At 45.2% G+C, this 1,153,433-nt stretch overlaps 1 protein-coding gene across 1 annotated transcript; it reads left to right on the forward strand.

The window, feature by feature from the left end:
- The first annotated feature begins 108,818 nt into the window (after positions 1 to 108,818).
- Positions 108,819 to 768,325, forward strand: MLLT3 (MLLT3 super elongation complex subunit). The gene is made up of 11 exons (XM_078675949.1): positions 108,819 to 109,212; positions 110,601 to 110,781; positions 412,697 to 412,779; positions 464,856 to 464,999; positions 476,152 to 476,751; positions 677,820 to 677,892; positions 729,087 to 729,213; positions 729,502 to 729,598; positions 745,010 to 745,081; positions 746,826 to 746,897; positions 765,626 to 768,325. The coding sequence occupies exons 1-11, from the start codon at positions 109,210 to 109,212 to the stop codon at positions 765,755 to 765,757; spliced, it is 1,584 nt and encodes a 527-aa protein (XP_078532075.1). The 5' UTR covers positions 108,819 to 109,209; the 3' UTR covers positions 765,758 to 768,325.
- Positions 768,326 to 1,153,433: the final 385,108 nt, after the last annotated feature.

A 1,153,433-nucleotide genomic window follows, 5' to 3' on the forward strand; every position in this document is an offset into this window, starting at 1 on the left:
TGGAAATTGTTACTCAAGGGCCATCAGGTGTCTGACACAGGAGTGGGATCCCTTTTAACATGTGACATTAAATTAATTATACCATGTAATTACTAATAACACACTACCACATAAAACAATACAAAAACTACTTTTACATTTTATACACCAACCAGCAAAATAGCAAAGAAATAAATATGTTACAAGAATAAAACGTACCTTTACCTTCCGTCAATGCTCCTTCGTGCCCCGTCTCTTCACTTCTCTACTCGATAAGCTCGAACAAAACAAAAACATTCTCGTTAGCACTATCAACAAATTACGTGCACGTTAAAAAAACAAATAGCATTACATTTAAAACATTTAAAATAGACAGTCTTAACAAATATATCACACATTAAATTAATTATACCATTTATTTACTAATAACACACTACCACATAAAACAATACAAAAACAACATTTACATTTTATATACCAACCAGCAAAAAAAGTAAGTACGTTATAAGAATAAAACTTACCTTTACTTTCCGTCAATGCCCCTTCGTGCCCCGTCTCCTCACTTCTCCGGTCCACTCGATAGGCTTGAGCAAAACAAAAAAATTCTCATTAGCACTTTCAACAAATTACACGCACGTTAAAACAACAAATAGCATAACATTTAAAATAGACAGTATTAACAAAGATATAACACTTTAAATTAAATATACCATTTAATTACTAATAAAACACTACCACATAAAACAATACAAAAACTACATTTACATTTTATTTACCAACCAGCAAAATAGCAAAAAAATAAATATGTTATCAGAATGAAACTTACCTTTATCTTCTGTCAATGTTCCTTCGTGCCCAGTCTCTTCACTTCTCCGGTCCACTGGATAAGCTCGAACAAAACAAAAACATTCTCATTAACACTTTCAACAAATTACATGCATGTTAAAAAAACAAATAAAATTACATTTAAAACATTTAAAATAGACAGTATTAACAAATATATCACACATTAAACTAATTATACCATTTATTTACTAATAACACACTACCACATAAAACAATACAAAAAGTACATTCACATTTTATATACCAACCAGCCAAAAAGGAAAAATGTAAATACGTTATAAGAATAAAACTTACCTTTACATTCCGTCAATGCTCCTTTGTGCCCCGTCTCTTCACTTCTCCGGTCCCTCGATAAGCTCGAACAAAACAAAAACATTCTCATTAGCACTTTCAACAAATTACATGCACGTTAAAAAACACAAATAGAATTACATTTAAAACATTTAAAATAGACAGTGTTAACAAATATATCACACATTAATTAATTATACCATTTATTTACTAATGACTCACTACCACATAAAACAATACAAAAACAACATTTACATTTTATATACCAACCAGGATAAAAGTATGTACCTTATAAGAATAAAACTACCCTTTACCTTCTGTCAATGCTCCTTTGTGCCCCGTCTCCTCTTTTCTCCAGTCAACTCGATAGGCTTGAGCAAAACAAAACAATTCTCATTAGCACTTTCAACAAATTACACACACGTTCAAACAACAAATAGCCTAACATTTAAAACATTTAAAATAGACAGTATTAACAAAGATATAACACATTAAATTAATTATACCATTTAATTACTAATAACACACAACCACATAAAACAATACAAAAACTACATTTACATTTCATATACCAACCAGCAAAATAGCAAAAACAAAAATATGTTATAAGAATAAAACTTACCTTTACCTTCCGACGATGCTCCTTCTTGCCCAGTCTCTTCAATTCTCCAGTCCACTTGATAAGCTCGAACAAAACAAAAACATTATCATTAGAACTTTCAACAAATTACACGCACGTTAAAAAAACAAATAGCATTACATTTAAAACATTCAAAATATAAAGAATTAACAAATATATCACACATTAAACTAATTATACCATTTATTTACTAATAACACACTACTACATAAAACAATACAAAAAGTACATTTACATTATATATACCAACCAGCCAAAAAGCAAAAAAGTAAATACGTTATAAGAATAAAACTTACCTTTACATTCCTTCAATGCTCCTTTATGCCCAGTCTCCTCACTTCTCCGGTCCACTCGATAGGCTCGAACAAAACAAAAAAAATTCTCATTAGCACTTTCAACAAATTACACACATGTTAAAACAACAAATAGCATAACATTTAAAACATTTCAAATAGACAGTATTAAGAAATATATAACACATTAAATTAAATATACGATTTAATTACTAATAACACACTACCACATAAAACAATACAAAAACTACATTTACATTTTATATACCAATGAGCAAAATAGCACAAAAAAAAATACGTTATGAAAATAAAACTTACCTTTACCTTCCATCAACGCTCCTTCGTGCCCAGTCTCCTCACTTCTCCGGTCCACTTGATAAGCTAGAAGAAAACAAAAAAAATTCTCATTAGCACTTTCAACAAATTACACGCACGTTAAAAAAATACAAATAGCATTACATTTAAAACATTTCAAATAGACAGTATTAACAAATATATAACACATTAAATTAGATATACGATTTAATTACTAATAACACACTACCACATAAAACAATACAAAAACTACATTTACATTTTATATACCAATGAGCAAAATAGCAAAAAAAAAATACGTTATGAAAATAAAACTTACCTTTACCTTCCATCAACGCTCCTTCGTGCACGTCTCCTCACTTCTCCGGTCCACTCGATAAGATTGAAGAAAATAAAAACAATTCTCATTAGCACTTTCAACATATTACACGCACGTTAAAAAATACAAATAGCATTACATTTAAAACATTTAAAATAGACAGTATAACAAACATATAACACTTTTAATTAAATATACTATTTAAATACTAATAACACACTACCACATAAAACAATACAAAAACTACATTTACATTTTATATACCAAAGAGCAAAATAGCACAAAAAAAATGTTATAAGAATAAAACCTACCTTTACCTTCCATCAATGCTCCTTCGTGCCCCGTCTCCTCACTTCTCCGGTTCACTCGATGAGTTAGAAGAAAACAAAAGCAATTCTTATTAGCACTTTCAACAAATTACACGCAAGTTAAAGAATACAAATAGCATTACATTTAAAACATTAAAAATAGACAGTATTAACAAATATAGAACACATTAAATTAAATATACCATTTAATTACTAATAACACACTACTACATAAAATAATACAAAAACTACATTTACATTTTATATACCAACCAGCAAAATAGCAACAAAAAAAATGTTATAAGAAAAATACTTACCTTTACCTTCCGTGAGGAGACGGGGCCTTCGTGCCCTGTGTCCTCCTTTGTCCGGTCCACTCGATGAGCTAGAAGAAAACAAAAACAATTCTTATTAGTACTTTCAACAAATTACATGCACGTTAAAAAATTCAAATAGCATTACATTTAAAACATTTAAAATAGACAGTAGTAACAAATATATAACACATTAAATTAGATATACCATTTAATTACTAATAACACAGTACCACATAAAACAATACAAAAACTACATTTACATTTTATATACCAACGAGCAAAATAGCAAAAAAATAAATACGTTATGAGAATAAAACTTACCTTTACCTTCCATCAATGCTCCTTCGTGCACCGTCTCCTCACTTCTCCGGTCCACTCGATAAGCTTCAAGAAAACAAAAACAATTCTCATTAGCACTTTCAACATATTACACGCACGTTAAAAAATTACAAATAGCATTACATTTAAAACATTTAAAATAGACAGTAGTAACAAATATATAACACATTAAATTAGATATATCATTTAATTACTAATAACACAGTACCACATAAAACAATACAAAAACTACATTTACATTTTATATACCAACAAGCAAAATAGCACAAAAAAATATGTTATAAGAATAAAACCTACCTTTACCTTCCATCAATGCTCCTTCGTGCCCAGTCTCCTCACTTCTCTGGTCCACTCGATGAGCTAGAAGAAAACAAAAGCAATTCTTATTAGCACTTTCAACAAATTACACGCAAGTTAAAAAATACAAATAGCATTACATTTAAAACATTTAAAATAGACAGTAGTAACAAATATATAACACATTAAATTAGATATACCATTTAATTACTAATAACACAGTACCACATAAAACAATACAAAAACTACATTTACATTTTATATACAACCAGCAAAATAGCAAACAAATAAATATGTTATAAGAATAACACTTACCTTTATCTTCCGTCAATGTTCCTTCGTGCCCCATATTTTCACTTCTCTGGTCAACTCGATAAGGTCGAACAAAACAAAAACATTCTCATTAGCACTTTCAACAAATTACATGCACATTAAAAAAACAAATAAAATTACATTTAAAACATTTAAAATAGACAGTATTAACAAATATATCACACATTAAATTAATTATACCATTTATTTACTAATAAAACACTACCATATAAAACAATACGAAAACTACATTTACATTTTATTTACCAACCAGCAAAATAGCAAAAAAATAAATATGTTATCAGAATGAAACTTACCTTTATCTTCTGTCAATGTTCCTTCGTGCCCAGTCTCTTCACTTCTCCGGTCCACTGGATAAGCTCGAACAAAACAAAAACATTCTCATTAACACTTTCAACAAATTACATGCATGTTAAAAAACAAATAAAATTACATTTAAAACATTTAAAATAGACAGTATTAACAAATATATCACACATTAAACTAATTATACCATTTATTTACTAATAACATACTACCACATAAAACAATACAAAAAGTACATTCACATTTTATATACCAACCAGCCAAAAAGGAAAAATGTAAATACGTTATAAGAATAAAACTTACCTTTACATTCCGTCAATGCTCCTTTGTGCCCCGTCTCTTCACTTCTCCGGTCCCTCGATAAGCTCGAACAAAACAAAAACATTCTCATTAGCACTTTCAACAAATTACATGCACGTTAAAAAAAACAAATAGAATTACATTTAAAACATTTAAAATAGGCAGTGTTAACAAATATATCACACATTAATTAATTATACCATTTATTTACTAATGACTCACTACCACATAAAACAATACAAAAACAACATTTACATTTTATATACCAACCAGGATAAAAGTATGTACCTTATAAGAATAAAACTACCCTTTACCTTCTGTCAATGCTCCTTTGTGCCCCGTCTCCTCACTTCTCCAGTCCACTCGATAGGCTTGAGCAAAACAAAACAATTCTCATTAGCACTTTCAACAAATTACACACACCTTCAAACAACAAATAGCCTAACATTTAAAACATTTAAAATAGACAGTATTAACAAAGATATAACTAATTAAATTAATTATACCATTTAATTACTAATAACACACAACCACATAAAACAATACAAAAACTACATTTACATTTCATATACCAACCAGCAAAATAGCAAAAACAAAAATATGTTATAAGAATAAAACTTACCTTTACCTTCCGACGATGCTCCTTCTTGCCCAGTCTCTTCAATTCTCCAGTCCACTTGATAAGCTCGAACAAAACAAAAACATTATCATTAGAACTTTCAACAAATTACACGCACGTTAAAAAAACAAATAGCATTACATTTAAAACATTCAAAATATAAAGAATTAACAAATATATCACACATTAAACTAATTATACCATTTATTTACTAATAACACACTACTACATAAAACAATACAAAAAGTACATTTACATTATATATACCAACCAGCCAAAAAGCAAAAAAGTAAATACGTTATAAGAATAAAACTTACCTTTACATTCCTTCAATGCTCCTTTATGCCCAGTCTCCTCACTTCTCCGGTCCACTCGATAGGCTCGAACAAAACAAAAAAATTCTCATTAGCACTTTCAACAAATTACACACACGTATAAACAAGAAATGGCATAACATTTAAAACATTTCAAATAGACAGTATTAAGAAATATATAACACATTAAATTAAATATACGATTTAATTACTAATAACACACTACCACATAAAACAATACAAAAACTACATTTACATTTTATATACCATTGAGCAAAATAGCAACAAAAAAAAATACGTTATGAAAATAAAACTTACCTTTACCTTCCATCAACGCTCCTTCGTGCCCAGTCTCCTCACTTCTCCGGTCCACTCGATAAGCTAGAAGAAAACAAAAAAAATTCTCATTAGCACTTTCAACAAATTACACGCACGTTAAAAAATACAAATAGCATTACATTTAAAACATTTCAAATAGACAGTATTAACAAATATATAACACATTAAATTAAATATACGATTTAATTACTAATAACACACTACCACATAAAACAATACAAAACCTACATTTACATTTTATATACCAATGAGCAAAATAGCAAAAAAAAAAAAATACGTTATGAAAATAAAACTTACCTTTACCTTCCATCAACGCTCCTTCGTGCACGTCTTCTCACTTCTCCGGTCCACTCGATAAGATTGAAGAAAACAAAAACAATTCTCATTAGCACTTTCAACATATTACACGCACGTTAAAAAATACAAATAGCATTACATTTAAAACATTTAAAATAGACAGTATAACAAACATATAACACTTTTAATTAAATATACTATTTAAATACTAATAACACACTACCACATAAAACAATACAACAACTACATTTACATTTTATATACCAAAGAGCAAAATAGCACAAAAAAAATGTTATAAGAATAAAACCTACCTTTACCTTCCATCAATGCTCCTTCGTGCCCCGTCTCCTCACTTCTCCGGTTCACTCGATGAGTTAGAAGAAAACAAAAGCAATTCTTATTAGCACTTTCAACAAATTACACGCAAGTTAAAAAATACAAATAGCATTACATTTAAAACATTAAAAATAGACAGTATTAACAAATATAGAACACATTAAATTAAATATACCATTTAATTACTAATAACACACTACTACATAAAATAATACAAAAACTACATTTACATTTTATATACCAACCAGCAAAATAGCAACAAAAAAAATGTTATAAGAAAAAAACTTACCTTTACCTTCCGTGAGGAGACGGGGCCTTCGTGCCCTGTCTCCTCCTTTGTCCGGTCCACTCGATGAGCTAGAAGAAAACAAAAACAATTCTTATTAGTACTTTCAACAAATTACATGCACGTTAAAAAATTCAAATAGCATTACATTTAAAACATTTAAAATAGACAGTAGTAACAAATATATAACACATTAAATTAGATATACCATGTAATTACTAATAACACAGTACCACATAAAACAATACAAAAACTACATTTACATTTTATATACCAACGAGCAAAATAGCAAAAAAATAAATACGTTATGAGAATAAAACTTACCTTTACCTTCCATCAATGCTCCTTCGTGCACCGTCTCCTCACTTCTCCGGTCCACTCGATAAGCTTCAAGAAAACAAAAACAATTCTCATTAGCACTTTCAACATATTACACGCACGTTAAAAAATTACAAATAGCATTACATTTAAAATAGACAGTAGTAACAAATATATAACACATTAAATTAGATATACCATTTAATTACTAATAACACAGTACCACATAAAACAATACAAAAACTACATTTACATTTTATATACCAACAAGCAAAATAGCACAAAAAAATATGTTATAAGAATAAAACCTACCTTTACCTTCCATCAATGCTCCTTCGTGTCCCGTCTCCTCACTTCTCTGGTCCACTCGATGAGCTAGAAGAAAACAAAAGCAATTCTTATTAGCACTTTCAACAAATTACACGCATGTTAAAAAATACAAATAGCATTACATTTAAAACATTTAAAATAGACAGTAGTAACAAATATATAACACATTAAATTAGATATACCATTTAATTACTAATAACACAGTACCACATAAAACAATACAAAAACTACATTTACATTTTATATACAACCAGCAAAATAGCAAACAAATAAATATGTTATAAGAATAACACTTACCTTTATCTTCCGTCAATGTTCCTTCGTGCCCCATATTTTCACTTCTCTGGTCAACTCGATAAGGTCGAACAAAACAAAAACATTCTCATTAGCACTTTCAACAAATTACATGCACATTAAAAAAACAAATAAAATTACATTTAAAACATTTAAAATAGACAGTATTAACAAATATATCACACATTAAATTAATTATACCATTTATTTACTAATAAAACACTACCACATAAAACAATACGAAAACTACATTTACATTTTATTTACCAACCAGCAAAATAGCAAAAAAATAAATATGTTATCAGAATGAAACTTACCTTTATCTTCTGTCAATGTTCCTTCGTGCCCAGTCTCTTCACTTCTCCGGTCCACTGGATAAGCTCGAACAAAACAAAAACATTCTCATTAACACTTTCAACAAATTACATGCATGTTAAAAAAACAAATAAAATTACATTTAAAACATTTAAAATAGACAGTATTAACAAATATATCACACATTAAACTAATTATACCATTTATTTACTAATAACACACTACCACATAAAACAATACAAAAAGTACATTCACATTTTATATACCAACCAGCCAAAAAGGAAAAATGTAAATACGTTATAAGAATAAAACTTACCTTTACATTCCGTCAATGCTCCTTTGTGCCCCGTCTCTTCACTTCTCCGGTCCCTCGATAAGCTCGAACGAAACAAAAACATTCTCATTAGCACTTTCAACAAATTACATGCACGTTAAAAAACACAAATAGAATTACATTTAAAACATTTAAAATAGACAGTGTTAACAAATATATCACACATTAATTAATTATACCATTTATTTACTAATGACTCACTACCACATAAAACAATACAAAAACAACATTTACATTTTATATACCAACCAGGATAAAAGTATGTACCTTATAAGAATAAAACTACCCTTTACCTTCTGTCAATGCTCCCTTGTGCCCCGTCTCCTCACTTCTCCAGTCCACTCGATAGGCTTGAGCAAAACAAAACAATTCTCATTAGCACTTTCAACAAATTACACGCACGTTCAAACAACAAATAGCCTAACATTTAAAACATTTAAAATAGACAGTATTAACAAAGATATAACACATTAAATTAATTATACCATTTAATTACTAATAACACACAACCACATAAAACAATACAAAAACTACATTTACATTTCATATACCAACCAGCAAAATAGCAAAAACTAAAATATGTTATAAGAATAAAACTTACCTTTACCTTCCGACGATGCTCCTTCTTGCCCAGTCTCTTCAATTCTCCAGTCCACTTGATAAGCTCGAACAAAACAAAAACATTATCATTAGAACTTTCAACAAATTACACACACGTTAAAACAACAAATAGCATAACATTTAAAACATTTCAAATAGACAGTATTAACAAATATATAACACATTAAATTAAATATACGATTTAATTACTAATAACACACTACCACATAAAACAATACAAAAACTACATTTACATTTTATATACCAATGAGCAAAATAGCAACCAAAAAAAATATGTTATGAAAATAAAACTTACCTTTACCTTCCATCAACGCTCCTTCGTGCCCAGTCTCCTCACTTCTCCGGTCCACTCGATAAGCTAGAAGAAAACAAAAACAATTCTCATTAGCACTTTCAACATATTACACGCACGTTAAAAAATACAAATAGCATTACATTTAAAACATTTAAAATAGACAGTATAACAAACATATAACACTTTTAATTAAATATACTATTTAAATACTAATAACACACTACCACATAAAACAATACAAAAACTACATTTACATTTTATATACCAAAGAGCAAAATAGCACAAAAAAAATGTTATAAGAATAAAACCTACCTTTACCTTCCATCAATGTTTCTTCGTGCCCCGTCTCCTCACTTCTCCGGTTCACTCGATGAGTTAGAAGAAAACAAAAGCAATTCTTATTAGCACTTTCAACAAATTACACGCAAGTTAAAAAATACAAATAGCATTACATTTAAAACATTAAAAATAGACAGTATTAACAAATATAGAACATATTAAATTAAATATACCATTTAATTACTAATAACACACTACTACATAAAATAATACAAAAACTACATTTACATTTTATATACAACCAGCAAAATAGCAAACAAATAAATATGTTATAAGAATAACACTTACCTTTATCTTCCGTCAATGTTCCTTCGTGCCCCATATTTTCACTTCTCCGGTCAACTCGATAAGGTCGAACAAAACAAAAACATTCTCATTAGCACTTTCAACAAATTACATGCACATTAAAAAAACAAATAAAATTACATTTAAAACATTTAAAATAGACAGTATTAACAAATATATCACACATTAAATTAATTATACCATTTATTTACTAATAACACACTACCACATAAAACAATACAAAAACAACTTTACATTTTATATACCACCCAGCAAAAAAGTAAGTACGTTATCAGAATAAAACATACCTTTAGCTTCCGCCAATGCTCCTTCGTGCCCAGTCTCCTCACTTCTCAGGTCCACTCGATAAGCTTGAGGAAAACAAAAACAATTCTCATTAGCACTTTCAACAAATTACACGCACGTTAAAAAATACAAATAGCATCACATTTAAAACATTTAAAATAGACAGTAGTAAAAAAATATATAACATTAAATTAAATATACCATTTAATTACTAATAACACAGTACCACATAAAACAATACAAAGACTACATTTAAATTGTATATACCAACCAGCAAAATAGCAAAAAAATAAATATGTTATAACAATAAAGCTTACCTTTACCTTCCGTCAATGCTCCTTCGTGCCCCGTCTCCTCACTTCTCCGGTCTGCTCGATAAGCAAGAAGAAAACAAAAGAAATTCTCATTAGCACTTTCAACAAATTACACACGTTAAAAAATACAAATAGCATTACATTAAAAACATTTAAAATAGACAGTATTAACAAATATATAACACATTAAATTAAATATACCATTTAATTACTAATAACACACTACCACATAAAACAATACAAAAACTACATTTACATTGTATATACCAACCAGCAAAATAGTAATAAAATAAATATGTTATAAAAATAAAACTTACCTTTATGCTCCTTCGTGCCCAGTCTCCTCACTTCTCCGGTCCACTCAATAAGCTAGAAGAAAACAAAAACAATTCTCATTAGCACTTTCAACAAATTACACGCACGTTAAAAAACTACAAATAGCATTACATTTAAAACATTTAAAATAGACAGTAGTAACAGATATATAACACATTAAATTGAATATACCATTTAATTACTAATAACACAGTACCACATAAAACAATACAAAAACTATATTTGCATTTTATATACCAACCAGCAAAATAGCAACAAAAATAAATATGTTATAACAATAAAACGTACCTTTACCTTCCATCAATGCTCCTTCGTGCCCCGTCTCCTCACTTCTCCGGTCCACTCGATAAGCTTGAAGAAAACAAAAACAATTCTCATTAGCACTTTCAACAAATTACACGCACGTTAAAAAACTACAAATAGCATTACATTTAAAACATTTAAAATAGACAGTATTAACAAATATATAACACATTTAATTAAATATACTATTTAATTACTAATAACACACTACCACATAAAATACAAAAACTACATTTACATTTTATATACCAACCACCAAAATGGCAAAAAAAGAAATATGTTATAAGAATAAAACCTACCTTCCGTCAATGCTCCTTCGTGCCCCGTCTCCTCACTTCTCCGGTCCACTCGATAAGCTAGAAAAAAAACCTAAAAATTCTGATTAGCACTTTCAACAAATTACACGCACGTTAAAAAATACAAATAGCATTACGTTTAAAACATTTGAAATAGACAGTAGTAACAAATATATAACACATTAAATTAAATATACCATTTAGTTACTAATAACACACTACTACATAAAACAATACAAAAACTACATTTACATTTTATATACCAACCAGCAAAATAGCAAAAAAAAAATATGTTATAAGAATAAAACTTACCTTTACCTTCCGTCAATGCTCCTTCGTGCCCCGTCTCCTCACTTCTCCGGTCCACTCGATAAGCTAGAAAAAAACCCTAAAAATTCTGATTAGCACTTTCAACAAATTACACGCACGTTAAAAAATACAAACAGCATTACGTTTAAAACATTTGAAATAGACAGCAGTAACAAATATATAACACATTAAATTAAATATACCATTTAAGTACTACTAACACAGTACCATATAAAACAATACAAAAACTACATTTACATTTTATATACCAACCAGCAAAATAGCAACAAAAAAAAATAGGTTATAACAATAAAACTTACCTTTACCTTCTGTCAATGCTCCTTCGTGCCCCGTCTCCTCACTTCTCCGGTCCACTCGATAAGCTAGAAGAAAACAAAAAAATTCTCATTAGCACTTTCAACAAATTACACGCACATTAAAAAACTACAAATAGCATTACATTTAAAACATTTAAAATAGACAGTATTATTAAAAAAATATAAAACACATTAAATTAAATATGCCATTTAATTACTAATAACACAGTACCACATAATAGTATACAAAAACTATATTTACATTTTATATACCAACCAGCAAAATTGCAAAAAAATAAATATGTTATAAGAATAAAACTCACCTTTACCTTCCGTCATTGCTCCTTCGTGCCACGTCTCCTCACTTCTCCGGTCCACTCAATAGGCTCGAACAAAACAAAAAAATTCTCATTAGCACTTTCAACTAATTACACGCAAGTTAAAACAACAAATAGCATAACATTTAAAATAGACCGTATTAACAAAAAAATATAACAAAATAAATTAATTATACAATTTATTTACTAATAACAGACTACTACATAAAACAATACAAAAACTACATGTATATTTTATATACAAACCAGTAAAATAGCAAATAAATAAATATATATCAAGAATAAAACTTATCTTTACCTTCCGTCAATGCTCCTTTGTGCCCCGTCTCCTCACTTCTCCGGTCCACTCTATAAGTTAGAAGAAAACAAAAACAATTCTCATTCGCACTTTCAACAAATTACAAGCACGTTAAAACAACAAATAGCAGAAGGGGGGCAAGATGGCCGCTGCATCGTTGTGCTGAGAGGTCGCATATTTCCTCTCCCCCACAATGAGCTAAATATATTGAGAGAAATGCTGTGCTACCCGTGAAGGAGGCTTCTTTTAATGGAGATCGGACTCAGTTTGTTTAAAGGAGTATCCCCTAAGAAGCAGGCTTTGCGGTTTGGGCAGGCTTGGGTCCGAATAAGGGGAGCAGTATTGAAACTTGTATCCAAACATTTTCTTATGGCTCCTAAACCACCCACCCGCATGGTTAACCTGGAGAAAGGTAGCGAGAGGGGTAAGAAACTACCTGACACCCCTGCGATACTAAAGACAGGAGCAGCTGGGAACTCAAAGGTGGATACCCTTACAGGAAAGAATACTGGCGCAATAAGAAAGACAATCCCCCCCCCCGGTGGAGAAAGCGAGGAAGGGAGAAGCACGGAAGCCGAATGTGATCCCCAAACCTAGCAATGCAGGTGAAAACCGATCTGCGAACAAAAGCAGCTCAGCAAAAGGAGACGAGCAAAGGTCTCGGGAAACGGGGCTGCGCCAGCCTACCATGACGGAGATCCTGTCAGTGAAACTCCCCGAAGCAGCAGCAGCGGTGATGCTGGATTCCCCCCGCGAAACAGACGCTGTCACTCTGGTTGCTGGGAACGTCCTCGAGGACGCTGACGGAGAAGACGCGGTGAGGGCGGTTGCCGGGCAACGGGCTGAGCCAGCGCGGAGAGCAAGTCAGTGTACTGCAGTAGCGCAGACTGACGGAGCACACGCTGGAGCAGAGCAGCTGGCCAGAGATGGAGGTAAAGGGGAGAGCGAGTGGGGGGACGGCATCTGTGAGGGGAGCACACGCACAGCTGGAGACACTACAGCGGATATGCTTGGTGCTCTAATGCAAGTAGAAAAGGAGATAAACGATTCAAAAAAAAAGACTGGCTCATGGGGCAGCCGAGAAAGTTTAGTAAGGCAAAACCTCCTGTGTGAAACAGAAAGCACCAAACATCCCCAGGGGGGGGAGACTACACTTCCATAGAGGGGGAAGGCGAGTTTTATTCAGTGAATGAAGATACAGACTCAGTATCATCGCCAGAATCCAACACAGAGGAGGATGAAGGCACTGAATCAGGTGCAAGTACGTCTGACAAAGAGTCCACAATGAGGAAGAAGCATGCCAAAGTAGAGAAGCGACTCTTATGGGACTACTCAGCGACTTCTCAAGTATACCCGGAGGAGGACGCACAGGCAAGCATGGCAGAGGGAGCAACGGCGGGCAATACCCCCTCCCAGCGAGACCCTTTCCATACTCTATTTGTGACTCTCAAACAGATGCAAAGCGAAGCAAGAGTAGAGAGCCGCAGAGCGAGGCAGGCGTCAAGGAAAATCCAGAACAGCCTAAGGAAGGTCAATAAATTATATGATGGGCTGGTAGATCGGGTAACAGAGGTTGAGGAGCGCACTGGCAAGCTGGAAGATGATGTTGGGAGATGGCAGTCATTTAAGTCGGAGCAGGAGAAAATGACGGAGGACATGCGTTGGAAGTTGGAGGACTTCGAAAATAGACAGAGGAGAAACAATGTCCGTTTGTTGGGTGTGGCGGAAGGGTCAGAAGGGCAGGATGTCAGGCAGTTTGTGATAAATTTGCTGAGGGGGGCATTTCCAGATTCCCAGTGGCAGTGGGAAACGGAAATTCAGAGGGCCCATAGGTTTCCGTTCACAGTAAGGAAAATGGGGGGTACAGGAGGAGTAGGAAGAGACGGGCAGAAAAATCACCCGAGGGCAATACTAGTGTACATTGGAAATTTCTTGCTCAGAGAGGAGATTTTGAGCAAAGCAAGGCCAGGGAGCAGGAGGTCCTATGAGGGCCTCACCTTTTTTGCCAGGCCCGACTTCTGTCACTTCACTGTAGAGAGGAGGTGGAAGCTGAGGCAAATGATTGCAAACTTTCAGACTCTCGGTATGGAGGCGTATCTACTCTATCCTGCCAGACTTAAAGTAATTGTGAGAGGGAAAACCTGGATGTTCACCTCTGAGATCAAAGCAGAGCTCTTTCTAGAAGAGATGAGGAAACAGAAAGGGGGGTAAGAAGTACAGGCATGTATAACGAATCCGGTTAGGAGATAGAGGGATTTATGGGTAGCACGGTAAGGAAACTGATTGGGGGGGGGGAAGCGACTTGCACAACACAAGGCGGGCACACATAGGTCTGCTGACCTATTTGCCTGTAAAGGGGGGGGTAGAGCAGGGGAGGAGAGGGAGGTAGGAGGGGAGGGTAGGGGGGGTTGGAATGGCAATAGTTTCTTTATGATTATGATTGTGCACATTGTTATGTTTTTGAGTGACACTGAAAGTACACATTTTGGTTTGTTGACGATAAATAATGTTCATCATGTATGGAACTCAGCAGTACTAATACAATGGCATGTAGGATAGCATCAATTAATGTATGTGGGTTAAATGATCCAAATAAGAGGATGAGAGTGGCTGCGTATTTAAAAACTCTACGGCTGGATTTGATATGTTTGCAAGAAACCCATATAGAGCTAAGTAGGATAAATCTTCTGGAGCAACTGGGGTTCAGGCTAATGGCTAGCTCCAAACAAGAAACTAGGACTAGAGGCGTAGCAATTTTGGGTAGAGAGAGGGATGTGGTAGTGGGGAAAAAGAAGGGAGATAAGTGGGGAAGGTGGGCTATCACAGAAATATGCTTCAGGGGTCAGAAATTCACATTAGTTACAATTTATGGATCTACCGAAGATGACCCAGAGGTATTTCAGTTTCTTGATGCGGAGCTGCCCCAGTGGCCTGAACCTATAGTTTGTTGTGGAGATTTTAATATTCACGACCTCGAAAGCTCATTCACACGAACAGATGCAGTTTATAGAGGGAGGAAAAGGAAAGTGTTTAGGGCTCTGGCAGATATGGTTCAGCATAATGCCCTGATTGACCCATGGGTAAAGCAACATCCTCACCTTGATGGGAGTACCTTCTTCTCTGCCCCACATAAAATACTGGTTAGGCTTGACTACTTCCTGATAACTAGTTCCTTTTTATCTGTGACACAAGTCGAGAAGCTTCCTAGGATGATCTCAGATCATAGTCCAGTGATTCTTACCATTAAAATTAATCAAACACCAAGAACACCCACACAGTGGACTTTTGAGAGAGGCCTTCTAAAGGATCCTATATATAAGGCACACATGACGGGGTGGATTAAATGGTTTTTGGATATTAATAGGGGGACAGCAGCCTCAGGAATAGTATGGGACACACTTAAGGCGGGAATAAGGGGAGAAACAACTAGTTTTGTCCTGGGAAGACAGAAAAGAGAAAAGGAAAGGAGAGAGATGGTAGAGCATAGACTATTAAGAGAGGAAGGGAATTTAAGTAGGGCTATAAGACATAATCTACCTTTAGAGGAGTGTCTGCTCAGAATTATAGCTCTAAAAGCTGAAGCAGTTGAAGGACTGGCTAGGCAGGCGGCAGATAATTTTATGACCAAAAAGGAAAAAACATATGAGCTTAGCGAGCAGGTGGGGCGCGTATTGGCAATTAGAACTAGGCAGAGAGCAGCTGTAGCAGGGGTGAAAGAAATACGGGACGCACATGGAGATTTGGTTACAGAATCTAACTTAATAAGAGATGTCTTTAGGAAATTTTATGTAGACTTATACACTCCAGAAGACCCACCGAACCTAGTAGAGATTGATAAATATTTGAGCGATATATACCCACCGATGTTATCAGAAGAGGATAGGGAAATATTGGATAGACCGATACAGCTAGATGAATTGGAGGAAGCTCTGGGTAGCTTGCCGGTAGGTAAAGCGGCAGGGCCAGACCAAATTCCTCTCGAATTTTATCAAATATTTAAAAATGTGCTCCTGGGAGATATGTTTCTTTTAATGCAACAAGTACAGATAGGGGAACCCAGTCCAGAGACATGGGGAGGGGCTGATATAATAGTAATTTTGAAAAAGGGAAAGCCACCAGAAACACCGGGGTCGTATAGACCAATCACATTAATGAACTCGGATGTCAAAATTTATTCTAAAATTTTAGCAAAAAGACTGGCTGGGATTATAGAGCAGATAGTAACCCCTACCCAGCATGGATTCATTCCCGGAAAAGGGACTACGCAGCATGTAAGGACAGTGATTACGATGCTTGATTCTGCAGATGTCTTAGGGGACCCTGTCGCTGCACTCTTCCTTGATGCCGAGAAGGCATTTGACAGGGTCGCCTGGGAGTATCTTTGGCATGTCATGAGGTGGTCCGGGATGGGAGAACCTTTCATAAAAGCTATACAGGTACTTTATAACAACCCATCAGCAAGAATAAGAGTGAATGGAGGGCTCTCGGACAAAGTAAAAATTGCTAGGGGTACTAGACAGGGGTGTCCCTCCTCTCCCCTGCTGTTTGCGTTATATTTGGAACCATTATTGCGAAGACTGGAAGTTAATGAACAGATACCACCGATGAGGATAAATGGCTGCGTGGTGAAGTCCTTAGCCTACGCAGACGATATAGCAATTTTAACTCCTAGCCCTACTTCAGCTATATTAGAGGTAGAGTCAGAGGCTCAGAGGTTCGGTAAGATATCAGGGTACAGTTTAAATAGAGCAAAATCTCAGATTATTAGGAACAGATATACTGTATGCGCTGATGACAGGGTGGTTGACTCAGCCATATATCTAGGGGTGTTATTAACGGCGAGCCTGGATAGGATAGTAGAGATGAATTTGGCCCCTCTAATAGACAAAGTCAAAAAAGATTTAGAGAGGATGAACAACTTGCACCTCTCTCTCATGGGATGCACGAATGTTATCAAGATGCTAATCTTGCCTAAATTTTTGTATTTTTTTCACACTATCCCATTAGTATTTGAGGCTAAATGGTTTAACGTGTTAGAAAGGGTGCTCAATAGATTTATATGGGCACATGGAAAAACTAGAAGAGCTTACAGATACATGACTCTACCAAGAGAGAGAGGGGGGTGGGGGGCCCCCGACTTCAGGCTGTATCAGATGGCCACAGCATTACAGTATATGCAGGGGTTAATTGGGGGTGGAGGAAGCGACATAGGGGTTACGACTATGTCTACAGAACTCTATGCAATCGTACTGGGGGCAGAGGCAGAAAAAAACTTTTTAAATAGGGTTGAGTTTGGATACCACAAAAGGACTAGATTCAAGACTGTAGTGGCAGCATGCAGGATATGGAATGTATTCCTTAAAAAAATGGGGCTGGGAAGATATAATAGGTATACTAGACTCTATAAGAACAAATCTTTCCCGGCAGAAGTCTTTGCAGATTCAATAATGCTAGGCTGGACACGGAAGGGGATAGAACAGATTGGGGATGTGATGGATGGGGATGGGATAGCCCAGTTTGCAGACCTTACTGTTAAGTATGGGATCGAGAGGAAGGACTTCTTTAAATACCTTCAAGTAAGGAGTTTCCTTTGTCATAAGCAAGGTGGTAGTTTGGGGTTTAGTAGTAATGAAATAATGGAAAAGATTAAATTAGGAGGGGACTGTACAATTAGATCTTTCTATGCGAGTTTAGCAAAAGGGAAGATGGATGACTTGGAGAAAGTTAGTAATAAATGGGCTGGAAAATTGGGTGGGGAACCCGGAAGCTTTCAAGAATCCTTGGATTTGGGATGTAATATTTTGTGTTCGGGTCCCCTGCAATCGCAGCACTATAAGACGTTATTTTCGTTGTATCATACCCCCGCCAGAATAGCTAAATGGGGAGGCACCACTGGCACTACATGTCCACGCTGTAATGCAGGAGATGCTGATATTATTCATATGTTTGCTACCTGCCCTCAGCTTTACACCTTGATTAAAAGTATAGAAGATTTCCTTAGTAATACTCTTGACATAGGAATTCAACTGACACCTAGGATGATATTGTTTGGGATAGATAATCAAGATGGATTTGAACAGAAAGTATTTATGTTTATAGCTTCTGCAGTTTTGAGACTGACAATAGCAAGAGTATGGTTAGACAAGATACTACCTGGAATGCAAGTTTGGTTGGCAAACTTATTAGCCAGCTATAACCTTGAGAAAGCTATATATGCACGGAGGGGGAAAAAGGGAAGAAGGCTTGGGTTGAAAATTTGGGAACCAATAACCAAATGGAAAGAAAGGATGGCATTATAAGACAATGTGGGGAAAAAATAATGAATCTTAAATGGTGCTGTATGATACCTTTATAGTGTTTAAATTGTTTTGAAAACTTCAAACCAGAGATATGTAAAAAAAATATTTGTTGATGATGTAATTTTGCAAAATGCATAAAAGTATGATGTGTAATACAATGTGCATGTTAAGAATAATTTAAAAAAACGTAAAAAAAAAAAAAACAACAAATAGCATAACATTTAAAACATTTAAAATAGACAGTATTAACAAAAATATAACAAATTAAATTAATTATACCATTTAATTTACTAATAACACACTACCACATAAAACAATACAAAAACTACATTTACATTTTATATACCAACCAGCAAAATAGCAACAAAAAAAATATGTTATAAGAATAAAACTTACCTTTACCTTCCGTCAATGCTCCTTCGTGCCCAGTCCCCTCACTTCTCCGGTCCACTCTATAAGCTAGAAGAAAACAAAAACAATTCTCATTAGCACTTTCAACAAATGACACACACGTTAAAAAAACAAATAGCATTTTATTTAAAACATTTAAAATAGACAGTAATACCAAATATATAACACATTTAATTAATTATACCATTAATTTACTATTAACAGACTACCACACATAAAAGAAACTATTTTCTTTTTTTACAACTTACCTATGCTGTCCCTCTCTGCTCCATTTTCTTTACTCTGTTAACAAAAAGAAGAAACATCAAACCAAACTTAGCATAAAACAATCATAAAATAACACTGACATTTTATATAGCTAAACAAACAAAATAGCACAAAGTTAAAAATGTTATAATGGCAAAACCTACCTTTACCTTCCGTCAATGCTCCTTCATGTTGCATCACTTCTAAGGTACAGTCAGGAAGCTACGACAGAAAATATAAAATTGTTGTTTGCAGTTTCAAAAAAGTACATGCACATATTAAAAACAAATAGCATCACATTCGCAATACATGAAATATACAGAATTGAAAAAAATTAGCTACATTTATTTAGTTATAGGTTCCATTTAATACTAGCATACTACCATACATAAAGTAAAGTGAACTTTTTTTACAAACTTACCATTTTTTATTTGCTCGCTACTCCATATTATTTAATGTATACGGTCATTGCAAGGACAAGCATAAAACACAAGATAATACAAAACAATGCAGAGTACATCTCTCCTGCAAAATATAAATGTAAAAATACAAACATAGGAGGATGCATTTGCTAATTTGTGTTAAAAAATAAAACGTAATTCCTAAAAAAAAATAGGTTACCCAATAGGAAATCCATTTCTGTGCTCCGTCTCATATCTGGTCTCCACTTTTATTATAATTGTATCCTTTATAGACATAAAGGGGTCGATTCCGATCCCGTAAAAACCGATCCAATTCGTCGTACGGAGCATTTTTTTCAGTACGATTCGTACCCGTAACCGTTCCCGTACGAACGACGTAGTACGATCCACACCCAATGCAGCTATCCGTACGAATCGTACCAGGGACCGTACGAATAGAATTCCCGTACGAATCGCCTCGGAACCCGCAGTACACGACGTTTGTACGGTTCGCGGCTGCTTTTTACGACCCGGCAAGTACGATCCGTGTTGGGTATGCTCCGTACAACCCTGTTTCTACGGGAGCTGGAAACTGCCGTAAAAGCAGAGTTCGGCGCGTACCCCCTCGATCATGGGGGGGTACGTGCCGTAAACCCAGCATACATGTGGGTGTACGGCACGTACCCCCCAGGATCGCAGGGGTACGGCGCGTACCCCTGCAATCATGGGGTGTACGCGTCGTATGGTGTGTATGTGATTGTGCGCTTTTCCGTACGAATCGCCCTTACCTGACGTGGACCGTACGACTCGCGTCCTGGTACCCCGGTCGGGATCGTAATCGTCGGGTCGTACGGCGTCTGTACGAGTCGTACGGAAACGGCTCTGGATGCGAGTCGTACGGACGGTGATTTTTAACGGATCAGAATCGACCCCAAACTGTAAACTGTTTCAAATGAGTTCACCTACATGCAAATTTTTCCCAAGTACCCTTGCATCTACCTTTTCACAGCATATCTACATACTAGCATCTAATAAATCTAAAACATTTCTAACCAATCAATTTACAGGAGCAAATACACCACATTCCTAATTCTATAATCATTTTGTATCAATAATTGAAGGTGTTAACACCTAACACACATTACATATGCAAAAATATTTTGCCAAATTACCCACTTTTAGCTGTTTTTTTATTATTACAATATGAAACAATAATTTATTACATTTATTATACATTCCTTACACTAGTAAGATCTGAATCTTAGTTGTTCATGACATATTTTAAATAAAACACATTACATTTATATTTTTTTTAACAATTTTAGTACACTGCTTGTTTTGATATATAAAAGTGAACAGTTGGAACACTCAAACATGTACCTACTTAAAGAGTTTGAAAATAGTTATATTGTTTATTAGTAATCTTTTCTGCACGGTTGTCGCTGTTCTTAATTCTGATCATGTAATTGTGTAGGACTCAGGATTTCACATTTTTCAAATTACTGTACAACACTAAAGTGTATGTCTACTTTACTCTGTGTAACACATACGTCTGTCCCCATAGTCATTGTGCCTTCTGTATTATCAATTGGTCACTTATTGTGCAGTATGTCATATTTTATCGCATGTATACATTCAAAAACTTTCCCAATGGCTACAAGGTTAGCATGTGATGTAACTAATGCCTACATTAATGCCAACTGGTTCATGTTCAGAGTTTGTCAGTAAGGTGGTTGTATTAAAAGCAAAGTATATACACCTAGCTCCAGCATTGTACAATGTGAAATGAAAAGCTTTGAAATAATCATAGGTTCTCAACTTAACCAAGTGCTGTAATTCTAGGCAAATGTTCTATTTCACTTTTCTTCCGTTTTCTTAAATTATCACATACGAGGACCTTCAAATACATACCTTCAATATGTATCCTATATAAAATCTTCTCCTATGTTTAATTTAATAAACTATACATTTTTAAACTTATACTTTGCAGTTCCCATAATTGCTTACATTTCACAGAATAAATTGTAAAATTTCTTGCTTAAACACTGTACTTTATTCCAGTCATTAGTAGTAATAATTCACTTTGACCTCAAATTTTCTTCTTTACTCTGTACCAAAACTAGTACACTAAAACACTGCACCCCCAGTTTCTATTCCTTTTTCGCAAGCCAATAAAACTAGTCCTCATAACTTCCACCCCATTCCCTATAAACCAACAATAATAATTAACATTACAAGATGTGTATGTGATATGTTTACACAGTGTTTATTACAGTCTAAACACTTTGGGGCCCATTAGAATGTCGGCGGATCGCCACCGCCATGCGGGCGGTGGCGATCCGCCCGACATCCTTGCCCGCCCGCCACCCATTTCCTCCTGCCATATTACTATGGCGGGGGGACCGCGGCGGACGGAAACACCGTCTGCCGCTTTTCCACCCCGGTCACCTTTTGGCCGGGGCAGAAAAGGGTTTATATGGTGGCAGTGTCTATCAGACACCGCCAGCCAGATTACGATGGGCTTTGGGAGATGCCTTTCCGTGGCGGCCTTTACTTTGGGGGCCCCCTGCGGGCCCCCATGGTGAAGGCATGGTGGGGGGTGCACATGGGGGGTACCTATGGTACCCCCCTGCATTTCAATGTACAACATGACAGGCGCGGTGCATTGAAAAGCACAACGTGGTTTTTTAACATTGTGGCGGGCTGTGCAGAGAGCACCGCCTGCCACAATGTTAAAAATGCAGGATGCGACCGCCACTGTGGCGGGCGCATCCTAATTCCCCCCACGGGACCACCGACCTTATGGCGGGCGGTCCCGTTGTCCGATAGGGTGGCAGGCGGACAAAGTCCGCCCGTCATCCTAATGTACCCCTTTGTTTTTTACAACTGCATAAAGTAAAGTATTATTAAACCATTACTGTACAATTTCACTTTACAAAGCTTTCACCTGCAGAAGTACAAACTGTACATTAATTCTGTCTGTCTCCTTAAAAAATGTACACAAATAAAACACCTCCCCAGCCTTTACGACCACGCAAAGATTCACAAGCTAGCAAAGTATTACATCAACAGCTAGGAACCAAAACTTACATCTGTCCTCACACTTTTTAAGTACCTTAAAGCTTTCGAATTTACATTGTAAATAACTGTAAATCACTTTATAAGTTTGAACGTACCACTACCTACATTGCAGTGAGCATAGTCCAAAAAGTAATAATAAGCCAAGTAGGTTTACTTTTTCCAGAAAACAAGTCACTAAAATGCTTATTCGTTTCTATAATTACTATGTTTACATACAGTAGTTACAGTTTAACATTAATTAATTTAACTAACAAATTAACAGTTTATATATATATATCCCTTTTTTGTCTCCTTTCATACAGATTACTCTACTAATCAAGGCAACAAAAGGTAAGACATTTTTGTACAAATTACTTAACACTAGATATCACCTGTATATACAGTACAAGACGCTATTAGACAGCAATAGCCATTTAAAAAAGTTTATAATATAATACTTAACACATAGAAGCAATTACATATTATATGGATAGAATACTACAAGCTAGGCATCACCAAGGGCATTCACAATTTAATAGTATATCTCGAGGAAAACAATGCTTACCAAATAGTACTTTTGCTATTATACATAATATTTGTAAGCCAGTGAATACATGGAATTCCAATGATTTGAATTTTATTATGGAGGTAGGAGATGCTTTATATGCTGAAATGCATTCTATTAATAATTAAATATTTATGCATCCTGATGACTTACCTGAATACATAGAGCATAATAATTACATATACTCTCTATCACTAAAAGAACCTTATTATGGTGATGTACTACATTGTATGACTCCTGCCAACCCAGATATCCAAAATGCACTAAATATATGTTTACATCGTTATACTGGCAATTTACTCTGTATGAATGCAAAGGTCATTGCAATTTTTAAGAATCAAGAAGCATACTTTGTCTTTGATTCGCATAGCCAAGATAACAAAGGAATGCCTCACCCTAATGGGACATGCATTACTATTGAAAAAAATACTTTTAAAGCCCAAGAAGAGTATATTATAGAACTTGCAAACAATTTAAAAGCACCACATGAAAATCATGTAGCATTTGAATTAACTCCAATACACATAAAAACAATAGCTAAAAAAAGTCTCCAAAATGCAGTTAGAGAAAACAAAAAAGTAGGACAATTAAAAGAAACTAAAGCACTGTATGTCCATAAAACAGAAAAGACTATAGACATAATACCCGATATTACCATACCTTTTACTAATAGTTGGCAAATAAGTACTGCAAACTCTAACGCTAACAGCATTCACCGCTTAAGCAAACCATCAAGTACAATGCCTGCACAAACAACAAATATTATTGCTACTACAATTAATAGTGTAGACAGTAATAGATGCTTAAACCAACAAAACAAACCATGCAAAACTACTGTAAATGAAAGAATACCATTAGCCAAAAAGCAATGTGTTCAACACAAAATACAGAATCAAGTAAACAATAATATAGATATAGAAACAAATATACTTATCATGGAAGTCATAAGTGCTTTCCATAAAGAAGTTTTGTATTGGCCCAGAGTACATTTGTACTATTTGCAACCAATTATGGCATAAGCAATCACAAAAAAATACTAACAGTATTGCTGAAAATCCAAGATTTATGCAATGTAACATTACTGTGAATAAAACATTACCTCATGGCTCTCAAAAGTCATTATCAGGGGCTGTTGTTAATGTACCTGCAGATGTTATGACAACAGTAACAATTTTACCAAGGCAGATCAATGATGAGATGACAGTTCCAATCAAACTAAAAAGAAAGTTAGCTTTCAAATAATTTACCCATTATGAAAATGTGAGACCAAACATAGTCAAAAAAGCAGCACTATGGCTAGCAACAAACAGTGACATGTTTAAAGAATAATGGAGTCACTTTTAATCCAGTTTGGAAATATATACCACAAGAAATAAATTATTGCAGCGGAACACCTGAAGATCATAATTCAACAAGCTCCTCAGACAACATACAAGCAGGAAATGTAGATACTTTATTAATAAATGAAACAATTACAACCAATAGTCCCAATGTATTATGTTTAGCACCTGCTGAACACAACACACCTAGAGGTTTATATGAAGACAAACATTCAGAATTTTTAGCTTTTCCACCATATTTGTTGGCACTCGAAAACCTAATAATAATGATAGGCATGTACCTGTACATTATAGTACAATATGCTAATGGGAATTAAGGAGCTATGATAGAAGAGTAGCTAAATCTATTACCAATATTTTCTTTAAACTAAGAAAATTGCACATCAAGCAAATACAAGGGAAAGTAAATATTTCTTTAAGGAAAATTTTCAACAATGGTGAATGTATTACTGCCAAAGACGTAAAACATAACTTAGAAAGCATCTTTAAATATAATGAAGGGTACAAAATATTAAAAACTATTCGCAGTTCACCACCATATTGGGAGCACTGCAAAAAAGATGATGGCAACTTGGAATACCAACATTTTTCCTCACTTTATCTGCCGCAGAAACTAAATGGCATCACTTAATTAATATATTATTACGAGAGCAAAATCTACATGAATGCACTGAAGAAGAGTTTAAAGAAATGTCTTGGGGATGCGTGGCTAAGATGGCGGCGGAGTAGGATGTGCTTTACGGTCCCTCCGGTGCCTGACTATCTTTAGCCTTATTATATCTCCCCTAAAAGTGCCCATCCGAGCAAGTGGGGGCAAGCAAGGGTGCTCTCTGCCGTTTTCTGTGCAGCTGAGTGGCTTTTGGGCGAGCGCGGTGGATTGAGAGCGCTGCGGCCCGGTGCGGCCTTCCAGACGCGGAGCCGGGAGAGACACGAGGCAGGCCGGAGAGCTGTGGGCCCTCCTCTGATGGCGGAGAGCGGAGGCGGACGGCGGATCCGGAGGTGGCCGGCTTAAGGAGCGGTTCTGCCCCCGAGAGCCCTCTGCCCAGTGACGAATCCTGCAACTGGTGCGGTAGAGGCGGGTGGAGCTGCGGAGCCTGGGCCAGGAGCGGTGAGAGCGGCACCCCATAGACCCGTTGCGGCCGCGGTGGTAGAGATCCCCGCATTGCGGGTGAGTGCTCACACGCGGTGCCGCAGAGCGGGAAGAGGCAGCGGCAGCAGAGTACTGAGGTGAGGAGAGCGGAAGCGGCCCCAAGGGCGACCCGGTGGCTCGGTCCGTGTTCCGGCAGACGGTGCGGTTCGGCCTAGCAGCGGGAGCAGGAGTCTCTGGGGCCTGAGGCCGGGCCTGGGAAACTGCAGCTGATTCTCTCAGCTTGGGACCGGGGTGCGCTTCCCTGCTTCCCCCACCCCATTGAACTTTCCAATACTGAACTGCTCCTTTCGGCCTGCATTTCGGCAGGGGGACGGACAGAGGTAGGGGTCCGGGCGGTTGCCTGGCAGCGCTGGCAGGCTGTGGAGCGGCCCCCTCTGAAGTAGTGATCTCCGGGCCCCGCGTCGGGGAAGGCCCTGCCCCTGGTGCGCACTGCTGAGTTGCTCCTTTCGGCCCGCATTTCGGCAGAGGGAACTGGGATCGGGTCACGGGCGGTTGCCCGGCAGCGCTGGCGGGCTCTGGAGCGGCCCCTTCGTCAGCAGTGATCTCCAGGCCCCGCAATAGAGAAGGCCCTGCCCTTGGTCGTCGGGCCCGGCCCGCTGGCTTTTATCGGGAGGCTAATTCTAGTGCTGTTGCCCCCAGTAGTTGCTGCCCTGAATAGACTACCTGGTCTAGCTTGCGAGGCCCACAACCCTCTGGTCCCCTCGTGCACATGACTCGCCACTGCCCCTAAGAGTATAAGCCTCCTTCTGTGTAGTTCGCTAGGGCCAAGCATTGTGGTGCAATTGTGGGAAGGTGAGCAGTGTAACATAACTGGAGCGAGATTTGTGTCCGCATAGACCTGACTGTATTAACGCCGACTTCAGCTGGGGCAAGAAGGCGATAGGCAGGAATAGGAAGGATAAACCCCCGAAAGACGCGCCTGCGCCACTGGTAGGTCAATCCGCCCAGTGATCTGCTGAGAAGTCGCCGCGGCCTGGGGACTACGACGCGCCAGCCACCAAGGCCTTCATGGTGGAGTTGTTTTCGGCCATCAAGGAAGACATCTCGGAGCTGCGCTCTCAGTTGGCCTCAGACCTGCGGAAAGTGCGGCGTGATGTCGATGCGATAGGGGAGAGAGTGGTGACGCTTGAGGAGCATGACTTGGAGATGGCGGGCGACATACATCGACTCCAGCAGGATGTGATTCGGCTGACTGAGCAGAATTTAGACCTCCAGGCGCAAGCTGAAGACTTGGAGAACAGATCGCGCCAAAATAATATACGGATTCGGGCGGTGCCTTAGAAAGGTGAGGGGTCTAACCTTCGTGAATATGTGGGAGCCCTTTTCCAACACATTCTGGATGAGGAGGGCCTGCAGGACATTCAATTGGACAGAGTTCACCGGTTGGGCCTGCCGAGGGGGCCCAAAGCTGACATCTTGGTGTGCGTTCACGATTTTCAGCTCAAGGAGCGGATTCTGCGGAAGGCTAGAGACCTCAGCCCCCTCCAATTCCGTGAGCACCGCCCGCTGCTCTTCCAGGACTTTGCGGCATCCACGTTGATCAAAAGAAGGGAGTTCAAGCCTGTCACTACTTATCTGAGGGAGCAAGACATCCCCTATTCGTGGGGGCACCCGTTCTGGCTAATCTTCAAGCTTAACGGAAAGCTGATCCAGGTTCGCTCCCTGACGTCGGCCCTCGACCTTCTGGGCCTGGAGCGGTCCACCCTCTCACCAAGTGACGCGGGCTCTCCCATCAGTAGGCACAGGCGATCGACGGAATGGCAACGGGTTGGCAAACCGGCACCTACTGCAAAACCTGATTTGTCCGCGAGCCAGCTCGAGAGAGGTGCGGCGGTCGCGGTGATGGCACTGGTGACAGATGCGGCTGGGGGCTCCTGAGGAGAGTAACCTATGACTGGCACTGAATGGGCCAGTGGATGGCGCCGGAGGAGGCCGTCTACTGGAAGCTGGCTGTTGATCTTCTTATGTCCTCGAAGGGAGTAGAGTCCTGCATCAGGAACTGGTTATGTGGACTGTTGGTGCCATGTTCCCCAGCTCTTGGGGCCTGTCTGACGAACTGTTGTTTGCTTCTTTTTATTTTCATTGTTGAAGGTGGTCTGGATGAGGTTTGTGCGTGTGGGGGGTGGGGGACTGGAGTTGGGGAGGTTGGGGGTGCTGGGGGGTCTCCGCCTCAGCTGGGGGGGAGGCATTAGAAGGGGTCCGGGGGGGTTAGGGCAGGGAGGCCCTTTAGGAGGCACAGCGCCGGAAGGTGTACAGCGGGTCTACTCTACTTATCCATATGCAGCGTAGGGAACTGAAAATAGTAAGTCGGCATGTCCGTGGCCTCAACAGCCCGATAAAGCGGCGGCCATTTGATCCTTGTTAGAGAGTTATGAAGGGGCTATATGCCTGCTACAGGAGACCCATCTCCTTTCCAAAGATACACGGCGCATGACAGATAAGCGCTTCCCCAAGTTTGTGGCAGCATAACATCAATCTGTGGATGACTGTGTTCATCCTTGGCCTGCCCTGCTTTCTCATTTTAGTGACGCTTATATTGTCCACTCTGACTGCACCCTTTTGAATGTTTAGTGAGAATGTTGCATTTTGGGTTAAGGGACTTTTACAGATATAGATATTGAATTTATATCTCTGTCTTTTCTTAAATATGTTATGTGTATCTTCTGTTTATTTTGAATATTTTGAATTTTAAAAGAATACACCTGTGTGTATATATATACAGAATGCTAAAAAATAATTTTTTTCTAAAATGAAATACAAATAAAATAAATTCTATGAAATATATGTGCGCTTGGCTCTGATATTGTCAACCATCACCCGATTTTTGTATTAAAGGATCCTCTAGAAGGACCACATTAATATAAGATGGGCAGGGTTCTTTGATTTTCTTCACTCAGATAAGCGCTTCCCGCTACAGCTTTGGTCTTCGGAGGCCTACTAAGAAGAATGGGGTGGCGATTCTCTTTAGCGCGCGTGTGCAGTGCAAAATTATCTCCCAGGTTGTAGATATTAAAGGACGACTCCTGGCTGTGAGAGTGCAATGGGGGGGGCACACAGTTAACTGTAGGGTCCATTCATGCGCCGAATACTAACCAAGAGTCCTTCTTGCACTCGGCGCTCTCACAGGTTTTAGCTACCCCAGATGCCCAGATACTGGTAGGAGGTGATTTAAACATTGTGATGGAGGCAGAGACTGACAGGACAGGACAACGGGTGTACCAGACGGGGGTTTTATCGCAGGCAGGGAAACAATGGTTGGTGGAGGGAGGGTTGCATGACGTGTGGCGCGTTCACCATCCCCAGCAGCGCAATTATACTTACTATTCGGCAGCCCACAAGACCTATGCGCGCTTAGAGCACTTTCTGGCCACGACCTCCATCTTGCCTCACTTGTCAGAGTCAGACATTATGCCGCGTTCCTTGTCGGATCATGCACTTATCTCAGTAACCTTCACTTCTAACGGGGTCAGGCCGCCGTCGGCGGGATGGCGCCTTAGAGGCTCCTTGCTCCACTCCGAGTCGGAAGTTACGAAGATCAGAGAGACAATAGTCTATTACCTGGACGAGAACGAGGTGGAGGGCACACCCCTGGTGGCAGTCTGGGAGGCCCTAAAATTAGTGACGCGAGGCGAATTTATAGCCCTGGCTGCAACATACTCCCGATTGCGCAGAGAGAAAAGAGCGGAGTTAGAAGGGGACATTAGTGGTCTAGAAGTGATCCATAAGCGGACTGGGGCGCCAAGGATTTGGCGGGAACTGGAGTTGAAGAGGCGTATGCTGAAACACTTAGATACGGATAGAGCTATGCATGCCCTCCTGCGTCTGCGTCACAAGTTCTATCTCTGCGGAGACAAGGCAGGACGGATGTTGGCTCACAGACTGCGGGCTCGTGCCCAACTGAACACTATCCACGCCGTTCGGGATCGGGGCGCGACTGAACATACCACAGATTCCTCCTTTGTTGACACCTTTAGGCAGTTCTATCAGGCCCTGTACCACAAAGAGGGCGCGTCTCCCATCGGGATAACAGAATATCTGGAGTCCTGTAATATTACACCCCTCCTACAGAGCTCCTCGGAGGCCCTTGACATGCCAATTGTTTAACAATTTCCTTAAGCCCACATGTGAACTTCAAATACATATTCTATCATTCAGTTCATTACTAATACGGTTATGTTTAACCTAAAAACAACAACAACATTAGTAACTTTCTTATATATTGCATCATCCTATTCTCTTTTTAAACATCAAGTTTCAATTTAGGCAACCTAGCGGGTAGATTGAATACTCTAACACCTGCGCATTGCTGTATCCTGTATGTGCACATTTACCTGACTACACATTATTACATCTATCTGACCATTCTTTCCCACTCTTCCAGGTTGACAAAAGGACCATTATTAGTATTGTTTTATCTTTTTTGTACAATTTACTGTATATTTTGTGTATGTGAATATTGTTGTATGCCAGAGTATAGATGCATTATGTTAGAAGACAGAAAGTGTAGAAGAATATAGTATGCTCTGAGTTGGTCATACTCAATACTGTGTCGTTTCTCATTTTATTGGATGTATTGAAAAACTTTTAAATAATATTGATGAAAAAAGAAAAAAGTGCCTTTTAATAAAACAAACAAACTAAACCTATTTTTGCATTTGAACAATCTTTAAGTGTGTCATGGTAATCATTAGATGGTCGATTCACATTATGGAATTTAATTGAGTAACACAGAAAGGAAATCTTTTTGTTCATTGCTTAACCTGTCTATGCCAGAGGCGGACGTCCTGGATCTGAAGCAGGACGTTTGAATTCCACTGGGCGCAATCCAATATTCAGTATTTGGGTATTCGTCTAGCATCTTCAATTTCTAAAACTGTGTCCCTGAACTATAAGATATTGGCGGAGCAGGTCACTAAGGCTCTCTCCGAATGGTCCCGACTCAAACTGGCCTGGTTTGGGAGATTGGCAGCCCTGAAGATGACTGTTCTCCCCCGCATACTGTATTTGTTTCAACTGCTGCCACTGACCCCGCCGCCGGGCACTCTCCGGAAACTGTAGGGGCTCCTTAACAGATTCCTGTGGGACAATAAACGGCTGCGACAGGCACTGTCAGTGGCGGTTACTCCGAGGGCGGCTGGGGGATTGGGTTTTCCCCTGATGTCTGCCTACTTCCAAGCGTCCACCCTGCGATACAAAGTGGAACAGACCCATGTCCAGTAAACACTGGAACTTCATGGACCAGACGGTGGCGGGTTGCAACATTTGGCGGGAGCTTTGGTTACCTCGCAAGCATAGAGCATGGGGCCTCTATTCGTCTACGGTGACAGCGCCGACACTTAAAGCATGGGACCAGCTGGCGTACCGAAAGGGATGGACTACGTTCCCCTCCCCGATGACACCTATTGTCGACAATCCGGACTTCCCTCCGGGCCGCGCGTCCCCGGTCTTCCATCACTGGTGAGAGGAAGGCTGTAAGAGGTTGGGTTCCCTCTTCGACCTAGACGGATTTATTCCGTTTCCCCGGCTGAGAACGGAGTTCTTCCGGTTGTCGCCGGCAGATGCCTTTTCTGATACGCAGGTGGCACACTGGGTTACCCAACCCACTAACGTAGCTGATATATCTCGACCACTGACAAAGTTTTAAAAGTGGCTGGTCTGTAAGAAAGACGACTGGCGGCTCATCTCGGAGTTGTATGCTATGATTCTGAGTCACTCCAAGAGACAACGCACCCCTGCGCAGGTCCGATGGGAGACGGAGCTGGGACGCCCACTCTCGAAAAAAGAGTGGGAACATGTGTTTTGCCGCGCGCAGCACACGGCCTCCAATACTAGAGGGGCCGAATCAGCGTATAAGGTGGCGGCCTACTGGCATTACACCCCGGCGCGTCCGAGCTTGGGACGTCACTAAATCAGGTCTCTGCTGGAGGGGGTGTGGGCTAACGGGGACATTGGCACACTTGTTATGGCACTGCCCAAAGCTGGGGAGGTACTGGCCCACGATTTTGGACGAGCCGGATGAGGCGTTTCAGATTACATTCCCCCGACTGCCGGATCATACTTTGCTGAGGCTTCCCCATTCCAAGTTCTTCCCTCTGCGCTTGCTGAAGGGTAGACAGATCGTGCTGGCGCTGTTGGCTGCGAGACAGGTGTTGCTGGCAAACTGGGGCTCCCAGACGGTACCTGATCCCCGAGACTGGTTTCAGAGGCTATGGCATATTTTAGCAATGGAAAGGCTCTCGATGGAGATAGATGGGAAAGGCTCGGAGTATGCTAAATTGTGGGGCCCGTTCCTGCATCTTCTGTCCAAAGACCTGCGAGAAGTAACTTGCCCAAAATACCTGCAGCTCCTACAACTCATCCCCTTAGAATCGGATTGAGCTAACCCAGGGGTTTGAACCTTCCCTTAGAGCTTTGATAGACTTTTGTAGTAATTCTACAGTTTAGACTGACGCGGAGAGGGGTGGGTTGGGGAGGGGGACCGGTGTGTGTGGGTGTGTGTGTGTGTGTGTGGGTAGGTGGGGCGGGCAGTGGGGGGGGAGGGTGTTTGTTGTTTCATTTGTTCAGTTTTTGAAAAGGCGGCGGCCACAGCACAGGTGGGGCGATTACTTCAGGTGCATAGCATTTTGCGGGCCGACCTCCGAGTTGTAGGCCCAGACGCTGTGTTGATGCACTGTGTTTACGCCCTGCCGGCAAGTTGATGTAGGCAGCTGGGCTGTGTACCGTATTCCTACCCGTATAATAAAAATGATTGACTCTAAAGAAATGTCTTGGGAAACAAAATGTAAATTAATTCAAGAAGATCCAATTACCTGTGCAAGGCATTTTGATTTTCAAGTAAGGAAATTATTTCATTGCGTGATAATGGACAAAACAAACCCTATTGGAAAATTACAAGACTTCTTTTACAGGGTTGAGGTCCAACAAGGAGATTCGCCACATATACATGCATTATTATGGATTGAAAATGCACCATTATATGGAAAAGCAAACTTACCACAAGTGATTACTTTTATAGACAGATACATAACTTGCAGTAAATCGCAAGAACCAGATTTAGAGAAATTACTGCCTCTACAAAAGCATGCACACACAAAAAATTGCAGAAGAAAAAACCAACGCACATGCAAATATCAATATCCAAGATATCCAATGTCACAAACTATGATACTTGAATCTTTACCAAATGATCCTGCAGACAAACAGATGCAAAAAAAATTGAAACTATTCATGAAGCAACTAATAGTCCACAGTTTCATACGCTAGATTTTACTCAGTTCTTAGAACTAATCCAAAAGGATATTAAGCAATATATTACATGTCTAAGATTTTTCATAGATAAAACAACTATTTTTTTTTAAAGATTACCAGCCGAATGCTTTATTAATAGCTATAATACAATACTTCTTAAAGCATGGAGAGCAAACATAGAAGTGCAATACATATTAGATGCATATGCTTGTGCTGTCTACATCATTTCCTATATCTGTAAATCACAAAGAGGAATGAGGAAAATAATAGCACAAGCTGCAAAAAAAGTAACCCATAATACCAATGTCAAAGAACAACTGAGGCACATAGGCAATAAATTCCTAAACGGTTCAGAAATAAGTGCTCAAGAAGCAGCGTATCTGATACTTCAAATTCCATTACGGAAACGTTCTCGTCATTTGTATTTATTAATACTAGCCCCCCTGAAAAAAGAACTTATTTACTCAAAGATGTAGATACTATAAATTCATTACCAGATACATCAACTAATATCCAATGCGAAAATATCATAGCAAAATATAGCAAGCGACCAAAGTCATTACAACAGTGTACATTGGCTGACTTTGTTGCTACTTATAATTACAAACCCCAATAACATGTACAGCACAGTAAAAATGCCAATGATGATTTTCTCAGTGAAACACATTTTTATAGTTCAGATGAGGAGGAAGTTGAAATAAAAACCATATAGCAAAACACAAAAAGTATCTACATAGATACAAACTGTACTTTCGCTAAACGCTCATCTAGAAAAATTATACGATACTGTAGATTTAACAAAAACAATGATTCTGAAAACTATTACTGCAAATTATTAATGCTTCACTACCCATGGAGAGAAGAGAGCAAAATAATCTTAAATAGTCCTACATATTATGAAAGATATATGCAAGTGAAAGAAATTGTAGATAACCATTATAATAATTATAATACTAACAACAAAATTATTACTGAACTTAGTGATAATACCGAACATGAAATACTAAATAGCAATCTAAACTCAACAATATCTCCTGAATCAGCAAGCACTGAAATTGAAAATAATGAAGATCAACTACAATTTGGCTTATCTCTGGATATAGGTATTAGAAGCACAGCTGAAAATTAAACATTATCTCAATGTATCCTAACAGATGACAAATATTATGAGATCATGCATAATTTAACAGAAGAACAACTACATTTTGTTTATCATCATTTGCACTGGATAAAAACAAATGAAACACCATGCTATACATTTTGCACTGGTGGTGCAGGTGTAGGAAAAAGATTTCTAATTACTGCACTTTATCAAACATTGCTATGGTATTGCAATACCACCGCTGGTGAAAATCCTAACAATAGTTATGTATTACTTACAGTTGCAACAGGAAAAGCAGCACACAATATTAATGGCAAAACACTACATAGCACTTTCAAAATACCTGTGTCACAGAATTTGGCTTATGAAACACTAACACATAAACACAGAAGTAATCTGCAAACTCAATTAATGCATTTGAAAGTACTAATAAGAGATGAAATATCAATGGTTGGAAGAAATATTTTCAATTTTATACATAACAGACTGCAAGAAATAAAATCATCTACTCAGCCTTTTGGAGGAATTACAATCTTAGCTATAGGAGACTTTTATCAATTAAAACCAGTGTTTGACAGCTGTATCTTTGAAAATACTAAACACTTAGGGGGTCATTAGGATGGCGGGCGGACTTAGTCCGACCGCCATCCTATTGGTTATTGGGACCGCCCCCCATAAGGGCGGGGGTCCCGTGGGGGTTATTAGGATGCGCCCGCCACTGTGTCGGGCACATTCTGCATTTTTAGCATTGTGGCAGGCGGTGCTCTCAGCACCGCCCGCCACAATGCTAAAAATGCACGTATGCATTTGTATAAACAAAGCGGCAGGCACCGCGTGGTGCCTGCCGCTTTGTTTATGCAAATGCAGGGGAGTACCACAGGTAACTCCCCCGTGTGCACCCCCCACCTCTCCTTCACTCCGGGGGCCCGCAGGGGCCCCCCCAAGTGAAGACCGCATGAAGGCATCTGTTTTGGCCCATGGTAATATGGCTGGCGGTGTTTAATAGACACCGCCACCATATTAAACCTTTTCCGCCCCGGCCGCAAGGCGACCGGGACGGAAAAGCGGCAGACGGTCTTTTCGTCCGCCGTGGTCCCCCCCGCCATAGTAATATGGCGGGGGAAACGGGTGGCGGGCGGGTATGGATATCTGGCGGATCGCCACTGCCCGCATGGCGGTGGCGATCCGCCAGACATCCTAATGGGCTCCTAACTCTACAAGCTCAGACCAGATAGGCTGGCTCCCTATCTCAAAGGTATGTTTGTTGAGGCCCGGGAGAGAGAAATCTTGCCCAGTGATCAGAGAGTTGCGTCAGTGGTGGTGATTCATAAGGTGGCTAAGCCCAAAACTGCTTTTGCCACTTATAGGCCTATTTCTTTATTGAATGCGGAGCCCAAAATTCTGGCCAAGCTTCGCTCCAATAGGCTGGTGAAAGTGGTCAGCGGACTGATCCACCCAGATCAGTCGGGCTTTATTCCCCATAGAAACACTGCTCTGAATTTACGTAGGTTGCATGGTGTGATAGCCAGGGCCCACACCGTGCAGGAACCGTCCGTTATCGCTTCACCTGATGCAACCATGGCTTTTGATACAGTCGAATGGTCCTATTTGTGGGCGGTTCTGACTAAATTTGGATTCGGCGCTGAATTTATAAGCTGGGTGCGCCTGTTATACACTGAGCCACTCGCCCAAATAGTCGTTAATAATCGGGTCTCGGCGTCCTTTCGCCTTGGTCGTGGGACTCGGCAGGGCTGCCCTCTCTCTCCCCTTCTTTTCTCGCTAGCCTTGGAATCTTTGGCGGCTTGGCTGTGCTGGGAGCCATTGTAGTGTAGTTCCTATATTCCCAATAAGCTCTGCGCATTGGAAAAATATATACTGCAGCTTAGACGTAGGAATAAGGTCAACTAGGTCTCTGCCGAATATATTAGACTTAATTATGTGTGTGTCAGCTAGCTCAGAGGTTACTAGAAACTTTCTCGAAAGTACAAGAAGGGATTAGTTTCTGACAACCATATAACATGACAACTTTGTTTCCCAAGAATAAGAAATCACTCTTCAGAGTCATGGAAACAATAGATAACTATTTTACTCAGTCAATCATGTATACTTAGTTTCACCAGAGTTGCTGAGAAATTAGAGAGACAGGCATTTTCAATAAAAGGTATTTATTAAACAGTCTTCTATCTCAAGCATGAGAAATGTACTGCTACAATAGTAATGCTGGTTATAAAGTACAAGGCATATAATACAAACAGTATTATAAAGTAGTACTGTAAAAGCATGATATGGTTTCTAAGTCATAAGTTGCTTTAAATAGATAAAAATGCATAAAATACATACAATGATAAAAGAGATGGCTAAAAGTACTCAACTGGTGCTTCTAAAATATGCCTACCCTGATGTACCTTACCTAAGCCTAGCACAAGGGAAGAAATAAGTTTAGGAGTAGTTTTAAGTTTAGTATTCTTTGCCTAGAATCTGCCAAGAGTCTAATCAAGAATTCCCTAACTGCTAGATTCATCAAAGACCCGTTTTGCAAGTCTTTAATAGCGATTCATAAGGAATCGCTATTAAGGACTTGCAAAACGGGATTCATGTAGGAATTGCAATAAATATTGCGATTCCTACATCTTCCTTATTTGCGATTAGCAATTTGCTAATCGCAAATAAGGATGCGATTTCAAGGGTGCCAGGGGTGTCCAAAGGACACCCTGTAGCACCCCTGAAATGCAACATTACACAGGTGTTGCACACACACATGTCCAAAGGACATGTGTGTGTGTGTGTAGCATGCAACAGAGAATAATGCACTAAAGTGCTTTTTTCTATTATTTTCGCTATTTACCACGAAGTCTGACTTCGTGGTAAATAGCGGCCAAATATTGCGAATTCGCAATTTAAAATTGGTTAATGAATTGCATTTAAGGAATCTCAAATAGAGATTCCTTAAATGCAATTCCTCGCTAAAATGCGAAATCTGTAATAGCGATTTTTGCATTTGGGATGATGAATTCCAAATGCAAAAATTGCGCTCGCAAAGGGCCAGATTCTGAGAATCTGGCCCTTTGCGAGCCGATTTTCGTTTCATGAATCTGGCCGTAAGGGTCTAAACAGCTCCGTACCTTGGTTTAGAGTGAAGGAGGTCTTCTATCTCTCTCTCAGGACTCGATCTCCCAGATACCCACAAGGGTAAGCTGGAAACACTGGAGCAGGATTTCTCGGCAAGAGAAGAAACAGCGTCTCTCAGTGCGTCTGCTGGAGGGTCGGCTTCCTTCGGCACTTGCTGCTGCAGGGCGTCGGGCAAGTAGTTAGTCGATCTGCTCCAAGAACCACCATGTGTTAGTTCGGGCAAATGTAGGTATACCATCAAGGTGCCGAGTTTGACGCACGATTGGACTTAATAACGTCACTCAAAGGTTCAATTCCCAGAAAACTCCAGGATTTCTTGGATAACTTAATATTCAAGCAGGGGGAAGATCCTAGCTGCTGAAGGCGGGTTTTTCCAAGAGATCGTTGTGAATTATCGGAACTTAGTGGAAGTAGTCTTGCCGTATTTGGACTGTAAGGTTCAGGCCAAATATGGTAATGATTTCTATGCCTATATAAGGATAGGGTAAAGTATACCTATATAAGGGCATGAATCGGGAAAAGTTACACTAGGGTCCTAGATTCGTTTACAATAATCTGATGAACCTTGTAAGTATTCATGTTCTGTGAATTTTGCTGACATTTCTAAATCAGAGATCATGTTATTATCAGCTTCAAAGTCCCAATCATCACTGAACGTGCTCGGTCATGCAAAGTCACTTAAAGAAACCTTGAATTGGTGTAGAATCTTCAGCAGTTCCGCCGGGCCATAAATGTCATAGTCGGTAGTGTCCCATGCTATACCACCAGGTATAGGTACGGCTGTGATTTTCACTGATGACAGGTCTCTTTTTTCACAATGAGATGATTTATGAGGTGTCAGGACCAAGTTGATTTTCTGACTTGCTGTGTCCATAGAACTATATTTTCCATCTATCATCCTTCCCAAGCTTAACACAAGTATGAGCCAGAGCAGGAGAAAAAAATGCACCTAACCCAATCTAAAATTCAACCCATGGTGAAACCAGATATGTTTTTCCAAGTTGATGAAAGAGTTCTGGTAACTTTTCTTTGTATGTTTTAATTTTTCCTGGCGTTTCTTCAATTTCACTGGGATCTTCTGAAAAGGTATCAAAGTTTATGAAATAGCCAGAAGCAGTTCTGTCAATTGTAGGGATAGCTTCAGGATTATTCGAAGTCACTGGAGCCTTTTCTCTTTTTTCCATATCTATGTAGTCAGATTGTGGTTCCGTGAATTCTGAACCCGTTTTATAAATAACATGGTTTCGTTACGAATTTGATAGTAGCAAACCGTAACTAGTGAGTTCGGCAAGTACGAGTGATCTCGTCATGCTAGACCTACAGATTCACTATGTATTTGGAGATTTCGTTCCGGACCATGGGTTCCATTTTGTGCATGGCAGCCATTTTTTGGTTGCCCTCACATAGGCCGTTGACTGCGGCCGAACGAGTCCTTGGTACACGTACACGTCGGCTCGAGTTCGTGCTGACTTTTGGATGAACCAAGTGAACTGACCTCGTTGCCTAAAGCTGACCTTGCTGAACCAATTCCTTGCCCTATAGCTGATCAAGATTAAGGATCAGAGCACAGGACATTGTAAAGTTTGATATACACACACATCCCTTATCTTGCTCTGTATCTGTTTCTGTTTCTTCCTTTATGGCCTCTTTTATGACATGGGTTGTGGTCTTTTTATTATGGGTACTGTCCGACTTATGTAAGAAGAAATGTTGGGCTTTTCTGTATAATTGATGGTGGGCTGGACAACCAAAAAGTGGGTTTGTCGTTATGCGATACCTTCTGTAATAATGCCTATGATTGGACAAATTGTAAATAATGGGTGTTTGGCATAAAAGGGATGACTCGTTTTTGCAAATTTGAGCAGTCTCCTACGAATATACGCGGTGTTGTACTTCGTGGACCTCTGTTTCTGGTTGCAGCCAATAAATTCAATCTTTTCCGCCACTGAGTACCTCGTTTCTCTGTATTCTAAGACAGGTGAACCCGAAGACTTTGGGCGTGCCCCATGCGCCGCTGGGTACTAAAAAGCCCGGTTCTTCAGTTGGCGCCCAACGCGGGGCGACTTCAGTGGTACCGGTCCAAGCCCGAAGATTGCAAGGAGCTTTGTGAGGAAATTCCGGAAGAGGGCCCCCACTTCATCGACCCCGGTATGTCGAACGTGGACTGAAGGTTTTTGCTGCAAGGCTTCCGTCGCCCTGTCTTGGACACCCCCCTTGTGATGATTTGTACGGCGAGACGATAGACGGGTCTTCTGTGGCGTGACTGATACCTTAGCTAAGTATAAGTGGGTCGCTGCCAGTCCTTTGTTTTGGGTTTCTTTGGGTCTTTGATTTGGTTCTTGCAATTACCAAAGCCAAGGGACTCGTACATTTACGAGACTATCGTTTGTGATAAATCCCTTGAAGTTTGAAGCTAGATTAGTGAGCGAAGATGCCTGTTCTTAGCAAAATTAGGAAGATATTTTGTTGTGGTCATAACAGGGATTCCCGGTTGGAGGACGTATGTCCGATACCTCCGGTTGGAACTCCGACTTATGAGCTCTATTCTAAACATGGCGTGGGTCCCATTCTGTTTAATGAAGTATGGGTCCGCTACACTAGGAAAGATGGTGTCTTACGATGGCCTCAACATGGTAGTTTCAATACCGAGATTTTAAATAATTTGGAAGCTGTATTATTTAGGGAGAAAGCCCGGCCGGCAATGTTTGACTCTTTCCGCCTTTGGCGAAAGGAAGCCAAACAACAAGAGATTAAGCAAGCTAAAAGAGATAAGAGAGAAAAGGGTGTATCGATAATGCAAGCTGCTAAGCAGTTTAAAGAAAATGAAGAAGATCAAGCGATTGAGGAGTTGCATAGGCAACATAATATGGCCATTGATAAATGTTATCCAGCTTTGCCATCTCTTCTACAAAGTGCAACTAAGGACCCTGAAAAGGATCCTTTGATGTCACATTTGTTGAGATTACCACCCCCTTATGTGCAGAGTGCTACAGCACCTCCGCAACCTCCGGCTGTTGCTCAGCCGCCTGCTCCTCCTCAGCTGGTTTCTCCCCCTACGGCACAGCCTCCTCTGGGGCCGCCGACTTTGTTATCAGTTCTGCCTCAGACTTCTTTGTCTCACTCTCCTGTACCTTCGACTTCTCTTACTACTACTGCTACGTTTCTATCACCTCAAAATACTTTGTCTCCTGTCCTTATGACAGCTTCTCCTTCTTCCCGACAAAGAATGACTGATACTGTTACTGGTCTTTTGTCTCCTTTCTTTGGGTCATTGAGTATGACCCCTGTTTCTACACGTAAACAATTACGTAGCCAGCTTCCTGGTCCCGAAGAACGGGCAGTGTTAGATCTTTTGGCTCGTAGATGGATTTCGAATATCTTAAGATATGATCTAGAGTCAGCTATGGATGTCTTCCAGCAGTGGGAGGCACCGAAGCAAAGGTTCATTTTTGATGTTATGTGTTCTTTCCTCCGTGAGGAATGGGAAGATAAAGAATCGGGTCAGGTCCCGTTGGAGTTACTTAATGTACAGTCTGAGTTTGCGAAAGTGACGATAGTGGGTCCCGGCGTTGAGAAAGCAGTTGCGACGATACTCGTGTTTAGGAGCGAGCTTCCTTCTCAGCCACTGTTTGAGTCTGATCCTTCTGTTAGGAGGAAAGTGAGACAGTATCCGATGAGAGAAGTTCCTCCAGTATGGCGCGATGCGGTAGCTGCTGGTGCGAATAATGTTTCCCCAGCTATACCAGCACATTTTCAAAGAGTATGGGTACATGTTCCGTGGAAGAGAGTTGAGGTTTTGGCTCTTAAACAGTCTTTACCTGATCCCCGTAAGAATCCGGCTGGATATTACAAGGAGTTGTCCCAGACAGTTGACGCATGCATCATGAATTTGGCTGACATTGACATGTTGTTGGGTAATGTGGTTCCTCAACCTTTGTGGGCAAAGATTCGTCATGAGGATCATGCGCCAGAGTTAGGTGATACATGGGTGAATATCGCTGCTGCGGATGGTAGACAGGTTGGTGGAGCTAAGCCTGAGCCTTTAGTTGCCGATTTACCTGGCAGGATTATCGACCTTATGAAGACAATGATGCCAGCTTTACGAGTGAATTGGGATAAATTAGCTGCATGTAAGCAAAAGAAAGATGAAAGTGTGTCTGATTTCTTCACTAGGTTTGAGGAGACATTCATAGATCATAGTGGTCAGGATATGAGTACAGAAGGTGGTCAGAGGTTGTTTGTGGACAAGTTTGTCTTTAATTTGTTACCCGAGCTTTGTAATAAGTTGAAAGATTCTGAGAGTTCATGGGCTGTTTCTTCATCGGCCCAGATATTGGCGACTGCAGAGTACTACGAGAATAGGGACAAGGATGAGAAAGATAGAGTAGAGAAAAAGACTAAATATTTAAAGACAAAGGTTCTGTTGCAGCAGGCGTACCCGCCTCGCCCGACTCAACAAGAGTCACAGCAATGTTCGCAGTTTCAGCAACAGCCACAGTTTCACAGGATATCACAGAAGCCTGGGTATTTTTCTCCAAGGCCGCCGTTAGGTCCGAATCAGTGTGCATATTGTAGGGAGGACGGGCATTTCAAGAGTGATTGTCCTGTTTTACGACAACATGCGTGTGGTATGTCGGGTCCAAGAGGTCGTGGTGGTTTCCAGCAAGTATTGAGGGGTAAAGGGCGTGGTGCGTGTCCTCAGAACGAGCGTTCCTTTCCCCCACAGAATTCTATGAATTATTTTGATCAGCAGAATGTTCCGACTAGCAGATCTGCTCAATATTATGCTGATGATTATTATGTTGAGAGCGAGAGTACTGGTTATGATGATTGCTAGGATAGCCGAGGACAAAGGGAGGGAGTAGTGTCAGTTCCAGTAGACCAGAGTGGACCTTATGTTGCAGTAGTCACATCGGGTGTAGTAGAGCCTTTTCTTTTGGATACTGGTGCAGCGAAGAGTTCTATCATGCACTCTAAACTCCCTGGCGCACCTTTGTCTGGCTTAACAAATGTTTCGGTAGGATTCTCTGGCGCCCCAGTTCGTAATCCAGTTTCTAGTCCTTTGTCTCTTTCTATCGGGCCTTGTGAATTGGAAGCACCCCTTATTTTAACGACAGGTTGTGGTGAGAATTTGTTGGGTTTGGATTTGTTGAAAAGGTTGAATGCGACATTGCATTGTTCTCCTTCGGGAGTGCAGCTTACATTGGGTAAGAAAGTGATCTCTCCGATGTATTTGTCTAAAGATCGGCTTCCACTGGAATTACGTTCTCTCCCTGATACTCTTTGGGCTACTGGTCCTAATGACGTTGGTCTTTTGGAGATTCCACCTTATGTTGAAACGCTTAAAGCAAATTATAAATTGCCACGTATTTCTCAATATAGGATTTCTAGTGATGGTGAAAGAGCGCTTTTAGCGATCATCTATGATTTGATTGAGAAAGATGTGATTGAAGAAACGAGAGGTAATGTGTTTAATAGCCCTGTGTTGCCTGTTCTGAAGCGTACTGACTCTTCTCAGCCGCCTGTTTACAGGTTTGTGATCGACCTTCGAGAGGTCAATAAGATTGTTGTGCCATAGTTTCCTGTTGTTCCGGACATTACTGCTTTGCTGACTATGATTCCTGCTTCAGCTGCCTGGTTTTCGGTTATAGATCTGAAGAATGCTTTCTTCAGTATTACAATTGCCGAGGAGAGTAGAGATATTTTTGGCTTCTCTTTAGGAGGCCGAAGCTTCCGGTTTAAGCTCCCTCCCCAAGGTTATTGTGAAAGTCCCTCCATCTATAGTCAGGCTTTGAAAACACAGCTTGATGCGATTGTCTTGCCTACTGGTGTTGCCCTTATTCAATATGTGGACGGTCTGTTAGTTGCTGCTGATGATGAGGAAACTTGTGAATAAGCTACTCTTTCTTTGTTGCGACATTTGTCTGACCTTCACCATAAAGTGTCACCTTCATAGTTGCAGTATTGTCGACAAGAAGTGACCTACTTAGGTCATCTCTTGTCGAAGGAGGGAAGAAGGTTGACCCCAGAACGAATTCAAGCGATTGCGCAAATGACTGTGCCATCCACACAGAGCGAAGTGCGTGCCTTCTTGGGTATTACCTCGTACTGTAGGCAGTGGATCCCGAATTTTTCATTACTTGCGAAACCTCTGTTGGCACTTACTCTTAAGGATACTCCGAATCCTCTTCCTTGGTCTGACGAATGTCAGAAAAGTTTTTCTGGATTACGTGATGCATTGTGTTCTGCTCCAGTGTTGGGTACTCCCGACTACAGTAAGCCTTTTACACTCTATGTTCACGAGAGAGAGGGTTGTGCATTGTCAGTTTTGACGCAACAGTTTGGTGACAAGCAGCGTCCATGTGCGTATTTCTCATCAACTTTGGATCCGGTAGCTAAAGCATTGCCGAGTTGCTTGAGAGCTACAGTGGCAGCGGCTGTTTCTATTCGACAGTCTGCTGGTTTGGTGATGGACAATATGTTGGTTGTGATGATTCCACATGCGGTGGATACTTTATTGAACAGAACAAAGACTCAGCATTTGACTAGTGCGCGGTTGTCAGGTTATGAGCTGACACTTTTGGCGAGTCATGTGCACATAAAGCGATGCAACACGTTGAATCCAGCCACGCTGTTGCCGATTTCTGTAGAGACAGATGTTCAAGAGCAACATGATTGCTTTCTCAGGACAGAGGAAGAGACGAAGGGTAGAATTGACCTGAAAGATACTCCTCTTTTGAATCCTGATGGTACCTTATGGGTAGATGGTTCATGCTTTAAGCTTCCGAATGGCGATACGACTGCAGCATATGCGGTTACGACTTTGCATACGATCGTTGAAGCTGCACGTATTCCACAGAATTCGGCTCAAGCAGCAGAATTGATTGCACTGACAAGAGCGTGTGTGTTGTCAAAAGGAAGAAGAGTGACTGTGTATACCGATAGTCAATATGCGTTTGGTGTCGCCCATAGCTTTGGACGATTGTGGAAGGAACGTGGATTTCTCACTTACCATGGTACGAAGATTCAGCATGGACAGTTGGTGAATGCACTTCTTGAGTCCCTTACGTTGCCGACGCAAGTTGCGATTGTGAAATGCAGTGCACATAAGAAAGTTACAGATGACGTTAGTCGTGGTAATGCGTTTGCGGATGAAGTAGCGAGAGAAACGGCGAAAGATGTGACGAGTCGAATGTATGTTGCAGGTCCAGCGAGATGGGTTCCGGATAGAGGAATGTGTGAAGACACAATAGAAAGTGTGAAACTGATTCAGGCTGAAGCTACTGAGAAAGAATTGAGTGTGTGGAGAGAGAGTACGGGAATGTTGGATGCGACTGGTTGTTGGATTGAATTGTCGGAACACCAGCAATGGTTGTTGCCTTATGCGTATGTGCTTGCAGTGGTTACGATGGCACATGGACTGGCTCACATTAGTGCGAAAGGGATTTGTAAGTTGTTGGCTCCAGTGTGGCAGAATGGTGAAATTCCTAAGTGTGTGGAGAATCTGGTCAAGAACTGCATGGTTTGTCTGATGCATAATCCTGGCACGGGAACCCCAACTCCAGCTGGTCACTTCGCGCCTCCGGCGTATCCGTTCGAGGTGTTGCAATTGGATTTTATCCACATGGAGAGATGTAACAATCTGAAATACGTCCTGGTGGTTGTCTGTGCCTTTTCAAGATGAGTAGAGGCTTATCCCCTAAAGGATAACACTGCTGTATCCACAGCTAAAGTTCTGCTCAAGGAATTCTTCCCTAGGTTTGGTTTGCCAAGAATGGTATGGAGTGATAATGGAAGTGAGTTTGTGGGCCAGATCATGAAGAGAGTGTGTGAGGGCATAAGGCAAAAATTTCATGCTGCGAATCACCCCCAATCAGCTGGTTTAGTCGAGTGCTATAATGGTACTCTGAAGCTTAAGTTAGCCAAGATCCAGGCAAGTTCTGGTCTTCAATGGCCCGATGAGTTGCCGTTGGCACTTTTGTCAACCAGAACTACAGTGCATTCCCGAATAGGACTTAGTCCATACGAAATAGTGTTTGGTCGCCCGGCAAATGTGTGGGGAGGGCCGAGACCAACGAAGTTCAGCGACATCGAATATCCTGTGTTGGTTGATTACTTGTATGATTTGACGGCTAAATTACGCGTTTTACATCAACAGGTTCATGATAACCTCCCACAAGCATCTGAAGATCCAGGTCACACCATCAATCCTGGAGATTGGATATTAGTGCGCAATTTCCAGCGGACCAAGAACATTCAGCCCCGTTGGACCGGCCCATACCAAGTACTTTTATCGACACGAACAGCAGTAAGAGTCCACGGCAAGAAAAATTGGATCCACGGCGTACACTGTAAGAAGGTACCTTTACCTCTACCGTACGACCAGTGGATCCGTGAGGGTATTGGTGATTCAGAAACAGAAAGAGTGCCGAAATGTATGCCATTTAGCGACGCACATTTGGTAGGGACCAGGTCTGAGCGAGAGGACGACGATATCTTGCAAGCAGCTGTGCCTCCGCCTTTGAGATTGGACACCACTGAACCTGAGTTGTTGTTCCGAGATCAGACGGTGCCTGGTAAAGGCCGTTATAATTTGCGACCAAGAAACAATGGACTAATAAAAAAGAATCTCTTTCTGCCCTTCCTGCACTCTCTCATCCAAGAAGCTGTTTCGTTTTGTTCTGTCTTGTTTTTTCTTTTTTTTTTCCTCCTTTTTCGAACCACCATCCGGGTTCAGCTGTAGGGTCACGGTATCAAAACTTGGAGTGGCAAACCGTGTAGACGCAAGGTCGACGGTTCTGGTTTGTTCTAGGGCGTTCCCTAGACTTCAAGACGCACACCTGAGCGAAGAAAACCAACTGCCACGAACAGCACGGTTAGAGGATGGAGTTTTTTGAGATTGAGAGAGCTTTTGCAAAAATGAACTTTAAGATAGAATTGTGTAAATTGATTCGTAGCAAATGTTTTTTAATAACGTGTCTTATAGTGTTTTTTAGCATGATGTTGTCTCTGATGGGTGGGATTGTTTATGCTACCCAATTGACATTTGCACCTACCTCCCAACCTATGTCTTTCCCTACTACTATTTCTTTGCATTCCTTCCACACTTTACCTGAACATGAACTGATTAGAAGGTCAGAATTTATTAATAATTCCTTTGTACAACTTCTCCATCAACACCAGTTGGTAGTGAACACCACTAATTGCTGAGTGTGTGGTCTTATGCCACATACTACGGATAGAGGTATTCCCTATTTGGTTCTGCCATTCAGTTACAATGGGTCTATATGGGCATATCAGACGATGTTTATCTATGCCAACGAAGTCTATCCCCTGCGTTCCATGAAAGATAATTCGAGTAATAGTGCCTTGGTGAAGGGAATAACAGATATGATCAGAGATATCGATACATATGAGACTATTCCTAAGGATGAGGCATTAGCTTATATCGGATGGAACGTGACTGGATATAGTGTTAGTCTGAATGAAAAGCAGAGACGAGAAAGGTCACCTCCGATTTAGATCGTACCCCATCGTGGTCATTTTTGTCTGCAAGGAAAAGGCAAGAATACAAGAGCTCAGTTAGGGAAGAGTGTTTGTACTCAGACGTATGTCTTTGCGTCCCAAACTTCCCCACCGTTTCTAGCAGGTAAGGGCACGTATTTTGTTTGCTATGATAGAGCATACACATGGTTGCCTCCTGATTTTTCGGGCACATGTTATGTTGCATATTTGTTACCTACTACGTATACTGCAGCTGTAGATTACCACAGAACGAGAGTTGTTAGGGGTGTCTTCAATCAGGAAGATACCACGGGACAAGAAGTGGGAGACTTTCTCAAGGGTTTCCTACTGTTTTGGGGACCTATGGCAAATAGTAGAAACCTACGGCAATTGATGAGAGTGGTTGAGTCCACCATAAATGAAACTGCCGGTGCCCTTAGTAATTTGACCGCTGAGCTTCAAGCGGATCGCCTTATGACATTACAGAATCGAATGGTTTTAGACGTCATACTTGCAGACCGAGGTGGGGTATGTAAATTGATCCAATCGAGTTGCTGCGTTTTCATACCAGATAATGCTCCGGCAGTATACCAGGCCATTTCTAGGTTACATAAGATCTCCGAGTCTATAAATGTGGATAAAGGAGATTGGTCGTTGACTGGATGGTTCTGGGGGCTGTTATCAACTTGGGGATGGAAGATTCTGTTGATCATCGGGATGGTTTTAGCAATTCTTTTCTCAGGTTGTCTCTGTGTACAGTGTGGTCCTGCCATATGTGGCCTTTGTGCTACTATGTGTGTGAGAGGACCTGTCTCGAGAGAAGTACTGAGTAACAGGATGATGCTCCAGCAGCATCTTGATGATCTGATGAATATTGATATCGATTCAGACGCAGACTGAGTGATTGCCTATGTAAGGGCAAAAGGAGGGTCTGTGGTTCCGTGAATTCTGAACCCGTTTTATAAATAACATGGTTTTGTTACGAATTTGATAGTAGCAAACCTTAACTAGTGAGTTCGGCAAGTACGAGTGATCTCGTCATGCTAGACCTACAGATTCACTATGTATGTGGAGATTTCGTTCCGGACCATGGGTTCCATTTTGTGCATGGAAGCCATTTTTTGGTTGCCCTCACATAGGCTGTCGACTGCGGCCGAACGAGTCCTTGGTACACGTACACGTCGGCTCGAGTTTGTGCTGACTTTTGGATGAACCAAGTGAACTGACCTCGTTGCCTGAAGCTGACCTTGCTGAACCAGTTCCTTGCCCTATAGCTGATCAAGATTAAGGATCAGAGCACAGGACATTGTAAAGTTTGATATACACACACATCCCTTATCTTGCTCTGTATCTGTTTCTGTTTCTTTCTTTATGGCCTCTTTTATGACATGGGTTGTGGTCCTTTTATTATGGGTACTGTCCGACTTATGTAAGAAGGAATGTTGGGCTTTTCTGTATAATTGATGGTGGGCTGGACAACCGAAAAGTGGGTTTGTCGTTATGCGATACCTTCTGTAATAATGCCTATGATTGGACAAATTGTAAATAATGGGTCTTTGTCCAGAATGTGGGTTTTTGGCATAAAAGGGATGACTCGTTTTTGCAAATTTGAGCAGTCTCCAACAAATATACGCGGTGTTGTACTTCGTGGACCTCTGTTTCTGGTTGCAGCCAATAAATACGATCTTTGACGCCACCAAGGAGTACCTCGTGTCTCTGTATTCTAAGACAGGTGAACCCGAAGACTTTGGGCGTGCCCCTGGCGCCGCTGGGTACTAAAAAGCCCGGTTCTTCAAGATGTTACATCATTGTAGATAGGTGTGCCTTGACGAATTGTTATTTGGGTATCCAGAGGCATAAGTTCCATCGCTTTGTTGCATAGTCCTTCTTTTCTTACTGCAGGTTTATCAAATGTGATAAGTCTTTCAGTTTGAACCTCTTGGATTGTAGCAAGATTTGGACGCCTGCTACTTCTCGGGAGTCCACTGGGCCTACTACTTATTATTGGCCATATGATTGTGGTTTGACCAGGTCGATTGACACAACTCTGTTCTCCCTTTTACCAGCAAGAGGCGGTAGTACTACTGATCTTGTTCCGTGTATTGCCAAGACAGGTACGGCTTTTCTATAAGAAGGCCCAAATTCCTTCTTTACCGCGATCTTTTCCCTGACTAGATCCCCAATCTTTGGAATCCAGACAGGTGTTGCTGGGACAGGTGGTTTCTCTTCAGCGGTGGTTTGTTTCTGTATTGTATTACTCAGACTTCTTCTTGTTTCATTTAAGTCCTGTAAAACAGCCAAATGATCTTTGATATCAAAGGGTTTTTGTTCTACCACTGAAGTCTGACTATCGAGGTCCCCGATAATCATTCCAGTACCAAACATTAGTTCATACGGAGTGACTCCACCCAGAGAATTTCTTGGCAGATTATTAAGACTACGTTGGACACTTATTAGATGTTTGACCCACCCGTCACCCGAACCTAATACCTTGGCTCTTATGGATTGCTTTATGTCACGTTTTTTTCTTTCCACTACCGCATTACGCTCGGGATGGAAGGGACTCGAATAGCGCAATGCAACACCCAAGCTGACCATGGCCTCCTTGTAAGCCCTAGAGCTAAATGCAGGACCCTGATCAGAATGTAGCGTGCCAATTGCGTATGTGCCGATAAAGACTCGCAAATCCTTTATAACAGTTCTGGCGTCAGCCGAGCGCTGGAGCCACATCCAAATGAATCTTGTCCTAGTAGTTGTGGGATCGCATTCGTCTATTGTGACTTTTGCGTGTAGATAGTCTAATGCTGTCTAACAGCTGTATCTGAACTGGACTGGCTACTCTGTAGTCTGGTGACTGGTGGTCATAAAGGCTATGATAACTGTAACAAGTATCACAGTTTATTCCAAATTCGTAAGCTTTGACTCTCATTCCTGGCCACCAGTACATCTCTTCTAATTCTTTTAAAGATTCCAAGATCCCATGGTGTCTCAGACCCTCTCCCATATGTGCTCCTTGAACCAAGTAAGCTCTCCGTTTCCTGTTTGGAATCACTCTTTCTCCCACTCCAGGGATTCGAGCAAAAGAAACGGAGTTTACATCAATTATGTATGTATATGTGAGTGGATAGTTCATAGGTAACGCTGCATGATTGCCTTTCATTGAGGCTTTTACTGCTAATAGCGATTCACCATCTATTGCTCTTGTCGAGCGTTATATTGTAGCTACGGAAGCCGTTTGTGCAGCTGCCTTCGCGGCTTCATCAGCCAATGAATTCCCTGCAACGTGAACGCATCACGTTGATGACTCAGTGTATGAATCACGTGAGTCTTTTGTAGTTCTTTCTGTAAAAGAACTACTTGTTCCCAAAGCATTTTACGCTTTATTGTGCCACCTTTTGTGTCTTTGAAATCGTTCTGAACCCAGTTCTGCAGATACTCATTGTAAGATTGTACGCAGTAATACGAATCGCACACTATTAGTTCAGTTGCACTGTAAGACTCGCGGTGGTATGACTAAAGATATTGCCGACTAGCATTGCTTGCACATTTTTATTTGCACTGAACCTGCAGAGATTTTAAACCGAAGGATTTTAAGAATTGTGTGTAACTGTGATATTTTTAAACTTCTTTTAATACACGTGTTACCTCATAGCCGCCTCACTGACGCCCGTTGCTCTGCTCGCCGGCTCCCCGTTCCATCACGGGTTCGTCCCGTTTGATGTGGAGGGAGTGAAGGCGGGGCAGGGACGGGTCAGAGGTCGGAGGGCGGGAACTACCCTGGGGAAGCACTACTTTAGACGGTCATGTGCTCGTCGCGCAGCGGGCGCGCCGGCTGCGTACCAAAGGCGGGCCCGTCTGCGCCCAGACGGGACCAGGGGCCACCCCCGCTGCCCAAAATCTCACAGCTCCCAGATACTCGAGGGACACCCTGCTAGCCCTTAAGGCAAGACGAGATGATAACTGTATGATATTGCACCCGGACACCCCCAAGAGCTGTTGTCAGAATTGCAAATTCTCCTTCTCGCACGCACCATTGGGAATCACTGGTGATTCTGGAGGTATCAAACTTTCTCACCTAAACCTGCCCAACAAGCAAGATACCCTATTCTCCTTCCTGAGCACCAATTGTAGATCACTTCCTAAACACAAAAATGATATTTTTAATCTTTTAAATGACCAGAAGCCAGATGCGCTATTTCTCACGGAGACTTGGCTAACAGACAGTTCCGGTCCAGACATAGCCCTAGCCCTCCCTCCCAACTACTCTATCGTTAGAAAAGATCGGGCGAACCAAGGAGGAGGGGGCATCTGTGTCATTTTTGAAAATATTTTTCAATGCAAATGGACAGATGTGAAACTAGGTAACTGCGAAGTAGGACTTTTTAAACTCACACTAACTTCTCAAATAACACTCACAGGACTCCTGATATATCGCCCCCCGGGGGCAGCAGAGGAATGGGTGGCTGCCCTACCTGATCTCTTAGCACCTCTCTTATTGGAGGCCTCCATGTTTACCATCCTAGGCGATCTAAACCTGCATTTAGAAGACCCTAACTGCCCGATGATTGCCAACTTTCTCTCAGATCTGGAGGCATTAAACATCCACCTGTGGAACTCTGGTCCTTCACATCAAGCCGGCCATCTACTGGACCCTATATTTGCTAATTTTGATCGCATTAAAGGGGAGTCGACACTACCCATTGTATGGTCGGACCATTTTCTTAGCAAATTTATCATCTGGGCTCCTGCTCATAAAAATTTTACAAAATCAGAGATGTGGCTCAGAAAATGGAAAAAACTTCAGATAAAAGATCTGGAGGAACAACTAACCAGATCCAACCCAGGTTTTGATATAGATAAAATTACAACTGAGGATCATTATAGAATCAATAGCTGGCTATCAGACGCTGCTATGACGGTCATCCCCCAACCTTAAGTAAACAAAAATCATGCAATCCTCCAGCTCCCTGGTTCTCGGATAAGCTAAAAGAGGAAAAAAGCTTATGCAAGAAACTAGAAAGACAATGGAGAAGAGACTATAATCCTGTCAATAGAGAAAAGTATAAGCTAGCACTGAATACATACCACCTATCATGTAAAATCGCCAGGGGAAACTTTTGCAAAAACACGATCTTAGGAGCGCAGAATCACTCAGGGACTCTCTTTAAGGTCCTTAAGAAACTAGCCGGAGCAGCAGCCCTGCCTGAACCTCCTATCTTATCACCTACCCAATGCAACTGTATTGCAAATTTCTTCCACGAAAAAATAGCTACGATATACGCCAATTTCACATCTAATGATGATGGCATTGATATCAACCCCTCTACACCTCTTATAGATGATCAACAAGAGTCCCCTATGACACAGGAAATCAGAACATGGCAACCAATAGACATTCTTGCCTTTAGGACTGCTTTGAGTAGCCTAAAATCAGGTTCACCTTTAGATCCGCTACCTGTGCACGTCCTCAAACAACTGAACATTCCTACTTTGGAGGTACTTAGAGCATTATTAAATGCCTCCCTAAAGGAAGCTGTACTACCCAATGACTGGAAACACGCCATGGTAGTCCCCCTGCTAAAAAAGGCCAACAGTGACCCCGAAGTGTTTTCCAACTTTCGTCCGGTATCTTTATTACCAATCCTGTCTAAAATCCTAGTAAAACATGTTAACAAGCAGCTATCAGACTTTGTCAATGACAATAATCTCCTGCACTATTCACAATCAGGATTCAGAAAAGGTCATTCTACGGAGTCCACCCTACTTGGAGTCACTGAGGTTATACGCCAAGAACTTGATAGAGGAGGCACGGCGGCACTCATCCTTCTAGATTGGAGTGCCGCATTTGACATCATATGCCATACAACCCTTATCAAGTGCCTGGAAGATATTGGAATCAGAGGGAAAGCATTGAAATGGTTGGGGCAATTTCTCCTACACCGAACATATCAGGTCTTCTCCAAAAATAATCGATCAGAAGTATACAAGTCCCCCTATGGAGTGCCCCAGGGCTCTATATTGAGCCCCCTCCTTTTTAATGTGTACGTCACTCACCAAGCTAAAATTGCTGAAGAGATGGGCCTCACCATTTATTCGTATGCGGACGACACACAACTTGTGTTCTCCCTTACATCTACAGAAAAACATGACATCTCTCCCCTTCGATCTGGACTACTTAGAATGGCCAACTGGCTCCATTCTAAAAAATTAAAGCTGAACGAGGACAAAACAGAGCTACTAATTTTTGGCAACCAAAAGAATCTCTGGGGCCCAACTCACTGGCCCGCTGAAATGGGCGCTACCCCGACCGCGGTTCATTCCGCCCGCAACTTAGGGATAATAATTGACGATAAGCTGTCCATGCGGACACACACAGCCAAAACTGCCTCTACATGCTTTCTCATCCTTAAATGGTTGAGAAAAATACTGTGGCAATTACCAGATGGAGCTCAAAGAACTGTCCTTCAAGCCTTAATTACGTCTAGATTAGACTATGGTAATGTCCTACTTCTAGGAGTTACGAACAGCACTTTGAACCGATTTCAAGTAGTCCAGAACTCCGCGGCCAGAATGCTCCTTAACCTCCCAGGACGCACGATTATGACAGAACTTCTTAAAAAACTACACTGGCTGAGATTGAACAGCAGAGTAAAGTTTAAAGCGCTGTGCTATATGTATAGGATCAGCTCAGGAGCAGCCCCGGAGTACCTATGCAAAATGGTACAGAAATACCTACCCACGCGTAACTTACGCTCAATGAATCAAGCGAAATTCATTGTTCCCAGGGTAAAAAGGGCTCGACTAGGAGGTCGCTCTTTTTCCTTTATAGCAGCGACACTGTGGAACTCACTCCTCCTTCAACTACGGCTAGAACCCAGTTATCTACGCTTTCGCAAGGGAGTGAAATCATGGCTGTTTGATCAATAATTGTCCCCTGCTTCCTTACCAGTAATACAGATCCAGGGCGCCGGGAAACCCTCAGGGTAGCTGTCGCGCCATACAAATGCAATAAATAATAAATAAATAATAATAAATAATTAGTGTGGGGAATTCGTGATCGGTATTTTCCAGCGCCATCTTGAAAGCCTGTAGTTCAGCTTGCTGAGCTGTACAGTCCCCGAGTGATTGAGTTTTAGCGACCTTTAACAATCACGCACGCAGCACTATAGGCTTGTTGACTCCCAATAGCGGGCTGTGCTGATCCGTCTGTATATATTATACATCCGTAATGTTCCAGAGGCAGAATTTCAGTCGGCAGAGGACATTCATATTCGTATTGGAGAAATTCTTGTGTCTTTAAATTAGTGTCAAAATGGTATTCAACGTCTGTTGCAGCAAGAGAGTTAACCCATTGAATCCATCTCGGATGTAAAGCTTTTGCATTGGGAATGCTAGCTCTTGTCACTGCTTCTAAGGCAGGTACAGGTGTAACGATCATTATACATGACCCTGTGCGAAAGCTCTCTTTCCCTACTGCAGTTTGAACCGCTGTCAGAATTTTTTCTGTTGATGAAAATTTCATTTCACCTTGTGTGTACAAGTGTGATTTGTAAGCGATTGGTACCTTTTCACCTTCATTAAAGGTCAGGTATGTGAATCCGCATTTTTCTGGGATGACACGGATCACTAATTGCGAACGTTTTCGCGTGTCTGTAACAGTTTTTTAGCTAACATGTCTGTTTGGACTGAACGCAGAATTTCTGTGTGTGCTTGAGTCCAATTAGTTGGTTTGAAATCTGGTTTGATTAGTTCATAGAGAGGTTTAACCCTCTCTGCGTAATTCAAAACGTAAGTTCTACTGAAATTCAGGAAACCTAGAATTGACTGTAGGTTTTTCAGTGTTTTTGGAGGTTGAAGCAGTGCACACTTCTCAAGAAAGTTTGCTGCCAGGCTTTTGCCTTCACTTGATAACTCGTACCCTAAAAATAGGACATTGAGGTGGGCAATTCGTGATTTCTTAAAATTGAATTTATACCCTTCAGAAGCAAACCTAAGTATTATGGTGTTCACTCTTTTCAAGTTTACATCCAAATCGTCATCTGTAAGATAGATGTCATCGACATAAGATAATGCCTCATCGTCGTACATTTGTAGTAACTCTGTTACATTGGCTGAAAATAACACTGGACTATTCTTGAATCCCTGGGGGAGACGGCAATATTGCCGCTGTGACCCCAATATTGAGAAAGCGGTCAAATACCTGCTTTCTGGTGCAATGTTTTGACAGAAAAACCCATTTGAAATGTCCAATGTGGTATTATATTTTTTGCGTACAATGTTATTCATCAGTGCAGCACTATGTCCATTTTGTATTGCGAATGTTTTACAACAGGAGTTTAGGTGTCTGTAATCCAAAACTAGACTATATGAATTGTCTGGTTTGGAGACAGGAAACAAAGGATTGTTCATAGATGAGGTGCATGTTTCAATCACCCCTTGATATTCAAGTTGATTTAAAATCTCCCTGACTTGTTTTTTAGCTTCCTGTTTAACAGGGTACTGTCTCTGAGCAGTAGGTTGGTTTTTTAACTGTATTTTGTGGTGAGGAGAGTCCTCATCCCATCCTACGTGATTTTTATATAATGCTGGCGCTTGAGCTACAGCCCATTTCCTTGCATATGTATATTTTTTATGAATTGGAATGTGATTTGAGAAGGCTGGCATAATCATTTCTTCGCCGTGCGGGCACTCCCTAACAACAACAGGTGGCCAGTCTTTTTCAGCTAGAAGTATGTCATAACCCTTGGAAAGCTTGTACCAAAAGAGAGCTTTTATTTTTCTAGTTATGTCCCCCTCCATCCGGAGTGTTATTTCATATAACTTGTGGGGTGTACTACCCCTGGTGTCGGCAGTTTCAACTTGAATGTATTCATTCAAGTCCACTGTCTCCAGATGATCCATCAGGATCTTGCGAGCTATGGTCACTTCTGCTGCGCTGTCTAGCTTTGTCTGAGCCCATTCCCCGTTCTTGAGTTGTGTCCTCAGAATCCTCGGCATGTTTAATTTTTATGCTTGCTACCTTCTTCTTTGAAAATTGAGCTTTTTTACTTTGGTGAACTGGTTCTTTGTCTTTGGACTGTGGTTCTGTGAATTCTGAACCCGTTTTATAAATAGCATGGTCTCGCTACGAATTTGATGGTAGCAAACCGTAACTAGCGAGTACGACAAGTACAAGTGATCCCGTTATATTAGACCGACAGATTCACTACATATTTGGAGATTTCGTTCCAAACCATGGGTTCCATTTTGTGCATGGCAACCATTTCTTTGATTGCCCTCACATAGGCTGTCGACTGCGGCCGAACGAGTCCCTGATACACGTACACGTTAGCACGAGTTTGCGTTGACTTTTGGATGAACAAGTGAACTGACCTCGTTGCCTGAAGCTGACCTTGCTGAACCCGATCCCTGCCCGATAGCTGATCAAGATTAAGGATCAGAGCACAGGACATTGTAAAGTTTCATATGCACACACATCCCTTATCCTGCTCTGTATCTGTTTCTGTTTCTTCCTTTATGGCCTTTTTATAACATGGGCTGTGTTCCTTTCTATTGTGGGTTTGTCCGACTTATATAAGAAGGAATGTTGTGTTTTTTTCTCCTTTTCGTATAATTTATGGTGGGCCGGACAACCGAAAAGTGGGTTTGCCGTTATGCGATACCTTTTTGTAATAATGCCTATGATTGGACAAATTGTAAATAATGGGTGTTTGTCCGGAATGTAATTTTTGGCATAAAAGGGGAAGACCCGCTTCACAAATTTGGGCAGTCTCCTACGAATATACGCAGTGTTGTACTTCGTGGACCTCTGTTTCTGGTTGCAGCCAATAAACCCGATCTTTGACGCCACCAAGAAGTATCTTGTGTCTCTGTATTCTAAGACAGGTGAACCCGAAGACTTTGGGCATGCCCCTGGCGCCGCTGGGTACTAAAAACCCGGTTCTTCAGGACTTGACACGTTCTTCTTTGTGTTCTGACCGTCCTCTTCTTTCTGATTTCTGGGAAAAAGTCTGAAAAGATCGAGAGGGACGTGTGTCATTATCTTGATATTTATCAGGTTTTCTTAAAGTATCCCTATTTCTAAGGTTATATCTTTTTTCAGAGGGCTCCCGTTGGGGAGATCTTCCTCCCTGTTCAGGAGATCTAACTCTCCGTTGGGGAGACCTTCCTCTGGACTGAGAACGCTTCTCTCTAGGAAGTGTCTGTTTATTATTTTCCCACTTCTTTCTAGGAGTAGTGAGATTGTTTTTAATAAAAACTTTTTCAGGATTTTCCGTTAATTGTGGTTTTAGTGGTTTCCCACCCAAACTATCTCTACCTAATTCTTCATAGGATTTTCAATGATTCTAGCAAGCTCATATGGTTGCTCAGTAATGTCTGTTTCTTTTAATTTCTGGCGGATTGCCACTGATGCTGCTTCTCCTCTAATGTTGCCTAGTAGTATAGCCGATACCTGTTTGAAATCTTTCAGTAATTTCATACCTAGATTTAAAGCTGGTTCTGGACCGTATTCATTTTGAATCTGCCTTAAAACATCTGGTATTACCGCCATGGACGAAACACCATGTGTTTTTGTGTAGATTGACGCAAAGACTGTGCCCAAAGTGTCACAATCCTCTACGTGTGGTGCAATCCCCATAGGTAAACAGATTGTCAGAATCCTGTGTTTCTCATGAGGTGTACTATCAGGAAATATTGCCTCTATTTGAGTAATTTTTTGTGCTAACCAAAACGGAATTTGTTCCCTTTTGGCAGGCAACTTTCCAATGACCGATTGTATAGTCTGTGGTGTTATTTTATTTGTGTTCCCCTGGTGAGGGGTGTGCTGTGGAATTTTTACAGCTGGTTGGACTGTTAATGTCCGCATGACATATTGAACCAATTGTCTATGTATTTTAATTAATTGTTTTAGGTGAGCTAATAATTCTGCATCTGACATCCTTTCAATGTCTGGATGTGGTGTATAGCTGGCTAGTACCGGCCATGTAGCTCCAGGTCTACCTAGTGGACCGAGCCTGGTAATGTGATTTTCATGTTTTAGGGCGCCTTTATACCAGAGCTGATGCTCTTGGTTAGTTAATGGAATTTCAATGTCCTCGAAAGGAACGTATTCCTCTGAAGGTTCCGCTACTTTGTAGTAGTGAAACTCTCGTGTTCCTGCATTTGCTGCTGGAAACTGAATCCCTGAATAGAATACCTCTGTCTGCCGATATTCATGTGCCTCTATAACAAAGATTGCTCTGCCTCCTCTTGCTGATACTCCATTATTTATCAGTTTGTAAGTTATACTTTTCCTTACATTTAACGGGAGCAGTATAGCATCTGAATCATTTTCTAAGATTTCAGCATCATCTAAGATCGCTTGAGCTGCTGCTGCAGCTAATTCTTCGTCATTAACCATTATTTTACTTATTGAAGAGTTTGCAGAACAAGTTTCAAGGAAGCAAAGATCAGGTGAACAATATTTTGGAACACTGTATCCTTCAACGTTGAACAAACCAAAAAACGAATACATAGGATTTTTCGGCCTACTCAGTTTTGGCGAATATTATCCTTTCACCCACTCCAGACGTGTTTTGGATTTTTAACGGGAGAAAAGGGGTCGGTGTGAAAAGCACGACTGAGTTACTCTAGTATCTAGCGTTAAATTATCGCCTTACCAAACGTTGGGCGCCATGTAGTGTAGTTCCTATATTCCCAATAGGCTCTGCGCATTGGAATAATATATACTGCAGCTTAGACGTAGGACTAAGGTCAACTAGGTCTCTGCCGAATATATTAGACTTAATTATGTGTGTGCCAGCTAGCTCAGAGGTCACTAGAAACTTTCTCGAAAGTACAAGAAGGGATTAGTTTCTGACAACCATATAACATGACAACTTTGTTTCCCAAAAATAAGAAATCAATCTTCAGAGTCGTGGAAACAATAAATAACTATTTTACTCAGTCAATCGTGTATACTTAGTTTCACCAGCGTTGCTGAGAAATTAGAGAGACGGGCGTTTTCAATAAAAGGTATTTATTGAACAGTCTTCTATCACAAGCATGAGAAATGCACTGCTACAATAGTAATGCTGGTTATAAAGTACAAAGCGATACAAAAGGGGATGATGGACGGAGCGTTTGAGCAAATCGAACACTCACCCCCAGTCAACTGATCTGGGTTTAATCCATCACCATTCTTTAGCCCACTCAGCCACCCCATTTCAGACATGGCTATATGCAAATCAGTCTGACCCTGTGCCTCATGGGAACAGTCCAGCCCGAACTGCCAAGCCATGTCTTCCATGGACCGGAAACAAGCATCCTGGGACCGGTTTCGGATTCATAATCCTCATCAGCCAGGCTATCTTGAATCCAGTGGCCAAGTGAGCAAGGGACTCACGTCTGAGCATACCCTGCCCCACTTAGGGCGAACAAAGCGATACAAAAGGGGATGATGGACGGAGCGTTTGAGCAAATCAAACACTCACCCCCAGTCAACTGAACTGGGTTTAATCCATCACCATTCTTTAGCCCACTCAGCCACCCCATTTCAGACATGGCTATATGCAAATCAGTCTGACCCTGTGCCTCATGGGAACAGTCCAGCCCGAACTGCCAAGCCATGTCTTCCATGGACCGGAAACAAGCATCCTGGGACCGGTTTCGGATTCATAATCCTCATCAGCCAGGCGATCTTGAATCCAGTGGCCAAGTGAGCAAGGGACTCACGTCTGAGCATACCCTGCCCCACTTAGGGCGAACAAAGCGATACAAAAGGGTTATAAAGTACAAGGCACATAATACAAACAGTATTATAAAGTAGTACTGTAAAAGCATGATATGGTTTCTAAGCCATAAGTTGCTTTAATTAGATAAAAATGCATAAAATACATACAATGATAAAAGAGATGGCTAAAAGTACTCAACTGGTGCTTCTAAAATATGCCTAACCCGATGTACCTGACCTAAGCCTAGCACAAGGGAAGAAATACGTTTAGGAGTAGTTTTAAGTTTAGTATTCTTTGCCTAGAATCTGCCAAGAGTCTAATCAAGAATTCTCTAGGGGTCTAATCAGCTCCGTACCTTGGTTTAGAATGAAAGAGGTCTTGTATCTCTCTCTCAGGACTCGATCTCCCAGATACCCGCAAGGGTAAGCTGGAAACACTGGAGCTGGATTTCTCTGCAAGAGAAGAAACAGCGTCTCTCAGTGCGTCTGCTGGAGGGTCGGCTTCCTTCGGCACTTGCTGCTGCAGGGCGTCGGGCAAGTAGTTAATCGATCTTCTCCAAGAACCACTGTGTGTTAGTTCGGGCAAATGTAGGCATATTTATACCATGAAGGTGCCGAGTTTGACGCATGATTGGACTTAATAACGTCACTCAAAGGTTCAATTCCCAGAAAACTCCAGGATTTCTTGGATAACTTAATATTCAAGTAGGGGGAAGATCCTAGCTGCTGAGGCGGGTTTTTCCAAGAAATCGTTGTGAATTCTCAGAACTTAGTGGAAGTAGCCTTGCCGAATTTGGGCTGTAAGGTTCAGGCCAAATATGGTAATGATTTCTATGCCTATATAAGGATAGGGTAAAGTATACCTATATAAGGGCATGAATCGGGAAAAGTTACACTAGGGTCCTAGATTTGTTTACAACACCATCTGTTCGGGGCATTTGGTGGTCCCCGGATTGGGAATTTCCTTGTACGCGGATGATATTCTGCTTTATTTAACCTCTCCCCGTAAGTCTCTAATCGTTGAGTGTGACGTCCTGGTCTTGTTTGGTAAGAACTCCGGGCTCTCCATCAATTGGGGGAAATCTCTGCTGTTTGTCCTCAAGGGAGAGCCCCCGACCCCCCTGCGAAATTGTCCCATTCAGATTAGTACGGACGGGTTCAAGTATTTGGGGATTTTCATCTCTCTTGACCCAACTGTCAGGTACGCCAAGAATCTCCTTCCACCTTTGCAGAGGCTTAGGAGTGACATCGCTAATTGGAAGAAACGTCCGCTCTCGTTGTTGGGGCGAGCAGCTCTTTTCAAAATGATGGCTCTGCCTCGTTCCCTTTATGCCCTTCAGAATTCCCTGGACGTAGTACCGGCTAGCTATTTCCGTGAGGTGGAGAGGTTTCAACGTAGCCTTTTATGGGAGGGCAGACCCCGTATCGCTTTAGCAAAGCTAACGCTCCCTTGGTATGATGGAGGCATTGCCCTCCCAGACATAAAACTGTATTATTGGGCTGCCCAGCTGGCCGCGATCAATCATGGGACATATCGCCCCGTTGCCGATCCCGGCTATGCCATGGATAGATGGCTCCTTCCTGGAGGCAGATATAGCCGGGCATTGTGCTCTAAGTCAATGAAGTTCGATTTGACAGGACCAACTGGGCATGCGGTTTGGATCTGGCACGATGCCACGAGTTCTTTGGGATGGAGGGACAAATTGACACTAGCTACCGCACTTTTTGATTCGGAGCGGCTGTGCATGCTTTGGAAGATGAGAGGGTTTGATAAGTGGGACCTGATAGGAATCTCTACCATTAAAGACATCTGGAGCAAGGGGAGGATTAAGTCATTTGAGGACATGCAGAAGGAATTCGAGCTGACGAGATCTGAATACTTTCGTTATGCGCAAATTCGACATTCACTACAGGCGGCCCTGCCTATGGACGCTGACCTTCCGGAGGCCTCTCCCCTCAAGGATAGAATTTTGGATGGTTACCTCCCCGAAAAAACGATCTCCCTGATCTATAAGAAACTAATTAATCACCGGGCGGACCTATTTATAGAGTTGAGGGATAAGTGGGTGCAGGATGGAATAGAACTCGATGACGAGGACTGGCAATCGGCTGTGTTCTCTCCTAACGTGGTGGCCATTCCTGCACGGCTTCGGCTCGTTCAATTAAAAATTTCGCATAGGATCTATGTTACGGGGCCCGCCTTGTATGAATGGGTCTGTCTGATATCGGACTGTGTAGACGGAAGTGTGGTCTTGTGGGGACGTTCCTCCATGTTATCTGGGAGTGTCGATATTTAGCTGAGTACTGGCGTAAGATTCACAACACTATTCAGGGGTTTTGGGGGTCTCCTTGCTACCAGAGGCGAGGAGGTGCCTCCTTAACATATGGGAACCTACCTACCTTAACTCCGCACAGACACAGTGGGTCGCATTGAGTTTCATGATAGCAAAAAGGAATATTGCCCAGATGTGGGGATCAGAGCAGCCTCTCACCCTTGAGACCTGGAAGAGTAACTTAGATTGGAGCATGTTCCGGGAAAAACTGTTTTTATGGGAAGGGGCCACCCTCGAAAATGGGCTTCAATATGGGGACCCTGGAATAAATATAGAGAGATCTGTGTGCCACTTAGGAATGCCGTTTTTGATGTACCCCCATCCCTGTAAGGTTCCTGATGTGTATGTACTCTAGTTTCCTCTGCCCCCGTGGGTGATGTGTTGAATGTGACATTAATCTTCTGTACTGTGTTATTTTTACTGATGCTTTGTTTCAATAAAAAGAATTGTTAAAAAAAAGAAGATACTAAACACTTATATGGACCTTTAGGAACTAACTTATAGGTAACACATTTCAAAAATTTTGAACTAATTTTGAACTAACTAAAATAATGCACCAACAAAATGACCTAGTATTTGCAGAATTATTAAACAGACGGAGAGAAGGGAAACATACAAGTGATGACATATCACTCATAAAACAGCCAGATGATAGCATTGCAGAATATATACCATATATAATGTCAACTAACAAATGGGTAAATGCAGTAAATCAAAAAGTTTTAATGCAACATAGCCAGCAATATCAAGTTTATACTACAATAGCAAAAGCTACTGTTAGGTCAGATTTAGCACAAAAAGTTAAAGAAACAATATTACAACAATTACCAAAAGATGCAACAAAAAACTATGGGGCTTGTCCACACATTACACATAGCTTTAAAGCTACGCTATGATTTAACTTGTAATATTGATGTTAATGATTTTAAAATTGTATTTCTTTTGTGTGTTTGATTTTAAAACTATCACGGAGCTCACCTGCATTGAAACACTGAGTGACTAGCGTTCTCACAGCCCTCCTAGCCCTCCCCTGACACAGCGACCCCAGCGCTGTTGCTGGGAAACGCCCACACCGCCAGCGCGGTCAGAACGCGGAAGCCACGCCCACTGCGAGGCCACGCCCCCTTGACTATAAAACGCTGAAATCAAGCGCGTCGCATTATTGTTTGTTTTGATATCCTCTGAGGCGGAAGCCGGAGGACTGTGCCCACAAGTGATTTTAAAACTGTATTTCTTTCGTGTGTTTGATTTTAAAACTATCACGGAGCTCACCTGCATTGAAACGCTGAGTGACTAGCGTTCTCACTGCCCTCCTAGCCCTCCCCTGACACAGCGACCCCAGCGCTGTTGCTGGGAAATGCCCACACCGCCAGCGCGGTCGGAACGCGGAAGCCACGCCCACTGCGAGGCCACGCCCCCTTGACTATAAAACGCTGAAATCAAGCGCGTCGCATTATTGTTTGTTTTGATATCCTCTGAGGCGGAAGCCGGAGGACTGTGCCCACAAGTGATTTTAAAATTGTATTTCTTTTGTGTGTTTGATTTTAAAACTATCACGGAGCTCACCTGCATTGAAACGCTGAGTGACTAGCGTTCTCACAGCCCTCCTAGCCCTCCCCTGACACAGCGACCCCAGCGCTGTTGCTGGGAAACGCCCACACCGCCAGCGCGGTCAGAACGCGGAAGCCACGCCGATTGCGAGGCCACGTCCCCTTGACTATAAAACGCTGAAATCAAGCGCGTCGCATTATTGTTTGTTTTGATATCCTCTGAGGCGGAAGCCGGAGGACTGTGCCCACAAGTGATTTTAAAACTGTATTTCTTTCGTGTGTTTGATTTTAAAACTATCACGGAGCTCACTTGCATTGAAACGCTGAGTGACTAGCGTTCTCACAGCCCTCCTAGCCCTCCCCTGACACAGCGACCCCAGCGCTGTTGCTGGGAAACGCCCACATCGCCAGCGCGGTCAGAACGCGGAAGCCACGCCCACTGCGAGGCCACGCCCCCTTGACTATAAAACTCTGAAATCAAGCGCGTCGCATTATTGTTTGTTTTGATATCCTCTGAGGCGGAAGCCGGAGGACTGTGCCCACAAGTGATTTTAAAATTGTATTTCTTTTGTGTGTTTGATTTTAAAACTATCACGGAGCTCACCTGCATTGAAACGCTGAGTGACTAGCGTTCTCACAGCCCTCCTAGCCCTCCCCTGACACAGCGACCCCAGCGCTGTTGCTGGGAAACGCCCACACCGCCAGCGCGGTCAGAACGCGGAAGCCACGCCCACTGCGAGGCCACGCCCCTATCACCACTACAAATGTGCCGGTCATACCAGCGCAGCGGACGAGCGCAGCGGGAGCGCCGTTTGCGCGCCGAAGGCGCGCCTAAGGCAAGCCCGTCTGCGCCCGTCCGCGCACGACCGGGCCTAGGGCCACAATCCCTGGCGGATACAGCTGCCCCTAAGGTAAGCTACTCACGTCGGGAGCTACTAAGCCTCAGACCCCCCACCTCCCCTTGTGAATACATTCATGACCTAAATGGACCTTTCATCCGCTGTTCCCTCTGCAAGCCAGTCCAGCTCAAACTACCTACAAAACCTCACAAGCCCGCTGCCCTGAAACTGGCATCGTTAAACTGCCGATCGCTCCCTAAACACGCGACGCAGATTAACCACCTCATAGAAGACCAGGAGATTGACATCCTCTTCCTCACGGAAACATGGCTCGCCCCACATTCGGAGTCAGACATGGTGATAGCTACCCCACCGGGCTTCCTTATTCAGTCCCTACCCCGCCCCTTAGGCCGAGGTGGTGGTGTTGCCATCATTCATCGGGACTACCTTCATTGCAAATCCGGCGATGCGCAGATCCCTGACTCTGAAAGCCTGCAATTTACAATCAAGCTAGAACCGACCAACTCACTGACAGGAGTCCTTGTTTACCGCCCTCCCGGTCATCCAGGCCCTTTCGCTAACTCTCTCCTGGACACTGTAGCGACCCAGGCACACTCCTTATCAAATTTCCTGATCGTAGGGGATCTAAACATCCATCTGGATGACCCTACCGACCCGGCAGCAGCTGACCTGATCTCCGATCTGGCAGCACTTGACATCCACCTCCTTAATTCTGGAGCCACTCATACTAAGGGTCACCTGCTGGATCCAGTGTTCACTAGCACCCCTGCGATGCAAGTGAAGGAGGCCTCTCCCTTACCCTGGACAGACCATTTCTTAGTCTCCTTCCTACTACCAGGATCTTTCAGGACACCTCAAAAACCGCCTACCTACATCAGGGACAGGACCTGGTCCAGACTTCCCACCGAAGAATGGGCCAGGAATCTTAAAAACACCATCCCTGTACACGCAGAAGACCCGGTTGTCGCCGACAGTAATTTCAGAGAGTGGATCACCACCTCCCTGGACTCCGTACTCCCACTAAGAACCAGGGAGGATAAAAACGGTAAACCCGGGTCCGCCCCGTGGTATACTTCGGACCTCCGACTACTCCGCAAAAACTGTAAAAGAGCCGAACGGCTTTGGAGGAAAGACTGGCAGCACACCAGCAAGGAAGCATACCATAATACAGTCAGACTCTACAAAGATGCCATTAGGCACGCCAAAGCTTCCCATTATGACACGCGGATAACAGAATCCTCCAATTCGGCCAGGGAATCCTTCCTAATTGTTAAGGAGCTGCTTAAAGTACCTAACTCTCCTTCCTCCAGTTCCCCCCCGGGGGACCGAAGTAATGATCTAGCCACCTATTTCGACGACAAAATCGCCCGTATTCTAGCTTCCCTCCCCTCTCCTGGTCCCGCCAGCCATTTGGACAATCCTCCACCTCCCAGCCAGACCGAAAATAATCTCCGCCCTCAACTTGCGACATTCAGGCCAGTAACATACGTAGAGGTAGACAATCCTCCACCTCCCAGCCAGACCGAAAATAATCCCCGCCCTCAACTTGCGACATTCAGGCCAGTAACATACGTAGAGGTAGAACGAATCATGACCAAAATGAGAAGCGGATCACCTCTGGATCCGGCTCCCATTAGATTTCTCAAAACCGTGGCCCCTGTCATCGTCCCCACGGTCATGAAGCTTATTAATAGCTCACTTGCCCAGGGATCTGTTCCTGCCAGCTGGAAGAGCGCCGTGGTAAAAGCACTCCTTAAAAAACCCCAGCTCGATCCAGCAGATATGGCAAACTACCGACCAATATCACTCCTTCCGGCAATCAGCAAGGTAGCTGAGAAACTGGTCAACGGACAATTGTCCCAGTTCTTTGAAACAAACAACGTCCTACGGGAATCCGAAACCGGATTTCGCCCGGGTCATGGCACAGATACTGCCCTCCTCGCCGTCATCGAGGAGGCAAGGCGCATACTGGATTCAGGAGGGTCAGTGGCAGTGATCCTCCTGGATCTCAGTGCAGCCTTCGACACAGTTAACCATTGTGTCCTTCTCCACCGACTCGCGGCAGCAGGGATCACCGGGACGGCACTCAGCTGGATAGAATCCTTCCTCACCGGACGCACGTTCCAGGTATGGGACGGCAATTACCACTCATCCACCCTCCCCCTCACAAGCGGGGTCCCTCAGGGATCTTCCCTGAGCCCGACGCTTTTTAATGCATATATGGCCCCTCTTGAAGACGTGGTGACACCATTTGACATAAAAATGGTAAGCTACGCTGATGACACTCAACTGGTCGTCTCCTTATCCCAACTAGTCGACCACCCAGAGAACCTGGCCAACTGTCTCACACAAATCCACAGCTGGATGAGTGATTCATCATTAAAATTAAATGGGTCTAAGACGGAAGTGATGCTCCTGGGAAAACAATGGGCGACCATCCCCCCCAACAGTCTGGCCTGACATGTACGGAGAAATCCCTTCTCCGAAGCGTGAAATCAAAACCCTTGGAGTGTGGCTAGAACCTGAGCTCACCATGAAGACGCAAGCGGCCAAAACTGCGGGTACCTGTTTTGGGCTCATGCGTACTACCCGTAAGATTCTCCCCTTATTACCACCTGCTTCCAGGAAACTCCTTATCCAGGGACTAGTATTGTCCCGTCTGGATTATAGCAATATGGTCTACCTGGGAGCCCCAGAGGCCACATTGACGAGACTGCAGCGGACACAGAACACTGCGGCACGTCTGCTCATGAACCTTCCCTCGAGAGTGTCAGCAAAACCAGCCCTCAAGGCCCTGCACTGGCTCCCTGTGCGCCAAAGGGTGGAATTCAAAGCCATGTGCACGACACACAAACTAATCAACGGATCTGGCCCTGCGATCCTCAGCAGCTTGGTCACCCCCTACAAAGCATCCAGATCCCTCCGTTCGGAGAATGAGCACTTAGCCAACATCCCCAAATTCAAAAGGACACGCACAGGAGGACGACGATTCTCGGTTCAAGCGCCCATGGGATGGAACTCCCTCCCACGCACCCTCAGACTGGAATCCAGTTACCTGGTTTTTCGCAAAAAACTGAAAACGCACCTATTCCCGAAATAAATGTCCCTCCTCCCTTCCCTTCCCTCAATGGATATCAACCTTTTTACAGCGCGGGGATGCCCTTGGGTCACCAGGCGCTATACAAATCGCTAAATAAATAAATAATAAATAAATGACGGCCTAACTAATGGAGCTACAGGTTTAGTAGAATTAGTAGAAACTATTAATGGTTTACCATATATAGTTTGCGTTGCATTTGATAATAAAACAGATGGCAAAAACACACGTCAGCAGAACAAATATCAGTCACATATTTCACAAGAATGGACACCCATTCAAGAAATCACAAGGCAATTCCAATTTACAAAAAAATGTATTACAATTATACCTAAGCAATTTCCATTACGGCAAGCATCAGCAAGAACTACACATAGAACACAAGATGAAACAATAGAACCCCTTTATATTCACTTTAACAACAGCAAAATACATCACTTGCATTATGTTGCTTTAAGCAGAGATAAGTCTATATCAAACATATACATTCAAAACTTTAACAAACACAAAATTGTAGTACATCCAAAAGTTACAGAAGAAATGCATAGATTAAGAACACACATGCCATTAGAAATACCTGTACCTCAATTAAGAATATATAACACACATTTTAATATCATTGTACAAAATATACGTTTACTACAGAAACATTTAAAATCTTTAACATCAGATACAAACATTATGAACGCTGACATTATTTGTTTAACAGAAATAAACACTACAACAAAAGCAGCACAGAATGCTTTTCTTATTGAACAATATCATTATATTATTTTCGATCAATACCATTATCAACAAACAACTCATGGCATTATATTTTACTACAAAAAAGCATTTTCATTCTACAAATTTATGAAACACAACAAAATATGGATATTCTACACTTCACACTACACATTAATGATAAAAACTACTTAGTGATAATATAGACAAGTATTATTACAGACATTATTAGAAGCAATAGGAAGCATAACCCAGTTCTACCCAGTATATCTATATATTATTATGGGAGACTTCAATATAGACTTAAACAATAAATGCCCAAAAGCACAAAACTACTTCATTTTATGAATACACAATTGCAATGCAAGCAACGCATAAACACGTACAAAACAAACTACCAATCATTATTAGACCACATTGTCACCGGGTCAAGACCTGCCCCGTAACGGACTCTCGCTCTCGCTTGCAGGACTGGTCGGGGCCCTTTAAGGACGGCCTGGACTTTCCTGACTGGAACTCCGCCCCTGTGACGACGGGCTCCACAAGCCTATCAGGAGCGCGCACTGGAAAGCAAAAGGCAGACCCGGAAGACGCGGAGCCGTGGACGGCGCAGCGCGAGTTGCAGGAGGAGAAACCGAGTCGTAGTGAAGTCGACCACCTCGGAGGGCCGGACGGAGAGTACACCGGAGAGGGGAGAACCGCCATTGGTACAACGACCCACGAAGAGGCTGAAGTCGGGGACACCGCTGATCGAGGGAAAGTTCCGGAGGCATCACCCCAGGAGGAGCCAGGAGGCCAACGTCCCCACGCTTCGCCCAGCCATGCGCAGGAAGACGCGTGGCTCCCACAGGTACGGGAACGCTTGCGTGCCTTACTCACTTTTAACCGGGTAGGAACGGGGTAGCAGAGGGAGGAGGGAGGGAATGGACCGGGCACTTGTCTTTTGAGTCCAATCACCCTGCACTGTTCGGGAAGAGCTCTCCACCATCAGGTGAGGGTTGCTTACCTCCTCACGAGTGTTACCCTCACGCCCCATTCCCATTTCATTTGTAGCATTGAGCTGTGCCCTAACAGCCGCGTTTCTTTTCCTTTCATTTTGGGTTCGAGCGATACTGGCAGAAGAGGAGGAATACCCCGCCTATAACGCAGGTCAACCCCTATGAAGAGGATCTCTGCCCCGTGGACCCGGATTGTGCACAAGCAGCCTGTTGACTCTGTAAAACCCTTTAATAAACCTAAGAAACTACACTTCAGTGTTGGCTCCTTCCCTCCTTGTTAACCCCGAAGGTTACAAGTGGCGAGCCAGATAGGAGTATCCGTCTGCCAAGATGGAGGCCTTACTAAATCAGATGAGCGAAGGGCAGTCCAAACTGGAATGGGCTATCGGACAGTCTACTGAACAGGCTGACAATGACCGCGCCGCCTTTACTGCTGCCATTCAGCAACAGGCGAACCATCTAACTAAACTGGCTGAAGGACAAACCCAACTGTTAGCCACCCTAGATCAACATCGTGCTGCAGCTCCCCCCGGAGCCATGGTCCCCTTACAAAAATATGTGGCCGGAGACGACCCCATCTCCTTCTTTTTGAATTTCGAGAGGGCTGCTCGAGCCAGTGCCTGGCCAGGAGAGAGATGGCCTTTCTATTTGGCCCCCCTTTTAACGGGAGAAGCGCAAGCAGCATATCAATTGGCTAACAAAGACGGGACAGCTGCCTATGGTCATGTAAAACAAATTGTCCTAGATAGACTCGGGGTCGACAATGATAGTCATAGAATTCGATTCCGGCAAGAAAGAGGACAACCCAATGATGTCCCAAAGACTCTGTTCTATAAACTAAAGGATGCAGCCGACCGTTGGCTGAAGCCACAAGAAGGTAACCTGGAAGAGGTGATGAACAAAATATACTTAGAACAGTTCCTTGAAGCCCTTCCCTTTGGAACTCAAAGATGGCTTAGACAGCATGCAGGGCTAACCCTGGACCATGCCATTGAGATGGCTAATTCCTATGCTCGGGCTCAAGCCCGACCTGCTTTTCGGGAAACCGAAAAAAACCAACTATAGCAAAATACCCGGAAAAATCGACAAGAAACCCATAAAGGGTCTACCTGAACCCCTCCTGAAACCACGGCTATTAAAACCTGAACCTCCAATATTGACTGGTCCACAGTGCTACGAGTGCGGCGAGTGGGGACATATCGCCAGGTTCTGTCGAAAAAAGAAAGAGAAGGAGGAAGAACCGATGGAAGTCGGCTATATGCCCCGCGCCATCATGTACACGCAAGAAACAGGCCCAGCCTTTTATGTAAGTGTCCTACTGGATGGCCAGAAAACCCGGGCTTTGTTAGATTCAGGGTGTCGCCATTCCGTGGTTAGGGGAAACTCCCTGTCTGACTCTTCGACATCGCTGACACGCACCGTTAGGATAAAATGTGTGCATGGGGACATACGTACGTATCCTCTAGCTAGCGTGAACGTAGTGACAGAAAGGGGTACCCTCGTGAGATGTGAGGTAGGGGTGCTCCCAAGGTTACCTGAAGCCCTTATAATAGGAACTGACATTAAACTATTCTCCACTCTCATGTCTGAAGCCCTACAAAAAAGCAGAAAACAAGACAATAGTAAACCTGATCTCTTGGTAGAAGAGCCATGGGCCTCCGATTCCAACTTTCGTGCGGCCCAATTGAATGATGCTTCTTTATCACAAGCCTGGAAAAACGCCCATGAGAACAAGGACCGAGATGGTTTACTTTTCCCTTGTTTTATAGAAAAAAAAAGGACTCCTGTATAGATTAGGGGATAAGAACGACGCCCCCCAGTTGATTGTGCCCACTGTATTTCGTGACCAAGTGATGTTCTTCGCACATGCACACCTACTGGCGGGTCACTCAGGGGCTGAAAAAAACACGCATTCCATTACCCAACACTTCTTTTGGCCTGGTGTATACGCACAAGTAAAGAAGTTTTGCCAGGAATGCCAGATTTGCCAAAAGCGTAATCCTTACCTTCCACCAAATGTCCCTCTTGTTCCCCTCCCTATAATAGGCAAACCTTTTGAAAGGATCGGGGTGGATATAATAGGCCCTCTCCCTAAGTCTCATCGGGGTTATCAATACGTAATGGTTGTCGTGGACTACGCTACACGTTATCCTGAGACGTTCCCTCTACGAGCAGCCACGACCAACGCCATTTCCCAGAAACTGATTGAGCTATTCGCTAGAATGGGCTTCCCCAAGGACCTTATTACCGACCAGGGAACCCCCTTTGTTTCTCGTCTTATGAAACAAGTCTGTGTCCTCTTAAACATAAAACACCTGCGTACCTCGGTGTACCATCCACAAACCGATAAGTTGGTCGAACGCAATAATGGCCTGATAAAGACCACGTTAAAAAAATTGTTGACAGGAGACGGGAAACAATGGGACCAATTGCTTCCCCTAGCCCTTTTTGTCTTAAGAAACCAATAGCAGAGTAGTGTGGGGGCCTCACCCTTCGAACTCCTTTTTGGAAGAAAGCCCCGCACACTATTGGAGATCACTAGAGACAGCTGGGAAAGGGAAGGGGCCCTGGAGGCCCAGGAATTATTGGATTGTTCCCAACAACTGAAAAGCCGATTGTATAAACTAAGAACTCTATCCTTTGACACCCTGAAGAAAGCGCAGGTAAAACAGAAAACCTTCTACGATAAGGGGAAAAAGTGGAGAGAATTGTCCATAGGCGATTGGGCCCTTGTTCTTCTCCCCACCTCTACCCACAAACTTCGCAAGGAGTGGCAGGGGCCTTTCCCAGTGATAAGAAAAATAGGAAGAACCACCTATACTCTTCAACTGTCTCCCACCAGAACCCAAATATACCACATCAATATACTGAAGAAGTGGTTGGGTCCACCACCCAAAACACCCGCGTCTGTGTCCCTCGCCACGATAACCACGCATACTATAGAGCAAACAGTGGTGAACACTGATCTTCCTGAAACAAGGAAGAAGGAACTGTTGAACGTATTGTTCAGACATCCATCTATTTTCTCTGACCAACCTGGCAGGACGGCTTTAGCCCAACACTGTATACCCACCCCAGAAGGTGTCACTGTAAATCAGAAACCCTACAGGGTTCCTGAGGCCCGCAGGTTGTTAATGAGAACTGAAGTGAGGAAAATGTTAGAAGCCGGTATCATTGTACCATCCAAAAGTAACTGGTTGTCCCCGGTGGTTCTAGTACCAAAACCCGATGGGAGTACTAGGTTTTGCATCGATTTTCTGGCCGTCAACAAGGTGTCCAAACAGGACGGGTACCCGTTACCAAGGGCGGATGAGCTGATTGAGCGCCTTGGTGAGGCTCAATACATAACAACCATTGATCTCACCAAGGGCTATTGGCAGGTGCCCCTTTCCCCCCAAGATCAGGAAAAAACGGCCTTCACAACACCAGACGGTCTGTTTCACTTCACAGTGTTGCCGTTCGGCTTGCATGGAGCACCTGTGACGTTTCAACGTCTTATGGACTCTCTCCTTGCCCCCTATACCCGGATTGCGGCTGCTTATCTGGACGACAGGATGTCGTCCATAGCCCCGACTGGGAGACACACTTGCGTCACCTAGAACTGATATTGAAGGCCCTGGAAGACTCAGGATTGCACATTAATTCCAAAAAGTCCCGCATAGCTTTTACACGGGTTAAATATCTAGGGTATGTCCTGGGTAACGGTCAGCTATACCCTCAACAAGAAAAAGTGAAAGCCATTCAGTCACAAACCTTTCCAACCACCAGAAGGGATCTCCGGGCCTTTCTCGGCCTTGTCGGTTACTACCGACGGTTCATACCCCACTTTGCGTCTGTCTCTGCCCCGTTGACGGACTTGCTAAAGAAAACTGCTAGTTCCAGACATTTCAGAGAACCCTCCCATCAGGCCTGTGCAGCCTTCCAAACTCTTAAGGATGTCCTGTCCTCGGCTCCTGTATTGGTGTCACCTGACTTTGACAAGCCTTTCTATTTACAAACCGATGCATCAGGTGTCGGATTAGGAGCTGTGTTATCGCAGTTAGATAAGGAAGGTAGGGAAAAACCCATCTTGTACCTGAGCAGGAAACTGTTCCCTCGAGAGGTGGCATACCTCACTGGTGATGAAGTGGAGCATTGAAAAACTCCGGTATTACCTAGAGGGCCACCATTTCATCCTGTTTTATGGACCATGCCCCCTTAACCTGGCTTCACCAGAACAAAGGTCGGAATGACCGCGTATTGCGTTGGTTCCTTTCGCTGCAACCCTACGACTTCGAGGTACATCATAGAAAGGGAACCCACCAGACGAATGCTGACTTTCTATCACGCTATCCACTTTCCCCCGAACGGGAAAAGTCGGGGGGGGGTGAGTCACGGGGTCAAGACCTGCCCTGTAACGGACTCTCGCTCTCGCTTGCAGGACTGGTCGGGCCCTTTAAGGACGGCCTGGACTTTCCTGACTGGAACTCCGCCCCTGTGACGACGGGCTCCACAAGCCTATCAGGAGCACGCATTGGAAAGCAAAAGGCGGACCCGGAAGACGCGGAGCCGTGGACGGCGCGGCGCGAGTTGCAGGAGGAGAAACGAGTCGTAGTGAAGTCGACCACCTCGGAGGGCCGGACGGAGAGTACACCGGAGAGGGAGAACCGCCATTGGTACAACGACCCACAAAGAGGCTGAAGTCGGGGACGCCGCTGATCGAGGGAAAGTTCCGGAGGCATCACCCCAGGAGGAGCCAGGAGGCCAACGTCCCCACGCTTTGCCCAGCCACTCGCAGGAAGACGCTTGGCTCCCACAGGTACGGGAATGCTTGCGTGCCTTACTCACTTTTAACCGGGCAGGAACGGGGTAGCAGAGGGAGGAGGGAGGAAATGGACCGGGCACTTGTCTTTTGAGCACAAACACCCTGCACTGTTCGGGTAGAGCTCTCCAGCATCAGGTGAAGGTCGCTTACCTCCTCACGAGTGTTACCCTTACGCCCCATTCCCATTTCATTTGGAGCATTGAGCTGTGCCCTAACAGCCGCGTTTCTTTTCCTTTCATTTTGGGTTTGAGCGATACTGGCAGAAGAGGAGGAATACCCCGCCTATAACGCAGGCCAACCCCTATCAGGAGGATCTCTGCCCCGTGGACCCGGATTGTGCACAAGCAGCCTGTTGACTCTGTAAAACCCTTTAATAAACCTAAGAAACTACACTTCAGTGTTGGCTCCTTCCCTCCTTGTTAACCCCGAAGGTTACACACATATACACAAATGCACAGCTAGAAGCCTTTGGAACTATAGAATCCTATTATAGTGATCACAAAGCATTATGGATTTCAATTTAAAATGTTACTATTTTTTTCATATTGCAGATCCTTATTATTGAAGACATCATACATAAACCAACAAAAGACAGCAAGCCATACCAAAAACCGCTAAAAGTCAACGTTGTCAAATGCTCCCAAAAACATATTACAGAAATGCTAAGGAAGATGACATGGTGTTGTATCATTTAGCATTGGCGGATCCAACAGGGACTATTAAAGCAACATGCTATAATGAAGAGTTTTACGACCAAACAAAAGACAAGAATGGATGGCTAATTAGGAATTTTGTTCTTATTCGGTGATAATTACGAAACAGACGAAAATTACAAAAATTACTCCAATGACATTAACAGATTTTATCATCAAAGAAGCAGAGAAGATTTTACAACCACCACCACCTCCAGCATCACCCTTAAAAGAAATAAAAGGAGCACAATTAAAGTCCATGATGACTGTTTGCGGAACAATAGCAGAGGTACGTATATACACATACATATATGATGCTTACAACACTTTGCACCTTACATGCATCTTACATCACCCATCACTCCTTACAAACATAACACACATCACTTTTATACATATCACCAAATACACACAAACAAAACCTACCTTTTACACAAACAAAAGCTCCTATAGCAAACACAGTTCCCATATCTTTGCACATAACAATAACTATCATTAACTGTCTTTCAAACTAAGTTAATAATTATAAAATGCCTTCTACAAATAAGAAAAGTCTTAAAGTTAACAGTTTTCGAAGTTTACAAATAGTAACGTTAAAAGTCTTACCTTTAAAACTCATAAATGCCTTCTGTGAATACCAAAAGTTCTAAACTTATAATTTTTCTCACTTTAACATAAGTAAACTTAATACTCCTAACTTTACTACTCCTAAACTGATAAAATCCTAACTTTAACACTTTCAATATTCACAGAAAGCTTTTAAAAGTACAAAAATTCAAACTCTTAACTTTAGTACTCCTAAACTAACAACAATCCTAACTTTAAAACTATCAATATTCGCTGAAAGCATTTATTACTCTTAACTTAAAACATCTACCTTACTACTCTTAATCTAAAAATAATCCTTCCTTACATAACTACCATGTCCACAACTTGCATTTATCAGTCGTAAAGTTACAACTTCAAACGACTACTCTATATTCTAGCCCTACCAATACACCTCAACCCACAATTGTGCCCTACTTTTATCAAACATTCTATTATCATTTTCTCACCTACTCTCAATTATATTCCTTATTACACAAAGGATTCATACTTTCCTTTCTAGTGTTTAAACATTGTGCAGTACCCTTTTCTAAAACACTATTCATCTTTAGTTACACTTCCATAAATTACTCTACAAACATAACTTCTAAACTTTTTTTTACTTGCAATATGTAAAACAAATACACTCGATGTTGTTCAGATAAGTACTGCAACAACAATTACTCTAAAACATATTCCTCTGTATAATGCATACTTCAATGTTTTATTTTAATACACATCTTCTCATTTCTATCTTCAGTTCAACAGTGCAATCTTCTGTTACTATCTTGCAGTACTTTAACCAACACTGTATATCAAAACTCTTTATTCATCATTCTAAAAAACGTCTAATTAACTCCTGCCTTTAAAATTCAGTTCTAGGTTCTTAATAGCCAATGTTGCATTCCCCACACTATGCCACCTCAATACATAACTTTTTGAATGTACAAAAACATACCAAACATACCTTTTTACTTTACTAACTACTCCTATCTCACTAAATACTTATCTGCCACTCTCATTTCGTATATACTACATAACTTTAGCAATAACTAATGCAACAAATAATTTTGTATTTTTATTATGTTTACTTTTTGCAGGAAGAAGAAACCAAGTCAATATTTATAAACAGAAAGGATACTCTTCTAAAGACCATAACACTAAAGGACTCAACAGACGACGTTAAAATAACATTGTGGAGGGAAGCAACAGAATTCAAAATACATATTGGACAATATGTGAAAATAACTCATGTGACTGTACATGAGTTCAACGGAGAACAAGCATTTGCAATGTAATAGGTCTCGCATTAGGAAAGTTTGAGCTATTTGTTTTGTACATGACAAATTTGTTATTTATGTGTTATTTTTTAAAATTGTGAAAGTAATTGCTTTGTCATTTACAATACTAATACTTTTATTTTTTGACAATGTGACACCTATTGCATTTTTAATGCAACATATTTTGTAATTACGTGACTTAGATGTATAGATTTTACAAATAATGTTTTCTTTTTTTAAATAATCAATAATTAAATAAAAGTTATTGTAATTTATAATGGCAATAGCTTAAACTTTTGTAAATTAACTTGTGAAGATTATGTTCAGTGTATTTTATTGTGACTAAAATATAACAACGGAAGGGAAATATCAACATTTTTTGTGACATTTGTAATAAAGCTTGAAACATTGAGAGAACATATTTGAACCAGTTGTTGTTGAATGTTTGCACAGAGTGATGCTGTGGTGGCGGGCGATAGAGTGAGGGCGATAGATGTGTGTGGTTGTGTGTGTGTTGTATGTGTGTGTGCGTGGTTGTATGTGTGTGTGCGGTTACAGAAGGATGTATGTGGAAGAGAGCAGCAGATCAGCATATTATAAGAGAACAGGGATTTAAAGAAGAATGCAAAGCTTGAGGCACCTAACCTTATTGGCTAATTAGTCTCGAAAGAAAAAATCTCCTAGAGATAAGAGGGCCCCAATGTCAGAAGTGGCGTATTACATGCATGCTCTGCAACCATTACAGCAGATTTTGTTTTCATAAAACTTAGCAGTAGGAAAGGATAAATAGGTTGGTCAGGTATTGAAAATATATATATATAAAATCACATTTGATAACTATGTCAGTTTGTTAGGCAAGACTTCCATTGTGTACCCTATAGTCAGGAACAGCAGAGCCCGGGAAGGAAGCGCCCGGTTGCATGCGACCCCGGTGAGGAGGTGAAGGCAGGACAGGCCTCTAATTACAAGGTGACCTTTAATTGGCTACTTCATCCGAGCAGGTTTCTTTAATTGCCAGCCGAAGCCACCCAGTTTGTTGTGACTAAGATTTCTGGGGAGTAAAAGTGCTTTCTGACTCGCTGAGGCGCTGTTCGACCCCTAAAAGTGCTTTCCCATAGACGGGCTGGGTGCAGCTGGACGGTCCAGCTTTTCCCCCCATCTGAAGCATCTTAAAATGTGATCCGAGGGCACATAGAAAGTGTGTCCCTGCCGTAAAGAGTGGTAACCCGACACCTGCAGAGTAAAAACAAAGGAAGATCAAGGCGCACCAGGGATTCGATGCCCGGAGACATCTTGTTTTTGCATACATAGCGCTTGCTGCCAACGGCATGCCGATTTGGAGAAGTGTTAATCAAAAGTAATTACCTTTTTTATTGGCTCTAGTTTCTAGCAACTAAGAGGTCCGTAATTGAGCTGCTACTGATTTTATGTGTTGTTATTCCCCAAGTCAGTGAAACTTGTTTTATTGACCTTAAAAGAAGAAAATGCTGAGCCATTCTTTGTACTCCTATTAAAAACAGGTTGTGGCAAGGTTAGTGAAAGCAAGGTAATTTATTATACCGCTGGACAGCACTACTCTCTTTACTTCCTATAGAAGAAGGGCCTCAGAAGGATAAAAGGCAGAGTCAGTCCATATCAGGACCTGTGAAAGGCAGATTTCCATTTTTTCTAACAGTGATGTAAGTCGCCAAATTCTCTTATCCAAAACAGACCCTACTAACATTCGGAATGGGGATTTCCTATATAATTAATTGTTAGAGCTCTGTAGACCGCCACAGCGCTGCAAACATAACATGTAGAGTATGTATGTGTCTCCCCACAATGCGTCTAAGGCAAGCACTACTGAAAGGTAAAGACGTACATTGACGCACTGGTATTTACAAGTTACAGATACTGTACAATGGAGGCCTGTACTGGAAGCAGTTGGGTGACGTCATCGGCACTGAGACCAGGACTTTGCCCTTTCTCCGTATTATGTGATGAAATATAGGACACTGCCTCCTTTCACAGTCATAACACGATCTGCCAAACTGGTTTTACAGTAACCCTGGAGTGCAGCAGGACTGCTAGCAAATGTGTTTCAAATGAGCATAGAAAAAGTGGGCTATTTCGTTTCAAACGTACAATTTAAAATATTTACAGACTGTGGTTCTCTGATATATATCTCAACTTAATAACAGTGTCTTACTAAATCACAGTCGTTTAAGAAAAAAGATCGGCAATAAAATTGGAAGCAAGTGAAAATATATTCATGTGGTGGCTTGAAGAATTTATGTAGCACCTTTTACCCCAGGTAAGGTGCAAAGCACTCTCTAGACTAATAACTTATTTTATAAAAACCACATGCTTTCATTAGCGTGCAGTTCTTTCTGTATGTGGGGGTTATATATCTGAATAGGTGCACCTCTACTTTGGTCAATAGTTTGGGGGCGCGGCTTGCGCCATTTCATAACATTGCATTTTAAAAATCCATTTGGGTAACGCTAAAATAAACAGAAGTAACTCAACATATAATGAAATGTGCCTTCTATAAAGATATTAACTTATAACTGGAAACGCTTCTGGTATATCGTCTTGAAAATGATTTGCTATGTCCACTACTTAAACAAGAGTGAGAAAAGGAGACAGGCATTGTAGGGCAGTGAAGGGAAGGTTTGAGATTGAATCAAGCCTACGTATCCTTGTTGCTTAGCACTCTACATTTAACGGAGCCGATAGCGCTCCACAGGAAAGAAAGCAGAACACCAGGTGTCGAATGATTTTAACACACTGATGGAGACCAAAAGGCGGCTGGGCTGTACAATACTGTCACGTTTTGAACGGCATGAGTTTGGCCTGGGCTGGAAGCAAGGAGCATGGCGAGTAGGGAGGGGCTGGAGAGGTGAGGGCACAGAGAAAAAGACAATATGATAAGAACTGCCTGGCACAAAAGCCCGCAGAAGGAACAGGCTCGAACAAAAAGACAATATGATAAGAACTGCCTGGCACAAAAGCCCGCAGAGGGAACAGGCTCGAACAACAAGCACTTGGCATTGCTGTGGGGAGGAGAAATGCAACACGGCCTGGGGCTGGCGGCCGTGAAAAGTGCGAAATGAAAGCCTTTGATGCAGTAGGGGGCAGAGCGGATCCCTTTCAAGTGAAGCTGCTGGCGGCACCACGCTGGGGAAACAACAGATGGCTGGCTTTCATGTGCACGCGCTTTTTAGGTCAATGCGCTTGCGCATTGAGCTTTCTTTTCACGGGCACAGCATCAAATCGCCCGATTGTTAAGCTCTCATTAAGCCCCAATATTCTCGCAAGCGCATTGACAGGCTCGACCTAAAAAGAGTTGAACACAACGAGACACAGTCAATGCGAAGTAAGTAATATTTAACCTATTTATTTTCTTACAGTACTCTTGCTTAGATATCATAACTTTACATCTACTGCATAGCAAAGTATGTCCTTAGCCAACAATGAAGCCACACGAGAAATGCAAAATTTACAACCATGGGGGGCATGGCTTACCGCCAACGGGAATGGCCACTCCTTAGCTTCACTCCGGAGAGCCACTCCCTTACAATCCTGAACTGAATCGTTCCAACCGGCCCGTTTCCTGCCCTGGAACCGGAGAGGTGTTCCTGCGGTGTCTGGCGGTCGTGGGCCCAACTTTGGTGGCAAATGGACGCACAGCTCTGTGGAAGCTCCGGAGCCCGAGTGCCTGCAACTGCCCCGGCCGGCTCAGGAGTGCGGCCGTGCTGCTCTTGCACTATGTGAGGCCGCGGCTGCGGCCTAAACGGATGCGGCCTCTCGCCGGAACATAAACTGCGGCTGGCAGCGCGAAATCGGAGCTCCGGCGGAGACTGTGTGGGCCGCTCCTGATTGACTGGTGAGTTGCGAGGGCCTTGTTGGACGGTGCGTCAGCCCTCGCGATGCATGGCAGGGTGCGGCAGGGCCGCCGCGTACGTGGAAGCCCCGGGGGGCCTGAGATAACATTACAGCTGTGAATGGACTGCGGGAGCGGCGGCCACGGTAGGGGGTTGCGTGTTGGGGCTCCCTGAGCCACCTCCGTGACCAGTGGTGAGGCCCCTTCCTGATTGCTACTCACGGGCATTGACGCTGGGATATCTGGGCCTCCCTGCCGACTGATGGGGTGCATGGAGTGGCCCCTATGCCATAACTACAATGATTAATACTGGTCTGGGGGTCAAGGACAGACGGGGACCCGTGATCTCCATTGTGGAAAGTTTCTCCGCAGCCCTGCTGATGGGGGCCTGATAACATAAAGGTTGCTTGGACTTACAACGATGATACATCCTGGCCCTGAACTTTACCAATCCCATGGTCCTCACGCGTGAACTCGTGCTCAGTGGTAGACGCCTCGTGGGGTGGTGAGAAGCGATCATATTGCAACCGGAACCTTGGGACCTAATGGTAGTGATTGCGAGGCCCCAAAATACTTAAACCAGGCCTGGTGGATGCGGGACACGCCGACCCAGCCATCATAGACCCGGACATTGCTGAGACGCAGGGGCCCCAGTGAGCCAGGGAAACCTAATAGAGCCACTCCTCATTCGGGGGGCCCCGGACCAGTGGGACCTGCATGCTTACCTGCACAAGTCCGGAGAACCATTCTGCTAAGAGGTTCCCGCAGCCGTGGGTGTTGCGCCCCAGATCTTCGGCGGATTTCTTGCAGCCCGGACTTGGACACGTGTGGGCCCACCTGCGGCGGCCCTCGCGAGGCGATCCTGACAAATCCCCTTCTGTGTGGGGCGCCTCCAGCGAAAGCAGACAGGCCGGGCGAAGTATTTCGCTGCAGGCGGCGGGGAGTAGCGGCGGCCCCTGGTGTCCCCGCAGAAAAACACAATGGCATCCGGCCGCTCGAACTGGGGGACGACGCAGACCAAGCTAGAGAAGTTCGCCTGGCAGAAGCAGCAAATGGAAGACTGCACAGAGGCAGTGACACCAGAAGAGACTGCAGAACCATCAAATAAGGATCTACTGGAAGCAATGACGGCGATAAGGACCTGTCTTGAGGTACGGATTGACACAGTGGCCACGGATGTGGCACTGATTCGAGAAAACATGAAGAAAATAACGGAGATGGTCGGAACTGTAGAGAACACCACCACAGAATTGGTTGCGGATACCGCTCTGCTCAAGAAAGAAATCAAGGACCTGCGCTCCTCCCACGGGACAATGGCCCTGCGACTACGAATGTCGCATGCGGAGGAACAATGTTCGCATTATTGGCGTGCCAGAGCACGCAGAGGGGCAGGCGGCAGACTTCTTTGTGGAGGAACTGGTCATTAAGCATCTCCAACCCAGAGGTCTTTCTAAATGCTTTACAATCGAACGAGCTCTCCGAGTGCCCGGGGGACCCCCGAAACCCGGAGCACCTCCAGGACCACTAAAGCGGCCCCACCACTCATCCTGGAAAACAGCAAAATCATGTTTTTCCCAGACTTTACGCTGAGAGTTCAGAAACAACGACGGAGTTTCCCAGAGGTGAAATGCGCCCTACACGACCAGGAAATTAAGTACGCAATGATGTTTCCCGCCAAGCTCCGTGTGGAGGCAAATGGCAAATCCTGGTTTTTCACCCGCCCAGAGGAAGCTTGGCATTCTCTGCAGCGGATGATAACAGTGACTGGCGCCAACAGAGAAGATCATCCTCCTCACTCGGACTCAGACTCACAGGGACACACGGGAGGGCGCTGACTCTGTGATTTGTAAGATTGTGTGGGATTGCTGGGGCTTCTCCTGCGGACTCAGGGTCCTGGCGCCATGACTTCCCAAATGTGACTCTGTGCAAATACCATTCAGAGGGGGGAGAGGGGGGTTTGCGAGGGTGGATGCTTAATACCTGAGCCGTTGGGATTGCTGGGTCTCGGGGGAACACCCTAGTGCATGCAGATAAGGCCTATTCTGTTGTTATATATGCTCGTTTGGAATCTTGGGCAGTTCACGATCAGGGGGAAAACTGTTATTACATTGTGGTTGGTGTAGTGGATGCTGCGGGGCACTTTGCGAGGGTCCATATGGGCCTCTGTGTGTGAAATCCAATGTTTTATGGGTGGGATAGGGCTGGGGGTGACGAAATGTCATATAACGCTATGCAAATTGGGAGTGGGGTTATCCGCGTTCCCTGAAATTGTTTATGGGTGGGCGACAGGCACTCTGCATGTTGGGGGTGGCGGGTGGTTCTAGTCCCGCTGAGCAGGGAGGCAGGGAGGGGGGTGAGTTTGTTGCTCTTAGGGGGTTATTGAGTTCATGTAGTTTGGGAGCAGCTATTGGAAGACACATGGCAGCAGGAAGAAAAAATTACTCACACATTTTCAGCTCTGGTCAACACTACAATTTGTATCTGTGCATTCTGGTTTAGACTCAGGCTCTGCTTGTTGATTTCACACTCCATGACAGCACAGGGCGCTTTACCACAATTGTAGCAGTGGGGGCATCGTCGCTATGGGTATCACTGACCAGGTACACTCTGGGCATTCCATTCAACTACCATCAGAATCGTATGGCGAGAGGTCAAGGACGTAGACTCATGACATGGAATGTCAACGGTCTAGGAGACAAAATTAAGCGCGGAATAGCGCTACAATATATTCACCGTCAGGGGCTAGATATGGTTTTGTTCCAGGAAACCCATCTAATAGGTAACTCCTGCAAGGCCCTGGATAGGAAAGGTTATCACATGGTCACACACGCGGGTTTTACATCAGGGTCCAGGGGGCTGGGGATCCTCCTTCGTAAGGGTTGCCCCTACATGATACAAGACATGTGGACGGATCCACTGGGCAGATCTGCAGCCTGTACTGGCATTTGGGAGGGCAAAATTCTCAATGTTATCTCAGTATATGTCCCACCGGGCCTCCAACGCACGACAATTACAGATGTGGGTGCAATGCTATTGAATTTACCCATGGGCATTTTGGTGATGGGCGGTGATTTTAACCTAGAAATGAATGGCTAAATAGACCGGTCACCGCCCAGACGAGACTCAGCAGGTGATTCACAACTACATGACTTTACTAATGCCCTGGGGATGGTGGATATCTGGAGATGGTCTCACCCACTGGACACATTCTACATGCTTCAATCAGGAGTATATGGCAGCCAATCACGGCTTGATTACTTGTTCACCCAAGCACAACACATACAGGAATTCACCAATTTAACCTGCCTGGCAAGAGGTGTTTCTGATCACTCCCCGGTCACTGCAGTTTTCAGAGAGCACCGTGCTGTGCAACCAGGCCACATCAGAATTCCGCCCTGGGCGCTAAAGATCCCACATGTCAGAGATACCTTGCGGAAAGACACTGATTTCTATTTTGAAGTGAATACAGGATCGGTCCAGTCGGCAATAATGCTCTGGGGTGCATTTGGGGCAGTTATAAAGGGGAGGGCACTGTCCTTGATGGTGGGTCACAGGGCGGAGCACAACCGGCATGTGGCTGAGCTGGAAAAAGAGATCTTGACTCTTGAACACACCACCTCAAAAAAAATCCCGATCAGGATATTCTACACAACCTTAGTGTCAAGAGACAAGATTACAAACAACTGCTGTTAGAGGACGCCAATAGGCGTACACTCGCCTCCCGTCATAGAATATATGAACAGGATGACCAAACTGGAAAACTACTGGCATGGCTGGAACGCAAAGAACATGTGGCTAGATGGGTGCGCGCGATTAGGGGGCCAGATGGCGTTTTGATCTCTGACCCTCAGGGCATCGCAGAGACCTTTGCCAAATATTATGAACAAATTTACAAAATACCACAAGACTCGCAGGCACCGTGGGCGGCAGAGCTCCTTGCTACTATCAAGGTATCAACTGTCTCTCAAGAAGATAAGGAGGCCCTAGAAGTCGATCTCTCAGTTGAAGACATTCGGAAAGAAATCCAGGATGTCCGATTCGGCAAGGTGATGGGCCCCAATGGGCTTCCGATCGAGCTCATGAAGCCCATGGCAACAAAGCTCGCTCCTCACCTATTGAATTTATACAATGAGTGCTATGAAACTGGTCTCCTACCGGCCGAAATCCGCGAGGCTACTATTGTGGTTATCCCCAAACCCGGTAAACCGGAGGACGAGTGCACATCTTACTGGCCTATCTCATTGATAACGACAGAGGCCAAAATATTTGCCAAACTTTTGGCCAACCGACTGCTTCCATACCTCGCTGGCTTAATTCACTTGGACCAGTCGGCCGTAATACGGCGCAAAACCTATGGCGCATCCTCGGGGCGCTGTGTCACGTGGAGACTATAGAGGAGGAGGCGATCCTACTCGCGCTTGACGCAAAAATGGCATTCGACACTGTGGCATGGGATTATCTATTCGCGGTCTTGGCTCGCATTGGTCTAGGGCCCAAGCTGATGGGAATTGTTGTATAACCTTCCCCTCGCCCACGTCTCAGTGAACAACCGTTGTTCGGGCTCCTTTCCCTTGTGACGGGGTACAAGGCAGGGCTGCCCTCTGTCGCCACTCCTCTTTACCCTGACCCTTGAGCCTTTAGCGGTCTGGATCAGGGGGGACCCCGGTATCCGTGGGTTTAAATGGATGGACGACCATGAAGACCGCATATCACTATACGCGGATGACATCTTACTTTATCTTGCTTCACCGGCGCGCTCCCTTCGTCGCGTCCTTCACATTTTCCACATAAACGGGGCCCACTCCGGCTACCAGATCAACTGGTCCAAATCCCAGATGTACTTCCTTTGGGGTACTCTGCCACAGAGCCTCGGGGATATACCATCCCCGTTGCGGCCCAGGGTTTTCGCTACCTTGGAATCTTTATAACGACTTAAGAGACAGCGTTTTATGAACAGAATCTGTTTGGTCCCTTACAAAGGTTTAAGTCTGATGTCACTCACTGGAAGACGCTACCCCTCACCCTTTTGGGACGGGCGTCTCTATACAAAATGCTCACCCTGCCACGCTTCCTTTATGCTCTGAAGAACACTCCCTTCCAGGTCCCCGACTCCTACTCAAAAGTCAGAAATCTATTATGGGATAATGGGCCACCTCGGATAGCCATACATAAGCTCGCTATGGGCTGGTAAGATGGAGGCATCGGGTTGCCGGACATAGGCCTGTACTACCAGGCATCTCAATTAGTTGCCATTAACTGATGGGCATTTGGATCCCATTCTAGCCCAAGCTTCCGCACTGATTTGTGGCTAATGGGGAGGGGTGGCTACAATAGAGCACTATATTCAAACCCCAAGAAACAAGGTTTGACCAGCCCAATGGCACATACTGTCGAAGTTTGGCACAGAGTCAAACGGCGTATGAGATGGCAGGGGCGCTTGACGAAAGCGACCCCCCTATGGGAGCCCGACATCCTGGGACTCCTCAGTGCTTGTGCAGGATTCGATAAGTGGGATACAATAGGAATTTCCAGGGTGGGGGATATGTGGATTAAAGGCAAGAAGGCCTCATTTGCAGAACTCCAACTTAAATATCAGCTGGCATCATCAGAGCACTTCCGAAATCTTCAGATTAGCCATGCCATTGACTGCGCCCTTCCCACAGATGCCCCCCTCCCTGAATCCTCTCCTTTGGAGGACAGGTTGTTGCATGAACCAATGGACACCAAAGCTGTCTCCCTAACATACAAAAAGCTCATCAACAACCAGCCCGATCCAATGCTGAAATGACATGCCAATTGGGAGTCAGATCTGGGTGCTATCACTGATGAGGACTGGCTTGAAGCGCTGGCTTCCCCCCGCAAAGTGGCCATACCAATGCGACTCCGGCTGGTCCAGCTTAAGATCTTACACTGTGTATATTTCAATGCCAAACTACTATTTAGGTTGGGCAGGAGACCAGACAAAAACTGTCTTCGACACTGCAATCAATTAGGCACATTCAAACACATCTTGTGGGAGTGCCCCCATATACAGCGATATTGGGTAGACGTTACCCGACAATTGGCTAGATCTTGTGATAAGCCCATACATCCTACTCCTCGGCTATGCCTCCTTAACATCTGGGAGGCAACGGACCTCACCCAAACCGAACAATCATGGGCCACCATGGGGTGGAGAATAGCAAAAAGAAATATTGCCCAGAAGTGGGGGGTGAATACTTTACCACGGTTACAGGATTGGGCTAAGGACATGTGGACCACGCTATAGTGGCGGAGAAAATGGTATATAAAGGCAGAGGCTGCCCTCGAAAATGAGATCAAAGGTGGGGGCGTTGGAATAAATATAGGGGGGAATTACTGCATCTCTCCCACGGTGGAACTGAGACGAGAGAGAAACGGAATTCTGGATGGAGCGGATACAGACGTGACGACATAATCCCCTGTGCCGAAAAAACATCTACAGTAGCGGTGACTCTCGGACTTGTGGACACATATATAGCCCTCTATACTGACCATTATATTGTTTGATGTTATTGCTGATGTTCTTGTAAGATAATTCACACTTTACTCGCATGTGATTGTATGTATCAACAGCTGAACTGTTTATGTGCTGTATTTGCTGCTGCTGTTTCTTTTCCCTAATAAAAATGGTTTATAAAAAAAAAATTACAACCTACCCTGTACATCCCTATAACAAGTACCTCTAGTAATAGGTACAAAAACATGCCTTTAACCAAAACTCTTAAAAAGCTTTTGTTTTCAAGTAACTCTTAACAACTTAAGAACATATGTACAAACACAGCATTAAAAATATCACCAGTATAACGCCAAAAAAGTGCCACTACAACAGTAATAATGGACTTCATAATATGCTCTTCAAAATTCCATACAATTCAAATAGAACCCCAGGTTCCCGTGTAAAACTGAACTTCTATTTAAATTGTGTACAATTCTCAAGAGACTATTATCAAGCCCGTTATTATCACTTTACCAGCAGTTACCTGCCGCCAAAGCAGCAATAATTTTAACGCTATTCTTGTAAATATGCCCTTATGTACTAGATGTTGCAGTAACTGAAATACTTCAGACTCTTAAGTACTTTCTCTTTGTTTTGCACGCCATTATTGATTTCATTTATGTATTTTCTCCTGATCAACACATTGTTAAACTATATTGCTGTATTTGATAATCTTTCAAAGAAAAGTATACCTTTAAGCTAACATTAGCCGACTCTCAAACAATTTTCATCTACCTAAAACCAATAAAAACCGATAAACTAGAAAAATCGAGAATGTATATTCTAACATGCTATTTTGCTAGTCAAATGACAATATCAGCAAAAAAGTTCCGCTGTTGGTACATTACAATGTCACCTTCCTTTATAATACTTCTTACAAAGTAAAAACGTATAGAAACTTTATTACCACACTGTTGTTACATGCAAATAATCTTGCCTTTACAATCTATTCACAGGTAAAAGAACCTCCTTTGGAAACTATTCAATTTGAAATATATGGCATTGAGAGGACCGACCAAGAAACTTGCACATTAACTACCCAAGTATTACATAGTGATAATTATCAGTCAATGAAGATAAACAATGACACTTTGATGGACTACTTTGGGATAAGTGCTGATGCAGAAGCATTATCAGATGAACTATTACCATTTCTTCCAAGAACTTTAGAAGTCATTTTCTGCAATGATGTAATTACAGAAAGTACTAAAGACATCACATTCGACTAACGTTTTTATTGTGAAAAGTATAACCATGTGACATTTACTACTCCATTGAATGTAACATTACGTTTTCCAATGACAAATATAACCATGTTACATTTACAGCTTCTTTGAACGTTACAGTAATGTTATGTGAATAAAAATGTAAACTTTTGATTAGCAATGAAAATGTAATCTGTCATCGCGCAATGACAGAAACTACAAAATGAATCACACCATTATAACGTTTTTATGGTGAAGACTATAACCATATCATAGTTACTACTTTATTCAATGTAACAGTAATATCATGCTAATAAAAAAATAAGTTTTGCTTACAAATACAAATTTAGGGGTTGATTAGGATGGCGGACGGACCTGCGTCCGTCCGCCACCCCAGAGTAGGAGGGACCGTCCGCAGGGGCAGCGGCAGTCCCTCCTGTGCAATTAGGATGCGACCGCCAGGGTGGCGGTCACATCCTGTATTTTTAACATTGCGGCGGGTGCTGCTTCAAGCAAGGTTAAAAATGAAAGCAGTGCATTTGCATGCACAAAGTGGCAGGCACCTCGAGGTGCCTGCCGCTTCGTGCACGCAAATGCAGGGGGGTACCATAGGTACCCCCCATGTGCACCCCCCACCCCCCCTTCACCCCTGGGGGCCCGCAACAGGCCCCCAAACAAAAGTCCGTATGCCTTTTCACGGCAGAAATGCCGCCGTGGAAAGGCATGGAAATGCTGACATCCTAATATGCCTGGCGGTGTCTGATAGACACCGCCAGACATGTTAGAGCTTTTCCGCCGCGGTCGGAAAGCGACCGCGGCGGAAAAGCTGAGGACGGTCTTCCTGACCCCCCAGCCATCCTAATCTGGCGGGGGGTCTGTGAAGGCTCCGCAGCGGTTTTTCCGCATCCTCCGGGCTGGCGGACTCTTCCGCCGTCTCGGATGATGCGGAAAAAACGCTATCCTAATGAGGGCCTTAATCTGCAATAATGTAATTGCAAACATTACAAGATAAATCACTGTACACTAACAGTTTTTACGGTGAAACCTATAACCATGTCATATTCACTATTTTATGGAATGTAACAGCGATATCATGCTAATAAAAATTAAAGTTTTGTTTAGCAATAAAAATGTCATCACTTTATACATTGTTTAGACCCTTTCGTCCTTTTAACAACTTTATATATCATATATTCCATGTCATCTGCATGAATGGATATCTATTTTTACAATAACACTCAGTTTCAAACCCAACAACTATAACTTTAATAATGCGAGACCTATTGCATTGTAAATGCTTGTTTTTCTGTTGTTTGCGCATACAGAACCTGTGTCTCCCTACTATTATATTTGGCTCCTCACCAAATTGTTTTTCCATACGCTTTACCGCTTCCTGATATTTATTCAATGGAATAAATTGTTCTGGTGCAATTTCATATTCGGGTAAACTGCCAAATATCTCTTGACCCGCACTTGCTAGCAAACCCTGGTTCAAAAATGCAGTAGGTATACAAATTGCGTTACTTTGTGCTATTTTGATGTACATTTTTTTGTATTTCCTTTTGTGTTTAATTTAAAATATTTCTTTAACTATAATAACTTTTCGTTGAAACCTTTTTTTTCTATTTTCGGATGCTTTTTTTATTCTCACCGTAATGCTACATATTGAAGAAAATACTTCCGTAGCCATCTGTATGCCTTAAAGTATCTCCATTGATAAATGCTTATCACTTGAGATCTCACTTGCTCGCTCTAAAAATGGTGGCACGTTACGCTGTTTCTTTTACATGGCTTCTGAAAACCCATACTGCCTCGTGTACTTAGAAACTTGCACTTGCTTGGTCTCAAAATGGTGGCACATTACTGTTGTAATACAAAGTCAGAAGACTCCTCAAGACCTGGCTCTTCGATCAGTAGCAGCCCCCCCCCCAGCGCCTTGAGACCCTCACGGGTATGTAGCGCGCTTTAGAAATGCAGTGATTGATTGAAAGTCCATTAGCCCGAGGTGTATATTCTACTGTGAGAAAGATTTATAGAGTGCACGAATGCTGGTGGGCGTCTAGGCGCTCATAGCGGAGGAAAGTGCCTAAGTTCCAACTGTGGGTGATTTAAGTTAAGTTAATTTGAAAAAAAACATGTCTTTATAAGCTTTCTGAATCCGAGCAGCATTGGACAGCTTTTGATGTTTATTGGGAGCGAGTTCCATAGTTTCGCTGTGCCCAAGAAAAAGCTTCTTCCACCCCAATTGACATTTCTAAATGTTGGGGTCTGGAGGAGTTTGCTCTGTGATGAGCGAAGGTGTCTTGGTGGATGGTACCAGGTGAGATGCTGTTTCAGAAATGCTGGTCCATTTCCGTGTAATGCTTTGTATGCTAGACAAAAGGCCTTAAAGTCTATTCTTTTTTTCATGGGGAGCCAGTCGAGTTTTTTCAGGCCATCTGATCTGGACTGGAATTTGGGTATGTTCAATTTTATTCTGGCAGCGGCATTTTGCGCCCGCTGAGGCTTAGCCATGTGCTGTTTTTGGAGGCCTAAGTATAGGTCATTTCCGTAGTCCAGTCTGGCTAAGGCCAGAACTGCAACTACTGTTTTTTACTGCTTCAGGGGGGATGAAAGTGCGTAGTTAGCAGATAGATTTTAAAATCAGAAATATCATCGATACGACTTTGTTGATTTGATGTTGAAAGGACATTTTGTCATCAAAGATGATGCCCAAGTTCCTCACTTTTTGGACTAGGGTGGGGTACGCACCCATACTAGAGGGCCATCAGTTCTGAAGGCCATTTCAGAGGTCAATTTTTAACTTAACTGTGCGCTTTCTAGTTTTCAGCAAAGCGCCCACAGCGATGATAAGTCCTTAACACGGATCACCACACTCGGAGTACCCCGGTGACACGCACATCGCTAGCGTGGCTATTTAACTGGTTACTGTTAACCACACATCTTCATTTGTACAGTCTTTGTTACATGCCTGTAATTATTCTATTCAAATTTGTCTTCAGAACGAAATTCTTCGGTCATGCTTCTATTGTCTCACCGCATGAAATAGCGGTCAAGGTGAAGTCACACGCACATCAAAGGTATTTATGACCTCTTCTTTAAAAATATTTTTCATGGTGATGTGCACACTTATAAGATAAACTTACTATTCAGTTCTTATTTCTTATTATCATCTTTTAACCTTTTATTGTTTGATCTGCTGTTACACCTAGTCATGTCAAGCCAGCATATTGCTGTTGCTTTGTAGCTTAATTTTTAAGCGAACCTGGCACCCCTTCGATACCATGGGAAGATTGGATTCTAATTTTTGATAATTACCTGGATGCCTTAGATGGTCAAGATTTTTCTGCAAAACGAAAAAAGCTTTGCTACTAAGTTCATTGGGAAAAGAAGGCCAATGTGTGTTTAGGTTTTTATCACAAGCCTTACAAGTGAATGGTCAACCAATGCCAGATGACTACAAGGAGGCAATATGTAGACTAGAAGTAAGATATACAAAAAAAGAACATTTGGTGATGAATCGCTATAAATTTTATACTCACTGACAACGTACTGAAGAGTCTATAGACAAATTTGTTGCAAGACTGAGGGAACTTTATGTTAAATGCAATTTTGGGGCTATGACAGACAAATTGATTAGGGACCAGCTAATAGTAAATTGTACCAACAGGAACATTCAAGAAAGGTTGTGGGCAGCCAAGAATGCCACATTGGAAAGTAGCCAAAAGTAATAGAGCAAGCTGAGTGTTGCATGAAAGAGTTACAGAAACATAGTTTTAATCAAAAAATACAATGCGAAGAGGATTCTTTAGCATTCCTAAGCAATAAAAATAGGTTGTTTAACAAAAAATTATGTCAAACAACAAAAGAGTGTCGTCAGAAGAGGATATAGTTAAGCGAACATTTCCTCCAACAGAACCATACACCTAATGACCTTCGCTGGACAGTAATCGAACAGATTACCACGGAAAGAAATACTGCCAGTATTCTTTTCGAGAAAGAACAACGCTGGGTTTATAGATTGAGAACTCAAAACAACGGCCTGAACGATCAAATACCTTGGTCTTCAGTGCTCAAACGTTAATAAAGTTCTGCAATCAATCCTTTCTCCAGACGCCGAGGTTGAACATTCTCTCACCGCAGATTTGTCCTTCGGTGCTCAATTGAGACCGAATTCTGCTTAAAATTCCCCCCTCTACTGAGAACTGAATCCTCCTCTATGGTGAATTTGTTTTCCTTCCAACCTGCCATTATTTGAGTAATTTCCTCTAGTCGGTGTGGATATCCACTGGGTAACAACCACTTAATAACTCGGATTTACATTCCATCTCCGTAATGCGTACTATTCACTCCTAACATCTGTGTGCCACAATGAGTACCTCTAACCGATATTAACGGTCTCCCGTTTCATCTATATTCGATATTAGGCTCCCCATTCTCACTTGGTCTATGTTGTTCGTATGTGACAACACGGCCCGGCCCACATTAACACTCAGTGGTTACTCGGACAACCATGCGAGAGCTTGTACTCCAAGCCACGCTTTGATTCATTGTGCTGTTTGGATGCCTATATGCTAGCGTCATTTTACGCTTGCCTCGCCTCGCCCTCACAGAACTTAGCCTCGTTTCTAATCAGTCTGATGGTTGGAGGCCCACACGCTAGCGTCATCACTTGCTGGCCTCGCCTCGCTCTCACGGGCCCAAGCCACGCCCTTAGCCCCGCGAACACGCCTCATTCCCACCTCTCCCCTTCCGGATTCCCATTCACGGGGTCCGGTAGTAGGAATCGCTAGGTGCCGAGCGGGTGTTTGGCGTTGCGGGCGTAAGTCCATCTATCAGATCAGCACCCAGCTAAGTAATCTGTAACTTGTGTTCCTTTTTAGGTTTTGCCTGCAAATGCTCACGTAGTGAGCATTCGCTAAAAAACCTATTGAGTTCTATATATGATCGATGACCCGCCTCTGCCTCTCATTGGCTAGCTCCATAAATGGAGGCTAGCCATTGGGAGGCAGAGGCTGTCAATCGCGCTTTCTCCCGAAAACGCGATTCGGGGGCGTTTCTGGTGCTTTTTTTAAGCCCCGCCCCTTTGTCCCGGGCCGCGCTGCGATTGGCTGCCGGCCCGGGACACCCCCGTGACGTCATTCCCGGGCCGCGCTGTGATTGGCTGCCGGCCCGGGACACCCCCGTGACGTCAGCCAATCACAGCGCGGCCCGGGCCGGGACCTGACTTGTTCTATAACTGAAAGTAAATTTGATGAATCGCATGCTTCCTTTTTGTTGTTTTAATTAAAAACGCAATTTTTATGCATGTTACATCACTATTTGTGTAAAAGTTGATTAACATATACATACATATATATTTGCACTTAATTAAACTCTATCATTATACTTATAACGTTTAGAGTCTAATGATATCTATTCGGTGACAGTAAAAGCCGTTCAATAAAATAATTGCTTTATATGTAAATAAATATATATATAAATACTTTTTGAACGACCCGTCCTTTCCACTAAATTTAAATGCCTTTATTTCTCCGTTTCAAAATGGCCGCTTCATTCGCATGTATAAGCAGGGCTTAGGGGCGGGCCGTGGATGATTTTGATGCAGTCTTTTGCCCTTTCAAGTCCTTTTTCTGTGTCTACCCCTCCTTCTGCTGAGCTAGAGGAGGCCCGGTCTGAGAGTTCCTGGGGAATTGTACTGCGCCCTAAGTACCCCTTGGACCCCCAGTTTATTGAACGTGTCGGAGACGTGTGTGTGTGGGCTGTTCCTTGTCTTTTAAGCGAAAAGGTGCCAGAAGCTGAGAGGCTCCGTTACTAGACCCGGTTGTAAGCAGGTGTGTGTAAACGGATGCACAGCTCTTCACCCTAGGTACCCGAAAGCCACATCTGTGCCCTGCAAGCTCTTGCGCCATAGGGAGTTTCCGCTGACAATGTAGGGATTTCCGGTCAAAGCCTAGTGCAAGCTCAATTGTCGCAATCGCGTGGTTATTTCTATATGTGACTTATTGTAAAAGTAGATTTCTTTTCTCTCTCTGTGTTATAACCCGAAGCGTTCTGAACGTCATGGCGGATCCAGCGCAGGACGCTCCCCCTCCGCAGCAGCAGGCGCCTGCTCCCGTGACCGGGGCTGTAACTTAAAGCGTATTTGGAACATAATGTGTTTCTGATAATAACATATAGATGCAATCAAATTGAGAAGAACATATTTAATTTATGTATTCAGGACTGACCATGGGTAGCATATTTATTTTAGGAGATATTTTATTGTTCCGTTGTATCTGTGTGTGTATTTGTATTTACACCTTGGCCCATCTGAACTTCGGCTGAAACGTCTTCAGGGCAATCTTTGATGAAGGCCCAGGGTTTGAACCTGTCACCCCAGTGCATAGACTTAATGTGATACCCGAATTGTTAAGGTCGGGTGTGTAAAAATCAGTTTAGAGGGGAAGACCTTTTTAATATGCAATTTTAGGTTATATCCCTGTTTGACAAATATGCACGTACTTCAGCTGCTCACAGGCCGTTTGTTGTCGTCTTGCTGGGATACTTGCTTAGATGTCAAGTGACATGCATTTTTATATTAAAGAAAAAGTAAACGTTTCCACCTGTATTCTCGAAGACAGTAATAAAGGTCACTTAACTGTATTTCAGTCAAAAGTTCAAGTTGGGCCAGCTTTTCAATATGATTTGAACTTTGATGAACGGAGAACCTCCAATTTTGGATTTAATATAATGGCTGGTGGGGTAATTTTCCCTTAAAATGTTAGGATTCGTTTCTATTTGCTTTTCCTCTAAAGTGGAGTGGCCCAGATATTTACATCCATTCTCCTCATGTTCTCAAATGTTGATACTTTTGGCCGAAGAGGGCGTGTATATCACGTTTATTGGCTACCTGCTAATGTATGTGTATGTCTTATTGGCCATCTGTACATGCAAACAAAACAGCAGGGCCTGTTCTGAATACTATGGAGCAGATTTACAATAACTGGCGCATCCCCAGGGATACGCCAGTTATTGTGCGCCGCAGCTCCGCCACCCATGGTGCGCCGCATTTATAATGCGGCGCACCATGGGGCAAAAACGTCACGGATACGTCACGCATCTGTGTCGTAAAGGCGGCGCATTGCTGGAGTTGCGTCGCAAGCACAGCGCAGCTCCAGCAATGCTCTCGGGGGCTCTATCTGTCCAATACTGTCAAGCCTTACGCCTGCTTCAAGCAGGCGCAGGGTTTTGACGCAGCATTGGCCTAAAAGTGACTGAGTGAAATCTTGTAGATTTCACTCAGCCACTTCTAGGAGGTGTTCCTGTGCAGGAACGCCACCCCTCCTCCCCCCTGCGCCGGAACGCCTCCTTCTGCCGCATGGCTTTACAACGTGACGCATCTCCCAGATGCGTCACGTTGTAAATACCCCGCACCATGGTGCATCCTTCGCGCCGCTGCTGCGTCACAAAAGTGACGCAGCGGCGGCGTAAAAGAGGCGCAAGGGGCTTGTAAATCTGCCCCTATAATTTTACAAGAAATCTCAAAGCTTGTGAAAGTCACTGTTTCAGTGTTCGAACCGGAACATCGCCCAGGATGTTCACATACTACAAGTTACTAAGGACCTGACTCTTTCAACAATGATTGCTTTAACATAATCATTGCTTTGATCTAATTTTCCCTCATCCATCTCTAGAGCTGATTTTCTTATCCGTCTCAACTACTCCTACACATCCCCGTGCATGTTTTCCACTTAAATTAGCATCTATGTTCCTAATCTATTAAGTCAATTAATTGCCTAATGAAGGAAAATTTGGCATACTGAGCCCATAACTGTACCACTAGTTCTGTATGAAAATCAAATATATATTGAGCTCGCCTGTGTTTTTTTGTTCTACAAAGCACCTGTATGTAATGTTTATATTATGTTTCTAGTCGTTGTCTAGTTTAAATGGCACCCTCTACTTCCCTTCTCACAGGCCTGGTACGGTGTTTCAAACTCTAAAGTATGTATTTTCATTGTTTAAGGCCAGACTATCATTTATTTGATAAACCTAATACAGCCATATGTAGCGCATCATATATGTTTTTAGTTCAAAGAGGGAGCGCATTGATTGTATTAAGAAACGTCAAGATGAAGAGGTTGGTTCTTATGTGAATTTTCATAATGAGCTGGATCTCTAGTTTGGCCTCATGGTGGCAGGTTTCCATGCACGCCTAGGCTTTTCTTCCTTCTCTCTTTTTTTTTTTTTTTTTTTAGGTTTTGACTGGCGATGCGTACGCAGTGCGCATGCGCCAAAAAACCTTATGAGTTGTGTGTGCAGTCGGGTATACTCCCCCTCCTCCCATTGGCTAGCTCCATAAATGGAGGCTAGCCATTGGGAGAGGGCTCTGTCCGTCAATCTCGGACCAGATTCGGGGGCGTTCCCGAGAATTTTTGGCTTTTGGCAACGTCACGCTACGTCAGCCAAAAGCCGAGAACGCCCCCGAATCTGGTCCGCCATTGACGGCACTCGGCGCCCCCTCCACGAGTCCTGGGACCAGGTCCGCCTCACCTCGCAGCGCCCGATGGCAGCTTTAGGCAGAAGGGGCTGTCCGCTGCACGCCTTCTCTCGTTTGCTTTGTTGCCTGGTGTAGCACTGTGACGTCGGCACCCGTAGAAAGGTCTCGCGCAGCCAGAAAAGCGCTGCATTCCAGGAAGAGGCAACACACTGCAACAGAGTCAAGATGGTGAGATACAGGCGGGATCTGTAGAGCTAGGGAGGGGACCCAGAGCGCACAGGAAGGCCAGCGAGCTTAAAGGCTGTACAAACACGGCACCCCAGAGAGAAATATCTTTATGGCGTGTACGATTAAGGTTAGTGTAGGGTGTGGCTCTTCAAGACAGAGGGCAGTACACCGGAGCTCCGCCGACTGACATAGTTGCCCGTTCCCACCCCCTCTCCCGCTCTCCGTGTCTCCGGACCCAGTTCCCGCCCCCCTACCGCTGCCTCGGCTCCCAGTTCCCACCCCCCTACCGCTGCCTCGCTCCCCGTGTCTCCCCGGCCCCGTTCCCGCACCCCTACCGCTGCCTCGGCTCCCAGTTCCCGCCCCCCTACCGCTGCCTCGCTCTCAAACATGACACTTTGCCATCATTGCTACTGCACGTAATGTGTGTTAATACGCGGCGTCATGTAGAACAGCACTGCATCATTGCAAGAGCAAGTATGCTTCGGCTTCGCCATACTCTCCGACCATGTTCTTGTGGTGATATTCACCCTGCTTGTATTTGAGAGTAGCACAGTAACCGCTATTAATTTAGTCCTTTTGAAGTATTTATAGAGCCCTTTATACGTAGTTGTGGGGCGCTGAGGAGTATTTTCGGACAGTACCCGGTTGAGGAGGTAGTTGTTAGCAGAGTGTTGCATTTGTTGTGAAAGTGTGCGGCTAGTGTTGCATTTATAGTGATAGTATGTGGGAAGCTGTCTGTGTGTGTGTGGGGCTCTGTGTGTGTGAGTGGGGGGGGCTCTGTGTGTTTGTGTGTGTCATTTGCGAGAGATAAAGCTAGTGGCATTGTAAATGACAATGCCATTTATTTATGTTAAAAAAAACATAAATAAAAATAATGTCAAGAGCAATGCCAATAGCTCTAACTTTAACAAAGGCAAAACCATTGCATTGTAAATGCTTGTTTAAATGTGCATCTAACCTCCATATCCTTTCCCAGGGTGTGCCATTGTCGCCACCACCCCCCTCCCGAGACCCATGGGGTGTGGATCTTTTAAATAACAAGTGAGAACTTCTCTACTTACTTTAAACATTTGAGTAGTGCTAACCTTTATTATCACCACCACTAGCCCCGCATTCGGGCACATTGATCGCTGAACCACGAGTGATGTTAATTCAACTATCCTGACAGTCGGCGATCGTTTTCTTTTGCCTCAATGCATGCCCCGAGACTGCCTGTACCTCAGGACAGCGTTTCAGGCACTAATGTAGTATTATATGGCACCACGGGCACGCATATTGACTAGCCCAAGCACAGTGTACTGAGATCAGTTATTGCAAAATACGTTCCAGTCCTACAATGTTAATGTTATGTTGTTGTCTTCAATGTGTGTTTGTCATTTTTCTTTCAGACCACAGGTTCCTCAAATTCTGAAGGAACACCCACTTTTTCTGATTTGTTCTTTTTGCACCCATTTTACACAGAATTTTAACTTTCACGTCCTCTGGTAAGGGTGGGCCTTAGCGCACCTACACCCCCGAGGTACACTGCTACACGGTCCTGATGAAAGCCCTGTAAAATCTACACATAAATGGGCAGAAACATGTTGACCCCACTCTAAGTGGAAATACCCAACACATTAGTTGGCCAGTTTCCCGACACATATATTTTAACCAATGCCTGACTGACCACAGAATAAAGTTTTTGTTTGGTACAGCTCTTTGGCATTTTTTAATTCACTTATTTTTTCACACTATTGTCACGAAAAACCAGCTCCGCAGTAACCTGGCGTTGTAGCACACCAGGGAAGCATTCGGCTTCTCCTGGTGGGCCCGATGATAAAGCATGTCACCACCCAGGGTGGTGAGGGAGGGCTTCTAGAAAAATCCCTAAATGACCTCCATTGTGAACTTTTAGGTTGATTTCATTTTTCTCAAAAACTGTGCTTAACTATATCCTCTTCTGACGACACTCTTTTGTTGTTTGACATAATTATCCGGGGGACTGAGAGTGTCCTGTCTCTTCCCTCCCTCTCTAGTTGTTCTATTTTTGTTTAACAAAAAAGCAATTTATACAAGGGGATTGAACAAATTTCGTTCAAGATGTGGTATCAATGGTCACACATCTGGTTCAAAATGTTGTTTCGCTTCCAACAAAGAATATTTAAAGTGTGGTCGCCTTGGTCATTTTTCTAAAATGTGTAAAATGAAAACTTGATCTAAAGTAGCAGTAGTACAAGAAGGTTCAACGGAAAACAAAAAAGAGAAGGATAGACTTCTTGTTATTGTTGATAGTGATGTTAGTTCTGTTAATCAAAAGCGAGAAAATAGACCAAAAGCGTTATTTCTAATAGATGGGCAGCAAGTATCTCTTATGGTGGATACGGGGTCTAGATACACTACAATTCCAAAAACAATGTTTGATAAAGAGTGGGGTGAGAAACCTTTACAGCATAGTGATATTTCACCTGCGGGTTACCAAGGAGAGGCTATAGATTTATTAAGTTTCTTCTAAGCGAAAATTGTGTTCTCGAATAGGTCCAGAAGAGGGAAAGTTTACGTTGCAGTGGATGGACCTCCTATCTTAGGATGGATCCATCAATACGATCTTCATATTATTGTAAATCCTAGGGCTCCTTCGCAAGTCATAATAGTTGATGAGGTAACCATTGGTGACATACTTCAAGAGGCTAGTACTGTTTTTAGGAATGAGTTAGGTAAACATAAAGGCTATGTTCACAAGATCTTGTTAAAAAAAATGTAATAGTTAGAGATGAGGTTAAGTCTCTTATAAATGAAATGTTACAAGGTGGTGTGATTGAACCTGTTGAGGCGTCTAGTTGGGTGTCTCCGGTAGAAATGACTAAAAAAGCTGATGGCAAGATTATGAGCTAGATGTACAACCACCAAATTTTGCGACTCGCAAATTGCGAAAAATTGCAACGTGCAATTAGTGAGTTGCAAAACGCTACCTACCAACACATCCGCCATGCAAATTGCGACTCACTATTAACTCACAACGGTATTTGCGAAAATGGCAAATAGTGACTCACAGTCATATCGCAAATAGCAAGACCCATATTTATTATTTATTTATTTATTTAAAGATTTGTAAAGCGCCTGGTGACCCAGAGGCGTCCCCGCGCTGTGAGAGCTTGAAATTGGCCAAGAGGGGAGAAAAAAATTTATTTAGGGAAAAGCAGAGTTTTGAGCTGCTTGCGAAAACGCAAGTAGCAGGGTTCCAACCGCACCCTGCGGGGAAGCGAATTCCAGCATGTGGCTGCCTTTACGGAGAAGCGACGGCCTCCAGTACGTACCCTCCTAAACTTGGGGACATTTGCCAGTCGCTCATTGTCCGAGCGCAGAGATCTCGAGGCTTTGTACGGGGTAACCATATCTCCTAGGATCGAAGGGCCTTGTCCGTTGAGGAGCTTGTGAGCGATGCACATTGCCTTAAATTCGATCCTCTCTCGCACTGGCAACCAGTGGAGAGCCTTAAGCGCTGGTCTGGCAGAGGTTTTGGAAGGAAGACCCATCAGCATCCGGGCAGCCGCATTTTGGGTTCGTTGTAGCTTGCCCAGAGTAGCTTCAGGGGCTCCTAAATAGACAGCATTGCTGTAGTCCAATCGTACAAGTACCAGTCCTTGAACCAGGAGCTTCCTAGATTGAAGGGGAAGCAGAGGAAGGATCTTGCGGACTGACCGCATAAGTCCAAAGCAGGTTCCAGCTGTTTTAGTTGCCTGGGTTTTCATTGATAGGTCCGGTTCGAGCCAGACCCCAAGACTCTTAATTTCTTTCTTGGGGGCGGGCACCTCACCCATAGTATCGGGCCAAACAGATGATGGAATTGCTGACCACTTCTTGCCCATCAGCATAATTTCTGTTTTGGACCCATTAAGTTTGAGTGAGGACTCGCACATCCAGAGATGGATTTTCTGGAGGCAGTGCAAGAGGTTGTCTGGGCATTGATCAAGATGTGAGAGAGAGACCTTATAAACCTTGTTTTTGCGTGCGCAATTTGAGAATGAGGGTGAAATTCTCAATAAAGCCCTCGCAAATAGCTACATTTCAACCAAAAATAAAAAACACTTCCTGTCTGGGTTGAAGGACCCACCCAAACAAGGAAGTGACGCCCAGATCAACTCCGGATCAAAAACAAGCCCATTCGCTGGTGCCGCAACATAGTCAGACACTGCTTAGAGAGCAAAAATGAGCAGCAAGGACACCAACAAGGGAACCAAGCAGAGGCTGCGCAAGCTAAGTTTGCAGAAAAAGAAATTGATATATTGATAGAAGAAGGCTGCAATGAGCATGAGGAATTGTTTGGCAGAACATCCCACCGTCTGGCTGAACAAGAGAAAAAGAGGATCTGGCGCAGCATACAGAGAAGGGAGTAGCACACCGCACCATCGATGATATAAAGAAACTTTGGTATGACCTACGCTCCAGGGCAATATGGTATGACCTACGCTCTAGGGCAAAAGAGAGGGTGGCAGAGCGCCTTGGGTACTTCCTGGGTATGTGGCTACAATATCGGTTATGATATTCTTTGCTTTACACACCATTTGAATACTGTGGGAATGTGTACTTTTTCTATTACAAAAAAATATATTCTATCCGGAATGGTGGACATATGGGCACATGTGTTTCATCTATGCACCCTATTACCTGTGGGAATCTTGCTAACCTGTAGAAATCCAATTTAGTCTGGTCTAATTCCTGATTGTCATGGGGCATGTATATGTATTGTTGTAGGATTGCATCTAGGAAGTGGTGGAAGAAATGCGATAGCCCACTTTGAGATACACCACCAGCCACTGCTATGACATCCTGGTAACTACCAGTGGCCAAGAGGTGGAGGGAGCACAAAACCTGCACATGTGTGGGAATAGCATTGTTGCGCATGGTACTACTCTCAAGTTGTGGCTTCAAGATGTCAATGAGCTTTAGTATGATCCTGCTACTTAGCCTGTACTGATCATATATCTCCTCTTCAGTCTTATCCAACAATGTCAGCCTGACTCTGAATATCCTCTCCTGTCTTCTTCTCCTCTGCCTTGCCACCATTATCCGCCTCCTCCTTGCTAGCCAATACAGGGCAGCCATTGTGGAAAGGTCTGGGATGCATTCTGGGTGTCTTTTTATAGGTTGTACCTGATTACCCCCTGTTGCTGGTTAGTGGTAAATTGCATGTGCAATTTTGAATTTTTGCATGTTTTCGCAATTTGCGATTGTTATGTACATGCTAGTTAGCGACTCACAAGTTGCGTGCACAATTTGGTCATCGCAAATTTTTTGAGTGGCGGCATTTAGTCGCAGATTTATTTGGGCAATTGCGAGTGGCTTTTGTACATGGCAAACGGCCATTTTAGTATGTGCAAATCATTTTGCTCATGCTAAATGGTTGTACATCTGGCCATAGGTTCTGTGTGGACTTAAGGTCCTTGAATAAATGTGTTGTTGCACACACTTTCCCCTTACCAAATATTGGCGAGTTAGTTTCTACAATAAAAGATGCGGGGAAAAAATCTAAACTTGATCTTAAAAGTGCATACCACCAGATAAGATTACACAAAAATTCTAAACACCTTACAGCTTTTATCACGACTGAAGGAACATATCAATTTACACGGTTGCCTTTGGCCTGTCATCGGCAGCTAGTGTATTCCAACGTACGGTCACTGAAATCTTTAAAGGTATAGACAAGGAAATATTTTTTCAAGACGATATCCTTGTTTTGGGAGATTCCATTAGTGATCACAAAAAAGTTTGTAAGTCAGTTCTTCAAAGTATTGCTGATGTGGGCCTCACCCTTCGTAAAGAACAATGTTGTTTTCTGGTTTAACCTATAGAGTATCTCAGATATGAAATCTCTTCTTCTGGAATAAAACCAAAGAAAAACTTAAAAGCACCCATTTGGTTAGGCCCATGTCCTTCTGATAAGTACCAATTAAGGTCTTTCATGGGACTTATAGAATACTATTCTAAATTTGTGCAAAATGTTTCAGACAAAACCTTGTATTTAAGACAGTTACTTAAGAAAGGTGTGAAGTTTGTTTGTGGTGAACAACAAATCACTTGTTTTAATTCCATAAAAAAAGAAATTTGTGAGATAAATGTTTTGGCACCTTTTGACATCAAACGTACATCCATTCTCATGGTTGATTCTAGTGCTACTGGTTTAGGTGTGGTTCTATTGCAAAAACATCCAAGGTGTGAAAAAACAATTGCTTTTGCTTCTAGAACACTCACATCATCGGAACAGAATTACTCAGTCATTGAAAGGGAAGCACTTGCAGCAGCATGGGGTATTCAATATTTCCGAACTTACCTTTGGGGTTCTAGAGTCATACTTAAAACTGATCACAAACCCCTAGTGAAAATCTTGTTGCCCGGTGGTGCTGGTAAAGGTTCAGCGAGGTTGGCCAGACTAGCTGCAAAATTACAAGACTACCAATATGAGATTTCCCATATTCAGGGTTAGAAGACTCTCCAAGCAGATTGTCAGTCCAGACTTTCTATTAAATGGGAAAATTTGGATAGTTTGTCTTTTGTAGCAGGTGATGATAGGGGAGATGTTGCTTCCGTTCAGGATGTGGTTGTTGTTGGTGGAGGAACCTTTTCTGTTGATGAATGGTGCAGAGCTACGGACGCTGATCATGTTCTTAAGGCTGTTATGGATCTGATTAAGTTAGGTTCTAGACGCGAGAGTTGTGTGCTAGTTTCAGTACGTCCTTTTCTTAACATTTTGGATGAATTGGCTATTTGTGGCTCAAGTGTTCCCATCGGGGGTGATAGATTTGTTCCTCCTTTTGGTTTAAGGTCCAAGCTTTTTAATTTGGCTCATGAGGGCCACTTGGGCCAAACGTTGTCTCAACTGAGATTAAAAGCTGATTTTTGGTGGCCAGGCATGGTTGAGCAAGTTTCCTCTTGGGTTGAGAAATGTTCTGTGTGCAAGGAAGGGGAGAAAAGACTTAAGGTTGGTAATAAATCATCTATGGGTCATATTACATACCCAGGTAGTGCTTGGCATAGCATTTGTCTGGGTTTCATAGGACCCATGGAAGAACTACCCTATAACCAGTGTTTTGTGCCATTGTAGTTATTGATATTTTTTCAAAGTGGTTGAGTGTGAGTTTTGTTAGAGACATTACCACTGAGAGCACCATTTTTGTTTCGAAGAATTTGTTTCATGAGGAAGGTTTTCTTTCTGTGTTAATTACCGACAGTGGCACTCAACTGGTTTCTCATAACGTGTACTTTTCTTGCAGAGTGTGGTGTGGTACATCATTCAAGATCAAGATTTCTAAAGGCGATTTCGTAAAGGTTAAAACCAGGAAGAGTCACTAAGGGCCTTACCAAATTAAGAGGGCCTTTTACAGTCATGTATGTTTTTCCACATTATGTGGTTTTGACTAATGGTGAAAAATTGAATTTTCACTGTGTCGCTTTATATCAAAAAAACAGATTCTCAATCAATCAATTATATCATTTGTAAAGCGCATTTCTCACCCGTGAGGGTCTCAAGGCACTGGGGTGGGGAATGCTGCTACTGCTCGAAATCCTATGAACACGTACAACTTACTTGAGTCCAGGAGTGTAATCTGTCGCAGACTACCTGCTTATTTAAGTGATTACTGTTGTTGAGTATTATTGCTTATCTTTGTTTTCCTTTCTAGGTTGATACTCATATTTGTATTTTTGTTTATATAAAGGAGGACGATGTGTTGTACATGATTAGTTTCCTCATCAATTTATTCGCTGCATGTTAATCCTTTCTTTGTGTTTCATTTTCTCTTCTCTTCTAGAATACCTGTGTATATTCTAGCAGGTTTGTTTGATGATTCCATATTTGGCAGTTACTTGTCTGGTCAGCTGGCGAGGTGTTTGTTTGGCTGATGTCTTAACCCTTTTACCACGGCATGGAATCCGCCACAGTGCGGATGTTTCCTTGCGCGGGCGGGGCTGTGTCGGCCAACGGACGTGCGCAGCATTAAGAAGGTAGTGCTCGCAACGGCTGTTGGCCGACGCACGCACGTAACGGGTTAAATAAAACCCACTTTATCTTACCTCGAAAGTCTTCAAGCTACCTGTTATTTCTACAACATAAACATGCATAAAAATCAGGGAAAAGAATTAGCAGAATATTCCTGAAGCCAACGATAACTCCTAAAGCAATCAACACTTCCTGAATCAATTAAATACATTAAGATCACAAAAAAGAATTAGCAGAATATTCCTGAAGCTAACTATAACTAAGCAACCAACACTTCCTGAATCAATTAAATACATTAAGATCTACCCCATTCCCCCTTCCTTAGGGAAGGTAAGTATACATGCATACCAAGACCAAAGGGGACGAGACGTAACACTCAACACATCCTGTACCTCAGACCCAACAAGAATCTCAGGCAAACATACTTCATGCAGTAATCAAATATGCACACCTGCAACACAACGCACAAGTAGACCCACTCAGCACTGAGGTACACACAACCTCACAGTTCTGTACTAGGGTACTCACAAACCCACAACTCTGTACTAGGGTACTCACCACCCTACAACACTGTACTAGGGTACTCACCACCTTACAACTCTGTACTAGGGTACTGACAACCCTACAACTGTATACTAGGGTCCTCATAACCCTAATCCTCTGTGCTAGGGTACTCACAACCCTACAACTCTGCACTAGGGTACTCACCACCATGCACCTCTGTACCAGGGTACTCACCGCCCTACAACTCTGTACTAGGGTACTTACCACCCCACTACTCTGTAGTAGGGTACTAACAACCCTACAACTCTGCACTATGCAATCTCGTACATCACCATATAGAGTAAGAAATGAACATGCACACCAAATAGTAAGACTAGCACACAGCAAGATGAACAGAAAACTACTTATGGCATGAAATAAACATTGCAGAATAATGACCACAGAAATTAAAATAAACATACTAAAATATCAGCAACAAACTAGGAATGGTAAGTATAAGTAGTCAACCAAAAGAAATGCATATATATATATATATATATATATATATATTTCAAGTTCCTCTGGTGGGCGATCTTTTGCCCGACATTCCTTTACAATCCCCGGCAAAAGAAGAGGCAACATGGCACGACCATAACTTTCCACTGTAGAGCATACCAGTCTCAACTTCCACGTGGCTTGAATTATATGAATAGAAACTAAACAAAACTGGTCTGGTCTTACCAGCATCCCGAAGTAGCAAGGTATGTGTGCTGGACAACTTCATAGAGTTCAGCTGAATAACTTGCTATACAGTTTCACTTTACTGTTCAATGAAGGGGAAACAGTCATGTCAAACAGTCCAAGATTTCAATGTAGCAAACCACTGATTCCCGGACCTCAATTCAAGATGGCGCCTTCCGTTCAACACAATCAGGTGCAAAGAAAAACCCACAAGTCGGCACTACAGCTTTCTCAAAATGCCTCTGCCTCGCAACAAAGTGCACGTGTCAGTTCACACAGGATGCAGGAAATGTTGCATCATGGACACGCGCTGCAACCAAAGGGGACATGCGCCACTGCAAGTAATTGTGTATCAATCCGGTAAGTGGACACGTGCCCCTCAGCATTCCGTAGCGGCCAAAGGAACATTTGTACCACAGCAGATGGTCTCACGGCCCATTCAAGATCCGCACAACAGTAATGGCACCACCACACAGCCCCTACAAATGCCACCCAACGGTATAGGCAATGGTCTACTTAGCACCACCTGAGTAAAGCAGCTGCATAATATGGCTTACAAACTAAACACCGCTGATCTCCAAATAAATTTCCAAAGTCCCCAGTACCTGGCAGTTTCACTTGAACAATCCATATAATCTTTATCTCTTGATGCTGCCATTCAAGCACTGACAGTATCCTTGAAAACACAGTCTTGCTGGGAATCCTAAAAACACTATAGATGGCCTGCCTCCACATGAATAATAGATGATGTAACAAACAGGTGCATGCAGTCAAGAAAGCTTGTTGGTATCAGTATATAAACTTCATTGATCTCAAGAAGGTCAAATACGACAGGCTGTAGGCTGTCCTGGTGATGAGGGACACTGACGGGGCTGACCAGGGCGTTCATTTACCTTCAAGCTTGAAGTTTCTTAGTTCCAGTTTCTTCAGTAGGTTCCTTACATTACATAATCCACAACACGTAGGTTCTTGTTCAAATCGTCGCCAGAATGTTGTAATACAAAGTCCATTAGCCGAGGTGTATATTCTATAGATGGATTTATTTAAGCTTAGTTACAAGGTAAGTTTCAGTTAAGTAAGTAGATGATAGTAGATAGTCCCACCAGGATCAGCCTCCCTACAACTCAGCCTGCACACTCCAACTGACACTCAGCACTTCACCAGGCACCCATGTATTCCATGACATCACCAAGCATTCAGCATTCCATTTATCACCAAGCACTCATTCTGGCTGAGTAGAAGCGAAGATGTAGGTAAGGAAAAGGAATGACAACAGTTAAGTCACAACGTTATGTTATTCAATTAGCGCTGCTTACACTCACGCGTACTGCCAGCTTCCTCTCAACTAGGATCCACAAGCGTCAATCAAGCAACTGCGCGTGAACCTCAGACGTCACAATGTCATCGAGCTACACAAGAACTTCCGACGTCACTCTTCCCAACTTTAATTTACCTTTTTCGGACTTAACATCTAGCACTCTTTAAAAAAATGCCATCACAGTTTCACGATTTGAAAAGTAGAATAAAACAAACCTTTCCGCTTGAATATTTCTCAATATCCTTCCGTACTTTTTCAAATAACGCGCACACAGCTGGTAGAAAATTTTCTCTCGATGTACAACCTGCTGAAGACCTTTACTCCTCAAAAATCTTCGCCAAATTGTTGTGACACAAAGGCGCCACACTCAGAAAAATGTTAATATACATTTATTTACGTAAAAGCCCGCACGCAGGCAAACGAAATGAAGCAAGGAAATCCAAAGACTCATCTCAGCCAAACATTCTATGACATCACACAAATACACAACAAGAATTCTAAAGGTGACATAACTGTGCAATCATGCACATAGTAAACGAGAATGAATACAAGCATTAACATAAAATATAGAAAGAATAATATATATGCAATTGTAAAGTCTTATACAACAGATATGGAGCTAGAATATATCCAATGTACTACCAGCAACAAAAACAAAACATGGAAGATTGGAAGAATCTGAGAGGCAATGGAAAATAGTTCTAACGCTGGGTATGATCAGAAGCACACTGACCCTCTGCAGGCAGCGCAACCCTGGCCGGTCTCCCTGCCCCTCCTCTTACTGTTGGTCAGCCAGTGGAGGCGGTGGCTGCTGTCATTGGCTGTGACCAGTGTGTGCCCTGCTCGTTCATTGGCTCGCTCGTTTCACCTTGCTGCGCTCTCTCTCCTCGCCCCGTGTCAGGCTGGCGTGGAGTGCGCATGCGCCCGTCGTGGTTGGGACTGAGGCTGGAGTTGAATGAGAGGTGCGGGGAGCACCGGCACTGGAGGCAGCGGCGCCGCATCCGCACCGTGGCCTCGGACCGGCAGGAGCCCCGCAGCTGCAGTGGTGCCCCTCGCGAGCGGCAGGAGCCGTCACACGCGCTGGACACAAGGAGCAACAAAGCACCGGCGCCAGGAGGGACCCGGCACGAGCGCCAGGCGCCTGCAACGGACTCCAGGAGCCGGAGCCACGCAGCTCAGGCGGGATGATGCCAGCCAGCATGCCGAAGCTCCGCTCTGAGGGGCGGCAGTGAGGCGCCGGCAGCGCGAGCCCCTTCCCACTGCACAGAGCGGAGCCGCGGCCACAGCATGGTGAGTGTCGCCCGGGCACTGCGAGCCACGAGCCCCCTCTCCGGGGAGGGGCGGGCGAGAAAGGTGGGCCACACGGTCTTCACCCGTGAGGGGGGAGGAATGACAGGCTGCAATTCTATGGTGCATTTCTGCGCTGCACTGAAGGTAGGTGCATGCGCGGGGCGGCCCGGGCTCATCCCCGGGGGTGGCTCGGGGCTCCATATGCTACGTCGCTTCTGAGCATATTATGCGCTGCTCCATGCAAAGCTGCCTCACTGATGTGCGCTGGCACCGGGGCTTGGCTCTGTCCCCTGGCTGCTGAGCTGCGGTCCCAGCTCCCTTCCCTTGCTCGCCGCTGTCAGCGCCTGCACACCGCACCAGGGCTCTGCGGGGGAACTTCCCCGTCTTAATATGAGTGTTTTCACAAGCTGAGGGGTTCTCCGTCTTCATGCAGCGTTAGTAGTTTCCTGAGGCTGGCCTTGCTGTAGCCAGCTAAGAACAGCATCCTGGTCGTTTTGCTTTAACCACCTTTGAGGATTCATTTTCTTCGATGCCTTGGGTATTTTTTCTAAAAGATTTCCTAGTGCTGCTAACTGTATCTTGTTGAATGTCATGTTTTTTCTTTGGGTCATGGTTCTGCTGTCATTAAAATGAACTTTTCCTGTGGTTTGGGTTTTGTTGGAAGTAGTGATTCAGCTGACTTTTAACAATGTTTTGCATTAAAAAACAGGGGTTTCATGGTTATACCCCTTTTGCAATGTCTATTATCTGGCTTTGTTAATGGGTTAGTGATCAGTTAGTTGCTTGCATTTGGAGTGGGGGCAAACTGATTTAGGATTTCTGCCTATCGTGTTGGGTTTTCTTTGAAGTAGTTGTTCAGCTGTTGGCGGCTTTGGATATCATTTCGTGGCAGTGCTAGTTGTTTGTCTTCCTTTCCTCGCCTTTTCTTTGGAGTGTTAGTAGCAGTGGTGTAGTTGCCTGACGATTGGAATTTTTGGTTGTTGCTATTTACATGATACGTTTATTTTTGCGGTTAGGTATAGGAAAACAAATGGGTTTTCTGAGGAGTTGCGACCGGTTCATTTGCCCTTTTGCGTTTTTTTTTTGCTGAATGGAGATTCTGACATGTGAGTTTGTGAAATGTTTTTGAGGAAATTCCATTTGTATTTTTGATATGCTAATTTATGATAGGTGGCTATTAGTCTCAGTTGGTATTTCTATTTACCAAAATTTCCTCCTGCCACCTATACCTGCTCTGGTGACTAGTAGGCCACCACTTGCTAAAGTAGAAGCCAGGGAGAGTGACACTAGTTGTTTGGGGAGTCTTGTGGTGGGGTGTTGTCGTTTCTTTATGGGTGAATAAACGTACTGTGCTGATTAGGCTTCACCTTGTCCATCCCTGCCCACAGTGTGCCGTTCAGGTGAAGCTGGAACTGGGGCACCGCGCCCAAGTGCGCAAGAAGCCCACCCTGGAAGGATTTACTCACGATTGGATGGTGTTTGTCAGGGGTCCGGAGCACAGCAACATACAACACTTTGTGGAGAAAGTCGTTTTTCACCTGCACGAGAGCTTTCCCAGGCCCAAGAGGGGTAAGAGCTTGTTGAAAGTTGATTTTTAGCAGTTCACTGCACATGCATGTCATCATCTTCCACGTATAGGCAGATGTGGCATACGGTCATACATTTGTTGTTGTGGAACGTTTCATCACTTCTGCACGAGTGTTAGCCATGTGACGAAGGGGCTGTTTATTTAACTGTGGAAACAATTCCAAGCAAAGGGCACCTTTTCTGATGTTTTTTGCTTATTGCGAATTTACAATGTTAGTTGTATAAAAGAGAACTGTGCATTAGATTTACCAACCAGCAGCAGTACATGAATGCTTATGGTATTCCCCTCCTGTGCTGAGAATTGTATATTCCCTTTATTCATGACGAGCTGGGCTCGTCATGAGCGTGCGAGGAGGCTACCTCATGACGAGCCCAGCTCGTCATGAGCGTCGAAGGGGTTAAGTCTTGAAGACTTTGACGCGCGTGTTTAATATCTGTCATGTTTGATGTAGTGTGTTACAATCATGTTTGATGTAGTGTTAACACCTGTTTTCGGACCTAACAACTCATCCTACTGCTTCGTGAGACACACCATATCGAATATATAATAAGAGTCCCAAGCATGGTCAGCATAAACCCATCTTGAAAACACTGTTGCTGCGTGTGCATCGTTCTGTGCCAACATTAAGCTCTAGTAAAGTGGTGACAGAACTACTTCATATACTATATGTAATGCAAATCCTCCTACAACTTATTGCCCAGATTGCACGATCTAATAGAGGTCTTTATATGGGCGTGTAAGAAACCAAGGATGGCAACAATTTGGCCTATTGTACTCCTGAAACAAGCGGTCTTGGCATTCCGAATCTAACTAATTACTACCTGGTGACTCAAACCTGCGATGTTGTGAAAGTGAGTAGGGCTAAATCTGAGAAATACTGGTGTTTCACGGATCGATTAATCGGGCGTATTCATGTTTGGAAAGTGGCATGGCTTTCAAAGAAAACACAGGCTGTTTGGCCTCACTTTGACCCTGGTCATATGGGACATAGTTGCCTGTGACAGGTGGCAGTGGCAAAAGGCCTAACGACTATCACAATTTACATCTAATGCTGACTTAACACCAGAGCCAACAGGAGAATGTAGTTGGGAATGTCAAAAAATAGGCCGCAGAGAGTCTGGGATTTTTTTTTAATCTTAAACAGCTGTGACCAAATTATAAAGGATTATAGAATGGCAGAGGAAGAACGTTTATCTCCAGATGAATTCATCCTACTTGGGAAGATACCCGTCACAGATAAGATGGGTAGAAGCAGTAGATCTACCCATGGCAAGTAAGGAGTGGAGCGATGTATACAGGAGAACTCGAATAATGAGTGCTAGCATAGCAGATGGACTCCTTGGTAACAAATCACCTCTTTATGGTACCCTTACACTGGCATGGATCCATGCATGGAAAACCTCTAGCACACTGCTAGAGGAAGTGTGGGGGACAGGCACACTGCTACATCTACTGTGGTAATAAATTGAAAATCTATTCAAAGACATTCCTCCGCCTAAGGTGGAGTGTCTGTAGAAGGTTACAAGCACATAAATGTGGCAGCTCAGCCCTTTTCTCAAAGTTTCTAGGAATTCTTGAGCCTGTAGTTAGCTAATTTGGAATAATCATCTTAATGCTCTACTATGGTATCAGTTGTGTGGCGGGGAGGGGGTTGTGATTTAAATGTTGAATCCCCTTCACCCATGCCAGAGAACGGTTATATGCAGGAATATGTGTATTTTGAAATTAACAGTATTGTACCATATAGTTTGAACGTGGTGGAGTGTAAAAAGCTGTGAGCCAGCCCAATTTCCTGTAGGGGCGTTTTCATTTCACAAGAAAGTTTGAAAAAACATGGCTAAAAGGTGTATTTTACAGTCCAGTATTAGCCATAGCTGCTAAAAGAATAGTATTGAAGTTCTACATCAATTGTATGGGGTGCTATACTGTGCTAGGCAAGCTGTACCCTCTCCAGTGTGTGAGAACTATTTTACCCAAGAACGCTTTGAAAAAGTGTTCGCAAAATTGTGGCAGTTTTACATGATTTACTCAGATATTTAGTAAAAAGCTGTAGGTATTACAAGCGGATAAAACATGATTATGCAATTTAATATGGCCCATCACCTTTTATGTCTCGCGCCTGCGACGCATCGCGAAGCGATGTCGCGAGACCTATAGTCGGCGAGTCTGCTTTCAAGGAGACAGGAGATGGGCACGCGCAGCATGCCAGAATCGGATCAGGTCGCGTTCACCATCTCCTGTCTCCCTTGAAAGCCACACAGCCACACCCCCCTGCTTTCGCTTTGCGTTACACGCGCGCACGCACACACGAGCGCACACACAGAGAGACGCACACACACACACGAGCGCACACACAGAGAGACGCACGCACGCACACACACACGAGCGCACACACAGACACACGCACACACATGCGCGCACATACTCACATGCACGCACACACACACGAGCGCACACATACAGAGACACACACCACACCCCCCGTCGCATCCGCCGCTCCCAGTACAACTAAGCCCCACTCACCGCATCAGCGCCACTCCGGACTTCTGCAGCCTCCGCTGGGCTCCCCCTCGGGCATGGGAGCCCCGCGTCACCACTGCTACTCTGGGCCAGCCACTCTGTGGGCGCGGGCTTCTCGCAAAAGACGGAAGTCCCGCCCCACGACAGGTTTCGGTTCCGGCAGTGCACGCTCACGTCTTGTTTTTTTTTAATTTATCGGTTTGTGCATGTTTAACATCATGGTTTCGCGTTCGCTGGTTGTAGCAGATGCGTTAAAGCCCGAGCTCCATTCACACTCCATGCGTAATCTTCGCTGTTCAAAAAAGTGCACAAAAAGATCCGTGCCTGTGTGTCGCTCCGCGCCGACGGGGCCCTCAGGACACATCTTATGACGTGATCAAGTGATGAAAAAAGGAAGAGTTTCGGTCCTATCTCCGGTTGCAGTTCTAGACAGCATGCTACAATAAAACAACAGGCCTGGCATGCCGACATGTCCCAAACCGAAAACAGACAGACATCAAACACCTCAGACGGCAGAACACGATTCGTATTAAAAAGATTCATATTATCATACTGTTTTTTGCATACTAATTTTCTCGAGGCTCGACCTACCTCTAACCCACCGTCTGTGGGCTTACACTGCAAACCCAATGCCTCTCTGGCAGTTTGTGGACTGTCTTTGGGGGGTTAACACTGATCTTATAGCTGCTTAAGAGGGGTGTGTGGCTGTTCTGAAACCTCTCGGAGGTGATAGTTGCACAGCAGCACGTTTCAGCCCTGTGCTGTTCTGAAGGGACCCCTTGGTTGGCCCCCCCTCTGCTGTGGGGGTTCCATCCTGGCCTCCAGCAAACTCTGCGTGTAGTTCTGTGTTTGGGAATACTGTTGGATCCGATTATCTGCTGCTTTATTGGGCGAGTATGTGGTGTGTCTACGATAACAGGGCCCCGCAAATGATAGTCTGGTTATAAAGGGCGACTCTGTGAAGCTAACATTTAAAGCAAAGTCCTCAGTAGTGTGGGAGGGTGCAACGAATGGACGGACGCCCTTGTCCCCATCTCCTTGTTTGGTACTCAAATCCGCTCTAACTGGGGTACAGGAGGCTACTAGGACCCCGGTGCCCCTGCACCTGCTTCACCTTCGATAGCCACACCCCTGGTTTAAAGCAGAAACAGTTCATCCGCAGTAGAAGAGCAAGTACGAAGGCGGTTATTGCTTTTCGAATAAGTGTTAGAGCAGTTCTACGGATGCAACTGTCGAGGAGAACACAGCTTGTGTCCTGGAGGCGCTGTGAAGTCCTCATAAGTCTGCTCCAAGTTGTAAAGCGGGGGGGGGGGGTGGGTCTATGACTGTCCCTGCTCATTGGGTGCTCTGGATAGAGAGGAGGTTATGAGGTCTGCCTCAGGGATGGGGTGCTCTGTAGAGCTAAATTTCGGGGGGAGGGGCGTGGGGGGGCTGAAAAATATTTCAGGGGCGGGGCTAATTCTTCCAACCATAGACTGCGTGACTGAAAGAAGGGGTGAAAACACAACAAACGCCTAATTTACAAGTAAATTGTATTTTAAAGATCTTTTAAGTACTCGGGTGCAGCTGCAATTAGACGTCGCCAGCCTGCAAAGCTGTGTCAGCCCGGGCTGACACAAACGACGGGGGGGGGGGGGGCTGAAGCCCCGTGAGCCCATGGGTGTTGCGCGTCTGTCTGTAGGAATCTCTAATAGAAATCTCTTTTCTAAAGGGTAGGTACTCCTAGGACGTCTGTTAGCTCGGAGCCTCTGATACCTCTTAGGTTTGCTTTGGGCTGTAGGGGTGGGATCCATAAATCACTTGCAAGGCTCTGTGAGTGTCTGGGTAAAGCCGCGCAGGTCAGCAGGACATTGTCCTCCTATCAGATCTGATTCAACGAGCTGGACAGAGTGTTTCTGGTGCTACTTCGCGAGGGAAGTCACGAGTACGAGCATGGCAGCCCCATGCCTGGTTACCAAACCTGCCCCCCAGACCTTTAACACCGGGCTTTGTGGGTGTGGGGGGAGAGGGTACTTCACTTCACCCTTCAATCTACTGCTCAGACCCCTGCAGCGGTCTCTGAATCCCTGTAATACGATTAATGCGCTCTTGTTTCTCAGCCAACCCAGGCAAAGTGTTATCACCACTAATAGACTCGAGAATCCGGTGAGCGCGTGTACACATTTTCACACATTGGCTGGACCGCCTTTGTTTTCTTGAACTCGTTTCTGATGGGTGCCCCTCCCTGCTCCATTGTGCCCTGGACTCCACTCCCTGCTCAGTTGGGGATGCGCATTGCGTCCATTGCCATGCAGGCAGCTTATTTGCTAAGGCGGGGCCGGTGCAGGTGCACACCATTGTGTAGATGATGTTTGCATCTCAGAGGTACAGGCTTCACGATCGGCTTTGTTTTTAGCCAGCCCTGAAGGTCGAGAGAGACTGAGATGGAGGTTGAGAGTGAGACAGAACCGAGACAGGGCGACGGAGCCCTATGTGCAGTGCACTGGCGGGCAGCGGCACTGGGGTGCCCGTACATGTTAAACTGCTCGCTTCCTGCCCTGTGTGCAGTGCACTGGTAGGCACATGCCCTGGGGTGTCTGTAGGTGTTGACCTGTAGCCAGTAAACTACTCGCTTCCTGCCCCGTGTGCAGTGCACTGGCAGGTTACTGCACCGGGTTGCCTGAAGGTGTTGTGCAGTAACCTTTAAACTACTCCCTACCTGCCCTGCATGCAGTGCACGGGCAGGTACCTATTCTGGGATGTGCGTATGTGTTGAAATGTAGCCAGTAAATGACCACCTACCTGTCTCCCCACTTTGCCCTGTGTGCAGTGCACAGGTAGGTACCTGCACCGGGGTGTCTGTAGATGTTCACCTGTACTCAGTATACTACTCCCTAACTACCCTGTATCAACCGTCCGTGCACGCTTTCACCAGGCATACACACACCACCAGCCAACAGTGCACGCTTTCACCAGGCATACACACACCACCAGCCAACAGTGCACGCTTTCACCAGGCACGCACACACCACCAGCCGGCAGTGCACACTTCCACCAGGCACACATACCACCAGCCATCAGTGCACAATTTCTACAGGTACACACACCACCAGCCATCAGTGCACACATCAATTGTTAACTGTTAATTATTAACTATTGTAGCAATTAAAGTATGGCGCACTTTACTTTTAAACATATTCATCTAAAGCGCAGCATGCCACCATTGCTACAAAAATAAATACACATTTTTTTTGCTTACAATTTATAGGCTTTTGTTGCAATTGGTGTTGCAATATTTAGCAATGCCAATAGCTCAAACTTAATTAATGCGAGACCTATTGCATTGCAAATGCTTGTTTCAAAATGTATAGAACATCTTTCTCAACATTATTTATCCACATCTCCTCATCTAGGTAGATTCTCAGTCATGTGCTATGACTGAGAAAACGCTTTCAAAGGGAGAAGGCTGTACATTTAAAAGTTATGCAAATATCACATCCTCACTGTAGAAAGCAGAGCTTGGCACGTTCTAAAGGCTCATAAAAGTAATGTTACTCCTTAGTTATATAGAACTTACAGGATCAGATAGCAGACAGGTTAAACCAGTCTTGCTGCATAGTCCCCTGACTGAGTAGTGATATTGAAAGGTTTATGATTATATACACGATTAAATGCTAGACACGTCATGAAATAAAAGGCAAAGTTGTAAGTACCCACTGGTGTCAAGGAGCCAACAAACACTCACAAAGCTATAGGCCAGTAGGTCTGGCCTTGGCATGCCTGCTGTTGTGTGTGTTGTTTTTTTTTGAAGACTTCTGCAATGTAAAATTAATCAAACGAAAAATACTTCAGTCTTAAATGTAGCCCACATGTTTGCCACCCCCCCCCAAAAAATGCAGAAAAAACCATTGCAAGATTATATTTTAAAGCATGAAATGAAAACAGAAATTGATTTACCGCCCCTTGCACTATGTGGGCAACCTTTTAGGAGGATGTGCACACGTACTAGAGCAAAATCATTGTACAGTCAAGAGAGCCAGCGGCTGAAGTGGTCTGCTCCATTGCCATTTGTTGTCTTGTGCAGAAGCAAAATGTGTTTTGCACTTGAACAAATCTGTTGGGTGAAGAGGGCTATCCAAAAGCCCTCCCATATATGTCTCTGCATCTTTGTGTGTATTTTTTATATATCTCACGATATTTTAGAAAACATGAGTTTGGCGAGGCAGCTAAAGTATCTAGGCCAAGCCTAAAAGTCAAGAGTATTCACCCGGACTTAACAGAAATGTATCCCTCCAATACCAGTGTTCATTGTATTTTTGAAATGCTGCAATGTTATTCAAAATGTTACCATCCCAGTTTCTGAAAACGTAGACGTTTCACAAGGAGGATAAACGAGCTTAATTTTCCTAAACCGCATCCTGGAGAATGCCAGCTTTTCTTTTATAACTTTATCTAGGCTAACAAGCATTAGTTTGTCACTGTCACTAAAGTTTGCATGTACTACTTTAAAAAATGCAAAGGTTATGCCTTTTCTCTCCATTTGTCATTAATGTGAAATACTAGGGCTTTCTGCCACATGGGAGTTTTTTTTTATTTTTTAATAAATATTTTTATTGATAAACTAAGCAGTAGGCTTTACTTATCATTTAGCAGCAATATAGTCAGATCATTACACATAATTCTTTGCTTTGTTGCCCTGGGCCCCATTATGGTGCGCAACCCAAATGCACTGTTCAGGTACTTTTACAGTCATTCTCATTTGACCCACTTGGCGTGCCACCCCCCTTCTTTCATATTCCAGATGGGAGGGTTTTTTCCGCCATTATGTCGGGACAGCCAGAATTACATCATGGAGGGACGCCATTTTGCAAGAACTGCTGTCATGCAATTGATAGGCACACATGTGTCAATACCGCTCACATGTCGAGGATGGCAATCACTATGGCCACGATAGCCAGAATGCTGCCAAGAATGTCCATAGTATGGATTATTATTAAGACTTCCGGTTTTATGGTATTTATTTTTTTGACATTTCCGGCTGTATTTATCCATATTTATTTTTGTGCTACTTCATTGGTATTTATCCATAATTATTTTATGTTTTGCGAGTAAATGGGGGTCATAAAATTGTATATTTCCACATTTATATAATTGATAAACACGCACTCATACTTTTATGCCTGTTGCTTTTGAGTAAATTAAGCAGCTAAATGTAACAAAACACTACACTGGGAAGAAAATATTAGCATTATATACAAATATATGTTAACATGCCTGTATTTAAGAGAATCTCATCCGGTTTTTAAATCCCCATGGTGACTATCTGCCTAGCAGTTGGTCTGGAATTCTTGAAGGACAACAAAGAGAGTCAGCCATAAGAAGAACCATTTTTCTCAATTTTTCCTCTTTTAAAAATGAATACAGACGGGAAATAGATTGGTTTTGGTATGTATTTATCTGTACCAATCAGTAAAAATGGAAAACTGGAAGCCATAGTTATTATGCTACAATTGGCTACGGTATTCTTTGTAATCTGTCCTTCTCTCATTCGTTCTTAACTCCTTCCTTCCTTCATTCGATGACCATTTCAAGGCTCTGCAAAGGACGTAGGAGACCGGCATCTGTTGGCTGTGCTGTATAGTCCGTCTAAGGTTTACAAAAAGTGAAGGACTCAACCACTGGTGATTTACTCTGGGCCATATCCAAATCCATTGTTGTTTTGAACACCATGCCATCTCAGTTTGGACACCGCTATATGCAAATCAGTCTCAACCCTGCTCCAGTGGGGACAGTCCAGCCTGAACTGCCAAGCCCGGTCCTCCCTGAACCGCAACACAAGCAACCCAGGACTGGTTTTGCCCTAGTTATGGGCTCATCAGCCGAGTATAGCTTGGTTCCAGTGACAGTGTGCACGGGACCCACGTTTGGGCATACCCGTCCCTCATGGTGACATATTAAAGTATACAATTAGTGATCGATGGAATACTTGAATTAATCTTAGTCAATGGTAATTACTTGAGCCGCATCCCAATCCATCATTATTTTGCACACTATGCCACTTCAGTTTGGACCCAGCTGTATGCAAATCTGTCTTGACCTTGCTCCAATGGGAACAGTCCAGTTCGAACTGCCAGGCCAGGTCCTCCCTAAACCAGAACACAATTAAACCTGACTGCTGTAGTCTGAGCAAAACACTCTCTTATCCTGATATCAAGAAAGCCTAACACTTTAGCACGGTCTTATTGCCCTCACTACTGCCTCACAGATGCGCACTTGACACGAGATTGTAGCGCAGTTAAAGGCACTCACCCACACGTGGCCATTTTGTGTCTGTATGCTACTCTGCTGCACTTTTACTGCCTCTTTGATGGTATGGGAGGGGTTTGATGAAAATATAATTGTGAATGAGCTTCTACTTATTGGATGGTATGATAGTATTTCATGAATAAGTGGCTTAAGGCGTATGATAGGGTAGAAGCAAGAGTAAAAAAAAAAGGGAGGACGGCAGCAGCGACTGCTGCCAATCCGACTTGGGGGTGAATGGAGGGGGGGATTAATAAAGTTTAAACACTTTCCTTTCGCTGCTGCCCCACTTTCTTCTGCTCCCTCGTCGTCCCAGGCTCTTCTGCTCCCTCACCGCCACGTTGTGCCGCACCTCGCTGCTCCTGGAACCACAATCCCTTGGAGCACAGGATTCCTGACAGCAGCCACATATTACGAAAATGGGAACCAAGAGGACCATCAGTATTTTCTAACCCCATTCTTTTAATATGCCCCAAAACCAGTTTCCAAGTGTCCAAGTCTCTGATTCTTGATGGATCTCTGATGCCAGCCTGTGAAGATGTTCTATTGCCTTGTAGACTGAAGGTAAGTTATCAGGGACGAATGTGCAGCAACTGGCACCGATGATGTGGCATGCTCCTCCACGGTCCGCTAGTACCACGTCTAGAACAAGACGGTTCTGCAAAGCCACCAAGCGGACCGCCTGAAGCTCGGCAGTGTTGTTGGTGAGGATGCCAGCTGTGACGTTCAAAGCTGTCTCTACTGCTTGAGACAGGTGTCGAATGGCCCGGCTGTTTGCCATCGGACCCCAGAGCGGGACAAGACCTTTTGCCGCATCGAGAAACTGGGATGCAGCAGAGTCCGCTTGATCCGTGTCTTTGGACCGCCTTTCTCGGTGGTGCCCTGCAGGTGCTGTGTAGGTAGGAGGCAGAACAAAGGCGATGTAGCATGTGCCCTCCCAGCCTTTTGGGAGCAGGTGTAGGCTTTTGTACCACAGATGAAGTACATGTTGGGTGATGCAACAAATAAAGGGGAGTCGGCAGTGTTCAGAGTTCTTGTGATTTGACACTTGCATTTCTACTCGTTCTGTGGCGGGAATGTTTATTGGGAAGGTTGCATTTGAAGTGAGGGTGCAAAAGGGAGCAGTCGGTCTTCCTGTTTTGTTCAGCCAGAACTCATTATAGAATTGTTTTATTGTCCCATCGGATGTGGCATTGTCTTTGTAGCTCTCTTGCTGGAGCATTAACCAGGCGAGGCAGGACCCATGTACAGAGAAGGGTGAAGGGATGAAAGGAATGGAATGTTCAGTGGCATGTGGTAGCAGCCCACAGACCCAACAGTTCGAGGCATTTGCGGCAAGATTGTGCTGGTGCAATAGTTGGATGAAAGAGTTGTTCCAGAATTCTTTGCGTCGTTCTCGGAGGCGTGGTGACAGTGACACCAGGTAGTGTTCTCTCTTAGTGGTGGGCTGCATGGTGGGTGACATTGTTCGGTAAGCAGGAGCACTCTCTTCAATGATCCAGACTGTGATCATTAGCAAGAGACTGGCGAGAGATGCTGCTACAAGTGCAATTATCTTTGTGCTGTGAACTTTGGCAATCTTGGAGTCTTTGCGGCGGTTCTTCGGTCGTCCGGGTTCTTCCATCACTTTCAAGGGGCTAGATGATTTACAGGACCACATACTTTCGTCTACCGTGAAGGCGTACTGGCTGTCAGTGTATATGTTCGCTGTTGTGCCTGCTGCTAAAATACATGCTTGTGTGAGGGCAATGAGCTCTGCTGCTTATGCGGACCGTTGATTCAAAAAGGGGGGTGGTGATGGACAGAGTATCTGAATTAAGCAGAACACTCCTACCCAGTCAAAAGATCAGGGCTTGAACCATCACCGTTTTTCAGCTCACTGCACCATCCCAGTTCAGAACCTGGCTATATGCAAATTAGTCTGTCCCTGGCCCAGTGCATCATGGGAACAGGGCAGACCAAACTACCAAGCCAATTCTTTACTGGAAAGGAAACAAGCTTCCGGGGACCGGTTTCTGGCATTACAGCCGTCTTCGGCCCGGCTTGCTTGAATCCTGATGGTGCAGTGAGCAAGGGACTCACATCTGAGCATACCCTTCCACACTTGTGGTGGCCAAAATGATTCAAAAAGGGGGGTGGTGATGGACAGAGTATCTGAATTAAGCAGAACACTCCTACCCAGTCAAAAGATCAGGGCTTGAACCATCACCGTTTTTCAGCTCACTGCACCATCCCAGTTCAGAACCTGGCTATATGCAAATTAGTCTGTCCCTGGCCCAGTGCATCATGGGAACAGGGCAGACCAAACTACCAAGCCAATTCTTTACTGGAAAGGAAACAAGCTTCCGGGGACCGGTTTCTGGCATTACAGCCGTCTTCGGCCCGGCTTGCTTGAATCCTGATGGTGCAGTGAGCAAGGGACTCACATCTGAGCATACCCTTCCACACTTGTGGTGGCCAAAATGATTCAAAAAGGGGGGTGGTGATGGACAGAGTATCTGAATTAAGCAGAACACTCCTACCCAGTCAAAAGATCAGGGCTTGAACCATCACCGTTTTTCAGCTCACTGCACCATCCCAGTTCAGAACCTGGCTATATGCAAATTAGTCTGTCCCTGGCCCAGTGCATCATGGGAACAGGGCAGACCAAACTACCAAGCCAATTCTTTACTGGAAAGGAAACAAGCTTCCGGGGACCGGTTTCTGGCATTACAGCCGTCTTCGGCCCGGCTTGCTTGAATCCTGATGGTGCAGTGAGCAAGGGACTCACATCTGAGCATACCCTTCCACACTTGTGGTGGCCAAAATGATTCAAAAAGGGGGGTGGTGATGGACAGAGTATCTGAATTAAGCAGAACACTCCTACCCAGTCAAAAGATCAGGGCTTGAACCATCACCGTTTTTCAGCTCACTGCACCATCCCAGTTCAGAACCTGGCTATATGCAAATTAGTCTGTCCCTGGCCCAGTGCATCATGGGAACAGGGCAGACCAAACTACCAAGCCAATTCTTTACTGGAAAGGAAACAAGCTTCCGGGGACCGGTTTCTGGCATTACAGCCGTCTTCGGCCCGGCTTGCTTGAATCCTGATGGTGCAGTGAGCAAGGGACTCACATCTGAGCATACCCTTCCACACTTGTGGTGGCCAAAATGATTCAAAAAGGGGGGGTGGTGATGGACAGAGTATCTGAATTAAGCAGAACACTGCGGACCGTTGGGCAATGCGGGCTGTCTCTAGTACTGTTCGGGCTGTGGTGATGGCGTATGCGGCTGAGGTGGTGCCGTCGGGGAGTTTGATGCACAAACCATCTACCCATAGTTCCCCATCTGGTTCTGAAAAGGCAGTCTCTCGGAGATCTACCCTACTCTTTGTCTGTTCGTCAGTCAGTGTCACGCAGTCATGCAATGGGGCCACACTAGGGTCGTTTTCTGGTAGGGGTAGCAATGTGGCTGGATTGAGGTGGTGCATTGTTTCAGTGCAATGTGTGGTGCTAGCAGGGTCAGCTTGTATCCTGTCAGTCGGGCGCTTGTCAAGTGTAGCGTCTTGGTTTGGTTCAGTAGTGTGTCGACTGCATGAGGTACTAACACTGTGATTGGGTTGGAGAGCACTATTCGTTCGCTCTGTCGTATGGATACTACTGCAGCTGCTACAGCGCGCAAGCACGCTGGCAGTGCTCTTGCTACTGGGTCGAGGGTGGCAGAGAAATACGCACAGGGGCGTTGCTTGTGGCCGATCGTGTGTGAAGAGGGAGAATGGTTTGGAGTAGTCTGGTGTTCCTAGAACGGGTGCTGCACAAAGGGCATATCGTAATTCTTTGAACGCTGACTGGCATTCGGGTGTCCAAGGGAGTGGCAAGGGGATGTCTTTGGCCAGGAGGGAGAGAAGGGGTTTGACAATGAGGCTAAAGTTCGGCAACCATTGTCGACAAAATGATGTGAGACCTATCGATGAGCGGACTTGCTTCTGGTTCTTGGGATCGGGAGTATCTAGAATGGTCTGGTGTGAGTGTTCTCCTTTCCTTCGATAAAAGTATGTCACTTGTGGTTTGCAGAACTGCAGTTTTTTTCGGGAGACTTTGTGACCATTCTCAGCAAGGAAATGTAGTAGCTGGATAGTGGCAGCAACGGCAATCGGAGTGGTGTCTGCTGCTAGCAGGATATCGTCTACATACTGTATCAGTGCTACCCCGTCTGGTAATTGTATGGCATCCAACTGTCTTTTGAGTGCTTGGCTATAAATGCTCGGGCTTTCTGTGTACCCCTGGGGTGCTCTACAAAATCTATATGAGCGGGATCTTAGGGTAAATCCGAAAAGATAGCGGCTGTCCTTGTGAATAGGTATGGAGAAGAATGGGTTTTTGAGATCGATGACAGTGAAAGTGGTAGCAGTGGACTGGATGAGGGTCAGAATGGTGGTTATGTCGGAAACGACCGGGTACTGAGGCACTACGATCTTGTTTATTATTATTATTATTATTATTAAAGGGGTTTATAGAGCGCATGGTGACGCCAACAGGCGTGTCCCCGCGCTGTGGAGAAGAATCAGGGGGCTGCGGAAGAGACCTACAGGGTGAAAAGATGAGTTTTTAGAAGTTTTCTAAAGGTGAGTACTAGAAAGCCTGATGTTGGCGGGGAGAGAGTTCCATTTGTTGGCTGCCAACGATCGGAACGAACGGCCACCCATTCGAGCTTTTTTTATCCGAGGAATCTTGAGCAAACCCGTACCCATGGAGCGAAGGGATCTGTTAGGCTCATAGGGAACGGCGAGGTCAGCCAGGTAGGACGGTGCTTTATCAGAGATAATTCTATAGCACCAGAGAAGAGCTTTAAATAGGATTATTTTCTTAATAGGCAGCCAGTGCAGGGTTGCTAAGGTAGGTTTGGAGGGCACCCTTCTAGGCAGTCTCAGCACTAGTCGTGCTGCTGAGTTTTGTAACACCTGTAGCCTCCTGATGTTATTTTCCGAGGTACCTAGAAGGAGCACATTACCATAATCCATACGGGAGGTTACAAGAGCCTGAATCATGGTGCGCCTGGATTCCAGGGGAAGGAGATCCAGGGTACGTTTGAGGGTTTTCATAACTCCAAAACATTTCCCTACCAATTTATGTACATGGCTGTCAAACGAAAGTTTCGTATCTACCCACACACCCAAATTCTTTGCTTCCCTACTGGGAGTGGGAAGGGGGCCCAGACAGGGTGGCCACCAGTCTTTGGTCCAGCTTGAGTCCTTACCTCCTATTACCAAAACCTCCGTTTTGGAGCCGTTGAGTTTGAGGCAATGTTTGGACATCCAATCTGCGAGATCACTCATGCAGGGTTTGAAATTGTCCGCAGCTCCCGAGGGAGCCTGGGATAGGGAGATCAGCAGTTGAGTATCGTCGGCGTAAGATACCAGATCTACGCCATACGATTGGACCACATCTGCCAGTGGGGCCATATACAAGTTGAACAAGGTGGGACTCAGGGCAGAGCCCTGAGGTACCCCCTGTTCTAAGGCAATGCTATCCGAGAGAAAATTGCCTCTCTGAACCTGAAAGCATCTGTTGGTTAAGAAGGCTTTCAGCCACCCCAGTGCCTCCTTGATGACTCCCGCTTTGTTAAGACACTGTAGCAAGATGGAATGTGCTACAGTGTCAAAAGCGGCACTGAGGTCTAGCATAATGAGTGCCATGGTCTTGCCCTCATCGGCTCCTTCTCGTAAGGATTCGGTCGCTCTCAGGAGAGCAGTCTCCGTGGAGTAGCCCGACCTAAAACCAGACTGAGAGCTGTGAAGGGCTTTGTGCGATTCGAGGTGTGTTATAAGTTGGGAGTTGGCAATTTTTTCCGCAACTTTAGCTAAGTAAGGTAGAAGGGAGATTGGTCGTAGATTCTCGAGGATGTCCTGGCTCACATTGGATTTTTTCTTGATGGGAAGGACAATGGCGGATTTCCAGTCCATAGGCAGACAGGCTGTGGCAAAGGAGACTTCAAGCACATGTCTAAAGTAGGGCTCCAGAACCGTTATACTAGCTCCTAGTATTCTAGGGGGGGCAGGGTCTCGGGGAGAGCCAGATTTAATACTTTGGTAGGTTTTCATAAATGTTTCTGGTAGCGGAATGGTAAATTTACAAAGGCAGGATTCTGTGCTGCCCGCAACTGCCATCTCCGCAAAGTCAAGGCCTGATTGGACGGTGCCAGAAAAATTGGCATAGATGTTAGTGATTTTGCCGGCGAAATACTCAGCAATTTTATTGCATGTGTCAACAGAGTCAGTCTGGGAAGTATTGTTAGTGGTTATAACAGAGATTTCCCTAAAGATTTTGAAAAGCTCCTTAGAGGAATTCTCCGCCTCCACAATGCGTGTGTTAAAATGAGAAGCTTTGGTTACTCGAATCTTTTTGTTATATTCTTTTTGGGCTGTTTTATATAGGATTTTGATTTCTGGGCAAAAATTTATACGCCATTCCCGCTCAAGTTTTTTGCAGGCAGATTTGGCTGACTGTAGTTCCTGAGTGAACCATGGGGTCGTCTTCTTAGCCCTTTGAGTATTGGTGAGTATCCGGATAGGGGCAGTACTATCTAGAGCCGTAGTGATACATTTCTGTAATTTATGATAGGCTGTCTCGCAATCAGATCCTCCTGGAGGTTCCGCACTCTCCAGGGATTTTATGAAGGTATCTAAGGAGAAATTTTTCCACTTCCTGCATTGGTAACGATAAGCCCTATCAGTGTTAAGTTCACTATCATCTATCTGGATTTGCATTGGGACAATAAAATGATCTGACCAAGGTACCGGTTGTGGAGACAGGGTAGACACTCCATTCCAGTTTCCAAATATAGGGTCCAACAGATGTCCTTGTTGGTGTGTCGGGCCCTGGTTCTTAAGCTCTAGTTGTAGGGAGAGTAGTTCGGACTTAATGTCCGCTGCTTCTTTATCACAGGGATTATCAAAATGGACATTTAAGTCTCCCAGCACTAGCAGTCGAGTTTTTCTTCGTGCTAGATGAGTAGTAGCCTCTATAAGGCTGGTAGTAAAATCATATAGCTTTCCTGGGGGGCGATATACTAGAACACCCGAGAGCGAATGTTTCGGTCCTACTATGATGGTAAAAGCGCCCGCTTCGCTATGATCAATAGTCATAGGAGATAAGGAGCATTCTAGGGGAGCTTTAGTTGCAATAGCGATCCCCCCACCTCTACCATCCTTCCTATCGATCCTGGAGAGGGAGTATCCGGGTGGCAAGGCCTGTATTATATCAGGGTCAGAGTACTCATCTAACCAGGTCTCGGTGAGGAATAAGATGTTAATATCCTCGTCTACAAGCAGATGATAGATTTGAGTGCCGTGCTTCCTGAGGGATCTGCAATTAAGCAGTGCCGCTTTTAACCTCCCTTTGGTACTAGGCGTAGTAAGAGTGTACTCCGGGTTAAAAGGACATGAAGGACAACTATGTAGCGATAGAGCCTCCATAGAGTGTTTACAAGGAAGGGATGTAGTGGAACATAGATCAAGCAGTTCTTGTCGGCCATACCGTATGTTGTGGGGTTTAGACCTGCCAGGGTGTATGGCCCCGCGCCCCGCCCGGCCGCGGACGGGCGCAGACTGGCTGGACTTTGGCTCGACTTCGGCGCGCTTCCGGCGCGCCCGCTGCACGCGTCCGCTGCGCGGTCGCTGACCCACACACATTTATAAGGGAAGTAGGGGTCGCTAGAGCGCTGACCTGTGAGCCCTGAGCCCGGAAGTGCTGGGCTCCTCCTCACCCTCCGCTTCAAACGCCCATGATTGGACGCGGCGGAACGGGGCGGGAGTGGGCGGACTACGTGGTTCCCCAAGCTATTCACTCAGCCTGGAGGAGAGGTACAGTTTTCAATTTTAAAAATATAGAACACACAAGAAAACGTTTTAAAAATGAGCCTCAGTCGCTACATTAAAAAACAGTACGCTAGGAGTGCAGCGCAAACAGTGTGACCAATAGCATACAAAGCGCCAAGTAGATAGAGCCTGCCACTGCCACCGGCAAGACTCTTCTCCACAGCGCGAGTGCGCTTTTCCTGACCTTAAGTCTCCCGCAGGTCGATAATAAAGCGGTATGCTTTTCCGTCTCCCTCTCCCTGTCTCTTTATGATCGGCAAAATAGGACTGTTACATACATTGCTCACTACCTCTTCTACCACCCCTGCTTCTACAAGTGAGTGTATTATTTCTGTCAGTGCTTTCTCACCCTCTGGTGATATTTTGTACTGTGGTACTTTCGGTAGAGTGGCGTGTTGTCGTATTGTCACTTGTACTGGGTCAATCATCATTCGTCTTACATCTGAGTCAGCCCTAGCCCATAAGTGTGATGGTAAAGTGTCTAGTAGGGACGTGTCTGCTTCGGAAATGGGATACATATGCTGGGAAGGATTATCTCTCTGGTGTTGGTAGTTGTCATATAAGATGACTCGTACTCCGTCTGGTGAACATCTGATAGTTGCACGGAAATGCTTCAATAGATCGAGACCCATAATGGCGTCTGGGGTATTGGAGGCGAGAAGGAATGTTGTGTCGATAATGTTGTTCTCAAGATTAAAAGGGATCGGTTTGGACAAAGGGTTGGTGGAGGGCGTACCATCAAATCCTATTGAGGTCACATGCGAGCCAGACAAGGGTGCCCTTGGAATCAGTCGTTTGGATAGTGCACTACGTGTTGCTCCCGTGTCTACCAGAAATGGTGACTTTGTGCCCAGGACCTTTGAGGTAACATAAGGGCCTTGCTGATCAACATAGAGCTCGACTGGATCCCTCCCTTGCCCTTGGCCGTCCTATGCGAAATCGTACGTGTTGTCGTAATCTGACTGTTGGTACTGATTCTGTCTAGGGTGATCAAATGCATTCGCTCTTCCTGGCCTTTCTTCGCTAGCGTCATTCATGTACCCTCTTCCACGTCCTCTTCCTCTCTGTCCATTTGCTATCTCTCGCGCCCCTTTTTCCCTACCAATTCCTAACAGGATCGGGCATTGAGACTTCCAGTGTCCGTACCCCTTACAAAATGCGCACTGATCCTGTCCTAAGTCTTGGAGTCCTGTATATGACGTCGATTAATTATTTCTGGGTGGCTGCGCTCTAGGGGCATTCTGCTGATATCCTCCCTTGTATTGCTCCCTTCCTGTATTCACCCCTTGAAGCTGTGCTATCCTTACCCTTTCCTTCAAGTCCTTCTATTTCTTTTCGATAGCCCTGTCATTTTCATTTTTCTGATGTTCCTAGTATTGGGCCATCTGGAGGATGGCAGCTGGTTTAGAGGCCGTCCAACTACTTTCGTTGGTCTGCAGCTTCTGTGATACCTCCGGCAACATCCCTTTAACATAATTTTGTACGAATAAGGGATGTCCGGTCGCGGTGGACATGTCCACTGTAATCGGAGAACACTGTTTCGAACCGGGAGAAGTATTCCGAAACATCTTCTTGTAGTTTCTGTCTACACGCGGTTACTATAGACCAGTCTATCTTTTTCTCCGGGATCATAGTCTTCACCTTTAGTACTATTTTATCGGGGAGGTCCAATATGGCTTTTACCGGTTTCTGCCCAGGGGTTCGCTGTTTGTCCAGCACACCGAGTTGTTCCCAGGTGTGACCGATCAGATCTGAGTGGTCTACCTTCCTGATTTGTTTCCACACATCTGGTGGCAGACATAGCCCAAAGAATAAGTCGATGTCGGCAAGTGTCATGATGGTTGATCCTAGAGCGGTACCTAATTCTGTGTAAAACGCGGTGGGATTATTTTGTAAATCCGGTAAGGATTCACGGAACGTTAGAATGTCCTGTCTATCCCAGGGTTGATATACCCAATTGTAGACCACCCTCCCTTTTGCGTCCTGGTGGTTTATGTCATCGTTATTCCCTTGTCCTCTTGGGGGGACCCAATAGGGGGCAGCTTCTTTTATTGGCATCATATTATCTAGCTTTTCTATAGGGGGCCCTGCCATTACAGATGTTGTGTCCTTGACTACCCGTCCTTGTTCTATGAGGTGGCGGAAGACTTCTAGTGTGTAGGAGAAGAGTTCCGCTACATCATAGTCATTTTCATCTCCCATATCCACTTTCCTATAAAGAGCCATGAGTCGGTCGCGCCCTTCATTCTTGTATTTTTCTTCATAAGCTGTGAGAGTGTGGTAACAAAGACGTACGACAAAGTGTCGTTTGTGATTGTAAACATAGGAGTTGCATATGTCGGTTATGTACTCTTCCGCTTCCTTTCTATCTATTAGGGGTTTAACTATTTTCTCGATGCCTGCTCGTTCGTTCTTAGTCGTGGGACTCTCGGCAGCCCTTTTTCCTTTGCTTCGATTCCTACTAGCATGTCTTTTGACGAGGCATTAGGCACGAGAGGCTCGGTCGGCGCAGACGCCGTGTAGACCAAGGCACTGGTGTTAACTCCGGCTATGTTCTGTGATTCCTGATGTTGTACTACAGGATGAGTAGGGGCATAAGGAGGTGGCATGTAGATGATTGGTGGGCCTAATAGTAAATAATCATCTACTCTTTGCTTCGATGGTAGTTCGGGGTAAAGAGTCGAGGGCGTTCTAACAGGGTATTGACCCGAAATCTCTGACTCTCGCTCCTTTCTAGCCTTTTCACTTTCTTTTATATCTTCTTCTAATCTTTTGTTAGCTAGGTGAGCTGACTTTCGCAGTTCCTTATCTACTCTCGCTTCGTCTCTTGGTCCAGGCTGAACCAATTACCAAACAGTGGGGAGAAGATGGGCATGTCGTATTTAGCGGTCAATAAAATATCTCAAACTATCGTGGACAAAGGTCCGCACTACCTATCCTTCGCTGTCTGCAAAGAGAGAAAATATTCCTATTCTTCGTTATTTGCAAGCAGGGAATGTCTCAAAGAACCAAATAACCAAAGAACCAATGAGCGGAATACTAGTATTCAATCCAAACAATTCTACTTCAATCAATCAAACAATCAAATAACAGTCATTTTTCACGATCTTACCCGGACCCTATGGACAGTTCTTCGTCTTCCCCTTCCAGCGCCCGACCGTCCTCTTACTCCGATCTTACCGCGGCACTCCTGTGGGATCCCAGTCAGGACATCAGGTCACTCGAGAGAGGTCTGTTCGGAACTGGTGAAGTTCAGGTTGATCGGCAGCCAGACGAGGGTCCTCTCAAGGCAGGTTAACTCTAACCGTTTACATGTTCACTCCGTCGTTAGGACCTCTCTACCGAACCCACGTGTCGCTGATGGGCCCCACGTTGGGACGCCAATTGTGAAAAAGCAGCTTCTTTCTCTAACGAATAATAAAGCTGCTCGGCGCAAGACGCCTCTAATTCACTTCAATGTTAGTTCCCAAAATAAAGAGGCAGGCGCTGGCAACTGGAAGGCAAGAACAGGTTTATTGCTCCAGAGGAGAACACGTCAATTCGGGCACACGGAATGTCTTCGGGAGGTGTTTTAACCACATCTCCGCTGCTCGGTCTTTTATACACATTTTGCATCGGTTTATTGGTGGTCAAACATCCTCGGAATTCCCGCCCCAAGCAGGTTCCCACACAGCCCCAACAGTTATCGTCCCCCACCCGGATCTAACAAATGATCGCTATCTAGCAGCTGGACATTCGAACAGGATCTGAGAATGTGTGTGATTGGTCAGATCTAAGAGTTTGTGTTATTGATTAGGTCAGGCGTTTCTGTTAATACAAGTCCTGCCGTGTGGGGGCAATAAACTATGTCCACAAGGGTTGGTTTAGTGCTTGGGACCGGATTGAGCAGCCAGGTGCGGTCAGGGGGATATCCGAAGGGCTTGCTCGTGTGCGGAAGATGAAAGGACAAAACTGGTTTAGGGCTGGAAGTGGCTCCAGGGCTTTGTCACGAGGACAAGGTTTTACGACCCCAGTACGCTTGGTCATGCTTAGTCGGGGTGCTGGGGATGATTGCGAGGTCAGGTGAAACATAGGTGACTAGCAGGGCACGAAATGGCTTGCGATGTCTAAAATGGGTGCCGCTTACGTGCATGCAGAGGCTCTCGCTAAGCAAGATGGCGCCAGCGATGTTCATGTCTGTCGATTTTTATTTTTCCACAGTTTTGCCTTTTTCTCGTCAAGATTTCTGAAACCATGTTAATGAGACAAAATCACTGATCCTGTTTAATAGTTAGACAAGCATGGCTTGTAAAGATCTCTCATGCTCAATATACCTCTTGCTCCCATTCTTCTAAAACAGCTGTCAGCGCCTTTCAGCATTAAAATGGGCTAGTTGATTGATCAGACTATGTGTGAGTCTATAAAGACACGAGCTCTAAACACAAGTTCATATAAACCCAGCAAATTCACATATGGAAATCCAAACTAGAAAGTGCAGTCGAGACCAGGTTCAAAGTACAAACCATGAGGGTTTATTTAAAATGTAATAATCATTACAGAATGGCAAAGATAAGGGTTAATCAAGTAAAAATACGCAAAATGCAACTAAATGTGAATCGGGAAGCTGAGCCCTGATCTAGTTCTAGTTAATTACTAGAACCGAATAGGGTCTAGCACATGGCAAATAATGAGTCTGAGCATTCATCATAAGGACTGCTCCGCTTAGTAGGAGAGAAGGAGCATGACAAATATTTTAAGTACGGATCAGCAGTAAATAGACTTTCATATAGTCTGCTCTCTAATGGGACAAGGAAGGAGCCTTAAGAAAATAATCTGTATGCTAAAGGCTTGAGGTGACATCTGCCATTAAGGATCATATCCCAATTGGATAGTTTTTATAGTTATTTTTAGACTGAGAAATCGTACTGTAACAGTCGTATGGAGCAAGAGACAGTATTTTGTTCAATGGTAAAACAGAAAACACGTCACATGGTACAATGATTTTCGCTGCAGTACTAATAAACAATCCTGTATTATGGCACACAAGAGAAAACTAAGGCACCTTTAAATTATACATACAACCTCCGCTAGCCAGAGAAAGTGGCCTTCAATTGAATACCATTAAACTTTCCTCTCCTTCAGGAACATTATGCTCACATGAAGTCAGTGCAAGAAAGACCATAAAGCTAACTAAATGTCGTACAATTAATGAAATCCCAATGGACCCATTTGAGACTCTCGGTGCACATTCAGAGTAAGAGAGAACAGTTGGTGTTTGACACTGCACATCACACACATTTGGAAGTACAATTGAAACTCGACTAGGCCCACTTATGACAACTTATAAAACTTTGTTCTTTTTAACGCAGTAAAAGAAATTGTGTTCACAGCTCTCCATTATTAATTAAAAATAGAGAATTATTAATTGTAAAAGCTGCTTTCACTCGGCCAAATACTGCTTGGGGCGAAACCTGTCTACAGTTACACTTGTGCATAAGCCGCCACTTATCTGGTCTCAGAGCTTCTGCTCACATGTCCTTTGTGGTGTAGCATTTGCCTTGTGTATCATGTTTTGAACAATGAGGAGCCGGATTTATGACCGCAGAGCCGTACAGTAGCAAAATGGCTGAGGGGCAGGGTTCTGGTTTTCAAGGAATGCAGCATGTGGCAGGGCAGGTAATTGTACTGACGTTTTGAGTTTAGATGAAAAGGAGTGTGTCAGTGTTGTGGTGAGTGATTGGCAGAAGGATGGAGGAAGCTGAGAGACCGTTGCTTCCTTTTGAGAAGGTAGCAGTGGTAATTTGGTATAACAGGCGCAGGTATCACGCGGCACATGTACGTCCTTGGTAGGAATACATGGATGGAAGAGTATGTTATGGCAAAATGCATTTTCATACTGTTTATCACATATGGCATAGCAAATATGGTATGGTAGAGTACACTTGCAAACAAACCTATGCATGAAAGCAGCATGTTAGCCACACCCAAACGCTACTGATAATTGTATTTGTCAGTCATAATCACTTTATTCGGTTAATTAAAACCATAAAAGCATAATTGTATTTGATCCAACCAAACACTAGATTGTCACATTTTTAGGGCATTGCCTGCTGTCATGAGGCTACTGCAGTTTAGCACAGGACTGCAACATTGCAGGCCTGCAGTATCATATCCTTTCTTATTGTTTTAGATTGTGTTTCATTTGGTCATTACATTTGAGTATGTATCTAGATTACAATATCAGAACAAGCACGGGCAAAGCCATTAGGTCTCTCGTTTGAAATGCCTTAGTGTACCGATAGGCTGTTCCAGTGCTTGCTGCTGATGATTAATAGCACTGTCAAAAAACGCATAAATATCTGGTCCTGGCATGTTGACATATTTGTGTGCATGTCTTGCTACTGGAACCATAATGGCTTTTTTTAATTTATTTAAAATGTACTCTTCCAAGATGGCAGATGCTCTTCTTGGAGTCGTAAGTTAAATGAATAAAAGTTGTGTGAAATTGCATTGTAGTTAAAGATGCTACTTGATAACAAATTACAGCTGCCGGGCCCTTGGAAAGCGCAAAAAATAAGTTTAAAAAAATGGTGAGGTAGGGGAGCAAACATAATGACTATTGATTGAGGAACTAGGGGGAGGTGGTTGAGAGAGAATAAAAAGTAGAGCCGGAGTTGTTGGGGAAACAGTGGACAAAGCCAACAGAGAGAGAAGAGAGAGCTGGGGGTGAGGATGTAAGAGGGGAAGCAACACATGAAAGCTAGAAAACGCAATAACTCCTATGGAGTGCTGAAAGGAAAAGGAGACAAGCATTGCCTTTGCATTTGTCTCTCCTTTGTGACCTATTGGCTTTTTGCAATGGTTGTTACACAAGCTAAAGTAAAACAAAAAAAACTTTTAAAGTGGGCCGGTTGTAACATGAGGGAGCGTAGGGGACATGGAAGCAACACAGCGGAGGGTGCGGGAGTGGATGCTACTCGGAGAAGCACACGGGTGCGCACAACAGGAAGGGGGCAAGGAGAAGCACATCGGGACAGGCAGCAGTACGAGGGTGTAGAGAAGTACTCGAGGAACACTGCTCAAAAACACATGCACTCACTGAGTACTTGCACAAAAAGAAAGAAGTTCCCTGATATTGAGCACAGACACCGGGCACAAACCCACATGATAAAGAGGCTGTGCTGCATGGCAGGGACAGACAGACACATGATTGACAAGCTGAGACATAAATTTGATAATGGAAATTGGGAGTGACAAGGAAAGATAAGCAATGGGTGTTCTCTAAGCCCCTCTACTTTCATGGTAAGGCTCTAAATGCCTTGCAACATACAGCACGTGTGCTGTCTAGGAGGCTCAACCTAACAACTAGTGCCCTGAAGCTCAACCATGAAAGGATCCAAGTATTCCAATTAAAAGTAGGCTCCGAATAAAAAGCATGTAAATGAGATGGACAAGAAGGAGAACCAATAATAAGCATGCGCTGACCCAAAGCCCATGCTTTGTATTAGTGTTGTACATAATTGGTATTCGACAACCGACTGCTTTTGTTAAAGACTAAAAATCACTCAAGATGCTAACACATCTGTATGAAGCATTAGAGTTCCTAAATGAACATCTGTGTAAGTATAAGTAAATAAGAATCATTGAGGTTGTCATAAAGAGATATAAAATCTAATTTTACATTTTCAGTAGCCTCTATATTAATAGAGATGACTTATAAACCTTTCTTAGTGTTCCACATGCCTTTGCTATAGTGTGCATGCTGGGGTGCTACATTTTGCATTGCTCAAGCACAGCGGTTTCAAAAAGGATCTGGAGCAGCTGCCTAGGTCGCGCCTTTCAGACTGTGCAAGCTGTCTGGTTGCAAACGCCCTATTGTGGGCTTAGTGCCTCTCCTTATCCTAGCTTGTCCGAAATGTGTTGGTCCTCCCTCCCATTGAGCATAACCTCTAAATCATTTACCTGATTGGCTGGCTGTTATATTTCCACTGCTCACTTAGCAAACATTTTTCCATTTTGACTAAGCACTCAACAAGAGCGCATTTGTTTATCAGCTCTCTCCCCTCCCATGTGTACTACCCTCCCCCCCCCATGCCCACCTTCACACTTGCTGTTTCTCGCTTGTTTACTTTCCCCTGCTCCCCTTGTGCTCAGTGTTCTCGCCCTCGTGTGCTTCTCTCCCGCTCTTCATCTTGCTGTCACTTCTGCGTGCTGCTTGGTCTCCTGTGTGCTTCGCCCCTGCTCAGCGCTCTGTCAGTTGTTCTGTTTCCTGGCCCCATGCTTTGTTTCCTCTATCCATGCCTTCTTATCCACCTGTCCTCCATGTTGCTCTCTCCCTCATGCGTTTTCCCCTCCTTGTTCCCACTCCATTCACTCCTCCGTATCCCCCCACACTCCACTGGTCTATAACACTAATAACACTTTTTTTATTTACTGATCTATGAGGTGTCCACCATAATGTGTGATGATGCATGTGTGCAGCTGTCATCATACATGCACATGCCAGTGGAATACACATATCCAAACGTGTTTGTTTCATTGCCCCATTTATTTTTTTAGTTCCCTTTTTAATTTTTAAAGAACCTGGACAGCGTCGGAGAAAAAAACAATGTTGTAAAGCATCACCAAAAGACATTGGCAAAGCCAGTAGGTCCCAAAGGCATGACTTATTGGCTTTACTATTGCTTCTCTTCATTGGAAGGCTGCTGTATTGAGGAGACGGGTAGATCATAAACCAGTGTCTAATCTTTTGTGTACAGTTGTTTCTACTAACAACAACTAAGCAGATCTTGGGTGTCAAACAGCCCTCTTCTAACAATGTACATAGTGGGCTTTGGATTTTTTGACAAGACTCTCTCCTCCAAAGGCTTCAGACTTTTTCCACTCCCGTCTTGACTGTCCCCAGTGGAGTACTACTCTCCCCTAAGAGAGAGTAGTGTATCCTTCAATCTCTACAGAGTGCTTGGCTTGAACTGCAAGATAGTTTACTCCCACATGCCTCTCTACTGTGCTAATGCAGTGTGTGTGAGCGCATTAAACCAAGTCCTGTTGACTTGGCCTTTGCTTTTTGTAAGTACTAGCCGAAGCCTTGGCTTTGCTTAGAGTATTTTACGTTATTCTCATAACTATATCTTGTCTGTAATTATTGTCCATATTCTTAAGCCGCCGTCATTTTTTTCCGCGGCACTATAGTTTTCTCCATGTTATTGGCGATTTAGGTTTAGAGTACCTCCTGCGTGCGATTGGGTATGTAATCGGAAGGAAAACGCAGGTTCGCGTAATTTATGCTACAGCTTTTTGTTCACGTGTCACCATATTTCAAAGGAAACACTCTTTGATGTTTAATTAGGATTGAAAAAGAAGCGGCGAAAGGTCTTTCCAGACCTGGAACTGCGCTCCCTTAATTGTTAACCTTTTCCTCTCAAATGCCCTTGTTTTGGGGGCTTAGTGGTGATAACAAGGCGCACACAATTGGAGCGATTGTTTGGCAGGGGCCTTCTTCGTACAGTCGAACACTGGTTGAAGCTATCGTTCCTTTGATCTGCTATCTTTATTGCCATCGAACTATTGCTGTTACTTAGCAATACATACGTTTAGGTACCGGTTTTAGCTGCAATTGGGTGACCATATTAACCCAGCCGACTCTTTTCTATGAACTGCTGTTAGTTAACAGTGCGGCCTGTTTGCTGTTGGTTCGTAGGTACAACGATCCCAGAATACATAGCGCCAGTATCATTACCCATTGTGCATCAGTTCTCGGCTTTTCGTGCTTGCACAGTTGTTTGTTACTCAAAAGGAATATGTGCATAACCTCTTGCTTTTTTATTAATCATTTTTTTTCCTGGTGGTGTTATGTACTTAGTCCAGTCTCCTATATTTCTGTCTGACTTAGACTGCTGTTCTCGTGTGCTCTGGTTTTGACCCACAATTCGTTCAGACCAAGGTGTCTGTTTCAGTTTTTGTTGTACTTGATAGACGATTGTTTTTGCTTCGTTTTTTTGTATTCTATCGTATTTATATGGTTATTTATTTTGTGTATTCTCTGTAATGGTATACCAACCAAGTATGTGGAAACAGTCAAGCAAGACAGATCATCATCCGAACTAATTGAATAGTAGACCGTTGATTGCTTTCCCTGTTAATCTAGGCTAATGTTTTGGGAGAAAATTCCATAAACCAGGAGTGAGCACTGCAGGCTTGTGGTAGCCTCTGATATGTGGAGCCACTCGCACAGATAAATCTGTCTTCGCATAGGATTTTGAACAGATCCCTTGATCGCCTAACACATTCATGGGCGTCTCACAATGGTTATTACAAAACTTTCAAGGATCCCTGAAGAGAACCCCACGGTAGAGTTTTTAAAACAATGTTAATCTTTTTTTTGAGTTTTAGATCTAAATCTTCATCAATAATGCCACAGTATAGTCTTGACCCACTCATTCACTGTCACATACTTTTGATTAACTAAACAAGACCTTCATCTGACATTTACACAGACAATGCCAGCATAATCAAGAGACTAAGTTTCCTTTGTCAGCCTTCCCATAACTACAGCCCAGGCTGTAATATCTCTTTCTCAATCTCATGTTGGGACCTAACTCCAGAGTGTTGGCTGCTCTTTGAACCCTCTCTAAATAAATTTCAGTCGTTTCTTTATCATCTCTTTCTTCATAGCTCTTTGAGAAGTCCAGCAATAAGACAAAAACAGTTCCTATGATTAATATGAAAAGGAGGGGGTTACTCTGAATTTTTAGGCTTGAAGGGCCCTAGTCCTCAGCAGCAGAAGAGATTGATGACTTGGGCAACAAAAGATGCCATAACATCAGGCTGCTCTTCTGCTGCCAGTGCGAGTAGGAAGTCTTAAGTGAAGAAGGTAAGTCTAATGGAAATTTGCAAATATCCTGCTTTCTTCAAGGAAAACTAGCTGGAAATGGAATTTACTCATCTGTTTCAGATTAGCGGCCTGTGCCTTCCTCCCAGTAAGCAATGCTGATTTTCACTTGTCTTCCAAAAACATAAAAAAATTAGTTCAAAGCTTCAGCGAATTCTTGATATTGTGTAGCCTCTGGCATGCTCCAAGCTGGGGATAGAACGTTTTGAATAATACAAAAAATCTCTCGATTTATTCTCTGCCATGATAATCTTCTCGGGTAAGAAGCTATTTGCTTAAAATGTTGAATTCTTGTATCTAATTTGAACACTCCCAGTTTATGAATTTGCAGGGCTGCTAGGAGAAGAAGTGAAGATGGCTGCATCTCTCTTCTAGTACCACCAAATCCTGAATAAACCAGGGAGCGCTCTGGTCTGGTGGTACTTATCTTACTCCATGATCCATGTCTTTGTACTCCTGATCCCGGTACAATTGTTCTGCATGGATCACAAAACATTTGCACCCTTTATTCTAGTGTATATTTTTTACACCTGTTGTAGGCTTCATTGGTGGTCACCTTGGGACGTATGCCCTGTCACTGCTGGTTGTGGAGTATCACCACAGGGATCGCAATTCTAGGTGTTGTTTTTGAGGCCCCTACCCACCCTATGCAAATGTGATTGAGACGTGTATGTGCTGTTGCCTTTGTTCTTGCGGTGAGATGTGCCTCAGCAAATGTATCAGCTGGCATCATTGTGCCATTGTCCAGGAAAGGATGTTTGCTCCGAGGACCATTTTTCAAAAGAACTCAAATGTTTTTTATTAAGATGGCAATTTACATGGTTACTAAGTCTTTTTAGGGTGAGTTCTTAAGTTGTTTACTGGGATGCTTGTGTTAAACTATCTTACTAAGTGGCTTGACCAGGAAACCAAAAAGGTCTTAGCTAATTATAGATCTGTATTTCTTAACAGTAACTGGTCAGTGCCATTTTTTATGGATAAGGGGTAGGTAAGTAAGCAAATATATTGGGCAAAGAATGCTGGTGAATGCAACAGTGTCTGTGTTGGTGGTTCAAGCCTATCAAATATAGATTTTTGTTGTTGTAAAACAATCTTATTAAAGATAGGACTTGCAACAGTGATCCAAACTGATGTAGCTATATAACCCATAATTCGCTGATTCAACTGATGTAAATTACAAAACTGTTTGTACCTACCACGGAGCCTGAGCAACCTTGGCGGATGCCCGGTGGAGCTGTCCTATGCAGCTATAGAGGAGTCTGGCCCCTTGGCCATCACCTACCCAGCCGGTCATCTGACATTGTTTTTCCTCGTCTCCCCGGTATGTGTCTCCTTCTCTCCCCCTTTGATGGAACCATGACGACGCACCCTGGGCGGATACCAAATCTGTTTGTACCTACCGCGGAGATCGAACAACCTTGGCCGATGCCCGGTGAAGTTGTCATATGCAGCTATAGAGGAGTCTAGCCCCTTGGCCGTCACCTACCCAGTCGGTCATCTGACATTGTTTTCCTCTTCTCCCCGTTCATGTCTCCTTCACTCCCCCCTCCCTCTGTGATTCTTTAATTCAAACAGTTGTAACTATGTAACCTGTAAGTCACTGATTCAACTGTATAACTATGTATCCTGTAACTTGCTGATTCTCATGTAAAGCGCTCTGATACCTCCGGGTCTAGCCAGCGCTATATAAAACTTTGCAAATAAAAATAAATAAAAAATAAAATTTGCGGCATGACGTATCCATAAGATATTAGTTTCCATCATATAACATTGAAACATATGTATATAGCGCAGGGGCGGCTGGTCCATAGGGGCGTCGGGGCAGCGCCCCACTAGGCAGATTCAACAAGCAATACTGCTCACGGACAGCAGGAAATGTAAAAAGACGGCAGACGCAATTCATCTGTTTACATTTCCTACCTGTGCTGGCAGCTGCTTCACAGATTCAACTGCGCATGAGCACAGTCAGTCGTCATTCACCAATAAACGTGCACCAGGCGAGAGCAGCAGGAGTCCAGCAGACTCCGACTGCGCATCTTCAAGGGGCGCTTTTAATTTCAGCTCCCCGCTCCATTGACATTACATTAGGCATGCTGCGCATGCCTAATGTAGTACAGGAGCCCGAAGATAGGATCCTGCACGGGCGGTGACGTATGGTCGCCCCATGCCCTGTCAACAGGCAGGATACAGTTGAGTAGCTGCCCCCGAGTCACATCCAGTCTCATGATTTGCCACTTGCCATGAGACGTGATGCGCGGCGGGACCGGCAGAGGAGATTCCTCATCCTGGTAAGTTTATTTGTTTGTATTTAATGTAATTAAATCCCCCCCCCTATAATGCTTTCAAAAATAACTACTGCAGAAGTAATGTGTTTAGACTTCGTGAAGTTCTTGTATTGGAATCGCCGGAGGGTCTTTCTTCGTGACAGAATCTCAGTGTGATGGATACAGCGCCCTAGAGTGTGTTCAGTTGAACAAACGTCTAGATGTTTTTACAATGTTTACAGGAATGTTATTTACGTGCCTGAAAACTAAATAAAGTCCTCCTAAGTCAGTTGTTTTTTTCTCTCCTTCTTCGAGAAACCTCAGGATGCCAAATGGGCTGGGAGTGGGTTTACCTTCAATTTTTTCAGAGCCTATAGATTTTTGTCTCATTGGCTAAAATAAAGTTAATCTACCTAGTAAGCATTCTTATGGCGAAATTCTACTTACACATATGCAATTTGCTTGAACTTCAAAGTTTGCAGTGGCATGGTATTAAATTGTTTAAGTTTTGAAAGGTTGGCACCCAGGGCAGCTACATTACTTGGCGTTGGTGGTGGGAATAATCATGGGAAATAACATAGCAGCAACTAACAAAATGTACTTTAACCACTGTGGGTGTATATACAATTTTTCCTCATGTATAATATGAATATCTTGTGTATTCGTGAATGTGTAAATATTCATAAATATTGTGTCCTAAATATCGTTTGCACATTAACGATATGTTTGATAAAACATGACTTCGGAATGATGTTATAAAATCGGTGATGGGTGCAGCACCCTGTTTTATATTCTCACTGATTTCTTTGATCTCGTTCTCTGTTTCTCTTCCATTCTCGCCTCCTCTACCCCTCTCACTCTGTCTCTCTCGCTCCTCATCTCCTCTTGTTCGCGCTCTGGCTCCCTCCCCATTTCTCGGCCTCTTGCGCTCTCTCACATTTTCTCTGGCTCCCCGTTCCACTCTCATATCTTCCCTTTCTACCTCCCTTTCACACCGTTATCTGGTTCTCTCTTTCTCATTATGTGCTCCTCTCCCCCTTTCTCTTTCTCCATCTTTGCCTTTGTCACTCTTTCTCGTCTATCTCCACCTCTTGCCCTCTCCTATCTCTCTCTCGCTCCTGTTTGTCTCTCTTTTTCGTCATAAGCTTCTCCCTTTTTCTTCATAAGCTTCTCCCTTCTCCCTCTCTCTTCCATCTGGCCCACTCTATATTTCTCCATCTTTATCTCCGCCTCCATCCCCTCTCCATTTTCCATCCATCTCTCTCTCTTCCCTTTCCCATCTTTCCTCATTTCTCCCTTTCTCTGTTCTCGTTTTCTCCCTCCCTCGCTTCCTCTCTCTCTCTCACTTTTGTTTGTCTCTCTCTGCATCACTTTTACTCTCTCCCCCTTTCTTTCTGTCTCTCCATCACTTTCACTCTCTCTCTCTCTCTCCCTTTCTTTCTGTCTCTCTCCATCACTTTCACTCTCTCTACCTCGCTTTCTGGGTCTTTCGCCCTCTTCTGTTTCCCTTTCTTTCTAAATCAATTGCTTTCCTTCTCGTTCTCAAGAGACACTTCAGTGGGGTTTTTAGAAAATCAGATTACTCTGGCGCACTGCCTAGGATATACGTTACAGGGTATTGATTAACAATCAGACATGTAGTGCGTGCAGAGCAGGCGGAAAAACACCCTTAACCGTCTAAAAAGTCAAGGGACTAAACAAAGTATATACAAGAGTGCTCTCGCTACTACAACAAAGTATCACAAACAGTGCAATGACTGAAAATATATAAGGAAACAGAAGCAGAATCTTTGGTGTGTTCTTGATACAGCAAGAAGATGGTTTATTCTCTCCAGACTCAAGAGATGTAATGAAAAGCCGACACGTGTTTCGTCGTGTACAGTTGAGTCAACACGACTCTTCAGGGCTTGAGGAATAATACGTTCGTGGCGTTTGGTGATAGGTCTGGGCTAAATATCCGAGTATTGGACGTTACTTGCCGGAGAGAGACACGAGTCTAGATGTGACTGGAAAGAAACGGTCTGTCCCTTTATACTAGTCACGTGGAAGGTACCATTTATTTGATATTTAGTATTCATGAAAGGCCAAAATCTTCGTGTTTATCCACTCTGACTCCTGGTGTGTCAGGAGATAAGCCGGGAGGGGATCCGTCTATAACTGAACTGGCTCGAGACGAGTGTGTCTCTCAACAGGGCGATGCGCTCTGTTATGGAATCCCTCCTCCTGTAGTTCCCGGTTGCCGTCTCTCTGTACGGACCAGAGAGACGGCATAAACACGAAGATTTTGGCCTTTCATGAATACTAAATATCAAATAAATGGTACCTTCCACGTGACTAGTATAAAGGGACAGACCGTTTCTTTCCAGTCACATCTAGACTCGTGTCTCTCTCCGGCAAGTAACGTCCAATACTCGGATATTTAGCCCAGACCTATCACCAAACGCCACGAACGTATTATTCCTCAAGCCCTGAAGAGTCGTGTTGACTCAACTGTACACGACGAAACACGTGTCGGCTTTTCATTACATCTCTTGAGTCTGGAGAGAATAAACCATCTTCTTGCTGTATCAAGAACACACCAAAGATTCTGCTTCTGTTTCCTTATATATTTTCAGTCATTGCACTGTTTGTGATACTTTGTTGTAGTAGCGAGAGCACTCTTGTATATTCCTTCTCGTTCTCTCTCCCTCTTTTTATGTCTCTCTGTCCATCAGTTTTGCTCTCTTCCCTCTTTCTGTCTCTATTACTGCAATTAACGAATGGGGTAAAACACGCTGTAATGTATTGAAATAAAGCTTTCTTTTGCCCGCTAAATGTTGTTTATAATCATTAGCCGCTGTTCAAGCTTCATTGTTGTTTAGAGCAGGTTAGCTACAGAAGGGGCCCATAAAGGGGAAATGCGCCCATCAGTGTTGCACGTCTCACTCTGAGAGATGTCTTCCTTTGCCTGGCAAACTCACTTTTACAGAAACCCTTCATTTAGGTTGTCACATTATTCTGATCTATTGTTTAAATTGTGGAAAGCTAGAAGTGGGGGTACCTGGGGGGGATTCGGATGTACACTAGGGAGCAGCGGAGTGGTGCTGTTACATACATGCCCTGTTGGTGTTCCAGTTCTGCATGGGTCTGGGGCGCAGCTGCGGAAATATTTCCTTCTTATGCATGCATGTCATGACCCTCTCCAATCCTGCCAGTGGTTTGCTTGTAGTTTTCTGCCCCAGTGCGCATGTTTGGTGTTGTTTGGGAGGGTATGTGCGTATTGCACCTGGATTTTTTGCTGGCACCCAACGCGATTCCACACTTCGCTCAGGACGACAGCACAAGGTCTCACGGCGTGCGAAGTCTGGGGAGTCAAGAGTTCTCACATTCCTGATCCCAAACAGCCAACAGAACAACATGAAAGACTAACACTCCTATGAATAGAGGCAAAATACCCTGGGTATTTTAAAGAATTGGTAACAATAGGTCTTTCAGACAGCTGCACTGTCAAGCCAGTCCTGAAAACCAACGTGATAGCCAATACATATGCTCTAGCACAGACACATAATCTATTCACATGAGACATAGTTCCCATAAATTCACATATATAGAGAAAGCAACACCAATGCCACCAATCATGAACATACGGGGCAATAGGCCTAAAGGCATTTACATATTGTGGAAGGGTTCAATAAGGATGTGCTCTATTAAGCTCTGCTGTTTTGCATTGCATTACGTACAGGGCTGTACTTTAATGTGCTGTGTATTGTTGTGTTATGTTATTTTCTGCTTTGATGTTCACTGCTCTAATCGAGTGCCAAGAGGTTTCCCTTATTGAATCGGATGTCAGGATTTGTGCTTTCGTCGTGTGCTATGTTGCACTGTATTGCACTGTTGTATGCTAAAGTTTTCTGTACTGTATTGTGCGGTAACATTGTGCACTGTGCTTTCTATACCAGTCTTATGTTTGCTCATAGTTCTGAGGCTTGCTGGACTGTGCTGTGCTTTGCTACACTATACTTTATGGTGTTTTACTTGCTGCGCTGCGCTATACTGAGCACTATTGATGTATACAGTCTGTGCTTTGCTGTACAGTGTTACACCAATCAGCTTTAGCTCTGCCACGGTTGAGCTCACAGCACTCTTGACTCACAGACTGGGGTGATGGGATGTTAATTAGGGAGGAAAATGTCTAAATGTATGGAAGGGCATTTCAGAACCTTTGGACCTTTTGAAGCTTGAATTTCGACTCTAAGCTTCACAAGGAGGTCATTAGCTGGGGTTATATGTGACACTTCAGAAGTATTCCAATCGGAAGATATAGTTAACCCGGTATGAACGTTTCTTAACAGGGTGGTGTCAGTGGGAAGTATGAGGTTGATTTTATTTAATTTTGGTTGTGATTAGTTTAAAGAGCTCATTTATGAAAGAGAGCTGTTTCTACAACGCCGTTATATAGCAACAGGCCTCAGACTCCTTGTAGTAGTAAGGGGGAGGTCAACATTTTTGTTTTCACAGTGCGCTTTGGGAATAAAAGGTTCAAACTATGAAAAATAAATAAAAAACGAAATAAAGCAAGTCAGAGTGTTTGCAAAGTGGCTAGATTGATTTTATTCACAGAAATAATAAACATGTCATGATAACACTGATGGTTAATGTTTTTCCTAGAGCGAGATCAGAGTTTTGTCTAGTGGAAGTTTTGACTCATGGAAAGGTAGCGCAGAAGGTTAATGTGCCTGCTGCAAAGAACATGTACCTGTTGCAGATCACAAAATGCACATGATGTTTAGATGTTTAGTTGTTTGTTTAATAAAAAACATCTGTGAGGTACTCAGAAATGCATTGTATCTCGAAGTCTGTTATGAAGATCTGTGGTTATACTGAATAAGCAGTTCCCTATACTGAATAAGCTACCTATGTTATATGACATCTCTTTATTAAGGTAATAACTGCACTTTCACAATTGCTTTATTAACCTTCCTGCTTTCTCAAATTTGCTTGAAAATGCACCATTTGTCCACTCTTTTTTCAAAATTTTCTCCTTAAGTTGTTCGGGCTCGCTCACTACGCTCGCTCGCTGTGGTGAAGTAAGACGGTAATTTTACGGCCCACCACTTTCAAATGTCACCAGCCGCCACTGATATAGCGCATCAACACACAAAAAAAGTTCATCAATGAACAAACCAGTTTCATTATTGATCATCATCTTCCAACACTGGATTTATAATCAGTGGGGTACAAATGCCTCCCCTAAATGTATTCCATTTACCCCACATTCTTTCCCTTTTTTTGGGCATCCTCTGTGAGCATACGTGGCTTTTTCCGCCGCCATGGCTTTACACCAGTCTCCAAGGATTGGAGCATTACTCGACCCTCAATATCAGGTGATATTCCGTTTGGCCATTGCTATACCAACAGTTGCCCAAGCTTGGGCTGTGTGATTCATGTCTGTTGGTTCCCAGATGTTTAGGAGGCATCGTTTCAGCTCAGGCAGTACAGGACAGGCACTGACTTGTGTGATGGTGCTCGTTACTGTCGTACAGTACGGCTGAATTGCAGGGCATTCCCAAAGTGTGTGGTAAAAGGTGCCTATGTCATGTCATTGTCGCAGGCAGAGGTGGTCACTGGTCTTCCCTATTTTGTGAAATATGTTCTCTGGAGCACTTTGAGTTGTATTAGCCGCAGCTTAGAGGTCACAGCCACTACCCTCGGGGACTCTAGCGCTTCCTGCCAGTCAGTGTCGTCCAATTCGCCCACTTTAGTCTGCCATTTTTCTCTTAGCAATTGCATAGGATCTAACTGATTATTGATGAGTTTCCGGTATGTGAGTGAGATCGCCTTATTGTCTCTTGTTCCGTGAGGAGTCTGTCTTCTAATGGGAAGGCCTCTGGAAGGGTCGTATCTGGTGGGATAGCTGCTTCTAGAGCGTGTTTAACCTGTAAGTATCGAAACAGCTCAGTGGGTGCCATTTCATATTGGTCTTGTAAGTGGGCGAAGGTGATGACCCTCCCTGCCTTCCAGAGTCACACACTCCCCAGATCCCTATTGCCTCCCACTGTCTAAACCCCCTACTCTTGCCCAGCTTGCCTGTGTCCCATAGCGGGGTGTGGTGTGTTCATTTGTCATTCCAGCCTAAGGGTTGTGTTACCGCATGCCACATATGGACGGTATGTGCGGTCGGTCCCAGCAGGTCTGATTTTCGCTTTTTATTATAGAGTACTCAATTGATCCCTCCCACTTCCAGGACGTGTCTGTCTAATCGATACGCAGGGTCAGTTTGGGGCGAGTGCAGCCATTGATTAATCACGGCTAGCTGAGAGGCCCAGTAGTATGTCTTGACATTTGGAAGTGCAATACCGATGAGTACAAGCTCTTAACCAGCTTAGCCGCAGCTATCCTAGCTGGTTTCCCGTTCCATAGGAGATTATTCACCTCTGAGTCTACTGCTTTAAAATATGACAGAAAGGGGTGCTGTGAAGGACATAAAGAAATCTAGGGAGTGCCATCATTTTAAAAAGTGCTTCTCTACCCAATAGGGTAAGGGCCAGTGATTGTCAGTGTTTGGCGTCCTGTCGTAGTCTCTGCAGCAGTTCCTGGAGGTTTCTCGCCATGAAGTCGTCTGGGTCGGACGTGACATGGATCCCCAAATATTTGAAACTGTCTGTGACTATTCTTACCACACAACCCCTCAGCAATGCTGGAGGAGACCCGTGTAAAATATACAATACCGATTTTCCCCAGTTGATGGTGTAGCCTGAGACCGTCCCGTACACGTCACGTATGTTTAAGAGTCTATGTAGGGAGCGTTTTGGGGATGCCATGTATGTAAGGATGTTGTCCGCATAAAGGGATATGCTGTCTTCCCATCCCTCTGTCCATCGGAGGCCACGGATAACTGGGTCTTTTCTTATCCAGGCTGTCAATCGTTCTAGTACTAAGGCAAAAAGGAGTGGGGACAGGGAGCAGCCCTGCCCTGTTCAACTTCCTAGGGGAAATTCACCAGAGATCTGTCCGTTGGCAACTACATGTGCTAGTGGGTTAGTGTATAATAATTGAACCCATGAGCAGAATTTTGGCCCAAACCCTAGATGTTGGAGGACCGTAAAGAGGAATGGCCATTCGACCGAGTCGAAGGCCATTCTTGCGTCAAGAGATAATATGGCAGCCTCTACTTGGATGGTGTGTTTTCGGCTCAGGACACTATGTAGGCGTCTGAGATTTAGTGCTGTATTTCTTCCTGGCATGAATCCGGATTGGTCCGGATGGACCAGTATTAATAGGTGGGGAGTTAATCTATTCGCCAGTGTTTTGGCCAGTATCTTGGCCTCTGCCTTAATCAAGGAAATAGGACTGTAGGAGGTACTTTCTGATGGCGGTTTACCCGGCTTATGGATGGCTACTATGGTAACTATACGTTGGTCTCTGGGGAGCTCTTCCTTTTCTAGGCTGGCTTTATACATTATTAGCAGGTGGGGGCGAGTGTAGTAGCCGCCGGCTTGTAAATTTCGATGGGTATGCCATTGGGACTTAGGACCTTTCCTGACTGTATCTTTTTCATGGCAAGTGTTAATTCATCTGTGAGGTCTGTTTCCAATAATTTGGGTCTTTTCCTTTGAAAGTGTTGGTAGGTGTATATCTCGAAAGAACGCTATTGCATCCTGTAATTCAATTTTTGTTGTGGGAGTGTAAACACGCACGTAATGTATCGATAATGCGTCCACTACCTCTTGTTGGTCTGACGTGATTGTTCCACTGTCTAGTCGGAGCTCTGTCACCCATCTATCCGTTTGTGCATGTTTGTCCAGCCAGGCCAGAAGCTTGCCTGCCTTGTCCCCAGCCTCTTAGACCCTGTGACACGCACTGTGAGTTTGGGTTTAGCATCCTCCCACAAATTCTCTTTGTATTCTTGCTGCTTTGTACGCAGCCTTTGTGTGTTGGCATCAGATAAGTCCCGGGCGGGCAGAGTCTCGAGTTGATTCACTTCCTGCTCTAGGGTCTCTATTACTTTTCCTTTTTCCTTTTTATGACCTGTGATTAGGGATATGGCTTGTCCTCGCAGAACAGGTTTGTACGCTTCCCAGAGGATCAGAGGGGAGGGCACCAATGACACATTTTCTGTAAAGTAGTGTTTAGCGGTAGTAAGCAATGCCTTGCATATCTTGAGGTTATGTAAATAACCAGGTATATCGGGTAGTTGCGACGTCGTGTTGGGACATGCAAGGCATACTCAGCAAAGAGAGGAGAATGGTCAGAGATGCCTCTGGGTGAGTGCGATATCTCCCGGAATCTACACACACTATCTGCTGCAGTGAGTATATAGTCGATTCTAGAGAGGCTGTTGTGAGCACCAGAATGATAAGTGAATTGGCTTATCTGTGAAAACTTTTAAGCGCCACATGTCTATTAAGCCGAAGGCGTCTAGAAAATCGGCAAAGCTGGAAAGTGTACGGTGTTCTAGTCTGGGGGGCGTTCGATCTAAAGTATCATCAAGAGTGTTGTTGAAGTCTCCTCCAATTTTCAGTTCTCCTTCTCGAAGCGCAAGTAGGAATTTGCCAAGCGCCGGAAAAGCCAGCGAATGGAGTGCAGGAGGAAAATATACTGTGACCAAATTAACTATGCGCCCTTCCCATTGGCAAGAGACCGCTGCAAAGTGGCCTTGGTCATCTGTGTAAGCGTGTTGTATGATCTGAGGGAATTGCTTTCTAATCAAGATTCCCACCCCACGTGAGTCTGATGTGAAATCTGAGTGTACCGCTAACTTGAAGCCCCACCGGTCTAGGGCGTTACATGTCGATCCCACCAGATGGGTTTCTTGTATCATAGCTATGGCTGGTGCCTTGCGCTTGAGATATTGCAGCAGAAGCTGTAGTGTGTTTATATAGGGACCTCTTTCGATACTCCCAATTTCGGACCCTTGTCCGGTTATAAATCACTAATATCCTTACAACGGCACAGAAACCAGTTTCATAAATTAGTCATAGCGCATGCTGTCACATTAAGCAAGCACTATTCCTCCAGCCCCCTAGAAAGCACACCGAGTTCTCTAAACAAACCAAGCCTCCAGCAAACCTGGGAAATCACTGCTGCTATTGTTTTGATTTCGTTCGAGAACTCCTGTAAAGAATGTAAGAACGACTAGTTCTTAATTGACGTTTTATGTCCATCCTTACGTCAAACCCGGCACCTCTCAGGTATAAATATACCGACACTGCCCTAAGTAAAGACACAGTGGTGATGAGCTTGGAGCAGCGACTACTTGCCGGAGAGCCCAGCTGATGCGAGAGCCCACGGACGCTGCCCCTCCCCTTTTGACGCGCTGAGGAAAGACGCTGCCTTTTCTCTTGCAGAGAAATCCAGCCTCCAGCGTTTCCAGCCCACCTTCGCGGGTGACTGGGATACCGAGTCCTGAGAAAGAGATACCAGACCTCCTGCCTTCTAAATCCCAGGTACTGAACTGACTAACCCCTGACAGAGAATTCTTGAGTCAGATTCTTGGCAAACCAAACTTAACATAAACTGCTACTTACTCCTTCCCATGTATTAGGCTTAGGTCAGGTACACCGGGGTAGGCGTAGTTAGAAGCACCAGTTGAGTACGATTAGTCGATGTATATATGTATGTATATCTTTTATCCATTTTAAAGTAACATATGGCTAAGAAACCATATCAATGCTTTTACAGTATTATTTTATAATCCTGCTTTTACTGTATGCACTTTACTTAACTATAAGTATTACAATTGTAGCAATTCATTTCTCTTGTATGAGAAAAGAGACTGATCAATAAATAACACCTTTTATTGAAAACGCCCGTCTCTCCTTTTCTCTGCAATCTGGTGAAACTAAGTATGCACGTATTGACTGAGTAAAATAGCTGTCTTTTGTTTTCACACAACTCTAGAGATATACTCTTGATCAGGGAGAGCAAAGTTGTCATGTTCTATGGTTGTCAGAAACGAAATCCCTTCTTGTCTATCCAGGGAGGTTAAAATCCTCCTCGCTTATTCGAGAAAGTTTCTAGTGAACTCTGAGCTAGCTGGCACATAAAACTTAAGTCTAATATCATCAGTAAAAGACCTAGTTAACCTCAGTCCTACGTCTACACTACTGAAGATATTATTCCAATGCGCAGAGCCTATTGGGAATATAGGAACTACACTACAAAGCCCTCGTTTTAGCTCGTCTCGCATGCCGTTATCATTCCTAGAGACAAGCTATCAAATACTGAATTGCCAACAACCAAAGAGTACATGTCATTCAGTTGTAAAGTTGCAGTTCAGGATATTAGAGTATATCTCTGCGCTGAATTACGTTGGACCCAAGAAGTAGTAGTGCACCAGGGATCTAATCACCAGTGACGTGTTCGCTATGCTTTCTCATATTGTATCCTGAGGCTGATTGTTCGCTCCATTGTCACAAGATTTCATGTTGTGTGTCCTCACAGAGACCAACTGGTGGGTGGCCCTAGATCCTTTATGTGACACTGTAAATGTTTCTTAGTTTAGGTGTTCCTGGTGTGGCATGTTGAGTTAATGATCAGATTTGTGGGTGAACCTTTGCTCATGATATGGATTGCGCTATCAACCTAATAATAGCTTATTTAAACAAAATATTAACAAGATGGAGAAGCAGGAATTGTGTTTACCAAATAAGTGTATTTAGTTGAATAAATAAAGTAATTTGTGCTACCGTACAGTTATAGGATATACATACTTATAGTTGGGAGAATGTAACATTTGGCAGAGTACATGCTGGTAAGCCATCCTTAAGACCGTTATTTGTTGATAACCACTGCTAAATAAATATTTAAAGTGCATGAAACCCCATAACTCTGCGGGAGCAAGAGTAGTACAACAGTAACTGTCGGTTGTTCCAGCGAGAAATCCGTTATAAGAATATGTTGGAAAATGGAGAATTAATTAACATTCAAATGGTGATCAAATTCCTTTGTAAACTTTTCAGTTTAAAGTGTCCGAGGAGAAGCAGAATTGTTCTGCAGCAGTGTCGTGAAATGTGCTGCCATTGTTTTGATCAGCACAATATTTATTTGTTGACAAGAAATCCATTCAGCTCTGCGTTGCATATTTTTATATTTGCACCTGTAAAAATGCGGCAATCATTCACCACTTGTGAATAACATAGCATATTTAGATAACCCATTTGAAAATAAATGTATGTCAACTGATGGATACACAATGGTATGGTCCTAAAACTATAGAAATGGGCATCCCAAGGCGCAATACTGGTCTGTTGTTGCTGGCTGTTATTCATTGCAGAATGTGTGGTATCAAATATATTGGTTCATATTTGCTCAGGACCTCCCCTTATTTGTGTCCACATATCTGTCCTCATAAATGTTATTTGGGGCTTTCTTCAGTACAAAGTAGGCCACAGTGTTTACATTTTAGCTGTATACTGACGTGTTTCCACTTTTGGGAGGCATGGCTCGTACATATTTGTAGAGGTGCATCTTTGGCTTAGCTGCAATGTGCTTCTTGTTGACAGCTTTGACTGTCCCTTTTGTAATGTGGTTCTAATTTGTATAGCATATCTTATACAGTTTAGTACCTGTCTTTTCTTGCCCTTTGGACCGAGGTCTTGTCCATTTACCCCAGTCCATTTCTATTGAGAGGCGCAGCCCTGAGAGGTGGTCGAAAGTTGTCAAATTTGGAAATGTGATGGTTTCCTTCAAACCTTTTTCCGCCATAAAAATACTTGTGCATGAAGAGCGGCAGAACGACAGCTTGCCAGCTACTTTCTAAAGGTCCTCAAACCAAGACCTGTCAACCAACTAGTCCATACCAGTGGAATACGATCGAGTCGTTCCCTCTCCTTATGCCTGGCATGCAACAGAAACAATGTATCTCGACTAGCAGAGAAGAGAGACTCAATATTGGAAACCTGATTGACTCTTTCCCTAGACCTAGTGTTCACATGGAAATCCTCTTTTTAGATTCTAGGTGCTCAGCCGCGCCTTTTAATGGGGAGGAAAAAAACTGAATTTGCGCGGCATGCTTCCCCCGCCCCCCGTTATTTGTGGTAGTTTTGGAAATGCTGGGAACTACTGTGCTTGGCCTTGCAGCCCAGACTTGTGAAAACTGTTGGTGCTTCCTGCGGAGCCAGCCTGCAGTAAATTCTCAGGCTTCGCGGGGAAGCGTGTATGAACAAAGTCCACATTGTGTGGGAGCTCTTTCATGTGCTGTCATTCGGCACCTTTGTGTGCACTTTTCAGCGGCATTTCACGTACGTTTCTTGGACACGCATTTCTGCGCCATATTTTCCCCATCGCAGGTTTCCTCGTGCGCGTCTGTAAGAGAAGGTGCGCGAGTTGGGTCCGCCTCCGCGTCACCGGCTGTCCTGCACGAAAACAATGGAGCATATTGCAAGCAGTGCTGTAAGGCAGGGGAGGGGCACGTGACCCTTCCAGAAGCAGCATTGGTCTATCCTGCCTCTTAACCCAGGTCGTGTGCAGTAACTGAAACAACCCCCTTCTTGGAACTATGCAGTTTATGCTCGTTGGCCTTCCAAGGGCAGTTCTGATAGAAATCGGTGCGTCACCGTGAACAGCCCGCTGAGGAGAACGACTGGTAAAGTGTGGACACCCCCACCCCACAAAGAAGATATTGTGCAGAAATTAGACCCCGTCGGAGTGAAACAAAAATTACTACGCGCTGCATTATAATTAAACCTGTGTTCTGTGGCAGTGCTCATTGTTCGTTCCGCGCACATCATTCGTTTCCTCTCGCCTCGGGAAATTGAGTTCAGCCAGAGATCTCTACCAGGCGTGGAGGAGGCTGCTGAGGGAGGTTTGTGTTTTGTTAGTGAACTTGTATGTGCATAATGACTGGCTTGAAATGTTGACTGTTGGATACCGTTTTTTATTTTTTAACAAAGTGGGAGGTTTGGGCTAGCGTGTGTGTTTGTGATTTTTATTTGATTACATATTTAGTTGGTAGGCTGCTGTATCGTGACAAGGCCTTGGGGTAAACACATGTTTCCATCTATCAGGCCAAGAGAGGCCTCCTCTTGTGCACACCATTCCTATTGCAAAGGCTCGTTCTCCCCTTTATTTTAACAGTTGAAATTTCTAGGTATGTGCTGCTGGCCGTTCACACAGGTTCCTTCCTAGCTCTTTTTGGAAATTATCTTTGTGCTCTGTGTGGCAAGGGGTCAATACGCCTTATATTATATCTTTGTAAAGACAGTTGAATCATGCCCAACCACAGTTACACTTGTGCTTCATACACTATCTATAATTTAGGTCATATTTGAAAAAAAATGGTGCCAATTGAATGCTTTACCAAAGCACCATGGTAGTTGTTTCAAAATAGTGCACACAGCACATCGAATATTTTCCAGCAGTTATTGCTAATGGAAACATATATAAATAATATCCCTTAAGAATACCAAGGCTGGTCCTTCCCTTTACTGCCCTGCGTTGAGGCAGGTTCCTACCGATTAAACTGATTCATAGTCATGGCAGCGCTGCAGGGGCACCTAATACGTGCATTTTGTACTTACATTTGTCATTGGAAAGGGCTTAACAATTATTTAAATTAGGACCCGAAGTGCCATAAGCTTTTGCGTATATTTTAGCAGTTGTGCTGGTTTGTGTAACATTTGAAAATTACACTTGGGCTTTGGAACATGAGGACCAGAGGTTGCACTCATGACTTCAGTTATTAGATTTTGGGAAAACCATTTATTTGCCCCATGCTTAAACATATAATTATGTAAAATGCAAGTGCAAAGATGTGACTCTTAATTGTGTAACTTCAAGATTTCAATCCCAAATAGTTTACAGTGCTCTGATGCTCCCAGCAAGGTTTGCACATTATAAATACCAATACATACTTGATTACATTCTTTGAAGGTAACACTTGGCTGTCAAGAGAATGGTCTGAACAGATTATGGCGGTGCAGCAATGTTATCGATCTGACTATTGAGGTTTGCCATTGGACGGACGCGCATTACCAAGCTGTGTGTTCTCCACTAGATCATATAATATCTTGTCAGTAATTGTAAGAGCAGAGAAGTAAAATCCCCTCCCGTTTTTCTGGTTGGGTTTTTCGCTTTAGCCTCATTGTGTCAGGCTTTCTGAACTTGTAGCCCTGTGTTAGAAAGTTGGTCAAGAGGTGCTGGGTTTAGATTTTTCTGCCCTAAAAGAGTTCTCTTTAAGACTCTTTAAAAGATGTAGGGGGAGCAGGGTGGCGATGAGGGAGGTGTGTGTGGATCCAAAATCAGCACTGTATGCTATCTGTAACACCAGCTTGATGTACTCTGCCAGTAGATGTGAATGAGCAGTGACAATTTCCGCTTGTGATCCATTTATGTTCAGTAGCAAACTAAGCCTGGCTAAAAGTTTGCCCGTCAATATGAGCCTTCAAAGCAAGCATTTGAGCCATTGATGTCTATCAGTGCCATCCTTATTCAGTGAGCATGTGGTGCATTGTAAGCTGTGAACTTGTGACTAAGTGAGCATGCGACAAATCCAAGGAAACAAATTGAAGTGTTCCTTATTATGGCACTCGATAGAACTAAGTGCTGTAGAAATGCTTAAGCAAAATCTTCAATTTTTAGTGTGAAAGAAAAAACCTTTTCAGTAAATGAGGTGGAACGTAAACCGTTGATTAAGCAAAGAAGCCACAAGAAAGCCATACCTTGTTGAGGCATGGTTTACTGTTAAATTGTATTAACGTGAAACAATTTGAATGATAAAAGGTGATGATTGAAGTGGTCAGTTAGACATAAGGTGAAGACGAGAGTGCTGATTTATTAGTTTAAACAGTACCTGTTCAAACAAAGCACACCAAGCAGGCCACAGAGGGCCACTTGTTCGGTGTTACGGATTAGGAAAAAGGCAATACTTTTGCCCTATGGTTTGAAGGTACATATCTGCCCTCTTTAACCTGTTTCCTTTGGCAAGGTTTGATGTGGCTCTGGAAAGAGATAAAGTAGTTTATCGGTTATATTGGCCCTTTGAAGGAAAGTACGTGTGGTACACGTGATTATGACAATTATTGGGATCAAAAGAATTCACTGCCATTCAGGAGCACACCAAGTAACAACAAACAAGTTGAACAGTCTCCCGACAGTTGTTAGACAAATGAGTGTCCATTTCCTTTGTAGGCTGAGCTGTTAAGACGGCTCAATACATCCACGGCAGAGTTCTGGTGGGCTTATTCAGCAATTGTTGCTTCCTTTGTGTTTGATGTAGAGATAGATTATTAGTTCCTTTTGATGAGTCAGTTCATGAAGAGTGCTTTCTGCTTCTGCTTATTTCTTTTAATACATTTGTATCTTACTAGAGTTTCCTCTTTTGAATGGCTTTCCCCAGTGTCTTGAACTCACAAAGTTGAGTGAGCTATACTGTACTGGTAGCTCACTCGATGTGTGAAGCCTCGTCATGCAGCGCTATAAAGATTCCACGTAAACAACTAGAACATTTTCACTGTGGAATTAAACGTGTAAACTTGGAAGTTACTAAAGTGTTTTACAGCTGTTTTTCTTTATTCATTCTTTGTGCTTTTTTCTTCTTCTTCTTTTTTACACTTGTTACAGTTCTGGTTTCCTTAATGAAAAATAACCAGATTAGCTAGCACTTGGCATTTGTGGATGGCACATTTTGTACAGTTGGCACGTTTTGCTCACGGAGAGTTTACAATTCCCTGATGCGATAAAGTGCTAATTGAGTGGGATAATAGCGGAGGAGGCTTTTTAGTTTTCCATTTGTTCCGGGGTCAGGAGAGTTGCTCGTTTTTGAAGTTAGGGTTTTTCCAACTTGCAGTTATGGATCACCTTTATCTGAGTAGTGCAATAGTCCCTCTCTAAAAGCGGAACCTGTACTTTTTCCATTGAACTTGTTGGGTCTCGCTGGCAATGCATCCTGCAAGGATGCATGTGTCCAGCTGGAGACGTATAGCGATCAGTCTGGGGGGAAGGAGGACAAGAGGGTGTACGAGCTTTTTCTCCTGGATTCGTGTGCGCGAACGCGCACGTCGCGTACACATGCGCGCGCGCAGGCAGACACTCGCTCACACACACACCCCCTCCCCCACAGTCACACACACGCACTCCAAGACACATACACACACACGCACACACACATACACAGCCCGCCCCCCCCCCGCACGCGTGCGCACACACATGCTCCCCCTGCAGCTCAGCAACCCACTCACCGGCTTCCTTCGTCCGGCGGCTCTCCTCAGCTGCAGGACCCGGCAGCAGGACTCTTCTTCCCTCCTTCGGCACCGGGGCGCAGGGTAGGCTCCTGCCTGCTCCGGTGCTCCAAACAATCGCGGCTCTTCCGTGGGAGGCGGGGTAGGCTCCCGCCCTCCTACTTCCTGTTTCCGGTTGTCGCGCCGGCCTGCCTGACTTCCTGGTCGCAGGCCGGCAGAGTGACGAGGATGTTTGATTTGCGGTATTTATTTATTTATTTATTTATGCATTTTTATATAGCGCGGACTTTACCCGAAGGCGGTATTTATTTATTTATGTATTTTTGCATTTTTATATAGCGCGGACTTTACCCGAAGGCGGTATTTATTTATTTATGTATTTATGCATTTTTATATAGCGCGGACTTTACCCGAAGGCGTCAGAGCGCTTCACATTAGGAACAGAAATGATACATAATGAGAAACATTACAAAAGAACAGGTTGCAAAAACATACGTTACTTACATAAGGTAATAGTGACAATTGTGAGCAAACAAAATACATGAGGTAGTAAAAACTATGAGCAACCAAAAATACATGAGGTAGTAAAGGTAATAGTGACAATCGTGAGCAAACAAAATACTTGAGTAAAAATTGTGAGCAACCAGAATACATGGGTAGTAAAGGTAATAGTGACAATCGTGAGCAAACAAAATACTTGAGTAAAAATTGTGAGCAACCAAAATACATGAGGTAGTCAAAAGTGCACAAGAGGAAATGAAAGTGACAAGTGTGCAGTTATAAGAGAAAACAGAGTATAATTAGAGGTATAGTCCTGCAATAAGTGCTAGACACTCAGGCTCAGGAACAAGCGTTACATGGGCAAGGTGGCACTTGTGCAAGTATCAAAGGCAAAGACATGTGAGAGGTAGCAGCCGTGTGTTGCAAGGGCAGAGTGGTGTGTGCATGTTACAAAAGGGCACCGAACACCAGTACATGGAAAATACTGCAAAAAGGCAGACCCTCCAATCACAGGCATACACTGGGAAGGCACATCCATGGTCATGGAAAGTAGAAATTATCAGTAGTGGGAAGTCTTCCTCACAAATAGCAAGAGGACGTGAATTACTTTTGGAGGTGTCTCTGGAGGAGGAGAACTTTGAGGTCCCTTTTGAAGGCCTGGGAGGAGGCGGTGGTCCGGAGCTTTTTTTTGTCCTCTCGCGGTTTGTAAATACAAAACATATTGCATTACAAATGCTATAGGTATCACATTTGCGAAAGTTATAACTATTGGCATTGTAAATGACGAAGCTATTAATTTAGCTATTTAAAAAAAAGAAACATAAATAAAAACTTTGCCATTTACAATACCAATAGCTCAAACTTTCCTAATGCGAGACCTATTGCATTGCAAATGCTTGTTTTAACTAAGTATGAAGTACACATTAACCATTACGAACAAGGATGCATTTTAATTTTTTATGAGCGGTTTGTCCCTTATGCGATCACCTTGTTGTTGATTTTTGGGTCATTTCTTGTACGTATCCTCCTAAAGTATGGTTCTTTTTAGATATTTAAGACTGTCAAATTAGGGAGTATTCCAGGAGCCGTGGAAGAAAATCTGCTTCTAAAGAAATATATATTTGCTTGTTTACCTGCTGTTTAATTCAGTACTGGTGTAGCTTAATTGTGATGCTGTTTCTTACAATAAATTGATATCTTACTTGCTGCTTGTGAAACGTTTGGGATTTAGAGTATTGGGCATGGAAGGGTAATCAAGTAAAGTTGGTTTGTACGAGTGAATAAGGCTAGAGTTTTCTTCTGCAACCTAAGGTTTTTTCTAATAAAATTTAATTTTCTTTGTCAACTTCCTAACTATATAATAATAATTAAAACACAAACAGCAAAGGGAACAATTTGGGGGGGAAAAATGTTTTAGGTGGAGATTTCTCTTGAATTTTTTGTTTTGTTTTGTAGAAAACCTCTCCACTGAGAATATACTTTCTCTTGGTTGTTTGTGTTTGTAAGGAGCTGCACAGGAGCTAGTGACATTTTGTCAAGTCGCACAGCACAGCCTATGATGTCATCTTCAACGGCTGTGTGATTTTAGCTACTTGTGACTGAAAATTACAGTTGGGTAGAAGAACCTAAGAAACTAGTAGGGTGTGCAGCGCTCTCCTGCCCTGACCGAGATACCTTTGAGGCCTCTGTAAGAGAGAATATCCCATTGTAGTGCTTGCTTAAAGCCTTAACCTGTTTACCGCCAGCTCCGTTAGAACGATGAGCTATGGCCTCCCATTTTTATGGAGCCAAATTGTTGAGCTGCCCCATTCAGTATAGGAAATATATGATCAGAAACTCTGATACGGAACCACAGATGAACTTCTAGGATTCTTTTTGACAGAGATTAAGGAATTACTCTATCAAATCAGTAGGGCGCTGTGGCTGTGAGAGCAGGTGGAGGTATGTCACCCCACCATGTTGAGTTCTGCCCCAGGTTCCACAGTTTAGATCTTACTGGCTGACAATATACATTCTTAGATTTTGAAGTACAAAGAGTGCATTGAGGGGTCTTCAAGCTCACTAAGGCCCACCCACCCAGTTTTAGCTGAGAAAGCAACATGATGCATTTAAGAGGAAATCCAGTCTGTGGTTTATTTACGAAATAGGTAAGACTAAAATTACTTTTTTGTGTTTTGATAATGTGTTTAGGTATGTTGAGAGGGTTGGATGTATTTATAATAATATTTGTAAAGCATGTTTAGTTGTCCATATTTGAGACACTGAAGCAATTGATTAGTGTTGAATATAAAATCCGTAGTCTTCCACTGATATTGCTAATCCTGAAACAGAGCTTCTTATAGCATGCAGGTACATGTAGACTTTGTGGCAGTAGAGGAGGTCCTGCCCACCACTCAACAGGCCATGTCAGTCAATCTCTGCCATCACCCGGAGTCTGCGGGACTAGGAGAAAAAGGCACACAGATTGCATTTTATTCTCCCTCTGCCCCTGTTGCTCGTCCATTTCATCCGAGATGAGAAAGGTCAGGGCTGCTTATAGATGATCACCTCTTCCTGTCTGTAGCATGCAACTGGTGGCTGAGCATCTTTCATGTCTGATCTGTCCACACCGGCACCTGGTACCCCCAAGAGCATCTCTAGCATTTAGTCTATGATTTGTTTTTCAGTTTACTAATTAATAATTAGAGGTTTTCAGGAATATCCATCTGGACTATAGCAGAATAGGTGAATCAACACTACTACTTTATGCTGTTTTTATTTTGAGTGTAATAGAGCGCTAGCTAGACCTGACGGTATCAGAGTGCTTTTCATGTTATGATAATACTGTTAACATTGAATTACATGGGGGAATCGTGAGGGTAGAAACAGTCATAAAATGTGTGGGAAACTTCTTGTTAGAGTATTGAAACATAAAAATGCAGATGTCAATAACAATACAGCAATAAGGTAATGGTAATAAGAATAAATGAAACATTGAATTTGTCCAAAGTCCGTCTTGAGGTCTAGTCGATGCAGGTTGGGTCTTTAAGAATAGTCGATCGGTTCATGTACGTGTTAGGGGGTAGTTGTTAAGCAGTAGAGGCTTGAGGTCCTGCTTAAAAGCAATGAGGAAGGGGTTGCAGCTCAGATGTTTCGGGAGAGAGTTCCAAATCCTCGGGGCATTTCCTGAGAGAGTGCGTCTGAAGGGATTTCGTCTTCAGCTTTGAAAGTATAGGAGAGTTTGGTTTCTAGGTATTCAGGTTTTTTGTATGGAGGGCTTTATGTGGGATAGAGCGTGTCTTGAGGATGCATCTTCTTTCATTGGGACGCCAGTTAAGACTTGAGTGCAGGTGAGATTTGATTGAAACCGTTTAATTCCTGTGAGGTTCCTGGCAGCCGCATTAAGGACTGCTCTTAGAAGGGCAGGGTGAGTTTTAGGAGCTCCTGTGATATGGTGTTACCATAGTCAAGTTTAGATAGGACTAGTGATTGCATTTCCGTTTTAAGATCGTCCAGGGGAATGAACGGTTTGATTTTCTTGAGGTGCTATAGTTTGAAAAGCGCTCCTTTAACTGAGTTATTGATGTGCTCCTTCTTTGACATGTGTTTGTCCAGGATGACACCCAAGAACTTTATGAAGTTAGCTAGATGACAGTATAGAGCATCCAAATTCTTGAGTTATTCTTGTATTTATTATGGTTTGCTTTTGGAGAGAAGAGTAGCAGTTCAGTTTTATCGGGTTGAGCTTTAGATGGTTGTTGTTTAGCCATGCTTGTATTTTGATAAGTGTCCTTCAGGTACCCAATGCTATTAGGTGTTCTAATTTTGTAGTAGGGTTGCTTGTCGTCAGTGTAAAGGTGTTACTTGACCCCTGCTTGGTTCAGAATAATTGTGAAGGGTTCCATGAAGAAATTAAAGAGGGCAGGGGAGATCATTGGTCCTTGGGGTACCCCTTGTGGAACTGGTGGAGGCTTCGAGAGACGGTTATTTATTTTTATTTGTTGCATGCGGTGCTGTAGATAGGATGTGCAATTTAGGAGTGTGCCGTTGATGCCAGTGCAATTCTCGAGTAAAGCAGGGTTGTTTACTGTATAAAAGCCACAGATGGATTGAGTAGGATCAGGAGGCAGGAGTTGCCTCTATCTAAGGATCTATGAATATCGTCTTTTATACTGAGCATAGCAGTTGCTGTGCTGCAACCTTTTTTGAAAGTGGATTGGAACGTGTAATGGAGGTTCAATTCATCTATGTGTCGGTTGAGTTGTAGCAGGACATACTTGTCCATAGCTTTGGCTAGGAAAGGAAGGTTGGTAATAGTTCTGAGGTTGTTGAGGTCTGCCTTGGCTTTTTGAGAATGGGTGCGACTTGTCCTAGTTGGAGGGTGTCTGGTGCAGAGCCAGATGAAAGAGAAGCATTGAAGATGTTGGTCCAAAACAGGAAGATGATATGGTTTTATCTTCTGTGTGTACTAGGCTGTACTAAGGTAGAGGGTGGTGGTGGTGGGGGGTCGGGGGTCAGCAGTGTGGGATGTGAGCTTCATATGTGTGATTATACTGAAGACTTCTCTTTCTGCCATAGGTCTAAATTCTGTCCGGTTACCATTGTTTTTCAGTGGAAGGTGGTCATAGTTGACTCCCCCCCCCCCCCCCCCCCCCCCCCGGGAATTCCATACTTTACCTTGGTCTTGGGGGAAGTTTCAGTTTTGGCCTGCGTGGCATTAGGGCAGATGGGCTGGGTTTGCCGACTTGTGTCTTGGAAAAGAGATTGTTAAATTTTTGCAACTTTCAGTGAAAACGTTGGTTATTTCTTCACAGCGTTTATTGGTGGCTGTTATTTTGTGTTTAGGTGCAAGGATAGTTTGTTTGATTATATTGAAGAGCTCCCTAGGTCTGTTTTTTGAGCAGTTAAGTAGGTTAAGAAACAAAGTGGCTTTTCCCCTAAATATGTGTTTTTTTGTTTTTTTGTAGGAGAGCTGTTCGGATCTTAGGAGTGCTGGAAAGTGTGTCTGTCTCCAGTCTTTCGATCTGTCTGAATTGTTTCCTCGCTTGATTAAGATCACTGTTGTACCAGAATATAATTGTTTTTTTCTGGGTCACTTTAGTTTAAGCGGTGCCATTTTGGCAAGAATATCTGTCATCGCGCAGCTGTAGTAAGCGTGAGGGAGAGATTGCATATGTAATTGGGCGCTGATCTTGTATTTCAGCTCAGTTCGTGGGTTTTGTTTAATGTTCCTTGACCAGTGCTTAGGCTTGTTGGATGGGGCTGGTTCGGATATATGAAGGACCGTGAGGCTTAACAGTATTAAATGGTGGTCTGACCAGTCGATTAGCATGATGGATCGAAGGGAAACAATTTCACTTCTGGTAATAATCACATCTAGAGTAGAGCCTTTGTTTGGGTCTGTTTGTTGCAGAGTTGCATGAGGTTGTTTAATTCCAGAAGATTTATACTGTGGCGTTTTCAGTGTCATTCAGTGCAGGTTGGAACCTCATTGGTGTGGGTTAGGGAGAACCATATTACTAGGTCGGTTGGTTCTTCTGTGAAGAGTATTCATTGCTAGGTTAGTGACAGATGGTGTGGAGTTTTGTAGGTTTGGTGCCTCTTTTTGTGAGTTTAACTCCGTGTTCACGATTGAGTAGGTCATGGTCTCAGGGGTGTTGAGCTGAATATCTTCTCTGTGAATGATAGCTAGCCCGCCATTAATTTGACCTGGTCTGTCATGTCTGATGATGGAGTGGCCTGGTGGACAGATCAATTCTAGTATAGTGTCTGAGTGATCATTAAGCCAGATTTCCGTAAGGAATTCAGTGTTGATTATTCAGCAGACAATAAATGGATTAATTTAATCCAAATTGACACAGTTGTTTTACATAATGCACAGACTCAGTCATGTAAGTTCTTAAAATGAAATTTCGTTAGTCATAATCTTCCTTTAAAAAAAAAATCATCCTTTATTTGAGCCTAGCCAATGCTTTTCGTCCTAGAAGAACGTCTTCAGGGATACAAGACACATAAAATACAATTTTAAAAACAATACGAAAGATACTTATACATAATACATAAAAGGGGCAAAAGAAATATATATTGTATTTTGCATATCCAATAAGACCTCATATTATAACAACGCGATAAAGTGGTTTTTGTCAAGTATCAGGGGTTTAGCCGATCCCGTTCTGGCTCTGCTATTGAGGCCACTTGAATTTGTATGTGGAGGTTGAGTGCCAAGCCAAATAAACACAGCATGCATAACGATTTTCCTTCTGAAGCACAAGATGCAGAATCCTATTGGGTTGGCATGTATGGATCCTAGATGTCCTCATTCTTTTTATTTAATTTTATTTGTTTATTAGAGTTGGGCATTTCACAGTTCAATGTTAACAAACGTGACTCCAGATATGATACCTCAAAGACATGCCTTGGGAGTGAGCATCAACCATACAATTAGCAGAGAAGCATTGTCGGATTAAGTCATGATAGTCATCATCAATTAACATAAAAGTATGTTTCTCAACTGAAAAGGAAACAATATCGGGGAAAGGGAAACAAATAAGGTCAAATCAAACAGCTATAGCTCTGGTGCCAACAGTGTGGGTAAGTGTAAAGGATTGTGTGCAGAGTGGGGGTGAACGCATCAGGTGGGACAGTCAGTTGTAGAGTGTTGCAAACAATTACCCCCAGGCAGTTGAAGGGCTTAATGTCCTAATTGACCACAAGATATCTAATTGCCCCGATTTCTGCAGTAACCACCTCTTCATCTTTAAACATGCACTGGTCTTCATGAGTTTGGCCAAGACAGTATTGGTCTTTAATGGATTTGTGCATCCATGCCTATACTTTACAATTTCTTTTACCAAGAGCTCCTGAAAACGCTTTGCATCTGATACAGCATATCCAGAATTCTCCAGCCAAAAGTGGTGGTGAGCTTGAAGATGGCTTGTTGCATCTTAGGGAGGCTTAGACAACAATATGTGTTTGGTTCCTAGTAAGGAAGAGGGAATCATTTAGAATTACCTCTTTGCACGTGATTTTCTTGAACCCTCTCTTGCTATTAAATATCACAAGTATAGACCTAGGGCTAACTTACATTCTGCTTCACTTTTCTAACAAGTTTCCTGCCACAGACAGCTGGGGGAACCATCTTTTCCTTTCAAATGAGCATATAACTAACTCTCTCCTATTGAACTAAGGAATCTCACTGCCCTCATTTTCTTTTGTAAAGAGCTGAAAACACTATTGTTTAGTGCTCTGGTGGTGGTTTGGTTAAGGTTTTATGTATAAATCGTATCTTTTACAGCACCAAGAGACCCTCTTATCAGGGTGTGTACCTGGTGCTGAATTGCAAACTGGAATGGAATAAGGACCAAAACAAGGGCTGTAAACAGGTATGTTTAAACAGTGCACTAACACATTAGAATTTAGCAGCATTTTTTTTTTTGGTTAGCGGTGTACATTTATTACATATATTCACTCAAATTGTCTTTTCAATGGTTCGTGTAAGTGTTGCACAGTATATTCAGATAAAGCACAGAAGATTCATTGCACTTTAATTTTCACTGCAGAAAAAATAGCTTGTCTGTTGCTATCTCCCAGCCCACATCTCCCTTCTGCCTCCTCACACCAACTTCACGCTGGACCACAGACACGCAACAGTTGCCTTATTCTAGAGCGAGCTCTTATTGGGTGTTATTTTAGTGAGAAACTTTAATCTGAAATAAGTGCTCCAAGAAAATCGAGAATACTGGTAATGCTGACCCAGTTGATGGCATAGATGTTTTTTTTCTAAAACCTTTAACAGGGTCTGGCAGCAAACATTTAGCTAACCTGCAAACACGGAAAAACACGACTGCCTTTTAACTGTAATGCAAAACAATCCTGTTCTTTTTAATATTTAAGACTTCTTTACAAGTGATGCTTGTGGCTACTGTTCTAGTTTAGGATTTTATTTCGATAAATGCTGGGATAGAACATTGTTCACATTATTTTACCTTTTCACAATATCTGATCGTTTAATGGATGTTCTTTCATTTATTTTCAGTCTTTAATAATGTAGAAAATGAGTACGTTTTCATACTATATCAAATAGATGTGCACAATAATTTGTGCATGTAGTTATTACTTTTTATCTTAATAGATTCTTAGTTTATTTGAGGAAGTCTTTAAAAATAAGGAATAAAATACCTCCACATATTTAGAATCGGGATATTCCAAGTCATGTCAGAGTTCCATTACCTTAAAATATAATTGTCCTGTGGCTTCGTGCCTCTGTATCAAGATTGAATTCTTTTCAGAGTTGCAATATCCTTATTGCATACAGTGTGGGGTACTTTATCCCATATAATTTGGAGTATTCATTACAACTCCATCGGCATCCAGCCTACGATCTGACTGATTTGCTTAGTACATACAATATGTAGATGTTTCTTCGAACTGAACAGCCCTATCACTTTAAACGTGACTTCATCATAGAGCAGGCTTGTTGAAATATGCAAGTGCAAAATAGAACTTTTTGTAACGGATATTTAAAGTAGACTGTATCAGCTTTGGGCTATTTAAGGTGCCAGTCCCGTCTTCTGAGCTCTGATCCTTGGCCTTTAGTCAAAACTAGAAGAGGTTTTCTTTTGTTGCAGATTGATAATTCTGTTCGCACAAACAGCAAAGGCTCCCTACAAAGGGCGTTCAAATGTGAGAGATTAGCGCACTCTTTAAGCCTCACCTTGGTATCCACAGCACTGCACTGTACAGGCAATTTGAGCTAGGTTGAATTTAAGCTGCTTCTCCTATTACAGATGGCCATTGTAAAAACTCCTAATGAATTTGTTTCCAACTGCTAGGAGGCTTTTTTTGGCTTCAAGTATGATTTTGTGCAGGCAAATCTCTTCACAAGGCACCGCTCTGTGGGATTACTGTGGTGGCATAATGGGGTGGTGTCCCCGACTGCCTCGCCCAGTAGAGACAAGGAAATGTTAGCTGATACAAAAGTAATCTCCCAGATCACAAATTACCCAGGGCAGGATAGGCATCTGAACATGGCCTGTGTCGGATTTCGCAGGCCTCTCGCCTGTGGTTCGGTTTGGTTTCCTTTCTCAGTGCAGCTGAAGCTTTTTGATCCTGAAATTTAGTTCATGTTGTTACTTAAGCCTCGGTTAATCCTTCGTTGCTTGCTGTGGCTGGCTGCTTGTTAGCATCCATGAAAAGAGGGAGATGGCCCGCTGTTTAACACGCTTCAACTTGTGCACCTAGAAAGTCACCGGTTCAGATTTCGACAGTTTTCACCTTTAATCATTCTAAAGTCGACACAATTGACGAAATTTTGTAGGGTAGTAGTAAATATGTAACAATATTTGTCAAGCGCATAAATACTCAGCAGTGAGTATTATGCTTATTTCTAAATATTGCGTAGATTTTCATACATGCTGTAATAACTAAGTGATGGAAGAAAAGCGCTTCCTGTGCACCACACTCGTTGATAAAAGCTTTTCTGAAACACCTCCCGCTGTCCTCCATTGCCTTACTTTGCCATTATGTCCGTGTTTCAAGATTGTTTGTACTTAGGCGCTGCGTTGCCGATTGGCAGTGTTGATTGTGTGTGTCAGATTGTGTCCGTTAACAACAGCTCCCAGAGCTCTTCCTGGCCGTAGGTGTGCTCTTCCCAGACTATGTGCTGCAGCCTGCCCTGTTGATTTATCTGCTTATCGTTTTATATTGATTTTGCAATTTATTAAAACTTAATAATGGCATCTCAAAATGGACACACATGAATATGGTGAGTACCCGTCTTTTTTACCACAGGAATCCATTGAGTATTAATACCATGCCACATCTTGCTCATTTGGTTCTGCCCTCCCTTCCTGCTTCCATAAGATGCTGCTGCTACCTGACCACCAGTTGTTGTCATATAAGCTAGACTCATAACAATCACTTTCCAACACGTTTTTCTTTTTGTTTTTAAGTAATTTCCTGATGAACCTCAGCAGTACTACATTTTGTCCTAATAAACTTGTTGGTTCGTTCAATTAGAAGTGTGTGACCACCTCGTTGAGTGTAGTTCCTCAGTTAATAGTTCTGCATTAACCAATCTCTTATTTCACTCTGCGGTCCACAAGCCAACCGTGCTATGCTGCATCACTGAACACTTAACTACAGAGATACCTAGATTTCACCACAATCCAAATCCAAATTTTTTTTTCTGGGGGAAAATTTGTAGCATTTTTCAAACTTTTCCTCAGTTTTTTGCCATTCGGAATTTATCTTTAGATTTGCTGTTTCTGCCGGAATTTTTCAAGCATACATGGTTTGTAGAAGCCTCAAAAAAGAACATTGGGACTATTGCCCGAGTTTTAAAAATGTGATGGGTTCCAGGCTGGATGAACAGTGGGCATCTGCCCAGTAAGCCTTTTTAGGTCGAGCCTGGGCAACGCCTGCGCTGCTCTACGGCGCATGGTGTATTAGAGTATTGACTTGAAGCTCTGCCCACTCTCCGCCCATATTTTTCATTGGCTTGTGCCATTGTGCTTTGTAAATGCTGGCTTCTGATTAGTTAATAGGCTTGTTAGTCCCTCCTTAGTACCCGCTTGTCTTCATTTGTAACCTCCCTTGAGGCCAGTGCCCTTTTACTTCTTTTATTACATGGTATGCCTTATTTAGTATGTAAGCACTTTTCTATTTATTGAGTTTCTCCTACTGCAGGTACGACATGCTTTTATGCAACATTCAGCGCGCCATGTGCACTGTCACTTTCCAAGCAGCCTGGGGCAATGGCGACTGCTTGTTTGAAATGAAATGGGTCTCGCATTTACAAGAGTTTGAGCTTTTGGCATTGTAAATGACAATGCCTTTTATTTATGTGTTAATTTTCAAAACAGATAAATAAAAAGCGTTGTCCTTTACAATGCCAATAGCTTAAACTCTCGCAAATGTGAGACCTATTGCATTTCAAATGCTTGTTATGTAAGCACCTGAGCTCGGCAGCCCTGTCTCTGAATGACACACTCCCATCTCCTACAAACTAATGCAAAGGGGGGGGTGAGGAAAGGTGTGTGTTAAAAACATGGCTTCAGGGCACAGGCTGCTGTGAGTTTCGTGTACAAGACCTTGACAGTATGGACTCTCAAATTATAACTTAAGGGAGCTATGAGTGATGGGGACAGAGGCCCTTATATTTCAGTTAGCTTGCACTCGAATAGTAAAATACATACGAGTGCAATTTGATGTACGTTGTTCGGCATTGTTCTGAAAAACATGATTTTCACTATTATTTTTGCAGATTTTACCTTCTTTTCCTGCAAAAATGTAAATGCTTATGTAGCATTCCATGTTTTTACCTAAATTTGTACTGCCCTACTTACGGTCAATTACACTGAGATCCACATACAGACGAGTCTTTCCGAAAGTGCAACATCGGAGTGTAAAAGTACATGTGCAACTGCCAAGCGACGAGCTTCACGAGGCGCGCCCTTAGGACACGTCCCCTCCGGCCCCCCGCCCCCAGTGGTAGCAGGGGGGCGGCGGGGCGGCCAATGGCGGACGGCCGCCTCCCCCCCTCTGCATTAGTCGATCACCTCCGGGTCGCGGGTGACGCACATCCGGTGTTGGCGTGGGGCGGAGACCTCGGGCCTATGTAAGGTCAAGATCCCCTGACCGAGGTCTCTGTTCCTGTCGCCACTACTGGACTGTGTGGGCCCTGCTGCTGACCCTCGGACTTCAGGCCAAAGCTTCCTTTAAACTCTTCCCGCGTCTCCCGTTGGATTGTCGAGGGAGAGCGGCGCCGGAGAGGGGGTTTTGTTGGAGGACTTCGGTTATCGAGGGAGTGCAGCGGCCAGCTGGTTTCGGTGTCGGGCGCGGAGCGCAGAGAGAAGGGTGCCGTGCACGTGGCCAGGTAAGGAGTCGGGTGCCTCGGGGGACCTTGCGGGCAGCCGTGGTTCACGGGAAGGGGGGTGTGCTCGCTAATCTGCTCCTCTCGCGGGGTTGCGGCTGCACGTGGGGTTCCACTCGGGGTGCGGGCTCCTGCCGGGCGGTGTGGGCGGTAGCTCAGGGGAGACTGGGTACAGGGTGCGCGGGCGTTGAGGCTCCAGGCGCGTAGGTCGCCCATCGGCGTGGCTGGTAGGGTCGAGGATAGTCAAGGAACGACAGCAGCGCAGACTTAGAGCGCAGATTAGATAGGTGAGATGGCCCCCAAGAAAGGAGGGCATAAGAGGAAGGACGCTGACCCAGAGCTGGCGCAAATAATGAAATTATTGTTGCGCAAACTGAGCAAGGACACCCCGGACAGCGAGACGGGGAGCGAAGACGAGCAGCCTGAGCCAGTAGCAGAGAGGCCACGCAGGGAAGGGGTAGCGCCTAGAGCGGCATTCCCCCCGCTAACGAAGAAAGGAAGAATCGTACCTAAGAATAAAAGGGCAGAGAAGGGCAAAAAGCGTAGTCGGACGCATATATTGGAGGGGCAGGACGTGGGATCAGTAGGTCCCGTCCACAGCCCCCCCCCCTATGGTTCCCGAGGTAGAGGTGGCCCCCGCCCCAATAACAGGGGCACCACAGTCCATTGTTCCTCCCGACCCGGTAGGGGCACTGTTGTCTGAAATCAGGGAGACATTACATACGCTAGCCCCGGGTGGGGGCACTCCGGTCCCGCCCCCGCCGCAGCCGGTGGCCACAGGGGCAGGAGTGCAGGACCCCGTAGAAAATCTGCTGGCATCAGTGGCTACCCTGGTAGGGCAATTGTCTTCCTCAAATAAGGGGGGAGAACGAGTGAGTGCAGGGGCGACAGCGCCATGGGCCCCGCAGCAGGCAGTAGATCAGGGGGCGCTGCAGACCATTCAGAAGCAGCTCGCGCAGGTGGCAGAATTGCGCAAGGCGACCCCAAGTGGAGCAAGTGGATCCTTATCCCAGGCAGCCACGCAGGCAGCTGGACCCTTAGGAGGTAAGCTAGGTACCGAGGTTGGGGGGGCCTGCGAAGTTGGGGGATCTCTGGGAGGAATCCAGGGGAATGTGCTGTCGCAATCAGGAATGCTGGCCACTCATGTGTCCCCTGAAATGCGGGAAAAAATTTGGAAAGGCGCTTACATTGACATCTTTTCCCTGATCAGGCCCAATAGGAGGGATATAGACCTTAGGGAGAGAGAAAGCAAAGAGGGTTCCTTTAAAGAGAGAAGGCCCCGGGTGGAGGAGACATTGACCAACTGGCTTTTTGGTTTCCATGTTTTTGTTTCAGTACTGTTGGAGAAGAGACAGGATTTAGCCATCCCACTGGTGTTTTATATGAATAAAATTGTGAAGGCACATGCGACACAAGGGGGCTTAGTATGGTTGAATTACGACAGGGATTTCCGCTGGGCCAAGGAGCAAAACCCAGGTATTGGATGGGATCAGGTGGAGGTGAATGCTTGGCTGGAGAGTACCAGCTGCAGGGAGCAGCCAGCCAGGCAGCCCTTTCGGACATCCCAGGGGGGCCCGGGGGAGAAGAGAGGAGTTTGTTGGACCTTTAATAGTAAAGCGTGCACCTACCCCCCCGGACAGTGCAAGTTTAAACATGCATGTTCCTTCTGCGGACATCCCTCCCATCCCGAGTTCAAGTGCAACAAAAAGGCGAGAGAGCGGGGAGGCGGGGCAGCTGCAAGAGATGTTAAACCCCCGCAGGCCTAACCTGCCTACCCCGGTAGACATTGGACGTCTGACTTATTGGCTCGACCGGTACCCTGATAGGGGGGTGGCCTTGGTTTTGTTTGAGGGTTTTTCATTTGGGTTCCGGATACCTGCGGTACATGTCCCTCCCGTTAGCCGGTGCAACAATCTGTTGTCAGCTAGGATTCTCCCGTCAGTGGTAGTTACTAAGGTAGAAAAAGAGTGTTCCCTGGGCCGGGTAGCTGGACCTTTCCCCTCCCCCCCTTTGAAAACTATGTGTGCTCACCACTGGGGGATAGTGCCAAAAAAGGAGCCTGGGCAGTTCAGGATGATCCACAACCTTTCCGCTCCCAGGGGCTCTTCCGGGAATGACTCCATTGACCCGGCACTGTGTACAGTGACATACTCTTCCTTCGATTCTGCTATTCAGAAGGTCAGGGATGTGGGGCGAGGGGCCTTGTTGGCAAAAACGGACATAGAATCGGCCTTTCGCCTGTTGCCGGTGCACCCGGACGATTACCATTTGCTAGGCTTTCAGGTGCAGCACCAGTTCTATTATGACAAATGTATGCCTATGGGATGCGCTGTATCTTGTAAATACTTTGAGACCTTCAGTTCCATGCTGCAGTGGGTTTTTTCATACAGGTCAGGGTGCACTGATGTTATTCACTACTTGGATGATTTCATGGTGATGGGCCCTGCTGGGTCGGGTAAGTGCGCGCAGGCGCTTAGCGACCTAGTGAACATGTTTCAGGAGTTTGGAGTCCCCCTGGCACCCAGCAAGACGGTGGGCCCAGAGACTTGTATGTCCTTCTTGGGGATTGAAATTGATACTGTGGCTGGGGAGTGCAGATTACCTATGGACAAAGTGGTGGCATTCTCCCGGGCGATTGAGGCGGCCTTAGCAGGCCCAAAGGTGTCCCTACACCAGCTCCAAGTCCTGGTGGGGCAGCTGAATTTTGCACTACGTATCATCCCAATGGGTCGCCCTTTCTCCAGGTCTATCGCCCGCGCCATGGTGGGTCTTACCCAAAAACACCACAGGGTGCGGTTAAGGGCTAGTGTGAAGGAGGACCTGAGGGTTTGGCGTGGTTTCCTGGCGGACTTCAATGGGCGGGTGGTGTGGCCCGCCCCTCCGGTGACCAGTGCAGAGCTTGGCCTTTTTACAGACTCGGCAGGTAGCATTGGCTTTGGCGCCATCTTGGGCGCCGCTTGGTGCGGGGCAGTCTGGCCTCCTGCCTGGCACGAAAGGGGCCTGACAAAAAATATAGCCTTCCTGGAGCTCTTCCCCATTTGGGTGGCGGTGACCATCTGGGCTGATCACTTCAGGGATAGGGCGGTGACCTTCTGGTCAGACAACATGGCGGTGGTGGAAGTCATCAATAGGCAGGGAGCTACCTGCCCTCACGTGCTGCGCTTGTTAAAATTGTTGGTCCTGGCATGCTTAAAACTGAACTTAACCTTCAAGGCGGCGCATATACCGGGTATTGATAACCATGCAGCTGATGCTTTGTCTCGTTCCAAGTTGCAGGATTTCCGGAGGTTCCATCCACAGGCAGAGGAGCGAATGACTATATTCCCTACGTCACTGTGGACAATTGGAGCCCCGCTTTAGCGGGGCTGGTAGGTGCCTCCCTGAGTGAACGCACAAAGCAGTCATATCAACAGCATTTTAATGTGTACTTGTGTTTCGCCAAGCAGACAGGCTTTCCAAAAGTTTTTTCCCCAGAGGCGGTACATTGTTTCCTTCAAGGGTTAAGGGACCAGGGGAGGGCTGTGGCCTACGCAAGGGCAAATTTGTCGGCCATCGCCTTCTTTGCCAAAGTAGCAGGGGTGCGAGACCCTGGGGCTTCCTTCCTCATCAGAAAGGCGCTGACAGGGTGGGCCAGATTGGAGGGACCAAGGCGGGACTGTCGTAGGCCACTGGATCTCCCAACCTTGTCTGAAATCTTAAGGGTCTTACCGTCTGTGTGCGATTCTCCGTTCGAGGAGGTCTTGCTGGGAGCAGCTTTCTGCTTAGCCTTCTACGGGGCCTTCCGCCTGAGCGAATTAGTAGGGTCCTCTAGATTTGACCATGGGGGGGGCTTGCAGTTCCGGGATCTGGCTCTTTCCCCGGGGGGCCTAGTGGTACTGCTCAGGCGTTCCAAAACAGATCAGGGGGGGAAGGGTGCCCCCGTGCATCTCCGGCCCGCCCCTGGGGTGGCGGCATGCCCGGTAGCCCGGATGCTAGCCTACCTGCCCCTTCGTCCCGCAGGTGGGGGCACGGCCCTGTTCATTCACGAGAATGGCCACTGTTTGGCACAGTATCAATTTAAAGCGGTTTTCAGGCTTGCCCTTGGGGTACTGGGCCTGGATACTGCCGGGTTTTCCTCACATTCCTTCAGGATAGGCGCCGCTACCTTAGCGGCAGGGGCGGGCCTCTCTCCCGACGCTGTCAAGGGTGTTGGGCGCTGGGCATCGGGCTGCTACAAAAGATACGTGAGGCCGGATTTGTTATGACCAGACTTGGCCAGCTCTTTTTGGTTTATGTGTAACGGTGTCCTCTTTCTCCTTCTGATTAGTATGCCCGAGTCGGTGGTCTGGGTCGTGGGGCACTCGTTCGTGCGCCGGGTGGCAGTACGTGTGCAGCAACGACAGGTGGTGAAGCCAACAAACTTGGGCGAGGTCGAATTCGTGTGGCATGGCATCGGGGGGATGCGGATCCGGCACTTGAGGCGGACGGTGGAGGAACTCAGAGCACAGAGGCGGCACAAGTCTCCAACCTGGATTGTGATACATGTAGGGGACAACGACATGGTGAACAGGGGACGCTTGGCCGTCAAGGAGGCCCTCCTGGCGGAATTCGCCTGGCTGGGGCACACGTTCCCGGCAGCCACAATTGTTTGGTCGGGCATGCTCTCACGCAGGACATGGGGACCGGGAGTCCGGGTTAGATCTTTGAACGTTTCAGTGAGGAGACTGAATGGTGAACTGGCTAGGTTGTGCTCAGCAAAGGGCCGCTTGCGCTACATTCAGCACCGGTTGATCTCTGGAGAAGCAATGTACCACCATGATGGGGTACACCTGTCGGACTTAGGAACAGACACATTCATAAGCGAACTTTGGGCATTTATTGTGAACGCAGGTGGGGAGGGTGTCAGACCTGAGGGCCTTGGCCTCCCTTGTGGCAGAGTACAGACCTGCGAGCAATAAACAGTGATTGAGGGGAGGCCGCCTGGCGGACTCCATAGGCCAGCTCTGAGGGGGGATATGGTGAGCTCTCCGCGGGGAGGAAGTCACCACCGGCTGGGGAGGCTAGGGCGACAGATTTCGAGCCTCCCGGGCGTCCCAGGGCAGCCGGGTGGTAGAGGGGTGGGCCCAGGTAAGGACGGACAAGGAACGGCGGGCCTACCACTCCAAGGGGCAGGTGCACGGCACCTGGCGTAGGATACCCCGGCGCGAGATGCGAACCAGATGGTGCTCCTCCCTTAGGGCTGGGGGAACAGGAAAAGTACATGTGTTGTTTTAAAAATGGTTTTATGAATATCAATATGCATTGTGTATGCTTGTCATGTTTATTCAAATGTGGAGAATTAAACATGGCCTTTTTTACCCCACCAAAATCTCCTGGTTATTGAAGATATAAATGTGGGGTATTGCATGTTGGTATCGTATGAAGGGTGGCGGGGGCAGATCTGGAGGGTACGGGTCCTAACAACCCAGTCCCATAAGAGTCCCAGGATTACTGAATCTCTGTAGCACAGATCAGCGTCTCACATTGATAATTTGTTCCCAAAGCGCTTTTAACTCCAGACAACTCACCTAATTTCTAAATACCTAATCTAAAAAAATAAGGAAACATGGTATAATTCACAATGAGCATCTTAAGAAATGGGAACTATCTCTAGACAGCAATCAACCTGGTAGGTGGGTACGCAGCAGCAGTGGACGTTCCTCAAACACATCCAATCTGAGTTGTCTCAAATGAAAGATTCAGACTGTATGCTTCCAACAATGTTTGCACTCCTATGTCCCTCTGTATGCCAGTTTGAGAACTAACATGCGCTGTAGCATAGGAAAATAATGGGATCTTCCGGGCATCTTTGCAAATGAAATCCCTCAAATACTTGTTTCGGCGGTGGAACAGGGCATGTGGCTACATCCCATGCCGAATCCAAAGAGGGTAGTGTTGGAGAAATGTCTCCCTTTTGGGTCACCAGGATTCCATGTTATTGCTTATGGGAAGGGTACCTGTTTGTGTTTTGGTTCTCTTTTAAAGAGAATCAATCGCCAGATTGGTACCTTTGAGTGTAATTAATGATTGCATGGCTCCATTAAAAAGATAATCAATTGCTTCCAGTATGCTAATTCTGTAGAACGGTTTCATGTTAGCCAAGTTGGTTCATGGCATGTAACATTTCTGTTCCATATCCATGATCGAGTCAGTGCAGTTATAAACACCTGCTTATCCTGAGCCTCGGTGTCATGTCCTCTCTAAGTTGTTTCAAGTGTGAACGAGTACTTTATGCTCATGGGACTCAGTCACTGTCCATTCCCAAATGCTGAATTCCACCGACATTTTTTGTTTTTCCTGGGAGACGGCCAGATGAGTGATGGTTTGCTCAAGAGCAGTGAGGGCTGAAGGTGCATATTTTTGTTAAGGCAAGTGAGAAATTATAAATGTGCTGCTACATTTTTCAGTTGCATCAAAGGCCTAGTTGATGAAAGGAGTTGGAAATCGCCGGCGCGTGTGTTCATTTCTCTCTGGCAGACGTCTGAGGCGCCATGTTCTCTGTCTTGTTTCAGTGACGTGCTCATCTGGAGAGGTCGGATCGGAGGCCCCCTCAAAATTGGTTATCGGTGGGATGCCAGCTTCGTGTTGCCATGGTACTTATGTCTATAAAAACCTGCTAAATCAATGTTAAGAGTGTTCAGGTTGTCAGTATCGTTCTATGATTAATTGCCTCCCTCTTGGATTCCTCCGAAGGTGTTAATTTTGTAATGGTAATGGGCTTGGAGTGCCAATCAGATGTGATTGATTGCATCCCTCAGTGCGGGCTGCTCTGTGCCTTTTTATTTTCACCTAATGGTAGACTGAGCTCACCTTAAGACTAACATTGGAGTGATTTCGAAGAGTGTTTTGTTATTTTATTCGTTTTACCTGGACTTAAACCCTTGCTGTGAAAATTTCCTTCCCGCAGGCAGCAACTGTGTGATATAAATTAACTTGAATATTACACCGCCCTGTTTTAGTTGATGTTCTATGTATTTTTATAGGGAAATTCCACCATTTATATGGTCTAGTAGTGCTTTCTGAATCTGGGCACACTTTACTGCTCTCTCTGTGACTGGAGTCGAAGTGCGCTGTGGTCGTGCCACTTGATTGTGTGATGTAAACTGTGAAGGTGAATCATGTTGGATAATGGCTGGTAAAGTTAGGATGATGAATTGTTTAGAAATAGATTATATTGAAAAATGTCCGGTTAAATCGTGATGTTGCCCTGTAGCACTTTTATAGAGTTTTCTTACCACAGAGGGGCCCAAAGTGTTTCTTGGTGGTAGAGTAAGACACTACTACTTTTGGTGTGTGTGTGTGTGGCTGGTAGCGTGTTTTTTTTTTTTTTTTAGTGCTTTCTATTTGAAGTCATGTGTGATGCTCCAAACTTGTTACGGCACGCTTGTATTTGCAATCTGCACTTGATGCATGGTGTGAAGTGGAACATTTTGTGAGGGATAGTCACATTTGCATATACCTACCTACCATAATTACTTACCAAACATAGTCTTCTGGTGACAAGGTAAGTTAATTTGAGAAACAGACTAGAAACATCCAGAATCATAAAAGGTGCAATGCAGGTAGTCTAGTAGTCACCACTTATGTCTGGAACTAAGGGCGCATAGGTATCACGAAGAAAGAGAAACAAGGGAGTGAGCCTCCTCGAACTCCCCTCACCAGTACATGATTCATAACTCACATAAAAGGGAAGGACTTAACATTTTTGACAGAGACCCTCCTGTGCGGAGTTCTGTGTCTCTGCCAGAAAAAACATATAGAGGGGAAAATCAACAGATTTTTAACTACTGCCCTCACCCACATTTAAATGGCATGCTTAATCATAGGGCCGCTTACGACGCCCAGGTGCAGACCAACACACTGGCCACAGCGCTACATTTTTTAAAGAAAAGATAAATCTAGAAGGAGGGTGAAATAAGGTTAGGGAAAGTTTTCCCACGAGGGATCACTAGTGCAGAAAAAAGTGCATGCTAAAACTACCTCAGAAAGTACCACTTGCAATCTTTTACTTTTGGGTCTCCCTTGGCAGGATTAAAAAATCAGAGATTGGGTGTGTGGGAGAAGTCACCACTCCTTACCCCCCTACTGCATTTACCAACATGTTTCGGCCAATTTTTACTTGCCCTTCTGGGTCAATGGCTTTCTTCAGGGTCATGATTCCACGTAACCTTAGTTATAAATTACCCAATGAGCAATTTAATGAAAATCAACCTTACTTATCCATCAGGAACACATTCTTGATTGTTGTCAGAGTTTCATGGACAAATCGTCAAACTCAGGACTGTCGTGGGGACACCGCCCTGTAGTCACACATTTATCAAGTGTCGGTGTGTCCAGAACACACCACTCAGTGTCCTCCACCGACTAAGGGTGCATACCCAGAAGCACCAAAGGAGCAATAAAAAAATTATCATCAACACTGTAGTTCTCAGTCTTTGACGTTCATCCAGTTGCGGCAAGGTGTAAGCCACTGCAGTGGTTCTGCTTCTAGGCAACCAACAAGGGGAGGTGAATAAAGATAGCCTTGTGGATGGAAGATGTAGTTTGATTTAAGGGGATGAGAGGCGATTCAAAGGGTATTTAAGGATGCAAGGATAAGGGTTAATAGTGCAGCAGTTCTGGACCTATGGGTCCTGCTTAACCTACAATAGGAAGATGCCATAGGATTGTGCACATAGGCTGTCAGCTCTCCTCTCTAGCAGGATCACTCAAGAAGGCTGAACTTCAGTGATGGCTTGGGCATGTCTAGTTCCTAAAACTGAGAGAAGGGAATCTGCTTGACTCAGAACGGATACATCAGCTAGGGCACACTGTCACAGTGAAGAGCTTAACAATGGCTTAGGCCAAACTTTCAGAAGAGAAAAGTTGGGAAAATTTAAACATAGGAATAGAAGCATAATGCAAATGGTAAATCTATCATTCAAACAGGTGGCCATGCTACAAACCAACCATGGTAAGCTAGCTTTAAACTAGCATTAAACATGGCTAGCTAACCACCGTGGGCAACAGCCATGACAACGCGGGGATTACCCCGCACTGCCATTGCAACGCAGGGATTACAACGAAAGTCGTTACAACGACTTTCGCTGGAGGGCGCTGTTGGATAGGGAATAGTTTAATTTTCTATCCAACACCTTTCCTACTGTCAACGTGGGCTGGAGTTAGAATAGAAAATGAAACTATTCCACTATTCCACTATTTCAGCGCCCTCCAGCGAAAGTCGGTGTAACGACTTTCATTGTAATCCCCGCTTTGTAATGGCATGCGGGGTAAAAGCCCGCGTTGTAATGCCATACAACCACCTCCGTATACCAGAAAAAGGTTTGTGCTGCTCAGGCAAAGGGCACAATGGGCATCACAGTAGCGGTCAGTAATAAGTAGTTCTGCATGGCCCCCATGACGTTTTCCATACCCAGAGTTGCTTGACTGTCTTGCAGAACAAAGTAGTAGATGAGTTTCATTGGTAAGAAAGTGTATCATGGAAATTTGAAATCAACAGCTTAGCAATTGTGATCTCTCCTGAACTAATCAATGATTTGAAATGTTTAGTCCTGCTGGCCTAGACTACATCGGATCTCTGTGTGAGAGTGTGTGTGTGTTTGTGCGTGTGTGTGCGCACCTTTGTTTCAGCCTGTTGATGTGCGTCTGTCTATTGCTCAGTTTTATTTGCCTTTTCATTTTGGAGGCATTGTTGATAGGTTTGTGGCTTTCAATGCAATGTTGTGCTCACATGGCTGTGATATGTTCATAACTTCTAAATGGTAGGTGTTTGGATGGGAGTGTCCCCTGAGTGGAATACAGTTATGCTCCCCTACATGGAGTACAATTTGGTTTCCTTGCTCTAAGTGCCCAATTGCTTGTATTCTGGTATCCTGGATTTCAGGTCCTGCCTGAGACTGCCAATGTGATGTTGCTTTCCAAACATTTTGTTTACTTACAGAGGTGGTTAGAGCCCACCCATTTCTTACCATAGGTTGACTTCATCGTCACTCTTATTTCCTTTCTTCTTTTTGGTCAGAGTGTGCCTGCTTCACTTTCCATTTGTGTTTTTTTTTATCTCCCCTAGGGCATGACCCAAGTACTGCTTCCTTGTCCAGTGCTTTCCTACTGCTAGTGCTTTTGGAGCAACTTTTTTTTCTTTTAGTTCCAACAACTGTTTAAGAGTGAATGGGTTTGCAAGCTGTCTCCCCTCTGTCTTCTTGCTTTGCATTGTTGCTTGCCTCCTCCCACCATGCACCCAGTTGTTGCTTGCCTCCCTCCCACTCTGTCCTGCTTTGTTGCTTGCTCCCTCACTTAGTCTTGCGTTGTTGCTTACCCTTAGCAAGCAACCCTCCCTCTCTTGCTATTGCTTGTGTGTTGTTGCTTGCCCACTCCGTATGATTGCTTGCCTGCATTGTTGGTTCATGCTCCCTGCGTTGCTTTGCCTGATCCTGGTTGCCCCTCCCACATAGTTGCTTGCCCCCTCCCACCCGGTTACTCCCCTCCCTTCCACCGCCCCTGCATTGTTTTCACCTTCCCCGCGTTGTTTTACTTGCCCCCTCCTGCCATTACACTCTCCACTTTACTAAACCCCATTGTGTATGCTTGATAATGGAAACTAAATGGTGCTTCATATTTTTATCCCCATACTGTTAAACAATGACATGAGGCTCTCATCTTAAATTCAAATATTCTTAAATTCCTTTGTCTTATTCATTTTTGCATGCCAACATTGTTGCAACACAAGTTTTACGTACACCTTTTGGAAAAAATGGTACAGTGCATTACCTCTGAAGGTAAACCATGATGCACATGCTTGATCGCTTTTTGTCTCTTTTTAAAGATTGCTCATATTATCACATCATTTGCAATGTGTGTGTGTGTGTATGTATGTATGTATATATGTGTAAATATATATATATGCGTGTGTGTGAACGGATGGGGGTTCAGGGGTGTAAAAAAAGAAGAAAAACGTACCGCTCCTCACCATGTCTCTCCTCCGCGTCGCACCCAGGCTTCTCTAAGCCAATCACAACGCCGCAATGCAGCGTTGTGACTGGTCTGAGCGACGTGGGTCGGCAGTCAGACAGGCAATGGGAGCCTGGGCATGTACTCCACCCAGGCATGGGTGTACAACAGGCAAAGCGTGCATGACTGGCCGGACAACAGTCATGCACACTGCCACCACTCCACCCCCTGCTCTTCTGTCATCAGAGCAGCCCCGCCCACAAAGCTGCAGAAGCAGGAACAAGTAAAATTATTATAACTTTTGTTATGATCATTTTATTTTTCCTTTATTTCACTAGTTTAAAGCAGTAGGGCGACACTCCTATGCCTTGGGAGGAGCCGCCACTGATGGAGATATATGGATTTATGTATATATTTATGTGTATTTGTATCTATTCTGCGATTTTTGAATGAATATACTTGTTGACTATTGTAGATATTTGAAGAATGATAAAAACGTAATGTTGGTTAAAATTATTATCAAATATCAAACGCATAGAACTCAAAGCTCTCAAAACACAGGGAACCATAACATTCATCATGTTTTGTTGTACACACCAGCAGCCTTAGAACTACAGACTATTTATTTAATCTTGAACACTAGCGTGTGTGCGTGTATATATGTATGTGTGTATATATATATATATATATGTAACAAATAGTATGGCTTACTTGTCCTCAATAGTAAACCGTATAACTCTTGTGGCATGTGTTAACATTCTAGTCATTTTGTGCCTCCTTTTACAGTTGGCCCACACAAGATCTCATCAATGGTATCATCCTCTCTTGTAGTATGCATGTGTGTTATATGGATTCTGTCATGTTTAAATGTGTACATTGACTGTTGTAGTCTGATAGCTCTGTATTCTCTTATCTACTTCGCTTATTTGCGTAATAATGTAGATACCACCATATTTGAAAGTGTAGAACACATAAATTGTGATCATATATACCTATAAAATAAATTGACAGTACCTCAAAACCCTAATTATTTTTCAATATTCTCCCTTGTTGAAATGTGCACAATTCATAATCTCTCCCCCTGGGCACCAGTACTATTTACAACATTATGCAACTTGTTTGGAATTGTATACATAAATTCATAAATAACAGGTCAAGGTTGTCCTCGTCCCAGAAGAGGCCAATTTGAATCTGTTTCTTGAAGTAGACCACGTGTATATCCTATGCCTGACCACACAGAGGATAGACAGTAACCACAAAACATACTGAAGATCAGGGTCACTGTTGTGTCCGTTTTAAGTTGTACTAAAGCAACAAATCCAACTTTATTTATGTTGTCTTAAAACTATCTATCTCCACCCTGGCATCATTGTCTCTGTTTAATACAATAGAAATTAAGCTGATTAGTTTCCCTCTGATGTTCATCATAGTGTAGTGCCATTTAGGATTCCAGTTCTTTTCAGCTGTTTAAGTTTTATGTATTTATTTTCTGAGCTTTATATAGTGCTGACACGACCCGAGGGTATCGGAGTGCTTTGCAGCAACTGAATTACAGAATCCTAAACATTCACCGTACATTAATAAACAGAGTTTTTACTTTTCAATTCAATAACATGTAGTAAAAGTTCCCTTCAGGCAGAGTGGTGGAGTTCCGTTGAGGATCGGATCCGCAAGAAGCTTTGCGGCAGTGGGAACCGTCATTATGGGGGGATTTCGAGGTGACAGAGCGGCTATTGTCCAGCGGGATAGAGATGATGGTTGTGGAGAAATTCTTTTGTCTCTTGAAGCTTGTGAAGGAGTGGTTGTTTCTTATATGTATTGGGAGGGAGTTCCAGATTTTAGGCGCGTTGCCTGAGAGAGGGCATGAGAAGGTTTTTTGTTTGTGTCTTTTGGGGAGGATGAGAAGGAGCATATTGGAGCTTCTTAGGTTTCTTGATTGTCGTGGATTGGTGAGTTTGGCTGCGAGGTCATCTGATTTGCCAGTGTGTAGGACTTTATAGGTTAGACAGGCCGTTTTGAAACAACTCTGCACTTTGATTGGAAGTCAGTTAAGTTGTGCAGTGCAGGGGTGATGTGGTCATGTTTCTTTAGCTCCTGTGACCTTTCTTGCTATTGCGTTTAGAGTGGATTCCATGGGGGCTACGTGTGCTTTGGGTGCTCCAGTGAGTGTGGCATCATCATAGTCTAGTCTGGACAGAACTAGAGTTGTGTTGTGGTTTTTAGGTCATTAGGTGGTAGGAAAAGTTTGATTTTGTTGAGGAGTTTTAGGCTGTAGAAGGCTTATTTGAGAGCTTATGTTTAGTTTAGAGTCCAGAGAGATCCCCAGAGATTTAGTTGAGTCCGCTAGAGAAAGCTTGCAGTTTAGGGAGTCCTGGTTATTTATCCATTCTTGGATCTGTAGGAGGTGATCATGGTTGGAGAAGACAAGAATGTTGGTTTTGGTTTTTAGACCCATACTTGAAGTTGTCTGCTTATGCTGTCCACATTTTAATTTGCATTCACAGTCTAAAACATGTTCCACAAAACTTGTGTTTCAGTTAATGACTTGGTGAATTTTATGTGGCCCCTCCAAATTGTAATTAAAATTGTTTTTCCTCTTAACAAATTAAAATCAATTTCAGTCATTGCATCTGTGAAAGCCAGATGGTTTGCTGGACAACCAATTTCCTCTCTTCGGTTTAGGGTGATGATACAAACCATGTTTCAGATTGTGTTGCCTTTGAGGTAGATGATTTTAGGTTTGACAGATAACTAGTTTATCAATCCTGGCACTTCAGCAGAAAAAAGTGGTCAGTGTGTCTTGCAGAAAAAAGTGGTCAGTGTGTCTTGCAGACGTTTATAAATGCCATTACTTAAGATGTGTTTGTAGTCAAAACAAAGGGACATTTAGTATTGATGTTGGTTTGAACTTTCAGGGTGTCCTCTTTTTTAAGTCTGTTTTACTCTGTGTTCAGCTTTGTTTAAAAAGTCTTCACTGTATCCCCTAACTGAACATTGGTGTTTAACCCCTTCTGTGCTCATGACGAGCTGAGCTCGTCATGACCACACCCATTTCTATTATGGTCCAGCACAGCAGGCAAATATCTCAAGCAACCAAGGTGTTAAGGTATGCTGCAGCACCAACAAATAGCTTTTTTGCTCTGCAGTTACGTCCAATAAGCACTATCCTTCCATATACAACACTTTAATTGCTGGTACCATTGGCCATTGTGTAAAAAAAATTATTGGATACAATTATATTCCCTATTTCCGTAAATGGCTTGCCTTTCTTGATGCCAAAAATCATTATAAGTCCGTCAGACCAAATTCCTTACGAATGCAAGTACATAGATTTGTTACATCCTAAGTTAAATATGACATAATTTGTTTTTCCTATTTGCTATTCTCTAGTTTGTTAAAGATACCATAACTATCACATGTGTAAGATGGCAGATTGCATGCATAAATCTGTAAGAATTTGTCCACATATTAAGTTCCACATATTCCAAAATGTGTTCTGTGGGAGAGTTTATACCAGATATAGTTGGCCTCCATGTTAGAAAATTGCCTTTTATGGACTTTTGGCTAAATGTATGTACTTGTTATCTATGATTACTTTCAAGCAAGTATCTATGTTCATTATCTGAAATGAGTGCCCTTTCCTTCCAATCCATCAATTCCATGTTTATATAATTTGTAGTTTCCCTTGGAAAGTAAGACCTGTGAAATCTCAGTTGTTGTATTAGGCATGTCATTGTGTATATATGTATAATAACAGTTTGTTAGCAAAATTAAAAATAAGTAACTAACCCTTTGTTATCTTCCACAATAACCGTATGCTAAACTCCACTATATAAGACCTGTAGTAATATCAGGCCAATAACATTGGTTGCTGTAATGGTCATATTGTTGGGATTATTGGGTTAACGTCAATGGCCAAATGCATTCAATGCATTTGCGTTTTAAAATTAACAGTTCATGCTTATGGTAAACCAAAAGTGGTCTAAATTTTTAAAATTTTATTTTTATTAAATTGGTATACATTTACTTTGGGCTTTAAAGTGCAGATGTTATATGTGTTGAAGTTCCTGGAAGGGGAACAAAACTCGTTGGCTTTAAAAAAAAAATATTTGATATAATGGAAAGAAGAAAGAAGTGCTTGATAACAACCAGAACTCTTTGTGGTCATCTGTGTATTAAGTTTGAACAGTTGTTACCAAACCGTTTATGCTAAATGTGTGATCCGGACATTTGGGAGTGCATTCTTGTTCTTCCTGCAACACTAAATTGTATTGTGACTAGATTTGTGTGCAGTATTTAATTCAAATGCTACTTTCTTGAAGTCGAGCACTCGTACATTTATTTATGCACTGCTGTCACTGTTGCGCTCTGAACTAGAACACCTCACCACTATCTCATTGAGAAGCCTTGGACTGCTTGCCATTGCTTTCAGAGTCAAATGCTGGTGATGTTGTACCTGGCCCATTTTAAAGGACCTTAGTAGGAAGGAGCCCCGATTGTGAGAAGCAAGTGAGCAATAACCCCACAGTTGTTCCCAGTTATCCCTTCTTGCCTCGGTACTCCTGTGAAAAGCAGCGAATCTCCTAAGACCCCCAATGCTGCCCGGCGCAGGGTCACCTTTAATTCACTGGATTTTCTATCAAAATAATGAGGCAGGCGCTGGGAACTGGAAGACAAGAAACAAATGTATTTCTCATGAGGAGAACCGGTCAACAGACACCGTGGTAATCTGCTGAGGTGTTCTAACAACAGCTCTCCTGCAGGTCACTTTTATACAGTATCAGGACAAAGTTATCTTTATGATCAGTGTCATGTAAGCTTGGTATCCCCGCCCCGGACAGGTTATCACACAAGCCAAACATTGTTTCATCAACATGGTTGCCCAAGCCCAACAATTATTCTGCTCCCACCCAGGCCAAACAGACAATTTTATCTTGCAGCTGGACCTTGCTTCAGGGTCTAAAAAATGTGAGACCGGCCAGATCTAAGAGTCCATTCTGTTGATAAAAACAGGTCCCATTGTGGGCAAAACCAAGTCGTGCTGTGTGCAGTGCAATAAACCATGTTTGCAAGAGTCTGTTTGGTAATTGGAACCTGTTTGTGTAAGGGTGTCAATGGGTTTGCCTGTAAACAGAGATGAGAGAAAAAACGAGTTTGTGGCAGCAAGTTGATGTTTGTCGTGGCAATAGTTTGTAGCCCCCAGCTCACATACCAGGTTGGTCAGAGGGATGCTAGTATGGGCAGGGTGAAACAAAAGGTGACCAACGGAATACAAAATGGCTGCGGTTGGTTAGAATGACTGCAGTTTATGTGCACGTAGGAACTTCCATTAGACAAGATGGCGCAGGTAATGTTTATGATTGTCGTTTTGCTTTTAACACTGTGCCCCACTGGCGCATTGCCTATACTCTGTACACAGAGGGGGGCAGTAGTCAGAACAACAGAGATAACAGGTTGCCCATTTCCTTGAGCCGATCTAGAGTATGGCTACACATATTTTGTTGCTGCATTTTCTCTACTATATTCTTCCATCTCCAAGACGGTCCCCTTTGCTTGTGGGTCCCCATCTTCATTGGGATAGCATACTTTATTCAGTTTGGCATTGAGGTCGCCCACATCCCATGTTTCTGAGAGGTTAGATTTATAGAAAGCATATAGTAGTTTAAACCAAGCTTGGCATGAGCCATTGTGAGAAAATGGCAGTGGTGGCAACGGGATTCCTCTTATGTTCTGGTGAGGAGGAATCTTGCCACAAACCCAACAGTTACACAAAGTACAAAGTAAAGAGTGCTGAGCTGGGCACCCTGAATACTTATCTATGGAAGGAGCTGGAAAGAGATAAGGACAGCCCTGCAATGGCCTATCTCCAGGCAGCAATAAACACCCTTGCGCTAAAAGACCTTTGGGAAGCAAGCTGCATGCAAAAATGTTTCAATCGGCTCGTCACCAAAACTGTTAAGATCTTATCCCTGGAAGAAGACAAAGCAGTACTAACCGGGAGGACGCATGGATGGTTTAGTGATCCAGAGTTACACCAGGCTGCAACCACAGGCCTACCTAGGCACTGGCTTCTCACGGGCGGCGAAAGAAACCTTCTTGCAGTTGAGGATGGGGGTAATACCATCAAAAGAACACCTACCCCCATGGAAACGCTCGGATTCCAACATAAAGTGCAGACTCTGCAAGGAAACTAAGGAGGACGTATTGCATTTGCTATGCAGCTGTAAAGCCCTAGATACCTAACGAAGGAGACATCTAACACAGCTGTGGAACCAAAAACGCCTGCAAACCCGTCGACAGGCATTGCTGGCCTTCTTTAACGGGGAGGACATTTAATTAGCTTGCAGACTGGTTCACTTCATGAAGTCAGTAAACATTGCACTAAACCCAGCCGTTACTCCATGAACTGGGAAAACATGACCAGCGAAAACTCCGACAAGTAAAGAACTTTTCACTAGTGAGTGCTTGTCTGGGTTTTTGACTTCCTTGCTACTGCAACTACAAAAGCTACTCACGGACAGTACCTCACAGGTTTCATTGGGTTTTTAACTTTTTTTCACTTAAGGTCAGCACCAGATGCACTTTTGCACACACTGTTTCTATTTCATATTTATTAATATTGCAAATTAAGAAATGTTTTTATACTAATGTGATTGTATGAAATGTCTAATTTTTATATCTAGCTTTTATGTACTTTGAATGGTGCTTACCAAGTATTTTTATGAACAATTGCAAAGATTGTTATTAATCAAGCAATAAAGAATTTACTTACCAACAGTTAGTAGTATTGCTTAGTTGGTGTGTCTGATGCAACATTTGAAGGAATGAATTGTTTCTCAGATTTTGCCGGCACACCTGTTCATGTTGCGGCAAATCAAAATGATGGTGTTCTTTTGTGATGCAGCAGTAATGTTAGGGAAGGAAGACCCAGGAGCTGCTTCCTCCACTACCCACATTACAGTAGCAATAATGGCAACAGTCAGGGTCATACCAAGGATGCAAAGTGTACAGCCATTACATATTGTGGCAGTAATCTTTTTCTTTTTCGTAGGCTGGCTCATCTTCTCAACAAATGACAAAAAAAGGTAGTGTCCTAAGAGTCCTGAGTGGACGTTGGTTTCTTCACTCACGTTGAGAGGAGTATGCACTAATAGGCCCCCCCTTTATAGTCCGACTTAACCACCCAGGACAATGGCTTCACCTGTCCTGTTTTGCACTGGAAAGCCTTTCTTCCTGGGTCGGAGTAGGTACCTGGATGTACCGGGGATAGTGTGATCCATAATAACTTCCTCAGTTTTTTCAGGTTATGCAGCTCGTCCTGTCTCTGTGACCAAAATGTCTCGATGATCCTTTAGTGTTGCCGGGTCCACTAAGGTGTGTGGAACCTTCTTGCAGTGGCTAGCATGTATCCAGTTTTTTCTTGTTGGTCACTTGGACTGCAGTTTGAGTGGCGAGGAGGACCTGTTCCGGGCCCCTCCAGCGAGGTTCTAAACAATTCGTTTGCTGAAATAGGTTGACCATCACATGGTCACCTGGGCGCAAGTCATGTCCGTCACTTTGTGACTTGTCCGGGAAAGCTTCTTGAACCTGCTGAATGGAAAGTAAACTGTCAATTAACTGAGACAGATAATCACTCATTAATGTGTGAGGCACATCGTGTATAGTGCGAGGCTTAGGAATCACCCAAATATTCATGGACCTGCCAAACACAACCTCATATGGGGTAAGCCCAGAGCGTGTATGAGGTATTGATCTTTGAAATGGCCTGATGCATTGCCCTTAGCGCTGCTTTCCATCGGAAGTGGAAGCCTGTATTTTTGCTAATTTCAGTTTCAGTGTGGAGTTATAACGTTCCTCCAAACCTGCTGACTGTGGGTGAAAAGCAGCATGGAACTTCTGCTTGACCCCTATCCCTTTCATAACATACTCTACAACCTGTCCAATGAAATGGGGTACGTTATCACTCCATAAAATTCGGCAAGCACCGAATCGAGGGAAGAATTCCTTCAGGAGTATTTTTGCAGTCGTGAGGGCTGAATTGTCTTTTGTAGCATATGCCTCCACCTATTTGCTGAAGGATAAGACATATTTAAGGTTATTGCAGTGCTCAAACTGGATGTAGTCCATCTGAAGGACCTCAAAGGGTGTAGTTGGTATCGCAAACCCTCCTGTTGGAGTTTGCGTTCCCTTTCCAGGATTATACTGAAGACAGACCAGGCAAGACTTTTTGGCAGTTACAGCAATATCAGGTTGGTCCCAGACTTGCATAAGCTGTTTTGTTATTGAAGATGCATCAACATGGGCTGGACCATGTGCCATATGAATCAGACGGTATAGATATGCGGTGGGCAACTTCCATTTAGTCATATCTTTGCTCCTCCAACAGCCCTCATCGTCCAATGCTCCCTCCTTAGACCATTGGTCTAATTCATCGAAGGAGGCAGATTGTTGCATATCCAACACTTCCTGTCTAGCATCATGCCAACGTTCAGCTTGCGGCTTAACCACATAATTAGACGTGGTGCTTCGCTGCGTTGCAGTCTCACGGGCTGTACAATCTGCAAAGGCATTACCTGCTCCTATTTTGTCTGTCACCTTCTTGTGTGCGCTACACTTGACAATATCTATTTTCTTTGGATAGGTTAAGGTAGTAAGAAGATTGTGCACTAGTTCTCCATGCACTATCTGTGTTCTATGTGAAGTGAGAACTGCATTCTTTCCACAGGCGGCCAAAATTGTGCGCTACCACGAACGCATACTGACTATCAATGTACACATTGACAATCAGGTCTGTACTAAGCTCACATGCTCTGGTTAGAGCGATCAATTCAGCTGCTTGAGCTGATTTCTGTGGGATACGAGCTGTCTCAACTGTTGTCTGGAGTGTTGTAATAGCATAGGTAGCAGATGTGATGCCATCGGGCATTTTCAAACATAACCCATAACTCCCTATCTGTAATGGAGAAGGGAGTGCCTTGCAGGTCAACTCGACCTTTTGTTTGTTCTTCAGTGAGAAATATACAATCATGTGACTCTTGTGACTAAGGCTGAGTGGATGGAAATGGTAACAATGTAGCTGGATTTAATGTCTAGCATCTTTTTAGCGTGATATCGGGGGCCAAAAGTGTCAATTCATATCCTGTCAAGCGAGCACTAGTCAGATGTTGCCTTTTTGGTTGATTTAGCAGAGCATCAACTGAATGGGTACTAACACAAGCAGTTTGTGTGACAGAACTATTCCTTCACTCTGGCGTATGGATACAGCTGTTTCAGCCACTTCTCAGAAACATCCAGGCAGCGCGCAAGCGACTGGGTTCTAGGACAGCTGAAAAATAAGCACACAGGCGTTGTTTATCACCGTGCATGTGTGCTAAGACCGAGAGGGCACACTCTTCCCTTTCATGCACATAGACTGTGAAAGATTTAGTGCAATCTGGGGCACCTTATACTGGTGCAGAGCAAAGAGCTTGACGTAACTGTTGGAAGTCGCTCTGGCACTCAGCAGTCAATGGGAGGGGTATCAGGTGTCTTTGGTCAAAAGGGCTAACAGTGGTTTGATAATATGTCAAAAACAGGGGATCCACTGCCTATAAAAGGAAGTAAGGTCAATCAATGCACAGACATCTTTTTGAGTATGGGGTACAGGAGTGTCTAGAATGGTCCGAATGCGATCTGGTGTGAGCGCACATCCCTCCTTAGACAGGAGGTGACCTAAATAGGTAACCTGCTGTCTACAGTATTGCAATTTCTTTCTAGTGACTTTGTGATTATGTGATGCAAGAAATGATGACAACAACACTGTACCTTCTTCACATTGCTCAGGAGCATCTGCAGCTAGCAGAATATCATCCACATACTGAATTAGAACCACCCCTTTTGGTACAGGAAAAGAATCATTTTCTTTCTTTAATGCTTGACTGTAAATACTGGGACTTTCTGTATAGCCCTGTGGAGCTCTACAGAACCTGTATGATCTGTTTTTCAGTGTGACCGGGTGAATGGGTATTGAGAAGAACGCTTTCTTCAAATCAATCGCAGAGAATGTGGTGTCAGTGGAAGGGACCATAGTGAGGACGGTTGTTATATCAGAAACTACCGGATATTGGTGCACCACTATTTTATTAACCTCACGCAAATCAATAATGAACCTGTAAATCTTAGTATCGGTGCCCTTTTTAGGGCTTGCCTGGCGTTGGAGCGCGCATGCGCTCCTCGCCTGCGAGAGCTGCAGTAAACACTACAAAAGAAGGGGACTTAAACCCACGCCCCTGTGTCCGAATCGTTTCCGATTCGCTCGTGTCCTGATTTATGTGTAAATATGGCTTTTGATTGGCTCGGTGTCATTTTTGTTACCGCCCTTGCATTTTTTAGTGCCCACCCATCGTGACAAGCCCACGTCATCTTTTTCGTCACGCTGCCTGCACACCACATTCGCATGCGGCAGTCGTCTGTGATTGGTTGGCGACTAGCAGATAACCACTGTGATGGGTGGACCTTGTCAACCAATCACAGAGATGACTGCCGCATGTGTGAGGCTTCTCGGCACGTGCCACTGCTGCACTTTTATTGGGCCGTCTACTCCGCATCAGCTCCCCCCCCCCATGCACCCCTTCCGGGCTCTCCTTTCCAGCGTCTACTGGGAGGAGGGGAGAGGAGGAGGAGGGCTGTAGATCAAAGGAAGCCGCAGCCTATCACGATCCCCTTTGACTCCTCTCTTGTTTCTTGGTCTATTCAGTGCAGTCTCGCGTACTTCCTGGCTGGAACCTCAACTGGACCTGGCTCACCCCCTTCACTAGTGTCGTGCATCTCGAAGACGTCTCATTCACTCCCTGTCACCACCCTCACTCATACAGTGGAGACTCGCTCCTCGTGAGGGCCCTCGTGGACCTCAGCGGTCTCTCACTCATTCCCTTCATTGCCTCATACGTTTCACTAGGTGCATTCTGCATCACTGCCCTGTACTTTTTAAGCAGACTCCGTCACAATATCTTAGACTTCATTTCCTTTCAGCCTGTCCCTTCTGCTGCTGCCGCAGCGCGGGGTTTCTCTCTATCCTGTGTTTTTCATACCCCCACCACGGGGCATCCTCTGGCCTTTTATCCTTGCAGCTTGCCCTTTTCCCGAAGTCTCGTGGCCTCCGCTTCTTCTCTCCCCTCAACACCGCGAACCCCCTCCCTGCCTCCTTCTCCCCTTAGCATGCCCTCCCTTTCTCCAGCCGTGAGGCACCCTCTGTTCCTCTTTCCCCACAGCCTGTCTGTTTCATTGAAGACAGTTGCTCTCCTCTCAGCTTGTTCTCTTCCCAAGAAGACCATTGGGCACCTCTTCCCCCCCACTCTTGCCTCAGACTGTCCCCTCTCCCTGAAGACTGGTGTTCCCACTCTCCCCTCTGCATGTCCTCTCCCCTGCACCCCGTGGGCCTCCTCTCTGCCCTCTGTTCTCTGGCACATATCCGAGGGCTCTTATCTGGCTGATAGTGGAGTTGTAATGTGCTTGTAGTTATGCCAGCCGGGTGTTGTTTTGTAGGTTTCCGCCAAGGAAAAAGCCTGTCATACCCCAGAATAGCATCCAAAGGCAATCTTGTGGACTCTCATACCCCTAACCCCCCAGTTCTCCCTTGTTTCCCAGTCTAGCAGTGCAACTGGTTTGGATCTGTGGAAACGTAGCAGACACTCTTTTGACCCTCATTGTCTGCACCCAAAACAGAGACAAAATACCTGGGCCTAAACGTTCCTGTCGGTTTCCATATTTCAACACGCACAAGCAAACCTTTTATGTGGAAGGACATTGCCCAGTGCTGTCTTTCTTTTTTCTCTCAGTAAGCATTAACTGAAATGAGTTGGTACATTCTTGGCTCACCTTCTTGACTCGCTGTTTGATCTGAGTAGAGGACCATGTGTCCTCAGCAGAAATTTGGGTGCTTTAGATGAAATGTCAGATTACATAGCGCCAGAGAAGCATACATTTTAGTACTGAGTGCAGCCTCCTAGTTCCAAGCATGGTGCAATGTAACTGATATTTTGCTTAACTGCAATGGAAAAAAGTGAATGGTAGTATAATGGGCTCTGGGTGATGGGTGAGAACTTACTTTTCGGATCACAAAGGTAACACTCGCAAAAAAACAATTAAAAACCTCAGCAGTGGGTATGCCTTCTTTAACACACTGTGTAGAGATATGGTGAGATATTTATGTGGGGGCATTTGTTCCTTCCAGAATTGTTTTGCAAGAACTTTGTGCCCAATAGGTGTGTTACCTATCGACCATTTGTCATATCTTGTATCCATGCTACAAAGATGCAAGTGTGTATCCCATATGCCAAGTTAGCTCTTTGTGAACTTGCTTTAACACTTTTCACCAGCAGAAAGCTATAGCTGTGGTAGCGGTAGATGACCACAAACACAAACGAACCCTCAGTCCTGCAGGCCTGACTAATCTGATTTCTATTGAATCACAAGTTTAAGGCACTTAAGAAGAGTGGTAGCTCAGTGGTTTAATGCACCCACAGCAGAGATCTGCGAGCAGCCTGCAGTTAGAACTGAAGCAGAACCAACTCTCCCTTTCCAGTGTTGCTAAAATGAGGAGCATTGTCCTATATTAGTTCACAGTGGAGAAAGTGTAATATGAGCTACACATTATAATTTGTGTTATTTCGAGCACCAGCTGTACAGCGCTCCTCATTCTTTTGGCTAGGCTAACAAGATTCGAATTTTGTTTACTAGAAATGCAGCACCTTCCTAGCAGTGTGCTCCTGTTTTTAGGTCGAGCCTGGGCAGCGCATGCACTGCTCTGCGGGGCATGCTGTATTCGAATATGGGCTTGAAGCCTGCACACTCTCCGCCCATATTAGTCATTGGCTTGTGTCATTTTCCTTTGTAAATGCTGACTTCTGATTCCTTCATTGGCTTTTTAGTCTCCCCTTAGTACCGCCTAGTCTTCATTGGTAACCTCCCATGAGGACTGGCCCTTTTAATTCTGTTGTTACACGCTAGGTCTTATTCAGTCTGTAAGGACTATTTTCTTTATTGAGTTTCTCCAACTGCAGGCATGACATGCGTGTTTTCACTTTCCAAGCAGGCCGGGACAAAGGCAGCCGATTCTGTGACTAGGTCTCGCATTTACAAGAGTTTAAGCTATTGGTACGGTAAATGGCAAAGCCTTTTATTTATGTGTTAATTATCAAAACATAAATAAAAGGCATTGTCATTTGCAATGCCAATAGCTTAAACTCTCACAAATGCGAGACCTATTGCATTGCAAATGCTTGTTTAAAAAAAGTAAGGATAGGGCTATTGCAGGTATTAGGGGGATCCTCTTCCACTACACCTACTTTAATCAAATCCTGAACAATACCTGCTAGTGCTTCCCTCGCCCTCTCGAGATATCTTATATTGGGTCAAATGAGGCATTTGTACAGGTGGAATGACCATTTGACCCACATCAGTGTCTGATCTAGTCCATAGATTGCAAGGTAGGGACGCCAGAGCGACGTCTTCATTGATAAGGCAAGACTTATCAACTATTGTATAGTTGTCATTAAGGATAACCCGTACACCTTCTGGGGACCAGCGTATCGTAGCACGAAAATATTTTAGCATATAGATGCCTACAATGTTATCTGGAGTGTTAGGGGGGAGCAAGAATGGACATGTTGCAGTGAAAATACCTAGTCCGAATTCAAGTGGCTGTGATAGTGGGCTAGGTGTAGGTGTTCCGTCGAACCATATTGATGTTATCAATGTGCCAGACAGGTGAGCCCTAGGAACCAGTCTTTTAGACAGGGCACTATGGGTAGGCCCTGTATCAACCAGAAATCAATAGTAGATCCCAAGACATTTGCGTCATATAGGGACCCATTTGATCTACTGGCACCTCAACCGCTCCCATCACCCTGTCCTAGGCCTCCCTAATAATCAGAATCTGTGGGTGTGTCAGCAGAATAGTCAGTCATTTGGTAGTGATGTTGTTTGTCAAAAGTGTTAGGATAATTCGGTCCTTGTTCAACTGCCCAAATCGGGGGCTCTCCCTACATTCCCGCGGCGCCCTCTCATACTTCCCCTTCCCCGTTGATCTTGTTGGCCCTGTAAAAAGGGGCAATCTGAACGCCAGTTCCCAGTCTCCTTACAATAGGCGCACTGGTCAGGAGACAAATTTGCCCGGAGGAGGGGGGAGTGCTCCGGGTGTATGCATTACACGTCCGCCTCTTCCACCTCCTCTAAATGGTGGACTATACGCTTGAGCCATCATACCCTTTGTTTTGAAATCCTTAACCGTTTTTTCCTCCTTTCCCTCTGCTACCTATTCCTGTCGCTTATATTATTGTGCCATTGTCAGAAGGGAAACTGGGGAGGACGTGGTCCAAGACCTTTCACTGGCCTTGAGGCGACTAGATATTTCAGGCAACATATTAGCAACAAATTTGTCAACAAACAGGTGTTTTCCTGTCTCGTCAGCCAACGACTGGCCACTAAAGTCATGAAATGTCTCCTCAAATCTTGAAAAAAAAAGTCAGAAACTGACTCATCCTTTTCCTGTTTACAGGATGCTAAAGTAGTCCAATCTATTTTCTTAGGGGGTATTAGAGTCTTCAATTTAGTCACAATAGCTTTAGGAAGATTTAATATCTCCTGTTGAGGCTTCTGGGCAGGTTCCTTGTCCGCATCTATTTCTTCAAATTTTTCCCAAGTGTCACCAAATGCCACAGCGTCATTAATTTTACGTATTGTCCTCCACATATCAGGGGGCAAAATAAGAACATATCTATATCCACTAAGGTCATAGTGCAAGAGCTGATAGCTCTCTCCACCTCCTCATAGAAGGCGGCGGGGTTTCCCTGGGGGTCGGGCAAGGCAGTCTTAAGGGCCATAACATCTGCTCTACTCCAAGGAGTGTCGACCCAATTATATATGAAATATCCCTTAGCATCATTGGAAGTCTTATCATTAGTCACAACACGTCCAAAATGCTGCAGCTAGAGCGCTTGTAAGTCTCCCACGCTTCTGCTCCGCTGCTGACACTATCCGGAAGCTGCATTGGCTTCCCATGGAGAGTAGGATTCAATTTAAAGCACTCTGCCTTTCGTTTAAAATTGTGAAATCCGCCCACCCCAGCCTGTTGAGCAATTTGCTCACTTTGTATGTTCCTACACACAGGTTACGGTCGGCGGACCGGCAGTTGGTCGCTGTCCCTCGGGTAAAGCGCAGCCGGGCGGGAGGGCGTTCTTCCTCTATCTGGCAGCTAGGCTGTGGAACTCCCTGCCGGAGCAGATCCAAGGCATGGACTGTTTACTCACCTTTAGAAAAGCTATCAAGACTTTCCTCTTCCCGTTAGCCTAACTTATGGTTTTTCTGGCGTCCCCTTTGTTCGTGGCCTCTATGCGTTCCTTACCTTGTAGCTGCAAGCGCCGGGACGCCCCTTCGTTGGGGCAGCTGAGCGCTATATAAGCTCTATTAACATAACAAAACATAGTTCCCGCACCCTTCGGGGGAACATACAGCGCTGCAGCTTCGCGCATTCATCTCATAGCAGGCTCATTACTACTAGGATTATCCGCGTCCACCGGAACATCTTTTTTCTCTGTCTGAGACTTTTCTGTTTCTACGACTTTACTCTTCCTAGCTAATTTTTTTCCTTTTGCAGTTTTAATGTGTCATCCTGTAGTTTAACCGCTCGTCTAATTGTATCAGGTATGTTTTTGAAAGGGTAAGACCCATCTCCTAACTGCTTATAATCTGCATTCAAGTCTTTTGGGCCTGCTTCATCAGAGATATGTTGCCAATTATATGATACATCCCAAAAGAACTTTTCTAAAAAATATAACTGTTTTGCGTCTTCCCAAGCTTGAACACTAGTTGTGAGGATCGTCGCTGTAGTAGCCCCAAGAGATTCTTCTCTAGCACTGCCCTTCAATTTATCTTTATCTTCGCTAGACAAAGTAGAGCGAGTTTGTCGCATGGATCGCTTATCTTTTCCATATCTTTTGAGAGGAAAATCTCTTCATCAGAAGCACCACCCTCAGGGGCATTCGGAACGGGGGATTTATACGGGGGCCGGGGTCGTTCTAGTATGATCCAATCATCATGGGGCATATTAAGTGTTGGATAGACTGAGCATCTAATAGGGTACTGGCCATTTACCTGCAATCGACGTTCCCTATCTTCCTTTTCTATTCCTTCCTGCATTTCATTCAACACATTGCTGATATATCGTCTTCGCTGTTCTTTCTTCGCTATAGCTTCCGCTCTCTTTGCTCTCTCGCACTTCCTTATCCCACATACGCAATCAAACATATCCTGTCTACTCTTTCTTATGAACAGACACTGTTCCACATACTGAACCCTCTGAACATGAAAAAATATATATTTTTATGTACTATTTCTCTCAGTTTTTTTCACAATAGTTCCAACATTTTAAAGGTTTTTTTTGCAACTGTTTTTTTTAATACTTGTATTGTTAATGTCTTAAAGAATTATAGAATATGATTTCATAATTTTAATTTTGTATACATTTATGGCACTTTTTATGAGTTTGAGTTTCTGTATAAGTTTGTGAATGAGTGTGACAGTGTCTGGGTATGAGAGTGGGTGTTAGGGTCTTTATGGATATATGAGTGTGTGTGAGTGTGTATAGATGCAAGTATGGGTGTGAGTCTCTGTATAGGTTTGTAAATGGGTGTGAGTGTCTGTATGGGTGTAAGAGCAGGCGTGAGAGGGTCTTTATGGGTATGTGAGTGGGTGTTAGTGTCTAAAGCTGTAAGTGTGGATGTGAGAATCACTGTATGGGTTTGTGAATTGGTGTAACAGTGTCTAGGGTAGGTGAATGGATGTGACTGACTGTATGGGTATGTGAGTGGTCGTGATAGTGTCTGTATGGGTGTGGGTGTGAGTATGGATTTGTGTGTAGGTGTAGCAGTGTCTGTAGGGTATGTGAATAGATGTAGCAGTGTCTGTATAAGTATGTGGGTGGTGTGTGTCTATATAGGTGTATGTGTGGGTGTAAGTCTATAGGTTTGTGAATGGGTGTGACTGTCTATATGGGTGTTTAAGTTGGTGTAAGAGTGTCTGTGTGTGTGTGTGTGTGAGATTTGGTGTAAGAGCGTCTGTATAGGTGTGAGTGGGTTCATCTGTATGGTTATGTGAGTTGGTGTGCCTGTATGGGTTAAGAGTGGGTGTGAGTGTCGATATAGATATGTGAATGGGTGAGACAGTGTTTGGATGGTGGTAAGTGTGGGTGTGACAGTGTCTCTATAGGTGTAAGAGGGAGTATAGGAGTATATAATTATTTTTTAGTCAAGCAAGATTTGCGGAGCTAATAGGGGGGTCTGCGCTTAGCCCTGCAGATCTCATGTGTAGCACAAAAGTGTTTTGGGGCATTTCCGATCCCAGTACACATGCTTTACCCTCTTTAACACTCACAAGGGGTCAGGAAAGCTCTCGCCTGACCCCTTTAATTATATTCAAGCAAGATTTCAGTTCGGAGGACTGTGTCTCCAAGATATAAAATGTTGGGTGCAACTTTTCTCTCAGTTGCGGCCAGCCAATCAGAGCCCTGCTGTGGCGAGTGGAGCCGCGGATTTCGGTTATTATCTCTGAAACTACTGAACGGATTTTCACAAAATCACAGTATGCTTTCTGGACCAAGGGCTGGCTCTATGCCAAATTTGGTGTAATTCCGTGTAGCATTTCGGGCTGTAGTAGTGTTCAAAACCCCTATGCGAATTAACATGGGGCAAATGCATATTGGGCCCCCCTCTTTTTTTTCTCGACCCCCACGTCCTGAATCGCCTCACAACTTTCCAGGCAGCAGCTGAAGAGTGTTAACTTTTTAGGAAAAAATAATGTGAAGATTCGTCAGCTGGTGCCAAAGATATAGCCAAGTCACAAAACACTTTTCCTATGGAAACATCTTCCTAACTATTACTACCTACTGCGTGTGTGTGTGTGTTATACTTGCTAGCAAAATACTTACATTTTTGTTTTAAAGGCATGCGTGGTAAAGGTATATTCGCGGTAAAATGTTGCATGGTAAAGACATATGCATTGTTAACAATGCTTAGTAATGGCATGCGTGGTTAGTCACAGATCCAGCTGGAAGTAGTTCTATCAAAAATCTGGGTATCGTTTGCTGGAAATAGTTCACATACCCAATTTTTCGCCTGAACAATTGATATGTGTATTTAAACTTTGTTTAATTGAGAAAGTTTGTGCCCAGTTTAGCAAATGTGTTACAATTGTTAAAATGTCATGAACGCAAAGAGTTTAGTAACCAATCATCAGACATAACGGGTAACAAAGATTTAGTATTCAAATGTTGAGTGTATTCATCTGCACATTCTTCTTTTGAATTCGATCAGTTGAAGTTAACAGTTGTAGAGCTGTGCCGATTAAACTTGGATTTTACCTGCTGTGACGGCTGCCTTTTTATAGTGCTCTTGGAAAATGTGGTGTGTGAAATTGTGCTGCTTTCAAAATTGCGATACATTTAAATGTCATAATTTTGTGCAACAAATATAAAATTCTGCAAAATTCTGTCACCCTAAAAACTGTTTTCTTCAAAAATATGCAGCAGGTGGGCAAAATGCCCTTTTTAAAGCTTTTTTTATTGACACTTCATCCATAGGTACATTACACAGTGCAAGTCATTCTGTATAAGTATCATCATTGGCAATTAATAATACCAATTTAATATGATGCTTGACATTTAAGGTATCCTAGAATTCACATCAGCGTTACCTGTTGCAGTTTTTGTGGATACCCAACTGGTTTTAGTTTTGATCAGTATATATTTGTAGTATAGATGAGGTGCTGTTTCTCAAATAAAATGTATGAAATTAGTTAAACCAACAAAGTAGCAGTTGAACAGTTCCCAGAAAGCTTGTTTGTGTGTATGGGGGGGTACAGGGTGCGTTCTGCAAGCAACGTAGGAATTGTGTGTGAACTGTGCTGTTTATTGTGTTTAGTTGTGTGGTTTAATTGATAGATCACTGTGATGATACATTAGAGGAGAGGCCCAAGAGATGAGTCTCATTAAGTGGCGTAGCACTCTCAGCCTGCTACTTTGTTGAGATTTCTGTCGTCTGTTGCCAGAAATGTGTGATAATGGAGTCTTCTTTCTCCCCTGGCAGCGGGGAAGGCTGTCACTCCGTGTGGTTGCAGATTGATGACTGTGTATAGGAACACCTAGGCACTGTGTGCTTGATAGTATTGTATCTGCTGAAGTCGAGCGGACAGCTTACCCTGTTGTGTTGGTGATTGACACTGCACAGAAAGCGCCACTAATGTGTGTTTTCCTTTGTGTATGGACCACCGTATTAATTTCATCAGACTTGCAAAAGTTAATCCGTCCACAGTGTTGACTTCATGACCATTTTTTAAATTTTTGTTTGGAAGCTGGTGTGGATTTTTTTTTTTTTGGCAGACCACCAAAGGTGCAGGGTCACCCTATAGTCCACGGGTCTGGAATACAAACTGAGACCAACGCTGGAGCCAGAGAGAAAGGATATTTATTACAATCTCATGAGATGGAGAGGTGCATCAACAACGGACACCCATAGCTATCTGAGGAGGCTGGAGCACCAGACTGTTAGTGATACAGAGAGAAGGTCAGTCAAGAAGGGTATAGCCCAAAATGGTGGAGTGAATCACAAAATGGTGGAGTGAATGGCAAGAATAATAGACCCACTTTTCCACAGGCCCTCCTTTTGCCATCAGCGAAACCATTTTTAGTCAATTACAATGTTCATCAATAGCTGTGTCTCACGTTCAGTCATTATTTTGTCGTTTTTGACATGGGCATTCATGGATACTGGTTTGATAGCATTTGCACATAGGCCGCAGAGTGGGGGGCCACATTGAAGGCAAAGACAGCAAAAGAAGATCGATGCAAGAGGTATTAGGATAATCAATAGGACCTTCCATCCCCATGTCAGTAGGCGTTGCCATATCCAAGAACCAAGGGACCATGAGCCTGTATCTTGATGGAGGTCGGAGGCTATTCGATGGAGTGTGGAAATAGCCTAATAGACGGATGATGAATGATCCGGAACATAACGCAACAACTGGTGCCGATGATGCTACATGCTCCTCCGCGGGTCAGCTAGGATGACATCAAGGACCATGCGACTTTGAAGAGTGACGAGGCGTACCGCTTGGAGCTCCGCAGTATTGTTGGCCAGAATACCAGCTGTGATGTTGACAGTGGCTTCCATGACTCTGGTGAGGTGGCGAATGGCACCACTGTTTGCCATTGGTCCCCAGAAGGGAAGGATGCCCTTCATGGCATCCAGGAATTGTTGAGAGGCTGTTGTCTGTTTGTTCGGCCACATTGTTGCTACGGCGGGCACGATGATGAAGAGGAGAAGCAATGTAGACAGGGGGAAGGAGGATAGCTATGTAACATGTGCCTCCCCAGTTCTCGTGAAGCCAAGTGTACACCTTTGTTCCGCACACGAAGTAGGTGTTTGGGGAGGCAACAAGGGGCGGTGGAGATGTCGTATTCAGAGTTATTGTCATGGCACAAGAGCTCTCCCCAACTTACTCAATACCTAAGCCTCTGATACACATTAGTCCAGAAATGCGAACAAGGTGGGGTCCGCTTGGCGGGTGTCCTTGCTTTGAAGCTGGAGAAGCGTATTCTACTGGTAGAGTCGAATACCAGCATTTCCTCCTTCTCGTCCTTAGACATGCTTATAGAACTGTTCTTTGGGCAAACAGCATTGCCCGTTTTGTTCTGCCAGAACTCATCTTGCAATTGTTGGAGAGCGTTGTTGGCAAGGCTGCTGGACCGATGGGCGCCCATGATGAGCGACATCCAGGCAGCACAAGATGCATGTGTAGAGTAAGAGTAAGGTAGGAAGGGTATGTTATTCTCCGTGGAGTGAGGCAGGAGACCACAGACCCAACAGTTTGTTTTACTCAATACCTCATTATTAGGCTTTCCTGTTTTCAGTTTCTATTTTTGGTAAATTCTGGTGGGGTTTTTTCAGTGTTTTCAATATCTTAAAAACAGTTGTTATCAGTTGTTACACATTTTTGCGCCACTAAAAACAACAGAAAAGGTGTTTTCCGGTGTTTATGGAACGTTTTGCTTTTATTATTGCTTGCTTTCTGCACTGAAAGGACATGGTATATAGACAGTGTACTTATAGTGTATATGAGGTCCAAATAGATTTTTGCAAATTAAACTTATTGTAGTACACCATACAATACTTCTTCAGTGAGTCTTTGGGTCATGTGCGCTCGCTCTTTCCTTCCCATGTAAACTTCTGTGAAAAGGCCCTTTCAGCATTCTTAGCCCATTGGGCTGAGAACCATCAGCTAAGGGACACAGTTGGGATGACTCTTTCTTTGATGCCACATAAAGCACGAAATCATAAATATTTGCGTTTTAGTTCCTGTGCATTAGAAACCAGTGAACCAGAATGGACTAAAAAGTCAACAGCATCCCTCATTAACTCTTAAGATTGTAAAGATGCTTTCAGCATACCATTTAACAAGTGGCAAGGATCTACTACAGGGAATCACTTCAGCTCGGATATCAATTTTGACAGGTCATCACACAACTTTTTTATATACGTAGCTGAATCACTGCAAATACAAACAATATCACTCCAATCTTTGTTGAACTTGGAAAGAACCTTTTTTGCAGAGCATTACAAGTGACACTGCGTTCCATGTTTTCCAAAAGTCTGGTGTCATGTTTTCACCACTATCCCAGATGCTTGGTGATATATGTACTTGTCACTATACCTTGCATTGAATGTTTAAAGCCTGAGGTGTTGGCAATTCACCTACTCTCAATACTGACCCACTAGAAACTATGGTCTAATGTATTAAGGGTTTTTACCCATTCTCTGTGGGTAAATGTGATGACACATATTAGGAAAGATTTGTATGAACCCAGCCATTTTACTTATCGGTGAAAGAATCAAATGCAGCCAAAATATCAAATATGAGTTTGATATTTCCTGATTCTCTATAGTTTATAAAATAATTAAACTAGACATAAAACATGAAACTAAACCCTGCATCTTTAGACCAAAGACCACAAGACTGAAAAAGTAAAAGGAAGAAGAAGCAATATTTTAATGGCATCCCTAAAGAACAAACTCAAGCAGAATAATGTCAGCCAGTCTTTCTTACTGCTACTTGTATAACAAAGTTACATTGTATTGACCCCTTCAGGAAGAAAGAATGACTTTCACTCTTTTTCCTTTTTGTGAATGGCATTTAGTTTGTGGTTGTCCAGGTGTTTTTTTCAGTGTTTATATGTTTTCACCGGTGAGGGCTATTTTTCTTTCAGTGGGGTTTTATCAGTTATTATAGGTTTAAACCTAAAAACCCCACAGCCTACTCATTATGTTGATTCAACATTTGTTTGAAGGTGTTGTTCCAAAACTCTTGTTGCCTATTTTTGAGATAATGGGACAAGGAGACATCGGAGTGTTCAGGAGGCGTGGCATCAGTGGGCAATATGGTATTCTTGACTGGTGCCCCTTCCTCTATGATCCAGAAGAGGATGGCGAAGATAATAGTGAGGAGAACTGTCGTCAAAGCTATTGACCTGTTATTATGCAGTTTGTTACATAGTGCTATCTTCTTGTTGGTAATTTCATTGTCGGTCATAATCAGTCTTCTTTTGGGCTCTACAGCTGTTGGAGAGTGAAGGTGAGTGCTACGCGTCGCCGGTAGCTGGTGGTTGCTTCTTCTGGCTAGGCATCTCAGTACCTCGCTACCCTGGAGTACCAATCCAGCCTTCCAGATAATACTATTGCCCTGCGACTTTTAGCTCACCTCCCCTGTCCGGTCGCTGGAGCCCCAGAGGCCGTGCGTGGACGGAGATTGTATCTTTCTTTAGTTGGCACGGTGTTATCTTTGAACAATTCCAGTTCTGGTTCTGGGAGACCACACATTGGAGGGTCGCACGTTAAAACTTCCTTGTAGGTGGACAAGATGGGATCGGTTTGAGTGACGCTGGGGACCCTCCGGCAAGGTACGGAATGGTTTCAGGATTTTTTGCCTTCCACTCGCAGGGCCGTTCTGGTGGTCAGCAAGACTAGCAGGGGTCCTTTCCACCGGGGTTCCAGCGTCTTTTTGCGGGCAAAGTTCTTTACCAGCACGTAGTCCCCGGGTAGTATGGCATGTCACGGCCCGGTGGATCGATCAGGCAATGCTTCCTGGACCTGCTGATGAATGGAAGACAAAGTGCGTGTAAGTACGGACAAATAATCACTCAATAATTCACACGGGGAATCAGACAATGTGGTAGCGGGGGTGCGCCCCAGATGTTCATTGGGCGTCCAAGGTGCGCCCAGATGTTCATTGGGCGTCCAAAGACCACCTCATATGGAGTCCATGAGGTACGGGAATGCGGGACAGATCTTATTGCTAGGAGGGCCAGTGGTAGTGCATCTCGCCATTTTAGCCCTGTGGATTCTACTATTTTGGCCAGTTTGGATTTGATCGTGGCATTTTATCTTTCCACAAGGCCTGCTGATTGGGGGCGGGAGACGGCATGACATTTTTGTTGAACACTTAATCCTGATAGTATATGCGTGACTATTTCTCCAATGAAGTGACTCCCATTGTCATTTCATAGGACCCGGCAAAGGCTGTAGCGGGGAAAGAATTCCTTCAGCAATATCTTGGCGGTAGTTAGGGAGTGTTGTCTCTGACCGAGTAAGCCTCCACCCATTTGCAAAACGTGCAAACAACCACCGAAACATTTTTAAAGATTGTTGCTTCGTTCCATTTGGATATAATCCATCTGCAGGACTTAGAAAGGTGATGTACGGATGGCATATCCTTCTCGTGGTACCCGAGTCCCTTTACCTACATTGTAGCGGAGACAAACTAAACACTGTTGGACCAGCCTGGAGGCAGAAGACCGGAGTTGGTTATTATCCCACACTTCCTGTAATATTTTAGTCATGGTGGCAGCATTGGTGTGTGCTGGCAAATGAGTCATGTTCAACAATGGAAGGAGATAAGCATTTGGTAATTTCCAAAGTTTTGCATCTTTGCATTGCCAACAATTTTCTTCATCAAGCATGCCCTCCTTCTCCCAATTTTGAAATTCTTCAGAGGTGGCAGTGGACTGGATGTCCCGGATCTGTTGTCTAACAACATGCCATTTCTCTGATTGGGATTTTACTATGTACATAGGGGTATGTTTTCTTTCCTGTGCAGTAGCCCGGGCTGTTTCATCAGCAAAAGCATTTCCTACCCCTATTTCGTCTGTGACCTTCTTGTGTGCGTTGCATTTAACAATAGCTAATGTTCTGGGTAGTGTCAAGGCTTGGAGCAATGCTGTGACTAAGTCACCATGCTGAATGGGCGTACCATGTGATGTTAAGAACCCTCTCTCCTTCCCAAGGATACCAAAACTGTGGGCTACGCCAAAGGCATAGTGGCTGTCGGTATAGATGGTGACAGCGAGATCCTGGCTAAGGATACAAGCGCGGGTGAGAACTATAAGTTCTGCGGCCTGGGCCGATTTCTGAGGTATGCGTGCAGTCTCAACAATGGTTTTGGTAGTGGTTACGGCATAGGCAGCAGATGTAGTACCTTTTGATAGTTTAATACAAACCTCGTCCACCCTCAATTGCCCATCCTGTTCCATGAGAGTGGGGTCTTTTAAGTCTACCCGTCCCTTAGTCTGTTCTGTTCGAAAGAGGCAGTCATGTGGAATGTCTGGGATGTCAGAATCTGGTGTGGGCAGGAGTGTGGCAGGGTTCAGGGTCACACATCTCCTTAGCGTGATATGGGGTGCTAACAGCGTAAGTTTGTATCATGTTAGTCGTGCACTAGTGAGGTGTTGTGTCTTTGTCTGATTCAGTAATATGTCGACTGTGTGTGGAACTAATACGTCAATCTAGATCCCAACACAATCCCTTCACTTTGTCGGATAGAGACGGCCGCTGCTGCAACTGCTCTAAGGCAAGAGGGCAGACCTCCTGGCCACAGGGTCTAGGGTGGCTGAAAAGTAAGCGCATGGGCGTTGTTTGGTGGTGTGAATTTGGGTCAGGACTGAGAGAGCACATCCTGAGCGCTCATGGGTGTAGAGGCAGAAGGGTTTAGAGTAGGCAGGTGTGCTCAATACTGGTGCAGAGCAAAGAGCGTGGCGTAAGTCTTGAAAGGCTTGGTCGTGTTCATGTGTCCAAGGAAGAGGTGTGGATGTATCTTTTGTGAGAAAAGCAAGGAGTGGCTTAACTATGAGGGAAAAATTTGGTATCCATTTGCGACAAAAGGAAGGGAGACCAATTAGTACACAAACATCTCTTTGTGTGATGGGAGAGGAAAGGTGTAGTATTGTTTGGATGCGGTCAGGTGTGAGAGTGCATCCCTCCTTAGACAGTAGATGGCCGAGGTTGGTCACCTGCTGTCTTAAATACTGTAGCTTATTCTTTGATACCTTATTGCCCTGTGATGCCAAAAAGCGTAGTGTAGTAAGAGAGGCAGTGAGAGCCATGGCCGGAGTGTCTGCAGCCAACAGAATGTCATCGACATATTGATTGAGAACAGCGCTGGGTCGTAACTGTATCTGGACGAGCTGTTGTTTAAGGGCCTGGCTGTAGATACTAGGGCTTTCAGTATACCCTTGAGGAGCCCAACAGAATCTGTACGATCTGTTTTTTATGGTGAAACCAAAAATATAGCGTGAATCAGGATGTATTGGTATGGAGAAGAAGGCATTCTTGAGGTCTATTACTGTGAAGGTAGTAGCAGTTGAGAGGATCATTGTCAATATAGTTGTTATGTCAGAGACCACAGGATATTGTGGGACCACTATTTTGTTAATTGCACGGAGGTCAATGACAAAACAGTATATTTTCTCAGAAGTGGACGTACGTTTCAAAACTGGAAGAATGGGGCTATTGCAAATGTTAGACTGAACTTCCTCAACTACCCCAGCTGCAATCATATCCTGTACTATAGTCATGAGAGCCTTTTCGCCGTCTGCAGAAATTTTATACTGAGGGAGGCGGGGAAGAGGTGCATTTTGTTTTACTGTTCTGTGGACAGGCTCCATCACAATCTCCCCCACGTCGGTGTCCGTGATGGCCCACAGGGTGTCAGGTAGCTGGGACAAATCCTGCTGTTCGGAATCAGTGAGACAATAAAGGCGGGATTCATAACCAAGGGGGCAATCATTATCAAACAGTATGACTCGGACATTCTGAGGAGAACAACGAATGGTGGCTCTGAAATGCTTTAAGAGATCAATGCCCATCAAATTGTCTGGGCAGTTTGGGGAGAGCAGAAAAGAGGCCATTACTGCGTTCCCCTGTATGTCCAGGGGCACCTCAGTAGAAAGGGGGTTGGTGGAGGGTGTGCCGTCAAATCCTACAGATGTGACCGATAAGCCAGACAGGGGCGCCCTAGGAATCAGCTTATGTGAGAGGGCACTTCTAGAGGCCTCTGTGTCGACCAAGAATTTTCCCTGAGTTCCAACCACTGAAGCTGTGACAAAGGGGCCTGATTGATCAACTGGAAGTCCCACTGGTTCCTTTCCCTGTCCCTGGCTGTCTCATGCAAATTCATTATCGGGGAAGTGGTCACCAGAAAAATCGTGTGCAAAGCCTGTCTATTGTTACCGAAGACATTGGAGAGTTGTCCGTTGGAGGGTGGGACTCTCCCTCTACCTCTACTCAATCCCCTTCCCCAACCCATTGTATTTCGCTGTAAAAGAGGACAATCTGCATGCCAGTGGCCTGTTTCCTTACTATACGCACATTGGTCCTGGGACAGTTGACGTGGGGACGGGTGTGTTCCAGTAGTTGGGGGCATATAATTATACTGTGGACCTCTACCGTTTCCTCCCCCTCTAATGCTTATTTGGGAGAGCATTACTTTTTTTTAATAGTTATTTTCTTATCCTTTTCCTCCTCTATCTTATTCTGCAGATGTTCATAACATTGGGCCATAGTCAAGATATGTGTGGGTGTTGCAGCAGGCCACGTGCTTTCGCTACTCTGTAACTTTGTGGCGATGGGTGGCAACAATCCTTTAACAAAAGTCTGAACTAGTAAGTGTCGACCTGTCTCAGTCGTAGCGTCCTGTCCACTATAGTCAATAAATACCTGGCTGAGGCGGGAGAAGTAGTCAGATGTAGTTTCCTCAGAATTTTGTGTACATGCGGTCATGGCGGTCCAATCTACCTTCCTAGCTGGAATTGTGGCCTTCAATTTTTTTTTACTATATTACCTGGCAGCTCTAAAATAGCTTCTGCAGGCCTTTCACCTGTTTTTTTATCCCTATCCATTGTCGTCAAATCCTCCCACTTATGCTTGAACAAGCCCTCATCGTCAACTTTCCTTATGTGTCTCCATATATCTGGGGGCAGAATTAACCCAAAGAACTGATCTATGTCAGTCAGTGTCATTGTATAAGTAGTAATAACCGGGTCCAACCCTTCGTAGAATCCCGTAGGATTCTTCCGGGGGTCAGGCAAGTCCTTTTTGAAAGCTAAGATGTCAGCTCGAAGCCACGGAGTGTACACCCAATTATATAACGTCCTACTTTTGGCGTCTGGACTATCTAGTCCCTCAGCAGTACCTGCCCCCCCCCCCCGAGCGGAGACAGAAACTGGAGCTGCTTCCCTTATTGGTGCCAGATGACCTCCAGTTGCACCCTCCTTTACTAGTGGTTTTTCCTCTTCCTCCTGGTCTCTCCTTAGACCCTCCATCATTTGTAGTGTGAGCGCTAACAAACTGTTGCTTTCCTCAGCACTTTCTCTCCCCTCTGTCAACTTACGATACAATCCTCGAACATGGTCTGCTGGTGTCACTTCGTGGCGTTTCTCATAAAGAGAGAATATTTCATAAGCAAATTGTTGTAGGAAGTAGCCCTTTTGAGGTGGTGCTTAGGCCTCATAAATAGCACGGATCTGGCTAGAGGTAAAAAGATCCTCCAGGCAGGTGCGAACTAGACCATCCAAGGCCTTTTTCTGTGCAGATGTGATGCGGGGTGTGTGGGATCGAGCAGAAGATGTGGTCTCGGGGTCAGGTTGAGCGGGAGGGGCAGTGGGATCGGGAGGTAGGGGTTGAGCATTTTCGGAGGGTATGTTTCAATCGGCCGGCCGTGGGATAGGATGTAGAGGGACATGGTACGGTGGTGGTAATGGATGGAGGAGAAGCTCCTCTTCATGGGGGTCTGCTCGCGCTAGTGGTGTATGACGCACAGGATACTGACCAGACACATTCAACCTGTGTTCTCTATCTGTACAAGCAAGGTTAGATGCAACTTTTTCCTGTAGTAATTCTACTAATTTCTGTTTATCGCTTTTTCTAGCCTCTTTCTGTAACCTTGCCCGAGCCCTTCTCTCTCTTTCAGCTCCCTCCTTTTTCCATTGGCCTAGGGCGTCAAATGTAGCTTGTTGCGACCTTCGTTTAAAGAGCTATATTTCTACAGCTTCAATTTTGTGAGATTCAATAGAACCATATATGGGCCACTGAGTCTCTTTATCCTTGGACGTGTATTTATGCCATAATGAATTATACATTATGGGAGAAATACCGTATTTTATGTACATAACCTTACTTGAGGTACCTTTTGGGGGAGCCGGCTGACTATCTTCTAGCACCCTCGATCGAGATATACAACAACCAAACCATCATGCAAATTTACTAAACGCGGACATGTTTTTCTAGTTTCTTAAAAACGTCTCTACAAATTTCAGAAAACTGGACAAATAGTCCACTTTACCTGCTTAACTTTCATTATTTGCAAATATCGAAATACCAAGTCTGGATAACTAGAATACCAAAAAAAGGTGTCATCAACAACCTTATCAAGCGGATGTACCAAGTACCGGCATGCTTTTCTATGTTATCTTAAATAATATTTCTACAAATTTCAAAGGTCGGACAAAATGTCCACACTACCTGTTTATCTTCAATCTTTGCAAAGAGTGAAATTAAACAAACCAGACAACCAAAACCAAGTACAAACAAAAAGGTGTCGCAAATGAGCGACCCTACCAGAATCTTTTGTCTCGTTCTCCAGGTGGTCTCTTTACTGCAAAGATCGTCCAAGTCTATCAAAGGCCCGAGTCGGGACCGGAGCCACTTGCGGGACTCTTTTCGGATGTAGTGAAGGTCTTGTGGTGGCTACGCGGATGAGGGTCTTTTTCGCGTAGGCATGCCCCACCATTGTCCGTTCAACTTCTTCGTCGGGACCCCACGACCGGGCAACCGCGTCTCTGATCGGCACCACGTTTGGGCGAAAATTGTGGATTTGGGGGTCTTTTGGCAGACCACCAAAGGTGCAGGGACACCCTATAGTCCATGGGTCCGGATACAAACTGAGACCAACGCTGGAGCCAGAGAGAAAGGATATTTCAGGAAGAAGCTCAAGACCTGGCTGTTCGGGCAGTAGCAGCACCCCCCCCCCCCCCCTAGCGCCTTGAGACCCTCCGGATAAGTAGAGCGCTCTATAAATGTCTATGATTGATTGATATTTATTACAATCTCATGAGATGGAGAGGTGCATCAACAACAGACACCCATAGCTGTTTGAGGAGACAGTCTGATCATTGCTTTGGTTCTGCTCCTTATATACCTTCTATCCTGCCCCAGGCATGTATGGCGGTTGTACCAATAATACTTTATTACATTCCTAAACAATAGCCAATCTGGAGAATCAGCAGGTGAGTAGCCTTTGGGGTTTTTTGCGGGACATGGGTAAAACATTATAATTACATAGTACACAAAGGTCAATCTGATTAGTTGGTACTGCATGGCATAGCATGATTACATGTCAAACAAAGGTTAATCTGATAAGCACAGGTAACGGTGAGGCCCCTGCAGGGTGTAGGCGAAAAGCATGTTTATACAAATAAGTCCACAAATATTAGTTGTTTGGAACCCTGCAGGGCACAGGCGAGAGATATGATTAAGTCAATAAATCAAAAATGGACTAGCTGAATAATCAAAAGAAAATAAATTATTTTAATTTATCAAGGACTCAAGTATGCTTTGTCAATGGTTTGTGGCACCTGGTAGGTGTGCTCATAAAGCCCTCACCCACCAACCTAGTTGGTGGCATGCTTCATCATCGGGCCCACCCAGTGACACCTAGCGTGTCCCGGGTGTGCTTCGACGCCTGAAGACAGCGGAGCAGGTATGTCGCTGTGTGTGCGGTGAAGACTGTTATGGATTGTGAATTTAAAACAGCTTGGCGGGGATCCCAGTGCCCAGGGGCAAATACACTTTATTAGCTGGGTCACCGTCAGCGGTTAAAAAACAAGGCTTATGGGATGTTAGAGGCGAGTTACGACCTCCCACATCCTGGGGTGTGTCAACATGTTTCAGCCAGTGCCTTATTACTATGCTGGCTTTCTTCAGGACGGATAAAAAAGGTGTGTGCAATTAAAATTAGTGCGTGTATATCCAGACTATGTGTATACACGCCCTAAAGTGTTTTTCTACGTGTGAGTGGGGAATTCCCATCTCAAGAAAACACGCTGGTTTGTCAAAAGTGCTACTTCATGGTTAGAGAAGTGGCATGGGTTGACCTGAGTTCTTGGTCAGAGCCTGCCGTGGACCTGTACTGCCTCCTTCGCTGCACCGGTGCAGCGAAGGAGGCAGTACAGGTCCACGGCAGGCTCTGACCAAGAACTCAGGTCAACCCATGCCACTTCTCTAACCATGAAGTAGCACTTTTGACAAACCAGCGTGTTTTCTTGAGATGGGAATTCCCCACTCACACGTAGAAAAACACTTTAGGGCGTGTATACACATAGTCTGGATATACACGCACTAATTTTAATTGCACACACCTTTTTTATCCGTCCTGAAGAAAGCCAGCATAGTAATAAGGCACTGGCTGAAACATGTTGACACACCCCAGGATGTGGGAGGTCGTAACTCGCCTCTAACATCCCATAAGCCTTGTTTTTTAACCGCTGACGGTGACCCAGCTAATAAAGTGTATTTGCCCCTGGGCACTGGGATCCCCGCCAAGCTGTTTTAAATTCACAATCCATAACAGTCTTCACCGCACACACAGCGACATACCTGCTCCGCTGTCTTCAGGCGTCGAAGCACACCCGGGACACGCTAGGTGTCACTGGGTGGGCCCGATGATGAAGCATGCCACCAACTAGGTTGGTGGGTGAGGGCTTTATGAGCACACCTACCAGGTGCCACAAACCATTGACAAAGCATACTTGAGTCCTTGATAAATTAAAATAATTTATTTTCTTTTGATTATTCAGCTAGTCCATTTTTGATTTATTGACATATAATTCGGGGGATAAGGACTAGCTTTCTGGTCCTCTCTCTCCCTCTTGATACACGCACGAGAGATATGATTACACAGCAAGCAGGGATAGGCCTGTTGATGGACGTCTGCAGGGCGTAGTGTGCAGGGTGAGGACGATAAACATCTGAGACATTCCCTGTCCGACTACTTGAGCACAGGCTGGTCAGTTTGTAGCAGGCCAAAGCACGAACAGGGTGTGAGTGTCCGTGCAGGAATGTGGCAGGTCAAAAGTGGAGCTCCAGAGTGTTCGTGATACAGAGAGAAGGTCAGTCATGAAGGGTATAGCACAAAATGGTAGAGTGAATCACAAAATGGTGGAGTGAATGGCAAGACAAATAGACCCACTTTTCCACACTGGTGTAATTGTGTTAGTGTTTTATTCAAAAGAAGTCAAATGTATCTTCTTTCTAAATGTATTTTCTAAGTACAGCAAAAGCGGACCCAACAAGCCTCAAGGAATCTTCCTCACAATGCCCACAGCATTCTTATATAAATACTCAATAAACATTCCATTTATTACATATGGCGGTTACTGATAAGACAGTGACCATGTGACATGTGTTTATGCGAGTGTATGAGTGACAGTAAGTATGTAACACTTATTACTATATGAAGATTGTGTGGATGAATAATTGAATGAATGTAAATTGTTGGTTAGCACAATGTATGTGAAGTATATGCAACATCTCCCTTTCCATGAATAAACAAATACGTTACTTACACTAATACATTATGAAATCATACTATTTATAGGTACAGTAATCCTCCTACCAGAGTTTAACACATTTTCAATATTAGCAGGTGTAGCACCTCCGCTAAGGCGGAGGAGTTTTGCCCCACTGCTTTAAAGCAATGCAAAGTAAAAATAAAATGATAATAACAGAACGTCCGTTATTATCAATTTATTTTTACTATTGCAGTGCAGGCCCGTTGATGGGGCGTGGCCAGCCTCCCCTAACTTCGAGGCCGGAGGAGTAATGGTGACTGCACCTAAAGCACAAATGAGGCTTTGGCCAGCTGTCTCAGGCTGGCCAAACAGCCATGCGCACTATGCATGTTCTCCACAGGCTGCATTATATAGCCTTAGTGGAGAACATGCCCAGGCTCCAAGCCCCTGTCTGAGTGCCGAACCACGACGCTCAGACCAATCACAGCACTGCTTAAGGCAGCATTGTAATTGGTCAGGGGATTCTGGGAGGTTGGGTGCTTCCTGCTGGAGGAGAAGCGGCGGCTGCGACAGCGACCTCCAGGTAAGTTTGTTTTTCTTATTTTCTTTTTCTCCTACACCCACCTTCCCCCGCCCTCCACCACTGTTCCCTACCATCTGCCACTGAATATTAGCAGATCTGTGAGTTACATTGGTATGCGACTAGTCGTCCTGTGAAACTGGTGAACCAAAATCTTGCAAAACGCTATAGCCAGCACCCTCTTGGGATGCATCATCTGTTAAAACATTTCCACTTTCTACAACATTATTGCCTGTGTCATTACACAACTTACCCCTTCCCTTTTGAAAATGTTTTGTAAGGAAAATCAAAGTACAAACAGTCAGTGTCACCCTTTTATCTTTCCAGAATTTCTCCTGGCTTGGTTTTAACAAAACATCACTCTCACTCCACCATCCTTCATTTGTAAATAATACTGCACTATTTGAAACCTTCATTACTTGTTCAGATGAAGAGTACACAGACTCACCCTTTTCTACCCTGCCTAGTTGTTTACCAATCACCTTCTTGGAAACTTTTACGTTTGACTTTATAGACAGAATCATGATAAATCTTTGTTTTCCTATGTTTTTCCAAACTTCTTTGTTTCACGTGTAAATTGTTATAATTTATTTCTGCAAATTCATTTGTAGTATTGTAATATTGTATTTATTTCTAAATTTGAGTGTAAGAATACGGTTTACCTTTCTTTCACGCAATAAATAAAAAACTTGAAAATCCAGTTATCATGTTGCATGTATTATTGTAACTATTAACCCTCTCACGAATAAAATTACATATGTACAAATGAGAAGTAATAGCCATTTGTATTCTTTACTTAAGAAATATATTGACCCTTTAAACTTGCCCATGTGAAGTGTTGTTTTTTTGTTATACCATTTAAATCCCAAAATTTACATTTTTATTGACACCAATTGTGTACCATTGTCTGACACTGAAATATTGGGTAACCCTTCAATGGCAACATTTAAAAAATAAATCAAGAACTACATCCAATGTTAAATTAGAAATGAAATCATAGTGAATCTAATTATAATAGTAGTCAGTGGGAACTACTAAATAACGTTTGTCTGCCTCCGAAATATTAAATCGACCTCAAAAATCTACAGCCACTTTTGGCCAAGGTCCGCTTGGTATATCTACCAAATGCATTTCATTTGTGTTACTCTTCCAGTGTTTGTTATATTTTACACACTGTGCACTATTGTCAGTGGAAATATCCACATCAGAATCTATTCCCGGCCACCAATAATAGCTGCAAGCCAACTTCTTTGTGGCAGCTACCCCAAGGTGACCCTTATAAGCTAAAACTAAAAGTTTATTATGCAGTTGTTTTGGTGGTACAAACAAATCATATCTCAATAATAAATCACCTTCAATTGTTAATTAATTAGCTACTTGAAAATAACTCTTAAATGCTGTCTCTACATTTTTGATCGGTGGCCAACACTCAATTACAAGCCGCATTACCTGTTGAATGGTCACATCATGTTTTTTTGCACGTAATATTGATAAAGTCCTGTTCAGAACTTCATTGTGCTCCTGAATTCTCTCTGCATTTATTAAGATAGCGTCCTGGAGCTTCTGAACTCCATGTAAGTTATTGAACAAAACATCCATCAATTTTTGCAAAAAGCTTGCAGCTGAAGCCAACCCAAAGGGTAGTCCTACATATCTGTAACCACCAAAAGGTGTTACGAAAGTAGTGTAGTCTTTAGACTCACTAGTTAATCATTCCTGATGATATGTTGACTTCAGAACTATTATCGAAAAATATTTGGAACCACTAGTAGCTGCTAATATTTCCTGTATTTCTGGTAGTGGATGATAATCCACAGTAATATTTTTATTAAGTGATCTCAAATCAGCACAAAGCCTAATTTCACCAGACTTTTTCTTCGTAATAACAGCAGCCCATACTCATTTTGAGGAGTATGTGGGTTCTAAAATACCGTCTTTGCTTAATTTCTCCATTAGACTTTTCAATTCATCCATAACCGATAGTGGTGCAGATCTTACTTTATGTACATCAAGGTATAGCTTTTTCCTTTAACTTTATAGCACGTTCAAACTCTTTCACACAACCTATGTGGTCTGCAAAAACTTCCTTATTGTCTTTAAGTTTACAATGTATTGGGAAGTCTTCAAGCACTATAGACTCCGGTGTGCCGGGGTTTTGGAATTATACCCAGCCTTCCCAAATCTCTCCACCCAACTAGGTTTCTGCCTTTTTCTGAAACATAGTTCTTTGTTTCTGTTTTTCTATCCTTAAAATTCTAAGGTGTCTTCAATGTATCCTAACATATTTGTCATATTCACCAAAAGCTTTCGGATTAAAATCAGTTTTTTAGCTCAACATTTTTTCTTAAATTATAAAAATGTTTGATCTGCTAAAATACTAATGGTTGTCCCAGAGTCGGCCATAATATCCAATTTTACGTAACCAATATGTAATGTTCCTCTTGGTCCCTTGAATTTACCAGAAACATCTTCCACAGTGAGAACAATGTTTGAACACATTTCCTCAACGAAATCATCCACAGTTTACTTTGACATTTGAAAAAATATTACATTTTATATTTTTACATACAGCACTAAAGTGTCATACTTTCTACACTTTAAGCATTTCATACCAACCGCAGGGCATCCTGGATAGCCTGCCAAATAGTTTTTAGCACCACATCTATAACACAAGGTATTTTTTAGTACTATATTTGCTACATATTTCCTCAAAAGATTTCATTGTCCTTCTTACTATCATACTTTTTATCACTAAATCGCATGTACAGTAGATGTATGTGTACGATCATTAGCTAATGCCTTAGATTATATCATTGATCGTTTGATACCCATGCCAGTGTCTGAGTGCTTGCAGGGTTTGATTTCTGTAAGCCAACAACCTTTCTTGTGTTTTTGAAAAGCAAATCAATCCCTTATGTGGAGATCTTTTGGTCCTTTGAAATCACATGAGGACGCAAGAACCCTTATGACAGCTATATACTCTTCTATATTTTCCTTTTTCGATTGTTTGCACATGCAAAAAACTGTCTTGTCACCATAACGTTAGGTTCTTCTGTAAATTGTTTTTCCATATGTTTTACTGCTTCCTCGTACTAGGTAAAAGGATTAAATTGGCCAAAAATGTCTTGCCTGGCATTACCTAGTAAACCAAACCTCAAGGCTTTCTTCCTCTCAACATCATATTTTTGTTGCCATCAATAGCTACAAAATAGTTTTCAAATGCTCTGTGACAGTTTTTCCATTTCAAAATGGGCTTCTCTGGATTGTTCAGAAATAGAGCTGGTTGGTCGATAGCATTCACTTGCCCCATTGTGAACTAACAGGATGTTTTACTGTTTGACTCTGTCCATTTAATAAAAATAAAAATACGTCTGGAAAAAACACACAAAATGCAATGTGCGGTTATAAACACTGTTAAATCAGCACACATTGAGTGTGCTAATCACTGTACAGGATCAGGCAAGGCTCCAGATCAGCCACAACTTCAATAGTGTGCTGATCATTGAAAAGTTTCGGAATGTATCCAAAAGGTGGCAGTGTTGAACAATATTCTCCTTTCATCAAGAAGACTTTGGTCCTATGTTTATTTTGGAGATTTACTTGCACACCCCTTCTTCACTTCGAATTATTCCACAGAATCAAAGTACTTTTAATTAGCCAGTTCAATGCAGAAAGGTTTGCCAAAATTGCGAGAATTCCACACTAGTGCTCCCTTGCATGGAGCTAGTGAAGCTGAAACGTATAAACCTTCAACAAGCGATGATACAATTTTCAGCAAGGCTTGACAAATGAAGTAGTATTAGGCCTCAACACCGTCAAATTCTCCATATTTGCCCAATCCAAGATGGGGCACGTAACATGACGCTCGTCATGTTGATTTCCAATGCTCTCCGGTAATCCTCTTCCCTATTATGATGCACCAGTCGTGTTTTCTGGCCTCATCAGTGCATCATGGGAATCATGTGCAACAGCTATGGACGTTCAAAATTTGCGTTGTTAACGCCCGTATGATCAACATTAAGCGGTAACTCAATTTTTATCCAAAATATCTACTTTAGTCGTGTGGGCAGACTTCAACTGGCAGCACATGCACTCCTTCACCATGTACAATTTCAAAGCGTTCCTGACAGCCGTACTCCACCTTCCCATAATTGTAGTAGACCCATCAAACCTTCTGTTCTTCCGTATGTTTATTGCCAAATTGTTGTATTCAAAAGAAGTCCAATTAATCTTCTTTATTTTGCAAGTACAACATAAGCGAGCCCATTTGGGTACAATCGTCGGTGAGCAAGACCAGCCTCAAGGAGTCTTCCTTGCAATGCCCACAACATTCTTATACGTTATTTAAATACTCAAACCTTTTATTTATGACGTGTGGCATCAGGTGGTTACTAATATGACAATGACCTTGTGGCATGTGTTTGTGAGTGACAGTGAGTGTAACGTATTACTTATATGAAGATCGTGTGAAAGACTGTATGAATGTAATGTGTTGGTTACCGCCATGTGTGTTAGCTGTATACAGCATTTAGCATGAAGAATGGGTTAAATGACATGTTCTTTAAGTGCCTTCTTAGAGAAAGTGTATCAAAAGCTGAACCTGTGGCTGGCTATGCGAAGGACGCACACGATGCCTATTGTTTGGTCCCCTCTGCATTGGCAAAAGCCTGTGCTGTATTAAAAAAATATTTGTCTTTGCTCCTGCTTATTAATCCTGCGCTTTAGTAGCGAGCGCTTTTATTTATGGTTTTCTAAGATGAAGTTTGTAGTACTGAAGATAAGCTGGTGAGGTGGAAAGCGAACATGCAGATTTTTCTCCTATTTCTTGGCGACAATTGCAGGAATAATATGCCGGACACCAAGAGCAAGCCCTGCTAAAACTGTAAATTATGAAACGCTGTGCTAGGATGTTAAACGTTAGAATAGAGCAGGGGTCTCCAACCTTTTGTGTAGTGAGAGCTACTTCTGGTCAGTGAAAATGGCCGTGAGCTACCAAACCCGAAGCAACTCGCGCATTTTTCCGAGTGACCGCCCACGCCCATTTTCATTGACGTTAAAGGTCAAAAAAACTATTTTCTTCATAGCCCACCATACTGTGGTTTGAACACAATACTTAAAGTTCCCTAGAAACACTGAAAGGATTGATTTTGGATTTGTGTTGTGTTGTCAAACCACTTTCTGACCTTTCACAATAATAGATTAAAAATCAAGAAGACCTTGGTGAGGGAAGTGCAGAATGGGGAAATGACTATGGCACAAGGACTCTGCATTGTTGGAGTCTACGAGTCCCAGCTCGACATCTGTGGCAAAGGAGTGGGGCCAGCAACTCTCCTGTGCTATTAAGCAGGGATATTTAATGTTACAACTCTGGATGCAACGACGGAAGCAGGTAAATACCAGTCGGTTGCCACACTATGCTAAGCACAGGTGTTGAGCTTTTATTAGCTTGCCCTTCTTAATTGCGGCACCTGAGAGACCCCCCAGGTTTTTCATCCCACTTAAAGCCCTGCTCAAAAGGCCTGTACAACACATAACATTCTTAGTATCTCTTGTGGCTGGCGTAGTAGGGCGTAGTAGGGCCTCGAAGTGCTGACTGTGGTTCTATGAGGGACAGAGCAGGCCTCAGAGTTCAGTGCAGAAATACATTTCATTTGCATACCGGAAATATGCATAAACAGCACAAAATACAACAAAACTGCCTCCCAAGTCTGTACAGTACACATAAAAAGTTTGCATTTATCTCAGGGCAACACTACCCTGAGCAAAACAGCGTTTGGATTCAGGAAAAACAGTAACAAAATATGTGCAGCAAAAACCAACTACAATTTAGGAAAGAAAATGGTTACTCGGTGGTCGACAATAGGAAAACCAACGGCTAGGCAACCAAATGATGGACTGGGCCTGACCTATCACCCAGCAGAAGCGACCTTTGCAGAACATTTTCAGGGCAACCAGGTTCTTTTTACTTTTCCCCCTACCCATCTACCTAGGCACGGACAGACGCGCAGCTGTCCAAGTGCAGCTATTGATGTGCTCTAATAATTATTTGCAGACACTGTAATCAGGAGCCGCGAAAGCATTTTTCCGGCTACATTCAAAAATTTTATTTATTGCCCCTTTTCTGCACTCTTGGCCACAGCGCCCTGCACTACTTAAAGTGCAAGTCAGCAGCCCTCACTGCCTGCATGCACCCTCCGACCACTGGGGTGTGGAAGCTGCGGCCCGCCATAGCACATACATACACATATATACACTCTAATTATGTTTTGAAAGGTTTGGGTCGGGAGATGTCGGCTGTGCATTTAGAGACGACCGATACCTTCCCTTATCCACCAGCCATAGGCCAGGCATAGGCCTTGGGAATCTGCTCCGTGTTTTATGGTGATAAAAAGGACAGCCAAGACGGGCACTGCTGGCCGCCGAGAGGCCTCACGGTTTGCCTGCCTTACCTGCTGCTGAACTGCTCGGTTGATAGAAGGCAGCAGGCTGATGGCGCAGTTCAATTCTCCAGCTTGCGGGACCTGCTGCTTTGCCCTGCCACGCCCGCTTCAGCTCCGCTCTCGTGACTGAGCTGCGCGGTGCCTGTTAGGGAGAGGCAGGGGGCGCTTACACAGGGTCACGAGACCCTGATCACGGAGGAGACAAACGTCATCCTCTCCACCCCGCCCCAGCTAAGCGACTTGGCCAATGAAAGCTGCTGATTTGGGTGAGGGCGGGTGCTGTTGTCTGCAGAGACCGTTCAAGGGGGTGGGGGGGTTTTGCATCACTCAGACTCGGCGTAATAGATTCAGAAGAGCGCCGTAATATATAATTATATATTAAGTACAGACGCGGGAATGCCGGCTTCATATCCGCACATAAACATGAATAGTACTACAATACATTTCTGTCGGCATTTACAATGGCAATGGCGTTGGCTGGCATATAAAGCACATTCAGCACAGGGCAGCGCGAGCTACTGGCAGGGTCTCGGCGAGCTACCAGTAGCTCGCGATCGACGCGTTGGAGACATGAAAATCGAATTCTTTGCCTTTTGATTTTGGCCTTGATATTGCCTTTTTTCCCTCTGTATTTTCCTTAGTCTCTGCGCATGTCAGAGGGGAGTTGAGCCCCCTTCTCTTTCTAACACCAAAGGTCTCCCTTTTAAACTTTAACGCGGATTGGTAAAGCACTCCTGCTCCAGGAGATGCAGCCTGCTGATAATCACATTCATTTTGTGTGACGTCAATTGTGATAAGGGTACAGGGCAATCTTTGTCATCTGTGGGATAACCTGTTTTGAGGAAATAAATAATTGAATGCGACCATTTTAACTGGCAAGCTTCCATTTCCTCAGCTGGTGGTGAAGTTTTCACTTTACCCCTAGGCTGTGTCAACAACCACATACTCAACATAAAACTTAATAGATACTGTGTTTTCTCTGACCGTTTACAATAGTTATTAAAACGCATTAATTAGCAAACTTGAGAACAAGTGCCTTTAATTAATAAACTTCAGAACAAGCATTTTTATTTAATAGCTTGAATCTCATTCATCCGCTTCACTTAATATTTTCCAGTTTCATTATTTCAAGTAATGTCTTCGTCTGTGCCAACTCAACTGTGCATACATTTAATCCTGATGTAAGTCAGTCTAGATTGTGTTCACTAATATTTTATATATGTGCATGTTTGTGTGTGTGTATATATGTGTATGTTTGTGTGTCTATGTGTATGTATGTGTAAATATATATTACATAGTGGTATAGTTGATTTGTGAATCTGGTGCTTGACTCTTTCCGTCTTGTTGCTTTTCATTTGCCCTTGGCTTTGCCGAACTTCGAGTCCTGTGTAATAATTACCGCTAAATTTCAATATGTTGCTGTGCCTGCGCGGTGATCCGCTCCCTCCTTGACGAGGAACGAATGCTACGTAAACCCTTCCAGCCGGGAAACAATGAATACATTATGCAGCCATCTGAGTGAAATTAGAAGGGTCTGGCTGCCGGAGCCCGGTGCAGCCATTATATCACATCCTCCTGCGTTTGATATTCCTGCGAGCGGCACCCCACAACAGCTGCTCTAGATTTTGCCTCTGCCCTTGCATGAAAACAAATATTGAAGATATTAGTTTTGGATACTATGCTGTGCTTTGATTAGATATTTGCTGGTTCCGATTATGGGTTTTCTTACTAAAATACTGGGCTGTGTCGAACCTGCTGCAAAGGAAAAAGCAGGTTTCTGAATTTGTGGCGTTAGTTTTCATGTTTAACACTTTCCTCGTGGGTCTCGAGACCATCAAAGTGCCTTCATAACAGTAAATAGCACCTGTTAGTTTTAGTTGTTTTTTGTAATTTTCCTCGTTCATTAACTATTACACAAGAGCTTCAACGAAAAGGGAATAAGAATTCCTGTACATTTTTTAATTCTGAGATTAGATGTTTAATTTTGTTAGTGTGCATTAATGCGGTTGTTACCAGTTTTCAGCCTGTTTCTAAACGCACACAACTCTGGTAGCTAGACAGATGGGTGCACATGAGATGATTTGCCCAGGTTCCCCTAGATGGTTAGCTGGGGAATCAATGCCAGGTCTCCTGTATCTGCGCCCTTACCACACCTCAACATCAAACCCTGATTGGAACCACCAGCCAGTGGCTATTATATACATTGATGCATTTCTTTTGAGTATGAGGGTGTATGTTACGGTGCTCTTTTTAGGTCTCGTGGCATTTACAGCGCGAAGCGCTGTCTCGCCAGAGACCTATTGTTAGCGACTCAGCTTTCCAGGAGACAGGACCTGGCCGCGCGCATCTCCTCTCCAAGAAAGCGATTGGAACGGGCCACGTGCACGAGAACGCGCGCTCCATTGAGCAGGCCACAATTCCCTTGCAATGCGCACACATACAGACACCCCCCCGCGCCGCCGCACACATACACACACACGCGCGCACACACACACGAGCGCACCGAGCCCCCCCGCCGTCGCACACATACACTTGCACACACATACAAGCGCGCCGAGACCCTCCCTACAAGTAAGGCCCACTTACCGCCTCTCCGGACTTCTTCAGCCTCCGCGGGGCTCTCCCTCGGGCATGGGAGCCCCGCGTCACCACCGCTCCTCTGGCCAGGCACTCCTTGGGCGCGGGCTTCAGAAGACTGAAGTCCCGCCCCCACGATAGGTTTTTTTTTCTCTGACGAAGTTCAGACTCCTCCTGAGACATCGGTTTGCACCAGACACGAATGTGGTGGCCCGGCGCTGATCCTAGCGGCTTTCCTGTCTTCGGATTCACTCCATCCCTCGAATTGACTTCACCACAGTAAGCACACTCTGAAACCCTTGTTTTTAATCTTAGTCTTAATGTTGTTTCCCTCGTTCTCCTTTCCCGATTCTTGCAAGTAACTAGCAGACCTCCCGTCTTTCCTTCCCCAGGAATCTCCTACCTGACCGACTTCGCACGCAGTGGATGGGGGCTCCGACCCTGTTACCAGCCCAATCAAGCATTACACTGAATGGCCATTTGGTGATTTTCCTTTTTTACCAGCGCATTCGCTCGGCGTTCTCTTGAATGCGCCTACCAAATGATGCAAATGTGTTTTTTTAATTTACTGATCCAAGTTGGATCTGTAAAGAAAAAGAAACAGAGTAGTACAAATGCAATTTAATACAGGGGTGGACATGGGGAGAGCAACAGGAAACGGGGAAGGCTGGCGTGGAAGGCAGAAGAAATTAAGAGGGTCGGCGGGGGGGGAGAAGTGACATGGAGAGCCCAAGTGGAGGTAGTACGACCAGGGCAGAAGAGAAGCATATTGGCATCATGGGGGCAGGGAGACTCAGGCTCAGGCGGCTGTCTCATGGAGGGTGGCGGGGGAGAAGCACCCAATATATGAGCTCCTCCGTTGTGGAACTTGGTGCTTAACTTTTTAATGAACTACTCTTTATGAAGTTGTGATGTAATAAATTATCCCAGCAGTATGCGCTATTGCTTAGAATATTATCAAGCCAGGAAAATTTTAGAGCAGATGTTTCTAAACTGCTTTGAAAAAACCTCTAAAGTTGTTTACTTTACGTACATTTTTGGAGACTCGATTGGCTGGAAGAAGGGTTGTGCAGTTTGTGAGTAACACAGATATAATGTTCAGTAACCATTGCACACTAGGCACCCACCCTTTTCCTCTCCAGTGAGGCATTTTTATTGCTCTCCTTCAACTTGTGTATCTGATGCTTACAGTGGTTTATTCATTTTGCTTTGTTTATCAAACCTCAGCATCCTATCAGTGTCCTGAAGTAAACATTACTTTTCTCTGAAGTGTGGTAGCGTGGCAGAGCGGTCTAATTCGCTGGATTTAGGCTCCAGGCTCCAGTCTCTCTGGAGGCGTAGGTTCAAATCCCACAGCTGCCATTTCCTTTTGCTTTATTATTGAATAAATACTCCTGACAGCACCCCGGCCGATTCTTCGCTCCTCCAGACATATTGAGTGACTCTGACAACATATCTATGTTTAAAGAGTTACACTCTATAATTTTACGAACATTCTCACCATAAATTGCTATATTCTTTTCAATGTGGAGCACCGGGCATTGTCAGTTTCTCCTGTTTCTGGTACCTACTGTTAAGGCGAGGTTTTGTTTTCGGTTTGCTTAGAATACTGTCACTTGCACGTACGCTTTAATAAACATTCATATTTCAGCATCTTGACTGTAATGGGTCTGGGCCCCAGCCCCCCATACACATGGAATAATGACACAGACACATTTCAATAGTGATGACAGGTCAAATCCATCTTAATTTTGCTGCCCTCAAAAACATACAAACCCCATACAAATCTGTTTACCAATCACACATTCATATACTATGTACACTCTGCACTCACCCTCACTCTGCACTCTTGCCCTCAAAAACATACAAACCCCATACAAATCTTTTTACCAATCACACATTCATATACTGTGTACACTCTGCATCCACCCTCACTCTGCACTCACTCTACAGTCACTCACTCTGCAGTCACTCACTCTGCACTCACACTCACTCTGCACTCACTCTGCAGCAGAGAGCGATGTCTCTAAGCTGGTCATCCCATCAGCCAGTCTGAGCTCTTCAAGCTTGTTCAGCCGTTCAAGGTGATTGTGCTGGCCGATAAGAGAGTAAAGTTACTCGTGTGAGAACATGAGTTTGATGATGCAAGATTATTGTGTAAACGTCTTCAAAGGTTCTACTGTGCACTCTAAGGGGTATCATAAACCAGAACTAATATGCAGGTTGTGTTTGCCCCTGCCAGCCTATAGAAATTGTCCGACCCACAGGCGCATAAATAAATGCCACAGAAAGGCAAGTAGACCAGTTAGCCCGGCCGGGGTAGCTATGACAATGCTTGTTTAGGACTTGTGCCCTGGTGTGACCCCTGTATTGTCCACTCTACCTATGACTTCAGCGATGTAACATCCATCCCAGTACCCCATTGTTAAAATTGTTCCAGCACCACTGAATAGAACTACTTGTGTATGAACATCTAAATAGCCACATTGTGTTGCTGTATCTCTCAAACCCACAGTTTAGTGACCCTCGGTGTCTTCGCATCTTGCAGCTGTTTGCAGAAGCCTCCGGAGTAACAATCTACCCAGCCAAATCAATTCTAGTGCCGCTCGCACCCTCAATGGATTGCGTAGATTGGCAAACAACTATTCCAATACATTGTCTTATTTTTCAGTATCTGGGTATCCAGGTGGCTCTTGACTCAGCTTTGACCGAGAGTGTGCCTTTAACATCTGTGATATTAATGTCTGTAGCAACAAATCTTAGTGAATTATTAAACGTTTGTCCTGAATGTCATCCAGAAATATTTAATCCACCTGACCACCGCAGAAGGTTCAGGCTGTTTTCCACTTTGTTTGTCCTCTGTACCTCATCTTGCTGACAGAGGAATACAAGCCAGTTTTTTTTTATGATGGTAATGGTGGAATACTAGCATCTATCTTAGGAATGCAAGATTGTTCATTGTTTTAAAAGCAACTTGGCAGATGTATCATTCGTATATTTAATGCTTTGGAATGCCCAAGTCGTAAGTACTTTTTTCAGTATTATTTGTAGAGTTAAAAAGTATGGTATTTAGCGAATGGCCCGCTCTGCTCCACAGTTGTTTAGGTGGTAAAATTAATAGTGATTTCTTTTGACTTTTTAGTCATATGATATGGTAAGAATAAAGACTGGCAGCCTCATATGTTTAATTGTAAAAACTAAATCTTGAACAATTCATCCTTTGCTGTGATCCTGCTACAGAACAAATTTGGAAACCACCATGTAGAGATGGTCCTAAAGGCTTACAGCTATACAATCCTCCCTCTAAATACGTGGAAGGTAAAGGAATATCTACAAGTATCAAAATTTTAAAAGCTGAAAATATTTTATTTCTTTAAAACACCTTTGTTGAGATTTCACCCAAGGAGAATGAAAGACCACTAATAGGCAGTTAAATGACTATTGATAAAACGTATATGTAGACAAATTACAATCTAGTATTTGTACAATTAATTTTATTGCAAGGTGGAGGGCAGTGTCCTCTGACTACAGAGGATTGATGACCAGCATTACAGCAAATGGTACTCAGTGACATGTGGCATATGAATATATTCTACGTCATGTATGGTGTGATGATGTGTTGCAGTCAATGGTTTTGAACCCTTGAGAGGGAGAGAGAAATTTTCAGAGGAGAGATCTCCCAAGTAAGTAATCATAGTGGAATGAAATGATTAACTAGGAAGGAGTAGAAGATAATTGGCGGGGGACATCATGTGCTATAGATGAAGGGTCCATTATCTTCCCTCACAACCCCCAACATACAGCCTCACTGGGGAGCTGTGTTGCATATTCACGGTGGCTACTGTGTAGCATTTTCACTATGGTTGAACCTGGTTAGCCAGGTCCCATGGTAGTCTGCCACTGGTTAGGAGATCTTCTTACCTTGCGCTATTACCCATACCCACAAATTATGTCTGAATAGTTTGTTCGCTTGTTTCCAGTGAGATGTTGTTTAAGTGCAATTGCTACAAAAGTAAACTGATCACTGATAGGAGGTATGCCCGTGTGGGTAGCATTGGAGCTCGGGCAAAAAATTGCTAGGTTAGTTACAAGCAGTATTGGCAGATTAGTTGTTCAATTTCATCCCATTAAATGTAAAAATGTTGCCTTCATAAAGTGTGTGTAGCAAATATTAACTTTTCTATGAATGCCATCACAATGGGGTTGGAGGGACCCTTAAATAGCGCATTTTCTGTGGAGCCAAAGTGACTTCTAACTGGGCTAAATTAGGACTGAAGTTGTCACAGGCCTTAAAGGGAGACATCTGTCTATCTTTTTAAGGGGGACATGTGGAATTTATACAGGGCTTTGTTCCATTTAATAATGTTCATATTCGTTGTATTAGGTCTAGTGTTGATTAATAAATGGTGTTTATGTTCCACGCCACCTTACCTTGCATATTCAACTTCAGTAGGATAGAGCCAGTGTCAGGATTCAAAGCTCTTTTTCTGCTTAACAGCATGAAAAATCACGTTTGAGCTGGCTAATGAGTATTAATTTTAACACCTTCCTTATACTACCCTGGGTTAAGCTTGGCTTTGGTTCTGATAAAGCATTTATCCTCCTTAGAGATAACTCATGCCAAGTAACCAGGTGAATTATTGAATGGAATCATCAAATGTAGGTGTCCTCTGGGTTGGCCCCATTAGATCATTAATCACAAATTACACATCTTAAAATGGATGACTTATGCAGTCACCTCAATAAATCTGCCAGACCAACTTACTGGACCCTATGGAAGTCTGGGCAACGGAGAATCCTTTGTACAAGGTGGCTATGGTACCTAAGGAACCAGATAATATTGCAAGTGAAATGAATGCTAATCACTTACTTTTTTATAGATTGACACCCACATGGAGTACTAAAAGCGAGAAGTGAAATCTTATCTTCTGGGTGGTGGTGTGTGGTAGAATCCTCAGGTACAGCTGACACTAAAATGGTGCATAAAAACAATACTTCCCATGCTGCACACATCATCCTTGCTGCACATACATCTCATGCTCTGGGGAAGGGAGGAGTACTTTGATACATCATTAGGCATTCTTGCCAACTTGCAGTATTCCTGCATCCCACGACTATGTTAACAGCTTGTGCCAACCATACATTTTGTTATGGGCTCTATCGTTTTGGATGAACTCCATTTCTAGGAGAATCTAATATTCTGCTGCCGAGCACCTCTCTAGAAAAAAATCATGTAGAGCACCTTACAAAGAACTCAAGGCATGAGTTTCATGTGCAGGAAACACAAATTGGGAGTAGTGCTACACTATGTAACTGCTCCGGAAAATTGTGGTCATGCTGCATTGCTAAATTATTGACTGTTAAAGAGCGAAGCTGGTCTTATCTTAGAAACTTAGTTGAAAATGCAGAAAGTGTTAGTATGCTAATGGGATAATAAATCTTGAGTATTACAAAAATCTTAATGGTTTCATGAAAATTCGAACTCTGCCTAAAGCCTGCCAGAGTTTGATATAATACAAAAAATTGACACTTGATCTTTTAATTGCCTAACTTGCCGAAAAGTTCTCTTATACATATTTGTCTAATTGATTCAGATAAAATGAGGCATGTCGGGATAGTATTGTATTATTGCCTAGTGTCTAAGAATACCTCTGTTTTGATACTTGTATAGCACACTTCTACCATTTGTATGGCACACTAGTACTTTCAGAATCTGGGCGGCCTTTCCCTACAGTTCTGTGATTACGCTTACTTAGGAGTGATGGATTTATTCAATATTTTTAATGATAGTTTATACCTGGTTAGTGTGCGCATATTAAAGTGCACCCAGTCCAGGATCTCTTGTGTGCTATATAAATGTATGTATGTGTGCCAGATAATTTTCCTGAAATGTTTGTTCATCTGGACTAAAAGGCTGTCCGTTACCTCCCGTTACCTAGCCTTAGCAGATGGTCCTCTTGACTAGCATTGCTAACGAACTTCCTAGCTTGAATGACGTTGGGGTGGCTTTGTTATCTTTTTGTCTCTATTGTTCTGAAAGATATGTTATGAGAACGATGTGCCTTTGAGGCCGAAACTCTTTGAGACCTCCATGGTTTTAGTTCCATGTTGTAAGCACAAGGATATCAGGAGGTCTGTCTAAAGTGCAGTGTTTGTGTGGGCCAATCAAATGCACTGTGACAGAAAAGGTATCATATCTATAACGGTTCTCTGTGTACGTCAGTACAAGTCTGACAAGTAGTTTTCTTTTCAGTCTCCTTTACTGTATGCTGCAGGTATGGTTCTCGTCTCACTTGTTTTCAATAGCAAAGGCACATCTAACTTAAATGGAATTTAAAAGGAACTGTAGAGTAAAGGACTTCAAAATGTTATATAAAATGAAATATTAAAAAGTCCAAACATTGGTGAGCCCATAGCTTAATTGTAGTGAAATTTGAAAGGATGCACTATTTTTATCAATTTTTAATAAAATTGCATTGTAGATTATGTTGATGGTATTTATCCAAAAACGTTTAGATCATTAACACTGCTGCAGGCCACTGAATTTGATGTTTTCATTTGATTATACAATTTTTGTTTTATTTGGAAAGTAAATACTATTTAAGCTACATTATAATTTGTCTTAAACGTAAGTGCTAATTAAAATTACAAAGGTAAAGTCCCAGTTAGGGAATGATGGGTAGTGGCAAATAGACAAAACAGCGGGTAAGTGAAATAGTGCAGGAATTTGCATTTTCTTTCTTCAGATGTTCTTTTTCTGTTTTGATTGTGGTTTTATTACCATTGTATTTATCCATACTGATATTCTCTCAAATCTCTAAGATCAAACATTGTTGATACTATGGTCTTGACCATGTATCTTTTAAACATTTGATGAAATAATAAAAAAAAAATGATAGAGGATTGTACCATAATGAACTGTAGTGGTATTGTGAAGAGTTAACGTTAAGACATCTACTGTACAGTATATAATCCCAATGTACTTCCATTTACGACTGATGCTCTCCAGTTTGTGCCTGGACCATGAAGCTGGTACCTCTGGGAGCCTAGACCTTGACATTGTCGCAGTGCTTTTGCCAGTCTGATCCGCCGAGGCTGGCTAAGATTCCTTGCCTGGGGGCTGGGCTATGAGATGGTGCAGATTTCTGCCATGGCACTGAAATGATCGGACAGATGTGGGTAGAAATGATGGTAACGTGGTAGTTAGTAGTAAACACTAGCGACATTTCGGTGTGATGAAGGCAATGTGAGGCCCGGGGGAGATCCGTCTAGGAGTTATGGCTAAAAAGGAGACTGCAGAATTAGGTGACTTTTTGCACACTGTGGCCCAGACCTTGAATGAGGAGGGCAAGTGCTGCAGCAGAATCTCTTCTTCTCCCGCCTGGGTGTGACATTTATGTTGAGCACTTCAGATACCTTCCGTTGTCGGTGCAGTTGCGTTGTGTGGCGCATATTTAGCTGATTCAGTTTATGCCTGAAAGCCCAGTTCATAACGCAGTCTTGCTTTTTAATTCTGGTACACAAATGACCTAGACTTAACTTGTTTTCTGTCACCGTGCAGCGATCTAAATATACAGTAGTGAAAGTCCTTGTTTTGAAACATTTGATTCAGTATTTCATTTTTCTTTTTTCTCTAATAATAATTACAGTTGCCTCTTGCTTTTCGTGTTCTTCCAGACTATTGTGCACCCTTTCTCAAAGTTCTCCTGCGCCTCTCTCTCTCGGTGCCTGCTGTTCCCAGAGCTGACAGGCTCGTCGGCCCCGTGGTAAGCTTCCCTCCCTCAGGCTGCAGACAACAGTTTTCGGAAGTCAGCACTTGAGGGAAGAAAGGTTTTCTTGTCCAGTGGTTTTCAAAGAGAGTGGCCAGACCGAGACGCTGTATTGTGCCCTCGCGGGGCACGCGGGTACAAAGAGCTACAAGGAAAGCGGAATAGCACCGCTGTAAAGTAAAATCCGACCCTCCCCCTCCGAAGCAGCCCAGCTTTCTGTTTCCATTGTCTGGCTTCGGTGTCTGATGTAATGTAAAGTAAGCGACGTCCACGGTTACTTTGTGGGCGAGCTACCCTAGAATCCAGCGGCCAATAGCTGGTCCAAGCTGAATTGTGCATGTGTTCATACCCCGTCTTTTGTGTGCTATTGCCGATACTGGTAATGTAAAACCACCGTTCCCATATGCAACCACGAACTGCTACTGCACATTTAAAAAAACGTAATACAGAAACCATGTTTACTGTGTGTTGACATGCCACGGACCACAATTAAAGAATCACTTATTCATGTTGCTATGTGCTCAACATATTGAGATGCCTCTCTGGGGATTTTCGGAACAAGCAGTGTAAAAAAAACAAAAAAACGGGGGGGAGGGGGGGGGGGGTGCTGGGGGGTTGGCGCATAAATTGACCAACGTAAGTTGTACCACCTTTGACTATAGAGCACACAAGTGAACTCATTTTACAAGTCACTTGTGATAATGGTTTGTACTGGTATGATGAGACCTGAAGGTGTCTTATAACCAGCAAAAAAGCCTGTACACAGATTGTGTTCTGAGTTTTGTGTTTAGAATGGTTTTGGAGTAAATTGCATTGTAGAATGATACAGCGTTTGATTCATCGCTTGGGAATTTAAGAGTGCAGAGATTTCAAGTTTCTCGGTCCATGGTGGAACGTTCAGTTTTTTGGGGGGATTCTGGAGTTTAAAATATGGGTTTTATAATGAGATTAACTGTAATAGGACTACATGTCCCAGAATGGAGATTAACAAAAAAATCACGGACAGTGTGCGCTAAACACGGAGAGGCCTGGGAAACGTGATAGCTCTAAGCCTTAGAGCTATCACGTTTCCCAGGCCTCTCCCTTAGAGTCTAAGGGAAGGTGTGAGTACACAGATAGGCTCGAGGCGCAGTAGTATACGAGGGTTCAACACAGCGTGAGTGAGGTGTCTTAGTGTTTGAACTGTCTGCTGTCGGTATACATGCCGTTTTAACAAGTTAGAGACATGAGGAAGTAGTTTTCTAAGTTCCATCTCCTTCCACAGACCTGTTTGTACAGTACTCCTCAGCATTGAAAGGCATTTGATCCTGCTACGTTAAGTAAGGTTCCGTATATGGTGCAGAAATGACACGGGTTCCTTGTTGATGAATAAAAGAAAAGCTGTCCGAGTTATTTATGCCAAACATTCAAAAACGTTGTCCTTTTCCCAGTCTAATTTCTGTCATGTGATATTTGGTTGCACTTGAACCATCTGTCCATCCAATCAATAATTTGTGCGTAGCTGGTAATATTTCTGGTTTATATCCATCTCTTTTTGCGACACTTAGGTTTTCGTTTTGTATTCGAAGTCCTAAAGATAGCCATTAACCCGTAATTATTTCCAAAACCCATAGTTTGTTACCTTTCTTTTTCGCCCAAATTCTAAGGAGCGACTCGTGTGAGCTTGGAAATTGGCGGAGGAGGTGACTGATAATGGTGGTTGAACGGTGTATGGAATACATAGACTGTGACACGTACAACACGTATGCAGTCACTTCCCTTTGTTCTGACATCGCTTCCTGTCTTCTCTGGTCCTCTCTTCCTTCCTCCCTTACTATTTTCCCCTGTATGGTTTCTTGCCAAAAGAGTCGCAGTTAGGGAAAAGCAGCATTTGTCCATCCCTGAGCACTCTGGACAGACTTCTGAATGTACGAATACTTTGTTTACATTTGTCTCAGGACCCAAATATCGTCCATGAACCTGCGCCCATTTTATAACAATAGTAGTCATCGGTGTTTTCAAGGCAGCACGTGGCTGCGTAGTGACTTTTTTTTTATTATATACACTGTCTGGTGCACACATGCCTTTCCTGTTTATATTCTGCAGTACAGAGTTGGCTGCATACCAAAAAGCAGCATCTTGCATTATTATTTGACCATAATAGTCGTCCGTATTAGCACTTGGAGGTCAAGGTTTCAGCCATCCTTTAATTAAAAAATGTTTAAAAAAAAAGAAGCTTCTGGTGCTTGTACTCTTGAAACGGGATTAAAGTGCATAGATTGCATTGGTGGGCAAATGAAAGCTAGGGGGTGCAGGAGGTATCATTTGACCTGGAGGCACATGCTTAGTGTGATCTTTAAAAAAATAAAAAAAAAAATGTGTTAATTATTTTTTTTAGGAGGGGCGGGTGAGGGGTCAGGGGAAGGTACCTTAATTTGGTACGGGGGCTGTGGCTAGTAGTGGTGGAACAAACTGATTATGGTTGCACTTCCAGAAATGTAGCCAGCGCGATTGCTCAATAATTTTAATATTCACTTAGATCTGAGAGTTACGGTTCCGATCGCCTCAAATCAGTCCAGCCTACGATGCTTATGGGTACATTGAGCGTCATTACAGCGACTTAGAGTAGCACCATGTATTTAATATGCAGAAAAGGCAGAAAAGTACTGCAAAGTGTTCTATTAAAGGCACTAGAGTTACTGTTTGAATTCCTCCTAGATCCCACTTCACCCACAACGTATTGGTCATTCAGTGCTTAATTTGTAAATAATAAAGTGCCAGGGTCCAAGCTATTGCTCACGAGCCACTGTGACCCGGTTCCTTTCCATTGTCCCACATGTGTGTTTGTGTGCCTGAATGTTATCTGTGTTTAGGCCGAATGCTGTACTGTGGGAACCTTTGAAGCCTCCTGGGCAGGTTGGGGATATCAAAGGGCCCTAGGAATGTGGCTGTAATTATTTTATAGCTCGCCAGAAATCAGACCCCCTTGTATTGGTAGCTCCCAAACTGGCTGGGATCCGGCAACTTGTTGCTGTTTATGCCTTGCTGTAAAAAGGGAGAATAAAGGCTGAACTTAAAAGGCGTGTTTTGGAAACAGGAACTGAGCTATAAATGCAAATTGCTCTTGTAGTTACTCAAAGGGGGGGGTAAGAATGCATGGAGTGTCGAGGAAGCGTTTTAGTATAGCCCCCATAACAAGGATCGGCCTGCTTTCACAAGCACTTTAATGTGTTGCTCACACTGATAGAGGCATTTTTTAAATGTATTATTTAAATGTATTATTTAAGATAATTTTCCTCGAGCGCTGCTCGCCTAAGAAAAAGAAAAAATGACTACATTTCCGTCCTCTATTTACCCTTTCCTCGTGATAAAATAAACACCGTTTAAGCAAATGCTTCTGTTCTAAATATTTCAAAAGAATATGAAGGACATATTGGCTATCAGCTGTGAGTGCTTGACCGGTCATTATATCAAAAGGACGAGGGCATTTAACACCGGTATTGGGCCCCAGGCTTCTTAGACTGTACCAGTCTTTGACAGCAGAAACCTGTTGCTTATCACAAACGAAGAGGGCGTATGTTTACAGATATTTTATGGCGACCAAGCCCATAATATCCATAAGATCTAAGAAGTGCTTTGGGGATCACAGACTCGAAGACACAACCCTACCATTCACCCACACACATACAGGCAAACATGCGTTCAACTCGAATGGCAACCACTCGCAAATTCATGCACATACACACGCCACTCTTAACCCAGATTCATGGGACACAATATCCCCCCCCCCCTCCCCACACCCACATCCTTCACACTCCCACCGGCGCACCACATGGCCCACTTTTCACACGCACAAAGCTGCCACTCAGACTGAAACTCACACCTCATCCGTCACAATTTCACAGCACACTCACATGGCACTCTTGTCACTCACACACACACCAACGCACGGTACTCGAATGGCTAAGCACTTGCACGCTGCATTACACCCACAGCGCACACTAGGGCCACGTCGCACGCACACAAACAAATGCAGTATATTACAGTCCCCATTACTGGTAACACAACACGTGCACCAGTGAACTCTGGCGCCCTTTGCTGTCCTTTTGGCTGTGCAACATGTGGCAGTCGAACTTGGCTATCAAAGGCTTTGTTTATGAGTGAAAGCATAAAACTTTACCCTAAATAAGTCAGATTGTACACTTCTGTGTTCTCTTTCCCAGCTAATGCATAGCCCTATTTTGTTCAGATGTTGGCGATGTTCAAGTAACAAAATCTTAACAAAGCAGGTTTTTTTGTTCAAGTTTTTTAGTCTTGCCAGGAGGGGTGGTGCAGTAGAAACCTGTATCCGACGTTTCTATTTAGGGAGGCCGGCCATCTTTTTATTTTAAAAGTTTTGTATAGCGCCAGCTAGACCCGTGGGTATCAGATCGCTTCACTTACACATTGTGGAAAACAGAAGGGCCTTACATTACCTAGGAGGCTGGAAGTAAGTAAGCAAACCACGGATAAAGAATACAGCATGGACAATAAATAACTGTGCAACGGAGGGGGAGAGAAAAAAAAGAAAAACAAGGTGATTAGCATAGTCCGTTCATCAACAATCCTTGAATGGGAGTCAACTCGGAGTATTGAGGTCTAGGTTAGTTGACGGTTTATAAAGGTTGGGTAGCAACACCCTGGCTTTGGAATTGTGGTATTCCTTACCTCTGACCTCGAGGGTTTCAACCGGGTCACCTAAAACTCCTGATTTGCCCATACTTAGATGGCTGGTCATTCTGGAGATGAAATCGAGGCCCAAAAACCAGAGTGTGATGGGTCCTCAACCTTCGGATGCCCGGCCAGCTTAGCTTGAAACATTGGAGAGGAGTGCACCTTTTGAGGAGCGTGAAACACAAAGCTGGTAGGCAACTTCATGATAAATGTCTTCAGCTGACTGTTCGTTTGATATTTCACATCTCTCTAATTGGGTCCAAGGGCCCTAACTTTGCAGTGGATGACATGAGGCACTGTAATCAAAACCAGGTCACACAGCATGCAAAGTCTTATTTCTATATTGCAATATGTTTTGGTAAATATTTGTGAACCACAGGGATTGCTTATAAGCTTCTGAAGCACTTAATTATGGGTTGGAAAATGGAGTGCAATATTTGGGAAAAGAGACAGATGTTCACATACATTTAGGTGATATTTGTAATTGCATAGTTACATTTAGTAGTTTGATTTGTATTTACAAGGTTTATAGTTACTGGTATAAACTGTATAAAAGCTCCACTAGAAGTGAAGTCTCAAAGCTACTACACACTAAAGACGAACTTCCTAGTTCCTCAATTTGAAGACCAAGAAATAGAATGAGTGTTGGGAAAGTCTTACACAATGACTGTCTAAAGTTCTTTACTAAGGTCTCAGAGTGCTCCGCTGGCAACAAGCTCTCCGTCATTTTATATGGTAGATGGTGAGGCGTAGGCATTAGCATTATGTAACATGCACCAGATTTGAAGTACATTCCATGTTGAGCTGGCAGCTGATGCACTGAGTCAGTGGCTGGTAAAAGAGGATCATGTTTCCACAGAATCAGTCGCCTCTTTGCAAAACCATCTTGTGTTGTCCAAAGGCTCTTAGTATTTGTACTGAAAATACTAGTTAAGACAGTTTTTCAGAAACCCAGATGAAATCGCCATTCACCACTGAAATTTGGTGCGAGAATGACGGGTAGCATAGAAGACGTGCAATCCCACAAAGCTGGGGGATAAATCTGACAAACTTCTGTCACTCTAGGAACAAAATTAAATTCTGCATTCATAAAAACGTGGAAATGGAGTGTTTGGGAACCGGGGTAGGGCACCTCCCATGTAGAAGCACCTTTCTAAACAGGTAGTCTAAATAAGCCCTGCTCTTCCACAGTATCACAGACCCAAGAACATCCACGTCCCATGTTATCGAAAACCATGGCTGTGCTTGCTTTTGTGTTAGTTTGATATTCACCTTTACTGCAAGGAAGAGAGGAAAGTAAATCAACCTGTAAATGCCTGGGCCCTAAATGACCTGTATGGTTTGTTCAGACAGGGCAACAATGTTTCAGCTCAATCTGGACGATTCTGGTTTAAAAAAAAAAACACAACAAAAACAATTGACCCAAAGTGTCCCTTAAACATGTAGCTCTTCGTTTTTTTTACGTTCCAATAAGACAAACCGCCAACAGCAAAACTGCCAGTCTTCCTTAAACTTGTTGTAAGGAAAACCTCCTTTTGTTCGCTAAGGGAAAAATTATTTTGGAAAATGTAATTTAGTTGCGTTTTAGGAGCGTCCAGCAGGTATTTGGCAATAGACAGGTAAGCTGTGAGCACAAAGTGCTTGTTTTAAGCACTATGTTTTAATTCATAACACTTGTGGACTATTGGAATATCGTTCCAGTCCCATTGCTTAAGGAAAAGGATAGCGATAAATACTCCAGGGCTCTGTAAGACTGAAGTTTGTCTTGCTGAGTGAGGTGAGGTCAGTCTTTGCAGTGTCAGCAGTTCTGGTCCGAGATCCTTCTAGACCTAAATAGAGGGGTTGCAGCAAGGAGATTACTTTTGCCTCTGCTGCACTTAAAAGTACAATACCAAGGTGATAGCATGGACTAGTGAGTGGTGCTTCTTTATACTGTACTCCTAATTCCTGACAGTTTTTCTTTTATTTAGCAGAGTTACTTAAAACCATTGCTACAAACAAGCCATTGCAAGTTCAAAAGTTAAGATCGATTAAAAGACATTTATAATATTGCAGTTCGTTAAAAAAATGATTATTCCAGCAATGTCAGTCTCTTTCCTTGTCAGTTGCAGTGCCATCTGATTTAACATTTTCTTCTCCACTTTTCCTAAAAATTTCACAAACCTGCAGTTAAGCTGCGTGTCCCCACGTGAAAAGCACGCTAACACGGCCTGTCTTCGTGTACGGATGCCTCTCTGATTGAAAAGTGGTTTTAAAAGCCGTCTCCTTTCCTCTGTAAGGTCTTTGCACGTACAGATGAGATGCAACATATCTTCCTCCGCTATCCCACACAGACGGCAGTTAAAATCAGATTGGTTTTTCACCAATGTGGAAAGTGCCTTGTGCACAGCAACAAGCCTAATCTGTATTTTAAAAATTTAATTTTTATATATTTGGCGAAGCCGGAAGCTAAGTATTTTTGTGCAGCCTGAGAAGAGTAAGTGTCCAGGGTCAACCAGCCATGCGACCTCTTTGCTAGGGCTGCCTTGTCTTCAATCCAAGATTCAATTTTTACAATTTTCTTTGTAGCTTTTTTAAAAAGACAGTGGCTTATCGGGGTTGCCCAAAGGTCGGTTAGGCCCAAGGTTGACACACTAGTAGCTAAATATTTCGCTGCTGGAGATGACTGTTTCTGTTGTAACTCAGTCCATAAGTGCCAGTTTAAGGTGCCTGGTTTAGATTTCCTTACTCTGTCCCAGAAAATAACTGTTGCACCTTTCCTTGCAACAGTCTGTTTTTGCACGCCAAACTCGAGCCTGATTTGTGCTGGAGAGACTCGTGTAGGGAGACCCAAGACAATTCTACATACTTTAGCAACCACGGTGTCCAAGAGCTTGGAATCCCTTCCTCTCTGTGCCTCGCTCCCGTAGGTTATTGTCGGAAGAAGTTGTGCTCGTATAACTTCAAACAAAGGGGCGAGTGAGGGGCCAGTTAATCTGGAGTTTGGGTTTCTCATTGAGATGGCTAAGGCTATGCCTTTCCTTTTAATTACATCTCTTTGGGTTACAAAATGCCCGCCTTTATCAATGGTCACACCCAGGTATTTATACTCTGAGACTGAATCTATTTGGATCTTATCCCAAAACCAGACCGGTATTTTCTTCAGGTTCTTTTTGATTGTCATGGTTTTGGTTTTCTCCAGGTTGATGGTTAAGTCATTAGCCTCAGAGTATTGGAACGTAATGTCTAAAAGACGCTGCAGACCCACCTTCGTTTGACTAATCAATACTAGGTCATCAGCGTACAGGAGACATGGTAGTATTAGATTCCCAATCTTTGCGGAGTGTGTGTGCAGGCATTTATTAATGGAATAAGATCTGCAAGAAACAGGTTGAATAGCGTTGGGGCCAGTACACAGCCTTGCCTAAGGCCTTTTGTTGTTGGAATTTTCCTAGATAGCGTTGACCCATCGCCGAGCTTTACTTGCACTCAAGTTTCAGTGTGCAAGTTGATTAACAGGTTCAATAAAACCCGGGGAATGCTCCAGCCTGCCAGTTTCAACCAGAGTTTCTGTCGGTTCACATGGTCAAAGTCTGCCCGGTAATCGATAAAGCATAAATGTAGTGGTGTTCTTGTGGCCTCAGCCCTATCAATTAACAGAGCCATTGCTGTTATGTTTGTCGAGGTCCCCACGGATTTAGAGAAACCTGTTTGATTTAGGGGAATGATTGAGTTATCTTCCGCCCAAAGTTGCAGTTCATCCAGCAGTGTCCCAGCAAAGTATTTTGCATCATTGTCCAAGAGGGCGACTAACTGATAACTTTTGGGGAGGGACTTGTCACCTGATTTATAGATTCATGAAATTATCGAGATCCTCCAAGATGGAGGGAGTCGGCCTATTGTTCTTATTTCCCAGAACAAGGGGCTAAGAGCCTTTGCCCAGTATTCTATATTTTGTTTATAGAGCACGGGTGGGATTCCGTTAGGCCCCGGAGCCCATGCTTGCTTTCCCTTCTTGATGTACTTATCAATTGATTTTGTATAATCACTTAAAGGAATAAGTCCCGATGATTCTCCTTCCAGCAGTTCCTCAGAAATTGCATTTCCCTCATTGACTTGATGCTTTGAGGTCATATGCCGCTTTGTAGAGTCTATGCTGGTTTTAGCGTGCGAAGCAAACCCTCCTTGCTTAACCCCTTCCATGCTCATGACAAGGTCAGCTCGTCATGCAGTGCACTGCTCCTGTGCTGATGACGAGCTGACCTTGTCATGAACAATGGAAATCTGGAGAGTTCAGCACCCAGCGGGAATTGCCTTAGCACCAATGTGGTTAAAGTGATTTCCAACGAAAATGGCCCAGTCCTCTTCAGATATATTTGAAGTTAGGCCCTCATGCGTTGGGTGAGTAAATTCCCTGACAGGTAGTTTGTCCGTGACCACCAGTCCAGTAGACGAGCTGATCTCTGGTCACAGTCATGTCAGATCATGTCACCCTGTGTCCTGTCACAGTTAACATCATCGACGTTCAGTTTTGGACTAACAAAGTTTAGCCATGCTGCCAAAAAGTACATATAAAAGGTCTACAACTGGGATTGAGGGTTGGAGGAGCTTGTTTGGGCAGGGTTTTTGGGAGGGGAGTGAGGGCAAGCAGGATCACGAGTAGGTGTATTCAAGAACTGATTTGTACAAGATGAATATACTGCCAACATTTTTATATTTATTCATAAATATCCCTTACCATCCAGGTGCCTTCTTTTTTAATACGCTTAAAGCGCAACCGGTACGTCTTATATGGGGGGGTGGGGGGGGAAGCAAGCACGTTTGAAGTTGGCCACACTCATGCTGCCATACCATTTTTGTGGGTTTAACGTCCCTAATTTTGAACAATATTAATATAGCGCGGAGGCACACTTCGCGGTGTATTGGTTCCATCCACCCCCGTTTATGCCCCACCTCGCGATGGAGGATGGGTATATGGCCCACTGTCCGGTAATGTGTTTACACCATCCAAGGAAAGGGAAGGAGACCCATTCACGGTTGACTGCAGTTAAGGCGTGAAACTGGCTTGCGCGCGCTGAGGGGATGCACCTGATGTACTCCCCTAGGGTGTCCTTACGACACTGCCCTTTGCTGCTGGTTACGAGCAAAAAGATATGCCAAAACTTGCTAGAAAAACTGCAGTACAGGACTTGGGGAGATTTGTATTTTGGGGGAGAATTCCGTACGAAAGACCAGTTTTTTGGGGAATACGAGCACTCATTCATAGATGTGTTCCTTTACACCAGACTCAGACAGTGTGTTAGGGCCAAGACCCCGGAATTTCCAAAAGAGTCGGAGACCTTCACATTGCTTCACTTAATGTTACACACAGATGCTCCCACACGTTATTTCTCTGTTATATAAACGGGTACGTAGTGCACCTCCTCATCACCCAGTAAGGGCCAGACGTGAATGGGATGAGGATCTTGATAGCCACTCACCCATGACCAGTGGGAGGTGGCCTGCCTCCAAACAGACGCAACAGTAGGCTGCAATTAGTGCACTATAAGTTTTTACACCGACTTTACCATACCCCAGCGAAGTTACATAAGTTCCACCTTAGGGATGATGATAAATGTCTGCGATGCGGTCAAGGCGGGGCGGACTTTATGCATTTGGCATGGGGTTCCCCCCGAGTGGCCACTTATTGGGAGGAGGTATTTACGGGACTGCCTCGTATGCTGGGTACTCAGATTGAACCAACCCCCCTTAAAGCGCTGCTGGGACTGACTGGCGACATAAAGACACCGCACCGAAAATTCCTAGCAATGGGCGTGCTTCTGGCACGACGACAGGTGGCCTACAGGTGGGGCAGGGGCAGGGCGCCTAAATTTAAGGCTTGGATACATGACATGTCCACTTGGCAGGAATACCTTCATGTAAACGCAGAACAATTGCCGCTGAAATCTCGCCCCAGGGATATTTGGGGGCCCCTGACGACTTATTTACTGAGTCAGCATACGGATGATGAAAGTGCGGAGGTAGCTGTGGGGGATTTGCAGGGGGTGTGAATTGGGTATGAGATGGCGCAGGGAACGTTGCTGTTTAACCAGTTGATGTGGGTTGAGGCTGCATGTGGGCTGTGGGTGGGTTGGTAAGCTTAGTGACCCAAATTGAATATCTGCTAATGCTCCAGAGACATTGACTCGCTTGGCGAGAGGACTTTCGAACTTTGAATTTATATATGGGTGTCTTGGTAGATCTTGCCTTCTTTTGGTTGAAGTTTGGGGGGTTCTAGGGAGCCGGTAGTTGGGGGGGTGGGGAGGACTAGGTTGGGGTAGGAGGGGAAAGTACAACATTGATATTACATGTATGGCTCCAGTTTGAATTGACGGTTGACAATCTGCACTGTCTTGTACATCATGCTATATTGTACAATAAAGAACTTTGAAACTTAAAAAAACAAAACTGATTTGTACGTGGGTGAGTGGAGGATACACAGAGAGACCTATGAAGGGTATCGTGTAGGGGTTGGAGCCAGAAGCAAGACCGACAACTGGAAGAGAGGCTGTAACCCAAAAAACAAGGCTATATGCACATGAGTGGAGCCAGAGACGAAAAGGGACACCATGTGACACAAAAGTTTGGTGAAAGAGCAGCAGATACTACTATTAAGAGTACTCAAATAGCTGTGTGAAATTTAGTATGTGCCGGTATAACTCTGGGTTCCCCAACCGTTCCTTAATAAAAGCTACTAATGTTCAATACAATTCCTCCCCAGCTACTAGTGTTATTGGAGATGTCCGTAGCAATCATATAAAGCCAGGTTACATCAGTGGCCACTATATGCAAGATGACCAGCAGTGATCATCTCAGTGCATCAGATGCAAGGTTGCCAGCAGTGATGTAAGGGTAACACCTAACATCCATTGCTGCAATGCCACTAGCACCAAGTTAATAATAATAGTAATAAGTGCTCCACAACACTGTTTGGTTTTTATCACGCAAATATTCGCTCTGACTTCATATTGGAAATTCAACCATTTATTTATTTTATTTAAATATTTATAAAGCGCACAGCTACCCAACAGGGTTTCCCAGCGCTAAGCAGGGCTTGTGAGGTAGGGAATAATTAAAACAGGAATTATATTTGGTTATAAAGAAAGGTGTTTCGCTTTTTACGGAAAGCTAAAAGTGACTGACAGATCCTAAGTTCCAAAGGAAGCACCCCGCCCCCAACATCAACTTATGAGTTCTGACAATACACACATTTTCAGCTTGAATACATGCTTTATAGTTTTACTGTACACAGATTAATTCAAGCTTCTAATTTAGTTCACTGGGCTGAACACACGGGAGCTACCCACAGGTGGATGGAGAGCTACCAGTAACTCACAGATTTCTTGTTGGAGAAGCGTGGTATACCTCGATTTTGTGAAACAGCAAGAGCAGGAGAGAATAGTGTTGATTTTAGCAAAGAATTTGGCAGGGATGGGAACAGGTATATTTGAAATGGTATATAGGGCGATTGGGGATAACATCATCTTTATGGTGTCGAGACGGCCCCACCAGGAGAGGTAGAGGGGGTGCCATCTGGAAGTAAGGTCTGATAGTTTTTGGGTACATTGAGTAAGGCAGAGTGAGATAGTATCTGAGATGGAAGAGGTTATATGCAAACCAAGATATTTTATATGGGCCGGACTCCACTTGAAGTCGGATGCCACAAAATCAGATTTAAAGGTGAATTTAGTAAGGGGGAGAATTTCGCATTTATCGTTATTCAATTTATATCCAGAGAGTTGAGAATAAACGTTGACTTCGGTAAGGAAAGCGGGAATGGAACCAGAGGGGTTGGAAATGAAGAGTAAAATGTCATCTGCATAAGCAGCTAGTTTAACCTGCGAATGGGAAAGTTGAAAACCATGAATGTTTGGATTTTGACGTAGTTTAGATAGGAAAGGTTCTAGGGCCAGGTTAAAGAGGAAGGGGGAAAGAGGGCATCCCTGACGAACACCTCTGCCAAGGCTAAAAAAGGAAGAGATCAAGCCATTAGCGCAAACCGCCGCTCTAGGGTTCGTGTAAAGGAAGGAGATGAGGGAAATAAAATTAGGGCCAAACCCAAACCATTTTAGTGCAGAGAAAAGAAAAGACCATTCCACTCTATCGAACGCTTTCTCAGCATCTAAGGCGATTGCAGCTAGGGAGTCACTAAAACGTGAAGACTTAGAAAGGACATTGAAGAGGAGTCTGGTGTTATCGGTAATGAAGCGACCTTTGACAAATCCAGATTGTTCGGGGCCAAGGAGCTCTGGAAGAAAAGGATCTAATCTGATGGCTAACGATTTGGCATATAATTTGTAATCGATGTTAACAAGTGATATTGGTCTGTAATTTTTACAATGCTGAGTGTCCTTCCCCTCCTTGGGTATAATGCAAATGTAAGCGTCTGGAAAAAGTACCTGAGGATGCACCTCTTGCTTTAAAGGAATCAAGGAGACAATGTAATTTGGGTAACAAAAGGGTTGCAAAGTGTTGGTAGAATTCGACTGTAAACCCATCTGGGCCTGGAGCTTTGTCTTTTTTAAGGGAGTGGAGTGCGGTATGTAATTCGCGAATAGTAATGGGGGTTTCAAGGGTAGATAGGTCAATAGGAAAATTGGGAGGAGGCTGAATGCTTGCAAAGAAGGTGGAAAGAGAATGAGCAGAAGGTTGAGTTCCAGAAGAATAGAGTGCAGAGTAGAAACGAGAAAATTCTTCCAAGATATCAACATCTTTATGTTGCAGGACTGAATTAACATCAAAAACAGATTCAATATTAAATTTGTTTTGCTTAACTTTCAAATAATTAGCAAGAACTTTCCCCGCCCTATTTTTCCCACCATAAAATTTCAGTAAGTAGAGTGAGGCATCTTCAGTGGATTGCTTATTGTATTTCATTTTGGCATCAACAAGAGCTGTCAAGCTTTCCTGGGTGTGGGAGGTATAGAAAGCATGTTCTAGGGACTTGATCTGAGATAAAAGGTCACTAGTGCGTTTACGAGCAGCTTTACGTTTTGCGGCGACATGTCTGATGATGAAATCTCTGGCCGCAGCTTTGTAAGCATCCCAAATGGTGTGTTCGGCTAAAGAGGGAGTGTCGTTGAGAGCAAAAAATTCTGTAGTAAAATAGGTAAAGGAGGCAGTAAATTTGGGATCGAGGAGAAGAGTGTTGTTGAAGCGCCACCTCTTAGGTCCAATGGATTTGGGCAAAATATCAATATTAAGTAAAACTGGGGCATGATCAGAAAACATTATGGGGCCAATGTCAGCCTGAGTGAGGGATTGGGACTTGTGGTGGGACAGGAAGATATAGTCGATACGTGATTGGGAGTGATGCACCGGGGAGTAAAAAGTAAATTCCTTACAGGTCGGATTGCATAATCGCCAGGCATCAACAAGGTTATGTTGAGTAATGGCGTGCGTGAAAAGCTTGTGGGATTTGTTAGGGACAAAAAAAGATTTGGAGTGCCTATCCAGAAAGGGATCCAAAGGCATATTACAGTCGCCTGCCAAAATGAAATTATCATCAATACATTCAGTGATACGGGAGGCAAACGCATTCCAAAAGATAGGATTCCCACCAGTGGGGGCATAGACATTAAGCAGGGGAAAAAGGGATACCTTTTGAGGAAAGCTTAACAAATAACCACCTGCCTTCAGGGTCAAATTCGGACTGTAAAACTGAATGAGAAAAAGACTTGCGAATTAACAAAGCAACACCATTTCTTTTACCATCACCCGGAGCAGAGAAAACAGTCCCCACCCAACCTCTGTTAAGCTTAGCAGCTTCAATGTCAGATAAATGGGTTTCTTGCAGAAAGGCAACATCTACATTCAATTTAGCTAGATGGGAGAGGATCTTCTGCCTCTTAATGGGGGAATGCAAACCTTTAACGTTCCAGGAAACAATACGTATTGACATCAAGGAAAATTAATGAGGGAGAGCATAATAAAAATAGTGAACGAAAGTAAAGCCTCATAATCAATAAAAATGGAAGAAAAAGAAGAAAGGAAGCAGAGACAAGGAGAGGAGGAAGTGATCAGAAGAAGCAAGGGTGCAAAAGAGAATAGGACTATAGGAACGTAGGGAATGATCGAAGAAAAGGTAAGGAACGATAGAGAAGAGTGACAGAAGAAATAAGAAGAAACATAGGAGAGCAGGAGAAAAAAGACACCAAGGAGAACAATGTCGAGAATTCTGATGAGGAAAAAAAACGATGAGGGAAAATGATTGAGCTGTGATAGAAAAAGAAGTGTAAACCAGGATGGAGGAGAGTCACCGGAAAGGAGAGGCATGAGGACGCGTATAAAAAATGTAACGGAGAAATAACAAGATGAGAAATACGTAGTAGAAGAAGAGGAGAAGCAAAATAGAGTGCGAAGAAAATACAAGAAAAAGAAAGGACTCACTATATGAAACCAAAGAACGGTGAGAAGAGAAGAGAAATAAGTGAGAAGAGAATAAAAAACAATCTAGACGAAATTGACACCAGAATAATTGAACAAGTCAGGAAGGATACAAAAAGGAGAACAAATGCGATAAATGATAACATGTCAGAATAAGAGGGGAGGGGAGGTACTTACAAAGGATGTCGGAGAGGGTAGACGATCAAAAGTCGGGACAAAAGGGGAACAATACGGAAGTGACGAGAGGGAGGTAAGACCAACCAACGAAGGGCGGGTACACAGGGCAGCGAGATGTCCAACCGGAGAGGACATGATGGAACGCTAGATAAGATCTGTGGAAAAAGGGGAATAACAGGGTTAGAGGACGATAAACAGCGAGAGCACAAACAAATATCATGTCGACAAAGGAAAAAGGAATGAATAGAACGATAACCGATAACAAGCAAGAAAAAGATACTCGTCTGAGAGTCTAAAAGCTGGGAACTAAGTAAACATGAGCGAACAATGAACAAAATGGCATGTAATAATCAGTGATAACAACAACAAAAATCATGGTGGAAACGAAGAAGAAGAACTGGAAAATTCCATGCCAGCAGAACCACAAGAATTCAGGAAACTTCAGAGTCGTACAGGGTCTTCAAAAGTTGTAGTCTTATTGTTATAGGTGACTTTAAATAGGCAAGGGTGGAAAAGACCATATCTGGCAACGAAGGTCCGCTCTCATGTCAAGAAAGGCTTTGCGACGAGCAGCCGTGGACTTGGCGTAATCTTGAGCAAAGAATAAGGTAGATCCTGACCAAGTAATACGTGGTGAGGCCTTGGCTGCCAAAAGGACCTTCAGCAAGTCCGTATATTCAAGGAAATACATTATCACCCCTCTAGGCTTAGTTGAGGGAGAGGTAGAGGAGGGGAGTCGTCCAAGCCTGTGAGCACGCTGAATGTTGAGTGAGGTGTCTTCAGGTAAGTGCAATAGCTTGGGAAGAAAGGACTTGAAGAAAGCAATAGGATCAGTCCCCTCGCTACCCTCCTTCAGGCCGTAAAGCCGCAGGTTATTGCGCCTATTTCTATTTTCAAGGTCCTCAATCTGCTTTTGAAGAGAGGAAATCTGAAGATCCATGTGAACGACCTTGGTTGCCGTTTACCGAAGAGATGAGATATCCTTTTCCTCGGTGGAGACCCTGGCGTCCATGTTAGACCAGTTGTCAGTGAGCGTTTGCAACTTGGCATTTGTGTCTTCCATGTAAGGGCGCAGGGCTCGTATTTCTTGAAGGAGTAGTTCGATTGAAATAGTCGAGGAGGATTTCGAGGGGGAGGGTGGGTCCTTCTTCAACCTTTTAGGGTTGGTTTTGGGTGCAGCCTGAAGAGAAGTCTCCATGTCAGCTGTCGTAGTAGCAATAGGAAGGTCTGTGGAGGCTTCTAGGTGAGCCAGCGCCGAAAACAATTTCGAGTTTTTGACGATATTGCGCTTAGGGGGCTTGTCGAGACGCTGCGCCATGAAAATGCAGGTGAGTGAAGCGTCAAGATTAGCGCGAAAAACAGGTGAGAGAAAAAGGCAAGGGCTCAAAATTGGGAATAAAGCCAATTGAGGGTAAAGCGGGAGGAGACCCAAAAAAGCCAAGAGGAGCAACAAAAATGTGCAGTGAATTGCAAGGAGATGTCAGCGTCCACAGCATGCCAAGACAAAACTGCCTTCAGAGAAACAAAATGGCCACCAAGCCTGAGGAGAGCGATAAAGTTGAAGAAAACACAATAAGTCAATGCCAGAATTGGAAAAAAAAAGTCACCTGTGATGATTGAAGGAGGTCGCCGTCAAGAGAGGGAGGAGAACAGCATCAAAAATGGTCCGTGGGAGCCGGTGGCATTACGTGCGGCAAAACGCACCTGTGAGAGAGGCGCCGGGAAAAAAAATAATAAATGGCGGTCGCGGCCGGGAGAAGCCGCGACCAGAGTTAAATCAAGTGCTTATGAGCAATGTCGGCTCAATTGAGGAACGAAATCCGGCTCTGGTGATGCCTTAACAGTTCCGCCGACGGGGTCGAGTCTCCATGATTCGCTAGAGTGATGCGAACTGCCGGTAATCTCCGCAGGGGCGGAGCTCCTACCACTGTGCTGCCATCCGCGTCGGGCGCTTAGCCGCGCCCCCTTGTGCAAATAACTTAAGCGTTCGGTACCTTGCTTTCCTTGGAAAGTGTGTTTGTATGTGTGTACGCACGCATGCATGTATGTGGGTGTAGGCTTCTCCTCCAACAGGAAGCATGATTCCTACAGTTTGCATAGAGTACATACAAAGATGGCATCGTTTAGATATTGCTCATATTGGCTTCAGGCTGCACATAGTGCGAGATTGATATGATGGATGTTCTTCATGACTTAAAAATGGAGGGTGTGTGTAAGGTGGTGAAGCACTCATACTCCTCTTTTTGGACTTAGCTGCTTTGAGACCGTAGACCACCCCTCTCTTCTTGCTAGTCTTGGGTACTGTTGGTCTCGAGATCAGCTTTTCAATGGATTGGTTTCGGTTCTCTCTGAAGGATAGGGGCCAGGTGGCGGGTGGCGTATCTTCCATTCTACTATCATCCACCCATGCTGAACCTGGCGCAGTATTTTCACACTTTTTGCAATATTTTCTTAACTCCTTTGATAAACTTATCAGTTTAGAATGTTTGTATTGAATTACCAAGATAACATATAGCTAGTAATTTAGATGTTACCTACAACCGTTGATGGTAAACAACATTTTGGTAGTTGACTGGTGTATGGGGAACATCCCTAAAACTGAACACTAACCAAACTGAAATTTTGCTCTTGGGTAATTGGCTGCATATCTTGACTGGACTAGGCAAATGACTTTTGCCAGATTATCTGGATATACCGTTTTAAATTCTTCGAGTGCAAAATACACCGGCACATTCCATGATGGGACTGAAATGGGGCAAGAGCATGCAACCCCAGCTTTTTTTTAAGTGCATTGACTGCTAGTGTCAAAGTAAAATTTCTTTTTTTGCCTTGTACATAGGTGAGCAAATTGCTCAGCTCACTGGTCCTACAACAAAGTTAGTGAAGGTCACCTGATCCTTAATCGTTAAAAACTGATCTCTTTCCTAGGTAACAACTTTTACTCTTTTGTGGCTGTGTGTTTGAGGATCGATCTCCTGAGCAAAGAGACCCACACAAAGCATGTGTTGCCCGTTAAGTTACCTTAAAGTAACAACTAAAATAACTCATAGATGAGAAATGTCTCGAAATACAGCACTTTTTAAATGTTTCTTAATAGCACCTCTTTGTATACATATTTTTAAATAATTTTGTATATCGCTGATAGTTGCTCCAGAGTTCTGGGGAGGTAACAAAAATAGGTAGATAAACAGTCTTTTGTGGATTACTGCCCAGCCATATGTAGGAGGATTTAATTTGAGGAATGAAATCGAGGTCTGAATTGTAATTAAACCCCAGGATGCCCTCCTCTTGGGTGGGGTCAAGGATCGGGCTATAGCTGGTGGGCCAGTAGAATGGGGGAGAGTCAAGGTCAGTCCTTCCGACAATTAAGTCTTTAGTCTTTGCGCTATTTAGCTGGCTAAATAACTCTCCACCCAGTTGTTTATTTGATTCAGGCTCTCGGCAACGTGCCTGCTCCCCTCTGTGATTTTTCTCCAGATAAATTGAAATCTGGGTTTCATTGGTGTACATTTGGAATTCCACTTTCTGTAGGTCAAGTAATTCAGTCATGTGGAAGTATCGGACAAGGGAGGAACCCTGTGGTACTAATTCTTCTCTTTCTGGGACCATGAGACAGAAAATCATATTCTTATCGTCTGACTTTAGCTGAGGAGCAACAATTCAATCCAGTCCAAGGCCAAATCTGATACCCTTACTGGCTCATTAAGCCTTTGTAACAGGATGTTGTGGTCCACCCTATCACATACTGCCCAGAGATTCTGGAGAACTAAAGCCTTTTCTTTGGCTTTGTCAAGGGCGATGAGAAACTCTTCTCTGATCTTTACCAGGATTGATTCTATGTCTGATTGACAGTTATTCAGTATGAGGTTCTTTTGAATGGCCTTGTGTAATATTCTGGTTACTTTGTTTTCCAAGATTTTGAGCTGTATGGGAGGTTATAAATTGGTCAGTAGTTTAATAGAACTTGCGGGATGGTGTTTGCTTCTTCTGGAGTGTGGTGATGTTTGAGTGTTTCAGCATATCATGATCCATGCTGCTAAGAACGGAAGCATCAATTACATTCATGGCATCTGCTATGGGAAATGGGAAAGCGTTTTTTTTCTCGACTGTGTGTGGGTTTAGTAGATAGATTTTCATTTTCACTACAATAGCAACTTTCTTCTGTTATTGAATTGAAGGAGGGGTGAGAGGTTTATTACGGAGATGGAGTAAGAGATTGATCAGAACTCAGTACTATATTATACTGTACTGTTCTTAATGGTTTCCCAGATGTTCGAGTTTTATTTGAAGAACTTAATTAGGTCTTCTCAGTGTTTGAGTGAGCATAGAGTTTTGTGTCACTTCAAAGTACATTATTTCTTGGATATTCTGATGATTTCCTTTGTTTGATTAGGAACTTCAATTTAATTAAAGTAAACTGTTTTTCTGCAGTTTTAAAAATTTATTTTTTAGCCAGCTTTTTTGTATCTCCTCTGATTCCTACATTTGGCCTTGCAAGTGTTTGACATGATGGTGTAAATTTTACGTTCATGTACAGCACTCTTTTAATTTTAGTAATCTCATAATTGTACTGCTTGAAAGCAGAAGCATTAGGGATTCATTTCTAAAACCTGAGGAGCCATCTTGTCCATCAAGTTCTGGCCTTTTACTTCGACCACACATTTGTTTTATTGTACTCATGTGCTTTCTTTGTTGCTCTTTGCTGTAGTTGCTGAAGTTACTGACACATCAGACTGTGGGGGCAGGACTGCAAGCCCCAGCCTGCAGCAGCACAGTTGAGGCCAGAAGGTAGGGCCTTGACATTTGTGCCAGTCTGGCGCATAAACTGTGGATCTTTCACCTGCGGGGCGGTACGTGCCCGGGCAAACACCAGGCCAAAAGTGGGCCGGTCTGCGCCTGGAAGAGGCTGGGCTCAGCCCCCCCCCTCGCCCCCCCCCCCGGTTTTGTAGCTAGGGGGTATTGTTATTTCTGACTACAAGCCTTTACTAAGCATGACCTGCAACTTTAATCAACAGTAATTGTCTATCAAAAGCACTCTAGCTTATCTTGTTTTGTGTCCACTAACATTGTAGGATGGCTAAGCGAAATCTAGGTTCCAACATGGAGGCGGCCACTGAAAAAAAAAATATCAGTACACTAGACGGGTATATTGTAAAGGCTGTGGGCGCTATTATCAAAGAAATCCTCATCACTGAAAGGTGGATGTCTAATGTCTTTTTTGCCAATTAATTGTGGAGGCTCACACCTTTGGCAGTCTGTTACAACAATCCAGATGGTTGACAATCCTGACTTGGGGAAAGGAACCCTGCGGCATCAAATGTCAATCCAGGTCTGTGCGGGTGGGACCATGTCCGCCGATTGTGTTTCTCACCCCAATGAGCAGGGTGGTAAACCAGCTACATCTCCAAGCACCAAATGCAAACGCGGGGTTAACTGCAAAAATAGCTAATTTAAGTAAATCCTGCCCCTCAGGGCATCCACTGTCTGAAAGCCTTTGTTCAAATGAAGAGGTAATTGGGCATATATATGCTCAGTTTAGTAAGGAAGTTGCGACCCTTTTGGACTCTTAAGATGCAGGGACTGCACGACCACCTAGGGTGCATTGAGAAGCTGGCTCATGGTCTTGCAGGGGCAGAAGCTTTGGCAACTAAAGGGATTTCATGAAGCTCCAGCCATGAGCCGCAGCCTCTGGTGGGGGAGAGGAGACAGCCGTTTGCTTGTATACCAGATGAAGCTTGCAAGGGTAGTCCAGTTTCTCCTAGCCCCTTTATAGACTCCAGGGCATGTGGAAACCCCCAAGCATCCTCTAAGAAGGCGGGATTGGATTTAGGTATTGTTTCTAGGTATAATCTCCCAGCAGCAGCTTGTCCTATGTGTTGTTATGGCCAATATCCCCTCCCTGCATACGGTGACTACTGAGACCATTGTGAAACTAATTAGGAAAACATTCACTGGATTCATGGGAACATCAGGTTTCTGTGTTAAATATACAATGAAGTTCTCATGGGAAGGAGAGACAGCTGGGTGGGAAACATGCATAACGAATTCGCAGGAAACTGTGTTACCTTTAGAAACTGTAGGATCGCTAGCAGGCCCCCTACCAAGGCTACTCCAAGCTGAGCAATATAAAGATATTTCCCCTTGGATATTTTATGAAGACCTGGTCAAACACCCTCAAATTCAGGAGGGCCATATTGCCATAAGCTAACCCAGTCACTTTTCTGTATATCCCTGTTTAGAATTACTTTGCAGCCCTGGGCAATCGGTCCGATAATTATTGACGTTGTGTCTGTCAGGTGACCCTGATTCAGGAGTTTGTCATTTTTACGGGGTCGTTCGGTTTTGCTACTAAACAGACCACAACTTTCACTATGATTTGTGGGCCTAGGCATCATAAGATGTGAGGGGTGTCGCTACATGGCCGCCACACAGGAATTTTCTTATTTGGGCATTGTTTGATGCAAGGGGGTATTGGGGTCCCAGTATACCTAAAGTGTGACAGATTTGTGAATGTGGCAGAGTGTATCTATAATTTAGCCTCCTGCATTGAGAAAAAACTGTGCCCCCCCCCTCCTGCTGGAGGGTATACAAGAGTAAATGTCTCCCTATTCTTACATATGACTCGGGTATATGGGCTACTCCAACATTAATTCCCTCTAGGGTGAACAGATCAGGGTGCTGAGGTGGTTTCTGAGTGCCCCTCCCGCTTGCTGAACCTTTATTGTGCACCTAAATATTGGAGTTGAATATGTGGCCGATTCTATTAAAATGCCTCTTCTTCCCCAACCTTGTGGTGCTCACTCAGTCTGTGAGAATCTGCATGCTTCATTTAGGAGGTTAATTCGATTGCCTTTCCTGTGACAGAGGACTGAACATTTCCTGGCTTAAATATATCAAGATGGAACTGATGAATCTGGGGAGGCCGGCCCTCTTGTCTAATCCAACCACCATGACTAAATCGGATATGGACTGGGTTCAAAAATCTTTTAAAGCATTGTGGCACTGCCAAAGGGAGGAACCCGGAATCTCAAAACTCCTATTAGGGAGTATGTTTTGTTACAAACCTCACCAGCCTTGGAGCAGTATCTTGAGTGGTTGGATAATACTTGAGCAGATTGGCTCTTAACTCGGTTTAGACTAGGCTTCGTGAGATGGCACTTCCGTTTCCCCCCTTGGCCAGTTTGATCCATCTAGATTTTTAATATGGCCATGTGACTAATCTTCCCCTCAGTGTTGCATTTATTTTTTGTCAATTTTAGTCCTTTTTAGGCCTCGCCTACGCATTGCGCATGCGCTGCATAAGATGAGACCTTTAGAAATAGATTCTGTTTTTCAGGCAAAAACATGCACGCATTGCTTCGAATGGCAACACGTGCACGTGTGGCGATTCTCTTGCGGGAGTGAGCTTTGAAACCATCTGTTTGTAAATAACAGATGGTTCCTTCTCACTTCCGCAAGGCAAACAGGCGCAGGCCCCCCTCCTCTCTCCCCTCCCCCCTCCCCCTGCTGCCTCCTCCTCTCCTCGTCAAACTTATTTTTTTTCTTTCAGCGCGGGACGCGTACGCCTGTTCTGTTTCCTTTCACTGCAGGACAATTACACAATGAGCTTGTAGCAGTCGCCATGTTGCAACAGCGCTCTGATGATTTCCCATGTCACGCTCCTTCCAAGAGTAGATGAACACGGGGCATGCACTCACGGGGTGAGTGGACCACGTTCACAATGAAGGAGAGGTGATGGGAAACTCCGTTTTAGCTTGGGGACTTTGTGGGAAATTCTCAGACTCTGATAAGTAAAGTCCTCCTGCTCTGAAAATGGACGCTTATGGTACTGATAACACAAGAAGACACTTTGCCTTATCCCATGCTCATTCCGTGTTATTGAGGCTCAGGTTTTGCGTTGCGATATAACATTGCACAGTTAATTGTTTTCCCTTCAATCTGAGCTTCTAGTGAGGCATTTCTCACCAAAGGTACCGGCAGGGCTGTTTCAATCAAACTGTATTATTGTTCAAAAGCTGACCCCGTTGCTCATTTTCCTTTTTGGTGGATGTTGCACAGATAAGGCAGCCTATGTTAATTTCCCGTAATAAACTGTGCAGCAGGAAACTAGCAGAATTCACATTCAAGCCTGTAAACGTCATCATTTCACTGACACATACCTGAATATCACTGCTAAGAGGTTTTTAACTACAAAAATACAATATATGAACTCAGCATGGGCAAGGTTTGAAAGACTCATACCCTGAAGATTCATAACACCATCTAACCGTGCGTAAACACGACACGACACAACACAACATGCTCACCCTTGCGTTATTGTATTGACATAATTCGCACGTGGGCACCACTTTTAGATCCCTTTCAAGCTGCACAGCCAAAAACGAATCCAACTAATCAAATTCATGAACCTCTTAACAAATTCCACAATTTTCTCCATAATGTTTCCACATTTTTACTGCCTTAGTTATCTTCAATTCATTTTACTCATTTTCGTTCCCATTCTATTTTGTTCAAAGAAGGCCCAGAAATGCCGATTGTTTCCACATGTCATTTTTTATTAACGGCCACCCAATGCATTTCGGGAAGATTCCCTTCCTCAGGGGTGTATCTATAATACAAAAAGATTCATCGCTTATTTTTCTGATTGTCTTGTCTGTAATACATTAAACATACTCCGCACGCTCTTCTAATACGATGTGATTTACTTTTTATATACTCATATATTGCATTCCTGCTCATGTCAATTAATGCTTTCATAAATAAACCTCACCCTCTATTAGATACCTGCATTTACTCGTTTGCCTCACACTATCTTAGTGATTCCAAACATCAAATTCTGTACTTAGAAATGCGCTGCTCATCTTTAACTATATTTGCGTACTATTCATTATTACGTATTATCTCAGTATTTCACGTGCTTACCATGACAAGTATAAATCTATCTCTGGTTTAGCCCTTCGTCAATAGCTCCATTTACGTTTCACCATATTGTCCTCCCTTCCGCGGTGCTCGCCGCTGAAATACTCCTGCCTGCTCCACCAAGAGAGACGGTTAAACTATCCCTGACTTCTCCTCCCCTTTATTAACTGAACTCCCCGCAGGTGGACTGTCATGTGCTACTCGGTGCGCGCTATCCTGGAGCCAATCAAATTTAAAAAACTAGTGAGAACATACTGCTGCTGTTAATTTGTGAAACTACAATACCCATAATACCTCAATGTAGAGCTCATCAAAACACGTGCTACCACTGCACAGCTAAGATTTCCTACAGCTATCTTAGAGACTGAGAGTAAACAAATGCGCATTGCGGAAATTACATATATGCATTGCGTTCAGTGACAAATCTTAGTGAAAAAGTCCGTGATAAAAACTAATTCTGTTGCTTTATTGTATAAATGCGTGACAGGTAACAGTATTCCAGACCAGTTCTTTCGATGGTGATGTCCTTGCATTTTAAACCTGTTCATTTATTCGCTTCTGTTATTGGGGTGCAATCTCACAATTGGACAGAGAAAGTCATTCAGTAACAAGTAGGGGGTAGTGAGATGCACACCTTCTCTTTGGTAACCGGACAGAGCGCGGAGCAAGCTAGCACGCTTGCAAAGTTGAACTGACATAGTACGTTGATGACGAGAAATTAAAATGAAGTTACCAAAGAGAAGGTGTGCATCTCACTACCCCCTACTTGTTATTGTATTGACATAAACCAAATATGTTTTCTCCCTCACATGCATTGCTTTCCAAATGTGTTCAATCATTTTCAAACTCGATCTACTTCACCTATTCCCACTTACCGTATTTTCCGGCGTATAAGACGACTTTTTAACCCCATAAAATATTCTCGAAAGTCGGGGGTCGTCTTATACGCCGGGAACCACTTTGAATTTGCAGCAAAGTACAACCAAGTCAGCACCCACGAGCCTTCCTATACTACAATCCCGTCTTGGTCAGGAAGATAATCCTGTTGGGAACCGAGAAAGGCATCCTCGAGGTCCTGTACTTGGAAGGCAAGTGGATGGGCTAGTCCCTACAGTCAGGTGAACCTGGGGCCGAGGCTTGATCGCGCCGCCGGTTGAGCACTATCGATAGTGCAAATACTGGAATGGGACTGCTGGAAAGGATGTGCGTCAGTGCTGTAAGGAAATGTATGTGTTCACAAAATAAAAAGAAAATGCTGTGTCATGACAATCCCTTCTAGCTGTACCGTACTTTATTTACCGTAAGCGATGTTACATTGCGCGGATTTTACCCGAAGGAGCGCTTCACAATAGGACCAGCAATGATACACGAGGAGAAAATTACGGTACAACAGATCAAATTACAAAAGCTACCGGTAAGTTACGGTACATGAATAAAAAATAAAAGTGTACAGTCTCTTACAGTTTCGTAGTGCCGATGGGAGCAGGCTCTCACGGGACATTTCGGTATTTTCGAACTGCGGGCTCAGTTTTGAGACACAGCGGGCAGGCACATGCGCTGATCTGGCGTCTCTTGTCTGCGCTGATCCGGCGTCTCTCTAATCTCTCTAATCTCCTGTAGTGCCGATGGGAGCGGGATCTCACAGGGCATTTCGGGCATTTCGGTATCTTCTAACTGCGAGACACAGCGGGCACACGCGCTGATCTGGCGTCTCTCTCTCCTTCCGATGTGGCCATAAATCTCACGTTCATCGGAAGGAGAGGAGCGTCAGTACCCTACGTCATCTCCTCAGTTCATGGGCATTGAAAGGAGACTGTAGAAAGTTCCCGCCGGCAATACAGTACCGGTACATAATGTTTTGTTGCATTTATGATATTTTTATAGGGTGTTTATTGTACCATACATTCCTGCTGAATGACAAACACACTGCATTTGTTTTTAAGAGCCCTACACACCTTCTTTTGATACACATACCTGAAATGCACTGTTTAATGAAAGGAGATGCTTGGATAGGGCCTGTAGTGTGTGCATTGTGCACAGGAAATACCGGTACCAGTACCAGTACATCGCTTGCCGTGATTGGCTGGTTGTTGTAGACAGGAAAGGCAGTCAATCTGGTGAGCAGATACATGTGGTGGTGAAGACAGTACAGCACAGCACCAGTATCTGTACTGGTTCATACAGTACAACACCAGTACATACAGTAGAGTATGCAAATGGCTGACAGTCAAGAACCCATCATGGCTCCAGCAGCAGCAAACAGAAGGAAGAAATATGAAGCCAGTTACTGTAAAAACTAGGTCATGGACAATCAATATTTGCCCGGCGGTATCGCCTCTTTAACCCACAAAATATTAATCAATGAAGAGGCAGGCGCTGGAGACTGGAAGGCAGGAAACAAGGTTTATTCTCTCCGGAGGAGAACACATCAGTTCAGACAGCCAGTATCGTCACGAGGTGCTCTAGCCGCATCTCTGAGGCCTGGCCTCTTATACACATGTTCATGATCTTTATTGCAGGTAACACATTCTTGTAATGCTTTGAAGTATGAAAGGACATCCTCTGAATCTCCCCTTCAGGCCCGTTCCCACACACATTTACAGTTGAAGTCCCCACCCCGGTCACAACAGGTGATGATTATCGCGCAGCTGGACATCCCGCCGATTCACGGGATGTGGGGGGTTGATCGGATCTCATAGGGTGGGGGCTTTGATCAACTCGAGGGTCCTTTGATGAGGGAAGCTTCCTACTGTACGGGGGGGCAATAAACAGTATCCGCAGAGCTAGGTGGCGGCCTGGGAACGAGGAAGACAAACGGGCACACAGGAAAGGGGGTTTGTATAAAAAAAAAGGGCCTGGGACCATGAAAGGAATGAAGGGAGGTGTCGCGCTGGGAACAGGATGGGGTTCTGAGGCAGAGTTGCGCTGAAGAGGGGTTTATGACCCAAGGCATGCGAGAGCGGGGGGTTGTCAGCGTGCGGGCTTTGCGAGGGCGAAGGGCTATGCTGGGGGTCAGTGGCGTGCAGAGGGTGGTTCTGATCGAGGCACCTAAAATGGCGGGTGCACACGACAAAAGTGTGGCATCAGGGAAAAAGGCAAGATGGCGCAGATAATGTTTACCAAACCGTACTAATTTTCCACATTACAAACTTAAAGTTGTAAATTTTGCCATGGAACATAATAACTGTGCTACTGCAAGACAATATGGAGTAACAGAAAAGATGGTTCGGGACTGGAAAGCAAATGAAAAAGCATTAAGGAGTATGCCAAGGGGTAAGTGTGCATTAAGAAAAGGCTCCCCACATTGGCCAGAACTCGAAAAACATGTAGCTGAAATGGTGAATGAGCATCGCCAAAGCGGTTATGTAGTGACACGAAATAAAATACGTTTGTTTGCACTTCTTTGGGCCAAATCTAACCCAGATCTCAGCAACAGATTTAAGGCCACTGTATCCTGGTGTACTAGATTCTTGGGAAGGCATAATCTGGTATTGAGGCAAAAGACGAAAATTGCACAAAAATTACCTGCAGATCTTGATGCCAAAATACATAGTTTCCATCGCTACGTTATTAAGCTGCGCAATGAACATGGCTATGCGCTGAGTAGTATCGGAAATATGGATGAAACTCCAATGAATTTTGATATGGTTGCAAACAAAACTGTCCATCCGAAAGGTGAAAAAACTATTTTAATAAAAACAGGACATGAGAAGTCCAGTTTTACAGTGGTACTAGCATGCACAGCTGATGGCGCCAAACTGAGACCAATGGTTATTTTTAAAAGAAAACCAATGCCGAAACTCAAGTTTCCTGTTGGTTGTTTTGTACATGTGAATCAAAAAGGCTGGATGGATGAAGAAGGGGTAAAGCTATGGCTTGATAATGTATGGAGCAGGCGACCAGGTGGACTTCTTCAAAAACGTAGTCTACTGGTGTGATATATGTTCAGGGCTCATTTAACTCCCAGCACCAAGCAAAGGCTGGCAAGAATAAAAACAGATGCTGCAGTTATTCCTGGAGGATTGACATCGTTGGTACAGCCACTGGATGTGTGCCTAAACAAGCCATTCAAAGATCGCATTCGAGAACAGTGGAATGAGTGGATGGTTAGCGGCGAAAAATCATTCACAAAAGGAGGAAACATGCGTGCTCCACAGTTGGATGTTTTGTGCAAGTTTGTCATAAAAGCCTGGAATGATATCGATGCAGAAACAGTCATAAAGTCTTTCAAGAAGTGTGGCATATCAAATTCATTAGATGGTATGGAGGACGACTACTTGTGGCAAGATGAAGAGGAAGCCGAAGCCGAGACCACACCATCTGATACGGAATTACCAGATCCATACGATGACTGCTTTACAGATGTACCACAAGATCTCATTGATTTACTTATGATGTCAGATGACGAAAAGGAGGATTTTGAAGGCTTTTAAAGGGAACGTCGGCAAATCCTGTAAAAATCGCTTGGAGTTATGAAAAGTTTAATCCACTTGCACTGTTTTATGTTTACCATACATGTTTGATGACAAACAAGTGACTGTTTTTCATATGGTTCTAAATAAAAATATCATGACTAAAGCAATATTGTTTATACAACCAATTTGTTTGAGTTCAGTCTTTGAGTGTGTACAATAAACGCTTAACACTGTCCTCTGATAAAGCCTTACGGCTCACCCACAAGGAGGACGACTAGAATCACTAATACGCCCGAAATAAATTCTCAAAATGGTTATGCAGGACTGCGTTGGACTGCGCTGGAAGTGGGGGTAGTCTTATACGGCGAGTATAGCACAAAACCTACATTTTCTCAAGAAAAGTTGGGGGTCGTCTTATACGCCGGGTCGTCTTATACGCCGGAAAATACGGTACACCTAACTCTCTGTACCTAAAATGTCCGGGCATTACACCCCCAACTCTTCCTCATCCCAGTCCTTCATGAATGAGGTGTAATCTGAGAGCTTGTGATTACTTTTAGATAATCACTATATTATGCCCTTCACCATGAAATAACAAGCATTGGCATAGCCAATAGGTCTCGCCTTTGGCACCTCATAAGTGTTTAGCCATGCAACAGTTGATGTTGTTGCACCAAGTATATTGTGCTGCATAACTAAATACTTATAAGGTCCCAAAAGCGAGACCTATTGACTATGCCAATGCTTGTTACTTAAATGGAATTACATTTAAAAATTATCAGGGAATGGGGAATTCGGAGATGTGGAGTTTTCCTGGTCTATTCGCAACAACTAAACCCCCCTTCCATCTTTGTTAACATTTGTTCTTTTGTTTAAAAGTGCCGTTATTAAAGGAAAACTTATGTTATTCTAATTATTAACAATTTTGAGACTTGTTGGGGATGCTCTTTTCTTTGTGAAATGTTTTTATGTGGGCATCATGAATTTTTATGCTGTTGCAATTTGTTTATTTATTATAATCGTTTTATGTGGCTTGGGTTAACTATCGCTTTTCTCCATATATAGTTTATCTGCCCTCATTCTGTCTGGGCTTGGTTTGGTCTTACTTATGCAGGTGGATTCTTGAGATCTTTTACAATTCCTCTCCCTCGAGCTTGTTTGGTCTCGCCTGACTGTGTTTTTATATACTGTATTGTGCACAATTAAACAAAATGTATATATATCATTGATGGGATTTTCGACACACTTTTATGGTTACTTTTGTAGCCGAAAGAACGATTTTTGACTGACTGAATGGTTAAACGAGACCATTTGTTAATGTTAACAAAATCTGTTTGCTTTTGAGAAGTGGGAGACAGGTAAACAGGAAACATATTATATAAGCAAACATGAACATCCTAGCTTTTTCTGGGGCAAAATAAGACCCCAAAGATTTTTATAACTCTTTGGCACTTCGTACAATTCCTTTCAATAAGTTTGGCCGGGCCATTGTTAGTAGAGTTGATTACTTTTGGGTGCACTTAGGTTCTCTACACTAATCAGGCCGTATCTACTGCAAGGGTTCTTCCTTGCTGTTGAAAAAGTTTTCTGGTATGGGTGCAGGAAGCAGTGACAATAAGCAGGTCTTGAATGGGTATTTTTCTGGTTCTTTTAACCCCTGTAGGTAAATCTGTGCTTAATTTACTGTCGAAAAAAAGCAAGCCTAAAGCAAGGGATTCATTCCAAAATTACACACCAAGCAAAACTGGAACAGAATTCTACTCCGTTATTGTATTGTTGGGTAACGCAGGGTACACTCCGTTTTTAGTCTAGTTAACAGGTCACTGGTATTTAATGAGCCGCTGTCTCGCTGTGAGTCCACCTGGGCTTCCTACCTGGGTCCTCCAATGTCTTTGAGTTGTTTTTTTTGGCAAAGGTATTTTATTTATTTTCATCAACAATTGCACTACGTTACAATATTATCGTGGAAAGACCACAAAGCAATAGAATCAAATGCAAATATAATTTTTGGGGCACAAACAGTAGTGTTTATCCAGTATATTTTACATACATATTAAGATTGTAACGGGGATGCTGTTCAGGTTTGTGAAACACAAGAGGTTCTGACCCAACTAATATCTCCTTTCTCTTCGAGAGTTTATCAGACATCTCGCACTACTCCTATAAGCCATTGTGTACTTTATCATCTGCCTGCACCATTCTCACCTGGATCTCAGCTAGTAGTCACTCAGACGTCCTGGTACCACAACCACAAGCAGGCGCTCTGTGGTTGTATATGCAGTGGATTAATATAATCCTGCTTTGGCAAGTAATAATGATAAAAGCGTTAAAATGTTTTTCCCTTTCGTAGGCTTTGATTCAGTATGTAAAGCACACTTTGGTATGTGGCTCCTATGTATGGAGTTGTGGTTAATGGATGGAATGTGAAATGTAGCACGAGGTGGAATGTAAGTTGAAGGAGGAAGAGCAGTTGAAGGGAGGACCAGAGGGAGATGAAAGCTACTCATCTCTTAGCTGCTTTGTTGATTGACATTGTAACCAAGTAAAGGTTACCTTATGGATTGTACTGTTGACCGTTCCTTACCACACACCGCTACTATAAAACCAGCTTCCACGTATGTCTCACACATAAGAAAGGCATTGGAAATCAGTTAAGTAAACTGGTTAGACCTTTAACTGGGACAGATAGACCTTTCACTGGGGGGGGAGGGGGGGCACAAAAAGTTTTTCCCCAATAGGGGTAAGGGTAAAAAGGACTTTAGACTTGGACTAGTAGACCCTGTCAATAGAGACTGTCACCATATAACCTCCCTGAATGCCATGTAGACACTCTGGCTCAGAACAGGATACTTTTTGCTTCATCCCTCTGTAATTAGAACCAGACTGTTATGTCACACTGTAAATTTATAAGGAAGACTCTGGTCTAGTCTAGAGAAAAAAGCTGAGCAGGGTGGCACAGATTTTTCAAGTCGTCTGTAGGACTTTCACCCCAACATAAGGGGAGAGGAACCAGCAGTATTGTGGATACATCTGTCTGAATAAAGAAGACATTTTGATTGATATCCTCCGATATAAAAATTAGGCTGACTCAGCCTTCCATTCTTCCGAGTTTGCTAAGTTTAGTACGATTAAATTGTGTAAATAATGGTAATAGCTGTTATCTATAGGTCTTGGGATAGCAGAAGTGCTCTATGAAGCATTATATAGAACAAGCATTGACCTTTTGGCTTTGGCAATGTCTGTAACTTTACTTTTAGCCATGCTGCACAGCCATGCTGTTGTATAACAGTAGCTAGTCTCCTTGTTACGTTGTATAGAGGGAGTTTTCGAACTGATGCCCTAGTACTTCCCTGCTATGCCTAAACGCTTTGGCCGCCTTACTACCTTTAGTGAAATATGCGACTGTTTCCATTAGCTGTTGTTACTTTTGTCAATGTAATGTACTGAAATATTGTGGCCTTGCTGTGTTCAAGGCGCCATGGCTTTCCTTGTTGTCTCTGTACAGTAAAATTATCAATAAAGAGATGTTTAACAAAAAAAGTGAAGTTAAAAAAAAGCACTACACCATAGCTAGCTCTGACACCATGTCCTAGCGCTTTTCATGGAGGGGAAGTGGGGACATACAAGCAAAAACGGGGGAGGGAGTCAGGGCTCCGGTCACTCAACGACAATGGAGAGGGGCTCGGGTATAGGGCCGGCAACAACAAGAAGATGTCGGTGGAAGAATTAACACAGAGAAAGGGGTGGGAGAGAGGGGGAAGAAGCACCATGGACAAAGGCGAGTGCAAAGGGAAGAAGAAATAGTACCTCGATCATGCAAGCAACGGATGGACACTAATCAAGAGAAAACGATCTGTGTTTATTTCATGCTCCACAGAAAGAAAAGGAAGTGACACCCTGCGCACACTGGCCAATTAGGAGACAACAAAGAAGAGGGACAATAAAGCCAACGAATGGCAAGCAATGGGCGGACTCTAAGCCTTTTATTGTAAACAATTTCCCTTGCTCTGACAGTGCATACCGAGACCTAAAAAGATTTGTTTTGATAAGTTTAAAGACTGCCTTATAGATACCAACTTCCTTCTCTCTCCTTCACAAAAGGGCATTTGAACAAGTCTAAAACTAGCACCATCACAGGGGTGTAGCTTCCATTAATGCAGCGACACCAGGACCCAGAGACCTGCAGGATCCACTAAACCCTGATTTTGCTGTAGTTCAAACAGTGGCCAGGGGGTGTATTTCTTTCTTTGCACTAGGGCCCGTGATACACTGGCTATGCTATGCCTCTGTACCATCAATAACAGTTTACTCAATTTTTACTTTGTATATTCGTTTTTAGGTCGAGCTAGAATGCGCATGCGTAGCATGCGTCTAGCTCGACACCTATTGTTGTCAGTCTCCTGGGAATCTGAGACAGGGTTCGGACACGCGCGCCGATTGCACCTCGTGGGCGCCCACGCTGGCGCCGTGCACATCCCCTGCCTCAGATTGCCAGGAAGCCGAGAACACACACACACACGCGCACACACACACACACCACACACATGCACGCACATCCCCCCGCTCATGCGCACACACACAGCCACGCACCCCCCCACCACTCACAGGACAGGCTCACGCGCACACACAGGCACGCGCGCATACCCCCCACCACCACTCACAGGCTCATCACGCGCACACACACAGCCCCCCTCTCCCCCACTCACCGGGTGTCACAGGCTGCTCTCGTCCCGCGGTGGTGGCGCCATTACACACGGACACATTCATTTTTGGTAGGCACCGGGTGATTAAACGACTTGCCCAGAATTACAGGATGTAGAGCTGACGCACTACGCCGCATTCAACGTCTCTCTAGCACAACAAGGATTTCCTGGAAGTCCGCCTTGCGTCACAGAACGTACTCGCTCTCCCATTGGGCGTCCTTTCTGTCACGTGACATTGTTCAAGATCTATCCTTAGCCCCTTAGCCCTGTTCTCGTAGGACGGTAGTTGGACGGCGAAGCCCGGGCGGCGCTGTGACCACTGCCCGGCATGGAGACTTCTCTTCCCCCACCTCACTGAGAGCGGCCCCTTTCCCTCACTCCCCCCGTCCCCGACACCGAGTACTGGCTGGGAGAGAGGAGGCATTATCCCACCCAGGCCAAGAGTGTAGTGGGATCACTGGCTCCTTTGGAACCTTGGGAGGGGAAGTTAGAGGTACTGGGGTGCTGTAGTACATGTGCGTGCGTAGTCTCTTTTTCCTGCTGTAATGCACCGTTTGCTCCTCTTGTATTTTGTTTGCTCATGATTGTCACTTTTGCCTCATGTAATGTAACGTTTGCTTTTGAAATGTGTTCGCTTGTAATGTTCTCTTGTTCATTTATGTATTTGAATGTAGTGCAGACCTCATCCAAACGTGTTAGTGTGCTTTACAATAAAAATGCACCATTACATAATGTACAAATAAACGGAGTCCTTATGTAATGTATCTGGTAGGATTGTAAAGCGCTTTGACAACTTCAGGTAAAGTCTGCGCTTTATAAAAACGCATTAATAAATATTGTTGCAAATGCGCAAAAAACGTTACACTCTGCTTGTTATCTAACGGAGGCTGTAGAGATGGTTCGTGTTTTTGGAGTCTGGGCCAGGTATGGCAGGCTCGAAGCACCTGGAAGGTGTAATTCAGAGGCAGGGTAAACATTTCACGTCTGAACACGACAGACCCACAGGGTTGAGCACGCTGCATTTCTCCGCTGGAAAATCAGAAATCTGCAGGAAACCAAAATTGATCAATTAGGAGGTGACCCTACGCTCATAAACATGTATTTAAAAAAAAATGTGAGATACAGGTTTCCTCCCAATGCAGGGTGAACGTACAGAGGGGGCTTGATTTGGTCACGAAACGTCCAAGACAGTCCATGCACACAAACAACGAATCGCAGGGCTAACTAACATGCTAGTAAACCCGACATTTAAACTTTGAACCTCTTCCATTGGGGTTGCGGTCAATTCAACCACAGCAAACCAAACACAAGTTCTAACGGAGCTTTATTTAAAGCTGCCAACATTTACAAACCGCTCTGTTTGAAATGCTTCATAAAAACGGCATGTCCCTTTGCAGCGCATAGAGCTAGCTAACCCTCATCTAGACGCCCCAATGATTGGCACATTTGGATAAAAAAAACATAAATCATTTGCTCAGGATCACACGGAGTTCTCAAGTGAGGGAGTAAGAGTTGAATCCATGCGTTTCTGTAATTTAGAAACGAAAACACACTCGACACAGAAATATATGCACAATATTGGAGCCTGTTTGCTCTGATATATTAAATTGCATTTATACAGCGCTTCCTATTTGACAGCATTTTTAAACTCTTGTTCAAGCTGATTCAAATTACATTACGCCTTAAAACACTCCTAGCTGACAAGGTGCCATGCTACAATAGGTACGCTCAGTCAGACCTACGTTTCCTGTTACGCAGTTTATATCTCTGATACATTTCAAAAAGGATGCTCGTTTCCTTGGAAACTTTGCTAGTTGGTACTAATAGAACCATGCATTCAGAACTGTGTAGGCAGCTCAGGAGAATAGTGTACCTGCTGCAGAATTCCGTTTGAAGACCCAAGCCTTCATGCTTCTGAGGTCGTGACGAATACCCCTTGGTGCATGAGTGTGAGTTAAAGGTGTGCACAGTGTATGCCATAGTAAGACTCTGCGTTGTGCGGGGTTCTCTTCTGAGACCATCGTCAGCTTATCGTGATAAATTCCAGGCTTTGACATTATTGTCATCTATTCGAGGCTTTCCGCCCTGGCTGACACATGTTGTGTTTTTATAAACTAGTATACTATTATGAAAGGATCGCTTTGGACTTGCTCGCTTCAATTTAAGGAGAGTAGGAGACTCTTAGTTATGTAGCGGAAAGCACATATTTTGAAAGAAAATCCTCACAAACCTATATGAACCCAGCCCCAAACTGAATAAAAGCTTCAAAAGGAGGAACCCCCAGCCACCAACCTTCCCACCCAAATTAGGGGTCACACATTAAAAACACAGTGGGAACAAAGGACTTGTCACCATTTCTTTGTTTGTTTCTTTTTCTTAAATAATTTATGTTTGTGGCAGCATCAAGTGCAAGTACATACGAGTTCTGCTCATGTTGTCAATGACTTATGATGTCAGAAAATGGCCACGGTCAGTGCCTCGTTCCCCCACCACCATCAGGGCAATCCAAGCCTGTGCACAAAATAGAGTTATGTATATATGTTTAGGTCTCGACTACTGCCAATGCCACACTCCAACTCCTTCCTCCAACTACAAATCCACCCTCCAAAAACACCATCCAACTCCACTCTCCAACTCCAACATCCAAATACACCCTACAAATTCACCCTCCAACTCCAGCCCCCAAATCCACACTCCAAAGCCACCCTCCAAATCCACCCGCAAACTCCAACTCCGGACTCCAACTCCACCCTCCAACTCCACCCTGCACCCTCCAACTCCACCCTGCACCCTCCAACTCCACCCTGCACCCTCCAACTCCACCCTGCACCCTCCAACTCCACCCTGCACCCTCCAACTCCACCCTGCACCCTCCAACTCCACCCTGCACCCTCCAACTCCACCCTGCACCCTCCAACTCCACCCCTCCAACTCCACCCCTCCAACTCCACCCCTCCAACTCTACCATCCAAATCAAAATCCACCCTCCAACTCCACCCTCCAACTCCACCCTCCACCCTCCAAATCATCCCTCCAACACAACCCCTCAGCGCCACAGCATTACTCAGCGCTACAGCATTACTCAGCGCCACAGCATTACTCAGCGCCACAGCATTACTCAGCGCCACAGCATTACTCAGCGCCACAGCATTACTCAGCGCCGCCGCACCACTCGGCACCGCCGCACCACTCGGCGCCGCCGTACCACTCGGCGCCGCCGTACCACCCGGCGCCGCCGCACCACTCAGCGCCGCCGCACCACTCGGCGCCGCCGCACCACTCGGCGCCGCCGCACCACTCGGCACCGCCGCACCACTCGGCGCCGCCGTACCACCCGGCGCCGCCGCACCACTCGGCGCCGCCGCACCACTCGGCGCCGCCGCACCACCCGGCGCCGCCGCACCACCCGGCGCCGCCGCGCCACCCGGCGCCGCCGCGCCACTCAGCGCCGCCGCACCACCCGGCGCCGCCGCGCCACCCGGCGCCGCCGCGCCACTCGGCGCCGCCGCGCCACTCAGCGCCGCCGCGCCACTCAGCGCCGCCGCGCCACTCAGCGCCGCCGCGCCACTCAGCGCCACTCCGCGCCGCCGCGCCACTCGGCGCCGCCGCGCCACTCGGCGCCGCCGCGCCACTCAGCGCCGCCACGCCACTCAGCGCCGCCGCGCCACTCAGCGCCGCCGCGCCACTCAGCGCCGCCGCGCCACTCAGCGCCGCCGCGCCACTCAGCGCCGCCGCGCCACTCCGCGCCGCCGCGCCACTCAGCGCCGCCGCGCCACTCAGCGCCACTCCGCGCCACCGCACCACTCCGCGCCACCGCACCACTCCGCGCCACCGCACCACTCCGCGCCACCGCACCACTCCGCGCCACCGCACCACTCCGCGCCACCGCACCACTCCGCGCCACCGCACCACTCCGCGCCACAGCACCACTCCGCGCCACAGCACCACTCCGCGCCACAGCACCACTCCGCGCCACAGCACCACTCCGCGCCACAGCACCACTCCGCGCCACAGCACCACTCAACGCCACAGCACCATTCAGCGCCACAGCATCACTCAGCACACCTCAGCGCCGCCGCACACCTCAGCGCCGCCGCACCACTCCGCCGCACCACTCCGCGCCACAGCACCACTCCGCGCCACAGCACCACTCCGCGCCACAGCACCACTCCGCGCCACAGCACCACTCAACGCCACAGCACCATTCAGCGCCACAGCATCACTCAGCACACCTCAGCGCCGCCGCACCACTCGGCGCCGCCGCACCACTCGGCGCCGCCGCACCACTCGGCGCCGCCGCACCACTCGGCGCCGCCGCACCACTCGGCGCCGCCGCACCACTCGGCGCCGCCGCACCACTCGGCGCCGCCGCACCACCCGGCGCCGCCGCACCACTCGGCGCCGCCGCACCACCCGGCGCCGCCGCACCACCCGGCGCCGCCGCGCCACTCAGCGCCGCCGCGCCACTCAGCGCCGCCGCGCCACTCAGCGCCGCCGCGCCACTCAGCGCCACCGCGCCACTCAGCGCCACCGCGCCACTCAGCGCCACTCCGCGCCGCCGCGCCTCTCAGCGCCGCCGCGCCTCTCAGCGCCGCCGCGCCACTCAGCGCCGCCGCGCCACTCAGCGCCGCCGCGCCACTCAGCGCCACCGCGCCACTCAGCGCCACTCAGCGCCACCGCGCCACTCAGCGCCACCGCGCCACTCAGCGCCACCGCGCCACTCAGCGCCACTCCGCGCCGCCGCGCCACTCAGCGCCGCCGCGCCACTCAGCGCCACCGCACCACTCCGCGCCACCGCACCACTCCGCGCCACCGCACCACTCCGCGCCACCGCACCACTCCGCGCCACCGCACCACTCCGCGCCACAGCACCACTCCGTGCCACAGCACCACTCCGCGCCACCGCACCACTCCGCGCCACAGCACCACTCCGCGCCACAGCACCACTCCGCGCCACAGCACCACTCCGCGCCACAGCACCACTCCGCGCCACAGCACCACTCCGCGCCACAGCACCACTCCGCGCCACAGCACCACTCCGCGCCACAGCACCACTCCGCGCCACAGCACCACTCCGCGCCGCCGCACCACTCAACGCCGCCGCACCACTCAGCGCCGCCGCACCACTCCGCGCCGCAGCACCACTCCGCGCCGCAGCACCACTCCGCGCCGCAGCACCACTCCGCGCCGCAGCACCACTCCGCGCCGCAGCACCACTCCGCGCCACAGCACCACTCCGCGCCACAGCACCACTCCGCGCCACAGCACCACTCCGCGCCACAGCACCACTCCGCGCCACAGCACCACTCAACGCCACAGCACCATTCAGCGCCACAGCATCACTCAGCACACCTCAGCGCCGCCGCACACCTCAGCGCCGCCGCACCACTCAGCGCCGCCGCACCACTCAGCGCCGCCGCACCACTCAGCGCCGCCGCACCACTCAGCGCCGCCGCACCACTCAGCGCCGCCGCACCACTCAGCGCCGCCGCACCACTCAGCGCCGCCGCACCACTCAGCGCCGCCGCACCACTCAACGCCGCCGCACCACTCAACGCCGCCGCACCACTCAGCACACCTCAGCGCCGCCGCACACCTCAGCGCCGCCGCACCACTCAGCGCCGCCGCACCACTCAGCGCCGCCGCACCACTCAGCGCCGCCGCACCACTCAGCGCCGCCGCACCACTCAGCGCCGCCGCACCACTCAGCGCCGCCGCACCACTCAGCGCCGCCGCACCACTCAGCGCCGCCGCACCACTCAACGCCGCCGCACCACTCAACGCCGCCGCACCACTCCGCGCCGCAGCACCACTCCGCGCCGCAGCACCACTCCGCGCCGCAGCACCACTCGGCGCACAGCATCCCTCAATGCCACAGCACCACTGAATGCCACAGCATCCACAGCATCGCTCAGCACCACTGAAGGCCACACCATCGCTCAGCACCACTGAAGGCCACACCATCGCTCAGCACCACTGAAGGCCACAGCATCGCTCAGCACCACTGAAGGCCACAGCATCACTCAGCACCACTGAAGGCCACAGCATCACTCAGCACCACTGAAGGCCACAGCATCACTCAGCACCACTGAAGGCCACAGCATCACTCAGCACCACTGAAGGCCACAGCATCACTCAGCACCACTGAACGCCAGCCACAGCATCATTCTGTGCAACCATTCAACAACAACTGGTTCTAATATGTTCTCTCAATGTTTCAAGCTTTATTACAAATGTCACAAAAAGATGTTAATATTTCACTTCTGTTATTGGATTTTCATCACAATAAAATACACTGAACATAATCTTCCCAAAAGTTATTTACAAAAGTTTAAGCTATTGCCATTATAAATTACAATAACTTTTATTTAAGTATTAATAATTAAAAAACATAAAAGCCATTGTTATTTGTAATATTAATACATCCAAGTCATGGAAATACAACACATATTGCATTACAAATGCTATAGGTGCCACGTTTGCGAAAGTTAAAACTATTGGCATTGTAAATGACAAAGCTATTAATTTCGCTATTTTCAAAACCAGCACATAAATAAAAAAATTGTCATTTACAATACCAATACTTCAAACTTTCCTTACGCGAGACCTATTGCATTGCAAATGCTTGTTATATTAGCTCTAAGCAAAAGAATACAACACATACATGCAATTAATACCATGTTTACAACGGATTGCTAAATCCTACAGTTTCATAAACCCAAAAGGCTTAGCAGTGACAAAGCCTTCATCCATAATCTATCTTTAAATCTTCTAAGGGGCTCAATGCCCTTCCTTTTTTTCAATTTTTTTTTTTATAAGCGTGGGGCTGCCAAGGTTTTCGCTTTGCCTTGAATGGCAGAACCGTCTATTGAAGCACTATATACACACATGTAACAAGGTACTCAAATGGTTTGTATATTTGTTTTAAAATATTGAGCATAGTGAGCTCCTATTTGTAGACGATTTACCCGCGATAATCCCTATTTATTACTTTTCTTTAAGTGTCGGTCGGTTGGTCAGTCAGTTAGTGACAGGCTGATCTTGTGAGAGAGCCGGTGCCCTGCTGGCACCCAGGAGGTGTCTGGTTGTCAAGTTCACCCGTGCACTGACGCAGCATTCTGCCATATGCTATGCTTTCAAACGGTTGCATCATTGAACCGCTCTTGTTTTTCTACCTCGTGGAAATTCGATTTCATGTTTTTGATTTCAGAGAGGAAAATGTCAGTGGAGAAACCGATGAAGTCATTCATACAGTAGTATGGAAGGTTGATCACCATGAAATTTCCTGACTCCTGACAGTGGAGATAACTTTTTGAATGCCACCTTTACTTCTCTAGTTATTGGAAAGACACGATTTTACCCGATGGATATTTTTTGGTAATGCTGCTCTTTTACGTCGAGTTGAATTTATTTGTTACCGGTCATGCTAATATTTGGTAATGCTGCTCCTTTTACGTCGAGTTGAATTTATTTGTTACCTGTCATGCTAAAATATTCTCGTCAGGCTTGACTTCCAGTCGCCGATGGCATGTTTGGCTTAACGCAGAATTTCACCTGCTGCTTTAAAACACTGTCATAATCACTGTATGTAGCCGTCCCTTTCTCTTTTCGTGGAGATCTACTTCAGGCCCTCAACTTTCAAGGCTATAATTCTCAAACTTTTTGAAGCTGGAGAAGTTTTGGTCTAAAATCGTTGAAGGGCTTCATCAAATCAAGATTTCACCATCCCTTAAAATTATTTTTGATGTGCGATGAAGTTAAAATATGCATTTTTAAAAAAATGTGTTTGTATTTTACCGCTTTTATCAGCAGACCGTTCCCCACAATGTACAACATAAAAAAGGGTGAATTTCACCTGTTGCCTTGGTGTTTTGTGTCAGCCTTGCATCAAGCTGAGGAGGTGTATCTAGAAGGTAAAAGATTTAAAATGGATATTTCTGTGCAACAGTAGTGTGAATTACGTGATCGCCAGGTGCTCAGTTTTGGGTATGCTGAGCAGGAAGTCATCCTCTGTGAGATGGCGGGGCATCATGAGATCTGGGTTTTCAGCAACTTATGGACAAGTAGGTAGTGATTGCTTGACGTCAACGGCAGTGAGACCACATTTGACCTCTAACTTCATGGAAGCCAAGAGACCACCCTAGACGAGTGCTATTTGTCCAGTTTGTATGGAAACACCAAGCATACTAACTCCTCTCTGGCACGCTATTGTGTCACATGCTCTATGTGGAGTGCACACTGAAACTAACAGCAGATGGGAATGAATGTTATGATGGTACCTCAAGCTCTCCAGCAAACCAAATTGTTGGGCTCCATGAGGTGCAGTTTGACTTGAAGAAATAGAGGGTAGCTGGTGTGAGCCCCCAGAAAGTATTTCCCAACTTCTCGGTCCTCTGAATCAGTGGTGCCTACTCTTTGGGGGTATCACTTGCCCACTGGCTGTCATCTCGTAGGGGATTGGCTTACCTTGAAAGCATAAGCGCAGTAGTCAACTGGATTACTATATAATCCGTCCTGATTTACTGCTTCCCTTTTTTTTACCCCTTCGCTGCTAGGCCTTTTCCCCTCCTGTGCTAAGCCTTTTCTTGGCTATTTGGGGTAGTGCGTGCTTAGGGCCCTGTAACTTTTTGATCACATAAGATATCCACGTCATTTTTGCGTCCTTTTCTTCCAACATCATGGGGATTCTAAAGGTACCCAGGGTTTGTGGATTCCCTTGGAGGGGTCCCAGAAATTAAGCAAAATACAGTGAAATGTTTGTTTTTTTCAGAAAGATGGGCTCTGGGTTTTTCCCTGCAAATGTTATCAAAAAAGGGTTTTTGGGGCTGAAATCACCATTTTCCCAGCTTTTAGGGAATGACAGTCTTTTGTCAGAGAACCAACCTTTTTCACACAGTTTTGGCATTTTACCTGGGACATAGCCTATTTTTGCTATTTTTAGTGCTTCCAACCTCCTTCCAGTTAATGGTAAAAATAAGTATGAAAGCAATAATGGATCCTGGAAAGCTATACATTTTATTAAAGTAGACAAAATTCTGAATTCAGAAAGGGGTCATTTGTCTAAATCCATGAAGGTTTCTTTATAGAAACTAACAGTTAAATATGGGAAAAAATGAAAATTAGTTGAAAAAACCAGTCTTTTGTGTCAACGTTTTCACCTGTAACTTCTTATAATTATGACAGCTCTTTGCAAGCAATATACCGTTACATTTGCTGGACCTTCCTGGTTGTGCGGATATATAGGACTTGTAGGTTCACCAAGAACCCGACGAACCCAGAGCCAAAAACTGCGCAGCAACTTGCAATGGAATTTTATTATGTACCGGGTTTAGAGCAATTATTCTTCGAAAATGTATACATGGAAAAATCGGTATGAAAGACACCTATGTATTTCTGAAATGGGTACAGATAGAGTTTTTATATTATATAATGTACATATTTGCACATTTTCAAAATTGGCAATACTCATACTAGCATGAGAATTATTGGTCATTTTTCAAAATGACTTCTTTTTTACACAATGCTTTTATTTGGAAGGTAGAAATGCATCAAAACTCAACAGGTAATAACAGTTGCTTTACAAATCTGAATTACCCTAAGTCTCCCGATAGAAATGGTACCTCACTTGTGTGGGTCGGCCTTGTGCCTGTGACAGGAAACGGCGCAAAACACAACGTGATCACATCTCAATTGTCACAGTGAAAAATGACCCTTTTTTGGCAGAGTGCCTAGCTGTAGTTTTTGTACCCTAGCTCGGCCGGCACCTAGGGAAACCTAGCAAACCTATACATTTTTGAAAAGTAGACACTCTGGGGAATCCAGGATGTGGTGACTTGACTGCTTCCCACCAGGTTCTGTTACCCAGAATCCCTTGTAAACCTAAAAAATTGACCAAACAAATGTCTTTTCCTCACATTTCTGTGGTGGAAAGTTCTGGAATCTGCGTGGATCAACAAATTTCCACCAACCCAGCGTTCCCCAAAGTCTTCTGAGAAAAATGGTACCTCACTTGCGTGGGTCAGCCTTGTGCCTGCGACAGGAAACGGCGCAAAACGCAACGTGGTCGCACCTCAATTTTGCAGTGAAAAATGACCCTTTTTTGGCAGAGTGCCTAGCTGTAGTTTTTGAACTCTAGCTCCGCCGGCACCTAGGGAAACCTAGCAAACCTATACATTTTTGAAAACTAGACACCCTGGGGAATCCAGGATGGGGTGACTTGACTGCTTTCCACCAGGTTCTGTTACCCAGAATCCCTTGTAAATCTAAACCAGCATTTACAATGCAACGGTTTCGCCTTGGCAAAAGTTAGAGCTATTTGCATTGTAAATGACAAACGTTTTATTTATGTGTTGTTTTTGAAAACAGATAAATAAATGGCATTGTCATTTACAATGCCAATAGCTTAATCTCTCCCAAATGCGTGACCTATTGCATCTGCACCCACACACACACACACACACAGAACCACACAGAGCCACACACACCCACACACACCCATACAGAGCCACACGCACCCACCCACCACACAGACCCCCTGCTTTTAAATGATATCCACCCCCACTAACATGCTGGACTTGCACCTCAGTCACTGCTGTGACCCGAGGGTTTGCCCATACAGTGCATTGTCCAAGTAAACAGAACTTAAGCTCTCCTTTTGTTAGCGCCACAAGGGCTCTGGCCTGCTTAGCAGAGAGTATGTTTGCTGCAGACAAATAACACACCTGCTTCCTCTCCAATCAGTGACAAAGAGTCAAGACTTGTGCTGCTGTTCATTGAAACCTTGAAGGGTCGCATTACCGGCCATGCTCCTGCTAACAGTGAAGAGAGGCGCTTTGTGTGAATGTGATCAGGGTTTGATTAAAGCTCGGTTCACTTGCAAACGGCGGCATACGTGAACTGTGGCTGATTTAAACCTTTGTTTACTCATTTTAATTTGGTTCGTGCCTTGAAAATAACATGTCTATAATGAAGCCACTTGCAGCTCTGTCTGAAACCTGTGAATGCCAGCCTGGTAGAAGTGAACTATTGTATACGGATTATAAGATGGTGAAACCTACAGCTGATCCCATGCCAGGTACTGGTGCGTGTGTGTGCAGTCGCGGCTCCTGGAGGGAGTGCTGCGGGGCAGTGGGGCGGGCCGAGGGAGGGGCAGGGTGGGGGGTAGTGAACTCCGGACCGACCGGGGTCATGACTGAAACATGACACCTACGGGTAATGTTCGCGCTATATAAAATCGCATGAAATAAATAAATAAATTGCAGGAGGGGAGGCAAATGAGAGGGGGAGGCCAATTCAAGCCCAGTCGGAACAAACGCTTCACAGTTCCCTTTGTGATCATAAAGGCCCCCAAATTCAAAGAGCTTTGCGGATAGGAAATGAATTCCAGAGCGCCCTCCCCTCTCCCCATGTCGCTTGCCAAGCATGGTGGCTGCTTGGACTTCAGCAAATGCCTGGAAGGGCTCCGAGATTGCTGCTGGGAACTCTTCGCAGCAGAAATGTGTGTTTCACGGGAAGGGGGACTGGTACGCCCTCCACAGACATGGGTCACATGGCTTATTAAACGTTAGTTTGATCTTTGACATCCTGGAAACAAATGGCCCTGATGATCGCAAAGAGGTGGTTCATTCATGCCCGCCCCACCCCTCCTTGGAAATCTCACGGGGGGCTCTGTCAGCCTGTGCTTTGGGAGACCGCGGTAATGGGGAATGTATGCAGTCACACCGCGGCTAGAGGGCATTGCTACTGAGATTGCAGTACCACAAGACCTACAGGCACTTAAGGGTGAGCTCCTCGCTGCGCTGACTGTCACACGAGGCACACAGTTGAACTTACATACACAGGGGTCAACGGGCGATTCTGATTCGCAGCTCACAGTAATGCCACAAGACAGACACACAAACAAAGGGTTGTAGGGGGAGCCTCTTGCAGATCTTACAGCAACGGAAACAACAAACACAGGGAGATTCCGCCGGAGATTTATAATACGGCACACAGACGAGATCTTCCTGCAGAGTTTACAGCAACTTATGCACACAGAAACAGGGGGACAGGAGGGACGACGGGAACGGGCACACGGACAGCGGGAGGGGGGGTGGGAACGGGCACACGGACAGCGGGAGGGGGGGTGGGAACGGACAGCGGGAGGGGAGCGGGAACGGGCACACGGACAGCGGGAGGGGGGGCGGGAACGGACAGCGGGAGGGGGTGGGATAGACCTACAAAGTGCAAATGCCGCTTACCTGCTAGCAAAGGGGCGGGACTTAAAAAAAGACACAAACGCCCACGAATCGCGTCGTGACGGGGGAAAGAGTGATTGACAACCATCTCTTCCAATGGCTAGCCTCCATTTATGGAGCTAGCCAATGGAAGAGAGAGGCGGGACAAAGCCCCTTACTGTCTAACATAAGATTTCGCCTGCGCGAACACTGCTGCGCAGTGGACGCCAGGCGAAACCTAAAAATTGACAAAAAAACACATTTTCCTCACATTTCTGTGGTGGAAAGTTCTGGAATCTGTGTGGATCAACAAATTTCCACCCACCCCGCGTTCCCAAAGTCTTCTGAGAAAAATGGTACCCCACTTGCATGGGCTGGCCTAGTGCCTGCGACAGGAAACGGTGCAAAACGCAACGTGGTCGCACCTCAATTTCGCAGTGAAAAATGACCCTTTTTTGGCAAAGTGCCTACCTGTAATTTTTTAACCCTAGCTCTGCCGGCACCTATGGAAACCTAGCAAACCTATACATTTTTGAAAACTAGACACCCAGAGGAATTTAGGATGGGGTGACTCGACTGCCTCCCACTAGGTTCTGTTACCCAGAATCCCTTGCAAACCTAAAAATTTACAAAAAAAACGCATTTTCCTCACATTTCTGTGATGGAAAGTTCTGGAATCTGCGTAGATCCACTAATTTCCTCCCACCCCGCGTTTTCCCCAGGTCTCCCGATAAAAATGGTACCTCACTTTCGTGGTGGCTCAAGGACCCGCAACAGGCAAGGGCCCAAAACCTAAGGAGGCGACATCAAAATTACCTATCACAAACTAACCTGGTTTTGCAAGAGGGTTCCCATGAGTTTTTGGCCCGAGGTTCGGCGGCCGTCTAGGGAATCCTACCTAACCCACACATTTCTGCAAACTAGACACCCGGGGGAGTCCAGCGAGGTATGGCTTGCGGGAGTCCCTCATCATTCTCTTACCCAGAATGCACTGCAAACCTCAAATTTCGCTAATCAATTCACTTTTTTCTTAAGTTTCTGTGTGGTAAAGATGTGGAATCTGTGTGGATCCTCAAATTTCCTCCCACCCAGCCTTCCCCCAGGTCTCCCGATAAAAATGGTACCTCACTTGCGTGGGTAGGCATAGTGGCTGCAACAGGAAAAGGCCCAAATTGTACGGTGGAGACTTTAAAATTACCTATAACAAAACTACCTGTTTTTTTTTGGGGGGGGGGGAGAGGACCTGAGTTTTTTGCCCCGGGCTCGGTGGCCATCTTGAGAAACTACGAAACCCAAACATTTCTGAAAACTAGAAATCCGGGGCAGTCCAGCGAGGTATGGCATGCGTGGGTCCCCCAACATTTTTCTACCCAGAAAAAAATCCCTGGTGTCTAGTGGTCTAGTGGGCATTCCTGCTGCACGATCGTGCAGCAGGAATGCTCAAAAGAGGCATCGAGGTAAAGGAAAACCCTTTCCTTTCGATCGAAAGGAAAACACTTTCCTTTCCCCTGATGCCTCTTTAGTTACAATCCCCCCTCCCCAGCCCCCAAACTTACCTTGTTTCCAGGGCCGGACTGGGAACTGAAAGCAGCCCTGGCAAATTTTGCCAGACCAGCCCCCGTCCGGCGCGTAGCTAGCGAGCCCACTAGGGTTTTTTGGTGGGGATCTCCCCCCAAGAAAATTTTGAAAAACGACAGATCAAAATGGTGAATTTTACAGCACATTTTTAATTACATATTCAATTGTATCAACTTTCAAAGCACAGTAAATAGTAGATTATGACCTAAAATACACTGTGAAATAATGCAAATTTACGTGTTAATTATGGATTTGCTCATTTCACAAATGACCCATCAAGTGCAGATTTTAACAACAACAAAAAAATTACGTTCCCACGGAACTAAAGTTACTAAAAATGCAGAAACGCATTGCAGCACAGTGGAGGGTCCTTCCTAAAGTTTGACTGGTCCCCTTTATGTTCCTTATTTCTGTATTTGGAGTATTAAACTGGTAATGATGAGGTACAACATTTGAAAAAAAATGTTAACATGTGTTATAAAGCAAAATTAATAAGCTTATGCTGAAACAACATGTGCAGCATTATTTGCTTTTTGCTGCTACATAATTTAGTCAACCTACTGCATAAGTTGGTCCTCCCCTACGGATAAGTTCATTGGCCCTGGCTATAATATAACAGTTGTAGAGATTGGGTACAAGTAAGGGGACACCACAAGTTCCAGTTTCTTATAAAAAGAATGACATTTCAAACTCAAGTTGAGGGGGGCAGTGTCCGCTCTCTAAAATTAGTGGGGGGACTCACTCTGTCCACACAGGTCCTCTCCGCACTTGTACTTTGATTCAGGCAATGCCAGCATGTAAGTCAATGAAGACTAACTAAGTGTTGCATGATTCCAAGATTTGTAAAAATAATAACAGCGAACGGGGTAAAAGCAATAACTGCTACTGAAAACACTAAGAAAGAGAAAAGTGTGGTAGGAAGCACTATATAAAACAAACATTGGCATAGCCTTTGGGACCTTCTAAGTGTTTAGCCACGCAACAGTTAATGTTGTTCCACAAAGGACATTGTGCTGCATAACTAAATACTTATAAGGTCCCAAAAGAGGGACCTATTGGCTATGCCAATGCTTACTGTTAAGTTGTATTTTAGGGGAAGTGAGGGGGTTGGATGGGCTGCTCTCTGGCACCCATGTTAGCCAAATACAGGAGTCAACCAGCCGCAAAACCAGCCAGGTCCCTACCTCTTGTTGTCAACAAGCCATGAAGCCACGCCGCCTCCCTGTTTGTATGTGTCTGTTTACGCGCCAGGGAGAGTGTTGTTTGGCACATGCCTGCCAAGTGCCAACTCGCTAGCCAAGCGGAACTGATTAGGGCCATTTCTATTTCCTCACAGCAAAAGAGCAGGCCCTAGCAGAAGGCCGCCACCACCCCCCTGCACGGAACACACAACAGGGCCGGCTTTAGGCATGTGCAAGCTGTGCACCTGCACAGGGCCACCAAACCCCAGGGGCCACCACACAAATATATATCCTTAATATATGAATCCTCTGAGGATGGATACATATTTGCGTGGTGGCCCCTGGCAGGGATTTGGCGGCCTCCGGCTCTGTTTCACTTCTAAACACCCTGACCCCCTCCCCTCTTTACTGGCCTGCGCGCTCAGCCCCGCCCGGACCCCCTCTTCCGGGGCCCCCTACCTACGCTCCTTGCCCAGGGCCACCATGAGCCTAGAGCCGGCCCTGCACACAAGTGAGCATTTTAACAGCGCAAACTCCTTTCTTAGAAAGGAGCTTCCTTGTGAAATAAATCCGGACTGAAATCCGGACAATTAAAAAATATATAGGTCACAACACGAATTGAACCAGAGTCAACTTGTCTGCTTAAAATATATTTTTCAGCAAAAGCCCCAAGTTGGGGGCTTGTGCTGAAAAATATATTTTAAGCAGACTTGCTGACCCCAACCTTCGCCCCAGTTACTTACAACAGCATCACACTCACAACCTCACCCCTGGTTTATGAACACCGAAGTGTGGTCTATCACTACTGATAAAATGTGCACATTGCACTCTTGTATAACTCCACTGTTAATTTATAATTTGCACATTTCTATTTGGTGATATAACTGAGGGGTTTCCCTACTTTCACTTACAAGGTTGTCGCTAATGGGTGATGGTGAAGGTTGTAATGCAGAAAGAATGGTTTATGCCTACAAATATCTTGTGATTGCTCCTTCACAACCTGGCAAAAGCTCTGTGATAAATGCCAGCGCGAAACACGTATTGCCTGCAGTTTTCCTCCAAGGATGAGTTGCAAAATCAATTTTGTCAATACTTCAATTACCAACTTTTTAGGCAGTACTGAGTGTAGGGCTACAAGTCTTCATACCTAAAATGACACACATTCTGAGTTTGAGGGGCACGATCAAAGACATCACATGAGGTGCTCGAGCACCGAGCACATCGATTTAGGATTTCAGTCAACAGTCAGCTTAAACTTAAAAATATACATTAATATACAATGCACGTATAGATGCATGGATGGTTGGATGGGCAAATAGATAGATGGATTGGGGTATGGCGGGAAACAGAATAGGTGCAGAGAAGTTGGCTTAATTTTTAGACCCCATGCAGAGGAAGTAGCATTTTAGGTAGATAATGGAATGGTGTGTCTAGTCCCACTGTCTTTTCCACGTCTTGAAAAAATAGCTTCTATTGAGTGCTAAAAGACATAGCCGCACCAGCACACACAGCTTAGCAAGCATACCTAGATAAATGGGCGCACAGGCATTTGTGCATGCAGATCAGCAAACAGACAGAACCTGTGCACACACCTACAGACAAGGACGTACTTTATTACTGACAGAAAAACACACATTGCAACATACAATGTGCATCTAATCACAAACACAACATTTAAGCATACATGGATTGACAGTTGAACAAACAGAGAGGGGGTTGATGATAATAACACATCTACAGGTACCTTATGCACACATGCAGATGAACATGCCTAGAGATACCTCTGCACACAGACCAACAAACACAGTCAGACAGGCAACTGGACACACAAGCATACATGTACATACGTATACCATTGAAAAAAGACCAAGCAACAGAAAAGTACCTATGTGCAGAGGCAATCATACAGGAGCTCAACCACAAACAAAAGCCAACAGATAATCAAGAAGACCTCCATGCAGGAAACTCAACTCAACTACTCAAGCCAGGCAGGATGCAGGCAGCCACCACCACCTCGCTCCGGCAGCCGGCTCAGCCTCCGCCTGGCCCCTGCTCAAAGTCACCAACAGGCTCAGCCGACCTGGCTGCCCTGCTCACAATAAATCCACACTCAGGGGCCAGGCGCTAGTGTGGTGCACCTGGCCTGCACAGAACCGGGCCGGGGAGTAAACAAAAAGGTATAGGCCGTTAAAGTGCACAGTGCTAAGCTACAACAGATTTAAAAAATGAGATAAGCATATGACCTTTCTCTCTGGAGATAAAATTTAAAAGTACATAGCATCTAACTAGTAAGCGTTCATGTTAAAAATCTGATGGGCGCCCATGTCTTAATTTCATACAAGGCAAGGTGCATGTTCCCTGTTCTCAAGAATGTTAAAGCACAGAGTGCTAAGTTGATTATTAACGTATTGGGTAGGTGTAATCATTAGTTTGTTTATTCAGAAAGCCCAGAAATCTTAAGGCTGCAATAGATATTAAAGTACACCGTGCTTGGCTGGAAAATGAGTTCGTAAATGACATGTGAACAGCTTTCTCTCCTATTTCTCTGTTGAATGAATGTCACTCACACGGCTGTAAATAAGCTTGAAAAGGGGGTGCTGGACGTGATACTTGTACCCGAGGTGTTAAAGTGGTGTTAAAGTGCACAGTGCTCAATTGGTAAGATGCCTGAAAAGGGGATCGTATAGTTAGTCTAAAGCCGGGGCCGGGGGAGGGAGGCTATACCTTTTTGTTTAATCCCGTCCCAGAATCTTGCAATTGGCAAAAATGCAAACGACTGGACGCCGGAGTCCGGCCGGGCGGGCGGCAGTCATCAGCAGGCCTGCAGTGAGACTGGGACAGGCAGGAAGCAGGGGCTAGAAAAAAATCAATTATGGGGTGCCTCAGGGGGCTAGAAATAATTGAAATGAAGGGGTGCCTCTCTCACCAGGAGTAGTCATCTCAGTATATGCTCTGGCGTACTTCTGGAATGCTCCTCAACCTGGCCTCAGTCACCGGTCACGGGCACTTTTTATTGCGCAAGCCTGAATGCGCATGATCACCACCAGCCGCCTGCAGAGACCGCGCAGACGCAATGACGGAGACATCTGCGCGCCGTAAAAAGTACCCTATTAAATGATACACAGTGCTCCCATGCCATTATTTATGCAGATTGCAGAGAGAATCCATTCCAGACTCAGAAAGAGTTGTGCTTTTTTTTCCCGCAACACAGAGCGAAGAGAGATGCATGCAATGAGTGAGTGTCAGAGTGTGAACTCGTGAACTTATTGCTCGGATTTTTCTTTCTGACTAACGCTGCCGGCGCCGGACTGAAAATCGGACCCAGAAACAAAACCGGCCCCTGCCAAAAAAAACGGCCCCCTGCCCAAAAAAACGGCCCCCAACCCGTCCAGCCGACCGGGGGATTGCCCGGTGCCCGGCATTGCCAGTCCGGGCCTGCTTGTTTCTCCTCCGACGCGCAGGCAGCAAATGGCTTCCCTGCGCGTCGGAGGAGAAAGGGAACCTCCAATGACGTCAGCGCTGACGTCATTGATGACGCTGGCGGGTGGGCTGGGGGGAGGCAGGGGAAGGTCTTCCCCTCCCTTCCCCGTGAAAATTTTGTAAATCGGGCACCCACGGGGAGAGCGCCAGCGCTCCCCCCGTGGGTGGGGCTCATGACGAGTTGAGCTCGTCATGAGCACCCGAGAGGTATATGCCATGACGAGCTGAGCTCGTCATGAGCATACAAGGGGTTAAGTGATGACTCCACTACGTCTAGACTAGGCCTCAGGCTTATGGCATTGTCATCACGATTGCACTAAGTGACTCCTTGAAACGTCATGTGTGTCACAAATACTTGCATCATTTTTTTTCAATATGCGCTATGTGAAGCTTGACTGTGTTGTCTATACGCGAGTCCTCCAAATACATGCATGACTGCTCAGCCATGAAGTGTTAATTATTACAATGTCGGAGACTGAAGGTGGTCCCCAGGAAGGTGCAGGCATCTATGCCCTTTGTCATTTCTCAGACTTCCAAATGAAGGAGTCAGTTTTATTTCCCCTGTTTTATGTTTGCATGTGCAATGCTGTTTTAATCATCCTGCAAACGTATAGTATTTTACTGTGTACTTGCAAAATGCTAATGTAAATGTTGCCTAACATAATTGTAAGCGCTTCAAGGCTTCTGTCCGGTGTTCACTTTTTCTACTCATTAGTGCATTCTTTACTTTTGTGTTACTCTTTCCCGATTCCTCGCCGCTGACTCTTTATAAAAGTATTACATTTTGAATTGTGCAAAATGAGCTCTAAATGGAGCGTTGGTGGATGGAATCAGAGTGCACTGATCTTGTTTCATCGCAGCAGTTTTTCATGAAAAGGTTGAACACGATAGCGGATGCGAGCCTTGTGATGAATGGCAGAGTGCTAGAAAATGGACTGCTGTCTGCGGAGAATGCTGCGACAAGTTAAGCACCGAAGTGGTCAGTCCCAGGAAGGGTGCTCTTCAGTGTATTTAATAATAAGCAGTAGGAAAGCCAATAGGTCTGGGTTAAAAGTTGGTAGTGTTCGGACCTTAGAACGACACACGTGAGGAAGCCAGCAGGAGTGGACATAAGGCTATAGTCGTACAGTAAGTAGTCTCTCCTGCAGATTAAGCACTCAAGTAGAGGTGGAAGAATACACTCAAGCAACTGGTAGCATTGGGTGAGAGAGAGATACTTCACTGAACCAAGATGTGATTTACAAAATGTACTGAGTCAAGACATGATTGACATATTTGCAAGCCAAAGGCTGTTGGAGACTGGTTGAAAAGTTACCCAAATCCCACTCTGTGTAGGTATGTTGCCAGTAGACCTGATCGACAGCCTGACTGTCAAAATCCACACCTAAAAATGAAGTTTTAAATTAGCTTGTGTGTGATTTATGCCTTCATGTACGTGATTTACCATACCGCTGCAAAAACACTGGAAGATTGACGCACATGTCATGCTCAGTCAATTGGCCGTAGAATGGTGAAATGAGGACCTTCTGTCCTAATGGAGTGTTTTTCCAGGGGTATAGGAATACCCCACAATTTCCACATTCAAAATAGACAAAACTGTAACTTGGCAGAATGTGTTGTTGTAATACTGTATTCGAAAAATGTTTCATAAAAGTACAAACATACAAAATACATAAGACAATATTACAAGTATTACAATTCCATTACATTGATGGTGTCATTGCTAAAAACAATTTAAGAACTAAAAGCGGGAACGTTAATAAAAGAATCTTTCCTAGTGGTGCTGAGCAGCATTGGGTAGCAGTTTTGACCTGGTGAGCCAGGCGCTTGCCAAATATTTGGCGACCCCGCAAACAATATACACAGAAGAAGTGTTGGTTAGAATAATATGCAGAGCTGATCTGTGGTCCCTAACTCCTAACTCCCTACAAACCGGTTTCAACCATTTTGCCCTAGCCTGTTTATAAGCGATACATACAAACAAAAAGTGGCCGAGAGATTCTTCCGGGCATGAACAGCCTGGGTAAGTCAGGCTCCCTCCTGGCCTTCCACCCTTCCTTGAATTTATTGAGGGGGAGGGTGCCGTATCTTAATTTAAGAAACAAAGTTCTATCACGGGGAGTCTGAATGAAGTCCAAAAATGACTCTAACTTCCTGAAAGGCTTATGTTCAAGGAAGTTATTCGTCAGAGGACCCCAGTTTGGGTTCTTTAGTTCCTTTGCCTCTACCCAATCCCAATATAGTTTTTTAACGGATTGTTTCAGTGGGGGGGTTTGTGAGACCCAAGATTCACCCAGACCTATGGATTCCGCCAACTTCTTTAAATTGTTAAGCCATTTTATTTTATTGGCCACATTCAAACTAATTAGCTCATCCAACACTAAAGCATAATTAGCTAATTCAGGGGTCCTTCTAAGGCGCACCCAAAATAACAATGGGCGAATTTGGACTAAGTCAGAGATCGATCTTCGGCCCATGTCAAAAAATAATGGTTTCAAAGGGGTTGAGGAGGGCAGCGATACTATGTCTCTTATAAACTTATTTTCAGCCACTACCAATGCTTTAATATTCTCCGCACCCCAGAGTTCAGAGCCATAGACTGCCGAAGCTAGAGCTTTCCCCTCGTAGAAGGGCGGGAACTATAGGTCTGCTAATAAAGAGGCGCTGATTCTTTAGTATCGCTCCAGAGACCCTTTTGAGATTTAAAACCATTTTAGATACATGTGAGTCCCATCTCATATTATTGCAAAGCCTCACTCCGAGATAATCGAATTCATCCACTACCTCAAGAGGGATACCATTCAGAGAGAGATAAGCCTTCCTATGCTTTTTATTAGCGGATAATACCATCAGCTTAGTTTTTGTGGTATTAACCGTTAACCCACGATCTTTACAGAAGACACTAAAGCGATTGAGCAGTTTTTGCAAACCCACAGGGGTTTTGGACATCAGGAGGGTATCGTCTGCAAAGAGGAGTGTAGGTGTTTTCTCACCGGCAAGGACGGGGGCATCCGCAGGGTCCTCCCTCAAATGGGTCCACCACCCCATTTATAAAGAGGGAGAACAGAGTCGGGGCCATCACACATCCCTGCCTCACTCCTCTATTGACCGGTACCCTCCCTGTCAATTGGCCCTGACTTCCCCAGCGAATCCTTGCATAATTTCCTTCGTGAAGTTTGATAATAAGCTGCAGCAGATAACCAGGGAAACCCATATCAAATAGGACCGTCCAGAGTTTGGCACGTGGAATAACATCGAATGCTGTTTTCAAGTCTATGAAAGCCAGGTACAGACTACCCCTGGCGACTGTCACTGACTTCCAATAGACTGCACAGAACCGAAAAACCTGGTCCATTGCACCGACATTACGCCTAAACCCCACCTGGAAGTGGGACAGAATGTCCTTATCTATAAGCCATGATTCTGTTCGATTTATGATGACCCTGCCAACTACCTTTTGGATGGTATCTATTAAACTTATTGGTCTGTAGTTGGCAGGGTCCTCTCTATCACCTTTCTTGTATATGGTGATGACCTCTGCACCCTTCCAGGATTCCGGGACAGGGTGACCATGCTGGATTACGTTCATTAAACATGCTATAAAGTCTGCCCATAGTTTAGGATCATGCAGTAGTAGATCCCCCGGGAGGCCATCTGGGCCCAGCCGCCTTCCCTGGTAATATGTTTAAAATGGCATCCTGTACTTCTCGCTGGGAAAATGGATCTTCCTTGGAACCTATCTTCATGCAGAGCTTACTTTGAAGTTCAATGACTGGGGATGTTGTTAGGCCTTTAAGACTGTCCTCACAATATAAATGTAAAAAATGGGAATACTATTGCTGTTCAGTTATATGATTTAAAATTGGCTCTACCCCCCTTCTACCAAGAGCATTAATCAATTTCCCAAAACTACTACAGTTTTTCCCGCAGGCTGCGGCCTTAAGCTGCTGCCAGTGCTCCTCCTCCCAATCTTTCTTAGCTAGTATTATACTTCTGCGGTACTCCTTTCTAGCTATTCGGACTGCTAAGGAATCCTTACTTTTTATCGCTAGAGTAATAGATTTTCTTTTTTCCCTACAATTTGCCGTGTACCAGGGGTTGCTCTTAAAGGATTCATGCTTTAACGTTGAATTCTCCTGGGGCCTCTTGCAGAAAAAGTCTCCTAATTTGGCTATTAGATTTTTATAGGAGGTTAGCAGGTTAGGTCCGGGAGGGTTAGGTGTTACTAGAGCCACGGCTGTAAGGCTACAGGTTTCTGCTGAGACTAACTCTTTGATAGTATTAAGTTTCTCCTCTTCACACTTGACCACATTCAATTTTAATTTCCGATTACAATTAGTGGGAAAAACCTCTTTCGTAATCATCTCTGGATTTTCACTTGTAACAATGCCGTTTGCCCAGTGAAGTTCCATACATAATGGATTATGATCACTATCTGAAGATTGCCTAACCTCCATATCAACTAGGGCCGGCCATGATTGTACATCCAGAAGGATATAGTCAATTCGAGATGGGCAACCTAACCTATTATAGGTCATTGCCCCATCACGATCTGAAGCGGTCCGTCCATTAAGAGCCCGTAAGTTGTGTTCTAATGCCAGAGCATTCAGCTGGATTGCTCTGGCTGTCCATTTCTTAATGGGTGCAAGGACTAAGGGAGGTATAGTCTGTCTCCAATACTCTGAGTTGAAACCCAATACCTCTTCATCGCCTAGGGGTTCGAACGTACAATTAAAATCCCCCCTACTAATATTTTGGATCTCGGTGGAAGATCTGATAGCCTCCCATCTAGCACCTCTATTGTTGGCGAGACAAGACCACCCTGAAGGCTTCTAGCATAAATACAAAAAAGTTCAAAATTGAAACCCCCAGACTGACTCTTTAGAGTGATGTGCAAAATATCATTCGAATCAATTTTATGGGTGGTTACAGCACAGTTCAAATTCACCTTAACCCAAATAAGCAGGCCACCAGACGGGCGACCTTTCCCCACCGTGACTGCTGGAATAAAAAAAGTTGAATAGCCATTTTTATATTGCGGGGACAGGCACCATGTTTCTTGGAACATACATATGTGGAAAGTGTTAATAAAATCATTCCAATCAGGGTTAACAAGGTTTTTCTTTAATCATGCTATGTTCCATGACAAAATGTTGATGGAGGTGGGAGCTACGGATGGTTCCTTGGTTATAACTAAAGTACTGAGTTCCATTTCTCCTGAACCATGGCTAATAGTTCCCAGACTGACTATACCATCCATAGCAAGTTTAGATCCTTCCCCAGGGGGGGCTAACACCTCCCTCGTTCCAGTTCGTCCAGAAGACTGGAGTGGAAGTCAATCAACTCCCTCCAGTCCACTGAAACGGTTGTAACAGGGGATTGGGTAATTAAGCTGTGGACCAACCCACTCCCCATTAAACTGGTTACCACCGATGGTGAGCCTCCCTGCACCATTTCGTACTATATTCCAACCTCCGTTGTCACCCCCGTCCCAATTACAAGAGTACTGCTCCCCCAGTGGCTCGGGCCTCATCCTACCTCTTTCATGTTTGGGAACCCTCAACCAACTCCACCTGTTGTCATGATGTTCCGGGGACATATAGAAATATGACAAAGGTTTGACCATGATCGTGGAATCGTTTTTACATCGGTGCCCAGAGCAAATATGCTCCACTAATCGCGGGTCTTTGAATGTTACCACAACACAGTCTCCCTGTAAACTTTTCTTGTTCTCTCCTACCCATGGAGCTCTCTCCACCATAAGCATTTTATTGTTAATATTAGGAGGAGGAGGGAAATTTCTATCTAACCAATGGCAAACTTTGTTTTTAAGTGCCCAAAAGGGTTCAGAAGTGGCAGGTGCAAGCTCCGGGACGCCTGTTAAAACTACCACATAGGGACAGGCGTCAGGTGGTAAACTGATGTTCCGACGAGGCTTGGGTTTCACAAAGTGAGATAAAGGGGGTTTAGGGGCAGAAGTGATGGAGCCAGCTGCTTTCTGGGGTTTAATAGGAGCGTTGGAAGCTGGCTGGTTGGAACAAACTTTATTGCCCTTATGGGTGGGGGTTTTAGGGAGCCGTTTCTTGGAGGTAGAATTATCCCCTACAGATTGGGTCTTAGCCAAGGACCGATTCTACCAGTGGGAGCTGGTGTATCGGGAACCCTTTGGGTGTTATTTTTCCCCTTAGATTTTAGTTCCTGGAGGAGGGCCTGAAGTTGATGTTCTATAGCCTGGAGTCTAATCTCCAGGGGCGAAAGTAAAGACCTGATGAGGTCGGATAAAGAGCTTAAGAGTAGAGCATTCTGGTCCTCCGAATCTTCTAAAGATTCATCAAGGCTACTATTGTCGAGGATGCTGGCCAGGCTATTATTCGAAACTGTGTCATCTGGAATGCCCAATGGAAGGGGGTGGGATATTTGCTGTGCCTTTTCTCTCCCTGTGATGGATCCCAAATAAGCCCTCGGCTCCTCAGTGCTGCCACTGGCACAAGCCACATTTCCTAAAGAACCCAACATGTCTTGGTTAGCTATATTTTCACCATTCTCCTGAGGGGTTGTTTGTTTAGAATTGGGAATTACACCTTCCAATGTACCCCTTTTGGTGTGGGTGTTCTCGCTATGAACAATAGCTGATGTAAATACTAAGTTGTTAACAAGAGAGGTCGGTGTTAAAGATGCTAATAAGGGCATGGGAGATGGGTCTAAGAGGGTTGAGAGGGGCCCAATAGTATTATGAATCACAGGATCAGCCTGCGTGGGAAGTGGAACAGAATTGCTCATAACTTTAGTTGGGGTGCGTGCAGAGGCTATGGTACCGAATGACGACCTTTTAGCATGTGCAAGATCTTGTGAAACCCTCCTTTCCATGAGGACAATACCCTGGTCAATTAAGGAGTTTGTACGAAGGATAAAATTGTCTAGTGTGCCAGTCAATTTTTTTGTTTTATTTTTAGCTCCTGCCGCAGCCCGACTGCGGGTTTCACGGGAAGACATAATCTTTTTAAAAACAGTAGAGGCTGGCAAAGAAAACCCAATCAAGTAACTAACCATGTAACAAAAAAATCACGGTGTTACTAGGAGCCCGATGAATACCAACTAACACAGCAAAATATAAGATAACCTTAAATAGACCATTACAAAATAATGACAATATACTTGCTGAATAGCGGGCTTTAAGTAATAAGTCCTTCAAGGGACCTGGCCCAGTCCAGTCTCTATAGTCCTCCGAGGGCCTCAGAGGGCCCGCCCTTTGCCCGGGCTTAGCCCCGGGCTGAGACCCGCGCGCGTCCCGCGGGGATTGGTAAGCTTAAATAAGGGCGTTGGGGGCGGGAAGAGACCCAGGTGCGCTGTGGTGGTGAAGCGCTAAGCACCCTGGGTCTCGCAGTCCCGGCCCCGACAGCAACAGCGGTGAAAGCCCCGAGGTGTAGGCGTCCTTGAAAATCAGGCTCCAGTTACAGGGCAGTCTGGGGGAAAAGTTAAAATAATAGTCCAGTGACGAATTTCCCAACTCCAAAGGCTGCAAGCGGCTCCCGCGAAGCGGGGGCCGCGAGCCGTTTGTACCTGCGAGGGAGCTGGGGGCGGGAAGAGACCCAGGTGCGCTGTGGTGGTGAAGCGCTAAGCACCCTGGGTCTCGCAGTCCCGGCCCCGACAGCAACACGGGTGAAAGCCCCGAGGTGTAGGCGTCCTTGAAAATCAGGCTCCAGTTACAGGGCAGTCCGGGGGAAAAGTTAAAATAATAGTCCAGTGACGAATTTCCCAACTCCAAAGGCTGCGATGTGTCTATATTAGTTATTTTTTTTTTAAATCTATGAGGGACCAGCATGACACATACTTCATGTATGCTGTGTATATTTTATATTGTTGTATTGTTATCATGACGGATGCAAGACACAACTACTAAAATGTCCAGATAACATCCTCGAAGCATACATCTAGCTGGGCCTTTGCAGACTTTTAAAAAACCGAACAATAGCCACACATTCTCTTAACTGCTCCGTTCAAACTCTGTGGCACAGCCCAATCTCATAAACAGCTGAAGGGGTCAGGAAAGGTGAATCTGGATCAACAAACTCCTTTTCGCCAGCGCTGAAATATCCACGCAGTAGGACAGTGCGCACACATTACCCGGTGCCAAAGATTATTTCTCCCCTTCGCCATGCCCCTGTACCTGCACAAGTGGGCAGGGACACAACCCACCTTCCTAAAAGTAGATGCCTGATTGGGGTGCCTTTGAGAAAAAGCCCAGCCCTATCACGCAACTCCTAGAAAAATAACGTTCAGATGAACGTTTTAATTGCCGTGGCCATTTGCTGTTGCCCCCCTGACGTCAGGGCAACAGTTCATGTTTGGGTGGGCCTGGCCCAACCGCTAGAACCAGGCCTGGCCAGTTACAAGAATGGGGCAACAGGGTGCTATGTCGTTTACAGCGAGTGGGGCATGTCTGTTCCTAATTTTTTAATTCAGATAAACTGTATTTATGTGGATAGCTCAGTGGGTTACTTGCAGTACAGAAGTTACAATCCTAAAATAGGACAGTGACCTATGAACTGACATCAAAGAGCTGCATACAAACCTGAATGGTATAATTAGAACTTATTTTTTTTGGGTGTTGCAATATAGTTAGAATTTACCCTGCCTTTCATTACTCTAATGTTGCTATAAAGAGTTTGTTTTGGCAGATATACATTTTAATCAGTAAAGCCAACTCCGCAACCACTGGGGTATGCTTTAAGTCCTGTGTTTGTGCTTCTCCAGACCAAACCCTCTTGAAACATGCTGCCCACCAGTATGGATGACATGTGATACCTACACCTTGTAATCCTCACTGGTTTATGTGACATTCCCTATAGACTGATTTACATACTTGTATGATTCATTTTCTCTGCATGATGTAAGTACTGTGACACCCTACACTATGACTAGTGCTATACAACAAATAAAATCGAATATGAGCGAGGGGCTAGAGAGAGATGAAGGACACTGTAGGAGGGTGACAATTCGGGAATACGAGGAGGAGGTCATGGGGGCTACGGAAAGATGAAGTGCGCTGTTGGAGGGTGGTAGTGAGGAAGTCTGAGGAGGAGGTGATGAGGGGGAGAGGCTATGGAGCTATGAGGGGCACTGGTGGAGGGTGGCAATTAGGGAATCCGAGGAGGAGGTCATGGGGGAGAGACTATGGAGCGATGAGGGGCACTAGTGGAGGGTAGCAGTGAGAGAATCCAAGGAGTATGTTTTCGGGGGCTACGGAGAGATGAAGTGAACAGTTGGAGGGTGGTAGTGAGGGAGTCTGAGGAGGAGGTGATGAGGGGAAGAGGCTATTGAGCTAAGTCGGGCAATGGTGGAGGGTGGCAGTGAGGGAGTCTGAGGAGGAGGTGATGAGGGGAAGAGGCTATGGAGCTAAGGCGGGCAATGGTGGAGGGTGGCAGTGAGGGAGTCTGAGGAGGAGGAGGAGGTGATGAGGGGGAGAGGCTATGGAGCGATGAGGGGCACTGGTGGAGGGTGGCAATTAGTGAATCCAAGGAGGAGGTCATTAGGGAGGGTGGGAGATACGGACAGATGAGGGGCACTGGTGGAGGGTAGTAATGAGGGAGACTGAGGAGGAGGTCATGAGGTGGAGGGGCTATGGAGAGATTGTGAGGGGCACTGTTGGAGGGTGGCAGTGAAGGCATGCGAGGAGTAGGTCATGAGGGGAAGGGGCTTTGTGCTGATGAGGGTCACTGTTGGAGGGTGGAAGTGAGGGAATCCACGGGGGAGGTCAATAGGGGGAGAGGCTATGGGGCGATGAGGGGCACTGGTGGAGGGTGGCAATGAGAGAATCCAAGGAGGAGGTCATAAGGAAGAGGACCTTTGGAGAGATGAGGGTGCAGTTGGGGGTTGGTACTGAGGGGATTCAAGGACGAAGTCATGAGGGGGAGTGGATTTGGAGAGATGAAGGGCACTGTTGGAGGGCAGCAGTGAGCGAATCCGAGGAGGTGGTCATTGGGGGAGGGTGGGAGATACAGAGAGGTGAGGGGCACTTGTGGAGGGTGGTAGTGAGGGAGTCTGAGGAGGCGGTCATGAGGGGGAGGGGCTACAGAGAGATGGAGTGCACTGTTGGAGGATGGTAGTAAAGGTATCTACAGAGAAAGAGGTTAGTGGTGGGGCACCAATAAATAACTCTCCACATGCTCTGTATATACACAGAAGCAATCCTTGTATCTTGGTGACTGTTTGCAAGTAGATATGATGTAATCTATGGCTTGTAGACTGCCTCCAGAAGCTACAAATTAGGCCGGTAGTGGCCCCCCCTGAAAGCACCTTTGGCCCACCCAAATAAAAATTCCTGGAGCCGGGCCTGTAACTGGCTGCTGTAATTTCTCTTCAACCTAATGGATATTATATTCACACTATAAAAGATCATGAATAAGACTGACGAAAACCTCAGGTCTTGCCAGGCTATAATCTTGCACGTTGAAAGCAAACGAAAGGTATGCTCAGTTGTTGATTGTTGTCTTTGTGAGCGCTCCAGAATGAGTGCGGACAAAGACCTGGGTTGAAAGTCCCGGGTGGTGAAAGTTCTGCAACATAATGGTCAAAGACTCCTTTCATAGTGTGGACAACACATACTATTTTCCTTGCAGTCAGAAACATCGGATACTTCTTGGAAGTTAGTAATTCATATGAAAAGCACTTTACCTGTTTACACAGGTTAAAAAAGTGGTGCATGTAGTGCTAATGAAAATGAACTTTTTTTTACTTTTGAGGTTTGGCTTTAAGCCCTATTTTTAACCTGACATTTATTCAGTCGGTTCAAGTGTCTTTATATGCTGGGTAAGCCGGATAAAGAGCATAGACTGACACATCGGTTGTGCAAATTATGTTAATCAAATGTAATATACCGGAAATGTGTGCGTCTCTACACGTTTTTACTGCAAAAAGATTAAAGGAACATTATCATTGGGTGAAAATGTCAGTTAAAACATAACCCTTTAAAAACAAACCGCCTGAAATTTAACTGTACTAGTTGTCTAACATAACTATAACTCGTGCCCCACCGTTACTATAACTCAAGACCCCGCCATGCAGAGTGCTGTTATCAGTGATGTCATTTCAGATGTCATTAGTGATGTTATCAATGTGGTCACTGAACGTGTCATTGATGTAATATGTGATGTAATATGTGAGGGCACAAACAGTGCATGGCAAGGGCGTGTGTTATAGTTGCTTTAGGTCAAATAGGGCAAAAGTTACTTAAGATTACAAAACCACTGAAATTCAACAGTTATAGTTATTTTAAAATGTTTTATCTGTCATTTTCATCTAACCATAACATCCCTTCAACCGTTGCCTTTTTCAGTGAATTTCTAGATTTTTTTTTAAGCATAAAGTAAGATGTCCATCGCCGTGCGCAGTATGGGGTTGGGCGCAGGGCCTGTTCGCTGTGTCCACCACTTGTGAATGCTCGAACCCCTGCATTGCGTGGCCTTTGGCCAGGTTCTTTGCCCCCCCCTTTTTTTTTTGTGCAATTCCACGGATCCACTGAGATTCTCCAGGGGGCTACACTGGGCATTGCAGTGAATCCATGGATACACAGAATTGTGGAATAACATATTTTTTATTTTTGTCTTGGGATATAGGCCTCACCTCGCAAGTCAGAGACCCCTACCTGTTTTATTTTATTTTGTTGCACTTGGGTACGGAGTTTCATCCAAAGTGGATGAAACTTTATGTTGGAAAGTTTTGTGAAGATTATTCAAACTGCACCAAAAGGTATTGGCAAACCTAAAAAATCTATTTCCTGTGGAAACCTGGTCCTAACTAGAACTACTCAGTGACAAATTACCATTGGGTAATATTTGTTAGTTGGGAAAAAATGTTTAAAGGGATGTCCAAGATAGGTGAAAATGTCAGTTAAAAAATTTTAAACAAACTTTTATACTTCTAAAACCACTTAAATTCACCAGTGATAGTTTTCTCATGTAACTAGAATGCTTGCCCTATCTCACACCCTCTCCATACACAGTGTTATCAAGGATGTTTCATATGTTGCAGTGATATTATCAAATATGTCATAGAACGTGTCATGAGAGATATATTATGTGAGGCAATTACCAGTGCATGGCGGGGTGCGAGTTATAGTTACTTTAGAGCACAAGTTCTAGTTACTTGCAATATTTGTAAATGGTAACTTTCGGTGGTTCTGTTAGTTTAAAATGGTATCTTTTAACTCACATTTTCAAATTATTAAAATGTCCCTTTAACCTTTGGTCTTTTTCAGTACATTTCTAGTTTTTTTTTTAATGTAAGTCACTGTATATAAAAGGCAGGTCTATTGGTTTTCTCCTGGGATCATTGCAATATCTGTCAATAAACAATTAAATAAAGCATTTATGATAAAAAAACAACATTAAGCGATTTTATTTTTATTCTCTTCAAGCCACATAATAGTCACATCACCAACCACAAGGGTTCCCTCCATTGCCAAGATGAAGAGCAAAAGCTCCATCTCTGGGAATGCTTAAAAAGCTAATCCGATTTTCCTGGTGTCATGTTCTCTTACCCAAGGAAATATAGGGTTATTGAGAAAAAAAATGTTTTAGTGGGTTGCTACTCTCCCTGCAGCCCACCACAATACTTGAAAGAATGTGCAGTAGGTGCCCCTGCCCAGATTGGCGAATGGCCATGTATCAAAATATATTTAAACTAGCCCACGAAGGGCGTTATGGAGCACTTCTTCCCAGAGAATATTAAATAAACATCTTCGGCTACTCAGTATTTTTTCTCCTTTTTTCTGCCTTTTTAGTATTACATATGTGGGTGACACGAGACACAAACAGCTTTTTTTTTGTGCTAGCTGGAGACAGCCACTTTCGGTTCTGGTGCGTGCTCCGTAGGACACCCACATCTCTTAAATTTGCTGGGGGGTTACGGGGGAGCCCCAAGGCTGTCGTGGTCCTTGCCATCTCCCAAGCCATCACCGATTGTGGGTGCTGGTGGGAGGCCGACACATTCTTTTCTGGTGGTTTGCCAGGTGGCCACCATGGGCACCAACTTATCTTAAATATCTTGGCTGCTGCAGGGAGAGTCCCATGGCCCCCATGGCCCCTGCCAGCCTCCTGGGTGATGCCGGCAGCTGGCAACATGTATGCTCCTGCCCTGCGGGATCAGATTTTCACTCTGCTCCAGCTGCTAGAGCAAACATTCTTTCCTGTCTGTGCTCAGAAAAAGCAAATGTTTGCTCCAGTCCTGGCAGAAGAATCACTGCTCTCACCAGAGGTAGGAGTCATACTTAAATCCCATGGGGATGGGCTCCCTGAGGTCCTAGTGCGGCTCTCGGAGCCACCCCCCACAAATAAGTAGGCCCCGGAGGATGAGCTCCCCAGAACCTCACTAAGGCTCAGGCTGGTGGCACTGACGTCCTCCCATAAATTTACAAATAGGCCCTAGGGGTCGGGGTGTGCTGGGCCTCCCTGCTGCTCTGAGAGAGGGGTCACACACCATCTCCCCTAAAAAGAAACTGATGATGACATCAGGGGTATTATCAATGCGGTTATTGAACATGTTATTTTTGATATAATGTGTGAGGGTATAAGCAGTGTGTGGCAAGGGTGTGATTTTACCTATTAGCAGTAATGTTTTTCAGTTGCAAAGCAAAACTATGGATCCTTTGGAGTTTTGTGTATGTTGCGGGCTGGCCCACATTACATGCTGTAGCTTTAGATGGGATATCACTGTGTAGACTAAACCTGGCCTTTTCTGCGAGAGATGCAGAAACATCTGAAGTTGAACCTTCAGGAAGAGTCACTTCTGCAGCATTGACCACTGGTGTGAAAGTTAGATTGGTATCTAAGTTGACTTTCAGTTTTCAGTATGGGTAGGAAAGGAATGCCTTGGGAGATTGGGTTGCTGGCATCCCAGGCCACGGTACTATAATTTAATGGATTTCTGTATCATCTGCAAATATCTGCCAGCTGAATTTGTAGCTGCTAAGCTGGACTGCATGGAATAGTTTTAGAGACTGTATGGTGAAGGTGTCACGGCATGGCCTTTATTGACCTCCAGTTGATAAGGGTTACATGAATGGCGCGAGTTTCACATGTTGGATCCGAGAGGACCGGCTTCATTAGAACTGCTGGAGAGTCATTGCTTCAATGCTTGCCGGGCCTTCAAGTGGTGGAGGAGGGTGCTGTGGTCCTAGCACTGCTAATAAGTCGAGTCGAACTAAAGCACAAGTATGACCCAGTTTTCTCGAGGTGAGCACCACTTTGCAGATGTTTTTAATGACTCTTCTGCTGTCCTTTGAAGCAGTCTTTTCATCTACAAGAAAAAGGGGGTGGGTCTCAGCTAAGAGAAGAGTTTGGATTTAAGAGCATTGGTGATGTAAGAAATGGGTCTCTAGTTTGTTTTGCCTCAGAGTCCCCACAATGGTAATTGTAGATCGTCTTGGTGTTTATGTCTTTAAGCTTCTGCGAAATCACCCCTTCTTGGAAAGAAACTGGAAGTGGTTGTGGCGTTAAGGTTAGGATGCCTCAGTCTGTGGGAGTGTTAAGATGTTCACACAGTGTTTAAAGCATACCGGGACCTGACCTCAATTAGGCCTTATTTGAAGGCTTCCAGTAGGGAGTAAAAATGTCTTGACGACAAGAATAATTAGAAATATACCTTGTTGTACAAGTGTACTTTAATGATGAAAGGAGGATGTTTACTGAAGGGGGGCTGAAATAAAGTGTGTCTGATTAAAGTCTTGTAAACAGTGGAGGAGAGACATCAGTTTCAAATAATATCTCTTATGTGGGGCCTGGAATCCAGTTGAAAGGGTTTGTTTATTTTTAAATACCTGGTGTTACTATTTACCCCCTCGGAGTTACTCAGTGTATCTGCCTTCAAAGGGTGATATGTTAAGTCGACCCTGTTGGACATCAAATCAGTGATTTGCCCGGTGTACACAGATTTCAGCAGTGGGCTCCTACTTTGCTGGGATATATGACCAGCAAGTACGAGTGTGGTTTTCACTACTTAATGCTTCTTGAATCCAATGCTGGCAATGAATCAAAGTGAAAATCCCTCACTGTTGTGTCGTGAGTAAATCAACTGTCAGCAGTATAACAAACATTACCCAGTTTCTGACTTTAAGTGCAGAAAATCATTTGAAGTCACACTAAGCTAATCCAGTCCAGGCCTTTGCCCAAGTGCGCCTCACATGCTATCGTTGAAGGTGAAATAGTTGCACCGGACTTTACTAGTTAGTTTAATCATTAATCGATTAGAGCACACCAGATATATTGATAAATCTCTCAGGAAACCAACAGCGTTTTTTATTGTCCATCAAATTTCTTCTATCTCAGTTGACCTCAGATCAGGGTTGTACCCCTGTTGACAGCCAGGAGGAAAAGTTAAACAGCAGAAATCTAGAATTGTCTTACATGAAGATCAAGTATTTATTTGAAAATAGCTGTGCTCAAATACACATATAAATTTCCAGATATAAATTGAAATATAAAGATATAAATTGTGCAGTCCCAAAATAATCTGGTTTATATTTTAATCTCCCTTTTATTACTGATGGCCCTATCTAAGTTCACCAGTGTCCTGCTCTAAACCAGAACACTGGATATTGAGTGTGCGCTTCAACCACAAACGGATGTCCTGCAGCAATTGTTTGTGTATACCTATCAAGTACTAGCTTTGTGGGTTGTTACCGTCTAAACAGTAGTCAACAGTAGTTAATGTGTGCCACTCATTTTTAAGAGCCAGGACTTATGTTTAATCATTACACCTTGACCCTGAGAAAAGCAGAAAAGGTAGCGTGGAGGAGGAAGAGTGAGTTAAGAGAACAGTGACACACAGAGAAAACAGGGATGGAAAAAAAAACAGTGCAAGGAGCTAGAGTTAGGAAGTGGAAGGTGATGGCTTAGTACGAGACACTACCCTAATTCACCTAAATGTAAATCTCCTTTATAGGTGCAAACTGCATTTGTAAAGTTCCACAAACCCTACTCTGTGACTCAGACTTGGGCACCTACAAACTGAATTGCTTTTTTGGTACCTTTAGTTGACCTGCAAAACGTTAGTGAATCTAACCCCGGCGTCCCAAGCAAAAGCTCTGATTGTCTTAAACGTAAAGGAGGTGTCTTTAAGTCAAACACTGAGAACCCTTCCAGCGATGCGCAACATTCACAGATGCATTCAGTCTTGTTTTGATTGCATCTGTGTAATGCGGACAGAGAAATAATGCAGAAGGGAGGCAGCTACCATGAACTAGAAGTGGGTGAGCCACTGAAATCCCGAGCCAGGCTCTAGTTCAGCTCGAGATCAGGCCCGTTCTAGAGGGTGGGTCAGGCCCACCCAAGGAAGCCCTGGCCCACCCAAGGCCAAATCAGAACTGAAAAACAAGCGTTTTTCACCTTAATGTTTACGTGGGATTTCCCTTATCGTTTATTTTAATGATTAACACCTTTGATAAAGGATACTTTCAGGCCTAGGGAGAGGTGTAAAGTCTGCAGAGTTTATTAGCTGCTGTGGTGCACAAATTACATGAATATCCTGAAAACTGAATTATGATTCTGGGCTTATTGCATCCTATTTTTAAACTTCAATGCTTTGCAAAGTAAAAAGCTTCCAATCTTTTTTTAAACATGAAAAGCTGCAAAGTAGCTCTGTATGGCAGCAGAAACAGGAGAATTCTGTATTCTTAATCTTCTGCATTTTAAAGATATGACAAGCAGCGTTCCTCCCCTTCCCCAATGCCGGAAGCACGTCAAAGAAAGCAGCTCTCTTGGTGCTGATTGTGTTAACAATGTTAAATGTGGACAGATGCCAATCCCTAAAATATCAGATTGATTAAATACTTTGTTGGTTTTTGCCGGTACCTACTCATCTTAATGACCCACTTATGATTCTTTACGGCCCACCCAAAGTAAAAGTTCGAGAGCCGGGCCTGCTCGAGATCCTGTTGGACCCCCCAATCCAAAGCGAGCTTTCATGTTGCTTTTGTCTGCCGCCTATGCTCCACACCCATGCGCCAAGAATTATAGGCAAATCGATAACCTTTCATGTAAAACGGGCAAGAAAAAATATATTTGTTTAGTGGTTGAACTGTACAATGTGGAACTCGAAAATCTGGGATTAATCTCGGCTACGCTGCTTCATAAAATTGTGTGATCCTTGACATGTTTTTTATTTTACCAAGTACCTCTCACTGCACTGATACAACCAGATGTACGAAGATGAAACTCGTTGAACACACACTTTTATTTTGAAGAAACTTTTTCATATTTGAACATGATGGTTGTATTATTTACATGGCAAAACATTTTCGGAGCTCGCTCGGTTCATGCCTGGGCTCATAGACCCTGGTGGCTCGTTGTTGACTCGCCCACATCTACCATGAAATTTTTAGTGTTTTTTTTTAAATATTACATGCACTTCCTGATTGCAGAAACACCGAAAAGGTATTATCATCAAATGTTATGCTGTGTAGTCATTTTATGTTTCGTTGCTGTTTGGGGGTTGGCCTCATAGCAGAACTGAAGTGTCACTGCCTGGCCTAAGGCCAAGTTAGGTGCGGAAGACTGAATGGCCATTGTCAGACCTCGAACCCAAATATGACTTTGAATTAAACGTGTATTTTTCCCGCTGCCACCCTCGATGATTCTGGAAAGTGTTAGCAAAGGCCCCGCTGCCCCGAGCTACTTCACTTCTATCTCCAGCACCGAGGCCCCGGGCTTCGCTAACAAGAGGACTCTTTTAGTCAGAGTCCCTCCGCCCCCACCCTGTCCCTCCTTGTTACTTCACCTGGCCACAAGTGCACAAACACGCCAAGTAATCCACCAAAAAAGCGAGAGAGAGGCATGTGTTCATGGCGACCTTGGCACCGAAGAGCCTTTCTTTAGGGATTTGACAGAAATGGCTTGCAGGCCATAAAAACAAGAAGCATGTGTAGCCGGGGTCCGGTTACATCGGAGAGCTGGAATGAAAACAAGAGCTTTACGTTTCACGTTAAGGAACGTGAGTCTCGGCAACAAAAAGGGCGTTTGCCTGTTCATGGTCAGGTCCGGTGGTTTTCTCCCGCTCATGTTGTTCGTCTCGCCCCCCTCGCGACGGTCACCAGCGAGCGGACCCCTGAGTCTAGACCAGCCCTGCCAAGTATCACGCATCAGGCGTGATACTAACGCATTTTTGTGCAGTGATCCGCATCACCGCACGAAAATGAAAAGTCACGCATTTGTCTTGCCTCCGTGACACCACCGCTGGGGTAAAGGAAGTCGATGCCCTGGCCAACCAGTGCACTCCCGATGAGCACGCAGCTCGGACCGCATGCTGCTCTGGCAGTGTGTGTCTTTGTAGTAGACACAGTACTGCGCCAAGTCTACTCATTAATGGCAGGTCAGGAGCGTTGCGCCCGCGCCGATCTGGTAGTTCATTGCTGCTCTGGCTGTAGCAATGAGTGTTCATAATTATCCCAGCTGCTACGGCCGGCTGGGGGTACTCACGGCAATCACGTGACATGGTGAGGTCATGTGATTGCAACCAACACTGTATTCGTAACTCTCGGAGACCGCGGCAAGGCGAGCTGCGCAGCAGTTTATTTCTTTTGTTAGCAGCTGCCTGCCAAGCCGCATTAATTATTTTGATGCCCCCTGAATAGTGTGCACTGTCGTTCACTCGACGGGTCAGCCATGACAAGAGGCAGCAGATTATTATTATAAAAGGTCCGAGGCAGCTGTGTTGATGAGCATGCCACCGCTCGCACCACCACCACCACGGGCCTGCCTCGGCCTCTCTGAAGCTCACCCGACCCCTCCAGTGTTGGCTGCTACTGACCCGCCATTGTGAGCCTGCTGCCGCCCTGAAGCACTGCAGAGAATACTTCTCGCCAGTGCACTTTCGGCCCGCTGCTCTGTGCAGAATGCGTAGTGTGGTATATTCATGATCCCGCCGTATTAGGGGTCAGTGACTCGGACTGGGCTGCTGCCTGCAGCTGTGAGATCATGTACTGCCTCAAATCCAAATAAGTGCAACTTTAAACATTTATAACATGTGAACTCGTAAAACTATCAGTGCTTTTAAGAAAATGTAACGTTTGTGAGAGTAGAATAAATTGCAGAGGAACACTTGCTCAAAATTTCGGTAGTGGAGTCTGCACCTCAGATACATTCAGCACCCCAGCTACCGATGATGTGTACTTTCAAGTGATGAGACCCAATCTGGAAAACAGTCCTCATCGCCTTCATTTCTGTTTATCTTTATCCCCATCTGTAGCAGTAATTTTGTTATTCTGTACTTGAGGTGAGCAAGTGGCAGGCACATTACGCTGGTTTCGCAATAGATAATCTGACCCTACTACAATAACTCCCTTTGCTCAAATTTACAGAAACCTTTTGTTTGCAGGGGCGCAGCACGCACTGTCAATGAGTGGTGCAGATCTGGGTCCAACAGTACGGTCACCTTAGAAGGCCACTAGTGCTTTAGTTTCTGGTTATTTCCAACAGTTTTAACATCTTCTGCAAGAGTCTCGTTGCTACAAATGGGTGCAATTGCTGATATTTACATGTTTGCCCCGTCTTCAATGCTTGATTTTGCTTGCGAGAAAGTGTCACTCACAGTCATTGAAATGTCACTCATAATTTCACAGGAATTATGAAAATGTCACACATAGCAATCTGAAACCTTGGCAGCTATGCTAGACAGCAGGCGCGCAACTCCCAATGGGCTAAAAGAGCTTTAAGACCCCTATCCCCTGGGCAGTTGTCGATGGCTGACCTCAGTTGTTCTCTGCTGACCTCTTAAACATGTTTACAGCGGTATAGCTTTTTTTTTTGTTTTCCTCACTGAAGGTGTCCCTGCTGTCCGGCCCGCCTTGCCCTAATCGTTTCTCTTTCAAGGTAAATGTGTCTATGGCACAGGTGTGAACACAGCAGCACGGATGAAAGCGTCTATTTGGGGATGTCACCCAACCCCAAATAGACGGCAGGGTTCCTCTGTACTACTCCCAGAGCAACAAGAGGGAGGCAATAATCCCCATCACAGGGCTCATAAAATGCAGAGGTACTTACATGGTTTAATAAAAGGATTGATATTCGAACAGTGCATGACATTAAAACACTGATATTAGAAGCACATTATTTTATTTTATTCAGTTTCGAGTTAATCACTCCTAACTAAGTGCACTAAGTGGGGATACAGCATCCTGACATAACGAGTTTGAAGCACTATATAAATGCAATCCAAAGCATGCACAAATATGCATCTTTGTATAGCTAGGAATATCTGCCTTATACAGTGAACTAAAGTTCCATCTCCAATTCCAGCAGTGGCATCTCTTCTTTTCATGCTTCAAGGATTGATACTATGGCAAAGACTAAGGACCATTTACGGTCCTGCAAAACTGTAAAATATCCTGTAGCAATTAATATGCAGAACACAAATAATATATTCATAAAATAGAAAAACAGGTTAAAAAAATTAAGGCTGCATACAATACCTATTTAAAAAAAAAAGTCCCAAAAGTACTAAAAGGAATCAGTTACATTACTTTTCAAAATCAAAGTCCTCTCCAATTATCTTAACTCTTCCTGCATAATGATTAGAATGATGTCATGGTTTGTAGTAATGGTGGACTTTCGGAACTAGATAAAGTATTCTGTGTTTTTATTCAAAAGTACCTTCATTGATGCACTTCAAAATTGTTACAATATATACTCATCATATGCTGTAGTCTACACTTTTGTACATTTAACTGTGGTTTAAAGCTTTAGAATAAGTGACTTTCAATGATTTAAGGCCCATATTACAATTGCACCAGTTAATTCCGATATGCGTTAACTCCTGTTATGGCATAAATTGAAATTATACATTTTGCGGCAAACATCAGAATCTTTCTATTTTTCATATTTAAATGTGAATCCTCTTGAAATTATTCTGGGGTGCGGGGGGGGGTCTAATTTGGTGGAGATCACTTAAATCTGCATGATATGCCACATTGTTTTGCGCAAAACTCATAATTGGTGCTATTTATTGCGTATAATAAATTCAAATTGCTGAGGTCCCACATTTTGTCATGTGAGAGGTGTCCTTTTCATCCAGGGTATTTGTAATCGAAACGTAGGTTGAGTCTGAATATCCATGTTTGTTTAGGAGAGGAAAAGAGCCTTCAATATTGCATTTCCTGAATGGCCATGGTTTTTGATGGTGTGTTTACTTCATACTTGTTTAGTTGCCTGATGTAAATGTGATGCAAAGCCAGTATTGTAAGAATGCACATTTCTCCTGTGAGTAGAAATTCACTGATAGAAATGTATATTCTCAGGGGTGTGGAGTTTATTAAAATATCTACTTGTCCATGGGTCAGGTTGCTTCATAAAACTACTTGTCCTGTAACAAAATCCACTTGTCCCTGTGGTGCCATGTAGAGCGGTGACAAATTATGGCAGCAATCCCATTATATAAGAGCTGTTCTATAGCCTCTCTGATTAAGCCAGGGTTCATACCATAGTAGTATTTGAATACTAGCAATCCCTTTATGTTGCCACGTTTCAGCAGATCTACATACTGGGACTGAAGGTAGTGGTAAGCAATAGTTCCAGGGTTGGAATGCCCTTTTGAGTCTGTGCAAATCTACTAACTTGCATGTTTAAGGGTTTTCAACAAATCTTCTCTAATCTTTTCCCATACTGAGAAATGTTGGAAATTTACACTAGATAATGGGAGACGTAAGCCTTCTTCCAGAGGGGGAAAAAAGAAGTTGAAGGAAAAATGAACTTGCAAACACAAGTTTTTCCACGAGCAAATTTGCTCATGCTAAAATGCAGTTCACAAATATTTTCTAGGAGTACAATTTCTTGCCCTACTTCTGTAAATTCACAAAAAGCCATAAAGCTGCACTTAATGCAAGGATATATATATATATGTGTCAAACAAAGGTCCAGAAAGATGAGGACGCACTCCCAGTTGATGAAATCATAACAATTTATTAACAGGACACCAGCAGCTTCAGTCCGGTATTTTGGATCCATTTCTTTTTTGCTTCTTTTGGATCCATTTCTTTGCTCTCTTCCTGACGCGTTTCGAGGCTTCAGCCTCTTAATCATAGGGGACTTGGGAACTGCATGGAAGGACTCTTGATACTTTAATTGTTTGCATGCTTTTGAACCCTCAGTGGGCAGTGTCATTATTTCCTGTGTTGCATGTCGGGACTTGGAGTCCATTCCAGCCAATTTTCGTCTTTTAGTAAGTTTTTGTTCCCAAGAATTGCAGCATGTACTTTACCCTTCATGGGCCACCAGACTGAGTTCCTGGTAATTATGAAGTCCCATCCCATGAAGACTGCTTCCGAAACGCGTAGGCTTTTGGTGTTCATTGATTGCAGGAGAATCCAGGTCCGCTGCTGCTGCCCTGCAATAAAAGGTGAAAGCGACTGCTGCGTGGGGGTCTTCTTTTGCGGGGCAAATTCATATGGAATATGAATATATATCTCCTCCTCCTTCTCCTCCTTCTTCTCCTCCTTCTCCTTGAGTCACCACATTCTGCTCTTTCAGAAGGAGCATATCGGCACACAAAGTAGTTTTGTTCAGTGCCAATAACTAATGTGGTAGTGTGTGCTTTATTGAGACAAAAAACAATTTTTGCTTTTGCCAATGTTTGTTATAATGGTGAGGGTACGGCAGCTCTCACATCAATAAGGTTTTCCAAAGACCACGCCAAAACAAGTCACGCATTGCCAAAACTAAAAAGCTGACCACCAATTTTAAACCACCTGGCTTTGCCAAAGCTTGTTTATTTTTATGTTTCCCATAATCTTATTGAAACTGGTTGTACTGATTTTCAAATATGAATATTTTCGAGAAATACTAGCTTGCATCAACACATTTTACTAAATGATGCTGCAAAGAAATGGTATCTAAAACTTTACGTTGGTTTAGCAAAATGTTTTTTTCCCTACTTTCATTTTTTTAGGAACATTTTATGTTGAAAGCAAAGATTCATTAATCTTGCTTTCAGCTTCTGCAAATATTTGCATATAATCAGGGAGCATTCTGGGACCATTATGTATAGCCTCATATTGTTAAACATTGAAACCGTGTATACACATTTTTATACTGGAACCCCTGTCAGTAGTGCAGTCAGAATTTACATTTACTTAGAGCGCTCACCCTAATAATAAAGGCTTTAAATGAATGAACCATGAATACAAGTTAGAACAGCATTAACATATGCACACAAATATTAACTGCAGGCAGTGCTCTGACCCTTAATGTGGCACTGCAAACTGGCAGCCAAAGGGTTTGTGCTGCAGGGGGTTGGGCCTACTTGTCCAAAGGACAAAATACACATTAAAACTTGTTTCCCTTGACCCCAAACAATATGTCTTGGGCGTCTGGCTATAGGAATTCCACATCCCTGATTCTTTTGTGCAATTGTACATTTGATAGGCTCCAATATACTTGGGTTGTTCAAATGTTGATTGTTTAGAACAAATCAATCAATCAATCAGTGACACTTATAGAGCGCGCTACATACCCGTAGGGTCTCAAGGCGCTGGGGGGGGGGGGTGCCGCTACTGCTCGAACAGCCAGGTCTTCAGCTTCTTCCTGAAGGAGAGGTGGTCTTGGGTCAGGCGCAGGTCGGACGGGAGGGAGTTCCAGGTCTTGGCGGCCAGGTAGGAGAAGGACCTTCCTCCTGTAGTCGCTCTTCGGATGCGGGGGACGGCGGCGAGGGCGTGGTTGGCTGATCGGAGGTGGCGTTTGGGAGCGTAGAAGTTGACTCGGCTGTTGAGGTAGCTCGGGCCTTGGTCGTGTAGGGCTTTGTGTGCGTGGGTGAGGAGGCGGAAGGTGATTCTCTTGTTGACGGGGAGCCAGTGAAGGTCTCTCAGGTGTCCGGAGATGTGGCTGGATCGTGGGATGTCGAGGATGAGTCTGGCTGAGGCGTTTTGGATCCGCTGGAGTCTCTTCTGGAGCTTGACGGTGGTCCCGGCGTAGAGGGCGTTGCCGTAGTCCAGTCGGCTGGTGACGAGGGCCTGGGTGACGGTCTTCCTGGTCTCTGTGGGGATCCACCAGAAGATCTTCCGTAGCATGCGTAGGATGTTGAAGCACGCCGAGGAGACGCTGTTGACTTGCCTGGTCATGGCGAGGGAGGAGTCCAGGATGAAGCCCAGGTTGCGTGCGTGGTCCGTCGGTTTGGGTGCGGTGCCCAGGGTGGGAGGCCACCAGGAGTCGTCCCAGGCGGAGGGTGAGGAGCCCAGGATGAGGACCTCCGTCTTGTCCGAGTTCAGTTTCAGGCGGCTGGTCGTCATCCACTCGGCTACCTCTTTCATCCCTTCGTGCAGGTTGGCTCTGGCGGCGGCGGGGTCGTTGGTCAGGGAGAGGATCAGCTGGGTGTCGTCGGCGTAGGAGATTATGCTGAGGTGGTGTTTGCGTACGATGGCCGCGAGGGGGCTCATGTAGACGTTGAAGAGGGTGGGGCTCAGGGATGATCCTTGGGGGACGCCGCAGATGACTTCGGAGGCCTCTGATTTGTATGGTGGTAGGCGGACTCTCTGTGTTCTTCCGTCGAGGAAGGAGATGATCCATTCCAGCGCCTTGTCCTGGATTCCGATGTTGCTGAGGCGCCGTACTAGAGTGCGGTGGCAGACCGTGTCGAATGCCGCGGAGAGGTCTAGGAGGATGAGGGCCGCTGTTTCTCCATTGTCCTCCATTGTCCAAATCTATATTCTTGTTTCTCAATGTATATTCATTGGAGCAAATTAACGTTTGATTAGTCTGAGGTTGAACTGTAACCATTTACATTGTGTTGTGGTTGCTTTATTTTATAGTGTTCTCCCTTTGATAGGGCTCTGGTGAGCTTCTTAGTGGATGGGGAGCAATCAAACCAAAGGTTGTGCTTTGCTGGAAAGTGAGCGTTTATAGGGTGACCTGAATGTAAAAAGTATTGCTGTCCGCCTGTGTATTCACGGGCTGATGGTGTCATGATGCAGCATATATGTAGCTGTGCTTAAGTTTGGAGTGAATAAAATATGAGTGAGAAATGTAAACTAACACTATGCATGTTGATGGGTTAATAGTGTGACCTTGGGGGAGACGTTTTGATGTGAGGGCATGGTAATCAGTTGGGTGCTTTTACTATTTTGCAGGAATATTGCAGATGCACTTAAGCTTGCTGTAAAACCAAGATGGGTGAGCTATGCCAATACCTACTCTCAGTTTCAAGGTGATTGATTTTCCTCTTTTAAACTGTTAGGGTGTAGGACTGCTCTGTAGTATGGATGTCACCTGTTAAATGACGGTTGCCTCAAAGCGTTGTCTGGCAGATGAGATAATCTTGTGTTCTGAGATTGGAGGTTGGGGGGGACTTAAATTCAGAGATAGTATTCCAGGCATTTGGTTATCATGGCAACATGGTCTGCAAGGGCCTCACACAGGGTGGTAGAGTATTCTCTGCAGGGGTTTAAGGACCTGTGAGAGGAGCCTGTTGTCAAGCTTTGGGCAAAGTACTGTGGTGCTGACAAAAATCCCACTACCTCTCTGTCTATAGGTAGAGTGTGTGTGCGCGCACACACACACACACACACACACACACACACACACACACACTCTCTCTCTCTCTCTCTCTCTCTCTCTCTCTCTCTCTCTCTCTCTCTCTCTCTCTCTCTCTCTCTCTCTCTCTCTCTCTCTCTCTCTCTCTCTCTCTCTCTCTCTCTCTCTCTCTCTCTCTCTCTTCTCTCTCTCTCTCTCTCTCTCTCGTTAAACAAAGAGGTTGAAAAGCTAGGTAGTGAATGTGATTCTTAGTCACAAAGAAATGTGTGTATATCTCTCTCTCTATATATATATATATATATATATATATATATATATATATATATATATATATCTGATGTGCAGCTATGACAGATGAATAACCCAACTTAAGTAGTGAATGTTGACTCTTTCTTACTTAACTCCATGGCGGATGCACTGTAATGTGCTCCATAGTGACCATGATACATGTGTGGAACCCTGTGGTGCCAGGATAGTCAAAGACTGTTAAAGGTAAGGATGCACAGAAAAAGTGCAATAGGAATCACTCTGCTAACATGAGGTGACAGAAAAAGATCTGAAGGAAATGGCAATCTTTTGCGTGGTGTACCCCCAAACTTTAGCGCAGTATGGTTTTGCTGACTGTAGAACTATTTGCCCTTAATCCTGCTAAATAGTGGTAGAGTGCCTGTGCTTTGCTTTTAAGCATGATAACATTGGTATTCTCCTATCTGACACTTTAAAGTTGCCTACATGTCCCTAGTACATGGTACACAGTGTACCCAGGGCTTGTAAGTTAAACGTCATAAGTGGACTGCTGCACCTATTGTGCCGTCCATTACTGTGACAATATAAAACATGGCTTCTGCCATACCAATTTTGTGTGACTAAAGCAGCTTTCATGCTGTAATTTGACTTGTCAAAATAAATCCTTTCGATAGGCCTACACTTAAAAAAATTATTAATAATTCACTCCTAAGTTTGCCTTATTGCCTATAAGGCAAGATACATGGTAATTACAAGTAGGGCATGTAGAAATGTGATGTTAAACATACCCATTTTTCTGTCCACACCTCTGTTGAGGGGATATAGGCTCTACACAATGGAAGAAGGGTTTCACCATCATTGAATTAGACAAAGAGGAGCATTGTATGATTGTTTGTTGTGGGGCACAGAGGAAATGCTGCAAATGTGGGTAGGGTTACCCTCAGACCATTAATCCTATTGTTTAAGGAGAGGCTAGGAGTCACCGCTACCCACAGGCTAGTGTCAGACATAAATATGGCACGCACAGTACTGTCCTGGGAATCTGGAAAATCAAAAAAGGATTGGACTTGTTGTCCGAGAGCTGAGAAACCCCTTCAAAGTCTGGACCTGCTTTCCTTTATGTATCCAGGACAAAGAAGTAAAGTCCTACGGTTATACGACTGATCTCCTGTTCAAGCTACAGAGACCCAACAAATTAAAAGATGCAAGAGGTGTTTCCTGCAACTGCTCAGCTGACCAGTTTCAACTTGACCTGCCCTGGACCCTGCTGGTTGTTCCAGCTAGAGTGAGTTTGGACCCCAAAGTGTCGTTCCTGAAATCATGGAACTTGTCAAAGTGTATTCCTCCTATCATCCTAAGAAACTTGGGACTTGAAAACCTTTGGACTCCAAAGAGCTCGGGAGGACCGGGGCAAACCAGCTGATCCAATTCAGGTGTGTTGCCACTGGGCTGAAGATGCAGGTTTCCCAGCTCAGAACTTTTTCATAGCAGCAAATATGACTCCGAGAGACCTCACGAGAAGTTATCTGGCTCCATGAAGCCCTCTTCAGCCGCAGCCTATTGCCCTGCTCTGCTGGTGGAGTCTGAGCTTCAAAAAATAGATTAAATATGAAATGTTCATTGGGCCAAGATGCCAAAGCTATCTGTCTGGTGAGGAATCTTCTTTGGGTGTGAAATTTGAATTCCTCCCACTCTGAGCTTCTCTGACTAAAGTCAACAGCTTCACCAAGACCTCGTCCAACAACTAGGCAACCTCTTGGCTCCTTCCTCAACTACAGCCTGCTGCTTCACCTGTTGAAGATATAGGATTTCCATTTCAGAGACCGAAGGTAAAATTCTGACAGTGTCATACCTGGATTCTGTAGCCAACCCACCCTTGTCGCAGTTGGCCTCAAATCTCACCTAGGTCCTGGCCCACCCTTACCATTTGACCAAAGTTTGCACTTAGCACTTCTTGCCTCTCTTTTTATTTAAGGCTTTAAAAATTCATGTCCCTTGTTCCCCTTATTGGATTTCTGTTGTCTTATCAAACGCAACTGAGATATCAAGGAAGCAGGAAGGTGATGGATGGTTGAGTGTGATTAAACTTAGTGTTTGAATGTCTGTGGAGGGTATTTTTGGTCTCTAATATTGTGAAACTGGTACTGGTGTGTACAGGTTAACATTAAAAGAGCTGAAGTGGTGGTCTCTTCAGATGACAGGAGGACTTACTGTCCATTCACCACGTAGAGTCCAGGTGGGGAAATCATAACATCCAGAGTGTGGCCAGCTGAGTGCATTTTTGAAGAGACAATTATGAAGAAGTTGGGATTTTAGGGTTTTTGAGGGTGGTTCATGATTGAGTGAGTTTTGATTGTTTAAACAAGTGCTTGAATTTCCCAGGTTGCAGAGGTTCTTGTGGGATTGAGGAGGGCCAAGGAAAGGAGAAAGGAACCTTGTAGACACTCCGTGTTCCCCAATACATTCTTATTATCCTTTTGCAACAACAACAAGGTTATGGATGGAATGCTTGAATTAATCTCAGCCATCCCAATCCATAATTGTTCGCTCACCATACCACCTGAGTTTGTACCCAGCCACATGGAAATCACCCTTGACCATGCTCCTCATGGGAACAGTGTAGCCTAAACTGCCAGGCCAGGTTCTCCCTGAACGGAAAACCAAGCAACTTAGGAATGCTTTTGCCCTTATTATGGACTCATCAGCTATGTATAATTTGATTCCGGTGTCAGTGTGCACAGGACCCAGGTCTGGGCGTACCCATCATACCCAACTACAACAACAACAAGGTGTTGGATGGAATGCTTGAATTAATCTCAGCCAGTGGCAATCACTCGGGCTGCATCCCAATCGTCATTTTTTGCCCACCACGCCCTCTCAGTTTAGACTCAGTCATATACATATCAACCTTGACCCTGCTCCTCATGGGAATAGTCCAGCCCAACCTGTCAGGCCAGGTCCTCCCTGAACAGGAACACAAGCAACCTAGGGCCAGTTTCACCCTTCCCCCAATACTTTGTTGTTGTCCTAGGCACATCATGTAGCTGCCCATAGGCATCTTGCCAAAAGGTAGAGGGCAATGGAAAAATCACGAATGAAGACGGCAGTACAGATTGGGAAAAGGAAAAAGGTAGATTTTATGATGAAGGGGACAGTGAGACAATTGGGGATTGCAGAGAGAGAAAGAGTTGTAGAAATAAGGGCCGAAATACTCAAGCAGGCCAAAGGGAGCCCATGGGAAGTCCGACTGGATCATAGAATCTAAAGGCAGACCTCTCTTAATAGTTCTGGTTGGCTTAAGAGGTATCAGGAGGAATAGTGGGAGCGAGAGACTGGCTTCCTTGAGTACAGAGGCCAATAGGGTTAGAAATGTATCTATTGTTTTAAGAGGGTGAGGGACGGAAGGCTGGGCTTGCAGGAGAGGATATGCTTGAAATAGACATTACTAAGTGTAGGTATATTTCCTGTCTTGGAGTAATTTCTTCCTTTTCCGATAAGCCATTATTGCACCTCCGAAAAGAAAATGATCATGGGATTAGATTTCTATGCACTATTGCTTAATATTTTCAAGAAAGGTATTGATACCTAACAATTTGATCCTACCAATATTTAAGGGTGTGTTCCAAGTTTTGGTGTCCGTTCTATACCTCATTGTGCCTTTATTCACTAAAATAGCAGAAGTAGTTGAAGTGACTTCACCAACATTCATTGCCATTGGCAGCACAGTGTAGCTGGTTGACACACGTTTTGCTCTTCAACATCTAGGCAGTTGCTGCCCAGTTTCTAGGTGGAGGGAAAAGTATATAAACTAAATAACATAAAGAAACCGAGCATTTACGAGTGCAGTTTACTTTTTTATTCTGCCACTGTCATCATGACTCCTGAGACAATTTTTAGGAACAGCAGTACCATGGGTGGTAAGCTAGGACAGCAATTGCTATACCTGGTAAACCCTAATGGAATTTCATGTATGATGTGGTGGTTGCATGGCTAATCCTTCAGGCATACTTTAACTGGCAAACCTTTCCAAACGTCGGTTGTAGCTCAGTCTATATTTATACTAAACATTTCAAACCAAGAAAATTTGATGAGTTATATCCGTACCAATGAATACATTTTCAAAATGCTATGTGTAACAGAGCTTGGTCCTGAGGCATTCCCCACCAGACCACAAGAGAGGGATTTATTATACTAACATCCTATTCTGCCAATAACCATTCCATTTCCAAGCTTTATTTTGGTCATTATAGACCATAAAAGCAGAAAATAAAATACATACATCACTAGATTTGGGCAATAAACACATCAGTAAACATTACAAAATATAACCAGAATGCAAATGAGTTAATCAAGTTTCATAACAGTTAAAAAGATGTTAACATATAAAAAGAGGTAAAAACAATGATTTTATGAATTGATAGTGTTAAAAAGTAGAAAACACAAAAAGGACATTTAACATATGTGAGGGGAATAAAAAAACTTACAGCGCCTATGCCACATAGAATTGAGGAAACAGGACACAGCAAAAACAATTGGAGGATGGGTGTCAGTTTTCAAAACTCTAAAGGCCTCCAGACACTGCCTATAACCCAAATTCCTGCATCGTGGTAAGAGCCAATACCTCTTGGCTGCATTATAGCCAGGACAAAAGAAGAAAACTTGAATGGCTGACTCTTCTTGGCTGTTACAAGCACGACATCCAATGGGAGAAGCTTTTGACCATTTTCTTGTAAATACATGAACCGGCAGCACTTGTAACATTGTAAGGACTTTGAACACTGCCAACCCTCCAGCATTTGTTGCATCACCCAATATGTACTTTGTCTGTGGAACCAAAGCCTACACCTGGCTCCCAAGAAACTGGGGGGGGGCACGTGCTACATCGCCTTTGTTTTGCCACCAACCTACACAACCCCTGCAGAGCATCATCGAGAAAAGCATTCTAAAGACACTGATCAAGCAGACTCCCCTGCATCGCAGTTCCTCGACGCAGCAAAAGGACTTGTCCCGCTATGGGGTTGGATGGCAAACAGCCGAGCCATCAGACATCTGACTCAAGCGGTAGAAACTGCCCTGAACGTCACAGCTGGCATCCTCACCAACAACACTGCCGAGCTTCAAGCGGTCCGTCTGGTGGCCTTACAAAACCGCATGGTCCTGGACGTGGTATTAACGGACCGTGGAGGAGCATGTCGCATCATCGGTGCCAGTTGCTGCATCTAGGTCCATGATAGTTCACCTTCTGTCTATGAAGCAGTTCACCTTCTGTCTATGAAGCAATCCAACATCTCCACAGACTGTCTTCAGAAATTCATCGTGGGTCAGAGACTTGGACAATTGGAAGTTTGCTTTCGGGCATCTTGAAGGAGTGGAGTTGGAAAATAAAAAGGGTTCTCTTGGTCCCAGTATTGGCAATATGTGGTTGTTGTTTGGGTGTACTGTATACCACCTTTGTGTTCTCTTTGTTTAAGTGCCTTGCGCCCTAAGACTATGGACACTCAGCTAACAAAAATTAGAGTAATATATGAGCAAGAAATACAGGACATTATGGAGATCGAAATAGACTGACAAGCTGGCTAGTTAGGTTCAAAGGGGTGACTGTTAAAAGCAAAACGACAATCGTGAACACTACCTGTGCCATCTTGTCTGCTGGAAGTTCCTCCGCACATATAAACTGCAGTCATTCTGACCGACCGCAGCCATTTTGTATTCTGTAGGTCACCTTTGTTTCACCCTGCCTCACTAGCATCCATCTGACCCTCTGCCCAAACCTGGTATGTGTGCTGGGGACATAACTAACAGGCATGCCTGCCTTTGATGGTATCTTCAAAAAGACATTCTATTGCCACAACAAACCTTAGCGCCCTTTGGCTAAACCACCACCTCTTCCTGTCCTCGATAACTAATGAACTTATGAACTTTTGCATTCTTCTCCCCTCCCCACACTTGTGTACTAAACCAAAGATTTCAGATACCGAAAGGAGCCATGCAAACATGGTTTATCGCACCCCAAAGAATCCGCCTTTCAACGGACAATGGAACTTGTTTCCTATCAACAGTAAAAGACACTGAAGCCTGACCAGTCTCACATGTTCTCGACCCTGAGGCAAGGACCAGCTGGCAGTTAATCATCACTTGTCTGATTGTTTGTGGATGGGAGGGTATGAACCAACTTGTCCGACTTGTATGGCATCCTGTCCGGGGCGGGGATACCAAGCTTACATGACACTGATTATAAAGATTACTTTGTCCTGATACTGTGTACAAGTGGCCTGCAGAAGAGCTGTTGTTAGAACACCTCCCTCAGGCGTCCCCGGTGTCTGAGTTGACATGGTCTCCTCTAGAGAATAATAAACCTTTTTCTGGTCTTCCAAATCCAGCGCTTGCCTCATTATTTTATTAACGAACCCAAAGTGAATTAGAGGTGGGACCCTGCCACCGGGCAGCATTTGGGGGTCTTAGGAGACTCGCTGCCTTTCAGAAGTTCAAAGTGGCATCATATGCTTTATGGCCAGAGGGGTTGGGGGATTGTGTAATCTCTGGCTCAGACCCGGGAACTGGTACACCCTCTTCCGCTAGGGAGCTATTCCTAACCATACTTGAAGTTATAAAATCAGGGGTAAGAGGGGCTAGATTGTTCGACACAGCTATACTAACACCATCATAACCTTGAGGTCCCTGATGAAGTTCAGGTTGAGACTCCCCTGGTGCTTCTTCAGACACACCAACAATACTCTGAGGCTGTATCCCAAGGTTTTTCGGTTTAAACTCTCTATTAGCCCCCCAAGACCCACGGCTAGAAGTAAGATCAGGTGGTAACCTAAGTCAATCCACCTCTTCAAGGGCCCCAAATCTATTTGCTACTGCAACATTGTACTGGATTCTAGAGGTTTGGCCTAGTGTTGGATGGGGTTGAAACCAGTGTGTTGTAACTCTAGTACAAGGGGTCCAGGGTGATGGATAATTACAAGAATAGAAAAAGTCCAGGGTGTGTGGTTGAATCCCTACAAGTATTGCATAAGAACAGGAGAACTGGTCAGCCAGGATTTGGACTGTCTGGGGATTGCTAAAATTAATAACCATACAGTCTCCTTTGATTGATTTTAGGGGTTCTTGCCAACCCAACCCACTCTTCGAACTTGTAATATCTCACCTGCCTTGTTATGGGGAAACTGTCCATACCTAGTGAGCCAAAAAAGGCACTTATTACTAAATTCCAACTGAGTTTCTCTCTTGCCTGGTTTGATTTCAGGTACACCGGTTAATACTATAACATAGGGGAGTGAGGTTGGGGGTAGATCTATTGTTGGAGTGGCCGATAAAACTGGACCGGAGTTCTCACTCTCTGCAGCCACTCTTCCCCATGTCCACAGCAAAAGAAAAAAAGAACCAATACCAGATTACCCCAGGGGTAAATCCTGAGAAATCAGGCAGCCCCAAGACACACGATCATTAAAAACAGTACAAGAAGATACAGAAAAGAAATGCAATCCCAAGGGTCAAATTAACAAATAACCAGTCTATTGGCGGACAGCTGGGTGACGGAGTTAATCAATCGCTGCAGATTGTTTTAGGTGTATCGCCTGTTTGCATTATCCCTAGTTCCACCAGCTGCTCCTAGTGAACTTAAACGGTACCCAGAAAGTCCTACCAGTTTTGTTGGCCCCAAACTCAAGGTAGGTGGCCCTGCCCTGCCTCTTCCTGGCAATAACGGGCCCGTCCCACGCCGCGGTATGTCAGTGGTGCCTTTGAGCGCGATTGACAGCTCCTCCCCCTCCTGGGGTACTGAAGGATTTGTGAGCGATGTAGTCCCCACCAGCAACAGAGGGACCCGCGCCACGGGATGTCAGTGGCGCTTTTGAGCGCGATTTGCTGCTCCTCCACCTCCTGGGGTACTGAATAATTGCGGGCGATGTGGTCCCCACTAGCAGCAGCAAACAGAGGAACTATATACACAAGTAAGTACATTAAGGTCCTCAACACAAGTGGGCCAGTAAACTTGATTTGGCTGGTGAGAAGTGTTACTTAAAAGTATTGTGTGCAGGGAAATACAGCATTAACAGGACAGCAATTCAAATGTGCTTAACCCCTTCGCTGCTAGGCCTTTCCCCCTCCTGTGCTAAGCCTTTTTTTGGCGATTTGGGGTAGTGCGCGCTTAGGCCCCTGTAACTTTTTGACCACATAAGGTATCCACGCCAAATTTGCGTCCTTTTCTTCCATCATCCTGTGGATTCTAAAGGTGCCCAGGGTTTGTAGATTCCCTTGGAGGGGTCCCAGAAATTAAGCAAAATACAGTGCAATTTTAGTTTTTTTCAGAAAAATTGGAAAAACGGGCTGCAAATGAAAGCCTCTGGGTTTTTCCCTGCAAATGGTATAAAAAAAGGGTTTGTGGGGCTGAAATCTCCATTTTCTCAGCTTTTAGGGAAGGACAGTATTTTGTCAGAGAACCAACATTTTTCACACAGTTTTGGCATTTTTCTGGGACATAGTCTATTTTTGCTATTTTTAGAGCTTTCAACCTCCTTCCAGTTAATGGTAGAAATTAGTTTGAAAGCAATAATGAATCCTGGAAAGCTATACATTTTCGAAAAGTAGACAAAATTCTGAATTCAGAAAGGGGTCATTTGTCTAAATCCATGAAGGTTTCTTTATAGAAACTAACAGTTAAATTTTGGAATAATTGACAATTTGTTGAAAAAAACAGCCTTTTGTCTCAACGTTTTCACCTATAACTTCTTGTAATTTTGACAGCTCTTGGAAAGCAATATACCGTTACATCCGTTAGACCTTCCTGATTGTGGGGATATATAGGACTTGTAGTTTCACCAAGAACCCGACGAACTAAGATTCAAAAACTGAGCAGCAACTTGCAATGGTATTTTATTATTTACTGGGTATAGAGCACTTATTTTTGGAAAATGTATACATGGAAAAATCTGAATGAAAGACACCTATGTATTTCTGAATTGGGTACAAATTATAGAGTTTAGAAACAGTATATATTTGCACATTTTCAAAATTGGGAATACTCATACTAACATGAGAATTATTGGTCATTTTTCAAAAAGATTTTTTTTTTTACACAATGTCTTTCATTGGGAAGGGAGAAATGCATGAAAACTCAATAGGTAATAACAGTTACCCTAAGTCTCCCAATAAAAACGGTACCTCACTTGTGTGGGTCGGCCTTGTGCCTGCGACAGGAAACGGCGCAAAATGCAACGTGGTCACACCTCAATTTTGCAGTTAAAAATTGACCCTTTTATGGCAAAGTGCCTAGCTGTAGTTTTTGCACCCTAGCTCTTCCGGCACCTAGGGAAACCTAGCAAACCTATACATTTTTGAAAAGTAGACACCCTGGGGAATTCAGGATGGGGTGACTCGACTGCCTACCACCAGGTTCTGTTACCCAGAATCCCTTGCAAAGCTTTGAAATTGACCTCACACAAGTGAGGTATCATTTTACTCGGGAGATCAAGGGGAACGCTGGGTGGTAGGACATTTGTGCCGGCACGGAGATCCCACGCAAAAATGTATGGAAAAGTGTTTTTTTTAACCTAAATTTAAGGTTTGCAGGGATTTCTGGGTAGGAAAACATTGGGGGACCCACGCATGCCATACCTCCCTGGACTCCCCCGGGTGTCTAGTTTTCAGAACTGTTTGGGTTTGGTAGTTTCCAAAGATGCCTGCCGAGCCCCGGGCCCAAAACTCATGGGAACCCCCTTGCAAAACCAAATTGTTTTGAATGAATTAAGTTTTCAATTTGAGAGCGTGCGATTCTTGGGACAATATTGCATGGAAATTGTGACAGACATTTTCAAGTTTGCAGGAGATTGTGGATACAAAAGAACAATAGAATTCACCAGAAAGACATGACCATATACTCCCATGGTTTAACAATAATATCTAAATTTAGTAAGTTAATTATAGCTATAATGTACACCTTAACAAAGTTACTCAAAAGTCAAACATTCAAGCACGGCGATCTATTCCTCAAAGACACACACATACAAGTTGGATTTGGCACGAGGGCGAGTGATGGTTCAGCACATAAAATTTTATTAACAAGATATTTCAACAAAATGAAATGCTCTGTCAATAAATAAATGCATAAAAACCGAACCAGTGACTCGCAACTCGTGAGCTGTTAAGCCACGACAAGGCACCAACCGTTTTACAGGCCATTCACGCACCTTTCATACCTGATACACACCAGACCATTGACACCATCCGGAAGGAAAAGCAACACATTACAACATTCACAAAAAGGGACAAGGTACACCCTACTTCAGAAAGAGAAAAAAGACAAATATTACTGCACAGCCATCTAATCCGCAAGCACACACACATACTGGTTGGATTTGGCACGAGGGTGAGTGATGATTCAGTACATACAATTGTATTCGCAAGTAATTTCACAAAAATGAAATACACTGCGTATAATTGAAAGTATGATAAACTGAACCACTGACTCACAGCTCGTGAGCTGTAAAGCCACGTTAAGGCACCAACCGCTTTACAGGCCATTCATACACCTTTCGTACGTGTGACACATACAAAACATTCACACCGCCAGCCGCGGACCCATCACATTCCAACACTCACACCAGCAGACAGCGCCATTCAAGGGCCCATCACTTTTACACGCCCACATTTCTGACACTGCAACTACACAAAATGATGGATTGCGTGGAGTGTCACTCAACAAGCAGTGTGTGTAGTTACCAACAGAAAGTAACTACTCACACACCACCAACCTCGCGCCAGTCCACCCACACCACCATCCAAGCACCAGACCATGCACACCGCCAGCCAAACACCACTCAGCGCACACCGACAACCAAGTACCACTCCACACACACCACCAGCCAAGCACCACTCCACGCACACCGCAAACCAAGCGCCACTCCACACACACTGCCAGCCAAGCACCACTCCGTGCACAGACAGCCAAGTACCGCTCTGTGCACACCACCAGCCAAGTGCCACTCCACACACACCACCAGCCAAGCGCCACTCCACACACACCACCAGCCAAGCGCCACTCCATGCACACCACCAGCCAAGCACCACTCCACGCACACCACCAGCCAAGCACCACTCCACGCACACCGTCAGCCAAGCACCACTCCACGCACACCGCCAGCCAAGCACCACTCCACGCACACCACCAGCCAAGCACCACTCCGTGCACAGACAGCCAAGTACCACTTCACGCACACCATCCAGCCAAGCGCCACTCCACACACACCGTCAGCCAAACCCCACTCCGTGCACAGACAGCCAAGTACCACTTCACGCACACCATCCAGCCAAGCGCCACTCCACACACACCGCCAGCCAAGCACCACTCCATGCACAGACAGCCAAGTATCACTCCACGCACACCACCAGCCAAGCTCCACTCCACACACACCACCAGCCAAGCGCCACTCCACGCACACCACCAGCCAAGCACCAATCCAAACACAGCACCAGGCAAGCGCAAGAGCACGCACACCGCCAACCAAACACCAGACCACGCACACCGCCAGGCAAGCACCAGTCCACACACACCGCCAGGACAGCACCACTCCACACACATAGCCAGCCAAGCACCAGTCCAGGCACACCACCAGCCAAGCACCAATCCAAACACACCAACAGGCAAGCGCAAGACCATGCACTCCGCCAACCAAACACCAGACCACGCACACCGCCAGGCAAGCACCAGTCCACACACACCGCCAGGACAGCACCACTCCACACACATAGCCAGCCAAGCACCAGTCCAGGCACACCACCAGCCAAACACCAGTCCACACACACCACCAGGCAAGCGCCACTCCACACACACCGCCAGCCAAGCACCAGTCCAGACACACCGCCAGCCAAGTGCCAGTCCATGCACGCCGCCAGCCAAACATCAGTCCATGCACGCCACCAGCCAAACACCAGTCCACGCACACTGCCAAATACATTTGTTTTAAAAACAAAGAAAAAAATTACAAACCATTTGGAACTAGATACAAAACTACAACTACAAACAGCGGTAACTCAAAAACAAAATACTAAAGCCACAGGTGAAACTGAATAACCAATAAAAAACATTACAGACCAGGCAGTAGACCATTAGACTCACGGTAGCTCCCAAAATTTCTTTTGAGTGTGATACATTCTGAAACATCTGGGCACACACAGCCCCAGGATGGGAAGGACAATCTGCACAGTGCATACGAGTATCCTTCTGCACAGCTCTTCGATAGTAGACTTTAATCTCTTACAGGGATTGTTTTTTTTGGGCGTGGGAGGAATGTAATCAGGAAAGTGGCGATCTCGCAATCTAGCCACTTCCTCCACCACTCCGACTCTAGGCACATGTGCCTGTTCCACAACAACAAGGCTGCCTATCACAGACTCCTGAAACTGAACAAAAGTCAACTTTGACGCAGGAGAACACTCCTTGAACACAACAAAAGCATTAAAAGTTGCTAAATTAAAAAGATGGATGGCCAACTTCTTATACCAAATGTAAGACTTACGAATAGCTGTGTAAGGCTCCAACCTCTGATCTACTCTGTCAACACCACCCATGTGCTTATTGTAGTCTACAATGCACACAGGTTTACGCACTTCAGCAACCTGACCCCAAACAGCCACAGGTTTAGTACTTTCATCATGGATGGTAGTCAGCATGTACACATCCCTCCTGTCGACAAATTTCACAGCTAGCAGTTCATCACTACGCAAGGCACTGCACTGTCCCCTCTGAAGCTTTTTGCAAACAAGCTCTTTTGCAAAACCTTTACGGTTAGAGCGGATTGTGCCACAGGCAAAAGTGTCCACTTTCAACAACTCCTTAAACAATGGCACACCAGTGTAGAAGTTATCAAGGTACAAATGGTGGCCTCTGTTAAGCAGTCCTCTAGCAAGTTCCCACACAATTTTCTCTGACACTCCAAAAGTGGACGGACAACCAGGGAGGTCAATAGTGGAATCCTTACCAGTGTACACTCGTAAATTACAAACATATCCTGTCCTACTCTCAGACAACAGATACAGCTTAATTCCATAATGTGCCCTCTTGCTAGGAATGTACTGCCTAAAAAGCAAACGGCCCTTGAACAGGACCAAAGACTCATCAATAGATATTTCTTTGCCTGGAGTATAGATCTCTGAAAATCGATCTACAAAATGATCAATAACAGGCCGAATCTTAAAAAGGCGGTCACAGTCTGGGTGATCGTGTGGCAACGCCAAAGAATTATCAACGAAATGCAGCATCCGAAGCAAAAGTAAATACCGATCACGACTCATAACTGCAGGAAATATAGACGTTGCCATCAAGGGACTGGAAGACCAATATGAAGCCAGGGAAGGCTTCCTTAACAAGCCCATCAAAAAAGTCAAACCCAAAAACCTCTTCATCTCGTCCAGATTTGTGGGAGTCCACCGGGTAGCTCTAGAGTGGGGCCCAAATCTGGCGCTGTTGTTCCTCAAAAACTGTTCAGCATACAAATTAGTCTGCTCAACAATATCAGCCAAAAATACATCATCCATGAACAACTGAAAAAACTGTATTGGCAAGAAGTTTTCACAATCCACTCTACACCCTGCATAACCAGTAAAGTCAGACAACACCGGCAGCACCATGTTTGAATCAACCCAGAGTCCAGCACTTCCAATGGGAAGGCTTGCAGCCCCAGGCTGCAATCCAGATGTCTCTTGTACCATCGGCACATCAATCTCCTCCTCTAAAACAGGCACTTCGTCCGCACTGAGAGTGGATTCATCATCCGATGATTCCATGTTGAGAGCAAACTCACTGCCTGAATCTTCTCCTCCTTCCTCTCCCTCAGACGAACTGTCACTCTCATAATCCTGCTCAGAGGAAGATTCAAGAAGCAAACCAATCACCTGCTGAGCAGTCATTCTACGGCTAGCCATAATGCTAATTAAAAAAGGTAACTTGTCAAACACGTGAAAAACAAAATCTTTGAAAAAAAACAAATAAACACAATGTTGCTTTATCTCAAATACCTATATACTCCAACACTATACCACTCACTTGTCAGAAGCAGCTAGACTCAGCACCACCCACTCTGCACAGACACAGTAAGGATCAACAATATCCCTCTAAAAAAGAAAAAGAAAAAATTCTTACATATAAGACAACGCAAAAACATCGCAAAGAATTTCATGCTCAGAACACAAACAGAAATACAGCCAATATTACAGCACTTACAAAAAAACATTTATGCATGACAATAATACTCATTTGGAGTAAACACAACAAAAATTTATTTCTTACCAAATAAATGCAAATACGCAAAACTGCAGAACAACCACTTCCGAAACCGCAAACAGGAATCACAAGCTTTACACTACAATAAAAAGAAGAAAAAACATTACAATCACATATTCAAATAATGCACCAGTCAACATACAATACACCAGCTAAGCTAAGGGGTAGGTGGGCCTAAGAGTATAAATAAAATATTCACCCCTGTAAAAAGGGAAGCAACCCTTGCCCTCAAGGCCACCCCCCACACATGGCTTCATTGGTGGTCCAGTGGGCCAATACATTACCAAACATTCAGGGGGGGGCAGACAACGCCAATATAAATTGCATCCCTTGGGGAGTGAGCCTTGCCCAAGGGGCCGCTCCCCACACACATCCCTGGTGGTCTAGTGGGCCAAATATGGTGCGAAAGGGTCACCAACGGAAAGGGAAAATTGCCCAAGGGGCCACTCCACACATATGGCTACATTGGTGGGCCAGTAAATAATATTTAACCTGCCCCCCTCCCGAGGGAAAGGATAACATAAAATAAATTTTGCACCCCTTGGGGAGCGACCCTTGCCCAAGGGATCGCTCCCCACACACATCCCTGGTGTTCTATTGGGCCAAATATGGTGCGTCATAGCCCCAATGCAGAGTGACCCTTGCCCAAGGGGTCACTCTGCAAACAAATATCCCTGGTGGCCTAGTGGGCCGTACAAAAAACGAAAAACGGCTGGATCTGCCCCCCAAGGGGGCTGACAGCCAAAAACATGCCCCCGAAGGGCAGTGACCCTTGCCCAAGGGGTCACTGCCCACATTATGCATAATTGGTGGCTACATAATAAAAAATAATGAACCAGCCCCCTCCCCGGGGGGGCAGACATTGTAAAATTAATTGGGCCCCTTGGGGAGCGACCCTTGCCCAAGGGGCCACTCCCCACACACATCCCTGGTGGTCTAGTGGGCCAAATATGGTGCATCTTAGCCCCAATGCAGAGTGACCCTTGCCCAAGGGGTCACTCTGCAAACAAATATCCCTGGTGGCCTAGTGGGCCCTACTAAAAACGCAAAACGGCTTGATCTGTCCCCCCCCCCCCCCCCCCCCCCCCTCATGGGGGCAGACAGCCAAAAACATGCCCCCGAAGGGCAGTGACCCCAGTTAATTAATAACAGCAGGCCTGCCATTGCAGACTGTAGGAGCAGCTCAAACTGCTTCAACTGGTCTTTTCCCCTCACCATGTGCGGCAAAGTCAATGCACTATTTTTGATATAAGCCAGTCACCCCTAAGGAAAGCCTCCTGAGCCCAGGAGGCAGGATTCATTTTACTGAAGGTGAGGGTGTATCTGAGCAAGCTCATGTGTCCATATAATGGCTTTACCTTTAAGAGCTACTATAAGTAGTAAGCAGTCCATAGGATAACATGGGCTGCCACCTGGGCAAACTTGAGGTCGTCAACTCCATATAGAACTGCCAAAATATGTAATTCTTTGTATCAAACAGTGTGCTTCATCACCCCTGACCTGAATCTCGGGTTGAGAAGGATGTGGCATGCACCCAGGTGGCTATCTTAGAGGTTGCCCCAGCATTTCATGTGTTATGGTTGCCAGCCCGCATCTGCTGCTGCCAAGAAAGGAATCTGACCCCCTGCCAGGAGGTGTTAACTCTCTCAGGAGTCGGAAACAATTGCCTGGACAGGAAGGAAGTGTCACCTTCCTCCCTGACAGGTTGACTAGTAAAGTGGCACATCAAGGTGGTGAGCTTCAAAGCCTTCACTGCCTATGATATGCAACTAGGCTGCCTCCCAAAGGAGGAAACAGCCTTTCCCCAGGCACATTTGCACCCGGGCAAGTGGGCAAACTAGGTATTCAGGAGGTGTACACCCCCAGACGGCTAGCCACACCTCTAAGGTGGGCTAGCTGGTCTGTACAGCTAAGAAAGTTGTCTGCCATTTTTTAAAAGTGGCAGGATAGAGGGTTCTGTGTAGAAAAGGTGACGCATTCCTCGGATGTGGTGACCTCCAAGGCAGATTAGCTGCTGGGGCTAGTAGCCCATTGACCACTTGCACCCACAGCCCAGTGCCCCAAAATCTAGGATTTAAGAGCTACCCCTGACACCAGAGCCTCATTTATGATCTGACTTGCAACAATGGACACAAGACCAGAGTCTGCCACAATCGGAGCTGCATTAACCAAAGGTGTGATACTTCGCAACTGTGGCAACCTTTCTGGAACTTCACAGCTACGGCTTGTCCTAGACCAACGACTAAATACCCAGAGAGAGGGATCCCTTTGAGAGCCAATGGCAACTCCAGACTCCACCTGACAAGTGGCACTAGTCCCCTGCACACTGAAGGTAAAAACAAGGCACCAGAAACAAAGAATTGGTGGCCATCAGACCCTCCGAGGGTTTGCCCAAAAGTCGACTGTCCAGTGCATTGTGGGAAACCTAGTCCTTACCTCCGCACGTTTCAGTTGGCTACCGTTTCCCCCCAGACACCAAAATAACTTTATGCTCACCTTACCGCCGCCAAGGCTTGTTGGTTGCTAGTCTGGCAACCACCACCTTTATAAGACCATGCAAGCGTCCTCTAATCTTAGGGGACGACCCTCTAGGTGCAGCGCTATGAATCGCATAAGCGATCTATGTCTGTTCAAAACTGTATCTTCAATGAATTTACGACAATTCTTTCATTGAAAATCATTCTCTAATTCAATTCATGAATCTGTCCATTTGTATGATACATTATTTCAATTTCCTCTTCTTGAAAATTCAATCTCATTTGAAAAATATTCCCAATGCATTTCGGGCTCGCATGTGCACTTCAGGGGAAGTCTAAATGAAAACGAAACAAAATTGACTAAACGAGGGTCCACTCCCTGAAAGTTCTTATAATTCTTTCATTTGATGAGCATATTTAAAAAAATGATAGGTGTATCGGTTTACGAGAGATATTGTGCATGAGGTTGCATGCATTCAATACGAAACTCTTGTCTTGCCTTATCGTTAAAACAATTGTCCAACTGAATGTGAGGACAGGGTGCTGCGCTAAGCATAACACATATTATACAGCTCTCAGTGACACAAATACGATGGTGTTTGCATGGGAAGCATGGTCAATTGAAGGTTAACAACATAAGGTTTGTCCTATTTATGGCCGAACGGTGCGTTAAACAGTGATGATGACATTAAAGAGTGAGGGTGCAATCCATAGCAGGTGCTAATCCGCGTTGTGCCGGTGACTCGAAAAAAACGTAGCATTAAAGGTCGTGACTCCTAAAGTCGGGGTCTTACCTTCTATTGAATGTAACCGCGTTTAGGCAGTGTGTTTCAAATCTCATGTACGAAATCGTGTAAAACGCTGTTCATATTGAGCGTCTACTATAGATACAAAAAGTGGACTTGCAGTCAAATGACCTAGTTCCGTGCAACCGAATGGGTGCAATCTTGTAGTGTGTTGTTGAATTAAATGGCCGGGTCGTGAGTTGTTTATAGTAAAAGCTGAGTATGTTATTCACTGGAATAGGTGTGCCACGGATTTTCCACCCGAATTATAAAAGGTGTGTGAGTGATGTGGATGCGATTGTGGTAAATCGAAAAAATGAAAGTCAAACATTGATGGATGCCATATGAGTATGGATTTGTTGTGTTATGACAGCGGATGACTATTGTGTTATTGGTGATTCTAAAGGAGATATTGTCAATGTCGTGAGGTCTATAAGTGGGGTGAACCAAAGTATGTGCAAAGCAAAATAGAAGAATAAACATGATAATGTGAACTTCAGTAAACAAAAACATTACATCAGTGTTTCAATGGCAATTTCAAAGTTTCAGTGATAAGTCACAGGTAACAAGAGAATTCCAAGCGATCGTTGAGTCCCTTTGGTTTCATGGAATCCAACCTGTATATCCAGTTGTTTTCCCTCTGTAGGAGGACTTTATTATTATCTTTACCTTCAACTTTCTCCACGATTTCCAGAATGGTAAACTTCAGTTGTGCAATGTTGAGTAGTCTCTCATTGAAGTGAGTGGCTACAGTAGATTTGATAGTCTTCGTCCTGATGATACTCTTATGTCCTAATATGCGAGTTTTTATTTTTCTGTTGGTTTTATCGACGTAAACTAGGCCACAGGGGCATTTTAAGAGATAAATTACATTTGAGATGTCACAGGTAGCTGTAACGTGCAATTCTATTACACAAGAAGTAAAAACATTCAGGAACTTCTTAAACCAACTGCCAAATCAGATGTAGTACAACACAAAGGGATGATTCCCTGCCACAAATGCAGCATCTGCCATAATATAATCAAAGGCAACAAACACCATCATGCACCCAATGAGAGGGACTCCACAAAAATTGCACGTTACAGCTACCTGTGACACCTCAAATGTACGCTTTTCTGGCTAACAATGAGGACTATTGAGGTGTGACAGTTCTGCCACCCCTTTCTATATCCCCAGCCTCTCCCAAAGGAGCCAAACCATAGTTTATATTATAGCTGTGTAACAATCCAATGTACAACAGTTTTTTCTCCCATGTCCATGCTTCTTGGTGTTGAACAGCAGTGTTATCAAGTGAACGTTGGGGATTTTTTGGGTGACTGTTCCTTCAGAATCATAGTTTATACTAGTTTTCATTTTTTCCTTTCTCATTTGACCCACGGAGAAACAAAAGCTGCCTTAAGTGAGCAATCCTATTGTTAGAAAAACAAAGTGCTTGGCAGAACTTCAAACAATGTCTCACTAAGTAGCTTTCTGAACGGGAGTGTCTTCTGGCAGAGCAGTCTGCTGCGTTAATACTGTACTCTGGGGAAGAGAACCAAGTCGAAGACAAACACTGCTGTCTGTCAAAAAAAAAATCATATTAGCAGTTAAAAATTGTTTTGTTATGAACGTCTCAACGTGCTGTTTCTAAAGAGTATATTTTTTCTTAGCGGAACTTGATTAGCTTTACGCACTTGCATTCATAATGCAGTCAATTTTCAGGGCAGTCCAGTCAAATGTTACTTTTATTTTCCCAATTTACTAAATATGGCCGAACCTCTGAAGACTGCCACACTTCATTCCATGTATGTAAGCATGACGTGAGCCTAAAATTAAACACAAGGGATTTTTTTTTGTCTGGTGTTGGTGTGCCAATTATAAATATGTAACCCAGGATACTATTTTTATCTATCTATTATTTTTAATGTTTAATTTGATGCGTTGTAAAGCACTGACCACCCTAGGTGCAGTGGCATTAGAATATATGTCTTATGAAACACGGTTTCTTACACTTATAGATGCTTTCATGATTACTGAAGGTGGAAACTGTATTGGACATTATTTTGCTATTATTTTTTCGGGAAGAAAATTAGACAGGGCAGGCTTGTACTCCGGTTATTCATTGGCGAAAGCAGTGATCTGTTTAAGGTAGAAAACATATTCCAAACCTTTCTGGAAAGGGATGCACAAGATCATCATGCTTGTGGAATGCTCTTCCAGATTCTTGGTGCCTCCTCAGAAAAAGATTGACTAAGAGCTTTTTGTTTATTTAATTTTAGAATTTCAACCATAGCATTTCTTTGTTACTTGAATTTCGGCGTTTTGTTGCAGGACGAAAGAAAAACACAACACAAATTTTGTGGCAATATAGTATAAAGTTTAATATAAAGCGCGCTGAAAGTCAGTCAGCTCCGTGAAACTAGAATCTGAGCTTCAGCTTACAATGTGGCAGGCAGTTTCTTTTATACACTTGTGACTAGAAATGCGTCATACATTTGCATATTTTAAAAAGCATTTACTTGGTCTGCGGAGCTTGCCGGCAACCGCGATGGCCGCTTAAGCCCACAGCTCCGCCACGCCATATCACTAATCCTGCATTATCCTGCACCTGAGCGAGTTTGAAGTCGCTCCCAGACCTCCCCCGAGCCCAGCACCCGACTGAAGATTAGCGGAGCCCGTTTTCCCGAGGCAAGGCACGGAAGACGGGAGAGACGCTGAGGCCGGCTGCGTTGTGGTAGGCCCAGAGTTAGGGCGCGGCGCCCCGACCGGAGATGCAGCCGGACCCCCCCGAGGCGAGAGGCGCAGCTGATGCGACAGGAGAGAGGGGACTCACAAGCGGAGACACTGGAGACCGTGAGAGCATTCCCCCACCCTAAAACTACCGCTGGAGAGCAGCGCGGGAGCAGCCGAGGCGGAGACGCTGTGTGGCGGAGGCTCGGAGCAGGCCCCGTCACCTAGCACTCACCCGAGCATGGGAGGCGGGAAGGAATATAGGAGTGGAAGCGCCTTGAGTGCCACGGGAGTAATAAAATTGCGGTGCTGCGCGTCCCGGTGGGGGGATGCTGGCACCCCACAGAGGCCCTGACACAGACGAGGAGTGAGCGCTGGGATCGTGCTCCCGTTGTGCGCAGGACGTTCTGAAGACGTTGCATAAGTGGCACAGGACTGCGCTACAGCGCAACAGGGGTGCTTGCATGGATCTGACACGCAAGCAGAGAGGGTGCAGAAGACCAGGGGCCTAGGAACCTACATGAACGCTTAAGTCTCGCAGCAGGCGGACCCCCTGAAGCTGGATAGCTGCCGGCCTGCCAAAGGGAGAAAGAGCGGCACCAATTGCCTGGGCGCGCCCATAGTAGGGGGTAAAAGGCGAGGGGGAAGCTACGATGCTCTAGTCTACAGGCTGTTAAGGTGGGGACCCCCAAACGGAGCAGAGACAACTACACGCAACACATCCCGCTGCAGATAACAGTGAAGCGGCGGATTACACTGAAGAGACCTAGGGCCTGGAGGTAGGCCTCCCCCACCGGTTGCACAATAACATACAACAGAGGAACGGAGGGGCGCTGTGACTTTGTGCCAGCCGACCTGAAGCGCCGGCAAGAACTACTCCACGGAGGTCCCCAAGCCCGGTTCCAAGAACCTGCTGGTAAGATGGGAAAGGGCGACAAAACGCAGAGCAAATTGCCCTTCTCGCAGAGACGCTCGCTGCTACAGGGAACTCCAGCAGTGGACAGTGCGGCAGCACAACCGGAAGAAGAACAATCGACTGGATCAGACATCAAGACAATCCTTCTGTCTATGGAGAAAGGCCTACAGACGAGTATATCTTCGCTGGGCACTAAGATAGACGCAGTAACTTATAGGATGGACCGAATGGCGGAACGCTTGGACAAACATGCTGAAAGACTTGACATGTCAGAGCGGAGAGTCACTGAAGTTGAGGAAGCACAGACGGAGCTAGACATGGGACACAAAAAACTAGAGAAGATTATGCAAACCCTACAGGACAAGACGGAGGACTTAGAAGCCCGCTCACGGCGCTGTAACCTCCGAATCACGGGTTTGCCGGAAACCACCTCGACAGGCCCCATGGAAACGTTTGTGGAAAGACTCCTCACCACCCTCCTGGGAGAGGGGGTGTCCTCAACAATGTTCGTAGTGGAACGGGCGCACCGCACCGCACGCTAGGCCCGTGCCTGGGCGCTCCCCCCCCGCCCTATAATCACGAAATTACTAATTATCGCGACAGAGATACTGCTCTCCGGCTGGCAAGGGCGAAAACGTCACTACAATATGAGGGATCGGTGATATCATTATACCCAGACTTTACTGCCAAGGTACAGGAGGCTCGTAAACATTTCATACCATACAAGAAGCAGCTCAGAGATCTTGGCCTAGACTATGCAATGCTGTACCCAGCAAAATTGAGGGTGAATCGGCAGGGCCACTCGCACATCTTTACGGACACAAGGGCATTACAGCAGGCGCTTAAGGGCTGGGCAAGGGACCAGTCTAACGGCGCTAAGAGGTCCATAGAAGAGGAAGAAGACAGCAGCCGGCTTGACGAACAGGAATGATTCTGATAGACAATAAGTACGGCAGGACTCGCCTATGGCGATAGTTCTCCTGCATTGATTTTGGTTCCTCCCTCCCCCCCCTTTTTTTTATTCCTTATTCCTCCTCCTTCAGTTTTTAACAGGCGAGGCACCTCCCTAGACTAGGTGTATGGACCATGCCTCAGAACTGGGTGCTGATGGAAGCCATTAGACAGATGCATTTGATGTGGGGGTGGAGGGGGGGTGGGAGTGACTGGAATCGGCTCGGCCCTGGGTCGCTGCTGTGACCTGGTCGCCACCGAGAAGTACTGTATACGGCTGCTCGTACTCTGGACTGTGGACGGGGGGTGGGGCTGGGTTTAGATTCATGATTGGCAAACATTTGTATAGATTTAATGCTCAACTGGTGCTAGATGCAAGGCGTGGCGGCAGCGGGGCGCGGTTTCAGAAAAGCAATGCGCAATGTTAGAGTGCTCAGGCTGCTTGGTGACCTCGGCCCCAGCGCGCAATGCACCACGGGGTTTTTCTTGTTACAGTTGGGAGTTGGGAAGAAGAGGGAGAGGGGCGGGAAGGGGATCGGCAAGGCCAGGTTGAGGGAGGTCTGCTGTGGGAGGGGGAGGGGAAGGCCACTAGCTTCCTGTTGAGCACAGTTGGAGGGGGGAGGGATTTGGGATTCCTACTGCACACACTGCCCGCACTTGAACCACAATATGATAAGCCACACATACTACACTCATTTGGGAGAACTGTCAAATACAAGTGACGTGATTTTTAATGATGCGACTGCTGCGATCCGAGCTCTCCCGTGGAATGTGAGGGGACTCAATGATCACCGCAAACTAAGAAAGGTGTTGAGCTACCTGCAGCCACAGAGGGTGGATTTAGCGCTCCTTCAGGAGACCCATTTGCCGCTAACCAGCAAGATGTTCATTAGCAAGGGGCTAGCGGGTAACACCACAGCTGCCGGTTTCACGACACACTCTAGGGGGGTCCTGACCTGGGTTAACCCGAGGGCTAAGCTGACCCAGTCGCTTCTGCAGGCAGACCCGGAGGAGCGATACGTGATATCCAGATGCAAGGGGATGGGATTAGATTTCATAGTAGTGAATGTTTATGGCCCTAATTGTGACTCCCCGGAGTTCTACAGTACACTGGCACACACAGCTCACACTTATACATCTGCGCAGATGCTCTGGGGGGGCGACTTCAACTTAGTATTGGACCCAGCACAAGATAGATCAGCGGGACCCCCGCGTAGACCGTCAGCTGCCGCACAAACGCTGCGCATAGAACTTGTAACGCTAGACCTTGAGGATGTATGGCGAGACAGACACGCTGAGAAGGGAGGCTTCACACACTACTCCGCATTTCATGATATTCACACCAGAATTGACTATTGGATGGCATCTCCCGCCATTCTGAGGAGTATCCAGTCTTGCGCAGTACTACCACGCACCCTCTCAGACCACTCCCCTATATTGCTGGTGCTGGACTCGCCTGCCAAAAGGTTACCCCCATTCACATGACGGTTTCCTCCATAGTCTTTGTTAGATGAACAGTTTCGGGGGGAGCAAGCGGGCGAGATTGATATCTTCTTTGAGACTAATGTAGGATCGGTAGACAGCTACCAAACATTATGGGAGGCCTTCAAAGCCCACATAAGGGGCATAGCCATGTCCAAACACTCTAGTGTCCTCAAATCTATTCGGCAACGTCTATCGCTACTAGAGAAGCAGTTGGCGACTCTGGGAAAAAAGGCAGAGGGATAGTCCTAACGCCGACGTCGCAGAGGAGTTTAAACTATTGATCACCGAATATAATGAAGAAGCGGACAGGGAGGTTCAACATATGGGGAAATATGCGACAGCTAGGTCATACGGGGAGGGGGAGCGTCCTAGCTCTCTCCTAGCCAGGCTACTGAAAGGCACGAGAGGGAAGACACAGACAGCTGACGGAAGTGTGGTTACGGATGAGGTAGAGATAGCTAACGAGTTCAGGGATTATTATTCAGACTTGTACTCATCAAAATGTGAGGAACTCACTGGCGACATTTCGGAATACCTGGAGCACATAGATTTGCCCATGCCCACGGATGCACAGCGAGAATTTCTCATGCAGCCTATAAGCAAAGATGAGATCGTGGAAGCTCTGGCGAGCATGCGCTCCGGAACCCCCCCAGGCGCTGATGGGCTTACGGCGAGCGTCTATAAAGCATTTCAGGAAAAGTTGATCCCGCATCTGTTCCCACTGTTTGACGACATTTGCGTGGAGGGCAGCATGCCGCAGTCAATGAGGGAAGCACTGATAGTCACTGTACTAAAGCCTAGTAAGCCCGATAACGATTGCAGCTCGTATAGACCTTTGTCCCTCCTTAATGTGGGCGCCAAGTTGTACGCCAAAGTATTGGCGACTCGTCTTGCGCTGCTGGCACCTGCGTTAGTCGCACCAGAACAGGCGGGATTCATCCCCAGTCGGAACCTCACGTATAATATCAGAACGATTCTGGGCACGATGCAGCATGTGAAGCAGGACGCGAAAGCCATAGCAGTGTTCCTGGATATGGAAAAAGCTTTCTCGGTAGAGTGGCCATTCATGGTTCGGGTGCTGCAGCGCATGGGTCTGGGCGAGCCGTTTCTTCAAATGATTGGTGCTTTATACCACAGTCCAACAGCGAGGCTTCGCCTAGGCGACCTGGTCACGGACTCCTTTCCAATCGGCAGAGGGACTAGACAGGGCTGCCCACTGTCGCCGCTGCTTAACGCCCTGGTGGCGGAGCCTCTTGCTTGAGCGCTACGTGAGATTCATAGGAATGAAGGCGTCAGTTTCCCAAAGTACAAGATTGTAGTGTCAACATACGCAGATGATACATTGCTCTATATTCGCGACCCGGAGAATAACTTGTCGTCTGTACTAAGAGAGGTAGTACGCTTTGGCGTGCTCTCTGGTCTGAAGGTAAACTGGGCGAAGTCCGTGGCCTTTCCACTAACCCCAGCCACCAGTCAATTTGATATGGAATATCCGCTGCAATGGTCTCTTGAATCGGTCCGTTATTTGGGGGTTCAACTACACAATGACGCAAACATTTTATTAAGAGAGAACTATGGCGTGCATACAGCAAGCTAGAAGATGATGTTGAGACGTGGTGCAAGCTGCCGCTGTCTCTGATGGGGCGCATAGCCATTATGAAAATGGTGATACTGCCCAGGTTTTTATTTTTGTTTAGTGCAATACCGATGGTTCTATCGAAGAACTTTTTTAAGGCCATCACGCAGCTCATGATTGAACTGGCGTGGGGAGGCAAACAACCCAGAGCGAAGTGGTCCACTCTCACGCTGCCGTACGAGATGGGCGGTTTGAGCACTCTGGACCTGGAGCTATACTACAGGGTTGTGCAAGCTGCTCTTCTCCATACGTGGATACACGGCGAGGCAAATATCCCCCATGTGCGCATGGAGCGCCTATTCGCAGACCCTCTTCCTCTACCGGCCACGGTTTTCAAGCCGATGGACCGCAAAACGGGCATATTGGACTCTATAATGGCTACGAATCACGCCTGGCACTCCCTACTACAAGGCCAGAACTGTGAAATATTATTCTCCCCAGACATGCCTCTGGAGTGGGCGTTCTGGCTAGCGCCGGTGGCCGAAAACGGGGTGATACAAGCGCTGCGCAGGCTGGGAATCACTAGAGCAGGAGACTTGTTCGCGAAGGGGCGGGTTAAGACGTGGGATCAGGTATCGACTGGGAGCAGAGACACCCCATTACTGCTCTGTTTCCAATATCACAGGGTGCGCAGCGCCCTATTAGACCTTTTGGGCCCAGACCTTGCGGAGCCACCAGAGATCCCGGAACTCACGCAGGTCATTAAAACGGAGGTGCCCCGTAAGTTGATAACTACCTTGTAGAGGACGGCTATATCTCACAGGGAGCAGCAACTCATAAAAGCCAGGGTAGCATGGCAGCGACACCTACAAATCACGATAGATGATGCTATATGGCGGTACTGCTGCGGGAATACAAAAAAGTTATCACTAAACGGGATGCACAGACTGGTGCACTTTAAGTTTCTCCAAAGAATGTATTACACCCCGGAGAGACTGCACCGTTATGGCCTCAGACAAACAGCGGAATGTGAGCGATGCCATGAGCCGATAGCGGATTTCATGCACCTTGCATGGTGGTGTCCAGCAATTCAGTCATATTGGGATAGCATATTCAAGGAAATTAGTACGATTTTAGATACAGAACTGATCTCAGATCCGTCGCTGGCGCTGCTGGGCTATTCCAAGGGCCTGCCAGTAGCGGTTAGACGACTTGCAGATATGGGAATGTTAAATCCCGGCGAGTAGTGGCGTACTGCTGGATGAGGGGGGGGGCCCGACAGCTAAGAGATGGGCACATGACATGATTACTGCTGCACACAATCAGAACACTACAACGAGTTGCTACCCCCCACCAGCTGCCCGAAGAACTTTTGGGGTTTGTATCTAACGCACTTGAGATTGGGGAGCGCAGAGGAAATTGCAGAGACGGAGGGGGCTGGCGAAACGGTGTTATCGGACTCTGAGATACTCATGGGAGAAGGCCAGTAACACTTTACCGCTCCCGGCATAGACGTGGGGTCCAGAGATAGAAAGACCGAAACTGGTATCAGGAGAGCTAGCGTGGATTGGGGGGGGAGCAAACACATTGTGCTACGAGACGGAGCCTCAGGACGCCAGTGATTGCAGGCTAGATGCGGCAGTTTTAGCCAACATAAACAAACACAGTGGCGACAGAGACGAAGGAAAACCACAACCTAGACATGGATGGGCAGAGAGGGCTATTGTTGTGCGGGAGGAGGGGTGGGTGGGTATTGTTTCTTGACCTTTTTTTTCTGTTTACTCGAATGGATCTGAGATATTGTTGAATATGAACACTGAATACAGCAACCCCGAGGATAGGCATGTCAGAGGGGAGGAGGAGGGCTATTTTCTCCAGCTAGGTGGGGAGATAACACTCTCCCATCCATTTAAGATGTCTACGGATAATTGCTTACACAGTATTATTACATCGCAGCCTGACCCCAGGGTTGTCAGCATCAGGGCTGTGTCACTCTTGATTACGTTCGCCACTGACCTAAGATCCTTCTGCGGCCGGCCTACGGGTTGTAGGCCTAGAGCTGTGTATGACTGATGTAATGACAATAAAGGTTTTTTTTTTTTTTTTTTTTGGAACGTAAGAGTTTTATTAGCATTTGTCATCATTACACAATTATTCGCCTCCATCCCACTGGCCGGCTTCGCAACATTTACATGTCTGGTAATCGCGTTTTACACAGCTATTCAGCCGACAACCAGCGGTCCGGCGGCGTAGTACTCGAAAATTAGCATACATCAGGTCATTTTTATTACGGAGTAATATTAATCTCTTACTTTTTATATTTTATAAACAAAACTTCAACCCTTTGAATCACTGGTTCGGAGAACCTATTTCCCGACTTCCCTGCTTGTTTACAGTATCCCTCAGGCGGACCTTCCCTGTTCCCATCGGTCAAGTCTATGCGCTGATCTGCCCCCCCGTAAGACGCCCTCTGTTGTAGTGTTTGCCGGCGAGCCCCCATGTCCGCATTCATCACCACTCACTCGTCCGACTCCTCATCATCCGAACTGTCATTATCATTTTCAGCCAGCGGTTCACATATGTCTCCCCGGTATTTATTCCAGGGTGTCCACACTGCATTCCATTTGCGTGGGTTAGCCCTCTTTTCATACACCGCCCTCTCAGTCACCATAATCGTATCCATATTCCTGCACCACTGGCCTAACGTCGGAGTCTCCACTGCCCCCCACTTCTGGGCTATGTCCCGTTTAGCTACCATGTAGCCCACCTTCGCCCATACCTGACCCTGACGTGTCATGTCCGTCGGTCCCCAAATATGTAGTAACGCCATACGGGGGTCTGGAACCAGTGGTATTTCAAGTGTCTGTGAGATGGTGCGAATTACACGTCTCCAATAGTCTGAGATCCTAGGGCACTCCCAAAGTGTATGCAGGTAGGTACCCTCCCCACCACAACCTCTCAGGCAATTCGGGTGTTCCGCCCTTTGTAATTTATGTAGGGTTGTCCTTGTGAAGTATATTCGGTGAAGGACCTTCAGTTGTACCAGGCGAAACCTTGCTGAGATGCCCGCCTCCCTCGGGGACGCCAGCCCCGAATTCCAGTCTGTGTCATCCATGTCGCCCAGTTCCTCCCCCCATTTCTCTCTCAACTTGATTAACGGGTCAGGCATATTGTGTAGTAGCTTACGGTAAGTGAGGGAAGAGGCGCCCGTTTGCATGTATTCTGTCAGCAGTCTGTCTTCCAAGGGAGACGACTCTGGGACTGTAGTCCCTGCTGGTATGGCGGTCATTAGGGCATGTCGAATTTGGATATATCTGTACGTTTCGTTGGCGCCTAGTTGATATGTCTGCTGGAGGTGGGATAACGGGACTACACCATCCGCAGTCCACATGTCTCCCACTGTAGATATTCCTATGTTGTCCCAAGCGGTGAAACCTTTCGTGTGTCTTAGGTTCCCCAGTGCCCTGGTGTCCCACAAGGGTGTCAGCTTCGTTATAAGTCCCCTCCATTTAAGCTTTGTTTGCGCGCTGTGCCAGATCGCCACTGTATGTTTGGTCGGCCCCAGTAGCTTTCCCACCATCCCCTTATTATACAGCGGTGCAAGTAAGCTTTGTGTGCCTAGCTGAGATCTATCTTCCAGGTAGGCCGGGTCGTCCTGTGGGGCATGTAACCAATAATTAATGACCTTAAGCTGCGCCGCCCAGTAATACAGCTGTATATTGGGCAGGGCTATCCCGCCGTCATACCAACTTCTGATGAGTTTATTAGAGGCGGTCGCTCGCCCCATAATAGGCTGTTCACCACTGCAGTCACCTGCCGTAGATAGTCCGGGGACACCACGCTCGGGGCGTTCTCCAATACATATAGGAAACGTGGTAGTGCCATCATTTTATACAACGCAGCCTTCCCGAGCAACGTCAGTGGAAGGGTCTTCCAGTGACTAACGTCTCCCTTCAGTCTATTCAATGGGGGCAGTAGATTCCTTTCATAAAAGGCCGCAGCGTCCTGTGTAACGTGTATACCCAAGTATTTGAATGAAACGTCCGCCGTCTGCAGTGTGCATTCAGGTGGCAGTTCAGGGGGAGGTCCCCTCAACACGTACATGACAGATTTAGTCCAGTTTATCTTATAGCCAGACGCCCGACCATGCGCCTCGCACATTGCCAGGAGTACTGGAATTCCCCTCTCAGGGTCTGTGAGGTAGACCAGCATATCGTCGGCGTACAAGGAAATTCTATCTTCCCAGTTGTCTCCCCACACGATCCCTCTGAGCAGTGGAGTGGTTCTAAGGACCGCAGCTAGCGGTTCCAGGACCAGTGCGAATAGTAACGACGAGAGCGGGCATCCCTGCCTCGTCCCTCTGTTCAGTGTTATCTCCCGGGAGACATGCCCATTCGCCGTAACTCGTACCACCGGATCGGTATACAGGAGCTGGATCCAGGAAATGTACTTAGGGCCAAAGCCCATATGAGCTAGAACTGCAAAAAGGTAGCGCCACTCCACCATATCGAATGCCATCCTAGCGTCAAGCGACAGGATGGCCGTCGCTTCAGTCAACAGCGAGGCCCTAGCTATCACACCGTGAACTCTCCAAAGGTTCAACGCTGTACTCCTGTGTGGCATAAAGCCCGATTGATCCGGGTGGATCAGCTGGGCAAGATGCGGCATCAGTCTGGTGGCCAGTAGCTTTGCTAGTATTTTGGCCTCTACATTGAGAAGTGATATCGGGCGGTAGGACCCGCATTCCTCCGGTGGTTTGCCCGGCTTCGGGATTGCCACAATGATGGCCTGTCGCGGGGCAACGCCCCCCTAGCCAAGCTGTCTCCGTACATAGCCAACAAGTGTGGGCTCAGCGTTTCCGACATCGCCTTACACCATTCGATCGGAATGCCGCTGGGGCCTGCAGCTTTTCCCGAGCGTATCTTAGTAATGGCCTCTTGCACTTCTTCTATCGTAAAGTCAGACTCAAGTTCAGCCACTGCGTCCTGCGACAACGTCGGCGTTGGCACGTCTTGAAGCGCTGCTACCGCTAATCCTTCAGTGACACCAGTTGCCGGGGTATATACCTCCTGGAAGTAGTCCGCCAGTAGTCCTACAATCGCCGCAGGACGTGTGTGTGTGTGTATCCTTCTGCGTCCCTCAACTGCAATATGTGCCTGGCTCCTCCCCCCTTTTTTTTTTCCAACCATGCCAAGAGCTTACTGGCCTTGTCCCCAACATCATATATTGTCTGTGCCGTCGTCGCAATGTGTTCTATGGCCCTCCTCTTTAAGTGGTCTGTGTGGAGTCGTTGACTTAGTGTCAGTGAGTGCAGGGTGGCTGCCGATGGGTCTAACATGTGTGCCTCGTGCGCCTCCGCTAGGCTCAATTCAAGTTGCGTGGCCTCTCTCGCCTGTGTGCGCTTGTATCCCTGTATGGTCGATATGGCCTGTCCCCTCAGGACTGTTTTATATGCTTCCCATATGATCGTGGGGGATTCCACCGATGCGATATTTTCAGCAAAATATTGCCGAGTCGCCTTTTTCAGCTCCTTCCTTATCGCAGGGATCGCTAGATATCCCGGGCGCAGCTGGTACATTCTCTTATACGCCCTCTCAGGACATGACAGTGTAAGGATCACGGGTGAGTGGTCAGATATCCCCCTAGGCCTAATTTGTATGTCATCTATGGTAAGGCGACCCTCCCCCAGTGTGAAGAAGTAGTCAATGCGGGAAAGGCTATTGTGTGTCGCCGAGTAATAGGTATATTGCTGCTCATTGGGGTGCATGCTCCGCCATATATCCATCAAACCCTGTGCTTCTACGAATTCGCTGAATCGGGAGGGAGCCGGGGCTCGCGCCCTTACTGGGAACCTGTCCTGTGTATTATGTATGACTGCGTTGAAATCCCCCCCTATGATCACGTCCCCTTCCGGAAGGTCCAATAGGAACCTCCTCAATTCAGGGAATGCTATGTTGTGCAGTGCTGGGGGGATGTAGACCGAAACTATAGTCAGCGGTTTCCCTTCCCATTGACCACACGCCGCCGCAAATCGGCCTTGGTCGTCCGTTTTCGTGGCGTGAAGCAAGAACGGGGCCGATTTCCGCATTAGGATTCCCGTTCCTCTCGATCCCGAGGTGAAGTCTGAATGTACTATCATATGATAGCCCTTCCTGTTCAATGCCTGGCTCGTAGTTCCCACTAAATGAGTCTCTTGGAGGAGGACCAAGGCAGGATTCACTCTCCTAATACCCTGTACCACTAGACCCCGCTTAATTTTTTTTCCCAGCCCCCGTACGTTCCGGGACATGAGCTGCAGTGGCGCCACTGGTGCCATTCGGGGGTCTAACCCTGGGGTGTCTGTCTGCGCATCACTTGCCATGGAATAGTGTGAGGTTGTGCATTCTTGTCCGCTACTAGGGGATCCCCAGAGGAGCACAGGAATAGGACAGTGTGTTCGCGTGCTCCAAACTTGCACCTTGTACTTCTGCTGTGATTCAAATCGTCAAGTAACAAAAACCCAAATGTTGAGTTATAAACTTCCAAACCCACCCCCCCTGAACTCCCCCCCCACCCTGCCCTCCAGCCACACGGACTCGAAACTGCCCGCCCCCCCAACTCAGCAGAGTGCTTAGCCCCTAACCCAAACAGTATACTTGCTCGTTGAGGTGAGGAATGCCCCGTAATCGGCGGCCTCTCATACTCTCCCCGGGGGCCTTCCGCTCGATGTCCAATGGCAGTCTCTCAGGCAGTCATCTCGCGCTGCAAATGACTTTCATTGTCGGGTGGATCATTGTCCCGTTCCTGGGTCTGCCTCCGCCCTCTCCGTCACTGGTGAGTGGTCCCTTTCGGCGTGGTCAGGAGTGCGCGAGCCCGCGCGACCCCTGGTATCACGGTCGCCTTGTGTCTTGCCCGCCTTCCGGTGCTGGGAGGCCGGCCTCCACCCTTCAAGCCACTCCCGTGCCATCTCAGGGGTGTCAAAAAACCAAGTTTTGTTTTCTGCTACTATCCGCAATCTAGCCGGAAAGATCATAGAGTACGGAATGTCTCGTGCCCTCAGGTCTTTTTTAACGTCAAGGAACGTTCTCCTGCGACGGGCAACCTCTGCCGTGTAGTCCGGGAAGAAGGCAAGTGTCGCATTCTGTATTTTGATCGGGGGGGACCTCCGGGCTGCCTGTAAGATGGCGTCTCGATCACAAAAGTTAAATATGCGCGCCAGAATGGGTCTCGGAGGCGCTCCCTGTTTTTGTCTGCCCCCTGGAACTCTATGCGCCCTTTTCACCGAAAAGAACGTGGACAATCCCTTGGGTTTCAAGTCTTTTTTGATCAGATCTTCAACGAATAAGTCCGTCGCTTCAGTGCCCTCCGATTCCGGAACTCCCAGGATCCTTATGTTGTTCCTCCTCAAGCGCCCTTCCTGATCGTCCAGCTTTTCTTTCAGTGCTCTATTTTCTGCCGTGACCCGTTCCATCGCCGTCTGTAGTTTCGACACGTCCTCCACTAGCGATTTCGTGACTACCTCCAGTGAGCCCACTTTCTCCGATATTTTATGGAGATCAGCTCTGAGTAGTGTAATCTCCGTGGAGATAGAGCCAACTGTGGTTTGCACCTGTGTCAAAGTGCGCATAACGTCATCCAGCGTCGCCTTCGGTCCCTCGCCGTCCCCATCCGCTGATTTTCGGCCGGATTGCCTTCCCTCCGGAGGCGAGGACGCTCCCTTACCGCATGCGTATTTCTCGAGGCGTGCTTGTGCCGTGCCCCCTCTGGTCCCTTTCCCCGCCATTTTGTCGTGCAGTGCGGTGTTCGGCTTTCTTGAGTTTCTCAGCAGACGCAGTCTTGTTGGGCTCGCACCCCGAGTGCTGCTCCCCGATGTTTGTCCCACCGAACACGGGATGATGGTCTTGGCGTTGGAGTCCGATCTGTCCGTACAGTATTATAGCCACATGCAGAGGTATCGTTCTAGGGATGCCTCTATACTCTCCTTTCAGGCTTATATCAAGGCTCAATGTCCAATGCCTGTCTATCCGGGTTGTGTGTCTGATGTTGCGCCGTGCGGAGAGCTAGGCGTCTGTGTGCGGAGCGATGGGACTTTGCTGTGCCTGTGAGTCGGCCTTCCTTGCGCTTCGATACCACACCGCTGCTCAGTTACCGGCGAGAGCGTGCGGCGACACCGGCAGATTGGGCGCACCCTCCGTGTACTTTTGGCAGGCTCATTCGCCCTTCCCCCTGCGCTAGGGGACCTTCGGCCGACGCCCGCTTCAGGCTATGCGCTGTCTGTGCGGCGGGACTCACCTGTTCGCACTTGTCCCCCTCCCTCTGAGCCGAGGGCTTCCCGCGTGGTGACCACACGCCCTCGCCTCTGATGTCGATCCTCAAGTGCGGTGAGCGCGACGCTCTGGTAGCGACACTCTCGAAGTCCTGGGCTCTTCGTCTTGCAGCAATCTCCGCCGCCCTCACCGCCCTGGGCAGCTCCCTCTCGTGTCGGAGTCCCGGCGCTAGTCCGGCTGTGTCCTCCGGTCGGTTCTCTGTTCGGCGCTGCTCCATTTCCCGGCGATTCGGCACTTCCGGTCTGGCCAGCCCACGCACCTTCAACTTCCTGCCGGGATACTCAGGCACTCCAGCCCCTGGATTCAGCGCGCCACGTAGGCCGTGCCGTTTTTCCGAGATTACACCACTGCTCGGATCACAATCTCCACCGGAGTCTCTGCCTTCGGTTCCGCCCGGTCTCGGGCTTCCGGTACACCCCGAAGAAGGCCTTTAGTCACACGGATGACTGGTCGGATTTAGGGAGAGGCCGCTCTATTCACGGAGCTCGTCCTCTAAGCTGCCGCCATGCTCGACCGCAAGCCACGCCCCCGACAATAAAGGTTTTTGAAAAAAAAAAACATTTACTTACGGACAACATTATATCAAAAGTAATACTTTCTGCAAAACCAGCTAATTACCTGTTTATTGAATGTGACTCATGTGCCCGTGTTATTCGTTACACTTCTACACCGCTTGTACTACCTGTTGTCCTTTTGCTTGTCTCTTTGAAGCCTAGCATTGCTCTACTTCCTACATGTCTACTGGTCTACGAGGTCTAATCTCCCTCAAATTCTGTCCCCCTGTGCTACCTTATTTACATATTTTCGCAGAGACATGTTCTCACTATGCGGGGCTGTAACTTCCTATTTCTGGTGTGTCCAATTCTATTTGACTATTCTACTGAAGCTCATGTCTACTTCCTTACCTCAGGTCATAGCTCTATTTACGTTTTCTATTCTACTAGCTTAGGCCTGTATTTCTCCTTTGATATGTACATCTGTACACAACTTTCTGCTAATACGTCCATTGACATGAGTGGGCCTTCTTCATTTTCTACATTTATTATAACATTCGCCCCTTTGGTTGATTTTTCAACTATTTCTTCACTTTCCCTTTTGCTTGTAGTTATTCAGGTGTATACATTGTCCTCAACGGCCTGCATTTCATTGACCAACTTATTAGTGAACATCAACTTAACTTCTGACTAACCCTTTTGCATCTCTATCACTATTATGTCACTATCTGGATGACACAGAACATCAAGAGCAATATCACAAGAACAGGCAACAATACCTTAAATAGTCCTGACATCCAGGGTGGTACCCAAGTGAACCACCCTGCAAACCATTAGTTGGGGCACCTCTTTCGTCCACCATTTTCTTTTGCAAAGAATGCAGAACTTATCTGGGAGTGTTCCGTTGCTGGCGTCATTGGCTGGTATACATGTGCAACAGACTGTTTGAATATTGGCACATACTCCTCCTTCGAAACCCGTCCTTAAGTCCTACACATATCTATGCTGCATAATCTTTACTCTCATCGCTCTCAACTCTTCCTTGGTCGCGTTGAAGCAGTCTACAGTGGCATTAATGGACTTCATTAACAACCCAACGGGTTATGTGAAGCCAAAGTGCAATTGCTTGTGCTACCATATTACTCTGCAGCTCTCTTCCTCCGATGATGGTGCAGCAAGGTCTTTGGATGGTTTATGGGATGATCACGCAGTTCAGAGATATTGACTCTTTGAATCACCAGGGCGGGAGTGTGCACAGTGACCAAAGAGCAGATTCCTTTCCATCCTTTAGAAAGTCGCGTATACAGCATCTCACCACAGTTCCAGTAAAAATGTATTAGGCTGGAAGTGCCCCATTGCATGTTGGCATATCTTGTGACATTGCAATTGATGTTCTTTCTCACCTGGACTGTTCCATTTCCCCTGAATCACAAAAGAAAAAGTGGGTTTTCTACCTGCTCAAAGAATTGTAGGCGTTTCTACCCAAGTTAGTCTAGATATATTCTCATCCCACAATGCCTGACACCTTTGTCTTGTGCTATTATCAGTCTGATTCCCTTCCCATAAAGAAAGGGTCCTGTGCCCAAATGTTGTGCGTTGGTGCCAATGACAACGTATGCTGATCCATTTACCCAGAAATATGGCCTGTCCTGACAGTCGTGGGGCCTGGGTGTAGCGGGGTAATTCTTGCAGAAAAGCGTAGGTCGGGATACCCCTAAAAATCCCTGCTCTAATATTTTAACTCCAAGTTGTATTCTTGTACCTGATAATCCCTATTTTAGCCATTGCATCTAAATTACCTACTAGCTCGTTGGGGTCTGTTAGGTAATTCATTACATCTGTAAACTATTTCTCATATTGCGTGGTTTTTACTAGGAATGTTCCCTGTTTGACCTGCAGTGGTTGCACCTGCGCCCGTATTCTAAAAAGGAAAAGATTTAACAGACACATGGTAATATTTGGGGGTACCTCCATGGACGAGTGTAACCTATCGGTGGTGTGTAGAATGAAAGAGCAAACAAGGCAAGAGGAATTAGAAGTTTGCGTACTTATCTCTATGATATGCTGATACCACATATTATTTAATAAGCCAGCATGAATACTATGGGATATATTTTTCTGTTCAGGTCCTGCTCTCTGCAAGCACATAATACTATTACTTAATCCCATACATGAAGTAAAATACCATTTCAATGAAGCCATCAGTATAAGAAGACATAAATGCAGTGGAGGTACTCATCGTCACTGAGAAGGGGCGGCTGTACTTGGATCCTTCCATTGTTGGACACAATTCTGCACATAGACTTGTTGGCCAACGGGTATTTGACTGGTCTGCTGGGCTGAGGTGGTCTTTTCCATTTGCATTATCTGTTTAGAGTAGAAATTGACAGATTTCTCTAACTCAGGCAAATAATTTTATCCTCTAAAACTTCAGCTGTCTTATGGGGGTTCTGTCTTTTGCCTCACTATAGTTAAAGGGGTGGGCATGGAAGGTCCTGTAACTATTTGATGTGTTAATGGTGATCACTTTCTGGCTGATTTCTGAGGGACTACAAAGCCAGTGGTAGGCAGTACAGCCATTTCTTTTGCAGAGTAGCACATAATTTGCTTATTTTATTCTTGAGGAGGCCGTTCAGGGGCTTCACCATTCCATTACTGTGGGGGGTGATAAAAAGGTGTCAGTTTAGGTTATCTTTCTTAGGTCGGTACAAATAGTGTTGAATTTTGAATTGACAAAATGGGGTCCGTTATCAGAGCGGATCGCTTCTGCCATGCCCATCTCGGTATCATTTCTGTTCTCAAAAAATTGCCTGCTGCTTTAGAATCGTTATGTACACAGGGTCCTGCCTCAATCCATTGTGAGACTAGACAAACAACTACTATAAGATACCTGTAATAGTGGCATCTCTCTATCGTGTCGACAAAATTGTAGATTTTTAAATGGACCTGTTGGGTGTGGTATCATTGTGGTTATTACCTTCAAGGTTGGCTTGGGACTATACTGTTGTCATATGGTACATTCTGCAATATACATAGAGATTTTTAAATAGTTGTAAAATAAGCCAATCTTCCTGTAATGTAGCAAGAAGATACTCTTTTGCGGTATGTGCTGGGAGGTGTCGTTGCTGTAGAATCATATACAACAGAGCTTATGGCATTACTGGCTTGCCGGTAAACGAAATCTGTTGGTGACTGAATGCAACGTGTCTGTTCCCACAACTCCCTTTCATGTGGTAATGCTTGTTCTTGCAATCACGCAAATGTAATTTTGCTGTCTCTGTTTATGGGGATGGTAATTCCGCAGCATCCTGTTGCCTGCTTGTCTTCATATCAAAAGTGTGTTCATCACATTGATTGTATTTGAGGCTGCTTAAACTGCTTGTTCTGCTGCCTAATCTGCTAGAGAATTACCCCTAGAGATAAGGTTCTGCTGAGTGGTGTGCCCTGCGCACTTTATCACTGCTGTGTCAAAGGTTTTTAGTAACTGTGCCAGTAAATCTTTATGCATCACAGGGGATTCATGAGATTTAAGAAATCCCCTCCTGTCCAATCTGTGAATGTTCAGTGCTGGTCAAAAAAGAGCGCTTGCTCTTCAGGACTCTTCCGAGAAGATTGACCAGTACCTCAGGGGAATATAACCAAGATCCTTCAATCTTCTTCAAGTCTCCTATTGTCTTGTTCATTGATCCAGTAAAGGGAACCCTTCTGACAGTCGCAGAAAACCCTTGTGTGTCCATTGACTTGTGAGAAAGTGATAGTGTTCCTTCCTTTATTCAAGATTAAGTGGCCGCAGTATCGATTAAAAACATCTAGGGGAAACCTTCTATGGCTACCGTTACAGTGGGTTCCTCATCTGATCTGTGAGTTACCGAGAGCATTGGAGACATAATGGTTGTCTGTCGGCTTTCTCATTGTGTCTAACTATTGGTTGGTGTCCTTCTGCACATCTGTGTTGTGTGGAAAAGGAGATACCTCCTTGTACAGTCACTCCTCTCATCTGGATCTGCGTTTGTCCTCCTGTAGTATTTCCGGTACCCTGTGGCATATTCTGTGCCATTTGCCCCTGTTGTGCAGTCCACTGGACCTGAGGAACCTGCGCTTGTTGTTGAGTAGCCCATTCCATCTGTTGTGGCATAATCTGCCTTAGCGAAGTTAACCATCCCTGCGCTTGCTCATCGTTCCTTTTCGCTCCACCTTCCGTTGCAAATTACCTATATTGCCACAATAATAACACTGTTGTTCAGCCCTTTATACTCCTTTTCTTTTTCCCTGCACTGGCCCTTGGACTCTTGAAAAACCACCTTGTCTCTTCCCTATGTTACTTACTATCTGTCCTTCTGGTGCCTGCACATGCGCTGGTGTTGACAGCCATTTGTGGTGCTGCTACAAGCTCCCCTTCTGTGCTTGGTTTTTAAGTTTCTTTTGCATCAACTTAACTGTAGCTCTCTCTACCTGCTCTGTTCTTTCCTTGTCTCTTTATTTTTTCTGCTTTAAATAACGTATTATATGGTCTTGTATTTCTAGTCATGGTTTAGCCTCTATTCCTACTACTCAGTCTAGACTTGCTTGCATATCTGAGTACAGGCCCCATTTCAATACGTTATAAAATGTTACATTTCCTCCAGTGTTTTCCCATTTGCATACTACTTCCTGTATCCATAGTTCTTTCATTCTGATGATGAGTTCTGTAATTTCTTCAGTCCGTTTTATACTCTCTGCTATTAGGGCTCCAGTGTCTTGCCTGTCTATGTATGTCTTCCGAAGAGCATCACAGACATGTTGATGGATATTTTTGAAGGATGACCCGTCAGACTGTGTGTTTATCAATGTTATTTGAGGGAATCTTGCTCTGGTAAAAATGGTATTTACTTTGTCTCCCACCAGAGAACTTAACTCTCCTGTTTCACGTCCAGCCAAAATAGTATTTCTTGAAGTGAGAACTGAATTGTTTGCCCTTAGTCATAGGTGTGGGACATAAGAATACCATAGCATTACCTTTACAGGGTCACCTGCTCAGCCCGAAGGGAGCCGTTAAGGGTGAAAGTAGAATTGTCTTGTGTATGAGCGTACTCTCATGGCCTCCCCTGTAGTATGCCCACAAAATATATATTCAGGCTCTATTCTATGTTCTGATGCTGTTGTTTGACTGGAAAAAAAGGGGTATTCACTGCAAGAAATGCACTGTAATTATTAACCTTCCAGTGCCAAATTAGAATGCTTTCATATCACGATTTCAGTTGCTCCCATAGACAATGCTCTTTCTAGGTTTTCCAGCCGCAAACAAAAAAAACTAAACTTTTATCAAAGAAATCTACTGGTAATTTTACATGTTAGTCAGCTCATTGGCTTCTTTTTTCCTCTGTGGTGTATGGTTTTTTCCTTGGTATTTAATTATTTTTTCATAAGTTTATTTATAAGTTGTGAAATAACAAAACTAACAGCAAGTGGCAGCTATCCCATTTACATAATTGAAAGAGACAGAGTCCCAATAAGCACCTACTGATTCCTCACCACCACCTCATAGCCATCCCCAAAAGTGATGACTCCAAATCTAGAATAAAAGCATTTTCTGCTGCACCTACATAAGATTTCAGGAATGCCACAGAAAACTCCTCAATCAGCACTTTTCTTCATTTCCCTCCCCTGGATATTCAATGAAGACACTACTGATAGCGCTAAAGTTTCTAAAACACTTTACATGACACTTTTACCGATTTAAACACACAAACCTGAATGTGCACATTGCACAAAATGAGTGAAGGGATACAGCAATAGATACGAGTGAAATAAAAGTGAGTTTGAAAGTGGTAGAAAAGAAGAACATTGCTAAACAGTTGGAACGCTTATTGATAGATTTTCATAACCAGATTACTCATGAAAATATATTTTACTATTCATGTACGGATGAAAAACAATGAATCTAATGAAGAGGCCTAACCGTTCTATTACCTTTTATTGCAAATGCATTATAAATAGATTGTAGTGCAATTATGTGACAAAAGTACTTAGTAAATTGAAACTTACAGCTGTGATAGTAGCGACCCTAATAATTATAAAAATTTGGAAAATACTTAAGCACAATGGTTTTTAAGAAACATTTACATGTATGAAGGTTGAAAAATGGTGGCAGCGGGCCATAGCTAATGATAGTCAATTTCATGTAATAATACATTGGTGAAACATTTATTATCTTCTTACTATGAAATTGTGATTCGATCCATTATATTTGCTTTCAATAGAGTTTAAAGCTTATGTATGCATTTCAAGATTTACACATGTTCTTTCTTGAGCTACAAATGTTCCCTTAGCAAGCATAATACATCATTGGATTTCTGCAAATGTTGCATTATTTGTTCTGTGCATGTTTCATCTTACATACAAAGGACATTCTTTCGAAGTTCACTGTGAGATGGCTTGTTGGGAAAATCAACTCTAACCCAATGCCAAAGTCTGTTACATTGTATATTTCTTACCATTGACAAACCTTTGAGGCCCGGAATGCCATGTCGTTCACATGAGCTGCTTGGGAAAAAATGCAGGAGCAACTAAAATGTATTTGGTGACAACATACGTAAACAAATCAAACGTTGGACTGACTAGTGGAGTGATACCACGCCATTAAGGTTTCATAATGACTATAAAAGAAGAAGCCCCAAAGAAGGGGCAACGCAGCACTATCATTTTTCTTTCGATGGAGAATGGAACTCTTTTCCTGTAATTTTATAATTGTCCTTTAAATCTCTCTTGTACTGGCTTTTTGATGAGTCAGCTGCTTTTATTCAGTTGACCTGGAATCCTTCTTTGCTGAACTAACTGATTATTGCTTTATTTCCCCTTTTTGCCAATGCTCATGCTCTCGCCATGAGAGGACTTTAAAATTGATTCCTTTTACTCCTTTGCTTTCAATCTTAAGATGCTGTTAAAGAGAATAAAGCTATCCTTCTGCCTTTAATGGTGGTAGGAATCTGTAACCTCGCATCAGATGTTTATTTAAACCATCCTCTTTGGATTTGAACCTCTAAGTGTGTAGTCTTGTACTACATACTTTAATATTCTTGACTGAGATGCTTAAGAAATTGCTTATCTGTATTGATTTTGGAACATTAATACAATAACTGAACTATCTAAATTGTCTGAGTCTATTATTGGGTCCTGATGTTCGGTATTTGAAACTGAGCTAAATTGCTCTTTTGATCTAAATGTGTTGTAAGGAGAATCAGCAAATCTTTTCAGAATATCAGAATATCAGGTTGTTTCTTTTATTCTGAGTTGAAGTGGCAGAGTTTCTAATGTGTATCGTTCTAGTTAGACTAATTTTTTTAGGAGGTTGAGTCGCCCTATTGCAATGCTTCATTTTTACAATATGGTACTGAGAGTAGTGTATTTAAACCTCATTTCAAAACATGTGAGTTAGCCACTAAATAATGGTCCTGATTGGGTGGCTACCCTAGTGTCTTTGGACATCTTAATTCCCACCCCTCCTATCGGTGGAAAAAGATCCATCAGAGGACAATTTGCCTCTATTGCAAGGGCAATGCTGTGAACCGTCTAGCTGTAGGGGACCCAGTACAGTTAGAGGGACAAATGAGTAAGTAGTGATTTGAAGGTTAAACCTAAAATTATTTATACAGCTTACTCTGGATCACTACAATAATCTCCGGGGTGGTAGTCATACTGTGTTTGATATTCCCCGAAACAAGTATTTCAATAGTGACTTCCGCTTTCCCTCAATTTTAGATGGTTCCCACTGATGTTCCTACCAGATGTTCTGTCGCCGAATGTTTTAGAGCCTAATATGCAATTTCCACCCATTTCTCATTGCAGCTTTTTAAATAACAGAATGTATTGGTCTGTATTACGATTTTGAAATATTTCTGTTTTAGGATCTCCCATGAGTGGCACTGTTAAATCCATTAAACTGATTACTTATGGTTTGGTATATTATCTTTCTCACTTGCATGTGAGTAGATAGTTCTCTGCCCTGGTATGGAATGTAATAGTAATGTATTTTAAAAATATTGTACAGTTTTGAAAAATTCCCAAAAAAGGACAAGACGTTTTGTTGGCTTTTCTGATGGAAGGATATATTGAAGGAAAATTAATGTTTGTGGTTTTAACAAATATTTATACATCATTCCTATTTAAATGTTGTTAGTTGCTCTCCTATAGCCTATAGATTGGTTTTCTATTGGATAAATGCTGTTTGTATGGCTAATAGGAAGTTTCATTATCTTTAACACACCGCTTACCATTTAGACAATTTATACTTTTGATAAAGATTTGCTTCAGCTAACTGTTATGGGCTGGTTCCCAATCATTACAGCCAGCACAATCGGTCATATGGTCAATGACCCATTATAGATTGTGAAAAAATTGAAAGTATAGTATTAGTATCGATTATTTCACACTACATCAATTGTTTGCAATTGTCCCACTGTCTATCTTTTGTGATAGTCCTTAAACGCAGTATTACTTTAAAAAGAATTGTGTAATATCTAGAAACTTGAGAAGTAAACTTAAAACCCCATTTGGCAAAAAGGCTAGATATTTGAAAGACGCATGCTTGGGGTGTGTAGGAATAACAATTTTGGGAGATAAGTCTTCTCATTTACAAAGACCATGTTAATCATTAACCGATATGGTAGGTGACTTTTCAAAGAAATTCATGAAGTATACAGTAAAAGAATCTGTTTTGCTCATCTTACTGCATTTGGGTCTGATGTGGTGTGAGTTATATGAACAGGGTATTTTTTCAAGCAAAAGGATGATAGGAGCGATACGTTTTTCAAGCATAAGAATGACAGTCTGATCTAATGCGAAGTACAAGAAGCATTGGCATAGCCAATAGGTCTCGCCTTTGGGACCCTATAAGTGTTTAGCCAATAAAAAACATCAAAGTTTGGGGTAAATCAATGCGTGCATTGAGGATCTCCATATAGGATGTTACAAGCAATCAAAGGCAGTGCTATAATGGGCAGTTCCTCTCTGATTTCGAGTCCCTGCACTTCTTTTATTTGGAGCACTTCTCAGCACTGCTGCGAGCTGTGGCATTTCTCAGGAGCAAATGGGTGCTTTGTAAAGTGCGTCCCTGCACTTCCATATTTGACTAAAAACCCTGATCACAGGAAAAAAAAGGCTCACATTCAGAATAAGGGATCAATGTTATTATTACAACAGGGGGGCAGGTCCTTGCATAAAGCGGTTCCCTGACGTAACCGTAAAAGATGTGACAATATTTTATGTGCAACAGAATATGGAAAAATTCAGGCTTGCGGAAAAGGTTAGTATCAGCCCAAATTAGATAAGACCCGAGTGTTTGTAGGTTACGATGATGTTGAGAAGCAGGCACCCCAGAGCAGAAATACAAATTCCAAACCTGCCTTAAGGCTCCTTTGGGCCTAAAATGAGTTTAACTTGGTGTAGTCGCTCCTTGCTCAAGATTTTTTTGAGTTGGCACTTTCAGGGGCCCCTAAAGTCTGGGTCTCTCCAGCCAATAAACAGAAATGACAGAGGGGAACAACAGAAGAACATGGCAAGAGAACTAGAGAGCAAGGCAGACACACAAACACACAGACACTGCAACAACCACAGACAGATTTAGATAGAGGGAACAGGGATATACCAAGAACAACAACAGAGGAGAGGCCAGAAAAAGGAACCAGCATTGGGATAGCCAATAGGTCTCGCATTTGGGGCCTTATAAGTGTTTAACCATGCAACAGTTGTTGCACCAAAGATATTGTGCGGCATAAATAAATACTTCTAAGGTCCCAAAAGCGAGACCTATTGGCTATGAGTACTAATAACAGAAACCGCAAAATACAAGATGGGCGACACACTATGCTAAGCACAGATTTTTAGCAAATGTGTTTTTAAGCCACGTGCTTAATTACATTGGCCACGCCCCTTTGAGACCCCCCCCAGTTTTTTCAATCCACTTAAAGCCCTGCAATGCACGTATAGAGTGAAGCAAAAAACACAGCAACAATCGCTACCATCCACTGCAGACAGAGTGAAAAGGCTTTGTTATATTGTATTAGAGCTCGTCCTGATAGGCTGGATTATGCACATCTTTGATGTACCTAAGGTTCCATGTTAGTGATGTCATTGCTGCTTGGTGACAGTTGGGCCAGCTGCGTCTGGCAGGGATCGTTTGGGGTTCTCCTAGAATAAACTTCCATCTGAAGGTTAAATACTATTTATTGGCTTTATTTCCGTACAACATTTTTGCCGACGCTGTCCAGACATGGCAAAGCTAAAGGAGATAATGTGACCCTGAACGCAGAGACGAATCAACGTGTGTGGGCTGCTCTCGGAAAGGAGAGTCAAGGCGTGCTGTCACGGAGGCTACATGACGCAGTGAGAGGAGTGTGGCGATCTCGTTAAATGAGTAAGAGCTGTGCTGTGTAATTATTCCCTGAGAAGATCAAAGGTCAATGCGAATCATTGTGAAACTGCACAAGTAAGCGAACTTCATTTAAGTATTGCGGCAGTGGTGTGGATAAATATCGCAATCTGCCTGATTTCGGATAAATTGGAAATGGTTTCAGCGAGTTAAAAGAAATGAGGGTCACTGTTACATTGCGCGAGGCACAGTTAGCTTCAGGAACAAGTTTGCCGACAGTACTGCGTTTGAGTCCTTTAAAAAACGTTAGTGCGTAGTTAAGGCATCACACAGAGCGCACTTGAACTGAATTCATTTTTCAATGATGAAGATCGCTATATTAATGTAATAAACCTATCAACCTAAGAATCAAAATAAAGCGCTGCGAGCCGTTGGAATGAGAAGTTGAGCGGGGCGCGAGCCAGCGTGTTGAGAAGTTACAGTGCAGCGCGTAATAACGCGTTACGAAGACAGAGTGCAGCGCGTGTGAACGAATTGAGAAATCACAGCGCAGTGTGAGCTAAGTTGTTAAGAAGCCACAGTGCCACGCGTGTGAATCTGTTGTGAAGTAATATCACAGCACGAGTCAACGAGTGTCAAGAGGAAGACTCCTGTGTATGCTGGCTAGCACGGAAAATAGAGGGGAATACTGCTGCCTTGTCAGCAAATGTTTGTTGGTGGGCAGATAAACAGCATATTTAGCAGCTTGTATTGTGACACTAATGTGGAGTAAATAATTGTACATGGAGCAACTTACTGTGGGTGCAGCACATCAATATGGAGTGTGAGCTTGGCCTTTGGTGAAACTAAGAAGTTACTTTCATGCTCAATGGTTGAGGGGATCTGAGCAGCTACAGACATTCTAATTGGTTGAGCTACTCCAGTGCAAAGGCATTCGAGTTTACAAGTGTGGAGTAATCTCTGGGAGTCTGCTGCCATCTGCTGATGGTGAAGCGAAATGGATGTCAGCAATGCAATTGCTGTTCCGCCAGCGTTTCCAATGTCACCTGGAGAACCACCCATTGAATGGGAGGAGTGGATAGAGAGCTTTGAAAACTATTTAATAGCTTTGGATGGCACAATATTCCACCAGTTACAAAGAAGGCTTTACTTTTAGGGTCATTGGGAAAGGAGGGGCAGCATGTTTTTAAATATTTGCCACCAGAGGGTAATGCACAAGGAGGAGTAATGGAGGATGTGTATAACGAAGCTGTGTTAAGATTACAAAAGAAGTTTGCTAAGCAAGTTAATGTGGCGATGAGGCAACATAAGTTCTATACACAACCACAACGTGCTAATGAAAGCATAGCTGATTTTGTGGTAAGATTAAGAGATATTTCGGCGAAGTGTGAATTTGGCCAGATGCAAGAAGAAATGAGGAGACCAACTGATTGTGCAGTGCTCTTGCAAAAAGACTCAGGAGAGACTTTGGGCGGCTAACAATCCTACGCTCAAGGATGCCATAGCTATTGCAAAAGTTGTGGAGGAGTCCGAAAAATGTATGAGGGAAATGAAGATCTCATCTAACAAAGGGAAGGGTGATGATGTAGCAGCTCTGGAAGAGGATACTGATACTATAAATGCGGTAAAGGGAAAATCACAGAGTAGCTCTGTTGCCAGTGGAAAGAGTAAATTTCAGAGGCAATGGAGTAAAGTGTCTGGAAAAAACATTGTCATTGTCAAACAGTGTACCAGATGTGGTAGTAGCTATCATTTAGCTGATTCAAGACAATGTTTTGCGGTTGGAAAAGACTGTCTAAAGTGTGGGAAGCGAGGTCATCTGGTGAGAATGTGCAAACAGCAAGGAAACAAAGTGAATGCTGTGGAGGAAGCACAAACCTCATATAGGTTGGTAGTTGTTGATGGTGGAAAAGAAGTTGCAGAGGTCGCAGGAGAAGAGTGGAGGAAACTGCGTCCAAAGGCAGATTTTGGAATAAATGGCAGAAATGTTTCATTGATTTAACACTGGATCACTCTATACCATCATTCCACTTGAATTGTTTCAGGAGACTTGGCCAGAAGCATCTCTATCTTAGTCGGATGTCATTATGAAGTCTTACCAAGGCAATGAGATAAGTGTCGTGGGATTCTTGGACGCAGAGATCAAGTTCAAGGGAGAGCTACTCAAAGGAGAGTGTATGTGGCGGAGGAGGGACCACCCATTTTTGGTTGGCCACACCAATTTGACCTAGGTATAAAGGTGGATCCAAGGTCAGATGTCCCTGTTCTGGCTGTTGAAAGTCTGTGCTTGAATGGTATTTTAGAACAATACAAGGCTGTTTTTGAAGCTAGATTGGGTCAATTTAGACATTATGAACATGATATAAAATTGAGAAAAGATTCTGTTCCAGTGAAACATGTTGCCAGAAGAGTCCCCATGGCTGCTAGAGGACAGGTAAAAAAGATCATCCAACAGTTGTTGGACGACAAGGTGATAGAACCTGTTGAAGCGACGGATTGGTTGTCTCCAGTAGTCATTACTAAGAATCAGGATGGCTCACTTAGATTTTGTGTGGACCTAAGAAGTCTAAACGAGAATGTAATCATGGACAGATTTCCACTCCCGAACATTAATGAATTGGTGTTGAGGCTGAATGGTGCCATGTTCTTTTCAAAACTGGATATGCGGAGTGCTTATCATCAAGTTAAATTAGCTTCGCATTCTAGACATTTAACTTCGTTTATTACTGGAGAAGGCTCATTTCAGTTTTGTAGGCTTCCATTCGGATTATGTTCGGCTGCAAGTGTGTTTCAACGATTAATGTCTTCTGTTCTTGCAGGTGTGGAGAAAGCAGTAGTATTCCAAGATGATGTTTTGGTGTTAGGAGCGAGTGAAATGGAACATAACCAGTCTTTAGCAAAAGTATTAGGATGCATAGCCAAAGCGGGGTTGACTTTGCGAAGGGAGAAGTGTACATTTTTCGCGAAGGAAGTGGAGTATTTAGGTCATTTGATTACGAGTGAGGGTATTAGACCAAAGGAAAATCTTGTTATCGCAATTGTCAATGCACAAACTCCACCCGATAGAGATACCTTAAGATCCTTTATGGGTCTTGTCAAATATTATGCCAAATTTGTCTTTGATTTTGCACCGAAGACTGAGCCACTGAGAGAGTTGTTGAGACGTGGAAGAAAGTTTGTTTGGGAGGAACAACAGCAGAAAGCCTTTGACGTAGTTAGGCATGATATTACACATGCTGGGGTGTTAACTCCATTTAAGACTGGCATTGAGAGTGTTGTCACTGTGGATGCGAGTGCTGTTGGAATTGGCGCAGTTTTTGCACAAAAGCATGGAAGAGAGGAGAAAATGGTTGCTTTTGCAGCCAGATCATTGACAGAGGTTGAGCGTAACTATGCAGTGATAGAAAGGGAGGTGTTGGCAGCTGCTTGGGCAACCAACTATTTTAGAGTATTTTTGTGGGGTAGTCCGTTTACACTGCGAACAGACCATAAACCTTTGTTAAAAGTTGTGGGTCCAGGAGGGACTAAGAATTGCTCAGGCAGATTAGCCAGGTTCGCTGTGAGGTTACAGGAATTTGATTGTAAGCTTGAATATGTGCCAGGGTGACGTAACAGAGTGGCGGATTGTTTGTCGCGTTTGCCAGACAAACAAGGGGTGGTGGTGGATTTACCTACTGAAGAAGTGGTGGCGAATGTTGATGATGCTTTTGAAACATATGAAAATGCTATTCAAAAGACCACTTGGTATAAACATATGGAGGAGGATGGTGTTTTAGGTGGTGTGGTGCGAATGATCAAAGGTTGCAATCGGAGAGAAAGCAATTTACCGGTGGGTGTTAGACCGTTTTTCAAGGTTGTAGATGAGCTGTCTGTTACTGAGGATGGAATTATCATGCGGAATGACAAATTTGTTCCACCCTATGGTTTGCGTTCTAGATTAATCGGTTTGGCTCATGAGGGGCATCTAGGACAAACATTGACTTTAAGGAGGTTGAAGGGGAACTATTGGTGGCCAAACATGGATACTGAAGTGAAGGATTGGGTGCAACAGTGTGTGGCTTATAAGGAGTCTGAGAAGAGGTTGAGGGTAGGATTGGGTGTCTCTAAAGAGCCGCAGCATATTTCTTCAGTGGAGAGGGTGTGGGAGAAAGTGTGTTTGGATTTTATTGGTCCTTTTACATTCTTACCTGAGTGTCCGAAATATGCGTTGGTTTTGGTTGATGTTAAGTCTAAGTGGATTGAGGTAGCCTTTATGAGTTCGATCACCACTACCGCCACTATTGGTGTTTTGACTGAGGTGTTCAAAAGGGAAGGTTTTCTTACAGTCCTTTTGTCAGATAATGGGACGCAATTGACCTCTTGCGAGATGAGTGTTTTTGGAATCTGTTGGTGTTAAACACTCTTGTTGTTCGTTATACAATCCTCAGGGAAATGGATTGGTGGAACGGTTATATAGAATGGTGAAGGGTACTATGTAGTTGGGGCATAGTTCTGGACTGTCTGTGGTTGGTTCTGTTAGTGAAATGTTGTGGGATTATAGGACAACATCAAATAGTGGTTTGGGCCCTAGTCCTTTTGAAATGATGCGTGGAAGGCCAGCTGGGATGAAGTTACTTCCATCATGGATGCATGATAGTTCTGTTTCTCAGCGGGTGGAAAATGCTGTGTCTAAGGGGAAAGGTGAAAAGGTGTTCATTAATGTCAGAGATTGGGTCAAAGTTAAGCCTGGTCTTCACACATTTTTTTTTAATAAGTTCAGAGGCCCGTTTAGAGTGAAAGCTGTTGGTGGAAATTGTGTCTGGTTGATGAATGGGCAGACATGGAATTTGAGGCGTGTTGCGCTGTATCAAAGGAAAAATGACAAATCCAATGTGAGTTCGCAGGTGGAGACTGATTTTCGAAATATTCGCCTTGGATGCTGATGTCTGATGATGAGTTTAGGAATGGAAGTTTTGGTGGTGATTTGAACAGGTGTCTGGTTGATGGGTCTGCTGGGGAAGGGGGTGATGGAAGAGAAGGAGATGGGTTGTTGTGATCATCTCGTGCTTTGAGGGAGGTGGGTGAAAGAAGAGTACCAGCGTACCTGAGGGATTATGTTGCTACTGTCTGAGATTTTGTGAGATCTCTGTTTTTGATGTTTGTAATGAAATCTAGTGAACTGTTGTAATATTACTATTTATTTAGTTCTTCATCTATTCAAGCTATTTTATCTTTCTTTCTTCCTTTCTTTTCTGTTTCAGTTCTTCTTAGACTGTTTTACTTTTATTGAAATGCAAGATGGGAGATATGTTATATTGTATTAGAGCTCGTCCTGATAGGCTGGATGATGCACATCTTTGATGTACCTAAGATTCCATGTTAGTGATCTCATTGCTGCTGGGTGACAGTTGGGCCAGCTGCGTCTGGCAGGGATCGTTTGGGGTTCTCCTAGAATAAACTTCCATCTGAAGGTTAAATACCATTTATTGGCTTTATTTCCATACAACAGGCTTACAGGAGGGGCAGGTCAAGGAACAGAAATGGATACACATCTAATCACCAGCATGTAATGTGCATAGAGTTGAGAAACTCAGGAAGAAAAAGCAAACAAAAGGCAGCAGAGCGGGATTAACGCAGTTGGCAGCTCAGTGTATGCAGTACACTGCAGCAGCGAGTGGTAAATAAGCAGCAGCACACACGGTCTGTGAAGGGATACACTTCAACTGGGGGTGAACAATAAACAGCACACAAAGGAGGGTGAGTGTTAGTTAGTGGGCCGTTTAAAAATAAGTCCCGGCCTCAGCTCAAAACCCTGTGATTCCGGACAAGTCACGTAGTGTACCTAAGCTAGTTCACGATACATAAAAATTGCAAAAAAAGTTCCTCGAAGTATAAAAGTGGTGTGCCCTCTGTGCTGTGCTTTCCAGCTGGTTACTCTTAATACTCCAAGCAAGTGGCTTGAGTACTTCATGTTGGGAGGGAGGTAAGGGTTGACCGGGTGGCAGACTGCAGGAGTACATGGTGCCTGCAGCATATTAAAGGGAGAAAAAGAGAGAACATCAGTTATTGAAGAAGAACTGGAGCCCAGTCCGATAAAGAAAGCGGGCATTTAGTTGAAAGGCAGCAGCCTCCAAATTCAAATAATGAAAACAGCGATGGTAAAAATGAAAATGGCTTGTAGTTAAGAGGCACAGCAGACAACAAAGTTTGTTTACACATGCATAACACGCTATCTGGGAATACTAACATTCAGTGTGACGTCCCGTATCTACTGTCCACCTCCTGTCCCTAATGTCGGCACAGACTGGTGGGGGGGAGCTAGATAAAAGGGTGGGAGAGCAGCAGGAGCGTGTGCTGTGTGAGAGGAGAGCCTTCCTAAAGAAACAGAAAACAAGCGATCTTCACGGTCTTCACTTTTCAAGCGCTCGCACTCATGCTTGTCGGGCATCTACCATGTGGGAGCGAGCAGCGGCCATATGTTACTAATTAACGTGGCTGCGCCGCTGTTCGCTCCGCAAGGTGGATGCCACCACAAGCACGAGTGCAATGCTTGAAAAGTGAAGACCGATGGCTACAGGCCCTCCTAGAGCAGTGCATGCGCGCTGCCTAGACGAGACCTAAAAATTTTACAGTACGGCATAAAAACGTAGCAGAGGCACTCTGACTGTGAGTATAACAGGGACCTTCAATATTTTGAAAATTATTGTTCTGGCAAATCGCTGAAATATTTGCATATGGATCAAGTGAAATTAAATTTGGCAGACTTATGGGAAGAGCAAGAGGGTGTGCCCAGTGATCAAGAGGAGGCGAGCTTTGGTAACGAGTATAGTTTAACAAAATAGGTAATAAAAGTTGAGTGAAAGATATGTTGCTATTTCCCTGTTGTGCCGTAATTACTACAAAAAAGATGTAATTGAAAAGTGTGATAAATAGCCTAAGACCGAGCAGTATAAAGTTCTGTGCTAAAATTTTTCCAAATGAATGTATAATATCTAGAAAATTAGACCCAGCATATGATAATGTGTAACTGGTACTCGACACCAAACAAGCTAATGCGTTTGTATAGACCAGACTTCTCCAACCAGTAGCTCTCCCGCTACCTGTAAGTAGCTCACCTGTGTGCAACCCACTTTTTGCTTGGCTGAATTAATATATGTATCCCAGAATTGAAAAGCATGTATTGGAGATGAAAATATGTATATTTACAGCACTCATAAGCTTATGTTTGTAGAAAAATGGTTGGATTTTCAAAATATATTTTAAGCTGATATTTGAGTTTTAAATCATGATACTTTGGGGAGACATATTGTACCTATTATTACCTTGTGCCTGATACATTGATGTGTTCACTTCCAGTAATCTTGCAAGTGATTGTCACTAATGTAATCCTGTCTGACGAGGTCACTATTACCACACTAATAATAGTAGCTCACTATAATTTCCATTAAGTATACATAGCTCTGTGTGTGACCGACACAGTCAAAACGTGAGATGGTTAGACCAGGTAGGGGATACCAAAGGATGCATTCACCTGATCGTGATCTTTGTACATTGACAACACGGAGAGTGATTACTTTGTATGACATGTAAAAGGCAATAAAATGTGTGTTAAAAATAAAGTATATATAGCTCTGATTACAGAAAAGGTGGGAGACCCCTCGTATTGACACCGATGATAAATGTTTGAGGAAATGTGTACAGAATGGAGGTATGTTAAACACTTCGTGGTCATGCACTTGCTTAAAGGTATATAGGAAGTAAGTATTGAGTCATATAAAGGGTATGTTCCACATACCGAACGATCCTCTGGTAGTGCTATTGGAAATACATTCTAACTTTATGAAAGGGCTAATGAAAACTGACAGGACATTAATAGTGTAAATGTTATTGGTGGCAAATAAGAAATGGCAGCAAACTGGAAGAAACCAATACCACCAATGATTGATAACTGAACGCGAAGGAACTGGACGGTAACTGCTATGCACATGCTTGCAGGGGATTTCAGGAACGAAAGACTACTGTTCAGTATATTTTGGGAAAGGCTGATAGCCTATTTAAGTATAGGGACAACTAGCATGAAATGGTCCAAAAGGATGCAGGTGCAGACTTCCAACTGCGTATATGGAGGTTAAGTGTTAGTTTTGTAATATTGTAGCTAGACTCACTTACGAATGCTGGATTATTGTTGCTAGAATCATTTAAGAATGCTGGGTGAACAGGTAGAGTCTCTCTAGTGTTTGAAAGAGGTTGGATGGGTTGTATACTTTGAATTTCTCTTATGTTGTCAAGCCTTCATATTCAAGTATACATTAAACTGGGAGCGGAAAGGGCAGGAAGGTCAGGTTGGGGGACTCGGGTGTATGTATGGATATGAACGTGTCAGTGGCCCGCGGGAGTACAGTTATATTCCACTCGTTGGTTGTTAACCTATTTAAAACGAATACAAATATCTTAAAAACAGTCTGAGTGATTAACGTGAAACACTTTGCAATACGTGTGTTTTAGCGGAGAGTACAGGCCTGGGTTGAAGAAGGACCACTGTTCATTCTGGCCTGAAAGCCACCACCCACCTACCCTCATCGATTGATCACTCAGCCTATGAAGTTTCATTGTAAATTTTGTTTGATTATTGTGTAGGTATATTTTGGCTTTCTAGTAAAAGCTTTGATGGACTGTTTTGGAGGTGATGAGTAGGGATATTTTAGACAGTTTTTATTTATGCAATTGTTACTCCCACAAGTGGGTGTGTAGGTTAGTAATTTTTGTCTCTGAAAGCATTGCGCTGATTTTCACAAGATAGCAAATTGGCGGAGTGATGCAACCTACTGTATTTAGATCTGGGTTTTGACAGCACTGCTGTCAGATAAATCTGCTGTAGACCACTTTAAGCAGTCTTGTTTCTTTGTCCAGCCTTATTCAGCCATTGGCTTGAGACATTGGGAATCACATCTTGGAATCTCCCAGTCGTGTTTTTGTCCTTCACCTAATGCTATTGGCTGTTTGTGTGCATCTCTCCTTTGTCTACTCAACTGTTTCCATCAGACTGAATGAGACACTACTTTGGAACTATAGCCCTCTCTGTTTGATCTTTGTCTTCGTACATTAAGTACATTACTCCCATTATGTGGTTCATGGTTATACTAGTCTAAAACCTTGATAATGTAGTGTTGTAAAATATATTTTATTGAGCGTTCCGCAGAAAAAAACCATGCTGAATAAACATGAATAAATCCTGGGTTAGTTTGATACTTGAAAAAATATTTTGTATAGGCATGTCTTTTGTGGTTATGGATAGGAATTATCCAAGGAATTTCTAGTTCACATAAAACTTCAATGCCCCTTTTGAAAATTTAGGACCCTATTATGATGCGGTTGGAAACGGCTCTCACCATCTTAATATGCTGGTCAGATTCCTTGCTGCCCGCCTCATTACGACAGAGGCAGTCGGAAAGGAATCCGAACGGTCATTCCAACTGACTTCCAGTGGGCACAGAGAGCCCGTCCGCCAGGTGTAATGCAGCCAGTAATTCCAAGGGCGTCTCTTTCCACCCCTGGGATTATGAGGTCTGGTTTCGGCAGCCTTTCCGTGCCGACTTTTCTGTCAAAAAAAGGCTGTCAGAACTTGACTTTGGGGGCCCCCAGCAGGCCCCTTGGGTGCACAGCCTCCAGTTGGAGGCCGCATTTGTGCTCCCATTGTAAAGTATAAGAATGTGACTAAACATTGTTCGGTCGCATCCTAATTAGTCCGTTGGGACCGCCAATCGGGTGTCGGTCGGACCTATGACTGAAACGTAATAGGCCCTTAGTGTGGTATAGATAGGTAGTAATTGAAATCTTATTGCTTAATCTCATAGATTGAGAATCAGTTGGCAGTAGCAATGTCTCAAGCTAATATGCTTATGTTGGATGCATTAGCATAATAAACCTTGACCTTTTGACTTATCTAGTGCTTGTAGGTGCTATATATGTATTGCGTGTCTTCTTACCTTTCTATCTCTACTGCTGAAGAGCTCTCATATGCATATAACCTCCCCCCACAAAAGTGTCTGTCCTACAGTCTAAAGTCTTTTTGCTCCGATTTGCGTGCCAGAATATGACCATACAGATTTTACACCGCTTGATCAGTGGGTTCTAGTGGTATGTCATGACCTTCTCTACCAGCAGATTTAGACTGAAGGCTGATCGAATAAGCCTATTCACTATCCATTGCAGCTGTCAGAAACCCTGTTTTCCCCAAACCCTCCCTCCCCCGCCCTCAACATTCAATTAATTTGCGATGGTTACGTTCCACAAATAAGTGCGAACGCCCTGGTTAGAACAATTTATGCAAACTGCAGTGTTGTTAAATTGGCCCCGGAAGGCTCTTGTGGGTGGTTCTGTAGCATGTTAAGGCATGACCTTGAGAGTCGTAGGTGCAAATTCTGACCAAGGCATCGCTACCGTGGTCTTTTGTAGCATGATGAGATGTACAGCAACTTCTGTACGGGCATAAATAAAAATTCACAACAATATATACTTTAGCTTTGCAGAGTAGAAGAGCATCATTGCAGTCACCAAACTTCCTTTGCGGTTAACTTGTGCGTTGAATCCACCCCCCCCCCTTCCAGGTGACAATCTAACAGATCTTATGAAATTAGAGAATGCATGAAGACATTGGGTTGACCTGTCCTGTAGCAGGGTCTTGGCTTTGTCTGAGGCATCAGTAATTAGAGCTAAATAATGTATTGTAGAAACAGCCTTGATAAACCAGTGGTCCTGCTGTTGGCCTATGAAATCTTGGCAGTTGGACATAGCGCACCTGGTTTGTAATGGTAGATGTGACTTTTTTTTAAAAAGAATTACCATTGTGTCTTATTGGAAATTCCTACTTTTGATAAGACCAAAGGTACTTTTCTGTCGGAGAAGTTTCTATGTATTGGTTTTGTTTTGCATGGTTGCAAATTGTTTGTTGCAGTGTTGCTTATAGAAAGCATGTATTGGTGTAGTGCATCAGGATCAGAAGTGTTCTTCATTAATGTTGTAATAGTCATTTTACATGCATTATTTCAAGAGGCATGTAGTGTGTGAGCTTTAGAAATGTGATAGTTCGAGAAATAATATCGCAACTTGCATAAAACAGTAGATGCGGTGGTACGCGCTGAATTGCTAGAGGTGGGCGAGCCAAAAAATTAACAGGGAGAGCAGAGCATGGACATGGGTCTGGCTCAGATCTTACAGCCCATGCACGAGCCGAGCCCAGAAAATATTTGCTATGTAAATCACACAGCAAACATCCATATAAAATATCGTAAAGTCTCTTAAAAATTCAAAAATGGCTATATGTCTACATCTTTAACAAGTGGAAGCTCTAACATTAAAAAGGCATATTATAGCACTGCACTGAGAAGTACTTATTAAACTTGATAGTTCTATACAACTTGTAGACTGAACTCACATAACGGAAAATGCTTTCACATGCAATAATTAAGTAAAAAAGAATTTTGAAATAGAGAAATTGCTGAAGATCACACAATTTAAGCAGGGAAGCTGCAATATATACAGGTTTTCTGGTTTTACGTTGTACAAATCAGCCAGGCAATCAGTCTCTATTTGTTTTTCTTTACTTTAGAGCTTTGTTTGTACCTCTTAGTATATTTTCTGCAGTTTTTAGTTACAGCACAAATTCAACCCGAAGGCTGAGCTCTTTACATGAGCACCAATTGCATTACACAAGGTCGCATCCTTTTTTTAAAGGCACGGATAAATAGCAGAAGATCGAAAGATGATGCATCGCGAACACTTTACTACATTGGCCAGTCCTTAGGGGCGACACTGCCGGTGTGTGAGTAGTGTGCGACCCCACCCCCATTTGTAAAAGTAAATGATGTGTTTAGAGTTACAGGATGTTGCCCCAACGCCAAGACACTAAACAGGTTCCCCAGTTACAGAGCTGGCAGCACGGACAGTAATAATACCACATTCTAGGTAGAGGCCCGAGAAACAGTAAGGTAGAGGCCACATGAAAGTACTGCTCGATATAGGCTCGAGTTTACAACAGAATCTTGACCTGAGCCAGGCTTCAGGCTCATGACTGGCTTGAGCTTTCAGTGGCTCGCCCACCTCTATCAATTGGTCTTATGGTCCAGGATACTACCAGGTCTTTGTTACCATTTAATTTCTAGGCAAATGCTGATTATCCTTATTTTTTTATTTTTATGTTTTAATGATGTTGGTCAAAACCAAAGTCACAGTTACTGAATGAACAGTATTCACTAATTGTAGTGAGCTAACCCGTGGTTTAGAATATTGAGATAAAATAATCACATTAAACGGATTTCTCCATAGCACACAGGAATATTTTCCTTACAATTTGCTGTTTTTGTTATCTTTTAAAGTATTCCCAAAATTAGCTATGATTAAACAGTAGTTTTCAGTTGTGTGGCTAGTACGATCGCATTGTAGTATAAATTGCATAAATCCCATTAAGTGGTTCACGCTTATAAGTAGCCGAACACTTTGACAATGTAGTGTAATAAAATATATTTCATTGAATGTTCCACAGAATAAACATGCAGAAAAAAGCATGCATGATTCCCTGCTAAGTTTGAAACTTGAAAAAATACTTTGCATAAGCATGTCATTTGTGGTTATGGATAGGAATCACCCAAGAAATTTCTAGTTCACGTGAAAATTAAGTGCCCCTTTTGAAAATTTTGTGCGATTTAGATACGTAGCACTTTGAAATGTTCATATCTGCTGCATTTGATGAAAGTATTGCTTAATCCTTAGATTGAGAATCAGTGGGCAGTAGCGGTGTTTGAGGGCAATTTTCTTCAAGTTTGTCAACTTACGTTTGTATTAAAATCAGTAAATTGCCAAAGTTACTGATCTGGCCTCATCATGATCAGCACATAGGTACTAAACCGGGCTTTTTTTTCATCGCTAGGGCAATCACCTTGAAGAAATTCTGTTCACCTCATGGGGCTAGGTCCCAAAGTGTACCTCACAAGGAAACAGCAGCGAGTTTCACTCACATCTTCCCCAGAATCGAAGATTAAAGAAGTCTGTGGGTGGGTGCTTCTGAAATATAGTTTAAAGGAAACTAAACTTTAATTTCCATTGTTTGGAAGTGTGTCATTTGGCCCTTCTGAATCTGGCGCAAGTTCTCCCAGTAACATGCTATAGTTTTAATCATCTGTTGCACATAGGGACTTTCAGCTTGTAGGGTAAGTGGCTCGGATACTTTTAGGACTAATTTCTCATAACTAAGACTATGACATGCAAAACCTTACAATGCAAATGCAAGTAAATGGGCGATCCTTGTGCTTTCAGCGAGGGAAGATAGAAAGCTATTTGATATGCCGATCTTTGAGCGGTTGTAGTTTAAGTGCCTCTTGTGATTATAATTATTAGCAGCCATGACTCTTGTGCTTTGTTTTACTGTGTACCCTAGTAAAAAAGAAATGGAATTTATTGGAAGTTCTCCCAATAATGGATTTGTCTAAAGTTCTTGAAAAGACTTTGAAGAATGTTCCAGCAGTTTAGAATTGTTTACCCTGCTATCCCTGCACAGCCTGTTCCCATCTTGAACGTTGACATGATCATCCTTCGGTGCTCTGCCTTTTTTGCTGAACTTTTTACCCCAGTGCCTGTTCCTATCCTTCCAAAACTCCTTACTCACCCTGCTTGACCCACCTGGCTGGTCTTCTTATGACAATGACAGTACGCGTCTGTTCCAAGCGGGTGAAAACTTGGAAACGAGCAAACTGCAGCATTTGAATATCCACCTGCCCAATTGGGGCAAATGCACCTGGATTGTTTTGCAGCTTTAAGAGGTACACCAATCCTCCCTGTAGAACAAATGTAGCCTGGGGAGCTGCTCTGATGGCAGATGCTTGGTAAGTTAAGATCGTAACCTTTGACTCTCTTGGAATGGTCTCTCCTGGCACTCAGTATATTTTGGAAAATGTGCTTGCCATAGTATGCTGGGAGTATGCCTCTGAAATGGCCAGAATCTGTCAGGTTCCCTCGATTACTAGTGTTTTACATGCTCTTGAATCTACATAGAGCCCTAACACATAGGAGGTAGGTCAGATGTGGCAGTCGCACACTGTTTTCTTTTCAGTCTTTGTGCAGAGACACAGATTAGGTTTAGGTTTTGTCCATCCCTAGTACTTTAGCTCAACCATGGACCACCTTAAACAAACCTGAATAATAAATACAAAACATCAACTTTCGGGCACATATCTGACGGGCCACAACAGTCTCCGCCTATAAAACTGTCTAAGAACACCTCTTCCCAAGAGAGGGAGCATAATGCGCACCCACATATTGTACTTGGTCTTGATTGAACCTATTCTGCAGATTTGGCACTAGATCAATGAACAACCTACATTGTTGCTAATAACCTGTATTTGCTTGTTCGTTGTTTTTCTATTTCATATTGTAAAGTGCTCTGGTTCTTAATCTTGTCAAAGTGCAAAAAAATATAAGCATGCGCTTTTAAACTCTGAATCCTGTATGAATAGTCTAAAAATAATATGTAAATCTTTGATTGGCTTGTAAGATTTAAATTCATGAAAGCTTTCCTGAACGTGGTTACATTTCAGTAACCTTTGTGCAACAATAACTGTGGTTTGTGTAGAGATAGCTGTTGAAAATTAATCAATAATGAGAAGACTAGAACTTTGAGAGCTCCATTGAGGACAGTTCAATGGCTCAGGGCCAGTATTGGCTGTTGGAATCCTTACGCACCAACCTTCCAATGTTTGTTTTGCTATTTCTACTTTTTAATGTAGAACATTGTACACTCCCTGAATGGAATGTCTTAATTGGTTTGATACAGAGCGAAACCAATACCTGATCAGGGATCAATACTCAATATCACAGAACAATGACCCATACACATTCACCCAAATCCCTGATGCGCTGGGGTAAATTTATATATGTTCAATTCTTTTCCTTCTATTATCCATGTGTGACATCACCAAATACTTATCGAAGTTATACATCAACTTTCCTTCTACTTGGTCAATGAACCAAATAGTTGAATAGTTGATGGTAATGATAATACTATCTAACTAACTATTCAGTCAGCTAAATAATAACAGACTCTCTGTAAAGTGAATACAGTTTTATCTCAATTTAAGTGATTAATTGCTCAATGCATACGGTCACAGCTGCAAACAATGACATTCACAAAAAGGGCAGAGAAACCATCAACAATTTCAAATAGATACAAACTCATCATACAAATATGACATTGCACATGAAGGAGTGAATAGATTAAGAGACATCAGTTTCAGCAAAATTAAATGCAAAACAGAATACATCTAACGGAGGGAATAGATGAAGAGACAATAGTTTCATCTAAATAATACGTATCAATGTGCCTATGATGGAGTGGATAGGTGAAGAGACAAAAGTTTCAGAGACCAAATACATTTGCAAGTAATTTTGCCAGAACAAGTTAGAATAATACAAACCTAAAGCTGAGGAAAACCACCCCCCTGGCCAAGGTGATGGTGGGGGTCCCCTGAAATAGAATCAGGAACAAAGATTTCAGGACCCAGGAGCAGGACAGGGACAGGAACAGCTAGGCCTCTCTGCAAACCAACGAACAGCGACACATTCACCCTTCTTCTCTTTCCCACCGTAAGTCTTCTAAACCGCACCCGTAAAGGCACCCCAGTTATACCCTAAAACCTACATGTCCGTTCCATGTCAGTAGAAAGATTTTACGAAACTCGACAGTTGATTGGTGGACTTAGGTGGCCCTGTCACACCACTGGGACTTCACTCATATTTTAGTCATGTTATTGTGCTACATCCTTTCCTGAAGAACCGGAATAACCCACTTACTGGGTCTTGGCGGCGGGGGAACCGCCCAAGCTTTCCATACCCTTCATATGTAGTAAAAGGAGACACAGGAGCCTTCGTCGGCAGGAGGAACCCAGATTTATTCAAATAGCCCAGGCTATGGAGCAGAGTCCCAAGCTCGTCAGAAACAAGACAGAGGAGGCTGCTGCTTTACTCCGCAGCTTACAAGCCTTTTATACTTTTTCATTCCAGTCTTTTGGCTGTTAGTTCATTGTTCAATCAGGGCAGTGTTTGCAGTTGATAACCATATCCAGACGACGTTTGTAGATGGTGACTTGGTCAAGGCTTGGTACACAAATCATTGTTCACTTGGCTTGATCAAGGCTCAGTCTTTCAGGTCATTGTTCAATCACCTTGATCAAAGCCCGGTCTTTCAAGTCATTGTTTAATCCCCCTGATCAAGGCCCAGCCGTCAGACCATTGTCCAGATAACCTGATCACGGTCTCAAGGATGTTTACCAGGCTGCGAGCAGGGGATGGAAAAGAAATCATTTACTCAGGGTGTGAGTGTCGCGTGGCTTTCAGTTGAACTGCAAAGAACAGGGGGGTTGGGTGTGCGACAGTTCCTGGGCAGAAATGCAGGCTGCAAGATGGCTGTAGTCGTGTTAGTTAGTTTTTCCTCAGGCATCAGCAGAAACGACCAGGTGGGTCGTGTGGAAGTGTTTGACACGAGATGGCAATGAAAAAGCAATGGAGTCCCGGTACAAATGATGCCGATCAGAAAAACACTTTTCCTCAGACCCTCCTTTTGCCATTGAGTGGCAAATACATTAAGAAATGTCAATGTTCATAAGGCCATTTGTTTCTTGTTGGAGCATCATCATCATATTGGTGTTGTGAATGTTAACGGGTGGAGGCTTGATGGTCTGGACACACATTGTACACAGCACTTGCAGACACTGAAAGCACAAACAGAAGGAGACCAGGACAGTTACTACCAAGGCAAGGAAGATGAGGATCTTCCACCCCACTGGGAAAGGAGGCCCCAGATCCAGCCTATGAGGGACCAGTTGCCTTCATCCAGATGAATTTTGGAAGATAGTTGATGCAGACGTTGGATGGCATAGTACACTGTAGGTGCGTTGTCTGGGATGTACACGCAGCAGCTGGAGCGGATTAATTTACACACACCACCACGATCGGCAAGGATGATATCTAAGACCATTCTGTTCTGAAGTGTTATGAGGCGGTCTGCCTGCAGCTCTGCAGTGATGTTGGAGAGGGCACCAGCTGTTACTGTGATGGTGGCTTCAGGGACCCTGGTCAGTCCCCGTACAGCCAGCCTGTTGGCCATGGGGCCCCAGAAAGGAAGGAAACCTTTAAAGAAGTCCCCGGTTTCCTGGCCTGCTGTATCCTTTGCTGATATGACGCCCCTACGTGAGCGGCGCAGAGCGCCCTTCATTGACAGGTGGTAACCTCCATGGGTGGAATACGTTGGTGGAAGGAGGAAGGCCAGATAGCAGGTACCAGACCAGTTACGGGGGAGCCAAGTGTAGGCGGCAGTGCCACAGATAAAATAGGTGTTGGGGGATGCCACCAGCTTCGGAGGAGATGTAGAGTTTAAAGTTTTTGTGAGATCACATGTACTGGTACCAACTTTCCTAGTCCCTAGGCCATGAATGCAGACACGGCCTTGCACATTTATGACATTCACAGTGTCTCGTTCATCAGACAGTATCCTTCTTGTGCGGAATCTGGAAAATGTTCGTCGATTAGTTGAGTTGAATACTACCATCTCACCGAGTTCATTTGGTGACAGTAGCGTTGTGGATGAGCTGGTCGGGCAAAAAGGAGCATTGGCATGGCCGGATCTGTTCCGCCAGAAGTCATCCCGAAATGTTCCAAGTGCAGAATTGGCAGTACCATTGACAGTGTAGGCCTCCTGCATCAACATCCACCATGCAAGACAAGACCCAGAGATGGAAAAGGGGTAGGGAAAGAATGAGACAGGGTGTATCATGGAATGCAGCATCAGTCCACACAGCCAGCAGTTGGAAGTGTTCATGATCAGCTGGTGATGATGCAACATTTGGATGAAGGTGTTGTTGAAGAATTCTGCACGGCGGGGTAATTCGTGGGCTGGTAGCGTGTAATACTGGTGTTCTGCAGGAGTCGGGGTAGGAGTTGGTGAGGTAACAGGATGGTAGATTAGTAACAGCCAACCAAGGATAGACAGGATGAGGGAGACAAACGGCGTCACCACGGTGACCATGAAGCATTTACTATGTCGGAGGCTGACATCTTGTTTCTGGATTCGGGTGTTTTGGACGGCGGCCATTGTGCTAAGCCAGGGACCTCTAGTGGCTGTCTGTGATTGGTGGTTGCTTCACTGGGCGCAGGTGCCAAGGGCCCTTATGGCTTACCTTAGTCTGACACACCAGCACTACTCTCAGCCTGGGAAGATCACAGCCTTACAGCCTATAGGTACTTGGCGAAGTAAAGGGCAAGCCTTCCCTCGGGGGAGCAAGTTGTATAGGTCGGAAGTAGGGACCGTATGGTCGGGAAACAATTGTTCTTGGTGTTAAGCAGAGTTAAGGGAGGGTTCCACCCTTCCTTTCAGTATGCTGTCACTTTCTGCTTCCGTAGATGTAGAATGCAGTCTGGCATCGCTGAATGGGACAAACGTTGGGACTGTTTCGGAGTCTCCTAGTCCTTCCCTCACCCACTGATCATAGGGGCGGGTCAGAGGCACACGCCTGCAGTGCGATGAATGCACCCAATTCTTCCGATCTTCTATTTTCACGGCGGTGCGGGTGGCTAGTAACACCTGACGGAGTTGTGTCCAGCGGGACTCGAGGCTCTTAGTCCGTTGAAAATTCCGGACCAGGACCCAGTCACCAGGTTGGATAACGTGTCCTGGGCCCCCGCTTTGGTCAGGTATGCCCTCATGCACCTGGTGTTAAAGAGTACGAAAGGTATTAGTCTGACTGTACAGATAATCAGTTAATACAGGGCATTCGACATCAGACAGTTTCTGAGGCCGCGGGACACCCCATACATTGGCAGGTCTCCTGAACACAATTTCATGGGGAGATAGCCCTATCCTGGTGTGGGCCGTTGTTCTTGTGGACAGTAGGGCTAAGGGCAGAGCATCAACCCAAATGACACCTGTCTCGGCTACTATTTTGGTCATTTTCGTTTTTATGATGCCATTGTACACCTCCACCAGACCTGCTGACTGGGGGTGGTTAACTGCATGAAATTTTCGTTTTATACCCAATGCTGTACAGAAATATTCCATAATTTGGGCTGTAAAGTGTGTCCCATTGTCACTCCAGACCAAACGGGGCAAACCGAATCGTGGGAGGTACTCTTTTAACCTCTACCGCGCTTGCGGGTTTTCCCGCTGTGCGCTGAAATTTGAAAATCGCGCGTAACGTGACAAAGCCAGCTCGTCATGCGCGTAGCGCAGGTAACGCCCATGACGAGCAGGCTTTGTCATCAGCGCTGAAGGGGTTAATAGTACTTTGGCGTTAGTGATAGCGGTGCAGTCGTTGACGGGGTAGGCCTCTACCCATCGGCTGAATGTACAGACCACCACTAGGACATATTTCAAATGGTTACATCGGTCCATCTGATGTAATCCATTTGGAGGACTTCAAAAGGAAAGGTAGGAGGAGAGAATCCTCCCTTAGGAGTAACTGTGCCTTTTCCTGGGTTATACATTAGGTAAACCATGCATGTTTTAACCAGTTTGTCAGCATATGCTGGTAGCTTAGAGTTGTACCATGTAGGTTCCAACAGTTTACATATCCCTTTTGCACTGATGTGAGCAGGACCATGGGCCATCGAAACTACTGGTAGCACGTCACTGTCCGGTAACATCCATTGTCTTTCCATAGTCATACGGACCCAACAACCATCAATTCCCTCCTTTGATAATAGCTCCTTCCACACCCTTAGTTCCTAAGGAGTAGTATGGGACTGAATATCAATCACACTCTGTACTGTGTTTTCAACCATGCCCTCGTCCGCCACCCACCTAGCGGTACCTCCTACATACATTCCTTCCCTTTTTCTAAGAACTGTTTGTCTGGCCGTCTGGTCAGCCAGGGCATTGCATTTCCCTACATCATCTGTCACTTTCTTGTGGGCCTTACATTTTATAATGGCCACCTTTCTGGGGAGTGTCAGGGAGTCTAAAAGTCTGTGAATTAGGGGGCCATGTTGAATTTTGGTCCCATGGGAAGTAAGGAAATTCCTTTCTTTCCACAACCTCCCGAAGTTGTGGGCCACCCCGAAGGAATATTGGCTGTCAGTGTAAATATTTACCGTCATCCCTTTGCTTAACTCACAAGCTCTAGCGAAGACCACTAATTCTGCTGCTTGAGCAGAACACTGCGGAATCTGAGCTGTTTCTACCACTCGCCTAATGTCGTGAGGGCGTAGGCGGCTGAGGTGTTACCATCTGACCCTCTGAGACATGATCCGTCCACATACAGTGTACCTTCTGGTTCTGCTATCTGGGTATCCTGTAAGTCACCCCGTCCCTTCGTCTCTTCCTCTGTCCTTAATATGCAGTAATGTGGGTCTAAGCGTGCATCCTGAGTATCCAGTGGGAGTAATGTGGCGGGGTTTAGTACAGTGCATATTTTGATGTTAATGTGGCTGGCAAAGAGTGCCAGTTCATATCCTGTGAGTCGTGCGCTAGTGAGGTACTGTGTTTTGGTGTTATTAAGGAGGGTATCTACAGAATGGGGGACCATCAGAGTCGGGGGGGGGGGAGTTCATGACGATCCCCGCACTCTGACGGACCATGAGGGTGTCCGCAGCGGTCGCCCGTAGGCATCCTGGGAGAGCCCTTGCAACCGGATCTAAGGTGGCTGAAAAATAGGCACATGGCCGATGGTGACAACCGAACATCTGAGTCAACACAGCGCATGCACAGCCCTCTGTCTCATGTACAAAAAGAAAAAATAGTTTGTTATAATCAGGAGTACCGAGGACTGGAGCAGTACACAGAGCCTTTTTTAAATCTTGGAAGGCCTGCGCATCCTCTCTATTCCAAGGAAATGAACTGTCTGATATGTCTTTAGTGATGAGGGCAAGAAGAGGTTTGACCATGGCCGAAAATCCACTGTCTACAGTATGAGGTTAGGCCTATGAAGGCTCGCACCTGCTTTTGTGTTCGTGGGGCCGTCATAGCATTGATAATGGCAACACGATCAGCGGTGAGCTGCCTTCCCTCCTTCGAGAGGAGATGACCTCAATAGGTCACCTTCTCTTGACAAAACTGAAGCTTTTTCTAACAGGCTTTGTGATTATGGAGGGCAAGGTGGCGTAACAAACAGAGAGTAGCTTCTTTACATGCTGGGGCAGAATTTGCAGCAATGAGGAGGTCATCTACATATTGTAATAGTGTGGACTTATCAGGGAGTTCCAAGGAATCTAGTTTACTTTTTAGGGCTTGACTATAGATACTGGGGCTCTCGGTGAAACCTTGAGGGGCGCGGCAGAATCTAAAGCTCCGCCCACCAAGGGAGAAACCAAAAAAATGTCTGCTGTCAGGATGTATAGGAATGCTGAAAAAAGCATTCTTCAGGTCTATGACGGAGAAGTGCGTGGCGTCAGAAGGGACCTTTGTTAAGAGGGCTGTAATGTCGTGGACAACAGGATATTGGGAGATTGTTATTTTGTTAAGGGCTCTCAGGTCAATCACAAATCTGTATATTTTAGGGGAGAGAGCATCTCCATTGGTCTTTTTAAGAACAGGAATAATGGGACTGTTACAGATATTGCCACGTGTCTCCTCCACTACGCCCTTGTCCATTAATTCAGCTATTATTGTTAAAAGGGCCATTTCTCCTTCCGCTGGCAGTCTCGATACTGCCGGAGGCGGGGGAGAAGTGCACCGGGCTGGATGCGTACCACATGAGGGGATATGTTGAGACACCCTACATCAGTGTCTGTTGATGCCCAGAGAGAGGAAGGTAAAGACTACAATTCTGGTGGGAGGGGACCGGACGGGTACATATAGGAAGCTGTGGTGGGAGAAATTGTTAGGGATACACCTTGGGGGGACTACATGATATGGTCGCATACAGAGCTTTCAGTAAATCCATGCCTAACAAGTTTTCACTGATCGTTCCCCACAACTCACATTTGAACATACGGGCTTCTTTGATCCACTGGAATTTGCACTCTGGTAATACCCCTTTCCTTGCTGTCCTATGCTTGGTAGGACCCTGTCTCATCAACTTCATCATAATCATCATTGTAATAAGTGCGTGTTGCTTTGTACCCATCAAACCTATTGGCTGGGCACTGCGTTATCCCTGGGCCTACGTTCTTTATCCTGTGGATGGGGCGGGCCATGGTCCCTAGTCGGTCTCCCCTCCCTGGGAGCGCGAGGCCGAGGCTTCCCTGTTCAGATGTTTTCAGCTAACACAGGACACTCATCTATCCAATGGCCGTACCCCTTACAATAAGCACACTGATCTGTTTTGAGGGCTCCCATACGTTGAGGGCTAGAGGGGTTAGACTGGCGAACCCTCGGAGGGAGTTGGGGTTGAGGTCTGACATTCCCGCGGGCATCGGGACCTCGGGGAGGGTAAGCCTGCTGCAGAAGTGCCTTAGTCTTAAGATGCCTAACCTTCTAACTTTCCTTGTCTCTATCCTCATTCTCCCTATTCTCATGATATTGTGCCTTAGCCAAGATACCAGTCATAGTTTGGGCAGACATGTACTTTCAACTTTATTAACCCTGGCGGAGATCTCCGGAAGCAAGTTGCTGACAAACTTATCGACAAACACTGGGCCAGAACCTGGGGTCCGGGGATCCAAACCACTATGTCCCTTGTATTCTGTCTCAAAACTGGTGAAGAAGTCCGCCACATTCTCATCTTTTCGCTGCCTACAGGCGTTTATTTTATCCCAGTTAATGACAGTTTCCCGCAAACGTGTTTTCATAAACGTTATTAGAACAGTGGAATGTTGGGAGCTCCATTGAAAACAATGGAGTGCTCCGGGCTTATAATGGCTGGTATAAGCCTGGAGCTCCAACATTCCAATGCTTCTTTGTTCACAGCTCTGGCTGTGAACAAAGGCTTCAAGGACTCTGAGGGGATTCCAATCCCCTCAAGGTACCAAAAGGCTTTGGTTTTTTTTGTTAGAACATTCTGCCCTCTAGTGACAGAATGTTCTAATAGCTTTATAGCCCTTCGTAGATAGGCTATACCGCTATTAAAGTCCCTCTCCCTTGTTAACCCCTTCGACGCTCATGACGAGCTGGGCTCGTCATGCAATAGCCTCCTGCTACGCTGATGACGAGCCCAGCTCGTCATGTAAAGTGGCATCTGTAGAATCCCAGCACAGGGGAAAAATCCCCATAGCATTCAAGGTGTTAAAGGCCCTCGCCTTCGGCTCGGGGCCTTTAACGCTGGAGAGGGCCTTTAACATGTAAATTCCATTGAAATGAATGGGTACTTCATGACGAGTTACCCTTGTCATTAGCATCCAAGTGGTTAACCACTTGGATGCTAATGACAAGGGTAACTCGTCATGAAGTACCCATTCATTTCAATGGAATTTACATGGACTCCAGGGACATGCCATAGCATCCAAGTGGTAGCCCTCTACGGCGGGCTATAAGGCTATATTAGAACATTGGAATGTTGGGAGCTCCATTCCAGACAATGGAGTGCTCCCTGCTTCTACGGGCCGGTAAAGGCCCGCAGAGCAACATTCCAATGTTCTACAAAGGCTTCTCGAAGTTCGAGGGGATTTATATCCCCTCGAGCTTCGAGAACCCCTTTGTTTAATTTGTTAGAACATTCTGCCCTCTAGTGGCAGAATGTTCTAATAGCTTTATAGCCCTTCGTAGCAGGGCTATACGGCTATTAAAGTCCCGCTGTTTCGTTAAAGTCCCTCGCCTTCGGCTCGGGCCTTTAGCGATTCAGCAGGCCTTTAATAGCCGGTATAGCCCGTTACGGTGGGCTATAAGGCTATATTATTTTACTGGGCAAAGTCAGGATGGCAGCTTCTGGTTTAGTCCCTCCTACCCTTGCTTCTTCCATAGCCTGTAGGTCAGCCCATTTACCTCCCAACGCCGCTTCATGGTCAGTATGTCGAATTTTGTTCCAAATTTCAGTGGGGACAACTGTACCAAAAAGTAAATCTATATCCTCTATATCCTCAAGAACGAAAGTACCGGCAGAGATAATCTGACCTAATTCTCTGTAAAAGGCAGCCGCATTCTTCTGGGGATCTGGTAATTGTCCTTTTAACTGCATTACTTCTGACCTTTTCCAAGGAACATGAACCCAAAGCCTGCGCCAGTGTGCCTCAACAGCCCTTCGGCCATTATTTTGGGCATCGGTAAGTGCGTTAACAAAAACAGGGGCCGCCTCTCTCATTGGCATAGCTGTTTCTAGAGGGGTGTTGGTAAAGGCGGTCATATCATGGTAAGCCATTAAAGCAGACATAGCGCCAAACATCCCCTCTCCCTGAACAGCGCCTCTTTTTATTTCGACCTAAGGTCCATTAATCCGGTGGGTATCTGCATAAGCGCATTCTCAAATCTTAGCATGACCAGGGTACACATGTATTCAGCCCAGGTGGTCTGTTCCATAATCGTCCACTGGGAAAAGGTGGACCATATTTCTTTAAAGGCATAAATATTCCCGTTATTTATCCAACATTCACACTGTTGCCTCTGTAGGTCATTTTCTCGAAGGGACGAAAAGTTGACTGCAAAGCGCAAGGAGGCCAGTCGGGGGGAATTCAACAATTTATATAAATCTTGCTTAATTATAGACCACGGGGAAGTAGGAAAAGGGCGTGTAGGGGTAAAGCAGCAGGTGTTGGGCCGATGTAGACTTGTTGTCATTCCCGCAGCAACGACAGGGTTAGCAGGGCTGCATATGTATTATGGCACGAACGTGCGAGGATCATTCTGAATAACAGACACAGTATTCAAGATAACCATGATGTTCCATGCTCTCACTATACACACAAAACTAGCGAGGCAGTTTACAAATCTAGCATACCAAATAATTCTCATATAAAGCAAAATACTCAGCCTTCTCTAAACAATATCACAAGTATGTGTCGTGTGCAAAGCAGAACAGGAAAGCAAAAATAGCGTGTAAGCTTCTGATAAACCCATGCTAACTTAAAAGGGTGTGAGTGCAAGGCTCAGCCCCACGGCACCCTTTCTTGATCAGAGCACGTGATATAAACGTGGGCGAATTAGGAAAGCAGAGTCCAAGCCTAAAAAGCAGAGCCAAGTTCACATTTCCAAAAAAAGTTATTCGCTCTTTGATAGAAAGCAGTAGCTAAATAATAAAGAATGAAAATCAGCTCCTTGCAGTTTCGCTTTGCGCAGCCACATCAGCACGCCAGCATCGAAGGAGACGGACCAACCAGGTACAGCAAGATGGTAAGTTTATTTTTCACAGAAAAAACAGCTACGCATTTCGGGCCGACTTGCCCTTGTTCACACTGTAATTGTACTGAAAAACAATTGCATTTTTTATATGCTTTAGAGAGTGAACACACCTCTAGTGATAGCGTCATAAGTCACATGATCATAGACATAGACAAAAGGAAAGAATATTTATGTGTTTACTCTTTCCATCCGTTTATAAACCGTTCTATACAATAAAAGGATAAATCCCGGATAACTTCAAAAATCAATTAAATTAATATTTAAGAACCGGAAATATTTCTGTATAAATACATACATACTATATATTGCAAAAATTGGATATCAACGAGATTGTTCCATCACTATGTCCATAAAGTGACTGGTGCAACATTTAAGAAAGCAGCAATTGAGATAAAGTGCATGTAGGAATGTGCAAAAGATTGTGCAAAGAAAGCAAAAAGTGCATACTGCATAGTCAAGAAGTCATTCAATATCTGCAACTCTGTATTCCCAGGTCCCTGAGATAGTTGCATTAAAATTGACTAAAACATCCTTAAAAAGCAGTAAAAACATGTGCATGTGTATGTAAACCATGAATCTCAACAAAATATGCATCGAATCATGTGTTGACATAAATAACAGAAAAGAGAGGAATCATCATACATTTATAAATAAATATACATATATCTAAAAATGCATAAATAGTGTAAGTAGAAAAGTAGTAGAAATTTTCAATTTGAATGAAGATATCATTATCTGAAAATAGAGAAGAAAAATACAAATTGATTGATGTAGAAGTTAAAAAGCTAGATCAGTATGTATAAATAAATAAATCGATAAATATTTCCATATCAAAAGTATTTATAATCTTTCTCTATATATACATCATTGTTTTTATCACATATATCACATTTGATCAAAAAGTAAAAGGAACAACCAATATAGAATCTAAAGGATACAGAGAAAGGACAAATGTATAGCAACTAGTAATAGTATTACACTCAATAATAGGGATCCTAACTATTGAGTGTGGAGTAGCTAATACACATTAAGGATGACATGGAAGAGAGCAAAAAGTTTGGAGTATACAGTAAATTTATATGTAATGATGCATCTCTTCCGTGGTGTTTAATCCATTGGGCCATCTACTATCGAATTCTAGGATCATTTTAGTTTCCAACTGTCTAAGCATAAGATCTCGATCACCTCCTCTTCTTAATAAAGGAATAGCACCCACCACAAAGTACTTGAGACATGACACATCCTTGTTGTGTACATTCTTAAAGTGGCGGGCAACCGGGTAAGCCGGATCACTATAGATAATGGCTCTCAAATGCTGCAATATCCTGACGTGCACCTGCATCCTGGTACTACCAACGTAGTTTAAGCCGCAGGTACAAGTCAGGACATATACAACATGGTCAGTTTTGCAATTGTAATTGCCATTGATGGGCCTGCCTTCGGGACAGAAAGGTGTCGAGTAGCGAGAGGTATTTATTCCAAATTTACAGGCTCGACAGCTAGAGCATTTACGAAAGCCTCCAGCTGGCTGAAGCCATATTTTCTTCTGCTTTAGCTCAGGTGCTGCCTTATCCAAGGATGATCCCATATTTTGAGCTCTTCTGAAAGTGATTACGGGGGACTGGGTAAGCGTAGGCCCTAAAATGTTGTCACTTAATATTATGGGCCCATTCTTTTTCATAATCGCTTTAAGTTGTCTATCCTCTTTGCTAAAGGTAGTTATCAAGCGTGGACAGTTGGAATTAAAATTATGTTTGACAGAGATAGCTTGAATATCACTTTATTGTTCATTTTGTTTGAATAAACTTTCTCTAGTTCTAAGTTTGGATTTGTCAATGGCCAATTTAAGCATGTCATCAGTATATCCTCGTGCTTTAAAACGGACAATCATTTCACTTAGGCAGGATTCAAAAACAATATTGGTGCTGCATATCCTTTTTAGTCTTAAGATTTCCCCATAAGGGATACTGGAAATAGTGTGTCTTGGATGCATGCTACTCGCGTGTAAGGTAGTGTTACCAGCGGTAGATTTTCTGTGTAGTGTAGTATGAATAGATGAATTAGATACATACATCTCTACATCCAAGAATTGCATTTTTGTGGCATGAATATGAGCTGTAAAGTTCAAATTTAAAGAGTTAGCATTTATCTCTTTAATAAAATCATTTGCTTGCTCACTACTTCCTTCCCATAAAATGAAAATGTCGTCAATATACCTTAAGTAACATCTGATATGCTCATGCATCCATTTATTGTATTTTGTTGCAAGGACCTGTTCCTCCCACCAGCCAACGTGTAAACACGCGTAGCTGGGAGAGAAACAGGCCCCCATAGCAACACCTCGTAATTGTTTGAAAACATCTTTGCCAAAAAGAAAAAAATTGTTATATAGACACCATTCAATGAGTTTTAAAATGACTTTGTTATGTTCATAATACATAATGGGGCGCTTGGCTATAAAATGACCAACAGCTGATAATCCTTGGGTATGATCAATGCTGGTGTAGAGTGACTCTACATCCAGAGTGATAAGCAGCATATTGGGACTACATTTTAAATTAGCAATTTTAGTTAAAAAGTCACCCGTGTCTCTAACAAAGCTAGGCAGTTGTTTAACTATGTCCTGCAGGAAAAAATCAACATATTCTCCAACTTTTTCGCCCATACTCTTAATCGCTGATATAATAGGGCGACCAGGAATTGGGCTTACTTTTTTGTGCACTTTCGGGATTAAATATAGAGATGGAAGGACCGGATATTCCACATTCATACATTTATGTTCCTCAAAAGAGATTAGCCCCTCTCTGCGCCATTGTCCAAGTAGTTTGTTTAAAGTTGTTTTTGCATTAGTATATTCTTTATAGGTTGATTTGGCATAACACATGGTATCATTTAACTGTCTATTAGCCTCTGCTATATAATCTTTCTTAGGCCAGATAACTAAGTTCCCCCCTTTTATTGGAGTTCTTTATAACAATTTCATGATTGTCACTTAATTTTGTCATCAAATTAGCATATTCCCGTTTGATATTAGAAAATGTCTTACTTTTTTTTGCTTCTAGTCCTTTGGTATAACTTCTTGATTTCGTTAGTTACACAATCGTGGAAAACGTCGATACTGTCTCTGGGCATCAAAGGCATATATGAAGATTTGCTTTTAAATGGACTCAGTCCTGCGCCTATTTGATGAATATCAATTTTGCTAAGCCTGAATAATAAAGAATACGTAGAAAAATCAAAGAGTCTTAATCCAACAGCGTGTAAGCACAGTATGTAGCAACAACCTCCAACAGGAAGTCATTGTTCTCATCTGAAAACATTTCAGCCATCCAATTCAATAGTGGGAATGAACATACATGTTCCTCAACGACCGGAGACTCTATCACCATCGCAGGAAAACTCTGGTCATCTTCAATGTAACTGCGTGCCAAGAACTGGAGCGCCGCTGCAAAAACATTCCAACGCCCCATTATTCCATGTGTCGCTGCTAAGGCCATAATCCTGCTGCCGGAACAGAGCACGTCATGAACCACTAAGGGGCTCATCAGCTGGTCATAATCCGCGTTGGGAGACACCGTACTGCAGAGACACAAATCCAGGGCCCAGTCGAAATCACAGCTCAGGCAATGGAACACAGGTTGAACGCATGTGAAAATGGAAAATCGAAACGATAATCGATAAGCTGCACTCAATGTAGCCAAAGGCAGCGCTCCGTAATAACTAATCATTCGGTTGCGAACCATCAACAGCCGGGACATATTGTCGTCTGCTGCAGGATGTGCATCCATATTTATGTAAACAAATTAATAAAAGCACACAGGCAACTAATGCGAGTATTAAGCGCAATCCACCAAAGATGCTGGAAAAAATCGAATGAAAAAATCCCCAAAAGACACCAAATATACTTTCTACAGAAGTCACAAGGCCACTGCTTCTAACTTTAAAAAAGTAAGGTAACCCCGTAGTCAAGGACACATTAAAGATACTCTAAATTAACTCCCCAAAATTCAAGAGCACGTCTGCATTTAATAAATCATGCAGTTCTGTGCGTGTGTTTGCTACTTGAAGGACAAATGTTTCTGTACCAGATATAAGAGTGACCTTTTTGAGACAATAGCGCTCTAATACGACTCATTTGGTTGACTCTGCTTTCAAGGTCGAAATCGACAGCCAGATGGAAACATCCAGCTTCCCATGCAGAGGAGTTAACACAACTTTTTTTTAATCAAACCACACGCTCAGTTACCGTAATCATGTAAGCGATGCCTGCTAACATTGCACAACAATCTCCATTATTTCAAAGTAAATAACTCCCGTTTCCAGTAAACTGAACGTTGTTATGATAGCAGGTGTCGGACTACCTTTCAAAACGCAGTCCAAATTAGGGGCATCTTGTATACAAGAGCCATGCAATTGCATGTGTCTACAAATTAAGGAGTGATCTGGTACAATTGTGCAATCCTCGCCATTCACATAGACTTCTTTTCCCTCCCTCAAACACCTATATGTAAATGGTAATAACCAAGCTTCATGCAGATAAGCACTCCCTAAACATCCATATCTACCTATAGCATAGTATTACATGCAAACCTCAAACTTAACCAGGTTAAAATGTAACGTTATGATACTGTGGATAAGCCACACACCTGAATTGGATCTCCAATGAGTTGACTTCTAACCATTCTCATACCGCGCCCTGTGCTCTGATTTGACAGTGAGAGAGTGATCGCACCATAGTTTTTACTGCTAATCATTCTCAGCATACGCTACGAATACCCTTTGACGTTACATGTCGCATCAAAGCTTCCGTGTGACGTCATGTACGGCGCCCCGTACAAAAAAGACGCGAATGTTTTTAATTGCTTAAAAACATATATTCATGTATTTAATGAACATACTAACAGAAGACTTTTTTATAAGTTTTAAAAATCCTATATTACTTCTATATTGTATGAGTGCAGCTGCGTGCCCCTCCGCCTGGTACCCTAGACTCCACCACGCCCAGACCCGGTTCGTAAGCAAGCGTGATCGTCACCACAAAACCATTAGCACGCATAGCGCTTTTCCACACATGCTTTTACAACTAGTATGCATTTACCTTACATGATAAACGCATAATCTTAAAAATGTTTTTTTGTTGACCAACACGTGTTGTAATGGCTGTGCCTTACGTCCTTCAAAGTAGTTTCTAGGTATACGTGTGACCAAGTCTGATAAGATCGGAGGCCAAGGACAAACACCGTGGTATCTGTGGCACGAAATCTCATTGATCACAGAGAAAATATGCACAGGGTAAAATGAAAGTAACAGGTATAATAAAAATAACGGAGGAAAACTACTAAAATGGCGGTTGGACGGAGTATGTAATCAACGTTTGGCGCCTCGACACTACATTTCAAATAAATATACATACAATATGTTTATTAATATATTACAAAAGTATACCGCCGGATGAAACACATGACCCGGGAAAAGAAAGCGGCAAATTTAATACCTAAAATCAGGAGAGGTTTGCTTGGCGAACTTGAAGAAAAAGAAAAAAAGTGCACTTGCAAACAAGGCTGCGCATGCGTTGAGAGTACAACTGATGCAGGAAAAAACAACGGAAAGTTTTACATACTGTCATGGAAGTATAGCACTAAAAATTGCCCCCGGGATTTGCCCCCCGAGACCTAATGAATAAAACGGACTTCTAGTTTCTTTTCCCGTTTCCACCGCATACGAGTACCATACGCGTACGCCGCCATTTTTTATTTAAAAAAAATAAAAATTGACCCTAAAAATCCATGTACGACCCCCTGCGCAAGCCTAGAGAGTCAGGATATTTCTACCCTGCCCCTTTCCTTATTTCTCAACTTTGATTTACACTTTTCTTGTGACTAGCTTCTAGCGACGAACAAAATGGCTGCCAACACTTCCTGGTTTGCAGTGTTCACAGACAGTTGACGTCAAATCAGCATGCAGCTCGTGCTCGTAATATACAAAATGTTTATTAATATATTACAAAAGTATAGCACCGGATGACACACACCACCTGGGAAAAGAAAGCGGCAAATGTAATACCTAAAATCAGGAGAGGTTTGCTTGGCGAACTTAAAGAAAAAGAAAAAAAAGTGCACTTGCAAACAAGGCTGCGCATGCGTTGAGAGTACAACTGATGCAGGAAAAAACAACGGAAAGTTTTACATACTGTCATGGAAGTATAGCACTAAAAATTGCCCCCGGGATTTGCCCCCCGAGACCTAATGAATAAAACGGACTTCTAGTTTCTTTTCCCGTTTCCACCGCATACGAGTACCATACGCGTACGCCGCCATTTTTTATTTAAAAAAAATAAAAATTGACCCTAAAAATCCATGTACGACCCCCTGCGCAAGCCTAGAGAGTCAGGATATTTCTACCCTGCCCCTTTCCTTATTTCTCAACTTTGATTTACACTTTTCTTGTGACTAGCTTCTAGCGACGAACAAAATGGCTGCCAACACTTCCTGGTTTGCAGTGTTCACAGACAGTTGACGTCAAATCAGCATGCAGCTCGTGCTCGTAATATACAAAATGTTTATTAATATATTACAAAAGTATAGCACCGGATGACACACACCACCTGGGAAAAGAAAGCGGCAAATGTAATACCTAAAATCAGGAGAGGTTTGCTTGGCGAACTTAAAGAAAAAGAAAAAAAAGTGCACTTGCAAACAAGGCTGCGCATGCGTAGAGAGTACAACTGATGCAGGAAAAAAAAACGGAAAGTTTTACATACTGTCATAAAAATATAGCTCTAAAAATTGCCCCCGTAATTTGCCCCCCCCCGGGACCTAATAAATAAAACGGACTTCTTGTTATTTTCACCTTTTCCACCGCGTACAAGTACTGCACGAGTACCCCGCCATTTATTTATGTTTTTTTAAATAAAAATTGAGCCTAAAGTTCCATGTACCATCCCCCTGACCAAGACTATAGGGTCAGAATGTTTCTACCCTGCCCCCTTGCCTTATTTCTCAACTTTGTTTTACTGTTTTCTTGTGACTCGGCTCTCGCGACAAACAAGATGGCTGCCAACATTTCCTGTTTTGGAGTATTGACAACCAATCGGCATGCAACTCCTGCTCGTAATTGTACGTATTTCCATACGCGTACGCCAAGATTTTTTTTTTTTTTTTTAAAAAGAGCCTAAACATTCATGTATGACCCCCTGAGCAAGCGTAAAGGGTCAGAATGTTTCTAGCCTGCCCCCTTCCCTTATTTCTCAACTTTGTTTTACTGTTTTCTTGTGACTCTGTTCTACCGAGGCACAACATGGCCGCCAACACTTCCTGGTTTCGAGTGTTGACAGACAGTTCACAGCCAATCAGCATGCAGCTCGTGCTCGTAATTGAACGGATCTCCGTCCGCGTGTATAACTCTGTCTCTAGATATCGCTATGATTTTACTTGTAATTTTCTCAGAAACTACTTAACGGATTTACACCATTTAACGGAAAGCGCAATCTGCGAACCAAACTCTACCTCTCTGCCAAATTTGGTTGAATTCCGTTCAGCCGTTCGGGCTGTAGCCCTGGCTAAAGGTCCCTATGCAAAATTGCATGGGGAAAACACGTTTTGGTACCCCCCTTTTTTCTCGACCCCCACTTGACGAATCAACCCCAAACTTTCAGGGAAGGAGCGGAAGCGAGCAGGCCATTTTCTTGGAGAAAGTCACGAAGATTTGTCCACCGACGCCAAAGTTATTCCAAATAGAATGTTGTGGATTTCCTATGGAAAGTAGGTCCTAACTAGAACTACCTACTGGGAGGGAGGGAGGGAGGGAGGGAGGGAGGGAGGGAGGGAGAGAAAAAAAACCTTGAAAAGTCACTGAAAAAACCATAGGTTCTACACCATATATAGTTAGGAATTAGCATTTAAAAAAACCTTATTTTACTCACACAAAGCCATTGAAATTCCATATATAGTTAGTTGCACTAACTATATATCGCGCACCCGCAATCCACTGCTGATCATGTCACATATTACATCATTCATGACATGGTCAGTGACATCACTGATGAGATCACTGATGAGATCACTGATGACATCATCCAGTGACTGTGTGTTTCTGTAAAGTTTAAATATGTTTTACATATTGAAGAATGAGTAGATGTATAAGTGTCTGGACGAAGGATTTAGTAGGTGCATGACTGAATGTATGAGTGAGTGATTAAATGTGTCTCACTGAGTGCATGGGTTAGTGACTAAACTGTCTTAATTTGTGCATCATTATGTCTGTTGTTCTGTAAACTGCTGCATGTGTTGATCAGTAGCTATATGATTAACTATATGGGTTATTGATTGATTGTCCAAGTATTTGTATAGGAGACTGAGTGTGTGTGTGGCTGGCTGGGAGGTGTGTGACTCTGTGCAGATCAATGTGTACTTGTATCAATGATTGTATAAGAAAGTAAGTATGTGTTAGTATATGTTTGAAAATGTAAGGTGCTCTATGTTTAACTGTATAGACAAGAAAATGGAAGTGTGACTGATTCTTTACAGGACTGACTAGGTGTGTGAGTAACTCCATGGATGAGTGGCAGAGTGTAAGTGTCTGTATAGGTGTATGAGTGCATATGATAGTGTTGTAAAGATGAGTGATTGTATGTATGAATGGTTGTATGGGTGAATGAGTGAATGTGTGTGTAGACGTAGGAATCAGTGAGTACGTATGTAGTAACTAGTATTGGTGTGTCAATGGTTTCAAAAATTATACTCTGTATTTAACACTGGGTGAAACAGAGGTTATATTAAAACGTGAGGAGATGCATTGTATTGTCACATGAATGATATCATCAGTGATGTGGTCATTGATGTCAAATGAGATGTCATCAGTGATCTCATCAGTGATGTCATTTGAGATGTCATCAGTGATGTCATCAGTGATGTCACTGACCATGTCATGAATGATGTAATATGTGACATGATCAGCAGTGGATTGCGGGTGCGCGATATATAGTTAGTGCAACTAACTATATATGGAATTTCAATGGTTTTGTGTGAGTAAAATAAGGTTTTTTAAATGCTAATTCCTAACTATATATGGTGTATAACCTATGGTTTTTTCAGTGAATTTTCAAGGTTTTGTAAATGCTAATTCCTAACTATATATGGTCTATAACCTATGGTTTTTTCAGTGAATTTCAATGGTTTTTTAATAGCAAATATCATAAGCTGTCGAATGTCAAGTACGTGGTAAGTAAAAACATTTTCGTGTTTATGCACACTGATCTGCTTTGAATGCTGCCCCCCACCCCTCATTTCTATTAGGAGTACTCTCTCTTTGCAGATAGTGAAGGGTAGTTAACGCAGCCCTTTGCCCCCTTTGTAATCCGTCGTGCCTGCTTCTCTCTCCATTTGATTGATTGTTCTCTTTGGTTCATTCTCTATTTACAAACAAGCACAGAGTCGCAATACTCTGTTTAGTCTTTGCAGATAGCGAAAAATCGTGTAAAAAAACAAAAGGAATCGAGCAAAATCAGTAGGCCACTAATGGGATCTCTTTTTGACCTCGCTAAAATAGAAACATTAGGAACAACCTGTTGAAAATAGCAATGCGTATGTATATAAGCGGCGTTCATTTGTGTTCACAGTACCCCTTGTTGATTGTTTCAATCGAGCATTGAATTGTTCGAAGTTAATTCTCTTAAGGATCTTCTCTACCTGCAAACGAGGAAGAATAGGAATATTCTCTCTCCCTTTGCAGATAGTGAAGGGTAGGTAACGCAAGCCTTTAACACGTCGTACCTATTTCATTCCTCATTGATTAATTGATTGTCCGAACATTGACTGTTTGGGAATTAGTTCTTTTTGGAGGTATTCCCTGTTTGCAAATAAACGTAGGAAAATCTTTGCAAGTAGTGAAAGGGTACGTAATGCGGACCGTTCTCCCCCGTTGTAATCTGTCATGCCTATCTACTCCCCACTGATTGATGCACCTTTTTCACCCGGACCATTTACTAGAGATACGTCATCTGGCCCGACCAGAGAGCACCCCTAGTGAAAAGGACATATGCAATAATAACGAAGTGATCACTGTATCCTGTTAACAGAAACTTTACCATGAAACAACCTAGAAAGAAAAAAATAGGAAAACGAAAATCAGTAGGCCACTGATGAACATGAACTTTTATTAAACAACGAACAAAGAAACGATAACATAACGTAATGATAAAACCTATTAATGTCCTAGAAACAAGAAAACGTTAAAATATGCCAGTGGTGAGAGACCAGAAAAACAGTAAGAGAAACCAAATCACCCCTCGCTGTCCCACCGCCTGCCACGCCAAAAAAATCGATAGACTAGGGAAAATGCAAGTCAGTAGAACATCCACCCCCACTCTGGAAACTTCCAAGGTGGGGCAGGGTTCCGGCTACGCCCAGCCGGGAGCAGCCCATATAAGGCAGGTCCTGCTGCCACGCCTCGGCCAGGAGATCCTAACGTAGGGTGTAGCCGGAGGAGAGGCCGAGGCCAGCGGGACCCGGCCAGGGGATTGCCTTTACAACGCTGAACAGTTGCAGGGGGGGGGAATATCTCCTCGACCCTCCCCTCTCTCTCCCAGTCCGGCCGCGGTGGCCCTTGAGAGTTGCAGGTAGTCCCGCCACATGCTCTTCCGGTCCGACCACCAACGGTCGGGAGGCCGAGGCCGACGGGATCCGGCTGCAGCCGATAAACCAAGAAACCCGTTCATGGGGCCAGAGCCAGGGGCGTCCGGCCGACATCCACCGGAAGCCCGGCCCGAAGACGGACGGGACACTTCTTTCTTTTATAATGGCTGCGACAACACTGGGGGGGGATGTCTTGCACATGCCTCCGACCCCCCCCCCCCCTCGTCCTCATCGCCTGGTCCGGCCATAACAAATCTCAAGCGAGATGCCGTGGGGTGCACTGGGAGGGAGAGACGGTGCGAACAGGCCTCTCCCGCCTCCCCAGGTGGAGGCTTCCCAGCTGCACCCTCAGCGCTCCAGGCGCCCGGAAAAGGGTTCTTCCACTGTGGCCATGCTGCAACGTCTCGCCCGGCAGGGTGGAGCCCGTCCGCTCATGTGACCCCGCGATCGCCGGTAGCTGCCGAACTCTCAAAATGGAGGTCGACCTGGCAAGAGCGGGCCCAGCATAAAGAAATGGCCCGGTCACTGGTTGACTCCACCACCGTAGTCCTCCACGACCTTGAAGATTCTAGAGGAGCCGCGGGAGTCTCCGACCCCCGATGGGGAATGACTGCCATGATCGCCCGTGGAGTGACGAAACTGTATCCGCGGGACGTCGGCGCTCCCATGCTGGCGCCAGCCTCACTTTGAATTACTAGAATCCTGCAGACCTCACTTCCGGTGAAAGCACAGTGTGACCCGGTAGGAAAAATTATTGCACCCCCTCCCCTTTTTGACTGATAGTTCAAACCACCGATCCTTTCCTTTGCCCTTTTAACGGAACTTTGGACTGCCTCCCCCTCTTTTACATTTTCTAGAGAAAACAAAACATTAACCACTACATTAGCATAGCAGTTGACACCAGAACTGTTTTCAAATTGAAAACCAACAACATCTTCAACAGAATCCTTTTTGTTTCTGCTGTGACCCTGCTACAGCACAGGCATTGTCCCCAGCAGTAATTCTGCAATGCCGGTAAGAATAGCTGTGGTGCCTACTGGACTCACTCACCCCCGCGGCGCCCCACGCCGTTTTTTGCTGGGCGGCAACTTACTAGACATCACTTTCGTGCCATCTAGATTTCAGCGCGTTCTGCTGCCTTGGAACTATTCGCACAACAGACCGCTACTGACAAGAATATTTCATTATTGGTGCTGTCAATTTCAATAAATCTATTGGATAATTCAAAAGAAATTGCCACGGTCTCTTTGTTGTTTAAATGTTTTTACTGTTTTTGTTTTCTTGTATATATTTATATGTTATTAAAGTTTTATATTCCTACTACTTTGTTGGAGTGCTATATATTTTTAATATGACACATAATTGTAAAAACTTTGATGTACAAAGAGTCATTCCTGGAATCTTCCGCTTCAGGCTCGGTCCCCTCCCCAATCACAATACAGGATGGTTTTCAGATAGTAGGAACACTTGTGGTGTGACGGATCTCATCGGGTGTGGGCCTTGATCTACTATAACTCCTTTGAAGAGGGGTGATTCTTTACAGCTGGGGCCATAAACTACATCTGCAGGGCTAGCTGATAGCCTGGACAATCGGACACAGAGAAAGAGGAGTGTCAGAGGGTGCGGTAGTGAATAGGGCGAAAGGGAGGTGTCGGGCGGGCACAGAGTGTGATTCTCAGGGAAGAGCAGCGCAGATGGGGGGAGGTTTATTGCCCATGCATAAGACAGAGAGCGGTGGTGACCAGTGCCTAGGGAAGATGCTTGCGTGGGTGAGGAGCCATGCTACGAATCGACAGCGTGCAGAGAGTGGGTCTGGTCAAGACATCTAAAATGGCTGCCGTGCACGACAAAAGTGTGGCATTTCAAAAAAAGGCAAGATGGCGCAGACAATGTTTTTCAACACTTCCTCATTTCCTTCGAATCGAACGTTAACAGACGTTGGGGCATAATCAGGCTCAAATGGCATGTACAAATGAGGATACTGAAAACCATTACTATGTACTGGTTGCACATTCACATATACAGGTGACTGCAAACTGTGCATCTATGAATAGTCATCCCTGAGGTGAACCGCCAACTCCTCATCGTGGTTTAACCCCCCAGGGGCCTTGGTTTGGAAATTGATGATGTGCTTGGATTCCATTTGCCGCATCTTGAGCACTCTATTGCCACCCCTCGGATTCCTGACAATCTGTTCTAAAATGAAAAATCTCATGAGGGCTGGTGTCATAGGCCATAATCTCTCAGGAAAGCAGAAACTGATCCTTTTGGGACCGCCTAAAAAGGCCTAGGGGGTGAGGAGTACTCTACTTTGCCCCCTTTTCACGTTCCGAACTATTTTATTTTACTCTCTTCTGTAATTACACCAAATAGCAGCGATAAGATGCATCGGAGACACACAGTGAGAGAAAGGAGGCCGGAGATGAAGAAGAGATGTCAAATACACATTGGAGATAATATAGTGGCAGAAGGGAAGTAAATATGAGTAAACTTACCATGTAACATAAAAATGTTGCACTCTATACTATAAGTCTCATTTTATACTACAATCACTTCGCTACAACCTCATAAATTAAAAATAAAAATGAATAATGTCTCAAACAATTTTTGATTTCTAAATATAAATTTATTCTTCAGAATTTTCTAAATTTTGAAAGAACTAGTAACATGTCCTCATCAGCAATGTCCTCATTAAAAGTCTCCAATGATGATTCTTGTAACTCTATGGTCTCCGAACACTCGATAAATTCGCCATCAAGAGATTGATCAAAAAAATCATTCAAGTCATCTCCTCCTTGTGACAATATTTCATTATTGGTGCTGTCAATTTCAATCAATGTAGTGGAATCATTCAAGTCATCTCCTCGTGACAATATTTCATTATTGGTGCTCTCAATTTCAATCAATGTAGTGGAATCATTCAAGTCATCTCCTCCTTGTGACAATATTTCATTATTGGTGCTGTCCATTTCAATCAATCTAATGGAATCATACAAGTCATCTCCTCCTTGTGACAATATTTCATTATTGGTGCTCTCAATTTCAATCAATGTAGTGGAATCATTCAAGTCATCTCCTTGTGACAATATTTCATTCTTGGTGCTGTCCATTTCAATCAATCTAATGGAATCATACAAGTCATGTCCTCCTTGTGACAATATTTCATTATTGGTGCTCTCAATTTCAATCAATGTAGTGGACAATTCAAAAGAAATTGCCACGGTCTCTTCATTGTGAGCCATTTTATTTTGAAATTGCTTGCTGTAAATTGCAGAAAAAAATAATCACTTTCATTTATCGTTTTTAGTAATACATAATATAAAACTAACTTTATCAAGTATTTAGTATAACAGAAGGACTGCAAATAAATAACAGAAAACATTTTTCAAATTATCTTCAAGTGTACAACATAGTTCCCCTTACAAATTAACAACTCACCTTTTTAAAAGTAGCAGAAGTGTTAGTACTGTGTAAATCAAACACCAGAAATTCACCACCAAAAATTCCTCACAAATGTACCTCAGACAGTAGTATCACAAAATGGCTGTGGTTTCCTCTCATTTGACATATATACATAACCAATTAACTTTCATCACACACAAATACAAAACCAAAGTAACATTTTAATTGGTTCTAAATTTCCACACTTTCAAATGTGTTTTCCCCATGCAATTTTCCATAGGACATTTACATACGTCTACAACCTGAATGGCTGAACGGAATTACACCAAACTTGGCAAAATGGTACATCAAACCTAAGAGGTCAGGAAGGATCTACTATGCCCCCTTATGGTCATTTCCCCCTTCGCTTTGGCCTCCTCTTGTCTCTCAATCCTACCGAGAGACAAGATGGCGGCCGCTACGGACTGTTTGGAATGTTGACAGATGCCGGAGAACCAATCAGCTTCGCAAAGCTCCGTAACGCGAAAAGTACGCGAAGCGGAGCGCTGTTACAGATATATATCTTTTTTTGAACGTTAATTTCTCAAAATCCACTGGAGCACATATATTGAGACCTAGCAAAGGCACATCGGGCTACCAGTCCCTAATATTTTGCCAAGTTTCGTGCAAATCCATTCAGCCGTTCGATTATTATTATTTTGTTTTTTTTTTGCCCCGCGGGGCCCTTTTAAAACCTCCACATCAAACCTAGGGGGTCAGCGAGGATCTACTATGCCCCCTTATAGTTATTTCCCCCTTTGTTTTGACCTCCTCTTGTCTCTCGATCCTACCGAGAGACAAGATGGCGGCCGCTACGGACTTTTTGGAATGTTGACAGACGCCGGAGAACCAATCAGCTTCAATCAATCAATCAATGACACTTGTAAAGCGCGCTACATACCCGTAGGGTCTCAAGGCACTGGGGGGGGGGGGGGGGGGTGCCGCTACTGCTCGAACAGCCAGGTCTTCAGCTTCTTCCTGAAGGAGAGGTGGTCTTGGGTCAGGCGCAGGTCGGTCGGCAGGGAGTTCCAGGTCTTGGCAGCCAGGTAGGAGAAGGACCTTCCTCCTGTAGTCGCTCTTCGGATGCGGGGGACGGCGGCGAGGGCGTGGTTGGCTGATCGGAGGTGGCGTTTGGGAGCGTAGAAGTTGACTCGGCTGTTGAGGTAGCTCGGGCCTTGGTCGTGTAGGGCTTTGTGTGCGTGGGTGAGGAGGCGGAAGGTGATTCTTTTGTTGACGGGGAGCCAGTGAAGGTCTCTCAGATGTCCGGAGATGTGATTGGTTCGTGGGATGTCGAGGATGAGTCTGGCTGAGGCGTTCTGGATCCGCTGGAGTCTCTTCTGGAGCTTGGCGGTGGTACCGGCGTAGAGGGCGTTGCCGTAGTCCAGTCGGCTGGTGACGAGGGCCTGGGTGACGATCTTCCTGGTCTCGGTGGGGATCCACCAGAAGATCTTCCGTAGCATGCGTAGGATGTTGAAGCACGCCGAGGAGACGTTGTTGACTTGCCTGGTCATGGAGAGGGAGGAGTCCAGGATGAAGCCCAGGTTGCGTGCATGGTCTGTCGGTTTGGGTGCGGTGCCCAGGGCGGGAGGCCACCAGGAGTCGTCCCAGGCGGAGGGTGAGGGGCCCAAGATGAGGACCTCCGTCTTGTCCGAGTTCAGTTTCAGGCAGCTGGTCGTCATCCACTCGGCTACCTCTTTCATCCCTTCGTGCAGGTTGGCTCTGGCGGCGGTGGGGTCGTTGGTCAGGGAGAGGATCAGCTGGGTGTCGTCGGCGTAGGAGATTATGCTGAGGTTGTGTTTGCGTACGATGGCCGCGAGGGGGCTCATGTAGACGTTGAAGAGGGTGGGGCTCAGAGATGATCCTTGAGGGACGCCACAGATTACTTCGGAGGCCTCTGACTTGTACGGTGGTAGGCGGACTCTCTGTGTTCTTCCGTCGAGGAAGGAGATGATCCATTCCAGCGCCTTGTCCTGGATTCCGATGTTGCTGAGGCGCCGTACTAGGGTGCGGTGGCAGACCGTGTCGAATGCCGCGGAGAGGTCTAGGAGGATGAGGGCCGCTGTTTCTCCATTGTCCATCAGGGCTCGGATGTCATCGGTGGCGGCGATGAGGGCGGTCTCGGTGCTGTGATTGGCTCGGAAGCCGGACTGTGAGGGGTCGAGGGATCCGTTCGTCTCGAGGAAGGCGGCCATCTGCTTGTTGACGGTCTTCTCGATGACTTTGGCTGGAAACGGGAGGAGTGAGATGGGGCGGTAGTTCTTGAGGTCGGTGGGGTCCGCTGTTGGTTTCTTGAGTAGAGCGCTGAGTTCGGCGTGTTTCCAGCTCTCAGGGAAGATGGTGGTGTCGAAGGATGTGTTGATGATGTCTCGCAGGTGGGGTGCGATGACAGCGTCGGCCTTGTTGAAGACGTGGTGCGGGCAGGGGTCGGTCGGTGATCCGGAGTGGATGAAGTTCATCGTGCGGATGGTGTCTTCGGTGCTGATCGGGGTCCAGGCGTGGAGGGTGGTGGTGGGGGGTGGTTGTTCGGTCATGGTGTGCGTTGGTTGGTTGTTGAAGCTGTTGTGTATGTCCGCGATCTTGTTGTGGAAGTATGAAGCCAGGGAGTTGCAGAGGTCTTGCGATGGGGTGATGTCGTTGTTTCCTGCGCTGGGGTTGGAAAGCTCTTTCACGATGTTGAAGAGTTCCTTGCAGTTGTGTGCGTTGTTGTCCAACCTGTCCTTGAATGCTGTTTTCTTGGCGGCGCGGATCAGCTGGTGGTGTTTCTGGGTGGCCAGCTTGAAGGAGGTCCTGTTGTCCGGTGTCGGTTCCCTTCTCCAGACTTTCTCGAGGGCTCGGCAGTTCTTCTTGGAGCTCTTGAGTTCGTCGGTGAACCATGGAGCCTTCTTGCTGCCGGGTCTGCTAGGCGGGGTCCTCAGTGGGGCGAGTTCGTCCGCGCAGTTGCTGATCCACTTTGTGAGGTTGTCAGCGGCCTGGCTGGGGTCCGCTGAGCTGGCAGGAGGGTGCTGGCTCAGGGAGGTGGCGAGTTGGTCTGCTGTGATCTTGCTCCAGCTTCTGCGGGCGGCCTGTTGCTGGTGGTGGTGGGTCGTCGTTCTCTTGAAGGTGAAGTGGACGCAGCTGTGGTCCGTCCATTGAAGCTCTGTGGCGTGGCTGAAGTCGATGTCTGTGCTGGAAGCGAAGACTGCGTCGAGTGTGTGTCCGGCGAGGTGGGTGGGGGTGGACACCAGTTGCTTCAGTCCCAGGTTGGCGAGGTTGTCGAGCAGGGTGCTGGTGTTGTGGTCGTTGTTGTTCTCCAGATGGAAGTTGAGGTCTCCCAGGAGGATGTAGTCGGCGGAGGGGAGGGCATGCGGGCTGACGAAGTCGGCGATGTCCTCGCTGAATTGGGTGCGTGGTCCGGGGGGTCGGTAGATCAGGGTGCCTCTGAGGGTGGTGTTCGGGTTGGTGTGGATCTGGAAATGCAGGTGTTCGGCGCTGGTCAGGGTGTTGTCGGTGCTGGTCGTGAGACGGATGGTGTTCCTGTGGATGATGGCGATGCCTCCTCCCATCTGGTTGGCGTTTCGGTCCCTCCGGACGATCTTGTAGCCCTCTGGGATAGCGATGGCGATGTCGGGAGCTGAAGAGGCGTTCATCCAGGTCTCCGTGAGGAAGGCAACGTCAGGGGCTGTGGCGTCTAGAAGGTTCCAGAGTTCGATGGCGTGTCTGTGGACGGAGCGGGTGTTGAGCAGGATGCACTTGAGGTGGGTGCTGCTGGAGTTCGACTTGGCGGGTGCTGGTGCGAGGCAGGTCCGGATGCAGGAAAATTGCAGGCGTGGCAGCTGAAGGGTCCCTGGGTGCGTCGTGGTGTGGCTTGGTGGCACTCTGGGCGTCGGCCGGTGTTGAGTGCGCTGAGGGTGGCGGCTGAGTACGTCCTGCGGGTCGGTCGGGATCTTCGAGGTCCAGGGGTCCTGGCGCTGGGCGCGATCCGGTCGCGGACGGGCGCAGACGGGCTTACCTTTGGCGCGCCTTCGGCGCACAATCGGCGCGCCCGCTGCGCGTTCGCACGGTCGCCATTTAAGGCGAAGTGCGCGGGTGGGCGGAGCAGCTGGGAGGCGGGAGCGGGGAGGGAACAGAAGAGAAAGGGGCGGGGCTAATGGCGGTGGCGGGAAGCGGGAGCGGGGAGGGAGAGCGGAGGGCGGCGAGGTAGGCGGGCAATCAGGAAGGAGACAGGCACAATGCACAATGGGGGTCAAAACACTAAGAGGCAACGGCACAGAAAAATACAGGCAACAATTCTGGTCAAAACGGGTGAAAACAGTTAAGCTGACGATCTTACGGCACACAAAGAAACAAGCACAAATGTCGGGCAAAAGAGGGTGAAAACAGTTAAGCTGACGATCTTACGGCACACAAAGAAACAAGCACAAATGTCGGGCAAAAACGGGAGAAAACAGTTAAGCTGACGATCTTACGGCACACAAAGAAACAAGCACAAATGTCGGGCAAAAACGGGAGAAAACCAACGGGGATCGCTCAAGGCGGCAGCGAGGCCGGCGCTGAGGCAGAGGCAGGCACTGGGGGCACACGCAGCAGCTGGTGGCCGTGCGGCGCGGGGGTGTCCCACAAGTGGGTCACACTCACCTGCGTCGCACGGTCGCCATTTAAGGCCAAGTGCGCGGGTGGGCGAAGCAGCTGGGAGGCGGGAGCGGGGAGGGAACAGAAGAGAAAGGGGCGGGGCTAATGGCAGTGGCGGGAAGCGGGAGCGGGGAGGGAGAGCGGAGGGCGGCGAGGTAGGCGGGCAATCAGGAAGGAGACAGGCACAATGCACAATGGGGGTCAAAACACTAAGAGGCACCGGCACAGAAAAATACAGGCAACAATTCTGGTCAAAACGGGTGAAAACAGTTAAGCTGACGATCTTACGGCACACAAAGAAACAAGCACAAATGTCGGGCAAAAAAGGGTGAAAACAGTTAAGCTGACGATCTTACGGCACACAAAGAAACAAGCACAAATGTCGGGCAAAAACGGGAGAAAACAGTTAAGCTGACGATCTTACGGCACACAAAGAAACAAGCACAAATGTCGGGCAAAAACGGGAGAAAACCAACGGGGATCGCTCAAGGCGGCAGCGAGGCCGGCGCTGAGGCAGAGGCAGGCACTGGGGGCACACGCAGCAGCTGGTGGCCGTGCGGCGCGGGGGTGTCCCACAAGTTCCGTTGCGCGGAAAGTACGCGTCCTGGGACGCTGCCAGGTCCGCTGTTACAGATATATATCTTTTTTTAAACGTTAATTTCTCAAAATCCACTGGAGCACATATATTGAGACCTACAAAAGGCACATCGGGCTACCAGTCCCTACAATTTTGCCAAGTTTCGTGCAAATCCATTCAGCCGTTCGGGCTAAAAGTGAGGCCAACCGCCCTATGGAAAACTCAATGTTAAAAACACGTTTTGGGACCCCCCTTTTTTCTCGGCCCCCCCTTGACGAACCCCCCCCAAATTATCCATATATATATATCCAAACGCTGCTCATCAGGTCGCCTGGCCCCGAGGGAGGTGGCGTGTACACCGACCGAGCGTGTCGGTAAATTCACAAATCCAGTAGTTCAAAAATAATTCACACGCTCTCAGAAATCCAAAACACCACGCAAAGTCCAAGGGTGTTTATTAAACACCTACAACATGTTTCGGCTTCCACGAAGCCTTGATCACGTAAGTGATAAGAAGTGCAAACAAGTTTTAAATAAAGTTACGTGCAGTTTAGTGGACATAGAAAGCGGACTCAGATGTGAAACAATGGCGGCCATCTTGTAATGGTTAAAAAACAAAATTCATGAAAATGTCAAATTGCTCGCCAAATGAAAAGATAAATAGTAACGACCACTCTCAAATTGCTGGAAAACAATATATGCATGTAAAATGGCTTCAAGAGGTGATAATCTCGAGAAGAAACTGTGCGCACAGTAGATCATAAATTGCCATCGCGGGCATGTTGCTTCACATGCTCACGAGTTGCCCATACATCTCATGTTGTTGTGACCCCAAACAGGTGGAACTGAGGAGGGGGGGGGTTTGTCCCGGGTTTCAGTAAATGATTATAACGTTAAAGGGATGACCATCTGGGTGAATAGTTTGGACGGCAAATTGCCAGCTGTGACTGAGTGAAGGTTGCCAGGTAAAATACCAATGATGGAACCAAGTGAAATATCAGAATACAGTGCCGAGTGCATGCGTTCCAGTCACGTAAGGGGAGTGGCGAAAAAATAGTCCTTGGGGTTCAAATGAACCCAGTGCCCACTAAAATATCTTGATGCTAGAAGTGCTGCCCATACCGGGCTTGCTCAGGAGGTGTTAACCGGAACAAGTGATAACAAGGGACCTAGTGCACAGTGCCGTGAGGGGCCCCAGTCCCTGATGAACTCCTGTAAAATTAAAGAAAACAAAATTTAAAAACAGACATGATAACATAAAGCTGCCGGCAACAGTATTCTTCATGCCCTCAGCGGTCACCCAGAACCACTCAAATGGAGCATTCCCTTTGGTGAACTGCTGAGGGCAAGGAGAAACTGCAATACTGAGGCCAGTTACCAGCAGGCAGCGATCGAAATGCTTGATCGCTTTAAACTCAGGGATTACCCGGCATGGGTATTGAAGAAAGCCAAGGCTGATGCTGTCACACGCAGCGACACTTTGGTTGACAATACTCCAGACGATGTTGCATCAGAGGATCATGGCAGTACCAGACTGATTTTAACCTACAATAAGGAATCTAGGCAGATCCAAAAGATTGTTGCTAGAAACTGGAATATACTCAAAAGTGACACCACCATAGGGGATCTCATTCCAGAAAAACCAAGCATAACTTACAGAAAGGGCAGAAATATCAGTGACCTTTGTGTCCGCAGTGACATCACGGATCACTCTGAAAACCGGGACCTCGGTTTAAAAGGGTTTTTTCCGTGCGGCCACTGCAAAGCCTGCAAACACAGTACTTTGGTCAAAAAAGCTGAATATAAGGGCAGAACCAAAGAGATCACCCAATTCCTGAGTTGTAGTACCATGTTTGTGATCTATGTGATAGTCTGCCCCTGTGGTTTATGGTACATTGGCAGCACCACTGCACAGGCCAAGAAACGCATCCTTGAACACTATCGTGCCATCGTCCGCAAAGATCCCAAATATCCTGTGGCCAGACATTTCAGTGACAATCATTTCTCTGACCCAGCCCTCATGAGATTTTTCATTTTAGAACAGATTGTCAGGAATCCGAGGGGTGGCAATAGAGTGCTCAAGATGCGGCAAATGGAATCCAAGCACATCATCAATTTCCAAACCAAGGCCCCTGGGGGGTTAAACCACGATGAGGAGTTGGCGGTTCACCTCAGGGATGACTATTCATAGATACACAGTTTGCAGTCACCTGTCTATGTGAATGTGCAACCAGTACATAGTAATGGTTTTCAGTATCCTCATTTGTACATGCCATTTGAGCCTGTTTATTATTTGCATTCAAGTCATGTTATCATGTCTGTTTTTAAATTTTGTTTTCTTTAATTTTACAGGAGTTCATCAGGGACTGGGGCCCCTCACGGCACTGTGCACTAGGCCCCTTGTTATCACTTGTTCCGGTTAACACCTCCTGAGCAAGCCCGGTATGGGCAGCACTTCTAGCATCAAGATATTTTAGTGGGCACTGGGTTCATTTGAACCCCAAGGACTATTTTTTTGCCACTCCCCTTACGTGACTGGAACGCATGCACTCGCCACTGTATTCTGATATTTCACTTGGTTCCATCATTGGTATTTTACCTGGCAACCTTCACTCAGTCACAGCTGGCAATTTGCCGTCCAAACTATTCACCCAGATGGTCATCCCTTTAACGTTATAATCATTTACTGAAACCCGGGACAAACCCCCCCCTCCTCAGTTCCACCTGTTTGGGGTCACAACAACATGAGATGTATGGGCAACTCGTGAGCATGTGAAGCAACATGCCCGCGATGGCAATTTATGATCTACTGTGCGCACAGTTTCTTCTCGAGATTATCACCTCTTGAAGCCATTTTACATGCATATATTGTTTTCCAGCAATTTGAGAGTGGTTGTTACTATTTATCTTTTCATTTGGCGAGCAATTTGACATTTTCATGATTTTTGTTTTTTAACCATTACAAGATGGCCGCCATTGTTTCACATCTGAGTCCGCTTTCTATGTCCACTAAACTGCACGTAACTTTATTTAAAACTTGTTTGCACTTCTTATCACTTACGTGATCAAGGCTTCGTGGAAGCCGAAACATGTTGTAGGTGTTTAATAAACACCCTTGGACTTTGCTGGCTTGGCGTGGTGTTTTGGATTTCTGAGAGCGTGTGAATTATTTTTGAACTACTGGATATATATATATATATATATATATATATATATATATAACGCTCCAAGGGGTGACCAAATTCGAGTAGCACTCCGACACAGCACGCTTTTCTCCCCAAAAAAGCTTTTAATGGTTTGCACAGATAAATTCACAGTCTCTGGATGCATGCGACCGCAGCCTGACGCGTTTCGTGATTCCACTTCCTCAGAGGCTACAGCGGTCGAGGAAACAGAACGGGCCACACCCCGTATTTAAGCCAAATCACATGTTGATATTCAACTGCTCTGGATGAGTCAATGCGTAGGCATCTGGGTAATGTAGTCCGTATCTGCACTCCTTCAGAAGTGCCGTGTCCCATTATCGAAGCCCTTGCTGTATTTAGACTTCATGGCCCCCACGCCACGGGGTGGTGCTGCTCAGCGGCTGGACGGCCGCTCAAATATAACGCTCCAAGGGGTGACCAAATTCGAGTAGCACTCCGACACAGCACGCTTTTCTCCCCAAAAAAGCTTTTAATGGTTTGCACAGATAAATTCACAGTCTCTGGATGCATGCGACCGCAGCCTGACGCGTTTCGTGATTCCACTTCCTCAGAGGCTACAGCGGTCGAGGAAACAGAACGGGCCACACCCCGTATTTAAGCCAAATCACATGTTGATATTCAACTGCTCTGGATGAGTCAATGCGTAGGCATCTGGGTAATGTAGTCCGTATCTGCACTCCTTCAGAAGTGCCGTGTCCCATTATCGAAGCCCTTGCTGTATTTAGACTTCATGGCCCCCACGCCACGGGGTGGTGCTGCTCAGCGGCTGGACGGCCGCTCAAATATAACGCTCCAAGGGGTGACCAAATTCGAGTAGCACTCCGACACAGCACGCTTTTCTCCCCAAAAAAGCTTTTAATGGTTTGCACAGATAAATTCACAGTCTCTGGATGCATGCGACCGCAGCCTGACGCGTTTCGTGATTCCACTTCCTCAGAGGCTACAGCGGTCGAGGAAACAGAACGGGCCACACCCCGTATTTAAGCCAAATCACATGTTGATATTCAACTGCTCTGGATGAGTCAATGCGTAGGCATCTGGGTAATGTAGTCCGTATCTGCACTCCTTCAGAAGTGCCGTGTCCCATTATCGAAGCCCTTGCTGTATTTAGACTTCATGGCCCCCACGCCACGGGGTGGTGCTGCTCAGCGGCTGGACGGCCGCTCAAATATAACGCTCCAAGGGGTGACCAAATTCGAGTAGCACTCCGACACAGCACGCTTTTCTCCCCAAAAAAGCTTTTAATGGTTTGCACAGATAAATTCACAGTCTCTGGATGCATGCGACCGCAGCCTGACGCGTTTCGTGATTCCACTTCCTCAGAGGCTACAGCGGTCGAGGAAACAGAACGGGCCACACCCCGTATTTAAGCCAAATCACATGTTGATATTCAACTGCTCTGGATGAGTCAATGCGTAGGCATCTGGGTAATGTAGTCTGTATCTGCACTCCTTCAGAAGTGCCGTGTCCCATTATCGAAGCCCTTGCTGTATTTAGACTTCATGGCCCCCACGCCACGGGGTGGTGCTGCTCAGCGGCTGGACGGCCGCTCAAATATAACGCTCCAAGGGGTGACCAAATTCGAGTAGCACTCCGACACAGCACGCTTTTCTCCCCAAAAAAGCTTTTAATGGTTTGCACAGATAAATTCACAGTCTCTGGATGCATGCGACCGCAGCCTGACGCGTTTCGTGATTCCACTTCCTCAGAGGCTACAGCGGTCGAGGAAACAGAACGGGCCACACCCCGTATTTAAGCCAAATCACATGTTGATATTCAACTGCTCTGGATGAGTCAATGCGTAGGCATCTGGGTAATGTAGTCCGTATCTGCACTCCTTCAGAAGTGCCGTGTCCCATTATCGAAGCCCTTGCTGTATTTAGACTTCATGGCCCCCACGCCACGGGGTGGTGCTGCTCAGCGGCTGGACGGCCGCTCAAATATAACGCTCCAAGGGGTGACCAAATTCGAGTAGCACTCCGACACAGCACGCTTTTCTCCCCAAAAAAGCTTTTAATGGTTTGCACAGATAAATTCACAGTCTCTGGATGCATGCGACCGCAGCCTGACGCGTTTCGTGATTCCACTTCCTCAGAGGCTACAGCGGTCGAGGAAACAGAACGGGCCACACCCCGTATTTAAGCCAAATCACATGTTGATATTCAACTGCTCTGGATGAGTCAATGCGTCGGAGTGCTACTCGAATTTGGTCACCCCTTGGAGCGTTATATTTGAGCGGCTGTCCAGCCGCAGAGCAGCACCACCCCGTGGCGTGGGGGCCATGAAGTCTAAATACAGCAAGGGCTTCGATAATGGGACACGGCACTTCTGAAGGAGTGCAGATACGGACTACATTACCCAGATGCCTACGCATTGACTCATCCAGAGCAGTTGAATATCAACATGTGATTTGGCTTAAATACGGGGTGTGGCCCGTTCTGTTTCCTCGACCGCTGTAGCCTCTGAGGAAGTGGAATCACGAAACGCGTCAGGCTGCGGTCGCATGCATCCAGAGACTGTGAATTTATCTGTGCAAACCATTAAAAGCTTTTTTGGGGAGAAAAGCGTGCTGTGTCGGAGTGCTACTCGAATTTGGTCACCCCTTGGAGCGTTATATATATATATATATATATATATATATATATATATATATATATATCATTACAGCTCCAGTCTTTTTCACACATGCCCAGCCGGGCCAGGAATAAAGATACGGCACTCACGGGCTCAAGTTCATACAACGGAGGTATTTATTTAAGCAAACGCGTTTCGGGACAGCGTCCCTTCGTCAGTGGTTCAACAACGAGTAATGCAGTTTCGTGTTTTTAAACCGGCGCCACAAATAAGCATTGACATGAAAAGCGGACTAATCCGTCCATACTGACATAGCGCCATCTTTGAGTGGAGTCAATGTATATTTCAACAAAATATATTACAATTTATAAATGTTTTGACACTTTATGCTGTGTATCGGCAAATGTGACTCATTTTACTGTCACAACACTTATTCAAATGTTTGTGTTTGTACTTGACGGAGTCTGTTCTTTCGGTGGGACATTGTACTGTGTGTTTAAATTATAGTCTTAATGACAAAAAATGGTCTAACAACCATTAGATACATTACACTGAAGTTTACTTCAGATTACATATTGCCGTGGATCGGCAATGGCAACCTTTGATGGCTGCATAAAGTCACATGTACTTTGTCCCTCTTTAAGAACATCTCCCACACCAGTTATAATAAACCAAACTACTGCATAATAGAAAGACTTTCAGTCTTATAAACCACCATCCACTATATCAATTCAATATTCTCTATTTTTTCATAATTGTTACATTCCAAAGAGTTCAAATTCATCATGTTTCAAACAATTAGTTCATTCCAAAATTCATCATAACTTTCCTGAGCTTGGACATTTTCATATCTGTATTGTCTATCATCCAAGGTGAGTTGCCATCTCCTCCCCCAAATTGAGACCCCCCGGTGCCTTTGTTTCTAAATCAATTATGTAACGAGACTCAAGTCTCCTGAGAGTCTGAAGTCAATTCCCTCACCTTGTATTTTCCGTGACACAATCCAAACAGAAAAACCTTAATAGCTCTCTGTTGCTATTATGCTTGATCGCAAAGTGTCGAGCAACAGGGTAGGTAAAGTCCTTATTCATAATTGCTCTCATGTGTTCTAAAACTCTTAGTTTTACAGAATTGATAGTACTACCAATATATTTCAATTGGCTGGGGCACTGTAAGCAGTAAACTGCGTAATCTGTCTGACAGGTCATGAATTTCCCAATCTTCCTTTCACCTTGACAACCTCTCACTTGGTAGGTAAGTGTTCGTTTGCTGAAGGCGCAGGCCTTACATTTCCCGCATGGAAAGAAGCCTTTTGCCTCCTTCAATGTACCTTTCGTGTTGCGTATTGGATCTAGATGACTGTGAACCATATGATCCCTTAAATATCTTGCCTTTCTAAAGGTAAATTGTGGGGTTTGTGGTATATCTGACTCCACAATATGGTCCGTTTTTAGGATGTGCCAATGTTTGGCCATGATTGTCCTGAGTTTGAAGGAATTCGCTGAGTAAGTCGTTACCATGCGAAATTTCCCTTCTACAGTGGGTCTTACATTTTTCTCGAACAATGTATTGCGTGGCAATCTCTTTACACGATTTAAGGTGTCAAGTAAGAGTTTTGGTTTATATCCCCTTTCTTCAAATCTGTCCATACTTTCTTTGACCGCTACATTGAAATCTTCCTCATGGGTACAGTTTCGTTTCAACCTAAGAAACTCCCCATAGGGAATACTATTAATGAGTTTACGCGGGTGACCGCTGGTGGCAAACAGGACACTGTTCCCAGCTGTTGGCTTACGATAAAGGGATGTTGAAATTAGTCCCCCCTTTATTGATACCTGTAAATCTAAGTAATTAACCTGAGATTTACTGCTTTCCCCCGTAAACCTTAAATTGCAGTCATTGTGATTCAAACATTCAATGTATTCTTGTTCTTCATTTATGGACCCATCCCAGACTAGGAACAGGTCGTCTATATACCTGTACCAGATCACCACTTTGTTGTTCCATGTGGCGTTCCTCGGGCACCATGCTTCCTGCTCCTCCCACCAGCCCACGAATAAGTTCGCGTAGCTGGGGGCGAAGCAGGAACCCATCGCTGTGCCCGACTTTTGTCTGTACAGGGTCTCCTGAAAAAGGAAGATGTTATTATATAAACAAAATTGTACTAATTCAAGTATCATCTTGTTGTGCATTGCAAATTTCAATGGTCTTTTCTTTAGGAAATAGTCAATTGCATTCATTCCTTGTCCATGGTCTATACAAGTATATAAGCTCGTTATGTCTAATGTTATCATCACATAAGAAGGTTGCCATACCAGACTTTCGATGTTCTCAATAAAGTCTGTTGTGTCTCGAATGTAAGACTTGAGTTCTAACACAAATTCGAAGAGATAGTGGTTGAGGAATTTAGAAAGATTTTCAGTCAGACCTCCTATAGAGGAGATTATGGGTCTTCCTGGGGGTTTGTCCATGTTCTTGTGAACCTTGGGCAGGTGGTAAAAAGTGGGTATGGTAGGGTTGGTGGTTTTCAGGAATAAATATTCTTCCAGTTCTAACATGTGTTTACCATGCCACTTTTTCATGGAGGGTTGTAATGCTTGTAAGGTATTCCTTTTTGTCGATCTGTGTGTAACAGTTAAGATCTTGCAGCTGGCGTGTCGCTTCTTCAACATAACTTTCACGTGACATGATTACAATGTTGCCCCCTTTATCGGAGGGTTTGCAGATGATTGATTTGTTGTCCGTCAGGGTTTTTATTGCCATTCTCTGATCCTTCGTGATATTAAAATTATTAGATCTTGTATTCACTGTTCTCATGGCCATCAGATCCCTGATCACCGCGTCAGAGAATGTATCGATAGCATCCGTTGTGGTTTGAGGAACAAATTTGGATGGCAGTTTAAAACCACTAGTTGGAGCCTCCTGGTCGACGTCAATATTTATTAGTCTCTGCGTGAGAGTGTTGCTGGAAGCACTTACATCGCCTTCAATGTTTTGTCTAAGATTTTCCAAAAGTTCACATGTGGTTAAATCATTTACACTTAAGAGATCAGTTCCCTTCTTATTGCCTCGCAGAATTTTCATCTCCTTAGCCGTGGGTTTTACTTTGAAATATTTGTGCAGCTTGATCTTTCTCACAAACTTGTACAAATCAATCCTCGTTTGAGTATATTCCATCTGCGTATTTGGGCAAAAAGTGAGTCCCAATTTTAAAACGGACTCTTCTCTCTGGGACAAGACTCTTTTTGACAGATTGACAATTGTTAGGGGATCATTTTTTCTCACCATCTTTGTACTCTTTTGCTTCTTGTTGCTCGTGAGGCTATATTTGTCTTTCCTTTGCCCCTTCCTTTTCCAGCCACCTCGTCTTGTTTGTCTGCCTCCTCCGGTGGCTTGTTTTTCCCACGGTGGCTTGTTTTTCCCCCCCCTCAGCCAACTGTGTCTGATGACATTGAATTCCTGGTGAAAAGGAGTCTTCCTTTGCGGAATTGAAGTACTCGACATTTCGTCTCCAGAAGTTCCACTTGCATTCAAGTCTGATTCAGATGTCTCAATTCTTGACTCAGGGGGCGCCCCGGGTTTCTGATCTTTCTTTGCCAGATCTTTTCGGGGCTGGTCGTACTTTTTAGCAAAGGTAAGTAGTACTCTGCCCATCGCATAATCGCGCTCATCCCGTTCAAATTTTTCCTGCTTTCTCATTTTGATTTTCAGTTCGTACTTCTGTAATCTCTTTTTCATGGCTGTACGAAGTTGTTCCTGTTCCTCTTTATCGGAGTTCTTTAATAGTTCATCCTCCATTGCCTCAATTTCCTTGACCGTCTTGTCCCGGTCACTCCAGGCAAATTGTAACAAGATCTCAAGCATGCCTTTGCATGATAAGGCAATGTGGGCAGCCCATGCTTCAAGCAGGAGAGGGTCAGGATTCTCATAGGCAGGCACGGTGAATATTCGTAACCCTCTAGGTACCCGCTGTACTTCAATGTACCCTTGTAGCGATGTGCCCTCCCACCACTTTCGAAGTTCCCTCTCATAAAGTTTTTCTAACTTTTGGAATTGTATAGCCAGAGTACTTGTTTCTTCTGTGATTGCCTTGGGCGGTGGTTTATTAATGTCCGGGTTTTTGTTTTTGAACATATCCCCGGCAGCGTCTCTGCGTTCACTCATGTTGAACATTTTTAAATTTGTTGCGGTTCAGGCGGTCCGATCCCGGACCCTCGCCTGCCTCCTCCTTTTGCTGTTACTAAAAGAAGAGCGGAAAATTCAAGGGGAGGGAATAGACTTCAGACTCTCAGGAGACTCGAGTCTCGTTACATAATTGATTTAGAAACAAAGGCACCGGGGGGTCTCAATTTTGGGGAGGAGATGGCAACTCACCTTGGATGATAGACAATACAGATATGAAAATGTCCAAGCTCAGGAAAGTTATGATGAATTTTGGAATGAACTAATTGTTTGAAACATGATGAATTTTAACTCTTTGGAATGTAACAATTATGAAAAAATAGAGAATATTGAATTGATATAGTGGATGGTGGTTTATAAGACTGAAAGTCTTTCTATTATGCAGTAGTTTGGTTTATTATAACTGGTGTGGGAGATGTTCTTAAAGAGGGACAAAGTACATGTGACTTTATGCAGCCATCGAAGGCTGCCATTGCCGATCCACGGCAATATGTAATATGAAGTAAACTTCAGTGTAATGTATCTAATGGTTGTTAGACCATTTTTTGTCATTAAGACTATAATTTAAACACACAGTACAATGTCCCACCGAAAGAACAGACTCCGTCAAGTACAAACGCAAACATTTGAATAAGTGTTGTTGTGACAGTAAAATGAGTCACATTTGCCGATACACGGCATAAAGTGTCAAAACATTTATAAATTGTAATATATTTTGTTGAAATATACATTGACTCCACTCAAAGATGGCGCTATGTCAGTATGGACGGATTAGTCCGCTTTTCATGTCAATGCTTATTTGTGGCGCCGGTTTAAAAACACGAAACTGCATTACTCGTTGTTGAACCACTGACGAAGGGACGCTGTCCCGAAACGCGTTTGCTTGAATAAATACCTCCGCTGTATGAACTTGAGCCCGTGAGTGCCGTATCTTTATTCCTGGCCCGGCTGGGCATGTGTGAAAAAGACTGTAGCTGTAATATTTGAACGCGACACACCGGCGCGTTTTTTTGGCACCCGACACTAAGAGTGACCCCCGAGACCGGCGTAAACTGGAGCTTTAATATATATATATATATATATATATATATATATATATATATATATATATATATATATATTATGTGTGTCTGTGTATTTTTGTGTGTGTGTGTGTATATATATATATATATATATATATATATATATATATACATATATATATATTCCCCCGTCACTTGAGATTGCCCATGGAAGATAAACACCCAGGTTCTTGTGCCAATCAAAGATTCTTTATTGTTGTTTGACCAGCCAGTCCGCCATGACGCATTTCAACCCCTTTCGGGTCTTGATCACATGACGCATTAATATTTGCATACGTAGGAAAACGCTAATCTTCAGTTAGTAAGTGATCGGTGAACTGGAGTACCATTTGAGCACATGAGAACATTTAGTACTAGCTTTAAAATTGGTGGAGTACTCCACAATTGAATCACATTGTTATGTTATTGTGTTGTATCTTATCATATTGTGTTATTTATATAGTGCTGCATAACCGTCATTGCCTCAGTGTGCTTTTGGGTCACTTGCTTTATATCTCACTGAATGTACTGGTCTCTGGTTCAGTATTGGGAATGCAGTTCCTTTATTGTGACATGCCAGTTATCTCTAAAGCAGGGATATCCAACAGTGTGTGTCCCTTGCTCGAATCATGACAGATTTTTCATGTTAGTCCATGACCGTGTAAATGATTCGCTTTTATACTCATCTAACACACTTTTATCCAGAGTGGCTAGCTTGAAAATCTGGCACAGCTCATGAATCTGAAAACAAAATAGGAACTCCCCGTTGTACAGATTTTTTATTTTTTTATTTGCTATTTTTATATAATATCGTATTTTAAAAATAAAATTTAACTGTATCTTAGAGCAAGTGCCATCTGCTTAAGAGCTATCTTAAGAACTTTTATAGAATTGTGAGTTTGGCGGATGTAGAACATTATTAAAATTTCATATTTTTGGGATTCTTAAATTGATTTATGGCGCATGACCTTGAAGTTGATTTACTTGGTGGGAGAGGATGAAAAACACACTCCTGCTGACATGACTTTGCAAATCAGTCTAGCATTTGAAACTTGGTCGGAGCTAAATTAGTTAATGTTTACATTGATCCGAAGGGAGACGTGTGCAGCGCCATTTATTGCACAGAGATTTTAATTGTTTCGACCAGGTTATTTCTGGGCATAAATATACCGGATTGCATCCCCACCTGGGTAAACAGTTTGTTAATTGGCCTTCCACATTTCCAATAGCTTTTGCCGTCGGCTGATAATTTCCACACCTGCACTGTCAAAGGTCATTGGAGTAGTATAAACAAGACCTTTCAACCTGACTGACCTTTCTGTTGCGGCAAATATCAGTTGGCGGAGCAGCCGGAAATACTAATGCTCAGTGTAACAAGCCTTAGCAAGAGTTTGGTACCACTGTGAACCTCCACATGTTAAGGTTAAGATTTATTTATTTTAAATCATAGTCCTGGGCGAACTTTGAAGGCTGTAACGCAGTTCTCGAATTCGATTTCATTTAAAAAGCAAGCTTAATAAGTTACTTCCTAAGTTCAGTAAAATAAATGTTTCCTTCTAAATGTAGAAATACATCGAAAATATACTGGCAGGGAGGAACATTAAAACTGGTTTAGACCTGTGTTTAAAAGCAAATATAACTTCTGAAATCGAGCTACCCTTGCTAAGCCTCAAAGCCAAGTGAGCCACATTTTAACTTCATACCAGTGGAGAACTATGCTGTTTTAATTGAAAATTGTCTACTGACCAGAGAGCAAAGGCATGCTCAAACATTGCACGAATCAGAGGCCTGGATAGGAAAGAAGTCGCTGGGACCCAATTGAAGGACAATCCAATAGGCCATTGGCACTCTCCCTTCCATTATGCAACTCAAGAGAATAGAAGTCAAGCAACATACTGCATAATGGAGAACTTCTGTAACACAGTATGATCTTAAATAAAATTGGAACTTTATTTTTATCCTTACTCAGAACTCTAAGTTTTTATTAAATGCTGAAGAATGAGAAACTACGGCTTGCAGTTATAACAGACCTTTCCATGGCTATGTGTAACCTGATATTTATTACCATTATTTGGGGGAAGTGGCCATGATAATCGATGATGTTCCTCCCCTTTCTCAAAATTGTTAATAAAAAGCATATTATACTATACCCATCTGCATATATGCTTTAAGACATGTCATTTGTTTTCATATATCTTTGTTTTAACAAAGGGTATTTAACCAACACCAGGATGCAAGAGGTTAACTTTGTGCAGGATGGTGACATCTCATTGAAGAGATCTTGTGACTATTAGGCAAGAAGTTGTTACATAATTGTTGCATGCAACATCTGAGGCTAAATTAATAGTTTTCCTCATGTAAATGTTGCTGTACTGTGGTAATAAACCCGAATGTGACCTTTGCACTATAGTAATAAATGTGCATATGCATGTTTTATTAGTACAGTTACTCTAAACAATGTATTCTATTAGGCCGCATTTATTTCCACTGCTCACATACACACGCACTCAATTACCACATTTTGTTTTCTTAATCTTCTCTTACTGGCACAGTTCTGACATTTGAAATTGATTTTGCTTGCTTTCACTTACTATAAGTAAATTCTGTACACACTATTTGGCTGCCATAGTGATAGTTATAGTGTGTGGTGCCTGTCCACACTTATAAAGCTGGAAGGTATCCACATGCTCTATCATTTCGGCACACCTGGAAAGCTTGTATATTTCATAAAAAGCGACCCACTGGCGAAGAACTTGAGAAGACCCATTGTTCTCCCTTTAAGGCGGTGAAGGAAATTTGATGCCCGTTCTGTGCACAGTTGACACGTTTTCTGGAGATCAGTTATAGATGGAGAAGACCCAGCTGTTTGTCTTTTAATCTCATTGAATGTCAAGTGTGGTCAGAAGACATTGTTCTCTACAGGACAGAGATGGACCCCATAAACCTGAAGAACGAAAAGAAGTCTGTAGGAGTTTCTACATTTTGACTGCTTACTTGAGACTCTGCTAATGTTAATTTAAACCCTTGAGAGGATTAAGAAAATTACCTACACTGAATACATATCTAGTTATATTCTTTCAAATTGAAACTATGGCTGGAATGTCTATTAATCTTATTGAGCAATTCGCAAAGGCCTGAAGAAGTTGGAGGCTAGTTAAGACACATTGGAAGAGAGTATAAACAGAAAGAGCTCGAGCACAAAGAAAGCAAGCAGAAGCGAAAGGGATGGGAAAATGTTCCTGGTTTGAATATATTGTTTTCTTGCTGCTTTTGGTTGCTAGCCCGGCCCTAAAGAATCATTATTTGTATGAGTCTAAAAAGATTTGGAATGGTGGGTTCGGATGACCACGGTTATTAAGTCAACATCTGGGTACCTAATCTGCAAAAGTATGTGAGAAACGCAGGTGTATTTGCAATGTTGCAAGATATGTTCTTAAGCTAGATGAAGCTGATGGTCACCGCAGAGTCCTGGAGTGAACATTTTCTCCAGTCTGGCAAGAACATTATGTCAGAAATTCTTTTTAATTTAGACCAGAGTTCTTTACATATTTATACCTTAGCAAATAATTCCGACTTGTAGCTTGTTGATACTTTGTGACTATTACCTGCCAAGCTACCACAAAAGAGGTAGACCTGGAGTTGATTATTGTTTTAAATTCTCATTTTTAAGAAAAGGGCTATTTAGTGACGGATTTGGTTTGAATTTAATTATTACGGTGTTTATGTAAAATACCTACGTAGTATTAGTAGTAGCAGGGATTTTCACTTTGTCAAATTGCAGGTTAAACGCACCACTGCCAGTTTAGAATTACTCGGTTATAGATGTTGTAAGTTGACAATTCCCATGTACCACAACAGATTTTCTTGAGTATATATCAAACAGCATTAATGTTGTGGAGAGTAAGGAACTTGGAAAGCAATGCTGTATTGTAATGTCCAGCAAACAATTACTTTTCCCCAGTATTAGCAACGCACGAAAGCATGCGTTCAGTCACAATCTTAGGGTAAAACCGTCGAAAAGCACTATGCACCGCCAAGAACTTTCTGTTCTAAATAATTGGTTCCAAGAGTAACAAAATTGTAGTTTAAAATATAGATTGGAATCCCTCATCAGTGTTGGTAAGAGAAATAAACGGTGGTCCACAAATTTAAATTTGACCAAAAGGATTAATCAAAAGGGGAAATAAGAAAATATTATCTGGCTCATTGTGGACTAAAATGAATTCAGAGCATTCTGTTTTTGACCATCCTCTACACCAGTGGTCCTGTTATTTGGTGTAGTAAATCTCAGATTGGTTCATGGGAACAGTGCAAGCACATCGAACAGAATTTAGTATGGACAGAGGGTGGCCTCAATGGATTATAGAAAAGCTCCAAAATTCCCATTAAAATGTAGATTTTTTTAAATATTTGTGAATTAAGTAAAATATTCGAAAGTTTATATGTTTGTTAAATCAATGCTTGTTTATGTATCTTTTTCTGTATTGTTTTGTGGTTCAAATTGTCGAAAATGTAATTACTCAGTGGGGGTTTCCCAGACTCTGATGAATTATTGGGGTTCCCTGGGTTCCAGTAATGATTATGTTCGGGGGCCACAGAAGTCAAAAGGTTAAATACACTGATCTACACAGAACCCCTGCAGCCAGCGCCAAGCTTTTTCCAGACAGAATACATGCACAGACTGAAACAGCTATGCAAATGCATACTAAGATCACAAATTGGAATATATGATGTTACCCCGCAAACAAACACTCCGCATGCCATTACAACACATTTTTCACCACGCAAATTCAATGACCCCGCAAGTTATTACGACGAATGAAATACAACGAAATTTCTATGTAAAAGTATTAAAAGCACATTTACCCTGCAAATTAAAATAACGCATGCTATTACAACGAAAAATAAATGGGAAGGGATGTCATGAAAACAGCAGTTTTGTGTGGGTAAATACTTTTCAAATAATGTAATTTTAATTAAAACTCGAGTATTAATTGAAAACTGTACATTTCTTAATAATTTTAACAATGTGTTACTTCTCCACTACCCTCAAACCCTACCCTGCACGACCACCCGACACTACCCTGAACCCTAAAACACTACCCTACACTACACAAACACCACAACACTACCCTAAACCCTAATACACTACACCCTGTACGACTCTACCCCCACCCAAGGCCCAATCCCCCTTACCTCGAGCTCCTTGTGGTTCCTCTCTCCTGGTTCCTTCTTTGTCTGAGGGGCGGTGCACAGTGCACGTTGTTGTGAGGCAATGGAAGAGCCTCTGTTTCCTCTCAACGAGGTGGATCGTTTATTACATCGTATGCATTGTAAAAGCGCATGCGATGTAATGGTCTATTCGTGGTAATGGTATGCGGGGTAATAGACAGCGTTTGTAATACAACATGCGTTGTAATTGAATGCGGGGTAATAGTATTAGTTATTAAAAATTCGTTGTGAAGGATTTTTACCCACAAATTGTAATCATTTTGTAAATTCTAAGCAAAGGTTCAACTAACTTAGTATACAGCCTGGCAGCCGTTAGTTTAGATGGGATTTGCATTAGCTAAAATTTGACACCGGTATTTCACCCTGATTATTGCTCTTCAATCCAGACGTATTAATATACTTTGATGATAGTGTATGTGTAAAGTTAAATAATAGTAGACCATATCAAAGGTACAATGGAGAGAGTTAAAAAATTAAGTACACATTTCAGTGTGCCTTAGCAAAGAAACATGCCAGATGCCTGTCTCATCTGATCCCTCAGCTTAAAAAAAAATAATAGGATCTTGACATGTTCACCCAGACACACTTGTTTGTCTCCGATATCGTCTTGCGTTGAATAATAATAAGTGTCTTTTTCATAAATCCGAAGGCGCGCAAACTGTAAAAGGACCATAGATATATGTACCAAATGTATAACAATGCCGTAGTTTTTCATTGCTGGTTATTATCTTACATTGCCTTGTTTGTTTCTTCACAGTGTGCAAGGATCCTCCATACAAAGTGGAAGAATCTGGTTATGCTGGCTTCATTCTGCCAATTGAAGTATACTTCAGGAATAAGGTAGGCAGTGTATTTTGTTCTCTTTACAACTCTTAGTATGAATTCCTCTTAATTTTCTAAAGTAAGCTTTTTGTTGTTTAGCTTATTACTCTTCTTTAAGTTCTTTTTTTTGTGCAAAAGTGTATTGTAATTAAATGAATGTAATTCAAACTGTGCTGTACAGCATCAAACAGTATGCATGCTTTCCTGATATTATAATCCAATTCTCAATAGGTAATAGATGTATCACAGATTTGTGGCTATTGTAGCAGTATGGCACATGGCAGCCAGAAAAAGTAAAACAAACAATATACAGATAGTCCTTCAATAATACAGACAAGTTGAAATATTCTGAAAACTCAAGTAGATTTGAAACTGATTAGAATAATATGATATGACAAAATTAGATTAGACTAACAAACATAAAACGAGAAGTACAACATGCTGGACTACTTTTAGCAAGAGTGTAAATAATATGAGGAAAGGGATGTAAAGCTTTTGGGGGCGTGGCTTGGACGGCAATGGGGATAGTTGCCTGAATCCGACGCTCTGTTAAACCCTGGGAGCAAGCGAGAAATTATCGAACCCATGGTGTGTTAAGAGAAAAAGAAAGCACCTCCAACTACGTCGGAAAGGCTAGGGGAGCTGTGGGGCTGTGTGCGGGGGTCGTACAGCATGGAAAACCAAACTTAACCTGAAAAGAAAACTCCGAGATCCGCGAGAGAGCAGAGACCCCAAGATGGCAACTGGGAATTGAAGGGATCCTGCAGTGGCAAACAAGAACGCTGGAACACCCACCAGACACCCTCATAAAAAGCCACCACAAGATCAGTGGAGCAAGCGGCCACCGCGACCCCCACTGGCATCCCCACCCCCCGCCGCCCTCTCCCCCGTGAACAGGTGTAGAGGTGAAGAAGCAGCCCCAACCCCCACGTGGGTGCTAACTAAAACGAAAGCCAGCAGCAGGGGGTCGCCATCTTAGGAGAACAAAGGAGACAAAACAAGGACATCAGAGCACGTGGTCTCCTGGTAAAACGATCCAGCGAGGACAGCGTAGCCGAGGGGGCGAGTGTGGAGAGCGTACAACGAGGGAAGCCCAACCAAACCTGTGGAATCACCCGAGAGACCCACCAGGAAGTGCAGACGGCAACCGGAAACTGAGGAGATCTGCTGGGGACATGCATGAACGTCGGCGCACCGGGCCACCTGACAGAGGCTGCTAAGAGGCCAGAGTAGCAGAAACCATCACTACCCCCACCGGCAGCCCCCCTCCCCCTCCCCCAGTGAGCAGTAAGAAGAGAGAAGCAGCCCCCAACTCCACGACAGTGCATACGAAACTGAAAGCGCCTATCAGGGGGCCACCATCTTAAGAGAACAACGTAAGACACCGCAAACGCGGAGAACAAAGCCAGAGAGGGTGGCACAGCGCGGTGCAGGCGCGACCCGAGACCCAATGGCAATAAGAAGCTCAGAGAGATCCAGCTGAGGAGGTGAAAAGAAAAGGGGGCATGGTAGGCTCAATGAGGAAAGTAGCCAAGCAACCCCTAACATCAAACCAGAGCCGAAGAGGATAAGCCAACAAAGGGCATCCGCCATTTTGAAAAGAAAAAAAACACGAGTAAAAGGTACAACGCGAAGAGCGCGTTCCCTGCAAGATCAGCGCTGGGAGGGGCTAGTTGCGAATATAACGAAACACAGAGGCTTCACAATAGAAAAGAACCAAAAGGCAGCTAACAGAGAGGGCAAGCAGCAAGTAGCACTTGAGGGACACTTCAACGAGTGGCAGGGGAGCCAACTGCAGAAAGGCAAGCGGCTGCAGGGGGGTCAGCACAAGGCCCGGGACAGCAAATCACCATAATCTGAGCACAAAACAGCACAAATCAAACACAGACCCGTAAAACTGATACGTGGAAGAAGCACAGGCAATGGAGCACACGGAAAGCCAGCAAGAGCCCAGAAGATTACCAACACTCTTATTCACTCACCCCTCAGGAACCAAGTCTGCAGTAAAGCGCTAGTTTCGGAAAGAGCACAGAAGACGCAGCTCAGCTGTAATCAGGACACTGGGCAAGCAAAAGTACAGCTTTCAAACCCCGTAGGAGTAGGGCGGAAAAACAGCAGGCGCCGCCACTATAAAACACAAATGATCAGAGGCCATTCCAAATGCCTACTGCGTATCACATAGTAGGACAAGAGTAACAAGTGCGAACCAAGGCGGCAGTCGGCCAAACCAGAGGCCACAGGCGCCTCAACACAGGCCAAAATACACCAACAGGACGGCGGTCAGGGCCATTTACAGAAGGGGTGGCGTCAACAAGAGCATCTCGAAGACAACAGGAACAAGAGAAGGCCATCAGCACACCAGCACCGACCCAAGAGCTCGGGCCGAGAGGGGGGGGGCCAGCAAAGCAGCAAGACAAAGCCACACAACAAGCGCCACTGAAACCCAAAAAAGCTCAAAACTACCTTTCCCGAGTGAGGACCCACCAACCCATAGAGCGGACAGGAGACAGATTTGAACTCCATCAAGCGAAGCGAGGCCTACTAACCATGGCGGGGAACGATGGCAAAATTACGCAACAGTCAAAGAAGAACAGAGGTGACACTCTTACAGACTCACCCATCAAACACAAGGCAGATATCAATAGCACAGTGAACATGATCCTGAAAAAACTGGCCGAGATGCATGGTCTAGAAAAATCAGCAAAACAAACTACAGATTCAATACAACTAGAACTAGCTGCCGTTAGAGCGGACATCCACGAGGCAAACAACAGACTGCCGGTGGTGGAGCAGGGGGTTAGCGACAGAGAAGACAGAGATCAACAGAAAAATAAAACTCTCATGGCACTAACCAAGACAACGGCGTTACTCCAAAGGCAGATGGCTGAACTTGATTACCGTAACAGAAAGGGGAACATAAGAATTCTAGGTGTTCCGGAAGGGGAGGAGGACAAAACGGGTTCTTGTATGGCCCTTATAGAAGAACTGATCCCCCAAGTCACGAACATCAAATTTGACAACCCTTTCGAGCTAGACAAAGTGTACAGAGTGCCGGTCTTCAAAACTACAAACAGGGCGGGCCCACGACCAATCATTTGCAAGCCACTCCGATCACACCATGCCGAAGCCATATTTGGAGTAGCAAGAAAAAGCCAAAACATGCAATGGAACTGTCACAGGATACTCCTCACACAGGGTTAGTCAAAGCCCACAGTAGACATAAGAAAATGATTCCTGGCTCTGAGAGAAAACCCAAGGAAGGAGAACATCATGTTCTCATACGTGGGCCCCACAAGATTCAGAATTAACGATAGAGGAAGAACGCACGTCTTCGAAGACCCGTCAGAGCTGTCCAGATACCTACAAGGGCCGTTACATCAGGAAATGGAAACCTCGTAAAGCAGGCTCGTCCAAGAGAAGAGCATCACCGAACCAAGAGGAGAGTGAGAGGAAAACAAAGAACTAAAATACACAATGCACAATCACAGACAACTGTATCTACCTCAGTGCACAAGTGACTACCTCAGGACAAATATCTACCTCAATCTATCTCACTGCCAACCATTTTTGGGTAACGTACCAAACCCTATCTACCTCAGGGGATTGTGAGTAAAACACGAAAAGGCGAGCATTACGTATGGCGCCGCTACCCTCCTTGCCCTTAACCCCAGTCGCACACGTCAATGCTGCGAAGCTGCCCCAGGACACACCCATGGACCATTCGCCTGCCACTCCTGCAAGTTCACCTGCATCAGGACCCACACCAAATCCACTTCCTCCAAACACAACGCCGACTCTAACGACCTGAAGTGCATCCTGCTGAACACCCGCTCGATGCACAGACACGCCACTGAACTTTGGGACTTACTCAACACTACTTCACCGGACGTCGCCTTCCTTACAGAAACCTGGATGAACGCCTCATCCGCGCCCGACATCGCCATAGCCATCCCGGACGCTTACAAAATCATCCGAAAAGACCGCACCAACCAAACAGGAGGAGGCATCGCCATCGTCCATAAGAACACCATCCGAATCACGACCAGCTCTGACGATAACCTTGCGACCGCCGAACATCTTCACTTCCAGATCCACACCGACCCCAGGACCACACTTAGTCAGAGGGTCAGATAGATGCTAGTAAGGGCAGGGTGAAACAAAGGTGACCAACAGAATACAAAATGGCTGCGGTCGGTCAGAATGACTGCAGCTTATGTGCACGTAGGAACTTCCGCCAGACAAGATGGCGCAGATAATGTTCATGATTGTCGTTTTGCTTTTAACAACAGTGACCCAAAAATTTAAATGGAGGTGCTGGTGATTACACTTTTTATAGTTTATTTATTACGCTTTTAGGATCTTTTTTCGATTTTCGTGGCAGGTCTCCGTAAAACCACTTCGAAGTACCATTGTGATGCAGTTTGATTTTTATTTTTTTTATTCACTTACTTATTGAATTAAAAACCCTACTTAACTCGGAAGGATCTGCCCTTTCTCCCATACTTAATATTTTCCTGGAACCGCTAGCGAACGCTCTAAAATCCATGAACATTCTTTTTCATATGTATGCGGATGACACACTGAAAATCAATTCCTCTGAAGACCTCATTTCACTCAATTCCTCCTTGACGATTACCCAAAACAGGCTAACTGAGAATCACCTCCGGTTCAACACTGCCAAAACAGAATTCCTTCTCATATCCCCTCCTAAGCACACCCCCAAGATTGACCTCTGGATGAAGCACCTCACTCCCTTCAACTGCTCCCCTCTTATCGACTCAGCTAAATCTCTTGGAATCACTCTAGACTTGCACTTGAACTTGAAGAAAAATATGCTAACCACCAAATGAGGATTCTAAGAAACCTAAAACCATTCCTCCCTCAAGAGGACTTCAAGCAGGCTGTTCAAGCGCTTGTCCTGCCGAGGTTCGACTATGGTAGCGTGATGCTCTATGGCCTCCCCAAATATACCTTGGCCCCGCTCAGGGATTCTTTGAATGCCGCTGCCAGACTGATCACTGATACAAAGAGGAAATGAACACATACCCCAGCCCTAAGATCTCTAAAGTGGTTACCCTACGAAGCAATAATACAACTAAAGATTGCTTGTTTGACGTACAAAGCCCTCCACTTCAAAACCCCTGGTTAACTGGCTCAAAAACTAGAACTATCAGGAGGGGGCAAACCATCAAGAAGTGCAAATGCTCTACTACTGAAACCTCAGACCTTTTGCAAAAAGAGAACGAGGCTCAGAGCCTTCTCTGGCTTGGCACTGAAGATCTGGAACTCTCTCCCACCGAAAATCTGCAGAATCCCCTACACAGCTGATTTTAAACATGAAGTAAAAATAATCCTAATGAACAAGTTCCTGCCTTAAATGGCCATGATTTGTCAGTTTTCTAAATGTCCTTTGATTTTACTTTTTTTTTGGGCCTAACAGCTGTAATGCCCAGGATTGTCTGCCTTACCCTACTAAGTAATGTTTGTTCGCATCCTTGTACATTCTTATTAGTTCATTATTGTATCCACTCTTACCCCCTCTGCAATGTTCCCCTTAACTTTGTTCTTCCCTTCCATTATTGTGAAGCGCTCTGATGCGCTTCGGGGTCTTGATCGCGCTATACAAAACTTTTAAAAGAAAAATAAATTGTTACCTTTTGCCATTAACACATTTCTTTCTAGTGTCAATGTCAACATTTTCAACTTGCATAGAAATGTGTTTAGAGAACAGAAGTAGTCATATCTCACTATCCCCATAGTATATTTTCAGCTCAATTTTACTAGTTTATATTAAGATGTGTCCTATCAAAATTAAACTGTTAGGATTTTGTCATTAGATACAAAGTAGTTAAGAATTCCCAAAAAATAAAACACCAGCCAGCGTCTGTTTTAATTTATCTCACTTTGGCACCAAACGAGTCACTTTCTGTGGTACCATAGAGTGTGACTTCTCACTCTACAACATAGTTGGGGTTAGTACACAGCAGTAGAACGATTCCAACTATACTGAAAAGAAGCCAAGGAATGTCGCCACAACCAGAAAACCAAATGGAAAAGAAGGTAGTTTGTTAAAGCAAGATTCAAGAAAACAGGAGAAATAATAAGAGAACCGGCCTGCAAAACGAAGTTGTAAATAACCAACTTGATTTAACGTTGCATTTGTTCTGAGAAAACGTCAGGCGCTCCTCCGTTACTTCAGAAAGGTGCGAGGGCCCTTAAAATGTGCCATGAAAGACCACTGAGTAGGATGGAGCTAGAACTTTGCCACTCGTGACAGTGTGGCAGATTAATTCTAAAATCCCTACACAAGAATGTCAAATGCTGCTTTGTGAAAAGTTAATACAGGAGGTGTTGGTTCTTGTTGCCGTGCCGTTGACGCAGCAGTATTTTTCAACATTCGGGTATTGAGAGCCACCTTTCCTGGATTCTTGTTGTGTACCCTTTGTGTTTAACCATCTTTGTCAAAATAGCTGGTTCTCTCTCACTGCCGTTTCCAGCTGCAGGACCTTAAACAACGATCTCTCTGCATATTACACCCACGTCAAACATTGCATTATTACTGACCTGTTTCCATCTTACCAATACCTTGGAGGACTTATCAGTATTAAATCAGCCTTTAACTCTGACCACTTTGAAAAATCCAGTTTTACAAAAGCATTATCTGCGTAGCTGGTTATAGTTTTACATATCCTCTGTATGGAGTTACTCAGTTTACATATAGTGTACATTTTAGTACTTTTTATGGTTGTTGCTGGGTCAATTCATACGAAATCCTGTTTATAATGATAGTACCATGTTAGATGTGGACATTTTAAAAAGTTTGAGCTAAATATAATCAAAAGTGATGTATATGAAACCTTGTATTGAATCATTGTTGTAATTCGGAAGATATAGAAGCTGCATCGTTCAGAAAACTGCACATTCTCTCTCTAAAATGGAGTTCTCTCTGTCCAGCAGTATGAAGACTTGTGTTCAAATAACCTTTAATGCATAGCCATTGGATTTTAGGAGTGCTTAACACACAAAGGTAATATTTTGTGAGACAGAAAACCTGGGAATAAATCACCTTGTCACAAATTTGTATTACCTTTACAAACCAAGAAGGAACTCTTAGTCAGCAGGCAATTGTTTTATAGAATGTTTTTCATTATACAAAACTGCATCAGCTCTGTCTAAACAAGCATTTACAATGCAATAGGTCTCCCAGCTTTAAAGTTTGAGCTATTGGCATTGTATATTACAATGTGTTACATTAACTTGTTATCAAACTCAGAATTGTTGTATAAAGATGATTTGCAAACTGTCAAATGTTGCTGAATAGTAAGCAACGTTGTGAATAATATTGTTTGCTAGTCATCCTTGGGTACCAGAGTACTTCACTTGAGGCAGCTCACTACTCTGCACTCACTACTCTGCACTCACTACTCTGCACTCACTACTCTGCACTCACTACTCTGCACTCACTACTCTGCACTCACTGCTCACTACTCTGCACTCACTACTCACTACTCTGCACTCACTGCTCACTACTCTGCACTCACTGCTCACTACTCTGCACTCACTACTCTGCACTCACTACTCTGCACTCACTACTCACTACTCTGCACTCACTACTCACTACTCTGCACTCACTACTCTGCACTCACTGCTCACTACTCTGCACTCACTACTCACTACTCTGCACTCACTACTCTGCACTCACTACTCACTACTCTGCACTCACTGCTCACTACTCTGCACTCACTACTCACTACTCTGCACTCACTACTCACTACTCTGCACTCACTACTTTGCACTCACTACTCACTACTCACTACTCTGCACTCACTACTCACTACTCTGCACTCACTACTCACTACTCTGCACTCACTACTCGGCACTCACTACTCACTACTCTCCATTCACTACTCTGCATTCACTACTCTGCGCTCTCTGTAAGCTCACTGAAAAGTTTAGTTGTGCTATTGAATGGTCAAAGATCCTCTGTTCAATGGTACTCATTTTATCGACCTTAGAAGGATGAAAAGCCATGTAAACTCATGTGGAATCAAACAAGTGAACATGTGAGTATAGGAGAGCAAACACAGATCCTTGGAGTAGGCACATTAGCTCCTTTGGCCACCAGTGTAATACATAACTGTTACTATACCACATGACCCAGTAAGATAACGGTGTTCGGACAGTGTAGTGACACACACAGTAGTGTGTTTTACTGCTACTGCCTGTCTTCAGAGCAGCCTGTGACCGAAAAGGGGGCTCTCTGTAAGCTCACTGAAAAGTTTAGTTGTGCTATTGAATGGTCAAAGATCCTCTGTTCAATGGTAAACATTTTATCGACCTTAGAAGGATGAAAAGCCATGTAAACTCATGTGGAATCAAACAAGTGAACATGTGAGTATAGGAGAGCAAACACAGATCCTTGGAGTAGGCACATTAGCTCCTTTGGCCACCAGTGTAATACATAACTGTTACCATACCACATGACCCAGTAAGATAACGGTGTTCGGACAGTGTACTGACACACACAGTAGTGTGTTTTACTGCTACTGCCTGTCTTCAGAGCAGCCTGTGACCGAAAAGGGGGCTCTCTGTAAGCTCACTGAAAGTTTAGTTGTGCTATTGAATGGTCAAAGATCCTCTGTTCAATGGTACTCATTTTATCGACCTTAGAAGGATGAAAAGCCATGTAAACTCATGTGGAATCAAACAAGTGAACATGTGAGTATAGGAGAGCAAACACAGATCCTTGGAGTAGGCACATTAGCTCCGTTGGCCACCAGTGTAATACATAACTGTTACCATACCACATGTCCCAGTAAGATAACGGTGTTCGGACAGTGTAGTGACACACACAGTAGTGTGTTTTACTGCTACTGCCTGTCTTCAGAGCAGCCTGTGACCGAAAAGGGGGCTCTCTGTAAGCTCACTGAAAGTTTAGTTGTGCTATTGAATGGTCAAAGATCCTCTGTTCAATGGTACTCATTTTATCGACCTTAGAAGGATGAAAAGCCATGTAAACTCATGTGGAATCAAACAAGTGAACATGTGAGTATAGGAGAGCAAACACAGATCCTTGGAGTAGGCACATTAGCTCCTTTGGCCACCAGTGTAATACATAACTGTTACCATACCACATGACCCAGTAAGATAACGGTGTTCGGACAGTGTACTGACACACACAGTAGTGTGTTTTACTGCTACTGCCTGTCTTCAGAGCAGCCTGTGACCGAAAAGGGGGCTCTCTGTAAGCTCACTGAAAGTTTAGTTGTGCTATTGAATGGTCAAAGATCCTCTGTTCAATGGTACTCATTTTATCGACCTTAGAAGGATGAAAAGCCATGTAAACTCATGTGGAATCAAACAAGTGAACATGTGAGTATAGGAGAGCAAACACAGATCCTTGGAGTAGGCACATTAGCTCCTTTGGCCACCAGTGTAATACATAACTGTTACCATACCACATGTCCCAGTAAGATAACGGTGTTCAAACAGTGTAGTGACACACACAGTGGTGTGTTTTACTGCTACTGCCTGTCTTCAGAGCAGCCTGTGACTGAAAAGGGGGCTCTCTGTAAGCTCACTGAAAAGTTTAGTTGTGCTATTGAATGGTCAAAGATCCTTTGTTCAATGGTACTCATTTTATCGACCTTAGAAGGATGAAAAGCCATGTAAACTCATGTGAAATCAAACAAGTGAACATGTGAGTATAGGAGAGCAAACACAGATCCTTGGAGTAGGCACATTAGCTCCTTTGGCCACCAGTGTAATACATAACTGTTACCATACCACATGTCCCAGTAAGATAACGGTGTTCGGACAGTGTAGTGACACACACAGTAGTGTGTTTTACTGCTACTGCCTGTCTTCAGAGCAGCCTGTGACCGAAAAGGGGGCTCTCTGTAAGCTCACTGACTCCTAGCAGTCACTGCAAACCATCCTGAGTGCTCGGTGGCAGCTATATAAGGTATATAAATATTCCATTGCCACCAGTTGACCCCGTGATACTCCGGTCCTAATGGAAGCAGCCCCTTTGAAAGTCAGCAGTATAGTATTATATTGATATAGCTCTCCCTGCCAGTGTACCTCCCTGAACCCGCGGCGCGCGCCGGTATATAGGAGTGCAGCTGACCTGCTGTGGCTGCTATTAAAAAATACAATTGATGCTTCATCGTTCAGAGCTGCCTGTGCCCTCTGCCTTTAGTGAGCTGTGCAGCCGCTGCCTGGCTGCTTCTGCTCTGTTTTCAGCCTTGGCTGGCAGCGATGGGGTTAACGCTGCTCAAGCAGGAGTAGTGTTCGCCGCTGGATCTGGAAAGCGCATGCGTGCAATCACACGCATGCGCGCTAAACGGCCAGAAGTGGGATCACAGACCGGCAGAGACGGGCAGCGGGCAACGAGAGGAGAAACCGGCGGAATCCAAGGACTGCACGGAAGAGAACAGGACCGGACAACTTAGTTGTAGGAGGTAGGAGGGGGTATCGGTGCACGTGTGTGTGTGTATGCTAGTGTGTGTATGTATGTGTGCGACGGCGGGGGGGCCTCGGCGCACTCGTGTGTGTGTGTATGCATGGGAGAGTGTGTGTCTCTGTATGTATGTATGTATGTATGTATGTGCGTGCGTGCGTGCATGGGTGCTCGTGTGTGTGTCTGTGTCTGTGTGAATGCGCATGCGTGTAGGAGCTTCCCAGGAGACAGCAGCTGGCCACAGCGCTCGTTCGCGGGCGCGTGGCCAGCTCTAATCGCCTCCTCGGAGAGAAAATGCGCGCGCCAGGTGCTGTCTCCTGGGAAGCAGAGTCAGCGACAAAAGATCTCCTGGCGGACACAGCGCTGACGCGCTGTTAAACGCCAGGAGACCTAAAAATGTATCGACTTGACATGCAATTTTTTAATACACCTGATTTAACCAAATAGTACTTCTCTAATTGGTTGGCCGAAGAGAGAATTTGCCATGTTTTCGGTAAGCACATTTTCATTTTCCAAACATCTGTCATCCTTAGCCATAGAGTATTACTCGTTGTACCTCATCCTCAAGTGGCATTTTTATTGGACCAAATATCATTAAATTAAACTTTTTATTTTTTTAAAACTGCAATAGGTTTGGTTAACTGCCATGTGTTTTGACAGGGTATAGGCAATATATGTGTAAAGAATGAACACTAAGCATGAGTGACTATGAACTGTCTAATTCTAAGAAACTTGCTGATAATTTTCAAGAATTACTGATGACTGCCTTTGGATTCTTATTGGTTTTATGCTTCCTCCTTTAGTAGTTACCGCTTTCTTTGGCTTCCTTTACTGGTTGTCTGGTGTTGTCAAGCGTCACCACAGAAACTGGACAGATCATACAAGTTTGCTATCATAAAAGCTAAGAAAAGGTACTATTAGGACAGAATTCAAAACACTAAATGTGCAAATAAAGAATTCTGTAAAATTCTCACTGAATTTCGTAAACCAAATTTCCTAGAAAAAGCTCATCCGTTACTCAAGATATCACATACAAACTGGCAAATCATTACACTGCCAAGCAGACGCATTGGACTCATATTTATTACAAAGAAAAAGCACCAGCATTGACCCTTTTCCAAAAAAACAATCCAAGAATACTCTAACCCAGCCTCTCCGTTCCTTCCAACAAATTTCACACCATGAATTTATGGACCTGGTCAAAGCAAGCATGCCTGCCGGCAGCCCTTCTGATCCATGTCCACCACTAACCTTCAAGAGAATTCTTCCAACAACCTCTGCTGCAACACTAGTAGGAAGAATCATCAACAATTCCTTAACTACAGGAATATTTCCAGAAGAACTAAAGTCATACATACACCCATTACTAAAGAATACAAACCTGGACCTGCTGAACCCCGACATCTACAGACCGATTACAGACAGACTTTTCCTAGGCAAACTGATAGATGGAGCAGCATTTGCCCAGATGTCACAATTTATGAAGATAATGCCATACTTTCAACCTTCCAAACAGAATTCCGTCCAGGAAGAGGCATAGAATCTGTCTCCTTTGCCGCCTGGGATGACCTTAAAAACACAGTTGACCGCAACAGGTTTGTGCACTACGTCTCTTGGACCTCTCACCTGCCTTTGACATGGTTGACCATGACTTTCTGATACAAAGACTCTACGAAGCTGGCATAGAGGCGACTGCTCTAGACTGGATCACATCCACAACAGAACTAATGTAATCCATACCCACCCATTCTCTTCCAAACCGTACTTCACAAAAGCAGGGGTCCCTCAAGACTCTATCATCTCATCCATGCTATCCAACATCTACATGAAGTTACTTACTACTGGCACTGATCAATCAATTTCACCTCACGCACTATAACTTTGGAGATGACACACAAATACTCCTTCAACTGGAATGCCCCAAAGACATTGGAAACTCACCAATTTTCAATTGTCTCCGAACCGTGGATCAATGGATGACGTGGAGCCATCTCAAATTGAATGCTTCCAAAATGGAAATACTCACGTGTGGCGCCTGAAAAAATTATGACCCCCTCGCCGCATGGCCTGATGATCTGGGAACACCGCCTAAAGTATCAAAGGTAGTAAGAAACCTTGTAATACCCATGGACTTCAAGGTATCAATGAATTTACAAGTGGACAAACTAGCAAGATCAAGCTTTGCTACTATAGAAACTCTGTGATGCATCTTCCCCACCTGGGATTTCCACAAAAGGTCCAGGCTGCCATCTCTCTTGTTCTATCAAAAATCTATTACGCCAATAGCCTCTTCCACGGATCACCTTTAACAACTAAGAACAGACTAAAATGGATTCAGAACTCGGCTGCAAGACTACTCTTGCATTTAAAACCGCAAGTCCACATCTCCCCTGCCTTGAAAGCCCTACATTGGCTACCAGTTGCCAAAAGATCCTCTTTCAAGCTGCTTTGTATCACCCACAAAGCGATACATGGAACAGGATCCATCTTCATCAGGAATAAAATCACAAAATACATTCAACAAAGGAATCCACTCTCTAGAGTGACAGCTCGCCTCAAAATCCCATTGTACAAGAAAAAAACGATGGGTAGCACATCCTTCTCTGTTCAAGCAACCAAACAGTAGAACTCTTATCCTTCAAACATAAGATCCATGGGTAAACACCTTATCTTCAGAAGACTACTCAAGAATTACATAACCACCATACTCAAACATAAATATACAGCAAATCTCTCTGTATATTAGCATTTATTATGGCTATCGATGATGTACCTACATATGTGTATTGTTTATACAAAGCATGTAAAATTGTTTCTGAAGATATTGATATTAGTGCTGCTTAACAAATGTACATATTACTTATAGTTACAATATTCTATGTTTAACATGTATATAAGTACATATTTTATTATAACTATAATTGCTTCACTATTCAATTACAAAAAACAAATTAATTTATACTATAATTCTTGAAAGTCTGAGTTTATTAAATGCAACTTTAATCTTAATATATTACCTTCCTTATGCAATATATAATATATTTTCCAAAGCGTGGCCCCTTGTTCCGGTCACCGGGCGGTCACAGGCGGTGCGTGAAGGATACGGCAGAGCCTCGCCGTTAATTATTCTCCAACAATCCTTATAACAGGACACATTCCCCCGCACATGCAGTTTCAATAAACGCCTACTCCAAAGTCACTTAAACCATTGGTTTAATCTCAGTATGCCAGCTGCCCCTACGCGTTTTGAGGCTGCAAACCTCTTGATCCCCGTGATCAAGAGGCTTGCAAAGAGGCTGCCAAAATACAGCCCGTCAGACAAGAGCAAACTGCCTGCTCTTAATCGGGCCGTATATGTGGAGAGATATGGTTGCATCGATTAGGGCCAGGGAGTCAAATGAGAGCAACAAAAAATATCCTTATAATGTCTTAACACCAAATTCCCCCTACAGCACTTATTTTGTCATGATAGGATGGCATCAAATTGCAAGCTGTTCCATCTCCCTACTGGTGCTTGAGGTTGTTTTTAAATCTTCTCTGAGTGAGCTCGTCTACCACATCTGGCATCATGTGTCAATGTATGTTGTGTAAAATGAGGGAGCACTTTATAAAATTGAAATAGTGCATAGTAGATGGAGTGACTGTCTCAAACCATGTGAAAAAATCACTGGTAATAATAGTAGTAAAGAAAGAATGTCCATGCCACTGCTTGTCCACAATAGCACAACCGGTGACAATATAGTGACATAATAGAGATACTCAAGATATAATTACAGTACTTTCTAGATTGGGAACACATTGGTGAAAATAATACTTAATTCAATGATGTTGCACAGAATTAGGTTGATTCTATGGGGTTTCATTGTTTAATCCCAGAGTATTGGTGTTAAGTCTGTAAATCCACCTCTGTTCTTGATCTAGGATGATGTTCTTTGAGTTATGGTCTCGAGCTAGAATCCAGAATTGGTCTGTAACTACCTCAATATAACTCATTCTTCAGTGTGACCTGCATCAAGAAAGTGGAAAGTGAGGCATGAGATTGTTTCCTTACACCACACATTGCTTTTATATTCACTTACCATTATTTTTACCTTCCTTGTTGTAATTCCAACATGCTTCAACCATATGGGTATGTTATCAATTGGCTAACATGTCCAGATGTGCGTGTAGTGTGTTTGAGGGACCATGGAAAGGGTAGCCCAGCGTTGATGCTTTTAGTTGGTTTTGTGGGATGACAGCAGACACTACAGTTTCCACAGGGAACATGTTCCTGTACTGGTGGGAGATTCCAGGGAGTGGAGCTGGTTCTAGCGTTCTGGAGAGTTAGTCTGATAAGTACAAGTAGGTCTTGCAGCTTAGTGCTTCTTCTGTAAGTAATTTTGGGAGATAATGTACTATATATTAGAACACAGATCAGTCGATCTTCTGTTCGTCTAGTTTTTTTTTTCTAGAAGTGAGTCTCAATTCTGTTTACTTAAAATTCGCTTGACTAGGAACTAACTCCATTTGGAAATTCAAAACATGACCCATGTTTTTACTTACTGTCTCCACACACAGCAAAAAGTGCACTGACATTTATTGAACTTAATATGTATTGTGATTCTGCCATAAGATGTTTTTGTTAGCCCTGGAGGAGGCTGTACGCTCAAAAGCTATATTTCAAAGTTGTTCCTGTTTAAAGCCTATTCATTTTATAAGCCTGACATTGTTTTATGTATCGGTACAAAAGGGGGTGGTGACGGATGGAGCATCTGAATCAATCAAACACTCACACCCAGTCAAAAGATCTGGGTTTAATCCATCACTGTTCTTTAGCCCACTCTGCCACCCCAGTTCAGACATGGCTATATGCAAATCAGTCTGACCCTGTGCCTCATAGGAACAGTCCAGCCCGAACTGCCAAGCCATGTCTTCCCTGAACCGGAAACAAGCTTCCGAGGACCGGTTTCTGGCATTCCAGCCGTCTTCAGCCCGGCTTGCTTGAATCCAGTGGCAAAGTGAGCAAGGGACTCACGTCTGAGCATACCCTGCCACACTTATGGCGGCCAAAAGCGGTACAAAAGGGGTGGTGACGGACGGAGCATCTGAATCAATCAAACACTCACACCCAGTCAAAAGATCTGGGTTTAATCCATCACCGTTCTTTAGCCCACTCTGCCACCCCAGTTCAGACATGGCTATGTGCAAATCAGTCTGACCCTGTGCCTCATGGGAACAGTTCAGATGCTCCGTCCATCACAACCCCCTTTTGTACAGCTTTTGGCCGCCATAAGTGTGACAGGGTATGCTCAGACGTGAGTCCCTTGCTCACTTTGCCACTGGATTCAAGCAAGCCGGGCTGAAGACGGCTGGAATGCCAGAAACCGGTCCTCGGAAGCTTGTTTCCGGTTCAGGGAAGACATGGCTTGGCAGTTCGGGCTGGACTGTTCCCATGAGGCACAGGGTGAGACTGATTTTCATATGGCCATGTCTGAACTGGGATGGCAGAGTGGGCTAAAGAACAGTGATGGATTAAACCCAGATCTTTTGACTGGGTGTGAGTGTTTCATTGATTCAGATGCTCCGTCCATCACCACCCCCTTTTGTACCGCTTTTGGCCGCCATAAGTGTGGCAGGGTATGCTCAGACGTGAGTCCCTTGCTCACTTTGCCACTGGATTCAAGCAAGCCGGGCTGAAGACGGCTGGAATGCCAGACACCGGTCCTCGGAAGCTTGTTTCCGGTCCAGGGAAGACATGGCTTGGCAGTTCGGGCTGGACTGTTCCCATGAGGCACAGGGTCAGACTGAATTGCATATAGCCATGTCTGAACTGGGGTGGCAGAGTGGGCTAAAGAACGGTGATGGATTAAACCCAGATCTTTTGACTGGGTGTGAGTGTTTGATTGATTCAGATGCTCCGTCCATCACCACCCCCTTTTGTACCGCATTGTTTTATGTATAACACAATTGGTACTGTCACATCAACTGACATTAAGGCAACTGAGGACTAATTATTAATTTGTGGGTGTGTTATGAGGCCTTTTATTCTGTATTATGATTTGCTGAGCCTGATATTCTTTTGATTTCCTCAAAACCGCATGATCTTACTGTGTATTTTGCTGTAAAAGTGTTAATTTTGAAGAGGAGCCTTGTAAGGTGGTCCCAATTCTCAAAGAGCACATCCATTCCAGTCTTTCACATGCTTAAAATTTTGAATAATTTTGATATTTCCTTTGAGGCGTGCTCTTGTGTCAGATCTCTTTCTGCATTTGAGTGAGCTTTATACTAATTCCCAGTATATGAGATTATTTTGATTTTGACTGATGAACCACATTTTTTGCCTTTTGTATTACCTAGATCTTTAATAAACCTTCAAGGTTTCTAATTTATGTTCTATTTGTAGAAGACTTATTTGATTGATTAAACTATTTAATTCATTGACAATTCATATCTTTTCAGGGACATGTTTCCTCATTATTTATTGCAGGCAACCCCATCCTCAATACTGCATAAGATCTTTTTCTTAAATTATCTGATAAGATAGCATCTTAATCTGTCTCCTTGCCAGATCATAAAGGTGTCAACAATCGAGTGATGCCATGGTCTAATGAGGTGCTTGTGGGGAGTACATAAAATCCACTTAAAATGTATGGACATTCAGACAGGCTAAACATGGATCAAAAGTGTTCACTGTTGAGGTGCCATGAGTTTATAGGTATAGTTTTCCCTCAAATTTAAAAGGTTTCCAGTAAATGTGATTCTTGGTAGACTTATGACAAATAGTTGGAGTTCGTAAGTACAGTCAGTAATGTAGAAGACTTCTTCAATGGCTGAAAGTGTGTTATAAGGGAAGGATACGTGTATAAAGTGACTATAACACTTTTTGAATATTCTTCAATTTGAATTGGATTTTATTTACTTTGATAATAACCCACTACCAGGACTACATCAGAACATGGTGTGGCAAAATTGACGGTATAGTCGTGATGTGGCAAGGTAATAGAGAAAAAGCAGAGGGATTCTTACACTGGATTAACAGTAACACCCAAGGGGGCGTGGCCAACAGCATTGCCGGCTAGGACGTGCTCCGTGATAACTCCCTGAAAGCTGTTCACAGATCCGACGTAAATAACAGTCCCGAGACCCCCAAAAGAAGTAGGTGGGTACGTGAAGGTCCCGGAGCCCGCAGAGACCCGAAAATTGATGCAACACTCAACTTAAAAGGAGGAATCCAGCTGAAAGAAAGCCGCGCGAGGCGACTGTACCAAAATGGCGGCCGACAGCAATGCAACGGGCCGCACAAGATAACGCACAGGGCCCAAGATCCCTTAAAAGTGAGTGCCGGAGGGTGGACACCCGGGGAGAGTAGAGCGCCGCCGGGAACAGCACGAACCCCGCTGCTGAAGCCACGCAGAGAGTACTGTTCGGCCGGAGTGGGCGGGACCCAGAGAGCGCCCGAGCCTGAGGCGTAAAGTGTAACGGAAGTGCCCTAGGCCTGGGGAAGCGAACGAGGAGGCCAACGCACACACAGCGGGCAGAACGCCCATGCGGATGAGCACTGGAGGCATGCAGTAGCTGGCAAGCCTGTGCGCGTCAAGGCAGGGACCGCTCTGCAGGCGAAAATGCTACCTGGGAGCTGAGGCGCAAGGGACCTGGCACATCAACGCGATGGGGGACGGGCACTAAACCGGCAGACCGGCTTGGGCTGCGTGAGGCAAAAGAGTACATAGAGGCCGGCGCCACATAATATAAAGACAGCACAGCCAGACCCGGAGCCGCGCCGTCCCAGCACCAGAGAGAGGGGATAGAATCCGAGGTTTCGACTTGGAAGGCCCGGTGAGCAGGTCCAGGCCCTCGCAGCGCAGCCTTAGGCCTCGACCCCTGAGGCGCTATCCGGAGGGGGCTGGGGCAGGATAACATGCAGGACTGAATGCACCGACATCGCCAGGGAAGGCAGCTGCGGAAAGGGGCACAGGGGTTGCAGAGAACCCAGCCTAGAGAGTGAAGCGTGGGAGGAGCAAAGGGGGACATCCCGCTGCGCTCCGGGCCTCACGCACCATCGTTATTCACGAGATCTTGGAAGCGCAGGAGAAACCATTGTGAGGAGAGGGCGAGACCACGAAGAAGAAGCGCAGAAGACGGGCAGGGGGTACTGTCCATCGACCTCATAGCAGGCTCACGCAATGCACTAGAGCCATATCAGGGGCCCACAAGTGACTTCATTACAAGGCCCCCCCCCCTCCTTCCACCTCCATCCTCCTCACGGATGGCTAACGGGTGCAAAGGAGTGAGAGAGAGGCCCATCTGCAGGAGGGAGAGCGCAGAAGAAAGAGAGATGGGGAAGAAAGACCCGATCGAAAAATCCTCACGCCAGGAGACTCTGGATAATTATGCCACGGCCAGTCTACAGAAAGAGGTACCTCAGACGGCCACAGGCACACGCTCGGACACTGATTTGCTTATGAGTGCTATACAGGCGTCACGGACGGACATTCAGGACTCTAGAGCAGCCTTGAGGTCAAGATCGGAGAGGTAGGCTCAGAGGTACTGCTTCTACGACAAGACTTCCGGAATCTGACTGAGAGGGTGACGACAACGGAGACGCGGATCAGCGAGACGGAGGACTCTCTAACCACTCTCCGGAAAGACATGGCGGAACTCCAGGCATCGCACCGGCAGCTGCTCTGGAAGGTAGATGACGCGGAAAACAGGGCACGACGCAATAACCTGCGTTTCGTAGGTTTTAGAGAAGGAATCGAAGGGTGAACATGGCGGCATACCTGCTCTCCTGGCTGAAGCAAACGTTCCCACAGGCACAATTCTCGAACTGCTTTATAATTGAACGAGCGCATAGGGCGCTCCTGGCGAAACCACCAGAGGGAGCAAGGCAGAGGCCAGTCATTGCGCGTTTCCTTAACTTTCTGACCAACACTAAATACTCCGAGAGGCCAGAAAGTTGGGAGAGATACGCCTAGAAAATACGAACATTATGATTTTTCCAGACTACAGCCAGGAGGTACAGAAACAAAGACGCTCGTATGACACGGTAAAGGCGAAGTTGCGGGATCTCCACATTACATATATGTTGCTCTTCCCAGCGAAACTGAAAGTGATACATGACGGTAAAACACACTTCTTTAACCACCTGGAAGAGGCCTGGCAATGGCTTGAGGAGCGACCTGTGCTCCGAGGGGCAGCCGCTGAAGGGAACAGGATCCGGGATGAATTGGCAAATGCCATACTTCGACACAGTCCCCCAAAGACACAAAGACTCAAGAAACCATGAACAAGAAGGCGCACGTATCCGGGTCCTAACACAGCGGGACGACAACGATGAAATTCGGCGTCTTCAACAGGGAGTGCGGTGGCGGGGTCCAGGTTCAGCTGCCTGGCCAATCGTGGTCGCTCAGAAATGTAAATGTAAATGTCATGGTACTTAGAGTGCACTGTCACCAGACGGTCACCTTGCGGTGTCGCCTATTCGGCTTCCTGGCGCTGATACTCATACCGCTGTGGAACCCCTTCTGGCTTTCCTTGTGAAGTGTCCACTCCTGGGCACTCCCAGGGTGAAGACAGGCATCCTTAGCGCTGTTGGGGCCGGTGTGGAGGCTAAGCAAGCTATTGCCCAGAGTTGCAGCGTGGGGCCCGTGATTAGAATGGGCACCGAGGCGAGAATTAATAGGTCCGAGGAAATTAAGCCCGAGACCCCGCCGAGTCGGGAATCGAACCCTGGTCCCTGGCCAGAGCTCTGCATCAGGGTCTGCCGCTCTAACCATTGAGCCACACTCCTCCACACAGAAGGGGAAGAAGACTCAGGAGGCCGGACATCGGAAGGGGAAGAAGAAGAGAAGGACCGCTCCTTACACCCCTTGGTGACTGCCATTCGAGAACTGGAACAGGAGACGCCTGACGTGGTGGCAGAACTGGGCAACGGGACACAAGACTCACATTCCTGAGAGGGGATCGGACTGGCACCTCAGAAGCAGCTTATCGATGGAGGGGTACGCAAGTTATACACACCCCTTTTACCTACTGTTTGCTGTTTATTTTTCTTATGTTCACGGACATGACAGATTAACCGGGCGGGGAAGGAACACGTACCTGCAATGCATACTGCAATTGTAGGTTAAGAAGGGGGGTCCTGAGGGAGGGCGACAGACCCTCTCCGCCAGCAGTCTTGGTTCTACGGAAGATGAGACTGAAGGGGGGGTGGTGGGGAGGGGGGCATGGGGGGAAGTTACGGTTGTTTCCAGTTGGAGGGAGTTCAGGGAATGGAAGGGGGCAGGGGGTGGGGGGAGTGGTCCAGGTTCACGGGGGGTGAGGAGAGTTGGGGGGAAGATGGATGTTTGTTCACTATCATGTCTTTTCGAGCACACACGAGCACTGCACACCGACTCACACCAAGGGACACAAGGTGCCATCAGACCTCAATCCAAAGACACGGCCATGGGTAACCCAGAAAGAGACGTCACGCCCAGGGAGGGCTTTAAAGTACTAACCTGGAACGTAAACGGCCTGGGATGTAAAATTAAACGGGGACTGGTCAACAACTATGTGAAAAGATCTGGGGCAGATGTAGTATTCCTCCAGGAAACGCACTTACAAGGCACTAAATGTGCCTTCTTGGCAAGGGGGCAATATAGAGTCATGTCTCATGCAGGGTTTACCTCGGGCTCCAGAGGAGTGGCAATCTTAATTAAGACGCATCCACCTATGAGAGTAGCGCAAGTGTGGACAGACAAACAGGGCACGTATGTAGGAGTACGCGGCCATTGGGGTAGGAGGGAATACACGTTTGTCTCAGCCTACGCCCCACCTAAACTTCAGGCAGGTACACTAAATTGAGTCTCTGATATTATCCTCAACACCTCAGACACGATTCAAGTCCTAGGGGGAGACTTTAATGACGTGATGAACCCACTGGCGGATAGAACAGGTGACCGCGACAGACCACAGACTGTTACACCGCTAGCCAAATCTATGAACGTGCTTGGCCTGCTTGATGTGTGGAGATGGCTCCATCCGGATGTCAAGGCATATTCCTTCTTCTCCAGAGCACACAAAGTATACTCTCGCCTGGATTACATTTCCATGGCGCGGCAGACATTGCAGGTATCTGATACAGCAGAATACTGTGCCCGTGGTGTGTCCGACCACTCCCCATTAATAATATAGGTGGGTGGGAAAAGGAGGGAGGGGCCCAAGACACTCAGACTGTCGGCGTGGGACTTGCAAAACACAACTATCCTGAAGGGACTAAGAGCAGACGTGAAGGTATACCTGGCAGAAAATATAGGTTCGGTGGACTCACGGGTAGTCCTGTGGGAGGCTCTTAAAGTGGTACTCCGAGATAGGGCACAGTGTAGACTGGCGGAAGATAGGAGAAAAGTCCAGGCTGAGATCCAGGACCTGGAAGCACAGATACTGGTGCTGGAACGTGAACACCTGCTCCACAGGGACCCCGGGAAACTAAGATGCCTCTCTGATCTGCAAGTCCAGTATAAGCAATTAGTGACGGGGGAGGCAAAGTCGCAGGCGCTGGCGACTCTGCACCGTATCTATGAGGTAGGAGACAAATCCGGGAGACTCTTGGCATGGCTAAGCAAGAAGGAGAGAGATGATCGATGGGTGGAGAAGGTAAAAGATGGACGCGGTGGGTGGGCCCGCACGGATGCCAGGATAGCAGAGGCATGCGCTGAGTGCTAAGAGACATTCTATGCAGCACGAGACCACGGGTCAAAAGAGAAGGCACTGCAATATATGGCAAATATCACTCTCCCGAAACTTGAAGAGGCTGATCAAAAAGACCTGGAGACTGATATAACTGAGGAGGAAGTTAGGGTGGCACTGACCAAGCTCCGCGCGGGTAAGGCCGCGGGTCCCAACGGCTTCCCCGCGGAATTTTTCAAAAGACGGCGGATCTCCTGACTCGCCACTTATTAGGCCTCTTCCTGGACGCTGAGGGCGAGGGACAGTTCCCGCTGGACCTCAGACAAGCCACAATTGTCCCAATCTATAAGCAGGGAAAGCCAGCAGATGACTGCTTGTCCTACTGACCCATTTCCCTCTTAAATGTAGAGGTGAAGCTGTATGCAACAATTCTGGCTCTTCGCATGAGACGGGTCATCCCAGGGTTGGTCCATCTTAATCAAAAGGGCAACTAGATATAATCTAAGACGGACTCATAATTGGCTCCAGGAGGTAGGAGGTAGGACGGAACCTCACTGGTTCCTATCCCTAGACGCAGGAAAGGCGTTTGATGCTGTTCACTGGCCCTTTCTGGAGGGAGTATTGGAACGCTTAGGATTTGGACCCAAATACAGGCATAAAATTAACCTTCTATACACGAGCCCTAGTGCTAGGGTTAGGGTTAATGGGGCACTGTCGAGGGCCTTCCCCATACAACAGGGAACCAGGCAGGGATGTCCACTGTCCCCCCTATTGTTTACCCTCTCTATTGAAGTGATGGCTTGCGCGGTTAGACAAAAAGTAGGGATTACTGGATTCCGGAAAAGGGAGAGCGGAGGACCACGAGGAAAAATTGTCCCTATACGCGGACGATGTCCTGCTTTATATCACGCAACCGGACACCACCATACCGGCACTGTTTACCGAATTGGACCACTACGGAGCCAAGTCTGGGTATCAGATCAATTGGCACAAGTCGACACTCTATGACCCCCGGGGAAGGGACGAATGGCCCACGCTGCCAGAAAGATTTCAGACAACTGGAGAGGGATTTATGTATCTGGGGATCTTTATCACGACAGACGGTAACATTTCCTGGGAACGAAACATTAACCGCGTCCTACGCAACTTCACAGATGACGCCAACAGATGGCAATCGCTCCCTCTGACGATTCTCGGAAGGGCAGCTATGTTTAAAATGATCTCGCTCCTTGGATTCCTATATGCATTCCAAAATGGATATTTCTCCATGAAATGCAAGGTCTTCCGAGACGTCCATGCGGAACTGCTGTCCTATTTGTGGCTGGGTAAGCAACCGAGAGTGGCACTATCGACCCTACAGAGACACCAATATGACGGGGGGTTTCATTGCCGGATCTAGAGGCGACCACTGTGCCTGCTCCTGTGGCCTGGTCGCCCCCACGCTCCTCCTGCTGCTGCTCCTGAGCCCCGCTACTGAAGAAACCAACAGCGGACCCCACCGACCTCAAGAACTTCCGCCCTATCTCGCTCCTCCCTTTTCCTGCCAAAGTCCTCGAGAAGACCGTCAACAGACAGCTTGCAGCCTTCCTCGAGAAGAACGGATCCCTCGCAGTCCGGTTTCCTAGCTAACCACAGCACCGAGACCGCCCTCATCGCAGCCACCAACGACATCCGAGCCCTGCTCGACAACGGGGAAACAGCGGCCCTCATCCTCCTGGACCTCTCTGCAGCGTTCGACACTGTCTGCCACCGGACCCTAGTTCAACGCCTCAGCAACATCGGTATCCAAGAAAAGGCACTGGAGTGGATCATCTCGTTCCTCGCCGGAAGAACACAAGGAGTCCTCCTCCCCCCGTTCCGATCCGAGGCCACCGAAGTCATCTGCGGCGTACCGCAAGGATCATCGCTCAGCCCAACCCTCTTCAACGTCTACATGAGCCCTCTCGCAGCCATCGCTCGCCAACACAACCTCAACATCATCTCCCACGCCGACGACACCCAGTTGATCCTCTCCCTCACCAATGACCCCGCCACCGCCAGAACGAGCCTACACGAAGGGATGAAAGACGTCGCCGAATGGATGAAGAACAGCCGCCTGAGACTGAACTCAGACAAGACGGAAGTCCTCATCCTGGGACCATCGCCCTCCGCCTGGGACGACTCCTGGTGGCCTCCCGCCCTGGGCACCGCTCCCAAGCCAACAGACCACGCACGCAACCTGGGCTTCATCCTGGACTCTTCCCTCTCGATGACCAGACAAGTCAACGCCGTCTCCTCGTCGTGCTTCAACACCCTCCGCATGCTCCAAAAGATCTTCCGCTGGATCCCGACCGAAACCAAGAAGACGGTAACCCAGGCACTCGTCACCAGCCGACTGGACTATGGGAACACGCTCTACGCGGGAACCACAGCCAAACTACATAAAAGACTCCAGCGCATACAAAACGCCTCCGTCCGACTCATCTTGGACATCCCCCGACGCAGCCACATCTCCGGCCACCTGAGGGACCTGCACTAGCTCCCCGTCAGCAAAAGGATCACGTTCAGGCTCCTTACCCACGCACACAAGTCTCTCCACGACCTGGGCCCCAAGTACCTCAGCGACCGCCTGACCTTCTACACACCGACCTGCCAGCTACGCTCTACAAGCCTCGCCCTCGCCGTCGTAGCACGCATCCGAAGAGCCACCGCCGGAGGAAGATCCTTCTCCTACCTGGCAGCCAAGACATGGAACTCCCTCCCCATCCACCTCCGGCTGACACAGGACCATCTCGCCTTCAGGAAACAACTCAAGACCTGGCTGTTCGAGCAGTAGCGGACCCCCTCCCCCAAGCGCCTTGAGACCCTTCCGGGTGAGTAGCGCGCTATACAAATGCTATGATTGATTGATTGATTGATTGATACTACTGGGCGGAACACCTGGCCCCCATTAATGAATGGATACACGCACCTGCCACACATCCCACGTATGCACTGGAAAGGCACACTATGGGCACCCGCACGTGTATACACTACATATACGAAGGAAAAGGGCAGGCAGGACTTCTCCGGGCGACTAGAATAACGCTGGGGGCCTGGAAGAGGGCGATGAAGGCAATTAACTGGGCACACAAACCAACGGAGCAAACACCGCTGTGAGACTGCTCATGGCTAAAGGAACTAAGTAAGCTGAGAGGGTTTCAGGGATGGGACGCCATAGCTATCTCTACTCTAGGAGACGTAATTAAAAGTGGAGCGCTGAAGTCCTTTTCAACACTGCAAACAGAATTTGGGCTCCACCGCTCCCAATTTTTTAAGTATATGCAACTGCGACATGCATGGAGGGCGGAGGGGACGTTGACAGACCCACTTCCTGAATACGCCCCACTGGAAGGCCGCCTTTTACAGGAACGGATCCCAGGGAAGGCAGTATCACTAACATATAAAACCATCATGAATAACAGACCAAACAAACTAGAAGGCCTTAGATCAAAGTGGGAACAGGAAGTGGGAGACATGGATGACGTGGACTGGGGAGTAGTACTGATGCACCCTAGGGAGGTGGCGATTAAATTGCGTCTCCGTCTGATCCAGTTTAAGATTTTACATAGGTCCTATTTGACAGAGTGAGGCTATATAAGATGGGGAGGACACCTGACTCCAGCTGTCTACGCTGCGGCCACGATAGCTGAGATTTTTTACACACAATCTGGACCTGCCCTCGTATTCAAACTTACTGGGGAGAAGTACTAACCGAACAAGGAGAGGTATTAGGGGCGGACATCCCATCAGATCCGAAGTTGATACTACTAGGGATGACCAATGATGTAGACTTGGTCCGCCCATTGCTGATTTTTCTGGTACTAACCCTGGTAGTGGCCAAAAGGGACGTAGCCAGGAAATGGGGAGCACCAGACACACCGCAGATAGAGGAGTGGAGAAGGGGTATGGTCCTCTACATGGCAGTCGAAAGGGTCACGTACAAATCCAGAGGGTGCCCAACGAAATTCCGAAAAGTGTGGGGAAAATGGCGACAGTACCATGGGCTGGATGGAGGGCTCTAAGGGGTCGCAAACATTTGCACGTATGATTGCCTTAGAGGATATGGGCTTCTGGGAACAGGAGACATTCCTGAAGTGGATCTGGAGGACTGTAATGGCTGGACACTTGGGAGATGATATCTGGGTTCTGAATCAGGAGGGGGTGGGGAGGGTGGGGAGGGAGGAATGTGGGAGTGTGGCTCGACGTTGACATGCTTGTTGTATGTTCTTTCTGGCTGTAAAACAATAAAAATGGTTAAAAAAAAAAAAAAACAGTAACACCCGAAACCAATGCCTCAAATTGACACAAGTGGCACAGACACTCTGCCCAAAGAGAGAAATGATAATTTTAGGGATTAAAAGGGGCCTGATGATGAAGCATGCCGCAAACAGCGAGTGATGGTTGCTTTATCTTCCCAGAGGGAACTTGAAACAAATATTATAAAGAAATAAAACTGATTGCTTTAGCCTATGTACACCATTTATGTAAACAAAATAATATACAAAACCATAATTTTAAAAATAAAAAAATACCGGTTAGTCTACTGGCTCTGTTGTATGACAGGAATAAACTGCGCAAATTGGTGGGGCCCACTAAACTGACAGCGACGCTGTGGCATACGGCAACGGCTGCGCTGGGATGGAAGGGGAGGCTGACCAAAATGACTCCACTGTGGGACTCTCGAGCCCTGGGTAACATGAGGAACAGCAGGGGTTTCTCACACTGGGATACTATAGGGATATCCACAGTGGGGGACCTCTGGGAAAGGGGAGTTGTGATACCTTTTGATAGGTTGAGGGAGTTATATGATATGGGAGAGAGAGAACTGTACAGGTACATACAGATACAACATGCATTACTCGCAGTCATACCCCCCGACACCGAATTGCCGGAATCCTCCCTGCTCGAAGACCGCCTTCTCACGGAATTTATGGCCGACCGTGCGACTTCACTTATATACCGTACACTACTTAATAACCTACCGGACCCATTGGCCCTACTGAAAGAGAAATGGGAGGGTGACACCTGTGAAATGGACGAACAGGAATGGAACGAGGCGATGGGGTCGCCCAAGGAAGTAGGCATCTCCGCAAGACTGAGGCTAGTGCAATTGAAAGTTTTACATAGGACATACTACACTAGGACAATGTTACACCGCATTACTAGAGCACAACACCCTTACTGCCTGCGTGGGTGCGGGGAGGAGGGTACATTTTACCACACTATATGGGACTGCCCTCTCATCCAAGAGTTCTGGAGGCAAATAATGCGCACAATGTCGCAAGCGCTGGAGATCTTATTGTTGCCTGAACCACGAAGGTACCTACTAAACGTATGGGAACCTACTGACTTATCCAGGCATGGTCGTCTTTGGGTCACGGTGAGCTTGATTGTAGCAAAACGAGACATAGCACAGAAGTGGGGGGCGGCAGACGTACCAACAAAGTCACAATGGTGCCTTAACATGGACAGAGTCATGGTGACAGAAAGAGCAGTGTACTCTGGCAGAGCGTGCCCGGGGAAGTGGAACAAAATCTGGACTAGGTGGAACGAGTATAGGGGGAAAATTTGTGATCCCTTGCCAGTAGATGAACAAGACTTATCGGATGAAGAGGGGGAAGAGGTGTAGAACACATCCTGAAACAAAGGGGCGGGAGGCCACGGGCACTAGACACACCAAAACACTATAAGGTGGGTTCGAGGGTTGGTAAGTAGGGGACCTGGAGAACCGCGTCCGAGGAAGCCCGACTAATCCCACGAACAAGTTTTAATGGGGGGATGATGGGACCAGGTGTGGGGACTCTGGGGAGGGGCCTTTATACAATTAGTTGATGCGACTTTCTAAACAAACTGCTTGACCATAATGTGATTCCTCGAATTGTTTGTGTTGTTGTTGTTTAAAAATAGAAAACCAAGAACATGTACTACCGAACGGAACATTAACAGTACTGTACCTTTTAATTGTTGCAATTGCGTGACGATATATTAACCGACTTGCTGATCCCAGTCTGATTTCACCGCATTTTGCTAGCAAGAATGTGATGGCGGCCGGCCCGGTGGGTTGTAGGCCAACTGCTGTGTGAACTTGAAGGTGCAATAAAAGTTTTTGGATTTTAAAAAAAAAACATTTTTTTTTCCTCTAAAATGACTAAGGCAGACATCTGTGGGAAAGGATTTTTTCAGAGCTTAAAATAACTAATTTAGGGCCAGTACTCCTGAACATGCAGGTGATTGGTGTTAAGTAATGCACGCATAGGCCTACTCTGCAATTGAGAGAGATCAAGAGGGAGAGATCGCGAGAACTAAAGCCTCCAAATTGTATACTCAAATTCACATCTAGATGGCTAAACATTGTCTCTGCCCAAATACAGCTGAAAACAGAATATCTATTGGTAGAAGCAGACTGATGTATGAGAAAGAACCATGCCAAATGTAAGAATTCCCTGGTTGCGGACCCAAATGAACGTTAGCGAGTTTTTCAAAACATTAAGATTATTATTTGATGCTATTAACTCTACAAACAGTGAGTAATCTCCTCACCCCACTTTTATACTAAGCTGCTTAAGAAAACAAGCATTGGCAAAGCTAATAGCACTTGCCTTTGCAACAGCTGTTGGCTTTGCTGATGTGTTTTAGCCATGTTGGAAACCAATGTGGCTGCTGTTGAGCATGAATAAAAGTTAGTGGGGTAGAGGAGCGTGTAGTGCCACGAACTGGAGTACAGAGTCATAGACTGGAATGGAGTGGAGTGGAGTGTGGTTGAGTAGAGGGACATAGAGTTGTGTAGATGGGCGTAGAATGACATAGTGGAGTGTTGTAGCGTGGAGTTGCATAGAATAGATTAGTGTCAAAGGGGAGTATGATGTAGTAACAGGGAGTGGTGTAGAGTAGAGAGTCGTAGATTAGAGGAGCATAGAATTGCTTAGTTTGGAGTGTGCGTGGTGTGGTATCACGCTGCCTTTACAGACAACACATTTTTAATTGAAATGATCATTACATTTGCACAGGATTACAGTTTTACTGATAAAAATGTACAGTACACAAAAGATAATGTGGGGAAATCGGCATCACCTAGTATATTGATTTGTTTTGATCGCATTCAAATATTTGTTTCCACCACACACAAATATTACAAAAATGTGCATCCTTTGTGCTTTGCTAATTCTGATATATTTGTACAGTTAATTTATTGGCATTTAAATGTTATGTGCTATACAAAATAGCATCCAACAGCCTGTTCTTTCACATCTCCAATACCCAGCGAGATTATCACATACATTCTCTCACTTTACAGTCAGAGGAAGAAATGTAATCACCAACCTCCCTCGGTAGACAAAGCTTAACATTTGACTTCTGACTTTGAATGTGCAGCAAATATGACATGATAAAAACAAATGTAAAGGCCTATTTAAACTTCATTCCCTTCTGAACTCTAGCAGGGTTATTTTAGAAGTGCTTCAGCACTCCTCAATTCCTTAGTTGAAGCGCCTATGTATGGCATGGACGTGAAATTGAGAACAGGCTTGTGTAAATTATGCTATTCCTAAAAACACTGACCAAAATAAACAAGCTCGTAGACAGAAACTTGTTCCTTGCAGGCATTTGAGATTGATGAACTGGTAGTTGCAGAAATAAGTAGAAAAACCAGCAGAAATAAAGGAGGTAGGGAACCTTTTCAAAGAAATACAGAACATTTACTGCTGTGAACTACTAGCATGCAAGGGAAACAATTGAAAACACATACTCTTATGGAGTGCCTGGTGAAAAAAAGAAAAAAGTTCCCAGAAAGGGAGCACTCTTGGAAGAATACTAGGAGCCAGTCAGAGAGGTGGTAAATAGACTATGCTCCACTGGAGGGAAAAAGACATGATGAATAGCCTAAAACAAACAAAGCCAGCCAATATATAAGAGCAAGCAAATGTGGATTTAAAAACACTAAGTCAATGGTAACCAATGGGCGGAATGCATTCATAGAGAAACTTTCATCATGTCACCAATATGTCTTTGCAACGGTAGTGAAGAACTGGGATAACCCACTTACTGGGTCTAGGCGGCGGGGGAACCGCCCAAATCTTCCATACTGTCAGGTCCCAGACTCTTCGCAGAGGCAGAATTGATGCTGGCTCCCAATGCCCTGTCCCCAGTGACGCCGCTTCACGAGCAACGGCACTAGAGACGGGGAAAGGGGAAGTGGACAGAAAAGAGAGACACTCCAACGACAACTGGCACCCCCTTGACCTTCTATATTCTATTGGTGGTCAGGACTGCTCGTGGGTTCCTAATGCACAGAGGAAAGAGAGAAAGACAATGCAGAAACTCCAACTACACTTCCAGGACATATAGTACTCAAATCCAGTTTATCCTACCAGTGGTCTTTAGAGCCTTGCCCCTCTCTGTATGAGGTTGCGAGTGGCTACCATGAAGGAGTGAACAATACTTCTTCTATGGTAACGTTGCTGTCAAATGGGAGTCTGTTCTCACGTATGTGAAGTTGGTCATGCAGTTCACGAAGACAGTCTTGAACTCTAGGAAGATGCGCGCAAAAAGGAACCAGGAAGGTGAAAGGGGGGAAGGGAAGAGATAGGGGCAGCGCAATAGGGGAGCTCTGGGGAAAACTAGAAGATCTTCCAGACAATTGGAAAAGTCTTACTTGATCCTTCAGGGGATGCCGACTTGCCGTCCTTCGCCGTTCGTAGACTTGTCCTCGCTGCGGGGGTGGAACTGCAAGTTGAGGATAATTTTCCTCAGGAAGAATTCAGAAGGTTTTCTCTCAAAAACTCCTCAGACTCTTGCCAGAATAACTGTCAAAGTGCAACCTGCTCTCGACGGACTTCTCTTCTCTCATGCGTCGAAAGACGAGAACCGTTCACAGTCTTGGTTCTCTTAGCTAACCCAACCTTGACTCTGGACTAAGATATTTAGGAACAGGACTATGAATTATTCACACAGAAACACTAACTCGAAACTCCTGTGAGCGCCTTGGATTCCGGCCACTCACAGTAAAGTCTATTTTGAAGTGCGCAGTTCTCAGCGCTCTCGCTCTTCAAGATAGCGGGAGACTAGAACGTCGCCGAAATGTCACCACGGCAATAGCGGCGACCATCTTGAATTCCCTAACTAATTCACATCTACCCAGAAGTTCACCATCCTAGGTTTCACCACAACCCTGAATAACTTCTTGGGGCGGAAATGTCCTGTGTTGTATATAGAGCTGACTGAGTGATTCCTGACTCATACCTTCCATACTTAGTAAAAGGAGACACAGGAGCCTTCGTCTGCAGGAGGAACCCAGATTTATTTCAATAGCCCAGGCTATGGAACAGAGTCCCAAGCTAGTCAGAGACAAAACCCAGGAGGCTGCTACTTCACTCTGTAACTTACAAGCCTTTTATACATTTTTCATCCCAGTCTTTCGGCTGTCAGACCATTGTTTAATCAGGGCAGTGTTTACAATTGATCACCAGATCCAGACGATGTTTGTAGTTAGTGACCTGGTCAAGGCTTGGTGCACAGATCATTGTTCACTCGGCTTTGATCAAGGCTCAGTTTTTCAGGTCTTTGTTCAATTGCCTTGATCAAAGCCCGGTCCTTCAAGTCATTGTTTAATAACCCTGATCAGGGTCCAACAGTCAGACCATTGTCTAGATAACCTGATCACGGTGTCAAGGATGTTTACCAGGCTGGGAGCAGGAGATAGAAAACAAGCTTGTTTACACAGGGCGTGGGTGTCTCATGGCTTTCTGTTGAACTGCAAAGAACAGGGGTTTGGGTGTGCGACAGTTCCTGGGCAGAAATGCAGGCTGCAAGATTGTTTTTGTCGTGTCATTTTAGATTTTCCTCCGGCATCAGCAGAAATGACCAGGTGGGTCGTGTGGAAGTGTTTGACACGAGATGGCAATGAAAAAACAATGAAGTCCCGGTACAGATAATGCTAATTAGAAAAACACTTTTCCTCAAACCCTCCTTTTGCCATTGAGTGGCAAATACTTTAAAAAAAATGTCAATGCTCATAAGACCATCTGTTTCTTGTTGGAGCATCATCATCATCATATTGGTGTATTGAATGTTAGAGGGTGGAGGCTTGATGGTCTGGACACACATTGTACAGAGCACTGGCAGGCACTGAAAGCACAAACCGCAGGAGACCAGGACAGCTACTCCCAAGGCAAGGAAGATGAGGACCCTCCAACCCCACTGGGAAAGGAGGCCCCAGATACAGCCGGTGAGGGACCAGCTGCCTTCATCCAAATTAATTTCAGAAGAAAGGCGATGCAGACGTCTGATGGCATCGTACACTGTAGGTGCATTGCCTGGGATGTACACGCTGCAGCTGGAGCCGATCAATTTACATACACCACCACGATCAGCAAGGATGATGTTGAGGACCATGCGGTTTTGGAGCGTTATAAGGCGGTCCGCCTGTAGCTCTGCAGTGATATTGGAGAGGGTACCAGCTGTTACTGTGATGGTGGTCTCAAGGTCCCTGGTCAGTCCTCGTATAGCCTGACTGTTTGCCATGGGGCCCCAGAATGGAAGGAAACCTTTAAAGAAGTCCCCGGCTTCCTGGTCTGCTGTATCCTCGGCTGATAGGACGCCCCTACGTGAGCGGCGCAGGGCGCCCTTCATTGACTGGTGGTAACCTCCATGGGTAGAGTATGTTGGTGGAAGGAGGAAGGCCAGATAGCAGGTACCAGACCAGTTACGGGGGAGCCAAGTGTAGGCGGCAGTGCCACAGATGAAATAGGTGTTGGGGGATGCCACCAGCTTCGGAGGAGATGTAGAGGTCAAAGCTTTTGTGATATCACACGTACTGGTACCAACTTTCTTAGTCCCTAGGCCATGGATGCAGATATGGCCTTGCACATTTATGACATTCACAGTGTCTCGTTCATCAGGCAGTATCCTTCTTGTGCGGAATGTGGAAAATGTTCGTCTAGTGGTTAAGTTGAATACTACCATTTCACGGAGTTCATCTGGTGGTAGTAGCAATGTGGACGAGCTGGTCGGGCAAAAAGGAGGATTGGCATTGCCAGATCTGTTCCGCCAGAAGTCATCCCGAAATGTCCCAAGGATAGAATTGGCAGTGCCATTGACAGTGTAGGCCTCCTGCATCAGCATCCACCATGCAAGACAAGACCCAGTGATGGAGAAGGGGTAAGGAAAGAATGGAACAGGGTGTATCATGGAATGCGGCATCAGTCCACAAACCCAGCAGTTGGAAGTGTTCATGATCAGCTGATGATGATGCAACATTTGGAGGAAGGTGTTGTTGAAGAATTGTGCCCGGCGGGGTAATTCGTGGGCTGGTAGCGTGTTATACTAGTGTTCTGCAGGAGTCGGGGTAGGAGTTGGTGAGGTAACAGGATGGTAGATTAGTAACAGCCAACCAAGGATAGACAGGATGAGGGAGACAAACAGCGTCACCACGGTGGCTATGAATCATTTACTATGTCGGAGACTGACATCTTGTTTCTGGATTTGGGCGTGTTGGACGGCTGCCATTGTGCTAAGCCAGGGACCTCTAGCAGCTGTCTGTGATTGGTGGTTGCTTCACTGGGCGCAGGTGCCAAGGAGCCCTATGGCATACCTTAGTCTGACACACCAGCACTACTCTCATCTGGGAAGATCACAGCTCTACAGCCTATCGGCACTTGGCGAAGTCAAGGGCAAGCCTTCCCTCATGGGCGCAAGTTATATCGGTCGGAAGTAGGAACAGTATGGTCGGGAAACAATTGTTCTTGGTGTTGAGCAGAGTTAGGGGAAGGTTCCACGCTTCCTTTCAGTATGTTGTCACTCTCTGCTTCCGTAGATGTAGAATGCAGTCTGGCATCGCTGAATGGGAAAAACGTCGGAACTGTTTCTGTTTCTGAGTCTCCTTGTCCTTCCCTCACCCACTGATCAGAGGGGAGGGGCTGAGGCACACGTCGACAGTGAGACGAATGAACCCAATTCTTCCGACCTTCTACTTTCACAGCGGTGCGGGTGACCAGTAACACCTGCCGAGGCTATGTCCAGCGGGGCTCGAGGCTCTTAGTCCGTTGAAAGTTCTGGATCAGGACATATTCTCCAGGTTGGATAACGTGTCCTGGGCCCTCGCTTTTGTCAGGTTTGGCCTCGTGCACCTGGTGATAAAGAGTACGAAAGGTATTAGTCAGACTGGGGGAACATCGTTTACAACGCGGTGAAAACACCACGATGCCTTTACAACGATGCCATTACAACGCAAGTCGTTACTACGACTTGCGCTGGATGGCGCTGTTGTATAAGGAATATTGCAATTTTATATTCCAACACCTTCCCTACTGTTACGTGGACTGGTGTTGGAATATAAAATTATAATATTCCACAATCCACGCCCTAAAACGCAAGTCGTTGTAACGACTTGCGTTGTAATGACAGCGTTGTCATATACCGCGATCTAAAAGATCGCGTTGTACTGACATACATACGTCAGACTGTACAGATAATCAGTTAATACAGTGTATTCAACATCAGACAGTTTCTTAGGCCGTGGGACACCCCAGACATTGGCAGGCCTCCCGAACACAATTTCGTGGGGAGATAACCCTATCCTGGTGTGGGCCGTTGTTCTTGTGGACAGTAGGGCCAAGGGCTAAGCATCAACCCAAGTGACACCTGTCTCGGCTATTATTTTGGCCATTTTAGTTTTTAGGATGCCATTGTACACCTCTACTAGACCTGCTGACTGGGGGTGGTTAGCTGCCTGAAATTTTTGTTTTATACCCAATGCTGTACAGACATATTACATAATTTGGGCTGTAAAGTGGGTCCCGTTGTCACTCCAGACCAAGCGGGGCAAACCGAATCGTGGGAGGTACTCTTTTTATTTTTTTATTTTTATTTTTTTATTTTGCAGAAACCAAAACGAAACACATGAAAGGGCACCGAGGAGCTAAACAGTTCCCCACGCAGGGGGAGCAAAGCAAAGCAAAATGATGGTGGCGGCACATCACAGCGACCAAGCTAGGTCGACAGCATTGAATGCAAACAGAAGGCAGCAAAGAAGTAGAACAGGCAACCAGCCACCGGTGCTATATAGTGGAACAAAGCAAGTCAAAAGCAATCATGTCCACGATCCTGCGAGGCCAGGTCAGATTTATATACTGACAGCGTCGTGCCCTCCATAGTCCAGAAGGAAAGTAAAAAAGAGGAAATCACAACTCCCAATCCCCCCCTCCCCTCCCCTCCCCCCCCCCCCCCCCCATGGTGGTGACTCACACTTACCACATTCATTCAGATGTGCACACTAAACCTGGAAGAGATGCAGGGAACGCAAAGATGCTGGGCACACGGCTGATGGTAAGCCCTTAGATAGAAAGGAAACCAAGGGACCCCATTGGAGCGTGAAGGTCTTATAATCACCGAGGAAGATGTCCGCCATTCTTTCCAAGCTCAAGAGTTTCCACAGTCGAGCATGCCATAGAGAGATTGCAGGTGCCTCTTTCCGTTTCCAAGCCGCCGCCAAAGTGAGTTTGGCCGCTCCTAAGCAAAGCCACAGAATCTTTTTATCAGATCGCGTTTGATGTTCAAGGCCAGGATCTCGCAGACCTAATAATACAGAGGCTATAGAATCCTCTATAGGGTATTGGAGGATATCCTTGATACGCGAGAGGATTTCCTCCCAATATGGCCGGATTACTGGGCAGTCCCACCAAATATGGCGGAAGTCCCCTAAGAGCCCACATCCTTTCCAGCACTTATCAGAGGTCGCTGGGTATATGCGGTGGAGCCCAGCTGGGCAGAGGTACCATTGCGTGAGAGTCTTTAGATGTGCCTCCCTCAGATGGAGCGAGTGATTAAATTGGGTCATATCCCGCCAAAGCGCCGACCATTCCGCGTCGGCGATATCTCGTCCCACCACCTCCTCCCACTGTCCCATATAGCGCGGCCTAGGCGACGTTTCAGATTTGAGCAGCAATTGATAGAGGAAAGAGAACGCCCTTCATGGCAGACGTCCGCAGCAAAAAAGCCTCGAACGGCGTGGGGGCCTCGTAGCTGCCTCCAGCATCCCCGGAGATGTGGCCCAGTGTAACAACTGTACGTGCCGATACCGATCGGAATGCGGCACCCGATAGTCCCGTACACAGTTATGAAAAGGAAAAGTAAGGGGGTTTGGCCCATGGAACAAGTGGGTCAGCGCCCTACATCCACCCTCCCTCCAGGCGTCAAAGGCTCCCTCCCTAAGAGCTGGCGGAAAGGCCGGATTGAAGTGCAAAGGTGTAAACGGAGAGGGGAAGGTCGTCCACCGCTCATCCGCAGCCAGGGTGTCACAGACCTTCAACGTGGTACCCGTGGGGGTGCTTATATAGGCGTTCATGGGGCGATCCTTCTTCGGCTCCCATGCCAGGTCCCATATCGACCGGCCGGCCACACTCCGGTCCATGTGCAGCCAATGTTTTTCTGATAGCTGCTGCGACCATTCCACCAGGACCCTCAATTGAGCCGCCTTGTAGTAAAGCTGCAGATCCGGGAGCCCCACTCCGCCCTCCAATCTAGGCCGGCGTAGAACTGCAAAGGATAGGCGAGCTCGGCCTCCCTGCCAAACGAATCGCAATATCTGCGTCTTGAGCTGTCGAAAGTAATTGCTGTCGAGTGGAATGGGTAAAGCCTGGAATAAATATAAATATTTAGGAAGAAGAACCATCTTAATTGCATGTATCCTGCCTAACCATGACAGGAATTTGGGTTTCCATTTCTCCAATTCAGCTCGGGTTTTTGCCAGAAGAGGCGGGAAATTGGCCGAGAACAATCCGCCCACCGTCGGGGTCAAATGGACTCCCAGGTAAACAATTGAACCCGAGGCCCAGGCTAAAGGAGACAGAGGTCGTACGCGGGCCACCTCCGTCTGCGAGAGGGTCAAGTTCAGAATGTAAGATTTGCTATAATTCACCTTGAAGCCCGCCATTTCCTCATATTCTAGCAGGAGGTCCCTAATGCAGGGCAATGAATGTTCCGGGTCCGCCACAGAAAGCAAGACATCATCCGCGAAGAGCGTGATCTTATGCTGTTCTCCTGCGAATGGTAAGCCTCGTACCCCCTCATGTTCTCTCACCGCCATCGCTAGAGGTTCGATGCTAAGTGCGAACAGCAAAGGGGAGAGGGGGCAGCCCTGTCTAGTGCCTCTCGAGTGCGGGAAAAACGCCGACAGTTGGCCATTCACCGCCACTCTCGATCTGGGACTGCAAAAATTCGCTCTCAACATGGTGATAAAATTCCCCGAGAATCCAAAGGCCGAAAGTGTATTAAATAGGAAGCCCCAGTCCACCCGGTCAAAGGCCTTTTCCGCGTCCAGACCCGCAAGCACAGCCGGAATGCGGAACCTATCCGCCTTTTCAATTAAGTGAACCACTCTGCGGGTGTTATCGTGAGTCTGGCGCCCCTTGATAAAACCGGATTGGTCAGGGTGTATGATCGCCGGCATCAAATCCTGAAGTCGGCGCGCCAGGTTCGCTGAGTACAATTTGGCGTCAATGTTGAGTAAGGCTATGGGGCGGAAGGACGCGCAATACGTGAGGTCCTTCCCCGGTTTCGGCAGGACCGTGATCACTGCCTCTGCGAGAGACCCCGTAGACGACCCGGACCTTGCCATATCGTTAAACAGAGACACTAGGAAGTCACATATCTCAGTAGCGTACGATTTATAAAAAACAGCGGTGTAGCCATCTGGCCCCGGCGCCTTGTGCAGCTTCAAATTCTTTATGACTTCAAGGACCTCCTCCCTAGAGATTGGTGCCTCCAGCAGTTCATTCCACTCGTTAGTTATCTGTGGTAGGGGCAGCCGCTGCAAATACTCCTTTTGGGCCTCCGCATCAAGATTATCTCCCGAGTAGAGATCAGCATAGTAGCGGCCAAAAATGTCCGCTTTCGTTTCATCCCGATGTTGCAGTACACCCGCTGTATCTCTAATGCCTCCTATATATTCTCGTTCCCTCCGGTCGCGCAATTGGCGTGCCAGATGCCTGCCCACCTTGTTCCCGCAGGAATAGGATTGTCGTCCCAGTCTCAAAAGTGTGAGCTCGGCTCTATTAGCGTAGTGGGCCCTCAACTTCCCCCTTACCGCAGTCAATGGGCGAAGGGTCACTCTCGAGGGATTAAGCTTGTGGGCCTGTTCGAGACCGACCACCTCAGCCTCCAGTGCCTCGCGATCCTTCCGCCGCAATCTGTTAAGTTGCGAATTGAGACCCAAACACGTGCCCCTGATCAAAGCCTTGAATGCGTCCCACGTATTCGAGAACGATGTGTCCGACGAGGGATTAAGCTCAAAGAATTCCCTAATGGCAAGCCGCAACGCCTTATTGGAGGTGTCGTCCCTGACTACCGACGCCGGGAAATACCACTTCCGCTGTCCCGCACCGGGCGACGACCAACGGAGGTTAAGCACCAGCAAGCTGTGGTCCGAAACGGATATAGGAAGAATGGCGGCATCCACAACATCCCCGCGCAGAGATTGGCCGAGGAAGATGTGATCTAAGCGGGAGTAGGAGTGGTGTACATGGGAGAAAAACGTATAATCCCTTGAGGTAGGGTGAAAAAAGCGCCATCCATCAACCAACCCCAGTTCCCCCACCCCCGCTGCGTTGAGGCAGAGAACACTCCCGTGCCCGCCCGTTGGCCCCCCGAGCTGTCCATCTCCTTATCCCACACCAAATTAAAGTCCCCTAGTAGAAACAGGTTCCCCTCGGCAAAATCCCCAATCCCTTGCAACAGGCCCTGTAAATATTGATTCTGACCAGAGTTGGGAAGATATAGCACCACAAAGGTGCACAAGCGCCCCTGAACGAGCCCCTTCACCATCAACCATCGGCCCTCCTTATCATTGCGAACCTCCACCGGTTGGAAATGGAGCGCAGCGCGGAAAATGAGGGCCACCCCTCTATGTTTCGTGGCAGCAGAGGACCTATATATGATGGGATATGCCCTATGCCGCAGGCGTAACTCATCCTTCCTTGCCAAATGAGTTTCTTGGAGCCCCACAATGTCCAACTGGTGATCAACCACATACTTCCATACCTTCTGCCTCTTTTGCGGCAAGTTCAAACCCTTGACATTCCATGTCCCTATGTTAATCAGCATGACACAGTAGAACCCCGGAACTCTCTGCAGCCATCTTATGAATACCCTCCCCCGTACTTGGGAGCTCTCCGATCAAAAAAGGGGTTAATGGGTCAACTATGTCTCCCCCAATGTAACCCCCAGCCCTCCACCAGCCTGTAACGAACTGGGCAGCAAGTCCTCCCAGGCCTCTCCCTCTCAGCGCATTCACACACAACAGCAACCTATCATTCCCCCGACCCGCCTCGTCACCACCATGGACCCCCCATACCCCACACCCCAAACCCCCCAACACCCAACCCCCCCCCGCCAAGGGAAAGATAACAGTGAAAAACTACTCAAAACAATAACGTAGAGGATAATACTCATCAGTTCCAGCAGTCCAAGGTTCGTGAAGGACCTTCCAGTCTGGAGGCGGGGTAGGGGGGCCAACCCGGTGACCCCCATGGCCATGGTCCGGGGAGTCTCCTCCAAAAGTACATCCATACCCCCAGACCAAAGGGCCGATGCCCCTCCAGCGCCTATCTGCCATTAGAGCACGCTCATGCCGCTCCTGAGCCTGTTTGAGACTCCGCCAATGTCGCCGAAGCTACCGAGGCCACTGCGTCGCCCCTTTCCTGCAGGCTGGTGTTGCGATCCGGTCGCCGCCGGTCCGGGGACGCTCCTACCCGGTGCCATGATGAGGAGCGACGACGTCTCCGAGACGGGGATGTGTTCGTTCTCTGAGAAGGTGCATCGTCGTTCAAACCCAAGAGGTCTTTCGCCGCCTGAAGAGAGCGTATCTGTGCTAACCGATTCTGCCATCGGAAGATGATCCTGAAAGGGTGACCCCAGGAATAGGCGATGTTGCGTTCCCGCAGGAAGGAAGTCACTGGACGAAACTCCCTCCGTTTCTGTAGCGTAGAAGCTGCCAAGTCCTGGTAAAGCTGAGGGTGGTGGTCCCTGAACTGCAGTGATGCGATGGCCCTGGCCTTGCGGAGGATGCGCTCCTTCACTTGGAAATCATGTACACAGACGAGGATGTCAGGGGGGGGGCCCCCACCTCGCCTGGGCAATCCAACTCGATGTACTCTGTCCATTCTAATTTCCCGCACATCCTCTTCGTCCAAAATCTGCAGAAACAACTCCTGTACGTAGCCACGCAGGTCGCCCGCCTCGCCATCCCATGGCACTGCTCGAATGCGGATGTTATTCCGTCGGGACCGGTTTTCCAGGTCCTCCGCGTGAGCCTGCAAGTCCAAGTTCTGTTCTGTGAGACGGATTACATCTTGTTGCAGCAAGTGCACATCATTGGCCATACTCAAATTATGGTCCTCTAGGGTCGCCACCCTCTCGCCAATCCCATCCACATCTCTCCGTACTTCCCGGAGGTCGGACGCCAATTGCGCACGAAGTTCGGATATATCTTCCTTGATGGAGGCAAAAAGATCGGTCATAAAAGCCTTGGTTACAGGGGCTTCATCGTCCGACTGCCTCGACGAGCCACTTGCCCCCGGGGATGCCGGCTGCTGTGAAGACTTAGGCGCCCCATCCTTCCCTGCGCGCCCCTTGCGTAGTGAATTAGACATGGTGCCGGGTAGCCCTCGGCCCGGGCGATCCTCTCTCCCGAAACACTCAATGGCAGGCTCTATGGGAGTACTGGGCCCGCAGGTGTAGCAACTGTCCCCTCCGAGCAGCCCAAATGGTCCCCTCCTTGCAATCCAGGCAGCCTCCAGAGTTCCCCCGGTCGCCAAAACACCAGCCTACAGACCTGCCAGGAGTATTCCACAGCCAGGAGTCATGGAGCACCGCGCCCCCGATATCAATGTCCAGGGAGGAGGGTGCTGAAAGGCAATGCAGCCACCATCAGTCCAGGCGCAGGTGACAGCCAACCAGTCCCATAGGTGGAGCCAGATAAAATGGCCCCGCGGAGTTCTCTGCCGAGGAATGCACCCAGGACACGTGGTGCCGACCTCCTGTGGTAGTAGCCAATTCACCACCGGGCCAAAGGCGGGATCCGCAGCTCCAGCGACCTTCTGTCGCCCCCTCCAAGCCGCAAACTGTGCTGCGATGCGTGTCCGATCCGCTCAAGTGGCCCACGCAGCAGTACCGGCGTCCAGCCTCCACTTGTCTGCACCCCCCCCAGGCCTGCGCAGGTGGCACCACGTTGATCTGCCGGCCCAGGCCAGAGGCAATACCCCGTAGCTATCACCAGGCTGTCTCCACGCCGTGGTCACTCAGCGCACCGATCAGGTCTCCCGCCGGGCCCTGTCCGCCGGCCCAGCTCCACACGCCTCATCTCCTGTCCAGGGTGGGGGCCCACTCATCAGATCCAGGCCCCCCAGCGACCCCTGGTGTGCGCAGCCACCGCTGTCCTCCAGGCGCGTCCTCCGTCCCCCCGGGCGTGCACTGTGGCGCCTCCGCGCTCCCCCGTTACTAGGCCCCCACCACTCCGTGGGTCGATACAGCCAAGCACCCCCGGAGCTCACCGGCGGTCAGATCCGCCTCTCCACCGGTAAGGCGCGTTCTTCCTCTGTCAGCCGGTGCAGGGGGAACCGTGGGCGGGATGCGGGCGGGGCTCTCCTCGTCAGCGGCGAGCACCGCGATCTACCAAACCGGCCCCCTAGCTACGCAAGGCCGGGGATTCTCAGGCCCCAAAGCGCCGCCGCTCCCGCAGCCGCCACGAACGCCGCCTCGCCCCGCTGACGGCTCCGGGCCACTCCGCTGTGTTACGGAGACCTCCGCTACCTTTTTGGAGCCAGTCCGCTCACCCAGCACCGTGCTATAAGACGCTATGCTGGATCGGCGCCTGAGAGGCTCGGAGAAGCGTCCTACTCCGACGCCATCTTCGGGAGGTACTCATTTAATAGCACTTTGGCGGTAGTGATAGCGGTGCAGTCTTTGACGGGGTAGGCTTCCACCCATCGGCTGAAGGTACAGACCACCACCAGGACATTTTTTAAATTGTTACACCTGTCCATCTGGATGTAATCCATTTGGAGAACTTCAAAAGGGAAAGTAGGAGGAGAGAATCCTCCTTTAGGAGTAACTGTGCCTTTTCCTGGGTTATACATTAGGCAAATCATGCATGTTTTAACCAGCTTTTCAGCATATGCTGGTATCTTAAAGTTGTACCATGTAGGTTCCAACAGTTTACAAATCCCTTTTGCATTAATGTGGGCAGGACCATGGGCCATCGTAACTACTGCTAGCACATGACTGTCAGGTAACATCCATTGTCTTTACATAGTCATACGGACCCAGCAACCATCAATTCCCTTTTTTGCTAATTGCTCCTTCCACACCCTTAGTACCTCAGGAGTAGTATGGGAATGAATATCAGTCACACTCTGTACTGTGTTTTCAACCATGCCCTCGTCTGCCACTCATCTAGCGGGACCTCCTACATACATTCCTTCCCTTTTCCTAAGAGCTGTTTGTCTGGCCGTTTGGTCAGCCAGAGCATTGCCTTTCCTAACATCTGTCACTTTCTTATGGGCCTACATTTAATAATGGTCACCTTTCTGGGGACTGTCCGGGAATCTAACAGTCGGTGAATTAGGGGGCCATGTTGAATCTTGGTCCAATGGGAAGTAAGGAAATTCCTTTCTTTCCACAACCTCCCGAAGTTGTGGGCCACCCCGAAGGCATACTGACAGACATTGTAGATATTTACTGTTATTCCCTTGCTTAACTCACAGGCTCTAGTGAGGGCCACTAATTCTGCTGCCTGAGCAGACAACTGCGGAATCTGAGCTGTTTCTACTACTTGCCCCAATGTCGTGAGGGCGTAGGCGGCTGAGGTGTTACCATCTGGCCCTCTGAGACATGATCTGTCCACATACAGTGTACCTTCTGGTTCTGCTATCGGGGTATCCTGTAAGTCAACCCGTCCCTTCGTCTCTCTTCCTCTGTCCTCAATATACAGTCATGTGGGTCTAAGTGGGCATCCTGAGTATCCAGTGGAAGTAATGTGGTGGGGTTTAGTGCAGTGCATCTTTTGATGTTAATGTGGCTGGCAAAGAGTGTCAGTTCATATCCTGTAAGTCGTGCGCTAGTGAGGTACTGTGTCTTGGTGTTATTAAGGAGGGTATCTACAGCATGGGGTACCATCAAAGTCAGGGGGGAGTTCATGACGATTCCCGCACTCTGACGGACCATGAGGGCGGCCGCAGCGGTCGCCCGTAGGCATCCTGGGAGAGCCCTTTCAACAGGATCTAAGGTGGCTGAAAAATAGGCACATGGCTGTTGGTAACCTCCGAATATCTGGGACAAGACAGCACATGCACAGCCGTCTTTCTCATGTTCAAAAAGAAAAAATTGTTTGCTATAGCCAGGAGTACCGAGGACTGGAGCAGTACACAGGGCCCTCTTCAAATCTTGGAAGGCCTGCGCATGCTCTGTAGTCCATGGAAAGGAACTGTCTGATATGTCCTTAGTGGTGAGGGGAAGAAGAGGTTTGACCATGGCCGAAAAATTGGAAATCCACTGTCTGCAGTATGAGGTTAGGCCTATGAAGGCTCGCACCTGCTTTTGGGTTCGTGGGGCTGTCATAGCATTGATAATGGCTACACGGTCAGCGGTGAGCTGCCTTCCCTCCTTCAAGAGGAGATGACCTAAGTAGGTCACCTTCTCTTGACAAAACTGAAGCTTTTCCAAAGAGACTTTGTGGTTATGGAGGGCAAGGTGGCGTAACAGACCGAGAGAGTAGCTTCTTTACATGTTGGGGCAGAATTTGCAGCAATGAGTAGGTCATCTACATGTTGTAATAGTGTGAAATTATCAGGGAGTTCCAAGGAATCTCGTTGACTTTTTAGGGCTTGACTATAGATACTGGGGCTCTTGGTGAAACCTTGAGGGGCGCGGCAGAATCTAAAGTTCCGCCCACCAACGGAGAAACCAAAAAAATGTCTGCTGTCAGGATTTATAGGAATGCTGAAAACGCATTCTTCAGGTCTATGACGGAGAAGTGCGTGGCGTCAGAAGGGACCATTGTTAAGAGGGCTGTAATGTCGTGGACAACAGGATATTGGGAGATTGTTATTTTGTTAAGGGCTCTCAGGTCGATCACAAATCGGTATATTTTAGGAAAGAGAGCATTTCCATTGGTCTTTTTAAGAACAGGAATAATGGGACTGTTACAGTTATTGTCACGTGTCTTCTCCACTATGCCCTTGTCCATTAATTCAGATATTATTGTCAAGAGGGCCATTTCTTCTTCCGCCGGTAGTCGATACTGCCGTAGGCGGGGGAGTAGTGCACCTGGCTCGATGTGTACCACATGAGGGGGTATGTTGAGACACCCTACATCAGTGTCTGATGATGCCCAGAGGGAGGAAGGTAAAGATTGAAACTCTGGTGGGAGGGGACCGGACAGATACATGTAGGAATCTGCGGTGGGAGAAATTGTTAGGGATACACCTTGGGGACTACATGATATGGTTGCATACAGAGCTTTCAGTAAATCCATGCCTAACAAGATTTCACTGCAACCTGTAGTAAGGACCAAGGGAGCGTCAACATGTGCAGGGCCAATATCGAGAGGGAGGGGTTCAGAGACAGGGCTGGTCACGGGTGTTCCTGCAAAACCCACGGAGACATTCATATTGCCAGAAAGGGGTGCCTCCCGGACTGACAGACGTGCAATAGAAGACCTGGTTGCCCCAGTATCCAAAAGAAAATTCTGATCATTCCCCACAACTGACATTTGAACATATGGGCCCCTTTGATCCACTGGAATTTGCACTCTAGTTATACCCCTTTCCTGGCTGTCCTATGCTTGGTAGGACCCTGTCTCATCAACTTCGTCATAATCATCATTGTAATAAGTGAGTGTTGCTTCGTACCCATCAAACCTATTGGCCGGGCGTTGCCGGACGGGAGCGTCCTCCCTGGGCCTACGTTCTTTATCCTGCTGATGGGGCGGGCCATTGTCCCTAGTCGGCCTTGCTTCCCTAGGAGCGCAGGCCCGAATCTTCCCTGTTATGTTTTCAGCTAACACTGGACAGTCATCTATCCAATGGCCGTACCCCTTACAATAAGCACACTGATCTGTTTGGAGGGCTCCCGTACGTTGAGGGCTGGAGGGGGTAGACTGGCGAGCCCTCGGAAGGGGTTGGAGTTGAGGTCTAAAATTCCCGCGGGCATTGGGACCTCAGGGAGGGTAAGCCTGCTGCAGAAGTGCCCTAGTCTTAAGATCCCTAACCTTCTTACTTTCCCTGTCTCTATCTTCATTCTCCCTATTCTCGTGATATTGTGCCATAGCCAAGATACCAGTCATAGTTTGGGCAGACCACGTACTTTCAACTTTCTTAATCCCGGCGGAGATCTCAGGAAGCAGTTTGCCGACAAACTTATCGACAAACACTGGGCCAGAACCTGGGGTCCGGGGATCCAAACCACTATCAGCCTGATTCATGTACATGCCGTTTTGCGTGTCCCTAATAGCGAATCATAGCGATTCGCTATTGAGGACACGCAAAACGGCATTCATGTAGGAATTGCTACTTAAATAGCGATTCCCACATGTTCTTTATTTGCGAGTAGCAATTTGCTACTCGCAAATACTCCCCATTCATTCCTATGGGCCAAACGGCCCATAGGAATGAATGGGGATTTGCGAGTAGCAATTTGCTACTCGCAACTAAGATAGCGATTTTAAGGGTGCCAGGGGTGTCCAAAGGACGCCCTGTAGCACCCCTAAAATGCACTTTTGGACAGGTGTTGCGCACACACATGTCCAAAGGACATGTGTGTGTGCTACATGCAACTTTGAAAAATGCTTTTAAAAGCATTTTTCTGAGTTTTTGCTATTTACCGACAGGTCTGACCTGTCGGTAAATAGCGGCCCCAAAAGTCCAAAATCGCTATTTTGTTTTGTGTCATGAATAGCATTTGAGGAATCTCTATTAGAGATTCCTTAAATGCCATTCCACGCAAATATGCGAATTCTTACATAGCGATTTTTGCATTTGGTATCATGAATACCAAATGCAAAAATCGCACTCGCAAAGGGCCAGATTCTCAGAATCTGGCCCTTTGCGAGTGCAATTTACCTACATGAATCAGGCTGTATGTCCTTTGTATGCTGTCTCAAAACGGGTAAAGAAGTCAGCCACATTCTCATCTTTTTGCTGCTTACAGGTGTTTATTTTATCCCAGTTAATGACAGTTTTGGGAAAAAGTGTTTTCATAAACGTCATTATTTTACCGGGCAAAGTCAGGATGACAGCTTCTGGTTTAGTCCCTCCTACCCTTGCTTCTTCCATAGCCTCTAGGTCATCCCATTTACCTCCCAACGCTACTTCATGGTCAGTATTTCCCAAATTTCAGTGGGGACAACGGTACCAAAAAGTAAATCTATATCCTCCAGAACGAGAGTACCTGCAGATATAATCTGACCTAATTCTCTGTAAAAGGCAGCCGGATTCTTCCGGGGATCTGGTAATTGTCCTTTTAACTGCATTACTTCTGACCTTTTCCAAGGAACATGAACGCAAAGCCTGCGCCAGTGTGCTTCAACAGCCCCTCGGCCATTATTTTTGGCATCGGTAAGTGCGTTAACAAAGACAGGGGCCGCCTCTCTCATTGGCATAGCTGTTTCCAGAGGGGTGTTGAGAAAAGCTGTCATATCACGGTAAGCCATTAAAGCAGACATAGCGCCAAACATTCCCTTTCCCTGAACATCGCCTCTTTTTATTTGTAACCTAAGGTACATTAATCCGGCAGCTATCTGCATAAGCGCATTCTCAAATTTTTGCATGACCAAAGTACACATATATTCTGCACAGGTGGTCTGTTCCATAATTGTCCACTGAGAAAAGGTGGACCATATTTCTTTAAAGGTATAAATATTCCCGGTATTTATCCAACATTCACACTGTTGCCTCTGTAGGTCATTTTCTCGAAGGGACGAAAAGCTGACTGCAGAGCGCAGTCGGCCAGTCGGGGGGAATTCAACAATTTATATAAATCCTGCTTAACTGTAGACCATGGGGGAGTAGGAAAAGGGCGGGTAGGGGTAAGACCGCAGGGGTTGGGCAGATGAAGACTTGTTGTCATTCCCGCAGCGAGGACAGGGTTAACGGGCGTGGTTGGTGTCATAGGAAAAGTCGGGAGGGTTGGTGTGACAGGGAGAACAGTAGGAGGGGCAGTGGGGGCAAGAGTGGGCGGTGGCGGGGGGACAAGTGGGTGTGAGGCGTCCGGGTAGGGTACATTGGGGCATATGCAGGAGGGCTTTCTAGCATGGTATCAAGCAAGGAATCACATTCTTCCCCCCCTTCCATAAGGCCCTTTCCTTTCTCCTCACGGGCTGGATAACATTTTTATACCCGGGCCCCATGCTCCCTATCGGCTATTTCTACTGATTTTGTCATTTGATTTTGTACATTTTCTCTGGCGCAGTCGGCCACTGACATACGTTCCTGTTTTCTTTCTTGAGCCTTCTGTTTTCTAGCTCTCTGCTATCTCTTTCCTCCAAAATCGGACAGATTCAAACATAGACGGGCGCGTTTTTCTTTTCATTAATTGTTCCTCTAAGTTGGTGAGAACTTGGGAATTCATGGAGCCATAAAGTGGCCACTGTAATTCCGTGTTACTTTTTTTTGGTATATTTTACCCAGAATGAGGAAAACATGGCAGAAGGGCCATAAAGTGGCCACTGTAATTCCGTGTTACTTTTTTTTGGTATATTTTACCCAGAATGAGGAAAACATGGCAGAAGGGCCATGTTTAACATACATCGTATGGCCAGTGTTCCCTTCTGGAGGAAGCAGACAGGCCGCCTCCAGCTGGGAGTCCTGCGTACACATACAACAACCTAATCTCTTGAACTTGCTTCTGACTGGCATGCTTAAAAACAGATAACAGACACCAGCGGGTTTTTAAAACTCACCTTGCTTGCTTGGCTTTTGCAAAAGTCAATTACAGCAGAATCATACAGAACAGACACCAGCGGATTTTTAAAACTTCACCTCGCTTTCTTGGCTTTGGCAAAAGCCAATAACAACTTGGCTTTTGCGAAAGTCAATATCAGAACCATACAGACTTGGTGGATGATCAGTCCACCCTTACCTTACAGGGGTAGTTCTCTTCTGCAGACGTAGGGCTGTGTCCTGCTCCAGAAATTATTTGCTAGGGGACTCCAGCGAGAACGTGGTCATGTGCCCCAGACCAGGTGTGGAGGGACAGTGGGCGAGTCGTTCGGTCTACCGGAATACAAGAATCCCTCGGGTAGGGCGCCTCCGTCGGAGTCTCTCCCTGCACCTCCTCACATCCACCGGGCCTGACCTTCGTGCTCGTGGAATCCCTGTTCAGGCGCCATTTGAAGAACCGGGATAACCCACTTACTGGGTCTCGGCGGCGGGGGAACTGCCCAAATCTTCCATACCTTCCATACTTAGTATAAGGAGACAGTGTGAAAAGTAAGACGATAAATATGAACATTGCCGGCGCCATCTTGTGTACGAAGGCCCATACAAGTGCGTTAGTGGCAAACATTTTAGTCTCTGCAGCCATTTTCCACGTTACTGGTCACCTGTGCATAACCCCGGCCGCCCTCATCCCCCCGCGCCCTGACTGAACCCGAGCACACATACCGAGGTCGTAAAACCATGTCAGCATGACAATACCCAAGAGCCACTTCCCACACCAAACCCACTTGTCCTTTCATCCTCTGCGCGCAATCAGGCCCCTTAGATAAGCTCCTTCCCTGCATCTGGCCACTCAATCTGGACCCAGGCACTAACCAACCCCTGTGGACATAGTTTATTACCCACATACGACAGAACTTGCCTCACCAACAAAGGGGCCGGAATTTAATCAGTGACCCGACCCCTTTGATCTGACGGATCCCACGTGTTTTAGGTCCTGTCGGAATGTCCAGCTGCGAGATATCGATCATCTGTAAAATCCGGGTGGGGGAACATTTGCTACTGGACTTGTGTGGGAACTAGCTTAAGGCGGGGATTCCAAGGATGTTTCACTATGTAATAAAGTAATGCCAGGAATGTTTGACCATGCAATAAAGTGACGACAAAAACATATAAAAGGCCAGGGCTCAGAGATACAGTTAGGGCACCTCCTGACGATAGCCCCGGTGTCGGATGCGATGTACTCTCCTCTAGAGCAATAAACTTTTTCTTCGCCTTCCAACCTCCAGCGCCTGCCTCGTTATTTTGATCGCTATTCTTAAGGTGAATTAGAGGTGGTTTGCACCAAGCAGCATCGAAAGTCTTGGGAGTCTCCCTGCTTTTCATCAACAGGAGCCTTCGTCTGCAGGAGGAGCCCAGATTTATTTCAATAGCCCGGGCTATGGAACAGAGTCCCAAGCTTGTCAGAGACAAAACCCTGGAGGCTGCTACTTCACTCTGTAGCTTACAAGCCTTTTATAAATTTTTCATCCCAGACTTTTGGCTGTCAGACCATTGTTTAATCAGGGCAGTGTTTACAGTTGATAACCAGATCCAGACGATGTTTGTAGTTAGTGACCTGGTCAAGGCTTGGTACACAGTTCATTGTTCACTCGGCTTTGATCAAGGCTCAGTTTTTCAGGTCTTTGTTCAATTGCCTTGATCAAAGCCCGGTCCTTCAAGTCATTGTTTAATAACCCTGATCAGGGCCCAACAGTCAGACCATTGTCTAGATAACCTGATCACGGTGTCAAGGATGTTTACCAGGCTGGGAGCAGGAGATGGATAACAAGCTTGTTTACACAGGGCGTAGGGGTCTCATGGCTTTCTGTTGAACTGCAAAGAACAGGGGGTTGGGTGTGCGACAGTTCCTGGGCAGAAATGCAGGCTGCAAGATGGTATTTGTCATGTCAGTTTAGATTTTCCTCAGGCATCAGCAGAAATGACCAGGTGGGTCGTGTGGAAGTGTTTGACACGAGATGGCAATGAAAAAACAATGGAGTCCCGGTACAGATGATGCTAATCAGAAAAACACTTTTCCTCAGTAGGCTTTAACCTAAACAGACATATATTTTTTAATATATTTTATTGATTTGTTTATCTCCCTTTAAACAGAAGAAAGAAATAACATTGTGAGATCGCAGCAATCGGACATACTTCAAGTGGTGTGACTGTCACCTAATTGAACGATTCCGTAGTAGTAAAAACAAAGAAGCAGAGAGTGAAACTGTGCACATTGTATATTCTAATGTTCCCACCTACCTATTCAAACTACCAATAGTACTGTAAGAAGTGCTGTGAAGTAGTCAGGCATCTTTCCTGGGAAGGGGAGGTCCAGAATTGTCACTTCTCTTTGAAATTCCTGTCCTTCATACACTGATTTTTCTACAGTCATAGACCAGTAAAGCTCCCTTCTACCACATGTCCAATATGGTTGTTTTTGATCGTATCTATTCATGGGCAATGTCTCTCTGAGCCAACATAAGACCTAAAGAGTAGAGGCTCAGTTTGTATTTGGGCATGAACAACTCTTTATCCCCAAAAGTGTAATGTACGGAAACAGCAAACTGTAAGTTCTCCGTAGAAGACACCTGTTCCTTGTGCACTCCCTCTCTGAACATGTTAAATCATGCTACATTCTCAAATCACTTGCTACCTGTGAAAGCATACTCTGTGTGGAATCTTACGTTGAATGAGTCTGAAATTGGAATTTATGGTTGTATCTTTAGCATATAAGAGTGTGTTGAACCAATCATCAGTAAAAGGGCCAAATGCACCTGCCAACTGGTTTTTAACCCCAGCAAGGTTTCTGGCATAATATTTAGGATAGTCTTAAGACTGCCGTACTGCACAGTTCCTCCATTAGTAACCTGCCTCAAACGGAATGCGGGCTTGTGTGTTATCCCAATCAAACCTGAAGTGCTGGAGATCATGGTGGACCTGTAGACAGCACAAATGTTTGTTTGTTTTGACCGGCCCAATTTGTCTGCATTTTGGGAAAATATTTGTGCGTTAGTCCTCTTTATGCCACCTTGGCTATTCTGATCATGTCCCAGGTTCTTTAAAAACTCATATTCAAGATCTGCCCTGATGAATTCTTTCTCATATACGGGTTTCTTTAGTTATTTAGTTTTTCCACCCTACTAATTTTGTCAAAGGACCTGGGACTTTAACTGTAGATGTTGTCTGAGGCTGGTCATTTATTGGCTTCTATGTGCAGGGGTAGTTAAGGTTAATTCACAAATTGGCCTGTCCACAAGTATCGTCCTGCCAAGCAAGTATCGCACTGTGTAGACATGCCAAGGGGTGTGGCAGCCACAGAGATTCCAGTCCATCCATTATTCTCGGCAGATGCCCTAAAATGTGTAAAACCCACCTCCCCTTTAACTGTGCCGGTCCTACCTGCTGTGCCCAGCTGGCGGGCACAATACACAAGGTGGTACAAGCCCTTGCAAAGATCATAATATGGCCTATATATTTTGAATGGCTTGGCTAAGTCCCTCCAGGTCATTACGGACGTTGTTTCCAGTTATGGATAGTTGAAGATGTCCTGGGAGTTGTAGTCTTTGTTTGCTGCTATTGAACTAATTAGACTAACACAACTGAAATCAGTGATTAGTAGATGAAGAATTCAGCACTGGATACAGTCTGTAATGTATTGGAGTGAAATGGCCAACCTGTATATATTTTGTCTGCTTTACATATATAAAGATATATATAAAGAGTGGTTGCCTTTTTTGTTGAGGGAGTTTTTGCCAGTGGTAAGTGTATGGGGCGGGAGAACTTAGAAATTTGGATAACCAGTCTGCATTTTGCTCAACAAAGTACAGAATTACAATTTTCATTTAAAGAGTGCCCCAGGGTTATGATAGTATTTTCTCCGCATCTCTCAGTTATTCTGCTTGACAGGACTTGACCGATAAGCCGTTCTGCGTCTTTTCACACATTAACGCGAGTTAATATTTGAATTCCCATGTACTCTGGCTGTTTTCACTCCCCAGGAAGAACCCAAGAAGGTCCGCTTTGACTATGACCTCTTCCTGCACCTGGAGGGCCACCCACCTGTGAACCACCTTCGCTGCGAGAAGCTCACCTTCAACAACCCCACGGAGGAGTTCAGGCGGAAGCTGCTGAAAGCAGGCGGGGTGAGTGGCCGCCATGTTGGAATCTCTGACGATTGACAAGTTTAATTATTATTACCGCCGCCTTTCTTATTGTCATAAAGGCTTTAAGCGCGAAATTTCGTCGAGGTCTTGAGCGATATGCAAAGTGTTCATTGTTTGAAATGCAGCAGGTGAGCAAACAGGTCACTTATCAACCTGCCTAATCCCAAAGCACATTTCAAGCCAGCAGGCTTTGCGTCGGCCTCTAAGGTCGGGCAGCTAAACCGTTCTTTCTTTAAAGGCAGTAGGTTCCTTTCTCTGTGTCCGTGAAAATGTAATGCAGATTGCCTCTGTAATTTCAGTATGAGTTTGAAATGCACTTTGTGGGAAAATATTAAGCATATAATGTGCTCTGGTGTGTTTGACAACAAATACATAAATGCACTATGTTTTTTGTTGTTACAGGAAAACTGCCTGTTTTGTCGAGGCATCAGTTATACTTAGAAATGCAGACACTACAGTGAGTTAGTTGTTAGCACTAGAAATAATGAATGAAGGTACACGTGTTCTTAAAATGTCCCACAGATAGATGGAGGGATTTCACTAGTGTTAAAATTGCCCATTGGGGCAGTATGCAAAAACAATAGCTTGCTACAAGCCTTACCCTTGAACTTATTTCATTCTAAATAAGAAAATATAACGGAGCTGGTGTTAGTCAGATTTTGCCAGCAGTGTTTACCTTCAATGGCCTTGTGTTATTTGAAAATTGCTGTTTAACCGAGCATGTGTTATTCATTTATTTATCACATAAAAAACAGAAAATTCACCCTTTTCTGAATGCAATCCAGAATTGTCTCTAGATAATTGAAAAGACTTGCACAGACTCCCACGAATCAAGACTGATGTTTCTCGCTACCATATAAAAGGTCTGTGCTTTCATTGCTGTTGCACTCATTCCTCTGTTCATCGAGATCCTATATTTCATTAATGAGAGGTGGCAAAGTATCCATGTTGCCGCTTGGTCAAGATTCATATCTGTTCATTTGGAAGCTGTCCTCGGGAAGCTTATCGGGAAGGGAGGAAAGGAAGTAGGAGCCCAGTGGGTGTTTGTTGCTTTAGAAAAGTTCATAAGTGGAAATGGTCTTTCTTGAAGAAGCTTGCTGAATTTTATGAGTCTCACTAATTATTCCTTGATGCAAGGAATCAATCATGGTCATGAGCCTTGGAAGGGTAGTGGGCTCTTAGAAGAATGTAGTATGTAGAAGTACTGATTAGGATGCATGCACAGCATTTCTGCATCAGGAATGAATGTTTTGTATAATATGGTCCTACAAACTGGATTGTCTCAAGATGATTCCAGACTGGAGAATATGCATGTGGGCTAAAAAAAAGTTCCATGATTCTTGAAAGTGAAAGATATTATTGTATTTGATCTAAAGGAAATAAATATTGCATTTGATAGTTAGGCCCTTAAACTTAGAGGTGTACGTCTTCTTTAGCGCTGCAGCTCATTTGGAGGAATGGGGGCATGTTTTGTTTAGAAAAGGAGGAGGGTGGGAGCACACTGCCTCACATCCCAGCACTCAGTTTTCCCTGATGCATCATGGTAAATGTAGTGCATGATAACACATCAGTAGTAGTCTCATTTTTCACCCTTGTTGGTGAGTCTAGACACGTGTTTCTGGATTAATTTATTTATCAGTAAAGAGCAACAAGTCGTTTTGGGGGCGCTGGAAATGCTGTCCAAAGTCTCCTCGGGTCTCTGTACCAGACACTGGGTGCACGGGCATCAACATCAGCTTCTCAGCTCAGTAGCTCAAGGGAGCCTTTTCAAACAAAGTGGGTGGGTGATATCACTCTCCGCCTGCTTTGTTTAGAAGATTGCAGGCAGTGCCCTTTTTTTGGATGCATTTGTGCATAACACAATAGTTGGCCAAATATGACGAGGGCGTTGACTAGCAGCCAATTCAGTCTTTATAAATTAGGATCTCCCTCCGTCAAGCACATACTCCCAGAAATCCATGAGTGACAGCCCTTGCTAGTAATTGTGATGATTTTTTATTAATCATAAAACTGATTGAGCCACTGTGTTGCAGTCAGTATAATTTATTTCCAGGTTAGGGAGATGAAATCACATGGTTTCTTTCTCACTCTGTTTGGCTGGGATTTTGTTGACCATCTAGAGGTGGGATACATGGTTTTTCAGTAGTTCAGTGCTGGGCGTTGCTTACTCAGGAAGGGAATTAGTCATTCCCACTACAGTTGGACGAAACTCTGCAGAGGAGGCAGGATATGTATGTTCATGTATAAACATGCAAAAAGAAGAATTGATGGACAGAATGCTGAGCAATGTCAAACATTCATCCCAGTGCAGAGATCTAGGCCTAAAGCCATCGTTTTTTTTGCTCCTCATGACAATCCAGTTTGGACCCAGCCATATGCAAATCAGTCCTGACCCTGCTCCCCATGGGAACAGTCCAGCCTGAACAGCCAGGCCAGGCCCTCCCTGGACCGAAAACTAGCTTCCAGGGACCGGTTTTGAGGTCTCACACCTCATCAGCCAGGCTAGCTTGACTCCAGTGGCATGGAGAGCACGGAACCCACATCTGGAGGTGGGTCAAGACTGATTTACAAATGGCTGGGTTTGAACTGGGGTGCCATAATGAGCAAAAGAACAATGGATTCAACCCAGGTCTTTTGACTGAGGTGAGTGGTTGAAAAGTTTCAAAACTCAGTCCATCATCTTGTGTTTATCATGTATGAACATGTGCATATAACTATAGACAGGTTATGTAGTCATATGATTTTGTTCATACTAGGCAAGCAACTTTGTTTGAGTCGGTCCTATCGGATACAGGACATTCAAAATTGGATCAATTGCAACTTTCTCCAACGTGAACAGTGAAAATATCTGATTATTTATGGCATTTAGGGACGGCCACCCCTCCTTCTTGTGGTCTTGGTGAAACCCTGAGTATCTTTGGGCTAAAATGTACCACCGCAGATGAACTTAAAAGCGTAGGATTTCTATTTGATACAGAAACCTCCCTTAAATCACATATTCAGATAGTTATCAAAAACATTCTTTTGCAGTATCAATAGACTGAAACTGAGTTTGGCACTCTTATCTATGAAGGATTGAACATTGGTGGTCGGAGATGCTATAAAACCCAGACCAGACTACTGTATTGCACTCTATTCAGGTCCTCCTAAAAAAAACCTTACTGATAGACTGCAGAGGATACAAAATGCAACCCTCACTGCCATATTTGGGTTAACAAGATGTAATCCTATATCTAGAGTCCGTTGTTATTCACAATGTAGTATTGCAACACTTTTAAAACCTTGTGTACAGTATAGAAGTGCCTTTATCAACAGGCTCCTAGCTACCTGGCTACTAAAACGGCTCAGCAATTCCCTACAGGCTAATTATCTAGCGTAGCGGTCACCAAGAAAGGATAGTGATCCCTAACCAAACTTTCACAATTGGAAGGTTCTTTCTCTGTTCCCGCCCCTTTGGTATTGAATTTTGATTTGGGTTGCTCTAGGTACCCTTGGCATTGCCATCCCTGGTATCGGGTTTCATGGATGCAGCAACATGTACTGAAAACGCCCTGTTTACACTCTCTCTGGATCTCTCCTCGAGATTTTCATCTGTCTCCCTAATAAATAAGAAGCTGTTGAGGGCTAATGCTGCAATGTCATTCATCAGTTGTCAGAATGCATGATGCCACTTCTGCTACCACTGGCATTTCAGTGACTCATCGTTGTTGGATATTGACTCAGTGGAAGATAGCTTTGTATTAAAATGACTACTGTTGTCTGGGAAATGTTTGGGGGTAACGCAACGTTTTTAAGAATCCTGCTGTTTCAAAATTAATGAACATACATATTGCACTTGATATGTTGAATTGATTCAGTGATTATTATGAAAATTCCTACTTGATTCCCACAAGTTGATAATGTGTCAGTAGAGAGCTTCATAGTATGCCTGCTGCTGGTTGATTCAGGACTATTCATTATAGTGTCTTCTCCTTGCTGGTGTGCGGCTTGTTTCAAGAGAGATCATGAAACTACTCTATTCAACTAAAGAGCAATTTACTAATCCCAGGGTGGATTCAATTATGCCAAATTGCTTTCTCGTGTAAGCAGGTCTCGCCTGCGAAGCAGCTGTCACCGGAATTGCAACACAGCTGTGACACTGTGCAACTTCCACCAGTCCTCACTGCGAATTGTTTGAAAACAGCTCCCCAGCCTTTCTTGAGTTTTTGCTAATTCTTTTCCTGAGGGTTCACGTAGAAGGAGGAAGGAAGAAAAGAGGATGAAAGCTCAAACATAAATGTTTGCATGCCAGACGAATGTTTATCAGTAGAGTTTTCAGGTAGGTCACTGTTTGAGGAGCTTCATTTTCATTAGTTTTGTGGGACTGAAACTGTATAGCCCTATAAAATCTCATGAATCTCTTCTGACCGTTCTTCGTGTGACATTTCAATCTACCTATGTTATACAATATTTCGTTTGACTTTATTTATTGTTTTAACCTTTATGTATGATCCTCTTCTCCAACATCGTTTGACGGACCCATGCGTATTTTTATTTTCCCTAGATCATTAATTTAGAAAAAGCAATGGCATAGTTAATTTGTGAAGTTACATTTAAAAAATGGTTTAGTGAAATCATACTGGTTTCCTGGTAGAAATTTCGATTCCCCCCCCCCCCCCCCCCCCCCCCTGCCCGCAAGCGTGACCCATTGCTACTTTGCTTTCTATTAATAAAACCGCAGCGACAATGGCTAGCGATGTCAACATCCAGTGGTTCTGACTGAGAATTGCAATTTCTGAAGGTTCAGCCCTTTGCCTTTCCCCAAATCCCCTTCTCTGACCTTGGCCCACTGCCCACGAACCCCTTTCCAAGACTGCAGCAAGGATAGCAAAACGGAAGGCTAAAAGAAACAGGATAGCCTTCAAACTTGAGTTATGGATCTGATGTTATTATGTCGAGCCTGAGAAGCGCAAGCGCTGATGTGAGGCATGAAGTTTTGGAGTATGGCTTTGAAGCCCTGCCCACTCCATATTTTTAATTGGATTGTGTCATTGTCCTTTGTAAACGCTGGCTTCCGAGTCGGTATTAGGCTTGTTAGTCCCTCCTTGGTACCGTCTTTTCTGCATTTTTTACTTCCCATAACGACTGGACCTTTAACTTGTCTTGTTACACGGTCTGCTTTATCTTGGCTGGGAGCACTATTTTGTTTAATGATTTACCCCTATACCACCCACTACGTCCCAGCACGTCGCCCGCTTTTATTTTTTTTACTAATGGTGGTCCGTAGTAACTATAGCTGCCACGATTCTTTATTTATTTAGCAGAGCGGTCCGCTTTAAGTATAGCGGCTGCGCTTATTTATTTGTTTGTTTATTAGTGCTTATTAAAGTGAAAGCGCGGCATGAATGCTTTTACTAAAAAAAAAAATCTGTTTGTCAACTTGACAAACAGAAGCTTTTTTTTAGATCTCGCGTCTAGCGAAAGACCTATTGTTGCCGACTTGCCGGGAATGTTGGACAGGGGATGGGCACGCTCTTTCCCTCGGCGATTTCACCTGTGGGCGCGCACGTCCAGCCCTGCGCCGTGCACATCTCCTGTTCCACATTCCCAGCAAGTCAGCCTCTCTCAATCGTGCGCGCACACACCCACACTCACGCATGCACGCACGCACCCACACACATGCATGCACACACACACACACCACATGCACACACACACACCCCTCCCCCCCTTACCTCACCGGGCTCCTGTCGCTGCACTCGATCTGCTGTCCTTTCGTCTCCTCGGTGTTGGCTGTCTTCGCCCTTTAGCTTAGGCCTGCACTATCGAGGAGGGCAGGAGGCGCGCATCCCCGAATGACTAATGTCCCCTCACTCCCCTCCCCAGCCCCTCGTGGCTTACCCTGCCTGGAAAGATAGATGAGATAGAAAGAGGACAGGCGGCTGGCAAGAACAACACTGAGGCAAAGGAGCAGCGGCTTAGAGGGGTTTCCTTCGCCTCAGACCTAGCTAATGTTGAAGGACCCCGCCGCGTCAGGCATTTCCGTGCCAAAATATCTCCCACACTTACTCTGGGATAGAATGTGGCACATTTACCCAGCTAGTGGGGCGGGGGATTTGTGTGCTTGAAGTTGCTTAGCAGAGCCACGGATACTTAACAAATGAGCAGAGTACACCATGGAGATGTGGATATGTGCCATTGAAAATGCCGAAGGCGCCAGCCCACACGTTCCCAAATACAATGTGCGTTTTGTACATGAAGTTAGTTGCTTCTTGTACTGTGTTCTCCAGGTTCTGAGCTGGGATGGGGCAGTGAGCTAAATAACGGTGATGGATCAAGCCCTGATCTTTGGACTGGGTAAGAGTGGTCTGCTTAATTCAGACACTCTGTTCATCACCACCCCCTTTTCTGAATCGTGTGCGTGGACGCTGCAGTAAAAACAGGATGTGGCATAACGGCCGGAGCTGCCGACCTTTGAGGTGGGTTACCGGTTTCGAGCCTCGTCTTCGACTCAACAACCTGTGGTTCTGAGCAAGTCACTTAATCTCCCGGTGCTTAGCAACACCTTCAGGTCGAGTTCGTGCTATATAAAACTGCAAAAAGCAAAACAAAGTGTGAGTTTAACTTCATAGGGCTTTACCCCGGCATGCCAAAGCTGCTTTCCTGTGACTTTAATCATAGGTACCTCTTAGCACCGCTGATTGGATGCATAGTGATTCTCAAAAGAGGCCATGCCGAATTCTAGGCCTGCGTGCTGTATTTCGTGCCAGTGTGGTGCTGGGCCACAGCTGATGACAGGCATCCACTCATGTGACACATTGTTTGCTCTCGGGTTACTTGGCACCATGGCCTGTGGCATCACTGATTAATTTCTGGCACACACAACACACACAGGATGCATGGTAATACGATTTATGATTACAAAATGACGTTATTGCAGAATTCTGCTCCCTCTGTATGAACTCAGGGCCCCTGAAAAGTTCTATTACTTCACCGAAAAACAGGTTACAGACATGGTTTAATCGTTTATGATACGGGCCTTTTTGTAAAACGCTTTCTATGGCTGATGGGCCGCTGAAGTGCTTTGTGAATGGGTAGGTTGCTCGCTCCTCCCTAGAGGCCCAGTGCTAGATTTAATCTAGTTAAGTTTACAACTAGTCGTCCGCTGGATTAGTTTATTGCGAGTGTAGCAACATTGCAGACAGATTTTAAACTATTGTACAAGTTGCACGTGAGTGTTACCCTGTTAGTCGGTATGTTTTTACTCTTTGGTTATGAGTATTTTAATTATGTGGTTTGTTTCATAGGCCTTAGGGTGGGGGTCCTTTGCATCAGACATGCTAGGATCAGGCAAGGTCCTGGCTGTACAGGTTTTTCTGCAGTAGTATGGTCCGGATTGTTAAAGATAATCTTTTATGACATGCAGTCTGTTTTGTTGGTGGGTAGCGGGATGGTCGTGTAGACAGACCTCCAGATGGCGCCAGACACCATGTTTTCTCTTTCCCTTAAGTACTTTTTTTAATACTTAGAAACAGGTGCTGCAATGCACATACAGGAGAGAGTTAAGCATGCACTCTGACGCTCAGGGGCTGGAACATTGTGGGCTGCCTGAAACTGAATTCCTTCAGCTGCTGGTGATGTATATCAGCTGGTTAATGCCCATACTGCAGAGCTCAGCTTGCAACCTTAAAGGAATCTACTGGCTCAGCCTTTCATCCTTCCTTATCCTTCCTTAGTGCCACTAAGCTGGACAAATCCCTGTGCCTAATAATCATCGAGGCAGTACAGCTTCTCCTCTGCACTAGTAACTTAAGAAAACTTATCGCCCTCACTCTATCTATCTATCGCCCTCACTCTATCTATCTATCGCCCTCACTCTATCTATCTATCGCCCTCACTCTATCTATCTATCACCCTCACTCTATCTATCGCCCTCACTCTATCTATCGCCCTGACTCTATCTATCGCCCTGACTCTATCTATCGCCCTCACTCTATCTATCGCCCTCACTCTATCTATCGCCCTCACTCTATCTATCGCCCTCACTCTATCTATCGCCCTCACTCTATCTATCGCCCTCACTCTATCTATCGCCCTCACTCTATCTATCGCCCTCACTCTATCTATCTATCGCCCTCACTCTATCTATCTATCGCCCTCACTCTATCTATCTATCGCCCTCACTCTATCGCCCTCACTCTATCTATCTATCGCCCTCACTCTATCTATCTATCGCCCTCACTCTATCTATCTATCTCCCTCACTCTATCTATCTATCTCCCTCACTCTATCTATCTATCGCCCTCACTCTATCTATCGCCCTCACTCTATCTATCTATCGCCCTCACTCTATCTATCTATCTCCCTCACTCTATCTATCTATCTCCCTCACTCTATCTATCTATCGCCCTCACTCTATCTATCGCCCTCACTCTATCTATCTATCGCCCTCACTCTATCTATCGCCCTCACTCTATCTATCTATCGCCCTCACTCTATCTATCTATCGCCCTCACTCTATCTATCTATCGCCCTCACTCTATCTATCTATCGCCCTCACTCTATCTATCTATCGCCCTCACTCTTATCTATCTATCGCCCTCTATCTATCTATCGCCCTCACTCTATCTATCTATCGCCCTGACTCTATCTATCTATCGCCCTGACTCTATCTATCTATCGCCCTGACTCTATCTATCTATCGCCCTGACTCTATCTATCTATCGCCCTGACTCTATCTATCTATCGCCCTGACTCTATCTATCTATCGCCCTGACTCTATCTATCTATCGCCCTGACTCTATCTATCTATCGCCCTGACTCTATCTATCTATCGCCCTGACTCTATCTATCGCCCTGACTCTATCTATCGCCCTGACTCTATCTATCGCCCTGACTCTATCTATCGCCCTGACTCTTATCTATCGCCCTGACTCTTATCTATCGCCCTGACTCTTATCTATCGCCCTGACTCTTATCTATCGCCCTGACTCTTATCTATCGCCCTGACTCTTATCTATCGCCCTGACTCTTATCTATCGCCCTGACTCTTATCTATCGCCCTGACTCTTATCTATCGCCCTGACTCTTATCTATCGCCCTGACTCTTATCTATCGCCCTGACTCTTATCTATCGCCCTGACTCTTATCTATCGCCCTGACTCTTATCTATCGCCCTGACTCTTATCTATCGCCCTGACTCTTATCTATCGCCCTGACTCTTATCTATCGCCCTGACTCCTATCTATCGCCTTCACTCTATCTATCTATCTATTGCACTCACTCTATCGCATCACCACAGCATCACTCAGCACCACAACAGCATCACTCAGGGGCAACACAACATTACTATGCGCTACCACAGCATCACTGAACGCCACAGCATCACTCGTCGCCACCACAACATCACTCAGCGCCACCACAGCATCAATCTGTGCAACCATTCAACAACTGGTTCAAATATGTTCTCTCAATGTTTCAAGCTTTATTACATATGTCACAAAAAAGATGTTAATATTTCTCTTTTGTTCTTGGATTTTCATCACACTAAAATACACTGAACATAATCTTCACAAAAGTTATTTACAAAAGTTTAAGCGAATGCCAATATAAATTAGAATAACTTTTATTTAAGTATTAATTAAAAAAAAATTAAAAGCAATTGTTATTTGTAATATCAACACATCTAAGTCACGTAAATACAACACATATTGCATTACAAATGCTATAGGTGTCACATTTGCGAAAGTTAAAACTATTGGCATTGTAAATGACAAAGCTATTAATTTCGCTATTTTCAAAACTAACACAAATAAAAAATGTCATTTACAATACCAATAGCTCAAAGTTCCTAATGCGAGACCTATTGCATTGCAAATGCTTGTTTGTCAAAGCTCCCCATGCTGCGGTTTCACTTTAATGTTGGCCATACCCCTTTCTTTAGACGCGGCTTGTCTAAAGAAAGGGGCGGCCTCCATGAATTTGAAAGCGCTGCATGGGCGCTAGTAATTTGCAATGCAATAGTTCTCGCGTTTGCGAGAGTGTAAGCTGTTGCATTGCCAAAAGCACAAACTCTCGTAAATGCGAGACCTATTGCATTGCAAAGGCTTGTTTTTATTATTGCGTTCACCGCCATCCATGCAGCATATGAACTCCCTCAAGGAACCCATTCACACAATCAAAATGGGTAACGTACACCATTAACTGAATACATTCTCAACAGTAGTAGTCAGTGGTTCTTCTATCGTGGGTGGAGATAAAAAGGCCTGTACGCCAAACAATGTGGAGCAACTATCGTGGTCTTCAGGGATGTCTTGGCCAGTGGGTGAGGGAGGAGAGGGACAAGCAAAGATTGCTTGAAAAAATCGGGAGTAGGCAGTGTTGCAAATCCTTTCCACAAAGTCCAAGTAAGTCTTTTGTTTATTGCACTGCTTTTCGTTTTTGTTGGCTCTGACTTGGTTGGTAGCTTCTTCTAGAGTTGTATACATATGTTTTCCCTCCCCTTCCTGTCTTTTTCCTTAAATTTCATTATTTCCTCTGCTAAGTATGTTAAATCTTCCTCCCTCCTTTTTAAAATTTGTTTATTTTGCTTGTTAGTTTCTTCTTGGGTTAAATATGTTGGAGTGCTTTACATGTTTCCCCGCGCCTTCCTGCCTCTTCTTTAAATTTTATTACGTCCTCTCTTACATATGTTAAATCATTTTCCCACTTTTTCTGTTTTCTTTTCAAAAAAGATTTTATTGGGTTTTATACATACGTATGCAACAGAACAAACCCAACCCGACTGTAAGAAGCATGCTGTTGGGGACATACAGAATGGTAACAAAACCTCGTCCCTGGTGCCTAAGCCATTTCTGTTCTCTTCCATGCTTGTTCTCGTGCTGTCTTGTTCCCTCTTTGTTAAAATCTTGGACTCTTAAGAAATGACACACAAAAGCAGCAATTTTAAAAGTCGTATTTGAATGCTTAATTCGCCATTTTGGGGCTTGAGCTGTAAAGTAGAAATGAAAAATGTAAAACACTTTCAGAAAATATATGTCTAACCTTAGATTCTGCCAGTTGGTACTTTTAACAGTTGTAGTAGAGCAGCTACATTAATGTATATGTAGATGTGGTTGGTAATTATTTAATGTATGTTTGTAATTGTTTTCAGGACCCAAACCGAAATTTCTCCAGCGCCAGTAACAACAACAATAACCATCACCATAATTCATCAAAGCCTCACAAGCTGACAAAGGAGCATAAAGACAGACCGAAAGATACAAAAGAACATAAAAGTGCCTTCAAAGAACTTTCCAGGGAACACAACAAATCTTCCAAAGAATTCTCCAAGAAACCCAAAGAAAATAAACCACTCAGAGATGACAAAATCATTCCTAAAATGGCATTTAAGGAACCCAAACCAATGTCAAAACAACCACGATCCGAAAATAACAATATTCTAACTGTAACAACTGTACAGCTACAAGATAAGAAGGCCACAAGCAAGAGGCCCAACATGGACTCTGATGAACTTGCTGCCAAGAAAAAGAAAAAAATCTCAGAGATTTCCTCCAGTTTTTCGAATGCTCCAGTTTTGATACTTTCTTCTTCAGACAAGAAGCATCAGAAAGATAAATCGATCATTAAGGTTGGGAAATTGAAAACTGAAAATGAGCTGTTGGAAAAGCAAAAACCTTGTTTGCCGCCATTTGAGGATATTGTGGACCCCAATGACTCTGATATGGAAGATAACATGTCGTCCAAATCGGAGGTAAGCTTATGGAGAGTCTCACCTTTTTAAAAGGGTTTTGTTGGATTAAAATTTGATTAAGCTCTTGCGTATCTTGATAACGAGTGATGACTGGTTTGCGATGAAGGAACCTGTAGTGTATTGTAGATGAAAGGTAAACTAGACCCTTCACATTATGCAATGGAGGTCTAGCCTTCATCTGCTGAGAAGATTACACTGTGCTTGTAGTATGCACTGATTGTGTGTAATGAGTTATCAAGTGGTAAGGAATGAATTTGTGATCTCTTTATAGACCTGTAGTTGAATTTGGAATTGTATGCTTCATATTCTGCGAAAAACTGTTGGGTTATGATATAAAGTGCTTAAACGTTTCAGTAGGCTTTGTTGACTCAAGTATCCCTGTAACATTTAGAGCACTGTTTTTATCAAAAAGACACTCTTGTTACTGGATCAGAACCTGTAAGCTCTTTAATGTACATTTTCCCAAACAAATGTTTTGCTAAATGGTAATTGTGTGTGATACTGTGGCCTTTGAGATGGACCTTCCAGTGTCGAACCCATTTATGATAGGAATCTACGTGCAGATTTTCGGCTGTTAAAGTCTTCCTTAATGTATTTTGTTTAGCACCTTCGTACAGAGGTTATGACTGGTACAATGCTTTGGTAACCTTTTCTGTTACGCTTTCCTTGGAAGTCAGAATTAAAAAAAAGGAAATGTTTGTGAGGAACAGTTCTTTGCGTTCTGTTATAGCTTATATAGTTGACTGTCTTTTTGTTGTCCTTTTTAAAGTGTGCCACACTTGCATGTAAGCCGCAGGACACAGATATTTTGAAATCCGTTCAAAGGACTGATTGGAAATAAAGCGAGGCAGCAGAACTTGTTTATTTGTAAAACATTTTGTGGGTCTGTGCTCTAAGCATGGCAGTAAAGCAGAGCTTGTAGTACCTTTCAAAGTTTGCATATGTTAGATGTAGTGATTCAGAGTGCGTGTATTCTGGCTTTCTCTGACAACTTCTGAGCATTAAATACACATAGAAATAGTCACACCCTGTATTGACAAGATCACAGCAAGGCCAGTCTAATAAACAATGATTTAGTAGAACGTTGGGAGTCGACCAGTTGTTTAGAATGTCCCCTTTGCTGGCTATTTATTTAATGTTACTGGAAAGTGCACTTTCTGTGGTTAGCCAACTACCAGCGTCTCTCTCCTATGGGCATATATTGAGGGCTGCAGGAGCACAAGCAACCTCTCACCTGTGAGTGGGTGTAAAGAAAACTGTCCATCTCAAGCAGTACTCCTTCGGCCTCTATCGGTAACAGATTGGGCTCCTCCCCTTTGTTTTTGCTGAAGGCTAGCCCAACCAGCTAAAGAAAAATAGGTAAAAAAAGTGTTTCTACCTTTCGAATGGTATCGGATGAGAATATGTGGAGACCTTGTCCTAGGTCTGTACTCGGTTGCTGTAGTTTGATACTCTTTATGCTGTCACAGGCTACCCAGAGGGAAAACGTTACTACCTCCTTAAGTGATGGAGAGGTGGGCCTGCAGATAGCTCAAGTGCCTGCAGGTGGCTAATTGATTTGTTTTGTTCTTATAGGGTAGTGGCTGCATGTGAATTCATAAAAGGAGTTTAGGAGCTTATTTTTAATGTTGTATTATAGTAGCTACATATTTCAATATTCTCACAGACTGTCTCTTTATTATAGCAAGAGCCCTGTGGTGTCTCCTATAGGCCAGCTAAATCCCACATGACTCCAGTAGAACCACAGAGAATGACGCACCTAAACAGCCTAAGCATTTATGGTTCTATCGGTTCATACAGCTATAACACTACACAAATGGTTTTTAGACAGTTTTAAATTATACGTTCTATGCTGAGAGACCTTTAAATTAAAATTCAATCGTTTTACACGAGATTTGTGGGTAATGTGTTTATCTAAATCATTTTGCTTTCTCAATGCTTTTCCATGTACATCCCTAAATACCAGACTCCATCCACACACTATTTGGTTGTGCTCTATTCCTGCCGCTATGGGCATAATTTAATTCTCGGACGCCTTCTTTAATGGTTTCTGTTTGCTTATGGAACAGACCCATTACAATGGGAAATAGATTTGAGCCATATGAGCCACAATGGGATATAGATTTGAGCCATAATGAGAGACCTAAAAAGGAATGCTTGCACCCTGAATCACTTGGAAAACCAAATGGACTGTGCGAATGCTTAGTGGTAAATGGGACTGTTGATGAATACAAAACTGCATTACTGTGCTTGTTATGTTTGCATTTCCTAAAATAAAACATTTATTTGCCTAATATTTTAAAAATGTTTTCTTAATTTCGTCATCTTACTAGATACATTGTGCTCACTCACTGCACTTGCCAACTATAAGTGGTTAAGAAGGGGAGGGCGGTTGTTCTTTGCAAGCGCATATATACAGCTTTACTTATGTATGAGTGTAGTTATCTTTATCTTGATTTAGCCTCTCTTGAACTTTTTTTATAGTTTTATCAAGCAAGAACCTTTATCGCCATGGTGTATTTGTCTCTATTTGCTATTCACTCTTTGGCGCAGCTCATTATCTGATTGTAGTTGTGAAGTTATGTTTCTCGATCTCATTTTTTTTTTTAATTGGTGACATTTTCTTGAGCCAGGAGGTGTCAAACTTTCATTGTGCAGTTTTTTGACTAAACAAAATGATGCCATCTATGAATGCTGTTTTAGAAATGGTACTGTAGGTGAAGGTGTCGAAAAATAAAAAACGTTAGTTGCTTGGTTATTCGGTACATGGCTGACCTGATGCTCTGTTTCGTGGGTTTCATTCAGTTTGTGTCGGTTATTTGCAGGCACTTTAAGTATGGCCCTACGGACCGCTTGTAACATTTTAGGCCTGTATGGCCTGACTGACCGTTATGCAGTGGCGGCTCCTCCGCCTTAAGGTCAAGGCGGAGGATCGTCACCCTACTACTTTGAAGCAGTGTAACAAAAGAAAAAGAAAATTATAATAGCTGAATGTTATCATTTTATTTGTTCTTTGGCTGGGGTGGACAGGGCAGGGGAGGAGTGGTTTGCCCACTCCTAAGAGCACATGACTGTTTGAACGCCCCTCTCTATTGGGTAATATGACAAACTTGCATTGTGCCCTCCCAAATTGCAATTTTTTTGCTCCTAGCCAAACTGTTTGCAATGTTCCTTATAGGTGCAGTTTATTTTCGGCACAAGTTTGAATGCTTGTCGGGACAAGGGGGCAGTGCAGTACTAAGGCAGCCAAGGCGTTCCTACTTCATCTGGCCTGGTCTTTTGATCGTGAGAAGCCCAGGTCTTTCTCTGTGGTGATGTATCTGTCCTGATTCGCAGCATGCTTTATTCATGCAGCAGTAATGCTCTCCCAGAGCTCTTGTCTGAGCGCTTCTGCCCTGATTTGCAGTGTTCCATGACATGCTAGTACTGAGGCATCTACTGTCCAAGCCTACATCATGCAAAAGGATATCTGCATTGGATCAATCAGAGGTGTGATTGATATTCTATATAATCTGGTTGGGATATGGGTGGACGTGGGTGAAACATTGCGAAAATTGCAAACTGAGTGGTACATCTACTGAGCTTTATTGGGTAGGCAGAGGTCATAGTCAATTGTGTATGCAGATAGGTAGCTGTGTTAAGTTTAAAAGTCCTACAAATTGGGTAAGAGGAGGCCATGTATGAATGACTGTAGAGGGGAATTCTGGATTTTGATGGAGACATGGGTTAGAAAGTGAGGGGAGACAAAGGAAAATGTGGATAGTAGAGATGTGTAGGACTGGGAATTCTGAAAGTTGGAGGGTTGAGAGCAAATGTTCTGGGAAGTTGATCGGCTGAGCTTAGCCTGCAGTGGAAGCTCCAGGTAGTTAGGGAACAGGCTTATCTTGCCTGCAGACTTGTATCATTTGTATTGCAGATAAAGGGTAAATGCTTCCACCAAGTCCTTAATGCACAGTTACATAACATATGTACCCCTTGCGCCTCCTTGCTACTTTGTCACCTCAACCCTACTTTTCCTCCGTATACTTCTTTACTCTGTACTACGTGTAGAAAGTTGCATCCCCCCATTGCGTTTCCTACATAATGCTGTGAGAATGCAAGCATGTGTGCTTGTTTAAATGTGTACCAGTGTGGACATGTGTTTGGGTGACAGTGTACCTATAATGGTTCATCTTTGTGTTTTTGTGAAGGCGATTGACTATATGTAATTGTTTTGGGACACAGTGCAAATCGTGGCCTGTAAATGTTTGAGGTTATTAGCTACAGTATCACTTGATGGGATATTATGGCTTTAATTTTCTGCAGTACAGAATTTGGAATGGTAGTATGTGCTTAATAACTCTAGCAATGTGGGATTTGATATGGCATATTGTTTGTGCCAATGTAGAAATTCATGACCTGATTGTAGGGTTTTTGTAGCAGTAGTCTGGAGTGCAATGGGTTCATGCTAACCAGGTCCCCAGTGCCAGTGTTCTTTTCCCAAAACGAGACAACTGGTCACTTGACCCCAAGTGACTAGGCATTTAGCATGTCTCTAAGTCCCTAGTTAGTGGGACCTCTTGTTCCTAGGGCATCGGTACTAAAGAGGGTCCCTAAGACCTGCAGCATATCTATTGCCACTGTAAGGGACCTAGCACCAAACTCATACAGACTGTCACTGAAGGCTGCGTGACAAGGTGCTCCAAAAAGTAAAACACAATATGGTATACACTTATGTGCCTTGTCCCCTAACACTGCTTGTAATATTTGTAAGTCACCTCTACAACAAGCCTTAACGCCCTAAGGCAGTGTGCACTATATTACATGTGAGGACATAGCTGCAGTACAAGTGAACAGGGAATCCATCTTAAGGTATGTACTGGGCACTGGTCAAAATGAGTTTTATAGCTACAAAATGGCTTCACTGAAACCTATAGTGTTTGGTATCAAACATCTTTTTTTAATAAACCCACACTGAATCCAGTGTTTAATGTATTAATACATGCACCCAGAGGGTACCTTAGAGGTGCCCCCTGAAACCTACAAATCTGCTATTGTTTTGGCTAACTGGTCCTGTCCAGCCTGCCACCACAGATGAGTTTCTGATCCCCAGGGGTGGGATCCCTCGCTCTCAGGAGGACTCAAACAATGCCTGCTCTGGAGAGAGGTGTCATCACCTCCTCCCCCAAGAAGGTTGGTAAATCAGCTTATCAAGGCAGGAAGCTTCAAAGGCCTCTGTAGTCTTTGATATGTGACCCGAGGCTTCCCTAAATAGGGGAAATGCCACCCCCTGCCCAGGGCCCATCTTGCAACAGGACAGGCAGGAAAACTAGCTATGCAGGAGGCGTGTTACACTGCCAGGCTGGACACGCCTCTAGGGTGACCAGTTTGAAGAGAGCACGAAATTAGGAGCACCATATTGTGTGTGGTGGAATTAGGAATTCTGGGACAAGGTGATGCCCAATCCCCAAAGAAAGTGGTCATTTATGTGTCACTACAACCTGGGGTAAGTAGCCCATTGGCGACTGCATGTCACTCCTCTTAACGCCCCTAAATTGAGTATTTAAGGGACCACCTGATACCAAGACTTCAGATTTCGACAGACCAAAAGTAGTGGACAAAGAAGAGTGCTGTCACGAGGACCAACAACTGACTTGGCTCCAACCCTGCCAGCCTGACTGCTGCCCCTACCAATTGTGGATGAAGTACACTCGTCCTGGTGTTGTGCAGACTCCAGGAAACCAAGAGGGCTACCAGTGCTTTGTAAATTCCCAAAGAAACTCCTTTGGAGTAGAGGAATTACTCCCCTGTGACCGCAGGCACCAAAGACACGAAACTCTGTTTACTGACCTGCCACTTACCAGAACTACCGACGCAGCAGCTGGCCAGGAAGAGGTAGCAGTACTCCCACAGGTCAGATTCATCCTCCCCCCCCCCCCCCCCCCCAAGTGTGGGGACGCCAGGACCGACCGGAGCCACGCAATACCAATACCTGAGGTACTGGTCCCTTGCCGCAACCAAGGCTTGTTGTGTCCAGGCTGGACACCAACGCTAAGGAGAATTGACCTGCATATCGAGGGACTTCAGGGACAGTGAGAGACTCATTATGAGTGGCAGAGCTGTACTGTCGTTCCCTCTGCAGTAGAAGCCAAGACAAAGAGTGTGTCCTTAACCTTTTGCCACCCGACGCCTAAAAGTACCTATGTACCTGCGCTCCACAGCGGAGTCCAAGGGAGGTGATGGTGCCAACGGAGTGCCCAGACCCACAGGAGCTAAACCCACCCTTGGGGTTGCAAAGACTGGACTTCCAGTCACCCCCTACAGTCTCTTTTTGTAAGCTCCCTCCAACCGTGAGTGACTCCAGCACCGAATGAAATGCATAAGACACTACTGCACCCGAGCCCCATAGCCCGAGGAGAAGTAGACCAACAGTGTCCCTATGTCCCCCGGACTGGTCCCCCAGTCCTACCCAGCCTCTTTCTGACTGGGCTGTTTGTTCCCTATTGAAGTGAATGGGGCACCCGGCGTTGTGACACACCTCTGCACCTGGACGGGCCAGAGCCTCCCAATGTGACCTGTTGGTGTGACCTAATTCCATACTCACCTTAAGTCCAGAAGAACAGTCCCATTAGTCACTGTTAAGTGCCTGAATGCAGCAGCCCCCCCCCCCCCATAGGATAACATTACCGCTCCCAAAAATTACACGGTCAACTTTTGAAAAATACATAACTCAAAGTACCTTATTCCCATAATCTTGGTATCTAAATTCATATAAAAGTATGGTATTGTTAAAAATTGTTGTTGGATTTCTTTATTGAGCGTGTCTCATTAACTTTGTGTGTGCAGCTTAGGACGACCCTCTGCTATGCCTAACTACTCACTCACACTAGCACAAAATACAGCATTTTGGGGTGTCATTTGAGCCTCTGTAATTCCTTTGGGGTTTGCCTCTACTTTTTGCACAGTGCACCTCTTTTTGGTTCACTATATAAAGAGCCAGCTTCCTACAATGGTGGTATGGCAAATTTTGCTGATTCCAGTTTACGTTGAAGTTGAATCTATGTTGCAATCTCCGATTTTTATCAGCCTTGAAGGGCATTGTAATCCTGAGCAGTCAACCCCCGAAACAGTCAACAGTTTAAACTATATGAAAACCACCAGAAACATTTTTGGAAGCCTAAGCATAATTGAGCCACACTAGTTGCCTAATTCAGCATACCTTTAATGCATAGAATACAAGAAGAATGCTACACACTTGAATGTGTAATGGAAAGGATTTACTAAAGGGAGCGAAAAATACAAATTGAGAAATGGGCAATGAAATAAAAAGGTGAAAAAAATACAAAAAGTTTACGGAATGTTAATTGGAAGGGCTGGGGATATATCTTATCCTGTGGATGCGGATTCCCCCCTCCCAATCGGTATGGCGGATGGTCATAAGAAGCTGCTGCTTCCTCTGTTTGACCTGGAACAGTATGGAGAGACTTCTGTCCAGGTCCATTTGGTCCCTGTTTGAAAGTTTAGATTCAGCTCCAGTTCCTTGTTTGAATAGAAGTTCATGGGTACAAGAGTTTAATTACTGACTTTAATTATGATCATTTACTTCTTTTGACTTTATTTCACATCATTGTTAAGAATAGATTCAAATTTCTCACACCATAGATAATCCAATCTTTTGATAATAGAAGCTTTTGATAGGCTATTCTTTTGAGGAATTTCAAATCTGGCAGTACTGCTATTCCAGGACCCACATAGCAGTGATGGAACTTTTTTAACTGTGTCTCCCCTCTCCTTCCATTTCTTTGCTTTTGTTATGACATTATTTGATTTGAGTTTAATTTGATCACTGAGGGCCTGATGTAGATTTCGGCGGATGGGTTACTCTATCACAACAATGACGGATATCCTGTCTGACAAATATTTGTCACCTTTTGACGGAATAAACCTGTCTGCCGGAATCTAAATTGAGCTCTAAGACTCTGCAACTGATCCTTACGTTTGACTAATGAGACCTTACTGATTCTGATATTTAAACCATTTCTTGCCACTTCACCAGCCCCAGTAACTTTTGAGTGCCTTGCTTGCTAAAGAGTGGCTGTTTAGGATTGAGTTAGGGTGTTCTGCAGGCTTGCTTTCTGTTTGAGGAAAATTATTGCTTTGGCCTCCTACAGTTCAGCGGATCTGTCAGCAATGCAGCATATGAATGTTCTCTTTTCCGCTTAGTTTCTCCGAGCTCGGCCACATTTTTCCTGGATGATCACACCAAGATGGTGGACACACTTTGAATACAATATCCATTTCCCCACCAGGATAAGGTTCCACTAGGACTTCATATCGGTTTGCCACTGTGATAAATCTGCTAAGCAATCTCTCACTGCACACTTTGCATTCTCTTCTGCAACCTGCGTACCTCATTTCTGTCTCTTCCCACCCCCACATAGGCACTGCTCACTAAGATTGATTGATAGGTGGCTTAACTTGCAGCTATGAAAACGGTGGCACTAGAGCGGTTTATACCTTTTTGAGTATGCTAGTGCAGAGATATTTTAATGTTGTTATTCCACCTGTGTGAAGCATGAACCATTTTTTTTAATTATTTGTCCTTGCTTGTCATTATCTTTATAAAGGAACTAGAGTCTAACGGCTTGTTAAATACACTAACCTTCTGGTTACACAAGACAATTAATGGACCACAAATAAAACAAGCATTTGCAATGCAATAGGTCTCGCAGTTACGAGAGTTTGAGCTATTGGCAATGCAATAGCTTAAACTCTAAAAAATTTAAGACCTATTGCATAAAAATTTACTAGCACCCATGCGGCGCTTTCAAATTCATGAAGGCCGCACCACTTTCTTTGGACACGCCGCGTCTGAAGAAAGGGGCATTTCCTACATTGAAGTGAAACTGCGGCATGGGTGCTTTGACAAAAGAAAAGAATCTGTTTGTCAAGTTGACAAACTGATGGTTTGGTTTTGGTAAAAGCACCCATGCCACCCTTTTACTTTAATGTCGGCTGTGCACCTTTCTTTAGACGTGGTTTGTGTAAAGAAAGGGGCAAGGCCTCTTTGAATGTGAAAGCGTGGCATGGGCGCTAGTAAACAAACAAATAAATAAGTAAGCGCAGCTGCTAAATAAAAAACGCGGACTGTGCTGTTAAAATAAATAAATACTAAAACGCGGCCACTATCGTTAAAGGGGAGCACCATTAGTAAATAAAATAAAAGCAGGGGGGGCGTCCCGCAAGGCAGTGGGTGAAATAGGGGCAAATCGTTAAATAAAATAGTGTTGAGAGCCAAGATAAAGAAAAACGTGTAACAAGACAAGTAAAAGGGCCAGTCCTTATGGGAGGTAACAAAAGCAGACAAGGCAGTACCAAGAAGGGACTAACTAGCCTAATAATGAATCGGAGGCCAGTGTTTTCGAAGGACAATAACACAAGCCAATTACAAATATGGGCAGAGAGTGGGCGGGGCTTCAAGTCCATACTCCACTACTGTATTTCTCGCACAGCGCATGCACTGCCCAGGCTCTTCCTAAAACAAGGTGGGGAACCTTTAGGGCTTATTTACAAGCCCCTTGCGCCGCCGGTGTGCCACTTTTAAAATGGGAAAAAGTGGTGTACTTGTGGCGCAAGGTGCTTTTAAGGGGCTTATTTAAAAGCCCCTTGCACCACAAGTATGCCACTTTTTCCCATTTTAAAAGTGGCGCACTGATGGCGAAAGGGGTTTGTAAATAAGCCCATTTGTGGTTAACCTTACAGGTTTTTTTTAATAACATTTCCCATTTGAACCACGACTTCTGTGAAGGTCAGGAGTAAGTGTTTTTCCTGGGGGAAGGGAATGTTCTAGCTTTGGAAACTGTTATCCTACCATATAGAGTTGATTATTTGCAGAGAAAAAATAAATAAAACCGGGTTTAAAAAAGTGTAAAACTTTGAACCTCTTTCCAAATGTCATTAGACTTATGAAACTAGGCTATAGGGCTATGTCTGGACATTTTCCAATGTCGTGTATCTGTAAATAAGAGAGTCAACTGAAAACAACACTGACTTAAACGGCTTATTTAGATAATCTCATTTTGAAAGTGAACTGCATACAGTGTAAGATGCTTGCATTGGGTATGTGAATTTCTTATGGAGATTAATGCTCACATCGTCTTAACTTTTTAACTCAGACCTTCATCAACAATGAACAATAAATGGGAAAGAGCAACCTCACAACCTCCTGCCCCTGTTTAAGTTAAGGACATCGGTAAAAGATTACATGAAGAATAATAGGAAAATGTGCAAGTGCGAAACAGAAATTTCAGAAGTCTATTTACAAATGGTTGTACTGTATCATAATATCGTTTTTTGCCTCAGAACTATACAGGACAAAGGTTTACACAAGGTCAGTCCTATCGAATTGGAACCGTTCTCTACTGGTGAAGTGGAATTTTCATGGGCGGTCCTTAACATGCCACATTGAGCTTGCGAGGCTGTAACGCAGCACTTATCAAAACGAATTAAAGCAGCGCCTTTGTAACTAAGCTTCTACTATCATAACAACCTGGCAATATCCTAAAATCGCACTTTTAGGTTGCTCTCCTGTTAACCAACGTCTGAAGCGCAACGACACCACTGGTGCGATATGCAGCGCTATACACACAAAAACAACACAGGTTATGTTGCTGTAAGCAACCAAAATCCAAGTCAGTGATTGTCTGGGTAAGGGGCCTGCAGTGAATTCCGATCAACGTCCTCCGGTTCCAAGACACCCATTTGTGCTCCCGGTACATTAACAAGTATTCGTCAATTGTGAGCAGAGGGGTTAATAATGCGCCCTGCTGCAGCGTGGGCTCACACAGACCTCCGTCGTGAAGGCAAACTGCCTTTATCAGCCGAAGAACAGTGTCTGCACCAAACGTGGTTTGACATGGGTGGCTGCCATCAATGTACAAGCCACTAATTCTGGTACAGAAACTTCCGTAAACCAGACTACCATGTGCGGCTGCTGGTATAAGAAGAAACAAAACACTCGGCAGAGGGAGCGGGGACCTTCAGTACAGCAGCAGACTGTAAGCAAGTGAATGAGCCAGGAAAGTTTGGAGGGAGGGACCCAGCGCAACGAGAGGAGCCTAGCACAGCAGTCGACCTGGGGGAGAAATACAAATAAACACAATAAACTAGGGGGAGGGGGCGGGAGGCGGAGAGTTGAGGCAGGCAGGCATGGGAGGAGAGGAGGAGGGGGGAGGAGAGTAGGGGAGGCACGGCCTAGCGGCCGTGCAATCAAGTAGTGAGGGGGCGGAGTTGTGGGAAGGCTGAGAGAGAGAGTAGGCGGCTGGGTGCATGTGCACGCGCTTTTAAGCTCAATGCACATGCGCATTGAGCTTAAAAGTCACGGGCACTGCAAGGAATCGCCACGATTCCTTGCAAGTTAGATAAAGTCTGGATGAGCCCCTATAGTCTCGCTTGCTCGATGCGCATGCGCATCGACAGGCGAGACCTAAACATAGGCAGCGAGAAAGAAGCGGAGTAGTTCCTTGGTTCTTGCGAAAAATGTGTCCGCTTAAAAAAGCATCTCAGAATAAAAGCAACATTTTGGAATCAAAGCAACCTACTAAAAAATAATATGAATACGTGGATTTTATACCGCCAAAAAAGTACTTCACTTTTGAGTCTTTGAACTAGCTCAATCATGAAATAGCATACAAGTGACATAGAAAACCCACCCTGGTTTTGTCAAGCAAACTGTGACTGTTTTTCAGCTTTTTTTTATTAACCACGTTTAATATACTACAGCACTTTTGAATAATTGCTATACATGTAGTCGAACAAGCTAGGATAATTTATAAAATGCCATGGAGAAGACTACAGATGTATTTTTCATCTGGTTACGATTAATATTACTAGAATTTCTAGTTTTCTCCAGGACACGTCTAGTTAAAACTAATACAGCACTTTAGCCTATAATCATTTTTTTCCATTTGGTTTAGAGACCTATTGTAATTTGAATGTCCACGTTGAAGATAGTGAAGAGCGCGCTTTCCTTCCCCTTAATTTATCCAATCAAGTGTCCAACTTTCTCCAGGAAAAAAGTGTTCTGTAAACCTGAATATTGGTGGTACACCTTATCCTTAATGACTTTTTTTTCTCCTCTGTGATGGACACCTGTCCACGCTCACTATGTTTGCTTCACAAAGGCTACCAAGTGTATTTCTTATGCATTGTTGTCCCTCTCTTAAGTACCATCCTAAAGATAACACTGAAGTGCTGTCTGGGGAGTCGAAGTGTTAGGGACACACGCGGAGCATAAAAGCATTCCTTTGGTTTGTTATCCGGCCGCTTCCTCCCCGCCCCAGGTTTATTTAGAAGCAGTCTGGAGCCGGGTCATAAATACCCGGCTGTTAAGGAAGTCGCCACGGGTCGCTCGTGGTGAGCTGTGGGGAAGAGGAGGCCTCTTGGTGGTTTTAAAGTCTCTTGCCCACTGCGCTACGAGGCTGTTAAAAGCCTGAGTATGGCAGGCATGCAGCGGAAGTGTCCGCCTTAATTGTCCATTTCCCAAGCCTGATGATAGGTTGGCTGCTTGATTGACATTCTACATGCATAAAGAAGCCACACTTTTCAAACAAAGCTTCTAAATACTGAGGCCAGGGGAGAAATACTGTAAATCTTGAACCCTTGCTGAAGTGCAGTATGCTAATTGACACAGCAAATTAATTTGTATTGTGAATGTAGCGCGTTATTAAGTATATTCTATCACCTGTATCAAAGTCTTTTTTCAACTGAGGATGGTCAACTAATTAATACATTACCGTAAGCACATTAGGCTCCACAAGGTAAAACAGTGAATGATTGAGTTTGCAAGCCGGAAAGTTTTATTAAAGGTTGAAAGTTTTACAGAAGACAAAGTCATCTTGCTAGTGTCAATCCAGTGCTTAATTTGAGTCTGTGGTTTCCGGCACTTGTCGCCCAAGCCATTCTTATAGCTTTGGGGCCTGGATTTGTCTAAATAGTTTTATTAGTGCTGTCTTTGGCAGTGCTGGTTGGGACAATGGGTGGTGTAAGCTCCAATGGCTTCCTGACTAGGGTAAAGGTGCTTATATTTTTATTCAATCCGTAATTAATATATGAGTGTAGCAGTTAATGTGAAGTTCATATCAAAGTCATAAAAAAAAGAAGAAAACTAGCATGGAGTCGCCACAAAGGGAATTATTAAAAAAAAGTTGGTTCTTCCATAGGGTACTCTAAATCTCTTATTCTGCTCTAAACTGCATAGCAAAACGGACTGACTCATAATTTATTATGCACTAAACTTAAATCACACAATTCTAACATTTGCTACAACTATGCAAACAGTCCAATCAGATTAAAGCAAGGTGATACAACTGTATACGCGTTAGCTGCTCAGGACCTTACCAATAAAGCTTCTCTGACCATCCTTCAAAATTGCATTAATTATAAAAATATGAGATACAGGGACCAGCCTGTTCTCCGAAGGTGCACCTTTGAGTATTCTAATCCTTAAAACATCCCGTGATTATCTTGGTGAAAAGAAAACTTTTCACAGGGGAAAGAAATTAAAGAACATTGCATTCAATAATTAGGACCCCAGCTTGTTCTGGAAATAAAAAGCACACACTTCACAAAGCAAGAGTGTACAAAGCTTACACAACATTGGCCCCGGGCACCTCAACAACTGCATAAACTTCCACAAACCTACCAGACACCTACTAGCTTATCACACTTCCACCCCCACCTCATATGCACACTAGACTTTCGCAGCTTGTCTGGACTTCTCCAGACCTTTTAACTCCCAAACTTTGTCTTGAATGTCCTTGAATTCAAGTTTTTTTTCGCTTGCCTTTTTTCTTCTTCTCGATTTGAGCTGCTGCTTATCTCTCTTGTAATTTGACCCACCCCTTGATGGAATAATTATTACCCCCCTTATAAAAAGAAATATGCATACCACACAAATCATCATAATAATTAGTATCAGGGCCAGTATTGCCCTCCGTTTTCCTCTGCCAATTCCACTAAACCACTCACCAATCTTGGAAAATACTTTCCCTATTGCTTCTCAGACTCTTGTCTCCTCCAAGTACTTCATCTCATGAGAAATGTCAGTCATATTAGTTATGAACTTATCATTCATGTTACTTGTATCAGTTACATAAGTGCAACATTGCTGAGCACAAAGCATGCTGCAGACTCTGTCTTCTTTCGCCAGTAAGACATCTAAAGCTAGCTTGTCCCTCAAAACCATTCCCCTCAGTGTTTGTGGTTAAGGCGGTGAACACTTAAGCTGTGTTATCAGAAAAATGATCTACGAAGTTGAACAGCTTTCTGATCTATAAATTATTTAAATCTACCCCAACACAAGGTATCATATCACCAAATATATCGCCTACTACTTGTGAAGCACTGCACTTAGCCATTTCATGAGCTACTATTCTCTTATTGCCTGCATCGTTTCCATGATGCTTTTTAGGAAGCATTAAAGCTAAATGGCCATATACCCAGTTCGTTGGAAGCTGAAAATAAACATTTTCTCAAACAGTTAATAAACGTCTCTTATAACTGGTTCTCTCTCTGAAAGAACTTGATAACCCATAACTTACAAGTTTGTACACAATCATTCTAACCCACCATTTTGGTCTTTGCATCTGATCTTTCTGTCTTACCAAACACCATTTTTCATTTTTCTGTAAATCCAAACTCAATTTTAATTTATTTTTCACTCTTTCATTGTTTCTTCCTCTTTCTCCCAAGCAACCCATACTCCCTTCTTTACCCTCTTCTCAGTCTCCGACCTTTCATTCAGTTCTTCTATAAAATCCTTCTCCGGCTGTCTCAATTTACCTGAAGCTTAGAGTTAGTAATGTTGATTAGTGTGATAAGCTGTCTAAAATGACCTATCTTCTCCATGGACTTTGCGCCAGCTTTGGGATTTAAAGTTCTAAATATAGGCACATAATTTAAAAGCCAGTGTAAATTTGAAAACTATCTTGATGATGCGATACATTCATAATTAGACTGTAGGTTAAGTATTAGGTGAGGGGTAGGTAGTGGTACTTAACACCAACCTCTGTGGACACAAGTACATACATTCCTACATTTATAGCAATCCTTTGCATTGATAACTTTAGAATACTCATGTAACAATCTAAAATAACTATTGTATGAAAAATTCCCCTCAAAATCATCTTTGTGTAATATATTTATATTAAATCTACATTGCTTATCTGAATAAGCCTGGTTAGATTGAGTTTTGCATGAAACCAGCTCGACAGAAGAGTTAAGACTCACAAGTATGCCAATCATTAATATGAGTATGGCAAATACAAGCTACTATTAAAATTCCACAACTTTTCTGTGTCTTTGACGCCATGGTTTCTTTGAAGTCAGATCAAAGGCAAAAGAAAAATCCAAAATCTACTTTGTTAACTCTACTGTGCTAATCTTTGTTATTTTCAGTGTAAATCTGTTAGTTTGAGTTGACTTTAGGATTAGGAACCTACAGTCTTCAACTGAATACCTAAAGGGAAATTCTAATCCTCTACTGTATGCCTATGGGAACCTTATATCATCATATGGGTACCTAAGGTGTAAAACATAAAATATCAACATCCAAACGTCTTGTCACTTCAATTTATCAATTACAAATATATTTCAATCTTTAATCGTGGTAGCAGCATTCCTGTTTTTTTTTTAAAAAAAACTTTCGATGATTCTCATTTTCTTGAGCTCGCAGATCAGGCTAGCTTTTAACAAAGTAGGTCCACTCAGGAGGGGAATACCTTCGATTTAGCTTTTTTTATACTTTTGTTCATCTGACTTCTGGTTGTTCGCCCTCACTCACGCTCTGCTGAATCAGTTCTATTTCTTCTCTAATCATTTCTGGGATGTGCTCTTTTGACAATCATGGTCAACTTAATCATTTTCAGTCGCCCTCTGAAAAGGGTAAAAGAGTAGAGGAATTTAAAACATTAGATCTCCTAATCGAGACATTTTCTGCTTCTAAATTCACTTGTTTAAGTAAGTGCTGTTTGTCATGTGCTGAATTTGAGTGTGGGCCAGTACCATCTCAACTGAAGGTGGAACAATCACGTAAGCGACTACCCCAAAACTTTGCATTCCCACTCCTCGACACTGACACCCACTGCAGCTAGTGCTTTAAGACATCCATAAAGTGCCACAGCCACTAGATTGAATGTGGCAGAAAAATAAGCCATGGGTCGTTTTCCTTCCCCGTAGGTCTGTCAACACAGGCAAGGCACACCCTTCACTCTCATGGCAGTACAATGTAAAATCCTCCTAATAGGGCATTCCTAGTGCTGGTGCATGGCAGGGGTTCTCACTGTGCTGTAGGAAGGCACTCATGCCTTCGTAGGCCCAAGGTGGCAGATCAGAAACATTGAGGTTAAGTCTCTGTAGAGGCTTGATCACTAGGGAAAAGGATTGTACAGATACGTTCTTGAGACCGCTTCCTAGCTCCTTTCTCAAGATGGTGTTCCAAATAGAGAAGCAAGCTTCCTCTGACAACAGTACTGCAGTTTTGTAGGGGGCACCCTGTGTCTGTTATCTACCAACTCATTCAGAAATGCGGCTGTCTTGCTTGCAAGTTTCTTGCGTTATTGATGCCACCAGTAGGTTGTCAATGTACTGGACCAGAACGGAGTTGCAAGGCAATGTAGGGTTCCCAGATTTTTTTCAGTATTAGATTAAAGATTTGAAGGCTTTCTCTATACCCTTGTCGGACTCTGCATCATCCAATTGTTTTCCTTAAAAACTGGAACATGAAAAGAAACGGACTATCCCCATGTAAGGGAATTGGAAAAGAATGCATGACACGGATCAGTGACCAAGACTCACTCAGCATCACATGGAATCTGAAAGAGTATCACATCAGAATTAAATACCATGGGGCATCACTGGTGAGTTGCAAGGACTTCCTAGCACTTTTTTCAAAATGCCCTGTTCGAACATGGATTAAATGACTGGTATGTCTACCACCGCTTCAGCTGTGAGATGTATTAGGGCATTGCTACTCGCAAACATCTTCACAGGGGCAACAAAGTGTGGTCTGTGGTGTGTCCCAGTGCCGCATTGATGACAACAGGATGGGAGAGGGTCTTTGCCTGGTCGAGGGTAAGGGGGGCATAGGGGGAAGCGAAGCATGTATATTATGAGGTCACTGAATCATGGAGTTATTTTTAGGTTTTCATTCCGTACTGCTGTTAAATTAAGCCCCCAGGCTACAGAAGAGTCATTCATTTGACAATAGTTATGCTGTATCTGAGCCTCTATCCCTCTACCGCATCTTAGGATAAGCCTTCTCTGCCTGCTAATTTGGGAGAGTCAAGTATGTAAAGGAAGCAACTTGGTTATTGAATTGGAATTGACATAGAATTGCACAATGTGAAACCAGAAAACATGGGAGCAATCTCGACTTCCTCACAGGACCAAATTGTGTGATCCTAGGCAATTGTTTTATTTCACTTTGCCTCCTTTATTTTATCTTCAACATCACATCTAAGAGCACCTTGAAATGCATACGTTCTGGCTGGGCGCTGTACAAAACCTTCCATTTTATTTGATTTAATAAACTATAATGTTGTCCATGTATAACGAGCACCCAACTTACCCAGAGGGGCCCACACGACAATTCCCTTGCCTCTTAGTTCACAGTTGGCATTGTTGTAAGGGTGGGCAGAGGCATGAATGTTTCTATGTCCAGTTTTGAAAATCATCACTTTTAAAAAATGCTTCTTAATGCAGTGATATAATGTTGTGTACAAGCGTCCCCCAGGTGGTACTTTGAGTATCACTGTTTGGGGCGTTCAGGGATAGCCTGGATTAGACTGCATTGTGATTCTCCCCGGTTTTACATTCTCAATAAGTCCAATGTCTTGGTCTAAAGTCCCAAAATATCTCCTTCACTGTACATCTTGAGTCAGGAGGAAATAATTATTTTGTTAGAATTGGTAACAATCCAACTGCTGTTTCTGATATTGTGTTTCTGATGTTCCCCACCTTCTGGCGCACAATAAATCACACTGTTTAATTTACAGAGGAAATCTCTTCCCAACAGATTGACAGGACTTGTGTTACATACTACAAATTGATAGTCCTCTTCGAGGGAACCTATTTTTACAGGAACTTTAACTGAAACTGGATTTATACTCTGTATATTTAAGATACCTATAACTTGGACTTTTTTCCTGGGAGGGGTATATTTGGAACCTCCATTGTACTGGAGCGGGTAGTTCAGTTCTCCAGTATTGGGGTGTCTTTCATAGAATCACATGCTTGAATCATTCCCCGTCGTCGGAGTGGGAGTCCCAGAATGTTTCAGGCATGTGAATCTATGAAAGACACCAATACTGGAGAACTACAGATTACAGGTAAGTAACTATGGTTCTTGTCCAGTATTGGGGTGTCTTTCATAGATTCACATGCCTGAATCATTCTGGGACTCCCACTCCGATGACGGGGAATGATTCAGGCATGTGAATCTATGAAAGACACCAATACTGGGAACCACAGATTACAGGTAGGTAACTATTGTTCGTATCAATCAAAAATGATACGGGTGACCATTCACCTCTTAATCCACATACAGCCCACTCTGGTACACCTCTAGAACTGCGCCAAGTATGCAACTCTCCTACCCTGTAAGGCACCGTAATTGTGATTGAGTTGGGTTCAGCCCAGTGGGACTGTCAAAAACTGGGAACGAACTGTTGAACATTGACATTTATGTAAGGGTTTTACTGGAACTTAGAGTTTAGATTCAAGTTTTATCTTCGATTAATCATGTTTTGTTGAATCTTTGGGGCTTGGGGCATATTGACATCGTATGGCCTTTGAGCATCCATATTCTGCATTGGTATAACATTCATATTTGGCATTTGAACATCGTTTTGCATTTGATTTGGATTCAGACTACATTCTCATTTCCAGTGCCCCACCTTATTACAAATATGACAAGTAGTGGTCTTCTTCAACATGTTTATGTCCATCCCTGTCAAAAACACACGAGGGTCCCTGGGTATGAATGCTAGGGGAAGGGAGCAGGGAAAATACTGTAGTCAGAAACACGAATACCTCCCCTAGAACAATAATTCGATAAAGGCACACACTCTAATCTTTGATATAAAACATCATCATTGTCCCACACAAGAATTAATTATTTGAAAAACATAAGTCTGTTTATTATTATTTTACTGAGATTTATCATTTGTAGATCCAAAAGCAAAAAACATAAATGTATATACAATTCTTATTTACATTTCAAAAGCGCATGTGAAGCATACCCCCACACAACTTCAATACAATCACCAATCACACTCATCCAAACCATCATCAATCATACCACTCAATACTATATACACAAATCGCAATCAATTGACCAAAAATAGCCGATCATATATATACAAACGTTTAAAAAAAACAATATACAAAAAAGAAGCAAAATCACATAACAAGCGCCTTTATCTAATTATTGTTCTAGGGGAGGTTTTCGTGTTTCTGACTACAGTATGTCCATCCCTGTACTAGATTTGGCAGGCATGCTTTGACCTCTTCCTTAAGGACCAAAAATCCCTACTTGTGCCGTCTGACCACCACCTTGAAAACCAATACCCTGCATTCCTGCACTGACCCCGTAAAAAGAATTTAACGTAGAATCTTCAACATACGGACAGTTCTGACAACCCTTTGCACCATCTTAGTTTGTTACTACATATATTTATCCTTAATCTTCTTCTATTCTGCTTTGCTTCTTAACTGCCACAACAATACATTTTTTAAAGGAGAATCTAATTGACATAACATTGCCAATCAATCACATTCAGCTGCTTTTGAGAACTAATTTCTGGATGCAAACCTAGCACAAACAGACAATAACCCACTAAGATTCTCACTTTCAAGATTTTCGACATCATAGTGTGCTCTATAAACATGCATCAACCTCTCATAATAATCATGCACTGCCACAAAATAATCAGAACTATCTGAAATTTTGGATAGTTGTGATCATTTTATGGCAGTCAATCTCTTTCTGTGGGACTTTTGTTTTGAAATGAGGAATCACATGATTATATTTGTCCGTAACAATAGTGGAAGGCACTTTTGTTCTAGCACCTCTCTGTAGCTAAGCATTTAGACATTTTACAACCACCCTACATTCTGCCAAAAATCCTTGGGAACTATAATGTCAAGCAAAGTATTCAAGTCTTTCCAGAGCACTTTTGAAAGTTTCAATATCTTGTACACGTCGGTATGCCATTCATCAAGATTTTTCTGCAGCTTTGGAAAATGATTTGTGAATGAAAAAAGACTCCAGGGCACAAGAGCATTTCCACCTCCATGCACCTTTCTCAAGTTGTACTCTCTAACCTCTACATTGTTCACTCTAGCTCCCTGTTCTGCCTCCTTTATATGCTTTCTTTTTTCTTTTTCTTATCCCGCTTTGACCATCAACACTTGCACTTCTGTCCTCCCACTAATCTTTAATGCATTCCCCCAATTCTCTAAAATGTTTCCAAGCTTGCTGATCTCCTTTTCTTCAATGCATCCTCAGTCATCAACATCCTAATATTCTTCTTTGGTTTCTGATTTTTATTCACATCATCCCAAACTCTTCAGCCAGCTCTTTCAATCTTTTGTGTGCTGTATGAGCATAAATTGCAGCCTCCCTGCTTAGGAGCCTGAACTCGGTTTCGAACATGTATGTGAAATCTGTTATAGGGGACCACCTTACAAGCTCCTTAAATTCTCTTTTCGAATCGTACTACATCTATCTTTTTGGTGGGGGCCAGGGGGGGTCCCTTCAGTCTGTGATTGTGATCCTGACACTGCATCAGTGGTGGCAACAGATGTATTTTGGGAGGCAGGGGGACTCTTCTGTTTTGGGTCGTGCCCACAAATATAGAGTAGTAACAACAGCAGGTATACTAGGGATTTTTGTGGCAATACACACTAGGGACAGTAATGACAACAGATGATCCCTAATGATGGATCTGGAGTTGCCAAGTGTAATCCTCCCTCTGTGGAACTCTGTTCAGCAAGTACACTCTCATCCACTCCCTGTTCTGCTCCTTTTCCTGTCACTACCTAGATTAGAGGATGCACTACAGGCGGAGGGACAACATTAGATGTAGGTGGTTGGGAATTTAGCAAATCGTCCAAAAACTCATCACTCCAAATGTATTTATTTATTTATTTTGAAAGTTTTATATAGCGCGAACAAGATCTTTGCAGATAACAGAGCGCTTTACATAGGCATAAATGAGTGGTAGGGTGGGTACACGAGGGAGCATAGTAAGGAAGGTAAGGTAAGGTAGGTCAGTGCAGTAGTACAAAAAAGAGGGAGCATGAAAAATCGGTTAGGTCAATAATACAAGTAAAACACATGTGCAAAGGGATCAAACAAATAATATAGCTCGACGGGGGTAAGGTAAGGTAGGGTAGGTCAATGCAGTAGTACAAATAAGAGGAAGCATGAACAATCGGTTAGGTCAATAATACAAGTAAAACACATGTGCAAAGGGATCAAACAAATAATATAGCTCGACGCAGAGTCTTAAAAGATCAAGAGTAGTAGTTCAAGTGTATTTAGCCATGAGGATAGCTTTAACTTCTTTCTTAAAAAGAAGAGTGGATGAGATGAGCCTCGTTTCAGGAGGGAGTGAGTTCCAGATCCTAGGCGCCATTCCTGAGAAGGAGCGTTTGTACGTTTTTTCCTTCCGGAATCTTCGAGGCTTCAGCAGAAGATTGTTTGTACTTCTAGTGGTTCTAGACCCGCCGGAAATTGTCAACTTCTGAGTGAGGTAGCAGGGTGATTTCGAGTGTATAGCCTTGTGCGTCATGCAGGCAATTTTCAGATGTATTTTGGCTTCAAACGGCAGCCAGTTCAGGGATTTAAAGTCAGGGGAGATATGTGAGTGTTTTTTAGATCCAGTGATGAGTCTCGCTGCCGCGTTTAGCGAAGCTCTTAGGGGTGCAGTTGTAGTTAGGGGGAGACCGCAGAGGGCGATGCTGCCGTAGTCTATGCGAGGGATGACTAGTGCTTGTACTGCAGTTTGGAAGTCCTTGGCTGGGAGGAAGGGTTTAAGTTTCCTCAAGGTATTTATTTGGAAGTTCACTCCCTTAGTTGCCTTGCTGATATGCTGCTGAATGTTGAGATTGGCGTCAAGTGTTATGCCTAAAGATTTTGCTGAATCCACGATGGTCGGTTGGACATTGAGTGCAGTTAGGTGCTTAAGCCAGGTTTGAGTGGTAGAGATTTTCGCGGGCGGTGAGATCAGAAGGAACTCAGTTTTCATAGCATTGAGTTTGATGTGGTTAACGGCCAGCCAGGATTGGGTGTTTCTGATCGTTGAGTTCAGACGCATAATGTCTTTGGGGGATTGTAGTTTGAGATATAGCTGAGTGTCATCGGCGTACATGTGAAAATGTACATTGGATGCTTGTAGCAAGGTGGTGAGAGGTTCCATAACTAGGTTGAACAAGGTAGGGGATAGGCAGGATCCTTGGGGGACACCTAGCGATACAGGTATTGGAGCGGACATCAAGTTGATGCTCTTGAATTTTTGAGATCGGTTGTGTAGAAAGGAGGTGAACCACTGAAGAACAGTTCCAGAGAGACCCATTCTAGTGTTTAGGAGTTCGAGTAAGTTCTCATGTTTCACAGTGTCGAATGCTGAAGAGAGATCAAGAAGGATGTGGAGGCAGGTATCATTTTGATCTAAAATTTGGAGGGCGTCGTCAATTATGTGAGTCATAGCTGTTTCGGTACTGTGCCCTGCTCGGAAGCCAGATTGATGAGGGTTGAGGAGATCAAACTGTTCTATGTGCTTTGTCAGTTGTAGTTGAACGCATTTTTCCAACAGTTTGGCGAGAGTGGGAATGTTGGTAATCGGACGGTAGTTGTTTAGATCAGTGGGGTCGGCTGTTGGTTTCTTTAGTAAAGGTGTAACTTGTCCAACTTTGAGGGAGTCAGGGATGGTTCCTTGTTGAAGTGAACTATTGATAATTTTAGTCCAGAGTGGGAGGAGCAAAGGGGTGAAGTCTTTTACAGCGTTAGCAGGTAGAGGATCAGTGAGGTGATTGGATGGTTTCAGGGTGCTGAGTAGTCTGTCAATTTCTTCTTCAGAGTAAGTGTCAAAGGATGACCATGTCGCATTGTTTTTTGGTTCATTGGGTGTTATGCGGTGGGGTTTGGAGTAAAGGCTTGCGTCAATGAGGAGATCGCTCCTTATGTTGTCAGTTTTTTGGTTAAAGAAAGTAGCGAAATCTTCACAGGAAGGTGTATTGCCCATAGTGTCGACTGCTTGGGGTTGTTCCTTGGATTGTGATCGGATTAGCTCGAACTGTTTTCTTGGACGGTTTTTTGCTTGGTCGAGCTGGAGTTTGAAGAACTCTGATTTTGAGCGTTTTATTTTCCTGAAGTATGCGTTTCTCTTTTTCTTCAGAATTTTTAGGTGTAGTGCCGAGGGAACAGATCTCCAGGTGCGCTCTGCCATTCGCATAGCCCGTCTGTCTTCATTGAGACTCCCGTCGTACCAAGGGTTGGATATCTTGGTGGATACTCTTTTCAGTTGCATTGGTGCAGCCTCATTGATTATTGAGGTCATAGTGTTGAGATAGTGGTCAGTTAAATACTGGACGTCGGTAACGTCGGTAGGGGGGAGTAGGAGATTGCAGCTGTTAGGGGGTAAAGAGTTTGGATTGAGTTTCTTTAGGTCTCTTTTCCAAACTTTGGGCTTGGAGGATTGGACCGGGATACGTTTAACTTTTTCCTTGATGAGGAATGTGACAATATGGTGATCTGACCAGTCACAGGGTTGGATTGAATCAAGTTGAATATTGCCTTCTTTGGAGATAAGGTCGAGGATAGAGCCTTTGTCATGGGTCGGGCTGTTGCAAATTTGGGTGAGGTCAGAAGCGTTAAGGACATTTTTGAGGCTATTAACCACTGCGTCACTGCAATCGTTCCAGTGAAGATTGTAATCGCCAAGGTAAATTTGTGTGTTTTGCCGTCCTGAGTTGATTGAGATTGTGTCCATGAGTTGTTGGGAGAAGGTGAGGTTGTCCCCAGGTGGGTGGTAGATGATGTGTAGTGAACATATAGGTTTGTTTTCATTGATGACATCAAGGCAGAGGTATTCACAGGAGGTAAGAGAAGGGGTGCAGACTTTATTAATTGCGAGGTTGCTCTTGTAGATGCAAATCTGTAGATGCAAATCACTGCCAATCTGTCTCTTCCATCCTCCACACCTTTCTCTCATGATTTCATTGCTTCTATCCCTTCCTTTGCTTATCGCAGGATACTTACCTATGCCCTCAGACACATTTTGTCTCCACCTTCACATTCCAGCTTGACTCCACCCAACTATGAACTTAAATGTCTTGGTTGAGTTTTATATTTCTTCTTCACCTTCTCACACATGACCTGTTTCTATGCATTCAATACTTCAAATTGTACAGTCCTTGATTGTCAATTGTCTTAAATTCAGAATGTTTCTCATATGAAATGTGCCATGTGCCACTACACACACCCATCTTCCGTTGGTATCTTATTCCTTTGAATTGAGAAATTCTGAGCCTATTCTAGGAGGCTAACGTTTATTGGTCTGCAGTCAGGGACATGGATCTGTCGGGCAGTTTGTATTCAGTCAGACTCCTTCCTTTAAAGCAGTTGCCACCAAGCTGCTTTTCCTTGCCGTTAGTGGTGCACAGGATGGATGGTAAGAAGTAGGATCCTGCACTTTCTCCCAGGGTGGTGATCAGTCATGTCCAACAGATGGATCCTTCAAATGATGCAGCATGGCTGTGCCCTACACTTTCTTTCTGCTCTAATGAATTTCTCCCAACATCAGAGGGAATCTCAGAGTAACACTGGTTCATGCTGGTGGGTCGAGGTGCGCAGTTTACTTTCCAAAGGAACCATTGAGAGGGTTCTGGATTCGGAAATTGCAGAAGGGTACTACTCACACTATTTCTCTGTGCTAGCAAGAAGCATGGAGGCAGGGGGCTTTGACCCCATCTTAGATTTTCATCCTATGAATGCTTTCCTGTGGCAGGACAAATTCTGAATGCTCACGCTGGCCCATATTCACTTTGCCAGGACCTGCGCGACTGGATAGTGTCCTTTGATGAGAAAGACTGGTATTTTCAAACGCACCTCCTGAAGTCCCACAGATATTCCCTGCCGTTCAATGTAGACCAGAAGCATTTTCAGCTTGCCATTCTCTCCTTCAACTTTACCAGTGCTCCTTGGGTGTTCACAAAACTGATTGTTGTTGTCGCGGCCCATCTTCGGCGGTCATGGATACCACTTTATCCCTCCCTCAACATTTGACTGTTGAAAGGTGGGCTTGCCACATTCAGTCGCAAAATGCTTCCAGAAAGTGAACCTCCTAACATATTTGAGGTCAACAGTCAACGAGCTGTACCCCCACCGGGCTTCTTCAGAGGCTAACTTTCATTGGGCTGTGGTTGGAAAATGACGTGTGTGACCTCCATAGGGTCTTCCGCAGTACCATGGATGTAACTGTAGAGGCAACTTTGGTTGTGATAGTAATAGAGAAGTTTTCTCTTAAAAATAGGATCTTACTCTGGTGCTCTCCTGAAAACCTGAGATCTATAGTGCCCTTTCAGCTGCATACGTGAGGTGGAATGTTTGGTTAGAAAATACACGGTCTCTGAAAGTTGCTAATCAACATCTTGGCAACAAGTTCAGACACCCACTGATAAGGATTTTGTAACTTCTTCCCTCTTTCAGCCATTTATAGTTCTGACTTTCCTGGGAAAAGAGAAGGGCCATGCTCCATTGTTACTTAGGGGTCTGGTTTAGATCTTGGCGGGCGGGTTACTGTGTTACAACATTGACAGATATCCGGTCAGCCGAAATATAAATCCTAATATATCCTATGGGGTTTCTATTTCAGCAGACGGGACATCTGTCACCGTTGTGACGGAGTAACCCATCCGCCAAGTTCTAAATCAGGCTATTCATCTTTTGTATGTGGAAACAATCACTGCTTTGTAATAGAAGTAGATATTTTTACAACGTGAATGAAGAGACGCAAGGCTGTACATTAGGAAAGTATTTTAGTGTAGAAGACTACTAACAAGTCTTTACATCAAGACCAGCCTGTTACGACCAGGCTGGACTTGGACAGTCTATACTCCAATCTAGAATAAAGGACTAGACCACTAACCAATGTCACCAGATGGTACAATCTTACTGTAAACCTTTTTTGCAAGGATTTCTATTGATTTGTGTGCAACCATGGTCACTAATGCACCCATGAAGCACTTATCTGCCCTCAGAAGCACATAGCAGCATGCATACGAGGATGAGCGTGGTATTGAAGGACATAACCTCCAGTTACAGAACGTAAAAGTAGAACATGGCGACTGCATGTTGTGGAGTCTTTGTAAAGAGCCTCTGCAGGGCCATCAGTGCATAGAGGTGGGGGAAGAGAGAAGGTCTTTAATGATGCATATGTGTTAGATTGAGGTGTAGATTACAAGTGTGCGTCTAAACTGCATGCCTGATGATCACAAATGTGCTCCATCCGTGACCATTCACAGAAAGACAGAAAATCCAAGATTGAAATGGGGTGGTGGAAATGGAAGAGGCCAAAAGTATGTATGCAAGTCTAACTTCGTAATTGCAGAAATAATAATTTTTAGGAATATTTTTTCTAACTCACTGACAATGCCTCGAGACTATGTGTAGAGGAGGACAACTGAAGAAATCTTCAGCTAACATAAGAGTTTCACTTGTGTATAGAGATGCTGTCTGTATAGCTTAAATTACTTGGAAGGCCAGATGGATGCCTGATTGCTACAATTTATAAAGATGTGGAAGTCTAAACTTTTCATGGTTTGACATCTCCCACATTTGAAAGTATGCCGACCCTCGAGCTTGGCTCTCACGCCATATGTGTGGTAAAATGCATTCCAGCCCCCTCTAAAATTCAGGAACGCCAAGTAACCTAAACCTGTTCCCCACAATGAACGCTTTGTGAATGTTCTAGTTTATGGTAATTCTTCGGAGGAGGACTGGGTTAGAGAAAGAGTATGTGTGTATCTCTGTGGTGGATTTCCCATGTCAGAGTTTGGGTGGTGCCTCCCCAAGAATGTTTTTGTAACTCAGAGTCTTTTTAGCTCTAAAGCACCGAATAGCAGCTCTAGACTGATAGGAAATAAACTTCGAAATGTGTGAGAGGAAGAGTGGTACATTTCACAAACAGTCTGCATGTTTTTTTTTAGCAGTGTGGGGATTGAATGCTTAAGCCTCAGTTCTCCATCAGAGTGCTGTACACTGAGCCCAAATTTACAACTTTTCACAGTGTGTGTGACACTGATCAACTTGCCAAAGGTACCATTATCTGTCTACCTCATGCTAATTTGCAATATTTCAAGCCCTGCTCTCTCAATCACACTGAGTGCGATCAAATGGTCTGCCATGTAGAAACGAAGCAAAGGAGCCCATCCATGGTAATAGCTGGTTAGTAGGCATTAGTCTATAAAAATCTAACAAAAATCCCACCTCTTCCTGTGTGTGTGTGTGTGTTAGTGTGCGCTTTTTGTCCTTCGGGGGTGGCAGTGTCACTCCCTAGTTACCTCTCCTGATGTGGCCCTAAGTAGCTCAGAAGACTCCCAACATCTATTGTCCCCTGACCTGGCATATGGGTGGCAGTTATGGGATGGTGAACCCTACCCCTACAGTAATGGCCCCCATATTTGGTGTATTGTAAGCCTTCTTTACATGATGGTGCTTATTTCTGACATAAGGCTGACCTTGACATAATGATGAGAATTCTTTGTATAGTGTTTGAATCGTCAAAAATGTGAGTGACAAAAACGCTTACTTGCCTCCATCATTTCACTTGTGGTCAGGTTTAGGGAGTTCCGGGACTGTTCCCACTGCAACAGGGTCAAGACTGATTTGGATATGACTAGGTCAAACTAAAGTGGCATGATGTGCAAAGTAACGATTGGGATGCTTTCCTGTGTAGTTACCAGTGACTGCAATTAATTTAAGCATTCCAACCATCACCTTTTTGTATACTTAATTGAGATTCCCCAGGTGGGACGGGTATGCCCGGCCGTGGGCCCCTTGCACACTACCACTTGAACCAAGTTGAGCCCTATTAAGGGTAAAACCTACATTGGGTTGCTTGCTTGTGTTCCGGTTCAGGGTGGGCCTGGCATTTCAGGCTATATGGTCCCAATTGGAGCAGGGTAAAGACTGATATGCATACGGCTGTGTCCAAACTGAGGTGCCTTGGTGTGCAAAATAATGATGGACTAGGATGAGACTCCGAGTAATTGGTAGTGACTGAGATTAATTCAAGCAGTCGATTCATCACTTTTATGTAATCACTTTCATTTCTAAGTACTTTTGGGAAAGTTAAACCCACAACACTGCCAAGAGAAGTCTGTTTTGCATGGCACACCAGAAAAACATTAGAAGTTTCTTTGATAGCATTCTTGGAGCCTTTAGTTTGTTAGCAAATATGTGTAAAAATGTTGCTTTCAAATGCATTGTTTAGCCTCATTTGTTCGATCGAGCACCCCCCACTCCAGAACCCTTTCCAAGATGGAATATGAACTACTTTGCTGAGTGCAAATCTTTCAAAGTTTACCACACATCCCTCATGCGAGTGCAGCCGTCCCACCATGGTTCATACTGAGCGGTGTTTGTACAAGTAAGGCCTGCCCACAAAACATACTATAAAGATATCACTGTCCACTGATGCGCTTCAATCCTGATGTGTCAATTTTAACATGACCGGATCCTCTGCTTTGGAGCTGTGAAGGAGTAGTGGGTTCCAAACGTCTTAAGTGCTGGCTCTTTGAAGTTGGTACTTTAAAAGCCCAGGACAGCCACTGCAACATCCTTTGATTGTTCCCAGCTTTGTGTTTTCTCTTCCCAGTAGAACCAGCTACTATAACTTTGAGCAAATGTCTTCATCTGCTTCAGTTGATCACCCTCTGACCTGCCTGCGAAAGGGGAACAATTGTCCAAAATTAAGCGTTGTGTGCAGCTCATCCCAGTTACCTTTCAGCTCTATCTTCTTACTAGTCAGGCCAACAGCGACAGATTGGTGTGAATGACTACAGTAAACCTACATTTCACAGTTTACAGATACATGTGAGTACCGTTACTGGTCAGACATACCAGGATCTCACCTCCACCAGCAGTAACCTAAGGCCTAAGTATAGCTGTTACTTGGAGAGTGCACCCCTGATTACCTTTCCAGAAGTTTCCTAAAGCTATCTGAGTATTTGTGTGGTGACTTTGGCAGATGGGAGCACCCCTAGGATGACTACCTGGGCAAGAACCTATTTGCCTGCTGCACTCGTCATCCTGCTCAGTCTTTGCGCTTTGCAATTGCCAGAAACCCTATGTTGATGTGTGAATTTCACAGCCCCTTGCTTATGCCCTGACCACACTGAAGGTCTTGACACATTTTTCCACATTTCCCTGACCACCAAGACAGACCTTTGGCATCAAGATGTTTAATCTTATACCTGCATTATGTAAGACTAGAGTTCAGAAGATCCACTTTCTTAGCAGCGTTCAGATTGCGTGGCAAGGCCCTGCTTGCAAGGGAGCAATACTGTCCCGGGGCATTGACAAACAAAACTGAGTTGATGTCTAGCAGCACCAAGAACCTACAACTGTTTTCCGAACCACAGTCGCTCTGGACCTGAAGAATCCAGATCAATATTTGACCACAGGATTTCCCTTCAGTGAGAGGTGAAGCACTATATTACTGTAATGTCTATCAGCCGACTGTGTTTCCTCAAATATAAACACCTGGGGTGCTCCAAAGCTCTCATTGTAAGGGAAGAGACCCACATAAACCCACTGTCGCTGTTCTCCTAATTACGAAAGACCCCATTAAAATAGGGGAATCGAGGACAGAGAATGAAATATTCAGGTAGCTGGACAGCCACAGAGAAACATTAAGCAGTGTAATTTACAGTGACTGCTGTATACTGTATTGATTTGGAAGAACATGGAACATTTGGACCAGAATTATGCATAGTACCTATTGATGTCATTGGGTCTGTTTCCCTTGGGCCGTTGTGCTCCTGTTTTCTTTTTCTGTCTTTGTTCTACCTTTGAAACAATTGCCATAAGATCGCTTTTGTTGCAAGTGCACCCCTTCGTCTGTATTATAGTTGTTATGGATTAAAAGGTATTAAATGTGTAAAGTTGATTACTGTAGCTGGACAATGTGTATCTATATTTTAGTAATAACTGTTCTTTGCGATGCCAAAAATCTTCTAGTTCGAGCAGAGACTTTAGGCTTTGGTTGCTCAACTACTGCTACCTTGTCAGACAAGAAAGCTAAGGAGACTTTTAGAAGCTGGTCTCCTGGTGCTTGTCGACCAGGAAAGGGCACATGCAGAACCACCCTTGGAATTGCAAGGTATTCCCTTCCAGGAGCTGGTGGCTGCCTTTTTAGCATTTACCACAATAATAACATCAGTGTGCTCTAAGATGTTAAAGCAATCCGATGCTTATTAACTTGTATGAGGAACATTGATGTAAAGTTAGGTTTGGTTAAATTGTTCCACCGCCAATCTTATGTATGACTGAGCCCTGATTGAGAGCTGCTTGGGACCGTTTTAGATAAAGATAGGTGTACCTGAGGGTCAACAGTCATTTAGGTGATGTACCGTCTAGTATTTCTAGTGGTGAGACATCTCTCAAAGGTGTAGAGTAGACACTTCACAGATATTCTTACCAATGTTTGAAGATGGTGTAATATGGTTCCTTTAGGGGCATGAAGCTTGAGAGGGTGGTGGAACCAAGCGGATTAGCTAAAAGTCCTTGAAAATGTTACCTAAGAGATAGCAATCCATTGTCCCTGGTCGCTGCTGGTCACACTCTGCAAGCTGATTGGCGATAGCAACACAATAATGTGTCTTACTCCCTTCTCCTTTTCGATCAGAATTGGGTATCTGTAGAATTCAGAATGACCTTGAAAATCAGATGCTTGGTTGTTCACCTCCATCAACCTCCATCTCCTACAAACGTTCCTGTGGTACACGATCCACCAGAAATAATTTAACTTTATTCTTGAAAGTCCTGCTGCTTTCCAATCCATAATAGCAAATCAAGCGTTCTCCTGTCTTGTCCCAAAGGTATAGGTCTCTCTTATGTGAATACATGAGACTCCAAGCTTCTGCTTTCGTAAGGTGCGGAAAGGTCACATGGTGACAAGCTTTAGCTCCTTTTCTCTGCTCCCTCTCCTTTCCACTTTATACAAGTAGTCCTTTGTCATTCTGCTTAACCCTTTATCGCGCTATTTAAGTTTAGGATCAAGGCAGAAGTTCTAGATAAGCACATTTCTCTAAACAAAAAAATGTTTTTTTTTTTATAGTTTAACTGACATTGAACTCTGTATCATCATGCTTGCCTTTGACGCAGCTAGTTCTTTGTCAAACATCTCGGAATGGAGTGAACCTGGACCCGTTTTTTTGTTTTATGAATTACCTGTTCATACCTTTTAAACGCAGCAATGTCATCTTTTAATGAAAGCATCTATTGTCCGTGTTTCCTTCACTGTTGATACTTGATAAAGGTTTTCTTGTGAAATGCTCTTGGTTTCTTTATTTGAAAGTTTAAACTATGAGTAAGGAGTCGGCTGGCCACGACTGACCTAGGAGACCCTCAAACATCTTGCCACACAAGTCTATTTGTCTTATTGGACACATTGGAACGTAAAATGTGTTTAATACGGGTCCCTTCTTAGCAAGCATGTGTAATATGTTGTTTTGAAAAGGAGCGTTTAAAAAAAAAAGTTTTGACTAACCCACTTTTAATTTCTGTATTCATTTTAAAAATTTTGTTTTATTGAGTATCTCATTTATATTTTAATGATTTAAACTAATTAAACCATATCAGTTTTACATGAGTTAGGAGTAGGCAGCAGGCTTGAAACCAGTATCCAAGGTAGTAAACTTACTGCTAAGCATTTCAGGGTAAATATTGATGCGTATGTCATTTGACATGGAGGAAAAAGACAAATGGAAAATCAATAAGGCCAGACGTACGTCTTGTCCCGCTGTGCAGGATATTCCTGCCCCATCAAAGCCTCCTGACCACATGCAGGACACTTGCTTTGTCTAACTTCAGTGGTGTATTTGTTACTGGCCCCAAAGGACTCTAGGCTACCAAACTATTTGTTCTTACGGAAACCACTTTTTTGTTCTTAGAGGGGTATGTCTGATGATGCATCATAAGGGAAGTGGCATGGACAAAACATAAACAGGACTATAAGAGTCCTATTAATTGTCTGCAGCTTCTGCTCGTTGCCCTCCTTTAGTCCCTCAGCAGCAGCTAAACTGTAATGATCTTAAGATGTCAACCCAAGATGAAGGTTCAAGGGCTTCATGAGGTCACCTCCGCTGCCTTTAGTAGTTTGGTGATGTCCATGGTGAACTCCTCTGGGGAGAAAAACAAGAGCAAATTCCTCACTCGCTGTGCAGCCTCTAGCATATATTTTTGTACATTTCTAAAGAGCTACATACCTCTTATTTTGACTGGACCTTTCCTTGCAGTGGCCATGTCTGCTTTGCAAGGTGTCCTCCAGCATACTGGCTCCTATGAGGCTAGAGGTCCAACATCCATTTGTAACGTTGATAGAATAAGGAAGCCCAGCAGGGTAGCACTATTCCACAGAGTGAATTGTCATCCAGCTGCCCCCATTCCAGGCTACTTCTGCTTACCCATCACATCATGTCCAAGATGCCTTAGGAATTCATCCTAATATCACAATAAAAGACATTCTAGACATGATGCATCACTTCAAGAGAAGCGGCTGGATATGCCTAGGTTAAAGGGTCTCTTCAAATACAGCTACAAAACATAGAGCGGATCAGGTTGATGCTGGTGTTCTTTTGTTTCTAACCATGCCACCCGTGGTTGTAGAAAATTAGTTCAGTACCAATTAATTGAGAGTTCTAATTTCTTTCTTCATAATGCTTGGCAGAAGAGTTGACTATTTTTCTACGTGCCTGTTTCTGCTGTTTATCTTCCGCTTAGGAAATTTAGGGCACTTTTTTATTGTCAAAAACTCAAATTTCTTTAATTCTTTTATATCATCAAATTGTATCTGTTCAAAACTTCCTTTTTTTATTTTCATTAGTAGCAACATATCGCCTAGTTGGCCAGGAAGGAACATTCTCATCACACTGTAAGTGCTTAGTCCCTAACACAGTATACATGGTTGAATGCACATTGTAATATACACATCCATCCAGTCATGTAGCCAATGGCAAGGGAAAAACAACAAAGCAAGAACATCAACATTGAAGTAATCAATAAAATCAATATCATGTCGCGCACAGGTAATTGGCATAAAGAGGAGTTGGGTTGGGAGGGAGAGTCCCCCGCAACATGTGGGCTAGCATCCGATGGACGCTGGCATCCCACACCTACAATGTGCAATACAGTATTCACTTCCCCATAATTACAAGGAATTCCTTGGACACTTTCAAGGCTGTCTGTCATGTTTGGCCTCGAGATTCAAGATCTATTTCTCCCAATTCCCTCTGTTCACAGGGCCCCTCCATCGCACCCTCGTATGTCCATTGTGGCAGACTCTGCTCTCGCCCACTTTATCAGCGTGACCAGCCAGATCTTAATGCCGGGAACCGTAGGTGCTTTCCAGGTCATTGCTGTATTACGTTTAAATAACACAAAAGCCAGATCTATAAGCTTGTGTAGATGTTGGTTCTCCCTTGGTCGGAGGGTGTAAACCAAGCAGACACGACCCTTGGGAGACCAACAGTGTGAGATCTGTGATCCCCTTTATCACCCTCGTGACTTACTTTCATGCTCTGTCAATCGCTGTGCATTTCCATACCATGTGGTAGAACCTAATGTCTGGTGTATTGCACCTAGGACAGATATGCGGTATGCCAGGAAACAAAAGGTGAAATCGGTGTGGCATCAAGTATGTTTGGTGGAGGTGGGGGTTTGCAGATATCTCTTTGACCTGTTGCAGGCTTTGTCCGTTAATAGGTCAGTGATTGTGGGAGGGCTCTAGCCAATTTGACCCTATCCCCCACGTGTGATCCTGTCGGAGTTGAGTTCAGAGTGGTTTAAAGCACAGTGATAGCTCTGTGTGCCCTTTTATGCGTCAGGAGTGTGTGTAAGGCAGGGTATTGAGGCGGTTTGGTCGGGTCTGGTCCCCAAACGGTACATTTTACATTGTGTAATGTGTGACATAGCAGGAATTATTTTGTTGTTAGCCCACAAGTGTCCATGGTGTCTTGCAAGGGCATAAGGGTACAGTCGTCGTAAGTCTCCCATGCAGTTTATACGCTCCTCTCTCCCAGATCAAATCTACGGAGCACCTGTTGGAATGCTGGGTGCAGCCACACTGTTATCATTGGAGAGTACGGTGTATGGGGTCCCCTTGTACATAAACACCTGCCAACTAAGGTGCACCACCTTCGTCTGGTGCGTCTCGGTTTGAGGGTGGGGCTGAAGGTCTGACAGCCAAGTGTATAGCGGGGTGGTCCCCAGATGCTTGTGCACTGTTGTCTTTTCAGGGCAGGCAGTATCACTTGGCCACTGTAGCTGCCCTGCTGCGTATTATAGTTCATAGTTGGGGGCTCCCAGGCCCCCTTCGGTCAGCGGTCGCTGTAGTTTGGGAGAGTGCTCCAATCCTCCTGTGTGGGCCCCATATAAATTTAGAAAGGAGACCACGCAGTTCCTGTAAAAAGCTCTTGGGTAGGTTTATTGGAGTACTATAAAGAAATGGAGGTGACTGGGCAGCATTAACATCTTGGCAATGGCTATCCGTCCTAATGGGGACAGGAGTAGAGCCCCCACCCCCCAAAAAAAGGGAGGTATTTACAAATCGAGGTCCGTTCTTTGTATATTGCCTTCTCTAAGATTGGTGTAGTTGTGGTTGATCTTTAAATCGAAGTACTTAAGTAACTCCAAGCACTACTCAAGGCGGGTTCTCTGCATGTCCCCTCTGTCAGTGTCTGGGATCGGGGAGAGGGGCTGTCAGTGTCTGGGATCGGGGAGAGGGGAAACAGGCATGGTTTGGTCCAGATCATCCGGATAGCTCTGCGAACTCTTCCAGCAACGTCATCAGGGCAGGAAGTGAAGTGGCTACATCACACAAATAAATCAGGTTGTCCGCGTAGAGCGATCCAACATGCCGTACACCAAATGTGAAGATACCCCATTGGTGTGCTCCTAATCCCAGGCTGCAAACCAGTGGCTCCAAGGCGATTATCAGAGGTGACAAAGGACATCCCTGTCGTGTAACCCTTTGTACAGTGAAGCTTCCAGAAATTAATTGTCCTGTTCTGACCCAAGTAGTAGGGTTTTTGTAGAGGGTACGAATCCACCCAAGGTATCCTGGTCCAAATCCCATTTTGTCAAGCGTGGTCATCAGCTATTCCCACCCCAAGGTATTGAAATCTTTTTTAATATCCAACTGTACTGCCACTGTAGTCTTTGCCCGTGCTGATGGGGTCCCGATGAGGAGCAACAATATACGGATGTTCAAGAATGCACTACATCCTGGTATAAATCCGGAATGATCATTGTGAACAAGGGAGCCAATCACAGGGACGAGCCTATTGGCCAGCACTTTCCCTAAAATCTTGTAATCTAAGTTGAGGCGCGACAACGGAAATAGGATTGGACATCCAGTTTGTCATGACCCAGTTTGGGAAGGACACTATCATCTCCTCTCGGAGTGAGTCTGGGAGCTGGCTCAAAGTACGAGCCTCGTTATACACGTCCAAAAGATGTAGGATGAGCTGAGCACTAAAGGTAGTATAGTATTCAATGGGGAGGCCGTCAGTGCCCAGTGTTTTGCTTCTGGCAATCTGTTCAATGGCTGTCCTAATTTCCTCTAAATGAAGGGGTGCTTCTAGGTTGGCCCGTTGCAATGGGCTCAATGTGCGGAGTGCTAAGTTTGAAAGGAGCCGTTCCAGTTGTTCTGGGCGAGGCTGCTCAGCAGCTGCATATAGTGTTTGGTAATAGGGTTGAAATGTATTGTTAATGTCCACCTGGCCATTAACCACCGTGCCATCCTCCAGTTTGATGGCTCCTATTTGGGGCCCTCTGTTGGTCCTCTTTCACCAGCCAGGCCAGTAACCTGCCCGACTGATTGCTGTCCGCATGGAGAGCCGCGATCCGCCTCCTATAGTCCTGTCTATTCAGCCTTGTCTCAGCTTCCCAAAGCTTGGAACACAATTATTGAAGCTGCTCGGCATCGGTGGTCCGCCTGGCTACCTCTGACTCCAGGAGATGTAGGTCACGCTCAGTCATTAGTAGGTCATTGGTCAGGACCAGGCGGACAGCCATGTGGTGGTGATACATTGGCCATGTATGACCACATTGTGGTCATCGCACTCCTGGGCCCTAGTGGGGGTAGTGCCCTTATTGCTTTCAAAGTAGTGGGTGATAGAAGTCGTTAATGTTTCCCCGAAAAGGAGGGTCACCTAGGGCTCCCATTTGGAGCTTCCAAGTGGGTATGATGGGGCATTGCTTACCCCAGAGAAGTTTCAGTAGTAAGGGCCTATGGTCTGATAATTTGCAGGCCAAGTACTCAGTTAAAAATCTGGGGACTAGAGGGGTGCTACAATGAAAAAGGCCCAGTCTAGTCTGTATCCCATGGACCAGGAATTAGTATGAGAACTCTGTGTCCTGGGGTGACTAAGACGCCCTGAGTCCTGTTCAAGCATACATACCATCCAGTCCTGAAAAAGGTGAGATGTGCGGATGCATGGGGTGCCAGCGAGAGCTGTCTTGTGTAATCTCTGGAACATAATTGAAGTTGCCTCTCAAAATAATCGGGACATGTGGGTCTGCAAATAGTGCCAGCCTGAGTGTGTCAAAAAAATCCACTTGGTTGGCGTTGGGTGCATGAACACCCACCAGTGTTAACAGAGTCCCGTCTAGGTGGCCCTCCACAATCACATATCGTCCTCCTCCATCTATTCGACTTTTATTCCCCACATAGGGAACCCCTGGGGCCACCCATATCAGTACTCCCCGTGCATAGACAGAGGCTGTGATACCGTATACCTGACCCCTCCATTTAGATAGAAGTTTACGCAGTTCTGTGAGTGTCAGATGTGTTTACTGGAGGATTGCATAGTGACATGCTGGTGCCTGAGATAGGCATGCACTCAATATCATTTTGTGGGGGTTGTTATTCCGCGGACATTCCATGTGAGGATATTGTAACTTGGGGTCAAAGTACTTGTTTGTGTAGTCATGGTATTGGACCACAGATCAATATATTCATCTCCCTCCCCTTCCGTGGGCGTTGCTTCGACTACCTTCCAGGTGTGTCTGAGTGGGTGGTGTCCAAAGAGCCTATGGTTTGAGAATAGATGTATGAGACGCCTTAAATCGTGCAAAAACTCAACTATGCTAAAAACCAAACATCCAACAAAAGTAAATACAAATATCCATTATAAACTAAACCATATCCTGTTCGGTGTCCCAATGGGCGTGGTACACCAATGAGCAGGTATTCTTCAAGGATATGTGAGGGCCTCCCACATCGAATTGCCAGGCATCCGGTTCCAACGTGTTGGTCTGCATCGTGTGGGTAAAGCCAACCATCTGCTACGTGGTCCGGGCAATGTCCATGTCCTTTATAAATCATCTGCTGATCTCCGAGTCAGTTTCGGGCCCTGAGCGGGTTCCCAGTAGAGGATTCCGACAGGCTAGTGTTTGATCCAGTCTTCGAAGTTCGTCGAGTTGTAGTGCCTCATATGGGTTGTGACAATGGTGCAGTGCCTCTGCCACTACCTGTTCCAGAGCCCCTTGTTCTCAGGTTGGGCAACCTTCTGTTTTTCTGCATCTCGGGCGAGGAGTCAACCAAGTGTTGTAGCTGTGTTGTCAGTGGGGGTAGAAATTAAGCACTTAGTGTGATGCTGTGTCCACCCATCCTCAGCGGAAGAAAAGAAGCAGGTGGCTTCTCTATCCGTCACCCTGAGTTTTGCGGGCTATAACATTGCATATTTCAAGTTCAGCTATCTGAGTTTTTGCTTGACCGCTGTGTAGGCACTACAGAATTGTAGGACTTCCGCGATAAAGTCTGGATACGCTGTGATAGTGTGATTCTCAAAGCACCAAGGTACTTTTTTCCTGAACAGCTGTAGTACTAGATCCCTGTCCCTGCAGCAAAGAAAGCAGGCAATAACTGGTCTTGCTCGGTCCAGCCCCTGGTGAGGGGGCTGTCCCGGGATGTGATGTACACGTTCTCTCGAGAACAATTTCAGTACTCTAACATTTAGCACTATGTCTAACAGCCAGTTCTGAAGAAAGAGGCCTATGCTCTGCCTTTCACAGCATTCGGAGCAACCCATGAAGCAAATGTTGTTGCGACAGGAGAGGCCTTCCGCATCCTCTGCTCTTCTTTGTAGGGAGGCCATTTCAGTCTGCATTTCCTCTGGTCTCCACCAGCTTGCGGTGGTCAGTCCGAAGTAGATTGACGTCTAGCAACTCTGTATTTATCTTACTTTCCAGTGATGGTGTCTCTTTTGGCAGGATTTTCTAGAACTGTGCTGAGTGAGTGAGCAACCCAGTCTCCAATTGGGCCAGGGGGCCAAGAGCTTTCTCTGAGGGAGCAGTCGTTACCTCACCATTGGTCGTAACAGAGGGAAGGCCTTTACTGTGCTTCGGTTTCACTATCTTCAGCTCCAGAGGCAAGAGGACGTGCGTGGTGTAGTAAAAATTCTCCCGCCTTGTTTGTTGTTCTTCTAGTCCCTAGGGCCAGCAGATTATTTGTATATTGCCAGTGTAGCCACTCTCAAAGAGCACCTGGTCACAGTGTCATGCAGTCCAAGTAATATACCTGGGAGTGTGGATTCGGTGACTGGAGGGTGTCGAGGCCTGCACAATAGTATTCCCACTGCCAGCTCCCAACGGACAGCTCACTCAATATGTGATGATTCAGGGCTCCACAATTCAGAAGAGAACAGGATGTCTTAGTCGCCCCTTAGCTCCCTTCATTAGGGTGTCTTGGCAGCCTTCAGGTGGATGTATAGTGGGCTCCAATCATAGAGGGAAGGGCATCATCAATGGGCAAACAGCAGATTATACAAACAGGGGAGTGTCCGAGGGAGCTGTCCCCTCTCCCGGTCTCTCTCATCTTTTCACAGAGTGGAATCTTCATGGTGGGCGGTAAACACTGCAGGCAACAGCTGGGTTCCTGGGCGACACTCGTATAATGAGGCCTGTGCACTGCCAACACGGTGTTGGTGAGGGGGAGTATGAATGCACGCTCCTGGCGCACCGGTCCTCAGCTGTAGGTCATGCCTTGAATGTCGAGCCACGGTGCAGAGGCACGCTGCAGATTTCTTCCTCCTGGCCTCACAGCAAACACACTCACCCCCGTGGCCTGGGAATTTCCGTGTCCCGTAAGAAGGGGGACCCTCAGTGGATTGCCGCCACCTTTGATTTTCGGCACACAATTAGTGGAGCCATGCGCGCTGTCTGCCTTGCACAGGCTTAACAGCCTTGCATGGTCACAGCCGTGTAGAGTCTGCTAGCTGGGCCACCTGCATTTCAGATGTTGGCCACCCAGGAGTCACGATCAAGTACCCGGTCACTGCCTCACTCCGTGCACAACCTCGAAGGCAGGGGCCAGTTGTCGATGATCCCTCAGGGGTACCCCTATGACCCGTGGCAATTAGTCGCGGGTTCAGATGCCGCAGTAAATGGTAGTATTTTAAGAAGGCCCTGGCTGAACTAAAATGCGTCTAGCTTCCTCGCCAACTTGGCTACGCTCCCTGTTCAAAACATCCTTAATATTTTTGGACACTGTGTTTTTTATGGGACTTAACCCGTAAACCACCCAACCACTCACGAAATTTAGGAATTGTTAACTTAGGGATTTTTTCTACATCTCAATACCTGTAATTTCCCATTTGGGGTTTTCGGATTGTAAAGGGTTTCTGTCTCTCCTCATTGTGCATTAATGGTTAAATGCAGTACTTGACAAGGATAGCTTTTGTAATAGATTGAAAGTAAGGAATACAAAATGCCATACTTTGAGGGCTAAAACCAATCACTAGACGTCCTTTCATCTGGGATCATATTAAGGGACATGTTGCCATTCAACTAAAACCATGTGTTTCTTTAAATTGGCTACTAATGTCCTTTTTAGCTTAAGTTTAAGCTGAATAGTTGTACGGAGATTGTGACAGTTAGCATCATTGATTATTAAATAAACGTAGTGGCTTAGTTGATAGGTAGGGTGCTGTTGAATTCGGCTACAATTGACCGCATTCTTCAAATTGTTCACAGTGCTTGGAATGTGGTTTTATTCAGTTGGTTGGATGTGCAGCGTCCTGCCAATCTGTATTGCTAGTCACTGTCTTCCATCTGTATGGAGGTACATGGAAATATTATTCCCTAGAAACCGGCCTACAAAATAACTGATAGATGGCTTCCAAATGTATATGGTGCCCTCTATCGTAGGTATGGCGATTCTCAGAATCCGTTTGAGAGAGCCCAAATAACTTTTTAAGGTTGAATTCTTCTGAGGCAGAAATGTTGTTGGTGTCTTTAGTCTGCAGTTGGGCTGATTAACATGTTGGTAACCCTTGAGCATAATCATTCATGGCTAGAATCTCGCCAGCTATTAGAAATTTGGGGTTACCAACTTGGTAATCAACCCAACGGCAGTGTAAAGGCACCAACAGCTGGTCTTTGCTTAGTAAATACAAATGAGTCTATACAATTTCAACCACGATTTCTAAGCACAGACTAGTTTCCCCTTAGGTTTGGATACTCAAAAGGTGGATTGTACTTGAGGAAATTTTATTTACATCTCTCCCCATATAAATGCTTTTTTTTCTTTACAAGACGTACTGATTGATGTAGTTGATCGCTAACAACTATACAGAAACCACAAAAGAGCATCAATGTTGTTCAAATGCCCGCTTGCGATCTGAATGGTTATTTGGATGTAGGATTAAGAAATATTATCTTGAAGCCTTTGAGGGACCCACGTTTTATAACAGCCCCTTTTGAATTACACACCACAATCCCTTTGTGTTTAGAAGTTTTTGTAAGCCTAGAGACTGGGCATCCATTGTAGATCCATAAGGATTTGCAGCGTGAAGCGTGCATAAAATATTTCATTTTGAATGCTTACTCTCCTTACTCCTCTAACCGTACTGGGCCCCTTTCGATTAGGCAGTCTGAAGCGTTTCCATTACCACAGAGGCACTGGTATTCTGATTTATTTCAACCAATAGGAGGGGTGGAAATTAGGTTTACCATGTTGGCCGTGCAATGAGGAGCGTTGATCGATAGCCAACTTACAAATTTGAAATTAGATTTAGATACAACACACAAGACCATACTGTAGAAATAAAGAATAGCAACTAGAAGACTCAGCCTCCTAAAGAAGGTAAATCAAGGGAGGGTTATGCAAACCAAAACCTCTGCAATAGCAGCACAGAATGAAAGAAGTAAAACCTGATGTTCTGATGGCGCCTGTTGATTCTCCCTACAACACATTTAAAACAGAAGCACAGTTTAAATGGAAGAACCAACAGGACTCAATAATAGACTCCGCTATTTAGATTAATTTGGTTATTGTATTAAAGAATCAAAATTCATTAACCTAAGAAATTTCTTAAGGACTTCGGTCAAGAATATCACAATTTACATTAAAGCACCAAACATTTACTCAAATCTTTATCAAATGGTTATAAAGTTCAGTTTGCAGAGTTACAGAGACCTACTACTATCAAGGCAGAAGGATGGTTCAAATTTCTAATAGTAATCCAATGAGAGAACCACAGCACTCCGAAGTAATGTAAACGTAATCAATGAATTAATGAAATTAATCCAGGTATGGGGATAACGAGATGTTCACCTACTGACTCTGAGGCGCTCCAACATGCAATCAATCCAAGGAATCTTACACAGTGTAAGATGAATCTCGAATCCTCCCAAAACGCAAAAAAGTGTGTTAAATAATGTGAAAGCAAGAGGTGACTTCCAAATTTTCCAAGCAGTAAATGGTTTAATTTGAACCGTTCTTCAAAAAGCTACAAGAGCTTAAATAAATGTTGGATAAATTAAAAAATAAAGTCACGCTGTTTCCGCGTTCGGGACACACTAATGATTCACCCGCTTCCGGCCGAGAGCACGTTAACTTCATGATTGGGATACTCCCCCTGATGAAGAGCACCACTCGAAATGCATAGGGGATGCATTCATGAATGATGTATATACATTGAATTGCTTAAGAAATTGCTACAATGCAGTGACTTTATTTTTGAATTTATCCAACGTTTATTTAAGCTCCTGTAGCTTTTTGAAGAACGGTTCAAATTAAACCAAATTAAACGGTTCAAATTAAATTAGGGGAGAGGAGTTGGCCTAACGGCTAGGACGCTCGACCTCGGACCTGGGGATCTGGGTTCGAGTCTCGGTAACGACGCCAAAACCTCCTGTGATTCTTGGCAAATCACTTAATCTCCCCGTGCCTAAAATGAAAGTGTGTCCTCATGTAACGTAACTGGAAAATATGTAAAGCGCTCTGATACCTGATTCGGTTCGGGTCTAGTTCGCGCCATATAAAACTCTGCAAAAAAAATAATAAAAATAAACCCTTTACTGCTTGGAAAATTTGGAAGTCACCTCTTGCTTTCACATTATTTAACACGATTTTTTGCGTTTTGGAAGGAATTCAAGATTCATCTTACACTGTGTAAGATTCCTTGGATTGATTTCAAATTTCTAATAGCTCAGGTCTACAGGAAAACAGTTCAGATTTCAAGTCCATTGAGGACAAGTTCCATAGCTTAGAGCTTAAGATATAATGGAAAATTGAAAAATAGAAATGGTTCGGGAAAGAAGGTCTCAGTCCATCAACTACCAATTGTAGCATCGACAAACAGTCCACAGTAAAAGATCAATCAGCATAGCATCTGGGTCTCCAAGAAGCAAAAAGGTCAATGGCGTTTGTTGCCCCTACTTTGGGGTTTCTTCTTTTATAGAGTTTTTAGCAATGCCCAGTGGCTTGGCATCACACCACCATAGAAAGACTATCACATGGCCATAGTGGCATAGCACCATCTAAAGCATTTGTAACATCGAGATGGTTTCCCATGCTCATCTTGAGAAACAAAGGTTTGAGAGTCCTCACACGCCTAACATTGGTAGAAAAGAAATGCAAAGTTGCGACTTATAGCCATAGCTGAAATTCTATTCCCACAGATATATTTCAATGTGAACATTGAAGAAACATTGAAGAATATCAGGGTGTAGTCATGTACAGGACAAATAAGTAATATTTCACTCGCATCGAGCGATCCATTGTATTAAATCAGGGGAAGGTCCGCAGCAGAAAGAAAGCATTTTGAAAAAGATCTTTAAGTTAGCATTGCTTTTATAGCATTTGCTTCGAATTTTATAAACTAAAACATCTCTAGTATCATATTGCAAAATATTAAGCTTGTACTTCATTGATACACATTTTTGCACCAACTTTTCTAACTGGTGCATTCTCAGCAATAAGCATGAAATGCATTAGGCTACTTCACATAGCATCACATTTTTCATTAATATATGTTAATAATCAACACATGCATAAAAAATTCATTATCGCAACTTGTTTATATGTATTGGTGTTTTCTTTTAAATGCGTTTTCTTCATCTCCCGTTTTAAAGCACGCTTTCACGATGCTTCTACTACATTTGTCTCGGTTTCATGTCACTGTGTCTTATGTGTACTTTCAACCTTTCGTATCTTCTATGTATAAATGTCTTGTGTATTATGATTTTTAAAATCATGCTGGATCAGGACAGGATGGATTTTCAGGACTACCTCTGACAGCGCAGATCAGATCCCTTCACATTTATTGCGCATAAATGTTATCTTATGTGGATATTTTGAATCTCTGGCATACACCAGACCCTCCTAGACCAATGGTTGACACCCCTGTTATGAAGCATGAATTTTGAAGAACCCTGCTTGTTCAAACAAGCCTTTTTAGTGATATTTCAATCAAATTAAAGTGGTGGAGCTTTAAGCCATTTCCACTCTTGGCCCAACTGTTTTTCATGTCTTCAAGTTGTGTAGGTTTTCCAATTCTGGCAGTTGGTGTGCTGCTGGCCTCTGGGAGACACCATAGGGATCTGGCTCAATTAACTGTCTCGCCTTCCAGCCCAGTTGTGTTGTGTTTTGATCTCGTTATTGGCATTATTTGAGGTAGGCACTGCTCTGAGCCAAGGCCCTGATAGTGGTATCGATGAACTCAAGACAAGAGTGACGCCAAAACAGAAACCTTAAAAAACAAATCATTCCCTGGGGAAATGTAGAAACAGCTGTCTGAAGAGAGAAAAGGTTTTGTGAAACAAAATATAATGCCTTGCTGCGCCGAAGATTATGAATGTGCTTTTTAGATTCCAGGACTTTTACTTTTCTTTTATACATGTTTCAGGATGAGGTAAAAAACCTCAAACACCATCCTCAAATTTGATCTCCGTGGAGAGCAAAGTTAACTCTGCAAAGGCAGAGCAGGCTAGAAAGTTGTAATGATAAAAGGTGTATTCTGTGTTTGTTTCAGTGTTTCGGATTTCATTCAGTCATTTGTATGTTGGTTTAATTCAGTTTGAAACCAGCGGTACACAAAGATTATTTTTTCGTTCACCTTGAATGAAACAAATAAATTGCAAGTTGATATTCAGTGTGGGTACACAGGACACTAGACCTTCTCTTTGGCTCCGATCGCATTCTCTCTTTATTTATATTTTGTTTTTATTCTTTTATTTGATTCCAGAATTCACTATACTTTTTACGTTTTTTGCAAATATGTTTTGGTTTTTAAATTGAATAAGGCAGGATTGGTGCACTTCTGCCAGTTAAGCCTTGCAGTTAATTCCAGAGAAAATGGCTTGCTGCGATTGTTGGATCTAATTTATTTCTGGCGCATGGAGTCTGTTTTTGTGCACCAACAATATGCATTCCGTGGAAATGTTGTTAATCTGCAGGGCAGACCTCTGTCTGACCGCACAAGCATTGATAGTATGTTACGATTTCGCCAATTATCATTTTGTTTCTGCGTTTGGATTTTACCAGTGTATTTATTGTAGGTCTGTTTCATAAACCTGTTATTGGTGTGCCACAAATTCTGTTTTGCTAGGACAAGCACTTCCGATTGTTCCTTTTGTAGACCACTGAGGCTTCTACATTTTTGCAGATTGGTTAGAAAATTCCGAGATGCAAATTTTTCTTTTTGCTATATAACCGCAATATGTATATGGAGGATACCATGGGTGAAAGGGATATAGAACGAAAACTTCATTTTAGGTTATATATTTAAAACTGAAATGACTGCACCAAACGGGTAAAGCAATCACAAGTGCAGAAAGGTGCAAAAAAATATATATACTTTTTCTTCTACAGTCTTAAAACCCTGCCGGCTAACCTCTGTCAGAAAGGTTTTGAGTAGTATTATTAAAGTTGAAATGTATATGTTCTGTTTAGTAGGATAATTATTGTTCTCTGTGGCCGAAGAGCCCTTCCCCATATCCTGGTTCTTAATTGTAGGGAACCTGCATAACATAATGGCAATTGAAAGTACGTGATAAAATCCAATTCTTGGAGAAGGTGTCCTTTCGCTGTCTTAACCATGGAAAACGCCATGTCTCGAATTAAATTTCCTTGGCCCAGCTGGAAGCAGAACTTGAGCCATCACACAAGCCATGATACCAACAATGTGGTACAAAAGGGGGTGTGATGGACGGAGCATCTGAACCAATCAAACACTCACACCCAGTCAACAGATCTGGGTTTAATCCATCACCGTTCTTTAGCCCACTCTGCCACCCCAGTTCAGACATGGCCATATGCAAATCAGTCTGACCCTGTGCCTCATGGGAACTGTCCAGCCCGAACTGCCAAGCCATGCCTTCCCTGGACCGGAAACAAGCTTCCGAGGACCGGTTTCTGGCATTTCAGCCGTCTTCAGCCCAGCTTGCTTGAATCCAGTGGCAAAGTGAGCAAGTGACTCACGTCTGAGCATACCCTGCCAACTTATGGCGAACAAAGTGGTACAAAAGGGGGTGGTGATGGACGGAGCATCTGAACCAATCAAACACTCACACCCAGTCAACAGATCTGGGTTTAATCCATCACCGTTCTGTAGCCCACTCTGCCACCCCAGTTCAGACATGGCCATATGCAAATCAGTCTGACCCTGTGCCTCATGGGAACAGTCCTCAATACAATAAGGGGTTTTCCCTCTGTAACCCAAAAAGCATCTGGGAACGATATACTTCAATAACAAAAACGATGCTATGGAACTAATTTATACAAATCCTTATTCAAAATAGGTTTATCAATTACCTATCTGGCCTGACAGAATTCTTCAAAGGTGAATCAACTCAGTTTTCTATATATATCATTTAAATCCTGAAGCCTTAGTAAAGCAAAAACATTCTTTATACAGTGTATTTTATTCACTCATATCTTTTTTTGTATATTTATTCTTTTACTTTACACACTTCTTTTTTTATATATTATAGATACTCTTCTTTTATGTTATACAAATCTAAAATTACAATATTTACACATCCACCACACAGTTTACATAACCTCTAAAGTAAAACATTTTTAAAGACAATGAAAAAAAGTGAAAAAGTGACTACAATATTCACATATTGTTTTGAAATAGCTCCTATTCTTTAAATGGATGCTCTATAGCTTATTATCTAAAGAGCATTCCTCAGTCTTACTGGTACACCTTACTCCTGCAGTATCAGGGAGATTGATTATTTTATCCCTTATATTCTGAACTGCTAAATTCTTAGTTGTCACCAAATTATAATTCATTAGGTGTCCGTTTCCAAGGTTGTCGACTCGTTTCAGCCCCTTTAAATTCTGGGCCTCATCAGGACTAGGGCTTTGGCATACACACAAAAATATGCTGCACCGATATGTTGGAAAACATTTCCAATTGGAACTGGGGAGTCGCGACTAAATAGATGTATTTTTTAAGGGTATTGGCCTTTCCACTGTCCTTCTATAAGATGAAATGGCAACCGTTGTTCACTTTTATGTTCTCAGCATGATCCTCGCCATCTGTGCCGCCTCGGTCACAGGGACATTTTTGTAGAGAACCGGTCCTAATCCGAGATCTAGAATTCAATCTTTGGCGCCATCGTACCCTTGTCTTCTCCTCGTCTGAGCATACCCTGCCAACTTATGGCTAACAGAGTGGTACAAAAGGGGGTGATGATGGACGGAGCATCTGAACCAATCAAACACTCACACCCAGTCAACAGATCTGGGTTTAATCCATCACTGTTCTTTAGCCCACTCTGCCACCCCAGTTCAGACATGGCCATATGCAAATCAGTCTGACCCTGTGCCTCATGGGAACAGTCCAGCCCGAACTGCCAAGCCATGCCTTCCCTGGACCGGAAACAAGCTTCTAAATGTAATTGTATTTTAGCTGTACAAGTATGTAAAAAGATGCAGGCGTAGGTAAACAGTGTCCAAAAACACGATTTGAAAACCGAATGAATGATGAAAACAACACAAGAACTGGAAACAGAGGAGGTGGCCTGAAGAAAGATGTATATAAAAAGTACATCAGTCAAAGAAATAGTACTTTAATCACAGCATGAGCAGTGGGCAGACACTAATTAAGCTGAATCAATCGGTGCTTGGTTCATACTCCACACAGAAAAGGACGTGATGCTCGGCACTTTCTGGGCAATTAGAAGGCAGCAAAGAGTGACAGTAATGCCAAATAATGATAAGCAATGGATGAGCTCCAAGCCCTTCACAGTAACAGTACCCCTCTCAATGGACAATGCATATGCTTTCCACAGGCAAGACCTAAAAAGCTCTGCAAAAGGTTTAAATTTGCCATTTTACAAATAATATCTCAGCTAAAGATCAAATTACAGAAAGAAATTCCGTATCCGGTTTGCAGTTTGTGTGTGTTTGATGATCATGAACAATTTTTCACAGTGCAAAGAAAAACTTTGTAATGACAGTAGTAACCAGAAGAACTTTGCAAACTTCTTGGAAGGGAGCAGATCTGGCCTTCACAAAAATTGCAAGCAAAAAGACTGTGCGTAGGCAACGCTGTATTATTTGTTACATAGTTTAAAGTGTTTTGCTGGTTATTAAGTGTGTGTTTTTGTCTGGGCAGTTGAGATTTGGCCCCAAGGGCCCCATAGTTTCACTTTTTATTATTTGATAGTGTCTATTACCTAGCATTTTAGATTACGGTGTGTATGTTGTTGGTGGTATAGCGGAGTACTGTAAACTGTGATATGAGTTATAATAATATGGTGACAGTAAGAGTATTTCAGAAGTATTTTGTTGTTTTGTGGTTTCATGATTGTTTTTCAGGGTGTCCGAGGCGTCTACATAGTTTTGTGTAGTGCTGCAGGCGTGGATAACAATGCCATCTGTTTAGATTAGACATTAGGTTGGTTGCTTGGATTTCTTAGTGTTTGTGTCTTCGTAGAGTTGTGTAATTTTGGTGGGCTCAGTGGATCTGTTGAACTAACGGCAATGGTTGCTGGACACTACCTAATTCCTTTGATGAAGATCTAAAGAGATTGTGTTTGTATTCGGTGGTGTTAGTGAACCATAGATCTTTTTTCTATACAGCATTTGTTCTTGTGGTGATTACATGAGAAGGTAGTTGAAGGGAATAGGAGATGGTAAGGGAATGCTAGGTTGATTGTAGGAGCCGAGAGAGACTTGTACAGCAACACCAATACCCATTTCACATATTTGTATGCTGTTGAGGCTGTACTGGCATGCCAGTGAGGTCACAAAATTAAGGTGCCACATCTGAGGCAGGACCTGCTTTAAGAAAGAATAAAGCTGTATTAGGATGTCCTTCTCTCACTCTTCCTGGTGCCATCGCACAGCAGATAGCTTGATGTAAAGTAATCCTGAATGCTAGAGGGAAGGTGGCTGAGTAAAAGCGCATAGCAACCCATGAGGGCCTGTTGACCAAGGACTTCTGTCACCTTCAACACAATGGCAAAGTGGGACGCTTTGGAAATGGGAGCACTATGGCATGGGCTTTGTGAACAGTAGCCACCTTCACTAGGACACAGGTCAGCATATGTGGATGTTGTGAAAACGGGCTATCAGACTGCCAACACTCCTGAGAGCCAACTAGTATAGAGAAGTAGGGCTAATCTGGTGAGTCACGAGGGCACATAACCCAAAACAAGCAAGGAGAGGCAGTACATTTAGGAAGCGATCATGGCCCCAGGTTTGTGCAAATAGTACTTTACTGCAGATTTAGGAAGGGATCAAGTGCACACATTTCCGGCACGGGCGCAGTACATTGCAATAACACGCTGTGACAGAGACTTCATACTTTTAAGTAATCTATACGAGTTCTGATGTTTCATTCGCATTAGAGCTAGAGCTGCACGCCGTTAACCAGAGTCACTAACATTGCATGAGCTCATATGCACAACTGTTAGTGTATTTACGTCAACAGGCTACATTTTACTGACCACAGCTTTTGCACTATATCAGCGGGCACACCATTTTAAACGTAAGGCACGTGCTGATGTTTTTCGATTAGCGCATGAGTATCTATTCACACTCAGCCTGTTTACAAGTTTTGGCAGCATCCGCATTTTCTTTTTCAAACTGGATTGACTTCACATATCACGTCTTTACTTCTGTTTGGGTTAACATGTATTGGACAAGGTAACTGTTTTACAACGCCGCATTTTAGCTATTTTGCGCTTATAAGCACTTTAGAGTTTCACTCGCAGTAGTGAGCGCTTTATTTTAAAACTGCCCGTTTTTGTCTAATTTTATTTTGAAAATTAGTTATTAACCCCTGATTTTAAAACGGTTCTTTAGCACTCACTTGCACTATAATTGGCTTCCTCACCGCCACTTGAGCGGGTCCTTAGGTGCTTTTCACGCCGAATTTGCAGCCATTTTGGGGGTAGGGTGGGACTTTGGATGGGCGCCATTTTGGGCAGCGCTCTAGTGTTCCAGGCACACTCACGGACCTCTATTTAAGACGGTCATTTGAGGTGAGTCGGCCTTGGACAAGGTAACTGTTTTACAACGCCGCATTTTAGCTATTTTGCGCTTATAAGCGCTTTAGAGTTTCAATCGCGGTAGCGAGCGCTTTATTTTAAAACTGCCCGTTTTTGTCTAATTTTATTTTGAAAATTAGTTATTAACCCCTGATTTTAAAACGGTTCTTTAGCACTCACTTGCACTCACTTGCACTATAATTGGCTTCCTCACTGCCGCTTGAGCAGGTCCTTAGGTGCTTTTCACGCCGAATTTGCAGCCATTTTGGGGGTAGGCTGGGACATTGGATGGGCGCCATTTTGGGCAGTGCTCTAGTGTTCCAGGCACACTCACGGACCTCTATTTAAACCTGCCAATGGAAACGCGCAGCGGTTACGCGCAGCGGTCGCGCCGTAATCGCGCCGGAGTCGAGCCAGAGTCAGGCCCGTCTGCACCCGTCAGCGCTAAGGAAACGCAAGGCGCCACGGACTCTGCCCCTCCAATGATAGGAGGTTCGTATTCTAAGGAGGAGCTGTTGAATGTTAGACAGCTCTCTCCATGCTGTTCCCGCGGCCCTTCCGACCCGCTATGTGGCACATTTATCTGTGGTTGTGGCAACTTTTCTCTTAGGTCCCCAACTCCCATCGCAGCGTTCTCTGAGCCCATCAATGTGGATTTACCACAGTCAGGGTCCGGGACTCACCAAGAACTCAGGGTCTTACACTTGAATGTGAGATCAATGGTTAAAAATCACGTTGCAATTCATGATCTTATTCTGGAGGAGGCCCCAGATGTTCTCCTCATGACGGAAACCTGGCTATCGGAGGAGGCCACAGCTGTAGTAAATCTGGCACTTCCGCAGGGGTATTCCATCTACACCCATAATCGTATTTCGAAGGGAGGGGGCATCGCTATGGTAGTTAAGTCTTGTTATCCCTGTGTCTGGAAGGCGCTGAATTTGGTTGGCTGTGAGAGTGCACATTTTAAGGTCACGATCAGCCATCACTTCTCGTTCTCCGGACTCTTAGTCTACCGTCCGTCTAACAACGATACTGCCTTCAGGAAAGCTTTTCCTGAAAGGGTCAGTCCTCTTGCTATGGGCTCCGCTAACTTTAGCATTTTCGGAGATCTTAACCTCCATTTGGATTGTCACCTCACCTCATCGATTAACAGTTTCACTGCAGATATGGAGGCACTACAGTTAAGCCAGCTGGTTACAGCCTACACATGTTGGTGGACACATTTTGGACCCTATATTTTCGAACTTGGTGGGGGCCAAGGTGCTGCAGCCCAAGCCGGTCGCCTGGTCTGATCACTTTTTAGTGAAATTTTATTTTATGATCTTCCCTTCAAACCTTCAGATAGTCATTTTCAAACGTCCTTGGAAAAAACTGAAGCTTGATGATTTTCATCGTCTTCTTGCGGAAAATCCGCTTGGTTCCTTTAATGAGGTAGAACTTGTCTATGATGCCTTCTGTCCCTGGATTAGCCGGACCTTAGATATCTTGATTCCTGCCGCCTGGAGCAAATGCCGTTCCTCTGAACCAAGTCCATGGTACGACAGTGCCTTGACACTGCTGAAGAAAGAATGTAAACAAGCTGAGAGGGTTTGGCGTAAAACCTATGAAGTTGGAAGAAAGACCATATATCTCGCCAAACTTAAAATCTATCGTAGAGCCATATGTAGGGCCCGTGCGGCCTACTACGCTGATGAGTTTAAAAATAGCGCTAATGCGTCGAAATTGATCTTAAAGTCTTGAAGGACTTGACTGTGAAAAGAGCTCCTAGAGCAGAAATTTGCTCTGAATCTCACTGTGAAGATTTAGCGGCCTTCTTCCTGGAAAAGGTTCAGACTATCTATCGTTCTTTCCCTCGCTCTACTCCTTTGAGCGAGGTATCGAGAGCTATCTTGCCCACGAATGCAGTCCTATCGACTTTGCCCTGCTTATCGGAGGAGGTGTTTAACAGGCTGGCTACTAAAGTAAAATCAGGCTCTCCTGTGGACCCTCTTAGACCAGCGCTGTTCAGGGAACATTCTATTCTTGGTCTCTCCCCTCTACGCCAACTCATCAATCTGTCCTTCTCCTCGGGCACTGTGCCAATTAAATGGAAACAGGCTTTTGTTACCCCGATCTTAAAGAAACCTACGTCAGACCCCCTTAAATTGGAGAATTATCGTCCTATTTCATTGCTGCCATGGGTCGCTAAGGTGGCAGAGGCCCATGTTAACGGCTTGCTGTCGGAACATCTTTACAGGGCCAAAATCTTAGATCCTACCCAAAATGGTTTTCGTGCCGGTCACAGCACCGAGACAGCTCTGCTCTCGATGACGGAACATCTGAGGTCAGTGCTTGATTCTGGTCAGACAGCGGCACTGGTGTTACTTGACCTTAGTGCCGCGTTTGACACGGTTTCACACTCTATTTTGCTGCGACGTCTGGAGCGGGCTGGTATCTCTGGTGCGGCATTGGACTGGTTCTGGTCATTTCTAGCTGATCGGTCATTTAGGGTAGCGATTCCGCCCTTCCAGTCCAAATCCTATGCTCTCGAACAGGGAGTGCCTCAGGGGTCGGCATTGAGCCCCACTCTGTTTAATCTGTATGTGCAACCGCTGGCTGCGGTTGCTAAGCGTTGGGACATGACTATTGTCTCTTACGCCGACGATACGCAGCTGGCGGTGACACTGAGTGGGAGGGCTGACCTTGAGGCCCCTAGGTTTCGGGCTGGACTCCTGGCAGTAGCGGGCTGGATGACAGATAACTGTCTTCAGCTTAATGCTAAGAAGACAGAGGTTCTGATCGTGGGTAAACAGAGCAGCCTTTGGGGCGATGAATGGTGGCCTTCAGAGCTAGGTGCTACTCCGACCGTGGTGTCGGAGGTAAAAAATCTGGGCGTCTGGCTGGACTCTGCCCTTAGTTTTTGTAGTCATACAAAAAAGTGGCAGCTACTTGCTTCGGTATTCTGCGGGGGCTAAGGCCCATTTTGAAATTTTTCGACGCCCCTACCAGGCAGTTGATCCTGCAGGCCACTATTCTATCGCGGCTTGACTATGCCAGTTCGCTCCTGTTGGGGGCCAATCAGGCAGAAATCACTCGGCTACAGCGTGTTCAAAACACTGCCGCTAGAGCCTTGGTGGGTCTACCGAGGTTTTGTTCCGTGAAGGAAACTATACGGTCATTACATTGGTTGCCCATGGCACAACGGATCGACTTTAAAATCCTATGCCTGTCTTTTACGATCCTTAAATTGTCTTCCCCCCAGATTCTGGAGAACCTTCTTATTACTTATGTTCCATCTCGGCCATTAAGGTCTCTGGGTCAAAATCTGGTGGTGGTTCCGCGATTTAAGCTCTGCCGTGCTGGGGGACGCTCCTTTCGAGTTCTGGCTGCAAAGTTATGGAACTCACTTCCACCTCAAACTCGTGCATTGGATAATTTGCTGGAGTTCAGGAGAGCCATAAAAACCCATTTGTTCCCTTCTGCATTTTAGGATTCTGTTTTTTGTCCACTTGACTCTCTGATGTCTGTTGTGTTGTGCTTGTTGCCTGTCCAAAGCGCCGGGACTCCCCTTTGCTGGGGGACCTGTGCGCTATACAAGTGCGTATAACATAACATAACATCTCCCTGTAAACATGGCGTACTGTGTAAGGTGTCCTTGAGGAACGTTGAATGGCCCCAGTGGTTTTCACTGACACCTCAAGCTTATACAGTTAACATCTAAATGCAGGCTCTGCTGTAAAGTGTATGATTGTTACATGTTCCATATAATGTAGTCCCAAAAGAGGTCTTACATCTCTGATGTCTCACACACACATGGAAAGTATTGTTCCCTTACTTGTTACAAGTAACTTTTGGTTTGTGGGTGATGCATGCAATTTTCTGACTCAGGCTAACATATTATCTAGGAACTGAGTCTCACAATGTAAATAATAGGAATTTCACCTTTAGCACATGATTGTATGCAAAAAGGAGGATTTAGACAAAACGCTTGCCCATGTCTAAGATAGGTATTGTAGATTAAGGGTACTTTTTTGAGAGAGCTGCACTGCCAGAAGCCATATTAGACATGTTGCAGGTCCCTGCCGTTGCTGTCTGTGGAGTGGCAAGCTTCCACAGCTTAATATTTTATGCCAGCTTATGTTTATTTCTGACTAAGGCAGACCCAGCTCTGTATAGAGTCCATAATTGATTTGCTAGATTAGGAGACCATTTGTTCCCTTATTGCATTGACTCCTCCCATCAGGTGCTGAAACAGAAGCTAGAATGAAGGATGCACCACTTTGGAGCTATGCATCATTGTGAGTGACAGTGCATACATTTCCACCATCAGTTGTCTTGAGTTGAGCTGGTAATGTAGATTTAGCCAGTAACTCAGTTTGCAAAGATAACTAGGTTAGACTGTACAGGTCCAAAGTCTCCAACAAGGTAATATGACCAATCTGCTGGTACCCAAGTATGGCTGCCACTGTGCCTACCTACATTAAACGTGCAACTCGTTTGGAATCTTGGTGCCTGCCATAAATAGCCTGACTGCCCGGAGAGCAGTGTAAAAAAAAGCCTGCCCTGATCAGGTGCGGACTGCCTGTGTAGTATTCCTCAAAAGGTTAGCCGTTGGCTACCTCGTGCACCGGTTAGAGACTCAGTATCCCCCCTCCTTGTCTGAAAGCTAGAGTGAGGTGCACCTCTAGGAGCCTTTGGAAACTCGGCCACTGCGGATAGTAGTAGTTACCAGTGAGCCTGCCCTGGAGCACATTGTGTCAGACTTGCGTCGTGCTGTTGCATGTCCCCAGTGGACAAGCATTGCTGACCCTTGAAGAGGGGCCTGGCCGTACCATTTGCTAGGATGCACCCCTGCTGGACTCCGATCAGGTGCTGCTACTAGGAGCGATCATTGATCACATATGGCGGGGAACAACAACAAAAAATCTGCGCCTTTGACAGACCTGCATTGTACCACAAAACTAATGCCGGCACTATTATTTAAGATGTAGGCTGCAGATCCCGTGTTTGAAATCTGGTTGGGGTTCATTTCTAGGTTTTCTGTTTTTCCTATTTTGTAATATGTAACTTAAAGGAATGTTGTTACTTTATGAAATGCAATGAAATTAAATGAAAAAGGGTTTTATTAAGAGCGGCTGCTGCCCTGAGACGTCCAGGCGCTAGCAAACTAGGTTAGTACCCTCCAATGAGATCGGACCAGGGATTAACCTGATTTATTGAAAAGAAAAGTTTTAAGCTGTTTGCGGAAGGTCATCAAGTTAGGATTAGCTCTTAAATGAAGAGGAAGTGAGCGCCATAACTTGGCGGCGTTGTACGAGAATGACCGACCTCCAGCTCTGGATCTCCGGATCCGAGGAACTACCGCCAAAAAGGCGTGTAGAGAACAAAGCTGTTTGTTGGGTCGATGAGGGGTGATCAGAGAGTGATTGATTGCTGGGCCGGATTTCCAATACGCTTGATGGGAGATGCACATAGATTTGAACTCAATCCTCTCCCTGACCGGGAGCCAATGCAAGGCTTTCAGCCCTGGCTTCGCCGAGGTTCTACGTGGCAGGCCAAGCGATGTACGTGCTGCACAATTCTGAATTCGCTGGAGTTTTTGCAGGCAATATTCAGGCGCCCCTAAATACAGGGCGTTACTGAAGTCAAGGCGTGACTGGACAAGACCCTGCATAACTACCTGCTTGGCCTCAAAAGGTAGAAGCGGGAGGCTTTTTTTCATCATCCTGATGAGACCAAAGCAAGTCGCAGACAGCTTAGTTGCTTGGATTTTAAAGGTCAGTGTCCTATCTAGCCACACCCCAAGACTTTTTATATTGTCTCTGGGTGTAGGGGGCGCGCCCAAGCTAACGGGCCATAGCAACTCCAAGGTGGAAGGAACTGATGGACCCAGAAGCATCAGCTCGGTTTTATCACCGTTAAGCTTGAGACACGACTTCGTCATCCAGCTCTTGATCTGTTCCAGGCAAGTTGTCAGGCTGGTTTGTGGTTGGTGGCAGTTCTTTTGCGCGAGAGAGACCACTAGCTGAGTATCGTCCGCGTAAAAGATGATCTTAATACCATAGGGACGGACGATCTCAGCCAGCGGTCTCATGTATACATTAAATAACGTAGGGCTCAAAGATGAGCCCTGCGGGACCCCACAACACAGCGGCCTGCTTGCAGAGACAAATGCTCCTTCAAAGACCTGGAAAGTCCCGTCGCTTAGAAAGGACTTGAGCCAGGACAAGGCTTCACCTGATAATCCCACATTATAGAGACGGCTTAAAAGGATTTTGTGGTTCACCGTATCAAACGCTGCGCTCAGATCAAGGAGGGCCACTGCCACTGACCCCCCCTGATCCAAGATCCGCCTGGCTTCCTCTGTAACCGCCATCAGAGCAGTCTCCGTCCCATGTTTGGGGCGGAAACCCGTCTGAGTAGTGTCGAGCAGATGATTACTCTCGAGAAACCTAGTTAGATGGATATTAATATGTTTCTCGAGGGTTTTGCTTACCCAGGGGAGCAAGGAGATCGGACGGTAACTATTGAGGTTGCCAGGGTCGAGGGTGGGTTTCTTCAGGAGTGCTCGTACCATGGCATGTTTCCAGGTAGATGGTACTATACCAGTCACTATGGATGAATTCAATAGCTCCAAGAGCGTAGGCAGAATGGCCTGGCCAACTGAGGCCAACGTATTTGGAGGAGCGGGATCGCATGGGGAGCCAGACTTTATTTGATGCATCAAAGGCTCAAGTGTTTCTGAGTCCAACTGGGGAAAATGATCTAAGATATTTTGATGGGAGTCCTCGGCATCTAGAGCGAGCTGTGGACCTTGAAATGGGGAATCTGGGTCCATGTCTGGGAAAGATGAGTAGATTTTATTCACCTTATGAAACAAGAAATCTGCCAGATCATTGCATCGGGAGAGTGAGTTGTGGTTAGCAGCTAAAGGTGGTGAGAGCGTAGTCAGGCTTTTTACTATTTGATACATCTCTTTGGGCTTGGATCTGGCCAGCATAATTTTCTCATTGTAAAAGGCTGATTGTGCTAATTTTATTTCAGATTTATAGGCTCTGATAGCCTCCCTATAAGTGGCTTTGTCCGTGGTGTCATAGCCCAGACGCCATTTCCTTTCCAACCTCTTACATAGGCGCTTATTGCCTCTAAGTTCTTCCGAATACCAGGGCGCTGTTTTCCGGTGCCTTTTTTGGCTGGTGGTACGAAGGGGAAGTATAGTGTCAAGTGATTTCTTAATCTAGTTATCATATTCCTTATTGTCTAAGGGGGGATCCCAGGTAAGTAAGGGTCTAGAGGTTGTAAGAATGCTAGTCCACTGGTCCAGGCTTAGTCTGTGCCAGTTTCTCATTCTTCGCGAGGTAGGGGTAGTAGAAAGGAAGTTGTGTGCGGTCCAGGTGATGGGAATCAAAAAGTGATCAGTCCAAGGAAGACGAGTGATGGTACCCACTTTAAGATATGCGCAGTTGCTGAAAACAGGGTCTAGAAGGTGGCCTTTGACGTGAGTGGGGGAGGGGACAAGTTGTTCCAGCTGAACTGCGGCTAAGCTCGCCGTCATTTCTACGGCGAGGTTGTCTGTGATATTGTCAAAGTGTATGTTAAAGTCGCCAAGTAGCGTGAAGTTTGAAGGAGAGGTAACCAGTTCGGCCACAACTGAGGATAGCGCGGTGTGAAATTGTTTAACTGGGCCAGGGGGGCGATAAATAAGAGTGCCCGTAAAACTGTCATTGGGGGAGAATTCAATGACAAAAGGCATACTTTCGCAGTCAGCGATGGTCTCCAAGGAGCAACGACATGTATATATGTCCTTATAGATAATTGCGAGCCCCCGCCTTTTCCATGAACGCGGTCTGCACGGGCTATCTGGTACCCTGGTGTAAGGGCTTGTGCCAAGTCCGGCTCAGTCAGAAAGACTGCGTCAGGCATATGTTCATCCAGTAGAAGGGACATTTCCAAGCTGTGTTTGGGCAGAGACCTACAATTTAGAAGGAACATTTTATAATCTTGCAAATCTTCCTTGATCGGCGAGGCAAAAAGCTCTATATTACAATAAGGGCAGAGGTGTGGGATCTCTGAGGGGTGGGAGGAGTGGCAGCAGCTTGTTGTTACAGGGGTTCGCAGTTTATAAAGAGACCCCATGCTGTAATGCTTCCTCAATCCCAGTAAAGGGGCAGGGGTTGTGGCCCCTGGCCCCGGTCTGCCGCGGACGATCTCAGACGGGCTCGCCTTTGGCACGCCTTCGGCGCGCCGCTGGCGCGCCCGCTGCGTGGACGGGAATCAGAGTTCATTGTATAGGGGCCGAGGAGGGTGGGAGGCAGCCAACCGCTGGTGCGCTCGCCTGATTTCAGCCCCAAGATGGCGCCCAACCCTGTCTCCGCCCGCTTCAGAGCCTAGTGGTCTGATCGGGGGGCGGGGCTCGAATTGCGGCGAGGAGCAGCGGTTATTTCCAACAAAAGTAGACAATAAAATATTCTAATCACAGGTAAGATCGTAAATTTTTAAAATATCCTAGCAGTCTAGCCCCCAGCTTCCGCCTCAGGGGAAAGTACTATTCTACTATTCTTATTTTAATTAAATACTGCAGACTGGACCATGCTTAATAATTGGCTATTTATTGCACAGCATTGGTTGATGCTACATCGTGCTTCGCCTGAAAACATTCTGTTTAGCGTCAGCCTAAATGTTTGCCCAAACTGTACAAAGTAAACTAATGAGTCTTGGTAGACCCGCATTGGGTCGCCAGTTTAAAAGGCAACTTTAATACCCGTCCCCCTTCGCCTCCCTGGAAGTAATTAGCTTTCCCTTCCCACTGTAGAGCAATGCCAGACAACTTGCACTTTGATCTGCTGCACGTGGAATGACATGCGCCAACCTCTAGTGTGGGGAGGAGTTATAACTCACAAGAGGCATGATGCCCCTCCTTCTTCAACAATTGTAACAGTACATTGCACATCAGCATATATGCAATGTTGTTTTTAATGTATATTTGTCTTAAAACAATGGAACTAACCAAAACTCGTATGCAAGGGGGTTACATGTGTACAATAAGGTACAATCACATTGAAGAAACCTTGTTTGTAAAGGCATTGTAAGGTCCAACAGTGTTTTTCCCCATGTCGGTTTCACTATACGGTGCTAATAATATGAAATTTCCCCTTTTTACTGTAGTAATAAATGTGCTCAGAATTATTGGGCTACGTTTTCGCCATGGCATCAGTACGTTTTTGTGCATATATATGTGAGGGAAGGGTCATGATTTACAAGTAGAGAAGCCTCTACGTTGAACACATTTCACGCTAAAATAGAGCATTTAATGGCGGGGGGGGTTCCAAAATTACGCGTCATTTTCCATGCTTACACGAAAACAAACTGCTCGAATTTCGCGCCCCCTATGTAGCACGTGGGACTGGGTAAACCTCAGATCAGTGCAATATTATAAAGGAGAACATTCTATTTCTCCCTGAAGAAAGCTAGAAGACAATTTAATTTAACGCTGTGTGCAGAATCGAAGATGCATTTTACCTAGAAAATGAAACCTCCTTAATGGGGACAGATTTGCGGCTGCTTTTCCTAGCCAGGCCTTCCATGCAATCTGATCGTTGTGTTCTTATAAAATATTTGAGTGCAGCAATAAATGTCACCACATGTTTTGGAGTCGGGCTGCTGAACCCACAATAAAGACCGTTCTGGGAGTTAGTCTTCATTATACTCGGCAGTGGTGTTGGTATGTCACACGTGACACAGGGATCTTTGCTGAAGAATAATAGTGCCTTTGCATGAGTAGAAAAAAAATCGAGGGGGTGTTCGGGGGTTTGTATTTTCAGAAGGCTTGCACCGCACAGTGCCACCGGAGCTGTCACAAAGAAAACAAGCATTTGCAATGCAATAGGTGTCGCATTAATTAAGTTTGAGATATTGGCATTGCTAAATACTGCAACACCAATTGCAACAAAAGTCTATAAATTGTAGGCCAAAAAAAGGTGTATTTATTTTTTTTAGCAATGGTGGGATGCTGCGCTTTAGATGAATATGTTTAGTAAAGTGCGCCATACTGCGATTGCTACAATAGTTAATTGTGGATGCGTTAACAATTGACGTGTGCACTGATGGCTGGTGGTGTGTGTGCCTGTAGAAATTGTGCACTGATGGCTAGTGGTGTGTGTGCCTGGTGGAAGCGTGCACTGATGGCTGGTGGTGTGTGTGCCTGGTGAAAGCGTGCACAGACGGCTAGTGGTGTGTGTGTCCCTGGTGAAAGCGTGCACAGACGGCTGGTGGTGTGGGTATGCCTGGTGAAAGCGTGCACGGACGTCTGGTGGTGTGTGCCTGGTGGAAGCGTGCACTGACGGCTGGTGGTGTTTGTGCCCAGTGAAAGCATTTTAGCGTTGTTTCTGCGTACTGCAGCTTTTTAACTTTTTAGAATTGAATTACTCATTCTACTGGCCACTGAAAATCGAGTTTCTTCTTTGTGTATTTGTTCCACAATGAGCCATACATTATAGGACAAATACCGTACTTTATATCTAGCAAACTATTCGAGCTTAAACAACCATTTTTCAACAACTTTAGAAAAGACAGGCATGATGGATATTGGTTAAAATAAATCTCTCAATTAATCCTAACTTCAGACAATAAGTCTGCATTACCTGCTCTTTACTATTTGCAATATGTAACCTCTGTTCAAAACAATCAATCAATCAATATTCACGAGGCTAGTTCATTTTTAACGTACATGTCTTTGGGTGTCTTCCGGCGGTGCCAGATGACTGATCTCTAACAAAACGGTCCGGCCAAAAACATTCAAACAATCTTGAGAAGACAGGCATGACGTACGTAACAAAGGTCAACATGAATATCTCAAATCAAAATTAGGCAAAAAGCCCGCATTACGTGTCCTTCGCTGTCTGCAAAGAAAGAGAGGATTCCTAATCTCTGTTTGTTTGCACTCTCTCACTTGACCCACGTGTCGCTGATGGGCCCAACGTTGGTGCGCCAATTGTGAAAAGCAGCGAGTCTCCTAAGACCCCCAAAGCTGCCCGGCGTAGGGTCACCTTTAATTCACTTTGGTTTCTCTTAACAAAATAATGAGGCAGGCGCTGGTAACTGGAAGACAAGAAACAAGTTTATTTCTCATGAGGAGAACCTGTCAACAGACACCGTGGTAATCTGCTGAGGTGTTCCTGCAGGTCGCTTTTATACAGTATCAGGACAAAGTAATCTTTATGATCAGTGTCATGTAAGCTTGGTATCCCCGCCCCGGACAGGTTGTCACACAAGCCAAACATTGTTTCATCAACATGGTTACACAAGCCCCACAGTTATTCTCCTCCCACCCAGGCCAAACAGACAATTTTATTTTGCAGCTGGAACTTGCTTCAGGGTCTAAAACATGTGAGACCGGCCAGATCTAAAAGTCTGTTCTGTTGATAAAAACAGGTCCCATTGTTGGCAAAAATAAGTCTTGCTGTTTGCAGTGCAATAAACCATGTCTGCAAGAGTCTGTTTGGTATTTGAAACCTGTTTATGTAAGGGTGTCCATGGGTTTGCCTGTAAACAGAGATGAGAGGAAAAACGAGTTTGTGGCAGCAAGTTGATGTTGCTGCGGTCGGTCAGAATGACTGCAGTTTATATGTGCGGAGGAACTTCCAGCAGACAAGATGGTGCAGGCAATGTTCACAGTCTTCATTTTGCTCTCAACAGTGGCTGTGGCGAACATAAATGAACGCCGCTTATGACACCTAAAGTTTATCGATTCTAACAGTGTGTGTGGTTGAGTGTGTGTGGTTGAGAGCGTGTGGTTGAGAGCGTGTGGTTGAGAGCGTGTGGTTGAGAGCGTGTGGTTGAGAGCGTGTGGTTGAGAGCGTGTGGTTGAGAGCGTGTGGTTGAGAGCGTGTGGTTGAGAGCGTGTGGTTGAGAGCGTGTGGTTAAGAGCGTGTGGTTGGGTGGGTGGGTGGTGGGTGGGGTGTGTGTGTGTGTGGTGGGGGTGTGGGGGTGGGTGGTTGGGTGTGGTTGTGTGGTGGTTGGGTGTGGTTGTGTGTGTGTGGTGGGGATGTGCGTGTGTGTGTGGTGGGGGTTGTGTGTGTGTGTGTGTGTGGTGGGGGTTGTGTGTGTGTGTGTGGTGGGGGTTGTGTGTGTGGTGGTTGTGTGGGTGTTGTGTGTGTGGGGGGTTGTGTGTGTGGGGGGTTGTGTGTGGTGGTTGTGTGTGTGTGGGGGTTGGGTGTGGTTGTGTGGTGGTTGGGTGTGGTTGTGTATGTGTGTGGTGGGGGTGTGAGGGTGTGGTGGGGGTGTGTGTGTGTGTGTGTGGTGGGGGTGTGTGTGTGTGTGGTGGGGGTTGTGTGTGTGTGGTGGTTGTGTGTGTGGTGGTTGGGTGTGGTTGTGTGGTTGGGTGTGTGGGTGTTGGGTGTGTGGGTGTTGTGTGTGTGGGGGGGGGGTTGTGTGTGTGTGGGGGGGTTGTGTGTGTGTGAGGTTGTGTGTGTGTGGGGAGTGAGACAGAAAGAACTAGTGGTTGGCAGTCTGGAGAGAGTTACGCAGATAGAGACCATTAAATGTAGATATTCAAAGAAAAAAAATGTGTTAAAGGCGGACAGAGAAGCAAAAGCAGGGTTGAAACAGGGAGAAAGGCAGGTGAAAAGGTTATGAGCGATTAAATAAAAGAGGAGATTAGAGAAAGAAAATAAAGTGGGCACATTTTAGAGGTAGCGAAACAGGTGCAGCAAAGAGCGTGAGCGAGAAAAGAAAATAGAGAGGTGAAGCAGGTGACTTGTCTATACATAGATGGAAGATGGAAGACAGGAGAGAATAAAGTGAAAGGAAGAAACGAGAGTTGAGAGCAGAAAAAGACAGAAGTGAAGATAGTGGAGGAGAAAAGGAGGTAACGAGAGAGATGAGAAATGCAGAATAGACTGTAAAAAAGGTTGAATAGGGAGAGAGGAGCGAAATATTAGAAGAGGGAGTGACGGAGAGCACGTCTACAGTTAGTTTCAAATAGTACAACTGTAAACTGTGACTGCTCAGCTACCTATATTTTGCTTGAAAGTACATCGGAATAGACAAATGTTCTGGTGGTTCAAGATATAAAACACAAAAAGTTATGTTTTTATAAGAACCAAGTCCACTCTTCCAGGGCAGAGGCATGTCATTTGCGGATTCACCATGAATGGTGGGGGGCCTGGACGGACATTTGTTGGAGAGCTGTCCTGCGTTCCCATGACCTGCCCTAAGCAAGCACATGCGCGCACCCGTTCATCAAGAAAGCAAAAGAAAGATGCAATTAAGTGGAAAACGAACCTGAAATATAGGACCAAACACCGGAAGTGTAACACGATTTGTCACAGCGTGCAGGGTACATGCGTAGTCCTCTGTGTGTTCATTGCCACCTTTATAATGGATTTTGAGGTAGCTTTCAGTGAGGCAGCAACACAGATCCGATTGCCCGAGCACATGTTTTGTACTTTGCTTGAATTCATTTAGCGCTTGGTTGCTTACGAAACTCATAGTGAGACGTAAAGCGCTTGGTCGACGACAACCCCGCTTGTCAGTGCAAAGCTGGTACCAGAGAAGCGCAAGAGCGCCATCACTCCTCGCAAGCCTGGCAGGCTGCCTCTGAAACTTGGGAGGGTGAAAGTGAGGAAGTGGAGGCGGGGTGTGTAGCCATCCCAAGGGGTAAAGTGGTTGCGCCCAGTTTGTACTGGAAAAAGATGCGGTTTCTGTAGGACGGACATTTGTTGGAGAGCTGTCCTGCGGTCCGTGACCTGCCCTAAGCAAGCACATGCGCGCACCCATTCATCAAGAAAGCAAAAGAAAGATGCAATTAAGTGGAAAAGAAACCTGAAATATAGGACCAAACACCCGAAGTGTAACAAGATTTCACAGCGTGCAGGTTACATGCACAGCCCTCTCAGTGTGTTTATTGTCACCTTTATAATGGATTGTGAGGTAGCTTTCAGTGAGGCAGCAACACAGATCCAATTGCCGAGCACGTGTTTTGTACTTTTCTTGAATTCATATAGTGCTTGGTTGCTTACCAAACACATTGTGAGACGTAAAGCGCTCGGCCGATGACAACCCCGCTTGTCAGTGCAGAGCTGCAGAGCGCCATTACTCGTCGCAAGCCTCTCAGGCTGCCTCTGAAGCTTGGGAGGGTGGAAGTGAGGAAGTGGAGGCGGGGGTGTTTAGCCACCCCATGGGGTAAAGTGGTTGCACCCAGTTTGTACTGGAAAAAGATGCGGTTTCTGTAATTTGTTTCTTGTATGTGATAAATACCAGGGGGAGGAGCACTGGCGGGTCACAAATGCATCACGATGATAGTGTGTTAAAACAAGTAGGGAGATAATATTCTGAAATGTAAATTCTGTTTATTCAGCGGAAAAGTTGCACGTTGTCACCCCGTGTGATGTTAGGTTGATTTCTGCCGAATCCTGCAGGAGTGAGACGAAAGTGGCCTGCGGCAGTATTTTTATCCGGGAATGGAGGAAGGCAATGTGCACCACCTCGTGAAATGGATCCCAAAAAAAAAACAAGCTCTCGGCATTGCTGTGGCGGGGCGGGGGAGCGCATTCCTTTGAAGTCTGATGCCGAGGCTCAGACAAATGGTGTGGGATGTGGCTGGCAATGGTGTGGGTGTGCGATGTGCACGCGCCTGGCTCACATGAACTGTACCCGATCCGTAGCAGTTTGGGTAGACTTTTGAAAGCCCTACTATAATCTCGACCAAACAAGCATTGCTAAAGCAATGCTGTAGGTCAAGACCTAAACAGTTGGGGTCTTCGGTCCCAGGCCCCTCTTTATGCAGGCCTGTCTGTCTCTGCTAAATCTAGTGGCACAGGGCTTTAAGTGGGCTGGGTCTGAGCACCAGCAGTTTTTCTTACGGAGACCTCGAAACGGGTCTGTCTCTATCGGGCTCTGTTTTGTGCCGTGGCACATGAGGTCCGTTTTTTTCAAGCATTATAGGGGAAGGGAAATCCTTTAAAGAGTCAGTTTCTCTCTGGATTTCTCTTCTCTTTTCGGAACTAAGGAGCAGCAACATTGTTGGGTGTCACCAGGGCTTTATGTGGAAGCTTTTTCAATATTATATACAAGCTGCAGTTGCTGCTTATTTATCTTATGCGAAGTATGATGTTACTTGTTGTATCCTATATCTGGATTGAATGACAGAAACAATAAAATAGCAGTTGGGCGGCACACTATGCTAAGCACAAACCTTTAGCGTATGTGTTTTAAGCCACGCCCTTAATTACATTGGCCACGCCCCCTTGAGAGTCCCCCCCCTCCCCCTGTTTTTTCATCCCACTTAAAGCCCTGTATTGGAATATCCCAAAATCTTACTAAGACTGCTTTTGCGATATGTCTTTGCAGGGCAGGTAACACCATCCACCACTAGATGAAACCATATACCGACACAGGCTCTAAATAAGTTCAAGAACTTAGTCTCCTCTGACTGCATCTCTCATGTACCAGTGAGGGGCCCCGCAGAACGGTAGGAACCCGAGCCTTACAAAAGTTTCTGACAGGCCGAGTGCCACTTAACAACTTTTCAGTGCATCTTGTATGAGTGTGTTAATATAGAAAATTCCAAAATGAACACTCCACTATCAGCTGCTCAAGTAGTGGATAAATATTTACAACTCTGTCCAAATCCTCTGTTATTCGTGTATGGCATATAGGTTTAATTGTCATGATAGTGAGCAAATTGGATAAGGAACAGTACAAACGTTAGTGTTGCCTTGCCCTACAGTGCATTTTGGCTCTGTTAATGGTCAATAACCCATCAAGCCATGTTCACTTCTTCGTTCTTGGTAGTTATAGAACATTTTGTTCCTCCACAGTTGAGTCTAAGTAACAGGTCTTTCTGTAAACCAGCTTAAATCTCCCCTGTACTTCCACAGCCATACTTATTGGATCTCCAGCAAAGATCTGAGGCCGCCGGCTGAACCTGTCTATGCCTGCTGCCTTGCACTCGAAGCATCCGCAACCTGAAGCTACCCCTTATCTACATATGCCCATAGTCCCATCCACCTCATCTCTGCAGACCTGGTGCTGTATTACACAAAGTGCCCCAGGAGCGCAACGACCGTTTGTGCCCGCTTTGCATGCCCCGGGGCACTTTGGTATTACAGATGGGGCCGCCGATGCGTGTGCTGCCCCTTTTGTAATACCGATAGCGCTGGCGCACATAAAGCGCCAGCGCTATCTTCAGAGGGCCTTTCCTCATTTCCATGGGGATGTGCCCCATGCAAATGAGGGATCCCCTTTGCCTCTGCCCCTGCGCCGTATTAGACGTGGGCGCAGATGCAAAGAAGCTTTCAGGAGTCGCACTGACAGTGCATGACCTAAAAGGTGTCACACTGTCAGTGCGCCCCCTGATATCAGCCCTCTTGAGTGGGAAAAGGGGGTCCCATGGACCCCCCAGACATTCCCTGGCAGGAAGGTGCAGTCACGATCTGCACCTGCCTGCAAGAAGATCTCTAACCCCCCTTCAAAGTGCAGGTGGGTTGCCGTCTGCCCTGGGAAAACTCGGAGTGGCTTCAAAGCAGCCGCTCCGTTTATCACAAGAATGCGCTGCCGCCAGGGAAGCGCGAGTTCGCGGCTGCTTTCAGATTAGCGAATTCTTTGTAATATGGTGCACTTTCCCTGTTTGCGCCCAGTGCACCTGTTTTAAGGTGTGCCAGGCTGCAAACCGGAAAGTACTCCCGATATATAATAGAGCCCCTGGTGTTTAATGCGCGTTAGTGGGCAGAGTGGGGCTAGGGAATACTGGAATTCTGCGGCAATGAATACCAAATTATGCAGCAGAGTTGACTATATTATGTGGAAAGAAAAAGCAATGACATACAGCTTATTCTGTAGCTGTATCATTTAGCTATTTTGACACTTTAGCCCAGCCTAATTTCTAGTTTAACAACTGAATAAACCAATCAGCAACTGAACAGTGACTAACGTTTCCAAAGGGTTAGTCACTTATGGTACCACACGTCATGCTTTCATAAGTAACTTTTGACTTGTTTGAGGCAGAAATAACACTTTTTTTTGTAACAGTATGCAAAATATGAAGCAGATGGTTTATTATGTGGCGAATATGGTGAATCCACAATTGGAAATAGAGTAGTTGCAGAATCGCATAATTCCATTGACCCTTATGTTTGCAGCCAAATCCTCAGCCAGCTTCTTTCACACTTAACAGACCAGGTATGAGGCTTATGGGAAGGTTGGGTGTAAAGGTACCCTGCATGGGCTGTATGCCTGACTTGAACATTTCAGAGAACTAAGATGACAGGTGGTTAAATGCTCCTTGCTGATGTTTTCTGTGATGTGTAGACCACAAATCCCCAGCAAGGCCAGCGGAGACTTCTTCCTTCAACAGTCAGTAAATTGAGTACCATTGAATTTGATTATAATATCTGTTCTGTTGTATTCAGTGATAGGAGGTAGCTAAACTGAGGTATGAATCGCTATAGAAAAAAGTAAATTTTACTTATCCGTAATGGAGCAGAACTCAAATAGGTTAGATTTCACATTGTTTAATTTATATATGAAGTTGCTCGTTTTTCTCTGCAGAACTTTGTGCTAGCTGTTTAGCCTTCTTTGCACGTCTACCTTATGCAGACAGCGGAACTGAGAGGCAGTCTTCACCACAAAGTTCATCAGACAAATCCCACTTTTTGCAAGACCTGGTCCAACTGATAAAAAAAACTTTCCATCTCATGAGCCGAAATTCAGCTTGGTCATTGGGTGATAGGCTGGCTTGCAATCTGTAATGTCCATAAGATTACATACTGCCGCTACACAGAGCATCCGAATAGCCGAGTAGATAGTGGATCAATGCAGACCCACGTTACAGTCCTGGAATTGCAAAGGGATGTTTCATATTGAAAAACTCTGTTTAGTGTGCACAGGTGGCAGTACACAAAGACTTTTGTTCCCTATTATCGTCCATTGTAAAGATATGGACTCCTACTGAAAAGTCGATGGATGGTTGGTGATTTTGAACATTAAATGCTCAGTTTGCCTGATAAATGTTGAAAATATTTGCACGTCGCCAAAGTGGTTCAGTGAAGCGAAAGCTAATCTCTGGTTTGAACAAATAGTAAATATTTGACGTTATTATGAAGGTTTGTTGTCTGTGACGCTGTTCGTCACCTGTGATACCTTCGTTGCCTTCGCTAATATTTACTTATTCGTAGGGGCCGCACCTAGGATATTGTGAGCTATAGTCTGAGAGGTAAAGAGGAGTGTGGGTGTTGTCACTGGTTTGTTGTACTGGCCGTTTTATCTGTGTTTCAGCAGGACTCCATGATTGATTGTTTAATGTCAGTCTGTAGAATGCTGTCCTATCCTACCTACTCCACAGACATTGTCTGGGGAGCGAATGTGAGACATGCTCTTTGTAACTGACTCTAGCACTAACGGAGTAGTTTCATTGTTGGCTAGTTTCCTTGTAGCCTTTCGTTTGTTATAATGTGGGATTTGTGGAGCACACATGGTGCAGGTCTGATGGCCCTGCGTTGTTCCAGTTGTGTGCTGTAGTCTGTGGTTCACTTGAACCCTGCACAAGACGTTTTCTCCCTTCAGAATCTTTAAAGTTGTACAAAAAACTCTTCTAATTTGATTGAAGCGACTCTTTAATTTTGGATCATAATATTGTTCTGTTTGTGTTCTCTTCTATTTTGATGTTATTTTTAAACCTGTGCTATTAAAATGAGCTGAACCAGGGCAGTTCAGTAGTGGCTGTTTAGTGGGTGATGCAGCAAGTCTTTGCACCCTCAAATCTTGCTAGATGCAACTGTTGGTGAACTTACTTTACTGGGAGCTTTCCGATGTGTGCAACACCCGGAGGTTCGTTTATAAAGTGATTACTTACTTGTACACGATGGTCAAGAAAGGCTTTCCAGTTTCACTGGGAAGTGGTTGTTAAATCGCAGTTTACAAATGTGAACGTCACCGGCGCCATCTTGCCTAACAAGAGCCGTTGTCCGCACGTAAACGGCATCCATTTTAGGTGCCGCGGCCATCTCGCACTTTGCAAGTCACCCACGATTCACCCTGACCTCGCAACCATCCCCGGTGCTCTGATTCAGCATGACCAAATGCACTAAGGTCATAAAACCTTGTCCTCGCGACAAGATCCTGGAGCCACTTCCCGCCCTAAACACGTTTGTCCTTTCATCCTCCACACTCGAGCAGGCCCTTCTGATAACTCCCAACTGCACCTGGCCACTCGATCCAGTCCCAGGCTGTAAACCAAGCCCTGCGGACATAGTTTATTGCCCCCACACAGCAGGACTTGTTGCACGAACAGAAATGCTTGATCTTATCACTTGCATAACCCTTAGATGTGACTGATCACACACATTTACAGATCCTGTCGGAATGTCCAGCTGCGAGATATCAATCACTAACTAAGACCCGGGTGGGGGACGACAAACTGTTGGGACTCTGTGAGAACCTGCTGGGGGCGGGAATTCCTAGGATGTTTGACCACCAATAAAGTTACTGTAAATTGTATAAAAAGGAGAGCAGCGGAGAAGTTGTTAGAACACCTCCTGAAGACATCCCTTGTGTCAGACCTGACGTGTTCTCCTCTGGAGCAATAAACCTGTTCTTGCCTTCCAGTTCTCCAGTGCCTGCCTCTTTATTTTGGTAACTATTATTGAAGTGAATTAGAGGCATCTTGCGCCGGGCAGCTTTGGTATTTACAAGAGAAACGCTGCTTTTCTACATGGTGGATGGGTGTGGAATGGAAGATAAAGATGTGCACACATGGTGGTTCTGTCCCAATCTGTGCCATTTATGAAAGAAGTGCTGAGACATATCATCAGAAAGTTTGGGCACTGAAGTCTGAGGTTCCATGATTCTCGGGACCGGACTCCATTTTGTTTGAGTTGTCCGTGACGCCATTTTGTGTTGCCCTCACGTAGGCCGTGGAGGTAACCGAACGAACAAAGTTGCATGGGCTTCGTTGTTCATGTACGCATTAACTAGGCCTTTTCTGACTTGTGAGTGAACTGCAGGACGCTGACCCTGTCACCTGAAACTGAACTTTTTGCGAAGCCAATTTCTCTAGCTGATCGTTGCCTGAGATTGCCAATCAATGTTTAGGAGATCGCTAACTTTTGTCTCCTTGCACATATGTTATCCGATTCAGCATCTGAATTTTTTCTTTTCTTACGACTTTTCATTACATGGGTAGTGCTTTCAATTATGGGTTTGTCCGGCTTGTGGAAATTGAATTTGGGACATTCCTAATGATTAACTTGTGGGTTGGTACAATGTAAATCGAGCTTTTTGCAATGTGATAATGTGTGGGAAAATGTATTTCATTTGTCAGTATTTGTCGCAGTGGGTGTGCATTTATAATGGGTAAAATATGTATAAAAAGTGATGTTTTGCTCAACGAATTTGAGCAGTTTCCTGAGTTGTACACCGTGTTGTATTGCTGGGATTACTGTTACTAGCTTCAGCTAATAAATTTGATCTCTGACGCCACCTAGAAGTATTCCGTGTCTCTGTATACCAAGACAGGTGAATCCGAAGACTTTGGACGTGCCACTGGCGCCACTGGGTTCTGAAAACCTGGGTCTTCAGTTGGCGCCCAACGTGGGGCGACTTCAGCGGTACCGGTCCAAGCCCGAGGATCGTGAGGAGCCATGTGAGGAAATTCTGGAGGAAGTCCGCCACTTCATTGACCCCTGCATGTCGACGTGGACGAAGGTCTTTTCCTCGAGGCTTCCCGCTTTCCAACGGCTACGAAGGACTACTGCCCTGACTGTCGCCCTGTCTTGGACCCTTGATTGATCCTTTGTAAAGCGAGACGATAGACGGTCTTCTGGTGGCGTGACAGATATTTTGGTTAAGTATAAGTGGGTCGCTCCCACAACTTTGTTTTGTTTTTTGGTTTTGATTCGGTCGTTGCAACAATCGAAGCCGAGGGGCTCGTATGTTTACAAGTGTATCGATAGTTGATAACCCCTTGAAGTTTGAAGCTAGATTAGTGAGCTATAAGATGCCTGGTCTTAGCAAAATTAGGAAATGGTTTAGTTGTGGTTGCAACAGGGATTCCCGATTGGAGGATTCGTGTCCGATACCTCCGGTTGGAACTCCGACTTATGAGCTCTGTTCAAAACACTGAGTGGGTCCTATCACTTATAACGAAGTGTGGGTCCGCTATACAAGGAAAGATGGTGTTTTATGATGGCCCCAATATGGTAGTTTCGAATTAAATATTTTAGATAATTTGGAAATTGTGCTATTTAAGAAGAAAGCCCGGCTGGCGATGTTTGACTCTTTCCGCCTTTGGCGTAAGGAAGCCAAACAGCGAGAAATTAAGCAAGCAAAGAGAGATAGGAAAGATAAGAATATGTCAGTACTACAAGGTGCTAGGCAGTTTAAGGAAGATGGAGAAGAGTGTGCGAGTGATGTCTCAGATAGACAACGTTGCATGGCCATTGATAAATGTTATCTGGCCTTGCCACCTTCTCCTCCAAAAGTGATTGACGATCCTGAAAAAGATCCTTTGATGTCTCATTTACTGAGATTGCCACCCCCTTATGTGCAGAGTGCTACTGCACCTCGATTACCCCCGGTTGTTGCACCCTTTGGTGTTAAGCCTCCTGCTGTTGTTCAGCCACCCGTTGCTATACAGATGGTTCTCCCTCCTACTGCGCAACCTCCTCTAGGGTCGCCAGCTTTGTCACCAGCTTTGCCTCAAACTCCTTTGCCTTCCATTTCTGTATCTCCGACTCCTGCTACTTTTGTCCCTACACCTCTCTTGCCTCAAAATACTCATTCTCCTGTCCTTATGTCTGCTTCTTCTCCTTCTGCTCGAAAACGAATGACTGAGACTGTTGCTAATCTTTTGTCTCCACTGTTTGGGTCACTGAATATGACCCCTGTTTCGGAACGTAAGCAGAGTCGTAGTCAGCTTCCTAGTTCGGAAGAGCGGACAGTGTTGGATCTACTGGCTCGTAGATGGGTTTTAAATGCTTCTAGGTATGATTTGCAAGCGGTTATGGATGTTTTCTTTCAGTGGGATCCGCCTGAGCAAAGGTATGTTTTGATGTAATGTGTACTTTTCTTCATCAGGAATGGGAAGATAACGAGTTGGGTCCGATTCCGCAGGAAGTGCTTGATGTCCAGTCAGAATTTGCTAAAGGGACGATAGTGGAGTCTGATGTTGCAGGCGCCGTAGAGATGATACTTGCTCTCAGATCTAGGCTTCCGCCTCAGACACTGTATGAACCTGATTCCTCTGTTAGGAGGAAAGTGAAGCAGTATCCTATGAGAGAGGTTCCTCCTGTATGGAGAGAGGAAGTTGTTGCTAATGTTAATCAGGGTATTCAGGCCGTACCGGCACATTTTCGGCGAGTGTGGGTACATGTCCCTTGGAAAAGAGCAGAGGTCTTGGCTCTTAAGCAGACCTTACCTGATCCCCCTAAAAATCTTGCTGGTTATTACAAGGAGTTGTCTCAGACAGTTGATGCGTGTATTATGAATTTAACTGATATAGATATGTTGATGAGTAATGTAGTTCCTCAACCTTTGTGGGCGAAGATCCGCCATGAGGATCATGCGCCAGAGTTAGGAGATACGTTGGTTAATATTGCTGCTGCGGATGGTCGGCAGGTAGGAGGTGCCAAACCTGAACCCTTAGTTGCAGAATTACCTGGTAGGATTATTAATTTAATGAAAACTATGATGCCTCCTTTACGAGTGAATTGGGATAAGTTAGCAGCATGCAAACAAAAGAAAGACGAGCGTGTGTCTGATTTCTTTACTAGGTTTAAGGAAACGTTTATCGATCATAGTGGTCAGGATATGAGCACTGAAGGTGGTCAAAGGTTGTTCGTGGACAAATTTGTCTTTAATTTGCTTCCCGAACTTTCTAATAAGTTAAAAGACTCTGAGAGTTCATGGGCTGTTTCCTCGTCAGCCCAGATATTGGCTACTGCACAATATTACGAGAATAGGGATAAAGATGAGAAGGATAAAGTAGAGAAGAAAACTAGAGACCTAGAGACGAAAGTTCTTTTACAGCAAGCTTATCCGCCTCGTCTGAATTCGCCTCAGTTTCAGCAACCCCCACAGTTTCAGAGATTGTTACAAAAGCCCGAGTTTTTCGCTCCGCGACTCCCGCTAGGCCCTAATCAGTGTGCTTACTGCAGAGAGGAAGGTCATTTCAAGAACAGTTGTCCGATTTTGTTACAGCGTGCGAATGATGTATCTGGTCAAAGAGGTCGTGGTGGTTTCCAACAAGCTCCTAGGGGTAGGGGACGTTGTGTGTTTCCCCAGAATGAGCGTTCCTTTCCCCCTCAGAATTCTGCGAATTATTTTGACAGACAGAATGTTCCGACTGTTCAGTCTGCCCAGTACTACGCTGAGGACTATTGTGTTGAGAGTGAGAGTACTGGTTATAATGATAGTTAGGACAGCCATGGACAAAGCAAGGGAGTAGTGTCAGTTCCAGTAGACCTGAGTGGACCGTATGTTGAAGTGATTACATCAGGTGTGGCAGAACCTTTTCTTTTGGATACTGGCGCGACGAAGAGTTCTATTATGCACTCTAAACTTCCTGGCGCACCTTTGTCTGGCTTGACCAATGTTTCAGTAGGATTTTCTGGCGCCCCAGTTCGTAATCCGGTTTCTAGTCCATTGCCCCTTTCTATTGGTCCTTGTGAATTGGAAGCTCCCCTTATTCCCATCAGGATTCAAGCAAGCCGGGCCGAAGAGGCTGAAATGCCAGAAACCGGTCCCCGGTAGCTTGTCTCCTTTCTGGTGAAGAATTGGCTTGGTAGTTTGGTCTGCCCTGTTCCCATGATGCACTGGGCCAGGGACAGACTGATTTGCATATAGCCAGGTTCTGAGCTGGGATGGGGCAGTGAGATAAATAACGGTGATGGATCAAGCCCTGATCTTTGGACTGGGTAAGAGTGGTCTGCTTAATTCAGACACTCTGTTCATCACCACCCCCTTTTCTGTATCGTTTTTGGCCACTATAGGTGTGGCAGGGTATACTCAGACATGAGTCCCTTTCTCACTGCTCCATCAGGATTCAAGCAAGCCGGGCCGAAGAGGCTGAAATGCCAGAAACCGGTCCCCGGTAGCTTGTCTCCTTTCTGGTGAAGAATTGGCTTGGTAGTTTGGTCTGCCCTGTTCCCATGATGCACTGGGCCAGGGACAGACTGATTTGCATATAGCCAGGTTCTGAGCTGGGATGGGGCAGTGAGATAAATAACGGTGATGGATCAAGCCCTGATCGTTGGACTGGGTAAGAGTGGTCTGCTTAATTCAGACACTCTGTTCATCACCACCCCCTTTTCTGTATCGTTTTTGGCCACTATAGGTGTGGCAGGGTATACTCAGACATGAGTCCCTTTCTCACTGCTCCATCAGGATTCAAGCAAGCCGGGCCGAAGAGGCTGAAATGCCAGAAACCGGTCCCCGGTAGCTTGTCTCCTTTCTGGTGAAGAATTGGCTTGGTAGTTTGGTCTGCCCTGTTCCCATAATGCACTGGGCCAGGGACAGACTGATTTGCATATAGCCAGGTTCTGAGCTGGGATGGGGCAGTGAGATAAATAACGGTGATGGATCAAGCCCTGATCTTTGGACTGGGTAAGAGTGGTCTGCTTAATTCAGACACTCTGTTCATCACCACCCCCTTTTCTGTATCGTTTTTGGCCACTATAGGTGTGGCAGGGTATACTCAGACATGAGTCCCTTTCTCACTGCTCCATCAGGATTCAAGCAAGCCGGGCCGAAGAGGCTGAAATGCCAGAAACCGGTCCCCGGTAGCTTGTCTCCTTTCTGGTGAAGAATTGGCTTGGTAGTTTGGTCTGCCCTGTTCCCATGATGCACTGGGCCAGGGACAGACTGATTTGCATATAGCCAGGTTCTGAGCTGGGATGGGGCAGTGAGATAAATAACGGTGATGGATCAAGCCCTGATCTTTGGACTGGGTAAGAGTGGTCTGCTTAATTCAGACACTCTGTTCATCACCACCCCCTTTTCTGTATCGTTTTTGGCCACTATAGGTGTGGCAGGGTATACTCAGACATGAGTCCCTTTCTCACTGCTCCATCAGGATTCAAGCAAGCCGGGCCGAAGAGGCTGAAATGCCAGAAACCGGTCCCCGGTAGCTTGTCTCCTTTCTGGTGAAGAATTGGCTTGGTAGTTTGGTCTGCCCTGTTCCCATGATGCACTGGGCCAGGGACAGACTGATTTGCATATAGCCAGGTTCTGAGCTGGGATGGGGCAGTGAGATAAATAACGGTGATGGATCAAGCCCTGATCTTTGGACTGGGTAAGAGTGGTCTGCTTAATTCAGACACTCTGTTCATCACCACCCCCTTTTCTGTATCGTTTTTGGCCACTATAGGTGTGGCAGGGTATACTCAGACATGAGTCCCTTTCTCACTGCTCCATCAGGATTCAAGCAAGCCGGGCCGAAGAGGCTGAAATGCCAGAAACCGGTCCCCGGTAGCTTGTCTCCTTTCTGGTGAAGAATTGGCTTGGTAGTTTGGTCTGCCCTGTTCCCATGATGCACTGGGCCAGGGACAGACTGATTTGCATATAGCCAGGTTCTGAGCTGGGATGGGGCAGTGAGATAAATAACGATGATGGATCAAGCCCTGATCTTTGGACTGGGTAAGAGTGGTCTGCTTAATTCAGACACTCTGTTCATCACCACCCCCTTTTCTGTATCGTTTTTGGCCACTATAGGTGTGGCAGGGTATACTCAGACATGAGTCCCTTTCTCACTGCTCCATCAGGATTCAAGCAAGCCGGGCCGAAGAGGCTGAAATGCCAGAAACCGGTCCCCGGTAGCTTGTCTCCTTTCTGGTGAAGAATTGGCTTGGTAGTTTGGTCTGCCCTGTTCCCATGATGCACTGGGCCAGGGACAGACTGATTTGCATATAGCCAGGTTCTGAGCTGGTATGGGGCAGTGAGATAAATAACGGTGATGGATCAAGCCCTGATCTTTGGACTGGGTAAGAGTGGTCTGCTTAATTCAGACACTCTGTTCATCACCACCCCCTTTTCTGTATCGCCCCTTATTCTAACGACTGGTTGTGGTGAGAATCTGTTGGGTTTGGACTTGCTGAAAAGATTGTATGCAACATTGCATTGTTCTCCTTCGGGAGTACATCTTACAGTGGGTAAGAAAGTGATTTCTCCGATGTATTTGTCTAAAGATTGCCTTCCACTGGAATTGCGATCCCTTCCGGATACATTTTGGGCTACAGGTCCCAATGATGTTGGTCTTTTGCAGATTCCACCCTATGTTGTTACCCTTAAGTCGAATGCTAGGCTACCTCGTATCCCGCGATATAAAATATCTAGTGATGGCGAGAGAGCTCTTCTAGCGATTATCTATGATTTGGTTGGGAAGGGTGTAGTTGAAGAAACGAGAGGTAATGTGTGTAACAGTCCTGTTCTGCCTGTCCTTAAGCGTACTGATGCTTCTCAGCCACCTGTGTATCGGTTTGTGATCGACCTTCGAGAGGTTAATAAGATTGTCGTGCCACAGTTTCCTGTTCTCCCTGACATCACTGCTTTGTTGACTCTGATCCCTGTTTCGGCGGTTTGGTTTTCAGTTATCGACTTGAAGAATGCTTTCTTCAGTATTCCGATTGCTGAGGAAAGTAGGGATATTTTTGGCTTCTCTTTAGGAGGTCGAAGCTTCCGGTTTAAGCGTGCTCCTCAAGGTTACTGTGAAAGTCCCTCCATCTATAGTCAGGCGTTGAAAACTCAGCTTGATGATTTTGTATTGCCTTCTGGTGCTACTCTTATCCAGTATGTTGATGATCTGCTGGTTGCTGCTGATGACGAAGAGATTTGTAAAGAGGCTACTCTTTCTTTGTTACGACATTTGTCTGACCTTCATCATAAAGTGTCACCTTCAAAGTTACAGTATTGCCACCAAGAAGTAACCTACTTAGGTCATCTCTTGTCGAAGGAGGGAAGGCGATTGACCCCAGAACGAATTCAAGTGATTGCCCAAATGAGTGTGCTATCCACACAGAGAGAAGTGCGTGCTTTTCTAGGTTTCACTTCGTATTGTAGACCGTGGATTCCGAATTTTTCCTTATTAGCAAAGCCTCTGTTGGCTTTGACTCTTGAAGATACTCCGCATTCTCTCCCTTGGTTTGACGAATGTCAGAAAAGTTTTTCTGAATTACGTGATGCATTGTGTTCTGCTCCGGTGTTCGGTACCCCGGACTACAGTAAGCCTTTTACATTGTATGTACACGAGAGAGAAGGTTGTGCATTGTCAGTGTTGAAGCAACAATTTGGAGATAAGCAGCGTCCATGTGCGTATTTTTCAGCTACGTTCGACCCAGTTGCTAAGGCGTTACCGAGTTGTTTGAGTGCTACAGCGGCAGCGGCTGTTTCTATCCGACAGTCTGCTGGTTTGGTATTGGATAATACGCTGATTGTGATGGTCCCACATGCATTGGATACTTTATTGAACAGGACCAAGACACAGCACCTTACTAGTGCGCGTTTGTCAGGTTATGAGTTGACACTTTTGGCTAGCCATGTGCACATCAAAAGGTGCAATGTGTTGAATCCAGCTATGTTGTTGCCGATTTCTGTAGAGACAGATGTTCAAGAATAGCATGATTGTCTTCTCCGGACAGAGTAGGAAACAAAGGCTAGAGTTGATTTAAAAGCTACTCCACTTCCGAATGTTGATGGTACTCTATGGGTAGATGGTTCGTGTTTCAAGCTTCCGAATGGAGAGACGACTGCAGCATATGCTGTCACAACTTTACATACCGTTGTTGAAACAGCACGTATAGCACACAATTCAGCACAAGTGGCAGAGTTGATTGCATTAACTAGAGCGTGTGTGTTGTCAGAAGGAAAGCGAGTGAATGTTTATACTGATAGCCAGTATGCGTTTGGTGTGGCCTATAGTTTTGGGCGTTTGTGGAGAGAGAGAGGATGTCTTACTTCCCATGGTACGAAAATTCAGCATGGGCAAATAGTGAATGAGCTTCTTGAATCACTTACTCTCCCAAAGCAGATTGCAATTGTGAAGTGTAGTGCCCATAAGAAGGTTGTGGATGATGTGGGCCGAGGAAATGCGTTTGCGGATGAAGTTGCGAAGGAAACGGCGAAGGATATGATGAGTCGAATGTATGTTGCTGGTCCTGCTAACTGGGTTATGGCAGGTGGAATGTGTGAAGACACAATAGAAAGTGTGAAGTCGATTCAGGCTGAAGCTACGGAAAAGGAAGTGAGTACGCGGAGAGAAAGTACGGGTATGTTGGATTCGACAGGTTGTGGGTTGAGTTGTCAGAGCACCAGCGATGGTTGTTGCCTGATGCGTATCTGCTCCCAGTGGTTACTATGGCTCATGGAGTGGCTCACATTAGTTCGAAAGGGATATGCAAGTTGTTGGCTCCGGTATAGCAGAATGCTGGAATTCCGAAATGTGCTGAGAATGTGGTGAAGCATTGTATGATTTGTCTGATGTATAATCCTTGAAAGGGAACACCAACTCCAGCTGGTCATTTTGCTTCTCCAACGTATCCGTTTGAAGTGATACAGCTAGATTACATTCACATGGAGAGATGCAACAATCTGAAGTATGTCCTTGTGGTTGTTTGTGCCTTTTCCAGATGGATAGAGGCCTACCCCCTAAAGGATAATACTGCCTTGTCTACAGCCAAGGTTTTGCTCAAGGAGTACTTCCCTAGATAGGGTTTGCCGAGAATTGTATGGAGTGACAATGGAAGTGAATACGTGGGTCAGATCATGAAGAAAGTGTGTGCGGGTTTGGGTATCAATCAGAAAGATATGGTAGAGGTGTCATTGATGCGAGAGACACTGTTGCACAAGAAGTTGGAGACTTCTTTAAGGGTTTCATGCCCTTTTGGGGTCCTATGGCTAATATTAGGAATATTCGTCAGCTTACGAGAGTGGTTGAGGCCACTATAAATGAAACTGCAGGTGCCCTTAGCAATATTACAGCTGAGCTTCAAGCGGATCATCTTATGACATTACAAAATCGTATAGTTTTAAACATTATACTTGCAGATAGAGGTGGAGTATGTAAATTGATCGGGTCTAGTTGCTGTGTTTTCATACCAGATAATACCCCGACAGTGTACCAAGCCATCTTGAAGTTACATAAGTTTGCTGAGTCTATACATGTAGACGAAGGGAACTGGTCATTGATGGAATGGTTTTGGGGACTGTTGTTCAGATGGGGATGGAAGATTCTGATGTTCCTTGGTATGGCTTTAGCTATCCTTTTCTCGTGTTGTTTATGCATCCAGTGTGGTCCCGCCATTTGTAGTCTTTGTGCTACGATCTGTGTGAGAAGACCTATCCCGAGAGAAGTAAAGGATAATAAGATGATGCTACAGCAACACCTTGATGACCTGATGAGAATAAATATAGACCTGGATTCAGATTGACATGAGTTTAGGTTATTGTCTACGTAATGGCAAAAGGAGGCTCTGAAGTTCCGTGATTCTCGGGACCGGACTCCATTTTGTTTGAGTTGTTCGTGACGCCATTTTGTGTTGCCCTCACGTAGGCCGTGGAGGTAACCGAACGAACAAAGTTGCATGGGCTTCGTTGTTCATGTACGCATTAACTAGGCCTTTTCTGACTTGTGAGTGAACTGCAGGACGCTGACCCCGTCACCTGAAACTGACCTTTTTGCGAAGCCAATTTCTCTAGCTGATCGTTGCCTGAGATTGCCAATCAATGTTTAGGTGATCGCTAACTTTAGTCTCCTTGCACATATCTTATCCTATTCAGCATCTGAATTTTTTCTTTTCTTACGACTTCATTACATGGGTAGTGCTTTCAATTATGGGTTTGTCCGGCTTGTGGAAATTGAATTTGGGACATTCCTAATAATTAACTTGTGGGTTGGTACAATGTAAATCGAGCTTTTTGCAATGTGATAATGTGTGGGAAAATGTATTTCATTCGTCAGTATTTGTCGCTGTGGGTGTGCATTTATAATGGGTAAAATATGTATAAAAAGTGATGTTTTGCTCAACGAATTTGAGCAGTTTCCTGAGTTGTACACCGTGTTGTATTGCTGGGATTACTGTTACTAGCTTCAGCTAATAAATTTGATCTCTGACGCCACCTAGAAGTATCCCGTGTCTCTGTATACCAAGACAGGTGAATCCGAAGACTTTGGGCGTGCCCCTGGCGCCGCTGGGTACTGAAAACCCGGTTCTTCAAGACTCCCGTCTCTGATTATCAAGGCTTAAGAAGTGCCCTAGAAAATGTGTCCATATGTGGTTGAATTATGATGATCCATCGCCTGATGGCAACCAAAATGAAAATGTATTTCTGCTGGAAGAGAGTGTATCCACCACCTGTTAAGTCATGCTTTCAACATAGTTGGAAAATGTTGTCTACCTAAATACTCCTGATCTTTATCAGCGATGAGATTAAGGTGTTTGGAAAGACTTTCCACACACTTTTGAACTGTCTTCAGAGACACGTACCAGAGTTGTGATACCTGAGGTATTGGTGCTCTATTGGGTTGAGTAAGACATTTGATTAGGGGTTCACATGGGCAGGGCAAAAGGGGCTAGATCCAGTGGCATTGGTCCCTTTTCGTGTCTTAGAGGCTCTACCCGTGTCTGGATATGTTATTTTTGTTTGGGGAAGCACATTCAAGGGGGATTTGATTTGTGATTATGTAAAAACATCTTGTTTTGCTCTCGGTTAGGCATCATTTCTTGAATGGTTTCTAATCACTTTTACTAAAGATTTATATGCTTTTTATGTTTGATAATCTTAGTTTAAAAATATAAATGCTGATCTGGTCTAAGTGATTTGATTAAAAAAAACTCGGCATGCTGACTGTTTTCTCTGGAAGAATAGTGTCTGGCTCGTCATTTTCGAGATAGCTTTCATAAAGTCGAATAAATTGATCGAACATCCAAAAAATACTTCTCTTCTTTTCATACCTATCTAATGATTTGAAGGTGGTGGTCCAACTCATCTTCACATTAATGGTTGATCAATCAATCAAACTAGGTCTTGCATGTGGCCGCCTTCCTGCTTGTGCAGCTACGTTTAGAAACTTGTATAGATGCCTTTAAATTCTACATCTTTTATGAGTTTATTATGCAGAATAGTTAAAGGAGTTCCAATTTGCATAAAAGTGTTAAGTAAGTCCCTTTAGATGTGTCTCCTGCAATGGTGCAACCTTATGCTTCCGTTTCTAAGAGACACTTTGCTGGTTGCGTGGTACCTCGCCCATTATTCGTTTTTTGGTGTGGATTCACCTTTTTAGCGGTCTGCATGACCCATTGGTACCAACTGTTTTTAAATGTACAGAGTGAGCTTTTTCTCCCCTCACTGAAGTACTGGCTGCTTAGTGTATCATTATGCCTCCTATGGTGCACTTGCATTGCAGTGCATAAGTTTTTTTTTACATCTCCAGAAGTACACAGAATCGCCTACCATTACATTCTTTATTTTATAGAAAGTGTTTAGTCAGTACTTGAGAGTGTCCTGTGGGCAATTAGTTCTTGTTAAAAGGGATATTGCTGCCTGAACACATTAAAAAAAAAATTGCTGTCTGATTTTGAGGATTCTACACTGCAGTTAAGATACAACAGAACACACTTGTGCACTGGCTGAACACAGTTTTAGCTCTCCCGTAGTATAGAGAGGGTGGGTACAAGTGAAGATGTTTGATATGTACTTTCTTAATGCCGTTTTTAGGTCTCGCGTCAGCGAAAGACCTATTGCTGCCCAGTTAGCTCGGAAGGGACCACAGACCGGGGCACGAGCGCCGATTGCACCTCGTGGACGTGCATGCCCAGCCCCGCCTCCCGAGCCGTGCACATCTCAGTCAGAGTCAGCCATGCCTCTCAGTCGCGCGCGCGCACACACACACACATGCACACACACACACATGCGCACACACACACACGCGCACACACACACACACACGCACACACACACGCGCACACACACACGTGCCAAGCCCCCAAGCCCCACTTACCGCATCAGTGGCCTCAGCCGCCACTCCTTCTGCTGCCACCGGTCCTCTGCCATCCACTCCGTGGGCGCGGGCTTCTCCGAAAGACAAAAGTCCCGCCCCACGACAGCCGTGAGCGTGCACATCCCGAAACCGGAAGTTCGGGAGTGTTCCTGGAACCGGAAGTTTGGGAGCGTTGCACGCTCACGGCTTGTTATTGTAGCAGCAACATCTCAACGTAGAACAACAACATGTTGTTAATTGCTCTAAAAAGATGGCAGTCGTGCAGGCACCAATCCCCCCACTGACCTCATTTATGTGGATTGTAAGTAGAAATCTAAAAAATCGATTAACAACACGGACCGGACCATACGAGACAACTTGAAACAAAGCACGCAGTGTTCGAGAAGTAACTTTCGCTTTAAAACATGTAAAACGTACATAATGCTTAAACATAGTCCATTCACCAGCCTTAAAACACATCTTTCCAAAATCTCGTGGCAAGTCAAACTTGTTGAAAACAAGATAAATGAACACAGAAGAAAGAAAACATGTGAAAGGGCCAGTCACCATGGCCGGAAACAAAAACAACAAAGGCAGGACAATCTGGACAGTTTGATGACCACTCAAAAAAGACACGGACAGATTTACAAGCCCCTTGCGCCACTTTTTCGTCATTTTTATACATGGGGAAAATGACGCAATAGTGGCGCAAGGGGCCTGTAAATCTGCCCCACAGAGTTTGAGAAACAAAGCACCAATAAAAGCGAGATGCGTGATGAAATCTTCCAGAGCAGATGCACCGTGTCTGGGTTCGAGAAAGCGCACGCACCATCTAAAGTCGAGACCTAAAAAGGTGTTAACAATGGCACGATTTTTTTTTTTTCCGGAAATTATCCTGTGAAATTCGTAATTTTTTTTCCTGTCAGAAGACCCAATTATAACATCCAAGCCCCAAATAATTCTGACAGTCGTAGACCTCGTTGAGTGGGGATGAGCTAATGCTATATTGTAAACACCAATGTATAAAATGAAATAGAGAATTTAATAACACACACGTTTCTGTATTTAAATACTGGGACATGTACATTTCCCAGAATACAAAGAAAACACTTGGACTGGGCTAACATTTGACAGGGGTGATGCGTTGCAATAAATATCACCACATATAACGTTAATGAACAGCCAAGAAATTACAGTGGCGGCTCGCAGTGGGAGTGCTGCGGAGCGGTAGGACGGGGCAGGGGGGGGGGGGCGAGGGAAGGGCAGGGTCAGGGGTTTAGTGGAGTCGGACATAGGATGGCCACGAGTAAAGCAAGTAAATAAATAAATACAACTATTTACCTTCCGCTTGCTGCAGCGATTTTATTTATTTATTTCATTTCATTTCAAAATCTTTATTTCGGTTATATAAAGCATAAAAGATAAATAAAACAATTACTTCCAAATACAAGTTGTGCAATGAAGTCGAACATAACAGTGTACAGAAGGAGTATAATAAAAGATAGTTAATGAATTTATATTGCCCTTTTGTTAAAAACATAAATACAAATTTAAATATGTTAAAAAGGCATCTAAAATTAAAAAGAGGGTTTTTCAGATTTAGAAACATATTTCATAACCCATATGCCTGTGTTCAAAACAGTTAGCAATGTTTACAGGATAGTATTTATATAAAATTCCCTAATTAATTCATCATGCGTAGCCTCCTTCTTTTGAATGTATCTGGGATAATTGAACATTTATTTATTTACTTTGCTCGTGGCCGTCGTATGTCCGACTCCACTCCCCTCCCCCACCCCCTCACCTTGACCCTCCCTACTTAAAAATATATTCTCACGATAATAAATGGAAGTGTCTTGTGATGTTCTAAACATATCAATCCCGTCGAGTAGTCCCGAGAAGGGGACGTTTATCACCCATTTTTGCTAATTCCGGCCTGTACAACGCAACCAAACTGTCGGGAATGGAGGTCACTTAAAACCAGTTGAAACATACCTTGTAGCGGGCGGCAGAGAGAACAGATGTTTTTCAAACAGAAAGAGTCGAACAGGGGGGGGGGTGCTTTGGGAAGTGGGCCCTGGGCAGGTGCCCACTTTGCCCATTACCGTGCCCTGCTGCGTCCCCGTCACCCCCTCTCCTGCTCGCCTCCTCAGCCGCCCTCTTCTCCTCACCTGCCCATTTTTCTTTCAACCCTTGGACCCCCCCCCCCTTCTTCAATCTCCTCGCCAAGAGGTGTTTTTCTCTTTACACCCCCCCTCCTTCCTGTTCCCTCTTGCCCCCCTCCCCACCACCTTCTTGTTCTCCGTCACTTCCCTTCTCTCTGTCCTCCGTCCTTCCACAGACTCTTAATATATTCTCACTTCCCAGTCCTTCTCTATTTTTTTTTTTTTTTGCACAACCTCTTCCCCATGTTCCTTCATCACACCGTCTCACTTTCTGATTCCTTTTTCCCTGTACGGTTTCGTCTTCTCCCTTCACTTCTTTTCATCAGCCCCCCTCCCCCCGGCCTCACACCTCCATTCCCCCCTTTGATGCCTCTCTTTCCCCCCCTCGCCTGGTCTCTGTTGCTGCTCCAGGTGTGACCTGCACTCTTCTCCCCCTTCATTTCTTTTCGTCAGCCCCCCCCCTCACCATCAGTCCTCACACCTCCACCCCTCCCCCCTTTCACACCTCTGTTCCTCTCCTCACCTCGTCTCTCGCCTGTGATCTGTTCCCCGAGCTGTGGGGCCCCGGTGGGCCCTTGTGATTCCTGCCCCCGCCTGTCCCTCGGAGCTCGGCTGTCCCTCGCAGTGCAAACACGAGTGAGGGGCTGGCCTGTGGGGTGAGACTGGATCCGGGGGCTTCCAGGCAGAAGCTGCGGGGAAAGATACATGTGTTGCAAATGCACCCGTCTGGAACCGTTGGATTCATATTAAAAACAAGCATTTGCAATGCAATAGGTCTCGCATTTATGCGAGTTTAAGCTATTGGCATTGTAAATGACCATACCTTTTATTTATTAAAAAAAAAAAACTAAATAAGTCATTGCCATTTACAATGCCAATAACTGAAACTGTCGTAAATGCGAGACCTATTGCATTGCAAATGCTTGTTTAAACCATTTGTTTTGTATAAAATGTGTTAAATTCAATATAACTATTAGAAAATAATATTTTTTTTTACTGTAGATACAAATACCAGTATATAGCTCATTAACCTTTTCACCTTCCTTGTCTTCAGAAGGGGAGAGTTGGAGGTTTAATACGGAAAAGACAGAGAAATAAGTATATTTTAGTTAGGGGCCTCGGCTGCGTTTTTATGTGGGATGGTGATTGCATCATACATTAAGGATATGTCTATGTCTATGTCTAAGCATGATTGACCTCTCTGAAACTGATAAAGGCAGGCTTTGTAAAAGGCAGTCTTAGGTCAATTGCAGAAGCAAGTATTGCTGGGAAACTAATAAACTATGTGAGCGGGCGGTGAAATTCTTATGCATATTGAAGGAGCTGCTTAAAATAGAAGCTCGGGAAGTTTGTGACTGGTCAGTGTGCTGCCGGGATGCAACGGCTCCTTTAAGTGTGTGTTTGCACTGAAGAGGGATAGTCTTGATTAACGTGTTCTTATTTTTGTAGTTTAGACCGGAACTGATAGACGTGTTTATAATTCTTTTTCCCATTGTGTTTTGTATTTTTTGACTGTTCTTAAGGGTTCAAAGAACTTTGTCAATAAAGGTTACTTACAGCGAGGGCTGTTTTTAGTAATTGTAGATTCAGTGCATTAAAGTATACATGTAAGCAATTGGGATATTTGTAGGGATTTCCAATAGTCAAACCTAAGGGAAATTAGACGAGTAAGGCTTATATGTATGTTTTCGGTATTTATATAGCTCAAAATTTGCCAAAAAGGCAGCAAAGTGCTGTATAGTATCAAAGGCAAGCATACACTAGAGTGGTCAAAGGGGGAGCTAGTTATTGAATTTTTAGTAAGTGGTGAGTAACAATAGGTACTAAATACTGCATTGTCTTTAACTTGGATAGCCTGTTTTGGGCAAGATCATGCAACATAGTCAAGTGGTGAAGCTTTGATTAGAACTTGGGACTTCCCAAAAAACGCGGCTTAGCCTCAGCCTAGAACCAAGGCAATGCGTGCAATATTCTTGTTTATACTCCCTTTTTGCAGACGTAAAGCTACTCAAATCTTTGGTTTTCTGTTTCACACCTTTCAGTATCTGGACAGAGGAAGGGGGTTTATTGGGGCCTCCAGACGTTCTGCAGGAGGCCTCAAATGGCTGACTCTACCACTGATGGCCTAGTGTGCCCTGCCAGCATGACACATATGGGCGTCCTCACGGGGGGGGAGGGGGCAAGGAGGGGCGCTTGCCTCCCCCTGGAGCGCCTCTCCTTGCCCCCCCCCCCCCCCGCGCGCGCTCATGTGCACAATGGGGCTCATCCTCAGGCAGGACTTCATCCAACCGTCCGCCTTAATTTTAGGCATTGCTGGAAAAAGAGATGTTCCCTGCAAAAGGCCTCAGCTCCCTGATGGGGCCTGATGGGGCCGCCTAGCACTCCTCTGAGCACGAGAGCAGCCCCACCCTGCCCACTATCATTCTGTGTGGGGCTGATTGCCACATACAGAATGACAATGGGTCAGTCTGGGCTGGAACAGCATGTGGTGGCCTCCTCCAGCCAGGTCCAGGGCAGGGCATTCTGTCACATGGAAGTGCAAAAACGCCCATGCTGCTGCTAGGTGAGAAACCAGTTAGCCAAAGGAAGGCGGTGAAAGAAGTTGAAAGGATTATAGTTATAGTATAGCTGCCATGGTTGCTGCTTTTTTATTTTATGCTCCTAACAAACATAGACAAAGCCAATAGTTCTGGTTTGTTGTAGGTGTAACGTTACTTGTTCCAAGTGTAGCGTTACTTGTTGTATTATATATCTGGATGCAATGACAAAAGCAACAAAAATACCAGACGGCGGCACATTATATTAAGCACAGATTTTTAGCTTATGTGTTTTAAGCCACGCATTTTATTACATCAAACACCCTTTTGGAGAGACCCCCCTAGTTTTATCATCCCACTTAATGCTCTGGAAACAACACCATGTCAGTCGCCCCACGTCAAGGCACTGTGCATCATGCCTGACTCATGCCTTCCACTTTTTCAGATTGCCTATGTGCAGGGGCATAGTGAACCCTGCTCCACCCCACCCCTTGCTTTAGGAACTACAGCAAGGGTGGAGTTCTTGATTGGTCTCATAATTAATGTGAAAAGGTGAGTGAGTAAGTAAGTGAAGGGATGGGATGGGTGAATGGATGGATGGTTGGATAGATGAGTGAAATGATGGATGGATGCATGGATGGATGGATGGGTGAAAGGGTGGATGAAGGGCGAGTAAATGGGTGGATGGGTGAGTGAAATGATTGATGGGTTGATGAGTTGATAAGTGAAAGGGTGGATTGATGAATTGCTAAGTGAAATGGTAAATGGATGGACGGATGAGTGAAAGGGTGGATGTAAGGCTGGATGAGTGAGTGAAAGGGCGGGTAGATGGACAAAAGGATGGATTGAGTGAAGGAGTGAAAGGGTGGATGGATGAGTGAAAGGATGGATGAATGATAGGTTCAATGGATGGACTCATGAGTGATGAGTAGATGGATGGGTGGGTGGATGCAAGGATGGATGGCTAAGTGAAAGGGGAATTGAAAGAGGAAGGGGGATGGGTAAATGGATGACTGAACGGGTGAATGGATGGATGAGTTGATGGATGGATGGGTGGAAGAGTGGATGGATGAGTGTATGGGTTGATAGGGTGAAAGGGTAGATGGATGATGGATGAGTAAAAGGGTGCATTGAGGGATAGATAAGTGAAATGATGGAAGGAAATGTGATGGATAGGTTCGTAAATGGATGAATATGGACATTGTTGGGCACACAGATGGAAGGACAGAATGAATGGTGAAAGACCGAATGATGAATTAAAGTGTTATTACACATTGTAAGCCCCATTATCTTAAGCAACATTTCCTATACATTGACTTTCCCATGTATATGAGTGATTGTCTCTTTATAATATGTGTGTTGTAACGCACTCCAAAACTCTGCCCACATACTTGGGATGGGTAGCACTATAGGAGCAATTAAATACGCATGAGTGAGGGTCTATGTGAAGATGAGGGGCGCCATTGGAGGGTGGTATCAAGGCCAGACTGGCCGAACCGGGCAACATGTGTTTTCTCTGGGAGCTGGAAAGGTGGGGGCGGTTTTGTTACCACAAAAAGACCTGCACATTTGCTTAAAGCTGCGCGTATACTGACAAACCATGAAGTGCACAATTGTCTCAACCTAATATAAACTTATTTCACTTGTACTTTAGTGGTTGTCTATTTAATTACTTTCATCAGAGAAGGTTGCGCAATAGTATATGTCTGTAAACCTTACCTTTGGTCCTGAATTTTGACCAGCTGTCCTGAATTTTTGTACCGAATTTTGACCCTTTGTCATGAATTTTTACTCACTGTCCTGAATTTGCACCCATGCCAGTTGGCTTGTAAATCTGCCCCGTAGCGTTCAGCTTTTGAGATGCCAGTGGGGTAATTTTAGGGTTCAGGGTGGGTATGGGTTTTGGGGTGGCAGTGATAATTTTAGGGTTTACGGTGAGTATGAGTTTTGGGGTGCCTGGGGTAATTTTAGGGTTCAGGGTAGATCTGGGTTTTGGGGTGCCAGGGGTAATTTTAGGGTAAAGGGTGGGTATGGGTTTTGGGTTGCAGGGGGGGACATTTTAGGGTGCAGGGCGGGTATGGGTTTTGGAGTGACAGGGGGGGCAATTTTAGGGGTCAGGGAGGGTATGGGTTATGGGTTTTGGGGAGCCAGGGGGCTAATTTTAAGGATCAGGGAATGTATGAGTTTTAAGTGGCCAGGGGGGTAATATTAGGGTTCATAAGTGTGCCCTAATTGTTGTCCAGTTTCAAATGCAGAATTCACCACTTTTTTTTTCTCAGCTTGGCCTGAGCATTACCCGATCCTGATAGCCTGCCATTTTGCCCCGCCCCTATTGATAACATTAGCCGCGCCCCTTCGTTTGCCAGGTTAGCCCACCCCCGAAAAATTTCTGCGGATGCCCATGATGACACACCTGACATTTTGGAGTGGGCAGTGTGGGCTGGTGCGGTCTTTACTGTTTCAGGCCCAATGCTACTTGCTGCCGAGACATCATGCCTGCCTCCCTTTACCACGGTTCTTTGGCGAAGTAGTGGTAGCTGTTGTGTCTCGACCAGGTGAAGTATGATTTGTTATATTTTATTTATTTTTTGTGTTTTCTAAAGCGCTTACATGACCATCAAGGTAGCGCTGTACATAGAGAGCTCTGAAGAGGGCTACATTACAGACAATATCCTAGTCATTTAAGATAAGCTGGATATACATAGGGTTTCAAGAGTAAGGTCTCAAACAAATGTGTATTGTAGTGTAATTGCATTTACATAGTGCTTACTACCCCTGAAGAGGCGTCGAAGCACTTTTTCGGCAGGTAGCATGCTACTCCGTAACCTATAAGGATTAGTAGTTAATTAGTATAGTGAAATATGAAATTAATTTGAGTGGTGGATATGTGTCTGCTATATGGATTGAGAAGGATAGTGGAGGGATAGAAGAGGGAAACAAGTTTGCATTTATGTAGTGCTTGCTACCCCCGATGGGGTGTGTTGAATCACTTTTTCTGTGATTAGCACGCTACTCCAGAACCCATAAAGGATTAGTGGTGAATTAGTATAGTGAACAAAGAAATAACAGTGCTCGACTATGATCGCCAACTAAAGCTTCCTAGCTCGATGTAAGGAGGCTGAATCTATAATAATTACAGTGACAAGTGAAAGATTACCCGATTCAAGAGACAAGCCAACAGTGGCCAAGAACCAAAGCCCATCAAACTCCTCAATAGCCAACGAAACAAATACATGAATCTCCCCTATGTCACACCATGACTATACCCATAGCCAATATCATGTTCACACAGTGAACAACATAGTGTGGACAGAGTTTCATTGACATCAAAGCACAGCAAGAAACTACCTTATGCAACATTAATTCAGTTACAAGCAAATGTTGCACAGCAAGAATCCATTTATATCCCATCACCCAGTTGCCCAACACAGCGCAAGGAGTTGCGAGCTATTGCTCACAATGCCTATCAAAGCACAATAACTTTTTTTGATAACTGCTAATTATTTAAAAGCCAAACAGTGACGTCTTGCATCAGTATCAGTTCAAAATCAGCATTTGGTAGAAGATTTTATGTAGTGCTAGAGGGCATGCTTTTTGTCTTTCTCTTCTTAAGGTCACACAATCAGTCGCCAAGAAGAAAATGCTGTAATACTGAACCTATATTACCAAGACAGCCCAGTATTACAGCAGATTTTAAGGGCCATTATAAATTGAACATATAGAAAGGGTGACTAACAATTGTATATCAGGGTTACCATTCTGATTTCTGAATGATATTCATAAATTCTAGCCCTCTTTTGGGGGTATGTGGAAGGGGTGCTGTTCACCGTAGTTTGACCTGGTGGTTTTCTCTTCGGTATCCACCGTGCGTTTGCTGCATGCAGTAATGCCAACACTTGTAGTTTCCTTTTGTGCAGAAACTCCTGTTTACAACCCAATCAGACTTAAGAGACTAATTATGATTTCATAAGCTATTCATCGTCCAACGGTTCCTCAAACTGGTGGCCAAAAAGTGTTTGCTAAACAAACTGTCTATATAAATGAGAGTATTTCTCATTCGCGTTTGTTATTAAAAGTTGGTCACCGGACTACTAGCCCTGTCTGAAATACTGAATCTTCACTGTGGTTTGTAGCCTGATTTTAGGGTAATACAAGGCCTTTGACAATGACACTCTAATGGTCTCCGAAGGCAGTTAGCCAATTTTAGGCACTCCCAGGAGACACATGGCCTTTAACATAGCAAATACAAATGTTGTTGGTCTGGATGTTTGCAGTGAATTACCTTTGATTAGAATGACTGACAGGTGCTTGTGGTATGTTTTTTAAGAATTAGGTGTTGAGGATTAAGCTGGGGATTCACCACCTACAGCATCTTTCTTTTATACAGTTCTCATTGGTCCCCTCTATAACATAAATTCACACCATCACACCCATTGTGAGCATGGCCAATATCATGACTGTCGGCCATTTGTTCACTGGCAGCAGGTAAAGAGCTTAAAGGTGGCGGTACTGATATGACATTTGAGGCTAAAATTAAGATAGTATCTTCAGATTGGTTTGTGGGAGCAGTGCCAAGTGCACCAACAGAATAGTATAGATGTGTGGCCTCAACTGCATTTAGCACAGCTCCAACTTTTCAATTAATATTGGTTTTAATTGGTTTGTGGATGAAATACAATGGCATAATCTGTATTTTTTTTATTAATGTGTTTCTGTAGTTTGTATATTGCTTTGCAGTTCAAATCATTGAAAATGCTTATGGCGGACCCCCGGCTTCCAATAATATCGGGGATCCCCAGATTCCAGTAATGGTTCCATCTGGGTCCGTGTTCCAGTGTACAATATGTAACAGGGAGAATGATAGTTCTAAGCAAGTTATCATGTATAAAGTCCAAAGAGTAAAAAAATGGTATACAATAAGAATCGGGTGAATGTCCCTTTCAGAGTAGTTCCATTAATTCACATGTTTTTTTCTATAAATAATGCTTTAACTTCCTTCTTCAGCCCTCTGAATTGAGTAATTATTCTTGTTGAGGATGGATGGGAGTTCCATACTTTAGGAGCATATCGGGTAAAAGTGCGGCATTGAGTTTTCCTTTTTTGGAATCTGGCTGGTTCTATTATGAGGGATTTAGCGCTTCTAGATTCTCTTTCGCATCCTGAAAGCTTGATTCTGTTTGGCAAGTATTTTGGACCAGAATTGTGTAGAACTTTGGGTCTTATGCATGTAATTTTCGGTTGAATCCTAGCTTTGATTAGGTGTCAGTTGAGAGCTCGGAGTGATGGAGAAATGCAATCATAAGGCTGTTTGCAGGTTAACAGTCTTGCTGCTGCACCTATTGTCACTTTTATTGGTGCAAAGCTGACTTTCGTAAGACCTATGAGTGTAGCATTCCAATAGTCTAGAGAGGACTAGAGACTATAACGCTATTTTTAGGTCCTCAAGCAGTGTGGAAAGTTTAAGGTTTCTTAGAATGTGCAGATGTAGGTTGGCACTCCCAAATGCAGCTTTTATAAGAGCTTACATATTTAGCTTTGAATATAGTGTGATGGCTAGTGATTTTACAGATTCACTAATGGTTGGGGTGCAATTTAGCGAGATAAGGTTTTGAGACTATAGTTGAGGTAGTTGGTTTTGGAATGTGGGGAGAAGTGAATGAATTCTTATTTTTTTGCAGATTAAGTTTTAGATGGTTGCCGGCCAGCGACTAGTGTTTTCCTCAGGGTGTTGTCTAGTCTCTGGGTATCCTCTTGAGAGGATAGTTTAATATATAGTCGAGTATCATCTGCATACATGTGGGACGATAGTTTGGATTGTATCAGGATTTCAGTGAGTGGTTCCATGTAAAAATTGAAGAGCGTTAGAGAGATTATAGATCCTTGTGGAACACCCCTGTCAATGTATCTTACATCCAATAGGATGTTGTTGATTTTGACTCTTTGTCTGTTCTGAAAGAAGGAGGTGAACCAGTGAAGGACAGCTCGCGATAAGCCCCTTCTGATTTCAAGACTTTCTCTGAGGAGGTCTTGACTGACCGTGTCGAACGTCGAAGATAAATCCGAAAGGATTTATTCTAGTCTAGTGAAGCCCGTATGTCATCTAGAATGTTCATCATGGTGACCTAGATAAGTCAACTGGATACACCCTTTGGACTGCCGAACTGTCTAACCTGGCATGGGCTCCGACATAGAAAGACGCATGCACACAAGTTGTATTGTAGGGTGAGGGGTATAAGCTTACCTGCTCTGATGGGACACCCTATGCACTCTCCCAGCATGCTGCAATAGGCTGCTTTACTCGAGCACTACTGTTTAGTGCCTGGGGTTAAACTCTTCTTTTGGAGGGGGGAAGGAGGGGTGAGGTACTGTCATTCTAGTCTTCTTGTATGAAAACGTGATTCGATTCCTCACGAGTGGCCATAAGCACTATATAATGCAATTTCAATAAAAACGTTTAACGTGGTAATGTGCCGCTGCCTGCTAAAGTAAATTATTTACTGTTTATTTGTTCAAATTCCCCCCAAACCTCCGGTCGGAATGCGGTTTAAATAGTCCCATTGACAGTCCATTTTATTCTTTCTCCCTTGAGGGTGGCCCCTATTTGTTCCTTGAAGGCTGCTTCGTCACATTTGTATTTATTTATTTTATGCGGTTTTATATAGCGCGGACTTTACCGAAGGTGTCAGAGCGCTTCACAATAGGAACAGTAATATGAGGAGAAAATTACAAGTGAGCATGTTGATGTGCCTCCACCAAAGCAATGCAAGGAGCTGCGCTTGCTTTCATACTTAGTTGGGAATGTGAAAGTGCCACAGCTGGACTGGTGTTCAGATCAGCGTAATAGGCTTGTCAGCTAACGGGAACTTGACTCACTTGCAGAATCATATCGATTAGCGTTGTTGTATTTTCCGTTAACGTTACACTTTGCAAAGCAGTTTGTCGCACCTGTGTTTGGTTCCTCTTCGAATAGTGTGTACAGACGGGGAAAACCGCCCAGAGGCCCTCCATTTTCCTCCATGGCACCTTAGCCCGCCTGCAAGCATTGGCAATGAGTTAAACAGTACCAGGATCTGTTACCACCACTGACCGTTGCGCCATTTGCTGAAGGACACCCTGTGAGCTAATTTTAGACCCATAAAAATCTATTTGCTGATTAGCAAAGCAGCTCTGGATAAGGGCGGAAAGCCCCGGAGGATACAGGCCATAAATACCAGAGTCCTTGGGGGTAACAGCCTGTAAAGATGTCAGAAATTGGTGCTTAATGAACAAAGGAGAGCTCCTTCTTACAAGATGTGCGGCACACCGGGCAGTAAACCTAGTTCACGCACAGCTAGTTCTCGTTTTCCTGCCTAAGGCCTTTTTTGCTGGCTCTTGCTTTGGTGGCATCCCCCCCCCCCTCCACACACACTTTTCACTTTGAATTATTTGTCCTCTTTTCCAAATGAAAGATAATGTAAGCATCAAGTCCACGGTTGTGCTAGTGCTGAGGGAGTCGAGGGTTTTCTCTTTTTTGCAATCCTTGCTTATTTGTTGCAAAATCCATGTGCACGTAAATAGCATGTTGGCTGTTGGACCTACAAGAACAGGACATTTGTGATGCTTTTTTATTTTAATTATTCGCCCCCCCCCCCCCACCCTCTTCCCCCCCAAAAAATGCGAGAGAGCTGTGCATGGTGTTAATATAATCGGGGGATAGGGTGTGGTCTCACGGCTATAGACTGCCGACTTTGGAGCTGGGAAACCAAGATTCGAGCCTCGGGGTCGACTCCACATTCTGTGATTCTGGGCAAATCATTTAATCTCCCCGCGCCTACCAACATAAACACATGTGTCCTGGTGTATCTTAACTGGTGCTATGTAAAGCATTCCAGTACCTTCGGGTCGAGTTCGCGCTATGTAAATCTGCAAAAAAAAAAAACTACTAACGCTCGAAAGGTACATCCATTCACTCCCAGTGCCCAAATAGTCACATGGGGTTACTTTCGGGGTTGTTTGCTCCTGGCCCCACACATTCAAAGGTCAGTGCCAGCATTATTTAAACACCAAGCAAACCAAAAACAGCGCATAGCAATCTCTCCACCAGGCTTGTAAAGCAAGACTCTGACAGCCCCTGCAGTGCAGAGGGCCCCATCTCTTTTTAAAAGGACCCCCATTCAACTTAAAAGCTGTTCATGCCTCTGGCATACATATTCTGACTGATAGGTTCTTGCACTGATGCTACCTCTTACATAGGCGAAGAAAGACTACACTGTGGTTTTTATTAGGTCGAGCCTAGACGAAAGCAAAAGCGAAACTTTTGCTGTCTAGGGCTCGACAACTTATGTTATCACTCTGGGGGGAATGTGGACAGCAGACTGACACGCGCTTCTCCTGCCGGAGATTTGACCTCGTGGGCGCGCTTTGGCGCCTTGGCTGCTTGTTGCGCTTTCATTCATGTGTAACGTGCGCGTGTCAGTTTTGCTTTCATTTATGTGTCATCAAAGGGGCTGGCGTCAACAACGCGGAAAAGGCTTGAAGAAAACGTGCTCGCACTCTACAGCCCCCGAAGCCAGACCGCATGTGAGGATTCGGGTGCACAAGGCATTCTGTGAAGAATCTGGACCGGTGCATGACACACATCAGGTATCTCAGAAAATGTAGCGACACAACCCACCGGCTCTTGTTTTTTAATCTCGCGCCTCTCCCGGCCGTGTGAAAGTTGTGCGTTTGAGGCGCGCGACCCGTGGCATTTGCCTTCAAAGGCTTCAAGTTAATTTGCTTTCTCGCCCCCGGTGTTTCTGACTTTTGTCTGCTCTGTCGCCCCTCCCCGGTGTTTCTGGCTATCGTCTGCTGTTCCCTTAGGCTCTTTACACCCCCTTCCTCTGTTTCAGTGCGCTTACTGCGTATTTTAAATGCCTATGGCCCAGCTGGACGTAAAAAAAAAAGCTGCTTTACTGCCTGCAGGTTGCTGCTTAGAGCAAAAAGCCGACCATGTATAGGCACTGCTGAATGTATGTAGTTCCTACGTGCCAGGCTTGGCGCAGCCCATACATAGCTGCTAGAACCCTTCATTTCCGGCACTGACTGATGAGCGGACGCCTGACCGAAATTAAACGTCTCTGTGATGGTGAGGGGCTGTCGCAACCTGCAGCTTGTAAATTTCATTCACGGCAAAGTGAGCAGCATATTTGCAGGTAGCGTGTGTTCATTCGGAGAGAGTGCCTTTCTTGATCGGGTCAGGAGTCGTGCCCCCTGCCACTGGGTGTGGAAAGATACAGAGGTGAATGTGTGACCTACAACTCAACTGAGAAGGCAGGGTGTGTTAATTTACACTAGGTTATTGGGTAAAATTGTCTTGTACATTTTAATGCAGTGTGTTGCAGCGCCTGCCTTTTCAGCTCTGGTTACGGAGCATCTGTATAAATAAATAGGGTATCTGGTTTGAGAGCAGAGCCAGTGGCTTACTTTTAATCCCCCCATATCGCTGGTAGTACTGTCCGTGAACAGTCCACGCCCTGGTGTCTGTCGGCTTTTCTCGGGCTCCGTGTTGACTGGCCCGATGGGTGGGACTGTGCAGCCCCCAGGTTAGTCTGTAGCTTTATTGAAGAACACAATCAGCTTCAAGCATGAGGTAAAGCGCCTCGGTGCTGTGCTCTACAGGGAAGGCACCTACCAGCAGATGGAGAGCAGCTTTTCACCTCAGTGGCAAACCTAGTTGTCAGAAAAGAAGCGTGACCACGACAAGATCACACATGCATATTCGATGCATACACCCATCAACTTGATGCTGAAACCTCGCCTTTTTACGAAGAAATCTCTTCAAGGTCAAACTGGTTCTTTCAACCACTCTTAATTGCAGTCTCCAGGGCATTTACACCCGTGAAAGAAGAGTTGAGAATTACTTTTGTTGTAGATATCTGTATGATAAAAAACAGAATAACATGGCTTGCATCACAGATGCTCTCCTCAAACTGCAGTTATTTGAGCTTTACAGTCACACTAGAGGAGTCATAAGTATCAGAAACTTACGTAACGAATATGAACTTTAATATCCTTTCCCTTTCACAAAATTAAGTTCCCTGGTTGTTTGCGCTCTAGCAGAGACTTCACAGAGCGAACATACACTAAGTTATAGTACAGCATTATTAAAGACGAAAGGGGGCAACTCGGGCACCATTAGCATTCAGGCATTTAAATTTGCAGCCTTCTATACCCTAATATATTGCTGAGGGTGAGCACTTACAAGCCACATCCCTAAACAAACTCATTAGAATTCTAATTGGCAGGAGATGCATGTGTCTTTTAGCAGATGTATGAACGGGGCCTCGCGCAGCCAGCTGGGATTTCGCCATGTTTTCACCCGTGGCCTCTAATCCCCCTCCTTTTCATCATGTCACACACTCCAAATACCACTCAGTGCCACATAATTACACATCACATAATTACACAGCACTCAATGTAATATACACTCCAAATACCACTCAGTGCCACATAATTACACGCCACATAATTACACTGCACTCAATGCAACACACACTCCAAATTCCACTCAGTGCCACATAATTACACGCCACATAATTACACTGCACTCAATGCAACACACACTCCAAATACCACTCAGTGCCACATAATTACACGCCACATAATTACATTGCACTCAATGCAACATACACTCCAAATACCACATAATTACACGCAACATAATTACACTGCACTCAATGCAACATACACTACAAATCCCACTCAGTGCCACATAATTACACGCCACATAATTACACTGCACTCAATGCAACACACACTCCAAATACCACTCAGTGCCACATAATTACACAGCACTCAATGCAACATACACTCCAAATACCACATAATTACACGCCACATAATTACACGCCACATAATTACACTGCACTCAATGCAACTTACACTCAAAATACCACTCAGTGCCACATAATTACATGCCACATAATTACACTGAAACATACACTCCAAACAATAACACTTTATTTAAGTATTTTTTTTTATTAAGACATTGTTATTTGTAATATCAATACATCTAAGTCACGTAAATACAACACATATTGCATTACAAATGCTATAGGTGTCACATTTGCGAAAGTTAAAACTATTGGCATTGTAAATGACAAAGCTATTAATTACACTATTTTCAAAACCAACACGTAAATAAAAAATCTGTCATTTACAATAGCAATAGCTCAAACTTTCCTAATGCGAGACCTATTGCATTGCAAATGCTTGTTCTGTTATTCTGACTCCCACAACTACTCACGGGCTGGAGGTTCACGTATCCATTTACTCTTAGAATTGTCTTAAGTGGTTCCAGTGCACTACATAACCTTTATATTCTATAAACGAATTGGTGCGTTTCATTTTTTGCTTTTTATTTAATATTTATTTTTACTTATTTATAAAGCGCACACATCATCCCCAAGGGAAAATCCTGGTGCTAGAACCAAACTGATAAATACTGCACATAAACAACCACGTTTTTAAATATTTGCAAAACACAAAACTATCCTCCACAAGACTTATACCTAAAGGAAGAGAATTCTAATGAAGTGCGGCTAAATGGCCGAAATAACGGCCACCCAACCTAGCTTTCCTAATTCGTGTACAGCGAATCAGGGATTGCTGGGAAAAATGCAGCACTCTACTATGCCACGTAAAATAGTAGGTACTGCCTCGTGAAGGGCCTTATTCACATAGCAAAGTATTTTAAACCTGGCTCTCTTCGGTCATCGGTGCCAGTGTCACTAATTGAGGCAAGCGGTGCTGAACTCCTTCCTGGGCTGTTTGAGATTTGTCTAGCAGCTACATTCAGAATAAGATGCAAATAACTGAAAATATAGTCAGCCATTCCTAAATATAATATTTACAACAAGGGGTGGTGAGGGACAGAGTCTCTGAATTAAGCAGAATACTCTCACCCAGTCAAGAGATCAGGGCTAGATCCAACACCGTTTTTTAGCTCAATGCACCATCCCAGTTTCAGAACCTGGCTGTATGCAAATTAGTCTGTTCCTGTCCCAGTGCATGATGGGAACAGGGCAAACCAAACTACAAAAGCCAATTCTTACACTGGGAAGGAAACAAGCTTCCGGGGACCGGTTTCTGGCATTACAGCCGTCTTCGGCCCGGCTTGCTTGAATCCTGATGGTGCAATGAGCAAGGGACTCATGTCTGAGTATACCCTTCCACGCTTAGGGTGGACAAAAATATTTACAACAAGGGGTGGTGAGGGACAGAGTCTCTGAATTAAGCAGAATACTCTCACCCAGTCAAGAGATCAGGGCTAGATCCAACACCGTTTTTTAGCTCAATGCACCATCCCAGTTTCAGAACCTGGCTGTATGCAAATTAGTCTGTTCCTGTCCCAGTGCATGATGGGAACAGGGCAAACCAAACTACAAAAGCCAATTCTTACACTGGGAAGGAAACAAGCTTCCGGGGACCGGTTTCTGGCATTACAGCCGTCTTCGGCCCGGCTTGCTTGAATCCTGATGGTGCAATGAGCAAGGGACTCATGTCTGAGTATACCCTTCCACGCTTAGGGTGGACAAAAATATTTACAACAAGGGGTGGTGAGGGACAGAGTCTCTGAATTAAGCAGAATACTCTCACCCAGTCAAGAGATCAGGGCTACCGTATTTTCCGGCGTATAAGACGACCCGGCGTATAAGACGACCCCCTACTTTGCCTGAAAAAATTTAGGTTTTGTGCTATACTCGCCGTATAAGACTACCCCCACTTCCAGCGCAGGCAAGTGCTCTACTGCCTTCGGTAACATTCGGGAACATTCTACAGTCCCCTTTCTATGCCCACGCCCATGTCAAGGAGAGAGGGGCGCGTGCCAAAACGTGTCAACACACCGGGCGCTGCCATCTTCGGCGCTGGCTGCCCGTTACCATATACCGTATTTCGGACGTCCTGCTGCCTCGTCCTGCTGCCTCGTCTGCCTGGGGATGTGCAAGCGGTTGGAGGCGCGTGTACAGCAGCAGCGGCAGTCGAGGTAAGACTCATGGCGCCATTTGCTCGCTTGTGAAGCGGTTTGACACCTTCGAGTGAAGTCCTTGCTATGAAAAAAACGCTCGCTTTCGATACTTCATGGCGCGGGGGCTGGGTGTGGACGTTGCCAGGGCCAGTGGCTGTATTTTTTAACATAAGGTGTGTTGTTTCTTGTTATTTCCTATTGTGAAGCGGTCTGACACCTTAGAGTGAAGTCATCCGCTATGAAAAAAAAACGCTCGCTTTCGATACTTGCACAATTCATGGCGCGGGGGCTGGGTGTGGACGTTGCCAGGGCCGGTGGCTGTATTTTTTAACATAAGGTGTGTTGTTTCTTGTTATTTCCTATTGTGAAGCGGTCTGACACCTTCGAGTGAAGTCCTCGCTATGAAAAAGCGCATGAAAACATACCATAAAATTTTGTACCCGGCGTATAAGACGACCCCCGACTTTCCAGAAAATTTTAAGGGGTTAAAAAGTCGTCTTATACGCCGGAAAATACGGTAGATCCAACACCGTTTTTTAGCTCAATGCACCATCCCAGTTTCAGAACCTGGCTGTATGCAAATTAGTCTGTTCCTGTCCCAGTGCATGATGGGAACAGGGCAAACCAAACTACAAAAGCCAATTCTTACACTGGGAAGGAAACAAGCTTCCGGGGACCGGTTTCTGGCATTACAGCCGTCTTCGGCCCGGCTTGCTTGAATCCTGATGGTGCAATGAGCAAGGGACTCATGTCTGAGTATACCCTTCCACGCTTAGGGTGGACAAAAATATTTACAACAAGGGGTGGTGAGGGACAGAGTCTCTGAATTAAGCAGAATACTCTCACCCAGTCAAGAGATCAGGGCTAGATCCAACACCGTTTTTTAGCTCAATGCACCATCCCAGTTTTCAGAACCTGGCTGTATGCAAATTAGTCTGTTCCTGTCCCAGTGCATGATGGGAACAGGGCAAACCAAACTACAAAAGCCAATTCTTACACTGGGAAGGAAACAAGCTTCCGGGGACCGGTTTCTGGCATTACAGAGTCCCTTGCTCATTGCACCATCAGGATTCAAGCAAGCCGGGCCGAAGACGCCTGAAATGGCAGAAACCGGTCCCCGGAAGCTTGTTTCCTTCCCAGTGTAAGAATTGGCTTTTGTAGTCTGGTCTGCCCTGTTCCCATGATGCACTGGGACAGACTAATTTGCATACAGCCAGGTTCTGAAACTGGGATGGTGCAATGAGCTAAAAAACGGTGTTGGATCTAGCCCTGATCTCTTGACTGGGTGAGAGTACTCTGCTTAATTCAGAGACTCTGTCCATCACCACCCCTTGTTGTAAATAATTTTGTCCACCCTAAGCGTGGAAGGGTATACTCAGATGTGAGTCCCTTGCTCATTGCACCATCAGGATTCAAGCAAGCCGGGCCGAAGACGCCTGAAATGGCAGAAACCGGTCCCCGGAAGCTTGTTTCCTTCCCAGTGTAAGAATTGGCTTTTGTAGTCTGGTCTGCCCTGTTCCCATGATGCACTGGGCCAGGGACAGACTAATTTGCATACAGCCAGGTTCTGAAACTGGGATGGTGCAATGAGCTAAAAAACGGTGTTGGATCTAGCCCTGATCTCTTGACTGGGTGAGAGTACTCTGCTTAATTCAGAGACTCTGTCCATCACCACCCCTTGTTGTAAATAATTTTGTCCACCCTAAGCGTGGAAGGGTATACTCAGATGTGAGTCCCTTGCTCATTGCACCATCAGGATTCAAGCAAGCCGGGCCGAAGACGCCTGAAATGGCAGAAACCGGTCCCCGGAAGCTTGTTTCCTTCCCAGTGTAAGAATTGGCTTTTGTAGTCTGGTCTGCCCTGTTCCCATGATGCACTGGGCCAGGGACAGACTAATTTGCATACAGCCAGGTTCTGAAACTGGGATGGTGCAATGAGCTAAAAAACGGTGTTGGATCTAGCCCTGATCTCTTGACTGGGTGAGAGTACTCTGCTTAATTCAGAGACTCTGTCCATCACCACCCCTTGTTGTAAATAATTTTGTCCACCCTAAGCGTGGAAGGGTATACTCAGATGTGAGTCCCTTGCTCATTGCACCATCAGGATTCAAGCAAGCCGGGCCGAAGACGCCTGAAATGGCAGAAACCGGTCCCCGGAAGCTTGTTTCCTTCCCAGTGTAAGAATTGGCTTTTGTAGTCTGGTCTGCCCTGTTCCCATGATGCACTGGGCCAGGGACAGACTAATTTGCATACAGCCAGGTTCTGAAACTGGGATGGTGCAATGAGCTAAAAAACGGTGTTGGATCTAGCCCTGATCTCTTGACTGGGTGAGAGTACTCTGCTTAATTCAGAGACTCTGTCCATCACCACCCCTTGTTGTAAATAATTTTGTCCACCCTAAGCGTGGAAGGGTATACTCAGATGTGAGTCCCTTGCTCATTGCACCATCAGGATTCAAGCAAGCCGGGCCGAAGACGCCTGAAATGGCAGAAACCGGTCCCCGGAAGCTTGTTTCCTTCCCAGTGTAAGAATTGGCTTTTGTAGTCTGGTCTGCCCTGTTCCCATGATGCACTGGGCCAGGGACAGACTAATTTGCATACAGCCAGGTTCTGAAACTGGGATGGTGCAATGAGCTAAAAAACGGTGTTGGATCTAGCCCTGATCTCTTGACTGGGTGAGAGTACTCTGTTTAATTCAGAGACTCTGTCCATCACCACCCCTTGTTGTAAATAATTTTGTCCACCCTAAGCGTGGAAGGGTATACTCAGATGTGAGTCCCTTGCTCATTGCACCATCAGGATTCAAGCAAGCCGGGCCGAAGACGCCTGAAATGGCAGAAACCGGTCCCCGGAAGCTTGTTTCCTTCCCAGTGTAAGAATTGGCTTTTGTAGTCTGGTCTGCCCTGTTCCCATGATGCACTGGGCCAGGGACAGACTAATTTGCATACAGCCAGGTTCTGAAACTGGGATGGTGCAATGAGCTAAAAAACGGTGTTGGATCTAGCCCTGATCTCTTGACTGGGTGAGAGTACTCTGCTTAATTCAGAGACTCTGTCCATCACCACCCCTTGTTGTAAATAATTTTGTCCACCCTAAGCGTGGAAGGGTATACTCAGATGTGAGTCCCTTGCTCATTGCACCATCAGGATTCAAGCAAGCCGGGCCGAAGACGCCTGAAATGGCAGAAACCGGTCCCCGGAAGCTTGTTTCCTTCCCAGTGTAAGAATTGGCTTTTGTAGTCTGGTCTGCCCTGTTCCCATGATGCACTGGGCCAGGGACAGACTAATTTGCATACAGCCAGGTTCTGAAACTGGGATGGTGCAATGAGCTAAAAAACGGTGTTGGATCTAGCCCTGATCTCTTGACTGGGTGAGAGTACTCTGCTTAATTCAGAGACTCTGTCCATCACCACCCCTTGTTGTAAATAATTTTGTCCACCCTAAGCGTGGAGGGGTATACTCAGATGTGAGTCCCTTGCTCATTGCACCATCAGGATTCAAGCAAGCCGGGCCGAAGACGCCTGAAATGGCAGAAACCGGTCCCCGGAAGCTTGTTTCCTTCCCAGTGTAAGAATTGGCTTTTGTAGTCTGGTCTGCCCTGTTCCCATGATGCACTGGGCCAGGGACAGACTAATTTGCATACAGCCAGGTTCTGAAACTGGGATGGTGCAATGAGCCAAAAAACGGTGTTGGATCTAGCCCTGATCTCTTGACTGGGTGAGAGTACTCTGCTTAATTCAGAGACTCTGTCCATCACCACCCCTTGTTGTAAATAATTCCTAAATATAAGGCATTGCCGTAATCCAGTCTGCTCCGAATGACTACCTGCATGACTGTCCTGCACCAAACTAGAGGAATCCATCTGAATAGCCTCCTCAGAATGCGTAAGAAACCAAAGCACCTTCCACACACTGGTTTTACCTGGTCCTTCCTAGAAAAAGAGTAATTTAATAGGACTCCAAAAATTATTAGCGACTGTTGTAGGCCAAGGGAGATAGGCCTCCAGGTGTCATTCCAGACTTCATCCGCCTCTTCCAACAACAGGACTTCATTTTTTTTTCTGCATTCAGCTTCAAGCAATGAGAATGCATCCAGAAAGACACATCCGAGAGACAGCCCAGAAGATTTTCATAAACTTGAGGCTTATTCTTATCCATGGTAATAACAAGCTGGGTGTCACCCGCATAAGAAAATGTCTCATAGTCCCAAGATGTAACCATGTTCGCCAAGGGGGTGACCTAGACATTGTACATAAACAGGCTTAAAGATGACCCTTGTGTAACACCACACTTAATCTGCAATGGGGTAGATTTACACAGAGCCAAATGAATAGAATAAGATCTGCTCTGAACCATTGAAGAGTGGTGGAGTGCAAGCCTTTTTATAGAGCCCACAAACTAGATGGAAGTGAGAGACGGTATTGAAAGCAGCATACAGGTCCAAAAAGATCAAGGCAACAGCTTTGCCTTGATATGCCTCTGATCTAATTCTGTCAACCACCGCTGGCAGGATGGATTCTGTGCAATTATTTGCTCTAAGGCCGTTTGGAAAGTGTCCAGAATGTTGTTGGTTCCAGAAATTGTGTTCGGTGGGTATTAACTTTCCTTACCAACACGTTTGCCAAATAAGGCACTAGGGAGACAGGACGATAGTTGGAAAATACACTGGCCTCTGGCCTAGTCTAAACAACCAGGTAATACAAGGACTTGGGACGAGGACAAGTCTAGAAAAGATAAAATGGGGACAGGGATCCAAAGGAGATCCCGACTTCACCTCCATTATGGTCTTTTCCACAAATTCCTGGTTAATCTCCTGGAATTCACCCCGGTGAATAGACGTTCATGAGTGAGGCTGACTTCTTCCTGGAAGAAAGCTGTCATGGGGGTTTGAGTCTCAAAAGCAGAGTAGAGCTTATCAATCTTCTCATGGAAGAATTCCGCCAGATCTTCACAGCGCTGAACCGAAATAAGAATATTTTAATTCAGAGCCATGGGCTGAGATAGTTTTTTTTGACTATGTTAAAGAGTTCCTTGGAGAAGCTACTATTCTCCTCTAGTCTCCTTACCAAATTAGCTTTTTAAGCAATCTTAAGCATTTTGTGATAGGATTTAAAAAAAAAACATATTTTATTGGATTATCAAGGTACATATCGAGCTGCATCTCACGGTAATCTGTTGACGCATCTGATATAACCAAAGTACCTGCATTAGCGATCACATAACATCTGCAAAACCTGCAGGCAATCCAAGAAAAAACATGACCCAGAGCATTTAAAACTCCACAAGACTAGATTAATTAGCCCATATTCGAACATCAACTCATTTGTAAGTGTCCTGAGTTGTGGAGGATTTGGCATCGCATAGGGGAACCATTCTATACTGGGTCTATGTCTGGCAGAGGCAGTAGCTATATTACTCAATAGTTCGCCCATGTAGACCATATTTTTCTGTGTTTTTGGGGGCAACCTCTTGCCTGAGATACCAAGATCTCTGCCCCATACATGAATCTAAAGCTTTCATCCAGCCACCAAGTGCCGGGGCGAGTTGATGCTTCCACTGCTGTGCGATGTCTCTCTTGTCCAGGGTGAGGGCCAGGAAAATCAAATGCTGTGTATATGTGTTTCCATCTATTCCATCTGTGCTGTGCAATAACAAGTGTTACAGCAAACAAATGGATGGAATGCTGACAATGCAAACATTCTCCCCCAGTCAAAAGATCTGGGTTATATCTATTGTTGTTTTGCCCACTAAGCCACCCCAGTTTGGACTCAGCCATATGCAAATCAGTCTTGACCCTGTGCCTAATGGGAACAGTCCAGACCGAACTGCTAGGCCAGGTCCTCCCTGGCCCGGAAACAAGCATCCTGAGACCGGTTTCAGGGTATGTCCCCCCTTCTTCAGCCGTAAGTATGCCCAGACTTGGGCACCAAACTGGGGTGGTGTAGTGGGCAAAATAACAAGGGATGTAAACCAGAACTTTTGACTGGGGGAGAATGTTTGCATTGGAAGTATTCCATCCATCATTTGTTTGCTGTATCACTTTTCGCCCTAAGTGGAATGGGTATGCCCAGACGTGGGTCCCTTGCTCACTGTGCCACTGAAGAACGATGGATTTAACTGAGATCCTTTGACTGGGGAGAATGTTTGCATTGTCAGCATTCCGTCCATCATTCTTTGGTCTGCCGGCTATGAACCTCCCCACCTCTGACCTGTCAATCAGTGACTTTGGGCCTAGGTCTTAGGCCTAACTATGTATTTCTGAGTCTGGGTTGACGTGGAGTTCACAACGAGCGGATTCCTCATTAAAGATGCAATCTCGTTTTTATACATGAATGCATAGTTATTCTTATTGACATGGGCTTTTTAAATTTTTACAGATTCCACTCTAGTAAAATCTTTTCAACTACAATATCTAACCGATACTTTTTGACAGTCACTTTATTCAGAGACTGTTGTTCTTCGGTTCTGAAAATTATTACTTTTAGTTATGCATTCTACCCAGTTTGAGGTCTGCGTTTTTACTGTAGGAAATCCCCAGTTGCACGGAACCACACACAAACAGGAACACGATTAAAACTGGCAGCAACGATGTGCACAATAAGGAAAGATAACCGGGAGAGCCAGTAGAAACAATTAGAGAACTACTCCTGCTCAGGGTCACCTCCCTCCTCACGCATGTTTCTTTGTAAACGGTGCTGTGCTTGGTTGGCAAGCGTCAATGTCCCATGATTATACAGGTCATTCTCTGGAATAAATGTACAGCACACACCCCTCCCTCCATTGCGGTCATTAAGTCTAGCACATAGTGATGCTTCATCACTATGAGGCAGATTGCTCTCAGTTCTTCCTTGATCAAATTAAGGCCGAGCTCAGTGCTGCTCATCATTTTAAGCATTTCCCATCTGGTTATTTGGAGCCAGCGGGCACTGGCTTTTTTCTGCATGGTGAATAAGGGTATGGATCCTCCCACTGATACTTGTGTGTCTGAGAACAGTCTGAATTATTTTGGAATGTCCTTGTACTTAGCCCCGCTAAAATAATCTGCAGTTCTTTTTTCATGAGCCTGATGCAGTAAGTGTGAAAGGCAGCGAGTCTCCTAAGACCCCCAATGCTGCCCAGTGCAGGGTTCCACCTCTAATTCACTTTGGGTTCGCTATCAAAATAACGAGGCAAGCGCTGGAAACTGGAAGACAAGAAAAAGGTTTATTTCTCATGAGGAGACCACGTCAACTGCAGACACCGGGATGTCTGAGGGAGGTGTTCTGCCGATAACTCCTTTGGCTCTTCCTTTTATACAGGTTTGACACAATGCATTTGTTTCATCAACATGGTTACACAAGCTTAGAGTCCCCGCCCCGGGCAGGTTGTCACACAAGCCCAACATTGTTTCATCAACATGGTTACACAAGCTTGGAGTCCCCGCCCCGGGCAGATTGTCACACAAGCCCAACAGTAATTCTCCTCCCACCCAGGTCAAACAGACAATCTTATCTTGCAGCTGGACCTTGCTTCAGGGTCTAAAACATGTGAGACCGGCCAGATCTAAGAGTCCGTTCTGTTGATAAAAACAGGTCCCATTGTTGGTAAAACAAGTCTTGCTGTTTGCAGTGCAATAAATCATTTTTGCAAGAGTCTTTTTGGTATTTGGAACCTGTTTGTGTAACTAGGTGCAGTGAGAGGCAGATTGTCCGAGGGTTTGCCTGTAAACAGAGATGAGAGGAAAAACGAGTTTGTGGCAGCAAATGGCGCTGAGGTTTGTGGCAATAGAATTTATAGCCCCCAGCATACATACCAAGTCGGTCAGAGGGTCGGAGGGATGCTAGTAAGGGCAGGGTGAAACAAAGGTGACCAACAGAGTACAAAATGGCTGCGATAGATACAAATAACTGCAGCTTATGTGCACATAGAAATTTCCACCAGACAAGATGGCGCAGGTAATGTTCACGATTGTCATTTTGCTTTTAACAGTAAGATTGTCTTTTTTCCTTAGCGGGTGCTGGTATAAATCCAACTTTTTCTCTAGGAAGGACGTTTTAGTTAGAGCCTAGTGTTGCAGCGCATGCGCTGCTCGCTTTGCGAGGCATATTGTAGTAGGGACAGATGTGGAAGTGCATATTTTTCATCGGCTGGCGTCATCGTCCATGGTAATGAGGTTCCGTGAATTCTGAACCCGTTCCATGAAGGTCATGGTTTCGTTACGAATTTGAGATTAGCGAACCGTAACTAGTTAGTGCGGCAAGTATGAGTGTTTTCGTCATGTTAGACTGATGGATTCACTACGTATTTAGGGATTTCGCTCTGAACCCTTGGGTTCCATTTTGTGTATGGCAGCCATTTTGTGGTTGCCCTCACATAGGCCGATGACTATGGCTGAACAAGTCCTTTAAATACATTTACTTAAAGTTCGTGCTGACTCCTGTTTGACCTGAGTGAACTGACTCTCTTGCCTGAAGCCAAACTTGTTAGGCCAGTTCCTTTCCAAGTAGCTGATCAAGATTGAGGATCAAAGCACAGGACATCGTAAAACTTTATTGCACACCAATATGTCTTATCCTACTCTCACCTGTTTCTGCTCCTTTCTTTATGGTCTATTTACGATGGGGATGTGCCCTATTTTACTATGGGTTCGTTCGACCTGTCTGAAGAAGAATGTTGGGTTTGACCAATCATTGATCATGGGCTGGGCAACTGAAAAGTGGGTTTTACCGTCATGCGATACCTCTGGTGTGGATACATGTGATTGGACAGTTTGTAAATGTAAGGTATTTGTCTGTAATGTGATTTTTGGCATAAAAAGGGATGACTTGCTTTGTAAAATTGAGCAGTCTCCTGAGAACTCATACCGTGTTGACTTCTAGGACTTCTGTTACTGGCTACAGCCAATAAATTTGATCTTTGACGCCACCAAGAAGAGTCCCGTGTCTCTGTATTCTAAGACAGGTGATACCCGAAGACTTTGGGCGTGCCCCTGGCGCCGCCGGGTCTTAAATAACCCGGTTCTTCAGCAAATGCTGGCTTCCGATTGATAACGAGTCTTTTTAGTCCCGCCTTGTTACCGCCCTGTCTCCTTTTGTGACTACCTATCAGAACTGGATCTTTTACTTGCGGCATTACACTGTCTCCTTCATTAGTCGGTAAGCACTATATTTTCTTCACAATGGCGACAGCTCGTCCTCAGACCCCCAGGCGGCGCCCCGTCCTCCTGACGCCATCTCCCTCGGGCATCGCAGGGGCCATCCAACGTGTCGCCATTACTTCATGTCGAAATGACTGGCGGGGTTGATCCAGCGAGGAGAGGTCGCATTGACAAAGCCGGGGGGAGAGGCCGTCGGTGGAAAAACAGAAACCTCCTCGGGAAGCCCAGCGGGCCGAGCGTTTCCTTTATTTTTTAAACCTGCATGCAAAATTAATATTTTATGATCCAGAGTTGCTGGTGCTCCGCGGGAGTCCCCAGCTTATGTCGGGTTGAGGCAATGTGTTACCAGCTGCAAAGGAGGAATGAGAAAGGGCGTACATGTCAGATGTGCTGTGTTTATGCGAAACACACAAACACACATACCAGACAAGGGGGGAGGGGAGCGAGCAGGCTGCTGACATGGCCAGTGCTAGTCCACCCTCCAGAGACCTGCATGACAGAAGGGCACCGGCCTAAACAGCGCCGCTCCGCCACAGGCGAGGCCTCCGCACCCCATTGTTTACTTGGTCCCCACCCCCACCTGAAATTCCTACGCCCCTGGTATTGGGGATCACAAATCTAAAACACCAGGGTACCCAGCATCTCCCACCTTTCTTCACGGACTGGTATCCAGTAATAACGTACACAAGTGTATAGAATGCCAGCTTAAGTGGATCCGTTTCAGGATTTTTTGATTCCCAGTTCAGCCCTTTGTACAGTTTTCACCCACATGAAGTGGAGGGGTGGGCCGAAGCCACCTCAAGGATCGGCTCGTTTGTGGCTAGTGTTTCCAAGCAGTCGCTGAGCCAGGGCCCAGGTATCGGACTGGAGCCTTCATAGGGTCGCCGGCATTAGCAGCACCCCAAAATGTTTCATTGCAGAAATAGAGGAAGCTTTTGCGCGTTATCTGTGGCTTGCGGGGCCTTCACTATTCCAGTAATGTGGTTCAGAGCTCTGGGCCCTTCTCACTCAGTGTTTATAGCTCCAATGCAGAGGTGTAAGTACCCCTTATGAGGCAATCATAGCTACAACTCGCCGCACCCCCCCATCCCCCCACAATACAACAGGGCACATCACAAGCACTCATTTAAGTGCCCTCAGTCATTTAGAGGGGCCCCATTCACCTTCAAGGTCAAATGTCTGTGCAGTGTGGGAGACTCATTCTGCTGGGAGTCCAATCATTGTACGTTATCCTGCTGGTTGCTCCCCTCTGCTTCTCAGCTTTGGCATGCAAGACATGCACTCATTCCTTAAGGTGCCATTCCAGGCCGGTAGGCCCCCTTCACCCCAATACAAGCATTTGCAATACAACAGGTCTCACATTTGCGAGAGTTTGAGCTGTTGGCATTGTGAATGACAATGCTTTTTATTTGTGTTTTGAAAACCTGCAAGAGGTGCGTAAACACGCACTTTGTACTTATAGTCCTTGCTTACGAGAAGCAAGGCTGTGGAAATGTACCCCCGTGAAGGAACACTGGTGTAGGGTCACCCTCTTGTCCATGGGTCCGAAGACTAACAAAAGAGAAATCGGCACTGGAGTGAAGTGAAACAAACCAAGTTTATTAAACACTCATGAGCGGGACCGTGTCCAATCAACACCCTAAAGTGTTGTGGAAGGAAGTACCTTGAATACAAAAACCATAATTCTTGTATACTGTTGGTGCAGTGTAATCGTATGGGAAGGAAAACTGGAAGAAACCAAATTGAGCACGAAAATAGCTTTGGCAAACCAGGGCAGATGGGTGACTAGGTGGTCAGCAGAGGAGGAGGGGGAGTAAGAATGTTCATGGCAGCAATAAGCAATCATTTGATAACATCTGAGAACAGGTGCACCGGCAGCTGTAGCCCTCCAGCACGTACAGCAGATTGACCACGTCAGAGAGGTCAGCTTAAAGTTGAGGACACAGGCTGGGTGAAAAGGCGAGCAGCAGAGAATAAAATGAATACGACGGAAACAAAATAGACGCGACAGTAGAAATGGCTGCTGTTTATGCTAAAATAGAATTTACACTTTTTTTAACAGATGAGCCTTTTAGCATATGCTAAGACTGTTTTTGTCCCTTCTAAGGGGCATAGCATATATCCTCAATATCTATTGCTATGAGTCCATATATTTCGCGTTCCACTGCCAAACAGGTATTTACTTTTTTGATATTCTCTCTAGACGAGACGCAGGCAGTACATCCAGAAGTACAGAGAGAACAGAGCATTGGACCACAAGTGAATACGCAAACAACAAGAGAAGATAATAGCTAATAATGTGAACAGGACTGATAATACTTTCCAACCTCAAACTGAAAGTAAGTCCCAAAACCACCCAGTCCAAGTCCATGTTCCTGGGTGTTGATGTATTTCGGTGGCTATCTTGTGTAGTTTGGAGATGGCCGCATTAACAGATGGTGAATTGTCCGGTATGAAAACACAGCAGCTGGATCCGATGACATGGCACGCTCCACCTCAGTCAGCTCGAACAACATCTAAAACAAGTCTATTCTGTATAGCAACCATGCGGATTGATGCTTGTTCTTCTGTCAAGTTTCCTAAGGCCGCAGTTGTCTGATTAATCACTGTCCGTTGTACGGGTGAGGCGGCGGACCAGCTTGCTGTTTTGTACTGGGCCAACGAAGAAGAAAAATCCTTTATTAAAGTCTGTATATTGCTTCCATTTGGTCTCTGTCTGATTGACTACAAAGACATCGTTGGAACGTTTTCCCCTACTACCAACGTGGTGATTGAACAATTGCAAATCTTGGTGGTATGTTGGGGTAGCTAGTAACACAGGTGATAGAAGAAAAGCTATGTAACAGGTACCAGACCAGCCTGAAGGTAGAAAGTAGTATGCCTTAGCTCCACACACAAAATAAGTATGACGTGATGTGAGGAAACGACTTTGGCCTCTCGTGGACATTTGCAACACTGTAGTACAGTTACTGTGACCCATTAGCACATTGCCTGTACTCTGTGCACAGAGGGGGCCAGTGTGAGAAGTTAGCCTGGCATATGATGTCCACTATTCTAGTGGGCACCTTGCACCAGTCTAAAGGACCCTTATTGATGGTGGTTGTAAAGTCAACCTTATAGACAAGCTATCCTAGTGGTAGCATGGACCCGCAGTCTTAGGCTAAAACTTCAGAGAGCATGTGAAGCCAGCTGTTTTACCAATTATAATCCCTTGAATACCAAATGCAAGGACACCACACAAGGTATATATCAAATATATATGTATTTATTTCTAACACAACCCCTCTGCACTCTTTATGAGGTCAGAGATCGAGATACATCACAAGTTACTCAATTAGCATACGATAAGTTGCACAAATACAGTTATGCCCTAGGGGCCTCACAAGCCATATACTAAGTAAGTGGTATAAGAATCACTTCAGAAATAGTAAATAGGCCTAGGGCCTAGGGAATCGCTGGGGCTACACTAAACAATCAAAGGTTAGGAAGTAGGAGACCCACGGGAGACGTGTGCAGTGTCTAAATACAGTCGCGAGTTACCATTGACTTATAATGGAGAACGAAAAAGTTACAAAGTTACTGTTTAAGGGCACTTCCGGATGGACTACGACAAAACCCCTTTAGACTAGGACACCTGGAGAGTCAATACCCACGGGAGCACCGGAGTACTCGAGTTACCTCACCCAGGGAAGCCGGGTGCATAGGTGTTTTTTCGTGTCGGGTTTCGTCGATGCTTTCAATTGAGATCTGCAATAGAAGTGCTGCAGGTGGCCAGTGGAAGAGTGTCCGGGTGGATCCAAGGGTCGATCGAAGAAGTGAAGAACCTGAAAGCAGAAGGGACAGAGTCTGGGTCACTAGCCAGTGACCAGGAAGGAACCAAGCGATGTCGCAGTGATCTCAGGTGAAGAGGTGAAGCTTGTCTCTGCAGCCACGAGCACCAGGAGGTGTCGACAATGACCAGGAGCTGGATTCGAGCTGTCCCACGAAGGATCTAGTTGACTGCGGTGTCGGTATCCGGACTGGACCCAACAAGCCTTGGCAAATGCAATCCACACAGGAAGTGAAGATTGGCTTCGGAGCAGACCAGCAAGGTCTGAGGAGCTTCACCTTTGCAGGGAAGCTGCAGCAAGCCTGGAGCAACCAGGAAAGCAGTTTGGTTTCAAAGGTTTGTCTTCAGGGGGCTCACTAGCCAGCGGGCTAGCAACCGGGAAGACGCGTTGAGCTGAACTGCAAGAGTGGGCCCCACGCGACACTTGTGGAGTGTGGAGGGCTGAGCTTTGGTGCAAATGGTGCTCGGGTCTGGGGCTTCTCATACCCCAATGCACAACTGCGAGTTACCTCAGGAGTCGATGAGGTTAGCAAAATGCAGGATGTCCAGGGTGTCCGGTCCCACGTCTCTTGTGTCCGCCACGGGTCTCAGCTTTGCTGTGGATGTGGGTCGGAGTCAGAGAAGTCTGAGAGTCCAGTTCCTGTGTCGCTGAGTCTTTGGGTTCCGGCGGGAGTGTTGACAAAGTTACTGGTGGTGCCTGTTTGCACAGGGTGGTCACTCCTTGACCACAAGGGAGATGTCTTCAGTCTTCTAGTCAGAATAGAACGTCGAAGGTCCAAGAGTTTCGTATCAGAGTTTTGTTCCAGGATAATCTAAAGTCCTGGGGACACAGCACCTATCTTTATACTAAGAAAATGGGCTGGATTACCTGCTAGGTCCCTCCTATGGGTGGACCTGGGAAGGGGGTGGTTACACCCCTTTCCCTTTGTCCAGTTTTGCACCAAAGCGAAGCTGGAGTGCCCCAGCAACTGGTTTGAACCGGGCTATGCATGGAACACCTTGTGTGCCCCAGGCAGTGTCTGGAAAAGCATCTTTCCGTTCAACCCACCCTGCCCCAATACACTACAGGCTGTCTGGGGGTTGACAGGAAACCTATTGTCCAGGCCTCCCTTACTGGAGTTTCCCCCAGCAGCAGGAGGTCAGACTTGTGTCTGTGGCAGCAGCATCCATTTTGTGATGTTGAGGCTCTGTTTAACTTTACCCGGGTAAAGCAGTAACATACATGTCTTTTCCCTCTAGAAGGGTGGAATGCTACCCCCGCCGCCAGAATTGGCGGGGGGTAGTATTCCAAAGGGTTTGACACCTTACACGACATGTTTTGATAAAGCCAAACCAAAGTTAGCATTGACCGCAATGGTTATTATAAACTACAGAGTATATGGTATGGCTATATCACAGCTATAAGGAGATGGTACAGAAAGCTGCAGAGGGGCTCAGCTCATGCTAGGGCACCCTCTCACATAAAACCAAGCACTCTGCCTCCAGGATTGTCGAGGCCTACCATAGGAGTGACTTATAGGTGCATAAGTGTCTATATATAAGGTAGATATAGATATACTATATCTAAGTAAGGGGTGAATACATCACCTTACCCAAGCTGAGTGATCAGCCTGTGGTGTCAGTTTCGATGGCCAGCCAGGGGTGGCATAATACATGCTGCAGCCCCTGGTAGGCCTTGGGTGCACCTATGCACCTATGGTACACTATACAGGGGCTCACAAAGGTGACCCAATACCCAATCAGGTATGTACCTAAAGTACATGGCATCAATTTAGAGAGAGAACAGCTGGGCTGTGGGTCTGATTAGCAGGCCCACAGCCACACTAAAGTAAAAAAAACTGAAAATCACATCAAAAAGTGGGGGTGACCATAGGAAGCAGACCCTACTCTCCTACAGCCAGTAGTCAGAACAACAGAGATAACCGGTGGCCCATTTACTTTAGCCGATCTAGAGTTTGGATACACATATTTTGTTGCTGCATTTCCTCTACTATATTCTTCCTTCTCCAAGAAGGTCCCCTTTGCTTGTGGGTCCCCATATTCGTTGGGATAGCATACTTTATTCAGTTTGGCGTTGTCACCCACATTCCATGCTTCTGAGACATTACATTTATAGGATGCACATAGTAACCAAGCTTGGCATGACCCATTGTGAGAAAATGGCAGTGGTGGCAACGGGATTCCTCTTATGTTCTGGTGAGGTGGAATCTTGCCACAAACCCAACCATTAGTAGCAGTGCTTAGCTGGTGTGTGATGCAACATTTGAAGAAATTGTTTCGCAGATTTTGCTGGTACCTCTGTTCATTTTGTGGCAAATCGAAATGATGGTGTTCCTTTGTAGTAGGCGATGTAGCAGTAATGTTGAGCAAGGAAGCCCCAGGCATTATTTCCTCCACTACCCACATTACAGTAGCGATAAGAGCAGCAATTAAAGTCAAACCAAGGATGCAAAGTGTACAGCTATTACACATTGTCACACCAATCCCTTTCTTCTACCTAGGGGGAATAATCCTTCGGCAAACAACAAGAAAGGTAGCGCCCTAAGAGTTCTGAGTGAATGTTGGTTTCTTCACTGACGTTGAGACGAGTAGCCACTAATAGGCAGACCTCCCTTTGTAATCAGACTTAACCACTCAGGCCAATGACTTCACTTGTCTTGTTTTGCACTGGAGAACCTTTCTTCCTGGGTCGGAGCAGGTACCTGGATGTACCAGGGATAGTGTGAGCAGGAAAAACATTCTCAGTTCTTTCAGGTGAGGCAGCTCGTCCCGTCTCAGTGACCAAGATGTCGCTGTGATCTTTCAAAGCAGTAGGATCCACTAAGGCGAGTGGAACCTTCTTGCAGTGGGTGGCATGCGTCCAATTTTTCCTGTTGGTCACTCGGACTGCAGTTCAGGGTGGCGAGGAGGACCTGCTTGGGGCCCTTCCAGCCAGGTTCCCGACAATTTGTTCGTTGGAAGACTTTTATCATTACGAAGTCTCCCGGACGCAAGTCCTGCCCATCACCTTGCGACCTGTCCGGGAGAGCTTCTCGAACCTGCTGATGATTGGAAAGTAAACTGTCAGTCAACTGATACAGATGATCACTCATTAATGTGTGAGGCACATCGTGTATGGGGCGAGGCTTAGGAACTCCCCAAATATTAATTGGGCCTGCCAAACACAACCACATATGGAGTAAGCCCAGAGCGTGTATGAGGTATTGTTCTGATGGAAAGCAGTGCTAAGGGCAATGCATCAGGCCACTTTAACACCTTCCCTGCTGGGCCCATTTCCCCACTGTGCCGGGGGGAGGGGCGCGCGCACAGCGTCCCCATGCTCATGACGAGCTCAGCTAGTCATGCAGCACAGTGCTCGTGTGCTGACCACACCCGTTTTCATAGAACGCTCGCACAGCAGGTGAAGTAGCCCAGCATGCGAGCGTTCTAACGGTCATGACGAGCTCAGCTCGTCATGAGCACACGAGCACCGTGGCTCATGACGAGCTGAGTTCATCATGAGCATCGAAGGAGTTAAAGAAGTGGAAGCCTGTATTTCTGCCAATTTCAGTTTCAATGTAGAGTTATAATGTTCCACCAAGCCTGCTGACTGTGGGTGGAAAGCAGCATGGAACTTCTGCTTGACCCCTAGCCCTTTTATAACATACTCTACAACCTGTCCAATGAAATGAGGCCCACTATTACTCCATAGAACCCGACAAGCACCGAATTGAGGGAAGAATTCATTCAGGCAGGCAAAACTGGACTATCTTTTTAGCGGTAACAGCAATGTCAGGATGGTCCCAGACTTGCATAAGCTGCTTTGCTACTTAAGACGCACCAACATGGGCTGGACCATGTGCCATATGAATCAGAGGATATAGGTATGCAGTGAGCAACTTCCATTTAGTTATATCTTTGTTCCTCCAACAACCCTCATCATTCAATGTTCCTTCCTTAGACCATTGGTCTAATTCATCAAAGGAGGCAGATTGTTGCATGTCCAACACTTCCTGTCTAGCATCATGCCAACGATCAGCTTGCGACTTAACCTCATACAGAGACGTGGTGCTTCGCTGCGTAGCAGTCTCACGGGCTGTACAATCTGCAAAGGCATTACCTGCTCCTATTTTGTCTGTCACCTTGTGTGCGCTACACTTGACAAAAGCTATTTTCTTAGGATAAGTTAAGGCAGTAAGAAGAGTGTGCCCTAGTTCTCCATGCTCTATCTGTGTTCCATGTGAAGTGAGAAAACCGCGATCTTTCCACAGGCGGACACAATTGTGCGCTACCCTGAACGCATACTAACTATCAGTGTAGATATTGACTATCAGGTCTGTACTAAGCTCACATGCTCTGGTTAGAGCGATCAGTTCAGCTGCTTGAGCTGATTTCTTTGGGATACAAGCTGTCTGGAGTGTCATAATAGCATAATCAGCAGATGTAGTGCCATCTGGCAATTTCAAACATGACCCATCAACCCATAACTCCCCGTCTGTAATGGAGAAGAGAGTGTCTTGCAGGTCACCTCGACCTTTTGTTTGTTCTTCAGTGAGAAATATGCAATCGTGACTGAGGCTGAGTGGATGGAAATGGTAGTAATGTGGCGGGATTTAGTGTCAAACATCTTTTTAGCGTGATATGGGGGGCCAAAAGTGTCAATTCATATCCTGTCAAGCGAGCACTAGTCAAATGCTACGTCTTTGTTTGGATTAGCAACGCATCAACTGAATGGGGCACTAACACATGCAATTTGTGTGATAGAACTATTCCTTCACTCAGGCGTATGGATACGGCCGTTGCTGCCACTGGTCGGAAACATCCAGGTAGCGCGCGTGCGATTGGGTCGAGGACAGCTGAAAAATATGCACACGGGCGTTGTTTATCTCCCTGCATCTGTGCTAAGACCGAGAGGGCACAACCTTCCCTTTCATGTACATAGAGTGTGAAAGATTTAGAGTAATCTGGGGTACCTCATACTGGTGCAGATTAAAGGGCTTGACATAACTGTTGGAAGGCGCTCTGGCACTCAGCAGTCCATTTGAGGGGCATCGGGGTGTCTTTGGTCAAAAGGGCTAACAAAGGTTTCATAATATGCGAAAAACAGGGGATCCACTGCCTACAAAAGGAAGTAAGGCCAATTCATGCACGGACATCTCTTTGAGTACTGGGTACAGGTGTGCCCAGAATGGTCCGAATACGATCTGGTGTGAGTGCACCTCCCTCCTTAGACAGGAGGTGACCTAAATAGGTAACCTGCTGTCTACAGTATTGCAATTTCTTTCTAGGGACTTTGTGAGTATGTGATGCAAGAAATGATAATGGTAACAATATAGCTTCTTCACCTAGTTCCGGAGTATCTGCAGCAAGCAAAATGTCATCCACATATTGAATTAGAACCACCCCCTTTGGTACAGGAAATGAATCAAGTTGTCTCTTTAATGCTAGACTATAAATACCAGGACTTTCTGTATAACCCTGTGGAGCTCTACAGAACCTGAATGATCTGTTTTTCAGTGTGAATCCAAATAGATAATGGCTGTCCGGGTTAATAGGCATTGAGAAGAACTAATTTTTCAAATCAATCACGGAGAATGTGGTGGCAGTTGGAGGGACCATAGTGAGGAGGGTTATGTCATGTCAGAAACTACCTGATATTGGGGCACCACTATTTTATTGACCTCACGCAAATCAATAATTAACCTGGAATTCTTAGTATCAGTGTCCCTTTACAAAATAGGAAGGATAGGGCTATTGTAGGTATTATAGGAAACTTTCCACTACACCTACTTTAATCAAATCTTGAACAATACCTTCTAATGCTTCCTCGCCCTCTCGAGATATCTTATATTGGGGCAAACGGGGCAACGAGGCACCCTTCCTCACTTGAATTTGTACAGGCGGAATAACCATTTGACCCACATCAGTGTCTGATTTAGCCCACAAAGTGCAAGGTAGGGACGCCAGAACGACGTCCTCATTGATAAGGCAAGATCTATCAACTATTGGATAGTTTTCATTGAGGATAACACGTGCACCTTATGTGGAACAGCTTATCGTAGCACGAAAAGATTTTGGCATATCAATACCTACAATGTTATCTGGAGTGTTAGGGGAGAGCAAGAATGGACATGTTGCAGTGAATCTATCTAGTCTGAATGCAAGTGGCTGTGATAATGGGCTAAGTGTAGATGTTCCATCAAATCCTATTGATGTTATCAATGTGCCAGACAGGGTAGCCCTAGTAACCAGTCTTTTAGATAGGGCACTATGGGTAGCCCCTGTATCAACCAGAAATCGATCAGTAGATCCAAAGACATTTGCGTCAACAAAGGGACCCATTTGATCTACTGGTACCTCAACTGGTCCCACACCCCGTCCTGGGGATCAGTCATTTGGTACTGGTGTCGTTTGTCAAAGGTATTAGGGTAGTTCGGTCCCTGTTCGACTGCCTCAAATCGGGGGCGAGCACTTGCACTTCCCCTGCTTCCTACATTCCCTGGACGCCCTCTCATACTTCCCCTTCCTCGCTGGTATTGTTGGCCTTGCAAAAGGGGGCACTCAGAGTGCCAGGCCCAGTCTCTTTACAATAGGCATACTGATCAGGAGACCAATTCGCCCGAAGGAGAGGGAGTGCTCCGGGTGTATTCATTGCACGTCCACCTCCCCCACCTCTCCTAAATGGTGGACCATACGCCTGAGCCATCATAACCTTTGTTTTTAAATCCTTAACCTTTTTATCTTCCCTTCCCTTTGCTTCCTGTTCCTGTCGCTCATAATATTGTGTCATTGTCAGAAGGGAAACTGGGGAGGACGTGGTCCAAGAACTTTCACCGGCCTTGAGGCAACTAGATATTTCAGGTAACATATTAGCAACAAATTTGTCAACAAACAGGTGTTTGCCTGTCTCGTCAGCCAACGACTGGCCACTAAAGTCATGAAATGTCTCCTCAAACCTTGAAAAGAAGTCAGAAACGGACTCATCCTTTTTCTGTTTAGAGGACGCTAACGTAGTCCAGTCTATTTTCTTAGGGGGTATGAGAGTCTTCAATTTAGTCCCAATAGCTTTAGGAAGATCGAATATCTCCTGTTGGGGCTACTGGGTAGGTTCCCTGTTCGCATCTACTTCTTCAAATTTTTCCCAGGTGTCACCAAATGCCACAGCGTCATTCATTTTACTTATTGTTCTCCACATATCAGGGAGCAAAATAAGCCCAAAGAACACATATATATATCCGCTAAGGTCATAGTGCAAGAGCTGATAGTTCCCTCCACCTCCTCATAGAAGGCGGTGGGTTTTTTCCGGGGGTCGGGCAAGGAAGTCTTAAGGGCCATAGCATCTGCTCTACTCCAAGGAGCGTAGACTCCATTATATATAAAATATCCCTTTGCATCATCAGAAGTCTTATCATTAGTTTCTGCACCCTTCGGTGGAACATACAGGGGTGCGGCTTCACGCATTGGTCTCATATCAATTTTACTACTACTACGATTGTCCTCGTCCACCGGAACATCTGTTTTCTCTGTCTGAGACTGTTCTGTCTCTACGACTTTACTCGTCCTAGCTAATTCTTTTTCCTTTTGCAGTTTTAATGTGTCATACCGTAGTTTAACCTCTTGTCTAATTGTATCAGCTATGTTTTTGAAAGGGTAAGTCCCATCTCCTAACTGCTTATAATCTGCATTCAAGTCTTTTGGGCCTGGTTCGTAAGAGATATTTTGCCAATTATGTAATACATTCGAACAGAAATTTTCTAAATATGACTGTTTTGCGTCTTCCCAAGCCTGAACTGTAGTTGTGAGGATCGTCTCTATCGTAGCCCGATGAGATTCCGCTCTAGCACTGCCCTTCAATTTATCTTCATCTTCACTAGACAGAGTCGAGCGAGTCTGTCGCATGGATCGCAGATTTTTGTCCATTTCTTTTGAGGGGGGAGAGCTGCTCATCAGAAGCACTAACCTCAGGAGCATTCGGAACAGGGGAGGGTGGGGGTCACTCCAGCATGATGCAATCATCATGAAGCGTGTCAAGTATTGGATAGACCAGATGTCTAATAGGGTACTGGCCATTTACCTGCAATCTGCCTTCTCTATCTTACCTATTCCTTCCTGCATTTCCTTATCTCTTAATTCAACACATTGCTGATATATCATCTTCCGCTGTTCTTTCCTCGCTATTGCTTCCGTTTTCTTCACTCTCTCTCGCACCTCCTTATCCCACATACGCAAACAATCAAACATATCCTGCCTACACTTTTCCACGTACTGAACCATCTTAAAATCAAATGACACGTTCCCTGGCCACTGTAGGTCTGTTTCTTTCTTTGTGTATTTGTTCCACAATGAGCCATACATTATGGGACAAATATCATATTTTATATACATATCTCTATTCGGCGTCCCTTCTGGAGGAGCCGGCTGACTTTGTTCCAAAACATTTCCTGCACTGCAACAGCAGCACCACTTACGAAGTTTACCAAGAGGAGGCATGTTTTACCAAATATATGTAAAATATTACTATCCAAACAAGCTTCAGAAGGAGAAAAATCCCCCCAATACCTGCCTTCAGTCTTTGCAAAGAATGAATACCAAAACCAAGCAATCAAGAGTGCTGCATCAGTGACTTTACCAAACCAAAGTCTTCAACGCCCACCTACCGATCTCTGGTGGACCTAACGGTCACTGCAAATTCACCAAAGAAGCCCCAGTCGAGACAAGGCCACCACCCGGAGGGTCAAGTCAGGAAAACCGGAAAGTTCACGTTGGCTGCAAAGACAAAGGTCTTCTCATGCACTGCACGCCCTCAGTGATAATTTTGATCTTCCGTCAAGACCACTCCTTCAGACTGCTGCGTCTCCGATGGGGCCCGACACTGGGCGCCAATTGTGGAAATGTACCCTTGTGAGGGAACACTGGTGCAGGGTCACCCTCTCGTCCACGGGTCCGAAGACTAACAAAAGAGAGATCAGCACTGGAGTGAAGTAAAACAAACCAAGTTTATTAAAGACTTATGTGCGGGACTGCGTTCGAACAACACCCTAAAGTGTTGTGAGAGGAAGTACCTTGAATACAAAAACCATAATCCTTATATACTGTTGTTGCAGTGTAATCGCATGGGAAGGAAAATTGGAAGAAACAAGTTTAAGCACGGAAATAGCTATAGGCAAACAAGGGCAGATGGGTGACAGGTAGTCAGCAGATGAGGAGGGGGAGTTAGAATGTTTATGGCGGCAATAAGCAAGCAATCATTTGGTAACACCTGAGACCAGGTGCACCGGCAGATGCAGCCCTCCAGCACATACACCAAATTAACCATGTCAGAGAGGGCGGCTTAAAGTTGAGGACACAAGCTGGGTGAAAAGGCAAGCAACGGAGAATAAAATTAATACGACCGAAACGAAATGGACTGGCAGTAGAAATGGCTGCCGCTATACTAACCTAGAATTTACACTTTTCCACAAGGCTGTCAGTAAAATAGGCGCAGTTACTGCCAGCCTTGCTTCTTGTGAGGAAGGACTTTAGGTACAAAGTGCTTGTTAACGCACCACTTGCAGGTTTTCAAAACACATAAATAAAAAGCATTGTCATTTACAATGCCAATAACTCAAACTCTCGTAAATGCGAGACCTATTGCATTGCAAATGCTTGTTGTTTGGGGGGTGGTTACGTGTGACCAAAGTCTGCGTCATCCACGATCAGCTGGGTGTAAGCAAACTCACCACACTGCCAGTACATATCCATCAGCGTGGAGGTGCCCCATTGCATATCTGGAATGTGCAGCATTATGTCAGTTTTCATTCGTGCTCAGTGGAAGCATTACTTTACCTCTGAAACATAAGGTTTCCATACAATTAGGGGTTGCCTCTTCCCTTCTAGCCAAGTCTATCCACCCACCTCCGTATCCCAGATTTCATGTCATGGGGTGTCTATGCCTTCGTATCATCGAGCTGGATGGCCTGACATAGGAATTCCATGTCGGTGGTCCATTTGTTGTTAAAGAAACCACCCGTGGACCAAAAATGGATGTGTTTGTGCTTTGAGTTGGGTGTTTTGCTACCTCCTTGAATCTTTTTCCTGGGATTTCTCAAGGCCAAACAGTATCCTCCCCTATGGTGCTAGGCTCAGTGAAAAGGTATTGAGCAGTCAGGTTGACCTTGTAATGCTTTAGTTTTACTAATACTCTGTGGGGTTCTACCTTGTTGGGCTAGATTGTGGCCCTGATTCTGCACAGATAAGTGGAGAAGGCATTTTGCTTTTTCATGGGCTACCTCTTGGGAAAAGTAAAGTCGCTCTGTCCCTACTGCATGCGGTATCAGCGAACAGACGTAACATGACCTGGCTGATGTCTTGGAGCCCGCGGCGGGCATGTGCTGATACCACATGTCATTTAAAAGGGTGCTGTGTAGTGCATGTGGAATGCTATTGTTGGAGTTGGTGTAATTATAGGTGACATGGGGGATATCCCTACGCAAGAGCTGTGATAGTTTATGTACAGGCTCCATTTGGCAAAGCAGCTTCATTAGCAGTGAATAACTTGGGCGGCACCCAGACTAGACACAAGATGCAAAGAAGTGCAATTATACTTAACTTGTTAGTGAACATTGCAGGTCTTGGTATGGATCCAGTGGAGATGTCTATGGTTCTGGGGATTGGGGTTTTTCCTTCAACAGTTTAATAAAAAAAGTTCACGGTGCAGTTCATGATTTTGATTCATACACTTTAGATCCGTGTTGAGATGATGACATGGCAGCTAAAATGTGGTGCACTTGGAGGTTCGATTGCTGACCTGTTGGATAAGAAAATTTGTTAATTCACAAAAACATTGCATTCGAGCCGTTGTTAATGATCTTTTTCTTCATAGTTCCTGTATTTCCTTCAGTGGTGTGTTCTCTGCACTCCATTTACACAATGTTTAGTGAGGCACCTGAAGGTGACCCAGATTGTGGTATTTTTTTGATGGCTTATTGGTGATTAGACTAACTGTTCTATTTTATGAGCTTCGTACCTAACTGGGTGCTTGGGTTAGTGCGAAATGTATATGGAGTGGTCTTGTGTTCATAGGGAGGACCATATCAATTTGTATTTAGTGTTTTATGGGCACTGCCAGTTTTCTGTGACCCTGTCTCTCCTGGTATGTGCATGAGCAGGGCTCGAAAAATCCAAAAAATGGTACTAGTCCTGCAGGACTATAGTACCTTGAAAAATCTCCTCGACCAAAATGCAAACTACTTGACCTCCGTCTCTGAAAGCGGAGCAAATGTGACAAGATAACAAGATTTAAAGGCATCTTTATTGCTCAGCTCATTAACTTTGTGTGCAATAAAAATACTTTTAAATCTTATCTTGTCATTTTTGCTCCGTTTTCACAGACCGAGGACAAAAGTTAGTTTGTCTTCCTACACACCAGAAAGGGTGAGTAGGACCTAAAAACTGCTCGACCTTGTTAAATTTAGCTCCAATATGCGAGCAGTCGAGTGGATTTTTTTAGCCCTGATGAGGGCACCATCGATGGGGGCTGCTTTCAACCTAAACGTGCGCAGGACTGTGCAAGGAGAGGGCGTGTCGCTGGTAAGTGTTTTTAATGGTTGCAACTTGCCTGAGGTCATGTGTCTCTCTGCATGTGGAGTGCAACATGCGCCCTGCCTCTGTGGCGCAAGATGTCTTGACTCCACGCTTTCTCTAGAGGCTTCTTTTTGTGCTAGATTTGGGATCCTTTTGTTGTTTTTCGGTGCTTCCCTAGATCTTGCAAGATCTACTATCTCACCAGTGGCGGCTCCTCTGCTAAGGCGGTGGAGCGTTGCCCCACTGCCTTGATGCAGTAAAATAAAGGACAAAGATCAAATGATAATAACTAATGTTATTATCATTTTGTTTTGTCCTCCTGCTGCTGCAGTTTGCGTGAGGGGTGGGGCTGAAGAGGTGGGTACAACCCTCCTAAGTGTGCAATGACTGTTTGGCTGACCCTTACGGGCTGCCCAAAACAGTTATGTACACTTTCCCTGTTCTCCATGCAGTCCGCATTATAGCCTGCATGGAGAACATGCCTACCCCTCCAGCCCGTGGCTGAGCTCCGTGACACGGCGCTCAGACCAATCACAACAATGGCTGCAGGGAGCGTGGGAGCCCTGGCTCTTCCTGTTTCACCCAAGAAGGAAGAGGACACTGGAGAGGCGGGAGTGGCCGGCCGGCCAGCCAGGAGGTAAAGTAAAGTCCACATTTGTAAAGCGCACAATCACCCGTAAGGGTCTCTAGGCGCTGGGGGCCGTCGGGAAGATTAAGCGAGCTATTGCCCAGAGTCACATGGTGCTGGGCTAACCTGCCGCCGGAGCCGGGGATCGAACCGTGATCCCCAGATTCCGGAGTCAGTCGCCCTGGCCGCGGCGCCACACCTCTCCCCTGAGGTAAGTAATTCATTTTCTTTTTTTGCTTGATGCCCCCCTTGCCCCTTCTCCACCACCCGCCCCACTGCGGGTGGGAGGTAGCAGCCACGACTGTATCTCACTCATGAGGCAGCATGTGTTATAAAGTTTTTCTATGCTCCTTTGTTTTCCTGATTGTGCCGTCTTGTGGTGTCCAAGGTCAGGGCTTACTGCTTTCTCCGAATGGTGTATGTGAGACCTGGTGCATTGGTCAATTGTTAGCACTCGTACGAGGTAAGCGTATTCTACTCTCGCCTGAAACTGTGATGGACTTTGCAGACTCCGCTTTCCCAGGCACCATGTCTTTTCAGTGCATTTGGATCTGTGGTTCCTGGTGTGTGGCTAGGGACTTCTAACTAGTGGCATGCTGCTGTCTCTATTTTGGAGGTGTATGGCATGGTGACTAGACGTTGGAGATTTGAAAAACCCAAAGGAAAGGAAAGAAAACACCGCCGGGATCATAAGAATGTGGTGAGCCCGGGCTCAAAGCCAAGAACCCTCGCTGAATTTTGCATACGGATGATGACTGAGCCGGAACTGCCTCACACTAATTGGACGTCTGGCTAACCTCTCTACTGACTTACCCCATGCAGGCCCCTGACAACGTATTGGTTCTTGTGCGTGTGCTGTGAAGGTTATGGGATCTTCACTATCCCAGGAGTACGGAAATCCAGGCTACCGTCACTTGAGCACAGCTTCATTTTAGAACTAAAAGGGGGCCTCCATTTGGTCAAAGGCTTGTAGTTTTGGGGTGGGGGGCACTGTTGGGACTTCACGCCATGAAGGAAACATGGGTCCCCTGGTTGAATGTCCTAGAATGGGGACTTTTAGAATTGGCAATTGGAACCCGTCTCATTGATTTTGGATGCGGGGACCTGTGTGCCTGCTTTTTAACGACTTGGTGTGTGAGTCACCCTGCCCCCTTGTCAGACTGCCCTCCCCTGGGATGTAGTCTGCCAACCCCACCTTTGGGGATCAGGAGCAGAATGGGGCCTTGACTCCCTGACTAATGGCGAACATTAGTGAGGATGCTCGATCAACAAAACATACACAACAGCCCTGAATCACCCAGATGCAAGTAAAAGTTTGCATTCCCAGTGTTGTCTCATTGGTCCTTCTTTTGGTTTTGGTACAGTTAATTCTTGGGGTGCGGGTGAATGGGTGGTATTTTATTCTGCGGTTCTAACATGCTGCACATTTGGATTCTGCGTTTGTGTGAAGGCATTGCCTCCCCAGACAGTTACCTCTCCCTCTGAGGCTGTGATGCCCGTCCCTGTTGGGCTGAGTTTCCTGTCTGGTTGCTGTTGCCATGTGTTTGTCCAACTACCTAACCCTTGTTGCGTCGGTGTGGCAACAGTCTGATTTTTCTGCGGCAGAATGTTAGGTGTGTTCAGGTTTCCCTGGGCTTGGTTTTGTGGATGAGGATTGTGTGGTGGCTAGCCCTGGCCCATTGATCTCTGTTTGTGGTATGTTTTTTTACCGGCATCTGTCTACCAGGTGGTCCATCCTGAGGAGATAGCATTCCCTAGGGTCTAGTTGCTGCCAACCTCCTCAGCTACTGCCGCTATAGCTAGATTGAAACCCACTGGGTTTTTGCGGTGGAGTTCCCTTTAATACTGGTGCCACTTGCACGCTTGTGGCCAATGTGGCCCCTTGAGGGCGGTCTTTTTCAATTTGTGTTGTACCAATTTATCAGTGTCTCTCTGGGCTTCCTCCTGTTTGGGGATTGTTCTCGTGATTTGCCAAGTGGAGTGTGTGTATCTGCCCGCCCGTCTCATGCTGAGTCTTCCTTTCCCTGCGATCAGTGGGGACATTTCCTCATGGTGGGTTTCTACCTCTCCTGCATGCACCATTTTTACGATAGCTACACATTCAGGTATTGTATTTGAGGGCGGTAAGGGGTCCTTAGGCAGGGCAAATGCACCACATCACACCAGCAGCCTCTTCTTTGCTGCTCCCAGGTGCATGGAGGTGACGTGCTGGTGGCATAGTCTGATCTCTGCATTTCAAAAGGTAGATGGGACCATTGCCCTCACATGCTTTGCCCCCGTTTCTTGCTTTCTCCCAGGGAACCCAGTGGAAGCGTGTTTAGCGTAATCATGACTCTCTTCCTCTTTTTTTTTTTAAAAAAAAATTTTTTTTTTATTGAACATAGCAATGGTTAATCAGTGGTACAATGCATCTTTACAGTTTTAAATAAATAAATAAAGAAGAAAGACATCTATATACAGATATATATCAGACATGAGAATTAGGAAAAGGGGAAGAGATTCATCGAGGACAGCAAAAAGGGAATACAGATAACGATTTAATCTAGAAGGGACTGTGCAAAATCCGCAATTTATAAAGTGACGTTGTAAAAAAGTGCAAAAGCCTACAATAAAGTGCTACTGCATGTGCAAAAAACTATGATACAGCGATATCCAAAAAAAGTGCGAGTGCTTTTAATTGTACTAACCCTTTCTTTATCTTTATTCTTCCTTTGCTGCTCATCCCTCCTTCAGTTGAACCAAATCCCCAAAATATTTCCAATTCCTTTCAAATCTCTTAATAGAACCTACTCTGCCCGCATATGCTTTTTCAAAAAGACAGGTTCTCCTCATCTTATTGAACCATTTTATAAGTGATGGAATTTCCCTTGATTTCCAGTTTTGTAATATTAAAGAGCGGGCAATCGCACATGATATAAATATAAATACCTCCTCCGATTTGTTGATATTGCTTCTATCCTTGCTTATTCCAAACAAGACTACTTCTACCGTTGGCGGAAATGGTTTTCCAATGGCCAATTCAATTTGCGCGAATATCTCTTTCCAGAATGGCTCCAACATCGAGCAGGCAAAAAAAATATGATACCATCCCCCCTGGCCATGTGCTAAACATCTAAAACACTTATTTTCTGTTCCAGGAAACATTTTTTCCAAAGCCTCTGGCGTATAATAGGCTAGCCAACGAGACAGAAAGGCCATCCTCTTATAGTTGGCAGCACGCAAGGATTTGTTTCCCAGTAAACAGAGAGCCTCCCAATCTTTGAAGGAAAAAAAGCACTGGGTCGAGAGACTTACTTTGTTCAGATGTTTAACAATGAGTGGGGATTGGCCAGAGCCATGGAGCAATTTATACCACTGCCCTATCCCGCTGCTCTTCCTACCATAAAGGTTGTTTAGTAAATTATCAGGGGTATTCAACAAGCCACTTCCTTCCTTTTTAATAAAATGAGTGATCTGAAGATATTCAAAAAAGGACAGTCGCCTTAAAATGTTGGATCTAGTTATCGCCTCTTGCCAACTAATAACCCTATTTTGGACTAGCAAGTCTCTCAATTCCCGAAACCCACACAATTCCCATTTTTTAATCTTCGAGAAACTTAACGGAAGTCCTATTTTACTACATTCAAACAAACTTAGATATTGGGAACCATCCGAACCATGTTTTTTAAAAAGCAGCAATAAGCGCGTAGTATATTCTTTCAGCGTCTTATACCTCGATTTTTTGGGGAGTTTTGCGGTCTTTAAAAAAATAGGGATTTGAGACCCTGCTTCTCCACGAGTACCATGACTACTAGTTCTTCCTCTGGTCGGCTTGTGATTAACAGTACGAGACAGGTGTCATTGTGCATCTCTTCTGCCTCGAGCATCGCCTCCCTTCTTGGCTCCCCTGGTTGACTGGGCAAGACCTGTAGACTCACCCTTGTCATTGGATCTGTGGGACTGGGACACCCTTTCTCACTCCTGTTAGCTCTATTTCTATCTAGAACCGCTACAAACCTCCCTGCCTGTGTTCACCTAGACCAATGGGGGTCATGGTTACAGTGCTGCTGGGTTCTATGTGTTGCAATAAACCAAAAGAGGGTTCGGGCTCTAAAGCAGTAAGGTCAAGCCTCACTAGAATTCTCAACAAAACAAAAACTACCAGTACTGCAGTGTTAATCCTTGAATGATCCCACCAATATAGTGACTCAAAACACTATATAGACAAGACTGCTTTTTCTGTCTGAAATGAATCTTTTTATATCAACAATTTATAATACCAAAACACATTTTACATTTTTTTTTAAGCAATTGAACACAAAAGACACAGATTACAATATTGATTCTGTACATTACAAATACAAATTGACTCACTATACAGCTCTCACTTTTCCCACTCATACCATTCAAAAATCCCACTCACACTCCTATTTACACAATATACATAGAACCGTCATTAAAGTGTCAATGAATCAAAGTTCAGCATAAAGTACTCACAGACAAAACTGGCGTTCTTAGATGTAGAGGTGTATTCTGCAGAGAATAAATTAGTAACTACCCTTTACAAAAAACCGACCGATCGAAATAAAGCCCTACATTTCGACAGCCACCACCCAAGAAATCTAAAAGAAAATCTCCCCTTTGGACAGTATTTGCGGATCAAGAGAAACTGTCATTTCAGAGATGAATATGAACTTCATGCGAATCATCTTACAAAAAATCTTATGGACAGAGGATACCCGAAAAAACTACTAAGGCGGTCCATGAAGAGGGCGTGGTGGACACCGAGAGAGGATCTACTAATTAAAAAAGAAAAAAAGCCAATGGAAAGGATGGTGTGTGTATCAACCTTCTGCCCCAATTCAAATAACCTCAAAAAAGTGATAAACCAAAATTGGCATTTAATTCAAAACCTAGATGAATCATTGAAAGACAAACCTTTGTTTGCATTTAAAAAAGATCAGAATATTGCCAATCATTTGGTGCGTGCCACTTTACCAACAAAGAAACAACCATGCTTAAGAGCCATGTTAAGTCTACCCCCAGTGCAAGGCCACCATAAATGCGGCACCTGCGCCTGTTGTTCAACAACCGAAGAAGGATCGTTGTTCAAACACAGGCAGACTTTTTGGAAACATGACACATTTACAAATTGTAAATCGCGTTATGTCATTTATGGAATACGCTGTCCTTGTGACATGCTTTACATCGGGAAGACCAGTCAAGAGATCAGGTGTAGAATTACACAACATAAGTCCAGAATTAAAAAAAACGTGGAGACAGCACCACTAGTCAATCATTGGAAATCACATAATCATTGTGAGTCTGATATAAAATGGACTGTACTATCAAAAATTGAGATGGACCCCAGAGGTGGTGACATAGAGGAGAAACTGTCAAGGAGAGAAGCTATGCTTATTATAAAATTCAACACAGCAATTGACGGTTTGAACGAAATTTCGGAAATTTATACGTTGTAAATACCCCATGAACCAGTCCTTCGACTGTGCGTCGTTCCACATTATGAGTTATGTACTCAATCTATGAAGAACATATCATAATCATCAGCCAAGCACTCACAACTGCAACACATAAAATTGCTGTCGCCGTAAACACCCAATAAATCTAACTTTGGGCCATTACAGGACAACGCCAACAACTACTGCACATGAGCGCCTCACAATACCCATTTGGCACGTATTGGTCTGTAAAAAACACTACAACCACCAGAAGCCCGCGGGGCACCACGTGCGCTTTTAACGCACACCAGACGGGAACTGGTGTAAGTCACGTGACTATCCATTACAGACTGACACAGGACAACCACGGATTGAATCGGCGAAGAGAGAGTGCATCATTCACGGTAAGAGCTCGCGCATCCAATGTATGTCCACACAGAGGCTGAGAAGCCAGGTGATATTATCTAAACAAACCTCCCGCTTCTCTCCCCACAGTGCACGGAAAAAAACAGACGGCTGGACGCCATTGAGATAGAGTCCGCCGTTCAAGTAAGTCCCCAGCAGTTAGAATCGAGTAGCTTATAACGTGCACCCTGCCCGAGAGACACACAGATCAAAACTAATGTGCGTTCCCCTGAATTCCCTCCACAGATTCAAAAAACAGGAAAATAAATTTGCCAAGACAACAATACATACAAGTTGCAGATGTGAGTATGATTGTGAAACATAGCCGAGTGGTCGACTCATAACTACGGTGCAATTAACCAGGTCTCCTAGTATATACTGAACTACCACTTTTGATTATTTTCAGGTTCCACAACCCCTTTTCTCTCACCCCATGCCACTAATTGGCAAAGGTAAGACCCAAGTTGAGGCTACCCATGCGCTTGCAAGGTGGTGCCTATATGAGTGATTCTAAAACACACCTCCTCTCGTTTTTGCAGATATGTGGTCCTGATGAGAACACCCTCGATTATGGGTGTTTGAAACGCGTAGACCCTTCTACGCGACCTTAGGTTTCTCTGAAGAGATTAAAAACAGAGAGTCAAGTGAAACTCGCACCAAGGTCGCTTTCCTTTGAAATTTTGCTACGAACTTTGATTCATTGACACTTTAATGACGGTTCTATGTATATTGTGTAAATAGGAGTGTGAGTGGGATTTTTGAATGGTATGAGTGGGAAAAGTGAGAGCTGTATAGTGAGTCAATTTGTATTTGTAATGTACAGAATCAATATTGTAATCTGTGTCTTTTGTGTTCAATTGCTTAAAAAAAAATGTAAAATGTGTTTTGGTATTATAAATTGTTGATATAAAAAGATTCATTTCAGACAGAAAAAGCAGTCTTGTCTATATAGTGTTTTGAGTCACTATATTGGTGGGATCATTCAAGGATTAACACTGCAGTACTGGTAGTTTTTGTTTTGTTGAGAATTGTAGTGAGGCTTGACCTTACTGCTTTAGAGCCCGAACCCTCTTTTGGTTTATTGCTTACTAGCAGATACCTATCTGCGAGGTTGTCTAGCGTCCGGTTCACTGAGACTAATTGAGCAGTTTTAGTTGAATTTTTGTATGAATGAGAAGTGGTGAGACCACGCTGTGTGGCTGAAGACACAGATCAAACACAATCTAACAGATACATATAATGTCAGAGGATCAAACATTCGCGTATAGTGAGGAGCATATCAAAAAACTATTGGAGGCACCCCCTGTTTTCGCATCAGCTTCCTTGAGTATTACTGCAAAAAATCAAAATGAAACAGATAAACTTCTGAGATTAAGGAAAAAACAAATTAGAACGGACCTTCATGGGCACTTTCTTTTACAACACTTACGAGCCGGTACAATCCCGGGAGGATTACAAGTAAAAAACGTCCCAGTGATTTTCACGGAGGATCCACTCTATAAGAAAGGATATAGTTACATCGAGACCAAGTGTAGCAGAGACCTAATGGTCTTAACAATCGAGACGGCACAGAGACTTTCAGCTGATCAACTGAAGGAAATTGAGACCCTTGAATCTGAAATCAAAGCAAATCAATTTATTACGGACGCTAAAACACTCCTGGAAAAAGTGGAAAAGGAAATACTTGAATTTAAAGATCTAACAATAAATCAAAAAAGCAACCAATTTGAGAAGGACAAATGGAACTTCTCATTGGAAAAAGTATATCCGTTCCTCCAACAGGACTATTATTCAAGACCAGAGTCTAGACGCAATTTAGGAGAATTCCAAGGTAGATCATCAAGAAATTTCATTACTTTTTCAGACACTTCATCATCAAGTAGTGGGGACAGCAATAGCAACGACAAACGCAGAAATACAAACCAAAGAGGCAATTTTCAACAGCAACCACAACAACAACCTTTTTTAGGGAGAGGCGAACCACAAACCAGAGGACGACCCAGGTACAACCAACAACCATGGGAAATGTCGACACGTCGACAGAATTACAAGAACTGGTAATGACACCATTCCAGAATCCCTCAATTGAAGGTGAAATATCACCCATTCATAACCTTTCGAATAAGGTCCTAACAAATAGTGAAATAAGCATTCTGGAAAAAGGTTTGACTTTCGTTCCAACCAAACACACCAACTTTGTCAAACTAAAGACAGAAGCTATTGAATTTTGCCGCAAGATAAAATTAAAAACTTTCTTTGCAAACACACCAATGGACCAAAACCAGGAAACAACGGGTCTTAGAAAGAAATCATCATTTTGCCCCCCATACAATAAAGTCCCGAAAGAAGTAATGACTTTTGAAAAGACTATACTTTCCGCAATCAACAACATGGAAAAGAAAAAACAATGGATTAAATATAACATCACGAAATTGGAAAAAATTGCCCTAGAGTGTCTCAAGAATGATACGTCTGTGGTAATTAAGCAGGCAGATAAGGGAGGCTCAATAGTCATTTGGGAAAAAGAGAAATATATCTCTGAAGTCATGCGACAGCTAAACGATCAAACTTGCTACAAAAAAGTCTCAAAAGACCCCACGATGGAACTAAACAATCAACTCCGAGTAATCCTGGAAAAAGGACACACTGATGGCCTCCTAGGAAAAAAGGAGTTTGAATTCTTACAATGCAAATTTCCAAGGATCCCCCAATTTTATATTCTACCCAAAATCCACAAGGACCAAACAGCGCCCCCAGGAAGACCGATAGTCTCGGCATGTGACTCCTTATTGGAACCCATCTCAAAATTCGTGGACCATTTTTTAAAACCGTTTGTGCCTCAAGTCAAATCATACCTGCGTGACACTTCGGATTTTATCAACAAACTAGATTCCATTGATTTCAATGAAGGTTCGGACTATTTGGTGACATTAGACGTAACATCGCTATACACACAGATACCTCAAATGGAAGGTTTGGAAGTCATAGGTTCTTTTTTAGAGACCAGAGACAAACCAGTGAGAATACCCACTGAATTTATCCTAGAATTGGCATCATTCGCCTTAAAGAAAAATTGTTTCAACTTCAACGGTGATTTCTTTTTTCAAACAGGGGGAGTGGCGATGGGTTGTCCCTTCGCTCCTGAACTGGCTATTCTCTTCATGTCCAAATTCGAAGACAAATTCATCTACGAAGACAACCCTTTTCTTGAGCATATTTCACACTGGAGTCGTTTCATAGACGACGTATTTGCTGTCTGGACAGGCAGTGAAGAGGAACTTATCAAGTTCCATGAGTGGTTGAATAATAGGACCCAGGAAATCAAATTCAGCATAAAGTACTCACAGACAAAACTGGCGTTCTTAGATGTAGAGGTGTATTCTGCAGAGAATAAATTAGTAACTACCCTTTACAAAAAACCGACCGATCGAAATAAAGCCCTACATTTCGACAGCCACCACCCAAGAAATCTAAAAGAAAATCTCCCCTTTGGACAGTATTTGCGGATCAAGAGAAACTGTCATTTCAGAGATGAATATGAACTTCATGCGAATCATCTTACAAAAAATCTTATGGACAGAGGATACCCGAAAAAACTACTAAGGCGGTCCATGAAGAGGGCGTGGTGGACACCGAGAGAGGATCTACTAATTAAAAAAGAAAAAAAGCCAATGGAAAGGATGGTGTGTGTATCAACCTTCTGCCCCAATTCAAATAACCTCAAAAAAGTGATAAACCAAAATTGGCATTTAATTCAAAACCTAGATGAATCATTGAAAGACAAACCTTTGTTTGCATTTAAAAAAGATCAGAATATTGCCAATCATTTGGTGCGTGCCACTTTACCAACAAAGAAACAACCATGCTTAAGAGCCATGTTAAGTCTACCCCCAGTGCAAGGCCACCATAAATGCGGCACCTGCGCCTGTTGTTCAACAACCGAAGAAGGATCGTTGTTCAAACACAGGCAGACTTTTTGGAAACATGACACATTTACAAATTGTAAATCGCGTTATGTCATTTATGGAATACGCTGTCCTTGTGACATGCTTTACATCGGGAAGACCAGTCAAGAGATCAGGTGTAGAATTACACAACATAAGTCCAGAATTAAAAAAAACGTGGAGACAGCACCACTAGTCAATCATTGGAAATCACATAATCATTGTGAGTCTGATATAAAATGGACTGTACTATCAAAAATTGAGATGGACCCCAGAGGTGGTGACATAGAGGAGAAACTGTCAAGGAGAGAAGCTATGCTTATTATAAAATTCAACACAGCAATTGACGGTTTGAACGAAATTTCGGAAATTTATACGTTGTAAATACCCCATGAACCAGTCCTTCGACTGTGCGTCGTTCCACATTATGAGTTATGTACTCAATCTATGAAGAACATATCATAATCATCAGCCAAGCACTCACAACTGCAACACATAAAATTGCTGTCGCCGTAAACACCCAATAAATCTAACTTTGGGCCATTACAGGACAACGCCAACAACTACTGCACATGAGCGCCTCACAATACCCATTTGGCACGTATTGGTCTGTAAAAAACACTACAACCACCAGAAGCCCGCGGGGCACCACGTGCGCTTTTAACACACACCAGACGGGAACTGGTGTAAGTCACGTGACTATCCATTACAGACTGACACAGGACAACCACGGATTGAATCGGCAAAGAGAGAGTGCATCATTCACGGTAAGAGCTCGCGCATCCAATGTATGTCCACACAGAGGCTGAGAAGCCAGGTGATATTATCTAAACAAACCTCCCGCTTCTCTCCCCACAGTGCACGGAAAAAAACAGACGGCTGGACGCCATTGAGATAGAGTCCGCCGTTCAAGTAAGTCCCCAGCAGTTAGAATCGAGTAGCTTATAACGTGCACCCTGCCCGAGAGACACACAGATCAAAACTAATGTGCGTTCCCCTGAATTCCCTCCACAGATTCAAAAAACAGGAAAATAAATTTGCCAAGACAACAATACATACAAGTTGCAGATGTGAGTATGATTGTGAAACATAGCCGAGTGGTCGACTCATAACTACGGTGCAATTAACCAGGTCTCCTAGTATATACTGAACTACCACTTTTGATTATTTTCAGGTTCCACAACCCCTTTTCTCTCACCCCATGCCACTAATTGGCAAAGGTAAGACCCAAGTTGAGGCTACCCATGCGCTTTCAAGGTGGTGCCTATATGAGTGATTCTAAAACACACCTCCTCTCGTTTTTGCAGATATGTGGTCCTGATGAGAACACCCTCGATTATGGGTGTTTGAAACGCGTAGACCCTTCTACGCGACCTTAGGTTTCTCTGAAGAGATTAAAAACAGAGAGTCAAGTGAAACTCGCACCAAGGTCGCTTTCCTTTGAAATTTTGCTACGAACTTTGATTCATTGACACTTTAATGACGGTTCTATGTATATTGTGTAAATAGGAGTGTGAGTGGGATTTTTGAATGGTATGAGTGGGAAAAGTGAGAGCTGTATAGTGAGTCAATTTGTATTTGTAATGTACAGAATCAATATTGTAATCTGTGTCTTTTGTGTTCAATTGCTTAAAAAAAAAATGTAAAATGTGTTTTGGTATTATAAATTGTTGATATAAAAAGATTCATTTCAGACAGAAAAAGCAGTCTTGTCTATATAGTGTTTTGAGTCACTATATTGGTGGGATCATTCAAGGATTAACACTGCAGTACTGGTAGTTTTTGTTTTGTTGAGGGTTCTATGTGTTGGGCGTGATGGGCAGGGGTGGTCGAACGTCTGAGAGTCCTCGCACCGGACTGTGGTTGTGCTGGGACTGCCTGGGCCTGCTGGCCTGTTAATCTCCCATACCAGGGCCTGACAGTTTGTTGATTGTTAGGGGGGCCATTGGCTTCTTCAACTGGCAGATTGGGGTATCCTGGTTGGGGGATTGCAGGAGAGCGCGCCTCCAGACCTGCATATAGTGGGGGAGGTGCTGATGCCTTGCTTTGCTATCTGTAGTGCAGGACTGTTGATCTGGGCCTCCTCGAAGATGGCCCAAATTTCTAATAAGGCCTCTCTCATCTTTCTTTTGCCCAGTGTATTTGGTTTGTATGTGTGTTCCTTTGTGTTCAATTTCATTAGTTTCAAAGTCCCCTTCTTTGGTCACGGAAATGTACGTGCCTTCGTGTGTGCGTGCCATTCTTGGCAAACCTTATTACGTTTTCAGCCTGTGTGGGAACGTGGTTTGCATGTGTTTTAATGCTGTCTCCATAATATGTTTGATAGTTTTAGAGGACAAGATACACCTTAGCTTCTTTGTTTTAGGGAATCTTTGGTTTCGGTCTACTCGTGGGAAAATATACATGGGGTTACTGCTTCTACTTGCCTAATTACGAGATCAGCGCTATCTACAGATGCCTTGAGACCCTCGCGGGTGAGTAGTGTGCTTAAAATTTCCTGATTGATTGATTGATAAACAATTCCACATGGTTATTTCATAAACACAAGATAGCAATGCATGTGAAGGGTTTCAACTGAGAAAACGTATAATTGTCAAAGAAAAAACAGTATCTGAATGATATTGTCTCTTGGTGTCAAATACAGTTTGTCGAAGATTGGGGCATCGACAAAAACACAATACTAATGACAAAACACAGTTTGCAGTAATTAATAGCACCACAACATCACACCCATACCTTACATCAGTCTCAACAATGAAAAACTGACCGGGAAAAAATAATGACTTTGTCAAAAATCCCTTAGCTTCTTCTAGCGCATGCTTTTCTGTAACCAAGGGAACCTCTGCGTGATACGCAGGACTAAGTGGGCCTGATAGTCTGTCAATATCTGCTCCGGGACAAAGATAATAGCAATAGTTTGCAATAAAACAAATAACTCTATCACCACAGGCCCCTCTTGTCCAAGCACAAGTTACACATAATCTCCCAGGTACAAATCTTTTTCCCTAAATGTCCAAATTGCTCCCTGCATCACACCCAGGGACCAAGCGTACCATCTGTATCACGCCCAATGGTCCAAATGACAAACTCCTTTCAGATACCAATGGTGTTAAGAAACCGGTGGCACTGAGAAAACCCTTTTATACTAAAAAATAAGATTGAGGTGCCAACTACGCCCAATCAGGATAGCCTAACACAAAAATAGCACCCTGGGACCCATAAAGGTCTATATAAATATTTACCTTTCCTAGCATGATGACTATCGAAAAAAGGTGACTTCTGCGGGATCGCCTCAGAGGCTGCCTGCGATTATTTAGCTAGGCAATACAAAACGGGGAATATGGCAGATTTCTGTCAGTGGCAGGGTGCTCGGCTTATATGCCATACACCACAGGCTTTACTAAGGGTTGGATGTAGTCTCTTAACCTCTGTGATGGGTGCTTCAGGATGGACCTCCATCCCGCGGATTCAGCAGAACTTCCAATCAATTGTGGTGTCTGCTCACCTTCCTTGTTGCAAAAATGTGAATCCGTCTGGGCAGGGCGCCCTTCCTTTGGCTGCAGTCCTGTTCGAGGTACCAATCAGCTCCGATGGTGGCTTGCCAAAATGTTGCTTGAACATGAAATACCTTGAGAGACCAAGAGACATTTGGCAAAACAGGAACGGTTCATTTAATTAACAATTAAACAATGCGGCTGGGAGCACATTCACACGCATAGTCTGAGGACTGTCTCAATTTACAATCTGTCTAACAAGAGTTTTTATACAGTTCATTCAATGCAATAAAATAGTTCCAGGGATCCTTGTTTGGTAAGGAATGTGAACCTCTCTGTCTTTAGAATAATAAATTAATGTATTGGATACGGAATCCAGGTGGGCCTTGACCTTGTGTGGACACAATGCGTCCAGTATGTAACATGTCCAGATGTCCAGCATGGGGAGAATGTGATCACAGCCTGCACTGTTTGATGTGTCCTAATTGGCTATGTGTTCCTAACTTCATGTGGCATCTGACTTTATGGTGTTTTGGGACATATGTCATCCTTTAGGAAAGGTGTGCTTTATTGGGGCCAATCTCCATGGACAATTGTGGTGTTGCTGCGCAAATCTGTAGGATTGATCTGGGATTTCCTGTTCACATGTTTGCCTGCAGGCTGCGTGCCAACCCACCTGTGATCTGTCAATCAGTGACCTCGGACCTGGGTCTCAGGGCCTGCCTAACTACGTATATATGAATCTGTTGTGACGTGATGTTCACAACGGGCGAATTACATCAAAGATGAAATCGTGTTTTAACCCTTTCAATGCATCACAGTGGGCCTGTGCAGAGGATGACCGGGGGCCGTCCGAACCCTGCCCACTCATTATTTCGCCCGCTCCGCTGCGGAATGTGCGCCGCTGTAAACGGATTAAATTCAAATGTATTGTTATTCCTATTGACATCAACTTTTTCAATATTAACATTGCATATACATTTGTGAAGCCTATTCCTAGTCTTATTGTTTGAACAGGTAAACTACTTCTAATGGATAACAGATTCAGTATTTTGCCTCTATTTCAATTTCCGCAAGAATACACAATTCCATTTGATAACGTTTATTAAAAAAACTACTCTAAATGTTAAGGGCATGCTCAAAAAGGTGATTACCTGTCAGACTATATACAACCTTTAAGCCCAGGGCTTGGGCAGAAGCATTCTCCAATACATGCTGTTGTGTAGTTTAGTTGGCAAATTAAGCCATAAAACTACCCCTAAATAAATATTAAGTACTCACTGTTTCTTCAAGGTCATTCACGAATGTCCGGTTAGTGACATATTCTTCTTTTATATTATTTTCTTAAAGATCAATTTCATGGTCTGTTCTGTGTGCGCCCACAATCCTAGCTTCTGAGAGTAGGCCAGGTCATTTCACATGTTTTAAAAATGTGGAAATGTGATAGCGTGAGCTTTGTTCAGGCAGCCTGATTTCATCACCAGGCTCTGATGCTATCTTAAGCCAGGCCACTTTGAGCTATTTTACAAATCCTGTTATTTGTTCTTGGGCCTCATACGAAGAATGTGGAGAATTCTTTTTTTTTTTAAGGACGTGCTCCTTAACTTTTTTTTTCTTTTGAGAGACTCTAAGCCCAAGTTTTCGTTGGCAAGTCTTTTCATTCTTGCCGGCTTTTCATATAACTATCACTGAAGCAATTCAAATTTACTGATTTTTACTTTCCAACTCGGACTGGAAGAATTGAAATGCCTTATCTAAAGAGAGCAGATGTGCAAAGCATTTTGAAAATCCCTGGAAAAGCAGCATGCTTTTTATTTTGCTCAGAATAATGGCATTTTTCTCATTGTTAGACAGCAGTGGTTAAAGGCTGTAAATCTGCCCTCCTTGTTCGAAAGGCACAATACATTGATTTATGGCACGAAGCCGCTTTCAGTTTTATGGATGGTATGTAGATGTAAGCAAATGTTAGCAGAGAGTTTAAAAAAGTTAATTTTGGTGGGAATGAGACATGGTATTATGCCTTGTGGTTAAAGTAAGTTTTGAAAATATTTATACTGGCTTCAGGTTTTAGACATTTTAGCACCAATTATTTATTTAAAATTATAAGTGTAGTTCAAGCAATAGGGTTTCATTTTTTTTAATTACATTTTTTATTTGAGGGTTGTGTTGCGTTTGGCTAAAACGTGTTATCAGTAGGAATTCTACGATATTGTGTAGCAACAGGCTGATCAGTGAACGTCCATTTCTGTTAGTGCCTGAAATGCAAGGGAATGTTTAACTTGGCCCTTGACCTTTGTCTTGGTTATGCCGCCATTCTTAGGCTTTCTTGTCATTGTTGAGGTTATTTTCCGACGTTGGTGTGTCTCTCTTTGCTTGTGGTCTTGGCCCAGCCCATGCGGCCATTCTGTTTTCAGTCAACACAGCGAAAATATGCTTTAATCTTCTCTCTGACAGCCTGATTCTTTTTCTAAAGTTTCTTTTAGAAGCTAGATGGCATTATAGGAAAAAAAATGAAAAACAAAAGTAAACCTCCGCTGCAAGTCGACATGCTCAATAAAACTCAGCACCAGTCTCTCTTTAATGTTTGACGTTTTACTTTCCACAGTTCACGCGTTGCGGTAGGGAGGGGCCAAGAATGGCCAATTAACCCTACCGTTGAGAATTCAGTAGACTAGACCCTCTCTTACTTTGTTATTGCCCTTTATGTATATAGTGCTTCATACTTGGTGTAGGCATCTGATCGCTTTAGGTAGGCACAGTAGGTATTAACCTGTACAATTAGTTCTCAATTGCTGTAGCTGTTATCAATGAAATTTGCATTCAAGTAATAAACAGAGGACTTCATGGACTACTAGGAAAACGTTTACCGGATAATATCCTTTGTGAATATCCGTCTACTGGTCTCTACTATCACATTTCTTTATTAATTTTTTCACAAACAAATCATGATGTATTAAAGTATATTACGAAAATCATTTACAACCAGTGGCATCTGGCTGTGTGTTTTATACGGTATCTAAACCGATACATCGACATTAATACCTCTCACAGACGCCTCCAAGCATCGTTCGGGCAAGCCAGGCTCACTAGGCAGACCATAACTTAATTAAATATTTCTTTAGCACCCCTTCAGAATTTACTTGATAATATTGGTTTTTATGCAGTTTCTGAGGTTATTGTCCTGCTAAATGATACATTTGCCAGATTTTGTTAATGGGAGAATTGGCAGCTTCTGTTTCGGTTGCATCAGTCAATATAATGCAGATCAGTTAAAATTTGTAAAAATGAAAAAATTGAAACTCTTCAGCCATTCTGGAAGCCAAATGTATTTATTTATGGAGAACATGCATTTTTTAGGCCTGGTGACGCACAGTCATGCATTTATATCCAGTTCATGATAAAAGTACATACATGTACACATGCCAACATATAGGAGCCTTCATTCCGCCTTTTTCATTCATTGATTTGTTATACTGTCATTCACATTTTATTTCCACCAACTACAGCACATAGTGGCTCAACCTACGTAATAACCTATGTAATCTATTGGGTGTCTTGCAGAGAGTTGTAGACTTGTTAACGTGCACATCCTCCTAAAAACGAGTGCACGTCTGTGCCCTCGATGGTGTTCCTGGGCTGCTGGGTCACTCATTTATTTCAATAGTTTTTATACATGTTGTTTTCTTCACATTGCTGAAGTTTGGAAAAAAAAGTGAATTGCACCCCTTCTATGGCCGAACGTATTGGCACTGACCTAAAAAAGGTACGTTCATGGGGGGGCAGACTGTTATTTAGTTGAAACCCAACATCTTTCACCACACAACAGAAATGTTTGGGTTAGCTCACTAATTTTAGGTCTAAATGATGCACAGAAGAACTGGAAAATTCAGACAAAGAACAAATACATAATTTTCCTCTATTCCTTCAACTCCCGAGGATGACAGTGATTAGCAAACTATAAACACTTTAGAATGTATGTAGCAACAATTAATTCGAAAAAGTTATGATCAGCTGTAACCATGTAGATTAGAATCTGCAAGCGTCATTGACCACAGCTCAAAAATGGCTTTCTTTATACGTATCCCATACCTATCCCAAATTCATGATCACTTACACATATTGTAGCTCTGTCATTTATCATTTACCCTTCAATACGAACAGTACTGATCAAACTACACATACAGTTGTAAATTAATTCTGATGATAAGTTTTAAAAGAATGTGATTGTGTTGTGTTAGGTGTCCTTCTTGACCACACATCATAGATTTCCCTTGAACTTAAAGCAAAAACTTAAGTGGATACAACTGACAAATGGTTTGTGTTTGTAACATAGCTGTGAAAGTAATAAAATAGCTGCCAGAGACAGGTTTTTAGGTGGGTTCCCTTATCCAACTATAGAGCTCACCATAGTAGTATGAATCAGTATTTTATATGGTTGATTTGGAGTCTGTCTAACGTATAGCATATATAAAACTATAATAGCAGACATTAAAATAGCAAATGGCAACCCTGACGCTGCTTTCATGCTGGGAATACTATACTCAGCATGATAACAGCACCTGGTTTGCCGCTCAGACAGTGCCTGGGAGCCTGTAGCTTTTCTCCAACCGGCTGTACAACACAGCCAGGTGGAGAAATGGTAAGTGCACATGGCGGTTTGGCAAAACCATCATGCGTACTTAGTAGTGCCCATCAGCCATCCTCCCCTCTGTTGCACATAGAGTGCATGGCCCGCCCTCGCTGGCAGTCTGCAGGTAAGCCGAAAAATAAAATGATTATAAAATGTGTTTATTATTTTATTTTTCAACTATTTAAATCTGCTGCCGCCTAGGTGGGTGACGCTCCTCAGCCATAACGGAGGAGCCGCCCTTGTTAGAAAAACAAGTTCCCAAAGAGTAAGTTCCATTCTTCCCGACAGGACTGAAAACACTGCTTTTATATTAATTTTCAAAACCGTTGTGAAAAAAATGATTGCCATTTGAGTTGCAACAAGAGAGAAAAAACAATAATTATTTCCCTATTTTACAAAGACTCTGTGCTGATATAAAAAAAATCTATCCAGTGTATGACTGAAGGAAGTATAATCCCTCTATCAAAACTCATGCTGTACATAAAATGTGCCTCATACAATGATGAACATAATATAGTGAAACAAGCAACAGCTTTAAATCATTACAACAGGGGGCGTGGCCAAGACGGCGAGCTAGGAGGACGCTTTCCTCGTGAGCTCCCGAAGCCCCGGAGCCTACGCACCGCCGATAGCCGCTGATCCCCCCCGGATCGAGCGGGAGGCAGTGCCCAGTGCCTGTGGACAAGCGGCGCAGCGACCTGGGGATCCCTGGTGCCCTCCAGGGCACAGCGGAGCCGAGACGAGGCGATCCCCGGACAGGAGGCCTATCGCCGAGCCGGAAGGCGCCTGGGAGCCGTCCTGCGGAGCTCGCCGGTGGAGCGCCCGGGAGCCCTAGCGAAGCCACGGGGGCTGCCGGTGGGGAAGCGCCCCCCAGATTAGGCCGCTCGCGAGGCGGCGGAAGGGCGAGCTATCGAATCCCCGGCCGAGACCCACCGTGACGGACCCGGCGAGCTCCAACTACGCGACCCCGGGGATCCGGAAGGCCGCGAGGCCTACCCCGGGGCCTACCCCGGGGCCTGGACTTGTAGAACCCTCCACTGTGCCCCGGACTGTCTGGAGGCTCGGCGCAGCGGCCGGAGAGAGCTCAGTGACTCCCTGAGTGGCCCGGGCGAGCTGCGGGGATCCCACCCCCATATCACTCTCCAGTGGACCCTGGTGGGCCTACGGTGCGGCGGCGACGCTCAGTCCCGGGGCCTCGCCTGCGAAGGGGCCCTCCCTCCTTCGCCACGCCTCGCATTAGAGCCGGAAGGTGGCGCTGAGACCCCCGGCGAGGACCTTCAAGGTGACGGGCTGTATACCTGGAGAGAGCATTGGGTGGCACAGGAACTGCGGTGGGGAGCACCGGCCTCAAGGGGAATAGACCTGCGCCACTCCTGTGGCGACTCGGAGGGAGGCCATCCAGGCCCTTCCAAGCGGACTCCTCTGCCACATCTACTACAGGGGTGGTGCGACATTGTGGCCTGACTACCTTTGTCCCTGGACGCTCTCTTCCCCGCGGTTGGAGGCGGACGGCAGCGCCCGCCTTGGGTGGCGGCGCGGAGGGAGGGCCCCACAGCTGAGACCAGCCCACGAAGGGCCACAACGAGGAGCGCTGACACGTGCATCTCAGCCCCACGCTGCCCGGGGCCTTGTCGGTGCCCTGTGTCGCGGACCCCTCCCGCTGCTACGATGTCTAACAACCGAGGAGGTAAGAAGGGTGAACGCACCTTGCCTGATATGTTGAGCAGGGCGACCCACAGACAGGATAGGAACCAGCCCGCCCCGAGCCCTCCGTCCAGCTCTCGAGGGGCTGAGGCAGGGGAACCTCCAGTGACCCAATCGTTTCTGGAGTCGTTATTCAGCACCCTCAGGGAGGACTTCCAAACGCTGAAGCAGGAGGTGGCGGGGGAGGTCCGTGAAGTGCGAAGAGAGGTCGATTCCCTTGGTGAGCGAGTGGCTGTTGTGGAGGAGGCTGGCCACACCCGAGACGAGGAGATAACGCACCTGCAGCAGGAAGTTCTGCGGCTCAGAGACCAGCAAATTGACCTCCAAGCCCACGCGGAAGATCTTGAGAACAGGTCCAGACGCAACAACATTAGAGTCCGGGGCGTTCCTTCTGGAGAAGAAGGGGAGGACGTGGCTGCTTACCTGGGAGATATGTTTCGTGACATCTTAGGGGAACCTGGAGACTTCCCGTTGAGGATAGACAGAGCACACAGAGTGGGCCCGCAGCGACGGGCATCTGCACCGGCCCCAGACATCTTGGCCTTCTTGCCGGATTTCCCCTTGAAGGAACGGATCCTACGCGAGGCTCGACGTCGGCAGCCGCTAAGTTTTCGGAATCATCAGGTGGCGCTGTTTCAGGACTTATCTACGGTCACCCTTCAAAAGCGCAAGTCCTTCAAAATTGCCACAGACTTCTTGAGGGAACAAGGCATACAGTACTGCTGGGGCCATCCTTTCCGGCTCATCTTCCGCTGGAACGGTACCCTACATCAGCTCAGGTCCCTTCAGGACACTTGTGAGGTGCTGGGGATCACGGCAACTGACACCGACGCTCCCACACCCTCCCGCCGACGCGTCACCAGAGATGGGTGGCAGTCTGCCCGACGGCGCCGGCCTCCTGCCTTACCTACGCGACCGGACTCACCCACGGTCAGAGCTGAAATGGACGACGCAATAATGGTGGTGACCAGAGACACATCGTCTGGTGATGTGGCCCTGACGGCCTGAGCACACTCCGGGGGGAGATCTTGATGGCCTCATCTTCACAGCAGGTGCGGGGGTTCCGGGAGGGAGGGGGCAGCGGGGGGGTGCAGGAGGTGGCTGGACGTCCACTCGAATAACTTACCACAGACTTGTCCGATAAGGACCGGACTGGGACAATGTTCCTCGTTCAAGGGAAGTTGGGGAGGTGGGGACGTTGGGGTGACGGGTGGGTGGAGGGAGGTAGAGGGTTGGGATCGGGGGGGGAGGTTCGGGGGGACGGCGGGTCCCGCAGTTATGGGGTGGGGTGGCTGGGAGTTGGACTAGTTGGGGGTTGTTTGGGGGGGACTTTGGGACTTGTGCTGGGCTGTCATGTTTTACTGCTATTATTCCTATGGCCTCGCATCGCACGTCTTGGGTTGCGGACCTGGTGCGGTTGGGTTATTGCACTTGCTCGGCTTCACGCCGTTGACCCTCACGAAGATCACTGCCGACGTAGCATCGCTGATCGCTGTTCTTGGGATGATTATCCATGGCCCTTAAGATAGTCACCCTCAATGTGAAGGGTCTGAACAACCCGGTGAAGCGTAGAGCGATATTATCCCTCCTTGAGAACACCCAGGCAGACATCTGTCTTTTACAGGAGACTCACCTCTTAGCCCGAGACTGCCTTAGGATGAGATCACCGAAATTCCCAGTACAGCTTTTTTCCTCAGGGCCCACTAAGACAGCAGGGGTCGCTATCTTGGTCTCTAGAAAGTTTAGGGGAGAGGTCCTGCATAAAGTGGCGGAGCAGAAGGGGAGGCTCCTAGCTTACAGGGTCAAGCTGGGGGGTTTCTTGTTCACTGTGGGTTCTATCTATAGCCCGAATGACCACCAGGACCAGTTCCTACACTCAGCCCTCGAACACATAGCGACTACACCGGACAGGCACATACTCCTTGGGGGGGACTTGAATATGGTCTTTGATTCGCTCCTAGACAGATCTGCGCAGCGACGCCCACACACCGGGGAGTTCTCGCAATTGAGTCACTCACGCCTAGGTGATCTCGATATGCATGATTTATGGAGGCGCCTGCACCCCACTACTCGGGCCTATTCCTATTACTCCCACGCGCATAGGACATACGCGAGATTAGATCACATCCTAGTTACGGGGCCGATGGCTGCGCTCGCGACGGCTTCCGACATAGGGGTTCTCACGTTGTCGGATCACGCCCCGGTGTCTGGTTCCTTTCAACTACCGTCGGTATCACCCTCCCGGGGAGTTTGGCGCCTCAGAGACACCCTGTTGCATAAGCAAGCGGTGGTGAAGCAGATACGTGACGCGATTACTGAATACCGGTCCCATAATGATAATGGGGACACCACCCGGGCGACGCAGTGGGCCGCCTTGAAGGCAGTGCTCCGTGGGGAATTCATCGCGACCTCGTCTGCGGAGAATAGAGAACGACAGCAAAAACGGGATGAGCTTACGATACAGGTGAGGGAGCTGGAACAGATGCATCAGAGGACGGGAGCCCCCAGAATTTGGAGGCAGCTTAAGGCGACCCGGAAATTACTCTCCGCGCTGGACATGGACAGAGCGGAATATGCGGCGCTCCGCCTGAAGCATGCACATTACACTGGCGGCGATAGGTGCGGCCGCCTCCTCGCGAACAAACTCCGTATGAAACATCAGCGTCTGCGCGTCGCGGAGCTGTCGATTCCCAGCGAGGCGGCGGCTACGGAGGACCCTCAGATCGCGGAGGGATTCCGCCGATACTACGCCGACTTCTACGCAGGAGAGCCTCCCTCGGCATTGGCTGAGGCTGCTTACCTCGAATCAGTCGAGCTCCCCGTTCTCGCCCCAGAGCAGGCGAATACCTGGAGCGGGACATTCGACCGGAGGAGGTGATTGCGGCCATCTCCCGGCTTAAACATGGGAAGGCCCCGGGACCCGACGGTTACACCCCACTTTTCTACAAGACGTTCTGCCAGTTCCCCTCTGTTGACGCGACTCTATAACTCCTTCGCGGAACCGGGAGCCATCCCTCCGGATTTGCTCTGGGCGACGGTATCGGTTATTCCTAAGCCGGGGAAAGACAAGACCGAGTGCGGCTCCTACCGGCCCATCTCTTTGTTGAACGTGGACCTCAAGCTCTACACGGGGATCCTGGCGACTCGTCTGGCGCAATATCTGCCGGGACTTGTGAACCCGGATCAGGCGGGGTTTGTCCCCGGCCGGCAAACGGTGGATAACACTAAGAGAGTGGTGCACATCCTGGAGAAAGCCTCCCGCATCCCTGGGGAACGCATGCTCTTGTCGGTCGACGCGGAGAAGGCGTTCGACCGTGTGCGTTGGTCTTACCTTGAAAGAGTGCTTTGCAAAATGGGTTTAGGGGAGAAATTCCGCACCCTCGTATTTAACTGTTAAAAACACCTGGCCGCGGTGGTGCGGGTGAATGGGTGTTGCTCCGACCACTTTGCAATTGAACGGGGAACCAGGCAGGGATGCCCATTGTCCCCGCTTCTTTTTGCCCTTTACATGGAGCCGTTTGCCCAGAATCCGACAGGACCCTAAGGTGACGGGCGTCCGGATGGGGGGCTACATTCACACCATCAGCCTGTATGCGGATGACGTGATCCTCATGCTTGAAGACCCGGGGGAGGCACTCCCGGCCTGCATCGCCGAGATGGACGCCTTCGCCACGGTAGCGGGCTTCAAAATGAATATGAGGAAATCGTCTGCCCTGGACCTTTCGCTGTCCGCTGCAACGAGACTTGAATTACAGAGGCGCTTCCCCATGAGTTGGTCTAAAGATCTGATCCCATACTTGGGTGTCTTGTTGGCGCCTTCCTTGCCCACCATGGTGACGGCGAATTACACGGCATTGGGCAAAAAGATGAAGGAGGAGTTGTCCCGCTGGAACAAGGGCACATTGTCGTTGTTGGGACGGATTGCCGCGGTGAAGATGACTCTCTTGCCGCAGGTCCTGTATTTGTTTCGGGCCCTACCGCTTCAGCCACCGAAGGGTTGGATCCGTCAGGCTCAGGCTGACATCGCCCGCTTTATCTGGCAGGGTCACAAACCCAGGCTTAAGAGAGCCTTGTCTACTCTGGCTCCGGAATCTGGCGGCCTTGGCATTCCGGATCTCCAAAAATACTTTCAAGCGGCGCAATTACGGTACTTCGTGGAGTGGAGCAAATGGGAATCTGACAGGCATTGGCTGTTTCAGGACCAGGCGGTAGCGGGCAGGACCTTACAGGAGATACCCTTCATGCGCAGGGCTCATCGCCCCCCCAACCTTTACGCGTCTTTGGTCACTCAAGTTCCGCTCAGAGTATGGGATGCAGTGAATGCTACATGGGAACTTACCACCTTCCCGTCGCCGCTTACGCCGTTGGTCGGGAACCCTGACTTTCAACCCGGGATGGAACCTGGCGCGTTCTCACTCTGGCAGGCTGCCAGATGCTGCGCTTTGTTTCACATGTATGGTTCGGAAGGGACTGTGTCTTTCCAGGACCTCAGACGAGATTACCATCTGCCTGAGACTGAACGTATGCGATATTTACAGGTTCGCCATTGGGCGCTGCAGCCGCAGGTGAGGGATCTGGCCGACCGGAAACTTACACCCTACGAGATGTGGCTAGCGACACGCTCCTCGGATGCCAAGCTCGTTTCGGACCTGTACAAGCTTTTGCAGCCCCCCACCTTCCACATCCATAACCCCGACGGGTGCGCTGGGAGCGGGAACTGGGGAGGGAATTACACGCCTCAACGATTGCATGACATGAACCATAACCTCCCAGATACCTGTTGGCGCGAGTGCGGACAGACTGGCACGCTCACACACATCCTATGGGACTGTCCGTTGCTGGGTCCCTACTGGAAGGAGGTCTTAGATGAAGTTGACCAGTGTTTTGACATTGAACTGCCTCGCTTCCCAGCTTATGTCCTATTGGGGTTGCCTAACGGGTTGATGTATCCTCTGAGGTCCAGGAGGGGCAGGCAGATAGCTATTGCACTAGGTTCAGCGATACAGAACATACTCATACATTGGCGCACCACCACCACTCCCAACACTACAGGCTGGCTACACAGGTTATGGCACGTTCTAGGTATGGAGAAATTGTCCCTTACGGTGGCGGGTGAGGTGGCAAAGTTTGAAGATTTGTGGCAGCCTTTTCTCACCTTACTGCAGTCAGAATTCAAGGAAATTACTTGTCCCCGGTATCTCAGGCTCATGCGGTTGACATCCCTAACCACTTCGCAGGCTTAGTCGCCCTGGCTGATATCTGTGATGAAGAGGTGCGGTCCCATCGAAATGCTGTAGAGAGCACGTGACATTTGCTCGGTACAACCCGGGGGGGGGGGGGGATGGCTTCTGGAGGGGTGGGACGGGGGGGATGCGGGGGTTCGGGGGGCGGGTAGGGGGGGCAGTTGAGTTGGAGGGGGGGGTTGGTTTTGGGGTCAGTCGTCCTCGCTCTTACGCCTGGCATGTGGCTCTATAACATGTTCTGAGTGTAATGTCTGAAACTCTGATGGCGCTCATGATGTAGAGACTCTGAATTGCATCTCTTTGACGACGTGTTTAAGTTGTATGTATTGTTTTCCTCCTTTATAACCTTGCAATAAAATGCTTTAAATCTAAATCATTACAACAAATACAAAACACATGGCCATTGCCTATCTAGAATAGAAAGCTTGTTAGAATATCAGATATAGAAATATTGTGCGACTTAAATATTTTATCCTGAAAATGGTTTACAAAAATATTGTCCTATTAGTTGTAGATTTAGTACTAAGTAAAATGGAATAATGAAAATACAATTTTTAGAGTACGCTACTACACTGAGGTGTCTAGACGCTCTAACTCTGGAGATAGAACACAATCCAACTGACAGATTAATGATAGCCGTGCAGCAAATGCTCCGACTGTTGAATAGCCATGTTTTAAGAGCTTTCCAGAAAGATAATAATTCTGTGTTTTCTATGAGATTAAGGCATATTGAGTTCCAAAGCTTGGCGTACAAGGGCTAAAGCGCCTGCCACCCCAACTTGATTTTTTTAATTTAGGTATTATTGGGTTACAAGCTGGCGATGATCTAATTGACCTACAGGGAGTGTACCATTCGAAACGACATTTCAGATATTTAGGCCCCCATCATGGAGTGCCTTAAAGGTGGTGCAGAGGGCCTTGAAGTCCATACGTTTTTAATGGGCACCCAGTGTAACTGGACAAGACCCTGGGAAGCAGATTGAAATTTAGCAATTCCAAGGAGCTGTTGTGCGGCAGCGTTTTGAAGAATGTGCTTTTTTTGTAGACCTCTTTTCTTGTTATTGATAAACAATGCATTGCTATAATCTATTCTTGAGATGGAGACTATGCTTTTCCGCAGCTCATACGGAATAAGCAAGAGTACTTTCCTTAATGTCTTAAGCATGTAAAAAGACAAAGCGGTGATAGTGTTAACGTGCCCCTCAAAGCAAAGATTACTGCCAAAGACAACTGCTGGTTTTTAGCCTTGGAGACAGGAATGTAAGGTGTTAGGAAATCCTGAGGCCACCAACTTGGAGACCAAAAAGATGTATTCCTACCAAACAATAGTACCTCGTTTTTTCCTGATTTTAGTTTAAGGTAATTTTGAGTCATCCATTTTCCAGTCTGCAACATGGAGTCAAGGAATCTAAAGGTGGTGTTGTTTGGGTTACTGGATACATAGACCATGATCTGGGTGTCATCACTGTAGGACAGTACTGCAAACCCAAATGATTTAATGAGATCAGCCAAGGGGGGGTCACATAAAGATTGAAAAGCACGTGTGTCAGTTATGAGCCCTGTGAGACCTCACATGGTAAGGGGGAGTTAAGCTCATCCAGGGCGACAATTGCTCTTGATCTGAGAGAAAAGACTTCAGAAGCTGAAGGGCCTTGCCCCCCTGATGCCTAAAGAGGACAAACTGTGTAACAATGTCGTGGTTTACTGTTTCGAATGCTACAGAGAGGTCTTATAATTTTAGAGCAGCATTCCCACCGGCATCTAAGGTTTGTCTGATTTCTTCCGAAGCAGTGATGAGCGCTGATTCGATGGTGTGTTGGCTTCTAAAGCCGAACTGGGTGTCACCCAGTTGACCACTGATACTGATGAAGCCAGAAAGCTCGATATTAATGGCCTTCTTTACGATCTTTTCCGGGAAAGGAAGACTCGAAATGGGACGATAGTTATTAAGATCTTTGGAATCCAAGGTGTTTTAAAAAAGAAATTAACGATGGATGCTCTTTTCCACTCTTTATGGAAATACCTTGTTTCAAACATCAAATTAAAGATATCTGTGAGGTATTTGGGTTTAGTTTCTGAAACAAGGTGAAGGATTCTGGGAGGGGAAAGGGTCACGTAGAGAGCCAGACTTGACCTGGTTAAGTAGGGTCTGAGCGAATGCTATGGCTAAAAAGGAAAATGAGGGAAGACCAGCATTGTCTGTTGGAAGAGATCCTTCGGGCATGCTGGAATGAGAAACTAGGTTAATGTTCTGATGGATCATGTCATTGGGAGGAATAGCTGCAATTAATTCTTGCACAGATTGATTATCCTGTACTTCTGGTGAAGAAAGTGAGAGATGGGCTAGCCGAAAGCGAGTTGTAGAAAGTCTCAACCTTTTAACCTTGGACCTAAAGAAAAAGGTTAAGGCATTGCAAAATGTTTGTTCAGAGGTTTTATTTTTAGGATCAGGAGCCTTAGTTGTTTTTCTACGCAATTGTTTTTTTAGAGGAATTTACAGAGGACTGAATTTTAGATGCAAAATAGCTAGATTTAGCTTTTACAATAATCTCCTTGTATACTGAAATGGGCAGTTTTTATGAATCTTTGTCTAGGGATTCGTAGTTAGTGCGCTATTTCCTTTCCTGTCAATGACAGATTTGTTTATGTATTCTGAGCTTGTCATCAAACCATGGTTCTGATGGGGAAGCTCTGTGATTTTTTTGTAAGGTGCATTTGGGGCAAGAAAATTGATGGAATTATTAATCCATTGATTATAGATGGCAGGGGCAGTATCCAGATCCAGAGGCATCTCCGGTACCAGTTGGTGTACAGAGATGTTTAAGGTATCTGAGTTAATTTTGTGCAACGAATGCCGGGTCTGGTGGCTCAGTGGGCTAATGCATCCATTGCAGGGGCCTGTGTACGACCTCAGGGTCACAGGTTCAAATCCCGGCGGGTCCACTCAGCTGTTCATCCGAGGTCGATAAAATGAGTACCATTGAGTTGGGTAACAATAAACATCTGTTATTCAGCACCAAGATGCCTCTGGGTGAACGTGCCCTTTGCAAATACACGTTATGTTATGGGTCATACGGGCAACTTGAGGGCAGTTATTAGATTTCTTATTGGGCAGCATTAGATGAAACATGACTGCATGATGGTCAGACCATGCCAGAGGAATAGATGTTGCAAAAGACAAATGTGGGTTGTCAGGAAAAATACTAACTGATAGCCCGCTGACTGAGTGGGACCTTTTACCAATTGAGCAAGACCCAGACTTGCCAAGGAGTTGCAAAGATTAACCGATTCCTCATCTAAGGAGTTCTCAAGATAGAAATTGAAATCACCCATAATGATGTCAGTAAAGTTAACATTAAGATTGAGCAGTTGGCCGATGTAAGTTAAAGTTGACCTAGATGTGGGGGGTGGGGGACCATAGATAAGAACCACATTGAAGGTATAGTGAAGAACCCCATTGAAGGTACAGTGGTTGGTTAATTTAATTTTTATGAGAATCAGCTTCACAGTCCAGATTTGCAGAAACTGGGACAAACAACACTGAAATAGTTGCGGTAAGTAATCGCTACTCCTCCACCCCTTCATCCAGTAGTTTTCAGTCTAAACATGCAGTGGCCTGCTGGTGTTACCGTAATGAGGTCAGGGCTTGAAGACATATCTGCCCACGTCTCAGTAACGAATGCAAACTCAACAGCATTTTTAACTAAAGACTTTGCATCAAGTGTGCAGCAGTAGTAAGTCTGGGCACTGGTTAAATGGGAATGCAGGGATTGGAAGAGTTTGGGGCACAAATTGTTTTTTATTTTTAGTTATATATAGCGTGAACTCGACCCAAAGGTATCAGAGCACCAGTTGCGTTAAGGACAGACAAATTAATTGTTAGGCATGTGGAAATTAAGTGACTTGCCCAAAATCACAGGATGCTGAGCGTCCCTGCCGAGACTCAAAATGGGTTCGCCAGCTTCTAGATAGACCGCTCTAGCTGTTAGGCCACATCCGTTCCCCCGTTGGCCACATTTTGTCCTCCGTAAAAGCCAGATGACAGATTGGGCACGTTTTAGTAGTCACGTCCCCTATGGGAGGTGAGACCTGTTGGCTTTTCCAATGCTTTAATTCCCCTTGTTGCAATGATTCACTTGCAGGAATTATGATTGCTACATAAAACAGATTATTTAGCCATAGACCTGTCTGTTTATAGATAGCCACCAGATTTCGGCAGATCTTGTCAAACGCCTCCTTTCTCTTGGTTTTAAATGTTATACGTTTCATTTCTGGCACCTTTGTAACGTTTTCAAACTAATACGGTGTTTTACAGGTTATTGAAAAGGTCTAGTTTCAAGAATTCACACAGGAATGCACGTCATTGATATCCCGTAATATCAGCAACATAGTACTTTAATAAAACATGTACTCCTTCCTAGTGCTGTAATGCACTACTAACCACAAATATTGTATCATCATAGGTACACACTTCTAGTAAAAACTGTACTCTAACATGGTTACACACAGATTATGGGATGGTGGAAGACTAGACCTACAGCCGTGTCAAGCGGATCATTCACTCACATGTGTGATCAAAATGTCAACTATTGGCCTGTTTCTTCCCTTGGAGAGCCAAGTAACAAAGGAAGATGGACAAACTCTACCTTTTCAGAAATGTTCTCTGAGATTAATTACTTGTGAGTCCCCTCAAAGTTTCCCAGCCCATAATTAACTTAAAGAGGCGTGATGTGATGCTCACATTTTCTACTGCCAAAGGCCTTTGGTGTACCTGCAAAATATAATTTAAACCAGTTGTTCGGGGTGCTTCTTTTTCCTTTTATTTGCCAGTAAAGACAGGCACCCAACGTGTAGGTTTCTTCACTGGACACAGTCTGTGTAATTGCTACAGTTTTCTCGGGCATTTGTCTAGCGCCCAGTTGTTCACTGGTATTGACTTGAAATCAGTTTGATCAGTCCTGTAGCTTTCTGCTTGTGTTATGGGGCTGCCATCACATACAGGTGGAGTGTGGTGTGCGCTTGGATGGTGTATTTACTACAAGTATTGCGTTTCGACTCAATTCTTGGTTAAGGAGGTTTGTTATAGTCATTGTTCTCTAGTTGTTTGGTTTTGGTGTTAAAGACTTTAGGCCTTTTCCGGTTGTGGTGCATGTTTGTTGCTGGACCTGCCCATTTCACAGCATATTGATATGTCGATACGTCTTCAAATTAACTTGTTGGGAACCCCAAAGTCAACCGTGTAGCATTTCATGCTGCTTTGGCTGTGGATTATATAAAATGTGTGCTTTTTCAGATCGGCTGGTAAAGTAAAGTCCACATTTGTAAAGCGCACAATCACCCGTTAGGGTCTCTAGGCGCTGGGGGCCGTCGGGAAGATTAAGCAAGCTATTGCCCAGAGTCACATGGTGCTGGGCTAATCTGCCGCCTTAGCCGGGGATCGAACCGTGGTCCCCAGATTCCAGCGTCAGTCGCCCCGGCCGCGGCGCCACACCTCTCCCCTCTGGTGGCATATCTTGATGAGGAGTGCTGTTGTCGTCACATACAGAACCAGCTACATGCCATCCCTGTGCTGCGCTGTGTGTATGCAGGGTGTTCTGTATACTGGGTTATGTTGGAAGTGTGTGTGTGTGTTTTGTTTTGTGCTTAATGCTGTTGCACGTTGCATTGTAGGCTTACCGCCCCACATTGGATGTGTGGGATCAGTTCTGTGTAATGTGTTCTGTGGAAACCTGCACTGCGCAAAAAATGCTTTGCAGAGATCGCTCCCTTTAAGTTATAATACACGTTATCATGAGAAATGTGTTAGTTTAATGTTTATTTGTTAGACAATACATTCGGTTTTTAATTAACCGTGGTACAATTTATTGTGTGCAGTAAATTGCAACTGGATATTTGATTCCATGGTGTTAACATTATATTATATTAATTTGATGACACCTATGATGGAATGTTTTGTTCTAGCAATTCCATCTCACAAGTGTTATTTTCTGTATCTTATTGAAAGCATCACTCACTCTCTGACCTATGGATTTCTCTTCCATCCTCACCTTTACACTTAGTGTCTTCTGAGAGCCATTCCTAGAAACAACTTGGTTCATAGAACATATAAAGCAACCACAATAACTTATGAGATTCCCTCCAATCTCTCCTGTACTGTTCCTTGCACATCCCACCCCCATTTCCCTTTCCGATTCACTCTTAAACTCTTTTTTTCTTACTTCCCGGCCTTGCTTTACCCCTCAGTTCTTTGAAAGCACCTTGCGGGGCATTGCAAGATAGGCTGTGAGTCTGCTTTGCAATAGGCTTCCTTTCCTGATGCCTCCGACCTGCGTAGTGGTTATGTTGCTGCATCAAAATGCCTATTGGAGGATGTGGAAAAGCAACAACTTCTGTGGAGGTTTTCTGATGCAGATAGGCACACAACTTTCCAGACTACTGAGGTGCGGAGCAGATCCACACACCTTCTCATTTGATCGATCAAGTGGGCACTGGTCATTTCAAGTTACATTGGGCGAGACCAACAGACTTAAGAGGATGGAACCGACCCACTGCATCTATGCCTCATAGGGGTGGAGCTATGTGCCGCCCTAGAAGCTATTGAGCAGATGAAACTGTGGCAGCTTTGAGCTATGGTCCATAGTGGCCCGGAATGATGTTGAGGGGAGACTTGTTGGGACTTGCCTGGGCCCTGTTGTGGAATATTGAGCTCTCATTGTGTACCCATAGGCCAGGAGTTATTGAAGTGTCTGTGCACCTGCTCTTGTAGTCTATCTATTGACAGCCTTTGGCAAGGACAACAAGGGAAAACTGAGGCAGGATAACAGCGTTTCTTTTAGCCTCAAAGCTCTCACCAGGAGCAGTGATAATGTTAGTTCTACAGGAGCTGCAGAACTAGCACTCTCACCTGGAGAATCTTTTCTTATGACTTTCACCAATGACTTTTAGGCTATGACCTGCATCATAGATGCAAAAGGTGTCTTTAATGGAGAGGGAAATGGAAGATATGCAAACTATTATGTGATCAATTAACAAAGTATAAGAGGTTTGCTTCATGCCGGAATATTTGCTTAAAAACTTGGCACGTGTAAAGATTAGGAGCATTTTTGCGGGTTTCAAACCTATGCCATCACAACTATAATTCAGCTTGAATTGAAAGTCGGACTGGCCCGGTCTCGAACCTGTAGATATTTGAATTTCCACTTTTTCAAGATATTAAAAAACGTACGGGATAGAGGTTACAATTGCTGGAAACTGAGGAACTTGCTGTTAGGCCATCTAATGCAGCTTCACAAGCATCCGCCCCACCATGCTGCCGACCAGGAAAGAACCCAACCACCTCAGATGCATCCTTCTTAACACCAGCTCCGCCCGAAAACATGCCATTGAACTCTGGGAACTACTCGACTCAACCTCCCCAGACGTCGCCTTCCTGACGGAGACCTGGCTGAACCCCTCCTTGGCACCCGACATAGCCATAGCTGTCGCGGAAGGCTACAAGATCACCCGCAAGGACCGCACCAACAGAGCGGGAGGCGGAATCTCCATCGTCCACAGGAACTCTGAGTCTCGACCAACACCGACGACACCCTCAGCACCGCCGAACACCTGCACTTCCAGATCTACACCGACCCCAACACCACCCGCAGAGGAACCCTCATCTACAGACCGCCCGGACCCCGACCACAGTTCAGCGACTCCATCGCCGACTTCGTCAGCACACACGCCCTCGCCTCCACGGACTACATCCTCCTCGGGGACCTGAACTTCCACCTCGAGAACAATGACGACACCAACTCCACCACCCTGATAGACAACCTAGCCAACCTCGGACTCAGACAACTCGTCACAACACCCACTCCGCCGGTCACCCGCTTGACCCCATCTTCTCCGCAACTCCAAGGACCTCAAGAACTTCCGGCCCATCTCCCTGCTCCCGTTCCCGGCAAAGGTCATCGAGAAGACCGTCAACGAACAACTGACCCGCTACCTCGAGGAGAACAACATCCTGGACCCTTCCCAGTCCGGGTTCCGCAGCAACCAGAGCACCGAGACTGCCCTCATCGCCCCCACCGATGACATCAAGTCCCTGCTGGACAACGGAGAAACGGCGGCCCTCATCATCCTGGACCTGTCAGCCGCCTTCGACACGGTCTGTCACCACACACTACGAACACGCCTCCACAACGCTGGGATCCAAGAGAAGGCCTTGGACTGGACCGCCTCCTTCCTCTCCAGCAGAACACAGAGCGTCTGCCTTCCCCCCTTCCGCTCCGAAGCCACCAAGATCATCTGCGGTGTACCCCATGGCTCATCCCTCAGCCCAACTCTGTTTAACATCTACATGGCCCCGCTCGCCCAAGTTGCCTGTCGGCACGACCTCAACATCCTCTCCTACGCCGATGACACCCAGCTGATACTCTCCCTCACCAAGGACCCCCACACCGCCAAAAGCAACCTTCACGAAGGAATGAAGGCTGTTGCTGAATGGATGAGGAACAGCCAATTGAAGCTGAACTCGGACAAGACGAAGGTCCTCATCCTCGGATCCAACCCTTCGGCCTGGGACGACTCCTAGTGGCCGACCGCACTGGGAACCTCTCCAACACCCACCGACCACACACGCAACCTAGGGGTCATCCTCGACTCCACCCTCTCTATGACTAAACAGGTCAACGCAGTCTCCTCCTCCTGCTTCAACACCCTCGGCATGCTCCGTAGGATCTACAAGTGGATCCCCACTGAAACGAGAAGAACAGTCACCCAGGCCCTTGTCAGCAGCAGGTTGGACTATGGAAACGCCCTCTACTCAGGAGCCTCGGCCAAACTCCTGAGACGGCTCCAACGCATCCAGAACGCCTCTGCACGCCTGATCCTCGACATCCCTCGCCGCAGCCACATCACACCCCACCTGAGACCTGCACTGGCTCCCGGTCAACAAGAGGATAACCTTCAAGATCCTCAACCACTCCACAACACCGGACCAACGTACCTCAACAGACTCAGCTTCTACACCCCCACCCGCCAGCTCCGCTCTGCCGACCTCGCCCTCGCTACAGTCCCCCGCTTCCGAAGAGCGACCTCAGGCGGCAGATCGTTCTCCCACCTCGCCGCCAAGACCTGGAACACCCTCCCCATCCACTTACGGCAGACCCAAGACCTGCTGACCTTCAGAAAACTCCTCAAAACCTGGCTTTTCGAGCAGTAGCAGCATTTCCCACCTCAGCGCCTTGAGACCCTCACGGGTGAGTAGTGCGCTTTACAAATGATATGATTTATTGATTGATTGATTGAAGTAGTCACGGTTGCGATGCTCCCTGTGTGAGAGCCAGCTAGAATTCAGATTAGAGAAGGGACTGTTCTGGTGAAGCAGAGAAATTTCTCAAATTTTGTGCACTATTGAGATTTTTTTATTAAGAAGAAAGTACTGCTAGTTACTTGCAGTGGGTTGAACTATTATATTCCGCTCCTACAGCACTAGCCAGAACCGGCTCTCATATTTCTTCAGCATATCCTGTAACCAGGGGTACACGACAAGGATGTCCCTTGTCGCTGTTGCTGTTTGTTTTAGCATTAGAACCCCTCTTGATTAAACTTCGCAGTGAGGCCATGGACCAGGGGATTGTTCTCAATAACACCACACACTTAGTGTCACATATGCAGATGACATTATTTTATATCTAAACGGTCTTACTACCAACCTAGAACCTGTCCCGGCCATATTTACACACTTTAACAGATATCGGACTGGCTATTAACGAAACTAAATCCTATGCTTTTTACATGCGATATCAGGCTACCCCGGAGGCTGTGCTTTTTGATAACTTATTACTAGCTACCACCCCAGACACCTTAAGTATCTAGGTATACAAATATATAGATCCTCCCACGTCCTTATAGATAGCAATTTGCTGAAGGCTATTACATCACTCCGAAGTCAGGTCACCTTTTGGATCTCGCTGCCCCTGTCGGTGATGGGTAGAGTATCCATTTCTACAATGGTGATGCTTGTGTGTCTCCTATATTTATTAATTAACCTGCCGATCACTATCCCGACCCAAATTTTTCGTACACTAGACACACTCCTTTTAGAACTTATACGGGGCAAGGGGCATAGGAGGGTCACCTTTGCCAAGTTACAGCTACGACCTGAGGAGGGAGGACTTTCCGAGCTTATTGTATGGCCAGCCAACTGCAGTGGTTATCTTATTGGCTAGCTGGACGACACATTCAGGAAATTGGCTACATGTCTCAGCTTATTGACTGGGGTCACCTTCATAATTTACCCCTGCCACAAACTAGGATTCCACCTACAGCCTCCCCCTTGCTCAAAACAGCATTATCACAACGGATGAAGACACTCCAATACACCAAAAGGGCCCCCCATACTCCCCCCAACATCCCCTTACTTGGGATACCTCCTACTACTGGTTTCATCTCGAAAAGGGCTTTATCCTTATGGGTTCAGGAAGGTGTATCAACAATTGGAGCATTATTCACTAAAGGCACACTAGCAGATCACAATAACTTTGTCTGTACACAGCGGGTCCCCCCCGACACTTTTTCTTTTACACGCAGCTATCTCACTACATCAAACGCTGGTGGTCCCCTGATGGGATTGAACACCTAAGCATGAACTAATATACGCAACACATCTCATGGGAAGGGGACGCCACCTCGCTCGCTGGCTATACAGAGGTATTCGAGCACACTCTAGGTTATCGTTACTGCCACTCCGTGTTAAATGGTCGCTAGAGCTGGGAAGAGAAATGACAGACAAGGAATGGTCCTCTGTTTTAGAATTTCCTAAGAAAGTGTCACGCAATGCAAAATTTAAATACACACAGTACATGATCTTACATAGGGCATACCTCACGCCACATCGCCTTAGTTGTATATTTTCTAACATACAACTCACCTGCCCTAGGTGTCAGGAAGAAGATGCAGACCTACTCCACATGCTGTGGGAGTGCCAACGTTTATGCATATACTGGCAAAGTGTTGGATACGGAGTGCAGGAAGTAACTGGTACGAGTGTTTGGTCATCGGCGGAAAGCTGTCTGCTGGGTCTGCGTAATCGACCCAAGGGGCAGAAGGTCCAATATATATTTGCTGACTTGGCTGTGCTTATAGCAAAATGTGCCATCACAATGAGGTGGAAATCTGCTTCCCCCTACACCTCTCTCATGGCAGCCAGAAATAGTCCGATGGGGCTCCCCTGAGAGTACGATTATTAGGCAAGAGGAATTTAGAGGACTACGTAAGATCCCTATCTCTCTAGATTGGGACCATATGCTTGAAACATTTAAAGCCATTGATATGCTAACCCCTCCAACATCGCACAGCGGGCCCGGCCCAACCCCACATTCCCAAGAGCTGAACTTTCTGCTACCTGATAATGCCGTTCCTTATCTCTCGGAGGACCTAGAGACTTTTACATATGTATGCTATGAAAAAATCTGTTTACTGTGTGGATACAATCTTTATTCGTCTCATGCTATAACGTTTCTCAGGCATCTTAATGGTTGCTGGGCAGCTAGGAATTACTTTTGATTGTTGGTTTAAGGTTTTAAGTGCAAAGTGCTTTATGTTTGTTATTTATTGCCTATTGTGGTGACTGACTGCATGGGCACTGTCAAACACGGAGACTAAGAGGACTGTTATGTTGTAAGTATTTGATTAGAATTAATAACTTGTAAAAAAAAAAAAAGTAAAGGACTTATAAGGATATAAGCTCTGTGCATTGTGTTACCTCATTGCTAAACATAATAATAAACAATTTATAAAGCGCATGGCTACTTCCACTGAAGTGTCCCAGCGCTAAAGTGAACTAGCTGCCAAAATGAAACATGGCCTACAAGGAAAGAAAAAGCTACCTAAACATGTTTTAAGCTCTTTCCAAAGCAGAAGCTGTTTTCGTTTGTCAAAGATACAGTGGAAGAGAGTTCCACAGCTTTGAGGCAAGGAACCTAAAAGAACTACCTCCAGTTAGAACTTTCTTGACAGTAGGACACTCTGCCAACAAGGATCCTGAAGACCTCAAGCACCTTAAAAGAAGGTAGAGTTTAATAAACTGATGGAGTTAGGTAACCAGGCCCTGTAACAATAACAAAGATCCTTAAAAGACACACGCTTCTTAATCGGGAGCCAGTGCAATTTCTGCAAGGCTAAGGCCAACGCAGCCCGCCTGGGAAGGTTTGGCAATAATCGAGCCACAGCATTCTGTACTCGTTAGAGTCTCACAAGAGTTGCTTGAGAGAAACCCAGATAAAGGACGTTACAGTAGTCCAGTCGAGAGATAAGAGTCTGGATTACTGTTTTCCTTGCAGCTTCGGGCAAGAGTCCAATGATCTTTTTAAGAGATTTCCACATCCCAAAGCATTTGCTTGCTAAAGTATTAATCTGGTTGTCAAATGTCAGTCTTGCGTTGAACAGAATGCCCAGATTCTTGACCTTGGGCTTTGGCACTGGAGGGGAACAGAGTGATGGAGGCCACAAGTCGGGAGTCCAAAAGGAAGACTGGCCTGAACCCCCCCTCATCCCAACCCCCTCCGTATAAGGATCTCCGTCTTGACTGCATTTAATTTCAGACAATTAAGGTCCATCCAGAGAGCAACCCCAGACAAGCATGCCCTCAGAGAAGCTGTGGCCCGCACCACTTTGAGACAGGGTGACGGTGATCTGAGTATCATCTGCATATGATACGATGTAAACACCATACCGCTCTATGCTATCCGCCAGGGGACTTATTTAGAGATTGAATAAACTACGGCTCAAAGATTAGCCCTGTGGCATACTCTGCTGCAGTAGCAAGACCTCGGAATGAAATGGTTTCAGCAGGACCTGAAAAGTGTGGCCCTGCAGATAAGACGCAAGCCACTACAGGTCCTTGTAACAGACACCGTAGCCCCACAACCGATTCAACAGCAGGTTGTGGGACACGGTGTCAAAAGCTGCGCTCAAATTGAGCAGCAATAATGCTGCTGTGTCACCTCTGTCTAAAATCTGGCGCATGGATTCAGAAGACCGCAACAGAGCACACACTGTATTGTAATGAGGACGGGAGCCCGACTGTGTGCTATGCAGTAGGTTCCTGGACTCAATAAACGTTGAGAGTTGGGAGATGACACATTTTCTGGCAACCTTTGCGGAAAATGGGAGAAGTGAGATGGGTGTGATATTCTCAGGTTTTGATGGGTCCAACGAAGGCTTCTTCAGAAGCGGCACCACTGAAGCATGCTTCTAACGAGTGGGGACCTCCGCAGAAGCCAAGGAAATATTAATCAAATGACACAGTACAGAGAAAACCTCCTCAGCTTCCAATTCCAGAATAGCAGGAGTGGTCACATCAAGGGGCGAGACAGATTTAACAGTTTGTAAGTACTGCGGTTTGATTGGTTGGAACTGCAACAGATAAGAAACATCGTGTGAAGGTTCAAACCAAACCTAAAGACACGGAGCATTTCTAGAACTCTCAGGGAAGGAACAATACAAAGATGTTACTTTGTCTCTAAAAAATCTAGCAAGGACATTACAACTTTCCGCAGAAGGACTATGGGCTGAGACATGGTCTAAAGAAGACAGACTTGACAATGGAAAAAAATAGCTGAGATTAATTCTGGGCCCCTTCAGTTTTATTAATGTAGATTTCCTGCCTTATTTGTTTCATGCGCTTATGATGAATGTTTAAGGAATGGCGATACTGAACTTTGGTAGCCTCGACAAAATCCTTGCGCCACATACGCTCAGAGCATTTACATTGTTTGTTAAGCAAGACTAATTAATCGTTGTACCAGTCCGCCCTAGGCTTAACTCTTCAAACTATCTTGTCAACCACAGGTGCAATGAGATCTAAGGTCTCCGTGATCCAATCTTCAACCTGGGTGTTCGCTGTGGCAATACAGTTGGCCAGTTTAGGACAGCTCAAAGCCAAGGCATTAGTAAACTTAGTAGCTGAAATCTTAGTCTATTTCCTTGACTGAACCAGAATTCCAGAAACCGCCTTAGGGGGGACAAAACCCAGGGAAACCTGAAAAGGCACTGCAAAATGATCAGATCACATGATAGGTAAAGGAGAATCCACAACCAAATTACTCAAATAAGAGTATGACCACCTATGTGCGTAGGAGAGGAAACTGATTGAAATAGCTGAAAACCTTCCAGATCTGCAATTAATGAGGCGACCACAGGGCACCTTTTATCTTCAAAGTGAAGATTAAGGTCACCTACCACTATAAAATTAGTATAATGCAGAATCAGGGGAGGAAGAGCCTCACTCAATGACGTAACAACACTAGTGGCTGTCCCTGGCGGACAATAAATGAGTCTCAGATAAGGTAAAACTGCTAACACACGCTAAGAAGGAAAGAGCTGCCTCACATCCAACTATGTCTAACTCAGTAATCATACAGGAAAAAGATTGTTAATAAATAATGGCGATGTCCCCACCGCGTTGACCTCACCTATCAGGCCTAGTTATAGCATAGCCCAGAGGAATAGCTAAAAGAATGTTTGGCTGGCTGTTTTAAAGATATTATATATATACAAAACAGTGTCCAACGTGGAACTCTTTTCAAAAGATGTGCTGGCAAACCTCTTGTATCAATCCAGGGAAGCCCACCATTCAATGTTATTGTTTCAAAAATTGCAGGTGGTACCTACACATTCTAGTGCTGATTTGTACAAATGTGTACAAACAAAAATAGACACATTTATCTATAGACTGACAAGAGGTTTCTTTGATATTTATATGGTTTTCTCTTTTTCTATATGTTCATCTTTCATAAATTGTTTGATATACAGGTAATAATCAAATAGATAACATAATTCTAGGCGACGCGGTGCACAAGCGGGACAAACATATATAAAAACTGTACACATAAGAAGAAATATATCAAGATTCACTGGTTTGTTTATTTACAAGGGGACTACATGTGTATATCCTATTTCAACGTGTAAGGCAATCATTGCTCAAAATGACAAGAAGAAAACTTATGTCAATGTTTCGACCCCTGTCAAATCCCGGCGTCTCTTCAGTCCAAAAAGTCATCGGACTTATTACCAGGGGATATCATCCACTGTTCATGCAGGAAACAGTCATGTCTGGAGGCCTTGTATGAGTTACTTAAATTAAATCTTTCAGGTAATGCACTTCCAAGCAGTCCAAAATTAACTCCAATTCTTGGATCCGTATCGGACACAGCTCTCCCAATCCGAACAACGTTCAACAGGTTCCAAGCACTTAATCCGTGGGAACTAGACCGGCAGCAAACGCAGATGAAGTAGGTCACATCGCGTCGATGGTTGCAAATGAATTAACAATAGCCGTCTGGTGCCCACAACACGTCACCCCAAACTCCAGGGGGCCCCCTCAGCACAGTATTTCCTGAGAGCTCCTGAGTGAGTCCAGAGGAGGGCCCCTCCATGAACTTTGAAGGGAGGCCCTCTTGTTTCGTTACGCCACTGGGAGGATATAAGAGAGCCGGACGTTTTGGGGTCCTCTCCCATGTCTAGGAAGGTCGCCATGCGCCACGTTGTCTTCCAAGGATGGGCGGGTGCATTCCACCTTGAGGTGGTTGCATACTTCTTTATTCAGAGACTTCAGCAGTCTCTCTGCCACGTATGTGGCTACTTGTCCGCAGGAACCCAGTTAAATGAGCGGGGATGTAGGACATCGGCTGGGTCAAGCAAGTTGGAATCTGGACCCAGTGTGGGTCTATCACCGTCAGACGACTTGGGGTCTGATTGGGGTGCCAGGGTCTATCTTGCTCCATGTCTCCATCAGAGGCTAGATAATCATTCCTTGCTGGCTCCAATGAGTTATGGTCCAGGAAAGCGCACTTACGCGGGCAAAGTCATCTAAATCTAGTCCGGCGCGCTTCTTGCTAGAAGGCTGGGACGTCTCTGGTATGCCCGAAGGCGTAAGGGTGGGAAGGCCCATAACTTCGCAGAAGTCATAGTCAATGGGGAGGTAAGTGATTGCCACCTCCTTATAGGAGTTGTGTATCAACTGCATGGTATATGCACAATATGGTCTGGACAATGCAAGGTAATCGAGGAGCCCTAGCCACATGGCTGCTGCACATATTCCTCTGCTGTGCTGGACAGCAATATAAACTGGTGTGGTCATGACGAGCTCAGGTCGTCATGAGCACAGGAGCACTGTACTGCATGACGAGCTGAGCTTGTCATGAGCATGGAAGGGGTTAAAGGCACCAGTCAACATTTGGACACCAACTGTACTTAATTTCATAGGGCAAAAAACAGTAGCTGCAGGTGGTGTATGTATAACAGCAAACTGTAGCTGTGGTGTGGAATGATAATCAGGAATTTTTATGGACTTTTTTTTTAATGTTCTTTTTAGGCTCGGGTGCACTGTCCGATAAATCCTAATAAGGGTTATTGAGGAGAGTGAAGGTGCCTCATTCGCGTTGCAACGGGATGTCAGCGACCTCGAATATAGGCCCCACTGCGTGTTGTTAACCGAGGCCAATGACCTCTAATGCGGACTACTACTGGGGTGTGACATGTGCACAAGTGCAAGAAATAATGTGTCGCCTACCGGCAAAATACTGACCCCTGTGGAGCTTAGCACTTCAGGCCTTGGAGCTAGAAAAAAAGCAGAGACTGGATGCGAACCCAATCACTGTCCTCTGTAGAATGTGATTGAAACGGCAACCACACTTACCCAGAAAGAGTCTCCTGAGAAACGTGCAGTTGCCCCCTGCGGTCGTAGGACTGCACCTCACATCTCTAAGAGATGCTCTCACCGAATAGAAGCGAGCGCTCTTCCGTGAGAGGGATTGGGAGGGATGAGGGGGCAAGCCACACCGACCACCATTTGTGTGTGTAAAAGGCAGCTTTATTGAAACAGGTGCTTATCACAATTTTATTAAAACTGGCACTTTTGCCTTACAAAACTAAAACCTCTCTAAACATAAATTTACCTGACCCCTTTCCTTTCCTCCCCCCACCCCTACGATCCCCACATGATAGAAAAAAACCACCCTGCAACATACAATGCATACATTTCAATAACATTAAATATTACACAATCTTATTCCATAGCATTTAAAACTCCTACCCTCCCATGACCTACACTCCTACCTGCCTTCCTGCAACTGTATACTAACAAACCTCTAATGTAAACTTCCAACCTGCTTAACCTTTCCCCGCTCCTGTTTACAAACTCCCCAAACTTAACCATAAACTTCCAAACTCCAGCCAAACTTGGCCAACTTCAAAAATAACTCCGCCAACACCTGTTCCAGGCGACAACCTTACAATAATAAAACCCCTATGCACCTGTCCCCGCAAAAACCTACCCTAACATCCTCCCACAAAAAACCCCAAAGCCCAGGGAGGGAGGGCGGGAACAAAAACCTGCCCACTACAGCGCTCCCAGCCACCAGAACCTAAAATGGTGGCTGGGTAGGCACCAAAATCCCCTAAATAGCCTTGGGTTATCTTTTAAAATGGGGCTGCTTTTGTGCTATCTCCAAAGCAGCCCAACAGCCACAAAATGGCTGCGCCCGTCTGGCCCCCACCCCCTCCCAATCTGCCCGGGGGGCAGACCTCGCGGTGCTCGGCTGCCTCCCAAACCCCCCTTGGGAGGGATGAGGGGGCAAGCCACACCGACCACCATTTGTGTGTGTAAAAGGCCGCTTTATTGAAACAGGTGCATGTCACAATTTTATTAAAACTGGCACTTTTGCCTTACAAAACTAAAACCTCTCTAAACATAAATTTACCTGACCCCTTTCCTTTCCTCACCCCACCCCTACGATCCCCACATAATAAAACAAACCCTACCCTGCAACATACAATGCATACATTTCAATAACATTAAATATTACACAAACTTATTCCATAGCATTCAAAACTCCTACCCTCCAGGTTTTGTAAGACAAAAGTGCCAGTTTTAATAAAATTGTGATATGCACCTGTTTCAATAAAGCGGCCTTTTACACCTATACCTATACTCCTACCTGCCTTCCTGCAACTGTAACTAACAAACCTCTAATGTAAACTTCCAGCCTGCTTAACCTTTCTCCCGCTCCTGTTTACAAACTCCCCAAACTTAACCATAAACTTCCAAACTCCAGCCAAACTTCGCCAACTTCAAAAACTACTCCGCCACCCAGGAAAAGGCCGGAGGGTAGACGGATACGCCGCCTCCACCTTTTCCTGCCCCCCCCCCCCCCAGTGTCCCTGTGTAACCTACCAGCACTACACTCTCAACGTCACCTCTCGCAACTCAGTTCAATAAAGATCCATACCCCTCCGTGAAAGGTGAACCCTGTCACTTCTAAACAATTCCAGCGCAATGTAACAAATGTCTTTATGCCAAATTCTCGAAAAACCCAAATGCCGACAGAACCTTACCATCTCCTCATTCACTTTCCTCCTATCTTTATCAACAGCACCCGGATTCACTGCGCCCCTCCATACCCGCCACAGCACCAACTCAGTCCAGACCACCGAGCACCCTGACCATTGCCTCTTAATCTCCTCCAAATCCCGCCGCATGGCCCTCATCAAGACCAGACCCTTCTCTCTGACCATGTCATTCTCGCCTAAATGAAGTACCAGGACATCAGGGCACCTACCAGCCACTAACATCCCATTTAGCGTTGGCAGCAGTTCTCTCCAAAGCATTCCCACCTTTCCCTTCCAACACACATTAAAAACATTAGGGTTAAATCCAAGTTGCTCTCCAAAGTAACTGGCAGGGCCTGAACCTGGGCCCATTTAACAAATGAACGGGCCACGATCCATAGAGACATATCCCTGGCGAGGGGACCCGCCGTAACCTGAAACAAACAACAGGAGTAAGTAAATGGGAAAAATACACAACCGCGCTATAACTGGCTAGAATCGCAGCGCACATAACGCCGGTAGCAATCGGCCGACCACTTGCCCAGACGCATTATGTCCCCTCGCCCCAACCCCGTTTTTGCGCTTTCGACGCTGCACCGATCCGGAAGGAATGCGTGCCATAGCGTTTGCCATCCACCCCCAGAAATGCCAGGGCCTTCCATAATAAGGCCAAGAGCTGCGAGCCTGTAGCCGCCCGCCCATCCCCGTGCCGGAAAACTGCACCCTCTCCCCCGGCGCCCTGGTCCTCAACCTCCGCCCCCACCGCACGGGACATAGCAGGTCCACATCAGCCGACTGTGAGGATACCCACTGGCCCGCACCCCTCTGGTCCGTCTTCGACTTCCTGAGCCAAAACCAAGCCTCTGTCCCCATAAAGGAAACCTCAGACCACAAGACCCCAACACCACCTTAGGCCCCCAACAACTCTGAAACCCAGAAAGCCCCCACAAACATCCATGACATCAATGTTGAGAATAGGCAGACTTCCTGTTCATCCATGCAAACCCATGGCAAAGCTCCCAATACCCGGCTCCAACAGGTTCCACGACAAGGGTTCCAGAACCCGACAAATCCTCCCGCACTCCCGGGCCCACCCCTCGAGCATCCGAGAGCCAAGCTCCCCCGCCGACGGCGCGTAACCCCACAGGAGCTTCCCCATGAAGGCAACCCCAGACAGCTTTCCCGCTATCGTGACACGCGTGAGCCCCTTCTCGATTAACGCCAGGATAAACTGTATTACATCTTTTTGCCGCCCCCTGTCGGAAGACCGCGCCTCGCCCCAGAAGCCACGAATTCATCCCATGCCGTCATGTACGTCACCTTAGTCGATCGTGCCAGAGACCCTAAAACCAGCTGCAACATCCTGTGTTGCCTACGTACCACAACTGCGGCGGCATGCTGGTCGGATTCTGGTCTGCGTCCTTGGCTAACCCACGGAATCTCCCCCACTGCGAACGAGACAAAGCATCGGCTATGTCATTTTCAACCCCGGGCACATGCACCGCGCGAAAAGCAATATAGTGGCGCAAGCAGCCCAGCACAAACACTTGCAGCAACTTCAGCACCTGCGCATCCCTAGCCGACTGCCTGTTAACCACCTCCGCCATTTTATCGGCATGGAATGTCACTCGTCTGTGTGACACAAATCCCCCCCACAGCGAGACCGCCACCACCAAGGGGAAGAGTTTGAGAAATGCAATGCTCCGACCACTCCCCGCCGACTCCGGGGGCCACTTCTCCGCACACCATTTTCCCCGCCAGTACAGCCCGAAACCCTCGCTGCCCGCCGCTTCAGGAAAAAATGTGGACGTCCTAGATTAGGTCCTCACTCCCCTGCATTGGAAGCCCGTTAAAGTTTCTCAAAAAGAACTGCCACATTCTCAGATCCTCCTGAGCACCCGCGGACAGCCGCACATGGTGATGCGGTGGCTTCTGCCCGGCCAGAGCCCTTCCCAGTCTCCTACAGAAAGGCTGCCCCGCTCGCACTACCCTGCAAGCGAAATTCAGGTGGCCCAACAGCACCTGTATGTCCAACACCGTGACTTTGTGTCATGCCAGCATAGCCTTCAGCAGCCCCAACATCTGCTGCTGTTTTTCCATTGGTAAACGGGCCTCCATTGCGCCTGAATCCAATTCAATACCCAAAAACGACAGCGCCATGCACAGCCCCACTGTCTTTTCTGGTGCCAATGGCACACCCAACTCTCCCATGATCTCCTGAAACCTGTCCGGCGCCATCTGGCAGTCCGCGGATCCTGGGGTGCCAATGAAGAAGTCATCCAGGTAGTGTGTAACTCCTTGGTGACCCATTCGTTCCATCAACAACTATTGTAGGAACGTACTGAAGCATTCAAACAGTGCGCAAGACATGGAGCCGCCCATCGGCAGTGCTTTGTCCACATACCAGCGGATGTTAAACTAGAACCCCAGGAAACCCTAATCGTCTGGGTGGACTGGAAGCAGCCGGAAAGCCGACTTGATGTCGCACTTTGCCATCCTCACCGTTGTGCCCGCGGTCACCACCAAGGACATGGCTGCGTCAACAGAGGAATAAGACACCGTGGTCACTGAGTGAAGTCATTTACAGAGCCACCTTCGGGCCACGACAAATGCTGAATGAGGCGAAACTGCCCCTTTTCCTTCTTAGGCACCACCCCAATGGGGGACACAATCAAATCCTCCAGAGGCCAAACCTCAAAGGGTCCGACCATTTGGCCCTCACCAACTTCCTTATCCAGCTTGTCCTGTACCACCTCTGGGTGCTCTTTAGCCGACTTCAAATTGGCAGCCCACCTCCGAACCCGCGGGCAATCATAACCCAGCCGAAACCCGTCCACAAACCCCATCCGCAAGATATCATGTTAAAATTGTTGTTCATCCATCAGTTTTGGAGGTATATAGCAAAGCCCACTACATTTATTTTACTCTCCCTCCAACAGAAGTGTGAAAAGCAGCGAGTCTCCTAAGACCCCTAATGCTGCCCGGCGCAGGGTCACCTTTAATTCACTTTGGATTTGCTATCAAAATAATGAGGCAGGCGCTGGACACTGGAAGGCAAGAAAAAGGTTTATTACTCTCGAGAGGAGACCACGTCAACTGCAGACACTGGGATGTCTCAGGGAGGTGTTCTAACTGCATCTCTTTTGGCTCTTCCTTTTATACAGTTTTGACACAATGCATCTGTTTTTATTAACATGGTTGAAGCAAGCCTCAGTGCCCGCCCCGGGCAGGTTCCCACACAAACCCAACAGTAATTATCCCCCTACCCAGGTCAAAACAGACAATGTTATCTCGCAGCTGGACCTTTCTTCAGGGTCTAAAACATGTGAGACCGGCCAGATCTAAGAGTCCGTTCTGTTGATTAAAACAGGTCCCATTGTTGGCAAAAACAAGTCTTGCTGTGTGCAGTGCAATAAACCATGTTTGCAAGAGTCTGTTTGGTATTTGGAACCTGTCTGTGTAAGAGTGTCCATGGGTTTGCCTGTAAACAGAGATGAGAGAAAAAACGAGTTTGTGGCATCAAGTGGTGTTGATGTTCGTCGTGGCAATAGAGTTTATAGCCCCCAGCTCACATACCAGGTTGGTCAGAGGGATGTTAGTAAGAGTAGGGTGAAACAAAGGTGACCAACAGAGTACAAAATGGCTGTGATGTGTAAAATGGCTGCAGCTTACGTGCACATAGAAATACCCACTAAGCAAGATGGCGCAGGCAATGTTCACAACCGTCATTTTACCTTTAACAATATGCTGTGGTGAACATAAATGAACGCCGCTTATGTACACCTAAAGTTTATCGATTTTAACAGAAGTATTTGCATTTTCAGACTCGAAACTAATCATCCCACCCCTGGCAAACACCTTAAAAACTTGCATTCAGACTGCTCCACCACCTGCTTTGATGGCAGAATACTCCTAAGTGTCCCTTTGCCTGAAGACCCTGTATGGGGCACATTTTCCAGTGGCTTGCTTCCTGAAGAATTCAGCTGCCAAGTACTGTCAAAATGAGGATCGTACACAGGATCAGGACTATTTCTCATTTGTTACTATTAGATTTGACACAATTGAACCACGAAAACAGCACAATTTTATAAAGTGTTTTCATGCATTCCTTAATTGAGCTGTGCCTGAGTGTCCATAAAATGTAGGCCTTTCGGATCACTCCCCGGTGCTGGTTCAGTTGGCAGATAAACAAGAGGAGGGAAGAAGCAAATGTAGCGCCTTAACGCCTCGTTTCTTCATGATCGACTTTCACCCCAGACCTTGCAACCCCAACTGGAGGATATTTGGAGTGTCAATCAGGGAACGGTAGACTCACCAAGGACACTGCGTGAAACGTGCAAGAAAACTGTGAGGTAACATGCGTTGTTATATCAGGGGCCTGTCCTTCGAGACGTAGGAATGAGTGATGCAATTAAGGTCTATTATAACTACAGTGAGTAGGAACCAAGGTAACCTAACCGAATTGCTAGGCCGACTCCTGGCAGTGGAGAGGCCAACCCTGTGTCAACTTTGCTTGGAGAAAGCCCACTGACACTGGGAGACTTCAACCAGGTGTGGCTATGAGTGGGGCGATAAATCTGACAAAGTACTTCACTGGCTAGCTAATAAGGACTGTAATCTAGGATAGTGCCTAGTGTGGTGAGGGCGGAAGGTATCCTCACTGTGATGGGCTCCAACACCCTCCTGATTTGTGAATTACTATGCTTTCCAGAGCGGGAAACATCTACTCCTGTCATTGCTGATATTCTCCTAGTCAGACTCACCTTCTTAGAGTGTGAGACCTTGGCTCAGCCGTTGACCATCGATGAGGTTAACCAGGGCCCAACAGAGCTCAATACAGGTAAAATCCCTTGGCCCCAATGGGTTACAGATATAATTTTACCATAAAATGCGTCCCATTATTACACCTCCTATCTTGGCTATATACCTTGAAGCTATCGAACTGAGGCATTTCCCCACCGAGATTGACCTAGCCACCCCAGTGGTGGTGTTGAAACCTGGCAAGTCGTCAGACCGGTGCGAATCCCACTGGCCCATCTCCCTCATCTATGTGGAAGTCAAATTATTCTCCAAAGTGTCGGCTCAACAGTTAACAGACCAAGCTGGTTTACCCAGAGCAGTGCAACTTTATCTCCCACTGTTGCGAAAGACACTGCATTAAGAGGGTTCAGCTTGCCCTGGTTCGCTTCCAATTGTGCACCGCCCTACCCCCCTGCTGCTTCTTGACTTTTAAGAGGTCTTTGACTCATTGGACTGGTCCTTCTTCCAAGAGGTCCTGGCTAAAGTGGGCTTTTGGTGCTCGAATCCAATCTTATATCCGAGTCTTATATTCTGAACCTCAGGAGCAAGTGCTAATAAATGGGGTGATATCCCTCTGGTTTCCGATTAGAAGAGGCACGAGACAGGCCTGCCCCCTGCTCTTCGCCCTGGCAATTGAACCATTAGCAGCATGGATACGGTGCGATGCTCACGCCTGGGGGTTTAACTTGCGGGGTGGCCCTAGAAGGCAGGATAGCATTGTATGCGGATGCTTGTCTTCTAAAGGGCATGGTAGTCATGGAGGCAGTAGTCCACAATTAAAATGTCAACAATTGCATGAGGAAGAGCCTTCATATGTGAGCACAGGGGCTTTAAGGAAACCACCATTCATTATTTTAATTTGGAGTTGCCCCAGTCCCTTGGTGTGCTCCAACTGCTGTGTCCGCTCTCCTAAGGTAAGACCTCATTGAAGAATTTGAACACAAGTTATAAGTACGTCCTAGTGCTTTGGTCCTTCGTGAGGCTTCGGGGGAAGTTCAGCCAAGAAAAGTGAATGTTCCTTGAAATAACCTTTTTCTATGCAGTATTTTCCTAGGACCATGACAAAACTCTTTGCTAAAGCCATTTTCTAGAGCTGGCAGTCAGTTACGTTTCCTGTTGGTGTTAATTGGTCTCTGCCCATCTCCTGAACCCTTACATTGCCCGGTACTATTGGCATTGTGCACCCTTGCTCTGCTGTAGGTTTTAGGAGCTTAGCATGGGTTCAGTTTCACATCCTCGGTTCGGTTGGGCTGTTCTTCTCAGTGTATTAACTCTGTCACTGTGGGAGGAACTGAAGAACCGGGTTTTAGAACCCAGCGGCGCCAGGGGCACGCCCAAAGTCTTCGGGTTCACCTGTCTTAGAATACAGAGACACGGGATACTTCTTGATGGCGTCAAAGATCAAATTTATTGGCTGCAGCCAGTAACAGAAGTCCTAGAAATCATCACGGTATGAGTTCTCAAGAGACTGCTCAATTTTACAAAGCAAGTCATCCCTTTTTATGCCAAACATTATGCTTCAGGCAAACATTCCTTGTTTACAGTTTAACCAATCACATGTTTCTACAACAAAAGTATTGCATGACGACAAACCCATTTTTCAGTTGCCCAGCCCATGATCAATCATCGGTCAAACCCAACATTCTTCTTTAGACAGGTCGAACGAACCCATACTAAAAAAGGCCACAACCCAATCATAAATAGACCATAAAGAAAGGAGCAGAAACAGGTGAGAGTAGGATAAGACATATTTGTGTGCAGTAAAACTTTGACGTCCTGTGCTCTGATCCTTAATCTTGATCAGCTAAAGCTCAGGAACTGGTTTAACAAGGTCAGCTTCAGGCAACAGGGTCAGTTCACTCAGGTCAAACAGAAGTCAGCACGAACTGGAGCTAAGGTGTACATGTCCTTAAAAAGACTAGTTCAGCCACAGTCATCGGCCTATGTGAGGGCAACCACAAAATGGCTGCCATACACAAAATGGAACCCAAGGGTTCAAAACGAAATCCCTAAATACGTAGTGAATCCATCGATCTAACGTGATGAAAACACTCATACTTGCCGCACTAACTAGTTACGGTTCGCTAATATCAAATTCGTAACGAAACCATGACCTTTATGAAACGGGTTCAGAATTCACGGAACCTCAGACCCTCCTTTTGCCCTTACATAGGCAATAACCCCAACTCACTTCAATCTGAGTCCAGGTCTATATTCATCAGATCATCAAGATGTTGCTGGAGCATAATCCTATTACTTAGTACCTCTCTTGGGACAGGTCTCCTTGCACACATAGTAACACAGAGGCCACTTATAGCAGGAGCGCACTGCACACAAAGACAGAACAGGAAAAGAATCGCTAAAGCCATCCCAATAATCATCAGAATCTTCCATCCCCAAGTGGATAACAATCCCCAAAACCATCCCTTCAACGACCAATCTCCTTCGTCCATGTGTACAGACTTGGAGATCTTATGTAGCTTGGAAATGGCCTGGTACACTGTAGGAGCATTGTCTGGAATAAAAATGCAGCAACTTGATTGAATCAATTTACATACCCCTCCTCTGTCTGCAAGTATGACGTCTAACGCAACTCGATTCTGCAACGTCATAAGACGAGCCGATTGGAGCTCAGCAGTCAAATTACTAAGGGCACCGGCAGTCTCAACTATGGTGGACTCAACCACTCTCGTCAATTGCCGTATGTTCCTACTATTAACCATAGGTCCCCAAAACGGCAGGAAACCCTTAAGAAAATCTCCCAATTCTTGTCCTGAAGTTCCTTACTGAAGACACCTCTAACTACTCTAGTTCTGTGGTAATCTGCCGCTGCAGTATACATAGGAGGCAACAAGTAACCAACATAACATGTGCCCGAAAAATCAGGGGGCAACCATGTATATGCTCTGTCGTAACAAACAAAATACGTGCCCTTAGCTGCCAAAAACGGTGGGGAAGATTGAGACTTAAAAACGTACGTCTGAGTACAAACGCACTTCCCCAACTGAGCTTTCGGATTCCTGCCATTACCTTGCAGACGAAAATGACCTTGGTGGGGTACGATCCAAATCGGAGATGACTTCTTTCGTTTCTGCTTTTCACTCAGACTAATACTGTATCCAGTTGCATTCCAACCGACATATGCCATTAGCTCATCTCTGGGAATAGTTCTATAAGTGTCGATCTCTCTACTCATATTCAGAACTCCTTTCACCAAAGCTTGATTACTCGAGTTTTGTCTTACAGAACGCAGAGGATAAACCTCAAGGGCATAAAGGAACATAGTCTGAAAAGACCACAAAGAACCATTCTGACTAAACGGTAAAATCAAATAGAGAACACCTCTATCCGTAGTATGCCGCATAAGACCACACACCCAGCAATTAGTGATGTTCACCACCAACTGATGTTGATGCAGTAACTGTATGAACAAGTTGTTTACAAATTCTGACCTTCTAATCTGTTCGTGTTCAGGTAAGACATGAAAGGAATGCAAATAAGTAGTAGCCGGTAAAGTCATAAGTTGGGAAATGGGTGCAGAAATCAGTTGAAGAGAAAATACAATCCAACCCACCAAAGCTAACGTCATGCTAAAAAACATCAAAATACATGTGATCACAAAACATTTGCTATGCATAATTCTACACAGTTTCTTCTTAAAGTTCATTTTCTCAACAGTTCTCTTAATCTCAAAAAAACTCCATCCTCTAACCGATGCTGTTCATGGTGGTTGGTTTTCTTCTGCTAAAGAATGCTTCTGTCAGCCCAGGGAACTCCCTTAGACTGGAGTTCTGGACTTTTTGGTTCCGTCCAGAGGTGTCAGGGACAACACCCGAAGACCCCGGAGTTCAACCTGTCTCGGTGCACAAAATTACAGAAACACGGGCTTCTCGATGGTGGCGTCAAAGACCAAAGGTTTATTACTGCAGGGACACAGAAGTCACAGAAACTACACATGGGCAGTATCTAGGAGCCTGTTCAATTTGTACAAAGAGGGTTGTTCCTTATATACTGAATATTGGGCTTCAGGCAAATTCTTTACATGTTAGCACATTCCAAAACCTTTGTATCTTAAACAATAAATATTTGTCGTTGCACAGGAATCGTCAACAATATCTGATGTCAAAACATTACGAACGAGGGGTTCCCACTATTCCATCATAATCTAATGTCAACTTTCCATTCAAGACCCGGACCGCCTCATCGTAAATTTCGTTACCTCCCCCTAATAAAGGCCCAGAAGGAAAGGAGCAGAGCCAGGTGCAGAAGATAGAACAGTAGGATAAGAGATGTTTGTGGGTCGTAAATGGGCACGGCTACCAGTTTCGGCCGCCTAATCATGATCAGACCAACGAACACGAGAACCAGTATAGCAGGACTGGCCTCAGGCTGGGGAGGCAGCTCTTGCCGAGTCATGCTGCCACAGCGTTGCTGGCCTAAGGTGCACGTGTCACTAGCAAGGTGAATTGCCGGCTAAAGCCTACGTGTCCTTAAATGAAAAAGAGGTCATTGCGTGTCCATTGACTATGTGAGGGCAAGGAATACAAAATGGCTTCCTTGTTCTAAGATGGATGCCACGGGTAGAACAGAAATGTGTTTGTAACAGGAGTGCTCTTGCTCGTAGCATAGCGAAAACACCAGGATATACTAAATGGATCATTTGCGGTTCACTGATAGCAAAATTATGCATTTGCGACAATGCTACAAACACGGGTAAAATCGTCACGGAACCTCAAGACCAACCAGAACCGTCGACCTTGCGTCTTCGGCTTGCACTCCCTAGTCTTTACACCGTGACCCTACAGCTGAACCCGGATGGTGGTTCACAAAAATATACCAAAAAAGTTTCTTGGCTGAGAGAGTTCAGTTCCAAAAAATCAAAAAGGAATTATTCACTTTATTAGTTCATTATCCCTAGGTCGTAGATTATAACGGTCTTTTCCAGGCTTCGTCTGACTTTGGAATAATAGTTCAGGTTCAGTAGTGTCCAATCCCCTTTTGTACTGCTTTTGGCCACCATAAGTGTGGCAGGGTATGCTCAGACGTGAGTCCCTTGCTCACTTTGCCACTGGATTCAAGCAAGCCGGGCTGAAGACGGCTGTATTGCCAGAAACCGGTCCTCAGAAGCTTGTTTCCAGGGAAGGCATGGCTTGGCAGTTCGGGCTGGACTGTTCCCATGAGGCACAGGGTCAGACTGATTTGCATATAGCCATGTCTGAACTGGGGTGGCAGAGTGGGCTAAAGAACGGTGATGGATTAAACCCAGATCTTTTGACTGGGTGTGAGTGTTTGATTGGTTCAGATGCTCCGTCCATCACCACCCCCTTTTGTACCGCTTTTGGCCACCATACGTGTGGCAGGGTATGCTCAGACGTGAGTCCCTTGCTCACTTTGCCACTGGATTCAAGCAAGCCGGGCAGAAGACGGCTGTATTGCCAGAAACCGGTCCTCGGAAGCTTGTTTCCGGTCCAGGGAAGGCATGGCTTGGCAGTTCGGGCTGGACTGTTCCCATGAGGCACAGGGTCAGACTGATTTGCATATAGCCATGTCTGAACTGGGGTGGCAGAGTGGGCTAAAGAACTGTGATGGATTAAACTCAGATCTTTTGACTGGGTGTGAGTGTTTGATTGGTTCAGATGCTCCGTCCATCACCACCCCCTTTTGTACCGCTTTTGGCCACCATAAGTGTGGCAGGGTATGCTCAGACGTGAGTCCCTTGCTCACTTTGCCACTGGATTCAAGCAAGCCGGGCTGAAGACGACTGTATTGCCAGAAACCGGTCCTCGGAAGCTTGTTTCCGGTCCAGGGAAGGCATGGCTTGGCAGTTCGGGCTGGACTGTTCCCATGAGGCACAGGGTCAGACTGATTTGCATATAGCCATGTCTGAACTGGGGTGGCAGAGTGGGCTAAAGAACGGTGATGGATTAAACCCAGATCTTTTGACTGGGTGTGAGTGTTTGATTGGTTCAGATGCTCCGTCCATCACCACCCCTTTTTGTACCGTGTCCAATCTTAGAGACAAAGGCACAGCTTCTTGCATAACATCGGCATCTTCTTTCTCGGAACCTCTCCATACCAACTCAGCATCGCTAAATGGTGCAAACTTCGGCACCCTTTCAGTCTCGGAATCTGCAATACCTTCACGGACCCACTGGTCGTACGGCAGAGGCAACGGTGCCCTCTTACAATGTACGCCGTGGATCCAGTTCTTTTCCCCGAAAACTTTCACTGAGGTCCTCGTAGACAACAAGGTCCAGCGGGGCTGATGTAAATGTAAATGTAAATGTATTGCGATTAATATAGCGCACGTATCACCCGAAGGCATCAAGGCGCTTGCCTTGGGAACCCGTCCTGGTATTCCCCTGTGAGATAACCCCAGCAGGGTATCCACAAGGTGAAAGCCAGGCATCCCGCCGCGAGGGGCCGTAGTGGAGATTAAGCAAGCTATTGCCCAGAGTCGCAGAGTGTGAACCCGTGAGTCGAGTAGGCACCGGAACGAGAATTATCGAGTCCGTGGAATTTTTTAGCCCAAGACCCGCCGAGGCGGGGAATTGAACCCTGGTCCAGGACCGATCTCAGCTTCCAGGTCTGCCGCCTCTAACCCCTGAGCCACACTTCTCCACATTCTTGGTTCGCTGAAAGTTCTTCACCAAAATCCAGTCACCAGGATTGAGGGTGTGATCTGGATCCACAGAAGCTGGCGGCAATTTATCATGAACCTGTTGATGCAAGACACGTAATTTAGTCGTTAAGTCATACAAGTAGTCCACTAGCATAGGATAATCGATGTCACTGAACTTCGTTGGCCTTGGCACTCCCCATACATTTGCCGGACGGCCAGAAAACTATCTCATAGGGATTAAGGCCGATTCGGGAATGTACTGTAGTTCTAGTTGACAAAAGTGCCAACGGTAAAGCATCGGACCATTGGAGACCAGTGCTCGCTTGAATCTTGACCAGTTTCAGCTTTAGGGTGCCATTATAGCATTCCACTAAACCAGCCGATTGGGGATGATTCGCAGCGTGAAACTTCTGACGAATTCCCAACCCTTCACACACTCTCTTCATCAACTTCCCCACGAATTCACTTCCATTATCACTCCATACCATCCTTGGCAATCCAAATCTAGGGAAATATTCTTTGACCAGGACTTTGGCAGTGGACGAGACAGTATTATCTTTTAGGGGGTATGCTTCTACCCATCTAGAAAAGGCACAAACAACTACAAGGACGTACTTTAAACTATTGCACCTTTCCATGTGGATGAAATCCAATTGCAAAACCTCGAACGGATACGTCGGAGGCGCAAAATGACCAGCTGGAGTTGGAGTTCCCTTGCCAGGATTATACATCAAACACACCATGCAATTCTTGACCACATTCTCCGCACATTTGGGAATTCCAGCATTCTGCCATACTGGAGCCAACAACTTACAAATCCCTTTCACACTAATGTGAGACAAACCATGTGCCATCGTAACCACCGCAAGCACATACGCATCTGGCAACATCCATCTTTGGTGTTCTGACAATTCAACCCAACAGCCAGTCGAATCCAATCTACCCGTAGTTTCTCTCCAAACATTCTTCTCACTTTCAGTAGCTTCAACCTGTATTGCTTTCACACTCTCAATCGTATCTTCGCACATTCCAACATACCAATCCATCTTGCAGGGCCTGCAACATACATTCGGCTCATCAGATTTCTTGCTGTGTCTTTCACAACTTCATCCGCAAACGCATTACCACGGCCAACATCATCCGTAACCTTCCGATGAGCACAACACTTCACAATCGCAACTTGCTTCGGCAAAGTAAGTGATTCGAGAAGCTCATTCACCAACTGTCCATGCTGAATCTTAGTCCCATGGGATGTCAAGAATCCCCTTTCTTTCTACAAGCGTCCAAAACTATGAGCAACACCAAACGCGTACTGGCTATCGGTATACACATTCACTCTCTTTCCTTCAGACAAAACACACACTCTCGTTAATGCAATCAATTCTGCTGCTTGTGCTGAATAATAGCTCACTTGTGCAGTCTCAACAACTGTGCTTGATGTCGTGACGGCATATGCTGCAGTCGTATCACCATTCTGAAGCTTGTAGCATGAACCATCAACCCATAACGTACCATCAGGTCCTGGAAGAGGAGAATCTTTCAAGTCAATCCTACCCTTCGTCTCCTCTTCCGTCCTCAAAAAAACAATCATGCTGTTCCTGACCATCTGTATCCACAGACGTCGGCAACAATGTTGCTGGATTCAATACATTGCATCGCTTGATATGCACATGACTAGCCAAAAGTGTCAACTCATAACCCGACAACCTCGCACTAGTAAGGTGCTGAGTCTTGGTACGATTTAACAAGGTATCCACTGCATGTGGAACCATCACAATCAACGTATTATCCATCACCAGTCCAGCAGACTGTCGGATAGAAACAGCCGCTGCCGCTGTAGCTCTCAAGCAACTCGGCAACGCTCTAGCTACCGGATCTAAAGTTGACGAGAAATACACACATGGACGCTGCTTATCACCAAACTGTTGCGTCAAAACTGACAATGCACAACCCTCTCTCTCGTGGACGTACAATGTAAAAGGCTTACTGTAGTCGGGAGTACCCAATACTGGAGTAGAACACAACGCATCACGCAATGCAGAAAAACTTTTCTGACAATCGTCAGACCAAGGAAGAGGGTTCGGTATATCCTTACAAGTCAATGCCAATAGAGGTTTTGCCAATAAAGAAAAGTTCGGAATCCACTGTCTACAATACGACGTGATACCCAAGAAAGCACTCACTTCTCTCTGTGTACTTGGCACAGTCATTCGAGCAATCGCTTGAATTCGTTCTGGGGTCAACCTTCTTCCCTCCTTCGATAAGAGATGACCTAAGTAGGTCACTTCTTGGCGACAATACTGCAACTTAGAAGGTGACACTTTATGGTGCAAGTCAGACAAATGTCGCAACAAAGAAAGAGTAGCTTCTTTACAAGTTTTCTCATCATCAGCGGCCACTAATAAATCGTCAACATACTGAATAAGAGCAGTACCAGCAGGCAACGCAAGAGTATCAAGATTAGTCTTCAAAGCCTGGCTATAAATAGAAGGACTTTCGCAATAGCCTTGGGGAGCTCTCTTAAACCGGAAGCTTCGGCCTCCTAAAGAGAAGCCAAAAATATCTCTACTTTCCTCGGCAATTGGAATGCTGAAGAAAGCATTCTTCAGATCTATAACCGAAAACCAGGCAGCTGAAGCAGGAATCAAGGTCAGCAAAGCAGTAATATCCGGAACAACTGGAAACTGTGGCACAACAGTCTGGTTAACCTCTCTAAGATCGATCACAAACCTATAAACAGGTGGCTGAGTAGAGTCAGTGCGCTTCAGGACAGGCAAAACAGGACTGTTACACACATTACCTCTCGTTTCTTCAATAACATCTTTCTCAATCAAATCATACATGATCGCTAAAAGCGCTCTTTCACCATCGCTACAAATCCGATATTGGGGAATACGCAGCATTTTAACATTCGCTTTAAGCGTTACAACATAAGGTGGAATCTCCAAAAGACCCTCATCATTAGGACCAGTAGTCCAAAGAGTATCAGGGAGAGAACGCAATTCCGGTGGAAGCCGATCTTTAGACAAATACATCGGAGAGATCACTTTCTTACCCAATGTGAGCTGTACCCCCGAAGGAGAACAATGCAATGTTGCATGCAACCTTTTCAACAAATCCAAACTCAACAAATTCTCACCACAACCTGTCTTTAAAATGAGAGGTGCTTCCAACTCACAAGGCCCTATAGAAAGAGACAAGGGGCTAGAAACTGGGTTACGAACTGGGGCGCCAGAGAATCCTACTGAAACATTAGTTAAGCCAGACAAAGGTGTGCCAGGGAGTTTAGAGTGCATGATAGAACTCTTCGCTGCACCAGTATCCTAAAGAAAAGACTCTACCACACCCGATGTGGCTACTACAACATAAGGCCCACTCTGATCTACTGGAACCGACACTACTCCCTCTCTTTGTCCATGGCTGTCCTAGCCATCATTATAATCAGCATTCTCACTCTCAACATAATAGTCATCAGCATAGTACTGAGTCAACTGACCAGATGCAATTTTCTGTTGATCAAAACAATTCATAGAATTCTGTGGGGGAAAGGAACGTTCGTTCTGGGGAAACGCACCACGTCCTCTACCCCTAGACACTTGCTGAAAACCACCACGGCCTCTCGGGGCCGTTATACCACTCGCGCGCTGTCGCAACACAGGACACTCATTTTTATAATGGCCTTCCTCCCTACAATACGCACACTGATTTAAACCCAAGGGTGGTCTTGGAGGAAAATACCCAGCGTTCTGTGGCGGTCTCTGAAATGGGGGAGGTTGCTGAAACTGTGGGCGTTGCTGTGACTCTTGCTGATTCGAGCGAGGCGGATACGCCTGCTGCAAAAGAACTTTTGTCTTTAAGTCTTTGATCTTTTTCTCTACTCTTTCTTTCTCGTCCTTGTCCCTATTCTCGTAGTACTGTGCAGTCGCCAATATCTGGGCCGACGAGGAAACAGCCCAAGAAATCTCAGAATCTTTCAATTTATTACACAGTTCAGGAAGTAAGTTAAAGACAAACTTATCTACGAACAATCTTTGTGGATATATGACGGTACCACGCGTACTTTTACAACGCGTACCGTTACAACGCTACTTTTACCACGCAAGTCGTTACAACGACTTGCGTGGAGGGGCGCTGGATAGTAAATTTTTTAATTTACTATTCCAACTCCAGTCCCCGTGGACTCTAGGGAAAGGAGTTGGATAGTAAATTAATCTATTTACTATCCTGGAGCGCCCCCCAGCACAAGTCGTTGTATCGACTTGCGTGGTAAAAGTAGCGTGGTAACGGTACCACGTTGTAAAAAATGCGTGGTTACCGTTGTATACCATCTTTGTCCACCTTCCGTACTCATATCTTGGTCACTATGATCTATAAATGTCTCTTCAAACCTAGTGAAGAAATCAGATCCACTTTCGTCCTTCTTCTGCTTAAATACTGCTAACTTGTCCCAATTTACTCGTAACACTGGCATCATTGTTATCATTACATTAATAATTCTGCCAGGTAGATCTGCCACTAGAGCCTCAGGCTTAGCACCACCAACTTGTCTAGCGCCTACAGCAGCAATATTGACCCTTGAGTCACCTAATTCAATTGCATGATCCTCATGACGAATCTTTGCCCATAGAGGTTGAGGTACTACATTACCCAACAGCATATCTATATCTGCAAAATTCATGATGCATGCGTCAACTGTCTGGGACAATTCTTTGTAATAGCCAGCTGGATTCTTACGGGGATCAGGTAAAGATGTTTAAGGGCCAAAACTTCTACTCTCTTCCATGGCACATGTACCCATACTCTCTGAAAATGAGGCAGAACAGCTGGATTAGCGTTTGGGCCCCCTTCTCTCCAAACTGGGGGAACCTCTCTCATTGGATATTGTCGTACCTTTCTCCTAACTGCGGAATCAGGCTCAGTCGCTGAGAAGGGAAATCGCTCCTAAACGCAAGTACCATCCCAACTGCTTACTCAATTCTGGGACCCACTATCGTCCCTTTCGCAAACTCAGACTGTACATTTAGCAACTCCACTGGATCTGAACCCAAATCATTATCTTCCCATTCCTCACGAAGGAAAGTACACATAACTTCAAAAACATACCTTTGCTTGGGTGCTTCCCACTGCTGGAAAACATCCATAACTTACTCTAAGTTATACCTCGACACATTCGAAACCCATCTGCGAGCCAAGAGATCTAACACTGCCGGTTCTTCGGGACCAGGTAGCTGACTACGCATTTGTTTACGTGCAGAAACAGGGGCCATACTCAATGACCCAAAGAAAGGAGACAAAAGACCAGTAACAGTATCAGTAATTCGTTGTCGAGCAGAAGGAGAAGCTGTCATAAGGACAGGAGACAAAGTATTTTGAGGTGATAGAAGCGTAGAGTTAGTAGCAAGAGAAGTTGAAGGTACAGGAGAATAAGGCAAAGTAGTTCCAGACAAAACTGATAGCAAAGTCGGCGGCCCCAGAGGAGGCTGCGCCAGAGGAGGAAGAACCAGCTGAGGAGGAGCCGGTGGCTGAACAGCAACAAGAGGTTGTGCAACTGGAGGTTGCGGAGGTGCCGTAGCACTCTGTGCATAAGGCGGTGGTAATCTCAACAAATTTGACATCAAAGGATCCTTCTCAGGGTCCTTCGTTGCATTCTCAAGAAGAGATGGCAAAGCTGGATAACATTTATCAATAGCCATATTATGTTGCCTATCTGACACCTCAATTGCTTTATCTTCTTCATCCTCTTTAAACTGCTTGGCAGCTTGCATTATCGACAACCCCTTTTCTCTTTTATCTCTTTTAGCTTGTTTAATTTCTCGTTGTCTGGCTTCTTTACGCCAAAGGCGAAAGGAGTCAAACATTGCCGGCCGGGCTTTCTTCCTAAATAATTTCGTTTCTAAATTATCTAAAATCCCAGTATCAAAACTACCATATTGGGGCCATCGTAAGACCCCATCTTTTTTAGTATAACGGATCCATACTTTATTGAACGTAATGGGGCCCACACCGTGTTTAGAGTAGAGCTCATAAGTCGGAGTTCCAACTGGAGGTATCGGACATGAATCCTCCAATCGGGAATCCCTGTTACAACCACAACAAAATATCCTCCTAATTTTGCTAAGACTAGGCATCTTCGCTCACTAATCTAGCTTCAAACTTCAAGGGATTATCTACAACGATAGTCTCGCAAATACACGAGTCCCTCGGCTTTGGAAATTGCAATTTTCAAATCAAAACTAAGGACCAAACAAACTAAGAACCAAAGAACCAAAAACTAAGGACTGGGAGCGACCCACTTATACTTAACTGAGGTATCAGTCACGCCACCAGAAGACCCGTCTATCGTCTCGCCGTACAAAGCATCACAAATGGGTCCAAGACAGGGCGACAGTCAGGGCAGCAGTCCTTCGTAGCCGTCAGGAAAGCGGGAAGCCTCGCAGCAAAGACCTTCAGTCCACGTTCGACATGCCGGGGTCGATGAAGTGGTGGCCGTCCTCCAGAATTTCCTCACGATCTTCAGGCTTGGACCGGTACCGCTGAAGTCGCCCCACGTTGGAAGCGCCAACTGAAGAACCGGGTTTTAGAACCCAGCGGCGCCAGGGGCACGCCCAAAGTCTTCGGGTTCACCTGTCTTAGAATACAGAGACACAGGATACTTCTTGATGGCGTCAAAGATAAAATTTATTGGCTGCAGCCAGTAACAGAAGTCCTAGAAATCATCACGGTATGAGTTCTCAGGAAACTGCTCAATTTTACAAAGCAAGTCATCCCTTTTTATGCCAAACATTATGCTTCAGGCAAACATTCCTTGTTTACAGTTTAACCAATCACATGTTTCTACAACAAAAGTATTGCATGACGACAAACCCATTTTTCAGTTGCCCAGCCCATGATCAATCATCGGTCAAACCCAACATTCTTCTTTAGACAGGTCGAACGAACCCATAATAAAAAAGGCCACAACCCAATCATAAATAGACCATAAAGAAAGGAGCAGAGACAGGTGAGAGTAGGATAAGGCATATTTGTGTGCAGTAAAACTTTGACGTCCTGTGCTCTGATCCTTAATCTTGATCAGCTAAAGGGCAGGAACTGGTTTAACAAGGTCAGCTTCAGGCAACAGGGTCCGTTCACTCAGGTCAAACAGAAGTCAGCACGAACTGGAGCTAAGGCGTACATGTCCTTAAAAAGACTAGTTCAGCCACAGTCATCGGCCTATGTGAGGGCAACCACAAAATGGAACCCAAGGGTTCAAAACGAAATCCCTAAATACGTAGTGAATCCATCGATCTAACGTGATGAAAACACTCATACTTGCCGCACTAACTAGTTACGGTTCGCTAATATCAAATTCGTAACGAAACCATGACCTTTATGAAACGGGTTCAGAATTCACGGAACCTCAGAACGAAGGAGGACTCGGCTTTTAGCCTCCGGTGGCTTATGTCAGGAGCACTTCCCACATGTCGGCTGCCAGGCTGCATATGGGCAATTCGATTTTTGCTCCTTGGTTGTTCTTAAAGCTGGGCAAGGCACTACACGGAGTTGTTAACTTTTTCTCTGGTACATTAATCGACCGGATATCTGCCAACAACTTCCGAAAGCGATTCTCACTGTTTCTACTAAACCAGGGATAATTGGTAACCAGTGTGTGAGTTGGGGAAGTCTCCCTAAAGGTTAACGCCTCCGGCTCTCATAACCTACTAACCACAGCTCCCACTGGGAGTCCCTATCTGGAGACAACTCCTGGCCAAATGTTAACTTATTTTCCCAGAGGATTTACTATTAACTACTTTTATGGGCCATTACTTCTGATCAATGGCAAAGTGGGTAACGACGTAATATGAGCAGAGCTCTAACATTGACAAGAGCGAGAACGAATAAGCGGATAAAGAGAACATTTCACGATGATAATTTAAAAGATGAGCTTCAAAATATTCTTGGGCGTGTAAAGAAAGCAGACTCTGCCGGATCTCCACGTAAGTAAGCCAAGTCTCTAACGCACCCAGCCAGAGATGACGTGTCAAGTAATAAACCATCAAGACCCTCCCCCATTAGCTTTTCAAGTGCACCCACTGGGGGTAGGGACGTTTGTATGATCATCGCTTGAGAGGGACACTGCCCTAGCTGAAGTCTTTATCATCGTGCTCGCCACATCAAGATTAATTGGGAAAAAATTGCAGCTGTGACCAATACGCATTATGCCTCAAGTTTTCTTTTCTCACACGTCAGACAGCCCTTTCGTTCCCAACATGGCGTCTTCAAACAAGGCTGCGGCCGCCTATTATATAGACAAAGCAGGCCTGGTTCTGTCAGTGTACCCCATTGGAAATGGATCATGTCACTTTTCTTTTAGCCCTTTTACAGCGTTGCTAAGCAGTGTTCACCTTTCAGCTCGCACAATCGAAGTGTTAAGTCAGCTCGTGTAACGGTCCGATAAGTAGGCTACTGTTTGTGAAATATATTGAACGTGCGTAATTGTTTCAGTGCCAACGTCGGCGGCATAAAACACCTCAAGTCGTCTTCGACGAGCTTTTAGATCTCCCAGCATATAAAGCCTTCCGTGAGTTATCCCTCGTCGTGCACAGTTGGGTTTGCTTAATATCTTTAGAGGCGCCAAAGCAGTAAGACTAAAACAGGCGGTGTTGGCAACGCCAATTAGATGGATTTTCCATGAGGAAGGTGATTTATAGGTGTTAAAAATGGAAATAAGTGGTACTTTGCAGAAGAGCAACAAACCCGATTCAAAAGGGGAAAAAAATATTCTTCCTGCATATGTGCAAAGTTTTGTATATTATATGGTTGTGCCCCACTCCAGGGGCAGAATTATGGCATGCTGCTTTTTCTTAAACGTGAGCGGTTAGAAAACGAAAAAAACATATAGCACCAATGTTACTTTTTTAAAATTTTGGCGGTTGATTCTGTTTTTCTTTAGGGCAAATGTGGAACATCCAGAAACTTTCCTTTGGAGTGATTGGAATGGCTGCCATGTGCATTCACCAGCTTCACCTTTAAATGTCAAGTTGTTATTACTGGCTTTTGATTAAGGCTTGCAGCTCGGCCATAAGCATAATACTGTTGGTAGGAGTCTTCCTGTTGCCTCACAACCTAACCCTCTTCGGCAGACTAGGCTTGTGCTACAGCTGGGATTTAGAGGCTCTCCTTGTTACCGCACTTAAACTGGAACGGCCTCAGATTCGCTCAATCTTTCTCATGTTTGGTGTAAAGGGTTTTGAACCACATCGCTTACTGTACCAATGTAGGGATGCAGTAAAGTCCAAATGTTTGGTCCCGGATACAACACTTCACCAGCTAATAATCTCAACTATCGAAAATCTACTATGCATCAGCCATGGGGCAATTATTTCTTAGTGAAATGATCTCCATTTCCAAGCCTCATCCACTCTGGAGCACTCTAATGGCGAGCATCATGCGCATACCGGTTCTTCCAAAAATGCATGCACAATTGTCCTTCTCTGAATTTTGAGGCATCCTCCATTCTGTAATCTCTAGAACTCTCATTGTATCACTTTTTTTCTGCTGCGGGCTCTGAAATCATTTTAGAGGGGCACGATTGCTTGTCAAACCAACATAAATAAGTTACCTTTTCGTGTAATTTGATACCTTGAATGCCTTTTTTAGTCCCTTTAACCTCACTTCGCCTCATGGTAGTTTGGATTATAATGAGTGACTTTAATTAAATACGTTTTAAATCCAGATCTCAAATTTCTCACTGCAAAGCTTACATTTTTTCTCCTTTATTATCCCATCATTTTAATTCCTGTTGAAAAGCATCATGGGCTTGCCTGGAAGACCAGTTTAAAGCACTATGTCTGAAATGATTGGTATCCCGCAGGACAGTAATGACCAAAGGTCAAGTGTCAGAGGGTAGTGATCACTTCCTGGCGTCAATTTGACACCTAATTTGCAGTACTGGTTCTTTATGTATGAGACACTCCTCTGGGTTTATCTGGTTGGGTTAAGCCTAGGAAGCTTAGTTAGTCTTCTCGCAGAGAGTTGGTCTTCTGAGCTGATTTAGGCTCTGCCAATAAAACATGAGTTAGTGTGTGCCATTAAATCGACGACCAACATCTGTTTCGTTTTTTTAGGACTTAGTACAGGCAGCTGACTGTTAACAGACCTGTTGTTTACACTTTAGGTCAGTCCCTTCCTCATGGTTGGATGGCTTTCTTCTCATGTCTGCTCTTGATGAAATACTTTCTTTCCTGTTCTTCTATAAGTCCCACCCATTAGCATTTTAGTCTTGGTGTTCTCATTGCATGCATTGTATAATTTCACATCTAAATTGAGGGGAGGGTTTTAAAAAAAATATATATTGAGCACTCCACTTTTTTAACATGCATTTGCAATGCAAAGGGTCTCGCATTTGCGAGGGCTTGCACTGTTGGCATTGTAAATGACAATGTCTTTTATTCATGTGTTTGTTTTTAAAATATAAATAAAAGGCATTTTCATTTACAATTTCAATTGCTTAAACTCTCGCAAATGCAAGACCTATTGCATTGCAAATTCTTTTTACCTTTACTTAGGCACAGAAAATAAATCCACCTGTTAAACGTCCAACCAGTGAATGATCCTGTTCCACTGGGAGTTTGATGCTCTGTAATCCCAGCTGGGCATGGCTAGTGAACAAGGCTTGTGAGCGAAACTAGAGTGGGCCGGGATTTCTCGAAAGGCTTTGAAAACGAATAGAGCAACATTAACTTGTGATCCTTAAACTAGCCACCAAAGCCATTGAGAATGCTGTGGCTGAAACTTACAAGAAAGGCACGCAGCCATTGTAACAGTATAAGCGGGCGCTGTGCTGAAACATTAAGGACGGCACCCAGGTGCGGGACAGGGGTGACGGACTGTAAGCTACGGGCGTAACTGTTAAGTGTGCGCCCGTGTTATGATTAAAAAACACAAAATGGGCAACCCAATAGACCCTTGGAAGCTTTGGTAGTATAGAGATTCAGGTAAAGATGCCTACAAGGGATTCTTTTCAGTATCTAAGTCTTTGCTAATTTCAAAACGCAAATTGTCTTAAGCCCTAAATAGTGGCTAGTTCCAAACAAATGTCAAAGTAAATTCTTTAATTACACAGCAAATTAAACACAAAACTGGAAAATGCTCATCAAGAATAAACAATTCTACACAGGTGTATACTTAATCAAGATCAAATTTATGTAAAAAACAGTTCTAAAAAGGGTACACATTACAAATCACATACTGACAAAAGCGACTGAGATACACACTTTATTCTACTGATCTTTTATCATGAAACACTTTTTCTATGGCCCATTTCATATATTGACAGGAAAAACAGAATTGACATTACAATGAACAATTCTGGGAAGGATGGTGACAAAGAAAATGGGTCAGGTTGTCGACGTTTCGGTCTTTTGGTGTGAAGGCATCAATTCCGTTTATTTATAGTTGAATTGAATTGAATTCGGTTGAAACAAGGGTTGCTGCAAAACTCACGCATTATGACTAATGCGTGAGTTGCCCATTCTGCAGCAACTTTTGTTTCAACCAAATTCAATTACTCAAACTAAAAAAAAGGAATTTCGAGGTGAGCGCTTGCCCCAATATGGTGACTACCGTTTAAATCCTGATTACTGGAGCACCATTACATTTTAGGTTGCTGTTCTATATGGTTTTGGAATTTATGTAGGTTCCTTATTATTCAGTAGGGGTCGTCAGTACACACAAGAATTCACGTCCTGAAGATGGTCTTATAGATGCCTTCACACCAAAAGATCGAAACGTCGACAACCTGACCCATTTTCTTTGTCACCATCCTTCCTGGAATTGTTTATTGTAAAGTCGATGTTTTTCCTGTCAATCAATATATGAAATGGGCCATAGCAAAAGTGTTTCATGATAAAAGATCAGTAGAATATAGTGTGCATCTCAGTCACTTTTGCCTGAATGTTATTTGTAATCTGTACCCTTTTTAGAACACAGTTTTTTACATAAATGTGATCTTGATTAAGTATACACCTGTGTAGAATTGTTTATTCTTGTTGAGCTTTGTCCAGTTTTGCTTTTAATTCGCTGTATAATTGAATAATTTACTTTGACGTTTGTTTGGAACTAGCCACTATTTAGGGCTAAAGACAATTCACGTTTTGAAGTTAGCGAAGAATTAGATACTGGAAAAAATCCCTTGTATGCATTGTTACCCTATTCTGTGTTATAGATAAAGCATGGTAAGCGTTCTGGGCAAAATTAAATGTTTTTAAAAAAACAGGCGCTGTGTTAAAGATGAAGCACGGTGTGCGTTTTGTAAAAAACAAAAAATAAGGCTTTTGCTACACGATTGCCCCTCGCATCATGCCACTTCTTTTGCATTTTGGAAGCTGTAAAACATAAGGCATGCCCGCTGGTATAATAAAAAAAAGTTGCAGGAAAGTGTGCCCTGCCTACAACAGCTGGTAGGAAAAAGTAGTTTAAGCAAATGGTGCTCACCAACTAGATAAAGCAGACTTTGTAACACCAGTAAAAGATCCAGTCCTCATGGTAGGTTATAATTGCTGACAAGTCGGTACCAAGGAAGGACTACTAAACCTATTTACAAATGAAAAGCAACAATTTTGAAAGGACAGTAACAAGAGCCAATTGAAATGATGGGCGTGAAATGGGCAGAGCTTCTATGCCTAACCTAAATACAACATGCCTTGCTCGACCTAAAAATGACCACCTTCTGTCACAGTGCATACATACGCATCGCTGCAATCCTGGAATACGGTTTCTTTAATAAGAAAATATATTCCAAGATTGCCAGCCACACGTGCATGGCAGAAAAAATTCTATTGGCGCAGCCAATAGCTTAACCTTTTTAGAGCTGTGACCTATTGACTTTGTCAGTGGTTTTTTTTCTAATTTTTAATTTTAATTTTTAGTAATTCGGGTATAGGAAATAACTGGCTCTTTGAGAAGTTTGGTAGGACCACCTGGTGCCTTTACTGTTTCACCACAAATCCATTTAGGGACTTTTCAATTACCTGTCTGCACATGACAGATGGTGACTTTCTGTTCATTTGGGATATAATCCGATGTCTTTATTTTTCAATAAATAACTTATTACTGTAAATAATGAAGATCCATATTAAAACTGAAAAAAATAGAATAAAATAAACCAACTAACGTATTTACAAGTAGAAATCTGTTTTATATGACTATAAGTGTAATAAATTCTAGTGTTTGTATTTGGTGTGACTAGCAATGACTTGGAAGACAGTGTTCATAACTGTGTAAATGCATACTCAGGCTAGTTTTATCATTTAAATGGCTTTACCAATAATCTGGAGAAGATATTTTTCAACTCTCCTCTGCTTCATTTGCAAGTGTTGTAGGGTGCAAATTAATACACCCCGCTTGAAGCTACGGACCTAGCTTATACTGTTGCCAGTTTTCATACCCCTAATAAATGCTATGGTGTTTCAGAAAAATCTTTATCACTCCCAACTTTGGCATTTTGTGCATACTGGGGGAACGCTACACAGAGGCTCAAGCAAAAAGCAGGACCTCTGTTTTTCTCAAATTAAGTTTTAATAATTATAGGTCACCCTGGGTCAGGGACGTCATAAAAACGTAAAGTCACAAGTACCAGGCCTATCACCACTCAGTTAAATAAAATATGATATACTCTTAACCCATGTAAATAACTAAAGCTAAACTGTGATAACTGCTGCCATGGGGAGAGGCTTCATAGATGCTAGAAAACGTTGGGTTCAATGAGGACCCCTGTCCATAGGTCGAAATGAGGATTGGAATGTAGGGGTAAAGATCACTGGCTGTATTTTAAATCGGAAATGGGTCTATCCATTCCAGTAATACCCTTAGCAGGCAATCTGTTGGTTAGAATGTGGTCCACTATGTTGAAGGTCACAGAGTAGTTCTGACGGATTAAGTCTATAGAACCACTTGGATCCAAGATCACATGCATCTCATCAAAAGAAGATGCCAGAACCGTTTCTGTCCCATGAGCCAGACGGAATGCGTATTGAGCGGTTAACCATATAACATATTTCCTCAGATCCACAAATAGATTGTAATGTATAAAGAGCTCACCCAAAGAATGTAATAATTCAGTTAGCCTTTTTACTCTGCTAATGAGTAGGGTTGAATGAAAACAATATCTGCCTGATAAGAGGTGGACCTCCAGGCTCCTGTCAGATATCCAGGGCACAAGTATCAGCTGCGTGCCTGGAGTGTTAATTTTGCTGGTAGTCAGCTACAGATGCATTTGTCATTGGTGGCACAGAATGGTCATTTCCACCACACAGCAGCACCCATCGAAGACATTCAAAGGGGAAAATAGAGTACACTGCCTGGTATACCAGGACAACTTTTATCCCAGATCACCAAGGTAAATACAGTGCTTGATGATCAGTCAGTTTAGTTCACTCACAAGCACTGCAGTGTTCGTCATTGGCTTGTTGGTGCAGCCAGTGCTCTGTATCTCGGGGTGCTTGTTTCTGGATTTGTGTCTCATCCGCAGCATAGCGTCAATTTGCGTACTGCTTGGAAGTGCTCCTCGGTATCTCAGATTAAGTACTACTAGAGTGCAGGGGCATCAGTAGCATACAGGACTCTGAGGTAATCCAGATCACAACACTTGCTGGTGAAGTGATGTCCCCCTCAGCTCTCCCTTCAGCTTAACCCTCTGAGAAGTAAGTGGTCATAATGTGATAAATGAGGACAGTGGTTTAAGAAGGCTGAAATGGGCTGGGCTTTTCCAGAGTGAGAAACTAGAGGCAGGGAAAGACAATAAGCAGCACTTGGTTTATGTTGCTTATAGTAGGTCACCTCTTGCATATCCTCATGGCTACAATGGTGTAGACCCACCACGTGGAACAATTGGAGAAATTTATTAGGTCAGATCTCAGATAATTGTGGTTAAGGACTCTGACATCAGAAGGGTGGCTAATCATTTGTATGGGTAATCAATGTGTAGGATGGGCGCAACATTTAGCCTCTGGGGTTTACAACTTGGAAGAAGCACCTTCCTACTTTACTAGATATGCATCTTGTTTGTGGAAACGTTTAGAGGGGAATTGATATGCTGTGAGAGAATTCACCAAATTGAAGTTAAAATTGGCATACAGCGAGAGAGAAAAACATAACGATTCGGTAATGTTTCAGCAAAATGCTAGTTCCTCACCCTTGGGCCATTTTAACTAAACCAAAGTGAAGTAGTCATTCATAGTGCCACAGAATGTGTATGGGAAAAATAAACATTCCTTATATAGTTCTCAAAAAGGGAGAAAAGTTTCATATGAATTAATGATTAAGCAAAACATAATAGAACATTTAAAGCGTGGAGGAAGCGCAAATAAACCAACAGACTTGCCTATGACTACGGGGTACATCATACAGAAAAAAAGGTTCTTTTACATTTTTTTGGTAGGCTTTTCAATGCCAAAAATGTGTATGTTTATATAGGATGTAAAAATGTCCAGCTCCACCGAAATGGAGACGATAAATCAGATCACGGGAACAGAGATGTATTTGCACCCAAAGAGGACAAAGACTCAAAAAACGCTTGAACTGCCGAACAGGATAAACAAATGTAAATATTTAAGGATTGAGATGGGTAGGATCTGCAACAGAAAAAAAGCATAATATTCAGCAGGAGAACAGAGATCTCCAGAAAAACGAAGAATAGACTTGTTACACACGGAGAATAGGCAAGGGCAAATTAAGATTGCAAGGTCTTAGAAAAGTTCACAATATACAGACAAAGGAGTGTTCCACATAAAAACAGCTGCTTAACTAAACCCTGGAGTTGCCTATCCTTAGAAGGAACTTCAACTGTGCCAAAGGAGATGCCTGACCTAATCGAGGATTCCTGTGGAGTTCAAACTTTGAACACTATTCCTTCAGGCCATCATATAACATTTTTAGTAATCATGCAGCAAATCTCAAAGGGAAAGGGCGTTTGCTTCTATAGTATCTTGCCCAAACTAAAGTTAATAAGGGGTTTGAACCGCAAGTCTATCTTTCTGTTTATCGAAGAATACCACGAAGACCAGACCTGATAGATGCAACAGTAATGCAGAAGACTAGATGAAGACCAAAGAGCCATTAGTATGGAGAAGTCCATGACGGTTTCAGCAATCAAGATATAGAAACCCAGGATTAGCTGTTAAAGAGCCACACAGAATGATTGAAGTTATTTTTTATTGTTACACAATGGCTGATCGCTTCTCTCCCGCTACATATGTTATTGCCAATGCTGCTAGATGTCAGGTGATTATGCTTATGTAGCCATGGGAACTACTGACTAGACTTTAGGCCGCTGTGTACAAGCTTTCAGGCGCAGTGCCCGTTCGCTACACTGGGTGTATTGTAAAGCATGCATCCTCGATCTCCCAGCCTTGGTACTCATCGAAGGCACACAATGGACTTCGATGAAATGGGGTGGCTGAGTGGGCTAAAGAATGGTGATGGATTAAACCCAGATCAGTTGACTGCCGGTGAGTGTTTGATTTGCTCAGATGCTCCGTCCATCATCCCCTTTTGTATCGCTTTGTTCGCCCTAAGTGTGGCAGGGTATGCTCAGACGTGAGTCCCTTGCTCACTTGGCCACTGGATTCAAGATAGCCTGGCTGATGAGGATTATGAATCCGAAACCGGTCCCAGGATGCTTGTTTCCGGTCCATGGAAGACATGGCTTGGCAGTTCGGGCTGGACTGTTCCCATGAGGCACAGGGTCAGACTGATTTGCATATAGCCATGTCTGAAATGGGGTGGCTGAGTGGGCTAAAGAATGGTGATGGATTAAACCCAGATCAGTTGACTGGGGGTGAGTGTTTGATTTGCTCAGATGCTCCGTCCATCATCCCCTTTTGTATCGCTTTGTTCGCCCTAAGTGTGGCAGGGTATGCTCAGACGTGAGTCCCTTGCTCACTTGGCCACTGGATTCAAGATAGCCTGGCTGATGAGGATTATGAATCCGAAACCGGTCCCAGGATGCTTGTTTCCGGTCCATGGAAGACATGGCTTGGCAGTTCGGGCTGGACTGTTCCCATGAGGCACAGGGTCAGACTGATTTGCATATAGCCATGTCTGAAATGGGGTGGCTGAGTGGGCTAAAGAATGGTGATGGATTAAACCCAGATCAGTTGACTGGGGTCGGAGTGTTTGATTTGCTCAGATGCTCCGTCCATCATCCCCTTTTGTAACACAATGGACTAAGGCAGCCCACATATAGGCTTTCTGAGCACCTCTGAAGTCCACAAGTGTATTTCAGCCACAGTTCAAGCTACCAGCCCAGAGGTACGCAACTGTCTAGCCAATGCCTAGCCAGCCTACTCATGCAAGTCTAACTAAGAATGTCTAGTTAGGACATATAGTAGCGCTCTGGGCATTAAGTGCGAAAATATAGAATCTGAGTGACATCAAATAGACAGGAGTGCTGCTCGAGCTGTCTATAATGTCAATTGGGACCTCTCAGTGAAAAATATCTATAACATTCACTTTTTACCCCTCTATAATGTTATGTATGGTCCCCAAAATCATCTACCCCTGCTGCCAGCTGCTACCAAGGGGTAAAGGAGTAGTGGGGGAGTCATACTTGACATGGCCGCTCCTCCCGGTCCCAAATATGCCCAAATAATTACCTGACCTCCAGCCACCCAGCCTTAACACTAACTCTTACCACAGACTATTCTTGCCTTTCCTGACACTCTCGTCTCGAATGTGTGCTCTCTGCAATGGGTCAGAGAGCCTGCGCTGCACTGATGGCCTCTCGGAGAGCCCTGTCAAAGCAACCTAAAATCTTTGCGACAAAGCAACAACTTTTGTTTCCCACTGTTACAACTTCATTGCAGTGAAGAAATAGATTTAAAATCTGGTATTCAAGATACTGACTCTCAATTATAGCTGTATGTAACATATTGTATGCAGTCTACACATCCTCAAAGAGCATATGTTCTTCGTCTTGCAGCTATTGGTATCTTTTTAAAAAAAAAATCTTTTTATTAACAATAGGAATTAACATTGCAAGGCAAATCACACTACATTCACATATCTCTTAACGATATAGTTTGATCCGGCGAAAGTGAACATTTTACAACAGTCGGTAACATGTTATATATCTAGAATGTTTCATCGTGAGCTGGTAATAGCGGCGGAGGGCAGATGTTCCCTCTGTATTCGTGCCAGTCAGACCAAATGCGGGACCATTTTTTCGGGCATCCCCTAGCCACATATGCATACTTTTCACGGTGCATGCACCAATCCATATCCTTTTTCCATGCGGACACCGCAGGTGCCTGTGCTGCCCCCCATTTCTGTGCTATATTACGTTTTGCTATCATAAACATGCTATTGCTTTTTTGGGTTCAGGAGCCTTCAGTCATTGCCATGAGACATTTACAATTGCATCTTGGATTAGCCCACAGAAGTATTTTTAGTCTCCCCGTTTTGTTTTAGGTATTTTGATGTATCCTGTCATCTTCATTGAAATATACAGAGCCTTTATTAACACCTGAAAGGTACATTCTGAGTCATCACTCAGATCTTAATCTCAATATGCATTATACACAAAAAACAGTACTTTTGTAAAAATTGATTTGCACTGCAGAAAGCATTTTATTGGCTTTACCCGTGGTGGAGTGTGAGCGTCAACCCTATTGGTTTTGCCATTTCTTGTTTTCCTTAGTATGGAGAAGCATGGTTTAGGGATGCACTATGCTTAATTCACATCGCCAGTAAAGCCCATGAATGTCCATTTCATAGGTTACAACAGCAGTTGTGTGTTGTAGCAAATGTGATATCGGGAGCACAAAGGGAGCGGAAAAATATGCACAATTGGGGGATGGCTGGTGCTGGTTGCGTAGGGAATATCCGGATACTATGTCACATATCCCTGTTGCATTATTTCTAACTCATCTTGTTCTCTTACCAGGCATTCCTCACATCAAGCACCTTTCTTTCTTTGTAATTCATTTCTTAAAATTTCTCCACATGACTATTTTTCCTGAGGGGAGACACTTCTTTCTTTAACGGCTGACCCACCACTCACCATCCTTCTTGTAGAAAGTCACTGCAGAGCTCCAGTAGTCATTCATTCTTTTGAGTGAATATCTCATAGTAATGTACAACTGCAGGATATTTTGCAGGACTTCCCGCAAATTTTTTATAGAGGATACCCATTGTTATGTCCTGCAATGCCCCTCCTCAGTGTGCTCTGACTAAGATAGATTCACAACCAGTTTTTTGTGTCGATACCTGCTGGGCCCTCCACTGTCCTCTGGGTCATTTTACCGTACAGGCTGTTGGCAGATTTATGCTCTATCGCCTGTCAGAAAGGGCTTCCTAGAATATAGAAGGCAAGAGAACATCCCCTCTCCCACCAGCCTGGCCTCTCCCCCCCACACACTCGCACATCTGCCCGCCTTACGAGGCATGGAAACCTACCTTAAGGGATTGTAATCGCTTTATACCCATGGGAGCATGTATTTAACTCCTATCTCTGCATGAGATTTCTGATTGTGTTTCTTCCAAGTGTCCAGCTCAAGGCTGATTTTATTTTCCAACACATTAGAGAACATATATATATATATATATATATGTATATGTATATATATATGTATATATATATATATATATATATATATATATATATATGTATGTATATATATATATATATATATATATATATATATCTGTAAAGTCAGTCCATGAATCCCCTGGATTTATGTGCATGTTTGTATTTAATTTATTTCTGTGTGTTTTAGAAGTTGAATGATACCATAGGATGACCTAGCTTCTGTATAGATTGATTCCTTCCACAGGGACAGTAACGGGTGACAAGAGCCGTGTTTGAAGCACAAGATTCCTCCATCTCATCATCATGTTCTTCCGGTATTCTTTTCCCTATTTCCTTAATCAAGCGTCACACCACAGATGGGATTACCACCTCCCTCGATGTCCTCAGCGCACCATGTTTCCTGTCCTCTCCTTTTCTTGTAACAAGCCATGGTTCACAAGTTGTAGTCCAGTCGGTCCAATGTCCGCAGATAGAGGACACACATCCTAGAATATATCAAAAGCCTCTAAAACTGAAGCCTATTGTCCTGGACACTTGCAGGCAGGAAGCAACACTAACTGAGGCACTGGAAGAGACAGAGGTGGCTTCCGAGTTAGGTCTAGCCTGTCAGTACAGGCAGGGGATTGTAGTCTTGAAATGGCCTTGTTAGTTTCTGTTGTTATCTTTGTGTTGTAGCACATTTGAGCGGAAACTGAATGCCCCAACGTGAACACTACAGTGCGCCGTTGAGGTGGGCTCGCCTGAGCATTAGGGGATTTCTAAGGAACACCTATGTAAGAAGCTTGGTGCAATTATCAGTCTGCCAAAGTGGAGAATGGTGAATTTTTTGGTCCAGGCGAGGTACCTAATTATCCCGTCTGGCAGTCCGATTTAGCAGACTCTGTGGGGATTGAACATAGACACCATGTGGAGGCTAGTGGAATAGGTGCGCAGGGGGCATCCATTATTCGGAAGTTGTTTTTTGAATATGTGTCTGCGCCAGACTCTCAGTGAATGCATTCAGACGGCTCTTATTAGTTTGTATTTATTTTTTTGACTGTTCCTTTTTCCTCCTAGGTGTCTGGCTGCGTATTGTAGATCGCTCTCATTTAAAGAGCTCGTTCAGGTTTCAAATAACTTCATATTCCAGTAATGTTTTTTTTGTACCTTTTTATATTGTACAGTGTCTTTAATAGTTCAGGGTATTGTCCTGTACAGACATGCTGCCAACGAATGTTACAGTTAAATACAAAATGTTGGCAGTCGCTCTCTTAAGAGACGCTTTCTTTTGCAGACCACTCCAGCCTTTATTTGCAGCGGCCTTTCTTGATTATCGGGCTCCATTTCCTTAATGTATTTTACATATGCATTCTCTCGAGATCCAAAGGAAACAAATGGATACCTCAGTGCTTTATCCAGGCATTGCAGGGCCTGTCTATGTGCTTGGAAATCATTGGTTCAGCTGATAAGAAAATCACCAGAGTAGGGAAAGCAGACGAATTACACCGGTTAAGTTTGATTTGGAAGCTTTTTTTGTTCAAAAATGTTTTTATTAATTTAGAAGAGAAAGACGACACCAACCTTAAGCATTGGAACCCCTCAGATTATCAGATATAATCGTTTATTACTGTCGAGTATTACTCAGAGTATTGGCAAAGCGTAAACAGTTAAATTACAATTAAAGAAAGGATCTATCATAACATGAGTGGGAAGGCTGGTGCTAGTGTAGAATATTGACTGGGCTGATTTTGCTAAGAGTGCGAAGCTTTTTGAAATCTCAAGTGGCCTTTGCTGGCAGCATCACACAGCTAAAGAAATACCATTCTGTCGAAGTGAAATTGAATTGTATTTCTTGTTTGATGACCTAAGTATTGAATGCATCTCTTTTTAAAGTCTTGTCTTTTAAGCAATGGAAATGTCACTGTTTTCGCACCTTCAGTATATCAGGGAGAGGTACCTGTGCCACATCCGGAGGACACCGTCAGTGGCTGGCGGTTACTTGGCATTTTTTGGTAACGTTTAATACTATTTTCCTTTTATTTTCAGTCTAACCAGCCCAGTCCTGCCAGTTCCAGCTCCAGTTCCGGATCGAGTTTTGCCCCTTCACAGAACAGACAAGGTAATACATATGTTTTACAGAGAAAAAAAAACTAGCGGAAAGAGAACAAAAGGTCTTCTCATTTTATATTTGGCCTTATAAGCTGAACACATGCTTAGTACGAAATTAGAGGATAGAAAAAAAATGTTTGGTGAACAAAGGGATACCCCACATGCAAAAGGCTCATGAGAAGCAACCGATAGGGGAGAAGGAGGGAAATATTTCTGAAATGGTAAAGTGTAGCAATCCTTCAGCTTCTCTCTCCTTGCTGTGAATTAACAACAAATAGTTGTCACATTTAATAACAATACAATCTCACTGAGTTAGCAGCGCGCTTCTTTTTTGTATTTTGTTATAGTACTATGTGTACTACTTAAGTTAAACTTATAAGGGACATGCGCTGCAAGTGTTAATATCATGGGCTTTACAAATGTGCAAGAAGAGGACCTGTGAGCCTACGTGTTCCAAACCTCAAATTGTATCAAACAGTACTTTCCAAAAAAGAGGTATTGGTTATTTTTTATTTTACTTGGTTATCTTGATGTAGCGCATTTTGTAGCCCCAATTCCGGGTGGCGGGTGCTTTGCAACCGGAGATAAATATTAATGGAAAACCCATATAAGGCAAACAGCCTATAACAAAACAGGAGGCAGACGAAAAGCTGAACATCTTGTAATAAGAGATGGTGGCAATAATGTAGCAAGACAGTTTGCAAGCAGGTGTGTTTAGTGGGGTCAAGGATTCTAAAGAAAAGTGGGTGGATAAAAGGCCATCCAGTTTAAGCACTGAGGTTTAGTCCTGTCTAAAACACATTTGTATATGTATGTGCCCTTTTATGGTGAGTTAGTGTGTTTGAAAAATGTCTGATTAAGTTGAAAAAGGAGCTCATTATTGACACAAAAATGTTTCTCTAGTTCACTTTTGAATCTCCTTAGATTGATGCAAGTTAGATATTGACAGGCAGAGAATTGCATGTGTGTCACCTTAACGGCAAAGAATCCCTTTTTTAGGTCTCGCCCTGGAACAGGGACGGAGACTTATAGGCGGCTGATGCCGGGGAATGAGGGACACAAAACTGGCACGATTTTTAGCATTCGGATTTGGCTGCGCGAACGCGCACGTTCCGTCCTGCGCCAGCCTACTGCGCATGCGCCGCCCTCCCAGCCTACCGCGCATGCATGCATGCACACAGACACACACACACACACACACACGTCGCAGACAGACACTCGCTCACACACACCCCCCCTCCCCCACAGTCACACACACGCACTCCAAGACACATACACACACGCACGCACACACATACACACACATACACAGGCCGCCCCCCCCCGCGCCTACATGCTCCTCTCCCTCCGCCCGCCCGCCGCTCAGCAACGCACTCACCGGCTTCCTCTCCTCAGCTGCAAGGCCCGGCAGCAGGACTCTTCTTCCCTCCTTCGGCACCGGGGCGCAGGGTAGGCTCCTGCCTGCTCCGGTGCTCCCTGCTCCCAACACGGCTCCAATCGCGGCTCTTCCGTGGGAGGCGGGGTAGGCTCCCGCCCTCCTACTTCCTGTTTCCGGGTGTCGCGCCGGCCTGCCTGACTTCCTGGTCGCAGGCCGGCAGAGTACTCCCCGGCCCGGATGTGGAGCACAGGTGCTGCGATGCTTGTTCCTAATTGACAATGTTTATATAGCCTGTTGTGATTCGGACTGTTGTAATGTCTGTTACTTCTTGGAATGGTGTACATCGGAGAATAAGTTGTCGAAACAGATCCATCGGATTTTATGGACCAGGAAAAAAAATATAAAGTCTCTAATCTACTGCATTTGAAGTCAAGGAAAGTACAGCTATGTACTAGGGTAGTTATAATCATATAATTTTTCTAGGCTAAAAACTGTAAAGTTTGCCACTTATGATAAGTATATGTACCTTTTTCGTGCTAGTATTGTGGCCTTTCAGAACCGGAAATGGGCTTAAATCGGTGTTAAATGAGTGGAATGGGATGGGACTTGCTTAATATTTAGAACCAAGATGCCCTTCTGCTCCGGAGTCTTTGTTGATGCTAGCAGGAGCAGCACAGAGCCTGAAGGCACTTGGAACATGGGGCCTTGGTTGCAAAAAAGATTCCATGCGTGCACTCACTGTGTGTGTTTTTATTTTTCTTCAACACAGTTTTAATGTAGTGATTGAAACTTTGGCAGTTTGCACTCGCTTTGCGTTCATTCTTCCTCCATACTTGAAGACGAATGCCATCTCAGTATCGTTCACATACCCCACGATGCAGTGCACATCTCTCTGGCTTTCTGCAGCTAGCCCTGTATGCTTCATTCTGTTTGGTGACATGAGCTTCACTCTCATTGGCGGCAGCGAAGGTTTAAGTTATGGGCACATATTGAACATGCTTTGAAATAGCAACAGACAACTAATCCAACATAAACAGGAGTTCCACACTTCTGAGACGTTGGCTACCTGGAATAGTTAAACCTGATTTACAAAAAAACGATTTCATAAATTTATTTTTCTCCAGAAACTACAGGGAATAGTCTTTTTCTTTGTTGCAGTTTAAAGGCATAGTTTCTTGGTCACGTAGATGGATTTTTATGTGAAAGTGACGTAGAATAATTAATTCCTCTGTTTCAATACACAAAATACGTGTCTCTGGAAATCCACATTTGTAATAATTTTGTGTGGCATCTTGCCGGAGATTTATCCCCTGTAGCCTCGAATTCTGCATTTGAATAGTTGTCAATTTACCTCCTTCTCCTGTTTCTCCTACCTTCGCATAGGTGTCTCTTAACTTGCAACTTTTACTACCCCCTCACCCCTTCCTGCAAAATCTTCGGTTGTGGTGGTTAGTAGGATTCCATCATTTCATGCTTTCAGCCTGAATGCTCTGTGTATTGTGGTAATAAGGATACATTTTCTGCTGCTCAGAGCTTCGTGCTAGTTCCTTCAACAATTTCTTCCCAACTCCTGTCAACTTCCCGTGGGAGCAACATAATAAAGTATAGGCGGCAAGTAGTGTATGGATAGACATGTATTCTATACCTTGGACCATGAGGATAATTCTGTGCTGTTGTGCAGTTCGGAAATTGTGTGACTTCATGAATTTCTCACCGTAGTTGACACCGCAATTAATTTGTGCATATATGCACTGTTGTACCAGTGAGTAAGCTGTGTGCCCTGCATTCCATGACGATTACCCAACCGTGAGGTACAGTGTGTAGTTTGATCAACGACAGAGTGTCTGCATAAATGAAGTCATCAGTGGAATCGATCGTATTATTAGCATAGTCCTCAAGAAATTGAAACGGTCTGTTTTTCAGAGAGTTTTCCAAAATATCGTTTCCTTCTGCATGGAGTTTGTAGTTCCTATTTAAAGTGTGTGTGATATCCGACTACTATTCAGATTTAATGAACGGTAAGATATTTGCGGCCATGGAAAAACTACCCTGTAGCTCGAATGTGGTACGTGCCTCTCGGTTTCTTGTGATAGGTTGGTGATGTCTACGGTTTTCTGTGCATTATATAGTTCTGCTTCATAGCTCATAAAAAGGTCGCCAGGAGTGTTTGTAATAAGAAAATGAGGAGGAATGTAATAAGAAAATGAGATAGTCGTTTAACTGTAATAACGTATTACAGGTGAGTTAAGTGTGCTAGAGCCATCAGATAGAATGAAAGTAGGTGTCAGAGCAGAATTACAATTTTGCACTATAGATTCTGCATTCTATGAATTTGCAAGCTTACTCATTCGTAGGCAGGAGCTCAACGCCAAAAATGTTTCTTTTTCATTTAAGGGCAATGGTGTGACCCTATATCATAATTAATGAAACACACAATACGATAGTGAAAGTCACCTTAATGTTCTACAACCTCTTTATGTTAACAGGGACGGAGACTTATAGGCGGCTGATGCCGGGGAATGAGGGACACAAAACTGGCACGATTTTTAGCATTCGGATTTGGCTGCGCGAACGCGCACGTTCCGTCCTGCGCCGCCCTCCCAGCCTACTGCGCATGCGCCGCCCTCCCAGCCTACCGCGCATGCATGCATGCACACAGACACAGACACACACACACACACACACACGTCGCAGACAGACACTCGCTCACACACACACCCCCTCCCCCACAGTCACACACACGCACTCCAAGACACATACACACACGCACGCACACACATACACACACATACACAGGCCGCCCCCCCCCCGCGCCTACATGCTCCTCTCCCTCCGCCCGCCCGCCGCTCAGCAACGCACTCACCGGCTTCCTCTCCTCAGCTGCAAGGCCCGGCAGCAGGACTCTTCTTCCCTCCTTCGGCACCGGGGCGCAGGGTAGGCTCCTGCCTGCTCCGGTGCTCCCTGCTCCCAACACGGCTCCAATCGCGGCTCTTCCGTGGGAGGCGGGGTAGGCTCCCGCCCTCCTACTTCCTGTTTCCGGGTGTCGCGCCGGCCTGCCTGACTTCCTGGTCGCAGGCCGGCAGAGTAACGAGGATGTTTTGCGGTATGTATTTATTTATTTAATTATGCATTTTTATATAGCGCAGACTTTACCCGAAGGCGGTATTTATTTATTTATGTATTTATGCATTTTTATATAGCGCGGACTTTACCCGAAGGCGGTATTTCTTTATTCATGTATTTATGCATTTTTATATAGCGCGGACTTTACCCGAAGGCGGTAATGCTTGCCTTAGCGTAATGGTGTTCCTTCTTAATTTATTGGTGGTGTCCCTGTTAGAATTATTCCCACTTTTAGTCTAGCAATGCTTGGCATGATGTTGGCATCTTTGGCATTATTGAGCCCATCCCTGGTATAATGGGACCACAACGTATTGTGGGCATTCTTGACCCAATTGTGCTTCTCTTCACCAGCGGTGATGGTCATCCCTGGCATGCGATGGGTGTTCATGGAATTGGATGTTGATATGTAGACATGTAAAGCCAGACTCTGTCCATGGGGCAGTAATATTCATGAGTACTTGATGACATGGAGATCAAAGATACAACTAAAACTGAAAAGCCATTATTTTGAGAGACTGTCATATTTGTTTTTGGGAAACAGAAATATTTATTAAAATGAAATGCTTGTAATAACAAGCCAATGCATGATTACCAGCTGTGATCGTGTTTTCAAAATGTTTGTAAAGTTGATATTAAAGTGATAATTCATGCTAATTTCTGTAGTCTTATTTACATCTTGTTTACAATTATACTATACTACTAATGTATGTTTACTAGCCATAACTGTACTGTTATATGTTACATTTTAATTACAGTGTTTGCCTTTTACAATCATTTTCTTACAAACTACCTCGTAAAACAAAAATATTTATGGCTAAAATATTTTGCACAATATATTTGTGATGTTTACACTTACCTATTTGAAATTAAAATGTACAAATGGACATTTAGTCAATTACCATTAAAAAGTTTAACTTTTTTGCTAAGATATTCTTGTAATCTTTTATGCAAACAAATTTAAATACTGCATAAATAATTTTAACAACAAATACTTTATATGTAGCTTTTTATGTACATAAGAAAACTATAGCATAAAGCAAAAAACATTGCCATTTACAATAATAATAGCTCAAACTTAAATAATGCGAGACCTATTGCATTGCAAATGCTTGTTTATTTTAATTTTTATTAGATCCCTGGTGCAATCAAACATTCATACAAAACATACATATTACATTTAAACAACAATACATTACACAAACGATAAAATTACATATAGATATTGTTAGACCTGTCTGATTTTTTTGCGTAGTCCCTCCAATTTATTATTTATTTTGTCCCCTTTTTGCCCCTCTTGCCTTTATTAATTTTTGTGTCCACTAGCTTTTTCAAGGTGTTGGTCTAGGGGATAGGTGCTTTTTCACCCTCATAATTTTTTACCTCAGGCCTAGAGGCCTTTCCTGATAGGAATTCACTAGGAGTCACAAAATGGTGGCTACCAACTGACATAACTGTCACACCCAGAACCTGTCCCATAGGATAGAGCAGGGCATTCCAGAACCTTCTGGTCCCTTCTGGACCTCTGAGGGTCAGCCTATATAAGGCGGAATGCTGGTCAGCCATTTTGTCTCACTGGAGAGAGTCAGCTGGAGGACAGGCTGTAGCTGAAGGTGGGGGTAGGATAGTCAGAGGGTTGACCTATTGATTCACCACCCTTCCTCCCTTGGGTTACCTGACCTGTCCCTGCTGATTTGGATGGCTGGAGACCCTGGGCGCCTGACCAACCCCTAGTCTAGAAATACAGGGGTGTGAAGAGGAGAAGGAGACTGCAGTGCTGCGGAGCGCAGTCCTCTGCCCAGTAGAGAGACTTTTATTGAGCAGTGCTTAGTAGAAGAAGGGTTAATCTTTGTGGCCCCCCCCTCGTGCAGTGGACAATTGAATCCTGCCCCTGGTTGCCGTGACTTTCCCCTAGTAACAGAATCCCCCAGAGTTTCATCACGTACTTGCTGGGGCTGAATCTGGCTGTGGAGAGGAGCCAACCTTAGGAGGAGCGGAAGCGGAGTGAAACCGAGCAGGTCTACCCCCGAGCCAGCGCCTGGTGAGCAGTGCAAGATCAGCGCTGTGGTAGCTGGTAGTGTGGGGAGAGGAGTGGGTTGTCAGGGTTTCTGGTGGCTGCGTAGTTCTCCCTGATTCCGCCGTGAGCGGGACCCCTGGGGCTTCGATAGCGCTGTTGTGGCAGCGCCGCTGAATGAAGGAGAAAAGGGGGCTGGTTGAGCAGTATCCGGCGCCACTGCGCATAATCTAGGCTGATCCAGTTGTCCTTGGCAGGAGGGGCCTAGGACCGAGCAGGCCCACTGTGGAGCCACTGCCAGCGTCAGGCGGGCAGAGCAGACTCTGTGGCCGGTCCGCTTTCTTCCCGCGCATGCACGATAGCGCCTTCGCGGAGAATACATCGTCAGCAGCTTGAGAGGAGATCCTAGGGGAGCGGCTCCGTTGAGCAACTGATATCCCGCCAGCGCCGTGAGTCACATCAAGGAGGGCCCCTGCTTCCCTGAGGAGAGAGAGGGAGCGGGGAGGCCCGGCTTTCGGCGGGGAGCGTACTTCAAGTGAAGGGGTGCGACTGGTGGCCAGATATTCGAGTTTTCACCATCAAGTAAGCTGGGAAGCCTGAGGGGAGGCAGAGGAGGACTGGGCTGTACTTCAATCTGACTGGCCTCATAAACAGGGAATGGTGCAGCGCTGGTTGGTTTCCACCTACGGCAGGGGATAGAGGAACTGCTAGGTAGCAGTGCCCTGATAAGCCAATTAAAACAGTCTAAATTCCTCCTGTACTCTAGAGGGCTTGAAGGTGGCAGAGGCCTAAACCAGTTAATTTGTATACTCTTTCACAGCTCCTGGTGCCTGAAACCAATGTCCGCTTGAACTGAAAAAGGGTGGGGTTGCTTAAGAAATTGATATCCTGTGCCGGAAAAAGCCAATCTGATTCCTGGAGATAGATTGTCTGTGAAAAGATTGTAATTAACTGACAAGGGCTTAATTTCTGAAGAGGATTTGAAAAGAGTTAATTGAAATACAGTAATATTGCACATGATCTGTTGAAATATGTAGATGTCTACCTGCTATATGTGACAAAGTGATGAGGTTAAGAGAACTTAAATGTATTTGACTGTGAAAGTTTGAAGAACAAAGAAACTAAAAGAACTTTTATAAAACAGCTCGTATTTTTACACAAAGATTGGTGTAGCGTCATTTTTGAGTGGAATTGCTTGATGTTACTGCTGGGTGGCTTGCAACCTTTACACATGTGCCTCTGTTAATATTGTCTTACCCTAGGCCAGGCTACCCTAGGTGACCTGTCATACCAGGTTCCAACAAGTTGGTGTCTAGCGGTGGGATCCTGACTGTGGTTGCAGCTACTCAGTAGTAATTGAACGTAATACACTAGCCTACACCAGGAGTTTTCTCCTAGCGGCCCTCCTAATTTGTCCTTTTGTTTTTCCAAATTTGTTCCTGGTGGTGAGGTTGTGGTATATAAATAAATAATACCGGATCTAGGTTTTACTGGACATAGTAATAACAGATAGCTCAATAAATAAGAGTCAAGATTCGAGGTAGTAGGAGTTTGCAGGTTTAATACAGCATAAAGGACAGGAACAGGACAACCTGCACAGGAATGGGATGGCAGCGCTGCCGGGGGCAGGATCAGGATCGGCGTAACATTTAATAACAGTACTCAAACATATATACTAAAACAGTTGCATTTACAATGAATACAGTAGGCGGAGCAGTGGGTGTGGTCAATAGCAGTCGCGAAAGATAAGGGTGAAAGTGGGTGTAACAGGAGGCGTATACATAGACATGTGATGTAAACGTAACAGAATATGTCATAAATGGGGCGGAAACATGGAGGGGGCTACCTAAGGAGCCGGGACCTCTAACCTAATGGTGCGCGCAAACTGACAATGACGTGTTACTAGGAGAAGCTGGGGGCTATGAACTCTGTGCTAGGAGTAGAGACTGAAGTCTGGAGAGTCAGGGCGACATGTACCTAAACCCTATCTAGTATCTAATGTTTAGAGGACATGTTGATATAAACTAAGAGTCAGGAGGGGAGAGGCTAACAGACTCTAAGACTGGAGCATGCATTATTCTACATGTAGTGCGTGATGAAGAATATTAAATGACCATTAAATGCAGTATTTCTCTTACATGGAGACGTAAAGGCTAGACAATGACGGAAACTATTGATGCGATTCAGTAGCTTAGGAATGCAGAGAAGGAGGGCTGGACTGATAACTAGAATCATAACATACTCTTGGCAGACTCAGAGGCAGAGCCAGGCCGAGCCGGGCACTGTGAGGCAGGAAGTAAGTGAAGGGTCGAGGATACAGGTGGGGGCTGTATCGCTCCTCAGCGAGGGTTCAGGAGACAGGAGCTGAATCTGATGTCCGGGCCCTTTTGAGGCCTAGAAACGGGGACTTTACAATGAAATAACGTGCACACTGAGAAACGTGGCAACGTAACTTTACATAGGCCTGGTATTCATAGTATTCACGAGAACTGGAAACTGGCATACTAGAGATGGACACAACTGTAATTGCGTCTCTAATCAAACATGGGGAATACATATGCATATTAATCATGCACACATAACATAAGATGGAGGACACGTAGGGACACAGAACATGGCAAAATTTACTTTTCCACATTCCCTCCTTGTCACTACGTTTCCATCAGGAAACATCAATATTCATGATACCATCTATCATTTCATACAGTATCATCTGCTCGTCTCGAATTTTCTTGGAACGGGATTTAGAACGGGACTTGGGACTAGGAATACAAGAGGTAGCACAAATGCCGCAAATCGCAGGGCCACATTGTATACAGAGGCAGCAACTGAATATGATCGCTACTGCAATACCCAGAAATGACAATACTTTCCATCCCCAGGCGGAAATTATATTCCAGAACCAACCGGACCATGTCCAGGTGCCTGGATCTTGGTGTAACATATGGGCAATTTTATGGAGTCTGGTTATAGCTGAATAAACAGACGGCGCGTTATTAGGAATGAAAATGCAGCAACTAGATCCGATGACTCTACATGCCCCGCCCCTATCGGCCAGTATGACGTCAAGGACGAGACGATTCTGGAGCACGACAATTCTCATAAAGGATTGCTCCTCGGTTAAGTTACCTAGAGCAGAAGTAGTCTCAATCACTACTGCTTCAAGGGTTCTGGTTAGTCTACGTATCAGTTTACTATTCACAACAGTACCTAAATAGGGGAAGACACCTTTATTGATATCTATGTATTGTTCTAGAGCAGTTTCAGTATAATCAACAATCGGGAGGTCTCTCTTGTGTCTAGTATGTACTAGGTGGGAATTCCTATGATAGTCAGGTGGGGCTAGAAAAACTGGTGGCAGTAGGAAGGCAATGTAACAGGTTCCCTCCCAATCGAGGGGCAGACGAACATATGCGGTCTGACCACAAACAAAATAAGAATGACGTGAAGCTTTGAAAATAGATTTCCTACTGTCACTATACTTGACAATAGTAGTACAATCACTATGGCCTACATGTACGGAACCATTATTTCGGACGCATAATTCGCCTTTAACTGGTAGTACTGACATAGCAGGTAAGTCTGGAGTAGTATCAGACTGAACATTCAGGACCATGAAATTTGAAGAATAATTACCTAGATTATAAACTTCATTTTCTAGATCTAACCCTGTTCTGTGGGGAAGACCTTGCTTGTCTGGAAAACATGTACTGTTAAGAAAAGACATATCTGTTGAGGATGACGTTAACGTGGACCATGCTCCACACGAACCATTATGTGAAAATGGATAAGGAAAGAGTGGCAGAACTCCCTTCGGTGTCTGGAAAGGGGGGAGTCGACCACACACCCAACAATTAGTGGCATTGCTGGTCTGGTGTGAATAATGTAACATGCGGATAAAAGAATTATTACGCATAGCGAGACGATATGAGAGTTCATGAGGAGGCAGATCACTAAACGTGTGCTCTACTGTAGCATTAGAAGACTTATTTACATGAGAAACTGAAAAATATAAATAAAATGCATAACCTGTGCAGGTAATCATAAGGCTGAAAAACAATATGAAACTTAGAAAAACGATACATCGGATTGAGTTTTGACTAACTCTCTCACTATGGGGGTCTATTATATACATGTCAGAAACCGGTCTAACCGTTTCACCTAGGGGAGGACTTAGACAATCAAACTGTCTGACTTATTTTACTAGACCTTAGTTTGAGCTTATACTCCTGTTGCGGAGTTTTCTCTAACGGGGAGGGTTCAATATCATTGTCTTTTGCGGGACAGTCCTTAAGAATAGTACTTTGGCAGTCTTTAAGATCCTCGGAAATGTTCTTTGAAACAGGCTTCAATCCAAAAAATCTTTTCACATGTGACAGGTGGACCCAGCCCTTTCTGCCTTCCAGCTTGACGGCAGTACGGGTGGCCAGGAGGACCTGTCTGGGCTCTTTCCAGCGGGGCTCCAGCGGACTTGAACGATCAAAGTTCCGGACAAGAACCATGCATCCGGGAACGATTTCATGCGGTGCCACCTCGGTATTGTCTGGAAATGCGGCAGCAACCTGTGAACGACAAGAGTTGAGGGCAGACATCAAGGAAGCTAGGTAATCTGTCAGCATATTACTTGAAACATCGGTAATACTTCGAGGTCTAGGTGTACCCCACATGTTAGGGGGGCGGCCGAATACGACCTCATATGGGGACAGACCTGATCTGGAATGTGCGACCATGCGCATATAAAATAAAGCGACTGGCAGAGCTACTAGCCAGTCCACACCTTTCTCTTTACATACTTTTGCAATTCGGATTTTCAGGGTCTGGTTATGTCTCTCTACGAGACCGGCTGCTTCTGGATGGCGTACACAATGGAACTTCCACTGGTACCCTAACAACAGGGAAATGTGTTTCATAAGCTCGGATGAGAATGGCTGGCCGTTATCAGAATATACGACTCTAGGGAGTCCATAACGGGGGAAGAATTCACGAACCAACTGCTTGGCAGTGGTCGCGGCTGTGTAATCTGGGACTGGATATGCTTCTGTCCACCTGGACAAAGCGCATACAACTACAAGGACATACTTGAAACCTCGACATCGCTCCATCTGAATATAATCCATCTGGAGGACTTCGAAAGGGTGGTCAGGGGGCTGGAATCCACCTTGTTCCACCGGGACACTTTTACCTGGATTAAACTGACAACATATCATACAGGTACGGACTTTCTGCTTGGCTGCAGCTCGTAAATGCTTGTTGAACCAAATGTTCTGGATACTATCTAACATAGCTTTTTCTCCTAAATGTGCTGGACTATGTACGGTATTGATAATGACTTGGACCATAGAGTCGGGGAGAAACCATGTGGCTTTACCCTTCGTTACCCATCCCTGATCTGTCTGGACCCCTCCCTGTTCGGACCATTTCTTGATTTCATCTGGAGTAGCATGTAACTGAATATCTATGACATCTTGAGTAGGGTCCTTAACTGTCATACATGTAGTCTGATCTGGAGTATGTGTCTGTGTCGGGTTAACTGAAATGTCTGGAGTCTGTGCTGTAAGCTTGGCTGTGCGATCTGCTAGATCATTACCTTGAGAAATAGTGTCAGTAACTTTAGTGTGTGCCTTGCACTTCATGATAGCAATAGATGTCGGTAAGTGTATGGCATCTAACAGAGCCTGAATAAGGAGACCATGCTGAATCTTGGTTCCATGAGAAGTCATGAAACCTCTCTCCTGCCAGAGCACTCCAAAGTCGTGTACGACTCCAAATGCGTAACGTGAATCTGTGTAAACATTAACCTTCAGGTTCTTAGCGTGTATGCAGGCTTGAGTCAGAGCAACTAGCTCTGCTGCTTGAGCAGACAGGGTGTCAATACGGTGTGTTTCTATAACTTCAGTGTCAGTAGTCACTGCATACGCGGCTACTAGTTCTCCTGTACTTGTTCTCATACATGAACCATCCACATAAAGTGTCAGGTCGGGATATGGTAATGGAATATCTGTCAGATCTTGTCTTGGCTTAGTCATAATGTTGACTACTTCCACACAGTCGTGTGTGGCAGGATTTGAAATAACTGATGGTAACAGTGTTGCAGGATTTAGAACGTTGCAGCGTCTGATTTCTATGTGTGGCTGGAACAGTGTCAATTCATAACCTGTTAAACGTGCAATTGTCAAGTGCTGAGTCTGTGTTCGGTTTAAAAGAACTTCCACGGAGTGTGGAACTTGTACTGTCAAGGAATGTCCTAATACTATGGAATCACTTTGTCTGATAGCTAGTGCTGTGGCTGCAACTGACTTGAGGCACGCAGGCAGAGCCTGGGCTACAGGATCTAATGTGCTCGAAAAATAAGCACAGGGCTTGTATTGTCCTGCTTGATCTTGTGTGAGAACAGATAATGCTGTACCTTCGCTTTCTGTGACGAAAAGTGTAAAAGGCTTACTGTAGTTCGGTGTAGCTAGAACAGGAGCTTGGCATAAAGCTTTCTTTAACTCATTAAAACTAAGTGTATGTTCAGATGTCCAAGGGAGGACAGTCGATACGGCTGCCTCCTGTGTCGTTAACTGTATCAGTGGCTTGGCTAGAAATGCATACTGAGGAATCCATTGTCTGCAGTAAGAAGTAAGGCCGATAAAAGCACGTACCTCCTTCTGGGTCTTGGGCTGAGGAAGACTCGCTATTAACTGGATACGGTCAGGTGTCAACTGCCTACCCCACTTGGACAGCAAGTGGCCTAAGTAGATCACTTGCTGTACACAGAATTGAAGCTTCGAAGGGGACACCTTGTGCCCCATCTCGGCAAGGAAATACAAGACTGTAAGTGATGCTCGCTCGCAAGCACGTTCAGAACGGGCTGTGATCAGTAGATCATCGACATACTGGAGCAGGGCAGTGTCAGTTGGCATGTGAATGTTGTCCAGTTGTCTCTTAAGTGCTTGACTGTAAATGCTAGGACTTTCTGTGAAACCTTGAGGAGCTCGTGTGAACATATAGCTTCTTCCATTTAAGCAAAATCCGAAAAGAAACTGGCTGTCTGGATGAATGGGGACACTGAAAAACGCGTTCTTGAGGTCTATGACTGTAAAAAATGAGGCTTCGGAATCAATGGCTGTCAATAGGGAAGAGATATCTGGGACAACTGGGTACTGGGGAATAATACATTTATTAAGTTCTCGTAGGTCAATCACTAATCGATATACTGGCGGTGCATTTGGATCAGTACGTTTCATGACTGGAATGATCGGAGAATTACATACATTGGAGTCAGTTTCTACAACTACTCCTTGAGCCATGAGCTCGTCAATAATTTTGGATAAGGCTGCTACAGCCTCAGGTGGCAGTCTGTACTGTCTGATTCGTGGTAACACTACACCTGGCTTGAGAGTCACACGATGGGGTGTGATTTGCATATAACCTACATCAGTTGGACCTTGCGCCCATAGATGCTGCGGAACATTAGACAATCTCGGATCAAAATCTCGTAATACATAGTGACCCTTGAAGTCACGTAGAAACAGTCGTATTCCCTCGGGGGAGCAGCAAATAACTGCACCTAATTCTTTCAGTGTTTTAATGCCTAACAGATTTTCTGGACACGACTTTGTAAGTAACAGATCAGTAGTGCGGGACAATGGACCTACTTCTAGAGTAACTGGCTTAGATATCTCGTTTACAATAGGTTTTCCTGAAAATCCAAGGGAAACATTTCTAGAGCCTGAGAGCGGAGCCCCTGGAACTTCGGCGTGGCTGATGGTGGTCCTACTTGCCCCTGTATCAATCAGAAACTTTCTGTCTTTCCCTAGTACTTGACTATGAACATAGGGACCTTCTTGATCTACAGGAATCTCGATGAGAGGCAAGCCTACCTCCCTCTCTAGGCTGTTTCATGAATATGGCTGATACTCTGGATACTCAGACTGTGCATACTGGTACATCTGCTGTGTAACATGCTGTGTTGCAGCAATAGGCTGCGGTGCTGGAACTGTCTGTTGTGCATTCTGTGACTGAGAAGTCTGTGAAACTTGTTCTTGTCTAGGCGGACGTGGTCTTTCTTTAGTCTTACCAGTAGCTATATTATGTTTCAGAACTGCACACTCGTTTATAAAATGACCTGGCTGTTTACAATAATTGCATGTCCCTTTAACGGGAGCTGCAGGATGACTTGCTTGATTCGGACCCCTCTTCTGACTGTCTTGAGGAACAGATTGTGCAACTAGTACTTTCATTTTCGTGTCTTTCATACGTTTTCTTTCATGATCTTGCTCTTCTCTGATTCTATTCTGGTGGTACTGAAGCATCTGTAACATCTGGGACGGGGTACTAGCTTGCCATGTACTTTCGACTTTCAGAACTCGATTCTTAACTTGTGGACTTGAATTCTCGACTAATTTAGTAACAAAAAGATGAGGGTATGACTCGCTACTTGTCTTGAGGCCACTGTTTATAATAAAACATTTTTCAAATCTAGAATAAAAATCACTAGTGTCTTCATCTTGTTTCTGTTTACAGGCTGAGATTGCATCCCAGTCTTCCTTTTTAGTGGCTAATAATCTTGGCAAAACTTGTATCAATAATTCAGGTAATTCTTTACATTTCTCTCCAAGACCGGTACCTGGTACTCGTATCTTATCTTCAGCTTCTAGAACTGCCCAATCGATCTTTTTCTCTCCCACCTCCCAATCTTTTTCCTTGAGTTTCTCGTATACCCCTGCGGGCAACAGGACCTTTAACATTTTAATAATATCTGGATACGTGTATTCTCCCATACGGAGCATGTCTTTTAATTCTCGGTGGAACCCTGCTGGATCTTTGTCGTGACAAGGAATTAATTTCTTCATCTCTAAGAGTTCCATCTTTGTAATCGGGGTGTAAACAAACACTCGTTGCATTTCACCATCTGTTGTCTTAACTGGGTGTACTTCTCGTAACGGATTCTGTCTGTCTATGTAAAAGGGTTTACTCTCTGGGGGTGAGACATGAACAAAATGCGGGTTCAAGAACATACTATATTTGTGGCGCTGTTCTAGAATGACACTAATTAAATCGGTACCTAAACCGTTCCATCTATACTGGAGTAACTCGTTCAGGACATCGTGTAACGGACCTGGATCAGAATGTTGACCCTCATACAGAGTAATGAGGTGCTGGATCATATACATACTCACCAGTCGTTGCTCGGCTGGGGGCAATTTCAGAAACATTTGTGCCACTATTTCGTCTGGAAAAGTGGTAGAATCAGTAATCCATCGGACTGCTGATTGGACTAGTTCTTGTTCATGCATAGTACTTAACTCACTGTAACCGATTCGTGATTTCAAAATGTGATCGGTAGCTTGAAATACTTGTTCTAGAGAACCTTGTTCTGGTGCTGGATGAGGAACAGTTTTCTTGTAGTCTAGACGTGAATGTCGGTCTGGAAATCTAGATTTTCCTACATACGCTATTCTAGTGGGATTCTCGTCGTCTACCTCTTCGGTAGAGTCATTCTCTTTCTCGCTCACTTGTGCTGCTTTACGTTGGTCGTGTAACCTTATTATTTCCTTACGAATTTTCTTGTACATACTCTCTATACTACTGATAGTTCTGTGCTTACCCTCGGCTATATTATCACTCCACCTTGTCAGGTTTCTCATTTCGGCCGGATCTTTAGTCGGGTAGTCTTGTTCTCTTATTAGACAATTAATCAGAAACTTTAATATCATGAGCTGGATCTCAGCTTTCCTTTGAGACATGGCTTCGCCAATACTTTCTGGATCATCCCCTGTACGGATGAAACGATATATTCTGTCTAGATCTCCTTTCATATCTGGTAGGGTGTCTAAATACCCGGTCACCCGTCTTACACGGATGGAATATATTACTGTACTATCATCACCTGCAACCGGATCATAGCGGCATTCAGTAAGAGCTCGTCGGATATCTGCAACGGACTTAAATTTGGGCGTACGTTGTAACGCACATTCATGTAACTCGGCCAACGTTCTACGTTGGTGTGGTGGCGGGGTACCAGGAGGACCTCCTCCTGCGGCCCCTAAACTGGAATCGTCGACTGACACTCTTCGCACTGGCGCGGCGGGAAATTGAAACGTAGGCTGGACCGGGGGTACCGTAACGGGTACTCCGGTGTCTGGAGGAACAGGAATTGCCTGATTTACAGGGACTGGCGGAACAGGATTTGCATATTCCGGGACTGTGTCGTCCAAATAGGACGAGATGAAAATATCAGCTGCGGTCGGTTTGTGACGTAGCTTGGTCGGAACTAAGGGTGGCGGAAAATTACTGGATGCCTCTGGGGTCGCTTTTGGCAAGCCCTCGGCAAGAAGAGGATACATACCCTTAATAAGGGCATGCCTCTGTCTATCTGACTGTTCAGTTTTGACTCGTTCACCTATCTCGATTAGTTCCCTTTCTTGGGCTCGTTCTAAGGATTCTCTACTTAATTCTGACCTTCTGATTTCTTTTTCGGTTCTTTTATGAGATTCTTTGCGCCATAACTCGATGGCATCTTTCTGTGACTGTCTGGCTTTCTTTTTCCATAATGCTTCTTCTACTCGCATGATGCACTCGGCATCCCATGTACCCGATACGGGCCATCTATACTTTTCTTCTAACTGTTTGGTATACTCTACCCATAAATCTAGATATAATATGGCACTTATGCCATGCTTCTGATACATAAAATGACCTGGACTGTCCCTAGGCGGGACAGGAACTGCTTCTTCTAACAGACCTTTTCTAGTTCTTAACTGACGTAGTCTGGAAAATAACGGCATGACTGAACTGTTAATCTAGACACAATACAATACACAATGAACACGATAATTACTCCACATTCATACCACGACATTAAAATACATGAAGAACATTTAGAATAACAGTTCGAACAGAATACTACCTGGAATACGGAAAACAGAATACATGAATTTTCTCGAGAGCAGAACTGACTAGAACAGAAACTAGATGTACTGCTAAAACAGTACGAAACTCACCGGTCTCATAAAGAGACACGTTAGGACCCGCATCCACCAAAGTGGACACTTCGTTTTGGGTCTGTGTACCACCAACCCACGGACCAGAGTCAATTTAGATTGACCCTGTCTAGATACTACCCCAGCAATGGTACTCACCGGGCAGCAAGAACGGAAGGCCTCGGACTGGACTGGACTGCTTCGACGCCGGGCGGACGAACTTCGGACTTCTGTTACGGGTGGGCCTCCGGATACCTCGGACCTTGGACTCTCGGCTTGGGCTCTGGTCGGGACTCGCCGCGTTCCTCCACCGCCTCGTCTGGATGCTGGACCGCCACCTCCGTCTCCTCCGTGGGCCTGAGGGATACTTGAAGCAGAAATATCTGCACGTGCACGGTATGGTTCCGTCACGGCTGCAGAGGGTCAGGGGGCCGGCGTGGCTTCACCGGCGCGTGGGGAAAGGGCAAGTCCCTGTTCGGGCGCCATTATGTGGTATATAAATAAATAATACCGGATCTAGGTTTTACTGGACATAGTAATAACAGATAGCTCAATAAATAAGAGTCAAGATTCGAGGTAGTAGGAGTTTGCAGGTTTAATACAGCATAAAGGACAGGAACAGGACAACCTGCACAGGAATGGGATGGCAGCGCTGCCGGGGGCAGGATCAGGATCGGCGTAACATTTAATAACAGTACTCAAACATATATACTAAAACAGTTGCATTTACAATGAATACAGTAGGCGGAGCAGTGGGTGTGGTCAATAGCAGTCGCGAAAGATAAGGGTGAAAGTGGGTGTAACAGGAGGCGTATACATAGACATGTGATGTAAACGTAACAGAATATGTCATAAATGGGGCGGAAACATGGAGGGGGCTACCTAAGGAGCCGGGACCTCTAACCTAATGGTGCGCGCAAACTGACAATGACGTGTTACTAGGAGAAGCTGGGGGCTATGAACTCTGTGCTAGGAGTAGAGACTGAAGTCTGGAGAGTCAGGGCGACATGTACCTAAACCCTATCTAGTATCTAATGTTTAGAGGACATGTTGATATAAACTAAGAGTCAGGAGGGGAGAGGCTAACAGACTCTAAGACTGGAGCATGCATTATTCTACATGTAGTGCGTGATGAAGAATATTAAATGACCATTAAATGCAGTATTTCTCTTACATGGAGACGTAAAGGCTAGACAATGACGGAAACTATTGATGCGATTCAGTAGCTTAGGAATGCAGAGAAGGAGGGCTGGACTGATAACTAGAATCATAACATACTCTTGGCAGACTCAGAGGCAGAGCCAGGCCGAGCCGGGCACTGTGAGGCAGGAAGTAAGTGAAGGGTCGAGGATACAGGTGGGGGCTGTATCGCTCCTCAGCGAGGGTTCAGGAGACAGGAGCTGAATCTGATGTCCGGGCCCTTTTGAGGCCTAGAAACGGGGACTTTACAATGAAATAACGTGCACACTGAGAAACGTGGCAACGTAACTTTACATAGGCCTGGTATTCATAGTATTCACGAGAACTGGAAACTGGCATACTAGAGATGGACACAACTGTAATTGCGTCTCTAATCAAACATGGGGAATACATATGCATATTAATCATGCACACATAACATAAGATGGAGGACACGTAGGGACACAGAACATGGCAAAATTTACTTTTCCACAAGGTGGAGGTGGCTTTAGGTTGCCCTTGCAACTCTAATTTCCTGGTGTGTATAACTTGGTATTTCCTGTTGTAAAATGGAGTTTGCACTAGAAAACCTAGATACATATTCTGTGGCTCAGCTGAAAGATTTCTGCCAGAAAATGGGGGTATTTTTTAAGCATGGTGCCAAGAAGGGGGAACTCCAGACCAGTCTCAGGGCTTGGGTGGAGGCACACAAAGAAGGGAAGGAGGAGGATGAAGGGGCAGACCGGGACACGGTTGTGGAGATAGATGAATTATTCCACTCTGAGGGGGAAAACCTACTCCCAGGACCAGTGTCCTACTCCAGGAAGGGCAGTAGCGCCTCTGGGGGAAGCTTAACTGAAGCAGAGCTCGCTGACAGGAGGGAAAAGAGGCAATTAAAATGGGAGTTGGCTAAGCTGGAGCAGGAGAAGGAAGAGAAGAGGATGGTTCATGAGTTCAGGTTGAAAGAGTTGGAACTCCAGGCCCTGCAACGGGGGCCCTCTCCTGTAATAAATGGTGGCAGCGAATCCAAAGAAACAGCCAGGGAGTCCAGACCCTATTTGCCAAAAGACCTTATTGCTAGCTTTAGTCAGGGGATGACATAGCCAAGTGGTTGGCTGCCTATGAGGTCTCCTTAAGAGCCCATGGGGTGCAGGAGAAGCACTGGGGGGGTGGTTTGTATAAGTACATGCCTCCTACTGGTCGGGACACCTTGCTGGCCCTGGAACCAGGGGAGCAAACCAACTACCCCACCATGAAGCTAGCATTAGTAAGGAAGTTTGGGCTTACCCCAGAAAGGTATCGCCAGAAGTTCAGGGGGAGCCACAAGTTAAGCACCCAGAACTGGGTGGACTTCCTTGATTACGCACGTAAGGCATTGGAGGGCTGGGTCAAGGGCAGTGAGGTGAAGGATTATGAGGGGTTGTATGATCTATTTTTGAAAGAGCACCTCCTCGAGAAATGTTTTCCCGAGCTGCGCCAACACCTGGTGGACAGCAAGCTGACCAATCCCCGGAAGCTTGCAGAGGAGGCGGACATCTGGGCAAGTACCCGGGTGTCCTCAAAGGGGACTGGAGGGGATTCCCAAAAGGCCGGACATGGCGCCCCCCAGAAGAAGGAGGGGGGGGATAAAAAGAGGGAGTTCACTAAAGGTCCCCAAAACAATTTCCAAGGGAAGGGAACAGGTTTCACCCCTAGGGCAAACCCGCCCAGAAACCCTAATCCTGGCCAAAGCCAGCAGCCAAGGGTTCTCCACTGCTTTGAGTGTGGTGGTGTTGGACATTATAAGGGAGATGTCAGATGCCCAAAGAGACCACCCCCTCCCACCGGAGGAAAACCACCGGGAGTAGCTAGTGTAGCGCTCGGGGAGGAGTTGCCCTTAGATAAGGGGGGTGAGTGGGCGGGTGTCACCTTAGTGTCCCTGGGAGAACGGGAGATGGTCCCAAAGATCCAGGTGCCCCCAAATACTGTTAAGTATGGGCAATGGGTCACCATCAATGGCCAGAGAGGGGAGGCTCTGAGAGATACAGGAGCCAGTATGACTATGGTGAGAAGTCAACTGGTATCTCCAGAGCAGGTGGTTCCCCATGTACTCCACCCCGCCGCGATGGCTGACGGCAGAATGGGCCACTATCCAGTGGCTGAGGTTCCCTTTGAGTGGGAAGGGGTTGCAGGTTCACTTCGAGTTGCCGTAAGCCCTGCCGTGCCAGTTGATTGTCTGCTGGGGAATGACATGGAGCACAACACTTGGAGAGAGGTGGAATACCGGACGCACTCTGCGATGCTGGGTACACCTGACTGGGCCTGTGTGAGCACACGGTCTGCGGCTGCCCGGAGAGGGAGTTCGCCTGGGTTGGAGCCTGGAACAATGGCCCAACCCGCTGCCAAAAAGGGACAGATCCGAAGACAGGAAGAGCCTGCTTCGGCTTCCGCATCCCATGTGACGGATCGGCCACCTGCAGTGGTGGACCAGGAGTCTGTGGAGGGGGAAGTAGACTCTCTGGAGGATTTACCCATCCCTGCTGAGTGGCATGTGGAGGGAGGACCTACCAGAGAGGAATTCTGTAAGGGGCAGAGGGAGTGCCCTACCCTTGAGGGACTGAGGCGTCAGGCTGAAGCCCAGGCAGCAGGTGATGTTACGGGATACTACCATATTTACTGGGAGGATGGACTCCTCTACCCAAGGTACCCTTACCTGGCTCATCAAGGGCCTTGGTAGTCCCGCAACAATACCAAGCCTTTCTGCTGGAATTGGCTCATGCTATACCCTTGGCAGGACACTTAGGTCAGGACAAGACCTTTGCTCGGCTTGTCCTCCACTTTTATTGGCCTCAAATGAAAGTGGCGTCCAACACTTACTGTCGGACATGTGTATCCTGCCAGGCCAGTGGGAAAACCGGGGTGAAGCTGAAAGCTCCCCTGGAACCACATCCAGTCGTTAGCACCCCCTTTGAAAGGGTGGGCATCGACATTGTAGGGCCATTGGATCCACCAACAACAGCTGGTCACAGGTTTATCCTGGTTCTGGTGGATCATGCCACACGGTATCCAGAGGCCATTCCTCTGAGGACTGTCACTGCACCTGTGGTGGCTAGGGCCCTGATGGGGATCTTTACCCGAGTGGGATTCCCCAAGGAAGTTGTGTCCGACAGGGGGACCAACTTTATGTCAGCTTACATGCGGGCGATGTGGAAGGAGTGTGGAGTGACTTACCGGTTCACCATTCCTTATCACCCCCAGTCCAATGGACTGGTAGAGAGGTTCAATAAGACCCTGAAGGGCATGATAAGAAGTCTGCCTGAGAGCCTATGGAGGAAATGGGACGTCCTCCTGCCCTGTTTGCTGTTCTCCTACCGAGAAGTGCCGCAGAAGGGAGTGGGCTTCAGCCCTTTTGAACTGTTTTACGGGCACCCTGTGCGTGGACCTCTTAGCCTGGTGAAGGATGGATGGGAAAAGTCTCCCAGAAAACCTCCTCAGGATGTGGTGAGCTACATGCTGGCCTTCCGGAGCTAAATGGCAAAGTTGTGGAAGCAAGCTTCTGACAACTTGGAGGCCAGCCAGGCAGTAATGAAGGAATGGTACGACCACAATGCTCACCCGGTGGAGTTGGAGCCTGGCCAGAAAGTGTGGGTGATGGAACCTGGAGAGCTAAGTGCCCTTCAAGATCGTTGGACAGGCCCATTTGAGGTGTTGGAAAAGAAGGGTAAGGCCACTTACTTGGTGGATCTTAAGACCCCTCGACAGCCCCTACGGGTGCTGCATGCCAATCGCCTCAAACCCCACCATGAGAGGCCAGAGGTCATCCTGATGATGGTGACTGATGGTGCCGAGGAAGCAGAAAGCGAGCCTCTCCCTGATCTCTTCTCGTCTCAAGAGAAGGATGGGTCGGTGGAGGGAGTGATTCTCTCCCCATCCCTAACTCCTGAGCAGCGAGAGGATTGCCGCCAGGTATTGGAGCAGTACTCTTCGTTGTTCTCCCTTGTCCCGGGAAGAACCCACCTGTGTACCCATGATGTGGACACAGGAGACAGCCCACCAGTGAAGTCAAAGACCTACCGGCTGTCAGACAAGGTGAAGGCCTGCATCCATGGAGAGGTTGCCAAGATGCTAGAGCTAGGAGTGATAGAACCTTCCAACAGCCCTTGGTCCAGTCCGGTGGTGCTAGTGCCAAAAGCCGCTCCACCAGGCACCACACCAGAACTGAGGTTCTGTGTGGATTACCGAGGACTGAACTCAGTTACAAAGACTGATGCTCATCCGATCCCTAGGGCGGATGAATTAATTGACCGGCTAGGAGCAGCCCAATATCTAAGTACCTTTGACCTCACTTCAGGGTACTGGCAGATCTCCTTGACAGATGGAGCAAAGGAAAGGTCAGCCTTCTCCACGCCTGAGGGACACTTCCAATTTTGTGTGATGCCCTTTGGGCTCAAAAATGCCCCTGCCACTTTTCAGCGACTGGTGAATCAGGTCTTCTCTGGAATGGAGAGTTTCTCTGCTGCTTACCTGGATGACATTGCTGTCTTCAGTAGCAGTTGGGAGGACCATTTGCAACATTTGCTAGCAGTTCTCCAGGCCCTGAAACAAGCTGGATTGACAATCAAGGCCAGCAAATGCCAGATTGGGCAGGGGTCGGTTGTGTACCTTGGACACTTGGTGGGTAGGGGGACAGTGCAACCCCTGCAGGCAAAGATTGAGGCAATCATGGCCTGGGAACCCCCCAAGACACAGACTGAGGTCCGAGCTTTCCTGGGCCTCACAGGCCACTACCGTCGCTTTGTGAAGGGGTATGGCACAATTGTAGCGCCCCTCACAGAGCTCACCTCAAAGAAACAACCTCGACGGGTAGTTTGGACGAAAGCTTGTCAGCAAGCTTTTGAGAAACTGAAGCAGGCAATGTGTGCAGCACCGGTCCTGAGGGCCCCAGACTTCTCCAAGGAGTTCATTGTCCAGACAGATGCATCAGAACATGGCATTGGGGCAGTGTTATCGCAACTAAATGAAGAGGGCCTGGATCAGCCTGTGGTCTTCCTATCCAGGAGACTGCTTCCCCGGGAACAGAAGTGGAGTGCAATTGAGAGGGAAGCTTTTGCGGTGGTGTGGGCTCTGAAGAAGCTGCGGCCATACCTGTTTGGCTCGCACTTCCTGGTTCAGACTGACCACCGACCCCTTCGTTGGCTAATGCAGATGAAGGGGGAGAATCCCAAGCTGTTGAGGTGGTCCATCTCCCTACAGGGAATGGACTTCCGGGTGGAACATCGGCCTGGAGTGGACCACGCCAATGCAGACGGACTCTCTAGGTATTTCCGCCTTAGTGATGAGGACTCCCAAGGGGTTGGGTAGTTCTCCCCACTTTCAGCTGGGGGGGACGCGTGTTAGACCTGTCTGATTTTTTTGCGTAGTCCCTCCAATTTATTATTTATTTTGTCCCCTTTTTGCCCCTCTTGCCTTTATTAATTTTTGTGTCCACTAGCTTTTTCAAGGTGTTGGTCTAGGGGATAGGTGCTTTTTCACCCTCATAATTTTTCACCTCAGGCCTAGAGGCCTTTCCTGATAGGAATTCACTAGGAGTCACAAAATGGTGGCTACCAACTGACATAACTGTCACACCCAGAACCTGTCCCATAGGATAGAGCAGGGCATTCCAGAACCTTCTGGTCCCTTCTGGACCTCTGAGGGTCAGCCTATATAAGGCTGAATGCTGGTCAGCCATTTTGTCTCACTGGAGAGAGTCAGCTGGAGGACAGGCTGTAGCTGAAGGTGGGGGTAGGATAGTCAGAGGGTTGACCTATTGTTTCACCACCCTTCCTCCCTTGGGTTACCTGACCTGTCCCTGCTGATTTGGATGGCTGGAGACCCTGGGCGCCTGACCAACCCCTAGTCTAGAAATACAGGGGTGTGAAGAGGAGAAGGAGACTGCAGTGCTGCGGAGCGCAGTCCTCTGCCCAGTAGAGAGACTTTTATTAAGCAGTGCTTAGTAGAAGAAGGGTTAATCTTTGTGGCCCCCCCTCGTGCAGTGGACAATTGAATCCTGCCCCTGGTTGCCGTGACTTCCCCCTAGTAACAGAATCCCCCAGAGTTTCATCACGTACTTGCTGGGGCTGAATCTGGCTGTGGAGAGGAGCCAACCTTAGGAGGAGCGGTAGCGGAGTGAAACCGAGCAGGTCTACCCCCGAGCCAGCGCCTGGTGAGCAGTGCAAGATCAGCTCTGTGGTAGCTGGTAGTGTGGGGAGAGGAGTGGGTTGTCAGGGTTTCTGGTGGCTGCGTAGTTCTCCCTGATTCCGCCGTGAGCGGGACCCCTGGGGCTTCGATAGCGCTGTTGTGGCAGCGCCGCTGAATGAAGGAGAAAAGGGGGCTGGTTGAGTAGTATCCGGCGCCACTGCGCATACTCTAGGCTGATCCAGTTGTTCTTGGCAGGAGAGGCCTAGGACCGAGCAGGCCCGCTGTGGAGCCACTGCCAGCGTCAGGCGGGCAGAGCAGACTCTGTGGCCGGTCCGCTTTCTTCCCGCGCATGCGCGATAGCGCCTTCGCGGAGAATACATCGTCAGCAGCTTGAGAGGAGATCCTAGGGGAGCGGCTCCGTTGAGCAACTGATATCCCGCCAGCGCCGTGAGTCACATCAAGGAGGGCCCCTGCTTCCCTGAGGAGAGAGAGGGAGCGGGGAGGCCCGGCTTTCGGCGGTGAGCGTACTTCAAGTGAAGGGGTGCGACTGGTGGCCAGATATTCGAGTTTTCACCATCAAGTAAGCTGGGAAGCCTGAGGGGAGGCAGAGGAGGACTGGGCTGTACTTCAATCTGACTGGCCTCATAAACAGGGAATGGTGCAGCGCTGGTTGGTTTCCACCTACGGCAGGGGATAGAGGAATTGCGAGGTAGCAGTGCCCTGATAAGCCAATTAAAACAGTCTAAATTCCTCCTGTACTCTAGAGGGCTTGAAGGTGGCAGACGCCTAAGCCAGTTAATTTGTATACTCTTTCACAGCTCCTGGTGCCTGAAACCAATGTCCGCTTGAACTGAAAAAGGGTGGGGTTGCTTAAGAAATTGATATCCTGTGCCGGAAAAAGCCAATCTGATTCCTGGAGATAGATTGTCTGTGAAAAGATTGTAATTAACTGACAAGGGCTTAATTTCTGAAGAGGATTTGAAAAGAGTTAATTGAAATACAGTAATATTGCACATGATCTGTTGAAATATGTAGATGTCTACCTGCTATATGTGACAAAGTGATGAGGTTAAGAGAACTTAAATGTATTTGACTGTGAAAGTTTGAAGAACAAAGAAACTAAAAGAACTTTTATAAAACAGCTCGTATTTTTACACAAAGATTGGTGTAGCGTCATTTTTGAGTGGAATTGCTTGATGTTACTGCTGGGTGGCTTGCAACCTTTACACATGTGCCTCTGTTAATATTGTCTTACCCTAGGCCAGGCTACCCTAGGTGACCTGTCATACCAGGTTCCAACAGATATCAATCGATTCATCAATAAAAAACAACAAACACCGGGTCTCATTACTAGAGGATAATTAAAAGGACATTAAAAGATAATAAAAACAGAGCAGGAGAAACGCGCAGTGATACTACACACGATTCAACCTCAGGGCAAGCCCATTATCCTACCATAAAGCTTAGTTTATAATCTATAAGCGAGAATCTCTCCAACACTTAAGGGGGGCCCAGATGTTCTTCCCCACCTCCCGTAACCTTCTACCCCTCCGAGGATATAGAGAGGATTCGATGTTATGGATCCCTAACAGTCTAGACAACCACATCTGAAAAGAGGGAGCCGTGGAGTCCTTCCATCCAGCAGTATTCTAAGAACCGCAACACATATAAACACAAAAGCTTCCTTCTCCTTTTTCGAACCCTGATTGGAATCATTTCCCAGTATCATCAGGACAGGGGATAGGACGATCTTAACACCTAGCAGCCCCTCCCAGAGTTTTTCAATCTCAGCACAGATCTTATTTAACATACTGCAATTGTAAAACATATGCACCAAATTTGCAGACCCCTGGAGACACCTCGGGCACTTATCATCATCCTTTTTCCCCACTCGAATAACTTGACTAGGGTAAAATATAAGTTATATAATGTTTTATAATGTTGCGCTCTAAGATTCGTAGAACGAAACAGATTTCCTGCCATCTGTAATGCTTTACCCAGATCCACATCTAAATCTTCTAGTTTCAACATCCAAGAGGCCTCAACCTTTTCCATGTCATCTTGAATTGTGGATATTAAAAATTTATAGATCATACTAATCTTAGTGCCCCCACCAAAAACATACTCAAATATATTAATTTTACCTCCTGGGATAATCCGAGGTTTAATACTTGCTAGGGTTTGAAAAATTTGTACAAACTTAAAGCCTTCATTCAACGGAATTCCACATTTCTGCTGCACATCTTCGAAGCTCAACAGGTTTGTCCCCTCACAGAGATCCCCATCTCTTCTGATTCCTTGAGACTCCCAAGATATCCACAGCCTATCACTACTAAGATAAGGAAAGAGATTTGAATTCCAGAGTGGTGTATAATAGTTATACTTCGGTAAGGCCAATGATTTTTGAAAAACTTTCCAAACCCTCCACACACTATCCAGTACTTTATACCTTTTTTTGTTATAATATCGTCTGTCCATTTTTACGCAATAGGAGCCCCACGGCTTCTCCCCCTAGGAACAATTCAAAGATAGATGGAGGACAGACATTCCCAAATTGGCTGTCCGACATATTCGTGGCACAGTCTAGTAGTATCGCCATCTGACTGAAGAGACATGCCACAAGATAAAAGCTAATATTCGGAACAGCTAGTCCTCCTCTCTTTTGCGGTAACGACAGAAATTTCAAAGATAGTCTTGTTTTCCCATACTGCCATATAAAGTTTATAAATACTGATTCAATAGATTTTAACACTCTTTCCCCCCACCATAAGCGGGGTCCAGCGAAAAAGATCTAATACTTTCGGGAGCATAGTCATCTTGAGCACATTGGCTCTCCCTATTATCGACAAGTGTATGGAGTCTATCCTTTTTTAACTCCGCTGACATTGAGTTAACAAGCGGCACAAAATTCTCTTTAATAATTTTCTCCATTACAAGGCTAATCCTGACCCCTAGGTAAATTGCTGAATCAGTGTATCTTCCATCCTGCTTTGTAATGTAGTTTGAACAGATTATCTGGATCTTGTTTTCATTAAGAAGATACCCTGAGCACCGACCAAACTCCAAAGTTATTTCTATAAGGGCAGACATGGCCGTAACTGGTTCAGTAGTTGTTATAGCCAGGTCATCGGCATATGCCAGAAGCTTGGTTTCAAATTCATTACACACCACTGGCTTAATACCCTCACACCCTAATATCTTTTGTGCCAAAGGATCAATATAAAGGGCGAATAAAATTGGTGAACAGGAGCACCCTTGTCGGGTCCCCCGGTAAATATCTATTTCATCCGAGCCACCACCCAATAGCTGAATTCTGGCAATGGGATCAACATACATGGCTTTAATAGCCTTCATTATTTTAGGGCCAACGCCCCTCTGTTCCAATATCCCCCATAAATAATTCCATGTGACGCGATCGAAGGCTTTTTCAGCATCCAGAAGGATCATGGCGATCCGGCCCCCCGTGACAGCCTGCACATCAAACAACGTGATGGCCCGTCTTATATGGTCCGTTGTCCCTCGACCCCGGATGAACCCATGTTGCCACGGGGAAACCAAACCGCCAATGACCATTCCCAGCCTATTAGCCAAAACCTTCGTGTAGATTTTAGTGTCCGAATTTATGAGGGATATTGGACGGTACGACCCGGGATCCTCCTTAGGTTTGCCCTTCTTGTGGAAGACAATAATATTCGTTTCTTTACAGGAGTCTAGAATTTCACCTGAACAGATTATGGCACTAAATAAATCCAGCAAAAGAGGGGCTATCACTGCCTGTAGGCATTTGTATACTTCAAGTGGAATACTATCTGGCCCTGTGGCCTTGCCTGCCGCTAAATCCTGTAGTGCATCTACCACTTCATTCAGTTCCAAATCATTATCTAATGCAACTTTTTCCTAGACGGACAGAATATGACCAAAGTCTTCAAATGCTAAACTTGCAAACTCTGCCCTGTCCTCTTCTTGATATAAATTTTGATAGAAATTCTTAAAGACCTTTCTAACATCTTCTGGCTCTGTATACTCCTGGTTACCCTCATGAATTTTCGCTATTGTATTTTTACTAAAACCCTGTCTAATCCTTAACGCTATGAGCTTACCCCCCTGCTCTCCCGTCTCATACATCCTTGCCCTATGTATCTGATAATCATCAGCGCTTCTCTGTGCTACACACTTATATACTTCCGCCTTAAGGGCCAATATCTTAAGCAGGCTATCATTGGCCTCTTTCCTACCTGTGATATCCCTCATATGTTGCTCCTCTGCCTGTACCAGCTGAACCATCAGTTTCTCACGCTCCTCTCGACCTTCTTTCCTCTGGCTAGCAGAGAAGCTGATCGTCTCCCCTCTTAATGCCGCCTTAAAAGAATCCCATACGCAATTTCGGGAAGCACTATACTTATTTATATCAAAATAGTTTTGAGCCCAGATCTTTAGGTGTTCCACACATTTGGGGTCAACTAGAAGTCTCCTCTCAAATGTCCACCTATAATGAGGACTAGTAGCCTTATCGCTTTCAAAACCTAAAATTAATGGACTATGGTCGGAGATTACTTATGGCAATTTGGTCATTCCTATTCTCCCCACCTCCGAAGATGATATAAGAAAATAATCCAGTTTAGTGTATTTCTTAAAGGGGCAGGAAAAATAGATAGGTAAAGGCTGGATTAAGGGGTTCCTTATACCCCCACACATCCAACAAGCTATGTGAACTAATTGAAGCGGACAGGGCTCTAAAAACCTTGGGTTTCCGGCGGGCATAAATTACAATATTACCACCTCCTGTAAGATCTGCAGATATATCGAAATCACCGCAAACTATGAGGGGACATGGGCAGTTCAGTAACTCTACCTCCATTTTATCGAATACATCAGGTTCATCCTGGTTGGAGCCATAAATTGTACACAATGTTCACCCCACCTCAAGTTCCACAATTGCCCACCTGCCCAAGGTATCTGCCTGGGAGCGTCTAGAGCCACCCAAATTAGTTGTGGCCAAAATTGCGACCCCTCTAACAGTGGACGTCTGCGTGGAACACACCAGTAACTCAAACCCCCTGATATTAAGCAATGTTTTTTAGCCCAGGGTAGGTGAGTCTCCTGTATACAGATCACATCCAAATGATTTGAACTCACAAAATGCTCCAATGTTTGCCTCTTGTTTCAATCATTCAAGCCCCCTATATTTAGCGAACATATCTTAAGTTTCCTCATTATTTCTTTGACAGAGAACCCCTGAACAATACCTCAGTATAAACCAATTAATTACAAACAATACATGAACCCAACCAAAAACAACAATGCACCAGGTACAATCTAATTCTCTCCCCCCTCTTTTTATCCCACCCCACGCCGTGAAATCCCACTCCCCACACCTCCCTTGCCCACCAACCTCCCTTCCTTTGTGACCCCCCTCCACTCCACCACCACCCAAACTTAGATCGGCCTACCCCCCCATCAGGACGCTCAAACCTTGGTCTGTGCATGTGATGTGCGCAGTGCTAGTAGACAGTGGATCCTATAAACACATCCAAACCTAAATTACAATAGACCCTTAAACCTGGAAAAAAGAAACAATTTCTCAAAACAACTCCACCTTCTGGAAAACTACAACTTTCTTTCCCCCTTCCTATCCCAGAACCTCCCCTCGCTTTTCTTCATAACAACCAATGACCAGCAAAACCACCCTCTCACCTCCCCCCCCCCCCCCCCCCCCACACAATAACAAGCACCAAGCAGATTATTTGCACAGGGAGTCCAAATACTCCTTTGCCTTTATCTCTGAAGAGAAATAACGTGTGGTACCCTGGTTGATGATCTTTAGTAGTGCCGGATTAACCAAATACGCCTGGATCTTTTTGTCCTGAAAAGGTTTCAAAAGCTGCCTTAACCTCCAGCGCCTTTCTACCGTTATATGGCAGAAGTTGGGCTTTACAAAAAATGAGACCCCACCACTTGATCTTCTAGCATCTGGCCTAGCTTTATCAGAAATAGAATGGCGCAGGAGGAAGTTTCCGAAGAAAGCCAGTGTAGCCCGATGTCTATCACCCTCCTTCGCTGGTGCTCGCAGTTTGAATGGGATACGATGCGCTCTTTGGATTTCTGATGCCCAGTTCCACTCGAAGAGTTCCGGGAAAGCTGCCTTAAAAATGTTGATTATGTAGCTCCTAGTGTCGGACCCTTCTAGGCCCTCCTGAACCCCCAGAACTCTGAGATTGTTCCTTCTTTGTCTGTTTTCAGACTTTTCTAGCTTCCATTGTATCTCTTTGATCTGGGCATCGTGGGCCTTCACCAGAGTTACCGCATTAGCCGCATCCGCTTCCGAAGCCATCACTCTTTCTTCCAGATTCGCCACTCTTTCTCCCATATTAGAAAATGCCTTAGATAGCTTCCTCTCCACCCCCTGCATTTTCCTCATCCCTGCCTGAGTTTTCCGACTATCTTGACGGGTTTCCTCTCTGAGCCAGGATAGCCTGATGTATAGTATTGAGCGAGGGGGGAGTACCATTCATTAGCACCTAAGTTTTTTTTTTCTAATGACCCTAAGAGTGGAGTAGCTGACGTATAGTCCCACGAAAGATCTTTCCTTCCTTTATTTTTCATGCCATTTTGCCCCGTAGACTTTTTAGCTGTTGAGACGTGATCCTCCTCACTACCCTCGGGAACTGACTCCAGACTGCTAGCCCCCTGTGAAGTGCTCAAAATGTCAATCGACCACTCCGCCCCCTCCGAAACAGAGAAAAAACAGTCGCTGGGCTCTTTCTCAGCTTCCGACTTATTTTTATCTCCCACAGTGATGGAATTATTGCTATTACAGCGGCCATATACTGCCTGCCAGTCTGGTTCTCAGCATCTTCCACTTCCGAGGGCCTGGATGAGCCGAGCACGTGCTTGTTGAATATCTCGTCTCCCTTGCCCCCGCTCCCCTTGCTGTCTTTATTGCCAGAATCCTCATCGGGGTGACCGTGGGTACAATGTTCACAGCTAAGTCAGTTGCATCATTTGTTTCAGGCAATGCCACACACCCCTCATTCTCTCCAGCAGCATAGGTCAAACCCACGGCAGTCGGATTTACTCCCTCTTGGACCACTTGGAACGCTGCTCCAGAAGATGCCGGACTCACCTCCTTGCCTCCGCTCCCTCTACCGGCACTATTCTCACCATTTTCACCATCTTTGACCCCAGCGTCTGTATTCTCATTCGCAGCCGGCTCCCTTACTCGCTGCATCAGCTCCACCACCGAAGGACCCGCCGGATGATTCTTTGCGGCGCCTCCAACCGAAACTCCGCCTCTTCCTCTCCTTGGCGGGTCGGGCAGACGCGACTGTTGCGGGCGTCCGGGGGAGCTTCCCACAGGGGCAGAGTCTGCCGCGGGTGCGGGCACGGCCTCACCACGCGCCTTACAGGCGGCTGCTGCCGCAGCTGCCTTGGAAGCAGCCCCGCCCGTCGCAACCTTCGGGGCCATTCAGAGATCTTCTCCTGCAAGCCGATACACCAGACGCCGCAGGTAATTCTCCACGCACCGTCTGACCAGCAAAGACACCGTTCCGAGGTGTTGGGATCGCAAGCACTTGCGGGAGAGCAGCATCCGAATCAGGGGGGATCATAAGCAGGAACCTAGCGAAGTGGAATGCTCTCCAAAACGGGTCTCATGGAAGCAATCGGACCGCTGCCTGCTAGCGCCACTAACGACCTCCTAAGCGGCCGCCATCTTGCCCCCTCATCCCTCGCTAAGCAAAGGATCCCTTCAATGTGTTTTCCCCCCCAAAATTATTGCATATTCAGAAGTAACACATTTTGTTTGTAAGCTATTCAGGAGTGACAAAGTGTAGTGCTCTGTACGTGACACAGGCCGTGTTATAATGCTTGCACACTTTCAGGGGTAGCCATTTTTGGTCTGCCAAGACTTTTGTAATGTGATATAAGAGGACAAGTCTGTAACTTGGAAAATCCTTTGATTAAGGCATTTGCATATTCCATATGTGAAATCGCTGTAGTTTGTTTCAGCAATGGTTTAATGATCTGAAACCAAATTGAAAAGGACTCTGCATGTAGATTCTTTGGTTGAGTCGTGGAGGAAACCAAAAAAGTGCCCACCATTCCACCGCATTATAACATAATGGGGTTACCTAAAAGGCGTATGACCTGAGTGACCTTCGATACAATCAACAAAATGGTCCCAACAGGAAACTTACATAAAATAAAACAGTCGGATATTTTACAAAGTATTGCTCATAGTGTAATGACTCTAAACGTGATTAAAAAAAATGAGGAAACAACGAGAGACCAAACAGATCCCCCGAATGCAAATAATTCAATATATATAAAAATAATAGTCATCTATACACATTCAAGAAATAACGGTTACTCCATAATGTCAAAGGTGTGAGAAATGTGCTCATGCTTAAGTGACAGGTGGGTGTGATAATTTAACAATACATCTAAAAAATACATTAGCAGTGCACACACGCAACTGAATGTAGCCTGTCCACGATGGATACAACAAGATTGATATCTATGTACTAGGGGTGTGTGTTTGAATTTATACACTACTTCTCTGAGGAACATAGTGCTGTTTAGGCTAATTAAGTTAGATTGTTGACGTTTTGCCCAAAAGTGAGAAGATAGCTATCAACCTCAAATGTGGGTCTTTATCAAGTCGTAAAAGGAGATGGAGGGGGCAACCTGTGTAAGAATATGTACAATTAAAACCTAATGTTTGACAAGCTATTCAGAGAAGAAATCTTGAAAGTATAGCTGAGAATCTTCATAATATTGATGGCAGGGGCACCAGAATTCATGATGATAACCACTAAAGAGTCTATGTAACGATTGAACAGAGTAGGAGAGAGCATTGGGGCTGGAAGGACGCCTTGGTCCAACAGTATAGATCTGGGGAGAGAGAGAGAGCTCCTGATTTAACAATTTGGGACCAGTTGCACAGACAGGAAATGAACATTTGTGGACCACTCCCTCTATACCCATTATGACTTTGAGGTTGTTAAGCAATGAGGTTTGACTAACCATGTCAAAAGCCACTGAGATGTCAAGGAGAACTACGAGATGAATGTTAGCAGCAAAAAGGAAAAATAAAGCATCATCTAGCACTTGGAGGAGAGCTGGTCCAGTGCTGCATCCTTGTAAGCCTGACTGATAACCATTTCAAAGGTCATTGACCGTGTGTTTAGAGCATGTTCAACAAAGACAGTCGGGTAAGATGCATTGCAAGAGGAATGAGTTAACATTGTTCAGTAAGGTAGAATCTGACAGGATAGCTCTTAGTGATGTTGCCAATCACCGCATACGTGAAGTGGTTGGGGGGTTCAGGTTGATAATAGTATTGAGTAGAGCAACCTTTGAGATTTGCAGCTAAGGTTGCCAACAAAAATGGCATCTGAAGCTCTATGGAGGATTTGTTCAATTGGTTTCACTTTCTTGTTGAAGAGAACAAACTCCTTACATTTGGCTTTGGGATCATCAAAAAAATGAATGAGGAGGAAGATGAATTTAAAGGTGGAATGTTTTCAAAGACCAGTTTAGAACGATTATTTGAGTTATCAAGCAGGGATGTAATAAGTAGTAACTTGGCTGCGAAAATGATATAATTACTCCTACTAATCCACAGTTTTTAAAGGCTGGTTATTGAGGAAGATTATCTCCATTTATTTCTATCTCTATGATAGATTTCCCTTCCTCGTAAAGATTACTAGAGGACCATGGGCCTGATGGTTTCTCTTTCTCTTTTTTGTTTTTTTTGCTTGAGAGCAACTAGTTTATAAGCATGTCGTTCATGTAGCATTTATAGTCCTCTACTAGTGTAATCACTTATTACACAGTTACAGAGGTGAAACTCACAGATGCGCTAAAGCTATACTTTTAAAGCATTTAGCACAGTCCTCCACAAATGAGGGAAATGCAATCTTATTACACCAGTTACCGGTTACGCCTGCTGATCAATATGGATGTGAATTCTAAATACCAAAACCATGGGGAACCTTTCTTATAAAGTTATAAAATAAAAATTGTATCAATATTTTATTAGGTTTCATCTTCATATTCCCTCTAAAAACAGCCTTTGAAATACGTTGCATCGAAACAAGCACAAATCAGACTGATAAGGCATGTGTTCTTAATATTAACTAGAGTGGATAATTTGTAATATGGAGGGGGAGGATTCCATTTAGAAGGTGTGTTTAACATGAGAGGGTCATAAGTGAGACCTGATGAAGTGGCAGAATGCCACAAAACATGTATTGACCCCTTGCAAAGGAATTTGGTTCTTTTTCGGCTTCAGATCATGGTTCCTAGCATAGACTTTGGTTCCTATTAGTTTCAGATCAAAGAGCCAGGATTCGTCTGTAAAAGATTCTGGCTATGGCATCTTGGCCTTTGACTACATACAGTTAGACCAGTTGAAATTGAAAAGGTTCAATATGGGAATTGACAACTAAGATTTGATCCTATAAAATGTGGAAATGAGATTTAAACCATCCTATGGAGCATCTAAAGGGCCTGGAGAATGATGCAGTAAACCAGAACAACTGTGACATAGAAATCAGCTGGTGTATGGTTCAACCTTTGAATCAATCAGTGGATGGTCTATGAGACCTATGGAGAGCCATACATGTTTTAAGGGTGTTTTTAGATGGAATATGAAATGAATTCTAGTAAAATGTTGATACAAAATGTGTGACCTTTTGTAATACCTAGGAAGATGAGAAATGTTCTCCCGTGTTTTTAGTATTCGTTTATGTGTAAGCCAGATAGGTCAGAGGGCTTAGTGGGTATGAGCAAGCCAGGACCATAAAATCAGAGTAACCATTATTCTTGAGGGATGTAAAATGATGTGAAGGTCCTAGTGGTCAGCTTATGGCGTGTGATCAGCCTTATTCATCTGACACAAATCTGTTTAGGTCCTGGAAGGGTGCCTCCTAATCACATGATGACACTGTCATCTGATGTGCCTCAAGAAGGATGCTCTGACAAATGCTACAGCCCAGGATAGAGTGGAACTTGGTTCAGATTTTATATTGAAGGTTAGGTGGTTGTACACCAGTGCTGTGACAGAGGTCAATCATGGTGGATTCCTTTCCCCGCACATTTTCCATTTGCCCATTGACACTCAGTAGAGCAGCCCGTTATCTCCTCTGCTCTCCTTATTGGCAGAAAATATAATTTCATCTGTGCATTCCTTGCTATCTCTCCATAGCAGTCTGTGGGTATAGACTTGGATGTACACTAAGGCCCAGCAGTGGCAAAATAAAGACGTTCACATTTTGAAGGGGTCCCATTATGATGGAAGCCGCATTTATCACTGAAATAAATCATCTCCTCACAAAGGGAGTTGTCAAAACTCAATGTCAAAAACAGAGTATTCGAATCTCACTTTTTCTCCTGACTGGTGAAGGAGGATACAGTAGAAATAGCAGACCATCTTATCTGAAGAAGAAAGTTCGACAGTCTTCAGAAATAATGCTAGGGGTTTACACGATGTAGTACTAAAATGTGGTTATTTCAATATCAGTTGGGATTGGATACCAAGTTGACTAATCAAAGCTAATGTCTAAGACCATTGCTAACGCCTAGCGATGCACACTGAAGAGGTGTGACCTTGTATACATTTTGTGATCCTGTTCCACATAGGCAACATACTAGAGAGATCTGAGATATACTTAATGAGTTCTGTAATATACCATTATTGAAGAAAGTTACTTGAGCTATACTTCACAACTTGTCTGAAACCCCAGACATTAAACACCACTGGAGGAGATGACTTTACACAGCACTGACAGTAGCTGAGATATGCTTACTTTAGATACTGGCGCTCACACACACTTCCCTATTACAGGGAGTGGATGGCAGAGATGTATAGAATAGCAAACTGTGAAAGGGTTATATACAGATTGCAGGACTGTATACCTGTTTTTGATCAACTATATGCACCGTTTCTGGAGGGATTGAAGAAAGGGACTGAAATCGTCAGATCACGTTACAACATACCACTCGCTCTCATAACTTGAATCAAACCACACGGATCCTTTGCTTAGCAGCCAAACGAGTAAGTGAACTTCCCATACCCTCCTGTCAGTTGGAGAAATCGCCGTTCTATATAATAATTATTAGTTGGGACAGAACAGCTAGCCAGTGCGCCCTGTTATGGCCAGATGGTTGCACTGCTGCAAATGGGCAACAGTACCGCCTCCTCTACTGAAGAAGGGCGTGAATACAAATCATGATTGTCTTTCTGTGAAAGTACATATCCTGGGGTAAGCAAACGTTAATAGACCCTGCTCATGACTGATATAAACCACCTAGCAAATGGGGCTTTCTGCAGACACATACTTTCTTTCCCGCACAGTCCTGGCACCCAGTGTACTTGCCATTCCCCTGGAAGCCTGTGCTCTGATATGCACAATTGCATGTCTCATTTTTTTTTTTAAAGTAAACCGCAAAAGAAAAAACTCGCTAGGATCTGTTTTTATGCCCTCTACCATTTGATTATCTTTGTGTTGCTGTATTTCTGCAGATAGCGGTAATTTGACTGCTCAATTCGAAATGGTGACACTGGGTGGTTACAGGGTGCGTTAGCCCTGGGACTAGATGTACAAGGGTCTCTGCCCCACTCAATGATTCTAATAAACGATATGTACTGAATGGCGTACTATTAAGAAACGTCAGATTGTGGATTCTTTACATGTTCTGGATCATTTGGGTCCACCACCATCACCGCTGCTACTACTTTGGGCATCACCACGGAGGGGGGCGGGGGGCGGGGGGGTGGAGGTCGAGGCATGGATTGTGGTGAAATACCTTTGGATTCGATGACACTGTAGAGAAGACTGTATGAAAGCCAGAAGCTGGGGATCGATCCGTGTTTATTGATTACAACTCTATATTGAGGTTCCGTGAATTCTGAACCCGTTCCATAAAGGCCATGGTTTCGTTACGAATTTGATATTAGCGAACCGTAACTAGTTAGTTCGACAAGTATGAGAGTTTTCATCACGTTAGACCGATGGATTCACTACGTATTTAGGGATTTCGTTCTGAACCCTTGGGTTCCATTTTGTGTATGGCAGCCATTTTGTGGTTGCCCTCACATAGGCCGTTGACTGTGGCTGAACAAGTCCTTTAAGTACATCTACCTCCAGTTCGTGCTGACTCCTGTTTGACCTGAGTGAACTGACCCTGTTGCCTGAAGCTGACCTTGTTGAACCAGTTCCTGCCCTTTAGCTGATCAAGATTAAGGATCAGAGCACAGGACATCGTAAAACTTTATTGCACACAAATATGCCTTATCCTACTCTCACCTGTTTCTGCTCGTTTCTTTATGGTCTATTTACGATTGGGATGTGCCCTTTTTTATTATGGGTTCGTTCGACCTGTCTTAAGAAGAATGTTGGGTTTGACCAATGATTGATCATGGGCTGGGTAACTGAAAAGTGGGTTTTACCGTCATGCGATACTTTGGGTGTGGATACATGTGATTGGACAGTTTGTAAATGTTAGGTATTTGTCTGGAATGTGATTTTTGGCATAAAAAGGGATGACTTGCTTTGTAAAATTGAGCAGTCTCCTGAGAACTCATACCGTGTTGACTTCTAGGACTTCTGTTACTGGCCGCAGCCAATAAATTCGATCTTTGACGACACCAAGAAGTTTCCGTGTCTCTGTGTTCTAAGACAGGTGATACCCGAAGACTTTGGGCGTGCCCCTGGTGCCGCCGGGTCTTAAATAACCCGTTTCTTCAGTTGGCGCCCAACGTTGGGCGACTTCAGCGGTACCAGTCCAAGCCTGAAGATCGTGAGGAGCTTCGTGAGGAAATTCTGGAGGAGCTTTGTGAGGAAATTCTGGAGGACGGCCACCACTTCATCGACCCCGGCATGTCGAATGTGGACTGAAGGTCTTTTCTGCGAGGCTTCCCGCTTTCCTGACGGCTACGAAGGACTGCTGCCCTGACTGTCGCCCTGTCTTGGACCCATTTGTGATGCTTTGTACGGCGAGACGATAGACGGGTCTTCTGGTGGCGTGACTGATACCTCAGTTAAGTATAAGTGGGTCGCTCCCAGTCCTTAGTTTTTGGTTCTTGGTTCTTAGTTTGTTTGGTCCTTAGTTTTGATTTGAAAATTGCAATTTCCAAAGCCGAGGGTCTCGTATATTTACGAGTGTATCGGTAGAGATAATCCCTTGAAGTTTGAAGCTCGATTAGTGAGCGAAGATGCCTAATCGTAGCAAATTTGGTACTTGGTTTTGTTGTGGTTGTAACAGGGATTCCCGAATGGAGGATTCATGTCCGATACCTCCAGTTGGAACTCCGACTTATGAGCTCTATTCTAAACACGACGTGGGCCCCATTTCATTTAATGAAGTATGGGTCCGATACACTAGGAAAGACGGTGTTTTAAAATGGCCACATCATGGTAGCTATGACACAGAAATTCTAGATAATTTGGAAGTTAAACTATTTAAGAAGAAAGCCCGGCCGGCAATGTTTGACTCCTTTCGCCTTTGGCGTAAAGAAGCCAGACAACGAGAAATAAAACAAGCTAAAAGAGAAAAGGGGTTGTCGATAATGCAAGCTGCCAGGCAGTTTAAAGAAGACGAAGAAGATAAAGCAATTGAGGTGTCAGATAGGCAACATAATATGGCTATTGGTAAATGTTACCCATCATTGCCACCTAATCTTGAGAATGCAATGAAGGACCCTGAGAAGGATCCTTTGATATCACATTTGTTGAGATTGCCACCCCCTTATGCACAGTGTGCTACGGCACCTCCGCAACCTCCAGTTGCACAACCTCTTGTTGCTGCTCAACCACCGGCTCCTCCTCAGCTGGTTTTTCCTCCTACGGCGCAGCCTCCTCTGGGGCCGCCGACTTTGCTATTGGTTTTGTCTGGAACTACTTTGCCTTATTCTCCTGTACCTTCAACTTCTCTTGCTACTAACCCTACGCTTCTATCACCTCAAAATACTTTGTCTCCTGTCCTTTTGACAGCTTCTCCTTCTGCTCGACAACAAATGACTGATACTGTTACTGGTCTTTTGTCTCCTTTCTTTGGGTCATTGAGTATGACCCCTGTTTCTGCACGTAAACAAATGCGTAGTCAGCTACCTGGTCCCGAAGAACGGGCAGTGTTAGATCTCTTGGCTCGCAGATGGGTTTCGAATGCTTCAAGGTATAACTTAGTCAGTTATGGATGTTTTCCAGCAGTGGGAAGCACCCAAGCAAAGGTATGTTTTTGAAGTTATGTGTACTTTCCTTCGTGAGGAATGGGAAGATAATGATTTGGGTTCAGTCCCTGTAGAATTGCTAAATGTCCAGTCTGAGTTTGCGAAAGGGGCGATAGTGGGTCCCGGAATTGAGAATGCAGTTGCGATGGTACTTGCGTTAAGGAGCGATTTCCCTTCTCAGCGACTGTTTGAACCTGATTCCGCAGTTAGGAGGAAAGTGAGACAGTATCCGATGAGAAAAGTTTCTCCAGTGTGGCGTGATGCGGTAGCTGCTGGTCCGAATAATGTTACCCCAGCTATACCAGCACATTTTCAAAGAGTATGGGTACATGTGCCATGGAAGAGAGTAGAAGTTTTGGCCCTTAAACAGTCCTTACCTGATCCCCGTAAAAATCCAGCTGGTTATTACAAAGAATTGTCCCAGACAGTTGACGCATGCATCATGAACTTGGCAGATATAGATATGCTGTTGGGTAACGTAGTACCTCAACCTCTTTGGGCAAAGATTCGTCATGAGGATCATGCAGTTAAACTAGGTGACTCATGGGTCAATATTGCTGCTGCGGACGCTAGACAAGTTGGTGGTGCTAAACCTGAGGCTCTAGTGGCAGATCTGCCTGGCAGAATTATAGATCTTATGAAAACGATGATGCCAGCGTTACGAGTAAATTGGGAAAAGTTCGCAGCTTGTAAGCAGAAGGACGAAAGTGTATCTGATTTCTTCACTAGGTTTGAAGAGACATTTATAGATCATAGTGGTCAGGATATGAGTACGGAAGGTGGGCAAAGATAGTTCGTAGATAAGTTCGTTTTTAATTTGCTCCCTGAACTATGTAATAAGTTGAAAGATTCTGAGAGTTCTTGGGCTGTTTCTTCATCGGCCCAGATATTGGCGACTGCACAGTACTATGAGAATAGGGGTAAGGACGAGAAAGATAGAGTAGAGAAAAAGACTAAAGACTTAAAGACGAAGGTTCTTTTGCCGCAGGCGTATCCGCCTCGCTCGAATCAGCAAGAGTCACAGCAACGCCCACAGTTTCAGCAACCTCCGCCATTTCAGAGACCGCAACAGAACGTTGGGTATTTCCCTCCAAGACCACCCTTGGGTTTGAATCAGTGTGCGTATTGTAAGGAGGAAGGTCATTATAAAAATGAGTGCCCTGTGTTGCGACAACGTGCGAGTGGTATGCCGGCCCCCAGAGGTCGTGGTGGTTTTCAGCAAGTGTCATGGGGTAGAGGACGTGGTGCGTTTCCTCAGAACGAACGTTCCTTTCCCCCACAAAATTCTATGAATTGCTTTGATCAACAGAAAATTGCATCTGGTCGGTTGACTCAGTACTATGCTGATGACTATTATGTCGAAAGTGAGAATGCTGACTATAATGATTGCTTGGACAGCCATGGACAAAGAGAGGGAGTAGTGTCGGTTCCAGTAGATCAGAGTGGGCCTTATGTTGCAGTAGCTACATCGGGTGTGGTAGAGCCTTTTCTTTTGGATACTGGTGCAGGGAAGAGTTCTATCATGCACTCTAAACTCCCTGGCGCACCTTTGTCTGGCTTAACGAATGTTTCGGTAGGATTCTCTGGCGCTCCAGTTCGTAATCCAGTTTCTAGTCCTTTGTCTCTTTCTATAGGGCCTTGTGAATTGGAAGCACCTCTCATTTTAACGACAGGTTGTGGCGAGAATTTGTTGGGCTTGGATTTGTTGAAAAGGTTGAATGCGACATTGCATTGTTCTCCTTCGGTAGTACAGCTTATATTAGGTAAGAAAGTGATCTCTCCGATGTATTTGTCTAAAGATCGGCTTCCACCGGAATTGCGTTCTCTCCCTGATACTCTTTGGGCTACTGCTCCTAATGATGTGGGTCTTTTGGAGATTCCACCTTACGTTGTAACGCTTAAAGCAAATTTTAAATTGCCGCGTATTCCCCAATATCTGATTTCTAGCGATGGTGAAAGAGCGCTTTTAGCGATCATCTATGATCTGATTGAGAAAGGTGTGATTGAAGAAACGAGAGGTAATGTGTGTAACAGTCCTGTTTTGCCTGTCCTGAAACGCACTGACTCTTCTCAGCCACCTGTTTACAGGTTTGTGATCGATCTTAGAGAGGTTAACAAGATTGTCGTGCCACAGTTTCCAGTTGTTCCGGATATTACTGCTTTGTTGACTTTAATTCCTGCTTCAGCTGCCTGGTTTTCGGTTATAGATCTGAAAATGCTTTCTTCAGCATTCCAATTGCCAAGGAGAGTAGAGATATTTTTGGCTTCTCTTTAGGAGGCCGAAGCTTCCGGTTTAAGAGAGCTCCTCAAGGCTATTGCGAAAGTCCTTCTATTTATAGCCAGGCTTTGAAAACCCAACTTGATACTCTTGTGTTGCCTGCTGGTGCTGCTCCTATTCAGTATGTGGATGATCTGTTAGTGGCCGCTGATGATGAGAAAACTTGTAAAGAAGCTACTCTTTCTTTGTTGCAACATTTGTCGGACTTGCATCATAAAGTGTCACCTTATAAGTTGCAGTATTGTCGACAAGAAGTGACCTATTTAGGTCATCTCTTGTCAAAGGAGGGAAGAAGGTTGACCCCAGAACGAATTCAAGCGATTGCGCAAATGACTGTACCAAGCACACAGAGAGAAGTGCGCGCTTTCTTGGGTATCACGTCATATTGCAGACAATGGATACCGAATTTTTCTTTGCTGGCCAAACCTCTGTTGGCATTGACTTGTAAAGATACACCGAATCCTCTCCCGTGGTCTGACGATTGTCAGAAAAGTTTTTCGGAATTACGTGATGCATTGTGCTCGGCTCCTGTGTTGGGTACTTCAGACTATAGCAAGCCTTTCACGTTGTATGTACACGAGAGAGAGAGAGATGTGCGTTGTCAGTGTTCACACAATCTTTTGGGGACAAGCAGCGTCCATGTGCGTATTTCTCATCAACGTTAGATCCAGTTGCTAAAGCATTGCCGAGTTGTTTGAGAGCTACAGCCGCAGCTGCCGTTTCTATTCGACAGTCTGCTGGTTTGGTGTTGGATAATACGCTGATTGTGAGGGTTCCACATGCAGTGGATACCTTATTAAACAGGACTAAGACACAGCACCTTACTAGTGCACGTCTTTCAGGTTACGAGTTGACACTGTTGGCTAGCCACGTTCATATCAGAAGATGTAACGTGTTGAATCCAGCTACGTTATTGCCGATCTCTACAGAGACGGATGTCCAAGAACAGCATGATTGTTTTTTTCGCACAGAGGAAGAAACAAAAGCTAGAGTGGATCTTAAAGACACTCCTTTTGAGAATGTGGATGGTACGCTGTGGGTTGATGGTTCGTGTTTTAAGCTTCCGAATGGCGAGACGACTGCAGTGTATGCTATCACAACTTTAAATACAGTTGTCGAGACAGCACGTATACCACAGAATTCTGCGCAAGCAGCAGAGTTGATTGCATTGACTAGAGCGTGTGTGTTGTCGGAAGGAAAACGAGTGAATGTTTATACCGATAGTCAATATGCGTTTGGTGTTGCTCACAGTTTTGGACGTTTGTGGAGAGAGCGTGGGTTCCTTACTTCTCATGGAACGAAAATCCAGCATGGGCAGTTGGTGAATTAGCTTCTCGAGTCACTTACTTTGCCGAAGCAAGTTGCGATTGTGAAGTGTAGCGCTCACCGGAAGGTTACGGATGATGTTGGCCGTGGTAATGCATTTGCAGATGAAGTTGCGAAGGAAACAGCGAAGGATATGATGAGCCGTATGTATGTTGCAGGACCAGCGAGATGGGTTATGGCTGGTGGAATGTGTGAAGACACGATAGAGAGTGTGAAATCGATACAGGCTGAAGCTACTGAAAGTGAGAAGAATGTTTGGAGAGAAACTTCGGGTAGATTGGACTCGACTGGTTGTTGGGTTGAATTGTCAGAACACCAAAGATGGATGTTGCCAGATGCGTACGTGCTTGCAGTGGTTACTATGGCACATGGTTTGTCTCACATCAGTGTGAAAGGGATTTGTAAGTTGTTGGCTCCAGTATGGCAGAATGCTGGAATTCCCAAGTGTGCGGAGAATGTGGTCAAGAATTGCATGGTGTGTTTAATGTATAATCCTGGTAAGGGAACCCCAACTCCAACAGGTCACTTTGCTCCTCCGACTTATCCGTTCGAGGTTTTGCAATTGGATTTCATCCACATGGAAAGGTGCACTAACTTAAAGTATGTCCTTGTAGTTGTTTGTGCCTTTTCTAGATGGGTAGAAACATACCCCCTAAAAGATAATACTGCCTCGTCCACTGCTAAAGTCCTAGTCAAAGAATATTTCCCTAGGTTTGGGTTGCCAAGGATGGTTTGGAGTGATAATGGGAGTGAATTTGTGGGGTAGGTTATGAAGAGAGTGTGTGAAGGGTTGGGAATCCGACAGAAGTTTCATGCCGCAAATCACCCCCAATCAGCTGGATTAGTGGAATGTTACAATGGCACTTTGAAGCTAAAGTTAGCCAAAATTCAGGCGAGTTCTGGTCTCTAATGGCCAGATGCTTTGCCGTTGGCACTTTTGTCAACTAGAACTACAGTACATTCCCGGATAGGCCTTAGTTCCGTCCGGCGAATGTGTGGGGAGTGCCGAGGCCAGTGAAGTTTAGTGACATCGAATATCCTGTGTTGGTGGACTATTTGTATGATTTGACAGCTAAATTGCGTGTCTTACATCAACAGGTTCATGATAACTTGCCACCAGCATCTGTGGATCCAGGTCACACCATCAATCCCGGTGACTGGGTCCTAGTGAGGAATTTTCAGCGGACCAAAAACGAGCAGCCCCGCTGCATCGGCCCCCACCAAGTGCTCATGTCCACAAGAACTTCGGTGAAGGTCTTCGGGGAAAAAGAACTGGATCCACGGCGTACATTGTAAGAGGGCGCCGTTGCCTCTGCCGTACGACCAGTGGGTCCGTGAAGGTATTGCAGATTCAGAGACTGAAAGGGTGCCGAAGTTTGCAACGTTTAGCGACGCTGAGTTGGTGTGGAGAGGCTCCGAGAAAGAAAATGACGATGTCCTTCAAGAAGCTGCGCCTGTGTCTCAAAGATTAGACACTAATGAGCCTGAACTTTTGTTTCGTGATCAGACATTGCCTGGTAAAGGCCGTTATAATTTGCGACCAAGAGTCATGGGACTAATAAAGTTTAAAAAAAAATCTTTGCTACTTTTGAAAATTCAGCTCTCCCATCTGAGAAACTGTTTTGACCAATTTTTGTTTTTCGAACCGCCATCCGGGTTCAGCTGTAAGGTCGTGGTGTAAAGACTTGGGAGTGCAAGCCGAAGACACAAGGTCCAGGTTCTGGTTGGTCCTAGGGCGTTCCCTGGACTGACAGACGCATTCCTTAGCACGGAAGAACCAACCGCCGCGAACAGCACGGTTAGAGGATGGAGTTTTTCGAGATGGAGAGACCTGTTGAAGAAATGAGTTTTAAGAGCAAAATGTGTCAAATTATGAGTAGAAAGTGTTTCCTAATATTATGTCCTCTTATGTTACTTAGCTTGATGATGTTTTTGATGGGATATATTATATTCTCTTTTCAAGTGACGTTTGCACCCACTACACAACCCATACCTTTTTCTACTGTTTCTTCGCATTCTGCCTGAACATGAATCCGTTAGAAGATTGGAATTCGTTAATAACTCCTTTGTACAGCTTCTGCACCAACACCAGCTGGTAGTGAACACGACTAACTGTTGGGTGTGTGGCCTTATGCCTCATACTACTGATAAAGGTATTCCTTATCTGGTCCTGCCATTCAGCTATAATGGTTCTGTGTGGGCATACAGAACGATGTTCATCTATGCTTGTGAAGTCTATCCTCTACGTTCTATGAAAGACAATCCAAAGAATAGTGCTCTAGTTAAGGGAATAGTCGATATGATTAGAGGAGTTGGTTCCTATGAGACAATCCCGAGAGATGAGACACTAGCGTATATTGGATGGAACGGGACTGGATATGGAGTTAGTCTGAGTGAGAACCAGCGAGCGAAAAGATCCTCTCAGATTTGGCTCGTACCCCATCAGGGTCATCTTTGTCTGCAAGGTAATGGCAAGAATCCGAGAGCTCAGTTAGGGAAGAGTATCTGCACTGAGACGTATGTTTTTGCGTCCCAGACTTCCCCATCGTTTCTAGCAGCTAAGGGTACCTATTTTGTCTGCTATGATAGAGCATATACATGGTTGCCCCCTGATTTTTCGGGAACTTGTTATGTTGCATATTTGTTGCCTCCTACGTACACTGCTGCCGTAGATTACCACATAACGAGAGTTGTTAGGGGTGTCCTCAGTAAGGAAGATACCACGGGACAAGAAGTGGGAGACCTTTTCAAGGGTTTCCTACTGTTTTGGGGACCTATGGCTAACAGTAGAGGTTTACGGCAATTGACGAGAGTGGTTGAATCCACCATAAATGAAACTGCCGGTGCCCTTAGTAATCTGACAGCTGAGCTTCAAGCGGATCGCCTTATGACGTTACAAAATCGTATGGTTTTAGACGTCATACTTGCATATCGAGGTGGGGTATGTAAAGTGATCCAATCAAGTTGCTGCGTTTTCATACCAGACAATGCTCCTACGGTATATCAGGCCATTTCCAAGTTACATAAGATCTCTGAGTCTATAAATGTGGATAAAGGAGATTGGTCGTTGATTGAATGGTTTTGGGAACTGTTATCGACCTGGGGATGGAAGATTCTGATGATCATTGGGATGGCTTTAGCAATTCTTTTCCTGTTCTGTCTTTGTGTGCAGTGCGCTCCTGCTATATGTGGCCTCTGTGCTACTACGTGTGCAAGGAGACCTGTCCCAAGAGAGGTACTAATTAATAGGATTATGCTCCAGCAACATCTTGATGATCTGATGAATATAGACATGGATTCAGATTGACGTGAGTTTAGGTTATTGCCTATGTAAGGGCAAAAGGAGGGTCTGAGGTTCCGTGAATTCTGAACCCGTTTCATAAAGGTCATGGTTTCGTTACGAATTTGATATTAGCGAACCGTAACTAGTTAGTACGACAAGTATGAGTGTTTTCATCACGTTAGACCAATGGATTCACTACGTATTTAGGGATTTCGTTCTGAACCCTTGGGTTCCATTTTGTGTATGGCAGCCATTTTGTGGTTGCCCTCACATAGGCCGATGACTGTGGCTGAACAAGTCCTTTAAGTACATGTACCTCCAGTTCGTGCTGACTCCTGTTTGACCTGAGTGAACTGACCCTGTTGCCTGAAGCTGACCTTCTTAAACCAGTTCCTGCCCTTTAGCTGATCAAGAATAAGGATCAGAGCACAGGACATCGTAAAACTTTATTGCACACAAATATGCCTTATCCTACTCTCACCTGTTTCTGCTCCTTTCTTTATGGTCTATTTACGATTGGGATGTGCCCTTTTTTATTATGGGTTCGTTCGACCTGTCTTAAGAAGAATGTTGGGTTTGACCAATGATTGATCATGGACCGGGTAACTGAAAAGTGGGTTTTACCGTCATGCGATACTTTGGGTATGGATACATGTGATTGGACAGTTTGTAAATGTTAGGTATTTGTCTGGAATGTGATTTTTGGCATAAAAAGGGATGACTTGCTTTGTAAAATTGAGCAGTCTCCTGAGAACTCATACCGTGTTGACTTCTAGGACTTCTGTTACTGGCTGCAGCCAATAAATTCGATCTTTGACGCCACCAAGAAGTTTCCGTGTCTCTGTGTTCTAAGACAGGTGATACCCGAAGACTTTGGGCGTGCCCCTGGCGCCGCCGGGTCTTAAATAACCCGGTGTTTCAATATGAACTGCCATAAAGTTATTATGTACAAACTTGACACATTTGATTACTGATGCTGCTACCTTGGTCCATTACCATGGTTCCACGTACACTCCATTGTTGGGTCTGATGTGAAATTTCATTTCATTTACTCTCTATAACCGTAAAATCGTGTTGCAATATTGCCCACTATAAATGCTTACGAAGAATGATTTTTTTAGAACTAAATTGTTTTTCCAAACACATGCAGTTGTAAATATTTGTAATCTAGGGTTTATGATAGAGTTTTCTATACTTAAATTTGATAGCCAGATTCATCTACTCTGTGGCTTTCCTATGAAGCAGAAATTTCTAACGAAATCACTTACCACTTCCTTCCGTGTCTCTGTTTTGTGAGAAGTAACAGTATCGTTTTATCATATCGGACATATTTTTCTTCATAGCGAGCAAAAGGTTCAAAGGAATACTTGAAATTGCGACCTTCCAATCTACACATAGAATTTTTGTTTCAATGTAATAAACATTTGCGTTACCTGTAGCTAACAGCAAGATGGTGTTCAATTGATCTTTCCCAATGAGCTCATCCTAAATGTTCCCAAATATCTAGCTTGAATCTACTTTGCCCTTAATAGGTTTCTGATTGTTTTTGTGCGGAATTCCTTACATTCTTTATAATTGTAACTCCCAGATATTGGAACTAAAGTTCGGGCCTAGTCGTCTTTAACAGCAAAAGGCTATTTGTAGCACCCCTTGCAAATTAAAATGGTCTCTTATTCACTCGTTATTTTATGGACCAAGAAATTCCTTTATTGATTTAGCTGTATTTTCCCATAGGACAGGTTACAATAGGGTTTATATTGTGTGTAAAGCAGAGTGGTGCTGTTGCTCTCATTATTTTACTATATCGCAAGACTCTTCTTTGGAATACCAAGACTACTGGCAAATTTGCTGAAACTTTTCTGATTATTTACTGTTATTATACTACCATTTCCTATTTGCTCATTTTTAGAAGGATTTTTTTCGTAGTGGGATAGAGTATAACACCTTCTATATCTAATAATGCATTTTATGTAGCTATTCTCCAACATGTCTTTCATTTTCAAGCATTGTAAATGACAGGTGTTACTATTACAATGTTAACAGTACTCAATTTACCTACCTCTGAAGGGTGGAATGCAGAGTAGGGCCATGCTGGGATTTGAATTTTTCGCCAGTAGTTCTTCGCATTTTTTCCAGCAAGTGTTTATATCATACCTTTCCAAAGACAACGTACCCGCCCCGTTCTCTCTGTGAAACATCCATGTTCCTGCTCCTAGTTCAAAACTTGGCGCTGCGAACAATCTAGTGAATTTTCCACTGTGGGAATAGAGAAGTATTACTGAATCCTGTTTTTGTAAATCTGGATTTCAGAAAACTGAGTTTTGCGTCACAAGTAGAACCGAGGTGTTTACCCAAATTTGGAAATAAGGCCACAAGTGCCTTCTAGAAGTGCCTTAAGCCTCACCTTCAACAAACACCTGATCCATCATTATGAACCAGAACCCTACATACTGATGTAAGGTAGTGCATTAGCTAATATATTCATGAACTACAGGTCTCTATTTCTTTTCTAATAAGAAGGCCTTGCTCTGACTTATTTGGAACAGATGTCTTCTGTTACCGATGTACAACAAAGCTTTCTGTCCAAGATAACTGAAAAGAATCTGCAGGGCCGCCCTCCACTGTACCATTCAACTTTGTCACTAGGTGACCTGTTGAGGGTTACTGAGAGGTCAAACATAACTTTTCCTGTATTTTTTGCCTGAAAACACAAGGTGAAGAATATTATATAACCCTGCCACATCTGTGCACTAATACATTAGTAGAAAAAAAAACAAGCATTGGACTAATTGTGTTAGCACTCTGTGCATCCAATCTCCATCTAAGTACACCTGTCTCCAGACATTGACCTTAATGTAAAGGTAAATGCTCCAGCTTTATCTAAAATCATGAAAAACAGGCACGCGTTGCCAATCACAGAGCTGTGATTGCACTGATCTGCTGTACTCTACTCGTACCCCAGTTCCCACTGGTATTTGAAAACCTATATTAAACTTGGGATTGCATATACCTCCTCTTATGTGTGTGTTAACATTTTGTGTTTCCAAAACGTGAATTTGCACTTCTATATAGATCTGCTCAGACGTGATATTATCCCAGTGTGCTCTAACGTTTTGAAAATCGCCCCCAAAGATGTGTTGTAGCCTTTCCCGGGGTGGAGATTTCTGATTGAGTAGATGAATGCTGGAAAACGTCTGAGCATGTAGGGCTTCACAAGCAGGCACATTAAGACCGATTCACTCCCAACGTTTGTCATCATATTGTGACAGGAGTTTCTCTAAGGAGAAACAGATTCTTCCTGTACCGGAAAAAAGATTGAATGCACTTGTGGGAAATATTTGCTCATAAACATGCCAATTACTATCAAGTAAGCGAAAATTATGTTGCAGCGAAGTAACTTGGAAACACATTCCAGAACTACAAGTGGGAAAAAGTAACTCTTGCAAATTCGGTCAGTGTCCAAAAAGTTGTATCTTCGGTGTAGGACTATGGGAGATAATTTCGGAATTATTGAAAATCGTGACTTAGTGTCGCTTAGCAAAGATTTTATTTTAAAGGGGTTCTAGTTAAGGATAGTTATAGCTTCTTATTTTTTCCCCATTTTTCTTTGTAAACATACTAGGCTGACTAAATACGATCCAAGTGCAGCACCCTGTGTTTTACACTGAAAGTTTTGATCTAGTAAGATGACTATTCAGACTCTCAAGACACATGTTGCGGTTTCACCTCATTGTTGAAATGCAGAAGTGGTGCACCTCTTTAGCTGTCTTGCCAGCCTCACGTTTTCCCAAAAAATAATAAAAATGCAAATCCATATACATACACAGAGGGGCTTTCAGTCAGCTCTATTCATTCATTGGTCTATTTGTATCATTCACATTTTGCTTTCTCCTACCACAGCATGCAGTATGTGGCAGCTAGTTAGTCCACCTCATGCATTAGTTTGTTTGCACAGTAAGTGATGGCATTTTCTTTGATTACATGTACACAGTCGCCTAAAAAGAAGTGCACCACAGTGCTAGGGCAGATTGACTGCTGCTGAGCACCTACTCTTATATTGGTTACATTTGTTAATTTGTTTTGTATTTGCGTATGTTTGCAAACAAACAAACAAAAAAGTAATTAAAAAGATTGCAACGCTTCCCATGGCCTGACCTATTGGCTTTTTCAGTTTGTTCTGTAGCATGTAATTTGCAAAACGTGATGCTAAATTGTTATTTTAACTCTTTTTAATTTCATGTACTTTTCGTTTCCTTGTTCTTTGCCAGCACCCTTAAGGCCAGTCATGAAAGACCTGCACTCCGATGACAATGAAGACGAGTCAGACGAGGGCGAGGATCATGAATCTGAACCCGAGAAGCCAGTGCACGCTCACGGCGGGAGCAGAGGGCGGCGGTAAATTTGTTATTGAAAACACATAGAAACTATTTATAATTTTGCTACTTGAAAAAATGGCCATGAAGAATCATTTTTAAAAAATCACTTCATTGTGTGCATTAGTGAAGCCTATCCCTTTTAAAGGCACATAATTAGTTAACTTATACAGACGATGAATAATCAGTATTTTCTTGCTTTTAATATTTCCATGCTTGCCTATGGGGTTCCATGAGTTTATGGCAGTGCAGTGACTATGCCAGTAATCGTATTGTAGTTCATATTCTATATTTTTATTATTCTTTCCAGAGTCAGCTTGAGTGACGGCAGTGATAGTGAAGGCAGCTCGAGCTCCTCGCCATTACGGAATGAGCTGCCTCCTGTATTAAAACCTAATAAAAACCAGGTAATGTAAGAGTCTAGAAATGATATGTGGGTGTGTCCTCTCACTTGCAATTCTCTCTCTCATATATATATATATATATATATATATATATATATATATATATATATATATATATATATATATATATATATATATATATATATATATATATATATATATGTGTGTATATAACACCATAGAAGCTCAACAGAACCCCACGAATGTCATATCGGAAGGAAGCAGGCGGCACAGCTCCCTATTTTCAAGAACAGTCTTTTTTATTTATTTTTCTCCATGATTAAAGTGCAAGAGTGCAGATCAGACCAGCGCTTATCAGCCACAGCCTTCAATAGGGTCATAGGTTTGCAACTTGCAGAGCGTACATTTAAGTGAAACCCTTTCCCCACCATCATTGTGTTAAAAAAACAGCTAGACTGCTACCACATTTTCTAATTTCTTCACCCTCGTGTCACATTTCATCCACCATTTTGTGTCTCAATAGCATTCCAAAGGATTATTTGCCTTTAAATGGTGGGAATCTCTATTAAGGTAGTATATATTTGTGTGTTGGAGTACGTACTCGAGAAGTCCAAAATTGTAATTCTTGTCACATTGTCTATATTGAAGGTACTGTGTCTGTTTGTACACTCCACTAACCCCGACTAGCATGCATGCACTCCGAATCTGCTACAGATGAATAGTGCTTAATGGTAAAGTACCTAACATTTGAAACGCTTCCTTCTCTTGGAGATACTTTGTGACTCGACCAGGAATTATGCAGAAATTAATGCTTAATGGTAAAGTAACTAAGATTTGAAACACTTTCTTATCTTGGCGATGCTGTGTGTCTCAACAAAGTGTCATGCAAGAAGTAATCTTGCTATGGCACCTTGGATGTTATCGGGTGTGATCTCAAAAGGAGAATGGGGGTGCTAATGTAGTCGAAGTGTTGGATGTGATGGGAGTACCAGTGTCATTGATGTGGACCTTACATAATCACATCTACTCCTACATCTGTTGAGCATGGAAGACCTTATTCGACGACACCTTAAAGGCACATGTTAGCAAATTCTATATAAAATTACTATATAAAATTACTGCAGAGCCTGTTATAAACTCAATAAGTACTACAATTCATGATCCCATGATATTGTGCAAAATATACAAACCGTACTTCCAAATTTTCTAAAGTGCAAATGCAAACAGTTAAAACAGACAAATGCTATCATCTTGTAAATTAAGTGCTAATCCAGTGTCTATAATCAACTCAGTGAGTACCACAATTCATAATCCCTTGACCTTGTGTAAAATGCACAAACAGCACTACAACGTTTTCGAAAGTGCTAATGCATATAAGGTCAAGCAATTTGTTAAGCATTTCCCCTGCCATTGTGCAAAATATGTAAACAGTACTGCTAGAGTTCTCCAAGGTGCAGATGCGAAAAATAGCAACCAATTTGCCAGGCAAAGTGGTTTTCGTGAGATGTCATTACACGAGTTGTTCTTCCTTATGAGTTGAAATTCCGATAACTCTCTAGCTGTCTATTCTACAAATATATTCTGAATCACAGCCTACACCAATTAAACGGCATATAATCACAGTACTGCTATGTCATTGAAAGTGCTACGGCAAGATGCATCAATTAATATTCTAAAAACGAGGTTCACGTGAAGTAAAAGCGCAGAACTAATATCCTAGCTTCTTCTATAAAGTATTGGTGCACATTTTTGTTTACACAAGATCAGTTATCACTTTTGTGAACGGTCCATTTCAAAGTCCAATAGCGTCTAAGGATCTATCAAAGTGCTAGTGCAGAGTGTAAAATTGAGAATGCAAAGATCTAAAATTCAAGTGCTCCCTAATCATTCCAAATTAAATGTATGTAATAATATTGCATCTGATTACATATAAGAGTCATTAATGTTCATTTAAATATATTGGACCAGAGAGAATCACTGTCCATTTGATCAAGGAAGGTATATAAATGCACCAAGTCCCTGTGAGGGCCGGACTGGGAACTGAAAGCAGCCCTGGCAAAGTTTGGCAGACCAGCCCCCATCTGGCACCTTGCGAGCGAGGGCAGCGAGCGAGCCTGACCACTACTAGGGGGGTTTGGGGGGATTCTGCCCCAAGAAAATTTTGTAAAAAGACAGACCAAAATGGTGCATTTTACTGCACATCTCAGAGCCTAGCTACCCCTCCTAGCACTCCATGGATTTTCCTGTGACCTTGGCCTTTTACAGGGCTGCGATACTCAGTTTGTGCTATACAAACACCACATACACAGGTGCAAGCTGAAACATGGTCTTGTTCTTCTCGCTGCAAGGAACTAAGGGCCGGACTGACTGGTGCAGCTACACCCAATGCAGACCTGGGGGGGGGCACTGTGTAAAGAAATAACTTATGGGTTTAATAGCACCTGCTGCAAAGTACCTTGTGTGTAGTGTGTCCAACGATTTTCAGGCAACAATAAAAATGCCACGTTAACTCTGGTGGTTAATGTTCCTGCTGGAGAGATCAGAGTTTGGCCTAGTGACAGTTTTGACTCATCATAAAGAAGCACAAAGGGTTAATATGACTGCTGCAAGGAATATGTACCATGCAAATCACATAACTGTATTTTATGTGATTAGCTCAGTGGGTTACTGCTTTTGCCACAGAGATGTATTTGTAACCAGCAGTTCCTAAATTACATATAGGAACAATATGACCAATAATATGCCATCAAAGAGCTGCAGGCAAACTGCATGCTATAGGTTAGAACATTATTTTTTCCCCAGTTTTTCATTATTCAAATTCTGCTAAAAAAGGTTGTTTGGGTAGAAATATATTCTTTATAGTAAAGCCAACCCCAACAACTGAGGTACATTTTGAATCCCGAGTTTGTGCTTCTACAGAACACACATTCTTAAATGTACTGCCTACCAGTATGGATAATATGTGATTCCTACACCCTGCAATTCACATCGTCTTATGTATTATTTCCTATAGACTGATTTACACACATATAATTAATTGTCTCCATATATAATGTGTGTGTATTGTAAAGTGTTCACACAACCTACACTGGTTTTGAGTAGCTCTATAAAACAAATTAAATGCATGTGAGGAAGGCTATGCAGAGAAGACTGGCACTGAACCTGACACCTCTCTGTGCCTCTGTAGTGGGTGCTCAAGGTAGGAGGCTACCTGCTGAGAGTGGCGCCGCGCCTTTACACAAAGACAGTGTCTCAACTGCAGCCTGGCAAAGACATTTGAACGGAGAACCAACCTGAACCAGTTCTGCAACACATACCATTTAGAAAAATGTATTGCTGAGAATAAAAGATAATAAATGCCTTTAAGTTCAATGTGTGAAGGGGCATTCATGTCACGTTATATTTTGAGTGTATCTGATGCACATTAATGCAACCTCACAGGCTCACACCAATGACAGTCACTATTATTCAATGGCACACATATCTGCAGTTCCACATCTCCCCAACATTACTAAGTAAATGGAGTGCTAGAAACTATTTTTTTTATTGTTAGACTGCAGACATACTTAAAAACACAGTCTAGCAAAAACTTAGTTAACAGCAAATGTATTTGAAAGGGAGGCAGCTTTCTCCATACCACAAAGACCATCCGCAAAGCTGTGAAAATGTACTGATCGCAGCCCACAAGTCGAAGCTGCTTGTAAAGTGTAGGCAGATGCCACTGTATTTCTTTTTTTGATACCCGTCATGTCTATCAGTTAACCCATTCCTTAAGACATGGATTTCAGATCATCTGTATTGCAAGCAATGTCACAGACGGAATTTCATTTAGTTTGCCCCCAGGGATGCACTCAGAGGACCAGGAGAGATGACCAGCAGTACCCACCCACCTCGAGTCATAGCCAGGCCTAGACTAGAGCCACGCTGAGCCTGAGGCCAGCCACCAACTCGCTCCGCCCCTGCTGCTCACAACAAATGCCACTGCACGCGGGACCGGGCCATGGCCGATTATGTCATCAGTGATGTCATCTATTATGTAATTAGGGACATTTTATGAGTTGAAAACAATTACATTATTGATGGGTTCATTTGTGCCAAGATGCATCAGTGAGTCAAACGCCACCTACAGAGTTCGATGTCTAGCTGTCAGTCAAGGAGGCAAATGCCAGCTGGGCTACATTCGACGTACACTATTCTCAGGTTGATAGGATGGGTAACATTTTATAATGTAACATTATCACCTGGTATTCAGCACCTATAAACAGGAGGACATCATCCTCGAGTGTAATATAAGACAGATATTATTATGATCTTCTCATTGAAGCAAGGCCATTTTACAAGGACATGTTAGCATAATTATCTGAAATGTGGCATTTATTGACTTGTGATGTTCTATATTGAAACATTTATGCCCCCTCATCACTTGGCCTTATTACGCAGTTATCTTTAGAAAAGAGCTGCTAATCGGTCCGTTTTCATTTCTATTTAGCACAAACAAAAACCATTTTAAATCTCATGTTTGAAAAACTTATTGTAAAATACCGCCCAAAGTCTTGAAAATTCGTACGCATCCTTGTGAAAATCCAATTGCTAATAATAAACTGGTGCTGGAAACACGATGTGTACAGCTGTTGTTTGGATACAAACATTCATAAAACTGTCAATGCCTAAACATCTGCTGAGAGGTTCTATGTTTGACAGTTGTACTAGAAAGCAGAGCTTTCCTGGGTCAGAAGAAATACAAACTTACAAATTTAAGAAGGCTCAGTTTTACAAAGCAATGCACAAACGATCTAGTTACTATTGACATTCTTTGGAACCAAATGCCTTTTCATCGGAGATCACAGACAAACCTCACGATTTTAGAAAGCAGCTAAAAACCTGGCTGTTTTCATCGACCCTGTAATCTACACTTGTATTGTCCTATGATCGTTTTCTCTAGTATGCAAGAAGTGCAGAGCTAGCACCGAGACACTTTAGGGTATAATCCGCATTTTAAAAATATAAATTAAATCTAATCCATACCAAAGCTGCATTCAGGGGCATCATGAAGAAAGGCAGCACAGACACCCAAAGGTGGCTTTTCAGTGCATGAATCGGTACCACCCAGAGGCGCAGCTATCAGTGGTGTAGAGGATGGAGAGGTGCGGGCCTACTTAACCTGGATTATTGTTGGAATTTACTACCCAACAAGTGGTCAGAGGCCCATTTTGCTTGTTTGCTCTAGGGACCCCTTGCTCGTCACTATGGCTTGTCGCCAAGCACCTTGCAGTTTGTAAGGCCTGTGCTGGGGTAAGTTGAAAGGCGTCCTTCTTTTTTTAATTATTTTTTAATTTTATTGAGCACGTTTTTAGAGTGATCAACAGTACACTGATTGACTAATTATGGCGTCATATACAATGTACATCATTAATTAAGGCATTGGGACATTTCGACAAAGTGCAGGCGTGCCAAAAAATACACCTATTCATATAATCTTAGCAACCATGTTATTCGATTTTTTTAGGATAGTGCAATACATTTACATGTTTTTGGATATGAAAGGCCGCCTATTTGATAATCCGTTCACGAGATGCCTGCCTCAGGGGACCTTCCCTTGTGGTGTACGTATTTTGGGTAGATTTGCCTCAGCCAGGATTAAAGCAAAAATAATTTTATCTCATCTGGAAAGACTGAAAACAGGATTATGAAACAAGCTGGCAAAACAACAGTCATGTTTACTTTAAAATGTTGTATTATAAAATCATGTCTTTCAGGCCTTCAGTTTATTTTTTTATGGGGGCTGTATTGTCTAATAAAGCATGTGCTACATTCATATGTTTGCAGATAGCACTGGTCAAACTCTCGGAATGTTGTATTAAACCCACGTCTGTCAAACAACAAGGCTTGTTTGTAGTAGGGAAATAAAAGAGAGCCCTGGTGACACACTCCGTGGCCTCACGTGACACCGATGAGCATATGTGTGGCATAATGAGCGCCCACGGTCACAGGGGTCACCTCCACCTGTTTGCTACTGTACACTGACACTGCGACTGCCTGACCTCTGTGCCACTTCTAACATCTGAAAGGCACTTAGCAAGGATGACTGGGGAACACTAGAGTTGCGAGCGCTACCAGATGAGTTAATCGTCCCCCATCACACCTGTTCTGGCAACTGAAATAACGGATTGTCTTGTCTCTGCAGCTTGACTTCCTTGTGGCCGGAGAGTGCTTTCTGCCGCGTGGAGGTCAGCAAGGTGACAGAGCAGCCCGCTTTTGTGGCATTCCTATTTGTTGCAAAGGCGAATTTTACCATCATGATGATCTGATTCATGGGTGGCTCAGTCTGGGGGCATTGCGACGGCCTGAGGGTCTAGGCCCTTGGGCCCTTCTGCTTTTAATTCTGGCCCGGTCGCAATGCCCCCAGGCTGTGCCACCCATGAATCAGATCATCGGATCAGGATTGCATGCAATTTAAATGACTGTAAATCGACTCACCTGGAGGCGGCAGACAGGAGGAATTAAACCATGAGGTGCCTCTCTTCCTACTCGTCTCTCTGGCGCATGAGCATCACCAGGCGGCAGACCCCGCCTCCACCCCCTAAGGCTGAACTAACAGTAAAACCTCGGCGTGCAGACGTTGAGACATTTGCGTGCTGCACGTGTCTACGTCATGCTCAGGTGTTTTTAAAAAAAAATAAATTACAATGATCATAATCAGGCCTGATCATCGTAGCCTGCTGCCTGCCTATTTGAAATTGAAATTGGTGGCAGCCACAGGGTCACTGCTCACGTCATGGACCTGGACGGAACACCAGCATTGATATATGCAGAGAGAATCGTTGTGCTCAAGGCTGGTTGTGCTCACGGTCGGTCCGACACTGCCAAATCGGTCCCAGCAACAAAACCGGCCCCCTGACATGAAAACCGGCCCCCACCCCATCCAGCCTACCGGGGGATTGCCCGGTGCCCGAAATTGCCAGTCCGGCATCCGATCCCAGGATTGCTGCTTTTGTACAGGTGTGGGAACCGGGTAATCCAATGCAAAGCTTTGTCGATATCGAAGCAAAGCACACGTACTCCAGAGAAAATGTTCCATTGTAATTTTAGGTGCTGGCAAACACACCCAATGCGTTTCAAGACCCACTGTTCTCTTGTTCACGAGTCAACACATGTAAGTGAAGAAGGACTTATAAACAAATAGTGTAATAAAAACAAAGGGCTACCGATGTTTCCTAATCACATCAGTGCCATCTCACAAAATGTTTGCAACCTTAGCAGTAGCCTAGAAACATAATATATTTCTGTATTTAATGCTTTTGTACTTGAGAACTTTACTCCTTATAAGTTGTTTGTCAAGATATTACGGCAGTACAATGAATTGATAAACTTCCTCAATTAACTCATAGTAAACATCATACACATTAGATATTTGCACCCAAGTTGGTCCTGATATTAGTACAAATACCGTGTGTTGATAAAATACTCCAAACCCCTCACAATATACATCATATGCATAGACCCCCTCGCCCAAGTAGGCTTAATAAAGAACATTTTATCATCAGTAACAATGAATATACGTCCTTCTCTAGACCAACTGAAAGGCATCAAAGCGGCATATCAGGGTATATCAGCCCTTCATGAAATTGGGGATAAACAGTGCATATATACTGTCCTACGTGTTTAACTACAAAGAGTACCCTAGTGGGTTTTCTAAATAAAATGATACAATTATAACAACGCAGCTGCTAAAGCTTAACACCTTAGTCCGATACAGAAGATATGCAGGTTAGAGTGACAGGCATAACCATGTTGTGAGCAATAACATTTAACTTGAAATAATATACTCTCAAGTTAATGTTCAATTACCACCCCGCATATTCTAGAGTACATAAACCAAATGAGAGCCCTAATTAAGTCAAAGGAGTTCAAAACTCAAAAATAGCAAAATATACAAAAGAAATCTTCTTATTTAACTCAAGCAGTCGCCTATTTGACTGTGTAGTCTTCCCCAATGTCACGTGTGAAAAATAGAAAATACCATTTTAAAATCTTAGTATTAAAAATAAACAGAGGTCCACTGAAATGCCTAGAATACATAATCAACAAAGGAGTCTAAACATAATAGAGATATTAGACTAATTGCACTGCTAATTCCTCATCCATGCTGCGCCCCAGGGGGGTGTACTGTGCTGAAGTTGGTTATTTAGCAGGATTGCAGCCTTCTGAGTGATGGCACGTTATCACTACCTCAAATGTTAACTGGGATCTAGTCAAACACAAAGAATTGCAGCAAGCCTTTGTCGCTAGAGTGACATTCCCTGAAATGCCTTGCAACCGGGTATTGTTAATTGCGGCGGATGATGGGTCTCGTGTTCCAAGATATTTTTTTTTACCTTCTGAATAGTACTGTCGATATGTACAGGTTGCAAGGATATTTCAGGCAGTATGCACAAAATTCAGAGTTGCATAAGAAAACCCTTAAGGATCTTAAATTCCTTGGTGGCATTGGGTATAGTAAAAGAATGTACATTTCTGCTCGATTTACATGCTTTGCAATTTTTCATGTCACGCATCCAGCTGTTCTAATTACTCTCCTATCCTGGTGACTAGAAATCATATTTCTACATAACATGTCTTTAAGGGATTTACTCCTTCTGAAGGAGATTTTGTGATGGGTTGCTACATACTTGGAGATTGTGTTACACCTGCCAGTGTTTCTGTAATACCCCTCTGACTTTATTGGCTTGTTTGCTATACGCAGTGATGAATCTGATGGATTAAATGTCACTTAGAGTGTTACCCCTAGAAGCATGAAGAGCATCTCTTTTCAATTTTTCCACCATCGCATCAGCTGTTTTAAGGGTCTCAGGACTGTATCCTCTCATGCGAAACCTGTCCATCATTTTTATCTTTTCTGTCTCAAATTCGGCATTGTTACTACAGTTATGCCTGGATCATATGAATTCCCCATAGGGAATGCTGTAGACTAAATTTCTAGGGCGGATCCAGGTAGCATGTAGTATGCTGTTGTCAGCGATGTCTTTACGGAATAGCGTAGTCTCGAACTGGGAGTTGTTGATCATGAGTTTTAAATACAGAAATTCAAGAATATTTTCATGAATGTTACTTGAGAAGCTTTGGTTCGCATAATTTTTGTTAAGTTCCTCAGCTAACTGGAGAGCAAGCTGTTTGGAGCCTTTCCAAATAATGAAAACATCAATGCAGCGGGCCCAGAGTGCTACATGTTCATCATACAGATGGATGTTAGCCACGTTTTGCGCCTCCCACCTGCCCTTGTAGAGACATGCATAGCTGGGAGCAAAGCAACTCCCCATTGCAGTGCCCGGGGTCTGCAGATAGTGCTTGTTATCAAACATGAAAAAGCACTGACATTGTCGAAGCACACAAACTGCAGCTTGACTAAGTGGTTAAAATATTCTTTATTTTTTGGCAAGGTGTTTTTTTACCATTCAGTGATGCCATCTTTCAATTTTTTGGGTCATTGATAAAACAGACCCCTTTTCTTTCTGCTATCCACAGAGCTGTAAACAAGACATACAGAGTAATCTTGATTTCTGCTCTCAATAGTATTTCCAGCTGTAGGCTCTATCCACTGTTCATTCTATAGTATGTAGTTGAAAAACGCCTGATGGTTTTACTTGAATATAATCTAGCTATTTCCTGTTGAGCAACTTTATGAAATTTGTACGTTGGTGCTATATATACATTTTTAGCTTAGGTTTGCAAGATGTGTGGAGAAAGTATCATGAGAATGTCTTTATTTTGGTCTCACTCTTTACATACATTCCAAGGAGCGCACCTTTAAGAAATGCATAGCAGCTTTGCAACAGCCTTCCCCTCCTCAAAAATGTGAAACCTTTCCTACCTCTGTCTACCTGAGATCAACATTGCAAGCTTTTATTCTCTCCCACCTGGACAGTGCCAAAACTCAGCTCAATCAGACTGTGCTCTGATCATAATACCATCTCTGAAGGGCTTTCAGCTCACTTCTACTCATCTAGTCAAGGGCCTTAAACATCCAACCGCACTGTCCCAATCCGGCAGCAACTTCACAGACTCTTCCTCCAGGCATGCATCATCTTCAAGAGAAGCTGTAGAAATAACATTCAAATATAACTGCCCAAAATATTTGCCCTCCCTGTTGAGTCAGCTACACTGGAGGCGAGAAAAAGACTTTAAAGCAGGCTTTCTCCACATGGGTTTTCAGGATCTAGGACACCATCTCCATCGCATTAGACACCTCTTTACACAAAGCTGCCACCTCTCCCAATGGCTTCCCCTCCTCTCCTCTCTTTTCTTATTATTGTGCATTCGACCCTCACCCTACTGTTCAATGCTCTTTTGCTTCCCTGCTAAATGTGTGTTGTACAAGTACTCTTTCACATATATATGTCTACAACATGTATGAAAAGAAATTCTAAATCATATTTAAAAATGCAACACATACCAAAAAAACTTGCCTATCATGTTATGGATAAAATTTCAAAACGTTAGCCTTTGAAAACGCACTGTATTATATGTTCTGACTTTTGGGAAAAGGGAGTTTCAAGAGGAAAGGGATGATTTTCTTAAAAATAGTCTCACCCCTGAGGAAGAAGCCATTACATTATTGTGCAGTCTCCCACTTTTTTCTCCCCAGTCTCACATATGTTGGCTTGACAGAGTGACAGGCTATGAGAGGCAGAAAGGATGAAGCTGCAGAAAGAGACAAACACTTATGGCAAGAAAATCCGGACCTTTATAGAAAATAAGAGGAAGTAGAGAGCAAAAGCAGAAACATTTAGACAAAGTTAAAAAAGCGAATCTAAATTAAATTAAATGAAAGGTGAACCTTCTAATCGGTTCCTAGGTACAGCCTAGATAGAGCCCTGCAGTAGTAACGTTACTGCACAGTATTACTGTGAGGTTGGGGTTAATGCACTAAAAATGAGGAGCAGCATGTGCAGTTCGTTTTGTAGGTTTTCCACTTTACCATCTGAATTTTAGTTTTGGAACTCAGTCACAGAATTCTTGTAATTTCACACCATATTAAAACGAATTTCAAGGTTTGCTGCAATGGCAGATACGTGCAGTACTTGTATGCGTCATATTTCTGACACCCATCCGTATCTCGAAAGACTGAAAGGGAGCTAAAAATGTTAAGTAACAATACTCCTTCTCTTTGGGCTTGTCATATGCTCCAGGAGAATCTAGATCAGAATAAATGTTATCATTTTTAGGTCTCGGCTAGAAACGCGCGAAGCGCGTTCTCTCCAGAGAACTATAGCTGTCGGCTCAGCCGACAACGAGTGGAAAGTGGATACAAGACCTGGCCACGCGCAGCACTTTGCCAAAGGATAACATTGCGTGCGTTAACTTCTGCTGTTTTCAGCATGGCAGAAAGAATCGGATCACGTCGCGCTCCTCGGGAAGAGGTCACGTGACTGACTTTGGAATGCAGGGGGAGTCTGCAGAGGGGCGCGCGGCGCTGATAAACAGGCAGGCTTTATTTCAGGAAGCAGCGGTATTTGACATGTTATGTAACCGGGCCACGTGCAGTGCATTCTCTGCGCCTTTGGGCTGGGTCGGTAGGCGGTGTTGGAAGCACACTGCAGCCGGGCCCTGGCACGGTCCTCTCCCCATCTGCTCAGTAATTGCAGCTGGGGTGGGATTCCCCAGGCCGCTCCTGTTACAAGCACCTGGAACCCTCTCACATTAGGGAACGAGTAATGTAACCAAGTGCGTAGTGCTACTTAGCCGACAGAGTGTTTGTTAAAGGGCTGCGGCCTTGGGGGCAGGTGGTCATCCAGAGAGTCCGGGGGGCTACTGTCGGAAGTATACTTTATACTGTTATGCACCATGCTGCCACATCATTCCTTTCGATCTCTCTACTAGCCATAGTGACACACAGACCATCTCACTCACTCATTCAAAAACACACACACACACTTTCTTGGCACACAATAGGTTGGTATTACACCAGTACATATACTCTGTTTTCCAACCCCTACCGGAAGCGGACCTTCATGAACAGTTTTGTTTGTGCATGAGCGCTCCCTGAATCTGTCAGTGCTTCATCAGAGGAGCCCTCAGGAAGGCTGTCACTGCTGTCCCAGAGAGACCCACAGCCTGCCACTGACCACCGGATGAGCACCAAGCAACTCTATGAAAGCTGTCATCGGGGAGTGCTCACATTTCAGTCACTGCTGTCACTCAGCGTCCAACGCGATAAGTGTCTGTCCGTCACTTTCAGGCTGACTCACTGTTCCAAGTCGTCAAGTTGTCGCCTTGCTTTCACTGACGTGCAGTGAGAAAGAGTAAGTCGTTCTGAAACCCCCACTGCTAACAGAGGTGCACCTGTCAGCTCGCGAGTGTAATTAATGTTGTACGACTCTTTGCTGTCACGCTTTCTCACGTGCATTAACTGTTCCCCTGTCTGCCCGCAATCACTGAATTTTGTATGTCCAGTAAGGCTGTCACTCCGGGAGTCCCGCACTAGAGCGCTGTTTAAACCTGTCACTATCTGTAGCAATCACTGGAGCGCGGCTGTCACTTCCATCATCTCTCGGATGCAGTCACTACTTCAATCTGCTGCTAACCTGCCAAGTGCAGTTGTCACTGCTGTGAACCTGTCTCTGCCACTTGTCACACTTGTCCCGTGGTTGTCTTGCTGTGACTGGAGTGTGCTGTGCGCGGTAAATGTGTCACTTTGAAAGCCTTTTTTCAGAACAAGTTTAATTGGCAAGGAGAGTCCCTAGAGGAACTGTTTACTTGCACTCTCTCTCCTGCAGTCACCGCGCCAAGACTGTCTCTGTCGCCAGTCGCTCTGGTGCATGCAAGTCACTGCAGGGAGTTTGTCACTCCCCAGACGAGCTCACTACAGTAAACATGTCTCTGCCCCTCTCAGGTGCAGTCACTGCAGTGCTCGGCATGTGTTGTCGCTCTATCATGTGCAGTCACTACAGCAAGCCTCTCTCTGAGGGGCTCTATCTACAAGGGTAGCTGTCACATTCAAGCGTAGCTAAATATAGTGCTTCTCTGCGCTGCTAAGTTTTATTCGCCTCAGAGAGTGTGTGTCTACGGCCACGCTCAGGTGTACTTCCCACAGTAGGCGTGTCTCTTACAACTCTGCCAGGTACACGCACTACAGTCAACTTGTCTCTGCACTCAGTTTATGAGGCGAACTTGCTACAATTTACCTGGCTCTTATGTCACTGTTCTAAGTGCATTCATCACAGTGAGCCTGTCTGTTGTCCGTTTGTCAGACGCTTTCACAGTGACAGCTTCTGTCCCTGTCGCAGGTGTGCACTCACTGCGGCGAACCATCACACTTTACTGTCGTTCACTAGAACGAGTCTGTCTCTGAGATGCATTTATTGCAAGCGTACGTTTTACCACCCGCGAGACAGTATGTGTCTGTGTGCATACCCAGAGGCGCACACTGCACCAGTGCACGCGTCTCTCCTTTTATTTAAAAGGATTCCCAGCTCGAGGCGCACAACCATACACACACACACAACCACACACACACACACACAACCACACACACACACACACAACCACACACACACAACCACACACACACACAACCACACACACACACAACCACACACACACAACCACACACACACACAACCACACACACACAACCACACACACACAGCCACACACACACAGCCACACACACACAGCCACACACACAGCCACACAAACACACACAAACACACACAACACAACACACACACAGCCACACACACAACCACACTCACACAACCACACACACAACCACAACCACACACACAACCACAACCACACACACAACCACACACGCAACCACAACCACACACGCAACCACAACCACACACACAACCACACATGCAACCACACACACACAGCCACACACACACAGCCACACACACAACCACACACACACACACACACACAACCACACACACACAACCACACACACACACAACCACACACACACAACCACACACACACAACCACACACACACAACCACACACTCACAACCACACTCACAACCACACTCACAACCACACTCACAACCACACTCACAACCACACTCACAACCACACTCACAACCACACTCACAACCACACTCACAACCACACTCACAACCACACTCACAACCACACTCACAACCACACTCACAACCACACACACAACCACACACACAACCACACACACAACCACATACAACCACACACACAACCACACCGTCAGTGCACACTTTCACCAGGCACAGACACAATCAGTCGTCAGTGCACGCTTTCACCGGGCACAAACACCCCCAGCCGTCAGTGCACGCTTTTACCGGGCCCAAACACCACCAGCCGTCAGTGCACGCCTCCACCAGGCACACACACCACCAGACGTCAGTACATGCTTGCACGAGGCACACCCACACCACCAGCTGTCAGTGCACTCTTTCATCAGACACACACCACCAGCCGGCAGTGCACGTTTCCACCAGGCACACACACCACCAGCCGGCAGTGCACACTTCCACCAGGCACACACACCACCAGCCATCAGTGCACAATTTCTACAGGCACACATACCACCAGCCATCAGTGCACACATCAATTGTTAATGCATCAACAATTAACTATTGTAGCAGTCGCAGTATGGCGCACTTTACTTTTAAACATATTCATCTAAAGCGCAGCATGCCACCATTGCAACAAAAAAAAATACATATTTTTTTGGCCTACAATTTATAGACTTTTGTTGCAGTTGGTGTTGCATTATTTAGCAATGCCAATAGCTCAAACTTAATTAACCCGAGACCTATTGCATTGTAAATGCTTGTTTCATATTAGGCAGTACCCTTACCTTTCCAATATTATTCGACAGTACTGAAAGTAAGTATAATACATGAGATTCTGTAATCCCCATATGAATGCCAGTCTCTATTTTCTTTATTATCTGCGACTTGTGACACACCGGTTATAAAGAAAAGGTGTCGGAACTCGACTATTATAAGTTATTACAGTGGAGTTCTGACTTAACAATGCCTGCTGCCACAGGCAGCAGCTGAGATGAAAGGCAGGTTGGCTCACGGAGCACAAATGATGCAGCTGTTTAAAGCAAGGAAAACAGAACGTTGCTTCTCTCTCTTCTGATGTATTGTTTTAGCTCACAGTGACAAGCAGAGAGAACATGTTAATTTTTTGGACTAATTAGATAGAGAAAAGCTAGAATCTTTCTGCATGTTTCTACACATTCCTAGGTAGTGCAGCTTTTTTAATTTTATTAAACTGACTTTTATTGAACTGTTTCCAATATCTGTTTGTAGCAAATTAATTACAGGTTTTTGTGTTTCGTTTTGCACTAGAGGATACGGATATTGCATGTCACCGTGGCGTTCCATAACTCGTCCTTCGGTAATGTGTACAGTAAAGCCAAATTAAAGTTGTGCTAAACATATTTTTTCTTTCATACCCCAGATTGTAGAAGTGAAAAACCCAATTAAGCAGACCATGTCTGAAAAGTCATTAAAGAATGGGGAATGTGACAAGGTAAGAAGTTTTTTTCAACAACCTAATCCGTTATTTTATCAAAATGGGCTGGCTGGACTGCTTTATCAAATTAGCTTTTTTTCAAAGCAGAACTAGACTGCTACTTTGGCTTACTAATAATTTCACTGTCATGTGCATTATCAGGCTTTCTGCAGTGCTATGCTAGCTTTGCATAGCTCAGCGCTATGAAAAGACCTTTGCCCAATGTGCAAATTGGATGCAAAGAGGATCAGAGGGCTTACCTCATTATCATTAGATCAACAGTTTCTCATTTCACCAACTTCAAAAGAAGCATGGAATGGAAGCATGCAGTGTTCAGCAGGTGTCCATGTTAGCGTTTGTTTTAAGGGGAAAGTCAAAATGCTGGAAAAAGGGGTACATTGCAAAAGGTACCCCTGTACCTTAGTCTGTTGCTTTCTTCAGTTGATATTGGCAGCTTGAACATGCTCAATAGAAGGTGTTGGAACTGAACAGTTTTCACTTTGTGAATGATTTCGCCTACACTTGGCTTTCAGTACCAGGCTTTGGCTTAGTAGGTGGACATGTCGACCTGTTGTGTGTTTCCTACATGGCCCATTGTTGTTTTCACTATGTAAGTCTAATTGTGCACGTTGTAGGTCACTTCTATTTTGCACATGTTATTATTTGACACGCTTGTTTTTGTGCCACATTGCATTTTCACACAGAACTTGCACATGTTTTCGTATTTTGTTCTTTTCCTGGGGGTTAATTTGAACACCCTAGACAAGGTCACCCAACAATGCCCCTTTTTATTCTCTCTGGTCTGACACTAGCACCTAGACATAACAAGAGAATGCAGCTGCTGTTTGTGAACATGCAAGTCTTTTTCCATAACTGGGGACAAGGTTTCTGAAAAACACACACTGAATGAAGGTCCTGAGGCAAAAGTGCTGCACCAGCTGAGATGTAGAACATCCACCTATGTATTCTAAGGTGCGGGGTCCGCCACTAATCCCAGAGATCTGTAATATATAATCCTTTAGCTTCAGTAGAAAAGAGCAGGAGGTTTAGTATAATCTGTCTTATAAGTGGACAGGGCTTTTGTATGATATATGGTTTATGAACCGTGCTAATGATATTGTGGTATGCATCTGTTGCAAAAGTAGTATCTTAAAGCACGACAGTTTAAATAAATATTATAAACTTCCTTTGCGTCTCTTGTTTATCTGTTTGTGAACAAGTACGAGTGAGTGAGTGAAAGGACGTATCCTGTTACCAGGATCCCTGAGAGGGTTGAGAGTATTGTGTTCTGGGGTGCCAACTCACTTGTTTCTCTGGAAAGGTTAGGAGGGCAAGTGAGGCGCTATATCTAGTCAGACTCGGGCTCATAGATACTGAGGTGGTATAGTGACCCAGTCCCTACATGCTGATGTTCTGTGGTCCCTCGCATAGTTCTGTTCCTGAGCATAATCCCTGCAACAGCCCTATGTGCATTGCTTTGTCAGCTGAAATAAGGGTGTTCCAGTTTGATGCACTTTTTCCTTTGCTACTCAAAAGTTGTGCATCAAATTCATAATATATTATTGCGTATAGAAATGCGCATTTGTACTTTGCAAATGGGCAGATTACATAGATAAAGGCAGATGCATTGCGCAATAATATATTTGCGAATTAATCATCTTTTTTATGTGTAATGTATGTACCTAAATAACTCAAGCAATTGCAGTTGTTTAACTATGCTTTGAAAGTTAGGATCTTCTAAAGTATTGTTTTCAAATTGCAGGCGTATCTAGATGAGCTAGTGGAGCTTCATAGAAGATTAATGACTCTCCGGGAAAGACATGTACTTCAACAGGTGAGCAAAAACTATTCAAGAAAGCCCATGCCACCATCAACAGACTGTAGTGTTTGTTGTCATACAGTGACACTATAAGCTCCAAGAACCTTGTATTCCTGCTAAAAGCAAATATACACACTTATTGTGTATCATATTTCGTTAAGTGATCACCTTCCATTAAGTATCAACATTAGACTTCCAACTATGTCAGATCCGCAACCTAACCAGCAAATAGTATGGACCCAGAAAATAACGCTGGGGAAATTAAATGGTTATTCTCTCCGATGTTCTAGCTGTAATGAAGACGAACTAAATAAACAAATTGTAATGAAGGCCTATAAATCAATCTTCGCTTGTCTGAGGGAAACTACCTCACACAAAGATATACTTTCAGCATTCTCTGAAATCACTGCAGTCATTCAAAATTTGTTAAGGTTGGAAAGTAAAGAAGCACACACCCGCAGACAGTGCTGGTTTGATACCAATTGCACCAAAGCTTATAAAAACTTAAAAGACGGCCCTACATAAAACTGAGAGGGATAAGGAGGAAATTAGAGAATGCAGGAAGGAGTATAATCAAGCATGGAGTACTAGAAGAAGGGAACTAAAGGAGAACGCATGGGTTACCCTTCATGAAGCTTCCCTAAGGAAAGATAGTGCTTCATTCTGGCAAGCAGTGAATGCACCTTTTTTGTTGAATTAAAGAACCCGTCAGCGGTGGCAATAGAGGAGCAGAAATTGATTGGTTTTGTTTTTCTAGCGTGTATAGCATACAGGGTGACGCCAAAAGGGACAGCCTCCCTTTCAATCAACAGTGGGGTTGTTCCCAGATCTCCCTACTAATTGACGTACAACTTCCACATGAGGAAGTGATCGGGCCATAAATGCCAGCAAAAGCGGAAAGGCCCCGGGTCCAGAAGGGGTGCCCGTCGATTTATTTAAGTCTATTCCCCCCGCTGTGGACACCTTTAATAACACGGGTCCTCCAAGCATGCTGTGCAAAGGGCTTTATTAAGACGTGGACAGAGTCAATAATAGTACCTATTTTTAAGAAGGGGGATCGGGAAAACCCTGCTTGCTATTGCTCATCTCCTTATTAGATTCATTGATGAAGGTTGCTGGTAGGATAGTTTTAAATGGTCTTCAAGTCTGGGCGGAGGAATCTAATGTTTTAACTGATGTCCAGTTCGGCTTTAGGCAAGACCTAGGGACCACTGAGCAGGTTTTGAATCTTAGTCTTTTAATAGGTAAATATAACCAGGCAAAACTAGGGAAATTTTATTTAGCCTTTATGGATCTCACAGCTGCTTTTGACTGTGTTATTCATTGTAAACTTTGGGAAATCCTGGTGGAATTAAAAGTGGACCCACTAATGATAGTTTTTAAGACAATTATATAGTGGGGCGACCTCCAAGGTTTGTTACGGAGCCAAGGGGGAATGTACAGCGTCGTTCAAAGTAGAGAGGGTAGTCAGGGCTGCTTCCTTGCGCCATTCCTGTTTACACCCGGTACAAACAACTTGGAACAGGTAATGGTGGCAAGCGCAAGCGACCCACCGTATATCAACAAACGACTGATAGTCTCCCTTCTCTATGCAGGCGAGGCAGTACTGATGGCCCATACACAGCTGGGCCTACAAAGAGCCCTTGCCTCCTACACTACCTTTATGGACACTTTGGGATTAAAATTAAATGCAAAAAAAACACCTATATTATGAGTTGTAGTAAAGGGCGACTGTTAGAACCGGGGTCTCTAGTTGGCAGGGGTATGCACCCTAGTCCAAGTAGGGACCACCGCTTCCGACCTGGTAGCTTGACGCAGAGCAGCAAAGGCGTAACTTCAGAGACAATGTGTAAAGTATTTGTGCAACACGCAGCAGCAGTGACACAGTGAAAGCACTCACAAAAGGAACACCACACCAGTTTTATATAAAAATAGGAATATCTTTACCTAAAAATTGTGCGAGATCCAAAAACAGGTAAAACCAGTTTCCAGGCAGGATTAGCAGTCAGATAAATCCAGTCGCATATAAAGCAGGTAAACTTATCTTAACCTGGAAATGGTGCACAGTTCAAAAATAGTCAGAATTCCCCATATAGAAAATCACACGTCTCAGTCCAATGTCTGGGGATGGTCGTTACTGTCTTTTAGTAGAAGAGTGACGGGACCAGCATAACACTTCCTCAGTCATCCGCAGTTAGGTGCCAGTCTCTGATCCATTAAGGCATACAGTTTCCCAAGGACAGAACAGTTCCCTGACTGAGGCAAAAGGAAAGTGTTCCGATTGTTCTACTCCATTCGCCCCTGCTGCTCCGCTTATTCCATCTTCCACTATAGTGTTGAAACTACAAAGGCTCTTTATAAGCTGGGATACGATTGGGCACCTTAACCACTGACTTCGGGGTCAGAGCGGACACACTATGCTCCAAATAAGAGTCCCTCCACGGGGGCTCCCATTCACACCCCCCAGCAGTCCCGCCGGCCCCAAGCCCGCCCGGTCAACACAATGAGCGGCAGTGCGGGGCGCGCGTTTACCTGGGGAGGCTGTTCTCGGCTTGCAGACTGCTCCGCGGTGATCCTCCGCCCAGAGCTTCTCTCTCCTCGTTTGTGCCACTCGGGAGGGGGGGGGGGGGGGGGGGGGGAGTGAGAACACTTTCCCGGGGTCCGGCGAAGCATGATCATTCTCCCGGCACCGCTCCTCCTGTCCTGGCCAAAGCGTGGGGGAAGCCCGCGAGGCAGGGCCAATGATAACGCGGCCTGCCGGTAACGCCACAGGACCCCGGGGTCACTACAACCAATCACGGCACGGCCTGGGGCTGCCGGTCCACCAATCCCAGCGCGGCTTTCCCCTGATTCTGTTGATGACGCGCCCGAGGCTCCCTAAGCTCCTGGGCTGCGGTGGTGATTCCGGGGGCAGAGTTTACCACGTTCAAACCCCGGGCAAGAGGCGGTGATTATGGGGACCCATTAATTTAGTTATGATTGACTCTGGGCTGCAGCGTTGACTAACACCATACTCCAGGGACCCACAGCGGTGATCTTATGGCCAGTGTTCAAATCCGATCTCCAGGGGAGTGCAGACGCCGCGCTCAGCACCCCGGGTGCAATTTGAATAATGCACTCAGTCCGGGCCGGCGGCGGCAACTTCAGGGGTAATTCCAGCAGCATTCTGCCTCCGCCCTGCGGTGGTGAGGTCAGGGGGCACATCGCTTCACTTCCACAGCGCTTCCCAGTGCCCCAGGGGCCCGGCGGCGGTAGTTCTCTCCAGGATCACAGCGACCCAGTTCCTCTCACAGCACTATGTGGCACCATTCGGTCCTGGGCAGCGGCAGTGACTTCGGGGGGTGCTAGATAAAAGGATTCCACCCCCCCCCCCCCCCCCCCCCTGGGCGGCAGAGGCAATTTTGAAAGGTCCCAGGGCAAGTGATACAACACGCACAGCGTTGCAGGGGCAAGTCTCTACAGTGTTGCTGTTCCAGAAGGCAGTTTAAAGGCACAGAGGCCGTTTTAAGAAGCTTTATTGTTCTTATAGGTTCTGCAGAGGCAGGTTGTAGACAACGGTTGGTGGATTGTGGAGACACTCTGGAGATGATGTTTCAGCTTCCCATGCAGGGCAGGATCAGCAGACAGTAGGGCAGCTCAGCAGGTTGTGGGGCAGCAGTTCCTTGGAGCAGTCAGCCTCCTTCCCAGCGGCAATCCTCTTGTGCAGCAGTCCTTACTCCAGCATGGATTCCTCCAGGTCCAGCAGTGTAACAAGAATGTGAGGCCAGGACCCTCCCTTATATATTCTACAGTTCAGGGGCTAGAAAGTGGTGGAAGTCTCTGGAAGGGTCTGGGGGCAGGGGCTTCTGGAAGAGTCCAGGGAGTTCTGGTATGTTCCCTGCCTTCCCTGACCTAGCTGTCACAGTGACGAGTGACAAGCCGTTAAGGCTACAGTGGGCAGCCCATCACAGCTCATCCCAGGGAAGGTGGTGTGAATCACCACTCCCACCTCCCAACCCAGGCAGGCTATCAGTATGCAGAAGGGAGGGGGAATCTGCAGAGCCTAATCTAAGTGTAGGCAGGAAAAGGTCCACTTTATAAAAGTGGGATCCCTAGCGTAGTAGTGCCCAAACCCTATATATCATTGGAAAGGGTTCCCCGCCCCGAGTCCGACAAGACCAAACATGACAGACTTATGAGGTCCCGGTCAAAAGTTATCCCATAAGGGGAAGTTCCCAATGTTAGCCTATGGAGGATTAAGCCTTACTGCGGTCGCAGTGGCTTGTGGCAGATATGCCAGCCTCACAAGGTTTTAGGGGAGAGCACCTGCACCTCAGCACTGTTTAGCAGTGGTGAGGCGCCCAGAGTTCAAAGTCCAACAAAAGGTAAGGTAAAAATGGGAGGCAAAAGGGCAAAAAGGGAGGGGAAGGCCACCCTAAGGCTGACAGAGACAGAAATGAACGAGCCTACCCCTTGGGGAAAGCAGGGTGGATTCCACTAAAATGTCTACATACCTGGGGATCTTAATTGATCTTGGCTTAGAGGCTGTTAAAAGCAGGAGTCTTCTCTTTATGAAATCAACTGCTGCGGTTGCTAACTTTGCAAAGAAACTAGGAAAAAGGCCTAGAGATACTGCTTAATATATATAAAGCCAAATGTGTGAGTATTGCTATCTTTGGGGCAGGTGTGTGTGGTTTTAGTGATACCAACTTTATAGAGTGTGTTGAAAATGCTTTTTTAAGGTTCATTTTAGGGGCACCCAGCAGTACTCCTGTTTATAATGGTCACAGTGAGCTGGGCATTCCGTATATCTCAGACACCATCAAAGCCAAGCCAGTATTACTCTGGCACAGGATTTGGACTTCGACCAAAATCCTGTGGTTGAAATACATAACAAGCATTAAAAATGCAATAGGTCTCGCCTTTTATTAAGTTAAAGCCATTCGCTTTGCTATACAATACCATTAGCAAAGCAAATGGCTTTAACTTAACCAAAGGCGAGATCTGTTGCATTTTCAATGCTTGTTTCCATTGTTAATCCAGAGCGTCTTCCTGTTAGTGGGTTTATGGTGGCTGCCCCTCATCCTCGTTCACTCAACTCAGCAGTAAAGTGTTTGACGTGAGGGTAGGGGCGGTCTTCTCTGATTTGCCTCAGCCATCAGATTGTAGATCATGTGTTGTGTTTAGGTGCCTAGGGTTAGAGACCAGCGACTGCCATCGAGTCACAGGAGCCATTACAACGTGTACAAGTGTCTCCCCTTACGCATGCAGCCTGGTGCACCCACCCCTTCGGCTGTTAAAGTGTGAGTGTAGGCCCCCTCGGCTGTGCTGCTTCAGTGACTAGCATCTCTCTATGTAGACAATGTTAGGCTGCTTTAGTGTGGGCTCTGCGGGTTTCTTTAAAAGACCTGCAGAGCTCAAATGTGATTGAATTATTACTTTGTTTGTTTCCAACAACTAGTCCGCGTCCCCGAAAAGTCCATAGACCACTTCCTGTCCAGTTTGTTTTGCTTTTAAAGTTATAGCAAAGGCACAGAACAGTATTGGACGAGTCTGGAGAAAGCCACAGGATTTGCCTCCCTGGTCACATCCTACTTCTGCTGTTCTGGCGCTCTGCCGGGGTCAGGAATTTGTGTACCAAACAGCTGCTCTACTGTACAACCTTTGAAAGGCGTGACGCAACACCTCAAACTTCAGTAGCTGAAAACTTTCCGGATGCCCCGGAAGACAATCACATTTTTTTCGAAGTTTCATACAGACTAAGGGAATGGTGCAAATGTTATTAGCTAAACAAACAAGCATTGGCGAAGCCAACATGTCTTGTTTTTACATTTCGAGTCCAGTTTGAATGAACCATTTTTAAGAAAACACGGCTACAGTAGAAACCCTATTATAAAGGATTGGTTTGCTTTATACAGTGCACCTGTGGGATAAATGATGTAATGTGCGGCAATTCAGAGTACTTGTGGGGTGTAAAAGCCCCTCATGTGATGTAATGTAGTGTTTCCATTGGAGTGACATGATACCAAATAGCCATGGATAGCATGAGATGAGCGAGAGATACTCCCCATGGCGCACTGAAGGCCCACTTCAGATATATTTTAAAGAGCTGGTAACAGTAGGTAACGCATGTGCGCTGTTCAATGAGACCTATAAGTGGTTTTCCTGTGAATGAACCGATAGACGTGTAACTGCAGAGGAGGGACCGCCCGCTCCTCCGTACGATATGTACATTGCTGCATCCATGTATATCTTGTCTTCGGTGTGTTCATGTGAAACGTTACAGGGTTTTAAGTGGTTGTACAAACGAACATGATTGCTGCTTAGCAGTGAAATAACATACAGATGCACAATTACAGCCACAGACGTGTTATTTTGCTGTACAGGCTGCCTCGTGTGCTCCGAAAATGATTGTACATAGCCAATGCGCCCATAGCAAGTGTTTTCATCTGATTGCTACTAATTTACATAGGGCAGTGTGACTATAATGTATTTCACAGGCGTTTTTATGTATCACTTGAGGTGGTGTGTGATGACGCTCTACCGTGCGGCAGCCAGTAGTGTTGAAGAATGAAAATAGCCCCATGTAGGGTACATTCAAGACACCCTTCTCAGGAGTGCTCGCCTCACAAGCAGCAAATGTTGACCCCGCTTTCAGTTTTTGCTTTTGCTACCGAAGCGGGAAGTTGTGTAAAGTAAAGAAATAGATGTTTTTTCTATTTTTTTACTTTTGGTATAATCGCGGTACCCGCGCTTTACTTGTAACATTAAAAGTAAAGCGCGGGTACCGCGATAATACCAAAAGTAAAGATATAGAAAAAACATCTATTTCTTTACTTTTGGTATAATCGTGGCACCCGCGCTTTACTTATAATGTTACAAGTAAAGCTCGGGTGCCGCGATTATCCCCAAAGTAGCTCGCCAGGACGTAGACTTTTCTGTTTTCTGCCATCCCACTTGGATGGCCTCGGCCTGCTGGCGTAAAAGGTTTATTATCTTCTTTATGGGGCCATCTGTTTTGCCCCATAAAGATAACAAACCTTTTACGCCAGCAGTAAGTCAGGGCAGCCAGTCCAAGTGGGATGGCTCAAAAAGAGAAAAGAGTACGTCACTGTAAGCTCTTTTCCAATGGCTGGCCACCGTTTAGCATGAACGGTGACGACAGCCAATGGAAAAGAGGGGCGGGGCTTAAACCCCGCTAGTGAAAGGTACTCAAAAACATAAAATCTCGCGAGCGAGACTGCGCATGTGCGCAGCCTACGCTAGCCGAGACCTAAAAACTTTTTGTGACCTCGGGCATCCAGAGTACTATAATTACCCTGAATCAATTAATTGTGTATCCAGGAAAGAGTATTAAAAAATGTGTATGAGCCGTCTGGAAGAAAATAGACTTGCGCTGGAAATTAACAAGCAAACTGTTCTACAGCATCAATTGATTTTAATTGCATATGAAATACAGCCTTATTTATTGTGCTGTCTAAAAGGTTATGATAGACGTGCTAGATTTGGAACTTTCCATCGATTGATTAGCTATCCAAATAGGAACGACTGGTCAAGAGAGCTATGCTGCTGCCCCTGTGATGACTTATCCCCACAATCTACAATTCACGTGGTCCTTTTTTGTAAACTATATGCAAAAGAAAGAGTGAGATGGTTTTTGCAGGCAAGGGGCTGGAGGCAATGCCGACCGGCCATCCTATACTTGCAATTACTGGATAGCTTTTACAATGTTAGTGTTAGTGCAATGGCTAGTTTTTTAAAAAGTGTACAGAGTCAGGAAGATTGTTAGGGGGAAATTGTCACAATTAACCAAAATTGAGTAAATTGCGAACGATGGTATCGCAAGTATTGTAAAATGCATAATATTTTCACCCCACCTCTAAACAGCGGAGTTAAATTTACTTTTTGGACCCTTTTTATGGTAGATGCATTTTTGTAAATACTGAATCATTTTATGTATTTTAAGAGTGTTTTATGTTTTAACTGTTATATCTGCTTTTGTGATTTGATATGACTAAAATCGAATAAAGCTTACTTTGATTGATTGATTGATTGATTGTGTATCATATTGCGTTTTGCCCTTGCTAAAGGTTTTACACTTGCTTCACCTTAACAGTAGTTTTGCAGCGTGAATCTTTTCTGGATTCACTATGCTGTGCATTATTCCGCCATCTAGTGGTTGGGCCAGAATTGTAGTGTTTCTTCTCTTTTTTCCCCATGTCCTGGTGGGCGTCGACATACCACCATTTGGTGTACTTCTGTGACGTCGACGCGCTTCAGATTATTTTTTTCCACCATTGGGTCTGGATCAAGACGGAAGGAGCTCCAGAACTTTGGAGAGAACAATCTACGAAAATTAACTAGAAGAACAAGAACACAACTTATCGACTCACCGGCCTTCGTGCCGGCGAACTGGGACGCAGAGAAGAGGAAAAGAACACCTAAATTTCGACGTTTAACAGAGAATGTGCACACAGGGGGCTCCCTGGGCGCTGTAATGGATAAGACACCATTCAAGTTCTGCGACAATTGCCACCACGAGTACGCACAGAATGGCCAGCATCCGGTCTGTAAACTTTGACTGGTGCTCAACCACTTCTCCGAAGACTGCAACGTGTGCTTGGCGTTCATCCCGAAGAACTTGAGGATGAGGGAAAGGCAAAGGAGAGCGAATTATAACATGCAGGGTCAAGGACCACCACCATCGCTTCGAGACCTGGGCCTCTCCAGTGAGGAAGAGGACAACGTTGCCGAAGGGCCAGAGGGCGATGAGGATGCGCAAGTTCAAGCCGTCGATGCCGAAAAAAGAGCGCCGAAGGAGGTGAGTGAGAGAGACAGCGACTCCGAGACAGTCGACCAACCCCCAAAGGAGTGACTCAGTTCTAAAAAAACAGCCCCAGTGTCGAAAATTTCGGCGACCTCAGCAGTTATGTTCATATTATGCTGATATTTTATATTTATGTTAACAAACAAGGACCCCCTGATACGGATAGTTATCCTGGGACAGGGTAAGCAATATATGTGAAATAACAATCCCAGGCATATATTAAAGCAACAACCAATCGATAGAACAAAACAAACTAGTGCAGTTTCAAAACATGTACATTTTTAATTTGATTAAAAAAGATTAAATATAAAACAGTGCATTGATCATGATTAATAAAAAGATCTATAATGATACATTTGTATTCATAAGAAATTTTAGTTAAAAAAGGAGATTAGGTGGCATCCGGTCGACGCGTTTCGGCATAAACTATGCCTTCATCGGGACTTAAACCATCCAATTTCTAAGTTTGTACCGAAGTACAAGGCCAGTGCTGTTCTCTAATTATTTAAACTGCAGGACGGCTGTATATAAACTGTATCCACGGATATAAGGCTGGGTGCTTTATTTAAAATATTCTTTTACTTATATTTAGTCGTCATTCAGGATTTCCTTAGCCTAAGTTTCTTGTTAAAATATGGGCAGGTCACAATATCCCTCAGAGGATTATTTTATGTCCTTCTACTGGGGTCTTTTTAAGTAATTGTAGGTCAAATGATGAGGCCTCCGGTGCGTAGAAACAGGTCCTAAATATTTATAGCTGATGTTATTGCGTGGTGCCAATTCAATCGCGTGAGTTGAGTACGAAACTTATTAGGGGCAAGGTCATCCTGTGTTCTTTTATGTTCTGTTTTTATAAATGATGTAGGCTCCTAATTTAAAGAAAGCCGCTAGATGCTACGTCGTGCGTTATTGCATTTGTAATTCAGTCCCGAGTATACGGCCGAGACATCATGATATTCCGCTTTAATGGGTCTCGAAATGCACGTAACTCCTTAAGTTTGCACAGGGACGCCGACAATTCCGGATACACCGCCAATGCGTCTTGTTCTATCGATTGGTTGTTGCTTTAATATATGCCTGGGATATTTTATATTATATTTAACCATGCCCGTCCTTAGGGTCTCATGGTGCTATGAAGACAGCTAGTCAATACAAGATGATATGCAGAATAGGAAGACAGATGCAAGCCAGATTTCCTTATTAAATTGTTTTGGGTTATGCAACTCGTGTTTTCTGTGGGGTAATGTGGAAGATGAGTGCTTTCCAAAGGCTTGGATCTGAGGTGTGAAAACATTTTCCACCATGTGCTTTCTGTTCATGCTAGGTAGGGATGTGCAGCAGAAATCCATGTGGGGAGTGCACTGTTTTAATAGGAATGTAGTGTTTGGTCTAACAACATAGCACAATTGATCCATGGTTGTTACATGAGTGGAAGATGCAAGCCACCTAAAGTTTTACTGTCTTCTTCACTGGGAGCCTGTGACCCTGACAGAGTAGACACGTGTTACCTCGAGTAGAGTCTCTATAGGCAAGGCTAGGTACATCTTGGAGGGGTACTGGCCCAAAATGCGAGAGACATAGTGAGCAACAGAGTACTGTATCTGTGGAGGGTTTTGATTAGGACAGGAAGAATGGCGCTCAAGCTGGTTCGCAGTAGAGTATCGGATGCAAAGGAATAGTTACAGTGTTGCAAGGTCAGGGGAAACAAACCCAAGCAACCCCTGAAAGTGTGTGGGTGCGGACCCACACTGTGAAATAGAACCAAGTACCGGGCACACGTTCAGAGTATTGGGTTTAGAGTTACAACCCACAGTTAAGGTACTTCCTGTGAAAAAAAATTGTGAGGGTCGACTCCAGAAAGTTCTTTTTGTTGAATTTTTTTATCACGTTCTAGAAATGGGTAAAGAAAGAAAAACCAGCCGACACGTGTTTTGTCACATGGGATTTAACCAGTGACTCTTCAGGGCTGTAAGATGAGAAGTAGTAACATGCGATATATCGCTGGACCGGTGATAATTCCAACCCGGTCTTAACACAGGTTACTTCGGGAGTAGAAAATGTAGAGCTCAGTCTCGCTTACCAGAAAGCGAGACAGAGCTATCAACCGACTGTCCTTAACCAACAGGACCTCTCGTAAGACGGACTTACCCGTCTGCTTACTGCTTGCTGCCTTGGGACTCTGAATATTCGGGGTTAGTGACAGACCAGATCTCCCCATTCACTTTATGTGGTGTGTTTGCTGTATTTATCATTGTTCAAGTGTTTCACTTGTGCCATTTAATTATTTCTTCACGAGCACAACGTGTTCACTTTGCACTTAGCACACAATTTTAAAGCATGGTTGATGCTGCCTTATAATTTGTGTAGTTTAATGTGTATGCCTTTACTGTTAATACAACTGCATCTCATTTTCAAATTAGGACTGTGTGGTTGTGTCCCTCCCCTCCTATTGATTCCCAATGAGACATTGTTGCATACTACGTTTACCCAGTGCTCTACTGGGACTATGGTTGACACGGTTGACCATGACACTCTGAAACAAAGACTCTATGAAGCCAGCATAGAGGGAACTGCTTTAGACTGGAATAGCGTCCTACCTTCGAAACAGAACTAATGTCATCCATACCCCACCTTTCTCGTCCAAACCATACTCCACTAAAGCAGGGGTCCCTCAAGGTTCTATCATCTCGCCCATGCTTTTCAACATCTACATGAAGTCATTACCAGTACTAATCAATAAATTTCACCTCACGTGCTATAACTATGCAGATGACACGCAAATACTCCTTCAACTGGAATGCCCCAATGACATTGGAAAATCACCAATGTTCAGCTGTCTCAGAGCCGTGGATCAGTGGATGACCTGGAGCCATCTCAAATTGAATGCTTTAAAAACTGAAATGCTCACGTGTGGCGATTGGAAACATTACAAACCGCTTGCCGCATGGCCTGATTAACTGGGATCACTGCCTAAAGTATCGAAGGAAGTAAGTAACCTCGGAATGCCCATGGACTCCAACCTGTCGATGAATGCCCAAGCGGATAAACTAGCAAGATCAAGCTTTGCTACTATAAAAACGCTGCGACAAATTTTCCCTCATTTGGGATTTCCACACAAGGTCCAAGCTACCATCTCCCTTGTTCTGTCCAAACTCGATTACGCCAATAGCCTCTACTACGGATCACCTTTAACGACCATGAAAAGACTACAACGGATTCAGAACTCTGCTGCCAGACTACTCTTGCATATCAAACCGCGAGACCACATCTCCCCTGCCTTGAAAGCCCTGCATTGGTTACCGGTTGCCAGAAGATCCACGTTCAAGCTGCTTTGTATCACCAACAAAGCAATACATGGAATGGGACCGCTCTTCATCAGGAATAAAATCACCAAACACATTCAACAAAGGAACCTCCGCTCTAAAGGAGCATCTTGCCTCAAAATCCCCCCATACAAGAAAAAAAACATGGGTGGCACATCCTTCTCTGTTCAAGCAGCCAAACTATGGAACTCTTTACTCCCCAACATAAGGTCCACCGACAACCACCTTATCTTCAGAAAACTACTGAAGATTTGGCTCTTCCCCACATAAGCACCATACGCAAACAGAAATTTACAGCATATCCCTCTGTATACAACCATTTTTTTTCACTATAAATATGTACCTATCTTTGTGTATTACTTTGTATAAACATGTAAAATAATTATGTTGTTGAGAGAAAAAATAATAATAAATAAATAAAAATCATCTTTGGTCTACATGTACATACTTCCATTGTGCATCTATGTACCTTCCATGTACTTGGATCTGTGTGTCTGTTACTTTTCTCCTGAAAAAGCATATCCAATGCACTACCCTATTTCTCATCCTGTGCCTCTATCAATATCTTTAATCCACATATACTTACCTCCTTTATGTATCTATATACTTTCAATGTAATTATGGATCTATATAATTATCACTTTCTTTTAATTGAGCATTTCCAATGCACTACCCTATTTCTCAGCTTATACTTCGCTCAATATATCTTCTAGCCCAACCTTCTGACTCATCTCAAACTTCTACTACTACTCCTTCCAATGCACTACCCTATCTCTCATCCTATACATCTATCAATATATCCACTACATCCACTCTCATTTATCCCAAACCACATACCACTACTATGATTGCCAAAATAACCCTTTCTATACTCTCTCCTACTCTACCGCTCCTTGCAGCATCTGACACCTTTTACTGTACAGATCCCCTAAAACAAACCTTTCTAAACTCTTCCCTCTAAGTCCTCCCCTCCAAAACTCCTGTATACTCACCCAAAAGCCTCCTCCTATTGCTAAGACCTAAAAATAAAAAATACATATTTCACTCTTTTATCCCTCCACTATCCTTTTCTATCGAAATTAACAGACTAACATGTTCACTTCTCAAATTCCATATTAAACTATACTAATATACTACCCAAATAACTGAATAACATATCCACTACTCAAATCACTTCATATTTGTTTTACTATACTAAATTATGGGTTCCGGAGTGGCGTGCTACTCGCCGAGAAAAGTGATTCAACACCCATCGGGGTAACAAGTACTATATGATTGCAAATCTTTCTTCCCCTTTTATCCCTCCGCTATCCTTCTCACTCCAAATAACTGACTAATATCCACCACTGAAATTACTTCATATTTCACCATATTAATTCACCACTAATCCTTTGTAGGCTTCCTGAATAGCGTGCGTCAACAAGCGCTATATAAATACAAATCTTTGTCCTCCTCTATCCTTCTGCTATCATTCCAAATCTAAATAACTGACTAACCTATCCACCACTTAAAATGTACTTGCATGTTTCACTATACTAATTCAACACTAATCCTCTATGGGTCCTGGAGTAGCGTGCTAATCGTCAAAAAGCGCTTTGACGCCTCGTCAGGGGTAGTAAGCGCTATATAAATGCAATGACAATACAATACAATTACAATAAATATCTTGCAGTGGTCTAGTGTATAACCGACAGTGTTCTGAATTCTATTTGTTGTACAATATTTTTGTTTTGCTGACAAAGCTGCTGAAAGATTAGTAGCAAAAAGCCTTCTCATCATTGTTCAGGTTGAGGTCAACCACTGTGTACGTTAAAAAAAATTGACATTTTATTGTAGGTTTGGAAGCATCTTTCCTAAAGTTGAAAGAGGGGCGTCAATGTCCTTGCTGAATCTCTGCTTCTAAACTAATATTGGTACCAAAACTTGTGATATACTATTTTACTGTTTGGAAAACAGTGTCTTTCAGATTTGTGTTACTCATTAACTTCGGGAACTTTGATAAAAATATTTCTTTGTGAGAAGTTTTTTAATCGTTCTACAATGTAGTATATAATTTTTAGGTCTTGCCTAGTGCAGAACGCATGCGCTGCTCTAGGAGATGACCTCTTCGAATCACTCCAGCTTCTCCGCAAACTCGTGCGTGTTTTGTTTTTTGTCACACATTGTATTGGCCATTGCGTGTGGCTTTCAAAAATGAAAGCATGCAATTGGCCAAAGGCGAGTGCATGTCCCACCTTTCCCAGTAAGCCTACAGCTGTTAGCGAGCAGTGGCGCGCATGGTGCCATCTGTTCTGGGTCATATTACAAAGCTTTCACGGATGCATGGGTGCACTAGTTGGTATAACTTGTCACAGTCTAGTTGTCTGGAATGAGCTGCCTCGGGGTACGGCATCTGCTCGAGCTGCCACCACCCTACTCTTTCCCTCCAAAGCTTCTGACACTCATGTGCTAATGACCTGGCCTGGTACTTCGCACGCACCCGCATACAACGTGCCTCTGTCCTTTCGCACACTGACGTGTTATGAAAATGGGGTTCCGTACTGTGGTTGCTGCAGGAAACTCGGTCACAACGTTCGACAGTCACAGATACGCTTCTCAGAAAGCACAGATGCCGCCTGACCCTGTGCCTAGACACTAGTGGTTCCTGGTTCTGATCCAGCCAGGCCTGGGAGTTTCCGGTCTGCCATTGTGCCTTCTCATCATTGCAGTCATCATGGTATTCTCCTTGCCTTCCCCCTGCTCATGAACGCGACAAACCATTGTATGACGAGTGAAGAAAACCTCCTCAGCACAACTTGGGGTAGGTAGCCTTTTTGTGACGGATTCCATAACAAATTCTGTGTGAAAAGGAAACGGAAAAAACAAATTCTGTTCCAGCGAGGTCCTGTCATAGCTACGAACCAGTTGTTGTTTTTCCTGTTGCAGAGCAGTATGGGTCCGTGTGGAGGGGTTGGTCTGGCACCCAAGTGCTGTAAAGCAATCCAGCTGCGAACACGAACAAAAGCAAAATTTTTGTTCCAGGAGGCGCAGAATGTTGTCTGGGATAGATGTTACTCAGTGATAGCAATCAGAGGATGATAAAAGCACAGAAGGCCAAAAAGCAAGTTATGTTTTAAAGCTAATGGGTACTAAACGCCCAGCTGATTTTCATATTTTAATTTCTTTGTAGTGTTTTAATCTTCTTTGTGCCGCTGCTTTATTTTCTTTTTTTGTGGCTATCTTTGTGAAATATGTATACTTTGTGCATGAAAAAGACTTCCATTCTTTTTCAGCAAGTCTGTTTGAGGGTCAGTTCCTTTTTTTTTTTGCAATGGGCATTTACTGAAGGCCCTGTGTATCCATCAGGTTATGCTTGGTGCATACTAGTGTAGATCTAGTAGTATCTGCTGCATATTTACTCTTTACTGATCCCGTACGTTATGTATCTATCGTTGTCAACCCAATGCAATAGGTCTCGCATTTGTGAGAGTTTAAGCTATTGGCATTGTAACTGACAATGCCTTGTATTTATCTGTTTTTAAAACAGCACATAAATAAAAGGCATTGTCATTTACAATGCCAATACCTGAAACTCTCGTAAATGAGACCTATTGCATTGCATGGCCCAGTCAATCCAACTCACCAGGAGCCACAGCGCCCCTTACCTTTCCATTCTGGGACCGGCACACAAACGCTGTAAGCACTACAATGCTACGCTGCAGCAGCACCTGTTACTCCAGCCATTGGACACCTCTCTCACACACACATATACACACCTCTCTGCAGCCCCCGCTCTGCACCCCCAGGCCAGGGGCCAGCACACACAGCTCTACCAGTCCACCAATAAGCTGCACTGTAGCAGCTCCTATCACTCCAATCCCGCCCAGCCCCCCCTGACAGGCCAGGAGACAGCTCTTACAAGGCGCTACCGATAAAGCGCTTCAACGCCTCGTCAGGGGTAGTAAGCGCTATATAAATGCAATTTACACTACAATATAATACAAGCTTGCCTGTACAGGGGCCCACCTATGTCTACGAAAGCATGTCAGTTCTACCGTGCATAATTCTGGTCGTTTCAGCTCAGGGGCCCACACGCAGCTCTCTGCCCCAACCCTGCCTCACAGAAGCCCCAACAATGCCAATACGCACACCCCAGCCCTGACCCGCAGCCCCTATTCCCAGTTCTTCCAACACACCCTTATCTGGCCTGTGGCACCCAGAGTCCAGTTCTAGGGCCCACATACACAGCTCTACCGCAGCACCCCATCTGCACCAGCACACACCGCTCGGCCGCCTGCCTTCACTCCGAGCCTGCAGCACCCCATTCCTGCCCCAAGAGCCATAGGTGGCTGCCTGTAGCGATCGCGACACTGCCCTTAAAACATGAATCAACCCTCCCAACCCATCCATCGACTCAAATCTCTTACAGCGCCCCACGAGCGTACTTGCTGCATCCCCTTAATCCATTTCTGGACACGCCCACCTCCCACAAAGCTCATCGATTCTGCCCTGCAACACCCTTTTTTCCAACCCTGGACATCCCACCCCCACCAAAGGTCATCAATTCCACCTCCACTAAAGCAGCTCGTCAATTCTGCCCTTGCTCCATCACGTGGCACGTCCACTTTCACTAAATTTCAGCAATACTGCTCCTTATCTGTGTACCCGGCAAGCCAAGCTACCCTAAAGTTCGTCACTTCTGCCCAGGGTATATCACACTAGCACTTCAATCGTGCCCTTACTCAACTCCACTCCCACCTCCCTCCACTTAAACTCCCTCCTCCCTCCAACTCCACTCTCTCACCTTCACTCTCCCCTCATTCCCTCTATCTCCCTCCCTCACTCACCCACTCACTCCACCTCCACTCCCCCATCCCCTTCCTCATCCCCTCCCTCCCCGCACCTCGACTCCCCTCACCTCCCATCCCCTCCCTCCCCTCCACTCCTCCCCTCCGTACACCCCCCTTCCCCCACTGCCCCCTTCCTTGCATAAACAACAAAACTAGAACAAATTTTTGGGGTCATTCTGGTTTTTATTGGGATACTTCAGTTGTATATAATGTTTTCCAAGTTATATATAAAGTGACAAATGGTTATAACCCTTTTTTAATTATAACGTATAATTTTTAAACCTGCTGCACAACATTAACAATGCTCTGCAACACATATTAAAAACGTTAACAAAGCCAATAGCTCTCTCTAAACACTTATAAGGCGAGACCTATTGACTATGCCAATGCTGGTTTTAGTTACTTTTGATAGAGAGGCATGTGAATTCGATTCACCCCGAAGATTGGCTTCCTCATTGCTGTCCTTTTCATTGGCACTTTTAACTCAGCCGTTAGACTGTCCTGTTGTTGGATTTTCTCAGCAATGCCTGCCAGGCTCGAATTTAACTCAGTCCATCTAGCTTTAGTGCCATCATTATCCACTGAATCTTGATTGAGAGCGAACACCGGCATGATTTCAACTAGAGAAATAGTGCCAACTTGAACTGTATTAACCCACTTTTCACGCGTCCATGCCGTCTGCTGATGTTGTTGAGACTGAATTATACAATTACATTGTCTTTGTAATTTCAAGCATCAGAGATTCATTTCTTTCACTTGTAGGGAATTGAAATCTTTACCATCAGTTTAAACACATCCTCATTCGTCGCTTGAGGACAAAATTTGACAGCTCCCTTTTATCCTGCTCACTATTTGGCGTTGAAGTTGATAATTCTGGCTTCTTGGCCTTGCTTCTAATTGCCTCTCTTGAGTTAGAGTAAAGGTTCTACCTAATTCACCTGCCAAACCAGAGGCTCTCAGGTGGTTCTGGCGATAGTGAGCACCACTCTAATAGTTGTAGGAGATATGAAATCATCTAAATTGTTGGTTGTGTATTGCAGCGGTTTAGTTATGATAGAATTAGAAACTAGAGGTACAGTGGCTTGATATACTGAGAACGAACTTCCCGCATCCGAATTGGTGTCATAGGTTCGAGTTTGAGGAAGGTGTGAAATCTGCGTGTTTCCTTGTGTATTGAAAGGTCTTACAGGTGCCGAATACCTTTTAGAATTCTCTCCTACAGATTATCTGCCATATTGACTGCAGACAAGCTTAGCCCTGACTTTAAATAATGTGTAATAGACCGATTAGCCTGTAGAGAGAGTGATCCTGATTAAATCTACAGCAGAGGAGACCAGTTGGTGCATAACTAAGAACCAGCATCCTCGTTGCCACTTTGAGATGTGGTGGAAAGATTAGCTTTAGCTCTTGAACCGGTCATCTGTGCAAGACTCACCCGCTTTTTTGATCCCGTAGCCTACCTGTTTAGTTGTCCAGTGTGGTTGCTTGGTACACTTTATATATTATCCTCATCCCGACCTTTGATATTAGTTTCAATATCAACATTGGGTGTATTGCAATAGATCTTTGTAAAGCCTTTTTTCAGATTTCTCAGCCCCAGCATTGCTGTATTAGGAGAATTGGCTCGGTCAGCCTCCTCATTTGGGTGGGCACTACGTATATTAATTAAAATAAGTTTCTAACTCACTAAAAATAAATGTATAATATATCTGTGTGTGTTAGTCATACAAAAAACATGCAATTAAAATGTACTTGAATGTAATTAAAAAACTTTTTTCTTTTCAGATTGTGAACCTTATAGAAGAAACTGGACACTTCCATATCACAAACACAACCTTTGACTTTGACCTTTGCTCATTGGACAAAACGACTGTCCGTAAGCTGCAGAGTTACCTGGAAACATCCGGAGTATCCTGAGGATACAGCATGCGGCTGTGACATTGAAAAACATTAAATTAAAGAACTCTGCACGCAAGGTTCAGGATTATGCACCAGTGCAAAGGGAAAGAAAGGAGCATTCCTCACCTTTACTTTTGTTTTAAAGCCGTTCTTCATCCCCAGGTACAGGAGATGAGCAGTGGCAAGACCTGTGAGTCTCCATTACATGGAAGAGACGTTCTGGGAGCAATTGCCTGGATAGCCTTGAAAGAGAAACTTTGGTTCAGTCAATGATTGTGTATGCTGAGTAGCCCCAGTGTATTTTTTACTCAGCTGGATGAAATGAATGCATGGTGACACACAACTGCCTTATTTACATACCTGATCTATTTATTATTGCATACATGTACTCTTATGGAGGCACCGGCACTCCTAGATGTTACAAGCACTTGGGACACCGGTGATAGTTCTTTGAATTCCGAAATATCATGGCTTTCGCAGACTCCGAAACCCAAGCCGAGTTCAGATGTTCTTTGACGCCGGCGTCAGACTTAAGTCCCCTTGCCATAATGGTGGCTTCAGGAAAATGGAGGAAGCCAGCTGGTGAGAAGCAGAACCACTTGTCCGAGTCTTTTCCCACAATCGACCCCAATGAATTCTCCTAAATTAGATGAAAACTTTCTCTTATACTATAAATTGGTATTGAACAACCATAATTAGGAAAATGGCACCAAATGCAATGTTGTGACTTATTCTTGCCATAGTGGATGGACCAATCGGACAAAAAGTGAACTAAGTAATGCTGTATAATGTTCTGAATCCAACTGTGTTATGTCTTCATTATTCTTTTGTCTGTTTTATTTTGTGATATTGGGACAGAGATGTTGTGCAGGCGTATCAATAAACGAATTAGTAAGCCTGCATTCTAAAGTCAGACTTTAGAAAATCAATCTCAAGTTCCTTAATATTGACGACTTCTCGGCATTCCTTAATGAATTTTTACCATGAAAAGAAAGGTAGACGAAGGCTCTTTGTGTATTGTCCATTGACCTGGCCTGTTAAATCCAAATTGTTCATCATTGAAAACAGTTTTTGTACATGTTGTCAAGTCTTGATTCGATAGTTCTCAAGAGACATTACATGCACAGTAAACCACTCTTGCTTCCTGAAGGGGTTCCTGCAATACTGAAAATTGGTATGTGAGTTATGAAGGAAATATTCAGTACATCATTTCTGCTCTGCCTATTATGAAATGTTGAGAGTGCGGAGACCCTCAGTCCACAACTATCCGCATTGGGATTAGTTGCTGCCCATCCAACGAATAGCTGAGCTGGTTTTGTGCAATAGAAATGGAGATTGGACACCAAGACAGTGTCTTTTGTGCTATCCTCTTTAAAGCTGTCGTAGTAACCTAATTCACATTACACCTAACATGAAATTAAGTGCACGCACTAGAGCACATCTTGCAACATCCTTTTTGTGAGGATTTGACAGTTGAGGCACTCAGATCCAAGATTCAACACCTTCTGGTTCTCACCTGGGTTTCTTGAGAATTATTTGTCTTGCTTGATTAACTAATATTTGCTATAGAGGTGATATCTTCTCTTATCCCTCTACAACTCCATTCAGTGCATATATGTCCGGACTAGCAATGTAAGTTACTTGTTGTTTTTGGTGTGCTAAGGGAGTTTAAATGTATGTAGTGTTTAGCTGTTTTCTTTAGAGCCTGATCCGAATTGAATTTGCAGACTCCCGGTGCAAAATTTGTATATATTCCTTTACGTCCAAAGAAATTACTTGTTTCTTTTTTAATGTAGTTCAAGCATGGAAGGCCTCAGATGGCTTCCAGAACAAGTGTACTTTCAGTAATGTTATGACTCTGAACGACGATTGGCATGAAACATACTTGAAACTTTACCTTGTTTAGTCCTCTTCTCAATGTGCAATTATTGTCAAGCTAAACATCTCCAGATTGCGTTCTGACATTGGACGGTGAGTGAGAGATGTGTTTGTTTTGGTGTTCTTGTTGTGTTACTGTTCTTTTGGATGTGTTTCTAAATTCGTCTTGGACAGTTTGTGAAGATACAACGCGGTCCTTCTGAATCTGGGTTCATGTGTATTGCAGGTTGATCGAGCATAACCCTGTTTTCTAAGACATTTTTGTGGGAACGCGCATGATTTTGTATAGAGACTGAAAAATTACAAGTTGGAATGTTTTCTATGACTTATAAAGTGCAAGGGCTTATTGAATGAATGGCTTTGTACAAAAGGACTGAAAATGCGATCGCCAAAAAGGCATTGGCCGCTATGTTTGTGGCTGTCAGAAATGACAAAAATGTGATCCGTAAAGCGTAGGTACTGGAGAGCACCAGCTCTTGTGCAGATGACAAATAAATAGCCCATCTCATGTTGCTTATTCATGGGCCTCTTGGAAGGCCGAGGACAGGTAAATTTGTAGGCTGTATTCTTTTAGGACCTTTGAGGTTCGCTGCAAAATTTAGGTTAAAATGAGTCACTACACATTGCACTCACATTAAAATAAGTTTTAAATTACGTTATTTCCTCAGATTTTGTATGCCTAAACAAAATAAATCTTTTTGCAATTATGGTCATGTTACTTACTGGGTCTCTTTTGACATTGCACGTTTATTGTATTCTTTCTTTAGAATAGTACTAGACTGTTACCGCAAATTAACCTTACCACAATTACCCTTGTATCTCCCTTGATTCTGCCACAGAAATGTTCAACGTTTTACATGTAATCAGTTTTAGGGTCATGATTCTAAAGCAAGATTCTGCTTAAGGTAAAAAGACACGAGGCCGATTTCACATGCTTCCTGAGAGATGTTGCTGAAAATGGATGCTTAGTCTGCTGGGAGCTTGCTTATATGAGAGAAACGCAAGCATATGGAGAAGTGGTACTGGTTTTTGTAAAGGAATCAAGTAAAGAATAGTAAGTAGGATAGAAATATGGGCACATATCACAAGTACCAATACCTTTGCTTCTATGACCTGTAGATAAAGGAAAATTTGTCTCTGAGATTCTGGTTACGGATCAGTTGGAAATGACGACCCCTTCTTTCCACTGACAACTCGTGGGATTGTCAAACCTTGTGAACTATTATTATAAAGCACAATACTTATTGAGGAGAACCTTCTTTAGTCCTGCTGGCCTTTAACATGAGGCTTTTGTGGTAACTCCTTTCTCAATGTATGTTTTTGTTTAAGAACATTATTATGCATAGTTAAATAGGCGTGGTTATGCACCATTCTATCTTACCACTAACAAACATGTTATTCAAAATCACCGACATTTGCTAGTCTTGTCACCTGTATATGATTACATTATCGCACTACATTCTAATGACTGTCACCATATGGAAGGAAAACGTCGAAAATGTCTATAGGCAGGGCACTTTTGTATTACCCGTGCGGATATGATTAGAAGCTATATGGACTTGGCTGCCAGACCCTACACGCAGCATTGACCATGCTGGTGAATCATTCTGTGTATGGGTTTGTGCTCTTTCATTTATGAATGTGTCTTACTGCAAAAAGTGAAATAACCTTTCTACGTTAACAAAGTGCTGTGGCAATGCCACACGCATATTATTTATTTTGTTCTGTGGTACATTCTTTTTTTCTCTCCATTTAGGTGCTGTTGAACCACCTACCAACGTCTTTGCCTGCTTAATACATCTTAGGTTACACCATCACTGCTTCATCAGTTACCCATGCATTCAATACAGTGGCGTCTATTTCTCTTCCATGTTTTTTTTTTTTTTTACTTCCTACAAATCTCAGAAGCACTGTCCCTGGTGGGTGTTGCTTCTGCAGCTCTAGACTAAAATCAAAATTGCAGACTTAAAAAATAGTTTGAAAAGAAAACCCTTGACGATGACCATAAACAAAGGGGAATACATATCACTCCTTCAGAACTGAAAAGAAGACTACAGGTAAGGAAGCCCTGAGAGATCTCCACGGTGTCAGCAAATCGTCAAGAGTGGATAAGGAGAGTGACTTGACCTTGTCTAACGGATATTAACCCAAAACCTATTGGTCAAAAACCCATTGAAATTCATCAAGGTGCTTGACACACAAAAAGAATGCACTAGATGCGTAAGTAGCAAAAACATTCTAAAAAACAATCTTTTGGTGATGCCTCAACTTCTTCTGAGCCCAATAGGAATGAAAAGGCCTCAAGATAAATTTGAAGGCATTAAATAAAAAATACACGAAGTTCAAATGCAAAAGGAGTTTGAATACCAGACCCTATACTTAAAGGGGCTATTATCAGCCTCAGGATGGTAAGGAATATTTACACAACACAGATGCTGTACTCTACAAGAGGTGTATAATCGTGTTCTAGAAGACAGTCTCCATATAACCATTCACAATGGAGTATTCAAATGGGCCACAGGCACCTGTGGTGTTGAAATGGAGGAAGATGAAGAGCATTCATGCTACTTTATTGAAACACTAAGTCCTTTACAACGGATATACCATTTTTTGCTAGCTATGCCCACAGTTCTGCGACCTGATGTTTTAGAAACCAGCAACCACATAGATGCTGATACCAACAATATAAAAAAAAGTATAAACTACCTCTTCAGGATCCTACATACTTTAAATTGCACGTAGAGGCAGGTTGATAACTAGTTGTCACAACACATTGGAGTAAACAAATACAATCACCACAAGTAGGAAAGATTTAAGCAGCTCCCGAAGGAATATCATTAAAGGGTTAAACCCCTTGTAAAAGAAGGCATAATTATAGCAAATATAAGTTCATAGTTTGTGCTAGGTTCTGCAAACCGACAATATTCACAATACTATACAGACATGCCTAGCTGAGGGTTTATTGTTTCAGGAATGAGGTTCATACAATAATTAATATGATCTTTACAGGAGATCCTGTTTGGTCCAACAGTAGATGAAATAATTGACTTTTTTAAGACAACTAGTGAGATTGCAAAAGGTGTGGGACTTGGCAGACTAGAGGCTTACTTAGGTACATTAAAAGACAAGAGGTCTCAGGAAAGACAGCAATATACATCAGGTTTAGAAACAAGGAGCTGGACGGACCTTTGGGGACAAAAGAAATAACAGCACAACTTAGCTAGGTAAATTGTGCACAGGTAAATCTAGAAGGCAAGCGTTTATAGGCAACAGTAACGCAAACAAATGACTCCATTACTCCACCCTTATAATGTATAACACTAGTGGGTGTCTGAATAAGAGACCACCGAGTTCATTGAAGGTTCTTAACAACAAGCCAATGGTATTAAACCTCTTCACTTATGGTCACTATATAGTCAGATCAATAGAAGAAACAAATCCTGCAAGTATTAGTAAATACAAATTCTAAATCTGGAAGCACTGGAGACCCTTATGAAAGATGTAATGCAGGAGGGACCACAAGAATGAAATACAGGAGCATATTGGTGTACTTCTTATCAAAACAAGATCTAACAGAACTATAATGGACCTTTGATTTGTTAATAAATATGTCAAGACAAAAATTTAAAATGACAACTCTTCAAGATGTTGGGAAAATGGCGATTTGCGGCAAGACACGGCCAGTCTCTGGGCCCTCCTGGAATGCATCTCAAGGCATCAACACACTAAGCCCCCACTTTCCGTTTACCGCCCCATCGGTGGGGAGGGGGGGCTGTGACCTGGTGGACTCCTGTTTGTTGTTGCCAGCTGCTGCCCGATCCTCTGATATAACTCGAGATTTGACGAACAGGGTTCACGGCGGGCAGCACATTTGGCATCTTCCCCTGGTTCTTTGGACCGTTAAACGGAGCACTGTGGAGAGGGTGGCGTCTCTGCCCTGTGGCCTGCTGTTAACCTGCGCAGCAGTTGGGATGCGCCTAGCGAGTCTTCTGTCTGCTGGTATACCTGCGGCAGTCTGATAGCTGCTATTGGACTGTGATTGCTACTTTGTTTTTCTTGCAGCTGCCAGACGGATTTATGTGCAGACGGCCACATTGTTACAACTTTTTGTGGAGTTTCAATCCCGGCTATAACTGCATGTAAGGAACTGCGAGGCTGTTGGTTTTTGGGTATTCCTAATTACTTTCACTCACCCTACACAGGCTGGAATGCCAGCTAAGGGGACAGCAAAGCGGAAGGCTGGGCAGCTTGTGGTAACTGGTCCTCTAACTCTGCGAAGGGTTGGAAAGATACAGCTTTTACTGAGCAAGTCTGCTACCTGTAATGCTGAGGGCCAGAAGCTCTGCGTAATTTGCTACTGCTGCCAGTCCTGCCCCGCGTACTTGTAAGACTCTTGTAGCTGTATCTCGTTTCCCCAGAACCCATGTATGGCTTTTCCTGCTGTGTATTTGATTTGGACAGGGCCCGGAGCAGTGACCACTCGATTTCAGAAAATTCTAGATTACTCCCTTCCTGCTGCTGTGAGGAGTAATGGGGAGTAAGGGGAATAAATGGGTGCCCCTTGTGACGTTTCGGACTATGACTCCCCCTTAGATACCTGTACTGGGAGCAGCTTGATAGAGCTATCAAGGAGCACTAGGTCTGCCCTTCCAATGCCTGAGGCTTTACCAGTGATGCCTCGTTCTCCGGGAGCAGTGGAATCCTCCTGGGTCCTAACAGGTGTTGTGGGGGCTCAGCAGGAGGTGGCTGAAGAGGATATTGCTTACTCAATGAAGGACCTGCAGCTTGAGCCCGGAAATGCCCAGATCTGGATTGCACAATCTTCTCTGCTTGGGGAAATTATCACTTCGGGGGCATCAGCCCCTCTGGCCAGCATGGGATCAGAAATCCAGGAGGCCTTTTTCTCAGACTGAAGCTTGTCTCACATGGGTGATCAAGACCAAGCTGCCTGACCCGAGCTCATAAGGAGATCTTCCCTGTCTTCAGGCACAGCAACATCAGTTGATGCCCCGGCCGCTCGAGTGGCAGTGGTGGGGGGTGGGGGGGGGTCTGACAGCTACTCAGTTGGAGGATATAGTCACAACTGCATTTGAACGGGCGTTTTGACCCTGCTTCTCCACTAGGTGAGGAGGAGCTGCTTTGGGATCCTGACAGGACTGAACTGATGCCCCTGCAGGAAATATCATCTGACCAGGATGTTCCCACTGCAACACAGGGAAAAATATAGGAAAGACTATCTTGCTCTGAAAACAGCTAATTTAAAGACCCTGGTAGCTCTGAAATAGTTGTCAAAGAACACAAACATTGTTTAAACCTACCTCAGTGGGGTGGAAACTGCCCAGGTCACCCTGCATACGGCAGTTGAAGAGAATCAATTCTCTATCCCCTAGCACGAGTCTCAGCTCACCTTTCTTTCATCTAAGGTGGAAGATTTAAAGAATAGGTCACGGAGAAATAACATGAGTTGTTGGCATCCCTGAGGGGGGGGCGGAAGGAGACGACACTAGAGACTATGTTGTTCATCTGTTCAGATAATCTTTTTTCCTGCATTAAGTGATTGGGATATGGATAGCATGATACAGATGCAGCATGTTACAGAGGACACATAGCTTTCCATTTAGGCATCCTGGCAAGGGCTAGTCTTCCCACTACCTCTGTGCCGTTCTTATTTATGTTGGGAATTTCTTTCTGCTACAGAAGATCTACTATTCAGCCTCACCTATGTCATGTATCGGGCCTGAGTAATTGAATTGTTTGTCCAGTCTGATTTCTGCCATCAAAGAGGTCTTACTTCTGTCATCATACAGTGGTACGGTGCTGGCAGCTTCAAGAGCATACTCACTCCCTACTGAAGATCGGGCAACAGTTCCTCTTATGGAGCCAGCAACGTTGCTTATTAGACTCGATGGCCAAACCTGCTTCTGCCATGATGGTTTAAAGGTTGTGGAGCTTTTAATCAAATGGCAGCCTGAGAAATTAGTAGCTTCTGTTTTTTTGTCTTCTTATTTTGTTAACTTCCACCGTGCAGGATGTTTAGCAATACGTGTTTTTTAACTTTTTTTTTTTATATAGATGGCTGTTCTTCAAAAAAGAACTCCATAAATAAGGGGGAGAAAATAATTTAATGTGTTCCTGTATGGTAGTGGCTCCTCCTTGAGGTCTGAGTGGAATTACTTATTGGCTAAAAGTTGTGCTTGGATTTTTTTTTTTTTCTTTTTTTTTGGTTAAAAACTTTTATTGAGCAACAAAATCAGGTTTACAGAGATGGGCCTACAACCGCACGGGCTGGCCGCTAAGAGCAAGGCACAATGTGATAAAGACAATGGTAGCCACTCCGGTGGTCCGGCACAAATCGGATACAAGATGTCGCCCACACTATGAAACAAAATAAGGCATTTTTCATTTTTATGTATACAAAAAAAAAAAAAAATACATAAAAAAAAAAAAAAGGCGAATGCATACTAAACGGAGTCAGCCCAGGAGGGGGAGGGGAAACCCACTAATCAAGAATACGGAGTCATACTCAATAGGATATGGCAAGGTGGGGGGGGCAGCGGGGAGGGCAAGCAACCAAAGGACAATATACGAAATTTCAGGAACGCCGGCCTAGGGAGAGAAGGTAACATCGGGGGCCTCAACCAATGGAGGAGTACAAATGTCTCCACGATAGGCGTTCCACTGACTCCAGATCTTCGCCCATGCCCTAGGTCTGCCCCTGGCTGTGTGAACGGTCTTCTCGCGGAACATAGACCAGTCCATGTTTTCTTCCCACACGGAAGCAGTGGGGGGCCTGTGCGAGCCCCAGAGTTGCGCTATGTCCCGCTTCGCAACCATATATCCCAGGGTCGCCCATCTGGTCTGGGCAACCGAATAGTCGGTAGGTTCCCACACGTTCAACAGGCATCTCCGGGCCTCCGGCCCCAAAGCAACGCCAGTCACATCAGCCATTACCGCAAGCACCTCAGACCAATAGGCAGCCACCCTCGGGCACTCCCAAATAATATGAAGAAACGTAGCACTCATCCCACAACCGCGCTTGCATAAACCATCCGGGGAAAAACCCATCGCAACCAAACGAGGACCCGTAACATACACCCGGTGGAGGATCTTGAGCTGAACCAAACGGAGACGGGCAGGGATGGCGACCTCTTTCGGAGAAGACAGTGCCGACTGCCAATCCTCGTCATCCAATTCCAGCCCGTCACCGACCCAGGCCTCCCTGAGTCGGACAAGCAAGTCAGAGCGATTGTGAATCAGCTTCTTATAAATCAAGGAGATAGTGCTATCGGGGAGATGGCCATCCAGGATACGATCTTCGAGGGGGGAAGACTCGGGGATGGCGGCACCAGTAGCCAGAACAGAAGCGAGGGCATGATGGACCTGCAAATATCGAAAGAATTCCCTATCACTCAAGGCATATTCAGTCCGAAGAGCCTCGAAAGACTTCACCGCTCCATTCGTATATACGTCACCCACTCTACAGATTCCAATCATGTCCCAGCGGTCAAATCCCTTTGACGTCCAGAGACATCCCAGACGTTCAGAGGCATAAAGCGGAGTCGCCAGCGTCACTCGATCATCCCATCCCAGGCTCACATTCGCCGCGCGCCACACACTAACCGCAATCCTGGTCGGTCCCGTAAGATGGCGCCCAGCCGACCTAGAATAAAGCGCTCTATTAAAATCCCCACCCGGCAGTTGGAATCTATCCATTTCAAAGGCTGGATCCCGACCCGGGGAGTACATGGAGTGGTTAATGGCAGATAGTTGGGTAGCCCAATAATATCTTCTGATATCAGGAAGCGCCATGCCCCCGTCATACCAAGGGATGGTGAGCTTCGCCAGGGCAATGCGTGGACGCCCGTCCCAAATCAGTTGCCTTTGGAGACTCTCGACCTCACGGAAATAAGTAGCGGGGATATCATCATAGGAATTCAGGAGTGCGTAAAGGAATCGCGGCAAGGACATCATCTTGAAAAGGGCGGCTCTACCCAGCGGCGACAAAGGTAATTTACGCCAGCGAGCGACGTCCAACCTCCGTCTAAGAAGCGGGGGAAGGAGATTACGTTCAAACCGGAGCGATGAATCCCGTGTAATAAAAATCCCCAGATATTTGAAGCCAGATTGAACAACCTGGATAGGAAATCTATTTGGCAACGGGGGCAGATCACCCGAAATAACATAGATGCAGGATTTAGCCCAATTAATAATCAAACCAGAGTTTTTGCCAAACGAGGTGAGAACGTCGAATAAGACATTTAAAGATTTACGCGGGGAAGTAAGGTAAAGAAGAATGTCGTCCGCATAAAGCGAAACACGGTCTTCAAAGTCTGGGGACCAACGTATACCCTTGAGAGAAGGCTCCCAGCGAAGCCACGCAGCCAGCGGCTCTAACGCGAGAGCAAAAAGCAGTGGAGACAAGGGGCACCCCTGTCTGGTCCCCCTACCGAGAGAAAAGGGAGCAGAAACTCGACCGTTAACCACAACCTGCGCCAGGGGGTCAGTGTACAGCAGCTTCACCCATCCGATAAACCCCGGGCCAAAACCAAACTTCTCAAGAGCTGCCCAAAGGTAGGGCCACTCTATCGTATCAAAGGCCATCGAGGCGTCCAATGAAGCCAAAATGGCCGGCTCCGTCAGAAGTCCCGCCCTCGCAATGGCTCCGTGGAGGCGACGCAGATTAAGAGCTGTGTTACGGTGCGGGATAAATCCGGATTGGTCCGGATGAATCAAGTCACTAATGACTGTTAGGAGGCGGGTAGCCAAGAGCTTGGCTAGAACCTTGGGCTCAACATTTAACAGGGAGATGGGCCTATAGGACGAACAAAGATCACGGGGCTTACCATCTTTAGGAATTACAACGATCGTAGCCAGGCGCTGGTCGTAAGGGAGAGCACCCCGCTCAAGGGACTCTGAAAACATGGTACGAAGATAGGGTGCAATCTTATCAGGACGCAGTTTGTACAACTCAATTGGCAATCCGTTCGGGCCCAAAGCCTTGCCCGAACGGAGAGAGCGAATCGCAGTCGCTATTTCGTCTGTAGAGAACGGGGCCTCCATAGAGACCTGTTCCAAATCAGAGAGGCAGGGCAAAGCTATGTCGCGCAGCAAGAGGCGAGAGTCGTCTGCATCACGTTCCGACACTGGGGAGTAAACCGAACGAAAATAGTCCGCAAAACATTCCACTATTTCAACTGGGTCCGTCACTCTCACACCATTCAAAGTCTGGATCACAGGCACTACTCGATTCGCCCTCTCCTTCTTATCCAACCAGGCAAGCAATTTACCCGCTTTGTCCCCAACATCATACAACCGACCCTGTTGCTCTCTAAACATCATTTTAGCCGCATCCGTGACCAGAGACTTATAGGCAAACTGCTTCAGACCCAGGGCATGGAGTTTGTCATGAGTAACAGTCGATTCCAAGTCAGCCTCCATCTCAAGTATTTCCATCTCAAGATCCACCACCTCCCGGTTCCTCGCCTTCTTGGTTTCAGCAATGAGAGACAGGGCCTGCCCGCGAATCACCGTCTTAAAAGCCTCCCATAGGGACACCGCAGAGGAGACAGACCCCTCGTTGTCTAGAAAATAGTTATCCAGGGACTTAATCAATAGGCCACGGGTCCCAGGGGAGGTCAGGTACCAAGGGTTGATAGGAGCCACCCGGCCCGCCGCCTCCACCCCCACATCAAAGCAAAGCCAGAGCGGAGAATGGTCCGAGATGCCCCGGGGAAGGTGTCTAATCTCCCGAACAGCCGAAGACTGTGCCGCTGGCATGAGGAAGTAATCCAGTCTAGACAGACTCCCATGGGCCCCAGAATGGAAAGTATATTGAAGCTGAGCGGGGTGCATAAGTCTCCAACAGTCCACCAAACCAAAAGTATCCAAAAAGCCACCCAGCCACAATTGGGCCGAAGGAGTATCCCTCGGAGGGTAACGATCACTCAGACCGGAGAGAACAGAGTTAAAGTCACCAGCCATGAAAAGAGCACCATCAGGGAGTCCCAACAGCACTCGGCCCAAATCGGAGAAGGTGGAGGTCTGCAGGCCGGGGGGCACATAGACGGTGAACAGAGACAGGGTCCGGCCCCCATATCGTCCCACGAGGACGGCGTAACGCCCCCTATCATCGAGGATCACCTCATCTATCGCCAGGGGAAGGGAGGCCCGGACAAGGATACCCACCCCCCTGGAACCCGTGGTAAACCCTGAGTGCGCCACAAGACGATAGCCCCACCTATTCATGGCCTTACAAGTATTACCCACCAATTGCGTCTCCTGCAGAAAAACAATATCGGGAGACAGACGTCGCAGGCATCGCAACACCACCCCCCGTTTTATACGATCCCCCAGACCATTGACGTTCCACGAAATAAACCTCAACCCGCTACCCCCCATCCCACCAAGCGATGCAGGAACCATCCCCCAAAGAGCATGACATTGAAAATTCCATTAGCAAGATAGAGTCGCCTTGAAAAAACAAAACACAAACCTCAAACACCCCACCAACCCACCCCCCAACATCCAAGAAAACACCCCCCACCCTGCACCCCTGCTGTAGGAGAGTAGGGTCTGCAATCCTATGATCACCCAGATTTTTGCTTTTTGCTGCACTGGTTTACGACTTTCCCTGGCTGTGGGCCTGCTAATCAGACCCACAGCCTAGCTGTTCTCTCTATCCAAATTGTACTCAGGTACTGAATTGGCACTGGGCCCTCTCCAAGTCCCTGTACCCAGGGCTGAGGTGTACCCAGAAGTCTCCCAGGGGCTGAAGCATGTATTATGCCACCCCTGGGCTGACTAACTAAACTGACACAACTGGCTGCACGACAGCTGGGGCAAGGTGGTGTACTCACCCTTTGCTTTAGATATAGTATACCTATATCTAACCCTAAAATGGACACACAGATCTCCTATCAGTCACTCCTATGGCAGGCCTTAACAATCCTGAAGGCAGAGTGCTTGGAATCGTGTGAGATGGTGCCCTGGCATGAGCTGAGCCTGTCTGCGGCTTTCGGGATCCATCCCTTAGCCGTTTCCATGATATCGCATACCATATACTCTTAAGTGCATTATAATCCTCGCGGTTATATGCCAACTCTGGTATCGCTTTATCAAAACATGTCGAGTAAGGTGTCATACGAATTGGAATACTAACCCCTCGCCAATTCTGGCGACGGGGTTAGCATTCCACCCTTCTAGAGGGACACGACATGTATGTAACCCCTAACCCCGGTTAAAGTCAAACAGAGCCTCAGCTCCACAAAATGGATGCTGCCACCGAGACACAAGTCTGCCCTCCTGCTGCTGGGAGTCCTCCCAGAGCAGGAGATAAGGACAAAGGGTTTCCTGCCAGGGGCGGTGCCAGCACCGTCCCAGACAGGGTTTTGTGTATTGTAGGTAGGCAGGGCTTTAGAGGAAGGTGACTGCACGTGGCACCCCGGTGCTCACTGTGCATAGGCTGGCTGGAACCAGTTCCAGGGTCACTCCAGACCCTGTGCTGGGGAAAAGCCCGCCAAGGAAGTGGGTGTAACCACCCCCCTCCTAGTCCCACCCCTAGGGCAGGACTTAGTCGCGTGCCAGCCCCTTTTTACAGGATAAAGGTAGGAACTGGCCCCCTTCCAAAACAGATCATCTTTGAATCCTGAAACTACTTTCCACGAAAGGAACTCAAGACTTCTTCCTAAGATTTCTCCCTTGTGACTAAGGAGTAGTCACCCTGCATCCGCAGGCACCATCTTAAGAACACTGCGGTCTGCTGCAAGTCTCTCCTCCGGATCAAGACTGCCCAGCTCGGCGAGAACCGGCTTCCCTGGCACCTCTGACCTCTACCTACATCATCAGTCACGCTGAGATTCGTGGGTGTGACGAGACCTCGAGGGACCGGCCATCTTCAAGACTGCACGACTTCTTTCCAGCAAGCCCGCCGAGTAATTTCCTGGTGAGTGCTTTGGGGTCCGAGAAGCCCCGACCCTGAGCAGCTCCAGCACCGAAGTGCAGCCTCCCAGCATCTCCACGATCTGCGTGGGGCCCTTCTGCTTTTTGCTGCTCACCGCGTTGTTTGGCTACTAGCCCGCTGGCTTGTGGCCTTCTGAACGACGCCCGACGACATTTCTGCTGCTGGTCTGGTTGCTCCAGGCTGGCCCTTGCTCCCTTCCAAAAGAGGAGCACCCCGGACCCTCCTGGTCCACTCAAGACGCCATTTTGAGTCCACCGCGTGGGCTTGAATTAGCCAAGGCTTGTTGCCCAATCCTGGGTAACTTCGACGCCGACAGCTTCATCCATCGTGGGACAGCTCGCCTCTCCATCCTGGTCGCCGACAACGCCTCCTGGTCCGTGAGATCTGCAGAGCCAGCGTCGCCCACTCACCTAGTCGAGGTGACTTCGCCCGGTGCCATCCTGGTGCCCACTTAATCACTGGCTAGTGATTCAAGAACTTGGTCCCCTCTGCTTTCAGGTTTTCTTCTTCCTTGATCCAGGCTTGGATCCATCGAACTTTTCTTAACTGGTCGCCTGCCAGCAACTTCCTTCTTCCAGGCTCCTGGTCCGGCAACGAGATCCCCGACGTCTTTTCAGACCTATGCAGCTGCAGCCCCATGGCTAGGTAACTTCGGCACTTCGGTGTCCCAGCATAGCCTCACTATCCTAGGGTCAGGATCCACTGTCGTTTTCTTCCTACCAGGTCGGGTTCGCCCGTGAACACTAACTTTGCCTTTACTAGCTTCCATAGACTTTGTCCCGCATCCCGCGTGAGAGTGCACACTCTGCACCCGAGTCCCCTAGGTCTCCTAGAAGTAATCTAACGATTCTATAGTCAAGTCCTAGCGATTCCAAAGCCTATTAGTACTGTACTTACCTGCTAGTAATTTCGCATTCCACTTTTAAAGTATATGGTTTTTCGTGCCCCTCGGGCATTTGTGTATAACGTGCTAACTTAAGTATTTTCATAAGAGTTTTGTTGTGTGCTTAGCACCCTGTCCTCATAAAGAGTACAGGGTTGTTGTGATTCTAATAAATACATTGTTTATTTTCATAACACTTGTGTGGTGTCCTTTCACTGGGTGTTCAAGGGGTAATGTGATGGTAAAACAGCTGGCTTAACACGCCCTCTAGAGTCTTAGCCTTAGACTGCTCGTATCCATGCTACTAGGATAGCTGGTCTATAAGGTTGACTTACAACCAATCATCAATAAGGGTTGTTTGGACTGATATATAGTGATCACTAGAATAGTGAACACTGCACATCAGGCCAACTTCTCACATTGGTGAGCAGCGGTTGGGATTTGAGCTTGCTGTTGTTTTACCACACATGCCCTAAGAATATCTTGTGAAAGATCACATAAGTACTAAAGGTACATATAACTTAGCTTAGAATACTCTGAGTTCTACTGAACCAGCTGTTGTAGCTCCTAGGGCCTAGCACACCCTAAACTACAACTCTAGCAAGGGATCAGTAGGCAAACATATAGTGTAGGTAAGTGCACCACTTACACCTCACTAGAAAAGCATGTCTACCCAGGGAGAATCTACTGAGACTCCCCTGGTCAGTGTTGACCCTCCACAGGTCACTTCAAGATATGCAGCTCTCAGCTTCCAGGAGATGAGACAGATCTGTGTCTCCAGGAAACTGAAGCAGGGGTCTAACCCCACCATTCCCTTTCTGATAGGTCTCTTAGAGACATATGATGCGAGAAAGCTTTCTCAGCTAGATGGGAATATGCCAGCCTTAGAGGGAACCTCTGGGGATCCAGACCTCCCCAACACTGCTACTGCAGTTGAGGAGTAGGAGGATCAGGAGGAACTCTCTGGGGATGAGGTAGACAAAGGTCTTGAGGTAGTCAGAAGGCTAACCAGGACCAACTTAGACTTACTTGGGCTAGGATCTGGGGGACCCCCAGTACTAACCCGAAGTGGGCCTAACCTTGGAGTTAGGAGAGATAGATCTCTTTCTAGGGACTCCAATGGATCTCTGCACTCTAATGCCTCTTCTCAGGGGAGAAGGAATCCTCCACAGAGGAGATTTACTTCCCCTCAGAGAAGGGAGCATGAAGCTAGGATGAGACAAGCTGAACTGAGGATTGAAAGGGAAGAAGCTGCCCTGGCCAAAGAGAAGCTTGCCCTGGCAAGAGAGCAGCAGATGAGTGGGTTAGCTCCCACTGGTGGCAGCAATCTCCCAAGAGATAGAGAGAAGGGTTTAGATACTAAACACCTGACTAAAATAGTGCCCCCCTTTAAGCAAGGGGATGATATCCATAAATGGATGGCTGCTCTGGAGAGGGCCTGCACTGTGCAGTGCATTCCCCAGAGTCAGTGGGCAGCTATACTGTGGCTCTCCTTTGATGGTAAAGGTAGAGATAAGCTCCTCACTACAAGAGTAGAGGATGCTAACAATTACCAGGTCCTGAAGAATACACTGGTTGATGGGTTTGGTTTAACCACTGAGCAGTACAGGTTGCTGTTCAGAGACACCCAGAAAACTCAGTCTCAGGACTGGTCTGACTTTGTGGATTGTGCCACTAAGGCTTTGGAGGGCTGGTTGCTGGGTAGCAAGGTTACAGATTACACAGGATTGTATAATCTAATGATGAGAGAACAAATTTTAAACAATTGTCAGAACCAGTTGCTGCACCAGCACCTTGTTGATTCAGATCTGACCTCTCCCCAAGAATTGGGAAAGAAGGCAGACAAATGGGTCAGGACAAGGATCAAGCAGAACCAGAACCAGAACCAGGGTGGTCAGAAGAAAGCAGACCAGAAGGGTAATGTTAAGAATGAGCAAAATGACCAGAAGTCTTCACCAGGTCCCCAACAAACCAAAGAGGGTGGGGGTCAGGCTTCCCAGAAGAAGAAGACTCAAGAAGGCCAGTCAAAAAGGTGGTGCCAGTACTGCAAAAGTAAATCTCACTGGTTTAGTGAGTGCACCAAAAGAGGAGGACAAACTCCTGCCACTACAGCCCCTAAGGCAACTGCACCCCCTAGTACAGTCAGTAGTGGTAGTGTACCTCCCAAGGCATTAGTTGGGTTAACCTTGGGTACTGAGGGGTCTGACAACTTAGTTGGCACACTCACTCAGGCTGTCCTTGTCTGTACAGGGGATATGGATATGTCCCCTGAGATAAGTCCCAATACTTTGGGCAAATACAGGCAGACACCTTTGATAAATGGCAAAATGGCTCAGGCCTATAGGGACACTTGTGCCAGTGTCACCATGGTGACACCTAACTTTGTGGACCCTGGACAGATCATGCCAGGTACTGATTTCCTGGTGACCAATGCCAGCAATGTCACTACTAGTCATAGTGTGGCAATTGTGGCTTTCTCCTGGGGTGGAGTGAAGGGACAAAAGAAAGTTGTAGTCAGTTCAGACCTCCCAGTTGATTGTTTGTTGGGCAATGATTTGGAGTCATCACAATGGTCAGAAGTGGAGCAGAGGACTCACATGGAGATGTTAGGCTTGCCAGCACATGTGCTTGCTGTGACTAGGTCACAGGCCAGAAGATGCCCCACTGAACAGGTGCTGGATCCTGAAATCATGGACCAGACACCTTCCAAGAAGAAGAGCAGTAAGGGTAAGGCTTTGCCTTCCCCCTTGCCCCAGGTTGAGGATCAAGTCTCTGAGGAGGCTGATCTAGAAGAGCTGAGGGAAACTGAGCCTAAAGAGCTTGAACTTGATCAAGTTGAGTTTCTGGGCTCAGGGGGACCCTCCAGAGCAGACCTGGGGAAGGAACAGTTGAGCTGCCCTTCCCTTGAACCCCTCAGACAGCAGGCTGCTGCTGAGGCTGCAGGGAATGCCACAGGTGCCCACAGGGTATACTGGGAAGATGGACTCCTGTACTCTGAGTCAAGAGACCCCAAGCCTGGTGCAACCAGGAGGCTGGTCATCCCCTTGTCTCTGAGAGGTTTCCTTCTCACCTTGGCCCATGAAATTCCCCTTGCAGGTCATTTAGGTCAGACAAAGACTTGGGACAGGCTTGTCTCACACTTTCACTGGCCCCATATGAATGAGAATACCAAGGAGTTTTGTCGCTCCTGTGTCACTTGCCAAGCCAGTGGTAAGTCAGGTGGCACAACAAAGGCCCCCCTCATACCACTACCTGTGGTGGGGGTTCCCTTTGAAAGAGTGGGGATTGACATTGTTGGTCCAATGGAACCCCAGACAGCATCAGGGCACAAGTTTATACTGGTGGTGGTGGACCATGCCACCAGGTATCCTGAAGCTATTCCCCTGAGGACCACCACAGCTCCTGTGGTGGCAAGAGCCCTAGTTGGAGTGTTCTCCAGAGTGGGTTTTCCAAAGGAGGTCGTTTCTGACAGAGGTACAAACTTCATGTCAGGATATCTGACTGCCATGTGGAAAGAGTGTGGTGTGAACTACAAGTTCACCACACCCTATCATCCACAATGCAATGGGCTTGTTGAGAGATTCAACAGGACCCTGAAAGGGATGATTCATGGACTACCTGAACCTCTTAGGAGAAGATGGGATGTCCTGATCCCCTGCCTCTTGTTTGCTTACAGAGAGGTCCCACAGAAGGGGGTTGGCTACAGCCTTTTTGAGCTTCTGTATGGGCATCCTGTAAGAGGACCCCTGTGTTTGGTGAAGGAAGGAAGGATGGGAGAGACCTCTCAAAAAGCCTGCAACCAACATAGTGGACTATGTACTTGGTCTCCGCTCCAGGATGGCTGAGTATATGGAAAAGGCATCCAAAAACCTTGAGGCCAGCCAGGAACTTCAGAAAGCTTGGCATGACCAAAAGGCTGTTCTGACTGTGTACCAGCCAGGACAGAAGGTGTGGGTGCTGGAGCCAGTGGCTCCAGCAGCTCTGAAAGACAAATGGTCTGGGCCCCACACCATCATTGAGCAAAAGGGAGAGGTTACCTACTTGGTGGACCTTGGAACTCCCAGGAGCCCTCTCAGAGTGCTCCATGTTAACAGGCTCAAGGCATATGTTGACAGGAAGGACATGAGCTTGCTCATGGCCACAGATGAGGGACAGGAGGAAGAGAGTGACCCTCTCCCAGACCTGCTCACTCAGAATCCTGATGATGGATCAGTTGATGGTGTTGTCTTTTGTGGCAGCCTCACTGAACATCAGCAACAGGATTGCAGGCAAGTTCTGCAATCCTTCAGACATATGTTCTCTCTGACACCCAGCCAAACTGATTGGTGTACCCATGATGTTGACACTGGAGACAGTCTGCCTGTCAAGAGTAAAATCTACAGACAGCCTGATCATGTTAGAGACTGCATCAAAACTGAAGTGCAGAAAATGTTGGAACTGGGAGTCATTGAGCCCTCAGATAGCCCTTGGGCTAGCCCAGTAGTTCTAGTGCCAAAGCCTCACACCCAGGGTGGTAAGAGAGAGATGAGGTTTTGCGTAGACTACAGAGGCCTCAATGCAGTCACTAAGACTGATGCCCACCCAATACCAAGAGCAGATGAACTTATAGATAGATTGGCTTCTGCCAACTTCTTAAGCACATTTGATTTGACAGCTGGGTATTGGCAAATCAGGTTAGCTGAGGAAGCCAAACCCAAGACAGCATTTTCTACCCCTGGAGGGCATTATCAATTTGTGGTAATGCCCTTTGGATTGAAAAATGCACCTGCCACCTTCCAAAGGTTGGTGAATCAAGTCCTCACTGGGCTGGATGACTTCTGTGCAGCATATCTGGACGATATTGCTGTCTTTAGCTCCACCTGGGAGGATCACCTGGTCCACCTGAGGAAAGTGTTAGAGGCCCTGCAAAAGGCAGGCCTCACTATCAAGGCCACAAAGTGCCAGATAGGGCAGACACAGGTTGCATACCTGGGCCACCTTGTAGGTGGAGGCCAGGTTCAGCCACTGGAGAGTAAGATACAGGCCATCAAGGACTGGACTCCTCCAATCACCCAGACTCAGGTTCGAGCTTTCTTGGGCCTGACTGGGTACTATAGGAAGTTTGTCAGAAATTATGGGTCCATAGTGACCCCTCTTAATGACCTGACAAGCAAGAAGATGCCAAAGAAAGTTCAGTGGACAGCAAGCTGTCAGAAAGCATTCAATGACCTAAAACAGGCCATGTGCACAGCACCTATCCTCAAGAGTCCAGATTACTCCAAGCCATTCATTGTCCAAACAGATGCTTCTGAGTTGGGTGTGGGAGCTGTTCTGTCTCAACTGAATTTTGATGGTAATGATCAGCCTATTGCTTTCATTAGTAGAAGGTTGACCCCCAGAGAGAAAAATTGGTCAGCTATTGAGAGGGAGGCCTTTGCTGTGGTCTGGGCCCTGAAGAAGCTGAGGGCCTACTTGTTTGGCACTCACTTCACCATTCAGACAGACCATAAGCCCCTCTTGTGGCTAAATCAGATGAAGGGTGAAAACCCCAAACTGCTTAGGTGGTCCATTTCCCTACAGGGGATGGATTTTACAGTGGAGCATAGACCTGGTACTGATCACAGCAATGCTGATGGGCTCTCCAGGTATTTCCACTTAGAGCAAGAAGACTCACCTGGTCAAGGTTAGTTTATTGTCCCAAAGTTTGGGGGGGGGTCATGTAGGAGAGTAGGGTCTGCAATCCTATGATCACCCAGATTTTTGCTTTTTGCTGCACTGGTTTACGACTTTCCCTGGCTGTGGGCCTGCTAATCAGACCCACAGCCTAGCTGTTCTCTCTATCCAAATTGTACTCAGGTACTGAATTGGCACTGGGCCCTCTCCAAGTCCCTGTACCCAGGGCTGAGGTGTACCCAGAAGTCTCCCAGGGGCTGAAGCATGTATTATGCCACCCCTGGGCTGACTAACTAAACTGACACAACTGGCTGCACGACAGCTGGGGCAAGGTGGTGTACTCACCCTTTGCTTTAGATATAGTATACCTATATCTAACCCTAAAATGGACACACAGATCTCCTATCAGTCACTCCTATGGCAGGCCTTAACAATCCTGAAGGCAGAGTGCTTGGAATCGTGTGAGATGGTGCCCTGGCATGAGCTGAGCCTGTCTGCGGCTTTCGGGATCCATCCCTTAGCCGTTTCCATGATATCGCATACCATATACTCTTAAGTGCATTATAATCCTCGCGGTTATATGCCAACTCTGGTATCGCTTTATCAAAACATGTCGAGTAAGGTGTCATACGAATTGGAATACTAACCCCTCGCCAATTCTGGCGACGGGGTTAGCATTCCACCCTTCTAGAGGGACACGACATGTATGTAACCCCTAACCCCGGTTAAAGTCAAACAGAGCCTCAGCTCCACAAAATGGATGCTGCCACCGAGACACAAGTCTGCCCTCCTGCTGCTGGGAGTCCTCCCAGAGCAGGAGATAAGGACAAAGGGTTTCCTGCCAGGGGCGGTGCCAGCACCGTCCCAGACAGGGTTTTGTGTATTGTAGGTAGGCAGGGCTTTAGAGGAAGGTGACTGCACGTGGCACCCCGGTGCTCACTGTGCATAGGCTGGCTGGAACCAGTTCCAGGGTCACTCCAGACCCTGTGCTGGGGAAAAGCCCGCCAAGGAAGTGGGTGTAACCACCCCCCTCCTAGTCCCACCCCTAGGGCAGGACTTAGTCGCGTGCCAGCCCCTTTTTACAGGATAAAGGTAGGAACTGGCCCCCTTCCAAAACAGATCATCTTTGAATCCTGAAACTACTTTCCACGAAAGGAACTCAAGACTTCTTCCTAAGATTTCTCCCTTGTGACTAAGGAGTAGTCACCCTGCATCCGCAGGCACCATCTTAAGAACACTGCGGTCTGCTGCAAGTCTCTCCTCCGGATCAAGACTGCCCAGCTCGGCGAGAACCGGCTTCCCTGGCACCTCTGACCTCTACCTACATCATCAGTCACGCTGAGATTCGTGGGTGTGACGAGACCTCGAGGGACCGGCCATCTTCAAGACTGCACGACTTCTTTCCAGCAAGCCCGCCGAGTAATTTCCTGGTGAGTGCTTTGGGGTCCGAGAAGCCCCGACCCTGAGCAGCTCCAGCACCGAAGTGCAGCCTCCCAGCATCTCCACGATCTGCGTGGGGCCCTTCTGCTTTTTGCTGCTCACCGCGTTGTTTGGCTACTAGCCCGCTGGCTTGTGGCCTTCTGAACGACGCCCGACGACATTTCTGCTGCTGGTCTGGTTGCTCCAGGCTGGCCCTTGCTCCCTTCCAAAAGAGGAGCACCCCGGACCCTCCTGGTCCACTCAAGACGCCATTTTGAGTCCACCGCGTGGGCTTGAATTAGCCAAGGCTTGTTGCCCAATCCTGGGTAACTTCGACGCCGACAGCTTCATCCATCGTGGGACAGCTCGCCTCTCCATCCTGGTCGCCGACAACGCCTCCTGGTCCGTGAGATCTGCAGAGCCAGCGTCGCCCACTCACCTAGTCGAGGTGACTTCGCCCGGTGCCATCCTGGTGCCCACTTAATCACTGGCTAGTGATTCAAGAACTTGGTCCCCTCTGCTTTCAGGTTTTCTTCTTCCTTGATCCAGGCTTGGATCCATCGAACTTTTCTTCACTGGTCGCCTGCCAGCAACTTCCTTCTTCCAGGCTCCTGGTCCGGCAACGAGATCCCCGACGTCTTTTCAGACCTATGCAGCTGCAGCCCCTGGGCTAGGTAACTTCGGCACTTCGGTGTCCCAGCATAGCCTCACTATCCTAGGGTCAGGATCCACTGTCGTTTTCTTCCTACCAGGTCGGGTTCGCCCGTGAACACTAACCTTTACTAGCCTTTACTAGCTTCCATAGACTTTGTCCCGCATCCCGCGTGAGAGTGCACACTCTGCACCCGAGTCCCCTAGGTCTCCTAGAAGTAATCTAATGATTCTATAGTCAAGTCCTAGCGATTCCAAAGCCTATTAGTACTGTACTTACCTGCTAGTAATTTCGCATTCCACTTTTAAAGTATATGGTTTTTCGTGCCCCTCGGGCATTTGTGTATAACGTGCTAACTTAAGTATTTTCATAAGAGTTTTGTTGTGTGCTTAGCACCCTGTCCTCATAAAGAGTACAGGGTTGTTGTGTGTCAGAAGGCTCACACCAAGTCCATCGAAGCCGACGATGCTCCCAATGCCCCCCCACCTCAGCCACGGCCAGAAGATCTCTTAGCCGTCTCTGAAATGGAAGGGAAAGGGGAAGTGGATTGAGAAAGAGAGACAGCCCGGTTGAGAATGGTTCTTCTCTGGTCTTCCGCGTCTGCCAACGTCGAAGATACACTGGCACCTGCAGTAAGAGACACACTTAATCTTTTCTATACTATTCAATTCACAGCAAACATTAACCTGTCAGTTATTACCAATTTTACCTGGAAGACCTGGCTATCTGCTTCTCTCTTTTATAAATGGGTGACTGACTTCTACATATTGGTTTGATTATTCTGTGTCTGCAAAACATACATGAACAGATATTATTTTTATATCTCGCTACTATGTTCTATACTTTTACAGATCTTAAAGTGCTTAATTCTGCTCCTATACTCACCAACCCATACAAGTGTGACTGCCTTAAGTTACCAGTAGATCAATTGGAAAACCCCTGGCAATTCGCTTCAACTGTAATTAGAATTATCCTGGGATTGAAAAGCTTCCTGGAGAAAATACGACAATATGCCCAACTGTCCTGGCGTTATATGTCGAAGTTTCTAGTCTTTCCCCCAGTTCTCAGCAATAAATGTTCCATAAGAAAAAGAAAGCCTTGAATAACTGAATACGAGTCTTTTTGACTAAACTGTCTTCTAGTAAGTTCCAGGAGATGGCACTATAGACCTGTGCCTTGAAACGGAATTCAAAACTCTTACTTGACATGAAAAACAACAATTGTCTCTGCTGCTCCCACGTAGCGCATGCGAACTTGGTTGAAGAGCTGAGGATATCTGTAGGTATCTTGAAATACTGAAGTCTTGACACACAAACAGGTACTTGGAAGAAGGACCTCGCCGAGAACGCACCAGCCTCGGTGCGAATTCAGTTGAAGTGCGTAGTTCCAACGTTCTAATCCGAGCTTCAGCTGTGCTACCAGAGCGTGTTCAAAAGAACTAGACCGCTGCCACTGGACAGCGACCACAGAACTTAAGGCGGCCATGATGAGGGTCGCTAAGTGCCCGCAAACATAGTTTCCACATAAGTTTGGACACAATAAACCCTCTTCGTCCGCGGGGGACTGATGGCACCTTTTTGCGTCTGCTCAACTTTGTTACTGATTTGAACCTGGGGGCCTGAACAGAACCTATAATCCTGACAGTATCTCCCTCCAAAGGGGGCCCTCCCAGTTTTGGCTTCGAAGGATTGGTCTGGTGAAATTGCTTAACGAGCTTATGAGCATGAACATTACTGGAAGGTTCCCATGACCTTTCCTCTGGCCCAAAACCCTTCCACTCGACAAGATAAAACAATTTACTCCTGGAGATTTTAGAATCTAAGATTCTACTGACCTCAAATTCCTCCTCTGACTCTACTCTGATTGGTGCTGGTTTACTTTTATAACGAACCTTAGGAGGATTTTTCTTTAACAACGATAGGTGAAAAGCTGGATGTACTTTTAAGCTACGGGGAAGTTGCAATTTGACAACTACTGGGTTTATTTTCTTCTGGATTTTAAAAGGGCCAATAAACCTAGGCTGAAACTTCCGGTTGCCTTTTAATCTAAGATGTTTAGTGGATAACCAAACCTGATCTCCTACCTCGAAATTTTCTCCTGCCCTCCTCTTTTTATCTGCCTGTTGCTTATAGGAAATTTTTGCTTTTGTGAGGTTTGCCTGAGCCTGTTGATACGATTTTTTCAAGTTTGCTATCCATTCTACCACTGTGGGATTTTCTTCTACTAGTTTCCCCAATGTTATCTTAGGGTGACGGCCATAGTTTAAATAGAATGGGGTGAAACCGGTAGAGGCATGAACGGCATTGTTGTAAGCGAACTCTGCAGACCACAGCAGGTCCGACCAGTTCCCTTCTTGCTCCATTAAATATAATCTCAGGTATTGCTCCAATTCCTGGTTCACTCTCTCAGTTTGCCCGTCAGTCTCGGGATGGAAACTAGTGGAGAAACGAGTGTCTATGCCCAAGCTGTGCATATAGTTCTTCCAGAATCGAGACACAAACTGAGCACCTCTGTCCGAAATTAGAATTTGAGGAATACCATGAGAACGCACCACATGTTGGTTAAATAATTTCACCAACTGTGGAGCAGATGGAACTTTTTCCAAAGGAACAAAATGACTCATTTTTTAATAGGTGTCTACTAACACTAAAATAGCGGTGAACCCTTGACTAAGTGGCAAATCTACAATTAGGTCTAAAGATACTGTATGCCAAGGACCTGGAGCATTTGGTAGAGGTTGTAAGAACCCCTGTGGACTCTGTCTAGAGGGCTTTCCTTTTATGCACAATTCACAGGTTGCGACATACTGCCCCACTTGAGCCGCCATGCCTGGCCACCAAAAATGCCTTTGTAACAACTGCAATGTCTTTTTACTGCCCTTGTGACCCGCCAACTGATCGTCATGACAACTGGCCAGAGCCTTTTCCTGTAACTCTCTGGTGGGCAAGTACAAAGCGTCTTCGTAGTATGGTAACGAGTGCCTTATTGATTTTTTCTCATCATCTGCTGCCCACTTTTCCAATTCCTGCCGGGAACATCTCTTCAATATTTCCTTGGTGAAGTCTTCTAACTGAATTACTCCCACAATTCTCTCTCGTGGAATGATTGGCTCATCTCCGGGAACTCTCTTGTCTTCTGCACAATTCATCCGTGATAACGCGTCAGCTTTGCCATTCTTCACTCCTGGTTTGAAGGTTATGACAAAGTCAAATTCAGAAAAATACAACGACCATCTTAATTGACGAGGAGTCAATGTTTTGGCAGATTTTAAAAATTGCAAATTCCGATGGTCCGTGTACACAGTTACCTTGTGTCTGGCCCCGAGCAGATAGTGACGCCAATCCTGAAATGCTTCTTTAACTGCCAGCAATTCCTTGTCTGCTATTGTGTAGTTAAATTCAGCTTCAGTCAGTTTTCTCGACCGATAAGCCACAGGATGGAGTTGTCCAGTAAGCTTATTTCTTTGTGATAAAATTCCGCCTGTTGCAAAATCTGACGCATCCGTTTCCACAAAAAATTCCTGTGTGGGGTCTGGATGCATCAAGATGGGTGCCGTGACAAATGACCTCTTAAGGAACTGAAAAGCCTCTTCAGCTTCAAGAGACCAAATGAATTCTTTCCCCTTCTTAAGGAGTTGAGTTATGGGTTGAACTTTGGCTGAAAAATTTGGAATAAACCTTCTGTAGAAATTGGAAAACCCTAAGAAGCTCTGAACTTCCTTGACGCTCTTCGGAGAGGACCAATCCTGAATGACTTGCACTTTGGAAGGATCCATAGCCACCCCATCAGCCGACAAGATGAATCCTAGGAACTCCACTTTCTCCACATGAAAAGAGCATTTCTCCAGTTTGACATACAATTGGTTTTCCAACAATTTCTTTAAAATTGCTCGCACCTGAAGGACATGATTTTCAATGTTGTCCGAAAAAATCAGAATATCGTCAATGTAGACGACAGCTACTCGGTCCAAAAATTCTCGCAAAACATCGTTCACAAAGTGTTGAAACGCTGCCGGAGCGTTACTCAAACCAAACGGCATTACTTGGTATTCATAAAGACCGTACTTGGTGCGAAACGCTGTTTTCCATTCCTCACCCTCAGCGACTCGAACTAGATGGTATGCCCCTCGTAAATCCAATTTAGTATATATTTTTGCTCCCTTCACTTGGTCAAGTAACTGCGAAATGAGTGGCAATGGATAACGGTTTTTTACTGTTGCTAAGTTCAAGGCTCTGTAATCTATACATGTGCGCAAAGTACCATCCTTCTTCGGCCGGAAAAACAGAGGCGAGGAGACTGGTGATTGAGAAGGTCTTATGAATCCAATTTTTAAGTAATCATCCAAGTACTTCTTTAGAAACTCGTTCTCTGCTTCCGTTAGGGCATAGATCCGACTGCATGGTAACCTGGCTCCGGGTTCTAGCTCTATCTTACAATCGTACTCACGATGGGGTGGGAGTTTCTCAGCATTACCCTTGTCAAAAACACTGGCCAGGTCTTGATACTCGGGAGGAATTTCTATGGTTTCCAGTGCACACACTTGATGTGTAATTTGAGCCAAATTCCAAGCTGGCGAACCTTCAGTTTTCCGATGAGAAGCGGAAAAACAATATTGACGACAATGCGCTGAGGTCATTTCCACTGCTCGCTGTTCCCAATCGATTTTTGGATTATGCTCAGTGAGCCAAGGTAATCCTAATATTAATTTGAACTGTGGAGCATCTATCAAATTGAAACGAAGAAATTCCCGATGGCCTTGTAAACCCAACAACTCTAAAGTTTCCGTTTCTTGGGTGATGGGTCCCGAGGTGAGATTGGTGCCATCCACTGCTTTGACTATCTCTGGGTGTTTCTTCGTCACTGCCTGAATGCCCATTGCTTTGGCATAGGTCAAGTCACAAAAATTGCCAGTGGCACCTGAGTCAATCATAACTGATACCCCAGAAATTTCTTTTGTACCAAATTTCACAACAAATGAGACTGTCAAATGTGGAGCTGCCGACTGTAGAGTGTTGATTAATTGCTGCACCTCTGGAGTTGAGTTTTGTTCTTTTCCCACCAGAGCAACTCCTTCTACTGGTGGGATTTGGCTTTTAAACTTCCATTGACTTTTGGTTTTTTCAAACAGTCTCTTACGAAATGACCTGACACACCACAATACAGGCACAAGTTGTTGGCTCGCCTTTTTTCTTTTTCTTCTTTAGACAATGGCCCCCTGATGGAGCCAATCTGCATCGGTTCTTCCCCTTGACTGTTTTCTGATCGACTCGATTCACTCTTTACCCGATCCAGGCGTGGGAAATAAGACCTAAAGTCTTTTTTCTTCTCCGACTTTCTTTCTGAAAGACGATGTTCCAACTGTAGAACCAGGTCTATCAATTCAGATATCTCACGTGGTCTCTTGGGTATCTGCGCTAACGCATCTTTCAGCTCATCTCTCAAGCCTCGGTAAAAAATGGCGGAGCGCTTACTTTCTGGCCACTCCGTTTCGACAATTAGTTTGTTAAATTGAGCAATGTAGGCAATTAACTCTCTGTTCCCTTGTTTGAGATCCAAAAGCTCATTATCCGTGGCCTGTTCTGCAGTTCTGCGATCAAAAATTCGTAAAAATTCCCTTTTAAATACATCGAAGTTGTATAGGGCTGGATCATCTCTCGAAATTAACGGCATTGACCATGCTGCCGCATCACCACTCATGTAGGACAGCATGAACGCAACCTTCACCCTATCGTCTTTAAACACTACTGGACGACAAAGAAAATGCAATGAACACTGTGTGAGGAATATCTGGGCTTTATGTGGGTCTCCCCCAAATCTCTCTGGATTAGCCAATGGAACCACCGGAGCTACCGAATGAATCACCTGAGTAGCTGCTTCTGAAGCTGAACTCCTACTCGATCCCGAAGACCCTCCTGCTGCTAGTTCCTCCATTTTTGACCTAATTATATGATTCTCTTGTTGGGACCTTTTAATTTCCTCTCTTAACGCCCTATTATCTTCAACGGACTGCGTCAACTGACTTTGCAGTCCGTCCAGTATACCTGCCAGAGTTTTCAAATCAAATCCCTCTGCCATCGCGGCTTAGATGGAAAGTTGGCACTTCAATCTGTCAGAAGGCTCACACCAAGTCCATCGAAGCCGACGATGCTCCCAATGCCCCCCCACCTCAGCCACGGCCAGAAGATCTCTTAGCCGTCTCTGAAATGGAAGGGAAAGGGGAAGTGGATTGAGAAAGAGAGACAGCCCGGTTGAGAATGGTTCTTCTCTGGTCTTCCGCGTCTGCCAACGTCGAAGATACACTGGCACCTGCAGTAAGAGACACACTTAATCTTTTCTATACTATTCAATTCACAGCAAACATTAACCTGTCAGTTATTACCAATTTTACCTGGAAGACCTGGCTATCTGCTTCTCTCTTTTATAAATGGGTGACTGACTTCTACATATTGGTTTGATTATTCTGTGTCTGCAAAACATACATGAACAGATATTATTTTTATATCTCGCTACTATGTTCTATACTTTTACAGATCTTAAAGTGCTTAATTCTGCTCCTATACTCACCAACCCATACAAGTGTGACTGCCTTAAGTTACCAGTAGATCAATTGGAAAACCCCTGGCAATTCGCTTCAACTGTAATTAGAATTATCCTGGGATTGAAAAGCTTCCTGGAGAAAATACGACAATATGCCCAACTGTCCTGGCGTTATATGTCGAAGTTTCTAGTCTTTCCCCCAGTTCTCAGCAATAAATGTTCCATAAGAAAAAGAAAGCCTTGAATAACTGAATACGAGTCTTTTTGACTAAACTGTCTTCTAGTAAGTTCCAGGAGATGGCACTATAGACCTGTGCCTTGAAACGGAATTCAAAACTCTTACTTGACATGAAAAACAACAATTGTCTCTGCTGCTCCCACGTAGCGCATGCGAACTTGGTTGAAGAGCTGAGGATATCTGTAGGTATCTTGAAATACTGAAGTCTTGACACACAAACAGGTACTTGGAAGAAGGACCTCGCCGAGAACGCACCAGCCTCGGTGCGAATTCAGTTGAAGTGCGTAGTTCCAACGTTCTAATCCGAGCTTCAGCTGTGCTACCAGAGCGTGTTCAAAAGAACTAGACCGCTGCCACTGGACAGCGACCACAGAACTTAAGGCGGCCATGATGAGGGTCGCTAAGTGCCCGCAAACATAGTTTCCACATAAGTTTGGACACAATAAACCCTCTTCGTCCGCGGGGGACTGATGGCACCTTTTTGCGTCTGCTCAACTTTGTTACTGATTTGAACCTGGGGGCCTGAACAGAACCTATAATCCTGACAGTGTGATTCTAATAAATACATTGTTTATTTTCATAACACTTGTGTGGTGTCCTTTCACTGGGTGTTCAAGGGGTAATGTGATGGTAAAACAGCTGGCTTAACACGCCCTCTAGAGTCTTAGCCTTAGACTGCTCGTATCCATGCTACTAGGATAGCTGGTCTATAAGGTTGACTTACAACCAATCATCAATAAGGGTTGTTTGGACTGATATATAGTGATCACTAGAATAGTGAACACTGCACATCAGGCCAACTTCTCACACCTGCAGTAAGCAAAAAAGCCACCCCAACATGCAGTGTGCCTGTCGCCCGAAAACCCCCGTTCTACAAAAAGACCCCGGAGGAGGAAAAGGCCCCTGTCCCACCCGCCACCCCGACAGAAAGAAGGAAGAAGAGAAAACACAGAAAATAGAGGCACTCAAGTGTAGAACCCAGGAAGAAATCACATGGTACGGAGACAGGGGACCAAACAAGAAAGTCAACTTTCTACGCCACCCTCGGCACCACCCGGGTGCTCGGCGGGCTCATTCAAGTGGGGCCGGTCCGGCAGAGAGTCCAGCCAGTCATTTACCGAATCAGGCCGATCAAAGAAAAGGGTTCGTTCATTGTACTCAACTCGCAGCCTGGTAGGAAAAAGCATGGCGTAACGCAGTCCCAAGTCCCGAAGACGTTTCTTTACTCCACGGAAGCCCATACGCTGTCTCTGCACAAGCTGTGAGAAGTCCGGGTAGAAGTTCACCGTGGCATTTTCGAAGGCCACCGGGCCCTTAACTCGCGAGGCCTGCAGGATAGCGTCTCGGTCCCTATAGTGAAAGAGTTTTGCAACAATGGGCCTCGGCGGGGCGCCCGGCTTGCCCTGGCCACCCGGAACTCGATGGGCACGTTCCACCGCAAAGAATTTGCTCAAGCCTGATGGAGAAAGGTAGTTTTGTATCAAGTCCTCAACCAGGAGATCAACAGAATGCGGTTCGGGATTTTCCGGAACACCAACCACACGCACATTACAGCGCCGTGCTCTGTTTTCAAAATCCTCCAAGCGCTGAGTCATGAAATCATTCACCTTTCTGAGGTTGCCGATCTCCGTCTGTATCTCCGAGACGTCGGCCGTGAGACTAGATGACTTGAGGTCCAATGACTTCACCTTCTCATTGGTTTTAGATAAGTCAGCTCGAATCAAGTTCACATCAATAGCCACAGTATCAATTTTGTGGGCCAGAGCTTCATATTGTTGACCGATGGTTTCCCTCATGCCAGAAATGGCGCCCATGATGTCCTGCAGGGACGGCTCCGCAGAAGCCTCCGAAGGGTGTCCAACCGCACTCGGGCCAGGCAAGGCGGCTCCAGGGGACCCTTTCGATTGCGTGTACCGGTCCATGACGTTAGACTGGACCGGGCCCCCGCGAAGGGGCGTCTTGGTCTTTCGCCTCTCCTGGTCCCCTCTGCCAGTCATGGTGGAGACCACGTCCCCGAGGGACCCGCGCGACCTGGTGAAAATGGCCACAGGAGGACAGGGCGTCGGAGCCAAAAGTCAACAACGAGGGCACATCGAGGTGTGAACCGGCCTGGAAGGGCACAAAGCAGGCAAAAGGTGCAACTGCCACCTAGCGCCGCTGGACTCCGCACCGGCCAGACACCTCCGCTGGAAGACGCAGTCTGAAGCAGAATCGAAACCGAAAGTTAAGAGGGGGACCCCCAAGTCGAATCTCCCTGCCGCTGTTGTTCAACTCAGACACGGCAACAGAGCCTCACCAAGGCCCGGGCGCACCACCCGGGCGGGCCCCGAAAGTTTGAGTCGACGTAGCGTCCGTGCCCCTGGTCCAATTCGCAATCAAAAAACAGCATTAGGATCAGCCCAGGTTCCTCTACAAGAGTCCTCGTAATTAATCAGGATATAGTCAGGATATCATGCCGGGAGTGGCGGGGGTCCGGAGAGCGCTGTGCTCAACGGCCATCATGGATGCCCGCCAAGCTCCTCCTCCTGTGCTTGGATTGTTGATGGGGGCTGGTTTTCTTTTAGGTTAAGATGCACTCTGGGCTTGGCTCAGTGGCTATCTGGCCTCACTGGCTAGTCACTGGCCTTCAGTTATGGGTGTACTACCGGTTCCGTCTGCTCATGTGCGTAACCTTGGAGTGATTATCGATAGGGGGCTATCTATGAAGGACCAAGCCAACAAAGTGTCAGCCGCCTACTTCACCATCTTGCGGTGGCTTAGAAAAATCTTCTGGATGCTTCCTTCGAATACTCAGAGATCCGTGGTTGCTCCAGATTGGACTATGGTAACGTGCTCTATCTGGGGTCCACCAAGGCGGTCACACGCCGTCTCCAATTAGTCCAAAATGCCGCTGCTCGGCTCCTTTGCGGTTGTCGTAAATTAGACCACATTACGGAGCGCCTGAGGGAACTCCATTGGCTCCGCATAGAAAGCTGTGTAAAGTTCAAGGCGCTATGTTATATGCACAAGATCAAAATGGGTGTGGCTCCCCTTTTATCTTCAGTCGCTAGTTAAGCCCTATTCTCCTTCCCGCTCGCTCCGTTCCTCGTCTCAATATTTATTCTGTGTTCCCAAGTATAGACTGTCCAGAATGGGGGGTAGTGCTTTTACCAACTTGGGACCCAGACTCTGGAACTCCCTTCCTCTGGCTGCTCGCACGGAGGTCAACCATGCTTGCTTTCGAAGAGCTGTGAAAACTTGGCTCTTTAATCAGTAGATTTCACTTTGTTGGGTATCAGGTTACTTTTGTCAATCAGCGCCGGGAAACCCGTATGGGTAGCTGTAGCGCTTTACAAACTCAATAAATAAAATAAATATCTGTGAACCTGAGCGGTCTAGAGCGTAGTGTGGGTTCTGTAGTTGATGGGCCTTCTTTTATGGCACAGCTCAGGGTGGGGTGGGGAGGACTCTTTGTGTGTGAGATGAGGGGAGGAGGGGTGGGGGGACAAGCTGGTGCAAGTTTTGGATTCTGGTTTTGTCTTTTGGTGTAGAACTTTGTAATTAGTACAGCTAATTTTGGGGATCAGTTTCAGGGTAAGCTGTGGCAGATGTTTGGTGTGCTCTGTGTGTTGTGGGTTTTGATCTGGCTTGATACTGGCTGGTGATGAGGTTCTTGGTCAGCATTTGCATATTTCCTCCTGGCATATTAATGGGGCAAAGCGCCTCATAGGCGTAAGGTAGCCAGGGAAGAATTGCACTCTCTCAAGCCACAAATAGTCAGTCTCCAGGAGACACATCTTTCCTCCGAACAAACATAGATGTCAAAGGAGTTTGGTTATCGAGTTCTATGCACTTCATGTTTTACTTCAGCCAACAGGGGTGCTACACTGCTGGAATGAAATAGTAAATGAGTATTGGTGAGGCAAAAGGTGGATTCTGGCAGACACTGGCTTATTGCAACCATTTGGAAAGATAGTATGTGTTTTACTATTTGTGTAGTTTATGACCCGAATGATTATGACCCAATGATGGCTGACTTCTTATTGGCAGAGCTCAACCTCTGGCTGTCACCCCTTATCGTTTGTGGGGAAGCAAAGACACTGGCTCATTGAAACAACTTATATTCTCATATGCACTTGTCGATATATGGCACCATGAGAGTGGTAACAAACCTGGCTATACTTTCTACTCTGCCACTCACACACCTCTTTCGCGTATTGACATGTTCCTAGTTAGTTATTCTCTGATTTTGAATTTGGAGATTCTGGTTAATCCAATAATTCTATCTGATCACAATTCTGTATCTCTGTTTATCCAAGCAAGAGGCCTTTTCCAGTCCCCGGCATTGCAAGGATGGACATTTGACTGGAGATTGCTCTTGGGATTTTATTTGCTCAGTGAATGTGCTCCTTCTGAAAGTTCTGGAGGTTTTTGTTGGATAGGCAGCTATCACTGTCATTTGTGATGCGCTGAAGGCTGTCTGCCAAGGACTTACGCTGAAGTTTGCTGCTTATCAGCGAAAGGCTGCTACTATGAAGGAGACTCATACAATTTCAATTCTTAACTCTATGGAGGTTAGCCTGTTGTATAGTATAATCGCCAAGTATGGGCTGCGGACGGAATTTTTTTCTGAGCAGGTGGCTATTCTGCAGGCTTCTCTCAGGAAGAGCATATGGGATTGGGCCATTAAACGGTGCCAGCCAGCTGATACGTTTTGAAAATAGCGAAAGATGGGCTGGCTGCTCGCCTTTAGAGTCAAGGATACCGCAAGCACTAATACCATTCAGCAGATTAGGAATGAAAAAGGGTGAGCTTGTGGTATTTCCTGCTTGCATTAGGGAGGTATTCCGGCTGGTTTATCAGAATCTCTATCTAGAGGAGTGCTTTGCATCTATGGAGGCTCTGCACCAATTTATAGCAGGGCATTTCCATCAGAAGCTGAATCATTCTGCAGGCTAGATTAGAAGAGCCCGTAAAACTACACTGTCTGAGGTAGAAACAGCAAATAGTTCCTTAGCTAAGGGCAAGAACTTCCTTTAGAATTCTATGTGGTGTCCTCACACATTCTGGCCACGGTCTTTCAGGATCTTTTAAAATTTCTTAATGTGCTGGATCAGGTCCCGGGAAGAGAATAATATTGTTATCTTTCTCAAAAAGGGGAAGGCTCCTCCCCCATGTGGCTTGTACCGTCCGGTCTCTTTAAATAACACTGATTCTAAAATGTATACTCTCATTCTGGCCATTTGGCTATCCACAGTAATGTCAGGGCTGCTGGATTTACACCAGAATGGTTTACTTTCTGGATGTGGCACAGCTTCACATGTCAATACAGCCATTACAGCTGTGGAGGTTGCCACTATGGAGGCACGGTCATAGAGTCTGTGGGACATGGACCTCGCGTTATATCTAGAGTCTCTGTCAATTCTATGTTTGTCTGAAAGCAAGAATCTGATACTCTGTATCTCTATCACATCCTATTGACATCTCTTGAGGTACCAGACAGGGCTGTCCCCTATCCCAGCAGCTATTTGCATTATATATCGAGCCATATATTCAGGCTCTTAAAGAGGTGGAGGATATCAATCCATTGCACATACATCGATGTTAGGTGAAAGTTTTAGCTTATGCAGAAGATGTGGTAGTGTTAACTCCTAATTCCATCACAGCCTTCAGGGCAGTTGAGGCGGCCGAGCTGGCATTTGTTGAAGTCTCAGGCTACAGCCTTACTCTCGACAAAACACAGGTCCTTTCTAATCCCTCCTGCCCACGATAAGAGATGGGTACATTCGGTCACTTATTTGTGAGTTTAACTGACACGATGTATGAAAGATGTTATCTAATTATGGGTAACTCTACTAACAGTCATTGTCTTTAATAATTGGAATTGTTAACATCTTAACGTGATTGGTGTGTTCTAATCTTATTAAAATAATTATACCCCCCAGGTACTTGTATATTTTGCGATGGATTCCTCATTCTTGCCATGTTTTTTTTCTTTAATAAGATTGAGGCATGCTAGCAGAAATTTATCTGGAGCTATAAGAAACCCCGCTGTAAGCTATAGATCCTGCAGCTGCACAAGGATAAAGTTGGAATCTCTCTTCTTGCTTTGAGGTTTTATTATCTCGCTTAGTTTTTTTCTCAACTTTGTTTGGTTCATGGATGCAGGGTTGCAGGTTTGTAGAATACCTATCTCTGCGGGACTCTATTGCCCCAGTCATTCGCATGATTGACATGCTCTACTTTAAAAGGACCCGGTTTAAGACTTAAGGGGTGTTTCATCTGATCTGGAGTTCTCTCAAAAAGGTTTTCCAGACGGCACCCTTTTTAATCGATGCACTTATTTAGGATTTAACCCTAATTTACCTCTTTGTATTCTTCATAGCTTCCAGAAGAGTTGGGAGGTGGCTAAACTTTTCACTTTAGGACAAATGTATAAGCGGGGTGTATTTCTGCCTTTGGAGACTATGCAGCACCGGTGTTTGCTTCCTCGTATTGTTTTTTTTTAGGTACTTGCAAATCTGAATTTTCAAAAGACAGCCTGCAGTGGTGTTTCTGGACAGCACTGGTCAAATATACCAGTCTTATAATTCTCCTAAGCCCACTCCTGGAGTTCTGACTGCCCACATAACTCAATCCTTGGTAAATGTTTTCACAATATTAGGACGGCAACCGAATTTCCTTGTTTACATTAAACTTTCCAATTCGAATTGCATGTATCTGTAATCACTCTTTTGTTTTCAATTACTTTACATATTTCGTTTTATGATTAATTTCCAGACGTTGGGGTCTTTTTCTATTAAGTTCTTTTTAAGTATCCAATACCATCAGACTTAAAATAGACCCAGCCAACCTGTTTCATCCCTTAAAGGAACTTCATCAGGGCAAATTGATGTATCCTCCTCAAAATTCTTATTTTCCATTCATTCCCTTTTTAAATGTCTGGGCTCCTTTCGAGCAGCCTTTCTGCTTGTGTGTCCTAGTCCTATCTGATCAATCAATGCAAACAAGGAAATTAGATTGCCCTCCTAATATTATGAAACCACATGAAAATTTGACATTTCATGGATGTTTCCAAAGCACTTTTTTAGATTTTTTTTTAATGAGAAGGGGAACATTAGTTTGTCTTGTAAGTTCATCTTTTCAGCTGATTTGGATCTTTTTCAGCTATGTGGAGATAAATGGAATAGGTGCTTGGGTTCAATAGTAATAGCTTATGATATGAGGCTCAGTAATGTTCTCGCACAGTGTCCTAAATGTTTCAAAAATTAAGGCCCACACATCTAATGCATTAATGATTTTTATTATACTCCCCATCGTTTATGGGTTATGAAGCTTGGAGGGGCTATTCATTGTTTTTGATGTGGGATAGAGGGGACTAACGCATTTCATGCTTTTGCCGCTTGTCCAGTCCTATGTAATTACTGGGTCTTTTTTGGGAGGGGAAATTAACATTATTCCACACCTTGCTGTTGGGTGGGATCTGAAATTAATTATGTTGGGGCATTCACCTATTATTCCTGAAAATGTTTAGGCCGTATATGTTTTCTCTCTCTCTGGCCAGGCTTGTACTGGCACATTTCTGGCTTGCAAGTACAGCCCCAAGTCCCTTGGTGTGATGGCATTAATTTATGAATACATATTTCTTGGAAATGTCTTTGTTAGATAATGATATTGGTAGAAGAAGGCTGAAAAAGATCTGGGATTCAGTTTTGGATAAGTGAGATGGTGGTTGGCCAAGACAACAGGTATCGCCTGTGATTTTCTTTTTGCAACACTTTCGGTATTATAATTATTATGATTGGTTTTGGTATATTATTTGCAAACCCCTAATTTCTACAGGGAAGCTGGTTTTTTAGTTGTTTTGTGTTATTTTGTATGGAATATGTTTGCCAAATAAAAAAATAAACAACTCTTCAAGATGTAATAACTTGTAACATACCTTAGACTTGACTCATACTAACACACTCAAGTGCACCCAGCACACAGGAAGTGTCTCAAGTCTGTTATGAGAAGGACTTATCAATTCAAAAGGCTTTCCTTCAAGATAAAGTATATTCCAAAAGAGTTCTCAAAATATCTGTTGTTGTGACATCCTGCAATCATTGATCGCAAATGCTAGATGTCATATGGTGGCTATACAAGAATGGTCTTGGAGCTAATGGTCATAGGTGTAGGGGGGATGGGAGGGAGTAGTGGTTGCAAAAGGATTCAGAATGAACTAATGGTGGAGAGAGAGCAATAAAAGGGATGGACTTTCATGGCGCAAGTCCCCAGGGGCTTGATGACCACAAACACATCAAACCGCACTGGGGAGCATATTTCAGAAACCTGAATATTGAGTTACTGATCTCCACAGGTTGCATTGATACATTGTGATGCTATATTAGTCATAGGGTGACTTATCCTGGTCTGTGGCATGGTGTACCTTTAGTCGAATTTGCGGGGCACACAGTGGGAGAGTACACCCTGTTACAACAGATGCTCTGTTTCCAGTCTAGATGTGAATTTCCCTCTGCACTCGCAACAACACAGTGGTAAAAGGCAGACCGGCTGTTACCCTAGGTATGTTTCAAGTGGAGACAGAGATACCCCTGCAGACCACTACAATGTGTGACTGCACCACCTACAAAAGAGTCCCTTCGACCCCAGTGCCAACTAACAAGAGGCGCCGTCAGGCCCAACAATTGTGGCCCTCAATGTCCTCATGGCTTCTTTGCCTCTGTTCCAGAGTCTATAATATGGCCTTTAGCCATGCCTTGTGTCTGTTCTTTCGTGCACCTAAACTCTGCTGTGCGTACTGGCCTCTAGGTTGGGCCCTGTGCCAACCTCCTAGTCCACTGAATCAACTGCACAGAGCCTACAGCAGGATACAGCTGTGCAGAGCCTCACCTGTTTACAGACCTTGTACTAGCCTCTGTACTGGTAAACTAGTTATGTACGGCCTTTGTCTGTCCCACATTGGTTCTGAGTCCTAGGCCTCACTTGCATCTGGGAGCCTGTACCATCCCTTTTGCTAAGGAACCTACAGTACACATCTTCTGGTGATGCACAAAAGACTCTCGGCAGAGTGCACCAGCCCCACGGTCCAGAGTGCTCTCTGCATATGGTATTTGACATGCATAGTTGCACTCTGGTGTTTTTTCTTTTAGGATTTTTTTAGGATTTGCAAAAATATCGAATTTCACTAAAGGTATATTTTGAAAAAAAATCAGTTTAGCTGTGAATTTATAAGTACCACGAGAAAAAATGGTATTGCGCGGCTAAACTTTAGAGTTTATACAAAAATCCTTCTCTAATTAAACATATTTCAAACGTTACTGATATTATTTACATTAAACCAATCAAAAGCACTATTCTGCAAAAAGTCCTGGTTTCAGGCCATGTTTGGTGTCATTTAATTCAGCTGTTTTGATTGTGGCAGCCATTACATGGTAAAACACACAAGATGATGGACGGAATGTTGCACAATGGCAAAATATTCACCCCCAGTCACAGATCTGGGTTTAATCCATCGTTATTTTGCTCACCAAGCCACCCCAGGTTCAGACATGGTCATATGCAAATCAGTCTTGACCCTGTGCCTCATGGGAACAGTCCAGCCCGAACTGCCAAGCCATGTCTTCCCTGGACCGGAATCAAGCATCTTAGGACCGGTTTCTGGCTATCAGCCGGCCAGAAACTGGTCCTAGGATGCTTGATTCCGGTCCAGGGAAGACATGGCTTGGCAGTTCGGGCTGGACTGTTCCCATGAGGCACAGGGTCAAGACTGATTTGCATATGGCCATGTCTGAACCTGGGGTGGCTTGGTGAGCAAAATAACGATGGATTAAACCCAGATCTGTGACTGGGGGTGAATATTTTGCCATTGTGCAACATTCCATCCATCATCTTGTGTGTTTTGCTGTTGACCCTACGTGGGAAGGGTATGCCCAAACGTGGGTCCCGTGCTCACTAAGCCACTGGAGTCTAGCTATCCTGGCTGAAGACGGCTGATAGCCAGAAACCGGTCCTAGGATGCTTGATTCCGGTCCAGGGAAGACATGGCTTGGCAGTTCGGGCTGGACTGTTCCCATGAGGCACAGGGTCAAGACTGATTTGCATATGGCCATGTCTGAACTGGGGTGGCTTGGTGAGCAAAATAATGATGGATTAAACCCAGATCTGTGACTGGGGGTGAATGTTTTGCCATTATGCAACATTCCGTCCATCATCTTGTGTGTTTTGCTGTTCACCCTATGTGGGAAGGGTATGCCCAGACGTGGGTCCCGTGCTCACTAAGCCACTGGAGTCTAGCTATCCTGGCTGAAGACGGCTGATAGCCAGAAACCGGTCCTAGGATGCTTGATTCCGGTCCAGGGAAGACATGGCTTGGCAGTTCGGGCTGGACTGTTCCTATGAGGCACAGGGTCAAGACTGATTTGTATATGGCCATGTCTGAACTGGGGTGGCTTGGTGAGCAAAATAACGATGGATTAAACCCAGATCTGTGACTGGGGGTGAATGTTTTGCCATTGTGCAACATTCCGTCCATCATCTTGTGTGTTTTGCTGTTCACCCTATGTGGGAAGGGTATGCCCAGACGTGGGTCCCGTGCTCACTAAGCCACTGGAGTCTAGCTATCCTGGCTGAAGACGGCTGATAGCCAGAAACCGGTCCTAGGATGCTTGATTCCGGTCCAGGGAAGACATGGCTTGGCAGTTCGGGCTGGACTGTTCCTATGAGGCACAGGGTCAAGACTGATTTGTATATGGCCATGTCTGAACTGGGGTGGCTTGGTGAGCAAAATAACGATGGATTAAACCCAGATCTATGACTGGGGGTGAATGTTTTGTTATTGTGCAACATTCCGTCCATCATCTTGTGTGTTTTGCTGTTCACCCTATGTGGGAAGGGTATGCCCAGACGTGGGTCCCGTGCTCACTAAGCCACTGGAGTCTAGCTATCCTGGGTGAAGACGGCTGATAGCCAGAAACTGGTCCTAGGATGCTTGATTCCGGTTCAGGGAAGACATGGCTTGGCAGTTCGGGCTGGACTGTTCCCATGATCGAAAAACCAAACAAGGGCCTTGACTCTCCTCAGTAAGGCAGAGTCTATATACTTAAATAACCAAAACAGAGAGCCAATACTGAGTCCTACTATAACCAAAGGCTATTGCAAAAGCCTAAAAACCAATGAATTTTTTAGCCGTGTTGGATTTAATCCATCATTTATTTATTTTCAAAATTTTCAAAGAACACAAAATACAAATTGTTTTATAAATATGTGACACCTAAAATCCTTAAAAATAATAATAATAATAATAATAGGGGCACTTATAGAGCGCTGAGTTACGCGCACCGACGTGTCCCCGCGCTGACGATGAGAGGGCATAAAACAGAGAAAAGAGACTGCTAAGCGGACCAACTTATCTAACATAGAGGTGGGTTTTTAATTTAGCTCGGAACCTCGTTTCTACTGGTTCCAAGCGAAGATCTACTGGAAGTTTGTTCCAGTGGTTAGGTGCTAGGTGCCTGAAGGATCTGCCTCCCATGCGAGCCTTCTTCACCTTGGGGATCCTCAACAGTCCCCCGCCCGCAGATCTAAGCGCTCTGGCAGGTTCATAAGCTTCAATCAAACTCTGCAGAGGTCGGGGTGCCCTGCCATTCAAAATCCGATGGCAGGTGCAGAGAGCTTTATACTCGACTCTGCTCCTCACAGGCAGCCAGTGTAGTTTTTGCAAGGCCTGCTTCGAGGACGCCCTTTTGGGCAACCTAAGGATCAAGCGTGCTGCAGCATTCTGCAGCACTTGAAGGCGTCCAACACTTTTACTCGGTGCCCCCAGATACAGCAGGTTCGCGTAGTCCAACCTTGCGGTCACCAAAGCATGTACCAGGGTTTGGCGAGCTTCCAGTGGCAGTAAGTCAAGGACTTTCCTCAGTCTTTTCAGGATCCCAAAACATACGCCGACCACACGATTGATCTGGGGCCCGAAGGTAAGACCCGCGTCGAACCATACGCCAAGGTTTTTTGCCTCCTGACAGGGGGTGGGGGCCGGCCCGAGACAAGATGGCCACCAGGCTGATGACCAGGCCAACTGGGCTCTCCCTACCACCAGCACCTCTGTCTTGCTGCCGTTAAGCTTTAAACAATTCATGGCCATCCAATCGGCCAGATCTTTCATGCACGATCGGAAGCCATCCGCAGCAAGACAGGGCGCGTGCGACAGGGAGATGACCAGTTGCGGATCATCAGCGTATGATACCAGTTGGAGGCCATAACTCTCCACAATAGATGCCACAGGCGCCACATACAAGTTAAACAGGGTCGGGCTCAGGGACGAGCCCTGAGGCACGCCCTGGCCCAAAGGTACCCCACTGGAGTAACAGTCACCCTGCCTCACTTGGAAGCTCCTACCCGTTAGGAAGGCCTGAATCCACCTCAGCGCGGTGCCAGCGATGCCACCTTTGCTCAGACACTGCAGCAAGGTGGAATGTGCTACAGTGTCGAACGCCGCGCTGAGGTCGAGCAGGATTAAGGCCATGGTATGCCCCTCGTCTACACCCTGTCTCAGTTGTTCAGTTGCCATGAGAAGGGCGGACTCAGTGGAGTGACGCGGTCTAAAACCGAACTGCGTATCGTGTAGCAAACCCACCTCCTCTACATGATTCATAATTTTGGTGTTTACCACCTTCTCAGCCACTTTGGACAGGAAAGGTAGTAGTGAGATAGGCCTCAGATTTTCCAACACCTCAAAACCGATGTGAGCTTTCTTACGGAGGGGGAGCACGACCGCCTGTTTCCACCCCTCAGGTAGTATACCTGACTCGAAGGAAATGTCCAAGACATGCCTTATGTAAGGCTCCAGGACTCCCAGGCTGTCCCCCAGCCGCTTAGGAGACACCGGGTCCAAAGGGGAGCCAGATTTTACTGAAAGACATATCCTGACTAGCTCCTCAGGAGGGGGAGTGGTGAGATTTGTGAGGAGCCCCGGGATCTCCATGCCATCCGATGTTACTTCAAGCTCAGTCCCCGTGGGAAAAGGGTTGGGGAAGGTCGAGTAGATTTTCTCGACTTTGGTGGAGAAATAATTGGCGATGCGATCACATGTTTCGATCGAACAACTCTTCGGGTCTACAGACGAGTCAATAGTAGTCAGTGACTTATAGATACAGAAGAGCTCCTTAGCAGAGTTTTTAGCCCCTAGAATTTGCCCTGCATAAAAGGCTGCCTTCGACTTTTTAATCAGTCTGTGATGCAGTCGCCTTTTCTCTAAAAACCTTTCCCTGGCCTGAGTGTCATAAGATACTCTCCAGGCTCGTTCAGCACGCTTACATTCTGCCTTAGTCCGCCGCAGCTCTCCATTGAACCATGGAGCAGATCTTTCCTTGCGTCCGCCCGCAGATGTACGACAGAGTGGTGCTGTCTGATCTAGCGCCTCTATAATGCGCCTGTTCAGGTTGAAAACCGCAGATTCAACGTCCTCACCTCCAGGCTGGCCTTCCCTTATCAGTGCTTCATTAAAAGCCTCCAAGGAGAATTTTGCCCACTTCCTTCTTAAATAGTTCAGGGGTACCTGACTATGTTTTATAGGTTTGATGCTATTGATAGCAAATACCACCAAAAAGTGATCTGTCCAGGGGATCGGCTCGACTGTGGAGACCTGAACCCCTCCCCAGTTTGCAAATACCGGGTCCAGCAGATGACCTTGACGGTGCGTGGGAATTGAGAGCTTGAGTTCAAGCTGAAGGGCTTGAATGTCCCTGCAGAACTCCTCCGCTCCTTTATCCTCTGGACTATTTAGGTGCAAATTCAAATCTCCCAGTAGGAGAAATTTGTCCCTGCGAAGCGCTGCCTCAGTGACACTTTCTAGCAGACTCTCCCTGAACTTAGTACAGGACCCAGGTAAGACAGACGTGCACAACAATTTACACAAAATTCAGACACCCTCTTTCATACTCGACTCCTGAGACGTAACCTGACTCAACATGGGTCCCGTGCTCACTAAGCCACTGGAGTCTAGCTATCCTGCCTGAAGATGGCTGATAGCCAGAAACCGGTCCTAGGATTCTTGATTCCGGTCCAGGGAAGACATGGCTTGGCAGTTCGGGCTGGACTGTTCCCATGAGGCACAGGGTCAAGACTGATTTGCATATGACCATGTCTGAGCTGGGGTGGCTTGGTGAGCAAAATAACAATGGATTAAACCCAGATCTGTGACTGGGGGTGAATGTTTTGCCATTGTGCAACATTCGGTCCATCATCTTGTGTGTTTAGCCATTACATGGTGCCAGGTACTGAGGCCTGTCTCCTGGGGGAAAAGTGTCTAGTGGCATGGAGGATTAACCCCTCTCCATAAGTTGGACGTAGAGAGCCACAGAGGGGCAGATTTCCCCCCACAAAAAGACCCCATTATTCTCATGGGTATGTGAATCTCCGCATGGATTTGTCGATCCTGCAAGCGTGCATTTTTAGGTCTCGCTAGCGAATGCAGCGCATGCGCTGCTTCGCCTTGCGAGACTCTATTGTTGCCGCTTTCGTTCCCGAAGGGAGACAGGAGATGGCACGCGCTGACAGGAGATGTGCACGCATACGGAAAAGAGACGTGCACTCCGTACGCGTGCACATCTCCTGTCCCCGGAGGCTGGCAGCGCGCGCATCGTGCGCTTTCAGTTTCCCTCCCCCTGTCGGCTCTATCGTTTTTTAAAGGAGCTGCATTGACTTAAACGCTTCTATTGTGGCGCAAGGATAAAACCGACGCAAAACCAGTGGGACCCACAAACCCATCCTTTTCCGGTTTTGAATTCCTTTCTCTTCTAATTTTCCAATTAACGCTCCTTGCTTCGGCCTGACAAAGTGTGCATGTGCAGTTTAAGTTTGCACACTATAAACACTGCACTGTGGCCTGCGTCGACTGCGTCTCAAATTGGTCAAAACTATTTCAAGCGTCTATTTGCAGGAATGGGCTGGGGCAGCTCATGATCTCTTGGAGGACGAAGGTGGTGGCGGTTACAACATCGCCTTGTTTTATGTGCACGCTCTAGTATTTTATCCGTTGTTTACGGCTCTAGGATGCAAAGGGTATTTCATGTTCATTTTAATGTGGCCTTTCCAGTCGATATTGCAAAACAATGAAACCGTTCTAAAAATAATGGTGCAGTGTTAGTATTTTTATTGGTATGTTTTATTTTTGTAGAACAACTCTAATTATTTTTTGGAATCAATTGAACGTTACCGAGCGCAATTAACACATGTGTTCCAAAAATGTATGGTTTTGTAATATGTCTTTTTGCAACAAGTGGCTCTATAAATATTTACCAGTATTCTTCATTACTCTATCTGCCGTTCCTTGCCACTGTCCTCATACAATCATTAGTAAAGCAAATAAGTCTTGCATTGGCTGCCTACTCTTGCCTTTGACAATGTTTGTATTGTTTGTGACTGCTTTTTGTAACAAGCATTTGCAATCAAGAGGTCTCGCATTTTCGAGTTTGAGCTATTGGCTTTGTAAATGACAATGCCTTTTATTTATGTTTTACAAACAGACACATAAATAAAAGGCATTGTCATTTACAATGCCAATAGCTCAAACTCACGTAATTGCGAGACCTATTGCATTGCAAATGCTTGTTTAATGAATTTGTGGACGCTCAATGTTTTGAAGCTTTTCTAGCTAAAGGTTTGTGAATCTTGTAAAAATGCTTACCGCAGAGTTAAAGTCAAGCCCTGTGACAGCAGTCCACTGTGCACAGCGAAAAGGTTGTTTGGTGGAAAGGGGCTGGTTTTTTTCAGAGTATGGTCATAGCGCTGAATACCATGCACAGTGGAGGATGGGTGCTTGTGAGTTCGAGGCAGGTCCTTAGGTCAGACCATTTGTCCAGGATTTAGGTGCATGGGCAGTTGGATGCAAGGCATAGCCGCGGAGTAAGCTGTGCGGACTTCACTCTGATGGGCTTTGAATGTTGTGTTCTGTGTGAAGCTAGCACAAGGAAGGTAGTGTGCAGGGCAACGCCCTAGACCAAAGGACACCTGCAGCAGGTTTCACTGGCTGCTAAGATAGGTGGTGGTATTTAAATAAAAAATATGGATGTTGGTGTTAGTATATACTATGAGAAACAAATTGACTGAAAAAACTTCATGGATATGTGTTAGCTTCTTTCCCTCATAAGCAATCATGATAAATGTGTACATTCCATGCATATACCTGAGTAAAAGTGATATTGTAATGAAAGCAAACCTGAAAACCACTGAAATTGGGTAGCTATAGTCAACTGTGCAAATCATAATTTGCTCACCACCATGTGTTGCACATGACCACAGGCATGGCATCATTGATTACATTTCACATGTAATCAATGTGAAATTGATTACATGTGAAATGTAACCATGCACATCACTGATGATTTTATAGTATTACTGTTGTGGACATTTATAATATAACAAAATGGTTCTATTCCCTTTTTTTCCAACCCCGCTGTCCATGGTCATAGGCCACGTACACTATATCCCAAGAAGGAGGGAGTGAGAAGTTATACAGGGTTCGCTCACCTTTCCAAACATCCAAGTATTCAAAAACAACAGGAGGAAACCCCTACAGTGCTTAGACGATCTCTCTGTACCCGCACAAAGGGATCACCCTATGGTTTAAAAGGAATCATGGAAGTTTCATTATTGAATGTACATAAATTAATACGAACACCCTTCATGGGCCAATTCAGTTAAACCGATGCTATGCTTGCTGAGGTCAGAGCCTACGCCAACAATAACCAATATGTTAATTCTACCCGGCTGACCTTTGACCATGCACTTGACACACCTTTGTCCTAGCCTGATGTGCTCCAAGTGCAGGGGCTGGTATTTACCTGACCCTGCGTCCCAGTCCTTACTCCTGTAGGTCCTGTCATCTTTATTGATGTAATCATTATTATCTGTGTGTGAGGTCATGAGCAGTGCATTGGTGGGGTGGAGTTTTGTTGCATTGTTCACCTTAACACATTTTTGTGTTTTAGTATTGTAACAGTGTTTTAGTGGATTTTGCATGCAAGCAGTATGTTTGTAGCATGTGACTGTATATACACATGCTGTGCAGACTCCTGCCATCTAGTGTGGGCTCAGATGTTGCAAGTTTTTCTTTGGCAAAGTCTTTTCGAGTCACAAGGTCTCGTGACTTCTCTTGTTGTAGATGAGCATGGTAACAGACTCCAGTGTTAGATCGTTTTTCTCTACCATCGGATTTGGACGTCATCCAGTGGGCTCCCAGTCTCAACGAGTATTTCAGTTCATGTAGCGGACCCAAATCGGCTGTCCTCCTCCCCATCGTGAGAAGACTCTCCGTGCTTTTGAATATGTGGCTCCGGTTCCATCCTTTGATCCCATCATCTATGAGCGATCGTGCCTCTTGGCCCTCAGGGTCCTTCAGCCCACCGCGTGCTACAGACCACCTTTTCGAGGAATGAAGACTCTCCTCAAGCGATGGAAAGGCTCCTGTCTAGAGATGTCACCAGTACCACTCTAAATATGCCTTGGCCAACCTTTTCTGCCATCTGCAACATGTGCCTCTAACTGGAACACAATTAAATCCACTGTGACTGCTGCTTGGTGTTTCGCTGGAAAAATGTTTTATGCCAGTGCTGAGATTGACGGTGGGCACACAGCTAGATGGCCCAGTCATCTTTGGAGGCACCAGACATCTTTGGCTAGGCTTATACCCTGGGTGCTGACGAAGAGGAAGAGATTGGTGAGCCACCAGAACTCCCGGCCTTCAAACTCGGCCCCAAATACATCAGCTCTGTCGTCTTAGAGCCAGGAGAGCAGATTTTCTGGCAAGAGGATGGCTCCAGACTGCATGGAAGGACCATGCTGGTAACCACTATTCCTCATAAGTTGCAAATATCGAAGCTGAGCACTGCACCTCAAGAGATCGGGCATCAAGCCCTTATCTGAAACCACCAACCACCTTCTGGCGCACTACCATCCTCAAGCATTGGTTGACACCAAGGCCTTGTAGCTGAGGTGGGACTTGGCCAAAGCCCTTCATCCTCGACCTCAACGTTTCCAGTCTGCATGGAGCTGTCCAATTTGGTTCAATCATCAAAGTCAAGGCAACAGGCGCCCTCGGAGCTGAAGCCATCATCGGCGCTGAAACCAACATCGGCACCCCAGCCATCGTCTGCGCAGGAGGAGCACCCCTTTCTCGAGAGACTTCTGCATGAGTTGGAGGAGAGTCAAAGAAAAATTCTCATCCACCCATGTATAGGCAAAATTGCGGCATTGGATAAGATTCTGCCCAAAAAGCGCAAATTTGCTATTGAGAAAGCCCAGCCATTCGACACTCCTGGACATCTGGACCCCATAAGGTCTAGAGACAAATCTTCTCCTACATTACCAGCTTCATCTCCATCTACTCCTCCTACTCCCTCATCTCCTATGGTCTTTCCTCAAAGTTCCCGGTAGTCGTACTTTGACAGCCCAGGCCCTTATGCACCGGCTGAGGATTTTGACCCAGTGCACTCTGGTGCTTTGGGAACCCCCTGTGAGGATTACGATGTAGATCCCACCCCTCACAGAGACCCTGATGTAGAACATATCCCTGTCAGTGCCTAATCCCCACATGATACTGTGGCTTACCACAGTGTTATCTAATGCATGGCTGTCTACCAGAAGGTGGAGATGTACACCAACCCTGAGGAAACATTCTGTTAGTAAATCCCAATGTTCAAGGAGCTGATTAAATCCGCTCCAGACATCTTTAAGGAGCCTTTCAAATCTTGTGTGGTTACGCCACTCATCGATAAAAAGTACAAACCAGCTCCATCTGACCCAGTGAACATCAGGGGTCATGTCTCACCTGACTCACTAGTGGTCACCACCCCTGCCACTGGGGATGCTCTACCTCTTGAATAGAAGAGTAAACGGATCAGTGCTGCTGGAAAGAGACTAGCGGTAGGTGCGGCCACCATTTTCACCGCTCCAACTTAGTAGGCCTTCACTCTAGGTCCGACAGCCCACTGGGAGGTGATGGAGGGGCTCTTGTAGCCCCTCTCTGATCACTTTCATAAGAGGTGGAAGAGTGGGTTGAGAAAGGTAAGGCCATCTCTAATTCCAAGATTAGGTCTGCTTTGGATGCGGCTGATAGCGCGAGAGGGGAGTGAACACCTTGTTTATCCTACGACACCATTCCCGACTCCACATGCCTGCCTTCAGGCCAGAGGTTCGATAGCACTTCAGCCTGCTGTTCGAAGGGAAGCACCTCTTTGGACCTCAGGTTGACAGGATGCTTGAAAAAATCAAGGCAATGGGCGCCTTCAGGTCCCTTCAAGCAGGGGCTCCTTTCGGAACCAACGGTCGAAAGGGGGCTGAAAAGCAATCTCCCTAGAACCTACCCAGCCCTACCAGAGGCAGCAATAGAACTGTCACCAGCATAGTGCTAGGGACTTTGCGCAAGGCTAGTTCCAAAAACAGAGGCACTCCAGTAAATGAGCCTCCACTTCTAAGAACTGACTTGCCTCCCATCCCCCTTGATGAGACATCACCTGTTGAAGGAAGACTTCAGGGGTTTCTTCCAAGCTGGGAAATCTCCTGAAACCAGTGGGTCTTATCCATCATCCTGAGCGGCTATTGCTTAGAGGTCATTGCCACCCCATTAAACAATTTCCATTGCACCCACACTTTCAATCTGAAACAACTTACCCTGCTACACAAAAAGGATCAGGCGATGCTAGCAGTCCAAATGGGCCACAGAACCAGCATCCCGTCACTGCCAAGACAAAGACATCTACCCCCTATGTTTTCTCATTCCCAAGAAAGACCAGTCCCTCAGGCCAATCCTTGATCCCCATCCTTTCAACAGATTCATCCTGTCAGAGCACTTCCTTATGGTCACGCTACAGGATTTCATCCCCCTGCTCCAGCACGGTGACTTCATGGCCATCCTCGACCTGAAGGACATCTACTTTCACATCTCAATTCATCTAGCTTATCAGTGTTAACAGTGACACGGGAATTATCAACATCCATAATTACAGTCACTATATTCATGCACTTACAAAATGAATATGTTCCAAAGAGGCGTATACTCTGTTATATTATAATACGGCTTCACCATTTGTCGCACTATCACTTGTTTTAGATTCACTCTGCACTTCTACCACTGGGTTGAGTAGCTCCATGCATAGCTCTCTACAGCTACTAATATCAACCGCTAACTTTTCATCTTTTCTGTTCGCTTTCATATGTATCTCCTCCGCCAAGAGACCATTCTTGCACATTCCTCATCCAGCTTTCTATTGTTGGGGCACGATTACTCATCCAGACTGTGGCTACCCTCCGTCGTGCCAATACCATGGTCAGCTGCAGCAATTTATGTGCTATTTTATACTTCTTAGGTCTTGGAAATTGGCCTAATTGACAGCGAGTGGGGCACACCGCCACCCGTATACTAATACCCGCACGCACTCTCTCAACCACACGTTCCCAAAATGGATACACCTCTGCACATTCCTGTGCTAAATGCATAAAACCTGCTCATGCCCGGTTACGTCTGGGGAATTCATGAGAGCAACTAGGGTCAATATGACATAGTATCACTGGGGTCATGTATATCGGCTGCAGAAAATTAAAATATATTCGTTGTAGACAAGTGTTACAGGATACTGTGTGTGTTAAGGAGCATGCCCTCGTTCAAGTCCTTTCTGCATGGCTGCCTGCAAATCCTCATCTGATGCTGCATCCGCCTTAAGAGAAGGGGCCGTTGTATCTTCCCTCATGGTCCTGTACAACAATGACACCAAGCGTTGCCCACTCCCACATGTGAGCAATACATCCGGTGTTTCGGTAATTTGCAGGGCATATGGATACTCAGGCCTGGTTGCTCTGTACAGTTCCGTAAGGCCCGCATATTTCAAATATTGTCCTTGCCCCAGCCCAAAGCCCTTGTATTCTTGTCCAAAGATGATAAAGGTGTTGTTTATATACAGATCTGCCAGTACCTGGTATCCGACTTCTCACCAGGCCTAAAATGACATATTTACTACCATTTACTGTACTGGGGCTAAAATACAAATACTTAATTCCTGGTGAAATGGCGCATGTTTGAGCACTTGTTCCACAAACATTTGCCAAAAAAATGCTGTCTGCTTAACGATATATGGCAAGTCCACGCAAGCTCCTGCTCCCTCCATCAAAATTGCAGATAGGCTACCTGGCTGTACTCATCCGTTGAGTAAACGCTTATACCAATTATCACCCTCGTCTAGCAACCGAGCCGCATTCTGCAGCTGTGCCGCATAATAGTATAGGTCTAATCAGGGTGCCTCCCCCTCATAAGTTCTTGACCTGCAATGCCACCCTACTATGCTTCCCTGCCCAATATAGAGATACCAACAATGGGTTCAGTTGTCTGAAGTCTGTAATGGGTATACTGCACAATGAATTATGTAGGATATAGAGACACTGAGGCAATACCACCATTTCGGCCACAGCTATCCTCCCCATAAGGGATAATGGAAGCGTATTCCAAAAGGCCACGAAACGCTTCAGGGATTCAAACATCCTATTCATATTTAGGTGTACTACTTGTGTATCCCTGTGCGCCACCTGCATGCCTAAATATCAGAAGTCACTGGTTTCCCACCTTAACCCGAGCCTTGGCATATCTTCTGGATTTTTAGCTACCAGCCCTGCCAATGGGAAGATTAATGACTTATGCCTATTATGTCGTAATCCCGAATAGTTGGCAAACTTGTCCAAGAGCTGTAGGAATTTGAGGGCCGCTGTACGGGGAAACGCAACATAAAACAGCACATCATCCCCATAAAGAGAAAGGGATACTAAATGGGTACCATTCCGTATTCGTATTCCCCGTTGTATAAAATCTCTCCTGGCCCATACTGCCATAGTCTCAATGGCCAGGGCAAACCGCAGTGGCGAGAGGGGGCATCCTTGATGGGTGCCACGCTCCAGTGACCATTTTGCCTATCTGCTCGGTCCCAGCCACACAGAAATACTCGGGTCCGTATAAAGGATATGCACCCACCTACGGAACCGCTGTCCGAACCCCATCTCTCTCACCACTTCCTGAAAGTAGCCCCAATCCAGTATGGAAAGCTTTTTCGAGATCAATGAAAATCCGAGCCACCTTCTTTGCAACAGCTTGCGTCTCTTTCATAATGTGCAACAAGCGTCAAATGTTCACGGCTGTGCTGGGACCTGGTATAAACCCACATTGATCATCATGGACGAGGTAGTTCATGTGTGGGCACAGATGCTTGGCCAATATCTTGCATAGTATTTTGACATCTGTATATATCATTGTGAGTGGGTGATAATCCGCCGGGTCCTGATCACCTCCACCCAACTTCAGGAGCACAGACGGGGGCAATAATCTACTCTCAAAGGCCTCACTAAAGGTCTGCAGGAGAGGATGCACCAATTCTGTCAGGTAAGCCTGATAAAACTTAATTGGAAATCCATCCCCATCCGATGCTTTAGCTGTTTCAGCTCTCGCCTCTGGTATCTCCTCCGCTGTTAATTGCTCCTCTATTTTCTCCCGAGCTTCCAAGGGGAGGGTCTGCCGTGTACGCTTTCTGCAGGTGCTGCTGAAATTGTACTCCACAACAAAACCTGGTCCTGAACCTCATAGGTAATTCTTCTTACATCACCTGTCTATTGCTGTGTGTGGATCTATTTAAATCTATCACCCACATTATTTCTCTAGACAGGGTGTACCTTCTTGTTATCTTACTAATAAAACCAGTGTGTGTCTACATATGCCTGCGTGGCTATCATCCAGACAATCTATTACGTGTCTGTGAAAAAATGTGTATGAGGAAGGAAGGAACCTCACGGGAGCAACCACCAGGGAACTGCTGACTGGTACTCGTCAGTTTGTTCCTCTTATCATCATTGGCTCCTTCCAACCACGAAAGAAAAAGACACAAAAGAAATAGTGTAAAAGGGTAAATGATAGTGAAAAAACTCAAAAGTGGTTCTACCTATTTACATCTATGTTCACCTGCCCCCAAGGGTAAGAGAACCGCTATTCAGTGCTCTACCCTGTCTAAAAATCGGTTAGATATCCCTAGCTGTATGATACGCTTTATTCTTTGCTGGGTATCTACTCCTATTAAAACCTATACTCTACAGTTGAGCTTCGTTTTAATCTACAAGAAGCCAACATGTTTCGTTGACTGTCTTACTTGGTCGGCAACTTCTTCAGGGCTGGGGGTTTGTCTTGCCACACATTTCTGGAAATATCTAGCGCTCAAATCTTGTTGTGGTCACCTGTTGGCATACCTGTGGCCACTCATGTACCAGACTTAAATATAGGTCCTCTTTAGTTCAATGGATGGAGCGGGAACGGGAGCCCGATAGAAGTAGTAACTGACCGTAGGTGACGGTTGACATACAGCGACCGCTATTATACACTTTTTCTTTTGTGTCTTTTTCTTTTGTGTCTTTTTCTTTCGTGGTTGGAAGGAGCCAATGATAAGAGGAACAAACTGACGAGTACCAGTCAGCAGTTCCCTGGCGGTTGCTCCCGTGAGGTTCCTTCCTTCCTCACACACATTTTTTCACAGACACGTAATAGATTGTCTGGATGATAGCCATGCAGGCATATGTAGACACACACTGGTTTTATTAGTAAGATAACAAGAAGGTACACCCTGTCTAGAGAAATAATGTGGGTGATAGATTTAAATAGATCCACACACAGCAATAGACAGGTGATATAAGAAGAATTACCTATGAGGTTCAGGACCAGGTTTTGTTGTTAAGTACGCTTTGAGTGGAGGGTAACCTGGGTCCTTTGCTTGTCCCTCTATGCTCCTAATTGTGAGGGCTGCTGAAATTGTTCCAGTATTTCAGCTCTAGATTACACCAAGCCCCCCGCAGCAGTCTGTAAACACATAATAGTTGGGGGGGAGGGGGGGGGGGGAGAGAGGGTGCTTCCTACACAGAATCCAGGCCAACAGGCGGCCAGAATTGTCTCCTTTCGTATGCAACCACTTACGATATTGAGTAAGAGTGTACTTACCTAATCTGTCCCAAGTGTCAGTAATCTGCTCCCGTAATGTGCTTTCCCGCCTTTGGGTAGCAGCCTGTCCGTAGGACTCTGCCTGAAGTGCAGCTAGTGCATCTTCGCTGTCTTGCAACTCTCGCTGCAATTGCATCCACACTCTATCCCAGCCCCACAGACTACTGCCTTCATAGCTTCCCATTCCGTACCTCTGCTGCCCACGGTGTTTCAGTCAAGGGAAATTTACTCAGCGAACGATCGAGAAAGCGACTCTCTGCCCTCCCGATCTTCTAGGAGATCGGATGGCATTCGCCAGTAAAGGGGTCCGTGCTCTTTGGCATTCCATTGTACTACACTGTACACCGGTGCATGGTTCGACAAGAATCAAGCTAAGTGGGTTATTTCAGCAGCCAGAAAGGTGGGCAATTCCGTTATTAAGATTCTGTCTAGCCTACTGTGTATGTTGTGTGTGTGTGTAAAGCATGTATATAACCTCTGCGTCGGGTGTTGCGTCCGCCATACATCGCGTAGCCCCAGATCCCTCATCATATTCTGTCATTGTTTAGTCATATGCGGCTTAGTGCCTGCTCTGGGGAGGTACTGGTCCAGATCAGGATTTATGATACAATTAAAATCTCCCATCCTTATGAGCGGAGCTTCCAGCTCTGCCGTAATTAGTTCTTGCAGTGCTGGGTAAAAGGCTGTCTCATCCGTGTTCGGGGGAATAAGTATTTAACATGACTATGTCTCTGCCATCCAGTTTTCATCTCAATAGCACATATCGACCCCCCACGTCGGCTTCCATGTACTGGTGTGAATAGGTTACCTGAGCCACCCATATCAGCGTGCTTCTAGTGTAAGTAGAATAAGAGGAATGGAATACCTGTCCAGCCACTTTTTCGCTACCCTTTCGCCACCTGTGTCATTCAAATGAGTTTCTTGCAGATATGAAAACGTTATCTTACCTCTTGAGGAAGGAGAGGACTCTATGACATTTAGTGGAGGTGCATAGCCCCTTGACATTCCAACTAAGAAACTCTGCCTCCCGTGCCATTATATCCCTTTAACTTTTTCTCCTTATGTGTACCCTAGGTCAAGTGTCCCAACCAAACCACTGTTTTAACATAACCTGTAACGGTCTATAAACAAGGACCCAAACCTACCCTCCCACAGACAATAGTTGCCAGGACGTGTACACCATCCCAATTAGCCCAACAGGGGAAACACGTAACATTACGTCCCCAGTCTGCTCACCTGTTACAGTTCCGCTGTTGCACTTCAATTCTGGGGTACCGCATATAGGTGCAGTCCCCACAGTGACTGCCCTTGTGAATCTCCCGAAATTCCCATACATACCCAATCACTCCCATAGTTGGGCCGTCCTACTCTCCAGTATTCACGCCAAGCACATTGTCATTACTCATCATACTATTGGTTTCACTGCACACCAGTGGTCTGTAATTTCGGAAGCTAGTATCCAACCCTAATACCCTTGTGTTCAGAGGCCTCGTCCATCAGTATTTCAGGCACAGTGTCCATTGAAGGGCCCAAGACTTGAGTCCTCCATTCTGGTTCAGCAGGAGCGTCCACCGGCGGAGAATCCAGAGCACTTGCAGCCTCAGTGACATCCAGCTGCAGCGAGTCATCCTCCCCAACTGTAATGCTATGCTCCGTTTGTTCAGTTGTTTTCTGTATTCTCGACCGCTCTGTTCGTTGCCAAGGGCCTTTGCTCGAACGTCTTCCCCATCCACGCTTCTGCCCTCATGGCTACCGGCTCCAGCCACTCCCAGACTTTATCTGGGGAGTCGAAGAAGTGCGCCCTGCCCCCTGTTGGAACCGTTAATTTGGCTGGGTACAGTAGCATGTACTCTGACTTTAACTCCTGGAGCTAGCGTTTGACTTCCAAATAGGATTTCCCAAGTTCCTGCACCTGCCTTGTGTAGTCTGGATACATAGAGACTTTATTATTCTCATACTGAAGGTTCTGGTGTTCCCTCACTGCTTGCAGAATGCAGTCTCTGTCTCGGTTGTTGAGCACTTTGGCTATCACCGCACTGGGCTGCGCGCCCGGGGGCGGCACTAGAGCCCTATGCGCCCTCTCAATCATGAACAAAGCAGGCAAACCCTTAGGCCGGAGCTGTGTTCAAATCTAATGTTCTAAGAATTGCTTGTCTGACCCTTCAGCTTTTTCGGGGATTACCAGCATGCGGATGTTGCTGCACCTAGATCTCCCTTCCGCATCCTGCGCACGCCGTTCCCCCGCGTTCGTGGTCATTGTCATTTGTGCAACCTGCTGTTGGAGTATCACTATGTCCCCTCGCAGCTCCACTATGACTGCCTCGGTTGTTGTTACCTTGTCAGCCACTTTTCGCAGGGCAGCCCGTAGCAAGGTGACATCAATTAAAGACGGTCTCTATGCGGTCCTCCAGTGCCTTCCTGAACCGCTGTATGGCGGCCATAACATCAGCTTCTTTAGGACCTGCACCCCTGGTTGCCTGGTCAGCCGTGAGGGGGGTGCCTCAGGGTTGTGTATTGGATGATTGTAATGGCCTGGCCACTTTCAATGCCTTGTCTTTGACCGTTTTGGTCTCTGTGCAAGCAATCCTGTGTGCGTGTATTACTTGGCAACTGGTAGTTTAGGCTGTATTCCACTCTAGGACCAACAAATAATTTATTACACTTCCAGGCCCAGGTCGAGCGCCACCTGCAGTGCTTTTCTCCGCTGTCACCCCCCCACATAAGAGTCAGGGGAGTCCTTTCATCTGCAGCTTCTGCTCTACTCCTGCTAAGCACTCTGTCTCGGGGGTTCAGCCTCGCCTTAAGCCGGTCCTGATGCATAAAGGTCCTGTTTGTTCACTTATTCATCTTGCTTTGGTCAGCTCAGGGAGGTATGTAGCGTCCGGCTTGGGTGCACCACAGTGCTTCTGACGCGCCTCGGTCTCTCTGCGGAGTTGTGTTGCGCAGTGGACTGCCACACCTCCTGCAATGGCACCTTAAAAGCCTCCACCCGGGGATCCAAGTGATGGGGATCGTCTAGTCCCCAATGTGGGCTTCGGCATCGCCTCACGCTGCTCACTTTATTTAACAGACACGGCCAGGGGGAGGGCTCCCTGCCGCTCCCCTGCCCCCTGTTAAGGAGGATGCTAGGGCCCAACCCCACTGTGCGGCCTGTCCGCATACCTTCTCCGCAGGGCAAATTCCGTAACCGGCATGTGCTCCAGGCCTCCGCCGCTCACAGGCCCACTCCACCACTCCTCATCGCGTTCTCGTACTCTTCGGTGGCCGCAGCCAGGGGCAGGTCATCTCATACTTCGGATCAGCTCCGCACCTGCAGGGGGTTGGTGCGCTACGGCAACACTTAATTATGGTCAGTGAAAACAGGATTTTTTTCAGGTTTCCCAGGCGAACGGACTGGGAGCTCAAGAGGCTCACGTCCTGTCGGCCATGTTGCTTGGCCATGCCCCCAGGGCGAGCATATGTTAAGACAAGAATGCACCTAAAGCGCAGGTTAACTAGTACAGAGTGGCTAAACTGCAGGGTGATGAGTCTGTGGGGTCAGGCGAAGGAGACGGAGATAAGACAAGCACATCAATTCCCTAAGTTCAGTGGAAAGAATGTGAATAAACTGGGCCTGTAATTCTGAAAAGGAGGAAGGTCCTGGTGTCGCCACTAGAGTTTCTCCATTCCCAGAAGAAACCACAGTTTGTGTAGCCAAGAGGAGTGTTCCGGTGTCTTATCCGTGCCCCAAGGTGAAAGTATTACTTGATGAGCTACATTCAATGCAAGAGCCATCTGTCTCCTCTTGATGGAGCGCAATGGGTACATCAGAGGATTCGGGAGCCCCAAGAGAGGGTACGCTGGAAATTGTGGGATGGTGGTATTAAAAGCTTTGTCAATGTCATTCAAGACTTGATCCCAGTATCTAGTGAGCTTGGGACAATGCCATTAAGGAAAGTAAACTCCTGGTGCTGCCGCAGCCCCTCCAACAATCCACAGAGCGACCCATGCTCCACCCACGGAGCTTCATTGGCTTATAGTACCAATAGGAAGTAATTTTCAGTGTCGACCATTGAGTGGGCTGTTTGGTGCACCCGGTAATGTATGTCGTCCCATTCTTTGGCAGAAAGGGGCCGGCCTATCTCAGCTTTCCACCTCCATTGGCCAGGGACCTGGACTGCAGTTCACTCTCCCCCCCCCCCCCCCCCCCTCACATACAAGAGCCAAAGGGTAAGCACACAGGGAACAGATGGTGGGCAGAAGGGATTGGGGAGGCAAAGGGACATCAGAGGGCCTGTGGGTGTAGGGCAGGAAGCTGACAACAGAGGGCAGGTGGGGCGCTGGGGAAGCAAATAGACAATGAATGAATGGCGGGCGGGAGGTGATGGGGAAGCACGCTAACAATGAAGGGTTGGTGGGTGTGGCTAGAGTAGCAAGCAAGCACGCTGACAATGGAGGGAAAGCAGGAGGGGATGAGAATGCAAGCCTACAATGAAGGATGGGCTGCAAAAATGCAGAGGACAGGTGGGAGGGGATGGTAAAGCACACCGACAACCGAGGACAGGCAGGCCTCAGGGTATGGGGAAACTGACAACAGAGGGTGGGGTGGTATAGTCTGGTAAAGGAAACAGCCAATCAGGGTGCAAGGGTGGGTTTGGGGAGCAAATGGACATGGTGGGTATGGTGACACAAAAGCAGCAAGCGAAGGTGGGAAGGTAGTAAGCAAGATTGGGCACTGTGGGAGGGTGAGAAAGAGGAACACATAATGGAGAAAAATACACAAGGGAGACAGCTGGAAAACATGCACACTATTTGAGTGTTTAAGCAAAAAAGAAAAAAGTAGCACCTGCAGAGTGAGCAGGTAGAAGGATACAAGCAATGCGTTCAAGCTCTGCAGAATGAGCAGTAGAAGGATACAAGTAATGCATTCATGCTCCAGGGAAAAGCAAAATACAAGAAGAGGACGATAAGCCTATAGAAGCTGGCAAATCAGCAGAAAGCAAACGAGTGACAATAAAGCCAACCAATGGTAAGCGACAGGCGAGCTCCAAGCCCACTGTAAGCAACTGCTGTGTGATTGTGCGCTCTATACATGAGACTAACATAAGTGATGTCTCACAACCGCCAGGGCATACACTCTTAAGTGAGACCGAAAAACATTGTACGCTGAAAGGAGCTTTTCTCATTGACATAGAACACCCTAGAATGATGCACAAAAAAAGGATTATATATGGCGATATATTTTATGTCTTGGCGACAGCGATCTCCTTTTTATTTTTGATCTGTTCAGAATATCGTAAAATCACAGCAATTAATATGAATGTTGTTTATGCTTTGAAAGTTGGCTGCAGAGTTTTTAACCTACTTTATTCTTGATCGTACACATGAATGCCTTTTGAAAAAAAAACAACGTTTTTCCGGGACAACGGACTTTCTCGGAATAAACTGTGCTTCCAGGGACTTTAGATCACAAATAACTGTACATTACAGGTATTTGTGCGTAGCGAGCAGAACAAGAACGTTCGCGTTTTATGTGTGTTTTATAATGTAAGTGATGAAGGTTAATGGGACAGCCAGTCTGCCCGTTTGCAAGGTGTGAGGTAGGGCCGGAGGCTAATGCTTGGATGCCTCGTCCATTGCATAGCAGGAAAGGAATTTTAATTGAAACGCTTTCTGTGGTTTACAGTCTGTGGAAAACAAGTCGCAGTCGGGACATTCGCATCACAATATTACTTGGTTTAGGATTAAAGCCATGTTGATTCGGTTTGCAATTGTTTCACCATCCTCAATTATTTGGCACTGTGTCCGCAATGGGAAAGAAAACGTGTTCTAGATTGCTGATTTTTTGTTCTAGTATTCCTCTGCAAGTAAAGTAGCAGTTTATTCTAACATTTGGTCAATGTAATTCTAGTTTATAAAGAAAAATTGAAACAATCTTTCATTATCAAAATAACACTTATGTACGTACATTCATATGGGTATAGTAATCAAGAAAGAGCCTCTTCTGAATTACCCAAACATTCAGCACATTAAAGCTAGAAACCCAACAGCGCTAAAGGTATTAGTGAAAATTCTGGAGAAAGGGAGGTATAACTAATCCATTTGTCTATGCAGAAAGTGATATCACTGCAGTTCCCCACCTCAGTCTCTAATGGAAGTGACATCACTGCATTTACCAGGATCACTGTTTACAGGGAGTGACCTAATTTGTTTCTTACCAAAACCTTTCTTAAAAGAAAAAGCTAGACCTTCAAGGGAGGGTACAGCGTTGCCTAACGGTCCTCCCCTCCCCCCCGCTCAATCATCTCACATTTCCTGTTCAACCTCTATCTCACACCCCTACTTGATATCATCTGTTGCTTCAACCTAACTTGCTACAATTAAAATAATGACATGCAGATCATTCTAAAGATTAAGGAATTAGGTGTGCAATATTTGGCCACTGCCTTCCTGCCACTAATGAAAGAATGATGAACAAACCACATAAGCGTCAACTCTTCCAAAACAGAGATTCTAAACTAGGGAGGATGGAGGGACTAATATCTTCTGCTTGATGTGATGCTGTTTCTGACTGGGATCCTGCTAATCAGGACCCCAGTCTCTGTGCTTTCTCCCCTAAATAGCTATGGTAAGTACTTGGGTACATCCCAGATTGGACACTGGTGTACACTTATCAGTCCCTAGTATATGGTACTAAGGTACCTAGGGCATAGGTGCACCAGGGGTCCCCCATGGGCTGAAGCATGTATTATGCCACCCATGGGAAACCACTCATCTTGTAACTACGGACCTGCCATTGCATCTTGAGTAAGCTGGTACTAGCACCACTTACGAAAGATATAGGTTTCCCTATATCTTAGGTCACTGCACTTAAAACCTAGAAGTCACCCCTAAGGCAGGCCTTTCAATCCTGAAAGCAGGGTGGTCAGTTCTAAATGTGAGGGTGCCCCTTCATGAGCAGGACACCCCTACAGCCTAAGAAGTCCATTCTCCCTGGTTGTAAGTGAGACAGTCATATAACATAGAAGGGCACAGCGTCATTACGCGATGACCATCTTAAAACTGGCTGTAATGAATCCTATCATATTTGGTATAAAACTTGTTGGAATCATACCTCGACACCGTAAACGGTGTGGGAAGTGTGATTCCATGCACTGTAAAGCTCCTCCGGGAGGCCCTCAGTGCTCCCAGTACCAGTCTTCTAGACCCGGACAGCACAGCATAGCTGCTGCTGACCAGAGACACGATTCTGCCCTGCTGCAGGCTGAGGCAAGCTCAAGCAGGGGAAGGCAGAACAATAGGTATCCTGTCACATGGAGGTGTGACCACCTACCAGACAGGGTTTAGTGTATTGGGGCGGGGTGGGAGCGATTGCTAGCACCACTCAGTCTGCTTGAATGGTTCATTTGGTGCCCTCCTTGCATAGTCAAGTTCAAACAGCTCAGGGATTTGTTGGCTCCCACTCTGGTGTGAAACTGGACAATGGACATGGGAGTTCTCTCCCTGGGAGGGAGCCCTGAATCGTCCCAAACCTTTCCTTAAGGTATTTAAGGACTTACCTGAGGGTGGGTACCTAGATTCGTTGTGGAACAACAATCATTTCAGACACTTCTACTTCTTCAACCGTCTGGGCACTCTGGACATGGGTCTGGGCATCAAGGCTGCAACTGGAAGACTCCTGGTGCTCCTGATCTCGTCGCCCTGCTCGTCTGCTGTGACGTCTGTGCCTATCCACCATACAGGAACCTAGGGCATCCAAGACACCCGAAGGAATTTCCCTTGAAGTGAAGGAGTCACTTCCTTGCATCTGCAGGCACTGCAACCAAGTTGACCGCTCTGATGATCCTGGGCTCCCACGGACTCAGAAAAGCTCAGCAACACAGGTGATGGTTCTTCACATCCCTCAAGGCCTGCCCTGTCCTTTCACCAAGTTTGAGGCCAGTGTCCCTTGTCGGATCCGCAGGAACCGAACCACTGTGCAACACGTTGACTTGCAGTTGCAAAGGCTTGTTGACTTCCTTCCACCAAGATCTTCGGTCTCCAAGTAGCTCCATTCTCGAGCTTCTCCAGAGACCAAGATCTTTGTCCTCACTGCATCACTTGCACCGTGGGCCTGCATCTTTGGTGAGCTGCTCGGGGTCCTCCTGCGACTCCAGTGGCTCCTGCCTGTGAGTCCTCTTGAGGGTAATCCGTGAATTGTTTGGGCTCCTCTGATTGCTCGGGCCTGCCTTGACTCCCCTGCTTGTGGTGAGTCACCTGGACCTAGCTGGTCCTGACACTGCACCTTCTTTGCTTTCCACGTTGTTTGCAGTTGCCTAGGCTTGTTGGTTCTCCCGACGAACACCGACTCCTCAACTCCCAACATGGGACAGCCTGTGAACGGCTCCTGGTCTTCAACAGCAGCACCTAGTCCTCAAAACTTCAACTCCAAGGTCACCGTCATCTCTCCTGCAGCACTCAACTTCGGTGAGCATTCGTCTTCCGTGCCTCCTGGTCACTCCTGAGTGGTATAGACTCTGTCCTCTCTCCTAGCAGGTACTTCTCAACTTGAATCCACCTTTGGGTTCCACCGGACACTTTCACCTTCCCCAGCAGCGGCATCTTCCTGAAGTCCTCCATTGGGTTTGACAGCAGTTTCCGACGCCACTTCACATCTATGCACCTGACTTCCCTGGTGTTGGAACTCTGGTACCTAGGGTATCCACGGTTGGGGTGGCTCTCTAACCTTCTGTCTTCCACAGGTTTTCTTCAGGGTCCACTGGGAGGGGTCCTCCTTCTTTAAAATTGCAACCACGACTTACCCACTGACTTGTATTGATCCTTTGATCCCGCAGTTGTGTTCCCACTCTGCACATGGCGTCCATGGGGATCCTGGTTACTTACCTTGGGTGGTTCCTTGGGTCCCTGGCACGTCTACGTCATCTGGGTATAGTCTTGACTCGAGTCATGGTTCACATACCACTACTTTAGTATATGGTTTGTTCTCCCGCTGGTGACCCCTGTGTATTACGTGCTACTTATCTGTTTCTATTGAAAAGTATTGTGTGCATTGTGTATATCTCCGGCTAGGAGATATCTGTATGTATTAGTGAGTGTCTTATAATAAATATATCTTTTTATAACTACACTGTGTGGCTCTCTTTCACTTAATCTATACCTATAAGATTATGTTCTGGTAAAACAAGCTGCTTTACACTCCTTCTGGACTAAGCCTGAAGGCTTCTTTCCACAACTCCTACTTGGAGAGCTTTCTACGGTTGTCTAAGACCACTAAAATCACCATAAGTGTACACCACATACCAAGCCAGTTTCTCACATCATCAACTACCTAAACCAAGTAACCCCACTATCCTTATCACATGATGTATGAAATCTTGTGGTGGATGTGGGCACCTGCCTGTCTGAATCATTAAGTGAATCAAGTCACAAGAAGGGTCATCTACACAATTAGAACATTGTCATCTCTCTGCAGAAACGGCAGCCACTATCACCCTTATTGTGTACAGAATAGGCCCACTCTTCTTCAAAAATTGAAACAGATCCAGGATTCAGCCTCAAGACATCTCCTACATCTGCGTCCATGAACATACATCACACCTGTCATTTTTCTCTATCACTATAGCCTGAAGCTCTGAAGTCAAGGCTCTCTGAATAGTCTCCTGAGCAATCTAAGTTGTAGGCTGTTCATCCAAGCTGTCTCCAGAGATGCACAGATTGAACTCTCCATTCTAGATTAGCATCTCTGCTGATCATACAGAAGAAACACATCTGTGGAACCTCTTTCTTCATATAAGGTGTACATTTCTGAAACACCTTCCTAGCAAAAATAAGGATCACCATAGATCAGCTGAAACTCAGGAAGGAAATACAGACATTTTTCTTTCATAAGGAATAATGGACAGTCAAACTGAACAAAGAACACATTCCTATCCCCACCAAGGAAAATACATAAATCAGATAATTTAGGACAAATCCCACCAAAGAGTTAGAGCTTACTAATATAAACAATGATAATCACATGTTCATCTATCTCTCACTATACTTCCTTTCACTTCAACCATAAGTGAAGCTGCATGATTGCAGGCACACAGATCACAGCCACATAAGAAGTGCATTCCAGTATTCATCACAATACCAAAACACTCCTAAGTAGGCCACATCCATAATCCAGAACATTCCAAATAAACCTGAAGATCATGCGTTTTCTTCTTAAATCATCCTCACATCACTACAGGCCTTAGTGCAGTGACCAATGTCCGGATAAGAGCACTACTCTGATCAAGCATTTGATCAGAAAAGCTTTCTACCTAGGCCACACTGAAATTCAACACTGTTGCAACCAAGGACTTCCTGATGGTATAGCATGTTACCTGTCTGCTAATCTTCTTCAGTGTCTCATCAGTTGTAGGAAGTGATATATAAGTGCAATTACAATGCAATATTTGTAGCCTCTATGCTTTTCACTTTGGACAGAAGCACATTAACTAGGGATAAAGTTTTGAACTGTATTGTTTTGCAAAATGTAAACAGTACTTCCTACTCCTTATGAGGCAACAGAGCACTCTGATTCATATGAGGGTTGCCAGGCGCCCTTTTGGAGTGCATGGCTGATAGAAGGTGGACTGTTGTTTCCCGTTTGCGAAAGGTGATGAGCTTGGTACACGAGACCTGCTAGAATGATGATGCACTGAACTTGTAACCGCATTAGCATTCAAACCCGGGGCTGCCTGGACTCAAAATGGCACCCAAGAGACTTTGCAACTGGAACTGACTGGGAGAGGGGTTACAGGCCGGCCCGCCGCGGAGATACCACAGTGGAGAATGGAAGGTAGGCTGTGGATCCCTTGAGCCGCCCGCTACCACCTATGCTGGCTTGGGCCGGTCAGATGCACTGCAGAGGGTCATTGCCTGACCTTCAGATGGCTACCTAACTTCCCAGACTGAACCCATCCCGATGCAGCCTCCCTATCCCCGCTGATATAATAGGTGTGCATCTGAGGCCTCCTAGCACCTGACATATAGACTGTGGTCCCGAGGCGCCTGTTTCAACGATCTCCGGACATCGGATGGTCGAGAGCTTCTGACGCTGGGCCGCCATTCTAACCGGTCGTAGCAACACAAGGATACTGGCGAAAATCTCGCCCGGCGTTTTAACCTCAAGATGGCGCCTGAGAACGAACGGAACTGCTTTTTGAATGACTCGGAGCAGATCCATGGGAACGTTTACCGAACTACCTACCTCCTACCCCTCCCCGCTCTACTCCTCTCCACTTTCCTGCTACTGACCTCTGCCCTCACCTGTCCTAGCCCTTAGTCCCCACCCTGTTTACCTGTGAATTTTCCCTCGTAATTTGAGATCTAGCTATTTTGTCTGATGCCCGATGGAGCTACCTGGTTTAGCTATAGGGGAGACAGGTCGGGGATTCCCTCCTTGGACATCACCTACCCAGTCGGTCTTTAGCCAGACTTCCTTTCTTCTCTCCTGTCGTCTCTTCCCGCATCCTCCCTCTATTTATATCTCTTCTTCTCTTCTCTCTCAATGTATTGAGACTGAACTATTTTGTCTGATGCCCGATGGAGCTACCTGGTTTAGCTATAGGGGGGATGGGCCGTGGACTCCCTCCTTGGTCGTCACCTACCCAGTAGGCCTTTAGACAGACTTCATTTCGTCTCTCCTTGTTGTCTGTTCCCTTATCCTCCCTTTCTCACCTTCCCTGTCCCCTCCCCTCTATGCTCCATTTATTTTGCCCTCCATGTTCTTTAAATGTTTTCCCATTGAGACCTAGCTATTTGGCCGAAGCCCGGTGGAGCTACCGGATAGCTTTAGAGGAGATGGGTTTTGGGACTTCCCCCTCGACTGTCACCTACCCAGCCGGACTTTGGGCACACTTTCCTTTGTCTTTCTGCCTTATCTCCCTCCCACCCCTTTATCCTTACCCCCTCCCCCTCTACACTTCACTTATCTCATTTTCTATGCTCTTGTAATTGTTTGTCTAGCAACTGATGTAAATTGGAACTGATGTAATCTTGTAATTTTGTGGAACCTCATGTAAAGCACTCTGATACCTCCGGGTCTAGCCAGCACTATATAAAACTCTTAAAATAAAAATAAAATAAATAAAAAATAAAATAGGTATTCCAGAAAAGTGTGAGAAAAAACTTGGTTGCATACTTGAATACTTGCCTTATTATGGATAATGATTTGTGCGATACAGTTATGTGTAAAGAAGTTATGTTGACTAATCATCAAAGACTATTGATTGTATCTTATTGCGGTAAATGTTGTTGAGCTAAGAAATACTGTGTTAAAGAATACATTACTCTCAATCTTCAAACCCTCATTTTGTAGGTCTTGCTAACCATACAGCTCAAACTGTCTGATTGGAAAGGCCTACTGTGGGCATACCAAGAGCCTACAGTGGGCTTACAGCCGGCCCATAGCTTACCAATAAATGGCTTTGTCACTCTTATTTGCTTGCTTCTTATTGCATTCTTTTTATCCATCTTGTTCCTTCATGTGTTTGTTCCTTCACTGGAGCATAGTCTCTTTAGCTTCCTGTGGCTTGCCTGTTTTGTATCCTTCCACTGCTCGCTTTTAGGGAACTACTATTTTTTTAGGTCTCGTCTACCAGGGAGCCCAAGTTGTCTGTTCCAAAAATACTTGTTGTCAGCTTTCAGTGGGCTTAGCCCGTCCATTGCTTACCATTGGTTGCCTTTACTGTCACTCTTATTTGCTTACTTTTTACTAGTCAGCTTGTGTGAGCTTTTCTTTGTTTTCTTGTGCTTGTCCCACCCCTGGGCATGGCCTCATTATTTCTTGTCTTCCACTGCTTACTTTTAGGGTATTACTTTTTTCTTTTTGGTTAAGCAGTCTATAAGAGTGCTTGTATTTTCCAGCTGTCTCCTTTGTGTAATTATATTCCCCCCTCCCCTCTGCTGTGTGTTGCCGTCTCTCACCGATCTACTTATCCCTTGACCCCACCATGTTGTGCTCACCCTTTGTGTGCTTCTCCCCTCTTGCACTGTTTTCTACCACATTTGCTTCTCCACCGCTCCATGTTCTTCTCTCTGGTCTTTGTCTTTCTGTTCCAACAACGTGCTCCACATTCCTTTCTCTCACCTGTGTTGATTTCCCCCTCCTTAGTGTTGCTCCCCACCTGCTCGTGCATGTTGATTCCACCCTCCATGTTGTTAAGTCCCCCTGGTGTTACTATGTCCCCTATGTTGCTTCTCCCACCTGCTTGATAAATAAAACCTCTCTACTTATTTTTTAGGTCTCGCTGAGCCAGCGCGCATGCGCTGCTCAGAGAGACTTTAGTAGGTGAGTTTTCAAAGTGTTACTGGCTGGCCTAGCGCTTGCGTTCACGCGCGAACCGCCAGCCTTCAGCGCCATCTGCCTTTCCTCTCGCTTGCTCCCTGCCTCCGCCCCTCACCCGCCTTCACACTTACAAGCGTAATACTCTTTTCACTCTTGTTTTTCTGATGCAACAATGTCCGGCGAGCAGGGAATTGCTTTCCGTACTTGCTGGGGCTACACAAGTCTCATGCATACTTGCGAGGTTTTTTTTTTCCCACTCTCAGGCTTGTTTCTATTTGGGTGAGGGCTTAAAGGAGGCACAGCTCCTCTTTGGCAGACGCATTGTAATAATATGCTTTAAGGCTAGACCTCGCTTTTGCATTTTAACTAGGCATTGCTTTCCTGTCTCCGATGCTGCTTTTGCATTTTAGACCGTGGACTGTCTAATTATGGTAACTTCACCCAAGCGTATCTCACAGGTTAAACATATTTATTTTCTGGGACTGAGAATAAGTTTACATTGCAACTAGGTATTGCTTTCCTGTTTCCCCCTCCCCCACCACAGAGCATGTCTCGTGGCCGCAACTTTGACGCGAACCACTCGCAGGTTATTTTTTTTATTTCCCACTCCCGGGCTTGTTTCCCTTTGGGTGAGGGCTTAAAGGAGGCACAGCTCCTCTTTGGCAGACGCATTGTTAATATTATACTTTAAGGCTACCCCTCGCGTTTACATTTTAACCAGGCATTGCTTTCCTGTCACGGATGCTGCTTTTGCATTTTAGACCGTGAACTGCCTAATTATGGTAGCTTCACCCAAGCGCACCACAGGTTAAATGTATTTATTTTCTGTGACTGAGAATGAGTTTACATTGCAACTAGGCATTGCTTTCCTGTTCCGGACAGTTGCTGGAGGCCGTTCTGTTCCTCCCTTGTTGCCTCTCAGGCTCTGCAGTCCAGCCATGGGAGGAGTGGGCGGGGAAGAGCCGGGCCTGCATCTCCTTTGCTCTCAGAGATCCCATGGGAGTAAAAGTAGCTTGTTCTGCTAATCTTTCCCTAACTTTCCAGAAGTGTCAAAAGCAGACATTCTCACTGAGTCATTCTTGGTTACTGAGTGAGACTGTTACATTTTTGCAACATTTCTTCCGTAAGCCTGTTTATTCTTAAATGTATGGTGACGAGAGGCTCAGATAAGATTCTTTCTGTGTCTTTTGCTAAGCCATAGCACAGCCATTGAGGGAGGGGGAGGGCTAGAGCCGGGGTTGCCCTTCAAGATGCTCACACCCTGAACAGCTCAAGAAGCGCGCAAAATACTGCCATGGCACAGAGAGGGACATTGCAAGTCTATTATGCCTCTCTTTAATGGCAATGACTCGTGATTCACCTAATATAAGCACGCACATGAGCAATGTATGCCCTCATGTACATAAATAAGGAAGGCTTAAATGTATTTTGGTACAACAATGTGGGAGAGTTTTAATGAAACATGGGGGAATATGTAGATATTAACATTTTTTGTGCAGCGCACGATATAGAATCATGATCATGATATAGAATTAACATAGTCCTCTGAATCTGAATTACATATCTATGTACTTTTTTTGACTGCATTGCACAGATATTCTACGCCGTAGTCTATTATTATTTCCCTTTTGCATGATAACATTCATTACAATTAGCTTATAGATGCCACTTTTTCAGCTATTTAATTCACTAATGGGGGGCATTTTTATTTTGGTGCCTGTGTATATTCTCTATCTCAGTACGACCCCTATAGTTGGCAGCCCACTAGAGATTCCTTTGATATTTACTAACTACCACGTAGTTGGGGTACACCTGCTACTTGCTACCAAATGGGTGTTTGGACACATAACAAAATGGAACAAGCATTGGCATAGCCAATAGGTCTTGCATTTGGGACCTCATTAGTGTTTAGTTATCCAGGATAATATCCTTCGTGCAACAACATCAACTGTTGCATGGCTAAACACTTATAAGGTCCCAAAGGCGAGACCTATTGGCTATGCCAATGCTTGTTAAATTTACCTATCTTACTTGGATCATTAAATAAAAAGGAAATAAAGTACCCATTTCATTTTGTAGATTGGAATGCATAGTGCCCACATCTGCATAATGACATGGCTATGTCATAGCACCTTTTTTTGTTCCCTCTTTAGTCAAACTGCACACAATCAGGGGTGCTGTTTAGCATAGCCAAAACCCTTAGCAAAGCTAATAAATCCCAAAGGCAAGAGCTTTTGGCTTTGCCAATGCGTGTTCTTTTTACTTAAGCACACCATGAGAGTGCATGTATTTTTTAGCTCTCTCCCATGTGTATTTTTCTCCCCCACCAAATATCTGCCCCCCATGGTGTTTTCTCTCTTATCTGTTCATCCCCATTGCTGCTTACACTCTTGTGCTACATTTACCCTCCCCTTTCCACTCCCCATTTCTTCTCCACCTCACCCCATTCTCTGTTAATGTGGTCTTTAACAAATATGTTTATTTTCTATTTTTGGAGCACCAGACAGTAGGATCTTTCTGGCATAGATATCCGAACTTTTTGCCTGGTGTCAGTGTGTTTTGACTGTAGTTCACTGGGATCCTGCTTACCAGGACCCTAGTGACTCTGCTTTCTCTTCTAAATTTGCTGGTAAGTACTTTATACACCCCACAATTGGAAAACCGGGGTACCATTATATGTTCCTGGTATATGGTACTGAGGTACCCAGGGCATTGGTACACAAATAGTCTCCTATAAGCTGCAGCATGTATTGTGCCACCAATAGTAGCCCATGCAAACTATGTCTGCAGGCATGCCATTGCCCTCTGCATGCACCCTTCACTTCAGATACAAGGTTTCCCCTCATATCCCGGTCACTGCACTTAAAACTTATAGGTCACCCCTAAGGTAGGCTCTTCCGTCCAAGGGCAGGGTGCATGGTTTTAAATGTGTGGGCACCACCCACTGCATGAGTAGAGGTGCCCCTACAAATCCTGGGCTCCATTTTCTATGCTTTGTAAGTGTAGGACAGCCATTATAAGCTATGTAGTGGACACTTGCCTGTCGAGATGTCTAACTACATAATGGCTGCCCCGAACCTGGTCATGTTTGGTATCAAAAATATTATGGAAAGTCTGTGCACTCCCTATTAATCTAAGAAACAGTTTTTATCTACAATTTAATCAAAGACTGCGTGATGCCTGGTGAATAGGCTGCCAGCCCAGAACTAGAAAAACTGCTGGTGGAAAACCACAAGTGTGCCAAGCGCACTGCTTAAATTAAAGTATTAAAATTTCAACATACATGATTTACAAAAAAATGTTTTGACAAATTTGACAATGTAGTTTGCAAATAATTTGATCACAAGACAAGAAAAATTAAATTATTCCATTGTATTGAATTCCAAAGTATTCAGCAAAAAAGAAACATTGATTATGATCATCAATACAGTTATATTCTCAATATCATGTAAACAAAGTGAATTTTGAATTCAAAAATGCTTCCAAAACAAACAAAATTCTTGATCATGCCCAATGCATTTCGGGAATTGATTCCTTCTTCAGGGGCACTGTTGATGAAGAGAAAAAATTAATAATCAAACAATGAAACAACACACCTGTTGGAGAAAATATATCACTGTAAAAATGCAACGCCAAGATTGTCCAAGGAAAAAAACTGTGGTGTGTAAGGAAAGCATGTACCTCTTATGTGTCTACTCACAGTCAATTTATAAAAAATAAAAAAAGTGCTCAAAAGATACTGAAAATAGTGCTGAAACACCATGACGAAAGAATAGTGCGACGAAGGACCAATGAGAAGCACTACTGTGTAGATTGAGTCTGATGAAAAAAAGCAAAGTGAAAAAGTGACTAGTTAGTCCATACTTTAACACTAAGTGTGATCGCTAGCTGTCAATGACCTGAAGCAACACTTACACATGACAAGAAGTGCCTATGAGGATCCTCCTCTTTCTCCTAGGGGTGACTGTAATAGCTGCTCGAATAAAAACACAAAATTGTCAAATCAGGAAACTTGAAAAGCGACGTAAACAGAGTGTGCCTGACTGCTTAAAACTCCAACGTACTTACTGGGTACAAGCGAAGATTGTGAAACCCAGACGCTTCTCTTAATGCTGTGCCTGTTCTCCGCAACTGTTGTGAACACAAATGGCAATTGTGAAGCTAAAGTATATTTATATTGCTCTTAGAACCAATATTGCGAACCCGTGATTCTCTTTAACTTAAAAAGATCATGTGTTGTGTCTGCACAATCTGCACGCTCACCAAGGGCGTCACATCGCTGTTTACTCGGTGACTAATGTTATCGTAAGTGGCTTGTTAGTCCAATGAAAAACCTCTTCATATACTGTGATATGCACGATAACACGAGAGTGTAACCTAAAACGAAGAGACAATGAAAAACTAACTAAGCGTGATGAACCGTGCGGAGATTCTAAACTAGACATGAACGTATAGGCAAACTTACCGAACACGGGCGTTGCTAATCCTCTACAGCTACAACCGTGTCTCAAGCCTGTGACGTGAACAGCTTCACTCTTATAAAACCACAACGCGCAAAAGCCTTAATGCATACTAAGTGGTGGAAACCAAAAGAGGACTAACACTGGCAGACATCTTGTAGTGTGGACTATGCTAAATGTATTAATTAGGTCTAAGAATCCTGAATGTAATTTTGACGATTTTGCTGTTTGTAGATGAAAAAAGAGCTGTCCCTACATTGTCAAAAACTATAACGATGTGCCATAGGATCAAGTAAAAAATTAAACCCCCTCATATGAAGGAAACAAGAACACCAATTAGTTGCACTAAACAAAAAAGAGAGAAAATAAATACCAAGTAGACAACATTATGTTAAATACAAGAAAAAACATAAAAAATAGAGTGGAAATAGACAAACAATAAAAAATAGAAATCACCTTTACCAAAACCCAACGTGTACAAATACTGAGATTGGCTGAAAGAAGGCACATGTACAATCTGCACAGAACCAGCGCTAGCAGACATGTTTGGAACATACATAACAACATGAGGAACATAACTGAAAATGTAGTCAATTTTCAAGAAATTTTAAAGAAAATATTGTAATTCAATCCTGTCGTTAAGGCCCCCTGGTGTGAGGGTCTGCAAATACTCAATCCACCATGCTTCCCTTTGAGCCAGCAATCTGCTGTCATCTTGACCTGGTTTATGCACCAAAACGTCTAGGATTGTGAATTTGAGCTGAGCGTTGGAGTGTTGATGTTCTAACCAATGTAAAGCGAAAAAAGATTTAATGCTTTCAGTGCAGATAGTGCTTTTGTGCTCAGTAATCCCAATTTTAATTTTCCAAGAAGTTTTTCCAACATATAAGAGTCCACACGGACACTGGATTGTGTAAATAACATTGGATGTGTTACAACCGCCATTGTATTTAAGTGTGATAGACTTGCCAGAATGTGTATGATGGATTACATTGCCTGTCATTGCATTGTTGCAATAAACACAGTTATAGCATTTACGCATGCCAGAAAATTGCTGCTTTTCTAACTGCTTAGACAATAATATGTCTTTGATGTTTTTGCTCCGAGTATAAGCAAATAAAGGTTCTTCTGTAAACAACCCATTAAAGTCTCGTTCATATTTAAGCAAATCCCATCTTGGTTTGATGATTTGTTTAATGGCAGGTGATCTGGTAGAGAACTGAGATACGAATACCTGCCTGCTAGATTCGCTTTTAACCTTGGTTTTCAATAAACTTTTACGATCTTGCAGCTGGATTTTATTGACGGCTTGGGACAAAATAGATTGAGGATAACCCCGTTTTTTGAATTTGTCATTCTGTTCTTTGAGAGTATCCAACAATTTGTTCTCATTAGATGTGATGCGTTTCATCCTCAACATCTGAGAATATGGGAGATTTTGAATCAACTTAGGTGGATGAAAGCTGGTAAACAGCAATAAATTGTTCTTATCAGTGGGCTTGGTGAACACAGATGTCTCAAAGTGATCAGTTTCTTTTTGTATCAATACATCGAGGTAAGCAATACTGTCTTGACTGATACAGTGTGTACATTTAATCCTCTCATGCTTAGTATTGAGTTCCATGATCAATTGCTCCAATGATTCTCTTGAATTCTTCCAGATCAAAAAAATGTTGTCTATAAACCTGACATAGAATGCCAGATTTGAACTCCAGATGTCCTGCATAAAAATGTGTTCATTTTCAAACTGCGCCATGAATGTATTTGCATACGAGGGGCCCCCGAAAAACCCATCGAGGTTCCACTCACTTGCAAATAAAAATCATCTTTCCACTTAAGGTAACTATGTTGCAGGCAAAATGTTAGCAACTCAAGTAAAAATACTTTATCCACACTCATGTCTGGTAATTGTAGCAACGCCCATTCACATGCTTCTATACCATCTTTCAGCGGTATCGAAGTGTATATCGATGTAACATCAATTGTACACATTAACCAAGAAGAAGAAGAATCTTGAATTTCGTGTAGTAGATTCAAAAAATGGGTGGTGTCTTTGACATAGCTCCGCCATGATTGAACACATTTTTGAAGAAAATGGTCAACCCGCTGGTGCAAAGATGGAATCGCAACCAAAGACTATGGGGCAAAATGGAGGGTCAACTAAACTTTTATGGACTTTTGGGAGCATGTACAGCCTTCGTCTCCTGGGATAAAGAACTGTAAGGTAACTACGAAGACTGTTATTAATCCAGGACATTTGTTTTCACCACTTAGTATGCATTAACGCTTTCGCGCGTTGTGGTTTAATAAGAGTGAAGCTGTTCATGTCACAGGCTTGAGACGCGGTTGTAGCTGTAGAGGATTAGCAACGCCCGTTTTCGGTAAGTTTGCCTATACGTTCATGTCTAGTTTAGAATCTCCGCAAGGTTCATCACGCTTAGTTAGTTTTTCATTGTCTCTTCGTTTTAGGTTACACTCTTGTGTTATCGTGCATATCACAGTATATGAAGAGGCTTTTCATTGGACTAACAAGCCACTTACAATAACATAAGTCACCGAGTAAACGGAGACGTGAAGCCCTTGGTGAGCGTGCAGATTGTGCTGACACAACACGTGATCTTTTTAAGGTAAAGAGAATCATGGGTTCGCAATATTGGTTCTAACAGCAATATAAATTTACTTTAGCTTCACAATTGCCATTTTTGTTCACAACAGTTGCAGAGAACAGACACAGCATTAAGAGAAGCGTCTGGGTTTCACAATCTTCGCTTGTACCCAGTAAGTACATAGGAGTTTTAAGCAGTCAGGCACACCCTGTTTACATTGCTTTTCAAGTTTCCTGATTAGACAATTTTGTGTTTTTATTCGAGCAGCTATTACAGTCACCCCTAGTAGAAAGAGGAGGATCCTCATAGACACTCCTGGTCATGTGTAAGTGTTGCTTCAGGTCGTTGGCAGCTAGCGATCACACTTAGTGTTAAAGTATGGACTAACTAGTCACTTTGCTTTTTTTCATCACTCTCAATCTACACAGTAGTGCGTCTCATTGGTCCTTCGTCGCACTATTCTTTCCTCATGGTGTTTCAGCACTATTTTCAGTATCTTTTGAGCACTTTTTTTTTATTTTTATAAATTGACTGTGAGTAGACACATAAGAGGTACATGCTTTCCTTACACACCACTGTTTTTTTCCTTGGACATTCTTGACGTTGCATTTTTACAATGATATATTTTCTCCAACAGGTGTGTTGTTTCATTGTTTGATTATGATTTTTTTCTCTTTATCAACAGTGCCCTTGAAGAAGGGATCAATTCCCGAAATGCATTGGGCATGATCAAGAATTTTGTTTGTTTTGGAAGCATTTTTTAATTCAAAATTCACTTTCTTTACATGATATTGAGAATATAACACATTTTCACCTGTATTGATGATCATAATAAATGTTTCTTTTTTGCTGAATACTTTGGAATTCAATACAATGGAATAATTTAATTTTTTCTTGTCTTGTGATCAAATTATTTGCAAACTTCATTGTCAAATTTGTCAAAAAATTATTTTGTAAATCATGTATGTTGAAATCTTAATACTTTAATTTAAGCAGTGCGCTTGGCTCACTTGTGGTTTTCCACCAGCAATTTTTCATGTTTGGTATCAAACATGTTAGAATCATGCAGGTATATGGATTCTAGTGTTAGTTGCATGATACCATGTACTGGGGGGCTCCTTAGAGGACCCCTCAATATCTACCTATATAGCCTTACAGGGTCTGACTGTCAGTCTGCACTGCTGCCAACCAGAGACCGTATTCTTCCCCCCTGCTGATGAGCTTAACTCAGACGGGGAAGCAGAACAAAGGATTTCCTGTGAAGGAGAGGTGTGACCACCTCTCCTTCAGAATTAGATAGGATGTGGGTGCTTCAGAGTCCCACTAGACTTCATTGAAGGGCACATTTGGTGCCATCTATACATAAGCCAATTTTGCCCAGTTCAGAAGCCCTTGGTTCCCGCTCTGGTGCAAAACTACACAAAGGACAGGAGAGTGACCCCCCCCCCTGTCCAGCTCCTCCCTAGGGAGGAGCCACAGAGCTCCTCCAGGTGGCTGCTTGATTCTGCCATGTTGAATCTTGAACCCTGGGAGCATCTGGCTAGGACAACTGAGTAGTGTCCCTGACCCCCTCTGATTGATGGATCACAAGAGAAGAGGTCCTTCCCCTTTTTGAGGTTACTTAAGGGCTCTGCTTAGGGTGGGTCCCTAGATACGTCCCAACAACATCTTCTGGAACCAACTGCCTGTTGCTGAAGATTGTTCAAAGACTCTTCTGCTGGTGGACCCTGGAACACTGCTGTTCTTCAATCCAGTACCCACAATAAGACTGCCTCCGGTAGGAAGAATCCTGTTGCATCTTCATCTCTATGCTTACCCAAAGATCTAAAAGTCCATGGCCCTGCATCCTCTGAGTCCACAAGGACTCAGCCTGCATCCTAGCCTGAAGGAATCTCCGTTGAAGTGAAGAAGTCACTTCCCTTCACCTGCAGGTACCTCGATGACCTGTTTGCTGATCCTGTTGTCATACTGACATCACCCTGATCTGTAACAAAGGTGGTGCTTTGTTGCTACTCTAGAGCCATGACCAGACTTCCCTCCAAGTTGGGAGATTGTAATCCCTCTCCAGCCAACGCAGACCGCCTCCCTTTGCACTGCATTTATTTGTCGTCACCAAGGCTTGTTACCTCTCTTCACTGAAGATCTTCAAGCTCCAAGTAGCCCCTGCCTACAGCACTGCACAGCTCCAAGCTTGTCATCTTGCCTACATCCTCCACATTGAGGGCCTTCATCTCCTTTGTGCTGCTGGGGCTTCCTTGCGGCCTCCTGTGCCTGCTGCCAGAGGGTCCTCGAAGGGCCTTCATCGATTGCTCCTGGCTTTCCTTCATGCTGAGGGCTAGGCCTGACTTATCCTTGCTGGGTTAATTCCGTAGACCTTGCTGGTGTTCATCCAAGCATCTTTTTCTGGAAACCATTATTTGCGTTTGCCAAGGCTTGTTGGTGTGCCTGCCGGCCCTGGCCTTCCTGCAACCATCGACCAGCGTGAGATAGCTTGTGAAAGGCTCCTACAATGTTGCATGGTCTCCACAGATGCTGCTTCTTCTACACTGTGCTACACCAAGAACCTTCAACCAGGGCTGGTATTGTGCTCCTGTGCCTCCTGGTCTACTCCGGGTTGTTTGGACTCTGTCCCCTCTGCTTTCAGGCTCTTCTCATCCAGATTCTTCATCCTGATTCCACCAGCCTGGTCCAGGAGACTCTCTAGCTCCTGTACTTCCACGACTCTCCATTGGGGTATACAGAGACTTCTGACACAACTTCACCCCTATGCAGTTGTGTTCCCTGGTGCAGGTTATCGGTATCTTCTGGATATCCACTGGTGGGGTACCCTACAATCTTCCTTGATCCAAGTGGTTCCTTCGGGGTCCTCTGGGAAGGGTCCTAGAACTTTTATTTTCCAACCTCGACTGACCCTGTGTAAACACACTGCACCCAGGTGCCTTGGGGTCCCTGGCTACTCACCTTGGGTGGTTCCTTGCTTCCCCTGGGGTCCTCCAAACTTGGGTACTAGTCCCGTTTTGGTACTCACTCCACATTCCACTATTTTATTACATGATTTTTCCACCTGGACGTGCCCTATGTGTTTTCCTATGCTACTTACCTGTTTTCTATGTTTCTTTTGTGTAATTGATGTGTACAGATAGGAGATATACTAAGTTAATGTCTAGTGTGTACTAATAAATGTAAAGTATTTTCTACTCACCTGGTGTAGTTCTTTCTTGTATGCTTACTGACTGACCAAAGTTGTACATGCAAATGCTTTACACCCCTCCTTGATAAACCTTAGCTGCTCTCCAGAGCTACCCTTGAGAGCCTTGGTTTTCAGAGCTAAACAATATTACTAAGGGTTGTGGACACTATATACGGAGCCAGCCTCCTACACAAATAGCAAATTACTGTTAGTACCTCCCCTCTGAAATAGCACTTTCGCGCTACTTCTATTTCATTTTTGTTCTTTTTGATCCACCTGAAATCAGTAAATTAAAAAAATTGTGTTCAGCATTTTGTAGGGGAAAGCATGTGTAACAACATATGCAAGAGCACGTCATCCATCACTCACACACATGCCTACAAAATGACGTGACAGCTCTGTCCGCTTCATGAGGTCTTTCATTTTTGCTATTTGTTCCCTTTTCTTTTGACCATAGTTGCACAGCATCTTGCCGAGGCTGTACACCACCGCCAAATGACATTGGCAAAGCTAACAAGTCCCAAAGGCAGGACCTACTGGCTTTGCCAGTGCTTGTTTCCAGTTCAATCATCCATTCAGAAGCAAAGTTAGTATTATGCTTCTCTGAGTAAATCTCATTGAAAAATACATTGGGGTGGTTCAGCTACTTTGTGGATTTTTTAATATACAGAAAATCTACCTCATCTGCAAAAATAAGGTGTAACGTCGGTTTTCAGTCTCAGCTGCGACCCAAGCTATTTTGGAGTTTGTTCACACTGATGATCATACCAACCCTGGACACAGCAGACTGTACATATTAGCGATTCTGTTTGATTCTTAACATAGTAAAATCTGAATTACCCAAAATCAGAATAGACCTAGTTAGTGATGAAAATCTAAACTTTTTACGGATATCAATCATTTATGTGTCATGTCATGGATTACCAAAGGTGCACCAGTAAATCTGAACATATGCCTATGCTCTGCTGTTTGAATATAAGTACTGGTGGGCTTGCGTCCAATGGGAATTGTAATGATGCTGTCTGTCGAAGCAGCCAATCACATGGATCAGGTCTGCTGGGTGTTGGGAGCTTGGGGGGGGGGGGGATGCAACCACTCAATACCTTTCTTCAGATTACTGCAGCTCCTAAATACCAACTTGACCATACAATTGGGTTGGTTGCCTACAGGGCTGTACGAGTTGTAGTTTTAGGCATGCGCATGCATTGAAAATTAACCTGTTCCTCTCTCTTGGTTTTAGGTATTCCCTGGTTGTTTCATTGTCTTGATGTGCACATTGAAAGCCATGTTGCACCTTTATCTGTAGCACCTGTATGTACTATCAGAAAATATTTTGTTAGATTTTTAGATCTTAGCTATAGACAGTTTTAGCTGCATGTTGACCAGACCTCTTTTCAATACATATAGGGGCATATTAACACGCGCATTGTGCCGCGGTGCGTCACTTTTTTGACGCATTTACGGTGCAGTGTGGTGCTCCATATTTACAAGGCCACGCAAAGCCACCCTGCATGGCTTTATGTGGCCTTGTAAATATAGCTCCATTTCACGCAGCACTGTGCGTGAAAGGGTAGTGCCATAGATGTTGCTGTGGGTGTTCCCACGCAACACCCATGGATTCTGACGCATTCCCAGATTTACAACATTTCCCCAGGAGAGGCATAAGGAGGCGCAACCAGGATAAATTATTTTATTCCTCATTATTTCTTCTTTCTATGCAGCGAGCTGCATTCTGCAGCACACAAAGAAAGAGGAAAACAACTCTTGTGATTGCTTTTGTGCATGAAGGTGTCCCTTCCTGCACAAAACCAATCAGCCCTGCAACGCAGGCACCCTTGCACCATAGTTCAAGTGTGCCTGTGTTGGTCCCCGGTAGCTTGTCTCCTTTCTGGTGAAGAATTGGCTTGGTAGTTTGGTCTGCCCTGTTCCCATGATGCACTGGGCCAGGGACAGACCAATTTGCATATAGCCAGGTTCTGAGCTGGGATGGGGCATTGAGCTAAATAACGGTGATGGATCAAGCCCTGATCTTTGGACTGGGTAAGAGTGGTCTGCTTGATTCAGACACTCTGTTCATCACCACCCCCTTTTCTGAATCGTTTTTGGCCACTATAGGTGTGGCAGGGTATACTCAGACATGAGTCCCTTGCTTACTGCTCCATCAGGATTCAAGCAAGCCGGGCCGACGAGGCTGAAATGCCAGAAACCGGTCCCCGGTAGCTTGTCTCCTTTCTGGTGAAGAATTGGCTTGGTAGTTTGGTCTGCCCTGTTCCCATGATGCACTGGGCCAGGGACAGACCAATTTGCATATACCCAGGTTCTGAGCTGGGATGGGGCAGTGAGCTAAATAACGGTGATGGATCAAGCCCTGATCTCTGGACTGGGTAAGAGTGGTCTGCTTGATTCAGACACTCTGTTCATCACCACCCCCTTTTCTGAATCGTTTTTGGCCACTATAGGTGTGGCAGGGTATACTCAGACATGAGTCCCTTGCTCACTGCTCCATCAGGATTCAAGCAAGCTGGGCCGACGAGGCTGAAATGCCAGAAACCGGTCCCCGGTAGCTTGTCTCCTTTCTGGTGAAGAATTGGCTTGGTAGTTTGGTCTGCCCTGTTCCCATGATGCACTGGGCCAGGGACAGACCAATTTGCATATAGCCAGGTTCTGAGCTGGGATGGGGCAGTGAGCTAAATAACGGTGATGGATCAAGCCCTGATCTTTGGACTGGGTAAGAGTGGTCTGCTTGATTCAGACACTCTGTTCATCACCACCCCCTTTTCTGAATTGTGTTGGCACATGGCAGCCAATTGTGCTCCAGCGCAGGGAGAGCACAGGGATCAGTCATATTGTTTAAATATGACGCATCCATGTGCTTTGAATAACTGAGGTTTAAGACACAAACCTGGTGGTCTTCTGAATTTGGTCCACTTCCTACCCAGCACTATATGTTAAAAATCTAGGGATAGTGATTGACAATGAACTGAAGCTCAAGAAACAAATCAGTAAGGTTACCTCGGCCTCTGTTTGCTCCCTGAGACAGGTTAAGAAAATAAAAAAAACATACCTGCCATTCGACCTCTTAAAAACAGTGGTCATCTCGCGTGTGCTGACAAGACTTGACTATTGCAACAGTGTTTACCGTAACATTTCGGTCAGCGTATTAAAAAAGCTTCAGACACTGCAGAACACATCAGCGCGCTTTCTTTTAAAAGTGCCTAGATTTGAATCAGCAAAAGGAGTCGTTAACATACTCCACTGGTTTCCGGTAAGACAGCATATCATCATCAAAGCTCTATGAACAGCTTACAGGACCCTCTACGGGTATGGACCCGCCTACTTCAAAAAACATCTCAGGTGGTACACTCCCAGCAGGACCCTTCGCTCAAGCATGGCCACGAATCATGCGGTTGCTCCATTCAGAAATAACTACATGGGTTGGAAAAAGTTTCTTCAGAGCCACAGCCTTGCACTGGAACTCTTTGCCTTTGGAATTTAAAACCTCCCCTTCCCTGCAAGCTTTCAGGAAGTCCTTGAAAATCTGGCTTTTCATTCCAAACGAGGAACATAATACTCACACCCCTTGTCCCGCTGTGCAATGCGAAGACGCCTCAAAAGTTTTTTGCTTAATACATTTCTCATTCAAAGTAACGCAGCACGCCACAGCCAAATGGTGCTCTTTGAGGCAGTCTCTTGCTTATGACTGGAGAAGTTGTTCTCTATCTCTGTTTTCTCCTCTTGATCTGATGCTTTCCTCACTATTCATGTTATAGTAACAGTGGTGGTTGGCATATCCAGAGGGTGGTGAGGCAAGTGCGACTAAAATGTAAGTAAATATGTACAAAAATAATTACACTTAGCTTTCTAGTGCAATGTCCTCCTAACTCGAGGCAGGCAGGCTCCAGCGAGGGACCCAGGAAACTGCACTAATCAATCTTGGCACCGCTCTCATGAAGCATGAAAAACGCCAGGATTGGATGGAGCAGCTTCCTTTGGCGCTCCAGAGGACACTGAAGCCCTATGCTTTCTCTAACCCAGCTGTTGCATACAGCTGAGTCAGAGAGGTTTAAAATAGGGGTGTCTGGCTGGCCGGTCAAAGAGACATGCGCACTTTGAACTTAAAGTGCCCTGCCCATCACTACTCTCTGCTGTTTCGAGTCAGCAGCAAACCCGCTCTCATCCTCGGGATAGATATTTAAAAAAATATAATGCTAATAAATGAACTTTATTACCGATTTATTTTTCACCTCTGGGGTCAATTTAATTAGGGGGGTGACGCTCCTCCGCTTAACAGAGGTGCCACCCCCTGAATGGCAATTGTATTTATATAGCACTTACTACACCTAATGAGGCATCGATGTGTTTGTTTCACCCAGGAGCATTTCGGTCTGGTTAGTTGGTCTGCATCATTTTACTGCTGACCTTACCGGACATCGCTTTCATTCAGGCAGCTCATTTTGTCTTTTACTTTATGCACTCCATGTGAGTTCATGTGTTTTCTTGTCCTATTCACCATGTGCTACTTCCCACTTTACTTTTCACCCCCCCTCGCTCTGCTGTGTTCATTTCCCAACTACCTCTTGTCTTTTGGTTCCCTCACACATCCCGGTAATATTTTATTTATTGTTCCTCCCTGCTCCTATCCTCTGTTAGCTGCCGCCTCCCTGGATGCTCCCTTCTTATGCCCATCTGCCACTTCATTTGATAAAAAGTTTTTATACCTGCTGCGCGAACAGCAAGTGTCTATCTTAAAATTATTTTATGACCATTTCAAGATGGCAGCCCTTGAGTGTTTATGGTTGTCAGTCACCTAGGAATGGTAAGCTCATGCAAAGATGGCCATTGTAGATACTTGTGCATCCACCCAGCAGTCTTTGGACTGGATTTATTATACCATTTCTTTGAATGGCATTTATTAAAACATTACAAAAACATAGAAAGATGGTGGCTCTTGATACAAGTGAACCCACGATGACCATCTTTAAATTCATTTGTACTATTTTAGTAAATCCTGTTCCAAGAATGCCACCACGGCTGTCTGCGCAATTGAAGCAGCTTTGTAACCCTAAAATAAGCATTGCAAAGCGAAAAAGTTTCACTGCAGGCACCTAGTGGCTCTGCCAGGGCTAGCTTACCAGTGGTTGCTGTATGAAAAATCTGTTCTCTCATTAAGTGCTTATTTAAATTGTAGTATCTTACTTAAAGCTGCTGTATGAAACTCAGTGGCGACTCCTCCGCTAATGTGGACGAGCGTTGTCCCACTGCTACGCAGCAGTGAAGTAAAGGAAACATGAAATAATAACTCGCGTTACTATCATTTTATGTTTCCTTCTACTGCAGCATTGCCTTTGGAGAGGGGCTGCTCTTATGACAGAGGGTTTACCCACTCCTAAGTCCACATGACTGTTTGGCCGGCCAAACACTCATGCGCACTTCACATTTTCTCCATGCAGGCTGCATTATAGCCTGCGTGGAGAACATGCCCAGGCCCCCATTCCGTGGCTGAGCGCCAAACCACGGCATTCAGACATATCACAACGCTGCATTGCAGGGTTGTGATTGAATATCAGGAGGCTGGGAGCCAGGTACTTCCTACTACTGTCTGCATCCTGCTGCGGGACCGGTGTCAAAAAGAAGAGGACGGAGGAGAGGTGACAGCTGGCTGTCACAGGTAAGTGGTATTTTTTTCGTCCCTCACCCCTCCGCACTATGACCCCGCCCCACCACCCGTGTCCAGTAGCAGCCAGTACTGATCAAACTTAAGATTTATTTACAAAGTTTGCAGCTCTTTGTATGAATCCGTCAGGGTTTTGTTGTCCTCTATATTTTTGATTAGTGTAAAGTACCTGCATTTTTTTTCAAACTGTGTAGGTAAATTGCAGAATTACCCCAGGATTTCACAAGTTGATGAGACTGTCCAGGTGGGCAAAATGCATCTGCTATTTTCTTTACTCAAAAACCATGCAATTGAGCATGTGCAAAAGCAACATTTTAAAGAATCTTCACAATTTCTTTTTACATGTATTTTGAAATGCACCATTTATTTTTATTTAAAACAATTATTAAGGAGAGACCGTTTGTCACCCATCATATAATTAGCAAGCATTGGCAAAGCTGATAGGACTCGCTTATGGGAGAGCTATTGGCTTTCAATGTATTTTAGCTATGTTGTACAGAAGCACAACTGCTGTTCAGCATTGCTGAAAACAAAAGTGCTATGACGCACCCAGCGCTGACTGCGAAGGGCCATGAAATATTTTCTTGGTATGGGATTATTCCTGCTTTCACACAATTTATTTGTTAAATTATCTTACATCTGAGCTGAAATTCACTGTGTTAGCCTCGCATGAAGGCAGTGCCAAAGAGGCCATGCAGAGCAAGGAGCCCCACTCTGTCTGCATCTTTCTAGTATCTTGAAACCCATTGGCCTGACTTTTGGGTGTTTTTATTTCTGGCGGGATTGAAATAGGAAAGCAACAAAAGGGTAGGGGGTGGAAAGGGCAAGCAACAATGCAGGTGGGGAGTGAGAGTAGGAAGGGCAGGACAAGCAAAAATGTGGGGGTGGGAGGGAAAAAGGGGGTGTAATTAAAAGGAAAACAAGTGCCTGAAAGCAGCGAGCAATGGAAGGACACTGAGCAAGGGAAGCAGTACTTGGACCATGGTCCAGGATAGGGACAAACACATGAATGGGAAGTGAAGCCGGCACTCATTGATGAAAGAGAAGCAAGGAAACAAGGATGACGATGAAGCCAACCAATGGTAAGCAATGGACAGGCTCCAAGCCTCCATAAGTAAACAAAATGTCTTGTAAGCGACAACGCGTGTGCTGTCTCAGGCGAGACCTAAAGTTGTGGATGTGCTGGGGGAGAGGTGAAGTTGTCCGCCAAACATACAGAAGGTCTTAAAACAACCAACAGTGCCACAAAGTATTTAGGAGCAGTAGGATGAAGGCAGGAAAGTGTTTAATTGAGGGGCAGGGATGCGTCAAGGAAACATCCTTTACCACACAGCCTTTCAAGTGCCTGACTTTTACCACACAGTCTTTCACCACGCAGGTAAGTACCACACAGGTAAGTATTTGCACCTTTACCATGCAATACTTTAACATGCAGGTAAGTATTTTTTTCAAATAGCATACTTTTAATGTTATTTCTAAAAAGTGATTTTATGGTTTATAAATTGATAGAGGTAAAGGGAGGAAAAGGTGAATTTAGGGTTCAGGGGTGGGTAGAGGTAAAGGGAATTGTGGGTGACTTGTGGGTTCAGGGGTGGCTAGACACAAACAGAAGTGAGGGTGACTTGAGGGTTTTGAGGTGGGTAGAAGTTAAGGGAGGGGAGGGTGACGGTTCAGGAGAGGGTAGAGATAACAGAAGGTGAGGGTGACTTTAGGGTGGGTAGAGGTAGAGTGGTGAGGATGACTTGAGATTTCGGGGTGGGAAGAGGTTAAGGGAGGTGAGGGTGACTTGAAGGTTATGGAGTGAGTAGAGGTAAAGGAAGCAGACGGTGATTTTAGGGTTCAGGGGTGGGTAGAGGTAATAGGATGTGAGGGTGAATTGAGAGTTCAAGGGAGGGTAAAGGTACAGGGAAATGAGGTTGGCATGAGGGTTAGGGGTGGTAGAGGTAAAAGGAGATGAGGATGGCTTTAGGGTTATGGGGTGGGTAGGGGTAAAGGGAGGCAAGGTTCATTTTAGGGTCCAGGGGTGGGTAGATTTAAGGGAGGCAAGGGTGATTTTAGGATTTGGAGGTTGGTAGAGCTAATTGGAAGTAAAGGTGAATTTAGGGTTTAGATGGGGTAAACAGAAGTAATGGTGAATTTAGCATTTGGGATAGGTAGAGGTAAAGGGACATAAGAGTGAATTTAGGGTTCAGTGGTGGGTAGAGGTAAAGGGTGGTTAGGGTGATGTTAGTCTTTAGCGATGGGTTGACATAAAGGGAGGTACGGCTGATATTAGGGTTTAGGGGTGGGTATAGGTAGAGGGAGGCAAAGGTGATTTTAATGGGTCAGGGTGGTTAGAGATGGTTAGAGGTAAATGTCAAACATAACTTTCTGAAATCACTGTGTGGTTGTGATGCACATAACATCCTCTAAATTCTAAAAGATGTACCCAACAAATAAAAAGTGACACAGCGGCAAACATGAATTCAGAAAAACACATTTTGTATGGAAACAGTTGTAAACAAATGAAATATGTATACACCTCTTTCCCTCTTCTATCCCGCCACCTGCTCTTCTCTACTCAAATAACTGAATAACATATTCACTACTCAAATGACTTCATATTTTGCTATACTAATTTTCAACACTAATCCTTTATGGGTTCTGGAGTGGCGTGCTACTCGCCAGAAAAGCGCTTCAACACCCATCAGGGGTAACAAGTGCTATATGAATGCAAACATTTCTTCCCCTTTTATCCTTCCGCTATCCTTCTCACTCCAAATAACTGACTAATATCCACCATTGAAATTACTTCATATTTCACCATATTAATTCACCACTAATCCTTTATGGGCTTCCTGAAAAGCGAGCGTCAATCAGGGGTACCATTCGATATATAAATACAAACCTTTTTCCTCCTCTATCCTTCTGCTATCATTCCAAATCCAAATAACTGACTAACCTATCCACCACTTAAAATGTACTTGCATGTTTCACTATACTAATTCAACACTAATCCTCTATGGGTCCCAGAGTAGTGCGCTACTTGCCGAAAAAGCGCTTTGACGCCTCATCAGGGTTATTAAGCGCTATATAAATGCAATTACAATACAATCCAATCAATACGAGAGACAGGCTTATGTTTCGGAAACTGATCACATGCCACAAAGATTCATTATTGCTAGTTGTTTATGTTCAGCTCGTAAATTCCAGGAAATGCTAGCTTCAAGTCTGACTTTTCAAGTTGTCTTAAACGCAAAATAAAAAGTACTACAACTTGAGCACAAGCAATGTAGAAGAACGCTAATCATGAAATCAATCTGTACTTGGTTCATGATCCAGGAACGAAAACAAACATACGGAGAAGAGGTGAAGCTGACATGCGCAGACACGAGCTCACCAATACAAAGGAAGAAAAAATCAGATTGACAATGAAGCCAACCAATGGTAAGCAATAGACAGGCTAAAAGCCCCTTTTTAGAGGTTTTCTGTTTTTGAAGCATTAGTTCTTCACCAGTGACAGGGCATACACTGTCTCGGGCGAGACTTAAGAAGGGCTGTTTTGCTTTTCACAATTTTTCAATGGGTTTTTTCAATGTACAACCTCCTGCTAAAACACCCACATCTAGGCGCCTAAAACCCACACTTCCAATCTGGTAAGTCGCCTAACAAACAGTCATATTCCATGCAAACATGTACTTAATATTTTACTTAGGATGAACTTACAATATACTCTTTTCTACATTCTCCAAAACACATAAGAAGAAGGCAAGAACATCTATGCTGCAGAACATCAAAATATAAGCTACATATCGTTCTGAATGTTTTCAATTTGTTTATCTTCAATAAGGCAGTAAAATATGTATCAGACGAAAAACGATCACACTCCAGCACAACATAGGACAACGTGAAGAAATGGCATTGGAGATAGAGTGAAAGGGAAAGAATAAAATAAATAAAATTTTCCTCTTGCAAGTCAACTATTTGCAGCTTTTAAACTGTTAACAAATTTCCACTTTTTATATCCCTCAAGCTGATATTTTTATTCTGTTACCACGTTTCAGAATAAAACCCTGTCCAATCTCTCGTCTGTTTCGCTTCCATAATTGTTTCACGAGTACTCTCTGATCATGATGCAAATTTCATTTTTAGTGCTTCCTTACTAGACAGTAACATTTCTGTTGGCAAAAGACCTATTGTCAACGTACAGTGGGCTTAGATCCCACCTATTGCTTACCATTGGGTGGCATAATTGTCACTCTCATGTGCTTGGTTTTCATACGTTAGCTTGTTTGGGCTTTCCTTCCTCTTCTGGTGTTTGTCCCTCCCCTGGAACAGAGGACACTTTCCTTCCAGTTCTTGTCTTTCAAGCACTACCTTCTTCTTTTGGGTAAAGCACTTTGTGAGAGTGCTTAAGTTTTCCAGTCGTCTCCGTCGTGGACTTCTCTTATCCCCTCTGCCCTTCGTGTTGGTCTCTGTCACCCATTGTGCTTCTCCCCTGCCCCTCCATGTTGGACTCGCTGGTCTACACTCCTTTCTCCTGCATTGCTTTCTCTCTTTTTTTATGAATGTTTTTATTGAGTTTAATACATAGAAACTTGAGAACACAACTTCATATTCATAATGGCGCGGTTTTACAGAGGAACCAGTTTCAATAGCTGACAGAGCCAATGGTATCCGCATATTTATTATTTATGAGGTTTTTACAACATTATAATGGTTTGCAGGCTCATTAAGTTATGGTGTTCACAGTCAACCATCAACAAAGCTGGTACAAAATCAGTAACATTAAACGGTGAATTGGTCTGGTCTCTCGTTAAGGGGAAACAACCTTTACAACGCATCTTCTAGCACACGTTCCATCTCACTGTAAGCTAAACAATGCTTGCCTTAACCACACATATGCCTGACCATGCGAATGCGTGGTTAAGGCAGTTGGCGTTCTATCTTACTAAATGGGCAGGGAGAGGAACCATAAGGGAGGACCTGCACGGGGATGCATCAAGGTAAGCTGGACTAAGCCTGGGGGGTAGGTTTTGAGGGAGGCAAAGTTTTAGAGCTCAGAGCAGGGGAAGGGCCAGTTTTCAGGGCGGGCAGATTTTAGTTCTCAGGACAGGAGGGTCTGTGTAGGTTTTAAGGTAGTGGGCAGAGTTTTAGAGCTCAGGGAAGGGGGAAGTGGCAGTTCAGTTTTTAGGGCAGAAGGGAAGTTTTTAGGGCTCAGGGCAGGTGGAGTTGGGATAGTTTAAGGTTTATGGGGTGGGGTGGTTTTTAGGGCTCCGGCACTGGTCACATTATAGGGCTGGGGCCAGGATTTTAGGCATCAGATCGGAGGGGCTGGGGTGTGCACTGTACCACACATCCCTTGAGCAAACAAACCTTTACAATGAAATTGCGTGGTAAAGGCATGCGTGGTAAAGGAATGCGTTGTTACAACTCTCATTGTTGGGGCTGTGTGGTAAAGGCACGTGTGGTTCAGCCATGCGTGCCTCTGTCACACAATCTTACGGGGAAATGGCCTTTACAACACAACTTCAAGGTTGCGTTCTGTCTTACTGCAAGCTAAACAACGCTGGCCTTAACCACACATATGCCTGACCAAATAAATGCGTGGCTAAGGAAGTTGTCGTTCTAGCTTACTAAGCACCAGAACAGGAAGGGCAGACCTGCATGAAGGACGGGGACACGGCCAGGTAAGTTGGGCTGGGGTGGTAAGTTTTAAGGGAGAAGGCCGGTTTTAGGACTCAGGGCGGGTGTAGATTTTAAGGGAAGGGGCAGAGTTTTAGTGCTCAGGGTAGGGTGGAAAGGGCAGTTTTCAGGGCAAGGGCTGCAGTTTGTAAGACTCAGGGCAGAGGGTCAGGGTAGGTTTTAAGGTAGGGGTAGAGTTTTAGGGCTCAGGGCAGGGGAAAAGGGGCAGTTTTCAGGGCAGCCGGACGTTTTTATAGTTTAGGGCAGGGGGAGTCGGGATAGTTTAAGGTTATAGGGGTGGGGTTGTTTTTCGGGCTTAGGGGTTCGGGTTATAGAGCAGAGGCCAGGATTTTAGGAAATGGGGCGGAGGGGCTGGAGTGTGTAGTTTACCACACATCCCTTTACCAAACATCACTTTACCAGGAAATTGCGTAGTAAAGGAATGCGTTGTTTAGACGCATTGGTTGTTGGGGCTGCATGGTAGCAGCATGAGTGGTTGAGGCATGTGTACCTCTGTTATACAACCCTCATTAAGCAATCGCTGAAATTCTCTAGCATCGACCTCCTCTCAAACTGGCAGGGATGTCTCATCGGTTGGTGTCTTGGCATCCGTATCATTGTTGCAATGCCGAAATAAGCTCCCTAAAGTGTTATATCTCGAAGGTGGGGTGCCCCCGGCATTGCTTTCTCACTGTATGCTTCTCACCCGTCCGCTGCATGGTGCTGTAGCTCGCCTGTTGTTTTTCCCCAACCACTACCCTCGATTTTGTTTCTCCCCACCTGCAGTCTTTGTAATGTATCCCCTCACCCACGTCCTCTGTGTTGCTCCACCACCAGTGGTTGGGAAAAAAAAGCTTTTGTTGTACTTTTTTTTTATTTACCGGTCCAACTTGTTAAATTTAAAAAAAAAGTTAAAATAATTTAGTAAGCGCACACACACGTAGTACGCACTCCTACAAAATGACATGACCGCCCTGTCATAGTGTCTTTTTTATTTTGTTTGTTTTTTTGTTTTTCCAGGGATTCTGTGCAACATGGCTAAAAAGCATTGGTAAAGACAATGGGTGCCAATGTTTGTTAACACCCGTTTCGTAGTTATGCCCGATCTTCCATGCAGCATGTGAAACCCTTCATTGCCTTCTCATTTTTTAGGAGGATGGTAGATAGAAAAGGGTTCATTTTACACGCCAATAAGACACCCCTCCTGTAAAAGATCACCATCTCCTTCATTCAGAGTCCAAGCAGGATGCATTTTACAAGGCCTGTCTCACAAGTAGGTAATTCCTAATTATTTAATCCGTTTCGCTCATGGGTCATGTTTTTTTACTTAATATTCAATTTTTGCCTAATTAGTAGAGAAATATCATAGAGAATGTAAAAGCACCCCACTGGGAACATTGGCTGCTTCTAGAGCAGTCTGATGAATTGTCACTTTAGCCAAAGTGAGAAATGTAATTGCAGCATAGCTCAGTGAGTACAGTACTTACAAATCTGAGTAAAGGAGATAAACTTAACAAAGCCTGCATATAATTATCTTATTTAGGTTTCAGAAGCATGGCAAACAAAATCTATGGTATTTATTTTAAGAGGCTTTTGCTCAGCCTCCTTGTGCTCCAGATCTTCCAGCCATTGACTTGAGATATTGCCAGCCTCATCTTGGATCAGCCCCCGGAAATGTTTTAGTCTCATAATTTTTCTAATTAATGTTTGGGTGTTTCCTTACTTGGAATATTTTGTAAACAAAGTAGGGTCTTAGTAGGTAATTAGTCCAGTAGCCAGTAGTGTAGATAATGTAGTTTATTCAGTTACATGTAAGATGGTACAAGCCCCACCGGGTACAGCATCCTGCTGCTCAGCTCCACTCATTCCAACTGATCACTTACTCAAGGCATGCACACACACCCAACATTCTATGACATCACACTCATGCAGGCTGAGCAGCCAGGACTAGGAAGCATAGGATATAACATATCTCCTTCCTTTAGAAACAATAAAACAAACAAGAAGCAAAGTGAAGAAAATAATCACATTGCGTTCCTTGGAAATGAAATCAAATAAGGTCACAAAAACCATATTAGATAGGTAAATGCACTCTTACTTCACAACAAAATCAAATAGCATTCTAGGATATTAAATCAATAAGGTAAAATTAGATGATAAGAGATACATGATTCCTTTCTAGAACACTTAAGAACATATAGCTAAATAATTGTATTCTTCATATAGAATGGTAATGAAACATGTAAAGTCACATATATAAAAATGCACGTTTCAGGCAGGATGCAATCATAACAAATTTCAAATGTTTCAGGGAAAATGCAATCACCACATCTACCCAGTACACTCTGAAGAACACCACAAATCACCACAACACACCCATACACCCATCTCCCTCTACAAAGGAACATAATTAAAAAAAAATGTGCACATGTTCCAGCATGGATGCAATAACGCACGATAAATGAAGTGCAAGGGAGAAACAAAAATGTAATACACACCGGCATCACAGCATTAAATAGCTAGTGTACTGCCAACACAACCTTAACGTGCGAGGCAAAAGACAAAAGTAATGCACACGACATTACAGCACTAACCCATGAGTACTCTGCCAACGCAACCCTGACGTGCGAGGCAAAACACCTTCCCAACACAACCCTGACGTGTGAGGTATGTTCCCAACAACCTAGACGTGCGAGGGATATTACCAACGCAACCTTGACATGCAAGGCAAAACACATTTCCAACACAACCCTGACTTGTGAAGGACACTCCCAACGCAACCTTGACGTGTGAGAGACACTGCCAATGCAACCTTGACATGCGAGGCAAAGCACATTCCCAACACAACCCTGACGTGTGAGGGACATTCCCAACACAACCCTGAAGTGCGAGGTAAAAGGAAAAAATAAATACTGCACGGGTGCACCTAGAAATGGACAAGGTACTTAACACAAACAGAGGTCACTGTGCACCTAGAAATGTAATACCTACTAATACTTTAAAAAAATATGCACTTATCCAACAGTGCAACCACACCCACACTGACCATTCAATATATACAGAACACAACTAAATACCAGAAAATCCACTGAACGACATAAAACAATCATATGCCAAGACAACACCCTCACATACTGCTCACATGTGCCACTCACTATTACTGCTCACAAGTATCACTCACTACCACAGATGATAGCCTCTATGCATGGCACACAAAAAAAACAGGAAAACCTTCATGACTGTATGCACCTCAATTGCATGGCATTAGACTTAGACAAGGTCAAAACAATCAAAATATTAGGTGAGCGACCTCTCACCCAAGCCTAAAGTACAAGTACACCTTAATGAGTCCACCTCCGACCCAGGATGTGAAACTAATATCCAGAACTGACCAGTACGCTTGGCCTAGTAAAATGTAGTGTACAACTGTGCTTGTTTTGAAAGCCATTCATGTTAGAGATACTTCCATTTGCAGAGCATGCACAATCATTTTTAAGCAGGAGCAGTTGCACAGGTTTCTGAGAACACTGCAAGCTGCGCTTGACCAAAAAACAAATATATATATATATTTTTTAAACAATTAAGGTAGTCACCGTTGGTCAACAATCGGAGGAAACCTCCTCCTGGCGTATTTCTGGATTGCCTTGTGACGATATGTTGCCACAAAACTACTTTCTTGAAGAACAGCTTTGTCCTGCCTCGCCGCATGCAGATTTGCCATCTTCAACAACGCAGCGCTGTTGGTTGCCAAGGCAATGTCCGGCGTTCTTTCCAATAACAGCGCTGCGGTGTTACGGCATTACGTTCTCAGTGCGTGTCTCTCACTATGACGCACAACGGACTGGGACCGAAAGGAGGGCTCTGCTCTTGGTAACTCAGACTCTCAGGACAACCTTGCGCCCGCTAACAGAATGCCAGTGGGTGTTTGAATCAAAACACCCGCAGAAGCAGGCACCAAGATACAACTGCCCAACGTTGTCTCCACTGCACTCCAACCGTTACCGTGAAAAAAAGATTCCAAACACTCCTCGGGGCTCTACCCATGCCCCAGACAGCGAAGTGCCTCCTTTTTGGTCCACGCACTGTCAAACAACACTGCAGTCAATGTTTACAAAGTCCATGTATGGGTAGCTTCAAAAATACACGCTGCCGTTTAACTGCAGTACTTCACAACGTCCATGCATGGCTAGCATCAAAAACATATACTGCTGGTTCACCGCATATCCAAGGCAGTAAATTGTAGTAATCAAAGTTGTTCAAATATTAACCTGCTGACAAACAAACCCTGCCAGTTTACTCCATGTGAAGTGCAGTTCACGACACGATCCATAATGTACTTTCAAAAGTTCTGGATAACTTTAGATAATTATCCGGCAGGTTAAACACGCAATACTAAAAAGTCTGTTGGTAGGCAGGTTTCAACATCAGGTGATATTACAAATCTTCTGATCTTCAATTAAGTAGACTCACTGTAGTCTGGCAAATGTCAAGCCTTATAAAGTTAAACGCCAAAAAAAACATACCTTTGAGGCCCATCGGGAGAGGGGGGGGGGGGCACAGACCAACCAGAGACACAAATTAAGGTGTGACAAAGGCAGCTTTATTGGAAGCAGGTGCACCCTACAAATACCAAACCCTTGGCCTGTGCCGTACACAACTAGGCCTAACTAAATATGCACATACCTGACCAAACCCCCACCCCTAAAATGGTTCCCCCCCGAAGAACAACATACACATAAATGCAAACTGCACAATGCCTGATTAACTGGTTAAATACCTGTCATATGTACACTCCCCCCCTCTGTCCAGGAAACCTCAGTCCTCCTATCCTGACCCCCCCCCCCTAGACTAGGAAAAAGCGCCCCTACAGCAACCTTCACACCAGCACCTATTCCAGCGACACAAAACAAACCTACCACCTGCCCAGGGGCACACCTGCTCCCAAGAAAAAACACCCATCCTAACCTCTCCCCCCTGCACCAGGGACCCCCCGCTATCCTTCGAGCCACTAACCCAGCAAACTCGGGTACTTCCCCCCCAGACTCTCTATAGGGAGGGCGGGCGGGCCAACAACTCTCCTGCCTAAACCCGGCTGCCGTGTCACTGTCCCTAAAATGGTGGACAGTGACCTGACATGGCCGCTTATAAACTCTTACCAGCCCAAGGAGCCCAAAACTAGCCCAGGTATAGCCCAATTCCCCCCAACCAGCCCAAAAACAGCCTCCACCCTGTCTCCTGCCTGTCAACCCCCCCTCCCTCCCGGGGCCCCAAAAAACCTGGGGGGGCAAGCCTCCCTCCGGTCGGCCGCCCCCCGCAAAGCCCCATTGGGGCCCATCAGGAGAGGGGGGGGACACAGACCAACCGGAGACACAAATTAAGGTGTGACAAAGGCCGCTTTATTGGAAGCAGGTGCACCCTACATATACCAAACCCTTGGCCTGTGCCGTACAAAACTATGCCTAACTAAATACGCACATACCTGACCAAACCCCCACCCCTAAAATGGTTCCCCCCGAAGAACAACATACACATAAATGCAAACTGCACATTGCCTGATTAACTGGTTAAACACCTGTCATATGTACACTCCCCCCCCCCCTCTGTCCAGGAAACCTCAGTCCTCCTATCCTGATCCCCCCACCTATCCTGATCCCCCCACCAAGACTAGGAAAAAGCGCCACTTGAAAGCCCGGCTTACGGCTTTCGATCCCCCCCCCCCCCCAGGACCCCTGCACCCTCGGATACCTGCGCACCCCATTAGCCCGGTCCACTGCCTCCTTCAGCTGCACAATATACAACTCCATCCCATACCGGGACAAATGTACACTGTCCTCCCTAAAGAAATAGACTGCGCCATAACTCCGCTCCGGGTGATCCATCCTACCCAAACCCTCCTTTTCACAAAACCCCCGCATCTCCCTGTTCATTTTCCTCCTTGTCCTTTCAATAGCAGCCGGCCTCTCCGCTCCCCTCCAGCAACGCCTAGGGACAAACTCTGACCAAATGACATGACACCCCGCTCACTGCCTCCGTATCTCCAACAAGTCCCGCTTCATCAGCTTCACCAGGGCTAATCCCTTACACTGCACCAAATCATTTTCCCTCGAATGAATAACCACCACATCAGGACAAACTTCCCCCGCACAACATTGTTCAATGCCGGTACCAACTCGTGCCAGCGCATGCCCCCTTTTCCCTGCCAATGACAACGAAACAACTGGTCATCTAGCTCCAAATTGAGGCTCCTGTGTTTGTCCCATTCGGCCCTCTCCGCTCTTTTAACAAAGGAATGGCCCACAATGTAAATGCTCATCGCCGCTGCCGTTGGACCCGCCACCGCACCTGCAAAGACACACATGTAAGCGGCGGGCAAAACAGCTCCATCCTCACTCCATGCCTACTGACATAAGTCCTCTAACAGTCCGACTTCGAGCGCCCCAGCCGTTTTATCTCCTCTTTACCCCAACCCCATCGCGCCGCCTCCGTCGCCGCCCAAATGCGAAAGGAATGCGTCCCGAACTCCTTCGGGTCCTCACCCATAGACCGTAGGGCGTGCTGAAGGACCGACAACACCTGAGCCGCTGTCACTCTACCGTCCCTATCCCGTCCAAAAACTTCCCCATCTCCCTGCGTCAACCCCCCTGCCAGTCGCCTCCCCCATCCTAATGGGCACACCGCCGCCGACCTCCCAGGCCCCAACACCACCCAAGTACCATCCCCTCTCTGATCAGTCTTAGAGCGCCGCAAGTGCACCGCCACTTCCCGGCCTCGCACGTCCACGTCCCCTCACAGCACCCCCGGACCCTCTTTCAACCCCACCAGCTCCGACACCCGGAACGCTCCCAAAAACTTCCACGACATCAGTGTGAAAAACAGCACCGTTTCAACCTGATCTCTACAAACCGCCGGTGAGTGCCGCACCAACTCCTCCAGCATCCCCTCCGTAATCGGCCGTTGCTGATGCACCCGCGCCCCCTTCTCCCATCCTTCCAAGAGCCGCGCCCCCAATTCCCCTGCCGACGGTGCAAAACCCCACCACAGCTTCCCCATGAATGCCACCGCTGACAGTTTTCCAGCAATCGTCACCCGCGTCAGTCCTCTGTCCATCAAAGCGAGCATGAACTGCACCACCTGTTCCTCCCGCCGCCACCGGTCCCCTTCCCTTACCGCTCCGAGGCGCAGAAACTCCTGCCATGCCTGCTCGTACGCCCTCCATGTGGATGCTGCCACCGACGCCTTCACCAATTGAATGACCCGCGGTCTCCCACCGACCAAAGCTCCGCTGGCACCGGCGTCTTGACCTCGTGTGCCTCCGTGGCTAACCCATGGAACCTCCGCCACTGTGAACGAGACAAAGCATCCGCAATGTCATTGTCCACCCCCGGCACATGCCGGGCTTGGAACAGAATGTCATGGCCCAAGCACCTCAACACGAAAACGCGCATCAACTTCAACACCTGCGGATCCCTAGCGGACTGCCTGTTCACCACCTGCACCACCGTCATGTTGTCCACCCGGAACAAAACCCGCTTGTGTGCCAAATCCTGCGCCCACACCGTAACGGCCACCACCAACAGAAACAATTTGAGAAAGGCAATACTCCTCCCCCCTGCCTGCCAGTGAGTCGGCCACTGTTCCGCGCACCATCGCCCTGACCAGTAGAGGCCGAAGCCGCCGACTCCCTCCGCATCCAATGACATCGTGACATCCCACTCCTCCGGCGGCACCTTGGGCACCCCATTAAAGCGCCCCAGGAAAGCCAGCCATATGCGCAAATCCTCCTTTGCTCCTGCCGACAGACGCACATGATGATGCGGCAGCGTCAGACCGTACAGCGCCAGCCCCAATCTACGGCAGAATGTCTGCACCACTCGGCACGCGAAATTCAAGTGGCCCAGCAAAACATGCACCTCCCTCACCGTCACCTTCCGCCTCGCCAGCATGTCTCCCACCAATGCCACCATCACCGCCCGCTTGTCGCCCGGTAGGCGTGCTTCCATGGCCGCTGAGTCGAGCTCAATACCGAGAAAGGACAGCACCGTACTGGGACCCTGTGTATTCTCTGGCGCCAAGGGAACACCCAGGTAGCCCATAAGGTCCGTAAAACTGTCCAGCTGCCGCTGGCAGTCCGTTGAACCGGGCCGTCCCACCAGGAAGAAGTCCTCCAGGTAATGCGTCACTGCCTCTGAGCCTGTGCGCCAGGAAAAAGCCCACTGCAAGAAGGAACTGAACCTCTCGAACAATGCGCAGGAAACCGAACACCCCATGGGAAGCGCTTTGTCCACAAAGATGAGCCCGTCGAGCTGGATCCCCAACAAGTGGTGATCCGCCGGATGTACCGGCAGCAACCGAAACGCCGATTTGATGTCGCATTTCACCATAAGTGCACCCTGTCCTGCCGCCGACACCAACCTCCTCGCCACGTCCACAGACGAGTACGACACCGACGCTAGGTCCGCCGAAATGTAGTTATTCACCGACGTGCCCTCCGGCCACGACAGGTGCTGAATCAATCGAAATTGTCCCGGTTCCTTTTTTGGAACAACCCCAATCGGGGAAATGATCAAGTCGGTCAGGGGCGGCTCCTGAAAGGGGCCTACCATCCGTCTCTCCTTTACCTTCTTGAACAGCTTTTCCCTGACGATGCCTTTGTGTGCATTCACGGACTTCAGGTTGTCCGCCCACCTAGCGATCCGCGGACCCTCGTACCCCAATCGAAAACCCTCCCTCAAACCCCGGCGCAGCACTGCCGCATCATCCGCCCGCGGATACGCCGCCAACAGAGGCTCCATTCGATCCAGCCTAACCGGTGTATGAGCCTTTGCCCAAGTTACCGCCCCCCCTGCTACCCCCCTTGCCCCCTGCCAGAGCCATCGCATGCTGCTGCCCCTGTGAGGGTCCTCCCCCGACCCCCCAGCAGCGCACCACTGGGTGTCTTTTCCCACATTTGGAACATTCGTACCGAAAACGGCACACCTGCCTGGTAAGGAGCCCCTATTAAAATCCCAGCAGGCCCCAACTGTGTTTTGACCAGCGGTATCCCCGGACCCCACCCCCCCCAAGGGCGGGGCGGGCCAAAAAGGGAGTCGGCGCAAGCGGAAGCCCGCTGGCCGTGTAAATGGTGCGTCCAAACTTCGCCCCACTCACCGTCTGCTGGTACAGGTCCGCATCCAGCTCCCCCCACTGGGCCTCCGGATCTGATGCCATTCGCGCCCTGAACTCCTCATCGCAATGAGACCAAGCATACCCGCCATAGGTTACCTGAGCCCGCCGCACCACATCCATATATTTGAATAAGGCGACCGACCTATCCGGGTACTTCTCACAATATACGCTGGCATATATCAGAAAAGCCGCCGACCAATTCTCGATGGTTACGGGCACCTTGGGTCGCCTGGTTAGCTCCTGCTCCTCCTCCTTTGTACCCTCCTTAGCCATCAGCTCACTGTGGAGCAATTTCAAGATCTCCACATACTCCCCCTTCCAAATCTTTTCTTTGGTTGCCAAAGACAAATGTACCCCCAGCGGCTTCGCCACCCCCAAATACGGGAGCTTCCGGACCAGCACGTCGCAACTCTCCTATGTCCCCGCGCCACTCGCCGCAGCCCCCCCGGGCTTCGCCGCATCCACCGTCGCTACACCAAACCCCCTGTCCCGGCACTCCCCGACGCTGTATCCCCCACCGTCCCCTCCTTCTCCATACCCACCCCGGCATCCGTCACATACCTGCCCTTCACCAATCTCACCAATTCCTCCCCTTGCGCATCCCTACCCACTGACACCTGGCCTCCATGAGGCGCACCCAAGCCACTCCCCATTCTGCCACCATCCTTACCTGGCGTCAAGGCTGACGTCCGCACCGGATCCCGCCGCCTAACCAGTTCCGCTGGGGGGGGCGTCACTCTCGGTGCTGTGTGCCGGGGGCGTACTTGTAAGACACTTCCAACAGCATTACTCCTCTCCCCCACCCCCTCCCGAATTTCCCCCACTTCCTACGACTCCAGATACCTGCTGTCCACTCCATCCCCCCACTGCCTCGCCTGGCCACCCCCAGTACTCATCCTGCTAAGCCCCACCTTCTCCCTACACGACCTCATCAAGGCCCCCAAGTCCACACTCTCTCTCCGCCCGCACTCATCCCGGTGATCCGCATGGTCTGGGATATTCACACTCCATCCCCGTCCCCCGGCGGCCGTCTCGACCCTTCGGGGTGGGTCTGGCGGGGACCTGCTTCCCCGCCATCCGACGCGCTCTCGTGAGAGGTCCCTCGGTGGAGCACGACCGCCCGTACAAGGCTGAGCCGGCCCATCCTCTCGGTGTGTTGGAGCTGCATGCTGCTCACCCGAGCACCCGGCCAACTGCTCCTGCCAAGAAAAAAGTGGGGTAGTCCAGCATGCCGGGAAAAACTCGCCACCTGTAAACCCCCAACCTCGCGATGCGCCCCTCCCCACGCCGCAGAATGCCCTCCCCGCCTCGCTGGCCGCCCTCCCCAACCCCCCCATCGCCCCCCATTCCTCCCCGCCCCCCCCCAGAATTTCCCCACCCACCCCGCGCTTGCCACCTCTCCCCTGCATGCCCCACCCCCTCTCAGACCCCCTCCCCAGCTCCTGGACGCCCCCGCCTCCCCGAAACCACCACCTCCAAACCCCCCCTGCTCCCCACACCCCTCCGCCACTTCCCAACCCCCACCCCCCGTCCGCCCGCGCCCCCCTCAGCGATGGCGGTCTGCTGGGCCCCACCACACCACCCTCCCCACCCGACGACGATCCACAATCCAGCTCGCCCTCCCCCCCACAGCCCTCCCTTCCACCTCTGACTCCTCAATCAACAACGGTGACCCCTCCCCCCAGCTGTCCCCCACCATCCACCCCCCCATTCCCCCCCTGGCCCAAACCCTGGACCCCCCACTCCATCACCCCATCCCTCCCCTCCCCCGTACCAACCGCCGCGTCCACCCCGCCAGCCACCCTCCCCCGCCCCTCGCCACCCCTGCAACCTCCTCAGGGAGCGCTCCATTCCCCACCTCACCCAGCATCCCTCTGCCCCTAGCCCCACTGGCGCACCCCCGTCCCCCTGCCCCCCCACAAACACCAGTACCACCTTCTTTGTGCCTCTGTGCTTATTCCCCTTTGCCCTCCCCCCCCCCCGACACCCCAGCCGCACTCCTCCACTGGCTGCCGCCTCTCGACCTGCTGCCCCGCCTCCCCCCACCCTCTTCCCTCCTCGGCTGCGATCTCGGCGGTTCACATGCAATTACTGCTGCCGCGGCGCGATTGGCAGCGCACCGCGGGGACCTTACCCTGACGTCCTCCGGACTAAGTCCAGCTGTCCTGCTTCATCGAGGAGGCGCAAGGCCTCCCTCACACGCGGATCTGCCATCACTTCGGCCGCCATGCTGCCCCACAACGCGTCCGGTAAAAGCAATGGACACCGCGCTCCTTCTCGCACCGTTGATGCTCCAAAGCCTCACTGCCACCGCTAGCTGCAATGCGAGCCCTTACTACCCCCACAAACGCTCACTACAGCCCTCAAAAACTCCCACAAACTTCTCCACAACTCTCCTGCCTGAACCCGGCTGCCGTGTCACTGTCCCTAAAATGGTGGACAGTGACATGACATGGCCTGTTATAAACTCTAACCAGCCCAAGGAGCCCAAAACTAGCCCAGGTATAGCCCAATCCCCCCCAACCAGTCCAACCAGCCCCAAAACAGCCTCGACCCTGTCTCCTGCCTGTCAAAAACCCCCCCTCCCTCCCGGGGCTCCAAAACACCCCGGGGGGGCAAGACTCCCTCCGGTCGGCCGCCCCCCCCCCCCCCGCAAAGCCCCATTGTAGGCTGTTTGTTGTATAAGACACCGGTGGGGCTTACAGGCGTTACTCAGGCTTAGTTTCAGGTTTCCTTACAGGCTCTGGCAATCTTCTTTTTAGTTTCTTGGTTATTTCTTGTTTCTGCTCGCTTAGTTCTTTAAAAATCATCGCCATTTTTGTAAACAAAGTAGGGTCCTAGTAGGTAATTAGTCCAGTAGCCAGTAGTGTAGATAATGTAGTTTATTCAGTTACATGTAAGATGGTACAAGCCCAACCGGGTACAGCATCCTGCTGCTCAGCCCCACTCATTCTAACTGATCACTCACTTAAAGCATGCACACACACACACAACGTTTGATGACATCACACTCATGCAGGCTGAGCAGCCAGGACTAGGAAGCATAGGATATAACAGAATGCATGACAGACTATTTCGAATCAGAAATCAGGATTGCTTTATTTTCTTTAGCGTCTATTTATCAGAAGCTTTTGTTCATATTCACTCTTCAGTGCTGTCACGCCCCTCACTGACTGATTATTCGGGTAGCAGCCATCTTGGTATGGTATTCTACATACTCAAATACTTTTCCACCATTTGTCAGAACCAGTGAGGCTTGAGGTTGTTTGGCTCTGATGTCCAACGGTCTTTCTTTCTATGGCCCTGCAAAGTGGACTAAATCTAACCCTTTCAGCACTTAACTGCAGGGGCAATGATGGCAAGCAGTCACAGGCTTCTCAGGGAGGCAGTATGAGAAGCAAGAATTCAGAACTCTACAATCAACCAACAGCCACAGTAAGGTAATGTCCATTCAAGTACTAATCTTTATGACAAAGAAGGTACTTTTAATCTCACAGCAAAACAAAATACTGTACAATTCGATGGGTGCGACAAGCTGGGTTGCAGAATGCTGAGTTCTATCAGTGAAGCCTTACAATCCCATCCCACCCGGTAATTTACCTCTTTCCTCCTCCTGACCAAGATTCCTGCTATTCCAGTCCCCACTCTTCTATGGATTTGGACTGATGAAGGTCTCAGGTGCAGCTATCTCACATTGAAGCAATCCTTCCACAGAAATTCTGCTACATTATGAAATTGCTCCCCCATTGGATAACCAGGTAATACAGTCATACCATCTATTTGAAAAGGAACTGAAAATAATGTTTGTGGTGTCCTCCTTTATTGCATTCATGACTCAGTCCTCAACTATCACTTTTATGCAGTTGAGAAGCAGGTCATCATAAAAACCATCTGCTCAGAAGATATACAGAACATAGCCAAAGTCCTCAATGAAATACAAACTTGGATGTCAACATACCATCTGAAACTCACAAATGAAAAAAAGTGAATTTCTCCTCATTGCACCCCTTAACAGCAACGTCCCAGACAAAAACTGCCCAAACAAAGTCCACTCCTTAGCAATAAACTCACTATTGTTGACTCAGAAAAATCACTGGAATTTACTCTTGACAAACATCTACCAGGAGCACATCAAAAATATTGCCAAAGAAGCTTAATAACAACTTATATTCCTCAGAGGTATCAAAGAATGCATCCCAAAGGCAGGCTTCAAACACATGGTCCAGGCTATAGTCCTTTTGAGACTGGATTATGGAAACTGATCTAGTAGGAATTACAATACTTCCCTACCCTCCCATTGAAGCAATCATGCTACTGTCAGAGTAGTTATGAGAATATGAACATTCTAGTGCATATCTCCTGCCTTTTTCTCATTAAATTGGCTCCCAATCGAACGAAGCAAGGAATACCTTCACGCTACTCTGCATCACCTTTAGGGCAGATCATGAGGGCTCAACAAACTATCCCTGTAGCAGATTTTGAATCTCAGAAAAACAACAGCAATTAAGAAGCTCAGTTAACCTATTGCTCAAAATCCCAGCTGTGAAAAAATTCAAAACATTGAAGCAATCCTTCACCAGAAGTTCTGCTACATTATGAAATTGCTCACCCATTGAATATCCAGGTAATACAGTTATACCATCTATTTGAAAAGGAACTGAAAATAATGTATGTGGTGTCCTCCTTTAATGCATTCATGAGATGAAAGTTCTATGTTCCATAGAACTTGGAATGTATTCGGTTCTGTGTCTCATCTGGCAGTTACTGACCAGCTGCTGATGGATGATGGGTTTATAATAAACCTCAGCTGTGAATCTACTGCGTGTGTCCTGATTATTTGAAGATCTTTTACTGGTGACGAGTGAGGGACATGTTATTCTAGCAACACCTCAACATCAGGTCGTATATACAGGAAATGTGCAAGCGCTGTTGTGAAATGGTGACTGTTGTAAGGAACCTACATTAAAGAAGTGAGCCAAGGTTTTGCACTTCCTTCTCATGGAATGCGGGTGGATTGGAACCGCAAGGTACTGTAAAATACCATTTTTATTGTGTCGTGTGTACGGCAGTTGTTAGAACAGCGCGTTCATGCCGTGAGCACTCTGTTAAAGTCAGTGCTGTGTGAGGGTTCGGCATACAATTCGGGGTATGACTGTTTACCGCAAGGATAAAGTAATTACCAGAGGCATTGTTGCACGGCGCACGATTGGTGCGGAAGCTTCAGCACTAAGAGTACTTTCTTTGAAGCGTTGTTTGTATGTGTGCATAGAATTGAAAGAGAAGCGCAGTCTCTTAAACACAACTGTGAGAAAAATTTCAGTAAACATTATTTATATCGCTTTTAATAAGGAAGGCAAAAAGAAAATGACCTTGGTTCTTGACAAAGAGAGCAAGAATCTTCTGTGGCTTCCTGAGCTCTAGCAGACCTGTCTGTCTCAACCGGAGACAACATGTCGGACTCATGCTCAGCGAGGGAGCCAATCAGGAGCGTGGAGGAGTGGCAACAGTGACACGCACACCAGGAAGTTCTTTCTCAACAACAGCTTTATTAATCTCAAAACCAGAACACAACAAGGGAAGAAATTCTTCACATGTGCGCAGGAAAGAATCTTAAAATGAGACTGTCTCTATAACGCGCACACCAATCTGTCTCTGGACTTTAGTAGTACAAAATAATCCCTATAAAAAGTGTAAACCCTGAATAAAAACCATTTGTCTACAGTGATAGACACACCTGTGTCTTCTACGGTGTTAGCAACACCTTATTAAAAAAAAAATATATATATATATGTTAGTTTCTAAATAGGTGAAGTGTGGGTGATTTATATATCACAATTTGCATAATTCATCACACTTTTGTTTATTCTTCTTTTCACTTGGTTTACAGCTTTCATTTTTGCGTCTTTACTGCTAATCTTTAAGAAAAAGTCAGGCAGAATGTACCAGCACCCTCATTGTTTTGGAACAGTCCAGGAGAACCACTTTTAAAAGGAAAAGTGGAAAAAGATTTTTGCAATATATGCGAGTATGAGGGACTAATTTGAGTGTGGAAAGGAAGCATTTGTTGCTTTTGCCATGTCTAGGTGGTGAAGGTCAGGAAGTGTTAGAAAATGTACCTGAGTTATCGGCGGAAGAACAAAGAGTATTAAATGAATATGAGATCAGTATATTACAATTAGACAGGCATTATTTGCCCAGAATGAGCACAATAATGGAAAGATATCATTTTGGGTTAAGGGACCAGGGAAAGGAAGAAACAGTTGAAGATTATTTAACTGGTTTGAGAAAGTTGGCATCAAGTTGTAAGTTTGGAGCAACTAACGAAGAAAGAATTTGAGATGAATTTGTTCTAAAGTGTAGAGAGGATAAAATTTGTGAGGAATTGTGGCTTAAAGATGAACCTCCTTTAGAAGAAGTCATTTCTATGGCAAAAAGGGTTGAACACATGTTAAAATGTGTAACTGAATTGAAGTGTGAGAAAAGTAAAATACAACCATCTATAGAAGAGGTGCATAAAGAAGTATTTCTGGTGAAAAATGAAAAGAGACCACACAAAGGAAACAGTGAACGAGGATGTTTTTTTTTTTTTTTTTATTTTTTTTTACACTTACAACATATGACACGTAACATGTAATCACATCGCATTTGTACATACAGGGGTGATAGTCCATGTGGCTTAGCTTCTAGTTGTACAGGTCACTCGTAGCGCCCATAAGCTGGCACGTCCCTGTATAACATGTAACCATTGGCGCTTGGTACTAGGGGTAGCCTTCCGGCTGGCTGGAACGATACAAAATATATATGCATGACCGGCCCCCTGTCCAGCTGTCTACTCTGACAGAAAAAGAGAGAGGGAGGAAAGCGAGAAGAGTTTAGGGGGGGTGTCCTGCACTCGTGGTTGGAGTGGAGGTGGGCCCTTTGGTTGTTTCTGGCTAACAATTTCATCGGGGCTCATATGGTTACTAGGAATTTGTCCAAGGATGCCCACATACCCCTGTTGGGGTTTTTCCAAGGTGTGTTACGTAAGGCTGTGATGTCAGCTCCTCTCAGGTATGTCACCCAGTTGAGCCACCCCTTGAACGTGGCTTTGGAGGTGTCCTTCCACTTGGTGAGTACTATCTTGACTTCTGCCGTTACCAGGAGGTCTAGGAGATTTCTGTCATGTTGGGAGCCGATATCCGATGTTATAAATGCGGTGGTGAGAGAGGCAAACTCTTCTTTAAGTGTGCAGCCTAAGGCTATATTTATGAAGGTAAATATTTTTTTCCACATTTTTTGACCTTTATGCAATAGAAGATGAGGTGTGCCAGGTCTCCCTGTTCTCTGTCACAGTTCCAGCAGCAGACATTTTCCCTCAGCCCTACGGATGCTAATCGAGCTGGGGTCCAGTAGGTCTTGTGCAGAAGCCAGAATTTTGTCTGAGCTAACACAGGGCAATCATGTGTTTTGATGGGGACATCCAGAGGGTGTGTCTCTCCTGCTCGCTAAGTGCGGTGTCTAGGTGGGATTCCCAGAAGCTGGTTGTCTTATCGTTAAGCTTGAAGGCACTGGAGCGGAGTAGTTTGTATATGTGGGACACCTGGTGGCCCACTTTGTTCAGGTTCTCCATATACTGGATGATGGTTTGTGTTTTGCTATTTTTGATTTGGTTAGGGCTGATATGATTTTGAGGAAGTTGTAGAATTCTATATCTGGCAGGTTATGCTGTTTTTTTAGCATTTTGAAGGTGTAAGGGTTTCCCCCTTCCTCCAGTTGGGCTGAGTATGAGAGCCCGAGTTTTTTCCAAGACTCCATGGCTAGGGGTTTCCCCCTATATTTTATCTTGGAGTTTGCCCACAGCGATTCCCAGTTAGAATTCTTAACGCTGTGATCTACCATAAGCAGGGCGTGTCTGGTGTTTTTAAGTATAGGGCTATTCTTTTGTGTCTGTTTGTTCGCGGTGAGAAGTGTTATCGGGTCGATATTGTTTAGGATGGCTTTCGCAATTTTGAGCCAGACCGGCGTGTAGTCCTGGTTAGGCAGTATCCAGTACATTGCCTGTCTTGCTATAAATGGCGTCGGAAATGTTCTGAAATCTGCCAGGTTTAGGCCCCTTAGTTTCTTATCTAGTTTTAGTTTTTTCAGGCTTATCCTTGTTTTTTTGTCTTGCCATAGGAACTTGTTTATCAATTTGTCCATTTTACGGTGGAATTCGTCTGAGAGTGTAAGGGGGAGCATTCCCGCCAGGTAGTTGATCACCGGGGTGATCATCATCTTTATTGTGTCTATCCTCCCCCAACATGTTATGAATTTGGGCGACCAGGTTTCCATGAGCCTTTTTATCTTTTCTAAGGTTAGTTTCTCGTTTTGGTCGAGAGTGGTTTTGAGGATTTTGCCGAATTGGATCCCTAGATACTTGATGTACCCGGGTTGCCAGACTAATCCTGAGTTGTCAATTACTTCTAATAATTCATTTGTAGGCATTTGTTGTGGGAGATCTGGCCTCAAAGCTAATTATAAAAATTGTCCTCCCTTGCACGTTATCTGTCATGGTTGTGGTAAAAAGGGTCATTTTATAAGATTTTGCAGATCTAAACAGAAAAGGTTTCAGAACAAAGATATAATATGTCAAGTCAATGAATCCAAATTTAATGACCATCCCATGGGAAGAGTAAGAGTTGATGGAATTGACCTTGAAATGAAATTTGATTCATGCTCTCATCTTACTACTATTTCTAGCCTTCTGCAAGTGGTTTCAAGAGAAAAACAGCTTACATAAAATGGATGTAAATCCGGGAGGATATAGTGGCCAACCTATAAGCATGTAAGGATATTTTAATGCATGTATTGAAATGGGAGAGAAGTTAATTGTAGGAAAAATGTACGTGTCAAAACAGGGTGATGGTTTACTTGGGTGGCCACATCAACGTTTGTTCCTAATCCTAATGCTGAACCTCAGGTACAAATTCAAGCATTTGAAAGCAAATCTAATTATTTTGTGGCAGAATTCCCACAGTTATTTAAAGAAGAATAAGGATGGTTAAAGGGTATAAACATTGTATCAAACTGAAAAGTGGGGCTGTCCCATCAGTAGCCAAAATAAGGAGAATTCATATTGCATCCCAGGAGAAGGTAGAACAGGAGTTAGATAAGCTTCTCAAACAAGAAACCATCACCCCTGTGGAGGCCTCTGAGTGGTTGGCACCAGTTGTGGTTGCCAACAAACCAAATGGTGACATAAGATTATGTGTGGACCTCAAGTCACTAAACAAGGAGGTTGTAGTAGATAAGTTTCCACTGCCATACATAGACGAAATCACGTCTACGTTAAGTGGTGCTAAATTCTTCATGACTCTCGATCTTACTCAGGCATACCACCAGATTGAGCTAACTCAGAACTCACAAGATTTGACGGCATTCATCACTCCCATGGGTGCGTTCAAGTATAAAAGAATGCTGTTTTGTTAGTGAGTGCCGCCTCAGTTTTTCAGAGGGTAATGTCTACTATCTTAAAAGGTGGCAAAGGGGCCAAATGCTACCAAGATGACCTATTAATATTTGGTTTGGCTCTACAGGAACTTGATAGCAGAGTGAGAGTAGTTTGGGAGAAACTTGAAAAAGCTGGTCTCACTTTGAAATTTGAGAAATGCATGTTTTCAGTTCAGGAGGTGAACTATTTGGGTCATCGCATCACGGCCATGGGTGTTGTTCCAAAGAAGGACTTGGTGGATCCATTCTCAAATTACCATCTCCAAAAACAAAAGAGGAAGTTGTATCGTTCTTAGGAATGGTTGAATTTTAAGGCAAGTTCATAAATATTTTGGCAAGCAAGTCCAATAATATGAGACAGTTTCTCAGTAAAAATAAAGAGTCTGTGTGGTCTCAAAACTGTCAAAATTAGTTCTTAGATTTGAAAGAGAATTTGAAAGATGCTCCAAAATTACAGGCTTTTATTCTAGGTATGGAAACTACTGTTGTGACAGATGCTAGCTCTAAAGATTTAGGAGCAATTTTAAAGCAAACCAGGCATGGTAAGGAGCAACTCATTGCTTGTGCATCAAGAAGTTTACGTGGTGCAGAGTTAAACTACTCTGTAATTGAAAGAGAAGCGTTGGCCATTTACTGGGCACTTGATAAGTTTCACAATTTTATTTGGGAAACTAATTTCAAAGTATGTTCAGATCACAAACCTCTAAAAGAATTTTTTTCAAAGTAGGGTCTCAATTTTATTTCCTCTAGGATAAGGCATTGGGTGATTGACTTACAGGATTTTAACTTTGTTGTTGAGCACTTGCCAGGTGTTGATAATGTAATGGCAAATTGTCTGTCCCGTTTGGTATGTGATGTGGAAGATGAACAGAAAATGGAAGATATCCTGGAGGATAAAGTCAGTGTTTGTGAAATAACTTCTGGCATTATAGATGAAGAGGAATGGGAAGAAGAAGTACAGAGAGATAGTGAGTTGGTGAAAGTTATAAACATGTTACAATTTTAAAATATGTGTGATAGATCCTTTTCAAAAACTTGGCGTATGATTTCTGATGAATTGTCTGTTGACAAAGGTATCCTGTTAAGAGGTACAAAGTTAGTCTCTCCTTTGTCGTTAACGAAGAAATGAATAGAGGAAGCTCATCAGGGACACTTAGGCATTGTGAAAACTGAAAAAAAGGCTGAGAGTAAGTTTCTGGTGGCATGCAATGTATTTGGAGATTCGAGCGAGAAGTCAGAGAGTGCATGCAATGTAAAGTCAGTGATAAAATTCTTACATCTCGGACTTTACCTGTGTTTTGTCGAAGGTTACCTAATAGTCCTTGGGAAGATATCGCCATAGATATTGTCGGTCCACTTAGTGGTGAGCATGTTACACCTTATTTAATAGTTTTGATTGATCTTTACTCTAGATGGGTTTAGAGCTCCTGTGTGTCAGATGTGACTTCTGCATGTGTAATTTCCTTTTTGTTAGATGTATTCAGAAGAGAAGGTTTTCCTAAAACCCTTTTGTCAGATAATGGCCCACAATTTTGTTCCAAGCAAATGGAAGATTTATTGGTGACATGTGGTATTCAACACAAGAAAGTGCTCAATGTTTCATCCCAAAGCCAATGGTGCTGTTAAAAGATTTAATATGGTGATGAAACAGAATATTCAACTGTCTAGAGTGAATTCCTTAAATTAGAAGGAAGAATTACAAAAATGTATCTTGGCTCATCGTTTCATGCCTCACACCTCTACTTGGAAGTCTCCTTTTGAGTTGTTCAAAGGTAGGACTCCCAACACCAAGTTGTGTCCAGGTTGGATGACTTGGAGTAAAGGTGTAAAGGATAACAGTGTGGGTGTTTGGAGACAAAGAGAAGAAAGATTACAACGAATAATATTTATGATGAAAGAAAAAGGGTTACGCAGATTGCTGCAAGAGGAGGTAGTGTAGTGTGAGTGAAGGCTCCCGTATGTGCATTGTCCTGGTCCAAATACACAAAACCCTTTTGTGTAATAAAATGTTGCAAAAATATTGTCAGGATGGAGGATGGAAGAGTTTTTTATCCGAGTCGTGTGGTTATTCTCAAGTCTTATCTGGAAATGGATAAGAAAGATAGACTTAAAGACTCTGTTAGTTTGTCTTGTCTGGATCCTAGACAAAGTGGACGAAAATCAACCATGCCATCCTATCCGCAGGATTATATTAACTAGTAATTTTTCTTTAAAAATTCTTTTGTTAACTTTTCTTTGTGGATTGTAACCCTGTGTTTCCCACACTCTTCATTGTTGGAAGGGAGATGTGTGGTTTCCTACTTTATTGCATTCATGAGATGAAAGTCCTATGTTCCATAGAACTTGGAACGTATTTGGTTCTGTGTCTCATCTGGCAGTTACTGACCAGCTGCTGATGAATGAGGTGTTTATAATAAACCTCAGCTGTGAATCTACTGCATGTGTCCTGAATATTTGAAGATCTTTTAATGTTATTCAGAGAACACCTTTGTCTCGAGGCATCATATCTGACAACATTAGTAGAAGATGTGACAATCCCAAGTGATACCTTGATTAGAATGGGATCATGATTGAGGCAAATCTGTTTGATAGCTTCCTCCCGCACCAAACTCATGGATCCTTCAATCGATGATAACTCAGTGACATTGTTAATCCTTACCTACCCATTGATCCTTTACCCAATTAGTCTCTGTTATTTCCAAATTGTCTTTTGTTTTAAAGTGCTGTGACAGCTTTTTGTCTAGTTTGTACTATGTAAAACGGGAAACATCCTTTAATACGAAGCCGGGCTCATGCTATGCCTTTACAGCGCCAGCAATATACCGGATGCTTCGATACAATGCATTCGTTTAGCATGCAAGTCATTAAAACAACTTGCTTCAGAGGGGCGCATTGGTGGAGTGGTGTTGGATTTAAAGTCCAACACCTTCGCTACTGTTGCGCAGACTGAAGTTGGATTAGTAAATGATACTAAAATAAAGTTCAGCACCCCCTAAGGCAAGTCGTTTTAATGACTTACACCCTAAAGGAATGCGTTGTAACAGCTTGTTCATTCTAATGCCGACGTTGAAAAGGCATGCGTGCTAAACCGATCTCAGTGTCACACAAGACCTGAGTGGGGTTCTTGTCACGTGATTCCCCATTGATGGCGCTGCAACTGCAGAGCACAGTACGGGAGCATCAGAACTCTTCACTGACACAGAATGAGAACATGTTGGTTTAAGTATAGTGTGCAATTATCTGGGCAAAAAGGAACATTGGTTACTGCTACCAATTTGAGATTGTATTGTATCTTTAGTGACCTTTGAGAATTTACTGCACATTGCACTCTGTTTTGGCTTCAGCTTGATTAAAACCAATTACCAGATTGATATTTTAATTGCGAGTCCAATTATTATAGAGAAATGAGACTTCTGTTATTTTACTGCTTCCACAAGACCGCATATGCTACTTCTATTGTGTTAGTTTATTGAATTGTTGCTGAAACTAGTGTGCAGATGTTCAAGTCGAATCATGCTTCCATTTCTTCTTCAATCTTTGGAAGAACTTTCTATTGAGTAGAATATCTGGTATGAGATGTCTCTACTAAATACTGATGAATTGGAATGATATGAGTGAACTCCACAGAGGAAGCTTTCTTAGCTCAAAAACTGTTAAGGAGGAGAAGGCCTTAGAAACTGGATATTACTATCTACATTAGCTAACACTTTCATTTGTCTAAATCTTAGGTTTATTTATTTTTTATTATTTATATTTAAGAAGCTCACTACTACCCTAGGGAGTCTAGGTTGTGCATAGTGTTACACAGCCTGAACAATGTTATCTGGATAGGCCGCCACCCTATCCCGAACACCTATATGATTGCTACGCGGACATTGGCAGCCATTTTGTAACATTTGATCTTGCAATGCATATTATCAGGTGGCACTGGAGGAGGGTCTAAACATTCGACAGCATTTGTGATCCGACAAAGCATGTTCCAGTACAAGCCTTTTGGTTTTGCCAGCACTGTGTTCATTTTCCAAAGTATTATTAATGAGACGTTCGGGAGCTGGGTGTGGCTGTCATCTTTCATGATGATTCAGGGAAGGGTTTTTCTCACATTGATAAAGAGGGGTTTTACTTTGAAGTTTGATAAAAGTAAGTTCAATTGTGACACACTATTACTAATGATTGAGTCAAGTGTAAATTACTTCATATTTAGGTAATCCTGGAAGTCCATGACCTCTTATTTAAAATAAAAACAATTGATGTCATTTTTAGGGCTCATAGAGTTCTGTGCAACATTTGTGAAGGGTTATTCTGCAAATCTGGAACCTTTAAAGCATTGCTCAAGAAATATGCAAAATTGGTTTATGTGGGCAAAACAGAATGAAGCATTTGAATTGCTTAAGAAAAGTAGTAGTACTTACTCTCTGTTTAAAATCTTTTTTCATAGAGAAACAGTGCTGTGGATGCTAGCGTTTGCTAGGATATAGTGGCCAACCTATAAGCATGTAAGGATATTTTAATGCATGTATTGAAATGGGAGAGAAGTTAACTGTAGGAAAAATGTACGTGTCAAAACAGGGTGATGGTTTACTTGGGTGGCCACATCAACGTTTGTTCCTAATCCTAATGCTGAACCTCAGGTACAAATTCAAGCATTTGAAAGCAAAACTAATTATTTTGTGGCAGAATTCCCGCGGTTATTTAAAGAAGAATAAGGATGGTTAAAGGGTATAAACATTGTATCAAACTGAAAAGTGGGGCTGTCCCATCAGTAGCCAAAATAAGGAGAATTCATATTGCATCCCAGGAGAAGGTAGAACAGGAGTTAGATAAGCTTCTCAAACACTGGAGGAGGGTCTAAACATTCGACAGCATTTGTGATCCGACAAAGCATGTTCCAGTACAAGCCTTTTGGTTTTGCCAGCACAGTGTTCATTTTCCAAAGTATTATTAATGAGACGTTCGGGAGCTGGGTGTGGCTGTCATCTTTCATGATGATTCAGGGAAGGGTTTTTCTCACATTGATAAAGAGGGGTTTTACTTTGAAGTTTGATAAAAGTAAGTTCAATTGTGACACACTATTACTAATGATTGAGTCAAGTGTAAATTACTTCATATTTAGGTAATCCTGGAAGTCCATGACCTCTTATTTAAAATAAAAACAATTGATGTCATTTTTAGGGCTCATAGAGTTCTGTGCAACATTTGTGAAGGGTTATTCTGCAAATCTGGAACCTTTAAAAGCATTGCTCAAGAAATATGCAAAATTGGTTTATGTGGGCAAAACAGAATGAAGCATTTGAATTGCTTAAGAAAAGTAGTAGTACTTACTCTCTGTTTAAAATCTTTTGTCATAGAGAAACAGTGCTGTGGATGCTAGCGTTTGCGGGTTGGTGGTGGTTTTACAATAACGCAGCAGACAGAGTAAATGGGTAACTGAATAAGGATCTAGATCATTGTTTCAGTCTGAGCAGAACTACTGTCATCCATTTGGGCAGCTGGACATTTTGTGCATGTTTCCCTGGGCGATGAAATTCATCCTCAGGAGAGATCACAATTTCGCTTCTGAACATCTTTCTCCAGGAAAATTTACAGACCTCACCCAGGTTTGCCAGGGTAGCGCTCAAACACCAGACGTTTCAGATTGAAGTTGAGCATACTCTAGGAAAAGCAATTTGCAAGATGATTGTATCTCTTGTCTTCCCCTGTCTTTGCAGGAGCTGCATGAGAGTTACAGTTCTAGATATTGGTCTGACTAAGTGTGTCTGGCCCAGTAAGGCTCTTTTTGAAGAGGAGTGGAATCACACCATGTCGGTGGATGAAGTGTTGGGGAAGGTTAAAGAGTATACCATGAACGTCTAACAACTGAGACAGGGCCTTCGGACTCAGTATTTCTACTTTAATGCCTTATTTTTATTAGAGGTGATAGACTTATTCAGTTTAGTGTGCCTTTTTTTTGCATCACTGTGTATGACAGCATCCCCACAAATGTATATAATGTATGCATTGAAGTAGGGACTGGCACAATTAGTATCACATTGAAATATTCCATATCTAGAAGTTGTATAATTTCAATAGTATATATTATGCGATTATTGTAAAAGAGGCGAACAAAGAGAATATGCAGTGAAACTGCTGGTTGTAATCTTTTATTTCTAAGTTGACATTCAGAGGTTTACAGCCACATGTTTCTTTCCACATCATGGCTCACAGACCTGGGGCTTCTTCAAGGCTTGCAATCACTGTTGCTTATGTTTTGAAAATCATGCATGTCCTTAAAATGTTAAAGATTTTTTTAACTGGAGTGTCTATGGTCCTCATAATTATTGTAGCATTTTCTAATACCTTAAGGTCATACTCGTTCTCTGCTGTAAGCTCAATGCGTCTGCTTGCGGTCTGGAGCAATTGTGCCCTGAACGCCAACTAAGAATTAAAAGAAGTTGGTGATCCTTAAGCTAGGGCGCCCGCCGTACCGCCCCATCTTCCTCTTGAATCCAAAGGTCAAAATCATTGCAAAGCCCCTACCGGACCACATGGTGGGAGTCGCTCCCTCCCTGGTCTGTCCTGACCAGGCGGGGTTTATGCCGTATAAGGGAACTAGACACAATATACGCCACCTCAACTACGCTCTAGCATTGGCAGATACTTCATACAGGCCAGCGGTGGTGCTCCTGGCAGATATCAACAAAGCATTTGACTCTGTGGATTGAGAATATTTATTTCTCCTGCTGAAAAGCTCCACTTTTGCTCCAAAGTTCATAAATATGTATGACTTTTCTATATAGGCCTCTCCGTCCGAGTGTGAGTAGGACAGGAGGTGTCAGAGCCCTTCCGGATTCATAGGGGAATTAGACATGGATGCCCTCTTTCCTCATTACTCTTTGCTACAGCTATACAGCCCCTTGCGGAATGGATTTTTATTGACGATCAGATTAGGGGATTCAAGTGGGCGGAGGGCGTCTCCGACTGAATTGCCCTCTATGCAGATAATGTCCTCTTATTCTTAACAAACCCAGAGGACTCTGGCCCAGGGGCTCTCCGGATCATGCTTGTCTTTGGGGAGATGTCTGGCCTTCACATAAATGCATCTAAATTGGCCTTATTCCCAGCTAACACTTACCCACAAGACCTAGGGTGGACGTCGAATCCACAGAGAGAAACACAGGGCTTCAGATATCTGTGGGTCTTCATCACAGAGGCACCAGAGCTCACCTGTGAGAGGAACATTGCACCGTTAATGAAGTGGCTTGCGACTGATCTACGGACATGAATGGCACTCTCCATATTGCATATACAGCTGAATGATTATTGTGCACTGTGAAATTTTTAACATTTTTAACCTTTTAAGTGCTCCCGGGTATCACTCCCTGCTCTGCAGTGTAAGTGAACAAAAAACCAACGTGTGCAGATCCAAATCCTTGGTCTGGCTCCCTGGGCACTATATTTTCTGGATCTCCAGATATTTAATCAATAAAGATGCTGAGAATGTTTCTTTGAATTGTTTCCTTCATATTTATTCCAAATATTTCATAAACGATGTTCCATTCACATCACACTTTTAAGTTTCTCAACGTTGTATGCTGATGAATATATACCATTTTCATGCATCACGTTGTAAATTCATTAATCCCAATGCATTTCGGCGTCTAGCGCCTTCCTCAGGGGATGAATCTGCAAAAGTAACAACGATACTATAATTCAAATCCATATGAATTTCCATCACTCAGTCATATGATTAAACCTTTATGCTTGCTCTATTAATACCTGTTTCCCAACTATTTTAAACGTAAATCATGTATTATGCTACCAAACCCTTCACTTTGATAGCTGCACGTATATTTAACGATACAAACAAATCAATGTATTATGGCGGATTGTCCTTTTTCAAACTCGCATTCATGCACCTCTTTAAAAAAACAAACCTCTATCTAGTACCTCGTGAGTTCGGAAACTACAGTGATAATGGCGGTCTCAAGCCGTAGAGTCATGTGCGCTTGCTTGTTATGAACAATATTACATTTTCATATTTTCCTTACTCTTGTATATGTCGCCTGCCACTTTACACGTGTGCCTTGTTAAACCTGTGCTTACCGCGTTCGTCATCATCATTTACCTTCTTAAATGCCCATGCTGTAAAAATTATGTGGGACAAACTGAAAGGAAACTAAAACTCAGACTCAACGAACATAAAAGTAACATACGCACCAAGATGTTAAAATCCACGATAGCGACACATTTTATTGAAGTTCAACATAAAAGTGATGTACAAAAAGCCTGCATTCTAGAGGTGATAGAAAGGTGATAGAAAGAAAAACTGGAACAGACAACAAAAAACTCTCTTAAAACGAGAAAATCATTGGATTTATTATCTGGAAACCATGAAACCCAAAGGATTGAATGAAAGGATTGAATTTTTATGTTATTTATAAACCAACATCATTTCATTTCATTTCATTTTGTTGTATATATCACTTGGCATTGTCGTGAAGGCACCTGTAAATCAGTATGTAGCACCATTATATTCCTGCAACTTAATCAATTTGGCAGTGTATACACATTTCTGTGTTTTGTTCACTTTAATGTAGCTATAAAGCACTAACGGATTCAATGCACGTTAAGATATGGTTTTAGGCAATACTCCTTTAAGAATAGTCTTTCGGGGGAGGAGCTACGCTAGCAACCAAGATGGCCGCATAAGCTCCCGGCTCTGCCGCCCTCCGCCAGTTGCTCACAAATCCTGCCGATTATCCTGATTTCTCACCGGAATCCCGTGCAGCTGATGTGTTCCTGACTCTAAAGGTGCAATCCCGGAATTTCTAGCTGCTTGAATAAGGAAGATACGCCGTGTTCCATTCTCGGCCTAACCCAGAGTTGAAGCCGGGGCCTTGATTTCTAACCCAGCCGGGTTGGAGTTGAATAACATCGGCCGCGGGACGTGGGTAGCGTCCGGTCTCCTGAAGTGGAGTTTTTCTGGTCCGTTTCGGATGGTGGATCGGTGGCAGTTTTATCTCGCAGCTACGGCGGCGTGACGCATCGGTTACCTTGGTCGGGGACCCGCTGCCCGGAGGCCCCGTTGGGCTCCCGGGGTCGATGGGCTTGGTTCCTCGCTGGCGGCGGCGGTGTTGAGATCGCGCTTTTGAGAGTGCCCACAGTTGTCATCGGATCTGCCTGTGCCTGGTGCCCCGGAGTAGTCGACCTCCGGGGTTCAGAGACCCGCTTGGTCGCTTCGTGAGGGACGATGAAGCGGGTGGAATGTATACCGTCGCTGCATACTGTAATGGCCGCCATTGGGGAGCTCCATTCACAGGTCACCGCCATCATCCAGAGGATGGTCGTAACGGCTGATATCATCTGTCGGAGACCGGACTACGACCCTTGGTTGGTTCTGGAACAAGCTGTTTTACCCGCGGATCAAGAAGCGTCTGAGACGGAGGGCCCCGCGCTGCAGCCAGACTTGGTATCTTTTGTCGCCCCCCGAACGATTGCTAGCAAGCCCCGGACTATCGAATCTACATCATGCCCTATGCCGATACCGCCCCAGATGGACTTGGATGATCTTATATTTCAGAGCGAGTTCTCCAGTGACTATAGGACTGTTGCCTCACCCTTTTTCTCTTGGATGGTTCAAATACGCACTAGCGATTTGTCTTTGGTGGACAGCGGACATCGTTTGACTCTTAGACTTTGTGTACTATTATCCTGGTTTCAATCCTTCCGTACCGACTTTGAACTTTCTCAACATTTTGATACTCTCATTGGGATGGCGGATCGAGCGGACAGGGCTTGCATGAAAAATCGCAGCGGCCAGGGTTGACTTTGACTGGATGGGTTTGAACAATGACTTCATTTGATACGGGATTTGTAATCTATATTAGCGCGGGAGTTGGGTGGTTCTTACAAGCTCCCCCCTGTCTGATTTTAATCGTTGCATTGTATTATTCTGGATACGTGTAGGGGCGGGTTGCTACTGGCGGGGGGTAAGGGAAACCGGGGGCCTGTTTGCTATTTCCTCCTCCACTCTTTCTTTTCCTTCTTTTAGGTCTAGTTCCGGGGCGACAGGCACGCTGCTAGTGGGGATGGGCCGTAGCCATTGCAGGGGTGCAGGGTGGGGGGATTGGGGAGGGATTTGTTATTTTGACTTAGTTTAGTTATATGGCCTTTTTTTCTTTCCTTTTTCTCTTCAGAGAGACGGGTTGTTTATCCTGTATTGATTTTCTTATAAATCGGGTATCTGACTTGGCCTTCATTATCCTGAACTATGGTTGGGTGAGCCCTGCTGGCTGCTACTTCGCTGGATTGTTGATCGTACTTCTCCTTATTGATGTACCGAACTAGGTTGACATTGCATACTCCTGTGAATTGAATTTTCCACATTGATTTATTCGCTCACCTATCGCAATATTGTATTCTCTGTAAGACACCTGATATATGTAAATTTCTCTTGTTTTCTTCAATAAAACCCTTAAAAAAAAGAATAGTCTTTCGTTTTTGAACAGTCCGTTTTCTATTACATTAAGACGCCGACGTGCGTACTCGCATACACGGCTTCGGGAGCAGCGTCAGAACGCCAAATACGAAGTTACAGAAACGAACGCGGTAAGCACAGGTTTAACAAGGCACGCGTGTAAAGCGGCAGGCGAAATATACAAGAGTAAGGTAATATGAAAATGTAATATTGTTCATAACAAGTAAGCACACATGAATTTACGGCTTGAGACCGCCATTATCACTGTAGTTTCCGAACTCACGAGGTACTAGATAGATGTTCGTTTTTTTTAAAGAGGTGCATGAATGCGAGTTTGAAAAAGGACAATCCGCCATAATACATTGATTTGTTTGTATCGTTAAATATACGTGCAGCTATCAAAGTGAAGGGTTTGGTAAGCATAATACATGATTTACGTTTAAAATAGTTGGGAAACAGGTATTAATAGAGCAAGCATAAAGGTTTAATCATATGACTGAGTGGTTTAAATTCATATGGATTTGAATTATAGTATCGTTGTTACTTTTGCAGATTCATCCTCTGAGGAAGGCGCTAGACGCCGAAATGCATTGGGATTAATTAATTTACAACGTGATGCATGAAAATGGTATATATTCATCAGCATACAACGTTGAAAAACTCAAAAGTGTGATGTGAATGGAACATCGTTTATGAAATATTTGAAATAAATATGAAGGAAACAATTTAAAGAAACATTCTCAGCATCTTTATTGATTAAATATCTGGAGATCCAGAAAACATAGTGCCCAGGGATCCAGACCAAGGATCTGGATCTGCACACGTTGGTTTTTTTACTCTCCATATTGCTCCTTAGCTGATCGTCCATCTTCAAGATGGTGTCGCTGCCACTGTTTCTGTATCAACTGCAGAATTTTTTTTTTTTTTTAAACCTTTATTGTCATAGTACGGAGATACAAATATGGGCCTACAACCAGTCCGGCCGGCCGCTATTCAAATCGATTAAAAATAATGTATTAGAAAAACATACAGCGGTCCGGAGTCCAAGAACTGAGTAGCATCCAGGATATATCATATAATTAAAGTACCATGCGATAATAAGGAGCTGAGACGGTTCATTTTTCTAATAACGGAAAATAAAAGGAGAATCAATGTCGCAGAATCACACACACCCCTAATACAGCTAACCAAAGCAAGGATTTTACGCCAGTGATGTACATAGATAAAAAGGAATGGGGAGGGGGCATATGAGTCAGGATAGATGCAGTAAACACCAAGCAATCATGGTGAACTAGCCCCACCCCTCAAGGCGAAACACAATATGGGAGACATGGAAGACGACGACATCGAAAAAGAAAAAGGGCAAAGGGCCATAGAAACAAGAGAGAACAAAATAACAAACCCATCCCCCAACCCTCAACCCTGCACCCCTGCAAAAGGCTACGGCCTACCCCCCCAGCAGCGTGCCTGTCGCCCTAAATAAGAGACCCGAAATACAGAGAAGAAAAAGAGAAAAGGAAGAGAAAAAAAAAAGAAAAAAATACAGAAGGGCCCTCGATCTGGTCATCCGGCCCCTCCCACCTCCGCGTGCAAAAATCGTCTAAACAGTAGTGGCAAAAGAAGTACAGGTAGCAACAATCACGTAAAACGCAATCAATGACAACCCCGCTAAGCGCCCGTCAAATCACCATCAACCAGCCATGAGTCCTTCCATGTTCCAATCGAATTCACCCCTGGCCCCGTTTGTCAATAACACCAACGTTGAACCATCCCTCAAACGGGATACAAAGTAGCACAAAGGGTCACCGTTCCGTAGGACCCCAGTCACCGAAATTTCACCGATGATGCATGGCGGAAGTCTGATTGGAACAATGTCAACACCGCCAACAGTCTCGAGTCTGAACACAGTCCCGCCAGACACGGAAAGGGAAACACACGATGCGGGAAGCGCCAAAACCCCGACGGGGCCGCCCAAGCCGTGTATCGATGCTGTTCCTCCACTTGCCGATCAGAGAAAGGCCCCGGTGAGACAATCACATGCGCCACAGATGCATCCACAGTAAGCTCAGGAACCAAATCTATCCATGTCTCTAAGAATGTAGACTCATCCGGGGAATATGTCGATGAAGCAGAGGCAGACACAGCGGCGCCTCCTTGAGAGCGATCCGTGCCGTCACAAGATGGCGGGGCAACAATGGCAGCCATCCTTGGTCCCAAATCTCGGGCCTCCCGGATCAGGGCTGTCCGCAGGGTTGTTAGTGCAGCCAGTAGATGTTTGGGTGTGGGCGGATTCTCACATAGCCAGACCCCGGGGTTCTCTTGTGCACCGGTTTCTCTGCCAGGGTGAGGGGTGCACGGGAAAGTATCATCCGCCATTTCAGCCGTCACGTTCTCTTTCCCCTCCACTGCGCCTCAGGAGCGGGTCCGACCCCCGGGATCAGCAGGATTCACAGCGGGATCTCAATAGTCAGGGCAGGCAGCAGAAAGGAGAGTCACCGAAAGGCTAAACAAGTCCCCGCTGCCCGGGAGTCACCCACCGGCTCCCAGGGAGGGCTGTTAACATAACCGGGTATCACACCGAAGGGGAACTGGGCATCATGGACTCTCTCCGTCCCGGCTATTTCGCACCTCCCGCAGGGCAACCCACTATTGGGGGTGGGTTGGTATCATCTCCTCCGGCTCGCAGATCTCAGGTTCTCTCCGACCGGCTTCCCATCGCAACCAGAGGCCGCTGGTGGCGCAATCACGGCCGGGCACTCCCCTCACTCGAGATCCCGGCCGCAGCACCTCGAAGGCCGCCAAAGAGACGGAGACAGTTCTTCGGGTCTACTGCGCGGTGGAGCCTCAAAAGCAGATGATAAGTGAACGCTTCCCTTCACCTACTTAAATTAGCAAAAACTGCTTAGGGTTATCGCCAGGATATATGTGCGGGGCGGGAGGACTCACGGAGCCAAGCGGTTATGCAGCCATCCCGATCCCCATCTTGGCTCCTCCCTCAACTGCAGAATTATGCTTACCCTAACCTTCCATCTTTCTTCCACAAAATTATTTCTCTTCTTCGTAACTTCCTATGGATAGAAGGCCTCCTGCGTATGGCTCTGGCCAAGTGCTTTAAATCTACATTTGAGGGTGGGGTGGCAGCTGCAGACATAGAGTCGTATTATAGGGCCTCTTTCCCATTTATGAATGATTGGTGGTGTGATTTCTCAGGGGACCTAGCCTATGCTCCAGAGAAATGGACACTCAAGGGAGTGCCAATCGGCCACTTGCTATATGGGGTGGGGGGGTAAGGTGTGCCCCACTCTCTCGCTTGCAACCAAAGTGATGCTTACTCTGTGGAGAAATACTCTGAGATGGCTGGGGTGGCATATCAAGCTGATGGAACAGACACTTTTGTGGGAGGGCACATTCCTTGGGCAGGTAACTAACTTGCATGGGTTTAGGAAATGGAACACCATGGATATCTCAACACTGGGAGATGTAATGGAGGAGACGGTCCTCAAGTCCTACCAGACATTGCAGGAGGAATTTGGGCTGCATTGCAGCAAATTCTACTGGGACCTGCAGCTCAGGCACGTCCTGTCCCTTTACATTTCTGCAGTTTGGACAACAATTGGTCCTGACGTATTTTTTAACCCACCTAAAGGTGTGTGGGGCCAGGGAAATTAATTTAAACGGTCATACAGAAAATTGTCCTATGCATTAATCCAATTCACAGAGAGAATGGGACAAATGACACCAACGTTTTTTAAGAGAAAATCTTTCTTTATATAATTTAAAAAAAGCAATTTTCCTTCAAGCATTAAGACCATAAACGGTTGTCAGGAAAGGGGTGAAGAAAAAGGTGCTCATGTATGATGTGAACGTGAAAAAGTAAAGAAACAACCAAAGAGCGTAAAGGAACATCAGTATCAAAATTTATATGCAAAACATTGGTTGGAATGGGTATAAATTAGGCCGAAACAATGTTAGGCCTGTATACATTATCACTACACTGTAATTTTCCTTAGATTGCCTCTGGGCATTAAGCAAGGGTCAGGAGGTAGTATTCCAGGCCAAAAGGGGAAATTGTCGACGTTTTGACTCTTCTCCCACGATAAGGGTAGTTTTGATCTCCGCATGCGGGTCTTCATCAGGACATGTGGACAACCTAAGTATGATAACAATATAATTAGGACCTATCTCCCTATTGTATTTGGATATTGCAAACAAAGAGAATAGTAAGGACACTGACCGCGTAGTTAAACGGCATTCCATGAAGTGTGTGTTGCCCAAGATGGATATTAATCCTAATCGCAGGTGCTGCCAATGGGTAGTCTGTAAAACTGAATGTATCCAAATTAGAGTGCTACCCTTTATATTGCATGACAATTCGTTATGGAAGGTATATAAAAACTTACCCCCAAGTCAGTAGTAAAATATGGGGGTGGGGGTTCCTTATTTCGCATCCAAAAAATGATGTACTTTATTCAAATTGATTAGCTGACAGGGTCAGTCATTGTGTGTGCAACTCGCCAAATGGATCTAAACCAAATAGAAAAAAAAGGCTTTGTAGGTCATGTAAAGATTCCAAAGTGGCACTGGCAAACAGCGTTTTAGCAAGCCATACCTTCACATGAGCCCATGTAATGGAGGGCCTCGAACTTGGATGTGTAGTGGAAAAGGCAATCCTCTCATATTTGGGGCCCAATGCCCATCCCCGTCCGGGCCTGTATAAAGGACAGGGAATTAATCCATCAAAAATAAATTTCTGGCCTGGAGGCTCTCCCACAGTGTAACGCTTGAGGCGAAGTTTCTCCTGGGAGAATTGGGAGAACATAAAGTGATACAGATCTATTGAAAAACAACTAACAATATTGGGGACTCGTATGGCTCACTGTGAGCCACCTGGGAGCAAAGCCTGGGCTTGATCACTGACGAGGACTGTGCAGAGGCCAGGGCGGCCCATGACACTCAGCGATTTCTTTCCAACTGCGCCTTATAGAGCTGAAGCTCCTCCACTGAGCCTATCTTACAGACTTAGACTGTGGAAGATGGGGGTGATTGCCTGCCTGGTCTGTCTCAGCTCTGAGGCACCCAGTGGTGACCTCCTACATACAACTTAGAGTTGCCAACGCCTATCGCGCTACTGGACCAGGTACTCTCTCGTCTTGGTTCGGTCCTAGGGTGGACGATACCATAAAACCCCAAAATTGGTTTTATTACATGTAAATCCTGAGTTAGTTGTGACCAGGCACAAACTAACACTGCTTTGGCTGGGGCTAACAGTGGCCCTGAGAAACATCACATGCAAGTGGAGAGAGGTGAGGCCCCCCGTGATTGGGGAGTGGAAGAGTGGGCTTGATCATTGCATGAACATTGAAAGACTGGTAAATGAGGCCATAGGGTGCCCCAGAAGTATACACATATATGGGGAGACTGGGCGTGATACAGAGGGATTGGCCTCCACCCCGCGGTCTACTTGGGCAGATCTACTGGAGTTTGAAATTCGCATGTATGCGGGGTAAGGAGTGTCAGGGTGGGAAGGGGCTGGGGCATATGACTGATGGTCAGAGAGTCCTCATGCATATAGGTCTGATGGGAAGGGGAGGGTGGTGGGAGGAGGGGAGTATTGTCGACTATGTGCCTTGTTTTCTTGATTGTTCTCAATGTTCACATTCTATTTCTCTTGTTACACTGAGATGTACCTTAAAACATGCAATACATTGTCTTAAGAAAAAAAAAGAATACAACCAGCTGTTTCACAGCGTATACTCTTTTTTTCTTTGGAACTGTCACCTCTTTACAATAATCACTTGATATTTACTACTGAAATAATCCAATTCTCAGCTATATATGTAATACTTATTGTGCCTGCAACCCTACTTCAATTCATAAAGAGTATATCATTACTGGCCAGTTGGAGGAAAGGCACTTACGAGGAGAGTTGAAGTCTTTTGCTACGGTTCAAGGCAGGAAATGCGTGGGAAAATTACATTCTGATGAATTGTGATACCATAGTTCAGCCTTTCGAGTTGATGAAGAAAATTATTGTACAGGCTGACAAAGGTCAAACTGTGCTGATCAGTACTAAAAGGAGAGTTTGGGAATTTTACTGGACACCAGTTTTGGATCAGATGGTGGATATATGAACGAGGTAGTCTGCTGGACCTTATATGACAATTCCCATTCCAGTGGGTATTTCTGAAAGTCCCTGGTGGACACCTGGAATAGATCTGGTTGAGCCATTTTGTGTTCTCACTCAAAAAGGTTAGGTTGCGCCATACTATTAGGTGATTTTTATGTTGAAAGGCCAGAGCTGAAAATAGTGCAAAATATGACATCTGATTCACTCATTCATTTTTTGCAGAGAGATTTTTCCAGAAAGTTTTGTTTCAGACAATCATCCATAGTTAACAAGTCTGTGTTTTCTGAGTATCTGGTAAGTTATGGTGTTCATCACAAGGATAGCAGTCTGTCGTGCAGAGACCAATAGATTGGGAGAGTACTTTAATCAAGTTGTCAAATAGGTTTTGCAGCAGACAATCAATGGAGGGTTCAGTTGGAATAAGGCATTGTAAGCCACCCTACTTTCATACAGAACTACACCTAATCCCATGACTGGCTATTTTCCATCACCTTTTAGAGGTCAACAACCAGGTTCATGTAGGAATCCTTGATGGCTGAAGGATAGATTAAGAATGAATTTCATTTCTAGTTTGACTAAGAGGGGCATTTGCCAAGATGTGAGGTAAAAGAAAATGGAACTATATGTTACAAAGATAGGGAAAAGGGTGAGAAACAAGTTGTCTCATAGGCATGGGAATGTGGGTTCAAGGTGGTCTGCATATTTAAGAGTACCTAAAATGCTAAAGGGTGCGGTAAGGGTTGAAAGTGGTGCAGTATGGGACCTGAACAGAGCATCAATATTTAGTGGCTCTTTTGATCAAGGTGGTCTGAATATTTAAGTTCAATCATTCAAATGTTGTAGGATGCACACCTAATTCCTCATGTCACAAAACGTTAAATGCTGCTCAAAGACGTAGATTGTTCGCGTTCTCCCCTGGAACGTGCTCCGTCCGTGCACGTGACTTGAACTAAACCATATATGGGAACCTCGCCAGGACCCAACCCAGGATGCACTGTATTGCAGTGTATTCGCCAAATAAGTTCCAATGCTTTTCTCTTTATTTTCACCATATTTGTATTGCCTTCTGTGGATACGCAGTTCAATTTCTCCAAACACAATTATTCCAAATATTAACTGCAGGTTCAACATATGCCTATAAAGGCTTTTCTTCAAACCACAAGGGGATTCACTTTCCTTCATGGCGCGATGACAACTTATGTGATCCAATACATTTCGGGCATCTCTTGCCCTTCTTCGGGGGTAACTACATTAAAAATTAAAATAAACACATTTCCATTCCCCATGCTCTTCCCCAGCTTACATGGGGAATGGAAATGTGTTTCTTTTTTATTTTTAATGTCTCCTAGTAATCCACGACTGGTTCAACGGGGACTGGCCCGACCCTGCCTATCGGCTCGAGCTGAGCGAACTAGGTCTACCCAAAATCCAATCAATGATGTGCGGGGGTCCATTCCATCTCAGCTGCCCGATGTGACGTGTTCTGTGCTCTTGGCCTGGTGGGCCTCACTACGCCACACTCGCTGGACACGTAAGCTGACCCAATGTACATCCCTCTGGCAGGGAGCTTGGCTCCAAGAGGTTAGTGGGCAGCAAGGGTTTAAATCGTGGGACCTTATTGGAATCTCGCAACTTGGGGATGTCTGGGCTAGTAGCCACATGCATTCATTTCAAGACCTCCAGACCCGCAATTCCCTCCACCCATCCCAATTCTATAAATACTTACAGCTGCAACACGCCCTCCACACACATATCACAGACGACACTAGGCTCCCGGAGTATAGCCCTCCCGAGGCGTAGACTATGTTGGGTGACTTGGGCATAGGGGGTATCTCTGGCATTTATTGCACTTTGGTCAACAACACCCCCACCTCCCGGGACAAGTTAAGGGACCAATGGGCGGATCCCCTTGATGAGGTAGATTGGCGTGACGCCGTCATGGCGCCGAAGACGATCACCGTGTCCGCCAAACTTCGATTGATCCAGCTATACTACTTGCATGCTGCATATCTCATTCCCTTGCGCCTCCACCGGGCGGGCCTATGCCCGGATGCTTCCTGTGCAAGGTGTGGCCACGCCCCAGCTGACTATTTCCATGTGGTCTGGTAATGCCCCCACCTGGCGCGATTCTGGGGAGCTATTGAAGAGGAGCTCACAGAGGTCCTGGGTTGGGTGGTTCACCATGATCCACGTCATTCTCTACTGAGGATCACAGATGGGCTGGATGGGTCCAGAAACTAAAAACTATTTTTTAACACAGCCATGATTGTAGCTAAACGTGACATAGCAGCGGCATGGAAATTTCCAGACCCGTCTGACCTCAGGAGGTGGCGAAGGGGGGTGGACTGGTGCGCAACCCAAGAAAAACCCCTATATGCGGCAAGAGGGTATCCTAAGAAGTACCGTAGGTTGTGGGAAAAATGGCTGGGTACTGTGGAGTGACCGACAGTCTTTTCTCAAATACTCTGCCTGTGCACACCTTCTGTGGTTGGGAATCGTGGGAAGTTATGCTGCTGTACATGTCAGTGATTCACTGTCTTCCGTGTCTACTGATGATTTGTTTTATACTTTTCAAAACAAAGAAATTGATTATTAAATTTTTTTTATAGGCCTGCAAATGAACAAATGTGCTGATTTAAGTTAGACTAACTGACAATGTCATTTTGATTGATAAATAATGCATTAACACTAAAAGGCCTGCTTTCAACATTGAATAGCTCTTTGTGTTAGATGTTTTTCTTTTCTTTACTGTAGATGGGCTACTTAAGAAGCCTTCTGTTAGCTAGTGAATAGACACTTGTTTTGTATTAGACAACTGATAGTGAGTACTCCCTGGGAGGAGAGGAGGCAACAGGAAGGATGATACAGGGGAAGAACTGTATGGGCCGCAACATATCAATGTTGTAACTTTTTGAGGTTTAATGTAAGGTAAATGGAGAGTTTACTTAATCTCAGGAGTTTACTGAAATTCTCTTGATGAAGAAGAAGAAAGAAAATAATGTTGCAGCATAGAATTTGTGTGTTTATATTAGTGCGTGTTCCTAAGGCTAGATTCAGGATTCCTCCCCCGACTTCCTGACTAGAGACTTGCCTCTGAGTTTCTGGAGCCTTTCTTTATGAGAGGCTGCCTTACTTAGATGTTGCAGAATTGCCTGCTGTAATCTTGAAGCTGAGAATACTTCCCATCTTATTATGCAAAGGCTTCATGATTACGCATACATTCTCTCATTACAGCTCTTCATTGGGTTTCTGAACGGACTCATTTTTCTCTCACTATTCCAATTTATTTAGAATTAGAGAATTTTCCTTTATGGATCACACTTGCAGTATTATTACTATATTAACTGTGATGATTCTAACAAACATTTTGTTCTATTTTATAATAAAATATTGATTGATGGATTATACAAATTTCTAATGCTGTAATCTAAAGATTAATACCTAATGAATAAACAGATGAAATATTAAAAGAATTGAACATAAAACTCTTTAACTCATACTAATTCTCTTTATTGACTGAGCCAAAAGTATTTAATGACGTATTGCTATGTTGATGATTGCTCCTAACGTCTCCTTGTTGACGAACAAAGGTCCATATGACCAGTGGCAGGGGTTATGTAATGATTATACCCGAAGGTTGATATACCGAAAATACAACTCTCTCAAGTAGTAGCGCAGGGACGGTTTATGTCACCGGAGAAAAGAGCTGAAATAATTTGCCCCAATTTAGAATTACCCATGTCCCTTAAGCTCAAAGCCTGAACTTGAAGACTGAAGGTGTTCGCGTTTTTGAAGGCGGTTCCAGTGTTGGAGATGTGAGTATTAATAGGGTTATGCATTAAGATTGCCTTATTAAGAGTCGGTCATTGTGGTGAAGTTGTGTATTTTGGGTTGTGGTAAAATTAATAGAATAGTTGTGTTTATGCTTAAATGTTGAGCAGTTGAAGTTGTTAATGGACTTGAATCAGTACAAGATTCCAAGATATTTGAAATTATGGTGTTTTTCGGGTCTGCTAAGGTTTTGTGGTACAGATTTGTGAGGTACCATTGACTGCACAATTGAGATAGAGTTTATAACAATTTGTTGTGGGTGTATTATTATTAATTGGTCAGTCAGGGCAATTTCCCACTGGTCAAGATTTTATTTGTGTGTATGTGTATGTGTAGGATAGTTGGAGGGAACTAGAACCTTATTACCAATGTTTTCTTCTATGAATGGTCTACTTTGAATTCTTTAGCAGGGCAAACAAAAGTTCTTTGTTTATTGTGCTTGTTGTAGAATTTTGTGTACAAGTAAATTGTAAAGGAGGGTGAACCGCTGAAAGGAGTGAAGAGTTACGTCAGAGTGTTCCACGCTGAGGTAGGTCAGTTGGTGTGAAGAGCCGCAATAAGATTGGTTGACAAGTCTTCAAGTATTAAGTTGCAATATGCTTGAGAAAGAAAATTGTGACAAGATTGGAGGAAAGTATTGACATATATGGAATTGTGAACTGAACAAAAGCATTTAAAATTTCTGAATTTGGTTATTGATGATTTATTGTTAAACTCCTGCAATTGTAAAATGTTTCAAAGCTCTCACAGATTAGGTGAGGGGTGATGTGCGAGTCCCAGTTTGGAAAGGTGAAGTGGCACCACCGGAAAGTACAGCAGCTCCTTATATGGTGACAAATGTAGGGCTTCATACATGTTTGTGGCTTCATCAATGGTGCAAGATCAGTGAAAATGAAGGGCTGTTTACATTTCCACAATATAGTACTTTTGATTTAAAGATTATTAAAAACTTAAGAGAAAAGTTATATGAAATAAAGCCACCTCCTATGCCTACCCAGTATGGAGCATTGAAGGCTTGGGAGTGAGCAGCTCATGCCAAGGAGAAAGAAAAGTACCAGAATAGAGTAAAGAGAGCAGTGTGAAGTTACGTTGATGCTCAATGGTATGAAGGGCAACAAAGGTGAAGAAAATGTATAGTAGAGTGAGGAGTGAGCTAGAATGTACCCAGCACTAACAACTGATAAGGCTAAAAAGAATTGAAAGCAGGGAAATGATGATGAGGATGCTGCAAGAAAAGCGAACACTGTTAGAGATTTAGGAGATAACATTCTAGATACCTTATTGCCCTCACTCTCCCTGCCACCACAACAAATACGGAAGGTGTTACAATTGCTAGTAGTGCAGTGTCTACAGCCCCTGTTTTTCCGAACACAATTCAGATCGAAAGGCTGTTTTCAGCACTTCTGATTGCTCCTGCACCTGTTAAAGTAGCCCCTACTATAATTGCTCCAGGTGCTACTGCTTCTGTTGTGATTCTTCCTGATCCAGTGTCACAAGTTGTATCAGCTCAGTCATTGGTAGTGCCACTTCACCAATAAATATTGTTCCGAATGCTGTTGTTCAGGGTTCTGTAGGAGGAGGAGCTGCGACTGAGTTCATCCCTACATCGCAAAACTCACAAATTGTTGCCTGGACACCACAATAAAATGAAAGAAGGCAGGAGAATTGTTTTTACGACACAAATTGCACAGAGAGAGGCAGGACTATTTGATGATGGGATTTTACCCTCATGGTTTGACCAATCCCCAGCATAAAAGGATCGGGATACAGAGAGACCGTCTATTAGCTAGAAAATAATAGGTCCCTTAGATATCCCATGCCTAAAGGTGGATTTAGAAGAGATTATCAGAGGATGCCTAGGCATTTCATATTTGAACCAATACCAGGAAAATTAATTAGTATATCTGAGTAAAGAAATTACAAGACATGCGGCTGCCACCCATGACAAATTAACTGTATTGTCAGGTAAATATGAGGTGGATCCTTTACAGAAAAGCTTTAGGGCACAGTTGGATGATGAAGCAATTATGACAATGCGATGAATGAGGAATGAGATTACACATTGCAAAATTGGCAAAATGTATCCGCAAATAGAGCGATTTTGAAAGGTTAGAAAGTAAGTGGGCAAAAAAAGGGAAAGAAAATGAAACAATCAAAGGCTACAGAAGCGAATGTTAAGCCACCATCAGCACCCTCAGATGAAGAGAAATACCAGGTGGCGGGTATGTTCATGTACCATGGAGTATAGGTGATCTCGCAACATTTACAAACAACTTTCCGAATCAGAGAAAGAATCCTTCTCAGTGGTATCCACAAGTTGACAGATTTGTAAAGATTTCAAAGGTTTTGTGGACAGGCTTGAATACTTTGTTCGATATTGTGCTAGTGAGTGATTTGTGGACTGAATGCAAGATAACCGTGCAATGCCCACATACAGAGCCTCCAAGAGGTGCGCGTACTCGTGCACCTTCACCTGTGGTAAAGACCAAGTATGATTAGGTGATTGCCTTTTTGAAAGGAAGAGTTCCAGCAAGAGACATTGATTGGCAAAAGATCAATAGAACTACCCAAGAAGCTAAAGAATCAGTGCATGCTTATTATGAACGATTGTTGCAAGTGTTTAACCAGCATAGCGGAAAAGAAAATCCCAAGAAGGGAGATTGTGTGACAGTTCGTTCTTGGATTGTCGCCAGAGATCCGTATGCATATATAACAGAATGTAATTTGATGGCAGACAAGGCCTTTAGATAAGACCTTGAGGTATGCAAAATACTGTGGTCAGAAGTGTTGGACTTGGCCCTTTTTGCAAGGTCATCCCAGAACTTTTTGCTTTCCTCCTGTATTTTTTCTTACCTTTTGTTGGTGGTTTTCTGACTCTGGGCAATTTATCACCGCTGATCAGTGCTAAAGTGATTGTGCTCTCTATGGCAAACTTGGTAGATTGGTCTACACCTGTTTGGCAAATTTAAATTACCTATCAGTCCCTTGTACGGTGGGATCCCAATACCCAGGGCCAGTAAATTAAATGCTTCTGGTGGGCTTGCAGCTCTGCTTGCGGCCCCCACCAGAGTAGCCTTTCAAACTTGTCTTAGGCCTCTGCCACTGCAGGGCCTGCACGCGCAGTTTACTGCCGCTGTGACGTGGCACATCAAGTGGTTGCCACATGTGTAACTCACCCTTTTACTACATACCAGTCACCTCTAATGGTAGACTCTAGCTAGCCCTCTGGGCAGGGTGCGGTGTAGATACAAGGTAGGGCATGTGTCTTAACTGTGGGGCATATCCTGGTAGTGACAAACAGCCTATTTGGTTTCTCACTGCTGTAACACTGCCCTCTCATAGGTTTGCAGTAGGGATTGCCAGATATGTGCTTCAGTGGTAATTCCTGACATGAGAGTTGTTGCGCGACCATGTTTGGTATGTTTGGAATAGTAGTGATAAATCTTGCTTATTGGTGAAAGCAGATTTATTATTACGATTTTAGAAATGCAACTTTTAGAAGTGGGCATTTCTGTGTGCTATGTGTCTTTGTGCCTGCCTGATGTGTATTGACAGTCTGGTTCTGACTGACAGGGGGGAGGGGATGTGCATTCACTCCAGCCAGTCCCTGGCGGGGTTGAGGTGTGTCCGGCCCTGCCTGGGTGACTCAGCTCTAGACTGAATAGACTTTGGCTGAATTTAGAGTAGCAGGATGAGTTGTCCCTTGCACCTGAATAGGCCTGGTCTGCATTTGGAGTGGTGGGAAGAGTAGCACCTGCACCTGAATAGCGCTGTGACTACCTTCCACAATGATGGCTGCTCCCCTTGTGGTGAGTCTGGAGCCAAGGCATACAGTGTGAATGGGGGGTGTTGTGCACTTGTAAATGTAATTTTAAAATGGCCCCAGAACTGGTTTGGACTGGGCTCAGAGCCCTCTGCCAGGGGAGAACAAAGACATTTGGACTATAAGTACTGGTGCTGTGACCCCATGTTTGGGGAACTGACTGGAACTGAAGAAAACACTGCGTGGGACCAGAGGATTGCTGTGCTGGCAGGGAGCCGCCGCAGAGACTTTGTCTTGTGTGCTGATCCCGTGGACAGGGCTGCTTCTATGCCCAAGGAACCTATGTGTAGGCCTGCTGCCTGCTCTCCTGAGACTGAGTGCCCCATTGCTTTAAAAGGAGCTCAGCATGAACTTAGCGCTGGTGAGTTCTGCAAGTTCCCTGTTTTGTGTCTCCATGGTGGAGACAGGCTGAGCGCTTTATTCTGATTGCCTCCTAATCAAGCGCTGGTGAGCGCCTCAAATTCTCTGCATTCCGTGGTCAGGTGCCGGCGGGGCCCTTTCCTTCCCTTCGTGCCAAGGCGCTTTGTGAGCACGCTGTGAGGTCAGGTGCCTGCTCACCAGGAGCTTGTGGGCGCTTCCAGCTTTATTTTCCTGAGCCCAAGGAGTAGGCTCCTTCTTCCACATACGGTGGGCACGGAGTGTGTTCGCGCCATGAGGAGAGTCGAAGACAGCAGACCCGACGGAGACTTTGGTCCCTGTTCTGCAGCTGAGATGCAAGAAGTCGCCGGAAGTCAGGCAGAGGTGAAGCCTGGTTGTGGGCGAGGCCGACGACTGCAGAGTCGACAGAGGCTACACTCCATGCCCTTCCGCCCGCTTTCCATATTTCCAGGCTGGAGCAGCTGCACTGTGTGGTTGCGGGCAGTGGCGGTTCAAGGAGCCAGAGTGTGAGGCCCTAGCCAGCGTCTGCCAGGTCAGTGAGACTGGGGAAGATCTCCCGCAAGAGGGTTGCCCTGACATTGGGCCCGATTGACCTTAAGCCATTTTTGTTTGCTCGCGCCGTATACACTTGAGATCGGTGTCCGCAGCTGCACTGCCTGATCACAGGCAGCTACTTGAGGGACACATACTTTGGAAGCCCTTACTCTTGGAAGGGGCATTGCGGGGCGAGCCCAGGACGGGCCCCCGAGTATAACATTAACGCATTCTCCGTGGTAGGCGGGCAGGTAGCCCAGGAGCCTATAAGGTAGAGGTATGGTTACTGCCTGATGATTCAGGTGCCATCTCTTGCAGTTTATGCCCTGAGGTATACATGCAGGCGATGTTGCATTATCAGGGTTTTGCACTACGGGTACAGTGATTTATGTGATAGTAGTATGCACAATGCACAGTAATGATAAGGTATGATGTGTGCACTCTACAAGTGTTTATTATAGTGCACTGCTGATGATGGTTATGCCTAATGCTTGACGCTAAGAGTAATCCTGCCAGTAGTTACTGGGTCGCCCTAACTGTGATGTTTTATGACAGTGGCCTGATTGGCCCAGTGATTTATGTAATCCCTGTGAATTCATGACAAGTGCATAGTGGAACAGTACTATTTTTTTAACGAATTTTATTGGTTTTATACAGTCATCATACACAATCACAATAAGGACAACCAGCAATGTAGTCTAATCTCGGCGACATTCTTCCCCGTATCCCCGCTATCATCGCCGACCACTTCGTTTATAATTGCAAAATCTGGTAACTAATGAACAATGACATAAAACTACCAGCCATACATGACGTATATCATCCCCAACTAGCAACCCCCCCTTCCCTACCCCCCCCACCGGTGCGTATCCTCTTATCACAATGGTCGCCATATGCTAAATGCCTGTGACAGCTGACCCCACCTTCCTAAGCACCTGTACTCGCTCGGGCACCCCCACATTACCACGTTAATCCAATCCACCTCTCGCACCCCATCTGTCTGGTAGTCCTGTAACGCCTGCAGTAAAGCCTCCCACGCTGCTGCCTCCAGTGCCTTTTCATTACCAAGCCGTCTTGCCTGCCGATACCGAACCGTACTCTCACCACTGGCCCACTTTAAAAACTCCGCCCTCCACCTCCTGCTACTAGGGCCCTCTCTCGCCTTGCAATGCCTTGTTATCTCTCTTTTTGCTAGTATCAATCCCATATCCACAAACTTGCTAGTAACCTTGGTTTTAGATGTGTGAGGAAACCAGTGCAAAACACTTGTTGAGGTTACGTAGTTTTCGGCCCTGCTTCGCTACAGCCGCCATTTTGTGTTTAGTCGCCATTTTATGTTGCCTCACTCAGGCAGCACGGCTAACGCGGTAAAATGGTCTTTCTGCCTTTTTCAGCTGCTTCATATTTTTCCCGTTAAAGAACAACCTTTGTCCTTGTGCGCGATACTGATGTCAGGGTCTGGCCGAGTTCGCAAAGCTGTGTCTAGACCATGGGTACTCACAAACTTTCTCTCGGGGGCCAAATTTACAGTGTGGTTTGTGGCCGAGGGCCGCACCGGTGGGGGCGGGGTCACTGGGGGAGGGGGCGGGGCTAGAAAGAAAAAACTGTGACCATGAAGTTGGACACAGGCACCTGCAGCTGACGCGTTCATCCACTGAGCCAACAGACCAGCATACACACACATCTCTCTTTCTCTCTCTCTCTCTCTCTCTCTCTCTCTCTCTCTCTCTCTCTCTCTCTCTCTCCCTATCTCTCCCTATCTCTCCCTCCCTCCTATCTCTCTCTCTCTCTCTCTCCCTCTGTCTCTCTGTCTTACCTCTCTTTTTCTCTCTGTCTCCCTCCCTCTCTTTCCTTCCCTCTGTCCGTCTCCCTCCATCTGTCTCCCTCTGTGTCCCACTGTCCATCTCCCTCTGTCTCCCTCCCTCCGTCTGCCCTCTGTCAGTCTCCCTCCCTCCCTCCGTCTCCCTCCCTCCCTCTGTCTGTCTCCCTCCCTCTGTCTGCCTTCCTCTGTCTTTCTGTCACACTCCCTCTGTCTGTCTCCCTCCCTCTGTCTGTCTCCCTCCCTCTGTCTGTCTGTCTCTGTCTGTATGTCTGTCTCCCTCTGTCTGTCTCCCTCTGTCTCCCTCCCTCTGTCCCTCTGTCTCCCTCCCTCTGTCTATCTCCCTCTGTCTGTCTCCCTCTATCCCTCTGCCTCCCTCTGTCTCCCTCCCTCTGTCTCCCTCCCTTCATCTGTCTTTCTGTCTCCCTCCCTCTGTCTGTCTCCCTCCCTCTGTCTGTCTCTCTCTCTCCCTCTGTCTGTCTCCCTCTGTCTCCCTCTCTGTCTCCATCCCTCCCTCTGTCTCCCTCCCTCTGTCTGTCTCCCTCCCTTTGTCTGTCTCCCTCCCTTTGTCTGTCTCCCTCCCTCTGTCTGTCTCCCTCCCTTTGTCTGTCTCCCTCCCTCTGTCTGTCTCCCTCCCTTTGTCTGTCTCTCTCTCTCCCTCTCTCCCTCTGTCTCCCTCTCCCTCTGTCTGTCTCCCTCTGTCTGTCTCCCTCTGTCTGTCTCCCTCTGTCTGTCTCCCTCTGTCTGTCTCTCTCAGTCTGTCTCTCTCAGTCTGTCTCCATCCCTTCCTATGTCTGTCTCCCTCTCTCCCTCTGTCTCCCTCTGTCTGTCTCCCTCTCTCCCTCTGTCTCTCTCTGTCTCTCTCTCTCTGTCTCTGTCTGTCTCTATCGCTGTCTGTCTCTATCGCTGTCTGTCTCTATCGCTGTCTGTCTCCGTCTGTCCCTGTCTCTGACCCTATCTAGCTCCGTCTGTCCCTGTCTCTGTCTCTGCCTCTATCTGTCTCTATATGTATTTATCTGTCTCTATCTCTATCTGTCACCTCACCCGGCTCTCACTCCCTCCTTTGCCCTCCACCTCCCTCACCCGGGCTCTCACTCCTCCCTGCTCTGCCCTCCACCTCCCTCACCCGGGCTCTCACTCCCTGCTCTACCCTCCACCTCCCTCACCCAGGCTCTCACTCCCTGCGCTGCCCTCCACCTCCCTCACCCAGGCTCTCACTCCCTGCTCTACCCTCCACCTCCCTCACCCGGGCTCTCACTCCCTGCTCTACCCTCCACCTCCCTCACCCGGGCTCTCACTCCTCCCTGCTCTGCCCTCCACCTCCCTCACAGGGCTCTCACTCCCTGCTCTGCCCTCCACCTCCCTCACCCGGGCTCTCACTCCCTGCTCTACCCTCCACCTCCCTCACCCGGGCTCTCACTCCCTGCTCTACCCTCCACCTCCCTCACCCGGGCTCTCACTCCCTGCTCTACCCTCCACCTCCCTCACCCGGGCTCTCACTCCTCCCTGCTCTGCCCTCCACCTCCCTCACAGGGCTCTCACTCCCTGCTCTGCCCTCCACCTCCCTTACCCGGGCTCTCACTCCCTGCTCTACCCTCCACCTCCCTCACCCGGGCTCTCACTCCCTGCTCTACCCTCCACCTCCCTCACCCGGGCTCTCACTCCCTGCTCTACCCTCCACCTCCCTCACCCGGGCTCTCACTCCTCCCTGCTCTGCCCTCCACCTCCCTCACCCGGGCTCTCACTCCCTGCTCTGCCCTCCACCTCCCTCACCCAGGCTCTCACTCCTCCCTGCTCTGCCCTCCACCTCCCTCACCCGGGCTCTCACTCCCTGCTCTGCCCTCCACCTCCCTCACCCGGGCTCTCACTCCTCTCTGCTCTGCCCTCCACCTCCCTCACCCGGGCTCTCACTCCTCCCTGCTCTGCCCTCCACCTCCCTCACCCGGGCTCTCACTCCCTGCTCTGCCCTCCACCTCCCTCACCCAGGCTCTCACTCCCTGCTGCCTTCCACCTCCCTCACCCAGGCCTCACTCCCTGCTGCCCTCCGCCTCCCTCACCCAGGCTCTCACTCCCTGCTGCCCTCCACCTCCCTCACCCGGGCTCTCACTCTCTGCTCTGCCCTCCACCTCCCTCACCCGGGCTCTCACTCCTCCCTGCTCTGCCCTCCACCTCCCTCACCCAGGCTCTCACTCCTCCCTGCTCTGCCCTCCACCTCCCTCAGCCAGGCTCTCACTCCTCCCTGCTCTGCCCTCCACCTCCCTCACCCGGGCTCTCACTCCCTGCTCTGCTCTCCACCTCCCTCACCCGGGCTCTCACTCCCTGCTCTGCCCTCCACCTCCCTCACCCGGGCTCTCACTCCTCCCTGCTCTGCCCTCCACCTCCCTCACCCGGGCTCTCACTCCCTGCTCTGCCCTCCACCTCCCTCACCCAGGCTCTCACTCCCTGCTGCCCTCCACCTCCCTCACCCAGGCTCTCACTCCCTGCTGCCCTCCACCTCCCTCACCCGGGCTCTCACTCCCTGCGCTGCCCTCCACCTCCCTCACCCGGGCTCTCACTCCTCCCTGCTCTGCCCTCCACCTCCCTCACCCGGGCTCTCACTCCCTGCGCTGCCCTCCACCTCCCTCACCCGGGCTCTCACTCCTCCCTGCTCTGCCCTCCACCTCCCTCACCCGGGCTCTCACTCCCTGCGCTGCCCTCCCACCTCACCCAGCTCTCAGTTCCTGCTGTCCTCTCACCTCCCCCCTCCCACCCCCCACCCCCTCTCCCCTGTGCGTCAGCCTGGCTGACACAGCCTCCCGGGCACCCCAGTACTTAACACGTCTTTAAAAAACCATTTGTTTGTTAATGAGGCTTTGTTCACCTCTTAGCGCCCCTGCAGCTCCACTCTTGACTGTGGCTGGAATCGCCTGGGCCCCCACAGAGCAGTGTCTCTGACTCGCACTGCTGCTCAGCGAGGTGTTTGCTGAAGTAAAAAAAAAACACACACAGCACACACAGGTGCGATGTGTCTCAAGCTCCGCGGGCCGCCAGGGAAGGCTTGCCGGGCCGCTACTGGCCCGCGGGCCGTACTTTGAGTACCCCTGGTCTAGACTGATTAATCCATGTCTTACTCCGCTGTTTGGGTCCCACCATTCTTCTCTACCTTATCTTATTTAACTGGCCTTCACTATTCTCTTTGTGTGTTCTCTCATTACATAGCCCTTCTTTTGAAGCATTCTACACATGTTTTGCCACCTGCAAATTGAATTACGGGCACTAGTGTTGATTAACCTGAGGGGAGGAGAGCACACGGGGTCTGAAAGGAGGGTGTGTTTTAGACATTCGATAGCTTGTTTTCGAACTATTCCTATTTGTCAGTTTTGTGTTAATTGGGAGTTGTCATTGTAAACTTGTGTTGTATAATAGACTGTGCGCCACGGATTGAAGTGGCAGTCTCTTGAGAACCTACCTGTGTGGTACTTCTTAGATAACTGTGCTTAGCTGCAGCTAATAAAACTACTTTTCTACGCCTAACAGAGTGTCTCGTGTCTCTGTCAGCCGAGGCAGGTGAACTCGGAGATCTTAGGCGTGCCATGCGCCGCCTGGCCCATAAGGTCAGGTTCTCCAATTGGCGCCCTCGTGGGGCGACTTCAGCGGTAAAGTTTTTGCCCGAGAGTTGTGAGGAGCTTCACAAGAAAAATTCCGGAGGATTTCGCGAACCACGTGAGCGACCCCTGCATGTCGAAGTGGACCGAAGGTCTTTTGAAGCGTAGCTACTCCTTCCCGATGGCTGCTGACGACTGCTGCCCTGACTGTCGCCCTGCCTTGGCCCTTTGGTGATGATTGGTATCGCGAGACGTTAGACGGACATCTGTTGGCGTGAGAAAAGCATTCAGTTAAGTATTTGTGGGTAGCGCCCACTCTCTTTGTTTTTGTATTTGTTATTCGATTAGCGCGCTAACCAAAGCCAAGGGGTAAGTACGCTTGTGCTGTGACTCTATTGTCTGAAAATCCCTTGACGTTTGAAAGGAAGTCCAGTTCGTTACGAAATGCCTGGATTTAGTAAGTTTAAGAAATTTAGCTGTTTTGGTTGTTCTAGGGATTCCCGGCTAGAGGATTCTTGTCCGATTCCTCCAGTTGGAACTCCTACTTACGAACTTTACTCAAAACATGGTCTGGGTCCTATTGTTTTTAATGAAACATGGATCCGATACACTAAGAAAGATGGTGTTTTACAGTGGCCACCAAATGGTTCTTTTGAGCCCGATATATTAGATAATTTGGAAGCGATTCTATTCAAAAGAAAAGCCCGGCCGGCAATGTTTGACTCCTTTCGCCTATGGCGTAAGGAAGCCAAACAGAAAGAAATTAAGCCAAAAGAAGAAAGATAAGAAAGAGGAGAGTATGTCGATTCTACAGGCTGCCCAACAATTTAAAAATGCCGAAGCTGATCAGGTCATTGAGGTATCGGAAAGACAACATCGTACTGCAATAGATAGATGCTATCCTGTGTTACCTACTGTATCAAAGAGTAAAACTCCTGATGACGATTCTTTTATGTCCCATTTGTTGACATTACCTCCGCCTTATGTGTTAGGTGCTAATGCACCGCCATTGCAACCTGCTGTTAATCCAGGTGTTTTGGTTCCTGCACAGTTGCCTATCCCTGTGATTCCACTTCCGCCCCCTTTGCCAGCGATATCTGCACCCCAATCTCCTGTGCCTCAGCCTTCTCCATCTGTCATTTCCTTTGCTACAGATTCTTCGTCTATTTTACAGAATACGTTTTGGTGTCAGATTCCCCTACAGCTCGACAACGTTTAGTCGATACTGTTTCAGGTCTTTTGTCGCCTTTTCTTGGGCCTCTCTATTTTTCTCCTGCGTCATCTAGGAGACAATGCCGTAGTCAGTTTCCGGATTTGGAAGAACGGACTAAATTAGATTCTCTTGCTCGGAATTGGATTATGAGTAGTGTACAATATAGTGTACGTGATATTTTAGATACTTTCCTGCAATGGAACGCGCCCACACAGAGATACGTATTTAATGTTATGTGCAATACTATGATTAAAGAATGGGGAGACGTGGATCTAGATTCACCTCCTCAGGATTTATTCGAAATACAGGATCAATTTGATAAGGGACTTATTGTGGGTCCTGCTGTAGAACATGCTATTCAGAAGCTCGTTGCTTTTCGATCCGCCTTTTTCTCTCAAAATTCTCTTGAACCTGATCCCGCGGTTCGTCGTAAGACGGCACAATATCCAATGCGAGAGGTTCCTCCGATATGGAGAGATGAGGTTCCTCAAGCAGGTGCTAATCCTGCTGTTCCTGCTCATTTTCAGCGTATATGGGTACATGACCCTTGGAAAAGGTCAGAAGTATTGGCACTTAAACAGTCTTTACCGGACCCTCGTAGGAATCCTGCTGGGTATTATAAAGAGCTGTCCCAGACTGTTGACGCTTGTATTATGAATTTGGCAGATATTGACTTACTTATGGGAAATGTAGTCCCACAAGCAATATGGACCAAGATTCGTAGGCAGGATCATGCTGCAGCTTTAGGTGGTGATTGGGCTGCCATTACAGCTGCGGATGCAGGACAAGTAGGTGGTGCCAAACCGGATGTCTTGATTACGGAATTACCTGGAAGAATAATAGATTTGATGAAAACTATGATGCCTGCGGTGCGCGTTAATTGGGATAAGTTAGCGGCGTGTAAGCAAAAGACGGATGAAAGTGTCTCCGACTTCTTTACTCGTTTTGAGGAGACTTTCATCGACCATAGTGGGCAAGACATGAGTACTGAAGGTGGACAGCGATTATTCGTAGATAAGTTTGTTTTTAATTTACTTCCGGAATTATCGCATAAATTAAAACAATCGGAAAGTTCGTGGTCTGTCTCTTCCACTGCTCAGATATTGGCTACTGCTCAATATTATGAGAATAGGGATAAGGAAGATAAGGAGAAAGCGGAGAAAAAGACTAAAGATTTAAAAACAAAGGTTCTTCTGCAACAGGCTTATCCCCCTCGTTCTGCTCAACACCAATTTCCACAACCCCCCAGTTTCAGAGGTTGTTACAGAAGCCAGTACCCTCAGTTCCACAAGTTCCATTGGGCCCTAATCAGTGTGCTTACTGTAAGGAAGATGGTCATTTTAAGAATACTTGTCCAATTTTATTACAGTGGTATGGTGGACCATTAGCGTCACGGGGTCGTGGTGATTCTCGATCCATATCCAGAGGTAGGGGTTGTGGTGCGTCGACTCAGGAACTACGTCCCTCTCCCCCTCAGGATTCTACAAATTACTTTGATCAGCAGAATTCTCAATCTGTACAATACTACAATGATGACTATTGTTTCGATAATGAGGACGTTGATTTTCATACTAGCTAGGACAGCCAAAGGCAAAGTAAGGGAGTCGTATCAGTTCCAGTAGATCAGGAAGGACCTTATGTTAATGTTATGGCATTAGGTGTTACAGAACCATTTCTCTTGGATACTGGTGCTATGAGAAGTTCCATAATGCATTCTAAACTCCCTGGGGCACCTTTGTCTGGCTTAACAAATGTTTCTGTGGGATTCTCCGGCGCCCCAGTTTCAAATCCTATTTCTTGCCCTTTGCCCATTTCCATTGGTCCATACGATTTGGAAGCTCCACTTCTTTTAACAACAGGATGCAGAGAGAATTTATTGGGTTTGGACTTATTGAAACGTCTACATGCTACACTGTATTGTTCACCCTCTGGTGTGCACCTCACTTTGGGTGATAAACTGACTTCTCCGATGTATGTATCTAAAGAACAGCTATCACCCGAGTTGCGTTCACTTCCTGCTACACTTTGGGCTGTGGGTCTGAATGATGTTGGCTTATTGCAAATTCCACCATATGTGATTACTGTTAAAGACAATGTTAAGATGCCACGAGTTCCTCAATATAAAATATCTAGTGATGGTGAGAGAGCTTTGTTGGCCATTGTTCATGATTTGGTTCAGAAGGGTTTGGTTGAAGAGACTAGAGGGAATGTTTGCAATAGCCCTGTTTTGCCTATTCTCAAACGTACTGATCTCTCTCAGCCACCCGTGTACCGTTTTGTAATTGATCTTCGAGAGGTCAACAAAATTGTTGTCCCTCAGTTCCCTGTTGTGCCAGATATAACAGCCTTGCTTACTATGATTCCTGCTTCAGCAGTCTGGTTCTCGGTTATTGATCTTAAGAATGCTTTCTTTAGCATTCCTATTGCTGAAGAAAGTAGGGATCTCTTTGGCTTCTCTCTCGGAGGCCGAAGCTTCCGGTTTAAGCGTGCACCTCAGGGCTATTGTGAAAGTCCTTCCATATATATAGCCAAGCTTTGAAGTCTCAGCTTGACACCTTTTCTTTGCCCTCGGGTGCTACCCTTATCCAATATGTGGATGATTTGTTGATCGCTGCTGAGCCGGAACATGTCTGTAAAAATGCAACTGTGTCGCTCTTACGACATTTGTCTGACTTACATCATAAAGTGTCATCTTCCAAGTTACAATATTGCCGACAAGAAGTTACCTATTTAGGTCATCTCTTGTCGAAGGAGGGAAGGCGATTGACTCCGGAACGTATTCATGCAATTGCACGGATGCCTGTACCATCCACACAAAGAGAAGTGCGTGCTTTCTTAGGCATTACTTCCTACTGTAGGCAGTGGATTCCAAATTTTTTTCTACTTGCTAAACCTCTGTTGGCAATTACACTTAAAGATACGCCCCAGCCTCTGCCTTGGACTGACGAATGTCAAAAGAGTTTTTCAGATTTACATATTGCCTTGTGTTCTGCTCCTGTGTTAGGTACTCCAAATTACAGTAAACCTTTCACGCTCTATGTCCATGAAAGGGAAGGTTGCGCATTATCAGTACTGACGCAACAATTCGGCGACAAACAAAGGCCGTGTGCCTATTTTTCTGCAACATTAGATCCAGTAGCTAAGGCATTACCTAGTTGCCTTAGAGCAACAGCAGCAGCGGCAATTTCTATTAGTCAATCTGCTGGACTAGTGCTAGATCATACTCTTAATGTTATGGTGCCACATGCAGTAGATACTCTTCTTAACAGGATGAAAACTCAGCACTTAACGAGTGCTCGCTTGTCTGGATATGAGTTGACACCTTTAGCTAGTCACATACACATAAAAAGATGCAATGTTCTGAATCCAGCAACATTGTTGCCTATTTTGGATGCGAACCATGTACAAGATCAGCATGATTGTTTTCTTCGCACTGAGGAAGAAACGAAGGGTCGAATAGATCTGAAGGATACACCACTTGTGGACCCGGATGGGATCCTATGGGTAGATGGGTTTTGTTTCAAGCTTCCTAATGGCGAAACGACAGCTGCTTATGCAGTAACGATTTTGTACACCGTAGTAGAAACTGCACGCATTTCGCATAATTCAGCGCAAGCTGCAGAATTGATTGCGTTGACAAGAGCATGTGTGTTGGCGAAAGGGAAAAGAGTGACTGTCTATACTGACAGCCAGTATGTATTTGGCGTTGCCCATAGTTTTGGTCATTTGTGGAGGGAAAGAGGATTCTTTACCTCCCACGGCACCAAGATACAGTATGGTCAGTTGGTAACTGACCTTCTTGAATCACTTGCTCTGCCTACTCAAAGCTGGTATGTGTGAAGACACAGTGTAAAGTGTGAAAGTGATTCAGAAGGAGGCCACTGAGAAAGAATTAAGTACGTGGAGAGAGAGTACGGGAATGTTGGATAGTATGGGATGTTGGACGGAATTGTCAGAGCATCAACGATAGTTGATACCAGATGCGTATGTACTGCCTGTAGTTACTATGGCCCATGGACCAGCCCATATTAATGCAAGGGGTATATGCAAGCTTTTAGCTCCAGTATGGCAGAATGAGGGTATTCCTAAATGTGCAGAAAATGTGGTGAAACATTGCATTGTTTGTTTGATGCACAATCCAGGAAAGGGAACACCAACTCCAGCAGGTCACTTTGCACCCCCTACGTACCCAGTCGAGGTACTGCAAATAGACTATATCCATATGGAATGCTTTAATAATCTCAAGTATATCCTGGTGGTGGTTTGTGCCTTTTCCAGATGGATAGAGGCCTACCCCCTAAAGGACAACACTGCCTTGTCCACTGCAAAAATACTTTTGAAAGAATTCTTCCCGAGATTTGGTTTGGCGCGCATTGTCTGGAGTGAGAATGGAAGTGAATTTGTAGGTCAAATTATGCAAAAGTGTGTGTGGGTTTAGGCATTAGACAGAAATTCCATGCGGAAAACCATCCCCAGTCAGCAGGTCTGGTAGAGTGCTATAATGGCACTCTCAAACTTAAGTTAGCAAAGATTCAGGCCAGCATGGGCCTTTCTTGGCCTGATGCCTTGCCTTTGGCACTTCTTTCAACTAGAACGACTGTTCATCCTCGTTTGGGGGTTAGCCCATACGAGATTGTGTTCGGACGCCCAGCTAATGTCTGGGGAGTCCCCAGACCCAAAAAGTACTCAGATATTCCATACCCGCTGTTGGTTGACTATTTGCATGATCTCACCACTAAATTGCATGTTATTCGTCAACAGGTCCAAAACGCTTTACCGGAGGCCTCCTCAGATCCTGGACACTCCATCCAGCCTGGGGACTGGGTGTGTCTCAAGAACTTCCAGAGGAAAAAGAACTTGGAACCTCGCTTGGGGCCGCCGAGACAAGTGTTACTCACAACTCGTACAGCTGTCAAGGTCTTGGGAAAGAAAAATTGGATCCACGGCGTGCATTGCAAAAGGGTACCATTGCCTTTACCTTATGACCAGTGGGTCCGAGAAGGTATCGGTGATAGTGAGTGCGAGAAGGTACCCAGCTTCGTACCGTTCAGCAGTGCACGCCTGGATTGGACTAGCTCAGAGAAATAGGACGATGACGTCTTACAGGAAGCTGTACCTGTACATCTGAGACTTGACACTACAGATCCCGAACATTTATTCAAGGACCAAATAACGCCTGGAAAGAGACGATACAATCTGAGAAAGAGATTGCCTAAAGACAATTAATTTTGGTTTCCTTTAATTCTGTTTATAAAGAACCGTACCTTTTTTTCCCTTATCCATCAAGTTGCAGGGTCACGGTAGGAGTCTTGAGCTGTGATCTGAATAGTGACTAGGTCAACAGGACTGTATAGGATCTGACAACAGTAGCCTATATATGTAGACAATAAGTCACATATCTAATGAAGGCATGCACACAATAACTATGTATACCCAAATGACAACTGTGCTTTTTATCACAATGAAATAAGAATAATAAAATAATTTTGTATCATGTTTTCTGTCTCACTATAGTCTGTGCTGTCATTAGTCCTTCTATGTCCATGGTTTTCAAACACTAGTTCCTAATTTCTTTCTTTCAAATATTGTATTTATCCCGCATTAGGAACTCTAGTCGGGGATACCCCCTCTTCCTTACATATATTGTCTCCACAGCCTGTCTGTGTGGGGGTTTTAGTTTAGTTTTAGTTTAGTTGTTTGGTATGTCACCTTGAACCTGTACCTTTTTTATCTCCATTCTGTGCATTATTGACACTGGTTTCGTCTTCCTTTTCTGTCCCCCCAGATCTATCCACCCTTTTTCCCTGGTTCCCTGGGTCCCACCCCCTTCCTATCCTCCCCCTCCCTATCACCTATCCATTATGGACAAACTACCCACATTTGGGTTCTCTGATGAGGATTTCATATCAATGGTAGGTGAATTAGCTACTTCTGATACACCTACCTGTTCTAATTTACAAAACACTGAATATCAACAACTGCTGGCCCTAAAGAAAAAAACAAAAAGAATAGAATTGCATGGCCAGTTCATGCTGCAATATTTAAAAGCGGGAGTTATTCCACAAGGCCTACGGGTCAAAAATATTCCGGGGCTTTTTGTCCAGATAAAAAGATTTCTAGAGCGATGGTCCCTTATAGCAAGTAGATGCTCACGGGATCTCATGATGTTGATTGTCGAGACTGCTAAACACCTAGTAGAGACCCTCCTAACAGAAATAACAGACTTAGAGCACAAACTTAAAAACAATACAGCTAAAGATGATGCAATTAAAAAATTGGAGGAAATGGAGATTGACCTACAGTCATATAGTGACTATCTCCTAAAAAGTAAAACAGACAAACTCAAAAAAGATATTCAATATTTTAGTAATGAGAAAGTCTACCCCTATCTAGCAGACAACTACTACCAACCAGAACCATTTGGCGATAACAGCTATGCCTCCAACCACTCTGTTGCACCTAAAAAGGTCACTACTTTCTCCAACACATCAGGGTCAGACAATGAGAGCAATACCAGTGACCCAGACCAGGGAACACTACAAAGGGGAGGACCACATAGAGGCAATAGGCCTTTTTTATCCAGGCGAGGGAATCCTCAGGGAGGGACGCTGGAAACCCAGATACCAACAACGATACAGAGGCAATCCCCAACAATACAACCAGCACTACCCGCCGCCTTTGAACCATCAATATCCAGGTCCTCTAATGCAGACCTATCCCCCTCCACCTCAGAACTACCAGGAAGCTCCGGGAATTTATCCCAACCCCAACCAATTTCTAGTGACCCGCCATGCTCAGTACTGGTGCGACTAGAACAAATACCCATCTTTAATTTGAGTAGTAAGTCCTTAACCCAAGCCACTGAAACACTACTAACTAAAGGTCTCTCCTTTGTGCCCCACTGTAACATCAATAGATTTGAACTCTTCAAAGATCTTATGACCTTTTTCAGAAAGATCCGACTTCAAAACTTTTTTGAATCAAAAACCCTAGATACGGAAATTACCACCAACTTATCAGGCCTCAAACCTGCCTCTACTTTCTTACCAACCTTAGAGCAAGTATCGCCGGAAATTGCCACATTTGAACACGTAGTGTACAACAAACTTACAGCAGCGACTAAATACATAGCACCCCCCAAGTTTAACATCTCTTACGAAGAACATTTAGCCCTTGCACAACTAAAAACAGATAAAACCACCACGATTAAATGTTGTGACAAGGGGGGTGGCATTGTGGTGATAGACACAAACCAATATATACTGAACATGGAAACACTATTAAATGATACCAACCATTACATTCCAGTTCAAAAAGATCCGACCAAAAGAGTCCAATCCATGATTCTGTCCTTAACCACCAAGGCTCTTGACGACAACGCTATATGTGAGAAGGAATGGCAATTCCTCAATGTTTGCCAACCCAAAATGGCAGCAGTATATGGGGTTCCAAAGATACACAAAAACAGTCTTGATCCACAGTATAGACCTATAGTTACCACCATTGGATCCATCACGGAACCTCTATCTAAGTACATAGATACCATCCTAAGGCCTCACATCATTAAAACTGCATCCCATATCAAAGACACAAGAGACATTATCAATATTGTGGAATCCTTTTCATTTGACCCCAAAAAACAGTGGTTAGCAACAATGGATATAGAGGCTCTATATTCTAATATTCCGCAATCAGGAGCTATTCAAGCTGTCTCATGGTTCATTGACACATACCATATTGACTGTCCAAAACTATTCATCCTGGAGTGCCTGCAAATAGTTCTATCAGAAAATACCTTTGATTTTAACGGTTCACTCTACCGACAAACCAAAGGCGTCAGCATGGGGGCCTCATGCGCACCGACGGTAGCCAACATCTATATGGCTGAGTTCGAGTCCAAGTTTATATATAATGATGTTGCCCCTTTTAGCGAGTCCATTACATCATGGGCTCGCTACATTGACGACATCTTTTTTATTTGGACTTCAGAAACAGAACCTCTATCTACGTTTGTATCATGGCTCAACCTATGTGACATAAACATGCGTTTCACTGTCACATCCAGCCAAAAACAAGTTGAGTTCTTAGATATTAACATCATCAGTAAGGATAATTATCTCAGCGTGGATCTATATGTCAAGCCAACCGCCCGGAACACACTGCTAGACTACACCAGCTACCACCCCACCATGCAGAAATCAAGCATCCCCTTCAGCCAATTCCTTCGGGTCCGAAGGAATTGCTCCTCTGTCACAGACTTTGACATAAGGGCAATTGACATGAAGCAGAAATTTATATCCCGAGGATATCCCAAACGCCTAGTGCGTGATGCATACAAAAGAGCACGCTTTTTTGACAGACAGCATCTACTGACACCTCAAACCAAGGAGCCTCAATCCAGAATGGTCTTTGTGACCAGACATTCTACCATGAATGCGAAGCTCCAACAGATCATCTACTCCAACTGGCATATTCTTAATGCAACAAAATCTAAAGAAAGCCAATTGGCAAAGCCCATGTTTGCATACCGAAAAAACAAAAACCTTAAAGACTTGGTAGTTAGATCAAGAATGGCACCTAACAACAAAACGACTCCCAGGCAAAGAACACTTACTGACCAACAACCAGTGATAGGCAATTACAAGTGCCTTAACTGTACTGCCTGCCAATTTGCAGTTGAAACTAAAGAACTGTATTTCAACAACAGGAACATTTGTTCCCGGACTTTAACGAATTGTAAAACCACCAACATAGTATATCTTTTACTATGCCCATGTAATCAGGGCTATGTTGGTGAAACAGCCAGGAAGATGTCCACACGTTTATCCGAGCATAGATCGGCCATTCGCACAGGCAAACAACTAGCCCCCTTAGTCAAACACTTCCAAGAGGCCAAACATAACTCGAATGACATCCGTTGGTTTATCCTAGAAAAAATCAACAATACAACTGGCACTCTTAGCACTCAGGTACGCAAATGTCGTGAGGTATATTGGATATTTACCCTGGAAACATATACCAAGGGGATGAACAACGAAATCCCATGGGACCAAGTACTCACTTACAATCATGGTTAAAACTGTATGGACACCCCCTAGAATCCCAAAGTACCCCAGATCATGCGCGCACTGCTAAGCATGCACTAATATTATTTGGATGTCCTCTCTGAAATAATTTGGACAGTCCTAGAATAATCACTTAACATACTTATTCTGGAACCAAAATGTGCTAGCCACTCCAACATGTCTGCTGACTTTCAGTACCACTTTAAGTATCAATACTTCGAACTGCAACAATTCCACAAAACTTTGCAGACCCCAGCAGACATTTAGACAGTGATTTCCCTAACTTTACCACATCCGGATTCATGCAATTGAAAGCTATAGGTATGACTATTTATCGATCTCCTATTACCTTTGAATATATTCTTCACCGTTCCAATATGGCGGCGAGTTCACCGCTAGGAATAAGGACTTTCAGAACCATAGTCCTTTCTCCACCTTTATATCATCCTAAACAACCACATGAATTGACCACTCACAGTGACCTGCCCTGTTTAAATGCAATTGGCGCCATTGCTTCTATCCCTCCCGTGTTTGCCTGCAGACGAACGCCGACCAGACCCCACCATCGAATTACGCTGATAACAAACTATCAGGTAAGAACCAAAATACATACACGCATGCTCCACGAACGGGTGTCTTGACATGTTTTGCCTGACACAGCCAATTACCAACTTTTGGCCCCGTTGTCCCTTTCCCCCTCTCCAGCTATACCTCGCATCCATGCATTGCGGTTAAGAGGACGGCAACCATCGGCCGACACCGTGAAGCCGACAGACCCCAGTTACAATACCGCGCTGACACGCAATGAAGGTAAATACGTATAATAAAACGAACGAATGTAGAGTAGGGAATAATATTATAACAAGGACAGTCTCCATTAAACATTTTCCCATTTATGCGCCCCTCTGCAGTAACGTTGCAATTGCAACGACGTTTTATCAACAAACGGGACGGCAACCGCCGGCGGTTCGTTCTGCAGCTCCCAGACCCCCCCAAATATACACCGTTGGCGTACCTCGCAGGTAACAATGAAGAAATAGACCACTGACCACGTATAAATGAATGATGTTCTGATCATAATAACCCTCAGGAAATAGTCTAATTTCCTCATGCTCTGCCCAAATATGTAGATTGCTGCTGCAACCAGAGCCGCCAACAGACCCCTCGTCATATAAATACGAGACCAAAGCATCAGGTACCTAGGTGATTTCACACTTTCGTGTCTGTTTCTCCCTGTTTGAAATCAACTTGTCACACCTAATATATATGTATATTCTGATACATAGGTCATCCATCCATCATCCAACTAATACCTACAGCGTGCAGTCTCTGGTCTACCAAGAGCACCCACACAGGTATCATAATTATTTCCTTATCAGTCTCTTGTCTATAAGCCCTGACTTTCAATAGCAGAAGCCATAAAAATCTCTAAAGTGGTCATTCTCTACTTCATAGTTTAAATACCAGAGACCACTTCCACATGTGCAATCTGAAGTGCAGAATACAGGCCAGCGATACACAGCACAGGTACTGGATTTCTTTTGGCGATCTGTATATAGTTCTCATTGCCACTGTTTATGCTGCACTCTTGTCCACTAATTCAATTTACCATTGACCCATAGCTAAAACCGTCAAGATAGACCATCCTCTATCTGTACCAACTTACTCCATTTATGTGAACCAACATCCATCACATGTTCAGGTATTAATTTTATCCATTCCCTTGTCATCTCTGTCTTGTCTCCCTTGTTCCACTGGTTCATTTTCTGACACATCCCACGGGCCCTTCCCCTCTTAGTCTTCATCCCTACCCCCCTCAAATTATGTTAACTTTGAGAGCCCTCGCTGTTAAGTTCTTCTCCCTACCTCTCTCTCTGTTAAATATGCCAAACCCATTGTGTTAGATAAATAGCATAATTGTGTCTGTTGTTTTTTTTATCAAGCAAATGCATTAATCCAATATTGGTTACAACACCTACTGTATATAATTGTAAATATTAGGCCAGGTTCTTGTTGTTGTTTCCTCTCTTTAAGGCATTTATTATCTCTATGCCTTAAGACTGTATAAATGTATCGCCACCAAATGTGTACTGTATTTTTTTCGAAAATGTATATATCTAGGACTTCTCACGGACATTGACAAGCACCACTATTGTTTTTATCTTTTAAATATGTACAGGTCAACTTGGATATCTACATGGCTCCCTGATGAAGGCCTCCAGCCGAAACGCGCGTAGTTGACATTTTCAGCCATGTTTTAATGTATAAATATCTCTAAAATCAGTCTTGTATAGATCCCTATTCCAGTCATATTATTATAAAAACTGTATAGGATCTGACAACAGTAGCCTATATATGTAGACAATAAGTCACATATCTAATGAAGGCATGCACACAATAACTATGTATACCCAAAAGACAACTGTGCTTTTTATCACAATGAAATAAGAATAATAAAATAATTTTGTATCATGTTTTCTGTCTCACTATAGTCTGTGCTGTCATTAGTCCTTCTATGTCCATGGTTTTCAAACACTAGTTCCTAATTTCTTTCTTTCAAATACAACAGGACTTGCAGTGTCATAGGACGGCTAACAATCACAGCCAAGTGATTAAGGAAGATTATCGTGAGCAACGCCTTTAAAATAATGGATAATACAGGGAAAGGAAGTGATATTAAGATGATGAAGAGAGCTCATTATAAGAAATTATTATTCGGTCGTTGTGGCGTAGCACTATGTGTTTTAGTATGTTTATGTAGTTTATTAGCAGGCATAGGATGGCTTATTCACGTCCTACAGTTGGTACCTGTTCCCGCTTCTGCCTCTCTAACTCCCCCTACTACTGTTTCTCTGCATAAATTTTACTCACTCCCAGATCACAAGCAAATGAGAAGAATGGAATATCTTAATAATTCCTTCATTCAACTGTTACACCAACATCAATTGATCGTAAATGTTACTGATTGTTGGGTCTGTGGTCTCATACCACATAATACACACAGAGGGATGCCGTATTTAGTCCTCCTCTTTTCATACGAAGGTTCTGCTTGGGCCTATCTGGCTATGTTTTCCAATGCATACCACAACTTACTTCGATACCCTTCTGGTGGATCCTATAATGGTGGAGTGGATTTCAGTCACAGTTCTTTGATAAAGGGTATTGTAACGATGGCAAAGATTGCTGACATTATCAAGATTCCCAAAGACGAGAAGAGAGCATACGATGGGTGGAATATAACTCGTTATACTCTCAGCCTCACCGTCAAGCTTAAGCAACAGAGTTCTACCCCGATTTGGGTACTACCCCAAAGAGGTTGTTTGTGCTTGCAAATAAATGGCCAGAATACCAAAACTAAGCAAGAGAGGAGCGATTGCTACCATACTTATGTCTATACTCCTTCTACCCCGCACCATTGGTGGCATCGCAAGGTACATATTTTATCTGTTACGACAAAGCTTACACATGGCTTCCCCCATACTTCTCGGGGACGTGTTATATAGCTTTTCTCCTCCCTCCTACATATACTGCTCCTGCTGATTATCATAAAAAGAGAGTTGCTAGAGGAGTTGTAGATTCGGAAGATACAGCAGGGCAAGAAGGAGGGGATTTCCTTAAAGGGTTTCTTTCCTTTTGGGGTCCGATGGCCAATAGCAAAAATATCAGACAGTTGGTCCGCGTGGTTGATACCACAATCAATGTAACTTCTGGAGCATTAAAGAATTTGACTGCTGAGCTTCAGGTGGATCGACTTATGACTTTACAGAATAGAATGGTTTTAGACATAGTCCTTGCAGATAAAGGAGGAGTCTGTAAACTGATTGGGTCTAGTTGTTGCATTTATATTCCTGACAATGCCCCTACAGTATACCAAGCCATCTCTAAGCTACATGTCATCTCTGAGTCTATTCACCAAGATACTGGAGATTGGTCTGTGATGGGATGGTTTTGGGGACTACTGTCCACTTGGGGATGGAAAGTGCTAAATTTCCTTGGAATGATTCTAGCACTCGTCTTTTCTTGTTGTCTTTGTCTACAGTGTGGTCCAGCCATCTGTGGACTTTGTGCCACGATCTGTGTCTCCAAACCAGTAGCACAGCAGACAGAACATATCAAGATGATGGTGCAACAACATCTCAGTGACCTCATGACCATTGCTATCGACTCAGACTAAAATGGGTTCCGTTGTGCATTGCCTGAGTATGGCAAAAGGAGGGTCTGAGGTTACGTAGTTTTCGGCCCTGCTTCGCTACAGCCGCCATTTTGTGTTTAGTCGCCATTTTATGTTGCCTCACTCAGGCAGCACGGCTAACGCGGTAAAATGGTCTTTCTGCCTTTTTCAGCTGCTCCATGTTTTTCCCGTTAAAGAACAACCTTTGTCCTTGTGCGCGATACTGATGTCAGGGTCTGGCCGAGTTCGCAAAGCTGTGTCTAGACTGATTAATCCATGTCTTACTCCGCTGTTTGGGTCCCACCATTCTTCTCTACCTTATCTTATTTAACTGGCCTTCACTATTCTCTTTGTGTGTTCTCTCGTTACATAGCCCTTCTTTTCAAGCATTCTACACATGTTTTGTCACCTGCAAATTGAATTACGGGCACTAGTGTTGATTAACCTGAGGGGAGGAGAGCACACGGGGTCTGAAAGGAGGATGTGTTTTAGACATTCGATAGCTTGTTTTCGAACTATTCCTATTTGTCAGTTTTGTGTATATTGGGAGTTGTCATTGTAAACTTGTGTTGTATAATAGACTGTGCGCCACGGATTGAAGTGGCAGTCTCTTGAGAACCTACCTGTGTGGTACTTCTTAGATAACTGTGCTTAGCTGCAGCTAATAAAACTACTTTTCTACGCCTAACAGAGTGTCTCGTGTCTCTGTCGGTCGAGGCAGGTGAACTCGGAGATCTTAGGCGTGCCCTGCGCCGCCTGGCCCATAAGGTCAGGTTCTCCATTGTGGCCATATCAAAATGCAGCTGCCGCTCCGTGGTGGCATTCAGAATAGCGCCCACCTCCTCCCAATAACTTCCGATCCCTGGACAGGACCACAGCATGTGCTCCAATTCCACTCCCGCCTGCGCACATCTGGGGCACGCCGCCTCTTCTACCCCAAAGTAATAGTGGAACAGTACTGTATGTGATTGTGATCTAATGTGTTTTTATGGTTAATACAAAGGATGTTTTTACATAACTGTTGGAAATGGGATCCCCGGCTGGCCAGGGCTTTCGCCAAAGTCAGTCAGAGACCACCACACCCAAGTCAGGGCAAGGGAGTTACACGCCAAGATAACCCCTACTCACCCTCTAGGTAACGTGGCGCGAGCAGCAAGGCTAAACTTGGAGGCGATGTAGGCTAAGTATTTGCGCACGCACCCCAGCAACAACAACCAAAGGCCCACCACAAAGGAAACTCCACACAAGGTTATATAAAAATAGCCTTTGTATTACACCAAAACACATTAGATAAAACACACACTTTACAATGTGCCAGAGGCACGGGCAGAATTTACAAGGGATTATTTACAAGACAGGGCCACCTGGACCACTGTCAGGAATCAGAAGTAACACTTTCAGAAATAATACTTTTGCATGTAAAATCACTGTAGCACACAATGAAAATAGAGCACACAACCAGTCACTACTGGTAACAGGACCTCACTAGCACCACCTGTACTAGGGAGAAAACAACCACCTATGTATTACAATACCTGTAGGGGTGTAAGAGGAAAACACATGATGCAATGCATAACATTCATTCAGAGGTGTAAAGGAGGAAAACACATGATGCATCACAATACATTCAGAGGTGTAAGGCACATGACGCATAAAAACACATTCAGAGGTGCAGAAAGTACAATTGCGCCAACTCACGTAAGTCACCACGTGTGACTGTCCCTGTGTCCCAAGTGTCAGGGTCCTAAACGTGGCAGCTGCCCACGAAGTGCTGGGCAGCTGGAGATGAGGATGGGGCCAACGTGGGAACCTGAGCCTCTCTGGGCTCGTGAAGCAAATGGCCCCTGAGCCTCTCTGGGCTCCTGCAACAATGGGGGCGCCTGAGCCCCTCGTGGGCTCTCAAAAATGCCCCCTTGAGCCTTTTAGGCTCAACACAAGTGCGCTGTCTCTAGAGCCTCTCCGGGCTCAACAACACAGGTCAGGCCCCCACGAGCCTTTCACTAGGGCTCTCGGGGCAGGGGGGTCCCTCACGGGGACCCGCAAACACGTGGGGCGCCTTTGGTGGGAGTCCCCCCCTCTGGGGGACTCGAGATTCCGCAAGTGCCCCTTGAACCCCTCGGGGCTCTGCACAAGTGCCGCCTGGAGCCTCGCGGGCTCACAACCACTCGGGGCCTCGTACTGGAGGGGAGGGGCGGGCACCGTCAATGTGCCCCGACTGCCCCCTCCCCTTTTGCAGACACTCACCGGGCTCGCGCTGTCTCCTCCGCCCGGCGGCTCTTCACAGGAGCTCCCGCTCCTCGGGGGCTCCCTTCCCACACTTCTCTTCTTCTTGGGCGGCGGGGCTCTCCTCTCCGCAACGGGGCCCCGCCTGCACCTTTCCGCCGCCTCTCCTCGCTGCTGGGCTGTCCTCTCCCGGCGGCGAGGCGGGACTTCCGGTTGCTTCTCCCGGGGCCGCGCACGGATTGGCCGGCCGGCCCTTCACTTCCGGGTCGTCGCGGGCAGCGCGGCGGCCCGTGTTCGGCACTCCTTAGGTTGGGGATTAGTTAACCGGGCTCCCTCGCGTTAAATTCCCAAAACAGCAGCAAATCACTGGGGCAATCGCCGGGTGGGCACCGGCTGCGAGGATAACGCGCTTCCAAGCGCTAGCACACCATCAAGCGCTTCCAAGCGCTAGGGGCGTACAAATGCAGCGCTTCCTGCGCTAAATGCCCAAATAAAGCGCTCTCACAGCGCTAGAGGCCAGTAAAGCGCTCCCTCAGCGCTAGGACAAAAAGAAAGCGCTCTCAAGCGCTAGGGAGCACTCGGTTCAGCAATAAAGTCCTTGTAGGCTGGCAGGGGGGCAAGGCTGGGCCCAGAGCCAGCTCACTGGGTCTCCAGGCAGGGAGACAGCCCAAGTGGCGGTCCTCTGGCCCAGCGGCAGCAACAGCCCCCTCAGGATCCTGAAAGAGAACAACTTCTGTGGGGACACAGCCCCATTTTTATACAGTGCATTCCTTTGTTCAAGGGTGTAGAGTGGGGGCGGAACCAGTCGCAGCTGGTTCTTGAGTACTCTGTTTACCTCAACCACCCTCTCTATTCACTGGCAGGGCTTGGGTCATTAGACACACCACAGGGGGGCGGAGCCAGCATTGTGTGGGGAAAACCCAGCCCATCCAGGACACAGGTACACTCCTCCCACACATTACTCATGCTAATCTCCCACTCACCACCGGGCAGACCCATCCAGACTTCCTGGAGCCTGGCATGCCAGCCAGCTCCAGCCAATCACACGCCAGCACCCTCACAGCACACGTACAGCCATGTCTAGAAATGGCGCTTCGCTACTAGACACATACATGCTGCATACACCGTTGCGCAGCATTCACTCACACGAGTTCACACATACCAGACTCAAGCCTGTACACCCCACGCATCAGGAACTACCAGGGACACATACATTCCCCATGCATTCCTATGGGCGGGCAGGCCTAGCTCAGCACATGCACTCAGAGTGCGCACGTACTTTCCACTGGGACACAGTGAAAGTGCGCAGAATCCCAAAATCACCATCTCCAGGTCACCATTTCAAGCAAAAAGTCTAGGGGTGAACCTGCCCTAAGGGCCAAAGTCCAACATAACCCCCTTCCAGCCAAAACGCAGGGGAGACCAATCACCACCGTGATGGACTTCCCTGCTTGGGGCGATAGAACACGGACGCGGGCCCGCAACTGCAGGGACACCCTCCTGTTCTATGCCACGGTGAACCCATGGGATTCCTTCTCAACACACTGTCTGGACCAACTGGGCTACCCCACTGGTACTCCCAAGTTGTCCGCGGCCAGGACCAGGCCCTGGGCCACCCAGGTGCCACTGGTCCATGCCAATTCGCAGAGCGGGGGGTAGTAACCCCTGGCACATAGGAGCCATTCTCCACTCTTCCTGTCTGCAAGACAGGACTAGACTGCCACTGGTTCTCCAGCCTAAGGCCTACAACCTCAGGCGGACCAGGAGTCTCAGGGAAGGCTCTCCTCCCCTTACCTCTTCTTCTAGGGTTCCTCCTCCCTCTGCGAGTGGTACCCCTAGAACGCCATTCCAACCCAGGACTTATCCACTCAGGTTGCACCGGGGTCAGAGGGGGGCTCTCCCACCCTCTGCACCCCCTTCCAGAGGTCTGCCCTCTCCCACCTGGAGAAGTTCCTCTGGAAGAAGAACCGGTCAGGACACTGGTTACAGTCGTCCTACCCTTCAGGTCAGGCTGACCCTGAACCTGGCCTTCCAACCTCTGGTCTAAAACCTTCGGGGGAACAATTGCCTGGCACTCCAGGACTTCTGGGGATTCACACGCAATCCCCCTGAGGCTAACAAATGTCACATCTGTTGCGTGACTGTCTGTCTGGCGCAGATCTCCCGCCCTCTGTCCACCTGACAGTGCGTGACGATCCCCCAGACCAGAAGTGGTGTCACCATGGTCACTATACGGGAACCTAGCCCAATTGGGTAGTCCCTGACCCACTGGTCCTTCCACTGGGGAACTCCCCCAATCACTCCTCACTCTGGACTCCTGTACCCTCCCTACCGGAGCGGTACTGCCAGACTCTAGAACCACAGGAGCTCTGTTTACAGACACTCCAGGTCCTCTACTCACTAGGAGATCCTCCTCAAATGGGCTAACAGGACAGCCTAGGTCCCCAACCTGGTGTTCCCTCAAGAAACCACCCAGGTTCTGAGACAGGGCTTCGGGCCTCTGGGGGCTCTCAGCCACCCACTGACTCCTGCTCCACTGAGCCAGGCAGTCAGCCCCTACACCCTTCTCACTAACCAGGGACCTAGCTGGGCTACACTGAGCCTCTTCCACCACGCTGGGCTGGAAGATCCCTGACCCACTACTTTTGGAGTCACTCACCAATGACTCTACAGAACCTCTGGTCCCTTCCCAGCGGTCTGCTTCCTCTGCCAGCTCACATGGTTCAGACAATCCACACCCTAACAGGTGTTGGCGCAACCCTGGTGAACAACAACTGAGCAACTGCTCTCTGAGAAACACATCGAACAATAGGTCCCAATCACATTTCGTGGGCTCCCGTACCCAATCACACAGGGCTTCACAACAGTCATCCTCAAAGTCTTCCCAAGACTGATGAGACGGTTTCCTAAGGTTCCTAAACCTCAACCTATTCTCCTCCTCTGGGGAAATAGGAACCATACTCTGGGAACTGGGACTTTCTAGACTGAGATTTAAATAGCTGCCACCACTGGACCCAACCCTCCCTGGGGGATCCAGACACTCAACACTGCGCGCAGGGGATAGTCTACCCTCCAGAGCTACTTTGCCTCTGGTGGCGGCCCTCTCAGCCTCCTCTATCCTGTCCTGCGCTAAGACCCTCTCGGTCTCCAGCTGTTGCTTCTTAACCTCCAGCTGTTGCTTTCTAATGCCCAGCTGTGCCATAGCCTGGGCATGCTCCAACCTGAGCCTCTCTAAAGCCAGCTGGTGCTCCCTTTCTCTCCTCCTATCTTCCAGCTCCTCTGGGGACAGGGAAAGGGATGAGGCGCTGCCTCCTAAACTGGACCCAGCAAGGGACTCCCTATCTATGGGGTCCTCACTATCTGCTGGCGTCCCTGTGCTATCATCTTCTTCCTCCTCAGACTCTTCAGGGCTCCCCTCTGACCCACCACCCTCATGGTGTGAGACCCGGGCCCTCTCCGCACTGTGCTCACGCTCCCAGTCCTCCTTCTGCCATTGGATTAGGTTACCCCTAAGTTGGGACTGGGTGTCTGACTCATTCACTGCAATGTCTCTCTCCTCGCAAAACTCTCTCAGTTCATGCAAAAACAGACCCCAGACATTAAAAGCAGACTCCATCTTGGCAAGATGCTCACAGACACGTACAACACAGGGGACTGAACAATCTGAAGTAAGAGTACACAATTCCAAAACTTCAACAATCTCCTTATCAAAGAGAACTCATACTCATGCGTCCAGGAAAACACACCATTCATCCACACACACCCTCCCCTCGGATCGGTAAGGCAGTTTCTACCACCCCTGACTTCTCAACCTGACCAAAAGTGACACAGGTACCAAACTCTGGAAGCAGGGCGGGGGGCAAATGCTGAACACAATTATAAAATGACACTCTTCAGGAGAAGAAACAATGGAATTTCAAAAACAATCCCCTAAAATGTGGTCATCTAAATGCAGAGTTTTGTGGTATGGCCAGTTACTACTAAGGTACAACGCAAACACAAATCCTTATCCCACCGCTGCCACCAATGTTGGAAATGGGATCCCCGGCTGGCCAGGGCTTTCGCCAAAGTCAGTCAGAGACCACCACACCCAAGTCAGGGCAAGGGAGTTACACGCCAAGATAACCCCTACTCACCCTCTAGGTAACGTGGCGCGAGCAGCAAGGCTAAACTTGGAGGCGATGTAGGCTAAGTATTTGCGCACGCACCCCAGCAACAACAACCAAAGGCCCACCACAAAGGAAACTCCACACAAGGTTATATAAAAATAGCCTTTGTATTACACCAAAACACATTAGATAAAACACACACTTTACAATGTGCCAGAGGCACGGGCAGAATTTACAAGGGATTATTTACAAGACAGGGCCACCTGGACCACTGTCAGGAATCAGAAGTAACACTTTCAGAAATAATACTTTTGCATGTAAAATCACTGTAGCACACAATGAAAATAGAGCACACAACCAGTCACTACTGGTAACAGGACCTCACTAGCACCACCTGTACTAGGGAGAAAACAACCACCTATGTATTACAATACCTGTAGGGGTGTAAGAGGAAAACACATGATGCAATGCATAACATTCATTCAGAGGTGTAAAGGAGGAAAACACATGATGCATCACAATACATTCAGAGGTGTAAGGCACATGACGCATAAAAACACATTCAGAGGTGCAGAAAGTACAATTGCGCCAACTCACGTAAGTCACCACCTGTGACTGTCCCTGTGTCCCAAGTGTCAGGGTCCTAAACGTGGCAGCTGCCCACGAAGTGCTGGGCAGCTGGAGATGAGGATGGGGCCAACGTGGGAACCTGAGCCTCTCTGGGCTCGTGAAGCAAATGGCCCCTGAGCCTCTCTGGGCTCCTGCAACAATGGGGGCGCCTGAGCCCCTCGTGGGCTCTCAAAAATGCCCCCTTGAGCCTTTTAGGCTCAACACAAGTGCGCTGTCTCTAGAGCCTCTCCGGGCTCAACAACACAGGTCAGGCCCCCACGAGCCTTTCACTAGGGCTCTCGGGGCAGGGGGGTCCCTCACGGGGACCCGCAAACACGTGGGGCGCCTTTGGTGGGAGTCCCCCCCTCTGGGGGACTCGAGATTCCGCAAGTGCCCCTTGAACCCCTCGGGGCTCTGCACAAGTGCCGCCTGGAGCCTCGCGGGCTCACAACCACTCGGGGCCTCGTACTGGAGGGGAGGGGCGGGCACCGTCAATGTGCCCCGACTGCCCCCTCCCCTTTTGCAGACACTCACCGGGCTCGCGCTGTCTCCTCCGCCCGGCGGCTCTTCACAGGTGCTCCCGCTCCTCGGGGGCTCCCTTCCCACACTTCTCTTCTTCTTGGGCGGCGGGGCTCTCCTCTCCGCAACGGGGCCCCGCCTGCACCTTTCCGCCGCCTCTCCTCGCTGCTGGGCTGTCCTCTCCCGGCGGCGAGGCGGGACTTCCGGTTGCTTCTCCCGGGGCCGCGCACGGATTGGCCGGCCGGCCCTTCACTTCCGGGTCGTCGCGGGCATCGCGGCGGCCCGTGTTCGGCACTCCTTAGGTTGGGGATTAGTTAACCGGGCTCCCTCGCGTTAAATTCCCAAAACAGCAGCAAATCACTGGGGCAATCGCCGGGTGGGCACCGGCTGCGAGGATAACGCGCTTCCAAGCGCTAGCACACCATCAAGCGCTTCCAAGCGCTAGGGGCGTACAAATGCAGCGCTTCCTGCGCTAAATGCCCAAATAAAGCGCTCTCACAGCGCTAGAGGCCAGTAAAGCGCTCCCTCAGCGCTAGGACAAAAAGAAAGCGCTCTCAAGCGCTAGGGAGCACTCGGTTCAGCAATAAAGTCCTTGTAGGCTGGCAGGGGGGCAAGGCTGGGCCCAGAGCCAGCTCACTGGGTCTCCAGGCAGGGAGACAGCCCAAGTGGCGGTCCTCTGGCCCAGCGGCAGCAACAGCCCCCTCAGGATCCTGAAAGAGAACAACTTCTGTGGGGACACAGCCCCATTTTTATACAGTGCATTCCTTTGTTCAAGGGTGTAGAGTGGGGGCGGAACCAGTCGCAGCTGGTTCTTGAGTACTCTGTTTACCTCAACCACCCTCTCTATTCACTGGCAGGGCTTGGGTCATTAGACACACCACAGGGGGGCGGAGCCAGCATTGTGTGGGGAAAACCCAGCCCATCCAGGACACAGGTACACTCCTCCCACACATTACTCATGCTAATCTCCCACTCACCACCGGGCAGACCCATCCAGACTTCCTGGAGCCTGGCATGCCAGCCAGCTCCAGCCAATCACACGCCAGCACCCTCACAGCACACGTACAGCCATGTCTAGAAATGGCGCTTCGCTACTAGACACATACATGCTGCATACACCGTTGCGCAGCATTCACTCACACGAGTTCACACATACCAGACTCAAGCCTGTACACCCCACGCATCAGGAACTACCAGGGACACATACATTCCCCATGCATTCCTATGGGCGGGCAGGCCTAGCTCAGCACATGCACTCAGAGTGCGCACGCACTTTCCACTGGGACACAGTGAAAGTGCGCAGAATCCCAAAATCACCATCTCCAGGTCACCATTTCAAGCAAAAAGTCTAGGGGTGAACCTGCCCTAAGGGCCAAAGTCCAACAATAACATTGTGTGGAGTTTATTTTATGGTGTGCCTAGTGTGTCACTGCTGTGTGAGTGTATTGCACAAACGCTTTACACATTGGCTCTGGGATAAGCCTGACAGCTCTGTCAACCTACCAAGGGGATGAGCAGGGGTTATCTTTAGTATGTAACTTCCTTGCCCTGACTAGAGTGGTGGATTCTGCCTGGCTTAGGTGCATACCCTAGCCAACCCGTAACCCCATTTCTAACAATGAGCAATAAAGGAAGAAGAAGAGACTTAAAGAGAAGTTTATGCTCGTAAAAATTAAGATGGCTCAAATAGATTTCAGAATCAATCACATGGAGGAAATGTTGGTTGCATGCAAGGCATTGGTTTTCAGGTTGGAAGTCAAATTGCACAGGGCAAAATTGGTGTTTCACAGGGTAGATGTCGAAGTGTTCTGATTGATCCAAATTCATGAATAGACATTGCAATTTTAAAGAAATCCACTCCATGTCACTATTGTAACGGGCTCAAGCATTGAAAGAGGGAGTGTAGACATAATCCAAATTGAGTGAGTGGTGATGGAAAAGTGCAAAGGGTAAATCATACGCAAATGCACAATGTTCCAGTTCAGTTTCCTGTCCAATGAATGCAGATGCCAACACAATCACAAGTTCCTATGATGCAGGTCCCAAAAGCTCTGAATGCCCCACAAAATATGGTTAATCTCACATTGAATATGAATCAAGTATCAAGAACAAATTCAAATCCATTCCAAAATCAGAACCCATTTGAACAGTTCCCTGTGTTGGAGAACAAGAGTTTTGATTCTGATAATTCCTAATGGCGGTACCTGAGGAGGCAGGAAGATTGTTTGCTTGGCGCAATCTTACAGGTAGCTCAAAGTGTACCATTTCTAGAAGGAGAGCTTGATGGCACCAAGTGTCATTTCTTGTAGGATTTACCCATTCTATTGTTAGACCAGCGGAGGTCTCAGACCTACCCCTGGAAAGGCTATAGGTGTTACAGTGGGCGTTCCACCGCAACATCCATTGCTTTTCGACTCTGCCAAAGATTTACAAGGCTGGGGCAGCTCCAAAAACTAGATGGCGATAAGAGGAGAAATGATTAAGTCCCCCTTGTTTTTTTACTCTTTCTATTTGTGCTACACACATCGAAAGAGCAAATCGCCATGAGTGATTGTTTATGTGCAGGTAGGTGTCTCTTCCTGTACATAAACAATCGCCCCCGCAGTGCAGGCACCCTTGCAACATGGCGCAAGGGTGACTGCATTGGCGTTAGGCAGTTTTCTTAGCTCTAGGGGCAACACAGGGGTAGTCTGTATTTTTGTAGATACGACGCATCCCTGCGTTTTAAAAATGTCAGAGCGTAGCGTTGCCAAATTTGGCGTAACCCCGCACTCCAACATTTTTTTATAAATATGCCCCTGTGTTTTAGCTTATTATTTAATTCAGCAACTTTTAGATGAAGAGACTTACTGTTGTAAACTGATTTCTACATGCTGCTGTATGATCACGAGGCACTATGCACTTTATTTAACCCCTTGGGCGCGGGCGAGTTTCTGCACCTGTGCCGCCGTTTAATGAGTGGGCTGGTTCATGACGGCCCCCAGCCGTCATCAGCACACGCCCACTGTGATGCATGACGGCTGGGGGCCTTCATCAGTATGGAAGGGGTTAAACTGTATTCTGGATTTTATGCATGTTTTAAATTTTTAATGATTGTTAACTATGGATGGATTTAATTTTTTTGTATGTGTATGTCTTACATACTTTTATGGTTGTATTATCATCCGAATCAAGTTTTTCAATCAATCAATCAAGCACTCTACTCCACTCTGTACCACTGCACTCTATGCACTGCACTCTACGCCACTCTACTCTTAACCTGCACTCTATACCAATACACTCTGCACAGCTGCACTCTGTCACTGAACTCTATGCCACTTCACTCTACTCTGCACCCCTGTACTCTACGCCACTGCTCTCTATGCTACTCTACTCCAATCTATACCACTGCACTCTGACAGTCTACTCTGCAACACTGCACTGTCCACCATTTAACTCTACACCACTGTACTCTGCACTGCTCCACCCTATGCCACTGCACTCTATGCCACTGCACTCTACGGCACTATTCTCTACTCTGTACCACTCTATGCTACTCTAATCTGCACCACTCTGCGCCAAAACACTCTATGCCACTCGACTACTCTGCACTCTACGCACTGCAATCTATGGCACTAGATTCTACACTGCCTCTGCGCCACTCAACTCTACACAACTCCACTCTGCCGTGCTCTACGCCACTCTACTCTACGCCACTCCACTATGCACCACTCTAATCTTCGACGCTGCATTCTACGCCGCTAGATTCAATGCAACTGCACTCTATGTCACTATACTCCTCAACATTCTACTCCAATCCACTCTGCACTAGTCCACTCTACTCTATGCCACTCTACACAACTCCACACTATACCACTTTTAATACACAACACTCTCTGCCACTCGACTCTACTCTTTGCCATTACACTCCATTCGACTCTCCTCTATGCCACTAACTTTTAGGAATTCTGAACAGCAGCCACATTGGTGACCATTTCTAAAACACATTGGCAAAGCCTATAGCTCTTGCATAGGCGAGACCAATTGGCTTTGCCAGTGCTTGTTGCTAGGGATTGGCAGCTGAACACAGCCTCTGTGGGAAATGTAAACCTTTGTGGATCCAGCGGAGAGGGAAAGGTGGAAGGGCACTTTAGGTGAGAGAAGCTACTCAGAGGAACAAAAAAACGGTATTCTATTCTCGGAATCACATTCTTAAACAAGTAGGAGCACGGAAAGAGATTAGGTTCAAACCACTAAAACTGACGTATCAAAGGCAGAGCAGATACGTCCAAGGGGCTGCGCTGAGAGCGCGGCCTGAGCAAGTAAAATGGCTCTTACGCTGATATGGATGTCAAGACGGACATTCTTTGCACATGTGGTTTGTGTCACTGAGCCCGAGTGGGTGGTCCCGGCAAGCCTGAAGGTAGCTAGCCCCGGTTTCATGCCTGCGGTTCAAGCAGCGGAGGAGAAATGTCACGACAGGCCCAGTCAAAATCAGTTAGGCTTCCTGCAGGGCAAATCTTTTCATATGAGTTTAATCGTATATGCTTCCTTCTAAGTAACAAACATGCTCATAAAATGGGCTAACAGCAATCTTTCCTACTTATATGAGAGGACTAGTCTGATCAAACCCCCGTAGTATTTGCTCAAATGTCTGTGGTTTCGAATAGATTGTTTTATCATCCCTAAGCCCAACATTTCCAGAATAAACATGTTTTTTTAATTTTAAATTAAAAAAAAAATCATTTATGTCCAATGTTTCTGCCGCACTTTACCATTTATGCATGGCGAATCTGTTTTATTCACATACATTTGATATATAGTTACATCAGTACAGTTACGCTATACTTATATGTTCATGGTATTTAAGAAAGCTTCACACACCGCCTGTGCTTTTGCACAGCACTGTATAGCACAATCATTCATCTGCAGACCTTGTCGACCACTTGATCAGCTGGATGAACGATTAGGAAGTACTTACATAGTGTTTTCTCTGAATATTTTATAACATTTTTAGAAAGTACAGAGCACAATACAATGATGCATACCATACAAATATTAAAGGCCTAATATTGCGTAAGAATGCCACACACATTAAATAATATCAAAAGTGTTCGCAGAAATGTATAAGTAGGAAATTGACCAAAGGATGCCATAAGGCCAAGTTTGAGAAACAAAGGGGCATCTCCTTTGGGGAGAGGAGTTGGCCTAACGGCTAGGGTGGTAGACCTCGAATCTGGGGAACTGGGTTCGAGTCTTAGCAATGACGCTAAACATCCTGTGATTCTGGGCAAATCACTATGTAAAGCGCTCTGATACCCGATTCAGATCAAGTTCGCGCTATATAAAACTCTGCAAAAAAAAATATATATATTTACATAGAAAGAGTGGAGCGCGGCTCTGTAGCTAACTTCGCAGCATTGTGCTCCGCCATTTCCAAAATGCAAGGATGCACCGTATTTACAATACGGCCCACCCCTGTGTTTTCCCTAGCTCTAAAACTAGCTGCCTAGTGTCAACATAGACACCCTTGCACCATAGTGCAAGAGTGTGTGCGTTGCAGGGAATGATTGTTTATGTGCAGGTGTCCCTTCCTGCACATAATTAATAATGGTGTTTTGCTCTTTCGATGTGTGCTGCAGAATCCTATTGCAGGATGTTAGTTTTTGGTACTGCCTCAGATTTACAGATCCTTGTGAATCTGGGGCAGCTTCAAAATGCAATGTGGTTTTGCAGTGGAACGCCCACAGCAACACCCATTGCACGCCCCTTTCATGCAGAGACCTGCATGAAAGGGGATAATATTTACAAAGTGGTGTTAAGCCACGCAAAGTGGCCAAATGGCACTGTGTAATTATGGCGCAGGGCATTGCGCCACCGGAATGTTGGTGAAAGTGACGTTCCGATGGCGCAATCCCCTTGTAAATATGCTCCAAAGTATATTATCTGTGGGTGGTTTATAGGCTCTCTCATGCCATGGGCGTTCTGATTTTACTGTTCTCAGAAGGACACACGACTAAGTGAAAATGATTACAGTTGAAGCAGTGTGTTTAGGTTTTCCCAGTCGCCTGCTTCAATGGGCTCGCTTTGGTTGGCTCCAGTATACAGTTAATAGGGCACTTTGATTTCAAACTCTGTGACATGATGCAATCAAGATTGCTACCTATAATTGTTTTGGGAAAGATGATTTCATTCCAGACGCTCCCTTCTCATTCCCTCGAGTGCATTCTCTCTATTTCACTCACTTGGGGTATATTAACATGGGCAGTCCGCCACCAGAATGTCACTTTGAAGGACGGTCCGTGGCACAATGCCCTGCTCCATATTTACAAAGTGTTGTTAAGCCATTATTTGTGGCTTAATGCTGCTTTGTAATTAAGGTACCCTTTTACACAGGTATCTGCGTGAAAGGAGTGTGCAATGGGTGTTGCAGTGGGTGTTCCACCGCAACACCCATTCCTTTTTGACGCTGCCCCAGATTTACGAGGATCTGGCAGCACCAAAAACTAATGGCATGCAATAGGAGGCATTGAATGCCGCAACAGGAAGAATTACTGTTATTTCCCCTCATTTTTTTGCTTGTTCTAGCACACGTAGAAAGAGCAAAACGCCATTAACAATTGTTTATGTGTAGGAAGAAGTCCTTTCAAGCACATTGACAATCATTAAAAATGTCAATTTGCTACTTCTATGTGAAGTAACAAATCATCGTTATTGATTGTTTATGTGCTAGAAGGGACACCTTCCTGCACATAAACAATCATTCCCTGCAATGCATTCATCCTTGTACTATGGTGCAAGGGTGCCTGCATCAGCACTAGGCAGCTAATTTTAGCGCCAGCACTAGGGAAAACACAGGTGTGCCCCCTAATGTTGTAAATATGGTGCATCCCTGTATTTTGGAAATGTCAGAGTACAGTGCTGCCAATTTTGGCACAGCTTACTGCTCCGACATTTCTTTGTACATATGCATCCTAGTCCCTCCTTTTCATCTCTTATTTCTCTCATAAGCACTCGGGCGCATTTACGACCCAGTATGCAAACAACATGACAGGACATAACATGACTAAACAAAACGTAACATGATGTGTGAGATATCATGACTGGTTTGCAGTAAATGCATTAACCCTTAGATTTATCTTTCAGGCATGCTATCATATATAATGACAGATCAGAATGGTGTTTACTATGAGTAATTCAGGCATCACCGCCATATGTTGCTTCTTCACACAATTCAATAAGTATTGAGTATAAGCCCAAACCTGCTGAAGGAGAAACTTTCAATACGGCGGAACCGCCCCGCCCCCCAATAACGTATGTCTAAACATGCGCAAGGTTTGATTTGATGTACAGTATATTAATTCAAAACTATTGCTTTATAGCTGAGCAAATGATGACTACCCCCCTTGACCAAGAGTCCCACCCCTAAACAAGACGCCCAAAATTAAATGGAAAAGAAGTAGTAAAAGTCCAAGTAGTTGCTCTACATACGTCCAAAAGAGGACGTCTTCAGCGGAATCCTGGAAGTAGTCATGCCAGTGGTAGATCCACCATGTTTAAAAGGAGGAAGAGATACTTAGTCTCAGTATAAACTCTGATTATCGCTGACCTAATAATGTGTAGCAACGGAATGTTTGAAACAAGTATGTCCATACCAAGACGTCTAAAAGAGGACCTAATTCATGAACATCCAGACTTCAAGACTTCCTCATGAACATCTAATATCCAGATCCACTTCACCTTCTGACACTCCAGGGAGAGTGACTCCCTCGTTTCATTGAAAAGTTCATTAGGCAAAAACTTCAGGGACAAGGACATAAAATCAAAAGGTTTAACATAACTCTAAGATAAGGAGCAGAACACTTCATAAAGATCCCAGTTCTCCTGACCTCATCAAGCAGGTTACAGCAACTAGAAAAGTCACTTTTTGACTAGATCCAGATTTTGAAACATTTCCATTGTCAATCTTGAAACTAGGAATTGATTGAGGAGAGGAAGAACATCTACCCCTTTCCCCTGTTACACTTCCGCTACTGCAACATCAACAATAGCTCTTACTGGGTCATAACAGCAATCATGATCTGGAGTACTTTTCACATGTTTAACAGTTTGAAGAACCAGCAAAAAACAATCTACCTACTCTAAATGCTCCAGGTCTTCTTGGACGCCAAACCAGAAGGTAACTGCCTTCTGCATCCTATCTTACCTGATGCCCCTGTATACGTTCGCCTGACCTGGGGACAGAGGGAGTAGAGACATGGGCCTGGCATTTTTTAAACATTAATTTCCTTTATCAATTGGGAGACTTTAAGACTGTGGAGACTGGTTTGTAGGAAGGTGCCCTCTTTTGAGAGAGTTCCTACTGGGGACAGTCAGTAGTTTACGTCTGTCATAAAAACCCTCTGTGGAGTATTTCGAGTTGTATGAGGCGGAGAGGCTCAGGGCCTCTTCCCAGTCTGGGTTATCTATCATTCCCTCGGTCCCTCCCCCTTCTACCTTTAAGCTTCTGGAGGTTCTCGTGGTGTTGTTTGTTAGGGTTCTGTATGGCTGAGGTATTGCAACCCGTAGAACTCAGTATTGAAAATCCTACTCTCTAATGGCGTTACCTCTGGCATGTCTGTCCAGTCAGTTCTGTGAGTTGTTAGTGCATGTTTGAGCTGGGGAGATTTGATGTGGTGTGTCAGCTGTTCCTCCACCGACTAGTCGTATTTGTATATGCCCTCAAGTCCCAGGATGTTGCATGGTGTCCACTTGCCAATTAGGACCCATTTGCCCGAACACTAAAATCGTGAGACATCAACCATTAGTTCTCCCACCCATATCCGGGTTCCCTTGGATTGCCTGCCCCTTCCTCCCACCACTACTTTGGCTGTCCCCTCATGGCTTGTGGAAGAGGTCGCAGTGGCCTTCCTTTGAATATGTACTGTAAGCAGGTTTTGTTTCCCATGCATACTCTATCTAGTTTGCTTGCTAGTTTCTAATTGGGCATAAGTGCCCAATTGTTGATTGCAACCAGTTGCATGGCCCAATATTAGTATTTGAGGTTTGGTAGAGAGATACGTCTATGGGGGCTCATGGAGTCTTCCCGTCCCTGTTTGGGGTGGAAAGCTCAGACCGGTTCCCAGTAAGAGCTCCAGCAGACCCTGGCCATGGTTCACATCCACTAACTTGTGGTGTTACAAAGTGCCAGGCTTGGGGTTTCTGCAGCCCTCTCAAGCGCTTCCTGCTCCAGCAGGCAGGAAATCTCTACCCAGGCTCCAGAGAGAGCTTTGGGAGGCCCTGTCTGCTAGCCTGGGGCATGAGCTCTGCAGCCATTGGCCTAGGGGATCCCTTCATACCCAGTCTTCCTCGTGGGTGCAAGCAGACCGGTATGGCCATTTGAATGCATGATACTACCAGATGCCTAGACTTTGAGGTTGGTCATCTGGACACGTGAAATAGGAAATTAATTAAATGAACAGATGGCTGCAAGGAAGTACCTTCCATTGGTGCAGCAGGTGCAGTGGCACCTGGGCCCAGAGGCTTGAGAGGCACATTGAACCATGATTATTGCTGTATTTCAGAGTTCAAAGAGTGGCCTCTGGCCCATTTCGCTTATTGCACTAGGGCCCATGATACACTGGCTATGCCACTCGATGACGGGACTGCATAAGGTCTCATAAGAGGCTTTTAGCCCCAGATGCTCCAGGAGGTCGGATACATTAACTCAAACACCCCTCTCTGTCACCCAGGGGACACAGATTACAAGAAAGTCCAGGTATCTTCCTCTCAATTAGAAGGGATAGAGTGTTGTGCCAGTTTGTTATCTTTTCGTTCTCCCCTGTTAGTACGAGGACCCTAACCGGCTTGTTTCATAGCCTTATGACCCCAGGTCTTCTGACATCTTTCAGATCTACTCAGAAGCACAGTCCAGTGGTCCTACTAAAAGCCTGTCTTCCCAGAGAACAGGCAAGGACGCAAAGCAGCAATCCCAGGTAGGATGGCCTGCTCGGGGTTGGTCTACCCACTTTTGTACTCTGATCGATTCTGCACTCTTAGTAAATTTAGGAATTTACTCTTTGGCCGGACTCAGCTGTTACTTGAAGTAAAACGTTTCAACCCTGCATGGGACTGTCTGATTCAAAGGTGTGCCTTTGAGAGGCCATTTAATGCCTCTGCAATCAGCAGAGGAAAGGCTGATCAACCTTGCAGCTCCCAGTGGTCTTAACCGATGGGTGGGTTCAGGCTTTCCATTCACTCCTCTGCTTCCCCATCTCAAAAATCTTCACCGGTTGCAATTGCCAAATGTATTCTCTGAAAATGTATGTGTTTGACCTTCAAAGATTACCATTGAATGGGACATATTTGCCTTCACCAAAAGCTGCATCTCTACTTACCCAGTCAATCTCTTAGGTCGTGTAATTCTTAACTCCTAACTGTTCATAGCGTTACCACTCTCGTGCTGGCAGCTGTGCCTTTTCTGTTCACACATCCAAACAATGTAGCATATCACCAGACCATCTAGGGGCTCTAGACCAACTACTCTAGTTCTGAAGGACTGAAAACCTGCTTTTTGCTCCATAAATGTCCACTTGACTTTATAGGCGCTCTCTTTCCTTTTACGTATCTTAGCACCAGGATTCCTTTTAGATAATTGCAAACTTTACAAAACAGAATTAGAATAGATGGCACCAGCTCTGGATGCTTCCTGGTAGTCTAGGTCCTGTATGCCATGCTGTTGCCCTTCTTCACCTTGTGTGTTTCTGCTGCATGTCAGAACGGCCATTCCATCCCTTTCACCCAGGCTTGTGGTGAGGCCAAAATTCTGTGTTTTGCTCAGGGTGGGCCTTGGCCTGCTGCTCCTTTATATAATAGAGGGGCAAGCCGGGCCTTCTGTCTACCTGGCCCCTGCAGGGAGCTAAGGCTGGTGAAGATCAGTATGGTATGGGTATGCAGCTTGCTCCTCTTCCAGTAGGTGCCACTACCTTGTTGATCCTTCCAATAGCATAGTGACTATGGGTAACAGTGAACTAGGGTTCAATTCTGGAGTGGTAACATGAGAAATGACTACCACAGCCAAGGAAGGCAATCATCCACCCCTGATCCAGTGGCATTACTCCTGTGACCCACTGCGCAGATTTTGAGAGTCTTTGGTGGGACAAGGAATATTAAGGAATTTATTTGCAGAAAACCATCACAAGGAGTGAAGTCTGTGCCTTAATTTGATTCAACATGGAACATCTCATCTGGTCTAGACACATAAAGGATTGACAGAATGATAGCTCTTCCTGGAGTATGCATGGCCGCTCTTCCTGGAGTATGCATGGCCGTTCTTCCCGGAGTATGCATGGCAGTTCTTGATTGGTGGAGTGATTTGTCTTGTTAATTCTGATAACAAACAAAACTCCTCTATGCTAACTAATTGCATGACCTGCAGTGGTTTTCATTCAAGTTCTTAGATGGACAAGTGTTGTTTAGCTACATGAAATCGAGTAACAGCAGGTCTGTGATGCCATTAGATATCTGGGGCTGAAGACACTGAATCACTCTGCATGTATCTACTCTCCACTGACAGGTGCAGGCAACCTGTTTAATGTTAGGGTTTGCAACTATTTCCCATGAACAACAAATTCCCAGTAAGTGTGGGACATCAGCTTGCATTGACTAAGTCCTTGCCCTGTGTACACACCACACTTTGCTACCTCTAATTGTATGGTTTATTTAGGTTCTTGGCCCTGCCAGGGTTGGCAACCACCCTGCTGAAAGACCAAGAAGTCTTAAGTAAGTTTCCGTAAGTGAACCTGTGAAAGCACCATTAATGCCTGATCGACTGTGCATGCCTGACCTTCGCTGCCTTCCAGATGGAACCCAAGCACAAAGACTGACCCTCCCCTTATATGCCATGTGGCACAATAACATGTAGCTGCTGGGTTTAGGGTGTAGACTGGACGGGGGGAGGGCTCCTCCCTGGCAGCCCCACCTGAACCCCAAGGACCTGGGTGCACAGCCCTGGACTGTCCTTTGCAGGGATGAACTTGGCATAACATTCTGCTGGCAGATGTGTGTGTGGGGGTCATGGCTGCTGGACCTGGGAGGGACACAATGCAACAGAAAGCTCTCATGAGACAGAACCTATGCTAACCCTGCACAATATTAGGGAACTGAATCACACGCCTCCCTAGTTTGGGACTAAGATTCCCTCCTGCCTGGGCAGTCTGCATCTGATCACCGCATGTCTAGGTTTTGAGCACTCAAGTATCAGCCCTCTTGGTGGCAAACATCTTGGAGTGGAAGGAGCTGGGCCATGAAGGAACCCCAACTCTTCAAGATGGAGGTGCCATATGTGGGAAAAAAGCTCAGGAGTGAACCTCAGTGGTCACAAGTGAGTTGCTTGGAGAGGTGGGAAGGGGAGCTGCCTCGGCCACTTAGGCGTTCACTTATACACTCCTGGAGCTGTATTACAGATGGTGCCCCAGGGGCGCAACGGGCGTTTGAAGGGGACGCAGGCGCTTCTGCGTCCCCTTCTATAATACCTATTGCACTGGTGCACTTAAAGCGCCAGCGCTATCAACAGAAGGTGCTCCCTCATTTGCATAGGGGCGTCCCGCAAGTCCTAGGACTCTCTTCTGGGACTACCAGTAAAAGAGGCAATTGTAAAAACAGTTCCTGTGGTGGTCAAAAGCCAATTAAAACTGGTCTAATAGAATGCTCTCCTGCCATACCAATCTCCAAAGCATGATCAAGTGGTACTGTGTTCACTGTGGTGAACACTATTGATAAGAGTGTATAGTTCAGTACAATATTTGCTGCATTTACTGCTGAATTTCTACCAAAAGCTATTTTGTTTCTATGTATAATTAACAGGAGAACCTACATAACTATTTCACAGGAGGCAATTTTATGATTTTCCATGTAAAGAATTAAACCATGTCATAAAATATTTACATATAACCATTAAATGTTTAACCTTTAGCCAGAGCTTAATTTGACCTGGTGGTTTCCGGTGCTAAGCACCTTCACTTAATTGTCAACACTGGCACTTATGACAGCTGTCACAAGGTGGCACTGCTTGTGTAATTTAGAGATGAGCAGATCAACAGTTGTTTATTCACTTAATATATATATATATATATATATATATATATATATATATATATATATATATATATATATATATATATATATATATATATATATATATATATATACAACTAAAACCTTCTGCCCAAGTCATTCTTATAGCTTTAGGGGCCTAAACATAGTGATTTGTCGCACTTGTAGCAGTGTGATGGTTAGTAGTTGTGTAAGTACAGTCATTGTTAGCGCTGGTAGGTGCAACGGGTGGAGCATGCTGCAATGACCTCCTGGCCAGGGCCCTGGCACTTGTTTTTTTACAAATTAAACACAGCCTTTAGCAAATTACTAGCACATCACTAGTAGTTGGTGAAGAATAAAAGCTCAATCACATCACCCTGCAATCACTCCTTTGTCCTGCTTCTGGGAGTAAAATAGTGGTAACCACTCAAACCTGTTTAACCCGTTGACCGAGGCGCGAATTCTGCCGCGGTGAGGCTGAAATAATGGGTGGGCGTGGTTCGGACGGCCTCCAGTCGTCCTCCACACATGCCCACCGTGACGTTGGACGGCCTGGGGCCATCCGACGCACCGAAAGGGTTAATCCATAGTGTCCAAGCTGAACTGCCAACTCAAGTCCAAAAGGAAGCTCATCCTAGAGTCACTTTGAAGTCATCTGATAACCTCAACCTGCAGTAATCTAGGCTATTTCTCTAAAATTCTGGCCATCGTCCAAAGCAGCCATGAAGTATGTCTACAGGGGAAAATATTAAAACAAGATGGCTCTATAGTCATAAAAATAACTACACGAGTACAGTGTTCTGATTTTTTCAATTCAAAGCAATAGTTGATCATGAACTACGGTATGATTAGATAACCTCAGAGTGGGATTGTATTACTCTAGGGCAGAGGTCTTCAAACTTTTGTAGGCTGAGCCCCCCCAGCTGAATTTTTTTAGATGTTGGCCCCCCCACCACCTGATGAAATGTCTGGAATCGACCCCCACGCGCATATTCCGGGCATATCCAGCAAATAATGTTCAATACAATTAGAGTGTTTAGTAAACTGCAGGTTTGTGAGTGGGTGTGGTGAAATGACAGAGGCTTATTACACAGCTCAAAACACAGTTTTCCAAGATAAAATGTGCGCAAATTGTTTTTACTAGAATGCTTTGTTTTACACAGGACATAGATTGATAATAACACCACCAACATAAATGTGACAGGTGGGCCTGTTTTTCAGAGACGGTCAATCTGTGGATGTATTTTTGCTACTGCCATCCTCAGGTTGTGCTCCACATCCAGTCTTAAACCGTACTTAGCCTTTAATATTGCAAGTGCTGAGAACCCAATCTCACATAAATAGGATGAGCTGAAAGGCAAGAGAGTTTTGATAGCAGTTTCTCCCAAAGCTGAATATTCTGCAGACATTTTCAGCCAAGACAGGGACTGTAAGGGAGACTGTGTTGTCAGATGTTTCAAGCACTCCCTAGTTTAGAGCTGATACACAAATCTTCTGTAGAAATCATTAACAAACGTCTTAGGCAGCATTAGAATGGGATAATTGCCCACCAACCAGTTATGGATCCGAAGACAGTTGAAAGTCCGCAGAGAGGGCGCTGAACCAACACCTAATTGAGAATTCCTTAATGGTACGATAAGTTGCTTGCCTGAAGCACTGGGGCTTTAAGACACATCAGGCTTATATTTAAAAAAAAATAAAACTAATAATACATTAATGATGTTGTCTATTTTACTTCAGAGCAATGTTGTCTGACAGACTTTGTGATGGCATGGCCATGTCAGGGATTTTGGGTGCCCTGGGCAAAAACTATTTTGGGGGCCCCTGTTCAGTACAGATTTGAGTTTAAATGATTTACTTTCAGCTCTGCCATACCCTATTTAGCCAGGCTACTAACGATGCACAGGCGCTGTAGTCGAAATTCGAAAAGCGCTTACATCTATTAATCAGAGATAGTGATGTGTTTTCACTGTTGTAACAAAGCAGCAGCCCACTAATTTTACAGTGAATATCTGTTATATCCTCCAATTTCTCATATGTGAGGACCCGCTTGGATCTAACTTTTTTTATAGTTAACTTTTTTATGGTAGTTGCATGAAACAAACACATTTCTCTGCAAATAGTAATAGTCTTCCTCACATCAATCACATTAAAAAGAAATTACACAAAACAGTATTTGCAAGAATCTGTTTAGGAATTATTCCAGGCCATCAGGGCAAAAACAAAACTGCCTCTATCAAGGGCCCCCTGGAAGGCTGGATTGAAGTGCATTTAGATGCCTCCTATTGTAATTTAGGACGAAAACCTTGATGGGTAAGGACATTCCCATACTTGTGTACAGGGGTGAGTGAGGTGACCATATGAATTTGGGTGCACATGTTAGTGCAGAGTGGGACTAATGAATGTATGGTTAGTGGTGGGCTTATTTGAGTGAGATTGCAGATTGAGCAGTGAGGGGGACAGGTGAGTGAAGTGTCGCGAGTGCAGGTTGAGTAGAGTGCTCGTGTGACTGCAGGGTGAAGTACAGGGTGAACAGCGCAAGTCCATTGTGAGTGCAAGGTGATCACTATGAGTGGAGGGTAAGTGGGTGAATGGTGTGAGTGCATGGTGATCAGTGTGAGTGCAGGGTGAGTGGGTGAATGGTGTGAGTGCATTGTGATCAGTGTGAGCGCATCGTGATAGCTGTGAGTGCAGATTGATCACTGTGAGTGGAGGGTAAGTGGGTGAATGGTGTGAGTGTATCAGGATCAGTGTGAGGGTGAAAGTGAAGGGCGAGAATGAGGAGCGAGTTGTCTGAATGCAAGGTGCAATCCCAGACACTTGAAATAACTCAGCATGTTATTGACGGCAGTGTAGGGTTTCAAATGTGTTAAACTATTGCTATTATGCAGTAACCAGGGATCAGGGTGGTGGAAGAAAATAATGTGCTCATCCCTCAACAAACTTCCAATCTTATGATTAGGGTTACCAGCTTATTATTTTGATGTCACAGATGGTATAAAAATAAGCAGTCACCTAAAGCTAAATTTTCAGCACTTGTCTGTGTATACTTTGAACAGCAAATATAAATAGAAAGAACTTGTAATTGTTTTCTGGAGCTGCCTGAATGATCCATGACTGATAATAAAAGGGAACAAAGACAGAAAAGTCACATTACAAATGAATACGTACAGGGCCGGATTTAGGGCAGTGCAACAGGTGCGGCCACACTGGGCGCTGACCTATGGAGGGGGCACCGACCTCATGGGGAGGCGCTGTGTTTAGCAATAACTTATGAATGGCACATATGCCTGGTGGTAGTGAGAGAATCTGAAGAGGCAGTCATGGTGTGTGGGGGCACCAAAAACGATTCTCGCACCAGGCACCACCAGCGCTAAAGCCAGCCATGAATACATACTATTTAGTGTCAAGACAGGCAATTTGCAGGCTGTTTAAGCAACACATGGCTGGTTGGCATTATGCGAGCCTGCCTGTGTAATTTTAAAAGAAACTTTCAGGGACGTTTTAAGGATTTTGGGGGCCCTGGGCCAAATGTATTTTGGGGGCCCCAGTTCGGACCAGCTTTGATTTTATGATGTAGTTTCAGCTCTTGCATGCCTTCTTTGGTCAAATACTAAATGTGTGTACATCTGATATTCAGGGATAGTGATGTGTGTTTTTCAGTATGTAACACAACAGCAGTTCACTAATATTACTGCAAATAATCTCTGTCACACCCTCCCATTTCTCATATGTGAGGTCCTGTATTGATCTAAAATAAACTTTTTAAATGGATGCTGCATGAGTATAAAACACATTTTGTCTGCAAAATGTCTGTAATAGACTCTTACACATTAAAAATGAATGATAGAAAAACGCCATTTACAATATTGTGTTTAAAAAAATGTCAAGGTCATGAGGGCAAGACTCTGTAGAACACAGCTGGCTCTTTCAGTCACCCCCCCCCCCCCCCCAAAACCCACCCCTCCCCCTTTGAAAGGCTGGGGCCCTGGGCCAGAGCCCACCTTGCCCAGAGCTCACCTCGCCCATGCCTTGAAACGTCCCTGGAAACTTTGTCTCCTCTCTGGGAAGAGCTAACTCTCCCAGGAGGGGGTTAATTCAAAAGAGCTGAAATGCTTCAGCTGGAGTGGGAGGCAAGGGGTCTCCTCTGCTAAAACCGAAAGTGTGTCTGTTGGTTTGCTTTCGGTTTTAGCAGAGGAGTCAGCCTGCCTCCCACTGCAGCTGAAGCATTTCAGCTCTATGAATTAACCCCCTCCTGGGAAGGTTAACATAACAAAAGCATGGGCACTTCGTGCCCCGTCGATTTCCCCTCCCTCAAGCCATACCGGAGTTCTCCAAGGGAACGAAGGTCAGATTACAGTGGAGTGCGTGCACCCCCTGAGATGGTGTCGCTCCCCACCCAGGGGGGGTACGCCCCACAGATTGAAGAACTCTGCTCTAGGGTGATGCCATGATGATTTCAGGATGGGAGAATATTACTACATGATTATTGTTTGATGGCTTCAGGATGGGTTTACATTACTCCAAGATAACCCCATGATGTCTTGAGAATGGGAGTGAAAAGCGGTAGTATGATTCTTTGATGACTTCTAGATGGGTTTGTATTACTCTAGGATGATCCCATGATGATTTCGGGATGGGAGGGTATTACTGCAGGAAGATTGTTTGATGACTGCAGGATGGGTTTGTATTACTCTAGTATGATCCCATGATGATTTCAGGATGGAAGGGTATTACTGCAGGATGATTGATTGATGACTTCATGATGGGTCTATATCACTCCAAGATAACCCCATGATGTCTTGAGGATGGGAGTGAATTACTGTAGTATGATGACTTCTAGATGGGTTTGCATTACTCTAGTATGATCCCATGATGATTTCAGGATGGGAGGGTATTACTGCAGGATGATTGATTGACAACTGTATGATGGGTCTGTATCACTTCAAGATAACCGCATAATGTCTTGAGGATGGGAGTGAATTACTGTAGTATGATAGTGTGATGACTTCTAGATGGGTTTGTATTACTCTAGTATGATTTCAGGATGGGAGGGTATTCCTGCAGGATGATTGATTGTTTGATTACTTCAGGGTGGGTTTATATTACTCTAAGATAAGTCCACAATGTCTTTAGGATGGGAGTGAATTACTGTTATATGATTGTTTGATGACTTCTAGATAAGTTTGTATTGCTCTAGGATGATCCTATTATGATTTCAGGATGAGAGTATATTACTGCAGGATGATTATTTGATGACTTCAGGATGGGTTTATATTACACCAAAATAACCCGATGTTGTCTTGAGGATAGGACTGTATTATTAGCCATTTACAAAAGTGAGTGTAGGCACCTGAGCAATCAAGGCACACATATGACAGACCTAAAATCTTGACTGGATTGTCCGCAGACTGGAAAACCAGCAGTTCTACAGATACAGAATATTTTTTTTCTTTTCACAGAGATAACATTTTGCTTGTGAGGGACACCTTTACATTTGCCTACACCCTCTGAAAATAAATAGCCGAATGAGTAGCTGTTCCACACACATTGCACCTCTTTTGCCTCTATTGTTTAGTTTTTTTTAGATATTTGATAACGTTCGTACCATGTCAATTTGGATAAATAAACTGTGTACAAAAACATCAAATACAAATACAAAATAAAGTGTAACGTAAAAATAAAAGAACAGGGTGTCTTTAAACCAATAGCCATTGATAACATCACCACTACACAATAACACAGTGTAAGCATCAAGAATTAGGAGGATGTTTAGGAAAGCAGTGAGTGTGAGAATAGGCATTGCCAACATTTGTAAATATGAAAAATTAGGGTGATGCTTGATTTAATCTCAGACACTGGTAATTTCTTTGCGTGTATTAAATTGCATTTGTTTTAGCTTAACTTGCCTAGCAGTCTTGGTCCTGCTCCACTAGCCATAGTCCAGCTCAAGCTGCTAGGCCATGTCCGCTGGGCGGAAACACTCGCAACCCCAGACCAATTTCAGCCTTGTTGGGCCTTACTGCTGAGGTGCAGCTTAAATCTCATTGTATTCCGTTGGTCCCTGTCTGCAGTGGTACAATACTAACGCATGCTGGAATGTGGCCCAGAGTGAACAGAAGAAAAACATATATTATTTTATTTTTCTTTGGCTGAATGGGCTTCCTTTCACCAGAATTCAGCGGGAAAGCCAGGCAGGAATCTGAGTGCTGGCAGCTTTTTAAGAAAAGGTGCAGGAAGCATCGCAGGAGTAAGGGGCCCATTCAGGTGAAAGGCTGACTAGGTTCCCACAGCGCTCCATATTTTGGGTGCTTTTTTGGGTCTGCTAATAATGGCCTTATTGCCCTCAACTGCAATAATGCCTGCAGCTCAGGCTAATAACTACGGGAAGGAAAATTAACAACCATTAATACCCGCCCATTCCCTTATTAGTAGGACTAGGTGTTATAAAGATTAGAATAATGGAGAAATTATTATTTTCCCCCCAGATTTTTAGGGCACGAACTGGCCCCGGAGGTATTGGAGCGCTTTACATTAGCAACAGTTACATTACACAAGGACACATACATTTTTGGCAAACACTGGGGGAGGGGGTTATTCATGAGCCCTTTGCGCCGCCGTTGTGACACTTTTTGTGATGCTGTGGCAGCTTAAAAAATGTGCCATGTTGCGCCATATTTACAAAGTGACGCGTCTAAGCAGATGCGTCTTTGTAAACCCCAGCACTACATTATACCTGCGTCGGGTATAATGTATGCAGGGTGGGCGTTCCCCCCGCAAAAAAGGCTAGAAGAAGTGGTGCAGTGAAATCTATGACGTATCTGTAAATTCTTGTGGCATAGAGCACCGTAAGGTGAATACGGTAAATATGGTGTCACAAGGAGGGCGCACTGAAAAGTGTTGCATCGCTGTTTTCACCCAGCGATGCAACACTTTTCATAATAGTTGCAAGTGAAAAGTGTTGCAGGTATAATGCAGAGCAGGGGTTTTCAAAGTGACACATCTGCTTAGATGCGTCACTTTGCAAATTAGGAGCAATGTGGCGGATTTTTTGTGCTGCCGTAGCGTCACAAAAAGTGACGCAGCGGTGGTGGAAAGGGCTCATAAATAACACTGTTAACGCGGGATTTCTGGCCTATTGTTATAGATCTAGATCCCGACTCCGGTCGACTGAACCGTTGGTACCTGTCGAAGAGTAAAAGGCAATCCACTACTAGGTCAATCAGTTAATGACTTACTCCACTCTAAAGAACCACTGAAGCTTAAAAAGTTTAAAGGTTTATTACAAAGCCAAACTTAACTGGAGATACAAACATCTCAATATAAGGTTCAAAAGATATACGGGTATCAATACAAACATGAATTTTCTAAATGCTCTTAGTCAGCAGAAGAATATTACCAAAACCAATTCAAAAATCATCAAAGTTGCAAGAATAGACACAAGCTGTAGCTTATAAGTCATTTACAGAAAGGAAAGAAAAACAGATTAGACTGTCCCTACACTAGACTAAGTGACATCCCTACTTAGCAAGATCTTAACCTAAAAAGGTGTCAGCAGTGGTGACTTCCAAAGAAGATCACACACTTCCCTTAGTCTTTGTTCCAAAAACGATGTCTCGCAGTTCCCTATCTGCCTACCCATCCGCTCTCTTAGGTTCCTCAGATCATCTGCCTTAACTCCACCCAGGGGTGCTGTCCCTAATACAAAATCACACTTACAATAGGAACGCCCCTTTGGAGACACCCCTTAGAGACGCCCCTCACGTGGTGTTGGTTCTGGTATGTTCCATGCTGGTACTCCTCTGGGCCCATCGTTAGCGTTGACCTTGCTTCCCAGGCTCCTCTCCGGCAAGACGGTACCCCCAGGAAATTCCTGAAGACTCCTCCAGGCCTGTGCCTGGCTCTCTTGAACAAAAGTCTATTCATCACTCTCTTGATTAAAACCTCCTCGCACCTGCAAACAGACACTTGTACTGTGGGCCCCAAATTCCGGCCTCCACCATATCTTTAAGTCGTAAACCATTTGAACAGGCTCCACAGTTTGTGCTTAAACACAACCTTTCTCTAACGAACACATACAGATCAAACGAAATGACTGTGTCTATTCAGGCCTATCTAGAATTACATGAACGGGCCTGTGCACTCTGCAAAACATTTAATTCTTCTAAACAGCATTCTAACTTATTACACACAATGATTATATGAAACGTCTATAAAACATATTTCAGTTCTAGAATCAATAATACTTTGAATTACAATAACATTGAAATCCACCATCGTGTAAGAGTGTAACAGCATCTTGTACTCTATGTGAACTGCCATGTGGCCTACACATTTCTACATTAGCAGAATTACATTTCCCCTACAACAGCCACATAACATGAGATTTCAACATCATTCTAACATCTCTACAAACATCTACATTAGCTTTTCACACTTGATATAAGTATTCTATTTTAATTAAACACTCTTATGTATTTTCACTCTATAGATTCGACACTCTTATATAAATTTTACTAAACTAATACAACGTGCTTGTAAATATGGTGCACTTCTATATTTTCTTGAATTGCGCTCTCTCAATCCCCCCTTTGATGACTTTTAGTAGTCATCATCATTACAACACCATCCCTGAGGTAAGGTCTGAGTCAAACTGAAGTCGTTGCAGTACCCCCTCGTTTCATCATTTCTAGAGCTTTTAGACTCCTATACTGATTATCCTGCATCGCAGTCAATCTCCTCTCTTGCCTTCTCATGGTTCTTTGCAACCTGTTCGATCTATACCATTGGTACAGCCGCACCAATCCCCACAAAGCGATTATACAAATCACTATTATGATGATAGGTTTCAGTATGTACCAAATAATATTCTTTCCTAGGCTGGCAAACCAACCTCCAACTTTACCCATTCCTTGACCTACCTTTTCCCACACTGTTACCTTTGTCAAATCCTCTATCTCATTATGTATTTCAGTAATGTTTCGAATGTACTTTTCTAAAGGTTTTGAGTTGTCTGGAATGTAAGTGCAACATTCCTGGACCTTCAAAGCCTTACAGACTCCTCCCTCTTTGGCTAACAGAACATCTAGAGCAAGTCGGTTCTGAAGAACCATTGCCCTTATCGATTGCATTTCTCCCTCCACCAGCATTAGTGACCTGGCAGTACTGGCGGACAACCTATCTACAACTGTTGCCAATCTTCTAATCTTGACATCATTTAGTGCTATCCCCAAAATAGGAAACATAGTGTGGTTCTGAAAATCTGGACCCTGTTGTTATCGAGGTCCAATACCCGTGTCACAAAATATCAACGTACCATGACGAATTTGGTATCGACGAACCGATAATGATTAGGACATCATTCCTATGCATTTACATCATGATCGAGACATGCTAACACCCCCGAATCGTAGTTTCCGTCCCGACCTTAGACTCCATTTTGTGAACGACATCCATCTTGTGTCTTGCCCTCATGATAAGTCAATTAAAGGTCGAGCTTGATCTAAAAGGACACGTCCACCTTCCCTGACTTCCCCCTGACTTGTCCCAACTGACTCCATTGCCTTTAGCCAAACCTGTTTGGGCAGCCCCTCGCCCAGTGGCCAAATACGATAGCATCAATACATAACATTCCTCAAACCATTCACTACATACAGACCATGCTTTCTACAAACATGCACCTGTCCATACTCCTTGTTTATGGCCAGTTTTATGACTGGGTGGTACCTTCCTTTATTGATGTTTCATTGATATCTGATGGGAGTTCCGGGTCTGGCTGGGTAATCTATCACGAACTGGACATCTATAATGTGGGCTTGCTTACATGACTTCGCTCTTTGTATTATTATAGAAATATGTTTACAGCCGTATCATAAACTCAAGAATTCTTGCTTGCAGATATTATTTCTGTATATAAGGAGAAGGCCGGTTCTGTAAAAACGAACAGTCTCCTGAGAACACATGACCGGTGCTTGTCGTGCTTCTAGGACACCTGTTACTTGGTAGCTATCAATAAAACTTGATCTCTGACTGCGACTAGAAGACTCCGTGTTTCTGTGGTCCGAAACAAGGGGAACTCAGAGGTCTTCGGGTGTTATTCCCTGGCACCACCGGGTTCCTAAAAACCCGGCACCTCAGTTGGCGCCCAACTCGGGGCGGTATCAAGCGGCGACGGTCCAAGCCAGATGTTCGTGAGGAGCTTCGTGTGAAAATTCCGGAGGACGGCCAGCCACTTCAGCGACCCCTGTATGTCGACGTGGTTCCGAAGGTCTTTGCTGCGAGGTTCCCCGCATCCCGACGGCTATGAAGGACTGCTGCCCTGACTATCGCCTTGTTTTGGACCCAGTGATCCTTGGTAGAGCGAAACAATAGACGAGTCTTCTAGCGACGTCACAGATCTTCAAATACTTCAGTTAAGTATAAGTGGAGCGTCTCCCAGTCCTTAGTTTGTCCTAAGTTTTTGGTATCCTTGAGATACGACTTGATTTGGTACTTGCAAGCCCCAAAGCCGAAGGACTCGTGTTTTCACGAGAAATATCGTAATAGATAATCTTTTGAAGTTTGAAGCTAGACTAGTGAGCGAAGATGCCTGGTTTTAGCAGACTTGGAAACTTGTTTTGTCTTGGTTATAGTAAGGACTCCCGATTAGAGGATTCCTGTCCGGTTCCTCCGATTGGAACTCCAACGTATGAGCTCTATGTGAAGCATGGCGTAGGTCCTATCGCATATAATGAAGTGTGGATAAAATACACCCGTAAGGATGGTGCTCTAAAATGGCCCCAATATGGTAGTTTCGACTCAGAAATTTTAGATAATCTAGAGGTCAAATTGTTCAAGAAGAAAGCCCGGCCGGCGATGTTTGACTCTTTCCGCTTATGGCGTAAAGAGGCCAAACAAAAGGAAATTAAATTAGAAAAGAAAAATAAGAGAGAAAGAGGTATTTCAGTAATGCAAGCCGCGATAAAATTTAAAGACAATGAAGAAGAACAAATAAGTGAGCAGTTGCACAGGCAACGTAAAATGGCAATAGATAAATTCTATCCTGTTTTACAACCTCCTCAGCAAGAAACAATAAAAGAGCGTGAAAAAGATCCATTAATGGCACATCTGCTAAGTTCGCCACCGCCCTATGCACAAAATGCCACAGCACCTCCGCAACCTTTAGTTGCACCTCTGGTAGCTGTTATGCCGGCTCCTTTACAGCACTCACCAGCTGCTCTTCAACTGGCTTCTATTTCTCTGGTGCAGCCTCCTCAAGGCTCACCGATTACATCTATTTCTCCTACTGTTCCTCCTACAACTTCGCCTAGCACACCTTCTATTTCTTCTGATACTCGCTCTACGAATGCTTCTGTTCCTACTTTGCGTGACTCTGTTCTGCCACCAGTTATTCCTCCGCTTTCACCTTTCGTCTGGCATAAAATGGCCAGCATTGCTACTAACATTCCTTCACCACTTTTTCGGTCGCCTAAAACGACCCCTAATACGGGACCAAGACAATTACGAAGCCAAATGCCTGATTATCACGAGAGGGCTATCACTGAATAAGTTAGCACGGAATTGGGCTATGGATACAGCGAGATATGATGTAGAGTCTGTCGTGAACGTCTTCCGTCAATGGGATGAACCGACGCAAAGATATGTTTTTGAACAGATGTGTGTTTTTCTGTGTGAGGATTTAGAAGATAATGGTCAAGAGAGCAACGCTCGAGAGTTGTGCAATGTACGATTTAAATTTGGGGAAGGCATGATCATAGGTCCCGATGTCGAAAAAGCAGTTGGGATATTATTATCATATCGAAGTACGGGTGGTAATTCTGGGTCATCATCTGAGTGTGGTACGTCTAGTAGGAAGAGAGCGAGACAGTACCCCATGAGAGAGGTTCCTCCGGTTTGGAGGGAAGGTGATGCGAATGCAGTACCGCCAATTCTGCCCCATTTCCAGCGTGTATGGGTACATGTCCCCTGGAAAAGATCGGAAGTGTTGGCACTCAAGCAGTCACTACCTGACCCTCGTAAAAATCCGACTGGGTATTATAAGGAGTTATCGCAAACTGCAAGCTCATGTATAATGAATTTAGCGGATGTAGACATGTTGTTTGGGAACGTTGTTCCACATCCTTTATGGAGCAAAATCTGTCATACGGATCACGATCAGGAACTAGGTGACTCGTGGGCGAACATTGCGACTACAGATGCTAGACAAGTCGGTGGTTTTAAACCTGAGCCGTTAATAGCTGAACTTCCCGGTAGGATTATAGCGTACATGAAAACAATAATGCCTGAAGTGCGCGTAAGCTGGGACAAGCTATCCGAATGTAATCAAAAGAAAGATGAGAATGTGTCTGACTTCTTCACGAGATTTGAGGAAACTTTCACCGATCATAGTGGTCAAGGTATGGTTACCGAGGGTGGCCAAAGATTGTTTGTAGACAAGTTCGTACATAATTTGCTTCCTGAACTATGTAACAAACTGAAAGATTCGGAGAGTGCTTGGGCTGTCTCTACGTCGGCGCAGATTTTAGCTACAGCCCAGTACTATGAAAATAGGCATAAAGACGAGCTAGATAAAGCAGATAAGAAGACGAAAGATTTGAAAACTAAAGTTCTTCTCCAGCAAGCTTATCCGCCTCGCACGGCTAGTCAGCCCCATTATCAACAACAACAGCAGTATTCGAGAAACGCGCAAGGAAACGAGTTTTCCCATCAGCGTCCTACGTATGGCCCGAATCAATGTGCGTATTGCAAGGAAGAGGGTCATTTTAAAGGTAATTGTCCGGCCCTTGCGCGACGTTTAAACGGTTCTCCAGGTGTAAGGGGAAGAGGTGTTCAGCATGCCCCTAGAGGTAGGGGCCGTGGAAATCTCACTCAGAATACAACTTCTTTTCCGCCTCAGAACTCCATGAACAGCTTTGACCAACAGAATAATGCATCGTCCAAGTCAGCCCAGTACTATGCTGACGACTATTACACCGAACACGAAAATGAGGGTAATGATTGCTAGGACAGCCATGGACAAAGAGAGGGAGTTGTTTCAGTTCCAGTAGATCAGAATGGACCTTATGTCGAGGTGATTACCTCAGGAGTGTCAGAGCCATTTCTGCTGGATACTGGTGCTACAAAAAGTTCTATTATGCACTCGAAACTTCCTGGCGCACCTTTGTCTGGCGAAATGAATGTCTCAGTAGGTTTCTCTGGCGCCCCTGTTAGAAACCCGATCTCTAGTCCTATATCCCTTTCTGTTGGCCCATGCGAATTAGAAGCACCCCTCATTTTGACGACAGGTTGCGGTGAAAACTTGTTAGGTTTGGATTTACTAAAAAGGTTGTATGCGACTTTGTACTGTTCCCCCTTGGGAGTACAACTCACTTTAGGCAAGAAGGTCGTTTCTCAAATGTATTTGTCAAAGGAAAATACTCCAACTGAATTGTTATCACTTCCTGATATACTTTGGGCTAATGGTTCTAATGATGTAGGTCGTTTGGAGATAGCACCGTATGTCATAACTTTGAAAGCCAACGTTAGGTTGCCACGTATTCCCCAATATAAGATATCTGGTGAATGTGAAAGAGCGTTATTGACGATTGTTTATGACCTGATTGATAAAGACGTCATCGAACAAACAACAGGAAATGTTTGTAACAGTCCAGTTTTGCCCGTCTTAAAACGTACTGATCCTTCACAACCGCCTGTATACAGGTTCGTGATCGACCTCAGAGAAGTGAATAAGGTAGTTATCCCACAGTTTCCAGTTGTCCCCGACATTACTGCTTTATTGACAATGGTTCCAGCTTCAGCAAATTGGTTCTCGGTGATCGACTTAAAGAACGCTTTCTTCAGCATCCCGATTGCCGAGGAGAGTAGAGATCTTTTCGGTTTCAATTTAGGAGGACGAAGCTTCCGCTTCAAGTGCGCTCCTCAAGGCTACTGCGAAAGCCCATCAATATTCAGTCAGGCCCTGAAAACACAACTAGACACCATTGTTCTACCAGATGGGTCAACTCTGATTCAGTATGTCGACGATCTGCTGATCGCTGCAGACACTGAAGAGATTTGCAAGAAAGCTACGTTATCATTATTGCATCACTTATGTGACATGAAGCACAAAGTCTCTCTCTCCAAACTACAATTTTGCCGACAAGAAGTAACCTACCTAGGTCACATCTTGTCGAAGGAGGGAAGGAGACTGACACCAGAAAGAATACAGGCAATTGCAGAACTGAGTGCCCCAAGAACACAGAGAGATGTTCGAGCCTTCTTGGGTATTACATCGTACTGTAGACAATGGATACCGAATTTCTCACTACTAGCTAAACCCTTGCTGGCGCTACTCTGTAAAGACACGCCCAATCCTATGCCCTGGTCTGCAGATTGTCAGACGAGTTTCCACGAGTTGCGTGATGCATTGTGTTCGGCTCCTGTGTTGGGAAACCCCAACTACAGTAAGCCTTTTACATTATACGTCCATGAGAAGGAAGGTTGTGCATTATCAGTCTTAACACAACACTTTGGGGACAAACAGCGCCCATGCGCGTATTTTTCGGCAACTCTAGACCCTGTGGCTAAAGCCCTACCAAGTTGTCTGAGAGCTACCGCCGCAGCAGCTGTCTGCATTCGATAGTCTGCTGGATTAGTCATGAATAATACTCTGATCGTTATGGTTCCACATGCAGTAGACATTTTGCTAAACAGGACGAAGACACAACATCTTACTAGCGCTCGACTATCGAGTTACGAACTTACACTGTTAGCAAGTCGCATCCACATAAAGAGGTGTGATACACTCAACCCCGCCACGCTATTACCCATCCCGACAGAAACAGACGAGATGGATAAACATGACTGCTGTTTTAGGACAGAAGAAGAGACAAAAGGGAGAGTAGACTTACAGGACACTCCCCTTCCTGAATGCAACGATACTTTATGGGTTGATGGTTCATGTTTCAAGCTCCCGAATGGTGATACGACTGCCGCATATGCCGTAACGACATTACACACCATTATAGAGACCGCACGTATTTCCCACCATTCTGCACAAGCCGCGGATTTGATTGCACTCACCAGAGCATGTGTGTTAGCAAAAGGAAAGCGAGTGAATGTCTACACTGACAGCCAGTACGCCTTTGGTGTGGCTCACAGTTTTGGGAGATTGTGGCGAGAACGTGGTTTCCTTACATCACATGGTGCAAAGATACAACATGGTCAGCTAGTTAATGAACTCCTTGAGTCACTGACCTTGCCCCTACAAGTTGCCGTTATGAAATGCAGTGCACACAAAAAGATTCAGGACGATGTTGGCCGCGGGAATGCATTTGCAGACGAGGTTGCGAAAGAGACTGCAAGGAACACAATGAGTCGGATGTATGTTGCGGGTCCCGCTAGATGGATTGCTGATGTGGGAATGTGTGAAGACACCATTGAAAGCGTGAAATCTATACAAGCCGAGGCAACTGAGAAAGAGTTGAATGAGTGGAAAGAAAGTAAGGGTAGGTTAGATGCGAATGGTTGTTGGGTCGAATTGTCGGAACACCAGCGATGGCTATTACCTAACGCATATGTACTTGCAGTAGTAACGATGGCTCACGGCATTGCGCACATGTTATGTTATGTTATGTTATGTTATATTTATGCTTCTATAGCGCACGGCCACTCCATTTGGAGCATCCCGGCGCTTTATCGAAGGTACCCACCAAATGAGGGAGAAACATAACACTGAAGGGACATGCAACACACGCATAAAAAAACAGCAGCAGTCTAAGGGAAAAGCCATGTTTTAAGGGCCTTTCGGAAGGACAGCAGGCTAGAGGCCTGTCTTAGAGAAATCGGGAGGTCATTCCAAGCGCGAGGAGCTAGATAGCGGAAGGACCGACCTCCTGCTCTGGCGCGCTTAATAGTAGGAACCTTCACTTTGGATAGCGCGGCAGATCTAAGAGATCTGGAGGGCTGATACCAAGACACACGTTTGGAAATGTATTTAGGACCAATACCATGTAAGGCCTTGAAGGTCGTAGTCAGAGTTTTAAAAAGAATCCTTTTATCAATCGGGAGCCAATGCAAGGTAGAAAGAAGGGCAGTGGCTCTGGCTCTTCTTGGGAGGCCGAAGACTGCTCGAGCTGCAGAATTCTGAGCAACTTGAAGACGCCTGACCAGGTATTTGGGAAGCCCCAAAAATAAAACATTGGCGTAATCCAGTCTGGAGCCAACCAGTGCCTGGACAATAATTTTTCTGTGCTCAATGGATATTAATGGTAAAAAATTTCGTAGCATCCGAAGGATGCCAAAACACTTCCCAGTAAGAGAGAAAATATGTGGTCCAAAAGATAGGTCGTTGTCAATGATCACTCCCAAATTTTTGGCCTTCTGGGATGAGCTAACGGGGGGAGACATATCCTGCGGCCACCAAGGTTTCCAATCCGGCTCGGAGGTACACCCAAAAAAGAGCAGCTCCGACTTATCGGAGTTGCATTTCAGTCCATGGTATCCTAACCACTCAAAAACCGCATTCAGACAACCTCTGATCTGGTCGCCATTGAACAGACCGTTCCTGTTGCTCACAAACAGGAGCTGGGTATCGTCGGCGTAGGTGACAATCCGGGCGCCGAAAGACTCCGCGACCGCTGCCAGAGGAGCCATAAAGATGTTAAAGAGGAGGGGGCTCAAGATGGATCCTTGGGGAACCCCCACTTCTAGCAGCGGCATCTCGGCGGAGTACGGAGGAGCCCAGATTGTCTGCCGGCGGTCGGCTAAGAAGGATTTAAGCCACCTCCACACCGTTCCCTGCAGGCCAAAGTCCCAGAGTCTGGCAAGGAGAAGCGCATGGGGAACGGTGTCGAATGCCGCCGACAGGTCAAGCATGACCAGTACCGCCTTTCTTCCAGCATCCAACTCCTCCCGGATGGCGTCTGTGACTTCGAGGAGCGCAGTTTCCGTGCTAAAATTCGCACAGAAACCGGATTGGGTGTTATGCAACAGATCGTTTTCCTCGATGAAATTAGATATCGATCTGTGAACAAACCTCTCAGTCACTTTCGCTAGAGCCGGGAGTAAGGAAATAGGTCTGTAGTTGGCGTGGACTAGAGGGTCGAGTGCTGGTTTTTTCAGGAGTGGCAGGATCATGGCGCTCTTCCAGGCCTTAGGAACTACCCCGGATGAAAGTGACATATTTAGAATGGGGTTGACCAAGTCATTTAGCACAGGTGCCAAATTCGCTAAACACTTGGCCGGGCATGGATCCTGTGGAGATCCAGATTTAAGGTTGGACAAAATGTCAAAAGAGCTTGCATTGTCCAGTGGAGGAAACTCACACAACAGAGGACCATGATCAGACATGAGACGCCCCGAGATCACAGATTGCTGCTGGAAAATGGAAGAGAGGGAATCTTGAATAGTAGTAATTTTCTGTACAAAGTATACAGCCAGATCCCTCAACCAGGTTTCAGAGTGCGTGTGAATGGGGGTGTACGCAGAGGAAGAAGTAAAGTCTTTTACCACCCTATAGAGTTCTGTACTTGAATGCTCCGCCTCATTTATTCTAGTTTCCAAGTAAGCTTTTTTTCCAGCCCAGATCGACTTATGGTAAACTCTTGTCAGTGTCTTAAAATTCTGCCTTTCCGAAAGATCATAAGATCGTCTCCAGGCTCTTTCGGCTTTTTTAAGATCTTTCCTAGCTTTTTTTAGCTGCGGAGTAAACCATGGGGCAGATGCCCTTTTATTGGCAGAATTCTGTGTCTTGGTCGGAATCGAACTCTCAAGACACTCTAAGAGCCATTGATGGAAAAAAGCAGTCGAATCCTCTACATTATCAGATGTAGGACAGGGAAAGTTAGTTAAGATATTTGATAACATCTCTCTAGTGAATAGATGGAAAGATTTAGACCGATGCTTTGACGACCCCACAAATTTGGACCGAGTAGAAACCATATTAGGAAGGGCAAAGGAAATAAGAAAGTGGTCCGACCACAAAACTGGCTCGGGGAGCTCTACCCCAATTGGGAGAGTAGAAAAGATCTGGTCCAGCGTGTGGCCCTTCTCATGGGACGGTCCTACCACGTATGGGGCAAATCCGAGCACAGAAGTAATATCAAATAGTTTTTGGGTATCCGGGTCTGAACTAACATCCATATGAATGTTTAAATCACCTAGCAGAAGGCAGTGATTAGATCTGAGGCAAGGAGTCGAAAGGGCTGCCTGTAATTCTTCTAAGAACGGCCCCACTGAACCTGGTGGTCTGTAGACAAGAATCCCTGTACAAGCCTGGGAGGACGAGAGCTGAAGGGTGAAGCCAAGGGCTTCACTGCCCTGGATGTTATCAACCGGAAAAATGCGACATGTTATGCTCTTCTTTACTATGATCGCCACTCCGCCGCCTCTACCAGACGATCTGTCTTTTCTAAATATATTGTAGGCGGGGGGTATGGCATTAGCCAAATCAGGGGCAGACAAATCAGACAACCACGTCTCTGTCAAAAATAAACAAGAAATCTTAGAATCCTGTAGTAGATTCCAGATATCCATAACATGGCAAGGTAGGGATCTGGTATTGAGCAATAAACATTGATAGTTCAGGGGTGTACTAACCTTAGAAGAATAGTTGCATTTAGGAAGGCGCCAGCCACAGTCGCTGCAGCCTTTCCTTAAGGCCCTTCCTCCGGGAAAGACATGATGGCAAAAACTATGCGGAGGACGGAGAGAGCATAGCTCAGAACTAGAATAACTAGGCATACTGAGTCGCAGAAGGAAAAAAAAACCAGATAACGGTCAGAAAGCCAGCCGTCCTGCCCCGTCCGCCTACGTGCCGCTGACGGGCGCAGACGGGCAGGACTCTGGCGCGAAGAGGGCGCCACACCTGTGCGTCACCGCTGCGCGTTGACAAAGGTGGAGCTTTAAATAGGCCGGCTGAGTCTCGGAGAAAATACCTCTCCTGAGTAGCTGCACCAAGATGGCGGCGGCGCGCTTCCCAAACCTACCCAGGATGGACACCACAACCCCAGAACCGGACCCGCCAAAGTAGCGGTGCTCTTACAAGATTAGAGTGTGGGAATGAGGGCCAGGCGCAGCGCTGTAATTTTAAAAGCAAGGTAAGCTGCTAAATGCAAAATAAAAGAAACGAAAATAAACAAAACGGGTGATTTTAAAAGTCGTCTGCTGGCGGCGCGATTACGCGACCCAGCAGCATCAGTTGCAGTCTCAACAATGGACACCTTACCAGGCTGCCCCAAACGAAGTTCCGCCTTAAATAGGCCGGCTGAGTCTCGGAGAAAATACCTCTCCTGAGTAGCTGCACCAAGATGGCGGCGGCGCGCTTCCCAAACCTACCCAGGATGGACACCACAACCCCAGAACCGGACCCGCCAAAGTAGCGGTGCTCTTACAAGATTAGAGTGTGGGAATGAGGGCCAGGCGCAGCGCGGTAATTTTAAAAGCAAGGTAAGCTGCTAAATGCAAAATAAAAGAAACGAAAATAAACAAAACGGGTGATTTTAAAAGTCGTCTGCTGGCGGCGCGATTACGCGACCCAGCAGCATCAGTTGCAGTCTCAACAGTCACATCAGTTCGAAAGGAATATGTAAACTATTGGCCCCAGTATGGCAGAATAGCAATATCCCAAAATATGCAGTGAATGTGGTCAGAAACTGTATGATATGTCTAAAACACAATCCCGGTAGGGGAACTCCAACTCCAGCTGGTCATTTTGCGCCTCCAACGTATCCGTTCGAGGTTTTGCAGGTCGATTTCATCCACATGGAGAGGTGCAACAATCTAAAGTATGTGCTCGTTGTTGTTTGCGCTTTTTCCAGGTGGGTGGAAGCGTACCCCCTTAAGGACAATACCGCCTTGACAACTGCCAAAGCCCTTGTCAAAGAGTTCTTCCCTAGATTTGGTATGCCTAGAATTGTCTGGAGTGATAATGGAAGTGAATTCGTAGGGCGCGTGATGAAGAGAGTGTGTGAGTGTCTAGGCATACACCAGAAGTTCCACGCTGCAAATCACCCCCAATCAGCTGGATTAGTAGAGTGCTACAATGGCACGTTGAAACTCAAGCTAGCCAAGATCCAAGCCAGTACAGGTCTTAAATGGCCTGACGCCTTGCCCCTAGCACTCTTGTAAACGAGAATGACTGTCCATTCCAGATTAGGACTTAGCCCTCACGAGATAGTGTTTGGTCGCCCAGCCAACGTCTGGGGCGTGCCAAGACCAAAGAAACTCAGCGAAATAGAACACCCCGTACTGCTTGACTATTTGTGCGAATTGACAGCTAAATTGCGTGTTTTACACCAACAGGTTCACAGTTCCTCTCCGCCAGCCTCTGACGATCCAGATCATACCATCGAACCCGGCACGTGGGTCCTGGTGCGGAACTTCCAGCGCACAAACAACGGACAGCCGAGGTGGACCGGACCATACCTGGTACTTCTTTCCACGAGGTCCGCTGTTCGAGTGGAAGGCAAAAAGAACTGGGTGCACGGGACCCATTGTAAACGGGTCCCTCTGCCCCTTCCATACGACCGGTGGGTCAATAAAGGACTTGCCGACTCTGAAACAGAATCCATACCTCGTTTCATCCCTTTCAGCGATGCACGTTTAAAAGAGACTGGCGCCGAAAAGGAGAGTGATCGTATTTTGCAAGGACTTGTGCCACCGTCTGTGCAGTTGGACACTACCGAACCTGAGACATTGTTTGAAGACACTTCCGTACCTGGGAAACGACAGTACAACTTGAGATCTAACCCCAGAGACTAATAAAAGAGCAAACTAATGTGATTTCTTTTCCCCTAAGAACTATTTTTTGATTTTTCAGCTCTCTCGTCCCAGGGAACTAGCTCATTTTTGATTTTCGAACCGCCATCCGGTTCTGCTGCTAGGGTCGCGGTTGAAGTCTGGGGAGTGCAACTGGGGACGTTTAGGTCAACGGTTCTGGTTGGTCCAAGGGAGTTACCCCGGACTGAACAGAGCGCACTCCCTGGGAGAACCAACCTACCATCGCGGGCAGCAAGTAGAGGATGGAGTTTCCAAGGGTAGAGAGACCTGCCAGATTCACGAACTTTGAAAGACAATTGTGTACAATACTGCCCAGAAGAAGATTTTTAATAATATGTGTTTTAATGCTGTGTAGCATAGTAATGTTCTTGACTGGTTATGCTCTATTCGTATTTCAAGTTTCCTTATTCCAAAATGACACCCGGCCAACGCCTCCTCCCACTCTCTCTCCACACTCCTTTCACCATCTACCTGAACACGAGTCTGCAAGAAGACTCGAATTTGTAAATAACTCATTTATTCAACTCCTACACCAACACCAGTCCATAATGAACACATCAAACTGTTGGATATGCGGACTCATGCCGCACACGACCGATAAGGGTATCCCATACTTCATCCTGCCATTCAGTTATTATGGTTCTCTGTGGGCTTTCCAGACCATGTTCCTGTTCGCCCTAGAACCATACCCAACCGGTTCCATTGAAAGCGATTCTAACAACAAGGCACTAGTGGCAGGGATAAGAAACATGAATAGAGAGTTCGACACATATCTAACGATCCCCAAAGATGAACTCACTCCATACACTCGTTGGAACGTAACTAAATATGGGGTTTACCTGAGTAAGAGCCAGACAGCGAAGAAATCCCGCCCAGTTTGGATAGTACCCCACCGAGGTCACTTATGTTTACAAGGTATTGGTAGGGATCCCAAAGCACAATTAGGAAAGAGCATATGCACGGAAACATATGTGTTCGCTTCTCGAACTTCCCCTATACTCTTAGCAGCCAAAGGCACGTATTTCGTCTGCCACGACCAAGCATATACATGGTTGCCCCCTGACTTCTCAGGCACGTGTTTCATCTCATTTCTGCTGCCTCCCACCTACACGGCCCGAGCAGATTACCATCGGACAAGGACAGCTAGAGGTGTCGTGAGTAACGACGACATCGCGGGTCAGGAATTCGCTGACTTCGCAAAGGGTTTTCTGCCATTTTGGGGGCCTATGGTGAACAGCAGGAATATTCGCCAGCTATCAAGGATAGTCGAATCCGCCGTGATCACAACTGCCGGAGCACTTGGCAATTTGACGACCGAGCTTCAGTCGGATCGACTTATGACCCTTCAGAACCGAGTTACCCTAGATATCATACTCGCCGATCGTGGTGATGTGTGTAGAGTGATCCAATCTAGTTGTTGCATTTTCATCCCTGATAACGCTCCGACAGTGTACCAAGCCATCTCTAAACTACACGAAATATCTGGTTCCCTTCACGTGGAAAAAGGAGATTGGTCCTTGCTAGGGTGGTTCTGGGGACTGATCACTGCCTGGGGATGGAAAACACTGATCTTCATTGGGATGATCTTAGCACTTCTGTTTATGTTCTGTCTGTGTGTACAGTGCGCTCCTGCACTCTGTGGCCTCTGTGCTACTTCATGTGTACGGAAGCCTGTGTCAAGGGACAAACTGAGCAACAGAATGATGTTACAGCAGCATCTCCACGAATTCCTTCATACAGATTTGGACTCAGATTAACATGAATTATTGCCTTACATAAGGGCAAAAGGAGGGTCTGTGGTTCTGAAAATCTGGACCCTGTTGTTATCGAGGTCCAATACCCGTGTCACAAAATATCAACGTACCATGACGAATTTGGTATTGACGAACCGATAATGATTAGGACATCATTCCTATGCATTTACATCATGATCGAGACATGCTAACACCCCCGAATCGTAGTTTCCGTCCCAACCTTAGACTCCATTTTGTGAACGACATCCATCTTGTGTCTTGCCCTCATGATAAGTCAATTAAAGGTCGAGCTTGATCTAAAAGGACACGTCCACCTTCCCTGACTTCCCCCTGACCTGTCCCAACTGACTCCATTGCCTTTAGCCAAACCTGTTTGGGCAGCCCCTCGCCCAGTGGCCAAATACGATAGCATCAATACATAACATTCCTCAAACCATTCACTACAAACAGACCATGCTTTCTACAAACATGCACCTGTCCATACTCCTTGTTTATGGCCAGTTTTATGACTGGGTGGTACCTTCCTTTATTGATGTTTCATCGATATCTGATGGGAGTTCCGGGTCTGGCTGGGTAATCTATCACGAACTGGACATCTATAATGTGGGCTTGCTTACATGACTTCGCTCTTTGTATTATTATAGAAATATGTTTAAAGCCGTATCATAAACTCAAGAATTCTTGCTTGCAGCTATTATTTCTGTATATAAGGAGAAGGCCGGTTCTGTAAAAACGAACAGTCTCCTGAGAACACATGACCCGTGCTTGTCGTGCTTCTAGGACACCTGTTACTTGGTAGCTATCAATAAAACTTGATCTCTGACTGCGACTAGAAGACTCCGTGTTTCTGTGGTCCGAAACAAGGGGAACTCAGAGGTCTTCGGGTGTTATTCCCTGGCACCACCGGGTTCCTAAAAACCCGGCACCTCAGTAGCACCAAATACGTCTCCAACTACCTCCTCAGCGCTTACATCCCTTCTTCCTCTAGCTTGAGTTCCTCCCTCTATAATTTCCAAATCCTTAGCATGGTATATTTTGGGGAAGACAATTGCCAAATAACATGATCCATACCAATTATCTGGTAGTTTCACGTATGCATTTCTTCCACAGACAAAATATACATTTGGGATCACCTGCATTTCTTTCAAGAAGTCTTTTGAGTATTACTCTAATTGGAAAGCATGTTCACAACTCACTTGTCCCACAAACACATTTTCATAATAGGTTTCCCCCCTATGTATACACAGTTTCCCCTTTTTCTCTCGATCCAAAGCTATTGGACCATTGCTACCCTTTCTTTGGTGTGCCCTTTCTTCCTCGGTCCAATCTGTTTTCCACTGTCCTGAAGCTTTTAAGATCTTCTGTCTCCTGTATCGATCATCCACCTGCCCTACAAACTTTTTCTCAATTTCTGACACTTTACAAGTCAAATTATTTCTTCGGGCATGTGAAGTATCTAATGTTTTCCAGGGAAGGAAAAATTTCTGTAATCTGTCTTCACTTTTATAATAATCCCACTTATTTAAATGCTTGTAGTTCGGTACTTCAGGTAAAATAGCATCGAAGTTTGAAAAATAGTATTTAAACCCATCACGTTCATAAAATATGCTCAGCAACAAACTACATGTGATTCCATAAGTCAATGGAAGATGATGATATCTGATACCTTCGTCTACAGAGGCTGGCAATTTCAACAATTTTTAGCCTCCATAACATCGATATATTCATAAAGCAATTTAGCATATGCATTTGATTTAAAGTTCCCCTGTGATTCATCTACATGTAACCTACGAGTCTCAGCTGCTAGTAAAGCTTTGTCATTCTCTGTATTGTCCCCTTTTTTCCCAGCAATAGTAGGTTTCTGTGTCGATAAAATGTTTGCTTCCTTTGCAGCCTTTTCTTCATTTCCATGTCCCACTACATATGATATAGTAACTACTAAAGCTATAAGAAAAATCACTCCCACTAAAAGTGTGCCTACTATACATTTGGCCCTGCGGTTCGAGTTGCCAACCTCCATGTTCTCAAACAGTGTAGTTCCAGCTTTCCTTCGCAGCACAATGTCTCTTTCCTTTGTACAATGTCTCTTTTCGAACCACACCTGGAAGCTGATAATCTTCTCCACAAGATCAGTCTTTGTGTTCTATAGCAACAGACAACCCTAGCCCTTCTCCGTCCACTAAATGAAAGTCCCTAGTTTCTTCTTCTTCCACTTGGCGCTAGGTTATCTCTCATTTTGTTTATTTGCAAAGTCTTTCACACAGTCTTTTAGCAATCCAAAATTATACGTGTTCCAGCAACTCTAATCACAGCTTCTAATATTTCCAAACGAAGAAGGACCTCCCCAAGTATTGACCTCCTTGGACAACAAGTCGGGAAATCTATTCTGTTTAAAACCAAGTCTCTTATTCCACTCAGATAAGGAGGATAGGATATATTGAGTGTCAGCAACCCTTCGACTTCCACTCCCGGTATCAACAACACTATTGCCACTGTTATGATGGGGTCAGTGCTGATCAGGGTCACTTCCCTCACCCTCCCAGTTCCCTGTACACTGGACATCTGCAGCGAGGTAGGTCCACTCAGGAGTAGCGTATCTTCTGCAAGGCACTCGCACCCTCCTCGATCTTCTCGGACCTTCCTGTTCCTGTCCTTGTTCACTTTCGTCCAAATCCGAGTCTTCAGATACAGGGGCAAGAGTTTTCTCTGGAGCTGTCTTCAAGCTTGGCCTCTTCTTTCTTTCAGGCCAACTATCTTCTCCATGCCTTGTTCTCCTGTATCTTGTTCTCCCATTCAGTTCTTGATCACTTTGGGCTTGATCTGGGTCTGAGCCGTATTCACAACAACTTTCTCCTTCTGTGGCAACTTCAGTTTCACTGCCGTCCTGTCCTTCTTCTTCTTGTTCTGTAGCGCTCCCAACTTCTTCCGACACCCCCACAGCTTGACTGATCCCCTCTAGTGGTTCACCATCCACAGCTGGATTTTCGTCTGCGAGAGGAGCTGTTTCTTCCAGGGGTGCTGGAACTCTTTGAGTATGGGAAGCGTGAATCCAGTTTGGCAGCCCTCCACACTTCACAGTGGTATTCGTCGTCAGGATAACTTGATAGGGCCCCTTCCAACGCACGTCTAAGCAGTTCTTCCGGACGTGCTTCTTCAGCAGGATCCAGTCACCTGGGCACAAGTCGTGACATAGATCTCTTGAAGATGGAACTTCAGCAGCCTGCACCTGAAGAGACACAGAATGAATGGCGTCAGACAGCCCCTTTCAGTAATCCAGGATTAGGTCATCTGTAATATTCAACAAAGCTGTAGTGGGTACAGACTGAAGTCTCATTGCCCTCCCCATCAAGACTTCGTGTGGAGAGAGACCTGTCCTCCTGTCTGGTGTGCTACGCATACTCATGAGTACCAAGGGCAGAGCATCAGGCCAGCTTAAGGAAGTCGATGAACATACTTTGGCTATTCGGGACTTCAAAGTGCCATTGATCTGTTCCACGGTACCTGAAGCCTCTGGTCGATAGCTACAGTGCAACTTCTGATCAATATTCAATGCGGAGCAAAGCATTTTCACAACTTCACTGTTGAAATGAGTTCCTTGATCTGATTCCAGGGAGGTCGGCACCCCGAAGCGCGGGATCAACTCTCTAAGCAACAACTTTGCTACTGTGAGTCTGTCGCACCTGCGTGTAGGGTATGCTTCGACCCATCTGGAAAATATGCATACAACCACCAGAACATACCTGAGGCGGTTGCTTTTTGGCATCTCAATGAAATCTAACTGCATTCTGTTGAAAGGCCCCCCAGACCTCCCAATGTGACTCATTGTAACTGGTGTTCTCTTCCCTACGTTCAGTTGCTGACAAGTAACGCATCTCCTACAGACTGCTTCTGCTGCAATCCTAAACTTAGGGCAATACCAAGTCAGCCTAAATACCCTCAGCATGGCATCTCTCCCTAAATGTACTGGACCATGTATCTGTCGTGCCATGGGATTCGCAAATTCCTCAGGTAATACTGCCCTACCATCTGCTGAAACCCAGAAGTCCATTTCACTTCTCACACAACCTGCTGTTTCCCATGCCTTTTTCTCAGAATCAGGTGCATTCTCTTGCATCTCTTTTAAATCCTCCCAAGTATCAACTGTTTCTAGCATCATGTTTAACTCTGTCTTTTCCTGAGCCCCACCTACTTCCACCTCCGTGAAAGAATATCCGTGCTCAGCACAATAATGGGCGACTTCGTCTGCATATCTGTTGCCCTGCGACACAAAATCTGTATTTTTGGTGTGGGCTATGCATTTGACAATTGCAATTGCAGCTGGACCTTGTAATGCTTCTAACAACAGTCGCACAAATTCTCCATTTCGAATAGGCGAACCAGAGGAGGTCATGTAACCTCTCTGAGACCACAACTGCCCAAAATCATGAACTACACCGAAACCATATTGGCTATCGGTATAAATGGTGACTCTAATTTTGTTTCCTGCTATACAGGCACGTGTCAATGCAATGATTTCTGCCACCTGTGCGGAGTGTACTCCTTCCAGGCAAGCGGCTTCCACAACTCCAGTAATGGTGCAAACAGCATAAGCTGCTCTCAACCGACCAGTATCGTCTCTTAAACATGAGCCATCAACAAAGAAAATTTCATCAGGGTCGATCAACGGCTCATCCACGATATCTGGTCTTGGCTTCGTGCATAGTTCAGTCACATCAAGGCAGTCGTGATCTTCACATTCCTCGCCTTCAATATCATTAGGAAGTGGCATCAATGTAGCAGGATTAAAAACAGAGCACCTCTTAAGGGTCACGTTCTCCGCGGCAAGTAGAACTTGCTCGTAGCGCGTGAGCCTACTACTGGTCAAATGCTGTGTCTTGGTCCTGGTCATTAACAGTTCTACAGAATGAGGTACATACACCACTAACTGGTGTCCCATGACAATATTTTCACACTGTTCAATGCTGACACCTGTTGCAGCAACGGATTTGAGACATCCGGGCAACGCTGCGGCTACTGGATCTAAGGTAGCCGAAAAGTATGCAACTGGTCTACGGGCATTTCCATGAATTTGTACCAAGACTGACAAAGCACAGCCTTCTCTCTCACAGCAGAAAAGTGCAAATGGTTTTTCATAGTCAGGCATTCCCAAAGCCGGAGCGCGACACAAGTCCTCTCTCAGCTGTAGAAACGCCATCAAACAATCCTTGTCCCATGGTACCGGATCACTCACCTCCTTGTGCGTCTGTTTTTGTAAAGGTTTTGCTTTCAGTGAAAAGTTAGCTATCCACTGTCGGCAATAACCAACCATTCCTAGGAACATCCTGACTTCTCTTTGTGTCGTAGGCGCATTCATCTTCATTATCGCCTCTATCCTATCTGGTGACACTTTGCGCTTTCCTTTTTCTATCCTGTGACCCAAGTACTGTACTTCTGTCAGACAGTACTGCAATTTGTTCGGAGATACCTTATGCCCATTTTCAGCTAAATGGTTCAGCAATGCAATGGTATCTGTCTTGCAAGCCTCTTCCGTTTCTGACGCAACAAGTAGGTCGTCTATGTACTGGACCAGAACCGAGTTCTGCGGCAGTACCAGATTTTCAAGATTTTTCTTCAACAGCTGATTGAAAATTGATGGGCTTTCTGTATACCCTTGTGGGATACGACACCATGTTAGGACACGATTCTCCAGCTTAAAAGCAAAAAGGTACTGGCTCTCCTCATCCAATGGGATTGAGAAGAAAGCCTGACAAAGGTCTATCACTGTGAACCATTCAGCTTGGAATGGTATCTGAAACAATATCACTGATGGATTCGGTACCACTGGACAACATGAAACAACTATGTTGTTAATCTTTCGAAGATCTTGCACTATTCTAAATTTCCCACTAGGTTTCTGAAAACCCATAATCGGGGAGTTGCATGGACTTCCCACGATTTCCTTCAGTATTCCCTGCTTTATCATAGAGTCGATTACAGGTCTTATACCTGCAATCGTCTCCGGGGTCAGTTTGTATTGGGGCGTTCTTGGATATTCAGCATTTGGTTTAACCATAATCTTCACTGGTTCTACTCCTTTGATCAGTCCTATCTCTTCTCCAGTGAAATCCCATACCTCTGATGACACTGCCTCTCGTAAATCCCCTGGGAGCTCCTCCACTGTCAGGGTAGGATACAGTTCTATGCATGTTCTCGAATTTACAACTTTGAAGGTGGCGTCATCATCTGTAGTCTGTACCTCTACTCCCTGAGGTGTGCAGTATATTGTGCAGTTCAGTTTGCACAATAAGTCCCTTCCTAACAGACACACAGGACTAGAATCACATACTACAAACTGATGTTCATCCGTGTAGTTTCCTATTTTCACTGATACTGGTTCCGTCAAGGGGCTATTCATTCTCTTATTTGCAACTCCTACCACCTGAATCGTTTCCCCGACATTGGTAGATCTGGAACCACTGCCGATCTCAAAGTTGATCGAGTAGCTCCAGTATCCACCAAGAATGTTGTAGGACACCCTGCCACTTCAGCCTCAACAAACGGTCCTCTTTGATCCCCTTCTAGAACTGCCCCGAGGGTACAGTCCTCCTTTCTACTTACACGTCGTCCTGTCAATGGATCAACGTAGTAACACTCTTCTTTACCTGTGAACAAAGGCATTTGTCTATAGACCTTTCCTCCTGTCGTAATCTTTGGTGGCTGCGGGAACTGAGCTCGTGGAGCCGAAATCCCCCCTTTGGCCACCTTACCCTTTATCACTGTCACCCTTTGGACTGGAACTTCTTGAACTTCCAGTTCTCCGTTTTCAGGGTTATAGGGACACTCGCGTCTCCAATGTCCCACCTGGTGACACTGATGACACTTTGTCGTTTTTTTCAATGTAGCAAAGTCTATTCTAGGTCTCTGATTTTCCTCGTTGTCCTTATTCTGATTGTTTGATTTCCGTCCCATTGTCCCTGTTCCTTGTTGCTGCTGTCCTCCCTTTCCAGCTGACTGCATCTGCACCATCATCAATTTCTCCTTTAATTTCTTTGCTTTGGAATCTATCTCATCACTGCAGTATCTTGCGTATCTCAAAATCTCATCCAATGGTTTGTTTTGCCAACAAATCAAATGCTGCTGAATCATCAGACAAATATCAGGTCTCAACCCCAAAACAAACTTTGATACAAACTGTCCTATATCCTTGGGGTCCATTACATCTAGTCCACTGTATTGTTTGAATGCTTTCAGCAATCGCTCATAATACTCATGGACTGTCTCCTTTGGTTCCTGTCTTGTTCGGTCTATTTTTACCCAATCTATGTCTTGTGGTGGCACTTTCTCCTTCAACCATGTCATTACCCTATCGTATTTTAACATTACTGTTTCTGACGGTCCATTAGTACGAATATCCCTTGCTGGTTCTGCAGTTGGCCACTCGACACTAACCTTGCATGCTATCCACAAGTCTCCTGGGACCACAATGTCAAACAAGGTGTTCAAATCAATCCACAATACTTTTGAGATCTTCACAAACCTCTCTACCTGCTTGTACCACTCTACAGGGTTCTCCCTTAACTTCGGAAATGAGTTGGTAAAGGCAGCCAAATCTCCCCTACTCCAAGGTACGTGTACATAATTCCCATTCGCTATTTCTCGCAAAGGGAATGCCTCCATCTGCATTAGTCTTCCCTCCGGAGACATCACATTCGCACTCCGCCTAACAGTGCCCTTTTTCGACCACCTCTCTTCCCATTTATCCAGGTCCCTCCATGCTCTTATTCCCGTGCTCAGTTCCCTTATATGTGTTTTTAATCCAGTTGTCCTTCTCTCATCTAAGTCCTGATCTGAATAATGCAACCTGTGGTTACCCTGTAATGCCTTGGTTCTGGACAAATCTACCATATACTTGTCTGCCAGTTCAGACAATTTCTCATGAGTTGCTCTGGCTTTTCGAGTGATGTCCTTTGCTATAAACAGCAGCTCATCTTGTTCGTACATGTCAATCCTTTCTATCGGCTCTGTACCATCTATTATCTCGTCCAGATCAGATTTTAAACTGGACACGTCGAGTCTTTTGGCTTTTATTACAGCTTTCAATATGCCATCTCTAGAGAGTCTATTTACATCTCTCCCATCACAGCTCTGAGTCCTACGTCTAGGCTCAGGCGAGTTATGGGGAGTCCTCCCTTGCTCCCATCTCTCCAGGTCCCATGCAGTTCCATCCTCTCTGGGTGTATGGTGAAACACTCCTCTATTTCCCATGATCACATATTTCTCATTCTGCATGGTTTCTCTAGGTGTATGGTAAGACATTCCGTTATTCCCCATTTCTTCACCATTTGCCGGTGGTCTCTGATCAGTCGGCACATGGCAAGATCCTTCACTGTTCCCTATGCTCCCACGACTCCAGTGCTGTACATTATCATTAGGTGCATGGTGAGTGCACCTAAACCTTTCCCTGTATTCTTGGGTCCTTTCGTCTCCCTCGCCTTGGATGAAACGAGATGTCTCTCCACACTCCGTCCTTCTGCCTCTTTGCTCCTGCCCATTTCCGCTGTCTGTATGACGGGTAACTCCTCTACTCTCCTGACTTTTACCTTCCCACTCCTGACTGCTTTCGCTAGCCCCACAGTGAGATAATATCCCATTGCCTCGACTTCCCCATTCTGCTTCTGCTCTTGACCTGTTGCTCGGTGCTTCTGTGGACCCATCCCATTCCCTCAAGTCAGCCCTCAACTCCTTGTAGGATTTCGGCCGTGGTCCCCTCAGGTCCATCGGTCCTCTCTGACCCCCCTGTTCTGTTACGGGATCCACTGCTGACTCCAATGGGGTGTTCCACGTTATCGGTCCCGGCAATTGCCTCCAGGCATTTGTCGTGTTATTCCTTCTCTCCATTTCAACTCTCTCTCTTTCTAGCCGTACCTGTTCTTTCTCTCTCCCTTTCTCTGGGTGGTAAACCGACACTACAGGACCTATGGTAACGGGTACTTGAAGAGCATCTGGTAATCCATAAGACTCAACCCTTTCTGTTGCTGGCGTCTTCTGCACCACAAACCTTCCGACTACTCTCTGTACAGGACTATGTTGAGGTGTCTCCTCACCTTTGGTAGGTACCCAATCCGCTATAGGGAGTGGCCTGTTCTCTTCTATGTCAACCCTACCTTTCCTTGAGAGCTCCGTACCCTCTATCTCCCTATTGTCCGGAGGTGGTCTATCTATCAACAACCTATTTATTAGGCCGTCCTCCGACTCGCTCTCATCATCCTCTTCTATGGGTTTCTTTCCACCTGTAACTTCTCTCAAGGGGTACAACTTATCCGCCTCAATCACCTGTACCCTCCACTTCTTGGCTTCCGCATCCCATTTGGCGTCTTGCACTGCCCTCACTGATCGCCGTACCCTTTCTTGGCGTCTGTGCTGACTTCTGTCGTGCGCCGCCCTAATCCATGCATTAAGGGCCTCAAACTGTGTTGGTCTAGGCAAAGGTCTCAATGAGGACATAACTGCTTTCAACTGATGTAACACTTCGAATCTAAACGTTCCGTATTTTGGAAAAGTCAATTCCTCATTCCCCTCTGTAATCTTACTCCAAGTCCCAAGCCACAGTATAGTATGCAACCCAACATTCGTTGCCATATAGTGAGCTGGTGTACCCTCCGGCGGTGCCTCTTCCCCGGAATAGGATTCTCTTCAAAATCCCTCTCAAACATTTAAAACACTTCATGTTCAAAATCTACGAATTTCTACTTTCTCCGCGTTCGTTTACTTCCTGATGACAATCCACCAATCTCAGCGCGGTTCTCGCTAACTGGCCTATCACAGCGCGGCTCTTTGCTGACGTCACACCAACCGCCCTATCACAGCGCGGCTTCACACCAACCGACCTATCTCAGCGCGGCTCTCGCTGACGTCACTCGTCTCAGCGCGGCTTCACACCGACCGACCTATCTCAGCGCGGCTCTCGCTGACGTCACTCGTCCCCCTTTCGCAGCAGTTCCCCTCCTTTCTCCGCTCGTCTCCCGTTCATGCATGCGTCCCATTCATACTCTGAAAAATGATTACTTCCGACCAAGCGATCACTTTCCTTGACTGTACGTCCACAGTCTAACTGTAATTGTCACCTTAACTGACGAAATGTCTTTCCGTGTACGTCCAGACAATCGCCTTCTCTGATAGGTTACTTGCACACGGTAACTTTTGACCTGCGTCCGTTACCCACACACTCACTCTTGCATTCCCCCTATCTCGGTCCTGCGGGCGATCAATGGTACCTCATGACCCCCTTTTCTCTGGTCGACAACTACTCTGGATGTTCGATACACCCGAACCACTTAAGCTCTTCCCCGAACTTAAGATTTTCACCGGTTCCCCGTTTCCCAGGTTACCAGTTTACCAGTCTGCCAGGTTGCGCGCGCTCACAACCCTCTCTCATTCACACTACAGGCATTCTACTCCGCATGACATTACAATACAGATACAACACAAAACACCGCAATCTGTCCACGCATGACCCTTGTTATACTCACTCTCTTCCGATTCTGCTGCTTTTCTCTCGCGCCGTCAGCACCCTCTTCGGCGGGCCACCTCTCGATCTCTAGGGGCCTTGGGGTAAACTTAACCTAGTCTAGATCACCTTCCTCAAGAAGGTAACCATCCTCACTCTGCTACCAACCGTTAACGCGGGATTTCTGGCCTATTGTTATAGATCTAGATCCCGACTCCGGTCGACTGAACCGTTGGTACCTGTCGAAGAGTAAAAGGCAATCCACTACTAGGTCAATCAGTTAATGACTTACTCCACTCTAAAGAACCACTGAAGCTTAAAAAGTTTAAAGGTTTATTACAAAGCCAAACTTAACTGGAGATACAAACATCTCAATATAAGGTTCAAAAGATATACGGGTATCAATACAAACATGAATTTTCTAAATGCTCTTAGTCAGCAGAAGAATATTACCAAAACCAATTCAAAAATCATCAAAGTTGCAAGAATAGACACAAGCTGTAGCTTATGAGTCATTTACAGAAAGGAAAGAAAAACAGATTAGACTGTCCCTACACTAGACTAAGTGACATCCCTACTTAGCAAGATCTTAACCTAAAAAGGTGTCAGCAGTGGTGACTTCCAAAGAAGATCACACACTTCCCTTAGTCTTTGTTCCAAAAACGATGTCTCGCAGTTCCCTATCTGCCTACCCATCCGCTCTCTTAGGTTCCTCAGATCATCTGCCTTAACTCCACCCAGGGGTGCTGTCCCTAATACAAAATCACACTTACAATAGGAACGCCCTTTGGAGACACCCCTTAGAGACGCCCCTCACGTGGTGTTGGTTCTGGTATGTTCCATGCTGGTACTCCTCTGGGCCCATCGTTAGCGTTGACCTTGCTTCCCAGGCTCCTCTCCGGCAAGACGGTACCCCCAGGAAATTCCTGAAGACTCCTCCAGGCCTGTGCCTGGCTCTCTTGAACAAAAGTCTATTCATCACTCTGAAGTACCGAAATTATATTATCGCCTCCCAACAATTATCGTTACATTACCAAATCCCCTTACCAATACCAATAAGCAGTCGGTCGGCAGTGTAGAAGGTTCAAGCGTTTATTAGACAAACACAAACTCTGCCAGAGGAGCTCCTTGCGACCTAACCCGCGAGGTCTGCCAAGAAGACTGCTGGCACATTGTCAGCACATCATATATATACAGTTGCATTGGCATCATCATAGCCTAACTTGGAAAAATACAAATTGGTACAAGCTAGTACAGTAATAGGAAAACCCATATAAGGCACACAAAGAGCTCTTTGCTTCGCTCAGGCAGCAAGGTCAGACGGGTGACTCCCTTCTGTCTTCTCAGAGACAGTCCACCCTGCACCCCTCCCGGAATGTGCTTATCGGCCCTTCCTCAGCTAACTACGACCTTGCCGAGTCTAACGAGCTGAAACAGCAGTTTCTGCAACAGTTGGTTGCTTCCCCTAGAGCAGGGTTTTTGGAGGCAAATGAGAATAGGGCCTGTACATGCACGATATTAAAGAAGGCCATAATATGGTATTCATATAGCGTAACGTGGTGTGAAGCTAAGTAAAAGTAAATACCGCAAATACTAATGTTGCATGTCTACGGTGTGAGTCTAGGGACACCATGCTAATTCTAACATATCGATTATCAATATTACATGATCAAGAATCGATTCTAGTACCTCAAACCCTCCTTTTAGCGTGGTGGAGCTAAATAACGACAAACAGCTACTCCTCGAATATTTCTTCATCGATGGCCATCATGTCATGTACCTCTTTCTGCAGCATTTGGGCTTTAATAGAGACAGGGGATGGAACACACAGTGTGGTGATACGGGAAGCACAGTAAGAACAGCAGGCAGGACCGCACTGCATCAAGACACAGCACGTAAAGATGATGGCAGCTGCACCTCCTAAGATCAACATCAACTTCCATCCCCATGTGGACAGAAGTCCCCACAACCAACCTGATAATGACCAAGACCCATTTTCAGTATGCATTTCAGAGGCAATGCGGTGCAGCTTTTGGATGGCTAGATGGACCGAGGGGGCGGAGTCAGGAATATACACGCAGCAAGAACTGCCGATGACGCGGCATGCCCCACCCCGATCGGCTAAGATAACATCTAGAACCATACGATTTTGAAGCGCTACAAGCCTAGTAGCCTGAAGTTCCACTGTTAAGTTTGTTAAAATATCAGTGGTGATATTTATGACATTCTCCACTATTCTAGATAATCTCCTAATTTCCCTACTATTGAAAATAGGCCCCCAAAAAGGTAGTAGACCCTTACTAAAATCCGTAAATTGCTGCAACGAGGTATCTGTTTGATCCACTTCCGTCATATCGAACTGTCTACGTGATCTGTGTAAGAGTGCAATATTGGAATGGCTAGAGGTCACTTCGGCAAAGCTTGCTACTGGTGTACTTGTCACCGGGTTGGCTGTATTCCCATGATGGGATCGCATCGGGTATAACTGATGCGTTTTGTGATAGTTGGAGGGGGCCATATAAACAGGAGGGAAAAGAAAGGATAGATAGCAACGTCCCCCCCAATTTCGTGGTAGCCAAGTGTATGCGTGCTCCCCACACACAAAATACACATTGTGGGGAGTAATCAAAGGGGGGCTAATACGTTTCCGCAGTCGATAGGTATAATTGCAGATGCTATTCCCCATTTGTACCCTACCCATCCCTTGTACACAAAATCCTGCAGAAACATTCAAAATCGGAATAGGTACAGTGCGATCTCTGGTAACATTTCGTTCAATGAAAATCTGAAAGTATTGAGTGGCATTAAAGTCCTTAAAGTCATACAGTTCATCTTGCAACCAAGTTTTGTTCATTTCCGCTAAATACAGCTGTATGCAACCTTGTGGGTCAATGGTCACCTGATTCCCATGTCCCGTTCTATTATAAGCATAGTGTGCTCGAACATAATCAAGAATAATATTATGCTCATTGACATCGAGATCCCTGTGATGCTCACCCCCATGCCGGTATATTGCCAGAAACAGTTTGTACCAAGCTTCACAACTACCTAGATAAGACAGAGGGCGGGAGAGAAACAGATCATGATTGCGTACTACAGATGGCAGGAGCCCACAAACCCAACAATCCGTAGTGTTAGTAACATTGTGTGTTTGGTGTAACATTTCTATGAATACATTTTTAGCATATTTCTGGCGATGTCTTTCTTTGTGAGGTGCTAGGGTGAATAGGAAATGTTCGGGGGGTGCAACAGTAGTTGGCAAAAACTTCTGTAATGGGTATTTATGTTCTAAATATACGAATAGACTCATGAACACAGCTACTATAACAGTTATAGTCACAACAAATGCTACTTTGACCTTCGTGGTCCATGTGGAAAACATCGGTTCATAAAAAGGTATGTGTCGGGGTGCAATAGGAAACTCTTCTTCTACAATAACACGACCAAAAGGGTACATTGCTAGCTAAAAGTCCAAGAATAGGCCTAGCAGTCCGACCTGCCAGAGGGTTCTTCTTTCCTGCGTCCGTCAGAGTCTCACAAGCAGACTCATCTCCAGAATCTTCTTTCTGAACAGAGCACAATGATCAAAAGTTCCAGCTCTCAACGAGTTCAGTCCAGTGTCCCGCTCAGCGCCCAGACCTGTAGTCTAGCAAGCCCTATCTTATGCAATGAAGTCCTTCCCTATCTCCTAACAATGGGGTCTGAGGCACCGCGTGCCGGCTTCCTGAGCCGGAAATTGTATCGCTCGCGACCCAGCACTTCAGGGTCGGAAAAGAGCACACCCGGGGCTTCCCGTACTTGTGAGATTTCGTCGGCTGGGGTACTTGTAACAGGATTTAAAGCTGTTGCACGTTCACTTGCAACTTCAGTGGAGACCAAGTCATCTGATCTCGCCGATCCCTCCTGTGGCCTACGCTCAATTTTGCAGGCGTCAGAAAAGGGCACGAATGCATCAGCTCTTTCAGTTTCCTGCGTCAGAATTTCCCCTGGACGTGACCGCTCACCAGGGAGTGGAAGTGGTAGTCGTTTAAGATGCGAAACATGGATCCAATGCTTACGACCATCCACTTTAACCGCCGTCCGGATGGCCAACAAAATCTGCCGTGGCTCAGACCATCTAGGAGCCAAGCTGGTGTCCCGCTCGAACTTTTTTACCAGGACCCACTGGCCGGGCTGCAAGCGGTGACCGGGGCCCTCTGGCAGTGGCTGCAGTACAGAAGCTACCTGCTGATGAACAGAACGAAGGTCTTTAGTCAAAGCATAAAGATAATCAATCAACATAGGATATTCAATATCTGCAAAAGAACGAGGTCTAGGTACCCCCCACACGTTAGCAGGCCTCCCAAACAGTATCTCATAGGGAGAGAGACCCGATCGGGAGTGCGGGGTGACACGTAAAGACATAAGGGCTAGGGGTAAAGTGTCAGGCCATTTCAACCCCGTGCTCTCCTTTATTTTTGCCATTTTCAATTTTAAAATGCCATTGTACTTCTCCACGAGCCCTGCTGATTGGGGGTGTCGGGCAGCATGGAACTTTTGTTGTATGTGTAGGCCCTCACAGATATGCTGAACAAGGGCTCCATTGAAATGTCCCCCGTTGTCCGACCAGATCAAGCGAGGCAATCCAAAACGAGGCACAAACTCTTTCAGGAGGGCTTTTGCAGTTGCCAATGCTGTGTTCTCCTTGGTAGGGTATGCCTCAACCCATTTACTAAATGCACAGACCACAACCAGTACATACTTCAAATTGTTGACGCGTTCCATATGAATATAATCCATCTGGAGCACTTCAAAGGGCAATGTAGGTGGTGCAAAATTCCCGCTCAAAACATTTTCTCCTTTTCCGGGATTATGCTGCAAACAAACCATGCAATATTGGACCAAACGGACAGCCGTCCGTTGGATATTTGGGTTATTCCAAACTGGATCTAAAAGCCCACAGATACCTTTTGCTCCTATATGTGCTGGTCCGTGTGCCATTGTTACCACGGCCTGTACCAGTGCATTGGGCAGTAGCCACCTTTGTTTGTCGGTCAAGTCAATCCAACAATTATTTTCATCCAATCTCCCTACCTCACGTTCCCATCTCTCTAATTCTGCGGAGGTGGCTTCCTTCTGTAGTATTCTCACACTTTCCATAGTATTATCAAATAGGCCAGAGTCCCCCCCCACCCATCTGGCAGAGGAATGGACATACATTTTTTTTTTTTTTTATTTTATTTACCACAAAACAGCAAAGTACATATCGTAAACAGCCATTCGCCTACATCCCTTCTCGGGCCGGCAGTAGTACAAAGTATCTCATCAGCGAATCCTGGCCAAGAACAACAGAATAAATCCGACGGCATATCAACCAGGTGTCCAACCAGGGTCAGGCCCTTTCCGGCTAGCCAATACTTTCGACAGTGTGTCGTGCGTTACTGATACATGGACAATTTTTAAACAATTTTAACTTTTTCTCCCAACCTACCCCCCTTCCCGAAACTCCCCACTCCTCCCCAACAGTTCCCCAATCAGTGCTCCTCAAGTGTGGCAGTGTATAGGCTAAGGGGGTGTTGTGGCGTTCGTTGCGTGCTACCTTTCATGGCTTCAAGTGATCCCTCCCAGGTCCCCACTCACCCAGGGATACCGCTCCTCCCACCTGGCTAAGACGCGCTGCTGTGTAAGTGACTACCCTGACTGCCTCACCCCGGGTCTAAGTGCGGGTCGCGCCCCTGCTCCTCCCCACCCTCCTCTGTCGGGTCATCATTGACCGTCCTAGAAGTCAAGTAAATTTGGTACAGTCCCCAGAAGTTCTTGGGTCGACTCCGGGGCGGTAGCAGCTCACTATAAATCTCTGCTTGTGTGTTGCAAAATGTCATGCTATGCACCCAACGCTGCAATGTCGGGAGGGGGCCCCTCATCCAGCAACATGCTATTACACGTTTGGCAAGTAACATGCCCATGCTGACCATTTTTCTCACTGACACCGGCACCTTCTTTGTGTATCCTAGCAGGGCGAGTGCCGGGTCCATGGTTAGGTCCATTTCCACAATAGTGCTCATTTCCGCAAAGATCCCGGACCAAAATCTTTGAATGCCCGGGCACAACCATGCTAAATGTAAGAAGTCAGCCACTGGGGCGCGGCACCTTTCGCAGCCCGGTGTATCTCGAAGACCGTACCTGTGTAGCCTTTCCGGCGTATAATACACTCGCTGTAAAAATTTAAAGTGGACCAGGCGGTGTCGCCCGTTCAGCGATATCCGCCGTGAGGCCGCACAGCAGTATGCCCACATATCGTCATCTATGTGGGTATCCAGGTCGGTTTGCCAGGCCAAGCGTGCCCTCGTGTATTGTAGCGCCGTGTGTCCGTGCCCTATCTTATGAAGTTTAGATACCATTTTCTGCGGCGCCTCGGTGGCGATTACATATACCAGTTCTGGGATCTCAGGGGGTTCTGCCATATCGGGGCCCAGAAGGTCTAGAAAGGCGCTACGCACCCTATGATACTGAAAGCGCTGTAGTAACGAGAGATTCTCTCTCCCTTGTGACAGTTGATCCCATGTCTTAACCGCGCCATCCTGGAAGAGGTCCCCCAGAGTATGTGCGCCCAGTTCACTAAGGGCCCTGTGAACGCCTGGTTCCGCCAGCGTGGGGAGCCACAGCGCCCAATGTATCGGCATATTAGGTGCGTACATCAGCTCTTTATCTTGCCTCTGCATTATGGAGTGCCAGGCATGGTTAGTAGACAGTAGGGAGTCCAGTGTTCCCACCCTACGGTCCCTAGGGCCGCAGATCGTCGCTGGGAGCGGGGTGGGGTCAGCAAATAACCTCTCCAGTATCACATGCGGTATATCCTGTTTTCCATGAATCCAAGTGTGGAGATGCGAGGCCTGCGCTATCCTGTAATAGCGCTCCATATCTGGCGCCGCCAGCCCCCCTTGCTCGTACGGCAGCTGGAGGACCTTCCACTGCACTCTAGGTTGCTTCCCGGCCCAGGCCAGACGCACTAGAAGCTTGTCTAAGGTTTTAAAGAAGGTTCTGGAGAGGACAATCGGGATATTATTAAAGAGGAACAAAAACCTCGGCAGAACCACCATTTTTATCAAAGCAATTCGTCCCATCAATGACAGCGGGAGCTTAATCCAGAGTTCCACATCATCTGCGAGTTTGCTATAGGCAGTACCGTAATTCTCCCTCAGCAGAGTTTCGGGATCCGTATGGATCCAAATGCCCAGATACCGTATCGGCTCCGTGGACCATTGAAGCGGATACTCCATCTCGAAGGGTCCGGTAACAGGGGTCAGGGGAAAGGCCACCGACTTGGACCAGTTGACTTTCAACCCCGAGAGCGCTCCAAAACGGACCACCTCCCTCAGCACCGACGCAAGGTTGTTACCGGGATCCCTGACATACAGCAGAGTGTCGTCTGCATATGTGGAGATGCCGATCTTGTACGTGGGGTAATTGATGGCCTCATAAGAGTGATACTCCCGGATCGCGCACGCCAGAGGCTCCGCAACAAGAGCGTAGAGTAGCGGCGAGAGGGGGCATCCCTGTCTCGTGCCTCTGCTGATGAAAAACGGCTCCGAAACTGCATCGCCCAGCCTAACTCGTGCAGTGGGTTTGTGGTAAAGCGCACTCAGGAGCTGGAGAAAGGGGTCTCCTAGTCCCATCTTCACAAGCACCCTACGCATGAATGCCCACTCCACAGAGTCGAACGCCTTCTCCATGTCTAGAAAGACTGCTATAGCCTTGGTGTCATGTTTGGTGTGCTGGATGGCTCCCATCACTGTGCGAATGTTGTACGTGAGGTTCCGAGCAGGAATAAATCCCGCTTGCTCTGGGGCCACCAATTCAGGGGCCACGAGTGCCAACCTGGTCGCCAGCACCTTAGCATAGAGCTTGGCGTCCACATTGAGAAGGGACAGAGGGCGGTACGAGCCTGGAAGATCATGTGGTTTGCCCGGCTTCAATATCGTAACGATGAGGGCCTCTCTCAGAGAAGGCGGCATTGCGCCAGTCTCACCAATTTCATCAAATAGGGTGGAGAGGTAGGGCAATAACTTCTCTTTGTATGCCTTGTAAAAGGTCACAGTCAACCCATCTGTCCCGGGGGCGCTCTCAGACCTCATGTCATCCAGGGCGTCCGATATCTCCTCCCGGAGGATGGGAGACATCAAGAAGTCCCGCTGCCAGTTCTCGAGAAACGGCATTTTAATATAGCTTAAATAGTCGTCAATTCGATCCTCTACCCCGGAAACCTTGTTAGTGTACAGCTCCTCGTAAAAGCCCCTGAATTCCGCTAGAATGTCCTCCTCCGCCGTCAGCAGCGTTCCCTCCGCTGATTGCAACTCTGTAATCACCTGCTTACGCCTGGCGCCCTTCATTATTCTAGCTAACAGCGAGCCCGGTCGATCTCCCTCACCATAAGCGCGCGCCGCCGCATACTTTCCTAGGTGCTTAACTTCTCTGTCTGCTTCCTCGTGGTACTCTTTCAGGAGTTCCTGCAGTGTCCCGTCCCCTGTGGGGGTCTGACCCGTCAGCTGTTGTCGCTCGCACTCTGCCAATTGCCCCTCCAGATGTGTCAGCCTGCGCCTGATGTCCTTCAGGACACTAGAGTGCTTAGCCATGACTATCCCCCTGACATACACCTTAAAAGTCTCCCATATCGTCCCGAAGACGTCTACCGTGCCTAGGTTAGTATCGAAGAACACATCTATTTCCTCCCCGAGCTCGGCCCTGAACGTGTCATCCAGCAAGGAATAAGGTGGGAAGCGCCACGTGAACGGGGGTATCCTCCGCCTGGGAGTGCTAAACTCCAACAATATAGGGGAGTGGTCCGATAGCGTACGGGGGAGCACCTTACAGCCCTTCACCTGCGCCAGCAACGGGGGAGTGGACAACCAATAATCTATTCTGGTGTGTATGTCATGGTATGCAGAGTAATGTGTGTATCCCCCTCTATCTCGGTGTCTATCCCTCCAGACATCCACCAGCCCCAGTCTCATCATTTCAGCTTGCATTTGCTGCGCAGCTGCGGCCGGACGACGAGGCGGCCCCGCCGACCTATCCAGCTCCGGGCTAAAAACAAAGTTAAAGTCTCCCCCCCACAGCAGTCTATCTGAGGGCCACTCAGTGCAGTGTCCCGCGAGTGCTGCGTAGAAGTCCGGGGAGTCGTAATTCGGGCCGTACACGTTCATGACCAGCAGAGTATGCCCCTTACCCGCACACTTGCTGAGTACGAACCTCCCTTCCGGGTCAGCTCTCAACAGTGTGAGGGACAATTTAGACTTTGGGTTGACCCAAGTGAGCACCCCCCTTGCGTGTGTGGTGAAGCCAGCATAAGTAGAATTGCCCTGAAGGCCCCTATGCGTGAGCATCCTGCTGTTGTTGGGTAAGTGAGTTTCTTGCAGCAGCGCTAGGTCTATATGATGCCTTTGGAGATAGTGTAACACCTTGCGGAGTTTCCGATAGTCGTTTAAGCCCCTCACATTCCATGTCAGGGCCCTCAGTGTCTCTGTGTCAGTCAGTGAATCATCATGTGGTGAGTCTGCCATATGTAGTGCAGCAACATTGCATATGCGTAGCAAATGTATTCCCTGCCTCTCGTCGCAAACAGCAACTGCCAAACATCACAGTGGGTAGTAACATTGTGGAGCACGCTAAGAACCCCCCCTCAAACATATCGGAACCCCAAACTCCCACTTCCCCCCGCCTCCCACAGTCAACCAACCCCAACCTGGTATGACCGAAGTCCCCGTGGCCCTCCCTCCCACCCACATTTAAACCCATGCAACAATTCCCCATACCAGCTCTATCCGAGCCAAAGCCGCAGTGAGCGCTGGGGCAGAGGTAGCCTGTGTAATCCTTTAGCCGACCACTTCCCTTCTGGGACTACCAAACAGTGTCCTTTAGCTTGCCCCTACGCCAGCGCCCCGTTTATAGAATGCAGCAGTGTCCGCTAAACGCAATAGTTCACCTTTGTGTGTGAGGTCTCACCCCTCCACTCCCCCGCCCTCAATTTCTGTAGTCCTCTCCCATAACGTGCAGTTGAGAGCCAAGACTCGCCAAGGGGATTTCCAGGAGTGAAAGCGCAACTCCCCAGCGGCCCTAATTCAAAAACATACAGATCTCACCCACAGTTCCGCTTATAATAGCCCAGGGCCTGTGGCAGGATACTCCGAGAGGCCATTCCCCTTCAGTCCAATGAGGGGATTCGGTGGCGCTGAAGCGAACAAAGGTCCCTAGAGTCCTGCATTCCGCCCTCTACTCCTCAGTCTTGTTCCTCTAGGTCCCCGTTACTGGTCCGCTCCTCCGTGTTTGGTGCTGGACTTCCCCGGGAATCTTTCATCCAGACCTTTAGGGATTTTTGCAGTTCTTTGGGATCAGTGAAGAAATGCGAGTGTCCCTGCCTGTTGACGCGTAGCCTCGCTGGGTATAACATGGCATAGTCCAGGCCCAGGGTTCTAAGTTGCTGTTTGTACGGGACAAATCTTCGTCTCTCCTCCTGGACTTTCGACGTGAAATCAGGGTATAGCGATATGTCCATTCCCTCGTACTGCAGTTTGCCCTTCTCACGGGCTACTCTGAGGGCTGCGTCCCTATCCCTGTAATTTAACAATTTCGCTATAATCGGTCTAGGGTTAGCGCCCGGGGGAGGTCTTGGTCCGAGGGTGCGGTGAGCGCGTTCCACTATAAACATTGGCGAGAAGGTGTCATCCCCCAGCATCGTCTTCAGGAGCTTCTCAATAAACAGTTCCATCTTGCCTGTTTGGGTTGACTCGGCCACACCCGTGACGCGGATGTTGGATCGCCGGGACCGCGCCTCCAAGTCCTCCGACTTCTCCTGGATTACCTGAAGCAGTCTACCAAATTGTTTACGGTCAGTGTCCCATTCAGTCTGCGCCTCCTCCGCCTCTGTCAGTCTGCGTTCCGCCATATCCAGCCTTTCCGAGTGCTTGTCCACCCTTTCTGACATACGATCCATCCGATAGGACAACGCATCAATCTTGGTTCCAATGGCCGACATGCCCTCCTGAAGGCCTTTCTCCATGGTGTTAAGCATTTCCTTGATTTCGGCACACAGGGAGGGACCCGGGTCAGTAGCCGTGCTGGAAGACTGGGCAGCCTGTTGCTCCGAGTCCTTATTCCTTCGCTGCTCGAACGTCAGCTTCGGCTGTGTGCGGTCCCCCTTGCCCATTTTGAACAATCTTCTCGGGGGAGGCTGTGTCCTGCCCCGGCGGAGGCCCCACAGGAGACCGAAGCACCGCGCGTGCACTCGCTCTGGCTGCAAGTGACTTCAGGGGTGCTGTAGACGGGGCAACGTAGTGCGTGTGTCCTGCTAGGGTCCGTCGACACCACTTGGGTCCACAGGCTCCTTTGGGTATGCCCGGTAATTCACCCTCCAGACCCCCCGGATCGGCCTAGGACGGTAACGGATGTCCGTGCACGTGGGGAGTATCCTCCGCCCTCCGGTGTTTACTCGCCACCACGTCAAAGCCCCTCTCGCCTCAGACGTGCCCGTCTATCAGGCGCCCAGGCCGATCCTACCTTCGGGGGTGCTCCGCCATAGCCACGTGGATCGCAATCGGCTCCGTTGTTGTGCCGGTGTCTCCCCCGCAGCCCTCCGCAGCTCTCATGAGTCGTGTAGCACCCCCAGTGCGTGATTCCACCGCGTGGGACAGCTGGGGGGTCAGCCTCCGCCGGTCTCCGTCAGACCCCCAGGCGACCGCTCGTCGCTGCCGCACGTCGGGTGACGTCGCCCGGCGTCGCCAGCTAGGAAAGACCGGTGATTGGGGCCTGGTCCGGCGTCCGCAGGGTAGTCGGGCAAAGTGAGGTTTCCGCAGCCCGTTTTCCGCCCAAACTGCAGCCGGAGATTCGTTAAGGGCAGGGGCGGCGATATCCGCTGTTGTTGCGTAGTTTGCACCACTGTGCGAGGATCTATGCCGGATAGTTGTCGGCGCTGGCTCGGAGCTCCGCTCTTAAGCGTCCACCATTGACGCCGGCTAGCTCCGCCCCCCAGGAATGGACATACATGGGTGACATCAGTGACTGTGCTGTCTGCTTGGCCACCTCGTCTGCAAAAGCGTTGCCTTCCCCCACCTCATCTACAATTGCTTTGTGAGCGCTACATTTTATAATAGCCACTTTCTTGGGTAGGGTGAGAGCATCTAACAACCTCAGAACTAGCTGTCCGTTCTGTATTCTCTGACCATGTGAAGTAAGGAAGCCCCTCTCCTTCCACAGCCGCCCAAAACTATGGGCTACACCAAAGGCGTATTGGCTGTCTGTGTAGATATTGACCTCGAGTCCCTCACTCAGCTCACAGGCTCGCAACAAGGCCATAAGTTCAGCAGCTTGAGCTGATCGGTGGGGTACTCGGAGTGTTTCAACAACCGTTTTTAGGGTCGTGATCGCATATGCAGCTGTTGTTGTGCCATCTGTTAGTTTAAAACAGGAACCATCCACATATAGCTCTCCCTGTGGGTGGTCTAAGGGGGTGTCCGTGAGGTCAATCCTACCCTTGGTCTCATCTTCTGTGCGATATATGCAATCATGTAAATCAGTGTCCTGTCCACTCGTAGGGAGCGGTAATAATGTGGCTGGGTTCAGAGTTGCGCATCGAGTAATTGTAATATGTGGTGCAAATAAGGTCAGCTCGTACCCAGTAAGACGTGCACTCGTAAGATGCTGCGTTTTTGTTTTATTTAGTAAGGTGTCTACTGCATGCGGCACCATTATAGTCAAATTGGAATTCAAAACGAGTCCTTCTGACTGCCGGATTGCCACTGCCACTGCGGCCGTAGCCCTCAGACAGCTAGGAAGTGCTCTTGCAACATTATCCAATGTCGCTGACAAATAGGCGCACGGTCTTTGCTTACCTCCAAAGGCCTGCGTTAAAACAGACAATGAACAACCGTCGACCTCGTGTACATATAGTACAAAAGGTTTACGATAGTCTGGAGTACCCAGAACAGGAGCGGAGCATAAAGCAGTTTTTAAAGAGTCAAAAGAGAGCTTACATTCATCCGTCCAGGGTAGGGGTTCATGCACATCTTTAGTAGTCAAATGCAACAAGGGTTTAGCCAGAAGTGAAATATTAGGTATCCATTGGCGACAGTAAGATGTGATGCCAAGAAAAGCGCGGACTTCACGCTGCGTGCAAGGTACAGACATGCTAGAAATGGTGGTAATTCGTTCAGGTGTTAGTCGTCTACCCTCCTTCGATAAGAGATGACCTAAATAGGTCACCTCCTTTCGACAGTACTGAAATTTCGATAATGATACCTTGTTCCCTTTAACAGCCAAATGGTGCAACAATTTAATCGTAGCTTCTTTACATCCGTCTTCCGTATCAGACGCAATGAGTAAGTCATCCACATATTGCAAGAGGACGTTGCCTTCCGGCAAGTCCAGGTCATCCAACAGAGCCTTGAGAGCCTGGCTATATATACTCGGACTTTCAGTATAGCCTTGAGGAGCGCGACAGAAGCGGAAGCTGCGACCAGATATTGAAAATCCGAAGATCTGTCTACTATCAGGATGGATAGGAATGCTAAAGAAAGCATTTTTCAGGTCGATGACCGAAAAATACTGTGCGGTCGGAGGGATCATGGTGAGAATGGTATTGATATCGGTCACCACAGGATACTGTGGTACCACAATCTTGTTAACGGCTCGTAAATCTATTACGAAACGATAGGCAACACCCGTCTCCCCTCCATCATGGTTCCTTTTCAAAATCGGGAGAATCGGGCTATTGCAAACATTGGCATTCGTTTCTTCTACAACCCCTTTGTCAATTAGGTCCTGAATGATGTGTAATAAAGCCCGTTCCCCCGCCGGCGCTATTTTGTACTGCGGGATGCGTGGTAATTTCGCACCTTGTTTCAACGTGATGTGAACTGGGGGGATGTCCAGTTTACCCACATCTGCGTCTCCTATTGCCCAAAGGGAAGTCGGAATGTCATCGAACTCCGGTGGGAGTCGTTCATTTTTCGTAAAACATTGTTTAACAGGGTTTACAGAGGGGCGTATGGTTAAATAGACCCCGTCCGCAGAACAATGTATAGTTGCATTCAATCTCTTCAGCATATCCAATCCTAACAGATTCTCTCCACAATTCGAAGTCAATAAGAAAGGAGTATCAATGGTGGCTGGACCAATCGTAAAAGGGAGAGGTTTGGAGATGGGGCTTACGACGGGGACTCCGGAGAAACCCACCGAAACATTATTTCGCCCGGACAGAGCTGCCCCTGGAACCAATGATCGAGCAACGGAACTGTTCATTGCTCCTGTGTCAATTAGAAAATCCTCAGAGGTCCCCAATACTTCCCCTTTTACATAAGGTCCCCTTTGATTGACCGGTATCGACACCTGGCCCCCGCTCTGTCCCTGGCTGTCCTATGCTGGGGCGTATTCATCGTCATTCCCTTCGGCATAGTCGCCATGGTAGTACTGTCTGTGTTGGGGATTATCAAAATGATTCTTTTCCAACTTGCCTGTCTGATCGTCTCTGTGCATATCACTTCGGTCGGGGCCCCCTCGTCCTCTACCACGTCCCCGAATCGTTCCGTTCTGGGCGGCCAAGTATGGACACTGTGCCTTCCAGTGTCCCTCCTCTCTACAATAGGAACACTGGTTGATGCCGATCGACGGGGCTCCTCCTGAACCCCTTCCTGTCCCCGCCCCTCTTGTCATTGGGCCCCGACTACCTCTACCTCCTCCTTGCCCTCGAACCACTTGCTGTAACAGTACTCGAGTCTTCAGATCCTTAACCTTTTTATCCACCTTATCTTTATTTTCATTTTCTCTATGCTCGTAGTACTGGGCCATGCTTAGGATTACAGACGGGGAAGAGGTAGTCCAGGTACTCTCTGCCGCCTCCAGTCGTGCTGAAATTTCCGGGGCCAGGTTCGTAACAAACCTGTTAACGAACAACCTCGTGCCCCCTTCCGTTGCCAAATCTTGCCCGCTAAAATCAATAAAAACTTCTTCGAACCTGGTAAAGAAGTCGGACACACTTTCATCCTTCTTTTGTCTACAGGCGGACAGTTTATCCCAGTCGACTTTTCGGGGTGGGATCAGAGTATGCATAAAAGTTATTATTTTCGCTGGAAGAGAAGTTATTTCCACTCTTGGTTTGTCCCCTGGTTTGCGATCCTGGTCCCAGCCCCTCAGCTCCTGCCATGTGCCACCGAACTCAACATGATTAGAATCGTGCACCTGTCGCCATATATCAACCGGTACTAGTAGTCCGAAGAACAGTTCAACATCGGCTAAAGTCATTACAGCGGAGGCGGCTGCCTCAGTCAATTCTTTGTAATATGCAGTAGGATTCTTTCGGGGATCTGGCAGTTGGGATTTCAACGCCAGTACTTCACTTCTCTTCCATGGTGTATAAACCCACTGTTCCTGGAACCTAGCCGCCACCCCTTGCCGTATGACTGTCTGATTACCATCTCGTTGTTCGGGGATCTCGGGATGATAGACGGGATGCACCTCTCGCATAGGGTGCTGCGTAGTCCACTGCGGACTCTTCAAGAATAATCTGTTTCGATATTGTACCAAAGTGTCTATATTCTTAAATACTTCCTCCGGTGCTAGGCTAAATTTATGAGCCCAATCTCTGATAGTATACAGGATCTGAGGGGCCGTCCCATCCCTGAAACTTGTTTCCCAAGACCAAATAAGTGAATTAGACATCTGGTATAGCACATGTTGCTGCATGACCGGTTCTAAATCCTTCACCGTACTCCATATGTCGGTCATAGTGTACACGTCATTCCGTATCCACTTAATTGCCTGATCTTCTAATGCTTCCTTTTCGCCATATTCCACGGATGATCTAGTGAACAATCGCTTGCTATCTAACCCCCCTGTAGCTCCCCTCGGGGTCTGTTCAGACCCGCCAGGTGCGATGCATACCTGAGGGGAAGGTATCTCCGGCGTTGGGGAACTCAACTGCGACTGAGGGGATGTGATTATTGGCGCAGACTCTGGGATAAGCGAAATCAAAGCCCCCCCATGAGGAGAGGGAACACCGTGATTCCGCTCTCGAGTAACGGGGTCCTGTTCCTCTGGTGCGGATGCCCGTGGCCTAGCTTCGGGCTGGACAGGTATTGCGGGATATATACGCTCCGGGGCATATGGCGGGGGAGGCCTTGCGTTTAGCAATTCTTCTATCTCATCTTCCGTTCCCTCTCTAGCTACATAACATTGGTCTACTTGAAGTCTAAATTGTCTATCTGCGATTTCGATATTTCGTTCTATCTTGCTTTTGTCATATGCGATGGCCTTCTGAGTAACAGTCTGTCCCTGCTCTATTTTTAGTAATTTTTCAGATCGAATGCGTCTTCGTTTTGCTTCTTTCTGCCATTTGTTAAGGGTGTCGAACATTGATTGCCGACTGCGCTTAACAAAAAGGCGTTCTTGTAAATACGCGATTTTCTTTTCATCGAAAGACCCAGTTTTCGGCCATTGTAATTCTATATTGTCCTTAGTGTATTTATGCCACAAAGAGTTAAAAATAAGGGGGCCAATACCATGCTTACAATACATATCGTGACTAGGCGTCCCCTCCGGTGGGGTCGGCTGACTCTCGTCTAACCTCCCTTCCTCACTACGGACACAACCAAAGCACAACTTGCTAAGGCACGGCATATTGGATTATCTCGTTTCTGGCTGAAAAGGAATTTTTCCGTTAGTACAAATTCAATAAAATTAAGTATTACGTCATCATTGTGCTTTCATTCTCATGGCCATGACATCAATCATTCTCCCATCCGTCTCTCATTATGCATTTGACAAAGAATATGGACGTAAAACGTAACACATAAATTCCAACAGTTGCAATCAAAAAGTGGAGCCCGTCGGCTCCCACTTGTGGAGAACTCTTCTGCTACTATTCACAAGGCTGCAAAGAACACTTCCAACAACAGTCTCATCCTCAGACTGCCTAAAGATAGTCACACAGGTTTTAAACCACAGACCGGTCTACAGGCCATCCGACAGCATTCATGGTTCAATTTCGCGAACTATTCTGGGTAAGCCCGCGTTTAAGCGCCGCTCCACATTTGTCCGGGTGCTACCCAATCTCAACCATCGGCTTTCCCGAGAACAGTCCGGCTGAGCAGGAACCGCAGTTCCCCTAGGCGTGTAATCCTTATCTTTAGTGTACCCAGAGCGTCCGCACGTGCAGTGTCACACTGCCCCCGTCGGACCTCTGCCCAAATTCTCTCTGTGGTAACTAATGCAAATTCCGAGTTCCTCCGCGACCACAGGCCACCAAATGCTTAGATTCCGCTATCCAAATCTGTATATGCAATCCAACATACAACGGGACACAACACTCACCTGGTGCACGCAGGTCTGCCAGAACGTTCTCCACTGCCGACGTTTCGTTAGCACCAATGTTGCAGGTTCTCGGGTTACACCCGAAGGACTCCGGCGTGGGGTTACTAGCAGCTGAAGCCCTCCGGACCGGGAGGGCAGAGCAAAACCCCAAATTCTTACGTATCCGGTCTGCAACCCCCCCAATCAAGAGAACCCCTTTCAACGTCACCTGTGGTTACACAGGGACGACCCCAACGCGGAGTCCCGGCGGAGTCGCCAACTGAAGTACCGAAATTATATTATCACCTCCCAACAATTATCGTTACATTACCAAATCCCCTTACCAATACCAATAAGCAGTCGGTCGGCAGTGTAGAAGGTTCAAGCGTTTATTAGACAAACACAAACTCTGCCAGAGGAGCTCCTTGCGACCTAACCCGCGAGGTCTGCCAAGAAGACTGCTGGCACATTGTCAGCACATCATATATATACAGTTGCATTGGCATCATCATAGCCTAACATGGAAAAATACAAATTGGTACAAGCTAGTACAGTAATAGGAAAACCCATATAAGGCACACAAAGAGCTCCTTGCTTCGCTCAGGCAGCAAGGTCAGACGGGTGACTCCCTTCCGTCTTCTCAGAGACAGTCCACCCTGCACCCCTCCCGGAATGTGCTTATCGGCCCTTCCTCAGCTAACTACGACCTTGCCGAGTCTAACGAGCTGAAACAGCAGTTTCTGCAACAGTTGGTTTCTTCCCCTAGAGCAGGGTTTTTGGAGGCAAATGAGAATAGGGCCTGTACATGCACGATATTAAAGAAGGCCATAATATGGTATTCATATAGCGTAACGTGGTGTGAAGCTAAGTAAAAGTAAATACCGCAAATACTAATGTTGCATGTCTACGGTGTGAGTCTAGGGACACCATGCTAATTCTAACATATCGATTATCAATATTACATGATCAAGAATCGATTCTAGTACCTCAACTCTCTTGATTAAAACCTCCTCGCACCTGCAAACAGACACTTGTACTGTGGGCCCCAAATTCCGGCCTCCACCATATCTTTAAGTCGTAAACCATTTGAACAGGCTCCACAGTTTGTGCTTAACACGACCTTTCTCTAACGAACACATACAGATCAAACGAAATGACTTTGTCTATTCAGGCCTATCTAGAATTACATGAACGGGCCTGTGCACTCTGCAAAACATTTAATTCTTCTAAACAGTATTCTAACTTATTACACACAATGATTATATGAAACGTCTATAAAACATATTTCAGTTCTAGAATCAATAATACTTTGAATTACAATAACATTGAAATCCACCATCGTGTAAGAGTGTAACAGCATCTTGTACTCTATGTGTACTCCCATGTGGCCTACACATTTCTACATTAGCAGAATTACATTTCCCCTACAACAGCCACATAACATGAGATTTCAACATCATTCTAACATCTCTACAAACATCTACATTAGCTTTTCACACTTGATATAAGTATCCTATTTTAATTAAACACTCTTATGTATTTTCACTCTATAGATTCGACACTCTTATATAAATTTTACTAAACTAATACAACGTGCTTGTAAATATGGTGCACTTCTATATTTTCTTGAATTGCGCTCTCTCAACCCCTAAGTGATTTGCCCAGAATTACAGGATATTGAGCCAACATCGATACTCGAACCTGGATTAGCCAGATCGAAGGTCGGCAGGTCTGGCTGCTACGCTACACCCTCTCCACTTCTTCAATCTTACCCGAGAAGATGCAACTTGCTTTACCAAAAATACTGCCTTGTCAACCTGAATACCGCCTCAATGGGCAGCCAAGTTATGCCTTCTGAAACTGAATTTAAGGTAACTTTGAAGCTCTTCCAAAACATTCATACTGTTTTCTTCTCTTTCAGGGCATCCAAGAAGTTTGCAATTGTGCCAGGCTCCTGACAACAAGTATAAATTGTGGCAATGCCACAGACAACTGAAATTAAACTACCGTACGTTCACAGGCCGTTAATAACAGATGAAGAGATTCCACTTTAACCCGACAAAGCCAGGGGCCTTTCACGACCGCATCCTAGCATAAGCCACAAGTTTGAAATGGAAACTGAAAAGAGGGTGCAGATAAAACACCATACAGACGAATGTGAAATGAAAAGACATGCATCACGAAATACAGTTTGAAACTAATGTTAATTCTGGCTCCTGAAAAATGTTGGATTTATATTGCAGCCTTGTGTCATAATGGCGAGCGATCTTATAACTTCACAGTTCAGTGGTTTTTGAGTTTATGTAGACTTACACCCATGAGAAAAAGGGTCCTTTATTGTCTTGGCAAAGCCACCCACCCTGGAAGTGCACACAAATGTTTCCTCCCATACAGGAGCGTTGTGTGGCCATGGAAGCCTGAAGGCTAGAGAGGGAGGAACCAGCATAGAAACAGCTGCAGCTGTGTTCAGGCTGCCTGTAAGTGCACTGCCAAGTACTCCCCTTACCTGTGATGCAGGGGTGTAGGAAGGGGGCTGCAGTAGGTGCAGGCCGCCCCGTGTGTCATGACTGAGGGGGGTGACAAAATGGCAAAAATATGTGTTTTTATATATAAAAAATATATTTTTGGGCTCACAGGACTTAAAAAATATATATATGTTCAATATTCAATGTGGGGGGGTGACAAGAAAAAAATATTCAATGTGGGGGGGGTCAAAAGATATTTTCCGCACCGGGTACCTCCTGACTTTGCTACGCCACTGCTGTGATGAAGGCCTATGGTAAGATGCTGTAAGAAAAACAGAACAAAACTCAAATCCACTGGATTCATACTAGCCTGGCTAATGAGGGGTGTTACCCCGAAACCGGTCCCAGGATGCCTGTTTCCGGTGCAGGGAAGACATGGCTTGGCAGTTCGGGCTGGACTGTTCCCATGAGGCACAGGGTCAAGACTGATTTGCATGTGGCTGGGTCTGAACTGACGTGGCGAAGTGAGCTGAGAACGATGATGAATTCAACCCAGATCTGTGACTGGGGTGAGTGTCTGAAAATTTTCATTGCTCCATCCATCATCTCCTTGTGTTTGCTTTGTTCACCCTAAGTTGGCAGGGTATGCCCAGACGTGGGTCCCTTGCTCACTTTGCCACTGGATTCAAGCTAGCCTGGCTGATTTTGCGTGTTACCCCAAAACCAGTCCCAGGATGATTTTTCTGGTCAGGGGAAGACTTAGCTTTGCATTTCAAGCTGGACTGCTCCCATGAGGCACAGGATCAATACTGATATGCATTCAGCTGGGTATGAACTGGGGTGGCGAAATGAGCTAGAGAATGATGATGGATTCAACCAAGGTCTATGACTGGGGGTGAGTTTCTGAAAACATTTAGCGCTCCGTCCATCATCTCCTTGTGTTTGATAATGGAAAAACATGAGAGCAAAAAACACAACACAATACATCACCTCTACAACCATGACAAAATGCTACACATATGCACACATATTCTCACCTATGCACACGCATTCACATATTAGCACAAACACAAATCTACTTTCATGATACTATGGCCAAGATGGCCGCGTAGATTCGGAGCTTGCCCTACTCCCCGGAACATAGGGCCACCCCGGAGTCCGCATGCCAAAATCCAGCATGGCGTTGGTGTGACTGGACTCTATGAGGCACCCGGATCGCAACGATACCTCTCTGTCATCAGTCAGAGGTACTGGCCCGCTTCGCCACTGAGGTGTGTGCTGTGGCCTGAGTGCTGCCACCGATCCACGGCCTCACTTACATCTCTTGCACCGGCGGGAAGTAGGGGCAAACTTCCCATGGCTTCTTTGCTACAACGATTGGTGGCGAGGAACGGCAGTAAGACGTGCACTGCCGGCTTGTTGGGCCCTCACTGCTTTGGGCACCACAGGGCACTTTCTGGACATTGTGGGCTCCCCGAGTGGCAGAGGGTAAGCCCGCATCTCTTCCCTGCGACGCTGGATACACGGCGTCCCCTCACAGTGACTTTTCACATTTCAGTGCCTACCTTACCACAGCGCCCCTTTAACCATCACTGGACCGCGTGGGACGACCAGGAGGCAAAATAGCGTGCTCATATTGTTTGTGTGCTGTGGCCTGCATGCTGCCACCGAGCCACGGCCTCAATTATGGCTTGTAATCCGGCGGGCATCGTGGGCGGAGCTTTCCATGATTTTGCCGTACCAACGACCTGGCAGCGGGAATCGGCAGTAAGGCGCACACTGCAGACTAGTTGTGCTTTCATAGGTTCAGGTACCTTGGGGCTCTTTTGAACATCGCAAGCTCCCCGAAAGGCGGAGGGTGGGCCTGCGCAGGTTCCCCACAGCACAGGACAGATTGCGCCCCCCCACAGAGACTCTCCACGTGCTAGGTGGGCTGGACTGAGTGTTGTTCCCCCCGTTTGATGGACTTTGCTCCCACCAGTGCCTAACCTAACACAGCACCCCTTCCGCCAGTGCTAAAAACAGTGTGGAACAGCCAGGTGGCAATAAGTCAAGGCGCTCTTTCTAGCTCTGTACACTCGCTTTGACTCACTCGATAAGCGGCTCGATAACATGGAGGCCAGACTTGATCAGCACGACAAAAGACTTGACACAGCTGAGGGCAGAATTTCAGACTTGGACGATGGCTTGGCCCAGGCTACTAAGCGACTGGAGAGGATGGAGGGCCCATTGAAGTCTATTGCTATAAAGAATGAGGACCTTGAAGCTAGGGGGAGACGTAACAACGTTCGTATTATGGGAGTGCCTGAATCCACAAATACGGGTCGATTAGACTTATTTTGTCGGGAGTCCTTTACTTCTACCTTTGTCGTCGAACGGGCGCACAGATCCCTCGACCTAACCCAGGCTATCCGCCTCGCCCTATCAAGGCACGGCTTCTGAACTTTAAAGACAGAGACACTGCATTGTGGAAGGCATGGGAACATTGGGTACCAACAACAAAGAATTTACAGAGTTCCCCGGACAAAGTCAACTAAATGACTAACGTGAACCTCTCTCTCATGTTGAGTTCAACAGAAAAAAGTGAATGTTGTGAACCCTTTACGGAATTTGGGGATGCCTCACACAGGTCACCGGTTGGACGACTATTGTCATCCCACCCGGCGATCGTCCAGCGTCATCATCGGTATCCTGCCCCTGCGACAGACTGGCGGTGCAATGCCTGTCGGGCAGCACCGGATGCTGCACTTTGGCGGGGTTCTTTTATTCCTTAGCCAAAGGGTGTGTGAGTGTGAGGGGCCTAAAAAAGTGCAATAGTGAGCGTGAGTGTGGTCTAAAAAAAGTCAGTGGAGTCCATGGGGAAAAGAATTTAATAGTATGGCTCACTGCTTTATTAAAAGGAACGATAAGGGGTATTGAGGCGGGATAAATAAAGTAATCGTGCCTCATTCAACCCTTAGTGAACGTGTGGTCAACATGTTTCTTGCCACTCAGGCAATTCATCAGGACCAAAAAGAAGCTCATATAATTGCTAACAGATCCCTCAGTAATCAGAGGAATCAAGTATACGACCTGGAGTGTGTCGTAGGGACAATCCTTCGTCCAGTCCCTCCCAAGAGCTAGGCAAGGAAAAGGAGAAAGAGTGTTATTAGAGATATAATTGGAACTGTGTCTGTGTTCCCCTAGCTATTGTTGAGTTAAGACCAATAACATGCTGGTGATGCATATCGGGGTGTAGATGGGTTTGTGAAGACCCCATCCTGGAGACACTTTTGAGTGAGAGAGACGGTCCAAATCCCTCGTGGAAGAGGAATCACCACATTGTATATGTGTAAACAGTGCTCATTAAGCCGTCATGTGATATGTGTACACTGAAAATGACTCGTACAGTGGTCTATACTCATATCGTCTATCGTGACATGCCATGCCTACATTTCATTTGAGCGAGCAACTGTAAGTGTGCGCATTCACACACGTGAAATTCAAATTAAAATGATTTCCAGACAATCAGAAGAAAGAGAACCACATCGACACTCTAGCTCAACAAATCAATGGCCACCGCTAGTTGGCGCCTGTGTGGTGAACAAGCCTTAATGTGAGATATTCAACACACTGGTGACGGTCGCCATGCAAGCCTTACCCGTGATCCCAGGGTCGGACAGCTCTCACGCGCTGACCTAGTGGGGCCAGAAATAGGTTACGGAACCTGAAACGAATCAACAGTGCCGCCAAGTCAGGGCGTTGTTACTTAGCGGGACGGCTCATCGTTAATTGTGGTCCCGCTGAGGGTCCGCCACGGCGATCGGAAAGGACCGCTCGCGGGGGTCCTTGCATGAATCAGTGCGCCTTACCTGATTATCGCTGGTAGAAGGCGTCTAGTCACCTACCCCTCCCACGTCGGAATTACCGCAGGTCAGCCGGTGGAGTCGCGACCAGCCGCTGCCTCAGATAAGCCCTGGAAGCGCGGGCGCCGTAGGGGCGTGTCCTCAGCCTGTTGCTAGGCAACGTGACGCCGGTGCAGACAGTGATGATTCCCCCTGGTTGTAGTAAGGAGTGAAACGCGGGAGCCATATTGGAACGGGGAAGTGGTTTAACTCAATGGCTCAAAATCAATGTTGGTGAAGGGGCAATGGGTTCGTGTAGAGAGCTTCTCTCACCCCGTTTCGAGAACGTGTGGCAACAAGTCTCAGCCAGAACTCGAAGTGACTTAGGGGAGGACAATCAGTCCCTAGAGTGAACTATCTAGCCAGCATTGTCCACGGCACCGCATCATTGAGCCCGAGTTCGTCGGTGCGAAGACGATGCACCCATCTCTGCTCCAATCTGAAGAGGGCTTGTTGGTTCATTCCAGGTTGGCACTCGAGGACAGTCCAGCGCATATTCTCAGTGGAGTGGTTATATTCTTTACAGTGGTCATAAAGCCTTGTATGTGTTTTTGCACAGCGAATGTTGCTATTATGCTCCCTGATGCGCTCTTTCACCGGGCGCATCGTCATCCCAATGTACAGCATATTACAGGGGCACAGCAGGACATAGATACACCTCGAGCTATTACAATTGGTGTGTTTGTTTATGGTCCAAGTGAAGTCCCCTTGTAATTCAATAGTTTTCCCCTGGATGGTTTGGGGGCATACTACACATGAGCCACATCTATAATGTCCAGTGACTGGAGGGAGGTCCCATAAGGTCTTGACTGGTCGAGTGCTCGATTTTTTGGATGGAAGAGCCCTGGACTGGCAGGGCTTTTCCATCCCCTTGTACATGGACTTTTACCACACTGGTACAGGATGCCAGTCACAAATTTGCACCGACCAAAGCCACGGTACGCAAGGCCGAACTAAAATACGGAATGCTGTACCCTGTGCAACTGAAAGTGGATGTGGGTGGCAGGTCACAGATTTTTGAAACCCCTGTGAGGGCTCAAACATTCTTACTCTTAGATCGCATCATATCCCCTGTACAGTGTGCTTTTGTTCCCCACAGGTCTACAACACTAAATTTTCGTACATTATTTGCAGTGTTCCACGGATTGCGCGGAGGTTCCGGCGGTCCTGCTAGACTCAGAAAAGGCGCTCGATTCTTTGGAATGGCCTTTCATATGGGCCGTGATGAGGACATTAGGCATCCCCAAAGGTTTCATAGAGCTTACGGCATAACTTTACGCCCTTCCCACGGCAAGACTCCACTTGAATGGTACTCTGTCTTCCTCGTTCACTCTCACACGTGGCACCAGGCAAGGTTGCCCGTTGTCCCCTTTACTTTTTATACTGGCACTTGACCCGCTTGTCCGCCACTTTCAAGAGAAACATCTCCATAGAGGTATCCAGTTCATTACAGGCCGTCTCCTTATCTCGCTCTATGCGGACGACATTGTGTTGTATGTCCGCCGACCGCAAGATAATTTGTATCCACTTATCAGGGAGATCATTTGCTTTAGTGGATATTCGGGACTTGGCATCAACTGGAGTAAGTCCGAGCTGCTCTCTTTAACGACAAGCACTACTGAATAATTCCCGCTGAAATGGTGTCATGACTCTGTCAGATATTTGAGTATCTAGATCCATAGAGATGCAGACCAGATGGTAAGACTAAACTATGGTTCAGTTACACATAAACTTGAGGCACAGATAGAACGGTGGATAGGGCTTCCACTTTCCATGTCTGGCAGAATTGCACTAATGAAGATGGTAGTTCTCCCGAAGTTTTAATACATGTTCCATAACATTCCCATTCCGCAACCAGACAGTTTTTTTAAGACCCTTAGATCACACCTCATCTGACTTGCCTGGGGTGGCAAACGACCTAGGATTCGATTGGAAACCATGACTTTGCCATATGAAAGAAGGGGGCTGAGGGCCCCAGACTTCAGAATGTATTATCTAGTGGCACAGAGTAGTTTTGCCCATGCATGTTACCATCCTGATGCGCGTGTTCCCTACAGGAAACCTGAATCAGACCTGGCTCTCCCAACTCCGCTGCATGCCATTCTACCCCACAGGTTTCCCCGCGACCCTAGGGACATTCACACAGTGACCTCCTCAACTCTCCTCCTTAACTCTCCTCCTTCTTGCAACCATGCTATTTTTCTCACACCTCCTCTCTTGAAACTTTTCTGTTCTCCAACCTGCTCGCTCTTCTTATTCTATTCGCTCACACCCTCTCCTCTAACATCCATCTCATTCCCTCTTTCACCCTCTTGTCAACCTACTGTCTCACAACTCCTTTCCCCTTACTTACCTTTTACTAAATGTCTCTCCTCTCACGCACAACCCCTTTTACAAATCCTTTTTTCCCTTGGAAACTTTTGTCACAGACACTCTTTCTCCCTGATCCCTAAGAGGCTTTTACCTCACCTCAGACCCAGTTTTCTATCTTTCGCAGCCATTCTTTTTCTCATCTTCTGTTTCTTTCTGTATAGCTGGGATACACACATTCAATGCATGGCTGTGTTTCTTATGCCATCATTAGTGTCAGAGTTGAAAGATCATTTTGAAACTTGCACTGGTGAAAACAAATCTGTGCTCAATAAAGGCAATTGCAACTTTGACGCCATGCTGATTATGTTTGTGGAGCAAATCGTGTGCAAAACTGTAGACTTAAATCAATTAAATGATCACTTCAATTTGAAGCATGGGCATTTAGTTGTAAAAAGAAGCCAAATAAATGTGTGGGGTCATTTAGAAACTGCCGTCCACTGTTGATTCTTAAGTGTTCCATTTAGTGAAGAGGTTTACTCAGTGCTTGAAATGGAAAAATAGATGTGCAGGTACTCTGGAACAGAGTACCTGCTATTTTCTGAGACGTGCTGGTACTCTCCAATCAAACGTATTATGTTACTCTTGAGAAGTACCGGTACTCTCCCTGTCAAAAAAAAAAAAAAGTGCTGGTACTGAGTACCTGATAATGCCTGCCCATTTAAAGCACTGGGTTTATTTATAGAGCTGAGGTTTATTTGGTCATTGTTATTTGGCGCAACCAGACACCTCCAAAGAAACTAAGAAGCATATGTACGTGGAAGTGGCAGAGTGAGGCGTTAGCCATCATGGCTTAACGCCTCACTCCGCCACTTCTAAAACGCAAGTGTTGAGAATGTACTGAACATTAATGATGTTAGACTTTTGTTGCACATATGAACGTATGTTTTCCATGTTTACTGGGCCACGTCACTGATTCCATCCCCGAACGTTGTGAGAGTATTTATGTGACGTCACTCGGGATGTCCGGCAGATGCCCCTTTCGCTCTGACCGGAACGCTCCGTTTTCCCTTGGTTCCCCGTGAGCCTTTCATTCATAAATCTTAATAAAGATTATTCCGCTCCACCATCTGTGTCCGACCCTGCTTTTAACAGCAAGGTTGCACCATATTTACAAAGATATGGTGGAGCCTTGCCTTTCCCCCTGCGCTGGCGCAACACCTAGCAGTGTAGCTCCAACGCAGGCACCCTTGTACCATAGTGCAAGGGTGTCTGCGTGCAGGGGAGGTGTCCCTTCCTGCACATAAACAATCCTAAAATGCCATTTTGTCACTTTTATGTGTGCTGCTTCATACAGCACACAAAAAAGTCACAAATGTCATTTTTTACAGATTGTTTATGTACAGGAAGGTCCCCCTTCCTGTACATAATCAATCCATGGCAGTTTGGTTTTTCCATGTGTGCTGCACAAGGTAGCACACTTGGAAAAGCAAAAAACGAGGAGAAATAAGGCATTTCTCCTCGTTTTGCCTAGTCTTAATTTTGGCGCTGCCTCCTATGTACACTGCCCTTGTACATAGGGTGCAGCGCCAAAATTAATGGGTGTTGCGGTGGAACGCCCACCGCAACACCCACTGCTCACCCCTTTCACACTAACCATAGCGTGAAAGCGGGCCTTATTTACTAGGCAGCGTTAAGCCACGTTAAGTGGCTTAACGCTACCTTGTAAGTAAGGCTAATCCCCTACCTGCACCACAACAACGGAAAAAGTGACGTTGTAGTGGCGATAGGGGCTTGTACATATGCCCCAGTGTTTTGAATTCATGCATGCTATGAGATCCATGATGGGAGTACGCCGGGCAAGCACAGAAGGAAATATAGCCCATTCCCTTAAACCCCTCCATGCCCCTGCGCTGGCACACAATTAGCTGCCATGCGCTGATGCAGGCACCCGTGCACCATGGGGTAAGGATGCCTGCGTCATGGGGATGATTGTTTATGTGCAAAAAGGTGTCCCTTCCTGCCCATAAACAATCTGAAATGGAGTATTTCAACTTCTCTGTATGCTGCATTAGGACACATAGAATGGGTAAAACGTAAAACAATTTAATGAACACCTGTCTGCACATAAACAATCAAAAGAGGTAATTTCCTCGTTTTATATTTGCTGCAGAATGCAGCGCGAATAGAAAGAGGGAAAAAAAGAGGAGAAATTAATATATTTTTCCTTGTGGCGCCTCCTTAAGCCTCCCCTGGGGAGACGTAACATTTAGACGCATTTCCAGGTTTACGATTTTTCGTAAATCTGGAAATTTGTCAGGTTTCATGGGTGAGAACACCCACAGCGACACCCATGGAACATCCCTTTCATGCAAAGTGCTGCGTGTAAAGGGGCCATATGTACAAGGACAGGGAAAGCCTGCAGAGTGGCTTTTCCTGTCCTTGTGAATATGAGGCAGAAAAATGCACCGCCGGTGCGTCACAAAAAGTAACACACCAGCTGCGCAAGGGGCTTATGTTAAGCCCCCCTTTGTCCACTTGCTCAACACTAGACTTCGCGCTCATCTCTCTCTCAATGTTCCATCGGGTCTCCACATTCTGTCTAAGGGACAAAGGGGATAGTAATCACCGGCCGCAGAAGACGCCACTTCTAGCAGCTGCACCTACATTAAAACGCTCAGCAGAAGTACCACATACTCCAGCTACATGCTCAATTTCAGGAGAATTAAAACTGCACTAACAAACACTGGGGAGATGCTCCAATCAGCAAAGGATTTATTATCACAAACACAAGAACCACTTACAAGCAGTTACATCAATAGATGGGAAAGCTTTAATGCACACCTAGCAAACTCTTTCTCCACGGCAGCCAAAACAAGATCGCACCAAATTGACAGGGAAGCAGGATGGATTCCTAGCACCCAACGGAATCAGTTGAAGCAACTCAAAAAGGATGTAAACTACACGCGGAGATCAGGGAGGTACAATCCGGGGGAATCCCATCTCAAACTATTACTCTGCCAACAACGAAGTTTGCTAACCAAATTAAAATGGAACATCAACAGAACTTAGGAAGATGAGTTCTGGGCAAAATCATTTTCTGATATTAAATCAAAAAACAGTATCTGCTTCTGGGGCACGGTGAATAAACCAATGTGTCCATCCCTCTGGGGCATTGTTTCTTACATCGCTGAAGAGATTTGGGCAGCCTTTCTGAGAGCACACTTCAATCATCAATCTATGAGTCAGCCTGCAAACTTGGCAACAGAAGGTATCTTGGCTAAAGACCTTCAGCACAGCGGCACCCTGCAACAATGGGCAATATTCAGCCCGTCTCTAAACACTCCACAAAATCACAATCAAGCGCAAAATCGCCAAAGGCAGGAAAGAAGGGGCCCCAGGAGCAAATGGTATTCTGTTGGCCCTTTTCAAACAATATGTGGACTACTGGGCAGAGATCCTAGATCCTCTCTTCTGCGAAATCCGATTACTGAGGAAACTCCCTGCCTCCTGGAAAAACTCAGCGATTTCTCCAATACACAAAGGCGGACATGAATGCTCACCCAAAAAGTACCTTTTTTAGGGAATCGTCGGGGCAACAGCCGCCCACCCTCGAGAACTCCACGAACGAGGAATTACCATCAGGATCGAGGACAACGACAGATGTACGTACAGACCCGTCATCAACAGTATTGGCGAACATAAAAGGGCTCCCTGTGTTTAATCTATCTGGAGAACCCATAGACCCGATGGCCACCCAACTTCTAACGAGAGGCCTATCGTTCATACCATCTGCTAACTTCAACAAATTTGAACTAAATAGGGACCTACAACTATTTTTCAGGAAGGTCCGCCTCCAAAAATTCTTTTTGGATGCCCCTATGGCTAACTGTGAGGATAATAGATCTGGATGTAAACCTCCCTCTTCTTTTACCCCCTCATTGGAAATGGTGGGCCCTGAGGTAAACATCTTTGAGAAAACAGTCATGAAAAAGGTCAACAAAATGACACAATATGTGCCCATACCGAAAGCAAACCTGCCTAAACAAGAAGACAAGGCTCTTAAGGAACTCAAACTAAACAAGGATATCACTATCAAACTGTGTGATAAAGGGGGCGGTATTGTCCTATTCAACACCTCAGATTATAAAAGGAGAATGACTGAACTCTTATCCGCCTCAGGCCATTATATACCCATCAAGAGGAACCCTGAAAATGCCTTAAAAAGACGCATACTGACCATGGTGCAGAGAGGGGTCAACCATAATCATATCTGCGAAGCGGAAGCAGAATTCCTCACTCCAAGCAACACCAAAATACCCATTATCTATGGAGTCCCGAAAACACACAAAAGTAGTGTCGACCCACCCATGCGACCCATTGTCTCAACGATTGGCTCTGCCACTGAGCCACTGTCGAAATACATTGATAGATTTCTAAATCCGATGGTTACAGAACTGAAATCGTATGTTCGAGATACGGGACATTTTATTCAACAGGTGGAAGGTACCCCATTCAGTGAGAACGCTGAAATAATGGTCACCCTAGATGTTGAATCGTTGTATTCAAACATCCCCCAAGATGGTGCCTATGAGGCCATTGAAACTATACTGGCTAGAAACAATGATATCACCAATGGTGAGTTTATCCTGCAATGCCTCAAGATAGTTCTCTTCGAGAACTACTTTGAATTTGACCAAACCCTGTACAGACAGGCTACTGGAGTCAGCATGGGAGCAAGCTGTGCACCCAGTATAGCTTGTCTATACATGGGAGAATTTGAAAGAACCAATATTTTCAATGAAATGGCTCCCTTTTATGAGAACGTCAAGCACTGGAAGCGATTCATTGACGATATCTTTTTCGTCTGGAACGGTACCCAAGAAGAGCTTTATGAATTTATTGAATGGCTGAACATGGCAGATACCAACTTGAAATTCACTAGCCATATCAGTAAATCCAAAATTGAGTTTCTAGATATCTGGATCGAGCATCACGACAACACCATCAAGGTATCCCTTTATACTAAGCCCACAGCACGAAACACCTTGCTCCAATATGCTAGTTTCCATCCGCGGAGTCAAAGGGACAGTATCCCATACAGCCAGTTCCTTCGCATTAGAAGGAACTGTTCCGATATACGTGATTTTCTGGCCCAAGCAGACATTCTGAAAGAAAAATTACTCTTTCGAGGGTACCCAGCCAGATTGATCAAAGATTCGTTCAAACGGGCGAGATACACTAACAGAGAGGAAAGGTTTAGATCAAAAAACACTGAGAAGACTAACCAACTTGTTTGTATCACTCGTCATTCGGAAATGAACCACAAAATCCGACAAGCCATCAATTCGAGCCGGCATATCCTTAATTTGGAAAAAGACAGGACTCACCTGAATAGACCTATATTTGCCTTCCGAAAGAATCTCAACCTGAAAAACCATCTGGTAAGAGGCAAATTACAGGAAACCGCGGAGAAGACCCAAATTTCTTTAACTGGATTGGAACCCATCTATGGCAACCATAAATGTGGGACATGCCATGCTTGCCCACAAGCCATTGTGGGTGAAAATGTCAGCACTAACACTCGCACTATTTCTGTGCGACATAATGCTACCATGACCAACTGTCGCACCAGTAACATCATATACCTGATATTGTGCCCCTGCAATCTCCCCTATGTTGGGGAAACTGGGAGAGAATGTCGAGTGCGAATAGGGGAACATAAAGCAAATATCAGAAAAAAGAAAATTGCAGCCCCTATTGTAGCACATTGGTTAGAAAAAGAACACAATGAATTGGAACTACGTTGGTTCATCTTGGAAAAAATAAAAGCTGGCCCAGGCAGCGACCCTGTGAACCTCCGAAAAAAACGAGAGGTCTTCTGGATATTTTTTCTGAACGCAGTGGACAAGGGATTGAATGAAGAATGCCCCTGGCACCAGGCTCTGTTATAAAGAACACCATCTCATTCTACTCTCTCTCAGACCACCATCATATACTCGGTATATAATCTAACTTTAATCGCCCCCATTGGTAATCTGTTTCATAAAATAGACAGTCATGCCAACCTACTAGGAGGAACCATGAAAGTATGATTGCCTAAACTGGTACCTCCCAATATAAGCTATACTATCTTGTCCCCATTCGACACCACTAAAATGCGGACCGACCTTATCTATTTTAGGTTTGTCAACCTAAATTCACCTTTCTAAGATGGCCACCGTCTATCTTGGTTAATACATGGACTTTCTTGTCTACTATTTTAGCCTAATTGGCTATATAGTTTATATGAAATAGTCCTCACGTTACGGCAAAGAATGAAATGATGATATCAGCATATGTTAGGTAAACGCCAAGAAAATTCGATATCTGGGGGAACGAACTGAAACCTCTAGTATCGAGCTTAGTAAGTCAAATACACCGCTCCAAGATGGCCCCCGCGCGCCTATGAAAGAGACCTGTGTCCTCCTTCTATTTTCACCAATCATCATACAGCTGAATACTATCACGGGACGCATTAAGGACCGCCTATATAAACCTAAGCAGACTTGACCAATGCGAGACAGCGGTTTCCGGTTGCAGTTGGTCGGCCGATCGGTGTCGACGGAACCCCTAAGGAGAACGAACCCCGGACATCCCCAGGTAAGAACCCTTTCCCGATAGGCATAGGTAATCACCCTCGAAGCCCCTCACAGGTAGCCTATATGGCGACTCTGTGCCCCCGTTTTTGAGATAGGGAACGCATTGATCTTCCATCTAAATAATACAGGCGCTCTTTATCTCCCCTTTCTCTGATGGTAGGGTCCTTTTCAAACATCCTCCTACGCGGCTGAGGCTCGTCTACACTGCCCTCGTCCGTTGATAAACAATTGGATCCTGTGCCTGGGTAAGCTACTATGTCACGTAGAGAGAGTGTTGTCATGGATCTACTCAGTGTAACGCTTATGTAAAATTATTGAACCCTGAGCATAACCTTGATTTTAACTACCCCCGCATTCACCCATTAGGTTTCCTTTTTTGACCACCTTAAAAATTACGCTTGGAAGCCATCCTACCTGACTAACAGTGCCTTTGGAAGGGAATGTGACACTCTCCCGGTAAGCAACAAGAGATATAGAGGATATCCGAAACAGAGCCTAATAATAGGAACTTAAACTAAAAATACTTAAGTGACCGATAAAAGTAGTTTCTAAAATATCCTTTTTTCTCCCAAACTAGATACCCTAGACAATTATCGCGAAAACCAACTATTGTAACTTAGTAAGCCATTACCACCCCTAGAAGGCTATCAGAAACACTGCCATAGGTAAGCAGCGAATGACAGGGAGAGAGGTATGAACATCTCTGGATACAGATACTCATGTTTGATACGGATCTATATTCTGTAAAAATAAACAATGGAACTTTAATGTAAGACCCCTTCTTTAGAAATGTACATAGAATCGAAGCCGTGTCCCCGGACTAGAAATATGACCAATTGTTCATTAAGGACTATATCCATATATAGTTTTTTGTTATTTCAGGAAAATCCTATGTTCCACAAATAAAACCAGATGGTGGTTTTAGTCTACCTCATGGACTAACTTGGAAATGACCATGTGTTCACAACGATAGGTAATATTTCCCTATACTAATTGTTGTATCCATTAGCCTAAAATTACACTAGGGTGGGGGAAAACTTTGTGAGACTTCCCTTTGCCTCCTTTCCACCTACAGTCCATTCTTGTCAAACAGAGAAACCCCTAATAACCTTGGCTAGTATTCTGTATGTTGCTCCTAACACTGTTAGTCTAAAAAATGTCTTGGACTAGTTGACAGTTGGGAATTCAGGTCCCTAAAATGAACCCCGTTTTTAACACATATATATAAATAAGGAAGACTTTTGAGAACGGTAATTTGAATATAGCTATAACTTTGCAGGAAAGGACCAGTCAATATGCTCTAAATTGAATGTGTGTATGTTTGAGGGAAGTGTTACTAGCATATATAAGAGAGAAAGAATGTACGGTACGCGTTTGATGGTTCACCATGACCTGGTTATCTAATCGCCTTAAATAGACTTTACCGAATGGAAAGTCGTATCCAGGGAGTGTCCCTAGGCTATCCAATGCTGCACAGCAACCAGAAAATGATGACTTGACCTAATGTCAAAAATTCAAGAAGACATATCTATTGAAAATATAAGGCATGTAAATGTATATGATTTGAAAACTGCATATTGTATGGAAGTCTAAGATACTGTTTTTATTTCCAGATTCTATACCTGTCCCCCTCCCAGCAAAAAAATCTCTCAGCCCTGACGAAGGTGTGGCAATCTGGCCTAACACCGAAACGCGCGTCGGCTTGTGTGGCTTGCGCATCCAGGAAAACGACAGATCTGTACACATCAGGATTTCCTTATATCCACCAGGATCTCCTTAACTGTCGTATGCCCTTGGAAATATTACCCAGACCCATGGAACAAACCTAACATCTCCATGTTGTAAATACTAGTAACCTCGCCATGTTGTAAATACTAGGACTATACTAGAGAATGAAAGTTGTACGCAAGAATATGAGAATGAGCACAATGATATGAATGAATGTGAAAGAATGAATGTTGTATAACACATTGCTGGGTAGGGTTTGTTACAGGTTTAGAACTTTGTTTCTATATTTTATCTTTTCCCTTTTATCATGTATATCTGATGATGTATATATTATGTGGATTCAAAAAAAATGTAAATCACTTTTTGTACCTTGTCTTTTCGATACATAAAATCAAAGAAAACTAATAAATAATATATGTACAAAAAAGTTAAAATTCTCTTGATGTATATGTACACTGACTTGCCTTATATTTCGTGCAGTTCTGGTTCCTAGATATACCACCCCTCCAGTATTAGTTGGATCCCCCTAGGGACCATAATATATCAAGGGCAGGGTTGTTCTTTTGTTTTCTCTCTAGGAATAAACCAATGTGTCCATCCCTCTGGGGCATTGTTTCTTACATCGCTGAAGAGATTTGGGCAGCCTTTCTGAGAGCACACTTCAATCATCAATCTATGAGTCAGCCTGCAAACTTGGCAACAGAAGGTATCTTGGCTAAAGACCTTCAGCACAGCGGCACCCTGCAACAATGGGCAATATTCAGCCCGTCTCTAAACACTCCACAAAATCACAATCAAGCGCAAAATCGCCAAAGGCAGGAAAGAAGGGGCCCCAGGAGCAAATGGTATTCTGTTGGCCCTTTTCAAACAATATGTGGACTACTGGGCAGAGATCCTAGATCCTCTCTTCTGCGAAATCCGATTACTGAGGAAACTCCCTGCCTCCTGGAAAAACTCAGCGATTTCTCCAATACACAAAGGCGGACATGAATGCTCACCCAAAAATTATCACCTGGTCTCCCTGATTGACAATGAGGCAAAATACTTTGCTGGCACTCTGCTAGAGGAACTCGAAGCCTTGGCTACGGCAAATGCAATCATTCCATTCAACTAAATCGGATTCTCCAAAGCCACAGGTACAACAACCAACATTCTAGCCATGGCAATGCTAATAGACATGGTGAGGTCCTCCAAGCAGCCACTCCATCTCTGATTCATAGACTTCAGGTCAGCAGTTGCTGGAACATCCCGCGTTCTCTGCTGGATATGCTAATCCTACTTTATACAGGTACCTGGGTGCAGGTGAAGTTGGTTGAGGGCACACAGCTCTCCATGTGAATTACAACTGTCAAAGGCACTCAAACAGGGGTGTTTGCTCGCCCCCACACTCTTGAACCTTTACATGGTGGAAAAGAGGCAGATACTCAACTCCTGCAATTCACATGCTCCCAGGCTGGGGTGCACGGCACTTTACAGCTGTCAGTATGCAACTGACCTGGTCCTGTTCAGCCACACACAGGTGGGCCTGCAACTTCTCCTTAGCACAATGCAGGCACATGCAGCAGATAATTTCCTGGAAGTAAACTTTAAGAAGACAAAAATAATGTTCATCAACTAGTGCAGCAAACAAAAACCCAGTGTGGCATTTGGGGAATAGACAAATGCAGACTGTAGCAGAGTATAAATACCTAGGCATAATGATCGATAATGGATGCCAATTCTTCAAACAGCCAGAGGCGATCAGGAGGAAAGGACTAATATTGGAAGTGTTGCTGAGGAACTTAAATTCGAAACTTACAGGCCTGGTACTGATACCACTCCTCCAGGTAGCCCAATCTAAAATACTACCCACAATCCCTTATGGAAGTGAAGCCATGAGAGTTAGAGATTCCAACACTCTGGACAGCATTTTAGTCAAGGCCTACAGAATCATGTTCACCATTCCAAAGTACTCCTCACCAGCACGGATCCGGCTGGACTTTACCCTAACTAAACAGTCCTTGGCAAGGCAAGGAGCATTTATACTCTGCTGGCATAAGATCAGGAAATCTGCTCCCAACACTCTGAACCACCTGCTCTGGAAAGAACTGCAAGACAGAAATACATCGCCTGCCAGAAGCTTTCTCCAGGATTCTCTTGCAAACACCAGGCTGTCCCAGCCTTGGGTCATGCAGTTTTCAGTAAAGCATCTGGAAATCAATCAAAACCCTCTCATTGGCAGAGCACAAGGCTACATTCTCAGGCCAAGGTCACACCTGGATGAAAATTTATGGCTACCACATACTCGCACCTCAAAAATACTTCAGCCAAGGCTACTCCAGGAATATAAAAGAAAAATTCTTGGAAAACCAGCTAGGCCTGCTCCCGTCTGCACTGCATCTTCCACCTTGGCAGAGAAAGCAAACCTCACTATGCTGCCCTTTGTGCGTTAAAGGTACAGAGGACCTGCCACACTTGCTCTGCATCGGTAACAATCTGAAAGAATAAAAGGACTCGACTACTTAAAATGCAGTTCAGTTCAAGAGGGATCTGCACACTGAGACAGGCAGTGCTGGCCTGCTTTAAATCAGATGACCCACTGGTTAATTGTAGGCTGGTAACGTTTCTTGCTCTTGTAGAAAAGAAAATGCCAAAAGTGAGCCTACACACAGCACCTTCGGCATTCGCAGACGCCACGGAAACGAGCAGCCTCTAACCCACAACACTGAACTTGGCTCATAAGCACTGCACTTTACTCTCCATGACTGGATTTTTAAAACACAAATCTCTCCGTGGACGCACAGGAAATGTCCATTTTATAAATGGATACAATGCACTTTGTACCGCCCCAGGTTCACTAAACAAGGAAGACTCGACACCCAGGCAAATTAGTACCCCTGACGTAGAAGAATATTTTGCAAGACTCTGCTTGCACACAGGTCCATTCATTCATCAATCAACAAACGTCAACTATAAGTGCCATTGTAAAATTTGCTCCTTGCAAACGTACCTGTCTATGCCGGAGGTACTCTGTGCTCCCTTGCACTCTGTGGCATTTAAAAAGGTGATTGAATCAAGAATCGCTTTTTTTTTTAATTGTGTATTATATTTTATATAGTCCGTTTTTAATCCCTGACCCTACCTCGAGCCGAAATTACATCGCCGAGGCTCTTCTACATCCCACCACGCCGCTATTACCAGGCGCTGGGAACCCCTGAGCATAACTCTAGGCGCCATTTTTGATTGGGAAGGCTGGCCGGATTGCTCGGCGCCCCTCCACCCTCCCACGCCCCTCCCACCCTCCCACGCCCCTTTTACCATGAATATAAGCAAGGGACTTACCCGACCGCGCAGCGGGCGGGCGCAGCGGGCAGGCGCAGCGGGCGCGCCGGCGGCGCGCCGAAGATGCGCCAAAGGCAAGCCTGTCTGCGCCCGTCCGCGCCTGGCCCGGGCCTAGGGCCACCCCCCCTGGCTCTCACCCTCTGCCACCAGGTGGTTATTATACCTCCCTCCAGCTTCGGCAGTTACGTCCTCCGATCCTTCAGGCTTGTACTATCTTAAATCCCTATTCCTTGCTTACCAGCCCGGTCTCACGCTGCTGGGGCTGTAAAGCCCTTATACCTTCTACCTATAACATGCCCCCCTGTAACATGAAATGTAATATGAAAGCTTACATAATTGCCCTCTCTAATGTCCGTTCAGCAGTTAAACATCGCCAGGACATCCACGAGCTGATCAATGACCACAAAATAGACCTACTTTTCATAACTGAAACCTGGATGAACGATGCGTCCAGTCCTGATGTAGTGATTGCTGTACCTAGCGGGTATGTTATATACAGACTGGACAGACAACTCAAGAAAAAAGGTGGTGGCATTGCCATTATTGCACGTGATACTTTTTCCGTCAGGACAAAAATGATCACCCGATCCTCTGGTGAAGCCCTAGAATTTGCCATTAATCTGTCCCCAACCTACACATTTAAAGGCATCCTTTTATACCGCCCTCCGGGGCCCAGGAATGAATTCATTTCAGATCTTAGATCTACACTGGAAGTATCCGCCCTCGACAACTCGCTCACGATCCTGGGTGATTTTAATTTTCATTTTGATTTACCAGAAAATCCAGATACGGCTACTCTTCTAGCAGATATGAACACTTTTGGCCTTCACCCACTGGTCACACTCCCACGCATGATGGTGGCCACTCCTTGGATGGCATATTCACTAACACAGTGGGCCTACAAGTCACCCAAATACTTCCTCTGACCTGGACTGACCATCATCTTATTCTGGCATCATTGTCAGTACAGGATTTTCCCGCAGGCAAATCAGGCCCTAACCCCCGTCAACCCTATTTGGCATGGGACGACATAGACACCTCTAGGTTAGAATCAAATCTTACCGATACCACCCCGTTGCTATCCACTGATCCCAACATTGCGATATCCCAATACTATGACTGGGTAAGCTCTGCAGCTTCGGAACTAGTTCAGACCAAACAACGATCCCGTAATAGATCTGCCCCGTCGGCCCCTTGGTACTCAGTTGAGCTACGCATCCAGAAGCAACAGTGCAGGAACAGCGAGAGACACTGGCGGAAAGATTATACTGATGAAGCCAAATCCAAGTATAAAGATGCAATGGCCAAATACAAAATCTTAATCTGTGAGGCAAAGAAAAAATATTATTGTGAAAAAATAGAATTAGCCAAAAATTCTAGTAAACTATTGTTTGAAACCACCAAACAGTTAGCTGCGTTTTCTTCTGACTTGACCCCTCCCCCTTCCCAATCTCTTTGTAACGACCTAGCGAATTTTTTCTTTAGTAAAGTCGAGGACATTTACCGAGTCTTCGCAAATAACGCAATTACTCTTCCCACTTTTCCCCCTTCACATAATGGTCCCAACTTCCTGCAGTTCACAGAAGTAGATCTCCCTCAGGTACGGAATATTATATCATCCATTAAATCAGGCTCTGCCTCGGACCCATGTCCCTTGAAAATCCTACGCCCGATTATTGAAATAGTTCTTCCGTCCATGACCACGATCTGCAATTCTATGTTCTGCACGGGCATTTACCCAGAGTTTTTAAAAAGGACCCTTGTAAAACCCCTCCTTAAAAAACCCAACCTCGACAAGGATGATCCTAAAAGTTATCGTCCTATCGCTAGTCTTCCACTCCTAGCGAAAGTAGTTGACAAAATCATGAACCTTCAACTATCCTCCTTTGTCGAGGAAAATAGGTTACTGGACGAATCACAGTTCGGCTTCCGCCAATTCCACGGAACAGAGACTGCCCTGGTTAAGGCAGCGGATGATATTAGATCTATCCGGGATGAAGGAGGAACAGCAGTTCTTATTCTGCTGGACCTATCGGCAGCCTTCGACACGGTCGACCATGTTACTTTGGTCGACCGTGTCGGAGGCTTGGGCATCCGAGGGAACGCCAGAGGACTTATCGCTTCATTTCTGGCGGGGAGGTCCCAGGTGGTTACCATCGGACCTTTCGAATCATCTCCTCTGTCACTGCCATGCGGAGTTCCTCAGGGCTCATCCCTTAGTCCGACTTTATTTAACATTTACGTGTCGGACCTTGCCAGAGTCATCAAGGCACATGGGATGAGCCTTACCTCCTACGCAGATGACACCCAGTTGGTCCTAGCGGTCAAGAATGATGGGCCTAAGATTGCCAGTAATTTCAATCAAGGCATGCAGGCAATTGGGAGCTGGATGGCTGCCAATTGCTTGAAACTAAATTCTGACAAATCAGAAGTTGTCATTTTTGGCAAATTATCCCCGGAATGGCCCTCACTCTGGTGGCCTTTATCCATGGGCCAGCCCCCGGATCCGACCGACAAGGTGAGGAACTTAGGGGTGGTGTTCGACAACCGCCTGAATTTCCTACCTCATGCAAATCAGATCTCCTCCTCTGCTTTTTATAAATTACGGCTCATAAAAAAAATCTTGCCATTCCTACCTGAAAATGCTGATAAAACCCTGGTCACTCACCTGGTTCTATCCACCTTAGACTACTGTAACGCTCTGTTCTTGGGCGCCCAAGAGAAGGTGCTTCAAAAAATGCAAATCATTCAGAATGCGGCCGCCAGGCTACTTGGGCGCATTCCAAAATACCAGTCGGTATCAGCCACCATAAGACAGCTGCATTGGCTACCGGTCAGAAAGAGGATTGAATTCAAGTCCCTCTGCCTGGTATATAAAGCTTTACATAATATCGGACCTGCTTTCCTTACCCAAAATCTCATCCCTTACCACCCTGTTAGAACGTTGCGTTCATCTTCTTTACAGGAATTACTGGTACCACGCACAAAATCAGTAGCGTGGGGTGATAGAAGATTCCTTGTAGCTGCCCCGAAACTGTGGAATACTGTCCCACTTACCATTAAAACGAGTACCTCTCTCTGGATGTTTCGCAAACAGCTTAAGACCTGGCTTTTTAAACAATAAAACTTCAGTCCCCTTGATGGTTATACATTGCAGAAACGTCAGCGCCGAGATGCCCTAGGGCCTTTATTCGCGCTATATAAATGTTTTAATAAATAAATAAATAATTAAATATGCAACTGGCCTCCTGCCACGCAACTGAGATTGCGGAAACCATTTTCAGTGAAAACATAGACATCGCATTCCTAACTGAAACTTGGCTCAACGCCCACTCCACTCCTATCCTCGACTTGCTCATTCCCCCAGGCTATTCTATCATTAAGAAAGATAGCATCAATCAAATAGGAGGAGGCCTTGCCCTAATCTTTAAAGATGAACTTGACATCTCACTTATCCATCTCCAAGACCCTTCATCCTTTGAATACCTTTGCGCCGATCTCACTATTCCTGGCTCTCCCACCATTTGGCTGCACACTATTTACCACCCCCCTGGAAATTGTCTCTCCTTTACTGAAGAGATGTCTGACCTTATTATTCAAGCATTGCTCTCCCACTCCAAGAATCTCTTCCTTGGTGATTACAACATCCACTGGAACAAAAATGATGACCCTGCTGTCATCCTACTTAAAGACGCCTTGGACATCACTGACCTGACCCAACTCTGCCATTCCCCTACTCATACCAAAGGTGCCAAAGATGTATTTATTCTGAATAAAGATCATTTGACTGACTGACTGACAAAGGTGCCACCCTCGATGCTATTTTGACGAGCAATGATCTGGCCTCTCTCTCTAATATCCTTCCTGTAGACTGGTCTGATCACCACCTTATCCTCTTCACCTTGAATAGCTCCATTACTCGCCCCGCCCCTATCAGCGCTTTACCTATGAAACCTACCCGCAACCTTTACCTTATTCCACCTGGCGAATTAGAATCCACAATTAAAACTCGCTTACTTCTCCCCCCTCCCTTTCACAGCACCAACAACCTAACTGATCATTACAATAATTCTATTCTTGAAGCCCTCAACCTAATTGCCCCAATCAAACTCAAAAAACAAAAAAACATCCCTCCCAAGTCCTGGTTCAATTCCGAACTCAATAATGAAAGACGGGCCCTCAGGCAATCAGAACGTGCTTGGAGGAGTCATCCCACCTCTGATAACCTGGCTCTCCTTAGAAATGCCAGAGCCCAATACAAAAAACATATCTTCAACGAAAATGCATCCTTTCTCCGGTCACAACTTGACCAGGCTAGAAACCGCCCCAGAGAACTCTTTAACATTGTTAAAAAACAAACTTCCTCTGGCCCTCCTAAATTTCCTCTGTGGAAAGATGCAAAGAATTTGCCAGTTTCTTTACGAATAAAGTCAACAAGATCGAACTATCTTTCTCTTCCCCCCTGTCTCTCTCCAACCTCCCCTCAACCAACACACCCTCCCTAACATTCCTAACTCACGTTTGTCCTCTTTTCCCCCCACATCCCTCTCAACCCCTCCCTGCTCTCCCCCTCCTGACTCCTCCCCTACGGGTCACCTTGCTAAAAACAATGCTTCATGGAGAGAATTTTGTCCAGTATCAGAAACCACTATCATCAAATTCATTTCTAAACTCAAACCATCCTCACACTCCAAAGAGCCTCTTCCCGCCCATTTGGTTCAAGAACTCAAATACATCATTGCCCCAATATGGACCGATATCATCAACTCCTCTTTTTCCACTGGCTGTGTTCCTGCCTCACTTCAGCTAGGTCAAATCTCCCCCATTTTTAAAAAATACCTCTGCTGACCCTAATGACCTTAACAATCTACGCCCTATCTCTAACCTTCCCTTCCTCTCTAAAGCCCTTAAAAAATGTGTCCTGTCTCAATTAGATAACCATATCGTGTCCTTCAATCTTCTTGACGTTTTCCAATCCGGTTTTAGAAAGGGATGCAGTACCGAAACTGCTATGCTCAATATTACTGATGACATTCATCGCTCTTTAGACAAAGGTGAATCCTCAATACTAATCCTCCTTGACCTCTCGGCTGCATTTGATACTGTCCACCATCCCACCCTTCTTAACACTCTCAAAGATCGCTTTGGTTTTGAAGGCACTGTACTCAAATGGTTCTCTTCGTTCCTTCAAAATAGATCACAACAAATTAAGCTCAGTCAATGCCTCTCTAAACCTCAACCTATCTCACTCGGTGTCCCTCAAGGGTCTATCCTCTCCCAAACCCTATTCAATCTCTTCATGGAACCACTCACCCTCATTCTCAAACAAGCTAAAATCAGTTACCCCCTCTATGCCGACGATACTCAACTATACTACAAGATCTAATCCCACAATGACATCCTTCACCTCAATGATACCCTGATTAGAGTCCAAGCTTGGTTCCATCTTAATCATCTCAAACTGAATCCTAAAAAAACTGAAATCATCCTTTTCACTCCCAAAAACAAATCCCCTCCCATTCAACTCTGGATCAATGATATCAAAGCACTTAATTGCTCCCTCTCCACCTCTAATTCTGTCAAATCCCTAGGCATCAGCATTGATCAGAATCTTAATCTCATCCCCCACATTAAAAATGCAGCCAAAAGTGCTCTTTTCACCCTTCACCACCTCAAAAAAATTAAACCTTTTATTCCAGCTGATGATTTCAAAATCATTGTCCAAACTCTTGTCCTTTCCAGGATTGACTATGGTAACGCCACACTTGCTGGCACCCCTAAAATTCATCTTGCACCGATTAAATCTGTTCTCAACCTAGCTGCCAGACTTATTTCTGACTGTAAAAGATTTGACCACATCTCTCCCGTCCTCAAAAATCTCAATTGGCTCCCAATTGAAGGACGATCCACCTACAAGATTGCTTGTATCATGCACAAAGCTCTTCACCAAAACACCCCCTCTTACCTTTCAATCAAACTGCATAAAGCAGGGTGCTCCAGGTCCCCGAGGAGCACTATCTCCCTTGTCCTGATCCCTCCTAGACTAAAATGTAAAAAGACCCAATCCCGTGCATTCTCTGGTAATGCTCCTACGATTTGGAACTCTCTCCCCAAGGATCTTCGCTGCAACCCCTCTTACCCTCTCTTCAAAAAAGACTCAAAGTACTTCTCCTCAACAAATATTGGGGTACCTAATGTTACTGATTATGACCCTGCTCACTCTTTCTCTTCTCTTAGTCACTCACCTACCCACCCCCTCTCCCTCTTTTCATATTCTCACTCCCCTTCCCTACACCCCCTTCTCTCTCTTTAATTTCAACATTCATCGTCCCCTTAATTATCTCTCTGTTTCTTTGCCCCGTTCGCTCATTTAATGCAATGTTTTATCTCTTGTGAATTTTCTGCACATTGTTAAGTGTATCTTAATATGTTTACCTACCTTGTAAAGCGCTCTGATACTCTTGGGTCCAGCAGCGCTATATAAAACCTTTTAAATAAAATAAAAAGAAAAGAACAGAAAGAAAGAAATATAGCTCCAGTACGATCCTCTTTAAGATGCCTTGTTCCAACATGGCTTAAATGTTTGCCGTTATACCAGTTATTGCTTTTGGTGAGAAGTTGTATTGGGTCATATGCGTCTTACTTTAATGCAATTTTTAAGGGTTTTGAATTTTTGATCAATACAATTTATTTCCTTGTAAATTTCCAGAGTTCGTCCTTCACTATTTCTTTTAGATCAAGGGGTAATTCTTCCTCCATGAGGACTGGATATAACCGTACCACTAATTATTGGGGCTTTGTTTTAAACTCTGCATCAGCTGCTTAGTCTTCATTTCCAAACCTCAAAGACCAACTGAGTTTGCAAAGTAAATTGCTTCCCAGTAGGTTCACAGGACTCGAATCACGAATTGCAAATTTGTGAATGTCTCTGTTTGAACCTATTTTTACAGGAATGGGGACTGAGACTTTGTTTGTGAACTGCGTATTTGTAATATTCCCAAGTTAGATCTCTTTTCCCGATAGGGGCATGTGTGGGATCTCAACTATTCCAATGGTTGAATGTGTAGCTCCAGTATCGATCAGGAATGATACAGGGTGGCCATTCACCTCACCTTCTAGCTATGGGCCACTATAGCCTACCACTAGAGTTATACCAAGCATGAAAGCCTAATACACCACTTTTCCCTCTCCTACATGCACTCTCATTGTGACTGATCAAGTTCAATGGGGCTCTCGAACATCATGGGAACCTGGGAAGTATGACTGTTAATCATGAACGGATTTTGTTGAACTCTGGGACAGGGCTGGAAATGTGACTCTCCATTCTGCGGTTGTATCATAGTGGGTTAAGGCACATTCACCCTCACATAGCCCTGATTCTGGATGTTGTGCATAGGGGGCGTTGGTACTGGGGTTTCTACCTGCATTTCCCTATCTTGTGGCATGGCATTCTGTAATTGAGCATCAAAATGCAATCTGCCAGGATTAAATTGACATTTTCTCTTTCACTGGCCAAACCAATTGCAGATGTGGCAAGGGATAACCTTCCCCTGTGAGATCATATTCCCTCCTTGTGCATACCGAAGAGCGACTTCCTGGATATTTGTGTTCACACCAAAAGCAGGATCAAGGCCTAAATCCAATACTGTCAAACCTTTTGGACCTTTGTTGTGTGCCAACTTTGTCTACACTATCATGAACACCTCTGCAATCTCCTCTGTGTAGCATCTCATCTTGAGTATCAGTTCAGCATTTTGCATACTGAAGGATCTCATCAAAAGACTTTGGGGCATATGTGCAAGGAGTTAATACCTCTGTAGCGGCAACTTTTTGACGCTACGGCAGCTTTTTTTCTATCACCGTATTTACAAGTTGCCGCTAGCCGCAGCTAGCGGAAGTTTTCTGGAGTAAAGGTGCATTTTTAGGATCACCAATTCTGTTAGCTGGACTTAACGAAAATGAGATACAGGATGGGTGTTCCGTGTAAAGATTACCGCTAACCCTTCTTCGCGATATTTACAACGATTTATCGGTCCGGCGATACTTAATAAAAAATGCTGCTTAGGCCAGTTAGCGGTTGGATTTTAAGACCAGAAAAAAGCTGGTCTATAAAATGGTGCAAACACACCTATACATAAGGGAGACTAACCCAGACCCTCGTTTGCATACCTATTGATGCCATGGAGGTACTACTCTTGCAGCTTAGAGCTCCAAGAAGACCACAACCACCACCACCGCCACCAGGACCACCACAGAGGCAGTGCCAAAGAAGAGAGCGGGTCTACCGCCAATGCATCACCCTGATAGACCTCTGACCAGAGGATGTTATAGCCCACTACAGGCTGAAAAGGACCTCCCTTTTAGCATACAGATAGTGCCAAATCTGCAGTCACCATCAAAGTGCTGCACAAACATCCCTCCGCAGACAAAGCTACTTGCAGTGCTGCACATGTTGGCCTCTGGTACCTTCCAACCAACCACTGCCAGAGTGGGTGGAGTCTCAGTCAGCCTTCTCTAGGTTCCTCCTAAATGTCTTGGATGCCATTATCAGCCTGACGCCACAGCACCTACACTTCCCCAACACTGCACAGGAACAATTTGACAACAAGCAAGGCTTCTATGACATTGCTGGGTTTCCACATGCATTGGGGGCAATTGACTGCACCCATGTTCTACTTCTGCCTCCTGCGGACACAGCACATATATACAGAAACACACTCAAGGAACGTTCAGGCAATTGTAGACCACATGGGCCTGTTCATCATGGTGTCGCTAAGTTCCCTGGGAGTATGCATGGCTTCTACATCTTTCGCCAATTGATCATCAACCAGCTGTTTGAGAAAGGCACAAACTGAACACACCACACACCTCAAGTACACAAGCATGTAGCTCAAATATGTGAGAATGCACATGTAGCCAATATAATATGACATACCTTTAAACAGGTCCAAACTATACACAAGCACACATTGCAAAAGAATCAAGACATATGTAAGACAGCCGAACAAGAGAGTAGCCATGAAAATCTCACACTATGGCACCTTGATATAGAGATTTTGCAGAAGTCCTCAGACAAAAATGTTAATGATCAATGCAATACATGACACAGAACATATGCTTCTGCTGTGCTACTTACATCTTGAAATCAACACATGTACCATATGTACAACAAGATGACAGATCACCCTGCTCTCACTTGTGATAGTCCACAATTAGCTGCCATGCAAAAACAGAGCCAGCCATGCAACATGCAGCGGGTGTACCTGCATCATGGGTCTGCAAGTAGTTCTGCATGTTGTCACAGAATTGAGCATGCATAGGAAGAGCATACAAACTATCCAAATCACATTCTCAACACATGTCGTGCATCCGCGTCTCCCCTGTTGAGGTGTAGCAATATGATGCACAAAATCAGAAATCATAATGTGTGTCGATTGGCAACAGACACACACATGGCAAAATAGATGTGTATTACCCCAACATGCATACATGCAGTTTCTAAGTCAACTCATGCACAAGGACATCCATGCATATGTATGTTGTCTTCACATGTCCCAGTAAGTCAAGTGCACTAGGTAGCAGTGCCACTGTCACTTAGACACTGACCCACATTGGGGGCAAAGGGGAGCGTTAAGAGCCCACAATGAGTTCAACGTTTAGCCGATAAGGATTTTCACTCTCAGCTACCCTCAACACAATCACTCCCAATGAGGTACCTATATGATGTTCTAACATAGTAATCATCAAAAAGTCAAGGTGGATGCCTAATAAGGCGTATGTGCCAATGGTGCCCCCTCTACAATATGTACACAGGAGACGTTCTGTTTGTGCAACAGGCCTGTAAAGAAACTATCATTTACTTTTTTAGTGACCCATACATCCTGACAGTCACAACATGGAGGTAATACACAGGACCCGGACAATGACAACATGGCGATGTGTAGGCTGTCAAGTGTAGGCAAGATAATTCACTGATGCTGGTACATTGTCAGAAAGTCAACGTGACAAATCAGAAAGTACAATGTTGCATAATGCACACATACCTAAAAAGGCACTCTGCAAACACAGCAGGCAAAAATACTATTGGACACATACCTCTTCAATCTGTTCCAGGTGATCAAGGATATGCACTCTCACCATGGCTGATGACACCATCAAAGCACCACACACACAGGCCCAGAGAGATTACAACATTGCACTAGGACGCACAAGGGCCATTGTTGAACAGACATTTGGAGTCCTCAAATCCAGGTTCTGGTGCCTAGATATATCGGGGGGCAGACTCCTGTACAGTCCTGAACTTGTTTGCAAGATCATATTGGCATGTTGCATTCTGCACAATATTTGTTTACGCACAAACAGGAGAAGCAGGACAATCCAGCAGATGGCCAGGATGAAGAGGCAGATGCTAGACACACCACAGCTTCTGCTGCTGGAACAGCAAGAAGGGATCAAATCATCAGAATTTTTTTTATATAATCACAATAAACAAATATCACATCACATGTATATTTCTTTAAAAAACAAACAGAATGTTTCTATGTTAAATAAAATATCACTACACAAAAATCTTGTATGCTTGTTTTAGGACTTCAGAATTTTATATATCTGTTGAGAGAAAGGTAACTTAAAAAATGTGCCACACAGCTATCACATATAGCTGCGGACAGAACATCAATCAAACGAAGATCGAGGTTGTAAAAACGTATTGAGCATATAAGCAAATTAATGTGTATGGTCCCTCAGTGCATTTTAAACTACTGATACATGGGACGCAAGTGGATAGTCTTATTTGCCTAATCACATGTCCCCTGTATAACAAGTCTTGTAGAGTAGATGGGCCTCATCCTCGACAGTGACAGACAGCGCAACCTACTCTTGCTTAATGACACAACAGGACATTCAAAGAGATATGATGTCTACCCTGTTACACCAGTGTCCTCATGGTGTGTGTCCTGCAATGCACACTAACATTTGTGCATTTCCAGTAGCACCTTCAATGATCAACACAAGTTACACCATGCATACTTCTCATGTCAGTGATGTTAAAACAATAACATGACAAGCCCTGCCATCAGGTAATGCTCACACAAGAATGGCACGAAAATGGGCCCACCATATCTCGCACAACACAGGCATTGTCATCCCTGTCAGACTGCTGTAACTCAGCAGTATCTGTATCTAGACACCAGGGTCTCATACCAAGGCCCAGCATGATCTTCAGGCCATGTGGACTGATTGTGCTTACAGGCATCGTTACTTTTGCTGTTGCAAGGACTGTGACATGCAAAATGCAGCCTTGCCATTCCAAAGTAACAATGACATGTTCACATGTGAATCTGTGTCTTCAACATGCTTGTACATGGCTCAGTGGGGCATGTAGAGCTATGCATAATTTTTAGGTTTCTGCTACATAATCCTATCTGTCACACACATTTAACTATGCATTATCTGAGCTGTCCCTGTAAGATCTTGTAGCCCATAGGGTGCTAATAACATGTGTAGATACAATACCAAAATTTACTTACGATGTTATCTGTCCAGCCATCACATAATTTTCCATTCCAGCTAATATTAGCTCATTGCTGATATGCTGGACTTATCCTGTGATGTTGCTTGCACAAGAACATACTCACACCATATAAGGACTTGTTTAGCATTTTTAGTAATGTTGCCAATGGAGGTGGTCATTGCACACGATCACAGACAATGTCATGCATAGCACAGCATGAAATGCATGAACTTATCTTTTGAAAATGAAGCCATGGGTGCCTTAGCACAGACTGTCTCAATATGCCCCTCTGTGCCTCCAGCTATTCATATACTCAAATGTGAATGTGAAGTCATAGCTGTGCATTGCATGCTGCTTTGCAAATATCATAGACAAGTAGTGACTGCCTGTTGGTCAAGTTCATGTATGTACTAAGACCATCCAACTAGCACAGACATCACAGCAATGTGTGATGTAAGAAGCTCACATGGCTTGTTACATTTTAGCTGTGCAAGATAGTAGAGGCAGGGTATGCATCCTACAGGGATACAATGTGAAAGTCTGGAGAGTGAGATGGGGGAACATCCGGGAGAAGATGCTAAACGTGTTTGGCGTGGACAGGACTGTCCAGCAGTAGACGCACCGGTGGCAGGACTGTGTTGGCCGTGAGGGGGACCTAATGGATCATCTTGGACTCATCGTCGGCAGGCAAGGTGGTAAGTACATGGCGAACATCTTATCACATCAGAGGATGAATGCACAAGGTACTAATTAGGTTGAGCACAATATATATGCACCCATCATGGAAATTGCCAATGGCAAAAATGCATGCCTGTCATGATATACTGTGCCACCACTACATGCTTTGATACTGGTACACTTCCCATTATCAACTGGCTGACAATCTGTGAGATACACAATGTGGGTCACCAACATGTCAAAGCTCGTGATACATCTGTGCATAGTTAAAAAACAGATTTGACCTGCACAAGTCATGTCTTTTGAAGTGTAAGTGCAAATTCGTCATTCATGAAGCTGTGATACAGGTTGTAGTATGTTACGTCACTTAGACCATGGCAGGGATGTTCATTAGGCCATCAGGGTGAATGAAATTGACATGTGTTGTGGGTAAGACAGGCTCAGCAGATTGCAACATGTATTTAACCTGGCACCACACCTGACTATTACAGTGACTGAAATTGTATCATGAAGCCATCAATGATATACGTGAGTCTTGCAAAATGTGATGTCAATGACATTAATTGTACTTTCCATATTTTCCCGCAGCTCGAAGACCCTTGATCACACAAGGAGATGTGGATGTATTCATGGATTCACACGCCACAGGTGAGTGTGTCGCCCCTAGCATTGGATTGTATGTGTTAACATATTCAAGCAATTCCACAGGCCCTCTATGTCGTTGTACACAGTCTGGATGTACATCCCATGTACCTCACCTCTGGTGTGATGATGCTGCATCAAGTCACGAGTTATGCACAGCAGCATGATGTGATTCTGAAGGACAGACAGCATTGCCCTTCCGGACTTGATGTTGCAACGCCTCATATGATTCACAACACCCTATCTATGTGCAAGCACAAAGTCCATGATGTGGGTGACGTCATAGCCATGTCATTGAGCCGATCACGCAGCATCACAAATATCACTGTGCTCTGACATGATTGTGCAAGGGTTCTGGATATGCTGTAGGCAATTTCAATTGTAGACCGTTGTATATGATGATAAGTGTGTTCTACTGAACAGGTCACATCTGTTGTTGATTATCATTTGCAAAGTGATGTGGCATTCTGACATGAACTAGTGACAAAAACCCACATATAATCTTATTGCAAATTAACTATAATGTACTACCATCGCCAAATGATGTTTGCCCCTATGGCATCAACTGTGTCACCACAAAACAGTTATTTGACTTAAACTGTTTCTGTGTGTACTCACGACACATTCAATTCGATATGTCATTTGGATACAATGGTCAGACACATATGTATTATGCAAGATCTGATCAAAAAGTCACAATGATCATGGCTCCTTGACATGGTGTAATGTGTACAAGTCAGCTTGTGGACATATTGCATGTCCAATGCTACACCAAGTTAATTTTGTTCCCTTTGCATGGAATTATTTTTCTGGTGAATATGGTACATATTGAGCAACTGAATTATGAGCCCTTCAATACAAACTTTGTACATAACTCGAGCCATTGTAGGTACATCCCAGAGTGTACACACCTAAAAAGATACATTTGAGTAATGATGTTGATGTGTAACAGACCTGGAACACGTTGACACTCAACACTGATGTGCATGTTGGTAATTGTCCTGTCTAATGGCAGTTCCAGTTGACATTGACAGTTATTTGTTCAACGTGCATGCCACATAACCACAATGACAATGTGAGTATGTGTCACAGAGGGATGACTGACATGATGAAACATCAACAAGTTTGTCAGGAAAACTCTTTCAATGTAACACAGATAGTTGGTACATAATTCTGTCCAATCAAGTACTTGTGTATTTGATGAGGAATCCTATGAATCATTTCCATGCTGATGCAAGTAAGCAGACCTCTGTAGCCAAAGAAAAGTTTGATGTCACAACATTCTCTTGGACAGACTATCTCAGACTCGGTGCCGAAGCAGGCATGAGAAAATCAACGTAGGACAATGTAGCCTCATGCATCAGACATCATTTCACACTGCATTTAGGTGTTGAGGGTTTGACATTGTTACACTGCTAAGCCCATTCATCATCACACAGAACCATTCACAAAGGGGCACCTTCAATATCGTGGAGTGTCTGTTTTTCAGACTGAGTGTAAAATATGTTTATATTATGTGCTTTATGGTGACATGCTCAACATTTCTCCAATTCACATGTTACAAGTTGGTCATCAGAGTGTGTCACACATGGAAAACACAATAGTTCAGTGATGGATCAAGTGCATGATGGTGATCCTTGCATAACATTGATTGATGTGCTCAAATCAGACAACATATCAATGTTGGGCGAGGGTGCATTCCTTAGCACTAGCATAAATGTGTTTACATTGCTATTGCTTGTGTCGTCTGGTTCGTCGAGGAGGGTCTTTGGGCACTGGACTTCGGGTCCCAGTCACCAGGGGGACGTCCTCGTGGTCTTGAATCACTCGGGCACGGGCCGGACTCGATTGGTGCAGAGTGGGCAGGTCTTGAGCTTCCTGGCTGGCAGAAGGGGTTGGTTGTTGAAGCAAAGCCTATGCTTATGGGAGTCCCACAGGCAGGTCTTCCGGGTGTCCCAAGGTTGCTGTCTGCTGGTGTCACTGGGATTAAGCAGGAGCAGGTTCCAGGATTAACAGGCCGGTAGGGCTGGGGCCAAGTCAGTGGGTATCGTCCTGTTGTGAGCAGCTGCACGGCGGGTCTTCTTCTTCTTGATCTTCTTTCTTCTTTTCTTTTTGGGATCTGAGGAAGGAAGGTTCAGAGAGCCCCTAAATACTGAATTTAGGGGCGTTACAGGTAGGGCAAGGGCAGGGACCAATAGGTCCCTGTCCTGGGGTGGGTACACCCCCTAGCCTGCTCCTCTCCGGTGGGATGGGGGCAGGAACCTAGCTGTGATTGGGCTTGGCTTCCCATCTTCAAGATGGCCGGAGCCCGGGGTCGTGCTTCACCTCACCTCTCCTACCTGAGGGGTGGGGTTGGCACAGGCTGGCACACCCCCTTCCTGACGTAGGGTTTCCCGCCAGTCTTCCCGCCAGAGTGGGGGTCAGAACTGGTGGGGGCCAGTTGCTGGGTACAGCAAATGCTCTGGAGAGGCTCACAGAGGCGGCATGCCTTTGAAGCTTCCCACTGCCCATCCTGGGGGAGGAGATTTAGCACCAGGATGTGCATTGTTGCAGGCCCAGGAGAGCGGGGGGCTCTCCACCCAGGGGTCCAGCAACATGTCTGCTGTGTGGCAGCCTAGGCAGCCTCTCAGTCCAGATGTGGATTGTAGGTTAGGTTTCAGGGGGCATCTCTAAGATGCCCTCTGGTGCATTTTACATTAAACCTCACACTGGCATCAGTGCGGGTTTAATGTGCTGAACAGTTTGATACCAAACTTCTCAGTCTTCAGTGAAGTCATCATGGTGCTGTCGAGTTCGTAATGATGACCTCACAGCGCCATATACTCTTAAATGGCAGCACTGCACTTACAGTGCCCAGGAATGTCCCTGGGTACTGCAGGGGCACAGGGGTCATGCACCAGCGCCCACACCACTGGCATAGGGTACCCAGCTAGAGGGGTGACTGATGTATGCCAGGGCAGTGGGGTTTGTGGGCATGGCACACAGGGATGTGTGCCATGTCGACTCTCTGTTTAGTTCTGTACTTAGACACTCAGCCTGCACAGGCAGTGTGTGGGTGTCAGGGTACAGGGCCCCTAAGGTTGGCACAATAAGTGCTGCAGCCCTTAGGGGTCTTCTCTTGTCACCATGCCCGGAGTACCTAGGGTACCATTTACTAGGGGCTGATAGGTGGCCAATGATGCCTTTTTGGTTCAACACAGTCACACTCAGTCAAGCACATCAGCAGTTCAGCAAAAAGTGGGGGCATACTAATGCAAGAAAGATGGCACTTTCTCACACTAACACTGTTGTGATTAGTCATCTGACATGATTCTAGACTGTGCAGCCTACTGTCTCTGTGTAGTTGAAATGGCAGGGTCTGCTATGGGCCTGTTATACTTCATACTCACTGTACTCCCCCTTTTGGACTCGATCGTTGTTCTTTTGCACGGCCAAATTGCAAACAGCAATTCTACAACTGTTGTCTCTTCACTCTGTGCCTGCTTTGTCCAAGCAGAGGAATTATCCTGTTGTCATGAATATCTTATTCTGATTCCGGCTATGATGTGTTTATGGATTTTCAGATTTTGTGTGTTGTTGCATGTTGTTATTGATGATGTTCGTAGAACATATGGCTCATTGGTTTTTGGTGTGGCAATTATGCCTAATGCCATCATGTTCTTGGAGTCAAGAAATATGACATGTATTATTATTTTTTTTTCAGACAACATGTCACCGGAGGAGCAGCGTCTATTCCTCCAGCGGAAGGAATGTTACCTTCAGAAAAGGCGTGTGGCTAAGGGATTCAACGCAATGGCAAAGAGGTATCGTGAGGAAAGGGCTTCTGGCAGGTGGAAGTCCATCACAGCACTAAAAAAGCTGGAAAATGACACACTACCCTGCCTGCCTCCACAACACACCAGAGCCAGCCCCAGCCAATACCTGACCCATCAGGATTAAGTCATGGCACACAAAAGAAAAGGTCAGCTGTCCCAGGACCATCAGGAGCTGCTCCACGTGTGGCAACCACCTCTTTGACACAAGGTCTAGCCCCCTCACAGAGTGCTCAACCAGGGACATCCTCAAGAGCTTCAGGACACAGAGAGAGGTCTGTCTTCACAAAGAGGGAGAGGAGGCGTATGTACAATTTGAATGTTCGAGTGGTCCAACTTGAATGGAACAATGATGACATTAAGGGTCACTTCATGGACATTAAGGGGGCCCTGGGACGGGGGGCGTGGCCAACCAGGCAGCGAAATGGCCGCTCTGTGAGCGCGCTCCGCCGGCTACACCGACAAATCCTTCAATAATCCTGTTCCAGACCCCAAAAGTGCTGCAAACACATAGCGCAAGGGCAGCAGACAACAGCCGCTACCTCCGACCTGCTTTTGGAGACTGAGGATGGCCGCGGGCCGCTGGTGAGGCCTCCATTGCCTTTGGCGCTCTTCACTCCGTTCGTGACCCAGCAGACGCGGAGCCGCCGCCGGGCGGAATTGCGGACTTGAGGTCGGGGATTGAAGGGCCGCCCGGAGCTCTGTCAGGACTGTTGCGGGGCCCACGGAGGATCTGTGCCCCCGCCGGACCACTCTGCTGGTGAGTCGCGACTGAACTCGGCCTCGCTGTGAGCCTGAGACATCGCCTCCGCACTACACTGCGTGCTGCTGCAGAGCCAGGGGGAGCCTTTGGGGACGGAATAGAGGTGTGCCCGCCATCTTGGAGGCAGACTATCGGAACATTGCGAGTGGCGGCGGAGGCATGTGTTAACTCCCGCACCCACGATCAGTGGCGCTGCTGTCTACCCGATACTGGGGGGGCCCCCCAGTCGTAGCCTGCTGGCCCTACCTGCCGGGCGCCCTGCTGCACCTGACACCTGCTGTTGTTACATCGGTCCCGATCCCTGCTGGGGGGCGAGCTCCCTGGGACTGCTGGCTGAATTATACACATTCCAACACGGCGGGGCTCCGCTGACAGGCCGTGGACCTCTGCTGTGTAGGGGGGTCCCCATACTGCCGCAATTTGGAACACAGGGCATCCAAAACTGACGCCATGCTGCACATCTAGAACCACCCATATGGCTGCGACCTTCCTACTCATAGGGGAGCCTCGATAGCAGTCACCCACTGCTCCCTTCCTCCTCGACCTCTACTAAAACTAAGATATACTTCTATTAGCTGGCTCCATATCCCTGTTGCTGAGAAGAACTCCCTGACAAGGTAGAACCTTTTCTCGTAGCCGAGGTTCACCAGTCGGTGTGAAGTCTTTCGGATTGCCGCCATTTTGTGAACCTGCGACACTTAGCTGGGTACACGCTGCTAAACTACCCTCCCATATCTACTCGAGCCGCGCCGCGGACGCTAGTACAGGGTCCGGAAGATCCGCCGGAGCTGGGTGCGCACGGATCCCGAAGAGACCATACGCCTGTCGTTACCCTGTTCTTCGCTGTGTGGGTCACCAGAAGACTGGTTCAACTGTCCAACTCCTCCCGCGCTGTTCCCTTCTTTGCAAGATGGGGAAAAATGACGCAAGACAGCCCAAGATCACGTTTGAGCAAAAACGCCTGGAAAAACCGAATTCAGCGGACCAGGCTGCGGGTGCATCGATGTCACAGGGAACAAGTGCGGACATGGATTTTGGGGCTCTGATGATGGAGGTCCGGGAGAGCCTCAAAAGTATTGACACCAAACTGGATGCAATGTCCACGCAATTGGAATCAGTTAAAACCAAGGTGGATGCCCACGACACACGGCTGGACTGCTTGGAAAATAGGCAAACCGAATGCAGTGAATTTCAGCAACACACCAAGCAGCACATCACCAACATCGAAAAAGAATTGGAGTCCCTGCGTGCTAAAACAGATGATTTGGAGGCACGCTCCAGGAGATCGAACATCCGCATCACTGGAATTCCGGAGTCTGACAACACTGGCAAGATGGAGGTGTTTGTGGCGGATCTTCTACATGAGCTCATCGACCCGCACCTGTCTCCAGTGTTCACGGTTGAGCGAGCACACAGATCGCTGGGGAAGGTGCCAGCTCCCGGCACGCCGCCTCGTCCCATTCTTGCTAAATTGATCAATTTCCAAGACAGAGACCTTATACTACGCCTCGCCAGGGAGAAGGGTAGGATTACGCATAAAGGTAATAACATTTCCTTTTACCCTGACTTTACCCCCCTGGTCCAAGCAGCGAGGAAAGAATTCCTACCGGCCAAGAAAATCCTTTTGCAAGCTAACATCAAATACGCACTTTTGTATCCAGCTAAGCTAAGGGTCATCCATGAACACACCCCGCATTTTTTTACGGACGCAAAGTCAGCACTGAAATTTGCGAAACACATTAGTGGCCCCGGGGCACGGCGAAAGTCACCGAGGCATGGAACTGACTCTGATCACCTTAGTGATAATGACTAAAGACATAGCATAGATACACCACTGAGCTTTCCACTTTAATTCTCTAATAATGTTTTCTGTTCTAGGCCGCATTCTTCACTCTGCTGCGCTGTGTACTTGGCCTAAAAGAGTTGATCACAATGCATATCACTGCCCTGTCACACTGAAGTTAATGCTGGGTCAGGGGCTTTGTCGTTGTTCCGCTATGTAATCTGGTGGTGACCCTGTTACCTGATAGCCACTTGGGGCATGGAACTGTATACTTGAATGTAGCCACCCTGTGTAAACGGGGGTGTAAGCCTGGAGCACCACGCCTCACGGGGTGTCTCCCTTTGTTTGAGTGTCTAGTTTGTGACACGTTATGGGTTGGAATAGAGGGGCTTTGTCACGACCTGATTGGGGGGTTGGTGAGGGTGGGGGTGGTGGGGGGGGTTCAATTGTTTGCTGAATGTTAGAAGTTTGTGCTATAGGGGATGTACTCTGATTGCTGAAACGTGTATAGTATATTTGCACTCGAGTTGGGCTACGGGGCTTGATGACGAACGGGCGAATACCGGACTGTTCATTTGTGTTCTAAATGTAAGGCTTTATGGGAGATGTTAAGCTGTGGACTTGGAACATCAGGGGGCTGGGGGATTATAAAAAGGCCAGGCTGATGCATGGCATGCTGGCCAGACACAATGTTGACATATGTTTTTTGCAGGAGACTCATGTGAATTCCACCCCATCGTCCAGGTTGAAGCACTCAAGATGGTCACAGGGGTACTCCGCAATTTTTTCGAACTATGCAAGGGGTGTAGCGATACTCATTCGTAGAGGCCTAGACTGGCGAGAACATGATGTTATACTTGATGGGGAGGGCAGGTATGTAATTGTGCATGGTTCTCTACACGGCAGACCATTAATACTTGCCGCTCTTTATGGCCCAAATGTAGATGACCCGGAGTTTTTTAGGACTGTCTGGGCCAAAATAACGATGTTAGATTGCTCACATATCGTCCTGGGCGGGGATTTTAATGTTCCACTGAATGATGATTTAGACCGACGAGGAGTGGGCAGACCTACACACACTGGCGCGAGACAGGCCATACTTGATGTGATGGCGGAAGGGACCTTATCAGATGTGTGGAGGGCTAGACATCCAGTTGATACTGTAGGTACATGCATAACCAGCCACCATGCTGCCTGGTCCAGACTGGACTACTGGCTGGTGTCACCAGTCGTGGCAACGTGGACGATGGGCACAGCCATACAGGCAAGGTCCCTCTCTGACCATGCCCCTTGCCAGCTGGAGTTGAAGATACCTGGGGTCCCTAGGAGAGCGTTTACGTGGAGGCTACCCCCCCATGCCCTAACTGATACTGTTTTCACGGAGGAAATCCGTACGGATATTGTACATTATTTTGAAGAAAATGAGGGGTCGACTTCCACGGTGGCTACGCTGTGGGATGCTTTCAAGGCGGTGATCCGCGGCCAATGCATCGCTAGACAAGCTGGAGTGTTACACTCTATACTCACCTCGCTGACCACGCTAGAATCGGAGCTGCGTGACCTAGACCTGGTATTCTGCCGGGAACCGTCTCCGGAAACTGCGGGCCAAATGAAGGCAAAATTGCTAGCATTCGATGAGGAGGCTCAACGTGAGATTGCCTTCCTAGGGAAGCAAGCCGAAGCCCGTAGATACGGGGAGGGAGACAGGCCGAGCAGGACACTTGCGAGGATGGTCGCTCCTCGCACTCAACCCAACTACATACACTCCATTAGAAATAGTGCAGGACACATGGTGGTGGGGCAGGAGGGGGTGCTGGCAGCGTTCGCTGACTTCTACAAATCTCTATACACCTCCAAGCAACCCATGGTTCCTGAGTCTCTGGAACATTATTTAGACTCCATCGCCCTAGTCTGGTTCAATGACCGCCACCGCCAGTATATGGACGTCCCCATCACTGTCCGAGATATAGCTCAGGTGATACAAAGCATGCCGGCGAGCAAGGCCCCAGGCCCAGACGGTCTGACCACGGCCTTCTATAAGGCATACTCCGAAGAATTAGCGCCCAAACTGCATGCAGTCTTTGTTGAAGCCCTGGAGTTGGGCACACTACCCGAGTCGATGCGTGAAGCTCTAATTATAGCGCTGCCCAAACCGGATAAAGATCAGCTGCTCCTGGACTCTTACCGTCCTCTCTCCTTAATCAACGTAGATGCGAAAATCTATGCCAAAATCATTGCAGACAGGCTACAACCTTTACTACCGATGGTGGCACTCCCTGACCAATCTGGCTTTATACCGGGTAGAGCTACGTCACATAATCTTAGGACGATTTTCTCTGTCCTGCACTACTTGCATCCTTCCACACAGGCTGCAGTTGCGTTCTTAGATGCTACCAAAGCATTTGATTCACTAGAATGGCCCTTCCTCTTTAGAATCCTTGGACGAATAGGATTTAGCCCCCTCTTCATAAACTTAATTAAAGTGCTTTATGTCGCGCCCAGAGCTAGAGTACACGTTAATGGACTTGTATCGGAGTCATTTGCAATATCCCGCGGGACCAGACAGGGCTGTCCCTTATCTCCGCTGTTATTTGCGATAGCGATGGAGCCCCTTGCCGCTAGGATTCGATAACACCATACGGCGAGAGGGATAGGATTCAGCTCCAGGAGTCTGCTTATATCCCTATACGCAGATGATGTCACGCTGTATGTTCTCAATCCCTCGGAGAATCTTAGCCCCCTTCTGAGGGAATTCGTCAGATTTGAAGGTCTGGCTGGGATATCCATAAACTGGTCAAAGTCGGTGGTTTTCCCTCTCACAGAAGCTACGCAGGAGACGCCCTCTGACTACCCACTGCGCTGGGAACTTGAGGCTGTTAAATACCTCGGGATTTGGATAAGCCGCGACTTGCAGGAACTGTGGTCTCTTAATTTTGGGAGAGCAGTGGACTGGCTGGAAGGCAAGGTGGCAATATGGAACAAACTGCCACTATCACTGGTCGCAAGAATAGCACTGGCGAAGATGGTGGTCCTTCCCAAGTTCCTTTATTTATTTGTCAATCTTCCCATACCGCTGACGGCGCATTTTCATGCAAGAGTGCGCTCACTGCTGCTAACCCTCATGTGGGCTGGTGGCCAGGCGAGAACATCTTGGGCACTACTTACACTCCCGCTGCGACAGGGCGGCCTGGGGGCTCCTGACATGAAACTGTATTCACTATGTGCGCAGGCGCAGTTTTTGCACTTCTGGGCATTCCCCACCCCTTATCAGCCACATGTTGCTGTGGAGATGGCTGCGGCGGCCCCCTCCCCTCTGAATGTAGCGCTATATGGTACTGTATCTCGCCCTTCAAAGGACGTGGACACAGTTGAACTACTTCGCTGGACATGGCGCGAAATAGGGCTAAACTGTCACTGCTATATGCGCCTGCGATTCCACTCCGTGGCAATCCTATGTTACCCTGCCTACGTGAGAGTGGTGGCACAATTAAGATTCGAGGGCAGTCGCTGCACACGTTTGCGGATCTGTACCCTGGGGGCATCTTCCGCGACCTGGACACACGCGGGGAGGAGCACCAGGAGTAATTTTCTGATTTACTCTTATACCACTCGCTGAAGGCGTCCTGTAAAAAGATGTGGCCCCAGTTCCCCGAAGAACCGCCACAACTTGTGGCCCTTCAAAATCTGCTCTCTTCACCCTCCCCCAGAAAACATGTGTCCAGATTGTACAACTGTATGCAGAGCCAGTCACCCATTGTAGTGCCCTCTGCACAGCAGGCCTGGACTGCGGACCTGGAGGAGCCCCTTACAGAGGAACAGTGGGAATTCTGTTGTGGTCAGCTTACGATGTTATCGCCCAATTACAGGCTGAGATTAATACATTTTAAGTTTTTGCACAGATATTACCGCACGCCAGTGTCGCTGCACCGCATGGGTATCAGGGAGAGCTCTGAGTGTTGGAAATGCGGCTGCGACAACGCCTCCTTTATTCATGTGGCATGGAGTTGCCCGAGACTGGAGCAATACTGGCTAGACATCTTCACTGCCATTAACCAGATACTTCATAGGTCTGACTCACCGACTCCGCTAATGGGTCTACTAGGCTGGGTTCATGACACTTTACCCGCACACAGAAAACTGCATGCGATGCTGCTCCTTTATGCTAAGCGACAGGTGGCGGTGCACTGGGGGAGGCGGGCAATTCCTTCCTTTGCTGCATGGATTCGAGATGTGACATACGGGAATACACAACTTGAGCGGTACTGGGAATTGATGCCCTCCGCTTCCAGACCTAGAGATATATGGGAGCCCTTTACGCAGTGGACGCGGGAGCGTGCATCCTCTCCAGACACTACACAATCGCCAACTGGAGCGATATCCGATGATATGGGGTGATCTTGCTTTCCCTACAGATACACTCCTCTGAGGGGACACGCCCCGGTGGGTGGCTGCATTATGTGTGGGTGCACTCAGTGTAATGGAGACCTGCGAGTCTGAGATATGGTCTGCACCTCATAAGTGGAATGTCTTCTCCCTTCCCCCCACCCCCCCCCCTACACGAATGGCCCTCTCCTCTCCCCCTCTGCGCTTCCATGGTCCCCTTTACTACTTGGCCTACTGATTAAACCGGTATGTTCGCTGCATGTCGTCTCGCCCACGGACATTAATAATTTCATACGCCTGGCCTGATGCTCGTTTTGTGAATTTGTCCTATGCAACAGAGTTTAGTTTAACCAATGGTTTTTTTTGGTTTTTTTGGTCTGTTGGGGTGGGTGGGAGAGGGAGGTTGAAAGGAGACTCAGGTAGATAGAAGCTCCTTGAATCGAGACATGCTGCCCTCTGATTTTTTGGCCTCCCTATACTTACAAATCAGCTGTATTCATTTTCATTGCCAGATGCCTGTTGCATGCCTGTCTACCGCATATTGTAACCATCTCTGACTTCTGCTGCGACATGTGCCAATTGTTGATGATTCTGGGTTGTAGCTGCTGTCTGGCCATTACCTGATGTGAATCAAACATTATCCTTTACGCTCATTGCTTGTTTGATAGCGGCCTGCCTCAGGGTTGTCGGCATGACGCTGTGTAACTGCAATTTGGTCTCAATAAAAAAAAAATTAAAAAAAAAGGGGGCCCTGGGACTCTCTTATTGATGGTCAATGGATTGGATGTTTAGTTTCCCACCCTGTACAGTCCCACGTTTACCCTCACCTATTTACTATCCTTTTCATAAAATAAGTAGTTAATTATTGTTAAGTGAAGTTTTAATGTAGGGCTAGTATAGTGTTAGGTGTAGTTAGCTTTTTACTTTTTGAATATTCTCTTTTTAGTGCTTTTGGTTAAATTTCCTTTTCCTTTGGGTGGTGGGTTGATGTGTTTTTGGACTTGTTAATAATTTTTTTTTAAATATACAAAAAATATATATAATTGTTTAGTATGTAGATTTAGTTAGTTGATGTATTGGTTAAGGTGTTTTTGTGCCGTCCCTGGATGTGCCGTAAGGGGCGAGGTGGGTTGATGTTTAATATATGTTGTTATGTATGTAGTCTTAGGTAAGCTAGTTAGTTGAGTCTGCTTTAATATTAGTACACGTTAGGTTAGTGTAGTTTAGGATTAGTCAGTATCATTAGTTTCGTTTTGTAAGATTGTTTTTTGTAAGAATAAATTTCCAATGGTTGATGCTTCGTGCTCACATTCTTTTTTGCTGTATGGACATAACCTGTTGCATTGGTAGTGGATCATGACCGATGCATCCCCCACACAATTTTATTGTACTGTAATTGCATTTGTATAGCGCTTACTACCCCTGACGAGGCGTTGAATTAGTATAGTGAAACATGCAAGTACATTTTAAGTGGTGGATATGTTAGTCAGTTATTTGGATTCGGAAGGATAGCAGAAGGATAGAAGAGGAAAGAAGGTTTTTATTTATATAGCGCTTCTAACCCCTGATGGGGTTAATTAAGTAATTACAGCATCTTCAAGGGACAGGCTACCATCAATCCTCATTTGAATTGTGTTTTAACCAAACTGATTGATGTTTAGGGTAACAAAGTTCAGTTAGGAAAAGGGTTTTTGAGTGATCTGAGAAATATTTATCCACATGTGACTATTTGGCAAGGACAGATTTACACAGGATACACTGTGGGCATTGTGCTCTGCACAGCATTGGTTGTATTTATTTATTTTATTTATTTAAAGAGTTTTATATAGTGCTGGCTAGACCCGAAGGTATCAGAGCACTTTACATAAGGTTCCACATAGTTGCAAACATTCATCAGTTACAAGTTACCAAAGATACCAGTAAAAACTTTTAAGGAGCATGGAAGGAACGGAAAATGGAGTGAGGAAGGGCAAGGGGGTAGAGAAAAAAGGGATAGGGTATAGATACGACGGAGAGACGAAGGGAAGGTCTGCCCAAGGTCTGGCTGGGTAGGTGACGGCAGGGAGGGAATCCGCAGCCCATCTCCTCTTCAGCTATCAGGTAGCTCCACCGGGCATCGGTCAAATAGCTAGGTCTCAACAGAAAAACAGAAAAGGGAAAGAAGAGGAGAAGAAAGGAGCATAGAGGGGGAAGGGAGTAGGGTGAATGGGAAGGAGTGGAATGCGACAGAGAGATGAAGAAAAGTCCAGCTGGGTAGGTGACTGCCGAGGGGGAACATCCACAGCCCATCTTCTCTTCAGCTAACAGGTAGCTCCACCGGGCCTCGGTCAAATAGCAGGGTCTCCACGGTCGAGGGAAAGTTGAAAGAGTACATGTCCTGGAGGAAAAGCATGATCAAGGTCAGGTGAGGGATGCGATTAAGCTCAGGTCGATGACAAGTTCGATTGTCCGGGAGTGGTCAAGCATCGTGGAGAGTCCAACTGAGGCAGCCATCTTGAGATCAGGTAAGGGGGTTATGACCTAGGTGTTAAGTTCAGTCTGTCCCCAAAATGTTCAATGCCTCCAAAGCATACGGGGTGTAATATATGCAGTGATACGGCGGGAGAACAGGGCCAGTGTCTGCATGTCTTCAGAAGGGGTGAGTGATGATGAGAAAAACTGCCAGTGGGAGAGGTAACCGCCATTAGCATGTCAGGCGAGGCGCCTCTAGAGTCATTCTCACATAATCAGGGAGCAAAACTGGGTCATCCCTATAGGTCAATGTGTGACCCCCTCCAGCGGCAACCGTCGGTTCAGTGGAAATCTATAGCCTACCTTCTCGTGGCCGCTGAGGTGTTCTGGTTGTTAGACCCCGTCCTGCTCTCCAGCTGCATCGATCCCGCAGCTCTCAGGTGCCATTTTTGGAGTCAGGCTACCCCTGAAGCCGAACGGCAGCAGAGTGCTTGGAAGTCCAAAGTAGTGCAGGGGAAGGGACTCTCGGCCACCGATCCCATAATAGGGGGGGAAAGGCTCCTCTGCAGTGCGGGCGCTGTGGGTATGGTGTCAGGAAACTTTGGGACATCTTTGATTACACCGGTCATCACAACAGCGTCACTTTCTATGTGGGAGTGCAGAGGATGTATGCTTTGTATTATTTACCAGTCATCCTAACACCTCTATACATGTTTCTACACAGCCTTGTACATTGTGGGCAACACTGTGAACAAATTGGCAATTGTTGGGCAAGGGATGTTGTGATGTGCGTTACAGCAAACCTGCGCACGGATTTGAACCAGTAACAATTTCTGAGCTATGCTTTCCTACACCATTCCTGTTCTCTCTGCTTTATAGAATTATTTCGAATATGTGACATGTTGAGGAAACTGTCTTTACATGTGTCATTCCACGACACACATCTATTTAAACATTGTCCTCCACATTGACTATGGCTAGTTCTTTTAATTATATATTTTTAACGTATTTGTTTGAGACACTTCATGGGGCTTTACACTGACGTGAGTATTGTTCCAAGGCATGATCAACATCATGGGCATGGAGTATTTTTGTGTTGCTAAGACAGTGTTGTCCTACAGATCTGAGCATTGGTAGAGACACACGTGTCAGGCCCTCACAATGCCTATCATGGACACAGAGTAAGCATATTCACTTTGCCAAATGTTCCTTGATTAGCAGTAATGGCTAACCTGAACATGCATTGTTGGCACATTTAAACATAAATGGTCACAAGCAGCATACATCTTAGTGACTCAATTATTTTTATTTTTATTTACATGTGCAGTAACTGAGGTAACAGACTTGCCGAGTTCTTTGTGCAACAACACCCCATTGTGTGAATGGTCAGTGGGGGGCCAGACAGAGTCCTGGGGGAAAACATGTCCAGAGACATGTTGAGGAAGAGGCAGAGTTCTGTCAGCAGGCTGATTGCAGTGTCATTGGGAGCAATGCAAAATTTGGCAATCCATATTAAAGTCCAAGTGAGTGTAGTAGAGTCATTCAGGGGACAGTGAAAGCTGATGTTCCAAAGTATGATGGTAGACACAGTTCCTAGCAGAAACAGTCCATTTGACAGAGATGAATGCTACTGCTGATTTCTTGGCAAGATTGTTGATTCATCCACATCTTCCTCCTCTGATGTGTCATGTGCCTCCTGTGTGTGTGATGGAGGATTGGCTGGAGCACTGAAAGGCTGTGACACATCAGGGGGATGAGATGTGGATGTTGAAGGTGCAGAAGCATTCATCTGTGCCAAATATTGATGCAGCACTGCAGTTATGATAAGCTGCAGGGCTTGCAAGACTCCAGCAACGTCTCTGCGGTATGCAGCCATGGCTGCCAAGTATGAAACCTGAATCAACTCCATGTTCTCCATGATAATTCTCATTTGAGTTGCTCCTTGGGGACATAGCTGGAGCCACTTTGACTGGCAAGTTCTTGTCTCTGAGTCAGTATTCCAGCGATGCCAGCCATGGATAGCTAGAGAGCATGGAGTGGACTATGGGTGCCTGTGATGAACTCTAGGTGGTCCCTAATGGGACTGAAACACCCACAGACCCCCTTCTAGTTTGGCTGCCAAGCTGTCAAACCCCACACCTGACCAGACTGCTGGAGCCTCTAATGCACGGCATTGAAATGTTAGAAGTGGGTCCTCAAAGTCCTGGGAGACAGCTGTGGTGGAAGGTGCTTACTGCTGGGTGTTTTGTGCAGGGGGTGGAGCTTCCACAATGCTGCTGGATGTCCCTGCTTCCGAAGATGGGCTGCAGGGGAGTTGAGCAGCACTTGGAGGGTGTCCTGGTCGATGGTTCAGATATCTTCATCTTCATCATTGAAGAGTAGGGCAGACTGCTGTACAGGAGGTGATGTTTCTCCCTCTGCAATGGAAAGAGGAGATGCTGTTGTATGTGTGTCTCAAGTATGATCATGCAGTTAAGCAGTTTACAAGCAGACGGCATGACAATATCCAATCCAAATTTTTAAAAGGAGACACCTATGACTTGCAGGATAGTGAATCATTGTACAACATCACTGATGTGACATTAGAGTTGTAATTTTGTTTACAGTTATCAATTATGCCAATTATGAGTGACCAATTTCTACACGCATGCTGCACCTGTTGTGTCCTCTGTTCAGTAGTGACAGTGGTACAAGTTATAACGCATTGTTGTAAATGCAGATTAGCTCTGATGTATGTGTCTGTGCACTGTATTGTGGTTGAGTCACCCCTACTCATTTCACTTCAAACTTTTTAGATTGTCTAATTTTGGAGGTGTGGATTGTATGGTACCACACCTTGCTGTTGGCAATGCCACATAATTGTTATTGTGGCATGAGTAAGGCAATCAGGAAGTTGAGATCAGGGTTGATGTAATGTGCCCCATGAAAGGACTGGTAGATACGCTTGATTTGCCATGATCCAAACAGTGTAGATCCATTTTAATGTTGCAAAATCACATTGACAAATGACATTCTCATCAAAGCAAATTGATGTGCTGGGATGGTACAGCTTTTGTTTTACTGTCCCTTATTCCTTTCACCCAGTGACCCTTGCACTTATGTGTATTTACAATGGTGAGATGTTGCAAGCTGGAGGAAATATGGCTACTGGTCAGGGTTGAGACACTTGTGCATTGTTGGACTACAGACGTATTTCTTGCATCGGGGGTTATAGATACAATGAAGTGACAGAGTGAGGCCTACTCCTTACAGGATTGACTCCGCACTCATCCACTTCAGTGACACACGCATACACCATGTTTTCAAGTTTGTGGTGCAGGCATGCGTTTCATCATGCACTGGCACTTAACTTGCCAGCGTGGCACAAAGACAGCCACCTTAGCAGGCTAGTGCAAGTATGTCTGGGTTCAGGGCAAGAATGTTTATGTGCAAGGTGGGGCCCTTCAGGCACATTAGCAATGACTGACAAATTGTTGTTTCTATGTGTGCTGCACAATGCAGTATACATATAAACAGCAAAAGAGTTGGCAAATGAGGATTTTCTCTATTTTTCCATGTTAGGGGTCATGTTTTTCTTTGCATATATTGCAAGGAAAAGGATCATTCCCAAACAGGACAACTTCCTTCTTACTGGAATTGAGCTTAAGACAATTTTGGGACATACACCTCCCCACAGCTTTCATGCAGACCTGAAACCGTCTACCGGTTCCAATCTCTTTCCGGGGTGCAATGACAATACATTTCGTGTCGTCAGCAATAGAGGTCAGAGAAAAGCCGAAGGAGTTGATAAGAGGAACAAGGGAGGACACATATATGTTAAAAAGAGTGGGACTCAAAGATGATCCTTGTGGGACACCACAAGGCAAACTGAACAGAGTGATATAAAAACCTCCTAATGATACGATTTGCGATCTTTCGCAGATGAAAGAATTCAATCGTTTCCAAGCTTTTCCCTGTACTCCGCATTCCCGCAGCCGGTCCATCAGCAAATTGTGATGGACATTATCGAAGGCTGCCGAGAGGTCCAACATAATCAAGGTGGCCTTACCTCCCCGGTCAAGGGCTACCCAGATCTCATTGGTAGATTTTATCAGTGCGGAATCGGTGCTATGACCCTCTCTGAAGCAATATTGAGTGGGATCCAAGGCTTAGGTAACTCGTAAAAAAGTACTCAATTGGGCATTCATACTTTTCTCCACCATATTTGCTGCGGCAGGGAGACGTGAGATGTGGCGAAAATTATTAGGGTCCTTAGGATCCAGACTAGGTTTTTTGAAGAGTGGCAGTATTGAGGCTCTTTTCCAAACTCTAGGAAAGTGCCCCTCTGAGAATAGGGCATTAAAGAGGGAAGTAAGAGTCAGCACAATGGATTCAGGGGCCATTTTCAGCATTGTGACCGGACATGGGCCATAAGTAGATCCCGATTTAATAGACATGAGCAGCTTGTACTTGTCCAAAGTAGATAGTCAAGAAAAACTCATCAAGGGTAGGCTGTGGGTCAGACACTGGCTTATCGCCTTTATTTGGTCCATAGTATCCTTTGTGGTTAGTCTTGCACTTAGCATCATGCCAGCACTTCTTGCAGTTGGTCACTGTCCTCTTGACCTCTACTACAGCATTCACCTTGGCTACGAGGGACTGCCATATTGCATTTTTGGTCCCCGATGACACTGTGGAGCTGACAAAAAGCTGGTGTTGTTTGTCTGTCACAACCGCAATTAGGATCTCATTTTCCTACTGGCTGAACCTGTTTTTCCTCTTTCTCTTCCCCAGGGGCTCCGGCTGGTCCTCCTGGCTATTTGAGGGGTTAGGGGGGTTATCTCTCCTGCATTACCGGGTCCAGCTTCTCCATGTTTTTCTGGGCTTTTTATTTTTGTGTTTTGTGATTTTCGCAGGCGTTTTGTAGTTTATTTTTCCAGCGAAGCGTAAAAAAAGTGGCGTCACACTGATTAGCGTGCAGTTTCTGACCACGGGCTGGCTGTCACTTTTTTTCACATTTGCAGCAAAAAGTTTATCGCTGTGATGCAGGTCTTATCATCAAAAATTCACTCCGCGATGAGAAACTATCTGCATGTAGCGAAGTATTGTAAATACTTCGGTACCATGGCGATAGTTTTCAGCGGTACAAGGTGGTAAGAAAATTGCTGCTAACTAACGTTAGCGTAAGCTTGCGGAAATTGTTGTACATATACCCCTTTATCTGCTAATACATCACATTCTGCTGTATCTGAGCGTTAACCTTTTTGAGCAAACAAAAAACAAAGGTGGAGACAAAATCACTCACGTTCTCAGCAATCAGGGTCTCAGCAATCAGGGCCTCAGTCCGACAATGCTCCTTGAAAACCTGCATTAACAACTCGAAGAACCATGTACCGACTCTCTGGGTTGCTGCATCATCCTCAGAATTTTGGTCCAATTCTTTCTGCGGTACCTTCCTTTTCAAATGTGCAATCACAGCATCATATCTAGATTTAACTATCAGAAAAGGGGCATTGGTATTTGCTACTCTTGTAGGCTTTTGGGTAGACCAAGCTACAGCTCTTTTACATTTCATTCAAATGTCCCTCGGATGCACCACCTTAAAAAAACATGTCTAAGTCTTCCCACAACACTTTCAAGATGGTCACAATTCTATCCATGTGGGTATACCATTGGTCTGGGGTTTCTCTCAAATTTGAGAGACTGTTTGTGAAATGGAAAAAATCTGTGCGAGTTCATAGACTTGCACATATTCTCTTCCTTGTACTTCTCTCAGAGGATATTCCTGTGAAATTGCACCATCAGTAGTCTAATTTTTCTCGTCCTCCGGCACTGCCCTTTGCTTTATAATTTTTTACCTTTCCTTCTTTGTCCATTGCTTCCTAAATTTTTCTAAATCTCCCCATTCTCTGATACAATTCACCAATTCCTTGACATGAATTTTCAAGCCTTGCAGTTTTATCACCTTTAAATCCTTGTTACTTCCTGTCATTCTGAAACTCTTTTGTAGCTTCTTTCTTTGCAACAAATCATATCCTCACTCTTCAACCAGCGCCTCTATCTTTGTATACGCTTGGCGTGTGACTCTACACACCAATTCAATATCGCTAAAGTGCTTCAGAAAATCTCTCTTCACTATCTCCTCAAACTCAGGGCCTGCTTTAGATCTCGACAGCTGGGTTACTCCACGGATATACTGTCTGCCGAAATATAAATCCTAGGATATTATGGGATTTATATTTTGGCAGACCAGATATCCATCACCGTTTTGACGGAATAACCCATCTGCTGAGATATAAATCAGGCCCTCAGTCTTTAACTGCATAACATTAATCTTTTGGAGACATATCTGCTAGTGTGGGTGAAGATTTGTGGGCTGCAGTTGCAGATGTCCCAACAATGAATTCTCCTTCTGGGGTCTATAGTACAGTAGGAATGCCTACATTTGCCGTGGTTTGTGCGGTGCTTGAAGTTATTTGCATTAGGCAGATGCCTGTATTTGCTAGAACTAGGGGAGTGCTCAGGGCTGTGGATGTCAGGGGCTTGGAACTACTGATGTCTGAAGAGCACCAACATCTACATATGTCAGGGGTACACTTGCTTCTTCGGGGAGATTTGTCGCCGCTACTCCCTCTGGACAGTTCTGTTGGTGCTGTACTGTGGGTGAAACTAAATTGTATGGGAATGGCCTTGACCTCAACAAATCATCCAAAAATTAATTGTATTCCTCACTTTTAGCCCCTGTGACATTTGCCTGCTTTTTTGGGTTGGAATTTCTCCTGTTCTGAAATTACATGTTGTATCGGAGGGTAAGCACCGACTGCATCAATTATATCTTCATGTCAGATTCTTTTTCTCTCATCACACTGCATTTCCAAACAATTGCACATTTAGTTTCTTGTCTGAATATTATATCTCTTGCACTGTTTCATATTTGTTACCAATTCCCAAATGCTTAAAGCTAGGGGTTTCATCTCATACATTCTCTTCTTTATATTCTCAAGACTTCCTTTATGGAAAGTGACCTGTACGGGGAATTGTACATCCCCATTATTTTTTGTGTACTTATTCCATTGTTTAAGCCATATGCATGTGTATAACCTTTTTTGTGCTGCCTTCTCTTTGTTAGATTTACCCTTGGGTGGCAACTTTTCTTCCTTGCACAAGAGACTTTGAGGGTTTCTGAGAAGGATTCCACATATTTTACGAGTTGTCTATAAACACTAGAGTTAACCAATCCTCATGCAACCTTTTTCGAACAATGTACATATCTCAATGTGGCATCTACAACTTTCCAGCCAATCCAAGTGAAGTTGCTGCAAAGGCTCAATCGCAGCGCGGCTCTCGACACCAACTGCCCTATCCCAGCGTAACACTCAATGACACAACCCTGCAGAATTTTCAATAATTTATTTATTGAAGAGTTTTATATAGCGCTAGCCAGACCCGAAGGTATCGGGGGACTTCACAGCAAGGGGTAAAACACACAGTTTAGCAATCCTACACACATTGATTCATGGTGCTATTGACGGTCTTGGCGCACTGATCAGCATTACAGGCAGGGAAGACACAGGGAATCAGTATTGAGCATATTGACTGGAGCCGAGCCTCCGATGGGGAGGGGGGAAAGAGGAAGGGGGAAGGAGGGTATGAGGTAGAAGTCTTAGGGAATCTTTTTATAATTTAATTTAATAATTGAATCTTAATGAACTTATATAAACAACTATTGTCTGCTTCACCTAAATGGCAAAAGAAATCACAATTCAAAGATGCAGATTGTGCTTTTCAAGACACTCACAATCATACAGCAGCAAACTCTTGGCCTATGGAACCTCGCTTCAAACTGGTGTAGTTACTCCTGTGCACCAAAGAATAAACAGATAGCGATCCAGGCTAATATGCATATATACAGTTTGACACACTATGAAACAGAGCAGTGTTGTCCCTAGATTGACTGCACTAGTGCTAGTGTGTACAGTATTCAGCAGTAGTGCTCAACCTGTTGCAGTCTCACTGCTCGGGAACCACCATACATACAACAAAGAACTTGATTAAGGAGGGAACACAATGTATTTCGTATATGTTTAGTTCCAACAATTCAGAACAATCAAAAGATCATAATGCAATTGTCTTCGTTTGATCCATATAGCTATAACGTGATTTATTTGTATTTTATCAATATTTCGCACTTCCGGCCAGCCCAACCAATGTGTTTCGTCTTGTGAAGGACTTCATCAGGGTTTGCATAAATATATGTAGCATTCATGAAATGGGTTAGGCTAGTCCTTGCATGGCTCAAGACGATCAGTTTCTCCCTAGTGGAATCTGCAGAACAATGTGAAAGGGTATGCGATGACATTGGTAACAAATAAAACATTCCTTTTAAAACATTCCTTTATTCTGCAGAATAATGCTGAAGTGCATGCTATGGAGTTGGTATTGAATAATGGATCAAAAGAAGATAATTGTACTATGAACTTCTGGATTGCTCTTAATTGTTGGAACTAAACTAATGCAAAACACATTAGGTGCTCCCTCCTTAATCAAGTTCTGTACACAGTTTGCTGTTACATTCCTCTCTTCATGAGCCTAATAGCGCGTCACAGTACAAACATTTACTGTTTAGCAGGCAATTTCAACAAAACAACTAGATCTCGAATTCACGGATTTTGATTTTGATTTTGAGTCCATGAATTTAAACCACAGTTGTATTTTACTATTTGGATTAAGCGCAGCAAGCACAAGAGAAATCACACAGCACAAGCCCTCTCAGTCACTTCTTAAATAGGGCCTTCAAAAGGAAAACATCAAAATGACATAAATTGCAGTCCCCACAAATCCACAAATGAAAGCCACGTATTAGACAGACTCAAATTCTGACCAATTCATGCCATCACACTCTCTCCCAAACTGCAAGTCCCAACACACACCACTTCAGGGTTCGTTTCCTCACAATCTCACATGAGCACAATACGTTTCAATATTCATATGCACAAAAAATGCTTCAGGAACACCAAAATAACCACCATCCCCCAACATGGCCCTCAGGAATCAGGTATGTAGATCGAGCCATGGGTCAATTTAGTCTCAGGGCAGGACCAGCTGAACCAAAAAGGTACAGTTCTCGGGCTCTAAGTCAAATTTACCTATGCAGTCCAATCGAAAATGAACAGGTGCTGTCCAAAACATCCTCTGCTACCAGATTTTTGACGTTGCACTCCACCTTTCTCAATTTGCACAACTGATGGACGGACAGTGGTGTTAAAACCTTTACAGATTTTTGGGGCTCCTTGCTCAATCGGTGTCTCATTAATACATTCTAAATGACAAATTCAATTGATCATACAAAACCCATTTGGTCATACAAAAACCTTAAATATTTATTTATTGATTTAAAACCATACAGCAATCATTTAAAATAGTCAGAATCAATCAATAAATCAAAGTGCAATGTTTTGTTTAAGTACAGAATCAATCAAAGAACTCAGTAAAGTTCAGGCCAGCAAAATACAGATTATAAAATGGGAAAGCAATCCAGTATGGATGGACCTCCAAGAGTCAGTAAGGAAAGGCTCAACACACATTAAAAAGCAGCACACTTTTATAGAGTCCTGAACAAAGGATTTCATGCATTTACTACAGTTGTACATGGTTCTCACTCAATAGTTTAGTCAGAATTAAGCAGACTGAAACAGTTGCAAGAGAATACATTTAGAAAATCTCTCATAATTCTATAACATGGAGTTTCTCAAAGGACCCTACCTAGAACAAATATTGTTGCAATATTTTTAATTCTGCTAAGACAGATAAGTGCAATCTTGAACAGGAGCTGTTGTACTAAAGCAGCACTTTAATATTCATGTGATGTTTGTTGTCTTATCTGTAAAAAGCTAAAGCAAACAAAAAGTGGTGGATGAAATGCTTGAATTAATCACAGCCACTGCGTAGGAAAATGCCCCTTTTTGCATGGTTACCCCCTACTTTTTGCCTGACATCTGATGCAACCTGACTTGATGTGTCCTGGGTCCCTGCCAATCACGTTCCCAGGGCCTGTGTTCTTTCCCAAGAGTGTACCTTTGTATCCACAATTGGCACATCCCTGGCCCCTTGTAAAAGGTACCATGAGTAACAAGGGCTCTGTGATCAGGGAATGCCTCCAAGGGCTGCAGCACCTATTGTGCCACCCTTAGGGGCCCTGCACCTTAACACACACACACACACACACACACACACACTGCCACTGCAGGCTGCACGTTTTGGTGCAGAGAAAAGCGAGGAGTCGACATGGCACATATCCCTGTGTGCCATGCCTGCAATCCACTGCCTAAGGACTAGGTATGTCACCGCTCTAGCAGGGTGCCCTAGCCCTAAAGTGAGGGTATAGTGGCATGAGCCCTGTACCCCTACAGTGTCTAAGTCCATTCTTAGACATTGTAACTGCAGTAAAGCCATAAAGAGTATATGGACTGGGAGTTGGTCATTACGGACTCCACAGCTCCATAATGGCTTTACTAAAAACTGGGAAGTTTAGTAGCAAACGTCTCAGCACATTAAACCCACTCTGATGCCAGTGTGGGATTTAATGTAAAATTCACACAGAGGGCATATTAGAGATGTTCCCTGAACAACGCCAAGCCCTGGTGTGGTTCCTGAATGGCTGCCCCCTATTTGTCACCACGAGACATGTTTCTGAACCCCTGGGTAGAGAGCCTTCGCTCTCTGAGTCCAGAAACAAAGCCCATCTTGGGCAGAGGTGTTAAGCCTCCTCTTCCAGGGTGGGCTGGGTCCATGAACAGGGAAGCTTCAAAGGCTTGCCACCTTTGGATGCTGTCCCTGCCTTTTGTTGCCCGCAGCAACAGGCTCCCACCCGTTCTGACCCCCACTTTGGGCGAGAGAATCGGCGGGAAATCCAAGCTAGGAAGAGAAGTGTGCCCACCTTTGCCAACCCCACCCCTCAGGTGGGGGAGAGGAGGTGAATCACACATCTAAGTCCCCTCCGTCTTGAAGATGAGGGGACTCAGCCAATTAGGAAGAGGCTCATGCCCACTCCCACAGGAGGGTGGCATAATAGAGGGTGTGCTGACCCCTAAAAAGGGACCCATTGGTCCCGACCTACACACCCCTTTAACGCCCCTAAATTTTGTATATAGGGGCAACCCTGAACCTTGCCTCCTCAGATTTGAGGAAGAAATAAGAAGGACCGAAGAGCCGTGCTGACCCAGGAAGGAGAAGAGCACACCAACTTCCTTGGCCCCAGCCCTACCAGTCTGTCCTGTCTACCGACCTACCTACAGCAAGAAACCTGGTGAGTCCAGCAGCCAACAACCCCCAGAGCCCGGAGGACCTTCCCTGCGACCTTCCCACAGATTCTGTCTCCCGTGAGCATCGGATTTGCTCAACCAAAAGACTCACCTCCAGAATCCGGATTCCGGTCACTCCTCGATTCTGTACCACTCTGCACCTGACGTCCACGACCTGAGTACGAGTGGCCCAACACCCCAAGGAGGACTCCCTAGCAATTATGATCTGAGATCTGGTGATCCCCGACCTCTCTCAAGCCTCAAGTCGACGCCTGAAGCCTCAACCTGAAGGTCCTGCCAACCATGACCTGAGCTGGTAAGAAAACCCAACGCCAGAAGACACCCCTGCATCTGACGCCCCACGGCCTTGGGTGGCCCACCCAATGGTGTCCAGGCGTCCCCCAAGATCCCAACTTACCTCTCCAACTGGTGGTCTCCTTCAGGAAGCCACCCTGCCCAGGTCTGCAGTATCTTTCCGAAATCGAAGGTCTTTATTGGAAAGCACAGGTTTCACGACGCCCAACTTGCACCCTGCACCCGGTTGCCCCAGTGCCGCTGGTGGAGCAGCTCCTGTGCAGGTCATTGGCCCCTGCAGTGCTGACCCCAGGAGCTTTGCTCCAGCACCAGAGTGGCCCGCTCGTCATCAGCAGTCCCCAAGCGAAGGCCCCCTTAGCCCTATTGGCTAACATTGGGCCCCTGAACTCTGCACCTGGCTGCCCCAGTGCCCCAGGTGGTCCAACTTGAGTGTGCTTCTAGGCCTTTGGGAACCTTGGTCCTGATCCCCAAAACTCACCCTTGTAAGCCGAGTACTTACCTCCAAAACCAATACCCATTTTTCCAATAGGAATCCATGTTACAAGGTTTTGGGCCTAATGTTGTAAGTGTGGAACTGTTAAATGTATGAAGAACCGTGAATTCAATTGCAAAGTATAAAATTTCATATTTACCTTGTATTGAAAAAACTTACGGTGTGGTATCTAGGCACACCACCCCCACTGCTCAATCATAAAGTAATCTATAAGTAATCTGAAATTAATTAATGTGTAATTCTACCTGCATTTCAAAGCAATACAAACATGTAATAACTGCAAAATCAACCACAACTGCATTTCCTTGAACAGTCTTGCGTTTGAGAAGTGTATTTACTTGCTTGTGCCAAGTTCTGCATTGTTCAAAAAATAAATCATAAGTATTCCTTTTTTATACTTACCTAATTGGTCTGCCTTCTGTCTGTGAGTGTGTATCAGTCCGACATTGAGTGAATACAATAAATGCTAAACACACCCTCTGGATAAGCCTAACTGCTTGGCCACACTACCAAAAAGAGAGCTGTTAGTACTTACCTATTTTAGCCTCTGCTATACCTCTGGGGACTCCCTGGACTTTCTGCACACTATACCTTACTTTGGCATAGTATATGCGGAGCCAGCTTCCTACACACTGGTAAGTGCTCAGGTCCACATCCCAGTCCATCATTACATCCAGTCGATGAGTCCATAACAAGGGCGAAACTGGTCCTACGTTGCTTGTGTTCTGGTTCAGGAAGGGCTTGACTTGGCAGTTTGGGCCGGACTGCTCCCATTGGAGCAGGGTGGAGACTGATTTGCATATAGGTGGGTCTAAACTGAGGTGATGGGGTATGGAAAATAATGATGAATTGGGATGTGGACCGAGTGGTTACCAGTGGCTGAGGTTAATTTACGTATTCCATTCATCACTTTTGGTATGCTTTAGCTTGTCTGTGAGAAGGATATTCAAACATTTTCCTACTGAGGCATGAAAGTACAAGTCTATCCACGTGATACTGGTCATTTGGCAGTAAATGTCCAATACGGGATGGAGTAGGAAGCCAGACTTTGTGTTTCCTTAGTACAGTGCATTACATTTCAGAAAAACAACTGTATCAACCCCCCTGCTGATAATTAACTAGAATCCTCACAACTGGACCTTCTAAACTGACTCACAAAATAGTAGTCATCAGCTTTAGATTTTTTTGTCCGGATTACTCCAACTCCCTCATCTTGGATCTCCTCTAGTCTGATATCAGGGTCTGCCAGAACAAGCGAGCAGCAGTCAGGCTAATCAGACACCCCAAACAACAATAAATCTAACAAGGTTAGAGTAACAAGTCCATGCCACAGAAATTTAGGGAGGACCTATCCAAAGCAAGGGGGCTGTGTAGAAGCACACAATTACAGAAGGCGTGGCAATTCAAGATGGTATACCCTGCTTGGACTAGTCAATTGAAAACGTTTAGGGCAAAAGCACTTCCTGCACTGCGGAGCAAGGGTCTGACATGTCCATCAAAACAAAAAATAAATTAAATAAATGTAAAAGGCCTGGAGCAACTCAGAAGTGGGTGGGGGAAGCCCTGGTGTTTGTAGGACAGAAGCAGCACAAAAGTGATAGAGCTAATTAGCACATGCACTCTCATGGAGGGCTGAAAGAAAAAGATTATGTTTGTTCCTCAAATGTGAGCAGTGGAAGGATATAATGCATCTAATCAAAGGGATAGTACAGAGGCTATGTTCCAGGGGATGGACAAACAGTAGAAGAGGAAGGCAACAGTATGAACAGCAAGCAAATGAGTGGCAATAAATCCCACCAATGTTAAGCAATGATCGGGCTCTAAACTCACTGTGAGTTTTTGGTAAACCCACATAGAGCTTTTTCAAACCAGACAGCTTATGCTGTTTGGTAGACGAGAACTAAAAATGCATTGACTCTTAAAAAATCTCATGGCTGCATCATGAGTGGACTACAAATCCTGTTTTGGGGCTCGAACTCCTGGTTGTGCCCAAAAAGGGTATAACGTAGATAGGGAAAAAGCATCTGTTTCCTACAGAGGTGATTCACGATGTAAGAAGACGCCCAGGGTCTTTTTGCTCAATGTGACAGACATCCAAATTTGGCTTTTCCTTCCCATGACATGATCAAGGATATAATCTTGAGAGAATGTCTAGATTTGGATCCCTGCTGCATCCCATGTTTCATGCAGAGGATGTACATCCTTGAGAATGCAGAAGAGTTTTTTTCCCCATACATTAAGGACTAATGCTGCGTTGGCCATCCTGATTAGTCCTATGTTAGTAAATCCAGACAATTACACTGCCTTAGATCCAGTAAATGAAGACATTGATCATGCAATAAAAACGTCTTATGTAAGAAATAACTTAGCATTAAGGACAGGTAAATACTCTTGTCTATACATCTCAGTCTCTGGCTAAAGACTTTGAAAATTTGTCAGGAGCCATGCAGGAGTGAGACAGTTGTTCTAGCTTATTGACTGAATTGGAACATTATCTTTCAGGTATATCATATAACCCCATACCTGCCAACTCGCACGGTGCCACCACGTGACACATAATATCGGCTCCCATCACACGGTCTCCCAGTGAGATATCACATGGTGCGAGGGAAAACAAGCTGAAGACCACTGTAAAAAAAAATTTTCAGATCGTTTTACAAGGCTTTGAACTTCCGAAGTCCATTAAGAGGTGTGAAAACACCCCAGGACATCAGCACCATTCCTCAGCAAGTTTTTTCATGTTTGGGAAGGAGGGGATTTGGGGTGGGGTGGGGTGGGGTTCAAAAGTGGCTCGTAGGTACTTCTTGGCATGATGCCCATCCCCTTCAAGGCCCCACGCCCTTCTCACACCGTGAGATTAAGTTTCAAGTTAGCAGCAATGTAATCAGGGGTCCTCAGTTTTGGCTAGACACCACATGTGGGTTCATTGCAAAACAGACACATCAGAAAAGGCTTTTCTTGTCAAGAAGCTTTTTGGTGAACATCGTAATCAGATAGGTTGCATGACACTTAAGGACAGAAAACTAGTCTTACCCTACGAAGACAAGGGTTCTTCCTGTGCACGCTATTCTAACTAGGCTAAGCAATAACCCCATTCCTCAAGATTGCCTTATAGAAATCAGTTTCAGCCTAGAAAGTCAGTGAAAAAGGCAGAGTCAGTTTCACAGGCATCAGGACAATAGCACCAAAAATCCTGACTATCATAGTGCGGGAGAGGATCAGAAACAAATAGGAGACTGTATCCAAGAATTTCAGTATCTCTGGGTGAGAGACGTGAGAGACCATTGGGTACTGAATGTTGTTCAACACAGCTATGTGATAGAATTCACCTTTACTACTTCAAAATCAAGTCTTGTTCATACTCCTGTAAACAGGAACGAGGTAAGGGCTAGTGCTTCATAGGGAGGAATATCTGCACTATAAAGACAAAAGGGTACACTTCCAGTAGATCCAATGGAGAAAGGTTGGGGAGTCTATTTTATTCTCGGGGAATTTCAAACCAGTTCTATATCTGAAAACAGTGAATTCATGGGTCACAATTATCCATTTCAACATGGACTGCTACAGAAGGTGATTCCAGTGGTTTTTCAAGGAGAGTTTTTGGACACTCAAGACATTCAAGATGCTCATCTTCAATTTCCATATTTCTCAGTCATTTTCCCATGGTTACATGGTCTATTTTACTCCGTTCTGCGAATCCCTCCGGTGGTTGACCCAGTTTGGCCTGCTCTTTGTGGCTTTTTCTTCTGACTCTGATTAAAACGTTTTCAGAATGTGTGTTGCTGATATTATCTTCTCCTCTGGTCATTCCAGTCTTGTCTCAGGAATCTTTGGTTTGACTCCAATTAACATCCTGCTGGTTACAAAGGAAAGATTTATCCAGAGACCTATTGGCACATGCATCAACAATGCCTTTTGCGATTCCTTATTAGTGAAAAATAAGGATTCGCTAATAAGGAATAGCAAAATGCTATGCATGTAGAAATCGCTTAAAAAATAGCGATTTCTAAACATTCCTTAATTGCGACTCGCAAATTGCGAGTCGCAATTAAGGAATACCTCCCCATTCATTCCTAAGGGCCTAGAGGCCCATAGGAATGAATGGGAAGACATTCTCAATTTGCGATTCTCAATTAGAGAATCACAAATTGAGAATGCAATTTCAAGGGTGCCAGGGTGTCAAAAGAACACCCTGTTGCACCCCTGAAATCTGCATATGAGTACATCTTGCACACACACACATGCCCCAAGGGCATGTGTGTGTAAAATGGAACTTTAGTGCATTTTTCAAAGTTTTTGCAAATTACTATGAAGTTCAACTTCATGGTAATTTGCTTCCCCCATTAGCGAAATCACTATTTTTTTTAATGCATAGCATTCAAGAAATTTCAATTTGAGATTCTTTAAATGCAATTGCACTTTAAATAATCGCAATGTAGAGATTACTTAAATTTCGATTTTTGCATTAGGGATGATGCATCCCAAATGCTAAACTACCGGTCGCAAAGGGGCAGATTCTGAGAGTCTGCCCGTTTGCAACCGATTTTTGCTTTGATGCATGTGGGCCTTAGCCATTGCACTGCAGGCATTTAGGTGGAAATCAGCCCTAAAATCATATCTGCATCATTTGGAATCATTTAAGTCATGGGGCAAAACTAGTGGTAGTAATCATTTGAGAGAACGGGTCAATATTTTGTATTGGGGTTCAGCTAGCTATGAAAGTTGTGAGGGTTAAGTGGGCCTCAATTTAGGCTTTTAGGGAATTCTGGTGGGGGGGAGAGAAGGATTGGGAATCCTTTGCATTACGCCTTGTCACAAGGATTTCTAATGCCCGTCCTCCCTATAGGTTCCTAGATTGCATCTATTATTATTTCTGAAAGTTTTAAAGAGTCTAAGATGTCTAATCAGTCATGTATTTTCTGGTAACAATTAACTCTGCCAACATATTGGTGGAATTTGGCTCACTGTCTTGCATGCATCATTTACTCAGCAATTTTACTGATAGGATAGTCTTAAAATTGAGGCCTTATATCTTCCCTAAGATTTTATCTCCTTTTCATTTGGATCAGGAGATTATTCTACCTAAATTACCATCTCCTTCTATAGCGGAAGTTGATCTCCATACCTTAAAAGTCAAGTAAGCACTTTTAATTTACCTTTAGAGAGTATCCTTTTGTCAACAATTAGATGCACTTCTTTTGGTCACGCCTACCGGAGAGCTTTTAGCTGTCTGTTTCCATAAGGATTCTAATGGACCACACTAAAGACTTACAGTGGGCCCAGATCTCACCCATTGCATACCGTTTGTTAGTTTTATTGACACTGTCATTTGTTTGCTTGTCATTCGATTACTTCCCTCTCCCTGGAGCATACTATTTTTAACATCCTTTTGATTGGCTGATGTGTATCCTTCCACTACTTATATTTATGGAGCTACTTCTTTTCTTTTACATTAAGCACTCCATAAGAGTGAATGTGTTTGTTGCTCTGTCTCTGCCCTCAAATACCTGCTTACCTTTGCTTCCCTTTCACCTGTCTTTCAACCACGTCTCTATTGCTAGCCTACCCCTTGCAGTCATTGAAATAAATGTTGTAATTTAATTTGACTTTTTTGCATGCCTCCATTGCTCTCTCACCGCCAATCCGCCATGCTGATCCCCATAACCACTCCCACCCACTGAACAGTTACTCCCACAACACTCACAGTCATTTATATATTTATTTAAAGTTTTATGAAGGGTCTGGCACCTGCCATTTGCTGTTGGTCCACTTCAGAGTCCAAAAAGCGATTTTGCGCAAATCATTTTTTTTTTTAAATTTACCAAGAGGCATCTGCCATCTTAGATCAATAAATAAAATAAGAAAGAAAATGGGGCCTGTGTCCTTCTTTAGGCACATACACACTTGGTGATGCAAGCGAAGGTATACGTCATCACACATTTGAATCCTTGCAGTTGCGTCTTCTCTCTTTTTTTAGCTAAAGCTGCACAGCATTGGTGTAAGAAAGTGGAGTATTGTGTAGTGTGGGGGTTAGTCCTCCCCATGTAATACTATCATGAGACCCCAAAGATGGTTCTTGGACTCACACTAATAAATCCTTAGCTCAGTTCTGGTAGAGTGGCAAAGAGCAGTCTGGCTTTACTAGAAGAACATTTTTAAAGCATTTCAGAGTACTAACATGGGCGATAAGTAATTGACGCAGCTCGAAAGAAATCCAACACCAATTTATAACAAGCATTAGAAATGCAATCGGGCTCGGATTTATTTGAGTTTGAGCTAATGGCATTGTAAATGCCAATGTCTTTTTGCCATGTGTTATGGAGTGTCTGCATGTGGTGTGTAGTGGAAGTATGTTTGTTGAATTGTAATTTTACCAATGGTGGCATGCTGTGCTTTATATGAATATGTTTAAAAGTAAAGTGTACCATACTGCGATTGCTTGGTGGAAAAGTGCACTGCCGGCTGGAGGTGTGTGTGCCTGGTGGAAGGGTGCACTGACGGCTGGTGGGTGTGTGCTTGGTAAAAGCGTGCACAGATGGATGATGGTTGTTGGTGTTTGTGCATGGTGAAAGCATTAATTGACGGCTGGGGGTGTGTTGTTGTGTGTGTTGTTTTCTGTGTGCTGGTGAGTGTGTGGTGGTGAGTCTGTGGGGGTGAGCCTGGGGAGTGAGTGTGGTGGTGAGTGTGTTGTGTTGAGTGGTGACAAGTGTGTGGTGTTGAGAGACTGAGGTGTGTGGTTTGTGTGTGCGTTATGTGTGTGTGGTGTATGTGTGTGTGGTGTTTTCTGCACACTCACACACTGCCCCGTAACATTCACACACTGCTCACCCGCACACTCCCAATGTCACCCTGCATAGTCACACACTGTTTACCCTGCACACTCATTCTGCACACTCACACAATGTGCACCCTGACACACTGTCTCCGCAGTCACTCTGCACTCACTGTCACTCTGCACTCACTGTCACTCTGCACTCACTGTCACTCTGCACTCACTGTCACTCTGCACTCACTGTCACTCTGCACTCACTGTCACTCTGCACTCACTGTCACTCTGCTGTCACTCTGCACTCTGCTGTCACTCTGCACTCTGCTGTCACTCTGCACTCTGCAGTCACTCTGCACTCTACAGTCACTCTGCACTCTGCAGTCACTCTGCACTCTACAGTCACTCTGCACTCTACAGTCACTCTGCACTCTACAGTCACTCTGCACTCTACAGTCACTCTGCACTCACTGTCACTCTGCACTCACTGTCACTCTGCTGTCACTCTGCACTCACTGTCACTCTGCTGTCACTCTGCTGTCACTGTCACTCTGCTGTCACTCTGCACTCACTGTCACTCTGCTGTCACTCTGCACCGCCACTCTGCACTCTGCACCGCCACTCTGCACCGCCACTCTGCACTCTGCACCGCCACTCTGCACCGCCACTCTGCACCGCCACTCTGCACCGCCACTCTGCACCGCCACTCTGCACTCTGCACCGCCACTCTGCACCGCCGCACCGCCACTCTGCACCGCCACTCTGCACCGCCACTCTGCACCGCCACTCTGCACCCCCACTCTGCACCCCCACTCTGCACTCTGCACCGCCACTCTGCACCGCCACTCTGCACTCTGCACCGCCACTCTGCACTGCCACTCTGCACCGCCACTCTGCACCGCCACTCTGCACCGCCACTCTGCACCGCCACTCTGGACCGCCACTCTGCACCGCCACTCTGCACCCCCACTCTGCACCGCCGCACCGCCACTCCGGCCTGGGGGGGTCCACCTGGTATTCCGGGCCATAGCACCGTGTGAGGAGCCGGCAGGAGACGGAAACAGTGTCAGAGAGCCATAGCACCGTGTGACCGTGTGAGGAGCCGGCAGGAGACAGACTCAGTGTCACGAGAGCCACAGCGCCGTGTGAGGAGCAGGCAGGAAACGGTCACAGAATTACGAAAGCCACAGCACCGTGTGAGGAGCCGGCAGGAGGCAGACTCAGTGTCAGGAGAGCCACAGCGCCGTGTGAGGAGCAGGCAGGAAACAGACACAGAATCACGAGAGTCACTGCACCGTGTGAGGAGCCAGTGAGAGACAGACACAGAGTCACAGCACCGTGTGAGGAACCGGCAGGAGACAGACCACAGAGTCAGGAGAGCCACAGCACCGTGTGAGGAGCAGGCAGGAGACAGACACAGTGTCACGAGAGCTACAGCACCGTGTGAGGAGCCAGTAGGAGGCAGACACAGAGTCACAGCACCGTGTGAGGAGCCAGTAGGAGACAGACAGTGTCACGAGAGCTACAGCACCGTGTGAGGAGCAGGCAGGAGACAGACACCGTGTCACGATAGCCACAGCACCGTGTGAGGAGCCGGCAGGAAACAGACACAGTGTCAGGAGAGCCACAGCACTGTGTGAGGAGTAGGCAGGAGCCAGACACAGAGTCACGAGAGCCACAGCACCGTGTGAGGAGGAGCCGACAGGAGACAGACACAGTGTCACAAGAGCCGGAACTCACACACCAGCTGCAGTTTCAGGCGTCCGATCATACTCCATACAGTCCACCACTATTATATTTATATATGTACAAAATTCTCTTTTCTAGATATTTCAACTTCACTATCGTCCACAAACAATGAACTACACAGTCACAACTAAATACATTGAATTAAGATGGTATTATATGCTGTGCACAGAAGCCGAAGGAAAAATCACAACGTCGGACAAATATTCTTTTAAACGAATCGAATCCCCACGCCGCTGTTGAGTGGCTCAGGACAGGGTTTCTCCAGAACGCGTTTGTTGCACTTCACGGGACGGATCTCTTACGAACTGTGTTCACCCGACCGTTTCCGCCATTCATGTCGCAGCCAAGTTCGTATTTCTTTTAATCTTTGCGAATGAAGAACAGCGAAGTGTCCATCTCCACGTATGGACTGTGACACCTCCAGACATATGTGTGTCTAGTGTATGAAACCCTTCTGTCGCCATCCAAGGAGTTAGTGAAAGTCTTGTTCTCGGCTCCAAACTCTTCCTCTGAAGTAATTGCCGGCGCTCCTCTCACGGCTACTTTCTGTTCTTAGAGAAAGGGTCCAAGTGTCCGCTAATGATGGCCGCAGCTCTTACAACTACTTTTCGTGTGTCCGTGGGCTGGAATGAGGTTTCTCGCGCACACAGCTCACGTGCCGCAGGACTGAGCAATAAAAAATGATGTCATATTTGACACTGTGTGATTCCGGCTTGGAGCCCGCTCGAGTGCCAGAGTCTCAGGAACACTTTTTCACATTCCCGAGTGCGCTTCGAGCGGGGGAAGCCGAAGAAATGGTGAAAAAAACAAAAGGCGCTTTATTCGAAATACACATAAACATCTTTATGAGGCGTGAACCTTGCAGTGCATTGTTGCGTACCTGTAAAAAATGTATTGTATTAAAAATATATATGTACGTTTAACTTTATTGCAACACATTCTTTTTAGCGCTCTGTACCGTGCTCTGTTGCTCCAAAGCGGTGTCAATAAATTGGTAATACATTTTCCGATCCCAAAAGGATGAAAGCGCAAGGATGTAGGCTTACGGCTAGAGCGGTCGCCCTCGAAGCTGGAGAACGGGGTTCGTGTCTCGGCAACGACGCTCAACATCCGTGATTCTGGACAAATCACTTAATCTCACCGTGCCTAACAAAACAAGGAAGCTGCGCGCTGAGCGCTGCAGAATTGTGAACGCGCCCGGCCATCTGGATTCACTAACGGAGGCACCCTGACAGCTCCTAATTATAATTTATGTACTTCTTTGCGCGAGCACGAACGAAATATGCCCAAAATGGCGGAACAAAACTACATTTACCCTATCACTTCAAGCCTATTAAAACGAAAACACAAGGAAGACGAATCACTGGCCAGATGACAGAAAACCCTAAGGAATGTGTGGAATTCCTCTCGCCAAGGCCCTAGGAGATACTTCTTTTTTTTCTTCATTAACATTAGGATCTCGAAACTCCTCCCCCACTTACAGTGGGGAGGAGTCCGAGCCCTAAAAATAAAGTGTATTTTTATCCTACTTTAGACACCAAAACAATCGGACTCACATACATACAACTGGAGTTATAGATTTTAGAAGCAATAGAAAATCAATAAAAAAGAATACTGTGAAAATGTAACAATGGGGTCAATGGGAGAGACCACTAGTGACAATTGGTTATTTGCAAGTCGAGTGATGCGGGTCCCTTGACCAAGCCACAACAGTCCGTTCAGTTTTACCTGGCCAGTGGAGGCCGGGTGCAGAGTTTTCCTGTCTGTCCCTGGTGCTGAACAGGAGCCGCAGGACAGCTGCTTTTACCACTGTAATGGGACTACGGGGGAAAATGCAAAAAGACAACAATGGAGTGGTTGCTGACATCGGTCGAAGGTTGGATGGAATTCCCTCTTAATGCAGTGTCAAGGAAAGGGTTTGATTGTCGAACTGACGACCAACAAGCCTTGGCAGCGGTAAGTAAAGCAGAAAGTAGCTTTGAAGTCTGGTGGCCCATGGGAACATGGTAGCTGCAAGTAACTTTGTGGAAGACAGAACTACAGTTCGCACAATGCATTAGACCATCTGGATTTGGGCGATCCCTCAGTGGACCCAATGCCAGTAGCTCTTCGGATTCGGAGCAGAGTTTTACTGCAGTTTTCAGGGGACTAGTGCCACTAGTCCAGGTGAGTCTGAGGATGCTTCTGGCTTCCCAATTGGTCCCTCTGCCTGGGATAACTGAGAGATAGCCCCTAGGATGAGTTCCGATCAAGTAGTTCAAAGAGTGCTGCTACAGGTGCAGGGTATCCCTCTTTTGCTTTGTGCAAGTCTTGTTGTCGCTGTCATTGTTCTCTTCTTCTGTCCTCTTTGATGCAGGCTGCTCAGAACTGAGGTTCTGGTGACAGGAGTTGAAGAACCGGGGTTTAATCCAGCGGCGTCAGGGGCACGCCTAAGATCTTCGAGTTTACCTGTCTTGGTATTCAAAGACACGGAATACTTCTGGATGGCGTCAGAGACTAAGTTTATTAGCTGCAGCTAGTAACAGTAATCCTAGAAATACATCACGGTGTAAATTCTCAGGAGACTGCTCATTTTACTAAGGCGAGACGTCTCCTTTTATACCCAATATTCACATTATAAATGTACACCCACTGCACAAAATTTTAGCCAATAAAATAAATTTTCAAACAAAGTATCACATAGCAAAAACTCAATTTACAGTTTCACAACCCAAAAGATAATTATTAGGAATGTCCCAAATTCAATCTCCACAAGCCGGACAAACCTATAATTGAAAGCATAACCCATGTAATGAAGAAACATAAAAAAAGAAACAGTAATAGATACTGAACAAGATAAGCACGTGCAAGGAAACTAAAAAGTTAACAATGTCCTGAACATCTCAGATAAAAGATCGATCAGGGAAATTAGCTTTGCGAGGTCAGTTTCTTACAGTTCATTTCAGAGTCAAAGAGAAACCTAGTTCATGTATACATGAACTAAGAAGGCCAGGCCACTTCATTCGTCAGGTTACCTTTACAGGCCTACGTGAGGGCAACACAAAATGGTGGCACAGAACAAAATAGAGTCAGACTCGAGAATTACAAAACCTCAGACCCTCCTTTTGCCATTACGTAGGCAATAACCTAAGACTCATGTTAATCTGAATCTAGGTCTATATCAATATTCATTAGGTCATCAAAGTGTTGCTGTAGCATCATTTTATTATTCTCTACTTCTCTCGGAACAGATCTCCTAACACACATAGTAGCACAAAGACTACAAATGGCGGGACCACACTGGATGCAAAGAGAAAAGGATGGCTAAAACCATACCAAGGAATGTCAGAATCTTCCATCCCCACTTAGACAGCAGTCCCCAAAACCATCCCGTCATTGACCAGTCTCCTTCGTCTACATGGATAGACTCAGAGATCTTATGCAACCTAGAGATGGCTTGGTATACTGTAGGGGCATTATCTGGTATGTAAACACAACAACTGGATCCAATCAATTTACATACTCCTCCTCGATCTGCAAGTATGATGTCTAATACCATATGATTCTGCAAAGTCATAAGGCGGTCCGCTTGAAGCTCATCTGTAACGTTACTAAGAGCACCTGCTGTCTCATTAATAGTAGCTTCAACAACGCGGACAAGCTGTCGCATATGCCTACTATTGATCATAGGACCCCAAAAGGGCAGGAAGCCCTTGAAGAAATCTCCTACTTCATGTGCTGCAGTACCTTCCTGATTGAAGACACCTCTACCATATCTCATTCTATGATAGTCTGAAGCAGTAGTGTATGTAGGGGGAAGCAAAAACACCACATAACATGTTCCTGAAACATCAGGTGGCAACCATGTGTAGGCTCTGTCATGACAAACAAAATATGTGCCTTTAGCTGGCACAAACGGTGGAGAAGTCCGGGATAAATTAAATAGACATAGGTTTGAGCACACACACTCTTACCTAGCTGAGCTTACGGATTCCGACCAGGGCCTTGCAAACAAAAATGGCCTCGGTGGGGTACAATCCAACTAGGGGGAGACCTTTTTCGTCTCTCCTTCTCTGTCAAGCTAGTACTATATCCAGTCACGTTTCAACCAACATAAGCCTGCACCTCATCCTTAGGGATAGCATTATATGCATCAATATCTCGGATCATAGCTACTATTCCCCTTGTCAAGGCATTATTCCTGGAGTTATCTTTAAGGGAACGTAAGGGGCGTACCTCATTTGCATAAATAAACATGGTCTGTAAAGCCCACACAGACCCATTAAAAGAAAAATGCAAAACCAAATATGGCATACCTTCATCTGTCGTATGAGGCATAAGACCACAAACCCAACAATTAGTGGTATTCACTACTAACTGATGCTGATGCAACAACTGTATGAACGAGTTGTTGACAAATTCTGTTCTCCTTGTTTGCTCATGTTCAGGCAACGTATAAAACTGATGCAAAGAAACAGTAGTGAAAGAAAGCATAGGTTGGGAGGTGGGTGCAGAGGTCTGTTGTGTAACATAGACAATCCAACCCACACAAGCTAATGTGATACTTAAAAACATCAAAAAGCACAACATTATAAAACATTTGCTACATATCAATGTACAAAATCTTGTCTTAAGATCTATTCTCTTAACATCTCTTTCAGTTACAACAGACTCCATCCTCTAACGTGCTGCTCGCGGCAATTTTCCTTCTTCACTCAAGTGTGCGTCCAAGCGTCCTAGACGTCCCTAGAACCGCAGACCTTTCGTCAATACGCGGGCCACCCCTTAAGTCTTATACCGCGACCCTGCAGCTGAACCCGGATGGTGGCTCAAAAAAGAAAAAGAAAAATAGTCTCTTGTCTGAAAGAGTGTAATTCACAAAAAAATTCAAATTTTATTTGTCCTTTTTAGACCTTAAGTTGTATCGTTCTTTACCAGGCACAGTTTGATCCTAAAAGAGTGTCTCTGGATGCGTAGTATCAAGTCTCAAACATGGCGGCACAGCTTCTTGCAAGACTTCATTATCCGCACGTTCTGACTGAGTCCATTCCAGATGTGCATCGCTAAAAGGTACAAAGCTTGGAACCCTTTCACTCTCGGAATCGGCAACACCTTCCCGGACCCACTTATCGTACGGTAAGGGCAAAGGTATCTTCTTGCAATGAGTACCATGTTCCCAGTTTTTCTTGCCGAACACCTTAATAGCAGTCCGAGTTGATAACACGACTTGGTTTGGACCGGTCCATCTTGGTTCCAAGTTCTTTGACCTCTGAAAATTCCTGGTTAGAATCCAGTCGCCAGGTTGAATTGTGTGGCCTGTGTCTACAGAAACTGAAGGCAAAGTGTCATGGACCTGTTGGTGAAGAACACGCAATTTAGCAGTCAAATCATGTAAGTAGTTAACCAACATAGGGTACTTGATATCACTGTACTTCTTAGGCCTCGGCACTCCCCAGACATTCGCCGGGCGTCCAAAAACAATCTTGTATGGGCTAAGTCCCACGCGAGAATGTACTGTCGTTCTCGTGGACAAAGGTGCCAATAGTAAGGCATCGGGCCATGTAAGACCAGAGCTTGCTTGCACCTTGGCCAACTTCAGCTACAGAGTGCCATTATAGCACTCGACCAGGCCTGCTGACTGGGGGTGATTTGCAGCGTGAAATTTCTGTTTAATACCCAGACCCGCACATACTTTCTTCATAATCTGACCCACAAATTCACTTCCATTATCACTCCATACCATCCTTGGCAAGCCATATCTGGGAAAAAATTCTTTGAGCAAAACCTTGGCTGCAGACAAGGCAGTATTATCCTTTAGGGGGTAGGCCTCTAGCCATCTGGAAAAGGCACAAACAACCACAAGGACATACTTCAAGTTATTGCATCTTTCCATATGAATGTAGTCTATCTGCAGCACCTCGAACGGATACGTTGGAGGAGCAAAATGACCCGCTGGAGTTGGGGTTCCCTTTCCAGGATTATGCATCAAGCAAATCATGCAGTGTTTAACCAAATTCTCAGCACACTTAGGAATTCCACAATTCTGCCATACCGGAGCCAACAACTTACATATCCCTTTTGAACTAATGTGAGCCAGCCCATGAGCCATAGTAACCACCGGGAGCACATATGCATCTGGCAACAACCATCGCCGGTGCTCTGACAACTCAACCCAACAGCCTGTTAAATCCAACATTCCCGTACTCTCTCTCCACATACTCAATTCTTTCTCAGTAGCTTCCGCCTGAATCATCTTCGCACTTTCTGTTGTATCTTCAAACATTCCTCCTTCCACACCCATCTGGCAGGACCTGCAACATACATCCGACTCGTCACATCTTTCGCTGTTTCTCTCGCTACTTCATCTGCAAACGCATTCCCTCGACCCACATCATCCTTAACCTTCTTATGCGCACTACACTTTACTATCGCAATTTGGGTCGGCAAAGTAAGTGATTCAAGAAGTTCACTCACTAATTGTCCATGCTGAATTTTCGTACAATGGGAAGTAAGAAATCCTCTCTCTTCCACAAACGACCAAAACTGTGAGCCACGCCAAAGGCATATTGGCTATCAGTAAAAACATTCACTCTCTTTCCTTTTCACAACACACACGCTCTAGTCAATGATATCAACTCCTCTGCCTGTGCTGAATTCTGTGCAATACGTGCTGTTTCAACAATCGTATACAAAGTTGTAACAGCATATGCTGCAGTAGTCTCTCCATTCGGAAGCTTAAAGCATGAACCATCTACCCATAGGGTACCATCAGGATTCGAAAGAAGAGTATCTTTCAGATGAACTCTACCCTTCGTTTCCTCCTCTGTCCGGAGAAAACAGTCATGCTGTTCCTGAGCATCTGTCTCTTCAAAAATTGGCAACAATGTAGCTGGATTCAATGTGTTGCACTGCTTGATGTGCACATGACTAGCCAAAAGCGTCAACTCATAACCTGACAAACGTGCACTAGTAAGATGTTGAGTCTTTGTTCTGTTCAATATGGTATCCACTGCATGTGGAACCATCACAATCAATGTATTATCCAATACCAAACCAGCAGACTGTCGAATAGAAACAGCTGCTGCCGCTGTAGCTCTTAGACAACTAGGCAATGCCCTAGCTACCGGATCTAAAGTGGCTGAAAAATACGCACATGGGCGCTGCTTGTCTCCAAATTGTTGCGCCAACACTGACAACGCACAACCTTCTCTCTCGTGTACATAAAGTGTAAAACGTTTACTATAGTCGGGGGTACCCAACACCGGAGCAGAACACAATGCATCACGCAATTCAGAAAAACTCTTCTGACATTCTTCAGACCAAGGAAGAGGGTGTGGTGTGTCCTTAAGAGTAAGTGCCAACAAAGGTTTCACTAACAAAGAAAAATTCGGAATCCACTGTCTACAATACGAGGTGATCCCTAAGAAGGCACGAACCTCTCTCTGTGTGCATGGCACAGTCATTTCGGCAATCGCTTGAATACGCTCTGGGGTCAATCGTCTTCCCTCCTTCGACAAGAGATGACCTAAGTAGGTCGCTTCTTGTCTGCAAAACTGCAACTTCGAAGGTGACACTTTATGATGAAGGTCAGACAGGTGTCGCAACAAAGAAAGAGAAACCTCTTTACAAATCTCTTCATCATCAGCAGCAACCAACAGATCATCAACATACTGGATAAGAGTGGCACCAGAAGGCAATGCAAAAGTATCAAGCTGAGTTTTCAAAGCCTGACTATAAATGGAGGGATTCTCACAATAACCTTGAGGAGCGTGTTTAAACCGGAAACTGCGACCTCCTAAAGAGAAGCCAAAAATATCCCTACTTTCCTCAGCAATCGGAATACTGAAGAAAGCGTTCTTCAGATCAATAACAGAAAACCAAGCAGCTGAGGCAGGGATCATAGTCAATAAAGCAGTAATGTCTGGGACAACAGGAAACTGTGGCACAACAATCTTATTGACCTCTCGAAGGTCAATCACAAACCGATACACAGGTGGCTGAGAAGAGTCAGTACGCTTAAGGAGAGGCAGAACAGGACTATTACACACATTGCCTCTCGTTTCTTCAACCACACCTTTCTCAACCAAATCATAGATGATCGCTAAAAGAGCTCTTTCGCCATCACTGGAAATTTTGTTCTGAGGAATGCGAGGTAATTTAGCATTCGACTTAAGGGTAACAACGTAAGGTGGAATCTGCAAGAGACCAACATCATTTGGACCTGTAGCCCAAAGTGTATGAGGGAGGGAACGCAGTTCCAGTGGAAGGTGATCCTTAGACAGATACATCGGGGAAATCACTTTCTTACCCACTGTAAGATGTACTCCCAAAGGAGAACAATGTAATGTCGCATGCAATCTTTTCAATAAGTCCAAACCCAACAAATTCTCGCCACAGCCAGTCATTAGAATAAGGGGAGCCTCCAACTCACAAGGACCAACAGAAAGGGGCAAAGGACAAGAAACCGGGTTACGAACTGGGGCGCCAGAAAATCCTACCGAAACATTAGTCAAGCCAGACAAGCGTGCGCCAGAGAGTTTAGAGTGCATGATAGAACTCTTTGCTGCACCAGTATCCAAAAGAAAAGGGTCTGCCACACCTGATGTAATCACTTCAACATAAGGTCCACTCTGGTCTACTGGAACTGATACTACTCCCTCCCTTTGTCCATGGCTGTCCTAACTATCATTAAAACCAGCACTCTCACTTCCAACATAATAATCATCAGTATAGTACTGAGCGGACTGAACGGTCGGAACTTTCTTTTGGTCAAAATAATATATAGAATTCTGAGGGGAAAAGGAACGTTCATTCTGGGGAAACGTACCACGTGCCCTACCCCTAGGTACTTATTGGTAACCACCACGACCTCTCAGACCAGACATACCATTTGCACGCTGTAGCAAGATCGGGCAACTATTCTTGAAGTGACCTTCCTCTTTACAATAAGCACAATGATTAAGGCCTAGCGGGAGTCGCGAAGCAAAAGACTCAGGCTACTGCAACAGTTTCTTAAACTGTGGGGGTTGCTGAAACTGACGCTGATTAGGGCGAGGCGGATAAGCCTGCTGCAGAAGAACTCTCGTTTTTAATTCTCTAGTCTTCTTCTCTACTTTATCCTCCTCATCTTTATCTCTATTCTCATAGTATTGTGCAGTAGCCAATATCTGGGCTGAAGAAGAAACAGCCCATGAACTCTCAGAGTACTTTAACTTATTAGAAAGTTCAGGAAGTAAATTAAAAACAAACTTATCAACAAACAACCTCTGACCACCTTCTGTACTCATGTCCTGACCACTATGATCAATGAATGTTTCCTCGAACCTAGTGAAGAAATCAGACACACTCTCATCTTTCTTTTGTTTGCATGCTGCTAACTTGTCCCAATTCACCCGCAAAGGAGGCATCGTAGTTTTCATTAAATTAATAATCCTACCAGGTATTTCTACAACTAAGGGTTCAGGTTTGGCACCTCCTACCTGCCGACCATCTGCAGCAGTAATATTAACCCATGTATCTCCTAACTCTGGCGCGTGGTCCTCATGACGGATCTTCGTCCACAAGGGTTGAGGAACTACATTACCCATCAACATATCTATGTCAGCTAAATTCATAACACATGAATCAACTGTCTGAGACAACTCCTTGTAATAACCAGCAGGATTTTTACGGGGGTCAGGCAAGGTCTGCTTAAGAGCCAGGACCTCAGCTCTCTTCCAAGGGACATGCACCTACACTCGGTGAAAATGAGCCGGTGCAGCCGCAATACCATGAGCGGCATCAGCCAAAACTTCTTCTCTCCATATAGGGGGAACCTCTCTCATAGGATACTGCTTCACTTTTCTCGTAACAGAAGGGTCAGGTTCAAACAATAACTGAGGTGGAAGTCTATACCTAAAAGTGAGTAGTGTCTCTACCGCTTCCTCAACTTCGGAACCCACTATCGTTCCTTTAGCAAATTCAGACTGAACATTAATCAATTCCAATGGAATTGAACCCAACTCATTATCTTCCCATTCCTGACGAAGGAAGGTACACATGACATCAAAAACATACCTTTGTTTTGGTGCCTCCCACTGTAGGAAGATATCCATAACCACTTGTGGACTGTACTTGGAGGCATTCGAAACCCATCTACGAGCAAGGAGATCTAACACTGCCCGCTCTTCGGAACCAGGAAGCTGACTACGTCTCTGCTTACGTTCAGAAACAGGGGTCATATTTAGTGACCCAAAGAGAGGAGACAAAAGACTAGTGATAGTCTCAGTCATTCGTTGCCGAGCAGAAGGAGAAGAAGTGGACATGAGGACAGGAGGCAAAGTGTTTTGAGGCAAGAGAGACGTAGGGACAGAAATAAGAGAAGTCGAAAATAAAGGAGTGTAAGGCAAAGGAGTTTGAGGCAAGGCTGGTGACAAAGCTGGCGGCCCTGGAGGGGGCTGCGCCGCGGAAGGAAGAACCACCTGTGAAGCAACAGGTGGCAGAACAACAACAGGGGGTTGAACGACAACAAGGGGTGCAACAACTGGAGGTAACTTAGGTGCAGTAGCACCCTGCACATAAGGGGGTGGTAATCTCAGTAAATGTGACATCAAAGGATCCTTTTCAGGGTCTTCAGTCACATTTGAAAGGGGAGGTGGCAAAGCCGGGTAACATTTGTCAATGGCCATGCAATGTTGTCTATCTGACACTTCAATCGCACAATTTTCTTCATCTTCCTTAAACTGCCTAACAGCTTGCATTACCGACATATTCCTTTCCTTCCTATCTCTCTTAGCTTGCTTAATTTCTCGCTGATTGGCTTCCTTACGCCAAAGGCGGAAAGAGTCAAACATCGCCGGCCAGGCTTTCTTCTTAAATAGCACAACTTCTAGGTTATCTAAAACATCTGATTCAAAACTACCATGTTGGGGCCATCGTAAAACACCATCTTTCCTTGTACAACGGACCCATACTTCATTATAGGTAATGGGACCCACACCATGCTTTGAATACAGCTCATAGGTTGGAGTTCCAACCGGAGGTATCGGACATGAGTCCTGCAATCGGGCATCCTTATTACAACTACAACAAAACCATTTCCTAATTTTGCCAAAACCAGGCATCTTTAGCTCGCTAGTCTTGCTTCAAACTTCAAGGGGTTATCAAAAATGATTGACTCGTAAATATACGAGCCCCTCGGCTTCGACTATTGCAATGACCGAATCAAAACAAAGAAACAAAACAAAGTTGTGGAAGCGACCCACTTATACTTAACCAAAATGTCTGTCACGCCACCACAAGACCGTCTAATGTCTCGCCTTACAAATCATCACAAGAGGGTCCAAGACAGGGCGACAGTCAGGGCAGCAGTCCTTCGCAGCCGTCGGAAAGGGGAAGCCTCGCAGAAAAAACCTTCGGTCCACGTTGACATGCAGGGGTCATTGAAGTGGCGGCCGTCCTCCAGAATTTCCTCACGGGGCTCCTCACAATCTTCGGGCTTGGACCAGTACCGCTGAAGTCGCCCTACGTTGGGCGCCAGTTGAAGAACCGGGGTTTAACCCAGTGGCGTCAGGGGCACGCTTAAGATCTTCGAGTTCACCTGTCTTGGTATTCAAAGACAAGGAATACTTCTGGATGGCGTCAGAGACCAAGTTTACTAGCTGCAGCTAGTAACAGTAATCCTAGAAATACATCACGGTGTAAATTCTCAGGAGACTGCTCATTTTACTAAGATGAGACGTCTCCTATTAAATACCCAATATTCACATTATAAATGTACACCCTCTGCACAAAATTCTAGCCAATAAGATACATTTTCAAACAAAGTATCACATAGCAAAAACTCAATTTACAGTTTCCCAACCTAAAAGTTAATTATTAGGAATGTCCCAAATTCAATCTCCACAAGCCGGACAAACCTATAATTGAAAGCATAACCCATGTAATGAAGAAACATTAAAAAAAAAACAGTAACAGATACCGAACAAGATAAGCACGTGCAAGGAAACTAAAAAGTTAACGATGTCCTGAACATTGATTGGCAATCTCAGATAAAAGATCGATCAGGGAAATTGGCTTTGCGAGGTCAGTTTCAGGTGAAGAGGTCAGTTTCTTACAGTTAATTTCAGAGTCAAAGAGAAACCTAGTTAATGTATACATGAACTAAGAAGGCCAGGCCACTTCGTTCGCCAGGTTACCTTTACAGGCCTACGTGGGGGCAACACAAAATGGTGGCACAGAACAAAATGGAGTCAGACTCGAGAATTACAGAACCTCAGACCCTCCTTTTGCCATTACGTAGGCAATAACCTAAGACTCATGTTAATCTGAATCTAGGTCTATATCAATATTCATTAGGTCATCAAAGTGTTGCTGTAGCATAATTTTATTATTCTCTACTTCTCTCGGAACATATCTCCCAACACACATAGTAGCACAAAAACTACAAATGGCGGGACCACACTGGATGCAAAGACAACAAGAGAAAAGGATGGCTAAAACCATACCAAGGAATGTCAGATTCTTCCATCCCCACTTAGACAGCAGTCCCCAAAACCATCCCGTCAATGACCAGTCTCCTTCGTCTACATGGATAGACTCAGAGATCTTATGCAACCTAGAGATGGCTTGGTATACTGTAGGGGCATTATCTGGTATGTAAACACAACAACTGGATCCAATCAATTTACATACTCCTCCTCGATCTGCAAGTGTGATGTCTAATACCATACGATTCTGCAAAGTCATAAGGCGGTCCGCTTGAAGCTCAGCTGTAACATTACTAAGAGCACCTGCTGTCTCATTAATAGTAGCTTCAACAACACGGACAAGCTGTCGAATATGCCTACTATTGATCATAGGACCCCAAAAGGGCAGGAAGCCCTTGAAGAAATCTCCTTCTTCATGTGCTGCAGGATCTTCCTGATTGAAGACACCTCTACCATATCTCGTTCTATGATAGTCTGAAGCAGTAGTGTATGTAGGGGGAAGCAAAAATGCCACATAACATGTTCCTGAAAAATCAGGTGGCAACCATGTGTAGGCTCTGTCATGACAAACAAAATATGTGCCTTTAGCTGGCACAAACGGTGGAGAAGTCCGGGATGAATAGACATAGGTTTGAGCACACACACTCTTACCTAGCTGAGCTTTCGGATTCCGACCAGAACCTTGCAATCAAAAATGGCCTCGGTGGGTTACAATCCAAATAGGGGGAGACCTTTTTCGTCTCTCCTTCTCTGTCAAGCAAGTACTATATCCAGTCACGTTCCAACCAACATAAGCCTGCACCTCATCCTTAGGGATAGCATTATATGCATCAATATCTTGGATCACAGCTACTATTCCCCTTATCAAGGCATTATTGCTGGCATTATCTTTAAGGGAACGTAAGGGGCGTACCTCATTTGCATAAATAAACATGGTCTGTAAAGCCCACACAGATTAATTAAAAGAAAAAGGCAAAACCAAATATGGCATACCTTTATCTGTCGTATGAGGCATAAGACCACAGACCCAACAATTAGTGGTATTTACTACTAACTGATGCTGATGCAACAACTGTATGAACGAGTTGTTGACAAATTCTGTTCTCCTTGTTTGCTCATGTTTAAGCAACGTATAAAACTGATGCAAAGAAACAGTAGTGAAAGAAAGCATAGGTTGGGAGGTGGGTGCAGAGGTCTGTTGTGTAACATAGACAATCCAACCCACACAAGCTAATGTGATACTTAAACACATCAAAAAGCACAATATTATAAAACATTTGCTACATATCAATGTACAAAATCTTGTCTTAAGATCTATTCTCTTAACATCTCTTTCAGTTACAACAGACTCCATCCTCTAACGTGCTGCTTGCGACAATTTTCCTTCTTCACTCAAGTGTGCGTCCAAGCGTCCTAGACGTCCCTAGAACCGCAGACCTTTCGTCAATACGCGGGCCACCCCTTAAGTCTTATACCGCGACCCTGCAGCTGAACCCGGATGGTGGCTCAAAAAAGAAAAAGAAAAATAGTCTCTTGTCTGAAAGAGTGTAATTCACAAAAAAATTCAAATTTTATTTGTCCTTTTTAGACCTTAAGTTGTATCGTTCTTTACCAGGCACAGTTTGATCCTGAAAGAGTGTCTCTGGGTGCGTAGTATCAAGTCTCAAACACGGCGGCACAGCTTCTTGCAAGACTTCATTATCCGCACGTTCTGACTGAGTCCATTCCAGATGTGCATCGCTAAAAGGTACAAATCTTGGAACCCTTTCACTCTCGGAATCGGCAACACCTTCCCGGACCCACTTATCGTACGGTAAGGGCAAAGGTATCTTCTTGTAATGGGTACCATGTACCCAGTTTTTCTTGCCGAACACCTTAATAGCAGTCCGAGTTGATAACAGGACTTGGTATGGACCGGTCCATCTTGGTTCCAAGTTCTTTGACCTCTGAAAATTCTTGGTTAGAATCCAGTCGCCAGGTGAAATTGTGTGGCCTGCGTCTACAGAAACTGAAGGCAAAATGTCATGGACCTGTTGGTGAAGAAAACGCAATTTAGCAGTCAAATCATGTAAGTAGTCAACCAACATATGGTACTCGATATCACTGTACTTCTTAGGCCTCGGCACACCCCAGACATTCGCCGGGCATCCAAAAACAATCTCGTATGGGCTAAGTCCCACGCGAGAATGTACTGTCGTTCTCGTGGACAAAAGTGCCAATGGTAAGGCATCGGGCCATGTAAGACCAGAGCTCGCTTGCACCTTGGCCAACTTCAGCTTCAGAGTGCCATTATAGCACTCAACCAGGCCTGCTGACTGGGGGTGATTTGCAGCATGAAATTTCTGTTTAATACCCAGACCCGCACATACTTTCATCATAATCTGACCCAAAAATTCACTTCCATTATCACTCCATACCATCCTTGGCAAGCCATATCTGGGAAAAAATTCTTTGACCAAAACCTTGGCTGTAGACAAGGCAGTATTATCCTTTAGGGGGTAGGCCTCTATCCATCTGGAAAAGGCACAAACAACCACAAGGACATACTTCAAGTTATTGCATCTTTCCATATGAATGTAGTCTATCTGCAGCACCTCGAACGGATACGTTGGAGGAGCAAAATGACCCGCTGGAGTTGGGGTTCCCTTTCCAGGATTATGCATCAAGCAAATCATGCAGTGTTTAACCAAATTCTCAGTGCACTTATGAATTCCACCATTCTGCCATACCGGAGCCAACAATTTACATATCCCTTTTGAACAAATGTGAGCTAGCCCATGAGCCATAGTAACCACCGGGAGCACATATGCATCTGGCAACAACCATCGCCGGTGCTCTGACAACTCAACCCAACAGCCTGTTAAATCCAACATTCCCGTACTCTCTCTCCACATACTCAATTCTTTCTCAGTAGCTTCCGCTTGAATCATCTTCACACTTTCTGTTGTATCTTCACACATTCCTCCTTCTACAACCCATCTGGCAGGACCTGCAACATACATCCGACTCGTCACAACTTTCGCTGTTTCTCTCGCTACTTCATCTGCAAACGCATTCCCTCGACCCACATCATCCGTAACCTTCTTATGCGCACTACACTTTACTATCGCAATTTGGGTCGGCAAAGTATGTGATTCAAGAAGTTTACTCACTAATTGTCCATGCTGAATTTTCGTACCATGGGAAGTAAGAAATCCTCTCTCTTTCCACAAACGACCAAAACTGTGAGCCACACCAAATGCATATTGCCTATCAGTAAAAACATTCACTCTCTTTTCTTTTGACAACACACACGCTCTAGTCAATGCTATCAACCCCGCTGCCTGTGCTGAATTCTGTGCTATACGTGCTGTTTCAACAATCATATACAAAGTTATGACAGCATATGCTGCAGTCGTCTCTCCATTCGGAAGCTTAAAGCATGAACCATCTACCCATAGGGTACCATCAGGATTCGAAAGAGGAGTATCTTTCAGATAAACTATACCCTTCGTTTCCTCCTCTGTCAGGAGAAAACAGTCATGCTGTTCCTGAGCATCTGTCTCTTCAAAACTTGGCAACAATGTAGCTGGATTCAATGTGTTGCACCGTTTGATGTGCACATGACTAGCCAAAAGCGTCAACTCATAACCTGACAAACGTGCACTGGTAAGATGTTGAGTCTTTGTTCTCTTCAATAGGGTATCCACTGCATGTGGAACCATCACAATCAATGCATTATCCAATACCAAACCAGCAGACTGTCGAATAGAAACAGCTGCTGCCGCTGTAGCTCTTAGACAACTAGGCAATGCCCTAGCTACTGGATCTAAAGTGGCTGAAAAATACACACATGGGCACTGCTTGTCTCCAAATTGTTGCGTCAACACTGACAACGCACAACCTTCTCTCTCGTGTACATAAAGTGTAAAAGGTTTACTATAGTCGGGGGTACCCAACACCGGAGCAGAACACAATGTATCACGCAATTCATAAAAACTCTTCTGACATTCTTCAGACCTAGGAAGAGGGTGTGGTGTGTCCTTAAGAGTAAGTGCCAACAAAGGTTTCGCTAACAAAGAAAAATTCGGAATCCACTGTCTACAATACGAGGTGATACCTAAGAAGGCACGCACCTCTCTCTGTGAGCATGGCACAGTCATTTGGGCAATCGCTTGAATACGCTCTGGGGTCAATCGTCTTCCCGCCTTCGACAAGAGATGACCTAAGTAGGTCACTTCTTGTCGGCAAAACTGCAACTTTGAAGGTGACACTTTATGATGAAGGTCAGACAGGTGTCGCAACAAAGAAAGAGTAACCTCTTTACAAATCTCTTCATCATCAGCAGTTACCAACAGATCATGAACATACTGGATAAGAGTGGCCCCAGAAGCCAATGCAAAAGTATCAAGCAGAGTTTTCAAAGCCGGACTATAGATGGAGGGACTCTCACAATAACCTTGAGGAGCGCGTTTAAACCGGAAACTGCGACCTCCTAAAGAGAAGCCAAAAATATCCCTACTTTCCTCAGCAATCGGAATACTGAAGAAAGCGTTCTTCAGATCAATAACAGAAAACCAAGCAGCTGAGGCAGGGATCATAGTCAATAAAGCAGTAATGTCTGGGACAACAGGAAACTGTGGCACAACAATCTTATTGACCTCTCGAAGGTCAATCACAAACCGATACACAGGTGACTGGGAAGAGTCAGTATGCTTAAGGAGAGGCAGAACAGGCTATTACACACATTGCCTCTTGTTTCTTCAACCACACCTTTCTCAACCAAATCATAGATGATCGCTAAAAGAACTCTTTCGCCATCACTGGAAATTTTGTACTGAGGAATGCGAGGTAATTTAGCATTCGACTTAAGGGTAGCAACGTAAGGTGGAATCTGCAAGAGACCAACATCATTTGGACCTGTAGCCCAAAGTGAATCAGGGAGAGAACGCAGTTCCACTGGAAGGTGATCCTCAGACAGATACATCGGGGAAATCACTTTCTTACCCACTGTAAGATGTACTCTCAAAGGAGAACAATGTAATGTCGCATGCAACCTTTTCAATAAGTCCAAACCCAACAAATTCTTGCCACAGCCAGTCGTTAGAATAAGGGGAGCCTCCAACTCACAAGGACCAATAGAAAGGGGCAAAGGACAAGAAACCGGGTTACGAACTGGGGCGCCAGAAAATCCTACCGAAATATTAGTCAAGCAAGACAAGGGTGCGCCAGGGAGTTTAGAGTGCATGATAGAACTCTTTGCTGCACCAGTATCCAAAAGAAAAGGTTCTACCACACCTGATGTAATCACTTCAACATAAGGTCCACTCTGGTCTACTGGAACTGACACTACTCCCTCCCTTTGTCCATGGCTGTCCTAACTATCATTAAAACCAGCACTCTCACTTCCAACATAATAATCATCAGTATAGTACTGAGCGGACTGAACGGTCTGAACATTCTGTTGGTCAAAATAATTTATAGAATTCTGAGGGGAAAAGGAAAGTTCATTCTGGGGAAACGTACCACGTCCCCTACCCCTAGGTACTTGTTGGTAACCACTACGACCACTCAGACCAGACATACCATTCTCACGCTGTAGCAAGATCGGGCAACTATTCTTGAAGTGACCTTCCTCTTTACAATAAGCACACGGATTAGGGCCTAGCGGGAGTCGCGAAGCAAAAGACTCAGGCTTCTGCAACAGTTTCTGAAACTGTGAGGGTTGCTGAAACTGACGCTGATTAGGGCGAGGCAGATAAGCCTGCTGAAGAAGAACTTTAGTTTTTAATTCTCTGGTCTTCTTCTCTACTTTATCCTTCTCATCTTTATCTCTATTCTCATAGTATTGTGCAGTAGCCAATATCTAGGCTGAAGAAGAAACAGCCCATGAACTCTCAGAGTCCTTTAACTAATTAGAAAGTTCAGGAAGTAAATTAAAGACAAACTTATCTACAAACAACCTCTGACCACCTTCTGTACTCATGTCCTGACCACTATGATCAATGAATGTTTCCTCGAACCTAGTGACACACTCTCATCTTTCTTTTGTTTTCATTAAATTAATAATCCTACCAGGTAGTTCTGCAACTAAGGGTTCAGGTTTGGCACCTCCTACCTGCCGACAATCTGCAGCAGTAATATTAACCCATGTATCTCCTAACTCTGGCGCGTGGTCCTCATGACGGATCTTCGCCCACAAATGTTGAGGAACTACATTACCCATCAACATACCTAGGTCAGCTAAATTCATAACACATGCATCAACTGTCTGAGACAACTCCTTGTAATAACCAGCAGGATTTTTACGGGGCTCAGGCAAGGTCTGCTTAAGAGCCAGGACCTCAGCTCTCTTCCAAGGGACATGCACCCACACTCAATGAAAATGAGCCGGTGCAACCGCAATACCCTGAGCGGCATCAGCCAAAACTCCTTCTCTCCATACAGGGGGAACCTCTCTCATAGGATACTGCTTCACTTTTCTCCTAACAGAAGGGTCAGGTTCGAACAATAACTGAGGTGGAAGTCTAGACCTAAAAGTGAGTAGTGTCTCTACCGCTTCCTCAACATCGGAACCCACTATCGTTCCTTTAGCAAATTCAGACTGAACTGAATGGAATTGAACCTAACTCATTATCTTCCCATTCCTGACGAAGGAAGGTACACATGACATCAAAAACATACCTTTGTTTTGGTGCCTCCCACTGTAGGAAGATATCCATAACCACTTATGGACCGTACATGGAGGCATTCGAAACCCATCTACGAGCAAGGAGATCTAACACTGCCCGCTCTTCGGAACCAGGAAGCTGACTACGTCTCTGCTTACGTTCAGAAACAGGGGTCATATTTAGTGACCCAAAGAGAGGAGACAAAAGACTAGTGACAGTCTCAGTCATTTGTTGCCGAGCCGAAGGAGAAGAAGTGGACATGAGGACAGGAGACAAAGTGTTTTGAGGCAAGAGAGACGTAGGGACAGAAATAAGAGAAGTCAAAGATAAAGGAGTGTAAGGCAAAGGAGTTTGAGGCAAGGCTGGTGACAAAGCTGGCGGCCCTGGAGGGGGCTGCGCCGTGGAAGGAAGAACCACCTGTGAAGCAACAGGTGGCGGAACAACATCAGGGGGTTGAACGACAACAAGGGGTGCAACAACTGGAGGTAACGGAGGTGCAGTAGCCCCCTGCACATAAGGGGGTGGTAATCTCAGTAAATGTGACATCAAAGGATCCTTTTCAGGGTCTTCAGTCACATTTGAAAGGGGAGGTGGCAAAGCTGGGTAACATTTGTCAATGGCCATGCAATGTTGTCTATCTGACACTTCAATCGCACGATCTTCTTCATCTTCCTTAAACTGCCTAGCAGCTTGCATTACCGACATATTCCTTTCCTTCCTATCTCTCTTAGCTTGCTTAATTTCTCGCTGTTTGGCTTCCTTACGCCAAAGGCGGAAAGAGTCAAACATCGCCGGCCGGGCTTTCTTCTTAAATAGCGCAACTTCTAGGTTATCTAAAACATCTGATTCAAAACTACCATGTTGGGGCCATCGCAAAACACCATATTTCCTTGTATAACGGACCCATACTTCATTATAGGTAATGGTATCCACACCACAGCCGCGTAGCTAGGGGGGGCGGGGGTGGTCCGCCCCAGGCGGAACCTTTTCTGAGGCGGCTGAGGCGGCCGCGGCCGGCACTCTCACTGACTGACTGAAGAGGCCCGACCGAGGCCCGTTGCGGCCGTGGAGGCCTGTGAGCTTTGACATGGGCGGCGCGCGGTGGCCCCTGGCGTGGTGCTCAGCCTAGTTTACACACACATGACATAACGGTTACGGTACCTGGGTAGTGGTACCAGTACCAGGCAGGCAGGCACTTTTGACCCGTGGCAGGGCCGGCCGTGCGGTGTGACGTGACACCCGTCAGTAAATCTCCAGCCATCCCATCTCCGATCTCCCTCCCATTCTGATAAGCACACCATGCATAATTTATTTAATTATAAATGTATGTCGTTTGCGACCCGTTGGTTCCACTTCCGAATTCGAACTTGAAGCACCTGATCACGACGTCATCATCAACTCTCAGGGCCCCCACCACCTCCCTCCCAGCCTCGCTGCTCACAGGGCCGTCAATCAGGTAGCGTACGCGGTGCGCACAGCCGCAGCCAATGATGACGGCCCTGTAACATTTTGGCCAGCCCTCGCTCTCGCCGCCGCACTGGTGACGCGTTACGCGCTGCGCGCTCATCACCGCCGGCCCCTCCCGTCATGTCGAGGTCCGGGAGTCAATGTGGAGAGTGAGACCACCACCATTCTTGCTTGCCATCGCCGTTGCCTGCCCTGACCGGACCCTGCTGCGACACAGTACTGTCCCTCTGTGGGCTGTGGCTGCGGGCGGGCGGGCGGGCAGGACTCTGCTGCGCGACAGACACATGACCAGCCCTGCAGTGCACCTGCACACGTCACGACTATAATTGATTGAGGTGAGCTGGTGAGATAGAGTCGGATCGATTTAGAGTCGAGTCCAGTCAGATGGATGGCGGCACGGCAGACAGAGACACCAGGGTGGTGGTGGGGCTATGATGCAATTTGCATAGCTGCTGGCCAAGGTTTCAAATCGCTACCTATGCTATGTGTAACAACATCTTCATAATTTCAGTATATAAGTGGCATTTCAACTACTATGAGTGACACACTGTCTTGCAAGCCATACAATGAAGACGAGGGAAACTTATAAATATTTCATTTGGAATTAGACTCACTTGAGCACAGGCAAGCATAGAGAAACTCTGAGAAGATCTTAAAACTGCAGCTCCTGCAAATGCCCGAGATGGCTGACTCACAGGCCCTTAGGTGAGTGAAATGGGCTGGGACTGCCAGAGCAGCCAGACAGTCATCTAGTCCCATTTAGTGTATTGGACTGGCACTACTAAAGCGTGTGGCAGTGCAATACAATACTCGACCTTCACAAAGGCGCTTTTTGTTTAGCACTAGAGCTGCTTTCCTTTGAGTGCCACACACGAATTGCTGCATTTACAAGATAACAGGGTCAGGGACTAACCAGGGTTCTGGGACGAGTGGTGTGAATTTAGCCCTGGCCATAGGGCAATGCACAGCAGGGACCGTTGGAACACTCCAGGAATTAGCTCCCATGAAACTGGTCATGCCTTTGGTTGGGAGAAAGATGAGACATAAAAGGACAAGGGAGGGAGGAATGTAAAGTGAGGTGGCAGGTGAAGTTAGGAATGTGGCTTTTTCAGATAAAAATGCAAGATATTAGCTGAGTTCTCAAATCATTAATGGACTTGTAAATTGCATTTTAACACAAATGTGTACTTTCAAAAATCTGGTGCATTTCTTCTTAACTAATTTTACTTTTTTTTTAAAAAACCCTGCCAAAAAGAAATTGGCAACAAGGAGAAGCATGTTAGTAGATCTTTTATGCTTATTTGGTTACAAAGTCTGCATTTCCTAATATTTTTATAGGGTTAAGGCATCTGCTTCAGAGGTGCCCAGTAACTATCAGGGAATAACATTTGGTGCAATAACCCTGGAGGTTAAAGTATTTCTTGGAGAAATTTCTGTTTTGTGTAGTCTCAGATCTGACTCGAAGTAGTATAGAAGGTTAATGTGCCTGCAAAGCACATCATGTAATATGCAGGTGACATATTTTGTTTTAATGTAGCTAGGTAAGGTTACTGTTTTTAACACAGCCAGATCCTTTTGTTACTTGCAGTTTATAAATAGTAAGCATTTTAATATAGCACAGTGAGCTATGTAGGATATGTGACTGCTACTACTTTTAACCCTCACTGACTCATGCAACAACACATCTTGTTCACTGATTTACACGCTTGCATGATTTATTTTCAATCTGTATGTGTTATTAAAATCACTCTGATACTCTGCATTGGGATGTGTAGCGTTATAAAAGAAAGTAAAATAGTACTATTTAAATTGTGTGTAAATACTGGGACAGACCAACACATCTGAGATACTTTCAGTACATGCACTTACATAAAGGGGCCTAACAAAGTCAAAAGCATGCCTCTTAAGTACCTGTGAAGAGATAACCAGCTGCATGCTTTTGTCTCCGTTGTATTTACATTTAAGTGTGATGTTCCAGGCCACTCGATCAAAAGGAGGCCTAATGGCCCCTTAACTGAGCTGCGCTCTGACAGCTGGGACGTGATGTGACGCCCCCCTCTGTATGGTACTCCACGTACAGACTGTGTCAGATAACAAGACAGTGAGGGTACCAAGGTGTAGGAGTCGCATGCCTTTCTTGTCCCATTTATTTTATTGCAATTGAAATGGAGCAGACTACAAGCTAACATTTTGAAATTGGATGTATTTATCCGTTATTCTTTTTATTAAGAATATCTTTTTCTTATTCCTTCAAGCTTAAAGATGAAGCGAATAAAAGAAAGCGGTGCAGCCTTTAGAAAAAAGAAAAAGGCTAGAGAGGAAGAATCAAAAAAGTGTGAAGGTTCACTACTGAAATACCTCAGTCACGAAACAGAAAGTACTAGTACTACTACTACTACTGTTACTGAAGCAGCAACTACTAGTACTACTACTGATACTGAAGCAGTTTCTGATTTTGAAGTCAATCCATCATCAAAGTCAAGTGATCCTTCAACTTCAACAAGTGATAAGGGGTCTGATGGACAACAAATTCCAGCTGTTGACTTAAAAGATGTTGGTCTTCAGCCAAGTAAGAAGATTAAAGATGACACACGTATCTTGCTGGTACAACAAGGGTCGTCTGTGGTTCAACATCTAGATTCGGATTTTGGTGAAACAGAAAGTACTAGTACTACTACTGTAACTGAAGCAGAAACTACTAGCACTACTACTGTTACTGAAGCAGTTTCTGATTTGGAAGTCAATCCATCACAAAAGTCATGTGATACTTCAACACGTGATAAAGGGTCTGATGGACAACAAATTCCAGCTGTTGACTTAAAAGATGTTGGTCTTCGGCCAAGTAAGATTAAAGATGACACACGTATCTTGCTGGTACAACAAGGGGCGTCTGTGATTCAACATCTAGATTCTGATTTTGGTGAAGTCATTCGTGAGGGTGCTTTGATCAAAGGACGAACCAGAAAACTTACACGCGAGTGGTTTTTTCAAACTCTGCCAAATAATGAAAAAATGTTGAGGTCATGGTTGGTTTTCTCTCCTTCAAAGAAAGCTCTTTACTGCTTTTGTTGTAGACTATTTGCTGACAGAAGCCATTCGAATTGTGATTCTGCAGATGGATTCAACACGTGGTGGAAACTGAATCCCAGAATTTTCGATCATGAATCTAGTGTTGCCCATGTTCGATGTTTCACACAATGGAAGGAGTTGGAGATTAGAATCCGATGTGGAGCTACAATTGATAAAAAGGCACAAGAACAAGTTGAAAATGAAGTAAAGAAGTGGAGGGAGATCCTTTCAAGATTGTTGGATATCATTAGATTCCTAGCTAAACAAAATTTGGCTTTACGGGGTCACCGAGAAGGAATTCATTGCAAGACTGATGATGAACCAGAATCAACAGGAAATAGAGGATATTTTCTAGAATAAGTTCATTTGTTGGCAAAATACGATCCAGTGCTACGTGAGCATACTGTAAGAATTAAGCTGGAGAAAAAGTATGCTAAATCATATATGTCGCCTACTATTCAGAATGAGTTTATAGACATTTTGGGAGAAAAAGTAAGAAGTAAAGTTATCGAGCAAGTGAAAGAAGCAAAGTATTTTTCTATGATGTTCGACAGCACCCCTGATATTTCTCATAAGGATCAGACGAGCCAGGTTTTTCGCTACGTTATGATCAATGGAAATAAAGTGATGGTTGTGGAATCATTTGTCGATTTCATTGAAACTAAAGGTAAAAACGCTGAGAATATTTCAATTATGATTTTGCAGAATTTAGAAAGCAATGGAATTGATATTCAAAATTGTAGAGGACAGGCATATGATAATGCTGCTGTGATGGCTGGTCAACATACTGGCGTTCAAAGACGCATCAGAGAAATTAATGGAAAAGCAGAATTTGTCGCATGTACAAATCACTCGCTTAATTTGGCTGGCTTACATTCAGCTTCTGTTGTTGTGAATTCTGTTACCTTTTTTGGAACTGTGGAGCGTTTGTTCACGTTTTTTTCTTCCTCGACCCATCGCTGGGATATTCTGACTTCAGTCACTGGTCAGAGTGTCAAGCGTGTAATAGAAACTCGGTGGAGTGCACGTGGAGATGCTGTGAGTGTTGTAAAAAAGAATTACTCAAAAATCTTAAGTGCTGTAGAACGTTTAACTGGTGAAGAAGAAAATAGAGTTACCAGGTCAGATGCTGGTGTGCTGCTTGTTGCTTTACAATCTTTTTCCTTCCTGTGCTTTCTTGGACTGTGGGAATCTGTCCTTGTAGAAATTAACAACACTCAGGTGTAACTACCTCCAAACCAAAGGATTGAATATACAACAATGTGACATAAAGCTCAATGCTTTAAAATCATTTCTAACGGAAAATAGGTGTGAATTAGTTAACAAATCAGTAGCTTACGCCAAAGAAATTTGTGATGATCTTGGGATAGTCATGGATCGTCGGTGTAGAAAGAAGAAACTAATGGCGGGTGAAGAATCACGAGGTGCTGAATTGTCATATGAAACTGAGTTGAGGAGAGAAAGGTTTTCTTCACTGGACAGAGTGATCCAAGAAATCACCACAAGATTTCAACAACTTCATGTTCTTGCTGAAAAATATGCTTTCCTTACTACATCAAATCTTTTGGATGATAAATACGAATGTCAACTAAATCATTATCATGATGACATTAAAGAGGAAGAGTTCCTGGTTGAGAGAAAAAGACTTCAGAGTTTTATTTCTGTTGCTGCTACGCAACACGAAACGGAGACATGGAAGGACAGTCCCCTTGAACTTTTGCAGTTTATACTAACATACAGTCTTGAGAACTCCGTTCCAAATATTGTAATACTACTGCGAATTTTCCTTACAATTGCTGTAAGTGTTGCTAGTTGTGAAAGGAGTTTTTCTAAATTGAAATTGATTAAGAATTACCTAAGATCTACAATGAGTGCCTTACGTTTAAGAAATCTTGCCATACTGTCTATAGAACAGCAACTGAGTGATGAACTAGACTTTGATGATGTCATCGATGATTTTGCTAATAGAAAAGCAAGAAAAATAACAGTTTAAAAATTTTGGATTTAAGTTTTACTTGAAAATTCAACATGATGTTTCTTTTACTTTCCTATACATCATTTTGAATTTTTGGTTGTAATTTTGATGTGTATTAAGAAGGGCTGCAAACTAAAACAATATTTTTTATATTATTACAAGGCCGAAGAATAAAGTCATATTAACCTTATGTGTTCTTTGTGCTCAGGCTGCTCTGAAGGAGAGGTGCACCATTACAAGCTGGTTTTGTGTCCCAAGAGCACACGTCTTTTCATTCCCAGGGAGTTGGTTGCTGCTGCTTAGAAGTAATGACAGGGCGCGACCCCTAGTTGTTGCCTTTGGGCCACCAGAGTGGGCTGTTTATCCAGTTTGTGTTGGCAAGGTGGAGCTGACTGACCCCTTTGTGCTGTGTTTAGCTCTAAGGGCGCACACAGTGAGTCAGTCCCTGTGATAATAATTAATTTGCTGTTTTTGAAAGGTAAAGAAACACAGGCTTCGACACTGTTAATTCGGTTTTGGGTCCCCAGAGCACATCACGTTTGTGCAGGTCCCCACTGCTTTCATGGGAGGACTATGATGTATGATCATTTAATGGTCAGCTGTAGATGATGGATCCCTGAACAGTGTCATGTATGTGCATTTTTGCTTTGTGCTGAGGGGTAATTGTTCACACAGCACTCTGATGGATGTCACATGTGGTTTTTCTGAGTCCCCAGATAGAGCATGCAGTCTGTGTGTTCTCTTTTGTACTGCCAGTCATCGGTGTATTCAACTGTCTAGCCTTTGACCGTGTCATGTATGTGCATTTTTGCACACTTTGAACTATTTTTCCATCATCTCAAGAGTATCCCTAGTTTACAGTATTGTGGCTTTTTATCGTTATTGGTCTTGTTTTAAGTCTATGCATAAAGATACGTATTTTTTATAACTACTTGTGTTGTGTCCCATTGTAGTGTTCTTCACTGTGTTACTGTGTATGATCATAAATGCTTTACACACTGCCTCTGAGATAAGCCTAGCTGCTCGTGCTACGTTACCACAGGGTTGAGCAGGGGTTATCAAAGGGTGTAGCCCCCTTACTCTGACTTAGTAAGAAGGGTCCCCACTTGGACAGTGGCCAGCCATTGCCAACTAGAGACCCCCATTTCTAACAAACAACCATTGCGATTTTGAGAGGAGTAAACATCTCAATGCCCATTAGATTCCCCATGTTAGACTAATGTTCTGATTTGTTACCTTTGCCTCAATTGTAAAGCGCTCTGACATTCTTCGGGTTCAAGTTCGCGCTATATAAAACTTTATAAATAACTAAATGTAACTTTCATGATCGAGGTAACTGTTAGCAGCAATACTACGTGTCTCTCCTCGGAGACTCTGACATCTTTCAAGTGCTCACCGTCCTTTTTCCGCAGCACCCCCCCCCCCCCAAGGGGCGGCAATCTGAGGGGTAGCCCCGGGCGCCACAAGCTCTAGCTACGCCCCTGACACACCATGCTTTGAATAGAGCTCATAGGTTGGAGTTCCAACCGGAGGTATCGGACACGAGTCCTCCAATCGGGAATCCTTATTACAACTACAACAAAACCATTTCCTAATTTTGCCAATACCAGGCATCTTTAGCTCGCTAGTCTTGCTTCAAACTTCAAGGGGTAATCAAAAAATGATACACTCGTAAATATACGAACCCCTCGGATTCGACTATTGCAATGGCCGAATCAAAAGCAAGAAACAAAACTAAGTCGCGGGAGCGACCCACTTATACTTAACCAAAATGTCTGTCACGCCACCAGAAGACCGTCTAACGTCTCGCCTTACAAATCATCACAAGAGGGTCCAAGACAGGGTGACAGTCAGGGCAGCAGTCCTTCGCAGCCGTCGGAAAGGGGAAGCCTCGCAGAAAAAACCTTCGGTCCACGTCGACATGCAGGGGTCATTGAAGTGGCGGCCGTCCTCCAGAATTACCTCACGGGGCTCCTCACAATCTTCGGGCTTGGACCAGTACCGCTGAAGTCGCCCTACGTTGGGCGCCAGTTGAAGAACCGGGGTTTAACCCAGCGGCGTCAGGGGCACGCCTAAGATCTTCGAGTTCACCTGTCTTGGTATTCAAAGACACGGAATACTTCTGGATGGCGTCAGAGACCAAGTTTATTAGCTGCAGCCAGTAACAGTAATCCTAGAAATACTCAGAATAAACGAAGAAGACGATAGATCTGCCCCGTTTTCAATCAATAATAGGCTCTTAAAGAGTCCAGTTTTTTTCAATAGTCACCCATTTAATGCTCACCAAGGTATCAGTGCCACATTAGATTCAGACAAGATTCAGACAAGAACACATTCAAGTTTATAAAAAAATATATCATTTTTATTTTTATTTACTTCATGTTTTAAAGTGCATCTAGGCATATTCATTTATTCAAACATTTCAATATAACAAGATAAAAAACACCCCATCAACAACCAGTCTTCCTGCATTCAAACTCAAACACATTCATCAATCACTAACAAACATTCTCATACATAGTTCATTCATTCATCTCAGACAGGGATTAAGGAATAATGCTCTGAGAACATCCTGAACATGTCCTCTCAGCCATAGGCCGGAGATCGGTGATTAAAGGTTCAGGGCAAGTTGTTTCGACTTGAATGTGTTCTTGTCTGAATCTAATGTGGCACTGATACCTTGGTGAGCACTAAATGGGGGACTATTGAAAAAAACTGGACTCTTTAAGAGCCTATTATTGATTGAAAACGGGGCAGATCTATCGTCTTCTTCGGTTATTCTGATTATTTCCCCTGCTGATCTGCCTCATATCCCACTCAGGGGGCCCCTTCCTTTGTGATATATTGGATAATCCTAGAAATACATCACGGAGTAAATTCTCAGGAGACTGCTCATTTTACTAAGGCGAGACGTCTCCTTTTATACCCAATATTCACATTATAAATGTACACCCACTGCACAAAATTCTAGCCAATAAGATACATTTTCAAACAAAGTATCATATAGCAAAAACTCAATTTACAGTTTCCCAACCCAAAAGTTAATTATTAGGAATGTCCCAAATTCCATCTCCACAAGCCGGACAAACCTATAATTGAAAGCATAACCCATGTAATGAAGAAACATAAAAAAAAGAAACAGTAACATATACTGAACAAGATAAGCACGTGCAAGGAAACTAAAAAGTTAACTATGTCCTGAACATTGATTGGCAGTCTCAGACAAAAGATCGATATGGGAAATTGGCTTTGCGAGGTCAGTTTCAGGTGAAGAGGTCAGTTTCTTACAGTTCATTTCAGAGTCAAAGAGAAACCTAGATAATGTATACATGAACTAAGAAGGCCAGGCCACTTCGTTCGCCAGGTTACCTTTACAGGCCTACGTGAGGGCAACACAAAATGGTGGCACAGAACAAAATGGAGTCAGACTCGAGAATTACAGAACCTCACAGTGGGAGCGCCGCCAGAGCCCGGGTCCCAGAGCTCCGGGCGCTGTCACCGTCTTCGGTTGTGATCACCGCACAGCAGGGCCCCTGGTCGCACAGTGTGTGGCTTCCTCGGTGGAATATAGCTCCTCCGGGCTTGGCTCCTCAGCAAGCAAAGCTAGACCAGATGGGCCCCCGGGGGCGTCCGGGGAGGCCTCGTGCGGTATCCCGCGGCAACAGTCTCACGTGCAGTATCCCCTCGCTGCGGCTGGAGCCCCGAACAGACATTCACGCCGGCCAAGGGAATCTCGGGGTCGGTCCTGCACTGTGGGCCGGTCAACCGTCAGGAGGGAGGGAGAAGGGCTCACGGCACTCTCCGCTGATGCATATGTCAGGGTATAGAGTTCATTGACCCCTACAGAGGGAGCCCTCGTCGGCGTCTCTTGCCCCCACTGCTCCAGTAGACCAAGCTGCTGACTCAATTAGGCCCCGGTGGAGAGGATCCAGTCGCCCTGCTTCTAGGACGAGAGCTCTCCTCGCATCAGTGCGGCCCTCAGCAACGGGACTGTCGGTTCCGAGTCTCTGCCTCCATGCGCGCAGCTACCTCGATCAGTAGCCGCCTCACCGTGTGCGTTCTGTTGCTCCGGCCCCGGAATCGGAGCGCTTCAGGGATTTGCAGGGCATCTCGCTACTGAAGGCGCTCGTGGATTTAACACTTCCCCGCGGCCGCCATTTTGGTTGCTTCCACTAGAGCGTCTCGGGTAACGCGCCGGCGAACCTTCCTGGAGTTACAGGGAGAATCAAGCTTTGTCTTGTGGGTCTCCTGTAGGGAAGTCTTTTCCCCCGACTGGTAAAGTGGTCAGGGGGTTGCCAGTGTTAATTTAACAGGATAAATGTAGGCTCGATCACGGAGCACAGCGTTCAGGTGGCCTCCTCCATCGGCGCCCAAGCCACGCCCTTGCAAGCTCTAGAACGTCTCCATGTGTGGAAGAATGCAGGCAGTAAGAATGGTTACTCTTCCTCATTTTACTTATGCCTTACAAATACTTACGATTGTAGTACCTTTGACCACACTTCGTCGCATAGATTCCTGTATACGGACCTTTGTCTGGTGAACTATGCGTCCTCGTCTATCTGCTGCTAAGTTATTGGCTTGTCACTCCCATGGCGGTTTAAGTTTACCATCGTTGGAGCATTACTCTTTAGCCTTACATCTCTCACAACTGGCTTACTTACTCCCAGGTGTGACTAATCCTCCGCACTGGGTCACAACAGAACACTTAATACTTGAATGTGACAATGGTCTTAACATCTTATACAGTACTCGTAAGCCTCGAACGTCCCCTCCGCATTCTATACTTCATGCTACATATCAAGCATGGCAACGAGCACATCGACTCTTAGGGGTTGCTCATAGTTTGCATTGTAAAGCCCAAATATGGAAGAATGAAATTATTCAAATTAATGGTCGAACGCTCTCCCGGATTGATTGAAGTTTGAAAGGAATCCAGACACTAGACCAGATTATAATAAATTATGAATTGAAATCCATTGATACTCTTTGTGAAGAATTTGACCTTCCTTTACATCAGGCCTCACGACATTTGCAACTACAACATTGTCTGAGGAGATGTCTTGGTCCTCTCCCTTGAACATTACAATTGTCACCAATATTGATTATCTTCATACTTGGGGTCGACACAAGGGAGTAAAGTCCAGATTATATTGCACTCTAACTAGTCACCTATATTCACAACCACTTCAAAACTCTCCGTGAGAAATGGCAGGATCGCCTTCATATTACGATAGATGAAGATGCCTGGCCGCACATATTGGAAGCTCTGGACAAAGGTGCTCGTGAAGCGTGCCTGAAATTTTGTCTTTTTAAAACTTTGCATGACTGGTATTGGACACCATCGAAATTACATAGAGCAGGGTTGTTACCACACTCTAAATGCTGAAAATGTTCCGGAGTTAATTGTGATCTTCTTCATATAATCTGCCAATGCCCCTCTATACAACATTTCTGGACACAAGTAGGTGATACACTAAAGGAAACTATTCCTCTTCGACTCCCACTCACCTCTACTATTATTTTATTATATGATCTTGGGAGTTCCCCTGCCATCATGCGTCCTCAGAACCGACTCTTACATACTGCACTCTCTACAGCCAAAAGTTGTATTTTAAGATTGTGGCAATCACCTAACCCTCCTTCCAGAGAAGGATTGGATGGTCGCAACGATTCAGACGGCATCACATGAGCGTGTAAGATATAAGCGAAAGAACCAAAAAGAAATATTTCAACAAGTGTGGACTTCTTTTCTCTGAGACTCTTGAATTTGTTCCCTTTTATCATCTTGCCTGTTTGCTTTTCCTTTCACTTTTTTCTCCCTTCTCTTCCCCTTTTGTCCCCCCTTTCTTTCTGGACATGGAGAGATGATGACTTGACTTTCCTCTCTTTTCTCTTCTTACTTCTATTCTCACTCACTCTTCCATTTATTCATCCACCTATTTGCTTATTTATTTTCCCAATTATTTATTTATCTATTCACTTATTTATTATTCTATTTATCAACTTATCTATTTATCTATCTATTTATCTATCTATCTATCTATCTATCTATCTATCTATCTATCTATCTATCTATCTATCTATCCATCTACCTATCTATCTATCTATCTATTAACTTTTAAGGCCTTCCATCATCCCAATATACATCATACTCCATATTTTATATTTTATTTATTGATAAACTGAGCGATTACTTAAAATCTTTACAGTATAAAACACAAAGAACAAAGCCACCCCCCCCCCCCCGGCACGCCCATCTCCCAGTAAAACCATATGTACAGCATTAAAATAGAGTACTGGCTGTTTTTGCCACTTTTTGCCCAGTTAAAGTTCTATTAAAAGAAAAAAGGTTTTGTTTAAACCTTGACTTCACGCCTTCTAGAGTCTAAGGAAAGTGTGGAAGTTCGGCGTGGTCATTCACTCTGCACGGCCAGTTGACAGTGGATGGATGCTCCATATTTTATACATGTAATAATTTAGTGGCTCTAAATACATTTGCTTGTTCCTTAATTTATGCTGTCTATCTTTTCCAGCAGCGACACAAAACGTGGCCCAGTGGAGAGTAGCGGGGCGGCGGAGGAGAGGCCGGGATAGCAGCCAAATCGAGCGCGCGGCCTCAGGGCCTACCTCGCGCGAATATGGAGCAGCAGTGGTAGGGACCCCTGCCGGGACAGCGAGCGGGGAGCAGCACCCAGCCCCGCTGATTCCAAGGCAGAGGCAACTCTCAGCCACAATACACGAGGCCTCACCAGCGGAGGGTGAGCTGAAGAGGTGGAGAGCCCCCATCATTGCTGAAAGCAGACTTGGCGCGCACAGGTGACGTGAGCAGAGGAATGGATTGAAGGCGAGGGGGTCTCCTGTCATAAAAATAAATTGAGTGGAGAGGCGATCCGGTGGAGCCTTGCCTGACCCTAAACAATATTCTGCTCTATGCCACATATCTACCATCTCTGTGTGGCATACAACAGAAAAATTTGTATGGATTGAAGAATGAGAGTGGAATGTCTGAACTTTAGGTAGGATTAGGCCTTGAAAAACTGAAAGAATGACAGTATGATTGAAGCATGAAATGTTACTGGGTAGGTTCGAAAGAAGTATGCAATTTTGTCACTTTTATCTTTTTTCAAATTGACTATGTGTATTGTGCAATATTTGTAAGATAATCATGTGTTATAGATGTATATAAATGTTTTCTACACTAAAATAAAAATACTTATATATTTGCTAAAAACTTTCTCGTGCAAATATTTGAATCATGTTAATCTCGTAATGTGCAGTGCCAAATTCTAGGTTTATCACCCCACATATATTGGGATCCCAGATTTGGGACCACATTATCAACTGGCGGGGCACGTTCTTTGTTCTTTGTTCTGACCCTAAAATGGCGCCTATCTCTTCTTCATGAGGCCACATCATAGGAGTTTTCCCCTAACTGCCCTGAAGAGACACCAGCAGCTCTAGAATGGTCCCAGGATCTGTCTCACTATCAGTCAAGGTACCCACAGCAGTGGAGACATGGGGAGACAATCAAAACCCCAGGCTGAAGCGGGAACTTCTTGCTCTCCAGCACCTGCTCTATGCGGCTCTGCGCCAGGCCAAGCCTCAGGTGGCCGCCGGTACCTGGTGCTGCACCTTCGGTCCCTGCGCCGCCATGTGAGACTACGAGATGGAGACCGCCTTCCTGGGAGAGTGGGGGCTCTTCCAGCGCACCATCTTCTGCCTGCTCAGCGCCAGCATCATCCCCAACGGCTTCAACTGGCTCTCGGTGGTTGTCCTGTCCGCCACACCGGAACATCGCTGCCTTATGCCCGCTGGTGCCAACCTCACTGCCCCCTGGAGGAACGCCAGCCTGCCGCTGGAGAAGCAGGCGGACGGGACCCTGATGGAGAGCCGGTGCCGCTGCTACCGGCTTTGCGCTTCTGATGAACTTCTCAGCCGTCACCTACCCACACGGTCCTTGGGCTGACTTTCCCTTTATCTCCTTTCCTTTTTCCCCCTCGTCCTCTCCCCTCTTACTCCATCTCTCCCCTTATCCTCTCTATTTGTCTCTCCGGACTTTTGCCCTTACGTCATGCGAGGTAATGCAAAGGTAACACACCACTTAAGTCAGGTTTTTAAAATAAAATGTTATTAATATCTTTATTGAAGTTTTCAGAAGAGCATTAAAACAAATCAGTACAGCTCATTGAAGACGTAGACACACTTCCAGTCCATCCAGCAGGTTATCTTCCGGACAAAATAGCACCAAACAAGTATACAATCCCAACAACAGAATGACAGTGACCTTCATTACAAGTTCTCACTTGATTCATGTATGAGGCACATGAACTTACACTACAAATACCCCCATGTGCGCATAAGAGACATGAAATAACAAAAAAGGAGGGACTGTGATGCAGGGAGTGAGATGTAGGGGGACATTCACATGTCTGATCCCGGTGTGTCAGAAATGGGCGTCCCCGTTTGGGAGGCGTCCCCGATCTCCAGTACCTCAAGCACAGGTCTTCTAGATACATATAGGGACCAAATGTTTTTGGGCCTGTTGCAGGGCGGGAGCAGTTCACTGTATACCTCAGTCTGAGTGCAGCAGAACAGCATATCCCTAGACCATTGTGTCATAGTAGGGGTCGGTCCCCTTATCCAGCACACGGCAACACATCGCCTAGCAATGAGAAAGGCCATATTCACTAGTCGCCTATGTGATATAGGGAGCGGCTTAGAGTAACCCAGTAAGGCTAAAAGCGGGTCCGGGGGGAGCGTCAAGTCTGTGATGCGGTTAACTTCAGCAAATACTTCCCCCCAGAAGGTAGCAACACCCGGACAGTCCCAAGCCACGTGCACGAAATCTGCAATCAGCCTACCACACCTTTCGCACTGCGGGCTCTTGCGCAGACCGTATTTATGTAAACGCTCTGGAGTGTAATACACCCTGTTCAAAAACTTAAAGTGCACCAGTCTATGGCGCCCATTAAGCGATATGCGTTTTGTACTAGTGCAGCAATAGTGTCATTTGTCATCAGTTAGTTCCACCTGCAGGTTCCTCTGCCATACCAAACGGGGCTTAGTGTATGTTCCGTCCCTCTCGGAGAGTGCAGCACGATATAACGTTGAAACCAACCTGGTGGGTGATTTGGCCCCCACTATCGCGGTCAAGGCCCGAACCTCCGGGGACTCTGCCATGTCCTCGCCGAGCTGAACCCTGAGTGCATGCCTCACCCTGTGAAATTGGAACTTCGCGAGCATGGACGGTGTCCCCTCCCCACTAACAACCTCCTTCCAGGAGCGTGCTGTACCATTTGCAAAGAGGTCCCCAACCGTATTTATATACAGCGTCCGCAACGCCCCTATGACACCTCTGTCCCAACAGGGCGCCAGCCAGTGGCACCAGTCAAGAAGGGCCAATGGGAAGAATAACAGGTTACCTGCCTGCACGTTCAACAGCCACTGCCATGCGTGAACAACAGAGTTAAGAGAGTCCAGTATTGCAGTATGCCTATCATGTGGTTGAAACAGCAAGGCTGGCAGGGGAACCGGAGCAGCCACAATGGTTTCAATCAGTGTGTGCGGTATATCAGAGGGGCCGTGCATCCAATGGTATGCATGCGAGACCTGAGCTGTCCTATAATATAAGTCCAAATCAGGGGCGCCCAGTCCGCCCATCGAATAGGGCAGGATCAGTATCCGCCAGGCCACCCGCGGCTGCTTGCCAGCCCACGCCAGGCGGACCATCAAAGATTGTAGACGTTGGAAGAAGGCCCTAGACAGTACCATAGGGATGTTCGTGAACAGGAACAGGAACCGGGGTAGTATCACCATCTTCATAAGTGAAATTCTACCCGTCAGAGACAACGGGAGTTTGATCCATCTTTCAATGTCGTCCTCCAGTTTGGAAGTGGCGACCCCATAGTTCTCCCTCAGAACAATTTCTGAATCTGTGTGGAGCCAGATGCCCAGGTATCTCACTGCATCCGTAGTCCATTGAAGTGGATACTCCGGGTCTAATCGCGTCGTAGCAGGGGTAAGTGGAAACATGATGGACTTCCCCCAATTCGCTTGTATGCCCGAAAGTGAACGAAACAAAACCACCTCCCGCAGAACTGGGGACAGGTTGGTCTTGGGCTCCCTGATGTATAATAAAGTGTTGTCAGCGTAAGTAGACACTATCAACCTGTAATTAGGAACTCTGATGCCCCTGTATCCATGATACTCCCACAGAGCATATGCCAGGGGCTCCGCCGTCAACTCATAAAGTATCGGAGACAAGGGGCAACCCTGCCTAGTACCTCTGCCGATTGGTATGGGGTCAGTGACCAACGAGCCTATCCGAACTCTGGCTGTGGGCGCTGAGTACAATGTCACGCGCAACTGTAAAAATACCTCTCCCACTCCCATTCTGCTCAATCTCATAAAAGGCCACTCAACAGAGTCAAAGGCCTTTTCCATGTCCAGAAAAACTGCAATCGCAGGAATTTCTGGGCGAGTGTGTTGCATAGCCGCAAAAACAGTCCGCAAAGTATATGTCATGTTTCGCGTAGGGACGAATCCGGCCTGTTCAGGGCCCACCAGAGTGGTCACCAGAGGATGGAGTCGATTGGCTAGTATCTTTGCAAAGATTTTCGTGTCCACATTCATTAAAGATAAAGGCCTGTAGGAGGCGCAATCATCCAGGGGCTTTCCCGGCTTTAGTATGATGACCACAATCGCCTCTCGCATAGTCGGGGGCATCGTCCCTGAAGTGCATAAGTCTTCATGCAATGTGAGTAAATGCGGTAACAGTATGTCCAAGAAAGCTTTATAGAACGACACAGTCAGGAGCGCTCCCCGCTCTCATCTGGGATAAGGCTAAAGTTATCTCTTCGCGCTCTATGGTCCACATCAGGAATTTACGGTGCACATTAGACAGCCAAGTAATCAAGGATACGTTCCTCCGAGCCACAGCCTTCCATAATATTCCCGGAACATCTCCGCCACCTGTACTTCCGTGAGTGGTGGCGCCTCCGGGCCCGATGTAATATTTGGGACCGCGGTAGTATCCCTGCGTTGTTTGAGAAGTTGCGCTAAAGCCTTCCCCGGTCATTCACCCTCACCATAGTGTCGTGTCCTCACACAATAATGACAGACACTGAATACCTTTACTCACGAGCTTTATTATCTGCTTCTTGCTCGGTCCAGGTCCCTACTCTAACTGACTCTTTCCTGCCCGTGCCCCTCCTCTTCCTCCACCCCATGACTCCGCCCACACCCAACTACTAGAATGCTCAAAACATAACATCTCCCCCTTTGTGAACAAAAGAATGAACTGACTTTATTAGAGTTCTTCAATCAGTCTCTGAGGCCTGTGAAGGTTCCTTCGAGGTCACAGATTAATGCCACCATCACTCAATTCAGCTTCAGTCCTCTGATCAGGTCTCTGAGCGGTGTCCGTTTGATTGGGTCCTGGTGTTTCCGATGGATTTCCATCCTGTTCAAGTGCCTCTTTCATGCCAGGCGTGTACTTTTGAAAATGAGACACATTCCTGGTGATCCTTCTGTTTTTGGACGCCGCCGTGACCATGGTGTCCTTTTGTTGGGTGACAACCAAGGGTTCGTCTTTGAACGTGCAATCTGTTTTTCGGGATTGTTCTTGTTTGACCACCACACAGTCCCCTGTCTGTAGTGAAGGAGATTTGGCTCTCGGTCGAGTGTCCGCATACAATTTCATTTTGCTCTTACTGGTTTGATCAACCAGGGCCACTTCTTGGTGGACGTGTGTCGGAGACACTGGTCACAGAGCACCTTCCCATGTCGGAATCCTTGTTCTGATGAGTCGCCCCAGCATAGGAGTGGCCGGACATTTTCCGGTGGTGGCATAGGGGTGTAGTTCTGTATGCTCGCAGGACTACGTTGAGGGCAACTTGCAAGTCTTTCTTCTCGAGCGTGGCTTGTTTGAACGTTTTCTTCAGAGTCGCCATAAACCGCTAAATGGTGCCATTGGCCTGTGGCCACAGAGGCGTGACCTTTCGATGTCTAAAGTTAAGGTGCCTTGCGAACTTGCTATACTCCTGGCCATTGAAAGGAGGACCATTGTCTGTTTTGAGTTTCTTTGGGACACCCCATGCGGCGAACATCTCATCAAGCACCGCAATTGTGCAAGAAGCATTAGTGGATGACACGAATTGGGCTATCGGAAACCTTGAGTACTCATCCATGATAGCCACCACATACTTGCCAGATTGGAGGGGTCCGTAAAAGTCCATGGCTAGTTCTTGCCATATCCCACTGGGTAACTTAGTCATTTGAAGCGGAGCTGGGGGTGTTCCATGGCTAACTAGTTGACACTGGGGGCAATCCTTGAGGGTGGCCTCAACCATGGAATCAAGCAGAGGAAACGAGACTCGCTCACGGAGATTTCTTTTGGTTGCAACCACTCCTCTGTGGCCCTCATGAGCCAGGTTAATGACTCCTTGTCGTAGCTGCCTCGGGATGACGATCCGATGATCTCTCAGGAGGAGCCCCTCCGAGGTGGCAGATAATTCATCACTGATGTGCCTGAACGCTTGCATTTCTTGGCGGACTTGAGGATCGGTATTCTCTTCCTCACTGTCATGCCTCCATCTATGAGAGCGCAGCCGGCGCATCACTTTCTGAAGAATGTTATCTTGGGCGGTGGCTTCCTGGATTGCCTCTAATGGAATGGCTGGAGGTCGGGCTGATCCTACTACAAAGTGTATGTATTCCTCAGCTATTGACGGAGACGAAGCCTGGGATGCCTGAGGGTGTCGGGACATATAGTCCGCAGGGTTCTCCCCTTTCCCCGGTTTGTGTATGATTGTGTATGTGTACTCCTGTAGGCGCAGGCCCCATCTTTCAATTCTAGGTGGCATCTTGGCATTGGGGTTGCCAAATATGGTGACCAACGCCTGGTGGTCCGTTATCATGGTGAAAGGTTTACCATATATGAAGACGTGAAAGTGCTCGCAAGCCCAGACGACTGCGAGGCTCTCCTTTTCTGGCTGAGAATAGGCCCGTTCAGTTTCAGAAAGGCTGCGACTGGCATAGGCCACGATGTGTCGTTGATCAGTGTCTTTGTCGTATTGGGCTAAGATGGCACCCAAACCCACTGAACTGGCATCCACCGTTATTTCAGTCTTCCTCTTGGGGCTAAAGTATGCTAGGTTGTCCGCAGCCTCAACGGCTTGTTTGATTTCCCGAAATGCCCTCTCACACTGGGGGCTCCACACAAATGGTTGTCCTTGCTTGGTGAGTGTTCTCAATGGATGACTGATGGTGGCATAGTCATTTATGTATCTGGCACAATAGCTCGCCATGCCCAGAAATGAACGAATGTCACTAACATCTTGAGGACTCTTGGTCGCATTGAGTGCAGTCACTTTTTCCGGGTCAGGCCTCATGCCCGCTCCAGAGAACACATGGCCAAAGAACTTGAGAGTGGATTGGTGGAACTCACACTTGTCCTTATTTAAGGTCAGGTTGGCTTCTAGGAGAGCGTGGCATACTCGATCTAGCGCCTTGTCATGCTCCTGTGTATTCAACCCATACACCAAAATGTCATCACTGTAATTCAGCGAGTTTGGTATGTTTCTGATGGTCTGACGAATCATTTCCTGAAATATTTCAGCGGCTGATGAGATGCCAAAGCTTAGTTTCTTGTACCTAAACAGACCTAAATGTGTAGTGAAAGTGGTTATGTACCGTGACTTTTCATGGAGTTCCAGCTGGTGATAGCCTTTATTCAAGTCAAGCTTAGAGAATACTCCGGCTCCATTCAGGACGGCTATCATGTCACTCAGGTGGGGGCCTGGGTGACGCTCCCTCTCTATGGCAGTGTTGGGAAGTCTCATGTCCACACACAAACGCACCTTGTCCGGAGTGCCTTTCTTTGGGACGATGACGACTGGTGACACCCATGGTGTGGGACCATCTGTTTTTTCAATAATGTCAGTTTGTAGTAACTCCTGAATCTCATCTTCCACCGCTTGCTGAAGATGAAAAGGCACTCGTCGGGGGTGTTGAGCTACAGGGCGCACTTGATCGTTGATGTGCAGACGGATCTGACATTTACTCATCTTTTCGAGCCCAGTGAATAGCTTAGGGAACTTACGGATTATATCTGGATCACCGCTGACTCTGTAGAGTATCTCCACAAGGCGGAGGCGTTCTGCAGTCGGCAAGCTGAGGAGGCATTCAGCCTCAGGGCCTTCAATGACATGGATGTATGCTGTCATAGACTTGTCTTCATGGGTGAGAGTTGTTTCAAATTTACCCAGACATGGAAGTGGTTTCTTCGCCATCCAGGTGAATACTCTTACGTGTGCTGGACTCAGCTGAGGTGGTTATTTCATTTTCTTATATTCTGTCACGGGCATGTAGTTTAGGGATGCTCCACTGTCGAGCATGAATTGTGTCTCATGGGTCCCCACTCTTATGTCCAGTGGGGGAGACCTTTTTAGTTGATCTGGGTCTGATACCATGCAAACATATTCATCTGTGTAATCAGACTCTGCGGACGTCGATCTTGATTCCCTCGATGGTGATCGCTTCGGTGACCTCCTGGTCCACTGGGATCCATGAGAATCTCGGCTGGAACGGGAGGATCCAGAGGAGGACATCGCCCTGTCTTGCACCGCTTTGGCGTGATGTCTTCTGGAATCAGGCCACAGCGTGCTCGTGTCACCTCTTCTTTCTTTGTTGTATATACCACACATCGCTTCGAAGTGGTTTTTTCGTCCACACTTGTGGCACTGTTGACCCATCGCCGGACATACATCTGCATACGGATAATCGTACCCACATCGATAGCATTTTCTGACTTTCTTGCATGTTCTGCCTTCTTGTCTCTCAGGGTAGACCCGTAGCGTCGACGTCCTTTGTGGTGGTGCCGAGAGGTTGGTCTGGATCTTCTCTGTTGTTCACCTGATCTCCGGCGAGTGTTGGTGTTTTGCGTCCAGCATGCTTGTTCCTTACTCTCACTTCTTCCTGTCTCCATGCATTTGGCGTGTTCCTCCGCTTGATCATGTACCCTTGTCATTTCTTCTATCTCATCAAGATTATGGCTTTTTCTCAGCAATCTCCTTCGCAGTGTCTCAGAGTGGCAACCCTCGATCACTCGGAGTCAGATGGCGTCTTCCGTTGAAAATACATCAAAGTTGCAATACTGAGATAGTCGATGTAGCCTGGAGATGAAGGTGCTCATTCTTTCTTCTTTGTCTTGACGCGCTTGGTGAAATACATATCTCTCATAGTCCACATTCCTTTTGTGTATGAATTTCTTATTCAGCGCCTCTTTCGCTTTGTAATATGTTCCTTTGTCGTCTGCTGGCAGCTCTTTAATCACTTTGCTGACTTCTCTGCCAACCAAATTACGCAACGCAATGAGTTTTTCTCTATCTGCGATGACCTTTGACCCTTCAAGATAGTCCTCAAAATCTTCTAGCCACTCCTTCCATCGGGGGCCCATGCTTCCACCAGCCACCAGCGTTAGTGGTTCAGGGGGACGCAGGTGCGATATTCGAGGCTCAGCTGGGGTCGCCACAGTGGCATCGCCACCGTTCTGCTGTGGTCGGTTTGACATCTCTGCAAGTGATTGTCAGCGTCACCTTTCTTTTGACTGGTGTTGGTTGCATTTATCAATGCTTGTTTGTTAGTTACCAATGCTTTTCTTGCCTTTGCCAGTGCTTGTTTTTCATTTACCAATGCTTGTTTCCATTTACCAATGCTTGTTTTTGCATTTGCCAGTGCTTGTTTTTCGTTTACCAATGCTTGTTTCCATTTACCAATGCTTGTTTTTGCATTTGCCAGTGCTTATTCTGCTTGGGCCCTGTGCTGCCTGACTTCAAAATGGCTGCTTCCACACTGCAAAGGGGTTCAAAGATGGCCACCAGACAGAAACTCTCATTCCTTATGGGATTTGGCTGCATTCATTCTCCAGGCTCACCGAGCTTCATTTGGCACTCACCGGCAGGCACTTCCGCAGGCACCAGGGCTTCAGCAGTGTCTCGCACACCTTTTGGCCACTCCGCCTATCCAGGCAGGCTCGGGGTAAGCTCCCGACTTCTTCCTTCGTGCCGTTTCTCACACATCGGGGGTGAGCTTCAGTTTTGGCGGTGGAGCGCTTCTCTTTCCGGCACTCCTCGCAGTCTCCCCGCTCATCCCAGATGCTCCTCACACATTGGGCCACACAGTGGAGTCAGGGTGGGCGCCTGACTTCTTATGTGTCACACGCGCGGCCTCTGGCACACTCGAGGCGCACGCTCCACTTTTGGTGCGAAATGGCACCTGATTTAAATGTTCTTCAGCGTTCGACAACGCTGTCTGCACAGGGCTCCACGCGATCGATGGATCGCGGAGCCGGGACAATTACCGCTGGCCTTCAGCTGCAGGCGGCGGTCTTCTCGGGGCACATGTGTCGCGACGGCGACCTTTCCTCGTGATACCCAGGGACCGGACAGTGTCGTCTCTTCAGGGTTCATGGACAGCAGGCTGCTGATCCCATCCTCAGTTCAGAATAGTAGGGATAAAATAACCAATTTCACGGATACTGCAGGAGTAAGGTGTACCAGTAAGACTGAGGAATGCTCTTTAGTTAATAAGATATAGAGCATCCATTTAAAGAATAGGGGCTATTTCGAAACAATATGTAAATATTGTAGTTACTTTGTCACTTTTTCATTTTCTAAAAAATGTTTCCTTTAGAGATTTATGTAAATTGTGTGATAGATATGTATATATTGTAATTTTTAGATTTATAGAACCCAAAAGAAGTGTATCTTTATATGAAAAAGAAGTGTGTAAAGTAAAAGAATAAATACACAAAAAAAGATATGAGTGAATAAAACACACTGTATAAAGAATGTTTTTTTGATTTATTAAGGTTTCAGGATGTAAATGATATATATAGAAAACTGAGTTGATTCACTTTTTGAAGAATTGTGTCAGGTCAGATAGGTAATTGATAAACCTATCTTGAATAAGGATTTGTATTTATTGGTTCCATAGCATCATTTTTGTTATTGAAGTATATTGTTCCCAGATGCTTTTTGGGTTATAGAGGGAAAACCCCTTATTGTATTGAGGCTGATCCCATCCTCGTCGCCAGTTGTCGTGTCCTCACACAATAATGAAAGACACTAAATACCTTTACTCACGAGCTTTATTATCTGCTTCTTGCTCGGTCCCGGTCCCTACTCTAACTGACTCTTTCCTGCCCGTGCCCCTCCTCTTCCTCCACCCCATGACTCCGCCCACACCCAACTACTAGAATGCTCAAAACATAAGACATAGGATCTGGCCGTGGCGTATTTCCCAAGATGCTTAAGTTCCGCATCAGCCTCGTCGTGGAATTCACATAGAGTCTGGGCCAGCTCCCGGGTATTATCCTCAGTCGGAGCCATGGAGCGGGCGCTCTCCAGTTCCTTTAGCTTACGCTCCAGGGTCGTCAGCCTACCTCGTATAGATTTGAGGACTCCTGCGTGCTTCAAGATAGTGATACCCCTAATGTATGCCTTGAAAGCCTCCCAAACCGTTTGGAAGGAGTCTACCGATCCAACGTTCTTCTAAAAAAATGTCGTAATGGACTCAGCCAGCTCCTCTCTAAAAGCAGCGTCCAGTAGGGAATAGGGCGGGAAACGCCATTGGAACGGAGGGATCCGCTTCTTAGGCGAGGCTAATGTGAATAACAGAGGGGAGTGGTCCGAGCATGTGCGCGGTAGGATCACACACGCTCGGATCTGCTGGAGTAGTTGACAGGAGGCAAATCAATAGTCAATCCTGGTATGAATATTGTACTGCGCAGAATAGTGCGTGTAGCCGCCCTGGCGAGGGGACCTGTGCCGCCATACATCTGTCATATCAAAGCGCAATAGCTCGGTCTCCACCACCCTAGCCGCGGCCGAAGGGCGTCTGTCCAGACCGTCCGATCTGTCCAGGGCTGGCAGTCTGGTGAAGTTGAAATCTCCCCCCACAAAGTCTGGGACTGGGCATATGGCTGGACCTCTAGAGATAAACTTGTGTAAAAGTCGGGATTATCATAATTAGGACCATAAACATTGAGAAGGAGGAGGTCCAGCCCCTTTCCACTACATCTAGACAGTACGAACCTGCCCTCCCTGTCAGTCACAAGAGGCTCCAACGTCAGGGCAAGACCTCGGGTTAACCCATGTCAGGACCCCTCTAGCATGCGACGTGAACCCCGCAGCATGGATACTGCCCAGAAGTCCTTTGGAGCGCAAAATGGGTCTGTCTGGACGTAGGTGGGTCTCCTGTAGAAGAGCCACATCTACATTGTGCCTATTAAAAATATTCAACATTTTTCGAACCTTGCGATGGTCATTCAGGCCACGTACATTCCACGTGAGTAGGGTCATAGAATCTAGAGCACCCTCCTGTGCTCTAGATTCTATGTGCATGCGTGCCTGGGTTGCATCCCCTCATAGCTGTAGACCTAAAGATTAAGAACTCTAAAACAACATCATAGAACATTCCCCCCACCTGCCATCCTCCCACCCAACCGCGGCCCAGTACCTGCTGCTGAAATCTATGGATGCAGTCTCCTACAATGCTACAACGAGTGAACATATCTAATATCAGCCAACTCAACAGGCCCACATCACCCAACCCCCCCTGGATCCCTCCCACATCTGCCCCGCCCCAACTTGGCAGCGAAACCTTATCCCTACCCCAGATAGAACCCTCCCCCCTACCCAAACAACAAAACACATCCCAGGTGGGATTCACTCAGGAGTGGATGTAGCTCGCAGTGGAAAACAAAATAACACCATTTCAAATAACCACGCCACCGCATACCACCAATTAGGAGCGTTTGCAGCTGCAAAAAAATTATCAAATTAAATTATAAAGACATCATACATAGATCATCACTCCAAGACCCCCCTCGGTCCTCGAACCAGGCTCACTCCAATCTTCCCACCCCTCCTACCCGCTACCCTCACAACCCCACGTCCGAGAGGATATGTCCAAGCAAACAGTCTCAATATCATCTATTACTTGGCCGCACAGAAGACATTTTACATAAAATATAGCGCATCCCCCTCAGAGAAGGGCACATAATCTGCAAGCGGGCGTGGGTGGGGGGGGACCTCATATTTCTTCAACATACTATCCCATACCTACAGGACACAAGACACAGGGCATACATACTCTGTCGTCAATCCAAACACATCCTCATACCCTCCCTACGCAATCCGCTCCCTCCCACCCCCACCAGCAGTACAAAAGAATACTCAGCAGTGATATATTGCGCTCCCCACTCAGTCCTGCTCCTCCAAGGATCCACCCAGTGCCTCGTCCAGTAAGGGTTTGTCTGGAGACTTTCGCCGTTCCTTCGACCAGTTTTTTAGGGCCTTCTGCAGAGCTTTAGGGTCCGTGAAGATGAATGAGCGGTCCTGCCGGTTAACTCTTAGCTTTGCAGGATAAAGCATCGCATAATCAGACCCCATATCCCTGAGCTGTCTCTTCATCGGGGCAAACAAACGCCTCGCCTCCTGCACCCTAGCAGTAACATCCGGGAATAGGGAGATCGTGGACCCCTCAAAGCTCAGCGGCTGTTTTTCATGCACCAGTCTAAGGGCCGCGTCTCTGTCTCTGTAGTTCAATAACTTCGCTATAATTGGTCGAGGGGGGCACCCGGCTTAAGGTGAGGTGCGAGAGAGCGGTGCGCCCTCTCCACCACGAACATCTCTGAGAAGGAAGCATCTCCCAGAAGTGACTTGAGGAGTTTCTCGTTAAGGAGTTCCATGTTCCCCGTTGAGGTGCACTCCGGCAGTCCCGTGATGCGCAGATTACAGCGCCTAAAACGCGCTTCCAAGTCCTCTGTTTTGTCCTGTAGTAGCTGTATCACCCTGCCCAACTGTTTGTGCTCCGCGTCCAGGCCGGTTTGTGCCTCCTCCACCTCGGTAATCCTGCACTCTGACATATCAAGCCTCTCTGCATGCTTATCCAATCTTTTGGCCATGCGGTCCATCCGATATGTGAGCGCATCCATCTTGGTGCCCAAGGAGGTAATCCCGCCTTGTAGGTTCTTCTCCATTGTGACCAACAAGCTGCGTATGTCCTGTTGTTGGTCGCCTGCTGCCTGCTCCTGCTCCCCAAGACCGTCCTCAGTGGGTGTCTCCCCGGGCTTGGACCTCTTAGGGTCAAACTACAGTTTAGTTTACGACCTGCCTACGTGCCCCATTCCCGCCAAGTCCACAGACCCTCACGCCGTAATGCATCGCTTCCTAGGGCTGGACTACCGATAGGTGGACCGGCCAGCGGTGGAGGGGGGGCCTGGCAAATGCGTCTCCCTGGGTCCAGACCGTAGCGGACAGGCAACAGGCCGCATGGAACCACGTGCTTCAGGGACACAGGGCCTCACAGCGATCCCTGCCGAGAAAATCACAGCTTGGCGCCCACCCAGCAGAAAGGGAATCGTGGACCCAGCCCAGGACAGCCTGCGATCTCACAGCTGTGCACCACAGATAGACTCCGAGCAACCCAGCCTCAGCCGGACAACGCTCACATTCCACAAACTATTTCTCCAGTATATAGCGCCCTCCGGGGCAGGCCAAACCTCTGCGCAGATCTGCGTTGGCAACCCGTGGGGGCCGTATATAGGTAAAAAGGCAATGTCTCTCCGCCACGCTTATGTGCTGACCGGACACAGGGGGTGAACCAAGGGGGGGGGGAGGCTCCGAGCAAACGGATCTTCCGAACCTTACAGCCCAACCCGGGCGCAGCAAATGTTTAGGCCCAACAGCGACGTAAAGTGTATCTGCGGGAGCATCCACCACATTCAGGGTCTCACCACCTCACCGTAGAGAGGGCAGCTCAGGGCATCTGGGTCGCCCCTCAAGGACTCACGCAGCCAGCAGCATGCATTCACCACCGCTCTGGAAACAACCTTCAGTCCGTGCGCTCCGTCAATCATTAGGGCCGAGCTACACCGCCTCAGCAGCGGGGCGCGTCGCCATTACAAATCCACAGGCCCCGAGTACATCAAAGAGGCCTCTCGTCCGCCGAGCTCCTCCTCCGAGGTGAACCGGCTGCAAGTGTTTCTCCCTCTCCTGTGAGGTCCGCAGGGGCGACGCGAGACAATCCTCAAATATTTCGGGGGCTCGGGCCTCACCCCCGAGACCCTCGGGACGCGCACGGCCCACGTGGCCTCCTCCGCACTCCAGTCGCCGCCTCCCTTCTACTCCGGGTGAGGCACCGCCAGCGCTCTCCTGGACTTCGGTCACACTGGAAGGGAAAGGGGCGTCCTCCGACCACCGCGGCAACAATCCTCGCCCAGTCGGCAGTCAAGCCACACAATCAGCATCGGTGAGGGGGGGAAGAGGCCCCAGCGCGGAGCACAGGCACCCCACCGCAGCTCCTCACAGCCCGCAGCGAGTCCCGCGCCGGCTGGAAGTCGTTGCGCCGATCAGGGAGGAATCCAGCAGCCCTCTCCGCACGATCGTCGATCTCTCTGGGTGACAGAAGACTGCATGTGAGCCTCCGTGGTACCTGCGAAACGTTGCAGCTGCAGGATAAATTAAGAATTTTCTGGCGGACTAGTGGAGCTCTCGGCTCAAGCAGCCAACTTGGTTGCGAGCTAGCTCCGCCCCCCACTTAAGTCAGGGTTATCAAGGAACGCAAGGCAACCTTGCTTTGCCCTGCGGGGCTTGCTAAATCTAGAGTAATGCAAGGCAGAGCAAGTCACTGCCTCGAGTTATTGTGCGCCAACGAGGTGCTCCATGGGTGGAGCATGGGTGTTCCCATGTATCCACCAATGGATTCTGATGCATTCCCAGATTTACCATGAGTGGTAGACCTGTGAAAGTGTCAAAATGCTACACCGTCCCAGGGGAAGTGTAATGAGGAGAAATATGTTTACTTCTCCATGGACTGCATTCTGAAGCACACATAGAAAGAGGAAAAAGCCTCCGCAGATTTTTTTTGTGCCTGAAGTGTCCCTTGCACCATAGAACAAGGATGGCTAGGTTGGCGCTAGACAGCAGATTGTGCGTCAGTGCAAGGCGAGGACAAGAATGTGCCATATAATGTCAAATATGGCGCATTCCTGCCCTCTCCCTTTCATACAGTGCAGCCCAGCGAGGTGTCTTGCTGCGTTCTGTGAAGGTTTGATGAATCTGGCCCTGTGTGATTTTGTTCATCTATTTGCCCTAAAAACATGACGCTGCTAGGAAAAATGCAACCCCTGCATCTCATCAGACAACCCACCAGACACTGTCTTCCGACCCCTTTGGGGTTAAAGGTTAAGTGGACAGTCCGCCACATAGAGAACATTCTGAAGCAGAACCGCTAAAATGTTTTTTGAACTGATGGAATTGACAAAAATAAAAATAAGTTGGGAAATGTAGTACGTGAAAATTCCGTAAGTCCAGCCAAGTCTGTGTACCTAAGGAAAGGAAAGTAAAGGAGGCGGCGTGCATGCTTTTGCATTAGTGCATTCCTTGAAAGGCTGATTAATGATCCCCGGGGTTGCAGGTTGAATAAGCACGGCTTCCAATTAGCAGGCCGCACAAAGCCCCTGTAAACATGGCAAGGAATGTCATCCCTTTGTCTGGGGTGCCCCTTTAAGTGGCGTCCTCCACGCAGACAACTTCCACAGAGGATGGTGAAGGGGAGCCGGAGAGCGCGCAGATTCACTTTCTTCGCGGGGAAAAAAAATAGCGGAATTGTGTTCCACGTTTCTGGGGAATGGGATCACGGGAGATTTGAAAAATGTATGGGTTAAAAAAGCTTTAGGCAAGCTTGTGACAGACTGTCGCCGTGCTCTATATTTCTTTGGCAATGAGGGCAAGCAGCATGATTTTTATCAGTTGTGTGACCAACTGATGTTCTTAAACTGGCGTGCAATAAACATTAGTGCTAAGTAAATATTTCATTTTTCTAGCACTTTTATCCAAATCGCTGCATAATTGTTAATTAACGGTACAAAATCACACAGCACAAATAAATAAACAAGTGTATAATTCAAAATGCCTGAAAACACCGAGTGAATGAACAATGTTTCAGTCAGACCATAAGCATAGATGCACACTGATTAGGTAAGAGAGGAAGATTCCAGAACCTCACTGCCCACTTGGTACCTCTTACATCTTTCCTGGGGATGCGTTTATTTATTGATGCGTTTTATATAATGTGGGCATTACCCAACGATGTATGCGCGCTTTACAATATCGCGGAGCACATTACATGAGAAATTCAGAGTAGCAGGGTAGTAAGTGAGAATATATATATATATATATATATATTCACTGAAAAAACCATAGGTTTCACCCCAGTTATAGTTAGGAATTAGCATTTAAAAAACCTATGAAATTCACTGAAAAAACCATAGGTTTTACACCAGTTATAGTTAGCTGGAAATTTTACTCGCATAAAACCATTGAAATTCCCACGTTATAGTTAGTTGGACTCACTATAACTTGCGCGTGCAATGCACTGCTGATGACGTCACATATTACATCACTCATGACATGGTCAGTGACATCACTCATGACATCACTCATGACACCATCCAGTGAATGTGTGTTTATCTGAGAAATAAATATGTGTTATATATGTATATGTAAAAGTTGATGGAAAAATAAATTAGTGTTTATTTGTTTTTTTTTTATTGATTGGTTAACTGACTTAATAAGTGTATCTTAGGCAATACATATATTAGTGAATAATGTTTAAATATTTCAATATAAGGATTAGTGTTTCACTTTCTGTATAAGTGGCTGTATGGGTTGGTGAGTAGCTACATGTGTATGTATATGGGTTATTAGATGTTTGATTTAGTATCAGTATGAGTGTTTGTATGGTTTGGTGGGGGTATTACTTAGCACATAGATGCATGAATAACTGACTCTCTGTATGTGTTTTGAAGACAGCATATGTGCAGGACTGTATGGGTGGATGAGTGAGTATATGTGTGTGTTAGTGAGTGAATGACTGTCTCACTAGTGTCTTTATCAGCAACTACATATGTTTTAATCTAGTATATGTGAATATTGATGTATGCAAGTGAGTATATGTGAGAGTATGAGATTGTAAGAGTTCCTGTTTAAATAAGTATGTGTTTCTATAAGTGATTGTTTAAGAGAATAAATATGTGTAAATTTCCTTAGAAGTAAGGTGGTAGTGTGTGTATAGCTCTATATGCAAATAAATGGATGTTCAATAGTTTATTTGCATGTGTGAGTATGTGTGTGAGTAACTTTTGAATGACTGTCGGTGTGTAACAGGATGTATAGGTGTATCACTACATATGATGAGTGAGTATATGTATGAGTGACTATATAGAACTGTTGGTGAATGAGTGGATGTATATATAGATGGTGGAATTATTGAATTGGTTGTTGTAACTGGTATGGGTATCTCCATTTTGTTTTAAAAATGTTGTTTCTATTTTTGAATATGTGTTTCAAGGGTTACATTACAGTGAAAGGAGGTCTGTCACTCTGTCACAATGATGGTGTCATGAGTGATGTCATGAGTGATGTCACTGACCATGTCATGAGTGATGTAATATGTGACGTCATCAGCAGTGCATTGCACGCGCAAGTTATAGTGAGTCCAACTAACTATAACGTGGGAATTTCAATGGTTTTATGCGAGTAAAATTTCCAGCTAACTATAACTGGTGTAAAACCTATGGTTTTTTCAGTCAATTTCATAGGTTTTTTAAATGCTAATTCCTAACTATAACTGGGGTGAAACCTATGGTTTTTTCAGTGAATTTCATAGGTTTTTTAATAGCAAATATCTATAGGTAAGAAAGTAATACATTTTATAACAAATTTTTAAATAGTGTAAATATTTTTTTTTTAATTGTTTGCCCTGGTACGCGCCCCGGAGTGCCCCGGGGCGCGTACCGGGGAGCGTCCCGAGAGCGCTATTCCCACGAACGAAACAACATCATGACGTTTCGCGTAGTCGCGTGATGCGTCATATGACGCACTGCGTAAGCGCACCCGGAATCACGCGATCGCATACGATCGCGCAACGTAATGACGCGCTTACACGACGCGCCCCGGGGCGCGTAGCGTAAGCGCGTCGGGTCATGTGATCTGAAAATAACACTTTTCATTGGTGCAGATTAGTTTTGGTTTCCAAATGATGAAAGCTTGGATCATGTGACTTGAAAATAACACTTTTCATTGGTCCAGAACACTTTTTTTCCCAAATGATGAAAACCCCACCTTTTTTTCTCACTCTGACTTTCATCTTTGTGAGAGAAAGACCTGTTTCTGCTTGTTCAGTCATGGCATCTGTAGTAGCTGCAGCTAGTGGACCCCCACCACCACCACAACCACCTAGGAAGGAAGGACCACCTGCACAGTTCCTTCCAAACCCAGAGGAAGAGGAAGAAGAAGAGGAAGAGGAGGTAGAGCCGAGGCAGTTCTTGCGTGAAGAGCCCCAGCAATCCCACCACATAGACAATTTTATATGGCAATTTTTTTCTTACCCTCGAGAGCAAAAAAAGGTCAATGCCCGGTACGTGACATGCCTCATTTGCAATGCAGTTCTGTCCCGAGGCACAGACAAAAAGTATAGTTTTGGAAACTATACTATGCACCGCCACATGCAGAGGTGGCATCCAATCAATTATAGCGTTGCTGAGGTGCGTCACCTCCAGGATAACCCACCAACTCCTGTGGCCAGTATACCGTCACAGGAAATACCTGAAGCTAGTGTGCATTTATTGTGGTGCACTAATTTCTTATGGGGAGAGGAGTATCATTTTAATTAATAGAGCATTTGAAAACCACAAGTGCTCAAAACACCCCAAGAAAGAATTTTTTTTTTTTGCTCCAGTTGATCCCTTTCTAATGCCTGTTTTTTGTTGTTCCGCCCAAAAAAAAACAAAAAATATATAAAATTGTTCAAAAAATAAAAAATAAATAAATGTTCAGAAAAATAAAAAAAATATAAAACAACAAAAACAATAAAAAAAGTTATTTTCAGAACTACCTCCCATTTATAAAACAATGCTAAAATGTTTAGCACTCTGGCAATCTCTTTTTTTTTTGATTCGCTCCCCGGTACGCTCCCCGGTGCGCGTACCGGGCGCTCCCCCCGCGAAAATCGAATTTTTTTTTTTTTTTTTTTTTTACCCGAGTGACCCTGTTATGGCCCCCACATCAAACCTAGGGGGCCAGGGGGGGTCTACCCTGCCCCCTTTTCATTATTTTCCCTTTTGTTTTTACCACCTCTTGTGTCTCGATCCTACCGAGACACAAGATGGCGGCCGCTGCGGACTGTTTCGAATGTTTACAGACACCCGAGAGCCAATCAGCTTCCCGTGCGCAGGTCGCGTTGCGCGCCCGGAGCGCTCCCCGGTACGCGCACCGGGGCGCGCTTACAGATATATACATTTTTTTGAACCTAAATTACTCAAAATCCTCTGGAGCACATATCTTGAGACATAGCAAAGGCACATCAGGCTACCAGTCCCTACAATTTTGCCAAGTTTGGTGAAAATCCATTCAGCCGTTCGAGCTAAAAGTGCGACAGACCGCCCTATGGAAATTAACATGGGGAAAACACGTTTTTGGACCCCCCTTTTATCTCGGCCCCTACTTGACGAATCCCCCCCAAACTTTTAGGGAAGAAGCGGAGCGCCGCGAGGCAAAGTTGCTGAAAAATTCAGGCTGATTCCTCAACCGGCGCCAAAGTTATTCCAAATAGAATGTTGCGATTTCCCTATGGAAATCGATCCTAACTATAACTACCTACTGGCGACCGCCAGTAGGTAATATACTACGGTTACTCATGGTGAGAGTTACGTACTTACAAATTACATATACGTTACAGATTATATATTTAGAAACGTTAGAACGACTAAGGTTACACAAATACACATTGCATGTTTACAGACAGTGCCTGTGCTCCCAGAGCCAGTCCCTCCCCTAAAAGGTCTAATTTTGGCAGTTGTTTTGGATGTAAACTTGTCATTGGTATCGCAGGTGATCAATTAGCTAAATAGGCGCCCATGTGGCGGGTCTGGCACCTGCGCTCCAGCTCTTGTCAGGTAATGGGACTGTTTCGGGGCTCCACACTAAGCAGTCCAAAACCTGTCTCTTCCCACTGGTTGCTGATGGCAGAAAGAAGCCCTGGAGGAATTTTGAGTTTCAGTGGACCCCTCACACTTTTGAATATCTCGGAGGAAAAATCTCCCATGATGCTTCAGATTACCAAAATGGCGACCTTGGGGTTACATTGAGAACGCTAAGAAGCAATGTTTATTTTTGGCATACTATACAGCTACCGACCATGGCCAGGCTATCCCTTGCTAATATGATTCTGCTACACAGACTGGCAGGGGTGTAACGTTGAAGGCTGGGGAGTATTTGGGGTGTGACACCCCACAATTAAATGCATTCTTGGTGGCTTGATAGCTGGGCCTGGCATCCCTGAGTAGGGCCTGCTATGTCTGTGACGACTTGTGTGATTCTAGGCAAACCTTTGATGTCACAGAACCTTCTTTTTGTTTATTATCACATATGAGAGCACTTTTAAATACCTGAGTTCAGGATGTGCACTGTAAAAGCACCTATGTTTGATTTGATAGACTGTATCACACACAAACACACAGAGAGCCCCCCCCACACACACACACAGAGCCCCCCACACACACCCAGAGCCCCCCCACACACACACAGAGAGCCCCCCCACACACACAGAGCCCCCCCACACACACAGAGCCCCCCCACACACACAGAGCCCCACACACACACATATAGCCCCCCACACATATACACAGAGAGCCCCTCACACACAGAGCCCCCCCCACACACACAGCCCCCCCACACACAGAGAGCCCCCCACACACACACAGAGAGCCCCCCCACACACACAGAGCCCCCCCACACACAGAGCCCCCCCACACACAGAGAGCCCCCCACACACACAGAGAGAGCCCCCCTCACACACACGAGCCCCCCACACACACAGAGAGCCCCCCCCACACACAGAGCCCCCCCACACACACACACTGAGAGCCCCCCACACACACAGAGCAACACACACACACACAGAGCCCCCCACACACACAGAGCCCCCCCACACTCACAGAGAGCCCCCCCACACACACACAGAGCCCCCCCACACACACACACACAGCCCCCCACACACACAGAGAGAGCCCCCCCCACACACACAGAGAGCCCCCACACACACACACAGAGAGCCCCCCCACACACACACAGAGCCCCACACACACATAGCCCCCCCACACACACAGAGCCCCACACACACACACACACACAGAGCCCCCCCACACACACACAGAGCCCCCCACACACACACAGAGCCCCACACACACACACACACACAGAGCCCCCCCCACACACACACACACACACACACTGAGCCCCCCACACACACAGAGCCCCACACACAGAGAGCCCCACACACACAGAGAGCCCCACACACAGCCCCACACACACAGCGCCCCACACACACAGCGCCCCCCACACACACATATGAAGGATTAGAAGTAAAAAAATATAAAAAAAACTGTGCAGTGGCACACATGGAGGGTGAGGTTTAAAAAAACAAAATCATGAAGCACACATTAAAGGGTCGCATGCAAGACTGTTTCTGTGAATTTGTGAATTTGTGAGGGTATTTGTAGAGCGCAGCGGTCGCTCCGGAAGGAGCATCATGGCGCTAAATTTCCCGGTAGAGGATCAGATCATTACCTAGGGGGAGAAGAAGTTATATGGCGGCTTTGGTGTAGTCATCTTTAAGGCTGTAGATCCAGGTTTTTAACAATTTTCTAAATTGTTTTTCATGGGTTTGGAATCTCAGATTCTTGGGCATGAGGTTCCAGGCTTTAGCGGCCAAGAGGTGTAAGGTTTTGCCACCTTTTGTCTTCATATTGAACCTGGCAGGGAGGATGAGATTGTCGTGAGAGGAACGCAGAGATCTGGTCGGGTTGTAGTGGGGGAAGCGTTTGGTAAGGTATAATGGGCCGGAGCCATTGAAAGCCCGGAAGGCGACAAGCAGCATCTTGAAGAATATTCTCTTGTGGAGTGGGAGCCAGTGCAGAGATCTTAAAGCAGCGGAGATGGACGATTTCCTGGGTAACTTTAGAACAAGTCGGGCTGCGGTGTGAAGAACACTTTGGAGCTTGTTGAGTGTGGCCTTTTTAGCTCCAGCAAGGAGACCATTACAATAATCCAAACGTGAGATTATTAGGGCCACTGCTACCGTTTTCCTAGAGTCAAGTGGCAAAAAGTCAAAGAATTTTTTCAGGGACTTAATAATTCCGAAACATTGGCCCGCTACGGTCCTGACGTGATGATCAAAAGATAGATCGGTGTCGAACAGGACGCCGAGGTTCCTTGCAGTGGTAACGGTCTGGCGAGGGGCAGCAGAGTTTTCTGGCCACCAGAGGGCTGGGCAGAAGGTGGTATTTTTTCCCATGGGGAGAATCTCCGTTTTGCTGGAGTTGCATTTAAGGTGGTTTAAGTCCATCCATTGAAAGACCGCTTTCAGGCAGTTTTTGAGGTTTAGCTCAGCCTTGGTAGAGTTTTTCTCCAAGGGTACGATGAGTTAAGTGTCATCGGCATACGATGTTACAAGTATGCCGAAGGACTCAATCAGGGATATGAGGGGGATGAGGTAGACGTTAAAGAGGAGGGGGCTCAAGATAGAGCCCTGGGGAACCCCTGAGGAAACTCTCTTCTCTTTGGAGTGGAAGGGACCGAGAGTGATAGTTTGGGATCTGTCAGTTAAAAAGGATTTTATCCAAGATAGGGCCACGTCGGAGATCCCTATGTCTACCAATCTGCTAATCAGGATGGCATGAGAGATGGTGTCGACCGCCGCGGTGAGGTCTAGGAGGATGAGGACGACGTTCCTTTTCTGGTCTTGAAGCATTTTTATCGAGTCTGTGAGTTCTATCAGTGCCGTTTCGGTAGAGTGATTGGGGCGAAAGCCAGATTGTTGCGGATGGAGTATATTATGAGCTTCAAGATATTTTTTGAGTTCTTTGTATACCATTTGTTCTGTAATTTTTCCCAAGGCTGGGAGGAGCGAGATGGGCCGAAGATTGGTAAGATCTGACGGGGGTTTGTTGGCTTTTTTCGTCAGGGGTTTAACTATTCCCTGTTTCCATAGACGAGGGACGAAGCCCGTGCAAAGAGAAGAATTAACAATGTTGTTAATTATAGGATTTACCACATCAATGAGTTGGTGGAGAATTTTGGGGGTACAGGGGTCGGAGGGCGACCCGGATTTGCATGCCAAGATAACTTCTTTGGTTTGGTCTAAGCTAACCGGAGAGAAATTTTTTAGAGTACACCCAAGGGTTGCTTTTTGAGGCAGATCACCTGAGATTTGGGTAGCTTGAGGGGGGGGAAAATTATTTTGAATGGCGTTGATTTTTTCCTCGAAATAGTCGGCTATTTTGTTACATAGGTCTTGGGATGGGGGTATTTCAGTTTGTAATGCTTTGGGTTGGGTGAACGATTTCACTATAGAGAATAGCGTTTTTTGTTTCTGGTTGGAGTCTCTGATAGCTTTAATGTAAAAGATTTTCTTAGCTAATTTTATGTGGGAGTGGTAGCTTTTCCTTAGTTGAATGTATGATAGTCGGTCAGCATTATCATACGTTCTACGCCACTTACGTTCGGCTTTTCTACAGGAGAGATGGGATGTGGCTACGTCGGATGTAATACAGGGGGCATTAAATTTGGGTTTTTTGTCTGTTCTTCGGGAGCGATTAGGGGGTTCCCGTGCACTGATTTCCTGAGCAATCCATCTGTGGAAGAGATTTGCGTCGTATTCAACGTCTCCGGTGAAAGTGGGGACATGAGATTGAGAAATAGGGTTGAGTACGAAGGCTTCTTGCATCTTTTTCCAGTTGACGGGATTGTCATGATGAGAGTTGGATTTACTAGAAGTTTGTGAGTGGGAAGTTTTAATATGGAATGGGATCAGACTATGATCCGTCCATATTTGAGGGACCGGGGGTAGGGTTGTGAGAGAGGGGAAGTTGGAGCATACCCCGTCAAGTGTATGTCTAAGGGCGTGAGTGGGCGAAGTCACATTTTGCTGAAGGGTAAAAATTTCTAGGGTCTGTAGAAAGTTGTTGACCTGTTGGTCGGAATTGGACTCAAGGTGGAGATTAAAATCCCCAAGTAGGGTGAAGTGAGGGTATCTAAGTAAGAGATGACCCAGAGTGTCGCTCAGTGTATCAAGGAACCTGGAGGGATTGCCGGGTGGGCGATAGATAAGTCCACCTGAAAAGGACGAGGATTCGTTAAGTTTGATTGAGAAACCAAGACCTTCAGTGTCTTTTAAGGGGTCTAGGTTAAAGGTATGACAGGTAAAACTCTTTTTCAGTATTAATGCAACTCCTCCTCCTCTCCCTTTCAGTCTGTCCTGTCTGAAGATGGAAAATCCCTGGGGAAGGGCAATAGCTAGGTCCGGATTGCTATCTTCTGTTAGCCAGGTTTCAGTTATCAAGAGGCAGTCGAGGTCTGAGTCGAGGATAAGGTCTCTTATGTTTTGGCTATGTTTACACATAGAGCGTGCGTTTATCAGTCCTCCTTTAAAGTGCGGTAGGCTAGCCCTAGGGAGGGGAGTGGAGGGGGGTGAATGGACTGGGGTTATGATGGGAGACCATCGGCAGATTTTACAGTGGAACGAGCCAATGAAGTTCGCCAGATCTAGTTGGCAGGAGCAGCTGTTCTTACCGCGTAGTCGGTGGAGGTCGCTGGAAGGATAACTGATATGCGTGGCAGAGTTGCCTGCGCCTGTCGCGGTCTTGGCGCGGACGGGCGCAGACGGGCTTGCCTTAGGCGCTCCCGCTGCGCTCGTCCGCTGCGCTTCCTGTGTATGCATATATCTAGCAGAGAGGGGGGTGTGACCTAAAGGGGGCGTGGTCAGCGCGCACGCCTGGGCTGATGGCGGCCGCTGAAGTGGATGCAAAGCGCGACAGCGTTCAGGTCGGCTGTGCGCTGGAAGAGGAGCAGTTCCTAACAGTGGCGCTTAGCATACAGATGGCAAAGTAAGTGACACCACACGAATATTAAAAGCAGTTTTAAAATTCAATTCAATGAAATAGACACTCGTACCACCAGCTCCCGGCTTTCCGCCTCAGGACTGGGTAAGGAAATAGTGAAAGGCGCTAGTGCTCAGCGCTTTTGTAGTGCGATCGGGGCGTGGCCTAAAGGGGGCGTGGTCAGCGCGCACGCCTGGGCTGATGGCGGCCGCTGAAGTGGATGCAAAGCGCGACAGCGTTCAGGTCGGCTGTGCGCTGGAAGAGGAGCAGTTCCTAACAGTGGCGCTTAGCATACAGATGGCAAAGTAAGTGACACCACACGAATATTAAAAGCAGTTTTAAAATTCAATTCAATGAAATAGACACTCGTACCACCAGCTCCCGGCTTTCCGCCTCAGGACTGGGTAAGGAAATAGTGAAAGGCGCTAGTGCTCAGCGCTTTTGTATTGCGATCGGGGGGCGTGGCCTAAAGGGGGCGTGGTCAGCGCGCACGCCTGGGCTGATGGCGGCCGCTGAAGTGGATGCAAAGCGCGACAGCGTTCAGGTCGGCTGTGCGCTGGAAGAGGAGCAGTTCCTAACAGTGGAGCTTAGCATACAGATGGCAAAGTAAGTGACACCACACGAATATTAAAAGCAGTTTTAAAATTCAATTCAATGAAATAGACACTCGTACCACCAGCTCCCGGCTTTCCGCCTCAGGACTGGGTAAGGAAATAGTGAAAGGCGCTAGTGCTCAGCGCTTTTCTATGAGGTACAAATAGAGCACTGTGTCAGAAGTCAAGATGCTACTCTTCTGAGCACTAAATAACGTCTCTCCAAATGGCCCCAGCTTCTGATCTGCTCTTTACAGATAATTTAGACCCTTACTGATGTCAGCAAACAAACTGAGATGCTGTTGAGAATGCGGCGCCCCCTGGCGAGTGGTTATAGTTATGCAGACCCCGGCTGGTCATATTGACCGAGTTCTGCCCAGCATCCCCTTACACCCTCCCTCCCTCCCCCCGGGTCCTAAGGATGAGGGCAGCACGTCCTGTGAAGAGCGATACTTACATATGCATAGCTCCAGCACGTAAGCATAATAGGACCAGCACACCACCAGTGCGATGAAGACCACCGGGACCCAGCCCAGAACCCGCTGGCAGCACTTGAGGACGTGCGAGGGTGCCATCTTGGCTCCGGTGCGGGGAGCGATCTGCCGGAGGAGGCGTGGGCAAGTAGAAGCTGTGTGACGTCAGCACGCAGCTCGGATGCCATACCAGACTAAGAAAAAAAGGGATCAAAAATCACTTTAAATAAAACTGCGGAAAAACAGTTGCTGCACAGAAGGCTTTGATCGACGGGACTGAAAAGTATTAAGGAGGGTAATGCTCCAGCAAAGTGTAAATTGAGACAGCAGCGTGCAGTCCCAGCGGAGCCTCCCAGCGGAGCCTGGGAGAGAGTGGCGGCAGCAGGGGCCTGAGGGACAGAAAACAGCAGCGATAAGTACACGAGCTGACAAAGAACAGGCACACCCCCCCTGCAGACCGGCTCCCATCCTCAGGGAGCTGACGCAACACTAACTTCGGCACCTCAAACCCCGCGCTTTCCAATATTTGCCCACCTATTCGCCCAAATGAATCCGTGCCACTTAAGTATACCCCTAAACTTCCTCTTAGGAATAAGAAAAAGCAAGCCGTCAAGAGGGCAGTGGAACACCACCACGTTTCTCCGAGGCGAGGCAGAAATGCCTCAAAGAAACCAGTGCCATTTTCGTGACTGGAGGGCGTGTTTTCGTTCTCTCCTCTTCCCATTGGCTGGAATGTAAAATTCCAGCCAGTAGGAAGAGGAAAGAAAAAACCAGAAAGAAACTAAAAAACACACCCCTCAATCCCGTCCTAAATTGACGGACAACTCTGTTCTCCAATGACTGGCCTCCGTTTAGGAAGCAAGCCAATGGAGAAGAGGGGCGGGTTCAAGCCCCACTCTGAAAACATCAGTTTCTCCCAGCGGAGGCTGCGCAAGCGCAGCCTTCGCTAGGCGAAATCTAACAAGCCCCACTCTGAAAACATCAGTTTCTCCCAGCGGAGACTGCGCAAGGCAAAACCTAAAATGGTGGTAATGCATTCCTCGACTTTGTCCTAGCAGTGGCTAAACATCTAGTTGTCATGACCTGGAAGTCGAAAGGGGGCCTGCCTATGTTAGAGACATAACGTAGAAGACTGGACGAGAGTGGAAGAGGAGGCTTTAAGAAGGGAACAGGCGAATTGTCTGCATAAACTCACAAAATTAGGTTTATAGAGGATGCTAATCCGTTTTTGATGGACTATGATGGATCTGTGGTAACATAATTTGGACCTTGATCATACACTGCATACCCTATGGCAGTCTTTTCACAAACCAAGATATTGTACCCCCCTGAGTGCATCCCCATGGCGGGGGGCACTGGGCTCCCTGTAGGGCCCCCGTTGTTCCTGCACCGCCTGCCTTTCTATGGCGGGGCTCCCGCCATGAAGTGGCTGGCGGTGCAGGAACTCGTAATATGCCAGTCCAGCTGAGCATGTAACATTGTGGCACTGCTCCGCCACCGACAGGTACCCTGTTGCAGCCGTTGGTTCTACGACTTTTAATGTCGTAATGCGGTCGACAGACCACCGCCAGCGAGTGCGGTGGTCGTAAACCGCCGCACTGGTAACCAGGTTGTAAATGCAGCGTGATGGTCAAGCTTGAAAGAGTGCAGAGTGATGAGGCCTATCTCAGCTCTTGTCTGAGGCGCGCTGCCAACATCTCACTACACCATTGTCAATCAACTGACTTCCGACCAAACTTCAAATTTAAAACCTTTGGCCAATTTCATACAGTCCTAATCATTTAGCTCACTTTCATATATTTCTTCCGAGTTTAAACGTCATTTTAGTCAGCAACATAAATATTATTGTGCCCTCTATATTTTTTACGTTTTCTGTGTGTGGAAAGAGATTTGAGTTTAGGCCAGAGCTGTCAACTTTGGAACAGAGTCAGGTTCGAGACCCGGCGTCGGCTCTGCATTTTGTGATTCTGAGAAAATCCCTTAATCTCCCCGTGACTACAAAAAAATGAATCTGACCTTCTGGAATGTAACAGGCGCTCATATAAAGGCTCCAATGCTTTTGGGCAGAATTCACGCTATATAAAACTGCAACAACAAATAAAAATGTGCGCGTGCCAGCCTCTGCAATGTCGCGGGTGCTATATTTTGTTTTCCCTCCTACTGAAACGAGAGTGAGGGCACCCCTCACAAAACAGAGACGTCAACGTGTTCTCTGAGTGACAAGTCACATCAGGTGAACAGACAGACTGCGATGTTTTAGGGCAACTGGCTTTTAGGGAAGCTCTAATCCTGTGGTAAAATCAATTTTCTTGAATTCTTCGACTGACCCATTAGTCTGCACCAACAGCTGCGAGAGGGGTTTCGAGAATCAGTGATTGGCTATGCTATACTATCCCGAGCATGGAATAAACAGTTTAATTGTAGGAAATTAGCAGAGGTTCAATGGCAGTAGAACGCCTCATGCATTGGCCACGGTTCGCACCAGGGTCGTGGGTTAATTCCACCACGACATGGACCCCTTTTGAGTAAACACGGCATTATTACCAGACTGCTCGAATACACAGGAATTCAAAGCAGCGCGTCCCTTAAATCTGACATACGCGTCGGCTCATATTTGGAGTAAACGTTTGTGCCTTTATTTTTTTGCTTCAGCATTGGAGACTTTGGACCTTATTTAGAGTTATATGGAAAAGGTACTCACCCAAAAATGTTTGTGGTAGAGTAAGTAGCCTGCCTGCCAGACTCTGGGATTCCCCAGCTCTGTTCAGACTGGGGGACTCTGCATGTTTTAGACGGAGGAGCCTGCTCGGAATCCGCTGCCAGTGCTTAATTTGAACCAGGTGGTTTCCGGTGCTCAGGGCCAACACTTATCATCAACACTGGCGCTTTTCATGAGCACCAGGTAGGGACACATTCATTTACAGAGAGAAAACAGAACCACAGGATGTTGAGCCGACGCCAACCATTGTGCCTCTGGTACCCCCCCCCCCCCCCCCCCCTTCGGAGGTCGGTAGCTCTTGCCATTACGCCACATCCTCTACCCACTTTCGTGGTTAGCAATTGGTCATGTTTTAGACGGCTCTAACAGGGGACATGGGCTAGTGGATGGAAGCTGCCACCTGACGAGAGCCCCGGCACTTAATTTTTTTAAAAACAAATTACCTACAGCCGCTGGCGAGCCTTTGACATGGAACCTGACTGACTTTGGGGTGCCAGTCAATGAACGTCGGACCTCTCTTGAGGGAAGACGTTCTGATGTCATTTTTCCCTCTTCGAGGCTGCCAGGGAAAGCCTGGTGGTTCCGACCAGCAAATAATAATAATTGTCACGAGAGTGGATTGAAGACGGCGCCCTCGGCGTAAAGGTGCGCAGCCTTCGGCATAGGCGCCTTACCAGCAGTTCTACTGTCGAACAGAGGTCTCTGCCTCTCTTTCAGGGATCTCTAAATGTGGCTGCACTCACCGAGCAGCAGAGGACACCCATCCGCTGATCTGGGGGAACGGCTGTTGTCCCGTCATATAAATAATGTCTGCAAATCTCAATGTTGTATCTTTCAATTACACTGTAGAGTCTGCTTTCAGAATTATAGTGATGCCCGAGCAGCCTTTTCGGAGTTTAGCGTCACATGAAAGCGTGGGAGTGCAGAGCCTAAGTTCCTGCCTCTGTAAACCCAGTCATAGCGTTGAATCCTGTTCTCTGCACTCGAACAAGCATTGTGTGATTCTGATCAAATAACACAACGTTCTTATTCTTTTCTTTTTGTTCTAAATATTGTATTATTTTCTCAATAACAGAGAGAAACAGAAAACATACAATACATGCATATCTATATCAGGCCCACTAGAATACAGTTGTGACAAAGATGATATTCTTTGACAGGGCACAAGTCCTAAAAAAAGAAGTGGGGGGACTCTCCAAGGTAGGCGTGGTCACAGGAAGTGACATCATGACAGGAAGTGACATCACGACAGGAAGTGGCATCACAACAGGAAGTGGCATCACAGCAGGAAGTTTTTTTTTTTTTTTTTTTTTTTTGCAAAGAAAGAGTTCTCCCAGATACTTTTAGGTCCAGAGGGGGGAGACAGTAAAACAAGCAAAGGGGGTAGACCTCAGTAAGAACCTATATTTCTTTCTAGTAGAGTGAATCCAAACTATTTCAAGACAAAAATGCCATATAGAGACAAGATTTAGATTATTTTTCCAAACATAGAAGTTTATTTAAATATTTTTATCGTTTTTTCTCAAGTTTTTTAAGATATATTTGTACAATTGCACAAATATATCTTAAAAAACTTGAGAAAAAACGATAAAAATATTTAAATAAACTTATATGTTTGAAAAATAATCTAAATCTTGTCTCTATATGGCATTTTTGTCTTGAAATAGTTTGGATTCACTCTACTAGAAAGAAATATAGGTTCTTACTGAGGTCTACCCCCTTTGCTTGTATCACAGCAGGAAGTGACATCACATGTAAGGCAGATCTATCATTTGCATATAATGCAAGATTTAACAATTGAAGCTGCTTGGTACTTAAGCCTGTGACTTAAGGTCCCTGCATGGAGGAATTAGCAGCCCAAATGTGGATGAAGTTTGGCGAAGGTGACATGAACACATTTTCAAAACGCTACAGGAAAGTTTGACTGCAAGATTTAGTATACATTACAGGTTCCCAGAGAGGCTGCTTCCCACACTCGACAATGACTATTACACACAGTAGGGCTCCATATTCACGTTATTCTATTGATGAGTGTTATATGTTATCTCCCCACCTATTGTAAACTAGCGACTCTGTATTAAATAGTTTTGTCCCAGCTGCCTCTCTCTAGCTGTGGCTAGATTTATTTATTTTATTTATAAAGTTTTATAATGCGCGAACTTGATCCCGAAGGATATCAGAACGCTTTACAATTTGCAGCAAAGGTAACAAATCAGAACATTAGTCTAACATTAGGAATCTTGGCTGAAGACAATGGAGCTGCCGGGGCATTAGCTTGGGTCAATGCCTAAATTTTAGATATATTAACTGGCCATTGTATTTATTTTAGCAGATTTATTTATTTCTATTTATTTTAGGAAATGTATTTAGTTTTGGTATATTTTAGTTTGACTTATTTGCCTTAATTTACTTCAGTGCAACAAAATATAAACATTGCTTTACTTTGTATTAATACTGTTTATTTTTGTGATAGTTCCTAAAAAAAAGGGCCGATTATGACTCATGCATTGTAATGGTTGTTTCCCCCTTTACAGAGACTACTTACTATAAAATCGGGGTGGGCCTAGCTCATGATGTCATTTTGTGGGGACCCCTTGAAGAAAGCGGGCAGAACCTTTGCAAAACTTTGTGCCCCCCTATCCAGTAGTGCAATTATCCAAACACTGACAGGATTGAGCCTAAATTAAAAATATACTGACATACGTAATGCCAAGTCAGACGTCATCATGGAGTCATGTTTAAATGAACAATCCAGCACCATCCTACACCTCCCCATTCCACAAAATTATACAATTCAGACCAACAACACAAACTAGAAGGGGGCGTTGCTGTCATCATTAAACATTCCATGTGGAAACAGCGACACACGGAAGAACACACAAGGGTACACCATCATACTACTTACATTTTGTAGCCTGGTGTCAATTGTTCAATGCAGGGCGTAATTTGTGCCAGTGCTTAGCGCCGGCACTTAATTGGCAGGGCCGGGTCTAGTGGGACTCTGATTCTACACGCACGAGGCGCACAGTGCATGTAAAATGTTTTCATTTAACTTACAGCACACTTGCTAGTACTAATACTTAATTAACTCCTCAAGTCTCGTGCAGCCGCATCGCATTGTGTTTAGTTTTTCACATCTCAGTTTACCCTTAATTGTTCACGATCACTTGAATAATGAAATATTCTGAGTGGGAGAGCTCTTTGGCAGCACTCTGCCAGGTTTCTCTCTCGTCACTCTCATGCTGCTGTGTTAAAGAGCCTTGGTTCTACCGCACAAAGAATTAGGGTGACCAACTGGCATTGGTGCAAATTCAGGACGGTGAGTGTAAAAATTCAGGACAAAGGGTCAAAATTCAGGACACAAATTCAGGACAGGAGGTCAAAATTCAGGACAAAACTTTAGGACAATAGGTACGTTTTACAGACACATCAGAGGTTGTGCAATAGTATATAAGTAAGCCCAGCCATTTCCAAAAGTATTCAACCATTTGCAAACCTATCCATCATGTATCCTTCCATCTATCATTTCACTCATCCATCCCTTCATCCATCCCCTCATCCATCCTTTCACTCATCCTCCATTATCCATCCACCCTTTCACCCTATCCATCTGTACACTTATCCATCCACTCTTCATCCCATCCATCCATTCACTCATCCATTCAGCCATTTACCCTTTCACCAATCCAGCCATCCTTTCACTTACTAATCCTTCCACCCATCCACTCTTTTAGTCATCCATCCATCCTCCCTTTCTCTCTCCATCGACCCTTTCACTTAGCCTTCCTTATTTCCATCCATCCATCCACCCACCCATCCATCCATCTACTCATCCACTCATGAACCCATCCATTGCCCCTATCACTCATCCATCTATCATTTCACTCCTTCACACATCTATTCATCCTTTTGTCCATCTACTCTCCCTTTCACTCACTCATCCATACTTACACCCACCCTTTCACTCATATGTCCATTCATTCACCCTTGCACTTATCAATCCATCCATCCATCATTTCACACATCCACCTACCCCCCATCATCCATCCACACACCCACTCATCCATCCTTTCACCCACCCACCATCCAATCCACTGATCCATCCTTTCACCCATCCACCATCCACCCACCCACTCATCCATCCATCCTTTCACCCACCCACTCATCATCCATCCATCCATCCTTTCACCCACCCACTCATCATCCATCCATCCATCCTTTCACCCACCCACGTATCCATCCATCCATCCCTTCACCCACTCTCCATCCATCCATCCTTTCACCCACCCATCCATCCATCCCTTCACCCACTCTCCATCCATCCATCCTTTCACACACCCATCATCCATCCATCCATCCATCCGTCCTTCCCCTCATCATCCATCCATCCATCCCCTCATCATCCATCCATCCTTCCCCTCATCATCCGTCCATCCTTTTCCCTCATCATCCATCCATCCTTTTCCCTCATCATCCATCCTTCCCCTCATCATCCATCCATCCTTTTCCCTCATCATCTATCCATCCATCCATCTGTCCTTCCCCCTCATCATCCATCCATCCTTCCCCTCATCATCCATCCATCCTTTTCCCTCATCACCCATCCATCCTTTCCCCTCATCATCCATCCATCCATCCATCCTTCCCCTCATCATCCATCCATCCTTCCCCTCATCATCCATCCATCCTTCCCCTCATCATCCATCCATCCTTTCACCCACCCCCTCATCATCCATCCATTCCCTCATCATCCATCCATCCACCCTTCCCCTCATCATCCATCCTTTCACCCACCCCATCATCCATCCATCCATCCTTCCCCTCATCATCCATCCATATATCCATCCTTCCCCTCATCATCCATCCATCCATCCATCCTTCCCCTCATCATCCATCCTTTCCCGTCATCCATCCATCCTTCCCCTCATCCATCCTTCCTTTCATCCATCCTTCCCCTCACCCATCCATCCATCCATCCCCTCATCATCCATCCTTTCCCGTCATCCATCCATCCATCCCCTCATCCATCCTTCCTGTCATCCATCCATCCTTTCCCCTCACCCATCCTTCCATCCCATCCATTTATCCTGCCCTTCATCCATCCATCCTTCCCCTTACCCATCCATCCATCCCATCCATTTATCCTGCCCCTCATCCATCCATCCTTCCCCTCCATCCATCCATCCATCCATCTCCTCATCCATCATCCTTCCCCTCACCCATCCATCCATCCCATCCATTTATCCTGCCCCTCATCCATCCATCCTTTCATCCATCCTTCCCCTCACCAATCCACCCATCCCATCCATCTATCCTGCCCTTCATCCATCCATCCTTCCCCTCCATCCATCCATCCTTCTCCTCATCCATCATCCTTCCCCTCCATCCCTCATCCTTCCCCTCATCCATCTTTCCCCTCATCAATCATCCAGCTACCCTTCCACCCATACATCCAGCTATTTACATTTTCTCTCCATCCTTCCCCTCACTCATCAATCCATCTATCCTCTCTCATTATCCATTTATTCAATCTTTCATACATCCATTCACCCTTTCACTAATTCATCCAGCCATTCACACATCCCTTCACTTACTCACTCGCCCACCTTTCCATATTAATTTTGAGCTGAGCCCTTTTGAGAAGAGGCCCATCAAGAACTTCACCCTCGCTGCAGGGGCCGTTCCAGGACTGGGACAGAAGCCACCCAGGACGGAGACAGGATCCACCACAGGGGGGGACAAGAGCCATCACAGGCGGGGGTGGACTGGAGCCACAACATGGGGGGACAGGAGCCATCACAGGCGGGGGTGGACTGGAGCCACAACATGCAGGACAGGAGCCATCACAGGCGGGGGTGGACTGGAGCCACTGATAGAGCGCGCGAGGCCACCCGACCAATAATTTCGCCGTTTCCGGTTTCGGGCCCATATACCTTCAAATCACCATATACATTGACCAGGTGACTTCACGAGCTCTACCAATTTGTGTGTGTTCTCTACTATTGTTTCAATGTACCCGACTTACCATCCACTAACACGGGTACCTAATGACCACAATGAATCAGGGAGCTAGCTGTAAAGGAAAAGGCAAACAAATACAAACCCAACCAATAACATTCAAAATACTGTTTAAATGACCACGGACAACTGGAAGTTTTAAAATGTTTATCTAAGGTTCGTTTTCTTCATCGATTAAGTACAGAACAATAAGGCAATCAATTACCAAGATAATGTAAATTATGTAGCTATAAAGAAACAACGATAGAGTAATCATTGAACTACTGATATAAAATGCAAGAGAAAAATACTATGCAATTCAGTAATATTTAAGCATGGGCAGACTATGTATGGGTAACTATAGGAGGGCCTATAATGAGTAACACGCTTCACTTAAAGTAAAAGGGCCTTTGAATAGTCTAGACAATGAAGTTCTAGACCATATCAGAAAATTACACACTGCTATGCAAAATATAATTTCTAACAAATGAGAAGACATAGGAACAAACTTATGGAAAAATGCAAATGACTTTCAATAGTTGCGGAAAGGCATGGAAAATATCACATATGCAATGATGAACTTTATTAAAGCAAAAGTTAGAAATTAAGAAGGTGCAAGATTTCAAGAGGTTCAGAGCAATATTTACCTAGAAAGGTGTGGAAACCAAACCCTGGCCACGGGTCAGTTAAGGACAGGAAACCCTCAAGGAAGGATACCCCTCAAAGGACAGCAGGTGCAGAATGGACACCCAGGACAGGACAGGATACCCTCGGAATAGGAATCAGGACAGGACCCTCAGGATAGGACAGCAAACCCTCAGGACAGGACTCTTCAGGACAGGACCGGAACCCACAGTTCGGAAGCAACGCCTGCGCTCCACCCTCGCTGCAGCTATCGATCAAGACCCCGATTGGGTCAGTGAACTCCCAGATAAGTGCTTCGCCAGCACTTTTAGGGTTCAGTAGAACCTTAGTCTATGGTCAAATTCGGACAGAGTGCTCCGCTGCTCTCTGTATCTTCAGTCACCTATTGAGTGCGTTGGGTCAGTGACAGGTCAGCTAAACCAGACAAGTCGGACAATTTCCCTAGGTGAACCCAGGGTAGATATACTGTTTGGGGACAGTGTACCACCCCCCAATGTTGCAAAGTGTCAAAATCCCTCAATTTGGATTGGTCCTAAGGTAGGATTTGGGTAACACACCAATCAGAACAGTCTATTTCAAGCCTACATTAGCATAGTAGGGTACCGCCTAACTAGATTGGGGTTCCCATGAGAAGCTGTGCAGCAATACAATGGCAATTTTAACAATGTTGCACTGTTGAGAACATATGATTGGTTCAGCCGAGTTTTCAGGTCGTTTTCTCAGGAGCATCTTGCTCATCACTGCCAACTGGCTGTGTTCCATCAGTCAAGGTCCTCTTTGCCTCGGCAAGTCGCGCAGGCGCAGAAGGGACCTCCAATATGGCTCTCCTCTCACTCAGACCCCCATTCCCCGCGGTACATGAAAAGTAAGCGAAAACAAATTAATACATAATAATGTCATCATGAAAACACATCACAGGGTTTATACTTTCAACTCATCATCAAGAAATAAACTATTGCGTTTAAATGTTAGCTATATTGACACGGGCACAAGAGCAGTGGCACGAGCAGTACCACATGATAAGCACAGCTATGAATTACGCATGCGCACAATTTTCCCTCCACTTCTGCAGACGCGTCAGGACACGTGAGTGTGGCTGACGCATGCGCAGTGACTAAATACAAGCGGCGGCCATTTTACAGACTCCGTTTAGTATGGTTAAATACACATGTGCAAGCTTCATTTACTTTACTCAAACTAAATATAAATGTTAGTAAGACGTACATTTATTACCTTGTTATACATAGACGAGGTTTTTGACTTCGGCAAGCCGCAAAATATGCGAAGCTTTGCTTCATCAATCCCCTCTTTGATGATATTTACTATCATCACAAAATATAATGGAACCAGATGCCAACTTTCTTTCACACTTTATAAAGTTCTATCTCTTCCAGCAATCGTTCTAACTTTTCTCTTTCAGTTCTAGTAGGGTGAGAAGTCTTCACCTTTTTGTATATCTGGTCATTCACTTCCTCTAATTCGATCTCATCCACACTTCGTTTCACTCCTCTTGCATTAACCTCGTGCTTTTTGGTGCGCTTGCGGTATTTACAGCACAGAAAAATTGATAATATGATACAACCTATAATTCCAATTGGCATCAGTATTTTGAACAGTAAGCTTTTACCTACGCTAGCAAGCCAATGACCTACATTTGAGAGACCATCTACCAGTCTCTTCCAGGCACTATCAACCTCGAGTGGTTTGAGTTCCTTTGTCAAATTAGTAATATTTTTCACATATCTTTTGATCTGTACACTTTTATCCGGAATATAAGTGCAACAATGTTGCGCCTTCAACATCCGGCAGACTCTGCCCTCTTTCGCTAATAAGGTGTCAAGAGCAAGTCGATTTTGTATAACCATTGATCTGATCGCAACCATTTCAGTATTGACCAGCAGAAAACCATGAGCTGTTTCAGTAGACAGCACATCCACTATAGTAGACAATTTGCAAATTCTGTGAGTGTTCAGAACCACTCCCACTCCAGGTATCAGTGCACTGAAAATACTACCCATAATTTCACCTATACTTTCTCTTTTACTACGCACTAAGCCATTAGTATCTTCATTGCTTCCAGCTTTTCCATTCACATGGTATATTTTCGGGAAGACAATGCCAAAATAGCAGCTTCCATACCAGTGATCCGGCAATTTGAAATAAGCCTTGTCCCCACAAATATAATAAATTCCAGGAAACACAGGCTCTGACCCATTTTTGAAACCCCAACCTTCAATTACCTTGTAATTATGTTCGCATTCACTGGAACCAATGAAAACATTATTATAATAGCTAGTCTTCTCGCGGTGAAGACATAGCTTGCCTTTCTTTTCAAAATCCAGCAACAGAGCAGGACCCGCTCCACCAGGTGAGGTGCCTTCCATGTTCTCTGCCCATCTTGGCTTTTTCTGACTTTCGTCATTAGCCTTCTTTTGAATTTTAATTCTCCTTTTCTCTGCCATGTTCAGGAACATCTTTTCCTGCTCACGCAAAGAACAAGTCAAGTTATCCCTGTGTGCATCAGCTATGTCAATGTTACCTATAGTCAAGAAGTAGTCTCCCATATATTTTATGGTGTCGCTTTTGGTATGTACAGGATTCAAGTTCCCACGTATAGGAAGTTCAGAAAAGATCACGTCATTATTAGAGTAATAATACTGTAAAGGTCCTCTTTTGTAAAATAAACTAGCTAAAATGCTACAGGAGATTCCATATGTCAACGGCAAGTGATGGTATGTCACGCCTTCAGCCACAGAAGTAGGTAGCTTCATGCAGACATAGCAATCTTCAATTTCCATAGTCTCTACATAGTGTATTAACAAGTTTGCGAAAACATTTAAGTGTGTCTTGTTTTTAACTCCATGATAATGTAGTCCTCCCTCATCTGATGCTTCTAAGTTTTGTTTAGTTTGTCTGAGTGCTCTCTCATGTCTTGCTACACTTTGTGTTGTCGGCTCCTCACTGTCAGTATTTACAATTTCAGTAGGGACAACGTTAGTATCTTTACTTACAGCAAAGGGAATGAAAATTGTTAGTCCTATCCAGATCACTATCAGAACTACTACACTACATATACACACCTTGCAACACGTCTTGAAACGGCTGCAACTAGGTCTACCATTCACTGTTGAATCAGACATTTTGGCTCAGAAGGAGTTTCTCGACCCCTCTTTTTGGCTTTTCACAACTAGCTTACTTTGTGCAAATTCACGGTGGTTCGTCTTCTTCTTCAGCAGAGTACTCAGGGACGGGCTCTCCGTCGCTTACGTCAGTTATATCAAGATCTTCAAGTTCTTCCAAAACGAGTGTCCATTCAGGTGACTTGTACTTTTTGTTTTGTCTTTTTATTCGTTCACTCCTTCTATTGGAAGAGTTTTCTTCTTGCTCTGCTATCCGTGCACTTCTCCTTGCTTCTGCACGTTTTTCTTCCACCGTCTTTATCCTTAGCCTCAATCTCTTTACGAACCTAGGCTCAAGGTTGTTTCTTTTCTTTAGTCTCTTAGTTGGTATTTGGACTTCACCTTCTTCTCTTACTCTCTTGTTCTCTTTCGCTTGTGGCAATTCTTTTTCACTTTCTCCTTCTTCTTCCCCTATCTGGCTAGTTCCAGGGCTAGCATCAAGTTCTTCTGCCTGGTTACTAATCTGGCCTTGTTCAGGAATATTTTGTTTTTGGCTTTCGACTGTCTCTGTTTCTTTTTCTGTTTCTGTTTCTTTTTCTGTTTCTGTTTCTGTTTCCTGAACCCGTTCTTCTAATCCTACCTGATCCTGTTCAAGCACTTCGATCTCTTGATTTTCTTCTGCTCGAACTATCACTCTATTTCTAAGCTGTTCCTTATCCACATCAGGAGTTAGTGGAGGTGTATCGAACACCTGTTCTGTCCCTATCTGACCTTCTCCTTCCTCAGTTTTGATGTGAATCTCAAGAGGCTGAGGTTCTTCGCCTGTGCCTTGCTTTTCCTGACTAGTCCACTCTCTACCTTCACAAAGTCGCTCTCTTGTTCGGATGGGATCTTCGGTCAGATCAATCATCGGTATCCATTCTTCTGGCCATATGCTTGGCAGCTCGTCTTCAGCTACTTCTGGCTCAGTTTCCTGGACCTCTTCAGCAGGCTGGATTCTTGGCAGTTCGTAGTCAACTACTCCTGGGCCAACGTCTGCTGTTCCTGCAGCCTGACTGGTGCTGGGCTGCTCGTTGTCAGCTGCTTCTGGTCTGGCTCCGTCAGGGTCCTCTGCTGGTTGCCCTTCTTCTTCAAATCCTTTGTCTGGTAATACCTTCTGGGTGTGTCCAGCGTGGATCCACTGGGGAACACCTGCGACCTTCACTGCAGTGGTTGTTACCAGGATTACTTGGCGTTTCTTTCCCCACCTTGGTGCCAGACAGCTTGATCGAGTGTGCTTCTTTATTTTGACCCAGTCTCCTGGAACCAAGCTGTGGAGAGGGGTCGTTGGATTGAGGATGCCGTCGTCTCCAATCTGGCGAGAGATAGAACGCACTTGGTCACCCAATCTTCTGCAGTATTCAAGCACCAAATCATCAGTAATACTCAACAGTTTGCTTCCTGGCACCCATGCTTGTCTCATCACTCTTCCCATAATGATTTCATGGGGACTTAGGCCTGTCTTGCGGTCAGGAACACTTCTCAGTCCCATCAGGACCAGGGGCAGGGCCTTCACCCAGGTCATGCCAGTAGCATTTGTCAGCTTTGCTAGCCTGTTTTTGATAGTTCCATTAACTTGTTCCACTATTCCAGAAGCCTCTGGGTGGTATGCACAATGCAGTTTTTGCCTTATTCCAAAGGCCTTACAGAGTTCAGCCAGTATCTCATTCTGGAAATGTCCACCCTTATCTGATTCAATAATGTATGGTATGCCGAATCTAGGTATCAGTTCTTTTAGTAAACACTTCGCTACTGTCAGTGCGTCACTTTTGGGGGTAGGGTAAGCTTCTACCCATTTCGAAAATACGCACACAATGACAAGGACATATCGCTTTCCTTCACAACGGGGCATGGTGATGAAATCAATCTGTATTTTTATAAAGGGACCCCCTGATCTCCCAATTTTGCTCAGTTCAACCATTGTCCTCTTTCCTGGGTTCATTTGTTGACATGACAGGCACCTCTGGCAGAGGGACTCTGCTACCTTCCTGAACTTCTTATTGTACCAAGTCTGATGAAATACCAGAATCATGGCATCCCTACCAATGTGTGATCCTTCGTGTATTAATCTTGCCATTGTGCCAAGCAAGTGTCGGGGTAACACAGGCATACCAGTTGGGCCCAAAATCACACCATCCACACGTCTCGGTCTACACCCATCCTCCTTCCACTTCTCTCTTTCTTGCCAAGGGGCCGACTCCTGCCACTCTCTCACTTCATCCCATGTAGGCACTTCTTCAAACACCTGAAGTTGGCAGCTGGTTCCTGGCCCCCCTCGTTTTGGATTTACAATATACCGATCTCTGGCGCACCATTGGGCCACTCGATCAGCATAATCGTTTCCCAGTGATACTTTGTCCATGCTCTTCTTATGAGCACCGCATTTTACCACTGCCAGCTCCTTGGGTAACTGGATGGCCTCTAAAAGGTCATGAACAACCTTTGCATTCCGAATGGGAGTACCTGAGGAAGTCATAAATTCCCTCTGCAGCCACAATTGGCCAAAGTCATGCACAACTCCATAACAGTACTGACTGTCAGTATACACTGTTATGCGTATGTTCTTCCCAATTTTGCAAGCTTTTATCATAGCAATCAGTTCGGCTACTTGTGCAGACTTGATGTTAGATAGGTAACCTGCTTCTTCAATTTTTGTTAAAGAGACTACTGCATAAGCAGCACTCAGGCCTCCTAGTTCATGTCTTAGACAGGAACCATCCACAAATAGTTCTTTATCATGTTCAGGCAATGGCGCTTCTTTTATGTCTGGGCGGGGTTTAGTACTGAACTCTGTCAGATCTATGCAATCATGTTCATCATCATCCCCACCTTCCATTTCCAAGGGGTCGGGGAGTAAAGTGGCAGGGTTCAGAATACCGCACCTAACAATGCTTACATTTGCTGCACCCACAAGAATCCTCTCGTATTTAGTCAGCCGACTAGGGGTGAGATACTGCGTCTTAGTTCGGGTCAATAGAATTACTACTCCATGTGAAACATACACAGTCACAGGATGTCCCATGACAATGGACTCACTTTGTTCTAAACTTGCACAGGTAGCAGCTACTGCTTTTAGACAACCTGGTAACCCAGCAGCTACTGGGTCCAGGGTGGCAGAGAAATAGGCCACAGGCCTTCTGGTCGTGCCATGTTCTTGTGTCAGGACTGACAATGCGCAATTATCGCGAGTGTCACAGAATAGGGCAAATTCTTTGGAATAATCAGGCATTCCCAGCGCAGGGGCTGTACACAGACAGTTTTTCAGTCTGGTGAAAGCCATTAAGCTTTCATCATCCCATTCTACAATGTCTGGCATTCCTCTTGTAGTCATTTTTATCAAAGGCCGGGCTAAGGCTGCAAATCCCAGAATCCACTGCCTGCAGTAGCCTAGTACACCCAGGAACATTCTGACGTCTTTTTGAGTACGGGGCAACTGCATCTTTTGAATTATCCTCACTCTTTCTGATGTGACTTTTCTGACACCCTTTTCTATCTGGTGTCCTAGATATTTTACTGATTTGGCACAGAACTGTAGTTTGTCAGGGGCCACTTTATGCCCTTTCTCACACAGATGATTTAGTAGGGCAATGGTGTCAACTACACAGTCCCTATGACTTTTAGACGCCAGTAGAAGGTCGTCTATGTACTGTACTAAGACCGAATTCCCAGGTAAGATCAAAGTCTCCAGACATTTCTTCAAGATCTGATTAAAGATAGAGGGGCTCTCTGTATACCCTTGAGGGACCCTGTTCCAACAATACACGTGACCCTCGAAGGCAAACGAGAAAAGAAATTTGCTGTCGGGGTGCAGGGGTATCGAAAAGAATGCATGACATAAATCAATCACAGTGAACCACTCAGCATCCCATGGAATTTGGTACAATATCACTGCTGGGTTCGGGACAATAGGGCAGCAAGGAACTACAATCTTGTTTACCTTTCTCAGGTCTTGCACTACCCTATACTTGCCACTAGGCTTCTTGATGCCCATAATCGGTGAGTTGCATGGGCTGCTCATTACTTCCTGTATGATGTCTCCTTCTAATAATTTTTGAATTTCCAGAGTGACACCTGCTTTCACTTCAGCATTCATTCGATAGGGCTTAGTGTTAGGATATACTGCATTATCCTTGATGGCTATTTGTATGGGGTCCACATCTTTCATCAACCCCACATCTTTTCCAGTAAAATCCCACACCTCCGGCTTTACTGCTTCCTGGAGTTCTTGGGGCAAGTCCTGCAGGGTCAATCTTTTAATTTCTGAGTCAGGTCTAAGTAACAATAGTTTATAAATGCCATCTTCATCCGGGGTCTGTATTTCAACACCCTTTGGTGTGCAAAAGATAGTACAGTTCATTTTGCACAACAAATCACGACCCAGCAGATTCACTGGACTGGTGTCACAGACGACAAACCTATGCATTTGTTTAAAATTTCCAATTGAAATCTCCATTGGTTCGGTAACAGGCGTACTAATCAATTGATTAGATACACCCACTACTTGGATATTTTCTCCCGAGAGGGGTAGGTTTGGAACGTCCACTGTTCTTACAGTAGAACGGGTAGCGCCAGTGTCCAACAGGAAGGTGACATCATTTCCGTCAACCTTTCCTTCAATGTATGGTCCAGACTGGTCTACCGGCAAGGAAGCGCCAAGTACGCACTCCTCGTCCTCCCCTCTCAGGCCCCGTCAGTCCTGTTCATTACAAAGGAAGGTATCATTTAGCAGATACTGCGAAGTTGCTGTATTTCTGTTCTCCCCGCTTTCCCAAACTTCTATCTCTTCACCCTCTGCCTGTCTTCCCCTGTATACCTGCTTAGGTGCTCGAGGCACCTGAACTGTTTTACCTGGGGTTGAGTCTTTCTCGGTCTTTCTTTCTGCGTCTGTGGAGTTAAATCAGGAGTTTTTGCATTATCATCCAGCAATTGGGGACACTCGTTTCGCCAGTGTCCAATTTCGCCGCACTGATGGCAGGGAAATTTCTTCATAGCCTCTTCCCTGCTAAATTTGGGCCGGGGCTTTCCTCCACCCCCTTCCCCAGGACTTTTGTTCCCAGCATTTTTAACCATGTTACTCAATTGTTTTTCCTGCTGTTCTGCGAGCTTCACCTGAGCCCACATCACTTTTTCCTTAAGGGCCTTTTTCTTTTCTGCCATCTCGTCCTCGCAGTACTTAGCGTACCGCAGGACCTCATCCATTTTCTTGGTATGCCAACAGATTTTATTATCTTTTATCCACTGACAAATTTCAGGTCTTAAACCATTTACAAACCTGTAAATAAAGTGCGTCATGTCCTTCAAATCGATGTTATCAATACCACTGTATGTTTTAAATACCTGCAATAACCTCTCATAGAAGGAGTGCACTGTCTCGTCCCTTTCCTGTGTTGTTCTATCTATTTTGGTCCAATCAGTTTCCTTCGCGGGCACCTTTTCCTTCAAATGCTGAATTACCTGCTCATATTTTCGCATGACATCCTTTGATGGCTCCCCTGTTTCTTTGTTTCTTGGGTACTCTTCACTAGGCCAGTCTATGTTTATTTTACACTGGGTCCATAGATCTACCGGAACCACAATGTCGAAAAACCCATCCAGGTCTTTCCACAGGCACTTTTGTACCTTGACGAACCTCTCCACTTGCCTGTACCAGTCAACTGGCTTCTCTCGCAATTTTGGAAAATCGTTCGTAAAGGACACAATATCCTGTCTAGACCAAGGAACATGCACATACTTCCCTCCTGGAACTTCGCGCATGGGGCATAACTGTTCAGGTTTCTCTACTTCCCTTAAAGCAAATTCAGGAGTCACTTGTCGGGAGCGAGCCTCTTCCCTCTTTTTCGCCCACCTGCTTCTCCATCTTTCCACATCTCCCCATTTCTGCAGTACCCCCATTAATTCTTTAATCTGCAACTTTTTCCCTGCCACATTCAGATGCTCTATATCTTTGTCTGAGAAGTCTGCTCTGTACGGTTTCTGTAAGGGCTTCGATTTCGATATATCTACCCCCATGCTAGCTGCGGTGTCTGTCAGTTTCTCGTGGAGCACTCTGGTGTTCCTTGTGAAGCTTTTACACATAAACGACAACTCTTCCTCAGAGTAGGTGTTCAATCGATCCAACCCCACATTTCCTGCCATTAATTCCTCTATTTCTACCCTCAACTTATAGAGGTCTAAGGGTTTCGTTTGCGGAGTTTGTTTCTCTAATTCACGACTCCAACTCTCAATTTCATCCGGAGTTACCAGAGATACATTCCTAGTACCTGTTGCGGACTCTAATTTTATTTCTTTTGTATTAAAAGGGTTATGCCTCTGCTGCACTCCCTTTCCGGTCGGTTTGTTTGGCAGGTCCAAGAAAGCAACTTCAGACTCGCACTCACTGGACTGATCATCTATGATTATCGGTTCCTGTCTCGGGGGTGCCATGACTGGGGTCATAACTGGAGTAATCGGATTTCCCTGACCATTTCCGTATAACGGGACCACCGGTCCAATAGTTACTGGAATAGTCAATGCCTCAGGACTGGTATTTAACTGGGAGATTTTCTGAATTATTTCTGTCCTTTGTCTAGCTAGAGCCTCTTGCTCCTTTTCCACTAGTATCCTTCTTAAAGTCGTATCATGTAATATCTGTGGGGTCAAGGGAGGAGTAAAACTCGGGGCAGTGGGATGCGTTTCACTTGGTCCTCCACCATAATTTGGTTTCGGAAATAAAGTTCCAGTATTAAAGGACCTGCGTTCTTCCTCATATGGAGGTTGAACAAAAGGCAGTCCTGAATTCAATGGTTTCTCTTCCTTTTCATACAGGGGTCTGGGAAGGAACATTTTTGTACGTGAGTATTTTTCTTCCTGACTTGCGGGCACTTTGGGATATATATCCCTTGTTTCCATCGGTTCAGGTTTCTCCAAATAGGGTAACCCTTGACCACCCCCTCCCAGTCCCAGGGACCTGTCTTCTTCCTTGAGGAAGTGGCGTCGGGGAGCATCTCCTACACTGGAAGGTCGGGTTCCCTCATTATAAGGTGGCGGACTCCTGGTACAGATGTCATCTATCAATTCATCATCTGAATCCCCCGGGCCCCCCCAATGTTTACATTTTTCGGTGCTTTTCTCACCTGCTCCCACGTTATGACATGCCGGCATCATGGGAAACAGACCCTCAACAATCATGCTCTGTCTCCACTGTTTCATCCTTTTATCCCTGGACTCCTGTTTCTGCCTGGGGTACCACTTGGCCAGACCTTTGTCCATTCGGGGTCTTTCTCTTTCAAAAGCCTCAATCTCCCATTCCTCTAATGCCTCATACTGCGTTAGTCTCGGTCTGGGATGCAGTTCATTCATTCGGGTTCTTAAATTAAATAAGATCCTACCATTGAAAGTACCATCTAACGGAAAAGCCAATACTCCGTCATCTTTTGTGTACTTCACCCAATTCTCCAACCATACACAGGTATTGTACCCTCGGTCAAACATCATGAATGAGGCGGGAGTATTGGGTGGTGGGACAAGAACACCCTCTCTAGATTTAATCGGTTTGTCCGTTTTGAAATAATTTTTCACCTTACTTACAAGGGACATCTTTCTCTTAGTCCCGTACATGATATCGTATCTATTTGTTTTCCACTGATCCCTTTCAAACCCTAGGTGCCTTGGATCAGGTCTAGTTCCTGTAGTCTGCGAGTGCCACATACGACTTTTACGCTTAACTTTGTTTACAAACTATCTCCAATCAGAGCGCGCTTCAAAAATCCGTGTAACCAATGGGTGCGCGACTTCAAATACTTTCGGCCAATGGGTGCGCGACTCTAAATAATCTCCGCCAATGGGTGCGCGGCCCCTTCGTGAGACAGTTCCCACGCTCCGGTGCTCACCCCTCCTTTACAATTCCAGCTCCGCTACCCGCCCGCTGCTTCTACCAATCCCAGCGCGGCACAGAGTGACGTCAGAGACGCTTCGCGGCTGACTCCCTCCCTTCACAAGGTAACGGAAACTTTCTTTCTTTCTAAAGTGCTTCAGTGCTTGGTTATTTTACAACAAATACACATTCGCCACAGTGCTCAAGTGTCTAGACAGGGAAAGAATTATTTCACTGCAAGTAAACTACTTCCATTTACTTTTCACTCGCTGCGGGTAGATCCCTTCCGCCTACCCTTCACTCTAGCATCGGTGAACCTGTTATTCCCCTAAACTCATCCACTTCTTTCCGGGATATGTTTCGAGTTTAAGGTTTCTCAGCGGCCCCCTTTGCTTTCACGCTAGCTCCGAGGAACCTGCTACTCTTCCGATGTGACCCTTACTAGGTTACGCCACTATGGGAATTTTGCCAATGAACCCCGTTACTACCATTTATTCATACATGTATTCAGAAAACCCTAGTTAGTGCTTCCCGGTTATCCTAACCTGCACCTAACTTTCCTCGAGCCTGTGACCTCAGGACAATGGATTCTATTCACCACTTGCCCTTTCAATTCCCCGGGGAGTTCGGACAACACGAAACGATACGGTTTACAAATGCATGGATTAGTACATATAACAATATAAGAACAAGAATAATAACAATACAGCAATTCATTAATTTCAGCAGCGTATTCACAAGAGAGTGATCAGTTCCCTGGAATGGCCGCTCTTACAGCAGCATCAATGTATTAGCAGCTACCGACTTAACTAGTCCTAACCAGTCCCTGCCTTATTTTCAACTAGTCCCTAACCATCCTCTGCTACCAGTAAAACTGATAGAGCGCGCGAGGCCACCCGACCAATAATTTCGCCGTTTCCGGTTTCGGGCCCATATACCTTCAAATCACCATATACATTGACCAGGTGACTTCACGAGCTCTACCAATTTGTGTGTGTTCTCTACTATTGTTTCAATGTACCCGACTTACCATCCACTAACACGGGTACCTAATGACCACAATGAATCAGGGAGCTAGCTGTAAAGGAAAAGGCAAACAAATACAAACCCAACCAATAACATTCAAAATACTGTTTAAATGACCACGGACAACTGGAAGTTTTAAAATGTTTATCTAAGGTTCGTTTTCTTCATCGATTAAGTACAGAACAATAAGGCAATCAATTACCAAGATAATGTAAATTATGTAGCTATAAAGAAACAACGATAGAGTAATCATTGAACTACTGATATAAAATGCAAGAGAAAAATACTATGCAATTCAGTAATATTTAAGCATGGGCAGACTATGTATGGGTAACTATAGGAGGGCCTATAATGAGTAACACGCTTCACTTAAAGTAAAAGGGCCTTTGAATAGTCTAGGCAATGAAGTTCTAGACCATATCAGAAAATTACACACTGCTATGCAAAATATAATTTCTAACAAATGAGAAGACATAGGAACAAACTTATGGAAAAATGCAAATGACTTTCAATAGTTGCGGAAAGGCATGGAAAATATCACATATGCAATGATGAACTTTATTAAAGCAAAAGTTAGAAATTAAGAAGGTGCAAGATTTCAAGAGGTTCAGAGCAATATTTACCTAGAAAGGTGTGGAAACCAAACCCTGGCCACGGGTCAGTTAAGGACAGGAAACCCTCAAGGAAGGATACCCCTCAAAGGACAGCAGGTGCAGAATGGACACCCAGGACAGGACAGGATACCCTCGGAATAGGAATCAGGACAGGACCCTCAGGATAGGACAGCAAACCCTCAGGACAGGACTCTTCAGGACAGGACCGGAACCCACAGTTCGGAAGCAACGCCTGCGCTCCACCCTCGCTGCAGCTATCGATCAAGACCCCGATTGGGTCAGTGAACTCCCAGCTAAGTGCTTCGCCAGCACTTTTAGGGTTCAGTAGAACCTTAGTCTATGGTCAAATTCGGACAGAGTGCTCCGCTGCTCTCTGTATCTTCAGTCACCTATTGAGTGCGTTGGGTCAGTGACAGGTCAGCTAAACCAGACAAGTCGGACAATTTCCCTAGGTGAACCCAGGGTAGATATACTGTTTGGGGACAGTGTACCACCCCCCAATGTTGCAAAGTGTCAAAATCCCTCAATTTGGATTGGTCCTAAGGTAGGATTTGGGTAACACACCAATCAGAACAGTCTATTTCAAGCCTACATTAGCATAGTAGGGTACCGCCTAACTAGATTGGGGTTCCCATGAGAAGCTGTGCAGCAATACAATGGCAATTTTAACAATGTTGCACTGTTGAGAACATATGATTGGTTCAGCCGAGTTTTCAGGTCGTTTTCTCAGGAGCATCTTGCTCATCACTGCCAACTGGCTGTGTTCCATCAGTCAAGGTCCTCTTTGCCTCGGCAAGTCGCGCAGGCGCAGAAGGGACCTCCAATATGGCTCTCCTCTCACTCAGACCCCCATTCCCCGCGGTACATGAAAAGTAAGCGAAAACAAATTAATACATAATAATGTCATCATGAAAACACATCACAGGGTTTATACTTTCAACTCATCATCAAGAAATAAACTATTGCGTTTAAATGTTAGCTATATTGACACGGGCACAAGAGCAGTGGCACGAGCAGTACCACATGATAAGCACAGCTATGAATTACGCATGCGCATAATTTTCCCTCCACTTCTGCAGACGCGTCAGGACACGTGAGTGTGGCTGACGCATGCGCAGTGACTAAATACAAGCGGCGGCCATTTTACAGACTCCGTTTAGTATGGTTAAATACACATGTGCAAGCTTCATTTACTTTACTCAAACTAAATATAAATGTTAGTAAGACGTACATTTATTACCTTGTTATACATAGACGAGGTTTTTGACTTCGGCAAGCCGCAAAATATGCGAAGCTTTGCTTCATCACCACCACATGGGGGACAAGAGCCATCACAGGCGGGGGGTGGACTGGAGCCACAACATGGGGGGACAGAAGCCATCACAGGCGGGGGTGGACTGTAGCCACAACATGGGGGGACAGGAGCCATCACAGGCGGGGGTGGACTGGAGCCACCACATGGGGGACAGGAGCCATCACAGGCGTGGGTGGACTGGAGCCACAACATGGGGGGACAGGAGCAGGAGTCATCACAGGAGAGGGAAGGTGATCCACCAGGGTGGGCATGCAGTATTCTAGTATCATCTTGGGCTCCTCGCCCCCTCCTGCACAAGACAACGAGAAGACAGGCTCTATGTCCAAAATGCCACCCCCCACTGTGATATACAGTACTTACAGAAGATACTCTAAGAGAACTGATTGAACTGATTGTCCTCCATACTTTGTTCATCAGTGTGGGTGCGATTGTGCCATTTCTTTATTGTATTACATTATGCATGTTTGAAGAACCGAGGTTTGCTTACAAATTAGGGACAGTAATTAAGCTCGGTGAAGAGAAGCAGGTGCTGCCTCGGTGTAATCAGGGGTGTAATCTGGCTGAGTCTAGGATGTTTGGGGCCCTGGGTAGAAATGGAATGTGTGAGCCCCCCTCTAAATAGCAGATACAAGACGCATTCAGGGCTGTTTGCATGCGAATGGATGCCCTGCTCCTGAACCTGCAGCACCTCCCTCTGTCACCTTCACGCACCTCTTAACAGCTCATCAAGGGCTGGAGGTGTGAGGGCTGCCATCCCGCTGTGCCTCTACAGTGCTGCTGCTGCTGGGGGTCGGAGCTTTCATACAGCCTCGGAGTCAAGAAGGGAGGTGGGGGCAAGCTGTGCCCGGTTCAAATTACGGAAATGCTTTATTTACTTTGTGCGCGCCGCGCTCCCGTTTTTTTAATGGTGGACGCGGTTTTGATTTAGCAGGGTGGACGGCGTCCACCCTGAAAAACCCTCGGAAATAAGTGGGGGGATGCCGTCCACCCGCGTGGTACCCCGACTCGTGCCCTGTTCTTTGATATCCCCCATTTCCTTGAGTAAAGGGTGGAGTGGTCAAACATAATCATGGCAGGGAGGATGCTACGGTGCACAACGCTAAGGGCAACAATGTCTCCTTCTAACTTCTGCATGCAAGAGCAGGAACATGAGATTGGATGCAATTAGATGGACCCCTAATAAGTTTGGGTGTTGGCGAGGTTCTAGTGGGCATAGTCAATGGAAATCAGTGAAACAAAGGGAAAAGGGAAGAGAAAAAGCAAATAGAAGTGGGGGGATATCATGAGGGGGTCAGCCAATATGAAAGGACAGAATGTGCCAGCATATGATTGAAGGTAGGAGCGGAGTAAAACAAGAGGTTGTTAGTTGGTGAACATAAACGTATCAATTGTGAGCCAAATGGCTTGAGTGGAGACACGATTCTTCAAAGAGAGGGCCATGTTGTTATGTGTGCCTCTGAGACACGTGACTCATGTCCACCATGTATGGAATGAGACATTATTCAACGCCTTCCATTCTAATAAGATGACCTTAATCGCCACTGTTCATAAAGATCTAGTAGCGCTAAATCTTTGTCGGACAGTTCTAATGGGGAAGTTGATGCCTGTGGGCCTAACAGTGTCAGAGGTAGGGTTAGCGGGAAGGCCACATTGAAGGTAGCCTTGAGACACCTATGAATATCAATCCAGTATGCAGATAGCCATTTGAATGTTAGAAACGTGTTCAGAGTCCCGCACAGATGCTTCGCTACAAGACCAGCAAAGGCCAGAGCCAATTAATTTCAATCTGAATAGTCTGAACAGGGTCCAATTAAGGAAGTGTGTGGCAAAAAATGGTGTCTGGGCCAATGGAGGAATCAATTTATTTCTAGTAAAATGAAAAAGAGATGCTGTACTATCCTGTAGTGTGTTACTGTAAGCACCTGTTCCCATCTCGCCATCAGATCCTGATTCTTGAAATCTGGTCTCAAGTGGCACTCGGACCCAGGTTCGAACTTGGGTAGAAAATAGCCAGGGCACCAAAAAAAAAAGTGGTCGCATTATTTAAGTAGAAAGCTACAAAAGTGGCCCATGTTTGCAAATTGGGGCAGCTTTGAATTTGTAAAGACACCATGCATAAGTGTTTTACAAGGAATGGAAGAATGCATCGATGTGAGCTTGCTGCAGACAATGTTTGTTTTAATATCAGGGATTTCAACTGTAAAAACCGGCCCAGTAGACTATAAAGCAGACCCCATGAACAGCCAAAAAGCCAGTCCACACACTCACCTGTCAGATCAGCCCATAGGGCACTGCCTGACTGCCCTATCGGACAGTCCGACCCTGCCCTCACCCTATCCTGGTGAATGTACCCCACCACACCAATTTTATCTGTAAGTGCTCCACTGATATTGACTTTATGTCTGAACTATGTACAATTCTTCCACTCAAAATTGAAAGCAATTTGTAGGGAAGAAATCTATAAATGCCCAATTCATGCCCAACAGACATTAATGTACACTAACCAAAAAATTAATGCTTAGTCACATTATGAAGTGGGCTCTGGGAGCTAGTGCGCCATATACAAAAGCTTGGGTTCATTTACTTTTTCAATTTCATTACACACTTTTATAGTTTCCTTATCCAAAAGCACTACTTTTTCGTCTTGGCTCTTTTACATTTTCATCTTGTTGGCACCCTGCATTCTAACAATTTGACTTGAACCTAATTCATAGCTATACTTTCAGAGCTTTGCATGCCAGAACTGGCAGGTGTGTGTGTCATACATGGAACGTCACAGTACCTGCATGTACATGTGCCCTTGGGCGTCACAGCCCGCATAACTCGCGGGTGACGGGGAGGATGCAGTGGGGGGGGGGGGGCGAGGGGGGGGGGTGACGTGCGGTGGAAGGGGTATCTGAATTAATAAAGTATATTTTAAAAAACGTACCTCGAGGCTGGGTTCCGTGTCTTCTCCGCTTCTGCTCTCCTGCCTCCAACAGGAACAGGAAACAGGCAGCCAGGCTCCCTCCCCTAAGCCAATCACAACGCTCAATGCAGCGTTGTCATTTGCCTGAGCGCTCAGCCAAGGGCTGGAGGCGTGGGCATGTTCCCCATGCAGTCAAACATAACAGTGCCTTACTTCCATCGTATTGATGTACTCATAGAGCAGATTAATGTAAGTGTTTAATGTGAAATCTCCTCTAGATGAATCAGTATGTAAACTGTGCGCTTCTTATGAAAATAACTCTCCACCTACTTTGTGTGATGGTTTCTGTACAGACATAGTTTTCTCTCCTTCGACTTTTGTTGGACTCAAACTTAATCTTACAATTAGCACTATTAAGCCTATCACTCTTGTTGTTAATATTGTGCCTCTTATATACCTACGTCTACGAATATTATTATTCGGTTTAATACTATTTGAATTTAGACCAAGTAGGTAGAGAAATAACAACAACATAATCTCTGTCGGTTTCCACCTGTGCAAATTGCAAAAGTCTTTAATTGTGTTCAACTTTATTCACAATATATACAATCTTTGTGAGACTTCCCTAACCCTACTCTGTGTTATTCTAAATGTTAACCCTAATTTTATTCTTCCACTCTGACCTAGGTTTTCTTCTCTAAGCACTCAACTAAGTTGATTCATCATCTCTAATAATGTGAGGACCAAGTTCATTAATAAGCAAATTCAATAGCATTATTTGCAATCCATCAGCAAACACAGGAGACTCTTTGGGATTCCGATAGGGAAATTCAGTCTTATTCAGCACAAAATTTCTCAAAGTACCTAGTCTTTTCGGTTGGTAAGTGCAAATGTAAAGAGATAGTTCAAATCAAGTTCTGAAAGTTTCAGAAGGATTTCCACTATTATTCCAGAGCATCCAGAAGTCACTCTCGTGGTCATTAGTAGTGAGATAAGTCCACTCAGAAGAGTACCTCCAACAAGGCACACTCCACCTTTTTTTGAATCTTCTGAGATTTGCTCCTTCACTTTTCGTCTCCACTCAAATCTGATTCACCAGATGCTTCAGATATGGGTGCAAGAGATCTTTCAGAGGATAAATTCAACCATCACCTCTCTTTATTCGTTGGCCAGGTTTCTTCCACCACCACTCGTTATCCTACAGCACTAATTACTTCTTTGGGGTCAGAATCTGTTTAGTTCACCAGCACAGCATCATCTGCTTCAGGTTCGTATTCAGTTTCAGATTTGTCGAGACCCTCCTTCAGATCGCTCACGTTCTACCTCAGGCCCTGTTTGTTACCCTACAATTCTTCCTGTGGCCTTTCAACCACTGCTGGCATCTCTTCTGGGAGAGGTGATGTTTCTCGTTCAAGAGGACACAGGACTATATGAGTGTGGAATGCATGCAGCCAATTTGGAAGACCACCACACTTTAGAGCAGTCATAGGGACCAAGATCCCTGGTATGGACCACGCCAACGAGGTTCAAGACAATTCTTCCACACATGCTTCTTCACTATGACCCAGTCACTGGGACTAAGGTCGTGGCACTGCTCCTGATGTGGTGTGCTGTTGCCGCTTCGACCTGGTGAGAGACAGAACGAACCACGTCAGCCAATCCTTTACAGTAATCGAGCACCAAATCATCTGTGATGTTTACAAGCATATTTGCAGGCACAGCAGGCAATCAAATAGCCCTCCCCATGATTATTTCATGAGGTGACAGTCCTATTTGTTGATTTGGAGCACCGCGATTATTAATCAGCATCAGAGGCAAAACATCAGGCCATTTCAAAGATGTCAAAGCACACACTTTAGCAAGTCTTGATTTCAAAGGGCCGTTGACTTGTTCCACAATACCTGAAGCTTCTGGCCGATAACTGCAATATAATCCCAGTTCCATTTGTAACACTGCACATAACAGTCTCAGGACCTCATTCTTAAAAATAGTTCCTCGGTCTGACTCAAAGAGGTTGGAAATCTTAATCTAGGCATGAGTTTCCTCAATAATAGCTTAGCTACTGTGAGGCTATCACATCTTCTAGTCGGGTAGGCTTCCACCTAACGTGAAAAGATGCACACTTCCACTAGAATGTACCTCAACCCATTACACACTAATATCTCAATGAAATCCAGTTGCATTCTGTTCAAAGGACCACCAGATCTCCTTGTGTGACGCAGTGTAACAGACGATTGATTACCACATTCATTTTTTAACAAATCAAACAACAGTAACACAATGCCTCAGCTAACGCTCAAAACTTAGGGTTAAACCAAGTCTGCCTAAACAACCTCACCATGGCATCTCTTACTCCATGCATCAACCAGTGATAGTACCTCGTCATTGGTGGCAACAAACTATTAGGCAGTACTGGTCTTCCGTCTGAAATCCAAATGTCATCATCTCGTTTTACACGACCTGCTCTGATCCAACCTTTCTGTTCCTCCTCAGTAACTTCTTCTTGCAACCTATTCACTTCTTCCCACTTGTCAGCAATTGTCATCAAAAGGCTGAAGTTGGTTTAGTCTGTTCCCTCATTTGTGTATTCACCATCGAATGTACAAACATTAAATGCATAGTAACATGCAACTTCGTTGGCATAGTGGTTACCTATTGTCACAAGGGTAACTAGTCAAAATATCGAGTTTTTAATTTCGACTAGACAAAATATCGAGTAAAAAATACAGAATAGACATAATATCGACTAGACGTAATATAGACTACAAAAATATCGACTACAAAAATATAATATCGAATACAATAGCAATAATATCGATTCAAAAATATAGAATGGACATAATATCGACTAGACAGAATATAGACAACAAAAATATCGAATTTAAGGTAAGTTAATATTAATGTTTAATTTTTGTGTAATATAATTCTGTAGCGGGTTGTGGGTTTATAGGGGAATAGGGTGGGAAGTAATTTAATTATGTCATGTCATGTCAAAGGTTCTTATATAGCGCCTTATCACCGCAAGGTCTCAAGGCGCTTGCTTTGGGAACCCGTCCTGGCTTTTCCCTGTGAGATAACCCGTACTGGGCATCCCCAAGGTGAAAGCCAGGCATCCCGCTGCGGGGGGCCGTAGTGGAGATTAAGCAAGCTATTGCCCAGAGTTGCAGAGTGTGAACCCGTGATTCGAGTAGGCACCGAAGCGAGAATTATCGAGTCCGTGGACATTTGGGCTCAAGACCCTGCGGCGTCGGGAATTGAACCCTGGTCCCGGGTCTGACCTCTGCTTCAGGGTCTGCCTCCTCTAACCAGTGAGCCACACACATTATTTACAATTAATTGTTAAATAATTATTAATTGGTAATTAATTAAAATATAAGTGGTAATGAATTTTAATTGATTAATTGATAAATATTTTATTTTTAGTAATTTATTTTCTGTAGCGGGTTGTGGGTTTATAGGGGAATAGGGTGGGAAGTAATTTAATTATAATTAATTAAATATGTTATTTTATTCATTGGTATTTATGTAGACTTATTTGTTAATTAATTATTAATCGGTAATTAATTAAAATATCATTGGTATTTAATATTAATTGATTAATTGATAAATATTTTAATTAATTATTAATTGGTCAATAAATAAAATATAATTGGTAATTAATTATAATTGATTGATAAAAAAATAATTTTTAGTAATTTATTTTCTGTAGCGGGTTGTGGGTTTATAGGGGAATAGGGTGGGAAGTAATTTAATTATAATTAATTAATTATGTTATTTTATTTCTTGGTATTTATGTAGAGTTATTTGTTAACTATTTATTAATTGGTAATTAATTAAAATATAATTGGTAACTAATTTTAATTGATTATTTATAAATATTTTAATTAATTATTAATTGGTAATGAATTAAAATATAATTGGTAAATAATTTTAATTGATTAATTGATACATAATTTATTTTTAGTAATTTAGTTTCTGTAGCAGGTTGTGGGTTTATAGGGGAATAGGGTGGGAAGTAATTTAATTTTAATTAATTAAATATGTTATTTAATGTATTGGTATTTATTTAGAATTAATTGTTAATTAATTATTAATTGGTAATTAAATAAAATATAATTGGTTAATAAATGTAATTGATTAATTTTTAAATTGTAAAATAATGTATTGTTAATAGGTAATTCATTACTAGTAGGTAATTTTTATTAGTAAAATATTTGTATTTGTATATTTAATTAATTATTTAATATATTTTATACAATTGTAAAATATTTTTATTAATTTGTAATTGGTATTACTATTTATGTTATTTTTATTTATATATGAAGTATTTACTTTCCCTACTATTGCACTCACTGGAGTTGGAATAGTAATTTTTACCCCTACACTATCCAACGCTTTCCCTACTGTTGCACTCTCTGGAGTGGGAATAGTAATTTTTACCCCTACGCTATCCAACGCTTTCCCTACTGTTGCACTCTCTGGAGTGGGAATAGTAATTTTACCCCTACCCCATCCAACGCTTTCCCTACTGTTGCACTCGCTGGAGTGGGAATAGTAATTTTTACTCCTACGCTAACCAACTCTTTCCCTACTGTTGTACTCTCTGGAGTTTGAATAGTAATTTTAACCCCTACGCTATCCAACGCTTTCCCTACTGTTGCACTCGCTGGAGTGGGAATAGTAATTTTTACCCCTACGCTATCCAACGCTTTCCCTACTGTTGCACTCTCTGGAGTGGGAATAGTAATTTTTACCCCTACGCTATCCAACTCTTTCCCTACTGTTGCACTCGCTGGAGTGGGAATAGTAATTTTTACCCCTACGCTATCCAACTCTTTCCCTACTGTTGCACTCTCTGGAGTTTGAATAGTAATTTTAACCCCTACGCTATCCAATGCTTTCCCTACTGTTGCACTCGCTGGAGTGGGAATAGTAATTTTTACCCCTACGCTATCCAACGCTTTCCTTACTTTTGCACTCTCTGGAGTGGGAATAGTAATTTTTACCCCTACGCTATCCAACGCTTTCCCTACTGTTGCACTCTCTGGAGTGGGAATAGTAATTTTTACCCCTACGCTATCCAACTCTTTCCCTACTGTTGCACTCGCTGGAGTGGGAATAGTAATTTTTACCCCTACGCTATCCAACGCTTTCCTTACTGTTGCACTCTCTGGAGTGGGAATAGTAATTTTACCCCTACCCCATCCAACGCTTTCCCTACTGTTGCACTCGCTGGAGTGGGAATAGTAATTTTTACTCCTACGCTAACCAACTCTTTCCCTACTGTTGTACTCTCTGGAGTTTGAATAGTAATTTTAACCCCTACGCTATCCAACGCTTTCCCTACTGTTGCACTCGCTGGAGTGGGAATAGTAATTTTTACCCCTACGCTATCCAACGCTTTCCCTACTGTTGCACTCTCTGGAGTGGGAATAGTAATTTTTACCCCTACGCTATCCAACTCTTTCCCTACTGTTGCACTCTCTGGAGTTTGAATAGTAATTTTAACCCCTACGCTATCCAATGCTTTCCCTACTGTTGCACTCGCTGGAGTGGGAATAGTAATTTTTACCCCTACGCTATCCAACGCTTTCCTTACTGTTGCACTCTCTGGAGTGGGAATAGTAATTTTTACCCCTACGCTATCCAACGCTTTCCTTACTGTTGCACTCTCTGGAGTGGGAATAGTAATTTTTACCCCTACGCTATCCAACCCTTTCCCTACTGTTGCACTCTCTGGAGTTGGAATAGTAATTTTTACCCCTACGTCATCCAACGCTTTCCCTACTGTTGCACTCGCTAGAGTGGGAATAGTAATTTTTACCCCTACGCTATCCAACGCTTTCCCTACTGTTGCACTCGCTGGAGTGGGAATAGTAATTTTTACCCCTACACTATCCAACGCTTTCCCTACTGTTGCACTCTCTGGAGTGGGAATAGTAATTTGTACCCCTACGCTATCCAACGCTTTCCCTACTGTTGCACTCTCTGGAGTGGGAATAGTAATTTTTACCTCTACGCTATCCAACGCTTTCCCTACTGTTTTACTCTCTGGAGTGGGAATAGTAATTTTTACCCCTACTCTATCCAACGCTTTCCCTACTGTTGCACTCTCTGGAGTGGGGATAGTAATTTCTACCCCTACGCTATCCAAAGCATTCCCTACTGTTGTACTCTCTGGAGTGGGAATAGTAATTTTTACCCCTACGCTATCCAACGCTTTCCCTACTGTTGCACTCGCTAGAGTGGGAATAGTAATTTTTACCTCTACGCTATCCAATGCTTTCCCTACTGTTGCACTCACTGGAGTCGTTACAGTAAATTTAAACCTCTCGTTATCCTACGGCAAAAATATTGTATATGTTTTGTTAATAATATGTATATATATATATATATATGTATTACAAATAAATTATTTTTTTAAAGTTACATTAATTATTTTTTAATTTTATGTTTATTTAAGTATTTTAAATAAGTTAAAATTAACTTTATTTATTATTATATTACTTTTAAATTACTTTTAAGACATTTAAAAAATTCAATATTTTGACAGTCTATATTTTTTACACTCGATATTTTGGAGTCGATATTTTTGTACTTACCTGTTTGAAGATAGGAAGTCGATATTTTTGCAGTCTATATTTTTACCTCGATATTTTGTCATCTTAATATTTTGACTGTCAATATTCTGTCAGTGATCCGTCACAACATTGTTTCCATAACAATAGGCAGAGCACTGAAAGACACAAACTTGTGCTGGCCTCAGCAGGGCTTCTAACAGTTTTCTCATGTTTTCTCCATTGAGGATTATGGACCCTGACAAGGTCATAAAACCCCTTAGAGACCATAACTGTCGGAAGTCATGAACCACACCGAGCCCATACTGACTATCTGTGAATATTGTCCCTTTTACCTGGTCTGAAACCCAGCATGCTTTTGTAAAGACAATCAGCTCTACCATCTGCGTGGAGAATACTCCTTAGAGCCACGCAGCTTCCACCACTCCCGTAACAGTACAGGCAGCATAAGCAGCCCTCAGGTTTCCCTCATTGTCCCTGAGACGAGAGCCATCCACAAACAGGGTGTATTCAGATTCAGACAATGGCTCGTCAGAAATATTAGGACAGGGCTTGGTGCATAGTTCAGTGAAATCAAGACAGTCATGCTCTACTTCGATCTCATCCACATCACAATTCGGTAAAGGTAACGGAGCAGCAGGTTTCAGGACCAAACATCTTTTCTGGATGACATTTCCTTCAGCTAAAATTGTCTGCTCATACCTTGTGAGCCCACTAGTGGTTATTTGTTGAGTACGAGTTTGCGTCAACAGTTTCTCAACAGAGAGGGAATATAGACAGTCAAAGGGTGATTCATCATGATGCTTTCACATCTCTCAGTGCTGACACTTGTTGCAGCAACTTGTTGCAGCAACTTAGTTGCGACATCCGGGCAACGTAGATGCTACTGGATCTAAAGTAGCTGAGGAATTAGCAACTAGTCTACGGGCACTTCCATGATTCTGTGTCAATACTGAGAGCGCACAACCTTCCCATTCATTACAAAAGAGTGAAAACGCTTTGCTGTAATCTGGTATTCCTAATGCGGGAGCACAACAGAGGTTTTCTCTCAGCTCCAGGAATGTGTTCAAGCAATCATTGTCCCAAGGCACTGGATCGGACACATCTTTGTGTGTCAGCCTCTAAAGAGGCTTTGTCATTAGGGAAAAGTTGTGTATCCACTGGCGACAGTAGCCCACTATTCCCAGAAACATCTTGACTTCTTTCTGAGTGTGAAGCGGATTCATTTGCATGATCACCGAGATTCTTTCTGCAACACCTTTCTTGCACCCTTCATAACGTGATGCCCTAAGTAGAGAACTTCAGTCATACAGGACAGCAACTTGCTTGGGGGACACTTAGAGCCCCATTAGGATGGCTGGCGGACTTTGTCCGCCCACCACCCCAACGTAAAACGGGACAGCCTGCCATTAGGGCGGCAGTCCTGTGGGGGCCATTAGGATGCGCCCGCCACACTGGCGGGCGCATCCCGCATTTTTTTAACATTGCGGTGGGCAGTGCTGAAAGCACCGCCTGCCCCAATGCTAAATAAAAATGCAAATTGTGCACTTCAATGCACAACGTGACAGGCACCGTGCGATGCCTGCCACACTGTACAGTGAAGTGCTGTGGGGGGTACCATATGTACCCCCCATGTGCACCCCCCCGGAGTCCCTGGGGGCCCGCAACGTGTCCCCACAAGACATTCCCGCATGCCTTTCCATGGCGGCAACACCGCCACGTAAAAGCATGTTCCCACCCACATCCTAATATGGATGGCGGTGTCTAACAGACACCGCCACCATATGAAACCCTTTTCCGCCCGGTCAACTCGTTGCCGGGCGGAAAAGCGGCAGACGGTCTTTCCGTCCGCCGCGGTCCCCCCGCCATAGTAATATGGCGGGGGGAAATGGGTGGCGGGCGGGGAAGTATGTCGGGCGGATGGTCACCGCCCGCATGGCGGTGGCGATCCGCCCGACATCCTAATGGGGCCCTTAATGTCCATTCTCAGCCAAATGGTTCAGCTGGGTAGTTGTATCCATTTTACAGGCATCTTGAGTGTTTGATGCAACCAGAAGGTCATCGATGTATTGGATGAGGACAGAATTACAGGGCATGACCAGAGACCCCAGATTCTTTTTCAGGATCTGGTTAAAAATGGAAGGACTGTCCGTATACCCTGGTGGGACACAACACCATGTTAGAACATGGTTCTCCAGCCAGAAAGTGAAAAAGAATTGTCTTTCCTTGTGGAAGGGAACGGAAAAGAAGGCCTGACAAAGATCAATGAGGTGAACCATTCAGCTTCACATTCAATCTGAAACTATATCACAGATGGTTTTGGTACCATAGGACAACAAGGAACCACTATGTAATCTTGCGACGATCATGCACAGTGTGGTACTTACTGCTCGGTTTCTGCAAGCCCATAATGGGTAAGTTACATGGGTCCCCAGGATGACCTTTATAATGCGTAGCTCAACATAGCGTCTTGACAACCCCGGGTAGAAGTGTGCGTTTACAAATTTCAACCTAGCCTAATCATAGTCTCAATCCCAGGGGTAATTCCAACCACTGTCTCGGGCCTCAGGTAATACTGTGGTGCAGTGGTGGCTGGTGACATTTCAAAGTGGTGAGGCGAAAACATTTGTGGATTAGTCATTCTGACATTATGGAGGTTCTGGGGGGTTGGGGAAAATGAAGCAAGCACTGTAAATAAAATAAAAAGCAAAGCCGGGGCCGGGAAATGCAATGCTCCGAGGAAAAACGGGAAAGGATTGGAAGCATCAGAGCCAATAAAGGGAACCATCTATGAAGGGTGGCCACGATAATTGGTCGATAAAAGTGTACATTCTCTGAGACAGCCCTTCCTAGTATGTTCCTTCCTGCCATATCTGTCCCTCCCAAAGTCTGGGCATTTTTATCTGCAACCTTTGCATGGGAGGGAAATGTGAGGCGGGATCTGTGTGGCTTTAGACTGCAAGAGAAACACTAAACAAATGAAAACATAGCAGACACAGAATTATCTACCCGAAGGTATCAGAGCACTTTACATGCGATAATAAATAATAAAATATTATATAAAACTTACATTGGCTTTGGCTTCCCGCTTTTCTTAAGTCCCGAGACTGCAGACTCCCGACTCCCGCCGTCCTGGATTTTGAATTCGTCTGACGTCTGGGCTCTCGTCAACAGGAAGGCTGCAGGCAGCCTTCCTCCCCTCCACCGCAGCCAGCGCTGTGATTGGTTCGGCCAGCTGCCCCAACCGCGTCATTTCTCTCTGTGCAGCAAGCATACAGAGAACAGGGAAAGTGGGAGGTGGCAGGGGGGAGCGGCTTGCCCACTGTTGTTAATACTGTCTGTTTAGCCGCTCCCCCTGCCCTCGAGTAACACCGCCCACTCTAACTTCTGCTTTCTCGCCGTGCGAGAAGGCAGAAACAAATGGTAGTTATTACGGTAATAACTACCATTTATTTCTGCCTTCTCGCACGGCGAGAAAGCAGTGCGGCGGCGCCCAAACGCCCCCATGGACGAGCCGCCACTGCTGTGGTGTTCTTGGGAATTCTGCATTTGGCTTAACCTAGATGTGCACTGGATCAACTCCTCGGACGAGTCCCATGTCCATATCAGGAAAATCCTAGGCAGATCTCTCACTGTATCTCTGAGATCTAACAGTAAGTCTTCCACTGTCAACATGGGGAACAGTGAGATAAATAAGTTCTGACTTGCTAGCTTAAAGGCAACATTCTCATCATTTGTCTGCTGCTCAATACCCTTTGAAGTGCAATAGATGGTGCAATTTAACTTGCACAGCAAGCCACGACCTAATAGGCACACAGGACTAGAATCACACACCACAAATTGATGGTTATCCTCAAATGTCCCTATCTTTACAGGCACTTGTTCAGTAAGGGGGCTTGACAATTATTTAATTGCGACTCCTAAAACTTGGATTGTTTTCCCTGAGAGGGATAGGTTTGGAACCTCTGATGTTCTTACAGTAGAGCACCACTGTCAGGACAGTGACATTGTGGCCATCTACATCAGCATCAACTTATGGTCTACTTTGGTCTACCCCTAAGACTGCGCCAAACGTACACTCTTCCTCAGGCACTGTCATAAGGACTGATCGGAACCTTACTCATTTGATGCGTCAAACATGGGAAACTGCTGGTATGGACCATTATAAGGGGACATGTTCTGATTCCCTTTACTGTCTGCATTCTTATTAAATCGGTCTCTGCTCGCAGCTTGCTGTGGAACCGGGGGCTGTGGCACTTGCATCATACCTTGGGAACCCACCAAATTTTGGAATCTCGACTTGGGTACATTCTAGGGTTGCATAACATGACCCTGAGGTTGACATAACCCTCCATTCTGTTCTTGATTTGCAGCATTGTATCTTTTCCAGATACTTCTTGAATGTTGGGGCTTTTTCAAGAGTAGTAAGACAATCAGGGGTTGCTGGGCTCAAATTGTAATGATGAGAGCACTGTATCCCTCATGTCCTGGTGTTGACTTTGCTGTTGCACATTAAGTACACGCCTGTAGCACTTAAACATCATGGTAGCAAATCTGAGCAGCCCAAGACTTACTTAGGGAGGAGGTGAAGGGGAGAAACTGGGAACTCAGTAAAGCATATAAGAACAAATAATACATTATTAAATTAAGAAATCATTGCCCAGCTATTGCTTTTACGCATAGGAAAAAGTACTTTACTTTCAACACACAATGATAGTACATAAAAGTTAATTGGCAAGAATACTTTACACAGTTGCCAAGAGAGTGGTATCACTGCATGAAGGAACCAGCCATTTTTAGCTCATGCCTTATATGATTTATCATGCAGATACAGCAGTGCAAAATAGGGAAAATTGCTCCAGTGGAAAACAGTGAGCAAGAATCTGCTGATAGCACAGGTTGATTGCCCCCTCCCGCTCGCAATGAGAGCACAGCTAGGTTGTTGGTTCAATGCAAATTATTCCAAAGTAAGTTAGTTCTCACAAGGTTGCACTTTGGCATTGGACCTTTGATCTTCCCTGGTGGGTTGGACCTGTTTCGCTGACTGCCCACTCCTAATGGTGTGTGGTCCCATACTGCCCACTAGGAGAAGCTTTCGTAACTTGGCAGACAGGGCTGGAGATAGTAGGACCAGCCTCACCAATTTCAAAACTGGATTTTGACATATTCCTATTCTATAGCAAATAGGCATAAAGATGTTCTTCACTAAAAGAACAGTAATGCTGACTGGGAGTTATGCATAACAGAATCATGATGTAAGTGAGGCTACGTAAAATGGTCTATTTGCGTCTGCAAGTAGCATTGTGACCAATCATCAGGTGGTCTGTTGATTTGGATCAAAAAGTAAATATTTCCAAAAGTTAAGTCTTTGGGCCAGATGTATCAAGCAAATTTGCATTCGCAAAGGCCGAAATTCGCAGAATTTTGGCCTTTGCGAATGCGAATTTGCTAAATGGAATGTATGAAGCAAAATCCGGTGCAAAATAAGGAATCGCAAAATTTGCGATTCCTTATTTTGCAATTGCATTTAAGGAATTGCAAATTTTGCGATTCCTTAAATGAAATGTATGTAGCAAAAAAATTAGCAAAATGCCCTTAAGGAATCGCAAATTACCACCAACTTCTAGTTGGTGGTAAGTTGCGAATTCCTTGAAAAATGCACATTTTTGCATTTTTCAAAGTGCCATGTGACGCACATACATGCCCTTAGGGCATGTATGTGTGCCACATGTGCACCCATGCATATTTCAGGGGTGCAACAGGGTGTCCTTTGGACACCCCTGCACCCTTGAAATTATTCTCAATTTGCTATTAGCAAATTACGAATCGCAAATTGAGAATAACTTCCCATTCATTCCTATGGGCCTCCTGGCCTATAGAAATGAATGGGAAATTATTCCTTAATTGTGATTAGCAATTTGCTAATCGCATTTAGGGAATTTTAAGAAATCGCTAAAAAATAGTGAATTTCTACATAACTTCCCATTCATTCCTATGGGCCTCCTGGCCTATAGAAATGAATGGGAAATTATTCCTTAATTGTGATTAGCAATTTACTAATCGCAATTAGGGAATTTTAAGAAATCGCTAAAAAATAGTGAATTTCTACATACATCCCAATTTGCAATTCCCAAATAGCGATTTCTAAAAAATCGCTATTTGGGAATCGCAAATGATGGTGATGATACATCTGCCCCTATATGTTTCAAGTTGAAATTTAATTGAGAGAGGCTTCAGCTATAGGCCGTAGGCACATCAGATTATTTTATATCACATAACAAAAACAGTTGAATAGATACTTAGGGGGTCATTAGCATGACGGGCGGATCTCCACCACCAGGCAAGCGGTGGCGATCCGCCTGCCAGATGGCCCCGTATCACCCCCACTATAATCAAAAAAGGAGCTTAAGGGGTATTTTAGGAACAGGTCGTGCTGATTTAAAAGTGAAAAAACAGAACAGGGATTCCTGGCAATAGACAGTATAAAGATAACTGCCAAGATAGCACACAACATTGTGATAGCTAAGGGTATGTGGAAATCCAGGGTGGACTGTTCAAAGAATAGGACCATCCCGTATCACCCCCGCCATATTTGGATAGCATGGGGCACCAAGACGGATGGAATGACCGTCCACCGCTTTTCCGCCGGTCGGATTCCCGACCGGGTG

This window comes from Lissotriton helveticus, chromosome 2_1 (genome assembly GCF_964261635.1).
Source record: "Lissotriton helveticus chromosome 2_1, aLisHel1.1, whole genome shotgun sequence".
Classification (NCBI taxonomy): domain Eukaryota; kingdom Metazoa; phylum Chordata; class Amphibia; order Caudata; family Salamandridae; genus Lissotriton; species Lissotriton helveticus.

What these genes read in the sequence shown, in the direction of transcription:
- MLLT3 (XM_078675949.1), top strand. An exon ending in AGCTGCTGAAAGCAGGCGGG is followed by an intron (nt 465,000 to 476,151) that starts GTGAGTGGCCGC and finishes AATTGTTTTCAG; the next exon opens with GACCCAAACCGAAATTTCTC. An exon ending in TAAAACCTAATAAAAACCAG is followed by an intron (nt 729,599 to 745,009) that starts GTAATGTAAGAG and finishes TTCATACCCCAG; the next exon opens with ATTGTAGAAGTGAAAAACCC.